General features: G+C 36.8%; 2 protein-coding genes and 1 pseudogene across 3 annotated transcripts; 1 reads left to right on the top strand and 2 right to left on the bottom strand.

Moving 5' to 3' along the window:
- Positions 1 to 412347: 412347 nt before the first annotated feature.
- ZNF804B (zinc finger protein 804B) lies at positions 412348 to 909200 on the bottom strand (the record flags this gene model as incomplete). The annotated part of the gene is made up of 4 exons (XM_082662415.1): positions 412348 to 416005; positions 422036 to 422166; positions 494538 to 494681; positions 909093 to 909200. The coding sequence occupies 4 exons, from the start codon at positions 909198 to 909200 to the stop codon at positions 412348 to 412350; spliced, it is 4041 nt and encodes a 1346-aa protein (XP_082518541.1).
- Positions 829011 to 830164, bottom strand: LOC309827680 (small ribosomal subunit protein uS2-like; annotated as a pseudogene). Its single transcript has one exon. The product of its transcript is annotated as a small ribosomal subunit protein uS2-like (transcript).
- Positions 868233 to 868994, top strand: TEX47 (testis expressed 47; the record flags this gene model as incomplete). The annotated part of the gene is made up of 1 exon (XM_082662169.1): positions 868233 to 868994. One exon carries the CDS (start codon positions 868233 to 868235, stop codon positions 868992 to 868994), a length of 762 nt encoding a protein of 253 aa, XP_082518295.1.
- Positions 909201 to 1153433: the final 244233 nt, after the last annotated feature.

Below are 1153433 nucleotides of genomic sequence, written 5' to 3'. Positions count from 1 at the left end.
ACACTGCATTTCACCGGCCTCTTTATTGCCCTGTGACCTGTTAACTCCACAGGGGTGGGGATTCTGTCTCTTTCCATTCATTCTGGTATCACTGTGTCTAGCCCAGTGCCTTGCACAAATTAGTGCCCTCTGAAGATGGTTTGAGTGAGCAAATACATAAATGAAGGACTCTATCCTTTTGCAGTTCTACTGTTTATAGTACATACACTTAAAAATGAGAGGTAATTCAATACTTATTTTCTTTATTTCCTTTCTCTCATATTTTTAACTTCTCCCTCCTTATCAGCAACTTGCAGTTTGTCACCCAGAGACATAAGTAAGTCTTCCTAATTTTAATTGTAAAAATTCTCCTCTTGAGTGTGAATTCCCATCAGCCAATAGAAGTGTTCTCTGGGGGCTTCGCTCAATTTCTTGAAATAATATCATTTGCTAGCTCCATTTTGTCAGCAGTCTGACTTTTTCCAGCATGATCTAACAAGCCGTTGATAGAACTTTCTCAATATTTAACAAGCAAGGGTCTCTTTGATCAATCTAAAGGCCTGTTCTCAAGCCTGATCCAACTTCATACCGAGGACATTCTCCTCTGCGTATTCCAGATAGACGAGATGCTGAATTTACTTGAAGGGCCAAATGATGGTAGTACAAAGTCCCACTGGCCTGGTTGTCAGAAAATCAACTTCAAAATGTTCCCCGTTATTTATCCCCAAAGAATTGTTTGTCTAGGGGATGAATTCAGAAAGCTAGAATTGATGGCTTTGCCTCTCACCAGGTCTTTCCCTCTTGTTCTGTTTCTCATTTGTCAAAGCGAAGCTGTGATGAAGGCTTTCTACTCTCCCCGTCGGCCCTGAGAAAACTAATGTTCATTCCAAGTGCCAGTTCCAGATGCTACCAAACATCTGGTCCTCAGAGAGCAGAAGTACTGGTCAGTTTCAGCAGGAGTAAACAGAACAGGGAAAAATGGTCTCCTCTGTGATGTTACCCATGTGTCACCTGGCTCTGTGCCCAGAGCCTCACAGAGTCTCTCTGGGAAACTTCTCTCTGCTTCTGGCCATGACTCAGTATGTCACCTTGTACAGTCTTCCCCAGAACATGCTTATTGCCATCCTTCCCAGAAATCCTGCTCTTGTATACATACAAAGCCAAACATATTCCCTATATAAAAATAACCACAATGCATTGAACCCCTACCCACTCTCTCTTCTGATCTCCCAGCCAACTGAATTTCCTTGTTTTTCCAAGGGATGTAATGCAACGTTGATAACCACATGCTATGTGAAGTGGAGGTGTGGTTTGTAGCAACAATATCTAGTCCTCTTTCAATCACACAGGGCGTTGAAACATACCTGTTGCACAGTAACAGTAGTGCAGAAGTTTTGTGCAGTCCAGCTATATCAGGCATAAAAAAATTCAAGTATATTGTATATATATTTTATATAACAGTTGATCCTCATTGTTCACGGATTCTGTATTTGAGAATTTGCTTACTCACTTGAATTTCTTTACAACCCTGAAATCAATATACTCAAGGTGTTTTCATGGTCATTGTCAGACATGCACAGAGTGAGAAAAACTTTGAGTCGCCCAAGTTGCTCAGTTTCCAGCAGAGGCCAAATAAGGTGATGTCTCCTTATTTCAGCTCTTACACTGTAAGCAAGTGGGGCTTTTTGTGGTCTAATTTAATGGCATGTTTTTCACATTTTTGTTGGTGATTTCACTGTTGAAGAGAGTCCACAGGCATAGTGATAAAGTACTGTCTAGTGTCCCTAAGCATAGGGAGGCTATGGTGTACCATATGGAGAAAATACATGTGTTAGATAAGCTTCATTCAGGCCTGAGTTATCATGCTGTTGGCCATGAAGTCAATGTCAGTGAACCAATATGTATTAAATAAGTGTCATTAAATGGAAACATACATAGAATAAGGTTGTGTAATGACTGGTTGATGAAAAGGTTGTGATCGGAGGCTTGCATAAACCCAACCCTGTGTTTCCCCTGGGAGCAGTGGCTTAGTGCTTAGTAATTCAGTGTTCAACGTGACTTTATAGGACATAACTACATGAATATTGAGAATTGATTATTTACATATCAAAAAAATGTTAATTTTTGAAATGTGTACTGAGGCTGCTATTTTTCCTTGGTCTATATGCTCAAGAGTTGGTGGTTGGCAGAACTAGAACAAAAAATTTCACAATTTGTATGGAAACACAAAAGACCCTGAATATCCAAAGCAATCTTGAGAAAGAAAAATGGAGCTGGAGGAATCAGGCTCCCTGACTTCAGACTATACTACAAAGCTACAGTCATCAAGACAGTATGGTACTGGCACAGAAACAGAAATATAGATCAATGGAACAGGATAGAAAGCCCAGAGATAAACCCACACACATATGGTCACCTTATCTTTGATAAGGGAGGCAAGAATATACAGTGGAGAAAAGACAGCCTCTTCAATAAGTGGTGCTGGGAAAACTGGACAGCTACATGTAAAAGAGTGAAATTAGAACACTCCCTAACACCATACACAAAAATAAACTCAGTGGATTAAAGATCTAAATGTAAGGCCAGACACTATAAAACTCTTAAGAGGAAAACATAGGCAGAACACTCTATGACATAAAGCACAGCAAGATCCTTTTTGACCCACCTCCTAGAGAAATGGAAATAAAAGCAAAAATAAACAAATGGGACCTAATGAAACTTAAAAGCTTTTGCACGGCAAAGGAAACCATAACCAAGACCAAAAGACAACCCTCAGAATGGGAGAAAATATTTGCAAATGAAGCAACTGACAAAGGATTATCCTCCAAAATTTACAAGCAGCTCATGCAGCTCAATATCAAAAAAACAACCCAATCCAAAAATGGGCAGAAGACCCAAATAGACATTTCTCCAAAGAAGATGTACAGATTGCCAACAGACACATGAAAGGATGTTCAACATCATTAATCATTAGAGAAATGCAAATCAAAACTACAATGAGATATCATCTCACACTGTTCAGAATGGCCATCATCAAAACATCTACAAACAATAAATGCTGGAGAGGGTGTGGAGAAAAGGGAACCGTCTTGCATTGTTGGTGGGAATGTAAATTGATACAGCTGCTATGGAGAACAGTATGGAGGTTCCTTAAAAAACTAAAAATAGAACTCCCATATGACCCAGCAATCCCCCTACTGGGCTTATACCCTGAGAAAACCATAATTCAAAAAGAGACATGTACCACAATGTTCATTGCAGCACTATTTACAATAGCCAGGACATAGAAGCAACCTAAGTGTCCATCGACAGATGAATGGATAAAGAAGATGTGGCACATATATACAATGGAATATTGCTCAGCCATAAAAAGGAACGAAGCTGAGTTATTTGTAGTGAGGTGGATGGACCTAGAGAGTGTCATACAGAGTGAAGTAAGTCAGAAAGAGAAAAGCAAATACCGTATGCTAACACATATATATGGAATCCAAAAAAAAAATTGGTCATGAACAACCTAGGGGCAAGACGGGAATAGAGATACAGACGTACTAGAGAATGTACTTGAGGATACGGGGAGGGGGAAGGGTAAGCTGGGACAAAGTGAGACAGTGGCATGGACATATATACACTACCAAATGTAAAATAGATAGCTAGTGGGAAGCAGCCGCATAGCACAGGGAGATCAGCTAGGTGCTTTGTGACAACTTGGAGGGGTGGGATAGAGAGGGTGGAAGGGAGGGAGATGCAAGAGGGAAGAGGTTGTGGGGACATATGTATATGTATAACTGATTCACTTTGTTATAAAGCAGAAACTAACACACCGTTGTAGGGCAATTATACTCCAATAAATATGTTATATAAAAAAAGTGTTGGTGGTTGGCAGTGATGCCCGTGTCAGCCTGTCAGCCTTTAGTGACATACTGAAGCCCATGTGTGTCTGATTAAATGGACTTGTATATCACATTATATCACTTTAGTGAAATGAACGCTCACAGACCACGGGCAAATAGCTTAACAAATATTCCCACACAGAAGTGAAAGATGGTATGATATTTCTAATACAAGAAAGAAAAGTGAACAAAAACAATAAAAAAAAAAGGCAGAACTTAACAATTCAGCTGTAGTATGAGCTTTTGGTCAACTCCTTATTAGGTGAATGAAAATTTTGTAAGATGTGACACACTTGCTCTTCTCTAATTAAAATTAGTGAGAAATATTTTATACAAATATAAAATATATATGTGTGTGTATATATACATTTATTTAAAATCACTACCATATATTCGATGGCTCACCCTAAATTGATATTTTGCCTTTGGTATTTGCAAATGATAGTTGTGTATGTTAATCACCTACAAATTATAAATGATTCATAATTTAAAAGTTTTTACTGATGGGGTAAGAGACCATTGGAGTAATATAGTTGCAATATTGTTAGACTGTAATATCCAGTATATATACCAGTATATAATATCCAATATATACCAGTATAAATATACTAGTATTGACTCTACAATATATTGGAGTATTATAGTTGGAGAGAAGAGGCCACAAAAATCATGGCTTCTTATAAATGGACACATGATCTACAATTTTACTTGTAAGTGTATGTTTGAACATAAACTCTTATAACTGTTCAAGGTCATTAATAAAATTCTGGGGAATTTAGTCCTGGTATTGGTGACAGCCCTTGAAAACTTTATCTTTTTTCTGTTGTACTCATTCCTGATGTGGAATTCAGCACTTAGTTCCAAATGCCAAATTACACTTAACCCATAATTTCTCAGCTCTGTGTGTTTTTCTATAGAGAAAAAGAGAAGGAAAAGGAAAACCCTTTAAAATTCTTTGGATGAGGGTTTGATACTTTTCAAAATACTGGTCGAAACCAATTAATTGGAAGGTAAAACACATAAAATGGTAGGTTATTACAAACTCTGCAGGAAAATGTGAGGGCTTCAAGAGAGTCAACCAACTAACTGCTTGATGTGTTTGAGAGTGTTGGGAAATATTTTTATATTCTAACAACTTCAGGAAGCTCGTGGAGAATGTGTACTGTGCAATCATTCCCTTGTGTGTTTCTTCACATTCTACCATGTGAGCTGCTTCCCTCATGTGTAGGTTCAGCTGTCTACGCTTGTGTAAATAGGGCCTCTACAAATCATCTCCTGCAGGGCAATTTTAACATACTGAGAGATACCAATTTGTCTTATTCTTACTCCTGTGGAGAAAAAAGTTTATATCTCAATCCCAATCCAAACACACTCAAATTTATTTGCTCACTAAGTCGAAAGACCGGGTATTTCTGTTCTGAGATTCCTTGTACCCTGTGGGGATTAACAGCCTGTTTGGTTTTAGGAGCCATTGAAGAGAGAGCCCTCAGGGAGACATAGGTCCTTAAGGAGAGACTGGCTTTGCCCTGTAAGGGAGAAGGATGGAATTTGCAGCTTGGTGTTGAAGACCACATAGGATGGGGTTAATTTCTCCCAGATGAGAAGGACAGGATTCAGGTTAAAGGGGTTCTGATAACCAGTCCCTTTGGAAGCATTCTGAGAACGGCAGGGCCTAAAAAGGGAGTCAGGCTGGTTACCCCCTGTCAGCTGCCTTCCTAAGACATTTTGTGCTTTTCTGTGGTTCCGCTGCCAGCTGGCTTCTAGTTCAGCTACTGGGAGGCAATGGCAGGCAAGAGGACCGGAGGAGGAGAAATCAAAGTATTGTCTCCTGCTTCCTTCCTCTTTGGGTGCTTCCTTCCTCCTTTTGGGTGTCCGTGGCTATGTCTTTCTACCAGACTGGCTGTGTGGCCCCTCCTCCATGGTCCAGCTCTCACTGGGCTCCTATAAAACTGTTTCCTCCTCTTGCACCTTTGGACCTAGTGGTGGTATTGGCTTTCTTCTGCTAGCCTCTGGGAGCTTCAACCTCTTTTGTGGATTCCTTTAATTTGGGCCATACCTCTATAAATATTCCTTTCATTAAACTTTTTAATTGAGCCATTTACCCGCGATTCTGCCTTCTTCTGGAGCCCTGACTGTTATGGGTCCTATAGAGGTAGGGCACTAGCAGCTTGGGTATGAGGCATCTTGCCTTGGAAGTCTGGGATGTTGATGATTCTGTTAACAATTACTGTCTCTTGATTTGAGGTGTAAACTCTGGTTTAATGGGAGAATATGCCGTGCAATGCACAGAGTATCAACTGCCAGACTAAGAAGTACTGACAATAGCCTGACTGATTACATCTGTCATGATCTTAGAGGAGATTTGGATTATGAGAATAAATGTCAATTATCATATTATACGACTGTAGACAATTGAGGTGAATTTGTAATAATCTAAGATATTCCTTGGAAGCTGTTTTTTTAAACAAAAGACTATAAAACATTCTCAAATTTACATATATATATGTTTATGAGGCAGAGTCAATGGTGCAGATGAAGTCTGAAATAAACATTCATTTATACATTTCAGATTCATGATGATTTAATATAAGTATGCATTATCATAATTATTTTGAATATTTAAAATATATAGGGTAAAATGGTATCAAATTAAGAATATCTTTTTAATAAATCATAGAGTGATGAAATAGAGAAATCTGGAATGTATTTAATAAAAGGATATAGATAAAGTTTCTTTTCTAGCATTTAGTGACCTTGATGTTACTATTTTATAAAGTCTAGGTCAATTATTGTGATGACTTTATGGAATAGTTTCCTTTCTTTGAATTTGATACAAATATATATGGTGCTTTATTTCCTGTGTAGGTAATCTCTATGAATTTCAGATGATGGAATGAGATTTCAGTGTACGTTTTGTCATAAGACTCCCAGTTCACTTAAAAGATCTATTTTCTGATTCTGGGTATAGTTTCTCTAGCACTGATACAAAATAAAGTCAGTGCATCACAATATAATGTGTATTAAATGGTTTGTTTATTCATCAAAAGTCTGCACATGGGGATTGCTGTTAAAAATCCACATTAGCGCTTTGGACTGAATATTGCATTATTAGTTTTAAAACTCCATTTTAAATAGAGAAAATATTGCTAAAATTTGTCACTATCCCTCTTCATCAACGTTTTAAAAGCCTCACATCTTATCAGTCATATTTTTCATGTTGTGTCTTTATAAATGGCTTTCTTAGGTCAACATGTGACTGTTTCTTATCATATGGACACCATTTGCATGTATCAGTGCTGCCATCCCCTCATACTCAGCATGTCCAGAATTGAGTCCATCCTCTTCCTCACTAAATCGCTTTCCCTTCTTTTATGATCATACTGTTCTTCTGTATTTTTTGTCATTACTTCAGTTTCCAGGGCTAAAAATCTTGAAGCTCTCTTTGACATCTTTTCCTCCTTCATTGTGCCTGTTTGATCAAAGTCAAGACCTACCATTTAAAAAAAAAAAAAAACATTTGAAATATCTCCTGGGTTCTCCTTTCCTTTCTTTGTCCACAGCTGTGAACAGAATTCAGGTCTTCAGCTGCTTCATGTGTGTACTCCTAAAGGATGACACATCTCTCTAGCAACCCTGCCCCAATAAACACACACACTCCAATCCATTATGAATTTTACTCCTAGACCCACCTTAAAACACCAAATTTATAATATTACTCTTATGCTATTACTATTGCCAACCACATCTTAATTTTAAGAGCCTTATAACATGACCCTAATTTATTTATTCATCACCATTTAAAGCTGTTTCCTAACATGTGTTTATATTTCCAGTCCAGGCTACCCTTCAATTCAGTTTCAGTGACTTTCTCATAAGCAGTTAATATTTCAGCCACACATATCTGTGTTCCTGCCATTTCCTGAATGGTCCATGCATTCTTACCGATTCATTTATTTGCATATGCTACTCATTCTGCCTAGAATGCTCTTCCCTGCCTCCAGCTGTCAAGTTTGTAGCCATTAAGAAGTCTTCCACAAACATCTATTCACTCTCCAGAATTTGGTTTTCATTTTTCTGTGCTCTTCTATATACAGTGAGTGTATTCATATAAAGAGTGTATCTCTCAGCTCCAGGACTTGCAGACCCTGCAGTCAGAAACACTTGACCCAGGTCCACCCAGCAGTGGTCAGGCATGAGCCCCAGGACCTGGCTTCATGCACTGGTGGGCAAATACCAGCCCCAGCATTGTCTGGGACCTGACTCCTCCCACCAGTGGGCAGACACCAGCCCCTGGACCACCACAGTCCCACATCCTGCCTTGTCAGGACCCAGCAAATATACCAGAGGATAGTACCAGCCCTGAGACCCCCCAGGGCCCCAACTCTGCCCACCAGCAGGCCAACAGCAGCTGTGGAACACCTTGGGTCCCTCAGTTAGCAGCTGCAGGATCCAGCTCCACCAAGTAGTGGACCAACACCAACTGCAGGACACCCAGGACCCAGCAGCCAGAGACCCTGGGACGTGGCTCCACCTACCAGTAAGTCAGCACAAGCCCCCGGACTCCCTGATCCCTTGGCCCCATCCACCAGCAGGCCAGTACAACTCTGAGAGAGCATAGACTCCTCAGCCAGCCACTGCAGGATCCAGCCTCACTCACCAGAGGGGCAGAACTAGCTTTGGAACACACCATGGAACTGGCAGCCAGATGTTTCAGGAACTTGCCCTATCCACCAGCAAGCCGATACTAGATCAGGGAACTCCAGCCCCACAACTGCTGATCCCAGAACCTGGCTCTGCCCACCAGTGAGCCACCACTAGTCCTGGGACCCCCCGCGCCCCACCACCCCTGCCAGACAACTTGTAACCTAGCCCTGCCATTCAGCAGCTGGTAGTCTCAGCAGAAGGCAGGGCCTGGCACCCAACCAGACCAGGGCCAGCCATGCCTACCAGAACAAGACAAGGATTCCCACTCTTGCCACTTTTATTCAACATATTTTGAATAAATTGAATGTCCTAGCCACAGCAGTCAGAAAACAAACAAAAACAGAAATAAGAGGAATCCAAATTGGAAAAAAAGAAGTGACTGTTTGCAGATGACATTATATTATACATAGAAAATCCTAAAGATGCCACAAAAAAACTACTAGAGCTTATCAATGACTTCAGCAGATTTGCAGGATACAAAATTAATATACAGAAAGCTGTTGCATTTCTGTACACTAAGAATGAGCTATCAGAAAGAGAAATTAAGAAAAAAATTCCATTTACCATCACATCAAAAAGAATAAAATACCTGAGAATAAATCTAAGTAGGTAAAAGACTTGTACTCAATAAACTATAAGACACTGAAGAAAAGAAATTGAAGATGACCTGAACAAATGGGAAAACATGTTCATAGATTGGAAGAATTAATATTGTTAAACTGACCATACTACCCAAGGCGATCTATAGATTCAATGCAATCCATATCAAAATACCAATGGCATTTTTCACAGAACAAGAACAAATAACTCTAAAATTCTCATGAAAACACAAAGGACCCTGAATAACGAAAACAATCTTGAGAAAGCAGAACAGAGCTGGAAGTATCATGTTCCCTGCCTTGAGAGTATACTACAAGTTATAGTCATTAAAACAGTATGATTCTGGCACAGAAACAGACACAATGATCAATGGAACAGAATAGAGAACTCAGAAATAAACCCATGCACTTATGGTTAATGATAAAGGAGGCAAGAATATATGGTGGGGAACAGAAGTCTCTTTAAAAAGTGGTGCTGGGAAAACCGGACAGCTAGATGTAAAAGAATGAAATTAGAACATTCTCTAACACCATTTACAAGAATAAACTCAAAATGGATTTAAGATCTAAATGTAAGACCAGAAACCATAAAACTCCTAGAAGAAAACATAGGCAAAATACTCTGACATAAACCATAGCAATATTTCTTTCTGCTCTGTCTCCTAGGGCAATGGAAATGAATAGAAATAAAAGCAAAAATAAACAAATGGAACCTAATTAAACTTAAAAACTTTTGCACAGCAAAGGAAATCATTGACAAAACAAAAAGACAACCTACTGAATGGGAGAAAATATTTGCAAATGATATGACTGATAAGAAGTTAATATCCAAAATATATGAACAACTCATACAACTCAATATCAATAAAAGAAACAACACAATAAAAAAATGGGCAGAAGATCCAAATAGATATTTTTCCAAAGAAGACATATAGATGGCCAACAGGTATATGAAAAGGTGCCCAACATCACTAACTATCCAAGAAATGCAAATGAAACCCACAATGAGATACCACCTCACTCCTGTCAGAATGGCTGTCATCAAAAAGAACACAAATAACAAATGTTGGTGAGGATGTAGATGAAAAGGAACACTTGTGCGCTGTGGGTGGGAACGTAAATTGGTGCAGCCACTGTGGAAAACAATATAGAGAGGTTCCTCAAAAAACTAAAAATAGAACTACCATACCATCTAGTAGTTCCACTCCTTTGTGTATATTGGAAGAAAACAAAAACACTAATTTGAAAATATACATGCACCCCAGTGTTCACTGTAGCATTATTTCCAATAGCCAAGATATGGCACCAACCTGTTTCTATCAGCAAACGAATGGAAAAAGAAGCTGTGGTGTATATATACAATGGAATACTACTCAGCCATAAAAAAGAATTAAATTTTGCCATTTGCAACAACATGGATGGACCTAGAGGGTATTATGCTTAGTGAAATAAGTCAGAGAAAGACAAATACTGTGTGTTATCACTTATATGTGGAATCTAAAAAATATAACAAACGAATATTACAACAGAAACAGACTCACAGAACAAGCTAGTGGTTACCAGTGGGGAGAGGGAAGAGGGGGAAATGAAAGATAATAGTTTGTACCTCTTAATCCCCTACTTCTATGTATAAAATAAATAAGCTACAAGGATATATTGTACATCACAGGGAATATAGCCAATATTTTATAATACCTTTAAATGGAGTATAATCTATAAAAATATTGAATCACTGTGTTGTACACCTGAAACTAATATTCTAAATCAACTATATTATAATCAAAAAAGATTTTTTAAAGTTATAAAAAAAGTATCTTATTCATTTACGAATTCCCAGAATCTAGCTTTTACCTTAAAATAAGTAGGTGCTTGATAAATGTTGGTTTATAAAAATATGTCATATTAATTTCTCTTTGTCTTTGCTGAAGCCCAGTTACCTTTAAGCTCTGTTTCTAACAACTCCAAATCCTCAGCATTCACAGAATTAAACTATTATGACTTGACAATTTGTATTAGGGTTCTGTATAGCTATGTACTGAATGTTTGTGTCCTAATCCCCAATGTGGTGGTTATTTGGAGGTGGGGGTCTTTGGGAGATAATGAAGTTTAGATGAAGTCATGAGGGTGGAACTTGCATGATGGGATTAGTGCCCTATGAGATGATGAAGAGACCATAGTTCTCTTTCCACCATGTGAGTATACAACAAGAAAATGCTTATTTGCATACCAAGAAGAGGAAGCAAATTGGCTGGCAACTTGATCTTTGCCTTCTAAGCCTCTAGAAGTATGAGAAATAAATTTTTCTATGTGCCTCCCAGTCTGTGGTATTTTTATTATAGCAGCCTGAATTAACACATAGATTTATTTTAAGGAACTGTCTCACATGATTCTGCAGGTTGGCAGGTCCAAATCTACAGTGTGGGCTGCTGGGCTTGAAAACCGAAGAAAGGTGATGGTATGTTTCCAGTCTGAAGGCCAGCAACCTGGAGACCCAAGAGAGCTGAGGTGCAGATGAAATCTGAAGGCTCACAGATAGGCAAATGAAGTCCAAAGGCAGTCTGCTGGGGAATTCTCTTGCTTGGGGAAGTTGGTCTTTTTTTTTTTTTTTTTTTTTTTTTTGCGGTATGCGGGCCTCTCACTGTTGTGGCTTCTCCTGTTGCGGAGCACAGGCTCCGGACGCGCAGGCTCAGCGGCCATGGCTCACGGGCCCAGCCGTTCCACGGCATGTGGAATCTTCCTGGACCGGGGCACGAACTCGTGTCCCCTGCATCGGCAGGCAGACTTTCAACCACTGCGCCACCAGGGAAGCCCCGAAGTTGGTCTTTTTGTTCTAATCAAGGCTTCAGCTGATTTTATAAGGCCCACCTGCATTATGGAGGGCAATCTGCTTTCTCAGCGTTCACTGATTTAAATGTTAATCTCATCCAAAAAAAAAAAAAAACCACTTCCAAGTTGACACACAAAATTAACCATCACAACAGTTGATGAGGGATCCCAGTCCTCCGTAACATGTAGCGATTTAAACATTGATAAGACAGCTTTGAAGTGCATACTGTGTAAGGTCAATGTGGTATTCTGAGCTTCTTGGTGAGCAAATGAATGTTGCATACAGTCTACTGCTGATGCCGTACAAATGCCTGAGAATTGGGGGATATTAAAGTTCTGGAGATATATTTATCTTAAAAAAATAAAGGATCTGTTGGATTCAACATGCTTTTATGTAAAAATTCATGGCTTATAGATTAGTACTTGTTTTCTGATTGTTTTCATCTTTTATAGTTACACTGTGAAATGAAGGCAGGAACCATTTATATACTTTAGGTTCCTTCATATCAGCCATGGATGAATATAGTAGATGTTTATAGTAATATGTAGCAAAATCCTTAAAATATGTTGATGTTATACTTGCATGCAGTTGCTTACGATCTAAATGTAGGGACTAGAAAATAAGGGTAATAAGCTCTCAGGAGAAATGGAGGAGGCTGAATTTTCTGTTCTGGCATTGAATGGGTAGAGAAATAGTAGGTGAGAAAAGATCCTCAACCCCACCTTGGACTTGGGGCTTCTCACAGCTACTCCCTGGTAAATAGGCAAACAAGAAAAAAACCCAAACACTTGGTTGTCAAGAGGGCAGGAAAGAGACCCTGAAGGCTCACTAAGAGAAAAGTGTGTGGTGTGTTGGCTGATGGTGGTGAGAGCAGGGCAACCAAAGGAGCACTTGTAGCGAAGAGCCCAGGAATGTCTCGTGAGACACCTTAATCTTCCCAGATTCCCAGCACACCAGTTCTTTATGGGCTATATATACCCAGAGCCCGGCCCCCATCTAGGGGAGGAGTTTACTGTGGATCAGCCTTATTCCGGGCATAGAAGCAACAGCAGCAACGATGTGGCAGGGGTCCAGTTCTCGGTGGTGCTGTGAGCAGTGAGGGTCTGTCGTTACAGTGATGTGGGAGCATGTGAGAAGCAGGGAAAGAAGAAGGAGCAATCTTCCAAGGATCTTTATCGTTTGCTACCTTTTTGAGCCAGGAGGAGGAACTTAGAGGCAGTGATCCATTAGAGAGCTGTTACGCTGTTGATCTACACCCTGTCTCTATTCCTGTCCAGGGTGTCCTAGGGAACTACTTGCAGCGGTCTGTTATTTATTTATTAATTAAACTTAATTATTTATTAACTAAATTGTTGATATTAGGGTTAATTTATTAATTAAATTGTTTATCTTTATGTATTAATTAAATTGTTGACAATGTTAGGGTTACCCAGATGGGCACGTATATCAGAACTCTTTGTTTCATGCTACAGAAACACAACTCAAACCAAAGTAGCCTCTGTGAAAAATGGGATTTACTGGATTATTTACCTGAAAATTTCAGGGTTTTTTCTCGTTTCAGACATGGCTGAATCCAGGGGCTTAAGAATGTCATGTTTTTCTCTCTCTCTCTCATTCTCTGGCTGTCTTGCTCTTTGGCTCTGGCTCTGTCTTACTCTCCATGTCTTGACACCACATTCCTCTGAGCATTGATTTCATTCTGAAGAAAGTTTTTCTAGTTTGCTGGAACAGATGGTTGTTGGCCACTCCAAGTCCTTGCAGCCCACAGTTAGAACAGAGGTAGGCAAGTAAGGGTTAGTTGAGGAGATTCCTTTATAGCTCTGGCTGCAGAGCCCCAGAGAGAACCCCGTTTAAAAAGCCTTGTGTCATATACCCAATTTTGGATTTACTTCTTTGGCTGGTCAGTACTGGATCACATGCTCACCTCAAAGAAGATATTCTGGGTGAACAGCAGCTTATGCACAATGGAACAGAGAATATGTGATTTGAGGACATACCATGTAGGTTAAATCAGAGTGATACTCTAATAACCACATTCTATACTTACAACACTAATCCTTAGTAGAGTGAGTTGACTCTGGAGTAGCTTGTGAAATACATTTAAACTTCCCTTCCTTGTCTTTTAAAATTGGACAGTTTTATTTCTAAAGCATGGTTTAAATGTAAATTACATAAGATTTGGAGGGATGAGTTCTCTGAAAATACACAGGGTAAACTTCTGCCTTTTATGGTAGCAGTCCCTATAGCTGCTGTCTTTATACCGAGTAACACCAGGAGTTAACCCTGCAGACTGGAGTCTTAGGCCAGGGAGAAGGGTACAAGTGTCCATGTAGATCTTGAAGCTAGTGACTGGTATTTAATCAAGAATGTATATAATAGTACTTAAAATGTGCCAGGCTCTATTCTCAGTGTTTGATGTATGTTAATTCATTGAATCCTTACGACAACCCTATGAGATAAGTACTGTTTCCACACCCCCTCCACCCCATTTTATAGATGGGGAAACTAAAGCACTGAGAAGTTAAGAAACTTGCTGAACATCGCATTTAGTAAAAGACAGCAGTGAGACTTAAACCCAAGCACTTTGTCTTCAGAATCCATGCTTTTAACCACTAGGGTCTTTGATGTGTTGCAGATCAAAGAGAAAGGAAGGCGGAGTGTCCTGTGCTATTCCTCACTGCCCCCTATCACCTAGCAAAGTTGTTTTCAAATTCTGGGACTCTGTGAAACTCTTGAGTATCATTTTCAAATGCAGTTCACTTGTCTCAAAAATGGTTTAAAAATAGGGAGACTTAAAACTGATACAGCAAATGTTAACACTTTGGAAACCAAAGTATTAGCCAGTTTTGGCAGATTACCTTGACATTGCCCAGATATTGAAATGAAATTTCTGCCATTTCTGAGCATATAATTGAACTTCTTGTAAATGTGATAAGAATTATTAAACTTGTCACATTGCATTGGTGTTTAAAAAACAGTTGGTCTGTGTACACTTGAGTATGTTAGTAAATGTCCACAATACTCAATTAAATGCAAGGCAAGGCTCAGGCATTTTTGCATGTTTCATATCCATTGGTCGTTTATAACCATTTCCTTTTCATAAAAATCAAGTAAGATTTCCCTGCACACACAAAACTTTGAAGTCAGTGGCTACCGCATCCCACTCTTTGGGGTACCATAAGAGAAACCAATAAAATTAGAGCATTAAGTGAGCAATGTGGAATTTCCTGATGACTTGGAAAAGGAGAGGGCTTATACCACATACCACACAGAAAATGGCTTGGGATTCCTCTTCAACACTTTGCTTTTCAAAATCTCTTTTGACCCCCACCCTATTACGTATGAGGTCTGGAGGGAGGGAGAGGAGATGAGGTAACCTGCATGGGAGGAGGGTGTCCCAGGACCCTGGGCTTCAGTATTTTTGCCTCCTGAATTTTCCTTGGGACTTACTAAGGCCTACTCTCCCTAGAAAGCTACATGGGTGGATAAAAAAATAAGACGTTTTCACCTGCATATTTTTCTCTTAATTTGTATTCAGTACTCTTCTCATACTAGAAAAGTATTTGGTCATGATTACACCTTAAACTTTTAGTTATGATTCTCTTGCCAAAAATATATACTTTATAACATAAGAAAAGTGTTAAAAAAATTAAGAATAATCCTTAAAAAATATGCATTACATTAATTCTATTAATCCTACATGTACATTATAACTATATCAAAAAGCATGCAAGAACATAAGCTATACTTAAATTTTCTTTTGGGTAAGGAAGGAAGCCCAGGCCCTTTTTGTTTCAACTGTAGAAGACAGACATGCTGATTGCGTGGTCAGCAACACTTCCCTGCATGCCAGGACACCAGAATGTTACTGAACAAACACACACCAAGCCATGAAAAAAGAGACAGTGAATACCTAGGCTAGGTGGCAACCAGAATATCAAATTTGGGCATAATGGGTGAGGAGGTCAACTGCATGGTGATCGATGGCAACTAGACTTGTACTGGTGATCACTTTGTAGTGCATCCGGATGTCGAATTATAATGCTGTACACCTGAAACTTACATAATTAAAAAAAAAAAACCTTTAAATAGCCTAAAAGAAGAATATCAGATCCTTAGTTAATGCCAATTACGTTTCTTTATGCCAGCTAATATTCTAATACTTCATTAATATTTCACTACATTTGCTAGAGAATAAAATACAAAACAAATCTAAACTGCTTATCTCTAAATATTTGGAGCTATTTTATTCAAATATTCATAGCAGTAAGCAGCAAAATAAATAGATAAATAGTTCTCAGATGTACCAATTGAGAAAATTAGTTGGGGTCAGACCAACAGAATACTTCTTACTGTTAGTTTTTGACTACTTCTTCGTAATGATCATAGAAACACAAGCCTAGAATTGTTTTTAATAACAGGCTATAGTGAACACTGATAATTCTTTTTATTATAGGTATCCAACTATTCTATGTTTATTTTCAAAATATATTGTAAGCCCTGTAGCTAAAACACCTTTTAGTTATTATCATAATAAAACTTATACTTTATAGTAATGATAACTTTTCTTTTGATAAGCTTTAAAAGTTTCTTTGGTTTTCAATCCTTTTTGCTGGTTTCTCTCTATTCCATTTGCCCCTTGATGTTCATCATTTTCCCTCAAGTGTGCGTGTGTGGTGTGTGTGTGTGCACGCGCACATAGAAATCTAATTTTTAAAGGGGAGTAAATTTGACAATCCCAAAAGGGACATGTTAAAGATATTTTGGGGTTCAAGATCCTGGGGTAAAAAGTGTACAGCAAGCGTATTTTAAGATGATTCCACAGAAATATCTGGTATTAGAGAATGCTTCTGTGGAATTTTTTTTAAAAAGCCTGTTTTGTCATATTCCAATTGCAGATAAATTCTTCTTCTCTCTGGCATATGATGACAATTAAAGGGGACCTCAGATTGATTATTGGAATAGTAGAAATCAGAGAATGAGAACTTCTCCTATCTCCCAGTGTTCTAGAATTTACATTTTAAACCATTCTGGAAAATTCTATTTCTGGAATTTCTCCATTTTATATTATATGCATAGGTTACTTTTCTCATTTTAATTTATTCAGTATTTTATGTGTCTACTCCCTCATGCTTTAAATAATTAGTAACCACCATTTCTGTGCCAGGCAGTTCTAGGCCCTTTAGGTAGATGAATAAGATACAATCCCAGGCTCCAAGACAATGGAAGTCAGGTGGGAAAGCTCACAGTTTCACTGTGTTTATAGGGTCAGTTTAACTGCTGATTTGAAAGGACTTTAAAAAATCTTAGGACGCAGCATTGAAAATGATCACTGGGGTGTACTAGTTATTTCTCATGAGAGAAATTTTGCAGTTAAAACAAACAAAATCAACCCCCAAAACCCTGATTTAGCTCTGTTTGGGTTAAAATCTGGGACATCTGTGTAGGTCAAACCAGTTAGATAATCACTAATTCCTGATCCCTTGCCATTTAAAAAATTATTTATTTATTTATTTATTTATTTCTGGCTGCATCGGATCTTCGTTGCTGTGCGAGGGCTTTCTCTAGTTGTGACGAGCCGGGGCTACTCTTCCTTGCGGCGCACGGGCTTCTCATTGCTGTGGCTTCTCTTGTTGCGGAGCACGGGCTCTAAGCGGGAGGGCTTCAGTAGTTGTGGCTCGCGGTCTCTAGAGCACAGGCTCAGTAGTTGTGGCACACAGGACTAGTTGATCCACGGCATGTGGGATCTTCCCGGACCAGGGCTCGAACCCGTGTCCCCTGCATTGGCAGGTGGATTCTTAACCACTGTGCCACGAGGGAAGTCCCCTGATCCCTTGCCTTTTTGCTCTATATTATAGCCAAAGACAGTTTGTAGGCTGATCAGAGACCTTTGTTAAAAGTTTGTGCTGAGTTATTTGTGCTGCATTACATTTCACAGTTGGGTCACAGTGTTCAATAAGTTGATTTTTCTGTCCCTTTTATTTCTCGTTCTAGAGCTCTGCCATAATCAGATACATGCGACTTCCATTCTGTGTAATGGAAGTACCTGTACCTCGAGTGACAGAGGCAGGCTTTTGAAGTTTTCATGAAGCAGTTGTGCTGATTTGCTCTTTGTTCAGCGTGGAGGGTAGGATGCGTCTGGCTCATCTAATTTAGACACTTAAAAGTCAGATCCCATTTCTACTTTTGAAAACCATCTGGGCTGCTTTTTATTCTGCAGACCCAGGAGCCCTCAGTGAAATCAATGGGATTGGCAGGAAATATCTGTGAAGAGGTGAGGTTAGCTTGTTGTGTGCAAGACATTTTTCTGAGACCTGGACAAGAGAAAAACAGCTTTCCCGGGTGATATTTTTACAGAAATAAAGACGTTTTGAGGGCTTTTGTGGAATGGTTAGGATTTATTAGAAGATAGGACATGTTAAATATGCTATTAAAAACTGATGTAAAAACAAGTATGCATTTAAGTATTTTTCTTTTAGTTTTGATTGACCTCTAGAATTAAAAACATAAATGACTTAAGGCACAATTTCTGTGTTCTTTTCTTCTTATGTAAGAAAGATTGGGGGCAATATGTTATAAACTTTATCTTTCAAGTTCAGAAAATGGGGACATGTTAGAGGCTCATACTGGTAAATTGCAAGCTTAGAAGCTCTTTGATTAATGCTGTTATTCTAAAATAAGATTTGAGCCTAGTTATGGTGAAAAGAAATAGACTTTCATGCAGGGTCAATATATTGGGCAAGGTGATACTATGAATAAAGTTCAAGTGCCCTCAATTGAGCCTCTGTTATTTCTTCTGTGTCATTGTAACCATTTTCCAGTCAATAGTGTATAAATATTTTTAGACACTGCACAGCCAGGTAAATTCTGTTGACCAAAGGTAAAGGTCTATCTGTCATTAGTTCACTAAAGAGCAAGGTGATTTTCATTAATCATTTTTTAAAATTCTCCAACTCAATAAGTGGTTATTTTATCCATGTTATTATTTAATATTTATGGTGCCAAACTGAACCTCAGATATATCTATACGGTTGATATAGAGTGCAAAACTATTAGCTCTCTATCAGTTTGATCACTGTCATATGATTTAGTGTGAAGTAATGACATCAAGACCCATTCCAGTCCCTACATCTAATCATCCATTTATAAAAACTAGGAAAAGCTTTTGCACAGCGAAGGAAACCATAAACAAAACGAAAAGACAACCCACAGATTGGGAGAAAAATATTTGCAAATGACGTGACCAACAAGGGATTAGTCTCCAAAATTCACAAACAGCTCATGCAACTTAATATCATCAAAACGAACAACCCAATCAGAAAATGGGCAGAAGACCTAAATTGACATTTTTCCAAGGAAGACATACGGGTGGCCAAGAGGCACATGAACGATGTTAAACATCACTAATGATTAGAGAAATGCAAATCAAAACTACAATGAGATATCACCTCACACCGGGCAAAGTGGCCATCATCAAAAAATCCACAAATAATAAGTGCTGGAGAGGGTGTGGAGAGAAGGGAACCCTCCTACACTGTTGGTGGGATTGTACAGACACTATGGAGAACAGTATGGAGGTTCCTTAAAAAACTAAAAATAGAACTACCGTATGACCCTGAAATCCTACTCCTGGGCATATATCTGAAGAAAAACATGGTCCAAAAGGATACATGCACCCCAGTGTTCATTTCAGCACTGTTTACAATAGCCAAGACATGGAAGCAACCTAAATGTCCACTGACAGAGGAATGGATAAAGAAGATGCGGTACATATATACAGTGGAATATTACTCAGCCATACAAGAAGAATGAAAGAATGCCATTTGCGGCAACATGGATGGACCTAGAGATTGTCATACTGAGTGAAGTTAAGTCAGAGAAATATTGTATGATATCGCTTATATGCAGAATGTAAAAAGAACGTGTTTACAAAACAGAAACAGACTCACAGACTTCGAGAATGAACTTATGGTTACCGGGGGAAAGGGTGGAGGGAAGGGATAGTTGTTAGGGAGTTTGGGATTGACATGTTCACACTGCTATGTTTAAAAAGGATAACCAGCAAGGACCTACTGTATAGCACAGGGAACTCTGCTCAATGTTATGTGGCAGGCTGGATGGCAGGGGAGCCTGGGGGAGAATGGATACATGTATATGTATGGCTGAGTGGCTTTGCTGTGCACCTGAAACTATCACAACATTGTTAATTGGCTATACTTCAATATAAAATAAAAAGTTTAAAGAAAGAAAACTGAGGCTCTTAAGATTTTTTAATTTTCACGTGCCACAGAACCTGAAACCACTTCTCTGGTCACTGCAGTGCACTGGTTTTCAAAGTGTGGCCCTTGACCAGCAGCATCGGCATAGTTAGGGACTTGTTGGAAAATGCAGGTTCTCAGGCTAAACCTCCAAAGGACTGAATCAGAAAGTCGAAAGGGGGACACTAGCAGTCTGAGTGTTAGCAACCCTCCAGGTGATTCTAATGCATGCTAGGAGTAGAAAATGGTGGGAAAATGAATCTTGCCTGGATTTCTCAGCACTCCTGAAAAACATCCTCCTTAGACATGGAAATTTATGTAATGTGAAGATAGGGAGTATTTGCTTTCACTTTCTCTAGAAATATTTCACTCTTCACATACCATGAGAATTAGATCTGTAGCCATTTGTCTGTTAAATTGCTCTGATCTTAAAGGATAATAAAACTTCTCATATCCTCCCAAAGGCTAAATGGTGACAGCCTAAGCCAGGTCCCTAAGGTAAGCCCTAGGGTGCTGAGGAGATGGGAAGGCTGTTCTTGGAGACCTCTGGAGGTCACAAAAGCTGAGAAACGTGAGAGAATCTGACTCCTGGATAGATCTCATTTGCATGAAATTGAGACACAAGGAAGTTAAGTAATGGTCTTGTGAGTAGTGACTATGGAGTTAATTCTATTACTCAGGCACATTTTGTTTGCAAGGTGGTCCATGCTGGAGGGGGAGGGGCACAAGCCTCCTTCCCCTTTGCAGAGAAAAATCACTTTTTCCTCATCCCTCATCTAGGGAGTGCCTAGCTATCCATGTAGGAACATTGACCTGGCTCTCATATTGCCCTCGGAGTGAGGACTAAGTGAAAGTGGGGAGGGCACACATTTTTTACTGGGAGTTTTTAGAAAAAAAAAAAAATCTGTGTATCTGTGTCCTCAAAAAGGAACACTTTGTGAGTACATTCATGATAAAATTAATAAAGATGAAGATTAAAAACCCAACAATAATACATGATTCACTTAAGAATTTTTCTTTGTCTTAGGCCCCATACTATCTAAATTCATACTCATCAAAAGCAGAATGTCTGCATGTACACAGTTTGCATTACTAGACAGGACAGATCTAAAATCTCACTCTGAAGCATCTGTAGTTGGCTACTGCAGCGGTTTAAATTTCCCTAAAATCATTGTGTAAGGACTTCTTTACATATGCATAACCAGAAATGCTCAAATGGTTAGTCCCTCTCAGAAAAAGGGCAGGGCCGTTCTCCAAAAGGGATTTAATTTTATCTAGAGAATGTGGTGATGGTTTAGGATCATCCCCCTACATCACATGGCAGTTTGCCCACTATTAAATTTCAAGATCGAGTCTCTCTATCTCTTACATTAGAAAAACACCGCCGCCTGCAACTCTAACTAGCAGTAGGGCTTTATTACAAATATCATTAATGTTCTGGGATATGCCCCATTTTTGTAGACCATTCCCTCCAGGATTTCATAATCACAGAGAGAACTCTAGAGATGAAGGGACTTCATCAGATGTATAATTCAGTTCCATCATTTTTACGGATGAAGAAATTGACACACCTGGAAATTAAGTAACTTTCCAAAGATCTTGTGAATAGGAACTAGAGAGTTAGTTCTAGTTCCAGTTTCCTTGACTCTTTATAATCTGTTTTTCAGTATAATATACTGCCTGTATGAATGGAAAATCTCCCGTGAATTCCTTCTATGCAGAGGTACTTCTACCTATTTAATTATCTCTGGATTGGGGATGTTAAGCACAGGATCTTCCTTACAGGTGCTTTGGACTAACAGTGGCAGAATTGGGAAGGCCTAGCAGTGGTTGCGGCTCTCCGCTTATTTATAGCTCAGACATCTCTTAACCACATCTTCTTTTGGAGGCTAATCCTAGAATTTCTAATTTCAGGTGCCACTGTTGCTTAAGCTTTCTAATCATCAAAATATCTTTATTTAAAACACAGGGATACTGTTTTTTTTAGGGTTTGGTAAAAATTCATAAGGGAATGCATGTAAAGACAAAAAGCAGTTGAGTAACTTGGAATTCTCCAAGCCTTCTAAGAAGAGGTTGCAGAGCTCTGAACACAGAAGCAGATAAATGTGATTTTATAATTGTCTTAAATCTTAAATGGCATACTGTGGATCTGCAAAGCACACAGAGTCCAAAAAAAAAAAATTTAAAGAGATGGAATAACACAGGTACACGGTTAATGATTGAATAAGAATGATAACAAGTGAGTTAATGAAAATAAGACTGTTTAGCACCTATTTTTTCCTATCCTTTTTCATGGACTGCAAGCCTTTTAGATAGTTTTCCATGTTTTAAAATAATTTTAGTTCTCATTTTATCAGTGATGTGAACTAGCAGGGAAAATAACAAGGACTCAAGATCCCCAAAATAGTCCAAACATAAAAACCAAACATAAAAATAAGATATAAAATAAAAATGCGAAAGTTGCACGCAGCCAAAATCTCATGGTATAGCACACCTAGGAAATAGTGTTCCTTTTACTAGAGTTTCGAGAGTAAACAATGACAGGCTTTTAAACCAAGTGGTCTAAATTTAATATGATTCAAGAACTATACATGAAATCGGAGATAAAGGCAGCAGAAGAAGGAGCCACTCATTTTTCTCTATTCTAATTATCTTCGTTTCAGTGGATTAGAAAATGGTAAATGTTGAAGTCAAGTTGGAGATGGTCCTGAGCTCAATCACCTGCCAAGTTAAGTCTGATAAATGGCAAGTGTGTATAATTAATACTGTCATTTTTCCCTAGACCAAAGGGCGACTGCAGTAACCATAGATTGTAATTGTCATCGTTGTCACATAAAATGTGCTATTGTTAAGTTCAGGCTGAATTTTATTGCTGGGAATGCTCATAAATTGAACGGTCAGTCATTTAAATTACCAAGTAGAAAGCTTTGTGGCTTTGCTCTAAAACTACTTTCTAAGACAATGTATTTGACTTTGGACCTCTAGAAACTAATTGCATTTTTTGAACAGACAGTAGACAGGCTGTAACCTATGTGAGGATATTCTGACAGACATGCCATGTACATTTAAGCATGTTCGTAGGAATCTTAAATTTTTATTTCCAAAATTTTTGATTGTAGGGGCAAGAGAGGAATGAGGAGTAGATGTGAAATGACATATGAATGGGAGAGATCATTTTGAAACCCACTTACTGCTTTCTTGCAAGATGCCTACTTTGCAGAAGGTGATGTTGATAAAAGATTAAAGAGTGCAGGATGAATATTATGATGGATTTGTTGTTCATGTCTTAGAGAAGGGTCGTGGGAGAGAAATTCGAATGGAGTAGCAAGAGATAAGGAACCAGCTAGCAATATGTTAAAAAGATTAATAGTGACTAATAGGATATTTGGTGATTCCATTTAATATTGGCATATACATCTTTTCTGTATATTTTTTTGTATATTTAAAATCAATATAATTAAAGCAACATATATTAAAAATATGTTTGCCTAAAATATTATGCTAGGTACTCTGATATGAAAATTATTGATGAGACACATGATCTTAACTTTGGAATGTTTAATTCTATTTCTATCTTTCCATTTAAGTCTAAAAATAGAATTTTATATTTATATTAAATATAAAAATACAATTCTAAAAATATAATTTTAAAAAATACACATAGAGGAAAAATACCCTACCTCCTTTATACTGGTACCAAAATTGTTGCTATTTTAATGCATTTCATATATGTGTGTGTATATATATACACACACACACACACATAAATGAATTTTTATAATTGTAATCGGTACTTATGCAACCTTTAGTTATGTTTTTATGTTCTGTTCATCTTTTCTCGGATTTTCTAGATCTTCACATAGCTGTCGATTTCACTCTTATTGAAGTCTCAAATCAAATATCACCTCCCCAGATCATTCCTACTATATTAGCCTATTTTCCGCTGCAGCTTTCTGTCGTACTACCGTTCACAGAATTATTATATTCACAGTAGTTAGTTCTGTAGTAAGTAATTTTGCTTAATCATTTGTTCATTTATGTTCTGTCTTTCCTCTCTTAAAACCTAAGTTCTGTGACAGCAGGAACTTGTCTGCCTTATTCACTACTGTATCCCCAGCCATGAAAACAAGGCCTGACATCTATAAATATATATATACTGAGTGAATAATGAAAAATTTACTGTACCATTCTTCCATTGTTGGACATAATTTATTTCAATTTTTGTGTTATTATAATTTATACATTTAGGGATATCTTCCACGAATATAATGATTTTCAAATTTTAGAAATGTTAGAAAAAGCTTAGAAAATAATTCCAAATGTTAGATAATAGGTCTAAGAGTCTGAAGGTATTTATATTTTGATATGTGTGTGTATTGTATATATAATATATATATTTTATATGTATATATTAAACTTGTTTTTTAGAAGGCTTGACAAAATGCCAATAACCTTATGTTTGTGTTTACTTTTTGTCATAGTTTTACCTCTTCCGTGTATTATAATCTTAGAAAATCAGCTATTAAATTAATGGTCAAAAACTGCATACCCAAACTTGTTTATTTTACTTTTCTTTGATTTTTAGCAAGTTTGTACTTTTATTTTTAATATTATTGGTAAGTGGGATTTTCTCTGTTGTAAATTTGTAGTCATTTCTCTATTTTGTTTTAACATTTTTCTCAATCAATATGAGCTCTTGTGTATCTTTTAACCCTTTGAGTGACAAACTTAGTTGTATTCAGTTAAACTGTCACTTAGAAAGGTGACATGCTGTGAGTGTAACTGGTACAACAAGGAATGAGGAAGCTCCTGTTAATATCCCTCACATGATGTGGCAAAGGAGATAACAGTGATGGCCCCCACTGCTGAGCGCCTGTTGTGTAGGGTATGTCAGATTCTGTGGTCAGTGCTTTATATCACTTAATTCTCACAACAAATCTGCAAAGTTGTTAGTGTATCCCTATATAAAGATGTGAAATTAAGGCTTACTGAGATCAAAAAGTATACCCAAGGTAACACCATTACTGAGCCTTGGGGTCATGAGTTAAGCTCAGATCTGTTCTCTCCCACAGTCTGCACACTTTCTGCTATTCCAGGAAGTTACCTTCGAGGTAGACATGTAGATATCTGACTTGCAAGGCAGAGTGACACAGAAGTCTGGGAGAAAAATACTGGAAATGAAACAATCTGGGAACACGGACTGATGATATTGAGATGTGCATTTTTTTCAATTTATTTGAATTAAGTCACATGTTTTATAAATGCACAAAGGCATTAACCTCTTCATTTGTTTAACTATGTTAAGTGCTAAAATTGTAATAATGTGGTTTAAATTGCTAACTAAAATAGTTTAGTCTTGCTTGTTATGCAAGATATTGAAGAATGGTTTAAAAATGTAAAAACACATTCTCTGGTTCAATTGTTGGCACAGTATTTTCACTGAAGTTTACATGGTGTTTTAAAAGATGATGTGAAAACTGTTGTTCCTAGGACATATTGACAGTTAAGATCTTGGCTTTAGCACTCTCAGTAGGATTTACTTACTTTCTCACATTCTGTTCCTGGATAAATCCATTTAGAGAATATATGATTTCCTATGCTTACATTGGCAGTATGGGGTTGTTTGAACATCACTGGCCTGGGTATTATTAGCATTATTGTGATAAACAAATACCAATCATTATTGTGATAAACTAATACTAATACTCACATGGCATAATCCCTACTTTTAAGACATAAAATCGTATACTTGCACAGAAGTTCTGATGTAGGGGATAGAGAAAGTGGGGGGGGGACCCTTTTTTTTCAAAATGATTGATCTCATGCAGCCAAAGAAAAAATGTCTCCAATAAGACACTCTTTTGGGGAGTTGCTCTGGATATCTTTGTGTTGCTAAAGAGACATAGTAGCGTTTTATGTGTTATTTACTGTGGAAGGAGAGAGAGAGAGGAGAATCTCTCAGAATAGGTGAGCTAGAAATGTCTCCCAAGTTCTTTTCCCCTCTCTTTGTGCGTGTGGAGAGTGGTGAATACCTGGGCAGAGACTTAACAGAATTAAGATGATGATTGCCTTCGTCACGTCCTTTAGGTGTCTCTTTTTTAATAAACTGAATTGCTAAATTTTTATCATGACCCAAAAATGTATGAGGAAAGGAAGTCCTACAAGTCACCTGTTGGCCACAACTTACAGAGAAGCCTTTCTTTGAACTGAACATTTTTTGCTGTGTTCCTGAAAAATAATACAATAGGACTTGCATTCTGATAAACTTCTAAACTGCCCCTTTTACCTCTCTTTCTTTGGTGCCTAAACTCCATACCTTCTTTTAAGTTGCACATGTAGTTGACTTTATTCCTGTCAAATGTGTGTGTTGAAGTAGGAAGAGTAGTTCATTTTTACAAAAATGTGTCAGTGTTCTGGAAATAAACAAAATGTGCTGGGATGTGAGGCTAGGATGCGCCATCTTAACCAAGCATTGATCTGGGTATCAGATGATGTGATTTTTTTTTTTTTCAAGGTACTGTTTTCTCTATTAAGGCTCAGATAAGCTGCCTCCCAGGTCAAATACTCATGAACACCACGGTCCCTGGACCAAGGGGTGGGTGGGCAGGTAGATGATGGGAATTTTAATAGCAATTATACCATTGTATCTTGGATAAAGAATTTGATCTCTCTGAGTCTCTGTTTCTTTATCTATGAAAGGAGTATGTTAAACTAGATGGTATCCAAGTTATCACAGAATCCTCGATTTCTGTGACACCGTCACTTCCTTTGGAGAGGTGTATGTGGAAACTAGACGCCTGTATTCTGTAGAGAACAATCATCTTATGTTGTATAACATAACCCCTCCGACCTTTCCCAGCCATTTTACCTGAAATAGTTCATTGCATCAATATCACAGTGCAGTGATATGCACAATATGGTGGTATTACTATCCATAGAAAAAGGTGCAGAATCTGAGATTCAGATCAATCATGACTAATCCAAGTCCACACAATGAATTCCAACCAGAGCTGCATACCCTGGGTTCACTAATAAAGGTTTGATACGTTATAATATCCTGCTGTGTTAGAACACCTACTGGCTTCCCACTGAATTTGCTTCTGCTTGAGACAAAAAAATTTCTTCTTAATCTGGTTTGCATCCAGAATTCACTAACTAGCACTTCTAACTCCATATAGAGGAAAAAGAAAGTAGTCAGTGCCTAGAAAGCAGTAAGAAACAGTGTCTTTGTAATTTAGATCTGCCTAGATTCAGGTGATTGGTTCATGGTTGGGCTACAGTGTTTCAGGGCATCAGCTTGTGAAGTCTTTAATGCCTGGTAGCCCCCATACTGTTCTTTTCTGTTAAGACATAATGCTTCTTATTTAATACTAATGATTTTGAAGTGTATGTTTATGGCTGGCATTCCTTTAGAATCTTTTATCAAAAAGAAAAATAAGGTAGAATAAGGCAGAATACTAAGAGGTCATCTTCAAGTCTGCATAGCTGAAATAGCATGTATTCCTAGAGACAGGAATATGGCAAGCAATAAACTACTGTGTGAGGGATTACAGAGCCCCATAATGCTTGTCAACTGTCTCTTGATGGACAGAGCATTTATAAGACAATGAGCTGTTAATATGTAAATTGCAGTTTTAGTCTGTCGTTTCTGAAAACATGTCAATATGCCATTTTGAAAATGTTATTTTGCTTTCCTGAAATAAGAATATGTCCTGTGAATAAACTTGGGTATTTGTCAAATCTGGATTAAGTCAGAAAAAGACATGGCTCAAAATAGTGGTTTGGTTTATCTGTGTATCATGTGTGTTCTGCTGACAGGAATTTATACGTGTACGATTCTCTTTGCCGTGGTGACTATACTCTTATATTTAATAAATTTTATTTGTGAAAAGCAAAGCTCTATGCAGAATTAAAATATTAGTATTAATTATTAGGAATTTCTTTTTGTTAGACAGGGTCATATAACTTCTTGATTAAAAGAATCTTATAGTAGATGACTAGTTGGTGTAAATTGAATGTTTTAGCCTGTGTTTTTTACCTATCAAAGACAAAGGGAGAACAATAATCTCAATTATAAAAATACTGAGATGCCCAAATTAATTATGAGATTTGAAAGAGTTGAAAGCCTCCATGTGTAATAGTTTCTCAGTTTGTATAAATGAAATTGTACGAAAACAATGCTTTTATTTCGGGCATTTCAGGTTCTAGAAAAATCAGAAAAAAGACTTTTGTTGTTTTTTAAAGTAGTGAGAAGCATTGAACTGAAAGCCAGGGTACTCAATTTCTAATGCCATCTGTTTGTCCTTGGGCAAATTTCATTCCATCCTGTGCTCTGGGAGCATTTTGTTCTGTAACAGGGAAACCAAAAACCAGTGAAGTCAAGTCTACGGTATATTTGAGGAACTCGGAAGAAAAATGAAATAGAAATTAGATACCCTTGTATAGGCATGAAAATAAGCACCTTTATTATGCCTGTAAGAAATGTAACGATCTAACTTTTTTTATATTTTCTTTATTAACTTTGTAATGATGTTAAGGAGTATGAATTTAGGGGAAATAGACACAAGTGTTGGGCAGGGTCTAGGTGGGCAGGAGACTAACTGGGATGTCATGAATCTTTATCTAAACATGCACAGCAGATCCAAACATTCTGTCTGACTTGATTAGGGGAAATCAATCAGGCCAGCTAGGCAGTTCAGTCAGGTCATGAATTAGTCAACTAGTTCTTACTGGTCTGAACGGGTTAGCTGATATGTTTATTTATTCAGCCAGCAAATATCTTTTGGAACATCAATTATATGCCAAGCAATCTGCTGTGAACACAAAGATGAAACAGACACACTTGCCTTTAGGGCTTTCACAGATTATGTTTGATTCAACTGTAATCCAAGGCTTTGAGTTAAATGCCATCTAAACTGAGTTGAGGGGCAGGGGGCAAGCGTCTAGAGGATGAGACACTTCTGGTCAAAATACAGGTAATTCAGGAAAAAGCTCTGCAGAGAGTTTTGGGATTAGGAAAATTTCTTGGCCCAGTTATTGTTTCCATTCTTCAATCTCAACCCAGATGGCATTCAGCCAAGACTGAGAAGAAGCGACTTTGTCTCTAATTTTTTTTTACATTTACTAGCCCAAATTGACTGGCTTCCTTTTTGCCTAGTATCATCCAGAAACTCCTCCTTTCCTTGCTCTTTGATAGAGGACAGAAAATCAGGTGAGTAAGGAAGATATTTCACAGATAAGTAACATGACTAAGGAAAGGGAATAAAGAACCACTGCTCCATATATTGAGATGAGATGCATGATGGAGAAATCACACAGTACATTAGAATGTCAGTGGTAACGCTTAAAGGTCATCAACCCTATTAATGAATATATGAATATAAGTAAATGAGGCCCCAGCACGAGATGGAACAGTGATTTGAACTTAGACCTTGGGTGTGTAGCTCACTGATCTTTAGACCACGGCTTGAAAAGCTGTGGAAAAATGTTTAAATGCCATCTTTTAGTGCTCTTCTTGGTAGTCCCCGTATTCATGTTAGATAGAAACGGGAAGAAGGAGGCATTTGTGTATTTAGGATCATTCTGCAGTGAAGCTTTAGTATGCAGTATGATTACCATATAAAAACTATTCAGTTAGTGCTTCCCTGGTGGCGCAGTGGTTGAGAGTCCGCCTGCCGATGCAGGGGACACGGGTTCGTGCCCCGGTCCAGGAAGATCCCACATACTGCGGAGCGGCTGGGCCCGTGAGCCATGGCTGCTGGGCCTGCGCGTCCTGAGCCTGTGCTCCGCAACGGGAGAGGCCACAACAGTGAGAGGCCCTCGTACCGCCAAAAAAAACAAAAACCAAAAAAACCCAAAAAAGACTATTCAGTTAAAGCTATGTCTAATGAGAGAGGAAGAGGCAGTGCTAAATATTCTGTGCTAACAAAATCCAGCTTTTCTGAAGGTGTAAAACCATCCTGGCTTTTGGTGTTTGGATGGTGGGACTGGGGGTTTGCAGGGACAGCACTTTAATCAAAAGACCAATTCATGGATTGTAATGGCACTGGTGAAATGAACAGTACAGTGCTCCCAGGAAGGCAAGGGATTCTTTCAGATTGTTTATGGGAGAGTGAAGGCTTTGTCTTTGCTCTAAAACAACAGGAACCGCTGAGATTCAGTTTAAAAATCCTGTCTAGTTCAGAAGTTTATTTTTAAAATAGATGTCATATCTGACTTAAGATTTTGCTGCATTATTTTTTCTGCACAATATTAATATTAATAACCTACATTCAACATTAACTTAGTTGTTAGTTACTTAGATATTATAACTAAATATTTATTTAAATGGATTAATAATAGCTGAATGCTGCTCTAGGAACCATCTGTCACGTTAACGCTTTATTGCTCTTTCTGTCCAGATCTCAGTGTGGGTCACCTAGTAGAATTGAATTAATTCGTCAACTTTTTATTCAGTTATACTGGTTTCACCAGTAAGGATTGCCAGAAGGTTCTGCCTAGACTTCAGTGGAAGGATCTCTGAAAGGTATGGGGCAAGTTGTACCATCAATACGCCTGAAGCAAGCACATCTGGAGTCTGTGTGGGCTATGCAGACTTAGTCTCTAAAAACACTCTTTCCTAAGGGACATTTTGGTTTATTTGAAGAGGAGAGCTGGAAAAGGAAGAGGAAGGGAGTGACAGGTTACACAGTCATCATGACGCACAACAACTTCGACTTTGGATCTGGAATTTAGTGTAGCACTGAGAGTCTGGTGGAGGTGGGAAGAGAATGGGATGAATTTGACGAGAGGAGATTAACGAATTAAAGGTTCAGATGGTGGCTTCAAAGGATACGAAACCAAAAGGATTCCATTTTCCTTAATTTCTTCTTAAACAAGCATCAAGATACTGAAGCAGAAATCTCGGAAATGATGTTGTATTAACCGATTAAATCCTTACTAAGTAGCTTTTGCATTCAAAGTTCAGTTGGGCAGCTGTGCTGTCTCAAAAGCTTTGAAATCTGATAGTTAAAGGCAGGGGTCCACAAACTAGAATCCCCCAGCCATATCTGACCACTGCCTGTTTTTGTACCATCTGGGGACTAAGAAAGGTTTTTGGATTTTTTTTAAATGAGTAAAATCAGAGGAATATTTAGTGACATGTGAAAATTATATGAAATTCAAGTTTCTGCCCATACATGAAGTTTTATTAGAATGCATCTACGCTCATTTTTTTTTTTTTTTTTTAACATTTGGTTAATGGCTGCTTTCCTGCTACAAGGGCAGAGCTGAGTAATTGAAACAGACTGTGTAATCTGCAGGCTCTAACATATTTACTTTCTGGCCCTTGGTAGAAAACGTTTCTGAGCTCTGGTTTAAGATAACCCCAGTTCCACTACTGCTTAATTTGGGATTCAGTGATCTCACAGCTAAGTTTTATTGAGGACTTTTGTGTGTTGAGCATTTTTCTCTGAGCTTTACTTACGTCATTTAGTCCTCAGAACACTTTCGTGAGATTGCTGCTATTTTTCTGTATATTTTAAAAGAAGAAACTGAAGCACAGAAATGTTAAAACCTTGCCCCTAAATCACATAGCTATTAAGTAATGGAATTGAGATTTGAACCCTGGGCAATCTGACTCCAAAGACTATGCTATATGCTTTCTAATTCTCAATTTCTCATCTTTAAGATTTGGATAGTAATACATTTTAAAATAGATTTATTATTAGGATTGAATTTGTTAAAATATATAAAGCCCTTGGTATAAAAAGTTGATATGTAATATGTTCTTCATTTCTTTCTACCTTGTATGCCAATTTTTCTTAAGGCTCTCCTAGTTTACTTGTTAACATACAAATTTGAGATCCTGGACCCAGAGATTGTGGGAGGGAGGCTAAAAATATACTTTGTGAAGAGTACCCCCAAGTTATTTCAATGCACATGGTCAGGGTGGCACTTTGAGAAATCCTGGGTCATTGTGGGTATGAGGAGGGAAAGAAGAGAAGATTCTGCCCTCCAAAAAGATCAGACTTGTGCATGTAAATATATAACCATCATAATGAACATCCAAATCGAAAGTTATGAACGGGTTCTGTAGAAATTCAGATGAGGGAGAGCTTATTGTAGGAATCAATTAAAATTATGGAATAAGAAATAGCAAAGGTCATAAAAACACATAAAGAAAGACAGTGAAAACTGGCCAACTATAAGCTGTCCTAAATGAATGAATAAACTAATGTGGAAGCTAACTTGAGGGGGCATTTACAAGACATTTCTGAAAAGTCAGGCTGTCCAGGTGTCTTCCAGGAGTAGACACAGGGACCCTACACAAGAAGGAATCTTGGTCCACACCCTCAGGGAGTTTACGGTTAAGTCCGGGAAGCAGTGATGGAAACAGTGGTTACAGTACAGTGTTGCAAGTTCAGTAACACACTTATGATCAGCCTTGCATATCACTAAGGAAGACATACCAATCCATTCCCCCTTGGGAAAGCAAGCAGGTTTCATTGAGGGGTCACCAGCATTACTGGTGAGAAGCCAGATGAAACACGAAAACCATGATATGCAAAAGAACAAGAATAACCAAGGAACATCAATGGAGCAATTTGTGATGATGTCAAAGAACAGCACATAATTTTTCTACCAAAATGTAACCTAAATGCAGAAGGCTTAGGTCAAAGTACCTATGAACAAACAATTTTAACTTTAATAGATATGTTAATTGTAAAAGACGCACGCACACACACTCTTCCCACTCTCCCTCCCTCTCCCTCTCTCTGAATTTAACAAGCGTAGATAGTTCATAGTTACCATAGTCACCAGTTTTAGGGAACTTGGTGATGTGGGATGCAAAGATCCACAAAAGGTCCACTCTCAGGGCTTTTTGTTTAAAGCCTTACTATGGTTCTCAAGATGAGCTCCAAATCAAATATGAACTTTTGAAATAATACAGATGACTAAAGTTAAACTGACTTTATGTCCAAATTTTCTGGTATAAGAACCCTCTATCTTTGGCCTAACTTCCCAAGATTAGCCTCCTTCAAAGTGTCTCCCTCCATCTTCCTTACCTTCCCCTTTTTTTCTGTATTTTGAAATATTTCAAATATGGAATGTAACACCACTACCAAGTGTCATCAGCTCTCAACATTTTGCCGCATTTGTATCCTATTGGTCTTGATTGTAAATAACATGTTAAAGATACAGTAAACCTAAAAGCCTCCTTCATATGCCTTTTCAATCTTTTCCCCTTCACTCTTTCTTTACAATTAATCACTACTATATAACCTTGGCATTGATCATTCCCAAAAAGTTTTAAAATTTTTGCTATGTTAGGCAGTGATAAAAAATATAAAGTACTGATGCCATATATTAAAATTTCTAGTATTGTTACATGTATAATTCTGAAGGACGCATTTTTATTTAAAACTGTGTTTTGCGGTTTATTCATATTGAACTTTGCAACTCTAGTTTGTTAATTTTAACTACTGTCTAACAGTCCATAGTGACTATGCCACAAGTTATTCATCCAGTTTCTTGGTAAAGGATATTTGGTTTGTTTCCAGCTTTTAACTATGACAGATGATATAGCAATGAGTATTCTTAAAGGTATCTTCTTGTATACCTGTATGAAATTTCACCTGGGGCAATGGTCTCAACAATGGCTGGAGATTGCAGTCCCTCCATCTTTGAGCCTCATTTTAGAGATTCTTATTCATTTGTTCTGGGCAGGGCTTAGGTAATAGTATTAAAGATCAAACAAGCAAAAATCTCCTTAGGCAGTTTTAGCCTGTAGCAGTAATTGAGGATCTATCTCTAAACCAAGAGTGTAGTTTTTGTTTCACAGAATATGCATATTTTCAAATTTGTTAAATTTATTGACAACTTATTCTCCCTGTAACAGTGTATGTGTGTCCCAGTTAAACTAAATCCTCATCAATACTTGAATCTGTCTCTTTATTTTTGTTTAACTGTGAATCTTAACTGAAATGCTGTACCATGTGGTTCTACATTTTTATTTCCTAGATTACTTGTGAGATGAGTTTTGCTTTTGTTTTATTTTATTATATACTTAAATCCCCATTACTGTGAACTTCCCATTTATTTGTTTTGCTCATTTTTCAATTGGATTTTTAATCTTCTTATTACTTTTTTGTATGTTTTTAATATTATCCAAATATTGTTCATATAGCAATTATATGTGCTACTAATATTTTCCTCAAGTGTGTGATTGTTTTCTCTTTGTTTATGGTAAGTTTTTTCATGCTGACATATTTTATTTTGATGTAATCAATTTTATTCATGATTTTCATTATGATCTGCGTGATTTGTGACTTATTTTAGAAATTCTTCCGTATATTGAAATGATAAAATATGTTCTCCTGTATTTCTTTTAAAAGCTTAAAATTTTAGCTTTTCAAATTTGGATTGTTAATCCATCTGGAATTTATATTTGTGTGTGTTGTAAGCTCATTATAGTAGCTAGAGATTAAATGGAGAACAGACAGTAGTTAAGTAGGCTGGTGTCCTATGTGCCAGTGGTATAGAGTATTGGAGGAGAAGCAGATTGCAAATAAGTTGTGCTGCCTAGGACTGGTTGGCAAAGTTTGGGATATGTATTAGTTCACAAGGGCCACCACTGTGACCACAGACTGGGTGCCTTAACCAACAGAAATTCATTTCTCACAGTTCTGCAGGCTGGAAGCCCAAGATCAAGGTGTGGGCAGGTTTGGGCTCTTCTGAGACCTCTCTCCTTGGCTTGAAACTGGCTGTCCTTTCCCTGTGTCCTCACATGGTCCTTCCTCTATCTGTGCATACCCTTGGTGTCTCTTTGTGTATCCAAATTTCCTCCTCTTAAAAGGACACTAGTCAGATTGGATCAGGGCCCACCCTAATGGTCTATTTAACCTAATCACCTCTTTAAGGCCCTATCTCCAAATACAGTCACATTCTGAAGTACTGGGGGTTGGGCTTCAACATAGGAATTTGGAGTTTCAGCCCAGGACAGGATATATTGAGTTTGCTTTATTTTTAGGACAACTTGACATGTACATAGCTCCTGGAAAGCAGTCATGGTAGCTCTGGGATCTCAGAGAATGAAGGTGGAAGCTGTCAGGCCTCCGAAGGTCTAGGCCTGGAACTGACACAGTGCCACTTCTGCTGCATTCCATTGGTCAATGTGAATCACAGGGCCAGCACAGATTTTAGGGGAGGGGAAACAGATTCCACATACAAGCACAGAGAGAATTCTTGGTGGCCATGATTGCAGACTAAGAATGTGGTCACAGAGGTGAGAAGAGAACAGTGGGAGTTCACTCTCAGATTCCAAGGAAGAACAGTGATTTGACTTACTGTGTTTGGTGTCTCCTTTTCTCAGGCTGCAGGTTCGTAGTTCCCGTTGTTTTCGGTGTCTGCCCCCCGTGGCTAAGGTTGGTTCAGTAGGTTGTGTAGGCTTCCTGGTAGAGGGGTCTGGTGCCTGTGTTCTGGTGGATGAGGCTGGATCTTGTCTTTCTGGTGGGCAGGACCACGTCCGGTGCTGCGTTTTGGGGTGTCTGTGACCTCACTATGATTTTAGGTAGCTCTCTGCTAATAGATGGGGTTGTGTTCCTGTCTTGCTAGTTGTTTGGCATAGGGTGTCCAGCACTGTAGCTTGCTGGTTGTTGGGTGGAGCTGGGTCTTAGCGTTGAGATGGAGATCTCTGGGAGAGCTTTCGCCGTTTGATATTACGTGGAGCTGGGAGGTCTCTGGTGGTCCCATGTCCTGAACTCGGCTCTCCCACCTCATAGGCTCAGGCCTGACACCCAGCTGGAGCACCAAGACCCTGTCAGCCACACAGCTTTTGGGAAGTCTGCGGTCTTCTGCCAGCGTTCAGTAGGTGTTCTGTAGGAATTGTTCCACCTGTAGATGTATTTTTGATGTATTTGTGGGGAGGAAGGTGATCTCCACGTCTTACTCCTACGCCATCTTGAAGGTCTCCAGGACAGTGATTTGAGAGGCATATAATTCAAAGTTTTAAACATGGCAGAGTAATCAAACAGGATATGGAACAGAGGCAGTCCCTGGATTTGGCAGTCAGTAAGGACTTGGCAAACAATGAGATTTGGGGGATACAGAAGAGCATGGATTTGAATTTAAGGATTTAAATTCAATGGAAGTGGGGGGGAATAAAACAGTGAGCAGAGAACTACAACTGCACACACACAAGTACCTAGATCAAAGAGAGGAAATGGGAGACACAAAGAGACAGGCTTCTTTGAGTTGTGTGGAGGAAATGGAAACGGGAAAGGAAGTAATTATAGATGGTATCTCCATCACAGGGGCACATATAAAATCTGCAAGATCCAGGCCCTGCGTTTCATTTAGGTTGTCATCTTTCAGACCTCTCTCCTATAGTGATGTGACTAGAATATGAGGTAAAGTCTGGCCTTATTTGGGGGAGATACTGAGGAGGGATTTCTCACTGAAGATTTTTTTTCACTAAACAGCAGATAACTTCCAGAGACAGCTTATGTTCTTATGGTGTCTTTTGGTTGGGTAGATTGTTTTCAGATGGCACACACACCTCACGAAATCTGCCAGAAGAGTCTGTGGCGGGGATCATTAAATGAGTGTTCCTGGCCTGCTGTCCGTTTTTGTAAATAAAGTTTTATTGGAACACAGCCACAGTCATCTGTTTATGTATTGTTTGTGGCTTTCCTGCTGCACTGGCAGAGTTGAATAGTTGAGAAAGAGACCATATGAGCCACAATGCCCAAAACATTTATTATCTAGCCCTTTTCAGGAAAAGTTTCCCAATCCCTGCTGTATGATACTGAGAACTTACTCTGAAGTGTTGGCATTTAGCAGGCAGCCAGGGCAGCCTAGGGTAATGGATTAGGAGAAAGTTTGGTAATTGACAAGCCACTGCTGAAGGTCATAGAGACCATGCTGTGGAAGGGGCATTATTCAGAAAAGTCAGGCTCAGGACAGTCCCCAAGAGGGTGGCCAGATTCAGCAAATAAAAATAACAGAGTACCTAGTTACATTTGAATATCAGATAAAAAAAAGAAAAAGTGTTTGTTTTTTTTTTGTATACGTATATAATTTGGGGGACCTACTTATTCTAAAAAAGCCTTGTTGTTTATCTGATATTAAATGTTGACTGGGGGTCCTGGGTTTTCTGTGTCTACCCTAGTCTCCAGGCATCAGAGTGGTGCTTAAGAGTAGACTCTGAACACAGACTGCCTAAGTTCAGATTTGGCTCCACCTCTTCCTGGCTGAGTGACTTTTGGTAGCATATTTAGCCCTGGATGGCCCAGTTTCCTCATCTGAAATATGAGAATAGTAACAGTTTTCACTTTAAAGGATTACATGAGGATTAAGTGAATTCACATATACAAAGCGTCTAGAACAGTACCTGTCACAAGTCTTCTATATGTGTTTACTTTTATTAATTATGCAGCAGAATATATCAGGATGAGGAGAACTTTGAATCTTCCTGAATACAAATGCTGTGAAGGACTATATAAACAGAGGTGGTGCTCAGAGAGGCAAGTATCAAGTCAGAAACAGATTGACTTGTCTGGCATCCATTTAGAAGCAACTGACGTGGACTGCAGTCTCTCCTTAGAGGGTGCATTTTTTTTTTTTTTTTTTTTTTTTTCCGGTACGCGGGCCTCTCACTCTTGTGGGCTCTCCCACTGCAGAGCACAGGCTCCAGACGCGCACACCCAGCAGCCATGGCTCACGGGCCCAGCCGCTCCGCGGCATGTGGGATCTTCCCGGACCGGGGCACGAACCCGCGTCCCCTGCATCGGCAGGCGGACTCTCAACCACTGCGCCACCAGGGAAGCCCGCATTTTTTTTTTTTTAATGCAATTGATCTAAGATGCAGAATCCCTTATTCTTAAAGTATCCTGGGATCCCAGAGTGACATCATCATTCCAAATCACTAAGCAGACGTTATATATTTGTTGCATAACCAGAAATTGGGTGGGACACTTTTTTCTTAATCAGTAGATCTTAGGCAGCATTACCTTATCTTGGAATGGTCCCAGCTATTTACCATCATAGATCCTACTCCAAAAGAGACTATTTCTTAAATTCCTCAAAATGAAATGTGCTCTAGTAAAGTAAAAAGAGCAGTGGTCGTATCCCTGATTCAAATGATATCTCCTAACTAATGAGTTTTTACAATTACAGAACAGCTTCTATTTTATACTTATGACTGATTTTTCATAGTGCCTTTAAATCTAGGGCATAATGTGACAATTCAGAAAGTGATAGCAACATGGAAACTGAGGCTAAAGTCAGGTTTTGATCTTTGACAGATCAAAGTAGGTTTTAAAACTGAACTAGCCTTGTCAGGACACACTAAAGGTCTAGACCAAAAGTTCTTCTCCTGTGATTACAACTTACATTCTCTTGTAAGCTAAAGATTTAATTTAATTTAATTATTTATTTTTAATTTTTTAATTGAAAGGTAGTTGATTTATAATGTTGTGTTAGTTTCAGGTGCACAGCAAAGTGATTCAGTTATACATACATATATATTTTTTCAGATTCTTTTCCCTTATAGGTTATTACAAAATATTGAGTAGAGTTCCCTGTACTGTGTAGTAGGTCCTTGTTGGTTATCTTTTTTATATATAGTAGTGTGTATATGTTAATCCCAACCTTCTAATTTATCCCTCCCCCCACCCCTCTTTCCCCTTTGTAACCATAAGTTTGTTTTCTATGTCTGTGAGTCTCTTTCTGTTTTGGAAGTAAGTTCATTTGGGTCTTTTTATTCTTTTTTTTTTTAGATTCCACATATAAACAGTATCATATATTTCTCTGGCTTCATTTAGTATGATAATCTCTAGGTCTATCCATGTTGCTGCAAATGGGATTATTCCAAGATTTTATTTAAATTCATTTCAAAAATTACTGTTTCCTTTTTTACTAGTTCTTTGCCTTTAACCCCTGTTCACCTTTCTAACAGTGTTATTCACATAAACAGAGCTCATTGTACAATGTTATTTGTATCCAAGCTTTTTCATTGTTTTAGTCTTAAATAGTCCTGTCTAGTGACCACGTGCTGGAAATAGAGGCACAAGCTTTCTCTTGGCATGGATTCCTTGTACATATGCAATATAAGGCTTTTATTTGTGTCCTGACAGTAACAGATGACTTATGGAAATACTGGGTGATGGAGCAATAGATGCCCTGAATGAATGGTCCAAGAATAACACAGCACACTCTGAATTACAAAACATTTCAGAATCATGATGATGAGGGAAAATAACTTACAATTATTTTCAGAATTCATTAAGAATTTTAAGTGATTAGGAGTTTAGATATATGTGCTGTTGAGTCAGTACCAACAAATTATCTATCTATCTATCTTAGGAGGAGAAATGTTATGGGAGGAAAAGCTAATGGATAAATATGAAAAATATTGTAGGGAATTGCAAAATTGTGCAAAGATGTAATATGTCTCTAAGCCAACACAATTTGGTTTGATACATGATCCTTTTGTTTTACAGTTTTAAAATGCATCTCACAGCCCAAACCATTCTTTACTCTTCTCCTTGGGGAAATATGCAAAGACAGGCAGTTCCACACAGGTCTGCCCCACTGGAAGGTTTTTATTTCAATGCTATCAACTTCTATTCTCTGCAATCATTTTTCTTTTATTCTCAGTATCCATTGTTTCCAGTAATTCACTTGAGCGATCTGAGCACCGCTGAGAACAACTGTGAGAAATCTCTCTGCCTGCCGACTTTGTTGAGAGTGAATTTTGAGAGGGAGGTTATTTCCGAGTCTATGGACAATAAATAAATGGACTGAAATTAAATTATCATTATCTCACACAATCACCTTGATAAGAAAATACAATTTTATTTTTTTGCTGTACAGAAATGCCCTTAAATCATATCTGGTAACCTTGATCCCCAGTATTATGTGTGATAATGGTGTTTACTATTTTCCAGTAGGGAGGAAGCCGAGGAGGCGTCAGGGCAAGCTCTCACCTCCCCTCACTCATAGCGCAACTTCTCCTTGGTCATCTATCCTGAGATGACCTCAATTTTAATTTCTTTATCAGTGGCTATTCTATTGTGTAAGGTAATGCATTCAGTATAACATGTGAATAAGTTCACAGGGAAAAAAAAACCCCACTGAGTTATAAGGTTAATTTGGTTGTTTAAGCAGTTTTACCTGAAACGTACTCATGATATCTCTCTGATTGTTATTGTCATCATCATAATCATCAGCGTCGTAATTCTCACCATTATCGTTGATTTTATTAATTTTAAAGCCCTAACTATATGATATCGCAGTTACAGATTTACCTAATTCAGTCACCTTAAATAAGTCAAATCTGTTTTTTAAAATTAATAAAGGCGATCAGGTCCATCTGATTGTTCAGAAATAGACAGTCTAACTGATGCCTTGCCATTATTAGGCTGATGGGAGTGCTGGTCAGTTGCTTTCAGCTGACCAACTCCCAGATAACTGTGAAGCTTCATAATCTGCACCTTTTTTACATCAACTGTGTGTATATAGAATAGATAACAGGTCTCTGTGCTCTTGAGGTTGGAAGGGATTCTCTGTGTTATGTAGTAGTCTTTCACTTAATCGTTGTAGTGAGGGTGGCTTTGTCTCATGGAAGTTGCCAATGTACCGCCTAGTCTAGGATTGTGATATCTGTTCATCTATTGAGGGAGCAGTTCCTTGGGTGTAAATAATTCATTTCACCAAGTTCTTCTGTCTGGCGTGAGGTGATACCTCACTGTAGTTTTGATTTGCGTTTCTCTAATGATTAATGATGTTGAGCATCCTTTCATGTGTTTGTTGGCAATCTGTATATCTACTTTGGAGAAATGTCTATTGAGGTCTTCTGCCCATTTTTGGATTGGGTTGTTTGTTTTTCTGATATTGAGCTGCATGAGCTGCTTGTAAATTTTGGAGATTAATACTTTGTCAGTTGCTTGATTTGCAAATATTTTCTCCCATTCTGAGGGTTGTATTTTTGTCTTGTTTATGACTTCCTTTGCTGAACAAAAGCTTTTAAGTTTCATTAGGTCCCATTTGTTTATTCTTGTTTTTATTTCCATTTCTCTAGGAGGTGGGGCAAAAAGGATCTTGCTGTGATTTATGTCATAGAGTGTTCTGCCTATGTTTTCCTCTAAGTGTTTTATTGCACTGTTGGTGGGAATGTAAATTGATATAGCCACTATGGAGAACAGTATAGAGGTGCCTTAAAAAAGTAAAAATAGAACTACCATATGACCCAGCAATTCCACTACCGGGCATATACCCTGAGAAAACCATAATTCGAAAAGAGTCATGTACCACAATGTTCATTGCAGCTTTATGTACAATAGCGAGGGCATGGAAGCCACCTAAGTGTTCACTGACAGATGCAGGATAAAGAAGATGTGGCATATACATACAATGGAATATTACTCAGCAATAAAAAGAAACGAAATTGAGTTATTTGTAGTGAGGTGGATGGACCTAGATTCTGTCATACAGAGTGAAGTAAGTCAGAAAGAGAAAAACAAATACTGTATGCTAACACATATATATGGAATCTAAAAAAACAAAAAGGGTTATGAAGAACCTAGGGGCAGGACAGGAATAAAGATGCAGACGTAGAGAATGGACTTGAGGACACTGGGAGGGGGAAGGGTAAGCTGGGACGAAGTGAGAGAGTGGCATGGACTTAACATATATACTACCAAATGTAAAATAGGTAGCTAGTGGAAAGCAGCCACGTAACACAGGGAGATCAGCTCAGTGCTTTGTGACCACCTAGAGGGGAGGGATAGGGAGGGTGGGAGGGAGATGCAGGAGGGAGGAGATATGGGGATATATGTATAGGTGATTCACTTTGTTATAAAGCAGAAACTAACACACCATTGTAAAGCAATTATACCTCAATAAAGATGTTAAAAAAAAATAAATTCTTGCCATGCAAGTTTTTCAAATACAACTATTGATTTCCAATTTGTTTGATCTTAGTCAGTGCAAGTGGAGAAAAAGTGCATGATTAGATCAGTGTGATTGAAAGGAATCAAGTATTATAATAGGCATATTTATTAGCTCTTCCTCTGTGACAGATAGTAAGTTATTTATAGATATAATTACTGTCAACTTTTAACAACTCTATTCACTATTTTTCCTATTATATAGAAGACTTTGCTGAGACAGAGAGCCCCAAGGTACAAAGCTAAAAAGTAGTAAAGCCAAAAACTGAACTTGGCTTGTCTTGTTTCATAGTTTATGCTCATGCACATTCCACTACACCCATTTCTACCCTTTCCCTTTAAAAAATACCTGCTCAAATGCAATGAGATTTTTGCCTCATTGTAGGAAGAAATTTACATTTGTGTCTTGCTTATAACTGCAGCATTAAAAAGTTCTGGGATTTGCATGAGGTGGATGATGCAAAGGGAAATATTAACAGAGGAGAATTTACTGCCTCCCTTTTACTTTATAGAGTCTTTCCTGAAGAAAATCGGAAAAGAAAGTAATTAAGTCAGAGTTTTCTTTGCGGAAGAAAAAAATGATAAATATGTAACAAGGGTTGGGGGGTGAACAGGAGACTCCAGAGGCAGCCAAGGTATGTGAGACAAAGGAAAGGGGAAGGAGGGTTTTTAAGTTTTCTACTTTATTTCCATTATGAATGTGATCTTATTTTTAGCATTTCCTTGAGAGTAATGTCAAGAAAACTTTTAACTGATTTAACTGGTTTTTAATTATTTCTAGGGACCAGACTGAGGTTTCTTGGGATGTAATTGACCCTAAAGTTATAAAAGGAAGGCCTAACTAACATGGTTGACAAATCTTTTGCAATATTACTATGACTGCTAAAAGTAAATAGAATCGCCAAGCTTTTTGTCTAAAATCTCGTTTAGCTCATATTTTAGCATGACTTTATCTAGTCTTCACAAAAACCGTGTATTGTTAGTATGATTCCATTTCACCAGTTCCCTTTTTCAGACTGGTACATCCAATAACTGCTGTAGTTAGTTGCAGCATTATTAATTATTGATGTCAAAATGGAAAACATGCATGCCACTACTGGTGTAAAAATAGTAATAGCTGCCTTTTTCTCTTTTTAAATACTTTTTGTAACTAGGCATGCTCCAGGCAAACTCTTTTTTTAAATACTATAGTATTCATTTGTGCAACTAGCACTCTTAGAAACATTTTCTACGTATGTCTCTGTAAAGTGTGTATCATGCAGCCCAGAGTGGTGAACATAGTACTTCACAGAAATAACACTACACTGATTCATTTCCACAACTAACACTTAGAAACATCTTTTACACAGTTGTCCTTGGAAAGTGTATAACATGCCAGGCTAACTTCAATAAAAAATTATCCGTGATTTTTCAACTACTCTGTAAGGCCAATATAATTATTGTCATTATGTCCTTGAGGAAATTGACACACAGGGAGGTTAAATGTCTCACGTGAAACAAATGCTTCATCCCAAAAGAACAACTGAAAATCCTGGACATTATGTATCAAGCATTGTAAGAAGACTGTAAAGTGGAAAGAAGGCGGCAGACCCCAGAACCACCAGGGTGGCAAGGCTTACGGGTTTCTTGTTGGCTCGTATGTCTCAGACTTTCAGTGAACATATAGGCAACTGGTAAATGACAACAGGCACCGACAAAAATAGTCCAATAAAAGCCTGTGCTTTCAGGTTAGAGGACCAAGAAAGGGGCAGCCTTTAAGACAGGAAAATTTTAGACCACAGCCACTCAGCTATATCCAGACACCATAAGAAACACACACACACACACACACACACACACAATGGCCCCATCCCCCACCCATGCCAGCGAAGGCCAAGTGAGAAGTCTAGACTTCAACCCTTGCCCAGCTGTAATGGGTGCTTCCATCTCCCCATCAGCGTGGTCTCAGAGAATGCTGAGTGAAAGACTTATCCCCACCTGGTAAGGAAGAAGCACCTTTCCATCTCCCTAATGGGGTGGTGTGAGGGGAGGCCCAGTGGAAAGTCAGGACTTTGCCCACCACACAGCCATAAGAAGGCCATCCTCCACCCCCATGGTGTCAATGAAGGCTATACAGGGAGCAATAACAAGGCACCCCAAACTATTTCAGCCAGGGAGGTCAGTGGCTACCTTGTGGGGAGCCAGAACTGCCATGCCCACCCAGTAGTAATGAAGAATTCCCCCCTTGAGTGTCAACAGAGGCCAAATGGGGAACCTGGACTTCTACTCCACTAGGCAGTGATGAAGAGGTGCCCCATGTACCCTAGATGATTTCTACTGTGTTGCATCTTCAACTCTTTGACTTTTAAACTTAGGAGTTGCAGTATGGTATGTGCCATAAGTCTTAAGCAGTGCTCTTTAAATCAGGGTATATTCTCCCTGGAGTATGTAAAGAATGATTTAGTGGGATGTAGAATTAAAATGTTAGAACTTGTATTAGTATTTGGTTATCTCATCAAATGTCTGTTGTTTATATTTAATTAATTAACAGTATGCAGTAGTATCTGTGTAGCATTAGTATATAAACACACATATATTGGGGAGATATGCTCAGTTTTTTACTGACTGGATACATCATGCTAATGTTTGGAGACGACTGTTTTAAACCACTAACATGTAAAAGCTTTTCTGACCTAAGGATTGAGCCCTGTAAAAATGGGTTGGTCTCTGGGCTTGGAACAGGTACTCAGAAGAATGAGAAGGGCATGGCCAAAAGGATTTGGAAGGTTCAGGAGACAAATACGGTTTTGCCTATGATCAGTCTGATTGGACACAGGGACATACCTAGGCGATCACTTACTCTGTTATCTAATGACGTAGTTCTGACCTGACTTTAAAATGTAATTATTTTAAGCCTCAGGTAAAGGAAGAAGAGCAATGCAGCATGTTAAGTGGGATATGTGCAAAGTGCTGGAATTGCCTATCCCATGTGAAGTCAGTTGGGCTGAGGTGTGTTAATGGAGCAGGGCATGGACAGGGTTTGCTATACCTCTAACCGGGCATCTAACAGGATATGATGTAGGCTGTAACAGTGCTTCTAAAACTCTGATAATTGGATTAATTCAATCAATATGTAATGTCTTTAAACCCCAAGGGGATCACACATGAATGACATTTAATCAGTGATATTACCACATCTAAAGAAAGAATGATTCCAGTGAAAAAAAGTGGAAAGCCTGGAAAATTGAGATTCAGAAAGTGAAGATCTGCCTAATGTCCTAGTGAGTACTGCTCCACTAAAGGAAGACTCTAGATTTGGGAGATGAAAACAAACTTGTTAATTGAACTTCACTAGAAATGAAATGTAATGCTATTACTATCAACACCTCATTGCCCTGGATCTTTTATTTCATATTTACCAAGCAAACTTCTGCTGAAAAGATGTGGGTTCCCAATAATCATGCTAAAAACAGCTCAAAGTAGTTCATTATTACTATGTGCCAGACACGGTTCTGGGTGCTTTATATGTATTAGTTCATTTAATTCTTATAACAACACTCTGAAGTGGAAGTCATTATTATTAGCCGCATTGTACAAATGAAAGAACTTGATTCCACAGAGACTAAGAAACTTGCTCAAAACCAAATTGTTAGTAAACGACAGAGCTGGGATTCACACTGGGCCAGTCACAACTCAAAGTCTGAGATCTTAATCATTCTGAAACGCTGCCTTGTTGAATCTGGGACAAGAGAAGCCTTAGAAGGAGGGTAGGTACTAAATCACTGGAATAACGTGACTGCTGTTTTATATTAATGAAGGTCATTGAGGTATAATGGTAAGAAGTACATAGATCAGTCTCGTGCATAGTCAGTTAGCAGGACTTCATTACAGAAAGACTAATCTCTCTACGTTACTAAGAGCTTTTGGTCTTTGGACTTGAAATCATGACTGCTGGCTCTAGAACTGTAGGGACTGTAAGGGGATTACATTTACAAGAACTCAAAGTTACTTTTAAAAATAATCATGTTATTAATAGAGTAATATTGTAAAGATCAATTGAGGGTTTTTGTTTTGTCCTGTGAATCGAAAACAATAAAATAGTTATTTTACCAGCAAAATGGGTTTATTCAGGAGTAGCGAAAAATTGCAGTTTGGGACATGCAACTATGGTGAACCTCATACAAGTCTGGTAAAAACAAAGGAGAGGAAATGCTTTTATAGAAGAAAAGGGGTAGGTGGGTGGGGCTGTTATAATCAAAAAGTCCATAGGTGGAAACTGGGAGTTTGAAGTATGGTGGCTGTGCATTTGCTGAGTTGTGGCAGTTCTTACTAGCTGAGCTGTTGCCAGGCAAGAGGATCTTTCTTCCTCCTGCCGGTGATACTAACGTAGGTCACTTCCTCCCAGAGATGCTAGGTATGTCTCTTCCTTTGGGTCTGTATTAACTTAGGGTGGTACATGATGAGGGCTTCCCCTTCTGGCCTCCTGACTCCATTTTAGTGAGGTTTCTCTCTAGCAACTTTCACAGTCCATTTGTAGGACTCAGAAGTGTTTTAAAAAGTAAAGTTGATTATTTGGTAAACTCGCAGTTGTGTTGGGAAATTAGTCCCGAGAGTTGGCTTGTGTCAATTACTACAGGCAGGAACAGCTGCTAAGCTATTGTTTTCTTGGCATTTACAAAAATAGCTTTCAAGTTGTTGTTGTAGTTTTAAAAGTAATACATTTTCTCTGTATTCTCTTGTCTCTCCAAAACCCATGTCAAGTGATCCTAGCACCATGGGCCATGGTGATGTTCTCTTGTAGCCCTTTAGCTTCTTTCTGGCTGAGATGATCACCTAGAGAATTGGGATCAACCACAGGCACATCCATTAAACAGCTAAATCCAACTCATCATGGCTGTAACCTCACTAGCTCACCTCACTCCCCCAGGCCTAGGCCTCTAATTCTCTCCCATTTCTCACTTACCTAGAATGTTCTCACAATGAACAGAGCTCAATCCAACCAACTTTCCTTGAGACTTTGTCTTGCTTACCTATTTTTAATCATTTCTTGCCTTCCTACCCTGGTAATTTGACCTTCACCTTCGTATGCTGCCTTTTCTCATTAATCAGACCAAGGAAGTTGCTTTCCGAGTTCTGGTTACTTCCACTGATTGCTTTCTGAGCACCAAAAATGACTTCTTTCCTCCCCCTTTTGTTATAAAAGGATTTTCTACTGCCTTCCTGTACCCAACTCAGTAAACATAGCAGAATTTTTTGAAAGAATGAAGGAAGAAAGATGGAAGGAAAGAAGATGGACAAAAGGGAAGGAGAGAGGGAGGGATGGGGGGGAGACATCACTCATTTGATACCTTATCAAAAATTCAGCTGCTTCTCAAATATTTCTTCCTATCTCTTCTCAATATAGTGAAAGGCCGTTTACTAATGCCTACCAAAGAGGATAGAAATAATTCAATGAATAATTCTTTGTTTAGTTTTCTAATTGATTTTTATTGGTGGATAATTGTAAGACCTAATGTGTTGATTTTAGGTATATATTGTCTTTGGAAGTATTGATCATATTCATTATACGTCAGCACTCTGAGAAAATAGAATATAATCATAGAAACTAAAACATTTGTATATAGACAATAGGGGCTTAGAGTAGCAGTAGCACCTTCGTTAAAGTAGATGGTAATCCCCTATGTTCAAAGTTATCCTGACTGTAATTTATGAATTAGCTATTTGGTTTCTTTTGTTGGGTCATGATTTTATATTAAAGTGGAGAAATAAAGGTAGAATGACATGGTCATACAGTATCATCATCTTCAGAAGCTTGAGACAGTTTAGGATAACATAAGCTTCATCCTCACACCTTTTACATGAGGATGGGTAGAACTAATTTTATTCGCTTTCCTAGAAATGAAGAAATTAAAATAGGAATTTTCTGTGAATTCACAAAATCTGAATACCACTTTTAGGAATTGTTCTTCTTTAGAATACATTTCTCATCATTAAAGTTGCCATGATTTGAAGGTCCAAATGTGGCAAGAAGTAGCATGTTTAGTCAGAGAAAATTTATTCAGGTATATATGATGGCAAATGCAAAGGAGTCAAGTTTATAGCAACTGAGTGTATAAAAGGTAAGGTTGCTGAAAGATTTTCTACATTCAAATGTCAGCTCTAGGATTCACTGAAACATAAATAAGTCTTCAAAGTTTGCTCCCTTCCCTTGTACCCTCTTGACTTTCCAGGGACTTCTAAAGTGATGTTGAGCCCAGATCTACCTTCTCAGAGCAGCACTCTTATCCAGAAAATGGCTATCCCCATTCTTTCCCTTAAATAGGCAAAAATCCTTATTTATTCCAAATGTCGCTGCTAAGGGCTAGTGGTCCCACTGGAAATTTTCTGATAAATTTATGTGGAGTTTATTTCATGTGATATATATCTTCTTATAAGGAACAAGTTCTTAAACACAGATGATGCACTCTCTAATGCTGAAATGGCAGGTATCTGTAGCAGATTGATAGGGGGAAATTAGGGATGTGAGAGCTTTGGGGGATTTTAAGTCAAATAACCTCATTGGACCTCCTGTACATGCTTCCTAAACTTGGACCTACTGAAGCTTTGTGTACGAGTTCTAGAAAGTGATGCTCTGCTGAATCATATTCAGGGCTGTGGTACATTATTACATTAATAAGTACAAATGAGTAACACCTCCTCTTATCCATGTCCCTGTCTAGTTCTCTTCCACAATCACTATGGGCTGGTCATATGACTTGATAAGACCAATGGGTCATTAGCAAATATGAACTCAAGTAAAGGCTTGTTCTTTTTTGCAAGAATACACATTCCTTTTATTTTTTTAAGATTTTTATTGGAGTGTAGTTGCTTTACAATGTTGTGTTAGTTTCTGCTGTACAGCAAAGTGAATCAGTTATATGTATACACATGTCCCCTCTTTTTTAGATTTCCTTCCATTTAGGTCACTTCAGAGAATTAAGTAGAGTTCCCTGTGCTATACAGTAGGTTCTCATTAGTTACCTATTTTATACGTAGTATCAATAGTGTATATATGTCAATCCCAATCTCCCAATTCATCCCCCTTACCCCGTCCATATCCATAAGTTTGTTCTCTACATCTGTGTCTCTATTTCTGCTTTGCAAATAAGTTCATCTGTACCATTTTTCTAGGTTGCACATGTAAGTGATGTTATGTGATATTTGTTTTTCTCTTTCTGACTTATGTCACTCTGTATGACAGTCTCTGGGTCTGTCCACATCTCTGCACATGGCACTATTTCGTTCTTTTTTATGACTGAGTAATACCCAGAGAAAACCATAATTCAAAAAGATACATGCACCCCAGTGTTTATTGCAGTACTATTTACAATAGCCAGGACATGGAAGCAACCTAAATGTCCATCAACAGAGGAATGGATAAAGAAGATGTGGTACATATATACAGTGGAATATTACTCAGTAAAGGCTTGTTCATACACACTTTGGTTTCACCCTCGAACCCCAGGATGCCTAAGATAGCCTGCCTTATAAGGAAGGTAGAGGAAAACCAAGGCACTCTGACTGACAGTATCAGCCAACTGCTGTGGCCACTGGGGTCAGCCAGCCCCCAGCTGACCTGCTAATTGACTACGTCTGCATAAGTGAGTCAAGTCAACCTAACAGGCAGCAAAGACAACCTCCCCAGTGAAGCTCTGCCTAAGTTGCCAACCCAAACAGCTGTAAGCAGATAAATGATGGTTCTTGTTTTTAGCCACTGTTTTGGAATGGTTTGTTTTTCAGCTCTAGATAACCAAGCAATGTCTGCTAAAAAGTGTGTTGGTAATTTACTAAAAACTCGGTAAGTTTTTGTCATTATCCATAGCATGATATTGGGTAAATTATATACTCTGAGACTCAATTGGCTAATAGGTAAAATAGGAATAATATTAGTGTCTTTCTGTTTACATTTCTTTAAATTACATAGGTCATTTAGTTGTCCTTTTTCCAGTTGCAGAGACAGAGATTTGTGGGGTTAAATGACTTTATCAAAGTCACAAAAAATACTAGTTGGCAGAAATTAAATTAGCTCTCCTTTATATGAGTAATAAACACTTTAGTTTTAAATGCTATGGGATGAGATAAGAGGAGGAGAAGTCACATTAAAAAAAAAAGCAAAACCATAAAATACCCAGGATTAAACTTGACAACAAAGAAATAAGACTAATAACAGGATTTATCAGAGGATGTAAAATGAGACTGGCATAAATAGAGAGGCCTACCAGGTTCCTGGGAAGACATGATATTCTTAAGGTGCCAGATACGTCCAAATCCATACATTTAATTTCAGTCGACACTCTATTTTGTTGTTCTTAGAAACTGAAAAGCTGATAGTAGTGCTGTTCATCTGAAAGAATAATGTATGAAAATGGCCAAGAACTGTAGTTAGAAAACAGAAAAAGAAATTTGTGGGAAAGATAAAAACATTGGTGAAATAGACTGTGAAGCAGTTGTAATTGAAATAGTATGGTTCTGGCATCCTCACTCTTAGGTAACGTTCTTGCATCCTATTTCATTGAGAAAAATGGAAGCAATTAGAAGAGAATTTCCATATGCTCTCACCACTACATGTGTCAACCTGTCTACATCTGTATCCAGATTCTTTGTCTCCTCTAGTATCATTATTGATAAACAGTTCATGTTCTTGTCCAATACCAACCCCTTTATTTTACAAACTGTATCTCCTTTTGCCTGTTAGACTTCGTTTTAATAATTATCTGTTGGGCTTCCCTGGTGGCGCAGTGGTTGAGAGTCCGCTTGCCGATGCAGGGGACACGGGTTCGTGCCCCGGTCCAGGAGGATCCCACATGCCGCGGAGCGGCTGGTCCCGTGAGCCATGGCCGCTGAGCCTGCGCATCCGGAGCCTGCGCTCCGCAACGGGAGGGGCCGCGGCAGTGAGAGGCCCGCGTACCGCAAAAAATAATAATAATAATTATTATTATTATCTCTTCTCTCTCTTGCATCACCTTGCCCTGCTCCCCTGGATTATCTACCAGTGTACAGTTATGCTGTTATTTTTCTTGGTTTGAAAAAAGGAAAAAAAAGAAGTCTCGCTTGACTCCTTATCTTCCTCAAGTTTCTGCACCATTTTTCTTCCAGCCAAACACCTTTAAAGAAGTTTCTGTAATCACTCGTTCCACTTCTCTTCTCATGCTCTGGAAATCATTGCAGTCTTTGGTACAGTCATCTCACTCAAACTTCAAACTTAGCTGTCCATCCATCTGTTCAATATACTTAGGCATCTCAAACTTAACAAGCTCAAACCTAAGCTCCTGAATCTTGCCACCCCAAAATATTCATCTCGCAGTCCTCTCCATTTAAAAAAATGGCAACAACATTCTTCTAGCTGCTTAAACCCAACACTGTGATGTTATCCTCTGTGTTCTTCATGCCTCATAACAGCAAATCCTGTTAATTCTAGTTTGCAAACATTTTTAGAAACTCTTCCATCACTATCACTATCACTATCATTCAAATGATCATTTTTCCTCTCCTGGCTTATTGCCATAAGCTCTTAACTTATCTTCCTTCTTAAGCCTTCCATACTACTTCCATGTAGTTTAGTTTAAACTACAGCTAAATTAAAATATCCACACTAAAGAGGTCCTCTGATAATCAATATGGCTAATGTCATCTTTCTTGAGGAAGTTGTAGCAGATGTGGGTTCAAACTCAGATTCAACCATTTAGTATCAGTATGACTATAGGTAAATCATGAAAATTTTTAGCCCTTGCTCCTCTTTTAATGAAATGTGTGTGTCATTTGCTCCCTCTACCCCATAGAGATTTTGAGAGGATTGAACAAATACAGAGCACATCTGTGTATGTGAAGTTTGTAAAGCACTACCCAAATACAAAGTGATAATAATAAAGTGATAGTCTAATTACTATGACAACGGGATAAATGATTGTTCACTGTATAATATTTCTTCAAGTGTCGTAAAATATTAACAACAATTTTAGGTTAACAGAAACCATACTGTAATAACCACTTCATAGAATCTACTGCACAAAATGAATGGGAGGATGGCGTGAAGAGTGTAGCACAGCCACTTTAGGTGGGTTTGTAAAGATTTATTAAGTCCAAGGAGCAGTCTGCAGTATAGTAAATTGGCATTTGAGGGGTGTCACAAATAATAATGTAATACATCTTGCACTACAATGCACAGGTGTCCAAAGGCTATTACAATCTAAGCATTGCACTAAAATTGTATGAAGTTAATAGCATGGCTGCTGTGAGAAGGGTACTCAGAAAAGAGCTTTTAAAAAAAATCTATTTAGTACAATTACTGCTACCTTTAGTTCAATAAAACCACAGCAACTCAAGAAATTAAATTCTCTGCTTCCAATTCAGCCACTATTCTTTAAGTAATAACTGCAGGATAAAATAATTGTGTATCAGAAGGACGTCTGAAACCTTAGGCTTATTAGATTCAACCCATGTGTAAGGGATTGTTGAAACCTAACTGAGGATCTAGGAGATATTGGGCCTCTCAATATCAGGCTCCTTTTAGAAGGAGTTAAATGAGCCCTTTCTAGAAAGAACTTTGGTATGAGATTCTTTTATTTTTGGAATATCTTTTGGATCTATTGCAAAGGCATAGTGTATTTGATGCATCCCTTTCATAGACTGTATCCTTGTATCAGTTCTTGAGTCAAATTTCTCGATTTTGTCCAACTGATTAATTATTTAGTCGAAACTCCCCGCAAATACAGGTTTAGTTCTGAACGCAAAGGAAATAATAAAGCTATAATGCTTTTTCTATGCTATACTCAGTTAAATCCAGCATTATATCTTCTGCCTAATGAAAAAAGGTATTTTATAAGTTTAAAAATGTTACTCAGATATTGGGATAGAAAACTAATTTTATGGGCAGAAGTTAAGGGAGCCAGCCTACATTAAAGACGATAAAAGGACATCATAATTGTCATGCCTATAAACCATTTTTAACACCAGTTTCTATACCTGCTAGGAATTATGCTAGGGGTTGGAGCCACAGGATGAGCAGGAGAGAGACAGTCCCAGATGTGCTGTTTTTATATAATGTTCAGATGTATGGCCTCTTATTTTCTGAGATTTCCAGACTCTATTTCCCTCCCCTATTTCTTTTGGACATTCTCTTTCCTTCATGCGTACTTTTGAGGTCGTGCTCCATTTGAATTTTATTTCAGGCTGACTCTCTTTAATGTGAGGATTTAGCCAAGAAGGGATTTTCAGTTTGTCAGTCTGGAGAGCTCATGGCATCCTGATGGCTTCACCTCCTATAGACATTTCATGGGACCCCTGCAATTATTTCTTGACCAGAGTTTCAGCTGAAGTGCTCACACCAACTCGTCCTTTCCTCTGAGTACCTATTGACTGTTTGAGATTCCCTTTCTTCCCCTTACTTCCTCCTGCATCTTTGCTGATGACACACAGGTCTTTTAGTTGTCATGATTTATCCATACCTTCTCATATGTGGGGCTACAGATATATTTCACCTCTTTTTCTTGTTGATATGGTCTGTGGGTTTTAGTTTCTCTATTTCAGTTGCTTTTTTTTTTTTTTTTTTTTAAGGGGAATGCAGGGAGACTTAAAAACTCTGCCACCATTACCATCTTCCCAGAACTCAAAACGTGTGTTTTTGAACTTGTCTGGACAAGTAGAGAATCTCTGGGGATGGAATAAAGCCAAGAGTTATACCCATGCCAGAAGTGATAACTAACAGCACAGCTAGTTTGTACACTGGACTGGAAACTGTGAATCAGGCAGTCGTTTATCAATATCAGAATGTTTTTATTCTTGGAAAGCTTTCTTTCAGGCTGTTAAATCTATACTCACTAGCATTCTATGAATATGTATATGTACATATAGACTGCAGACAAAAACACACACATAATATTTTGGAACTGGGAACCAAAATGGGATGCTGTATTACCACCTGTGTTTAATTAAATATTTGTGGTAATTGAATGTAATTAAAAATTAAACAACCATTTGGTACAGGATAATATATTTCCTACATCACTTATGTGCTTCAATATGCTCTCTGCTGATTGTTTCAACTTGGATTTGGTGTTAACAGCTCCTACAATTGTCTGTTCTAGTTTGTTGAGTTTTACATTTAAAACACCCTCTGCTTGCATCTCTTTCTTCCCACTCTTCACCCAGTTAAATTCCTCATCATACTCAGGTCTTAGCTTGAATGTCACTTTCTCAGAAAGGCCTTTTTTTTTTTTTAACGAATACACACCCAGCTCCAGCTGAACTCTGGTTCTCCTTTTACTCTTTGTAATAATAGTTCTTCTGCAGCTCCTAGGAAGTGTCAATAATGGAATAAACGAATGAACAGCAAAGCAGTATCTCCTTATGGTTTTCATACAGTTTTTTGAACTCTGTGATTTTGAAGAGTAAGGTAAACTCAAAACCCATTTCTAAAGAAGGTAGGGTCATAAAGCTTCAGCTACTTCAGTGTCTGAAGCTCTGTGCTGTAGGGCTTAACTGATGGGTTTGTTATTGGAGTAGGAATTATGGCCCATATATTTTCTTTTGAAGGCCCAAGAAGAACAGTGTCATGTAGCTCTTATTATTATTTGTCTGCACAGTTGCTCTAGTACCATATGAGGAACCACTCCCCCCAAAGGGGGGTTTGAATATTTATATAACCTGACTCTACTCCAGGCTTAGGAGTGAGCAGCTAAACCAAGTGGGCCCAATCAGGATTTCCTGGCAGGGATATGAAGTCAGGATTTAAGCATCGCTGGACTTTTCAGTACAGGATCTATAAACCTCAGAGATATGGTCACCCATGTGCTACCATGTGAACTTTTAATAAGGAAAGGTGGTATTTTATGAGTTAGAATTATGGTGTACTCAGAGAGGCAGACATGAGAGATGAAGAGTGTTGTGTTGGCATTTGTATCCCTGGTTACAGGTTTATTCTGAGGCCTGATTGAAGCTAGATCCTTTATGCTCCATAAGACATTTTTATATTCTAAAAATTCTTTTTTCTAGTATAATTTATTTAGTGGCTTTTTCCTAGTTGCAATCTACAGAGACCTAATAAAAGTACTAATTATTAACTATTTTTTTAACATCTTTGTTGGAGTACAATGGCTTTACAATGGTGTGTTAGTTTCTGATGTATAACAAAATGAATCAGGTGTACATATACATATATCCCCATGTCTACTCCCTGTTGCATCTCCCTCCCACCCTCCCTATCCCACCCCTCTAGGTGGTCAAAAAGCACCAAGCTGATCTCCCTGTGCTATGTGGCTGCTTCCCACTAGCTATCTATTTGACATTTGGTGGCATATAAATGTCCATGCCACTATCTCATTTCATCCTAGCTTAACATTCCCCCTCCCCGTGTCCTCAAGTCCATTCTCTACATCTGCATCTTTATTGCTGTCCTGGCCCTAGGTTCTTGAGAAACATTTTTTTTTCTGTTTTTTGATTCCATATATATGTGTTAGCGTACGGTATTTTTTTTTTTCTCTTTCTGACTTACTTCACTCTGTATGACAGACTCTAGGTCCATCCACTTCACTACAGATAACTCAATTTGGTTTCTTTTTATAGCTGAGTAATATTCCATTGTATATATGTGCCACATCTTTATCCATTCATCTGTCAATGGATGCTTAGGTTGCTTCCATGTCCTGGCTATTGTAAATAGAGCTGCAATGAACGTTGTGGTACATGACTCTTTTTGAGTTATGGTTTTCTCAGGGTATATGCCCGGTAGTGGGATTGCTGGTCATATGGTAGTTCTATTTTTAATTTTTTAAGAAAACTCCATACTGTTCTCCATAGTGGCTGTATCAATTTACATTCCCGCCAACAGTGCAAAAGGGTTCCCTTTTCTCCACACCCTCTCCAGCATTTATTGTTTGTAGATTTTTTGATGATGGCCATTATGACTGGTATGAGATGATACCTCATTGTAGTTTTGATTTGCATTTCCCTAATGATTTGTGATGTTGAGCATTCTTTCACGTGTTTGTTGGCAATCTGTATATCTTCTTTGGAGAAATGTCTATTTAGGTCTTCTCCCCATTTTTGGATTGGGTTGTTTATTTCTTTGATATTGGGCTGCATGAGCTGCTTGTAAATTTTGGAGGATAATCCTTTGTCAGTTGCTTCATTTGCAAATATTTTCTCCCAATCTGAGGGCTGTCTTTTTGTCTTGTTTATGGTTTCCTTAGCTGTGCAAAAGCTTTTAAATTTCATTAGGTCCCATTGGTTTATTTTTGTTTTTATTTCCCTTTCTCTAGGAGGTGGGTCAAAAAGGATCTTGCTGTGATTTATGTCATAGAGTGTTCTGCCTATGTTTTCCTCTAAGAGTTTTATAGTGTCTGGCCTTACATTTAGTTCTCTAATCCATTTTGTGTTTACTTTTGTGTGTGGTGTTAGGGAGTGTTCTAATTTCATTCTTTTACATGTAGCTGTCCAGTATTCCCAGCACCACTTATTGAAGAGGCTGTCCAGTATGTAGCTGTCCAGTATTCCCAGCACCACTTATTGAAGAGGCTTTCTCCACTGTATATACTTGCCTCCTTTATCAAAGATAAGGTGACCGTATGTGTGTGGGTTTATCTCTGGGCTTTCTATCCTCTTCCATTGATCTATATTTCTGTTTTTGTGCCAATACCATACTGTCTTACTTACTGTAGCTTTGTAGTATAGCCTGAAGTCTTGGAGCCTGATTCCTCCAGCTCTGTTTTTCTTTCTCAAGATTGCTTTGTCTATTCGGGGTCTTTTGTGTATCCATACAAACCGTGAAATTTTTTGTTCTAGTTCTGTGAAAAATGCCAGTGGTAGTTTGCTAGGGATTGCATTGAATCTGTAGATTGCTTTGGGTAGTATAGTCATTTTCACAGTGTTGGTTCTTCCAATCCAAGAACGTGGTATATCTCTCCATCTGTTTGTATCATCTTTAATTTCTTTCATCAGTGTCTTATAATTTTCTGCATACAGGTCTTTTGTCTCCTTAGGTAGGTTTTTTCCTAGATATTTTATTCCTTTTGTTGCAATGGTAAATGGGAGTGTTTCCTTAATTTCTCTTTCAGATTATTCATCATTAGTTTATAGGAATGCAAGATATTTCTGTGCATTAATTTTCTATCCTGCCACTTTACCAAATTCATTGATTAGCTCCTGTAGTTTTCTGGTAGCATCTTTAGGATGCTCTATGTGTACTATCATCTCACGTGCTAACAGTGACAGCTTACTTGTTCTTTTCCAATTTGGATTCTTTTTATTTCTTTTTCTTCTCTGATTGCTGTGGCTAAAACTTCCAAAACTATGTTAAATAATAGTGGTGAGAGTGGACAACCTTGTCTTCTTCCTGATCTTAGTGGAAATGGTTTCTGTTTTTCGCCATTGAGAACAATGTTGGCTGTGGCTTTGACATACATGGCCTTTATTATGTTGAGGTAAGTTCCCTCTATGCATACCTTATGGAGGGTTTTTATCATAAATGACTGTTGAATTTTGTCAAAAGCTTTCTCTGCATCTATTGAGATGATCATATGGTTTTTCTCCTTCAATTTGTTAATATGGTTTATCACATTGATTGATTTGCATATATTGAAGAATCCTTGCATTCCTGGGATAAACCCATGTTGGTCATGGTGTATGATCCTTTTAATGTGCTGTTGGATTCTATTTGCTAGTATTTTGTTGAGGATTTTTGCATCTGTGTTCATCAGTGATATTGGCCCGTAGTTTTCTTTCTTTGTGACATCTTTGTCTGGTTTTGGTGTCAGGGTGTTGGTGGCCTCGTAGAATGAATTTGAGAGTGTTCCTCCCTCTGCTATATTTCGGAAGAGTTTGAGAAGGATAGGTGTTAGCTCTTCTCTAAATGTATGATAGAATTCACCAGTGAAGCCATCTGGTCCTGGATTTTTGTATGTTGGAAGATTTTTAATCACAGTCTCAATGTCAGTGCTTGTGATTGGTCTGTTTATATTTTCTATCTTCCTAGCTCTGTCTTGGAAAGTTGTGCTTTTCTAAGAATTTCTCCATTTCTTCCAGGTTGTCCATTTTATTGACATAGAGTTACTTGTAGTAATCTCTCATGATACTTTGTATTTCTGCAATGTCAGTTGTTACTTCTCCTTTTTCATTTCTAATTGTATTGATTTGAGTCTTTTCCCTTTTTTTCTTGATGAGTCTGGCTAATAGTTTTATCAATTTTGTATATCTTCTCAAAGAACCAGCTTTTAGTTTTATTGATCTTTGCTATTGTTTCCTTCATTTCTTTTTCATTTATTTCTTATCTGATCTTTTGGATTTCTTTCCTTCTGCTAACTTTGGGGTTTTTTTGTTCTTCTTTCTCTAATTGCTTTAGGTGTAAGGTTAGGTTGTTAAATTGAAATGTTTCTTGTTTCTTTAGGTAGGATTTTATTGCTATAATCTGACCCGTTAGAACTGCTTTTGCTGCATCTCATAGGTTTTGGGTCGTCGTGTTTTCATTGTCATTTGTTTCTAAGTATGTTTTGATTTCCTCTTTGATACCTTCAGTGATCTCTTGGTTATTAAATAGTGTATTGTTTAGCCTCCATGTGTTTGGGTTTTTTTTCAGATTTTTTCCGGTAATTGATATCTAGTCTCATAGCATTGTGGTTGGGAAAGATACTTGATACGATTTCAATTTTCTTAAATTTACCAAGGCTTGATTTTTGACCCAAGATGTGACCTATACTGGAGAGTGTTCCATGGGCACTTGAGAAGAAAGTGTATTCTGTTGTGTTTGCATGGAATGTCCTATAAGTATCAATTAAGTCCATCTTGTTTATTGTATCATTTAAAGCTTGTGTTTCCTTATTTATGTTCATTTTGGATGGTCTGTCTATTGGTGAACGTGGTATGTTAAAGTCCCCTACTATGATTGTGTTACTGTTGCTTTCCCCTTCTATGGCTGTTAACATTTGCCTTATGCATTGAGGTGCTCCTAGTTGGGTGCATATATATTTATAATTGTTATATCTTCTTCTTGGATTGATCCCTTGATCATTATGTAGTATCCTTCTTTGTCTTTGTAATAGTCTTTATTTTAAAGTCTATTTTGTCTGATATGAGAATTGCTACTCCAGCTTTCTTTTGATTTCCATTGGCATGGAATATCTTTTACCATCCCCTCACTTTCAGTCTGTATGTGTCCCTAGGTCTGAAGTGAGTTTTTTTTAGACAGCATATATATGGGTCTTATTTTTGTATCTGTTCAGCCAGTCTATGTCTTTTGGTTGGAGCATTTAATCCATTTACCTTTAAGGTAGTTATTGTTATGTATCTTCCTATTACCATTTTCTTAATTGTTTGGGGTTTGTTATTGTAGGTCCTTTTCTCCTCTTGTGTTTCCCACTTAGAGAAGTTCCTTTAGCATTTTTGTAGGGCTGGTTTGGTGGTGCTGAACTCTCTCAGCTTTTGCTTGTCTGTAAAGGTTTTAATTTCTCCGTCAAATCTGAATGAGATCCTTGCTGGGTAGAGTAATCTTGGTTGTTTCATCACTTTAAATATGTCCTGCCACTCCCTTGTGGCTTTCAGTTTTTCTACTGAAAGGTCAGCTGTTTACCTTATGGGGATTCCCTTGTATGTTATTTGGTATTTTTCCCTTGCTGCTTTTAATATTTTTTCTTTGTATTTAATTTTTGATAGTTTGATTAATATGTGGCTTGGTGTGTTTCTCCTTAGATTTATCCTGTATAGGACTCTCTGTGCTTCCTGGACTTGATTGACTCTTTCCTTTCCCGTATTAGGGAAGTTTTCAACTATAATCTCTTCAAGTATTTTTTCAGTCCCTTTCTTTTTCTCTTCTTCTTCTGGGACCCCTGTAATTCAAATGTTGGTGTGTTTAATGTTGTCCCAGAGGTCTCTAAGACTGTCCTCAATTCTTTTCATTCTTGTTTCTTTATTCTGCTCTACAGTAATTATTTCCACTATTTTATCTTCCAGGTCACTTCTCCATTCTTCTGCCTCAGTTATTCTGCTATTGATCCCTTCTAGAGAACTTTTAATTTCATTTACTGTATTGTTCATCATTGTTTGCTCTTCAGTTCTTCTATGTTCTTGTTAAATGTTTCTTGTATTTTCTCCATTCTATTTCCAAGATTTTGGATCATCTTTCCTATCATTACTCTGAATTCTTTTTCAGGTAGACTGCCTATTTCCTCTTCATTTGTTTGGTGTGGTGGATTTTTACCTTGCTCCTTCATCTGCTGTGTGTTTCTCTGTCTTCTCATTTTGCTTCACTTAGTGTGTTCGGGGTCTCCTTTGTGCAGGCTGCAGGTTCGTAGTTCCCATTGTTTTTGGTGTCTACCCTCCAGTGGCTAAGGTTGGTTCAGTGGGCTGTGTAGGCTTCCTGGTAGAGGGGTCTGGTGCCTGTGTTCTGGTGAATGACACTGGATCTTGTCTTTCTGGTGGGCAGGACCATGTCTGGTAGTGTGTTTTGGGGTGTCTGTGACCTTATTATGATTTTAGGCAGCCTCTCTGCTAATGGGTGGGGTTGTGTTCCTGTCTTGCTAGTTGTTTGGCATAGAGTGTCCAGCACTGGAGCTTGCTGGTCATTGAGTGGATCTGGGTCTTAGTGTTGCGATGGAGATCTCTGGGAGAGCTTTCACTGTTTGATATTATGTGGAGCTGGAAGGTCTCTTGTGGACCAATGTCCTGAACTCGGCTTGGCTCCCCCACCTCATAGGCACAGGCCTGACACCCGGCCGGAGCACCAAGACCCTGTCAGCCACACGGCTTTTAGGAAGTCTGCAGTCTTCTGCCAGCATTCAGTAGGTGCTTTGTAGGAGTTGTTCCACATGTTGATGTATTTCTGATGTATTTGTGGCAGGAAGATGATCTCCACATCTTACTCCTCCACCATCTTGAAGGTCTCCCAATTATTAGCTATTGAATGAGGTACAGGACACAACTTTTAAGAGTTTTAAACTCAGAGCTTTCAGTTGAGGAAATAAGCAGTCACTATGATAAGAGGAGAAGGTTCATTCTTCATACAGCACTTGATTATATTATATAGGGCAGGCAGAACTATTCAGAATGTATGGTCACTTGGCAATTAATATCAGAATTGACCTTGAGATTCATGTAAGCCATTTATTTAACCATGTCTTGGGTATCTTTCACATGTGTCATCCTCTTTAAATAGAGATCAGCTAAGTTCCTCAATAATAGCTGTAGAGTTTATGTAAAACAGTGGTATTAATGTACCTAGACTATCCAGGGCCCATCTTTGAATAACAAATGCAGTGGTTTAACTTCTTCCTGGTGTATCACAGTGCCACCAAGAAGTGGGGTGTGAGGAAAGCACTGGGCTAAATATGAAATAGTTCTCTCTGACTCTGGCATAGAAACCAGCTGGGGCAGGAGATAAACCTAACTCTGTGCAGCTTCAAGGAGTTCTTCTGCTACTGCTGTCATCACAGAAGCTTCCCTTGAAGGCTTTCTTAAGACAGTGCCCCTGATAGAATGTTTGAACCTGATTCTCGTATTGATTCTGTGATCCAGTACTTCCAAAGGTTGATTTTCATACCATGTGCCTAGAACAAGCTGAATCCAAGTCCAAGACAGCATAATTTGTTGAACATACTGTAGTTTATGAAACTAAGGAAGAACTTTCTTTAACAGTAACCCTCCAGGTTGCATCAGAGGGAGGGAGAAACACAAAGATTAGGGACTTGGTAAGTAGTAGCTGCTCAGGTAAGTCAGAGCCAGGCCAGCAATATGGTAGATGATTCTTATCCCTGACTACCAAAAAGTAAAAAAAAAAATAAAAAAGATGGAGGAAGAGGTGCCAAATGAATACATACTTTCCATGTAATTTGTACCTGTTTCCTTCCGCTCATCCAGAATGATTCTCAGCTTCTCAAGACAGAGCTACTTTTTATTTGAATTGTTTGATCATACAGGCAATACCTTCTTGTACTCTTTTTGCATGTTTATACTATTATGACGTGAGTACTAAATGAAAATAAGGAAGACACTTAGGTTCATAAGCTTATTAACGGACTGATTGTCAAAAACTAGTTAGTATTTAAATCGCGATCTTGAGGAACATGCCGTAGCATTCTGCATCAGAGCATTTGCAGTTAAGTGACTAAAACATTCCAAGTCAGCCTGTTGCAGTAATTCCCTATATGTCATGTATTTGTGTTTGTATGTCCATATGTATGAGCGGTCAAATGTTTTTATCCTATTATGTTGATTATTATTTTTATTCATTTTCGCCTTTCATATTGCATGCCTTCCTTGTTATATTTAGAGCCATTGAGCGTGAAGCATATATGGTTGAAACTGGAATTACTATGAGTTTTCAAGTGCTGTCCCTAATAGCTATTATCATGGATGATGACACCATAGAAATGATTATAACACACACAAAAAGAGCAAATTGGATATTTTAACCAGAATAGTGTAGATTAAAACAGGATTAACAAGTCTCGCTTGGAAAGTCGATATTTAAAGAAGAAATATATCCTTTCTCTAGAAATGATATTTCCCTTTAAAGGTGCTATTTGTTTGTAATAGCGGCTCCATAAGCCCTCAGTGTCTATATATCATGGCATTCAGCATATTGTTGGAGTAAAGGGAAACTTTGTCATAATGAAATGTCATTTCTTCCTAAAAGACTTGCACATTTAAATCTGTGGAAGTAATGAAGCTGATATCATCAAAATATCCCCTACTCCTGAAAATTAAATTTTTTAATTGATTTTTCAAGTATGCCAGAGTCAGCATTTTATCATAATTTCTATGGATTTTCCTCTATCCATGGAAATAAAGCTATAAACTCTAAGTATGAGCTTTAGCTTTTTTTTTTTTTGACTTTGCTGAAATTTGTTTCATAATGTTGTTCAGTTTCTTGCCAGTTCCTAATTTTAAGCCCTTTTAAATACTTCTTTACTCTTTTAACTTAGGTGCCAGCTGTTAGGATAAGATGAGAATTATCATGGCATAATGCAGAATTGGAAAACCTTATTTTGAGGAATCTTTGTTTCAGTGTCTAAGGCAAAGGTCAGTGTGGAAATGATGTTGTTTAACATGCAGTGGACAGTTACATAATATCAAATCTGTTTCATTGGCTCTGGGGGCTACAAATCATGTGACTATGAGAGAGTAACTCTCCTGAGCTTGTTTGTCCATGTAGAAAATGTAGAAAATAAGGAGTCCTGGAAAGCCTATCACTCAAAGAATATAAGGGGAAAATAGGATAATACATATAAAAGAGCTTTGTAAATTGAATGATACTAAAAAATGTCCAGAGGCTATTGGCATTTCCAAAGCAGACATAATTACCAGAGAATTTAAATTCCTTGAGAATCTGGTAAATGTTTTTATTTCTTTGAGATAGGCAGAGCAAAACCTGGCTCATCCAGGAATGTTCTAAAGCTCTACCTGAGGAGCTCTGTCTCAGATGTCCCAGGAAAGGAGGACTATTAAACATTGTCTGCTGAATGTCTTTTGGGCACCCAAGAAAAGAAAATAGCTTGTAGATATATGAGCCTTGGGTGCAACAAATCCTTTACATTACTGTTGTTTTTATAACTAATGACCTTTTTGGGTTATTGGAGTTACTATAGATAAAATCTTAATTTTGAAGTTTTCTGATTATAGATAGAATAGTAATAAGGAACCAGTATTTTTCGTAAATCATGGTGAAATAAGAGAAAAAGTCATGTGTTTTCCCTATCATTCAAGTTTCTGAATTTCATACAGAAATTCTGGAATTGAAACAGTGTGAGTATTGTAGAATTTAAATATATGTAAGTTGAATTGTAAAGTTCAAGCACAACTAATTATACTTTACATACATATGTGGAATTTCAGCACCATATTTATGCATTAAGTATTTTGGTTGAGATACAGCTAATTCAGTGGACTCTACACATGAAATTTAGTAGAAGAAAAGAACATCTGGCATCATCCTAGAGATATGTTATCTGATTAGCAATGCCGTTGACATGAAGTAATGGTTTTCTGGTTTATAATGGTAATTTCTCTATGTATTTCTGAGTTATTTTTATTTGTTTTTTTCCTTTTAGTGCAATTGCTTTTTGATGACCTTCCTGCCCTTGGGGCTATAATCAGAGGACGGGATTAATTCTTACATGTTAAGAGTGGAGAGGGTCATAAAAATAAAATAGAGTTGAGTGAGTATGGCATATTATACTATGAAATCTTGAATTTACTAATTAATACGTCAGTTCTAAGTGCCTTCTTCAGCTCATCAACTCTATTAGGGCACCATGGGAAAAGTTGTTGTAAGAGCTCACCAGTCATGTGTAGTTTCTCACAGTCTCTCTGTGGTACACCTGTCTGATGCATATGTTTGAACCTGCTCCCCTATCCCCAGACTGGCAACCTTCTCTCTCTGGCATCTTTAGGTCAGAGCTGCAGGACACAGATGAGGTTGAGAAATAGCCTGGAACTACCTCAGAGAGTAGCTTATGCCACCTCTTCTGTCTCAAAGGATCATTTCCAACTCTTACCAGAATGATGGTATTCAAAATCCTAGCAGAGTATTTGCCATCAGAAATGTTTTCCTGGCAGATCTGAAGTTGAATCAGACTGTTGGCATTTACTTGCAAAACTCTCTTGATGCCAGCAGCTTCTAGTCTGTGAGAAAGGGAGTGTGTGGTCTCAGCCTCATAAACTCTGATATATTTAAATTTAGTACAATATAAATTCGGCAAGTGATATTTGCCGTGTTAAAACTGACAGATACAAGCAGGACTTGGCAGACAAGTACTGAAAAATAAAAAGCAGTTACCCAGAAGGACAACAAAGCAGTGATTTTAGTTTTGTAAACACCACTAGAAAAGACAAGCACGTTAAATCACATAACTCATAGATTTTTCTGTAGAGCACAGACTTCCTTCAAGAGGGGATGCAATGATTAATATAGGGAATGCATTGAGACATAGGAAGAGTTAAAAATTAAAGATTCCATCATGTTATTGTGTTTGTATGATATGACTGTCTTATAAAGGAAGTGAGTAGAATAATACAAATGCATATATCATTGTGATATTCTAAGCCTCCTTGCTGTCCAAAAGTCCACTTTCATACTTATATGTTAAGTACAGATTTATAGTCCTAAAGTGTTTTAAAAATAAAGACATATTTTTGAATTCAGTACTTTGAATATATTTTTGTGCAAGGAGCATCTTTTATCTATGGAAATGAGGTTCTGTTATTTCTCAGTCGTTAATGATCATGTTTTAATTCTAGCCTGGCTTTCCCTGCACATCTGTGGCACATTCAGGTTATTGCTTTCGAGGTTTGTTGTTTTTTATTCTGAGCGTGAGGGCAGGATCATATTTTAGTATTGATGAGATATCAACATTTCCACTTAGATCCAAGCCAGAGAAATAGCAAATTCCATAGAGCTTTATACACAAACTTTAGATTTTCTGTGCTTCTAAATCATCTTTGGTAGCACACCCAAGAGGAGATATTTCCTTAGAATTCTATATTGCTAGCTTCTTAGGTAGCATTTTTTTTTTTTTGCCTTCATTTTTGTGGATAGAAAAACACAACAACAAAATTTTAAACTGCTTTGCAGCCACTTAGCACAGGGAGATCAGCTCGGTGCTTTGTGACCACCTAGAGGGGTGGGATAGGGAGGGTGGGAGGGAGACGCAAGAGGGAGGAGATATAGGGACATATGTATATGTATAGCTGATTCACTTTGTTGTAAAGCAGAAACTAACACACCATTGTAAAGCAATTATACTCCAATAAAGATTTTTTTTTAAAAAAAGCTTTTGCCTTCATAACTGCTCAAGTAAATCATAAGAAAACATAACCTAAGGCTGACTTAAAGGTCCGTTTCTGAACTTTACTCAGCAAAGAGTGTATATTTGTGACCCAAATCCAACCATTGGATGCATCTACAGATGTGTGCTTCAGAGCTAAAAAGAAATAACTCTTTCTTTCATACCCACTAGAGCAGAAGCAGTAGTGTCCTTCAGAGTACAAAAAGGAGAACCTCTCTTCATTTCTATTCCCACTGCCCCACCTAATTTGAAAGAATTAGTTCTGTAACTACCCATGAGATATGGGATTGTCTGTAAATGACATATACTTTTATAGGAAAAATAACTATACAGAATATTTAAGAAAATCTGGTGTATCATCACTCATATTCTGGATGCCTGATGTCAGTAAAAGTTTTCCCTCTTGCCTGCTGCTTGTCAGTACTGTCTACATGCATATGTGTCTTTTTAACAAATACATATTTTTGCACCATTTGCTTGCTGTTTTCCTTTTTGTTTTTAGGTTAACCTTAGAGCATACACATTTTCCTGATTGCTCTCTGAATTTCATACTCTTTTTTAATGACTGCATAATGAATTGTCCATTTTATTAATGTATAAGTAAATTATTTCTGGCTGATTTAACCTTAAGATTGAATCTAATTTGCTGTTACAGATGATGCCACAATGAGGTACACGCCTGCCTAAAATACTTGTGGTATATTCTTTTTTATATAGTAACAGGATGCACTTCTACACATTCTTTTAGTAACTCTGGTGTCCTGACTCTCTATTCCTGTATGACAAACCACCCACATTTAGTGACATAAAGCCACAACAATTTTATTATTCTTATGGATTTGGTGGTCAGGAATTTGGACAGGGCACTGTGGAGATAGAATTCTATTTGGGGCCTCTGCTGGGAAGACTGGAATGGCTGGGGGTGACTTAAATGATGATTCTCTCCAGAGGTTTTGTCACTCACATATCTGGCTGCTGGCCTGGGATGATTCAAAGGCTGGGCTCAGCGTAGGACTAACTACTGGAGTGCTCGCACACAGGCTCTCCACGTGGCTTGGACATCTCACAATATGGTGTCTTGGCTCTGAAAGGGAGTGTCCTTCAAGGGAACAACTGTTGCACAGTGTTCCTATTGTCCAAGCAGACCAAGATGCTATACAGGAAACTAAATCATGTAGGGCTTTGTAGGGGACAGGCTTCTTTGGACCTAATCTCAGAAGTCACAGGAGTTGCTTCTATCCCATTCTATTGGCTTCAAGTAAGTCAATAGAGTCAGTTGAGATTCAAGGATATTAGACTTCCTTTCTTAATGGGGGACTGGTAAGGTCACATGACAGAAGAGCACATGGGGTAGAAGATATTTTTCCAGGCATCTTTGGCATACATGGGTCGCTAGAGTATTATTTCTGGTGGGACCATGTATTAAATGTATATATTAACTGCTTAGGGGAACTGTGGGAATGATGCTCCATTTGGGTCAGAGGGTTTCTACAAACCACTTTGCCATCCCAGAGAAATACATGATTTTAACTCTGCATAGCAGACCATCAACAGAATGCAGAATCCTTCAGCCCTGGTCACTCAAACCTCAGAAACAACTTTTGAGCAGGGACATAGTGCTTCAGATTCACCTCCCTTGTTTTCAGTTAGAGCCAGATCTCTTCTCAAAGCTCACTTTTTTTTTTCCAATTATAAAAGTAAACATGCCCTGAGACATGCTTATCATCTCCTCTTTCTATTTGAGACCTGATGGCTAGGATTATGCAAAATGCCTGATTAAGTAAGTAATCCATTTAGTTTTCCATTCATGCATGGATGCACACATTTATTCCTTTAACAAATGTTTATTGAGTAGTTTTTTGCTAAATTATGTACATTGTGAATAAAGTTATGATCCCACTATATTGGGTTTTAGGGCAGCATGAGAAAGACATTAAAAATGCATATCATAGCACACATACAATAGCACATTGTGATAAATGCTGTGAAAGATAAGTGATGAGAGTGGCGTGTGAAGAATGAGAAGGAGTCAGGCTGGTGAAGAGGTTGAAGTAAAGCATTTGAGTCGGGAGGCAGCATTTATTTGAAAGCGAAATTTGTAGCTGAAGAATTGAAGGAAGGCCAGTTTCACTACTGTAGTGAGGGAAGACAAGAATAGTGCAAGAGCTTAGGGAGATGGGCAATGGTCTGGACCAGCAGGATCCTGCATGTCAGTTGAATAGTCTGAATTGTCTTCTCAGCATGAAGGGAGAGCATTAAACTGTCTTAAGAGAGAAGTGATGTGGTTTGATTTTTTCTTTAAGAATTCTTTGGATGAAAAATAGTTTGAGGGAGGCCAGAGGTATTCCATTGAAACAGTGAGAGAAAAACTCAGCAATTCAGTTTAGAGATAATCAAGGTTGGTAGGGGAGGTGAAGAGAATTGGAAAGCTTTCAGATGTTTCTTGAAGTTTAAATTAATATACATGCACCCTAATGTTCATAGCAGCACTATTTATAGTAGCCAAGACATGGAAACAACCTAAATGTCCATCGATATATGAATGGATAAAGAAGATGTGGTACATATATACAATGGAATATTACTCAGCCATAAAAAAGAATGAAATAATGCCATTTGCAGCTACATGGATGGACCTAGAGATTATCATACTAAGGGAAATAAGTCAGACAGAGGAAGACAAATACCGTATGATATCACTTTTAAGTGAAATCTGAAAAACTGATACAAATGGACTTATTTACAAAACAGAAATAGACTCACAGACATAGAAAACAAAGTTAAGGTTACCAAAGGGGAAAGTGGGGGGAGGGAGGGATAAATTAGGAGTTTGGGACTAACAGATACACACTATACTATATAAAATAGATAAACAACAAGGGCCTGCTGTATAGCACAGGGAACTATATTCAGTATCTTGTAATAACCTACAATGGAAGATAATCTGATAAAGAATATATATATACACACATATGTAGATTATATATATATATATGACTGAATCACTTTGCTGTACACCTAAAACTAACACAACATTGTTAAGTAAACTATACTTCAATAAAAAAATAAAATTAAGAAAAAAGAATTTTGGTAGTAAATGAGTTGGGGATATGGAGAAGTTGCCCCAAGTGGTACCTTTGGTGTACCTGTCAATCCTTAATGACAGAGAAAGCTACAGAATGATGAATCACACTCAGCATGAGGATGAGGCAGCTCTGGTTTGGGAAGGAAGAGGTCCACTGTGGGCTGAAGTTTAAAAAAATACTGCCAAATCCTTAAATGTTCCTAAAAGCCCTAAGGCTACTGTGGCTGGAGGAAATTAAGTGTAGATGAGTAGTAAAAGGTGAAGTCAGAGCGGTAATAGGGAGTCACACTGTGTCAGACTTATAAGTCACAATAGAGACTTCAGATTTCACTAGGAGTGAGGTGGGACGCCACTGGAGAGTTCTGTGCAGAAAATAGATATGATCCTAGATGGTTTAATAGAACTACTCTGTTAAAGCCAAATTGCAGGAGAGAAAGGTCAGATTTAGAGGCACAGATTAGGAGAAAAATGAGGTATCATGGAAACAGGTGATGGTAACTTGGACCAAGATGTCAGTCTTGCAGATGGAAAACAGTGGTCTAATTCTAGAAAAACTTTGAAAGTCACTGGCTTTAGAAATAAACAGTTTGGTAATCATAACTCCTTGTACTCTTCCAGAAAGCTTAGGTCAAAATGGCATTCTGCATTTTACTGAAACAGAGCTTACCTAGCTGAAAAAGAGTATCATACTTTGTATTAACATGTCGAAGAATGATGCTACTGCACCCCGCACCCATTTTAGGTATGAAAGTTAATTTGTTCATGAAAATACTGAAAACAAGTTGCAAGTAATTTCCACTCATTTTTGTAGTGCAAATTTTCTATATATATCTGTTTCAAAGTAGGATGAATAGATTATTAGGGATATGGTATAATATACACTGTCCTCCTTTAGGGGATAATGTAGACCTCATAGTGTTTTTACCTGAGACACTTAGAAGTTCTATATGCATAGTTTGTATCTTGTTGAATCCTGATTCAAAGAAATAACTTGAAATAGTCAGATTGAGAAATATGAGCATGTAGTGAATATTTCATCATTTTAAGGAATTATGGTCTTTTAGGTGTGATAGTGATATCATGGTTATGTTTTTTAAATGTCCTTACCTTTTAGAGGTACATACTGAAAAATTTAATGAAATCTATATTGAAAAAAATCTAGAACTATTGAATGTCTAAGATTTGTTTCAAAACAAGCCTCCATGTGTGTGCATGCATGTGTGTGTGTGTGTGTGTGTGTGTGTGTGTGTGTGTGTGTGTGTGTATTTTGGGAGATGATGAAGTGGGTGGAGTATATATAAAACAAGGTTGGCCATGACTTTATAATTGACAATACTGGGAAATGTTCATAAGGTTTCATCATACTATTTGGACTACTTGTGGTATTTTGCATAGTAAAAACATTTATAACACGAGCAATGTGATAAAGAAATCATATGAGAGCCTAGCTGGCTGACCAGGAGCATCTTGTAGTGTGATAATAATCAAAGATGATTGGTACCTAAGGAGACAAACGACCTGTATGCAGAAAATTATAAGACACTGATGAAAGAAATTAAAGATGATACAAACAGATGGAGAGATATACCATGTTCTTGGATTGGAAGAATCAACATTGTGAAAATGGCTCTACTACCCAAAGCAATCTACAGATTCAGTGCAATCCCTATCAAACTACCACTGGCATTTTTCACAGAACTAAAACAAAAAATTTCACGGTTTGTATGGATACACAAAAGACCCCGAATAGACAAAACAATCTTGAGAAAGAAAAATGGAGCTGGAGGAATCAGGCTCCCTGACTTCAGACTATACTACAAAGCTACAGTAATCAAGACAGTATGGTGCTGGCACAAAAACAGAAATATAGATTAATGGAACAGGATAGAAAGCCCAGAGATAAACCCACACACATATGATCACCTTATCTTTGATAAAGGAGGCAAGAATGTACAGTGGAGGAAAGACAACTTCTTCAATAAGTCGTGCTGGTAAAACTGGACAGCTACATGTAAAAGAATGAAATTAGAACACTCCCTAACACCATACACAAAAATAAACTCAAAACGGATTAAAGACCTAAATGTAAGGCCAGACACCATCGAACTCATAGGGGAAAACATAGGCAGAACACTCTATGACATAAGTCACAGCAAGATCCTTTTTGACCCACCTCCTAGAGAAACGGAAGTAAAAACAGAAATAAACAAATAGGACCTAATGAAACTTAAAAGCTTTTGCACAGCAAAGGAAACCATAAACAAGATGAAAAGACAACCCTCAGAAGGGGAGAAAATATTTGCAAATGAAGCAACTGACAAAGGATTAATCTCCAAAACATACAAGCAACTCATGCAGCTCAATATCAAAAAAATAACCCAATCCAAAAATGGGCAGAAGACCTAAATAGACATTTCTCCAAAAAAGATATACAGATTGCCCACAAACACATGAAAGAATGCTCAACATCATTAATCATTAGAGAAATGCAAATCAAAACTGCAATGAGATATCATCTCACACTGGTCAGAATGGCCATCATCAAAACATCTACAAACAATAAATGCTGGAGAGGGTGTGGAGAAAAGGGAACCCTCTCGCACTGTTGGTGGGTATGTAAATTGATACAGCTACTATGGAGAACAGTATGGAGGTTCCTTAAAAAACTAAAAATAGAACTACCATATAACCCAGCAATCCCACTACTGGGCATATACCCTGAGAAAACCATAATTCAAAGAGTCATGTACCAAAATGTTCACTGCAGCTCTATTTACAATAGCCAGGACATGGAAGCAACCTAAATGTCCATCAACAGATGAATGGATAAAGAAGATGTGGCACATATATACAATGGAATATTACTCAGCCATAAAAAGGAATGAAAGTGAGTTATTTGTAGTGAGGTGGATGGACCTAGAGACTGTCATACAGAGTGAAGTAAGTCAGAAGGAGAAAAATACTATATGCTAACACATATATATGGAATCGAAAAATAGAAAAAGAAAAATGGTCAGAAGAACCTAGGGGCAAGAAAGGAATAAAGATGCAGACATACTAGAGAATGTACTTGAGGATACGGGGAGGGGGAAGGGTAAGCTGAGACAAAGTGAGACAGTGGCATGGACATGTATACACTACCAAACGTAAAATAGGTAGCTAGTGGGAAGCAGCCGCATAGCACAGGGAGATCAGCTTGGTGCTTTGTGGCCACCTGGAGGGGTGGGAGGGCGGGAGATGCAAGAGGAAAGAGATATGGGTACATATGTATATGTATAACTGATTCACTTTGTTATAAAGCATAAACTAATACACCATTGTAAGGCAATTATACTCAATAAAGATGTTAAAAAAATTACAATGTACTACATAAATATTAGATTTTCTATTTTTCAATTCCCTGTTCATTTATAACCATCAGAGAGCTTTTAATGTTCTGACAAAATTTTTTAAAGGTTATGAAACAATAGTAATATTTTCCATTGATTATTGAAATCATTTTTGCATCATTTCAGCTTGCATGGTCATTTTTATGGTTCAGCACTACTGTGCAAAGCAAGGACTGCCTATATATCAAAATGTTGATAATGGTAAGGTGATAGGATTATTGGCAATTTTTAATTTCTTCCTTTTGTTTATCTGTATTTTCTAGCTTTAATTCCATAAACATGTATTGACCTTGTAATTCAAAATGTGGCAAAAAATTATAAAAATTTTAGAAGAATAAACATGATACGGTTTTGTGCAGATATATATAAAAAAAAAAGAGAGAGAGAAAAAGAAGATGATCGGTTCAGGCCAGAGTATGGCTCATAGGTTGAGAACTACAATTTTCTAAGGCACCCAGAATTAGTGGAACTTGGGTGACTGATTCATATTAACCAAGTTCAGAATCTTGATGTAAATCTGGGGATACTTTTTCCTAGTCATGAGAATCTTTGGGCCTTTCATTATACGCACCCCTAGACACATATCAGACTGGAAGGTTATAGATGTGCAAGAATGAGAGGAAAAGGGCATGCAGCATTTTCAAGGATGTGTCCTCCATGCCATGGTGAGCCCTCTAAGCCCTTTCTTTTTTTTTTTTATTTTTTTTATTTTTATTTTTTTTATTTTTGCGGTACACGGGCCTCTCACTGTTGTGGCCTCTCCCGTTGCAGAGCACAGGCTCAGGCCATGTAGGCTCAGCGGCCATGGCTTGCGGGCCCAGCCGCTCTGCGGCATGTGGGATCTTCCCGGACCGGGGCACGAACCCATGTCCCCTGCATCGGCAGGCGGATTCTCAACCACTGCGCCACCAGGGAAGCCCTCTAAGCCCTTTCTGATCCTCAATTTAAGGGCACGTCTCTAGGGATTGGAGGGCCAGTGTTATTCCTCCAAATCCACTTGGTCTGTACTTGGCATATATGCAGTGTCAAAGTCTGTTTTTACATCCCATTCTTTCTGGTCATAGTATATGGTAAAGTTATTTGAGTATCTTCTAGACAGATACTCTAATTCACTCATTGACTCTGGGTCAGAAAGCACTCTAGCCACATGTTCATTCCCAAGGGTTTTTTCATAGGTCTCATTCATTCATTTTGGGATTTTCCTAATATCATCCTGAGGTAGTTTCCATGACCTTTGGTCTAACCTTGCTGTTATCCTGTAGGACAGGGATCCAGTGTATAGCTACCCTTTCCCTTGAGAATTATTTAACGACATTATTGGCAGAGAGGTTGAGTGAGGTACATGGTAGTGATGGGTACATTTTATGTGGCAATATTTGAATAGCAGTTTTTACAGTGTGTGTGGGGGGATCACTTAGGTAGTTGGTAATTATACTAATTTTCTATTTCTGCATAATAAATTTCCACAAATGTAGTAGCTTGAAACAACATTCGTTTATTATCTCACAGTTCTATAATTCAGAAGTCTCGTATGGTATGGTTGGATTCTTGACTCAGGGTCTCAGAAGCCTGAAATTAAGTTATTGGCCAGCTATGTTATTATCTAGAATTTTGGTTCCTCTTCAAAGTCATTGCTGTCAGTGGCAGAATTTAGTTCCTTGTGATTTGGAATAATGTCCCCATTTCCTTGTAGGTTGTTGAACTGAGGTTTATTCTCAGCCTCTTGACCCATTTTGTCATTCCTTGCATGGGCCCTCTCTATCTCAGTGCCATGTCAAATCCTTCTTGTGTTTTGAAATGTGACATCCCATTCTGTTGCTCCCTGGAGAAAATCTTTGCTTTCAAAAGGCCTCATAAGATTAGATAAGACCCATCAGATAATCTCCAGATTTAAGATCAGTTGTGCCATAGAACATAACACAATAATGGAACTAATAGCTTATCATATTTCAGTCTTCATAGTTGTAGATGGGATATTTTTGGGAAACCATCTGCCTACCACATTAATCCTAGTCCACAGCCCAGCATCTGCATCTAAAATGCTGTTTTTGAAATAATTGTGCAGTTTTATTGAATTTATAAAATGTCTGTATCTTTATGGAAAAAAAACCCTTCCCAAAGGAAAGAGTTTATATAGTTGTGGTTGTAAATTTGGGTCTTTGGCTATAAACCTGAAGAATGTAAAGCTTATACTATTATTGTTTTCAAGGCTACACATGACTTACTGTATATACATTATTTTGTAAAATTTACTGTATGTATACTTTTACTGTATAATTAGAAGGAAACTGCATACAAACTCCATCTGATATAGAATTGTTATAGATATAGAAACAACTTTTGTACTTATTTCCATTTCCCTTCCTAGTTCACTCTTATTATAAACTCAGTCTAAGACCAAATATGTTACTTTCAACAACCTCAAATCAAATGCACATTTAAGGAACAGTAACAACTGGTCTACCAAACATATCTCTCAGTATAATGCATGTACCATTATTATGTATAAGATTGCTGGGGTGACAAAATATTTCCTCTTTATAAAATTATAGAAATAATAATTCGGAAAGAGAAAAAACTCCGTAATTCCAAATCTAGTGAAACCGTTTTTAAAATTTTGTATGATTTCTCTGGGTGTTTTTTCCCTTTGCATATATTAACATATAGATTTACAGATAGCTATAGTTACATTATTTTTAAACAAGAGGGACTTATTTATTGAGATAAAAGTTACATAACATAAAATTAATCATTTAAGGTGAAAAATTTTAATGGCATTAAATACATTCACAATGTTGTACAAAACCCACTTCTATCTAGTTCCAAAACCCTGGAGTTGCCATCACTCCAAAATAAAACCCTGTTTGCATTAAGTACATTCTCTCCAGTACCCTATCCTGCCAGTCCCTGGCAACCACTAATAAGCCTTCTATCTCTATGGTTTTATTTATTTTTAGAGATTTTATATCAATGAGATCATACAATACTTAATATGGGTCTGGCTTATTTCACTTAGCATAACGTTTTTAAGGTTCATCCAAAGTATAGCATGTATCAGTATTTCATTTCTTTTCAAGGCTGAATAATAATATCCCATTGCGTGTATATACCACAATTGTTTATTCATTCATCAGTTGATGAATATTTGAGCTGCTTCACCTTTTCTTGGCTACTGTGAATAGTGATGTCAACTCTGTGCCAGATACTTTTCTAGGCAATTGAGGTATATCAGTGATCAAGAGACAAATGTGGTTCCCCCCCCAGAGACTACATTTAACATGTTAACATTTTTCATTCTTTATGTTATACAAATATAATATTATAATTATGAATATTGATGTATGCTGAGGATATGGAGTTGGAATTTTCTTAGAAAATAATTCCCTTGACTAATGAAAAAATTTGACCTAACAGCAAATGTGTAACCTGAGAATCATCCAACTTTTTACCTTGTTTGAGATATTAATAGCAAATCTGAATAATTCATAAAAAGGACAATTGTATAACATGATTTGTATCTATATTATCCGTTATTTCTTGAACTCTTTGGTTTTTGTCTTCTTATATAAGAAAATGGCTGGCTTTTCCTTAAGTCAATTTCACTCTGACTTGAGTGAACCTGGACTACATTTCTCTGCCTCCCTTGTGATTAGTTTTGGCCATGTGAGTGAGTAATTGGGTGAGTGGAACCCTGGCAAGTGTGATATGCACCAGTTCAAGCCATGGTACATGTAATTCTTCAATGGGAGATCTTCCATGCTCTCTCCCATCATGTTGGCTTGATGTAGATGTGAGCAGTAACCTTGGAAACCAAACCGTATGTGGAATATGGTGGAACCAAAACATGGAAGGACAATGGGTGCTGATTTTCCACTTGGAGGATAGCCACCTGCTTAATAAGAACAACTCTTTTGGACTTTGGTTTGAGGCATTTTATGTATTACAGCAGCTAGAGTTACCTTTATTATACTTCCCTCCATAAATAGCAAAAGGAAACAAAAATGTCAGTGGATTGGAAGCAAAAGAGCTATTTAACAGTTTAGGGTTGAATATAAAGAAAGGGTTGGTTTTTCTACAAATCTTTTTCATAGGGGTGTGTGTGTGTGTACATATGTATATATTTCATTCCCTCAGAATGAAAGCTTAAAGAGAGCCAGAGGAATTGAGGAATTTACTTTTTTCTTTTTGGAATTTACTTTTTTAATTTTACTTTTACTTTTAAAATTAAAAAAAATTTTACTGAACTCCATCTAACAAATGAGAATGAGGACACAATGAGCAGAAAATAAGACAGATACATTTTCTATGCTATTTTCTCCAATTTCCTAGAGGAAAGCAACACTTACAGTCAATTTAACCAAGAATCAGACCATGATTTGAACAAAAAAGTATCCAGGACATTCTTCATTATTGTTTTGATTCTTGGTTAAATGGGCATTGCATTCGTTATTGGAAATATCTAAGAAGGTACCACAAGCATGGAGATAGACAAAAATAAAGATTTTCCAAATGGGAGTAAATTAGATTTCAGAAGCTGAGAACTAAAGAGCTTGGTGTTGATTTATATTAACACTTTAGAATGAATTATTTAAGCGCATGGCTTGAGTGAACTTAGAAAATACTATTAGCTAACATCTTTAGTAACTTCAACTCTTGCCAAATTAACCTGCCATTCTTTTTCAGAGGGTAATTAGGCTGACAGAAGAGGAAATTGACAGTCTTTATACATGTTAATGTAAGCCAGGCATCTCACCAAGATTGCTTATACACAAGAAAAAATCATATGCTCTATAATATCACTCTTAAGTGGAATTCTGGTCACTTTTTAAGTGGATGTGGAAGCAACTAGTGCAAAACTAAATTTTTTTTTTTTTAACTTAAGCTCTCTTAGCTACAAAAAACATCTCCTAACTATCTCACATTCCGTGGAAAAATAGTTTTTATTTAGCTTGTAAGAGAAGAACATGACTGAATACCCATGATTTAATGTTACAAAATTATGTCTAATAAAATTAGCAATTACTCAGTAATTTGTTTTAATATTATATACATTGCAGTTTACTTAAATGACAAAATTTGCAAGCAGCACACCACAAATAAAGAGCCATTATGGAAATTCAACCAAAATTATATATATATACACACACACACACACACACACACACACACACACACACACACATACACCAGCTTCAACAAGAAAAAAAAAAGTATGATTCACAAGTAAGCCGTGATACATACATACATGTCTTATAGTCTAACTGAAAAATCATGGGCTAAAATGTGCAAAACATTCTACTGTACATTGTAGACAATGTACAGTAGAATCTCACCTAGTAATCTAATAATAATAAAACAAAATTAACACTCGTTTAAAGTGAGAAAGGAGGAATAATAGCATATGAAAATTCTGAAGATAACTCAGCACAACAGTAATAATGCATAGTTAACTGTTCTTTTTGAATATGTCAGGATTTTCAAATATATACACGTGAATTGATCTGGTTATCTATTACTGCATAACAAATCATCTCAAACTTACTGGCATAAAACAACAGTTATTTTATTATGCTCGTGGAGTCTATGTCAGGAATTTAGAGAGGGCCTTTATAAGTTTCCTAAGGCTGCCTTAACCAGTTGTCACAAACATGGTCATTTAAAACAATAGAAAGTGATTCTCTCGAAGTTCTGGAGGCCAGAGGTCCAAAATCAAGGGATCTGTATTGCAGTGGTTGCTCAGAGACTCTAAAAGAGAATCTCTTCCTTGCCTCAATCTCCAAGTGGAAAATCTAGAGTTGAAAAGCATAATAATTGAACTGAAAATTTCACTAGGTGGGCTCAACAGTGGGTGTGAATCGGCAGAAGAAAGCATCGGTCACCTTGAAGATAGATCAATAGACATTTTCTAAACTGAAGAACAGAGAGCAAAAAGACAAAAGAAAAATGAACAGAACCTTAGAAGTTCAGATGACGTGTGGGGCAGTGGTCAGGGTTCATCCTATGTTAACTAGAGTTCCAGAAAAAGAAGAGAAAGTGAAAGAAACAAAATTAAATTTGAAGAAATAATGTTCCCAAAGGCCCCAAATTTAATTTAAAAATGTTAGATTATAGATACAAGAAGCTAAATTAAACCCAGGTGGAATAACTATTGATAGAGCATTGTATCATCTTCTAGACATTAACTCATTCCCTATGTTGGAAATGCTTTACTGACTGCTGTGGCACAAGGTCTTGCGTGTTTGACTTGCACGTGCCATCAAGTGTCTGTGTGACCACTTTTCCTATTAGTTTCTTTTATTTAAGCCTCAGTCCATGATGATATCTTCGGTCTTCACTTGCAATAAAATTATTACTTGTCCATTAAGTCTATTTCTTTTCTTCTTCTCATTTGCCTAGGGCAAGAATTATCAAACTATATCTGTAAAGTGCCAGAGAGCAAGTATTTTCAGCTTTGCAGGCTGTACAGTCCCATAACTACTCACCTTTGTCATTTTAATGTGAGACCCACCATAGACAATAAGTAGATAATGAATGTGGCTTGTGCCAATATGACATTTACAAAAAATAGGATGTGGGCTAGATTTGGGGTGTAGGATGTAGTTTCCTGAGTCCTGTTTGGGATAATGCAAGATGTACTACTTGGGCCAAAAAAAGTAGGAAATTTTAGCCCTGAAATGACATGCCCTTATCAAAAAAAGATTGTGATTCACATAATTTTGAAAGTGCTTGTGTTACGGTTTCATATGAGGAGAAAAAACACAGTTTTTTTTAAAAAGAGAAATGATCAAATTTGAGAAACAGTGAACTAGAGGAAGATCTCTACTGGTGAACTACAAGCTGAACTACTTCTTTTTCAGTAATTTTTATCGATAATTTGGATGAAGTTAGAAATCTTTCAAAATGGCAGAAGGCACAAAAGCAGTAAAGATGTCTAATATTGTGGAGAAGAGAACAATGAAGCCATTCTAACAATCTCTTAAAAAGCAATTTAAGGTGATAGAATATTTGCATACTATAATATTAAGTGAAAGCAATAGGATAAAAAGTAAATACAGTAAAATCTCAATTTTGTACAAAACATAGGGGGAGAAACACCAGATTATGAACAGCATAATATTATATCTGTAATAACAGCTAACTTGCTTGAATATATATATTTGTCTGCCCTTTAAGCAATTTACAACTTTATTGCATTTAATGCTCACAGCTAAACTATACAGAGGATTTTGTCATCTCTTCTTAAAATGAGAAACCTTAGGCAAATAAGTAACTTTTGGAGTTAAATTTAAATTCAGTTTTTTTCTGACTGCAAAGGCAATGGCCTAATTTGCTAGTCTTAAGTGGTGGGATTATGACTTTACTTTTATTCTCTATACACTACATATTTTTGCATCTTTTATGTTATCCACATTGAAAATGTATTATTATGATAAAAATAAATATATCAGAAAGAAAATAAAGATAGGAATTGTTGACATAGTAAATTGACATTTTACAGTCATATTAATATATTAAAATTACTGAATTTATATTTTCAAAAGAAATTCAGTAATACAGATCTGGATGGATTTATTTAACCACATAAAAAATAAACTTAAATTTTTTAATGGAAGTATAGTTGATTTACAATGTTGTGTTAGTCTCAGGTGTACAGCAAAGTGATTCAGTTATGTGTGTAAATATATACTTCTTTCTTTTTCAGAGTCTTTTCTCTTACAGGAGTCTTTTCTCAATATTACAACATATTAAGTATAGTTCCCTGCGCTATACAGTAGGTCTGGTTGGAATAATTTAGACTAATAGATGTTAATGGGAATTTGGTTGACAGAGTCTCAATTAAAGGATATAGTTTCAGTACTCATACAAGCATGGGCTACACAAAGTTAAGTACAGCATCTATTACCTGGGACAGCGCTGCTCAAAGCATGGTTCTTAATTGCTGGCCAACCAAAACTATTTGTCACCAGTTCATGAAGAGCTAAGAAAAGAAATAGAGAGGAAGCAATTGGCTGAGTAATTTTATGTTAGATGAATCTAATAATAATAAACAGGGCTTATAGTTTGTGTCTTTTTTCACTGTTTTACTAATTTATTTTTAAACAAAACTTTGGTCCTCAAGAGAGAGCGGAATAGAAGCTCAGTGGTATTTCACTATAGATAGTAAGAGAATCACTGACCTGGGAGGTAATCTGTGGCAATGGGTACACATGTCTGTGGTACTTATACATACTTAGGTATAAAATTTAAGTGGAACTTTCACAGAAGGGAGGTTAGGATAATTAAAAGCCTGGAAATGGCATCGCATGATGAATGACAAAATGGAGAGTTAGCAACAGGTAGTCCGATGATTTTGAAATTTGAAGAGTCATCATAGGAAAAAGAGGAAGTGCTTATTACGTGTAGATAGAACTAGAACCAAAAGGTAGAAATGAGTAGAAGAAAGATTTTGAGTCAATAATCAAGAAGAAGCCTAATTATCAGAGTACTAAAAATGAGCATATTCTGCTATAAGATGGAAAATTCCACCACATTAGAGCTATTCAAATAATTTTGGGTGATAACTTGAAAGACATTTGGTGTAAGACTGATTCTTGAAAGTTCTTGCTTACTTCCAAGACTGTGACTCTCAAAATCAGATAAATAATCTGATTTGGTAATATTGTCCCAGCTTACACTGGACATCAGTGCTCAGTGGGCTCTGAAACCAGTAGTGCTGCTGTCCATGTAAGTTCAAGACCATACTGATTAACTGGGTTGATCTTAATTTCGTGATGTGTTTTGGTTCCCTTAGGTGTAGAGTTTTGGCAACCCTATTTTTAAAACAATCACTTATTCTGAAATGGTATTGAGTAATCTACATACATTTTTTTCCTAAGTCTTTATTTTTGTTCAGTGAGATGCTTTTGCTGTCCAGATATTTTTCTCAACCTTACATATCTTACTTTTGCATGTGTGTTCTAAAAAGAACAAGCCAGTCCTGAAATATACTCAGGAACTAACAGTGCATTTGACAGCCACAGGTGTAACAAAGATAAAATGAATTCATATTTTATATCCTGAAATAACCTCTTCTCTTCTCGACTCTCATAGGAACTTCTTTATACCTTATTTTCTCCATTGCATTATATTTATCATTCTTTTATAATAAATACTTGTCACAGCTTAGTTAGACTGTTCTCTTCTTGGTCTCTCCTGAAAGCGAAAGGCATGCATAATGTTTTCCTTTCAATGAGAAGTGAAAGGGATTGAGAACTACTTCTTCCTGTACAATTTTGACTGTTTTGCTACTCATTATGACACTAAAACTGAACGTTTATCGAGCCATTGCTATGTCGAGGCTTTGTGCTAAACATACTAATTGCATCTTACCATTTATCCTTAGTCATGGCTTAGCTCCGCCTCTAACATGGGTAAACCTGGTGATTAGGTAGTCTTGCTATTACTAACATGAAAACATTTTTGGTTCCTACGTGCCAAATATTGAGTTTGGAATATTTTGATTTTCCCTTGGAGAACCATGCATACTTAAGCCATTTGTATATGGCTTTAACCTCCTACAAGGCAGTGGTTGTTATCATATCGTTACATTTTCGTACAAGAATAAAAATCTCTTATACAGGGATAGCTCAGTAAAAATCCATTTTATAGCTTAAACTACTTTTAGCCTGACATACAGATGAGTGTTATGAGATCATCCAAGCCTACTAGAATTGCATTGGATAGAGAAACCACCACTCCATGGACAACTTACAAACCGAAGCTAGGGATATGGAGCAGGAGTGACCATTTTTAAGAACGGATTGTTGGGTTTCCCTGGTGGCGCAGTGGTTGAGAGTCTGCCTGCCGATGCAGGGGACGCGGGTTCGTGCCCCGGTCCGGGAAGATCCCACATGCCGCGGAGCAGCTGGGCCCGTGAGCCATGGCCGCTGAGCCTCCACGTCCGGAGCCTGTGCTCCGCAACGGGGGAGGCCACAACAGTGAGAGGCCCGCGTACCGCAAAAAAAAAAAGAATGGATTGTTAGTAAACAGAGTGTGAGACTGGGAATGCTAGTAAAACAGTCCTGGGGCTGAGGAAGAGATTTAACTCAGCAATCATTCTTCTCTTGTCTTGTCACCGATGCCAGATTTAGAGCACAGGCTTTGGACCCCAACATGCCTGGGTTTCTGACCACAGGCAAGTCATGTAATTTATTTGTGCCCCAATTCCTCATTGATAAAATGGAAACAATAATACCTATGTCAGAAGGTTATGGTGAGGAGTAAATGAGGTAATCTAAGCCAAGCAAGAACATAGTATCCCGCACATAGCAGGCACTGAGCAAATGATTGTTTTTTCTTTCCTTCATAACTGATTCTGGAATAGATGTTTGGCGCTGCCTTATTGTTCACCCATGATATTACTGCCTATTATGAACCCTAATTCTAACATACATGTTTTTGATTTTTGACCATATTCTAACTTCTCAGATTCATCTACACTCTTGTCTTGCCTCTAGTGTTTTTTTTTTTTTCCCACTTTGGGCACTCAGCTTCATACCTGTCCATTTCTCACAACTTCATCTCATATAATCCTCTCAAGAGCAGAGAAAGCATAAAGAAATATTAGCACAAGCATAAGAAAACAAATAAGATCTGATATTTTCCATAGAAAGATTTTTTTTTTTTTTTGCGGTACGCGGGCCTCTCACTGCTGTGGCCTCTCCCATTGCGGAGCACAGGCTCCGGACGCGCAGGCTCAGCGGCCATGGCTCACGGGCCCAGCCACTCCGCGGCATGTGGGATCTTCCCAGACCGAGGCACGGACCCGTGTCCCCTGCATCGGCAGGCGGACTCTCAACCACTGTGCCAACAAGGAAGCCCCATAGAAAGATATTTTTAATCACTTGAATATCTGATGAAATCTGCCTTCTGTGTGTATAAGTAATATTTTAACAAGCCTTATGTCAGCTTCACAAAAGTTTGTGTATTTTTTTTTGTTGTTGCAAGAATGTTTTCTGTTCAGGGAATGATAGTAATAGAATATGCTGCAATATCTTTGCATTTGCACTGTTATATCTCACTAATCTTCTGTTGCAGAAGAGCGGCAATGACTCAGCCAGGTAAAACTTGCCAGTATGTGAACCTTAAATTTAATATAAATAAATGTCCTAGTTTATATACCTATGTTATCATTATAATGTAGAGTTATGGTTTTGTAGACTTGAATTCTGCCTTATATAAATATTATATTTAAAACCTAAATGTATAACAGTCAGAAAAGAACCAAATTAAAGAACCTGAATATTAAGTAGGTTTTCTTTAAGGAAGAAGGGATTTACAAAATGCTATGCAAACTGGTTAGATAAGCACATAAATCATTCTAGGCTTCCACTGACTTCTTGCATATCCAAAGACTATCTGGATTGAGAAACTGTAATTCTGTCATTAGTTTGTTTATCTTTACCACAGATATGACATATAGCTTCAAATATTCAAGAGCATTGTCTTTAAAATTTAGTATGCATTTAAAATCTGAAAATGAAAAAGGAGGTGAATTAGATAATCACTGCTATGTTTCTATATGTTAAATATTTATATAAGAGACTATAGTAAATAAAATCTGTATTTTTAAGTAAGAAACATTTACCAAAGAGCATTATAATACAGATAGTTTATTTTTAAGAGGTTACCTTATATCGAAGTTCAACATTATTGAAGAACTTCCAGGATAAAATGAGTTATGTTGCAAGTACTTGTACCTTATTGAATTTAGCCCTTCATTGCGTTGCTTAAGTATTCATGGTTCATATAGTACTGCTAAAATTTATATTTACTACCAGTTCATTAGTACAACTAATTCGTATAATTATCATGGGATAAAAATACCAGACTAAATTATTCAGTGATTGGTTAGTAATTTGAGCTGGACTTCACTGAACATTTCTGGTTTTATCTAGGCTTCCTCATGTGTCTTCAGCCATCTGGGGGCTGTTGGTGGATGATGGCCTCCACACAGGGGCTCACTCCTGCCTGCCAGCCCAGGCTTATTCACACAGAGACTCACTTCAACAGCAGCAAGAACATAAGCACCAAGGCACCAGCATTTTTCAAATCTCCGTTTGTATCATGTTATATCCCATTGTTTCATATTATGCACTATTGGCCAAAGCAAGCCTTATGAGAAAGCCCATCAGTCAGTGTGGTATTGCATCAGCCAAAGGTGAAAACACAGAATGGCATGAATAAGTTTGGGACCATACTGCAATAATCTACCACAGTGAGGTCTTATGGAATTATTCACATTAAGCCTTCTCTTACTTCATAAGAAAATAGTTAAAACACAAAATGTAAGCATTGCCTATTCACTAGAATTTTATTTGCTTGATGCCATAAGAATTTATTTGCTTGATAACTTCTCCTGTAGCAAATAATTTCCTGGTGACACATATGTCTTATGGAGACATATGTTGTTTCTATGTAGAAAACTTGAATGTTCTTCCCTTCCTCCATCCCACCATCCTTCTTCACTAACCCCTCAAAAAATTAAATCATGACCAATGTGTTTCTTTTGACATAAAAGGAACCCCACACAATAAACCAAACCCAACAAACAAAAATCAAAACCCTCAAGCTCTGACAAAAAGCAGATAAAGTATTTTTTAGAGAAAGTTTACATAACACTCATTTTGCATATCCATACTTCGAAATTAAGATTTCTAACGTGGAATTAAGATACATGCTAAACAAATTTCAGAATTTTAGGGAAAGGTTCATATATGGTAAATGTTGAGTCACAACAACTCGTTATTAATGTACAGGGTTTTGGTGAGAAAGTAGAGCTTATTAAGTACTATGTTAGTCTCTATATAAGCAGTATATTTTGTTGCCTTCGTGTAGCCTATTCCTTCTCTAATACTTGCAAATCAGCTTCTCAATATCTTCCCCTCTTTCTCTTCCTCATTTATTTACAAATAATTTTTATTGTTTACTGACCTGCAGATTTATTTGGGAAAATCTGTGAGTGAAAGCAAATTATAATTTAAGGGGATAATAAGGTCTCTCGAGAGGGTTTTTAGAATAAGTAAACTGAGCATATTTGTAGGCAAAAGAAATGAATCAGGAGAAGAGTGAGGCTTTGCAAGAGAAAGGGTGTAATGGTGGAATGCGTTCACAGGGAACATAGGTGTTATCCTTAGAAAGTGGGCTAGGCTTGTTCCGCTCTGAGAGGGAAAGAGGGTAGTGTAAGTACAGACTGAAGAACAAGGCTATGCAAGAGAGCAGAGTGTGATATAAGAGACACAGTACATTGGAAGAAAAGACTTTTTCTCATGCTTCTTAGTAAGAGCAGTGATGGGATCACTTACTTAGATTGAAAGTCCAGTTCATTTCAGTTCATCTCACATTATTTGAGCCTCTCTTATGTGACAAGAATCATGATAGGTACCTGTGATCCAAAGAGGGATAATACACGATCTCTGTATTGAAGGACTTTACAGTCTTGGCGGGAGACAGCTGCATAAATCCAGTCTAATGTTCATGGGAAGGCTTTCAGAGGAAATGACACCTAAACTTGATTTTAAGGGATGTATAGACATTGACCATGAGAAGACAGAGGAGGAAATTACAAGCAGAAGGAAGAGCTGTTGCCAAATCAGCCAGGATGGACAGATAAATGTTCAACATTGATAGAGCTGTTTCTCAACTGTTTTCAACCTATTACCCCTTTGATGAACGTGAAGAATGTTCACATCCTTCTTTCAGAGATGCGAAATTGCCTTCCACCAATGAAGACCCAGTTTTCTAGTATAAAAGCTGAAGTTTCTTAGTGATGAGAAGACTCTTCCTGAGCAGATTGAACTGGCCCTGGGAATTATGTGTAGGTCTTTCCATTAGCAATTATGTGGGAGGTGAATGCTGGGGAGACGAGAGGTAGTAGAGTATAGATGGAAAGGGAGTGAAAGCTAAGATTAGCAAGACTCCTCCTTTTCGCCCAGAGGAGCCATAGATGACTAGAAATTGTTCCGAGGCAGTCAAACGAGGTGCTTAAATTTTTCTACCAATTGAATTCCAATATAACCTCTAATGAAATACCAATTGATTAGAATAACCAACACTTAGGAGCTGCATTTCTCAGTTCTCCACGTTTCAGAAAACTGTTTTGTACTGGTATTCTTTTTATCTGCATTTAAGTAAAATCCAGCAATTGGGTTGAATTGACCCTTTGGCTGTCAAACAAATAAACAAACCAAAAAACAGGTTTCTAAGTTCATGTTAATTAAGTGAGCTTAGAAGCCATTTGAGTAATCCACTTGGACTTCACTAAAAGCTACCCTTCTAATGACAGTCTCCATAGGGGAACAATGTCATTAAGCCAGCTTTGCTTGAAGATATTTATTCATAATATCATAGGTTAAATTCACTGTTACATTATGATTCAAATACTCCGTAGTTTTATATTTGTACATTTAATAATCCATTCTTAATGTCTTTGGATATATTTTATGGAAGCAGTGGATAACTGGATTAAATGGCTCATGAAGTTGACATGTCACACATATCTGAGACCCCAGAGGTTTTAACATTGAAACTGACAATAGAGGGAATCGAACCAGCGACCTAAGACTGTCCACAGGTGTCGGGTCTACAGTCTTCCGCCCTACCAGTTGAGCTACCGAAGGGTGTGCGCCGCCAGGCCCGGGCCCTTCCTTTTTCTGGAAATGCCGGAGCACGGCACTGGGACGCCCGAGAGTTAGTGTTTCATCAAGGAGGTTATTTTGCGCTGTTGGCGTTTGTATGAAGAAGGCAGAGCTGTAGGTGAACGTGAGCTTAAGTAGCCTCGGAGGGAAAGCTCAGCGGTCATCTTTGGGGAGCCGCGGAACGAGAACCGGCACCGATGTGGGGTCGCAGAGGATTCGCTGGGTTGGCAGGAGATGTTATTCTCCTCCGCAGTCCGGCAGTGAGGACAGGACTGATCTGGTAGTTGCTGTTTGACTGAATCAGCTAAAAGTCTTGTGGCCACACAGCAGTCAGGCTTCTTTTTCTGTGCCCCAAGAAGACCCACAGACGTTTGCACAAATATTCCACAGTGTGCTTTCAGTTAACAGCCCCACTTGTGCGGCTGTGCACTGGCTGCTTCGTGGAACTCTGTAACCAGAAGACATGGCTGCTTAGATGGAGCAGCACATCGGGGACTCAGTGACCCACCATACAAAGGGTACTGTGTTCATGACCGAGGGAAGCCAGCTGCCACGTCTGTGGCAGAACTGAGACCTTTAGAGAGCTATCCAGAGGGTGTTAGTGGGCATATTCGAAGCCTTTCCTGCTAAAGGTTTTTGAATTATGCCTATTATTATGGCCACTATGGATGGTGCTTTGATAACAGCTTTCACCCCCGCCTATCCCATGAAAACCCAGATTTCATCTCCAGTCAAGTTCGGGTGACATAATTCTTCTGTTTGGCGTTTGTGAGACCGCACACAAGATAACTACATCTGCACGGCTAATTCTTCTTTCTGCAGACATACAAACTTCACCTTCTATGGACCCAACTTAACTTTACGGTTAATTCAATTACGTCTAGAGTATTTGTACAAATGTCTGATTCTTCACAATTAAGCATAACAATCAACTTTTTAGTTTTTATAAAATGCTATGACTTTTGTTTCACTCGAGGCCATTGAAATGGAACTTTGCTAGAACGGTGGTCGAGATCACTTGTTCATTAAACTTTTAGCAATCAGTCTTTATATAATAGGTCTTCTATTAGTAATGTTCTTTCCCTTCATGAAGTGTCATTCCTTTCATGGCGCGGAAATCAAAAATGGACCATGGTGGAGTGGTCATATAACAGCTTTACAAAACCATCCACCTGTAATCCTCCACCCCTTGGTAAGGATTCCTCAATCTTGCATCACAGTGGGGCAACAATATCAAAAACATATACTACACTTTAATATTTCTTTCCCTGCCCAACCTAAATGTAAAAATAAAAGAGCTTGGTATGATATTTTATTAGGCGCTACTGGAACTTGTATGGGCCTAGTTAACTCCATAGATGTAGAAACTCTAGCTAATCGATTACATAATACTGGAAAGGACATAGCTCAAGCTTTAACTAATGTTCAGTGGATGCCCACTATTATGAAACCCCATGAGCTAACCCTGAATTATGATAAAGAATTCATGCAATTATTTAACATATCCCAAATTGGAAAGCTGAAGCAAACTCAAAAAATAAGTAAAGGTTTCAGTTGGTCCAAAAGGATAAGGCTCAAAAAATCTTAATGTCTAATACTGTATATACATGGAGAAAAATGTTTGCTCAGTGAGTCCCTACAAATCATTGGTTATCGATTCCAGAAGGAACTACTAAACGTACAGATACTTGGAGTACAGGCACCTTGTACCATTACAACGTTTTAGATAATTTTACTATGTGTCAATTTCATGTGTTACCAGTTGTTTTTAATGATGAATATTGGCTACCCCACTTTAATGGAAGTTACCTAGATTCAGATAATCAAACACACCTTTTACTGGACTGTGTGCGAGCAGCTGAAGGACCAGTCTGTGGACAAACTTCGAGGATATGGGAACCCTGTTTGTTGGAATGTTCTATCAACTTGTTAATGGACCGTATACCCTCAATCTTGTTGTATGTTTTTCAAAGTGGCTCCCCAGTTCTTATGTATTGCCACCAATGATGAAAACACTATTTCAGCTTACCATTTAGAAGTTCCATTTTCTGGTTGTTTATCACATGTTGATAATTTATATTGGAAAGGTGTTTGGTATAAGTTTTTATCTGTTAAAGAAAAACCATTGTGAACACAGTTGTCGATTCCTACTTTACCCACTACTAATGCTACTCTACCTTTAGAACCTTTAAAAAAGATATTAGAGGGCACAAAAAATTTAGGCAAATTTATTGGAAAACATAATCGTTCTTTATTAGAACATTCTGTAATCACTACCATTGCTGCAAACAAATTACTGGATGTAAACGTAAATGTCCCAAAACACGTCTCACTCCTGGTGGGACGTTTTCTTCACTCAGTCTCCTAGTGCCTCAAAACTATTCTCCACACCGTTTAATCCTTTATTAGTTGCATTGATTGTACTATTTCAGTTAACTATTTGGAATTGCCATTTGTCATACCAAATCAGGAAAACTTCTCGTGTTATTTTGCCTTTTTCCTATGCCCTCGGGCCTAAACAATCCTGAGGCCGACTGTCAGGAAAATTGAAATGGAAATCGTCTTGTTCAGGCTTCAGAGGCAATACTAGGCCTCTGGCCAATTCGTGACCTTGCCTGGACTACATGCTTGCTCGTAAACTGCTGTCAGCAAGTCTGGTGGCACTTAAGATAAAGAAAGGGACTGGGTCTTGGAATTTCTCGAGCCCTGAGAACCTGGCCAGGTTCCCCGGGGTCTGGAAAATCTTGTGACTCACAAGGTAAAACATACAGCATTGTTGAAGAAAACCAGAGCTGCACGTTTGCATGCAAACTGATGATATCCGCTTGCGGCCTGGTATTATAAACGGGACTCTCCTAGACTACAATCTGAAGTCTAACCCGTGGAGCGGATGCACTGCCCAGGTCCTTTCCCAGTTGGGACTCCAGATTGCTGTTTCCGGGAGTTCCCAGCACTGTTCAAGTGTGGATATAGGTGTCGGCCCAATTTGGTGATGTAAGTGCTTTTACTTCTCTCTCTTATTTATATTTCTTCCTTTTTGATGACTTCCTATTAAAATTGAGCTAAAACTGTTAAAAAAAACCTGACAATAGAATAAAGTTATGGTAAATAAAATAGTTTCAGACATTATGGTAAATAAAATATGTTCACGTAGTAGGTATGAATGTATGTCAATCTCATAAATCGTTAACTTCATAGGACAATGGGATCATGACGAAGGAATCACTGTTTTTTTTTTTAATTTTTATTTTTATTGAGATATAGCTGATTTACAATGCTTTGTTAGTTTCCGGTATACACCAGAGTGATTCAGTTATATATATGTTCTTCTTCGTATTCTTTCCCATTATGATTTTTTGTTTTTGTTCTGATTTTCCACATGGTCAGGCGTTGCTGCGGCACCTTGACGAGAGCTTTCACACCAATGTGTGCCTGGGCTGTGCCCAGCCTTAACTACCCTGGTGGGGCCGGTTGGAGCTCCCTGCCTGGCATCCTGAATGGCGGTCCTCTCTTCCCTGTCATTCCCAGAGGCCACAGGGGCTTTTAGGGGATGGAGAGTTACGCTCCAATTCATCATACTAATTATTTTTTACCCCCCGCTGTTTCTCAGGCCTTCTATCATAAGGTGGTAGAAGCCTCACAGAGACATATTATGTTCTCCTCTTTTGGGGCTCTCCTGAATGCTAGCCCCCTGAAACAGCTAGTTCCTCCTATATATCTATCCAGGTTGTGGCCCCCATCATTCCTCCCTCTGCACTGGTTTTTCTTGATTTCCCTTCACATTACCTTTAGAAAATGGCTTCATGGATCTGATATTGTTCACCTAGCCCATGGTTACCCTCTGTGGTTCTCATCTTGTCTTTCATAGTGTTATATACACTGCGGATTATGAGATATGATTATCAAAGCAGTTTTCTTTGTTCTCTCATCTTTCCTTTTTCAATACTATTTTTGACTGCGGTAAAATATATATAACATGAAATTTACCATTTATAACCATTTTAAGTGTACCATTCAGCAGCAGCAAGTGTATTCATAATGTTGAATAACCATCACCACTATTGACAAAATTTTTCACCACCCCAAACAGAAACTCTGTTCCCATTAGGCAATAATGAACTCCCCATTTCTCCCAGCTTCTGGTCACCTCTAATCTACATTCTGTCTCTATGTACTTGCCCATTCTAGATATTTCAAATAAGTGGAATCGTGGAATATTTGTCCTTTGGTGTCTGGCTTAGCGTAATGTTTGTCACTGAGCATAATGTTTTCAAGGCTCATCCATCGTGTGTCAAAATCCCGTTCCTTTGCATGGCTGAATAATAACCCATTGTATGTATATACCACGTTGTGTTTCTCCCGTTTCCTTTTAAACTTCATTCGCCTGGAGTAGTCCTTCCTCTTCCTGGCTCAAAAGTCAGGCAGGCTATGTAAGGTCAAAAGTCAGGCACTTGTAAGCGATAAAAAGTCTTAGAATCACTTCATGTTGTGCATTCATGTTCTCAATCCATTAAAAATGCCTTGTGTTGAAAAATAAACTTGATGTATCATTAAATCTTTTCCCTGGCCCCCGAGGCCCAGCCCTTTGCGCCATACCTGAGTCCACTTGGCGTAGAAGCCCAAATGGGCTGATGCAGCTCACCTGGTCGCTCTGAGGGTTCATCAGGTCCTGCCTGTACCATGACTCTTTATTCATCTCAGATTAAGGTTGACAGGAAACAATAATAGATGATTATTTACTTTATTCCCCCTGAGAAGTGTCCACTTCATCTATCTCCAGATCTAGGTTTTTCAATTCTAGTGCTTAAAATTAGTTTGCCTTGAATAAAAATAACTTAACCCTGCGTTAGTGCCTATAATGTTTCAGCCTCATTACAGAATCATCCCTACAGACCAAAGTCCCCTGTCCTAACTTTGGTAGCAAAATCCTAACCATGTTCCTGTAGGTATAACAGAAATGTGTTCCTGCCCGAAATATAGCTCATGGACATAATTGCAAAGATTTGTCAAGATATGTGTGGAGGATATTCTTTGTAGCACTGGTTTGTAGTAGACAAGAATTTGGAAACAATCAAATTTTCAATAATATTGTACTGGTTAAATATATTTTTGACATATCTGTATAATATAGCCTGTTTAAAAAAATGGCAATGTGGTTAGGTTGAGAAATTTTCTTCTGATGGTTTTAATATTAATTTCTTTCCCTCTCCTACTTTTTCTCTAGTATCCATATTGAATGGAATCACCAAATCAAATTTGAATTCTGATCATTTATCTTAATTTTACCTATCCTGCATTGTTCTTCTGTCTCCCAGTATTTGTAGAGGGGATTGTAAAGTGTAATTAGGAACTTGAACTTGGAAGTCAGACATACCTAGATTTTGGTTGTGTGAATTTAGGCAAATTTTAAATGCCTTAGGCTTGGTATTAGTTATTTCTTTTTATCTATCCATCCATCTACTCATCTATCCTCATCTATAAAATTGACATAATAGTACATACTTCAGAGGGTTGCCAACATGGTTAATGAGATCAGGTACAAAAAGTACTTCTTTCTTTTCTCTTTTTCTTCTTTTTTTGGATAGACTCTCAATGAACTACCACTAATAAAATAATAATGAACTTTCCTCTTGAGGCAAGCATCACTTTGTCCTGAACACATCAGGCTCTTTTGACTCCCATTTCCTTGTGCATAGTTGCTGCTGCTTCCTATATAAATTATAATCCCTTAGATGAGACAGAGCCAAAACCCCACCTATTCCATGAGGTCTTGTTCTGCGAATGTAGAACACAGAAGTTTCTGAATCTAGATCTAAATTTTGTGTGTGCCCTTTGGTCCTTAATTGGCGTTGTGGGCCACTATTGTTGTTTGTTGATTTGCCCATGTAGATATTATTTCCTGAAGAGATTTAAAATTCTTAGGTCGTAAATTATATTAACAAGAAACAACAGACAACAAAATAAAACAAAACAAAAATACTGTCAACCAAAACAAACTATTCTCCCCAGACTCTTGCAGAATACATTTTAAGCTGTCACGTATTTACTGAGTGGATATTTGAATGGCTGTCATAGAATATTAGAAATGACTCTCAAGTTCAAAGTGACATTGACTACACCCAAAACGGAGTATTTTTTCTTAGAGAAGTTCTTGTCAGCTAAGCCTTTTATTGGTGTTGAAAGGTTGGCATTAGATCACAGCGTAAAGTCAACTTTACCTCCTCTAATGTTGATGCTGCATTTTGATTTTGGACCTCCTACAATCTTAATGGTGGCAGCAGAGCTGATATTAAAGATGGGCTGGGGCTGGTTTTCTTTTGCAGGCTTGCTTCAGATCTCCTTTTATTATCTCTGGTTACCTAGCAACAGATAATGTTGCACTAAGGCCAGATGATGCCCTCTAGACTCATCCCTGTGCTAAGATTTTGAGTGTTTATTCATTAACCATATTTCTTTGATGTTCATATAAAGGCCCATATTTGTGTGGAAAATGGGAAAGAGTGATTTGGCTAGTGAAACAGCCACACATTATTTGAGTCTCTAATATAGTGCAAGCTTGTTTTTAAAATGTGCTGAGTAAACTTCTTTGATAATTTGCAGAAAAATAATTTGGTGGTGACTTACTATAATTTAAAAAGAAGTGGAAGTGATTTCCTTTTAGGTGGTTTCTTTAAAATTGCAGGTTTAACGGTGGCTGATGACAGTAAACTAATTGCCCAATGTTAACTACACTCACTGTGGTAAGAAGTCTTGAAAATATTTCTTCTCGTGGTGTTTGTATCACCTTGAGCTTCATTTTAATGATGCCTTACTCTTCTTGTATTGAGCCTCATTTCCACAGAAAATGTGAGCTATTTTCACTTTTTGAAAAGCAGAATCATGTGTAAAATGTTTAAAGCTGCTAAAAAAGTTTCTCATTAGTTTAAAAAATTCTGCACAGAGAGGTCAGTTTTTCTTATTTTTTTCAAGTTTATAATACTGTGACTTTAGCCACTCTCTCTAATACCTCTGTGATATTTGTCATTTTTACTTCAGAAATATAATTACCAATGCCAGTGGAGTGTAATTATATGACTGTTTCGATAGAGAACCATGAGAATCTCAAATTTATGTAATCTGAATTCTAAAATTTAAGGAGATCTGCATAGTTTTATAACTAATTCTTCCATCTAACCAGAATTTAAATTTAGAATGAATGAAATCAATTTAAAATGTTAAACATTTTTTAAAAACAACTGACTTCTAATTTAATCCAACAACCCCTACTGCATGTTTGTTACGTTTATATGACTGACTGAGACATTTTAGGTCTTGCACATGAAAATGACATAGTCTTTGTTTGCAAGTCTTGCACATGAAAATGACATAGTCTTTGTTTTCAAGTAACTTATAATTTATGAAGGAGGTAATGGGTATGCAAGTAAATATAACACAAGGCAGAATGGAGTTACAAACAGAAACCTATGCAGATATAAATACATCTACATACTAGATTTGTTCAAGAGACAATAGGGCTTAAATTTGTCTAGGACAGTGGTTCTCAAATGTGCACCGCAGGCTAACCAGCAGCATTAGAATCTTTTGAGAACTTTTCAGGAATGCAGATTCTTGGGCCTCGTCCCAGACTCCAAACTCGAAAACTCTGGAATAGAGTCCAGTAATCTGTTTTCACAAGCCCTCCAGGTGCCTTTGATGCATGATAAAATTTGAGAACCACTAGAGATGAGCTGTCCCATACAGTAGCCACCAGAAACATGTTGTTACATTATTTAAATCTAAATTAAATAAAATTAGGATTTCAGTTCCTCAGTTGCATTAGACACATTTCAAGTGGTCAGTAGGCATAGGTGGCCAGTAGTCACCGTATTGGACAGGACAGATGTCTAACATTTCCATCACTGCAGAAAGTTTTATTGGACAGCATTGCTCTAGAGCATGGAGACCTCAATGGGAAATTATTGAGAAATGAAAGAAAGTAGATTTAGCTCAAATTACACAGATTCTTAAATGCAATAGTAAGAAATTTGAGCTATATTCTCAGAGGAGAATGATGGTTTTTTAAAAGGACGTGACAAGCCTACACTGTGCTTGTGGAACATCACTCTTGCAATCAGGTGCCTGATGCTTCCTACTGAGTGAGACTGGAGGAAAGCAAGCAACAGGTATATTTGTATTGAGACTGTAATAGTGAGAAGGGAAAGAAGAATGTTTGTTTATAAAACATTGAGAATATAGACCCAGTAGGAACTGATTACTCGTTGAATGAGAGGTGGTCAGAGAGAGAGAAAAATTAAATAAGATTGGATTTTGAGTGAGTAATTGGGACAAAGTTAACACCATTAACAGTGGGAAGGAAATAGGAATAGCAGTAGTTTATCAGATTACATGAAAAAAAGATCTTGGGTTTGCCATGCAATTCTGTTATCCAGTAGCTTTTATATTCATCCAGAAATTTTCTTCATTACTCCTAAAACACAGTTTTATCCTGTTACTTTCTTTTCCTATCTGGTAATTTTTTAGATAACTGGTTTTAATGAAGAAAATGAACGTTTTCCCAATAATTACTTTGAATGTTTTTCAAAGATGGAAGAAATTTTATTTATCAATGCATCAGGTGGAATATGTCAAAATAATTCCTTCGTTTTTGGCTAGAAAATACTTTTCCTGGATGAAAGAGTTGCAAAAAAAAAAAAACAGGTTGTAATGTGTTCTATGAAAATTCTAGTTTCCTCAAGTACCATCTGAACATTATAGTTGTATTTCGTGGCAAAATTGAAATGAGCTTCAGTTTCGTGCTAAATAGAATACAGTTGACCCTTGAACAACGTGGGTTTGAACTGCATGTGTCCACTTACGTGTGGATTTTTTTCAGTAATAAATACTACAGTATTACATGATCCCGGGTTGGTTGAATCCACAGATGCTGAACCATGGATACAGAGGAACCACGTATATGGAGTGCCGAGTATAAGTTATACGTGGATCTTTGACTGTGTGGAAGGTTGGAACCCCCAAACATCAAGTTATTCAAGGGGCAACTGTATTTGTGTTTAAAAATAAACAGAGTGCTTAGAGTGTCAAGCCTCGTTCTAATCCTTTGTTATCTTACAAATTTCACAGCAGTGTATACTTTTACATATTAATATACTTATATCTCTGTGGATAAACTTTATTTTTATTTTTGAAGGTTAAAAAAAATACTGGTTAACATGTTAGAATGGTTCGTGCATTTTAGCTAGTTCTTTACAGAGGTAGCGTGATCAGTATGATTCGAGGCGTCATAGTAAGGTAGAAAAAAAAATCACTGTTAGGTGTCCAGAATTGGGGGTTGTAGTTCTACTATTTTTAGGATGTTAGATAAAGTGTAAAATTCTGTGGGCTAACATTTTTCATTTATGTAATGATGAGCTTGAACTAGATTACCTTGGTATTTCTGGCTCTAAATGGAGCAAAGCATAAAAACATAATTGCTTGCAAATTATTCATTAGCTGCTGTTGATTAAAGAGCATGCCTCCTAGGTGGGAAGGAGGCACAGGGCAGGCAACTTGCTGAGAAGTTGAGGAAAATAAAATGTGGGACAGAGGATGGAGTTGCTTGTATCAGATTGGACAGTAGCAACTAGAGACGTAACTTGAAGACTCTGAGACCTGGGGTAGTGTTCCCACAGGGGAATTGCTATCCTCATGTAAACGTGATTCTAATTGGTAACAGGTAGTGTGATGGAAAATGAAGAAGAATGTTACTTAAGGTTGTCCAGAAGTGGAGTTAGAGAGGCTTTTACAAAGACTAACTGTTCATATAACTGTTGTACTCGGTCTGCCTCTAGCTTCTGTTTATACTGTTAAATGCATATATTCAAAATTTGTACAGGGTAAAAGTGAATTTGGAAGATGCCTTCATGGGTGAATATCTGATGGGGTAGAAAGAACACTGGGTAGGGAATCATGAAGCCTTGTTTGGGTGCTAGCTCCTGTGACTAGTGCTGTAGTGTTGCACAAGTTCCTTACATTGATACCTGCTTCTGTGCCAACTACCCTCTGGGCAGACTTGACACTCTTAGGCATATCTAAGCAGCAGGGAGAGTGATCTAAACAGCAAGTGGCTAAATTGCTCTAATTTCCAGCCAGTCTACTTAGTTTACCAGCTCATTGAAATTGGTAGCACCCCAGATCAAAACTCTTTCTGGTAACCATGCTGACAAGTAGTCCTAGGCAGACCATATGGATTTGTGAACATTCACAATGTTGACCTTGACTGTGTCCAAACCAGAGGAAGAATAGATACGTGCAGCAGTAAGGAGTGATTGATCATTCAGATGAGTTTAATGCCTTTCTTAAAACACTTGAGTTTTTTTTCCTCCCATAGTCTAGTCATTTGTCTGCAGCACCAACACTTATTAAATTTCTCTCCAGACCTTTCCAAATGGGGCTTCTTTTTTTTTTTTTTTTGCGGTACGCGGGCCTCTCACTGTTGTGCCTCTCCCGTTGCGGAGCATAGGCTCCGGACGCGCAGGCTCAGCTACCATGGCTCACGGGCCTAGCCGCTCCGTGGCATGTGGGATCTTCCTGGACCGGGGCACGAACCCATGTCCCCTGCATCAGCAGGCGGACTCTCAACCACTGCGCCACCAGGGAAGCCCCCAAGCGGGGCTTTCTAATTGCAGTTTCTCAGCCTCCTAAATATCATTAACTTCATTTATGTAGTCATTTCTTGTTGACCCAAGGAGGGATGTCTGTTATCAGGGAAACCAGAGGGTTGGGGGACAAGAAAAGTTAAATCTGTGCTTGAACCTGCTCAGACTCCACCTGTGTTTTCTGCTTTTCCCTCTCCACTGACCACAAATTGTGTAGTGACAATGCATTTATTCTTGTCCTCTGTATTTCATTGACCAGAGATTTCTCAGTGACCAGAAGAAAGTTTTGAGTTTTTATTACCTCACCAGAGAACCGAAAATAGTTTTTCAAAATCCTTTACAAGATTTTCCATAAAGTAGATGTTTTATAATTCTTAAAATTAATTACTACACTGATATATTTGTCTTATAGTAAAATGAGAATAATGATTACATTAACATAAGTCCTTTCTTGATCCTCTCTTCTCCCAGAAGCTTAATCTCTGGGCTGTATTTTTTTCCCCCTGCAAATAGAGGAGTTTGGATTTGGTGATCTCTGAGTCTCTTCAAGCTCTGAGACTAAGTCTGAAAGTTAAGGATGATAATAGGAGGATTTCCCTAGTTTCTTGAGATTGAAGTCATGAAAAGTGTCTGCTGTGCTACTTTCTAAAACAGGCTTTAGATTCACTGAATGCTGTGTATCTTCTGATTTTCCTCAGATGGTTGCCTCTCACTCTTCCATGCAATGATTTTGCAGGCATTCAGTCCTTGAAGCAAGTGGCATTTTTCCAATTTTAACTCAGGTCAGTCAGCTGGCTGAGTACTGATGAACCAGCATTTGTCAAAACGATGTCTCAGGTGATGTCAATCTGGACTGAACACGTGCTGTGCCGAAGAGATTTCTTCATTAACCTGCTGACACTGCCAGTGAGAGTTCAATGTTGTTTCAAGAAAGGGTCCCAGAAGCACGTACCCCTTTGCTATTTTTACTATTAGCCTTGGTGTTCCATGAGTATCATGTCTTTTATTTTCCTTATCAAAGCTAAATAATTTGTGAATACCATTTAAATACATAATTTTAATTTTTAAATATGCTGGTGACTGTAATATTTGATTATTGAACCCTGGAGGTACTGAGATATAGGAATATCTAAGTCACAAGCTAGGACTGAATGAGCTACTTCTATGATTTTGATTTGCTTATTTATTTGTTTATTCATTTATTGCTTTTAGAAAGATCTGTTTTGAAGCCACTTATCTGTAAAGCTTTCCCTGACAATCCTGAGACTCTCTCCCAGGGACAGGATGTTCATCTTGCCATTTTTGAAAGTGTAGTATAGCTGCTGCTGTGGCTTTTACTCTGGAAAACCTAGTATGTGTCCATTTCATTTTCTGTCAAATTTGCTTAGGTAATAAAAAATATATATTCCACTAAAAATAATATTATGTTTATCATGGATTAATTCAACAGCATCTTCAAAAATTGGATAATTTAAATACAAAAAAATCCACGAGTACATGTATACATAAGAATTTTACATATATTTACTACCCAAATTAAGATACAGATTATTTTCAAACTCCATAAGTTTCCTGGTGTCCCTTCCCAGGCTCATCTCCTCCTCTGCCCTGTTGAGGCAACCACTATTCTGATTTCTATCATCATGACTAATTTTGCAAGAATTTTTTATTCAGATCCAAAGAGAAATAAGATAGAAGCTTCCTCTTTCCATAGATCACAATATAATGGGGGGAGATAAGAGCCATGAAGAAATTACCAGAGTACCAAAGTGATCCCTAAGTGGCATATGTTTCTAAGATTAATAAGGCCATCCCAGATTTTATATTATTTGGTATTTATAAATATGTGTACACTTATAATCATAATTGACCCTCACAACACCTCTGGACAATGAATGCCATTATCTTCATTTTACACACGAGACAGCTTAAGATCATAACGGTTGACCAACATGCCTGTATTAGTTTTGTATTGCAGTGTAACAAATTAACACATCTTAGGCAGCTTAAAATGACAATACTTATCATCTCACTTCCTGTGGCTCAGAAACCCAGAAACAGGCCAGGAGATGTAAACCAATGGGCAGGAATCTTTGAGGCCATGTGAGTACCTAAATGTAAGTAGTGTCACATAGCTGATAAAAAATGAACTAAACATGGATGCATCTTTTTTTTTTTTTAACATCTTTACTGGAGTATTATTGCTTTACAGTGTTGTGTTAGTTTCTGCTGTATAACAAAGTAAATCAGCTATACATATACATATATCCCCATATACCCTCCCTCTTGGGTCTCCCTCCCACCTTCCCTATCACACCCCTCTAGGTGGTCACAGAGCACGGAGCTGATCTCCCTGTGCTATGCAGCTGCTTCCCACTAGCTATCTGTTTTACATTTGGTAGTGTATATATGTCCATGCCACTTTCTCACTTCACCCCAGCTTACCCTTCCCCCTCCCTGTGTCCTTAAGTCCATTCCCTATGTCTGTGTCTTTATTCCTCTACTGCCCCTACGTTCTTAAGAACCACTTTTTTTTTTTTTTTTTTTTAGATTCCATATATATGTGTTAGCATACGGTATTTGTTTTCCTCCTTCTAACTTACTTCACTCTGTTTGACAGACACTAGGTCCATCCACCACACTACAAATAACTCAGTTTCATTTCTTTTTCTGGCTAATATTCCATTGTATACATAAGGCACATCTTCTTTATCCATTCATCTATCGATGGACACTTAGTTTGCTTCCATCTCCTGGCTATTGTAAATAGTGCTGCAGTGAACACTGTGGTACATGACTCTTTGAATTATAGTTTTCTCAGGGTATATGCCCAGTAGTGGTAATGCCTTGTCATATGGTACGTCTATTTTTAGTTTTCTAAGGAACCTCCATACTGTTCTCTACAGTGGCTGTATCAATTTACATTCCCACCAACAGTGCAAGAGGGTTTCCTTTTCTCCACACCCTCTCCAGTATTTATTGTTCATAGATTTTTTTAATGATGGCCATTCGGACTGGTATGAGGTGATACCTCATTGTAGTTTTGATTTGCATTTCTCTAATGATTAATGATGTTGAGCATCCTTTCATGTGTTTGTTGGCAATGTGGACATCTTCTTTGGAGAAATATCTATTTAGGTCTTCTGCCCATTTCTGGATTGAGTTGTTTGTTTTTTTGATATTGAGCTGCATGAGCGGCTTGTATATTTTAGAGATTAATTCTTTGTCAGTTGCTTCGTTGGCAAATATTTTCTCCCATTCTGACTGTTGTCTTCTTATCTTGTTTATAGTTTCCTTAGCTGTGCAAAAGCTTTTAGGTTTCATTCGGTCCCATTTGTTTATTTTTGATTTTATTTCCCTTTCTCTAGGAGGTGGGTCAAAAAGGATCTTGCTGTGGTTTATGTCATAGAGTGTTCTGCCTAAGCTTTTTTCTAAGAGTTTTATAGTGTCTAGCCTTACATTTAGGTCTTTAATCCGTTTTGAGTTTATTTTTGTGTATGGTGTTAGGGAGTGTTCTAGTTTCAATCTTTTACATGTAGCTGTCCAGTTTTCCCAGCACCACTTATTGAAGAGGCTGTCTTTTCTCCATTGTATATTCTTACCTTCTTTGTCAAAGATAAGGTGACCATACGTGTGTGGGTTTATCTCTGGGTTTTCTATCCTGTTCCATTGATCTATATTTCTGTTTTTGTGCCAGTACCATACTGTCTTGATTACTGTAGCTTTGTAGTATAGTCTGAAGTCAGGGAGCCTGATTCCTCCAGCTCCATTTTTCTTTCTCAAGATTGCTGTGGCTATCGGGGTCTTTTGTGTTTCCATACAAATTGTGAAATTTTTTGTTCTAGTTCTATGAAAAATGCCCATGGTACTTTACTAGGGATTGCACTGAATCTGTAGATTGCTTTGGGTAGTAGAGTCATTTTCACAATGTTGATTCTTCCAATCCAAGAACATGGTATATCTCTCCATCTGCTTGTGTCATCTTTAATTTCCTTCATCAGTGTGTTATAATTTTCTGCATACACGTCTTTTGTCTCCTTAGGTAGGTTTATTCCTAGATATTTTATTTTTTTTGTTGCAGTGGTAAATGGGAGTGTTTCCTTAGTGTCTCTTTCAGATTTTTCATGATTAGTGTGTAGGAGTGCAAGAGATTTCTGTGCATTAATTTTGTATCCTGCTACTTTACCAAATTCATTGATTAGCTCTAGTAGTTTTCTGGTAGCATCTTTAGGATTCTCTATGTATAATATCATGTCCTCTGCAAACAGTGACAGCTTTACTTCTTTTCCGATTTGGATTCCCTTTATTTCTTTTTCTCCTCTGATTACTGTGGCTAAAACTGCCAAAACTATGTTGAATAATAGTGGTGAGAGTGGGCAACCTTGTCTTGTTCCTGATCTTAGTGGAAATGGTTTCAGTTTTGCACCATTGAGGATGATGTTGGCTGTGGGTTTGTCATATATAGCCTTTATTATGTTGAGGAAATTTCCCTCTATGCCTACTTTCTGGAGGGTTTTTATCATAAATGGGTGTTGAATTTTGTCAAAAGATTTTTCTGCATCTATTGAGATGATCATATGGTTTTTCTCCTTCAATTTTTTAATATGGCATATCACGTTGATTGATTTGCATATATTGAAGAATCCTTGCATTCCTGGAATAAACCCTACTTGATCATGGTGTATGATCCTTTTAATGTGCTGTTGGATTCTCTTTGCTAGTATTTAGTTGAGGATTTTTGCATCTATGTTTATCGGTGGTATTGGCCAGTAGTCTTCTTTCTTTGTGACCTCTTTGGTTTTGGTATCAGGGTGATGGTGGCCTTGTAGAATGAGTTTGGGAGTGTTCCTCCGTCTGCTATATTTTGGAAGAGTTTGAGAAGGATAGGTGTTAGCTCTTCTCTAAATGTTTGATAGAATTTGCCTGTGAAGCCATCTGGTTCTGGGCTTTTGTTTGTTGGAGGATTTTTAATCACAGTTTCAATTTCAGTGCTTGTAATTGGTCTGTTCATATTTTCTATTTCTGCCTGGTTCAGTCTCGGCAGGTTGTGCATTTCTAAGAATTTGTCCATTTCTTCCAGGTTGTCCATTTTATGGCATAGAGTTGCTTATGGTAATCTCTCATGAACCTTTGTATTTCTGCAGTGTCAGTTGTTACTTCTCCTTTTTCATTTCTAATTCTATTGATTTTAGTCTTCATAAGTCTGGCTAATGGTTTATCAATTTTGTTTATCTTCTCAAAGAACCAGCTTTTAGTTTTATTGATCTCTGCTATCGTTTCCTTCATTTCTTTTTCATTTATTTCTGATCTGATATTTATGATTTCTTTCCTTCTGCTAACTTTGGGGATATTTTGTTCTTTCTCTAATTGCTTTAGGTGCAAGGTTAGGTTGATTATTTGAGATGTTTCCTGTTTCTTAAGGTAGGATTGTATTGCTATAAACTTCCCTCTTAGAACTGCTTTTGCTGTATCCCATAGGTTTTGGGTCGTTGTGTCTCCATTGTCATTTGTTTCTAGGTATTTTTTGATTTCCTCTTTGATTTCTTCAGTGATCACTGCATTATTAAGTAGTGTACTGTTTAGCCTCCATCTGCTTGTATTTTTTAGAGATCATTTCCTGTAATTGATATCTAGTCTCATAGTGTTGTGATTGGAAAAGATACTTGATACGATTTCAGTTTTCTTCAGTTTACCAGGGCTTGATTTGTGACCCAAGATATGATCTATCCTGGAGATGTTCCATGAGCACTTGAGAAAAATGTGTATTCTGTTGTTTTTGGATGGAATGTCCTGTAGATATCAATTAAGTCCATCTTGTTTAATGTATCATTTAAAGCTTGTGTTTCCTTATTTATTTTCATTTTGAATGATCTGTCCTTTGTTGAAAGTGGGGTGTTAAAGTCCCCTGCTATATTTGTGTTACTGTCAATTTCCCCTTTTATGGCTGCTGGTATTTGCCTTATGTATTGAGGTGCTCCTGTGTTGGGTGTATAAATATTTACAATTGTTATATCTTCTTCTTGGATCGGTCCCTTGATCATTATGTAGTGTCCTTCTTTGTGTCTTGCAGTAGTCTTTATTTTAAAGTCTGTTTTGTCTGATATGAGAATTGCTACTCCAGCTTTTTTTGATTTCCATTGGCATGGAATATCTTTTTCCATCCCCTCACTTTCAGTCTGTATGTGTCCCTAGGTCTGAAGTGGGTCTCTTGTAGACAGCATATATATGGGTCTTGTTTTTGTATGCATTCAGCCAGTCTGTGTCTTTTGGTGGGCGTATTTAATCCATTTACATTTAAGGTAATTATTGATATGTATGTTCCTATTCCCATTTTCTTGATTGTTTTGGGTTTGTTATTGTGGGTCATTTCCTTCTCTTGTGTTTCTTGCCTAGAGAAGTTCCTTTAGCATTTGTTATAATGCTGGTTTGGTGGTGCTGAACTCTCTCAGCTTTTGCTTGTCTGTAAAGGTTTTAATTTCTCCATCAAATCTGAATGAGATCCTTACTGGATAGAGTAATCCTGGTTGTAGGTTTTTCTCCTTCATCACTTTAAATATGTCCTGCCAGTCCCTTCTGGCTTGCAGAGTTTCTGCTGAAAGATCAGCTGTTAACCTTATGGGGATTCCCTTGTGTGTTATTTGTTGTTTTTCCTTTGCTGCTTTTAATATGTTTTCTTTGTATTTAATTTTTGATAGTTTGATTAATAAGTGTCTTAGTGTGTTTCTCCTTGGATTCATCCTGTATGGGACTGTTTGTGCTTCCTGGACTTGATTAACTATTTCCTTTCCCATATTAGGGAAGTTTTCAACTATAATCTCTTGAAATATTTTCTCAGTCCCTTTCATTCTCTCTTCTTCTTCTGGGACCCCTATAATTTGACTGTTGTCCCAGAAGTCTCTGAGACTGTCCTCAATTCTTTTCATTTTTTTTCTTTATTCTGCTCTGCAGTAGTTATTTCCACTATTTTATCTTCCAGGTCACTTATCCATTCTTCTCCCTCAGTTATTCTGCTATTGATCCCTTCTAGAGTATTTTTAATTTCATTTATTGTGTTGTTCATCATTGCTTTTTTCCTCTTTAGTTCTTCTAGGTCCTTGTTAAATGTTTCTTGCATTTTCTCTATTCTATTTCCAAGATTTTGGATCATCTTTACTATCATTATTCTGATTTCTTTTTCAGGTAGATTGCCTATTTTCTCTTCATTTGTTAGGTCTGGTGGGTTTTTACTTTGCTCCTTCATCTGCTGTTTGTTTTTCTGTCTTCTCATTTTGCTTACCTTACTGTGTTTAGGGTCTCCTTTTTGCAGGCTGCAGGTTCGTAGTTCCCGTTGTTTTTGGTGTCTGTTCCCAGTGGCTAAAGTTGGTTCAGTGGGTTGTGTAGGCTTCCTGGTGGAGGGGACTAGTGCCTGTGTCCTGGTGGATGAGGCTGGATCTTGTCTTTCTGGTGGGCAGGTCCACATCTGGTGGTGTGTTTTGGGGTGTCTGTGGCCTTATTATGATTTTAGGCAGTCTGTCTGCTAATGGGTGGGGTTGTGTTCCTGTCTTGCTAGCTGTTTGGCATAGAGTGTCCAGCACTGTAGCTTGCTGGTCATTGAGTGAAGGTGGGTGTTGGTGTTGAGATGGAGATCTCTAGGAGATTTTCGCTGTTTGATATTACGTGGAGCTGGGAGGTCTTTTGTGGCCCAGTGTCCTGAAGTTGGCTCTCCCACCTCAGAGGCACAGCACTGACTCCTGTCTGGAGCACCAAGAGCCTTTCATCCACATGGCTCAGAATTAAAGGGAGAAAAAGAAGAGAGAAAGAAAAAATAAGAAAGCAAGAAAGAAAGGAAGGAAGGAAGGAGAAGGAAAGAGGATAAAGTAAAATAAAATTAAGTAAAATAAAATAAAGTTATTAAAATAAAAAATGAAAAATAATTGTTAAGAAAAAAATTTTTTTAAAGGTAAAAAACCCAAAAACAAGCAACAAAAAATGGATGGACAGAACCCTAGGGCAAATGGTGGAAGCAAAGCTATACAGACAAAATCTCACACAGAAGCATCCACATACACACTCACAAAAAGAGGAAAAGGGGAAAAAAATAAAAAATCTTGCTCTCCAAGTCCACCTCCTCAATTTGGGATGATTCGTTGTCTATTCAGGTATTCCACAGATGCAGGGTACATCAAGGTGACTGTGGAGCTTTAATCCGCTGCTTCTGAGGCTGCTGGGAGAGATTTCCCTTTCTCTTCTTTGTTCGCACAGCTCCTGGGGTTCAGCTTTGGATTTGGCCCCAGCTCTGCATGTCGGTCGCCTGAGGGCATCTGTTCTTTGCTCAGACAGGACGGAGTTAAAGGAGCAGCTGATTCGGGGGCTCTGGCTCACACAGGCCGGGGGGAGGGAGAGGTATGGATTCGGGGCGAGCCTGTGGCGGCACAGGCCGGCGTGACGTTGCACCAGCCTGAGGCCCGCCGTGCGTTCTCCCGGGGAAGTTGTCCCTGGGTTACGGGACCTTGGCAGTGGCGGGCTGCACAGGCTCCCAGGAGGGTAGGTGTGGAGAGTGACCTGTGCTTGCACACAGGCTTCTTGGTGGCGGCAGCAGTAGCCTTAGCATCTCATGCCCGTCTCTGGGGTCACAGCGCGGCTCGCACCCGTCTCTGGAGCTCCTTTAACCAGCGCTCTTAATCCCCTCTCCTTGCGCACCAGGAAACAAAGAGGGAAGGAAAAGTCTCTTGCCTCTTCGGCAGGTCCAGACTTTTTCCCGGACTCCCTCCCGGCTAGCCGTGGCGCACTAGGCCCCTTCAGGCTGTGTTCACGCCGCCAACCCCAGTCTTCTCCCTGCGATCCGACCGAACCCCAAGCCTCAGCTCCCAGCCCCCGCCCACCCCAGTGGGTGAGCAGACAAGCCTCTCGGGCTGGTGAGTGTCAGTCGGCACCAATCCTCTGTGCGGGAATCTCTCCGCTTTGCCCTCTGCACCGCTGTTGCTGCACTTTCCTCCGTGGTCTGAAGCTTCCCCACTCCGCCACCTGCAGTCTCTGCCTGCGAAGGGCCTTCCCAGTGCATTGAAACCTTTCCTCCTTCACAGCTCCCTCCCACTGGTGCAGGTCCCATCTCTATTCTTTTGTCTCTGTTTTTTCTTTTTTCTTTTGCCCTACCCAGGTGCATGTGGGAGTTTCTTGCCTTTTGGAAGGTGAGGTCTTATGCCAGCGTTCAGTCGGTGTTCTGTAGGAGCAGTTCCACATGTAGATGTATTTCTGATGTATCTGTGGGGAGGAAGGTGATCTCCACATCTTACTCTTCCACCATCTTCCTCAACTCCCCATGGTACCTTGTATCCAGAAGGAAGCACAGACACACCACTGGGAAAGCCACTTGGCTACAGAAACCAGGCTGCCTAACCTGGCTGAACAAATCTGGAGCCGAGTCGAGTTTCACTTGATCACAGGGTGCCTCATGCAGAGGCCTCACACGGCCCTTCGTCCCTAGTGTGAAATGGCTGCACCGACCAGGTCTGATCGTTTTCTGCATAAAGGTATTTTGTCTCCTTAGGTAGGTTTATTCCTAGGTATTTTATTCTTTTTGTTGCAGTGGTAAATGGGAGTGTTTCCTTAATTTCTCTTTCAGAGTTTGCATGATTAGTGTGTAGGAGTGCAACAGATTTCTGTGCATTAATTTTGTATCCTGCTACTTTACCAAATTCATTGATTAGCTCCTGTAGTTTTCTGGTAGCATCTTCAGGATTCTCTTTGTATGGTAACATGCCATCTGCAAACAGTGACAGCTTTACTTCTTCTTTTCCAATTTGGATTCCTTATATTTCTTTTTCTCCTCTGATTGCTGTGGCTAAAACTGCCAAAACTATGTTGAATAATAGTGGTGAGAGTGGGCTACCTTGTCTTGTTCCTGATCTTAGTGGAAATGGTTTCAGTTTTTCACCATTGAGAACGATGTTGGCTGTGGGTTTTTCATATATGGCCTTTTATTATGTTGAGGAAAGTTCCCTCTATGCCTACTTTCTGGAGGGTTTTTATCATAAATTGGTGTTGAATTTTGTTGAAAGCTTTTTCTGCATCTATTGAGATGATCATATGGTTTTTATCCTTCACTTTGTTAATATGGTGTATCACATTGTTTGATCTGTGTATATTGAAGAATCCTTGCATCTGTGGGGTAAATGCCACTTGATCATGGTGTATGATCCTTTTAATGTGCTGTTGGATTCTGTTTGCTAGTATTTTGTTGAGGATTTCTGCGTCTATGTTCATCAGTGATATTGGCCTGTAGTTTTCTTTTTTTGTGACATCTTTGTCTGGTTTTGGTATCAGGGTGATGGTGGCCTCGTAGATTGAGTTTTGGAGTGTTCCTCCCTCTGCTATATTTTGGAAGAGTTTGAAGAGTATAGGTGTTAGCTCTTCTCTAAATGTTTGATAGAATTCACCTGTGAAGCCATCTGGTCCTGGACTTTTGTATGTTGGAAGATTTTTAATCACAGTCTCAATGTCAGTGCTTGTGATTGGTCTGTTTATATTTTCTATTTCTTCCTGGTTCCGTCTTGGAAGGTTGTGCTTTTCTAAGAATTTGTGCATTTCTTCCAGGTTGTCCATTTTACTGGTATATAATTGCTTGTAGTAATCTCTCATGGTCCTTTGTATTTCTGCAGTGTCAGTTGTTACTTCTCCTTTTTCATTTCTAATTTTATTGATTTGTGTCCTCTCACTTTTTCTTGATGAGTCTGGCTAATGATTTATCAATTTTATCTTCTCAAAGAACCAGCTTTTAGTTTTATTGATCTTTGCTGTTGTTTCCTTCATTTCTTTTTATTTCTGATCTGATTTTTATGAGTTCTTTCTCCTGCATATTTGCATTTTTTGTTCTTCTTTCTCTAATTGCTTTAGGCCTAAGGTTAGGTTGTTTATTTGAGATTTTTCTTGTTTCTTGAAGTAGGATTGTATTGCTATAAACTTCCCTCTTAGTTTTTGGGAAATGCAGCTTTTGCTGCATCCCATAAGTTTTGGGTCATTGTGTTTTCATTGTCATTAGTTTCTAGTATTAGTTTCTAGGTATTTTTTCATTTCCTTTTTGATTTCTTGAGTGATCTCTTGGTTATTTAGTAATGTATTGTTTTGCCTCCATGTGTTTGTATTTTTACAGTTTTTTCCCTGTAATTGATATCTAGTCTCATAGCATTGTGGTCAGAAAGGATACCTGATATGATTTCAATTTTCTTAAATTTACTAAGGCTTGATTTGTGACCCAAGATATGATCTATACTGGAGAATGTTCCATGAACACTTGAGAAGAAAGTGTATTGTGTTGTTTATGGATGGAATGTCCTATAAATATCAATGAAGTCCATCTTGTTTAATGTATCATTTAAAGCTTGTGTTTCCTATTTATTTTCATTTTGGATGATCTGTTCATTGGTGACAGTGAGGTGTTAGAGTCCCCCACTATGATTGTGTTACTGACGATTCCCCGTTTTATGGCTGTTAGCATTTGCCTTATGTATTGAGGTGCTCCTATGTTGGGTGCATAAAATTTACAATTGTTTTATCTTCTTGGATTGATCCCTTGATCATTATGTAGTGTCCTTCTTTGTGTCTTGCAGTAGTCTTTATTTTAAAGTCTATTTTGTCTTATATGAGAATTGCTACTCCAGCTTTCTTTTGATTTCTATTTGCATGGACTGTCTTTTTCCATCCCCTCACTTTCAGTCTGCATGTGTCCCTAGCTCTGAAGTGGGTCTCTTGTAGACAGCATATATACAGGTCTTGTTTTTGGATCCATGCAGCCAGCGTTTTTCTTTGGTTGGAGCATTTAATGCATTTACATTTAAGGTATTTTCTATATATATGTTCCTATTAACGTTTTCTTAATTTTGGGGGGTTTGTTATTGTAGGTCTTTTCCTTCTCTTGTGTTTCCTGCCTAGAGAAGTTCTTTTTACATTTGTCGTAAAGCTGGTTTGGTGGTGCTGAATTCTTTTAGCTTTTGCTTGTCTGTACAGTTTTTAATTTCTCTGTCAAATCTGAATGAGATCCTTGCTGGGTAGAGTAATCTTGGTTTTTCCCTTTCACCACTTTAAATATGTCCTGCCATTCCCTTCTGGCTTGCAGAGTTTCTGCTGAAAGACCGGCTGTTAACCTTATGGGGATTCCCTTGTGTGTTTTTTTTTTTTTTTTCCCTTGCTGCTTTTAATATTTTTTCTTTGTATTTAATTTTTTATAGTTTGATTAATATATGTCTTGGTGTGTTTCTCCTTGGATTTATCCTGTATGGGACTCTCTGTGCTTCCTGGACTTGATAGACTATTTTCTTTCCCATATTAGGGAAGTTTTCAACTGTAATCTCTTCAAATATTTTCTCAATCCCTTTCTTTTTCTCTTCTTCTGGGACCCCTATAATGTTGGTGCATTTAATATTGTCTCTGTGGTCTCTGAGACTGTCCTCAATTATTTTCAACCTTTTTTCTTTATTCTGCTCTGTGGTAGTTATTTCCACTATTTTATCTTGCACGGCCCTTATCTGTTCTTCTTCCTCAGTTATTCTGCTATTGATTCCTTTTAGAGAATTTTTAATTTCATTCATGGTGTCATTTATCGTGGTTTGTTTGCTCTGTAGTTCTTCTAGGTCCTTGTTAAATGTTTCTTGTATTTTCTCCATTCTATTTCCAAGATTTTGGATCATCTTTACTATCATTACTCTGAATTCTTTTTAGGTAGACTGCCTGTTTCCTCTTCATTTGTTTGGTCTCGTGGGTTTTACTTTGCTTCTTCATCTGCTGCGTATTTCTCTGTGTTCTCATTTTGCTTCACTTACTGTGTTTGGGGTCTCGTTTTCACAGGCTGCAAGTTCATAATTCCCGTTGTTTTTGGTGTCTGCCCCCAGTGGGTAAGGTTGGTTCGGTGGGTTGTGTAGTCTTCCTGGTGGAGGGGACTGGTGCCTGTGTTCTGGTGGATGATGCTAGATCTTGTCTTTTAGGTGGGAAGGACCACGTGCAGTGGGGTGTTTTGGGGTGTCTTTGACCTTATTATGATTTTAGGCAGCCTCTCTGCTAATGGGTGGGGTTGTGTTCCTGCCTTGCTGGTTGTTTGGCATGGGGTGTCCAGCCCTGGAGCTTGCTTGTTGTTGAGTGGAGCTGGGTCTTAGCACTGAGACAGAGAGCTCTGGGAGAGATTTCACCGATTGATATTATGTGGGGCCGGGAGGTCTCTGGGGTCCAGTGTCCTGAACTCAGCTCTCCCACCTCAGAGGCTCACGCCTGACACCCGGCCAGAGCACCAAAACCCTGTCAGCCACATGGCCAAGTATGTGGGGAGTTTCTTGCCTTTTGGGAAGGCTGAGGTCTTCTTCCAGCATTCAGTAGGTGCTCTGTAGGTGTTGTTCCTCATGTAGATATATTTTTGATGTATTTGTGGGAGGAAGGTGATCGCCGCATCTTAGTCCTCCACCCTCTTGAAGGTCCTCCCAGAGCATGGCTGCATATCTTATGTATCTTTACACTACACCATGCTTCTGCGTGAACACGAAGAGAGAAATGACGTTAAAAAATGCTCTTCCAGCCAGCTAACGTTATCATTTATTGAATTCTTATGTTCCAGTATTAGATTTAAAGCTATTGGTAATTTTATGAGACAGAATTTTAGTTCCGTTGTAAAGATATGGAAGCAGATGCTTGGAGAATTTAATTAACTTGCCTAAGGTCACACAGTTTGTACAGAAATGTGCCAGGATTCTAACCTAGCTCTTTCTGACTCCAAATCTTCTGCTCTTATTCACTCTATTACATGCCTGAATGTCATATCTGAACTAGCCTTTGACAGATCTGTAGCTTTTCAAAAGTTAAAGATATAAAGAGAAATTACCAGTAGTAATGGGAAATGACAGTAAAAACAGAGAGATTTGGGAAAGTGTCAGATATGTTGTTTGGACTGTGGGATTCCCGATAGCATAGCTGAATTGTACAGATCAAATTTTCACCTTCCCTTAGACTAGTGTTTTGTTCGCTAATACTTTATTTTGATACCAAGGACTTATATTTATGAGTACTGTAAATGCCCCTGTGGAAGTTTGTGGTGTCACATGTAAGGAGAGTGCTCATCTCCTGTGCAGGATCTTTTTCTTGAGGACCTTTGGGAGAAATTTCTTTGTAGTTTTCAGATGAAGAAGAGCTGAGTTCACTGAACTGAGTTACAATTATTTTCCCTCTTTGCCTGCTTAGAAATCTTGGTGCTGAAGTTTTGGCCAAGACTCACATGATCAACATGCTTCCCCTTTTTTGGTCTTACCCTCTTTTAATGTATTTTATCTCTATTAGCTGCCTTAAATTCTTGTTTGGAGCTAGTCAGGATATAAATAAGCAAATACGTGAGTAAAATTCGGGAACCACTTATGGATTTGCAGGAACCACTTATGGATTTGCAGGTAGGCAGAGTTTCTGATGCTCAGCTGTCAGTCCTGCTAAACTGGGTGAACTGAACACTAAATCATCAGCTTGGCTGTTATGGTCTTGTCAATAGACCCCAGTGGCAAGGCCCAGGCGTTGCATTATAAAGATTATGATTTGGACCTACTGGTAAAGATTCCACTCTAGTGTCTCGTTTCTTTATCTTAGACAGTAACTGGATTCAAAGGATGTAAAATGGGCATTTTAAGAAATTAAGGTCCTTCAATAATGACTTCAAAAGCTGTGTCAGCTCAGTTTAGGAAAAAAGTATGCTGGCACAGACCCACAGAATGTGGTACGTCAGCAAAAGAATGATTGTTACAAATCAAAGCATCACACCTCTCTCACATTTTCAGAAATGTAAACTGTATTAGAAAAATGATGCTATACAACTCTGTTGCACATGGGATATGGGAATTTGTTGTTAACGCTAAGCTCTTTTAAAGAGTTCATAGCAATAGCTTTAAAAAAACCTGATGAGTAAACATTAGCAAAGGAAGTAAGTTTAAAAATCTCGGAAATTTCAGGAAACCAGAAAGGAGGAGGTGGATGAAGAAGCGGTTAAAGAATTAAATAAGCTAAGAACATGGGGGAAGATGGGAATCACATAGTTAGAGAGTATAGTAGAAGAAGAGGGACATGTCTTAGAAAGCTTTGAGGACAGAAACCCAATGAGAGAGGTGAGTGGTTGGTGACGCATAAATCATGGGGAAGGAGGAAGCAAACAAGAGAGTCCAGAAGACAATAATCTAGAGACAAAAGGAGAATTTCAAGGACAGTAGCTGAGAGGTGGCAACTATGTGTGCATTTGATGTCTTAAGATGAGTGTTGATGCAGCAGGAAAATTGGGTTGAAACGATAGCAACAAGTTGCCTATTTTTAATATTCTTTCTTGTGAAATTGGGGAAATTAAGAGACTCTTCCCTATTGAATGCATAGAAATTGAGATTTACTAGATTCCTTTTCACTCTTTGGACCTTATATAGCAAGAAACTAGGGGGCACCTGTGTTCATTTAATCACTAATCAGTCCAGAACTAATGTACATTTCAGTTCATGCTTGTATTAGTTTACTGTGGCCACTGTAACAGATTATCACAAACATTGCAGCTTCAAATAGCAGGAGCTTATTTTCTTACAGTCCTAGAGGCCAAAAGTCCAAACTCTGTTTTCCTGGGCCAAAATCAAGGTGTTGGCCAAGCCACACTCTCTCTTAAGGCTCTAGGGGAAAATCTCCTCCTTGCCTCTTCCAGCCTCTGGTGGCTGCCAGGGTTCCTTGGCTTGTGGCTGCATGTAATTCTAGATTTCAAGTCCAGTACCTTCAAATCTCTGTCTGCTCCTTCACATCACCTTCTCTGTGTGCATTCTCTCACTGTCTCTCTTGTAAGGTTATACTTGATGGCATTTAGGGCCCACTTGTGTAATCCAAGGCAATCTCCCATCTCAAGTTACTTAATCACATCTGCAAAGACCCTTTTTCCAAACAAGGTGACATTCACATTTTTTCAGAGATTAGAACTTGATATCGCTGGAAGCCATTATTTAGCCTATGACAATGCCCAGTTTAAACAAAGAATGGTATCTTGGCATAAAATAAGCACTTTGGTGCAAATTAACCTCTCAACCTCTCTAGGCCTCCGTTTTATTCACCCTTCACGTGGATATGGTGTGACTTGTATTACTGTGTCATTGCAAAAAAATAAATTAGATCATGTTTATAAAAGTGTTTTCTAACTGATAAAGCACTATACAAATATAAGGAAATGTTAATATTTTAATATCAAACATTCTATTCTAATAAAATATTGATAAGATTTTATTGTGACCAATAACAATGGTACTATGATACTATAATGATACAATTTGACGGAGCCTGGAAAGACTTATAGAGTCAAAGATAATCTCCTCTTTTGTTCCCTATTTCTTTATTAAATGCAAATAATAATAGCACCCGCACCCTAGGGTTGTTTTCAGGATTCAGTTAAATGAGTTAATGTATGTAAAGTACTCAGAAAGTGTTAGGCACATGGTAGAGTTAGGAATAATAACAGTGAAAAACCAAAATAATGAACTAAGAGCTCCAGGTAATTGGTCTGGAATTTGGTAAAAGGATGTACCACCTAGAAATGGGAAGGAGACTCTGAAAGATGTGAGTTGAGATTGCCAAAGAAATGTTTTGATATAACCCTCACATGGAAAATATCATTTTGGGTTAGCCCTGCCTTTATAAAATTTTTTTCATTTATTATTAAAACATGCACAACCTATTTTTAGCATTCAATATTTGTATTAGTTAATTATTAAATGACAAAAATATAGCTCTGAGGAGTGCCATAAGCAGAACTCATAGGCTACCAGTGGGGCTCCTTGCAGCTTGTAAAATAGGCCATTGAGGGATTAGGATGGGGAAAGTGTTAGGATTTTTGACCCCCATATCACAGGCCTTTGACTTTCCATATACGGTGGAAAATTGAGTCACTGGAACAAATCCACGTAAATAAATCATTAGAAGACTATCACATAAGTCCTATAAAAAAAGCATTATGGGAGTCCAAATATGGTAGAAGGGGCCAGGAAGAGCTTCATGAAATGGATGATATTTGAGCTGAGTCTAGAAAGATGAGCAGGGGTATACTTCTTGGGCAAATGTGTAGGAACATGTTTCAGGCTTAAGAAGCAAAATAAGGCACGAAAGAACATAACAGGTTCAGGGAACTACGACTAACTATTAAAAATAAAGTTTAGTGAGCATTTGTAGTATTCTGGGAAATGTCTTTGAAAAGATTGAGACCATGCTATCAAGGAGCTTGCAATTCTAATGAGTCTGCCCTTTTTTATAAGTGGCATGGGCAAAGTTTACACACACACAAAAAATTGTAATAGTAAGTTTCCAGTTTAGAAAGTATAGCCTGGAATTTAAATACACAGATCAAGATGGTATACTGAAGCTATGGATATTTTATATTATACTTCTCTTTATTTCCCAGAATATATCAATGAATGTATTAAGGGTTAAGGCATTCTAAATAGATAGAAAAAAGAGATGTTCCAATCGTGTATATGATACTTTCAAGCTTATTGTCAGTCAGTGCTAAGTTGAGAAAACTCATCAGATGGAATAGAGGCCTCAGTGAAGTAGGTAAAGTGATTCCTCAATATTTCCCATGCCAACTTCTTCAGAACCCCAATAACATCTTTTAATTCAAAGTAAACTCTGAACAAAAGGATGAGCTTTGAAACTGTGGCAAGGAGTTGGAGAGATGGATCCCAGGCTTTTCGCTAAATGCCAGAAGCTTCAAAGTAAAGTAACCCATAGAAGTCACATAAACTTTGCACACAGGCATCCAGGAGCCTGGGCAACCTACCGCACACAGCTAAAAAGCATTGCAGCATTTGGCATCTAACTCACACAAATCAGTTTCTGTGAAATTATGGTTTTCTTTGCCTAAAACTCTATCCCATCTCCCATGGCAGTCATACTGGATCTTGAAGCTTTAAAAAAAAAATAAAGTAAGTTTTATAATTTTTATATTTTCTTATTTTTGTATTTGTATATTCTATTTTTGTCTGTTTTACTTGGGACTGATAAAAATGAGATGTGACTGCAGTTTCTGACAGCTGATAATTACCAACATTAAGTGAGTTAGAATGAGTTAAATCCACCCTGAGGTTTAACAGTGTGAGCCCCTGAGCACTCAAATCAAATAGTTTTAAATACGCGAAAACTATTCAGTTTAATAATGAGAGTGACATGTAGAGAGCGTAACACAACACTAGAATGTTCCAAAGAAGAAGAGAACTGAAGATTCCAGAAGTTAAAACAATGATTATTAAAATTACAATGGTTTATTCCATGTAAAATCCAGTATGCAATGACAGGATATTATTGTATTAAACTTGATGGTTAGAAGATGGGCTTGAGATATGCTAAAAGAATTTAGAATAATAAAGACTTTGAACTTATGAGGGAGGACTAAATCAATTACTTTCTAAAAACCATAAGATTTTCCTTATTTATTGCTTTTCAGGAGCAATTTTTCCATATATCAATAACTCTGGAAGCAGGATGTGTCTAGCAATCTATACTATATTACAATTCCTATTGCTTTATTTGTTTTGCATTATAATATCTCTGAAATTGAGTTAAATTTTATTGTAGATGGGATCATAGATTTGCTGAAAATGAGGACTGTTAGTTCCAGAAGTGTTAAAGAACAGCAATATTCAAAGCAGGAGAGTGAGGAGAAACAATGAAAATAACTGAAGAAGAAAACATCTTTACCTAGGAAAAGGCAAGACTTTGCAAACTGAAGGGGCTCTGAAAGTCAGGAAAGATAAAAGAAATAAAAACCCACAGTTAGATATATTTCAGTAAATTTTCTTAATTTCAGTGGATAAGAGAGAATCATGCAAGGATACAAAGGGACAGTGCACACACACACACAAAGCAAAAGCAAAAATCTAATTTTCATCAGACATCTCATCTCCTCCCCTTCCCTTCCCTCAGTTCTGAGAGACATCACAGAGGCTGACCCTGTAATTGGACCTTGCCAAAATTTCCCTTTAGGCTCTTTTTCCCTCATGCTAACCTGCATCCTCACTCTTTGCCTCACATGATGTCTCATCAAATGACCTGGAAGAACACTGGCCTGAGAATTAGAAGATTTGGATTCTGATTCTTGATCTGTCCTGTCCAAACTTCCCCATTTTCAAGGTAGTATATTCTGTCAGTTGGGACTTCGATTTCCTTGCATGTTGACCAGTTTGAATTAGTTGATCTATAATGGCTGTTCTAGCTCCAACATTCTTTGGTAATGAGGTGGTCCAAAATATGCTTTATGATTGTACAAAGTTTGAGAAATAACTTTGTAATTGGGAAGCAGAAATCAAATGGCATGGACATGTAAGATTTTTATTATTATTATTTTCAGTGATATAGGCAGTTTCCTTCAAAAGTGTAGTGAAATCTGAATAAGGTCTGTATCTAGTTAATAGTATTACACCAATGTCAACTTCCTGGTTTTGGTATTACATGTGTAAGTTATAAAAGATGTCTCCATTGCGGGAGGTGGGTGAAGGGTACACAGGATTTTTAACCTCCTATGAATCTATAATTATTTCAAAATAAAATGCTTTTTAAAAGAAAAAAAAAAGTGTATCCCAGTAACCTTCTAATATGTTCTAGACTGGGCAGTAGATATGGAAGCACTTATCATGCTTACCCAGAGTTTTGGCATTATTGCCATAATTTTAACTTGAATAGAAATTTCTTAAAAGTAATCACCGTCTGCAATTTTAAGACTCAAGTCTGCTAGACCAATTAATTAGCAATTTCTGATTAGTAGCATACTAAGTCAACAGAAAAAATGATGAATAATTTAAAAGAAAGCTCAGAAATCAAAAATATTTTAAGCAAAGTTATGCTTATATAGTATAATAAAAGTTTGTAATATACCTAATCATAATGTTTCAGTACAGTGTTCAGTATCCCTTAGTGAAATCAGGAATTTAATATGAATTAGTATCTTCATAAAGAACAAAGCCCTTTCAATAACTTTTATCAATTTTGAAAAAATGAAAGAATTTAAAAATCATCATAATCTATCTTAATATATTACAGTGTTTTAATGCTTCCCTTCAAGATCAGTATATTTAACAGTGGATAGTGTCAACTCTAAGATCATATAGCAGTCAAGTTTGGAATATAGCAATCTTTCATCAGTGACTGAATCTGAAATTAAGGCTTCGATCATTAAGTTTACAGATTATTTCAAGGCAGGTAGAGTAAATAGTAGGACCTAATTATCAAGTGATCTTTATAAATTGAAGATATGATCAGGACCAGGCAGAATGAAGTTCATTGAAATTAAGTGCACCCCAGATGTGTGCAATTGGAGAGCTTGTGGTTAAGTGTAATAGTATTTTCTCATGTGCAGTGGATACCATGTATGTGCCACGTGGATTAGGAGATAAGAGAATATAGGGCAATTAGCAAGCTTCACTCTGATGCTGTGAGAGGCAGTGTAGGGGAAGGGCTCTGTCTTAGGGTCATTGATTGTGAGATTTTCAAGTGACCTCAGATTTCATTTTTTATTTTATTTTTTTCGGTACGCGGGCCTCTCACTGTTGTGGCCTCTCCCATTGCGGAGCACAGGCTACGGACGCACAGGCTCAGCAGCCATGGCTCACGGGCCCAGCCGCTCCGTGGCATGTGGGATCTTCCCGGACCGGGGCACGAACCCGTGTCCCCTGCATCGGCAGGTGGACTCTCACCCACTGTGCCACCAGGGAAGCCCAGATTTCATTTTTTAAATGAAAATACCTGAAACGCTTTTGACTGTAATTACAAAGGAAAACATGGAGTAAGAATATGTCATCTATAAAAAATACACCTAGAATTTGAATTATCCCCACATGATTTTGGACTCAAAAGGACAAAGTAAGACTATATAATAGATAGACTAATTTTATCAATAGCCACAGCTGTTAATCAAGGAATTCTTTATGCCTCACATTGGTAGAAGTAAAGTCACTGTTTAAATTCTGAGTCATATTTACTGTTGCTTAGCCATTTTAATTGTAGAAGAAAGTGAAATATATGGCATTATATATATGTTAGATACCATAGTGTTTTATTAGGTTACAGAAGAATATTATTAATTTATATACCTATATCCTCAAAGCAGAGTTTTTAATTAAATATTTATCATAATATTTATGTATTTTAAATACAATCTTGATGATAAATCCATAAAGAATTTAGAGACTCTTTTATGATGAGTTTACTGATTTTTCAGAGCTCTTCAAAAATAATAATAAAATACTCTGAATTTGTGATATAAAGCATATAATGAGAGTGTCACCCAGCAGCACTTACACATTTGAAGTAGTCATTAAAATGACTTAATATTAGGGTGATATGCAATATGAAAAAAGGAAAACACAATTCTTAAAATCAGGACATCCATCAAAAGTAATATTTTTATAAGAGCTTGAAAACAGACATAAAAAATATAGATGCATATTAAAAACAACAGCACTGAAGAGCTTAGGAAAAGACCTGCTACACTCATAAAATATAATAATAGAAGTCAGTTGGATTAGTAACGATTTTATAAAATGAGATTTTGTTATATTTTATTATTATGGACCATATTGAATTGAGACCAAAATAAATCTTTAAGTGCAATTATACATTACTTCAATTGGTAATAGAATAGTAACAAATACTGGCTTATTTGGGGATAATTCAACTCAGTTTCTTGAAGCCACTGTTAAAGATGAAATCCTTTAGATTTTCAAATATCCTGTAACTGTAGAAAGAACAAAATTAACCACCTTTTCCTCTTCTGAATTCCATACTACAAGTTTTCATAGTATATATGTGTAGCTGATTGTCCTGTGACACCTCTACTCTATTCCCATCTCTGGGATTTGTATATGGCACATAAGAAAGCTCTATTACTGTTGAAGAAGTGAATGATCTGGTTCAACAAGCATTGATCAGTAACATATAAAGTAAGAGCATTCAGTGTGGGGATTTAACTGTGCTCATTTTAGGATTTTACAACTTAATGAGATTGACATTTAGGCCTGAGGGATTTCACAGTCTACTGGGAAAGTCAGGCTTGAAAACAAATCATAACCATATGTTGTGATGATTAAAGTTTGTATAACGTGCTAAGCCGCTTTGGGTGTCCAACTCTTGCTTTGGTAGATTGAAGAAGACTTTCTGTGGAGGCTCTTCTTGAATTTCTGTGTCTTAAATGAAAATTAGTTTGATGAGTTTCTGGTAGATTTTAATTTTATTTGAAGACATAGACCCCTAAGTTAAAGCATTGCCTACCCCTTAACTATTTACATTCGTTCATTCATGTCCCAAATATTTTTGACTGTTCATGTATAGATGCTTGAGATACAGTGGTAAATAAGACTACTCCCCAGAAACTAGATATAATAAATTACACTTTTCGTGTTCTCTGTGAAGCAGAAGGCAGGGGCATAAGTCAGTATTGTAAGACGTTATAGATGTATTCACAAGTTCCCAAGGGTGAGTTAACTCAGCCTAACTGTGGAGGAGGTAGTATAGAGTGGTTTAAAAAGGATCAGCAGATGAGATAACGGCGAAATGGAGCTAGAATGATGAGTAGGAGTCAGCAGAGTGGATGGACTGTGGGGAGAAGGCAAGGGATGATTCCATGACAAGGGGACTACTTTAAAAAAACATGTAAATGAGCTGTAGTGTGTTAACATATTTGGATAGCAAGTTGGGTTCATACGTTCTTTGGTCGTATTTATGCTGAAAACAGCTAGCAAATGAGGATTTTAAGTAGCTCAAAGGGACACTAAAAGGCACACTGAAAGAAGAGTGGAGAAATACATAGGAGACTAAGTAACTTGGAGGAAGTTAGACGTGTACATGTAGTATTCCTTGTAAGAAATGATGAGCGTTTAAACCAATGTAGTAGCAGTCAGGATGAGGAGAAAAAAATAATCAGCAGGAATTTTTCTTTTGGTTGTTTCTATTCTGCCTTATTTCATGAAAAAATTAGGGCTTCCCTGGTGGCGCAGTGTTTGAGAGTCTGCCTGCCGATGCAGGGGACACGGGTTTGTGCCCCAGTCCGGGAAGATCCCATATGCCGCTGAGCCTGCGCGTCCGGAGCCTGTGCTCTGCAACAGGAGAGGCCACAACAGTGAGAGGCCCGCATACCGCAAAAAAAAAAAAAATTAAAGTAGCTTTTAGGGATACATAAAATGCAGCAGAAAAACATGGTAGCTCTTAGGATTATATTACCATCAAAGGAATTAGTGATTGATCAATTAGGTCTAGGAAGAGGGAGAAAGAGAGGATAGTGCCTTGGATTTTTTGCTTGGGAAGTAGACACATGCAATTCTTCTTTACTGAAATAGGAAATAACATGGGGAAATTAGCTTACCTAGAGAGAAGGTAAGTTCAATTTTATAAATATTAAATTTGAGGTACCCATGAATCTTCCAGATGGGTTACATTAAAATGAGAGTTGGATATTTTTGTTTAAAATTCAGGAGAATGAGTTGAGAGACATTAGCAAACAAGTAGCATAGTAGCAAATACTTGTTTAAAAAGTTCTAAATAGAAACTATCCCAAAGTTCAGTGGTTTATAACAAGTACTTATTTTTTGATCCTGGGTCTGTGGATTAGATGTGGCTCTGCTGGACTCAATTGCACTGTCTTCAGGCTGCAGTTCGTCTCAGTACTGCTTCATGTGTCTCCTTACCCTGGGTTAGAAATTTCTCAAGAGATGTTCTTTTCATAGTGGATGATGGCAAAACGCTAAGAGAGCTAGCAAAAGCTCAGGGTGCACCCAGCAAATTGCCCTTATGCTCATAATCAGTCGACCAAAACAAATCACATGGCTAAGTCCACCATCAAAAGGGCCAGGAAGTATAATGTGCCCTCTGTAGAGGGACCTATAGAAAAGGTAGGAAGCATTCTGAAGAAAGAAATACAATCTTCCATAGGTAGTGTTTGGATTAGTAGGGTTGGATGACATCACTCAGTGAGAGTAGGTAAAAAGAGGATGATGATAGCATCCTCAGATACACTAATGTTTGAGGAATAACCCCAAAATGACAATGAAGGAAGGATGGAACACAATCAGGAAAATAGAGGGTCCCTAAGGTCAAAGAAGGGGAGCTTCAATGAGGAAAACATTATCTCATCCAATGCAGAATTCAAATCAGGATTGAAAGTGTCTCTTGGATAGCAGTTTAGAGTTCATTAATGAGACCAGTTTCTGGATAATGGAGGCAGAGACAACTTGTAATAAATTGAGAATGGATGGAAATGAGGAGGTGGAGATCACTATAAAACTACCCGTTCGAAAACCTCTAAGTGAAGGAAGAAAGGTTTGGGGGTCTGAAGGTGGTAAACTACCAGTGTTTATGAAAGTGATATTCCTCTAAAACCTCTTATAAATTTAGATCAGTTGAAAATGATTCCTTATTTGAAAATGATAAATCAAGAAACCCTACACTTCGATGACTATACCTTGAAATCTACTTAAAATGTTAGCTCTATATAACCCAATTGATTTATTGCGATTATTATAAAATTTAGTCAATAAAAGTTTTATTCCTGTATGCCAGATGTTATTAGATATAGATGCACTAAAACCTAGTTCTGAAATTCAAGAAAATTTCCAGATGAAAGACCTCCGTGTCTAGAGTTACGGTTGCAAAAGCTGTGTGTATGCCCATCGGTTCACCTGAGAAATTCTTAATGTACATATGAAGCTTAAAAATCATTTGATTTACTCCAAATACTCATTTTCCAGATTGATTCCAAGGAATGAAAATTTGATTGAATGGATCAATTTTGTGGATTTTCATTGCTATAAGTTTATTATTTCACATCTGATGTTTGTGGCTTTAAAATGTAGAAGTATCAACAAAGATTGCTGCTCTCTCTGGTGGAAAGCCATCAAGATAAGCAGAGAAATGTGTGGAAAAGGACAGAGGAAAAAGTTTTTGTATTTCAAATAAGATCTGAAAGGATGTGTTGAGAAAAATTATGCGTACGCATATTTAAAAATCAAGGCAATTGGAACCACTGCTTAGCTAGAAAGCCTCCCAGGTGGCGATATTTATAGAAATGACTCAGTTTTTATACCTCTCGTAGCACTCTCATTCATCACTCCTCAGAAGCATCTAAATGGGCTTTTTCCCTTCTAAACCTCTGATACCCTATTTTATCCATTGTTACCTACATCTGCCCGTTCATCAAATTCTTACAGAATGATAGGTAGTTGAAGATTATATATCCTTAGGGTAGCTTCAGTTCAGTTTCTAACATTATCTCTTCTTTACCAAAGGGCATCAGACTATCAGCAAACAATTTTTAATACTGAAATAGCTAACAAGTTGTCCTGATTTTTAATGCTGTATCTTTATAATTTATCTACACATTGACACAGAATAAAAGCTGTGGTTTAGGGCCTCTCTGTTTTGTACTCCCATTGCATCTTTATATGCATATCTATTTTAACATTTATTGAATATCATTTACTTTCATGTCTTTTTTTTTACTCTGAGAGTGATTGGGTTATTCATCCATGACCCTAATATAGTTATATGACTTAGTGGGTAATTAATAATTTTTGAATAAATGGACAAGTGAACAGACGTAAGTATACTAATGATGAAACAACAGTAGGATCAATATAATTTTCCTTTCATTTTTACCTTTTGGTTTTCATAGAATTGCACATTAATAGGGAAAGTTGGATTAAGAACATGTGATTATTTTTCTCTTGCAAGAAGAAACGGCAAGAAAATATATGTAACGTTGTTGTAATTGACAGGGGCATAAATCTATGAATGTTTTGTAAGCTCAATGGAACTGTCTGTTATTGAATATCAGTTTTTGCATCGTTCCAGTATGAGGATGTCAGTAAAATTGAAGCTCCTCTTTTCATAATTCGTTGTAACTAGCAGAGAAGGACCTCTTATGGAATGGAGTAAAAAGGGAAGGGAAGGTCTATACAGAGGACACCATGACTGTAAATCTTAGGGAAAAGTAGTCGTACAGAGTTCTCCATAGTAAATAAAGTGGTACCATGTAGGCCAAAACTTAAAAATGCTCTTTTTAATTATTTTAAATTATTTTTAAATTTTATGAAAGAGAAATGGGTGTATTGACTTTTGTCTAGAACTCTGTTCAACCCCCTTGACAATCAGAGGTGAGGCTGATGAGGAAACACACAGCGGTGCCTTTTGGTGAGCTGGAGAAAAAAATTCTGAAGGGGGAAAGCCAGAATGCATCTACTGAGTTTTGTCACTGAAGGAGAAGTAAAGATGGAAAAACAAACTAAAAAACACCAGCTCACTAAGGCTTTCACTACAGATGCAAGAGAGAAGTGTCCTTGTATTTTCTGTCTGATTATGGCAGCCAGGATTGAGTGGAGGAAGTGCAAAAACATGGAGAGAGGAAGGGAAATAACTTTTGCAGTTTAGAAATAACCTTGTAAAGAGCACAGATCTGGTTTCATTCCAAAAAAGGAATCTAAAATTTGAGTTTTTAAAAAACCTCAGTCATAGCATAAACTATCTCATACGATACTTACATGAACCTAAGAGAAACCCTACTAGCCTGAAGCAGTGTCCCGTTCTACTCAATATGAACTGCCTACAATTAACTGTGCCAGAAAAAACTTTATTGAAAAAGATGAATAGTAAACAAAAAGGAATCTGCTTAAGAGGAATAACAGAAACAATTAACAGATGAAGAACACTCATAAAAAAAGTTTTCATGAACCAGATGAAAATTGTGTTCAAATATACAGCTGTGGATTAGAGAAACTTAAGCTTTCATCCTTTGAATAAGGGTTCAAAGACAAGTGAGAGGTTAATGGAGAAATAGGTGACAATAGAACATGAAATGAGCATCAAACCTTCAACTGAAGGACCAAGACTAATGTAAACCTATTCAACTGAAGGACCGAGCAATTACAGTTTCAGAATAAAAAATAAATATTGAAAATCATGAAAAAGTAAAAATGATAGTACCAATATACTCTGCGAATAGAACCGGAAAGAAAGGGGACAGAAGTGATGTTAGTATGCAGATTGACTTACCCGTTTAAAACTATGGGTCAAAAGTTATCACTGTAAACTTGAAAAAATCAGCAATAGGATATAAGTATATTTAAATGCATAAGGGGAAACACTGGAAATACTAAGAAAAATAAGCAAAGGAGATAAAATCTAGTCGTAGAGGGAAAGAAAGTCTTGTGGAGAGAAAAGAGTAGAAATATGTATGAGGGTAATCACAAGACAACTCCTCAGTCGTCTGCCTGATTACTTTCATATCCACTACTGTCCTGTTCTTCTCTGTATCACAGGAACTGACCCCTGAAAAATATGTTTTCTAGGCTTCTGCCTTTGGCAGCGTGTTCTCTGGCTTCTACCATTGCCAAGTTCCCAACTTGCCAATAGCAGAATCCAAAACATTGTTCCAAGAGATGAGTGGCAGCCAGCTACCTTGTAGAAGATTGGATATTCTTTCTTCATTAAGATGAAGGATTTGTTCTCATTGCAATATATACCTATTTGATATGCACTTACTTGTATTGATGTTAGAAGCCTGCAGTGCTTCTCCCATCACCACCACTACCGGATTTACAGAATGTCTTAGAAGCGATCAGTCTCCCACATGCTTCTGCCCATGTGAATCACTGGTCTAATCACAGACCTCAGGTCTAGAAGCATGTGCCTTACAGAAGTGTGGAATCGCTCACTGAAGCTTATGTTACAGTTTGGGCTGGGAGACAACTTCCTGAAGAGTTGGGTGCTGTCCTATATAGAAAATATGAACTTTAACCTATTGACCAAAATGCACATATCTAGGAACTGAGGGGTAGAAGTGGAAGTGGCCATCTCTTGTGTCACCTAATTACCCAGTTACAGAATTTTTGTCTTCTGTACTCTAACGCTGTTCTTTGCTGCTTTCCCAATCATGATTTTCAAAGAAGAATGCTTATATCAGGAGACACATCAATGGCTTTGTTGAATTTGGAAGTTGAAAATGCCATCTGGACTACGTTTTGACCTCAAGAAATTCGGCAGTGTGTCTCGTTTGCATATTGAATAGCTGAAAGACTTCAGCAACCTAATAAGAGCAGGGCCATTATAAGGAATCAGACACTTCAGGAAGATGTAATAGAAGAAAGAGACTTACTTACAAAAACGTTTGTTTAAAAGATAAAAGACACAAGAATAAATCTAACAATAAACTGACAAGTTCTCTATGAAGAATTCTGAAATGCTGTTGAAGAACACAAAAGGTGACTTGGAAAAAATGCTTTGGATAAGATAGACTCATTATCATCATAATAAATATCATCTAATATATAAATTATCAAAATTGCAACATCCCAATAAAAGTAATAGTAGAATTTCTGAAGAGCTAGAGAAGATGATTATAAAATTTATATATTAAAAAGAGAAGAATGCCAGAAAATTGGGGTCAGGCAGGGGAAGTAATTAATTAGTCTACTCATAACAGTCATTAAAATATAAAGCCAGGGCTTCCCTGGTGGCGCAGTGGTTGAGAGTCCGCCTGCCGATGCAGGGGACACGGGTTTGTGCCCCGGTCCGGGAAGATCCCACATGCCGCTGAGCGGCTGGGCCCGTGAGCCACGGCCGCTGAGCCTGCGTGTCTGGAGTCTGTGCTCCGCAACAGGAGAGGCCACAACAGTGAGAGGCCCCCGTACTGCAAAAAAATTAAAAAATAAAATAAAATAAGTAAATAAAATAAAGCCAAAGTAACTAAAATGAGGTAATTGTACACAAATAGTAAAAATCAATAGAGTGCAAAAATATGGCCACATACATACACAAATTTAGTAAATAATGAAGATTTCATATTTCATATTCCTCCTTGGCCTGCTCCGGATCCTGCTGCAGTTTCTTGGGAGGCCGCAGCCACGCAGACCGAGGTGGTCCTGCCTTCCCCGATGCAGCCGGGATGCTTGGTGCAAGTGCCCGCGGCCCCGCAGCGCCCGCAGATCCCTGTGGACCCAGAGGCAGACAGACGGGAGGGGAGGCTGGGCCGGGAGAACCCCGTTCCCCGCTTCCCCCCGCCCCCGTTTTCAGCAGGGCAGAAAGTCCTGTGCTTGTGCCCACAACGGCTTTAGAAAATTGCCTCATTTAACCTTTCCAAAGGTATTATCCAAGCTGCAAAATCTCGGCCGTTGGAAGACATTTTAAGTCACGATACCAAAGAGCTTTAGTCTGGATTAAATGTCCAGACTAAATAAAATGCCAAAATTTCACTTTTAAAAGCAAGCACAAGGGCTAAGTGCAACCTAAGCATGTTTGTAAAAAAAAAAAGGAATATAGTTTTATTTAAGTTAATAAAATAAATTACCAAAAAACCTAGTTAAATTACATTTAATGTTGAAATAGTGAATACTTTCCCTCCAAAATCAGGAAAAAGGTACAGGTACAGATGTTGCCTCTTACTATTACTACTGTTACTACTCAGCATTGTACTTATGATCCTAGCCCGTGCAATATGTCATGCAAAGGAAATAAAAGTCATATATATTAGAAAGAAGTAAAACTGTATTTATTTGGAAACTACATGTGCAGGTATATAGGTAACTTGAAGGAATCCACAGTGACCTATGAAAAGTAAGGTGACTTTAGCAACTCTATTTCTATATGCTATCAACATATAACTGGAAAAGAAAAATTTTAAATACCAGTTGTAATAGCATCCAAACACAAGAAATACTTGAGGTAAATGCAACAAAGACTGTACAAGACCTATTAATGGAAAACCACAAAATACAGAAGGTATTAACTTTAAGAGATTTTAATAAATATATAAACATACCATGGTTATAGATTGGCAATACCAATATTAAGATGTCTGTTGTTCTCAAATTGATATACAGTATCAATGTAATTTTACCCCAAATCTTTACAGTGTTGTTGTTTTTTTTTAAAGAAAATGGCAAGCTATTCTAAAACATGTATTTTAGAATATACTGGAATAGCCAGAACATATTTGAAGAAGGAAAACAATAGAAAGACTTCGGCTGTTTCAAGGCTTAGTATAAAGCTATAGTAATCAAGATAGCATAGCACTTGTGAAAGGATGGATATATAGGTCAATGGAATTGAACAGAGTCTAGCAATAGGCCCACAAATACATGGAAAATGTATTTTTAATAAAGGTGCCCCGGTAATTCAATGGGGAAAATAGTCTGCAAGAAATGGTGCTGGAACAATTAGGTATTTATGGGCAAAAGACAACATCTTCCCCTAACTCAAAACATGGATATTATTTAAAAAGAGATTGTAGACCTAAATGTAAAACCTAAAATTATAAAGCAAAGCATAGAAAAATTTCGGGAATTTGGAGATGCAGATCTTTTTTGGATATGACACAAAGAACACAAAAGAAAAATGTTGGTTAATCAGATTTCATTAATATTGAAAACTTAACATTTGGTCTTTAAAGTGTTAGGGAAATAAAAAGACAGGTCAGACTGGGTGAAAGTTGTGTGTGTATGTGTGCTGACAAAAAGCTTGCATTCAAAATATATAAAGAATTCTTAAACCTCCATAAAATAAAGACAACCCAATAGAAAATTTTGAGCAACATCCCCATAAAATATATTACTGGAAAATAAGCGTATTAAAAGATATTCAACATGTTTATTTATTGATCATCTCAAAGTAAAACCACAATGAGATGCCACTACACATCACCTTGAACAGCTAAAGGTAAAAGACTGACATAACATCAGGCAACCAGAACTCATGTATTGCTGGATGGAGAGTAAAGTTTTCCAACCACTTTGGAAATCAGTTTGGTATTTTTTTTAAAGGTTAAACAGTGTCATATAAAGAAATGAAAACATAAAAACAATGGTCACATGAAGGCTTGTAAATAAATTTATTTATATTAGCCCCAAACTGGAAGCAACCCAAATCAAGTGTCCATCAGTTGATGAAATGATGAACACATTTTGTATATTCACACAGTATACTACTACTCAGGAATAAAGAAGACTACACGTAATATAGACAAACTCTAAAACATGATGCTAAGCAAAAGAAGCCAGGTAATGAGTATATGCTATGCATTTATATAGAGCGTTTTAGAACAAGAAAACTAATCTGTAGTTATAAAAATCAGATCATGGTTACTTGGGAAGATGAAGAGGAGAGAAATGATGAAAAAGGGGATGAGAATACTATTTAGGTATTTAGTTGACAGAAACATTCTATATCACATGGTACAACACAACTGTACACTTAAAATGGGTGAATTTTATTGCATGTAAATTATGCTTCAGTGCAGCTGAAATAAACAATATAACAGTCAAAAGGCGAATGACAGCATGGAAAATTTGTATTGTGTGTTTCAGATCTAATTCTCAATTGTTTATAATGTAAGAAAATTAATACAATTTAAAACATTTTAATAACCTATAGAAAAATAGGCAAAGACTAGACACAAAAACAAAGATAACATAAAAGACATTTTCAAGACGCTTTTAAGGAGAATGTAAATTAAAATAACAAGGCGACAGCATTTTCACCTAAATACTTTCTGGACATCAAAACATTTGATTATACCGCTGGTGAAGTTTAAGGAAACGTCTTTCCATATATTTTTTTGTTGGATGGCATTTTGATGAATTCTATCAAACGAGCCATGACCCTTGAATTAGAAATTCTGCATCTAGGACTATTGTTACTAATAAACTCACATATGTCCAAGTTGATTTACATACAGGAATGTTCATTGCAGTGTTGTTTGTAATCTCATAATAATGGGAATAACAATGTCCACAATACATAGCAGGCTAAATAAATTATGTAAAATTCATGCTGTGGACTGCTGCAGAGCCATTACACAGAATGAAACAACTTTTCATGAACTAGTGGGAAGGAGCTTCCAGATCTTGAATAAATGGTTAAGGGACAAAACAAGGTGCAGGACTATATACACACACAAATGTGCACCTAACTACCTAACTGTATATGCTAGGGGGCAATTTTAGATAGAAAAGCTGAATGCTGCTTTTATTTTGACATTGACATGATTTGCTCAAATCATGATGACAAACTGACTTTTTCCAAGTGTTTTGAGTTAGGGGGAAAATCCCATTTTCTAGAAGAATTATACTTGCAACCTTAATTAATTTTTAACATTCAGTAATTGATCCTGTTCACCCATCAGTATGCTTGACTATCAGAACAAGACATAAATAAATACTGTATCATTAGCCATCACACATCACCATTATACCATACTCAGGGGCATTTTTCCTGGATTCAGTGAGCCTTTTGATCGTTTGAGAGTCCAGTCTTGTTAAATCCCTGCTGCTTCTTGCAATGACTTTCAATTAATAAGGTCATTTTGTGGCCTGATATGGTAGTCCAATCAACTGATATCTGTTGTGTGAGCCAAGCATTGTAATTTATCTCTGAAAAGAGATTTTGATTGTGCCAAAGAAGGAAATGAAATGAAAAATTGTGACTTTTTAGACTACTATCCAGATTTTAGGTGCTGGATTTTCTTAAATGATTTGCTGGAAGTATAAATGTGCAAAATGCTTGAATAACTTTTTAGTGAATGCTGTTGAAGTGATGTGTTTGTATTAAGAGCAAAGGGAAAGTCAGATTAGTGGGAAAAGAAAAATAAATTTGAGAGATGTAATACAATATCAGTTACAGCTATTTTTTCTACCTAAATTATTTCTGTGACTCCAAAGATTAGATCAAAATTCCATAGATAAATTATACAGAAATATATTTAAAACTGGCAAAGGTTCTGGGTTCTCATTGTTGCCATAAGATTTAATTATGCCAAAATATATTTTTGGTGAGGATACATCATAGTGGCATAACTTTTTCTATTCCAGTTCCCTAAGCTATATAGTGGTAGTTGAATAAAAGTGAAAGGCAAATTAATTTAGTTAGAAATTCTAAAAAGAAACAGGCAATATTTTATTCATCTGAGTTTTACAGTAAAAAGAAAATGAAGTGTTATTCTAAAGGGTACGATCAATATTTTTTTTTTTTTTTTTTCCTGTACGCGGGCCACTGTTGTGGCCTCTCCCATTGCGGAGCACAGGCTCCGGACGCGCAGGCTCAGCGGCCATGGCTCACGGGCCTAGCCGCTCCGCGGCACGTGGGATCTTCCCGGACCGGGGCACGAACCTGTGTCCCTTGCATCGGCAGGCGGACTCTCAACCATTGTGCCACCAGGGAAGCCCGGTACAATCAATATTTAATCTTCTCCTTGAGTTTCACAATGCAGTTCCTTAAGAAGCAGGTTATAGGCCTAGTAAGGAAGAGAGAAAAGGAAAGAAAATATAAATGTGGCGTTAATGTGTGTGTGTGTGTGTGTGGTGGTGAGGTGCTCAAATTGTAGAGACAGGCTCAGACAAATTAAGAAGTCAGGAAGCAAGACTGTGGAAGCACATTCCCAGAATTAAAGAGAATGACTGAAGAGGGAGTGGATAAATGAAGAGAAGGCAAGTCAGGCAGATAATTATGAGATAGAGACTGCAGAGGTTCCAAAGTGTTAGGTAAATTACTCTCGTCAACTGTCTCCCTGGGACTGTGACTTCAGGCTGTCATTACTTCTTACATCTTACTACTACTGCTATTAAACACTCTCAGATTTCATTTGCTCTTCAGCTCAAGGAGTTCCCCAGGTGAAACGTTTTTCTGTGACCTCTGGGGGTGTGACCACCTTAATTTTAACAGAATGACAGCCTGGTCTGACCTTCAGACCGGAAATTCCTGCACCTGCTCTCATTTTGCATGTTTCTTTTCCACTAGCTGAAAATTAAGGTATTTTCCCCCCTTTACATTATAAAAGGAGGTGTGTGTAGAAGGGGTGTTATGGGTTGTGAAAGGAAGAAGCTCAACGTGTTACTGCCCAAGATCTTTGAAGCACAGTAAAACGTATTTTTTCTCTTTTATAGATTTATCTCTTTAAAACCACTTTCACGAGGAATACATTTTAGTGAAAAAAATTAAGCTATGCCTGTTAAAAGGCAGTTATAACATTGTCTTATTATGTTTTAAACTTTAAAAATGATTTCTATTATTGATTATATAAATACAACATAGTAATATATAACTTTAAAAGTGATTTCTATTCCTTATGTAAATATGACATAGTAAGATTCAACAATTGGAGGATTGTGACATTTTGAGTTGAGTAGGAAAGGTTTATTTTGCATATGTACTGTCTACTTTTTTATTAATTATTTTTAGAAAATGCTTTGCTTGTATATTTCACGATATAGTATATTTCACAATAATATAGTATATTTCACAGTATAGTATATTTCACAATAATATTGTAGTCTAGACTGTAGACAAATCAAACTTCCAGACCAGTTCACTCCTCCTGTTGAACTACTTTCTGAAAACCTAAAAAAACTTTCTCTTTGAACATTCATTCTGATATAATCATTCCTATGAAAACTAGAGTATTTCCTGAGATAGCTTAAGTCTAATCTTCCACTACTTGGTACAATTTAATTTTATGGTTTGCATTTAGAAGTATTTTCTGTTAAAAAAAATAATAGATTGAATCCTATGAAACTGACATTTCTGAAAAATAAAAACTTTTTAAAAATGTCAATATCGTATGGTCCATTTGTCTATAAAATTATGTTTTGGGCTACATTCAGACATTCTAGAGGACAGTAGTTATTCTTAAGTACAATCATAAAAAATTACAATAGATTTTCTGTAGACTAATATTTGTATTATTATTTCATACCTCACCCAACTACCCGTGAATAATTTGCTACCATCTAGTTGTGAAATACTTGATTTTAGAACATTTCTCAAGGATAGCATTTAAAATTTGGAGAAAGGCACAGAAATTTTGTTTTGTATCTGAGAACTATTTCTTGATTCTTGCTCTTTTCCTTTCCACATTTTTCTATTTCTTGATATATTCAGCAATTTAAATACTTCAAAATCAAATCATTAGAACTTATGAAATGCACAGATTGATTTCAGGCTTCTATCTATTATATACCTTCCCTTACACCATTAGTGTTTGTATAGGCAGGCAGACTGATAGCTTTATGCTAAGATAAATCCAAATGAATTATTGTTCTATAGAACACTCTTTATGACTTTTTAAACCTTGCTAATATACACCTGAGAGACATTACGATTTTTCTGAGATGTGATTCAAACCAAACCAAATGAAAGCAACTTGTTTATCAAATGTCTTTGTTAAAATGCTGCTTTAGATAACTAGCTATAAAGTTGGGACAGATGAATCAAATGCTTATCAGATTACATCTAAAGACAATCATCAACATGCATCACAATTGCTAAAACATTTTTGTAGCGTCACAAAAGCCAGAGTTGGAAGACGGAGAATTTAATTTCTCATAATTTTCTCTACCCAAATAGTAGATAGTGGTCTTCAAATGTAAAATCACAAAAGACAACAAAATGGATTTTGATAATCTATCTGGCTGCTTTACTTGAAACCTCAGATTTTCTAGTTTCCCACATTCTGTTTGTCATGTGATTGACAACCATGTGTACACTACTCAACTGATTGATAGCCAACCATCAGGAAGACAGTAGGTGCAACTGAGCTTTAGTAAGAGGAATGAAGGGCACAGATTATTCTAGTTGGTTTCCATTAATTTTAGCACCATTTTCTCTTTCATTTGAACTGTTAAATGTATATGAATTGTTAACAAATGCACCTTAAGTAAAGGCATTTAATCCTTTTTTCCAGTTTGTTCCCATTGTTTAACAACATATTTCCATAACTTAAAAGATAAAGATAGATGATAAAAATAAGCAAGAGAGTATATCAAGTGAAAATTAATTTACTTTTTTAACATTTTCTAAATTGGCTATACCAACACATTCCAGTCAGACCTCACTGAAAAGAAAATATATTCATTTCTTTTGATTCTAACCCCAAATAACTATTTACACTATGCATCTGATACTACATGATTATGAGAAATAATGTGTATATGTGATATAATTGATGCTATAAGCTTAGAATTTTCTTCATCATTCTGACATGGCCCATTCTTTTGGAATGCTCTCATACGACTTTGGGTAGATGGAGATAGTGAATAGGAAAAAGTGCTTCTTTTTCTAACGTGGACAGTGAATAAGGATTCAGTTCAGTAAAACCCACTGTGATTGTGCGTGTGTGCGCTCATACGCGCATTTACTCTATTTTCAAATGAATTTTCAAAAGATAAATGATGGCATCACATCTACAGTCCTGTGACCCTGTATCATTTACTATAGTTGCTATTTTGTTTTAGAGAATGGCAAGTAATCTTAGTGCCTTCGAGTCTGGATAGCACAAGTTGGTCCAATTCCTCTGCCAGTTTTGGTCAACTGCTAGTAGCTATTGGTTGTGTTGAGAAGAATTCTCAAAACCAGGCTGGTGCCTCAGGATTCTGTGTGGCAGTTGCTTGGAAATGTGTGCTATATGTGTGAGATTGGTGGTACCCTTACTATCTTATTTGATATTTCTGATCTAACACAAATTTTTGTTTTACATCTGAGAAAACAGGGTGGGAAAGAGGAATGACATTTATTGACCGTGTATTATGTTCCAGGTCAGACACTCTGCTAAGCATGTTATAGCTTTTATTTTATTTACTCCTGATAGAAACTTCATGGTGGCATAATCTCCACTTTACAGATGAGGCAATTGAATCTCATAGAAGTTAAGTTATGTGCTTAGGACACAAAAGTAAAGTCAGGACTTACGTTCAACAAGGATAACTCCATATCTCCCACTCAGAACCATTTCACTGTGCTATCATTACTTTTTCCAGGTCAACAGTATCAGATTTAGAACCCTATTTTTGGATTAGGATCTAGTGGGTTTTTTTCCATATTAATTTTTAGTGATCACAAAGGATTTGTAAATAAAATATGAAGGGATACTTCTTCTTCTTATTATTTTTTCATTAGAAGTACAGTTCTCTGCAAAAATAGAGCCATGGACTTTTCCTGATGAAAGGGACTTCACCTATCCCAACCATCCTTTTTATGCTCAAGCCCTCCCTCCACTATCACTATTAAAAAGCCATGTAGCCTGTGATTAAACAACTGTACTAACTCCAAACCCACCAAAATTCAAAGAAATGATATTTTACATACCTATTCATTATATTATTTTGAATAATTTGCTATATTAGTTCTGCCAATTACTTCTAATTCCTAGGGATATGTAAACATGGCAAAAAACATTCAGAGATGCTATTTCATGGAAAGAGCTTTACTTGGGCTATCAGGTAACTTCTAGTCCAGATTTTACTACTTGTCAATTTTGAACCTTATAAATAGATTGCACACTTAACCTAAAATTCTGATTTCTAAAAGATATTTAATATATACAACCACTACTCCAGTCTGTTCAATTCAGTAAATATTATTGGAGGTCTTTTGTGTGATGGGTATTGTAGAGGGTTGTGATACCAAGAAGAATAAACTAGAATCTTTGTTGGTATGGGAAACAAATATTTATCTATTTATCTATCTAGTGGTTCATAGTTATTTAGATAACAGTGTTGATAAAGTTTTATTTTTATATAATGTGATAAAGATGTTTACAGTGATAAGGGGACATGGAGGAGAAACAAAACCTTTAGTATGCTTCTGAGCCTCGTCTAAGAATAAGTGCTTATGTGCTTTAAGAACAAAATTGCAAAAACGTAAGTAAAATGTTATAATTATTATCATTACCCTGTATATGCTTCTTAGTCTCTTAGCCCCAGAAAACAGCAGAAATTCAAGAGGTCTTAAAAACAAGAGATTAATTATTTTAAGAACTTGGAGGTTATTTTAGTAAGAGTCACAATTAACATAATTACCTTTTAAAAATACTCTGAAAAGGTTACTTGTGCCTGATAAAATTATGGGGCTTTGACTGGTGACTGCAATGGAGCCATCACTCTAGACTAGAGAATTCACACCTTCCGGAAGGTAGAACCTTTAACATATTGATACAATACCATAGAATTGTTTCTCTATAATATGAAACAAACAACACATAAATAAAACAGAAAGCAAATTGTGAAGTAAGAAATTTGTACAAATTCTATTATTCCCTGAAAACACATTTAAGTGCAAGGTAGGAACCAATAGTAATACTCTGAATCTCTGGCTGAAAGGGACTGTCTAAGTTCAGAAGTAATATTTACCGTTGGGGCAAACGGCAATCTAGTGTCAAATGTATTTCATTTTATTTTCTTCAACAGAAACTTTGATGTTTGTATAAAATGTTTGCATTTTATTTCTTTCCTGAGTGTAATTCCTATTTAAATAAGCACCTGTTTATCATGATATATAGCAAGTGTTTCTGCAAACTCGAATTAGAATGGACAGATCTGAACACGTATTACAAACACAGTGGTAGATTCATCAATTTGTGTTTACTTAACTGATTCTCTGTGACAAAACATATGGTAAAGTATCCATCTCTGGTTAGGAAACTTTGGCCATGAGATCACATATGTGTTTTTCATGGATGTATCATTCATTTAGTCAACCATACAACAAACATTTTTTGAGCACTGACATTGTGTACAGCCCTTGTAAGGTATAGGGATAACAGTAGTGGGGAGGAAAACTGACATGGCCTCTGTCTTTGTAGAACTTAATTCCAGTGGGAGGGATCTAAATTTAGCTAATAAATAGGCATATGACTACAAGTTGTGATATATAGGAAAAGAATATGAGCCATGAGAGAGTATAATAATAGGGGATCTGCTTTAAACTGGGTGGTCACAGAAGGCCTTTATGAAAATTGGTATTTAATGTGAGATCTCTTGGATAGAAAGAAGCTAACAATGCGGAATGGAAGGTGAAAATGGATTTGGTCAATGTAGGTTGTATAATGGGCAGAGGCATTTGCAAAATTCCTAAGACAAGGAAAAGAATATTGATTTTGAGTAATTGGAAGATGGTTAGCATGGTTGGGAACCAGTGCAAGGAAGCAGGAACGAGACAGACGTGTCTGGAGCCAAGTGACCCAGGGCCCTGTTAGCTATGGCCAGGAGTTGGCATTGTGTTGTCACAGAACATGTTGAAATCTCCAGGCCCCCTGTAGATTGATTGAACTACATTAATTGAACTCATTCAATCATTTGTGTGCCTTATACCGTACTTTAAAAACGTGCACTCCTTCATTTATTCGTTCATTCATTTTCTGAGTGCCAAACTTAAATATCAAGAATCAAAGAATTCATAAGATAGGTCTCTCCTCATCCTTCATAAGACCATTAACAAATGCGGTAGGCAGATTTTTAAAAAGACAAATTATATCATACTATAAATCGCATTAATAATAAAACTGAAAGTGCAATGTCTTGTTAAACAAAGTATTTAGGCCTTCAGGGACGGAATCCAGAGAGTTAGGAAAGGTGTTTTAGAAAAGAGGTTGTGTACCCTGGATGCCCCGAAGAGCTAGTAGACATATGCCAAGTAAGTCAGGCATTCTAATCAGAGGGCCCAGCACTGGGGAGTTTGTTTGAGGGATGCATCTGGCATGTGCTGTACAAGGAGGAAATGAGGCCCAAGAGATAGACTGGACACAACATATCAACATGTTTTAATACCACATTCAGTGTTTTCACAAGTAATCTATTAGACCAAAGACTTTTCAAGTGGGAACATGACTCAATAAGGGGGTGGATTTTAGGATGATGTTTTTGGGTTTGTCGGAGAATTGCTCTGGCCTCTATCCCAGGCCACCATTTAGCTCCTACCAGTCTTTGGGATGTTCCTTTCTTGTGTCTTTGGAGATTTTAGTGGCACTCATTCTTTGTCATGAATATCATCCTTATGAGATCCCTAAGCAGTCACAAACCTAAATTCATTATAGACACTTGATATATGTTAATTGCTTCCTGTGTTAGTGTCCTATGGCTGCTGTAGTAAATTACCACAAACTTAGTGACATTAAGAAAATTATGTTCTTACAGTTCTAAAGTTCAGAAGTCTAAAATCAAGGAGTTGGCCAGACTGTATTCCTTCTAGAAGCTTTGGGGGAGTATCAGTTTCCTTGTCTTTAGCAGCTTCTAGGGGCCACCAGCGTACATTTGCTTGTGGCCCCATCTTCCATCTTCAAAGCTCTGCACTCCAACATCTGCTTCCATGGTAACATCTCCTTTTTATGACTTTGATCACTTTTAATTACTTTGGCTCAACTGAATAATCCAGGATAACCCCTTCATCTCAAGGTCTTTAACTTAAGCACATCTACAAAGTAGCCTTTACCATGTAAGGTAGCATATCCACAGGTTCCAGAAATGAGGATGTGGACGTCTTCGGGGGCATTATTCAGCTGACCACAGTTCTGCAAATGTCATTGTCAAATTGTGAGTTCTGAACTCTTTGGATACCCAAAACTTGATTGAACATTTTTATCTTCTCAACAAAGTGGGGGATGTGATAGAGCTTTAGAGGTGCTGAGTAGGTGACAAAAAGCTGCATGATTTCACTTTACTTTTCTACGTAGTCGCGTTTTACTAAAGTGACATTGTCCCGCAGAAGGGAATAAGGGAGACTTTGAAATGCTGCCATGTGCAGAACCCTGTGATGCTGAGATCCAGTAGAGCTTTCATTCCCATCTTTCTTCCTCGGGAGGGAGTCTGTCACTCTGCAGGGAGCCTCTTTGAAGCAGCCTCAGCTTTGGGATTGCTGAGTGCAGGGACTTCTCAAAGAAAACACTGCTCTATTCATTTCCTGTCAACGAGGAGTTCAAGTTCAAAAGATTGTGCTCTCTTTTCTTGGTTTTTCATATGTCTATTAATAGGACAGTGCCAAGGCTCTGACCAGGAGTTCATAGTAAATTCATGGAACTAATGAGAATGGAATTAGGTTACTAGATTTTTCATCTCTGTGCAGTTATGAAGCAACACAGTGGAGACATAATGACCCCTTGCCTATTAGTGAGATCTTATTCTTGAGGACACCAAAAAGCTTTTAAAAACAGTAAGCCGCTAATCTTCACACTTTAATTAGCAAGAATGTAGGAAAACTATTGCCTTATTTCAAAATATGAAGGATACATCTATACAAGTGACCAAATCAAGCAGCCTGAGAATTTAGTCCTTTTTTTATGTTCTTATGGGTGATCAATTAGTATCATGTCTGGAAAATGTTTGAAACAAAGAGAGAGTCAATGAGGAGGTTCAGCCTGGTTATCAAGTCACTGTAGCATGACCTGTGGGAGCCCAGGTACCTGGGCAAAGCAGTTGATACATTTGGAATAAATGAAGACTGCCACACTTGCTGAGTGTCTAAAGAAAGAGTTAAGGTCCAGAATCTAGGTGATTGAGTAGATAGCAAATATTTAGGAACAGTGAAGTGCCTTAGACCTTAGAGCACAGACATTTACCTCTTTCTAAATACACCTGTTAAATATAGGTGGTTCTGAAAAAGTATATAAGGTGGTTCTGGATTTCCTAGTTAATGATTGAAAAGGGCCAGAAGCTGAAGTGAATTTCTCAGGTTTACTGGGAGGTGAGTCAATTGATTTCCAAGTCTATAGTCATCTCGACTCACTGCCTTTTCCTAGTTAGTTTAATTTTAATTTTTACTACCAGCTTGTTAAAATTTGATCTGTTGTCTGTACAAGTACAATTCAGTGGACTGTTATTATTCATTTAAAGTGATGTCTATTGATTTAAGCCAGATCAACAATCAGGAATTTCAGATTTTCAGTGTTTGTGGCAAATGTCTTTCAATTCTCAGAATTTAATCATGCTCTTCACTGAGGAAATAAAGTTTAATACTTTATTAGTTTAAAACAAAGTTTTCTTTTTTTTTTTTAACAGTACAATATGTTTGGAAATCAGAATGCTTTTTTCCAGGAAGACAGTAAATGATGGTTAAGGTGACTGATCAGCGTTTTAAACTCACACTTGGCTTAGCTGTAAGCCTTTTGAGTTCCTTTGAGGTTTTTAATGAATGAAGAGATGAGATGTGAAGAGGTTCTGGTTTCCGGTGAAAGTGGAGAGGGCACTGGGGTGTGGTGGGTTTGCAAGTCAAGAGGGACCTAGAAATAATTTTCCATTCAGTAACTACTTTTATTTCTTTAAGTAATAACCTCTAAGAGTCCAACACAAGCTGTGATAAGTGGGTTTACTCACCTTTGGTAGATGTTTTGTAGGCTTTGGGCAATCTTAGTGCATTTCTTTTTCTTTTTCTCTTTCTATAAACCATGATTATTATAAGGTAATGGGACTTAGGCATTCTACACTTTCCTAGAAGTATACTTTTATTACATCCTTTCTGGAGGGTTATTTTGAAACAATATATCAAGGTCTCAAAAATGTATATAATTTTCCTCTTTTAGCAGTTTTGTCTAAGGAAATAATCACAGACACATGCAAAGGTTTATGATCAAAGACGTTCTTTGCTGTTTTCTTAATGATAGTGAAAAATTATGAACAGCAAATAGGTTCACAATATGAATTGGTTAATTGCATTGTATCCATCTGGATCCAATTAGGAGATAGATACACACAGGGGAGGTTTAAAATAGAATCATTAAACTCTACAAAGAGAGTAACATATATATATATATATGAAAGCATATATACACACATATATCTGACTGATGTAACAAATATATTTGGAGAAGGTATGGTTGAGCTCACTTCAAGCTCAACCATAGTAGAGAGAAGCTGGAGCTTATCTGCCATCATTGGGCAAGCAGGAGGCAACCGTCTAGATTGCAGGCAAGGAGTAGGCATTCAGCAGCTGGTAGCAGAAGTTTAGAGAGGTGGGAACACTTTGGGCTGCAGGAGAGCTGTGAGTGTTAGTAGAGGCTCCGTGGGCATTCCCTGGGGCATGGGTGGGCCGTACAAAGGACTGCAGAGAAAACAGGAGGGCATGGGATTCCTCAGGCTGCAGGCATGCTGCTCAGGGAACGGCAGAGGAAATCTTGGTGCTGATGTGGATGAGACACTGTTAGGGCAACGGTTGTCTCGGTCAAGTGAGCCATAGAAAGCTTATTTCCAGGCCAGGGCTGTAAGGCTGCCAAAGATTCTTGCATTCCGGGCCAGTGGCTACAGCAGAGTTTTACCTGATATCCTCACATCCATATTTCTGACACTTCCACCCTGTGCTACAGCTGGAAGATACTGGAGGGCCCCTTCCATGTGCAGTTTCCCTCCAGCACTCTGTACGGAGAGAGCTTAAAGTCATGCTCACATTAAAAGAGAAATACTTAAAGGAATTCCATCTGTTATCACAGAATGTATATTAAATGGTGAATTCAAAGGTGAGAGGTGATAAATTAATAAGTAGCATACACACGACGGTGAAAACATAAGATAGTATTTTGTAAAGGGAACACCCTTGGAATATATAGCATATATGTAGTGTATTCCTTTGTAGCAGAGGTTTGCTTAAATCCAGTATAAAAGTTTTAAGTTTCCTAGGCTCAGAATTTCTCTCCTATAACACAACTCACTCTGCGTTCACATTTTACCTGACTCTTTGAGTCACCCTAACAGATGGGTGAACAAATGCTACTGCTGTGAGTACTAATGTACTTTGCCTTTACCCAGCAGTCTCTTGTCTTTTGCAAGCAACCATAAAGATATGACAGACTAACTTGTTAAGTTGCAGGTAAAGTAAAATTTCAGACCACCTCTGTTCTTGACTCACGTGAACTAACTAGCTAACTAACTAAATTAACTAGGATATTTTCTAGAGCTGCCAGGCGCTCTTAAACAGATAAAATGGAAGAATAGCATTAGGGATACTGCTTTAGTGATGTGGGTAAGGCAGACTGCTTTGAAGAGCCACCTCAAAATTGAGACATGAATAACGAGAAAGAAAATGTCGGAGTAAAATTTCAGTGAAGAGAATTATTTAACGGGAGGAGCATGTGCAAAGCCCCTGAGGTGGTAGCACGGCTGGCCTGTTTGAAGGACAGCTAGAAGGCCAGTGTGATGGAGAGCAGTGAATGAGGAGTGAAAAGAGTTAGGGAGGTAAACAGCAGGACCAAATCCTGTAGCATCTGTAGGCCTTGATAACAAAACGCAAGCCAGGGGAGGGATAATCTGATTGTTTTACAAAGATTACTGTGCCTCTATAAACAGGTTGGAACAGAAGGATTAATGGTAGAGACAGGAAACCATTAGGAGAGGACCAATATGAGAACAGTTTGGTGATTGTGGCTTGGATCAGCATTCTATTATAACTAAGAAAACAAGCAAAAATCCAGTTAAAAAAAAATCAGCATTTAAACATAAATAATGGATGACTTTCTAACATATGCTCTGAAATATGTCGTCCAAGGAGAAACAAAACTTTTTTCATTCAATGTTGAAAGGTGTTTGACTCCATGCTCAGAGATCAGAAGTGCTTCTGTGAAAGATGATGAATGAGAAATTCCAGTAAAGTCTTAGTATGTTCATCCAGCATGGAAAATAGGTATGAAATATCTTGAAGAGCCTACGTATCTGTAGAAAATCTCAAAGGGACTTGCTACCTTAGGACCAGACGAAGAAAAATTGTTACAACTGATAGCACAGAAGTACGAAAGATCGTAAGAAACTACTATGAACACCTACATGCCAACAAACAGGATAGCCTAGAAGAAGTGTATAATATTCTGGGAGTATATAACCTACAAAGACTGAATCAGGAAGAAACAGAAAATCTAAACAGATCACTGATGAGTAAGGAGATTAAATCAAATAAAAAACCTTCAAACAAAGAAAAGCCTAGGACCTGGTGGCTTCACTGGTGAATTTTACCAAACATTTAAAGAAGAATTATACCAATCCCTCTCAAACTCTTCCAAAAATAGAACAGGAGGGAACCCTCCTAAACTCATTTTTTGATGCCAGAATTACACTGATCCCAAAGCCAGATAAGGACACTACAAGAAAATAAAGCTATAGGGCAATATCCGTGATAAATACAGATACAAAAATCCTCAACAGAATGTTAGCAAACTCAGTTCAGCAGCACATTAAAAGAATCATACCCATGATCAAGAGGAATTCGTCTTTGCAATGCAAGGATAGTTCAACATACACAAATCAATGAATATGAAACATCCAGTGAGTAGAATAAAAGGTAAAAATCATATGATTATCTTAATGGATGCAGAAAAAGCAGCTGAAAAAATGCAACATCCATTCATGACTAAAAACTAAATTAAATTAAGCAAGTGGGACTATATCAAACTGAAAAGTTTCTCCATAGAAAAGAAAAGTTAACAAAATGAGAAGGCAACCTATGGAATGGGAGATAATATTTGCAAACCAAATATATGATAAGGGGTTAATATCTAAAATGTATAAGGAGCTCGTACAAATCAACAGCACAAAAACCAAACAACCAAATTTAAAAATGGGCAAATGTAGACATTTTTCCAAAGAAGACATGCAGATGGCCAAGAGGTATATGAAAAGATGCTCAACATCACTCATCATCAGGGAAATGCAAATCAAAACCACAATTAGATATTATGGCACATCTGTTAGGATGGCTATCACCAAAACGTCAGAAGATAACAAGCGTTAACAAGGTTGTGGAGGAAAGAGAACCCTTGTACATTGTTGATTGTAATGAAAATTAATACAGCCATTTTGGAAGCTCCTCAAACTACCATATGATCCAGCAATCCTACTTGATTATATATCTGAAGGAAACAAAATCAGTATCTCAAAGAAATAGCTGTACTTCCATTTTCACTGGAGCATTATTCACCATAGAAACAACCTAAGTGTCCATTAACAATTGAATAGATAAAGAAAATGTGATTATCTGTCTATCTATCTATCCATCCATCCATGCATCTATGCATCTGTCCATCTACCTATCTACCTACGTACCTACCTACCTAGCTATCCATACATTTATATACAATGGGACATTGTCCAGCCTCAAAAAAGAATCAAATATTGCCATTTATAACAATATGAATGAACCTGGAGGTCATTGTGTTAAGTGTAATAAGCCAGGTACAGAAAGACAAATACTGTGTGATCTTATTTATATGGGAAATCTAAGAAGAGAAAACTTGAACTCATAGTAATGAGTAGAATGGTGGTTACCAGAGGCTAGGAGGTGGGAAAAAGGGAGATATTGATCAAAGGGTAAAAACATTTAGTTATAAGATGAATAAGCTCTGGCGACCTAATGTATAGCATGGTGACTACAGTTAGTAATAACATACTGTATCTTGAAATTTTCTAACAATCGATCTCAAGTGTTCTCACCACACACACACAAATCTAACTGTGTGAGGTACTGGATATATTAATTAGCTTGTACCACAACTTCTCTATCGATTCGGCTGTCAATGGACATTTAGGTTACTTCCATGTCTTGGCTATTGTAAATAGAGCTGCAGTGAACATTGGGATGCATGTATCCTTTTGGACCATGTTTTTCTCTGGTTATATTCCCAGGAGTGGGATTGCAGGATCATATGGTAGCTCTATTCTTGGCTTCTTTGTTGTAAATCAGTTAAATATATGTGTGTGGGTTTATTTCTGTTCCATTTATCTATGTGCCTGTTTTTATGCCAATACCAGAGTGTTTTTATTAGTGTAACTTTGTAATATAATTCGAATTCATGGAGTATGATGCCTCCAGCTTTGTTGTTCTTTCTCAAGATTATGGTTCCATCTAAATTTTAGGATTGTTTGTTCTATTTATGTAAAAAATGCCATTGGGATTTTGATAGAGATTGCACTGAATCTGTATATTGCTTTGGGTAGTATGGACATTTTAACAAATATTCTTCCAATTCATGAGCACCGAATCTTTCCTTTACTTGTGTCTTATTCTATTTCTTTAATCAATGTCTTATACTTTTCAGTGTACAGGTCTTTCACTCCTTGGTTAAGTTTCTTCCTAGGTATTTTACTGTTTTTGATGTGATTATAAATGGGATTGTTGTCTTAATTTCTCTTTCTGATGGCTTATAATTAGTGTATAGAAATACAACAGATTTTTACATACTGATTTTATATCCTGTAACTTTATTGAATTTGTTTATTAGTTCTAACAGTTTTTTTGATATGGTCTTTAGGATTTTCTACACATAATATCATGTCACCTACAAAGAGTGACAGTTTTCCTTCTTCCTTTCCAGGTTGCATACCTTTTATTTCTTTTTCTTGCTCAACTGCTCTGGCTAAGAATTCTAATGCTGTGTTGAATAAAAGTGGCAAGAGTGGGCATCCTTGTCTTGTTCCTGATCTTAGAGGAAAAGCTTTCAACTTTTAATTATTTAGTATTATGCTAGCTGTGGGCTTGTCATATACAGCCTTTATTATGTTGAGGTACATCCCTTCTCTACCATCTTTGTTCAGTGTTTTTATCATAAATGGATGCTGAATTTTGTCAAATGGGATTTCTGCATCTATTGATGTGATCATATAATTTTTATCCTTCATTTTGTTAATGTGGTGTATCACACTGACTGATTTGCAGATTTTTGAACCATCCTTGCATCCCTGCAATAAATTCCACTTGATCAATGTCTATGATTTTTTTAATGTCTTGTTGGATTCAGTTTGCTAATGTTTTGTTGAAGATTTTTGCATCTGTGTTCATCACGGATTTTGTCCTGTTTTCTCTTCTTGTGGCATCCTTGTCCGGTTTTGGTCTCAGGGTAATGCTAGCCTCATACAATGAGTTCAGAAACATTCCCCCCTCTTCTATATTTTGTAAGAGTTTGAGAAGGACTGGTGTTAATTCTTTTTCACATATCTGGTAGAATTCACCAGTGAAGTCATCAGGTTCTGGACTTTTGTTTGGAGTTTTTTTAAATTACTAATTCATTCCCTTACTGGGAATCACTATGTTCAGATTTTTGATTCCTTCATGATTCGGTCTTGGTAGGTTGTATGTTTCTAGGAGTTTATGCATTTCTTCTAGACTGTCTAATTTGTTGACATATAATTGTTTATAGTAGTCTCTTATGATCCTTTGTATTTCTGTGGTATCAATTGTAACATCTCCTCTTTCATTCTGATTTATTTGAGTCCTGTTTTTTTTCTTGGTGGGGCTAACTGAAGGTTTGTCAATTTGTTTATCTTTTCAAAGAACCAGCTCTTATTTTCCTTTGATCTTTTCTATCGTCTTTTTAGTCTCTGTTTCATTTATTTCCACTCTAATCTTTATTTCCTTCCTTCTACTAACTTTAGGCTTCATTTGTTCTTTTTCTAGTTTCTTGAGGTGTAAAATTAAGGAGCTTATTTGACATTTTTGGGTTTTTTTGTTTGTTTCCTGAGGTGGGCATTTATTGCTATGTACTTCCTCTTAGAACTGCTTTGACTACATCCCATAAATTTTGATATGTTAAATTTCCACTACATTTTTATCAAGGTTTTTTTTAATTGAAGTACAGTTGACTTACAATATTATATTAATTTTAGGTGTACAGTGTCTCATATTTTTTTCATTTCTCTTTTGAGTTATTCTTTGACCCATTGTTTGTTCAGTAGTATGTTGTTTAATTTCCACATAATTGTGAGTTTTCCTGTTTTCTTCATGTAATTGTGTTTTTTTTTTTACTTGATTTATGGCCTAACAGATCATCTATCTTGGAAAATGTTCATGTGTAATTGAGAAGAATGTGTATTTCATTGATTTTTGGATGGAATTTTCTATAAATATATGTTATGTCCATCTGGTCTAAGGTGTCATTTAAGGCCAATTTTTTTTTTTATTGATTTCCTCCTGGCTAATCTGTTCATTTATTTAAGTGGGATATTAAAAAGTCCCCTACTATTATTGTATTGTTCTCTATTTCTCCCTTTAGCTCTGTTAATATTTGCATTATATACTTAGGTGCTCCCATGTCATGTGCATAAATATTTATAAATGTTATACCTTCTTGTTGGATTGACACCTTTATCATTATGTAATATCCTTCTTTGTCTCATCATAATCCTTGTTTTAAAGTCACTTTGTCTCATATAAGTTTAGCTGTTCTTTCTTTTGGTTTCTATTTGCATGGAATATCTTTTTCCATCCTTTTACTTTCATTCTTTGTGTGTGTCTACATCTAAAGTGAGTCTCTTGTAGGCAGCATATAGATAAGTCATTTTGTTTTTTTTTTAATCCATTCAGCTACTCTGACTTTTGATTGGAGAATTTAGTCCAGTTACATTTAAAGTAATTATTGATAGGTATGTGCTTATTGCCATTATGTTTACTGTTTTCTGCCTGTTTTTGCAGTTCCTGTCTATTTCTTCCTCTCTTGTTCTCTTCCCTTGTGATTTGATGACTCTTCTTAGTTGTATGCTTAGATTCCTTTCTCTTTATCTGTTGTGTATTTACTGTAGGTTTCTTGTTTTGTGGTTACCATAAGTCTTACATATAACAACTTATATCTATTACAGTCTATTTATATTAATAACAACTTAAGTTTGATTCCATTATAAAACTCAACATTATTACTCTCACCCACATTCAATATTTTTGATGTCGTATTTTACATCTCTTTATCTTGTGTATTCCTTAGCTAAGTATTGTAATCATAGGTATTTTTACTACTTTTATCTTTTACCCTTTATACTAGCCTTATAAGTAATTAATGCACTATCTTTACCACATATTTATCTTATTGCCAGTGAAATTTATTCTTTCATGTGTGTTCTTGTTACTAATTAGCACTCTTTTCAGCTTAAAGAAAGACCCTTAACATTTCTTGTAAGGCCAGTTTAGTGGTGATGAATTCCTTTAGCTTTTGCTTGCCTGGGAAACACTTTATCTCTCCTTCACTTCTGAATGATATCTTTGTCAGGCAAGGTATTCTTGCTGGAAGATTTTTCTTTCAGCACTTTGAATATATCATGCCACTTCCTTCTGACTTGCAAGGTTTGTGCTGAAAAATTTACTGATAGTCTTAGGGGTTTCCCTTATATATAACAAGTTGTTTTTCTGTTGTTTTTAATATTCACTCCTTGTCCTTAACTTTTCCACCATCTTTTTTTTTTTTTTTTTTTTTTTTTTTTTTTTTTGCGGTACGCAGGCCTCTCACTGTTGTGGCCTCTCCCATTGCGGAGCACAGGCTCTGGACGCACAGGCTCAGCGGCCATGGCTCACGGGCCTAGCCACTCCGCGGCATGTGGGAACTTCCTGGACCGGGGCACGAACCTGTGTCCCCTGCATCAGCAGGCAGACTCTCGACCACTGCGCCACCGGGGAAGCCCTGTCCTTAACTTTTGACATTTTAATTATAATGTGTCTTGGTGTGGGTCTCTTTAGTTTCCTCTTATTTGGGATTCTCTGGGATTCCTGGATCTGGATGTCTGTTTCTTTCCCTAGGTTATGGAAGGTTTCAGCAATTATTTCTTCAAATAATATTTATGCCTGTTTTTCTTTCTGCCTGTCCCTCATGCTGAAGCTCTAGGACAAGAAAAGGGGACTCTTTCATAGAAAGCCTGGAGAGATGTGCCTTAGTCCATACATCCCTGCAGTGTCCTGTGGGTGGTTGCCTGTCAAGAACCATCTCTCACACATGCCACAGTCCCATGGGATTCAGGAATGCAAACCTCCCTGGCCACCAGAGCCAGGTTATCAAGGGGTGTCTCCTGGGCACCAGACATAAAAACCAGGGCACAAGATGCATGTACATCACGCCTCCAAGAAGAACTCATGCTCTGGGACATGCCAGTGGGTGAACACAAATATAGTGCCTACCCTCCAAGGTCCCTGGAAAGGATTACAATCAGTTCTAAATGTGTGTTTAATTAGAAGCCTGCCCTTCAGGCCTCAGTCATAACAATTAGATAACAGGGCCTCCTTCACAGATCAAGCTCCTGGGTCTCTTGTCTCTTGCTATGCTCTGGGGGTGGTAGTTGTTTAAGAACATTTTCTTCATTGGTTACAGTCCTGTGGGACCCAAAAATGTAAGCCCCACTGGCCACCAGAGTCAGGAAATGTACAGGTGTCCCCCAGCAGCAGCTGTAAAAATTGGAGCACCAGACACATGTATTTTCTGTGGATGAGTTTAGGTAGTTTGTTTTTTGAGGCAATGTCATATAATTTATCAGCTTTGTTCACATAGAGTTCTTTGCAGTTTTCTTTATTGTCCTTTTAATTTCCATGGTAGCAGTAGTGATGATACTCCTTTCATTTCTGATAGTGGAAATCTTTGTTTTACATCTTTTTTTTTTTAATTAGTTTGGTTAGATGTTTATAATTGTATTCTCCCCCGCACTTCTCCAGGAACCATCTTTTTGTTTAGTTGATATTCTCTATTGTTTTCACTCGTTTCTGTTCTATTTTTCATTTAATTTTTCTTGTGTATGCTTCAGGATTATTTGCTCTTCACTAGTTTTATATGGTGAAAGCTTATGTTATTAATGTTAGATTGTTCTTTCCTTTTAATGTATGCATTTAGTGTTATCCACTTTCTCTAAGCATTGCTTTAGCTACAGGCCACAAATTCTGAAAAGTAGTGTTTTTATTTTTACTTAGTTCAAAAATTTTTTTATCCATAACTTGCCACAGTTTTTGTATTCATCATTTTACCAGTTAAAGTGTAGAAAAAGTCCTTCAAATTAACTTCCTTTATCCTCCTGCATTTATAGTAAATTGTCATCTTCTAAATACATTTAGAACCACTTCAGAGTGTGTGATACTTTTCCTTCAACTGTAAACAATTTAGAAAATAAAGAGGAGTGTCTGTTGTATTTACCCATATTTTTATTTGCCACCTTGTTTCTTCTTTTATGATATTCTAAAGTCCCTTCTTTTATCATTTTCTTTTTGTTTACATAATTTCCCTTAGCTATTATTTTAGGGTCAGTCTGCTAGTGACAAATCTCTTAGTGTTCTTTAATTCTAGAATGTCTTAATTTCTTTCATTCCTGTAGGATATTTTTACTAGATCTAGGATTCTGGGTTATAACAGATGTTTTCTTGCAGTATTTGAAATATATAGTGCCATTTCCTTTTGGTTTCCATAGTTTTTGATGCAAAATCCACTGTCATTTGAAGTTTCTTTTCCCCACAGGTATGGTTTCATTTCTCTCTGATGCCTTTTAACATTTTATCTTTGTATTTAGTTTTCAGAATTTTAATTTTTATGTGGCTTTGCATTGATTTGTCTCATTTAGGACTTGATTAGCTCTTTTAGGCTGTATTTTTATGTTTTTTGCCATATTTGAAAAGTTTTTAGCCATTTTTTTTTCAAGAGCTTTTTCATTCCTCCCCTCTTTGTCCTCTTCTTTGGGGACTTCAGTGACATAAATGTTAGATCTTTTATTATAACCCTCCATGTCACTGTGCTCATCTTTTTCAATCTAATTCTCTGTGTTTAAATTGAGGAACTTCTATTTTTTAATCTTTCAATTTCAGATATTTCCTCTGTCTCCTCCACTTTGCTTCTGAGTCTATTCACTGAGCCTCTTATTTAGTATTACACTTTCCAGTTCTAAATTTCCATTTGTTTCTACTTCTTTTTCTTTCCTAAAACTTTCTATTTCTTTGTTGAGGCTTTTAATTTTTTCATTATTCTCAAGCATGTGTGTAATTGCTTGTTGAGCTTCTTTGTGATATCTGCCTTAAAAACTTTGTCAGGTAATTCTAACAAATGGTTGTAAGTGTTAGTATTGAAATCTTTATTTTCCTATGGCTGCTAGAGCAAATTACCACAACTGTAGTGGCCTAAGACAGTATAAATTTATCGTACAGTTTTAGTGGTCTCACTGGTTGAAAGTCATTGTATTGGAAAGGCTGTATTCTTTTTTAGAGGCTCTAGGGGAAACTTGTTTTTCTTACCTTTTCAAGCTTCTAGACACTTTCTGCATTCCTTGAATTGTAGCTCCCTTCCATTTTCAAAGCCAGTAATGACTGGTCAAATCTTTCTTAGATGTATCTCTCTGACACCAATGCTTTTGCATTCCTCTTACACATTTAAAGAACCTTGTGATCACATTGGGCCCACCTAGCTTAAAGTCAGGTAATTAGCAACCTCAATTCTATCTGCCAACTAAATTAATTTTTTCCATTTAACGAAACATATTCACAAGTTCTGGGTGTGGGCATCTTTGGCAGGGGGCATTATTCTGCCTACTACATTATAGCCCCCAAAGATTTACCACCCTACTACACACAAAATGCATTCACCCCATTCAAACATTCCCCCAAATCTCAACTTACTGCAGCATCAACTCAAATCCAGAATCTCATCTAAATCATAGAATCTCAAGAGTCCCAAGTATTATTATCTAAATAATAAATATAAGACAGGGATGAGACTCTGGGTATAATCCATCCTGAAGCACAATTTATCTTTGTTTGTGGACCTTTGAAACTCAGAACTCAAGTTATCTGTTCAAAAATATAATGAGAGAGGCATAGGGTAGTAGTTACAGATATTCACATTCAAAAGGAGAAAAGGTGAAGGAAAAACAAAGTCACTGGTCCTGAGCAATTTTCAAATGTAGTTGGGCAATCTCCTTTTGTTGTCTGGGCCTGGGAATAATTTTACCAGGCTCACAGATCCACTCTTTGGAATCATAACTGCGATGGGCTCTTGACTCCACCTTCTGAGTCACTCATCCTTTTTCATGAATAGTAGAATGTGTCTACAGTTGAATAGTGTTATCAACCTGTTATCCTGCTTGAAAAATATTGCAGGTCCAACAGCCATCTTTCATTTTTTCCCTCTTTCTCTTTCAAGCCAAACTGGTAGCGTTTCTACTCTTATAACATTCTGAAGCATGCTGTAGATCTCCCATGTATGCCAAAGGGATTTACTCCATTAATCATGAGATTTGTGCACAGCTCTTTCTTGAGGTAATCTCTATTTTTTGTTTTTACTGACATAGTAGAGGGGATGAATGAGTTAACCTCTAATTTCATTTTTTTCTTTTTTTATTGAAGTATAGTTGATTTACAATATTGTGTTAGTTTCTGGTGTAAAGTTATTCAGTTATACATATGTATATTTTTCCAATTTTTTCCCATTATAAATTATTACAAGATATTGAATATAGTTCCCTGTGCTATATAGTAAATCCTTGTTTAATCTCTAATTTCTTTAAAGAGACTTATGTAACTGCATACTGTGAACTTTTCATCTTTCAAAAGTATTAGCAAAAAGTTATGAAGCCTCAGTCTCAGATTTTTCTCTATAGGATACTTTGACAGTAAATCCCTTAACTTCAGCATTTTTTGCCAGGTGAGGATTTCTACAGTCGTCATGCCCTGGTTCCTTTATGTTTAAAATTTTGTCTCTTAATTTATGTCTTTCCTCTTGCATTTTACTAAAAGCAGCAAGAAGAAATCAGGCCATAGTATGCTTTGCTTCAACACTTTGCTTGGAAATCTCCTTAGTTAAATATCTAAGTTTTTTTTCAATCCTAAAATTTCTGTTTGGTTCTTCTTTATATCTTTTCTCTGCTTAGACTTTCTGTATTTTTGTTGAGTCATTGTATTTTGCTCTTTGATTCAAGCATGTGAACAAGTACTTGTTGAGCACTTATATAATGTCTGCTTTAAAATCTTTGTCAGAAGATTCTAACATCTCTGTCACCTGTGTTCTCTTCTATTGATTGTCTTTTTTCATTCTTTGAGATCTTTGTGGCTCTTGATATAATGACTGATTTTTTTTTATTGGAACCTGGACATTTGTCGTACTTTTTTTAAGAGACTCTGAATCTTATTTAATCCTATTTAGTTGTTTTTGTCTGATACTGTTCCTGCTAGGGATGAGAGGTGTTATCTCATCACTGGCAGGTGAATGTAGAGTATGCTTTCACCATTTGGCTTTCATTGAAACCCAAGGGAAAGTTCTCATTACTGCTGGATGGGAGTGGGAGATCCAGTTATTCATATGGTTGTCACTGACACCACAAATAGGGACACCTGATTATTGGATGGAAAAATGAAAGATCTGGTTCTCTACTTGGCCCTGATAGATCAAAGCATTATTCCTGGTGTATATTAACTGGAGACAAAGGAAGAAGCTATCAGAGATTTTGGAGATAACACAATACTTTCGATGAGAAGATCAAGTATTTCCTCATGACAGAAGATGACTGAGATGAGGTCGAATAACCTGATGTAGGCAGTAAGGAGGTCAAGGAAGTGAAGGCTGAGGTACTATAACAAATAGTATATGTGGGTATTGAAATTTCCAAGAATTTCGGTGCAGTTATGGTGAGGAAGGCTAAAATATTCAACAAATAAGTACAGATGATAGCACAGTCTAAAAGAAAGTTTCAGTAGAAGAGTATTTTTGAGGAAATATAAACTGGAAGTATCAAAGAGGCACCTAATCCACTCAGAGTCTCTGAGGTCTGTCAAGAATAGAGAAGAATGCTTTTGAGAGTGGTTTAAGAGAAACAGTGTCTTTGGGTTACAGCAAGGTTTTGATTAGAGCAAGTAGTATGAGGAGTTTTCAGAGAAGAGGTAGATGACTAGATTGTACTGATATCAGAACTTGAATTACAATGGAAATGGTGGATGGGAAATAACAGCCAGGTGGAAAATGGTGTTGATGAGGAGATGTACAGAGGTATGCTCTGTTTTATATCTAGGTCATGATGGCCTTTCTGGGAGGCTTGAGTTTTTGGCAGTGACGGAGGCGTGCAGCAATGTAAGATATAATGAGGTTAGTTTAATTGGTCTTTCAGGAAATGGACAAATCTTACAGTATCCCCTTGGGATTTCTTTTAGGCAGTTAGCAAGGTATTTGATGTCAAGACTAGGGAAGGGCCACTTTACATGGACCATGGAGATCAGTAGGCTTTCTTTAAAAACTTCAGCAGGTTGTGTCCCATTTGGAGAAGGGCATTTTATTCAAAAACCAGGCGAGCTCAGCCTTTAACAAGTGTGAAAGGAAGCCAGCAATGTTTCAGCCAAGATTTGCATAGGATTTATTAAAAGCATGGTGACCTTTAGGGATTTCATTTAAATCCCTCCAATAATTTAAAATCGAATAAGAGAAAATGTAGCTAATGCAAGATTTGTGGAAACTGTGATACAAGAGTTACAAAAGTGAGTTATCACTGACTTCATTGAGAAGCGTGCATTGAAATGATAACCTTTTGTATCCAGCTCTAATACCAACACATTAAGCAGAAGGCCATTCTTGACAGACGTTTCATGAGCAAAGTTGCGAAAGCATTACTAGAGACTTATTGAGGAAATATCATCTAAAGATGTAATGAAAAAAGAGCAAAAATACATCACATAAAGAAAGTGATGAAGAGATCCAAGAAAACAGAGGCGAGAAAGGGAAAGAAAATCAAATAATGTAAAAAACATTTAAATTTACAAATAAAATTTGATAAGCAACTTTATGAATCACCTGGGGAAATTTGTTAAAATGCAGAATTTAATTTAATATCTGAAGAGGGACTCAGGATTTTGAATTTCTAACAAGCTCCCAAGGTGATGTCAGTGCTGCTGGTTTTTGGACCAAAACTCTCAGTACCAAGGTGGGGAGAGGGAAGATAGAAACAGAAAACAGAAGAAAGGAAAATGATGAAGTGAGGCAAAGAAAAAATACGGTTCATTTGAGGTCATGGCTAGAGATGGGCCACTTTACATGAACCATGGAGATCAGTAGGCTTTCTTTAAAAACTATACCTATTCTGCTATATCTTGGTTAGTTCTTAGACGGCAAAAAATTTCTGCTTCATTTACAGTCTTGTTAGTGTTAATTTTTCAGAGGGAGCTTGAAGTTGCTACTGGTAGAAAAAAGAGTAGGGAAAGTCAGACATGTACAACGTTTTCAAGGACCAAATGTTATTCTTCCATTTGCAGTCCCAGGTAGCTCCCACGATCCTAGCATATCCCTAGCTTGGTTATCCAGCCTGGCTATCCAGCCTGGCACATACTTTCCTCCTCCTTAGCTAGTACATACAATCTTCTTGTATGTTTGATGGAAACTCAGTTGGCCTTAGGGAAAGCATTTAATTCACTGAATTCACATGAATTTTTAATAACTATTAATCATGCACTTAATCCTATTGGGGCACTTGGCATTTTAGAGAAAGGACTGCTTATTCAAGAATGATAAATCTTAAATAGTGCATCATGTTTGGGTGAGGCTAACTTTCCCAATCCTCATAAATAATCTCATGGACCTTCTAGGAATGGGAGATATAACACTTACTCTCCTGGTGCTCTTACATGCAGTCTTCTCAAAGGATTGTAAAAAATCATTCTGAAGTTTTACTTTTTTATAACAATAGTACAAAAAAGTTAAGATTTTGTTGACTCTCCCTCTTAACATATATATTATGTATAGATTCAGTTCAACCTAGGTTTTAAGAAAGCAAGCCATGGCCATTTTCTTTTTGAAATATTTATATACTGTTGCATTTTATTCTGGGTTTCCTATTTATTATTTTTCTAACATCTTTATTGGAGTATAATTGCTTTACAATGGTGTGTTAGTTTCTGCTTTATAACAAAGTGAATCAGTTATACATATACATATGTTTCCATATCTCTTGCATCTCCCTCCCTCCCACCCTCCCTATCCCACCCCTCTAGGTGGTCACAAAGCACCGAGCTGATCTCCCTGTGCTATGTGGCTGCTTCCCACTAGCAATCTGTTTTACGTTTGGTAGTGTATATATGTCCATGCCACTCTCTCACTTTGTCACAGCTTACCCTTCCCCCTCCCCATATCCTCAAGTCCATTCTCTAGTAGGTCTGTGTCTTTATTCCTGTCTTGCCCCTAGGTTCTTCATGACATTTTTTTTTTCCCTTAGATTCCATATATATGTGTTAGCATATGGTATTTGTTTTTCTTTCTGACTTACTTCACTGTGTAGGACAGATTCTAGGTCCATCCATCTCACTACAAATAACTCAATTTCGTTTCTTTTTATGGCTGAGTAATATTCCATTGTATATATGTGCCACATCTTCTTTAGCCATTCATCTGTCCATGGAGACTTAGGTTGCTTCCATGTCCTGCCTATTGTAAATTGAGCTGCAATGAACATTTTGGTACATGACTTTTTTTTTGCTGTACACGGGCCTCTCACTGTTGTGGCCTCTCCCATTGTGGAGCACAAGCTCCACGGCCATGGCTCACGGACCTAGCCACTCCGTGGCATGTGGGATCTTCCTGGACCGGGGCACGAACCCGTGTCCCCTGCATCGGCAGGCTGACTCTCAAGCACTGTGCCACCAGGGAAGCCCTACATGACTCTTTTTGAATTATGGTTTTCTCAGGGTATATGCCCAGTAGTGGGATTGCTGGGTCATATGGTAGTTCTATTTTTAGTTTTTTAAGGAACCTCCATACTGTTCTCCATAGTGACTCTATCAATTTACATGCCCACCAACAGTGCAAGAGGGTTCCCTCTTCTCCACACACTCTCCAGCATTTATTGTTTGTAGATTTTTTGATGATGGCCATTCTGACTGGTGTGAGATGATATCTCATTGTCGTTTTGATTTGCATTTCTCTAATGATTAGTGATGTTGAGCATCCTTTCATGTGTTTGTTGGCAGTCTGTATATCTTCTTTGGAGAATGTCTATTTAGGTCTTCTGCCCATTTTTGGATTGGGTTGTTTGTTTTTTTGATATTGAGCTGCTTGTAAATTTTGGAGATTAATCCTTTGTCAGTTGCTTCATTTGCAAATATTTTCTCCCCTTTTGAGGGTTGTCTTTTCGTCTTGTTTATGGTTTCCTTCAGGTTTCCTAGTTTAGTAATGTGAATGAGGTTTGCTGTCACCCCCTACTTCTGATAATATTAGTGACTTCCATACTGCACCTTTTATAGTTTTTAATTTTTGTTGTACTTCTGCCACAGCTCCATAGTGAGAGGAGCAGATGATTTCTAGCTATTGTGTGGCTACTTCTTCCCCTGGACCATTTGGGTGTGCTCAGTTACAGCACTGGGTCAGATGTCTTCCAACTAAACAGTGATTCCATTGCTTTTTTCTTTATTCTGTGGATATCTTAGTCACTGGCCTGCAGCAAAGCTGGAATGAAGTCGCAGAGGTACATTTCAACTTGCAAAGCAATCATGAAGGTTGACCTTGCATTTGCATAAGGCAGTTTGTGTTTTCTTAAGGAGTTCTTATCCTCTGCCTAAATGGCTTTACTTGCCTCATGGGAATCAGCTGACTCTTTGTGTGTGATTTCACCCAACCTTTTAAGATACTATTTCTCGTTATTTTCAACTTTGGCATTTTCAGTAAAAAATTAGCATAGATTTTTGCGTAGAAAATATGAGTCTGCTTCCAAGCCTCCTAGTCAGGGACTTTGTATCAAAAGTGAAAAGGAAAGAAAAGCTAAAATCCTTATACATGGCTACTTGGGTGTAGCTAAGAAGCAATCTAGACATCCTGGTTTGCTTGTAAGCATATCATGGGTATATAGTGCCAATCTTAAATTTGAAGACGTTAGCAGTAGCTTTTAAAATCACCACATCCATATAACCCCAACCAATATTGTTACATCATTGAGCAGTGTTATCTGAAAGAATTCAGATAATTCTTTCAATTACTTCTTTTAAAGTTTTTCTCATTAATTTTCTCAAGTTCATGCAACATAATTGAAAGTCATCACCAGATCTTATTTACTTGAGTTAATGACTCTCAAAATGTATAAAATACATAAAAGTCCTAGAAACCTGGACCACCTTTATAAAAAATCTTAGTGAATTCACTTTAAAGTTTGCCAACTTATGCTACCAAGCTGTGGTCCAAAGTAAAGCAACTTAGCTAATAATTCTTGCCTCAACTGTTGAGTTTTATGACTGAGTGGAGTGTTTTTATTGTTCATTTTCTTTCTTTTCCTGTTTGCATAGTTGCTTACTTGTTCTATTTTGCAATTTCCTTTCATTCGTACATAGTTAAGAGAAATAGCAGCAAAAAACAGCCATTTTCTATTTTTCCTAATAACCCCCTTTTCAATTATTCAGATTTCCTAGAAGAGCATGAGGTAAGACATACATACTACTTGTATTCAATGAGTGTGGGGTGCAACATTATAGAAACAAATGTGAGGATAAAAGGCAAGCAGGGCAGAGAAGGAGAGAAAGTGGTGCATTGCAGAGTTGACAGTTTTACTGGAAAGTTACAGGGTGATGTATCTACTAGGGGAGAAGAGGAGAAAGGCGTTTATTTGGCTTCTTTCTGTTTCCCATCCATTATTGGTTAAAATTCATCCTAAATGGTGTTAACATTTTCATGTGACGTCATCTGGCCCTTCCAAACAGCCTTCAGGGAAGCCAGATCCCATACGAATACAGCAACCATGGCTGGCTAGCAAACAGGTATGAGCGAGCAGATCTCTGTCTGCCGGTACCTTGTGTGTGAAGAGGGTTCTGCATGTCTCATCATCAGAGACAGTAGGAAAGCTCCAGAGTGGGAAGCCAGCAGTGTGCAATATTAGCATTGAGACAAGGCTGAGCTGCCGAATGGTCCAACATCATCACTTGTGATGGACAAGTCAGAGCTCTACGTGCTTTTCTCTGTTGAAGACTGAAGCAACCTTCCTCTATGTGGGGGTCTAAGAATGTCTTCCTTTTTTTTTTTTTTTTTTTAGCTACTCGAAACACTTTCCTGAGGGTTAGTTTTATATTCTGGAGTAGTTCAAAGCATCCCATTGTGATGCCACTTTTCACCCCTTTTACAGGCACCTCACATTCAGATTTTCCTATCTAATCATTTATCTAAATTCTTCAGTGTACCTTTCTCCCCTCATGTGTTCACAACCACCTTTTTACCTTGCAGAGTCCAAGCAAGAAGTGTCTGGATAGGGTCAAATTGTGTCTTAGTTAGTTTGGCTGGTTTAACAAAATACCAGACTTGGGGGTCTTATAAACAGAAATTACCTCGTAAAGTTCTGAGACTGGAACTCAGATCATGTTGTCAACATGGCCGGGTTCTAGCGAGGGTCCTCTTCATAGTTGCAGACTGTTGAGTTTCACCTTGTGTTTTCATGTGGCAGAAAGAGATTGATCTATATCTCTGACCTCTTCTTAAAAGAGCACCTACAAATAACATCATAATGGGAATTAGATTGTAACATATGAAGTTTAGGGAGACACAAACATTGTAACAAATACTCAGTTCGAACTAATTGATCTTTTCAGTTATCCCCACATGGAAAAGTCTAAAAATGGAAATGGTACTGTATTTTTACAAAGTGCTTACCAAATATGTGAAAGGCTTATGATTCAAACCTCATTAGAACTTCATAGTATGTATTTCCAGTTAAAATCACTTTTGCTTTTATTGAAGAACTGACTAAAAAGAATTCATTATTATAGAAAACATGAATAATAGAATATTTCCCTATCCTCCTTTTACCTCCCCCCCAACCTAGAGTCAAAGTCTAAGCAAGTCTTACACCTTGCTGTATCAAGGAGAATGGAATTTATTTCCAGTTTTACCTGTAGCAGACTGAGGAAGCTATTGATTGATATACTAAGCACTGGTCCTTTTGGACTTTCAGACCACAAAGCAAATTTTTAAGATGTCTTTTTGCAGCCAGTTAGGTTAGCTTGTTTTTTAACTGACTCCCATGCATCCCATTCTGCTTCTTTGGTGTGTTCTGATGATTGATAGGAGGAGAGTTGATCGGAGCGGCAATCACAGGCGCTCTCAGGGTGTCCCTTTCAGAGAATGCTGTTAGTCCTTTTACTGAGCAAATCCCCTTACGTCTTTGAAGAAAGAAGGCGGTTCTCTCTGCCTGTTGAGCAAGTTCAATTTAAAACCTTGTGGGGAGATTTCACAGCATGCAAGGAGAAACAGTTTTATTGCCTCTATTTTCAGAATCTCTTTCCAAATTACAATAATATGCCTGAGAAGAATATGAGAAAAGCAATCTTTGGGGGCTAAAACATTTTACCTTTTAAACCCAAAATATAAGTAAAGGAATCACTTGGCTTATAAGAGTTTATTTTCCAATTTTCCTCTCATAACTTACCCCCTGTGGAAGCAGATGAATTTTCATTTCCCCAAAAAAGATTCTTAAAAGATACTGGAAAACTAAGTTATTGTATTAATGTGCACTTAAAATATATAACTTATTATTCATCATGCTTAAGAAAAGCTTTATTTAGTTTCATAATCCCCTAAGACGTTTTCCTTCACATTCCTGGGGGAAATGAAAGCATTTATATTTTGACCGACATGATTGGGGATTATTGGTGATGCACCGTATTGTTTTTTACATAGCATAACTTATTTTTAGTTACATGTTTCTTACTGTACAATTAAATTTTGTTGCTCTTAATATTTACCATGAGAGGTGGACCTGGAAATTACAGTTGGATAAATCTTTGTAGAACTCAAAAATTATTATAGAAAATTTACAGCTGAAATAGGCAACATCGTAGATAACTACCTTTGGATATTTTGCAATTGCTGCATTGATTTAATACATCAGCTTATTTTATGCATAATCTATTCCCTGAGCAGAGTTCTTTGAGGATTCTGAAAAATGTTTACATATACTGATAAATTTAGGCAGGGGGAAATCAGGTACTAATGTATCTGGCTGTGAGAGCAGTTGCTAAGTAGATATTTCTTTTGTCAGTACAGTCTATAGTACTTGCTAGGGTTGCAAGACTGTGGCATGAGGATAAAAGTCTGTATTTAGAGCTCTGGCCAATTCTCTGCTATTTTACTACTAAGACTTCAGTGACTCACTCTTCTCTTTCATGTATAGTAGATGAAATGAAATTTTTGCCTGATTAAGTACTTGCCCTTACTTTTCAGAAAAATAAAAATAGGCATATTACCAATGCCAAAAGAAAAACCATTGATACCTTAGCAAGAATGTGAAAGTAGATCGTTTTCGCCTTTTTGAAGAAAAAAGGAAAACTTAAAATAAAAAGAATACTATTATAATTGTGTTTTATCAGACATGAAAACATTTTTTTAAATGCATTAATTTTTAAGCACTTATCCAGAGCTGAGTCACTAACAACTTCAGATCTCTGGGACGTATTTTAAATTCTGAAGTAAGATGGGAAAACCATCTCTAGGCAACTAAAACAGTCATCATAGCCAGAAACTTTATTAGAAGGAGGAGGCCTAATAACTCAGAGCCGAATATCTACATACATACATCCATATTTTAAAGTAAGAAGATTGGGTTTTTTGTTCCTCAGCTCACTGCCTATTAGAAACACCACTACGAGGGACCTGGCATCACTAGAGGCAAGTGCAATGATACAAGGAGAGGCAGAAACCTGAGCAAATGCTATCAAGAGAGGAGGAAAAAAATGTTTCAGGTAAGATGAGACCATGTAGCACAGGCACCCTGAGTGCAGCATTGAATTGTGTCACAGAAAGAGGAAAGTGCATAATAGTAAAAACTTTTTTTTAAAAAAAAGATTATTTATCTTGGAAAATTCACTTTTTAAGTACACTATTCTGACAATACCCACCAATTTTTCCAGTAGTAAATAATATCTTTTAAATTCTTTTAGCATATAAAATCTTGTCCATCTAGGAGATCCTATTTCAAACCCTCCAGGTTAGCAAAAAGTTTGAAAATACCAAGTGTTTTGGCAATGTAGTGTAATGCCAAGTCATAAAGTGCTGATGGGAGTCCTGAAAAACAAGAATAAGCTAGTAAACTTGAATGTATGTCTATAGTAGCAATTACAGCTTCCTGTAGAGGAAAAAAAATCACTGGTATGTACTAGGGCATATGGAAAATAATATTCTTAGCAACACAGCTGTAACTGAAAAAGTGGAGAAAAATAAATGGCTATCAAAATTAATGATTGATTAATAAATTATAGTACATTCACTCAATAGCATAATTTAAAGCAGTGAAAATAAACTAGAGCTATATGTAAAAAAACATGTATATATCTTAAATAATATTGAACAGAAAAATAAGCTTGTAGAAGATTAACTACACTATGGTTACATTTCTATAAAGTTCAATGCAAGCTGAACAAAATAATATGGGGTTAGTGCTTTGGCAAAATATATCCACTTTTCCCTTGAACAATGTGGCTCTGTACTGTGTGGCTCTGCCTATATGCAGCTTTTTTTCAGTAGTAACTACTACAGTGCTACACATTCAGCAGATACAGACCACAGATACAGAGGGTGGGCACCCCTAACCCGCGCACTGTTCAAGGGTCAACTATAGCTGCAACACACTCTGTGAGAAGAGACCTGATTTCACTATATGGGAAGTTTACTCCAAGTGAAATCTCAGACATGGTTTTTCAGGTGAGTTTTTGTTTTGTATCTGAAAAAGCTTTGTTTCACTCAAACATTTTTAGTGATGGGAGTTTCTCTATTCTACTGTTAGTTGATAATGAAAGGTTGGCTATTATATTCAATACTTTATATGTTCGAGAACTTTATATAGCTAATATGTTTGTAAATGAATGGAGTTTGAAGATATTGGACAGATTCATAGAAGAGTCAGTAGCAGGTTAGGCAGATACTATGAACAATTACTTAAGATGCAGTAAATCCAGTTTCTTATAAGATGTACCTGACCTTCTAGTACAATAGATTCCCTAATCATACTCATAGCTCTGGTATTGGACTTACAGTCTCCATATGGGGGTGCATCGACCAGTGGAATCAGTAGACACTAAGAGAGTTATTAGAGAGGGAGGCAAATTGTATTTTAAAAATAAAGTTAAATATTAAAATCTTTTAGGTTTCATATATAGGTTAACAATGATGTCTTCCCTTAATCTATAGATGAGAGTTTCCTATGTCTAATAATGTAGCTCAAGGTGATTCACATAAATTGGAGAATAGTCTCTTTCTTGGGTAGATGATGAGGTTAAAGTAATAAATGTAACAAGAAGCCTGTTTCAAACTTCAAAATTGTCAAGAAGATTCTTTAGCAGTCTATGATTAATGATGAAACTGAAGTCATCGTGGTTAGGGAAATTTTCAAAAGTTCAGCCCCAAGGATATAAGGAAAAACTTTACTCTTTATTTCATTTGGGACATCTGAAATTCAGCACAACAACGTGTGCTTTAGAATGTTTTCACTAAATTTGATAAATGTTCGTCAGGTGATTCTGAAGTTTCTGCTTAGTAGTAAAAGTTAAAACATCAAATACCTAACTAGTCACATACCTTGGTCAGCATCTAGTGCTGGAAAACAGAAATTCCTAAAATAAAAAGTGTATTGAATATATTTGAGAACAATGTATTTAAAACAATGTATTCAGTTTGCTATACAGTGGCTTAAAAATAGATTTTCAAAACTCGTCTTAGATTGTTTGCCATAGACTGTTTTTAGTAAAGAAACTTACCCATTTCTGGTACTTAACGTCCTGTGAAAAAAATAAGTTATTGACAATAAATGTTTTCCATAACAAAATATTATAAGGTAACAACTTGCAAATGTCATTATCAATGTTGGAACTGTTTTATCTGTGATTTTAAAAAGAATTTAATGTAAGTTTCCAGCTATAGCTATATGCCTGAAATGCAGTCCTTACATCATTCAGAGAAACATTTCAGAAACAGACATGAAAACCCCCAGTGAACAAAATACTATCATCAATGTGGTTAGTTTTATAAAAACAGGACCTTCAATAGTAAAAATTTTTATTATGTAATGACATGGGTAATGGCTTTGAGACTTTTGTTATGTTAAAAAGGTTACCTGGGTATTAGGGTAAAGAATGTAAAAATAATTGGCAGAGTTAAATTGAACATTTTCTTTTCACCAAGCCAGGGGTTTTACAGGAGTTGACATTTTCTGTGATGTAGTTGTCAGTCATGTGTTACCTAGCAGATTGTTCTAAATTTAAAAGCATAACAATTTGCCCCTTTAAAATATAGCTTTTTTTGAAGAGGAAATACATTTATGTGGTTCAAAATGCAAGAATAAAAAGTAGTATAGAGTGAGTGAATAGCCTCCTTTCTCTAGCCAGTCTCTGGCATATTCTTCCAGACTTTATATAAGAAAATGCATTTTTATCTCCCCCTCTCTCTTTTCACACAGAATTTAGCATATTATACATACAAGTCAAAACTTAAATAACAAACACTAGTCTTGGAGGTCTTTCTATATCATTACATACCATACATCATCATTCTTATTTTTAAAATAGCTGTTTGAGATTTTTTATATGGATTTCCCACAATTAATTTACAAGTCCCATTTGTGGTAGGCTGTGTTCAGCAATATCCATTTCCTGACCTTTGAGATCACACTTCTCTATCACTTTCCAGCCACGTCTTGTTTTGACCAATGAAACATGAGTAGCAGTGACATGTCTCTTACAGTACAAACTTTAAGGGACAGTGAATATTTTGTCATGTTCTCTCTTTTCTTACCCTTCCCTCTCCTTCTTCTTAACCAGACAATGAAACCAGTACAATTCCTTTTTCAACCTGGAAAAGGGTACTCTTTCCATGTGTACTCCAGAAGGAGTACAGTAATTAGGACCCGTGCTAAACACTGCTAAAATCCACAAGGCGTATGTTTTCATTTGTTACCATATCATGATTGATATGAAAAATGATACCAGAATTAGTGTGCTACCATAACATAGACCTATGTGTCATCGTCATCCTGGTTAGGAAATAAGTTGCAAGAAAAAAATTTTTAAGTAAGTTGGAAGGATGGAGGTCTACATTAAGCTTTGGAGAACCAGTGATAAAACTGTAGTCTGCAGTAACTTGCAAGTTAGTAACATCCTTTATAGTTTGGTGAAAAGGTTGTAAAACAGAATACTAGTAGTGTGGGTTGTCTACTGTTAACTATACTTGAAGAAGAAATAAATAAGCCCAGAGCAGAAATTGGCAGTTTGAAAGGAAAAATGAAAAGGAAGAGGACAGTCCTGAAAGTTAGGACTTGAGGCTTGTAAGAGGAAATTGTGTCTTGATTTCTAACTGTAAAAGGTAAAATTAAGAGAAAAAGCCTGTGAAATCAGCCTTGTAGCAAAGATCATATAAAACATATGGACCATAAAATAAGAGCTAAAACATTTGAACAGGTTAAGTGGCCAGCAATACATTTTTTTGTTGGAAAGATGGTTTAGTGAAAAAAAGACTAAGGATGTGATTTTCTTTAAAATATAACTCTGATAGCTCAAGGTATCTGCAATTAAGTATACATAGAGGGGAATGTCCTGGGAAGAATCTGACTGTGGCTATTTGTATGTACCTAATGATGATTGAAATCAAATAAATAAGAGGTCAATAAATTATTTCAGAGTTATACTATGAAGAGAAACACTAACCTGGACTGAAGTAGACTGTTGTGCTTCTCTTTGTGGGCAGAAAATGGGCTGAGAAAGCTTTGCACCACTTAAAAAGTTATGTTGTCACATGTCTTCTTCAGTTGTAGCCTAGGAAGATAATGGAAAAAGAATTACCTCCCAGAGGGTGGACTCAAGGACCATGGATCGCTGTGGACTGGGAATTACTCTTAGGTTAGGAAGACAAATCAGAGGCTTATTCTCCACTTTCTTCTGCATTTGGCCAGCGTGAATTGGCCTTGCTAAATGTAATTGCTGCATGTTTCTCAGTATTTCTCCGTCTGAATAGAGGTGTTCATAGCAGGTATGCTGTCCTTGTTTCACTACTCTGGGTCTGGCAGAGGGTGTGCCAGAATGACTGTCTGAGACCTAGGGCTTGAAGATCAAAGCAGTAAATGGACGGGGTGTTTGGGTAGTTTCCCTGGGGAGGAGGTGAGTGTGTAAGTGAGAGAGGGAGGAAACCAAAGATTTGCTGATCTGAAGATTGTGGTCAGTCCTATTAGTTCACTAATATTCAGTTTCCTACCATAGAAGAGAATTATGTTCAAATTACTACTCTCATTGGCCAAAATTGGCCATGTGCCTTGCTTTTACCAAAATAAATAAATAAATAGAATTGATACGGTCAGCATTTTTATAGCATAGGGCAGACTTTGACATTTTCTTTTCCATCACTGCAGCCCTCAGTGTTTCCGGACAGTTCCTGTTCCATAAGCTTCTAGTAGGTGAATAAATTCTCTAAGCAGAGCCCATGTAAAGACCCTCACTGAGCATGGAGGATGAAATAAATAAAAGTTTCCTGTTTTAAACCATTACAATTGTGGTGTTGTCTGTTGAACCTAACATCGCCTATTCTGATACATAAGTTTTCTCCTGTTGCTCTAACAAATACAATTGCAGTGGCTTACACATCCTTTCGAAAATGTGCAAGGGGACCTGAAGTTTAAATGCTCAAAAGTAAACATTTTGAAAATGAGCAAAAAATGTATGTGAGAGAAACATCCTTTGGAGAAAGCATTTTTTAAAATGGTATTTAAAATTTTTTTATCTGTATTGGCTTCAGAATCACATACATATTATCAAAAACCTTTTCTATAAAATTATAAGTGTAGACACTTAGAATTTTTCTAACAGATTAAAATCTTCCATGCAGAGTTTCAGTGGGTTTTGAATCTAATTTAAAAATCTAACATCTGATTGAAAAAACTACTAACTTATGTAAGGAAAGGTATACATTTACAAAGGAAATTACGGTACTAAAGGAGGAACATCATATGATCATACTGCTAGATGTATACATAGTATTTGATAAAGTTCAGCACTCAGTAGTAGAGAAAACAACTAGGACCATAAGGTAGTTTTCTTAATCTGAGAGATGGTATCTATAAAAAATATTTGGCAGAGTTTATTCTTAAGTGTGAAATACTAAAAACTTTCTACTTGAGATTAGGAATAAGAGGATGTCAGCTTAGCTTACCACATTTCTATTAAACATTGTACTGAAGGTCTTACCCAGTGCTGTAAGTCATGAAAAAGAAGAGTTAGAGACAGATCTGCCTTTTTTTTTTTTTTTTTTTTTGCTGTACGTGAGCCTCTCACTGTTGTGGCCTCTCCCATTGTGGAGCACAGGCTCCGGACGCGCAGGCTCAGCGGCCATGGCTCACGGGCCCAGCCGCTCCGCGGCATGTGGGATCTTCCCTGACCGGGGCACGAACCCGTGTCCCCTGCATCGGCAGGCGGACTCTCAACCACTGCGCCACCAGGGAAGCCCCTGCCATTTTTAATAGTTGACATGACTGTGATTAGAGAAAATCCAAAAGAATGAATAAATGACTTAATCAGCAAATTTAGCATGATCACTGGATATAAGATCAGTATATAAAATCAATTGCATGTCTATATATCAGCAACAGACGACTAGACATGATATTTTTAAAAGTTTTCAACTATGTAGGGAAAATGTTACCATTTTATAAACCAGCAAACTTCTAGGAATAGATCTAATTTTTCAACAGCCACCACTACAAAACTGCCACAAGTGCTACTACTCTATACAAAAAAGAGTGGCATACCATTGACAAAAAAATATTAAAGTAGGCCTAAGTATAGAAATTTATGATGTTTACTGATTGAAAGATTCAGTACTATAAAGATGGCAGTCCTACATAAATTGATATATAGCTTTACTGTCATCCCAATAAAATGTCTACCTATTTTGCGTTTTCGGAAATTAACAAGTTCATTTTAAAATTTATATGAAATGCAAAGGAGAATCATTTAAGTAACAGAAGATGAATTTGGTCTGTGCTGTTATTCTCACACTCACTAGAAAGCGCTTTTCCTCCTCTGACAAAATGAGGGAAAATCCAATTTCCTTTGGCACCACAGTTTGTCAAAATACTTTTACCTCCCCCCTGCCGCCTGCCCCCCGCCTCCGTTCTCTGCTGACAGTCTCTGCAGTTACCTTAATGTAATGCTAAGAAACCACTTTTTTATTTTTGGCCTAGGGACCTTTAGTTGCTTCAAAACTTAGTCTAGGGAGCATAGGTAGCTGAATTAAAGCTTGCTTAAAGTTTCGCCACATCATTAAAGACTACGTATTAAATAAAGACCTCCTTGATCCAACAGACAAAAGAACCTGCTTAGAGTTGTACCTTTAACAAAATAATTTTTTTTTTTTTTTTTTTTTTTTTTTTTTTGTGGTACGCAGGCCTTTCACTGTTGTGGCCTCTCCCATTGCGGAGCACAGGCTCCGGACGCGCAGGCTCAGCGGCCGTGGCTCATGGGCCCAGCCGCTCCGCGGCATGTGGGATCTTCCCGGACCGGGACACGAACCCATGTCCCCTGCATCGGCAGGCGGACTCTCAACCACTGCGCCACCAGGGAAGCCCTAACAAAATAATTTTTAATAAAACTAATACATCTCAGCAAGACTAACTAATTGCTATCTCTGCTTCCAGAATCCAAATGGCAATAAACAAAATTCACAAAAAGCCTGGCGTTCAATATTATATTCATATCCAGATGACTCTTTCTTACTCTGAGGAGTGCCTTTCCCAGTAATTTTCTATCTCATCAAACTCCTGGTCTCAGCTTAAGGCAAATTTCTGGGAGCTTTCACAGCCTTCTCATTCTGAGTTAGGTGCTTCTCCTCTGTGTAATCTTGGGACCCTGCTTATTTATGTCTCGTGGATCATTGTAACCATTGTGTTATAGAAATTTTAAACTCAATACATTTGTATTCAGTTCAGCTGAGCTTCAGAATAAAAGAGACCCCAATGTCTCAAAACCAATACAATGTCTCAAAAACAATAGAGGTTTACTGATCACTCAAGTTAACAGTTCAAGGAAAGTATGTCTAGTTCTCAGGTATCTCTCATCCATGAACTGAGGCACCATCTGCTTTCTCTAGGACAGCACAGTCACTTGCATTCAGTGGCAGGAGAAGATAAAACAAGAAATATGCACAGGGGGATTTTTTATCCAGGTCTGGAAGTGGTACACATCACTGCAGTTATATTCTCTTGCATAGAGCTCAGTTACGTGGTTCATTTAACTACTGGGGACTCTGGGAAATGTAGACAGGGTATGTGGCTAGCCCATATTAGAAACCTCTGACAAAAGGTTCAAACCAAATTCATTGTTTCCTGACACCTCTTCCCTTTACTATCCTCCTAATGTGTTTGATTATATCTCCCTCCATTCATTCTCTAAATGTATAAAATGTAGAATCTTTATTTTACTCTATTTGATTATGGAGTCAAAGGAAGACCATTCGGCTCTTTGAGGGTGCTGTCTCAACAATATACAAATGGACCTCTCTACACTGAAGTGCATTGTTTTAAACCATTACCCTAGTGTAGATAACAATATCTCTTACATAATCATTTTGAAAGTCAAACTTGTCTTACCACCACTAGTGCTTCTTTATTAAGCAACCTTTCCAGAATCTAAGCAAGGAGTTTTCAAACTTTATAAATCTGCTATGATATTCTCTTAACTGAGTCTCCATTATGAGTTCTGTTTTTAGGGGTTCCCATTTCCTAGGGATTGAAATTAAACCCCAATATGGTGTTCAATGCCTTTCATAATCAGAATCTGCTATCTCCAACAGCGTTCCCCCTTCTCCTTACCCGCTGTACTTCAGACACAGGATACTATTTCCTGCCCTTGAATAAAACATGCAATTTTCGGTCTCTGAATCTTTCCTTCCTCTGCCAAAAACAGCCTTTTCCCTTACCCCTTCTCTCATTTTCCTTCTCTGCCTTGATATAGCTAACCTTAAGGTATAACTCAAATGTTACATATTTTGCAAGGCTTCTCTTTCTTAATATCCATAATCTCAATCACTTTTTCCTTTTTGCTCCCACAGGAAATGTTTACAGTTGTTTTACACCATTTATCACTGTGGACTTGCATTGTAGTTACTTGTGAATGTGTGTCTCTTTACCTTCACCCAGGATTGACTGAGATTCTTGATATAGACTGAGATTCTTCATAGTAGTTATAGCATCTTATCCGCCTCTGTGTCTCTAGTGTATGTACACAAATTAAATACTTGTGGGATTGAATTGTAATAATCCGGGTACTCGTTTATCAATGTTTTAAGAAAAAACAAAAAGCCGAAAATCCCTTATGTGTTTTTTCTTGATTCTTACGAAGAGAGCTTCAAAATACTTCTTAGGAATTAAGAGAACATTTTGTGAACAAATATAAAAATCCAGGTATGAAAACAGAAAATTTATTATTTAAATGAATCTTTTCAAATAGCATTAATCAAGTGTTGTAAGTGGATATTGCTTATATACTGCTATAAAGCCATATGACCAAGCCACACGGGCTTCACTAAGAATACACAATGAGTATTTTAAAATTCTATGTTACATATACTTCAGGCTGTGAGTGATCTATATACCAAGAATACATTTTCTATGGTTATGGAAGGAGGGAGAAGAACCTACTAGAAAATATATGGATGAATACAAATTTGCTTTTGATGGGCTTATGCAAGAAAAACAGCTAAGGCAGTTTATCAGTGACTGACAAGTACTTTGCAAGTCAGAAGACTATTTTTTGATGCCAGAATTAGAGATCAGAACCACCTTTGTTCAATGGAGAATGCCACCTTTTGCCTTTTTCCAGACCCTCTCAGTTGCTGTACACAGACTGACCTAACTAATCTCTACCTTAATCAAGGAGTATATACAAAGAGCTCCAGCTTTACCAGATGGTTAAGTATAGAATACATCTACTGCCAAAGATCTGTTGTCCCGTGTATAATAGTGTGAGCTTTGAATAACCACGTGACCCCTGGGGATCAAACTTGTACCACCCTCTGCCCCACTGCCTCGGCCTGGGGTTCTTCCTCCATGACTCTGCCTGGTACTACAGTTGTCTGCTGTAGCTGAAGCCTTACCTAGAACTTCAGCTCTACTGTTTGCAGCGGACACTTTAACACTGTCTGAAACCCTGTCTTCTGGGTGACGAATTATTTTCTATATCCTCAATACTAACTAGGATCTTACAGTGATGAGCTTTCCAACTCAAACCTGTTTTTCCCTGTTACCTGCTTTCTGGGCTCTTTGCCTGTGATCCAGATTTTGGCTTGGACTTCAACTTCTGACTTGATCAAATCAGAGAAGGCTTTGTCTCTTAAGTCACTAACAATTGGATAGCATGACTCTCTCTTCCTATCCTGTTTTCTAAAGAGCTAATCCTACAAATGGGTCCATTTCCCCAGCTTGCTCTTTTATCTTCTCTGCCTGCTTCTGCCCAAGTTGAGAAGATCTCCGTCTGTTTTTGATCCAGTTTTGGCCTATGAAAATGGTTACTACAGAACATGGCGATTTTTGTTTACAGCAGCTACTGTTCTATCTGCAAATGGACATAATTTGTCCCTTGATTCCTCTGAGGCCAGTGACCCAAGGGTTTGTGCATAATCACACTGCATTTTGCAAGTCTCTACACAGCATAGGTAGACATACGTATTAGCTTTCATTCCTGTTTCTATAGCAGAGGTGAGCTTGTCTGTTATTCTCTGACGTTTCATGTCTTATTAAGCTTGTAGCTACTATCTTTTCTCCCCCTTCCTCATTCCTTCTCCACACAGTCAGGGTAAGGGTACTAAGGCAGCTGGCACAAAGGAAATATCACAGTAGTTAAGAGGGCAGACTATGACATTTTGTCATTGAATTTTTTAAAAACTAGCTGTGTTTCCTTAGGCAAATCATCTACCCTCTCAACCTCAGTTATTTCCCTTATCTGTAAATTGGAAAGAATAATATATTTTATTCTGTTGTGAAAATTTTAAAACAGACTCAGTGTAAAGAGCCTGTTATAATACTCAGCATATTAAGGCTTAGTGGATGTTAGCTATGATTACGATAAGCATTTAAAATGTTTGTTAAATAAATGAGACTAAATAAGAAATCATTAGACTAGGAAAACAATTAAAGGGAAATTATTGTCTATGGAATACAAATTAAGAGTAAGACTACTTGTGCAAATAAAATCCAGGAGGATATTTTGATGTAATGATACTTGAAGGGGGAAGAAAAGTTATCAGGAAAACATTTTATTATTTATTTGTTTCTGTTAGCAAGACATTAGAAACCTAACTAAAACAAAAATGTATAGGAGAAAGTTTCAGTAGTGTGAGATATAGTCTAGTTGGTAAATTAAAGGTAATTACAGAAGTGATGTCAGCATCATGGTTCCTCTTTTTAGTTAGCCCTTTTCAATAAAAAGTTAGACATTTATTCATGAACAAAAGTGCCTTTGTGAGAGCTGTGGCATCCAGCACCATATGCCAAGGGACGTAAGAGGAGTCTCACCCATCTGTGTATCCAGCAAGAGGTAGACAGACTTTAGTATGGACTATGGAACCAGAAGAGAAGCAAACTTGCCCCAGCACCTTTTGCCACAGCTGGGAAAAAGCCTGAAGAGTGCTGACCCGAGCAGATATCCACAGACACGAGAGACATTTCAGAAGTCCAGCCTTCCTGACTTCCTGAAGGGGTATTCTAGCATGCCATTGGTGCAGTGAAGTTGGTAAGAACAACTTCAACAGTGCTGCCCCCACCCAAGGCAAGCCTGCACAATGCTGAACTGTCAGGTGGTGGTGACCTGTCCCTCAGGGGAAAAGGAGAGCAGTGAGTGAGTGTCCAACTACCCCAGTGATACAGAACCCAGCTGGAGAAAACTTTCTCTCCAGCAGCACTCAGAGTCCTGAGGACAGGACCTTCATGACTGAGAAGAGGGAGGAAATCAGGAAACAGGGAAATAAGAATAACAAAGGGCATTAAAGGAAAACAGACCATGATGCGTGTGCTCAGCAGGAAGTCCACCCATGAGTATTGGGGAGTACCACACATGTACACACAGCAGGAGCACTCCCTACGGGAGTCAGCAATCACCCCCAGTACCCTATCCACACCTCCTCCCACTCTGCAGCCAGCTCCTGAGTGCAGTAATGAGATGAGATCAAGCTCCAGTAGACAGAATATGCTCAGATAAACTAGGAAAAAAGAGAGAAGACTCAAATTATGTCACAAATGAAAAAGGAGACATTACAGCTGATACTACAGAATTACAAAAGATCATGAGAGACTACTATAAACCATATTATGTCAACAAATTGAATAACTTAAAAAGAAATAGATTCCTAGAAACACACAACCTACCAAAATTGGGAAGAAACAGAAAATGTGAGTAGACCAATAATGAGTAAGGGGATTGAATCAGTAATCAAAATGCTCCCAACACAGACGAGCCCCAGACCAGATGGTTTCAATGGTGAATTCTATCAAATTTTTGAAGAATAATTACAGCCAATCCTTCTCAAACTCCTCTACACTTCCAAACTTATTTTACAAGGCCAGGATTACTCTTTTACTAAAGCCAGATAAGGACACTACAAAAAAAGAAAACTATAGACCAATATCCCTGATGAACATAGATGTAAAAATTCTCAGCAAAATATTAGCAAACCAAATTCAACAGCACATTACAAAGGGTCATTCACCAGGATCAAGTGGGATTTATCCCAAGGATGGCTCATCACATACAAATCAATAAATGTGACACACCACAATAATAAAATGCAAGACAAAAATCATATGATCATCTCAATTGATGCATCTCAGAATACAACATCCTTTCCTAATAAAAAACTTTCAACAAACTGGGCATAAGGAGAACATAATTCATCATAATGAATGCCATATATGACCTACCCAAAGCTAAAATAGTACTCAGTGGTGAAGAACTGAAAGCTTTTTCTTTAAGATGAGGAACAAGACAGGGTATGCATTCTCACGCTCATATTCATCACAATACTGATAGTCCTAACTATAGCAATTAAGCAAGGCAAAGAAAATAAAGTGCATTCAAACTGGAATGAAAGAAGTAACATTCTCTTTATTTGCAGATAATATGATCTGCAATGATCTGAACTCCCCAAAGACTCCACCAAATAACTGTTGGAACTAATCAATGAATTTAGCAATGTTGCAAGATACAATGTCAACATACAGAAATCATCTGCATTTCCATATGCTAAAAGAGAACTTCTGAAAAAGAATTAGAGAAAACCACCCCATTCACTATAGCATCAAAAACAATAAAATAACTAGGAGTAAATGTAACCAAGAAAGTGAAAGATCTATACACTGAAAACTATGAGACTTTGATGAAGAAATTAAAGAAGACACAAATGAAAAGATATCCTTTGTTCACGGGTTGGAAGAATATTGTTAAAATGTACATACTATCCAAAGCCATCTATGGATCTAGTGCAATCCCTTTCAAATTTCCAACAGCATTGCAAGGATCACAATTTTTTAAAAAAGAATCCTATAATATTTAAGGAACCACAAAAGACACTGAATACCCAAAGAAATCCTTAAAAAGAAGAACACAGAAGGAGGTATCACACTTTCTGATTTCAAAATATACTACAAAGCTATAGTAATCAAAGCAGTATGGTACTGACATAAAAATAGACACATAAACCAGTGGAACAGAATTGAGAGCCCAAAAATAACCCACACACACATTTACAGTCAACTAATATTTGACAAGAAAGCCAACAACACTCAATTGGGAAAATAATAATCTCTTTAATAAATGGTGCTGGGAAAACTGGACAGCTACATGCAGAAAAATGAAATTGGACTGGATCTTACACTCTCACAAAAATGAAGTCAAAATATATTGAAGGTTTTAACATAAGACCTGTTACCATAAATGTACTAGAAGAATTCATAGGGAAAAATCTCCTTGATATTGATCTTGGCAATGATTTTTTAGATATGACACCAAAACTATAAGCAGCAAAAGCAAAAATCAACAAGTAGGAATACATCAAACTAAAAAGCTTCTGCACAGCAAAATAAACAACCAAAAAGGCAACCTATGCAATGGGAGAAAATATTTGCAAACTATATATTGGATAAGGGGCTAATACCTAAAATATACAAGGAATCTATACAACTGAATTTAAAAAAGCCAAACAATTGAATTGAAAAAGAGCAGAAGAGTTAGGCATTTTTCCATTGATGACATCCAAATGGTTAACAGCTACATGAAGAGATGCTCAATGTTACTAATAATTGTGGAAATATAAATCAAAACCACAGTGAGATATTACAGTGAGGTATCACCACACACCTTTTAGAATGGCTATCAAGAAGACAAGAGATAACCAGTGTTGGTGAGGATGTGGAGAAAAGGGAAGACTTGTACACTCTTGGTAGGAATGTAATTTGGTTCAAGCACTATGGAAAATATGGAGGTTCCTCAAAAAATTAAAAATAGAACTACCATATGATCCAGCAACTGTACTTCACAGTATATACTGAAAGGAAATGAAAACAGATATTGAAGAGATATATGCACTCCCATGTTTATTGCAGCATTATTCACAATAGCTAAGATATGGAAACAGCCTGAGTGTCCATCAATGGATGAATGGATAAAGAAAATGTGGTATACACACACACACAATTAAATATTATTCAGCCATGAGAAAGAATAACATCCTGCCATTTGCACCATGAATGGAACTTGAATACATTATGCCAAGTGAGATAAGTCAGACACACAAAACCAAAAACTCACTTATGTATGGAATCTGAAAAAGCCAAACTCATGAAAACAGAGTAGAAATGTGGTTACCAGGTGCTCATGGGTGGGAGAATTGCGATATTGTTTAAGGTACAAATTTGCAACCAATGGATAAGTAAGTCCTGGAGACCTAATGCACAGCATAGTTATTACAGATAATAATATTGTATTGCAAGTTGCTAAGAGACTAGATCTTAATTACTCCCACCACAACAAAGAAATGACAATTATGTGATGTGATAGAGGTGTTAACTAACACTAAGGTGGTAATCATCTTGCAATATATAAATGTATCAAATCAACACGTTGTACACCTTAAACTTACAGGATGTAATACATCAATTTTGTCTCAATTAAAAAAACACAAAACGTTTAAAAAAGTAACAAATGATACAAGCACGATGTATTCTAGACCAGCCTGCTTAATATAAATTTCTGTGCTGACAAAAATGTTCTTGGTCTGCAAGACCTGCAATGCTAGCCAAGAAGTACACGCCAATGTTCACAGCAGCATTATGTACAAGAGCCAAGATATGGAAGCAATCTAAGTGTCCAACAATACATGAATGGATAAAGAAGACGTGGTGGCAATCTAAGTGTCCAACAATGCATGAATGGATAAAGAAGACGTGGTGTACATATATATATATATATGTGTGTGTGTGTGTATATATAATGAAATACTCCTCGGTCATAAAAAACAATCAAATTCTGCCATTTGCAACAACATGTATCCCTGACCTTCACCATTAGCAATTACAAATTCTATCCTGTCTGTAAATGCTGAATTATTTGTGTTTCCACCAGCTAGCCTTAGACCTATTTCTTTTTTATTTCCTCCTCTACTGCTTTATTTCTACCATGACATTTGGAACTTCTTACCACGCTCTTCACCTAAGTAATTGATATCTATATTCTGTTAATCTGTAGGAATTAAAGCTACACTTAGAATATTCTTAGAATGATCTATTAATACACAAGTATTTTATTACATTCTTAATCATATTAGTGTAGTAAAAGGGTTCTTTATCTCCAAAGACTTTATTTCTTTAGTGCATCAATAGTTTATAAAACAGATTCTAACAGAAGGATTTTCTTAAATTTGTCAAAATTGGGAGTTAACAAAGTACTTCAATTCTGTGTTGTAGCACAGAGCCTTTACACTTGTCATTGAAAATTCCATTTGATTTCTCACAGGAGCGTTGTGTTGATACTTAGATTGTATCAACAGGATTGAAAATGTTTGATCTATAATGCATATTTGGTTTATGACATTTCTCTAATTCATTTATTTTTCCATTAAATATTTTTTTTCCTCTAGCCTTCTTCCTTTTTTTCAAAGGAATGTGTTCTTTTGACTTTTCAATCATTTATAAACTTTTCATATCTCTTGGTTCAGAGTGTTAGAGTTCATTTTTATTTCACAACTCTGTATAGTTCTAATTCTTCTGAAAACAACTAAAAGTAAAATCTAATTAGATAAAAAGAAATTGGCAGTTGCAATAAAGTATCTGTTCAGATTTGCCGTAACTCTTTTTAATATCAAGTTCATGAACTGAGTTTTCAGTGAGTTCATCATGAATATAAAAAATTTACTCTTTTTGACTTCCGGTTAAAAAATCAAACTATATGCATTCCTATGTCTTTTCAATTTTTTAAAAGAGAGAACATGGTTTTCTTAATGTATTATGTCTGGAGAGCTGCATATATTTTTCTTTTTTCTTCTAGTTTTATTGAGATATAATTGACATACAGCACTGTATAAGTTTAAGGTATACAGCATAATGATTTGACTTAATACATCATGAAATGATTACCACAGTTTAGCGAAATCCATCATTTCAAAATAGATACAAAATTAAAGAAATAGAAAAAATTTTTTCTTGTGATGAGAACTCTCAGGATTTACTCTCAACAACTTTCATATGTAACTCACAGCAGTGTTAATTGTATTTATCATGTTGTGCATTACATCCCTAATACTTATTTATCTTATAATTGGGAGTTTGTACCTTTGTACTGCCTTCATCCAGTTCGCCCTCTCCCCACCCGCCAACTCTAGTAGCCACAAATCTGATCTTTTTCTATGACTTTGTTTCTGAAGTATAATTGAAATACACTATGTCAGTTCCTGGTACACTACATAGTGATTCTATATTTCTGTGCATTTCAAAATGATTATCATGTTAAGTCTAGTCACCATGGCATACATTTCTCTAAAGAACTTAAATACTGACCCAATCCAGAGAGAGACAGATTTATTCAGCCTGTACTGCATAACCCTGTCTATTTAGTCTGATCTATGGTTTTTAAAATAGTATTTTAGCAAAACATATTAGCAGATCACATTTTGCCACATTCAGTATTTTCTTAATAGCTCTGAAATGATTGGTTGTTTCAAGTTTATTCATTGGTTAGTGTACCCATATGATTATGCATACATCCATCCTTGCTTCTCTCCAAACTCACATGCACTTGGATAGTAGTGTATCCCAGGAAAGCCTGTCTTTCTGGGAAGTTATCATGCTCATCTAATTATACAGAAGTTTATCCATGAGGTTTCAACTTAGTGAAATCAGTGAGAACATATGGAAACAAATATGTTTGGTTCTTCATGACTGATTTATACCTGCATCATGTATTAATTAACAAGGAAATTTTACATCATACTAGAAACCTAGGTATAAAGCCTGTATGAGGTAAGTGATTCTATTTTTTATCTGTAAGAATTATTTTCTCTGTAAATATAATATTGGAAGATACTTTGTGAGGGCATCTCACAGAAAAATAATTTTATAAGTTACAAATGCAACAAATATGCAAAACTTCTGTGAAACAGCAATGAATGTGTAAGTATTCAAGTCATGGTTCTTCTTATTACAGGGTAATATTACAATACTTTCATCAAGACACAAAAGAAGTTGGTTGCAGGAAAAAATGGCAATATACAAGAACCCAGCTTCCCCATCCCCCCACAAAGATCAATGACTGGACAGCTATTCACAAACAAAAAAGACTCTGGAAGACCACTTAGGAAATTTTAGCAACACCATGGAACAAAAAAAACCCAGAATAATCACTCAAGAAGAGAAGGAATAAACTTCATTTCACCTGTATCATCACATCCCCCAAGTCAGCATTGTTCAGTGCCAAAAAGGAATTTCCTAGCTAGAAAGAGTTTCTCTCACCAGGAAAAGCAGCATGGTGTGAACAACCAGCCTCTCCAAGCACTGTGCAAAGGTCCTATTTTGAGTTTACTCCACCCAGACTGGCAAAGCTGAGATATATAGAGTCAGCAAGGAATGAGGAAGAAAAGCAGAGACCACTATTAGCAGTCACACATGGGCATGTTTGTGGTTCACAGAGACTTTGCAGACAAACACAGCAGCTTCCATCACTGACAAAGTCACCAGGTAGTACAATCACTGAGAACCTCCCTCAGATCTACAAGTTGTCACCCCAACAGGTGTTTGCATTTGCTAACACTAACCACCTCAATCCCTCTCTGCCCTTCCAGCTGTGCACCTGCATGGCCCAGTGTGGCCCCCATCACCAGCCTCCATGGCAGCTTGCACACCACAGAAGAACACACCAACATCCAGGGCCCCTGCTCATGGGTCTCGATCACACTTGGTGCTTGCTGGCACCACTGAGTCCACCTCTAGACAGCCTCTCCAGCTGTGCACCTGCACATTCCCAGCCAAACCCCTGTCACTGGCCTCCACTGCAGTGTGTATGCTCAGAGGGGGACTGTGAGGCTGCCTGTGAGTGCACTGATCCCAGGGTCCATGCAATTGCTTGCAGGCCCAGAGCAGGCCCTTCCTTCTGTTATGGCTGGCACCACTGTGCCAACCTATAACTAGCCCCTCCATATGTGCATCAGCATGCCCAGCTGCCTGACCCCTATCACCAGCCTCCACTGCATTGCACACACCCCAGTGTAGAATACACAGCCATAGGAGAGAACCCTGACAGCCAGGGCCTTGACAGCTGCAAGTGAGCCCATAGTTGGCTTTGGCCTTGCTACCTGCCTTGACCCCCATCACTATCAGTGTGTCTGCACCTGGCCTCTGCCACCATATAGGCACCTGCAGCTAGTCACCACAGCTGATGATGTGAAAACCACTGGCTCTAGACACCACTGCTGCCTGCCCTGGTTGTTAGCTACTGGAATAGGAGGTGCCCCTTAAGACCCTAACACCCTTTGTAGCCACTGTGGACCCACCACCCACCACAGTACTCACCAAGGAGAACACAATTGTTGATACTGTGAACCCCAGTGGCCTCAGAGACATAATATCCTGCCCAGACTAGGTGCTGCCATGTGCCCCTGAACTTGACACCCTATACAAGCAGAACCAGGGTCACAGCATGATGTAGTGTGCTCTTATTCACAGGTGAATGCTTCCCTTATCAAAATCAGTCCATAAAGTCTGGAAGAGGTGGCTGCTTCTTCAAATATGCAGACATCTGCATAAGGCTACAGGGATCACAAAGAATCAGGGAAACATATCTCTACAAAAGGAATATAGCAAACTTCTAGTAACTGACCCCAAAGAAATGGAGATCAAAGAACTCAAAATAATTGTTCTACGTATGCTGAAAGAGCTACAAGAGAACACACACAATTAACATCAGGATTACAAACATGAATAAAATAGAAAGTCAACAAGGAGAGAGGAAAACACATTAAAGAACCAAATAGAAACTTCAGAGGTGAAGAATACAATGACTGAACTGAAGAATTCAATAGAGAACTTCATTAGCCATCTTCAACAGGCAGAAGAGAGAATCAGTGAGCAAGAAGGCATACTGAAATGATCCAATCTGAGGAGAAAAAAAGAAAAAAGAATGAAAAGGAATGAAAAAAGCCTATGAGAATTAAGGAGAGGCCACCAAATTGATAATGTATGCATTATTGGAGTCCCAGAAGGAAAAGAGTAAGAGAAAAAGTAGAAAGCTTATTAAAGAAATAATGGCTGAGAACTTCCCAAACCTGGGGAGAGGTTTGGACATCTAAGTTTATGAACTGAAAGGTCACCTCAAAATTTCAATCCATAAAGTTCTTCTCCAAGACATATAATAATAAAAGTGTCTAAAACTAAAGACAAAGAAAGAATTTTACAATCTCTAAGAGAAACAAAAGATTTTTTTCATACCAGGGCACCCAATAAGGTTATCAGTAGGTTCCTCAGACTTTGTAGGCCAGGAGAGAATGGGATGATATATTCAAAGTACTAGAAAAAAGAAACTGCCAACCAAAAATACTTTACCCATTAAAGCTGTCCTTCAGAATTACAGGAGGAATAAAAACTTTCCCTAACAAACAAAAGCTGAGGGAACTCATCACTACTAAACCTGACTTACCAAAAAAAAAAATGTTGAAAAGAGTTTTCAAGCTGAAGCAAAAGATCTCTAACTAGTAACCTGAAAACATACAATACTGGTAAAGATAAGCATACAGTCAGATTCAGAATATCCTAACTGTAATATGGTGACATGCTAACTTAACTCTAGAATAAAGGTCAAAGGACAAAAGTATTAAAAGTAGCTATAGCATGAACAATTTGCTAATGGATACACAATTAAAAAGATATAAATGGTGACAGCAAATCATAAAAGAGGGGCCTAAAGAAACAGAGGGTTTTTTTGTGATTAAAGTTAAATTATTATTATTAACCTAAAATAGGCCTCTGTGTAGGGGGTGTGTGTGTGTGTGTGTGTGTGTGTGTGTGTGTGTGTGTAGTTTTTTATATAAGCCTCATGGAAACCACAAAGCAAAATCTACAATAGATAAACGAAAGGTAAATAGAAGGGGATCAAAGCATACCACCATGTAAAATTATCACTTTACAAAGATAGCCAGCAAAAAAAGAAGAAAAAAGGAAGTACAAAACAGCCATAAAACAATGAGTAAGGTGGCATTTGTAAGAACAAAAATCAACAACAAAAAAAACAAAACAAAAAACAGGGCCAAACTATATGCTGCCTACTAGACTTCACTTCAGCTTTAAGTACATGTATAGGCTCAAAGTGAAGGAATGGAAACATATTCCATGCAAATGGACACCAAAACAAAGCAAGGTAGCTATATAAGACAAATAGGTTTCAAGCAAAAATGATAACAAGGGATAAAGAAGGTAATTATGTAATGATAAAGGAGTCAATTCATCAAGAAGGTATAACAATTGTAAATATATATGCACCAAACATCAGAGGCTTAAATATATTAAGCATATACTAACATCTGAAGAGAAAAGTAGTAACCAATGACGTAGGAGTAAGGGACTCCAGATACCACAATTTTAGCAATGGATAGATAATGCAGGAAAAAAAAAATCTACATGGACATTGGATTTGAACCATACATTAGGTCAAATGAACTTAACCAACAATTTTAGAACATTTCACCCAATAATAACAGCATACACATTCTTCTCAACTGCACATGGAATATTATACAGGATAAATCACAAGATAGGTCAGAAAACTTCTTAGCAAATAAAGAAGATTGAAATCATACTAAGTGTCTTTTCTGACCACAATGGTATGAAACTGGAAATCAATAACAGGAGGAAAGCTGGAAAATTCACAAGTGTCTAAAGATTTAACAACATGCTCCTGAACAACCAATGGGTCAAAGAAAGCCAAAAGGAAATCAAGAAACATCTTGAAACAAATGAAAATGGAAGCACAACCTATCAAAACCTATAGTAAGCTACAAAAGAAATTCTAAGAGAAAAGTTTATTGAGATAAACACTATGTTAATAAACAAGTAAGATCTCAAACAACCTCAGTTTATATCACAAGGAAACAGAACAAGAAGAACAAACCAAGCCCAAACTTGGTAGAAGGAAGAAAATAACAAAGATCAGAAGAGAAATAAAATAGAAGCCAGAAAAATAATAGAAAGTACTAAGGAAATTGAGAGCTGGTTTTTGAAAAAAAACAAAATTGATAAATCTATAGCTAGATTAAGAAAAAAAGAGAGAAAACTCAAAATCAGAAGTGAAAGAGGAGACATTACAAATGATACTACAGAAATACAATAGATCATGAGAGGCTACTGTGAATATATACACACCAACAAAGTGTAGAAACTAGAAGAAATGGATACATTCCTAGAAGCATATAATCTACTAAGGTTGAGTAATAAAGAAACATAAAACCTGAACAGACCAATTACTAATAAGGAGATTGAATCAGTAATCAAAAATCTCTCAACACAGAAAAGCCTCAGTCCAGATGGTTTCACTGGTAAGTTTAATCAAACATTTAAAGAAGAATTAACACTGATACTTCTCAAAATCATCCAAAAAATGGAAGCGGAGAAACCATTTTCAAACTCATTTTACCAGGTCAGCATTATCCTGATACCAAAACTAGATATGGATACTACAAGAAAAGAAAACCACAGACCAATATCCTTGATGAATAGAGATACAAAAATTCTCAACAAAATATTAACACACCACATTGAACAGGATCATTCACCATGACCAAGTGGGATTTGCCCCTGGGATGCAAGGATGGTTTAACATACACATATCAATAAGTGTAATATATCACATTAAAAGAAGAGAAATAAAAAATCATATGATCCTATCAATAATCCAAAGAAAGCATTTGACAAAACAGAACATTCTTTCGTGATAAAAACACTCAATGAGTTGGTTTTAAAAGGAACATACCTTATCAAAATAAAGGCCATATATAACAAACCCACAACCAACAACATACTTAATGGTGAAATGTTGAAAGCTTTTCCTTTAAGATCAGGAAAAAGACTAGGGTGACCATTCTTACCATTTCTATTCAACACAGCATTGAAAGTCCAGAGCCATCAGACAAAATAAATTAATTAATAAAAAAATTTTTTTAAAGAAATGAAAGTCATCCAAATAGGAAGAGTAAAATTGTCTTTGCAAATGATATAATCTTATACATAGAAAATCCTAAAGTCCCCACAAAAAACTGCTAGAATGATAAATGAATTCAGTAAAGTTACAGAATAGAAAATCAACAGATAGATATCAGTTGCATTTCTATATGCTAACAACAAAACATTTAAAAAATAAAATAATTCCATTCACTATAAAATCAAAAACAATAAAATACCTAGAAATAAACTTAACCAAGGAAGTGAAAGAATGGTGCAATGAAAACCACAAGACTTTAATGAAAGAAATGGAAAAATGCAGAAATGGAAAAATGGACAAAATATTGGAAAGAAAGCCCTTGTTCCTTCATCAAAAGAATTAACATTGTTAAAATGTCCATATTACACAAGCCATCTATAGATTAAATGCAATCCCTATCAAAATTCCAATGGCATTTTTCACAAAAAACAAGCACCCTAATATTTGTAAGAAGCTACAAATGACCCCAAATAGCCAAAGCAATCCTGAGAAAGAACACAGGAGAAGATATAACACGTCTTGATTTCAAACTATACTACAAAGATACTGTCATGAAAACAGTATGGTACTGGCATAAAAATAAAAACATAAATAAATGGAACAGAATTGACAGCCCAGAAATAACCCCCCACATACATAGTCAACTAATATTTGACAAGAGGGCCAAGAACACTCAATGAGGAAAAGATAGTCTCTTCAGTAAATGGTGTTGGGAAAACTGGATAACCACATGCAGAAGAATGAAATCAGACCCTAATCTTACACCACTCACAAAAATAAACTCAACATAGATTGCATAAATTTACAACTTGAAACCACGAGGGAAAACGTAGGGAAAATGTTCCTTGACATTGTTCTTGGCAGCAATTACCTGAACATGACACCAAAAGTACAAGCAACAAAGGCAAAAATAAGTAAGTGGGACTATATCAAACTAAAAAGATTCTGCATAGTGAAAGAAGTAATCAACAAAATAAAAAGGCAACCTATGGAATAAGAGAAAATGTTGGCAAATCATGTATCTGTTAAGGGTTTAATATCCAAATAGATAAAGAACTCATAAAACTCAATAGCCAAAAAAAAACAAAAAAACAAAAAAAACGACCATTTAAAAAATGGGCAGAGAAACTAAATAGGTATTTTTCCAAAGAAGATATTCAAATGACCAATATGAAAAAGTGCTCAACATCACTAATCATCAGGGAAATGCAAATCAAAAACATGAGCTATTGTCATATACCTGTTGGAATAGCTATCATCAAAAGACAAGAGATAACGTGTTGGCTAAGGTGAGAAGAAAAGGGGGTGCTTTTGCACTCATGGTGAGAATGCAAATTTGTATAGTCACTATGGTAAACATATGGAGGTTCCTCAAAAAATTAAAAATAAAACTACCATGTGATCCAGCAATTCTACTTCTGGGTTTATATATTCAAAGGAAATGAAATCAGTATCTCAAAGAGATATATCTGCACTCCAATGTTACTTGAAGCATTATTCACAGTAGCCAAGACATGGAAACAACCTAAATGTCTATCAATGGATGAATGGATGAAGAAGATGTGGTATATACAAAACAATGAAATATTATTTAGCCATGAAAAAGAGGGAAGTCCTGCTGCTTGTGAAAATTTGAATGGACCTTGAGGGTTTTATGTTGTGTGAAATAAGCCAGACAGGGAAAGACAAATATTGCATGGTATTGCTTATATGTTGAATTTTTTAAAAACCTAGCTCATAGAAACAGAGACTAGAATGATGGTTCTTGAGGGGGAGGGTAGTGGAGGGGGGTTGGGAGATGTCAGTCAAGGGGTATAAACTTACAGGTATAAGATGAAAAACTTCTGGGGATCTGATGTTGAGCATAGTGATTCCAGTTAATAATACTGTATTATGTATTTGAATGTTGCTAAAATGTGTATCTTAAATGCTCTCATTACAGAAAAGAAATTATAACTGAAAGTGTTAGCTAATCCTATGGTGGTGATCATTCTGCAATATATAAATGTATCAAATCAACACTTTGTACACCTTAAACTTACAAAATGTGTCAATTATATCTCAATAAAGCTGGAGGGAAGACACAAAAGAAAAGCAAAGGAAAACATAGAGCATAATCTTTTAGTGAGATTTACACTATCAAGTATTAGAAATCTACATTGCCAAAAGAATTTCAAACTTATAGAAAAATTTCAAGAAAAGGCTATGAAATTTTGTATAACTTTCAACTTGGTTCCCCATCTGTTAAGATTTTTTCCTACATTTTCTTTATCTTTGTATATGTATATTGAATATATTTCTCTGAACCATTGGAGAGTAAGTTGCAGATAGGACATCTTATCACCCCAATAAGTTATTGTATATTTCCTAATAAAAAGTTCCATAACCACCATGTTATAATCATAATCACTAAATTATCACTGATACACTATCATCTGAATTACAGATCTTGTTAACAAACTAAACAATAATGTCTAATTAGAGCAAAAGCAAAAGTTATTGTGGTCCAAGATGTGATTCACTTAGTGTCATGCCCTTTAGCCTCCTTTAATGTAGACTATAATTCTTAGGTCTTTATTATTATCATTTTTTGTCTTTCATATCTTTGACAGTTTTAAAGAGATATCCAATTATTTTGTACAATGTGCAATAATTGAGTTTGCTTAATATTTCCTTATGATCAGATTCAGGTGATTTATATTTGGCAGAATTATCACAGAAGTGGTGTTGTATCATTTTCAGTTCATCTTGTCAGGAGAAACACATCCTCCTGTCTTAATCCTGTTTATGACAGCTTTAAGCCCATGGTTAAGGTGGTGGCAGCCAGGTGTTTCTATTTTTGGTTTTGTAATTTATAAGTATTTCTTAGGGAGATATTTTGAGACTGTATCTTGTTCCTCATCAAACTTTCACCCATAAGCTTTAGTATTAATTTATAATCCTTTTCTCAATTGGTGTGTTGATTGCCAAGATGTGATTTTCTAACTGTACCATTCCTTCTGCATTTATAATTTGTCATTTCATTGTACAAAAGAGGGAAAGGGAATATGAATACATATATACAAACATATTAGCTAGAATTCAATATTTGCTTATATACTTTTTCAGTCTTTGGTCTGAGGATAAATAGTCAAAAACTGTATTCCAAATGTTCCTGTGCTCAAGTTCCACTTCTGGTTAGGATGTAGAATATAGCAAGAGATTCTACATTATTAAATGTAAAATCTGGGTAATCTATGCAATCAAATGCTTTTAAGGCTCATTAGCAAGCTACAAACATAAAATAATAAGTTGAACTGAATTTCATAGAAATAAGACCCCATGAGGAGAGATGGAGTACATAAACTGTGTCTCTATTAAACAGAGCATGAGAAGAAGAGGTAACAGATATAAAGGCGAGCAGAAGAAAAAAAGTAACAATTTAGTAAATCTTTAAAGGTTAAGTAGGTGCCTACCCAATAACTGAGAATCACTGGGAGTTCCAGACACAACAGGAATTATCACCTATTTGACAGTTTTCTTGGGAGACCGCAGAAGGAAGATTAGGGACAGGAAAGACACTTGAATTAGTATGCCTTAGTGACACAGACATGCAAACAGTAACTGGGTGCTGTTGGATGATAAGCCAGAGCTTATTCAGTTTCTTGGACCTTTCTCTCATTGGAAGTAAAAAAAAAAAAAAAAAAAAAGACTGTTGCTGGTGGAGTGTCAGTGAACTCTTCTCTACTGTATTCCTCCTCTCTCACTTGGGGATAAACAGAAGCAGAGGATATTTTCCACTGTGGAAAGGTCAGGAAACCTACTTGTGCCTAGGATCCTCTGATGATACAATGCAGAGTTCTGTGATCACTGAAGAAAGAGCAGCAAAGTCTTGTGCCCAGTTCTCTTCATAGGGAAGAAAATGTTAGGAATGCTCAGGAAACCACTCCTGGGGCTTAAGGGCACAATGTATGAAAAATCATGAAGATACTACAAGATAACTGAGAAAATGCCCCTAGTTCCCACTGTGAATCTTTTCATGAACTAATAGTTTACCTCTGGGGGAGACATAAGAGCATGGAGACCTTCTCTGGGTCAGACATGCTGAGGTTATTGAAAGCTAGGTTGGAGCAGGAACAGTAAGAAAAATATTCCTGTATCCCAAAACTCAGACTAGTCACAGAGTATTTACAGTCCACTTTTTGAGGAATTCAAAGTGTGTTACTCTGAAGGAAACTATAGCAAAACCAAAACCTAAAAACAAACCAACTGGCGGCTAGATTAACTCAATCCTCTACACTAATGGCTTAGAAAAGAAGGGGTATTTCTGGGTGTAAATATTATTTAACTTAGTCTCCACTTTTAATCACAATGCCTAGAATTTATTCCAAAATTTGAGACATAAAAATGCACGGAAAAAAAAAACGTAAGGGCTTCCCTGGTGGCGCAGTGGCTGAGAGTCCACCTGCCAATGCAGAGGACACGGGTTCGTGCCCCGGTGTGGGAAGATCCCACATGCCGCGGAGCGGCTAGGCCCGTGAGCCGTGGCCACTGAGCCTGTGCGTCCGGAGCCTGTGCTCCGCAACGGGAGAGGTCACAACAGTGAGAGGCCCGTGTACCACAAAAAAAAAAAAAAGAAAAAAGGTAAGGCCCATTCCATTGTCAAGAGATAAGTCAATTCACAAAACCAGACCCAGAGATTATCCTGATACTTGAAATGTCAGACACTTTAAAATAACTAAGATTAATATATTAAAAGTTACAGTAAAAAGAAAATATGGACAACACACATGAAGAGATGAGGAATTTCATCAGAGAAATGAAAATTATATAAAACTGTAAGAAACTTAAGAAATGAAAAGATTATCAGAGATGAAGTGTTCCACTAGTAGGCTTTTAGCAATAAAATGGACATGTTCCAGGAAGAATCAGTGATCTTTAAGATAGTTTAATATAAATTATCCAAACTGAAAGACACAAAGAAAAACATGATAATCAGTTTAACAGAACATCCAAAACATTGGGCTATTGTCAAACCATCTACCACATGTAGAATTAGTATCTTACAAAGTAATGAGAGTAAGAACAGGACAGAACTATTCTAAGAGATAAGAGCCCAGAAGGAGATTCAAGATGTCAAAGGAGGAGGAGGACGTGGAGTTCATCTATCTCCACGGATGCATCAGGAATACATCTATCGATGCAACAATTCTCACAGAACACTGGCTGAAAACTAGCAGGACACCTTGGACACGGGAAAGGACTATAAAGATCCCTGCATAACTGGGTAGGACAGAAACAAAAAAGGGAGGAGGAGGAGGAAGAAGCTGAAGCAGAGGAGAGAGTCCCAGATTGGGGGAAACCCCCTCTCTGACGGCGAAATCGATTGGGACAGAAGGGAAGAGTTGGAGGCTGTTGGAAGAGGGTGTACCGGCAAATCTGTGGCACGTGGGACAGAGTGAGAAATACACAGATGGTCCGTACCACGGCCCTACATGCCCCGGACTGGGACATGTGTTCACAGGTTTGCAAGGGGGCTGGGAGCTGGAGTGTGGGGATTGGAGAACAGGCCCGAAGCAAGAACTGCTGTTGGCTGTGGGGAGATAGCCTGAGGGGGCGGGAGGGAGGAAATCTGCAGCAGGGAATGGAGGAAGACCAGACTGCCACGGAAGCAGGGCACTACTGCTGAGTCACATGCAGTGGGAAGAGCCACTATTGTAACCTCTCTCCCCACATGCTGGCGCCGGCTGCTGAGCAATAAAAAAAAAAAAAAAAAAACCCTTAGAGCTGGCCCTCACATGCCAGCTGCAGGGCAATTAAAAAAAAAAAAAGCCCTCTCAGGGGTGGCCCTCACATGCCTGCTGCCAGGCACCAGAAAAGGCCCGCACTAGGGCCATATCTCTTGTGCCCATGGCCGCTGGCCTCCCTGCACATTTGCCATTGCTGGGGCTCCCATGATCCAAGCAGTCATACCACCTCTGCACCATGTTCTCACTGGGGCAGAACCAAGAGCTCCAAGGCAGCCTCAGGACCAGACTCCTGTGGGTGAACCACACACAGAGGTGGGGATAAAACCAAAGCTGAACCCCAGGGACTGGGCGACTAAGGAAGAAGATCCAAAATCTTTCCATCAGCTGTACAAGCTGCAGATTAAATCCCAATCTGCTAGGCAGACCCCACAACTATGGAATATCTGAGTAGACACTGAGTATTCCAACAAATGAAAACAGTCTAGCTCTGGCAGCTGTGGACTTTGGGGTCAAGCACATGCAGGAATTGGGCCAGGTCAGAGTCTGAGTGGTCCTCACAGGGCCCACATCAGGTCCAGAGACCAGCCCAGAGGCAGAGGAGACCCTCTTGGGGAGGTGGAGGTGGGCTGTGGCTCACAGTGTGTGCAAGGACACTTACAGCAGAGACCCCAGGAAAACATAATTATTACTATTAATTTTATTATGTTTTGATTCATTCTGTTGTTGGTTCTGGCTTTTTGTTTTGTTCCAGTTTTCTTTCTTTTACAAAAATTTGTTTGTTGTTTTGTTATTTTAGTTAGTCTTTTGGGATCTCTGTGTTTTATAACATTTTTTTTTTTATATTTCCATTTCTACTTTGCTTTTCTGTTGTCCTCTGTTTTTTCCCTTTTTATTTTATTATTTTTGAAATCATTTTTATCAGTTTGTTCTGTTTCCTTGCTTTATTCTTCAGCTGGCACACTGCTTTAGCTTTGTTTTTAGGTTATGTGTTTTTGTTAGTTTTAATCCTAATTGTTTGATTTCATTTTTGAGTTCTTCTGTTTGTTCTCTTGTTTTTTGTTTTATTTGGTTCTGTTTTTGTTTCTTTTACATGCGTGTGTGTTCATTTGTTTCTGTTTGTTTATGCTTTTACCATTTCTCTGGGATTTTGTCTTTTTCTTTAGTATATTTTCTTTTTTTATATATATATTTCTATTTCTACATTGCTTTTCTGTTCTTCTGTCTTCTTTCCCATTACTCATATATATATATATATATATATATTTTTTATCAATTTTGTCAGTTTATTTCTTTGCTTCATTCTTCAGTTGGCACTCTGATTTGGTTTTGTTTTTTGGTTTTGTGTTTTTGTCATTTTTTGTTTTATTTGTTTGATTTCGTTCTTGGGTTCTTTTGTTTGGTTGTTCTCTTGCTTTTTGATTTATCTGGTTCTGTTTTTGTTTCTTTTGTGTGTGTGTGCGCACGTGTTCCCTTGTTTCTGTTTTTGTTTGTTTGACTTTACTTTTAACCATTTGTCTGGGGTTTTGTTAGTTTTTTTTTTTTTTTTTAATCCCCTTTGTTGGCAGGATGAGTGACTTGTGGGGTCTTGGTTCCTCAACTGAAGTTGGGCCTGAGGCTCTGGGGTGGGAGCACTGAGTCCAGGATGCTAGGCCACTAGAGAATTCCCGGCCCTAGGAAGATAAATCACTGAGAGCTCTCCTGGAGGCCTCTATCTAAATCCAAGACCTGGCTCCACACAACTGCCAGCAGCTCCCAGTGCTGGACGCCTCACACCAAACAAGAAACAAGACAGGAACACAAAACCACCCATCAGCACACAGACTACCTAAAGTCTTACTAAGCTCACAGACACCCCAAAACACACTACCTGACATGGCTCTGCCCAACAGAGGGAAAACTCTCAGCTCCACCCACCAGAGCACAGGCACCAGTCTCTCCAATCAAGAAGCCTACACAAGCCACTGGACCATCCTTATAACCAGGAGCAGAGAACAGGAGCAAGAGGAACTATGACCCTGCAACCTGGGTAAAGGAGACCTCAAATACTGTAAATTAGACAAAATGAGAAGACAGAGGAATATCTTGTAGGCAAAGGAGAAAAATAAAAACCCATAAGACCAAATAAATGAAGAGGAAATAGGCAAACTACCCAAAAAAGAATTAAGAGTAATGATAGTAAAGATGATCCAAATATCAGAAACAGAATGGAGAAAATACAAGAAACGTTTAATAAGGACCTAGAAGAACCAAAGAGCAAACAAACAGTAATGAACAACACAATAATTGAAATTAAAAATACTCTAGAAGGAATCAATAGCAAAATACCTGAGGCAGAAGAACGGATAAGTGAGCAGGAAGATAGAATGGTAGAATTCACTGCTGCAGAGCAGAATAAAGAAAAAAGAATGAAAAGAATGGAGAAGTTTCAGAGACCTCTGGAACAACATTAAGCACAACAACATTCTAATTACAGGCATTTCAGAAGAAGAAAAAAGAAAGGGTCTGAGAAAATATTTGAAGAGATTATAGTCAAAAACTTCCCCAACATGGGAAAGCAAATAGTCAATCAAGTCCAGGTGCAGAGAGTCCCATATAGGATAAGCCCAAGGAGAAACATGCTGAGACACATAAAAATCAAACAAAAAGAAAAAACATTAAAAGCAGCAAGGGAAAAGCAACAAATACTATACAAGGGAATCCCCATAAGGTTAACAGATGATCTTTCAGCAGAAACTCTACATAGACATAGCTTCCATAATAAAAGCTAAGTGAAGTAAGTCAGAGAAAGACATATATCATATGATATCACTTATATGTTTAATCTAAAAAAAATGATATAAATGAACTTATTTACAAGATACAAATAGATAGAAAACAAATTTATGGTTACCAAAAGGGAAAGGAGGAGAGAGGGATAAATTAGGGGTTTGGGATTAACAGATACATACTATTATATACAAAATAGATAAACAACAGGGTCCTACTATATAGCACAGGGAACTATATTCAATATCTTATAATAACCTATAGTGGAAAAGTCTGAAAAATATATATACGTATGTGAATCAGTCTGCTCTACACCTGAAACTAACACAACATTGTAAATCAACTATACTTCAATAAAAAATAAATATAAGGAAAAGAAAGAAAACTTAAAGAAAGGTCATCAGGTAGGAGCAAGATGATATCAGATAGAAATCTGAATCCACACAAAATACAAGAGTGAGAGAAATGGAAAATGGGTATATTTAGAATGCAATGCTGCTTGTTATTAAATAGTATAAAAGATAATTGTTTAAAATAAGATAGTAATATATTACAGGGTTTGTAGCATACAGAGAAACAAAATGCATGACAGCAATAACACCAAGATTAAGTGGGAAGATATAAAAACATGGTGTTGTCAGGTTCTTATATCGTATGTGAGTTGTAATTATATTATTTGAAGTTGAACTGTGATAAACTAAAAGTGAATTTTAGAAAATCTATAGCAATTAGTACAAATAAAACAAAAACAAAAGCCAATAACGAGATAAAATAGATTAGGAGAAAAATCAAAATAAAGACAAAGAAGAAAAGGGTTAGACTAGCAAATAGCAAGATAAATTTTAATTTAACCATGTAAAATTTTTTTATTAAATGTAAACGAGCTAAACACTCTAATTCAAAGCAGAATTATTACACTCAATAAAATGCAATATCTAAATAGATGCTGTCTATAAGAAACTAACTTTAAATAGAAAAAAAAACAGATTAAATGTAAACTGATGGAAAAATATGCACGATGCAAACACTAATCAAAAGCAAGCTGGAGTGGCTATGTTCACATCAGATAATGTAAGCCTCAGAATAAGAAATATGGGAACCAAGAATGAGAGGGACATTACACAATGACAAAGAAAAACCAATTTATGAAGGGAAAAATAAATATCCTAGATTTATCTGCACCTAAAAAGAGGAGCTCAACCTATGAAGCAAAAACTAGTATAACTAAAAGTAGAAATGGATACAGCCACAGTTATAATTGAAGAATTTAACACTTCTCTCTCAATAATTGATATAACAAGTAGGTAGAAATCTCTAAGGATACTGAAGTTATATGATAGATCATATTCTGAGACATAAAATGCATTTAAGTTATGTGATTAGACATAATACAGCATATGTTCTCTATGACAGAATTAAACTAGAAATTAGTAAGATAGGAATCTGGAAAATACCCAAATATGTGCAAATTAAACAATACATTTTTAAATAACCCATGGGACAATGACGAAATGACAAGAGAAAATAGAAAATAGTTTGAAGTAAGCAAAGATGAAACACACATATCAAATTTTTGTGATTAAGGTAAAGGAGTCCTTAGAAATAAATTAATAGAACTAATTACTTAAATTAGAAATAAAGGGCTCAAATCACTTGAACTTTTATTTGAAGAAACTCCCATGTGAGGAAACTTGAGAAAGGAAACCAAATTGAATTCTAAATAAGCAGAATAAAGGAAATGGTAATAATAAGAGCTGAAATTAGTGATTTATGAAACATCTAAGGAGCAGAAAAAATCCATGAAATTAAAAATTGGTTCTTTGAAAAGATCAGGAAGATTGCAAACATTAGTCCATAGTAACCAAAATAAATGTGTGACAGTGAGAGAGAGGAAAAAAAACAATTGACAGTACCAGGCAGAAAGGCATATCACTTCAGATTCTACAGACATAGAAAGGGAAATAAGGAAATACCAGGAATGACTTTTTCCAAGAAATCTGACAACTTATAAGGGACCAATTTCCTGAAAAACACAAAATACCAAAATTCATTCAAGAAAAAAAATACATGACCAAAATTTCCCTTTATCTATTCAAAAGTTGAAGTCACAGTTAAAAACCTTCCCACAAAGAAAACTCCAGGTGCAGGTGGCTTTATTTATGAATGCTACCAAACAAATAAACAATACCTATTATATACTAATGTTCAAGATGATAAAAGAGGGGAAACATGTACCAACTCATTTTATGAGGCCAGCATTAACCTTGATATCAAAACCAGACAAAACCACTCTCAGAAACCTAGAGACCAATATCCTTTATGAAAAGTCCCTGAAAAATGTTTAGCAAATCAAATGCAGTAATAGAGTGTTTTTTTAAAAAACATAGCCAAGTCATGTGTTAGTAAGCACAATTAAAAGAATAAAGGATACAGAGCCAAACTGGATTCAATTCAATTCAAATTTCCTCGTCATGTGACCTTGGGCAAGACAAGGAATCTCTCTAAGCCTTAGTTTCCCCAACTGTATGGTAATAATGCACCTTTAGAGGATTACTGTGAGGACTAAATAAATAAAATATAGTGTATCTAACATAATTTCTGAACATGGTAGGTACATTTTTTCAAATCTACAGTTAAATTATAAGTATACTGAGATCTATACTTTAAAAAATTCCCTATGGGGCTTAGCACAATACCTTCTACAAGTAACTGACTCGTGAAAAATTGGTTAATTGAAATAGAATTTTAAAAACTGTGTTCTACTGATCTTTTAGTTGGTTTTTAATTTGTGTAGAAAATGATAATTTTTAACCTATTGAAAAAACAGGTCAGGTTCCTGAGCATAAGAAACAGAAGAAAATGGGAAAAAGAAATGATCAATTTAGGGACATAGATGAATTATGAAAATTATTTTTTTAGAAGTAGTTGAGGGGAAGAAAGAATACAGAATTAAATTTGAGTACTGGTCCCTTAGCATACCCGGATAGCATTTATTATGGAATATTATAAAGAAAAACACCAGCCTGATTATTGAGAAAGCATTCATTCTGACTAAAACAAAACAAAACAACCCCCCCCCCCGCAAAACTGGAAGTAGTAATTATTGGAGAAGTATAAAGAACTTTGACTATATTTTCTGCCTGAATTATGTTTGAAGAGCTTGCCTTTATTTTGAGCCAATGGAAGAGAGAGCCACTTCATCCATAGGGCTGGTGTTCAACATTTAGAATTTGTTAGAATTGCTATCACAGCAAAAACTAGCCATTTTGTATGTTGCCATAAAAAGACTAACACTTAATTCTCACAACTGCTCTATGAAATTATTATCATCCAAAAATGATTAGACTCAGAGAAATTTAGAAAACATGCCAAGCTCATCTAATTAACAATTCTGGAGTCAAGACTCAAATTCAAGTTTCCACATATTGGGGCTTTTTGTTGATGTTGATGTTGTTACCATGTAGCTATCTATGATGTTTAATTTAGTTTAAAATTTTACAAATTATCTTTGTCCTCACAAGACCCTATTATGTATAGTTAGCTTTTATCATTTTATAGTTGACAAAACTGAGGTCAAGAGAATTTGCACTTCTCCTAAGCAACACTCGGTTGGAGAAGTAGAGTTCAAATCTCAGCTTCGATCTCTCTGGCTTCAGTCTGAATAATGACAAAATTGAAGTCTAGGATCTCCCTGTTCCCAAATGCCTTTTGTTTGTGAATCTCTATAATTTCAAATGTTGTCTTTTATTCTGTTCCTGCCTGGCTTTCTCCCCACCCTCCCTTTAGCTGCCTATGAGAAAGCAGTTGTGGTAACTATGAAATGATTGTGCAAATTCACTGCAACGCAGAATGAGGATTTCAGAGAGAAGGAATGGAAATGACCAAGTCGCAATATCTCATCATCTCTACCCCAGACAATGCTTCTGAGCTACTCTGTAAAATCCAGTTCTCAATGATGGATGGGATATGTGGTATTATAAAAATGTGCTAAAATAATCATTAAGAAGAAATAATTATCAGGAATCCCACACACAAATAGGTAATACTATTGGTAGTGTTTAGTCTTGAAGACAAGGATTGTGAATCTCTGCTTGATGGGACATTAAAAGGAATGATGTCAAAATTCTATATCATATGGATATAAACATAATAAATTCCATTTAACTTAGCTGTTTTATTATTTATTATGAAACCTTTGAAAAATGTTGTATTACAGTTTTAACTATTAAATAACAGTAGTACTTGAATTTTGACTCTGTACTTTTCCGGTAAGACTTTATATTAAAATGTTCCTATCTGAAACTTTAATAGCTTGTTAATCCAAGAGAAGACTAATTCACTGGAGGCTGCAGAAACAGCTACTGCCTTTTCAAAGCCCCAAATCCTTTAAACCTCTTTTCTTCTTCATTTTAGAAACATGAATAGCAAGACAAATCTGGCAGCCAGTTTTTGCAGGCTATTTTTTCTCTCAAAATTTTAGGTAATGCATTTCTTATAACAGTCTTTACAATAAGCAAACATATGTAGAAAAGTCAGGTGTTAAATGAAGCCATGCAAATTAGCCATCTGGATTGAAAAACATTGTCTTGCCTGATATTGAGCTCAACATATTTATAGGTTTATAAAGAATTTCTAGCCTTTGGAATATTCCAGTATATGTGACCAATCATTATGATTCTTCAAATGGAAATGAAGCTTGAGAGTTGGGAATAAATAGTTGACAAAGCCTTCATATTTCCATCCAAATCTCAAGGCAGTTATTTTGGAAAGAAAGACTAAAATAATAGTACCTAAAATATATATTTGATAAAATATTTGATTGTTACCCAATGCTTTTTAAAATTTTTCCAGAAATGCCTAGAGCCCACCACTGTGATTCCATTTTGGTTGTGTGAACATATGTGTTTAAGATCTCTGCTGATGGTATCTGTGAGAAAGGCTGACATGATAGAAACTAATGAACATTGCCACTGATGGGCAGGGAGCTTACGCAAATCAGACAACAAAGAGATCCTACCATTTAAGGAGGAACCATAGCATGCTTTCTCCCATGGTTTGCTGGAGACTTGTCTATCCACTTGTCTGAGGATGTCACTCCAAATGTTAAGAAAGGGAAGGGAAGGGATAAGGGGAAGGCAAACAAAACAAACTGATGCCCCATCATTCATTGGTTCACAGATAATATCTGAAATGTTTATTCTGATATTTATGACCTTGCATGTTCTAACTCTATTTACCTTTCCAATTTGTGTTGCAACAATTCTTACTCATTTATCTTTTGTTCCAGTCAAGTGGAACTCATCACTGTTCCCCACACATGCCATATGCTTTCCTCCCTAGGTGCCTCTGCTCATGAGCTTACCTTGTTCATATCTATTCCCTCTCCCTAGCAACCAATTCATTTTCACTATTTAAATTTACATCATTGACGTGTGATTTACAAGCCAGAAGATGAACTCATTTTAAATGTTTTAGTGAATTTTGACAAATTATCACTACATTCAAAATATAGAACATGTCCACATGATTTTACTCATGATCCTTACAATAAAATTCGCTCTCACCTCCACACCCCTTCACATACACCCTGAAACGAAGGCAAGGACTGATCTGCTTTTTTTTTTTTTTTTTTTTTTTTTTTCCAGTACGTGGGCCTCTCACTGTTGTGGCCTCTCCCGTTGCGGAGCACAGGCTCCGGACGCACAGGCTCAGCGGCCATGGCTCACGGGCCCAGCCACTCTGCGGCATGTGGGATCTTCCCGGACCGGGGCACGAACCCGTGTCCCCTGCATCGGCAGGCGGACTCTCAGCCACTGCGCCACAAGGGAAGCCCTGATCTGCTTTCTAACACTAGTTTTGCCTTTTCTAGAACTCCACATAAATGCATTCATATAGTACTTACTTTTTTATATCTATAGTTTCTATTGCTCAGCATAATTCTTTTTGAGATTCATCTGTGTGGTGGCACAGATCAGTGCTTCATTCTTATTTATTGCCAGGTAATAACCTATTGTATAAATATTACCAAATTTTGTTTATCCATCTGCTATTGGACATTTGGTTGTTTCCAGTTTTTGAATATTATGAATAAAACTTATGAATATACATATGTAAGTTTCTGTGTGCATATATGCCTATTTCTCTTTGGTTAATGCCTAGGAGGATTGATGAGTAACAAGATAAGTATTTAAGTTTTTAAGAAATTGCAAAAAATATTTCCCCAACTGGTTGTATCACTTAAACTCCTATCAGAAATGTTTAAGGTTCTCAATTACTACACATATTCATCAACACTTGATATAGTCAGTCTTTCTTATTTTAACCATTCTGATGGATGCCTAGTGGGTATGTCACTGTAGATTTTATGTGCATCTTCCTGATTAATAATGCTGAGCATTTTTTCATGTGCTTTTTAAGCAATTAACATGTCATTTAGTGACGTTTCTGTTCGAATCATTCATAAATTTTTACTTAACTGTTTTATTTTGACTTTGTTACTTTCTATGGATTCCTTAGAATTATATTATAAATGAATAAAGATAATTTTTCTGCTTCTTTTCTACCTACACACTGCATTTTTTTTCTTGTATTATTGCACTGGCTAGGGCCTCCAATAAAATTTTGAATAGTAATGTTGAGAGTGGATACACTTGGCTTTTCCTATATCCTGGGTGAAAATATTTAGTCTTTCAACATTAAGTACGATGTTAGCTAGTTTGCCACAAGTTACTGTGTTGTGTTTGTTGTTTATCATCAGTGGGAGTTACATTTTGACAAAGTATTTTCTGACTCTGTTGTGGTAATTTAATAGTTTTGCTTTTTTGTCTATAAATATTGTGAATTACAATAATTACTTATAATGTTAAACTAACCTTGAATTCCTGGAATTGTACATTTGCCAAAAAATCTTTGAACTGTATACTTGGTCATAAGTTACTCTTTTTACATATTACTGGATTCAGTTAGCTAAAATTTTCCTAAGGAATTTTGTTCTATGTTCCTAAAGGATATTGATCTGTACTTTGGAATTTTTTATAGCTTTATTGAGGTATAATTAACACATAAAGTTTTAAGATATTTAAAGTGTACAACATAATTTGATATGTGTATACATTGTGAAAGAATTCCCCCCACTAAGTTAGTTAACATATCCATCACCTCACATATTTCCTCTTCTAGTTTTTATAAGAGTATGCATAAAATTGATATTTCTTCTTTGATAGAATTAAGCATTGGAGCCGCATGGGTCTGGACTTTTCTTTGTGGAAGGTGTTAAGCTACAATTTCAATTAACATAACAGATACAAATGATTCAGGGTATTTATTTATTTAGTGTTTTGCTAGTTTGGAATTTTTCCATTCCATTTATGTTGAATTATCGACAATAATTTGTAATAGTCTCCTATTATGCCTTTAACATAGGACCTTTTTTCTGAGCTCTCTGTCTAGGGATTTATAAATTTTTCTTATCTTTCAAAAAATAAGATTTTAGGTACATTTATTTTCCTCTATTTTTCTCCTTTTACTTAACTAATATGTTCATTAAAAAATTTTTATCCCCTTCCTTCTGCTTACTTTGACTTTACTTGGCTCTTCTTTATTATTTTTGAGGTGCTGGTTTAGATTATTTCAGAATTTCTTTTCCATGTAATGCTATAGGCACTAACTAAAATGCATTCTTCAAATGTGAATATGTGGATTTTTTTAACCTTCATTTAATTCAATATGCCTTCTAATTTTTCTTGTAGTTTCTCCTTCAACCCATTGGTTATATGAAACAGTGAGACCAAAACAAATGTTATTTGGAACTCTGAGCAATAAATGAGATGAAAATCAAGAAAGATGGTTTTGAATTTGCCTATTAATAGAGAAAACAATGCTTTTTTAGGAAACTGTATTAAACACTCCTGATTAAAGTTACTATTTTTATTCAACATAAATTTTACATATATTTGCAGAATTTTCACGTGATATTGGGACAAGATAAAGAAGAGGATTCCTCCTCTCAGAGTGGTTTTAGTCCAGTGGGGAGAGAAAAGGCAAAATATTCATACAGGACAATGCTGTACAATAGAAATATTTGTAATTTTAAGTTTTCTAGTAGCTACAATAATACAGTAAATAAAAGTAAAATTAAGTTTAGATACATAAGGTTAAATATTATTGAAATGTCATTTCAACATGCAATCAATATAAAATTATGAGTGAGACATTTTGCTTTTTTAGCACTAAGTCTCCCAGTATTCAGGGTGTTTTTGATATTTACAGCATATCATAGTTCAGACTAGTCACATTTCAAGGGCTCAATAACTGCAAGTGGCTGCTGGCTACTATATTGAACATCCCAGTAGTATTGAAATATACAGAAAGTGCTAATTTAGTCCTCACAGGAATGCATCTCCATTATATTGGACATAGTGCATCTTAAAAAGATTAAGTAACTGGTCCATGATCTTTCAGCAAATAAGTAAAAGAGATGTGATTTGAATCAAAATTTTTCTTACTTCAAGTTCTGTGTTATTTTCATGACCCTTAATACAGCTACAGTTTCTTGTTTTCTGGCCTCCTTCTAGCTGCTGACTTCTCTATATCATTATTTACAATCATGTAATCAACATTGACGTGCTCTAGAGCTACCGAACAGAGAGTTGTAGCAAAGTGCAATTCTCAATGATGTGAATAAAGAGTAAGGACAGGAATGTAACGATGCTTCTCTTGACATAGCTGGGAATCAAGTTTCTATCCTTTGTATTTTCTTTACTTCCTAAAAGAAGTATACAAGTACATTGCAAAGGTATGGTAATGTGTTCTGACTGTCCTAGTCCTGAATCTATTTCCCTGCTTAGGGTTTTTAAGAATAGGTGAGAGGGACTTCCCTGGTGGCACAGTGGCTAAGAATCTGCCTGCCAATGCAGGGGACACGGGTTCGAGCCCTGGCCTGGGAGGACCCCACATGCCACAGAACAACTAAACCTGTGCACCACAGCTATTGAGCCTGAGCTCTGGAGCCCGTGAGCCACAGCTACTGAGCCCACGTGCCACAACTACTGAAACCCGCGTGCCTAGAGCCCATGCTCCGCAACAAGAGAAGCCATTGCACTGAGAAACCCGTGCACCACAATGAAGAGTAGCCCCCGCTCGCCACAACTAGAGAAAGTCCATGCGCAGCAACAAAGACCCAACACAGCCGTAAATAAGTAAATAAATAAATAAAACTGCATAACCTAACAGGATAAAAAAAGAATAGTTGGGAGAATTCTACTTGGACAAGAAGAATAATAATATAGACTGTGTTTGGATAAAGTTATTAAAATGGGCTTGCCTATAAACCGTTAGATAAAAAGTTCTTTCCTTATTGACCAAGAAACTCAGAATAGTTGACAGGTTTAAGGGTCTTGCATCTAAGCAAAGTTACCTACACATGTCCCTAGTATGGTCTAGACTTATTTTTAAGCCACTAGATCAATGTCATTTTGGGGATTAACTTTCTTCGTGAACAAAGAAATCTTAACATAGTGTGGGTGTGACATCTGTAAAACCCATGCTAAAAATGAAATGAGTTATGGAACAAATTTAGATTCACTAATCCATTCAGTCACCAATACATATATACATATTTATTAAGCATAAGTGACTTGGGTGCTGGAGTTGCTTACTGAAATCACAGGAGTTCTGCTCTCTAACTCTGTCTCTAACTACAAGTCTAATTAAATGTCTTAATCTCTCAGGGCTGTCTTCCGTTACCATAGCCTGAAACTATGAGCCTATGGCTCATGCTCCATTGAGCACATTAGGAACAGACAAAGTGATGTTTCCACAGCAGTCCAATTAGATGTATGGATACGCACAAGCATTAGATTCCTCACAAAAATCCCATAGGGAGCTTTGTTTGAGATTTCTGTTTACCAGCTCTTAGGTCTTCCCATACTCCTACTATATCTGATTCTGGGCACTATTTTTAATTCAAAAAATTTATTGAAAGATATTTTAAAACAGCTAAATAGAGTGATATATTTTTGGAGGGAGAGAGTCAATGTAGTTCTATATATTTATATATATAGTTCTACAGAGAGAGTTTTATGCAGAGAATTTTAGATACCTAGATATCTATAGTTTTATGTGTATATATAGAACATATACATATGTGTATATATATATGTATATAAATATATATACATATACATTTTTTAATTTCATTGACCTATAGTTTGGGTGGAATTCCAATTCCAATTAAAATTCCAAGTGTTTTGTGCTGGCATTCTTTTATAAATAAACAGTTCTTAGAACAGTTTTTTTAAAAAAAGGATTCTGTTCATAGAATAAATTTGTCCTGAACTGTCCAGTTTTGTGAGATTTGACTGTTCAGTTTTACCTCCAGGTCAGATCAAAAACTCTGGAGGAAAAAAGCTCTATGAAAAGTGTTGAGTATCCCTGCTTCCTTAGATCCTGGGGAGGGCAACCGACATGAAACAGCACTTGAAGCATTACAGTTAATTTAACTCACCTCTCTGTACTAAGGCAATCCAAGTTTGCTAAGAAAACCAATTTGGGTGTTAGAAAGGGTAGGTTTAATAATTAGGCACTTATACCTTATTTTGATAATTAGAGAACTTTGCTAACCAGATAAGACTGAACTTCAGCATGTAAAATACTTTATCAAGAATGGTTCAAGATCAAGCAGCACATGTTGAAAATTGTGTCTTAAGTAAAATAGTGACACATGATGCAGGCAAAGGATAGGCATAATTTCGCTAATATGAAAGCAGCACTTGACTAGGTTCAGAGTGCTGCTGTTCAAGACAATGAAATAGTTACCCATGCTTGGGCAAATGTGGGTGAAATGGGGTGTGAAATGTGCTCTGCTAAAAGTCATAACTAAGAAAAATGATAAAGATGTGAACGTTGAAACGGAACAATAAGGAAGGCAAAGCTTATCAGAGCTGCTGATTATAGACACAGGTCGTGAAGCTGCAAAATAGCATTTACAGGTAGCAATCTCACATGGCGGTATCCGTTCAGATATAACCAGAATCAGGCACATTTTTATTTCTATTGCAAAGATCGTCTCTCTGCTAGTGCAAAAGTATGCTGGGAGATGACTGAATTTGCCAATAGTGAAGTGCCTGTTCTTTGGGGGTGGGGAAGGAGCAGAGAGGGCTTCTATGGGGGAGTGATGGTGGTAACCCCAGTGACCTCTTGAACAGAGAATATGGTGGCCAAGTATTGACTTTGCCATGGAGCTGAACCAAGGAAGAAAAAAAACCTTAGTTAAAACTATCCTTAATAATCATAACTCCCAGTTATATTTCCTTCCTACCTGCCTCACTATCCCCAAACCAAAACAAACCTTATTAAATACTTCCTCTGTATTACACATCATTCTTGAATCTGAAGCTTCAACACTAGACAAAATAGATAGTATTTTCTCCGTCTTACAGAGCTTATATTTAAATGAGGGGACACAGACACTAAAAAATAGATAAAATACATACATATGTGAGTAACAAGAAGTAAAACTTTAAGAGAGGCAAGGGAAAGAGACTGATGGAGGGAGAGTTACCTTAGAAAAGGTCATCAGGGCAGGAGACTCCAGTAGGGTGACATCTGACACCTGAATGAAGTGAGGAGTGAGACATGATGTCTGGGGGAAGAGAGCACCAGGCAGAGAGAACATGTATGTTTGGCTTTGGTCCCACTATTGTCTACGTCAGGAATGCTTTCGTAACTTCTCTGCCTACCAATACCTTACTTATCTTTCAAAGCTGAGATAGACTAGTCTTCCCTCATTGGTAGCTTTTTCGATTTCAACCAATTGGTAGGAGTTGTTGTCATGTGCCAGGCTAATTCAGCCTTTTATTTATATTCTAGAATAGCACCTGTTTAATAACCAAATGGTAAAGTATGTACTAGAGACTGGAAACAGGAAGAATAGGAGTACCTGCCCTCCAGGAGCCAGTGAAATTACACCGCCCTCAAGGAGTTTACATGGAATTTTAATTTTCTGTGTTCCTGTCCTCCTCCCTTACAAAGCTATAAGCAACTTGAGCAGAGAGATCAGGTCTTATTCATGTTAATATTACCATATCATTATAGCAGGCCACATCTTGCAAAGTAGTTTGTAGTCTAAAAATATTAAGTGATATTAATAGAGAGTAACACCAATATTCATCCAGTAGTATCAAGAAGTTTCATGTCAGAGGTAGAGAATGGACTTGAGGACATGGGGAGGGGGAAGGGTAAGCTGCGACGAAGTGAGAGAGTGGTGTGGACACATATACACTACCAAACGTAAAATAGATAGCTAGTGGGAAGCAGCCGCATGGCACAGGGAGATCAGCTCGGTGCTTTGTGACCACCTAGATGGGTGGAATAGGGAGGGAGGGAGGAAGATGCAGGAGGGAGGGGATATGGGGGTATATGTATACATATAGCTGATTCACTTTGTTATAAAGCAGAAACTAACACACCATTGTAAAGCAATTATACTCCAGTAAAGATGTTAAAAAAAAAAAAGTTGCATGTCACAGTATAGTTTTAGCTAAGACGCTACTTGGAATGTGTTTCTTTCGCTTATGAAAGTAAAGTTCTCCCTTTACAGTGAAGAAGCAAAACGAGACCAAGGAGATGATGCTGGTGAGGCAGAGATCCTGCTTAAAGGAGGGAAGAGATATGGGAACATATGTATATGTATAACTGATTCACTTTGTTATAAAGCAGAAACTAACACACCATTGTAAAGCAATTATACCCCAATAAAGATGTTTAAAAAAAAAAAAAGACAGCACATAAGGCTTAGCATACGGGAAGCATTGTGAGGGGAATGAGGGGATAAGAGCTGCTACAGATATCAGTTGAAAAACTCAGTTCTTAAAGTCAGTTTTGAACAACTGCGAAAGAGGAGACCAAGAATATAAATATAATTACAGAAGGAGCTAAATCTAGTACAGACAACTGTGAAACAAGCTTTAAAGAAAAAGATGAGCAGCAAGGCTGCTAATTCTGCCTCTGCAGGATGCGTTCACTGTGTAACACTAGGGCGGACCCTTAACAATACAACACGATGTGAAGGAGACATTCTGGAGTTGCGCAACGTAGCAGGTACTACCCGCTTACCCCAGCACAGTCCAAAGCTTCAGAAACTAGGGCAGAACATGACTTCTTCCTTTGTCACCCAGGCTAAAGAGATTCCCCCTTTTGTCAGAACACTTTGTAACTGGATATTAGAATTCTATTCTTTATTCAAGTTGATATATTTTAAAACACAATATAATGCCATTTGCAGCAACATGGATGGACCTAGAGATTGTCATACTGAGTGAAGTAAGTCAGACAGAGGAGAACAAATAGCATATATCACTTATATGCGGAATCTAAAAAAATGGTACAAATGAACTTATTTACAAAACAGAAACAGAGTCACAGATGTAGAAAACCATCTTATGGTTACCAGAGGGGAAGGGGGGGAGGGATAAATTGGGAGACTGGGATTGACATATACACACTGCTATACATAAAATAGGTAACTAATACGGACCTACTGTATAGCACAGGGAACTCTATTCAATACCCTGTAATGACCTATATGGGAAAAGAATCTAAAAGAGTGGATATATGTATATGTATAACTGCTTCACTTTGCTGTACACCTGAAACTAACACAACATGGTAAATCAACCGTACTCCAATAAAATAATAATAAACCCATGAAGTTCCCTCTTTCCTCAGTGTGGTTACTGCCAATATCCACAAATAATTTTCCCATTTTTACTAAACTTCAAATTAAATACTCCCTATTATAAGTGTCATAAATTATTTCCTGGAAGAGAGAATACTTCTTTATTACAATGGCAAAGATTCTGGTGCTCTTGGTGGTTAAAAAAAGTAAAAAAACATCCCTGACAGAATGCTGTTTCAATAAAGTTTATTTCTGTCTTGTGAGCTGCATATTATCAGAAATTGAAGAATATTTGGAAATCCTTGATTTTCATTTTAGCTGGCTTGGGGCCTCCACACTCAGCCTACATGCCATCTTTGACGACAGGCTCTAGGCTTTCTGCTGTCAGGACTTGCTTGCTCCTGGTACCTCATGTCCAACTAAATGTGGCCATTTTTTCTTGCCACACTCAGGTCACACAGGCTGGGACTTGGTCCTTGCCTTCATAGAAAATGTCCTGAACTAAAGCAGAGTTTTGGTGCAGTGTCGGAAGGATAGATTTTCTTGCTGCTGCTTGTGTCTACTTGTCTTCACAGCCCACTTTTCCAGGCTGAACTCTGTCTCCTTCGTGGCTGAGAGCCTGAGGCTTGCTACCTTCCTTCCTAAGCCTTTGAGGTTCTCTGGTTCCTATTCTGCAGGCTGCCTGGAGCATCGGTGACTTCTGGTGTCATAAGCACCCACTCAGACTCCAAGTCTGATCCTTTTCGGTACTGGATCCTCAACTCAACCACTATCACCAACTTCCAGACTAAAGGGAAGCCTTTCCCCATCTTTCTGGTCCCTTCTCCTAATGCTGGCTCCCCTGTTACCCCTCCTGACGGCTGAGCACATCAGCTGTTGCCCGTGGCCTGGCACCAGTGGGCAATTGTGCTCTCAAATTGTTGAACCTCTTGGTGCTGTCAGGATTACCTCAAAGGCGATGCTGAACAAAGCTACTGTTGAGTGGAAAACCTTGGGTCCCTGGTGAAAAAATGGATAACCAGTAAAGTTACAGAATTTTGAACTGAGTGTGATAATCTAATCAGCTCTCTTCTGGAATTATAGATGAAAAGATGTGATTATGATACAATCTGAGTTAGGAAATTATCATAATTTTTATTGAAATAAAAAACCAATGTGGATGTTGATTATGGAAGAAATAAAATCGCACAACTATATAGACATTGCGTTATCATTTTCTGAGTGTGTGTAAAAAACTAGACACACTAGACACACCAGGGTCTCCACATGTATTATATGCCTTAATCCTTATAGCCAACATATTAGGTAGACACAATTATCAGCCCACTGCAGAAATAAATTCCAGTAAGGAGAAGTTAAGTAATGTGCTTATATTTGCAGAAATGCTAAGCAGAAGGATTTGAACTCAGTCAGTCAGGCTGGCTACATGGTGTGGTCTTAACTATATTGCCCATTCTCATACTAGTACATGCAAAGGAAAAGGCCAGGAAGGATATACTCGAGGGCACTAATAGTGTTCACTCCTGGAGAGTGGACTGGGAAGGAGGAAAGCTGAGAGAGAAATTTTACTTTTCACGATATATAATTCTCTATTATTTTCACTGATAATTTTATGTAGTTTAAAAAGGAATAAGTCATTAAAATAAGCAAAGTCCTTTCTGTGGCTTAATTCCTACTAACCTTAATGATTGGTTTTTGATAGAGTCATAAATAAATGATAATCTCAAACCTACACAAAAGTCACAAGTGCATGCAAAGACATTTTTCCCTGATACTATCGAGATTCTGTGGCTGACCTGATGCTCTACAACCCTCAAATATTTTAGTGTGTCTTCTCTAAAAAACAATACATTCTCTATGTAACCAGACTAAAACCATCAAAACCAAGACATTACCATTGATACATTACTGCTATCTAAACCTCAGTAGTCATTCAGGCTTTGTCACCTCAGTAATGTCCTTTATAGCAGAAGGATCACATTGAGACTCACAATACCTTTAAATATTATCTCTTTAGTTTCTTTCAATTTTAAACAATTCCTTGGTCTTAGCTTTTATGATCTTGACACCTTTGAAAACTACTGACCAGTTATTCTGTAGCATATCCTTCTACTTGGAATAAGCTCACATTCTTCATGGAGTACATGGGATACTGTTTTTTTTTATTGCATGCTACATAGTGGCAAAGTATTTTAACTTATTTAGTTATTGATGATGTTTGCTTTGATCACATGATTCATAATCAAAGACTCCATACATCTTATGGTGTCTCCCAGACTTCACTGTAAAGTTGTTCATTTTGTCCTCTGAATTAAAAAGTATTTTGTGAGGAGGTACTTTGAAACTATGTAAATATCCCTATCTCATTAAACTTCCAATTTTTACACTTATCTATGTGAGCATAAAGACTCATGGATTCTTGTTTTTTCCGTGAATTATAACCCATTAATATTGTTTATTTTGATTTTAAATTGTTCTACATTTGGCCTGTGGGAGCCACTGCAAGCTGGCTCCTATATCCTTTTGACAAGTCTTCCTCACTTTCTGAGTACTTCTTTACTTTATAGCCTAAGATGTTCTGGGTTCATCGTCTTTTTCCTCCTGTCACAGACATGCTTCTTTCTATCAAGTAGTAGCACTAGATGCACTTGTTCTTTTTCAGGCAAAATATATGGATTTTTTTCTGAAAAACTTATGGAATCAAATTCTGAATGGAAGTTAAAACTGAAATGATAATCCGAGTTTAGTCTTTCAAAGACAAGTCTAAAGCAGACTGAGTAGAGTGCAATTTAGATTCACTCCAAATCCTTCTCGGAATCCCCTTTTGGAAAAGTGTTAGTTTTCTTCTCCTTCATTATCACCAAGACTTTTGGTTTCTCAGAACTCCTGACCTATAGTCACTGCTATTTCAGATCTCAGGACCTCAGGGGAAACTGTTGGGCTAAAACAAAACTAAAGTAACGATTCCCAAAGGTGAGAGGATGGAACACAGATGTATTTAGTCACTGTCCCCACCTTTGATCTAACCAAAAGACACTGGCTTCCTATGTATGTGCTTAAATATGACCTCAGGGCAGAAATGCCCAGGTTGGAAAGTAGATTTTCCTTTCTTTGGACTTACAGCAAAATCAATAAATGACATTGGATAAAAATTCTCAGTTCTAAAATGTATCATAGTCTGAATTATAAATAGACAAGTAATCACTGAGTAGCTTTCTAAAAATAGAAGAATTACCAAACACCAAAAAATTCTGAGCGTTAGGTCAGTTGATTCTAATGCATAATAAATCTGTAAGATATCACTATTATTTTATAAGCTATCCTATAATTAGATATACTTTATCTATATTAAAGATTCTGCAGTCTGAGTAATAATAGATGAAATATATATTCATATATATTATCTCATATTCTCCCTGAGAAACCTGGTGTGACAAGTATTATCAGTCTCATATGACAAACGTAGACATGGAATCTCAAAGAGTTTAAGAGATTTGGCCCTGATTGATTGCCAAGCTGCTAACTGGTAATGCAGCATCTTCTAATTCCAAATTGTTACTTCTCTTATAATGATCTCTACATATCCACTCCCCAACCTTTACCTTTGCCCAGTCAGCATTTCTTACTATTTTTCTTAAATCAGTTTTAGGTTGACAACAAAATTAAGAGGAAAATACAGCCATTCCCCTATACTTTCTGCCACCACACATGCATAGACTCCTCCATTCTTAATATTCCCCAATTCCCTCTTGGTGTTGTACATTCAATGGGTTTTCTCCACAGTTTGTCTTTTCCAAAACATCATATAGTTGGACTCCTGCAGTATAGCCTTCTCAGATTGGCTTCTTTCGTTTAGTAATATGCATTAAATTGCTTCATGTCTTTTTTTAAAAAAATATCAAACTATGATTTATTTCTACGTAAAAACAGATAGGCACGCAGTAACCACTAAATAAATGCTAGCTGACTTGAATGAATTACCACTCTGGAAAACCGACCACCCTAAATTTAATCCTGCAAGTCTTTCTGTAAATTGATAGCTCATTCATTTTTCAGCACTGATTAATATTTCACTGTCTGAATGTTCCACAGTTTATTTACCCATTCACCTACTAAAGGGCATGTTGGTTGCTTCCAGGTTTTGTCAATCATGAATAAAGCTTTTATAAACATCTGTGTGAAGGTTTAGTGTGGACATCAATTTTCAGCTCTTTTTTTTTTTTTTTTTTTTGGCAGTACACAGGCCTCTCACTGTTGTGGCCTCTCCTGTTGCAGAGCATAGGCTCTGGACGCACAGGCTCAGAGGCCATGGCTCATGGGCCCAGCCGCTCCGCGGCATGTGGGATCTTCCTGGACCGGGGCACGAACCCATGTCCCCTGCATCAACAGGCGGACTCTCAACCACTGTGCCACCAGGGAAGCCCTTCAGCTCCTTTGAGCAAATATCAAGGAGCACTATTGTCCGATCATAAGGCAAGAGAATATTTAATTTTGTAAGAAACCACCAAACTCTTCCAAAGTGGCTGCACCACTTTGCATTCCTCTAGCAGTGGTTGAGAGTTTGTTGCTCCACATCATCACCAGCATTTGGTGTTGACAGTGTTCTAGATTTTGGCCATTCTGATGGCCACACACAATCACTTTTGAGGAAATCATTTTAACCTTTTAGTTGGGTTCAGTTGACCAGATTTGACACACATGTCACCCGAAACTGATCAAAGTGATATTAAAGCATTAAAAGAATTACATTTTTTAAAATAAATGTGCGATTTTTTTCCTAAAACAAGTAGAATCAGTAGGTCCATGATTGTTTCATACACAATAAAATATGTTTTTATCTCATGGGGCTTTTTAGTCATAAAAAGTGAAGAATTCTGTTTCGTGGAGATTCTACTAGCAAAAGAGGAATGAAAAGTCATGATCCATTGAGAAAAAACGGAAAATTAATAATATGATTTCTAATAGGAGTCGTTGTGGCAGATAAGATTCTGCAGACAGAGAAAGCAGAGGTTTAACTAGTCATGACATTAGGTGTTGATTATTTGTTTATTCTAAGTGCTGTTTCAGCTTCTGTTATATCAACCACTGTCACAGCTGTCGTAAGAAAGCACTTAATTTATAGAGTCAGGAACCAATGGGGAACTCAAAAGCTGTGTTTTGTTTTGGAAATTTTGACTATTTGGGCAGATAATACAAAATGTTTCTATCAACCAATGAGTTAAAATGTCATATAATTGCCTCTTTGGCCACGTTAGGCCCAAGACAGGAGAGAAACAAGACTTCATAGCCTTTTTTTTTTAAAATTAAGTGATTTCTTCACAGCATTCCCAAATATTCAAGAAGCCAAAAGATATATTTTCAGCATTTGCTTTCTCCAAATTGTATTTTCTGTAGAAGCAAGACAAATGAAAGACATGTTTTTTAACTATCCCATGCTGTTCAGAGCACCACAGTTTGTAAATTTTTAAGTGGAAATGGAAATTGCTTTTATTTCCCTGATTTTTATTTGCAAGTTTCATGCCCCAAACCAGTGTGCCTTCTGATCAAAAGTGACAGCTAGAAGTAGCAACCCATTTAAGAGTGACATATTGTGTTACACACAGCACATCTCTAGTTTAGGGAATTAAAGAACAAAAAATATTCAAACAGAGTAGGGAAAACTACCATTTATCTTGATTTTTTTTCCCTTTGTCCCTTTCCTGAATATTCTACCTCAGTTTTGCCAAACTTTCCCCTGACAAAAATAAAGTGAAGGAAACCACACAAAAGATTAGAGGAAGTAGAAAAATTCTCAAAGGGATAACTGATGTGTGTTTGCATCTGTAAAAAACCAATTGCTTTGAATTTAATTTCTTTACACAGAGCTACAGAGGTATCACTTATGAAACTTGAAATTATATCAAATACTGCTGACCAGCTCAGTTGACATACTTGTTTGACTACATTTGATTTCTAAATCTATATTCAAATATATCATTCCTTCATTTACATGAGGAAGAAAAGAAGATTCACCCTCCTCTATTTTTGTTGTATTTTAAATTAGTTTTTTGGGGGATATTTTGTTTCTTCATAATTAAATGCATGCAGGAAAAAAAAAACCTTGCTCTTATCTTGGAACACTAGAATAATGCAATTTTGTTTTGTGCATATAAAATGAGTTTTAACAGGGTATCTAACACTGCGTTCTGCTGAAATAAGTCTGAGACAAATATGTGGATATAGGTGATGTTTTGGGGAAGGTAATCCCAGGAAGCCAAACTGATAGATGAGGAAAGTAAATGCAGAAGGGAAAGCAAACAGAAGGCTGCATAAGTGAGTTGGCCATCACTATGGACAGTTAGTACTCTCCCACAGTTGTCTCTGGCAAATCTTATAAAATATATCTTAGAACTGTCTACCCAGGTGATGAAAGGCAAAAGCCTTTGACCATCAGTTCCTGTACAACTTATCCAGGTTGGTTCACGAAGAGTTAATTACCCTGGACTTCCTGGGTACATATGCATGAGTGCTGATCAGGATGCTGCAGGGTTTCATATACAATGGTATCAAAGAAGTACCATAGCAGAAATCAAGTAGTAATCAGTGTGTTCTGAGGTAAGGATCTGCTTATTGGTCGGTACAATACAACCTTTCTTGCAGTTTGCCAGAGGCTCTACTCAGCATCTTATACACAATAAATAAGATTAGTAGCATCAGATCTGCTGGGTCATATGGCCTGGTAACAGAGAAACCTTCCCCACAGTCTGGACCTGTGACTTGGATCTGGAATTACAAAGCAGCTGCTTTCTCTGGACCCCACTTTAGACTAGTAGAGTTCCCAAGTCACCCAAACCTGGCCCATGGGCCAAATCCAATCTGCCACTTAAAAAAAAATACTGTTAGAACAGCAGCACACCCATTTGTTTATGTACCATCTATTGCTACTTCTGTGCTATAGACAGCAGAGTTGAGTAGTGGCAACAGAAACCACTTGGTCTGCAAAGCTTAAATACTTACTAATCTTACTTTTCATAGAAAAAGTGTGTTAACTTCTAGAATAATAAATGGGAGAGATGGAAATTTTCCTAAGTGTAGGATATGATGTCTCAAAAATTGGAAAAAAAACCCACAAACCATCGAGTGAAGTGCCTTACCTTAGGGCAATTCTATTAAATCCTTTTAATTTATGTAACTGATTTTAAATACAGTTGACCCTTGAACACCACAAGTTTGAACTGTGGGGGTCCACTTACACATGGATTTTTCCCAATAAATATGGACTACAATACTACACAATCTGTGGCTAGTTGAATCTGTGGATGTGGAAAGGTGGATACAAAGGGCCAACTGTAAAATTATAGATAGATTTTCAATGGCGAGGAGGGCCAACTCCCCTAACCCCCACGTTGTTCAAGAGTCAACTGTATAATCTTAAATGCAGATGCAGTAGATGAGGATCTCCTTAAAAGATGACCTAGAAGCTACCTGAATCTCAGAGTTCACTGAATTTGTAGATGGCTGACTTGATCCTGATACTCCTTTATTCAATGTTTCCATATTAGTTAACAAACTCCAGCCAATTCATAATACATATAATAACCACCTCGCCCATATTGTTCAAGGGCCACAGTTACCACACCATTGTTTTGCATCACTTCACAATCCATGGATGAGAATCACCATAACTGTGATGCTATCAAGTATCAGGGGATTTCATCATCCCACTTACCATCAAGAACTATGTCCACATTGCTGTTTGACCTGTGAGTGATCCAGCTCTATAATCCCACCCTAAAGGTCTGCTTAGTAGGGTCACTTGGGGCATAAACTAAATTAGTCTAAGCTTGGGTTCTCAGAAGGCAGAGCTGGAAACAAAGATTTACATGCAGATCACTAACTTCGAAATATGACCCCAAGGAGCAGGAGTGACACACTTGTGACCTGAAGCACAAAAGTGGATAAAAATCAATACAAAATAGGCATTACTGAGCTGACCACTGCTACAAGAAAATGGTGCTTAGCCACACAGCCCCATGGAACTTCCTGAGGATATTTTTGAAATCTGGGGCATTAAATTTTAAAAATATATCAGTCATAAGTGAGTACTGAGCCATTTCCATAGGCATTTAACAACATAACTGAAGTCTCAGAGCAGGACATGAGGGGTTAACTGCATGGGTGCAAAGCAACAGGACGGCAGGTTGCACCTGTGTGAAGCCAGTAACCCATCAGTGGCTTAAAGGGAGAGTTGATGAGCCAAATAGGAGATGCCCAATACATTATTTACTAATTTTGAATTTACCTGTTTTTGATTTTTGATAAAAATGGCTAAAACCAACACAACAGCTATATATTAAATATACAGTTGGCTCTTCATATCAGCAGGTTGTACATATGCAGATTCAACTAACCTCAGATGGAAAATATTGTGAAAAAAATTCAAGAAATTTCAAAAAAGCAAAACTTGAATATGCCATGTACCTGGAATTTATTTACATATGTAGTAGGTTATATGCAAATACTATGCCATTTTTTATAAGGGGTTGAGCATCCATGGATTTCATTATCTGTGGGAGTCATGGAACCAATCCCCCATGGATATGCAGGAAAAAATGTATTTAAAGTTCTGACAATCCAGCTTCTGGATTACAAAGATGTAATCCAAAAAAAAAAAAACCCCAAACAAAAAAAACACACAAGTGATTCCAATACAAATAACAATCATAAATTCTGGAAAAATTAAGTGAGCAAAAGCAGGGAGGGGACCTGCTTTGAAGGGGAGTCAAATTAGAGGGAGCAATGGAATGTTTTATACTTTTGTAATTGGGCAAAGGAACTGAATAGACATTTTTTCCCAAAGATGGCATACAAATGGCCAATGGGTACACAAAAGGTGCTCAACATCTCTAATCAAAGAAATGAAAATCAAAACCACAATGAGATAACACCTCCTATCAGTTAGAATGGCTATCAGCAAGAAGACAAGAGATAACAAATGCTGGTGAGGACTTGGAGAAAGAGAAACCTCTGTGCACTGTTGGAGGGAATGTAAATTGGCAAAGCCAATATGGAGAACTGTATGGAGTTTCCTCAAAAACATTAAAAAAAAAAAAAAGGAACTACCATGTAATCCAGCGACCGCAATTCTAGGTATTCATCTGAAGGAAAAGAAAAGGTATCTGCACCCACATGTTCATCATAGCATTATTTACAATAGATAAGACATGAAAACAACCTAAGTGTTCATCAATGGATGAATGGATAAAGAAAATGTGATACAGAGGAGGAACAAAGATGGCAGAGTAGAAGGACATGCTCTCACTCCCTCTTGTGAGAACAGCAGAATCATGGCTAGCTGCTGGACAGTCATTGACAGGAAGACACTGGAACTCACCAAAAAAGATACCCCACATCCAAAGACAAAGGAGAATCCACAATGAGATGGTAGGAGGGGTGCAATCACAGTAAAAACAAGTCCCATAATTGCTGGGTGGGTGAATCACAGACTGGAGAACACTTGTACCACAGAAGTCCACCCACTGGAGTGAAGGTTGTGAGCCCCACATCAGGCTTCCCAACCTAGGGGTCCGGCAACGGGAGGAGGAATTCCTAGAGAATCAGACTTTGAAGGCTAGTGGGATTTGACTGCGGGACTTCAACAGAACTAAGGGACACAGAGACTCCACTCTTGGAGGGCACACACAAAGCAGTGTGTGCATGAGGACAAGGGGAAAGGAGCAGTGACCCCAGGGGAGACTGAACCAGATCTAATTGCTAGCGCTGGAGGGTCCCCTGCAGAGGCTGGAGGTGGCTGTGGCTCACCATGGAGACAAGGACACTGGCAGTAGAAGTTCTGGGAAGTAATCCTTAGTGAGAGCCCTCCCAGAGTCTGTCATTAGACCCACCAAAGGGCCCAGGTAGGCACCACTGTTGGGTTGCCTCAGACCAAAAAACAAACAGGGAGGGAACCCAGCCCCACCCATCATCAGTCAAGTGGATTAAAGTTTTACTGAGCTCTGCCCACCAGAACAACAGTCAGCTCTACCCCCCACCTGTCCCTCCCATCAGGAAGCTTGCACAAGCCTCTTAGATAGCCTCATCCACCAGAGGGCAGAGAGCAGAAGCAAGAAGAACTACAGTCCTGCAGCCTGTGGAACAAAAACCACATTCACAGAAAGGTAGACAAGATAAAAAGTCAGAGAGCTATGTACCAGATGAAGGAACAACATAAAACCCCAGAAAAACAACTAAATGAAGTGGAGATTGACTACTTTCCAGAAAAACAATTCAGAATAAAGATAGTGAAGATGATCCAGGACCTTGGAAGAAGAACAAGAAGAACAGAGGCAAAGCTCGAGAAGATGCAAGAAATGTTTAACAAAGACTTGGAAAAATTAAAGAACAAACAAACAGAGATAAAGAATACAATAACTGAAATGAAAACTCCACTAGAAGGAATCAATAGAATAACTGAGGCAGAAGAACGGATAAGTGACCTGGAAGACAGAATGGTAGAATTCACTGCTGTGGAACAGAATAAAGAAAAAAGAATGAAAAGAAATGAATACAGCCTAAGAAAAATCTGGGACAACATGATGCAACAACATTCACATTATAGGAGTCCCAGGAGGAGAAGAGAGAGAGAAAGGACCAGAGAAAATATGTGAAGAGATTACAGTTGAAAACTTCCCTAATATGGGAAAGGAAATAGCCACCCAAGGCCAGCAAGCGCAGCGAGTCCCATACAGGATAAACCCAAGGAGAAACACGCCAAGACACAAAGTAATCAAACTGGCAAAAATTAAACACAAAGAAAAATTATTGAAAGCAGCAAGGGAAAAATGACAAATAACATACAAGGGAACTCCCATAAGGTTAACAGCTGATTTCTCAGCAGAAACTCTACAAGCCAGAAGGGAGTGGCATGATATACTTAAAGTGATGAAAGGGAAGAACCTACAACCAAGATTACTCTACCCAGCAAGGATCTCATTCAGATTTGATGGAGAAATCAAAAGCTTTACAAACAAGCAAAAGCTAAGAGAATTCAGCATCACCAAACCAGCTCTACAACAAATGCTAAAGGAACTTCTCGAAGTGGGAAACACAAGAGAAGAAAAGGACCTACAAAAACAAACCCCAAACAATTAAGAAAATGGTTTTAGGAACATACATATCAATAATTACCTTAAACGTGAATGGATTAAAAGCTCCAACCAAAAGACACAGGCTTGCTGAATGGATACAAAAACAAGACCCATATATATGCTGTCTACAAAAACGCACTTCAGACCTAGGGACACATACAGACTGAAAGTGAGGGGATGGAAAAAGTATTCCATGCAAATGGAAATCAAAAGAAAGTTGGAGTAGCAATACTCATATCAGATAAAATAGACTTTAAAATAAAGAATGTTACAAGAGAAAAGGAAGAACACTTGGGAAGGACACTTAATGATCAAGGGAAAAATCCAACAAGAAGATATAACAATTATAAATATATATGCACCTGACATAGGATCACCTTAATACATAAGGCAAGTGCTAACAGCTCTAAAAGAGGAAATTGACAGTAACACAATAATATTATAATATTATATTATAATAATAATAAACACCCCACTTACACCAATGGACAGATCATCCAAAATGAAAATAAATATGGAAACAGAAGCTTTAAATGACACAATAGACCACGTAGATTTAATTGATACTTATAAGACATTCCATCCAAAAACAGCAGATTACACTTTCTACTCAAGTGCGCTTGGAACATTCTCCAGGATAGATCACATCTTGGGTCACAAATCAAGACTCATTAAATTTAAGAAAAGAGAAATCATATCAAGCATCTCTTCTGACCACAACGCTATGAGATTAGCAATAAACTACAGGGAAAAAAAAAGTAAAAAACACAAACACATGGAGGCTAAACAATACGTCACTAAATAACCAAGAGATCACTGAAGAAATCAAAGAGGAAATCAAAAAATACCTAGAGACAAAGACAAGGAAAAGAAGATGATCCAAAACGTATGGGATGCAGCAAAAGCGGTTCTAAGAAGGAAGTTTATAGCTATACAAGCCTACCTCAAGAAACAAGAAATATCTCAAACAAACAATCTAAACTTACACCTAAAGGAACTAGAGAAAGAAGAACAACCAAAACCCAAAGTTAGCAGAAGGAAAGAAATCATAAAGATCAGAGCAGAAATAAATGAAATAGAAACAAAGAAAACAATAGCAAAGATCAATAAAACTAAAAGCTGGTTCTTTGAGAAGGTAAACAAAATTGATAAACCATTAGCCAGACTCATCAAGAAAAAGAGGGAGAGGCCTCTAATCAATAAAATTAGAAATGAAAAAAGAGAAGTTACAAGAGACACAACAGAATACAAAGCATCCTAAGAGACTACTACAAGCAACTCTACGCCAATAAAATGGACAACCTGGAAGAAATGTACAAATTCTTACAAAGGTTATATAACCTTCCAAGACTGAACCAGGAAGAAATCGAAAATATGAACAGACCACTCACAAGTAATGAAATTGAAACTGTGATTAAAAATCTTCCAACAAACAAAAGTCCAGGACCAGATGGCTTCACAGGTGAATTGTATGAAACATTTAGAGAAGAGCTAACACCCATCCTTTGCAAAGTCTTCAAAAACACTGCAGAGGAAGGAACACTCCCAAACTCATTCTATGAGGCCACCATCACCCTGATACCAAAACTAGACAAAGATACTACAAAAAAAGAAAATTACAGACCAATATCACTGATGAATATAGATACAAAAATCCTCAACAAAATACTAGGAAACAGAAGCCAACAACACATTAAAAGGATCATACACCATGATCAAGTGGGATTTACCCCACAGATACAAGGATTCTTTAATATAGGGAAATCAATCAATGTGATATACCATATTAACAAATTAAAGAATAAAAACCACATGATCATCTCAATAGATGGAGAAAAAGCTTTTGAAAAAATTCAACACCCATGTATGATAAAAACTCTCCAGAAAGTGGGCATAGAGGGAACCTACCTCAACATAATAAAGGCCATATATGACAAACCCACACCAAACATCATTCTCAATGGTGAAAAACTGAAAGCATTTCCTCTAAGATCAGGAACAAGACAAGGATGTCCACTCTCACCACTATTATTCAACATAGTTTTGGAAGTCCTAGCCACGGCAATTAGAGAAGAAAAAGAAATAAAAGGAATATAAATTGGAAAAGAAGAAGTAAAACTGTCACCATTTGCAGATGACATGATACTATACATAGAGAATCCTAAAAATGCCACCAGAAAACTACTAGAGCTAATCAATGAATTTGGTAAAGTTGCAGGATACAAGATTAATGAACAGAAATCTCTTGCATTCCTATACACTAATGATGAAAAATCTGAAAGAGATAGTAAGGAAACACTCCCATTTACCATTGCAACAAAAAGAATAAAATACCTAGGAATAAACCTACCTAGAGAGACAAAAGACCTGTAGGTAGAAAACTAAAAGACACTGATGAATGAAATTAAAGATGATACCAACAATTGGAGAGATATACCATGTTTTTGGATTGGAAGAATCAATATTGTGAAAATGACTAAACTATCCAAAGCAATCTATAGATTCAATGCAATCCCTATCTAATTACCAATGGCATTTTTTATGGAACTAGAACAAAAAAATCTTAAAATTTGTATGGAGACACAAAAGACCCCTAATAGCCAAAACTGTCTTGCGGGAAAAAAAACGGAGCTGGAGGAATCAGAATACCTGACTTCAGACTATACAACAACACTACAGTAATTAAGAAAATATGGTACTGGCACAAAAACAGAAACATAGATCAATGGAACAAGATAGAAAGCCGAGAGATAAACCCACGCACCTATGGTGAACTACTCTATGACAAAGGAGGCAAGGGCATACAATGGAGAAAAGACCACCTCTTCAATAAGTGGTGCTGGGAAAACTGGACAGATACATGTAAAAGAATGAATTAGAACACTCCCTAACACCATATCCAAAGTAAACTCAAAATGGATTAGAGACCTAAATGCAAGACTGGACACTATAAAACTCTTAGAGGGAAACATAGGAAGAACTCTCTTTGACATAAATCACAGCAGGATCTTTTTTGATCCACCTCCTACAGTAATGGAAATAAAAACAAAAATAAACAAATGGTATCTATTGAAACTTAAAACCTTCTGCACAGCAAAGGAAACCATGAACAAGATGAAAAGACAATGCTCAGAATGGGAGAAAATATTTGCAAATGAATCAATGGACAAAGGATTAATCTCCAAAATATATAAACATTCATGCAGCTCAATATTAAAGAAACAAACAACCCAATCCAAAAATGGGCAGAAGACCTAGATAGACATTTCTCCAAAGAAGAAATCCAGATGGCCAAGAGGTACATGAAAAGCTGCTCAACATCACTAATTGTTAGAGAAATGCAAATCAAAATTACAATGAGTTATAACCTCACACCATTTAGAATGGGCATCATCAGAAAATCTACAAACAACAAAAGCTACAGAGGGTGTGGAGGAAAGGGAACCCTCTTGCACTGTTGGTGGGAATATAAATTGATACAGCCACTATGGAGAACAGTATAGAGGTTCCTTAAGAAACTAAAAGTAGAACTACTGTATGATCCAGCAGTCCCACTACTTGGCATATACCCAGAGAAAACCATAATTCAAAAAGACACATGCACCCCAATATTCACTGCAGCACTACTTACAATAGCCACGTCATGGAAGCAACCTAAATGCCCATTGACAGATGAATGGATAAAGAAGATGTGGTACATATATACAATGGCATATTATTCAGCCATAAAAAGGAACCAAATTGGGTTATTTGTTGAGACGTGGATGGATCTAGAGACTGTCATACAGAGTAAAGTAAGTCAGAAAGAGAAAAACAAATATCGTATATTAACACATGTATGTGGAACCTAGAAAAATGGTACAGAAGAACCAGTTTGCAGGGCAGAAGTTGAGACACAGATGTAGAGAACAAACATATGGACACCAAGAGGGGGAAGCCATGGAGGGGGGTGGGGATGGTCGTCTGATGAACTGGGCGATTGGGATTGACATGTATACACTGATGTGTATAAAATTGATGACTAATAACCTGCTGTATAAAAAAATAAATAAAATATTCAAAAAAAAAGAAAAACAAAATGTGATACACACACATATTACTCAGCCATAAAAAAGAAGAAAATCCTATTATTTCAGATGACATGGATGGACCTTGAAGGCATTATTTTAAGGGAAATAAGTCAGTCAGAGAAAGACAAATACTGCACAGCATCACTTACATGAAGAAACTTTTAAAGAAAAGAGTCAAACTCATAGAAACAGAGTAGAGAAGTGGTTGCTGGAAGCAGGGGGTGGGGGGAATAGGGAGAGGCTGGTAAAAAGATATAAACTTTCAGGTATAGGATTAGTGGTCTGAGGATCTAACATGAAACATGGCAACTATACTTGATGGCACTGTATCATATATAATCGACTCATGAACAACACAAATTTGAACTGCCTGGGTCCACTTACATATAGATTTTTTACAGTAGTAAGCACCACAGTACTACACAAACTTTGGATGGTTGAATTTTAGGATCCAGAGGAAATGAGGATCTGGAGGGCCGACTCTAAGTTATACTGGGATTTTTGACTGTGCAGAGGGTTTGTGTCCTTAACCCTGGCATTGTTCAATGGTCAAGTGGAACTGAAATTTGCTAAGAGTGAAGTAAATGTTCTCACTAAAACAAACAAACAAAACTGAAAACAAAATGTGAGACCATGAATGTGATGATGTTAATTAACTAGATGGTGAGAATCCTCTCACAGTGTATTGACAAAAATTTTTAGAGGAAGCAATGTAATGTTTTACTTATTTATTTAATTTATTTATTTTTAGCTGTGTTGGGTGTTCATTGCTTTGTGCAGGCTTTCTCTATTTGCGGCAAGTGGGGGCTACTCTTCGTTGCAGTGACCGGGCTTCTCATTGCGGTGGCTTGTCTTGTTGTGGAGCAAGGGCTCTAGGCACATTGGTTTCAGTAGTTGTTGCATGCAGGCTCAGTAGTTGTGGCTCACAGCCTCTAGAGTGCAGACTCAGTAGTTGTGGTGCATGGGCTTAGCTGCTCAGCAGCATGTGGGATCTTCCCAGCCCAGAGATCAAACCCATGTCCCCTGAATTGGCAGGTGGATTCTCAACCACTGCGCCACCAGGGAAGCCCTGTAATGTTTCATATTTGTGTAATTTTGCTGTGAGGGCAGCTCCAGTTGTTATAGGGATGCAGTGTCTAAAACTCTAATAGGAAGCTCACTGTCTTTCAGGTTAGAGAATCCACAGATGAAAGGTTGGAGAAAACAAAACCGTTGAGAAGTGAAGTAAGTCAGACAGAGAAAGACATATTCTGTACAATATCACTTATATGTGGCATCTGAAAAATACAACCATCTAGTAAATATAACAAAAAAGAAACAAACTAGTGGTTACCAGTGGGGAGAAGGAAAGGGGGAGGTGCAATATATGGTTAGAGAATTAAGAGATATAAACTATTAGGTATGAAATAAGCTATAAGGATATACTGCACAACACAGGGAATATAATCATTATTTTATAATAATTATAAATGGACTATAGTCTAAAAATTGTGAATCACTGTATTGTACACCTGTAACATATAATACTGTACATCGACTATACTTCAATAAAAAAATAACAGACAAAAGTTAATAAATACAAAAAAAATTAAATTGTGAAAGAAAAGAAATAATAATAGGAATAAAAATGGAGCTATAGCTCCATACATTGCATAGATTGAAAGACAGGATATTTCTAAGACATTTGGAAATGTGAATGCTAACAGGCTATTTGATGATAAGAAGAAATTATTTTTAAATTTTTGTGATGTAATAATGGTACTGTGATTTTAAAAAACAGAACTTTTTTTAGAGATACATACTGAAATATTTATAAGTAAAATAATATGATGTCAGTTTTGCTTCAAAATAATATTAAGAGGGGATGTGACTAGGGTGTGAATAAAGCCTAACTGGCTGTGAGTTAATAATTGTTAGGACAAAATGATGGGGGTTCATTACACTATCTTGTCTCTTTCATATATGTTCAAAATTCTCCAAAATAAAACTTAAAAAAAAAAAAAAGAGTGAAGAGAGGAACCTTAGAAGGGAGAGTACCAGGGAATTTCAAATATAAAACCATAAATTGTAAAATTTCTAAAATCAAATGTGATGGAATAAAATCTTTTTGACTTTGGTTTAATCAAATATTTCTTAACTACAACACTAAAAGTATTAAAAGAAAAAACAATAAATCTGACCTACCAAGAAAATCCATTTTGTTCTTTGAAGGATGATGTTGAGAACAAAACCCCAAGCCATAGACTGAGAGAAAATATTTGCAAATCACATATCTGATAAAGGACTTGCATCTAGAATATACAGTCTCAAAATTCAATAAGATAATTCAAGAGAAAAAAAGGGCAATGGTTTGAATGCTCAGAGAAGCTATATGAATGGCAAATTAAAAAAAGGACGTAATGTTAAACATCAGTTATTAGGGAAAATGAAAACCACAATGAGATTTTACTACATACCAAGTAGGATGTCTACTATTTTTTAAAAGGACCAAACCAAGCAGCAGCTGTGCGATGCTTCTCCAGTTGCAGACCATTCAGAAGAGGACTTGGAGGAATGGCGGAACAAAAGATGGAAAAAAGCCTTGGTCTCTTAACCACCATGTGGAAGCGTATCTCTTGACACTTAATGCTGTGTGGCTGACAGGGTCTTGGTGCTCCGACCGGGTGTCAGGCCTGTGCCTCTGATGTGGGAGAGCTGAGTTCAGGACATTGGTCCACCAGAGACCTCCCAGCTCCACGTAATATCAAACGGTGAAAGCTCTCCAGAGATCTCCATCTGAACGCTAAGACCTACCTCCACTCAGCAACCAGCAAGCTACAGTGCTGGACACCCTATGTCAAACAACTAGCAAGACAGGAACAAAACCCCACCCATTAGCAGAGAGGCTGCCTAAAATCATAATTAGGTAACAGATACCCCAAAACACGCCACGGGACACAGTCTTGCCCACCAGAAAGACAAGGTCCAGCCTCATCCACCAGAACACAGGCACTAGTCCCGTCCACCAGGAAGCCTACACAACCCACTGAACCAACCTTACCCACTGGGGGCAAACACCAAAAAAAACAGGAACGACGAACCTGCAGCCTGCTAAAATGAGACCCCAAACACAGTAAGTTAAGCAAAACGAGAAGACAGAAACACAGCAGATGAAGGAGTAAGGTAAAAATCCACGAGACCAAACAAATGAAGAGGAAATAGGCAGTCTACCTGAAAAAGAAGTCAGAATAATGATAGTAAAGATGATCCAAAATCTTTGAAATAGAATGGAGAAAACACAAGCAACGTTTAACAAGGACCTAGAAGAACTAAAGAGCAAACAAACAATGATGAACACCACAATAAATGAAGTTAAAAATTCTCTAGAAGGAAACAATAGCAGAATAATTGAGGCAGAAGAACTGATAAGCGACCTGGAAAATAAAAGAGTGGAAATAACTACTGCAGAGCAGAATAAAGAAAAAAGAATGAAAATAATTGAGGACAGTCTCAGAGACTTCTGGGACAGTAAACACACCAACATTCAAATTATATGTGTCCCAGAAGAAGAAGAGAAAAAGAAAGGGATTGAGAAAATATCTGCAGAGATTACAGTTGACAACTTCCTTAATATGGGAAAGGAAATAGTTAATCAAGTCCAGGAAGCATAGAGAGCCCCATACAGGATAAACCCAAGAAGAAACACGCCAAGACACATATTAAACAAACTATCAAAAATTCAATACAAAGATAAAATATTAAAAGTAGCAAGGGGAAAAAAAACCCAAAAAACATACAAGGGAATCCCCATGAGGTTAAACAGCTGACCTTTCAGCAGAAACTCTGAAAGCCAGAAGGGAGTGGCAGGACATACCTAAAGTGATGAAAGGGACAAACCTACAACCAAGATTACTCTACCCAGCAAGGATCTCATTCAGATTCGACGGAGAAATTAAAACCTTTAAAGACAAGCAAAAGCTAAGAGAATTCAGCACCACCAAACCAGGTTTACAACAAATGCTAAAGGAAATTCTCTAGGCAGAAAACACAAGAGAAAAAAAAGATCAACAATAACAAACCCAAAACAATTTAAAAAATGGTAACATGAACATACATATCGATAATTACCTTAAATGTAGAGGGATTAAATGCTCCAACCAAAAGACACAGATTGGTTGAATGGATACAAAAACAAGACCTGTATATATGCTGTCTACAAGAAACCCACTTCAGACCTAGGGACACATACAGACTGCAAGTGAGGGGATGGAAAAAAGGTATTCCATGCAAATGGAAATCAAAAGAAAGCTGGAGGGCTTCCCTGGTGGCGCAGTGGTTGAGAGTCCGCCTGCCAACGCAGGAGACATGGGTTCATGCCCCGGTCTGGGAAGATCCCACATGCTGCGGAGTGGCTGGGCCCGTCAGCCATGGCTGCTGAGCCTGCGCGTACGGAGCCTGTGTTCTGCAACGGGAGAGGCCACAACAGAGAGAGGACTGCGTACCACAAAAAAAAAAAAAAAAAGAAAGCTGGAGTAGCAATTCTCATATCAGACAAAATAGACTTTAAAATAAGGACTATTTTAAGACACAAAGAAGGGCACTACATAATGATCAAGGGATCAATGCAACAAGAAGATTTAACAATTATAAATATATATGCACCCAACATTAGAGCACCTCGACACATAAGGCAACTGCTAACAGCTATAAAAGAGGAAATCGACAGTAACACAATAATAGTGGGGGACTTTAACACCTCACATACACCAATGGACAGATCACCCAAACAGAAAATTAATAAGGAAACACAAGCTTTAAATGACACAACAAACCAGATAGATTTGATATTTATAGGACATTCCATACAAAAACAACAGAATACACTTTCTTCTCAAGTTCTCATGGAACATTCTCCAGGATAGATCATAACCTGGGTCACAAATCAAGCCTTGGTAAATTTAAGAAAATTAAAATCATGTCAAGTATCTTTTCCAACCACAATAATATGAGACTAGGTATCAATTACAGGAAAAAATCTGTAAAACATACAAACATATGGAGGCTAAACAATACACTACTTAATAACCAAGAGATCACTGAAGAAATCAAAGAGGAAATCAAAAAACAGCTAGAAAAAAATGACAATGAGAACACGACGCCCCAAAACCTATGGGATGCAGCAAAAGCAGTTCTAAGAGGGAAGTTTATAGCAATACAATCATACCTCAAGAAACAAGAAACATCTCAAATAAACAGCCTAAATTTACACCTAAACAATTAGATAAAGAAGAAGAAAAAAGCCCCAAAGTTACCAGAAGGAAAGAAATCATAAAGATCAGATCATAAAAAAATGAAAAAGAAATGAAGAAAACAATAGCAAAGATCAATAAAATTAAAAGCTGGTTCTTTGAGAAGATAAACAAAATTGATAAACCATTAGCCAGACTCATCAAGAAAAAAAGGGAGAAGACTCAAATCAATAGAATTAGAAATGAAAAAGGAGAAGTAACAACTGACACTGCAGAAATACAAAAGATCATGAGAGATTACTACAAGCAACTCTATGCCAATAAAATGGACAACCTGGAAGAAATGGACAAATTCTTAGAAAAGCACAAACTTCCAAGACTGCACCAGGAAGAAATAGAAAATATGAACAGACCAATCACAAGCACTGAAATTGAGACTGTGATTAAAAATCTTCCAACAAACAAAAGCCTAGGACCAGATCGCTTCACAGGCGAATTCCATGAAACATTTAGAGAAGAGCTAACACCTATCCTTCTCAACCTCTTCCAAAATATAGCAGAGGGAGGAACACTCCCAAACTCATTCTTCCAGACCACCATCACTCTGACACCAAAACCAGACAAAGATGTCACAAAAGAAAACTACAGGCCAATATCACTGATGAACACAGATGAAAAACTCCTCAACAAAATACTAGGAAACAGAAGCCAACAGCACATTAAAAGGATCATACGATCCAGTGGTGTTTATTCCAGGATGCAAAGATTCTTCAATATACGGAAATTAATCAATGTGATACACCATATTAACAAATTGAAGAATAAAAACCATATGATCATCTCATTGGTGCAGAAAAAGCTTTGAAAAAATTCAATGCCCATTTATGATAAAAACCCTGCAGAAAAAAGGCATAGAAAGAACTTACCTCAACATAATAAAGGTCATATATGACCAACCTACAGTCAACATCATTCTCAATAGTGAAAAACAGAAACCATTACTACTAAGATCAGCAACAAGACAAGGTTGCCCACTCTCACCAATATTATTCAACACAGTTTTGGAATTTTTAGCCACAGCAATCAGAGAAGAAAAAAAAATAAAAGGAATGCAAATTGGAAAAGAAGAAGTAAACCTGTCCCTGTTTGCAGATGACATGATACTATACATAGAGAATCCCAAAGATTCTACCAGAAAACTACTAGAGCTAATCAATGAATTTGGTAAAGTAGCAGGATACAAAATTAATGCACAGAAATCTCTTGCATTCCTATACACTAATGATGAAAAATCTGAAAGAGATAGCAAGGAAACACTCCCATTTACCATTGCAACAAAAAGAATAAAATACCTAGGAATAATCCTACTGAAGGAGACAAAAGACCTGTATGCAAAAAACTGTAAGACACTGATGAAAGAAATTAAAGATGATACAAACAGATGGAGAGATATATCATGTTGTTGGATTGGAAGAATCAACATTTTGAAAATGACTATACTCCCCACAGCAATCTACAGATTCAATGCAATTCCTATCAAACTACCAATGGCATTTTTCACAGAATTAGAACACAAAATATCACAATTTTTTTGGCAACACCAAAGACCCCGAATAGCCAAAGCAATCTTGAGAAAGAAAAATGGAGCTAGAGAATCAGGCTCCCTGACTTCATGCTATACTACAAAGCTACAGTAATCAAGACAGTATGGTCCTGGCACAAAAACAGAAAGACAGATCAATGGAACAGGATAGAAAGCCCAGAGATAAACCCACGCACATATGGTCACCTTATTTTTGATAAAGGGGGCAAGAATATACAATGGAGAAAAGACAGCCTCTTCAGTAACTGGTGCTGGGAAAACTGGACAGATACATTTAAAAGAATGAAATTAGAACACTACCTAACACCATGCAAAAAAATAAACTCAAAATGGATTTAAAATCTAAATGTAAGGCCAGACACTATAAAACTCTTAGAAGAAAACATAAGCAGAACACTCTATAACATAAATCACAGCAAGATCCTTTTTGACCCACCTCCTAGAGTAATGGAAGTAAAAACAGAAATAAACAAGTGGGACCTAATGAAACTTCAAAGCTTTTGCACAGCAAAGGAGACCATAAACAAGACAAAAAGACAAACCCCAGAATGGGAGATAATATTTGCAAATGAAGCAACTGACAGAGAATTAATGTCCGGAATTTACTAGCAGTTCATGCAGTTCAATATCAAAAAAACAAACAACCCAATCCAAAAATGGGCAGACTTAAACAGACGTTTCTCCAAAGAAGAGATACAGATAGCCAACAAATACATGCTCAACCTGACTAATCATTAGAGAAATACAAATCAAAACTACAATGAGGTATCACCTCACCCCAGTCAGAATGGCCATCATCAGAAATTCTACAAAGAATAAATGCTGGAGAGGGTGTGGAGAAAAGGGAACCCTCTTGCACTGTTGGTGGGAATGTAAACTGATACAGCCACTATGGAGAACAGTATGGAGCTTCCTTAAAAAACTAAAATTTGAACTACCATATGCCCCAGTAATCCCACTACTGCTCAAATACCCTGAGAAAACCATAATTCAAAGAGTCATGTACCACAATGTTCACTGCAGCTCTATTTACAATAGACAGGACATGGAAGCAACCTAAGTGTCCATCGACAGATGAATGGATAAAGAAGATGTGGCACATATATACAATGAATATTACTAAACCATAAAAAGAAATGAAATTATTTGTAGTGAGGTGGATGGACCTAGAGCCTGTCATACAGAGTGAAGTCAGAAAGAGAAAAACAAATACCGTATGCTAACACATATATATGGAATCTAAAAAAAAAAAAAAAAAAAAAAAAAGGTGGTTATGAAGAACCTAGGGGCAAGACAGGAATAAAGACGCAGATGTAGAGAATACACTTGAGGACATGGGGAGGGGGAAGGGTAAGTTGGGACCAAGTGAGAGAGTGGTATGGACATATATACACTACCAAATGTAAAACAGATAGCTAGTGGGAAGCAGCCGCATAGCACAGGGAGATCAGCTGGGTGCTCTGTGACCACCTAGAGGGGTGGTGTAGGAAGGGGGGGTGGGAGGGAGACGCAAGAGGGAGGAGATATGGGGATATATGTATATGTATATGTATAGCTGATTCACTTTGTTATAAAGCAGAAAGTAACACACCATTGTAAAGCAATTATACTCCAATAAAGATGTTAAAAAAAAAAAAAAAGGAGCATCCCAACTATTTGCCAGGTTGTGGTGCACCTGAAACCCATATGTACTGCAGGTAAGAATGTAAAACCAAACAACTGTCTGGAAAATAGTTTGGTTATGCTTAAAGTGAAATACACACCTGTCTTAGCACTTTACCATTCTAGTTATAGGTATTTACCCAGGAGAAATAAAATCTTGTGTTCATACGAAGAATTGTACATGAATGTTCATAGCAGCTTTATCTAGAATAGACAAAAACTGAAAACTTAATAGGTACTCGATAAAGAAACTCGTATAGCCATACAATAAAATATTAAGCAGTGGAAAAAAATGAACTGTTGATACTGGTAATCATATGGATGAATATCAAAATAATTATGCTGAATGAAAACCCAGACAAAACCGAGTATATACTGCATGATTCCTCTTATGTAGAATTCTAGGGAATGGAAATTAATATTAGCAGACGGCAGATCAGCAGTTGCCTTGGGCTGGCAGGGGATGGAGTGGAGAGGTACAGGAGATAGGGATTTCAAATGGGTGTAAGGACATTTTGAAGGTGGGGTGTATGTTCTTTGTCTTGGTAATGGAGACGATTTCAGGGTATATACAAATGCAAAACCTAACCTGTGAAATTTTACGTGTTCAGTTTGCTGTATTTCCATATATTTCAATAACCCTGCTTTTAAAAAAAATCAGAGAATACAAAAGAATAAATCAGGAAAAATGGAGTTTATGCAATTTGAAGTTCAAAATATTTGTAGTTTGCTTACATTAAGAATCTTGTATACGAATGTCTGTTTAAGAATAAAGAATAAAATACAGGTTTGTAGCTACCCAGAGGTCATTCCTTCCTGCTTTGATAATGGCATACTGATTCCTGTGTGGGTAAGTGACTCTTCCTCATTGTGTACAGTCCCAAAGTGACCCTCAGTACATTGCCCTGACCACCTTCATTAAGGAGGGGACACATAATCAAAATAGAATTAGTGCACTCTGTATCTCCCCAGGCAATCGTTCTTGAGTAAAGAGTTTTAAGGGGACTAAAGTAGTTGGAGTTTATTAAACCTGGCCATAAAGACTTAAAACAAAACAAAAAAACTACAGATGAGTTTCTATAACTAGAACACTGAAGCTTCCTGCTTCCTATTGTTTTCTGAGCCCAGTTCTGTAGCCCTTTTTAAAAAGAATTCTGTCAGCTAGTTGATACGTTTCCAATAAATGGCTTTAAAAAATGCTTAATTTATCTAAAGAAAGTTCCAGTTACTTATAGAAAAAAAAAGTTGTCAAAAAGGAAAACTGTATGGGGAGGAGGATGTTAATTGTTGTGTGTCTTAAGCAATATTATTAAAACATATCTTCCACTCCTTTAAATTTTGCTGAATAAGACAAAATATTGCTATTTTTAAATAAAATAATGAAGATTGGTAGGTTTGTGGGGAGCTTTCAGCCATCCTCAAGTAAGAGTTCAGTCAAAGAGACTGAAAGAATTCTTTCAGACTTGGAGTAAGAATATTTCCACTACTGCTTTCTTATTTTTCCTTTGTCTTCTTGTTGATGACGGGAGGGGTCAAGAGGTTTCATGTATATTTACCGATCAATCCTCACCTTGGAACGCTTGTTTCCCTAGGCTCCCCGGAAACAAAGCCGGAACTTTTACCCTAAATGCATGATCTTTACTTCCCACTCTCCTTTGTAGTCATCTTTCCTCACTTATCCCCTGCAGGCTACTTTCTGCACAGAGCTATCTTAGGCCCACTTCGTTCTCTCTGCACACACCTTTCTTGTGGAAGCTCATCTATCCCTAAAAGCTTTCGTAACTATCTAGTAGTTGGTGACCCCTAACTCTGTCCTAGATCTCTTACAGCTCCAGACTCGTTAGCCTCCTGCTTGTTAGATATCTTACTTCAAATGAAACATGCCCCAAACAACGCATCCTCTACTCCTAGCACACAACCTTAAGTTTGTTCCTACTTTCATGTGGCCTGAATCCACCAAGTTACTCAAGCCCCTTTTTCATACCCCAATCCAAATAATCACCAAGCATTATAAATACTCTTAATGCATATTTCTATTAGCTGTGGTGATTCACCACTGTATACATAGTGTATTGCCTGAAATATAATGACTATTCAGTAAATATCTTCTGAATGAATTAATGAATGTTGCCGACCACCATTTTATCTCCCCTGACCTACTTTCGACAATCTCATAACTTTGTCCCTGCCTGCTTCTAATCTTACTCTATTCTTGCAGATATTCCATTCTTTTTCTAGAGTGATTTTATGAACATATGAATAAAACCAGTCACTTACCTGCAGACTTGCCAATTCCCTGCAGACTCCCTATGGCCCCTCCACTCTTTCTCTTTTATCCCTTACCATCTTGACCCTTCCCATTATACAATCTAAACTTCTTGAATTTCTTTAAGTCTCTTAAATGCTTTCTAAATTTTCTTGCCTCAAAATCATTGAATATGCGGTTTCTCTGCCTAGAAGAATTGGATTTCCTGGAAAACCTTTATCATCCAGATAACAAGGTAAGTCTCATTTTTGCCAGTTGGTCTTCCTTGATTTCATCGATTTGTTGAGGTCCACTCATTTTGTACTCCTTTAACATCCTGTAGTTCCCTGTGCTTAAATATCTTTGGAACTGACATGTACACACTGCTATATTTAAAATGGATAATCGAAAAGGACCTACTGTATAGCACAGGGAACGCTGCTCAATATTCTGTAATAACCTAAGTGGAAAAAGAATTTGAAAAAGAATAGATACATGAATATGTATAATTGAATCACTTTGCTGTACACCTGAAACTAACACAACATGGTTAATCAACTATGCTCCAATATAAAATAAAAATTAAAAAATAAAATAAAATACTACTACCAGAAAGAAAAAACAGTAATAGTAGATGATATTAAAAAAAAAATACATCATTTCCAATAAAGAACAAGATCCACAAAGGCAGGGGCTATGCCTGTCTTTTTCACTGAATGCGCCTTGAGCACCTAACATAATGTCCAGGACACAGCAGACATTCTGATTTTTTTCTGAATTTTATTTATTTTTTATACAGCAAGTTCTTATTAGTTATCCATTTCATACATATTAGTGTATATATGTCAATCCCAATCTCCCAATTCATCACATGACGATACCCACCACCCCTGCCGCTTTCCCCCCTTGGTGTCCATATGTTTTTTTCTCTACATCTGTGTCTCTATTTCTGCCCTGCAAACCAGTCCATCTGTACCATTTTTCTAGGTTCCACATACATGCATTAATATATGATTTTGTATTTCTCTTTCTGACTTACTTCACTCTGTATGACAGTCTCTAGATTCATCCATGTCTCTACAAATGACCCAATTTTGTTCCTTTTTATGGCTGAGTAGTATTCCATTATATATATGCACCACATCTTCTTTACCCATTTGTCTGTCAATGGGCATTTAGGTTGCTTCTATGACCTGGCTATTGTAAATTGTGCTGCAATGAATATTGGGGTGCATGTGTCTTTTTGAATTACGGTTTTCTCTGGGTGTATGCCCAGTAGTGGGATTGCTGGATCATATGGTAATTCTATTTTTAGTTTCTTAAGGAACCTCCATACTGTTCTCCATAGTGGCTGTATCAATTTATATTCCCACCAACAGTGCAAGAGGGTTCCCCTTCCTCCACACCCTCTCCAGCTTTTGTTGTTTGTAGATTTTCTGATGATGCCCATTCTAATTGGTGTGAGGTGATACCTCATTGTACCTTTGATTTGCATTTCTCTAATAATTAGTGATGTTGAGCAGCTTTTCATGTGCTTCTTGGCCATCTGTATGTCTTGTTTGGAAAAATGTCTATTTAGGTCTTCAGCCCAATTTTGGATTGGGTCGTTTGTTTTTCCAATATTGAATTGCATGAGCTCTTTATATATTGTGGAGATTAATCCTTTGTCCGTTGATTCATTTGTAAATATTTTCTCCCATTCTGAGGGTTGTCTTTTTGTCTTGCTTGTAGTTTGCTTTGCTTTGCGAAAGCTTTTAAGTTTCATTAGGTCCCATTTGTTTATGTTTGTTTTTATCTCCATTACTCTAGGAGGTGATTCAAAAAAGATCTTGCTGTGATTTATGCCAAAGAGTATTCTTCCTATGTTTTCCACTAAGAGTTTTACAGTGTCCAGTCTTACATTTAGGTCTTGAATCCATTTTGAGTTTATTTTTGTGTATCATGTTAGGGAATGTTCTAATTTCATTATTTTACATGTATCTGTCCAGTTTTCCCAGCACCCCTTATTGAAGAGACTGTCTTTTCTCCATTGTATTTCCTTGCCTCCTTTGTCATAGATTAGTTGACCATAGGTGTGTGGGTTTATCTCTGGGCTTTCTATCCTGTTGCATTGATCTATATTTCTGTTATTGTGCCAGTGCCATATTGTCTTGCTTACTGTAGCTTTGTAGCATAGTCTGAAGTCTGGGAGTCTGATTCCTCCAGCTCCGTTTTTTTCTCACAAGACTGCTTTGGCTATTCGGGGTCTTTTGTGTTTCCATACAAATTTTAAGATATTTTTCTTCTATTTCTGTAAAAAATGCCGTTGGTCATTTGAAAGGGATTGCACTGAATCTGTAGATTGCTTTGGGTAGTAGAGTCATTTACACAATATTGATTCTTCCACCAAAACCTGGTATATCTCTCCATCTGTTGGTATCATCTTTAATTTCTTTCATCAGTGTCTTATAGTTTTCTGCATACAGGTCTTTTGTCTCCTTAGGTAGGTTTATTCCCAGGTATTTTATTATTTTTGTTGCAGTGGTAAATGGGAGTGTTTCCTTAATTTCTCTTTCAGATTTTTCATCATTAGTGTAGATGAAAGAACTACTATGTAGAACAGATTTCGGTGCATTAATCTTGCATCCTGCAACTTTACCAAATTAAGTGATTAGCTCTAGTAGTTTTCTGGTGGCATTTTTAGGATTCTCTATGTAGAGTATCATGTCATCTGCAAACAGTGACAGTTTTACTTCTTCCTTTCCAATTTGTATTCCTTTTATTTCTTTTTCTTCTCTCATTGCCGTGGCTACGACTTCCAAAACTATGTTGAATAATAGTGGTGAGAGTGGACATCCTTGTCTTCCAGATCTTAGAGGAAATACTTGCAGTTTTTCACCATTGAGAATTTGAGAATGATGTTTGCTGTGCGTTTGTCGTATATGGCCTTTATTATGTTGAGGTAGGTTCCCTCTATGCCCTCTTTCTGGAGAGTTTTTATCATAAATCGGTGTTGAATTTTGTCAAAAACTTTTTCTGCATCTATTGAGATGAGCATATGGTTTTTATTCTTTAATTTGTTAATATGGTATATCACATTGATTGATTTGCATATACTGAAGAATCCTTGCATCCCTGGGATAAATCCCACTAGACCATGGTGTAAGATCCTTTTAATATGTTGTTGGATTCTGTTTGCTAGTATTTTTCTGAGGATTTTTACATCTATATTCATCAGTGATATTGGTCTGTAATTTTCATTTTTTGTAGTATCTTTGCCTGGTTTTGGTATCAGGGTGATGGTGGCCTCATAGAATGAGTTTGGGAGTGTTCACTCCTCTGCAATTTTTTGCAAGAGTTTGAGAAGGATGGGTGTTAACTCTTCTCTAAGTGTTTGATAGAATTCACCTGTGAAGCCATGTGGTCCTGGACTTTTGTTTCTTGGAAGATTTTTTATCACAGTATCAATTTCATTACTTGTGATTGGTCTGTTCATATTTTCGATTTCTTCCAGGTTCAGTCTTGGAAGGTTATATAACCTTTGTAAGAACTTGTCCATTTTTTCCAGGTTGTCCATTTTATTGGCATAAAATTGCTTTTAGTAGTCTCTTAGGATGCTTTGTAGTTCTGCAGTGTCTGTTCTAAATTCTTTTTCATTTCTAATTTTATTGATTAGAGGCCTCTCCCTCTTTTTCTTGATGACTCTGCCTAATGGTTTTTCAATTTGTTTTACCTTCTCAAAGAACCAGCTTTTAGTTTTATTGATCTTTGCTATTGTTTTCTTTGTTTCTATTTCATTTATTTCTGCTCTGATCTTTATAATTTCTTTCCTTCTACTAACTTTGGGTTTTGTCTATTCTTCTTTCTCTAGTTCCTTTAGGTGTAAGGTAGGATTGTTTGAGTTTTTCTTGTTTCTTGAGGTAGGCTTGTATTGCTATAAACTTCCCTCTTAGAACTGCTTTGGCTGCATCCCATAGGTTTTGTATCATTGTGTTTTCATTGTCATGTCTCCTAGGTATTTTCTGATTTCCTCTTTGATTTCTTCAGTGATCTCTTGGTTATTTAGTAACGTATTGTTTAGCCTCTATGTGTTTGTGTTTTTTACGTTTTTTTCCCCTGTAATTTATTTCTAATCTCATAGCGTTGTGGTTAGAAAAGATACTTGATATGATTTCAATTTTCTTAAATTACTGAGCCTTGATTTGTGACCCAAGATGTGATCTATCCTGAAGAATGTTCCATGCACACTTGAGAAGGAAGTGTAACCTGCTGTTTTTGCAAGGAACGTCCTATAAATATCAATTAAATCTATCTGGTCTATTGTGTCATTTAAAGCTTCTATTTCCTTATTTATTTTCATTTTGGATGATCTGTCCATTGGTGTGAGGTGTTAAAGTCCCCCACTATTATTGTGTTACTGTTGATTTCCTCTTTTAGAGCTGTTAGCAGTTGCCTTATGTATTGAGGTGCTCCTATGTTGGGCACATATATATTTATAATTGTTATATCTTCTTGTTGGATTGATCCCTTTATCATTATGTAGTGTCCTTCCTTGTCTCTTGTAACATTCTTTATTTTAAAGTCCATTTTATCCGATATGAATATAGCTACTCAAGCTTTCTTTTGATTTCTATTTGCATGGAATATCTTTTTCCATCCCCTCACTTTCAGTCTGTATGTGTCCCTAGGTCTCAAGTGGGTCTCTAGTAGACAGCATATATATGGGTCTTGTTTTTGTATCCATTCAGCAAGCCTGTGTCTTTTGGTTGGAGCATTTAATCCATTCACGTTTAAGGTAAGTATCGATATGTATGTTCCTATGACCATTTTCTTAATTGTTTTGGGTTTGTTTTTGTAGGTCCTTTTCTCCTCTTGTGTTTCCCACTTAGAGAAGTTCCCTTAGCATTTGCTGTAGGGCTGGTGTGGTGGTGCTGAGTTGGCTTAGCTTTGGCTTGGCTGTAAAGCTTTTGATTTCTCTATCGAATCTGAATGAGATCATTGCTGGGTAGAGTAATCTTGGTTGTAGGTTCTTCCCTTTCATCACTTTAAATATGCCATGCCACTCCCTTCTGGCTTGTAGAGTTTCTGCTGAGAAATCAGCTGTTAACCTTACGGGAGTTCCCTTGTATGTTATTTGTCATTTTTCCCTTGTTGCTTTCAATAATTTTTGTCTTTAATTTTTGCCAATTTGATTACTATGTGTCTCAGCGTATTTCTCTTGGGTTTATGCTGTATGGGACCCGCTGCACTTCCTGGACTTGGGTGGCAATTTCCTTTCCCATGTTAGGCAAACTTTCGACTATAATCTCTTCAAATATTTTCTCTGGTCCTTTCTCTCTCTCTTCTCCTTTTAGGACCCCTATAATGCAAATGTTGTTGCATTTAATGTTGTCCCAGATTTCTCTTAGGTTGTCTTCATTTCTTTTCATCCTTTTTTTCTTTATTCTGTTCCATAGCAGTGAATTCCACCATTTTGTCTTCCAGGTCACTTATCCGTTCTTCTGCTTCAGTTATCCTGCTATTGATTCCTTCTAGTGGAGTTTTCTTTTCACTTATTGTATTGTTCATCTCTGTTTGTTTGTTCTTTAATTCTTCTAGGCCTTTGTTAAACATTTCTTGCATCTTCTCTATCTTTGCCTCTGTTCTTTATCTGAGGTCCTGTATCATCTTCACTATTATTATTCTGAATTCTTTTTCTGGAAGGTTGCCTATCTCCACTTCATTTAGTTGTTTTTCTGGTTTTTTTCCTTGTTCCTTCATCTAGTACATAGCCCTCTGCCTTTTCATCTTGTCCATCTTTCTGTGAATGTGGTTTTTGTTCCACTGGCTGCAGGACTGTAGTTCTTCTTGCTTCTGCTGTCTGCCCTCTGTTGGATGAGGCTATGTAAGAGGCTTGTGTTGATATTTATCGATAAAAAGAATATAAGTTATCCAAAAGTGTTTAAAAGTCTGTATGTTTGACAATTGAAAGTTTGAAGAATTTAGATCCTTTGCATTCTTTAATTCCATATGGTCAAAGCCAAAATTAAGCAGTTTTACTATTTTAATAGCTAAGTTTTATTCTAGGAGTTAAGGAAATAAGAATGGCAAGAAGCAATGTAGTTACGACAAATGTATTTCACAGTTCCTAGGTCTGTGAAAAATGTTAAACAGAGGAAAAACAAATGGCAACAACTAATGGATGTGGTGCTCCTCATTCCAGTAGCAACATGAACAGACTTTTAGTCCCAACACAGAGTTATTCTCCTTAATAGTATCTTCTCAGTGGTACTTAGGTCAAATGCAGAAAGATCATTGTGAAAGTGACCTAGAGGAAAGGACTAAAACTTCCACTTTAGTGAACAAAGGAAGCAAGAACTCAAAATCTTTTATCTGGCAGCTAGAGAACGCTTGTAATGAATTATCCAAAGTTCTGAATGATATGTTTTCAGTGCAATTGGCGATTGTATTTTCAAAATATGAAAAATAACCCAACTTTGAATACCACCGTCTTACAGAAGAATCTGCAATCTTTTTGATAAACCAAAATGCTTAGAGTTTTATTTGTACAGTATAAGTCAAAGGTATCTCTTTCTTATTGTATTACCATTAAGTTTTATTTTTAGGATCTATAATTTAAATAATCACAGCTTGAAGGACTCTTTCAACATTAACACACAATGGATTACCTCAACTTACTAAAAAGTGTACTTATTCTGAGGAACAATATTGAGGTCCTTTTGTAGGATTCTGACCTGACAAAGAGAATGCCAAACCATAGTAAGTAAAATACATAGTTTCCCTGCTGATTTCCTCATTAGAGTTATGAATGTGGAAGAGGAGGTGTGAAACTATAGAGATACTCAAATTTATTCTAATGCAAAAGTTTCACTTTGAGCTATTTGACCTCCTCATCTCCAATGCAAATGGGCTATATTCTACCACAACCATCTCCTACTGTGATTGTACCCTTTGTGTTGAACCCATTAATATCATGACACCTCCAACATTCCAATTTCGGATTATGACCTCACCTTATATTTCTTTACCAAGACAGAAACAGAAAGGAATGATTTAATCTTCCTGTAAACAAACCTATAACCTTTTGGATTTGGTAGGTTTCTCCAAGCTGTGTCTCCTCCTATTACTATGAAGATGTGTCCATTTTCTTACTAATGGCCGATTCTATGTTTGTGACTTGGATCCTACCCCTTCTTGTCCTCCTAAGCATTTCACTCTGTTTATCCTCTCTTATTACCTAATACCAATAATTTTTTCTGCTCTATTGAATAATTACACTAATGTGCTCTGGTATTTCTAATCTTACAAGAAAAATATTATTATTTAAAAGTCTCAACTTTTATGCTACATTCCATTCCAACATTTGCCTCTTTTACACACCCTCTCACAGAATAACTTAAAATTAATTATATTGCTTTTTCCTTGTCCTCATCTTCCATTTTCTTTCAAGTCCTCCCTTGATCAGGCATTTGTCCTCTACTTTGCTAAAATTGCTCTCATTAATTTTACTAATGATCTCCATGCTTCGCAGCATTCAACATAATTGACAACTATCTCATTCCTATTTTTGATCGTTTGTTATGTAGATACCACTCTCTTTCTACCCAATTTTTGAATATTGAAGGGCTCCAGAACTTGGTTTTAAGCCCCATTCTACTATTTCTCTAAAAATTCTTCCTATATCATCTCACCTAGTTGCATTGCTTAAAATACTATGAACTGGGCAGTAAGTTCCAAACATATGTCCCCATGTCTAATTTTTCCCCTGAGCTCCAAATTCATAAACCCAACTGTCACCGGCATGACTAATAGGCATCTCAAATTAAACATGTCTAAAATAGAACTTTTTGATTTGTGCCTTCCCCCCGACAACAAGATTTTCCATCAATCTTCCCTATCTCAGTAAAGAACACAGTCATTCACTCTGTTGCTCAAACCAAAAAAAACCCTATAGCCATTCTTAACACCTTTCTTTCCCTCACCACCACTCCCCTCAGCATGCGCGCGCACGCACACACACACACACACACACACACACACACACACACTTCACTGTTAAATCATGTTGGGTCTACTTCTAATACACACACCAAATTTGATCACTCTTTTACTTATTCATTGCTGTCACCCTAGTCTAAGACACTATCATTACTCATTGGCCATGGCACTGACATCTAAACTGAATTTTCCACGTACATGAATTTGGTCAGGTAAAAGTCATTCACTGATGGCAGCCAATCAGTCGTTCAAAATGTATATGAAAATTAGATGTTTTCAGCCTTGCTGAAAATCTTTGTATAGTTTTCAGGGTACTTTGAAAATCCAGATTGTTACCATGTCCTACACATAATTTTGTTTTTATAAGTTGACCCCTGCCAAACTCTGCCACCTGACTGTTAACCATTTAGTGTCCTATTGGTCACGTTAAGCCAGCAGCCTTGTCCCAGCCTCATACCTTTGCCTTTGCTGGTTCCTCTGCCTGTAATACTCTTCCCCCCAAATATTCCTTTGGTCTATTCCTTCCTGTCATTCATGTCATAGCCTGACTGACAACCGTAACTAATGTTGCCCCCTCATGTACTGTTTTATTGCCCAGATTTGTTCCTGCATGGCACTTTGCAAATGATCTTTTCATGTACTTGTTCATTTGACATTTTTCTCCCCTTCCCCTCCTACTCCAGGATATAAATGTCACATGAGCAAGAAACAGACTTTTCATATTAGTCCAAACATACACTTATGTTCTATTGCTATTGTAGCTCATGCCAATTGTAGGACCAACCTGGCAAAAAAGGGAAATTTTGCTTTGTTGCTCTGATTGCTTTAGAAATTCATTGATATGCTTGTTGAAGGAAAGTCAAGCTTAGAGAAGGGAATAAAGAGAGATGCCAATCATGAAATATAACCATACATGAAATTTTGAAAATTCTCTAATGGCAAAGTTTAACATATTAAATCATGTCACGTAAAGATTGGAGATAGATGGTATGTTATCTTCTAACTTCCAGAGTATACAGCAGTAAAGAAAAGTCATAAGCTATTTTTTAAATGTTCCTACTTTGATTCCTCTTTAGCTCACATTATGTTCATTCATGGATGTCTTCCACTTAAGATCCTAAATGTCCGATCATCCCTTTCCAGTTGAAATAGCTCAGTTCCTTATAGGGTCTATAAAGCTCCAGGATTATATAACCAGAATTCCAATCTATGAGAACTTTTCTCTACAAATGAGTTAACACATATTTGAGATATGAAGGCTTTAATTTTCTAAGTTTATTTAAAATAGATATGTAAGATGTAGCACTGTTTTAAAGTGAATGACAGTATATACAGCTTAAAAATGTATTCTCTATAACTATTTTGGTTTCTAGTTCTCAGAACAATGGAGATATAAATATTCTTGCCATAAAAAGGGGAGACTCGAATAAGTTAGCATAGCAAGGAAATAAATCTTGGAAAGTTAGACTATTTCAAGAAAATGCCTCCTTTTGTAAAAGATACTTGCACAGCTTCCCTATCAATATTTGTCTGGAAATGGATTCAGCTCTTTTTCTGCCAAGTATTAGTTCATACCTTTGGTCAACTGGGTCCTTGATTTATTAAAATTATTTTTCTATATTATTCATTTTAGACCAGGCACTGACATAGGCACAGGGGATAAATGCACAAGTAAAAAATTATTGTTCTAGCCAAAATGTTTAAAATCTAGTGGAGAGATTCACAAGTAGACCAAACATTGCACAATAATACCATTATTGCTGCAATGGGAATGTATATAAATGGCATCTCCTAATCTGCCTGGAGTAATCAGAGGAGTGTCCCAGAATCTGCTCATATCTATAGCAGAACATCCCTGAAAATGAGACCTGCCTGCTCCAGGGTGGGCTTATTTGAAAGAACTGGAAATCACTTAATGCAAAGACTGGGTAACAAGAACTTGCAGGAAAACTAAGGAACAAAACTACAAGAACTAGAGATCAAAACATATTGACATTTCTGCTGTCCATACAGGTGGGTAGCAATGACATAATATACAATAATTGAAAAAGTAGAGCACGGTCAAATGACTGCAGATAAAGTGGTCTGAGGTCAGTGGTCTAGGACATAGTCCCAGTAGCCAACGGACCACCAGAACGGTTGAATTTGCTGCTTGATTCTATTTTGTCACCCATCTGAGAACTAGGTCTGAAGCAATGTGTTCAGGGTTGCTTCTGATTGCTTCAAAACCACTGGAGAGTAACCGTGTAGAAAGTATCAAACCTTCTGGCAAAAGTTTTCTCTAAGAGTTTTACAGGAGTAAAATTTGAAATCAAAGGCAGACATCAAGCTCCAGAGATGCTGGATAGGTCCTTGCTCATGGTTAGGTCCCTATAAATCCCTGTAAGATTCCCAGACTCTCTATATCCTGCCCACCTGCCTTGGACATAGACCTGTTCTTTCTGTCTCATTGTGCTATACTATATTCTATATGATGCTCAGAACCTGAACCTAAACTGAATGTTGCTATTGGTTGATTCCTTCCAAGGGTTAGATCTCTCCCATTCTCTATATCCCAGAAAAAGGGGATTCCTGCCACCAGCATAACCTGGGTCCATGTCTACTTTGCTTGCTTTCTCATTCTGGTATCTAGAACAAGATATTAAAGTTTCTTTGAACTCCCACTCTGACAATTTTACATTTCTTCTAATCCTGGCTTTTGGCAGTGAGTAAAAATTTCTAATGTCAACTTTTTGGTTTGGCCAAAAAGTTTGTCCAGTTAGTGAATATGTCATTCAATAAAGTTCTTTGTGAAAATGAAAAATGTGTCTTTTATTTTTACTTAAAACCAAGTGGACTTTTTGGCCAGCCCAATACTTTTATATGAATATATGTCTATAATATATACTTATATTTTATATATTACACGTATACATGTATTATACACACACACCTTTAAACAAGCATAGGTGGCCATTACGTTTAGTCTTATACCTATATAACTAAAATCACATTTAGTTGTATACATTTACATATATATAACTAAATGTAATGGCTGCTTACTATTTTTTTTTCTTTTATTCTTCCACAAAGTAGTGCCTATATTGTTTATTCTGTATTGGGTCCTACTCTTAACAATTTATGTACGTTAACACAATTTCTGTAACAACCTTATGGTGTTAGCTACCATTATCATCCCTATTTTATACATGGAAACAAAAAACCCGAGGCACTAGGAAATTAAATGACTTTCTCAAAGTTCCAAATCTACCAGATAAGAGAGCCAGGATTCAAATCCAGGCAGTCTGGCTCCGTGTTCAAGATTTTAAAGAGTGACTCCATCAGATATGAATTTTAGGAAGCCCTTATGACAGCACTGACAATGGACTGGTTTTAGGGGACAGAGGTTGTGATATGGAAGGGAAGAATGAAGGCAGAGGTACCATTTAAGAGATTGTTTGTATCAAAAAGACAATTTGACCTTAGGCAAGGTCATTGGAGATGGGAAAAGTGCTGAAAGGAATCAATAGGACATAATGACTGACTAGTAATATGGTTTCGACTTGTCCTGACATTCCTGATGGCGTAAGAATAAACAAGTCAAGTGATTGACAAAATTTCGATCAAGAGTCAAAGGATAATACTTGACTTCATTCAGTTTTCAGAATTATTAAAAATTCCATCTTTCATGTCCTCTAAGAATAGGTTGATATTTTTCCCCCAGGGCTTCCCTTCTCTGAGTCTGATGAAATCCTTGAAAATCACATCTAAAGTACTCTTTGCATTCCAGATTTATGTTGAACTGAACTAAAAAGAAACACATGAACAGTAAATGGCCTGGCATTTTGCAGTTGTCACTATTAATACATGGTAGACACCATTTGAATAGAAGAATTTAAAATTAATGTGTCATTTTCAAACTTGCTTGCTTGTTTGATCTCTTTTAGTTTCATATGTTTTAAAGGAAAAGAACCCATTCCATAGGTTCTATTGTTTTGTAAAATTATGACAATAAGTTAAATTAGTCATGATTATGCATTTGATTACATGATAGCATTATTTTTATAACAGTATTCTTGTACTCTGTATTTAGGCATTTTGAAAAGCCTTCTCTCTCAGTTTCTACATAGGACACACTTTTAATGTAAGTGCTTCTTCCATAGATACTAATAGTTAAAGAGTATCAGGGAAATTAACCCTTTTTGGGGGGCTATAGTCATTTAGAGACATTGAATAAAATAATGAGAAAAGTATTCCTAGCTCACAACAATCACAGCACTGTTATTATTTCCATTAAATTTGTTAATCCATGCATATTTTTAGTTCTTTAAGCAGTAGCATTTACCAGTAGCTTTCACTGATTTTACAAAAGGAGAGAACACAGGTTCTTTTTAAACAATCCTCATGTTATTCTAAAATCCAAATTTTTAGAAATAAATTTTGTCTTATTTGATAGCAAAGCACAGTTTCATAAATTTACTAATTAAACAGTAAACATGTTTTATATTTTTCAACATATATGCAAAATTTTCATATTATTTATAAAAACAAGGATAAATAAAAATTATTCATGAAATTACAATAATATGACCATAAAGTAAAATTTACCAAAACCTATGTTCCTAGTGGTACCACATGATACTCTAGGACTTAGGCATGTTACTTAGGCTTTCTAAGCTTTCTATGCTTCAGTTTCATTATATTCAAAATGGAGATAATACTACCTGCTTCATAGGATTATTTTAAATGAGTTAATATATATAAAACATTTAGGATAATGCCTGAGAATAGTTATTGTTTTTATATTATTATGGGGATAAATTTCACCTTGTAAAGTGCTTTACTGAAAAGAGACAGTGGAAGGTATAAAAATAGTTCTTTAAAATAGTGAATGTTTTAAAAATTAATTAGACAAATGTATATTCATGTATTTCAAGAAAAATCTATGTTGCTAAATCATAGGAACTTTTCAGCTTTCTTTGGACAGAGATACTAATGAGGGCACTTTGAAAAAAAGTGCTCTAGGGTAAGAAAGAGCAAAGTGGTAAGGCATAACAACAGGAATTTATCCAGGATAATTTAAGCTACTACAAAGCTTCCCAAACAGTACTAGTAGACTGACTAGTATCTAGTTGTCACAGTAAAGCACATAGGGAGCTTGCTAGTAAGGCAGGTGGATGGAAATGTATAAGGGTTAGCAAAGCAAGACAGAAGAAGCAAATCAGAATTGGTATAGTTTCTAGATGAACTTTCTCAGCCAAAATGAAAAACACGGAATCAGAATACTGGAAATAAAGTAACTCAGTTTAAGATAATCCAAAGAGAAAAATATACATTACTATCCTTTTGTCCAGGAAAAGTACAGATTCTTCAGTTTTTAAAACAGACCCTTTAAGACCTAGCAAGACTACTGGTCAGTGATAAATTGAGAAACATATCCTATGGGGAATGATTTAAAAAAACAAAACCTCAAAGAAAGCTTCAGCCACAAAAATCAGCTGAAGAGTATTCTATAGGCAGAGTGTTTTTAAACTGGAATTGTATAACTTAATTTGATAAAATTCCTTTGAAAGGAAAACAATTCGTAAAGTTAATACATGATCATTTTTTACTTTGTAGGAATACTCAAAAGTACATATTTACTAGTGAGGTTTATCCTGCTTGCACCATCCATAAACCATTATATTTTGCATTTGGTGACTGCAGACATTTTTCTGTGCATGTACACAAAAAACAGAGATAAATACAATTGACCACAGATTGTAGTTTTCCTAATAGGACTATATCATTTCATATTTTAACCAATTTAATGCGCGATAAATAATCAAACTGATTTTCCTAAAAATTTAGTTAATAAATGCTAGCAAATTCCTTGAGTTCCTTCATGTTTGCGAATGCCTAATTGCATTGGAACTTAAGTATGTTTGATTGGATACAATTTTATTGAACATTGTTAAATTGTTTTTGGACATTGTATGCTGATGTTAAGTCTGAGGCCACCTTATTTTTTCTCCTTTGTGACTTATTATACCTGGATGTCTTAAATTTTAAAAAAGTTTATCTTGAAATTTAACTACTTAATAAAATATGTCAAGGATTTTGGAATAACTATGATTCGTATGTTAAAGGATTTAAGGGAAAAGATGGATAACATACATGAATGTAGGCAATTTTGGCAGAGAGATTAAAACCATAGAAAAAAGTCAAATGAAAATGCTAGAAATATAACCATGCTATTGTGGACAAAGAATTCCTTCAATAGGATTATCAGAAGAATAAAAAATGTTAAGAATCTGGGAACTTGAATGTATGTCAATAAAAATTATCCAAAATGAAACACAAAGAGAAAAAGAGTAAAAATAAAATACCTGGGTATCCAAGAGTCATGATACACTATCAAGCCATTTAAATCTAATATATGTACAAACTAGAGACCCAGAAGGAGAAGACAGGGAAATGAAGTTTAACATCAGACTTATCAGAAGTTCTGCAAACCACACAGAAAGCACTTAAAGAAAAACAAGTTTTCAACTTAAAATTCTATCCTAGCAGAAATATATTTAAAAATAAAGGCAGGGGCTTCCCTGGTGGTGCAGTGGTTAAGAATCTGCCTGCCAACACAGGGGACACGGTCTGAGCCCTGGTCCGGGAAGATCCCATATGCCGTGAAGCAACTAAGCCTGTGCACCACAACTACTGAGTCTGCACTCTAGAGTCCATGAGCCACAACTTCTGAGCCCGCATGTCGCAACTACTGAAGCCCACATGCCTAGAGGCCGTGCTCTGCAACAAGAGAAGCCACTGCAAGGAGAAGCCCCCACACCTCAACAAAGAGCAGCCCCGTCTTGCTGCAACTAGAGAAATCCCACATGCAGCAATGAAGACCCATTGCAGCCAAAAATAATAAATAAATACATTTTTATAAAAGGCAAAATTAAGACTTTGCTATAAGACAAACAACAGCTGAGATAATTTATTGCCAGAAAGACTGTACTACAAGAAATGTTAAAGGTGGTTCTTCACAGAAAGAGTAGGATCCCAGATGAAAACTTGGATCCATGCAAACAGAAAAAGAGTGCTTAATAATGGTAAGATAAAAATAAATATAGAATAACTTTTTTTTCTAAGTTTACTCACTTGAAAAGAAACTAACCACCTAAAACAAAATAACACTGTCTTGTGATACTTATATGCAAAATTCAAATGTATGACAAACATAGCATAAATGATGACATGGAAGAATGAGACTATATTGCTGCAAGATTTAAATACTATGTGAAATGATATAATACTGTTTAAACATAGACTATGATATATTAATGTTGTATAGTTTATGTGTTAATGAAACCACTAAAATTAAAAAAGAAAAAACTAAAGAGCCAATAGTGGAAATAATACGGAGTCAATTAAAAAAAAAACAACACTGTTTTGTTTTTCAGAACAAGGAATAAAAAGGAAAAAAGAACAGATGGGACAAAACAAACAATCAAGATGGCAGATTTAAATTCCATCATCAACTAAGCTATAGCAATTATTCTAAACACCCAATAAAAAAACAGAGTGGCAGACAGTATATAATTTCTTGGTTTTTTAAAAACGTAAGAGAAATCTACTTTAAATATATGAACACAGATATGTTAAAATTAAAACAGAAAGATGTTTAATGTTTAATAGTAATTAGACAGATGGATTGGGTACACCAAAATCAAATAACGTAGACTTCTGAACCAAAAATATTATCAGAAATAAAGAAGAAAATTCATAAAGATGATGAAACCAATTCATTAAGACATAGCAATTATATAGGTATATGCACATTTTCTTCAAAATTTATGAATAAACCGATAGAACTGAAAGAAAATAGACAAGATTACAATTAAAGGTAGAGACTTCACTTCTTTCCCAGAGACAGTAAAACATTAAGGATATACGACTTTAACGATACCATCAATCAACTTGGTCTAATTGAACCCTCCAGCAAACAACAACAGAATACACATTTTCAAGCATGCATGAAACATTCACCAGGTGACCATATTTTGGACCTTAAAATTAAGCTCAACAGATTTAAAGAACTGGGAATAAACTGAACAGCGTAAGTATTAAAAAGATATCTGAAGAATCCCCCCAAACACCTGAATACTAGAAACACTGAAAATAACACTGTGTCAAAGAGGAAGTCACAAAGGAAATTAACAAACATTCTGGATGGAATAAAAAATACATATAAATGTGTGAGATGCAGCTATATTGCCTAAATGAGAGTTTATACATAATGTGTTTACATTGGAAAATAAAAATCTCAAAGTAAATCTAATCCTGCATCTCAAGAAATTAAAAAGGGAAGAGAAAACTAAACCCAAAGAAAGAAGGGAGGAAAAATAAGTTGGACTGAAAATGAATATAAATGCAAATATGAAAATAGAGAAATATTTGCAAGAAATATTGATAAAAAACTCACACACAGAAAATGAAAAGAATTCTCACAATTTCCCTAGGAGAACATAAACATTCCATTTTTTTTAAAGGACAAACTTTTCACAAACATGCTAGGAAAGACATGGATAGCAAACAAGCATACGAGCATGAAGTTACCCAATATCATTAGTCATTATGGAAATGAAAACTAAAATCATAATGAGATCACTACATATCTATTACAAAAAAATAATAAACCCCTGAAAACTCCAAGTTCTGGTGAGGATGAGGTGCAATTAGGGCCCTCATACATTGTTGTGAGAATGCAAAGTGATACAACCACTTTGGAAAATAGTTTTCCAATGTCATTTGAAGTTACATACACATTATCTTAAGTTTCAGAAATTTCACTCCTTAGGACTACAATGCTTCTTCCATACAAAAAAAAAAATAAACTGGTGAATCTTTTTAGCACCTTTATTCATAATTGCCAGAAACAGGAGATAATTAAAATGTTAACCACCTGGTGAATAGATAAATTATGGTACAGCTAAATAATGGTATAATATTCAGCAAGAAAAAAGAAAAAAACTACTAATAAATACAATGACATTGATGAACCTCAATGGCATTATTTTAAATGAAAAATAAATCCAATTCAAAAGCCTAAATACTAGAAGAGTCCATTTAATAACATTCTGTAAAAGGCAAAACTATTGGGGACAGAAATATCAGTCCTTTCCAGGTACTGGGTGGGGAGGAGGCAGGGAATAAGCACAGACTGGCACTTGGGAACCTTTGGGGAAAAGGAAATATTATATATTCTCATATGGTGGTGGTGACACATATGTATTTGTCTATCAAAACTCAGAAGATTGTACACTTATATAGGTTAATTTTACTTGAAGTAAAAAACTATATATTGAAAAAAAAGAGGAAATGGGAAAACCTAGGCGGTAGATGTACAAGTTTTACTGTACTTTTTTTCGACTTTACTCTGTTATGAATTTTTATATAAAATGTTAAAAAGTGGAAACAAGATTTTCCTCCCCCAGATAAAATCCTTATAATAAGACCAGGAGATGAAAATTTGTTATTAAAGGCAAAAATAAAGATATGCAAATCAAAACTACAATGAGGTATCACCTCACACCTGTCCGATGGCCATTATTAAAATGTTCACAAATAATAAATGCTGGAGAAGGTGTAGAGAAACAGGAACCCTCCTACTCTGTTGGCTGGAATGTAAATTGATACAGCCATTATGGAGAACAGTATGGAGCTTCCTTAAAAAACTAAAAATAGACTTACTATATGATCCTGCAATCCCACTCCTGGGCATATATTCAGAGAAAAGCATAATTCGAAAAGATACATGCACCCCAATGTTCATTGTAGCACTATTTACAATAGCCAACACATGGAAACAACCTAAATGTTCACTGACAGATGAATGGACAAAGAAGTTGTGGTATACTTATACCACGGACTATTATTCAGCAATTAAAAAGAATGAAATAATGCCATTTTACCAAAATGGATGGACCCAGAGATTATCATACTAAGTGAAGTAAGCCAGACAAAACAAATATCATATGATATTGCTTAAATGTGTAATCCCAAAAAAAAAGGATACAAATGAACTTGTATATAAAACAGAAACAGGCCCACAGACATAGAAAACAAACTTACAGTTACCAAAGGGGAAAGAGGGGGGAGGGATAAATTAGGAGTTTGGGATTGACATATACATACATATTAAAAATAAATATCCAATAAGGACCTACTGTATAGCACAGGGAACTATATTCAGTATTTTGTAATAACCTATAAAGAAAAGAATCTGAAAAAAATAGGTGTGTATGTATAACTGAATCACCTTGCTGTACACCTGAAACTAACACAACATTGTAAATCAACTATACTTCAATAAAAAAAGGAAAGGAAAAATAAAATAAAATTAATTAATTTAGCATAAACAAATTGCATAGTATGTCAATCATTTTCCACTACAGGGTTACAAGTCAAACCCTAAATAAGATGGAATATTATGAACATTAATATATTCATAATAACTCATATTTCTACATAACATGGTTTATATACTGTACTTTCTACACATGATTCCTTTTGATCTAAACAATAAGTACATCAGGTAAGTGATATTACATTACAGATCCAGAAACTGACACACACAGCAGCTAAGCAACTTGCCTTAGGTCTGTAAGCCAAGGCCTGAATTCCAAATTTCAAGTCATTTTTTCTATGTCTTTTTATACTGAGGCATAATAAATAGTCAGAAAAATGTGCATTTAGGAACATTATGTTCAGAAAAAGTGCACATATAAAGGTAAAGTTTAATGAATTTTCACGAACACCTGTGTAACCTGAATTGAAATCAAGAAACAGACTATCCCTAGCACACCAAAAGTACCTCAATTCTTTTCAAGGGTGATCAGTATAAGAGATACATTTTTATAAAACATTTAATTCTGTGATATTATCACCAATATAAATAACCTTCCCTTGAAGGGACCTTTAAATAGTCAACTATTTTACTATATTTAAAATATGATGTTATTTATAAAACATTTATTTGCACACAGCTCTTCAGGCACATATATTTAGATAGACTGATAGGAAAATACCCCCAAAATAACATCAATTGGTAGTAACCATTTAGAAAATTACTAAAAGTCTGTATAAAAAGTTAGCATATTAATTGCTTTTAGCCATAAACATGGTTAGAATGCATTGACTAATGGGATTCACATCACTGGTCAAAGTAATTCTTAAGACATTATTAAGCATGATCAACAAAAATAAACTCAAAATATTTTAAAGACCTAAATTTAAGACTGGATACTATAAAACTCTTAGAGGAAAATATAGGCAGAACACTCTTTGACATAAATCGCAGCAATATCTTTTTCAATGTGTCTCCTAGAGTAAGGGAAGTAAAAACAAAAATAAGCAAATGGCACTAATCAAACTCAAAAACTTTTGCATAGCAAAGGAAACTATAAAATGAAAAGACAACCCACAGAATGGGAGAAAATATTTGCGAACGATGAGACCAAAAAGGATTAATCTCCAAAATTTACAACGAGCTCATGCAGCTCAATACCAAAAAAAAACCCAATCGAAAGTGAGAGAGTGGCATGGACATGCATATACTACCAAATGTAAAACAGACAGCTAGTAAGAAGCAGCCACATAGCTCAGGGAGATCAGCTCGGTGCTTTGTGTCCACCTAGAGGGGTGGGATAAGGAGGGTGGGAGGGAGATGCAAGAGGGAGAAGATATGGGGATATATGTACATGTATAGCTGATTCACTCTGTCATAAAGCAGAAACTAACACACCACTGTAAAGCAATTATACTCCAATAAAGATGTTAAAAAAAAAAAAACGGGCAGAAGACCTAAATAGACATTTCTCCAAAGAAGACATACAAATGGCCAAGAAGCACATGAAAAGCTGCTCAATATTGCTAATCATTAGAGAAATGCAAATCAAAACTACAGTGAGGTACCACCTCACACCAGTCAGAATGGCCATCATCAAAAATTCTATAAACAATAAATGTTGGAGAGGGTGTGGAGAAAAGGGAATCCTCCTACACTGCTGGTGGGAATGTAAATTGGTGCAGCCACTATGGAGAACAGTATGGAGGTTCCTTAAGAACCTAAAAATAGAGCTACCATATGATCGAGTAATCCCATTCATACGCATATATCCAGAGGAAAACATGGTTCAAAAGGATACATGCACCCCAACGTTCATAGTAGTGCTGTTAACAATAGCCAAGACATGGAAGCAACCTAAATATCCATCGATAGATGGATAATGAAGATGTGGTACATATATACAATGGAATATTACTCAGCCATTAAAAAGAATGAAATAATGCCATTTTCAGCAACATGGATGGATCTGGAGTTTATCATACTGAGTGAAATAAGTCAGAAAGAGAAAGACAAATATCACATGACATCACTTAAATGCTCAGTCTAAAAAAAAATGATACAAACCAACTTATTTACAAAACAGAAACAGACTTAGAAAATGAACTTATGGTTACTGGTGGGGAGGGACAGATTGGGAGTTTGGGACTGACATGTATACACTGCTATATTAAAAATAGATAACCAACAAGGACCTACTGTATAGCACAGAGAACTCTGCTCAATACCGTGTAATAAACTAAATGGGAAAAGAATTTGAAAAAGAATAGATACATATATATGTATAACTGAATCACTTTGCTGTACACCTGAAACTAATACAACATTGTTAATCAACTCTACTCCAATTAAAAAAAAAATTCTGATGGAAAAAAAACCCTGGAGGCAAAGTAGATAGGTAGGAATAGAGATAAAATAAGATTGGTCACAAATTAGTAATTTTTGAAACTGGGTGATAAATATTTGGGGGTTCATTATATTATTCTACTTTTTTTATTTTGAAAATTTTTATAATAAAACGTAAGAAAAAAACCCAACATGGATGGACCTTGAGGACATTATGCTAAGTGATGTAAATCAAGTAGAGAGAGATAAATAGTGTATGATATCACTTATCTGTGGAATCTAAAAAAGCCAAACTCATAATAACAGGGCATAAAATGGTTATTCCCAGAGGCTAGGTAGGGAGTAGAGGAAAGAGATGTTGTTAAGGGCACACACTTGCAACAAGTAGTAAATAAGTCCTAGAGACTGAAGGCACACTATAGTGATATAGACAACAATATTGTATTATAAACATCAAACTTGCTAAGAGACGAGATTTTAATTAGTCCAACCACAAAAAAGAAATTATTATCATGTAACATGGAGGTGCTAACTATGACTACACTGGGGATAGTAATCATATTACATATAAACATATATAGTAATCATATTAAATAGTAATGTATCAAATTAACATGTTGTACACCTTAAATTTACACAGTGTTATGTATCAAAAATATTTCAATAAAAAAATAAAAATTTAGAAAAGAAAAGATCAACTTGATGTTCCCCTCAGCTTGACTAGACTTTAGACAGGTATCTTCCTGACTGTAGAAATAAGACCAGAAATAAACTCATGCATATAGGTCAACTAATATTTGACAAGGGAGCCAAGAAACCTCCTTGGGGAAAGACAGTCTCTTTAATAAATAGTTCTGGGAAAATTGGATAGTCACATACTAAAGAATGAACATAGGACTTCCCTGGTGACACAGTGGTTAAGAATCTGCCTGCCAATGCAGGGGACACAGGTTCGAGCCCTGGTCCCGGAGGATCCCACATGCCCGTGCACCACAACTACTGAGCCTGCACTCTAGAGCCCACAAGCCACAACTACTGAGTCCATGTGCTGCAACTACTGAAGCCCAAGTGCTTAGAGCCTGTGCTCTGCCACAAGAGAAGCCCCCACAACGAGAAGCCCATGCACTGCAATGAAGAGTAGCTCCCACTCATAGCAACTAGAGAAAGCCCACACACAGCAATAAAGACCCAATGCAGCCAAACAATACATAAATAATATTTAAAAAAAAATAAAGTGCATTTGGGTTTTAAAGATATTTCATAATACTCTATAAAAAAAAAGTAAAAAAGAACAAACATAGACCTCCTATCTTAAACCGCGCACAAAAATTTACGCAAAATGGATCAAACACTTAAATGTAAGGTCCAAATTCGTAAAACTTGTAGAAGGAAACATAGGGGAAAAGCTTCCTGACGTGTCTTGGAAATGATTTTTTGGATATGACACCTAAAGCACAAGCAACAAATGCCAAGTTAAACAAGTAGGACTACATTAGACTAAAAAGCTTCTGCACAGCACAAGAAAGGATCAACAAAATGAAAAGGCAACCTACAGAATGTAAGAAAATATTTGCAAACCACACATATGGTAAGGGGTTAATATCCAAAATATATAAGGAACTCAGTAGCAAAACAACAATCCAATTAAAAAATTGGCATAGGACCTAAATAGACATTTTCTCCAAGATATTCAAATGGCCAACAGGTACATGAAAAGGGGCTCAACGTTACTAATCATCAGGGAAATGCAAAGCAAAACCATAATGTGATCTCAGGTCACGCCTATGAGAATGGCTATCATCAAAAACACAAACGATAATAAACGCTGGTGAGGATGGGAGAAAAGGGACCCCATGTATACTGTTGGTGGAAATTTATATTGGTATAGCTACTGTGGAAAGCAGGATGGAGATATGATCCAGCAATTCTACTTCTGCAATCCAAAGAAAACAAAATCACTATCTTGAAAAGATAACTGCATTCCCATGTTCATTGCAGAATTATTTATAATAGCCAAGACATGAAAATAACCTAAGTTTCCATCAACAGATGACTGAACATAGAAAATGTGAATATGTACACACACACACACACACACACAGGAATACTATTCAGCCACAGAAAGGAAATCCTGCCATTTGCAACCACAAGAATGAACCTTGAAGGCATTATGCTAAGTGAATTAAGTCTGAAAGTGCAAGACAAATACTGTATGATATCACTTCTTATATACAGAATCTTAAAAACAGAAACAAACAAGAAAACAAACTCATGGCTTATAGATACAGAGAACACACTGGTGGTTGCCAGAGGCGGGGAAGGGGGTGGGGACAGGGGAGTGGGTAGAATGTGTGAAGCTTGTCGAAAGGTACAAACTTACGATTTTAGGATAAATAAGTTCTGGGGATATAATTTACATCACGAAGACTATAGTGAACAACCCTGTATACTTGAAAGTTATCTTAAAAGTTATCACTAGGAAAAAACTGTAATTATATGAGCTAATGTATATTAACCAAACTCACTTATGTGATAATCATTTTACAATATACACTTATCAAGTCATTATGTTATATACGTTAAACTTACACAATGTTGTGTGTCGATAATCTCAGTAAAACTGAACAAAGACTAAGAAAAAAAGACCTGAAAACTCTCTCTTTGAAATGTAATCATCACAAAAGCAGAGCTCCTATATCCCTGTCTCTGGGGAGTGTAAAATCCCAACTTTGATAATGCCAGTTACATGGAGGGCAGTAATCACATTGACCAACCTGCTTATCCAACATCATTTAGTACTCTTCCACTCCCTCACCCCAGTGCTTAAGAACTCTCTTAACTTTTCTCTCAGGACAGTTGAGTTCATTCTTTCTCCCCTGTTGCGGTAGTACTGGCTAAAGTCTTCCTTGCTTATTTACCTCCATCTGGTGCAATTTTTCTTTGACCAATGCCTACTGTATTCTAGGTAATAAACCATCACCTCAGACGTTGGGTATACTCAGCTAGATAACTAAGCAAATATAAATGAGTGTGATAAGCACAGTGTTCACATTTACACATGTGCCGTAAAAAAGAGCTATGGGAGATTTTGTCCCCCTCCCCATTTCTCCCCGGGGGTATGAGGGGCTTTAAGAAGTTAGACAGATTAGAAGACAAAACTGAACAATGAAAGATTCAAAAAATAAGTTTGCTTAGTATACATCATATGAAGGGAATTCTAGGCAGACGAAAACAGCATGAATGACAACATGGAGTTCATGATATGTCTGGGGAATAAGAGGTCAAGAGTTGCTCTAATACAGTGTAAACACGTATGAACCAAAAAGTGAGAGTTGGAGTGGCTGGAAAGCCTGACTGCATTCAAGTATAAAGATAATTATAAGTGATCCCTGAGTAGTCTGGACTCTAGGATTGGAAAGTGAATAGGAGTGTATCAAAAAGTGATTAAATGCATGTTTTTGAATATTCCTCTGCTGGCAGTGTAAAGGTTGACGTGCTGGTAAACTGGATCTCCTGCAGGACATGGGTGGGGGAAAGCCCTGATTTGTAGAGTTTACAGATTTACCTGGTGTAAACACTCCCAACTGTGGCTGATTTCAAGCTGCCAATGGTTTAATAACAGGATTTCTGAATTCCTGAATATTTAACCATGTGTTCTCATGAGCCAGTACAGTTTGCTCTAGAATATCACTGGTGGCAAGGGAAAAGAATGGGCTTTGTCTAGGTGAAATAAACCATAAAGCCACTGTGAATGTGGATAGGAGGGAACTCAATCAAGGGACATGACAGAAGAAAAGCTAACAATCCGTATCAGAGGTATTATTCACATTATAAACAGCATTCTCTTTAAGGATCCTTCAAGTAGTCCACTATTTAAAGGTCAAATAATGTGTGTCAGAGGTCAAGTAATACACCCATGGTCACCCACCTTGCCAGTGGCAGAGCCTGGATTTGAGCCCAGTCTGCCCGATTCCAGTGTCCCATATATAGGCTTATGAGCTCAACTTCTGCTCACCTGGAAAATGAACCTAATGGGATTGCTCTGATGATTAAGAAAATACACAACCAAAGCACCTAGGACAAGGTCTGATACCTACAAACATTTATGAAATTACAGCTAGTATTACTAATATTGTCATTACCATTACCCTTATTTTGCCACAATCATGTTTAATTGAATTTGTTAGGAGTGATGAAACAGACAACCAGGAGGTACTAATAAAGAAAGCAATTTTCTGTGCTTAAAAAGTTTACCAGCTGGAGAGAATAATGCATTTTAAATGCTGTGGGTTTCGAGTTGTAAGTCTTAATCTTTTTCCCCCCAAGTAAAAACTAAATCTTATAAACAAATCTATGTGTTTTGGAATAGAGCCTTCTATTATATCATCACAGTGAGTTTTAGTCTTGCCTGGTATTGCTAAGCCGTCTAACATTTCCCCATGTTAAAAGCTTAGATAACCGTCCTGTAAACAATCAAACATTATTCTTTCCATTGTTCTGCTAACATCAGAAGTAGAATTAAATCTTGAATTATGCAGGTAATGATTCTTAATCATCAGGTAACTGAAAACTCTTTTAACTATGGAGTATTTCACAAGGGAGAAAGATACCAATGTCCAGCCCAGCTCTGACCACTGGAGATTATACGACCTGTTGTCCATGTCACACACCATTGGGTTTTGGCATCTATGCAAAGAGTGAGCTGTACCTCCAGTAAGATAAACCTTTTAATCTATATACAGAGCAAGAATCTTTTGGCCCGTAGCTTTATAGCCTCTGGTGCTTTGGACCCACAAATAAATCACTTATAAGATAGAAAATGTGGCAGAAAATTTTGGACTCTAGAATAGCCTGAAAACTATTTAAGTTTAAAAATTCAATAACTGCTATCAAACACACATGATGAAGATAAATGCATCTCCTGCAGTTTTCTCTGTTTGGTACACCAGAGAATACCTGAAAGACAAGGTCACCAGAGCTGGGACTGTGTTCACACTTTTTAAGTCCATGATAAATAAAATATCTTCACTCAAAATTGAAACACACATTCATGAACAAGAATCAACACATCATAAAGTACCGCCTCTGACTCTGAACAATTCATAGAAATAATCAATGCAAATCAATGCCGAAGAATACATGTCACATTGCTTACTGCAGGAAAATTGCTTCGTAATATAATTACATTAGTTTTATACTCAGTATTTTTAATGTTTATTTCTCACCTTCAGTTTCAACCTTGGCATGTATATTCTCACTGTGAAAGCGAACAGTGAATCGTTCGTTGTTATTTTGTTCTGACCAAAAATATACATACTACAGCTTTCATAATAAAAATCTTAACTGTGTTTTGCATGTGAGCACAAAAGGGATGTTTGCAATCAAAGCGTGATGTTCAAAGGAAAAGATTATTTAAATCCTCACACAGAGGGCAAGTTGAATTTCTTTTCTAGGCAAAGTCTTATGTGGAAGACTCAAATATTTGCCCTAGCTCTGCAGTGAACTTTGAGTCTGTTTGCTCTCACATTGTGAGAATTACATGAGATAGAATTTTATATGGCATCTGTTTGGAATCTCTTTCCCCTTATCCACCCCAACTTGAAATTTTAATTCAAATCCGCAGAAGTGATTTGCCAATTGGTTTCACACACACTGTGGTATGACGCTTCAATCCACCTTTGAATCTAATGTGCACCTCCTATGAGTGGATTGTTAAGGAGAGGTGATTTTAAATGTAGCATATTAATGGAAATTTGAGGTACAGTAAGGCCAACAGGTCAGGAAAACAACTGCCATGGAAAATAGTAATAAGCTATTACTCACACTTCCCAAGACGGCGAGGCAGGCCACGCCACGGGAGGACACACAGGGAAGCTCTGAGAGCCAGGCAGGTCGAGAGGCAGAGGGAGAGAGAGGAATTGTGGGCAAGGGTCTTGATTGTGGCGTGCTCTGGAAGGAACAGGTGAGGCAAATAAGCAAGTTTAGGATTGGCTAGTTCAAATAATTTCAGTGGGCTCTGGGGCAAAGGGGCTGTCCCAAGTTGTCTCCTACTTGGCCTTGGGGGTCATTTGGGCAGGTGTGTAGTGGTCTGTAGGGACACAGCCCAATGGGTTGGGGGAAGTGGGCTCTGGATTGATTGGTTTATATTTGAAAACTAGTCCCCAGGAGGAGGACTCTTCCTGAGAAGGGGAGTAAGTAATGATGAAGGCAAGATGCCAAAGCAAAGTGATTTAGGTAGATTGTCTGGTTCTCCAGAATGAGGTATAACTAGCGTATGCATGGAGGGCAGATCTTAAACTATGATGCTTACAGAGGCTACAATGGTGGTTAAAACAAGAAGGATGACTTACTATAACACAATTGAAGCAATTTGCCTACGTGGTGGATGCTGTCGGCATCCAGGGCAATTGAACCAACAATATGGTGCAGATCAGCTGCTAAGGGCTCACAGCTTTCTCCTCTGGAGAATTGCCCTCAGCCAGTGGTTCTCAAACTTCATTGTGCATCAGAATCACCTGGAGAGCTTGTTAAACCACAGATTGCTGGGCTCCACCCCCAGAATTTCTGATTCAGTAGGTCTGGGCTGAGGTCCAAGAAACCATCATTGCTAACAAGTTCCCAGGTGGTGCTGATCTGGGGACCATACATTGAGAACAACTGATCTAGACTGAAAAGTGTCACCTCTCCCAGGGATTCCTGGGAGGTTTCACCCTCCAGAGTCAATAACTGACTGAAATAGGATGTAAAAGTCCAGCTACCTTGCCGCAAATCAGAACAATTCTGTGGTGTGGTCCATTCTCCTGAAATCCACAGGAGATGAGACTGTGGCTAGCCTTCGGCTGACTTTATCTTTTTACCAAGGTTCTTCTACTATCCCGTGGTGTTTCCCTCACTTCCCCACAGGTTTCTGCTTAGTAAACCACTTGCACAATACACACAACTCAGTTTTTGTTTCTAGGAAACCCAACCTAAGAAAGCATATTTTGTCCAAAAGCATCTTTTTATTTCCGAATCTACATCCAAGAATTCTTTCGCCATTTTGAAGTTTTATTTACCCTCAATATTCCTATTGCTCCTCAAACACAGCAATGGATTTGAGAGTGGTCAGTAGTGATCAAAATGCTCAGAAGGATAGGAAGTATAAATAGGGGAAAAAATAAAGGTAATTATTTGGAGAGTAGAAGGCAGAAAGGGAGATGAGTTAGTTATCCTTGTTAAGAGAATCCAGTGCCTACTTCCTGTTCGCATTGTTCTTACAAGGCAAATTAAAAAGACATGATACTGCCTTCTGATACTTTATGCTATAAAATATTGTCTGAAAACAAATTTACATTTTGGGAGGGGATAATTCATGCAGTGAGTATCATGGGCACTATTTTGATATCTAAACTAACTCCCCACAGCTGATGTGTTTCAATTAATAAAATGTAATTAAATTCTATGCATGAATTAATATGCATTTAATAATCTAAATATGTCAGACACCAGGCTAGCCACTTTCTCATACATCATTCATTCAATCTATTTAAGCCTTATGATTAAGGACTGCAAATAAGTTTTCAGAAAACAAAAGATATTCTGTGTATTTTTAAGAGTAAATATAGTTAGTAAAGAGCACAAACCCACATAGTATTGCTGTTTTCTTGTCAGTAATATAATAATGTTAAGTGATTTAATGAATTAATGTATGATTGAAGAAGAATTAATGTCATGCTTACAACTAATTTTGGCAAAACACTGCAGAATGTGGGACTACATTTCCTTCACCCTATTCTAAGCTTTTGAACAGAACTTACCACATTTAATTCTGACTTTGGAAGGAAAATGAACAAGTATTTTGGGCTTGTACTTTCTTATCAGAAACCAGAGCATGTGATGGGTGAGGTGGAAGAGTGTGAAAAAATTTGAGTAGATGTTTCTTAAATTATTATTAAGGACAATTCATGCAATGAATTCATGTAGTTCATGCATGAACCCAGGAGGCTCTCAGGCTTTGGTTTATGAGAGAGAGTGTTTTGGTCTCATCTGACTTTTTTTTTTTTTTTTTTTTTTTTACGATGCAGCATGTTGTAATGGAAAGACTCCAATATCATTGGTTCAAATTCTGGCTTCCCTTCTTATTCTCTGTTTGATCTAAATCAAGTTATAGTTGTCTGGGTCTTGATCTTTTTATTTCTAAATTGATGATAATAATGTTCACCTTGATAGTGTGGTTGTGAAGATAAATGAAGTAATATATGTAAATTTCAATATACCATGGCCAAAGTATCACAAGTTCACAAGAAATATTAATTTTTTTTACTTTTAATTTTATCCATACCTCCTTCTTTTTATTAACATATTCTGTACTCCAAACTAACTACTACCATCTGTAAACAAATTCTGCATTATCTAGCCCTTACTTCTCTTTAACCTCATACTTTTGCACTATCATTCATGAATTAGCTTCCCTCCCTGATTCTCTGAGGAGTGGTTTATTCCTCCTATGACATTGAGCCCACTTTGCCATATATTATTGTTACACAGATTATTTCTTCAATGTTATTGAGTGCAGTGTTTCATTCTACCTACAGTAGATGCCCTTTATATATGTCCCAGTTGAAATTATCTCATGCAATAGCATAACTATATTTGTAGTTGTCTGTTTGTCTGCCACACTATATCATAAGCTCTTGGACTTATAATATGTATTTTGCCTCTCTATTTCTCTCTCTATTCCTCTCTCTATTCTATTTTTCTCTATATTCCACCTCAGTGGTGTATTCCCACTGGTACTCTCACCTTTGCAACAATATGGGATTTTCCACTGTAGAGGCATATGTACTGAAGTCCGTGGTTTATCCTGGCAAATTCAGTGGAAATTTTAATATGTTTAATGATTTAACAACTAAAATCAATGCCTGGTAATCTGAAGGAGGGCCATTTGATAGGAAACCTTCAGACAATGATGGGAGAGATCTTATTGCTCTCTATCTTCTCTATGAGACAGTCATAGTTCATAGCGCCATAGGCTAGTAGATCCAAAGGGACCTGGAATCTCCGAGAAGTAACTTACAAGCTAGGCAAAGCACCCACTTGATCATTGGAGTTAGGGCTCCCAGGCCACCTCCTCTTAGCTGGCGACCCTTCTATCTTCCTCCTGAATTTCCTCAACCTCTGTAGCTACCCTTGCTGACTTCTGTTTAGTGGATCTGACTCTACTTCCCAGTGTTTGTCATCATGACTGGTTATCCTCACTTGGACCTCTTGATTGCTTTATGTTTTACTCCGGAGTGAAATTGATGTGTTTCTGACTCCATATTGATACCTAATTATGCCACAGCAGTTTCCATTCATCTTTTTCTAGTACTGACCATAGCCTGACTGCTCAATCCTTCTTAGATTTACAGTCAGAAGTGACATTTTTTTCCTAGGAAAATGACCCTGTAAAAATATGGATGAGGAAGACTTCCCTTTATTTTTCCACCCAAAACAAAACTTGTGCTGAATTATTCAGGTCCTTGTCATCATTTTGCCACTGCAGGTTATTTATTGGGTGTGTGATGTTGGGGAAGGGGGTGTGCTTTTCCATAGACATTTTAGGGAACAGGGACTCTAGGGGCCTCTACAGGCCCTCACAGCCTAGAACTCTGGAAACCAATTCACAGGCAAAATCTAAATCTAAATCTGTCATGTAGAAGCCACAAAGAAACACTGGGATAAAAATTTTGGAGACATGCTGACTATGGCCATGTTTTTGGAAAAACACCTGTAAGGGAGGCTTAGGCAATGTTGCAGGGTTTCCAAAACTGGAATGTTACTATTCCTCTAAGAACACTTAGAAATAAGTGGACAACATGTGTGGACATGTAATAGAGCCTATCTCTTGGCAGAAATGAAATCTAAAGCAGAAAATATGCTTTTTTTTTTGAGTAACATGAAACATGTCAAAGTTTTCAACCCAAACATGACTCCAAAAGACTAGGCATCACACTGCTGGAGAACATGCTGGAAACGAATCTCCACAAGGGTAAGTAAAAAGTTCCCTCCACCAGACATTTCAAGCAAAAGAGAATCAACCCGCTCAAAGAGAATACGTTGCTGGGCTTTGTTAACATGAGCTATGCCAAGGCCAAGACCAAGGCCACACTCGTGGAAAAAACATTAGGGATGGGAAGAGGGGGTGAGGAGAAGGAGATGGTGCTGTCATGCTCAGTGTTAAATTGTACAACCATTCCACAGAACAAATCTGGGCAAACAAGGAAAACATCACCAAATAAAACAAAGAATCCCGCTTAGGTGACCCCTCCCCACCCTCACACCCCAACTGCAACAAATAAAGTGACCAGTTTCTAATTCTGGATATTGTATGAGCATAAGCCCAAAGGTTCTGGATCATTCTGCTTCCACTGTTCTGCTTAGCTTTGTCTTTGTAGACAGATTATCTGGGTCCCATCTGAACCTATAACTCTTCTAATAAACATGTACACACCAATCTCTGGAATGCAAACCGTTTTCATGATCATCAGGGAAACGTGAACTAACAAGCTATTTTTCTATTTCATCTCATTAGCAAGAATTCATTGTCCCTTTAGATATAAATATGATGTTTGGGTAAAAAATAAAGGATTCTGTGACACACATATTTGTAAGTTATTTTTTCATCATGGTTGTTTTAAAATTTAATTCTATTTTTAAAGGAAAATAATGCAACCTAGCTCTTCATTGAAATATATTTTGTATGTCTTACAGACCAGGCTTGAATAATACATGAAAACTAAACTTTGCCATTTGTTTAAAATTTGAAATCAAGATTCATTTTACTTTCATCTCAAGCATTAGTAGAGGAGGCAAGAAACATCATTTTCTTAACTCCAAAAGTCCAACCGCATGGCCAATCAAGGTTGATTGATTGAAGGTGTCAAAAAGAGTGGCAGCCAATATCCTCCAGTCCACTGACCTTGCGTTTCAGAAGACAGATTAAACCAGGCTGTCTCCTTCTAAATTCAAATGGATTGGAAAAAAAAAAAATCTTTGTGCCTTGATCCATTATGGGGCTGTGCTTAATTGATCTTTCACTCATTACTGAAGCTGAACAACTTAGGGACACAGACGAATATTTGCCTACAAAATGGTAAGCCAGGATAACAGTTCACCTCCAGCTTCGAAACAGAATAACAATGTAATAAACTAATGAAAACAAACTACAAGGAAATTATAAAACGGCCTCAGTCAAGCAGTATCCTGTTCAATTACCAACATTTAAAAGTCACTGTGGAGCTCAAGGCATTTTAGGGCATGAGCCAACCATCTCCTTGCACGGCCCTGCAATAAAACCTTTCTCTTCTCCAAACTCTGATGTTTCGGTGCCTGGAGCTGCGGACTTTTTTCCCTGTCAAGCCGGAGACCCCACAGCTGGTCCATCCTCTCTCCTCTCTGTAGGCCAGGGAGGGCATCATTTGGATCCGTGGATGAATTCCCTCCTATCAGGATCGTGCTTCAGGATCTTCCTGAACTTTCCCAGAAGCCTTCTGAAGTGAGTGCCCTGAGGTTCAGGCAACAATGTTAACTTGCTTCCTCTCCTCTAGCCCTCTGCAAGGGTGGTGTGTTTGAGGGTGGCAGTCTGAGGAGGATTTTCTCCTACTTTCTGATGCAGCATTGACGGACATAAAGGAGGGCATTTAGCTGATGGGTAAAGAGTGACTTTCTCTGATCGGCTTAGGGCTGACCTAGAGTTCAGACATGGACCCTGGCACCCACAGGGCTGGAGAGGCTGTGAAATAGAAGATGTGGCACGAGAAGAGAGTAGTGATGGAGGGGGGGCGGAGAGGAGGGCTGAGTCGTAGGCAGCCGAGGCTCAGCAGGGCATGCTTCTGAGATGGGAAGAGACCATGGTCATGGAAACCGGGAATGCTGCTGATGGATATTTGTGAGAAATGCCAACCATGCAAAGAAAGGGACCCTTTAGAGTGAGACTAGAGCGACATTGAGGAGAGGAATGCTGGGCCATAGTTAAAGGTACACAGACATGGGTACAGACTTGGAGAGGCAGAGTCGGGCATCTTAACAACGGCCATTTTTATGGAGATCCTCTCCTATGCCAGTAGCTTTGCACGATCGACTCCACTCCTCATCACTGCTCATGGAGGATGCAGTATCATTCCCAATTTCTGATGAAGGACACTGGCAGTGTTACTCAGTGGATCCACATCCATCCATCCATCCATCCATCCATCCAGATGTGCCTGGAGTTAGGAAAGTCCTCTCTTAGAGATTAATATTTAAGCCAAGACCTGACTGATGAGAAGGAGGCAGTCATGGGCAGATCTGGCAGAAAAACACCTCAAGAAAAAGGAATGGCAAGTGCAAAGCCCTAAGACAGAAATGAGCATGGCATGTTTGAAGAATGAAAGAGGGCCAAGCTGGCTGGTGGCCATGAGGAGAACGGTATCTGATGAGGTGAAGAAGTGGGTGGAAATCAAAGTGCACGACCAGCATGACACAGGTGTAGACCAATCAGAAAGGAATGGCTTGGCAGAGGCCAAATTATGCAGGGCCTTGTGGGTCATCATAAGGAGTTTGGAAATGAGAGTTGTTGTAATGGAAAATCACTGGAAAGCTTTAAAAAGAGGAGCAACACAATCAAATTCAGGATTTAAAAAGACAACTCTAGAGGACTTCCCTGGCTGTCCAGTGGTTAAGACTCCATGCTTCCATTGCAAGGGATGTGAGTCTGATCCCTGGTCAGGAAACTAAGATCCCACATGCCGTGTGGCACAGCAATGAATAAGTTAAAAATAAATAAATAAAAATAAATTATTTTAAAAAAATAAATAAAAATAAAAAGACAACTCTATAAAACAACGAGATACCACTACACCTATTAGAATGGCCAAAATCCAAAACACTGAAAACACCAAATGCTGGCGAGTAACAGGAACTCTTATTCATTACCGGTGGGAATGCAAAATAGTATGTAAGACACTCTGGTAGTTTCTTACAAAACTACACGTACTCGTACCATACGATCCAGCAACTGGACTTCTTGGTATTTATCCAAATGAGTTGAAAACTTATGTCCAGACAAAAACCTGCACACAGATGTTGACAGCAGCTTTATTCATAATTGCCAAAACTTGGAAGCAACCAAGATGTCCTTCAGTAGATGAGTAGATAAATAAACTGGTACATCCAGACAATGAGATGTTATTCAGCACAAAGAAATGAGCAATCAAGACTTGACAAGACATGGAGGAAACATAAATGCGTATTGATAAGTGAAAGAAGCCAGTTTGAAAAGGCTACATGCTGTATGATTCCAGCTATATGACATTCTGGAAAAGGCAAAACTATGGAAACAGCAAAAAGATCAGGGGTTGGGGGGGGAAAGGATGAACAGGTGGAGCACAGAGGATTTTTAGGGCAGTAAAACTATTCTGTATGATGCTATAATGATGGATAGATGACATTTTACGTTTTTCAAAACAAAAAGTGAATCCTAATGTAAACTATACTCTCTTAAAACAACAAGAGCAAACACCAGTATAAACTATGGACTTTGGGTGACAATGACATGTCAATGCAGGCTCATCAATTGTAACAAACATACAACTGTGGTATGAGATGTTTATAGTGGGAGAGGCTAGGTGAGCATCGGGGCAGGGGTACATGGAAACTTTCTGTGCTTTCTGCTCAATTTTGCTATGAACCTAAAACTTTTTTAAAACATAAAGTCTGTTAAAAAAAAAAAAAAGACCACTCTAGCTGCTGTGTGAAGAGTGGATTGTGTGGTAGCAAGAGAGGAAGAAGGGAAGCAAGTTAGACAGAATTTACAGTAAACTAGGTAAGAGATGTCAGTGGTTTAGACTAATATTTTGATGATAAACAAGGGAAGAAGTAGTCAAATTTGGGACATATTTGGAGGTAATGCTGCCAGAACTTACTGATGAATTAAATACAGAATTTGAAGGAGAAAAAAGAAAAAAAAGTCACTGAGAGCAGTAATAAGCTGCATAAATTGGTAATGTCCTATATCCATACATCTAGCAAATTTGCTGATATTTTTTCAGTATTTAATTTCAATATTATTTCCAATATTTAATATCAGTTTGCTACAATGCAACAATTCCTGAACATGACCAATGTTCAATGACTATATGTACTGTAAAACTTACTACGCTTTGGTAAAATAATGAGTTGTTTGCTACTTCAAGTTACATAAGACTTTTTTTTTTTTTTTTTTTTTTTTTTTTGAGGTACGTGGGCCTCTCACTGTTGTGGCCTCTCCTGTTGCAGAGCACAGGCTCCAGACGCGCAGGCTCAGCGGCCATGGCTCACGAGCCCAGCTGCTCCGTAGCATGTGGGATCTTCCTGGACCGGGGCATGAACCTGCATCCTCTGCATCGGCAGACGGACTCTCAACCACTGCGCCACCAGAGAAGCCCTACATAAGACTTTTGATAGCTGTATAATTTAAAATCATTTTCAGTGTCAATTTTTATTTTAAAAACAATTCTTAAATGTTTGAAGGTAAAATTCAGTTGTAAAATCATCACAAACAAAAACTTATTAGTGCTCTTTCATGGCAATGATTTTCCTTTATTTCTAGCAAATTGAAAGTACTCAATAACTTTTATCAAGATATATCTTAGTTGTGAAATTTATAAGAATTACTGGAAATTATGTGCTTGATAGAGGAGTAAATTGTGATTGGAAGGATTTATAATCTGAGCATAACATATTTACCACCAAATCACAAAGTTGACATACAATAAGAAACGTGTAGATAATATACCATGTGACTTTAGAATATCCTCCTCCTCAAATATCATATACAGGAACTTGTTCATTTGTTTCCTGTTATTTTATATTAAGAAAATGAAATTTCCCTTATGGGATCCTCAAGCCTTCTCAAGAAAGAGTGTTCAAATACTTAATGATGTGAGAGAGACAGACAGACAGAAAAAGAGAGAGAATATGAATGTTACTAATCTGCCTGTGTATGTGCTGTGCTGTACAGTCATCATACTAAATTTCATTAGAGCTAAAACAGCATCAATTCGGAGATACACTATTATTTTATGTGCCAATATTCAAGAAAAAATTCTGCCATATAAACTGTGACACAGTCCTAAGATACCATCAATTACAAGATGCATCCTGATTTCAGAGCTGTACAATGTGAAAAAGAAACATGAGATAAACTCTGGTAACTTCCTCCTGGTAACACAACGATGCTCTTCCCACAATGATTCCTGTGGCCAATAATAATATGAACAAGAAGTATGCTACCCTGGCTTTCCTTTTACTTCATTCACGCCTCAGGTTCCTTTGAGGTATCATTCCCTTCATTATTTCTGAATGATAAGGTGCTCCAAAGTTCAGTCCTCAGACCCCTCTGCTATGTCTACTCTCACTCATAAGTGATTCTACCTAATGCTTTGTATTTAAACATCACCTATGTAGTGCATGAATCAGTCTTCAATTTGTAAGTTCACTTCCAACCTCTCCCTGACCTGTATTCCAACTGCCAAAATAATAATTCCACTGGCTATCTAAAAGACATCTCAGAATTCTAAATCTAATACACAACTCTTTTATTTTTACTTTTTTGTTTTGCAGTACGCGGGGCTCCCACTGCTGTGGCCTCTCCCATTGCGGAGCACAGGCTCTGGACGCGTAGGTTCACCGGCCATGGCTCACGGGCCCAGCCGCTCCGCGGCATGTGGGATCTTCCCCGACGGGGGCACAAACCCGTGTCCCCTGCATCGGCAGGTGGACTCTCAACCACTGCGCCACCAGGGAAGCCCCTAATACACAACTCTTGATTGCTATCTCAGTAAATGGCACCAGACATCCAGCAGTTTAGATGAACGATTAACAGCCTTTCACTAGTGTTTTCTCAGACCCCCATTCACTCCTATCACGTCAAACTTCAAAATTGGTTCAAAATTGTTCAACTTTTTATCCCCTTGCCAGTCTCACTCCAGCCCCAAGTACCCTCAGCTTTCTCAAGCACTGCTGCTTTAGACTCCCAACTGATCTTTCAGCTTCTACAGTTTCTCAAATTCTCCACAGTGTAGCCAAAGGGATATTCCAACAAAGTGAATCTCATCATTTCATTCTCTTGCTCAAATCCCTTAATTCAATTCTAGTTAAACTTAGAAAGGTATTGAGAGGAACCAAGATGGCAGAGTAGAAGGACATGCTCTCACTCCCTCTTGTGAGAACACCAGAATCACAACTAGCTGTTGGACAATCATCGACAGGAAGACACTGGAACTCACCAAAAAAGATACCCCACATCCAAAGACAAAGGAGAAGCCTCAATGAGACAGCAGGAGGGGTGCAATCACAGAAAAATCAAATCCCTTAACTGCTGGGTGGGTGACTCACAGACTGGAGAACACTTGTACCACAGACGTCCACCCACTGGAGTGAAGGTTCTGAGTCCCATGTCAGGCCTCCCAACCTGGGGGTCTGGCAACGGGAGGAGGAATTCCTACAGAATTAGACTGTGAAGCCTAGTGGGAACTGACTGCAGGACTTCGACAGGACTGGGGGAAACAGAGAATCCACTCTTAGAGGGCACACACAAAGTAGTGTGTGCATCGGGACCCAGGGGAAGGAGCGGTGACCCCAGGGGAGACTGAACCAGACCTACCTGCTACTGTCGGAGGGTCTCATGCAGAGGCAGGGGGTGGATGTGGCTCACTATGTGTACGAGGACACTGGCACCAGAAGTTCTGGGAAGTAATCCTTGGCATGAGCCCTCCCAGACTCTGTCATTAGCTCCACTAAAGAACCCAGGTAGGCTCCAGTGTTGGGTGGTCTCAGGCCAAACAACCAACAGGGAGGGCATCCAGCTCCACCCATCAGCAGTCAAGTGGATTAAAGTTTTACTGAGCTCTGCCCACCAGAGCAACAGTCACCTCTACCTACCACCAGTCCGTCCAATCAGGAAACTTACACAAGCCTCTTAGATAGCCTCATCCACCAGAGGGCAGAGAGCAGAAGCAAGAAGAACTACAATCCTGCAGCCTGTGGAACAAAAACCACATTCACAGAAAGATAGACAAGATGAAAAGGCAGAGGGCTATGTACCAGATGAAGGAACAAGATAAAACCCCAGAAAAACAACTAAATGAAATGGAGATAGGCAATCTTCCAGAAAGAGAATTCAGAATAATGATAGTGAAGATGATCCAGGACCTGGGAAGAAGAATGGAGGCAAAGATCGAGAAGATGTAAGAAATGTGTAACAAATACTTGTAAAAATTAAAGAACAAACAGAGATGAACAATACAATAAGTGAAATGAAAACTCCACTAGAAGGAATCAATAGCAGAATAACTGAGGCAGAAGAACGGAGAAGTGACCTGGAAGACACAATGGTGGAATTCACTGCTGCAGAACAGAATAAAGAAAAAAGAATGAAAAGAAATGAAGACAGCCTTAGAGACCTCTGGGACAACATTAAACACAACAACAGTTGATTACAGGGGTCCCAGAAGGAGAAGAGAGAGATAAAGGACCAGAGAAAATATATGAAGAGATTATAGTCGAAAACTTCCCTAATATGCGAAAGGAAAGAGCCACCCATGTCCAGGAAGCTCAGAGAGTCTCATACAGGATAAACCCAAGGAGAAACACGCTGAGATACATAGTAATCAAACTGGCAAAAATTAAAGACAAAGAAAAATTATTGAAAACAGCAAGGGAAAAATGAGAAATAACATACAAGGGAACTCCCATAAGGTTAACAGCTGATTTCTCAGCAGAAACTCTACAAGCAAGAAGGGAGTGGAATTATATACTTAAAGTGATGAAAGGGAAGACCCAACAACCAAGATTTCTCTACCCGGCAAGGATCTCATTCAGATTTGATGGAGAGATCAAAAGCTTTAAAGACAAGCAAAAACTAAGAGAATTCAGCACCACCAAACCAGGTCTACAACAAATGCTAAAGCAACTTCTCTAACTGGGAAACAAAAGAGAAGAAAAGGACCTACAAAAAGAAACCCAAAACAATTAAGAAAATGGTCGTAGGAACATACATATTGATAATTACCTTAAACGTGAATGGCTTAAATGCTCCAACCAAATGACACAGGCTTGCTGAATAGATACAAAACAAGACCCATATATATGCTGTCTACAAGAGACCCACTTCAGACTTAGGGACACATACAGACTGAAAGTGAGGGGATGGAAAAAGATATTCCATGCAAATGGAAATCAAAAGAAAGCTGGAGTAGCTATACTCATATCAGATAAAATAGACTTTAAAATAAAGAATGTTGCAAGAGACAAGGAAGGACACTACATAATGATCAAGGGATCAATCCAACAAGAAGATATAACAATTATAATTACATATGCATCCAACGTAGGAGCACCTCAATACATAAGGCAAGTGCTAACAGCTCTAAAAGAGGAAATCGACAGTAACACAATAATAGTGGGGGACTGTAACACCTCACTTACACCAATGGACAGATCATCCAAAATGAAAATAAATAAGGAAACAGAAGCTTTAAATGACAAAATAGACCAGATAGATTTAATTGATATTTATAGGACATTCCATCCAAAACAGCAGATTAAACTTTCTCCTCAAGTGTGCACAGAACATTCTCCAGGATAGATCACATCTTGGGTCACAAATCAAAACTCAGTAAATTTAAGAAAATTGAAATCATATCAAGAATCTTTTCTGACCACAATGCTATGAGATTAGAAATGAATTACATGGAAAAAAACGTAAAAAAACACAAACACATGGAAGCTAAACAATACGTTACTAAATAACTAAGAGATCACTGAAGAAATCAAAGAGGAAATCAAAAAATACCTAGAGACAAATGACAATGAAAACACGATGATCCAAAACCTATGGAATGCAGCAAAAGCAGTTCTATGAGGGAAGTTTATAGCTATACAAGCCTACCTCAAGAAAGAAGAAACATCTCAAATAAAAAATCTAACCTCACACCTAAAGGAACTAGAGAAAGAAGAACAAACAAAACCCAAAGTTAGCAGAAGGAAAGAAATAATAAAGATCAGAGCAGAAATAAATAAAATAGAAACAAAGAAAACAACAGCAAAGATCAATAAAACTAAAAGCTGGTTCTTTGAGAAGGTAAACAAAATTGATAAACCATTAGCCACACTCATCAAAAAAAAAAAAAGAGGGAGAGGACTCAAATCAATAAAATTAGAAATGAAAAAGGAGAATTTACAACAGACACCATAGAAATACAAAGCATCCTAAGAGACTACTACAAGCAACTCTATGCCAATAAAATGGACAACCTGGAAGAAATGGACAAATTCTTAGAAAGGTATAACCTTCCAAGACTGAACCAGGAAGAAATCGAAAATATGAACAGACCACTCACAAGTAATGAAATTGAAACTGTGATTAAAAATCTTCCAACAAACAAAAGTCCAGGACCAAATGGCTTCACAGGTGAATTCTATCAAACATTTAGAGAATAGTTAACACTCATCCTTCTCAAACTCTTCCAAAAAGCTGCAGAGGAAGGAACACTCCCAAACTCATTCTATGAGGCCACCATCACCCTGATACCAAAACCAGACAAATATACCACAAAAAAAGAAAATTACAGACCAATGTCACTGATGAATATAGATGTAAAAATCCTCAGCAAAATACTAGCAAACAGAATCCAACAACACATTAAAAGGATCATACACCACGATCAAGTGGGATTTACCCCAGGGATGCAAGGATTCTTCAATACATGCAAATCAATCAATGTGATACACCATATTAACAAAATGAAGAATAAAAATCATATGATCATCTCAATAGATGCAGAGGAAGCTTTTGACAAAATTCAACACCCATTTATGATAAAAACTCTCCAGAAAGTGGGCATAGAGGGAACCTACCGCAATATCATAAAGGACATATATGACAAACCCATAGGAAACATCATTCTCAATGGTGAAAAATTGAAAGCATTTCCTCTAAGATCAGGAACGAGACAAGGATGTCCACTCTCACCACTATTATTCAACATAGTCTTGGAAGTCCTAGCCATGGCAATGAGAGAAGAAAAAGAAATCAAAGGAATACAAATTGGAAAATAAGAAGTGAAACTGCCACTGTTTGCAGATGACTTGATAGTATACATAGAGAATCCTAAAAATGCCACCAGAAAACTCCTAGAGCTAATCAATGAATTTGGTAAAGTTGCAGGATACAAAATTAATGCACTGAAATCTGTTGCATTACTATACACTAATGATGAAAAATCTGAAAGAGAAAGTAAGGAAACACTCCCATTTACCATTGCAAGAAAAATAATAAAATACCTAGGAATAAAACTACCTAGGGAGACAAAAGACCTGCATGCAGAAAACTATAAGACACTGATGAAAGAAATTAAAGATGATATGAACAGATGGAGAGATATACCATGTTCTTGGATTGGAAGAATCAATATTGTGAAAATGACTATACTACAAAAAGCAGTCTACAGATTCAATGCAATCCCTATCAAATTACCAATGGCATTTTTTACGGAACTAGAACAAAATATCTTAAAATTTGTATGGAGGTACAAAAGACTCCAAATAGCCAAAGCAGTCTTGAGGGAAAAAAATGAAGTTGGAGGAATCAGACTCCCTGACTTCAGACTATACTACAAACCTACGGTAATCAAGACAATATGGTACTGGCAGAAGAACAGAAACATAGATCAATGGAACAAGATAGAAAGCCCAGAGATAAACCCACATACTTATGGTCAACTAATCTATGACAAAGGAGGCAAAGATATACAATGGAGAAAAGACAGTCTCTTCAGTAAGTGGTGCTGGGAAAACTGGACAGATACATGTAAAAGAATGAAATTAGAACATTCCCTAACACCATACACAAAAATAAACTCAAAATGGATTCGAGACCTAAATGTAAGACCGGACAGTATTAAACTCTTAGCAGAAAACATAGGAAGAACACTCTTTGACATAAATCACTGCAAGATCTTTTTTGATCCACCTCATAGAGTAATGGAAATAAAAACAAAACTAAACAAATGGGACCTAATGAAACTTCAAAGCTTTTGCACAGCAAAGGAAACCATAAACAAGACGAAAAGATAACCCTCAGAATGGGAGAAAATATTTGCAAATGAATCAACGGACAAAGGATTAATCTCCAAAATATATAAACAGATCATGCAGCTCAATATTAAAGCAACAAACAACCCAATCCAAAATGGGCAGAAGACCTAAGTAGACATTTCTCCAAAGAAGATATACAGATGGCCAAGAAGAACATGAAAAGCTGGTCAACATCACTAATTAGAGAAATGCAAATCAAAACTACAATGAGGTATCACCTCACACCAGTTAGAATGGGCATCATCAGAAAATCTGCAAACAACAAATGCTGGAGAGGGTGTGGAGAAAAGGGAACCCTTTTGCACTGTTGGTGGGAATGTATATTGATACAGCCACTATGGAGAACAGTATGGAGGTTCCTTAAAAAACTAAAAATAGAATTACCATATGATTCAGCAATCCCACTACTGGGCATATATCCAGAGACAACCATAATTCAAAAAGACATATGCACCCCAATGTTCATTGCAGCACTATTTACAATAGCCAGGTCATGGAAGCAATCTAAATTCCCATCGCCAGATCAATGGATAAAGAAGATGTGGTACATATATACAATGGAATATTACTCAGCCATAAAAGGGAACGAAATTGGATAATTTGTAGAGACATGGATAGATCTAGAGATTGTTATACAGAGTGAAGTAAGTCAGAAAGAGAAAAACAAATGTCGTATATTAACACATGTATGGGGAACCTAGAAAAATGGTACAGATGAAGCGGTCTGCAGGGCAGAAGTTGAGACACAGATGTAGAGAAGAAACATACGGACACCAAGGGGGGAAACCCTGGGGCTATGGGGATGGTGCTGTGTTGAATTGGGCGATTGGGATTGACATGTATACACTGATGTGTATAAAATTGATGACTAATAAGAACCTGCTGTATAAAAAAAATAAAAAGTAGAATACTTAGAAAGGTACAAACTTTCTCTTTTGTAGTCTATAAAGTCCTATATTATCTGGCACATGGGTACCTATTAGTATTATTTCCTAGCACCGTTTTAAACACACAGACAGACAAATGCACAAACACACACACTCCCTATGACTCCAGTAGAATATAGGATTCATAATTCATGACTGCTACTAGATGTTGGTTTTATCTTACTTGCCACTCTATAGGCAGTGCCTAGAACACTGATCAACATACAGTAGATACTGTGTAAATATAGTAGATGATTGAATGGATAATGAATGAATGGATGGATGGATAAAACAGGAAAACGCTTTGTAAACACAATCGTCTCCTCTTCTCACTACATTCTTGTGATGTTGGGTGTGGTGGAATTCAGAGTGAAAGTGTGTCTGACACTTAGTCTGGGGACACTGAAGAAACCTACAGGCTGATGAAGATGAAAAACATCTGGCTTTTGTCCAGGAATAGAAACATTTTGGTTAAAGAAACTTCTTGAGACTGTTGGTGTTTTTAGGTCAGTGTTGTTAACATCTTTACATAATATAATGGGATAATGGTCATTTAGAATATATACTCCTACAAGTCCTTACCTAACATTAAAAACAAGCTATTCCAAATCTCAGGCTCTCTTTAGATGATGGTCTCCCTAGTTTGTCAGTCTGACGGTTCTGAAGTTAATGACCTGCCATGTATCAAGCACCGAGGCGGAGACGATGTCTACCAGACATCCAAGTCGATTGCTGTCCGCACTGCTGAACCTAAGGCTAGGAATTTGGTGTCAAGGCTCCACACTGCTGTCTGGCTATTAGGCTTGTGAGCAGCAGAATAACTGCTGTTACTAAAATTCATCACACAACACTCCATCCGAAACTTACATTGAGGCAGTCAGTGAAATCTGTCTCTGTGGGGCAGAGGGTCATCCGTCATTTTGAAAGAAGCTTGCGAGAGCTCTAGGGCTCTGAAGGGGTGTTATAGTATGAAATATTTATGTGAGGATGGGGATTGAGTGTGACTTTGGGGCCGTGGAGCAAATGATGGTAATATTTTTGCTCAGAGTCAGAATGTTCTGGCAGTAGCTAAAGCCATCTGGAATTCTGGATCTATTCTGGTCATGTGGTTTTCTGGCTTCTCAGCTCCTACTTGATGGTGTGTGCTCGTCCTCCACTGCTGTGAGCTGATTATCCTCTAATATTAAGGGTGACCACTAGCAAATGTGCTGCAAGTCGAGGGATGCCAGTTATGAAAACTTTCTGTGATGAAATGGCCATCTTCTTCCCTTGGTGGAAATTATGTCTCTCAATGGTTCTGTGATATTAATCTATCTTTACACTGAAAACTATAATTCATTTTAAACCATTTATCTTAGGTGGGTCTGAGGATCCTGAAGGTGTGAGGAGATGGCTGGGGTTAACAACCTAGGTACTGAGAACTGGGCAACTTGTTTAGTCTCAGGATACCTCAGGCAAAGAAAGAGGAAACAGCAATATCTCAAGAATTTCATGGGTTATTACAAGGGGCACCAAGTGATAAACATTAGTGGAAGCATCAGTTGGACAGAAATGACACTGTGAATCAGGATCACTACTCAGAACTCCTAGGAAGTTCTAGACTGAGACATGACTTTATAGCAATTGGAGGAGAATTTATGTCTCACAACCACCTTCTGATTTGAAACTCAGCGATAATAATAGCTGATTCACAAAAAAATTGTTGTGAGATATCAAAACAGAAAACACACATAAAAGCACCTGGTAGTGTATATATGTCCACCAAACTTAAGGTAGATAGCTGGTGGGAAGCAGCCACATAGCACAGGGAGATCAGCTCGGTGCTTTGTGACCACCTGGAGGGGTGCGATAGGGAGGGTGGGAGGGAAGGAGACACAAGAGGGAAGAGATATGGGAACATATGTATATATATAACTGATTCATTTTGTTGTAAAGCAGAAACTAACACATCATTGTAAAGCAATTATACTCCAATAAAGATGTAAAAAAAAAAAAGCAGCTGGTAAATTTTGAATGGCAAATCAACTTTCAAAAGTATTTTTTGGTTACTTTTACTGAGTGGGGATGAGGCTTCAATATAGTCATGGCTTCCAGAGATACGTTCAACTTCATCTTAAGAAGAAAATGGCTAATTAATTGGACACATTCCGATTTAGAGCAACAAATATAGTTTATATCTACAGGCATACCTGAGAGATACTGTGGGTTCAGTTGCACACCATTACAATAAAGCCTGTATTGCAATAAAGTGAGTTAACATGAATTTTTTGGCTTCCCAGGGCATATAAAAATTAGGTTTATACTATATGGTAGGGTATTAAGTGTGCAATAGCATTATGTCTAAAAAATAATGTATGTACATTAATTAAAAAACACTTTATTGCTAAAAATGCTAACCATCATCAGAGCCTTCAGAGAGCCATAATCTTTTGTGCGATAGTAACACTGATCATTGATCACAGATCACCATAACCAATATAATAATAATGAAAAAGTTCAAAATATTGCGAGAATTACCAAAATGTGACCAAGAGATATGAAGTGAGACTATGCTGTTGGGAAAATGGTGTCAATAGACTTGCTTGACGTAGGGCTGACATAAGCCTTCAATTTGTAAAACAAAACAATCCCCCCCACAATATCTGCAAAACACAATATAATAAGGTATGCCTGTATACCTACACTATCTACCTCTCTCTCTCTCCTTCTCCCTCTCTCTCTCCCTGATGTATATACACATATATTCTTTTATCTGTTCTCTTCTTGAAAAATAGTAAGAGATTTCTGGTTAGGGATTGGTATGTAATCTGAAGAAAGAAATTTACGTGAACCCACATGATAAGGAAGTGGGGGATAATTAGGACTTTGAGATTAACATATACACACTACTATATATAAAATAGATTACAAACAAGGACCTACTAAATAGCACAGGGACATCTACTCAGTATTTTGTAATAACCTATAAGAGAAAAGAATCTGAAAAAGGACATATATATATTATATATATATGTATAACAATCACTTTGCTGGACACCTGAAACTGACACAACAATGTAAATCAACTATACTTTTAAAAAGTAGGACATATTTAATTATACATTCTTCTTTTCAGAAACAAATTATTGAATGAAATGGTTTGGGATTGATAAAATCGCTGTATTAATTATGACATAGTTTTTTGCTGATTGAAGCAGAAACACAAAAGTGTCTCAAACACGAGAAAAAAAGATTTACTAATCCAATTTTAGAATAAAATTTAAACTATGTAGGTAAATGTTTTAGGGAACAGTGATAGTGTGTAGCAATATTTCCCTACTGTATTCCTATCATAGGGCACATAAAAAACATGACAATAGGTGTATGGCCCACAGGTGTAAAGAATGAGGTTTTTTACAGGTGGAGGCAAGTGGTTAGGTGATTAGTGTCACCTAAACTCTGCCTGGCAACTGAAAAGCTAAGGAGATCAAAATAGTGGAACCCACAGCTTAGAGATCTCTGGCTTTAGATCTAAAAAGCAACACATCCTAGCTGTATCACTTACTAACTTGGTAAACTCACCTAATCTCTCTGAACCTGTATTGCCACATCTGTAAGACTCAGATAATAACCCTTTCCCCTGGGTACACTACATGAGGTTCAAATGACACACGGTACACGTGAAAGATGAAAAAGTAAAGCATTGTACACATTTGTGATATTAATACCAAAGATAATTTGAGTTTTTACTTATTTATCAAAGTTTGGCAATTGAGCAACTTGGAGCCCTAACTAATTAAAAATAAAGAAGTTCTATAATGGAAAGTGGTAAAAGCAGATTGGACAGAATGGAAATGGAAGAAAATGAACATGACTTGATTCATACATTTGCTGTGGAAGGTGCCACCACCCAAATGAGATGGAATTTTGCTTTTAAAATTGAAAGGAAATTATTTCCTCACATTTCCAAAATATAACATTCATGCTTTTATGAATGTCAATCCAGAATCTACTATGTTGAAATGTTGGGTCAGTATCTGTACTCTGTTCTCTTCAAAGAGGACGACTTCCAAATCTCCTCTTTAGCCAAATGATAAAATGAGGTTTTCTAGAAACAAGTTAAACTTATAGTTCACACATTACATATTACGCTGTTAATTTCCCCAGCCAATTACAGTGCTGAAAGCTTTACTTTGGGAGTCATAAAGTAGATTTGTTGAATAAAAAATCTACTGCTTAAATTCCATCCCTCCTTTTTCTTACAACACCAGCAAAAATAATAAAAGAAGGGAAAAAAAGAAAATGGGAAAAAGTTCTGTTTAACCTTCTCTCGAGCTGGCTGAAAACTCAAGCAGGGGATGGTCTGATGGTTAAGATTGATGAGCACCGTCTCCCCTGGCTGAAGATCAAGCCTGTCTCATTTGTAATTTTCTCGGTACCCTTGGCTAAGGAAAAGCGTTCTGAGGTTGAACACACCTGCTTCCACCCTTGGACCCAGTGAGAGCAACCTCTGCTATAACTAGGCAGACCTCCTTTGCCAGATGGGAATGGAGAGCAAAGTATACAGAAAAAATAAAAACTACACAGTCCTGTAGTAGAGAGAGCTGAAGACAGATGACATGCTATTATTTCATTTCTAACTTCACAGTGATCCCTACTTTAATAAATCAAATATGCACTGTCATTAAAATGTAGAAAGGCTCTTTGGAGGTAGGAAAGAACATTTTTACTAGTAAGAGAAATGATAAATTAATTATGTTATCCATGTGAAACTTTAAGGAGGTGTTTTATCATATACAGCCTTCCTATATTCTTTTGAATTTGGCACAATGGAAAAAATAAGCACTGCCACTTATATACTAAATATATTATTTGGCATTGCTTTTAAGTTCTTGAAAATAAGATGCATCACACTTTCACTGAACATCACTAGAATAATATATGTATAAGTTTGGTCCTCTCAGGGCCCTGAGTAAATGGACTCAACTGAATCTACTCTAAAAGTTTTATATATAAAGCTTACCAAGAAGGGTTATTTGTTGTTGATTTCCTTAATGCTATGTGATTTAAACTTTTTAAAAAAACACATCTGTCTTCAAGTTCCATGCATTGGTAAAACACCTAGTGATGATATAAACTAGGAAGACATTTCCAGTGACCATTCTTAATCTTCCTTTCTTCTGAACTTCTGTTTTTCTTCCCCCTAACTCTACCAGAAAATGTAATTTTAGAAAGATCCAAGAGGAAGTGGTTGGTTACTTAGGGTAAGAGAAGATGAAGAAGAAATCTTTGGAAACTCTAAAGTAGGCAAGGGGACCAGGAAGAAAGAAAGACCAGGCACCCAGAGTCAAAACATAATAATCATGTTTTCTCTCTGTCCACTCAGGATTTTTTGCTTAGGCAAGTATATTCTAGAAAATTGACTGTGATTATTTAACAAAATAGATATTCACTCTTGGAAAACTGACAGTCCAAACTGATGGGAACTGCACAGTTACCTGTCTTTGTGAGAAGCTGCATTGTCCAAAGATATGGCACAGAGGAAGATAAGCAAACCCAGGCTCCCTGAAGAATCTAATCACATAACTGACTTAGAGGCAACTTCAAAGCTGCCAGGGAAACTATCTGAAAAGCCTGCCAGTATGTCAGATCCTGCTGCTAGTGAGAGGTCTTTCAAAGGCAGGCATCTGGCTCCTGTGATTGCCATTCAGAAAGGGAGGCTGGGACTTTGTGCTTTATTTCTGGTGATCATGTGCTCGGGCTATTACCAGGCTATTTGGACGGTGAAGACTGTTGTCTTGATTCACAATGAAAGCTTATCTTGTGATTTCACTTCTGAATGAGATTCTTTCAAGCTGTCCTTTTTACTTATTTACTGTTCCACATTGACTTTAGCATTTGTTTGCTCTGTGCTATGAATTAACTAAGAACTTTTTCACAATATGGGGGTAAAGCTAAAAATCCAACTTTTTGCCCACTTGTGGCTAATAAATCTCGTAAGCAATGAACTTCACATCCCGTTTTTAGAATATTGTTTTGAGAAAGTTCTTTCATCAGTGATGGATCCTATTTGTTTTATTTGGAAATTTCTTTGATTGACCTTCACAAAGCAACTAGTATCATGTAGCTATTATATATATTTTGTCATAAAAACCCTATTGCATCTCCTTTACCCCTCCCGCCATAACACTCCCAACCACATCCCATGTGATGGGGTCTCTCATGAAGAGGGTTATATCCTAATGGAAATATTCATGCCACTGGTATTTTAGAAAAGCTTTTACTCTAATCTGTCTTAGGCTCCACTAAGGAGGTTACCCAAATTGCACAGCTCCAGTCACCACTCATTTAGGCACCTATGGAGGTATCTTGCAGGTAAGCAGATTTGCCCTGCATGGCTCACTTCCACCTTAACTTTCTTTCATCTCCCTCTAATGATTCTCATCATACAGCATCCTCCCCTGCTGCACAGTCCATCAGATAATTGCATACACTTGGAACGCCTTTAGAGCAGATGCTACAATTCTCCTTCAAATGCATGTGCCATTAACTATTCAATATTTATATGGTCTTCTTCCTCCTAGGTTTGTTTTGTTCTTGGCTATAGATCATCCTCCCTTCCCAGATATCACTCTGCCGTTTTAATCCATTGTACCGAAGCAATCATGGTCTTGATATTAGCTTTGTTGCTAGTCTCTCTAGCTTGAGACTCTTGCAATAATCTTCACGCAAGTAAATAAAATTCAGTATAAAACCTACATGTGAAATTGATAAAATTCCACCTGAACACTGGGATTTTCCTGAAGTCCACGCATTTTTTATTGAGAGCATAATTATTATACACAAAAATAGAGTAGCTGAATGGATTTCGAAAGGATTACTATTTCTAAGATATTTACCAACCAATATCTGAAGATATAGAATTATAGCCATGGGAAGTCTAAATATTATAGCTGTAGGCATTTATTTCTGTCTTTAAAATTGTTTGGAGTGTTAACTGAAGTTTTGACTCTATTTAAAGGAGAAACAGGGCCATGGATGTGGCTGTCACCACCGTTGATTAAAACCCTTCGTATTCTGGCATCTGTACCTTTCCAACTAATATCCTGACCACTTAGACCCGAAGCAGAACCTAGTAATTGACACACTACACCTACCACAAACTACTTTTTTATAGTATGTCTGGCCAAACTTTCCATTTTGGTGTGTACCTGATGAGGGAAAGAGACTTAAATACACAATGGAGGAAATGCATACCTGCTATTTAGATTAACCAAATTTCTAATTCTTTAAATATAAATGAATAGTCAAGGATAATTAGACAAATGAAATGTTGATTTCAACATCAGAAGAGAATGAATAACAGAACTGCTGACCCAAAAGACCAAAACTTATAGCGGTAATTCAGAAAGTAAAAGAGATTTTAAAAGTTCTAATTGGTATACACAGACAAATTTATAAAATCAGCAGAAAATGTACTGAAAAGGCAACATTCAGAAACCAGGAAATTAAAACACACACACAGAGAGGAAGAAGGGCAAAGAGGGAGGTAGGGGAAGGGGGAGAGGGGGAGAGGGGAAGAGAGAGAGAGAGATCTGGCAGAGGGCAGAATGCAAAGACTGAGTAAAAGGGGATAAAATCTTTGTTATAGAAGATAAAATATCAGAAAAAGATTGAGGGGAATATTTTATAAGAAATAAATTGATTTCTCATAGTTTAAGAAAGACAAAAATCTTTAGATTATATGGTCCTCCAGGGATCTATAGAATAGTCAGTCCCACATATTTAAAACCTTCTGAAGTTTCAGAGCACAAAGATAAAACAGAAGACTGTAATACGTTTCCAGAAAAATATGACATGTCTCCGATAAACATACAAGTGATCAGTGGGCACGAGATTTGGTCACTCATGTGACATGTTTGAAAACAAATGAGTACTATTTTCTGAGTTTTAATAGAAAAGGATTATATACCAATATAATATAGCCTTGGTGATTTGATCTGACAAAAGAGGTAGGGGAGGAGGCTTTGTGGCTGTTTTATATAATTATATATAAAATACACAACCGAAATACTCAAGAGTAGTGAATCTTAGTTGATGTCGTAGTATTACCATTAAAAAAACACAGACTTCAGCCTTGGTTATTTCATTAAACCTCACAGTCTTAGTTTCCGTGCCTTTGAAATGCTGGTGATGCCTATTTTACTAGCTCAGCACAGTTTTGAGGATGCCATGAAGTAATTCGTTGAAAATGCTTTCATAACTGTTAAACATAATTTACAGATAAGTTTTCCACCTCTGTCTCTTACAACTTCTCACTCATGAATAAGTCAGTCAAGTCAATATCACCATTTTATTTCATGAGCACTATTGGATGTAATATTTCTTTTGAAATTTTGATCTTTAGCTGGAAGGTCAGCCCAGGGCTTCCCTGGTGGCACAGTGGTTGAGAGTCCGCCTGCTGACGCAGGGGACACAGGTTCATGCCCCAGTCCGGGAAGATCCCACATGCCGTGGAGCGGCTGGGCCCGTGAGCCATGGCCACTGAGCCTGCGCATCCGGAGCCTGTGCTCTGCAACGGGAGAGGCCACAGCAGTGGGAGGCCCATGTACCGCAAAAAAAAAAAAAAAATATATATATATATATATATATGTATATTAGCAGTAGTTGTCTATGAATCATACTTATGTCAACAATTTTACCATCTCCATAAATTCGGCATAAAAATGCTTAACAATGAGTATACAAGTCTTTCATGATCAAGGTATTTTTAAATTAATAATTTTTAATTTAAAATTTAATAAAGAAGTTATCTGTAAAAAAGAAAGCTTACCTAAACACTGCAAAAAATTATGGCTGTGTTAGATCCATGGGGTCCTCTACTATATAAATCACAGAAATCACAGCATATTAAGATCAGATCATGAGACTTTTTTTAACAGATGAGTAGAATGCGTACCAAAAATATTAAATGATTTTTCCAATGAAAAATCACTTTGCTGTGCACCTGAAACTAACACAACACTGTAAACCAATTATACTTTTAAAAAGTAGGAAATATTTAATTATACATTCTTCTTTTCAGAAACAAATTACTGAATGAAATAGTTTGGGATTGATAGAATCGTTGTAATGACTTCTTATTAATTTGATTTCCTCTATAAAGACCTGATCACATTCTTGTCACATTCTGAGATCCTGAGGCTTAGGATTTCATGGAAGGACATGATTCAACCCACAGCATATTCTGATTTAAGGCCCACCTGGGCCGTGCCCTTTAACACTTCTAACCCTCAAAGAAGGAAAGTTCAGAGCCTTTCAAAATCCAGATATAAAAGACAAATCTCTTCTGCTCTGACTCACATTTGAGAATAACTGACTCTATTATCCTAAGGGCTCCCTCCTTGGCCTTTATGTTGCCTTCTCTGTGTCTCATCGCCAGATTGGGTCCTCTCACTCTCCTTTGCCCCTTGCTACTGAGATTGGGTTCTCCTGGCTTCATCAGTTCCAGGCAGGCATATTACCTGCATGAGTTCTGGGCTTCATTCCTCAGTGAACCTCAGGTGGCTGGCCCTCCTGAGGCAGCTACTCCATTTGCAGCCCAGTAACTGCCTTTGTATCAAGTGAAAATGGACGTTCTAAGAAATCAATCCTACCTGTCAAGGAGGTACTATTTCAAATTCTAATTCCCCTCCCTTCCAAGTGCCTTCTGGTAAGGAGGGCTAGTTTGACAATCTTTCTGTTCTCTGCACTTTGATCAAGGGTTGCTTTGTGCTCTTCCTTGGGCATCATACCTCATTCTTGCCCCCATGCAAATGGGTCTGCCATTTTGTGAGCAGGGTTAGTCATTTTACTGCCACACCAGCAAGTTCTCAGGCACCCAGTGGGGGCCAAACCAAGTCCATTTGATTTAATTGCCATTCACATGCCAGCTCCAGGAAACATCTATTTGCTTGGTGAAACTGATACTTCACAGTTCTGCTTTGAAGTTATCATCTTGCTAAAAAGCTCATACAAACTAACCCCATGTACATGCACTCAATTCAACCCTTTAGGAAGAGTCATAGCATAGAGTACCAAGTGTATGCCAGAAACTCTGCAAAATATTTTATAGCTATTGCATCTTCAGTCCACAAAAGACATTCATGAGTGATGCCTTATTGTTTACATGTTTTGGATGGAGAAATTACAATTTATTGAAGGTTTACTATAAACCTTTTTGATTATTTGTGTCCAGTAAGGTCTTTGCAGGAAAAGGATTGAAGCCAAGCAGGACCCTGTGGGGCTCCTGGGCACGAAAGCCGTTCTGTGTCACCCATTTCTTGATTACAGGAAATAGGCTTCATTCAGCCTCCATGACCTTCCCTGAATTCCAAAGAGCAGGTTCAAACAGGTGTTAATCAGGGAAGGGAGGGGACGTGGAGACCAGGGAGGAACAGTCAAGAAACAATAGTGCAGCCTTGGGGCGGGGTCCTGGTTCCCCCTCAAGGGATATACATAACAATATCTTTGAGCTGTCTTGCAGATACCGTAACCCCCACCAGGTGGGAGAAGTTAACTGTTTGCTGCCCACAAACAGGTAGACCCCAGACCAGCTGGAACTGGAAGGCTGACGATGCTGACTCCCAACCTCCTCACCACCAACCAATCAGAAGAATGTCCACAAGCTGATCATGCCCTCCCCTTTGAGCCATTACTATAACACTCCTCACTACCCTCTCCAGGTCGGAACACACAGTTTTGAGGGCATTAGCCCACTGTGGCCCCCTTTGCCTGGCAAAGCAATAAAGCTATTCTTTTCTACTTCAGCCCCAAACTCTCTGAGATTTAATTCGGTGTTGAGGTACAGAGGCCAGATTCAGCATCAGGATGGCTCAAACCAGGATATGTTAATGCAAAGCAATGACAAAGAAACAATACTGAGGCACCCAGTCATCCTGACATGGTAAGATTTATCATCTCCAGAGCCAAAGGGACTAGAAGATACATCAAGAAGCCAGGAAGCAGCTGGAGCATAATGTAGGGCTCAACTGGCAGGTGCTCTCATCCAGAAAGGATATATCAATCAATATGGACTTAATAAACATCACAAAAATTCTATAGGCACATGTGTTGCTAAAATTAAGGGCTCAGAACGTAGACTGTCTGGGTTCAATTGCTAACATTATCACCTAGAGAGGTAGTTCTCAAAGTGCGGTCCTCTGACCAGGAACGTCAGCAAATCTTGGCTATACCCTGAGCCTACTGAATCAGAAGTTCCAGAGTCAGGGCCTAGGAAACTATATTTTAATGAACTTTCAAGGAAATGATTATGTACATTCAAAATTGAAAACCACTGGCCTAGGTCAAGTTACTTAACCTCATAGAAGCTCAGGTCCATCCTCTCAAACAGAGATAATGACCATAAGTACCTTTCAGAGTTGTTTGAAGAGTTAAATAATGTAACAAAGGTAAAGCTTGGAAAAGGGCAAGAGCACACAGCACATTTCAGCAGCTCTTTTTTACTACAATTAGTAGTCCCCAGTCTATTTTTATTAAGTAAGAGGAAGAAGTATTTGCTCTTGACGCAGTACAACATAGTTGCTCAAGGCCCAGAAGCTACAATTCCTGAACTCAAAGCCTGGCTCAGCTCAGACCTGGGGAGTTATTCTCTCTTAGTCTTCTGTTTTCTCACCTGTAAAGTGGGTATAGTAATCAAAGTCCCTATATCAAAAGTTAGAATAGTTCTTACTACATACCAAGATTTGAATTTGAATGTTACCTACTGTATTTATTTCAAAATATTTATTTATCTGAATATTTGTTTCCAAAATTCTATTTGGTTCCATCCCTTAAAAAAAAAAAACCAAACCAAACAAAAACCTCTTTCCCACTTTCCTTCACAAGCAGTCCTTCAACCTATATACCTCCTGTACTTGTTTACTTTTGAGGAGTTCCTAAGTGCTTCTCCCAGGTGAATTAAAGCTGAGGAAGGATAAACTAAAGAGAAGAGACCTTAAATAATTACAAGTAAAAATGCATGTCTGTGCTCATTTTAAGGGCTCAGGACAATCTTAAACCTTTTTAAAATCTACTTAGTTACCTTTCACAGGTCACAGGTAGTTGCCTGTAGATATGAGCTTCTTGTGCTGAAGAAAATCAGAGTTTAGGCTACTTATAAAATACTATCTTGAACCCTGAAAGCCAATTGAGCATTTCATGTCACTTTCAAAGTTTTTCTCACTTCAGCAAGAGCCACTCATGTTGTCTGGGATGTTTGGTAATTGAGTTTCTCAAGGAATATGTGACATATTGTGATGTAGTGTAAAAGGATTTCAGAGTTATCCATTCCCAAACCCTTCATAATCGACTAAAAAAATATCTCAGTGTCCCGTCCCCTGCCTGTGCCTCAGGAGACCCTACCAACCTCATATTTCTTAATCTGATCTTATTTTCTGGTCATCAATTTGATTTCTCAGCAACTGGCAGGGATTGGTCTTCTTTGAATAGCCTCGTGTCTATAAATCTTTATTTCTATTTTTTCAATATTCCTCCCAGTCTCTGTTGATCTTAACCCCTAAAATTTTATCACTTGTAGCTTGAATTACAAGTGACCTTTTCATTGCTATCGGTCAAGTTTCCACTTAATAAGGTTGGAATGGCCCTTGGCATTTAAAAAAGAATAATGAGCAGTCCTCAGAATGAAAGGTAGAGAGTAGAAATACAGAGTGGGTGGGGAGAGCGAGAGGGGAGTTGCGGGGAAGAGAAGAAAATGAAAGAAAAAACCCAGTGCTTTGAAAGTTGAGGCTTCACTGCCTGTACTTTCCTTCTTATTTATGCTTCACCTACTCAACTCCCTGTTTTAAATGAACGATTGTTTACTTTTTCTGGAAAAATAACTGAATAACTTGAGTCCCATCATGAACCACTATGAATAAACCAAATACTTCATATGATAAGTTTATTATTAGAGGGGAAAGAAGCCCAACACTTTTACTACCCACCAAAATGTACCTTTCTATAATAACAAAAAGTGAATCACTTATAATTTTGTATTTTCTGTGTAATGTTTTTAAAGATGTGCTTTACAAACATTTAAATGTGCTTCAAAGAGGTGACTATTTCCTTGTACAAAATATTTCTTGCCTAGTCCCTTTCAACCTTCTTTGAACATGGAAAATTTAATCATGATGCTGGAGAACATCTGATAGACATCCATCTTATGCAAAGGTTTTCCTTTTAATTGTTCACCTTCTCTCCTCTTGATTCTTTGACAAATATGTCAGATTTGCATTTTGTCATTCAACATGCATGTAGCAGACATTTCAGTGAGTCAATGGTAACTGCTACAAGAATAATTCCATCGTTTGGGAATTTGGGTCCAAGGGAAATAGACATGTGACTAAAAGAGACATTCACCTAGAGAATGACAGAGAAATGTCAGAAGAAAATAAATCTCCTACATGATTCAGAATACTTCAGCAACATGAAAAAAGGCGCTAGATTAAAATGATAATCAATATAATTTGGAAAGAAGATGCACTCAAAGGGCCTCAATTTGAATTTTTGTTCTACTGGTTATTTTAGATACAAGGATTGATTTTTCATAGACTTAATGAAGTGCTAAGTATAGAAGGGTGATATATAGTATAACATGTGTAACAGCCCCAGCAAAGGACGCTCCCTCCAACAAATCATTGCTAGGTGTCCTCTCTTGAGCATGGCAGAAAGGAAAATATTGGGTGATCCTATTGGTTGGGCATTTATGGAACAACTACTATGTATCCAGGCTTATTTATGTCTTATAGGTTAATAAAATTATGTTTAAAAACCTTTCTAACATAAATAACAATTTATCACAGATGTTGAGGAAAATATTAACAAAGAATATGATCTCTGTTACTATGTTAAATACTTCAGTGTATAGAAAATTAGAATATAGAGAGCACCGTAACATAAAAGAAGCTAGAACAATATTATGCAAACCATTTTCCAAGGTGTCTCAGTAAGAGGATCTATAAGAAAAAAATGTGTATAAAATTTGAATATAACATTACTTTAAAAATTCAACATAAGCATTCACATAGTAAAGCCTTTGAGAATTGCTCCAGATTAATAATTTTTTAATATTTGTAACTTAAATTACTGGCACCTAAAATGGGTACGCTTGTACTATATAATATATATATTATATACAATAAATTATGCATATATTACTATTAATATACATAATATATATTCTAAAATGCTATCAAAGAACCTGTCCATTATTAAGAACTATGAAAGAAACCCATACTGCCAATTGAACTATGACACATTTTCTTATCACAAAATTTTACTTTATACTTACTGAGAGATATGTTTTCATGGAATTTTATCACATATTACTTCTATGCATGCACAAAAACATAAGTGAAATAAACTGGTTAAGATTTTCCTAAATATTTTTCAAGTTTACAGTTTGAAATTTGGAATCCCTTTTCTATCTAGAGTAATGAATGTCCATATTTTCCCACAAAATATCTACCTCTGTTGCATCAAAAGCGTTGGTGGCACAGGACTTCTTAAAATAATCTTACAAGTACTAAAAGTCATTAGAGATAATTCCTAACGTGGCTTTGCAACTGAATACAGCTAGCCTGCTTGTTTTCTGGGTTTGGGAATAAAGCACAACCCTCTGCTTGACCACATTTAGCCATCTTACAGCTATTTGCTTCCTAGGAAATAAAAGAGTGCTACAGTATTGTCTTTGAGATTCGCTTCTAAGCCACTGACGCCCAATCTACACCTTTTGATCTTGCAGTGCACATGTGTAGGAAATGACAATCATTACCCCATCATGATTGCGAGAGGCACTTGATTTCAAGAGACGGTAATGTGTGGAGGAAAAATGCACCTCAGAACAAATAAAGCATGTCATTCCTTTTAAAGGTCAAGCATGGCATTAGAATGAGGACATTTTGGCCCTCAATGAAACATTCTGAAATCAGTTGAGTGTGCAAAGGGATGATGGCAAATTTCCTTTAGTGAATTTAACCTCAACTCTTCTATCCTGTGGCTAACGACAAAGAATTTCTCTTGTGGGGAGTCAACTTGAGAGCAAAACAGGAGACAATCTGTAAGAAATACTGGGTGCTAAAAATGGCTTCTTTCATGTATTTAAATATACGTAATCTGTTTCAAATATTCTCACTATTCATCTCCTGGACTTGCCATTAGCTTTGGGGGTAGGGGGAGCTCTTTTGAAGACCTGAAATACTATGTTTAGTGATAAGTTTTTCAACTTACATAGAAAGTAAGTTATACTGGCACAAGTATATTGAAATCAACAACATTTTGAATTTCTGAGGTTTTCTGAATATACTGGGGTTAAATAAAAGGGACTTCTATGGAAAAAAGTTTAAAATTTTTTCAACATTCAATATAGCTACATGCAGAAATAAAAAAATGTGCATGGCTCTAGCCAACTTCTGTTTCCAAGAAGATGTAGTAAATGTACTTTTCCCTCTTTCTCCCACTAACTACAATGGGAAATCCTGGACATTATATATAAAACTGTCATGAGAAGATGCCAAAAGGTAGAGGAAACAAGGCAAATTGGCTACGAAACTTGCAACCTGAGGAAAGACACAGTGGCGTGTTCCCTGGGTTTTCTCTTTGCCCCACATATCCCGGACTGGGAGCTGAATAATCCACAATGTGGAAATGTCAACAGTGCACACTACAAAAGCACCAGAGAAGTCCACTCTCTTTAGCCAAAGGAACAGTCTAGGGCAGTCTAGCTAAAGAAAACTTTTAGACAATAACCACTTTACTCCGGCCAAACATTGCAGAAAAAAAACTTGTGGACGACCACCCCTGCTCACCCCAGCAAAGGCCAAGTGGTTAGCCTAGACCTCCACCCTCATGGAGTTATAAAAGGCGCCCCCAACCCCCTGGGTTGGTGTTAGGCAAGATTAAGTAGGGAGGAAGGACCTTCCTTCCCTCCAGCCGCTGAGGCTCCCTCACCATGCACAACGTCAGTGTCAGTTATACGGGGATCCTAAATGTTCACCTCAGTCTGGCAGGAAGGAGGCAGCACCATTTGTCCTTCCATCTTTGCCATCACAAGTTTCCATGGGCAGCATTCTTCTCACATTGCCTCCCTCTCCTCCATCTCTAGTCCTGCAAGCTTTCAAGGCTCTGCCTTTTGGTTCCTCAGAGCCAGTGCTGTGCTTTGTCAAGTTTCAGACAACACTGATGTCGAATATAAGTAAAGCAGTTTGTTCTTTCTCTCTTTGCTGCCTGGCGCTCTCCGGATTTTAGAAAGTTTTGTGACTATATAGCATCCAGTGGCATTTTACCTTCTTGAAAAAGTAAACTTGGTTTGTTCGATGTCAGTGTAAAATTCTGAAATTTTGAGAATAACTGAGGGGAAAACTTGAGAATGAAAACTATCCGCTAAGGAAGGCTGAACAGAAAGCTTGAGGGAAACTGGATTTTGATGACTCCATGAGATCAACAGTGGATTGCCTACTTCTTATTTACAAGAAGAAAAATAGACTGATTAGTAATTTAAACCACTGCTTTCCAGGTTGTCTGTTGCTTGTAGAAAAATGCAGTACCATTTGATATACTTGCCATTCTGTGTTTCATACCCTTGCAGAGGTGTGACTTTTTCACAGTGCTTCCTTCTTTCAGCTGTTAAGTTTAGGCATTAAGTTGGATTTGAGAGTGCTATGCAGGTGTTTAGATATCCAGAGGAACAGTAAGAATAAGCTCTCTGGAGTGACCACCACTTTCCACACATGGACTAATATGAAATATAGTTAAATCAGAAGTGAGATGAAAGCCCTGAATCTTGTTTCCATTTCAGAAGAGTGCCCTGGGTACACAGAAGCCTGACACTGCAGAAGAAACAATTCTGTGGGAGTTTAGTCTCCATCTCTTGACGTCAGATTTACAGAGAAATTTACCACCTGTCAATTGGAGGGGGGCGGGGAGATGTCCTGTGGCCTCTTCCCTCTGACTCGCAGCCTCCCACTCAGAGCAGCAATGGGGTGAGGGACCTAAGTGTTTCTCAAATTTGAACTTATAAGAATAAAGGATTATTGTGGGCATGTCCATGGGATTACAGAGCTGAGAAACTTGAAAAACTAAAGTTAATCATAAATCATTTTGATGTGAGTTTACAAATTTGAAATAGTTTTTCATTCTACAGGTTACTTCTGTTATGAAATAGTCCTTATTTCTTAGGAAACTTCTGTTCCTTAGGAAAACTCCTTAGAAAACAGAGTAACAATGACATACTGCTTCATGTTTTGCACTTTTCCTTAGCAGAGGAATTGCTGGGATCCTCATTTGTTGGTTGGTACAGGGTCCAATAACTGTCACTCTTTAATGTCACATGGTCATTTCCTTCATTAAACCCACATATAGAGCTCATAGTAAATATGAAAAACTGTGAAAAGACAGTTTCTTTCATGAGGCACTTATTATATACATATGTATCTGTTTAGTATGTATCTGAAATTATTATATATATATATATTTCTACTTGTTTAGTGTCTGATTCACCTAGCTTGCATGTTAATTTTATCAGAGCAGAAATTACATCTAATTTGTTCATCCTTGACTTCCCAAATCTTAGCACATAGTAGGTTTAACATGCATTTGCTGAAAAAATGAAGGCATGAGTTATTAAGTAAAAATGAAAGTCAGGATTTATGATGTGCTATTAATTTCAAGAATAAATGTATAACTTTGGAATTACTGTGAAATGACTTGAAAAATTACTTGAGATCCTGACCTACGTGGTATTATAAAAGCTCATTGAATTCTTACTGGCATAAGAAAGGGAATGTTCCTGCCTGGTGACCACAATAATCTTTGATTATGCTTTTTAAAAATGTTCTAAATGGTTTAATAATACTTTCAATTCTTGTATGTAGTTTCAAGAAACTTACTAAGTTACCAGGATTTAGCCAAGAAAAGAATGTCATTGCAATGGCCAAATATATCTCAGTAAAACAAAACTATTTTACTGCAAAGCTACCAACACAAAGAGACTTAAAGAACTAGAAGTGACAGTATGGCAGAAAACGCCGGTTGACTGATTTTTTTCCCCCAAATCACCTGAAACCATGGATCTGTCCTTTGAACATAGTCTTCAAATCCATCATACGACTTTCTAGTAAAATTTTAGTTTTAGTTTTATTTGACTAAAATTGAAATGTGACTAGAATTGAAAAAAAAAAAAGAAAGAAATGCAATTTTACAGTCTACATATAGCCACAGATACAAAAACATTAACCAGTAGACAACTGCTCCTTTGTTAGGGAGAAATTACAATGACAGTATTTTTCAAAGTTAGTTAACAGAAAATCATACTCATGTTCCTTCATCCCACTGAGACTTATGGCTTATGTACGGATCTTCATTTGGATATTTTAGGGTAGATCTCCACTCAGACAACACGGGTACATAGCCATATTAGAAAATAATTTTGCAAAATAACGAGGCTTCCTTTAAATGAGAGACTAAGTAATTTACCAGACTCCCATATCTGACCATTACATACTTTCTCTTATTTTTAAATGTTTCTCAAGTATCATAATCATCAGTTGACAACGCTTTTGAAAGTTAATAAAAACCAGCCTTGCTCTTTTTCAGTATTGCTTTAATTGCAGTGGACATTAAACTCTCATATAGTGCCTATAGCAAATATGAAAAACTGTGAAAACGGTCTTTTTCATGAGGCGCTCCTCATATGCATATGCATCTATTCAGTAACACTATTTGCTTTGGATGCTGAGTGGCTTAAAATATATATGACCTACAGTTCCGTTAATGGACCTGAAATTGCCACATGAAAGCCCACTTTTAAAATTTGAGTTACAAGGTTTCCCAGAGGTCTTTGTTAAAATTCCAACATTCTGCTTTGGGAAGGATAACGTATTGAACTAGTGCTCAGCAAATTATGGCCACAGGCCAAATCTGGCCCACTGCTTACTTTTGTACATAAAGTCTTAACGGTACCAGCCTCACCAATTCATTTACATAGTGCCTAGAGCTGTTTTTGTGTCACAATGACAGAGTTGAATAGGTGCAACAGAGACTGTATGGCCTAAAAACTAAAAATATTTACTATCTGGCCCCTTAGAGAGAAAGTAGCTGACCCTGTGCTAAACCATTAGTAACAACTAACTCTGAACTATGCTTATGAGATTCAATATATACTAGTGAATACTTTGTAGAGAAGAAGGCAAAAGAGAACCTAAAAGGACAATGTCAACTTCCGTGGCCGTGGGTGCTAACATCCTGGAAAGGCACATGAGCTGCAGGCTACCTCAGAGGTAAAATAAGGAAGAAGAGGTGAAATTAATGGGAGTGAACCAAAACATCAACTTTCGCTACTCAATCATTTTGCCAACCAGTGCCTTGCTAAACAAAGGAGTGAAGTTAAAAAAATGGGGGTGTGGGAGGTACAGCTTACTGGGTGTAAGATAGACTCAAGGATGTACTATATGACACAGGGAATATAACCAATATTTTGTAAAAACTGTAAATGGAAAGTCACCTTTAAAAATTGTATAAAAAATTTAAAAATATTTAAATGCAGGTTCTTTAGTAAGTTTCTATCTGAGTCACTTTTAATTACCATGGCTATTTAATGGTACCCTGATTACATACATACTGCTTCCACAACAAGAGCAACAGCAACAAAATATCAGAAGAATGCACCTTTTGGTTCTTTGCTGGATAAAGTAAGATGTAAAAGATTGATTTTAAAGAGAAATTAAACTACCGTTGTTTTACATTTGGACCATCACACATTTTAGTAGCTTACTCTTTTTCATAAAAATTTTAAGTTAAAGAACAACTTTAGTTTTATAACATCTTAATAAGCAATCCCAAGTGTTTTAGAGAGTTTTATCATAAAATTTAGTAATACACAAGAATAGCATTTTCTGCTGTAATCAACATATGAAAACACAAGGAAAGCAAGTTCAAATATGTGGTCTCATTGCAAACTCCCAAACTGAAATACAATTATCAGCTAGGATTTACATTTCCACGTGGGGAAATGTGAACATGGGTTTATAATAAAGAGATTTTTAAAAAATCAAATTATGTGGAAGGAAAGAATTTTTAATTTCCTGTCTAACTCCTGGAAAAAGAATAGAAAAATTCAAAAATCACAAACCAACTATGCATGGGTTTAAAGTGTTTCAGATTATTGGCAAAAATTCCTGGAACTGAGACAGACATCATAGCACAGGTGTGCTTACTAGGACAACTGCAGCTACATGTTCTGTGACCCAGCAGGGGATGAAATGGCCAGAGCAGTTAGCCAACAAAAAGTCACACATGACATCAGCTTTCAGCCAAGATGGATGAGCACTATGAACCAGTTTAAACTCCTGCCTTGAAATACTAAAAACTAATTAAATATTTGAAACAGTGATTTTAAGATATTGGACAACAAGCAACACAGAACAGTTCTTCCTGAGACAGGGTAAACAAATGAGATGAGCCCTACGACTAGCCTAGCCAGTCCAGAGAGTTTCCTTTACATAAAGCTGGGATCCTCAAAGATCATTATTGTGTGACTGGGATAGTCCGGTCATAGTATATGCATATTTTGAGCTTTGATACTGCAAACAGTTTCTCAAAGAGGTTGTACCAATTTACACTCGCAGCAGCAGTGCAAGAGAGTATTTTTTTATTTTTTCACTTGTACTGTTTTTCATGTATAATAATTTCTTATTGTGATTTTGATTTGCATTGCCTTAAGAACCTTTTCAAATGTTTATTGGCTATTTGAATATCCTTTTGGGTGAAGTGTCCATAGTCTTTATACATTTTTTCTTTTGGTTTGACTTTTTTGGTTGTCTGTTTTTTGTTGTTGTTGTTCTAACAACAACAGGAAGTTTTGAGTATTGTAGATCTGAAGTATTTGCTCTTTGTATTGAAAATATCTTTTACTACTCTCTGGTTTGCCTTTTTTACTATTTTATTGGTGTTTTTTGACTGACAGAAATTTGTAATTCTATTAACATGTAATTTGTTAAGAGTGTTTTTGCTTAATACTTATTAGGTTCTGTTTAAGAAATGTTTACCTTGCACATGGTAAGGGATTTTAAAATAATCTCAGAAAGTAATAGCTCAACCAGAAAGAAATTAGTAAAAATATAGAAGATCTCAACAACACAATTAGCAAGTTGATCTGATGGACTAGAATGGAACCCTGTGCCAAATGATAAGATAAAATATATTTTATAAGCACACATTCTTTGAGTCTCTTTCATAATAACTTGATAAGAACAGCTAATAACAACTAATACATGCTAATATTGTTTGGATTTTCAACCACTTCTCCTAGTGCTACATAATCATTAGATACATGGCTGGACATCCAAGTAATAGCAGGTAATAGTTTAATTAAATATTTTGCTAATGTATAACATGAATTGCTACCTTTTCCACTGTCAGGATTCTAACATCATCACCCCATATCCACAAATCAGGATTGGTTCATAATCTTGCAGTAACAAAAAGAATCAAAATCTCAGTGGGTTAACACAACAGAAACGTATTTTATGCTGGTGCCACGTACTGGGTTGGCCAAAAAGTGCCTTCGGTTTTAAAGTAAAAATAAAAGACACATTTTTCATTTTCACCAAGAACTTTATTGAACAACGTATTCACCCTTTTGTTCCACTACCTTCTGCCATTTTTCAGGCAACTTCATAATTCCATCTTCCCAAAACGTTTTATCTTTTTGAGCAAAGAACTGTTCCAGTTGCCTTTTACAGTCTTCCAGAGAATTGACAGTTTTTTTCCATTAAGAGAATTTTGTCAAGACCGAAATAAATGGAAATCTGAAGGTGCAATGTCTGGTGAATACGGTGGATGGATCAGAAACTCCCAGCCAAGCTGTAATAGTTTCTGCCTGGTCATCAAAGAAACATTGAGTCTTGCATTATCCTGATGGAAGATTATGTATTTTCTGCTGACTAATTCTGGACACTTTTTGTCAAGTGCTGCTTTCAGTTGGTCTAATTGGGAGCAGTACTTGTTGGAATGAATTTTTTGGTTTTCCGGAAGGAGGTCATAATAGAGGACGCCCTTCCAATCCCACCATATACACATCACCTTCTTTGGATGAAGGCTAGCCTTTGGTGTGGTTGTTGGTGGTTCATTTCACTTGCCCCACCATCTCTTCCATTCCACATTATTGTACAGTACCCACTTTTCATCTCCCGTCACAATTTGTTTTAAAAATGGAACATTTTCATTACGTTTAAGCAGAGAATTGCATGAGGAAATACAGTCAAGAAGGTTTTTCTCACTTAATTTATGTGGAACCATAAGTTAAGAGAAAAAATGTTCACCAAAGAGATGAACATAACCAAGCTGGTGCAAATGATTTTCAGCGCTTGATTTGGATATTTTGAGTATGTCGGCTATCTCCCATGTGGTATAACATTGATTGTTCTTAATTAACGTCTCGATTTGTTTGCTATCAACTTCTACTGGTCTACCTGACTTGTGGAGCATCATCCAGTGAGAAATCTCCAGCACGAAACTTTGCAAACCACTTTTGACACATTCAATCAGTCACAGCACCTTCTCCATACACTGCAAAAATCTTTTCTTGCATTTCAGTTGCGTTTTTACCATTCTTTGAATAATAAAGCATAATATGCTGAAAATGTTGCTTTTCTTCTTCCCTCTTCAATATTAAAATGGTTACACAAAAATTCACCAATTTTGATGTCTTTTTTTTTTAATGCATGCTGATATGACAGCTGTCACATACAATCTAACAAAATTGTTTTGAATGAAGTTAAAGACAACTGAATGCTACTAAAGCCATCTTATGGAAAACACTGAACGAACCTTTTGGCCAACCCAATAACAATGCAATTAAACACTGAGTCATGGTGATTATAGACACTTAGCAATACAGTACACGTTTCATAACAACTGGAAAGATTTGGAAATACTTTGTTAAACAGCACTACTGACTACTGCCTACAAGGGAAACATAAAAAATTTACCAAGTAATAGATTATACAATTTATCACAAAAAATACCCAAGACTCTGAATCACATAGAATTGACCAAAAGTCAGTTAAATTTAAAAGTTAGAAATTAACAGTAGAAAGCTAATGTCCACTTCCCAAAATATTTGCATAGAAGATAATCATTCAGAATCTTCCAATTAACTCATGGACCAAATGAGTTATAATGGAGACTGAAATATATTTAGAACTAAATTAACAATGAAAATACAATGTGTCCAAACTTGTTAAATGTAGGTAAAGCAGTAGTTTCATAAACTCTTTGGTCTTAAATGCTTATATCAGAAAAGAATAAACACAGAATTAATAAACTTCCCAACTCAAAAAATAAGGAAAAAGAAAAAGAGCAAACTGAAAGAAGGTAATCAAAATAAGACAAAATTTTAAATGACAGTAATTATTAAATAGCAAATAACAAAAATTAGAGATAAAACTCCAAAACATTTTATTTGAAAAAGAGCAAATGCAAAAATCTGGCAAAACTGAGTACTAAAAAAATGGATTATTTATTGAATAAGGTCATAAATGTGAAAAGCCAGACTGAAAATTTTTTTTTAAAAAGTGGTGAGGAGTATCTGTGTGATGCTGGGGAGGGAAATAATTTTTAAACAAGAAACAATAAGAACAAACCAAATTCAAAAGAGAAGATTTATGAATATTATTACACTGCAATGAAAACTTCCTTATAATGACATACAGAATAAAAAAGTGAAAAGACAAGCCACAAAGCACAATACCAACAAATAATTTTTCCATAATTTAAACCAGTCTTTGAAATCACTAACCAAAATAAAAAACAACCCAAGAGAAAACTGGACAAAGTTATGAATAGTCAATGCGCACAGAAGTAAACCAAATGCCCAATATATGAAAAGCTCAACTTCAGCAGCAAACATGAAAAAGTAAATAAAAACAAAAATGGAAAACAACTTAATATCATCTCAATAGGCGAAGTGCCACAGTTCCTGTAACACCAAGGGAGAATATGGGTAAAAGGGAATTAACAATTCTACTCCTAGGTATGGATCGTGAAGAAACTCTTGTGTAAGTGCCCCAGCTGACAAATATGTTTATTACAATATTTCAAAAATTTTAATAAAAGTAAAAACAGCATCCTTTGCATGAAAATGGATAAATAAACATGCAATGATGTTAAACTTGATGAATTATATCTGTCGGCAACAACACGGATACACCTCAAAAACAATTTTGGAAAGATAAAGATGGAAGAGTAGGAAGACACTGGGCTCATCTTCCCTCACAAACACATCAAAACCACAACTACATATAGAGCGACTCTCACTGAAATCAACATGAGGACTAGCAGGATAGCTATTCTATAACCAGGGCTGTAAACAAAGATTCACACAGAGTCTGGTAGGAAGGAAGGAGGAGCAATCTGGTCAGGACCCACATGCCTGGAGGGGGACACAGAAGAGGAAGGAGATATCACAGGCTCAGGGATCCTTCCTGGGGAGCAAAGGGTTCAAGCCACATATTAGGCACCTGACCCTAGAGTCCAACACAAGGACAACAAGCCCCTTAACTGGTTTGAAAACCATGAAAACCAGTGGGGCTTACTGGAGGGCTGCTTAAAAAAAAAAAAAGAAACAGGGCTTCCCTGGTGGCGCAGTGGTTGGGAGTCCGCCTGCCGATGCGGGGGACGCAGGTTTGTGCCCCAGTCCGGGGGGATCCTGCGTGCTGTGGAGCGGCTGGGCCCGTGGGCCATGGCCACTGGGCCTGCGTGTCCGGAGCCTGTGCTCCGCTGTGGGAGAGGCCACGGCAGTGAGAGGCCCGCGTACCACACACACAAAAAGAAACAACAAAACAACAACAAAAAAAACAAGACTCTGCTAAGAGTACATGCACAGACTTGCTTACTCCCAGTCACAACATGGAGGCAGCAGATTAAAAACTGTCTGGGACTCTGGCCAGCTTGCCAGGACCACGTCAGTATGTCCCCCTACCCAAGCCTGCACCAGGCTCCTACTCCAGCCCCTCTTTCTCCAGTGCTGCTCCCTACTAAGGTGGACGCTGCTGTTGCCAGTGAGCACTTTAATACACATATCCAGGAGGAAGCTAAACTAACTCCAGGGCGGACACTGCCATAGCAGGAGCACCCATAACTACACACACTTGGGAGGATGCAAAGATAGATCAGTGGTGTGGCACCACCTCTTCTGGTCACAACTAACCTCTAACCAAGGCATGCACACCAGGGGAAAAACTGAAGGCAGCACAGAATTGTAGTCCCAAGTCTTCAGACCCAGCCATACCCCAAATGAAGTCAGAGACTTCCATTACATCTGGGAGAAACCCAACTCGCTCAAGATTCCTGCTCCAGGCCCTTGGGTCCACCCTGTCCTTGATGAGGCCACTGAACACAAAAGAAGCCCCAGGGCTTACACCTGGTTCTGAATCTGGCCCCTCCAACTTTAACCCTACCTCCCACCAAGGCTGCAGCTGCCAGCACACCCCGAGGGAAGACACAGCCTATGCTCCCTTTAGATCCAGCTCTCCCACCAAAGCCCCTGGGCACACTCAGACTGCACAGGGACACTTCCACACAAGTACACACCTTCAAGACCAGGATAGATGACTGTGTCACATAATTTCATGAAGACAGAGAAAGTTAAACAAAATGAGAAGACAGAGGAATATGTTTCAAATGAAAGAAAAAGGAAAAAACCTGGAAAAAATCCCTAATGAAGCAGAGATAAATAATTCACCTGATAAAAGGTTCAGAGCAACAGTAATAAGAATGCTAACGAAACATAGGAAAGAATAGATGAACATAGTGAGAATTTTAATGAAAACTAAAAAAATATAAAAAGTACCAGTCAGAGCTGAAGAATATAATAATTCAAATGGAAAAATCACTAAAGGGAATAAACAGCAGATTGTGTGATATAGGAGAATGCATTAGCGATCTGGAAGATAGAATAATGGAAATCAATCAGAATAGCAAAAAGAAAAGCATATTTAAAAAATAAGAATAATCTAAGGGACCTTTGGGACAACATCAAGTGTACTAACATTTGCATTATAAGGGTCCCAGAAGAAGAGAGATAAAAAGGCTTAGAAAATATATCTGATGAAATCATGACTGAAAACTTCCCAAACCTGAAGAAGGAAACAGATGGCCAGATACAGAGGGTCCCAAACAAGATTAACCCAAAGAGACCACACCAAGACATATCGTAATTAAAATGGCAAATGTCAAAGATAAAGAGAGAATTCTAAAGGTAGCGAGAGAAAAAGAGTCATATACAAGGGAACTCCCATAAGGCTGAGGGCTGATTTTTCTTCAGAAACTTTATAGGCAGGCAGCGAGTGGCATGATATACTTAAAGTGCTGAAAGGGAAAAAACTACAACCTAAAATATTCTACCGAGCAAGGCTATCATTCTGAATTGAAGGAGAGATAAACAGCTTCTCAGACAAACAAAAACTAAAAGAGTTCAACAATAATACTAAGCTAACCTTATAAGAAGTGTTAAAGGGTCTTAAGTGAAAAAGAAAAGGCTACAATGAGAAATAAGAAATTATAGGAAGGGAAAAAATCCCACTGGCAAAGGCAAAAACATAGTAAAAGCTGTGAATCAACCACTTAAATAAGCTAGTTTGAAGGTTAAAAGACAAAACTTGTAAAATCAGCTAAAATTACAATAAATAGTTAAGGAACAGACATAAAGATATAAAATATGACAACAAAAACACAAATGTGTGTGGGGGGGGATAAAAAAAACATAGAGCTTTTAGAGTATGTTTGACCTTAAATTACCATCAGTTTAAAATACACAGATACAAGTATAGGTCAACATACTTGAACTCCACGGTAACCACAAATAAAAAACCTACAACAGACACACAAAAACAAGAGAGAAAGAAACATAAATATGACACTAAAGAAAATCATCAAACCACAAAAGAAGAAACTAAAGGAAGAAGAAAATAACAGAGAACTACAAAAGCAACCAGAAAACAAGTGACAAAAACAAACAATTATACACACCTACGAATAATGACTCTCAATGTCAATGGTTTAAATGCTCCAATCAAAAGACATAGGGTGGATGACTGGATAAAACAAAAAAAGGCCCTTCTATATGCTATCTACAAGAGACTCACTTCAGAGCTAAAGACCACACAGACTAATAGTGAGGGGGATGGATAAAGGTATTTCATGCAAATGGAAATAAAAAGAAAAGTGGAATAACAATACTCATATCAGACGAAGTAGACTTAAAACAAGGTCTGTAATAAAAGACAAAGAAAAAAACTATATAATGATAAAGGGATCAATGCAAGAAGAGGCTGTAACATTTGTAAATATATATGCACCTAATATAGGCACACCTAAATATATGAAGCAAATATTGACAGACATAAAGGGAGAAATTAACAAGTAACACAATAATTGTAGGGGACTTTAACACACCACTTACATCAATGAAGAGATCATCCAGACAGAAAATCAAAAAGGCAACAGTGGCTTTAAATGACACATTAGACAAGATGGCTTAGTAGACAGCTACAGGGCAATCCACCCCAAAACAGCAGAATACACATACTTTTCAGTGCACATAGAATATTCTCCAGGATAGATCACATGCTAGGATACAAAACAAGTCTCAACAAATTTAAGATGGTGTGAATTACATCAAGCATCTTTTCTGACTACAATGGTAAGAAAATAAAAATCAATTACAGTAAGAAAAATGAGAAAAACACAAAGAGCATGCTACTAAAAAAAACAATGGGTGAACAGATAAATCAAAGAAAAAAACCAGAAAATGCCTGAAAACAAATGAAAATAAAAACATAACTTTCCAAAATCTATGGGATACAGCAAGAGCAGTTCTAAGATGGAAGTTTATAGTGATACAGACATACCTTAAGAAACAACCTAACCTACCATCTAAGAGAATTAGGAAAAGAACAAACAAAACCCAAAGTCAGCAGAAGGAAGGAAATAATAAGGATCAGAGTGGAAATAAATGAAATAAAGAACAAAAAAATAGGAAAAAAACAATGAAACCAAGAGCTATTTTTTTAAAGATAAACAAAATAGATAAGACTTTAGTCAGGCTCACTAAGAAGAGAGAGGGAGGACCCAGATAAAGTAAGAAATGAAAGACTAGAAATTGGAACATATATCACAGAAACACAGATAACCATAAGAGAATATTATGAACAGTTATATGCCAACAAATTGGACAACCTAGAAGAAACAGAAAGATTCCTAGAAACAGACAATACTTCAAGACTGAATCAGTGAGAAACAGATAATCTGAAAAGACCAATTAATCATATTGAAATTGAATCAATAATCAAAAAACTCTCACCAAACAAAAGTCCAATGAGATGGCTTCACAGGGGAATTCTACCAAATATATAAAGAAGAGTTAATATTTATCTTTTCAAACAACTCCAAAAAAATTGAAGAGGAGGGAACACTCCCAAATTCATTCTATGAGGCCACCCTGGAAGGAAAACCAGACAAAGATACTACAAAAAAAATTACAGTGCAATATCTCTGATGAACATAGATGCAAAAACTTCAACTAGATATTAGCAAACCATATTCAATGGCACATAAAAAGGATCATACACCATGATCAACTAGGATTTACTCTAGAGATACAAGGATAGTTCAATATCTGCACATCAATCAATGTGATACACCACATTAACAAAAAAAAGAATAAAAATTGCATGATCATCTCAATAAATTCAGCAAAAACATTTGATAAAATTCAATACTCATTCATGATAAAAATTCTCAACAAAGTTGTTACAGAGAGAACATATCTCAACATAATAAAAGCCATTTATGACAAACCCACAGCTAAGATCATACTCAATGATGAAAAACTAGAAACTTTTCCTAAAAACGTCAGGAACAAGATAAGGATGCTCACTGTTGCTATTTCTATTTAACATAGTATTGGAAGTCCTAGCCACAGCAATCACATAAGAATAAATAAAATGTATCCAAATTGAAAGGGAAGAAGTAAAACTATCACTATTTGCAGATGACATGATACTACATGTAGAAAACTCTAATGACTCTACAAAAAATATTAGAACAAATGAATTTAGTAAATTTGTTGAAAACAAGATCAATATACAGAAATCTGTTGCTTTTCTATACACTAATAATCAGAAAGAGGAAGCAATAAAACAATCCCATCACAAAAATATTTAAAACACCTAGAAATAAACTTAACCTGTTAAGTTTATTTACTCTTTCAGAGTAAAGACTCATACTCTGAAAACTATAAAACATTGATGAAGGTAATTGAAGATGATACAAAGAAATGGAAAGATATCATGTTTATGGATTGGAAGAGTTAATATTGTTAAAAAGTCCATACTACCCAAAGAACTGTACATTTTAATGCAATTCCTATCAAACTATTCATGACATTTTTCACAGAACTATAATAAATAATCCTAAAATTTATATAGAGCCACAAAAGACCCTGAATAGCTAAAGCAATCTTGAGAAAAAAAGAACAAAGCTGGAAGTATCACACTCTGTGACTTCAGAGTATACTACAAAGCTACAGTAATCAAATCAGTATGGTACTGGCATGAAAACAGACACATAGATCAATGGAAAAGGATGGAGAGCCCAGAAATAACCCAAGCACATGTGGTCAGTTAATCTATGACAAAGGAGGCAAAAATATACAATGGGGAAAGAGAGTCTCCTCAATAAGTAGTGTTAGGATAACTGGACAGCTGCATGTAAAAGAATGAAATTAGAACACATTCTCACACCACAAACTAAAATAAACTCAAAATGGTTTAATGACATTAATGTAAGAATGAAAACTATAAAACTCCTAGAACAAAACATAGGCAGTACTCTTTGACATAAGTCTTAGCAATATATTTTTGGATCTGTCTCCTCAGGCAGGAGAAACAAAAGCAAAAATGAACAAATGGGACGTTATTAAACTTAAATTGCACAGCGAAGGAAGCCATCAACAAAATGAAAGACAATCTACTGAATGGAAGAGGATGTTTGAAAATGACATGTTTGATAAGAGATTAATAACCAAACGATATAAGGAGGTCATATAGTTCAATATCAAAAAAACAACCTGATTAAAAAATATGCAGGCGACCTGAAGAGACATTTTTCTAAAGAAGATATTCAGATGGCCAATAGGCACATGAAAAGATGCTTAACATCAATAATCATCAGAGAAATGCCAATCAAAACTACCATGTGAGATCACCTCACACCTATCAAAATGGCTATCATCAAAAGGACCACAAATAACAAATATTGTCAAAGATGTGGAGAAAAGGGAACCCTTGTACACTGCTGGCGGGAATGTAAATTGGTGCGGCCAATATGGAAAACAGTATGGAGGTTTCAGGAAAAAAATTAAAAATAGAACTACCATATGATCCAGCAATTCCATTCCTGGGTATATTCCTGAAAATGAAAGCACTAATTCAAAAAGATACATGCACCCCAATGTTCACAGCAGCATTATTTACAGTAGTCAAGATATGGAAGCAATCTAAGTGTTCATAAACAGATGAATGGAAAAGAAGATGTGGTATGGAATACTACTCAGCCATAAATATGAATGAAATTTTGCCATTTGCAGCAACACGGATGTATTTGAATAGTATTTCTTTTAGTGAAGGAAGTCAGACAGGGTAAGACAAATACTGTATTTTTTCACTTATATGTAGAACCTAAAAAATAAAGCAAACAAATGAATATAACAAAACAGAAACAGACTCATAGTATACAGAACAAACCGTGGAGACAGGGGTGCAGGGAGGGGCAAGATAGTGGAAGGGAATTTAGAGGTTTGAACTACTAGGTATAAAATAAATAAGATACAAGTATGTAACGTACAGAACAGGGAATATAGCCAATATTTTTAAAAAACTTTAAATTGAATATAATCTATAAAAATATCAAGTCACTAGGTTGTACATCTAAAGCAAATATAACATTGTAAATCAACTATACTTCAAAATTTTTTTTCTCAAAAGGAACAAAGAAGCAAGCAGCTAAAGGATATACAGAATAGGATAATATAATAATATTTATGCAGGTTTAAACTCTTTAAACAGTAATTTATATATTTTTTGGATACATGTGCATGTAGTAAAACACATAAGCATTTCTGAGAATGACACGCACCCACACCGCCTTCAGAGTAGAACTTAAGGTGAAGGCAGGAAGATAAAGTGTTAGAAAGCATGGACCTGGTATCTCTAACATTTTATTTTAAAAGAAAATAAGGTATATGAATAAACATTGCAAAATGTGACAATTTATTAAATTAAATCTCAGTGGTATACATTAGGTATCAGTTTTATTATTTTCATATTTGTATATTTTAGATGTTGGATAATTACAATACTAGTTTTAATAATGATGAACTATATATCAGAAGTTGTTTGAATGTTCATAGTGTTGATCAAAAAATTCCCTTCTTGGCAATTTACTCTAAAAATAATTATTCATTAGAAGAAAAGGGGCAAAGTGTACGAAGAGAATATATGTATTTCCTGAAAGTCTCAATCTAACAGCATAATTTATAAATCACCTATATGTTCACCGGTAGAGGATCAGTTAAGTAAATTATGATGTATAAACACCATGGATCATTGTGTACTATGTTTTATTAAAGCAATGTAAAAACATTGGAAAATACTAAACATACAATCTTATTAAACTAAAAGGACAAAATTCTGTTATTGCAATTATATGAAACTATAAATCCCTGCAGAAAAAAATGAAACCGTTGTGTTTTACTCAGGAAGAAACACATAGAAATAACTTGAACATTAACACTCAAGGAAGTGGGGAAATTATAATGTAGACACACATGTTAAAAGCACATAGAAGTATCAATATTACAAAGTAATATGGGTGTCTCTTCTGAGTAGTGATGATCAAATTTTGGGAATAGACCCTGACACTTGGCTTCTCTGAGTTTTGATTCTACCAGGAAAGGAACAAGGCACTCAAAGCTGTTATTTGGTGAGGTAGGCTGTGACAAAGCAAGATGTTCTCTTGTAGTTACAGAAATATAATTATTACCTGGAAAGGGAAAAGGAGCAGAATACCAGTAGCAGGACAATGATTGCCTAATTTTAACAAATGGAAATGTGGAAAACCTTGAGCTGCAAAGCTGATCTGGCCCCAGGGCCTAGAGCAGAGCTAAATCATGTGACAGAGTCCACCTTGCAATTTGCTACAACTCTCCCCAGCACAGCTGGCCCCATAATGTGCAAAGCCCTCCTTTCTTCTTCATGCTTTATCCTAAACACAAGTGCCAAACATTATCATCAATACCCTCACAGAGGAAGAACACGTTCTTTGGCTTTCTGCCCGCAACCTAGTTAAATATCAAAAGTTGTCAGAATACTCTTTAGTACAATGATTTCTATTGCTATATTCAGAGTTCCTGAAACAGACACAAACCTCTTCTCTTGAAAAAACAAATTAAGATAAAAATTGAGCTTAAAGTGGACTTAAAATTGAGGCATCTCAGACACGTTTTTGTTATTTCAACTCTGTGAAATACAAAAGCTGAAGAAACATCAATAAAATGTAAAGGAACTATGAAATTGATTTGACTTGATACAATCCTAAGTGGCAGCTTTAAGTAAGCCTTCCTCTTTCTCGTAAATTACCTTGAGCGGAGCTCTTCATGAAATAACTTGCCATTTGCTAAACTCCTGTCTTGGTGCTCTGCTTTGCTGGTGAATACCTTCCCTTAAGGTTGGGCCAATTACAGAGCACATATGTTGTTTAATATGTTTTTCTTCCTGCCGACACAAAGGTCAAATATCTGAGAAACTTTTGTTTGGATGGATTGTGTTTTCTTCTTGGGATGCCCTCAGTTATTGGAGAAGGCTTTTGAAGTCCCTGATGTTCATCTTTACACCCCTCTTCAGGCTCCAGCTGAGCAAGTAATAAATTAGTTTCAAGGATTTTTGCATGATGTAGCAATTTCTCTAACTAGTGGCACAGTGGGTAGTAACAAAGGGATTTCCCAGCACAAACTGTTGGTTTTGCTTCAATTTGCAAAATTAATTTAGGAGAAACAGTAACTAGTTAAGGTCAATCTTAGCTTACTACAGAGCTGACAATTTAATTTTTATTAATAGATTTTCATGCAGTTTTATACTTAATTGCATAAGATTCCATTGCTTTTGACATCTCTTTGGCTAGAGTCTTTCTGACGAGAATATTTTATAGTATTCTGATCGTATTTTTACACGGTGATTTCATGTGTCCCACTGAGTATCAGATTTCCACTTCCTATTTGGATACTAACTTCAACATCTTGAAATGATCAACCTGTTATAAATCCTATCTGGGAGGAGACAAAGGGAAAAATGAATAAAAGAATCAATACATTTAATATTCTTGATTAGAAGTTAACATTTCTATTGGGATATGATCCCAATAAATTAACATTTCCATTTCCATAAATATGAACGAGGACAGCAAGAGTAGGGACACAAACTCCTGCAGCTGGTGATTTCCCATGATTGGTCTATTTTCTTACTCATTGGTATACAAACTCAGTGTTCCTGTCAGCACTGGATAGTTAGTCTTAATTATTCACTACACCTTAACATTTGGGTGTAAATGAACATGCCTGTCATTTTCTAAAGATAACTTAGTGAAGGCCCTTGAGAAATATGATTTCAAATACTATCTATGGATAAGATGTGATTACAGCCCACCCTCTCTTCCCCTTGCCGATGGAGTAGAGTAATAGCAGAGATCATCCAGAAAAGCAGGGATAATCCTATGTCATATAGATTTGACCTGATGAATATTGTGTTTTTAAAGCAGGTTTACTTTTCTGGTTCAGTTTAGTTGAGGTGAACTGTCAGATGTGTTGGTTTCCCCTTGGAGAGTGGAACCTGAACTCTGTTGGATGCCAGAATAAATGGGCCTGTCATTGCTATATCTGTGGACCACTGTCCACAGAATTGGGCTGTATTTGTTCTTAAGTGAGAGCTAACTATACAGCATGGCTGTTCTAAATATATGAGACAATACTAATTTTTATTAATCCCATTGTTCTTATGATAATGAAAGCACTTTCAAAATGATTTCAGCTGAACCTTTCAATAAGTTGGTGAGGCCTTCAACTTGACCATTAAAAAAGAAACAATCTGAGAAATTTTTATTATACATTAATGACCATTAAAAGATCATCTTTCTGTATAAAATGACATGCTTTTCCCTAAAGAGTTATCCCAAGGAGGATACTACTAATGATTATCAAAATGCATAGTGCTTTTAATATTTCATGTACTCTGAGATTTTTATAATTTCCACTGCAGGACTATCAACACTCTGCTTGCCAGCATTTGATTGTTTTGTTATATAAGTGGAGGAATATCCTTGTCAGGTACCCATCTGTCAAATCCCTAGGTGTGTCATGGTTTATTAGCTGTTACCATAGTCTCTAATAGGAAGAAACGTTGTTGCCTAGTACAGTAGTTATGCCTCCCTTACTTCTCACAGCTAAGTTCTGCTCCCTGGGCTGTGCTATTCTGGATTCCCATCATTCCCATCGAGATTAGGTACCCTAATTATATAGCAACACGTCTCACTGCCTATGGACTGCAGTCGCCAGCCATCACTTAACGTCTCAAAGTTCAGATGCTTCACTTATTAAGGTATTCCTCACCACCTCAATAAAATTTTAAAGTATCTTTGGGCTTATTTCATAAAAATAGAAAGACTGTTTGTTCCTAGGCATTACAGAATAAATCCATTCTAACTTTTCCAACTCCCTAACGCTCCTGAGTCCTTCTTCAATACTTTGTCAAATAAACGTACAGATTCTCTATCTCATTTACTGTAGACTGTTGTCATGCTCAGACTTCAAGAACCCATTCCATAAAATTATTAGGTGCATTTACAGGTATTTTTGCCAACATTCTGAATCCTGAGTCATACCCTCATATGCATGAATTCTCTTCTACTTAGTTTTATCTTTTGCATCTTCTGCTCTAATACTTTTATGATCCATGACCATACATATGTACTCAGTGGCTTCTGGTTCATATTTCCAGGTGTCCTCCTTCTTTTACTTTGGAGAATTGCTTTCCAGTCCACTTATGATGTGCTGAAACCTGATTCTGGTTATTGGGCTGGAGGCAATAGGTGGGGTGGATTTCAGGAGGACAGCATTTTACTCGACACCTGCTTAGGTGAGGTCTTTGCAGGGTCTCCATGCAAAGGGGAAGCTCTGGTAAGTGGCAAGGGACTGCCTGTATCAGGCAGGAGGGGTAAGAAGAATTTAAAAAGTCAATAGTCTTGGGTTTATCCATTTGAATTTTCCCAATCTAATCAATTTTTCTGTAACGATGCTGGCATTAACATAAAAAACCTTTAGAGGCTGCTAGTTTAATATCCATGGAGGCTTTGATACCCTTATGATCATATCCCTGGACCTGAATTTAATCATAATCTCCTACGTGGCTACATCATATTGGGATTTTGTTTCCTTTGGGGCTCTTTTTTACATTGTAGAGAATGTCTGGCTTTTATAATATTTTTATGTGTAGCATTAATATTAAAAATTCCATTCAAGTTTGGTAGAATTCTCCAGTGAAACCATCTGGGGCCTAGAGATTTTTTCAGGGGGAATAAATGGTAGTTATATGAACTAAATTTACTTAATACCTATGTGGCTATACAAATGATCTATTTCATATTAAGTGAGTTGTAGTAATTTGTGTTTTTCAAGAAAGGGTTTATTTCATCTAAGCTGTCAAATTTATGTGTATAGAGCTTTTCATATCTTTTTGATGTTTGCAGGTTCTGTAGCGAAATCCTCTGTTGCAGTCATAACACTGGTACACTGCGTTCTCTCTCTTTTCTGTTCAGTCTTGCTAGAGGTTTGTCAATTTCACTGATCTTTTTCGAAGAACCAGATCTTTGTTGTATTGGTTTTCTCTATCTTTTTTGTTTTTAATTTCTTTGATTTATGCCCTTATCTTTATTATTTTTTCTCTTGCTGCTTGGTTTAGTTTTATTTTTCTCTTCTTTTCTATGTCCATGATGTGGGAGTTTAGATTATTTCCTGCTTTCCAATTTCATATTTAGGACCAGAAGTTTCCTTTTTGTCACTGCTTGTGATTTGTCCCATAAATTTTGATATGTTGTATTTTCCTTTATGCATTTTTAATTTTTCCTCCAAGACTTCATATTTTAATTGAAGGTTATTTATCGGTGTGTTGTTTAACTAAAAATGCTCATTAAATGAATGTATTAAGCTGCAGGTCCTGTGCTCTAGTACTGATTATGACAATTGGACCTTGAGTAATTTTGCATGATATGATGATACTAGCTAGAATTGATCTGTTGCTAGATTACAGTCCCATTAGAGAGTGATTTTTTTAAACCACTGGTAAAGAAACATTCTTCCAGTGGCTAGATCTGTGAGCAGTATGCTTGAACATCCACTTCTTACTGAGGGAAAATCAATCATAGATATAGATAACACACTAACTCCTGGGAAATAAGGAATACCTAGGGTAGTTGGTCAGAAGCCTGAAAAAAGCAATATTGAAATAGTAAAGGAAAATAGATCTAGGAAATGTATGTGGACAGACCTACATAAATAGGCAGAAAGTCTTCAGAGCAACTCTAGTAATGCAGTCTCATGAACTGTACCCACATAGTCACTGTCCCCTTCCACCTCTTTCTAACTCTTTGGAAGAGCTCAGCCTCAGGATGCAACATCTATAGCTTGTCCAGCAATTGCCTGAACAGGCTGGGGAAGACAACCCAGAAGAACAGGGAATTTAATGCCCATGGGGAGAATATTTTAAAATGAGAGAGAAGAGATTCTAAGGATATAGCAGGTAAATATTTTTCCCTTCCTCCTCCCAATGAACTAGACTGAGGAAATGTGATTCTACCTGGCTTCTCTGGAAGACATTTCTCATGACAAACAACCAGCTGAGTTCTCATACAGCTCTATAGCCAGATTGCTCTCATACTCCAAAATATTTGCTTTCCCTCCTTCTCTCCTCAACTCCTCCTTCCCCCCAACTTTTCTGGCCTAAAACTGCACCTCTCAACACAGCCTTTGCACCTAAGTAATATTTATATTTAAATATATATTTCTTTCAATAAATTCATTTGTCAAAGGGATTAGTGTGAGGCATGAAGCCATGATACATTCTGGGAGATTTAAGGAACTGAAAGTTGGACTTCAGGGTCCTAGAATATATGCTAAATGGGAGTGGTGAGAGATAATGTTTAATAGGTAATCACAGGGCAAACTGTCAGATAGCGCAGGATCATTTACACCATGTAAGAATTTTAATTTTGCTATTGGGTAATAGAAATGGTGAGAGCTAATATATAATGGGATAAATAAATAAATATTAGGTTTTATATTTTAGATATATGATAAGATAATTTATATACCATGAAAAGAAGGATCCATACCTCCTACTGGGAACCACTGAGGGGTCTTAAGCAATGAGTAGTAACATAAATTTCATTTTAGAAAAACCACAGTGACAATTATAGGAAGAATGGACATAGCTTTGGGAAGAGGCAGCAAAACTAGAGGTAAGAAATCATTTGGACATTGTTATGATAGTCAAACCAAGAGATGACAGGAGCTTGAATGAAGGCTTAGAATGGAGAGCTGAAGAAAGGGACTGCTAAGAGAATCTTAGGCAGATAATACGGAGAGATGTGTGGGACTACTCAGATACAAAGGAGAATTCTGATACGATGATCATTATCATCATTAAAACATTATAGAGAGCTTATTTTGTGTTAGCTGTTACACGAAGCACTTTGCATGAATTAAAATATGTTTGTTTAATCTTGGTTTGGTGACCAGATGAATGGCAGTTCCATTCCTAATAATTCAGCATACCTGGGAAAAACAAGATTAGAGGTAAACCCCACTTACCTCACCTAATAGCAAAGTTAGACAACTTCTCTGAATCTCAGTTTTTATCAACTGGCCTATTTTGCAAAATCACTGTGATATTTAATGGAGATATAAAACAGAATACACCAAGACACACAGTAGGCACTCAAAAAAAATATTGCCTTTACTCCCTTCCTTCTGCCCTCTAATCTGAAAAATATATCTACAAGTACAAGTTTTTTTGGCAAAAGACTAATCATAATATTGAAATGCTAGGTTCTATTAATATTGTACCATGGTTTTCAAACTTGGGTTCATGATGGCAATTGCAGCCATTGCTACCGAATATTTTCAACTTGTTTGTGGCTAAAATTCTATGGGAACAATAAATTTAAAACTTAATACTGTGCATTTTTAGTTTGAAGCTATAGCAAAGCTACTGTAACATTATATCCCAATAGCCATAGGACCTATTTATTGTGCTTATCTTACAGATTTATCCCTTTTTTATATGTCAAAGCACAGCTTTAGTCTAAACCGCTATGTATCTAGCCTCTATGTCTTATTGTAATTGTGATTTGTGTTTAAATAAGTTATCTATCTTTTCTTCCTTCCTCCCTCCCTCCAACCCTTTGTTCCTTCCCTCCTTTCTTCCTTTCCTTCTTTTTCTTTCATTGATTTAATATCTCATTAGCCAGGTCAGTCACTGTTATACCCACTAAACCTTTCATTTAAATTTACCAAACTGTCTGGCTGTTATAAAAATATGAGACACTATAAAGCATCCTCACTGGGTGGGTAGCACTGCTTAATTGTGCAGAGCATGGATTCAATCTCCTTGAAAGTACTTCTGCCCTGCCTGTGATAGTTTGCTATTATTGTCAAGTAAATTATGTCTGTGTCTCTAGCACTTGAAAATGTTAAGAATGCAGTACATTCGTTTTATGCTTTATTGCTGAACTGCTCATGACCTTGACCAAGGACAAACTGATAGTTTTTGCAAATAATATTCTCCCTTTGCCTACGAATCTCGGGAGGGAAGAGAAAATGTCCTGTGGGATCCCTGGGAATTATCAACTCACCTCTGAGATCGTAGCCATCCCCTCGCTGCTTTTAGCTCTTCATAGATGACCAGATTTTACAAATACAGCAAGTTTTCACTGAGATTGTAATATCTATTTTGGAACCTGACCACGTTTGTAGTATTCTGACCACAAAGTGACCAATTAGCACACTCTTATTATCACTGACTAAATCACACACATAACATTGTTCTTCTGAAAATAACCAGATCATGGAAATTTACTGAAGGCCAATTGAGTTAGCCACTCCATGACCCTTGAGGCAGACATTCCAGAGGTAATGAGGAAATTTCCAGGGGAAAGCCCATATCATAAATTGTCAGGTATTAGAAAGGAAAATAAAAGCTTGAACTCAATTATTCCTAGAGACTTCTGACCAGCAATGTTTTACTTGATACTAACTGGAAAATGTCAAGTGTAAACTATCACATCTATGTTAAAAAAAAAAAATACAGGCAGCTTACCTATTTGATTAACATACTTATGTAGCTAAGATTATAGATTTAGAAGTAATAATCCTAATAACCAAATATCTCTTTGAAGAAACCTAACCTCATAATTTAACCTATTTTGATCACAGAATTATCTTCATCTTACTTTATTCCCAAATTGAAAATACTTAATCAGGTTTTTATATCAAATAATTGGTATACTTTTTATGGAAGAAAAGTACAACTGTATATACACTCTGGTTTTTATAATTATTTTGAATTATACTTAAACATTTCATCAAAATGTTTGTTTAATGAAGAGTGTCTGACTTATTAAGAACAATTTTGCTGAAGGACTATTAATCTTTCTCTGGATTCTCAATGATAGCATGAAAGAGAAAGAGAAATATGGTGGTCTTTTGGTTTGTACTAGTGTTAAACAAATAACTGTCTTATATAGGTACAGATTAAATAACTAATTGCAGATGGTACTGAATGTAGGCTAAGTTGTTTTATCTGATGAGAATTTAGCCACAATAACAAGAAGTATATTGTGTTACTGCTAAAGGAAAATTTATGTTTTGTTTTTTTTTTGGTCTATAGCAATAATCCTACTACAATGTGCCAACATGAAACACTAGAGCCAATACCTACAAGGTACATTTGAGATACAGAGCGAGTGAGAACTTTTAAAATAAATAGAACAATCAGCCGGCTTTTCCTTAAGTGAACTGTGGGTAGAAACAATTCTGGGGGGAGGAAGTGGAATCACTGTGCATTTATTAACTCTACCATCTTATAAAACATTTACTTCTTCCAATTGTTTAGCCTAGGATAAGAATAACTGCTAATAAATCTACCCAGCGAATAAATTAATTTTCTTGGTTTTGCAAAAGAGTTCGTAGTTTTGTTAAGAAATCAATTATACTTCCTATAATGTGTCCCTGAACATAATAGACCTTTCATACTGTAGTTCTCTAATAAGTGCATTTTAATTATATTTCACTCAGGTTTATACAAGGATAATTTAAAAATATACTGTACAGTACAGTCTTCATTGTCAATGTACCACTATTAAGATGTGAAAGAAACTGAATCAGCAGCAGAATTTTATTCTGCATGTGTCTTGTGGTATGTTTCATAATATTGTCATACCTATAAAAAGAATACAAGGACACTTAGGGGTAGGAGTGCTAGGGACTTATTAAAATAGTCATACCTATGGGCAAAATGCAGTTAGAGCTTTTACACTGCATATGCAAAAAACTGGCTACTGGTGTTGATGCATTACTTTCTATTAAAGATGTATTATTTCTTTTAAAGGTATATTATTTTCCTTTCAAGCTATATCATATGGCCAACACTCTTATTTTAACAAGTATATTGGGACCCCATATTTCTTCAGTAAAGCCCCAAACGTAGTTTTTTAGCAGTGCAGAAAAAGACCTTTTTTAATTTAAGAAAGGTTATGACACAAAATCCATTTCAGAACTGAGCTGTAAAAACTTACAGGACCACACAGCAAAGGAAACCATAAACAAGACGAAAAGACAACACTCAGAATGGGAGAAAATATTTGCAAATGAAGCAACTGACAAAGGATTAATCTCCAAAATATACAAGCAGCTCATGCAGCTCAATATCAAAAAAACAAACAACCCAAACAAAAAATGGGCGGAAGACCTAAATAGACATTTCTCCAAGGAAGACATACAGATAGCTAAAGACACATGAAAAGATGCTCAACGACACTAATTATTAAAGAAATGCAAATCGAAACTGCAATGAGGTTATCACCTCATACCGGTCAGAATGGCCATCATCAAAAAATCTACGAACAATAAATGCTGGAGAGGGTGTGGAGAAATGGGAACCCTCATTTCACTGTTGCGAATGCAAATTGATACAGCCACTATGGAAAACAGTATGGAGGATCCTTAAAAAACTAAAAATAGAGCTACCATATGACCCAGTAATCCCACTACTGGGCACATATGCTGAGAAAACCATAATTCAAAAAGACACATACACCCAAATGTTCATTGCAGCACTATTTACAATAGCCAGGACATGGAAGCAACCTGAATGTCCATCAACAGATGAACTGATAAAGAAGATGTGGTACCTGTACACAATGGAATATTACTCAGCCATTAAAAGGAATGAAATTGGGTCATTCGTAGAGACATGCATGGACCTAGAGACTGTCATAGAGAGTGAAGTAAGTCAGAAAGAGAAAAACAAATATCATATATTAACCCATATATGTGGAACCTAGAAAAATGGCACAGATGAACCTATTTACAAAGCAGAAATAGAGACACAGACTTAGAGAACAAACATATGGATACCAAGGGGGAAAGGGGGCGGGAGTGGGATGAATTGGGAGATTGGGATTGACATATATACACTACTATGTATAAAATAGATAACTAATGAGAACCTGCTGTATAGCACTAGGAACTCTACTCAATGCTTGTGGTGACCTAAATAGGAAGGAAATCCAAAAAACAGGGGGTAAATATGGATACCTAAAATATAGCTTAGGAAGAAAAAGGTGTAGGATAAAAGGAAAATTCTCTGCACCTCAATGGAAGTGCTTAACCCTGAGAACAGAGCCGGGCTGTGGAGAATTCTAAGAAATGTGTGGCGGTGACTCACGCTTCATCCCTGCCTTCCCATCGTCAAGGTGTTTCAGTTAGGATTGTTATAGAAAGAAAGCTCAGCACCTGCTCAGACTGCTGTGTGGTAGAGTTGGGGTAAATACACACATCTTCAAAGAAAAAAAAAAAAAGAGGTGATACATGTATACATACTGCTGATTCACTTCACTGTACAGCAGCAGAAACTAACAAAACATTATAAAGCAACTATACCCCAATTAAAAAAAAAAATTACAGAACCATATGAGCAAATTTAAATCAAGGATATATGGAAGGGCCAGGAAAAGTATACTATAGCTTTTTAGGTAGTGCAGGGGAGTGGCATAAGACACAGTTTGACAAAAATCTTTCCTTTTAGCTACCTTAATGGTACATATACTAGCACATAGGAGTTTAGGGGAAAAAAGAAATTTAGCTTATTCACTTGTGCAGAAAAAATATTTCTTTGGTTTTGGAATTATGTCAAAGTGCATGTAGGTCTGGCCCCTGCATTAAGGAAGAATCTAGAAAGCCATCTCTTCACTTATCAGCAGGGCCTATTCTCTTGGATTCTGTGTGAAGGTCTCCCTTTTCAAAATCCCATCCAATTATTTTCCTCTTGGCAAGAGGTGAAACTGTTTTCAGTGTCGATGGACCTAGGTTTCTGGTGATCATAAGCAACCTCTGGCAGTCACTGACCTTTTTACTGTCTTCATAACTTTGCCTTTTCCTGAATGCCATATAGATGGAATCCTCCAGTATATAGTCTTTTCAGATTGGCTTTTTTCACATAGTAATATGCATTTAATATTCCTCTATGTCTTTTCATGGCTTGGTAGCTCATTTATACTTACTGTTCAACAATATTCCACTGTCTGAACTGTATCATAGTTTAGTTATCCATTCAGCTACTGAAGGACACCTTGGTGGCTTCTAAGTTTTAGCAGTTATGAAAAAAGCTTGTATAAACATCTGTGTACAGGTTTTTGTGTACATGACAGTTTTCAACTCCTCTGGGCAAATACCAAGGACAGAGATTGCTGGATCATATGGTAAGAGTATGTTTAACTTTGTAAGAAAATACCAAACTGTCTTCCAAAGTGGCTGCACCATTTTGCATTCCTACCAGCAGTGAATGAGCGTTCCTCTTGCTGCACATGCCCACGAGCATTTGGGACTGTTAGTCTTCTGAATTTTGGTCATCTAATAAGTGTATAGTGATATCTCACTGTTGTTTTAATTTGCAATTCCCTAATGACGTGTGACGTGGAGCATCTTTTTATGTATTTGTCATCTGTATATCTTCTTTGAGACGTATTGCCTTTTGTTTAAACTATTTTGATTCCAATCCACCTTGAAAGGAATTAGAGATACTACAAATATTTCTAAGTATGCATGGACTAGGTTCCCTGATACCATATTCTACAATGGATCTTTGTCAGTTTACAGGTCATACAGTGAGTGAAATGATTGTTTACTATTTTAATTGCAACACATATGTTGTGATTTGGCCTTATAACCAGTTAATTATCCCCTGAATTAATTCTGGGACTCATTAGTATAGTTTCAAAGGAATTGCTGTATTGTTTTTTAACATGTCACTTCTCTAGTGGTGAGTGAAATCATTTAACATAGCATCTGGCAGTAAGACCTTCCTTTTAAGAAGGCTAAAATAATTTTTTCCCATTGTGTTACACTTACGTGATAAGAAAGGGAAATTTGCATATACACAAATGGATTACCCTAAAGAAAAATCTCTCTCTCTCTCTGTCACACACACACACACACACACACACACACACACACTATGCCCATACAATGTTATACCAGTATATATATTGTTTGAGCTAAAACTTCCTTAACACAGAATTTTGGTAGTATTATTTCTGCCATCAGTATACGATATTTAGAGACGGCGAGATGTGACAAAATCATCCGACAGTAAGTTCTAGTTCTTCACACTTATTGCATCTGGGAGACAGGTTTGAATTAATCTTGAGTACCTTGACTGGTATGAAATAAATCTTCAGAATAAAACTGAATCGACTGTGTCTGCGTTTTTGCAAAAGTCTTTTCAAAATGAAAGTTAACATTTTTCCCCTCTCCCAGGGGTAGCAGTTTACTGCTGGCTATCATTGCTGTTTAATGAAACTTAGAGCTTTCAAATAGTGAAACTAATTACTATATAATTTCAAGAGGTTTTCATTTTCCCTTCCATTTCCCTTCCCCCTCCACTCTCATCCCATATATGCAGGGTGGGAGAATAGAGTTATGTTCATTCATACTGAATAGAAACACATTCTCGCAATAAAGTATTTTCATAAAGAGCAAAGATAAGTAATTGAGAAGAGCTGTGTTTAATTATCAGTTTCTGAGAAACCTAGGCTTGGGTCAACTCAGGGAAGGAAGCGAATGACATGGGAGTCTGCCCCTCTGGGCTCCCATATGACACTTTAACTAGCAGAAAGCAAATATATACCCTGGGTTTCTTCGAGCTGACAATTTAAATTCTAATTCTGGCTACTCTTCTTTGAAAAACAGGAGGCACCCAACTTGGACCCAGCTTGTAATTGGACCTAAGTCATAGTTTCTGCCTGTAATTATGTCCCCAAAGTCAGATGGTTTGAAATGGGGGCCGAGACATGTTTTTAGCTTCTTAAGTGTAGGCTTATATATTTGGAATAAAAAATGTTGTTTAATTTCTCTTTTAAATATTTAAAAATATTTTAGCTTTAAATATTTAAAGCAGAACTGTTAAATTATAATAATTAGTACACTGGAATCAGAGGTGAGAGGTGTGAAGAATAAACATAGAAAAATAAAAAAACAAACTAACCAAAACAGCAACTATTACTAGAAATCAGTTATTATTAGAGAGGGAAATGGGCACAGGACTTGGTTAATATCTGGATACTACAGACTGGAAAACCATGCTGAAAATGTTTATGCTTGGAATGGCAGGCTGGAGGCTTTTCATGTATGCTGGTGGGTACTCCAGCTTAGCAATTAATTTCCTTAATATTAGATTACACTAAGAAAAATGGATGGCCAGTTGCCACCAGTAGATATTCCAAGCTCTAATTTTAATCCATTCTGATAGGTTAGGGAAGGATTCTGACAAAACCTCAGAAAGAGACTTCCTCCATATCATTTAGAAAATCCCACAAATCTAAATATATCCTACAGTAAAGTACGGGAAAGTGTCAAGTGTCAAGGGGAAAATAGGTAATTAACATAGAGGTAACAAAAAAAAAAAAGAGAGAATAAAGGTCACATACTGTCTTAGAATTCAAGCAGGTATTGTCATATTTTCTTATTTGTTGTTGCTGTTGTTGTAGTTATTGCCCTTAATTTAATGCCCAGTGAGTACTCATTAAGAAATAATAGTACTGTTTTCCTCTCTCTGAAGTTCAGGATTTTAACTTCTAGGGAGGCAAAACTAGGTGAGCAACTGACCATCAAAGAAATTCTCCAAGGCAGGAATAAGGTTTATATCTTTATCTCTAGAATTATTAATGAATGTTATTAATGAATGTTCCCTTCTGAAGGTGTTTACCAGGGTTGCATCATATGTGAAGACAATAAAAATAATAATTCTTTCATTGGCATGGTGGATTTATGTATTTTCACATACATTCTCTCATTTGAGTCTAATGGCTGAGGCCACTGTTTAAAGAAGTGACACTAGAAAGATGTGTGTATACCTTACTGTTAAAGCCAAATAACATTCAGAGAGAGTGATTCGATTCCTTAAATTTAGTTAAATAGAAACTAAGAATCTAATCTCTTCCAAATACCTGGGACTGAGAGTATGTCAACTCTAATCCACATTAGATCACAACATATCGCAATACACAGTACATCAGTGTATTAACCTAAGGGGAAATATCATGACTTAAAGTCCTGCTTATTCTGAGTCTTCAGACTCTCAGATCAGTAGTCTTCTTACAGTCTTACTTTTATCTTTTAAAAAAATCTTACCCAAGACTGTTCTGATTGCTAAAAATATTGAATCTCCTCTATATCTCATTTCTTTTCAAAAAAGAAATACAAGAGACATCATTGTTGTCATATTCTGTATGAAAATATGCATATCAATAACAACTTAGCCTGTTTTAACTTACTGCCTATTTATACATTTAGCAATATAATTCATATAAAGTCTTTCTATTTGAAATATAAAATTTATGGGACTCTTGACAGTTTTGGATGTTTACATGAGTGATTTTACATGAGTAAAGAGAATGTCCTTACTTTTCAGCAAGATGAACTTTACTTAAGATTTGCATTCAATGTGTTTAATGTTGAAATTTGAGAGCTAAACAAGGATTAAAGTTTCCTGGAAGGGATAAATTATCAGTCACCAAATCAAAAATATTTCACACTGATAAGAAAACTATAAAAGCAAAAGAGATTAAATAAGGTTTCTGAGCCAGACTTTTTCTTGGAATTGGACCACCTATTAAGGATATAATCATTTGCCAGCCACAACATAACATAAATGTTAGCAGTGTGGCAAACGCTTGTGTATCTTACTTCCAAATACTTAGGTTTTCAATCTAGGCTATTGAAACAATAAAACATTGTTTTAAAACAATGACCATTAAAACAATTACCACCGCTGTGGCCTCTCCCGTTGCGGAGCACAGGCTCCGGACGCGCAGGCCCAGCGGCCATGGCTCACGGGCCCAGCCACTCTGCAGCACGTGGGATCCTCCTGGGCCAGGGTACAAACCCGCGTCCCCTGCATCGGCAGGCGGACTCTCAACCACTGCACCACCAGGGAAGCCCCAACAAAGGGTTTTAATGAAAGACATGCCACTTCTATAGAGATACAAGTAAGTAAAATAGTGTGTGGAAAGTTCTTTGAATTGAATATTCTTTGAATTGAATAAATGGAAGAAACAGTGTGAAATTGCAATATAAATCTCAACAATATAGTTTATCATTTCCATTTGGGGAGACTGGAAAAATAAATCCCATACAGGTGAAACGAGTTGGTCTGAAGTCTGCTAACAAATGAGCAGAAACTTAAGGCTTTGGTGTCTGGACTACGAGCTTGTGGCCAAACCATAATCCATTCCCATTTTGTACACCTACTTACATCACTGCTATCTCATAAAAAAGTATATTATTCTTCCATAGAGCCCTTGGATGTAGCACTAGCGTAAATCAAATATTCCCTGGTTTCCGCTCTTCTTTTGAAATGAAATTCTTAGGCTGAGCAGAATAAAACAACCTCTTAATCAACTAGGCATTTGAGGGAGGCTGGACCAAAGAGAAAGTAAAGGTTAGGAGAGAAGTAAGGGGACTAAATTTGACATTATCCTGTCTATACCACCCATGTGGGCACAACTCTGGAGGAGGGCAGGCACTGTTGCAACTAAAACCTCAGACACCAGATGTTTACTCTTCTTTCACAAAATTTGCAGTTTGAGCAATTCTGGTTCAGAATATCTGCTAATTTCCTACTTCTCACTAGCTAGAAGGCTATTTTGACCAGTGATAGTCTCCATAGGCTTTAGAGAAGAGAGAAACTACAAACACTGAAAATGTCTAACAGTCATTCTGCACGTACCTCCACTAATTTAGACGTGTGGGCTACAAAGCAACACATACTATTTTTATATCTACAATCATACACAAGGTCCCTTTCAATGTACCCGAGATTAGTCTGGAGTACCTGACCATCCCATATAAGTCACCTAAAATCAGTGTTGCCCCTGTCTAAACAGGTCATTCAGGCCTAAAGAAGCTTTCTCATTATCTCTTCATATTTGCGGTAGAGGCTGAGGGGGCAACCAACTCTTCTTCAAGGAAGAACTTGCTGCTCCAGCTGCTGGGAGCACTGACAGTAGAGAGCTTTCTGCTCTCAGCGCCTTCAGGGACTGTCTCAACTGCAGAGACCTGCCCTATTCAAGCTCACACCCCTTCCTGGGGTGACCCATGAGTAACGACTAAACAACGTGGGTATATAAAAGCTTGGTCATCTCAGGCCAACTCAGGACAGCTCCGAAGGAACATTCCAAGTGCAGGACTCCCCAGGCTGACACTGTACAGTAGCTTCACTTTACCCATGGCCCACTCCTGCCTTCTTCCCTTTCCTTCCAGGGGTGTTAGTGAATCCTTAGCTGCATGCTCAGCTCTCTCCAAATCTATTTCCTAGGAGGACCTGCCCATGACTATATCTCACCATCTTTTAATTTATCTCTCAAGGTCCTTGGGCTAGGATGTACTTTCAATAGCAATTAGTTACAGCTTCTGGATAGGAAATCAACCTAAGCATGCTTGTCTAAGCACCTCTGTCCATTGCCCTAAGATGATTCAAAACATGTCCGGTAGAATATAAAAATAAGAGAAAATATGCACCATAGATAGATTCCAGAGATTAGTGACAAGTACAAATTGTTATCTTAGTATAAAATAATAATAAAACAAGTGATCATAATTCAGAAATACAAGGAAGAAATATAACAATACTAACATCCAATGTTACATATTAACTTTACTATTGATAGAGAAACACCATATTATTATATTACAGTTGCAGAAAAATCATTAAACATATTCTTACATTGATTTTTAATTTAAACAATTATAAATGAGAAACAGAAAGGAAATTCTTTAATTTGATAAAATACATTTATTAAGACCATAAAGAAAACAGCTTATATAACTGTGGAACTTTAGAAATAATTACATTAAAACTAAAGACAAGTCAATTGTATTAGTTTTGTATTGCTATATAACAAATTATCATAAACTCAGTGGCTTAAAACAATAATCCTGTATTAGCTCATGGTTTTGTAACTCACCATGTTTATTGAAGATTTACATTTTAAAAGTTAACATCATTCTATTATTATTTTTAATAATCAATTAAAAATATAGTAAGTGAAAAAGGTATGATTCACAATAATAAACGTATATACTAACTGGGAAATAAAACATGGAGAAATGTACAAAATGCTATTTATGAACATGAAAAATCTATAATCTGGAACATATGTCATTTTTGTAGATAAGAAGACTTGGCCTCAAATTATTTATATTTTATGAAACTAGGATCAAACCTTCAGTTTTCCATGACATGAAAAAATTATTTTCAAATTCATTTAGAGAATTCAAGTTCAAATATCATTAAAGACTGGACTTAAACTAAGAGTCCTACTTCCTCTTTGGAAGAACATAATATGAGCACACCTTTTAATAAGAAACTGGTAAATGTTTCAATAGAAAAATAAGTAGGTAATTAAAAGAAGAAGAAATAAGACAGGCCTATAAATGTATGAGTAATATAAGACCATGCAGGGAAATACACATTAAATCATTAATGAGATACTATTTCACACCCACTGAATTACACAGAAAGTGTAAAAGCCTAATAATATGAAATATAGTCAAGGAGGTAAAGAAATAGATAATTGCATATAAAAGATATCAAATATATAATTGCATAGAGACACTGAAGCCTGTTCTGGAGAGCAAGTCGACATCAGCTCATGTTTAAATATGCATAAATGATTACCTAGCAACTCCATTCCTTGGAATAGACTGCAATTCTCCAGTACTAGCCACATGTAAATTTAAATTATTTAAACTTATTCAAAATCAATAAAACTTAAAATTTAGTTCCTCAGTCTCACTAGATATATTTCAAGTGCTAGTGGCTACCTTATTTGACAGTACAGATTACAGAATAGTTCCATTATCACGGGAAGTTCTTATTGGACAGCCCTGATTTAGACCCTGAAGAAACTCTAGTATATGTGTATAGGGAGATATAGATATATAATGTTTTGTATTGTGTCTCTGGTTGTAATTACACCAAAAAAAAAAAAAAAATGAGAGAGAGAGACACACACACAGAGAGAGAGAGAGGAAGAAGAAGGAGCAGGAGGAGGACATGAAAGAAAGAAAGTCATGCAAGAAAAGTAAAGAAAGAAAAGAAATAAAAAAGGAAGGAAGAAGAAAGGAAGGAAGAAGAAAGGGAAAGAGGAACCATGAACTGAAAAAGTGAAGGGGGCTCAAAGAACAGCAAATTTGAAGAGGAAGGAGGTAGATATCAGGATTTCTGTCTGGGGCATGTTAAAGTTTGATATACCAATTAACACCCCAGTAGGTATGCTGAGTAGGAATTATACAAGGTTGGAACTCAGGGGAAATGTAATTTAAGGTCACAAACAGTTCAAGTTATTCAATTGACCTTTGACAACAAGGAAGTTTTCATGAATGCTTTTTATATCCCCGTATAGTTCTTTCAATAAAATGAAATAAAGCATTAGATATTTTATGACTTTGTCGTCCATCACGAACACTATCAAGAGTTAAGGGTGTGTGTGTGCATACATGCATTAGGGGGAATGGAAACAAAGTTTTTAATGAGGATATAAAATGGTTTTTTTAAGTTGAAGTATTGCAAATATCCATGGTATTTTTCACAGAACTAGAACCAATAATTCTAAAATTTGTATGGAATCACAAGCTCCAAAGAGCCAAAGCAATATTGAGAAAAAAGAACAAAACTGGAGGTATCATGTGCCTTGATTTCAAACTACACTACAAATCTACAGTAATCAAAACAGTATAGTGCTGGCACAAAAACAAACATGTAGATCAATGGAACAGAATGAAGAGTCCAGAAATAAACTCATGCTTCTATAGTCAATCAATCTCTGACTAAGGAGGTAATAATATACAATGGGGAAAAGAAATTCTCATCAATAAATGGTATTGGGAAAACTGGACAGGTAAATGCAAAGGAATGAAACTTACCACTTTCTTACACAATATACAAAAATAAACTCAAAATGGATTAAAGATTTAAATGTAAGACTAAAACCATCAAACTTCTAGAAGACAACATGGCAGTACACTCTTTAACATTGGTCTTAGCATTATTTTTTTGAATCTGTATTCTCAGGCAAGGGCAACAAAAGTAAAAATAAACAAACGTGACTACATCAAACTAAAAAGCTTTGCATAATGAAGACAACCACTGACAAAACAAAAAGGCAAACTATTGAATAGGAGATGTTTACATGATATATCTGATAAGCGGTTGATATCCAAATATACAAAGAATGAATACAACTCAATAGCAGCAAAACAAATAATCTGATTAAAAAATGAGTACAGGACATAAACATTTTTCCAAAGAAGACATACAGATGGACAACAGGAACATGAAAAGATGCTCAACATCACTAATCATCAGGAGAATATAAATCAAAACCACAGTGAGATATCATCTCACACCTGTCAGAATGGCTATAAAGACAACAAATAAATTGGCAAGGATGTGGAGGAAAGAGAACCCACTATTTTTGGGAATATAAATTGGTGTAGCCACTATGGAAAAAAGTGTGGAGGTTCCTCAAAATTTAAAAATACAACTACCGTATGATCCAGCAATTCCACTTCTGGGTATTTATCTATAGAAAACAGAAACACTCATTTGAAAAGATACATGTATCCCTATGTTCACTGCAGCATTATTTACAATAGCTAAGATATGGAAATCATCAAAGTGTCCATTGATAGATGATTGTACAAAGAAGATGTAACACACACATATATAGATATACACACACACATACACACACGTACATGTATACACAGTGGTATATTACTCAGCCACTGAAAAGAATGAAATCTTGCCATTTGCAACAACAAGGGTAGACCTAGAGGGTATTACGCTAAGTGAAATGAGTCAGACAGAGAAAGACAAATACTGTATGTTTTCATTTATATGTGAAACCTAAAAAACAAAACAAATTAACCAATGATACAAAACAGAAACAGACTCACAGATACAGAGAACAAACTAGTGATTTCCGAGGGGAGGTCAGTGGGGAGATGGGAGAAATTGGGAAAAGGGATTAAGAGGAACTAACTTGCAGTTACAAAATAAATAAGTCACAGAGCTGTAATGTACAGCATAGGGAATATAGTCAATAATATTGTAATGACTTTGTATGGAGACAAATGGTAACTAGACTTAGCAAGGTTACCATTTCATAATGTATAAAAATATCAAATCACTAACATAATATTGCAAGTCAATTATACGTCAATAAAAAATAAATAAAATAAAAAATAAAATTAAGCATGGTTAATACCTTAATGAAAAAGTAGATATATCACAATGCAAATACTATGAATCCCATTTAAAGAATTTCTTTACGTACAGCAAACTTGCTCAAATGCTATATCTACAAAATGACTCAAATGTTATATCCACAAAATGAAAGAGTCCATTGTACACTCTTACCAAACATCAAATAATTAGAAATACTTATTCTTTTTCTTATGAACATGAGGGGGATGAAAGTGATGGGATTATTCTCATGTTCATTTAGTTTCAAACATACAAGCAAAACTCAGGAGTCCATTTCCATGAGGTATGTATTACTGGAATAAAACGTAAATCACTTTTAACCCTGTTTCAAAGACAGCCTAGAACTTTACATCTGCTTTGTAAGGCAATCTTATAAAGGCATGCTGGCAGTGTGTCTAAATAACATTATGAGAAATTCTAATAAAAGGCTTAAGGATTTTTCTTTTGACTATGAATAATGTTTTACGTTGAACAGTTGAATAAATATAAACCTCTGATGTTTTACAACGTAACTAGAATTTGTCAGCTCTCTTGCTGATGTATTCTTTATAAACAGCTTCCAGAAATGTATTACCTGAGGCTAGATACTACAGCTTCTCCTTCTTTTCCTAATGATAAACAAACAAATAACAGCAGGGGCGGCAAAATTCTGTGTCCCTTATTTTTGTCTAGCTTCAGCCTGATGGGACTTTTGAAAATTTTTATTAGAGCCATGATTTTTTTTTTTGTCACTGTAGTCAAATATCTATTAGTATTTCCATTCAAAAGTGCTTATGCTTATGGTTTATAAATTTAAGTCTACACATGTTGTAGAATGTGCCTAGTAAGAGACCCTCCTGGTTTTCTTCAGACGTTTGCATCTGGTTCTGAATTGTTCAATTCTAAATACAGTAAATAAGCTGTAATTACGTGCTATGCACAATTCATTATACATCTTCATTTAGAAACACTAAGCAACAAAAACAATGTTCCTTCTCAAAGGAACTTGCCATCTGCATTTTGCACTCTGAGTTGGGAACAGGGAATGTAAAAGGTAATATCATGAGAATGAGAATGAGAGTTGTTACAGACCTAATGAATTACAGAAATTATTCTCTGGCACGATTGCATTGCTGCTTGTACATAGCATCTTTAGAACTCTTGGGACCAGGAAAGAGATGGGTGTGTGTAACCAGAGCAGCAGAGGTAGCCATAAAACCTGGCCTAGCACTCCCATTTCCTGGTTTTTGCACATTTCTTTTCCCTTTTTCCCTTTTAGTTTCCCTCTTTCTGCAATTAACTTCCACTTATTCCTCCTTCCTTATTCCTCAAACACAAAACTGCATGTTATTTGGAGATTGGAGGGGGGGAGGCAATAATTATTGCTGTTTTTCACCCTGACTTGAAGTCCTGGGTCATTGTTGGTAGTGATGTTACCGCTACATATTTGTTCTAAAAGTGTTTATTGTTTCGCTGCAGCCAAAAACCCACATTTGGAAACAACATCCAGAAATAAATTTCAATAGGAGGAAACATCATCTTTGCATTGTAACTGCTTCTTGCTAGTCCCCTTGTTAACAAATGAGCAGCATGTATCTCTTCCTTTAGGCTCCCCTTTGGAAGGTTGGGGATTGAGAACTTTGTGATTTACTGTTGACATAAATTGCAGAAATAATTGAGAAGTGATTTTCTGTTTTCTCCAAAACTTGGAGTCCTTCTGCCCATGAAGTCATCAGTTATAAGTCATTTTCTTATTTTTAAAATTTGCTAATAACTTAATAAATTTAAGAGATGTTGGTCTATCGGCATAAAGTCTAAACATAGCTGCACTTTAAAGTCTTGTTTCTATGTGTTATTAGAAATGAATTTTCCAGAATTTATGATCTTTCATAGTGTGCAACGCAGGTAACTCTTTCCTACATGTTCCTGGAACAAGATGTTATAAACAGTTTGTCACAGATAGAAGGGCTGAGAGCAAGGAGTGATGAGGTCATTTCTCAAATTTTAAAATATAACCTTTCACTCTTACTCTTTGGCTCCCAGCTGTCCCTCATTCTGCCAACCAGCCTACTTTATTGCTTTTGGGGAAGGAAAGCCAGATTTTGTATCATTTAACATCTTTATTTTGTCATCTAAGCGTTACCTACTAGCCCACATCTTTTAATATTTTAAGCCAAGCTCTTTGAACTCATAAGAGTCCTTTTTTTCCTCCTCAAAAACATATACGATTGAAAAATCAAAAAAGATTTTTAGCATGATTTTTTTTTTTTTTTTTTTTTTTTTTTTTTTTTGCGTTACGCAGGCCTCTCACTGCTGTGGTCTCTCCCGTTGCGGAGCACAGGCTCCGGACGCGCAGGCTCAGCGGCCATGGCTCACGCGCCCAGCCATTCCGCGGCATGCGGGATCTTCCCGGACCGGGGCATGAACCCATGTCCCCTGCATCGGCAGGCGGACTCTCAGCCACTGCACCACCAGGGAAGCCCAAGCATGGTATCTTGCTATGAGTTATAAGAAATACATTTAGATTCTCAGTTACCTTTCTTATTTTTACTTGCTTATTTAATATCTCCCTATCTCGAGGGCAAATACACGCTTTCTGAAGTAATAAAGACTTTTAATTCAGTAGGGGGTGGTTTGCAAGGCAGTGTCAAAAATCCATGGAGGAAAAGCTTATGAACTCAGTACTATATCCCCTACCCCATTAACATTGTCATAACCCAGAGAGCTAATGGAATCATCCTCTATGAAGGTCTTTGTGCTATTCATCCACAAGGACCAAGTATTCTATAAGTTAGGTAGAGTGATCTCTAAGAAGTTTGGTGGAAAATAACTGCTTAATTTCCAATGGCTTCCTTATATTATACCTATAAATAACAGTGTTTTCTAAACAAAATTACATTATTTTATTACAGATAACCCATTAGGGAAAATAAAAAATTACAGGTTCTTTCCATAATACATATTAAAATAGGCAATGTTTAATTGCTTTGTAAATTAGAATTATGTTGTGATAATTAGTAGTCTTTAAAAATATATATATATATATGCCTGTGAATATTCTAATATTTCTCCTGAGGTTGGGGCGTAATTTCCAGGTGAGACATCACAAAGGGACAGATGTTAAAGAATAATTTCACGCTTCTGCATAAATAAGAATCTATTGTTACAAGTCCATGGAGTGAGCAATCGAGCGTTTTCTCAGTTCTCATGCTTGTTAATTTTGAAATCTTAGGTGAACAAAAGTCTTGGTTATGAAGGTTTCCAAAGATCAAATACAGTATGCTTCCTACTTATATTCATCTCTCAATTGTATATTAATGGAAAATATAGATTAAACCCATTTATAAACCTACATCTTATTAACTTTTTTTCAGAATATTGCTGGCAAGTAGCAAAGGGAACTAATTTGAGTTCCATTTTACCACCCTTTCTTTTTGCATCTGGTGGGCATGATAATGATTAATCAAATTATTAAGACACTGGCAGCAGAGGATGAATACATGAAAATAATAATACATAAACCAAACTGATAAGGAATTTAATCATTAAAAGTGAAACTCAGGAGATCCACTGTATGAATTATGTGTCTTTTTAGCTCTCCTTTATACAATATCTCTAGCTGTCGCCTAACAGAGACAAATACATGGTAAACCTTGCTTTTATTCTTCCCCAAAGACACAGGCATTTTGTGGGGACAGGACAGCTTGGGAAGATCCTTGGAATCATGTTTTCTTCTCTGATAAATTTCATTCTCTTTCCACAGGACCTGCACTCATCATCCCATGATTCTTCTGCCCTCAAACTCCATTTATTTTACCCCTGTTATGTTCATATCTGTCTCCCCTCTGTAGTTCTAACACTACAGAGCTCATTCCTTTATCTCTCAGCAATGAATTATTGCAGTAGCTTCTTGACTAGACACCCCTCTCCCGTATTCTTACCACTCTCATCTCTTCCTTCAACACCATCAACATAATCTTCCTAAAATAGATGTCTGATGACTTCTGACTTAAAAAAGAAAAGATAAAATTCTTTTTCGTCTTCTCCATTAGCTGTTGACTAAAGTCCATACTTCTTAGTTAAGGCATTTAAGAGCTCTCTGCAATATCTATTTCACATGCAAACTTTTCCATAGAGACTTGTGCAGTCCCCATTTGGTACAACAGATTAGTAATTTTATCCCTTAGTTAGCATTTTTATTCAATTTGTGCTTTACTTTTGTTAAATATCATAGAATGCTTTGTATTATAATTCCTCCAGTTATTATATACCATGCCCACTAGATATAACCTATTTAGGGACAGATACTTCTGAATCTACCAAATTACGTAATGAAGGCACTAAAATACGATTAAATTGTGTGTGTGGAAGGGGAGTATGTGTATCCCAACTGATGAGATGAAAAGTTTCATCCAATTTTCACTTTTCTATATTATTTCCCAGAAGTAGATTCATTTATAAATCATAAATGTTCATTTTTGTTTAGAGAATAATTGCCTAAAAATCTCTTTATCATTTAGGATGAGGTTGCTCCCCATTGTGATGTTACAATCAATTTGTACAAATAAGAATTACCTACCAAAATAATAGGATTTTTCTCTCTAGGTTTTAAGGCCCTGCATGCCATTTGTTATTAATGTCTAATAATCCATTTTAAGTATAGAGCATCCACATGTACCAGGGATTATATTAGATTATATGTATAATATTTTGCTTTAAATGTATTATATATATTCTACCTTAATTATTCTAAAAATCCCCCCAAAGATATTATTCCCATTTTTAGATAATGAAATTAAAGCTTGGAGAGGATAAATAACTGTCCTAAGTCATAGAAGTGGAATTTGAATCTCCATTTCTCTGTTTTCAAAGCTTATGCTTTCTACCTTGTACACATGCTTTTTAATAAATTATTTCTGCTACTTCTTCCACTTTCCTCCTTCCCTTGACACACATCATGCTTATTTTCAATTCCCTACCTTTTCCCATTCTATTGTCACTACTTTGAATTCCATTCCTAGTAGCTAAGTCCTTGATTAAGACCCATCTTCTTCAGAAACGTTCCCTGATTTTCATAGCACACACAATGATGAAAATGATGGCTGCTACAGTTTCACATTATTTGTTGAGTGCTTATTGTGTGCTAAGAACTTTATATCCATTATATCTTGTTTCTTTCTTAGAGCTTTGAGAATGACACAAATATCTCAGTTTACAGGTCAGAAAACTGAGGCTTAGGGTGATTTTGTAAGCGCTCAGGATACCAACAGACACTATTTCTTGTCTGTCTGACTACAAAGCCTGTATCTAACTGCTTCTCATTTTGTACCCCTCTTTTAAACTTGATTGTTATCTAATTCTTTTGTGTCATTTTAGCTTGGTTTTCCAAAATGAACTGCAAATTCTTTTGGAGTTAACTGCCCTAGACAAAGTAGATATTGCATAATTTTAAAAAAGCAGTTAAAAATTCTTACTTACAGACACATTTGGACTCAAAATTATCCAAATAGATAATTAAAAGTTGTAACTGTTGATAGCTTAGATTAAAAATTATATACTTCTAGGGCTTAATAACATAAAGGTCTAATGACTTAATGTCAGATTTGATTAATTATTTGACAGAAGACTAAAGCCAATGAAAATCTGACACTTAAATGATATTTTTTTCTTTCAGACTGTAACGGGGCTTCCCTGGTGGCGCAGTGGTTCAGAGTCCGCCTGCCGATGCAGGGGACATGGGTTCGTGCCCGGGTCCGGGAGGATCCAACATGCGCGGAGCGGCTGGGCCCATGAGCCATGGCTGCTGAGCCTGCGCGTCCGGAGCCTGTGCTCCGCAACGGGAGAGGCCACAGCAGTGAGAGGCCCGCGTACCACAAAAAATAAATAAATAAATAAAGACTGTAACGAACTGATGCTTCCACCTTGTCATAGGTAGCATTTCTCCTAGGTTATATCAAATAAAGACATCTTTATTTGTTCAATCAGATATTCAGTAGAGGAAGTAAGGGTGTATTTGTAAGGGGTCACAATGCATCAACAGTGAACCATCTAGTTTCTCTGGTTGCCAATCTAAGGGTGATTTATTACTACACAATACATTATCAGCATTTCCATAAATAAGGTACTATCAAAAACCTATTTCAATATCTGTAAACAGGGTGGGATATGATACAGCAACAATTAAGCCCTAAAATGTCAGTGGCTTAATAAATATAGGTTTATTTCTTGCTCTTGTTACATTTAATGGGGATCCAGCATCTCTCATAATGTAAATGGTTCTCCTACAAGTGGTGGTTCATGAAGCAAAGCCTCTCCCCATCTATAGCTATGCTACCTGGACCACAGGGCCATGAAAGTCATAGCAACTGAGAGAGAGAGGTGGAAGATGCCACAGGATGTTTTAGATGGCCAGATTTGGAAGTAGTTTACATTACTTCCTCCCACATACCTCTGATTTTGACAAAGTAGTGTGGCCCCAACTAGTTTTATTTGGTAAGCTCTCTATGTGACACCTGAATTATTTTCTTATGACCTTTGTGATAAATTATCATAAACTTGGTGATTTAAACAATATAAATTTGTATCTTACAATTCCGGACAACAAAACTCTGAAATGAGTTTCAATGAGCTAAAACAAGGGGGTCAGTAGGGCCATACTCCTTCTACATACTCTGGAGGAGAATTCATATCCCTCCCTTTATCAGCTTGTAGAGGCTACACACATTTCTTGACTTATGGTCCCTTTTCTCCAACAACGCTGGGCCAAGTTCCCCATGCTACCATCTCTCTCTTCTGCCTCCCTTTTCCAGTTTTAAGGACTTGGATTATCTAGAGCCCACTCAGATAAACTACATTATTCTCCTTATTTTAATATTGGTTGATTAGTAACCTCAATTCCATCTGCAACTTTAATCTCCTTTGCCATGTAACCTAACATGGTCACAGGTCCTCTGGACTAGGATATGGACATCTTTAGGGGGCCATTAGTTTGCCTACTACACACATTACCATTTTACCTTAAATTTATATCGTCTAAATATTCCCATTAAATGGTAGAGATGGTCATATTGGATTAAAAAAAAGTAAGACCAAAAATATGTTGTCTGTAAGAAATACATGCTTTAGAAAGATTTCTAAAGGTGTTAAAAGTTTAGAAAGGTTAAAAGTAAAATAATAGAGAATGATATATCTTGCATATACTAAATAAAAGAGAGATAGAGGACTATATTAATATCAGACAATGCATACTTTAATATAGAGTATTATAAGGAATAAAGAGAAATTTCATAATAATAAGAGGTCTGTTTGAAGAACACATAACAATATCAAATACTAAATTTTTGGTGGTGAGAACACTGTAGTGTATATAGAAATATAAATATAATGCTCTACAGATGAAAATCACTTAATGTTATAAACCAACGTTACCTCAATAAAAAGAAATGTTAAAATATCAAATATATATGAAACTAATAACAGAGCTTCAAAGTACATTAAAAATCTGAAGAAAAAGATGATAAATCTATAGTTATATATGAAGAATTCAACACTCCTCTTACTATAATTGATAGGACAGGAAAAGTAAACACAAAATTTCTAAGAGTATGGAAGACTTAAACAGGAAAATAAAACAAATTGTTCAAACTGAGATTTATAGAAATGTCTTTTCAAAAGCAGAGTATACACTTTCCAAGTATACAAGGAGCTTTCAAAATATATCATATTCTGTGCCATAAAATAAGCGTCAAAAATGTTACAAAGTGCAAGGTATGTGCTATTAATACGAAAGAATTCAACTATAAATCAAAAGCAAAAACATACCTGGAAAATCTTAAAATGTTTGTCAAGCTCACAAGGAAAGTCATCAGGGAAATTACTTATCCTAAATAAATGAAAATATATGTCCTTGCAAAGATGTGTATTTATATGTTCATAGATTCATAGCAGCTTTGTTTATATAGCAAAAACTGAGAAGAAACAATGCCCATTAGCTGGCAAATATATAAGCAGTTCAGCGGAAATATTACTTAGCAATGAGAAGAAATGAAGTCTTAATATATGTAACAACATGGATGAATCTCAAAATCATCGTGTGGAACCAAAGTAGCCAGATACAAGAGAGTACATACTGTATGATTCTACCTATATGAAATTCTAGAAAAGGCAATGCTAATATATTATTTTAGAGAGTAGATCAGATGTTCTCTGGGACTGGAGTGGGGCAGGGGTTACTAGAATGAAGCATCAGGGAACTTTTTGTGGTTATAGAAATGTTCTGTATCTTGATTGTGTTGGTAGCTACATGGGTATATAAATTTGTCAAGATTTATTGAAACTTATGCCAAAAATGGGTACATTTAATTACTCATAAACTGTACCTCAATAAAGCTGATTCAAAGAAAGATTTAAAGAATGAAGTTATAGCATCTCTAAAACTACAATATGGATTAACTAGAAATTAAAATTGGCTTTATTAAAATATTTTCATGTAGACTTTTAGAATATATGGATATGTAAAGAGGTCTTTATAACAGAAATAAACCTGAAGTTGTATCAAATTGGCAACAAAATTAAGAAAGAATCACCAGTAAAAAACCTCTTAGGATAGATGCCCTTTATCTCCCATTAGGATCACAGAAACAGTATGCAGTCAGGGAGTATATTCTGATACTTACATGAATAACAATTACAATGGGGAAGGTAATTATGCTTTTAAATATCACTTGGTGAATTCCAAAGCAATAACATTAAAGAGAGAGAGGAGAGAGAAGGAGAAAGAGAGAGAGAGAGAGAGAGAGAGAGAGAGAGAGAATGTGGGTATGTGTTTGTGGGTACGAGGAGATTGGAAACTATCTACTTGCTTTTTTTTATCCCAAATTTTACCATTAACTAGATGTTATACAATTCTTTCTAGTATCTGATGCGGAATATTCTTTTCAAATGTTGGTTTCCTTTTCTGCTTCTCCAACAGGACCAAGAAAAAGATATCATTTCCCTTGACAATTTCTCTCAACTGGCACTTTACAATTCAAGTTAATTAAAAAGTTTTTGTTTGTTTGTTTATGGGTAGGGTTTCATTTGTTTGCTTTTCAGCCTGCCACTTAGTCTATAGACATCAGCTTAATGGACTTGGAATTCCGGCAACTTCTAGCTCGACTCATCCAAAGTGAAAACCGTTCTTGTCCTCCTCAAATGATTGCTTTTGTTCATAAGTGCCCTTATGATTTGCTAAGAAAATCAAATGATTGTTTCTTTCAGATGGAGGCTTGATTGTATGTGAAAACTGAAGGCACTTTAGAAGTATCTTTAAATTTCATTGTACCACTAGAGAAACAAAGTATTGGGTTGGCCAAAAAGTGTTTGGCCAACCCAATTATATGGGTACCAATGACTTAAATTTCTTCAGCTGTAAGGTAGGAGCTGAATTTCTATTCTTCACCTTTGTTTTTGGTTGTCATGTGTTCACTTAGGGCTATTTTTAAGCTGCTTTAATTTTTTTTTATTGTTTGGAAAAGTTATAATTTCCTTGTTATTTCAATGAGGCTGTAGTACCACTTAGAATTAAATGGTGGATTTATTTCATGATTTCCTTTTCTTGGGAACCTGTGAAGTTTTTTACCCTCTCATTAGTCTTTCACACATAGGTTGGTGAAACTCCACTTGAAAGCTGAAGTTCCGGTATTAAAGATTTCAGAGCCGTTTATACTTTAAAATATGCACATGTACACACAAACACATACATCACCACCAACAGCACTATCTCAAACAACAACCAAAAACCTCAGGCTTTGAAAGCTGAAATCAATTTGCTTATTCAATACTTGTGGTTTGTTTTTATGAAGATATTTTAAGCATAGTTTGCTCATGTTCTCAATGTTTTATGAGTTTCTTTGGAATAAATAACACATTTTAAACATTCACAAATTGTTTCCAATTTCCAGTGACATTTTCTTTCTCTGTTGAACTTTAATTTTTTAAGGATTTCTGAAAACAAGTATTCAAAAAAAGGGCACGCCTTTGCATGGCCAAATGTAACAATATCTATATTCTCAGTCTACTTGGCATCCTTACCATCCATGTTCTACACAAAGGTCCACAGGGCCATAAGCTGGGACACACACACACATACACATCATTCTTCCCTCCTGAATGATGCCTGAGACCCCTTACCTAGGAATCCTTTATGCTATCTCTGCTGCAATATCCTTATCCTATTCCTTACAATATCCCTAACCCACAATTCCCTAATTAGAAATAAGACCTCAAATATCAACGTATCTGAGAAAGGTAATATATAAAGGCTATCAGTCCTTCCGAGAGAACAGAATCAAGTGAAGAAGACCTAAAAATTCTGAGTGTAGGTGGGAGGGTCTAATCTGGAGTGGGAAATAGCACTAAACGAGAGTCCTGAGGAACCTGAAAACAAACTTTCATTATTATCAAATTTGGTCAAGATACAGACTTCCCTAGGCATGAATAAAAGTAGTAGAGGCTTTCTACTGTCTCTCAAAGGGGTTGGATGAAGTGCTTAAATACCAAATCATATAAAAATATTCCGGAGTGCAGCCATCTTCATCTTATTCTCTCTTCTTCTTTCTCCTCTTCCTCCTCCTGACTTTCCTCCTTTTCTTATTTTTATTCCAGGCAAAAAGATCATGTTATCTAGATGTATAAGATTACCAACAGAGTGAAAGATCTCTCTCTATCCATTTCAAATGGCAAATTGTAACTATTATTTTTAAATAAATATATGCTTGTGTGACTATTTTAAAATATTAAAAATAATTATAGTTATCATTTATTGACTACCATTCTACATTCTTTATATTGATGAAACAAATTAACTATTTCAACAACCCTGCCAATTTAGTATTAGTACATAAATTTTAAGAGTAAGGAAACAGATTGTTTGACTCACTGAAGCTACCTAGCTAGTGCAGGATTAAAATTCAGGTATCTTTGTCTAAAAACTATACTTTTTACACTTTAGAATTTAAACTACTTTTTCTCAATAAATAGAAGACAAGATTATTTTTCATCTATTGAAAGTACATATTTTACCAGGGAGTTAGGTGTTATTTTCGTTCTATCAATATGTTGGGCTTAGTATTGACAAGTAACCCTCTGCAGGAAATCTCTCACCATTCACAGGAAACCCTTGTGCTTTAATATTCATGATCAAATTTTAGTGTTTTCTTTTACTGTGCTTGAATGTCAATGGATTGTGTAACCCAGAGAGAGGGAAATGAGGGTACCAAAGCGTTACAAATGAAGAACTCTGGGTTTTTGAAGGAATGAGAAAATGTTTCCCTCGAGAGACTATCCTTTCTGGTTGTAACAGTTGATTTGTGAAACTTACTAAACTGATGAATAATGACTCCTTTTTCCATCTGTCTATAGTAAAATAACCAATTTAACTGAGATTAATATTATCCATTTTGTTTGACCAGCTTTATAAAGTAGAAAGAACTGTGCTCTTGCTGAAATATATTACTATTAGGTTTCTAATTATCCTAGGTTATAAAAAAATGCTTTCCGTAAAGAAAATGGGAAGGAAAAGGAAGAGGGAGACAAAAATGATAAAAAAGGAAAAGCAGCAGCTGTAATTATCTTTTTAATAGTAGTATATTTTTTCCATATTTTAGGCCTGAGGATAATTAAAAAGTGCTGACTCTGTGACCATATTTGAGTTTGCTTTATCTGTAAGTATTAATACTACTTCTTATAGAGGAAAAAGTCTGTGCTGGGAGTGCATAAAAGGCAAGTTGTGAGTCACCTGTAGTCCTAACTCCAGACACGACCTGACCTGTCATCGCTAATCTCCTTGCTCCAAGTAGGGCAAAATCAGGAAAAGCAAATGGAAGCCTTGATACTGCTTTTCTTCAAGTTGACCCAAGTATCAAAAAATGAGTGACACGTCACTGACTATTGTTTATATTTTGTCTAAGTATCAAAGGAAAATTATATTTTCAACAGTGAATGAAATAGAAACAGAAAATGAACTCTACTTGCAAGTTTAAGCCAAAATGTAAAAAGCTTAGAATCTGCCACTCCTCTTTTTACAGTAAGAAATAGTCGAAGAAACTTAAAATCATTGACTTTCCTTGGACTCATCAGAGAACTGATGTTGTAGGGCAAACTGTCACCTCAAAATCTGGAAAGACAGGCAAGTTTAGAGTCACAGGAGAGAGAAGTTTACCTGAAGTAGAAATTCCTGGAGCTATAAACTGCTAGCAACACTTAAGTGGTAATTTTCAGAAACTTCTGGAGCCTGGATGTGGACTAGCCTGAGAATGGGCAACTCCTGAGGTTCCAGTCTTAGAGGGTGTTGAGCAAAGATTCCCTCCAGACTTTGGAGGTGGGAGAGGAAGATAAATAATTGTAATATATGAGCAAGGTATTCTTTGTTTGAGTTCTCCTTTTCCTTTTTCTGTCAGGCTCTGTTTCTGAGGAAATCCTAGGCAGTGGCCTCTGACGGCATATACCCTTTAGGATGGGATATGGAGTTGGATTCTCTACCTGTTTAAAGGCAAAAGTGACCATGTAGTTCATGGTAAGTGGAGGAGGGTATATTCAGAGATATCATAATTGCTAATGTTTTGACCTGTGGTTAATTAGAATTGAGTGCAAGTGGAAGGCAAGGCATTGGAAGATCACGTGGCTGTTGCATTAATCATTATGGGGACAGTCATAACTGAGCTTTTGGTAACACTGGAACATCGCGAAAAATAAAAGGATAAGGCTTACAACACCTATTTCCCATGTAAACCAAGGGACCTTTATGAAAGCTTTCAAAAGTCTTTCACATATTGTTCTTCTGGTAGATGGTGCTGAAAAGCAAGTCTAAGGTCTCAATATAGGATAGTATACCTGGAAAGAAGACTAAATGTGTCATCTTAACAAGTCTCATATGCTAAACTACGGCCTTGATAGGGAAAGAGGGGGACCCTAAGAGCTGAGATGCTTATATTTGGATGAATCAACCTGTGAATGTCAATTTCCTGACTTTTCCTTAATCTTCTTGTCCAATAGAGACAACTCTAAAAGACCTTGTCAGAAGAGAACCACCTGCTTTTTCCTTGGTACTGTGAACTGACTTGACCTAAAGCAGGGGTCTCAAGAGATAATGTTTGTTCTCCACGAGGTCTGCCCTTAATATGCCCCACTGGCTCCAGGCCGATCAAGTCTCCTCACAGTTCAAGAAGGGAAGAATAGGCTCTGCTCTGGGAAGAAATGGCCTAAATCACAAAGAAATTAAAGCCCTGGTCGATATACACCAGCAGGAACCAGGGAACCAATGTGGGAGTGGAGCCTAATGTTAATGGTTACGAACCAGGAATGTAAGGCTGGATACATTTACCATTACACAACGGAGGCAGAGTGGGGTATGTCTATGGCCTAGGAGACTCACTGGTACATCTTTTGATGCTACTATACCCACTGATAATTATGAATGAAAATTTCAACAGCCAGGACCCAAAAAAGGCAAGTTAAGATCTCAAACCCATTAAGAATGAATGCTGTGTCACCTCCTGAAACAAGCAACAGTTGAAGTGATGGGAGAGGATAAAAGCCAGAAAGTTTGGGTGAAGGATGAGAAGTATCAATTCTGCACCACCCGCAACAGTTTGAATATAGCTTTTTTTCCCTAAACCTCTTTAAGTTTAGGAGATTGCGCTGACCATCACCTAAAGGATTAGATCTACATCTCCCTTCCCAGGGAAGAAATGGATGCAAAGTATTCTCCTGTGAGACCTGAAGATTGTTATAGGCTGTGAGTGAATATGAGTTGTGACCTTCTAAACCTCCTTGACTTTACCTCATCCCCCAGGTCTCAGCAGTTAACTCTATCTCCTGGCTGGAACAGCCTCAGAGATGCCTCATCCATTATCCTAATCATAAAGCCTAGCTCATTGCCACTGCCATCAAGCAGTCACAACCATCGCCAGCCAAGTCTCCCCCTCCTCCACACGTACACATACAACACCCTGGAGGAGTCTGCTGCACAAAGCATCGACTGGGCTGGACCTCTGGAAGCCCCAATTTCCTCCAAAGTTGCCCAGCTAGTCCAGGTGCTACAATCTAGAAGTAACGAGGAAAAGGAACGAAGAGGTAATTCACTAGGCTTTCCTCCCTCCTTCAATCCCCAGTAGATCTATTGATCCAAGCACAGAATTCTTTTACAGCTTCTCTTTAAACAACTCACAGAATAGAGCTATCCACTATGCAGCTCTTGAAGCTGAGGCCTATATGGTAACAAACCACCTTGTGGTTTGTTCTCCTTCCATATGGTCTCCCTTTTGTCATTCACTTTTGCTTCCAGGGACTGTCCCCTTAGCTACCGCAGTAACATATCAGGGTATAACTTTTTGCCTCAGGTTCTGTTTTCTAGGGAACTCAGGCCAATACATTTCCCTTCCAGCCTTGGCCTGAGCAATATTAGTGTCAGGCTTTCAATACAGCTAGAACAAGGCCAATTCACTCGTAATACTATTTTATTTACTTCTTAACAGTCAGTAGTTCTTCATTTTACACAGTTTAGTACATTTTAAGTTTTATAGTACTTGTAAACAGTATTTTCATACTGTTTTCTGGTCAGCCGTATATCCTGATTTAGCTATCTCTACAGATGTAGATATCTTAGCTATATGTATTTATTGCCATATACATATCTACCTAGGCATTTCTCTTAATTTTTTCCTTTGAAACTATTTTTAATGATTTTTTTTTCTGTCACTGGAGCATGAGTATAGAGATTTTAATCCATGTTAGTGTTATTTAAAAATGGCTGGTTTTTTAGGCACCTTAGGCATCACTAATGATCAGGGAAATGCAAATGGAAACCACAATGAAGTATCACCTCACACCTCTAAGAATGGCTATCATCAAAAAGAACATAAATAACAAATGTGGGTGAGGATGTGGAGAAAAGGGAACCCTTCTTCACTGTTGGTGGGGATGTAAACTGGTGCAGCCACTTTGGAAAACACTGGAAGTTTCTCAAAAAACTAAAAACAGAACTACCATATGACCCAGAAATTCCACTCCTGGATATATATCCAAAAAACCCCCCAAAACACTAAGTTGAAAAGATACATGCACCCAATGTTCACAGCAGCATTATTTACAATTGCAAGGATATGGCAGCAACTTACGTGTCCACCAACAGATGAATGGATAAAGAAGATGCGGCAGCATACAGTCACAGTCACACACACACACACACACACACACACAAACACACACAAGGGAATACTACTCAGCCAAAAAAAAGAAGGAAACTTTGCCATTTGCAGCAACATGGATGGACTTGGAGGGCATTATGCTACATGAAACAAGTCAGAGAAAGAAAAATACTTTATGATATCACTTATACATGAATCTAAAAAATACAACAAACTAGTGCATATAACAAAAAAGTAGCAGACTCACAGATATAGAGAAAAACCAGTGGTTACCAGTGAGGGGGAGCGGAAATATAGGGGTGGGGGAGCGGGAGGGACAAACTAGTGGGTGTAAGATAGACTTAAGGATGTATCGTTAAGGGGATGTAATTACTGTGAATAGAAAGTAACCTTTAAAAATTGTATAAAAAATTAAAAAAAAATTTAAAAATGGATTTTTTAAAGATAAAGGTGGATTGGATCATTATTAATAAAATTTTGAAAACTACAGAACTTCCAAAATGAAAGACACTACTGTTTCTTGTGCATACACAGGTCATGAAAGTATAATAAAAGACTCATGATATTTCACAGTTGAAAAGGACTCTAGATGCCATTTTAATCTAGATTATTTTATCTTATATAAAAGGACAATGAGGCCCAGAAATATGACTAAGAGTCAGGACTAAATCCCAGCACTGCTAGTTCACTTTTCCCACTTATTGCCTTGGTCCAGCTTACACCCATACATTTTTGTTGCCCTTCTTTATTTAAAAATAAGATGGGAAAAAGCCAGAAGCTTATTTCATAGAAGTCTGAGACTGAGAAATTGCTCTGATCTGTTTTTGGTAGAACAGCCACCATGAGGGTAAAATTGAAATGAACAGCTTTTCTTGTATGGTAGCATTTATTCAGAATATTTAAATAAAAGGCAAATTTAAAGAGGCAAGTTCATGGGGAATTCTTGGGAACATGTGGAAAAGTAAACAGTGCTTCTGGCTAACACAAAAATAGTCCTCACAGCTACTATGCACTAACAAACAAAATGACTGTTTAATAATTTAGTAACAGTTTTCAGCCATTAGGCATATCGATATGTGTCTGTTCATCAGACGAGAGCATTGCCCAATGCCAGAACCAAGAATCTCTTGACTTTTCAAAGTGTGTAGACTATTTAGGCAGTTACTGACAATATGTTTGAGGCTGATTTTTCAAGTATCCTCTTCTCATTTTTTTCCCCTAGAGTTTGTTTCTTGAAGTAGATTAGAGAGCGAATGACAATACAAAAGCACAGCGAAAAGCTTTGCAAAGTGTTTCACACTATATTCTTTCTTTTCCTGAGCACTGCTATGTAATTCCCCTGAGTTCAGTGATCTGTGAATTTTGGATACCTCGCCTAACTTTTTAAAGCTGCTTATTCAAACGATGCCATCTCCGTCCACCATGGGCAAGTTCATTCTTCCCTGGTCCTGAAGCTGAGGGAGCATCTAACATTTTATCCTAATTTAAAATCCATGCAGCATACACTGGGACTATTGCCCAGCATGGAAGCTTTCAAAGGGCAGAAGGCATTAATAACACACACCTGAGAAAGGTAGGCAAAGAAATAACTTTGACGATTGGCTTTCCACCCATTCCTTGTCACCTAGACTGTGCTCCTCCTATGAGCAGTGCTATCTAAACAGCAATTTGTTATTAAATCTATCCAATCTGCAAAATGGACGACTTGAGATGATTACCTGAGTATATTTAGAAAACACCTTTACAACGATTGCTTTGTGCTGGCTGGGTCGACAAAGTCAAGTAATGCTGCCTTGGCTATTTTTCTTCACCTGAGCCTGTTCTCAATTTCTTCCCCCAGCAAGAAAACTCTCCTCCTATGACACCAATCCTCGAAATGACAGTTATTTCTCTACTTTGGGGTAATAACTCTTTAGGACAAAAGACTTTGTCTAGTCTTGGGCGATTTGTAGCTCTACAAAGAAATTTCTGTTGATGAGAAAGTGAAATGGTGTTCGATAAATGTCTAAATGCCAGTAAGTTTTCAAATGCCAGAATACTGACTCTACTTTCACATAGTAGAACATCTGGAAGTTACCACTGTTACTGAAGTCTTGGCAAAATTAATTTCTCTTCTTTCACTGACTTAAATGGTCATGACTAGGGGTATCAAGCTGACCCACTGCACTGTTTGCCCATCAGTTTCCACACGGGCTGCCACTCTTTTTTTTTTTTTTTTTGTGGTACGCAGGACTCTCACTGTTGTGGCCTCTCCCGTTGCGGAGCACAGGCTCCGGACACACGGGCTCAGCGGCCATGGCTCACGGGCCCAGCCGCTCCGCGGCATGTGGGATCTTCCCGGACCGGGGCACGAACCTGTGTCCCCTGCATCAGCAGGCGGACTCTCAAGCACTGCGCCACCAGGGAAGCCCTCTGGGCTGCCACTCTTGCTGCATATTCAATGAACTGATGTGGAGGATGGCTCCAATTTTACATCCAGGCTCACAGGTTAACCGAAAATCAAACTCCAAATATGCATTTCCCCAGAATGTCAGTCAACTTGCTGGAAAAATATTTAATTCACAATATAAATTCAGAAGTTAAAAATTATTTCCTAGCATTTTAATAAAGAGCAGGAAATGGGAGCTTGTTCCAGTGCCTGTGTTCTCTGTCAGAGAGGAAGTACTCGCCAAGTTTAAATCCCAAGATTTGTTAATCTAGTAACTATCCTCAGTACCTGGGCACAAACTGATAGGGAGGTTGATCAAGAATAGGACCCACAGTACTTACTAGAGAGACAGGCTGAGCTAGAGATATAGAATGATAAAATCCTGCCGTGCTCTGAGAAAGCCGATAAAAAACGTGCGGGTCTGAAACCTTCTGGACGCTGCATATTTTAGCACCACCATCCTTTAAATTCTCCAGAGGAAAACTCTCCCCTGAACTTGATGCTTTTGAAATAATTCTTTTAACTGAAGCCAGTTAAACCTCTGGTAGGATCTTTAATGCCCAGAGTAGCTACTGGAATGTCTGGGCACTGGTAGAGAATTAAAACACCAGATAGCTTATATCTGCTATGGAAAATAAAATAAATAATACCTATCTTTAAACTTAAATGGAAAGAATTTGAAACAATATATCAAGGTCTCAGTCATATCATGCAGAAGCATTAGCAGTATCTTGTTTCTTTTGACTGAAAAGACCACATCCTTCCCTTAGGCCTTATAGTCTGATGTTCTTGATGTTTCATGTTTTACTTAGAAATAACAAGAGCTAATAATATGTTAATATGATATCTTGATCTTGAACAGTCTCCCATATTTTTGAATAGTCGATATAAGAATACAGTATCGGGCTTCCCTGGTGGCGCAGTGGTTGAGAGTCCGCCTGCCGATGCAGGGGACATGGGTTCGTGCCCCGGTCCGGGAAGATCCCACATGCCGCGGAGTGGCTGGGCCCGTGAGCCATGGCCGCTGAGCCTGCGCATCCGGAGCCTGTGCTCTGCCAGCAGGAAATGCCACAACAGTGAGAGGCCCGCATACAAAAAAAAAAAAAAGAATACAGTATCATATAACAATGTATATTATTTTAAAGTTTCAGAAAGAGATGCAGAGATATCTAAATTTGATTGTAAATAGACTTATGAAAAGGGAAGTTCATGTTGACTTTTAATAATATCAATAACAAAATAATAATAACAATGTTGCTTCAAGTACCTACTAGATACCTATCAGTTGTTTTATATATGCTATGAGATAGGAGTTGCTATTTCTGCTTTACAGATGAGGAGTCTTTGCCCAAGCCTACACTAACAGTTACATAGAAGAGGCAGATTTGAAGCCATACGTGTAATGATACCAATAAATTGTAAATCCTGCATTGCAATATAAGGTCACTATTTGCACTTTATTAACTAAATGCAACACAAATTTGCCATACCCGTTGGATGCTCATATACTCATGCCCCCAAACCCACCACCAATAACTCCCTGGTGCTGTGTTGTGCTAAGGAATTGCTATTTACAATTTGAGCCCTTCTGGTCCCTTAACGAATTCCATGTCTTTCCCCAAGTTTTCCTTCTGCTAGTAATGTTCTCCATTTGATGTACAATAACTGTGGAAAATCTACTGATCGCACTATTCTACCCAGTGCCCCTCTATTCATAGTCCCTCAGAGTTTCCCTACGGGGTTGAGATATTTTACATACTTGTTAATTGCTTTATTATGTTATTAAATTTTAATTTTTTATATTTCTGAGTGTGGCCTCTTCTCTGCACATATCTTTTAGAATTTCTTAGATTCCTAACGGTTGTATCTTTATATTGGTTTCTTGTTGGCTCCAGTTCTGGATGGCCAACCTGTATCCAAATATATATGTCCTAGTATATTCTGGAGTGTTACATGTCTTCAATGTTAGCTTCTGAGCTCTTCCATCACTGGTATATTTCTTAAGATTTACAATGTTTACTAACCTTATCCACCAGTTGTATTTAAAGTCAATATCTTGAGTTTATTCCTATTCTATGTTCAGGTGTGGGAAGCATGTTGATTTATTCCTATTAGCTTTTATATCTCCAGGTGATTTGAAGAGATAGGGAGCAATAAAGAAAACGATGGTAACTTCAACAGAAAACCTATGGATTTCATCAACAGGCGTGAAGTTCCCAAGCTATATTATGATATGGAAACTCATAGAAAGGTTTTTTGTTAAACAACGTTTGTTTTTATTGCCGTTGTGAGGATAAAATATTACTCTAAGCATATTTTTTTCCTTCTGCTTCCCTTTCAGCTCTTGAGCTGTGCTGTGAAACAAATTAGAAAACAAATAAAAGCATAAAGCTTTTAAAAAGAAAACTAACATATAATTTTGTCATTTATGGGAAACATCTCAGTTTGTTCCTTAGAGATGCTGCCTAATTAATATTTATAAAAATTTGTGTATGTTTCATGTTCCCTAATTTTACAGATAAGGAAATTCAAGTGCTGAGCATTAAAGTAACTTTCCCATGGTCATCTGGGTAGTAAACGCCAGAACAGAACAGTATTGGATTGAATCCAGTATTGGATTCAAATACTTGAAATTCCACGCTCTTTCACTAAATCACATTGTTTTACACAGATGAGTAAAACTTTGTTAATATCCATTTAATTCACATTTGACTCACTTTTCTCATTGTACATTGCTTACCAATGTAGTTCTTCTCAAACTTTTCCTACTAAGGATACCTAAATGTGCAAGATATTAACATGAAACCCATACCCAAAGGAGATTTACTCTAAATTGTCCACAAAGTTAAACTATCTTTGGGGCTCTCCTGTTACAACTTTAAAACTCATGCAAAATTTGCATCCTACCACATAATGTAGCTCTTCATTTTACTATAAAAACTATTTCAAATAGTTTATAGTTTAATGATACTATTTTAAAGTTTATTTTAAATGTTATAGTTATTAATAGTTATAGTTATTTAAACTATTTATAACTATATAAATAGTTATAAATAGTTATTTAAACTATTTAAAATAGTTTATTTTAAATGTTATTAACTCGTTAAAAAACACAAAGACTAAATTTTCTGACTTGTCACATTGACTAGTGGGCATTATTAGATTTATACTACGGATTTTGTAAAATGGGCTGATTAAAGACTCAAATAATATTTCTCCATTATAGACAGACAGACAGATGGATATTCCTCCCAGTCCTTAATGCAGCAACACAGCCTACAAAGACTTACACATGCTTGCCCCTGACTACCTCTCAGACCTCGTCTCCTCTAAATTTCTCTTGACTCGCAATCCTTTCCTGCCGTTCGTCAAATATGTAAAGCAAGCTTCATTCATGGTTTCTCTGCCTGATATTCACATAGTTTACTTCCTCTCTTCAGTTAGATTTTACTTAGGTTTCAATGCCTTCTTCTCTGGTAGTTCTTCCCTTACCATGTCTCTAAAATAGTATTTCCTCTTCCTCCACCCATGTGCTCTTTAAAAATATAACCTCATACTCTATTTCACGCTGATCGGCATATTAAATTACCCGTTTCCCCTCCTGGAATGCTAGCCCTATGAGGTCAGGGACATTTTTCATTGCTTATATGAATCATGGTTATTAACTGCAAAAGAACCAAACCCATAGTTATCATAAAAAGTAACAAATTTATTAAAAGCTAGTAGGGTGCTCATGGACTCTCCAGAGTGCAAGATTACCCAGGCTTGGAGGTTAAGCCACCAGGAAAAGTGCGGAAGCCTCACAGTGTGGATGGTTCAACCCACTCCATCGCGACTGCCACCAGAGTCAGATACCATCGTCCACCTGCTGATGACAGGCTATCTTTGGAACCCCCAAATCTTGGCTATGGGCTCTGACCTATCAGGAAAAGCATTTAGAAAAGTACCCCCGTTAGTATTTGCTTCCTATAGTTCTTTTTTTTCAGGACCAAAGTCTTGAGTACATGCATCTGATTAGTGAATTCCAGGTCACAGAGCTGAACTCTAGATCAAGGGCAAGGAAAGTGAGTTTCCCTTCTCATTTGAGAAGTTTTTTTCTTAACATAGAAAGTCCCCTAGATATAAGAAAACTGTTCAAAATGTGCTCCATGGCCAAAAAAACCAAAGCAAATGTGCATGACCACTGCATTCCCAGCATCTAGAACACTGTCAGGCACACTTGGAGCATTCCATAATAGTTGCTAAGTGAATGAGTGACATATTATGTTCACGTTCCGGGTAACATTTTTCTCAGTTTGGTGTTACAATATTTTGAAAGCTGAATTTACACAAATATGTGCAAGCATGCAGTTACAGCTTTTTTTTTTTCAGTGTTTTGGCAATCGAAAGTACTGCCAAAGATACTGAAAAGTGATGTTTTCAGGGTTCTTTTTGGTGAACACAATCTTATGTGTCATCTTCCTGCTCAGTTCAAATGAATGGCTGACGTGGTCCCACACAGGCCAGTCAGGCTCTTTTATCATCTCAGGGGAACCCAGGCCAAAGGTCTTTTCAGCATAGAAAGATGACTAGTGATTCCTGTAATTTATTTTACATTAATAATCTGAGCAGGTCAATAATATCTTTTCTAAATTGTTTAGGGTAGGTATGTTTTGATATTCAGAATTTTCAGATATTGTAATGTTTTTGAGTAATACATCATATACTATGAAACATTCTCAGCTGAGTCTAGAACAGCACCCTATAATCAAACCTATTACTGCCTCTGCATTGAAAGGTATAATAACATATACTCAGTAAGATAAAGTAACATAAAGACTAAAAGTAGTTTCACATCAGTTTTTGTTCCCAAATAAGTTATACAACTATTTTGGTTTTCAGAAGACTTTGGATTTTGGAATTGAGAATAAGAGATTATAGACCTGTAAATGTATCAAGTATCAATGAATGAAAACAATAGCATGTTTACTGTTGCTGTGATCAACATTCTTCACTCAACTGTTCAATTTATTTTTAGTGCTCTGATCTTGACATGGAAATTAAACACATTTTTTTGCCTTTTGATTAAGAATATTCAGCCTAGAAAAAATAGGTAAATTTATGTTTATTTCCAACACTAATTTCCCTCTCCATAAATATAAAACTCATGTTTTACTAAAGCCTCTAATTACGTTCTACCATTTTCAGATTGACTAGTTCTGTCTACTTCACCAGCCCTGGTACATGTTTCTTTGACAACATCATTAACAACTTGATTTTTTCAGATCTATGTACTTAAAATCTCATATTACCTTAGTCTATTTTTGATTTTAAGATTATATTTGAACTTATTGTTTTTCAATACTTAACTCAAGTTCCCAGCTGACACATAACTTAAACAGACTGTTAAAAAAACAGCATTCTCAAAATAAATTAAGGTTTCAAGTGCAGGGATGAGCAATGAACCATTCTTGTACCTGACCATTGCCCATCCAGCCAGAATCAACTCAACACTGTCTAATGTTCAGAAAATCTCTTTACCAAGTGATTATTTGGCAAGAATTGCACACCATACCATAATTACTAATGCTGATTTTCTTTCCTGTACATGTGAACATATATTATTAACTGACAATGACTAGAAATATCCCTGGATCTTCGGTACCCAAGGTATATATGTTTTATTTACAACAATTTCTGTCAAAATGTATTGAACGATCTTCCCTATTACCTGATCTCTACAAAGTATAGTGCTGTTTGAATAGGAGAAACCAATTTAATTGTAACAATAGGTTTGGCATCTAATATTTTTAAACTGTGAATAAGTGCCACAGATATTACAACGTATTCTACAATCATGTATAATTTCTAGCTTTCACATGGAGCAAAGCTAATTTGGAAGAGCCTTCCATGATAATATTGACTGCAAAATATTTTTAGTTTTATTTACATTTTACTAATATTCATCTTTTCTAATTAAAAAATAATAGGTTCTGGAAATCTTGTAAGTTATAGTTTTAGAAGAGAGATAAATTCAAGTCTTTTATATGTATAATTTTTGACCAAAAATCTCAAAGAATTCTCCCTCAAGAATAATGAATTCTTTGATAACGGTTATTGGAAAGGAAAAGGAAAGTGGTTACGTGAAAATTGTCATCAATCTCACCACCGTGCTCTACAATACACTTGAATTCAGAATATCTCAACACAGGCCAACGTATCCTATTTCTAATACCACCCATTGTCCTGGACATTAATATGTAAAAAGCATGTAGAGATGCAAAGCCTACTACAGGTTTCTGATGTCTTGATTAAAAGGAAGCCTCTCAATACTAATAATTAAAATTGTCACTTTGTTCTCTAGAAGTTTTTGCACTCCATCACAATGCAGCTTGGAAAGGTTCTGACAGGCTGGGGAAAAGTGCTTTTCTTTTGTAGACTGAGATGAGACATTTTGAAAGAAAAAGTGGGAATAGAGAGCTAACAAGAGACCTAGACTGCAGTTGTATTGGGTTGGCCAAAAAGTTCGTTCAGATTTTTCCATAACGTCTTACGGAAAAACCCGAACGAACTTTTTGGCCAGCCCAATACTTTTAAGGAGTAAATATGGAAAATTGAAATTTGAACATTATCTTAATATTTACATCTATGCTGCCCCCTTGTAAAGTTTTTGTGTAACCCACAGTGTGCATACCCTAATTTAAGGACCAAACTCTAGGATGACCTTTATCCTACATCTTAATCTCTCCTTTCCCACACAAAAGCCAGCTCTGCAGTGCCCTGATTTGAGATTCCTGGATTTAGATTTTTGACATTAGTGAACTTTATTTCCAGGCTACCTAGCAGGGCTTGTCATGTGTGCTTAACCCAGGTGTTTTTTGCCTAGAAAGCCTCAAGTCCTCCAGCCACATAGAGTTCACATTCTTTTTAAAATTTAAAATGAAATGAAATGAAATGGATAAGGACTCCAAATTGTAGGTTCCTTCTTGGTGTGATATCCTCTTTCCACTCTATGTAGCCATGATTTCTCTTCTAGGGCAAATCAAATCTTGTCAGCCTCTTCCCTCAGGCTTCTTCTGGCATTCTGCTATGTTGCTGAGTGTTTTCTCTCCCTGATTCTCTTAGGTTGTATCAAGAAATTAAAAAAATCTCAACTTTATTGATACTAATTATTTCTTTATTCCCATTCTGGCTATGGAGAGGGACACATGTCACATTTAACACTCAAAAAGGTCCCCCACCAATTTCCCTAATTAAAAAGAGTTGTTTTCCTAAGACAAATTCTTACATAAGCACTTTCTGTTTAAATCTTATGCTCAATATCGGTCTGCCTATTTTTTCTTTCTTTTCCCTCTCAGGTGTCTTCATGTCTTTGTTTTGTAGCTGAAATGCTGCAGACCCTATTATCCAGAGAATCTTCCCATATTGCTGTATTTAGAATAATACAAACTTTGTTTTATGTGGATTATTTTAATAAAATTTCTAAGAATTTGGCCATTTTGAAAATTATCAAATCCATGAAAAAGTTCATTTTTCCTTTTGATCGATATTGAGATGTTTGTTACACTTAGTTTTGTTTGCTATTGTTTACTATCTGGTGATTCTGGTTGTACATCCTTTGATCTCAAAATACTTTTTCCACTTTTAAACAGTTGAAAACTAAAATGATATTTTGTTATTTTATATACATTTAAAGACCTGTTATGGGACATTAATATTGAAATACAATGTTTGATCTTTTAATTAGCCACGGGATGTGGAGAGTCTAAGTCAAAGAAGATATAAAAATTAAAGTCTGGGAATTCAATGTATTAATTATCATCCAATAGTGTTGCCTATTAATATGTTCTTTTAAAATATCTTTATGGTTGCTTTCCTGGGATGTACTTTTCCTAGAACAGTATATTTCAACACTGGCTGTTTATTGGAATTGCTTAGTGGATTACAAAAACATTACAATTACAAATACCTGAACACTACACCCAGAGATTTTGAATTAATTGGTGTTGAATAGGGCCCAGTTTTTTTTCTTTAATAAATTAGATGTTTCTAATGTGCAGTAATGTTAAAAACTACTGTCGTAAAGTGAGTGCATGTTTCCATTTTATTTCCCATCATGGCAACTTCTAATCTTAAAAATTATTATTCACAGTAGCAATGAATATATAATGAACTTAAACTAGCAAAATGTATGTAAGAATTTTATGTATAAAAGTATAAAATGTTTTTGAAGGCAATTAAGACCTAAATTTTACATAGGGAAAGATAAATAATATTGGTGGAGAGGAAGGCTCTGTGTAATAAAAATTTCAGTCCCTTCCAAGTTGGTGTGCTGAAAGCTAATTCTCAAACGTGCCTGGAAGATCAAAGACTCAGTCTGAGATACTCTTAATGAAGACCAGGGGAAGGGATCAAGCTGCAAAATACCTTATTATAAAGTACAGTTTGTATCAGAATGGCAACAGGCATGTAGACGATCAATTCAGTACAATTTAAAGTATTTTTTTCAATGCCTATAATATTCTGGTTTCGTTTTAAGGTTTGGTGATACAGCAATGATAGAGCAAACAAAACTAAAACTCTGTGGAGCTTAGGTATAGCTGAGGCAAAAGCAATAAATGAGATGAATAAGTAAAATATAGTATATTAGATGGTGATAGGTCCTGTGAAGAAATATATATTAAGCGAGGGAGGCAGTAGAAAGTACATGTGTGTTTGTGAAGGGGCAGATGAGATTCAATTTTAGATAGGGAAACCAAAGAATTCCTCACTGGGAAGGTTACACTGTGATCAAAAATCAATAGAAATGGTAAATGACATAGAGAACTTTGATGTATTACAATGGACATCAACAGAGAAATGGTTACTTAATGATTCTGAGAAAATTAGTTAACAATACATATGAAAGTAAACTATGTCTTCTATCTCACAATATTGTTGAAAATCCTATTAAATGAAAGATGTGGTATATACATACATATATATATATATACACATATACATACACAACGGAATATTATAATGAAATTTGCAACAACATGGATGGGTCTGGATGGGGTTATGCTTAGTGAAACAAGTCAGAAAGAAAAAGACAAATACTGTATGTTTCACTTGTATGTAGAATCTAAAAAATAAAACAAACAAACATAATGAAACAGAAACAGACACAGATACAGAGAACAAACTAGTGGTTTCCAGAGGGGAGAGAGGTGGGGAGAGGGGAAAATAGGTGAAGGGGATTAAGAGGAACAGACTACTAGATATAAAGTAAATAAGTTACTAGGATGTAATGTACAGCATAGGGAATATAGTCATTATTTTATAGTAACTTTGTATGGAGTATAATCTATAAAAATACTGAATTATTACGTTGGACAGATATAATATTGTAAGTCAACTATACTTCAAAAAAATTGACAAGTATGAGTGACAAATCCTCAAAAGTATAAAAAAATTAAAATATGTATTTGGACATTGGAATAGGGAGGATTTTTAAAATAAGATGCAAAAAAGGTCAAATCATAAAAGATTTACATATTTGACTACATTAACATGACTCAAAGATACTCTAAGCCACAAACTTGGAGAAGATATTTTAAAACATTTTTAATCAAAAAAGAATTTATATCCAAAATGTGTTAAAAGTCTTACAAATTAATAAGAAGCCAGCATTAAAAAGAGACAATTTAATTAGAAAAACTTAGACCACTCAGTGTAGACAAAGGAAAGGAGAAAAAAAAAACCATGAAGAGGTATTTCACAAGACAGGAAGTATGAATGATTAATCAAAATATGAAAAGATGCACAAGCTCATTAGTAATCAGGGCAATTAATTTCATAATGAGATACCCTTTTATACCTACTAAACTGGAAAACAAAACTATCTATACACAGTTGTGGTCAGAATATGGAATACTGAGAACTCAGTATACTACTGGCAGAAGTGAATATTGGTATAATCGCTTTAGAGACCTATATAATACATATAGTCTCTTAGATATATTTTTCCTAATAGTAAATAAGAGATAATCATTCGCTGGGCCTGTATAATGAGCCATATGTGTTCATATATTATCTTCTTTAACCTTTGCAACAATTCAGTGCCATCAGTTGCTTCCATTCTAAATATAAGGCAAACCATGAGTGAGCTGGGAAAAATAAGAAGGAAAGAAGTCTCCATAGTGTGCAGTTTGAGAGTTCAGTAGGTAGAGTGTGTAGGTAAGGCCTTTCCAAGTAGGTGGCATTTGAGTCAAGACATGACGGAAGTTGGGAGGAAGACCAAGCAAACAGCCAATGCAAAGACATCGAAGCAGTGGTGGGTCTATTTCCAGGAAGAGCAAAATGATCAGTGTAGCTGGTGCAGAATGAAGTGGGGGATGTAGAAGACAAGATGTAATAGGCTGCTGTTGGGCAGATTAGATAGGGCTTCTAAGACATCAGGAAGACTTGGGCTTTACCCGCTGAAAGGTATAAACAGAGAAGTGGTGTAATCTGACACGTGCTTTCCAAGTATAGGCTAGAGGCTGCTCTTCTGAGCATGCGCTCTAGGAAAGTCAGGGCAGAAGTAGGGCAGTTAGTTGGGAGATGCTGACACTATGTTGTAGCCAGTGCACACAGTGAGAAGTGATCCAATTGGTCTGTAAGCGTTAAGAGTGACTCCAAGGTTTTTAGCTTGGACAACTGGCAGATAATAAAGTAAAAATTGGCTGCATAATGCCAACCATACATTTTCCTTTAGCATTTTCTTCTGTATTGTCTCCTAGGCTGGTGAGAACCCATCTCCCTGTGTTTATTCAGGAATAGAGATCAGTAGATCATTTTAATGTTCACTTTAATAACACTGGTAATTAAAGTTTAAAATTTCTCTAGATATATGAGAATACTGTATGTGGAACTGTAGATATCCATTGCTAAATTTGCTGATAAACCTTTTCTAATTTTGAGGGTTTATCAAGCAGAGTTAGGGAGGAAGAAGAAAAATGTCCTCTTAGGCTTTGCTTTGAGATCTCCTTTTAAAAATGAGTTCTCTTATTGAAAGAGGAGGACCAATATTTGGAAATTGCTGGTATTAGCTGACAGGCAACAGTGACTTTCTTCATTCTTTTCAAAAAATCTAGAGACTGCAGACAAGACCCAGCATGGTGACTATTATAATTAGAAGAGAAACTACATGTAGTCTAGAAAGTTCCTCATCTTATTGGGCATTGTGCTGTCATGTTTATGCCAAAACATTAAGACCAATATAGGGCATGAACCCACAGTGAAGAGGGCAATCTGTGTTTAGGACAGTCTATTTTGTCTCTAATGTGTATGCTTCAGGGGAAAAAAGGATTAGAATCAAGGAGAAATGAGATAATGTGGATGAATTGTTAGAGGTTAAGTATTTTACTGTAAGCACTTCCCCCCGCCCCGATCCATCTACAACAAGTCAACTGCATCAGAGTGGGGTGCTGTAATATTTTCTTTTATAAAAATAAAACCTTTTGAATAAATGTGAAATCAATAGTTAGGCATGGAACCATACTGGGAGTGCAGCCAGTTGGTATTTTGCCAGCGACATTTTACCAAGTCAGCACAGCTGATTAGTGCTGTTGTGTGGCTCATTAGAATTTTAGCTTTTCAGGCCTTCTGTACCCGGTGGAGCTTAATTTTTACAAATAGCCGATGGCTCCACTTGCCTGAAATTCCTGGATTGCTGCCTGAATTTCCTTACTTTCTTCAGCCCTACACCATCCATTTTCTACCATAGATTAAGGATCTATTCATCCTCACTGTATTTATAATATTTTGCATGTGAAGGGGTGTGTGTGTGTGTGTGTGTGTGTGTGTGTGTGTGTGTGTGTGTGTGTGTGTGTGTGTGTGTGTGTGTGTGGGAGAGGGAGAGGGAGAGAGGGAGAGAGGGAGAGAGGGAGAGACGGAGAGACGGAGAGACGGAGAGACGGAGAGACGGAGAGACGGAGAGGGAGAGACGGAGAGGGAGAGACGGAGAGGGAGAGACGGAGAGGGAGAGACGGAGAGAGAGAGAAAGGCCATTCTATTATATATGCTTTATGTGGAACCAGTCATGCAAAGTTTCTCTCCATTTAAAAACTAATCTTTGTTGGCTTAAAATTTCTTGTTTCTTTTTAAAATAAATAACCACCTTTTTTTCTTATAATATTAGATTTTTCTCTCACTCTCATGAGTAAAACAATATAAATCCCATTTCTATGTGGTCCAAACAAAGGAAAAATGAACCTGTTGGCAAGTTTCTCTGGAGGGAAGTGGGGAGTCCAAACTGGAAAGGAGAATGGAATCCTTTCTGAAATGATGGAAATGTTCTATATCTTGTTTTGGGTGGTGGCCATATGGGTGTATATGATTGTAAAACTAATTGAGCTGAATAATTAATACCTGCCTGCTTTAATGCAGGTAAATTACACCTTAATAAAATAAATTTTAATTATTATTTTCCCTGTTTATTCTTCTGCCTATCCACCCCTATTTAGCTAACACAATCCCTTCTTCAGTTGCCTCTGCTGTTTTAAACACATTTCTGCGCTCTACTTCCTCCGGTTACACACTTAACATGTGGCAAATATAAGAAATGATAAGTAGATAATTTAAATGTAATGGTCAGAGACCAAATGTCTAAAACAAAATTTTAATATTGAATTGAATGTTCAATTGAATTGTTCAATTGTTGAATGTTCAAAATTCATCTTATAATACCACATGAGTATCACTACATATGGAAGTAAAAATCAGAGGGAAAATCTCTATATAATAATTATATAGGAAAGATTGAAGACTCATTTGGTATCTACAAAAAGCTAAATAAACACAACCAAACGTCCTCTAGAAATGCCCAGCTTCTTTGATGGTGGGTCAGGAAGGAAGTCCTCAAAATGTTCCTTTTAAATCTCTTTCCACCTATCTATGTCTGTATCTGTATCTGGGTTTATATCTGTATCTATATCTGTATAAATGTTTTAAAAATAAGGATTGAGACTTCAGAGTTTAGAACAATTATTAGGAATTAAATGTCTAAGTTATAAACAGGAATGAGTGCCTGAGATGGACTGAAAGTCAAGGTCACTGGAGAAGAGGAGATCAAGGAACTGAGAGGCCAGCTTATTAGAAATATCGTCTAAATAAATGTGGGAAAGAATTGGACAAGAGTATACACATATCTTTGATGACAGGGGTTCAGGTTCTAAAGAAGAGGGCATTCTTTGGACCTCAGACCATTTAAAAATTTGCCAGATGCATATATAGGAATTTTCATAGCAATGTGTGTCTGTGGGCAACAGCTAAACTTGATGAATCACATTATAGTGAACCAAGAACCAAAATCAACAAGGAATGAATCATCAGAGGTGTCGGAAGCCTGAAACAAGTTGTGTAGTCAGTGTGAGACTGAAGGAATGATAAACAATGGAGGTGAAAGGCAAAGACAAGGGCAAGGTGAGACAAGAGATGTGAAGGATAAAATAATTTCCATGTGAAAGAACTCTTATGAGGCACTATTCTCACAAGGAAACCAGGTTGCAGTTAAAACATTTTTCATGGCGCCATGCCTCCTGAGTCCATAGATTCTAGATTTGTTTACCATAGGAATCCTACACTAGGAGCATCTTACTAAAAGCATTCCACAGATAGGCACTCTCCTTTTAGTAAACTAAAGCAGTCTATATGACAGTAGATCCAGTTAACGTCAAATTTTAAAGACAACTATTCTGGACAACTATTCACCTGCCCTTTTTCTCCCCCAGAGAGCTTATCTCCAGTAATGGGAAAGAAGTTGATCATAAGAGGCTGCTTTAATGCCTTCCTCTATGAAAATTATTACTTTCTTGACACTTTTTCATTTTAACACTCAAACCTGGTTATTATTTTCCCCATGAAGAGCAATCATAAATATCTGAGAGGCTGTCGAATTATCTCAATATAATTCTCAAGTGAGACCAAAATGAGAGCATCATTTGGCAGCTCCTGATTTGGGGAAACAATGAATATGTCATCTCTGCTTACAGTTGAGTTATCAAGAACGATTTGAATTGGAATCTTTGGCAGAAATAAAACTAACTTTACATCAGTTAATAGCTCCATTTTAGGCTTTTGAGAGTTTATTTAAAATAGATTTAAAAGACAAATGCTTACTAATTTTTTTTTTTTTTTTTTTTTTTTTACAGAAGTACCTACAGAATTTAGGGGAATGACAATGTTGAATTTGCTGAATACACAGAACTGATGGGACAAAGTTTTATACTAAACCAAGATGGTTAATGTTTCCAGTATTTTACAAATGTGTTAAATGCAGTTGAAATACTGGAAACACTTCTCTAATTTTTACCATGTTTTTATGTTCTGATTTAGTTTATGGTTACACAGCTGCTTGCTGGATTCTCTTGCTGAATGTGTATATATGTGTGTTACCTGCATGCAGGTACCCTAGACTACAGCAAGTTCCATTATAACTTGTATTTACCTTATTGTAGCCAATTTATTATCTTAGGAACAGCTCAGTAACACAAGGGTGGCCACTTAGTTCAATGATGTACAGTAAGATAAAAACAAATTTTTAAATAGAGTTTGACTTAATAGCATAAAAAATATACATCTTTACCCTCAGACATTAATTTTCTGCCCCTACCAACACACACACAGACACACACACACGCTCACTCATCAAAATATTCCTCTAAAAATAATAAACTTTTAGATATCACATGGCTGAAGTTGTACATTAAAAATCACATTTTTTACTTTAATATTCCCCATATATAAGGAATATCGAGGTAACAATGAGATATTACATCAAAAATTGTAGCGTATCAAAGAATGTTTGATGGGGAAATGTTTGCTACAATACAAATAGGGAAGATGAGTTTTCATTTTGGCTTTGACACTGGAGCGCTGTACTTTGTGTCAATCAAGTGCCTTCATCCCTTTTGAGCCTCAGGTTTTTAGTTGTTCTGTTTCATATTTTAGTCTACAATTTGAAAGACTTGAACAATTTTGCTGTGATTCCCTCAGTCACTCATATTTGTACTTTGGCAACATGGGAAGTACTGTAGCTGGAGCAGAGGGACAAGCAGGGTTGATCTTAGGAACACTCTGGGTACAGAGCCCGGGTGCTGGGAGGCCCCCTGACAAGTACCTGAAGTTGTCTTTTGACAGTCCATTTGTTTGTATTCTTGGGATTAGGTATGTGAGTGCTTTTAAAATATAAATATCCCTGAGAACATCATTAGTGTGTATGAATATCTCAGCTTTCTTCTTCAGAAAGGTTTTGGTAGGAGGAGTGTCTGGACAATTAAGGATCATATGGGAAAGAAGTGGGAATGAGAGCTAACCAAGAAAGCAGGAAATAACTTTCCCCATCAGATATGTGTCAGGGTCTTCCTGGAGATTTCAGGAGGTGCCACTCCTTAGCCAAATGTGTTTATTGCCTCTGGCTGTAGGGCTGCTGCTCTTGACCCACAATGACCCACAATTCAAGTTGTGAATTTCTCTGCTGAGGAAGCAGGGTCTTGGTGAGCAAGACTTCTGTCAGAGTCATAAGATTGGGAGCCACTAATTCCTTCAAGGAAAATGACAGTGCCTTATGACTGGCTGAAATGTACCGAGCTATAAAAGGCTCTCTGTACATGGCAATTTCATCTTTAAAAAAGACATATCAGATATGTTGATTTTTAGAATCTGCCATCCATTTTGTGATTCCTTTTATTCCAGCAAAGCCTCATATGTCATCCACTCCAAGCTCACAGAATTGTTGATTCTCTCATTATACTCTAATATGAAGAGTACAGTCACAAGGTGCTGAGTTAGTGATATGATACCCTGCACCTTGAAGAATTTCCTTAATGCAAAAGATTTCCATTGTCTTAGGCAGAGTATGTTGCACCAGCAGAAATTTAACTTGCTTAGCGTACTAATGGTAGAATGCTAATGGGAGAAATATGTTAAACTTCTCATTCTCTGAATTCTGGCTAAAGAGTTGATGTGTACCGCAAAGATCTAATCAAATGAAAATAGAACAATAAAAGTTCTATATATTTTGGCAATATCCTATTGAGTTTTAAAATTTACTTAGAATTCATTAAAAAAGTAATTTAGAAGAAAAAAGTATAATTTTAAAATTGCTTTTTTGAAAACTTTTGGGAACTCACTTTCAGCCAGCTGAACTGTCAGGGCAGATATCTCTCTGTAAGATAAGAAACCACAGAGAGGCCAGAAATATTACTAAATTTGATATTTTAGTTTAATGACGTTTCATAGAACGTTAAACTTCAAAAGTATCTCTGATAACATCTGGTTCAATCTCACATTAGATATTTCTTTTATGACATCCTGCTGGAATAGCTCATGCGACAAGGAACTCACCACCTTGCAAGGCAACCCATTTTAGACAGAATTTAGCAATTAGAACTATAAATAGAACCTTGTTTTTCTACATCAAAATCAAGTTGCTTTCTGATCATTTTTTTCTTACTGGTCCCATTATAAATAGACAGGATAAGTTTTATTCTAATACTAGACTCCACTGAAATTTTTTTTTTCCTCTTCCTGGATAAACCTATTTCTTTCAGCACTGGTACACAGGCTTTCCAGAATCTCACACTTCCTCCTTGGCTTTCTCTGTACATACACGTGTTGGCCAACCATCCTTTAAAAATATAGCCTCTAGGAAATACTCCAAAAGGATCCACGTTATGCAAAGTATGATGGGCTTTCAAAAAATTTAAGATTCATTAAATGATTATTATAAGATTATCTTAGAATATTTACCAGGCTCTGTCTCTATTCCCCATTTCAAACTATCTTATACTTTTCCTGATTTGCATTCCCATTGCCTCTCCCTCCACCCCTATTGATGAAAGGTCACTGGGATGGTTTATCTGATTTCCTTGAGCAAATGACACTCATGACCACATAGTACTTAGTTACTATACCCCAGATGCATTTAATGCTCCACACCCCACTTTGCTGCAGGAGGGATGAGATGCTGAACCCATAGACAACTAACCAAATCTAAACTAGATACTATCTTTCACCTGTCGGTTGAAGCTATGGCACTGGGCACATCTTAAGATAGCCATCTGCTTAATTGCATGCTACAGTGAAAAGGTAACTAGACTGAGAAGCAAGTATCCAGAGTTCTGTTTGATAGAGTGTGGCCCTTTTTAAAAAAAAAAATATATATATATATATATATATATATATATATATATATTCTTCTTCAGATTCTTCTATATATTATTATAAGATACTAAATATAGTTCCCTGGGCTATACAGTAGGTCCTTGTCATTTATCAATTTTCTATTTAGTAGTGTGTATCTGTTAATCCCAAACTCCTAACTTATCTCTCCCTCCCCCTACCCTTTCCTCTTTCGTAACCATAAGTTTGTTTTCTATGTCTGTGAGTCTATTTCTGTTTTGTAAATAAGTTCATTTGTATTACTTTTTAGATTTCACATATAAGTGATATCATGTGATATGTCTTTGTCTGACTTACTTCACTTAGTATGATAATCTCTACGTCCAACCATGTTGCTGCAAATGGCATTATTTCATTCTTTTTTATTGCTAAGTAATATTCCACTGTATATATACCACATCTTTATCTATTCATTGGTTGATGAATACTTACGTTGCTTCCATGTCTTGGCTATTGTAAATAGTGCTGCTATGACCACTGGGGTGCATTATCTTTTCAAATTAGAGTTTTTGTCATTTCTGGATATATGCTCAGGAGTGGGATTGCTGGATCATATGATAACTCTATTTTTAATTTTTTAAGGAACCTCCATACTGCCCCTTTTTATACCATTTCAGCTCTTACTCATTTCCAATAACATTGTTCCCTCTCTTGTTCTTCTTACCACTCAAGCCTAGAGGTATAGCAACTTTTCACTGTCTGTTTTCAATATCTTATACCTGGTTGGTTTCCTTAACCTGTCTTACACTTCTGTAAATAGTCCCTTTAGCTATTCTTTCAATAGTATTTATTTGTTTCCTAACAGGGTCTTGACTGATAACCTCTCTAAGCCAGTTTTCTCATCTGTCAAATGATGATAACAATAGTACTTACTTTATAGGATTGTCCGAGGGTTAGTAAAAAGATATCAACATTTAGCATAGAGCGTGGCAATTGTGTCATAATTGTGAGATATTTCTATTATTATTATCATTAGCTTACAGAGGAGTTGATGTAATGTATTAACTATGAAAAATTTCGTTGGCTAATCTACACAGTCCTTTCAGTTCAACAATTTATTAGACATCTCACTTATGATCCTTGCTCAACAAATAAACTCTATTCTCAATATCAAAGCTAAATATAATACTTAGTGATGACTGTTAGTTACATCAGTATCTTGCAATAATGCCAGAAGGACATCTAAAAATTTAGAGAAAAATTAGCAATTTTCATTCTTTTTAGAAAAAATCAATACGAATATTTAGCCAATTTCATAGTTCTGTTTCGTGGAAAAGTGGGAGTGCATTGCCAATTATATTAATGAAACTATCAAGTGGTATAAGCATTTATAGTCTTCTCAAAAATCCCAATCAATGCTTGGTTCATTTTTCCAAATGGATAGCCTAGTTAAGACTCCTGGTGTTATCACAGATCTGATGATGGTCTCTTATGTGTCCCAGGTACTGTTACTGGTCCACAGAATGATTAAGTCCCAGGGTCCTTTTTGTAAGGTTCTTTTGTGAAGTTTTATAAAGGTCTACAGTTCTTCATCAATTTATATAAAAGTATGCTACTTCCACTAATATCCACAAAATATTTGTTATACACTTTTCTTGTTAACCTGGAATTGCTTTTCTATGTTTTATCCTTTTCACTTTTGTTGTCTGCTGCTATCAGTGCTTTCACTGCTGGATGCTTTTTCTCTACTGTTGGGGCAATGTATTCTGTTCTCTTTGGCAGGAAGAACCATCTTTGGTCTCTGTTCTGATTAACTGCATATGGTCCATTGCCCAAGACTAAACACCTTTTGATGTAGCATCATTAAACATTTCCTAAGCAAGAGTAGTCTAGGGACATTCCTACTTCACCATCATGCTCACTTTTCTGTGTCCTGTACTGGATACTGACATGTTCACTGCATTGCCACACATATGTGTGGGTATCATAATCTGAGCCTATCATAATCTGAGCTATCATAAACATGAGCTCAGTAACACAAAAGACCTAAGAATATTAAAATCTTTATTAATCTTTGAAATACCACTCACTGTGGTAACTCACCTAGTACTCATGGCCGTGTAGAAAGACTACTGTAAATATTGTAGTTTCCTGAAACATTTTACATTAGACCTTCTGAATATAACAGGGCTCTTAAATTTCACTCTCATATTATTCCTCAAGATTAACTGATTCAAACTGATGTGAACTGCTAAAAGAACAGACAGATTTCATTCTCCTAGTGTCTGTTTTAGTGTATTTTAAGTGGTGCAGTGTTAGGAAGAATCCTTACAAATCCGTATTCTCTGTTCTCAAAGCTACGTGTACATTGACTGCGTGTCACATTCCCCTAGAACAAGACCTAATGAAAACATCATTTTGTGTGGTGTTAGAGGTATTTTATGACTTATTTGAAGCACAGATATCTTGACTATAAGAGAGGTAGAGTCCACCCAGACAAATATTTCTATAACTGTATTTAGAAGGGTTTGCTTTACTGCTGCTGTTTTCAAAATTCGTATTTTTATGGAGAAAACAAAATGATAAGTTACAAAATAAATAAATTACCTATGGGTATGAGAATTATTTCCATGTAAACATACAGTCTGCTTGATCACAAAATATACAATGCTATTAGGATACAAGTCATTGCCATTACAAAGTAATCTTCCTTTGCCCTTTCTGATGTAATTGAACAAAATACCCTTCACATCCCACACATGTTGGTCATGGCTATCAGGACTTGAACAGACCCCCTGAATTCAAGGGCAAGCATCAAGTGGACTGAATTAGTATGATTCTTCCCTCTCAAAGGTCCATAAATTAGACCACTGATAAATTCAGTTCAGTTTTCAATGAGCAGCTAAACTAAGAAACTAGGATCGTATAGACCCAAAGCCTGGCAATGGTATTGTACTGATCACGAGGAGGCACAGTGTGCTCTATGTGGGAAAGGGCAGACCTGGACAGAAAAGAAAAGGGGAGAGAAATCAGAGAAGCTGAGAAACAAACTCTTTCAGATTCAGTGAGAGAGGAACATAATGCCAGCTCCAACCCTAATTTTATAAAACTTTATAAAGCCTGACTCAGGGATTCCTACACTAAACTTTTTATTCCTTTTATTTGCTTGACCAAGAATTAGTCATACTTGACTAAGAGTCAAGTTTTGTCCCTTTAAAAAAAAATTCTTTAAAAAAAGGACAAACTGACTTGCTATCGGGAGTACTGGCTGGTATTTCCCAGTATCTGTTTACCGTGAAACAATTTAAATTGATTTGCACCAGACAAGAGTCAGGAAAAGTATCAGTCCCTCATCTTCTTGTTCAATTGCCTTCACTTTCTTTTAGGTGGCCTATATATGATTCTTGTGTCATTCTTGTCTCTCATGAGAAGTAACATGCTTAGGCCAGGGTCTTTATCTATTTCTCCATAGGAACTTGCTTTAAACACATTTAGTGATCATCCTAATTATCTATCTTTCCCAAATCATTTACTTCTTCCAGTGTTCTGCAAAATGTCTGTCATTGATTATTCACAGGAAATATAATAGTACAATATAGAGAGAGACAAATCTCAAAATATATCAACGTGTATACAGTCAACCCTCTATATTTGTGGGTTCTGCATCAGTGGATTCAACCAAACCACAGACTGAAAATATTGGGGGGAAAAGAATTCCAGGAAGTTCCAAAAGCAAAGCTTGAATTTGCCATACACTGGGCAACTATTTAAATAGCATTTACATGTATTTACAACTATTTACATAACATTTACATTGTATTAGGTATCATAAGTAATCTAGAGATGATTTAAGGTATGCAAGAGAACGTGCGTACGTTATATGCAAACACTACATTATTTAATATAAGGCACCTGAGCATCTGTGGATCCTGGGGGGTGGAGGGGGGGCTCTTGGAACTAATCCACTGTAGATACCAGGGGAAAACTGTACTGTAAAAATAGTCTCCTTCTCAAGCCTATTCTATCACCACTATTATGTCTTACCCCAGAGGCAACTACCACTCTCTGACACTTGTCTATCCACAAACTAACGTCTTCAGTTTTTTTATTTTACTATTTTGAGTACATATTGTACTCATGTGGTTCAATCATGTAAAGTTACAAAAAATATACAAACATTTATTTGCTCCCACCTTCAACCTCAGTCACATAAGTTCCTCTTCCTGGGGAAATTAATCTTACCATTTTTTGTGTACCCTTTTGGAAATAATTTATGCACATACAAGCAAAGGTCTCTTAGCTCAATCCATTGTTAACATGAAATAGTGCTGTATTTTGCCCTGTACTTTGCTTTTTCTAATTAATATATCTTAGAAGTTATTCCATGATGGCAAAGAGCTTCCTCATTCGTTTTTATGATTGCTGTTAGGTGTTCTCGTCTATGGATTACTTACACAACCTCCTGACTGACAATAGCCTTCTTTTCTTCTTTGGGAATTACAAACAGTGCTTCATATATTCAGTTTACACCTATTCTATATCTATTTGTAATATTAATGGATATTACTAAATTGTACTCTACAGAGGCTATACCAATTTGCTATCCACATTACCTTTCTATGTAGCTGTGTATCAATCAACCATCATAGATATATTACTAGATTATGTAATTATTAGATATATACATCAATATTAGATTGTTTTATCTTTGCTAATCTGAGAGATAAAATATTATATCTCATTGAAGTTTTGTTTTTTATTGACATTTATTTTGTATATAATAAAAGTGTTCAGTCTAATGAAAATTTGTATATGTATACACCTGTGCAACCATTACCCAAATCAAGACTTATAACCAGTATCCCAGAATCTCTCTTTGCTCATTTTCAAGTCAATATCCAACCTCCCAAGGGACAAACAGCATTCAGGCCTTTATCACAACAGAATAGCCCTGCTTGTTCTTGAATATAAATTATATACTATGAATATTTTCATTTCTGATTTTTTAATGCATTTTCATTTCTGATTTTTTAATGCAACACAATGTCCCTTCAAATGTTGGTAATTCATTTTTTCATGTTGTGTGTAGAATTTTATTGGTTGAATATATCACATCTTTTTAATTTTGTTTTTAAAATTTCAGAATGAATTTCTATTTAAATGAGGGTGAATTTTTTTTTCTTATTTTTAAAAAAGATTATTTGCATCTTTTAATGAACTTTCCATGGGTAGTCTGGTAGTCTTTGCTCCTTTTTCTATTAGAAATATATATAAACACACACACACAAACATACCTCACATATATATATGATTAGACATTGTGTTACAACTATTTTTTCCTGTTTGTCTATTACCTTTCAATTTTCTGTATGTTATCTAAATATCTCACCTTTCTTATGTGACTTTAATCAATTTTTAACATTCTTAGAAAGATCATTTATATTCCAAGATTATTGGAATATAATTGCTTTCTTCAATAATTTTATGGTTTAATTTTCTACATTTAAATATTTGATCAACTGAAATAAACTGTAGCCTAGTGTAAGGTGTAAGTATGAGTTCAACTCCACCAGCCTGGCAATCCCACTCTTTTGGATCCTGCCTTTCAGATCTTGCCTTTGAAGAAAGTCATGTGGATGGTTTTCTCCATGTTGGATACTCATCACATGAAAGCAAAACTGAACTTGAACAGAGATTAGGACAGGAAAAAGGTTCCCCTTTTCCTCAAATGGATTTCAAAACTGTTTAATGTTGTGCAATTAGAACACAAACTAGCATAAGATAATCCCATCTGAATATTTTTTCATAAATCCGACCAAAACTCAACTAGAAATAAGCTACCTTTCAGTAAGAGGCCATTCTCTCTGCAAAAGAATCTGTCCTGGTTCCCAAATCACCTCCCTTACTGACAGTGGGGATTTACAATGGGGGGAGCAAACCCCCCATTGTAATGAACAGTGGAGACTTTATCATGTATTGTAACACTAGGCTCATCAATTTTCATTCCAATAAAATGTTCTCAGTTATTTCAAAATGAAACCAACCAAACAATCAATAAATCTTCTTAGTGAAGTCTTCTATAATCAATAAGTTCCCCACAGAAACCATGAAAGTGGAAGAAAGGAAAAGAGATGTAAACCTAAAATTGCACCAGTATCACTGTGATGTGGTTTATCTGGTATAAAATGGAATAAAAAATGACACACTCTTTTAATACTCAACTGCAATGTTACTCACTTTCTTCAAGCTGTCCTATATCATATTTAAGTAAGATATACTTTTGAGAAGGTTATCATATCATCTAAAATCATTCTGTGGGCATAATGTCCATGAGCCTGCTGCTAGTATGTTGGAGAATGCTCAGTATTTAGAGGAAGAGTGAGTCCTGAAATTTAAGAATGCAACTAGCTTGAACACTGGAAAAAGTATTACTTGACCAGGTCTGTAAAGCATTATTTTAAGGTTCTCATTCTACATTAACATTTTATCATATGATCTCTCTGTTGTTCAGAACTAGAGGAAAGACCATTCTATGTATGAGAGATATATTAATATCTGCCTTTCTTTGAGAAAGCCCAATACATATATATAATAATATTAAATTGCTCAGATACTTTAAGAAATGATTACTTTTAAATAAGTTTAACTTCAGAGTTCATCTCAAAAGCAAACTTCTTTCATTTATATTTAGGTCAAACTCTATTACTTTTGGGCAAGGTCTATTACAGAACTTAGGGAGCAAGAGGCAAGTAAGGTGCAATCAGCAGAAAAAGTTGCCAAGTTAAAGTAAGTTTCTGAGCATGAGTATCTGTAACATTTCAGGTTATACCGTAAATAAAATTAGAAGAGAAAATTCCCCGCCCCCGCCATGTCAGGTAAATGCCAGTTTTTAATTTATAACAGCTAATTATCATTTTTGAGGAAGTCAATGAAAAAAGACATCCTATAAAGATATGCATTTTTCACTGTAAAGGACAGATGACTTGTGAAAGTGATAATGAATGAAGGTTAGAATTTCCATATAAAAGGCAGGCATGTAGTGGGTCTAGATTCTGTGCCTAGAAGTTATACTGTGGCATATACTGTGATTCAGTAAAGTAAATGAATGGCTTCGTGTTATTATAAGAGTGTACATTATCTGGAAATGAATAGTAATAAAGACTTGTTTGATTTTGAAAAAGATAAATTTGATTAAGTATTAAGATCTATGCTTATTACATTTTAACTGTAAGAAACTATAAAATTCAATTCAGTTCAACAGACTTTTACAAGGAAATTAATACATTCCAAGTCTGTAGACTTTAACTTTAAAAAAAGTTTTCATTATAAGTAACATAGTACTTTGTACATCCAGGTAATGAACTCATGTTCAAGTCTCCCCACCTACAAGCAAACTGAAAAATGGCAGACAATATATGAACATTAAACTTAGTAATACAAATGCAAACTCCTGAAGAGCAAGAGGGATTCACAGCAGGCAGGAGCTATAGGGCATGCCTAACAAGTGATGTTTCAGGGTAAACCCAGTGCTTGCCATAGACAAGGCCATCCCAAAAGGTGGCACAGTCCCACCTGCAAACACTTAGAGGTCTACCATCCCAGGAGGTCAACTCAGTGTAGCTACAGAGGTAGCTACAGCTGTAGCTACCAGGCTGGTAAAGATTCACAGAGATTGAGGGGGGAAAAAAAATCTGAAAAAGGTCAATATTTTGATAGACATACAACAATAAGGAGATCTCATGTTAAAAGAAATTAGAGTTACTAAAACATCAGAAAAGAGCTTTAAAATGAGTCTATGAGACAATGAAAGGAATCATTACTGAAATGAAAACAGGATGGTATAAAACAAAAAAGATGACAATACAAGAAAAGAAATTAGAGATCTAATAAAGAATTGTTGATATGAAACAAAATATATGGGTAAAGAGCAGATTATATATAGTTGAAAAATATATAGTGAACCAAAAGATCCTTTCAGAATCAAGCAAAAAAAAATAAAAATAAAAACACCCTCCAACAAACAAGTAAGCTAAACATAAAATAAAAAACAAAAGAGCACAAAATTATAGGGAAAATTAAAGATTGTTACTTGCAAAGAAAAATCACTAAAAAAAAAAACCCCAAAAAACTGCAACTTAATGAGGGAGAGAAGACACTGGGAGTAATTACAGAGAAAAGCAAATAGTAATTAAACAAATAGTTAAACTGTTTAATTTTAATTTAAATAGTTTAATTTACTATTTGTTTACTATTACTTTTTAAAAATTTAAATATTTTGGTAGAAAAAAAGAACTAAAAATTATAAGAGGGTAATGTTAGTAAATTTATACCAGTAAAATTGAAAATCTAGATAAAATGATAAAATGGACAAGTTTCTAGGGATGAACTGCCAAATATTATTAAAAACAAATTTAAAATATAATTACATCATACACAGACATACACAAAATTACCATAAGCTCAAATATCTTTACATACTCCTCAAGGAAAAATAATCATTATTTTATACAAACTGTTTTAGAGCAAAGAACCAGATGGGTTACAGACCAATTGATTTTACAAGGCATTACTTAAGGATAAAAGAAAATATAGGGTTTTTTTTTCCTACAAACAAAATGAATCAACAAATTTAAAATGCACTGAAGTAATAAAATTCAGCAAGCTTGCTGTATACAAGATCAACATAAAAATTCAATTGTGCTTCTCTACAAAAGCAACAACCAATTAAAACTTATAATAGAAAAATGATGCATTACAGCAACAAAACTAATGTATTTTACACTTACAAAATGTAAATAGAAAATTTTTTAATTTATAAAACGTGGTGGAAGAATTTTATGGAGAAAATCCACGGAGGTTTATAGAAAAACAAAAAGGGTCTTAAATTCCAGAGTCATGCTATTTTGGGAATGATGGTGTCAGTTTTATGTAGATATAGATTCTTTTTTTATCACTCTATAAATCCAAATTAATACCTTTCAAAATCCCACCAGAGTTTTATGAACCCTCACAGGTGAGTTAAAAAAATTAATTAAAAGTGTAATTGTGTTAAAAAGAAAAGGCAATTTCTAAAAAAAGTACAAGGTTGGGTTCACATAAAATCATTGACTATAAAAATCAAGATATGAAGTTATAGTAATTAAACAATAGCGTTACAGCAAGAGTACAATAATGGAAACTGCTGAAATTGCTATTACTATCAATATGGAGTATATACTGTATGCATATTCATGAACAACCACAAGTAGGCATATTTGCAATCTATATGCATGTCTATATCTATCATATACTCTAACAATTTGCCTTATTTCACTCCTGTAAAAACATATTTCAGCACTCTCGTCTGTAACCATAGTTCTATTTTATTCCTTTTGATGACAGTATAATATTCAATTTCATGGATGCAATTTTACATTAAATAATTTCATATTTTATTTATAATTTTATTTTCAGTGAGCAATTTTGTCCATAACTTTTCCACCTAATACTAGGATATGAATGAGGAAGATTCCACTGAGTAGACCTTTAGAAACAAAGGACAACTCACCCTGAGCCTGTCCATCTCCTCTCCTACTCTGCCTGAGGCAGCCAATTACCAGCCCCACCTGTTTCAGCTCCAGAGCTGCCCTAAGAGCATGTGAACCCACTGGGATGCCAGAGTGGCAGCTGCCTGTTTCCTGAGCCCAGACTGCCCTCCGCACCATGACTGTCACACTCAGTGCTGCTGTGAGTTGTGAAGACATGAGGGGAAATCCACCACAATAAAACTGACACTCAGCGTTCAAAAAAAAAAAATTTTTTTTTTAAGTTATGTAGTAGAGCGTTTCTTTTCCTTTGCAGAAAGTTGTATTTATCATCCCACCAGCTGTTTCTAAAATAGTATATATTTAACACAAGGTTTAGTTTTTTTTCATGTTTTTGCTTCTAGGTATTAATGTGGGGCTCGAGAAAATCACCATCAATTCTCAAGTCAAGGAACTGAAAATGTATAGGCTCACAAATTGGTGGACCACATGTAAAGTAATTATATTTCTTTATTTAAAACTAACTTTCATGCCTAACAAAAGATTAGAAGCAAGTTATATATGAAGATTACAAACTCTCAGAATGCATGAAATGTCAAAATGTAATTACCAAATGTAATTTTGACCAAATCACCATGTAATTTGGTGACCATTACTAGTATCATTCTGGGAATAACACTTCAGAGGAAAAAAAGTGACATTATTATATACAAAAATGGTGATGCTTTTGTGGTCATTAATATATGTTATATTTTCTCTCAAATTGTTTTTTTTAATGGTCAAGTTTAAGGCCTCACGAATTTACTGAAATCATTTTGAAAGTACTTTCAAACATATTAAGAACAATGGGATTAATAAAAATTATTACCATGTAATATATTTAGAGCAGCCACACTACATAGCTTGCTATCATTTAAGAACAAATACAGTCCATCAGTGCTGTGGACAGTGACCCACAGATATAGCAATGACAGGCTCATTTATCCTGGCATCCAACAGAGTTCAGGTTCTACTCTCCAAGGAGAAACCAACACATTTGACAGTTCACCTCAACTAAGCTAAACCAGAAAGGTAAATCTGCTTTAAAAACAGATTGGAGCAAAACCAACAATGTGTGCTTGGGAAACCCCTTGTTACTACCCGACTGCGCCACTAGTTAGAAAAATTGCTACATCATGCAAAAGTCCTTGCAGCTAATTCATCACTTGCTTCACTGTAGCCTGAAGAGGGATGTAAGGATGAATGTCAGGAGCTTCAAAGCCTTCTCCAAGAATTGGGAGCATCCCCAGAAGAAAACTCAATCCACCCAAACAGACATTTGACCTTTGTGTTGGCAGGAAGAAAAAAATAAATAAAAACAACTTCAGACCGCATTTGTGCACTGTAATTGGCCCAAGCTTAATGGAAGATATTCACTAATAGAGTATAACACCAAGACAGGATTTTGGTAAGTGGCAAGTTATTTCAAAAAGAGCTCTGGTCAAGGTAATTTACGAGAAAGAGGAAGGCTTACTTAAAGCTGCCACTTAGGATTGTACTGAGTCAAATCAATTTCATAGTTCCTTTAAATTTTATTGATGTTTCTTCAGCTTTTATATTTCACAGAGCTGAAATAACAAAAACATCTCTTAGATGTCTCAATTTTAACTCCACTTTAAACTTAATTTTTATCTTAATTTATTTTTTAAGAGAAAAACTTTGTTTCCATTTCAGGGACTCAATAGAGCAATAAGAACCATTGTGCTAAAGAGTATCCTGACAACTTTTGGTATTTAACTAAAGAGTGGGCAGAAAGCCAAATAACTTGTTCTTCCTGTGGGAAGGTATCAATTATAATATTTGGCACTTGTGTTTGGGATGCAGAGTGAATTAGAAAGTAGGGGTCTACATATTATATATGGAGCAAGCTGTGCTGGTGAGAGTTGCAGCAAATTGTATGGTGGACTCTGTCACCTGACTTGGCCCTGCTCTAGGCCCTGGGGCCAGATCAGCTTTGCAGCTCAAACTTTTCCTCACCTCCGTTTGTTAACTTTAGGTAATCACTGTCCTGCTACTGATACTCTACTCATTCTCCTTCACTTGTAGCTTCAGGATATTTTTGGTAATTATTACACTGCTTGTAGTTATTTATTTATTTTGTCAGAGCCTACCTCATCAAATAATAGTTCATGAGGGTACGACTGCCTTATTCCTCTCCTGGTAGAATCAAAACACAGAGAAGCAACAGGGTCTATTTCCAAAATTTGATTATCCCTGCACAGTATGAGCGATACTGTTGGCCAGGGACACAGTGGGAGATACTTCTGTTTGCATTCTGGGAGAACCTGAAAGCACCCTATATTTGATTCCAACCCCTTCCAGCCACAGTCCATGAGCAGTCCTGGTGGCAAAGAGACCAGATGGGAGACACTCATGTCTGTACCTGAGAAAACTCTTAAAAGGTCCCTAAACTCGGCTCTAGCCGCTCCATAATTTGTTAACGGATGCACAATATAAAAAGATACAAAGTGTGACCTCTGTAGCATAAAATGTGGGGGAAGAAGTAAAAGTATAGATTTTTCATGTGCAATTGAAGGTAAGTTGTTATTAGCTTAAAATACAGAATGGGAGAAAATATTTGCAAACCATATATCAGATATGGAGTTACTATTTAAAATACATAAGGAATTCATGTATCTTATGGCAGAAAAACTCAATCTGATTAAAAATTAGGCAGAGGACCTAAATAGACATTCTTCCAAAGAAGACATACAAATGGTCAACAGGTATCTGAAAAGATGCTCAATATCACTAATCATCAGAGATATGTAAATCAAAATCTCAGTGAGATATCACCTCACACCTGTTAGAATGTCTATCATCAAAAGAACAAAATATAGCAAGTTTTGGTGAGGATGTGAAGAAAAGGGAACCCTTGGGCACTGTTGGTGGGAATGTAAACTAGCACAGCCACTATGGAATATATTATGGAGGTTCTTCAAAAAATAAAAAATAGAACTACCATATGATCCAGCAATTCCACTTCTCGGTATATATGCAAAGGAAACGAAAACAGGATACTGAAAAATATCTGCACTCCCATGTTCGTTGCAGCATTATTTACAATTGCCAAGATATGGAAACAACCTATTTGTCAGTGGATAAAAGGATAAAGAAGATGACGTGGTTGTATACATACAATTTAATATTATTCAGTCATGGCAAAGAAGGATATCCTGCTATTTGGAATAACATGGGTGGACCCTGAGGGCATTATGCTAAGCTAAATAAGTCAGGCATCGAAAGACAAAATACTGTATAATCTCACTTAAATGTGATATCTAAAAAGAAATCCAGCCCATAGAAACAGAGGAGAAAGGTGGTTGCTAGGGACTGGGGTGTGGGGGAAATGAGGATATGCACTTCCAGTTAGAAAATGAATAAATTCTGGGGATCTAATATCCAGCATGGTGATATAGTTAACAATAATGTATTATATTCTTGAAAGTTGCTAAAAATAAATCTTAAATGTCCTCACCATAAAAAAATAAAATTGTAAACATGTGAGGTGATGGATGTATTAACTAACCTTATTGTGTTAATCATTTTGTAATATCTACATAGATATGTATCAAATCATCACATTGTACACCTTAAACTTACACAACATTATATACCAATTATATATTAATTCAGGTGAGGAAAAACAAAACCCATCGTTGTGATGAGGGAATTGCAAATTAAAACCACCAGTAAATTAACTGCATATATAAATAAACAACTGAAATTAGAACTGTTGGAGATGATACAGAACAAGAGGAACTATCAGACACTATTTGTGGGAATTTAAATTGATATAACCAGTCTGAAAAACTGTTTGTCAGTATCTACTAAAGATTAACACGTGCATACCGTGTGACTTGACTTTCTACTCCTAGGCACATAACCAATAAAAACACATACATATTTACAGCAAAAGACAAGTACACAATGTTCAGAGCACAGTTGTTCTCAATAGCTACAGGCTGGAAAGAAACCAAACAATCATCAAGCAAAGAATATGTAAGCAATTCATGATATATTCATACAAGGGAATTCTACCCGGCTCTGTAAAGCAATGAACTATTTCTGCATGAGAGGCCACGGTGAATCTCACAAACCCAGTCTAGAGGGAAATATTCCAAACACAAAAGTGTACAAATAATGTTATTGTATTTATATAAGGTTCAACATCAGGCAAAATTAATCTTCGATAATTAACTTTTAATAGGAATTAGTGATCATGACAGGGAGGTCCTAGATGGGGCTTCTGTGGTGCTGGCAATATTCTATATCTTGATATCTTGACCTGTGTGGTAATTACATGGGTATCTTCAATTTATGAAAAATTTTATTAACCTGTACCTGTATAATTTATGGAATTTATATATACTATACTTTATACTATACTTTATACTTTACTTTATACTATACTTTAACAAATTATTTAATTTGTTAAAATTTGGAATGTTCAACTACATAAATATTGCAACTAGTCAAACAATACAGTAACAGTTAAATGATTTATATTTCATATAAAGGATGGCCTTGGTGACTCTTTCATGAGCCATTTGAAAGAATTAGTGAGAATGATGCACTTTTGTAATGAAATGAGTCCAGATGTTATTGAAGAATTAGGTAGAGTGATGTAAGTAGGTACCAATAAGGTTAATGATAAGTATATGATAGAAATATCCTGAGTGCAATGGAAGTCTAGGTTAAAGGCACTTAACTAAGCCTTAAGTGAAGATATAGAGAAAGCATCTTTGAGGAGATGTTTAAACTTATTATTGAAGGTTAAGTAAGAGTTAGGAGAGGAAGTAAGAAGGTGGGGTAGGAAAGGTGGGCATTCCAGGCAGCATGAATAGAAACAAGCAGTTGAGAAACTGCATAGATACAAAAATCAGCTTGGTATTAATATACTAAGTGTAAAGTAGAGGGTTTTGGGAAACACGGCTGGAGAATTAGGCAAAGCACCAGCAATGGAGGACCTTATGTGTCACGTTTAGAGGGCTGGCCTTTTTCTATTGATTCTGGGTAGCTATTAACAGGTTATAAGCAGAAAAGAATCATGATCAGATCTGTTTTTAATTAATTGGTTAATTAATTAAAAACAAATTTACCTATTTGTATTTTTCCTTCCAGTTTTATTGAGATATGATTAACACAGCTCTGTATCAGTTTAAGGTGTACAACATAATGATTTGACTCATATACATCATGTCTTTTAAATAGACACCACAGAATTGAAGTGGAGGTTTGAAAGCCATGTGATAAAAATATGGGAATAAATTACTTTCTTTTTTCCTGAAAAATTATAACAATCTAATATAGAGAAGTCATAAGAGATCAAGAGATATACACAACAGAAAGCTCTTGAATGCCCCAAAAGATTATTTTGGTTTGAATGACTTTTTTCCCTAACATTTGCCAGTACGTGCGATGTTTGTACTGACTTATCCACACTTTATATAGTTTCCTAATTGGCCGGTGACATATATTTGTAAATAGTTTTCAACCATCAGTACCTAGCACATTAGTTGCTCAATAACTATACTGTTGATCTGTTGTGGTTGTCGCACATGGTTGAGAGTAAAGCATGGAGCCACGTAATAGTTGTGGTCTTTTTTTCCTCTGTGTGAAGTTAATTGGACTATGTAGAAATTCAATTCTCTACTTGGCCTGAAAACAATCCTATTCATCATCTCAATAGGAAACTCATTTTAGGCTTTTTAAAGATACTTGCATGATTTTGATGAGATTATCATTATCATAATCATTATTATTATCCCTCATTAAGTTCCTGGAACACAAGGACATGCCATCTCAAGACAGGAAGCTTTTTAAATAGCCGTCACTATTTTTTAACAGCAATAATTACAGTAGATTCTGAATTCCAAGACGCTTTGCATTGTCTGGGTTAAAATGCTTAGGTCCTTTGGTTAACAGTTGTCTTCATCTTTATAGAGCCATGTTGATAGCTTTTAGCAACCAAATGAGACTTTGTTAAACACACACACACACACTAGCTGCTTTGGGAAATATGTATAATGCATGATATTTAACAGGTCTTAAATAATAGATTTCCTTTAGTTTAAAACCTGTTTCTAGTCTAAACAGCTACTATATTGTACAAAGAAATATAACTTGGAGCAATATTTTCCACATCAAATAGTGAAAAAAGCAATTTAACATCCTTATTTTTCCTGAACTCTCTGTGTCAGGATCTCTCTTCTTTAGTCCAGACTGCATGTTGCCACCAGTGTAATTTCTCTGAGGCACAATTCTAGACGTGTGCCCTCCCATAGCTAAAGAAATTCCAATGAATCCCTTTTGTCCACTCAAAAAAATCTAGAATTCAAAGCCCTTTACTACCCCTCAGTTAGTCTCCGCCAAGTTATCCTTGGCCAGGCACTTGGACGTAGCAATGGAGAGGGGTGACTGCAAAGAGAGTATAAGTGGCATAAACATGGTGAACATGAAGAAACAAAATATTGTTCAGTGCTCTGAAGAATATAAAATAGGCTAACATTATAGAATGACAGGGAAGTGCTTCAGTTAGGTAGTCAAGGAAGGATCTCTGAGGAGAGGAAATTTGAGTTGTGTCTGAATGTTGTGAAGGAAAACTTCACGAAATGATATAGGTAAACGACCTTCCCAATAGACGAAATAACAAGGACCTTGACATGGGACACAAAATAAGGGACAGAAAGAAGACTGCTTTGCCCAAACCTGTCCTTCTAGACATCAGTTCTTCCTTCACCGAAAACCCAAACACCACACTGAAATATTTCTCCTATTTCTCTAAATGTGTTGTGCATTTGTTCCCCTCGGGAGTTTACTTGTGAGCATCTTTCCGTATGGTACAATGATCCCTATCTCTGCACGGGAAAGCCCTCCCTGTTTTCAGAATCCACTGTGACCTGGCATCGGTAACAATTATTCAAAGTGCCTTTAGGGAACATTTGGACTTAATTTGGTGTCTGGATATCAAATACTGAACTTGGATAAAAAACAAAAAGTGTAGCAGTGTAGAAATAAGGTGAACTCGTCCAGGTTTTTCCAACTAAAGCTGTACCCTGTCCACTCAAGAGAGTCCAGTAAATAAGGGACCTTGTGGGCATTATGCTAAGTGAAATAAGTCAGACAGAGAAAGACAAATATCATATGATCTCACTTATATGTGGAATAAAAAAAAAAACCCTGCAAATTCATAGATACAGAGAACAGACTGGTGGTTACCAGAGACAGTGGGTGTGGATGGACGAAATGGATAAAGGGGGTCCAAAAGGTACAAACTTCCAGTTATAAAATAAACAAGTCATGGGATGTAAGGTACAGCACGGTGACTATAGTTAATATTGTATTTCATATTTGAAAGTTGCTAAGAGAGTAGATCTTAAAAGTTCTCATCACAAGAAAAAAAATTGTAACTGTATGGTGACAGACGTTAACTAGACTGACTTTCTGCGGTGATCATCTCGCAACAAAATAAAACAAAATAAAAGAGTTGTAAATGTAGGGTTGTAGACTTTCCCAGCTGTGTTTGGGGGTTATTAATTGAAGAGTATTCACCCAAAGTGTCATCTCTGGCCCCACGATAAGGGTAGTCAAAGATCCCAAAAGGTGGAGTGTTTTCTTTTTCTCTTAAGACACTTTACATGACCCCTTGTAGTATAATGACTCGTTCATTTATTAAGTCATTCATTCATCTGATAAACATGGAGGGTTTACTATGTGCCAGAATCTATAATATTTTCTGGAGATAAGATGGCATGCAAAACAAACAGTGGCCTCCTGTCTTTATTTCTGAATGACAAAGCTCTTAACTTTAAGAATACAGTTGTACACCTCACTGTAATCCTCTATATTACCGGTTCACACATTCATCTGGCAAGATTCTAATAAATACTTTGAGAATGCCTGAATTAAAAAAAAAAAAGAAACAAGAACGAATGTGTACTTGGACCTATCCAAATGGGATAGAAAGCATATGGAAAGCTGCAGCCTTGGAATCTGCTGTGTGCTGAACTGGGCTGTTCTTTGACAGATGCAGTGAGACTTGGGCGCAGGACAAAAACAACTCTCTAAACTCGATGCGTAGGAAGGACACATCAGGAGGGAAAGCTAATCACACATCAAAAGCCTAGATTCCTAGATGCTTTACTGAAACTCTTACTGGATGTACATTTTGATTCCCAGAGGGAATTTACTCATGAAGAATGTCTCTGTAATCAGAGAAAGAGGCATGTGGGCAATTTGTTTAATTTACAGAAAGATGCCTTCCAACAAAATTATGGAGCCTTGTTTTTACTTTTAGGTTTCTGGTCCTAGGGACTTAATGTAGTTCCACTGTCACTTTAAGTAGAACCCACCCCACCCCCCCAAAAAAATTATACAGCTCTTAAACTAAAAAGCTACGACTCATTATGACTAAACAGTTTATGGTATCACTCTGTCAACACAACTGAGATATTCCGCATGGCATGTATATATTAATACCATCAACTTGAAAATACAGAGAATGCTTTGCTACAAAGAGTAATCCCCCATCTCTAAGTATAGGCATTTCTTCATGAAAGAAAAAATGCACATGATTGGGGGCAGGTTGAACATTGTTACTGAAGGCTTGAAGTCAAGGGAAGTGGGGGAGAGCTTCCAGAAACCTTGATTGCAGCGACAAGAGCAGCGGCAGTTGCTCCAAGCCTCACCCTGGATGAGGGGAGGATTCTCCTGGGCATCAGCAAGTCTGGGGCTGCCACAGGGGCTACTGCATCTTTTATATCAGGACACGTCCCCTTCTTCAGGTCTTAGGGCACCAGTGATTATTTAGGGCTCCTGCATGCTTCTGTGGGGTATGATTCCCGGGGCTGCCTCCACTGCAACTCTTGTTTCTCATTACATGTACAGACAAAATATAGCTTTCATTTTATGGTCCTGTAAGCCATGTCCTTCCTGTGGTAAGTTATTATGGTTTTGCTGGTAGGAATTTTCTTTTAAGTCATTGATATTCTTAACTGGGATCAGGTAGTTTGGAGACTGGTCTCACGTGCTGCCTCATTTGCTAGGAGTACCTATTGCACCTATATCTCAATATGTAACCCAATGCAAACTGCAACTGGAGGGCTTTGCATTTATTTCAGAACTTACTACAAAATTATCCAATTCTTGCATAATTTACACTGAGTGACCAGACTTTGCAAGAGTATCTGATACAAGATTTCAGTGCCTTACCATCAGTAAATTTATTATAGATAAGATAGCAATGATATATTTTTATTCCAATGATATTTTATGATCTACAAGGCTTTTTTACTTGTACTATTTCAGATCATATATATGAAAACCCACAGAAAAGAAGATACTATTTTCTCCATTTTGAAAATAAAAAGCTAACGTTCAGGAGTGTTAGTTCACAGTAATACATCTAGTAATTGAAAAGGACTCAAATTCAGGCTAAAAGACTGAAGTCTCCCCATTTACCCATGCTATACTTTCTTCCTAATATGGGTAGAGCCCCATCAGATTGCTAATTACTCTATAACAAGCAGTATATGTCTTCCATCTGGACCTACATCCATGAATCACTCTTGAGCACTGTCATGAGGGATGCAGGAGGACATTGCGTCTTCCCTCTGGGGAAAAGGGCACAGAACCAGCCAGCGTGCCATCACCAGAGCAGCCCCAGCTAAATACTGATACTCTGGGCTAGCAATTCTACATCAAGTTGCCTCCCAGAAGCAGTCTGAATGCAGGTTTAACAGGCCCTTTTTAATTCTTCTTTTAAAATCAAATGCTGATGGAACACTGACCATGTCCCAGGACTTGCCAGATGCTCTAGGTAAGAGGATGTGGTCTTTGGCCTGGAGGAAGCTACAGTTTAGGAAATGAGACCAACATGTCAACTATGAAATCAGTTCCTAGCGTGGCATGACAGAGAGACAGTAAGAGACAGAGGGACAGCTAGAGTGACAGCAAGCAGATTTATGAGTAACAAGCAGTTAAACTTCCATGCTGTTGTGTCTACAGATCTGCTACCGTGGGTATTGCTGCTGTGATTAGATGCTGTTAAATTCCTAAAGTCTGCGTATTCTCTCTTTCCTAAGACGTGAATGGGAGAATCTTTTTCATGTTAAGAAATGAAACTTGAGGAAGCCAGTAAGACACAAATCTCAGATTCCCAAGACACTTGATATAACGCAGCTTTAATTTCAGAGCTCAGGTTTTTGTTTTTTTTTTTGCGGCACGTGGGCCTCTCACTGCTGTGGCCTCTCCCGTTGCGGAGCACAGGCTCTGGACGCGCAGTCTCAGTAGTTGTGGCTCACGGGCCCAGTTGCTCCGCGGCACGCAGGATCCTCCCAGACCAGGGCTCGAACCCGTGTCTCCTGCACTAGCAGGCAGACTCCCAACCACTGCACCACCAGGGAAGCCCCACAAGGCAAGATTTGAACCAGGCGAGTGTATTCCTCTGGAGCTCAGATACCTGCACATGTATCTTTCACCTGTGGAGCTTCCTTTAAAAGTCAGACCTATTGATACTAACACTTAGAAAGTTGTAGAATTTCACCCCAAGGATGAGGTTTTCAAAGCATATTGAGGAAGTACATATTGGAACTGTCATGATTTTTATTCTGTTGTTTTTCAACCTCATAATATAGCATGAAAGTTAGAGTCAGAGGAAAAGCAGTCCAGAGTATCAAGATTATTTCCCCACAGCACTGACGTCCACAATGAGGCCCTGTCATTGTTTGTTTGGGTTGATAGGATACGGTGCTTTTCTTTTTTTTTCTAGAAGTATAGGTGATTTACATTTCAGGTATACAGAATTGATATAGATATTATATATATATATGTATTCTTATCCATATATATAAGAATATATATGGATATATATATTTTCTTTTCCAGATTATTTTCCATTGTAGGTTACTACAGGATACTGAATACAGTTCCCTGTGCTCTACAGTCAATTATAATGCTTTTCTTATCAGATTAAATTTTCAGAATAAAAACCCATTATTTATCTATCTACCTACCTACATACCTATCTACCTACCTACCTATCTACCTATTTATCTATATATCTCAATATAAGGCATGTACCCATTTCATTGTGAAGAAGGTTACAACAGAAACTTTTGGCTGACCATAGCATCAAACCAGCTTTGTCCATAGATTCTGACCTTTCTCTCTGAAATTTCATGTGTACTGAAATCTATAGAAGGAAACAGAAGAAGCCTGGCGGAGCAATATGGAGATAAAAGGCCAATGAGGCCTCTGAGATAAACTTAACCATAAGGGAAGAAGAATCTGGACTTGTGCTTAATACTCTACACCATCCGAGTATTGAGGCAGAGAGAGTTTGGTCTCTGTATCATAAGTAACCACTGATATCACTCTAGGTGGCTTGTTGGGAAAACAATTCTGTGTTTGTGTATTTGTGTATATGCATGCATGTTGCATGTGTGTGACAATCTGGATGACAAAGAGCTGTAATACTTGGTGGGTTTTGCTCTAGGACACCTGGGTTGTTCACAGAGTCCTGGAAGAATCAGCAGAGACTTACATCAGCACCACAGAGGCAGCAAGACGGCACTGGGATGGCAGTGATGCTATACTACATACGGGGCATTGCTTCATGTTGTAATGGTTTAATCAGTAACTCTAAGATCTCAGTTTGGCTATGGTGAGCAGCCTGGAAGTAGCCCAAAACAGCAGACCAGGAGGTCGTCACTGTTAGGGCAGCTGGCTTTGAGGAACATCCCTGACACCCCAATTTCACAGCTGATAACTTTCCATACAAAGAAGGAATAAAATAGTGATCTTTGTCAAGAACCTGGGGATCCATGAGAGAATTTGCAAAGAGACTGGAGATGAAAAAGAATGGACCTCCAGCTAAGCTGGGAGGTACTGTAATTTGATCATGCTGTGATTCATGCTGTGTTACAGATGTGAGCTCTGAAGCTACAGCAATTACTTTATATTATGGACTGAACATTTTTGCTCCCACCCCAAAAACTTACAAACTAAAGTCCTAACCCCCAATGCAATAATATTTGGAGATGGGACTTTGGGGAGGTAATTAGGGTTGAATTTACTTATGAGTGTAGGGTGGTGCTCATGACAGGATGAGTGTCCTTACGAGAACAGACGCCAAAGAGCTTGCTCTGACTCCCCATATTCACAAAAAAAGAGGTCATGTGAGCACCCGGCAAGACGGTGGCCTCCTACAAGCTCAAAAGAAGAGGCCTCAGCATGAAATCTACCTTTCTGGCTTTCGGTGGTAGACCTCCCAGCCTCCAGAACTGTAAGAAATAAATTTCTGTTGTTTAAGCTACCTTATCGGTGGTATTTTGTTGTGGAAACCTGAGCTAAAACACTAGAGGAAAAAATGTGATTTTTTTACCTTATGTGGGCATTTGGAATTAATAAAGCTAACTGCAAAGCACTGTGGAATTAGCTCTGGGAGTTTCTCCGTTTCTCTGTTTCTCTAGCCAGAGACTGACTACAAATTTTTCTTTTCGTAAGTCATTTACAATTTGCTATAAAATTCTACCACATCTGAAAGTTTTGAAAACATTAACGAGAACTGTTTGGCCTATGTACATTTGGAAGCTTGGTAAACTGATTATTGTCACTGGTTTGAAGTTTAATGCTCTTTTCTGTAAAGTCCATTTTGTAATTGACTTTATTATCATTGGTTATCATTTTCCATCATTGTTTAAATTAGTAAACACTGATGAAAGCAAAAAAGGGAAAGCTTATTGTTTATAGATTTGGAAAGATTTCAGGATATTTGAATATTCATTTGTTCTTACAATCAGATCGTAAGTATCATCAATGAACAAAGCACAATATTAATGCAGACTGTTGCCTACACCATTTTAACACTCTGATCTGTCCTTCTGAGTCTGTAAAGTTTCATGTCATTGGTTCTCTACCACAATTTATCAGTCTTGGCAAAGAGCAATAACAACTGGAGATCGTGCTTGCTCTGGGAATTATTATTTACATTTTATATATCTAGAGTGTGGCTAGTAGTTAACCCTAAACAAAAAATTTAAACATCACAGTGGTCTTCGGAGTTTATTGTGATACAGTCAAAGGCCTAAGGAGTGTTCTGAAAATCAGTTGAGATAAAAGAAAAGGCAGAGAGGGAAGGGGATGGGGAGCCAAGCTGGTGCCTGAGTAGAGGAGGTGGTGACATCTCATCATTACGGAGAGGAGATAGCATAGAGGAAGAGGTTCAAGCATCAGATGGTTTGGTGGCCATGAAGTAGCCTCTCATATATCTCACGACAGGGAGCATAACTGACCGGTGGACCCAAGTGATGTACACTGAAATCTCCTGATGTGTCTGCTCAGCGGCCCTGCTTTCCACCAGATTGCTCACAGCCAGTGACTGAATGCAACAAGGATATGAAGCCAGGCCATTTCCTGGGAGATATGCAACTCCTATGATTGGTGACTCTGGCTCGAGAGCTCCTCATTGGCTTTGCTAAAACTTCCTTTGAACTGCTCCATAGTTAAAACCTTTTTCTACTCAACTTTCCTTGCTTCCTTCTCTCCTTCATAGGAATTAGACCTGCATCTTGGTCTGACAATTCTCTGAATCTTTTCTGACTTATTCCTGAGTTTTCCTCACAGGCATTTTTGCCAATAAATTTCTTGCACAGCTAATCCCAATTTGGCATCTGCTTCTCAGAAGACACTACTTCACACAGGTGGAAAGTTGGAGATGAATAAAATAATTTTTAATGACAAGATTATGTGATCCTTGCTGATATCAATGATTTGGATAGCAAGTTTTCCTATTTTGGAATTTTCTCCAAGATAATCAAGGCTGAATCTCCTGGGTACGACAGGATGCTATTTTATATACTAATACCAGTGTGATATATGGTCCAAAGAAGCAGGTGTGTTTAGGGCCTGGTCAATCAAGGCAATTGAGGAAAGCAGGGGTTCCATTCTTACCTTACCCTAAAGTCCACAGATAAGCAAAGAGACCAGAAATAAAAGGGCATGAGTGGCTGAGTCCATCTAAGGGGGAGTGAGGCTTACAGTCTTTTTTCTTTATGCCAAACCCAAACTGAGGGTTTTTCCCCCCATTCTCATTACCTTGGTAAAATATTTTGCTTTTAAATGGAAGGTAAGCAATCCTACCGATAGTCAATACTAACTAAACCCTTATTTGTGCTGGACTCTAAATGCCTTAAACTACAACCTCATGAGGTAGAAATTATCCTCATTATTATTCTCTGATAGAGGAGGAAACTGAGGTTCAGAAAGATAAGTCGTTTCCCATTTCTATAGCTATTAAAAGATGGAGCTAGAATCTGAACTCAGGCAGGAGGAGGCCAAAGGTCTCATTCTCAATCCTCTGTAGCATGCCTCTCAGAAGTTATATTTTTTTTTAAGATACAAATTTTGGGGCAAAAATTAGAATTTTCAACTATCACATACTATTTTAGTCACATTGTGTATAGAATATTCCAGACAATTCATTGTTATCTGGAGCTTCCTGTAGTACTTGCAGTCACACTGGTCCCTAGAAATAGTGCAGAGACACATTTGTGAGGACAAAAACCTGCCTGGCACAGGTTACTCAGTCTTGAAATCAGCCATGACTTGGCCTGAATGTATTCATTTTAACTTGTTACATGCTATTAGCATATTATGCTAATTTGCATGGTTTTGAATAGGCTTTTTTTCCCCCTGATATGTGGCCCAAATTCATTTTTTTGCTTTGTTTTGTTTTCTAAAATAAGGCTTAAATGAACCAGGATGAAGAGGAAACAAAGCTGTATGTTATATAAAAGTGCTGGATTGAAAACCAGACGTAACATCAAAATATTCTCTGAGCTGATCTGAATTTGTTCAGTTCAAATTCTTTTGATAAAAGAGTCTCAGTTTTTCTCCCATTGGTCCTTAACTTTCCTGCCATCTTTATTTCTGGTTGAAAACAAGACTGTTATGAAAGAAAATACATTTTACAGTATATCTGTGTATGTGTATGTTTATGTAGATACAGAATCCTAAATGAGAAAGCAAAATAAATGCATAAAGAATGGAAGAAATATTAGGGGATTATCTATGACAAATCAAGACACTTCAAATGGATACTTTTTCTTTAAGAAAAATATCAATATGAAATGTCATTGCCTTAAATTCTCACCACCTGAATTTTTGATCTATCTCCCTTCTATTAGTTTTTAATTGATCATTTTTAGCCACCACTTAAAGTCTACTCTGAAAACAAGTGGTGGCAATGTCTAATTTCATCCACCTTTCTGGAAACCACTGATGGGAAAGAATTCTCCCTCCTCCTCCTTCCCTTCCTTCCTGGTCCTCCCTTTACTGTATGTCTGCAGCATTGTTTCTAAGTAACATTCTACCTAGGCTACGCTTACCCTCAGGAAAGGTCACATTCTGTGAGGATCTAGGGTTGCTGTGACATCCTAAGTGCTCATTTTGGTGATTCTTTCCCACCTCAATGCAAGAGAGATGAAGTTTTTGTTCAAAGGGAATGCAGCCTGACTATGTCTGCTCACTTGCCAGGACTTTATCAAGTAAAAAGAAGTGTTATAACCATAAGCAATGTTTGTCAGTTTTAAATATGTAATTACATATGCCAATTGGATAAGCACCTATAGGTAAGAACTTTAATAAAGCCTGTGGTTGTCTATTGCATAGGCTTTTGAAATAGACCTGCAAGATTAGGAGTTATGCAGTGAAATACGCTGTTCCTCAATGAATTGGAAGGTGTGGTATGGGAAATTCTGTCATAGGTGCAAGGTTTAAGAAACTCTACTTGCAATAGAGCAATGTTAGTTCTTCTGTTCAGTTTTTTAAAAAAATAATATTTTGGAACTAAAAGACAGAAAATATCAGGAGAAAGGGTGGTGTGAGTCAGAGGGTACATAACTGACCTGCTATAAAATAGAGGTCTGGATCACACTACACAATCACAACAGGACAGTTTTCCATTCCTTAACCCCAAGGTTCTGCAATTATATATTTCCATATCCATGGGACTAGCAAACACCATCTCTCCACTCTTTTTTTTGCCACAGGATTTAGACCAAGAGAAGGAGGAAGAGAAGCAAACATTCAGCTTTATGATAAAAAGCAGAAAAGAAAAAAAGGCAGGAAGAATCTTAAACATTTTATATTTCATTTACTCAGAAGAAATGAATATTTAAGATTGCCAGAATCAGAGCTATTATTTCACTCTCCTTGAAGAAGTAAGACACCCAGCACACGTGTTGGAGTATGTATAAATGAATCCCAGCTTTCTCTAGACAGCGTTGTGACAATAGATGCGATGGAGCTTTTGCATTTGCCCGTTTCACTTGGTGACCTGCCTGCCTATGTTTCTCCCCACTCCCACCAGTGAAAAGACTCTTTCAATGAACTAGAGCCAGTAGCAAAATGTCTGATAAATACGTGCTTTCCAAGGTATAAATGGCTGATAACGTTTATCCCTGATGATGTAATTTGCATTTTAATAAGGAATTAAGCCAGAAATGCCTATGGTAAATTTCTACAGTGAATACCAAAAGCTTGAAATGTCTACAGTGGAATTTTAGGCAAAAGGAACCAGCCAGTGTAAAAGAATAACATTTTTCAGCTGTGGCAGGCAAGAGGGTATTTTTATGGAAGGGGAGGACTTTAAGGAGATAATCAATGGTCACTTAATTGTTATTGACTACTTTCTGCCAGGATTTAATGGGGCTGCAAAGAAAGTATATGAAAAATTAACAGTGAAATACTAAACTGCTAGTATTGCATTTTTCCTCTTCTTCCACAGCTATGCTGTACTTCCCAGCCTGCTTTGCAGTTAAGATGTGCCCATACGACTGTGATCTAGTCCATAGAATGTGAGCTGAAATTACTTCTAGGCTTAAACCATATAAACATTTCCTATTTTATCCCTATTTTTTCCCACCACTTCTGTTCAGCTTAATTGGAGATGACACCCAAGGAAGCTTTGGGAGCCATTACTTGAAGATGGAAGATCCTCTATCAGTTTGGGTTTTTTTTGAATACCACAAGAAGCAGCCCCATGGATGTATTTATAAACCCAGTACTTCTATTAAAAATAAACCTTGGGCTTCCCTGGTGGCGCAGTGGTTGGGAGTTCGCCTGCCGATGCAGGGGGCGTGGGTTCGTGCCCCGGTCCGGGAGAATCCCACGTGCCGCGGAGCGGCTGGGTCCGTGGGTCGTGGCCACTGGGCCTGCGCTTCCGGAGCCTGTGCTCCGCAGCGGGAGACGCCGCAACGGTGAGAGGCCCACGAAACGCAGAAAAAAATATATAAATAAATAAAAATAAACCTTAATAAAGTTTATTAAGAAATAAGCATATTGATCTTGCATTATTTTAATTTCTGGGGTCTATTTGTTATGACAGATAGCCAAACACTCTATACAGTAATGAGTAGTTCCATTATAAGGAAATATAGAGGTAAATTTTCCATTCCTCTTCTTTTACCAACAAAAAATCAGGCCAAAATTTTAAGCGACTGTACCCATAATAATTTCTTCTGGAAAATGAGATGCCAGCCTTAGGCTAGAATAAGTGGGAAAAGCTGTATTACATTGTACTAAGGAGCACAGACTTTTTATTTAATGTCCGTTCATCACTTACTAAATATATTTCCTTAAACAAACAATTTGAAAAGTGGCTTTATAGAAACATCTTATAGAATGGTTCTAAGGGTTAAATAAAACATACTCAGTAAACAATGACTAACACTTATTATTATTGCCATATTTATCAGTCATGAAGAACCTGAACCATTAATTATAATAGTGAACACCATTTCATTCTCGCAGTAACTTGGAGATATTCCAGTAACTTTTGACATCAACTACCCACAGTCACTACAGACACCACAGACAAAGTGCACAGTCCTCCCCAATACTGTCCTCACTTCAGACACCAGCTTCAAGTTCAAGAGTCCTCAGGCCACCCTCACTTCCGACCAACTGGCTAGGAATTCAGAGATTCTTACTAACCCCTCAGGTTCAATGACTCACAGAACTCAGGAAAACACTATACTTGTGAGTATAGTTTTATTACAGCCAAAAGTAAATAAATCAAAACCATCCAAAAGCAGCAGCATATAGAGCAAGGTCAGGGAGGGTTCCAAATGCAAAGCTTCCATGGTTCTGTTGTGAAGTCAGGACACGGATTGTTACCAAACAGGGAAGGTACCTTAGCTCAGCTGTTCACAGTTTATATTGGGGCTTCATTACATAAGCATAATTGATTGAACTGCTAGCCATTAGACTCGGTCTCCAGTCTACTTCTTCTCCCTAGAGGTTGGGCCGATATCATGTGGCTTAAAGTCCCAACCCTGTAAACACATGATTGGTCTTTCTGGCACAGCCGGCTTCTATCCTGAGTCATGAGCTTAAACTTTCTAGGGTCAGACCCTGAGTCACCTCATTAGGATAAACGATCAGGGCCCACCATGAATAGCAAAGACACTCCTTACTCAGGAAATTCCATGAATTTAGAAGCTGCTTCCCAGGAACCCAGGTCATAGACCAACCAAATTCTTTTTCCAAGGGTTCAGAGCCTACCTCCCAGCCCAATTTCTCATTACACAGATATGAGGTATGTGCTATCATTATCTACATTTTTAAATGAAGAAACTGAGGCTCAAAGTGGTTGAGGGACTTGCCTCAGGTCACACAGCTGACAAGCAGAAGAGCTAGCTTTTGAAATTGGACAGTCTGATTCTAAAGTCCATACTTCAGGTAATTATTACTAATACTCTTAAATCTAGCCATTCATTCAAATCTAGATGGCAGAGTATTATAATGAAGAGCTAATTATTTTTATTGAACACCAGGTTACCTTGGCAAAGTCATTTGTATTTCTGGAACACACTTTTTAAAAACACTGTGTATAAAATGAAGCCTGGTACTTGATTTATTCATTAGTTCAAACAATTTTTACCTAACGTCCACAAGGTTGTAGCCATCGTTCTGGGCCCTAAACAAGCTCGAAAGCCTCTTAACTGTAAGAATCTGTGATACTACGTTCCGTGGGAACAGAAGTTTTCCATTATGGATAGCTCGGAAATGGCTAGCTGACGTTTATTTTTAGTGCGATTTTCTCTTCTTAAAGGAAATATGGGAAATGCAATGCCAAGAAACAAGATCCTAGAGGAGAATATTTGATTCCTAGTCAGACAATTACATGTTTGGATAGTGTATAAAGTATAGGCACGCAAGTCAAGGAATAAAAACATGCAGCATGATTAAGGCGTGGTATTATTTGTAGTCCATTAAAGAACAGGCAGTAGAAGCTCTCACAAATATTCTCATTTTATGTAAATTCCAAAATGTATAACTATAACTCTGTATACATATATATATATTAAGTAGGAACTATAGCTAGAAATTTTTACATTTATAAGAAAGGGAGTGACGTCCCTGAGATGGCAACATAGGTCGTTCCTGACTTCGCTTCCCTTCACAAGAACTATTTATGGACAAGACAACACTGAGAGAATCCTAGAACACAAGGGCTGAAGGCCCTCCCGCACCGCAAAGACCAAGACAGACTGCACTAGGAGCGTAAGAGAAGCAGCTGCATGCTGACTGCATTCTCTCTCCCACAGGCCCACACAACACCATGCTCAGAGGTCTCTCCAAGTCTAATTTCCTCCAGTGCGAAAAGAGAGCCTAGGCTCACTTCTTGGGTGTACCCATTCTGGTCTTCCCCCGCGGGGATTGGAGGGGAATCTGTGGGCCTTGACCGCTGGGAACCTGTGACAGGGAGCACAGGGGAAGGGGTTTGCAACAACCAGCACTAGAATCTTGGCAGACGGGGGCTCCTACCTGCAGCGCCCAAGTCGTAGTCCCAACCAGCAACTTTGCTCCTCTGCAGAGCCAAGATGAGCACAGTCTGACGAGAAAACGCAGCGGGGCGCAGGTTTGCCTGATTTGAGTCATCAGGCAAGGTTGCTGAGTCATGGCGTGGCTCACTGCTAAGTGTAGCTCCCAGGCTTCCTCCCAGACAGAAGAGCCTGATCAGGAACACCTGGAAGCTGTATAGCCCAGCAATGCTTGAGCCAAGGGTATAGTAGGCAGAGCTGACAGTCCACAGAGCAAAGCCAGTGGCACCATTTGGCCAGGGAACTTGGAGAGCAGGTCAGCTCAAGACCACAGACTAAAAGACTTGCCAGGCTTGGAGGTTTCCCTTGCTTCACCAGGCTGAAGAGAGAATTCGTAGGCCCACCCACTGCTGAGTGTAGCTCCTGGCCCTTATCAATCAGAAAGACTAATTGGGAACACCTGAGAGGTTTTTTTTAACTGGTCTTGCAGTCCTGACTTCACCAGAAAACTGTTAGATCTAATCAACAAATTCAGTAAAGTTGCAAATACAAAATTAACATCCGAAAATGAGTAGTGTTTCTATGCAATAACAATGAAGTATCTTAAAAAGAAATAAAGAAAATAATCCCATTTATAATAGAATGAAAACAACAAAATGCTGACAATTAAATTTAACCAAGGAGGTGAAAGATTTCTTTACTGAAACTACAAGACGCTGATGAAATTAATTGAAGGAGACACAAATAAACGGAACAGTATCCTGTGTTCATGAATTAGAAGAATTAATATTGTTAAGATATCCATACTACCCAAAGCCTCTATAGGTTTGATGCAATCCCTATAGAGATTCCAACGGCAATTTTTACAAAAAACAGCCGGTTTCTGAATTCTAATGCAAATACCACCCACACAACCTCAGCAGGCAGAATAAAATCCCCGCTGGTCAGGGTTCAGGATGCATATGCTTCTTCAAATTTGACACAGTGATTGTGAAAACTCAACTCTGACAGGATTGGCATGTGAGGAAAATTGATGAGGGCAGAACATATAAGAAACAGAAGCATTCAGGATGGGCAGGGTAATGCTTCAAGGAGGTGCCAGAAATCAGCCAGAAGCACTACAACATCTCTAGAAGTAATGACAGTACCAATCTCACGCTGCCATCAAGGTGAAATAGCTCAACTGGAAACAAGAAGCCAAGGCTGGTGCTGCAATTCAAAGTATGATCTTCCAAGGAGAAATACTGGATATGGACCAAAAGACACCATTGCCTGTATAACAGTGTTGCCAAAAAGTATCATTTATCAGCCAGACTTTAATGATAGTACATTTCTTTATCGTTGGCAAAGACAACCAATCAGAAATCAGGAAGATACCTCTCCTAGGGAATTCAGGTTTTCATATGGCATTTTTTACTATCTTCCTTCTGCTCCTAGACTTGGGATAAAAAGGAATCTGGCTATTACTCAAGTTGGTGAGAAAAATGAAATGATTGGGATAACAGACAACAAAAAAGCATAGTGAAGGGCTGCTGGCTATAAAATACATAAGAAAATGGCTGCGTATCAGAGATATAAGAAACAGTCACACGTTAATAAACACAGGAACTAGTTAAACTGAGTAGCAACAAATCCTGGAGTACCTAGCCTCTTAATAAAATGAAATTTCTCTGGAAAGTTTGCCAAAAGCTTTAAGTTTGCCTCATACAAAACTGCTTTCCTGAAACAGAGCTCTCAAAGGACAACTTCACCTGTCATTTTCTGAAATCAGATTTTTCCCTTTCTGGACATGCATTAGTTGCCAATGACAGCAGTAGAATCTAACCACAGCACATTCTCATATCTATGTAAATATGTCATGAGTCCATATGTCATTATTATCTCTCCCAAGCATATCCATCACATTGCAAATTATTCAATAGCAACAGATTTTGAACTAATGTAATTACAGTCTCAAAGTCAAGATGTAGGTGACACTAGGGTAAATTCTATAAAGATTCTCTTCAGGCCATTCAAAAGAAACGGATTTTCCTCAATTCATCATACTTCTTTGAAGGAAGCGACCAAACAGAAGGAAGCATTATTAATTATTAACCAGACAGTAATTTCTATCTTACACCATTTCATGTAATAGAAGAAAAAAGGATTTGGGAACAAAACAGAGATCTGGGTACACATACAGCCTCTTCCATTATGCACAGACTGCCATTAACTTCTTTAGCGCTTGCTATCATTTATCCTAACACATAGTTTGCTTATTTATTTTGTTTTTTCTCCTCCAGTAAAAGGTAAGATCCATAAGAATATTTTTGAATGTTTATGTACCGCTATATCTGTCTTGCATATAGTAGGTACTTACTATATATTTATTGAATCATTGAGAAAACCACTCCCCACAGGATTTCCAGCTTGTCTCACCTGTTGTAGAGAGTAGTAGGAGCATTATGTATGGAGTAGAAATATGCACCCAGATGATAACGGTTATACTGTCTCTGACCAACAGGATCAAACACAGTCCCTGAATTATATGATAAATACTTTTACAAATCAATGTAAACTTTCAAGTATGTATTAACACTTTATGTAGGCCTGTACATTTTACATCTTCAGGAAAATACATCATGACCTATGGATAATTTGAAAATAAACTAAATAACACCTCATGTTCACCAAATATTTTATCAATTAATCAAGAAGGTTTTTTTTTTTCACATCTACTCTCTGGTTGAAGAAATAGGCTTTAATATTTAAATTATAATTTATTTAATAAATTGCATGAAACTTTGCACACTGGTGCTCAGTAAATTAATATTACCTCAAATCAACTGACAATCTGAGAATCTTCTTCATCACATTATATTATTCAACAAATGTTTATAGGGTCTCACATATGTTCCCAGTATGAGTCTAAGAAATTAAAAAATAGTCCTGGACAACAGAGGAAAAATTTCTGCTCCCATAAAATTTCTCCTCTCAAAAAGTTTATTTTTTGACTCTAGGAAGATGGAGTTAAAAAATATATAAACATAGGTATAAAAGTAAATGTACAGTAGACTAGTAGATTACTAATTGCTGGAAGAAATAATTCAAAGCTAATTGTATGAATAATAAAGTAAATATTCTGTTAGATTGGGTGGTTAAAAAAGGTCTCTCAGAGGAGGAGATATTTATAAAAACACCTGAATGAAAAGAGAAAGGAATCATGAGAGAACCTGAGGAAAGAGCTTTCTGGTCAGAGAAAAGAAAACAGCAAATGCAAAGACTCTGCATGGGATATGCTTGGTCTGTTTGAGAAACTGCAAGGTCAGATGAAATTGAATCTTAAAGACTGTTGTAAGAACATTGGATTTTATTCCAAAAATAATGTGAAACAATTGAAAAGACTTTTATTTTTAGGATAGTAGTCTCTCCTCTCTGCAAATTAGGCTCTCGGACCATGAGATGCAGAGAGACTAGGTAGGAGGTTATTACTATATTATAGGTGGGAGAAGATGATGAAAGTAGAAATGGAGATGAAGAGAAGATGTCAGCGTGGGATACATCATGAAGGTAGGTCTAGAAGTACATGATGATCAGTTGGTGATAAGGATGTGTGATGTGAGAAGGAGATCCAGGAGGAAGCTTAAGAGTTAAATATGAGAACCTGGGGAGCTGATGGAGCTCTTTCCTGAGATGTGGAGCCCTGGGGAAGGAATGTATTTGTGAAAGCAAACCAAGAGTTCTTTTTGGACCTTAAGTTCCTGATTACTGGTAGACATTCAGTGGTGCTTTTGAGTGAGCTATTGAATACACAAGTACAGAGGTTAAGGGAAAGTCATACCTGAAGGTAAAAAGTTAAGAACCATTGGTGTATAAAAGATGCTTTAAGGCCTGATACTGAATAAGATCACATAGTTTGTATAACAGAGACAAGGTGATAACTGAAGACTATAAGCCCTAGGTTACTACAACATTTAAAGGTTGGGAACACAAAGAAGCTCTGGAAGAAAAAAAAAGCTACAAGGAAGAAACCCATCAGACTTAAGGACAATCAAAGTACATTGTGTTCAAGAGTCAAAAATGAAGAAATTGTTTCAAATAAGAAGAGTAATAAATGTTGAGAATAGATTATCATGGGGTTCGAGAGGGACCTTTCTCAGGAATGTTCTGGCCGATTAGGATGTGATGTTTGCATTCATCTCATGTCCTGAGTGCTTCAAATACAATGTATTTGAATTCATTTCTGAAATTCAATTATGCCAGACTTTCCAACATTGCACACTTCATTTATTGAGCACATTGACTCTTCTGTAAACACTGGCTATGGATTAGAATAATAGAAGTTAGTAGGCTTTTTGCAATTTGTACAATCCTAAAAATTATCTGTATACTTGTATTAAGATTATAATTGTCAAGTTAAAGGAAATTTTTGAGCTCTGACTGGATAATGTAATTTCATTGTCTTAAATTGAGAGTTTGATAGTCAATGTTAGCATATACAGATAAGGATACATGTCCAGATGAAAAAGTAATCCAAAATGACTAGACCCATCACATACTTTTTTCCACTCATCATTAATTTGACCTTTGTTTTAGTCAATGTTGAATAGCCCTCCTAACAACTATTTAAGGAATGAGTAATTTAAAGAGGGAAAATTATAGCACTACTGTGTCCTAATGAACTATTTCTATAATAACTTATCTTTACTCCCTGAAAATCTCAGAAATGTGTAATAAATCTTTTTGCCCACAAACTATGAATAACTAATGACAAAGGACAAGTGTCTATTAAAATATTTTCTTAATGAATGAAACAGTCTCATGAAGAGAATCGGGGTTTAATCCCTCCTCTGAAGATGTTATATGCTATAACCGAGCCAAATAATTGAAATACCATGTCTTCGAGCTATCTCTTTGATAAAATGGTGAAGAAAATATTTAATTTGTGAACTGTTCACCTGAAGATTTTTTTTTAACATCTTTATTGGAGTATAATTGCTTTACAATGTTGTGTTAGTTTCTGCTTTATAACAAAGTGAATCAGTTACACATATACATACGTTCCCATATCTCTTCCCTCTTACGTCTCCCTCTCTCCCACCCTCATCAAAAAATCTAGAAACAATAAATGCTGGAGAGGGTGTGGAGAAAAGGGAACACTCTTGCACTGTTGGTGGGAATGTAAATTGATACAGCCACTATGGAGAACAGTATGGAGGTTCCTTAAAAAACTAAAAATAGAAATACCATACGACCCAGTAATCCCACTACTGGGCATATACCCTGAGAAAACCATAATTCAAAAAGAGTCAGGTACCAAAATTTTCATTGCAGCTCTATTTACAATAGCCAGGACATGGAAGCAACCTAAGTGTCCATCATCGGATGAATGGATAAAGAAGATGTGGCACATATATACAATGGAATATTACTCAGCCATAAAAAGAAACGAAATGGAGATATTTGTAGTGAGGTGGATGGACCTAGAGTCTGTCATACAGAGTGAAGTAAGTCAGAAAGAGAAAAACAAACACCCAAAGATTTTTTAAAGTAGCATGGCACTCTCATGAGTGTGCCAGGCTGCTGAGTAGCTCTCATTTATTTATTGCTGAGCAAATTAACAAAGTTCTGCTAATTTTATCTCTATGATTCAAAGCATTAACAAATGCCATTTGGGAATTGACTCAATTCTACCAGATATAGTAAGAGAACACAACCTCAAGAGTATGTGATTCCCATTTTATGTCAGTGTCGAATATTTCCATGATGAACCAAAAATTACACAGAAGGTGAACAAAGCTCTGACTGGCAGAAGCTTCACACATGAGAGAGGGCAGACACTGAATATACAGACCATACATCACATTTGCTTCTGCATCTCTGTTCAATTGGTAATATCATCTCCTTTCATTTTCAAGTAAAATTGGTTTTCCGGCTCAAATGGAATCCAGGAATTCAGCTAGTGGGGAGGATAGCTGAACAGGGTTCACATAGGTAATCAATAAATGGAGACAATTAAGAAATGACAGTTTCTGTCATGACTCTTGTCTGTCATGACTCTTGTCAGCAGTATGTGTGCATATGCCTTTGTGTGTGTGTTGTGTGCAAGGTACTTCTTGATTCCTCAGGAGGATTCTGAAAAAGAATCCAACATAGTAATAGAGAATCTAAGGTAGAAGTCTGGGGAGGCAGATGATTGGCAGCTGAAACATTTCTCCATTGAAAGCTCGGACTCGACCACTGGGTTAGAGTGCAAAGCAGAGTCCTGTTCCATTAACACACAGGTAGTGACAGGGCATCCAATTAAAGTGCAGAAGCAAGGAGCTTTCGGACTTGGCTAAAGCTTGTTCGAGGGTACAGGTAAGAGTAAGGATCAGCGTGATTCAAGAAAGAGAGAGCATCTTGTGGTCATTTCTAGGAACACCTGGTCTGAGTTTCTGCACAGAATAAATCATACTAAGGTCTAGCAGATAAGGGCTCTGTATTGTTGTCTTGGGAAAGGCAGAGACAAAATAAAGTGAGGAGTGACAGTTAAGTGGAGTCTCAAGCCATATTCCCACACCACTGGTCATGCTTCATTAAAGAGAGTTCCTAGTGAGTTGAGTCCTTCTGAGAATAACAGCTTATTGGGGTTATTAATTAAGGTATTTTTCCAAGTTTACATTAAAATTATTATAATAGGCAGAATGCCACCATGTCTATATTATATTATCAGTTAGAGGATATATTCTAGACAGTATTTATAGAGCTTTGTTAAAGCATGACAAGCTACTAGATCACAGTTTTTTTTAAGTAAACAAACAGAAACAGGGCTTCACATAGTATACACATAATAGGTTTCAACAAAGAATACACCTATAGAACTTTTAAAGTCATATTTATTTTCAGCTTGAGGAAACAGCTTTATTTTATAACACTAAAATTTTAAGAAATAGCCTAAGAAATCCCAGCTTTTAAATATATAATATAAATATATACAATAATAAATAAAATGTTAAATTCAGCAGTGTAAAATACAGCATATTTCCATACCATCTTGCTTTTGATTTTGTTCTTATATTTTGGTATGCTTTTTGTTAGAAATACATGACTAACACTCTTATACCATTAAGTTTTATTGAAAATAATATTATTGCATTGAACTACAGTCCAAGTAATTTATTGAAAAACTAAAAAAGCTGCTTTGCATGTACAATAGTGCAATTTACTTAGCCACAGTATAATAAAAAAAAGGTTTGTACAGAGGATACAAAATAAAATTATTGGATTGTGTATGATATTGTCAGATTATTTTCTACTTTAATTACAAAGTAAATACTTTAAATAGAATTAAGGTGAGAATTTGTTTTAAATAGCTACATAACCATTTTACATTATCAACTATTTTATAATCTCTCACAAATAGGAGGAATAGACAATTTCGCATGGTGGAAAAGAAACCTTTCTTGAAGTTGATTGTTTCAATATGTGGATATGTTTTGAAAAACATTATTTTGAACAAAGATCAAGATCTATAACTAAACACCGAAGAGTATATTTTTAAGAATGCACACACACATATACACTCATATGTACACACACACACACACACACACACACACACACACGTATTTTGTAGATTTCCAATTTGCCTGATTTATCTTTTTGTCAAGAAGGTCTTGCTCTCACTATTTAACAAAGGGGGTGAGGCGCAAAAGGAAGCAGTGACTTTGGGAAAGGATTTAAGAAAAGGATTGGGAGGTCTCCCTCTGATACATGGCTGCATAAAATGAAAAAAGACCCTTTAGCTTATCTCTCTAATTATTGGCTTATTCTAAACCTACCGATTCAGCCAAGGCATCCATTTTAACATAGCTTAATCCAAAGCACTACAGCAATCACCTTCAAATGTCTGCCTAATAGAAGTGGATAATGTTTTTGCTGGAATGAAATGATAACCTTTGAAAATCCTCTAGACCCAGGTCTATTGGCAGGAAAACATATTTTAGGAGGAAACTTCCATCTTACTGAAGTAGTTTCAGTCTGAGACACAAAGGGTAGTCAACTGTTTGCCTGACGACTGTATGGAAGTGGTCATGTGCTTTCTTTTTAATACTCTATTTTCCAACGAGAGCACATTTCTTTTCAGGAGTTCATTCATTTAAAGAATCAAAATTAAAATTCCTCCTGAGCCCTGCTGGGCCAGAGATAAGCACTAGCTCAGTTTTGCTCCTAGGTCCATTAGCTACACACACTGATGTGTGAGATTTGGATTCTCTGGATCTGATATTTACATATTTTTCTTCAGAATGTTCAACCACCTTTCTGAAAACACATGGGGAAATTTTTAAGGAAAACTGAAAAATATGCTACTGGTTTGAGACGATCACAATGTCGTTTCACTAATAAAAAGGCAGTGAACTCTCCATACAGCCCGGGGAGGGCACTGGACATTTCATTCATTGACATTTAGAACACTGGGATACCAAGGGGTACTCTAAGCGGGAGAGCCATCTCCAGTATCTCCAAATATTGTTCCAAATGCTTGAAATACATCAAGTTTCTAGATCAGCTTGAAAGTATTATGGTAAAATTTAGAAGCTGTGTTGCTGCCATCATTGGGAACTTTGTAAGGAACCAAAAACTTCATGCACTAAGGAGACGGCCGGAGCTGGAAATATGATCCTGAGTAATGTTACTGATTAAATAGTCCATTTAATGGGAAAGCTGTATAGGACTAGTTTCTTTGAATATATTTCTATTCAGAGAAAACAGGGAGATTCCATTAAGTCCTGGCAAAAACTGAATAAAAGGAGTCATTGTCAAATCCACTTTCTGTGAACGAAATAGAAATTTCAGGGGATCATTTCGTGAAACGTCTGCCTGAGGAAAAAATCCTGGGAACTGGGAACTTTCAACTTTCCAAACTATTCCCTATATTCTAATTCTTTTCTATATTTTATATCATATATAAAAGTGAACTCAAAGGAAATATTGAAATATAGTTTTTTTATAACTCACTCTAATTTTTCTTGCTGAATATGGCAGGGAATGAAACAGTAGATGAAGCTTTTCAAATTTACAGTTCTTCATACAGAGCATTTGTCTAACTATCCCTTGAATCCAGAGAGGCTAGGCTCATTCTTAACCTCTAAGAAAAATATATAGATAGGGGTGTGTGTGTGTGTGTGTGTGTGTGTAAAGATTTTACAGTCTTTCTTAAAACATTTTCAGTTTTTAATTAAGCATTTATAATTTAAGACACATACAAAAACTTGCCTCTATGAGTCAAGTGTGAAAGAGTAATCGCATAAAAAGAATTATCCCATAAATACCAAGCAATAGGCATAAAAGAGGTTTAACGCTGAAAATCAACTGTTAAATAAATAATTGTGTAAGTGGAAAGAAACAGCTGAAAATATAATTCATCACAGTGGCAATTAAAAAAAATAATCTATTTTAGAATTCAATATATAATTAGACTTCTTGCTATTTCATTTTCTTTCAAAGTCTCCTTTGCTTAAGTGAAATAAAAAATAAAATGTTTGAGCCCACACTGACTAATTTGGGGGAAGTAAGAGGATGGCTCAGAATGTTCTCTATAGCGGTAATATATCAGGAGAAAAATGATGATCAGAAGAAAAATGTTAATCCAAAACTAAGCCCTATGAATCAACCATCTGAAATTTGGAAATTACCCGAGAGAATAACTGGATATATCATTGATCACAAGCAAAATTCTGGGAAAAGTATTCTGAAAATCACTAAGCTTTTTGCTCATCCAAATGTGAAAAAGTTCTTAAATGTTTCAGGATGCAGATTTTACAACTTAATATGAATAACTCAAATTGTCAAGTTATTCTTCATGTTGAGTCAACACCTACCTTTTTGTAGTATTTACTTTTTCTGCCCTAAAGAGAATGAATATGATCTTCCACAGTACACAGCTCTGTGCAACCTTTCAGATATTTAAAGTTAGAAAGTTATTCCCATCTATTTCTTTCCTCAGCAAGTGTTCTTTTCTTTGGAATGCACACATTGGTTTCATTTTTCACATGGCAATTCCCAGAGTCTGTTCTACAAAACATTAATTCCATGAGATGGTGCACAGGCAAATGATATATATATTTCTGTTATCATTACTTTTGGAAATTCAATATATTCTATTCTTCTTCTGAAAATGTCTAGTGGATATTGCTTGTCAAATATTCTGAGATATGCCAAAGTAAAGAAATAAAACTATTTAACCTAATATTTCTCTAAAATATTTGAAAATTGAACTTGTATTCAGTTAATAATTTTTGTAAATTCATAGAACTCATATGATTCATCAGTGTAAAAAAATAAAATTAATCTGGTCTCTTAATTGGCCAGGTCTGCCACTTATGGATCCACTTCAGTTCACGAATAACTCTCTTAAATTGTGTCCCAGAACAGGGACTTCCCTGGTGGTGCAGTGGTTAAGACTCGGCACTCCCAATGCAGGGGGCCCAGGTTTGATCCCTGGTCAGAGAACTAGATCCCACATGCATGCCACAACTAAGAGCTCACACGCCACAATTAAGGAGACAGCGAGCTGCAACTAAAGAGCCCGCCTGCCACAACTAAGACCTGGCACAACCAAATAAATAAATAAAAATATTTAAAAAAATAATTGTGTCCTAAAACAATACATAGTTTTCCACAAGTGGTCTTTTTTTCCCCAAGTTCAAAAAAATACCCTTAAAGAATAAACTGAAGTGCTATCTTACACAACACAAAAAAATTAACTCAAAATGGATTAGACTTCAATGTAAGATCTGAAACCATAAAACTTCTAGAAGAAAACATAGGTGGTAAGCTCCTTGACTTAGGTCTCAACAATGATATTTTGGATTTGACACCAAAAGCTAAGGCAATAAAAGCAAAAATAAACAAGTAGCACTACATCAAACTAATAAGCTCCTGCACAACAAAGGAAACCGTCAATGAAATGAAAAGGCAATCTACTGAATAGGAGAAAATATTTGCAAGTCATACATCTGATAAGGTGTTAACATTCAATATATATAAAGAATTCACACAACTCAACAGCAAAAGAAAATTCTGATTAACAAATGGGCAGAGGTCCTGAATAGACATTTTTGCAAAGAAGTCATACAGATAGCCAATATGTGTGTGTAAGATCTGCAGCATCACTAATCATCAGGGAAATAAAAAACAAAATCACAGTGAGAAACCTTTCCCCTCTGTCTGATCTTCCCACTTAAGGCAGGGAATGAGCCACTGACTGGAGTGGAGAGGAGCCTTGCTGAGCATCAAAAAAGTGACCTAACAGAGCCACTGTGCAAGGACTAGAAAGTGAATTACAACAGGAGAAAATCAGACTTCTATGCAGTGGATGCTTAGATGCATTTTTAGAAGCCTAAGTTTGTCACCCAGAATTTAATGAGAAACCAGCAATGAATGGATGGGTCAAATGTAATGCAAAATAGCTGAACCTGAATGTTTTACAAAGCTGGATAGCGGACAGGGTCTTGGTGCTCCAGGCAGGGGTCAGGTCTGTGCCTCTGAGGTGGGAGAGCCGAGTTCAGGACATTGGTCCACCAGAGACCTCCTGGCTCCACATAATATCAAATGCTGAAAGCTCTCCCAGAGATCTCCATCTCAATGCAAAGACCCAGCTCCACTAAACAACCAGCAAGCTACAGTGCTGGACACACTATGCCAAACAACTAGGAAGACAGGAACAGAACCCCACCCATTAGCAGAGACGTTGCCTAAAATCATAATAAGTTCACAGACACCCCAAAACACATGACTGGACACAGTCCTGCCCACCAGAAAGACAAGATCCAGCCTCATCCACCAGAACACAGGCACTAGTCCCCTCCACCAGGAAGTCTACACAACCCACTGAAAAATCCTTAGCCACTGGGGGCAGACACCAAAAACAATGGGAACTATGAACTGGCAGCGTGAAAAAAGGAGACCCCAAACATAGTAAGTTAAGGAAAATGAGAAGACAGAGAAACACACAGTAGATGAAGGAGCAAGGTAAAAACCCACTAGATCTAACAAATGAAGAGGAAACAGGCAGTCTACTTGAAAAAGAATTCAGAGTAATGATAGTAAAGATGATCCCAAATCTTGGATATAAAACAGAAAAAATACAAGAAAAGTTTAACAAGGACCTAGAAGAACTAAAGAGCAAACACACAATGATCAACAACACAATAAATGCAATAAAAATTCTCTAGAATGAATCAAGAGCAGAATAACTGAGGCAGAAGAATGGATAAGTGACCTGGAAGATAAAATAGTGGAAATAACTATGCAAAGCAGAATAAAGAAAAAGGAATGAAATGAATTGCAGACAGTCTCAGAGACCCCTGGGACAACATTAAATGCACAAACATTCGAATTATAGGGCTCCTGGAAGAAGAAGAGAAAAAGAAAGGGTCTGAGAAAATAATTGAAGAGATTACAATTGGAAAATTCCCTAACATGGAAAGGAAATAGTCAAGTCCAGGAAGTGCAGAGAGTCCCATACAAGATATATTCAAGGAGAAACATGCCAAGACACATATTAATCAAACTATCAAAAATTACATACAAATAAAAATTATTAAAACCAGTGAGGGAAAAGCAACAAATAATATACAAGGGAATCGTCATAAGGTTAACAGCTGATCTTTCAGCAGAAACTCTGCAAGCCAGAAGGGACTGGCAGGACATATTTAAAGTGATGAAAGGGAAACACGTACAACCAAGATTACTCTACCCAGCAAGGATCTCATTCAGATTTGACAGAGAAATCAAAACTTTTACAGACAAGAAAAAGCTAAGAGAATTCAGCACCACCAAAACAGCTTTACAACAAATGCTAAAGGAAATTTTCTAGGCAGGATAAACAAGAGAAGGAAAAGACCTACAATAACAAACAAAAAACAATTAAGAAAATGGTAATAGAAGCATACATGTCAATAATTACCTTAAATGTAAATGGACTAAATGCTCCAACCAAAAGACACAGACTGGCTGAATCGATACAAAAACAAGACCTGTATATATGCTGTCTACAAGAGACCCGCTTCAGACCTAGGGACATACAGACTGAAAATGAGGGGATGGAAAAAGATATTCCATGCAAATGGAAATCAAAAGAAAGCTGGAGTAGCAATTCTCATATCAGACAAAATAGACTTTAAAATAAAGACTAGTACAAGAGACAAAGAAGGACACTTACAAAATGATCAAGGGATCAAGCCAAGAAGAAGATATAACAATTGTAAATATTTCTGCACCCAACATAGGAGCACCTCAATACATAAGGCAATTGCTAACAGCCATAAAAGGGAAAATCGTTAGGAACACAATCATAGTAGGGGACCTCAACAACCCACTTTCACCAATGGACATATCATCAAAATGAAAATAAATAAGGAAACAAAAGATTTAAATGATACATTAAACAAGAGGGACTTAATTGATATTTATAGGGCATTCCATCCCCAAACTACAGAATACACTTTCTTCTCAAGTGCTCATGGAAGATTCTCCAGGATAGATCATATCTTGGGTCACAAATCAAGCCTTGGTAAATTTACGAAAATTGAAATTGTATCAAGTATCTTTTCCGACCACAACGCTATGAGACTAGATATCAATTACAGGAAAAAAATCTGTAAAAAAATACAAACTCATGGAGGCTAAACAACACATTATGAAATAACCAAGATAACTGAAGAAATCAAAAAGGAAATCCAAAAATACCTAGGAACAAATGAAATGAAAACACGACGATCCAAAACCTATGGGATGCAGCAATAGCAGTTCCAAGAGGGAAGTTTATAACAATACAATGCTACCTCAAGAAACAAGAAACATCTCAAATAAACAACCTAAACTTGCGCCTAAAGCGATTAGAGAAAGAAGAATTAAACAAACCCAAATTAGCAGAAGGAAAGAAATCATAAAGATCAGATCAGAAATAAATGCAAAAGAAATGAAGGAAACAAGAGCAAAGATGAATAAAACTAAAAGCTGGTTTTTTTAGAAGAGAAACAAAATTGAAAAACTACTAGCCAGACTCATCAAGAAAAAAAGGGAGAAGACGCAAATCAATAGAATTAGAAATGAAAAAGGAGAAGTAACAACTGGCACTGCAGAAATACAAAGGATCATGAGAGATTACTACAAGCAACTGTATGCTAATAAAAGCAACAACCTGGAAGAAACGGACAAATTCTTAGAAAAGCACAAACTTCCAAGACTGAACCAGGAAGAAATAGAAAATATAAATGGACCAATCTCTGAAATTGAGACTGTGAATTAAAATCTTCCAACAAACAAAAGCCCAGGACCAGATGGCTTCACAGGCAAATTCTATCAAACATTTAGAGAAGAGCTAACACCTATTCTTATCAAACTCTTCCAAAGTATAGCAGAGGGAGGAACACTACCAAACTCATTCTACAAAGCCAGCATCACCCTGATACGAAAACCAGACAAAGATGTCACAAAGAAAAAAAACCACAGGCCAATATCCCTGATGAACAAAGATGCAAAAATCCTCAACAAACTACTAGCAAACAGAATCCAACAGCACATTAAAAGGATCGTACACTAGGATCAAGTGGGGTTTATCACAGGAATACAAGGATTCTTCAATATACACAAATCAATCAACGTGATAAACTATATTAACAAACTGAAGAATAGAAACGATATGATCATCTCAATAGATGCAGAAAAAGCTTCTGACAACATTCAACACCCATTTATGATAAAAACCCTTCAGAAAGTAGGCATAGAGGGAACTTACCTCAACATAATAAAGACCATATATGACAAACCCACAGCCAACATCATTCTGAATGGTGAAACACTGAAACTATTTCTACTAAGATGAGGAACAAGACAAAGTTGCCCCCTCTCATCATTATTATTCAACATAGTTTTGGAAGTTTTAGTCACAGCAATCAGAGAAGAAAAAGAAATAAAAGGAATCCAAATTGGAAAAGAGGAAGTAAAACTGTCACTGTTTGCAGATCACATGATAGTATACATAGAGTCCTAAAGATGCTACCAGAAAACTACTAGAACTAATCAATGAACTTGGTAAAGTAGCAGAATACAAAATTAATGCACAGAAATTGCTTGCATTCCTATACACTAATGATGAAAAGTCTGAAAGAAAAATTAAGGAAACACTCCCATTTACTATTGCAACAAAAAGAATAAAATACCTAGGAATAATTCTACCTAAGGAGACAAAAGACCTGTATGCAGAAATCTCTGACACTGATGAAATAAATTAAAGATGATACAAACAGATGGAAATATATACCATGTTCTTGTATTGGCCGAATCAACATTGTGAAAATGACTATACTACCCAAAGCAATCTACAGATTCAGTGCAATCCCTATCAATCTACCAATGGCATTTTTCACAGAACTAGAAATAAAATTTCACAATTTGTATGGAAACACAAAAGAACCTGAATAGCCAGAGCAATCTTGAGAGAGAAAAACGGAGCTGGAGGAATCCGGCTTCCTGACTTCAGACTATACTATAAAGCTACAGTAATCAAGACAGTATGGTACTGGCACAGAAACAGAAATATAGATCAATGGAAACAGGATAGAAAGCCCAGTGATAAACGCACACACATATGGTCACCTTATCTTTGATAAAGGAGGCAAGAGTATACAATGGAGAAAAGACAGCCTCTACAGTAAGTGGTGCTGGAAAAACTGGACAGCTACATGAAAAAGAATGAAATTAGAACACTCCCTAACACAATACACAAAAATAAACTCAAAATGTATTAAAGACCTAAAGGTAAGGCCAGACACTATAAAACTCTTAGAGGAAAACATAGGCAGAAAACTCTGTGACATAAATCACAACAAGATCGTTTTTGATCCACCTCCTAGAGAAATGGAAATAAAAACAAAAATATACAAATGGGACCTAATGAAACTGAAAAGCTTTTGCACAGCAAAGGAAACCATAAACAAGACCAAAAGACAACCCTCAGAATGGGAGAAAATATTTGCAAATGAAGAACTGACAAAGCATTAATCTCCAAAATATACAAGCAGCTCAACATCAAAAAGCAAACAACCCAATCCAAAAAATGGGCAGAAGCCCTAAACAGACATTTCTCCAAAGAAGATATACAGATTTCCAACAAACACATGAAAGGATGCTCAACATCACTAATAATTAGAGAAATGAAAATCCAAACTACAATTATGTATCACCTCATACTGGTCAGAATGGCCATCATCAAAAAATGTACAAACAATAAATGCTGGAGAGGTGTGTAGAAGAGGGAACTCTCTTGCAGTGTTGGTGGGAATGTAAATTGATATAGTCACTATGGAGAACAGTATGGAGGTGCCTTAAAAAAGTAAAAACAGAGCTACCATATGACCCAGCAATCCCACTACTGGGTGTATACCCTGAGATAACCATAATTCAAAAAGAGTCATGAACCACAATGTTCATTGCAGCTCTATTTACAATAGCCAGGGCATGGAAGCAACCTAAGTGTCCATTCACAGATGAATGGATAAAGAAGATGTGGCATATATATACAATGGAATATTACTCAGCCATAAAAAGAAACGAAATTGAGTTATTTGTAGTGAGGTGGATGGACCTGGAGTCTGTCATACAGAGTGAAGTATGTCAGAAAGAGAAAGCAAATATCATATGCTAACACATATATATGGAGTCTAAAAAAAAAAAAAGAAAATGGTTCTGAGGAACCTAGGGGCAGGACAGGAATAAACACATAGACATAGAGAATGGACGTGAGGACATGCAGAGGGGGAAGGGTAAGCTGGGACGAAGTGAGAGAGTGGCATTGACATAAATACACTACCAAATGTCAAATAGATAGCTAGTGGGAAGCAACCGCATAGCACAGGGAGATCAGTTCAGTGCTTTGTGTCCACCTAGAGGGGTGGGATAGGGAGGGTGGGAGGGAGACACAAGAGGGAGGGGATATGGGGATATACATATACATATAGCTGATACACTTTGTTATATAGTAGCAACTAACACAACAATGTAAAGCAATTATACTCCAATAAAGGTGTTAAAAAATAATAAAAGTACTCATCATGAAAAAAAATTTGTATCTACATATGGTGATGAATGTTAAATGGACTTATTGTGATGATCATTTTGCAATATATGCAAATATCAAATCATTATGGTTTACACCTTAATGTTATATAAATTATATATTAATAAAATTAATTTTAAAAACTTAAAATAATGCCATTTTTCTAATTCTGTATAATTCCTTTAGAATAACCTAATATTTCGTAACTTTTCACCAGCTTCTTAACATCACTGTGTCCCATGGCGCTTGTAATCTACTAAACCCTTCATCTTACTGATAAACTAGAATTAGGCTCTGTCTCCTCAACAATCTATGTGTACAAGGCTCTGTTAATTAAAGATAAATGTATGATTTGACATTTATTCGTGCTGAATTTCACCTTTCAAATTTTGTCCCATTTTTATGATTTTTGAATTTTTTTCACATGGTATTGTGCCATTCACTCCATTCCTGGTCCTCTTGGGTTTGTGTTTTCCTCCTATCTGTTAGACATGCCTTCCATGATTTTGTCCACGTTTTATGAAATGTTGAATATAACAGACTACAACGCAAAGACTTGTAACCAGTCTCTACAACCCTCCCTCGAAAATGAAATTAGTCCAAGTATCAATACTCTTGGGGTATAGTTGTTTAACTAGCAATTAAAGCACATTTGTCATATAGCACTGACTATTGTCCATAAGGATATTTATAAGAATCATAAAATGTCTCTCTATAAAATACCCACACATTTTACTATCTTTTGCCCCCAACTACCCACTTCACCACAATGTCTCTGGTCAAGGTAACAACCAAGCTCTACGTAACTAAAGGAATACTTAATTTTCTATCCTCTTCTTACCTGACTCAGCAACATGTGACTGGGTTGATCACTCTCACTTCTTTGAGTCACTTTCTTTAATTGCCTTATAGGCACACATTGTTCTGATTTTTTCCTATGAAACTTGGAAGTTCATCATGGTCTCATTTTTATGGGAAAAATATCTGAAAAAGAATGGATATATGGTTCCTTCTACTTCCACTCTTACAATCAGAGTGAACCAGGGCTCAGTCTCTGAACATTTTATCCACCCTACCTACCCCTGTTGGTATTACCCAGGCTAATGGCTTCAGATTCTTTCTATACTTTAATAATTCCTGAAAGTATTTGTTCTTTTCACACCTCTACTCAAACTTCAGATTCCTATTTCCAACTACCAACTCAATATCTCCACTTCAATATTTAACAGGCATCTCAAATAGAATATTTAAACCAATCCTTCTCTCCTCTCCTGTTCCTCCCACAGTATTCTGTATTTCAGTTATCAGTAAATCCATCCTCCTAGTTGCTTGTGCAAAAAGTACTGATATATCACCTCTGATTCCTTTCTTGTCTTATACCTTACACCCAATATGAAGCACATTTTCTCAGCCCTACCTTCAAAATAAATCCAGAGTCTCACCACATCTCAACATTTCCATTAGACTCTCACTGAGCAAGTCACTGCATTCTCTTGCCTGAAACATTTCAACCTACTAATTGGCCTTCGTACTCCAATCTTCACTCCCCTAGCAATTATTCACAATGCAATAGCTTAAGGACCCTGGTAAAATCTAAGAAGAATCATGTTGCTCATCTGCTAAAGTTATCCAATAGTTTCCATCTCACAGTAGAAGCCAGTCATTATAATGTTTGGCATGATCCCACATGATTTTGCTCCAAAATTTTTTCTCTGACTTTATCTCCCATAATTCTGTCTCTGAAACCTTCTTTCCCAGGCACAGTGTTCTCATACTATCTTTTAAGTATGACAAGCATACCCAATGAGTTGTTGAAACCTGGTCTTCTCTTAGCCTAGAATGCTCACTTCCTTCAGGTCTTTGCTGAAATATCACTTTCACAGTGAAGCTTCCTCTGACTACCCTATTTAAAATTGTACTTTAGCCACTACTCCTGCCCAAGCACCATTATCTACTTTTCCCTATTTATTTTCCTCAGTAGTGTTTATCATCATCTGGCATAGTATTATATCACTTGTCTATTCTGGTTTTTGTCTGCATGACTCAATTAGAATTAAATTATATTATGGCATTATTTCTAGTTTTGATTATTATTATATCAACACCAGTTAGATTACTGCCTAGCACATGGCCCTTAATATATACTTGTTAAATGAGAAAGAAAATAAAGTGAATAAAGGAAAAACAAAATACTTATGTTTTTGTACTATTTGTTTTTAGTATACCTGTTAGTTACTAATGATTATCTTTTCATCTTCATTAAACACTCTGCTTAAAATTTTGTCTATAAATATGCTAACTTTTAAATCAGTAATACCTATATTAAATATTGTTCCTTTCATAAAAGTAGAGATGCTTGTTCTAATTTCTCTTCCAGTCTGCCTAATTTCTCAAGGACGATTGATGTCATGAGGTCTTCTTTAGGAAATTTTAATATTCTATGGTAAGATTCTTGTAAATGTGAAGATTCAAACTTATCTGAAATGGCAAGGAAATAATTTTCTCTGTATGTTCCAAAACTCTTATCCATGTTGGTTCTATAATTTCCACTTTGAAGAACTTTCTCCTTAATAGGGAAAACAAAACAAAATCAGATTTAAGTAACACTACTTTACTATTATTGTTGTTGTTGTTATTAGATCATCTGCCTAGCAGTATGCAGAAGCAAAAAAAAACCTTTTGATTTTCCCAATAAATGGGATATTTAAAAGGCATTAACTTAATCTCTGTTTCATTTTTGATCCATAGCTATTGTCTTACTGTTTATGTATGTATGGTACTTGAACAATTACTCTGAATGTTTTCCTCATTCCGTTTATATTGGACTGTTTAAAGGACTACATTTTTCTGCCTCATTGAAATCTTTTGTAATGGTAGCTTTACTCATGTGATGCTATAACTTTTATAATTTCCTACCCTGGAGTACAAGTTATCTTTTATTTAAATGGTGAAGTCTGCTTTCCCTTAGTCCAAGACAGTAAGTATATCCAGTGAACATTTTCATTGCTGATAATACAAGATAGTCATTTCCATGCCGTCAATTCATATCAATCTATCCTTGTTAGTCAAAATTAAGTGCCCAGTAGAGGTTCTCTATTCTAACCTACTGAGAGGTTAAATTGTCACCAAGAGAATTATAAATATTAACCAGGTGCTGTCTTTTTCATAATAAGACTTCTAGTGAATTCTCATAATTACTCTCTCTTGGCGCTACATCAGCTTTGTAATCCGTTTTAGGAAACAGTCATCCACGTTACTTTTCCTTTTATGTGCTGGGCCATTTGTCATCTTTTTTTTTTAAGAAATATTCCATTTATTTCATTTTTTTTGGATCCACTCAATGTTTATCAATGTTCTTTTATAATCACTTTTATGGAGTTCTACACAAGTATAGAATTTCTTGCTATTTGATGCCTTGTTTCCATTTTTCTATTCCTTTTAGATAAGCTAGGCTCTTTCACTGCCATACTCCAGTCAAAATTTCCATCCCACAAGTTTCTGGTGATATCTAGGAAACTACGTTGTTTATGTTAAAGTTTTTAATTCACTTTATTCTCTCTCTCTCTCTTCTCTCTTCATCTCTCCCTCACCAGCATCAAAGATGTCCTTTCCTACTGTTTTCAAGTGTTAAGAACTTAACCTTTTAACTTCATTTTCCTCATCTGTACAGAGGAATGATAATACTGATCTCAAAATACCAATACATTTGTGAAGAGTAAATGAGATAATGAGGCCTTAGTGCTCAACCTATCTTGGTGTACAGTAGGCCTTCAGTAAGTACAGCTCTCATTCCTGTGAAGCCAAGGCTGTATAAGCCATCCTTCTCATCTTCTAGTGGTAGAGGAGTTTGCATCATCATACACACAGTAGTGATGACTGATTACCTCTATTTTTGTTTAATTTGACTTTCTCTGAAACCCATGCTTATGGGGAATGTTCAGCCACACAAGTTTTCTTTCTTTTAAGAATATAAAATAATAAACTTAACTGGAGGGCCACTGAGAAATACATATATAAGAAATGCAAATTCTGTGGGTCAGAAAACATGTTGGATGAATGTTTAAAATCATTTGCAAAATTATAGGAATGGTGATTTTATTCATCATCATTCATGGTATTTTATAAATATCTAGTAAAATTGAACAAAATACACTGAATACTTTTAAGATTTTTCTCAATAAATATCATGTAAAATTTTTGACATTTCCAAAGCTTTACCTCTCCAGTTATACATATGTTGGCTGAACATAGATTTCTGAGTAGGAGAATAAAGAAAACTTAACATTTTAGCCCCAATAATATTTGAAAGTTAGACCAATATATACAAAATATTACTCTGAGTATACTTTATTTTTTTATTTTGCATTATCAAATACTAATGATAGTTTATATGTTTTCTTATACAAAAATTAAACATTATTAATTTTAGATGTTGGTGATTCTTACAATTACAAAACGCTCTTGACATAGAAGTGTGTGAAATGAAGTTAATTCAATCTTCCACAGAAACTCAGCCATACAATCTGCATAAGACTGTTTTGCATTGAAGAGTAGTTTTCAATTTGAATTAGTCAGAAAATTTCTTGCCATCTCTTATTTCCTATGAAAATATAGTTTATATTGGTTGAAACATTGTATTGATTGAAAGGTTAGTCGACAGTGAACCATACGAACAATTTTTAACACATAATTTTCTTTCACTGACCTTTTATTATTACCTGATAAATAAAACCAAATATGCATTCATTCATTCACTTGTTCACTCGTTCAACGAACACCTAGAAGATAGAGTATTATGTTTCATTTAATTTTCTTTGTAATATTAATGATCTGCCTAACTTTTTTCTATTTTTTATAACATTATGTGAGAACTCATTCAAAAATATCTTTAACACGTTTCCCTCTACCTTGCCATCAAACTACTTTAAATGTGTCCAATTATTTTTGCAAATTAAAAGAAATCCTTAAAATGCTTGTATTTCAACATTGGCAATTCAGTTCATATTTCTATATTGGTCACATTTTGCATTGGTACCACTATTTTAAATCTTATAATAATCAGACCACTTTAAATACATAATTTTGTAGGTAGTGACAATTTGTTTTATTTATCCAGAAGAGGGGCTTTAACACCTGTTAGTTCAAGTGAGCTGACACATTTAAGGCCTCTTTCACTCCATTTAATGGTTGCATCTGACTGGAGCAAGAATGATGGCAAAGATCTTGACCTTGAAACAGTGGTTGAATTAAAGGATTCAAGTGGATGATAGAAGTTGTGGCCGGGTTGAAGTGAGGGCCAAACAATGTGGGGATAAATGCTGCAGGGGGCAGGGGCTGAAGTGTTATGTGAGATGGGTGGCAGGGAGCAGCAGTGACCAAGTGCAGGGGATGACCCGCTAAGAAAGTGGGGTGTGCAGGGATGATGGTTGGAGTCAGAGTTGAAAATGCGAATGGATTAAAATGTGGCTGGGAAAGAGGATGCAGATGAGCTATAGGGAGGTGACTGCTGTGGGCATTTATGGAAGCAGAAACAAAATGCTGCAGGAACGTGTGGTGGATGGTGGTGAGAGAAGCCTGCTGGTGACCTGGAACTGTCTGTATAGCAGAGGCTGGAGAGAAGGCAGTGGGCCCTGCAGCAGGCACAACTCGAAGATGCTTTGACAGGAGCTGTTTCTGCATATGCTGCTGGGCTTGTAGCTGTAGGAGCTTATATTTGTCTATTTCATCAGGTGAAAATGTTATGGGCTGTTGAATTAATGGGGGAGAGAGAGATTTATGACACACTTCTAAGTCATCTGCTACTTTGTCATGCTTCTGCATAGTTCTGTCATAGTAAGAGTTTATATTCCCCTCTACCTGATTCATATGCATGCTTACATCCTGTAAGTCTAGATTTATTTGGTCCTCTTTGGTCTCTGTTGAATCAGTAACACCAGTATATCTATTAGATGAGAAAGCACCAGGGAAATCTTTTGGTACTGGGTCACAGCTTTGAATAAAAGGTTGGACTTCACTAATTAATGACTCTGATTGTTCTTTTGTTGTTGGATACTTTTTCATGTTTGGTAACTGAGACTCTGCTACTACGTGAATTATACCTTTAGAAAGATGATCATCACAATCAGTGTCTACTAAAACAGTAAAATCATTTGTCTGGGAATTTTTGACTTTGTCTTTGTCAATAGTTCTTTGCATTGCACTACCTTTATCCTTTCTTCTTCTACTTGTGTTCTGTAGTTTTTCAGACAAAGGCAATGCATGTCTGTTACAGCCTGGTGGTGTAAATTGCACTGTGCATGGGATTTGTGAAGGAGCCTCCGATTCATTTTTACAGCTGTTTGAAGAGACCTCAAAATGAGTTGATTGTTCCTGACATTTCTTGGCTTGTACTCTTTCTAAAAGACCTTTGGCTGTCAGGGGAGTCCTCTCTCCTTCTACAGTGTTCAACTCTGTGGTTTCTGAAGGGCTGCTTGAACAGTTCTTTAGAAGACAGCTGATATTCCCAGAGTTACATTGCATGGGTTTTACTTTTTCCAGATCACAAATATGAGGGCTATCCAAAGACTGTTGACTTCTTTCACTTTTATTTAAGTAATACATTTTGTCTCTTGAGTAAGAGCCCAATCTGCTGTGCTGAGGTCCCTGGCAATTAGGTGGATTTTCACTGTTTCCAGCACAAGAAAACCGTGAGCTAGAATCACAACGGGTGATTCTCTTGGATTTTGACCCTGAAAATTGTTTTTTGCCCAGTTTATATTTTTCTCTGCAGTGACCATAACCATGTTTTGAATATTTTTCATTTTTAACTGATTCCCACAACTTGCAGCCCCTGTCACTCTGGGTTTCAGACTGTGGGCAGTCACTCTTTGCTAGCTCATCAGATAAGAAGAGACAGCTGTGCTTTCGGCGTTTCCGTTTGTGCCTTTCGACTGAGTTGTGTTCTCTTTTACAAAAGTAGAGCAAGTTACCTCTACCATGACTACTGGACCTATGCTTTGAACAAGTACTTCTCAAGCTGGATGTACTGCCAGGGGATGTGTCTGAAGGGCTAGAACATGTACTCAGAGACACCTTTGGAGAACTTCTCTTGTAACTTGCTTTTCCACATCCAGAAACCCTGCTGGTCATACTGATGTGGTTACTATTCAAAATTACACTGAAGTCCTTCCCATGGTCACTGTGGCCCCCTACTGTGTAAGGACTAGAATTCCAAGTGAATTTATTCCCATCTTCAAAATCCAAATGAGGATCACAGGAAATCAGTTTATGTTTTTTAGTCCTGGAGATATAAGGAGAAAAAGATAGGCCTTCATTTGCATCATTTAGAATTGCCCTTTGACAGCTTTGCCAATGGGCCCTTGAAGGTTCCTTAAGTTCATTATCACTATTATTATTCTTTCTTACACAATTCTTTAGAGACATATCAAGGTAAGCAGGCACTTCAGGATTTTTCATTTCCAAATCACTTGCACTAAAATTATGTTCACTCGCACTGGGCTCAGAATTGTTGTAGCCCAAATTATATTTTCTCTGGAAATTCTCCCAATCTGGATTAGCTAACATCATCTTTGGTTTCAGAGACGGATTATCTTCTTGGATCAGTTTTTGTTGGCCTTTAATTAAACCTGAGACTTGGTTTTCCATTGTAGTCTTCATTTCTGAGGGCTCTTTCAGCAATTCTGTTTTTAAGTCCTCTGGATAATGGCCATCCTTTGTGTTTCGAGAAAGCTTAAAATCAAAATATAATGGGTTGCAGCCATAAGAGATACAGGGCTCTGTTTTTGTAAAGAGAAGCAGTTCTGTAGGCCATTGGAGAGTGGTATGGCCATCCTTGCTTTGTACGTGGAGATAAGGCAGTGGTTTGGACTTCAGATCACGGGGATATGCCTCTCTCACAAGACTCTGTACATTTCTGCTAACTCTTTCTATTTTATCTAATGATTTTTCTTTTTTCTCCTTTCTGGAGTTGGGATTCAGATGAACTGTACTGCTTTGTTCACTTGGCTCTATTGATGGAAGCTCATCCAAACATTCAAATATCCTGGCATCACTGTGCTTGTAAATGTTTGGTGGGCTGCAGGAAACATTTGCTTGGCATGAGTGATTATTGAGGTTTTCTGAAGTGTTCCTCACTGTATTTCTAGTTTCCTTTGCTCTGCTGGAAGGAGTAAAATCCACATCTGAAAGATGAATGTTAGATTTACTGAATGAAGCATGAATGCCAATCGAATCTTCTAGTGTTTCATCAACAGAGTCATTTTTGTCTTGCAAAATTTCAGAACTTACGGAGAAGGTATTGTGTAAAATACTTTCCAGATGGCTTGATAAGATGTTTCTATCTTTTTCCTTAGTGAGGTGTGTATCTTCATTTGCAAACCTGCAGCGCATGCATTTCTCTGTGGTTTGTTTTGTTTTATAGACGGGTGACTTGTTACAGTCGTGGGTTTCTTCTGTGTTCTCGCTGAAAACTGATGCTGAAGATTCTAATTTTAGATGCACTTTTTTGGAAAAAGAAAATGACACTCCTGTCCTGTGATTTGCATTGCTAAGATTTGAGGGTGTTTGTGGTACCTGATTTCCAAACAAACATCTGTCCGTTTGTAACTGGTGTTGATTTGGTGTGGTGGACTGCTGTTTATCAGAAATGCTTCTGGAGAGATTCTTTCCTTTAAGGAGAAGAGCACTCTTCATGCACGATACCTTTCTGCCACTCTTAACTGGGAAAATTCCTTGCTGGAGTTGCTTTTCTATAGCTACCCTGGGGGCTTTGTATGCTGGTCCATTTCCAGAAACACTGTAAATAGAATAAATATTTAAATGATTAAGACATCAGATTTGAAATCTTACCTATATGTGAACATTTTATAGTGTTTGATGATGGGTTCTGATACTATTTATTAACTATGTCTATTGTAATGTAACAATTTCACTATGCTTATATAACTCAGTATATCTATGTTTTATAGTGGCTATTTCTAAAATGCATCTCAAGTGGATTCTTTTGAAATTAGCAAAAAAGAATAGCAGGTGAATATCTTATGCTAGTGCTGCAAAAGAAAATAAAGTATCGCATTTACATCACATTATGTCCTCCAGAACCTACTAATTCTTTGGAATACAGATTTAACATTATTTTGCAAAGAGTTCTCCAATCAGTGCCTTCACCTAAATAGGAAATAAAATGGAATTAAAAGTCACTTCCAAAGCATAAACTTATCTCTTTTATTTGCTTTTTTGTTTAAAGTTCTAGCATTCTATAATTTTTGTTTCCTCAGTCTTAAAATTCTTTCATGTTTGTTTCCTTTTGAAACAGGATGCTTAGTTCTTTATTTATGATTTGTCATTAATTTGATCAATTATAAGAAAGTAATACACATTTACATGCCATCTCAATATCTTCAATTAGTCTGAAATCCTTTTTTTAGCTTCTTACTCACCAAAATATTTTTCTTCTATCTTTTTTTTGCATACATGTTTTATCTTTTAACAGATCTTTAAAGATTATTCATTCTATTGAGCTTAACTAGTAATTCAGTCAGAAAACTGGAAAGAGTCATACATACAAGAGATGAAACTCTTCAGATTAAAATTGCCTCTAATGTTCTATCTATGAAACCCCTATGACAAAACAAATCTTATTGGAGGGAAAGCAATACAAATCACATCATTTTGAGTTGGCTTTCTTTTCCTTTTTCTTGCTTTGAGCTGGTTTGCTTTGAGCTGCTTTGCGTGTTTGCTTTGAGTTGGCTTTCTTTTCCTTATTTTCATATTCTTGGATGTGTTTTGTCGGCCTTTTTCTATTTTCAAATTTTACTTCATTTTTATGCAGTCATTTATTGCTTGAGTAAACAGTACTAAAACAACTGATATCTTTTCCATATGTAGCTTAAATTCTAATGGGGAGGAGTCCTTTCCTAGCCCTCCATCTGAGAGATTCTTATTGCCTTTACTTAACTATTCAGCCAACTGTCATAGAACTCTGGTGTCATATTCCTTTTGTCCACCAAATTTCATGTACATTGCTTCACTGTCTTTATATGTTTACTATTACAGAGACATATTTAATTAGTCTCCTTTCATTCGTATTGAAACAGATCTGCTCATGTATTTATATGGTTTTGTAAATTTTCCTTTTTATTTATATATAATGTATTTTGTTATATTTATTACATACAACAAATTTTGTATATATATATATATATACACACACATAAGTGTTATATTTATATAACACTACCAGGTCATATTTACAAATTGATCTCTTTTGGTTAATTTTTGCCAGTATTTCTGGGCACTTTCAATTCAACTTTCTTCAGCTCAGATACATTTTCTTCTCTGACGTCTCTGATTATTTCTTCTTCCCTGTCCTAGTTTCTTATCCTAGAATTTATAAGTTAAATTTATTTGCTCTCATGAATATATCTTTCAGTCTTACTACTTATATTCGTACTCTAGTATTTTTAGTCTTTTGTTCTGGTTCAGAAAAAAAATTTGTTTTTAATTTCCGTTTTATGGATTCAATATTTTATAGTGACCAATATGTTGTTTACTATACCCATACAAATTTTAATTTACAAACAATAATTTTAGTCACCAGTCCTTCATAATTTCAGATTGTCCTCTCTCCATGAACTAATAACGTCTGTAGCTTTAGAGCTGTAGTGCGCCTTTGAATCTTGTGGAAAACTAATTTCAGAAAAAATTTTAAAGCGTCTGCTCCTTACAGTAACTATTTCATAATGAAAGCTTTTCTCTTATTCATCACATTAATCTTCTTTTTTGAATCATGTTTTACATTCTTTAGAGAGGGTGTTTAGGCATATTTAATATGAGAAATGGAAATACTCTAAGATGGTATACAAATTACTGGATATTTCTTTCAAACATAAAGAGAAATAGGAAGCATAGAGGTTTACTATAGTTATTGGTCTTTTAAAAATGTGTCTGTAGCCTGTGGATAGAAGGATGAGGTTTAGAAATATCTGCAGCACTGAATTTTGCCTCAGTGCCAAAAAGATTCTTTTCCATATTTTCCATTACTTTGGAGTAAGTAGGAGTAATACATCTGCATTAAGTTACCTTCTCTAGCAACTTCAATCTGATATTATCTGTGCTACACTTAGCAAAAATTATTTCAAAAGTCTGGTGTATGTATATCATCACTCTACCGCTTCTGATTCCATTATGATGCAGATATTTGACTATTTTTATATTCCATTTTTTCCTTAATAATATAATATTTTTGCTTATTATTCTGGCAGGGTTTTGTGAATTTTCTTGCTTTGATTTATGTTAGTCTAAACATTCTTTCCTGTATTGCTGTTTCCTTTTACCATTTATCTTTCTAATATGTGTAAGCTTCTTCCTTTTATATTCTTTCAAATATTTTTAAACCTCTTTGCTCTTATTGTTTTTGTATTACATTTTGCTCTCCTTTTCCTTATTCTTGTTCTCACTTTACAGTTCAATATACACTTATGATTATATTTTGTCACAAGTTTAACATTTTATCCTCATTATTAATATTTTATACCTCTTATTTTTATGCTTTAAACTTTTATCTCATTGCTTTGAAAACTTTAATCTCCCCTATCTTAATTTTTTTTTTATTTTTGGCCACACTGCAAGGCATGGGGGATCTTAGCTCCCTGACCAGGAATCAAACCCAAGCCCCCTGCATCGGAAGTGAAAAGTCTTAACCACTGGACCGCCAGGGAAGGCCCTACCCCTATTTTAAATATAATTTACTTTTATTATTTTTTAAAATCCTAGTTTTCTATCTTTGTGGTATTTAAAATTCTATTATTTTAATTCAAGTTTATGCCTTATGACATAGTTAAAGGTTTAATCTTTATAGTCATACCCTCATTTATGATTTCACTGTCTCCTCTAGAACATTTAATTTATTTCTGTATTTTTTACATAATTATTTTTATTTATAATTTTAAAATGACATTAGTTAGCCCTTTAGTTCTTATTAATGGATTGTCCACTCTGATAGTTCCCCCCAACTTCTAGTTCTTGGTAACTCAGCATATGCACAATTTAATTCTCTCCTGTTCAAGAAGTACATTTTCCAAACAGGAAACAAAGCACATCAAAATAACATGATTTCTTTAAGTGATATAATTTCCTAATGTCCCACATTACCCAGCTCTTATGTAAAGACCTTTATATTCTCAGAATCAATGGTTCTACAGTTTTTAAAATTTGAAAAAATGTCCATATCAAGATGCACTATACTTAGACTTACACATAGTAGAAGTTTGCAAACAGAGTGAATCTCTCCCTTCCCCCAATAAAAGAACTAGTTTTGCTGAGGAACCATGTTGGGTTGATCTACCCAAGAGCTGACCAAGGTTGACTGCCCTTTTCAAGATCCATTAACAGTTTTCTGCCGTCATTTTTTTCATCAGTCTGATTCAAATATTCTTACTACCAGTAAATTCACCTCTCTTCTCCACAGGGCCATGGAAGAACCTTCTTGTTATCTGTAGCATCTTACTCAGAAGCCCTCTTTATGAGAATAAAGGACAAAGGTTTTCCAGGGAAGAAGTAACCCAGGTGATTTTTTTTTCCACTTGTCAATTCAGCTGCCAAAATGAAAATATTTAATAATGCTATTAAGTGACTTCCCTTAGGCCATGAGGCTACATAATCAGAGAGAACAATTGCCTGGAGATAGAAAAAGAATGAAGTAATTTGCCTAGTTCCAAGTTATGTATCTGGAAAGCTGAATACCCATCATTTCCCTAACAATATGATCAGATTGGGACTTAGAGAGCCTACCTACTCTATAGAGGATATGGCTAGGTTTGTGTCTGTTTAACTGATAAGATTTTAAAAGGGCAGCTCAACCCCAGTAGAGTATATCTGTTAATTTCTTTTACTTTGGAAGACACTTCATGGGTAGATCTACAGACTTAGAACTTCTAAATGAAAGCATCATCACCATCACTATCATCATCATTAAGGCTCCTCTGATCCTTTGTCTATTTCTTCCAAAAGAAAATACAGAATCAGTAAGGAGAAATGTCAAAGTGTGACAACTTGCATAGTAACAGATGAACCAAAATTACATTAAGGCTACTCAGATTTTTCGTTGTGTGGCCTTAAAGAACCTATCTAAAGTGTGTATCTCTATAGCAAGCCTTGTCTTATTTTTTCAGTTTTTTTTGTACCTCATAATTAATCACCCGGGAATTAAATATCTTCCCTCAATTTTCTCCTGCATGCCACCTAATAACCATTAGACTTTTCCTTCTAAGTCCTGTTTTGACAAGGGCTGTCTGATATCTTATTGACAATGTGTTTGAATAACATATTTTAAGATCTTCATTGTGTTGGCAAGTAAAAAGTTCAGTACCAGATATGTGTCCTGTTTCTATGATCATATGCTCCCTAAGAGCATGCATTTTTGTATTAACCTCACCTCTGGACACATGGTCTTCCAACCTTTATTTTTTCTTTATACCAAATTTCTCATTTATTTTTAATATGATTATATTTTCGTATATTTTTATAGGCAAATTAAATTACTCTAAGACAGTGGTGCAAATACATGAATATTTGAAGGCTGAATACTGTGTCTTTACTCATAATTGATCCTAAAAAATAAATATTTTCTTAAAAGTAAATATGAGGTCTAATATTTTATGCTAATATAATTGAGTTGTTCACTCCCAAGCTTATTGTATATCGTTTTTCTTTTTCTTTTTTTAATAAATTTATTTATTTACTTTTGGCTACTTTGGGCCTTTGTTGCTGCACGTGGGCTTTCTCTAGTTGCGGCAAGCAGGGACTACTCTTTGTTGTGGTGGGCAGGCTTCTCATTGCGGTGGCTTCTCTTGTTGCACAGCATGGGCTCTAGGCAAATGGGCTTCAGTAGTTGTGGCACGCAGGCTCAGTAGTTGTGGTTCACGGGCTCTAGAGCACAGGCTCAGTAGTTGTGGCACACGGGCTTAGTTATTCTGCAGCATGTGGGATCTCCCTGGACCAGGGCTCGAATCCGTGTCCCCTGCATTGGCAGGCAGATTCTTAACCACTGCACCACCAGGGAAGTCCTGTATATTGTTTTTCATTTAAACAATAGGAGTTTAAATTCTGGCACAGAGCTATAAGTGTTACAATTCACCAGAATGCTGTCAACTACATTAATTAGCTACATTAGTGTTCTACATTATGATTCATATGAACACAAATCACAATTTGCAAATGTAATTGAGTTCCAGGTAACAATCTCCTCACTTCAAAACGTTCAGCAGTTCTAAGCTCATGTAAAACTTCTATTTTTCAGCTACAAGAATGTATTAGTATAATGCTTGTTATAATTGTCAACTTAAACGGCACTGTGTGGTAAATTTAACTGCATTAATTACATCTTGTTTGTCATCCAGACAATGATAGTGCCATTTATTCTAGTTTCAGGTGTGTGCAGAAGAATGCACAGAAGATTTAGTTCCTCCCCAAAAAGATGCATTGCTATTTATGGTTTTCAAAATTAATATTACAAAACTCAAAATAATTAGAAAGAGATATATAGATCCATATTAATCACCTGGATAGAATAAATGCTAGTATATTAGAATCATTCTTGGATCATTTCATTAAAGAACACATTAACAATATTGGGAAAGAAAAAACCCAGATGTCAAAGTCATTAATTTATAGACTTTTAACTATTAGGAACATTTGCCTTCAGATATATCTGTTGATTAATTATAATTTGTTTACATTGCTATAGTGAACCAAGTAAATTTATCACTGAAATTTCCCCAGAAGTTGAAGAGAGTTTTGAACCATCTTAGGCACCTTTAATTCTTACCATTCAGACTGTTGCCTTAACTCAGCCAGCTGATGAAGTCGCTTAAGTGCTTTTTCTTGTTTCTTTTCATCTTTCCATGACTTGGAAGCTACATTTCTAGCAAATTCACGTTGCTTTAATTCTTTCAGTCTCTGTGGACAAAAGAAGACAAACAGAAAGGACACTATGAATAAGTAATATATCTTTTTCCATCCAAAAACTTCCTTTTTAAACTTTGTCCTGGGCACAAAGGTGAATTTTTGGATAGGGAGAGTAAAAGCAACTTCTCCATCAATTCTATTCTCTGCTCCAAGATAAATTTAGTTGTCAACTGGGTTATTTATCAAGGCTTGTCACAGTCACTGCAGAAATATGCTGCAATGTTGGACCCCAGTCCTGACAAGAACCACCCTGGGTATGTATTTGCAATCATCTCTGTGCCTGTGAAAACATAAATGGGGAAAATGTGCAATATATAAATGTGTATAAAGGGAGAGGAAGTTATGGGATGCACTTTCCTCCATGCACTGTCTCCAGCCCTCTCACTTATAAAACATATTTACTCTCATTCCTGAAAATTGGTGTGATTAAATACACTGGGTGAAATGAGCTTGTTTCAGTAAAGAACATCTGTTATTGTGAAAAGATTTAGTTCAAAGTTCTAAATGCAATTCTTAACTCATTTTTTTTCTGGTGGAGATATTTATCCAATTCAAATTTCTGTATTGTATCCAGAAGGAAAAAAATGGGTCAGGGATTTAAACTCAGGATAGAGACTTGGCCTTGCTTGATTTAAATTTAGTTACTACTTCTTTTAATTAATCTTTTCTGTAAAACAATTGGCTTACATGAAGATTGGATGTTACTCATTACCTGTTCAGATTTCTACTTCAGAATCTGTCACTAAGCTCACCTAATGATATTGAACAAATTGAGAAACAGCCACAATCAAATGAGCATCTTGAAGTTTGGGTCTTAATCCTGATTTAAGAGTATGTTTGAAGATTAGCCTTTCTTAACCCATATAAAGTGACTTTAAACGACCTGAAATCTGTGTCCGTTTAATCTGCTTTTATTTCCCAAATCAAGTATAAAAACATGTTTTCCAGGAATGACAAAAACTACATAGCTATCAAGTGAGATAATACCTTTGTAGTAGACTATCCCCTCCCCCACCCATAGAACAAGTGCCAAGACCTTTAACAATCATTAGATTCCTTCTTGAAAGGGAACATACTCAGGGGAGATGATAGCCAAATAACTGCTTCCAGACTAAGTATTTAAGGAAGGAGGCAGAGTATTCTTTCAAAGAGAGAATATTCTGAGCACAAAGAACAAGCGTTTCACAGAACTAGAAACAGCCACAGGGAGAAGAGTAGTATCAACCTGAACTCAGTTTTTGACAAAAGCTTCAGAGCCTTTTAAAAACCAGAAGTTTTCAAAAAATAAAATTATGGCCCATGTGTTGTCAGAAAAAAAAAAAAGGATCAACAATTCTCTAGAGCTGATAACAGCACAGGGTCTAAACCTTAAAGTATAGCCTTGGTCAGAAGACAGAAAGGCTTATAAAAATTTGCATTTCTACTACCCTTCTACTCACACTTCCTCAGCCCCCATGTGCACAATCATCTAGTTCTTGGGGTTAAGGCTTATCTTATGAGTAAAGACCTTTTGGAAATCATGCAACATAATTTAGGAGCCCACAGAGAATGTAGTTCAACTGCATCAAAGAAAGACCATGGTTACTTTGGTGAAGAGGAGAGGGATTTTTTTTTTTTTTTAACTCTCAGTTACTTTTGAACATAAAATACTCTACAATATATTTATTTAATATTTGATATTACTAGTATATAAAACCTGAACCACCTAGGAGAGGAAGCTGATTCATTTACTCACAATACCTGATACTTTAATCTCATTATTGGAATCCTGTTTGAAACTTCCAGGTATACCTGTTTCTTTCATTAGCCTTTCAGATTCCAATACTGTACTCCTATATCTGAGTCACAGAAATGATTGAGAATTTGGTCTCATTCATCCAACAGCAAATACTGTTAACTCCTACTAGGTACTAGGGATATAGAAATGTACAAATCAACTATTTTTCCCTCAAGGGAGACAGACAAATGAACAGATACTTTTATAAGATAGTATTGAGTTTCCTAACAGGAGTGGACACAAGATGCTTTGGAAGCACACAGGAAAAGTTAAGATAGATTGGGGGGTGGGATGGAGCATTGCTGTGTTGAGGAAGTCAGCAAAGTTAAAATACTTTTAAGGAACACAGAAAACTGGAAGAAGACCTCTAGCCACAGTCTTGGCTTGGCCCATGCTGAGTGCTCAAGACTATGCAGAGGAATCCCCCCAGAGATCTGCAGAGGGAGCCCTTCAAAATTTCACCATACTGATCAGCAGTGCATGTGTGTGAGGCAAATATTCCAGGCCAAGAAAAGAACCACCCGCAATAACTAAAGGAAACAATGCCTAGCATTCATATAGAACCAGGAAGAGTGCCTGCTCTTACCAACAAAATTAGAAAAGCTCTTGGGACATTGAGTAGAGAATTCAGGGAGTCTTGCTTCACTAGAGAAAAATTAGCCATAGATTGAACACTATTTTACATTTGCCTAACAAATGATTTTCATCATTTTATCAAGAAGTAAAAGTATAAATCTGATTCCAAGTAACATAACTGCATTTCAGAACCAAATCCAAGAATATTTTAAAAATACAAAAATTCACAAACAAGGGAAAATTAATGACATCCAACATACAATCAAAGATTTTTAGACATGCAAAGAAGTGCCAAAACACAGCCAAAAATGAGGAAGTCAACCAACTAAAACCAATACAGAACTGACACAGATGATAGAATTGGCAGAACACTGCATTAAGACAGTTATAACTGTATACCATATATTCAAAAAGTAGAAAAGACACAGTGGACAATTGCGTGATTGGAGTCTCTGAAGAAAGGGGAGGGAATATTTGCAAATATAATGGGTGAAAATATTCCAAATTTTCTGAAAACTCTAAATCCACAGATTCCCACCCCCGCCCCCAAAACCTCAAGCACAAGTAACATGAAGACAACTACACCAAGGCTCAACATAATCAAATTTTTCAAAACCAGGAAAAAAAATGAAAAATTTTAAAAGCATCCAGAGAGAAAAGATATATTTCTGTACAGAAGAATGAATACTAGGATGGCAGAAGAATTCTCATTGGAAAAAGGCAATTGAGAATACAATGGAGAAACAACTTGAAATTTCTGAAAGAAAATTGAAAACTATTCAAAATAAAATTTTATACCCAGTGAAAATATCCTTTTAAAAAAAAGGTGAAATAGAGATGATTTCAAACATTAAAAGCTGAAAGAATTTAACAGCAGCACACCCACATGATAAGAAATAAAGAATATCACTGAAGAAAAGGAAAATATTAACAGGTAGATATATGTGTCTACCAAAAAGAATGAACACCAGAAATAGTAAATATAATGATGAATAAGACATATTCTTTATTATTTGAACGTATCTGGACTGTTTAACAAAAAGACAATAGCTATGTTTTTTGGTGTTTATAAAAAATTTATAAATAAAATATTTGACAATGATAGCTTAAAGCCCAAGAGAGGAGAAATGATATATAATATTGATAGGCCTTATTCTATGCATGAAATAATATAATAACAATTGAAGGCAGACTGTGATAAGTTAAAGAAATATACTATATATCCTACAGCAACCATTTAAATAACAAAACAATGTGTTTCAGCCAATAGGACACCAAAGAAGATAAAAGAAAATAATTAAATTTACTCAATCCGAAAGAAAGCATAAAAAAGTAAAAAGGAAATTAAAATAGATGGGACAATTATAAAACAAATAGCAATACCACAAAATCTAAATATATCGCTAACCAAATTAAATGTAAATGGTCTAAACACTGGAATTAAGAGGTACAGAATGACAGTTTCAATTAAAAAAAAAAGCAAGATCAACTATACATTGACTATAAAAACAAACTTCAAAATAAAGACATGATGAGTTAAAAGAAAAAAATGTAAAGAGATATATCATGTCAACACTAGTCAAAAAAAGATGGAGGGGAGAACCCTCAAGATGGTGAAGTAGTAAGACATAGAGATCACCTTCCTCCCCACAAATACATCAAAAATATATCTACATGTGGAACAACTCCTACGAAACACCAACTGAACGCTGGCAGAAGACCTCAGACTTCCTAAAAGGCAAGAAACTCCCCACGTACCTAGGTAGAGTAAAAGAAAAAAGAAAAAACAGAGACAAAAGAATAGGGATGGGACCTGCACCTCTCAGAGGGAGCTGTGAAGGAGGAAATCTTTCCACACACTAGGAAAGTTTGGCAGAGATGGGGGTGGGCAGGGGGGAAGCTTCAGAGCCACAGAGGAGAGCATAGCAACAGCGGTGCAGAGGGCAAAGCAGAGAGATTCCTGCATAGAGGATCGCTGTTGACCAGCACCCACCAGTCTGAGAGGCTTGTCTGCTCACCCACAGAGGTGAGTGGGGGCTGGGAGCTAAGGTTCGGAATCCAGAGGTCAGATCCCAGGGAGAGGACTGGGGTTGGCTGCATGAACACAGCCTGAAGGGGGGTAGTGAACCAAAGCTAGCTGGAACGGAGACCGGGAAAAAGTCTGGAACTGCCTAAGAGACAAGAGACCATTGTTTCTGCGTGTGCAAGGAAAGGGGATTCAGAGCACCTCCTAAATGAGCTCCAGAGATGGGCGTAAGCCACGGCTATCAGCGCGGACAGCAGAGATGGGCATGAAATGCTAAGGCTGCTGCTGCAGCCACCAAGAAGCCTGTGTGCAAGCACAGGTCACTATCCACACCTCCCCTTCTGGGAGCCTGTGCAGCCCACCACTGCCAGGGTCCCGTGACCCAGGGACAACTTCCCTAGGAGAACACACACGTGCCTCAGGCTGTTGCAACGTCACGCAGGCCTCTGCCACTGCAGGCTCGCCTTGCATTCCATACCCCTCCCTCCCCCTGACCTGAGTGAGCCAGAGCCCCCTAATCAGCCACTTCTTTAACACCCTCCTGTCTGGGTGAAGAACAGATGCAACAGGGGGACCTATATGAGGAGGCAGGGCCAAATCCAAAGCTGAACGCTGGGAGCTGTGCGAACAAAGAAGAGAAAAAGAAATCTCTCCAAGCAGCCTCAGGAGCAATGGATTAAACCTCCACAATCAACTTGATGTACGCTGCATCTGTGGAATACCTGAATAGACGACGAATCATCCCAAAATTGAGGCGGTGGACTTAGGAAGCAACTGTAGACTTGGGGTTTGCTTTCTGCATCTAATCTGTTTCTGGTTTTATTTTTATCTTAGTTTAGTACTTAGAACTTACCATCACTGGTGGATTTATTTATTGATTCAGTTGCTCTCTTTCTTTTTTTTTAATATATATATAATTTTTTCTTTTTCCCTTTTTGTGAGAGTGTGTATGTGTATGCTTATCTGTGTGATTTTGTGCATATAGGTTGCTTTTACCATTTGTCTTAGGGTTCTGTCTGTCCGTTTTTTTTTTTTTTTTCCTTTTTCTACTATGCATTTTAGTGCTTGTTACCCTTGGTGGTTTTCTTTATTGGTTTGGTAACTCTCTTCTTTCTTTCTTATTTCTTTATTACTTTTTTAGATTTAATAATGTTTTTTTTTAATTTTAATAACTTTAAATATTTTATTTTTTTCTTTCTTTCTATTTTTACCCCCCTTTTCTTCTGAGCTGTGTGAATGACAGGGTCTTTGTGCTCTGGCCGGGTGTGAGGCATGAGCATCTTAGATGGGACAGCCGAGCTCAGGACACTGGACCACCAGATACCTCCCAGCTACATGGAATATCAATCAGTGAGAGTGCTCCCAGTGATTGTCGTCTCGATGCTAACACCCAGCTACACTCAATGACCAGCACGCTCCAGTGCTGGACACCCCATGCCAAAAAACTAGAAAGACAGGAACACAACCCTATCCATTAGCAGAAAGGCTGCCTAAAATCAAAATAAGTTCACAGACACGCCAAAGCACACCACCAGGCACAGTCCTCCCCACCAGAAAGACAAGGTCCAGATTCATCTACCAGAACACAGGTACCAGTCCGCTCCACCAGGAAGCCTACACACCCACTGAACCAACCTTACCCACTGGGAGCAGACACGAAAAACAATGGGAACTATGAACCTGCAGCCTACATAAAGGAGACCCCAAACACAGTAACTTATGCAAAATGAGAAGAGAGAGAAATACACAGCACATGAAGGAGCAAGGTAAAAACCCACCAGACCAAACAAATGAAGAGGAAACAGTCAGTGTACCTGAAAAATAATTCAGAGTAATGACAGTAAAGATGATCCAAAATCTTGGAAACAGAATGGAGAAAATACAAGAAACGTTTAACAAGGACCTAGAAGAACTAAAGAGCAAACAAACAATGATGAACAACAAAATAAATGAAATTAAAAATTATCTGGAAGGAAACAATAGCAGAATAACTGAGGCAGAAGAACGGATAAGTGACCTAGAAGATAAAATAGTAGAAATAACCAGCACGGAGCAGAATAAAGAAAAAAGAAAGAAAAGAATTGAGGACAGGCTCAGATGTCTGGGACAACACTAAATGCACCAACATTCGAATTATAGGTGTCCCAAAAGAAGAAGAGAAAAAGAAAGGGACTGAGAAAATATTTGAAGAGACTATAGTTGAAAACTACCCTAATATGGGAAAGGAAATAGTCAATTAAATCCAGGAAGCACAGAGAGTCCCATGCAGGATAAATCCAAGGAGAAACACACCAAGACACATATTAATCAAACTATCAAAAATTAAATACAAAGAAAAAATATTAAAAGCAGCAAGGGAAAAGCAACAAATAACATACAAGGGAATCCCCATAAGGTTAACAGCTAACCTTTCAGCAGAAACTCTGCAAGCCAGAAGGGACTGGCAGGACATATTTAAAGTGATGAAAGGGAAAAAATTACAAACAAGGTTACTCAACCCAGCAAGGATCTCATTCAGATTGCATGGAGAAAATAAAATCTTTACATACAAGCAAAAGCTACGAGAATTCAGCACCATCAAACCAACTTTACAACAAATGCTAAAGGAACTGCTATAGGCAAGAAACACAAGAGAAGGAAAAGACCTACAATAACAAAACCAAAACAATTAAGAAAATGGTAATAGGAACAAACATATCAATAACTACCTTAAATGTAAATGGATTAAATGCTCCAACCAAAAGACACAGACTGGCTGAATGGATACAAAAACAAGACCTGTATATATGCTGTCTACAAGAGACCCACTTCAGACCTAGGGACACATATAGACTGAAAGTGAGGGGATGGAAAAAGATATTCCATGCAAATGGAAATCAAAAGAAAGCTGGAGTAGCAATTCTCATATCAGACAAAAGAGACTTTAAAATAAAGACTAATACAAGAGACAAAGAAGGACACTACATAATGATCAAGGGATCAATCCAAGAAGATATAACAATTGAAATATTTCTGCACCCAACATAGGAGCACCTCAATACATAAGGCAAATGCTAACAGCCATAAAAGGGGAAATCGACAGTAACACAATCATAGTAAGGGACTTTAACACCTCAATTTCACCAATGGACAGATCATCCATAATGAAAGTAAAGAAAGAAACACAAGCTTTAAATGATACATTAAATAAAATGGACTTAATTGATATTTATGGGACATTCTATCCAAAAACAACAGAATACACTTTCTTCTCAAGTGCTCATGGAACATTCTCAAGGATAGATCATATCTTGGATCACAAATCAAGCCTTGGGAAATTTAAGGAAACTGAAATTGTATCAAGTATCTTTTGTAACCACAATGCTATGAGACTACATATCAATTATGTAGTAGGAAAAAATCTGTAAAAAATACAAACACATGGACGCTAAACAACACACTACTAAATAACCAAGAGATCACTGAAGAAATCAAAGAGGAAATAAAAAAATACCTAGAAACAAACGACAATGAAAACACGATGACCCAAAACCTATGGGATGCAGCAAAAGCAGTTCTAAGAAGTAAGTTTATAGCAATACAATACTACCTTAAGAAACAAGAAAAATCTCAAATAAACAACCTAATCTTACACCTAAAGCATTTAGAGAAAGAATAACAAAAAAAACCCCAAAAGTTAGCAGAAGGAAAGAAATCATAATGATCAGATAAGAAATAAAAGAAAAAGAAATAAAGGAAACAAGAGCAAAGATCAATAAAACTAAATGCTGGTTCTTTGTGAAGATAAACAAAATTGATAAACCATTAGCCAGACTCATCAAGAAACAAAGGGAGAAGACTCATAATAATAGAACTGGAAATAAAAAAGGAGAAGTAACAACTGACACTGCAGAAATACAGAGGATCATGAGAGATTACTACAAGCAACTGTATGCCAATAACATCAACAACCTGGAAGAAATGAACAAATTCTTAGAAAAGCATAACCTTCTGAGACTGAACTAGGAAGAAACAGAAAATATAAACTGACCAATCACAATCACTGAAATTGAGACTGTGATTAAAAATCATCCGACAAACAAAAGCCCAGGACCAGATAGCTTCACAGGCGAATTCTATCAAACATTTAAAGAAGACTGAACACCTATCCTCAAACTCTTCCAAAATATAGCAGAGGGAGGAACACTCCCAAACTCATTCTATGAGGCCACCATCACCCTGACACAAAAACCAGACAATGATGTCACAAGAAAAGAAAACTACAGGTCAATATCAATGATGAACATAGATGCGAAAATTCTCACCAAAATACTAGCAAACAGAATCCAACAGTACATTAAAATGATCATACACTATGATCAAGTGGGGTTTATCCCAGGAATGCAAGGATTCTTCAACATATGTAAATCAATGAATGTGCTACACCATATTAAAAAACTGAAGGAGAAAAACCATGATCATCTCAATAGATGCAGAAAAAGCTTTCAACAAAATTCAACACCCAGTTATGATAAAAACCCTCCAGAAAGTAGGCATAGAGGGAACTTACCTCAACCTAATAAAGCCCATATATGACAAACCCACAGCCAACATTGTTCTCAATGGTGAAACACTCAAACCATTTCTACTAAGATCAGGAACAAGACGAGGTTGCCAATCTCACCACTATTATTCAACATAGTTTTGGAAGTTTTAGCCACAGCAATCAGAGAAGAAAAAGAAATAAAAGGAATCCAAATTGGAAAAGAGGAAGTAAAACTGTCACTGTTTGCAGATGACATGGTAGTACATATAGAGAATCCTAAAGATGCTACCAGAAAACTACTAGAGCTAATCAATGAATTTGGTAAAGTAGCAGGATACAAAATTAATGCACAGAAATCTCTTGCATTCCTATACACTAATGATGAAAAATCTGAAAGAGAAATTAAGGAAATATTCCAATTTACCACTGCAACAAAAAGAATGAAATATGTAGGAATAAGGCTACCTAAGGAGACAAAAGACCTGTGTGCAGAAAACTGTAAGACACTGAAAAAAACAATTAGAGATGATACAAACAGATGAAGAGATATACCATGTTCTTGGGTTGGAAGAACCAACATTGTGAAAATGACTATACTATCCAAAGCAACCTACAGATTCAATGTAATCCCTATCAAACTACCAATGGCATTTTTCACAGAACTAGAACAAAAAATTTCACATTTGTATGCAAACACAAAAGATCCCGAAAAGCCAAATCAATCTTGAGAAAGAAAAACGGAGCTGGAGGAATCAGGCTCCCAGACTTCAGACTATACTACAAAGCTACAGTAATCAAGACAGTATGGTACTGACACAAAAACAGAAATATAGATCAATGGAATAGGATAGAAATCCCAGAGATAAATCCACACACATATGGTTACCTGATCTTTGATAAAGGAGGCAAGAATATACAATGGAGATAAGATAGCCTGTTCAAAATTGATGCTGGGAAAACTGGACAGCTACATGTAAAAGAATGAAATTAGAACACTCCCTAACACCTACACAACAATAAACTCATAATGGATTAAAGACCTAAATGTATGGCCAGACACCATAAAACTCTTAGAGGAAAACATAGGCGAACACCCTATGACATAAATCACAGCAAGATCCTTTTTGACCCACCTCCTAGAGAAATGGAAATAAAAACAAAAATAAACAAATAGGACCTAATGAAACTTAAAAGCTTTTGCACAGCAAAGGAAACCATAAACAAGGTGAAAAGACAGCCCTCAGAATTGGAGAAAATATTTGCAAATGAAGCAACTGACAAAGCATTAATCTCCAAAATATACAAGCAGTTCATGCAGCCAGCTCAATATCAAATAAACAAACAACCAATACAAAAATGTGTGGTAGACCTAAACAGACATTTCTCCATAGAAGATATACAGATTGTCAACATACACATGAAAGGATGCTCAACATCACTAATCATTAGAGAAAAGCAAATCAAAACTACAATGAGGTATCACCTCATACCAGTCATAATGGCCATCATCAAAAAATCTACAAACAATAAATGCTGGAGAGGGTGTGGAGAAAATGGAACCCTCTTGCACTTTTGTTAGGAATGTAAATTCATACAGCCACTATGGAGAACAGCATGGATGTTCCTTAAAAAACCAAAAATAGAACTACCATATGACCCAGCAATCCCAGTACTGGGCATACACCATGAGAAAACCATAATTCAAAAAGAGTCATGTACCACAGTGTTCACTGCAGCTCTATTTACAATAGCCAGGACACGGAAGCAACCTAAGCGTCCATCGACAGATGAATGGATAAAGAAGATGTGGCACATATATACAATGGAATATTACTCAGCCATAAAAGGAAATGAAACTGAGTTATCTGTAGTGAGGTGGATGGACCTAGAGTCTGTCATATAGAGTGAAGTAAGTCAGAAAGAGAAAAACAAATACCATATGCTAACACATATATATGGAATCTAAAAAAAAAAAAAAAAAGGTTATGAAGAACCTAGGGGCAGGATAGGAATAAAGACACAGACGTAGAGAATGGACTTGAGGACACGGGGAGGGGGAAGGGTAAGCTAGGACAAAGTGAAAGAGTGGTATGGACTTATATACACTACCAAGTTTAAAATAGATAGCTAGTGGGAAGCAGGCATGTAGCACAGGGAGATCAGCTCGGTACTTTGTGTGCACCTAGAGGGGTGGGATAGAGAGGGTGGGAGGGAGATACAAAAGGGAAGAGATATGGAGATATATATATATATATATATATGTATAGCTGATTCACTTTGTTATACAGCAGAAACTAACACACCATTGTAAAGCAATTTTACTCCAATAAATATGTCAAAAAAAAAAAAAACAAAGATGGAGGGGCTCTATCACTATGAAACAGAATAGATTTTAAAGCAAAGATATACTGCTAGGAATAAGAAAGTGTATTTCATCATACGATGAAGTAAATTAATCAGGTTAACAAATAAGCCTAAATGTTTATGCACCTAATAACATAGCTTCAAAATCACAAAGAAAAAATGGATAAAACTACAAGGAGAAAAGTTAAATCCACAATTATTATAATAGGAGTTTTCAACGCCCCTCCACAAAACTACAACAAAATGTTAATTGCAAGTCCAACATTTCTGTAACAGGTTACTTCAAGGGGACCATGCCTGTTATAAAAGACCCTTCCAGGAGTTGATTTGTCTAATGAAATGAGGACTGTTTGATACTGGACAGTTAAAGAGGATTTCCAAGAATCCAGAGGTCAAATTTTGCCAGGAAGATCATTTAGTTCAGATTTTCCCAAGTTTCTATTTTTCTTCCCCTTTTCTGATAAAAATTCATTTATTTAAGCAATGGCACATTATAAGTATCAGTAATATTACTCAATTTAAAGAACAAAAACATTTGGACAAAAACAAAAGTTTCTTGTGGGTAAATAGTAGGTCAGCTCTTAATGAGATCAGATCCAGACAAGGAAAAACTGCTCCCTCACACATTTACAAAGAAATACAGAAGCTCAGTTATAAGTTGCATAGCTGTAGGAACTCAGAGTGAATGCGTTAGAGCAGGTGAGAGTTTGAAACTCACTGTGAGGGGAAGTAAGGAAGACAGAAAGTAGCACCTAACAATACAGGGACTAAAACAGTCTCTGGTTTCCAGAGGGGTTTGGATGGTAGCCAACACCCTGTAGGGGTTAAGACAACGATTCTGAAATCAGACCTGCATTTGTATCTTGTCTATGCCACTCACTAGTGTAATAGGGAAGAACAAATTTGACTCCATATTGGATCCATTTCTTTTACTTATTTTTTTGGCCACACTGCAGCATGTGGGATCTTAGTTCCCTGACCAGGGATTGATCCCCCGCCCACAGCAGTGAAAGCCCAAGTCTTAACCACTGGACCACTGAAATTCCTCCCATTTCTTTTACCTTAACCTTTGTATTCTATTGTGTTTGCTACGAGTTAATCACTAAAGGGATGTTGCCTATAGCTTAAAATATCAAATGACCCATCTCCAGGAATCCTGCCTCCCATGCTTGAGCGTCAAGCTAAAATACCTTTGTTTAAGCTCACAGGAAACATCCTGACCAGGCCCACTTGTGAATGGCTGCAGGAAAGAAGAAATTAACACATCCCTTCCAGAGTCTGGCAGGAGCCAGGAGATATCTGCAACAACTTATCACCTTTTTAACTTTACCTCCTCACCTCCCGCCTCTTTGTTCTGTAAAAAAAAACTAGCACCCAAACCCGGGCAAGATCGTTCTTTGGGACTCTAGACCACTATCTTCTGGTCTGCTGGCTTTTCAAATAAAGTCACTATTCCTTGTCCCAAAAATTCTCGATTTATTGACCTGTCATGGGGCGAGCAGTACAAGCTTGGATTCGGTAACACTAGCTCTGATACTTTAAGAAAGTTACTCAGTCTTCCCTAAGTTCATTTACATTTGTAATTTGGCAAACTATCAGGATTTACCTTGTAGAGTTCTTGGGATTATTATTTGCGTTGGGAAAGGTAAAACACCTGATATACAGCACCTGCTATACAGCAAATGCTCAATGAATATGAGCTATTATCAATTTACAAGTAAGACTAACAGTTACATTTTATGGAACCGAACAAGGAACAGGATGAACAAGAAGCCCATGATTTAATTGGCAATGGGGAGCCATTAAGAGCATTTGACTCATATTCTTATTGAAAACGGAATGTTTGATTAGTTTTCATCTGGATGGTTTTACAAGATCTGTGGCTGGAGCCTTCTCTAAAGGAAAGGACAGAAAAAGGAAACATGTTGGGTATATTCCTCACCCTTGTCTTGAATAATTTATAATGGTTAATGGAAATATTTGTAATTTTGGGGAATCTAAGATCATATGTCACTACTGAAGAAAATAATAAATTTTGGATTAAAGCATGATTTGTTGTCAAACTTTTCTTTGATAAAGTTTATTTGAAGCTTGCTGTTGGGTATTAATATTATCCAAAACAGAACTCAATCAGGAAATAGGGTAAAAGACTAGACATCTAGTATTTTCTAGAGGGAAACAGGGACATCTAGTTCATGTCCTTGTATTTGTAAAAGGGATTTAGGGGAAATGGCAAAGCAGATGGTCTTCATGGTCCTGAATGCAGGGTACCTGACATGGTCTTTGCCCAGGTCAGAAGCAATGCGATAAAGGACTGTCGCGGAGGTCAAGGTAAAGAAGGAAAAGTAGTTCTCACGTACCTTCTGCAGCTTTCACAATGCTTTTTATTCTCTCTCAGCAACAAGCGAAATAAGGCTTATGGAAATATACTGGCTTAAATACATTTATGAAATATGTAGGACTTAATTTTTTTTCTCAGGTTCATTTTAAAAGCGCAAATTAAGCAATCTTTATTTCCCTACCTGCCAACAAGAATGCTTGGCACCTGCATTGCAAGTGGAATTCAGCTATGAATAAAGAGGCAAATTGATCAGGGCAGTGAGTCTCCATGTGTTTTGAATAGCAATACTCCCAATATTATTGCTTCCCAGTCAGAACAAGCCTGTGAACAGCATCCCACTCCAGTAACCACTCTCGTTCACCTTCACTGAAGCAGAACACACATGTGAAATGAATTTATGCAAGCGTATCTATCTGCTTTTTCCTCTCTGAAACAGAATAAATCCTTCCATCGCTGGACTTTCCTCCATAGATCCCAGGGCACTTTGCAGGCATTAATGTCTTTTCTTCACAGCAGAGCAAAACCCGAGTGCAAAAGGTCAAAATGATTACCCTCATTTTAGAGATGAAGAAACAAACATATAGAAGGTTGAATGACTTGATCCACATCAAAGAAGAGGCCAAGAAAAGAACTGTGACTTGAAAACAGGATGTCTAATGTTCATTAGCGTATGGAAAACTCAGAACAATGTATGTAAAAGTCTAGAAATTGACAATAGTTCCATTTTATGAAATTAAAAGTCTATCCAGTTCTGAAGTATTGTTCATTGTTTCAAAATGTTTTGTACCAAAATGATTTTGAAGACATTTATAGATCATTAAACAATAATTGAGAACAGGAGTTGATATAATTTGAACAACAATATGATCAAGATATAAGAATTAAATTACATGAAAAGTAGTATGTGTCAAAAGAATTCTCCATGTTGAAATGGGGCTTTCCTTATTTCCTGTTTTTTCTGCATGCCATTATCTTTTCTGCGATCTGGTAGCTGTACAAACACAGACACTGAAACAACCTAAAATTTTTTTTTTAAGTCTCCCATTGTAGAAGCTGCAGTTCAGGCTACTGACCAGGAGGAGGTGCCTAGAATGAATGCATCTGAGTATAATCTCTAGATGGGATTCCCTGCTCCAAGGACCAATCGTGCCACAAGCAAGCTAAGAATGGCTGAGAAGAAATGAACCTGGGGCTGATACTCTGTCCCCATCCTCTTCTTTACAAGTGCTAAGTTAAATACTTCACAACAGGATCTGAAGGATTCTTCCTATACATTCTGGAATATGAATTCCTAGTCTCTACATCTAATTGCTGGTGGTCAGCCAACTGTGCTTTGACAGTCAGGACCTGGAGATGCCTTATTGGGCTCATTTTTGGGCTCTTGGATGGGCTGACCCTGATGCTCAGGAGAGATATAGCCAAGCCTGAAGACACTGCTGTCTAAGTGCTAGTTTGGGGATGTTTCTGGATTCTAGGACAACCTGCAAATGTGGTTCATGTAAAAAAAAAATTTCTTACTAACTCAGAGCAGCCTGGGATACCTCCATGGCTTAGGGGGGAGCATATACATAGGTGATTAAGGTATATGCCCCAAGCAAGTCACCAGACCATCCCCTTGCAAGGCCCAGGATTCCCTGAGAAGTCCTCAAAGGGCAAATGGATGGCTCTAGTGTTCCCATTATTTCTGAGAAGTTACCCAGTTCCTTCCTTTCTCTAGCTATTATGGTCAGGATCCAAGTCAGCAGTGATACAAAGCACAGATTTTTATTTGGTTTTAACTGCAAGGTTTATTATTTTCTGCACCACGGCATAACCAAAGCTAAAGTTGGTAGTGCCTTTGTAAGCCATATTAAATCATGCAAGAATATAGCCAATACTATGTCAATATCGATTACCTCTAGTGATTATTGTTGTGAAATGATTAACAGCATTACAAAGGAAGCACCTTGCTTTGGTGATTAGAAATGGGAATTGCTTTTTAGACTGGTTTAGTAGTAGAAGTCAAAGGGCTTTTAATCTCCACCCTTCTCCATGTTCATAGTGTGATAAGAACACACCTGCCACATTAGAAAAATATTAATTCCCATGAAGTGTCTGCAGAGAGTATATTCAGGTTTGGAGAAGTCCACCATTTCTGGAATGAGCAAATGAAAATTCATTAATTAAAGATTATGTCTTGAGTCAATATCTGATTAGACTAATACTTGGCTAACAAGGCTTCTGAAAAAATAATTTTGCATTCTATCACAGTCTAGACCATGGAGAATAAGTTCAATGTGAGAAGCAAAAGAAAGACCAGGAAAATCCAGACAATTTTCCTCATGCAACAAAGTTTCAGAATTATTTCCTTAGAGAAAAAGTGGAAAGTACCAGAACGTTTCATACATTCTTTATAGGCAAGTATGTAAGTTACTTATAATTTTTCTTAAAAAGTATTATTCATGTCAAAAAATGCTTAAATAAGTTTTACAAATCTCTTTCTTTCTGAAATTCCTCTAAATATCAAAATACAGAGTTAGAATGGGTATCAAAACAAACAGTTACGGAGATTGTTCTGCATGACGCTAATTTCCAACACTCCCGGTTACATGTGGAAGAGACCAAGGCCTTAAGGGAATCTTTCATTTATTTATTTTTAAAGATCAAGAGAATTAATCACATTCCTTGTGGGGACCTTCTAGGAAGTAAATGTTTTTGCACTAGGCCCTAGGAGTCTAAAAAAGAAATCTTAAGAGAATCCCATGGCCAGCCTCTGCCCTCCCAGAAGATTGCTTGGCTGCCGTCACGAGGCCATCTGTATTTGGCAGGTTATTATCTGCTCTGCAGCTTTCTTTCCCAGCTGTATGATGCCTTTATGGTCGCCTCCTCCTAATTCAGTTCATAAAGAAATCTTCACCTAATGCACTCTGACCCAGCTCTCCAGCTGTTTCTTTAAGAGCAATTTCTTGTATTTCAGCACCTTGTACAACCTAACATTATATTGATTTTTAAAAGCTCTTTCAGTTTCCACTTCATCCTCCCACTCTTTCATACCCTAGTTTAGGGTCAGCAATGCCTGCTGAGAATATTGCAGGCAGAAGTAGTTAATCTGAACATACCTGCAAACTAAGACCGTCTTAGCGCAGAGAAAGTGTTCTTGAGATTTTTTCAATTCCTTACCTAAATGTTGTTCTGAAATAGAACTGTCTTTGAGAGGAAACTATTAAAATAGAGACAGGAACAGACATGAGAAATCAGTGAAATTAGACTCTGGTATAAAACTGAATCTTGGATCATGTGACTCATACAATAAATAGAGATGATGTTTTAAAGCTAAAGATATCAGTTAGTAATGAGTTGAGCTACATGTATCAGAAACTTGGCTACAGTGACATAATCAAATGAGGTTTATTTTACTCTTAACCAAGAATCTATATTCAAGCATACCATGGCACTTATACTTTCTAAGGAAGTCCACAGCCCAATCTTCTTTCAGCTCTCAGTTTCTTGCAACTTTATCCTCCTGGTTGCAATATACCTGAGAAATATCAGGTATCAAAACTGCATTCCAAGTAGGAGGAAGGAAGAGATAAAGGCAAAAGCTGACTCTACAATTTTTACCTTAGAGACAACAGTTTTGTGGAAGCTGTACCAAGTAGACTTCACTGGAATACGATTTGCTAAGGGGATGTCACACGCTACTGACATTTAAGTAAGGGGTTGGGGAAATTCAGGATTTTAGCTAGGCATGTGGCCAGGCCTCAGATAAATCTGGATTTTATCGGTAAGGAAAGATGGTGGAATGGACCAGTGAGTAGGTAACCAGCAGTATCTGTCCTACTGAAGTTGCTAAATATGGCCAAAAGGAATGGGTGCAGTTAGTGTTCAATCAAGCACACTGCTTCTTTCAGGTATAAAATTCCCCTCTACAAGCTCTAAGCCACTGGGCTGCAAAACAGGATAGCAAGAAATTTCCAGATCATTTTACTCCACATCCTTACAGAGGCCTTAATTTAAAATTACTAATTCTCTCAAAAAGATTTGGAATTGATTTTCTACTTAGGTATGCAGTGTTAGAATTAGGAGTCAGTAAATTAAGGCCCATGGGTCAGATTTGGCCTTCAGCTCATTTTTGTCAATGAAGTATTATTGGAACACAGTCACACCCATTTCTTTACATCTCATCTCTGGTTACTTTAATGGCAGAGGTAAGTCCTTGCAACAGACCCTATTCTCCACAGATTCAAAAATATTTACTATGTGACCCTTTCCAGAACATTTGCCGACCCCAGTGAGAGAAACAGCCCTGTTCTTTTTAGTTCAGGATGCGGGAGGTGTTAATTCCATATTTACACACCACATGAGATACTTTCCCAGTGAGAAACAGCCAGGTCAAGGAAAACAGTAAAGAAGCAGATAGTGGTGGGAAAAAGACACAACGGTATTTGGAGGAATATCCAATCTTATTTAACTGATAGTAATAGAAACTCCAGAATGCAAGACCTCCAGTGCTTATGGGATAACTTTTAGTACTGGCATTCCTCGGAGATACTGCAGGTTCAGTTCCAGACCATCACAATAAAGTGAATATCAAAATAAAGCAAGTCACAATAATTTTTTTTGGTTTCCCAGTCCATATAAAAGTTATGTTTACACTCTACTGTACTCTATTAAGTGTGCAATAGCACTATGTCTTAAAAAATGCACAGACTTTAAAAATACTTTGTTGCCCAAAAAAGGGTAAACATTATCTGACAGTTTAGGGTTGCTACAAACCTTCAGTTTGTAAAAATGTACAATACCTGCGAAGTGCAATAGAACAAGATATGCCTGTATTCCCATTAAGATGTTGACTTAGTTTTAACATTCCCAACTTTCTTACAGGAAGTCTAACTGAATCAAGCCTGACTTTGCTAACAAATCAAGCCTTGAATATTCTCACTGAATAGAATCCCCCAGAACTACTTAAATGCACAATTAATTTTCAGAACGCAGCAGATTGGATCATCACTTATTTCAAGTGTTTCTCTGGCATTGTTCACAGAAAACAACATTAGGCAGATATGAGATTCATGGTCTTTTCTATACTTTGCCTATCTTTGCCTGGAGGCAAAGAAAATAAATAAGAAAAATATAGAGAGTTAAGTCAAGAGTGTTTGGACGTTCCAAAAACAAAGAGCATCGTTTCTGAGTAACACTAAAAAAGACTCACCGTTTTTTGGGTATTTTTGTTTGTTTGTTTTATGCAAGTGAAAATGATATGTAGTTTTCTTAAATATTTTTATTCTGCTTTTGTTTTTCAAAAGTATAGCTCCATTTATTAAGTGCATTGTGGGAAATTATATCGCATGCCTCACTGCTAATCGAAAGAGTCTGGGAAACCAAGGCTGTAGCTGAGTATATACTTGAGTAAAAGTGGATTTTAGGCAAAGGCTGTGTGAGCATCTTCTCTTTTTAATTTAACTCTTGATTTCTTTACCTCCTGAAATAAACTGGATTTTATTTATTTTTAGAGAAGAATTTTTTTTTCAAAATTTTCACTTCCTAGAGAATAAAAACAAATTTTTCTTTAAGTTCACTTTAGTTATTTTCACAATAGTTAGTGCTTCTTTGACAAGCAAATAATTTGATTGGCAGTGTATTCTTTGTGAAATTGAAATCATCTGCACAAAATTTTATCAACATCCATAGTTATTACTACTCAAAAATAGCACTTCACATGTTCTTTCTTTTAGTGATTGCAAAAGCTTCTTAGAAAAGGATTACAAATGAATGTATTACCGCTAAGATCAAACTTACACTTTAGTTTGAAATGGCAAGATACTTCATAAAACTTAAACTTCTGAATTTGTTTCAAAATTAACTTTCTCAGGTTTTTCAGTAAATTTTGATATGTAAGTAGAATATAAACATAAGTGTGCTTTTAGACAAATGTATAACATTTATATAAAATTTGGCCAGGGTTTAAATGACTTAAAATTTTGAGGAATGCTATTCACTATTTTTTAAATATTATTAAAACAAAGGGGGCTTCCCTGGTGGTGCAGTGGTTGAGAGTCCGCCTGCCGATGCAGGGGACACGGGTTCGTGCCCCGGTCCGGGAAGATCCCACATGCCGCGGAGCGGCTGGGCCCGTGAGCCATGGCCGCTGAGCCTGCACGTCCGGAGCCTGTGCTACGCAGCGGGAGAGGCCAGAACAGTGAGAGGCCCGCGTACCGCAAACAAACAAAAAAACCCCGAAGGATTAGTTATGTCTATACTTTTTCTAAAACTGTATTATTCATTATGTGTTTTGTATCTCCAAATATGTTTATTACATAAAACTTCTAGGATGAAATGCAGAGGCACTAAGAAAGGCTACTTATATTCATTTTGACTTTTAAAAATAAAATAATCTCATTCATAAAGAAACATAATACGACCATCAAAGAGACTCCATTTTTCTCACCTTTCAAACTAACAAAGTCATTGTGTTTTATAATACCCAGTAGTATTAGATACATGAGGAACCAGCACACTCATTCACTCTTGGTGTGAGTATAAATTGATGCAGTCCCTTCAGAAGGGAATTTGGCAACAGCAATTATATTTCTATAAGTACTATCCCACTGGCTCAGTAATTCCTTGTCTAGAATGCATCCTTCAGATAAATTTGCACAACTGAACAAAGGCTGTTTCTTGTAATAATATTGATGGAATTAAGTTTAGGAAAAAAAAATTGTCTAATTCTTGAGTCCTTGTTCTTAACCACTACTCAAATTGCTTGTGACAGCTTCTTTCTGGGAATGATATGCAAGTTATAACGATGGTCTATAAGCTGTATTGTTTTTATTCCTTGGTATGTAAGTATCTTCTTTACCCTTAGTTCTGAAATTAGCTGAATTAAAATTAAAAAAGAGAAAGTCTTTCACATCACTTCTGCTGTTTTTGTTGCCTTAAGAAATATTTGAGTCTAACGAATTCATCAAACTCAGTGCCTAAAGAATCTATAGCCTCCAAATTTTACCTTCTGTGTCAGAGCCACATAATACCACAGCTTTTAATCCTTCTATAAAATAAAATAAAATAGAATAGAATATCAGTTGAGATGAGGGTGTTTTAAGCAACTAAAAATTAAAATTCACAATTGTGAGTCAAAGTACCTGTTTTCACTTTTAAATCAAAAAATGCCATGAAAATACAACTATAATGGGATAAGATATTTAGTTAATGTGATTATGCAATTAACTGAAATTTGTAATTCAAGTAAAAAACATTTTCTTTGACATCTGAATTGGTTGTTGATTGGAGATAAATTACGCCTGGAAATGAAATCTGTTTAGATAACTCAGCTATCAACAGCTATTTAATGGTGCTCTTTATTTACCCCTTATTTCATTTAGACTATTTTTAATCAAATTTCCTAAACCTTATTAACTATGGTAATTCAAAACTTGGACAAAAAAATTATTAAATCTATTAGGAGTGATAAGTTCAGAAGGCCACACATTTCATTTTTCCTAAACAAAGTCATCTAACCATTAGTTGATTTACAAATTATTAGAATAAATATGATCATAAAAAAGCACACATCAGTATTCAGATATAAACAGGTATGAAACCATGAGTGAATCAATTTCTTATGAAGTTCAAATAGAAGTGGGCTGAAAAAAATCTCATCTTAAAAATTAATACCTCAGTCAATGTGAGTAGGCCATCTGTGTTTATCAGTGGTCCCTTACTGAAATTAGGCCTTCTTCCTCCCACAGAAACTCGGGCTGTCTCTCCTCCCATGATTACATTTCAAAGGTCTGACTCCCAGGTCTTAAGAAAGACATTTCTGGATTATAGAACCTTTACATCTCAAACTGACAGAGAAAAAATTTACAAGTTTTCCAAAGGAAATGCTCTGAGAAAAGGGAGGTCAGGGGCCTATAGTGAGGAAGAAACCTGTCTAAAGTTAATAAAACTGAGGAGAGCATTAAGGCCATTTTAATCAGTAGAGAGTTTGGAAAATGTATTTGCACCACGTAGAAAGAATTAAAAATCTTCATTAACCTAATTTATTGGCAAAGATCCCTGTTAACATTTTGGTGTTTGCCCTTTTAAGGTTCATGCATCATTTCTTTATAAATAAAAATTTTGTCCTTCATGAAGTTTTGTAGTCTTTTCCAACCAATTCATAACAGAGCCATGAAACAATTAAAATCAGATGAAAATCTGTCTATAATGACAACAACAAAACAAGAACAGCATCCACTCTCATGAATTATGAGATTTTCACATGTCAGGCATTACTCTAAGCCCTTTACTTAAATAACCTGATTTAATTTCCCCCCAGACTCTGTAACTGCTATTCGTACCCACATCTCACTTTTTTTTAATATGAGAAAATCAAGGCTAAGAGATGCTGAGTAACTTGCTCAGAATTCTACAACTAAAAATCAGTTTTATAAAATTTATTTGAAGTCCATACTGCTTGACCCCTAAGCCCTGGCTGGTAACCTCTACACTCTATTTTCTCTGATAGATTCTTTATGTACTTTGCAACCCATCATTACTCACCCTTAGAATCATGACATTACCATCCTCACAGGACCAAGACTTTTAAATTACATTTCACAAGTTATATTTTCCATTCCATTTAAACTGTAGTTTTAAAAACATGCACCTATGAAAGCTTTGAAATGTTCACTTGGGATTCAGCATCTGAAACTTAGAATGTCTCTGGGCCAACAACATGAAAACATCTGCCTTCTCCTTGGTTAACAAGTGAAACCTCTGGGATACAATTCAACTTCAGAAAAATTATTATTTAATGGAGTAAGGGTCCAACTCAGGAAATAGCTTTACTTTTTCCAAATGCATGTGAATTACTAATAAGAAAAGCCAATTATGCTCCTTAATATACTTCAGTCCAATTTAGTAATTCCCAATACAGGTTTGCCACAATCCAGGGTCTTAAAGAAAATCTCAAGGATTTTTATAAAACACTGCCAAAGTCCTCAAAGAAAATCAATTTACTTTTAAATAAGTCTGATTCAGTACTCTGAGCAGTATGGTATTAAATTCAAGATATCTAGAAATGGTAAAAACAATTGAGAGTTATCCAGGTTGTTAATGCTGACCTGTGTGAGGCACTGATCTAGGAGTTCTGGATGAGAGAAAAAGATGCTCACACAGCTACAGGCACGCAAAGGGAAAGGAGATAAGGACGTGGTCTCCAACAAGGATGATTTTCTTGTTAGTAACAGAAATCTACTAAAACTGGAGATGATTTCATGGAAGGGCACCAGGTATCTCAATTCAGAGACCTGGCAGGAAGTGTGGTTAGGCTACGAAAGGGACTGACACCAGGAACAAGAAAGCTTTGAACTGAGATGATTTTATCTGTCAACAGAGGATTGAATGATCTCCATCTCTTTTTCTCTGGGCACTCAAATGCCATTCTTCTATCTCTTTCCAGCATGCCTTTCTCTATTTTGGAATGTATTAGACCCGAACATGGCCACTCCAGGCTCCGGCTTTACTGTGCCAAAACAGACAGATTCTCTAACTCTGATTTCTATGTCAAGAAGGGAAAGAATATACCTTGCAAAACAAGGGCCAGGGATCCATCCAATCCCAATAACCTTTGACAGAGGGCGTGAGAGCTGTGGCTTAACTCTCATTTAGCGGGAGTTGCAGGTAAAAGTTTGAAAAAAGGAAGTAAGCCCTGTAAGAACTGGGTGCAGGGCAAAGGAGAAAATGTTCAGCACAGGAAATTGAGTGGTACATACATAATCTTAATGTACAGCAGAATGTGATAAGAAGTATGCAAGAGAGGAGGACAAATTATTATGATAGTGAAAATGTAAGAGGTTATTTTTGGTCACGTATATGTGACCATGTGTGTGTGCATGCATGTGTGTGTATAAAGAACTGTAATATATAACACCACATTTGATAGTTCTAACCAGCGTCATGAGCTTTTTTTTGTATACAGTTATAGCATTTAAAGTGAGCCTTCATAAAGATATTGATACCAATCATTAATTTAATGCTTAATTTATGTCAAACTGTTATAAAATCTATTAATGTATTATGCCATTTAATTTTTACAGCAAGACTATAAATAGATACTATTATTTTCCCCATCTGAGAGAAAGGGAAATTCGCCCTTAGGAGAAGCTAAGAGCTCACTGGAGGCCACATATCTAATAATTTACAGAGGCAGATTCTAGCCCATGTTTCTTTGCTAATTCTCTTACCCACTGTGCATTACTGTCATTCCAAGCCCTGATGATGGTAGACTTTTATTAGAGAGATAGGATTCTGATATGTCTTGTAGAAGATTACAAGAGTAAAGGCAAGAGGATGGTAGAATTCTGGAGTGTTTAAGGAACACTGAGCAACTGTTTTTAGCTGAAACACGGGATGTATAAGAGATACCAATCCTGAAAGGTAAATCTGTTCCTGAGCACTGTGGGTCATGAAAACCATGTTTAGCAGGAGAGAAAATTAATAGAAATTGTTATCGATGAAAGTCAGTGTGATGGTAGTGAAAAGGGTTTACAGGTTGGGTTGGGAGAGGGAATAAGATGCCATAAGAATCTGGCAAGGAGACTACTGCATTGTCCTGACAAGATCATCTATTGCAGTACACGTTATTAGATGATATAAATAATAAGCATCTTGCAGCCTTATATGAATGAACTTGGATAACCAAGAGATCAGCTAAAGTCTAATAAGGTGGAAAGTTGTCAAAAAAAGTAAGTGTTAAGCTTAAGGCATCTATTACTGTTTCTTGTCTATCAGCTGTTATCACTTCAGAAAAGAAAATAGAAAAGAAAGAACTTGAGAAATACGATTCTCTGAATTCTCTACCTAAATGCAAGACAGTTTTCCTCAACTCCCTATCCATCAGCAAGTCTCTTTGACTCTACCTCTAAATTATAGCTTATATTAATAGCTTTTTTATCCAATGCTTCCACTCCAACTCAAGCCATCATCATATCCTTTCCAAATATCATAGTAATTTTCTAGCTGTGCTCTCACCTGCCAATTTCAATCTCCCTCACATCTATCCACTGTTCGTAAAGCAAACAGAGAAATCATTTAAAATATCTTTAGATTAAGCCTCTTGCCTGATTAAAACTTATCAGTGGTTTAGAAATGATCTAAGACTAAAATCCAAATCCTTTGAATAGTCTTTGAAACTACAAATGATTTAAACACTCCGTCCCTTTCCAGCTTTATATTTTATCATTTTCCCTACCCTAGTCATCCCATTCTATTGCTCTTCAGCTATGCTGACTTCTTTCTATTACTTTAATACTCCCATAATCTTTCCCAACTCAGGAATCATGTCCTTTCTGGACTATACTCATTTCTCCTTAGATGCCAATATATTTTCATCTTCAGAATCTAGGATTATGCAGTCAGAGACCCATACATTACCAATTAAAAACAGTTGCCATCTCCTTCCCTTAGTCACTAGTACACCATGGAAGAATATTAATTAACCGGTAAAGGGCAAAAACCACTGTGGAGTTTTCCAGATCAAAGAAAGAGCATGCACAAAGTTCCATACACAGAAGTGCACCTATAAGGCTAGAATATAGTTGCAAGCAGAGTAGGGGTGAAAAGTACAGAAAGGTAAGAGATGAGATAGGAGAGGTAGGTTGGGATCTGCAGAGCTTTTTAAGTCAACATAAGGAGGTTAAGCATTATTTTGAACTACACAGTGGTATATGAGAAGGAAGGTAATGAAATGTTCTAAGCAGAGGAGTGTGATATGGCTATAACTGCATTTTAGAAAGATGAGGTTGGTAGCAGAGGGGAGAGGGCAAAATGGGAGCCAAGAAAACTAACCAGGCAGGAGATGATGGGGTCCTGACCTAAAATGAGAAGCAGTGTGAGGAGGGGCTAGCAGAGGGGAATACTTAGACAGCAGAATTAACTGCTGGGATATTACTCATCAATTAAAGATCTATTTGCACTCTTGACACTACTATTTCCAAAATAAATAATTTGTTTCAGTAAGATATTTTCCTTTGATTAAGGCCATTAGTGGTATAATTAAACAAGTAGCTTAGTTCTTATAATGAGGAGATATTGTAAATAGACTCATACATTTTATTTTTAAGAGCTAAATGGGAGGAAGCAGTTAAACCTCAGACCCTTAGGGAAAATAAAACTAAACCTTATTATCAGGCACTGGAGATTTTAAAGCAGTGAGTCAGGTCAGAGGTATTTAATCCACAATGAAAATTAGATACTCCCCATATGAGTACATTGCTGAAGGCACTTAAAATGAAGCAGCTGAGTTTTGTTGTTATTGTTGGAATTTTTGTTTGCATTTTTGAAGGTTTAAAAACATGATATGTTTTTAATTTTTTTTTTTTTTTTTTTGGCTGCGTTGGGTCTTTGTTGCTGCACATGGGCTTTCTCTAGTTGCAGTGAGCTGGGGCTACTCTTCCTTGTGGTGTTTGGGCTGCTCATTGAGGTGGCTTCTCTTGTGGCAGATCACGGGCTCTAGGCACGTGAGCTTCAGTAGTTGCAGCATGCAGGCTCAGTAGTCGTGGCTCGTGGGCTTAGTTGCTCCACGGCACGTGGGATTTTCCTGGACCAGGGATCGAACCCATGTCCCCTGCATTGGCAGGCAGATTCTTAACCACTGTGCCACCAGGGAAGTCCCATGATATGTTTTTAAACTTTAACTTTTAATTTTAACTTTTACCTGTTTTGGAACTGGCAACTCTCACATATAGCTGGTAGGAATATAAAATGAACCAACCACTTTGGAAAGAGTTGTGCCAGCTTTTTGTAAAAGTAAACTTATATTTATCCTATGATATAGCAATTCATCCCTAAGTATTTACTGAAAAGAAATTAAAATATATGTACACAAAATTAAATTGAAAAGAACTTGTACAAAATGTTTCAAAGCCATTTTATCATAACATCCCAAAAAAAGCAACAATTTCCCACCACTTCAAACTGCTAAATGAATAAACACGTGATATATGCAAATAATGAGATAGTAATACAAAGTATGAACAACTGCTCTCTGCAAAAACATGAGCACGTTACAAAGTCATTATTCTGAGCTCAAGAAGCCAAACATAAAATATCACATACTGTATATTTCCACCTATAAGGAGAACTGAGATGTTGGAAATATCCTGTATATTGATAGCAGTGCTGATTACCTTCATTTGTCAAAACATTAAATATGTGAAGCTCACTATATAGAAATTTTACCCCCCCCCCAAAAAAAAGAACTGTAAACAAATAGACCATGGATTAGCAGTATTTCAGGTTAGAGAAGACAAGAAAGATATAAATAAATGTAATGCCTGATCCTGGATTGGATCCTAGTCCCAGGTAACAATAGCTCTAAAGGACATTATTGATCCAACTGGTGAAATTTGAATATGGGCATTAGAAAACAGTGCTATCTCAATCTTCAATTTCCTGACCTTGTAACTCTTTTATGTTTACATAAGCCCTCACCTTCAAAATAAAAACTATCAGAATTCTCAGACAATGACACATCTTGATCTCCTGCATAATTACCAGAGATAGAATAAGACCCATTGAACTACCATCCTCAGACCAGTCAGCAGGAATTTGCAAACACAGAAATTATACACTGCCAAGAATCATCATAATTGAGGGAAACTAGTGCCGTGAAACTCTTCACACAGAACTTGAAGAAACACAATTTTCATTATCAGTATGGTTACTAGGCTACAATGGAGCTGTATCATAAATAGTCTGAGGGAAAATGATTTTGAATCTCAAATTTTATACTTTATTAAATCAGCATTCTTATGTGAGGGAAAAACACAAATATTTTCAAAGACATTGGAGTTAAAATCTAAAATAGATTTCTGGCTTCTGCTTAGAATGTATAAATCTGGCAAGGTCATTGTTCCCATCAGCCATGAGAAAAGGGATAGAAAATCTCAGTAAAATAAGTTCCCCTTTATTTCATGCTCTGATTGGTTTTGTTAGCTTCCTATGACTGTTGTAACAAATTTCCACAAACTTGGTGGCTTAAAAACAGCAGAAATATATTATCTCACAATTCTGGCAACCAGAAGTCTGAAATCAGTTTCACTGGGTTGAAATCAAGGTGTTGAGAGGCCCAAACCTCCTCCATGGGCCCTAGGGGAGAATCTGTTCCTTGTTTCTTCCAGCCTTGGTGGCTGCCAGCCTTCCTTGGCTTGTGGCTGCATTACTCCAGTCTCTGTCTCCATAATGACACGGGAGAGGAAGCTCTTCTCTGTGAGGTCAAATTTCTCTGTCTCCCCTTATATAGTTACATATGATTGCATTTAAGGCCAACTCTGATAGTCCAGGATAAAGTTCCAATGTCAAGATACTTAGTTTAATCACATCTGTAATGGCCCTTTATCCAAATGATGTAGCAAGTATAGGTTGCCGGGATTAGAACCTGATATTTTGGGGGACCATTATTCTGCCTACTACACTTATCATTTGATTTCTTCACTGTTTTGGCTTTTTACCTTGAGGCTTACTTTGAATGCAAAGTCTTTATTTTTGTTGCTGTTGGTTTCTTTATTTTTGTCAACTCTTCCTTTCATCACTTTTTAAGTTTCCTGTCCCTGGGTGCTCTATGCTAATCAGGTCTCCTGGTTGCAACTGGACTTTCCATCCCATTAGGATATTTCTAATATCACAGGCACGTGCACAGTTCCTAGTCATAAGGTTGATACCCTCCCTGGCTGGCAACTTGTTAAAAGCAGTAGCCACAGTTGGTGGTTTGTCACTGTTGAAGTTATATGTTTTGTCTCCTTTCTTTCCAGTGTGGGGAAGCCTAACTCAAGGCCATATTTCCAGCAGAGTTTTAGACTCTGTCCGAGTTCATTATGTTTATTGCTCTTTACTTTGCAATTGTGGGAATATTTTTTCTTGCTTTTGGATTCAGAATCTACCAGGACTTTGCCATGCTTTGTGTTTCTGATCTATTTGTAATCTACTGAGATATTTCCTTCATTTGGAACCCAGCTCTATCATTTGTTGTTGCTGTCTATGTTCATACTGTACTTGGCTCGGCCAAGTGTCTGAAGCAGAGAGCTGTGTCATAACCTAGGCTTGTCACGTCATCTGGACCAGAAATTTTAGTTGTTTTTATTATCTTTACTTTATCTTTACTAATTAGTATCTTTACTAATACCTTTACTGGTATTAACTTGAAAAAAAACTAATATTATGAATTATCACAAATTATCCTGGTTGAAATACATTCATGTTAATGTAAGATATATATATTTCCTTAGATGATCCACTGTAATTTAGCATTAGTTATGGACATTTAAAATGTTATCACAGCATTTGAGAGAATACTGGTGAAAATCCAATTCAGCAGAAGTTGGTAAGACTCCCACACAAAATAATTAATGTAGAGCTGTTTTTATCTTCCTCCCCTGGGAGCTAAATAAAAGATTATTAATGTTTGCAGACCAAGTTAGATAATAAATTCAATACCATGCCAAACAATCATTTATAGCCATCATAATTGTATGCAAACCTTAAGGAAGTATCCCTTAAAGAAAAATATTCTACAATACAAATCCATGAGCACCAGGATATATGAGTAGGTCCACAGGACATAATTATGCCACTAAATTCTCAACATCAATCATGAAGTGAAAGGTGCAGATGGTCATGATATTTTTGAAGTTTACTACAAGACACTAATGATTAAACAAAGATTAGCTATTATATCACAGATATTAAAATGTAAGCATCTTGAAAAAATTCTTTTATGTTTTTGTTGGTAGATCTTAGCATCAGATATGAATAATAACACACACACACACACACACTTGTACTAAACTGAAAAAGTCAATTAAATTTGAAAACCAACGAAAATTACATTCAATTATTTGAGTATACATTTCTATTGCCTATGCAAGCAAATTTTGTATGTATAAACAACCCCAAAATAAAAACATATACACTAAAACACAGACACAATAATTTTCAGGAAAAGGGAACAAGCAACTTATAAACACCACTTCTATGATTTAGACAATGCTATCTACACTGTTAAACAGATTGATGTGATAAAAAGACTCTGAGGAGGGCTTCCCTGGTGGCGCAGTGGTTGAGAGTCCGCCTGCCGATGCAGGGGACACGGGTTTGTGCCCTGGTCCGGGAGGATTCCGCATGCCGCAGAGCGGCTGGGCCAGTGAGCCGTGGCAAAAAAAAAAGACTCTGAGGGGTATTGCAACACCCCTAGATTCATATTAAGTACAAATACACAATAAAGTTTTTTTTTAAGAAAATCAGTTTATTTTAAAAATTAGTTTATGAATTGAAAAAATAGAGATTATATATGAACTATGGAAAGAATTGAAATTTTTACATCAAATTTCCTTGATTTTTTAAAACAATTTGCAAACAGTATACCATATAATATTTTTCCATAGAGTTGTTTCTAACAGTTTATTATTATTTTTTAATAGGTCTTTATTGGAGTATAATTGCTTCACAATACTGTGTTAGTTTCTGTTGTACAACAAAGTCAATCAGCCATATGCATACATATGTCCCCATATCCCCTCCCTCTTAAGCCTCCCTATCCCACCCCTCTAGGTCATCACAAAGCACTGAGTTGATCATCCTGTGCTATGCTGCTGCTTCCCACTAGCTAACTATTTGACATTCAGTAGTGTATATATGTCAAAGCTACTTTCACTTTGCCCCAGCTTCCCCCTCCCATCGCACGTCCACAACTCCATCCTCTATATCTACATCTTTATTCCTGCCCTGCAACTAGGTACATCAGTACCATTCTTTTTTAGATTCCATACATATGCGTTAGCATATAGTATTTGTTTTTCTCTTTCTGACTTACTTCACTCTGTATGACAGACTCGAGGTCCATCCACCTCACTACAAATAACAAAATTTTGTTTCTTTTCATGGCTGAGTAATATCCCATTGTATATATGCACCATATCTTCTTTATCCATTCATCTGTTGATGGACATTTAGGTTGTTTCCATATCGTGACTACTGTAAATAGTGCTGCAATGAACATTGTGGTACATGTCTCTTTTTGAATTATGGTTTTCTCAGTGTATATGTCCAGTAGTGGGATTGCTGGGTATATGGTAGTTCTATTTTTAGTTTTTTAAGGAAACTCCATACTGTTTTCCATACTGGTTGTATCAATTTACTTTCCCACCAACAGTGCAGGAGAGTTCCCTTTTCACCACACCCTTTCCAGGATTTATTGTTTCTAGACTTTTTTTATAATGGCCATGCTGACCGGCATGAGGTGATACCTCATTCTGGCTTTCATTTGCATTTCTCTAATAATTAGGGATGTTGAGCATCTTTGCATGTGCCTCTTGGCCATCAGTATGTCTTCCTTGGTGGAATGTCCATTTTTTAACTGGATTGTTTTTCTTTTTGATATTGAGCTCCATGAGCTGTTTTTATATTTTGGAGATTAATCCTTTGTCTGTTATTTCATTTGCAAATGTTTTCTCCCATTCTGAGGGTTGTCATTTTGTCTTGTTTAAGGTTTCCTTTGCTCTGCAAAATCTTTTAAGTTTAATTAAGTCCCATTTGTTTATTTTTATTTCCATTACTCTAGGAGGTGGGTCAAAAAATCTTGTTGTGGTTTATGTCAAAGAGTGTTTTTCCCATGTTTTCCTCTAAGAGTTTTATAGTGTCTGGGCTTACATTTAGGTCTTTAATCCATTTGGAGTTTGTTTTTGTGTATGGTGTTAGGAAGTGTTCTAATTTCATTCTTTTACATGTAGCTGTCCAGTTTTCCCAGGCTGTCTTTTCTCCATTGTATGTTCTTGCCTTCTGTGTCATAAATTAGGTGCCCATATGTGCATGGGTTTATCTCTGGGCATTCTATCCTGTTCCATTGATCTATATTTCTGTTTTTATGCCAGTACCATACTGTCTTGATTACTGTAGCTTTGTGGTATAGTTTGAAGTCAGGAAGCCTGATCCCTCCAACTCCATTTTTCTTTCTCAAGATCGCTTTGGCTGTTCAGGGTCTTTTGTGTTTCCATACAAATTGTAATATTTTTCGTTTTAATTCTGTGAAGAATGCCATTGGTAGTTCAATAGGGATTGCACTGAATCTGTAGAATGCTTTGGGTAGTACAGTCATTTTCACAATATTGATTCTTCCAATCCAAGAGCATGGTATATTTCTCCATCTGTTTATGTCATCTTTGATTTCTTTCATCAGTGTTTTATAGTTTTCTGAGAACAAGTCTTTTGCCTCCTTAGGCACGTTTATGCCTAGGTATTTTATTCTTTTTGTTGCACTGGTAAATGGGAGCGTTTCCTTAATTTCTCTTTCAGATTTTTCATCATTAGTGTATAGGAATGCAAGAGAATTCTGTGCATTAATTTTGTATCCTTCTACTTTACCAAATTCATTGATTAGCTCTAGTAGCTTTCTGGTAGCATTTTTAGGATTCTCTATGTATAGAATCATGCCATCTGCAAACAGTAACATTTTTTCTTCTTCTTTTCCGATTTGGATTCCTTTTATTTCTTTCTCTTCTCTGATTGCTGTGGCTAGAACTTCCAAAACTATGTTGAATAAGAGTGGCGAGAGTGGACATCCTTGTCTTCTTCCTCATATTAGTGGAAATGCTTTCAGTTTTTCACCCTTGAGTATGATGCTTGCTGTGGGTTTGTCATATATGGGCTTTATTATGTTTAGGTATTTTCTGGAGAGTTTTTATCATAAATGGGTGTTGAATTTTGTCAAAAGATTTTTCTGCATCTATTGAGATGATCATATGGTTTTTCTCCTTCAATTAGTTAATATGGTGTATCACATTGATTGATTTGCATATATTGAAGAATCCTTGCATCCCTGGGATAAATGCCACTTGATAATGGTGTATGATCCTTTTAATGTGCTGTTGGACTCTGCCAGTAGTTAGTTCCGGATTTTTGCATCCATGTTCATCAGTGATATTGGCCTATAATTTTCTTTTTCTGTGATATCTTTTTCGGGTTTTGGTATTAGGGTGACAGTGGCTTCATAGAATGAGGTTGGGAGTGTTTCTCCCTCTGCAATTTTTTGAAGAGTTTGAGAAGGATGGGTGTTAGCTCTTCTCTAAATGTTGATAGAATTCGCCTATGAAGCCATCTGGTCCTAGAGCTCTGTTTGTTGGAAGATTTTTAATTTTGGTTTCAATCTCATTACTTGTGATAGGTCTGTTTATATTTTCTAATTCTTACTGGTTCAGTCTTGGAAAATTGTACCTTTCCAAGAATTTGCCCATTTCTTCATGGTTGTCCATTTTGCTGGCATATAGTTTTTGTAGTAGTCTCTTATAATTCTTTGTATTTCTGCAGTGTCAATTGTGATTTCCCCTTTTTTCCTTTATAATTTTATTGATTTGTGTCCTCTCCCTCTTTTTCTTGATGAGTCTGGCTAAAGGTTTATCAATTTTGTTTATCATCTCAAACAACCAGCTTTTAGTTTTATTGATCTTTGCTATTGTTTTCTTCATTTCTATTGCATTTATTTCTGCTCTGATCTTTATGATTTCTTTCCTTCTACTGACTTTGGGTTTTCTTTGTTCTTCTTTCTCTAGTTGTTTTAAGTGCAGGGTTAGATTGTTTATTTGAGATTTTTCTTGTTTCTTGAGGTGAGACTGAATTGCTATAAACTTCTCTCTTAGAACTGCTTTTGCTGCATCCCATAGGCTTTGGGTCATTGTGTTTTCATTGTCATTTATTTCTAGGTTTTTTTAAATTTCTTCAGTGATCTCTTGGTTATTTTGTAGCATACTGTTTAGCCTCCATGTGTTTGTGTTTTTTAGTTTTTTTTTTCCTTTAATTGACTTCCAGTCTCATAGCATTGTGGTCAGAAAAGATGCTTGATACGATTTCAATTTTCTTAAATTTTCCAAGGTTTGATTTGTGACCCAAGATGTAATCTATCCTGGAGAATGTTCTGTGTGCACTTGAGAAGAAAGTGTATTCTGCCACTTTTGGGTGCAATGTTCTATAAGGAACAATTAAATCTATCTGGTCTATTGTGTCATTTAAAGCTTGTGTTTCCTTATTTATTTTCTGTTTGGATGATCTGTCCATTGGTGTAATTGGGGTGTTAAAGTCCCCTACCATTATTGTGTTACTGTCAATTTCTCCTTTCATGGTTGTTAGCATTTACCTTATGTACTGAAGTGCTCCTATGTTGGGTACATAAACATTTATAATTTTTATATCTTCTTGGATTGATCCTTTGGCCATTATGTAGTGTCCCTCCTTATATCTTGTAACAGTCTTTATTTTAAAGTTTATTTTATCTGATATGAGTATTGCTACTCCAGCTTTCTTCTGATTTCCATTTGCATGGAATATCTTTTTCCATCTCCTCACTTTCAGTCTGTATGTGTCCCTAGGTCTGAAGTGGGTCTCCTGTAGATAGCATATATATGGGTATTGTTTTTGTATCCATTCAGCCAGTCTGTTTCTTTTGGTTGGAGCATTTAATCCATTTTCATTCAAGGTTATTATCGATATATACGTTCCTATTATCTTTTGTTAATTGTTTTGGGTTTGTTTTTGTGGGTCTTTTTCTTCTCTTGTGTTTCCCGCTTAGAGAAGTTTCTTTAGCATTTGTTGTAAAGCTGGTTTGGTGGTGCTGAGTTCTCAGCTTTGCTTATCTGAAAAGCTTCTGAATTCTCCATCAAATCTGAATGAGATCCTTGCCGGGTAGAGTAATCTTGGTTGTAGGTTTTTCTCTTTCATCACTTTAAGCATGTCGTGCCACTCCCTTCTGACCTGCCGAGTTTCTGGTGAAAAATCAGCTCATAACCTTATGGGGATTCCTTTGTATGCTATTTTTTGTTTTTCCCTTGCTGTTTTTAATATTTTTTTCTTTGTATTTAATATTTGTTAGTTTGATTGATATGTATCTTGGTGTGTTTTTCCTAGGGTTTATCCTGTATGGGACTCTCTGTCCTTCCTGGACTTGGGTGACTATTTCCTTTCCCATGTTATGGAAGTTTTTGACTATAATCTCTTCAAATATTTTCTCAGTCTCTTTCTTTTTCTCTTCTTCTTCTGGGACCCCTATAATTCGAATGTTGGTGTGTTTATTATTGTCCCAGAGGTCTCTGAGATTGTCTTCAATTCTTTTCATTCTTTTTTTCTTTATTCTGTTCCTTGGCAGTTATTTCCACCATTTTGTTTTCCAGCTCACTTATTCATTCTTCTGCCTCAGTTATTCTGTTATTGATTCCTTCTGGTGTATTTTTCATTTCAGTTATTGTGTTGTTCATCTCTGTTTGTTTGTTCTTTAGTTCTTCTAGATCTTTGTTAAACATTTCTTGTATTTTCTCAATCCGTGTTTCCATACTATTTCTGAGATTCTGGATCATCTTTACTATCATTACTCTGAATTCTTTTTCAGATAGATGGCCTATTTCCTCTTCATTTATTTGGCCTTGTAGGTTTTTACCTTGCTTTTTCATCTGTGACACATTTTTGTGCTCTATTTTTTGTTATGAATCGAATTGTGTTCCTGTCTTATTGGTTGTTTGGCCTGAGGCTTCCAACACTGGAGTTTGTAGGCTGTTGGGTAGAGCTGGGTCTTGGTGCTGAGGTGAGGACCTCTGTGAGACCTCACTCTGACGAATATTCCCTGGTGACTGAGGTTCTCCGTTAGTCCAGTGGTTTGGAATTGGAGCTCCCACTATAGGAGCTTCAGCCCGACCCCAAATTCATAAACCAAGATCCCACAAGTCATGTGGTGTGGCAAAAAAAAAAAAAGAGAACAGTAACAAAGTAAATAGACTAGGAAGCTAACAGATACGTTAGAAAGAATATAAAAATAAAAATATAGATGTATCAACAACTGGGATGTACATCAGTACCATAGTAGTAAAAAAGAGGAGGAGGGAAAAGAAAAAAAAGCGGGGGGAAGGCCTTGGCTGTAGAGGGCGGGGCCTAAGCCAGGGAGGGGATTGGGTGGTGGGCAGGGCTTATGCTTAGGACCCACAGGGCTGGAAAAGCCCTGGGCCTGCAGGGGTGTGGCTTAAGTTCAAGGAACAGAAGGGACCCAGGTGTGCCCCCCACCCCTGGTCTCAGAGGGTAGGGGACGTCACCTGGGAGCCCAGCAGGCTTCCTGTGGGGAGAGGGGGCCTTGGATGGCAGGGAACTGGCCTGGGAGCTCAGCAGGATCCCCCGGCTCGAGTGGGTGGGGCAATCAACCTCTGCTCCTCTCCCACTCTTCCCGGAGGGTCCCTCCTGCATGCCTCTCCTGATCTTCCCAGCCTCAGGGGCACGCATCCTGTCTGGCCTCCACTTCTCTCCCCTCAGTCCCCCCACATCCTACCGGTTCACTTGGGGGCTCCTCCCGTCTCCTTGGATGTCAGGATCCCCCACCAGCAGCTGGCAGGTGCCCTAGATGTAGGGAGATGCTAACTTGGCATCTTCCTACACTGCCATCTTACACAGTAAAGTTTTAAAATGATAAGTTCTCCAAATATTTTAATACCAGAAAATTTCAAAATTAATCTAAATATGGTCAAATGTCCAGTTATAGAGGTATTATGATTATAGTCAAATGTCTTTTCAAAGAGCCTCAAACTCTACTATAAGTCCTGGATTAAATTTTTATGATTTTATTTTGATTGTCACAATGTATTTAAAATTTCCCTCTTAAAACATGCATAAAATAGCTTTTTAAACATATCTTTATCTCAGAATTTTCAATTCTATTGTACTCTCAAAAAAGCATAATTTTGGTAAATTTAAAATTGTTTATATTTTAGTAAATCTCCCCCATAAAAATACAATACAGCTTTAGGGAATTTGCATTCTATACAAATATAACACTCAACTGATATATACTAGATATACATATATCCAAAAAGTATTTTATGTAGACAGGTTACCTATGTAAACACATTGGGTAATTTACCCAAAGCCAACAGGTCACTTTTAGAATGTCTAATAGGTACAGGTAAACTTTCTAGATGCTGGGGAAACATTAGCAACAGGAACAAAGAATAATCTTTGTCCTCATGGCAGTTACTTTCTTGTAGGAGGAAGACAAAAAATAAATTCATAAAGATGTATATATAGCATAAGAGATAATGAAAATTGTAAAAAATAACAAAGCAGGAAATGAGAGATGTGAAATAACAAAGGGATAGGTTGCAAATTTAGTAGACAGTCAGAAAAGGCTCTATTGAGATAAATGGAATTGGATTGAAGATCGGAAATAAATCAGGGAATTAGCTGTGTAGATACTGGAGAAAGAACATTCCAGGCAGAGAAAACTACAAGTGCCAGAGCACCAAGGACAGAGTAGCTAGTGCTTAGAGAGCAATGAATTAGAAGAAAGGGGTATGAGGGGTGAATCTTTGTCATCTTTGGCTTCTACTTTGAGAGAGCTGCAAAAGAGATGGAGGGTTTTGATCCAATGATAACAATGATTTTATTATTCTTCTGAGAGTAGACTAAGTGAGGAATGGGCAAGAGCAGAACCAGGTGGACTAGTTGAAAGGCTATTACAGTTATTCAGACAAAGCCAGGGTAATAGCCAAGAAGGTGGTAAGTAGTTGCTACATTTTTATAGTGACAACATGTTTTCCTGATTTTATATGCAGTAAGAGAGAAAAAGAGAAGTCAATGTTTTTGCCTTGAGAAACTGAAAGGCTGGACTTTCCACTTTCTGAGAAGGAAAGCCTTGAGGAAAAGTGGGTTTTTGAGGAGAAGGATCAAGAGTAAGTTTTTTTGTCTCTTTTAAGGACATTTTAATTTTGAGATGTCTATTAGAAATCCAAAAGCTGATGTTAGTCGGTTAATCCACATAAAAATCTGGAATCAGGAGAGAGGTTCATTCTATAGCTGTAAATTCTGAAGTTTTCTATTCTCCATCTCAATGAGACCAGAAGAAATCACCAAGGGACTACATAAATGTCGAAGAGAGAGAAGTCCATGGCTTGAGTCCCATGATATTCCAACATTTAGAAGTTGGGAGATAAATACACAAGTCAGACTGAAAAAGAGTGGTCAGTGAAAGTGAAGGAGAAGCCAGGTAGAGTAGTGTCCTGGAAGAAAAACTTGAATAAGTAGTTGAGAAGTAAATAAATACCAATAGAGGAGTTGATAGAAGGCTTTGAATGGATGTACAGACTTTTCATAACTGGAGGGAAGGCAGAAGAAATGATCACAGAAGCTGGCAGTGGGTTATGTGGCTGGGAGTTTGGGAAATTTCTCTTCTAAGTTTGTCTATTTTCTCACTTAAATAGGAAAGATGTTATAAGCTAAGAATAGTGATTGGAGAGGTAGTGTTGGAGTGTTAGTGCAGAGAAGAGGATGTGAAATAGCCATCTATCAGAGTGGGTGGTTACATAAAGACTGGACTTTTAGTATGACTGCTCTTTATAACCAAGATGCAGATCTGGAAGACCCCTATTTGGACTATTAGGTGCAGAATGCAGTGACTGACTTGAGAAAAAAGGGAAGATCTTTTATTGAAATTAACATGTAATCTTATTGATACAGAAGACAACTGCCCCAATATGTTGTCATTTTTATCATTTTTCAGACAGATGTCCATATTTTGTTTTGTTTCTTCTTCAGTGTTTTACTTGTTGGAAATTCTGATGACCTAAGGAATGAGAATTAAATGGGAGTTCTGGGGAAAATTTAAATCTACCACTCAAAACACCCACCATGTATCTGCATGTCGATAAAACGTTAGGTACTTGAGCCTATAATATGTGCTTGGTATCAAGGTGAGATTTACAAGGGAAGCTTCATGAATATGAAAAAGATTCCAGAAATAATAGATTAAATTCCATTTATCTTTTTCAGTTGTCAATTTCCTAATCACATTATACCTTGCAAATGAAAAATATCAAACTGAGCAAATTGTTTGAGAGCTTCTGGTGGTAAATATTTATAAACCAGCTAAAAGTGGATGAATTTCTAATATTGAGTTAGAACCTGAACACTTTAAATAATTTTAAGTTGGAAATTAATTGTAATAAAATGAAACATTTAACCAATAACCCCACCTAGCCACTTGCACTTGCCTTTTATCTGTAATCCAGGAGATCTTTTGAAATCCTGATGAAAGTATTCTTTGAAAGAGTGAAAAGAAATTTAGTGCCTTCCTTTCATTAGACTTGGCATGGTCTCCATTTTGACGGCCCTATTGTCTAAAGTTGCCTCTTTGTAGTGAGTAGCATGAGGTTACTGCTTTAGTCTGTTGTTTGAAGTTGACTTTTTCTTTTAAACTCTGATTTTAGTAAAATATCCTCAAAACTACTTATAGGGACACAGTGCTTAGGGTTGTTATAAAAATTGAGAAACAGTCTTTTAATCAGTTAAAACATTTTCTAGAATCAAAAGAAAGAACTGTTTTATTTTTTAAACCTGAAGCTACACAAGCATTTGAAAATCAATTTAATAATATTTGTTTTTCTCTGATTCACAAACGCTGTCAGAAAACATGAAGGCAGTATAAATGCAATGTTTTTCAAAAGCTGAGGAGCAGATAAACAGAATTGGAGTTGGCCTTTCCAATGTTCTGAGAGAGTTAATTAAATGTTTGTTTGATTTTGTGATGGTGGGTGGTGTGTATACTGGTTCTTAAAAAATCTAAAAATATTTTACCTATAAATCTAAGAAAGAGAAAGAGAGACGAATACAGTTTTTCTTCTACAACTCTCAGAGTTGCTGTGCTACAAATAAAGTTCAAATGATCATTTTAAGAAGTGACAGGAAAATAAAGGGATAGTCACAAAACGAAAGCAGCTCTTTTGCCCCTTTCCTGTTTTCCCATTTCTGTTTCCCTCTAACCTTGAAAGACCTAATTATAGGAATGAGATCACTAGGCGATTTAAGCTGACTCTTGACTTTTGCTCTCCTGAACGCACACCATGCCTTGCCTAACCTATTGATTCTTTTCCTAGATTAAAAGAACGAAGTAGTTAAAGAATGACTAGCTCTCTGCCCCACAGCCCCCTTAGCAATCCTGCAGGAAGATCACGCGGGCAATATAACATCTGAAGAGAGAGTCAAGCAGTCTTCATGCAATGGAGAATGATGCAGAATCCAACCTCCTGCCTCAATGATTCACTGAGATTCATCCCCCTTTTGATCCTTTAAAAACTGTCATGGCTGAGCAGAATCTTTGGAGTTGGTCTCCTTGGGACACGAGTCCACCTTCCCTTCAGATTGCTGATTTTTCTGATTAAAACATCTTTCCTTTCTGTTGACACTTACCTCTTGATTATTGGCTTCTGAGCAGTGAGCGGCTGAACCTGAGTCGGTAACAAAATCTCAATAGTCATTTTGTGGAATGTAGTAAAAAATCATACTCTTGTATACTGTTTTTTTTGGCTCCTGTATTATTTGTGTTTAAGGAACAGGTTTACCACATTAGGTATCACATCACCACATGATTAAAACATGCATTTTAATTAATAAATTTTAATCGATTTTGAAAAAACCTTCTTCATTTTGCCTGTGAGGTACTCATGGCATAAATTTTTATCCCAACTTAGAAAATATGAAAATGAAGATAAATTAAGTACTAATTAATTTCTTCATACATTCAATGCATAATTTTTGAGCATCTACTATGTACCAAGCACTTTCTGGTCCTATGAGTATGAGTTCAGTGGGGAAGGGTTTCCTGGCAGAAGGAACAGAATGAGCAAAGAGATGGAGGTGTTAAGAAGCACAACATGTGGGAAAAATGGCAAATATTTTAAGGTGGCTGAAATATGGAATGGGCAGTTGTGGGGCTGTAATGAGGAAGGACAATAATTGAAAATTTTGGTGTTAAGGAGTTTGAACCTTACCCTATAAGCAAGAGAGGCACTGAAAGTTTTTAACAATCTTCAGTTTCCTAAAAGAAAGACTTATCTGGTAGAATAATAAATCAGGTAGCATTATGCTTGCTGCCTAGAATGGGGGAAGACTGGAGACTATTGACACAATAGGAAGCTATCAAAACAGTTTAAGGAAGTTTTGTTGATAAGACTGTTTCACTGGAAAGTAGGAAATAGACTCCAGATGAGATCTGCTGACATTTTGCATGTGCAGATGAAAAAGAGAGAAGCCAATATTAACTCATCTTCATAGGTGCTTTAATTGAGAATTTGGTAAAGTCATTCGATCATACAGAAACAGACGAAAAGGGAAAGATTTGGGGTGATTACTGAAAGTCTGATTTATTTATAGATTGTGTTTTTTGCTTGTACCTATTGATAGGCAGTTGGAAAGATTGGCTTGCACTTCAGGATAATGTTCTGGGCAAAAGATAATGAATTTGTTCTTATTGTCATTTAGGGATAATCAAAGCTACAAACAAGTAAATCAAACATGAAAGGAGATTGCATGTTGGAATAAAATAAGAGCACCCTGGGGAAGATTTATTTAATGAATAGATAGAAGAAGAGGAAAAGAAATAAATTCAAAAGGAGGTGCAAGTTAGAAAATTATGCAGGATAGAGATGTATTATATTGGCTAAGAAGCAGTCTTGAACAATGCCAAAGTTGATGTGATCAAGTACTATGAAAAAAGAAAAGCAGTCAGTAATTTTAGGAAGGATGATGTCCTTAATAAAGATAGGAGGAAAATTTTCAGTAGACTTTTGGGTCAAAGGGTCTATCTCAGCAAGATGAGTAGCAAGAGTAATGTGAAATGTAGGCAGCATTTATATGGTGAGAGAAAGAGAGAGTCATCTGCAAATAAAGGAATAATTAAATGGGGAGTCATAGAGGAGGGTTGAGAAACAAACATATTTAGAGGACTTCTGTTGCTTGTATATTCCTTCCTCCCTTCTTCCAATAAGAAAAACTCTTCTGTTAGAAAAGAACTCTTTCCCCACTATCCATTCTGTTTGATTCTGGCAGTAGTTCTAACCTAGAGTATGTTGGACAACTGGAAGTCCTCTCTTTTTCTGAAGGCACTAGCTTGGAGAAATAAAGTGTCTATGTCTATAGGGACCCATGTGGAACTAGACCATATTTGGTGGAAGCAAGTTTAACCAAAACACAGAGAGAAGTAGAGTGAGGAGATGGAAGAAAGATATTATCACTTGAGTCTCTGGATGCAGTCATGTGTAAGACTAGGTCTTTCTTTGGCTTCTCAAATTTGTAAACCAATAAATGTCCACAGATAATTACACTAGTTTGATCTGTCATTTGCAACCACCAGAATCCTGACAATATCGGCTAAAATCAAATAGCTACTATAAAGAAGGTAAAATACACAAAACAGAAAAATTACAATGGATGGAGTAAGCTCACAGAGGAGGAGGAGGGGAATCCAATCACCAGAATGGGAAGTATATTTTTGAAAAGAAGTAGGGGCATTCCATAGTCTAGAGGGAACAATAAGAGGAAACAAAGTATCTATATCAACAAAATCAAGGGAGGTAATGCAAGGATATAAAATAGGGTTTAAATCAAGATCTGAAGAATGATAAAATAACCAGTTGGCCAAAGCACTCCAAGCAATCAACTTCTCAATTATGAGAAAACTCTCTTTCAGATAGGCAATTTGCCCAATTTAGTAGCATATATCTATTCCAACTGATTTACAAGATATCGATACACCTCAGTATATGCAACTTTAGTAAAATTCTCTGCATTGTCCACATCCCCCAAACACACACACACACACAATCTGAAATCGTATTACTAGGTTTATGGGGCCATTTTCCACCTTTCTTTATTTCCTGAAAAGGAGAACTAAATATTTTTAATAATATAATATATATTATAAAAATTATTTTTATAATATACTCTACTTATCATAACAGCAATAATTTTAGAATTAAATAAGGAAACATAATGAGAAAGAATGTGTGGCTAAAGTGACCAATGAAGTACAAAGTCTGATTCTTCAGAGTGAAAAGTTAGTTCTCTTTGAAGTTAAAAGAGAGATCAATGTTAGGATAACATCTGTAGAAGGTGATTCATGCAAGAAGAACTGTGGAATTATTTGGACTGTACTTGTCATTTTGATTGCATATGTAGAATTGTATGTCAGAGAAAAGAATGTTCTAAGTTAAATCTACATTTTTGTAACTGGATAGGATCATTGATATGTAGCCCTCCTATAGTTCTTACTGAGGTATATTTATTTATAATCAATGCTACTTAGAAATTTGGGAGTCCATATTATTTATAAAATGCGTTAACATCTGGCAGTGCACTCAAAATTCTGAAATGTAAATATGACCTTTATCATGAAGAACAGTTCTTTTTTTCCTAGCTGACGATGGAAAAAGAGTAAAAATAAGTCAACCTTGGTGCAAGACTGGTAATATCAGAAATAGCAACAGCAGGGGTGTTAGGGCAGCTATTCTGGTGGCTTGTAAAAGACAAATAGACAAGTAGCTCAGAAGAGGAATAGAAATGGCCCTGTTTCAGAGGTCAGTGAAAGCCCTGAATGACATCTTCAAGAATCTATTTGTAAACCTCAAATCCTCTGACGAATAGTGGGAGGAAAAAAAAAGTATAAATGCAGACAATAGTAGAATACTTGCGTCAATTACTTGTGCTCATGGCTATAGAGAATCTGTAAAATTATCACTTCTTCCATTAGCTGAGATGTCTGTCGTAAAGTGGAGTGACCAGAGGTCTCGCCCTAAAAGGACTGCAATATGGGAACTTACTCTGAGGCCCTAGTGCAAATTAGTGTGACTGCATCCACCCCAGGGCTGGTTTTCATCTTTGCCTGGAACTATTGCCAGGGATCAAGGAACAAACAGATGGTGGGTGACACTGCAGACAGAAGATGCCTTATTCCTGTTACTCCTATTCTTAGTTAAAGTGGAAAAATAACCTGAATTTTCACAAAATGTTTCTATTATCTTAGAATAATTATTATTGTCATTGTATCATTTTATTCTCTCAAATTACCCTATAAAGGAATTTAAAAGTAAGCTCAAATAGAATAAAACAATGAATTCCAGCAATACAAGAAAGGACAGGATTCTACCTTTTCATATTATTTTAAATAGCAAATCTTTAACTTGGCATGGATGGCTTTAATCAGTTAGGGCCCAACCTAACTTTCTCCCATCACCTACATTCGTACGGGAGCTTCAGCTCTACACAAATTAAATTTCAAGCTTCTCTTTAGTGTTTCCTTTTCCCCCTCTAGTTCTTGCTGGTTTTGTTCCCACTGCCTAACACATCCTTTTTGGACTCATCCATTTATTTGCTATAATAATTTATCACAAATCACAAATATACACTTGTCCTGTGACTTTTATAATCTTACGATCCTGGAAAATAAATTCAGGGTCAGATGCTGCTAGTGTCCCCCGGCCTTGCCATTTTGTCTATCTGTCATCAACTGTAGCAGTCTTTCTTCTGACTCTGGAGGTGACCTCACTATCCTTCTCAGCCCTCACTTTAGGCAGCCCCTACAAAACAATAGGACATAGCGCTTGAGATAAAAATGAGTTATCATTCTAGATCCAATTTTAACATCTCATACACCAGAATAAAATAATTGTTTAAATCAGGTACAAAGGTAGGATATGGGAGGACATGACATGATTTTGTCTTATACAAAAATAAAGAAATACATAACCCCACTCAAAAACAAAGGAGTCATTCTACATAAACCAGAAACTCTAGAGAATCCCTGAGAAATAGAAAGCAGAAAGAAAAAGAGCCACAGAGCAAACCACAGTGTTAAATATAGAAGCAACATCATGATAGTCTATACCAGGAGGGTGTGGAGCCCGTGAAGAGGAGGGGCCTGGGAAGAAACAAACAGAGTTATTAATTATGGTATCACAGGAGCAGCCAGCTAGGTCACTCTTGGCAACAATGAAGGGAAGTTCTCCAGGTAGAAATGGTAAGTGAAGCAGTTTAGAAAAAGGGAGGCACAAATGAATCCCAAATGGTTAACAGCACTTGTTTGTGAGTACCCAGTCTCAGAAGACCAACTGCCAAGGGATGCCACTCTTATAGTCACCAAAAAAGAGAACAGCCACAAATCAGCTCACGTACATCTCTCTGAACAAAAAAGAGGAGACAGTCATATAGAACACCTCGGCTACAGAGCTAAGTGCACAACTAAGCCACAAATATTAAACAACCCTGAAAGAGAGACAGAAAATCTAATCAATGGAAAATGTATGTGTGTCCAAAGAGTTAACAGCAATCCAAATAGAGTTTTAAAAATGTATGCTTAATATATATTAACAGAGAGATAGAGGAGGATATCATACCCACAGCAGTTCTTAATCATTATGCTAAACTGCTGGAGCATGAAAATAATAAGCTTGGACAGGAGGCATAATTAAATAAATCGTAGTAGAGAAACTCCCATAACTGAAGAAAGACCAGAACTTCTCTGAGAGCAGAAATGATTAAAAAAAAAAGAAACCAAAATGACAAATGCCCATCTCTACTCAGTTTTTTTTTCTTTTGTAGAGTCCAGGATAATCAACAAAGTTGACAATGGAAGAATGTGTGTTTCTGTAATTCACAAGGTGTTTTCATTCCTATAAAAGATGTACTAAAACTTCTTTCTTCTTTCAAATTCAGATTAATTAGGGAAAGATCCTTAAATCCTAGAGTTGTATTTTCCAAAAATACTTCTAGATAATCAACATGCAAACATAAATACAAGCATTATAACTGACCCAGAGAGAGTGACTTGGACGGAAAGACGATCCAAATGACTAAGCTATGGGATAATAATACCTCATTATATCTATAAATTTTCTTATTATCTCCACCTGTATTTCATTCTCCAATTACAAGCGTGTTGCTTTGCCTATTTATTCAGCCTCTCTGATTTTTCCTAAATTATTTTCTTACAGTACAACTATGCAGCCAAAATTAATAATTATACCCTGACATTATTACTCATAGCTTCTCTGACATGGTTAAATGTTCATTACTCATTAGCTCAGGAGAGCAGGATCCTGAGCAACTAAGAGGAATAGAGATGTATTTTGATGAGGTATCATTCAAGGTTGGTAAATTTGGATGGGGTGACTATGAGATATCAAAGTCTATATAATGTACCTTAAAGACAGGTAGAGCTTTTCATTGAAACAGTGATTAAAGCCAAAGAGTAGTGACCTCCTTCATATGTAAAGGGCACTGCTGTTAGCTTAATTTCATGTAACTGTTTACACAACACAAGTAATGGACATTGGATGATGAAATTAGGATTCAGAGATTAGGTTTATAAGAGACAAAACCAACATGAACTGAAATTGTGATTCCTCTTTCAGTATTCTTCCTGCTACACTGTGAAATATAGCATTTTATTTAGCACCAACCATGCAGAACTTTAAGTATATAATATGCTGATTTCAAAGCAAATTTTAAAAGGATTCATAGAAGGATATTTGATAATTTCCTTTAGGAATTAATTTCAGTATTTAATGTCACTGTGTAATTGAGGGAAATTTCTTCTGCTACAGGAGAGAATCCAGTCTCTTAGCTCAGGTTATTATGTGTGTTTTTAATTAAACTCAGCACAGTTGATGAGAAGAAAATGTCCAAAAATTTGTTTTTTCATGAGCCGTTTTATAGAGTACTAACACACTAGGAAAAGCAGCAACTTGTCTAACTCAATCACCTAGCCCACGATGGCATTTTACATTCCATAAGCATATGCTATATTAAAAACTAATAAGTCTGATATCTATCATAAATTAAAAGTAAACTAAAATTAAACATATGCAGTTTAGAGAATAATAATTTTAAAAGCACCTGTGTAATCACTACCAGATTTAAGAAAGTATCATCAGCTGTCAGCACTATAAAGGTGTCTGTTGTAGCAAAACTGCTCCCCTAATCCCCCTAGAGGTAATTACTCTCATCAAGAGGGTAAATCACTCACTTAACTTTCATTATAATTTTACCACCAAGGCGTGTAAGACTAGACAATATTTTATTGCTTCATATGGTTGGCAGATTTATGTGAATGGAGTTACACTGTATGCCTTCTCCTATGAGCTGGCTTTGTTTGGTCAATATTATGCATGAGGGTCATCCATCTGGATATACTAGTGATAGAATGTTTATTTTCCACACTTTATAGCATTTCACTATATAACTCCTCCTCAGTACTTTTTGCCAACTATTTTTGATAGCTTATTTGGGTTGTTTCCAATTTCTTGCCATTACAAACAATTTTGTTAAGAATTTACCCTTATAGGTATCCCTTGAAAAAAATGTGAAAACATTAGTCTATATGTATGGGAATAGATTTGCTTGGTGACAAAGCACACTCATGCTAAATTATTTTTAGTTAAAATCACCAAAGTTGTTTTTTTCGTTTATACTCATCCCAACATGAATATTGAACAAATTATTAATTTTTGCAATCTGGTGGCTATATTTGGGAATTGGGTGTGGTTTTAATGTCAAGTTCCCTGACTACTATTAAAGTTTAGGCGTTTTAAAAATAAGTTTATGGAACATTTATATTTCCTCTTCTGCATGATGCCTATTCATGTTTTTCACCCATTTTCCATGAACCACCTGTTCTTACTGTTTGTATCCTGAATATTAATTTTAGCAGGAAGCAGCCACATAGCACAGAGAGATCAGCTGGGTGCTTTGTGACCACCTTTGTGACCACAGGGAGGGGAGGACAGAGATGCAAGAGGGAGGAGATATGGGGATATATGTATATGTATAGCTGATTCACTTTGTTATAAAGCAGAAACTAACACACCATTGTAAAGCAATTATACTCCAATAAAGAGGTTAAACAAAAAAACAAAAACAAAACAACAAAAAATACAAAATTACTATATTAAAAAAAAACAGTTTTCTGCCAGTTGTAAATAGCGGAAATATCTTTTAGATTACTACTTGCATTTTGCTTATCTGTAAAGTGTCTTTATTTTAATTTGTTTTAAATTGTCTTATACTGTTAAAATTATCAATTTCTTCCTTTAGGCTATGTACTTTTTATAATTTGATTTAAAAATTCCCTCCATCACAATTATAAAATATTTTCCTATAGTTATGCATGTCAATCTTTAATCCATCTAATATTTATTTGTGTAGAAATCTAATTTCATTTTATTATTCAAATAGATGACCAAGTTTCCCAATATTTATTTAATAGGCTCTCCTTTTTGCACTGATTTTCAGTGCCCACTCTGCTATAAACAAAATTTGCATTCATGAATGAGATGGTTTCTGGACTTGTTATTTTACTCCATTTGTTTACTTGCCTATCGCTTCATCAGTATCATTCAGTCTTAATCACTATAGTTTTTAATAAAACTGGATGCTTAAAAGGAAATTCCCTCACCTTATTTTTCTTCTTTAATGGTTCCCTGGCTGTTTTTGGTCTTTCACTCTTGTATATAGAATCACTTCACCACATTCCACAGAAAATACTGTTGAGTTGTTTTTGTCGTTGTTTTGAGAAAGGGTATCATAAGTTAACAGAGAATTGGCACATATAAAATACTGAAATTTTATATCTAAGATCATGTTGTTTCTTTCTTTTTATTTAGGTATTTTTAAATATCTTTCAGTAAACTCATATGTATTTTTCTTCCCAAAGAGCTTGCTCATTTTTTGTTAGTTTAATTATTAGGTATTTTATATTTTTGATGTTATTGCAATTACTTTTTTTTTTGTGGTACGCGGGCCTCTCACTGCTGTGGCCTCTCCTGTTGCGGAGCACAGGCTCCGGATGCACAGGCCCAGCGGCCATGGCTCACAGGCCCAGCCACTCCGCGGCATGCGGGATCTTCCCAGACCAGGGCACGAACCCGCACCCCCTGCATCGGCAGGCGGACTCTCAACCACTGCGCCACCAGGGAAGCCCAATTACTATCTTTTAGCACAATTTCATTCTCCAAATGATTTTTACTGTTGTATAACATGTAGTTTCTTTTTGAATACTGATATCTATCCAACAAGACTAATTATTTTATTAATTCTATTAATCAGTGAGTTCAATTATGTTATCTAGATATAATGACAGCATTGTTTCTTCCTTTCTAATTTATCTTTATATTTTGTCTTATCTCACTACATTAGCTTGGATCAGTGCAATGTTAAATAGAAATTGTGATATCAGGAAAGATTTACTTGTTCCTTATTCCTAATTTTAACTGAGAGCTTTCAACATATACCATTAACATGATGTTATGTGTTATCTATTATATTTTAGTAAGAATCATTTACCATTCTAAGGAAGTTCCCTTCTATTTTTAGTTTCCTAGGAATTTTTAACCTGACATGATACTGAATGTTAAAATTTCCCTCTACATCTACTGTAGGAATAAAGAGGTGAATTACATTGATTCATTTTCTAGTAAAAAATGGACTTTGAATTCTTGGGAAAAATCCATCTTAGATTATATGTTTTTATTTCATAAATGGATTTAGATGCAAATGATATATTTAGCATTTCTGCTCATGAATAGTTTTGGCATGTAATTTCCCTTTTAATTTTTTATACTCTTTTGTTTTTGTTGTCAGTCTTTCTTTTTTTTTATATGGTCTGGAAGAACTGGTGTAAATTGAAATTATCTGAATAAAAAAACTTGCCTTTGAAACTACATGGACCTCATATTACTACAACGAGAAGATTAAAAAGAAAGTGTTTTTTTTTTTTTTATTTGATGGTGATAAAACCATTCAGATTGACTATTCCTTCTGGAATCAGTTTGGATGAGTTGAATTCTTATAAGAATTTATTCATTGTATCTAAGTTTTATATGTATAGAGTTTTCATAATATCCTTTTATTAGCTGTGTAATACCAATAGCATCTCTAGACATAACTATTTTGTCTTTCAAATTAGTGTGTTTTGGGTGCATTTTTTATTAATCATCCAGGGAGTTATATATTTTATTCGTTTATTCAAATAACCCTCTTTGGGCTCTGTTGATCTTCTCTAATGAACTTTTTATTAATTTTTACTTTTTATATTTCCTTGTTTTTTGTTTCTTTAAATTATCCTCTTTTTTAAAAATTCAATATCTTAAGTTGGATATCTAGCTTATCTTTTAGCCTTATTTCTGCTCTAAATTAAGATCTTAAACTAAAATTTTCCTTTAAGTATTACCTTAGTACATGCCAGAAGTTTGGAAATGCATTTACTTTATATTTATTCAATTATAAATAAATATTTTATTTATTAATTTGATGTTTCCTTGGTTTCACAAAAATTTAGATGTAATTTTTAAAATTTCCAAATATGTGAAATTTTCTATTTGAAACATAATTGATTTCTAATTTAATACCATTGTGATCAGAGACTGCCTAGAAAGCTTTATTAGCCAACCATATATGACATCCCTGAGTGCCAGATTCAAAAATACTGGATTTTTTAATATGCATTTAGTGAGGGATAGTGTGATTTTTCTCAAGAACATGTACAGCTTTGGGTGGACAGAAGTGAGTTTGAATCCCAACTCTCCCTCTCTTCAGTAGTTAGCACTGTTGACCTTTCCCTTTGCATGGAATAACTCTCCACTTTAACACACTGCTGGATTCCTTCATCCACTCTGGTCACTCCATATAAAGATTACTGCTGACCTCTCCTGCTTTACCTAAACTTAAAATGTTGGAGTTCCTCAAGGCTGAGTCCTAGGTACTCTTTTGACTCAAAAGTATCTTCCAGGTGATCTTATCCAGTCTTTTGGCTTAAATCATAGTTATAAGCTGGTGACTTCCAGGAATCTGACCTCATTCTATAGGAGTCATCACACATGTCCACAAAGACAGTGAACTGCAGATGGTTGCCTTTTGGTCTGTGATGCATGACCAGCACAACTACACATGGAAGTGCTATGCTGAGATCTGGATCTCCCTATCTAAGCACTAATTTAGCAGACCCACTTCAAATGGCTCATAGGTACCTGATTAGTACTTAGATCTTTGGAATTATCTCAGGGTGAGAGTTATGACTTGGTTAGAGCTTACCAACTACAGCTCCCTATTCATACACCCTCCTCCATGCTCCACCATTTACCTTAATGAGTTATAGCTATCTTCTGCTTTACTTGGTATTCAAGGAAGAAACTTCTTGTCTCAAGGTACTGTGATTGCTCAGAATGTAAGTTTCCTTCAGTTATCAGTTGGAGTTAGCTTTTCTCACTAGGACTTACTGGGTGGACCAAAAGTCACTGCCATACTATAAGTGCATAATAAGTATGTGTTGAATGAAATATTTAGTAAATGAGCAGGCTAGTGTTCTTGAACCCACGCATAAGTAGAGATCAAGATCTGGAAGACAGATGGACAAGGCAGACCTCATGGACTTCTCAGATTTTCTTGCTCTTTTCAGTCCTAAAAATGTGATGCTGGCCAACATCAGAATCTGAAGAGACTTTGTCAGCCAGAGATATAGCTGCAAGAACCCAAAGAGCTAAGGAGCAATAAGGAGCAGGGTAGCCCTGCTTTTTGGGTCTGGGATAGAAAAGCTTTTGGGTAAAAATCTCAGGGCTTTAGGTAACTCTGTTACCTGAATTTACTCAAATCTTAGGTAGTTCAGTATATGATGCAGAACATTATTGCGACAACCCTTCCTCTTGCATCACCCCCACCTAACACATCCACAGTTTCCATCTGGATGTTTTTGTTTCAACTCTTCCGGAAGAATTAAAACATCAGTACACAAACAAAATAATAAAATATTCTCTGCCAGTCAGGAATGTCATTCATTCTGTTCTAAATACAAAAGCAATGTGCTTCTGTAAAGAATCATCTTAAGTGATTTGACCATCAATAACAACAATGAAATAACTGTCCCAAGGGTTTTTTCTAATTTAAAGAGGGTTAAATTGCTCATTTCCATGTTGATTAGCATTCACTTTAAAATGTGGCAAATGTAATTCCTCTGTAACCAACATTCAATAACAAATAGCTTATCTAGCCATTAAATGTAAAGGGATCCCTGTTCTGTTTGCTAGATACTTTTTAGAGAGTAATGATTAAAATAAAATTATTTCAAACATACTGTTTCCAAATATTAAAATTGCTGATTTATTTGCTTTCTTTGCCATAAAATAAAATGTTCCCAGTGTGGCAGGTACAGCATTTCTTAATACAGCTCAGCTGTCTTCACAAACGCATATATTTGAAATTAAAAACAAATTGTGTAAGCTGACATTTAAAACTGGAATTTGTTGCCTTAAGGCAAAAGCAATCACTGGCCTGTGCTCAGTGGTATTTGATCATTTAAGTTTTTCTCCCGCAGCATTTCTGTAATACATAGTTATTTAATAAGTAAGTAAAGCACATTATTTAACCCTTTATTAAACTAATAAACTCTATGTCCCAACATTTAGAAGATCAATACATAAAAAATTAAGTGCTAGATTATTATAAACATAAAAAGTGAAATAATTAAATGTTATTTTTATGTTCCACATGCTTTGGAAACAGTATGCATTTTGACATCTAGTTTTCCCTGCTTTCACTTAAGCAGAAATTAAATAAAATTCAAACATTGTATTACTTTAAGTTGTTTTTACTTTTTTTATGCTGCAAGAGATGACTTAATGCCTTCTTTGTATCTAGAGTCAAAAGTATTCAGAGATTAACCACCAGCAAGTTTAATGTTGGTCACAAATTGGAAACGAAGGAATATGGCTAATTGCATATTATCATAAAAGTAGAGATGATACACGAGAAGGCCAGCAATCAACTATGCTCATTTGAGGCAGTGCGATAGCAAATATTCCATAACTGTATAGATTTCATTAAAACCACTTCAATATCTTGCAATAACATTTATTTCCAACACTACTGATAAGTGTAATTTATTATCTAACAGTTTAGTGTCTGTATATGCTAAATACTGTTCTAGGTGCTGGAGTTGCAATAATAAATAATCCAGTCCAATTGATTTAGGATCTTGCTAATGGGATAAACAGGGAGTTACTAGTTCAGTAGATGATATGCTCTGATAGGAATAAATACTGTGAGCTAGGGCAGGTTACAAAAAAGGTAATCCAAAAGCTGTGAAGGAGGATGACAAGCTTTGTAGAAGACCTATAAATTGATTTTTACAAGGTGAGTAGTAAACAGTCTGGTGAAGAGAAGTTGGTGGAAAGCGTAAAAGATTACAGTAGATTGTTCTTCTATGGGGGAGAAAAGGAAAAATTAAAAGACAGGCTCTTCCATAGCCTTTCATTGAACTTTATCCTTCTCTTTAGTGTTTGCAGTGATTGAAATACGACTGCAAGAAAAAGATTATTCTCACCGCATGGAAATGTATGACTGCTGATGGAATCACCCATATCACTGACAGAGAAATGTGTGAACTCCTCATAGGCAATCCTTGAATTTTGTCACATTGGTGACCACTGGGATGGCCCTCTCCATCCAGTGTGAAATAACTCATCCTACTGAGATACAGAAGAAACAAAATTATATCTTGGAGAGAGTACTCAGCTGCAGAAGACAACACTTATTTTAACCAGATACAATGATATTAGAGCATGTACTATGAGTTAGGATCTGTACATTAATTCTCCCCAAATTAAGGTGTCCTTACTCCTTTATAGATGAGGGAACTATAACTGCAAGAATAATGTTGAAGCAGATCCTGAGACAAGGACTGGAGGGCAAGAAGTGTATTTAGGAGGGCAAGGAAAAACTGGCAGGGAGTAGGGGTGGTGGTAGAAAGTAGGGAAGAAGGCCAATAAAAGGTATACTATTTAACTATTAAGTGAGCAACTGAGGCTTCATCTCAGGGAAAGTACATGCTTCCCCTGTTATTTGAAAGTAGAATGTTCCTGTGAAAACTTTTTGTAAGCTGAAATGGTGTAAAGCATTACCTTAGGACACTCTTGCTAATGGATGCAAAACACTGAGATAAAGCACAGATGCTCACAGACACAGTCCGAAGCTGTGCAGGCTTGACGCTGTGATGCTGAGAGTAGTTCCCAGGGAAGGCGGTTGGTGGCACCGCCCTGCTGCTCCGGCTGTACACTGCCTCTACAAGGACTCACAGCAAAACAAACAACGCTGAACACTATTTTCCCTTTTCGCTTCTTTTTGTAAAAGCGAAAATCCTCCTTGGATTTCTTTCTGTTAGCAGAAAACAGGTACTAATGTAAGTGTTTCCGAAAAGCCAAGTGATGTAATGCAAACTTTCAAAAAGCGGGGGATATCTGTATGGCGAAAGAGATGAAACCCATGCCTGGGAATTCTCCTGTCTACGGAGAATTCGAATGGGATATTTATAGTCAGCAGAGTCATTTGTTTGGGATTCCTGAGGATGGGGCGGTGTTAATACAGCCTCTTTTATACATAAGAGTGGGCATCTGTGGTTTCAGGTAGAGAAACAAAAACAAACAATTCAGGCATAGCGGTGTAGGTACTGACAGCTGAGAGAAATCCAGGGAACAGTGGAAGTTCTGAATTATGAGGATGGGGCACTGTGGGTGTCTGCTACAGATACTGTACAGTTTGGAATTGTAATTAAAATCTAAATAAAGGCTAAAGCACAACTATGAATGGGCTAAAATGAGTCTATCATGTCTTTAAAACGATATACCAAGCACATTTTGAAATACTGAAGCCTTATCTTCTTAATAACCAGTGGATAAAGCAATTATAGATTACTATTTAATAGGAAAAAATTTAAGTGCTGAGTAAGAAGTTATGCTCTGCCCCCCAAGGTTTAAGACTATGTTTTAATAATAATACTTGGAGTAGAGAGTTGAAGAAGATGAATATGAAAGTAGAAAACAAAATCTAAGACAAAGAAAAAAATAAAATAAAAGCAGTTGAGATGTACCAAATATGAAATAAGGGTACAAGCAGATAATATAAGAGCTATGATAATTATAAATCAAACAAGAGGTCAGTGAGGGGAAAATTCATTTCTAAGTTATAAATAGCAGAAGTTATTTAGGGAGACATGAGATACATGGCCAACTATATACTGATTTTTCACTTAAAAAAAAGTAACCATAAGGCAATGCCAGTGGCACAAAACACACTTTTTTTTTTTTTTTTGCGGTACGCGGGCATCTCACTGTTGTGGCCTCTCCCGTTGCGGAGCACAGGCTCCGGACGCGCAGGCTTAGTGTCCATGGCTCAGGGACCCAGCCGCTCCGCGGCATGTGGGATCTTCCCAGACCGGGGCACGAACCCGTGTCCCCTGCATCGGCAGGCAGACTCTCAACCACTGAGCCACCAGGGAAGCCCCAAAACACACTTTTTATAGAAAAAAGAAGAGAGGGGAAAGGCCTTTCACCCCACCATGGGCTTTGTATAAACAATCCCAGGCAAAGCTGATATAATCATGAGGTGATTTATAGACATATTCCTTCTAAAAATACTTCAGAATTTCTCCTTCTGACTTACTTCACTAATACCATATGCTAACAAATATATATGGAAACTTAAAAAAAAAAAATGGTTGTGATGAACCTAGGGGCAGGACAGGAATAAAGACACAGACGTAGAGAATGGACTTGAGGACACAGGGAAGGGTAAGGGTAAGCTGGGAAGAAGTGAGAGTAGCACTGACATATATACACTACCAAATGTAAAATAGATAGCTAGTAGGAAGCAGCTGCATAGCACAGGGAGATCAGCTCGGTGCTTTGTGACCACCTAGAGGGGTAGGATAGGGAGGGTGGGAGGGAGACGCAAGAGGTAGGGGATATGGGGATATACGTATTCATATACCTGATTCACTTTGTTATACAGCAGAAACTAACACAACATTGTAAAGCAATTATACTCCAATAAAGATATTAAAAAAAAAAATTCAGAACTGCCCACTGAGTGAATCATAGTATTTCTAGCAGTGCACAAAATTCTCAATGGGACTTCAGCTCTGGCTTCAGCTAATAGCTGGAAGGAAGTCCAGGAACCGAATTAAGAAAGGAAAGGAAGTGTAATTTGATAATCTGATTTGTATTTAAGAAGCTACACAAACTTGGGACTCAGCTTTAAAAATACATATGTGGTTCCCAATTAATTATTCAGAATGAAAGTGGTTTTAAAGGGTAGTTTTGATTCAAAATATTTAAAATTTTTTATTTTTTAATAAATATTAATTTAGGACCTATTACTAAACATTTGTTCTGAGTATACATTGTGGAAAGTGCTAAGAAAACCATTTTATATATCCAATATTATATATAGCCAATAAAGCCAATATTTTGTAATAACTTCAGGAAATAATTTGAAAAAAGAAAACCATTTTATTTCAGTTTTGCCAATAGTTTAATTCTTCAAAATAATTATGTTGGCCCAAATTAAGATGGTCATCAGGTTTTTCCTGTGCAAGAAAAATATCTTTGCTATCCAAAATCATTAAAAACAAACAAACAAACAAAAAAACTGTTCTGAAGAATAGGTGACCATGACTGTTAGTATTATGGCCAATTAAGTTATTTTTTTCAGTTATGTGTCTGGATCCAGAATTTTTTTGTAAAGGGCAGCTTTTATACTGTTCAAATTTTTATGCACATTAGCTTATTCAAAATTGAATCTCAAATGTATTTCAGTTTCTTTAATGATGCATTGAACATATGGACTTCCATAAAGTCTGAAGATCATTCAGACTTTCTTATACATCTAGCCCATATTCATCACCATTATTTTGTGGAAAAATCTCATTTTGTTTATTTCCCTTTAGCTTTTGACTCTATGAAGAAGATCTGGCTGCAGTATAAGAAATGAATGTTCAATACACTACTGTCTGCTAATGCTCATAAGATTTTTATACCTCAAAATTCAGATTCTTTGATATTTCTTTGGACTTATCAGATAGCAATTTCCAGTAAAGAAAATTTTGATTATCTTTTTAATTTTTAGGTTTGTCGTTTGATGGTATTTGATGAGCTAGAAAACTGACACTCCCAATAGAAAAGAACAAGATTAAGATTCTATTATATATAGATTTTTTAAAAAAGCTTTATTATAGAAGTAGTATTTATTTGGATCAAGCACTGCATTGAACAATTTTATTACAATATTTAACTTTTTGGAAATCCTATGAAGTAGGTATCACTTACTGCTTAAAGAGTTTGAGTAGATTTTTAGATCTAGGGTTAGAACCTAGTCTGATTCCAAGATTTCTTTTACTCATAGTCAATTCAATACACTTCTTCCCACTGGGCTGATTATTACAAAACAAAAGGGATTTTACCACAAATAAAAAAAGAAAGAAAAGGGGAAAAATCTAGCACAGAATAATAATTCCAAACGAAAGGAATAAATGTAAGTTTACATACTTCAACCGTTAATTGGCTTGTATTTAATAATTCCACTTTGAGAACAAGCTCATTATATTAGCTAGGTATGTGTTTTACAGTTCTTCTTGGGGTATAAGTCAGAGAGCTGTATTATTGAGCTAAAAATTCTAATCGTTATTGACTGAGATGACTTTATGGCTAAGCTGAAGATATAGTTCACTTTTTACAAAACAGATGAGACTTCATTTCTGTTTTCTGTCTAAAATTGAGTTAAGCTCCCTTAAAAAATATTGAGGACTTTACTCTCTGCACTGGAATAGATATAACACTACTTGTTAAGAAAAATCTTGGCTGTGTTTTTCAGTGTTCCTCCAACCTACTCCTTAAACAAAGGCCCATTTCCACATTGAGATGAACTTAATTTTGTTTCTTTCACAGGACCAAACACAGGGGTATGTCTTTAAACTGTAAATGAAATGACTATATTCATACTTACAAAGAACACCTCAAATTTATGTTTATCAAAAGAAGACTTCACTATGCACTGATTGTTCTGCCCAGAATTACTTTCTAAGTAATGCATAAAACCACATATATTTATACCCTGGCATAATTTCTTTGGTTCTCCCATAGAATTACCTTTATGAAAGCCATTGCTACAGTTGCTCTAAAGATTCAGGCTTGGTGAAAAATCTTTTAGAAGAAAAAAGGTTATCAAATTTGTAGGCATATTGTTGTTCTTAACATTCCTTTATTATCCTTTTAATGTCCATGAGATCAGTAGAGATGGCTCCTCTTTCATTTTTAATATTAGTAATTTGTGTCTTCTGTCTCTTTTTTTTAAGTTAGCTTGGTTAGAGTTGTATCAATTTTACTGATCTTTTTCAGGAACCAGAATTAGGTTTTACTGACTTTATCACTTTCCTGTTTTTCATTTCATTGGTTTCTGCTCTAATTATTAAATGTATTTTCTTTTGTTTACTTTGGATTTACTTCGCTTTTTTCTGTAGTTTTCTAAGGTGGAAGGTTACATTATTGGTTTTAGATCTTTCTTCTAATATAACATTCAATGCTTTAATTTTTTTTCTAAGACCTATTTTGGTTGCAGCCCACAAATTTTGATAAATCATATTTTCTTTTAACTTAGGTCAAATATTTTAATTTTTTTCTTTGAGACTTCCTTCTTTGATTCATACTATTTAGAAATATCTTGTTTAATCTCCAATTATTTGGGGGGGGGGGTGTTCCAGTATCTTCCCATTATTGACCTCTACTTTAATTTCATTTTCATCTGAGAGCATATTTTGGGTGATTTCTATTCTTTTATAGTTTGATAAGTTGTGTTTTATGACTAGAATATGGTCTATCTTGGTGAATATTCCATGTGAGCTTGAAAAGACTATGTATTCTGATACTGTTTGATGAAGTATTCTATAGACGGCAGTTGAACCTGACAGTATTAAGTTCAACCACGTTCTTACTGCTTTTCTCCCTGTTCAATATATCAATTACTGATAGATAAGTGTTAGTATCTCCAAGTATAATAGTGGGTTATCTATTTCTCCTTGAAGTTCTAACAGATTTTGTCTCACGTATTTTGATGCTCTGGTGTTAGGCACATACACATGAAGTTTTGTTATGTCCCTTGGTGCTTTGATCTCTTTATCATTATGTAATGCCTCTCTTTATCCCTGATAATTTTCCTAGATTTACAGGCAGCTTTGTCTAAAATTAATATAGTTACTCTAGCTTTCTTTTGATTAGTGTTAGCATAGCATCTATTTCTCCATCACTTTACTTTTAAAGTGTCTTTATATTTAAAGTGGGTTTCTTCCAAACAAAATATATTTGGGCCTCTCTCTCTTTTACTTAATGAACTCTGACAGTCTCTATCTTTTAATTGATGAATTCAGAACATTAACATTTAAAGTGATTATCGATATAGTTGGATTAATATCTACCATAGTTGTGAGTCTTTTCTATTCACTGCTCTTGTTTTTATTCTTAACATTTTTATTACAGTATAACTGCTTTACAATTTTGTGTTAGTTTCTGCTGTATAACAAAGGGAATCAACTATATGTATACATATATCCTCATATCCCCTCCCTCTTGTGCATCACTCCCACGGTCCCTATCCCACCTCTCTCGGTGGTCACAAAGTACCAAGCTGATCTCTCTGGGCTATGCAGCTGCTTCCCACTAGCTATCTATTATACATTTGGTAGTGTACATATGTCAATGCTACTCTTTCATTTCATCCCAGCTTCCCCTTCCCCCTCCCTGTGTCCTCAAGTCCATACTCTACCTCTGTGTCTTTATTCCTGTCCTGCCCCTAGGTTCATCAGAACCTTTTTCTTTTTTTAGATTCCACATATATGTGTTAGCATACGGTATTTGTTTTCCTCTTTCTGACTTACTTCACTCTGTATGACAGACTCTAGGTCCATCCACTTCACTACAAAAACTCAATTTAATTTCTTTTTATGTTTGAGTAACATTCCATTGTATATATGTGCCACATCCTCTTTATCCATTCATCTGTCGATGGACACTCAGGTTGCTTCCATGTCCTGCCTTTTGTAAATAGTGTTGCAATGAACATTTTGGTACATGTCACTTTTTGAATTATGGTTTTCTCAGGGTATATGCCCAGTAGTGGGATTGCTGGGTCATACGGTAGTTCTATTTACAGTTTTTAAGGAACCTCCATACTGTTCTCCATAGTAACAAGTCTGTAACATAGTAACAAGCTGTAATAAGTTACATTCCCATTAACAGTGCAAGAGGGTTCCCTTTTCTCCACACCCTCTCCAGCATGGATTGTTTGTAGATGTTTTGATGATGGCCATTCTGACCAGCGTGAGATGATACCTCATTGTAGTTTTCATTTACATTTCTCTACTGATTAGTGATGTTGAGCACCCTTTCATGTGTTTGTTGGCAATCTGTATATCTTCTATGGAGAAATGTCAATATAGGCCTTCCGCCCACTTTTGGATTGGGTTATTTGTTTGCTTGATATTGAGCTTCATGAGCTGCTTATATATTTTGGAGATTAATGCTTTGTCAGTTGCTTCGTTTGCAAATATTTTCTCCCATTCTGAGGGCTGTCTTTTCGTCTTGTTTCTGGTTTCCTTGGCTGTGCAAAAGCTTTTAAGTTTCATTAGGTCCCCTTTGTTTGTTTTGGTTTTTATTTCCATTTCTCTAGGAGGTGGGTCAAAAAGGAACTTCCTGTGATTTATGTCATAGAGTGTTCTATGTTTTCCTCTAAGAGGTTTATAGTGTCTAGACTGGCATTTAGGTTTTTAATCCATTTTGAGTTTATTTTTGTGTATGGTGTTAGGAAATGTTCTAATTTCATTTTTTTACAGTAGCTGTTCAGTTTTCCCACCACCACTTATTGAAGAGGCTGTCTTTTCTCCATTGTATATTCTTGCCTCCTGTGTCAAAGATAAGGTGACCATATGTGTGTGGTTTATCTCTGGGCTTTCTATCCTGTTCCACTGATCTATATTTCTGTTTTTGTGCCAGTACCATACTATCTTGATTACTGTAGCTTTGTAGTATAGCCTGAAGTCAGGGAGCCTGATTCCTCCAGCTCCGTTATGCTCAAAATTGTTTTGGCTCTTTGGGGTCTTTTGTATTTCCATACAAATTGTGAAATTTTTTGTTTTAGTTCTGTGAACAATGCCATTGGTAGCTTGACAGAGATTGCATTGAATCTGTAGATTGCTTTGGGTAGCAGAGTCATTTTCACAATGTTGATTCTTCCAATCCAAGAACATGGTATATCTCTCCATCTGTTTGGATCATCTTTAATTTCTTTCACCAGTGCCTTATAGTTTTCTGCATACAGGTCTTTTGTCTTCTTAGGAAAGTTTATTCCTAGGTATTTTATTCGTTTGGTTGTAATGGTAAATGGGAGTGTTTCCTTAATTTCTCTTTCAGATTTTTCATCATTAGTGTATAGGAATACAAGAGATTTCTGTGCATTAATTTTGTATCCTGCTATTTTACCAAATTCATTGATTAGCTCTAGTAGTTTTCTTGTAGCATGTTTAGGATTCTCTATGTATACTATCATGTCATCTGCAAACAGTGACAGCTTTACTTTTTCTTCTCTGATTTGGATTTCTTTTATTTCTTTTTCTTCTTTGATTGCTGTGGCTAAAACTTTTAAAACTATGTTGAATAACAGTGGTGAGAGTGGGCAACCTTGTCTTGTTCCTGATCTTAGTGGAAATGGTTTCAGTGTTTCACCATTGAGAACGATGCTGGCTGTGGGTTGGTCATATAAGCCCTCTATTATGTTGAGGTAGGTTCCCTCTATGTCAACTTTCTGGTGGGTTTTTACCATAAATCGGTGTTGAATTTTGCCGAAAGCTTTTTCTGTATCTACTGAGATGGTCATAGGGTTTTTCTCCTTCAGTTTGTTAATATGGTGTATCACATTGATTGATTTGCATATACTGAAGAATTATCAAGTGGATAAACCCCACTTGATCATGGTGTATGATCCGTTTAAATTGATGTTGGATTCTGTTTGCTCATATTTGGTTGAGGATTTTTGCATCTATGTTCATCAGTGATATTGGCCTGTAGTTTTCTTTTTTTTGTGACGTCTTTGTCTTGTATTGGTATCAGAGTGATGGTGGCTTGTAGAATGAGTTTGGGAGTGTTCATCCCTCTGCTATATTTTGGAAGAGTTTGAGAAGGATAGGTGTTAGCTCTTCTCTAAACGTTTGATAGAATTCACCTGTGAAGCCATCTGGTCCTGCACTTTAGTTTGCTGGAAGATTCTTAATGATGGTTTCAATTTCATTGCTTGTGATTTGTCTGTTCATATTTTCTATTCTTCCTGGTTCAGTCTTTGAAGATTGTACTTTTCTAAGAATTTGTCCATTTCTTCCAGGTTGTCCGTTTTATTAGCATATAGTTGATTGCAGTAATGTCTCATGATCCTTGGTATTTCTGCAGTGTCGGTTGTTACCGCTCCTTTTTCATTTCTAATTCTGCTGATTTGAGTCTTCTTCCTTTTTTTCTTGATGAGTCTGGCTAACGGTTTTTCAATTTTGTTTATCTTTTCAAAGAACCAGCTTTTAGTTTTATTGATCTTTGCTATTGTTTCCTTCATTTCTTTTTCATTTATTTCTGAACTGATCTTTATGATTTCCTTCCTTCTGCTAACTTTGGGTTTTTTCTCTTCTTTTTTCTCTTATTGCTTTAGGTGTAAGGTTAATTTGTTTATTTGAGATTTTTCTTGTTTCTTGATCTATGATTGTATTGTATAAACTTCCCTCTTAGAACTGCTTTTGCTGCATCCCAAAGGTTTTGGGTCATCATGTTTTCATTGTCATTTGTTTCTAGGTATTTTTGGATTTCCTCTTTGATTTCTTCAGTGATCTCTTGGGTATTTAGTAGCATATTGTTTAGCCTCCATGTGTTTGTACTTTTCACACTTTTTTTCCCGTAATTGATATTTAGTCTCAGCATTGTGATTGGAAAAGTTACTTGATAGGATTTCAATTTTCCTAAATTTACCAAGGCTTGATTTGTCACCCAAGATATGATCTATCCTCGAAAATGTTCCATGAGCACTTGAGAAGAAAGTGTATTCTGTTTTTTTTGGATGCAATGTCCTATAAATACCAATTAAGACTATCTGGTAAAATGTGTCATTTATAGCTGTGTTTCCTCATTTGTTTTCATTTTGGATGATCTGTCCATTGGTGAAAGTGGGGTGTTAAAGTCTCCTACAATTATTGTGTTACTGTCGACTTCCTATTTTATGGCTGTTAGCATTTGCCTTATGTATTGAGGTGCTCCTATGTTGGGTGCATAAATATTTACAATTGTTATACCTTCTTCTTGGATTGATCCCTTGATCATTATGTAGTGTTCTTCTTTGTCCCTTGTAATAGTCTTTATTTTGAAGTCTGTTTTGTCTGATATGAGTTTTGCTACTCCAGCTTTCTGCTGATATCCATTTGCATGGAATATCTTTTTCCATCCCCTCACTTTAAGCCTGTATGTGTCCCTAGGTATGAAGTGGGTCTCCTGTAGACAGCATATATATGGGTCTTGTTGTTGTATCCATTCAGCCAGTCTGTGCCTTTTGGTTAGAGCATTTAATCCATTTACATTTAAGGTAATTATCAATATGTATGTTCCGATTACCATTTTCATAGTTTCATTTCATTTTCATAGTTTCATTTTCATAGTTTCATAGGGTTTTTAATTGTAGGTCTTTTCCTTCTCTTGTGTTTTCTGCCTAGAGAAGTTCCTTTAGCATTTGTTGTAAAGCTGGTTTTGTGGTGCTGAATTCTGTTAGCTTTTGCTTGTCTGTAAAGATTTTATTCTCCATTGAATCCTAATGAGACCCTTGTTGAGTAATCTTGGTTGTAGTTTTTTCCCTTTCATCCTTTTAAATATGTCATGCCACTTCCTACTCTCCTTCAGAATTTCTGCTGAAAGATCAGCTGTTAACATTATGGGGATTCCCTTGTACATTTTTTTGTTGCTTTTCCTCTGCTGCTTTTAATATTTTTTCTTTGTCTAATATTTGACAGTTTGATTAATATTTGTCTTGGCATGTTTCTACTTGGATTTATCCTGTATGGGACTCTCTGTGTTTCCTGGACTTGACTGACTATTTCCTTTCCCATATTAGGGATATCTTCAATTATAATCTCTTCAAATATCTTCTCAGACCCTTTGTTTTTCTCTTCTTCTGGAACCCCTATAATTCAAATGTTGGTGCATTTAATTTTGTCCCAGAGGTCTCTGAGACTGTCCTCAATTCTTTTTATAACGTTTCATCATTATAAAATGAAACGATGAAGAGGAAAGTCTAAAAGTTTGTGAAAAGAAGGATTAAGAGCCAAAATGACATATAACTTTTCAACAGCAACACTAAAGGCTAAAACCCAGTTGAAAAATAAATAAAATGTGAGCACAGAATAAACGCATTTATATTTACTGACAGACAAGGGCTCCCAAATTTTACCTTGTGTGTATTCTTCCTTAGGAAGCTTTGGGAAAATAGTTTCCACCAAAAGGAGGAATAAAATAAGATATAGGAAATCATGAGATCAAGGAAACAAGGACTACAGCCTAAGAGAGAAACAAAAGCATTCATAGGATGATGATAAAGAGAAGTCCCAAAAGAACAGCTGTGCAGCAGGTCTGGAAGGCAACCAGGTAACACTGGAGCAGAAAGACCCAGGACTTCACCAGAAGAGGGAGGGGCTGGACAAGGACTGATCTATTATTTCATTTATCTGATGTTTTGAATTTGATGTCTGAATCAGACTTTTTTCTTATGTACGGTAAATAGTTCAGAGATGAATTAGAAATAGGCAGTGGTTTTAAAAAATTGAGCAAATATAAAAATAAGGTAGTTTCTAACTCCAGGAAAAAATAGGTATACAAGAAAGAAAATATAATTATAAAGTAATCACAGTACCTTATGAGGGTCACATAAAAAAAAAACTACAAGTCACAGTGACATAAATTCTGATCATTGACTTAACACAATAAAATACAAATCCCTATGGACTGACAAGATATAAGTGAAAACATATGAAGGCAGAATAATGTGTATAGTATAATCACATTTTATGTTTATGTTTTATACAAGAGTTTATGACTTGATAATAAGTATTTAGAAACTTATCTAAAAAGATATGGACCAAATTGTAATTAAATGCTATTACTTAACATTTCATACTTATATATTCCTTAATTTTTAATATAAACAAGTATCTAAGCATTCCTTTTAAGAATTAATTTTGTATAAAATATAGATCCAGGGCTTCCCTGGTGGCACAGTGGTTGAGAATCTGCCTGCTGATGCAGGGGACGCAGGTTCATGCCCCGGTCCAGGAAGATCCCACATGCCACGGAGCGCTGGGCCTGTGAGCCATGGCCGCTGAGCCTGTGCGTCCGGAGCCTGTGCTCCGCAATGGGAGAGGCCACAGCAGTGAGAGGCCTCCATATCGCAAAAAAAAAAAAAAATATATATATATATATATAGATAGATAGATAGATAGATGTAAAATGTAATTTAACTTTTACACAGTATTTCAGTTTATGTGCATCATAATTTAGCCACTTTATTTTCATTGTATGTTTAGATTGCTTCTGGTATTTTTCTATTTTAAATATCTTCATGTATAAATCTTTGGAATTAATGTGATTATTTTTCTAGAATACATGCCAGATGGAATTGTTCATAGGAAAAATTCACATTTTAAGTCTTTGATAAGTAATCCAAAGCTGAACATCAAAAAATTGAGACAATTTATATCCCCACAAGCAATGTTTAACCGTATCTATTATCTCACATCTTGTCAACACTGGGTAGTATTCTTTTTTCATATTTGACACCATTTTTTTGAAAAACTCTTCAAGTTTGTATTTATATGATTACAAGTGAGGTAGACCATGTGTTCATATGTTGTAAGTCATTGACAGTCTTCTGAATGTACCCCTCTCCTTTCCTCTCCTTGTCACTGCTGTAAATATTTCAGTCATATCTCTTGGGCTCTTAGGCTCCCATCTGACGGCAGAGCCAAGCTCTCTTCCTTGTGTTCCAACCCTTAAACTGCTTCTAGGTTTTTTCTTCTAAATCACAAATCTGATAATATCATTTGCTTGCTTAAAAGCCCATGAAGACTAGCAATTTCCCATAGAGTAAAGTCTAAAATTCTTCAAGTGGAACACTACTTCAGCATTAATATGGGCTCAAGTATTTTCTTAAATTATAAAAATGTGTTTTCATGACAGGTTTTGCTCAATAATTATAAAGAACTTGGGATTAGAGAGCTAATTTTGCTCATTATAGTATTCACTCTAACTACCTAAGAAGTGATTAAGGAGTGACATCACCAAGATGGTGACATAGGTGATTGCTGACTTTGTTCCCCCTCAGGAGAAGAACAACTAATAACTATTCAAGAATAAGACATCACTGAGAAAATCCTACAACACAGGGGTGAGGCTAAAGTACCCCTTGCACCACAGAGACCAAGACACTAAATCAGAAGGTGAGAGAAGAAGTTACACATTGATTGCATTGTCCCTCCCCCAGGCCAGTGCAGCATCACATGGAGAGGTCTCCCTTCAGCCTCCAGTTTCTCCAATGAGCAAAGAAAACCCAGGGCGGACAACCAATCCCTACCCCCAGCATTGTGGGTCACTTTGTGGGAGCCCCTACTCTGATCTTGCCCCAGATTGCAAGGGAATCTTCAGGGCTCAACCATGGGGACAGAGAATTGGGGTGAGGGGTCTTAACGACACTTGGATCTTGGCAGACTGAGTTCAGACCTACAGTGCCCAAGTAGTAATCCCAACCAGCAACAAAGTGAAAAGATAACCTATGAAAGGGCAAAAATATTATCGTTATATATCTGATAAAGGGTTAATATCCAAAATATATAAAGAACTCATACAACTCAGTACAAAAACAAATAACTCAACACCTACCATAATTATCACTTCATGATATATGTAAATAAATTGGGAATATGCCAAAAATCACTGAATTGTACATTTTTAAACAATTAAAATGGTAAATTAAAAAAATCATCATGCTGTAACCTGAAACCTACATGGTGATATATGTCAATTATATCTCAATAAAGGAAAAAAGAAGTGATTAGTCAATGATGGTAGAATATATTGACAAAGGACAGAGTAGCAGGGTCAGTATGGTGTGCTGGTATATCAACTCTGGAAAAATCAAATGAAACATATAAAGCCCTATTTGTAGTGTGTGTGGATCTCCCATCATGGCTGATTTCAATCTACCAGTGGCTTAAGAACCAGCTCACAAATTTTTTGAATATTAAACAGTTGGCTCTGGAGAGCCAGTGTAGCCTGACTCCAACCACCACTGACAGTGCCAATAGGGTATTATCTGGAGAAGTGGCAACATTCTAACTTGAGTTAGAATGCAAAGGAAAGATCCTACAGAAGAGATGACATTGAGCTAAGAGACAAATGAAAAGAGGAATCAGAAAGTTGAAAGTCATCTGAAAAAACAGCTCTGGAAGAAAGAGATATGGCAAACACACTAAGGCAGGAAATCACTTAGCACATCTGAAAAACAGAAAGAACAAGAACATATATTTTTAATTTATTTTTCAGTTGGGAGCTCACCTTGAGATCAAAAGGTCTCTTAGCCAGGGTGAAAGCAGTATTTTAGAAGAGGTGAATTATGATTCAGAAGCTAAGATCAGTTTTGGTTCTTTTGTACTTCTTTGCTAATAGAGTTTCCAATTACTGCTGGGTAATTCTTGGGGGAGGGTGGTGGCGCAGATATAGAAATATAAAATCTACCAGAAACCTGGGTTTATGGAATACAAAATACAGCAGGAAATAAGTATTATTCTATTTTACCAACATTTATGGTTCTCAGTGTTCATTCTAGACACTCTAGTCTATATTTCTTCTTCAATCTTGCCAAGCCTACAAATTAACTATACTTTTAAATCCTGTTGCCATATTAAGATGACTAGTAGCTTAAATATACTATGCTGAAATGTATCATTGGGCAGTCTTTGGATAAAATATAAATCAAATTGTAGGAACAAAGCAAGAATAACTGGATTAAATTCAATTATCAGCTTTGGGAATGTTTTCCCTTTGGCATCAAGATGACAAAAGATAATTCTGTTTTGTTTATTTTATCTTGAGCAGGTAGAGATGGGGAGAATCCAAAATAACATTTTAAGAATGAATCAGTTGGAGTTCAAATCCAGGCTTGAGAAGTGAACAGCTCCTCCAGAGTGAAAATAAATTCTATTGTGAAGCAAACGAAGATTAGGAGGATTAAGTGTCACATGTGGAGGATCTGAAAGTGGATTTGTTTTTTATTATTGAAGGTATTTTTATGGGTTAATTGTACGGGGATCCGGTTCATTTGTTTTTTCTAAGCTGAGATGAGCCAGTATGTCTCTGGGGCAGGAGAGACTTGTGCTGCTTGTGAGGATGTGTATTATTTGTTTCAATATTATGCATTAGCAGCTAATAGTCCCAAGAAAGGGATTATGACTTGGTAGTCTCAGAAGTAATTAATTGTTACTGACATGTTAGCTATATTAATAGTTACAGTGCTCTCTTTATCCAATACAACTCTCTTTATTGTAATTTGTATACATGTTCAAATTGCTTTAGTAATAATGCTCAACATTTACACAGAATTTTTAAAAGTTCAAGGCAATAGCTGAAACAATCGAGTTATTTCCAAAAACATGAGTTAGGTATAGAATGTGGCTGTCAAAACTGGAAATTCAATTTTTCCTTGTTGAAGAAACAGAAAAAAATCAGCTTTGTTACTGATAAACTTTTTCTACAAGAAACATATCTCAAGTTTTATTAAATTATAGAAAACATTATTAAATGTCCAATGGAATTACTTTAAAGCTATGAATCCCAGATTATTTTACTTTATTATTTAAAGTTACATATTAGCTTACTTCTCTAGAATTACAATAAATCTGTAAATAATACAAGCTTTGCAATAAAATAAACACATAGGACTGCAATTTAGATACAAGGTAACACAAAAGCTTTAGAAATCACTTATTAAAATGAAGGATCCTGAGTAATTATAAATAAGAGGAGGTAGAGAGGTAATGCAGATTACCCTGTTTCTAGTTCTAAACTATTCATTAATGAGTAATAGAATTAATTCCATGTGAATTTGGATTCACTTCTAAGTGTACCAAAAGACCATATTGTTGGAAGTTCAGCACAAGAGGCCAGATATTTACTCTGAATCCACATGGAAAATAAAATTAAGGCAACTGTTCATATTATTTAGGCCAGAAAATACTCTCATCCAAATCCCCAGCAAGAACCAAGTAGAAATATTTAGCTTTGGGATTTGGGGAAAAAAAAAAAAGATTTTGCATATTTTACTTTAGTGCATATTTCCTATTTCTTGTACATAAAATTCAGTTGCATTTAAAAGGCAAATTGTAAACTCAGCTTCATTTAGAATTCAGGTAATTTTCAAAATATTTTGGGCCCAAATAAATCTTTAGATGGAAGTATTTCAACATTTATCTAAGAAAGCAGTTTTATGAGGTCTATGGCAAATTTAATTATTCCAATGTTTCCCAAAGTGGGCAGCATGTACAAAATTCTGTACAATATGAATGTGTTGATCAAAAGGAATTTGGAAAATGCTGTTACATCGGCTTAGCATGACATCTCAGCTTTTTTTATATCTGGATATAAGTTGTCAGTCTATGTATTAAATCTACTGAAGTATATGTTGAAATACAGCCCCCAGGCATCCCAGACAGAGGGAAGATTATGAGCCAATAAGAGCAGGTGGGAAAGCATAATGAATCTTTTAAGAAACTATAAGGAAGTTCTGGGGTTGCAGGAGATAAATCTGGAAATGGATGCCCGAGCCAAACTGTGGACATTTTGAATGACAGACTAAGTAATTCAGAGTTTTTTAAAAGTCAGCCAGCAGCCATTGATGCTTTCCAAGGAGGGGAGTGATAGAATAAATATGGTAGTTCGGGAGGATCAATCTGGCTGAAAATGGATAGGTTGGTGTGGAGAAGGGAAAATATTGGAGGCAGGGAGTCCAGTTAGAAGGCCCTAGCAAAAAATCAGGAGTGATATTAAACATGAATGGTGAAAAGAGAATGCAAAAGGAAGAATGAGAACAAGGTCTATTGCAAGAGAAGAATGGGAGGAATGAGGGACAGTTTCAAAGATTTTTAAAGAGCTCTCCAAGAGACTGATGGTGACTTTAGTGATCACAGTAAATCTTTTGCAGTTTCTCTGGGTTATGCTTGATACAGGCTCCCATGCCTTGATATAGGTTTTCTACCATAATGGACTTTCCATTCTTGGTTAACATAGCTAACTTATAATTCATTCTTTAGGACTTCTAGCTCACCTGTCATCTTTTCATTCTTAAATAATTTTTATATGTTCTCTTAGTATCCTAGATATACAAATTCTACAATATTTAAATCAATGTATTTTACAGATTGATTAGGTAGATTACAGGTTCCCCAGTCAGATTACAGGCTCCCTGAAATTAGGGATTAAATTTGTCCACTTTCAACAGCCAGCACAGTAGCACATAGTGGAAACTCAACCACTGTTTGAACAACGAGTATGCCTAGGAATCTTAGAGTGTTAGTAAGCCTAAAGAAAGACAGAAATGGGCAGATAGATGGAATATAAAGATTGAGGAAAGGTAGTTTTATCAACATGTTGGAAAGCCAATGGAAATAAGATTGAGGAAAGTGATAAAAAGGGAAATTGATGAGGCAGAATTGCAGAGTGAAAGGCAGACTGTAGAGGGTGGAGAATTCACCCTCTGGTAGTCCAATACTTTCTACTGTTTTCAAAAGAGGCCTCATATCCCTCCATTTCCTCACCTTAGTTCCTTGTGTTTCCACTTTCAAGAATTCCATCCCATCTTGAGCCTCTTTTTCAACATTTACACATGCACACTTAAAGCACAGGTCAAATGTCACTATCCCCTGAGACATTCTGTGGTCACTTATTTCTCTGAATCTCCAGAGTGACTTTTTTTTAACATGCAGCCTGAAGCACTCCTACATAAAATTCACGTTAGGTGATACTTTTGGGAAGTTTGCTGTTATAGACATATTCTATCTAATAAATGACAAAAGGATGATAGAATTAGAATCATCATTTTACAACTCCAAATGAAGTAATAGGTTTAAGCAAATGATCATCTATGGATACAAGAACTATTAGTGGAAAAAGGTTGGTGGGGTACTTAATGATGGATGGATCAAGGCAATAGTATCTGAACCCACTGATCAAACTTCAAGTCATAAAAAGAAAGAAAACTAGACATCATACACCTCCTTATGGAAAGACACAACACACCCTCTAATATATTTTTACCAAGAAAAAAATGTTAACCTGCATTTGACCAGATTTTATCTGTAACAACAAGTTTAAAGGAAATATAGAAGACAGAAAACGTGCAAAGACAACACTGGGTTGTATTCAGTAAAATCTCAAATTTGTGAAACAATACAGTTTTTCAACAAATAAATTGCAAGGAGTAAAATTTAAAGAGGGAGTGAAAAACCCATAGTTTAAATATATATTAAAAGAAACTTAAAGATGTGTCAACCAAAAGTGTGATAGGTTTGGATCCTGATTTCAACAAACCCAAATTTATAAATCATTTATTAGACAAATGAGAAAACAAGACCACCCACTGATACCAAGATACTGTTAATTTTTAGGTATGATGATGGCTATGTTGTTTAAGCATCATTATTCATCCTGAAATACTTTCAGATGAAATGATACAAAGTTTGGAATTTGCTTCAAAATAATGCACGGTGGTAGCAGGGGTGGGGAAGTAAGTGGTGGTGCTATAAATGAAACAAGACTGATTGCTATTGGAGTTGGATAGTAGCCACATAGTTCATTTTTATTTATGATTGAAAAATTCTATTTTGTGTCATTTCAAAATACAAGCTCCTGTGCTCCATCTTAGAACTATTGAATTAGAATATCTAAAGGAGAATCTGGAAATCTGCATTATTAACAGGTTGTGAAGTGATGATTATGCACACTAAGATTTGGGAATCATAGTCCTAAACAATTCATCCCATTGTTCTTGCTCTTGTCAGAGACATCCAGTCAATTATATATGCATGCTGTATCTTTAAAGTTAGAAATTGTGTCTTGCATCTCCCAAAGCCATATATTTTATATGTGCTCAATAAATATTAGTGATGCTAGTCAAAACCTTTATTGCTGTTCACTCTGAATAAACATTCTAGGTCTAGAATATACGAGACTTACTCATATATTCAAAGATATTAGGAGTGTGCACCTTCTCAGCTCTTAGCAATAATCCTCTGGCCATGTGGAATTTCTTTCTTAGTGATATTTAACACTCCTAATTCCTAAAAGGCTAGTATTCTCATACCTCATGCGGCAAGGATAAAATTTAACAGATGAGAACAATAACCTCCTCTTTCACAGACAGATAGAAATAGAGAATCTTAGCTTCCATGTGTAGAAAAAGAAAATGAGATGTGAAGTGTTTATACCTGCCATTACCCCTCAACTTTGCCTTTGTCAAGATTTTCTTTGTTTGCGATGGTTCATTTATTAAGTAATCACTTTGACCCTCCTAAGAGGGTATTCTTAGGAAAATGTAACCTTATATTGAAAATTTTTTCCCCAAAGACTTAGTATTCCCTATACCTTGGAACTCTTGAAAGAACTCTTTGATAGATTCTGTCCTAGTACTAGTCCAGTGTTCTAGTTCTGCCACTAAGTAGCTAGGTGGTTTTGAATCTGGCCCTATTTTTAATGGGTCCTGGTTCCCCCACATACATAACTCTAAAATAAATGTCAATCTACCCTTGGATCATCTGTAAGTTAACCTACAGTTTTACATTCCTTCTAGGAAAAAGTATTTCACCCAATATTTAAACAGAAAACACAACCTTCAAGAAAAAAAAGGTATAAAATGGTTTTACCTCAGCATCTTAGACAAGGATAAATAAGGCCAGTTGCATATATTGTGTTCTGAAGGTATAAATCCAGGAATATGAAGGCTATTTCCCACTTCGACTTACCTGCTTATGAGCATGATCATAAGAATTAATATGATTGTCAAACTCCTGGTGTTTGTGGTACTGCTTGTCACATAATTCACAGTAAAAGTTTGCCTTTACATCTTCCAGGGCCTTTGCTGTGGACTTCTCCTTTTCTGGAAAATCCTTAAAAAAAAAGGCAAAAATGTTGGTTACATTTCTCTCTAATAGCATAATCAGATCTCATATTAATCAAGTTGGTATTTAATTTTACTGTGACTAAAAGGATATGGTTAGTCACATTACATTTCAGAAATTCATGGCACTGTGGAAGCAACTTTCAGCTTAGCCTTATCCCTAACTTATCAATAAACACACAATGACTTATTATAAAGGAGCCCTCAGCTGCAGTATGGTCATTACTCATTCTTCTTCTTGCCATCCATTTCCAGGTGTGGTTCTGCTGGAATACTCATCCCCATTTCCTCTGCCTATCCAATAGCCTATCTGAAACACTGTAAGACCTCTCCACGACAATATTTTATTGGGGCACTGATTGCATTGTTTTGTATTGTTCACCTACTGCTCACTTTTAGCCTCCCTGAGATCATGTGTTGGGACTTACTATTCTCTCTGCACACAGTGCCTTTCCCACCTTATTAAATTGGTGAGCTTCTACTCCTTTCCCAATACCCAGCTCTTTGCCCCCTCTGGGAATCATTTTCCATGACATTTCAAGGAGGAGAAAGCCTCCATTATGTTGCTTATTACTAAACACATCTATGATCATCCCTACTTTGTCTTTTTCATGGACATTTCTTTCTTTGATATTACCCCTTACATTTTTTGGATTCTACACAATTCCATCTTTGGCCAACTGAATTATCCACTCTACACACTCTCCCTGAGTGACCCCATTCATACTATAGTTAGAGCCTTATTTATCCTTAATCTCTACCTCCAGCCTAAGCTTCTCCCACAAGCATCAGCTCCTACTAGACATTGCCAATGAGTGTACTGCCCAGTTTTCAAAATTATTACGCTTACAATTTTGCCTATGCTCTATCTCAAACAGAACTTTGGCCATATCATCCTCCTGCTTAAAATCCGCCTGAATTCTCTCATTGCCTATAGGATAATAGTGACAAATGCTTACTGAGCACAAACAATGTGCCAGGCATTAGGTTAAGTATGTGAATTATCTCATTTGTTCCTCACAACGACCCTATAAAAATAAGTTCTATTTTAATCTACAATTTACACATGCATCAACCAGCACTCAGAGAGATCACACACTTGTGGTCCCTGAGTTACCAAGTGCAGAAAGGATTTGAATTCAAATAACCAATGCCTACCTCCTTTGTTAGTAAACAGCTGTGCTTTACCATCTCCCTTTAAGGCCAATCCCCTTAATATACCATACAAGCTCCTTCCTACCTCATCAGTGTCATTTATATCAATCCATGCTCCCATGTTACCCTCTTTAATTCTATTAGCAGACATGCCACATGATATTAAAAGATTTGTTTTCATGTCTATGGCTCCCATAAATCTTTTGAAGGCAGGAGCTGTTTTATTCATTTTTGTGTCCACGGTGCCAAACGTATTGTCTAGCCCAGAATAGGTGCTTATTTAATATGCATTACATAAATTAATAGATAATGCTGGCTTACATATTCATGCTTCCTATCATTCTGTAAGTTCTTCTCTATTATCCCAAGGCCTAAATAAAAGAATGACTGGCACTTAGAGGATACCAAATAAATATGCATAAAGAATGGGTGAACAAAATAAAGAATGGATTTCAGCTTTGTTTCTCCAAAATGACTAACCTTCTATAAAAAGAACTTAGGCCATAAACCTAAATCATAGGGCTATCACTACCCAGACAAGAAAGCAAACACAGGGAATTTAGGCAGATTCTACAGGGTTGGGAGAAGTGATGGGGCAATTAATTCAGACATGGAACATAATGATTCAAGCCCAAATGTAAGTGTCTAAAACACATGGCAAGAAGCAGAAAGGAAGTAACATTAACAAAGATCAAACTAGACAAAATATCTGGATTGCCTATCTAAGAGAGTTGACGTAGAAATGTGGTTACATTCTAGGCCGATGAGGCAAATATAAGCTACTTGACAGGATGTATCCAGTAATGAGAATGTGGATACCGATTTCAAGACAAAAACCCAGTTACTCAACGAATGGAGATAAGATATAGTCACTTGATAACTGAGGGAGCAGTATAGCATTGAGGTAGAGCATATCTTTTGATGCAGTACACTTAGAATCAGGGGAAACCATTATTTTTCATCCAGTCTTTCTCACTAGAAATTTGTTATGCCCTTTCTCAGTATAATTGCAGGGATTGGATTGGAACAGGGAGTACTTTGGTTTACCCATAGTTCTTACTTTATGATGACCCAGGAACAACAGACTCAGAAAACTGGCCATGTGCCTTGGATATTGAGCAACTCTGCCTCAGCTATGTTAACTGGGAGTGGAGTAGGGGTGGCGACTGAGAATTCAGGGTGAATCTGTAGCTAAAAATGTGTTTTCTTATTATTCCAGATTTTGGAGAGGATTTTGTGACAATAGCTCAATGGCCAGGAGTGGAGCTTTTCCAGTTACTCTTGGCATCTATATCTAAACATTTTTTATCTCTAAAACTCCCTTTAATTATGATATTATAATATATGACTCTCAATGAAAAATGTTATGAGAGTTCTACCAACATTTTAGTCATATACCATCTCCTACAAATGTTTACATTTTACAAAGCCATCAGATTAAATTACATGCCCTGTTTCTTGCTTCATTTTTCTTGCCGGGAAATAGTGCTGATATACCCGTTTCTCTTCCCTATAAGGGACAAATGATATTCCCACAGCATATCCTAGTCCCCTTATTAAGAGAGGAAGGATGCACAGGTGGGATATAAATGCCATGAGCAAAACATACAGAGTTCACAATCCAGTGTGTCCCTCAAAGCCAAAAGTAAAAGCATAGACCCAACAGCAGTGACTAGGGAATAGAAATGGGGAAACTGAGGCCTGAGAGTAGAAATATCAGGCAAAGGAGACTACAAGCCGAGTTGGGTAAGGATAGAGGAATCAGAGAGGAAAAGAAAGACAAAAATCCTTAAGAATTTTTGGCGAAACTTGAAAACTGAGATTAGAGCTGGAGCTGACTTTTAGTAAAAGAACTATAACTCAGTGGTCCATGGTATTACTCAGCATAAGGTAGACCTGTTCTGAAGTGTCAAAGTGGACGACCTGTGGAGATGGAGCTGAGTTGGCCCATCTCTATGTGCCAGGAGGCTGGAGGGTAAGGTCTCAGACTAGTAGGGGAGGAATCATGTAGTCTATCTAATTCTACCATTTAGCAGAAGAGGCAACTGATGTTTAGCAATTTTGTGATTTGAATAAAATCAGCTAACAGTAAAGCAGGGGCGCACTTTCCATTGTATCACGCTGCCCCATCCACTCAATCATTCATCCGTTCATTTAACCACACATTCATCCCACTATTATCAAGCACTTAAACAGTCAAGAACCTCTTGTTAAGCAACCTGTAATCGTCAGTTTCTTACTAGGTCTCTACCTCAGAGTTTTACAGTCTAGCATGGGATAATTACATATGAACAGGTAAACACTATAAATTGCAATACAGTGATAATCATAAGTTGTTATAGAATTTACCTAGTTCATACTAGTTAAGAATAATTTGAAGAAAAAGTCAGATTTTTTCTCTCTCTCCCTTCTTCACACATAGCATTAGATACGCTGTAAATTCTCAGCATTTCTTGCCTTTTTGTTTAATGACAAGATACTTTTACTGGTCAAATAGCTTTGAAGGCAAATTAAGGTGAGATTTACTCTCTGAAATAATTACAGTCTTTAAATATATTGAGATATGGAGTAAACATGAAAGGAGTAAATAGCCACCTATTCTCAGTATATTTTTAAAATTAAAAGTGAATAAAATTTATAATAATACATTAGACATATAACATTTGATGTATAGCTGTATCATTGATTTGCTAGTCATACAAATTTCCCTTCTCACAGTCTGCCTAGAAGAGGAGACTTCGGAAGCTTATTTAATAGAAAAAATAACATTTATGAAATAAAAGAAAACTTCTTGTTAAGCATTCTCAATGATGCATTAAATGTTGAAAATGAATTATAAATTGAATATGAGTTATCTTAATAAGTCATTTTTAAAACATTAGGCATTGCCAGTGGGCAATTATGTTGCAGTTCAGTAAGAATTCCATAGTAATTAATTACTTTTCATAATTAACATTTTGGGTGCAAAGAGAGTAAATATACTTTTTCACACTAAGAATTTTACATTCATGCATATAACAAGTGTGTCTGTAAAGTGGCAAGTATTCTGACTACGGTAATGTGTTTAGAAATATGTATGTTTGCTACCAAATCATTTTTATTATTGTAATGATGCTTACACACTAAAATCCATTGCTCTCTCTTTGTAAAATAGAAATCTGCCAAGCACTTCATGTTTGTTAACTCAATCTTCACAACGACTTTACTAAGTATCATCTCTTATTATCCCGTATAAAGACATGGAAGACAAGGCACAAACACATCTAGAAACTCACTCAACGTTGAAGAGCAGAGACTGGATTCAGACTCAGATCTGCCTGTCTTCAGAGCTATTAATCACCAGGCTCGTGGCTGCCCTAATTAGCCTTTATCCAGATGCTGCATAATTCTGCGCTGTCTCTGCTAACTGTTTTGGTAGATTTGGAATGATACAGAGCCCCTTGCTCCCAGAGAGAGTAAGAGGACTAATTATAATTTTAAAAATCTATAAAGCTCTTGAAGCTGAGAGATGGGCGCTAGGAAAATACAAGGTGGTAGTCCTGTTCTGCTGGTTGTGAATATGTGCCTTGATTATGGAAAAGAAAGAGAAGAAATCAATTGCTGTTCTTCGTATCTCCCTGATGGCAATACCAGCTCGGAGCTCTGAGAACTGAATTCACATTCTTTGCATGAAACTTCACATTTGACCTTTCACTGTTATGTGTAAGAGATTGCTTTAAGAATTCTGACATTCTCTAACCTGTTCTGTTACACAGGCCCCAGATAAAATCCTGTCTCAAAGATAGTGAATTCTCCTCCTCCTTTGATCAAGTGGCTGTCGCTGATTCAAAAAATCTCTTTTCGTCCCCATTGTCCCCTTGCACCTCCGTAATAGACTGGGTAATGGGAAACTTGATTTAGATGGGTTTCTTCATGTATTTATTTTATTTTTGTGATAGAGAAAAAAAATAGTGTTTGAAGACTGACTAAATTGAATCTCAGCCTCTTTCTTACAGCAGTTTAAACTTTAAATTTTCAGTTTTCTCAGGATAAATTAAAGGGAGTAGTGGGTAGCTTGAAGGATTGTTGTGAGTATAAAATGAGATCAGTTTCATGGAAGCACTTAGTACAGTGTATGCTAAAAGTAGGTACTTGATGTTTGGATATTTTGTGTGTATGTGTCTTTGTGTTATATGTATGGGTATCGTTGTATCCACATGACACTAAAATTTTTTTTAAAAATAATACCATTCTGAGTCTATAAAGCAACTTTCATTTTCTGATGAAAATTTGAGCAAGTGATAGGAATCCTTATTCTCTTCAACCCACTGTCTCATATGAAAGCACAATCCCTGATAGAAAAACAAATTTGGTTTCCATAAATATGATTTTCAGATGTTTTTATCTCACAATTTGTTGTTTTTCTTTTGGGGTTTTTTTTGGGTTTTTTTGGTTTTTTTTTTTTTTTTTTTTTTTTGCGGTATGCGGGCCTCTCACTGCTGTGGCCTCTCCCGTTGCGGAGCACAGGCTCCGGACGCGCAGGCCCAGCGGCCATGGCTCACGGGCCCAGCCGCTCTGCGGCATGCGGGATCTTCCCAGACCAGGGCACGAACCCGCACCCCCTGCATCGGCAGGCGGACTCTCAACCACTGCGCCACCAGGGAAGCCCTCACAATTTGTTTTTAACTTTTGGACTGTTTAGAAATCCCACACACAGTCAAGAGAGCACTGGATGCCCTTAATTAACATTAATATTACTAATATTGATTTCCCTAAAGATGTGACGGGCTTCTTTTATATGGTCTTTGCATTCTATAGCATCTAGCATGTTACTTGTTACTTAGAAGAAACTCAGTAAGTATTTGTTGAATAAGTTAAATTAATGAATAAAAACCAGAGAATGCTTTTCCCACTAAGTAATAGATAGCTTGGCTCACTGTGGCAATGTTAAGTTATATCATGGGGAATTAAACTGCTGAAATGATGGCAGAATAAACAGATGAGTATGATTCTAAGTATATGGAAATTTTGGAACAATCTTTTAAAAAAATACGGATTCTGAGGTCTAAGGAGCTTACTGAAGAATTAGCCTAAAGTAATAGAGGGTGGTAACTGCATACAGATTCACAATCAGAACTACAGATTATTGATTTCCAATGTTCCTCCTGTCTTACCATAATCAATAGTTCTCCTTAAAATGTGTTGAGAATCAAGTGTTGGTTTCCCAGACTTGAACTGGACACGACCAAAGTTAGACCTTTCCAGCAATGCCCAGGTAGGTATAATGTCAGCCACTGCCTGGATTTGAAAAAGAGCTTTTCCCCTCTTATTAGTAATTCATTCAAGCTGCCCAGATGAGAAGATGAATACAACCACATTAAATATGTGAACTTATCACTGGGTGGCACGCTTTGTGAACATCTCAGCATCGTTTCTAATTTGGAAAGAATGATGAATTTCTGACTTACTGGCAAGATGCCAGAGTAATGATTTCATTTCTGTTCATGAAGCAACAATTAAATATTTAAAGTTTGCTTGTATAACTGCTTATTTTGGAGAAGATTCCCAATTGGCTGCATTTGAACAGAGGTTATTTTTGAAAAACACATGCATATCTGTTAGAACCATTGTTCATCAGTATTCTACACCACCAACTTCACCTTCCTCAGCATAAATTAATATACAGTTCCTCTACCAGAAAAACACATAAGTATATAATGCAGTCCCAGGTGTACCCTAAAATAATCATAACAGTAGCTATTGCTTTATTACCTAACTACGCATGTCTGCCACAAAGGAAAAAAGGCGCACATATAATTTCCATATTGCTTACCAATGGGATACAGATGCTGCATTGCACAAGTTCATAAAGGTTATGCATTGGTTTTCAGAGTATTTTTAACAACTAATGAAACAGTAAAATACATGTAAACCAATGAGGTTTACCGGACACAGTGTAGTATGAGCCCATCAAGATGCAAGGACTACCAGTCTCTTACACAGAACATCCCAGCCCTCACCAGTAAAAACAGGCAATATTTTTGGGTGGGAGACAAAAAGAGAGTACATGAAAATATATGTAAATTTACCCAGGGTCAAGGACAAGGTCGAATCCATTAAATAGCAGTCCTTGGCCTAGAGTTCATGCCCAATAAACGTCCATTAATGAATTCATGAATGAATAAATGTAGTGAGTGAAGGAATGAATACATTTAATTTCTTTCTGACCTTTTTCCTGTTTAGTTATTGTGCTAAAGGGGAGAGAACTGGAAAACCTGAAATGAGTATGGTGATGTTAAAACCCATACACTTGTACACTTCAAAGAGTGAACCCTAATGTGGAATATAGACTTCAGCTAATAATAACACATCAATTTCAGTTCATCAATTGTAACACACTCACCCACCACACTAATATAAAATGTTAATAATAAGGGAAACTATATATAAAATTAGGGGAGAGTATACAGGAACTCTTTGTATTTCCTGATCTATATTGCTATGAACCTAAAAATACTCTTAAAAAATACTCCAGTATTTAGAAAATAAAAGTGTACAACGAAATCACATTTTTATAGTCCTACCTTCACTGAACTCAAAGAAAAGCAATGCATGATGTAAAAATAACCTAATCCATGTTATGTAATGTACATGGCTGAGCTCCAGGGGTGGGGCCAGATGACAAGGAGGGCTCCTTTGTATGGAGAGATCTTGAGATCCCCAATTCCGTTCTGTCATTTTCCATGAGAGAGAACAACCCTCAGCAATCCTTGAGAAAAGCAGGACTACTGACAGACCATATTTATAATCATTAGATCCACTGGAAATTCACGGGTAAAATTTCTATATTTGAAAGAAAGATTTTAGAATGAGTCTATGCTGTGGGTGTGTAAAATATGATAAGAAAATGAGTTTTCTTCCCCCAGACTGACAATAGTGTCCCATTTATAAAGGTAGTAATTACCACTCCATCAATTCAGCCCACAGATATGTATAACTGTAATGAATACAGACATATTGCATTCATCTAAATTGAATACATTTAAATGAATACATCTATTGTGCATTAGACAGGAAGTACTTTCATTTACCCATTACTCCTGCTGTAACTACTTATTTTAAAAATGCAATTAATAGTGTCTGACATTTCATTTTCTAATATAGGAGAAATCAATAAAAAATGTCAGCTAACTAAGTTTTCTGGAAAGTTGCTAGTGACACCTGCTGAATTACAAACCATTTTTTAAAAATTCAACATCTGTAACAGCTATCTAGGGGAGAAATTGTCATTAAGAGATGCTGACCTAGACATTGCTTCACTTTTGCATGGGAATTCACGGCAAATATGTTCCCTTCAAAAAGATTCAGGTGATCGTTAAGTCACTTCCTGTTCTAAGGCCTTCTCAGGTTGCTCTGGAATTCATCTGTACAATTCTAAAAAGCCGTGTTTCTGTTCTACATGTGCTAAAACAGGCCTAGAAACTCCTAAAATGATGTGCTAAAATAGTATAAAGAAAAAGTTTTTGCTTTTAAAAAAGGACACAAAAACCAGAAAAATGCCAAAACTCCAAGGACATTCTTTCTGTTTTTTCTGAACATTTGCTATCTTGTTGGATTAAAAAGTCTGCTACATTTGGTTTACTTGTTCTATAACCAGAGATGTTTAAAAAGTGACTGTGCTCACAAAGGCACTTCATTATTTCAAACTGGCTGCTCCAGGGTTCTATCTATTGAAATTCTAATAGGTAATTTACTTTCAAACTTAGAGAAAACTAGCAATTGTGAAAGAAGTATGCTATACAGAGGCTTTGTGTCTCAAATCTTGAAATATTAACTTCAAGCTGGGAAAATGTGTCAAAGTAAAGGAAATCTATTAAAATGCTAGTTTTCTTTGAGAGGAAGGCATTCACAAGGGCTAAAGGAAATGCTATAAACAACATTACATTCATTTCAAGATCATGAAATGATGTACAAAACTTGGGGCTCGGGGGCTTCTGGGAAGATGGTGGAAGAGTAAGACGCGGAGATCACCTTCCTCCCCACAGATACACCAGAAATACATCTACACATGGAACAACTCCTACAGAACACCTACTGAACGCTGGCAGAAGACCTCAGACCTCCCAAAAGGCAAGAAACTCCTCAGGTACCTGGGTAGGGCAAAAGAAAAAAGAATAAACACAGACAAAAAGATAGGGACAGGACCTGCACCAGTGGGAGGGAGCCGTGAAGGAGGAAAGGTTTCCACACACTAGGGAGCCCCTTCGCGGGTGGAGACTGCGGGTGGCGGAGGGGGAAGCTTCGGAGCCGCGGAGGAGTGCACAGCAACAGGGGTGCGGAGGGCAAAGCGGGGAGATTCCCGCACAGAGAATCAGGGCCGACCAGCACTCACCAGCCCGAGAGGCTTGTCTGCTCACCCGCCAGGGCAGGCGGGGCTGGGAGCTGAGGCTCGGGCTTTGGTCAGAGCACAGGGAGAGGACAGGGGTTGGCGGAGTGAACACAGCCTGCAGGAGTTAGTGCACCACGGCTAGCCGGGAGGGAGTCCAGGGAAAAGTCTGGGCCTGCCGAAGAGGCAAGAGACTTTTTCTTCCATCTTTGTTTCCTGGTGCGCGAGGAGAGGGGATTAAGAGCGCTGTTTAAGGGAGCTCCAGAGACGGGCGCGAGCCGCGGCTAAAAGCACAGACCCCAGAGATGGGCATGACACGCTTAAGGCTGCTGCTGCTGCCACCAAGAAGCCTATGTGCGAGCACAGGTTACTATCCACACTCCCTTCCGGGGAGCCTGTCCAGCCCGCCACTGCCAGGGTCCTGGGATCCAGGGACAACTCCCCCGGGAGAACGCACGACGCGCCTCAGGCTGGTGCAAAGTCACGCTGGCCTCTGCCGCCGCAGGCCCGCCCAGCACTCCTTGCCCCTCCATCCCACCCCCCACCCCGGCCTGAGTGAGCCAGAGCCCCCGCCATCAGCGGCTCCTTTAAGCCCGACCTGTCTGAGCAAAGAACAGATGCCCTCCAGCGACCTGCACGCAGAGGCGGGGCCAAATCCAAAGCTGAGCCCCTGGCAGCTGTGAGAACAAAGAAGAGAAAGGGAAATCTCTCCCAGCAACCTCAGAAGCAGCGGATTAAAGCTCCACAATCAACTCGATGTACCCTGCATCTGTGAAATACATGAATAGACAACGAATCATCCCAAATTAAGGAGGTGGACTTTGAGAGCAAGATTTATGATTTTTTCCCCTTTTCCTCTTTTTGTGAGTGTGTATGTGTATGCTTCTATGTGAGATTTTGTCTGTATAGCTTTGCTTCCACCATTTGCCCTGGGTTCTATCAGTCCGTTTTTTCATTGTTTTCTTTTAAAATTTTTTTCTTAATAATTATTTTTTTATTTTAATAACTTTATTTTATTTGACTTTATCTTCTTTCTTTCTTTTCTTTCTTTCTTTTCTTTCCTTCCTTCCTTCCTTCCTACCTACCTTCCTTCCTTCCTTCCCTCCTTTAGATAAGGAATCATCCCAAATTGAGGAGGTGGACGTTGAGAGCAAGATTTATGATTTTTTTTCCCTTGTCCTCTTTTTGTGAGTGTGTATGTGTATGCTTCTGTGTGAGATTTTGTCTGTATAGCTTTGCTTCCACCATTTGTCCTAGGGTTCTATCCGTCCGTTGTTTTTTTTTTCTTTTCCTCTTAATAATTATATTTTATTTTAATAAATTTATTATATTTTATCTTACTTTATTTTACTTTATCTTCTTTCTTTCTTTTTTCCTTCCTTCCCTCCTTGCTTCCTTCCTCCCTCCCTCCTTTCTTTCTTTTCTTTCTTTCTTTCTTTCTTTCTCCCTTCCTTCCTTCCTTCCTTCCTTCCTTTCTTCCTTTCTTTCTTTCTTTCTTTCTTTCTTCTAATTCTTTCTTTCTACTTTATCTCCCTTTTATTCTGAGCCGTGTGGACGAAAGGCTCTTGGTGCTGCAGCCAGGAGTCAGTGCTGTGCCTCTGAGGTGGGAGAGCCAACTTCAGGACACTGATCCACAAGAGACCTCCCAGCTCCACATAATATCAAACGGCGAAAATCTCCCAGAGATCTCCATCTCAACACCAGCACCCAGCTTCATTCAACGACCAGCAAGCTACAGTGCTGGACATCCTATGCCAAACAACTAGCAAGACAGGAACACAACCCCACCCATTAGCAGAGAGGCTGCCTAAAATCATAATAAGTCCACAGACACCCCAAAACACACCACCAGACATGGACCTGCCCACCAGAAATACAAGATCCAGCCTCATCCACCAGAACACAGGCACTAGTACCCTCCACCACGAAGCCTACACAATCCACTGAACCAACCTTACACACTGGGGACACACACCAAAAACAACGGGAAATATGAACCTGCAGGCTGCAAAAAGGAGACCCCAAACACAGTAAGATAAGCAAAATGAGAAGACAGAAAAACACACAGCAGATGAAGGAGCAAGATAAAAACCCACCAGACCTAACAAATGAAGAGGAAATACGCAGTCTACCTGAAAAAGAATTCAGAATAATGATAGTAAAGATGATCCAGAATCTTGGAAATAGAATAGACAAAATGCAAGAAACATTTAACAAGGACCTAGAAGAACTAAAGATGAAACAAACAATGATGAACAACACAATAAATGACATTAAAAATACTCTAGATAGGATCAATAGCAGAATAACTGAGGCAAAAGACGGATAAGTGACCTGGAAGATAAAATAGTGGAAATAACTACCGCAGAGCAGAATAAAGAAAAAAGAATGAAAAGAACAGAGGACAGTCTCAGAGATGTCTGGGACAACATTAAACGCACCAACATTCGAATTATAGCGGTTCCAAAAGAAGAAGAGAAAAAGAAAGGGACTGAGAAAATATTTGAAGAGATTATAGTTGAAAACTTCCATAATATGGGAAAGGAAATAGTTAATCAAGTCCAGAAAGCATAGAGAGTCCCATACAGGATAAATCCAAGGAGAAATACGCCAAGACACATATTAATCAAACTGTTAAAAATTAAATACAAAGAAAACATATTAAAAGCAGCAAGGGAAAAACAACAAATAACACACAAGGGAATCCCCATAAGGTTAACAGCTGATCTTTCAGCAGAAACTCTGCAAGCCAGAAGGGATTGGCAGGACATATTTAAAGTGATGAAGGAGAAAAACCTGCAACCAAGATTACTGTACCCAGCAAGGATCTCATTCAGATTTGATGGAGAAATTAAAACCTTTACAGACAAGCAAAAACTGAGAGAGTTCAGCACCACCAAACCAGCTTTACAACAAATGCTAAAGGAACTTCTCTAGGCAAGAAACACAAGAGAAGGAAAAGACCTACAATAACGAACCCAAAACAATTAAGAAAATGGGAATAGGAACATACATATCGATAATTACCTTAAGTGTAAATGGACTAAATGCTCCAACCAAAAGAAACAGATTGGCTGAATGGATACAAAAACAAGACCCATATATATGCTGTCTACAAGAGACCCACTTCAGACCTAGAGACACATACAGACTGAAAGTGAGGGGATGGAAAAAGATATTCCATGCAAATGGAAACCAAAAGAAAGCTGGAGTAGCAATTCTCATATCAGACAAAATAGACTTTAAAATAAAGACTATTACAAGAGACAAAGAAGGACACTACATAATGATCAAGGGACCGATCCAAGAAGAAGATATAACAACTGTAAATATTTATGCACCCAACATAGGAGCACCTCAATACATAAGGCAAATACTAACAGCCATAAAAGGGGAAATCGACAGTAACACATTCAAAGTAGGGGACTTGAACACCCCACTTTCACCAATGGACAGATCATCCAAAATGAAAATAAATAAGGAAACACAAGCTTTCAATGATACATTAAACAAGATGGACTTAATTGATATTTATAGGATATTCCATCCAAAAACAACAGAATACACTTTTTTCTCAAGTACTCATGGAACATTCTCCGGGATAGATCATACCTTTGGTCACAAATCAAGACTTGGCAAATTTAAGAAAATTGAAACTGTATCAAGTATCTTTTCTGACCACAACGCTATAAGACTAGATATCAATTACAGGAAAAGATCTCTAAAAAATACAAACACATGGAGGCTAAACAATACACTACTTAATAACAAAGTGATCACTGAAGAAATCAAAGAGGAAATTAAAAAATACCTAGAAACAAATAACAATGGAGACACGACGACACAAAACCAATGGGATGCAGCAAAAGTAGTTCTAAGAGGGAAGTTTATAGCAATACAATCCTACCTTAAGAAACAGGAAACATCTCAAATAAACAACGTAACCTTGCACCTAAAGCAATTAGAGAAAGAAGAACAAAAACCCCGAAAGTTAGCAGAAGGAAAGAAATCATAAAAATCAGATCAGAAATAAATGAAAAAGAAATGAAGGAAACGATAGCAAAAATCAATAAAACTAAATGCTGGTTCTTTGAGAAGATAAACAAAATTGATAAACCATTAGCCAGACTCATCAAGAAAAAAAAGGAGAAGACTCAAATCAATAGAAGAAATGAAAAAGGAGAAGTAACAACTGACACTGCAGAAATACAAAAGATCATGAGAGATTACTACAAGCAACTCTATGCCAATAAAATGGACAACCTGGAAGAAATAGACAAATTCTTAGAAAGCACAACCTGCCAAGACTGAATCAGGAAGAAATAGAAAATATGAACAGACCAATCACAAGCACCGAAATTGAAACTGTGATTAAAAATCTTCCAACAAACAAAATTCCAGGACCAGATGACTTCACAGGTGAATTCTGTCAAACATTTAGAGAAGGTCTAACACCTATCCTTCTCAAACTCTTCCAAAATATAGCAGAGGGAGGAACACTCCCAAACTGATTCTACGAGGCCACCATCACCTTGATACCAAAACCAGACAAGGATGTCACAAGGAAAGAAAACTACAGGCCAATATCACTGATGAACATAGATGCAAAAATCCTCAACAAAATACTAGCAAACAGAATCCAACAGGACATTAAAAGGATCATACACCATGATCAAGTCGGGTGTATCCCAGGAATGCAAGGAGTATTCAATATATGCAAATCAATCAACGTGATAAACCATATTAATAAATTGAAGAATAGAAACCATATGACCATCTGAATAGATGCAGAGAAAGCTTTCGACAAAATTCAACACCCATTTATGATAAAAACCGTCCAGAAAGTAGGCATAGAGGGAACTTATCTCAACATAATAAAGGCCATGTATGACAAACCCACAGCCAACATCGTCCTCAGTGGTGAAAAACTGAAAGCATTTCCACTAAGATCAGGAACAGGACAAGGTTGCCCACTCTCACCACTGTTATTCAACATAGTTTTGGAAGTTTTAGCCACAGCAATCAGAGAAGAAAAGGAAATAAAAGGAATCCAAATCGCAAAAGAAGAAGTAAAACTGTCACTCTTTGCAGATGACATGATACCATACATAGAGAATCCTAAAGATGCTACCAGAAAACTACAGGAGCTAATCAATGAATTTGGTAAAGTAGCAGGATACAAAATTAATGCACAGAAATCTCTGGCATTCCTATACACTAATGATGAGAAATATGAAAGTGAAATCAAGAAAACCCTCCCATTTACCACTGCAACAGAAAGAATAAAATATCTAGGAATAAACCTACCTAAGGAGACAAAAGACCTGTATGCATAAAATTATAAGACACTGATGAAAGAAATTAAAGATGATACAAATAGATGGAGAGATATACCATGTTCTTGGATTGGAAGAATCAACATTGTGAAAATGACTCTACCACCCAAAGCAATCTACAGATTCAATGCAATCCCTATCAAACTACCCCTGACATTTTTCACAGAACTAGAACAAAAAATTTCACAATTTGTATGGAAATACAAAAGACCCCGAATAGCCAAAGCAATCTTGAGAATGAAAAACGGACCTGGAAGAATCAGGCTCCCTGACTTCAGACTATACTACAAAGCTACAGTAATCAAGACAGTATGGCACTGGCACAAAAACAGAAAGATAGATCAATGTAACAGGATAGAAAGCCCAGAGATAAACCCACGCACATATGGTCACCTTATCTTTGATAAAGGAGGCAGGAATGTACAGTGGAGAAAGGACAGCCTCTTCAATAAGTGGTGCTGGGAAAACTGGACAGGTACATATAAAAGTATGAGATTAGACCACTCCCTAACACCATACACAAAAATAAGCTCAAAATGGATTAAAGACCTAAATGTAAGGCCAGAAACTAACAAACTCTTAGAGGAAAACATAGGCAGAACACTCTGTGACATAAACCACAGCAAGATCCTTTTTGACCCACCTCCTAGAGAAATGGAAATAAAAACAAAAATAAACAAATGGGACCTAATGAAACTTAAAAGCTTTTGCACAGCAAAGGAAACCATAAACAAGACCAAAAGACAACCCTCAGAATGGGAGAAAATATTTGCAAATGAAGCAGCTGACAAAGGATCAATCTCCAAAATTTATAAGCAGCTCATGCAGCTCAATAACAAAAAAACAAACAACCCAATCCAAAAATGGGCACAAGACCTAAATAGACATTTCTTCAAAGAAGATATACAGATTGCCAACAAACACATGAAAGAATGCTCAACATCATTAATCATTAGAGAAATGCAAATCAAAAGTACAATGAGATATTATCTCACACCAGTCAGAATGGCCATCATCAAAAAATCTAGAAACAATAAGTGCTGGAGAGGGTATGGAGAAAAGGGAACCCTCTTGCACTGTTGGTGGGAATGTAAATTGATACAGCCGCTGTGGAGAACAGTATGGAGTTTCCTTAAAAAACTACAAATAGAACTACCATATGATCCAGCAATCCTACTACTGGGCATATACCCTGAGAAAACCATAATTCAAAAAGAGTCATTTACCAAAATGTTCATTGCAGCTCTATTTACAATAGCCCAGAGATGGAAACAACCTAAGTGTCCATCATCGGATGAATGGATAAAGAAGATGTGGCACATATATACAATGGAATATTACTCAGCCATAAAAAGAAACGAAATGAGCTATTTGTAATGAGGTGGATAGACCTAGAGTCTGTCATACAGAGTGAAGTAAGTCAGAAAGAGAAAGACAAATACCGTAAGCTAACACATATATATGGAATTTAAGGGGAAAAAAATGTCATGAAGAACCTAGGGTTAAGACAGGAATAAAGACACAGACCTACTACAAAATGGACTTGAGGATATGGGGATGGGGAAGCGCAAGCTGTGACAAAGGGAGAGAGTGGCATGGACATATATACACTACCAAACGTAAGGTAGATAGCTAGTGGGAAGCAGCCGCATAGCACAGGGATATCAGCTCGGTGCCTTGTGACCGCCTGGAGGGGTGGGATAGGGAGGGTAGGAGGGAGGGAGACACAAGTGGGAAGAGATATGGGAACATATGTGTATGTATAACTGATTCACTTTGTTATAAAGCAGAAACTAACTAAAACACCATTGTAAAGCAATTATACTCCAATAAAGATGTAAAAAAAAAAACTTGGCTCTGTTGCATATATTTTGGAAGAAATATTTGTCACATATATTATCTATTAATTATTATTCTCATAGAACTTTTATAAAACTTGAGTCATTGACTTCAGAAATCCTCAAAAAGAAAGGGTGTTTACCAGTTTTATGGATATACTCTTGCTTTATTGAAAATAAAAACAATTGTCAATTGAAGTCAGAAAGACTGATGAGCTGGAAACTGGGGCAAAAGTTAGTATGTGTCATAAAGGCAGAACTGATAGTACGGCCCACCCAGACTGTGGTGAAGAGTTGAAACAGATTTTCACAGCTGCTTGAGCAGTTGGAGGATCCGTACTTATTTTTAACACTAGCACCCACTCAATAAGCCATATAGCGTGCCCCAGTCTACTGTGTGTGATTTTGTGTGTGCGTGTGTGCACTGTTCATAGAGTTAGTCTGGAAAGAGAGCCAGCTACAATAGAACAGAAGTTGTGGGTCCACTGTAAAAGAAGTGGAATAAAAAAGTCAGAATCACCATACAGGCAAGGAAGGGACTTTAGAAAATCTATTCTAGTTAAATAAATTTAATCCAGAAGTCCTTTGGTTTGCCCAGGTTGATGTAGAATGATAAGTAGCAGATCTGGGCTAATTCAAGTCCTTGACTCCAACCTTGGAGAACAATAGCAGAGCCACAAATTCTACAAGGCCTGTTTCCTTACTTGGAAGGGGAGACTGAGCTAGATGACCAAATTTTGCATCTCTGAACCTTGAAATGGATAAATGAGTATCTGCAGTCTTTAAGCTGATATAGGTCTAAAGATATTCTCTTTCTTTTCTTAAACAACACAGTCAAAATCTATTTAACATCATATTTAGAAAGTATGTTCTCACTGTTGGAATGCCAGAAATAGAAAATTTTCAATTTTAAACCATCTCCTACAGAAGACGACAGAATCACTCTCAGTAGAGGACTTCCTCTTCCCTTTATTCTCCTAAGCTTAAAAAAATATATATATTAAGAGCTTAGCTAGTCCATAGATTGTTAGTTATAGTTACAGTGGATTGAGCACTGAGCTGAACCAGTGCTAAAACTGGCTTTAGAAAGGAGGAAGCTACCTTCTTTTCTGATATTGGAGGGATATCTTAGATGAAAGAGAAGAAAAAGCAGAAGATAAAAGAATTCATACCTAAAATGATTTTTTTTAACTTCTATGCTGCCCTTGAAGGAATTTAATGTATGGTGGGGATTTAGTTGTATTATAAAGGTTTGGATTAGTTACTGTGTTATTCTACTGTGCAAGATAATAATAACACATAATTCCTGTCTTCAAGAGACTCTCAGACCACCTGAAGGGACAGAATTAATTCACAAATTGCAAGTGAAAACAGAAAGGAATATACAGTAATATGGTGGGGATTTAAAGTGCTATATGTATTCAGAGAAGGGAAAATACCATGATGCTTTGTAATGTGCCTATATATCTAAGTAGAATAAACGTATTAAGATAGAATTTTATAAAGAGCCTAAGTTGATGGTCTTGTATTTGACTCTTACATATAAAAAAATGAATGTCACTTCATCAGTCTTTAATTCTGGAGTTTAAGAAGGTGGCATAGGGCTTGTCTGGTGGTGCAGTGGTTGAGAGTTCGGCTGCCGATACAGGGGATGTGGGTTCGTGCCCCGGTCCGGGAGGATCCACGTGCCGGGAGCGGCTGGGCCCGTGAGCCATGGCCGCTGGGCCTGCGCGTCCGGAGCCTGTGCTCCGCAACGGGAGAGGCCACAACAGTGAGAGGCCCGCGTACTGCAAAAAAAAAAAAAAAAAAAAAAAAAAGGTGGCATAAAGTATTTCTGAGAATGAATCAACCTACATTTTGTTATGAGAATAATACAGATTTCACTCTATGTACTGATAAACAAAAAGCCATACAGACTTTAGAGAGAATGGAATCCTATTCCCTGTCTCCTCTTCTATTACAGCTGGTGTTATTTCTGACCAGTAACTAACATAAGAATTATGATTCTGCCCACGTCGTTCCTTAGTGTCCTCCTCGTGATTATTTTCCCAGGACATCTCTCTTGGACTCACTGCTTCTTGTTTCAGAGTCTTTACACAAAGTCTGAGTTCACTTTGATCACCAAAGCACAATTAAGTGATTTTAAAAATTAATTCCTATAGAACTTTTTGCCTCCATCAATTATGCCATGGAAAATCTTGACTGCTCTCTGCATGAATATTCTGTTACAACTCGGGGCTGGAATCTGTGTTCTCACTAGTGGATGAATTTGTCAGCAAATCTCTATTCTGTTCTAGCGGCAGTGATAGCAGGGACATGTAGGAAAAAAAAGTCATTATAGTATAAAAAGAAAAGAGAACCTTCACTGATAAGAAATGACAATGCCCGTAAACTTGTAAGTAAATACCGTTAGGCACTCCCTAAGAGTAGCAGCAAACACTCACAAAGGAGCATCCCTCCTGGTTTATTGTGCGCCCAAATACCACAATAGCTGCACTTTGGATGTCCATCTAGGGAGGAACAGAGATCAAGGTAAGAGTATGAATCGTAGCTCAACTGCTTGCAAACTCCATGGCCTTCAATGCATCACTTAAATTCTGTAAAACATGGATAGTAATGTCACCTTCACATGATGATTATAATGATTAAATAAGTTCAAACATAAAAGGCACCTAATATCATTCCAGGTACCACTCAGCAGTCACATTATCTACCTACCTACCTATCTACCTACCTACCATCGATAGCTATAGATAAAAAACTATAGTCTTAAAATGCTGAAGTAGTGGCCGAAGTGGAAATATGCCAGGAGGAAGGGTGTCTAGGAAGTTCTAAGTTTTGAAATTAGTTATTAAAAATAGATGAGGCAATATGTCCTTGTGGTTAGGAGTGTAGTTCTGGATCAGACAGACTGAGTTTAAATCAAAGGTCTGTTCCTCATGATGGGGGGCGGGAAGATCCAGCAATTCCATCTTTATCTGTGTCTTCATCTCAAAACAGGAGCACATGATACTAACTCATAGGATGGTGGTTCTGATTGTGGAAGCAAATCAAATGAAACACTTGGCATAATACCAGCCTAATATTGCTATCTGTTTATATTTTCTAGGTTTTGTTTTTATACAGTTTAATAGCAAATAGAAAAACACATCATTAGATTTGAATGCGATACACAGTGACTATTGAAGACAGATATCTGGCTGGTTGAGAGCAGAACTGTCTGGGTTGGGAATGGAGACTTGATGGGGGCGGGGCGGGGGTGATCCCTGAGGATTGCACTAAAAGATGCTGGCTCAACTAGGAAAGGGGAGTCGAGCTTCCCATAACTGACATCCAACAATGTACAAAGAACGGGCCCACAAAGTCCAATAAAAAGCATTTCTTCCCACAGGGGAGAGATTTAGTTATCTGTACCCAACTGAGTGATGTACTATGTGGATGACAAGTTCTTCTTTCTATGGGACCTGTCTTTGTGTTGCAAACTAAAGGGGAAAAAAATCCAACGCAAAAACAAGTGGAAATCTCAGCCAGACCCTTAATCATGCCCCTATGAGGACACGAGTGCCCGTTATTGCTGACTCTTTTATTTCTAAACGCCCCACGGTACCATATTCTGGATAAGTTACTTGTTAGAAATAATGCTCTTTGCATTAAACATACATTTTTCTTTCTGTAAACAGGCTCTGCTTTCTATTATAGATGGTGAGCTGAGCTGACTTCCTGACCTGGCCTTCTGCTACTGTATCTTTTGGATTTCTGCCTTTGGCAGGAGTACAGAGAGACTAATTTTTTTAAGGACATTTTTTGTTATTTAAAAAAAAAAAAAAAGCTTTAGATATTTTCTGTTATATTTTTACTACCCTATACAAAAATCATGATTTGAAAGTTTATTAATGTATAACATATAGAAATCTACATTGGAGATTAACAATATATACTCTTTCTGCAAGGATGTGTATTAATTTTTGTTACATTTATGTGACAATATTCCTTAGGTAACATAACAAATATCACGGTCTCAAGGTTTATTTTTTATTTAGTATAAAACACTTGCCAACTTAGTGTCTTTCACTAACTGCATTATGACCTAATTGGTTCTATAATGTTTTCACTAAAAGAAGAAAAAAGTGTATTCTTACAAATGCCACTATTATTGTACAGAAATAGGCACTCACTCAGTGTGACCACAAATTTGGAAGGTGATTTAAACATTAGGCATTTTATTATTAATAACGAAATGGCAAGGATAAATTTTATGGGCTTTAACTAAAAAGGCTGTCAAGACCCACACCAATTATTTTGCCTGTTTAGCAAGTAAAAGCTTTAAAAATGACTTATGTGTGTATATGTGTTTATGTGGTAGCATTTCCAAAAAATATTCCCATTTAACCTATGTGCCTTAAATCAACTCAGGAGTTGATCAAGCTAGTATTATAATCAAACATAAGTTTGTAAAGTTTTAATTATCTGCTGATGTTTGTCAGTTCTTTTGTTGTCCATTTAGTTAATATTTTCATGAAAACTTGGATAACCTTGGATAACTCGGATAAGGTCAGTGTTCTATTCATCAATCTTTAATGACCAGATCTGTATGTCAAAATAAACCAATAATATGTCATTACTTTAAAAGATATTTAGTAACATCTAAGCATTCAATTTGCTAATTGATTGAAGAATAATTTATTCAGATAAAAATGAGATCAAGTTTCTTCAATATTCAAAACTAAAAATGCAGAAAAATTTCTACTTTCTGGTGTCTCCATTTAACTAAATTAAATTTAACTGCACCAAACTATGCATAAACCATCTATTATAATAAGGGAAAAAATCAAGACCCTAAGTGGTTCTTATGAGCTAAATATGAATTCCAATGAGTAACCAAGTGACAAAGATATTAAATTAATAGCTAAGGTTCCCGTTTCCTCATAAGTAAACTTTCAAAAACATTTCTCTCCTTTTTATATTAATGTAGAAGTTACAAAATGGAGATAAGATGTGAAAACTTATAACACATATAAAATATGATTGTATTCAGCCAGTGGAAGGAAAAGGTAAAAAAATGGAAGAGCTACTATGCAGATATGTTCTTTGGTAGAAGACAAATTTGCAAAATGAAGCCAGCAACAAATGGAGAGCTGGTTTTGTGACTAAAGCTAAAACTTTACATATATATATATATATACACATATATATATATAATATTATATATTATATAATATATATAATATATATGTATATATAATATTATATATATAATATATATATAATATTATATATATAATATATATATATATTACATATACATATATATATATATATATTTTTTTTTTGCAGTACTCAGGCCTCTCACTGCTGTGGCCTCTCTGTTGCGGAGCACAGGCTCCGGACGCGCAGGCTCAGCGGCCATGGCTCACGGGCCCAACCGCTCCACGGCATGTGGGATCTTCTCGGACTGGGGCATGAACCCGTGTCCCCTGCATCGGCAGGTGGACTCTCAACAACTGCGCCACCAGGGAACCCCTAAAACTTTAATATATTTTGCATCTGCTTTTTACCCTCTTTCTGTCAGACTTTTGTGGAAACCTGTATTCTTTTTCAGTATATAGCTATTTCTTTATCTCATCCTAAAAATGCAATCTACTTTCATAATTTTGCATAAATGTCAAGAATCATTTTGTTGCCTGATAAAGTTTCTTCACACATTTACTTTTCCATGAGTGAGGTACAACTTATATGAAAAATACGCTTGGTAGATGCACTTCTAAAAAATCCAGTTCAGAACTTTCCCCTACCACTTGGCTACAGCGTTTTTATTCTGCTCCCTACATAATATCCTCAGGCGAGTATTTTCCTCTTTTTTCATGTATTCTGTTTAGCCTGGTGGTATATTTTACCTTTGTCTTATGAAGGTGGTAGAGAATGCTTGCGTGCAGGATGAGAATACAATGGAATGTCGTTCAAATATTTTTTTAATATAGATTTCATGATTCATTATAAAGAGGTTAAAACATTACTGAAGTGATAACAAGTGGTTCAGTTGATGAGATAGTTAATTCATACTCTGTAGGCATAATCGTAACAGCTGATAAATTATTCAGCATTGAGTTGAAAGCAAATTCACTAATTTGGTGGACCCTTCTTTGCACTCTGTCCATGTTTATGAGGCATTAACAGAATTTAGGTGACAATTTTGTGTCATAAAAGATATTTTTTTTGTACCTTATGGCAACTTGACAGTGGTTGCTGCACATGATGGCTAATCAACAATGAATTATATATTGAAATTAACTGCTCACTTGAATATTTTATAGGTTCACAATAAATATTAAAAATTAAAACATTGATACATATTTATATTAAAATACTTTTGTGAAATACCTATGATAATTTGGTATTTAAAAGGAACACTTTACACATTTTATGTATTTTTAAATTTATGTTATCCTTGAAAACTTGGTTCAATTTAGGTTGATTTTTTAAAACTTCTGTGTCAGCAAACATTTATCTTACCTAAATTGGACATATAATCTAAAAAAGTCATTCTTATGAAGAAAATGAAATAAATGGTGTCTGACTCTTCTTTTGAGGTAGGAGACAGGGAAACTAGGTAAGTTTATACCTAGCTTTACAACCAGCCTGATATGTGTGACTTCTTATCTCTAGTTTTCCTATCTCTAAAATAGGGGTTTGGTTAATTGACAAGTATCTTTTGAACTCTAAGACTATGCCATTAATTTTTGTCTTTTGGGGACAGTCTTCTTAAATATTGATGTGTTTCTTTCAGGAGAAAAAGAGTTGGTTAATAGAATCTTTCTGACAATAAAATGCAAAAGTGAGGAAAGTGTTTTGGGGAGAGGAACCTGAATTTTTCAGGCTCCCTGGTTTCCACAGGGATTCACTCATCTAGAATGGATGGATACTCACTTGCTTCTCCAACCTTTTTCCACTGTAGACAAAGCCCAGGGCACAAGAAGACATTATACTAAATGTCACCTGTCACACATTCCTAGGATTTAATAGCATATCAAAATCTTCCAAATATCTTGACTCAACTTATTTGTGCCAAAATGAAAAAGTAATGGAAATAAAAACAAAAATAAACAAATGGGATCTAACTAAATTCAAAAACTTTTGCACAGCAAAGGAAACCATACACAAAACGAAAAGATAACCCACAGAATGAAAGAAAATATTTACAAACAATGTGACTGACAAAGGATTGGTCTCCAAAATTTACAAACAGATCATGTGGCTCAATTATCAAAAAACAAAAAATCCAGTCAAAAAATGGGCAGAAGACCTAAATAGACATTTCTCCAAAGAAGACATACAGATGGCCAAGAGGCACATGAAAAGATGCTCAACATCACTAATTACTAGAGAAATGCCAATCAAAAATACAATGAGATATCACCTCACACCAGTTAGAATGGGCATCATCAAGAAATCTATAAACTATAAATGCCAGAGAGGTTGCAGAGAAAAGGGAACCCTCCTACACTGTTGGTGGGAATGTACATTGGTACAGTCACTATGGAAAACAGTATGGAGGTTCCTTAAAAAACTAAAAATAGAGCTACTGTATAATCCAGCAATCCCACTCCTGGGCATATATCTGGAGAAAAACATGGTTTGAAAGGATACATGCACTGCAGTGTTCATTGCAGTGCTGTTTACAGTAGCCAAGATGTGAAAGCAACCTAAATGTCCATCAACAGATGACTAGATAAAGAAGATGTGGTACACATATACAATGGAATATTACTCAACCATCAAAAAGAATGAAATATTGCCATTTGCAGCAACGTGGATGGACATGGAAATTATCATACTAAGTGAAGTACGTCAGACAGAGAAAGACAAATACATGATATTGCTTATATGCTGAATTAAAAAATGATACAAATGAACTTATTTACAAAACAGAAAGAGACTCATAGACTTAGAGAATGAACTTACAGTTACAAGGGGGGAAGGATGGTGAGGGGAAGGGATAGATTGGGAGTTTGGGATTGACATGTACACACTACTATATTTAAAATATCAATAGATAACCAACAGGGACCTACTGTATAGCACAGGGACCTCTGCTCAATATTCTATAATAACCTAAATGGGAAAAGAATTTGAAAAACAATAGGTATATGTATACTGAATCACTTTACTGTACATCTGAAACTAACACAACATTGTTAATCAACTATGCTCCAATTTAAAATAATTTTTAAAAACAAAGACATCTGATTATACAATTACCGTCTAGATGTGTGACACCCACTTATTTAGCCTGTTTTTTACTTTGTTTTTATTTGTTTTCAGTTTGTTTGTTTGGTGCTCCCTTAGTTTCTACTCAGCCAAGAAAAATGACTCAAAGAAATTAATGTAATGTTTTTACTGCTGAACTGTCATATTTGCAGTTCACTAACAAAAAAGATATGATGGATTGAAATTTGTAAGGTAGAAAATATTCTCTTTTGGTTAAATGAGCTTCTATGTCAGAAAACAAAAGAAAAACATTGAAAATTGAAAGGATCAATCCCAACCACTAAGAGCCAAGGTTAACTCTCTGCTGATGGTGGTGAATGCACTGATTAGAGGAGATATGCCATTGCATTTCAAATATGGAGCCCCACAAGGCAACATTCCAAGTGCAGAGCTAAGGAGGAAGCCAATCTCCAAAAAAATCAAAGGACTCTGATATTTGTGCTTTTGCAAACAAAATGCTGAGAGTACCTTTGGAATTACATTCTAAGACAGTCATCACCGTTGAAAGAATCTATCAGATCTTGACAGAAAGATTTAGATTAGAAAGGCAGAGTCTTGTCTATCGAGGTCCTTGGAATGATTGTTTCCTTGGAGATTATATTGCGAAGGGCTCTCATCATTTTCTAAGTGAGCAGAATAAAAGTGATTTTCTCAGTTGCCAAAAGATGTATTTATAAATGCAACACAACTACTAAGCCGTATCACTCATGGCTCCTGTAGGTGAACAAATATATTGTTTCCTTTTTATAAACGTCATTTTTAATCAAGAAAAGATTACTATGGGGGGGATTACTTATTTCAAAAGCAGATGGTTGGCATAAGGCATACCAGGAACTGTCCCTCAGATATGGACAAAGTACTTTGCCTTTCTCTGCACAAATGAAGAGTTGGGGCGGGGAATGTAACCTTTAAATGCAAATACAGGGGAAAATGAACTCTGAAAGTATTTATGTTTAGATGTTTGGTTTTATGCATTTGGCTACATGACAGGAATCGCTTTCTTTCAGTGTTCACTTTTTTTGCCCCTAATTTTGGGGGTAGTTCTTATAAAATAATATCAGATAAATATTACTATATCAAACAAGCAAAGACTTTTTCTATATAAGAATAAAAATGTTATTTATAGTGTGGTATCTCCTTACTCACTCAAAGACTAACTTTAGGTGGCACAAAGTAAACTTTTTAAAAGTTCATCAAATTTTCTAAAACAGGAATTAGCATTATACTGTGTATAATAATAGTTTTAAGATTATCCCCATTTGTGGCAGTGGTAATTTGTTTTATAAATACTTTCACCTTCCTTATATATGTGCAAGGGGTGTTTTACATCTTTTATTTATAAAATTATTTTATCACTATTCACATTGTCAACATATGCATGTTTTTATTGATTGTTAAATTTTCATGGTTTCTTTTTAATGGCTAACTTTTCATTGTACAAGTACACGTTCAAATAGTTTAATATATCAATATTTGTGTGGAGGCACAATAAACTGTAATGCAGTGATAGAATCATTTCACATGCCTTCCATATTTTTTAAAGCAGCAAGGCTTTTAAGGCACTAACACTAATCAAAATTAAAACTCAAAAATGTTCCCGGATTTTCTGGGAGAGTCCTAATGTCAAATATCCTGTTTGGTTGTCCCTAGGACAACCAATTTTAGGTTTGGAAAATACGTTAATTATAATACTGATATCAAATAGGCATCTAGGTTAATACATAAATTGTGGGTTGCCTCAAATATGGTTCTCTAGAAACTCTAGAACAACTTGGGTCTTAGCCTCTAAACATGGTAATAGGTGGGGAGAGTAGCTTCTGTAAAGCAGGATACCACAAACTCATAGAAACTATAGAATCGATGATGAAATCTGTGTCTGTAGCAAGGAAGAAAGTTAGGAGTGTTCTTTAAATACCAGAAAAAAAAAGCACCAAAGAAGCATTCTTTATAAATATTGAAATCATGAAATACAATATCATGAACACAGAACTCAAAAGGAATTTAACAGGAGAAAGAAATGGCATTTAAAGTTAACATACCCTATGTTAAATACCTTGTAAAGACTAAAAAAAAAAAGACTATATTATATTATTAACCATTCATCTCTAAGAGAAGGCTAGGGGAAGAAGAGGAAAAAGACAGGTCATTTATCCTTTTCTAAACTGTTACAGCATCCATGAAATGAATCCATAAACTGGGATTCCATAAGCTGCTCTACTAGGCATGCAGTTTCTACTGTTATTTATCAGAGGAAAATTCAGTACTATATTTAAAGCAGACCAAAGGGGTGCTGCTTTGATTGAAGTGTGTATGCACGTGTGTGTGTCTGTGTGCTCATGTGGCTATGTATGTAGGTTGGACTCCCTGCAACCCTAGGGCTTGTCCAAAGTTCTCTACAGTATCTCTGCACAATGTAATGCTCAGCTAGGCCATCTCTAAGGGCCTTTCACCTCACAGACTCAATGATTCCATCATTCTATTCTGAGCTTATTCTGAACCACCTTCCATACATCTCATCTTCCACCAGACCAGCCTTTGTATGGTGGAGAGCCAAGAAACTGTGTGCTTATTTACTGGAATTTGCTTGATTCCACAGTGACAGCAGCTCATAAAAAGGCTAACTGTATAAAAGATTAGAATGAAGGGCCCACAAAAAGATTTGTTGGTGCCTGTCATTCCTGCCGGCTTCTGAATAACCCAGGCCTCTCAACAAGATCCTGAATTTGGAAACTGCATATTTAAATGCCAGAAGGATTTAGATATGAATGTGCAGATGGCTGTATAAGTAAAATGACTGTCAATGACTTCTTATTTTTCTCCCTAAAATGGGTGCTATGCTTCTGGTTAATCTTGTCACAGCCATTTTTCCAATAACGAAGGCATTATTTTAAAATTAAAGGCATTCCATTTTCTATTCACTTCTGAGATGTGCTCTACCTGAGCTTGCAAAGGTACTTAGGAATGCAGGATTTGGAGATAAAGGAACAAAAAATATATATATTTAGCGTGAGGAAAGCTTGCTACATCGTCCCTTCCTTAAAGAAAAAAAAAAATATTTTTTAACAGCAGATGCATCTTGTAGATTTTTTTTCTTTCTGCCAGTCTTTACCCTGACTTTTCTCCTGTATAGATGAGCAGACCAAGTTACAGTATTCCTTCGGGGTTTTCAGGGGTTCTTTGTATGCAGTAATACATCTTACATACAGCTGCCCAATAAATAATGTCCTTCGGGTTACTTGCCTAATGAACAAAATGCCCGTGCTTAATTCCTCTGTGATCTGGTTCCAGTACACTTTTCAGTCTTCTCATGGTTTCCTATCATATCTTATGTTCTCATCGCAGTAAATGATTCACTGTCATTATCCGTGTCCATTATTTTTCCTCCTCTGTTCCTTTGCTCTAACTCTTCTCCCTGGAATGTCATTCTCTTGCCTTCTCACGTTTAAACTTCAGCCAACTCAACTCATTTACTCTGTCTATGCCATGAAGCCTTCTTTGTCACGCTGGTCAAAGGAAATCTTTTGCCATGAGCTCCCATTGCCCTCTATTCTTTTTATATGCCCTGTATCAATTTCTTCCTTCCTATATACCTTGTCTTTAGTGTCTATTTCTTGAAAACACAGATCACGCACCTATTTCCATATTTTTAACACATTTCCTGGTACAAAATAGGCATTCAAAGTATATGTTTCTGAACAAATAAATGGAAATGTCTTCCCCTCACATGTGGACAGAGAAACTCTAGTTGTAGCCAAAACACAATCATGAGCAGAATCTGATCATTGCTAGATCAAATCAGAGAATACAGATCAGCGATAATAGTATTCAGTTCAATTCTGATAATTTCCACTAAGCAATAACTTTCCATAATCACTGCATATTTTCTCTAGTACCCACCATTATGGAAACAGAGGCAGAGAAGCAGTTACACTGTCTGCCTTCGTTTTCTGGAGGGAGGGGTAAGCTTGTCTTTTACAAAGTAATCAAGAAAAACTAAATTTAATATTCCCTCCTTGGGGCTTCCCTGGTGTCGCAGTGGTTGAGAGTCCACCTGCCGATGCAGGGGACACAGGTTCGTGCCCCGGTCCGGGAGGATCCCACATGCCGCGGGGCGGCTGGGCCCGTGAGCCATGGCCGCTGAGCCTGCGCGTCCGGAGCCTGTGCTCCGCAACGGGAGAGGCCACAACAGTGGGAGGCCCGAGTACCGCAAAAAAAAAAAAAAAAAAAAAAAATTCCCTCTTTTATGTCACTTCAAAATTGTGTTTCTGATAACTAATTTTAAAGCATATTTCCCAAGGAGTGTTGTTCAACAATAAGAAGAAATTATTCCTTGGGTTTTTACCTAGTACATGCTTATTATGGACAGTAGCTACAACTATACTTGTCCTCTCTTACCATGTTTTGAAACCTAAAGTCTTCTACTGCCACATATAGTTCTCATGAATATCACAGTATGCTGTATTTGCTGAATTTGGATTGCTGATAAGGTTAAGCTCAAATTAGCTTCGTCTGACTTTGGAGAACGTGCTTTAACGGTACCTCTAGGTGTCTTTTCACATGTTATTTAAATTTTTGATTCATGAATGCTACCTACCACACCATGCTTCTTAAAAATAGAATGAACAAAAGCAAGTGATTTAGTATTTTTAATTAGGTAGCACATCACTCTAATAGTATCTTTAAGAAAGGGCAATTTCCTATTTGATCTTATTTGAATTAAATGTCATCTGCTCAAGTTAATTTGTTGCAGTTTCCATTGCAATTAATTCTGAATTCAGAAAGCTCACAGGCTGAAATATTAAGACTGCATTCTATTGATTTGTTTGCTAATAGAGAATAAACTGGCACATAACAGGCATCTTAGGAAGTTTCTCTTAGCAAGTATGTTTTTTAAAGTCCAACTTCTGTTAAAACGTAACCTACATACAGTAAGGGAACGAATCATGAGCTCAATGAGTTTTTATAGAGTAAACACATCCTTTTAGCCAGCGCCCAGATCAAGAAACAGAAAATCATCAGTGCTGCATAATATCATCAACCCTCTCACAGCAAACCCCCCAGAGATATTCATTACCCTGACTTTTAACTCTAGTACAGTCCACTTTTGCCTGTGATACATCATGTCTTAGTCCATTTGTAATGCTATAACAAAAATACCATAAACTGGGTGGCTTAAACAACGTTAATTTCTCACAGTGCTGAAGGGTAGGGAGTCCAGTAACAAGGAATCAGCAGACTCAGTGTCTGGTGAGAGCCCACTTCCTGGTTCATAAAACGTAATTCCACTTCAGAAGATGCGTTATTTATAACAGTTCTGTGAACAGTTCTTGCTTTGTCTTAACATGGGAAGACGAGCAAGGGAGCTCCCTGAGGCTGCTTTCATAGGGGACTAATCCCATTCACAAAGGCTGTACCTTCTAGACCTAAGTACCTCCCACAGGCCCCACCTCCAAATAACATCACATTGGGGATTAAGATCTTAAGATATGAATTTCGGGGAACATAAATGTTCAGTTCATAACAGAAAGGTAGGTAGGTAGATAGATAATTAGACTCATCAACATATGTGCTTTTGTGTCTTGCTTCTTTTACTCAAAATTGTAGCTTTCAGATCAACTTATATAATTACGTGTAATGATATCTTGTTCATTTTCATTGCTATGTGGTATCCCATTATAGGAATATATTATCATTAATTTATCCATTCCATTCTCAATTTGAGTGGATTTCAGTTTGGTATTATATTGAATAGAACTGTTATAAATATTTTAACGTATCTTTTGAAGTAAAATTGCTCGGTCATAGCATACACAAATGTTCAGCTTTGTCAAATATTTTATATGCAGATTTAATGTAAACATTTTCATACTTACATGATATTCAGTAGTCTATAATACATTACATCAAATTACTCAAATGTTAAAATTTGCATAAATATGGAAAATACAGATACCGCTATAATAATTCAAAAATACAGGGAAAAGAGGAGATTACTGTTGATTGGTTGAGGGTGGGATAAAATGTAAAATTCTATAACTTTGCATCACAATTTACAAAGAGAGCCAGACACATGTTTCACACAGTCAGGCATTAACTTATTGAGTCAAAGAAGTAATACCATTAATTTTAGGTCCCTTGTTAAATAATGTAGATCAGGAAGAGTTCAAGCGATTAACTGATGCCCCAGGAGGGCTCATGCGGCAACTGCAAATTGCAATCAGTGCCTTGAATTACTTCTAGGATCCCTGGGGCTCTATGGCACCACTAGAATCACTCATTCCCTTGTGTTTTAAGCATTTTCACCCAATACTGTGACAGAATTAGCTCTGCTTTTCAAAGTTCATTCATTTTGAGTACAGATGAGGATGAAATATACACATCAAAAATTTGAGGGAAATTTTATTCCATTCAAAGGCCAATTCCTAAGCTAAGATCATGTTTTATCACTTCAAAATGGAGTGCAGTGGCGGAGGAGAAGAAGCCTGCTTTAAATTTTAAGCTATGTGTGAGGTACAATTCTCTGAGTTGTGCCTAACCACAATAAATTCTGGTTATTTATAAACACCTATATTTCAAATACCGAGTTCTACAAATGTAAATTAAGCACATTCAATTTGTTACATGACTATAAAACATACCTGGTAGGATATCTTAAGTTTATTCTATTTAGGTGGGAAAAAAAGTGACTCTACAGTCAGTAAAACAGCTGACAAGGCAAAAAAAAAAAAAAAATACATTGCTGGGAATACAATCAACCCTTATTGCCAGGTGACCTTCTATTTATAGATAGTTGACTGTCATAGTCACAAGCACCCTAGACATGATTTTTTGCTTAACTGAAGAGTTTGACTTTGATATCTAGCTAAACAGTTTGAAAGACAGACTGTACTAACTGCTATCACTTCCTTACTACCCATTTACTCTTTTTTTTTTTTTTTTTTTGTGGTACGCGGGCCTCTCGCTGTTGTGGCCTCTCCCGTTGTGGAGCACAGGCTCCGGACGCGCAGGCTCAGTGGCAATGGCTCACGGGCCCAGCCGCTCTGCGGCATGTGGGATCTTCCCGGACCGGGGCACGAGCCCGTGTCCCCTGCATCGGCAGGCGGACTCTCAACCACTGCGCCACCAGGGAAGCCCCCATTTACTCTTAATGCAAACTTGTGCTCTCCTCCATCTCCTGCTGAAACTATTCTCTCAAAGGTCATCAAAAACTTTTATTTTCCAAATCAAATGCATCTTTAAATCCTCAGTTGGATATTCTAGTTTCCTCTGTCTCTTCATTTGTTCTATGAGTGCCTTGGTTACCAGACCTTAATCTACCATGCTTCCTTTTATATGACTAGCTTTATTTAAAATATGGGTCTTGTGACTGCAGCACTATTTACAATAGGCAAGACATGGAAGCAACCTAAACGTCCATCAACAGATGAATGGATAAAGAAGATGTGGTACATATATACAATGGAATCTTAGCCACAAAAAAGGATGAAATAATGCCACTTGCTTTAACATGGATGTACCTAGGGATTATCACACTAAGCGAAGTAAGTCAGAAAGAGAATGACAAATACCATATAATATCACTTATATGTGGAATCTAAGAAAAATAAAGATACGAATGAACTTATTTACAAAACAGAAATAGGACCACAGACATAAAAAACAAACTTATGGTTACCAAAGGGGAAAGGGTGGGGGGAGGGATAAATTAGGAGGTTGGTATTAACATATACACACTACTGTATATAAAATAGATAACCAACAAGAACCTACTGTATAGCACAGGGAACTATATTTAATATCTTGTAATAACCTGTAAGGGAAAAGAATCTGAAAAATTATATATATATATATATATATATATATATATATATGAATCACTGTGCTGTACACCTGAAACTAACACAACATTGTAAATCAACTATACTTCAATAAAGCAGAATAAAATAAAATATGGGACCAAGATCTCAAAGTGCCCCTCCAGTGCAGGATTTGACGAGACCATGAAGCCTTTTGACATACATCCTATATTGTAGGTCAATTACACAAGTCCAGTTCTGAAAGGATCAGTATAAGATGATGAATTTAAATACGAGTATTTATACTCTTTAAACCACAAATAATCAATCATTATTGTTATTTTTACTGTTTATTTAAGTAGAAATGAACAGCATAAGCACATGTTTCAAATTACCAAAACCCAGAGTTTAATTCAGGCTAGATCAGACTAACCTTACTGATCATTCACATAAACATATTTCCTGGTTTATTTTGTTATTGTGTCCTATGGTGTTACTCTCAAATAGGCCCAGGATACGATCATGCCAAAGGAGTAAATCAAAGGAGCTACCCTAGAGGCTCTGGCCTTTGGACTGACTGTTGAAAGATGAGTTAACAATTGCTTGGCTGTGGATGAGGGAAGGGTTTCTGAGGCAGAGGAAACCCACGTACAGAGATGTAAAGACAGACAGAGGCGAGTCAGGAAAGCCCAGATGGCTGAATGCCTCCAGTACCACCCTGCAGGGGGAAAAGTAAGCAAGGTAGAGAAGAGCATTCTGCTCTGCTTAGAACAACAGAATGTGGCTCCTGTGATTTTTCCTTTACAAGCCCACAACCTTGAATTACAAAGTTAGATTCTATGGGGGACTCAAGTGTCCTCCTTTAGTGAGGCACGTTGTTCAGCACTTCCTTCCTCCAGTGCCCCAACCTCTCCATTCCTAGCTCACCCAGGTATAAACTGGAAGAAATAAACCTCCATTCCTTCTCAATTTGTAGGCTTAATAAAAAACGATCAACCCATGCTTAGAGAGGTCTAGAGGTGAAGTCATCTCTAATTTCACTGTGGTAAAGAACAAGGGCAAAGGCATCGGTGTACCTATAGTCTCTGAATCTGTATGTCCATTACTGAATGAAAACAAATGATGAACACATTCATTTATTAGGCAAATCATTCTGGGTCATGACAGCAAACTTGAGGTATTATGACAGTATGAAAAGATAAAATATCTATTTCCCCCATTTTGATATAAAGAGTAAAATTTTATAATTCTGGTCGTACCTAATTCAACTCAATATGTGTTTTCACACAGAACTTCGCAAAAAAATAAAATGTTTAGTGACTTCATTTTTTTTTTTTTTTTTTTTTGCAGTACGCGGGCCTCTCACTGTTGTGGCCTCTCCCGTTGCGGAGCACAGGCTCCGGACGCGCAGGCTCAGCGGCCATGGCTCACGGGCCTAGCCGCTCCGCGGCATGTGGGATCTTCCCGGACCAAGGCACGAACCTGTGTCCCCTGCATCGGCAGACGGACTCTCAACCACTGCGCCACCAGGGAAGCCCCTAGTGACTTCATTTTAAAGTCAGTAGCTACCATGCCTTCCAAATGATTATTTCCTAGATCTGTTCTAAGTGTACAAACAAAAAGTTGAAGTAGATTTGAGGTGCACTGAAAGTTGGTTTCTCATTTTATCCAGAGGCCTTTGAAATTTTTCAGTAAAAGCACTCTGAACTGATCTCTAAAGAACTGACTTGAAGGCTTACCAGTAACTTCTTGTCCTTTCTAAACCACACTGTCTGAATCCTAGGATTCGGTGAAGGCTTGTCCTGTATACCATGCTTCAGAATTTGAGCACTTGACTTCCCAACACCCAAGCTGTATGCTTTCATAAACTATTCCTATTTCTTCCCCAACCTATTCATGTCACTTATTTTTGTAACTATAATTATATTTTAATTGAATATTTTATATACTGATAAAATAAATGTTTGAAATGAAAGAGCTGTTTCTATGAAAAACAGGTTCAATGCTTTGGAAAGACTCAAGAATTGATGTTATTGAATTACGTGTGAGAAAAATGACATTAAAATATGGAGAGGAAGAGCACAATCTAGAAAGATTTGGCATTCACATTGCTTCACAATTATCAATTAAGTTCTCATTCTACTTTGAGTAAAGCAAATAAATTGTGAATGATGAATTAGAATATGTTTTATATAAAGAGACAAAATGCAACTCCAATCCAATAAGCAGTTTCATGCTCAAAGGAAAGTATTTAGCTCTACTACAAAAGGAAGGGTAAGCTGGTACGAAGTGAGAGAGTGGCATGGACGTATATACACTACCAAATGTAAAATAGATAGCTAGTGGGAAGCAGCCGCGTAGCACAGGGAGATCAGCTCGGTGCATTGTGACCACCTAGAGGGGTGGGATAGGGAGGGTGGGAGGGAGACGCAAGAGGAAGGAGATACGGGGGGGTATATGTATAGGTATAGCTGATTCACTTTGCTATAAAGCAGAAACTAACACACCATTGTAAAGCAATTATACTCCAATAAAGATGTTAAAAAAATATTCTAAATTAAAATTTGTAAACTCTGTATGCATTATGTCTCATAATCTCTGGCTTTGATGGATCAGTTTTTTTGTTGTTGTTTGTTCTTTGTTTGCGGTACGCGGGCCTCTCACTGGTGTGGCCTCTCGCGTTGCGGAGCACAGGCTCCGGACGCGCAGGCTCAGCGGCCATGGCTCACGGGCCCAGCCGCTCCGCGGCATGTGGAATCTTCCCGGACCGGGGCATGAACCCGCGTCCCCTGCATCGGCAGGCGGACTCCCAACCACTGCGCCATCAGGGAAGCCCCTGATGGATCAGTTTTTATTAACCAACCACCAACCACAAGTCCCAATAGCATTAGCTAAGAAGGCTTCAACTGCCCGTTAGGGCTTAAAAGGCACAAAGGAAAGAATATCAAATTCCCTTTTAAATGCATTTAAAAAATTAAGAGGTATTAGCACAACTAGAGCTCAACCTTTTATTAACTTTTTTCTCTCCCTCAATTTAGCTCTGAGATGTGTTAAAAAAAACGTAGTGGAACAGTTTGCCCACATATCTAAAAATAACCATATAGGGATTTCATTTAGCTTCAGAAGGTCTGTGAACAAATACTCATTTTCATGCCACTGGTTTGTGTTTTCTTAACAGGATTTACTTCACTGAAAAAGCATATGATAATCAATATATAAATACTATGAAAACTATAAAAGGGAGAAATAAAAGAAAAAATGCCCACCTTGAGAGAGAGTAATGGGATAGTTATTTTCTCGGTGGATAAGGCTGTCTCTGTTAATAAGATGATTAATTTCCCTAATCATTTTATTGAACATCACATTTAAATATAGATTACTGGCACTCAAAGTTAAGCATAACGTACTGATTTTGTTTGAATATGTACCGTATGTTATTATTAAATCTTTGTATCTGTGCTTTAATGACTATTTTACTTTACTGTTCTTGCTAGAAAAGGTCTTTTTTGGTGGTTTCTTTAGTTTGTATTTAAGATGTAATAAAAGATGAGGCTACATAGAAAAATAGAATAATAAGAGAGTTTATGATAAGTTGTATAATTTAATGGTCATCACTTGGGCTCCCTCATTTCTCTGTTAGAGATTCAAGTCTAGTTTCATAATGAATGTCATAATTTGCAGTTCTACCTGAGCTGGAATATGCAGAGTTCAATGAACTCTAAAGCATTTTTATAGCAGGACTTTTCTTTTATTCTCCTCATAAAAGCCATTGTTTAATTTTGGCAACTCTTATCCCAACTGTTCATAATCTTTTAAAAGCATTGTAGAAGCAAGTATACTCTGCATATGTGCTAACTTCCTTTGTCAGGAATGAGTTGCTTTGTTTAAAATCCAGCTTGGTGATGAAGTCCCATGCTTTTCTGATGCATGGAAATTCATTTCATGTTGGAATCCTGATGTACAAAAATGAATATTCAAGAAGATAATGGCCTACTAAGCAGTATAACCTGCAAGCATTGCATGTGTAGGGACAGGAGGGGAGAATGCCAGTCCAGAAACTCTTTTCTAAGAATTATGCAAACTAGGATGGCATTCTGAAATCATTTCTATGCCCAAAAGAGTCTCTAGCAATATAAAAGTCATTTTATAAACAAACACAATATAATTTTTCAAGGCATAAAGTAAAATGTTTTATAAAACTACCTAAAACACATTCTGATAACAAACACATGGGATGCTATGCAGTAGGTCCACATTGACTTGCAATGATTCTATTTAGGAACTCTCTTATTTCTCCTCTAAAATCATCTAACAACATTATTGTATACTTGGGTTGTTTAACTTCATTTAACTTCACCTTCCTCAGAGAAGGTGAGTCAAATTTATGTATTTTTTAAAGTCTGAGTTTCTAGAATCTAAGCCTGGCACAGTACTTCACAATCACACTCTCTAAACAGAATCTGCTGTTTGGGGTGCAAATTTTCTTTACAGACTGTAAATAGAAAAAAATTAATTACACTTACAGTCTTTGTATTAATTTCAGCTGGATATAGGCTAACCCATAAGACAGGCATTTAAACATGTCTCTACAGGTGATTCCAGATGTTGCTTTTTGGTGCCTTTATTCAGTTCTTGTTAGATTACCTTTTCTTTGGCTTCTTTACGAAATCTGTAAACAAAATCTTCCTGCAAGTTCCATGCTAAAACTCCTGTCTTAGATTACTTCTGAGCTACGTCAGAGAGGTCTGTGACTTCCAAAAAAATTATTAAAATCTCTATCATTGGACAAATGTGTCCCCACCCCCACCAAGCTTTCTCATTTCTTTTATTTCCCTCATTTTACTTTGCCATTTTTTATGTTTTTGTGAAATAAAATTTTGTCATTATCCTCATCAATTCAATCTAATTCTCTTGTGTTTCTCACCTTTTGTAATTACTCTGTGTATCCTCCATACCTTGTAGAGACCCCAGACACTTCACTATCTGTAGAGCCCATGTCTCATTAGCAGAATACCTAAAATTTAGAGATAGCTCAGTGGTGGATGGAGTGCCTCAGTTATACATATATTTCCACACTGGAGGAAAGGCAGAAAATACTATAAACAATCAAACTAATTCCTTCTGTAGATTTCTAGTTGGAGTATGAGGCAGAATAATCAGTTTAGAACACAAGCTTTGAACCTGGTAGATCTGGGTTTGAATCCTGACTATTCTACCCATTAGCTGTGTAATACTGGGTAAGCTATTTGATCTTAATGAAACACAGTTTACTCATATTTTAAAATAAGGTAGAAATAATGACATATATAGCTACTGTGAGCATTAAATGACATAACAAGTGAAATATGTGGTACACAGCCAGTCACACAGAAAACACTTGGTAAATTGTCACTATTAAATTATTATTCTCATTATTTAGGATAGAAACAAATGGTCCTTAATACCTACAGGTTATAGACATTAGTATTAATGTTCAGTACAGTAAAAGAGGGTTTGCCATGCATCTAAACCGTCAGAATTATATTATTATAGTCTTTAAGAAAATAGAGAAGCCTGTTATAAATATTAGAAAGTTCGTCATCAAAATAGTAAAGATAAAGATAAGTCTGGAATTGAAATAAACACATAAAGAGAACATTTTTTTCAATATTGTTTAAAGGCATGATGGAGAGAGTTACTGCGAATGTCAACATCAAGAACAAAAACTATGCTGTGCCCTTTTGCCACACACAACACTAAGAGAAGTCTCCCTAGAGCTTCCCTCAGTCTATTACAACAGAACAAACAGAACCAATGCTTAACCAATGTTAAGCATTCTGCTTGCTTCACAAAATATCCAATCTATCAAAATTAATTTACTCATAATTCTACCCAATTCCCCGTGATACTTTCCTCAGAAATGTAAAGAAATGGGACACTTGTGAGATCACATGAATGGTGACATACAACTATAATTGGCTCAGTTCAGTGTTTCTTAAATTGCTGTGCCTGGGAAAACAGTGCCACATGATGTTAATGGGTGAGAGAAAGATATTTTTGCAGTTATTCTCAGGACCCTTTATATGCTAATGTCAATAAGACTCTTCTAGATTGTTTTATAGTAGACAATGCAATATTGTAAAAACTCATTTGATTACAAAATGAGTATTCTGGGTGGCACATTTATTTATTCTTTTCAGGCTTATTTGATAAAATTGACATACAACATTGTATTAGTTTTAGGTGTACTACATAATGATTTGCTATATGCATGTAAAGTGAAATGATTACAGTAAGTTTGGTTAATACCATCACCTCATACAGTTACAAATTCTTTCTTCTTATGGTGAGGACTTTCAAGATTTACTCTCTCAGCAACTTTCAAATGTATGATGCAATGTTGTTAATGTTGAGTGATAAATTTTTTTCGCTCTTAAAGGATGCTTCAGGAAGCACTGTTTGACAGATACTGGTTTAGCTGCTAAAAAAAATCCTTTCAAACTAAGAAAATGCAAAACGGTCATTCCCTTGTGTGAAAATATCAGGTAATATTTGCCAAGATATCTAGGGGGAAGGAATGAAGGAAGGAAGGAGGGATGGAAGGAAAGAACAGAGAAAAAAGGAAGGGAGAAAAGAAGGAAGGAAAGCAGAGAAGAAGAGAAGAAGGGAGAAAAAGGCAAAGAAAGAATAATGGAAAAATGAAAGAAGAAAATAGTCCTAACTGATTAAAAAGACAATGCCTGCATTTAGGATAATCTTTTGTTTTTTTTCACTTGAAGCTCTATGTGGAAAAGATTTATGAAGAAGTTATAGATTCAAGCCACTGCTCTATTATCTAGTCAAACTCTAGATAATACATTGAAAATTCATAAATGATTCATAAAGATATCTTTATTCTTACATCTAGATAACACTTTCAGTTATAACTGCCTTTTGTTGGCTAGATTTTCTACTGATAACCCAGGAGTGATGGAAATAAGACAAATAAGCAAAGGAAAGAAGAATAACACTAAATGACATGGGAGCATTAGAGTTAACTCACTTTTCCCATCTTTCACAAAAGTGTATACCGTCATTGCATTGGCTGATTTTTTTTAACATTTTCTCTGTCACAGAGACAACAAATTGATACATTAAGGCCCCACTCCCCGCCCCTCCCCCCAAAAAAAGGGAAAAGAAAAAGAAGAGTTCCTCAATTTAAAAAGTGACATACACTAAACAAAGCTTTTAAGTTAAGGAATACTGAGCTCCTATCTTTGGCTACAAGTGTGAAAGTTTTTAAGGCTGCTGGTGGCCTCTGTTGGTAGCTGTGGTTTCACTACTGGAAAAAATAAAAGGTGTTCTATTTTTGGCTCAAAAGCTACTTAGGAGTTTGATTTTGGTCCTATAGCTAAAACATTTGAAGCATTTGAAAAAAGCATTTGAAAAACAATAGGGTTAGATGGTATAGTCACTTCCAACCCCAACTTTAAAGTCCTGCATACGGTCATAAGATGAATTTCTAATAAAGCTTCAGAACTAACTGGGGAGTTGAATCTTTGAAAAAAATAAAAGGAGAAGGAAGAGGGCTAGGAAGATACATATCTATATTTCTTTTTCAAAATAGTGACCAGTTGTAGCAAGTTATATTCACATTCAATAAAACTTTTCTCTTTTCCCCTAGTAGTGATGTTGTCCACATGCTACAGACTAAAGTACAGACATTAAGCTGATTCCAGAATAATTGATATTATTAGAGTGTCAAAATAATACATCACATGTTGAATCCTAAATAAGTTCTTCTTAACCATCACATTGTCCAGTCACTCTCTACGTAAGCCATTATCAACATGTTATTTATGAGAAATCATGTTACATGTAATAAATGTGGGATAAAATTCACTATCCCGTATTGGTATAGAAATTAACCATTTATAAATCCCTATGATAATGTATTTCCTAGGTCAGAAAGTATGAGTGAATGCTTTCATAATTTAATATCTGTTCAAACTGGAATTAATGATGTTCATTCACTTTTACCCAAATCTGGGGACATTTTGCCAATTCTCTGTACAAAGGCAAGAAATTCTTTATTAAAAATTTCCCGTTCAGAAAAAAAAAAAACTTTTAAATGAAAGCAATAAAACCCTTGTTTCTTTTATCATTTTAATTCCACTTTTACCACCTGCAAGTTAAATACTAATAAAATCATGAACACTCTATATTGCCTTAGCCAGTGTTTCAGGAACATCAGTTTATTCCAACAGGAGAATTGTTTTTAATATAAAATTGTAGCATGTTGAGTTCGTTCCACCCAGGGAATGTTCTGTGGGCTTCAGTTTCAAAGCTCAGCACCGAATTTAGTATGTGTAGGTTCAAGAAGAGTGTTGACAGGGCTTTCTCTAGATGAATCCTGTTGGGTTTTAGAAATTGCTTGATTTCAGAAGTCATGCTGTGCTGCTATTCAGAGCAGAATTGCACAGTATGCTTTCCCAGGCGACAAAGGTCCTCAGCTCTCAGGCAGAAGTCACCAGCCCTTCCCTCCTGGTGAATGGAATCCTAGCCATGAGGAAAGCTCTCCAGGAAAGGGGATTTGAGTGCCACAAGGATATGGTGTCCTGGCAGGATGTTCAGCTTGGTCTAATGGGGACAAGTGAGTAGCAGAACCAGGAAATTTCAGTTTTTGCAAACAGCACAAAATATTCAGATTCTAATCTTCTCTCCACTACTTATTAGCTGTGTGACTTTTGGACCCACTAATTCCACTGTCTCAGCCTCAGTTTCTTCAACTAGCAAATGGGAATAACGATACAGGATGGCAGCAAAACTAGGTGCTATAAAGTGCTTAGCATGGACAGGGCATTCAGTTCAGAAGGTAGTTCCACAGTATATAAATCATGACTATTTCAAGAGACAGACTCATCCAAAAGCCAACCAAAAGAAAAAAACATACAGATTAAGGTACTTTAATCTATGATAAATGTCTTTATTTTTTCTGATCAGTGTCTTATAGCTCTGGTATCCTCATTCATATAAAATATGGTATGTCTTTTTTGCAATATTAGGTATGTTCCATTTTATCACCCTGTGTAATTTAATGGTTATTGATAAGCTTAATGTGAATTTCTCTCGGTGATTTTTGTACTAAAGTCCTAAATTGATCTTTTCATGGCTGGAGAATTTTATTTTGTAAGGGTTACTTCAACAACTTGGAAGTACACGTAAGGTTCTGAAACCACAGCAGAGCATAATTTTTAAGCATTCTCCAAGTTGTCACCACATACAGTTATTTATCACCACATCCCAGAGCATGTCAAATTTTATTAGTGCGACACGATGGAATGTGACAGGAGAGACGCTATTGAGCCTGATTTATTGCACACATGCACACATACAAAGTGTAAACAAAGATATCACAGGAAATGCTGTCCCAAAATGCAGTTGCCAAAATTTTAGATTGTCCAAGCCAAAATAATTCACTATCAATGATCAATTAAGAACTCTTTCAGAAATATGTTTAAGAATGGGATATTCTAAAGGATAGTGTCTGCCCTGGCATTACCATCATTTAAAGGTATCAAGATGAAGAGAAAATGATGAGTAGATATGAATGTCACAGCATCATTTGGCCACACAAATGCTGTTATGTCATCACTTAGCTAGGTAGCTATCTTTGTACCAGATATTAGCTTGATGTGGACTTTGCTTTGCTTTGAGTGCTCATAAAGTGTTCCCGTGACCCTGTAGAAAGGATGGCTGTCTGAGGAACTTTCCAAATAATTTAAATTCTTTAAGTTGATTCTCATTCTTAAACTTTCCTTAACTGATGCAGGATTTTAAACCATGGATGGAGAGTTTTTACTTTACCCTGAATATTTTCCTGTTAAAGGAGTACTGAGCAGAAGCCATGTAAGTGTTTCAAGTAAGTGAGCATAATTCTATGCTCATAGTTAAAGATTTCAGAGTTAAATATTGGAAGAAAGTACTCATTTATGAAATATTATCAGGTATTGACTTACGAAGTTAGTGAAGATCATTAAAGGTTTGTGATACTAGGAGCCACCATTTAATATACGCCTATTCTGTGCTTTGCTTCACCAACTACTTTAATTCTTCCAACTCCCTATAGCAATGTAATCTTGTAACAGTTTTACATGTGAAAAAACTGGCGTTCAGATTAATTGGGTAACATGTCCAAGATCACAGAACTAGAAAATGGTAAATCCAGGCTCTATCCATCTCCAAAACCCTTGTTCAATTCACTCTGTAATGAGCTCTTTGACACTACAAAGTTCTGTGGCCCATGGGATTTCCAGTTGCTCATCCACTCTGGGCTTCAGTAGGTACTAGCCCAAGCTATCTCCAGATTAAGGTTGAAGGTGAGGGCAGAGTGAACTTGTAGATGTGATTGGAGGACTGACTGACTAATGGAGTTCACCTTTTCTTTGGCCAACACTCACTAATGTACTTTCGTGTACAAGGCAACACCCTTGAGGTTGGGAATAAAGAGATGCCTAAGCAAATCCACTGCATTCAAGTACTGGAAGCTTCTGGGACTCCATCTCCAGAAATAACTCAGAAATGAATAGAAGAGTCCTGGAATGTGTAGTTCTTTTGTTTAAAAGTTACTCAAGTGATCCCGGCAATCAGAAAGTTTAGGAACAACTATGTCTTATATGATAGATAAGTATTTTCTAAAAGTATTGATGAAGTTCATAGCAGGAAGTGGTTGATCTTTCTTGGGGTTTTAGGAAAATTTGTCACAGAAAAGGGACATTTGAACAGAGTCCTGAAGAATGACTATTCATTTGCCAGGTGGAGAAAGACCTATGTAAGGTTGTGAACGTGAACTTTTAGTAGAGGAAAATCTTTTTCAAACACACGGAGGATGAAAAGGTGGATTGGAGAAGGGAAGAAAGAAGTGTAGGAGAGGAACTTAGGAAAACAGTTTGGAGTCATATTAGAAGGTAACATACGCTTCAATAAATATAAACTGTAATTCATTGAAAAATAAGTAGGCATTTTAAGCAAGGGGAGAAGATTTATATTCTGTACAATGATTTTGGCAGCAGTTAGAAGCAGAATTAGAGTGGGTGAGAATAGGACCAAGACATCAGTTAGAAGGTCATAGTAATTATCAATGTTAGAAAAGATGAGAGCAGGATCTAATGCAATGTTCCTGAGCATAGAAAAGAGAAAATGATCCAAGAGGTGTTTCAGAGATGAAGCTGACAGAACTTGGCAACAGGATGAGGACGGAGGATGAAAGAGGGGATTCAGGAGATAAAGGTGACTACGAGATTTTGAGTTGAGGAGATTTTATGGAGGGCAGTGCCTTTAATTTAAACAAAATACTATATGACGATTTACTTTAGGGCATTGGTCCCCAACCTTTTTGGCACCAGGGACTGGTTTCATGGCAGACAGTTTTTCCACGGATGGGGGCTGGAGGGGGAATGGTTCAGGCTGTCATGCGAGCAATGGGGAGCGATGGGGAGCGATGGGGAGCGGCTCACTCGCCCGCGGCTCACCTCCTGCTGTGCGGCCCAGCTTCTAACAGGCCAAGGACGATACCAGCCTGCGGCCTGGGGCTTGGGGACCCCTGCTTTAGGGAGATAAGAAATCCAGTGACAAACATTTTTGAATTGAACAGCTCTGGATCATTTAGCAGCTGTCTGAACCAGAGTCTGGATCTCATAAATGAGTTCGACGCTAGAGCAAAGAAAATAATTCAAACTATATTCATCCTGTGAGTCTGTTGAGATATATTCCTTTGTTAAGCCCCAAGCTGGGGTTAGGGTCAAATTAGGCCTGTTGTCATAAGAAGAACATCCCTATGACGTTTTCAGAAATTAATTCATATATTCCAAAATATTGAAAGAACAGACTATTAATTTCCATCAATTGCATTTTATGCTGTTAGTCATTAAGCTAAGTATATTTGGCAAGTTCATCTAATTGACAGTATCAACTTTACAGTATATTTTCTACCTTAGCCTCAATTATCTATTCTCAGCCTTTTTTGAAAGTAATTTTTCAAATTACACCTGCTTTCCTGGCTCAGCGTCAAGTTCTCACCTGACCTGTCTTTTACCTTCTCTATATAAGTGAGCAGAAACAAAAGAGAAGATGAAAAATGTTTGAACCAGGCACTAGAGAAACATTTGGCCTGATGTGCCTTCCATCTATTTAGTATATGAGTTTATTTATATGAGTCACACCTGGGGAGTTGAGTGAAGCCCAATATGGTTACATCTAGGAAATCCTGATGTTCATCCGCACACAATCTACTGTGCAGCACCCAGTTCCTTGTTCATGTTGAAGGTCAATGTCAATTCAGTAGACACAGGGTTAAGCTCTGGAGGTCATTACATGATTATGGGGCTGTGCTTATTTCACTACACACTGTCTTTTAAATACAGCTTTTTGTACTTGGAACTCTTTCTTCACCAAACACTATGAATATTCTATTCCCCTTAACTCTAAAATAACATTCCCCTTCAGACTGACTTGAAAAGTCATGAAATGACTCAGAGAAAGATGACTGCCAAAGATCCACTGTGATTAATGGATCCTTTTCAAAATTGCAGGCACCAGACTGGAAATCTGATAACTTTTATAACATCAAAGAATACTATTATCAAAGACTTTTATTCTTTATCATTTTGTTGAAAAACACTCACGTCCCATTACATTTTAGTAGGTGACAATATGTTCATCAAAGAAGCTTTTGAGTACATGTTTTACAGCTTAGAAAAAGAGAAAATGACAGCTACAACAATCAAAAGCTTTCTCGCTAATTGGGGAGGATAAGTGATAGTTGAGAAAGATGAATCACTAATTAGCTTAGGAGATCTTGACATTTCCTTTTTATTACATAGGATGTGTTAATTAATTTGTATTTCAGATAACACTATTTGTGTTTAAAATGATTCGAAAGAATAAGAGAAATCTTGCATTTACCTATGTCCAACCTAATTTTTTTTTTTTTTTGCGGTACACAGGCCTCTCACTGGTGTGGCCTCTCACGGTGCGGAGTACAGGCTCCGGACAGGCTCAGCGGCCATGGCTCACGGGCCCAGCCGCTCCGCGGCATGTGGGATTTTCCCGGACCGGGGCACGAACCCGTGTTCCCTGCATCGGCAGGCGGACTCTTAACCACTGCGCCACCAGGGAAGCCCTGTCCACCCTAATTGTATCCCATATATGTAGGGAGCTACCTCAGGCCCTGGTTATCAGCAAGTCCTATCTTTTGTGTGCGTGTCCTTGGCTTAAATATAAACAGCAACCCTAGCAGAGGGCCTGTCCCACAGCGGTTTTGTTATGCCTCTCCTTTTACCTCTGTGCTGGTCTCAAGGACATGAGTCTGATTAGACTCATGTGTGAGAGAAAAAGGGAAAAGGAAGAAGGGTAAATCCGACCACTGGCTTTTCCTCCTTCCTCTTCTCTCACTGGTTATCAGGTTCTGAATCACTCTCACTGCAGCAATGAAAAGCCCAGTAATTGTCCTTTTTGGAGAAGAAAGGTAAGGCACAATCACTTGAGCCATTTTGTCCTCAACAGGTGTAGAACTTCAGTCTTGATGTATACTGATATATACTTACAACTCTCATTTTTTTCCAAACTTAGAGATAATTTCAAAAGGAAATCTATTTTAACATTGTCTGTCTAAGGGAAGTGGTACAAAAGCAACCAGTTAATTAAAGAAATTAATAATAATAAAACTCTCTCCAGAGGAGGCAAGCTTCTACCAAGACACAGAGATAAAGAAAAAGTGTCAATACTTTTTTGAATACCTACTATGCATTCCTGGTATTTTCAGGTACCTTATCTCATTTTACTCTCACAGCCGTGTTCAGAAGCGTGTGTTATTATTTCCATTTTATAGCCATGAACTGGATTATCAGAGAGGATTGTAATATGACAAGTTCAAACATTCAGAAAATGCCTGCCAAGACTTCAAAGTCTGGTTCTCCTGTTGATACCATACCACATCTTTTCAAAGAAATGTCATTTTTCACTTGTATTCACTCACTGTAAATTTTATATTAAGTACCTCTAATATACAGGCAAATAAGAATTTACAAAAATGAAAACATGATTCCTATCTGGAAGGGGATATAATCTAGGAGAGAGGATGAGACAAATGAACAAACAAGTGTGATACCAATGTAAACACTATAAAGGAAGTAACGTTAAAGCATACAAGGGAACACATGCCAGGGAAATAAATTCCTCCTGTGAAAGAGGAGGTCAGGAAACTTCTTAGAAAGGGCAATGTTTATAGAAAACGTTGGGGGAAAAAAAAGAAAAAGAAAGCAAGTGTTCATAATCAAAGAAGGCATTCTAGGCAAAGATCATAGAATGAGAAATGACATAAAGACACAAGAGAGACTGTTATGTTTAGAAAAGTGCAAGGCGTTCAGGGTGGTTGGAGTACTAACGGCAAGACTGCAAGGTGGAGCGAGCACAGGGAGAGGAAGGCTGGCGAGAGCAAAAAAAAGTCAGGTGATGAAGGACCCCCATGCCACGACACAGAGTGATTTGACAGAAAATGGAGAAAAGCAGCAGCAGAGAACAAAACAATCAGATGTGCATTTTCGAAGACTTGCTGACAGCGGATTGGAAGGCAGATCAGAGAATGGGAGGCCAGGTAGGAGGAGCCTTTTGCAATTATCCCAGTGAGAGATGGTGAGATATTCAGCGAAGACAGTAACACGGAGCATTTGGCAAAGGGAGGAATCCGGGCTGACTCCTGTCTTTCAGGCTGGATGATCACATGGATGTGTCCGATGCATCCAGTGTTAAGTACCACGGAGCAGCCAGTTAGAGACATCAAACCAGAAGCTGAACAACTCTGTCCTCTTTCCTCACCCCTGTTGGTTTAAAACCTCCTGGAAGTTCAGTCTCCTGTCCTCTCTGTGCTTTCCTCACTTCTCCATCCCTCATTCTACTCAGGCTGTTGTCCCATCATCTGACTGGAGTCCTCCCAAAGTTTCAAACAACCATATGATATATGAACTTATAGAGCACATGTAATTTTCATGTTGTGTAAAAAACATAAGATATTTACAAAATAGCATGCTTTTTAGTCTTAGCTCCTAATAATTTTTTTGCCATCATGCCTTTTTTTAAAATTGTGGTAAAATATACATAAAACTTGCTATCAATCATTTTTAAGTGTATGGTTCAGTGATATTAAATACATTCATATTTTTGTTCAACCCTCACAACCAGCCATCTCTGGAACTCTTTCATCTTGCAAAACTAAGACTCTGTATCCACTAAATGATAATCTCTATGACACTCCTCTCCCAGCCCCTGGCAACCACTATTCATTTTTCCTTCCTCCCTCCCTTCTTTCCTTCCTCTTTCTCTATCTCTTTTCCTTCCTTCCTCCCTCCCTTCCTTTTCTTTTCCTCTTTTGCTCTTTCTCTCCCTTCTTTTCTTTCTTTCATTCTTCCTTTCTTCCTTCCTTCCTTCCTTCCTCCCTCCTTCCCCCCCCTTCATTTCTCTTCTCTTTCTTCCTTCCTTTCCTCTCTCCCTCCCTTCCTTCCTCCCCTCCTTTCTTCCTTCCTTCCTTCCATCCTTCCTCTCCAGTTTTCCTCCATACCCCAGCCTCTGGTAACCACCATTAAACCTAAAGGACATTATACTAAGTAAAATAGGCCAGATACAGAAAGACAAATATTGGGTGATCTCACTTATATGTGAGATAGATAAATAGATATAGATATAAAGCCAGACTCATAACAACAGGGTAAAATGATGGATATCTAATAATGTTAAAATAGTTTATAATCTTCATTTAAAAAAAGATATGACATTTTAGTTTTTGTTGCTAATATCCGTGCATACACCCATGGATGATATCCAAAATGCTTAAGGACTAAGGGACACGGGAAAGGCCAATCAGAACAAATGGCCAATGATCTGGAACATGCTCCAGCCTTCACACCCTACGGGTGCTTGTCATTTGAACATTAGCTGGCATAAGCTCAGGATATACACAAAGATGTCAATCAGCAGCAATAGTAACTTAGACTACATTTTGGAACAAGACAATATCGAGGTGAATTAAGTTTAGTCGATATTAACAGCAAGAAAATAAGTAACTATTTCTTGTATTTTCTATAAAGAATACAGCTTTTTTTTTCTTGAAAGATTAAAGCATGTTTATGAAAAAATTTAGCAATAGAAAAGACTGAGAATATAAAATTTTAAATGAACTAAAACTGAGAAATAGTGATCATTTTAAAATGTAAGACCATTATTTTGGACACCTCTTTCTGCATGTGTCCAAAATGTTCAATGGACTGAAAAATAGGAACATACAAAATTTTTACCTAAAAATGTTTTATTTTATTTGAATTTAGCAGAAGAAAAGGAAGTACACTGAAGCTGAAGAAATTGCTGAACTTTAGACAAATGTTTTCTTAATAAGATCTATGAGTTCCTAAACTATCTCCCTAAAGTAAGGACAAGTTGAAAACCAAATTGGTAGTTTAAGGAAAATGTGCTGTAGTTTGAAAGCATATTAGTTCACTCCTTTCTATGAAAGATGAAGAAATTATCTCCCTTATCTCACTTAAAAATATATGGGAAAACTCCAACCTGCAGAATATCTGGGACTGTCATCTTGATGATGGGAGTAGATACTGATACTTGGGGAAATGGAAGTGAATTCTTAATTTACTCCGTGCAGCCCTGAAGGATAAGAAGTATGTGGGTGATATTTTGAATGTTTTGGGCTTTAAATCTCCATACTTTCTAATTTAGAATTTTAGTTGGGATTTTGGCCAACGATTGCAAAACTAGACCCAAAGGAGAACTGAGGCACCGACTCAGGCCAGTCAATGCCACCCCAGTCCTTCCTGAGAGCTCAGATTTTGGCGGCTTCTCAGGGGAGTGATGAAGCCTCGGGACACAGCTGTGAGGGGGCGTCTCTGTGGATCTGGCAGTGGTTTCACTAGCCCAATGGTCTGTCAGCCCCACTGTGAGCATGTGGATATGTTTATAAACATAAAACCCCTTCCAGAGCTGCAGAGGCCATGTCTGTCTGTGCTGGTCTTACTGACTTATGATTAACACAAATAAATATTTTCATGGTAAAAAAATACGTGGGAAAACTCTACAATATCCAAATCCATATAAATATAAATAATAAATCAATATAAACAATGTAAATTATTTATAAATCAATATAAATAATAGTGCATATTGTCCAAGTTGTGTTAACCCCAGGAACACCAGGATGGTTTAACATTGATATTTCTACTAGTGGAATTCGTATGTTTACAGTTAAAAAAGAGAAAGTAAAAAAAAGGATTATCAAAATTAATGCCCCCAATTTTTCAATAATGTCTAACACCCATACCTGAAAAACAGGCAAACAAACCAACAAACAAAACCATATCTGCATCCTGTGGTTTAATCCTTACACAATGTTCCTCCCTGCAGGTAGATCTTCAACAGCAAAGATGGTCCATGAGTGTGGATTCTCCTGCACCTCCATCTCCCCTGCCTACTAGTGCTCTGGATTTACAGCTCTAACCAAAGTTTCTTGAGACAGGGTTCTTGGGATGCTGCCACTTATTTTGAGGGAAATTGCTTTTTTAGGAGGTCAGAATAGATTTACTTAGATGCCCGTTCTCTGTCACATCTTGGTCTATATTCTTGAATACTTAAGAGGTTTGTACATTTCTGTACATATAAGAGTTTTGTATACATTTTGTAGTAAATTCATTTACCATCTCGTAGCCAGAAACACATTGTGAAGGATGAAACTTAATCACAGTAATCATGAAAAACACCTGTGGTCTCTCTACTCAATGAAATAAGTTATTTTCTGTGAGCTCAGTTCCACATTGGCAATTAACTTGCTTCTTAAGAAGAGAGACCACAGGTGTTTTAATATTTACAACTATTTCTAGATCGGAGTATGTGTCTTACAATCACAAAGGAATGGATAGGTCATGGTGCCAATGATAGATGAGATAGATTATTAAGCAAATTAATAAAATAATAAATTGGATCAAGGAGTTAATAATACAATAAAACAGCAAAATTTCCATGCAGGCTTTACTAGGAATGAAGACGTTTCAAGGGTCAAGAAATGCCATCTTATTTTCCCCCCAATTCTCACCTAAACATCAAATACAGTATTCCAAATCTCAGATGTGGCAGTGGCTGGGAAAGGAGATGTTCAATTGAGTCTTCTGTGTTTAAGTTAATTACTTTGAAAAATGGATCAAAACAAACATGATTTTTTTCACAATCTAATAATTTGACTTCCAGATCTCTTTCGTCTTTTTCTTTTCTCTCTAAAATGTCTACCAGTATACTCTATAGCAGTTATACTAATTCTAATATACTAAATTTAGTTTAATTTTTAATAATGTATCCTTTCCCCTTTTGACTAACACACCTTAAGTCCAGATTTCAATTTCTCACCTGCTTAAGGTGTGTACTAGCTTCATAAGTAGAAACTCACAGAATAATATTTAAGGGCATCACAGTATTGAGACACCATCCAAAGAGCCTACAATGTACTCCAGGAAAGATTAGCTCTTCAGAAAGCTTGATCCAGGCTTACCTTCCTCCCTCCTTTTCCAGAACACGGCTCACTATTTTGCCTCTTTTCAAGCTTTCCCATTTTGTCTGTTGGTAGAAGCACTTAATTTCCCAACTACATCTCTTGATGGTTATTAGCAACGACCAAATCTAGAAATATCACTTCAGAAATGAAAGGGCTATTAGAAGGATCTATGACCTCTATAGCTCTTATGTCTTTTAAACCCTCTTAAAACTCACACTTTCCAGGTAAACTGAGATGCAGAGACAGTTAAGTGACCTACCTAAGAGATTTAACTAGTACAAAAAGTGAGACTGGAGGTCAGGCCAACAGATTCCTAGCCACGCTTCTCTTAACAAGACAAGATGTTTCTCTAAGTGTGTTCCCTAGATCACCTCAATGAGAAGGCATTTTCTTATACATTTGTAGCTTCCTGGGCCCTTCCTGAGCTCTACCATTCTAATCATAGAATCAGGTTTTCCAGTGGCACAGCAACCTACAGTATTCAAAATATTTAATAATCATTATGACACAGATATGGACCATTAAGATTGGAGTCAGGGCTTCCCTGGTGGTGCAGGGGTTGAGAATCTGCCTGCTAATGCAGGAGACACGGGTTCGAGCCCTGGTCTGGGAAGATCCCACATGCCGCGGAGCAACTAGGCCCCTGAGCCACAACTACTGAGCCTGCGCGTCTGGAGCCTGTGCTCCGCAACGAGAGGGCACGATAGTGAGAGGCCCGCGCACCGCGATGAAGAGTGGTCCCCGCTCGCCGCAACTAGAGAAAGCTCTCGCACAGAAACGAAGACCCAACACAACAAAAATAAATACATAAAATAAACTCCTACCCCCAACATCTTTTTTTTTTTTTTTTAAAAAGGTCTTCCCTGGTGGCGCAGTGGTTGAGAGTCCGCCTGCCGATGCAGGGGACACGGGTTCGTGCCCTGGTCCAGGAGGATACCACATGCCACGGAGCGGCTGGGCCCGTGAGCCATGGCCGCTGAGCCTGCGCGTCCGGAGCCTGTGCTCCGCAACGGGAGAGGCCAGGACAGTGAGAGGCCCGCATACCGCAAAAAAAAAAAAAAAAAAAAAAACAGAACGGAGTCAAATCTAGTCCAAAAAGATACCAGCTGTCAGCAATGGATGTTTTGAAGTGGTATTTTCCGGATGAACCTCAGTGCTGACTTCATATATTGTTGAAGACGCCTATATAAGCCCCTTTGCTCCTGCCAGCTTGTGTTTCAAGAAGGGGTCTACTATTTGCTTCCTTGTGCCAGGACTGCATGAATTTTTGGAAGGATGGAATCTCTGAGATTAAGCACTTACAACGAAAATAGAATTGAGGATTTTCCTCACTACATGTTAAGTGATAAAACTCTTATCTCAGGTTTTAGATAATGACTATTTTGACATTAAGATTTCAAAAGTGCCTTACCATTTTTACAATAGCTGAGAAGACATAAATTACTGCCTTTGTATAGTCACTCACTACATATTAATTATTTATGAAGAAGCAAAATAATAATTCCATTGTTAATTTATTACCAATACTAGCTAACATAGGGTAACTATAATTACTTTGACTGGAACGACAACTTTGTGACTCTATATATTTTTTTAAATTCAAATTCTTTTTTTTCTTTTTTTTCTTTTTTTTGCGGTACGCGGGCCTCTCACTGTTGTGGCCTCTCCCGTTGTGGAGCATAGGCTCCGGACGCGCAGGCTCAGTGGCCATCGCTCACTGGGCCCAGCCGCTCCACGGCATGTGGGATCTTCCCGGACCGGGGCACGAACCCGTGTCTCCTGCATCGGGAGGTGGACTCCCAACAACACTGTGCCACCAGGGAAGCCCTAAATTCAAATTCTTGACCAAGCTTTTATAGCTTTATTTAGAATGGATCCCACTTGCAAAGATAAGACAGCTAAGTTCGTGCCTGGCGGCTCAAATTCTGTTCTTTTGGGCTTGTTTTCCTAGGAAGCCCTTGGGAAATTGATTTAAAATACTGAATAGGAATTCAGTGAGTAGACACTGAAATCTTACAATGGACAAGTAAGAAATGACCCATCCTAGGGAACAAAATGAAAGGTTCGTACAGTAGGGTCAGTGGCTCTGACTTCAATTTCAGCTCAGTGGTAACATTCTAATGCCTTCTATAAAGTGACAGGATGAGTAGTCAGAAGCAGAATATCAGCCTAAGTCTCCAGGGCAGAAACTCAGAGAGTTTCCAAAGAAGCCCTGGGAGTGACTCAGGAAGAGTAACATAATTCTCATAGGCATCCGTCAACTTGATTGTTTATGGTTAGCTTGTTCCTTTTTTTTAAGGCAGCAACAGAGAGAAAGGTAATGAAATTGAAATTGAAATCAGAGAATAGAAAAAAACTTGAGTTCACATAAGGGACTATTCAACAGATGCAAATCAATACCACATAATTTACCAGATTCTTCTAGGTATTGTCTATCTGACAAGATGGCCTGTGGTGTGTGATTATTAAAAGTTCTATTCACAGGCCTCTTAAGTGCCTGCATTTCAAGTGGGGGGGTGTGGTGTGTGTGAATCAGGTTCTTTTGATTTCTTTAGAGAAAATATTGATTTAATTTCCAAATTAGTTTTTATTTTACACAGCAGGATACTGATACTAATATTTTAAAATAGATAACATTATTTTGGAATTGCTTTGGTAATATAACCCACATTTTTCTTTGTCCATAGTAGACAGAGTTAAAAATAAAATACAAATAAGATATGGAATTTTACAGGAGAATGAGCATCTTACCTATTTCTCTTCTCTTTCTTGCTCATATACTCTTATTTGCTGTATGCTAGAAGTATCTGGAAACCGTACTGTTCTTACTTATACTATACACACTGGGAATATTTTACTAGCAACTAATATAACTGAATTATAATCAATCCATAAAATAGCTAACAAATGTTGGGAAAGTACTATGTGTGAGGTGCCCTGCTAAATATTTTACAAGAAGTAGCTTAATTAACTATTTATAACAACCCTCTGATATAGATATTCCACCCTACTTGTGCAGCTTGGAAAATGAAAATTGACAGAGGTTAAGTGATTTGTCCAAGATTACAGGCATCAAAAGTAGCAGAACTGGAATGAGAATCCACATCAGCCAGACTTCTGAGCACCTCCTTTCTGCACTACATTTCCTCACGTTATATGTATGCAAATCATGTAATAATTGTTACTATATTCGAGAACTAAAACAATAAGGCTATTTAATTCAACATGACAATGATTTTGACATTTTCCCCATTAATATTAGATCACTTTTTATATCATCTGCTAGTACTTGCTAATAGGAAAATCAACAGGTGCAAGATGAGAAATGGAATCATTATCATTCTTTAGTTGATAATGGAACCAATGAACCTGGTCTTTGCTCTCCAATGTCTGGGTTAGAGATTCAGATGATGATAGGTCAGAGGTTGGAAGCATACACATGGCATCCTGTAACATGATAAATTTTGTTTATGACTGCTTGCAGACCCATATTGTGGTCATGTATTTTTTTAATACTTTACATGTTCATGTATAAACACTTTAATTACGTGATTTATCTTTAACACTTTTAATTTACAGAGTTCATTTTATCCTGGTTCATCTGAGCCACACAATACATGTCTGCCCAAGTATATTTACCTTGACTATTCTGATTTCCTTAGTTTCAAAAACGTGCAGGAATTATTTCTGAAATATTTCAAGGTGTACCATTTGGAGAATTGTCTATTTATATGGAAGACATTAGGAAAGAAAAATAAATAACATCTTCAGACGTTAGATGCTAATATCTAAAGGACATCTATGGGAAAACTACCTCCAGATTGTCAATCACACCCACTGTTGGATTTTAAATTTAATACAATTTAGATGGCTCATAATTTCAATACAAGCACTCTTAGAAATTCCTGATTGGCAATTTCTATTGTCATGTTCATTATCCCCACATTTAGATTAATGTAACATCCTAATATGTTTAAAAGTAATTCTGTAGCTTTATGAGTACATTATTACATCCAACAAAAGGGGCTGAAGCTATATGGTCATTTTCTCTGACTCATTACTGAAAAATGTTCATTGATTTTTTTTAACCATCTTTTGAGTATGTTTAAATTTACAAAAAGGTGGATCCCGTCAATATCTTTGACCACATACTGATGTTTACAGATGTTCCCTGGTAATAATGTTTCTAGGGGATGATAGTTTAACGTTTCCCCTTGGAGGATAATGAGTTTAAACATCATTTGGGAGCTCAATGACCTCTTTATTTGGAGACTGATTCAGAGCATGCTGATGATCCCAGTTCATTTTGGTATCATGTCAGAAACTTTCTGAGAGTGGCTAATGCAGCACAGAATTCAGGAAGTAAATGGAAAATATGTCTAATTTTTGTGACTTTAAATTTAAAGGTTAAGAACAGATTTTATTTTATTTCTTTTAATTCCCTAACCTAACCTAAGCTTTACAGAACTAACTGAAAATGAAAAATAAAAAGAGAATTTATCCTCTGGATTAGTGCACTGATCCAGAATCAATTGTAAGAAATGTCTCCAAGCAGCCTAGGTAAGGAAGCACATTGTATTCATCACCTCCGCTCACTAACATGGAGAACAGGGTCTGCCCCACAGTGGGAAATAAGTATATGTTTGTGGAATGAATCATCTTTTATGATCATCTTTTATGATCTTGTTTAGGATTACAATTGTTTTATAAGGTATAAACCATTCTTTAAATCAAAATCTGATGGTTTTAAAGGCTGGGACTTGAACAGACGCTTGTATAACCATGTTCATGACAGCATTATTCACAACAGTCCAAAAGGTGGAAACAACAAAAATGTCTACTGATGGATGAATGGATAAACAAAATTTGGTATGTACATACAATTAATATTATTCAGCCTTAAAAAGGAATGGAATTCTCATACATGCTACAACATGGATGACCCTTGAAAACGTGCCAAGTGAAAGAAGTCAGACACAAAATGACAAATACTGTATGATTTCACTGAAATGAGGTATCTAGCATAGTCAGATTGATAGAGACATAGAATAGTGGTTACCAGAAGCTGGCATTGGGGGGATGAGAAATTATTATTTATGGGTATAGTATTTCAGTTTGGGATGATGATGATAAAGTTTTGGAAATGAATAGTAATGACTGTACAACAATGTGAATGAACTTAACGCCTTAATGAACTTAAAAGGAAAATACTTTTATTTAAAGATATGATTCCCCTTATATGGGGTATCTAAAATAGTCAAATTCACAGAATCAGAGTAAAATGGTGATTTCAAGAGGCTAAGGGAAGGCGGAAATGGGGAGTTACTAATCACTGGGCACAAAATTTCACTTATGCAAGATGAGTAAATTCTAGAGATCTGCTGTATAACCATTGTGCCTATAATCAACAACACTGTATTGTACACTTAAAATTTGTTAAGGGGCTAGATCTCATGTTGTGTTCACAATAAAGTAAAAAAAGAATAGGTTACAAATGTATAATATGGGTACAGAGTGATTAAAAACTATACAAAATATTTAAAAGTATTAAAAAGGTAAATATTATTTACTGTGTATTTTACCACAGTAAAAAAGAGTACAAATAATATTCCTACCCGATGAAATAAATGTGGTAAGTATTCTTTTTAACAAAATATTAATCAGGCCACACAAAATACAAAAAGGGCAAAGAACCTTCATCTAAAGGAAATGTCAAAATGTCTGGGCTTGTTTCCTCTTCAATGGAAAAAAATGAAAAGTATTTAGAATCCTTGTGGTTATATTAAAAAAAATCATCTCATGAATTCTAATGCTCTACATAAAATCTGCTGGTTATGGTGTTATCATTTCAGGACATGACATCAGCATGCCACAAATAAATACCAAGGTCATAAATTTTGAACTATTTTTCACAGTTAAAAAATAATTCCAATACAAAAATGCAGTTGAGATTTCTGAGTTTTGTCTTTACTGTGATATAATCTATCAATAAAGAATATTAACCCAAATGAGAGCTTTGCATTCTGTTAATTTACAACAGGTTCAAATGTGTTTTAGAACATATAGATCAGTAATCTTGTCTTCTCTCTTGGGGTTAACACATCTAAGTTGGTGAGAGGCACATTCATGTTTCCTGTCAGACAAGAATATGTGGAAAGATGTCAAAAGTAGATAGGAGATATGTTATACCTCTTTTCATAACAAAAATATATTAAAATCAATTCTGATAGTAGGATAAGATGACAATGAGCTAAGAAAAAGCCTTCACCTGAATACCATCTCTGTGCCTCAGATGGGGTATGTGTTTTATAGAAAATACAAGAAAGATATAAGAATAGCAACATATCTAATAGCTTGTACAGTTAAAGAAATTTACAACCAACAAAGACTTTCGTGATATGAGTCCTGATGTGAAACAGCTACGTGAGATAAAGCAAATGTTATTCAGTCATAAGTTTTCAAAGTCAAAATGTGGCTAATCAAATTAAACTCTGATACAGACAGAAGAAAATATGACTATCAAGAGCTGCTGATAACATAAAGATAACCAAAGATCCTCTCAAAGAAACCCACTAATAACATTTTTGTATATATCCAATGCTTTCCCCATGGAAATATCTGTATAAATATAAATAGAATCTTACCCCATATAGAGTTCTATATCTTGTACTTTTAACACCATAATTATATTCTTATTATAACATTCTTGGAAAATATGTTTTAATGACTGCATAAGATTACATCATTTAGATGAACCATAATTTATATGACCTTTCCCCTATTTAGGGGGGAGGGCAGCATAAAAATATTTTAATAAATATCTTGAACATTAAAAAAAAAAAGAGCTGCTGAGGAGGAGTAAAGAAGGAACAGACCCATCAGGTGCTCACTTAGAGAAAAGACAGTTGCACAGACACCTTTACGGAAATATCAAAGAACAGTGAATACTTAAGCTACTTTCTGGGTTTGTATATGGCTCCACACCTCACATAAATATGCACCAAAGAATGCCCAACTTTCTCAGGTTTTCCAGATCAGAAAAAGTACCTTGGGGATTAACACTCGTAGGTTTCTACTGGAGGTCAGGCATGAAGAAGAATTGTGATGAATATGTAAATTCAGTCCTCATCAACTTTATAATTACCAAATACAATTAGTGTTTTCTAATCACTTTGTAACTGAGAATAAGGGTTCATGCTGAAAGATTTACCAGACCATCAATGTAGGGTTTACTATCCAAGTATCCTTCTCCACCACTGAAACATATATATATGTATATGTATATGTGTATATATATATATATATATATATATGTATATGGTCAAGGTAATAAAACTATTTAAAAATAACAAATTGTAATTACTGGCTAGAGATCTGCATCCATAAAGAAGGCTATACTCAGCAGTTAAAAAAGTTTCCCTTTGAAAGTGGGTTAATGGGAGAATAGGATGTTTAGCAATAGATACAATTAACAGCAATGGAAATATGGGATACTATCTCTAGGAAGAAAGATCAAACATAATAAGCTAAATTTCTCTACATACAACTTGCCCATAAAGATCACCAAAGATGATAAGCGTTAGAATCTTCCAGAACTATGCTCTGACTTGAGGGATTCCTGAATCTACACACCTGAGGCGAGCTGGGGGCAATGGGGAGGGTTGTGGGAACGGTGTGCAGGTAAGCAGTACGGCGCTCTCTGGCTGGGCAGTGAGTGGTAGGTGCTCCAGCGAGCAGCACGCCGAAGTGAGTTAATGGACGTCACTGCAATTTCCTTAGAAACCTAAGAAAGTGATATATCATTTTTTACTGTCATTTCTGGGTGCAGAGATCATGCTCTGGTGAGGATGTCAATTTGTCACTGAGTAGAGTTGGCCTAATTGAGACAGTGGAGGCCACGCATTTGCCCAGAAGCCTCAGGTTTCCTACCTTTTTTCTGAAAAATTTCATCTTTCTCACCAGTAACTTTCAAATAATGATGTGATGAGTTACTCTAATGGACAAAGTCAGTAGAATATATTCTGTACCTAGTTTTATTTATTAAGCTCAAACAAGTCTACAAAGTGTTGCCAAAATACGTATTGAAATAGGTTAAGAGGTATTTTTTTGGCTTGTTTTTTTTAAAATTTATTTATTTTTATTTTTGGCTGCATTGAGTCTTTGTTGCTGTGCGCAGGCTTTATCTAGTTATGGTAGATAAGAGCGGGGGCTACTCTTCGTTGCGGTGCGTGGGCTTCTCATCATGGTGGTTTCTCGTTGTGGAGCACAGGCTCTAGGTATGCAGACTTCAGTAGTTGTGGCTCACAGGCTCTAGAGCGCAGGCTCAGTAGTTGTGGTGCACGGGCTTAGTTGCTCCGCAGCATGTGGGATCTTCCTGGACCAGGGCTCAATCCCATGTCCCCTGCATTGGCAGGCGGATTCTTAACCACTGTGTCACCAGGGAAGCCCCGGCTTATTTGTTTTTAATGGGGGATTTTGGTTGTGTTTTTTTTTTCCCTTAAATTGAGTGACTAATTTCATGAGACAATCAGCCAGTTCACTGAAACAATCCTTTTCATGAAAATAAATAATCCACTTCTATGCACTAACAAGTCACTTAAATTCCCTGTGACTTAGGTTCTTATACAAAAATTGGAGAAAATGATGCTTTTTACATATTTCTCAGAGGTACTCAAGATAGTAATGAGATAGTGTCTTTTGAGCACTTGGAGTTCCCCAAGCAGAGGTACCACTGAAACTCATATTACCACTCCATTATGATTTATCTTTGTTTTATATAAACCATTTACTGTTAGCAGCATTTTCTTTGTAGAAACCTTTTGTATTGCTGAAGTGCATTAGCTCTGATGTCTGTTTCTACTTCTTGCTTGTAAAGTGTCTGAGGCTACAAAATAGACAACTCTCAACTGCATTAGGAGCAACTGTTGTCTTCCAGAACTACTTTGTCCTTCCTTAAGTGATTTTTGTACAGCAAGCAGCTCAGAGAATGTCAGCAAGAGCCCCCAAGGGCCAAGTGAAATGCAATGCAGGCCAACAGGAAAGCTAATTCCCAATCTCATGAAGGCAATAAAAGACCAGCCCAGCTAGCGTCATAAAAAATAAGGAGACAGGCTCCCTTAGCTCTGGGCTTACGTGAAAGGAGTTGCACCTCCCTCCATGTCAGCCCTTCAGAAGCCACCGTTCTCCTAGTCCTTTGGACTCCATAACCAAGAGTCACTATCTCTTACGTTCAGGACCCAGAATAACATCTTACCCATTTCTTTTCTGCTGAAGGAATCTAGTATCCTGATTCTGCCTTCTCAGGCTCAGTGCTGCCATCTTCGTTCCTTCACCTCACCTTACCTAGAGTACTGCCACTGCCACCAACATCTACTTGGCTGGTGTTCCTGAATTTCACCTCTTCTACTTTGAACTCATCTTGTGCACTTGTGTCTGACCCCTGCCGAAATCTCAGGACCCCCTAAGGCTTAAAAGCAAGGTAACACAGCAGTTTAAAACACTGGGGTGAGGCCAAAAGACCTGACTTCAAACTTTTGACTGTTCTTTACCAGCTATAGAATTCTTGAGAAAATTGCTTCTCTTAGTCTCAGCTCCCTCATCTGTAAAGTGAGTGAAATGATATTTCCCTCTCCAGGGGGTGGTTGCTGGGAACACAAGAGAAAAAGCAGGCAAAGTGTTGAGCACAGGGTCCATCACTGACTGTAATAAGGGGTAGTTGCTGTTGTTACATAATTTGGTTTCATTCTAGCCATGAAAATCACATCTTCTAATAGTGCCCAACAACAATAATAATAGTAATAATAACTAACATTTGTTGAATGTTTTCTTGGTACTGGGTCCTAGTATAAGTACTTTATGTATATGAACCCATTAATGTTCAAAATATTCCCTTAAAATGGATGTGCTATTTTACTGACAAGGGAAGTATGGCACGGAATGATCACATAATGCCTAAGATTACACCTGCTGGGACTCAAATCCAGATAAATCTGGCTCCAGAGCCTGTGTTCCTAATTACTATGCTACACTGGTTCCCTAGTCCAATCTCCTTGCCTCTCTCTCCCTTGAATATTTGGGCTGCTATTCGTCTTTCATGAAATATCCTCCCTTTCAACCTCTGAATTTCTATATCTTATACACTGTCCAAGCCCCACTTTTAAGTTCTTCCTTTTCCAGAAGATCCTTCCAGTCTCATTACATTTATTTTTTCTGAACTCTCATAATCCTGTGCTCTATAATATAGTACTTAATTACACATTGCATCATACTGTTTTTAAAATTCTTCTCATGCATGTGTTTTCTCCCTAATAGCCTCCTAGTACCTTGAAAACTAGGACTTCTTTATCCCTTCTATTCAGAGCACAGTACTGAGTTCATTTTAGTAAGTACTCAATACACGTCTTATGCATAACACCACCTTGTCTGTATAGTGCTGTACTATGCATTTTATACATGCTATCTCATTTGAACTTGTGTGTAATTATTCACATACAACATTACCCAATTAGGTTTTGAGGGGATCTTAGCTTAACCTTTGTGTTACCAGACTTGAATGGAAAGCAAGTGTCTCTCTGGAACTCCTTTATTAGCCCAAGATCAGGCAGATCCTGAGTCTTCCTCAGAAGAGTGAGGAGCTATGACATGTGGAAACAATTTCTCTACAGTCTGAAAATACTAAACGTGACCTACAGAATGCTTAGTTATGTCCATTTTTTTATTTAAGACATTTTGGGAACTTATAATTTCCTAAGAAGACAATTTCCTTAAGAGTCATGCATGAGTAGAGCTCTTACCAAGCAATTTCCTCTGACATTTTCCTTTAAAATTTCCCACCTTGCCCCCTTCATCAGATGACTCCTCCTTGCAGCTTTTGCTGTTGTTTTGAGCCCTTTTTCCCTACCTGCTCTGTGATTACAGCCTTCGGACATGGCTTGGCAGTTACGCGGTCTACCCTTTAACCAACATTTGTCCATGTTAGGCATAATCGGTCTTTTCATCCTGTCTAGTTCTCAGTAGTGATGATGAGCTATTTATGCAGGCTGGCAATATTTTATTACTTCTCACTAATATCTGCCCTCTAAAAGTGAAATAATTTAATCTTTGGATCATTTTGGCAGCCTTTCTGTTTTTCAAATAAATTGTGCTAAATATAAATCCCTGTTTACTGAGAGACCTCCCACAGTGAAGACATTTTGATTATCCTTTAAATTAGAACAAAGCAGACTTAGATATTAGGCTTTTTTTTTTTTTTCACCTAATTCTCTATAAAAAGTGCTACGTAAAGTCAATTTCAGTTCTATGTTCCCTGCAATCAAACTCTTCGAAGATATGTGAACTTGCCTTTAACCTTTGTAAGAAGGGGCAGACATGAATCCAAAGCCATACCACTTCTGGCTTCGATATCAGGATTATCACAATCTAAAGGAGAAACTGATGAGATGTGCTCCCATGCTTCTATACAGAAAATAGAAATGAGTCAGGATAAAAGAAATTGATGGAACAGTTCTTCAAAACTATAGGCTATATCTGAGTTTTACACATGGGTTCATAAAAGGATTTCACAAAACTCAGTCCCTCAGCTCCTAAAATACAGGTAACTTGATGTAACTTCTCTCATTTTTGTTTCTTTAGTAAGAAAATACCCTGTTTCCTTAGGGAAAAGACAAACGTTTATGAATGCTACTCTGTGCCAAGCAGTGGGCTGCACAGTTTTCATAGGCATATTATCTAATTTTATCTTAGATATTTTCGAGGACTTTTAAGCCTACTCTGTGGATTAGTGAAATAGGTGGCCATCTCTGCCAGTGACATCATTAGAATTCCAATTTTTAATGTCATGTTTTTAGAGGGTCTTCAGAAGATATATACATTTGAACTGTGACAAATTAACGTCACTGCTTTGCTACAGGTGTTGAACTAGGTCAGGGGAATGCAGAAAGGGACCTGTTCCCTCCCTGTCCTGTTCCACCTGCTCTGTAGGTGAAGATCTTCTCCATGCTGGGATGAAAATCACCTCATGCTTCTTAGTTTTTCCTGTCACTCAGTGGAAATAAATAAATAGCCTTTTTGTTTTTGAGTTTAAAAAAGAAGGAATCCCGGAGCTGGAGGAATCAGACTCCCAGACTTCAGACTATGCTACAAAGCTACAGTAATCAAGACAATATGGTACTGGCAGAATAACAGAAATATAGATCAATGGAACAGCATAGAAAGCCCAGAGATAAACCCACGCACCTATGGTGAACTAATCTATGACAAAGGAGGCAGGGATATACAATGGAGAAGACAGTCTCTTCAATAAGTGGTGCTGGGAGGGGCTTCCCTGGTGGCATAGTGGTTGAGAGTCTGCCTGCCAGTGCAGGGGACACGGGTTCGAGCCCTGGTCCAGGAAGATCCCACATGTCACGGAGCAACTAGGCCCATGAGCCACAACTACTGAGCCCGTGCGTCTGGAGCTTGTGCTCCGCAACAAGAAAGGCCACAACAGTGAGAGGCCTGCACACCGCGATGAAGAGTGGCCCCCGCTCACCACAACTAGAGAAAGCCCTCACACAGAAATGAAGACCCAACACAGCCAAAAATAAATAAATAAATAAATAATCTTTCATTTAAAAAAAAAAAAAGTGGTGCTGGGAAAACTAGACAACTACATGTAAAAGAATGACATTAGAACACGCCCTAACACCATACACAGAAATAAACTCAAAATGGATTAGAGACTTAAATGTAAGACAGGACAGTATAAAACTCATAGAGGAAAACTTAGGAAGAACACTCTTTGACATAAATCACAGCAAGATGTTTTTTGATCCACCTCCTAGAGTAATGGAAATAAAAACAAAAGTAAACAAATGGGACCTGATGAAACTTAAAAGCTTTTGCAAAGCAAAGCAAACTACAAACAAGAAGAAAAGACAACCCTCAGAATGGGAGAAAATATTTTCAAATGAATCAACGGACAAAGGATTAATCTCCAAAATATATAAACAGCTCATGCAGCTCAATATTAAAAAGACAAACAACCCAATCCAAAAATGGGCAGAAGACTTAAATGGACATTTCTCCAAAGAAGACATACAGATGGCCAAGAGGCACATGAAAAGCTCCTCCACATCACTAATTATTAGAGAAATGCAAATCAAAACTACAATGAGGTATCACCTCACACCAGTCAGAATGGGCATCATCAGAAAATCTACAAACAACAAATGCTGGAGAGGGTGTGGAGAAAAGGGAACCCTCTTGCACTGTTGGTGGGAATGTAAATTGATACAGCCACTATGGAGAACAGTATGGAGGTTCCTTAAAAAACTAAAAATAGAATTACCATATGACCCAGCAATCCCACTACTGGGCATATACCCAGAGAAAACCATAATTCAAAAAGACACATGCACCCCAATGTTCATTGCAGCACTATTTACAATAGCCAGGTCATGTAAGCAAACTAAATGCCCATCGACAGATGAATGGATAAAGAAAATGTGGTACATATATACAATGGAATATTACTCAGCCATAAAAAGGAACGAAATTGGATAATTTGTAGAGACATGGATGGATCTAGAGATTGTCATACAGAGTGAAGTAAGTCAGAAAGAGATAAACAAGTATCATATATTAATGCATATATGTGGAACCTGGGAAAATGGTACAGATGAACCGGTGTGCAGAGCAGAAATTGAGACGCAGATGTAGAGAACAAACGTATGGACACCAAGGGGGGAAAGTGGCTGGGCGGGGGTGGTGTGATGAATTGGGAGACTGGGATTGACATATATACACTAATATGTATAAAATGGATAATTAATAAGAACCTGCTGTATAAAAAAATAAATAAAATTAAATTAAAAAGAAATGGATTTTAGATGATTTTTCTTTGCCTTTTGCTTTGTTATTGCTTGTATTTTTCATCAGAAAGTACAATTACATCTTTCTCTTTTAAAATTAAAAAATGTGTTAATTATATTTAAAACAGATTTATGTGTGATTTGGGTTAACCTAAACATATATTATTCAGTAATGTACCAGTATGGCCTTCCTATGGGACCAAAAAGAACTACATGTTAGCTGGGTTTACATTTCCTTCCCTTAACTACATCCATAGAGATCCAGCTGCTGTAGAAACATCTGGGAGTTATATAAAAATCAAAATTGAGAGCAAAGACAAATTCTGACTTGTATTTTTAAAATAAGTGTACAACTTTCCCAAGAAGAAAACTTCCTGTTCATTGAGGCACTTTCAGTATATTTTCTTCACTGCCTCAGAGATTTGAACTTAAAATAACTCTACGTTGAACAGCATAGTAACTTAAAAAGACAAACAAAAACACTCCGTTTTTGTATTGTGTTCTTCCAATGTTGTAAGAAGAAAAATAGTCAAAAACAAACCACCTCAAAACAAAAAAATTACCACTCAATTATTTTTACTTTCCTAGTTTCTTGAAGAGCTGATTTCTGAATTTTTTGAAAGCCCCTGAAAATCAGTATCAATATTTACTTTTCTAGTGTTTTTCCAAAATGAATTATGTTTTGAAGTAAACATTTGCCTTGACAAATTTGTATTTGAGCCAGAGAATATTTTGCTTTGGTTAACTTATGAGCTGTTCTATCTTCCAGAAACCATCAGGTACAGTTAGGAATCATGATCATTATCATTATCAAATTTCCTTGTCTTTTGTAGACTGCTTTGCAATTTACAAAAGAATTTCACATACAGTGTATTATTTTCATATTTATTTTCTGACAGCCCTGTGAAGTAGATAGCTTAGGTATCATTTTCCTAGGAGAAATCTGCATTCCAAAATGTAAAACTATTTGTGTAAGATTTATTTATCATGTTACTATCTCAGTATACTAACGGTGCTTTAACAGCCTACAGGTCTTCATGTGAGACCACATCGTGTAAAATTTATGGAAGGAACAGAATATCTTACTCTCAAAGGATCTTGATAAGTAAAGAATCCCTGATCCCTGAATCTGTAGAAGAATATGAACACTTGGGTCTTTCGTGTATTTCAAAAACTATAGGGTCACCAAAAGAAAACCAAACCTAATTTTAAAATTTGCAAAAAGCAGAAGGAAAGAATCTTTAAATTCCAACAATATGATATAAAATTCTGATACTTTGTTTTTTAATAACTAACGATACTCTCCTGACTTGTATTCTGATTTTTTGACATGAATGAATTCTAAAACTTAGTATTTGTAAGATAAGTAGGCATCATGAATAAAACAAACTCAGCAGTCTGTGTGGATTACTTTGTGTTCAGACTGCAAATTGGTGTTAATTTAAGACTGGCTTTAGCTCTATTTCCCAGAAGCCTTAAGACTTTCTATTCTAATCCAGTATTTCCCAAAGGGCATTCCATGACCATGGAATCATCAGGAAGCTGCTCTTTAAAAAAGATTTGGAGGTGAAAATTTTTGGAAAATCCAGTATATGGCACTAACCTTTTAGATACTTGTAAGGAAAATCAGCATATTACAGACTAATATAAAAAAAAACTTTATGTAATATGGATTGCCCAGAATTTTTCAGTTCCCTCCCCTAAAATCCATTTCCTTAAATAATACCTACTAACAAGTCATGGAAACAGAATATCAATATGTTACTTGAGTCAATTTTTTGCCCAGAAGCTCAAACCACTCTTGAAATGATTGATGAAAAATATCTGGTATAAAATACATTTTGTTCTATCATAAACATATGTATACTCATTTTAAATTATTTTAGATTATTGGAGTTTTAACATAGTGCTCTAAAATTAGCAGTTGCAGGCACCTGAGAGCAAAGGACACATACACAAACTAATGATGTTTATAATTTGCTCACCCTGTTCTGTTCTTTTGCACTGAAGGAAAAAGAGGTACATCCATTACCCTGGAAATAATAAAATTTCAGTCTTTAAAAATAGTATGCTCAATTTTTAAATTTTATTTTTTTGATTAAAAAAAATTAAGTTAAGGGCTTCCCTGGTGGCGCAGTGGTTGAGAGTCTGCCTGCCGATGCAGGGGACACGGGTTCGTGCCCCGGTCAGGGAAGATCCCACGTGCCGCGGAGCGGCTGGGCCCGTGAGCCATGGCCGCTGAGCCTGCGCGTCCGGAGCCTGTGCCCCGCAGTGGGAGAGGCCACAACAGTGACAGGCCCGCATAACACCAAAAAAAAAAAAAAAAAAAAATTTAAGTTAAAATCCATACCCATATTTCCTTTCTCCTTAATTGAATACTTGTGAATGTTTGACAGTAACCTATATTGGTTACTAAGAGTATTAGGATTTTTAAATTGAAATGAAAAAAGTAGAGATTTATCTTGGTAGAAATTAGTTACTTTGACCTAAAGAATTAAGAAGAAAAATAAAAGCAAGAAGTTTAGAAGTCAGTACAAGCATAACTTATTTTGAAAATCTATATTTCTGACAAACTAATTAATCACTCATATTATATACATATATTCACCCACGAATCATATATAATATATATGTGATTAATTAGCTTGTATAAATATATCATGCATATATTTTCATATCAATATCTAATATAATACATATTCATAAGACCACTTCAGAAATGGACTACTTCTGTTTACAATAATTTTACTAGTATACCATTAAGTTCTAAAACTCTATTTAGCTCTCCTCCTTAGTGCTACTTACAGATGTGACAGCCAGCTCATCACCAGAATCAGGTCTGCTGTTCGACACCCACTTAAGCTTAAGAGATTAAGTAGAAAGCCAAGAAGTTTCCCTGATATCTGCCATATTGGCACACCAAAATTAAAGAGCTAGGAAACAATGTCTCTAGAGTTTTTCTCTTGAGAAGAGTGAAGGTCAATCAGCAGACCAAGCATTGGTCTTGGGAACAATAAAGAACATAACCCTACCCAGATGACCCTAGAATGTCCTGCAAATGTGGACCAGAAGAGGATGCTTGAAAGACAGCAAATATTTCTGGGATGAGACTGCTCCTAACACTTTCTTCAAGGACCTTGAAGTTAGCAAGGACCAGAAAACTGTACATTGGAATTACCAACGTGATCCTTTTGTGCATTTGGTCCTGAATGAACCACAAATCTCCATTGGCCTTCACCTACAGACCACACTGTAAAAGTATAATCATTGACTTTTGAAACAGGCTGATAGAGCTTTAACATATTTTCTCTTCAACTAAACTTTGACAAATTGCTTATCTCACTAAGCTTCAGCCTTCTTATCTGTAAATGAGAGATCACTATCATTTCACAGGGTTACTGTGTGGTTAAAGTTTACATATATGAAGCGCTTCACACAATTACAGTAAGTACTTCATGTCAGCTAATGTTATTTTATTATTGACATTCAAGTCTATCCCTTGCCCAGGCAGAGCACTAGGAAAACATCCTTCACTCCTATGATTTTGCTATGTGCTTTAACCCATGGACCATCCGTATGCTTCCCTTAAACTTTTCTCTTCCCAGCTTTCTCCCTTGCATCCTCATTACCATGTCTAGCCCTTCTGTGCAGGACAAGGTTAATTTACATCTAGACTGGGAAAGTGTATTTTATACCTGAGGATACCAGGACACCTGGCTTTGACTCTTTCAAGATAAGAACAGTGGGGTTTATGATGTGCTGTTTAAGTCCAGAGCTCCCCCATCTACCTTCAGAATCATCTGTTTACTGATGCTTTTCATGGCTCATAACCTGTTAGACAGCCAGGCTGGACTAGTGACTACAAGGGCATAACATACCCTGCCAGCAACTCCTACCTGAAACTCTCTCAAAGCCAAGAGAGTTTTATTGCTAAGCTCTTGGTGGTACAGTGCGGGGGCAAAGCCCAACTGGTGTGAATAAGGACCTGAGGGGAGTTTGCACTTAGTTGTGTCTTAGACCCCGAATGATTGCGTGTACTCTCTCTTACCACATCACATCTTTTGGGTTAAAATGAAGGTCATAGGTAATTATGCCCTGGGGAGTCTTACAAAGCCTTAAAAATATCCAAAATTGTCTCACTATACCTAGATAGAATCTCAACTCTGCCAATTACTCTCTGTGTGACCTTTGGTAATTTACTCATCCTCTCTTTGTCTCAGTTTCCTCATATGTAAAACGGCAATAAGGTTACTACCTACCTTATAAGCTGTTAGGAAAGACATGAGAAGCCCTTGGCGCTGAAGAATGGTGAGTGCTACATGAACATTATCTATCACTGTCATCACAATTATCTTTAATTTTTTGTGTCTTGTTCCTAACAAATCAATTTACCTCTTAAGGGCAGATATAACATCTTTGTCACCTTAGTATCCTCATTATCTAGCAGAGTGCTCAACCCAAAGCAAGCCCTTTATTATATGTTTTACACTGAATTGAATAGAGCCATGAAGAGTTTCAGAATATTGATTTATAATAGATCATCAATACACCTGTAATAATTTGAACATTAGGGAGAATCTTGATACATGCAAAATAATTTATTTGCCATATTAATACATCATCTTAAGTGCTCTACAGTCTTGACCATGTAGCTGACATGCATGTACTTCATTTTAATCGCTGGTCCTCTAGCCCCTACCCCTAACTCACAATTAAGTTGTTCAAAATAATAGTAAAACTCCCCCCCCTTCTTTCCTTCTTCCTATCCTTCCTTTCTTCCGTAAATGTTTACTTAGTGACCCCTATAAATGAGCACGGAACTGAATCCTGGGGACTCAGAATTGAAGAAGACATTTCTGATATCTTCTAAGAGTTCATATTTTCTCAAGCATAAGAGACAAGCAAATTCCCCTGTCAAGTACACTGTAAAAAGTAGTATGAAAACAGTATGCATAGATGCTGTAGGAGCACAGAAGTGGGCCAGGGTTGAGTTCCTATAGACCTCGGGGTGGCTATGACCAGAAAAGGTTTTGTGGAATACAGAGTACAACGGAACAAAGTAACCATGGAATACTATTTCAGGAGATCAGAGTGTGAAAAGAAAGGTAATTGTTCAAAGTTCTCTAGAGATACAAGACACAACCAAGGTACAAGAATGTGAATTTTTATAAGGGTGAGACATGCGTGCTTACATTGAGGATGAATTGCCAATAAGTAAAGATGGAGAATGGTTGATGGTGTGTGTTCCCTGAGGGGGTGGGTAACTTGGCATCCAAACCACATGAATCATGCCCTGCATAAAGCTTGATAAGGGGGTGAGGAGAGTTTACTTCCCACTGCATAGCTGTGAGAGTTTAGGGGAGAGACATAGAAGCATTCGAGGATCCACAGAACAGTGGTAACCCCAGGAGAGGCCAGTAAGAATGAGGCCCCCAGAAAAGGCAATGAGGAGTGCATCACCTTTAGAGAATTTTTAGATAATAACAACACCTGCTAAAAGTCAGTCTGCTTTTCATCATTCTCTTGCACTGGCAATTCTAAACAATGTTAGTAATAAAGGAGTTTTCATCAATAAAAGTTTTGACTGATCTAAGATTCAAATCAATGCTACTCAATAAAATGTTATGCTGTCCCTTACTGTAGTCACAGCCACCTGTGGCTATTCAGTATATGAAATGTGGCTAATGTGACTGAGAAGCTGAACTCTTAGTTTCTTTAATTTTAATAAATTTAATGTTAAGTAGCCACAGGAACCAGTGGCTACCATATTGGACAGCACAGTTCTAAAGAACTACTGTGGTTACTGGTCTAATTATATAAATATTTAATATATATTAGTTTTATACAGTTTAATATATAATAAATTAATTTATACATATGCATGTATAGATATATACATTTTTAATTAGCACATTTGGTTACCTATTTTTTAATAAACACTATATTGTACGTGGGTGTTACTTCAGATACTTTTTAGTTATACAGTTGCCCTCCTACATACATAGACCCAGTTACACACAATTCGTTTTGAGAATAAGTTCAAAGCAGTTTGGAATCATTAAAGTTTGTTCCTGTGCAGTTCATGTCTCTGTGGCACTACCTAGATCTCCATTCATAACATTAATAACATAATGATTATAAAAATGGAGAAAGAGAAGTTGACTTACTTTATCTATCCTTCTGTATAACTCTTAGTCTCTGTATTAAAAATTTAGAAATTGACAGAAGACTAGAAACAGAACTTGTAATGTTATTATCCATTATTATGATAGACCAATATGTAGCTATTTTGTGTTTTTTAAAAATAAATTTATGTAATTTAAAAGTATTACATATTACTTTTTTGTATTGTCACATTTATTTGTTTTCCTGAATTAAGTATGTTTACGTAAAATTTCAATAAACACTTTAACTGCATTACTTTTTTGGTCATTTTCATCATTTATTTCATTCCATGATTATTACTAAAAATACTTCTGTACTAGAGAGGAAAATGTTAAAAATGAGCTGTCAAGTATGCTAGGTACACCACCGTATTGAAGACATCTTAACAATTCACATAGAGACTTCATAGAATATGTGTTCCCAGGTAAAATTATACGTGGGACTCATATGTGTCTTAGACATCAACCCAACCCCTAGAGGAAACCAAGAGGCTTTCAAGACTTTTCAGCCAAATGGTGAGTTGTTACTCTAACCACAGAGCATTAGCTCTCTACTGATGTGCCACAAAGTCTTGAGGAGTAGAGGGTTTGCTGGTATGAGATACAACAAGAGCTGTGGATTCACATCTTGGTTCTGCCACCTCTTAGGCAAGTTCATTAATCTCCCTGGTTCTCAGCTGCTACCCTTACAAGATGAGGAAGTAAAAGAAAATTTTGTGATGATTAAGTCAGATAATATAGGCAGAATGTCTTGGACTGTACATGCCACATCAATGGTAGCTCTACTTTTATTGGCAAAAGCAATGTAGTTTCCCAAAGTACCTCACTCAACATAGTAGTCATTAACACAGTTGAACATCTTCCTCTATTGAGAAGCCTACTTTTAAATAATAATAATTACTAGTATTATTATTGCTTTCCCTTGCAAAATATTTGAAGAGTTGACAAAAAATGGTGTCTTCTGCCACATCAAAATGGAAGTAAAAACAAACAAACAAATAAAAAACACCTAAATTAAAATCCAAGTCATTAAACTTTAGGTGTTGATTAACAGTAGTTTCAGGGTTTGTTTTCTGTTTTTTTTTTTAACTTGGAGAAGAGTGCTGGGTTTTTTTTTTTTTAATCTTTGTTTCTAAAAGGATCAAAAAAAGCTGCACCTGAAATAGTATTATTTTAAGAAAGAATTTTCTGTTTGTGATAACTCTTCTGTACCTCATGAGGGTCATTAGTTGAATTTTACTAGTAACTCTATACCTTGTTCCATCTCTTTTTCAGCCCATGAGATGAAAAAAGATGCTAGACAGGTCAAAGGAAACCAACCCACTTGGAAGTAAACTTTGCTGGAGATATCGAATGTGTTGGGTAAACAAACAAATATGTAGAGAGAAAATCAATAAAACTCATATTTTAAAAAATTATGTAATTTTAATTGATTTTTATGCCTTACTAGTTTCCCATGTTAGGATTATCAAGTAAGGCTGGTCCTGACTGAAGTAACTGGGCACAGCCAGGTGCTGTGTTTCATGCTCCCTATTCTAATTTCTAATTCTCCTCACTGGAATTCCCCAGACCAGATACATGTTTTTGACTTACAGAAGGAAACATTAAATTGAGGACAAAGAAGATAAAGTGTATCAGAGTTAGAGTCCTTTGGGTAAATTATTTTATGATTATTGATTTATTTTGATTATGAGGAAGAATGAGGGAAAGCAAACTGAATTAATACTTCAATACCTCATACTTTATAGAGGTATTTTTTGCCAGAAAGATTGTTCAATGAAGAAAGGCCTCCTGAATTTTATAAACTGACCAAATAGAGGTAAGATGGAATAATATTTTTACCTTGAAGTTGATGATCCTTCTGTAATCCAGGTTTCATATTTTAATTCACATGGGAGACTTAGGGAAAACAAAACCTGATATTTGTCTCAGACCTTTTGAAAGATTCTGATTTTTCTGGAATGGTGTCTAGGCCAGGCATCAATAATTTTCAATGTCTCTAGATAATGCTGACTTACAGCCAGGGTGGGAAATCACTGTTAGTGATAATAAGGACCACTGTGGTCATGTGAGGTCATGTATGCCAAGGGTTCAGTCTAGTGCCTGGAACATAGTAAGTACTCAGATGTCATACTCCTTTACTCTTTCACTGAACTGAGTCTAACGATGATGCATTAATGGATGAAACTGGCTTATAAAATTTAAAAAGGGTATATATATTGAAAAAAATCTAATATTGACATGGACATAACTGGGAATGGATCACAGAATTCTCCATGGTTGAACTTTCTTTCATGTCAGATCTGCCATCATCAACATCATCATCATCATCAATGACCTCATCTAATCTCTATACAGCCCTTCCTGCAGGGAACTCTGGAGTGATGAATGGGGGATGTCAGACAGAAGTATGATGAGGACAAATTTTGCAATTTTTAATGAGGACTTAGAATTCTATAACTTCCTGCCAAAACAAGTTTGGGTCTGCTTACCTTTTAGTTAACAACTGAAATAATCCAAAAATGATAACCAGTCACTGCATTTTGGGATGGAACTTAATTTCATGACATTAAAAGTATGAGATCCAGGGGCACTTTATGTTATAACTCCCCCCCACCCCTTTCTTCTGAAAAACTCATTACACTGCACTGTAAAACTCAAGAGGTAACATTTTGTTTTTGTTTAATCAAACTAAGCCCCATTACATTATTTGCTGAATGAATGAAATTTTTTCTGTAATTTCTGAGAGAAGATGGAGTTTGCAAAATGTGCAGTCAAAATTCCATTTCCTATATACAAATAAAGTTAAGTGGTCTAGGAACTATGGGATTATTATAATAATTAGTTAACTGGTTGTGTTATTAAGGTAATGCTAAATGGAGATACGGAAGAACCAGTTGGACCTGGCTCCCAGGCCTGACTCAGTACTCCAAAGGGAGGATGTTTAATTGCTCTGAGCCTTAGCTATTTTAGCTGTAAAATGGGAATAAAAATAAATATTTCATAAAATAATTGTAAGATTAAGAGTGCAGCATGTGGTAGCATTCAAATATGTGTGTCAATTTGCAAAACAATTTTTTTTCAGTCCACATGTGAAAGAAGGTGTATCCAGTTTCTTTCTGGTCTAGGTTGAGATTGGTTGCTCCTTGACTGCAATTTTCTTTTGTCAAATGCAGAAACCTTCCTCTGGGAACAAAAGAATTTTTCCTAACGTACATCAAGCTCACAACACAATCGAACGTCTGCTGACAAATGGTACATTTTCCATCTTTTTTTAAAGGTAGTTGAAATGAAGAAAAAGTATTCATGAACAACTTTGAGAAAATGTCACAAAACTAAAACTCTAAAAACTTTACTGGAATATTTTTAAAACTTCTAAGTATGATTTTATATTTATGTGCAAACTCTAAAAGAAAGCATCATGATTACAAGCTTTTAAAGCTTGTTTTTCAACAGTCACATGGTTTATGAATATGGGAATTTGAATAAGAAATTTTCTCACCACCAAAAATACCCTAAGTTTAATATACCTACAATTCAGTCAAGACAGCATCAACACTGTGGCTGATAAGAATCACTATTTGAACCTTTTCAGACTTCACCTCATTGAGCAAATTACTTGAACTTATCCACCTGGGTATCAAACTGGGTAATGGCTCTTTTGATTCACGATTGGAGAAAGTCTACACAAAGTACAATATTAATTATTTTAAATTGTAACCAGGGAGTTAATCAATTGCAGTGAATAAGCCATAACAACAAAGAATGTAGTTTTGTTTTTTTTTTAAAGGATGTTTGGAAAATTCCATTATCTGAGTAATAGTCAATTTGAAAGAAACATATGAGAATGATATTGGCCTAACATAACCAAACTGTTGTCATAAAATATTATTATCTATAGGTAATGCATGGTGCCTGATTTGATTTCTATGGCTGTTGTAACATATAACTACAAGCTTGTTGGCTTAAAACAACAGAAACTTATTCTGTCATACTCTGGGAAGCTAGAAGTCTGAAATCAGTATCACTGGGCCAAAATCAGGTTGTCAACCTGGGCACACTCCCTCCGGAGGCTCTAGGGGAGAATCTACCCCTTGGCTCTTCCAGTTTCTGATGACTAACAGAATTACTTTGTTTATGGCACATTACTCCAGTCTTCAAGGCCAGCATCCTTAACTTTCTCAGAGCTGCATCTTCACATCTCCTTCTCCTCTCTGTGTAGTCCAATCTCCCTCTGCCTCCCTCTTATAAAAATACATGTGATTGCATTTAGGGCCCACCATAGTAATCAAGCATAATATCTCCATCTCAGTATTCTTAAGTTAATCATATCTGAAAAGTCTTGGCCATATACGGTAACATTTACAGGTTCCAGGTATCAGGATCTGGTATTGTAGTGACCATTATTCAGTCTACCACAGTACTCTAAGGGAATCCATTTTACTTAATAGTCTACTCTTGGAAAAAAAAAATTTTTTCCAATTATTACCTCCAAATTTTGTTGTTGGAAGAAGGAGATATAAGGAACTATGCTGGTAAATCAATTAAAAATGAAGCCTATGAGTATGTCACTAACTTTTATGAAAATGAAGTCTCTGCACTAGTCATCAGCATAACTGGTGAGAAGACTTTATTATCTCTAGAACTGAAGCTTAATATGTGAACCCTTAAAATAAATTTTAGGTATAATTTATTTCATTTTTCTTCAAAGTTATACAAGACACAGTTGTTGGTAATTTTATTTTAATCAGAGATTATGAAGACTCAAAATAACCTATTTGGGGATTTAAGGGCCAAATATGGAAATGGACACTCACTCTTTTGAGAACTTTTCATATGGAGCAGGAGATGCAGATTACACAGTAATAACAAAGCTACCTTGTGTTTTCCAGGTCTTTTAATTAACATAGTAACATAAGGTTTTTAATAACCATGCCTGTCATAAATTGTATACATACAGAACCACAGACAATACAAATACCTTATTCAGCAGACATGGTCTACTCTTTCTGTCCTCAATTTTAAAAAAAACTCCCTTTCACTGACTTTTAAATAACTGACTAATTAATATTCACTAATAATTATAACTGTAATTAGCCAAAAGCTTGATCTTCTGTTAAGAAATTAGACATGTTCACAATAGGTAAAACCCTGTGAAGAAGTTTTACTTCTCATTTAAGGCCACAATGAAATTTTCTTAGAACATTATCATTATTTAAATATGCATAATTTCTTTTTTTAACATCTTTATTGGAGTATAATTGCTTTACAATGGTGTGTTAGTTTCTGCTGTATAACAAAGTGAATCAGCTTTAAGTATACATATATCCTCATATCCCCTCTCCCTTGCATCTCCTTCCCACCCTATCCCACCTCTCTAGATGGTCACAAAGCACAAATGATGAAAACTCTGAAAGAGAAATTAAGGAAACAGTCCCATTTACCATTACAACCAAAAGAATAAAATACCTAGGAATAAACCTACCTATGGAGACAAGAGACCTGTATGCAGAAAACTATAAGACACTAATGAAAGAAATTAAAGACGATACAAACAGATGGAGAGACATACCATGTTCTTGGATTGGAAGAATCAACATTGTGAAAATGACTGTACTGCCCAAAGCAATCTACAGATTCAGTGCAATCCCTATCAAACTTCCAATGGCATTTTTCACAGAACAAGAACAAAAAATTTCACAATTTATATGGAAACACAGAAGACCCTGAAGAGCCAAAGCAATTTTGAGAAAGCAAAACAGAACTGGAGGAATCAGGCTCCCTGACTTCAGGCTATACTACAAAGCTACAGTAATCAAGACAGTATGGTGCTTGCAGAAAACCAGAAATATAGATTAATGGAACAGGATAGAAAGCTCAGAGATAAACCCATGCACATATGGTCACCTTATCTTTGATAATGGAGGAAAGAATATACAATGGAGAAAAGACAGCCTCTTCAATAAGTGGTGCTGGACAGCTACTGTAAAAGAATGAAATTAGAGCACTCCCTAACACCATACACAAAAATAAACTCAAAACGGATAAAGACCTAAATGTAAGGCTATACAATTCTTAGAGGAAAACATAGGCAGAACACTCTATGACATAAACCACAGCAAGATTGTTTTTGACCCACCTCCTGGGGAAAGGGAAATAAAAACAAAAATAAACAAATGGGACCTAATGAAACTTCAAAGCTTTTGCACAGCAAAGGAAACCATAAACAAGACGAAAAGACAACACTCAGAATGGGAGAAAATATTTGCAAACGAAGGAACAGACAAAAGATTAATCTCCAAAATATAGAAGCAGCTCATGAAGCTCAATATCAAAACAACAAACAACCTAATCCAAAAATGGGCAGAAGACCTAAATAGACATTTCTCCAAAGAAGATATACAAATTGCTAACAAACACATGAAAGGATGCTCAACATAACTAATCATTAGAGAAATGCAAATGAAAACCACAATGAAGTATCACCTCACACCAATCAGAATGGCCATCATCAAAAAATCTACAAACGATGAATGCTGGAGAGGATATTAAGAACAGGGAACCCTCTTGCACTGTTGGTGGGAATGTAAATTGATACAGCCACTATGGAGAACAGTATGGAGGTTCCTTATAATAACAGAACTACCATATGACCCAGCAATCCCACTACTGGGGATACCCTGAGAAAACCATAATTCAAAAAGAGTCATGTACCACAATGTTCATTGCAGCGCTATTTACAATAGCCAGGACATGGAAGCAACCTAAATGTCTAGCAACAGATGAATGGATAAAGTTGATGTGGCACATATATACAATGGAATATTACTCAGCCATAAAAATAAGTGAAGTTTAGTTATTTGTAGTGAGGTGGATGGACCTAGGGTCTGTCATACAGAGTGAAGTAAGAAAGAGTAAAACGAATACCATCTGCTAACACATATATATGGAATCTAAAAAAAAAAAGGGTTCTAAAAAACCTAGGGGCAGGGCAGGAATAAAGATGCAGACATAGAGAATGGACTTGAGGGCACGGAGATGGGGAATGGTAGGCTGGGACAAAGTGAGAGAGTGGCATGGACATATATACAGTACCAAATATAAAATAGAAAGCTAGTGGGAAGCAGTCGCATAGCACAGGAAGATCAGCTTTGTGCTTTGTGACCACCTAGAGAGGTGGGATAGGGTGGGAAGGAGATGGAAGGGAGAGGGTGGGAAGGAGATGCAAGGGGGAGGCTATTACAATAGCCAGGACATGAAAGCAAGCTAAGTGTCCATCAACAAATGAATGGATAAAGAAGATGTGACACATATATACAATGGAATAGTACTCAACCATAAAAAGGAACAAACTTGAGGGCTTCCCTGGTGGCGCAGTGGTTGAGAGTCCGCCTGCCACCTGCTGCCTGCCGATGCAGGGGACATGGGTTCGTGCCCCGGTCCGGGAAGATCCCACATGCCGCGGAGCGGCTGGGCCCCGTGAGCCACGGCCGCTGAGCCTGCGTGTCTGGAGCCTGTGCTCCGCAGCGGGAGAGGCCACAACAGTGAGAGGCCCACGTACCGCAAAAAGAAAAAAAAAAAAGGAACAAACTTGAGTTATTTGTAGTGAGGTTGATGGACCTATAGCCTGTCATACAGAGGGAAGTAAGTCAGAAAGAGAAAAACAAATAGCGTATGCTAACACATATATATGGAATTTTAAAAAAATGGTTCCGAAGAATCTAGGGGCAGGACAGGAATAAAGATGCAGATGTAGAGAATTGACTTGAGGACACAGGGAGGTGGAAGGGTAAGCTGGGACGAAGTGAGAGAGTGGCATGGACATATGTACACTACCAAATATAAAATAGATAGCTTGTGGGAAGCAGCTGCACAGCACAGGGAGATCAGCTCGGTGCTTTGTGACCACCCAGAGGGGTTGGATAGGGAGGTTGGGATGGAGACCCAAGAGGGAGGAGATATGGAGATATATGTATATGTATATCTGATTCATTTTGTTATAAAGCAGAAACTAACACACCATTGTAAAGCAATTATACTCCAATAAAGATGTTAAAAAAAAGCATATTGCTAAGTTGAAGAAGGCAGTCTAAAAAGATTCCATACTGTATGATTCAAACTATATGACAAAAGGTAAAACTATAGATACAATAAAAAGATCAGTGGTTTCCTTGTATTTAGTGAGGTAGGGGATGAATATGTAAACACGGGGTATATTTAAGGCAGAGAAACTATTCTGTTATCATAGTGTAACGGTGGACGTGATAATGTGCATTCCTGTTGATTCACATCCTATAAAACTGTACAACACAAAGAGTGAAACTTAATGTAAACTATGGACTCTAGTTAATAATAATGCATCCGTGCATTATTCACTAATGGTAACAAATATACCCCAGTAATACAAGATGTATCTAATTGGGGAAACTGGGGTGTCAGTGGAGCAAGTATATGGAAATCTCAGTACTTTCTGCTCAATTTTTCTGCAAACCTAAAACTACTCTAAAGCCTAAAATCTATCAATTAGAAAGAAGAGCACTGAGCTGTCACTTAAATCTGTTACCTGTATTCCATCCATGCAGGCATTCTCTTCATCCAGACACACTTTACAGCTCACCTATCTTGCTGTCATAGCCCTCTCTAGTTAACTTGCCTTTAGTTCATTCAACTCAAATCGATCCTCCACACTGCTTCCAACATATTTGGCTCTACATTGAAAAATGTATTATGGTACCTCACCGTTTCAAATCATTTAGGTCCTCCCCACTGGCCATTTAACCCACATTGTCTTTCGTCATCTGGCAATAGTGAACTAATTACAATTTTGTGAATGTACTAAATTGTATGACACTTTTGTTGTGCTACTTTATTTGCTTGGGGCACCCCTGATTCAACTACCACCCGTACCTAGCACGCCAACCACCAACTTATTTTTCTGAAACATTAACTTTTCTCCTCGTGTCTGTGCTCTTTTCTGATTTCTAATGTTAGAAAATTTGATGTTAAGTTAGGATATCTTGGCTATTCTCACAACTCTTTAGGAGTACAGGCGATTCTTTACTATTTCACAGTAATCTTATTCTCACTTCAGTGTGCTGGTATAACAAACAGACGATAAAATACATAACGAGCCTCATGTTTTCATTTAAAACAGGTAGGTAAACTAAATAGAATGATGTCAAGTTATTTGCAATGATCCAAGTATTCTCGCAGTAATTATACCTAACGCATGATTTATTCCAGGGCTATTGTGATTAAAAATATTTTTTTCCTTTATTGATGCTCTCTTACTAATTATACTCCAACATGATTTACTTCATGCTTATGAATAGATGATAACTATTAGTTGGATATTTTTTCTCCTACGCTAATGACACAACTGTGCAGGAAAGCATTTATATATTAAATAGGTCTACAGTTTAAATGTAACAGCAAATCATGAGCTATTTTTCTCTCTCTCTTCTCTCCCTCCAGGATTTTCAACCAATATCTCTCCATTGGAGTCTTCCTTTCTGGCTTACGTTTTACATAAGTTATTCTTTCTAACAACTGCCTGTTTACCAGCCCCTTTATTGTAGGCACATATCTTGACTTTCAGCCATTTCTTTCTTTTTTTCCTCATGCACTTCTTACTTAAGCCCTCACAATTTGTCTTCTGCCTGCCCTTCTACAGAAATAGTTCCCTAAAAGGTCCCTACTGTCTTAGATCTTGCCACACCTAATAGAATCATCCTCATTCAACTTCTGTGGCCTTTCTGCTGCATTGTTCCTGCATTTCCAAATAAGTCTGATCATCCTTCCAGAGGTGACCTGTAAGATTACTTCAAGAGAGTGAAATCATTCTAGAAATAGGGAAAAGTTTTTAAAATCCTTTTGAGCCAAGGTCTGGAAACTATTCTATAATATAAAAAGTATTTGATACTTCTTTCTTGAAATGTTTTACTTCCTTATTGTGTGTGGAGATGGCCTGCCATCTTTCTCTTACCTCATGCCTCATCTTTCTTTAGAAACCATTGACACCATGACAGGTTTGGTTCCTCCCTCCCTAACTGAGAAACCCATGAAGGATCAGCATTCAAGTCTATGCTTTTCTCTCAATAAATTTTGTCTGATCTACCCATCCCAGCTCTCTGTAGATGGGAAGAGAAGAAAATAAAACAACTAATTAATTTCATTTTATCATAACTAATGCCCACTAATATGTGAAAGGGAGGAAATGGTTAAGTTCTTTTAATCTCAAATTGTTTATGCCTATGTTTCCTCTTTTTCGTATAGCAAAATTATATTCTATTATTAATTATTTATATTGTTCAGATGTTTCATGATTGCCTTTTCTTTCCTCTGATGACTCTTTGACTTCCTGGCTCTGACAGTCCTAGGAGACTGAGATATTTCCTTCTCTAGCACCAGACATGTGACCCACACCACAACTTTGTGATGCTTAGCTCTTCACCCAAATCAGGCAGCTTCCTGGGGAGCACCCACTCTTGCTGTCATCTCAATTTGCCACCCTACACAGAGCCCACAGGAAATTTACAGACTACCTCCCATGCCGCTTAGTAATTGTTGAGAACTTTTATAGGTTGTTGCTGGCCCTCTCCACTTGTCCCTTCTGTGTAGATCAAGTCTGAGATGTAGGACACAACTCTGCCATGCTCTCACACTTCCAAGGAACCTGAATCCAACCACCCAGATTCCTGGGCGGAGGGAACAGAGTGCATGACCACACCGAATCTTTCTTCTTCCCCCAAATTATCCACCTCCATCCCCCAATTCTCTCCAGTCAACAGGGTCAAATATCTTGCCTGACAGCAAGAAAAATTCTGGGTTTATCTATTCACATGCATCCCTTAATCAATTTGTAACTCCTACCTTTAAAACTTAGAATCTTAAACATGTAAAACTTCGGTCTCAGCTATAGATATGTCTAAAGCACTAGGAGTTCTTTCACAGAACTGCTAACAAGAGTGTCAGTGGCTGAAACAGGAAGTCTGGAAAAAGCTCATCAACTTGTATTTCACATACTACTCCATCACAGATACCTCATAATATGCAAAATATTCCAAATGTATTTAGTGGCAGTGATTAATATAAATTTTCTTGTATAAGAATCACTGAATTTATAGTTGATCAGTACATTCTCAAGTCAACACACATTAAGAGAATAACCCTCATCATGCATGATGTTAAAAAGTGAATCTCAATATCAAAAGAATTAAAAATTACTACACTAGTGAAATGTATAAACTTATGACATTAATTATAAATAAAAGTGGTTTACTTATTAACTAATATTTAAAACTAGTAGGTTAATTTCCATTTGGACTGCATTCTTGAAAAGCTCACCCATTTTCTTCCTTTTCCTTTTCTTTTAATAACTCTGTCTTGGGGCTTCCCCGGTGGCGCAGTGGTTAAGCATCCGCCTGCCAATGCAGGGGACACGGGTTCAAGCCCTGGTCCGGGAAGATCCCACATGCCACGAAGCAACTAAGCCCGTGCGCCACAACTACTGAGCCTGCGCTCTAGAGCCTGCAAGCCACAACGACTGAAGCCTGCACGCCTAGAGCCCATGCTCCGCAACAAGAGAAGCCACTGCAATGAAAAGCCCTCACACCACAACAAAGAGTAGGCCCCAGTTGCCGCAACTAGAGAAAGCCCGCGTGCAGCAATGAAGATCCAACGCAGCCAAAAATAATAAATAAATAAAATAAATAAATTAAAAAATAATAACAACTCTGTCTTTAACAACTATAGCTCCATCTCCATATATGTTCTTTTATCTGAGTTTCAGAACTATATTTACAACTCCTGTTGAACATTTCCAGTAGGAGTCACAGTCATCAAATCCCTCAGCTCCAAACCAAAGTTATCATCTCCAAAATCAAAATCCTGGTGTCCCCAGTATATTCAACCATATCACCTGCTTCCTGCTTGAAAACCTGATCCATCTTTTCTTCCTCCTACTCTAGTCTTTCCTCTATGTTCAACTGGTCCTGTTTCCATCGTATAAATTTTTCCTACCACATCTCAGTTCAGCCTTTTTTTTAAACCTCATGCCAGTATTGCTACAGTAACCTTCCACCTGGTCTTCCCACCTTCCAGCCCATCTTGCTAGAAGTAATGGACTTTTTACTCCTTTTATGAGTTAAACTGCTTTATAATCTAAAAAGTGCAAAATAATTAAGATACTTGACTATTATAAATAGATCTAATTTTATATTTTAAAGGGAGGGTAGCTATTTATGTTCACCTTTAAAACAATACTACGTTTATCGAATGGAGAGTATTGTGAAGAGAGTTTTAGAAGTATAGCAATATTGTCATAAATGAAATATATCTGATTAATAATGCAAAATGTTCACTTCTGACCTGTTTGAATGCCAACCCTGCCAAATTGGCGATCTGCACACCATGCAAATAGCTCAAAGCTAAGCTTGCCTCCTGGAGGAGTTGTTATATACAATGAATACAGATTATTGAGTTTTATTGTAGTGACTGTGAGAAAATTAGATGCTTTCGAATCAGTTTGTGTGCACTAAAACTGCCACATTAAAGGATTTCATTCTGAAATTGCATTGCTTTTTGTGTTCCATTAATGAATTCTGGTTTCAAGAAAAATGATTAAAATAGAAAGAATGTGTTAATTTATTTCTGGCAGTAGTTTGATATGAATCACATCTGAAAGTTTCTGATGAAACACAGGTAAAATATGTATCTAATATCAATATAAACCTGATATATATAAACCATACGTACCTGATATAAACCTGATATATATAAACCAACCTGATATATATAAACCATACGTACGGTATATAACCTTGGAACTACCTTGATAATATGGTTTCTTGTTGTCATTTTCCTGAGGGAAAATGTGTTGGTAAAATACATGTGCTTGAAACACTGGTTTAATTAATCTGAGGTGATTTAAATGCATACTTTTAGCCTCCACCTGGATTCTAGGTTTCAAAATTTACCTCTTCTTTCCAATGAGCTATATGACCGAACACTCAAAGGTTGAAGCCTCTTCCAGATAAAAGAAAAAAAAGATGCTTTTGTGCACCTGTCTGGGGATCTGCAGTTAGTTCAGTTCAGATATCCTGCCACCCAGTTACTGTACCCAAGCTGCTTCTGCTTTGCATCTCTGAGTCTGACTCTTGTCTTTATAACTTGTCTAACACTTCTAAAACTAGAGGTCTGCCTTATTCTTGTCAGTTTCCCTGGGTGAGATGATGTCTCACTTCAAAATCCCAGTACAAACCCTACTGAGCTTTTTGCCCATGCAGAGATCTCTCAACGAGAAAATCATGGACGTGATTCAGGCCTGAACTCGTGCTCACCACGCCCATCCACCAACCCCACCACAGCACTTCCATTATAATGGCTTGATACCCATGATGCTCATTGTCTGCCTAAACCTCCAGCTCCGCTTGTTTGTCACATCTGAATACCATTTTCCTTTCACTGAACTGTACCGTTTCCCAGCCACTATGACTGGGTCTATTTCCTAGTGACTGCTGCTTCCCAGTGAGCAGGTAGATTTCAAAACATGTCTCCACACATATGAGACATGTGTGCCATGTAATTTAACATTTTGGGGAAAATATGATGCTTTGCATTCTCTTCTCTCTTTTACCATTTTTTTGCAGAGCAATCTTTAGATCATCATTTCAAAGAAAGGATGTCAAGCTATGATACAGCAGAAGAGCAGGCACTTCACAGGTCTTAGCTCTATGATCTCACCTTCTGGGGGTGTCCTCAAGGATTTCCAAGATGAAGTTCTCATCACAGTATCTAGCCACAGTCTATTGCTTTGTTCTTAGTATACTTCTGAACAAAGTACTCAGTTTAGAAAAAAAGTTTGATAAAACACAAGGTGTTTATTAATAACTATCTCAGCCACTATATTTCCTCACATATTCCTTAATGTGTGGATAGAATCAAGGCATCTCACTTAAGAGAGTGTCTCAACTACATTCAGGTTTTACTATAAGGAAAAGTTGATTAAGCTATTTATGGTTAAAACTTTTGGAGGGATTGGTTTATCAATGCTCATTATGACCAGGGGTAAAAATACAAAGTTTTGGTGGACTTTGGACAGGTATCTGAGCAAGTAAACAATTATTTATTGAAGTGATTCATCCTGGCAGTTTACAGTCTAGAGTCATGGGTTTTTCTCCTTTATCCCATTTTGTACCCAAAGGTGGAAAGGTAAGAGTTTTGGGAGAGTAGGAAGCATATGTCACATAGGAAGAGAATGCAGTTCAAAGTTAAGACAATTGGAATTTTGAATGTGAAGCCATTTAATAGCTATGTAACATTATGACATTATTTAACTACTCTGTACCTCAGCTTCTTCAGTAGTAAAAGTTACTACAAGCTTTTTGCTTGGCACAGAATTTGTAAGGATAACACGGTGATTAAGAACATGGATTCTGAAGGCAAACCAGGGCTTGAAACTAGGCTCCCTTTCTTACTGTGTATGACCTCAAACAAGTTTTTTAACTTCTCAGCTCCCCCTGCCCCCCAGCCCGGCTTTAAAATTGAAATATAAATTATTCCCTGTTCCTACCTTAAAGGATTTTTGTAAAGGATTAAACTTGATAATATATGTAAAATGTAAAGTGTTTGGGTCAGTGCCCAAGCTAGAACACTATCAGCATTAAATTATTACATTATTATAGAACTTCTGAATGTGTTTTTAAAATGCTAAGTATATGGCAGCTCCATGATATGATGAAGTAGGCACAATCTTATCAAAGTAGATAATTTTACTGGAATGTTTTATAAAGTTTATACAAAAAGGGGGCAGTGCATTTGTAGTAAAACAAAATTTCCTACAAGAAGCTTCATCATAAAAAAAATCAGAGTTTGCATCTTCGTGGAACTTCCAACTCAATAAAGTCCTTTACGAATTTAAGTAAATGAGAATATTTCTACAGTGATACAATCAAGGTTCTGTACTGTAATTTTTTCACTGTTGTGATAGGCATCCTATCACTTTCAAAATATAAATCATTATTGTGTTTCTATTAATTTCTTGTTAGGTTTTATTTGAGCTGAAAGCTTTTGTGATTTTCTATAATAACTTTCAAACCATATACTGATTGGACGGCTGATTCATTATTCTAATTAACAGATAGTCTCCAGCGTGGTTCTTTGCTCGTAAGTTATTTAATATTTGTCTTCATTTAAGTTGATTGGGTGCCTGTTGGCACTCACACTCAAACCCTCTTCTCCTTGAATCAGGTTTCATTGCACTTCATTATTTTCTCTGGTTCCAATTCTAGCTTCATTTGCAGACTCAGAAATTTTGTTTCATTGCCTTCATCCACATCATTAATGTATATTACAAGCATCCACACTACTAAAATTGATCTGTGGCCCAAGTACAAGAAAATTCAGCCTTCAAGTGAAATGAGCCAGCAAGAAAGTCACCAAAACAGAGTGTGTGCTTTGATCTGAAGCAGTCGCAACAGCCCTCCAAGTGCTTAAAAGGCAAGTGAGGAGGACTGAAGGAGGCGAGGGAAGAGAAGGTCCATCCGGAAATGCAGTTGCACGTTTCTCATTAATTTTGCATGGGGATTCAGCATGAACCTGAACCTGAATACAGGATTTAGCCTGAAGCAATCTGTGAGGCTTTGAGAAAGGTGGTCTTTGCAACCAGAATGACTTTCATGGTAAGCAAAGATTAAAGATCAACAATGCTAGGGATGAAACGTAAGGTGGGAATAATTCAACATTGCACTGTGAGGATGATCTGAGGATCTGAGAACAGTGTCTGCTGGGAAGGTCCAGAGCAGACTAAAATACCCAGAGTTATGGCATAATTTCAACTTGATTTCCTTTTATACAGATGTGGTGCCCTATATAAAGGATCTGTTTGTCAGCCATCTAGATTAAAATTAACTAATCAACTTAGAAAAAGTACACATATAATAAAAATTACTTTGAAGAGGAGTGCAATAGGAAACCTGCATTCAAAAATATAAATGGAACAGATCATCTCATTTTTAAGGGATACAGAAAAAAATTAAGGCATCTTTCTGAAATTCCTTACTTATCTTTCAAACTAGATTATCTTAAAATCAGGAACTGGGGAAAAAAAAAAACAAAAAACCACCCACCCAAGCAACAATTTGGGTAGTAATAACAGCAAACATATGACTTCTCATACTACAATGCATAGGTCACCTTGGGTCAAAAAGGACCACAAAAGATAACCAAAGAAGGCTCTAGGCAAGGCCAGCCAAAAGGAGCATTTGAGAACTACTGGTCGACACCTGCCTCAGGATCAATTCCCCCAAGAAGTGCCCTTTCAATCTTTGGACAACTGTCACCTCCATGGTTCCTTTCCGCCTATCAAACTTGTCTCATCCTTGCCTATATCACCAGAAATTAATACATTTCTTATTTGTTGGAATATTGACTTTTCAAACTGGGTTCTGTGTGGATGAATTTTTAATGAGTCCTACAGGAAGTTCTAGGATAGCTGCAGAAGTTTAACCAAAAATACTTCTATATAAATTTTTAAAGAGTTTAAAAACTTGAAACAAATGTAAATGCCTTGTGTATCAAATTTTAACATGTTGGAAATCTCATTTGCTAACTTTTGTAGTTACCTGATAATTCACTTTTGTACAATCTTGTAACAGTTTTCTTGCTTTCCCATAGCATATAGTTAAATTTTGTAAATTTATCACTGATTAGGAAGAATGATGATTTACACTGATCTTTGTTTTATTTCATACTTGTGCATGTCTCTGTAATCAATGGTCTAACATCAGGCAAGACTCAGATATGCCTTTCAACACATGCTCTCATTTTGGCACAATTGTCTCTTGTACAATTATGTGTAATAGAACATACTGTATTGTGACACAATAGCATATTATAAGAATTTTCATGTTTAATTTTTTTGGAAAACTTATGTTTTAGCTTTTATATTTATGAAAAAATACAGTCTGTGATAGATATTTCTACAGACTTAACTTTGAAACAAATAATATTTGCTGCTGCTCCCCTTTAAAGCTTCTCAGTCAGATTAAATTGAATCGTATCCTGAGACTACAAGGCAAACTATCTTTTTAGGTCTATTGTCATGTGCACTGACTTTTTAATGTGAATATTAACATCATCAATTCTTATATAAGCAAAATAAAGACTTCAGCTCATACTGAAATTGATATAAAAGTGCAATCACCATTTATGTTTTAGAAAAAAGAGACAGACTCAAAATGTATAAACAAGGTTTTGCTATTAATAAGAACTACATTGTAGGAATGGAGGAAAGTGCCCATAGAGTCTGAAAAGGACCGCACTTCAGGTACAAATGCATCAAAATTCCAGGTTTTTTGCTTGTTTTAAAAATATACCCACATTATCGTTCAAGAATTATTTTATGAACAGCAGAACCGAGGTGGAGGTGTTCTCTTGGGACACTAACATAGGGAAAAAGAAAACCCTGCAATACTTAGAAAGGATGAAAAGTGTGGACCTTATCATTTAGGAAACTTGAAAGAGGCAATAGGAAAGAGGTATTCATATTTTTTTTATTGAAATAGAGTTAATTTACAATGTTGTGTTAAAGTGTAGAGTAAAGTGATTCAGCTTATAGATATATATATATACTTCTTCAGATTCTTTTCCATTATAAGTTATTACAAGATATTGAAGTACAACATTTTAAATGAGGTCAGACATATATTGGGTTTTTTTCCCCAGCTTTATTGAGATATAATTGACACATAATGTTGTATAAGTTGAAGGTGTACAACATGATTTTATTCACATATACATTGTGAACTGGTTACTATATAAAATTAGTTAACACATCCATCACTTCACATAATTGCATTTTTATGAGTGGGTGGTGAGAACATTCAAGATCTATCCTCTTAGCAACTTTCAAGTGTGTAATAGAATATTGGTAACTATTGTCACCATACTTAGTATTAGATCACCAGACCTTACCCATCTTATTCATCTGGAAGTTTGTACCCTTTGAAAAACATCTCCCCGTTTTCCCCACCCTCCAGCCCCTGGCAGCCACCATTCTTCTACTCTATGTTTCTGTGAGTTTGGATTTTTTTGGATTCTACATATAAGTGAGATCATACATTGTTTGTCTTTCTCTAACTTATTTCACCACAATGTCCTCAAGGTTCATCTGTGTTGTTGTAAATGACAGGATTTCCTTCCTTTTTTATAGTTGAATAACAGTCCATTGTGCTTATGTCTGTCTCTTTCTCTCTCTCTATATATATGTATATACTTGTGTGTGTATATATATACACACACACACATATGTTTATACCACATTTTCTTTATCCATTCATCTGTTGATGGACACTTTAGTTATTTCCATGTCTTGGCTATTATAAATAGTGTTGCAATGAACATGGGAGTACAGCTATCTCTTCAAGATAGTGATTTAATTTCCTTCAGATACATACCCAGTAGTAAGACAGCTGGATCATATGGTAGCTCTATTTTTAATATTTTTAAGGAGCCTCCATACTGTTCTCCGTAGTGACTGCGCCAATTTATCAATATATTCCCACCAACAGTGTACAAAGGTTTGCAGGGAATCACGGTCTTCCTGGGTTGGAGCTGTCTATAAGGGTCCTTGGGCAGTGGAGTCTGCACCTGGAGGGCTTGTTACCAGGGGCTCAGGTCCTGTTGGCTTCCTGGGTAGATGGGACTGCCTCCAGTGTTGTATTCAGTGGGTAGGATGGCACTGGTACAAGTATCGACATCAAGGTCCACTGCTGGAGCCTGCGACAGAGGGCCTATTACCAGATGTGCAGGGTGTGGCTCCTGCTAGGTCCATGAGAAGGCTGCTGCCTGGTCACTGGATGGGTCCCTGGGTGGGCAGGACTGGCCCAGGGCAGTGGATGAGAGAGTCTGGAGCCAAATATAGGGCCCTTTCACCATCTCTGGGGGATGCATATGGTAGAATCTCCTGTGGGCCCCTTGACCCTCAGGACTGCTGGCCAACTGGCAGACTATGGCTATAAGGAACCTGCTCCTGTGTACAGGGCCCTTTCAGCATCTTCAGAAGTGCAAACAGGAGTGTCTCCTACTGGGTCCCTGTGCCAACAGGGCTCTGCAGACTATGGCTGGGATTAGCTGGAGCTCAGTTACACGGACTTTCAAGAATCTACATTCTGACCAAGCTTGTCAAGCTCATCTTCAGGGGCTCACAGACAACTTCATGGTGCACAGCTGGACCGAGGTCTGTATGTCTATTACCCATGTAGTCCTCCTGGGTTCCTTGGCTTATGATGCTGCTGACAGATCCAAAGCCAGACGAAGCTTTAGCTGAATTCTCAAGAGTGCCAAACTGTTTCTATTTCTGTATCCACCATGGTTGGTGCGTGAGCCTAGGTAGAGCCTGCCTTCTCAACATGGTACTCTTTGATCTGGAACTGCATTATGGTTTCACAGTCTCCTACCTGCGTCCCAAAGCTCCCACAAAGGCACTGTGATGGATGCCAAATTATTGTTGTTGAAGGGGAACCCTTGTGAGGAACATTGATTCGGCCATTTTGCCAACATTACCATATAAATTTTTGAAAAGAAGTAAAATAAACATCTGAAAACAGTGGAAGTCACAGTCTTGCTTTGGAAGAAAAGAAGGGCGTATGGGAATTGACAATTTGTATAGGCATCATGATGTTGGTTGAACAGAGTAAAATCTTTGTTAGTTGAGATTTTCAGAACTTTTATGTATGTGATCTAAAGGCCCTAGAATGATACCTGCATTTCAAGAGCTGTCAATAAATATTAGCCTTGTTTTCTTTTTCCTTTTTCTGCTCTTCCAAATGCTTGACAGTACCACAGAGTGCCTGACCAAAATATACCAGTATATTTATGGAATCAATGAGTAAACAGTAAGTCCCTTACCCTGGTGGGCTTCTGAGCCCTGTGAACTGGAGTTAGCTGCCAACCAATAATGAAAAGAGCTGACCCTCAAAAATTTGAGTGGTTTTTCAAAAAGTTAACTCAGTTCCAGACAAATGAGGTCATTTTGGTTGAGAGCCCAGGTCTTGAGATAAAAGGTATTTCAATACCTGAACTACTAAAAGACCAACCTTGGACAGTGTGGCTCTTTCTACACCCACTGGTGAGCAAGCTCACCAGGAGACCAAAACAACTGAGTGGCACCTTCAGACACGTGCTACGCCTATGCATACAAGTGTATAGGTTAAATTCTCTATCTCCCAAGCAAGAACATGTTCTTGACCAATGATAGAGTCAAATTAACAAATACCAGTCCCTAAGAGAGCCTTAAAAACAGGGCAGGGCTTCCCTGGTGGTGCAGTGGTTGAGAGTCCGCCTGCCGATGCAGGGGACACGGGTTCGTGCCCCGGTCCGGGAAGATCCCACATGCCGCGGAGCGGCTGGGCCCGTGAGCCATGGCCGCTGAGCCTGTGCTCCGCAACGGAAGAGGCCACAACAGTGAGAGGCCCGGGTACCGCAGAAAAACAAAACAAAACAAAAAAAAAACAGGGCAATGTGAATATACACAGGGAATTTTTAGGGCAGTCACAACAAGTAGGGGTCAATACATGAAGCTATATATTTGTCAATACTCATAGACCCCTTTAAAGCACAATAAGTAAACTTTAATGTATAAAATTTAAACAAATCATTTAGAAGTATGAGGGATTCCTAGAATGGAATGCAGAATGTGACAAAAGAATCTCACTATTTTACAAATTATGAAATGATCTCACTTAAAGAGTAGGGAGAAAGTGTGCTGGCCTAACTAACTTTGGAAACGAGAGGAGTCCTCAAGACTAAAGGCAAAAGGAACTGTACATAGCACTGTACTCTAGTTGAAGAATTTATTCCCCACAGAGGTACAGATAACATTTCTGAAACCACTTTTCATGTATACTAGAAGTGGAAAGTTCAGAAAATGAACTTAGTGAGTTAGTTTTCTCACAGTCGGAGTGGGAGATCACAGACAAGTGAAAGGAGAAAGCTAGAAAAATCCATGTGGTAATGGCTTAAAGTTGGAGAGAACAGAATGAACTCTTTTTCAGTCTCATATAGATACCTACAATTACATATAGAAAGACTTATAGATCTACGGGTATGCATGGGTTAGTATACACATATAATTTCCTTGCTGTTTCAGCCGAAAGGGCCTAGAAGCAATGACATCAGTAGCAGTGAGTATACCTAACACTCATATCTTGGTTTCCAATATCATTCTCCAATAAAAGGGACCAGGAATCCTTGGAAATATGCAAGATGAGCTGATACATCTTAAGGTGCAAGCAAGTAAGGAAGTTCTAAAAAAATAATAAAAATAGTGACAGTGATGGAACTATGTAAAAGGACTAAAAGGCCAACTGAAAGAGCTCCCAATGGCCAAAGCTGGAACAACTTGAGCAAAAAAATAACTAAAGTAAATATAGGAATATAACTCAAAGTATAAAATAAATATTGTAAGTCCATATACATGCGAACAAATAGGGAGAATAGAAATTTTCTCTGTCCCTAAGAATTCCACATACTCTAAGTAGAGACTGCCCACCCAAGCAAGTAGAGCAGAAGACTCTGAACAGGCACATGTTGATGAGGAAAAGGAAAGAAAAAAAATGCCTGGAACTCACAGTTTCACTCATTTACTAAAACCCTAGGTGGGAAGTCCTGTGCAGTGTGCCACAGGAAGACACAGAATCCTGGTAGATGGTTTCAATGAAAAGGAGAATGGGACACAGACAGGAAGTCAAGACAAAAGCCAGCCCATTACTACTATGTATTATTGCTCTTGGCAAAATATATTCAAAATTCCCAGCAATCAAATGCTTATTTATTCTCTTTTGATTATTACCAAGACTGTACCATGTTTTCTTCTTCTTCTTTTTTTTTTGTACATACTTTTAGTTTGACTGAGGCGACTTATCTGTGCTCTCTTTTTAGTTAGACGTATTCACTCAAAGCTGTGAGAATACCCCAAAAAACTGAGGCAAATCTGGTGGAAGAGTGTTGTAAAAGAATAAACCATTTGCCCTGCAGTAAATGTGACACCTGTTACTACCCAGTTATTTCTGTTACTGTTTTAGCTAGGTCTTACCGTGTTTGAAAGAAAATTGTTTGTCACTCTTTAAAATGATGTGTGATTTACATCTAATTTACATCTAAGTTAGCTAATTTGAAAGACTAACTACTATTTTTTTTCCTAACTGGCATTACCTAAGGTGATTGGCATCCCAAAACCCATGAAATTTTAGCCTTGCTCCAAATTGTTAAAGCCAATCTTTTATATAATCTAATTATAAAACTATCATTAAATTTTTTGATAAAAATGAAGTAGAATTCATAAGAAGATAAAATGAAGGGGATAGCGAAAATTAGACAAATAAGTAAAATCTGCTCTTCTCTGCTCAATGCATATCCAAACTTTCCTCAAAATGCGTTACTTGCTGCCCTTTATTTTAAATGACATACGTGATCCCTCAGCATTTTTGCATTTGACTTAGCCTGTATCAAACTGTGCTTATTAATTGCTTTTTAAATATTTTTGGTGCCTTTATATTCTGTGTATAGAAGTGTGCATTGGTGTGTGTGTGTCTATACGTGTATGCATGTGTTTGTATTCAGTCTACCAAAATAAATCACAAAACTCTTAAAGATCAAAATAGTATTTTTGAATTTTTTGAATGGTAAATGGGGTATGGAAAAGCCTTTGTATTATAGGAGGCTGTATTATGGAGGGTCTTTATATTATGGGGAACTGGGCAGCCCAAAGTACCCAAATTACCAGATAGGTTTTCTTGATAAAGTAGACAGTAATGCTGAATGTTCTATTTTTCCCATCTTTGTAGTCTAATACTCATCATGAGGCAACCGATTATCCAGAAGTAGTCAAGAAACTAAAACTATACCTGTACACAATGATTTGGTTTAAATTTACTTTACCAACTTTTTTTGATAACGCTGCTTTCCTACGTGCTAAACATTCATACTATTCATTTAGGAGATAAAGAGAAACAAAGTAATCACATCCTGAAAACACATCCTGAGTACCTACCATTCTCCCTGACACTTTTCATCTCTTCTTATATTTTTTCTAACATTGTTTTATTTTCATATTTATTCAGGCCACAAATATTTATTGAGCACCTACTATATGCCAGGAAGCCTTCTATGAGCTAGAGCTATAGCAATGAACAAAACAGACAGAAATTCTGTTCATGTGGACCTTTTATTCTCTTCCTACTTAAATACTGAGATTTTGATGAGAAAAGTTTAGTATATGAGGCATGAATGTAGTCACTCATCCATTACTAATTAATGATAATAAGATGAGAAAGCCCAATTGCCCACTAGATATTTAAATCTCAGAATATGCTTTGTGTTTAATTTCTTTTTGTGTTTCGCAGTTGTAATGACCAGATATATTTGTTTTACTTTCTCTAAATTTAACAAGTACTTTTCAAATCTGAGAAAGAACTCTGGCCCTGTAATTTTTTTTCTAAATAATCCAAATATACAGATCTCTGGAAGGTTCTCCCTCATATATTTCAGATAGCTCAGCCTAGAATCCATTCTAGGTAAATACTGTCTAGCTGAGGATTATTTAGTATAGTTTTCCATAAGAATCAGTACACGAAATGTCTTTAGAAAGTAAAGTTAGCAGAAAATACAACATCTGCATTTTGAATATGCACTTGCTACTTGCACATTTGCAAGTACCTAGTATCAAATTAAAATTACAGTGACCTGAGAATGAATTGAATTTCATCTTAATTATGTTTGAATATTTATATTCCAACATATTTAGGTGTTTTGTTTGAAGGTGTTTCTGCCTTTGTGATAGGCAAGTGTGCTTGGGTGAGTGTGAGTGTGTGTGTGTGTGTGTGTGTGTGTGTGTAGGTACAATAAATAAAAAGAGTTTTCCCTACCTCTTATGAAGCATTTTAAAATAAAGATATTTGATTTAAAGCACTGCTCACTTTTACTTTACAAAGGGAGCTATTAGGAAATTTTCGAGACATTATTTGCTGTCATAGCAGAATATAAATAAAAACACTACATACTTAGGTGTGTGATTCTATAGATACCTATCCAGAGAAATGTGAAAATGTTTCCCAAGACACAGTAATCTGTATCTAAGCACAGCATATTTTCAGGCAACTAATACAACACAATAAAACATTATGTCTTGTTACATCAAGAGGATAGTAATTTCAACACTGTAGAATTCCTTGCTCAAGAATTAGCACTGAGCTGAGAAATACTGTTTACTATATAAAATATCTATAAACATCAGTTAAGGACAATTCTTGAAGGCCACTATGTGGAATCTTCATAGGAATCAAAGTGCATTGAGCTATTATGCTATGCTTTAGTGTTCTTTAGGGTTAGGGTTAGAGAAAAGAGAATATGAGGCCCAAGCTTATGTGACAACACTTTATCCAGGAGCACAGGGAAGGAGGAGTAAGAATAAAGCAGAGCGAGGCAGAGGAGGAGGGGCAGTGAGTACAAAGAAGAGCATGGCTGAGCTGACCACAGCTCTGTAACAGGCTGATGGCTCAGTCTCACCAGACATCTTCAGAGAAGCATTATGTAGCTACTGTGTCTTTGAAAAATCTAGCTAGGGGAAGAAGAGAGAAAAATAGCTGCTAGCTCCGATCTTCCACTGTTCAAGTTCGCCTCCACAAGGTGCTAACTCCCAGTTTGTTCAGGTGGGGTGGAGCTGGTCCAAGGCAACAAGGAAACCCAGAAATTGGAGGCATGGGCCACTGTATTGTTTTGCTTCCAAACAACAAAAGCAACATCAGAGGCAGCAGCCAACCTGCCTCCAGGATACAGGAGTGTTGCAAGTATTACCACGGCCATTCCTGCCAGAAAGCAAGGCAAGTGTGAGGACCTAGGGTGAAGTATCAACTGAATCCAGTCCACGTTACCTGGGGCCTTTACCTATGGGTCTAACTCACAATACATCTCTTTACTCTATTTGAGAATCAACTATAAATCAGCTTTTTTTTTTTTTGCGGTACGCGGGCCTCTCACTGTTGCGGCCTCTCCCGTTGCGGAGCACAGGCTCCGGACACGCAGGCTCAGCGGCCATGGCTCACGGGCCCAGCCGCTCTGCGGCATGTGGGATCTTCCCGGACCGGGGCACGAACCCCTGTCCCCTGCATCGGCAGGCGGACTCTCAACCACTGCGCCACCAGGGAAGCCCAAATACAAATCATTTTTAAAAGCCAACGAGAACATGTCATAGGTAAGCAATAGCTTGTAATAGACTTTAAGGAACTATCATATATTCTAGACTTTTTAATGGTTCAAGATCCATTACTGTCTCCTATTGCCACTTTGTTTTTTTCAGATATTCATGGATGGGGATTTTTTTACTTGTCATTTCCTTTCAGTATCTATCTGACTGATCTAGTTTTCAGGTCTTTTCCCCTGTCTGTTTGACCTTATTTCTCATGCTTTAACATTAACAATTACCAAACCGTAAAACACATAAGCCCCAGAACACTGATAGGAATGCAAATTCTCAAGTTAACCTGACTGAGTTGGAATGCGGGCTCTACTTCTTAGAAACTGTGTGATCCCAGGGAAAACTTATTCTCTTGCCTATAATATCAAACATGCCTATCTTGAAGAGTCGTGCTGGGAATTAAATAAGTTAATATATAAAAACACTTAGACAAGTGCCTGGCAAAGTATAAGTGCTATATGAATCACAGCCATATGTTTGTTGAGAGATCTTTATTGCAGAAGATTTTCTAACTGAACATGGCCATCTCCTCTACAATCTCTTTAACTTTGGGTCTGGCCAAGAAGAGAGGACTCTACCCAGCATACAATATATATTTCTTGTAGTAGGTAGTAAGAAGAAACAATAAAAGATTTGGGAAAAGGCAAAAAATGAAAAACAGAACCAATCACACAGTTGTCTGTGTTACACAGAAGACAAACATAAATGGAACACTTGGGTTCCATGCCAATGGGTTCCACAATTCAAAAATTTTTAGTGAAGTATATTTTAACATTTAAAGATCAGCAGACACTAAAAGATAGAGTCAAATATATGATTTGCGTTGAAATATGCAAATAAAAATATTTAAGTATATATTACAACTATTTAAGTGAGCAACTGTGCTTGTATATTCAACTAATTTTAATATTTATTCATTTTACATTGATGCTGTGGGTTTTTTCTAATTAATGTTGATCTTTGTTTGTTTCTTCTCTACCCAGTCACTTAAAGGATTTGAGATGACTTCTAGGATTTTCAAACTTAATAGTCACATTTACTACTTAAAATGTGAACCCTTTTTTATAATCAGAAGACATACAATAATTGAGATGAATATCAATTTGGCACAACTGCATTTTAAATAAGGGAAAATCAAAAATTGAAAATGATCACTGTTTGTCTTGTCCATTTTCATACTTATGCTTTAAAACTCTTGGTTACATTACCAAAAAATGAAATCCATTTAACCTCTGAGCATACATCAATTTTGTCTTTCCACTTCACTGATGCATTCTAAAAATCAATACATACACTGAGTTCTTTGAAAATTGTGCTTCCTTTCATTTTGAGAATCTACGCTCTGAACACTAAAAAGAATAATTTGGCATGGATTCCATTTTATACAAAGACAGATTTCCATTATAACTTAATTGACAAATTACTTATATACAAGCTTCCAGGCAGAATTAACTTGTAATTAAAGCCATGTACTAGATCTCACTGTAGCAAACTTTGCAAAAGGACCCATGAAATGTTGCATCCTGTAATTCTACCATCTGCTGCATGGTTCTACATCATATAACCTTTGCCAGGTAGGACTGTTAAATGATTCAATTGTACTTGCAGCTAAGGACAATATTATCCCAATTTATTAAGTACAAAAAGGTCCAGATACTCTATCTTATCTCTATCTACTACCAAACTCTTTGCATTTTCTTATCTTCCATATTGCTCTTACATGAATTAACTGTTCCCACCAACCAAACACCTAGGTTGGCATAATTTACTAATTAGAGTATACCTTATAAAAGAGCTATTTGATAAATGCATTAGCTATAGAGAAGTGAGATATGATCTCAAGATACATATTTGTATGTGAATTGTCATTTTCATATACAGGAGATCATATGCAAGATCTAAAAATGCTCTCTTATAGAATAAATAATGGCTGAATGTTACATGTTTGCATCATGAAATGCATAATAAACCATTCTTACAAATTCACTTTCGTGCTATCACTAGACCCTAAAAAGGCTTACAAATATTTTTGTCAGTACCTGAATCATCTCTTAGGAAACTGCACAGTGAAAGCCTATTGCTTGTAAATTAAAAAAAAAAAAAATCAAATCACAGCAGGCAAGCAGAACAGGAAATAATAACAGTCTTTCCTCGCTGCCTCACCAACTATCTCATATTTAGTCAGTAGATTAAGTCATGAAAGATTAAAGCAGAAGCTTGCTCAGGGCATGTAGAAAATGCAAAATACTTGATTTGCAAAAATGTAAAGTGTAAGAGAGGAAAAATGGGTTGGAAAAGCAATGAAGTGTAAAAAGTTCCTGAAGAATCTAAATATCACTCTATCATATTTTTAAGGGATTGCCACAGTTTGAAGATAAACCATTAAATCTATCAAAATAACCAAGAGGAGAGCAATCTGAATGATAAAGCCATCCTAATGAAATGCAAAGATTTAAAAGAATTAAAAATGACAAGTAAAATTCATTAGAGAACAGCTTTTAACTACTGTAATCAGAAGATTACTTACCTTGTCAATTAACAGCTGTGTGCCTCCTTTGCACAGAGACAAAAGATTCTACAAAGTGTCACAGAGACACTTGTAAGGCAAACAGAATGCGGTCATTTGAGTGGTACACAGAGTATTCATGCTTCCAAGTGAAACATCCAAACATCACTGAATCTACAAGCCCACAATTAACTATGCTTCAATGGGTTAACACTCACTCTTGCAGAATGAACACAGCAGATTTGGGAAGCAATTAAAAGCCAGAAAATAATTACACTTCGATTCATCAACTCCAAGCATGTTTCTCAACAACTAGAAAAGCTCTCCTTAGGTGGGGAAATAAAAGTTCCTGCTCAAAACTCTTCAGAAACTATAGGTATCCAAGAAAAACAATAGATGATTCCCTATTTGGTATTATATAAAAACTAAAGATTCAATCATTTCCTCTGGCAAACTACTGTAAACCTTAAAATGTACAGAAGAAAGGGAAGAAGGTAGAACTTCTCAAACAGAGAAAACATCTCAATTTATAAATGCTCAGCGACAAAGGCAGCATTGATTTTTGAAGACAGCTTCGATATGAACAAGCATATTCTAAACTTACAGAATGAACAATGAACAGGGTTACTTGATTTGGGAACATAAACCTAAGGAGAGTTCCAGGAAAATGACATTTATACAGAATCAATTCATCCCCTTGAAATGAAAAAAGCTACAGTGCATGTTTTTCAAAGCCCATGTTCATCTTTTTATTACAATAAAATGGTAGTCTAAATGATTATTTACAGAAATTACCATACTCCAGGTTTCACCATGATAATTTTATTTATTAGAAAACATTAGTAAAAAATATTTTATTGCCTAAGTTCTAAAAATCTGATTTGAAAAAGAAAAATATGTAAAAAGGAAATCAGATAATAAATAATTAGTAGTTATTTTAGAGAATTATTTAATTTAGGGAAACTATTTTGTTAAATAAAACTACTTGCTGTTATCTAAACATTTCCAGGCATTTATGGAGACGTTCTAAAATCAGTCTCAGTAATGCGTTCCACTTACTTGACCTTTTTGTTACAAAAATCTATGTCAGTTCCAGCAGTACTAAACTAAATGGTTAGAGTCCCAATACTGATGTGAATAAGCCTATTTCTGGTGTCATTGAGACTGACTCCTCATGCATAGCAATGCTAAGCCCTTGCCATGGTGGGAAATATTATTAGCAGCCACCGCCCAGTAGGGCGGGCATAGCCTGGTATCCACTGTGCCTGAGATGAAGATCTGTGATCTACAGACTTCTGCTAACAACACAGCACAGTTTATTCTGTATCCTCCAACCTCTCTTTCAGTGTTTCAATTTGACAATAGTTGATGCTCCTGAGATTTGAGCCTTCTCTTGAAATCCAATCAGCTTGCTAGGGTTCTATCATTCTGTCTCCCACTTCCCAACCCTCTTCTACCCACCCACTCCCACTCTCTGAGACTGGCAATAGATACTCATGGGCTGTGAATATCTCCTAGAATAATGTTCCTCTTTTAACTTATGGGATTGTGACAGTTGGGTTTCTCCATCTTCTGGGCTCTACCTGTAGATCCAGTTTCTTCATGTGCCATTTTGACCAGTGACTTGAACACCTGGACCACTCTCCAAGACCAGCTGGCCTACAGGCTGTTCAGTTATCTTTGTCCTGTCTCTTCTGTGTCCAGCTTCTTTCATTTCCCCAACTGTTCTCACGAGGCTTTATAAAAACCATTGAAGATACAACAACATGGCTGAAATGGTTCTATACTGACACTGGGCCTCAGGCATGATCACATGGGCCCTACCCACATCTGAAGTACCTTTGGAGACATTTAACCACCACATCTTCCCATCCTCTGAGGTTCAATACAAAGACACAGGAGAAATAAGTTTCTCTCCAGGTATGAACGTGCCCCATAGGTTGCAGCTTTTAATTTCTGGAAACAAAAATATCTTCAAAGGTAAACTGTCTCAATATGGGTTGTTTTTATTCCTATACTTAGATTAAGTTAGAGGAAACTTAGTATTTATACTGGTTGCAATTCTTTTCAAAGTATATGGGTTTTTCTAAGCTTGGAATGTGTGAACAGGTCTTATTCAACCATATAAAGTTAGACACACATCCTCAAATACATGGGTTTCTGAATATGTACTATAATAACCAATTTGGGAAGAAGTGGAAAATAAGAGTATCTGAAGTTTACAATAACAAACAGGGTCATTCCTTCTTGGCTTGGTCTTTTATTTTTTTTTTAATAACACTGGTTTGCCCCCAGATGATTAGGAATTCAGAACTAGGAGAGTTCATTTGGAAAGGATTCAGTCAATGAACTGAAATTACTAACAAATTTGATTATAAACACCTACTGTTTCTTACAGCATTCACAATATTTCAGAAAGTCAAAATAATTGCACATATTCACTCAGGAAAACTTTGGAATATTAAACTTTTATCTGTGTGTGTGTGTGTGAAATGTGCTCCACACTATATTTACTTACAGTAAATGTAGTATATTTACCCTCGCTAGGCCAATGAGCAGAATTTCAAATTATATGGTACGCTAAAAAATTTTCTGTTTAAAATTCTCTTTTTTTACAAAGAGGATCTTTATGTCAAGAGTTTAAAAAATAAGATCCGTTTGAAAACTCTTAACTCCAAAGAGCATTGATTTGTTCTTTTCTTTGAGCAACAAAGAAAACAGAGGCTGTTATTAAAATACTTTTTATGTTAATAGTAGATATCAATCATCAAATTGCCAATAAATGTGGTTACCTAAAAATTGAATATCTAGGGAATTGTCAACTGCTGCTAATTTAGTTGAAGAACTGAAATTATCTTCAGAGAGTTAATTTCCTTTACACTCCAGAAGATTTTTGCACTTATATAGATCACCATGAATATTTTTCATTGAAAACTGTGAGATCCCTGGGAATCACGTTTTTCCAAATGAGTGGTTCATATGAGTTGGTGATTTTATTTTAACTACTTAGATTAGCCCTACAGGTTAGCTTAGTTAGAAGGAAAGTAAGCATACAATTTCAGATCTACAAACCCCAAGCACACTCCTACTCCAAAACCTATCTTCAACTTGATAATCAATGGCCTTTCACTCAAAGAGAGAATTATTTTTGCTTTTTTTTTTTTCCCCTCCATGTGGGTCATACAACAAACTGTATAATATAGCCTTCTCCTTCATGTGAAAAAGATTTAAAGTATTTTATTCTGTTTTGAATTTTGGATGTGAATGGAAAAATATAAAGAGAATATTAGGATAGTAGGCACTTGTGAGAAAAAGAAATGGTAAGGAATGCTTAAGACCCGTTTTTCCCAATATACAATTCTGAGTTCAAGAAAGCCTAACTGGGAAACATATGTGGATAAAACAGAGAGACACTCTGGATCTTATTTTTGATTATTTAAATGATCTATTTTGCATTTGAACATACACTTATATTCGAGTCTTAAAATAATTTAGGATGGGGCTTCCCTGGTGGTGCAGTGGTTGAGAATCTGCCTGCTAATGCAGGAGACACGGGTTCGAGCCCTGGTCTGGGAGGATCCCACATGCCGCGGAGCAACTAGGCCCGTGAGCCACAACTACCGAGCCTGCGCGTCTGGAGCCTGTGCTCCGCAACAAGAGAGGCCGCGATCGTGAAAGGCCCACGCACCACGATGAAGAGTGGCCCCCGCTTGCCACAACTAGAGAAAGCCCTCGCACAGAAACGAAGACCCAACACAGCAAAAATAAATTAATAAACTCCTACCCTCAACATCTTCTTTTAAAAAAAAAAAAATAATAATTTAGGATGGCTCATAAGTTGTCTCTTTGTACTTATTCTATCTCACCAGTTCAATCTTATTATCGATATTTACAGATAATCTGCAGGGGCTATTTACCAATGTCCCTTCACGTGTATTTGGGGTATTCTGATTGCTCATGGAGAGACAAGTACCATATAGATCTTGAACAACTGATACAATATTTGTCCCAAAACGTACAAGCAGAAAGATTGAAAGGTTCCACTTGGTATTCCACCAAGAAATAATTCTTAGAATTGGATAATGTTAGAGCTTCCTGAAGCTTAGAAATCATTTTGTTAAATTCATGGAGTTTGAAGGAAGAGAAGAGGGCTCTTTAGATTTGAAGAAGAGAATAAATTGTTTCAGATATAAGGGCTGTTTCAAAGAAAAAACTAAAGTATAGAAAATTGGATATAGAGTGATTTGCTTTTCATAGGTCAGTGACAGAATAATCCATAAGACTAAAATACAGCAAGATGAAAAACTTGCTCAGTAGAGACAGCAAAGTGAGAAGAATGGGCACAGATTTTTTAAATAGGAAGGAATATATAAGAAAAATCCATTTTCCAAAGATGTTCATTTTAGAGATCATGTAAATATGCAGCTATACCTCAGCATGGTCTTCATGTAATTTAAAATTAATTTGCTAACATCTTGATCCTCTGATGACCTATTTTCCTTCATTGCTCCCTTATTTCCTTTAACAACTGATTGTGTTCATTTATTTACCATAGGCTGAGCTTATGCATAATGTTCATAGTGGTGAACAAAACCAGCCCTGGAGGAATTTATAAGCTTACAGTGGATTAGAAGGGAGCAATATTGATCAAATAACTAAAGAAATGTAAATTTATGACTCATAAGGAAGCATTCAACAAGTTATGAGAACAGCCAATAGAAGGAAGTATATCAAGTTGGAAAGGTTAGGAAGGTGTTTCTGAAGAACAGGTGATCCCACTCAGTTCCTTCCCTGGCTACTTCTATCCCACTCAGTTCCTTCCCTGGCTACTACTATCTGATTCAATCCTACCTTCAATTTTGTCTATTTATTTTTTTCTTTTCCTGGCACTAAGTTTCAAATTTCCGGTCCCTGATGAAGGCTGTTTTTTTTTTTCCTCCAAACATGAAGAGCAACCTTAGCTCTATTAGGTGCACAATAGCAAAAGCTAGCTCATCTCTGCTGCTCCAACATCCCTTGGCTAACTGTCCCCTGTCTCTGAAAGTCTAGCTTTGTTATAGCATTTGTAGCGCCCCTCATCAAATTTTATGTATCAAACCAAAACACTCAGGAAACATCATGCTTTTCACATTTCAGTGTAAAGAAAATCATCAGTTCATTAATTTTTGATAGATTTCTAACTGTGGATGGATTTGAATATGTAGTAAAGATTTAGTTATTTTTCCCCAATAAGTTTAAGGTGTGTATGTGGGGATTCTTTATTATAAAAAATAAAAATGAAAAACATAATATGTTTTAGACTTGCTACAAAATGTACTTAAAAGTTATAGGAAGACCGCTCTTTATAACAGATCGCCTCTCACATTTCTGGGGATTTCTAGATTGAGCAAAGCTGAAGCAGAACTGAATTGGTCCACTCATCAAAAGGGGATCTTCCTCAGGACACACAACCAACTGGACTGAGGCCAGATGACATGGCTGCCATTGATGAACTATGAAGGGTTGCTTGGATCTTTATAGATCAGTTCCTTATTAATCAAAATCCTAACAAATGCAAATGAAAGAAATGTTCTTTGGACATAAAGAGCTTACTATAGAGTTTCCTATATTCAGAAAGAAAGTTCTCCTCCTGAAAATGATGTCATCCTGCACATTCAGTCTTTGGAAAACTCTGATTTTAGTTAGTGCAAATGCACCAAATAACAATAACTGTAATTTATTTAATTCTTACAACATGTATTTCACAGCAATCCCACAAGCAAAAGAGCAAAAATTATGCTCATTCTTTTCAGGTGAATAGACTGAAACTGCAAGAGTCTTCTCATTCTCTCACATGCACAGTAAGTCTGCAAATTTAATTAATTTCAATAGGATTTGATTGAAATATCTTCAAAATATATCTAGAATTTGACTACTTCTTACCACTGCCACTATCACCACACTGATCCAAGCCACCATATTCCTCCTTAATTATTGCAATATCTCCTAACTGCCTTCCCTGTGTCTGGACTTGCGTACCTTTGGTCTATTCTCAACCCAGCAGCCAGAGTGATTCTGTAAAATTATAAGTCAAACCATGTCACGCCTATGTTGAAAGCCTTCACTGGTTTCCCACGACCCATACAGGGCTCCATAATTGAGCTCCTAAGTGACTCTGTTTTCATCTTCTCATCTCCTACTACTACCAAACTTGTTCACTATATACCAGCCACACTGGCCTCTTGCTGCTCCTTGAACATGTCAGGATAAATCTCATCTCAAAGCTTTAACAAAGTATTTCCTCTTTTTGGAAAACTTTGCCACTAGATATCTGCATAGTTAGTTCATTCAGAAGTCACTTATGAGAGAAGCATTCTCTGGGTCACATTATCTAAAATAACAGTCCTCCTATATCAGTTCTTGTCCCCATTCATTGTGTGCCTTTTTTTCACTTCCACTTAATATCTAAATTCTATACATTTTACTTTTTCATCTTTTTGAGTTGCCTGTCTGCTCCAACTAGAATGTAAGTTTCATAAGGACAGCTTTATTCACTGCAGTATCTGCAATACCCCCAAGAGTGTTTGGAAGAGGGACAGTGCTTAATCAGTATTTGTTGACTAAATAAGTGATGCTCCCAGAAGTTGAATAATTAATTGAAGGTCACATGGCTAAGAGTAAAGGACCCTGTCATCAAATTTGGTCTTTTTCTTATTTCATGATGTTTTACTTACTAATCTGTGACAGCTACCTAACTTAAGCTGCATTTGCTACCTTCTAAACATAGAACCGTAAAGAGAATGTCCAGATAGAAAACATGTACCCTAGAACCTGACTCTGGGTGGAGAAATGACCAAGTAACATTTAATTTTCCAGCTCCAGTTAGAACATCTAATATATATATTCAAGAACCACTGTCAGGGCTGCACTTCTATACCCTTATCTTCCATTCAAAAATGGAATCTCTGTATCTCTTGGTCTTTACAGAAATGTGTTCTTTGTTAAATGGGTATGTATATTTTGGAAGATTAAATGATATTTGATACAATTGAACATGAGAAGTGGCAGTTCCATTTTGAGCCTTTCAAAGCTGAGTTATGATTAAAAAGAAATTAAAATTAAAAAAAAATAAAATGGAGGAAAAGAACAAGAGCCACAACCGCTACTTCAGAACTGTCATGATAAAGTTAGCCCCATACGCCATCTCCTTCTATCTCCTGAATGAATAAAGTTGGCCTCCTTTTATCTTATAATATCATGGTTTAAATCCAGTGGAAAATTTTGAAAATGTAAAATACTTTTTTCAAAAGAGTAACGATGGTAAGAAAAGGAAGTTAAGAAAAAATTTTAAAATTCTATTTCTCAGACTCCTTCATTTCTTCTTCAATTTTCATTTTACCCCCTTACAGAGGAGGAGGTAAAACTGGAAACACTTCTGGAAATAACTGAAAAACTTTTAGGTAGAAAGTAAATATCTAAGACAGATAACAAACTCTTAAAACACAGCTTTAGACAAATTGAAATTCTTTGGTTTTATATTGCCTTAACGCCTTATCTCATTCACCAAAGTAGAAAATATTTAGATAATATTGTAGGAGAAAGAAAACCCTTCCTATGGCAGGCTTTCCTGTCATAGTAAATATCCCTCATTGATGGGAATAAAATGTCATGAACTCTTGTGTATTGGTAGAGAATGGTAAGAAAACATACAACACATTTTCTAGCTATTTTAGCTAGAAAATGTGTTGTATATTTTCTTGCCATTAAGAATTTTAGAAATGGTTGGTCTTGCTTCTAATGTGTTATATCCTCTAAAGGCTGGTAAGCAACAGTCTTTGGAATTAATAGATTCTATTTTCTCAACAATCTATTAATTCCAAACACTGTTGCATACCGGTCTTTAGAGGATATAACACGTTAGAAGCAAGACCAACCATTTCTAAAATTCTTAATTGAGTACTTCCAGTGAGTTCATGTTATGTTAAAGGGAGGTAAAATTTGGGATTTATTTACCCAGCAAAGAATGTATCGATTACACTTTATTCCCCTCAGTGCTCAAGTCATTGAAGCAATAATATACTTTGAGATACTGTGGAAGTCTGAAAAATTAGTTTGTCTTCATGGTACAACCCACCTTACTAATGGGAAACAATTTAGACACTTGAGACATTCTAACTCATTCTCCCATTAGTAGGTTTGTAAACATTTAATGTTAACTAATAAAATCATGTCCTCTCTACTCTCAACAGCCATAGAAAGCATCTATTAAAGAGTAATGCCTTCTGAATATAGCTCTTATTAGCCTTGTTTATTTACTACAGAAACTATTTTAATATGAAAGTGGCTCTAATAGAACGTGCAATTAATAAACATGAGAACAATAGTTCAACCAGATGTCATATACTAAAGTTTCCCTGATGCCCTTTCTGGAAATATTTTTAAGTTGGAGAACACTCTAGGTGCTTTTATTTATACTGATATAGTTAAATATCTTTCACTGTTAATTCACCTAATTTCCGTTGAATCCCCTTGATTAGCTTAAGAAAGGGAGAAACTTGGGGAATCTAATATAATGTTTTTCATAGAAGAAAAAATAAGTGATTAGGAAGAAGCAGTGTTTCTGACATTTTAAAATACCACACAATCATATTTTCAAATTCATGACTTTTAAAAAGCTTTTAACTTGAGCAGAACATAAACTGCTATAGCACCAAGGGCCATGAGGTTTTCTCTTTTCCTCTTTCTGTTATTTCAAAATCTTTGTGAAGAATAATCCATTTCATTAAATCATCTCCCTCAAAACAACATCCAGTTAAAACAGTTCTAATTTTTAAATGCGTAACTTTTGTAAGCAATTTTGTCCGTTATAGAAGTTAGGAACTTCTACTTTAAAAATTGTCAGGAACTGCAAATCAAAACCGCAGTGAGATATCATTTCACACCTGTTGGGGTGGCTATTATCAAAAGAGTCAGTGATCACAAGTGCTGGCAAGGGTGTGGAGGAAAGAGAACGCTTCCTTGTACAGAGCTGGTAGGAAAGTAATCTGATACAGCCATTATGGAAAGCAGTATGGACGTTCTTCAAGAAGTTAAAGATAGAACTGTCATGATTTAGAAAACCAATTTCTGGGTACAAATCTAAAGGAAATGAAATCATTATCTCAAAGAGATAACTCTACTCCCATGTTCATTGCAGCATTATTCATCATATCCATAATAACAACCTAAGTTTCCATTGACAGATAAATTGATCAAGAAAATGTGGCATATATATACCTTCTTTTTTAAGGCGGAATAATATTATTCCACCTTAAAAAAGAAGGAAATCCTGTTCTTTGTTATAGCATGAATGAAACTGGAGAGCATTAAGCTAAGGGAAATAAGCCAGAGAAAGAAAGACAAATACTGCTTGGCATTACTTCTATGTGGAAACCACCCCGCCTCCCCCCACAAAAAAGAAAAGAAAATCAAACTCATAGAAACAGAGGGTAGAATGGCTTGGGGGCAGGAGAAATGATGAGAGGTTGGATAAAGAGTACAAACTCTCAGTTATAAGATGAATAAATTCTGAGGATTTAATGTATAATGTGGTGACTATAGTTTGACAGTACTGTACTGCATCACTGAAATTTGCTAAGATCTTAAGCATTCACAATTTTAAAAAGGTAAATATGTAGGTGATGGATGTGTTAATTCGATCTGGGTATCCTTTAACCGTGTATATGTGTATCAAATCACACGTTGTATACCTTAAACATATTCCAATTTTATTTGTCAATTATACATCAATAAAACTGAAAAAACATTGTCAAACTTCTTTTTTCACTGATTTACTACGATTCTGTTGTCCATTATTTCGATCAATAACCTTCCTGCCAAAATTCTACACCCTCCTACCTCTCTGCCTTTACTCCCCTCCTCCCTCCCCATCTAAACTCTTATGCAGCTCTTAAGGATCCCACGAAACTGCTTCCCTGTAATTTCCCTGGGGCAACCAAGTCTTTTGAAGAAAGTGACACAATAGAGCTGATTACTGAGTCTGAATTTACAGGGAAAGAAACATCAAAGGAGCATTCTACACTGTCTGTGTAGATAGCTCTTCACTGTCACTATATCAAATATCCTCCACTGTCCTCCTAACTACAGTCCCCGCACATATCCTCTGACGCTAGATTATCTCACTTAATATTCTGTAGGAAATTGAAGCCATTAGACAGGACCATTCTCACTGACCTAATACACTCCACACGGCCCCTAGTGGGCCACCCCTAGGCTCTTCTTCCCATTGCCTTCACCTCATTCTTCCAGCAGTGCTTTAATTCCTGATAAATGGAATATTGCCTGCCATACCAGTAAATAAAGGATGTCACAGTCATCAGCGACTGCAGCCACAGCCAATGGTAAGCTGGTGAGCCCTGAGGAAACCCAGGAAGGAAAAGAATACCTGCCATCTAGCAGCCATCAGACTGCAGCCACTCCTGAAGGTGAGCCCTGAGGAAACGCAGGATGTGAAAACCCTGCAGAAACTCAGGATTTGAAAACACAGGATGCTGTCCCCAGATAGCTGAGGTGCATATCAAAGGAATGATTTCAGTGAGCCCAGACTCTTGCACGTTCCCATACAGAGAAAAGCACTTCAAATCCTTAACTTGAGACTTCTAGTTCTCTTTAATTAACGGTAATCTTTTGTTCCTACTACCGCCCTTTGTTGCAAAACTCCTGTATATACTGGGTCCTCCCTCACCTCGGAGCAGTTCTCTCAGGTTCACTTGATATGCTGCCTCCTGGGCTTGAAGTCCTAAAAATTCCCAGGGAATAAAACATAACTCTCAACTTTTCACTTGTGTATATTTTTTAGTGGACATTCCCAACCCCTCCTGTTCTCAGAAAACCATCCTAGCATCACCTCTTTTTCTCATACATTCACCCACTCACAATTCTATCCTTCCTCTCAGCCTGCAAACATGCTTAAGCCTCTAGCATTTTTAAAGATTCTCATTCACATCATGCTGCTTAGCTACTACATTTCATTTTATACAAAAATTTCTTCTAAGAATCTTTCAGTAACAATTACATTAAATATCACAGCCATATTATCAAAAATTATTTGTACATAAGTAGTTGCACTGCTCACCAATGTTCTTCTTATGTGTATAAGGAGGTTCTTTATAACTGATTTTTTCCTTTACCTGAATATGTATGTCTGTATTTTTTTTGTCCTGAAAAGGGAGTACAGATTATTTTAATCAAACTCTTTTGACTATACAAGATACCCAACTCCAACTGGCATAACATAATTGGAATTTATTGACTAACATAAATGAACACTCCAGGAGACAGTTTTTATTTCAGACACAGCTGTATCCAGATACTTAAATAATACTATCAGTACTCCACCTGTCCCTGTTTCTCATCTTTACTTTCCCTGGTGTTTTGTTTTGTGTTGTGTTGTGTTGTTTCCTACAGACTGATATTTTCCTTGTGGTGTCCCCTGGCTCCACAGGTGAATAATCCTATTAAGAGCAGCAAAAGACCTGGGCGGATGCTAAATTCCTGACTGGGATCATGTGATCATCTCAGAATCAATCTTCGTAACCTGACACAGGGAATATAAGATTTGCACCATCTTGAATATTATGTGAAACTCTGACAACAAAGTTAAAATTTAGAAGCAAAGGATAATTTTATAATAATAATTCAGGGACCAGGGGTTAAACATAGTCGATAGGTTAAAAGTATTTAAAGATCTACAGGCAACAGTTATTTTACAGCTGACTTTTATGTAACCTCTAAAAAGAAGTCATTCTGATATTATTTAAGTACCAAATTTTATCATGAATCCAACAAAACCAATACAACAAAACTGAAGAAGATGGGGTAAAAACAAAATAGATGAATTTCATTTATGAATATAGAAAAACTTCCAGAAAACATTAAGAATCTAGCAGCATTTCAAATGCAGAAATGCAAGAATGGTCTGATGTAGGAAATCTATCAAAATTAAGGGAATGATCACATCATATGTCAGTATACTCAGAAAACCCATTTAGTTAAAAATAAGTAGCCTTTTATAATAAAAACTTTAAGTAGAATAGCAATAGAAGAATTGTTTTTTCTACTAAAAATCTATTTTAGTGGGCATCATTTTGTTCACTCAGCACATTTGAACACCCTCCCCCCACGTAGGGAATGCCTCATCTTATGAGTTCATACCTCCTCAAGGTACAAGCTAAATACTTTCCAGGCTGTACTTACAAAGGGCTATTTTGCAAAGTATATACGTAATTTCTACAAAGCTATAAGGGACTGAATCAAAAGTGTCCCTGGGTTACTTTTTTTCTTGCTCTCTTCCAGTGGCCACTATCTTATTTTAGTCAATAACAACTAATCTTTTGAAAATTCACTTAACATGTTTTGACAGAAATTATTATAAAAGTTTCTGGAATTTATTATTTTATCAATTTTTATATTGGGTCATCATTTCAGACTTTGGTTCTCCATAATCTTTGATTGAAGATTTTTAACTGCTTCCTAATTTCTTGAACAAGCTCTTAGAATACCCTGACCTGAATGCATTTCAAAAATCTAATGGTTTATTACCCAAGTGCATTTCTGAGGCTTCAGTTTCCTCTTTATGATATATAGTAGGGGAAGGTAAAAATTAAAAAGCTCACACCTGCGATTCCCAAGCAAGAGCCTTATTCCCTCTGTGTATTTTCACTTTCTGAATATAGCTGAAACAAGAAAAAATATAACAAAAAGAATCCCTAGAGTTCTTCTTAAACAATAGGTTATTCTGTGTTGCCTTTCTGATTATATTTATATATCCTCATGCCACTCTATTGAATTCATCTTTTTTGGGAGTTCCTTATTCAGTTTGTGTAGAGTTTTTATTCACGCTGATATATTAAGTCACCTACCCAGAAACCTGAAGGGAGAGTACATGATTTGGCTCCCTCCGCTGCAGTGCCCCAGATTTCAGGTAATAGTTTCGAAGAGAAGGTCAGTTTGGATGAATTAAAGAAAGTTCATACTCTATCAGATACCCACATGTTTAAGAATTGTTGAAAGAATATTTCAAGTATAGTCCAGTGCTCAGTCTTTTATTGAAAAGCATTGGTTTGTAGGTACACAATCTGCTGGGCAGTAGGAACTAAAAAAGGAAAAGAAGGCACAGAAGGACTTTCTACAAGCCTGGACTCCTGAAGTTTCCAGAGGTGCCTTCCCAAGTGTAGAAAGGAAATGTTACTAGGGCCTCAGAGAAAACTGGACTCAAGAACATGGAAAACAAGACTGTTATCCTTCTAACATTTATGCAGGTTTCTCTCCTTTGCTGAGTGACCTTATTTCTTCCTATTTCAGACTAAATCATTTTAAGGGCTGGGTCATGGAAAGCAGTCCTCTAAATAAAGCCTCATATTTCCACCTACAGAGGAGCTAAAACTTAACCCTTCTCTTTCCAAGCTTGAAACTCTGGAGAAAGGTCTCTGACATGCCTAGCTTAGGTCAACCTCTCTTCCCCATTCTAATCACTTGCCACCAGGGCATATTGGTCTTTGCTAGACCCAGGCTGGCACAGGTCCCAACTGTGACAAATTAGACAGAGAACAAATAGAGTTTGTAAGAAAATTACAGGAATAACAAGAAGGACTTCATGATTAGGGAGGGAGAAAGAAGCATTTCTCAGAAGGATGCTCTTGGAAGGTAAATGTTTATGTGTGAGTGTGGTGTGTGTGTGTGTGTGTGTGTACATACACACAAAGCTCTTCTGCATACTTGAAAATTTTTATTTACAGAAATACTTGCAAATATTTATACTCACAGAGAAGCATATTTCTGTTGTTAAAATGTGGTCCTGTCATACATTTTAAATTGGAAATATAGCAAAATGGACCTGAATTTGAGAATAAGAAAATTGTGCTCTAATGAGACAGAAGAACAGGCTACAAGCTAGTGCCTGAATTGGCCATTTAGTGATTATTGCTGTGAGTAATGTTCTATGGGAAGTACTCCTTTCTGATACCACAGTTTCATTTATATATTTCTTGGATAATCATGCCTTTGTCTGAGTCTCCTGACCCCTTCATCCCATGAAATCACTCTATACAAACATTCTTAACTTTAGAAAATGTCCTACTTATCCTTAATGAGCTTGTAATAAACTTCTGTAATGGCGTGGACTTTTAATTTCATATACATAGTCTCATCAGAGACATTTAGACTCTAATGACGCATGAGTCTTTTGGGGGGAAGGCCTTGCCCTTCAAGCCCTTTGTACCCCTTCACACTCTATTTAACTGAATCATTCTGGATAAAGAGGTTTAAAGAATTTCTCTTGCTACCTTGCCCAAGGTCATTATGGCAAACAGGCCTTGTACATATATGTTTCCTTCTTTCATAAATGCAGCCACATGGTAAATAAACAGGCCAACCCTGGAAATTCTCCCTCTCTTGTCCTCTGCCTACTGGGTATTGGTAAGTCTCTGCTGGTTTTGTTGATGTAGGAAAGTGCCTGCCCATCCTCTCTGTTGTCCAATCACAAGTCATGCTCAGTGAATCCCAGTCACCAGCTTTGAGCACTGGACTTTAGTCAGTTATTTCAGAGGCCTTTTCTCCCGGGCACAAACTCAGCTCAGCTTCCACAACCGTCTGCAGTCTTTTAAGTGTCTCTAAGTGTCTTGTTCTTCACAGTGGAAAATTTTCTAGACTAGTTGGGCACAATATTGGCTCTTTTCTCAATTACACATTCTTAGATGACTTTGGAATTAATCTGTTCACATAGAGGTTAATGGTGAGATTCTCAGTCACAGTGCTGATTTTTAAATGGCAACTCACAAATTTTAAAAGATCCCAGATAGACCTCTTATACTCTATGACTATAACATATCTAGTCTGTAGCTTTATTTCTCTTTCTAATACTTTGCCCTCTAGTCCCAATTCAGGGCAACTAAACCTGGCATAGGAAGGCATTTAGAAAAATGTAAGGATAACTTTATTTTTAATAAAGTGTTTCTTTTTAGTAATGTGCTCACACTTCTGATAACATTCACTCCCCTTGGAGAGAGATCAGTGAATAGAAGTTATTTATAAATTGGTAATGACTGCAGGCAAACACTTAGGTTTCAGGAACATTGTTTCAACTTCATAAAATATTCATATAACACAACAGGGTACTTAATTAGGTAGAATATAATAAAAATAGTATCAGGCTGCGGTAATATATACAATACCATTCTAAATGTCATACTTACGTAATATATAAAAAGTCACAAGATGGGGCATGTTGCCACAACTCTAAAAAGACAGAGCTCACAGTATTTTCCCAATCACCCAACCCTGTCTTTATAACTTTCCAACAATAATTATAAAGATTAAATGAAAAGGTGTAAATAATTAAGTATGTTATCTGGTAGAAAAGGATGGATATTTCAAATGCTCTTAATTACCAATACTTTAGGTACTGTGTTATCCTGTGTTCAGCATTTTGCATGTATTATCTCATTCAAGCTTTTTAAATTTGTAATTAGCTCTCTAAGAAGTTATCATGGTTCAGTAAGTTACTTAAAGTCACACAGATGGAATATGATGAAGGCTCTGCACTTAAACCTAGATCATGTGGCTTCAGAGCTCCTATAGTTAGTTACTGATATTAACCTGCTTCAATTCCTAAGAATTTACTGCCTGGAATACATGTGAAGCTCATCAGGTACTAAGAGAATTTTAAGAGGATGACAGTCTTCCAATGCTCATTGTTATTTCACCCAATAACCCTAAGAGAAGTGTCATGGAGTTTTGATGTGTCAACTTCACTAGACTTAGCTATGGGAAAGGAAGGGAGGGTAGCAGTCGTTTTGTACCAGACACACACCTTTTCCCAGTTATTCAAACAAACACTAATCTCAGTGCTGCTGTGAAGGGATTTCTGCAAATACAGTTGACCCTTGAACAACGCAGGTGTTAGGGGCACTGACCCTCCGCAAAGTTGAAAATCCATGCATAACTTGCAATAGGCCCTCAGTATCCATGGTTCCTCCGTAGCCGCAGTTTCAAATCCATGGATTCAGCCAACGGTGGATTGTGTAGTGCTATAGTACATAGTGAAAAAAAATTCACGTGTAAGTGGACCCACACACTTCAGACCATGTTGTTCAAGGGCCAGCTGTACAATTAAAGCCCTGAGTAGCTGATTTTAAAGAGAAGAGATGATCTTGGATGGGCCCGACGTAACCCGGTGAGCCTTTAAAAGGAATTAAACTCTTCCTGGTGAAAGAGACCCCTAACAGCAGTTTAGACTACAATTACTGCCCCTTCCCTGGATTTTCCCTTTCTCACTACCTGCCCTATAGATTTCAGATTTGCTTAACCAGCCTTCACACATAATCACATAAACTAGTTTCTTGTACTACACATCTTCCTATAAATAGGTATGTGGGTAGGTAGGTAGATAGGTAGATAGATGGAAAATAGATAGATAGATAGATAGATTGATAATCTGCTTTTCTGATTAAACCATGACTGATACAAGCACTATCAGTGACAGATTCTGATTCTGTGGGGCCTGAAGCTTACACAGTTTGGAGTGTATGTGGATATTTAGGTATCAAAATAAGTATTTAGGTTGATAAAAGACTCACAAGAAATAAATTTTTAACATCTGACAAATATCACAAGATCACATAACCCGGAAAAATGGTCTATTTTTATTGTGAACTGTCTGACACAGCTTTAAAATATTTTTTTCTCTAAAATCTTTAACATTTTACTACTTGATTGTCTCTCCATTTAATGAAAATTTGGTAATACAATTTTCTATAAAGAGAATTAAAAAATACAGTCTGTTCTGCAGCACCGTTGACTGAAACTTGTTTTTTATTAATAATAATTTTGACCAGATGTCAGATAAAAACCAGTTCTTCACTTATAATTGTAACACGTTTGATGGTTGCAATACTTTTCCACAGACTGGCTCCAGGCTCCATGTATTTTGAGCCCTATTCTCCCTCATTACCTATATACTCAGAGGCTGGGGTACTCTAGGATGTATTTGTATTGTAATAGGACCTTTGGCACAGAACCTTCAAGGCACAATGTTTAGTGAGTAGGCACAACAGGCAGTAGGACTCCTGGAAGCCACTCCCACACCTGACAGCCAGCTACACCTTATAAAGACATCCTATTGAAGCCAAACTAAGTATATTCTCAACCCAAATTCCCATTAGAACCCCAAATGCCGTCAAGTACTCCAACACTACCAGACTTGAGTTAAAAGAAGTTGAAAGAGATGGCCATCTTAACTGATTGTGCATGAAGTATCTTACTTCTACAAACTGCATACAAACGTATGATCATATTTGGTAAACTGAGTAACAGCTGCCCAGCATGGCTACATCCTAATCCCCAGGCCTGTGCAAATCCACTTTTATGGAAAAGGAGACTTTGCCTATGTGATTCAATTAAGCATTTTGAGATGGGGAGATTATCTTGGGTTATCAGGAAGTGGTCACAATGAGTCCTAAGTGTTCTCATAAAAGGGAGGCAGAAAATCAGAAAAACAGAATACAACATAAGGATGAACGCTAAAGATTAGAACGATGAGAGGAAGGGGCCAAGAACCAAGGAACAAAGGCAGCCTCCAGAAGTCAGAAAAATCAAAGACACAGATTTCCAACCGAGAAACCTCTAGAAGGAACACAGCTCTGCCAACCCTTTGGTTTTAGACTTCTGACCTCTAGAATTGTAAGAGAAGACATTTGTGCTCTAACCCATTATATGGTGATTTGTTATAGCAGCAATAAGAAACGAATACACATGTGTATGCCTTGCTGGGCCCCTTCCAGGGCTCTAAAGGGATCCCATGCTGGTGAGGGGTTCCGAAGCATAAGCTCCATTGCAACATCCATACACCAAAAAAAAAAAAAAAAATGTAGATGCTTCCATGAAGAAGCCCTAAGCCCTGGGAGACAGTCAAGTTGGAGAAGTGCCCTGTGCCAGCTAGTAACATGGTGCCCCATCAAGCAATACATTTTGTTTGGTATACATATAAGAAAAAAACTCAGTGCTGGTCCCAGCAGGCTGGCTTTAAGGCTGAGAAGAAAGGCAGCCAGGGGCAATACTACTCTGAACAATTCATTTCTAATTCAGTGTGCCTGCCTCATTCCTCTAAACACATGCTCTGCAGTTAATTTACCGGCATGCCTTAGAAGGCAGCTGCTCCAGCTAGCTCCTCTCAGAGGATTCTTCCTCTTGTCAGGTGGCTCACTGAAGTATTTCTTTTAACCAAATACATTCCCCTGGGAGAAGTGATGGTGATTTTTTTCCCCAAACTCATTATGTTTCCAGTTATATTTTAGTGGCTTTTGTGGTCTGACTTCCCAAGCAGTTGCCCTGCTGGCCATCTACTTAACACTGTTCTGGAGACCATCATAGAAGCCCGTACCCACCTCAATTCTTGCCATTTTGGATGACTCTTAGGTAAAATGAGTGTGGTTTAGAGAAGAGAGCAATATCTTGGGAGTAAACCAGAATCCAAATCTGCTTCTGCCACTTACAGCGTGTCTGCTTAACCACCCTGAGCCTCAGCAGAACCACCTTCAACTGAGGCTAATAATATTTACCACCAACGTGTAATGAGGATTAGAGTTAATCACAAGGACATCTCTAGTTTGCTGTAGGCACCTAGAGGGTAGAGGATAGGGTGGCTGCCAAACACCCTACAGTGTACCCCACCAGAAAGGAACCCTACTGTTCCTTATAATCGAGCAAAGTTCAGGACTCTTGTTCCATAGTTTTATGAAGAGACTTCTCTAAACAAATAATAAACAAACAGCTAGATGTGAGCTCTAATCCAAGCCACATTTACAGTTTACCCAGCTCTTAAGTGTTCAGTTAGGTGAGCCAATATTATTTAAGCCAGTTTGATTGTTTTCAAGTTATTACAACTGAAAGCTCCCTAACCAATCATGGTAGACATGGAGTTGGACTGAGCTACTTCCCCTTCAAGGAAGGACTTGTTGCCCCCCCCGATGCAGGGAGTGTTGTTGGTGAATAGTCAGCTGTCAGCCCTTCAAGGATTGTTTCCAAAGTAGAGAACTGCCTCACCCGAAGTCAAGCTCTTCTGGGGCAGACAATATCTGGTGACTTGCTGAGGTGCGGCCATTTGGACCTAACTCTGGACAACTCTGAGTAGTCATTTAAGGTCCAGAGCTCCCTGTGGGGTCAGTAATGGCTGTTGTTCAGGCCTGCAGTGCAGCTGTACCTCTCCTTCTTCCAAATCCTGTTTCACCTCCTTCCCTAGTAAACATCCTGAACCCTAAACCCTCTTTCAGAGTCTGCTTCCTGAAGGACATAAACTGTATCACTGATAAACCCCAACACTCAACCGTCCAATAAACATTAGCGGACAGTTTATTAAGAGTAATACACAATGTTAGTAGTCCTAAAACAGAAGCTTGCTGAGGGCAGGGATTTTTTTTTTATTGATTAGCTATAACCAGCACCAAGAACAATGCCTAGCTACTCACGCATCTATCCAACAAATTGCGATTCACTGTCTTCTATATGCCTTGCTATTTAGAACACAGTTAGTGAATAAACAAAGAAATGGATGATTGAGTGAAATATTAAGCTCTTCCTCCACAGATGCAAACAACTTTAGTTAAATCATTTGAAAGCAAGGGCAGTATTTTAAGCTTTTTCATGGTCCTCTTCTTTCTCCACATGAAGCTATTCTCCATTCTTTTCACTTTCTATAAATCAGGGTGTATAGGGTAGTCTGCATATACTTCTCTGATTGCCCACCTTATTCACTACCAATCTTCCTCCATAATAATTATCTGAATAGTGTTAAACTTCCTCCTGTGAGTCCCCCATGGCATGAAACCTAACAGGTACGTGTTGATTGATCATTTGTTCTGCTGACATTCCAGTTCAATTTACATTTAAGATGGGTCTCTACTTTTCTTTTGCTTCCATCCCACATTCCAGGATGAACATTTTGAAGAGGATGAAACATAGACGATGAGATCCTGGATTGATGATTCAGTCTTACATAGCTTTATACTCTCAGAGTCTAGAACAGCATCTGATACAGAGAAGGTCCCCCAAATGGCCCAAATTTAACCCCTCTTATGATGGTAAAGAGTGGAGAAAGTTGCTTAGTTTGACTAGCACTTCTTTCCAGCGGGGAGGAGCATGGCTGCTGTGGTTAAATAATATTCATTGCTAGTAGTTACAAAGCACTTACTTGAATGTCCAACACTGTACCAAGTACGGTAACTGGATTATTTTCTCACAAAAACCATGTGAAATAAAGTTTTATTATTATATTAAATGTGAGAATGTACCTGAGAAAGTTAAAGTATATAACCTAAGATCAAATAACTAGTAAGAGCAAAGTAAAGATTCAAAACAAGTCTGTCATTAGTCCATTCTTAACTTCTAATATAACAAGTTTCTTCAGGTGATGTAAATGTACTGTTTCGTAAGTGAACCCTTAGAATATCAGAAAGTAAGAAAAGACCATAAAATTTTGAATATAAAGTATACATATATATTTGAATTATTATCAATTCTACTCACCTTAGTTAATCTACGAAATTAAGAGTTGGTTTGATTATGTCCACTCTATGGGAAATAATAGGTGAAAATATTTTCCACCATCGTAATTATCTTATCATTTTCTCTGACTTATCTCAGACTATTTTATTCTCTAATTCAACAGATATTATTTGAATGTCTAATGTGTTCTGGGCTCTACTCTAGGTACCAGGAAACAAAAGTCATAAGGTATAACCTTGCCCTCAAGGAGCTTATGGTCATATAAAGACAAAAATCAACACATAAACAAGAAGTCCTAAGATAATACGACAAATGCCAGATTTGAGGGACTGATTATTCCTCTCTGACTGAAGCACAGAGAGGAAGGACTAACTTTTGGGGGGTGCAAGGTGTGTTGAAACAGAGAATCCTCCACAAATAAGGCTCCCCTTTAACTGTCTGAAGGATAAATAGGAAATAGGTGGGTGAGGGAGTACCTAGAAAGTACATTCTGGCAGGGGGTCAACACAGACGAAGGCATAGAAGCCTGATCTAACAGTATATTTAATAATATGAGTATACATTTCACTATTGCTTAAAGCAAGTGTTTGAGAGGGATAAAAATGGGGAGGTAACAGGGTCCAGCAGGAGGTTGGGGGCAAAAGGCAAGAGGCTGCTGGGAAAGTAACCATGAGTGCCGAGCACTTCTTGTCAAGAAGTTCAGATGCTCTTCTGTGAAGAATAAAGACCTATGGAAGGATTGTCAAGCAAGTGATTGATAGGATTGTGTTTTCTTATCAGTATTTCAGAAAGATCCCTCTGGCAACAGTGTTAAGGATGGAGTAGAAGTGCCCTCAGGTTGGAAGCAGAGTTCATCAGGAGGTTATTATGGGGGTCCAGCCTGGACATGGTGTAAGTCCAGCTAGGCACTGGCAGCTGGGATGAAGAGGATGGCATTTTTGATAAGTATAGGAGGCATAACTACTGGATTGTGGAACTAACTAGATGAGATGGATGAATGGAGAAAAGCAAGGTTCCTGACTTGGGTAATAGCCCACATTTGTTATAAGACAGGAGGAGGGGATTGAGGGGAGGGGAGAGAGATAATGATGCATACTGAGCTTAGGTGTTTGTGAGACATCCCCAGAGAGATGTGCAAGAGGCAGAAGAAATGATATTAATGATAAATATAATCATTTATGTGGCACTCTTCTCAGCATTTCATATATATTAACCCTTCCGATCATTATGCAACCTAATGAGAAGGAACTGAATCGCAAAGAGGTAAGTAACTTACATGCTCGCACAGCTGGTATAAGGCTTGACTAAAACCATCTTGTTCCAAAGCTTACATTTTATCAAGGACTTTTGGAGATTATTGAACTTTTTTACGTAGGAGGTGTTATATTCAGATTTTTTTTAAGGAAGACTATTCTGTCCGTTGTGTGAAAAAATGGCTACACGGGCAATACTGGAAGGAGGAGATGAGTTCCTTCATCCGAAAGGTTAACACAATTGCGAACTGGCAGGGCTTGTTTGTGATGGGTGTTGTACCATTTGGTACAACAGGGCAAGAAGAATTTGAGATGGAGCCAAACACAGACCCTGGCACAAAGTCTACATATAATACACTTCATCTCTCCCCACTCATTTCTATTTTCCTTCATTTCTCTTGTCTTATTAAAAAAAATAATAAAGTCCCTGCATCATCCACAATAGCACTGCCTCTCAGAAATAAGTGTAGGTCTCTGGAGAGAGGATGAACAGTTTTGGATATGTACATTTCAGAATTATCAAATACACAGGTGGCAGTTAAATCTTTGAACACAGATGAAATTCACACTCTCTGATGTATTCTTTCCCCTGATACTAAGAGACACACACACACACACACACACACACACACGGAGGTTCATGAGTAGTCTCAACATGTTTGAATGAGGCAAATGAATTTGGCCAAAAGAGGATTACTTGGCCTGAAAACAACCATTCTCTGTGAGGGTTTTGAGGGATAAATTTGACATCTCCCGGTATAGTACAACCTTCCTTTGTCCTTTGATCTTGTCAGACCTCCCTGTTCCTCATTTTGCAACCTCATGGTATGCCTGGTAAAAGGTAAAACTTTAAAATGCTTGCTTTAAATAAAAGCATAATGTTCATTTAGCAGGAATGTTGTAGCATGCTACAGAGTGCACAGTATATTGTAGTAAAAATACTAATCAGAAGTGAGGAAAGTAAAGTCCGTTAAGATACTTTTTTGGTGAAGCATTTTATAGTGATAATATCAACATAAAATTATGTTATACCATAAAGGATCTTTCTCAAGCTTGTGTTAAATTTTCTGGTTTATCATCTTTAAACAATTAAAAAGCTATAAGGGTAAAAAACCCAGTGACAGTAATTATTAAGATATAACTGAAATCATTAACCTCTACCATACCTAAGCAGTTTCAAAATGTTCCCATATTTCAACACATTCTGTTTGCAGATCTTTAATATAAAGTTTGCTTTTCTAATAAATATAAGGAAACCACCTTACTACCAGTTATAAGGGCAAGTAAGCATGCTGAAAAATGTAATCAAGTCAGTGATACGGGATGCTACATTAATGTTGTTTTGATGTTATTAAGCCTGAAAATTGACCTCCCCCCCCCCCAGAAACTCTGCAACACTTCTCTCCTTTCCTGGGACAGAGTACTGATAAAGCCCTCAGTTTCCCCCTTCAATTCCACACTTAAGTTAGGTCATCATCGACATTAGGTTTTGTAATGATGTACTTACTACCCACCCCTGCATTTCTTTTTCTTTTTAAATTTAGTGCCCCACATAATTAAGATGTTCCTAAGAAGAACTAAACCTGATTTATCAATATGGTAATAAATGAGCACCTTTTATTTTATTTGACTGGGTCCCATTCCAACCCTGCAGCACAGACTTTGCTTTCATAATTTTGTGAATAAAGAAACTGAGACTCATAAAGTTTCAGGAGCTTTCCTAAAGGGTCACCGCTGGCCAGCTCCGTGATTGACTCTGCAGCGTTGCTGAACAGCAGTCCGTGGGTGTTTGAAAGCCTTTAGCTTGGTGTCATGCAGTCCGGGATGTTTGCTAATTCAACTGATGATGGGAATAGCAATCACAAGCAGATAGTATTGTTTCCACTTAAGCTGATTATAGTTTCAATTTCATATTTTGTTTTATGTTGGACACGAGGATGTCTTAGCCTAATCATCCAAGTAGCGTTTTCTCTCAGATCAGGCACTAAACTCCTCAATCTGGGGAGGGAGTCAAGAAGCTTCAGACTAATAATTTAATAGCACAGGATCAAACTACAGAATCAGTATTTCTTTCATTCATTTGAAAAAAAAAAATCCCCACTTGACCCCATCCCAAGTCCACTCCACAGATGCACTCCCACTGCTTCTCTCAGTGGCCGTATATCATCTGACTTCTCCCTGCTCTGACCAGGCCTATCTCTCTCCATTCCCCACACTTGTCTCAATGCCCTCAGTACCTCGACATTCATGAAGGCAGGCGTAATTCTATTTACGCTTCTCCATGCCCAGAAGTAAATAGTTTTTATTAATTAACCAGTTAAAAAAATTAAATGAAGAGGGTTCTGTCTTGTTTCTGCTGTCCTTGGAGGAGCTGTGGTCCTCACTCTGAAACCCTGTCACTGCCTAGGACTGTACAACCTGCTTCTTGGTTTCCCTTTCTCTTGAATCTTCCCCCTCTTGTCCTCTGCTTAGAGGTCGAGCTGGCTTCAGGAAATTAGGCCTGTCTGGTCAGATCCAAACTCATTTTGACAGATAATTAACCTTCCATATCATCCCATTTAAAGAAAAGTATTTCATTGATTGCTTCTCTAAAATTTGAATGGTGTTATGTTTTCCTGCATTGGTTCAGTCCTGTCTATTTGAGTGTTATGACAACAAAGATGCCCCACACAAAAGACACACGGGTTTGCAAGTGGGACGGGTTTTCTTTGTCGTATTAGAGGGCTACTAGTTTTTATCATAGTAGTCTCCCCTGACCTTATGCCTACTTTCCCTGCGACAAAGAAGACACATGCTGTCTATTTTCCTCAACACCCCCCCTTGACCCCTCTTTTGACTTAACTTCCAATCATGCATGGTATCTCTACTTCTCTCCTTATTTAGGTTGGCATCAGCACGTCCCTTGTAGCCAAGCAACCAGGGTGCCTGTCCCTGGGCTCCCAGCTTTACTAGGCCCACTCTTGCCCACCTCCAGCTTCACCCTTCCCTGCAGGGCAAGGAATCATTGGGGCCAAGCATTCACACCTCTCAACACTCCACAATCCCATTTCTATATCTATTTCCAAATACAAGGGGACATGGAATTTCCTGCCCAAGTGGCTGGAGTGTTCACTTGTATGTGTGAGGCTATGCAGAGGGAAAGAGGGTCCCAACAGGAGGGGAAGGAGGTTGTTCGGCCAGGATCCTCCATTTGCTTTGCCCTCTTGCCCGAGGACCACACATCTTAGAGGTGGACCTGATCATCCTAAGTATGATGCCCATTAATTTATCCTGCCCCCACCGAATGATCTCTCTGCTGCTCCACAACGATGCTTTCTCAACACAAGAGCCAACTGCAAATGAGATCTTAGCATTTTGCTACTTATAACAATCCACTTGCCTCCCGTTGAACTTACAGTGGCCTCCAAGATCTCATCTTCCACCATCTGTCCTTTACTCCCCAGGTTCCATCCACAAGGACCTCCTCTACCAGCTCAGTCCTTCCTCAGAAGTGTTCCTCCCTCTGTCCCAGATCTTCACAAAAATGGCCCTTCTCTCTTGTTCAAGCTCTGTCCCAGAATACACCTTCTCAGGTAGGTCTTCCGTGGCCACCCAATCTAACTTAATCCTCAACAATACCCCCGTTGTTCTATAACTCATCACACTAATTTTTATAGCAACAATAATGATCTTAACATTTTGCATTTAAGAATTTGTTTTCATTATTTGTCTCCCAGCTGTAAAATGTAAGGCTGCACAGTAGCAAGAGTCTTGCCCATTGTGTTTATGGATCTATCTCATTGCCATGAACAGAGCCTAAAGCATGGTAGACATTCAATAAACACTTGTTGAAGGAAGGAGGGAGACAAGGAAGAAAGAAAAGATAAAAGGTAGGGAGAGGAAAAAGACAGATGCCGGTAGGGAGGGTCTAGGATCAGACAGAAGCAGAGATCAGCCTCCCAGAAAATATCTGATGCCTCCTCATTCCACACTGTAAAAATGAATGAATGAATGATTCAGACGTGTCTCTTAAAATAGGCAGGGCATTTGTCTATTGGAAGATGGAGACATAAAATAGACAGACATTCCTAGTGCCCTGTGTCAGCTGAGAAATAACAAAAATGAAAACAGATTTACCTAGTGCCTGGTTGTCCCTTCTTGGTTCTCATTTCTCGGTTTCCTTCATTCCTATGTCACAACCATTTCCTAACCAGTGGTATGTTCCAGGCATTTCTCCAAAAAACTAGTCTTTAGAGGAAAATCTATTCTGCTGTGATTCATATATTCACAACCAATTCATCAAATATTTATCAAACTTGTACTATGTGCTAGGCACTGTACTGGTGTGCAATGTTTTTCCACCCCTGAAGGTCTGCATGATTTTATTATTACATAGTGAACACACAAGGTAGGAATTAGTTTTCTGAAAGACAGCGTGAATGCCAGGAAGAAGGACACTGAGGAAGAGGACAAGGCTAATAAGGACACTTACTCCAGTGAAAGCCTCCGCCTGCCAGGTAAGTCACATACTCTAGGAGACAGACACAGGGTTCTGAACTCTGCATGAAACTTGGTGGGTAAAGAAGAGTTTTGTTGTTGTTGTTGTTAATTTTTATTGGAATAGAGTTGATTTACAATGTTGTGATAGTTTCAGGTGTACAGCAAAGTGATTCAGTTATACCTATACACATATCCACTCCTTTTTAGATTCTTTTCCCATATAGGCCATCAGAGTATTGACTAGAGTTCCCTGTGCTATTCAGTAGGTCCTTATTAGTTATCTATTTTATATATAGTAGTGAATATATGTCATACTGAGTGAACTAAGTTAGACAGAGAAAGACAAATATCGTATGATATTGCTTATACGTGGAATCTAAAAAATGGGGGATACAAATGAACTTATCTACAAAACAGAAATAGAGTTACAGATGTAGAAAACAAACTTATGGTTATCAGGGGGCAAGAGGGGGGAGGGATAAATTGGGATATTGGCATTAACATATACACACTGCTATATATAAAAAAAGAAGAGTTTTAAGGATAAACACTGTATATTAAGTAGCAGCATGGCTACAGTTGTGAAAATGTAACTGTACAGGGTAAGAAGAGATTAAAGTCACATGTGAGTGCTGAAATTGGACAGTAAGTGGCAAAAGTGGCAATAACACTTCAACATAGAACCTATTCCCTATGTTCTCCCTTCTATAACAGTGTTATCAAGAGAAGACCAGTAATCAGCATTATGCTAGAACTTCAGTTTCTACCTTCAATTCTCATATTACTCTCATACTATTACTGTCAATATAAGAGTGTCCCTACAGGTCTTGGGATTTTTTTCAGAATCAATAAGAGACATCTAATCTGTTTTATTCAACAAAAGACAGAAAGAAAAAGAGAGAGACAGAGAGAGAGAGAAGAGAACAATGTGAGGAAGGGAAGAAGTAAATTACAAACAATGATTGTTAGAACTGAAAAGACAATGACTATAGCAAAAAACCAAAAACAAAAAAAATCAAGGTGTAAGCCTCTGTCAAAAATAATAACATTTATACAAAACTCTTCTTTTATCCCCATTGGAAAGTTCAAATACAAATTAGTTTATTTTAATATTAAGAATAATATTACTTCAGTAAATGTTCAAAATTAGCTGAAGAGAGAATTCACCCAAATCAACTTTACTATTCAGCTTAAGTTGCATATATATGTATATATATATATATATTTTTTTTCTAGATGCTGGAGTTAACACAGAAATGAGAGCACCTGAGGTAAAGGAAAAGTGACAAGAAACATGGTTGAGTTCAGCAACAAGATTCCAGGTGTCTGTCCAATAGAATTTATGACTTTCTGCTATAAAGACAATGAGAAGGTAAATGCAATAAGGGCATGGTTTTGACGAAAGTAATGTCACTTATTCATTCATTTGACAGAATATCCTTCTGACAGCTAGTATTATAGAAGTCACAACCAAAATGTCTTTTACAAAATTCTCCCAGAAGAAACATTCTATTCAATTTTGCAGAATAACATATTATGAAGCTCATATTTATATCTAAATTTAATGATTTGTATCAACAGAATTTTTGATCATGTTTAAAATGTTTCAATGCTATGGAAGAAATGAATGATTTTAAGCACAGTTGACTTTAACTAAAGAATATATTTGAAGAGAAACCTGGCAATATCTATTAAAATTAAAATTAAGATAGCAATAACTCTCCTGAGATTCTTTTATACTGCAGTAAAAGCACACACACAGGCATGCACACACAGGTCTGTGAGTAGGTGAATGGTTGAAAAAACTGACATATCTATGTCAAGGAACATTATGTAGCTAGTAAGCAGAATGAGTATAATCTGCATCTATTGACCAAAAGTGATACCTATAATATTCTTTTAACTAAAAATCTAAAGTTGGAGGACAAAGTTTATGCTGTTCTTTCATCTTAATAAAATCTCAAACAAAATAATAATGAATATATGAATTTGTGTATGTATTTGTATATACTTTGAGAATGATGTGAAATGACATACACATTGTCAAAAATTGTTAGCACAGGAAGGTAAGAATTAAGAGGAACTGTAGTGATTAACTTTTTCTCTATTGTTTAAAAAGCAATTTTGAGCTTCCCTGGTGGCACAGTGGTTGAGAATCTGCCTGCTAGTGCAGGGGACACGGGTTCGAGCCCTGGTCTGGGAAGATCCCACATGCAGCGGAGCAACTAGGTCCGTGAGCCACAACTACTGAGCCTGCGCGTCTGGAGCCTGTGCTCTGCAACAAGAGAGACCCGCAATAGTGAGAGGCCCGCACACCGTGATGAAGAGTGGCCCCTGCTTGCCACAACTAGAGAAAGCCCTCGCACAGAAACGAAGACCCAACACAGCCAAAAATAAATAAATAAATTAGGTAATTAAAAAGCAAATTTTGTTAAATGAATAATGAACCCTGTTTTGAAAAAGGAAGAAAATTTCCTAGATATTTTATTGAAAGGTCTTTTAATAAGATATTTAATGCACCTTTAAAACATCAGTATTGTATTCTCTATTAAACTTTAAACGGTATCTGGGAAGAAAAGAGTATCATAAGTGAGTCCTGATGGACACATGAATTAATAAAGTGACTCTCTGATTATCTGGGACATGACTCCAAGGCTCATGCACTTATGATATAAGGAATGAGTTGTAAAACCATAACCATAGAGCAAGCATTGGAATTTTGCCAATTTTCCATTTTAATTATATTATAGATTGAAAATGGTGTGACTTTGTTTTATAGGAGCAATTATTGTAGACCACTTGAATATTGATTTATTTTAAGAATCTGATTCTGTGGCAATAAACTATAATCCCATTTCATCTGGGACTGGAAAGGAAGTCTTACAGAAAGTTCAAGATGCTGCATTGATGGATAAAATTCCATATGTAAGTCACTTGGTAATAATCCTTTTTTTGTCATTTCCATTAAAAATGTTCTAAAACTTTAATCTATATTCTAAAATATGCATTTAAATTGAAAGCATCAGCACTTTGAACCTAGAACAGCCAAGCTGTGGTACCCTGTTCATTAATGGAAAACGATATTTATTTCTGGATTTAGAGGGAAATTTTCAACTGCTCAAAGGAGTTATATCCAGAGAAGTATAGATTCTGGCATATATTTTTAAAACTTTTTCACTTGAAACTTGATAATAAAGAATAAATATATCCATCAGGATCCTGTTGCTTTTGGTAATACCTCAATTAAACAGAAGTCAGATTTTCTCAATCAGTTCTTTATATCTGCATCTCCATCTCAGAGTGCTTAAATTTATGGTTATGTGACATTCACTTTGACTAAGTGCTGAAGCTGTGGAAATGAACCAGATACGCTAATGAATGTTGAACAATAGGATCTTTGAGGGATAGAAGGGCAGAAGCATTTTTCAATGTATGTGGTATAAATACTTACACTATGGCCAATTTCAAGCTACCAAATATTTAAAAACCAGGTGGCAAATTTCCTAAAATTCTAATAGTCAGCTCTTGCAAACCAATACGAGCCAGCTCCAACACATCATCCAGGTGTACTATAAGGTCAGCCCAATCTTCCGACAGTGATGATCATCCTGATAAGAAGCAAATGGCAGCCTCCATTTGGTGGAGCATTTGGCTTGGTGAGAAAACGTGATTCTTCCTATCTTCTCCCACATAGCCTGCTCAATGACCCTGTACTAACCAAGGTGATTTCCCATTCTTATTGTATATATGGTACCTCAAGGAGCCCCAGAACACAGCTAGATAATTATTAAATGCTCACAAGACATGATTATTAATGATATAATAATGATGGCAATAGCTAATTTTCATAATCCAAAGAGGAAGCACTTGGGAAATGTGACTACAAATATGTTTGCTATTTACTGAGAAACTAAAATTATGTTTTTACTTTGTCAGTATGTGTTTTATACAAAAGCATAACCCTGAAACTGAAGCAAAGGGCTAGACAATTTGTCATACAGATTCCATATTTAAGATCCTACTTTGCTTTACCTAAAAGTAATCCTTATTCTACCTTGAACTTGGCTTTGATTTATCTCATAAAATCTACAAGAGGTCAAGCAAAACCATTAACTAATCCAAAGAAAGGAAACAATTAAGAGCAGTCCTTAGGGAATGGTGAGACAGGTACTATAACCAGTTAAGCAAAGGAAACTTCTGTAACAAAAACTCTGAATTTTCTATCTCTATCATCTTTACATTATACAACTTCTCTTATTTCAAGACCATCTTTCAATCTAGTAGCAGGCTTATATTCTAATTAAGTTACCTTCTTAACACAATTGAATTAAGGACTTATTTTTAATTGCAATGTATTATCACTTATTAAAATAATTATCATAGTATTATGTAAAAAGTGCCAATCACTATTCTTGATCTTTTAATATACATTATCTCTAATATTTTTGGTAAAAATGCCAGAAAACTGCTATTTTTCCCTATGAGTAAGTGGAGGAAATCAGAGTTTAGAGAAATTAACTAACATTTAAAATCACACAACCAGTAAATATATCACTGCCAGGATCTGAATTCAGGTCTGTCTATTTTGATAGTCTACACTATATTTTCCATATTTTTTAAATAAGAGAACTCTTGTTTTCTGCATTACTGAGATTTGCCTTTGCTTAATGGTATTTGATCATCTAAATCTCCCAAAAGTCAACATCACTTCCAATACACCATAAACTCCAAGACATGAAATCCTACAACAATGATGTTACTGGTGTTAAGGAATTATCTGTGGCTGCTGATGCTTGTCCGCACAAAGAAGTGAGGAGAGTAATGTGAGGTACAATCCAAAACTTGAAGTTAACCACAGGAATTTAACATAATTTTAAACTCAGAAATAAAGGATAAGTTCAACCATCTTTAAAAATTATCTGCCCTAAGGAAGAGTCAGAAAACAGACAGCTTCAGGCATATGAAAAAATGTAAGTTCATTAAGTTAGTTCATTAAGTTATTCAGGGTATAGTCTCAAGAATATATGACTATGTCCAAATATATGAAGCTATTAAAGCAAGTGAGGAATAATGGTTGTAAGAAATAAATTTCAACTGGCTATAATAACCAGACTAGATCAGTGATCTAATGAATTATATTCTATCTTGTGGGTATATTTGCATTAGAATCACTCTCTCTGGAGGCTGAAAAACAGCAAGTAACAGGATATATCTAACACCTGGGAAATCAGGAACTATATGGGCAATCTCAAACTAACTCAAACTTCCCAGTTTCTTTTTTCAAAATTGGTCAAAATAGAAAATCGAAACTGAAATTTCCAAGATCGGAAACATATCTTCCAGATCATTTGCAATAGCAATAACTTTATGATTCTAACAAGCCTGAATGCTTTAGGGGGATTCACTGAACTAGCTACCTAACCACACTATCCACCTATCTAGACATTTTTTCAAACAATCATAGGAAAGAAGGCTTTATTCAGCCCATCAGAACCCTGTCGTTCTACTTTCACCATTTACTATGATGTTAGCTGTGGGCTATATGTTGGCATCCCAGTCAGACTTGATCTTAATCATGCTCAGTCTCTTGCAATGAAATGCGAGAGTCTGTCATACAGAGTAAAGTAAGTCAGAAAGAGAAAAACAACTACCATATGCTAACATATATATATGAAATCTAAAAAGAAAAAAGAAAAAAAAGATTCTGAAGAACCTAGGGGCAGGACAGGAATAAAGATGCAGAGGTAGAGAATGCATTTGAGAACACAGGGAGGGGGAAGGGTAAGCTGGGACAAAGTGAGAGAGTGGCAGTGACATATACACACTACCAAATGTAAAATAAATAGCTAGTGGGAAGTACCTGTAAAGCACAGGGAGATCAGCTCAGTGCTCTGTGACCACCTAGAGGGGTGGGATAGGGAGGGTGGGAGAGAGGGAGACGCAAGAGGGAAGAGATATGGGAACATATGTATATGTATAACTGATACACTTTGTTATAAAGCAGAAACTAACACACCATTGTAAAGCAATTATATTCCAATAAAGATGTTAAATATATATATATATTTTAAATCTTGAATAAAAAGTAAAATAAAGTTTTAAAAAAAATTAGACATGTAAACTTTGCAGGAAAATTGTTTGCCACTTCCCACGATGTGAGCCAACACAATACAGGTTATATTCTCTATGTGCACTGGTTTTAGATTGTATTAAAGAACTAGTAAAGTCTGAGAACCACTTGTCTTGTCCCACCCTTCATTCCATAGATACTTAGCAAAATTTAGTGTCCTGTTAAGATCCTGGTAGTAAATTAGCATTAAGTCAGAATTACAGGCTAGGCCTTCTAATTGTCAGTTAGTTTCTCAATCAATAAATAAGTAATAAACAGGGCAAAATCTAAGTTAGACTATGAAATACAAAGTTGAATAAGATACTTTTTTTGTTTGAGTACAGGAGAGTCAGAAAGGCAAATCAATGTCATAATACAGTGGGGAAATTAGTACAAAACTCTTGTGAAAAGGGAGTCACAAAATACACAAGGAAGACATCAAGTGAGTTTTTTAAAGAGCTATAGATAAGAAGTGTAATTTGAAGTAATTTAAATAGCAGATGTATTACCACACAGCAAAAGAGGGAGGTATTCAGGAGTAACCCAAGATCTGGAAGCAAGAAAAGCAACAAGTAACTGAAATATAACAAGAAGGTCAGAAAGGGCTGAATGAGACAGGAAACAGGACTAGAACATAGAAAAGGCTTTTCAAGACCCTTAAGCACCATGCTAGAGAACTTGGACTTAATTCTGTGAAAGGGGTAAACAGTCAAATGTTCAAGGAGACATATTTGAGGCTGCGGTTCTAAAGTTCTCTCTGGCCACAGAGTGGAGGATGGACTGAAAAGAGTCACAGAGATGGAGGCAAGAAAACCACAAGAGAAGAGATAATGACAATAAATAAAAAGAGAAATTTAAGATCTGGATTTGTGTGGATATGGGAGAAGCTAGAAGAGAAAGGACTTCTGGATGACTCTGAGGTTTCTAACTGAACAACTGGATACAAGATGACACCACTAACTAAAAAAGCATAAGGAAAAGAAGAAATAACCTGCCAAGGAGTGGGGAGAGGATGAGGTCATGAGTTTTTTCCTAAGTCTGAGGGCATCTGGGAATACACTGGTAGATACAGGCAACAGGCAGTTCTACCACCATCTTTTCATGTTTCCTTTTCTATTAACTTATTTTAGCTCCTAATATCCCTTAATATGTATTCTGTGAAGCTGGTCTTATTACAAGGATATTGCTGACCCCTTTTGGAGGGGGGCTGATGCTCTGAATTTAAACAACAATCGTTACTGTTCTTAAATGTTGTAGATTTTGTGTTCTGTGAGCACCTTGCCCTTAACTAGATGAGCAGAGTGAATCATAATTGCTTTTCACTATAAACAAAACAGTGCTTTTAAATGTAAACCACAGTACATTTGTTAAAATGTTTTCCCATAAAGAATTATAGATTCTTGGGCTTTCCTGGTGGCACAGTGGTTGAGAATCTGCCTGCCAATGCAGGGGACACGGGTTCGAGCCCTGATCTGGGAAGATCCCACATGCCGCGAAGCAACTAGGCCTGTGAGCCACAACTACTGAGCCTGTGCGTCTGGAGCCTGTGCTCCGCAACAAGAGAGGCCGCGATAGTGAGAGGCCCGCGCACCGTGATGAAGAGTGGCCCCTGCTTGCCACAACTAAAGAAAGCCCTCGCACAGAAATGAAGACTCAACACAGCCAAAAAAATAAATATAAAAATAAATTAATTAAAAAAAAAGAATTACAGATTCAAAGTGTGTATTTGCAAAAGTTAATAGAGAAACGCTTTGAATGGCTCTCAGTGAGTTTCTCATCAACCATGACATTTTATGGCTGATACTATATTATGTTTCTCAACGACATCGTTTCAAGCACTTCCATAACTAAGTGTGTTCTATAACCCATTCAGAAAATATTTCATTTAATTCAACATTTCATTTAGATATTTGCAATTAATAGTAGGAGTTAGTTTTATTTTGCTATATTTGAAACAATGAAGGGTGATGATGTAAAATGATATTAACACTATTGTGTTTAACTCTATAATATTCACATGGAAGAAATTTCTGCCTTAGGCTGCAGACATTAGTAATTAAAAGATAAGTCTGTAATTAAAAGATAAAGGGCATGCATATCTTTATTTTTTTAAAGAGTTTTTTGATGTGGACCATTTTTAAAGTCTTTATTGAATTGGTTACATTACTGCTTCTGTTGTAAGTTTTGGTTTTTTGGCTGCGAGGCATGTGGGATCTTAGCTCCCCGACCAGGGATCAAATTGGCACTGCCTGCATTGGAAGGTGAAGTCTTAACCACTGAACAGCCAGGGAAGCCCCATGGGGCATGCATATCTTTAAAATGACCCTCATTCTATGTCAAGAAGTTAAATGTTTCCTTGTTTATCCTATTAGCATGCCTCAGAGCATCCTGGCATTAATCAGGAGGAACGTCAGACAACCATGAGTTGATTTAGAAATCATTTTATTTTTTTTAAAGGAGCATCTCAAGTTTCTTCTTTCAGCATTTTGACTATGATTTACTTCACAGCTATCCTTGATTTTCATATTAGTTTTACACATACAATTCCTGTGCAAGAAGTCAGTAAAACAGGCATATTTTATGTAATGAAGCACAGAAATGAATATACTCTCATATTTTATTAGCAAAGATTGAATTGCTAATATTGTATTGTGTACATATTATATACAGTATTTTGCTACCTCTCCTCCAGATTTTAAAAATCTGCTTCCACCTCATATCTCCACAATACAAATATGATATATTCTGGTCTATGAAAAAAAAAAGTGTTTTGAGCTAATTTTGCCTAAGAAGCAGAAGAGGATAAAACTCATTCACAAACTCTAGATTTCAATGTCATCAGTGATTCCCTTGGTTATCTCAGAGGGGATGGAGTACTTGATAAAGTAGAACGCATTTCTATCCTATCCTTCTGAGTGGGACCAGCTCTGCACTAGTCTCAAATTATTATAGCTGAAATTAGAGCTCATTTCACAATGGAACTTTTTTCCCTAAGACTTACAGAGATCGTAACCTAATTATATAAGAAAACAAAGTTTAGAAATCATTAGGAATCCCAACCCTTTAATATGGCTCAGTGTCAGTAGTGAAAAGTCTCATTTTGTAAACATTTTAAGGCAAATCATTCTCACTATCTCAATCAATACCAAGTAGGCATGTCCTACATCTTATCCAAAGTGAGACAACTTTAACAATACTCTCTAGAAAAATCCTCATGAAACTCCTCAAACAGGCTTTTTTCATCTTCCAAAGTTAAAGAACTTCGAGCAGAACTTTCAGAGATATTCTCATTTCTATATACAGCAAGTACATGGCAAGCAAATATTAAAACTGAGACTAAAGTCCAACTCCTTCTCTGAATCCATAGCCAGAATGTGTGTTCTTTACCAGTACTTGCTACTGTCTATAGTTGAGCTGAACTAGAAAAAGTGTAACTCGTTTCTCAGCCTTCTTTGATCTTTTATCATGCTTTGACTCCACTGGCAGGAATAGTTTACTTAAAAAATAACTCTGAATCTTAACTTTAAAACTTAATATCACTTCTATGTTCTAGATGCACACACCATAACTTTAAATTTATATTTAAATTTAACTTTAAATTTAACTTTATATTTAAATTTAACTTTAAATTTATATTTAAATTTAACTTTAAATTTATATTTGAATTCAACTTTAAATTTATATTTTGATACATGTGTTAAATTGATTCAGTTCAGTTACCAAAACCAGCACAATCAACAGCTTCTTCTAGTATGATGGCATTTATTATATGCTGGTAAAATACAGTATGAGGCCCAAAGCAACAATCTGGCATCACAGAACAATGTCAACACTAAAATACTATTCAGAGACCTTTCTCTTTTAGGTGGCCCGTACTAGTAATCTTAACTGGTCAGTTCGACTTCCTCCTGGTGTTTTTAAGAGCCAGTTCATTCTGGCAGGCCAATTCGAAAATAGTTCTACTGAAATATGGACTTCGTTCATAGGACTCATGCAAATTTCTTTTTTTCTGTTTTTGGGAGGGGGTTAGGGTGATTTATTGATAACATCTGTCCTTAAATTTTCTTTAGGTTAAAATGTTCTTATCCATGTAATGTACCAAGTAATTAAAGAGATTTAAAGCTCATTTTGCAGGAAAGTATCGGTTATACCTACAGGCATTCCAAAGACTCACTGATGTGAGAAAGTAGATAAACCTTGTAGCAAGAAAACAATTTTGGTTTCCACATCTTCACAGCAGCATGCCAAGTCAGGCTCTTTAATGTCTGATAACTTAAGCATGTAGACTTCACATTACTCATTAGACAAAATAGTGCCTCTTCACTTAAAAGAATTCAGCTTGGAAGTGACTCCAGCCAAACATAGGCTACTTCAGACTCCTAGTGATTGGAAGGGGCAGCATCATGTGTTCAGCACCCCAAGTTCTCAAAGCTTTACTCCTGTAGTAGATTACTGGGAAATCAGGTGTCCACACCATACTGTTTCGGCACTTTGCCATAACAAAGCCTTTTCTGCATTATGCATTAATGTTAAGGTCTCGGTTTCTGCGGAGAGTTGATAAAAGAAATGTACTTTTGTAGAATATATTCATGTGTCTTTTTGAATGTCACATTTAAATAAGGAGTGTATTATATTAACAAATTTCTCCTCCGTTTATCCTGGACCTGTGTGCTTTTTTCTTTTCTGTACGCGGGCCCCTCACCGCTGTGGCCTCTCCCGTTGTGGAGCACAGGCTCTGGACGCGCAGGCCCAGCGGCCACGGCCACGGCCACGGCCCATGGGCCCAGCCGCTCCGCGGCATGTGGGATCCTCCCGGACCGGGGCACAGAACCCGCGTCTCCTGCATCGGTTGGTGGACTCCCAACCACTGCGCCACCAGGGAAGCCCCCTGTGTGCTTTTTTGAATGTAATTATTGGGGGAGGGAAAAGGAGGAAGAAACTCCCTATATAAATGAACATACTCTCACTTATCAGATAATACTAACACTATTAATATGCATTGCTAATATTTATTGAACTATACTGAGCATTTGGTATGTACACAGCACTCTTTTAAGTGTCTTACATGTAACAATAGCTGCAATTCTCACAAAAGCCCCATTATGTAGGTACTATTATTATCCTCTCTTATGCTTGAGGATTAGAGACGGAGAAAGTAAATAGTTTACCTATAGCTATTAAGTGGATGAGTCAAAATATCAACTCAGGAAATCTAAGAACTATATATTCCAATATAGGTCACTTTCTGCTTTGGTTTCCTGGAAATTCAGAGTTAACATTGAGTGCTTAACTGCTGTGAGCATTGTAGGTGCCTCATACTGTGTTTTGTTCTGTTCCTTTAAACTAGAATCCTGTGTTTACTTTTATAATCCACATCAAACAAATGTAGAGAGGAAAAGAGTTTCAAACCATAAATAACAAGGAAATCATATATATTTGAATGACTGCAAATTTCCCAGTGTGTTGTTTTTCCCATATGTTGTAGGTTCAATGTACTAACAAAAATACCACAGTTGAATGTGTCCATTATGCTTGAATCAGTATCTTCATAGATTTTAGCAACTGCTAAACCTTTTCTTTTGTTCATTACATTTTTGAAATAGGACCGTGCCAGCTAAGTAATGTCTCAAAGCCTAATTTATTGTTAATTGATCAAGAAATTGCCTGAGGATAAGAAACATTCATCAGGGCTTCCCTGGTGGCGCAGTGGTTGAGAATCTGCCTGCTAGTGCAGGGGACACGGGTTCGAGCCCTGGTCTGGGAAGATCCCACATGCAGTGGAGCAACTAGGCCCGTGAGCCACAACTACTGAGCCTGCGCATCTGGAGCCTGTGCTCCGCAACAAGAGAGGCCACGATAGTGAGAGGCCCGCGCACCGCAATGAAGAGCGGCCCCCGCTTGCAACAACTAGAGAAAGCCCTCGCACAGAAACGAAGACCCAACACAGACAAAAATAAATAAATAAACAAATGTGGGGTTTAAAAAAAAAAAAGAAACATTCATCAAAAGCTTGTCACTTAGAGCTTTGCCCAGAACACAAACTTTGCTCCCAGGCTTTAATTCTAAACATGTATGTCGCACTCAACTCATCTCTTTCATCATGTGTTAAACATATACACACAAATGCTCCACTATCTTCAAAATAAAAAGCCAACGTAGGTGATTAAAAAGCACAACATCTTGTTATTCTAATAACACAACTGGCTCCTGTGGCAAGAAGTCAGAATTACACCCTCGGGAGGTTTTTGAACTATAATGAAATGAAATTAAACCCTATTCATTGCTAGTGATCGAAACCACCAAGACTTTTTTTTTTATTGAATTGCCTGTGATATTCCTGCTCACATAGCATCCCCTCTGAATAATTACAACAGTAATCATGTTTGCTCTTTCTTTTTGAGCAGGTGGGTCTTTTCCAAATAGATTGTGTAACAAAAAAATAAGTGATATCTGGTTTAAAGCACTTTTAAAAAATCTTTTTTTTTTTTTTTTTTTTTGCGGTATGCGGGCTTCTCACTGTTGTGGCCTCCCCCGCCGCGGAGGACAGGCTCCGGACGCGCAGGCCCAGCGGCCATGGCCCACGGGCCCAGCCGCCCCGTGGCACGCGGGATCCTCCCGGACCGGAGCACGAAACCGTGCCCCCTGCATCGGCAGGCGGACTCCCAACCACTGCGCCACCAGGGAAGCCGCAAAAAATTCCTCTTTTGAAATACCGCTTTCACCATTGTATTTCTCCAAAATGTTTATGCACATATAATCTCATCTCCGAATGTAACTGTCTATGGTGATATGTGAATGCACAATGTACAATTGTAGAAATTCAGTCTCTACCATTTCCTCAATAGAAAATTTAGAGAGTGATAAACTATCAGCTCAAAATTTCTTATAGAATGAGAACAGCAAATAATGAATAAATTATGCAGGAACATTTAAATTTCATTTTTCTAATAAATTATATTGAACAAGAGAAGAAAAATCGTATTCAAGCATACTACATTGGGCTTAGTGGATGTGATTTGATATAATTAACAATCGTTTTCTTAAAACCTTTTCTATTTGATTATAGGGCAGAGACTGCATTTTATTAATCTATTATCTCCAATCTCCACAAGAACTAATGCATGCAGTACTCAACAGATGTTTACTGAGTGGATTAGACATAAAATGATTTTGAACTTATTTAGCTGGTATTCAATGCCAAATATACCATAAATATGAATATGTAGGAAGAGACTATACTTCAAAATTCATTTATTACAGCATATTTTAATATGTTTTGTATTTAAAAAAATAATGAAACACATACTTGTAAATGCTTATGTTATACTAGTGATAAATAAAATTAAAAATTATGTAGTGAATGATGTTCATAATTAATTCTTTAACTAGCTAGTGGTTAATCTCAAAAATGTTATGATTAGAAAATCCAAAGGCTCAAAACAAAGTACCTCTCATCTGCCTATTAATAAACTTCTCATTATTTCCTAGTTATATTCTAAAGGCTAACCATAACCAGTCTTTGGATTGATATTTCTTTTCCAGTCTCTTTAATTACGTCATTTATCTAAGATGGCATTTTTTTCTTTATGGAAAAAACACACAAATGGAAGTTTTATAAATTCATGTTTTAAGCTTCACCTTGAACTTAAAAGGAAATATATTTGTTTTCCACTAAGGTAAAGGGTTCTGCATTCCCAGGTAGGTCTTGCTTGGGAATTTTAACAGTTTCACATCTATCTTCTACTCATTGATGTCCCTCCTATTTTCAGACTGACATTCATACTCAAGGCTGCTCAACTTGTAAAGTCCCAAGGCTCCCTGACCATGTATGTATTTGCACTGCTTCTAACACCCAGCTTTATGTGTATTATCATGTTTCTGAATATGACATCTCTTTAAATGTAAATAGCCTTATTAAAGTAAGGCTGATCTCATAATTTTAAAAATATTCTGAAGCTAAGATAAAGAAAGGTAAGTATATTGCCTGCCTCATTTAAAATGAAAACCTCATTACTCTTATTTCCTATGTATTAGTTCCTAACATTTATTTTAAAATCTAGTCAAATTTTCCCCGGAAATATTTAAATATTTATTGAGTCTAAGATTTTCCCCTTAAAACATTCTCTTTATTGCCTCCCTTTCACCCTCTCTCTCCCTCCTTCTCTCTCTCTCACACACCCCACCGGCCAATGCACTCTTTTCAGGTCCCTGGAATATATAATAAAAAACTTTCAGGGCATACATTTCCCACAACTGAAACCACAAAAATTTGATATCATTTCTGGCTTTCTTTGTAATACTCATATCACTATGACATAAAAATTGAGGAAAAAAATCAGCCTTCTGAAAATGTTGCAAGATTAGCTAGTCCTATCATATTTAATAGCTTCAGGTTTATTTCAACTCAAAGTAAAATGGCTTGCGTGATCTTGGCCTGAAACGTAGCTAATATATTATCCATACACCAAAAATGAAAGCTTGCAAACAAAGGAGACAACAGAGTATTTGCCTCCAAGTCACTGAACAGGTTGTATCAGGAAAAAACTATATACAAGTGTAGAAATATTAAAACACTGGCCAATATGAAATGATTTCTCAGCTTTGGAACCATACTGATTTTTGAAAAGGTTGCCTTTCACCTAAAGATATAAACTTACCTTCAACAGTCCTTCCTAGGAAGTAACTGACTAGCCTCTGGAATATGAAACTTGCATGATATGATATAAATTGTCTGAAAAATAAGGTCATGCAGATATTTTAAGACATAAAGAGAGGTTTATTCAGTTTATTACAGTGGTCTCAATATAGGCTTAAAACATAATTTATCTGAAAAGGGACTTGCCTATTATCTATTCAACTGTTTCTGTAAATATGGGGAAAACAAAAGTCCATAGAGAATATCTGCCTTTTCTAAATCCAATAAATTTTAATGACAAAGCAACAAAAACATATAGGATGCACTGTTTTTTTGGTTTGATTTTTTAACATCTTTACTGGAGTACAATTGCTTTACAATATTGTGTTAGTTTCTAATGTATAGCAAAGTGAATCAACTATATGTATACATATATCCCCCAAATCCCTCCCTCTTGCATCTCCCTCTCACATTCCCTATCCCACCCCTCTAGCTGGTCACAAAGCACTGAGCTGATCTCCCTGTGCTATACAGGTACTTCCCACTAGCTACTTATTTTACATTTAGTAGTGTATATATGTCAATGGTACTCTCTCACTTAGTCCCAGTTTACCCTTCCCCCTCCCCGTGTCCTCAAGTCCATTCTCTACATCTGTGTCTTTATTCCTATCCTGCCCCTAGGTTCATCAGAAACATTTTTTTTTTTTAGATTTCATATATATGTGTTAGCATACAGTATTTGTTTTTCTCCTTCTGACTTACTTCATTCTGTATGACAGATTCTAGGTCCATCCACCTCACTACAAATAACTCAATTTTGTTTCTTTTTATGGCTGAGTAATATTCCACTGTATATATGTCACATCTTCTTTATCCATTCATCTGTCGATGGACCCTTAGGTTGCTACTATGTCCTGGCTATTGTAAATAGTGCTGCAATGAACATTGTGGTACATGCCTATTTTTGAATTATGGTGTTCTTAGGGTGTAAACCCAGTAGTGGGATTGCTGGGTCATATGGTAGTTCTATTTTTAGTTTTTTAAGGAAACTCCCTACTGTTCTCCACAGTGGCTGTACCAATTTACATTCCCACCAACAGTGCAAAAGGGTTCCCTTTTCTCCACACCCTCTCCAGCATTTGTTGTTTGTAGATTTCTGATGATGCCCATTCTTACTGGTGTGAGGTGATACCTCATTGTAGTTTTGATTTGCATTTCTCTAATAATTAGTGATGTTGAGCAGCTTTTCATGGGTCTCTTAGCCATCTGTATGTCTTCTTTGGAGAAATGTTTTTTTTTAATTAATTAATTTATTTTTGGCTGTGTTTGGTCTTCGTTGCTGCATGCAGGCTTTCTCTAGCAGTGGTGTGTGGGCTTCTCAATGCAGTGGCTTCTCTTGTTGCAGAGCACAGGCTCTAGGTGCATGGGCTTCAGTAGTTGTGGTGCACGGGCTTAGCTGCTCTGCAGCATGTGGGATCTTCCCAGACCAGAGCTTGAACCCATGTCCTATGCATTGGCAGGCTGATTCTTAACCACTGTGCCACCAGAGAAGTGCATTTGTGGATTGGGTTGTTTGGTTTTTTGATATTAAGCTGCATGAGCTGCTTGTATATATTGGAGATTAATCCTTTGTCAGTTGCTTCATTTGAAAATATTTTCTCCCATCCTGAGGGTTGTCTTATTGTCTTGTTTATGGTTTCCTTTGCTGTGCAAAAGCTTTTAAGTTTCATTAGGTCCCATTTGTTTATTTTTGTTTTTATTTCCCTTTCTCTAGGAGCTGGGTCAAAAAGGATCTTGCTGTGATTTATGTCATAGAGTGTTCTGCCTATGTTTTCCTCTAGAGTTTTACAGTGTCTGGCCTTACATTTAGGTCTTTAATCCATTTTGAGTTTATTTTTGTGTATGCAGTTAGGAAGTATTCTAATTTCATTCTTTTACGTGTAGCTGTCCAGTTTTCCCAGCACCACTTATTGAACAGGCTGTCTTTTCTCCATTGTAGGTCTTGACTCCTTTATCAAAAATAAGGTGACCATATGTGTATGGCTTTATCTCTGGGCTTTCTATCCCATTCCATTGATCCATATTTCTGTTTTTGTAGCAGTACCATACTTTCTTGATGACTGCTGCTATGTAGTATAGTCTGAAATCAGGGAGCCTGATTCCTCCGTTTTTCTTTCTCAAGTTTCCTTTGGCTATTCGGGGTCTTTTGTGTTTCCATACAAACTGTGAAATTTTTTATTCTAGTTTTGTGAAAAATGCCACTGCTAGTTTCATAGGGATTGCACTGAGTCTGTAGATTGCTTTGTGTAGTATAGTCATCTTCACAATGTTGATTTTTCCAATCCAAGGACATGGTATATCTCTCCATCTGTTTGTATTGTCTTTAATTTCTTTCATCAGTGTCTTATACTTTTCTGAATACAGATATTTTGTCTCCTTAGGTAGGTTTATTCATAGGTATTTTATTCTTTTTGCTGCAGTGGTAAATGGGAGTGTTTCCTTAATTTCTCTTTCAGATTTTTCATCATTAGTGTATAGGAATGCAAGAGATTTCTGTGCATTAATTTTGTATCCTGCTACTTTACCAAATTCACTGATTAACTCAAGTAGTTTTCTGGTAGCATCTTTAGGATTCTCTATGTATACTATCATGTCATCTGCAAACAGTGACAGTTCTACTTCCTCTTTTCCTATTTGGATTCCTTTTATTTCTTTTTCTTCTCTGATTACTGTGGCTAAAAGTTCTAAAACTATGTTGAATAATAGTGGTGTGAGCGGGCAACCTTGTCTTGTTCCTGATCTTAGTGGAAATGGTTTCAGTGTTTCACCATTGAGAACGATGCTGGCTGTGGGTTGGTCATATAAGCCCTCTATTATGTTGAGGTAGGTTCCCTCTATGTCAACTTTCTGGTGGGTTTTTACCATAAATCAGTGTTGAATTTTGTCCAAAGCTTTTTCTGCATCTACTGAGATGATCATATGGTTTTTCTCCTTCAGTTTGTTAATATGGTGTATCACATTGATTGACTTGCATATACTGAAGAATCCTTGCATTCCAGGGATAAACCCCACTTGGTCATGGTGTATGACCCTGTTAATGTGCTGTAGGATTCTGTTCAGGATTTTTGCTTCTATGTTCATCAGTGAAATTGGTCTGTAGCTTTCTTTCTTTGTGACATCTTTTTCTGGTTTTGGTATCAGGGTGATGGTGGCCTCGTAGAATGAGCTTGGGAGTGTTCCTCCCTCTGCTACATTTTGGAAGAGTTTGAGAAGGATAGGTGTTAGCTCTTCTTTAAATGTTTGATAGAATTTGCCTGTGAAGCTATCTGGTCCTGGGCTTTTCTTTGTTGAAATATTTTTAATGACAGTTCAATTTCAGTGCTTGTGATTGGTCTGTTTATATTTTCTATTTCTTCCTGGTTCAGTCTCAGAAGGTTGTGCTTTCTATGAATTTGTCCATTTATTCCAGGTTGTCTATTTTATTGGCATATAGTTGCCTGTAATAACCTCTCATGATTCTTTGTATTCCTGCAGTGTCAGTTGTTACTTCTCTTTCATTTCTAATTCTGTTGATTGGAGTCTTCTCCCGTTTTTCTTTTCTTTTTTTTTTTTTTTTTGCAGTACGCGGGCCTCTCACTGTTGTGGCCTCTCCCATTGTGGAGCGCAGGCTCCGGACATGCAGGCTCAGTGGCCATGGCTCACGGGCCTAGCCGCTCCACAGCACGTGGGATCCTCCCGGACTGGGGCACAAACCCACGTCCCCTGCATCGGCAGGCGGACTCTCAAACCCTGTGCCACCAGGGAAGCCCTTTTTTTCTTGATGAGTCTGGCTAATCGTTTATCAATTTTGTTTATCTTCTCAAAGAACCAGCTTTTAGTTTTATTAATCTTTGTTATCGTTTCCTTCATTTCTTTTTCATTTATTTCTGATCTGATTTTTATGATTTCTTTCCTAATGCTAACTTTGGGGTTTTTTTGTTCTTCCTTCTCTAGCTGGTTTAGGTGTAAGTTTAGGTTGTTTATGTGAGATTTTTCTTGTCTCCTGAAGTATGATTATTTTGCTATAAACTTCCCTCTTAGAACTGCTTTTGCTGCATCCCAGGGGTATTGGCTTGTCGTATTTCCATTGTCATTTGTTTCTAGGTATTTTTGGATTTCCTCTTTGATTTCTTCAGTGATCGCTTGGATATTTAGTAGTGTATTGTTTAGCCTCCATATGTTTGTATTTTTTACATTTTTCCTGTAATTGATATCTAGTCTCATAGTGTTGTGGTCGGAAAAGATATTTGATGCGATTTCAATTTTTTTAAATTTACCAAGGCTTCCTTTATGACCCAAGACATGATCTATCCTGGAGAATGTCCCGTGAGCACATGAGAAGAAAGTGTTATCTGCCGTTTTCAGATGGAATGTCCTATAAATATCAATTTAGTCCACCTTGTTTAATGTGTCATTTAAAGCTTGTGTTTCCTTATTTATTTTCATTTTGGATCATCTGTCCATTGGTGAAAGTGGGCTGTTAAAGTCCCTTACTATGATTGTGTTACTGTCGATTTCCCCTTTTATGGCTGTTAGTATTTGCCTTATGTACTGAGGTGTTCCTATGTTGGGTGCATAAATATTTACAAGTGTTATATCTTCTTCTTGGATTGATCCCTTGATCATGATGTTGTGTCCTTCTTTGTCTCTTGTAATAGTCTTTCTTTTAAAGTCTATTTTGTCTGATATGAGAATTGCTACTCCAGCTTTATTTTGATTTCCATTGGCATGGAATATATTTTTCCATTCCCTCACTTTCAGTCTGTATGTGTCCCTAGGTCTGAAGTAGGTCTCTTGTAGACAGCATATATACAGGTCTTGTTTTTGTATCCATTCAGGCAGTCTATGTCTTTTGGGTGGAGCATTTAATCCATTTACATTTAAGATAGTTATCGATATGTATGTTCCTATTACCATTTTCTTAACTGTTTTGCGTTTGTTGTTGTAGGGCTTTTCCTTCTCTTGTGTTTCCTGCCTAGAGAAGTTCCTTTAGCATTTGTTGTAAAGCTGTTTTGATGGTGATGAATTCTCTTAACTTTTGCTTGTCTGTAAAGATTTTAATTTCCCCATCAAATCTGAATGAGATCCTTGCTGGGTAGAGTAATCTTGGTTGTAGGTTTTTTCCATTCATCACTTTAAATATGACCTGCCACTCCCTTCTGGCTTGCAGAGTTTCTGTTGAAATATCTGCTGTTAACCTTATGGGGATTCCCATGTATGCTATTTATTGCTTTTCCCTTACTGCTTTTAATATTTTTTCTTTGTATTTAATTTTTGATAGTTTGATTAACATGTGTTGGTGTGTTTCTCCTTGGATTTATCCTGTATGGGACTCTCTGAGCTTCCTGGACTTGACTATTTCCTTTCCCATGTTAGGGAATTTTTCATGTATAATCCCTTCCAGTATTTTCTCAGTCCCTTTCTTTTTCTCTTCTTCTTCTGGGACCCCTATAATTCGAATGTTGTTGAATTTAATGTTGTCCTAGAGGTCTCTGAAACTGTCCTCAATTCCTTTCATTTTTTTTTCTTTATTCTGCTCTGTGGTAGTTATTTCCACTATTTTATCTTCCGGGTCACTTATCCATTCTTCTGACTCAGTTTTTCTGTTATTGATTCCTTCTAGAGAATTTTTAATTTCATTTATTGTGTGCTCATCATTGTTTGTTTGCTCTTTAGTTCTTCTAGGTCCTTGTTAATCATTTCTTGTATTTTCTCCATTCTATTTTCAAGACTTTGGATCGTCTTTACTATCATTATTCTGAATTCTTTTTCAGGTAGACTGCCCATTTCCTCTTCATTTGTTTGGTCTGGTGGGTCTTTACCTTGCTCCTTCATCTGCTGCATATTTCTCTGTCTTCTCATTTTGTTTAACTTACTGTTTTGGGGGTCTCCTTTTCACAGGCTGCAGGTTCACAGTTCCCGGGTTTTTTTTGGTGTCTGCCCCCAGTGGTAAGGTCAGTTTAGTGGGTTGTTAGGCTTTCCGGTGGAGGGCACTGGTGCCTCTGTTCTGGTGGTTTGGCCTGCATCTTTTCTTTCTGGTGGGCAGGACTGAATCTGGTGGTGTGTTTTGGCATGTCTGTGAACTTAGTATGATTTTAGGCTGCCTCTCTGCTAATGGGTGGGGTATGTTCCTGTCCTGCTACTTGTTTGGCATAGGGTGTCCAGCACTGGAGCTTGCTGGCCATTGGGTGGAGCTGGGTCTTAGTGTTGAGATGGAGATCTCTGGGAGAGCTTTCACTGATTGATATTATGTGGGGCCAGGAGGTCTTTGGTGGTCCAGTGTCCTGAACTCGGCTATCCCACCTCAGAGGCTCAGGCCTGACAGCAGGCCGGAGCATCAGGATTCTGTCAGCCACACAGCTGAGAAGAAAACGGAGGAAAAAAAAAGAAGGAAAAATAAAAAAATAATAATTTTTTTTTAAAATTAAAAAAATTATTAAAATAAAATTTTAAAAAATGATGAAAATAAAAATAATAATAAGAGAGCAAGCAAACCAATAAATAAATCCCCGAATGATAACAAGTGCTATAAACTATACTAAGATAAACATAAAAATCAGAAATAAATACGTCTGAGACAGCAAACCCCAAGTCTACAGTTGTTTCCAAAGTCCACCACCTCTATTTTGGGATGATTCATTGTCTGTTCAGGTATTCCAGAGATGCAGGGTACATCAAGCTGATTGTGGAGATTTAATCCGCTGCTCCTGAGGCTGCTGGGAGAGATTTCCATTTCTCTTCTTTGCACAGCTCCTGGGGTTCAGCTTTGGTTTTGGCCCCACCTCTGCATGTTGGTCACCCTCAGGCATCTTTTGGGAAGTCGGAGGTCTTCTGCCAGCATTCAGTAGGTGTTTCAACTGCCTTGCCCTAAAACGACTTTCTTTTTTATTCCCTTCCTTGTTAGATTTCAGTTCCATTAAGAGTATCAGCATATCAGTACGCAGGATTACTGCATTTATCTCCTACCTCTCCTTGACTTTCTTCCAGTTTCAAAAACAGTGCTACTAATATCCTCGAAGGAGACTGTCCCTTCATGAAAACTGTGAAATCATTAGGACTCCAGGGCAAAATCGGATGCACTGTTTATGCTCCCATTTATCCTATGATCTTGATGAAGTTTTTCATTATCTAGATTATATAATTTGTGAATTAAGTTCGACAAAATTTTGTTTATCTTCTACCCTGTGTCAAGCCTTTTAAAAATTAAAGAGAAGAATTTGAATGTGCTGTGCCCTTAAGTAGTCAGTGACCAGTGGTGAAGGTAGATATATAAACCTATGATGGGAAGAGTCAGTGAGACAACCATAGGAGAACTTTGTGCATGGTGGCACAGGGGCAAGAGTGAATATCTCAGCCTATGTGAGATACAGTCAGGGAGAGTTTAACAGTGGAAGAAATAATTCAATAGGGTTTTGAAGGAAGAACCAGCATTTGACAAGTGATAAAGGCCAAAGGAAGGACATTCCAGGAAAGGCTCACAGTATATACAAAGGAACATCAGTAAGAATATATACAAAAGGTACATATATTAAACAGCAACAACTGTAAATGAAGCATAATGTCAGAGGAAGAAACCACAAGTCAGTAAGACTGGAGTGGCAGTCAAGGTTACATATCCTTATTAAGGGCCATTAATGTTAAGTGAATGTGGGAACCCAGGGGAGAAACTGAACAGAAGTGATGTGACTGATTTGGGTTTGAGAATATTTTTCATATATTGTGTAAAATAATTCAGGACAAATACAGGGAAATGGAAACCACTTTTTACAAAATTTAATTGAGAAATGAAGCTGGACCAAAAGGGGTGGATATTTAAGGTTAGAATCATAGAACATAAGACCAATGAGTGAGGGAGAAGGAGAAAAATAAGAACAAGGTAGTAAACCATGAGGTTGAAAGAAGTATTAATGGGTTTACTTATTTTTAAGCTTGCTTTGTCATAAACAGACATACATGTTAATTAATAAATAAATATACTCTCTAACACCTTGATTCAAGATGGGGAACACGACTCCCAATACCCAACCCTCACTCACTTCCACCAATGTTAAGAATCTAAGAACTGGTTCACTTTCCTCTGGCCCTTGAAAATACAATTTAAAAATGTAATCGTAAAATTCAAACTTCTTATGTATTAATGAGGTTTTACACAGCACTATTTTTCTCTGAGCTTCCTACTGGTCTGTGGTTTTTTAGAGAGGCTGATCTTGCAATATAGCATCCAACTAGGAGTCAGAGCTTTTTTCAACCCCTGCCTTATTTCCTGATATGATCACAGTGACTCATCTCATCAGAAAACTGTGTTTGACTTCCTCCTGCACCTCCTTCACCCAAAGAACTTAATTAACTCTTTTGTAACACAGTCATGACTAATGCCTACAGCTGGTAACTTAAGCACAACCCTGGTATTTTTAGTTGTTTTGTTCCCAAAATAGGTCTCTTTGTATATCAGATTTTGTGTCAAAATTGAGCCTTGTCTTTTTGTACAGAATTGCTGCTCCTGTTATTTAGGCAAACATCAGAATATTACTAACATCGTACCACCTGAAATTCCTAGGCAGCACCCATCACTCCAACTTCCACCACTCAAGATATTTATGTTAGTGGTTAGAGAAGCTAATGAAAATGAAAGTTACGTTTTAGGAAGTAGAAAAATTACTATTACTAAGGTGTTTTGTCATTATATATATATATATATATATATATATATTTTTTTTTTTTTTTTTGCGGTACGCGGGGCTCTCACTGTTGTGGCCTCTCCCGTTGCGGAGCACAGGCTCCGGATGCGCAGGCTCAGCGGCCATGGCTCACGGGCCCAGCCGCTCCGCAGCATGTGGGATATTCCTGGACCGGGGCACGAACCCGTGTCCCCTGCATTGGCAGGCGGACTCTCAACCACTGCGCCACCAGGGAAGCCCTGTCATAACATTTTAAGTCTAACAATTGAAAGGTAAACAGTGACCTCAGTGATGAAACTTGTGGTTTTGGTGACAGCAATAACCAAACATTTACGTCTTTAGTGAAAGTATGTATAATCATCACCACAACTCCACAAGTTGAGTACCCTTATATTCATTTTGCAAATGAACAACTGGAAGCTCAGGGAAATTCAGCAATCTGCTCAAGATCATCAGCTAGAAACTCAGTATGATTCCAAAGCCTGTATATTTCTTTCCTTTTACTGCATATTTCATCTCAGGATATCCTTCCTCTGTTAATATCAGCTTTTCCAAAAAATGTACTTATTATCTCATCCACTGTCATTCATTTGTTCAACAAGCACTTGACATAGAGCTGTTACACTTGTTAAGCCCATACTTAGCTCTTGAAAACATAAAGACAACTTTGATGGGTGATATACAGTCCAATATAAGATCAATTCATGTACATAAATGATGGGAATACCATTAAGTATAATAATAACAATAGCATTGATAAATAGTAAAGTATATGAGTAATTTCAATTGAGCAGTTAAATTGTGCCAGGCGCTGCTTCAGGTTCTTTATATGTATGAACTCATTTAACCTAGAAAACAGCCCTAAGAAATAGGCATTGTTATTATCCATGTTTGACAGGTAGAGAAACTGAAGCACAAAGAACTTAAGAAAATCACCATAGAAGAGTAAGCACAAAGGAAGCATAATTTTAATCTTTCTAACAAGGATTTATGAAATGCTTATTGTGTGGCATTTCTTGCTTGAAAATTAGGAAAGGCCTCACAGAGAATGAAGCATATGAGTTGATTCTTAAAGGGTCAGGTTTCTCTTAATAAATTAATAGTAGCAAGGGCATTCAAAGCCACAGAGATAGCGCCATAAATGCACCAACAACATTGCACATTTGACAACTGCGTGCAATCAGGTCACTATATCTCCATGGTTTCCAACCTCAAATAGCTTCTGAAGTTTTCCAGCATTCTTGCTAGAGTGTTCTCTCCAATGTCATTTCATGCTTTCCCATCATACTGAAACCAACAAATACCCTACTTCCTGCTCACTCTTAGTACATGGCTCTGCTTTCTATTTCATGGGAGTTAATCAAGTTACTGTTTGTAATCACCTCAAATTCCTGAAAATGTTTGGGTTAAGATTACTGTAGAAAATACCCCCTCTGTGTGATTTATGTTATATATTGGTATTTTTTAAAGTAGCATATAACAAACCATTATATAATCACGTGTTAAACTAAATATGCCTAAGGTCCCATGTTGGATAAACACGATGAGCCCAGGAATCATGGGTTCAGTAAATACGTAAAGAAAGATCTCTGTTAGACAAATGAGAATAAACAAATTCCAGAGGTAAAAAGTCAAAGAATTAACCAATTGACCAGTCTGATAGGCCTTCCATATTTTCAGACAGGCCAAATAAGGAGCTGAGAAACTGCTGATTCTTTCCTATAACAAGAAGCAGAACACTGAGGGTGTAAAGTGAGACAGGTAGGGCCATTAGGCTAGAGAGTCACCTGACTCTCTCAGAGATGAGATTAACATTTGCATCTGCCATAAACCAATCCCTAGGGAAATGATTTTGCCATGCAAAAAAGTGACATGTTCTAAGAACAGTTTCTTCCACAACAGTCTCTGTCTCTGCATTTAAGTTTCACACACACTAATGCAGAGTCATCTAGAAGAGGTCCTCTCTTCCTATATCTAACCAAAAAGAAAAAAAGAAAAGGAAAAAAGAGAACAATACGCTTAATACTCCTTATTTTGGCTATTGTACCCTCAAAAATGAATTTGTAGTTTTAGCGACTGAATGTCAAAATTACAAAATTTTACTTAGCCAGCTGCAAGGCAGGAAGAAGTACTAAGAAATCTAAGGTTGGTTCCTTTTTTCATTTATAGGCTCTAATCTTACAAACCTAACTACATTTTTGCTTATATTTTACTTTATTGCAACAGAAGAAATCCCTCTCCTGTGTTAAGGTCAATCCATCCACCTTTGTGCAGAATGTTATCCCATCCAATATCCTCGGAGAGCTAGCTCTAAAGATTCTTCTTTCTATTCTCTGTATCTTCAAATATTTCTCCTTTCTGGCTCCTTTCCTCTGGCATTATAAACATGTTAATCTCTATCACTAACATATAAGCCAACAGCAATTTGCTTTTTACACAAACCAATGGACACTTCTCAGTCAATGCTTTATGTTATTTGATCTATCAACACTTTGAAACTTTGTATCCCATGAATTCTCTTAATTTATCATTATTTCTTCCTGGCTTTCTAGTCATCTTTTCTTTATTTCACTTGTGAACTCTTTCTTCCTTATTGATGCTTCAAATATTGATATTTCAGATGACATGATCTTAGAGGTGGAAAATCCTAAAGACTACACACACACACACACACACACAAAACTATTAGAATACATGAATATAGTAAAGTTGCAAGATATAAAATTAACATACAAAAATCAGTTGCATTTCTATATACTAATGATAAACTACCTGAAAAGGAAATTAAGAACACAAACCCATTTAAAATATTAAAATACTTAGGAATAAACTTAATCAAGGAGGTGAAAATTGCAAATTATCGATGAAAGAAATTAGAGAAGACACAGACAAATGGGAAGACATTTCATTTTCATGGATTGGAATAATTAATATTGTTAAGATGACTACACTACCGGAAGTGATCTACAGGCTCAGTGCAATCCCTATAAAAAGACCAATGGCATTTTTACAAAAATAGAAAAAACAATTGTAAAAGTCATATAGAACCACAAAAGACCCTGAATAGCCAAAGCAACCTTAAAGAAAGAAGAACAAAGCTGGAGGTATCATGCTCCCTGATTTTGAAAGATATTACCAAGTTATAGTAATTAAAATAGTACAGTATTGGCATAAAACCAGACATATAGATGAATGGAACAGAAGGGTACCAAGAGTACACAATGGGGGAAGGGCAGTTTCTTCAAGAAGTAGGGTTGGGAAAACTAGATACCCACAGGCAAAAGAATGAAATTTGACCCTTATCTTAAACTATGCACAAAAATAAACTCAAAGTGTACTAAAGATTTAAATGTAAGACCTGGAATTATAAAACTCCTAGAAGAAAATATAGGTGAAAATCTTTATAACATTGGGCTTGGCAACGATTTCTTGGATATAACACCAAAAGCACAATGTACAAAAGCAAAATTAGACAAGTGGGAATACATCAAACCAAAAAGCTCAATCAACAGAGTGAAAAGGCAAACTAAAGAACGGGAGGAATATTTGTAAACCATGTATCAATATCAAGGAACTCCTACAGCTCAATAGCAAAACAATAAACAAAGAAATAACCTGATTTATAAATGGAAAAAAGGACTCAGAAGATATACAAATGACCAACAGGTACATGAAAAGATGCTCAACATCACTAATCATCTGGGAAATGCAAATCAAAACCACAATGAGACATCATTTTATACGTTAGGATGGCCATTATTCAAAAGCAAAAAAAACCAGAAAATAACAAGCGTCAGCCAGGATATGGAGAGACTAGAACCCTCATGCACTGTTGGTGCGAGTACTAAATGGTGCAGCCTCTATGGAAAACACTGTGAAGGATCCTCAAAAAATTAAAAGTAGAACTACCGTATGATCAAGTAATCCCACTTCTAGATATATATCCAAAAAGAGTTGAAATCAGGACCTCAAAGAGATAGCTGTACACCCACGTTCATTGCAGCATTCACAATATTCACAATAGCCAAGATATGGAAACGACCTATATGTCCATCAACAAATGAACGGGTAAAGAAAATGTGGTACATATATATGTATAATTGCTTTTGAAAGGTAAAAATAATGAAATTTCATTTTAACAAACTATGAGGAAACAGAGCAATGAATATGATTACCACCTTACAGCAGTAGTTTGAAACTGCCCAAGAAAGAGAACAATTTGTCTTATTAAACATGTGAATAATCTCAAAGCAGGTTGATTTTCTATACAATGCATTAAATAAAATTATATTTAATTCTGGAATGGTCTCCAGACATGGCATCTTGAATATGCAAATAATATCACATGCACTTTTAGGACATACCTTAATTAGTAGAGAGCTTGCTTGAATTACTTTGTAGCCCGCTGGTCTCATAACAAATGACAAGCCAAGGACTCAAACTGTAACGATTAATTTTATATTTTAACTAATTACAAATAACAAGACCTATATCACTCATCAAGCACAACATCCACCCACTTAAATTTCATTTAAAAGCAAAAAGTCTGTCTCTATTGCCATGGCTGAGTTGACTCTGCAGGTTTAAAACATCTCTGAGTTCTATTAGTTCAAACTCAGTTTATGAGTACTTGAAAATCAAGAAAATGTTTAAGACTAATCGTTAGATCACTATTTTAAATTGTATAGTAAGCACTGAGAAGGAAAGTAAAAAAGACTTGAGAAGTAGTAAAAGTGGGCAAATCATATACCATTATAGTGGGTTGTGTGACTATCCCCATAGGAATAGGCATAACCAGCTACTTGAAAGATTTCATCCCTTCCCATTCCCTACAGGCCTGAAATGGGCACCATATGTTTCTGTTAAGATACACTTCTTAATTGGTAGGGTTCATATAGGTATATACCTTAAGGCCTGTTAGCATTAATCACCAATGCATTTTGGTACTGGATAGCCATGTCTGGGCATGGTGCAAACACCTGACAGAAAAAAAAATTTTTCCCAAGAAAAAAACCCAAAGCTCAGATTATGTCCTAACTTCTCCTGCCATCAAGCCTTTAGGGGTTCCTTTGAAAGACAACTGTAAATGGATCCTGCAATGCAGAGGCCAAAGAAACCTGCGATTAGTGGATATTTTGAGATTCAAGCTAAAGCAAATGTAGTTTTTTTTCAAATCCTGGCTAAGGCAATGCTTCTGGTTATTAGTGCTTTCAAGGAAATCCCAGTTCTCTCAGACATTTCTTTGTGATTGTTTTCTTTTTACATTGCAAGAAATAGTAACAACTCCAGGTATAACTCAGTCTGTCTGTCTCTGAGCCCAGGCTTGATAAGAGCTGGAATGCATAAAAGGCTATGCAACAACTGACTTGGGAAGGTACCAACATTGCATGTATTTTGAAACAAACTGGGGAGAAACTTGAGGCAGCACAAGTCAAGGTTTCTGGGAATAAATGTTGTGTATTTTACCCAATTCCAGCTATGTTGTCATCCTCCATACTACTGTCAAAGAGACTGTATTGTGCTCTTTACACGTGCTCTTACAACCTCAAAACTATCTCTGAACTCCTGCTATGAACTTGATATAGGAAGATTGGGTTTAAAAGGGAAAGAAGAAGAGTTGCAGAATAGGGTGAGCCTTTTCCTATTCTACCTGCTGTTTGGGTATTTTTTGTTGTTGTTTTTCATTTGTTTTATTTCTTCTATTCTGAGGTAACTATAATTGAGGCAGAAGACTAGCCCCAGGATGATTCTCCATTAGTATTAACATGTGAGAATCTTTAATACCAGGATATCTGACAGGAAGAATGAGGGCTGATGGCTGTGTAGATCATGCAGGCACATAGGAAGTGATACTAATCAGGACCACCCAAAGGAATGAACACTGTCCTAGTTACTCATCAGAAAAAAGAGTGAGACCCCTCTCTGAGAGGATCCTGGAAACTGTTTATAAAGAAAGTAATAGCTTTCTCAGCAAGTCCCAGAACAGAGATAGTTACAGAACCACCTAATAACTATGCCACTGGTTATAAACAAACAGCTAAGCATGTGTGAAGGTAGTGATTGTCCAGACTTTGGAGTGGACAGAGCCCTAGGGACAGTCACATTTTTACCCCAATGTGTAAAACAAATATTATCATCTGCAGGTGTTATGATATGTAAAAGGAAGGGTGACCATAAGTTAGTGGGCTAAATTGTTTATTCAGGAGGGAGAGGCTAAGATGCCATAATAATCAATGAGCAATGAAATATACCTCCCCACCCTACATATTGTCACCTAAAAAAAAATGACTATCTAATATTGCAAAGGAAAGTATGGGATAGGCCCTGTTAGAAATTATGCCTGCTTTCTCTCAACTACAAATGAATGGTTATTCATAGTCTTGTTTCATGAGGGCTAAGTTACATCTCATCTACTCAATGGGATAATATTAGACACGAGAGCTCTGCAAAATTACACCTGCTTGGCAAAGACGTCTTCATTATTTTAATGTAAAATATGTAAAAGCATCAAAGGACATGTCATGGGGCGAAAGAAGACATACAGTGAGGGTCAAAGTACAGCCCCAGACACCTTCCACTTGTCAGAGTCTTGCCTACAATTTGGCAAAGTTAAGAATCCTACATCAGCTTAGTTTCATTATACTTTATTCTCCAATTAGAACTTCCTATTCCATGGGAAAAAGTGAGATGAACAATGAGGCAAGAGTGATGCTGTGCTATAGTCAAGAAAATTCTAGGTACATGAGCTGAGGCCTAAAAGGAAGGAGCAGCTAAAGTGGGAGTCAAGAATGGTCAGACAAGAGAATTAATGAAAAAAGCATTGTACAGGACACTACTTCTCCATGGACTGATTTTCCATGCGTTTTCATGCAAAACTATGTTAATCTTGAATGCTGTTGGTGTGAACAAACGGATTTTTCTTTACCTAGTGCTTTGAGGAGACATTGAGACTTGCACAAGACTGCATGCCTAATGGGAAATTACTCAATTTGGTGAAATGTCCAAGTCCCTTGAAATGGTTAGTAGAGATGAATTAATCAATGTATACCAATTAATCATTGTAAATCAATTAATATCACCTTAAGTATTAGTTTAGCTGAACTTCATGTATGATCTTATTTCATTTCTGCATCATCAACAAAGCAGTATTCTTGAGGTTATTTTCCTTGAAGCAGAGGAATGATAATCTGTTTGTGTCAAGACATACTGACCACTATGTTCAGTGAGGAAAGATGTCTATCATCCCAACACATTTTCCCACTAGGGACTTATAAACACAGGGCTTTAGTTTCCTCAGTTGGGTGTTTGAACAAACTGAGCCAATCAAGTTCACTAGTGAGAAGACAGAATCACAGGGGAAGTTCATACTATGCTGTTTACTGTTGGAAATTGCATTTGAAAAAACACCTAAGGTAGCTACCACCTGCCTATTCAACTATTAAAGAAAGTGGTAGAACTGGCAAAGGAACACCAGCAAATGAAGGAGCAAATATTCCTATCAAATTCTTGTATGATTCTTTTCGTGATAGACATTTGATATTTACGGATTTGGAAGTCTGATGTGTGGATATGGCTAACTTCTCTCATTGTCCTTGACGACAAAAATTTGTGGAAGTCAGTTCTTTTGCTGTGTATATTTATTTATCCATCCAGTTCAGTTTTTTCTTAGAGTATGTGAGATCTGTTTCATGGATTAAGGTGGATGAAAGTGGGTTATTTTTATTTAAAACACTAGATTTCCCTTCTAGTTTCTTTCTCCATCTAGCCTGTTTTCTTCTATTTAATTTTGCCTTGCTTTACTCACATGCAGTATCCCATGTTCTCTTCCACTGATGAGCAAAAAGTAGATGTTAAGAATAGTTGAGTATTTCTGTGATATCGTGCCCTTATCTAAGAATTAGGGAAGCAACCCTCAAGCTTCTTTCCAAAGGAGGCACTTCTGATCAAGAAACCTTCCCTTTAGGAAGTTATAGAAAACACTGTCCCACATGCCTATAGGCCCTTCAGTAATCATTGACAGCACAAACAAGCAAAGATATTTAAATTAGAGTTTCAACAAAAACTTAGAATTTTAAGAAAAAATAAATTTAAAACAAAACAACAAAAACCTAAGATACAGCCTGACAATTAAGACTCTCAGATTTAAGCCCCGAAAGGAAGGTATGTTCCACATAAATACAGCCCTCGCAGGGCACAGATGACAGCTGTCCACCATCATGAGAAAATGAGAGATCATGCTGGTAGATTCAATGCTTCATTTTGAAGTAAACAATTCACCAGCTAGAGCTTTTTTAATAGTGAGTACTAGCTTTCTAATTCCCACCTGTTTCTTCTCTCTTAATTGCTCTCAGGTGCATGACTAATTTAAAATGACCTTTCTCTGATAAAATCTTATTACTATCAGGACAAAATACTGAAGTAACTATATTTTTACTCTATCAAAACCTTCTGCCCAATAATAAATTATCTCCGTACAACAGAACATCCTGGACTTATCCTGTGAAGAAGCTTAGCAATCAAAATCTAACATTTTATAGAAGAAACATGGTCCAAAGTGGGATTAAAAAAGCTGTAAATTTTACATGACCTTTCAACAGCTGTAGACTCTGGTTTGAAACACACAATAACTTTCGTTCCCTAATGGTGGATGAGAAATGCAGCCCTTAAAGGAGAGAGTTTTATAAGATGTAAAAATAATTCTTTACAGCAAGGATATCTGCTCTCACTGTTCTGGGTGGGAAAACGAAGCAAATAACACTTCATAAAACTTTGCTTTTCCAAAGTGGAGTGAAAAGATCCTATAAAATGCTTCTGTGGAGACTATTTTCAGTAAGCAAATGTTGCCCATTTAGTAGAGAAACTTCTCAATTTTCCAAATCTTTTTCTACTCCAAGAACCCTCCGTGCCACCCCAGGAATTCTCATGTTACTTAAATGCTGAGAGAAAAAGAGAGAATTTCTACACTAAGAAAGAATTAGTAATGACAGCTTTAGATTAACAGTTAAATATGGGTTTAATTTTTTTCTGTTATATCATTCTACGTGACTAAGTAGTTGATGAATATTGTTAAGAAGCATTGGATGCAAATTCAGCAACACAATTTCCTGTTCTCTTTCTTACAGCCTTTGAAACCTTGAGCAATACCCCTTGACCTCTCTGAGCTTCAGCCATTAGAGTACATTAGAAAATAAATAACGTGCTTTGAAAATTATAAAGTTATGCAATGTATTTGTATTTTTAATTATTAATTACTTGACCTGTTCAAGAGATACAATCCTTTTGTTTAGGTGGCTTATAATCTAGTAGGGAAGTGAAATAAGTGTATACACAAAAACACTAAATATAATACTAATATAAGGATTTGGTGATGGATTTGAAGCTGAGGATAAATTTGGGAAACAACATTCAAGAACACTGATAAGATTCAGTAACATTGTGTATATGGAATTTAATGAAAGTCTTCCCATGAGATTTGGAAAAATGTATTAATATTCTTTGAAACTAGTTTGGTCCAAAAGGAACTCCATTTGTGAAGAGAGAAAGTGTTTTCAGTTTCAGATATATTAAGCTTGCCATGAGAAGTATTTATCTTTTGTAAGCAATTGGAATTATGTGACTGGAATTTGAGAGGTTCAACCTGGAGCTATATTTTTGGCTCAAGAGTTAAAACAATGAAATTAGGAGTGTGGCTCATATTTAGAGAGGGATCAAGAATCAAGGGTAGAATCTTTACAATAAATGCTGTCATAGCCAGGCAAAGAGAGTGGCAAGGAAAAGGCAGAGGTTCAGGAGAATGACGAATCGCAGGTGTAAGAAAGAAAGCTGAAAATCAAGACGCCGATACTACAGGATTGTGAAATAATGCTGACACTAGAAGATAAGGTTTGAGAAAGGACTTTTTAGTAACATGGCAAGCAAAAGCGAACCATAAACTCCCAAAGTTTAATAATGAAATAAACAATTACCTTGTGGAAGCAGAGAGGATGGGAACTCATCATCCAGGAGTTCATCACGCATATGAAAGTCTTCAGAGTAAGAAAGGTAGCTGAGCTCGGTAAAAATGTGTAATGTGAGAGAAACCTCAACGTAGGTAAAAAGGAAAGAGTCATTGGAAGAGGAAAGTTGAAAATACTTATAAAGAGAGGCTAAACCTGGGATAGACTCAAAGAGATGGGAATGAAAAGAGTAGAAAGATTTCCTTGAAGGAGGGAGAAAACCTTTCCCTCTTAGGCTGAGTGGAATTCTGGGAGGCCTGTTGAAAGTAGGAGGTAGAAATACACGAGGGAAAGTATGCCAGGTGGTCTCAATATTTCTTCTTAAGTAGAGGGTAAGGTCATGTGGTACAGGTGAGAATGTGCAGAGCAGGAGAGATGGGAAACTAATGAGAAATTCTTATTCAATAGGGATAGGTACATTTAATTAATTTTCTATTAACTAGACTAGTAGAAGTTGAAGTTAATGGAACTGATTGTCATGCAAAGATTACTGTCCATAGCAATGCAAATGAATTTCATTTAAGATACAATTGATTTCCCTTCTCTAGAAAACATGACATTTTATTGCTCTGCAGGTAATTAACTAGTTTTACATGAATTAGCAAACTTATTTCAACATCCCTGACTGCCTATATTCTTTAAATTTCTCTTTTTAGCAGGTCGTAATATCTGAGTCTCTTTTTATTTCCTTCTTTACAACTGCTCTTTCTAAATATTTTAAAGCTTTTAAATATTCATCTGTCCCTGCAATTTTTAAAAGCATTACAATATTTTTATTTTAAAAAACATATATATATATATATTTTTTTAATTGTATCATGGATAGCTTTATATAACACATTCAAAGACTGACTTCCTCTTAAGAATTTCCTGAACCTGGTAAACCTAACCCAATACCCACCCCAACCTTGTGAACTTGACTAAATATAAACATAAATTAGGTTAACAACAAGAGATATTTTGTAAAATGCCTTTTACATTTTGTAAAGTGTAATTAAGAGATGGAGGCTCACTTAGCATAGATAGTAGATTATGGGATGCCTCTTCCAGATCTGGTATAAAATCCTACTTTAAAAAAAATCATGCTCCATCCACTACGAGCCACTTCTTCCTTGGAAGACTGCCAAGCTCCCCGCTCCCTCTTGCGAAGACTGAGAAGGAATTAAAGGGACTTGGGGCTTGGAATGAAATCAAAAGGAGCAACCAGATGAGAGCTGTTGCATCTAATGGTGAAAATCGTGCTTGGCACAGAGGCCCTCAGCCAGAAGGCAGAGGAGGTAGACAGCTGCTTCCACAGCCGGCCAAGCCACCGGCCCTGGGGAGGGCTGCCCCGGTTATTAAGAAGGGCACATTCAGTTGCAAAAAAGTGTTTAATAGCCTGTGGTGACACTGTTAGTGCATAAGAAATAATATATGTGGTCAATCAAAAAAAAAAAAAGTCCGAAGATCTACATTTACAGAGGAGCTCAGGTGAGTCAAATAGCTGAGAAGCCTCTCCTGAAAAAAGTGCCTCCTTGTGGAGCTTGAGGGTCAGAGAAGTGGTTTTTTTGGTTTTTTTGCGGTACGCGGGCCTCTCACCGCTGCGGCCCCTCCCGCCGCGGAGCAGAGGCTCCGGACGCGCAGACTCAGCGTCCATGGCTCACGGGCCCAGCCGCTCCGCGGCACGCGGGAAACTCCCAGACTGGGGCATGAACCCGTGTCCCCTGCATCGGCAGGCAGACCCCCAACCACTGCGCCACCAGGGAAGCCCCAGAGAAGTGTTTTTAGAGCTTTTTGTTCCCTCTTATCTCACTCTTATCTTACATAAGTACAGACATTGAATGTAACAAAATTTTGATATGGTCATGGCATCCAACCACATGTAATTTTTGTTATATTATTATTATAAATAAAATAATCACTAATTATTTTAATAAAGTTTTGTATTTTCCCAAGTATTATTCCATATTAGATTGAAAATCAGATAAGCAAAATATTGGTCTTCACAATGACCAAAATGAATAGGTTTCAAACTTGATTTATATAAAATTTTTGTACATTCTGCTGGATACTTTTATATGTGTGACCAGTTAAAATATAAAGTGTCTTAAGAATGAATTGTTTGAGACTCCTATCCATGTGAAAAGGCATCTCAGATACAGTGAATTAAGCAGAGAAGAAATATTGGTCTAATGATAAATAAAGGAAAAAAGAAAAAACAAAAACAAAAACGAAACCTCTCTGGGTTGTAATCTGGGAGATTAGGAAAAGACTGTGTAGTGATAAAAAAAAATCATTATTTTATTTAGCACTAAGTTCTCTTGCCTTGAACCCCCTTGAAATCCAAAGGATTTGTTGTCAAATTCCAGCACAGTCTGTTCTACTATACCATCATGTATACGTTCTTATAAAATTGTCTTTCAAAAATCTAGTTACAAAAACATTTACTTTCATGACTGAAAATCAACTCGAAATTGCTCAGAGGTGTCCGCCTTCTTCATCCTGCCAAAGAGAATATCTAGTCCAGTTTTCTTTGTTCCCTAAATTAAAGAAGAAGAATTATGCCTTGTAGAGAACTGTCAGATGTGTTTACATAATAAAAAATCTGGGGCAGAAAATGAAAAAAAAAAAGACTCAATCTGGTTGGAGGGGTGGGTCTCTGAGGAGTGTTGCAGATCTGCAAAGGAAGAGATTGTGGGGAAAAAGGAGAATTTTATTAGTGTTATGTTTTGAAACACTTCACACTTTTCAAGACATGCAAGTAAAGACTTTGAACTGTTTGATATAACTTTTGATTACTGGACTCTATTCCTTTGATCATAACACTGCTTTCAGATTGCACTAGTGGCTCTAGAATTTGAGTAGTTTTCGTATCAGGCATAGAGTATTTTACATCTGCAATAACTAAGTTTTCCTCAGTAGAAAACCTCACTAATGAAGGGTTTTATTTATCTTCTTGAGTATTTTGTTGTTAACTGAGAAAAATAAACTGCCTCATCTAAATTAACAGCAATAGTTTATTTGCACTTCAGTCTACACACTCAGAAGTATTTCAACTGTATGATCACCCTTGACCTTGGAGTTTTGCTTACAACAAATTCATCACTATCAAAAGAAAGACAACAAAAAAATCTGTGATGTATACTACAAAGCCTCCAAGTACCCTGACACTCAGAGCTTTGTACCCAGCCAGTGGGACACCCCATAAAACCAATAATGCTCCCTACTTAAAGAATAATTCATTTTATATTCACATCAAGTTCTACAATCTCTGACATTAGGAGAAATGCCCAGTTTTGGAAAACCTTTTGTAATAGAAAAGATGCTGCTTTGGAATGGAATCAGGAGGAATGGAATCAGGCAGAAGGGGTTAGTGGGAAGAGATTAAGTCACACATAATGTTGAGAATGGTGTGGGGCTTCCCTGGTGGCGCAGTGGTTGAGAGTCCGCCTGCCGAGGCAGGGGACACGGGTTCGTGCCCCGGTCCGGGAAGATCCCACATGCTGCGGAGCGGCTGGGCCCGTGAGCCATGGCCGACGAGCCTGCACGTCCAGAGGCTGTGCTCCGCAACGGGAGAGGCCACAACAGTGAGAGGCCCACATCGCAAAAAAAAAAAAAAAATCTTAATGAGAATGGTGTGAAGCCCAGTCAGAAGGGTATCTCAATGACCCAGGTATGAGTGGCGAAGGCCTGGTGTTTGTGAATGGGCTATAAGGGAAGGTTTTTAGAATTCTCATAATAAAGAAACTAATGATTATAGGGAAAGAAATTTTAAGAAATGTAAATATTATACCCTGGGAAATGAGGAAGACAGTGGCCTCACTGACAGACATTTATTGTCTAAATTAGAAGACTCTTGCCCAAGCTTCCTTTATGGTATTCCATACCTAAGTATCTAAAAGGAGGAAACACTATATAAAATTATGCAAGATTTTTAAAAAATAGAAGTGACATAATTTAGGTTCCAAATTTTAAAAGAGCAAATAATAGAACAACTAAAAATATTCACTGCTGCATAAAGCAAAAATTGATGGAACAATAGTAGTAGTCATGGTTACCTGAATGCCATCACCGCACTATGATTATACAATTCATTCCTATGAATAACACAATTATAGCCTAACGTAATACAAAATAATCTTGCAACGACGATGCAAAAAAACAAAGCAAACAGAAACTATTTAACTCAACAAGGCCCACAGCTTCATAATATAAACTTGCATTCCTTGTGTAATTCAACTGTTCCATATGCATTTCCTTAACTTTATGATCACACTTCATATTAAAATGACTAAATTATTCATGGGAGCTCAAAGTTTAAAAAGTATTCTTCTGAATATATATAACGAAATTCATAAGAAAAACAAACAAACAAAATCACTCTTTCCTAAATAGGTCGATTTTATATCAACTGTTTCAATTAATGACAGTTAAGTGTTATTTATAGATCACTTAATTTTCATTGATTTGCTTTTCCTGATACACTTAAAAATCTCTAAACAGATATTACCAATGCCAAATCTACCAATCCTTGCCTAACATGAAAACACATTTTGAATTGTTTTAATGTCCTTTTTAAAAAATTATTCAGAATTTGATTTGCACGTTATGTTGCAAAATCCCTCTCATCCTGTTAGTTACTTGACAAACTGAACATACAAATTTATGCATGAAACTCCGTTTTCAGAATGGCCACACAAAATTGTTCCTTCTGAGACTATGGTATTCACAGGTAGTCAGAGTGGACTCTACCACATGTTTAAACATAATTGATATAACTGAATTGTCACCATTAATGAATGGGTTTTCATCCACATGATTTATATCCTGGCTATGAAAACAGAACACTATTTATAAGTTGAATAATTGCATTAAATTTGTGAGACAGAGGTAGATTGATGAGACAGCATGAGACAAGAAGCTCAATATAGTACTTGGCTTTGAATCTGAAAATTTAGATTCCATTCTGATTCTGACACTCATTTGACTTCAGGCAAGTCACTTCTTTGAGCCTTAGTTTCTTCACTGATAAATTGAGGGAGTTGATGCTAAATGACTCAGTCTGGTACTAAAACACTATGATCGAAAGTCATTCTGTATACTGGTCATATAGCTCTTTAGTTTCTAGGAATTGCATCTAAAAGTGTTGCCAGTACCTTCTCTCTGCCAATTCGTCTCAGCTCTTACATGCATCTCAGCAAGTTCCAGATCACAAATTATGCCACTGAGCATTTTGAACCTGGCAAAGTGAAGCGTACTCTTCCAAAATATCTGCACGATGTCCAGCAAAACAACTAAAGGCATTATGGGCTTTTTAAAATCAAATGTCTGGGTTAGCTCTGCAGTGACTTATTCTCATATTCAACCGTGGCTGTTTCTCCTTTGGAGAACTCTGTTACATCGCTGCATCCTAAAGAAGTTAAGGAACCTGAGAACAAATTAGATATACCCTTTCTGTGCTTTTGTAGTCTAGAAGAGCTTTCCCAGATAGGAAACAGTTAGCTGTTACTCTGCAAGTGAAATTGAAATGCATCTGGTGGGACACCTGCCTACTCCAACTCTGGCCTCTGAAAATTGGTAAGGATTGTGGAAAAAGTACAGGATAGGAGTGTGAAAACAATTGTAATTGGTGACCTTGTGTAATAACTATGCCTCAAATCACAACTGAAGGCTCCTTCAGAATTCGACCGAATTCACATTTAAGAACTGAGTTGACTTCTACCTCAGCATGGACTCCAGCTGTGCTGATGTAGAAAGCAGCGTGATCAGTTGATTTTTTAACAGTTGTTGGCCTCATTCCCCTCTACCTTTTTTATGACTATATTGTCCCCAACACATTTGGCTCACTTTCCTTTTTTCTCAGCCAATTGTTTACTGTTCACAGAGCTAGCTTGAAGATATCCTCCAACATGAGATGAGAAGGCTGCAGTTGATCTGGCTCCCTGTATATCACACAAGGGCTTTCAAGTCCATGAAGGGCAGGGTCAATACAACGTTAAGAACATGGCACTTGGAGGGAAATAGTTGTGGATTCTAGTACCTTCACAAGTATTTATAACAAGGGACTTCATCTTTTGTATCATCACTTTTGTCATCTACAAAGTGTTTTCACAAAAACTGTACCTACTCAATTGGTTTATGTTATAATTAAATGAGATAATACACAATGCATGTAAAGTACTTAACACCGGACCTGAACATAGTAAGTGCTCAATAATATGGAAAGTGAGAGAACTGCAAACATATTACTGTGGAAAAAAATATACAAGTTATAAGATATTAGATTTTGCATATGAATTTCTGAAATAGGATTTGTAAACTGTTGTTCACTGTGAAGCTCATTAAATCTTACTAAGTTTACTTTCTAGTTTAACTAAATCAAGCACTTAAATAGTATGGCCCTATCTATACATTACACTCAAAAATCATTTATACGATAGTTACTTAGAAGTGCTTTAAATTTACATATATTATAAAATTTGTACATTTAAAACTCCTAGTTTGCATCCATCCAACATCCAAAGAAGTTGCCCATTGTGCGTGGTGACACGGCAAATCCTTTATCTAAAGAACAACAGTAACAGTACTTTTGAGTAAAAAGCTTTTATCTTCTCTTTGTCTACAAACGAAATGGCCTCTTTAAACTACCACTTCTTTGAGTCAGTGTAGAAATTGTCCCTTGATGTTTCATGGTACACCGGCTAATCTTTCTTGGAATTAGTTGGCAAATGGAATTCACAAGAGTAGGGATGTGCTTTCTGGGACACCATATGCATTGCATCATTATGCAAAGAGACTGTGAGAACCTTCAGATCCTAGAGAAGAGAAATGACTTGCCCAAGGCCACAGCAAGCTGTGCCTCGGCTTGCTGAGATTCTGGAACTGAAACCCTCTGGGTTGTTGACCATCCATCTTTCTCATCACAATCAGCCCCTTGCTGCTTCCATCACATTTACAAAGGAAAGTGGGAAATGATTCATCCTTGTAGAATGTCAAGTAATAATGATGCTCTCTTCCCATTTCATTTAACTGGGCTTAGGTAGGGCAGAGAAGTAGGCATTTATCTCCTTTCTTTTCTTTCTCAGGTATCTCCAGAGTGTGTGAGCTTCTGTTTGAAGGGCATTTCTCTCCTATTTGCCCTCCCTTCCCAGGAGTGTTATAGAGTTGGATTTAAATGACTGGATTCACAGAGAGGATCGTCAAAAGACCAAAGGAGAAGAGAATTGCCCATAGAATCCTGTAAAGTGCTCCAGGAGCCAGTAACTATGGAGCCTTGCTCTTTACTCATTCAGTTACTGTGTTAGCAATAGAAGATTGCTCCCTGTATGGAACTTAATGACTAAAAACTGGGAATCATCTTTTACAAGATAAATCATCCTTCTTTAATTTATATTGTGCATATTGTAGCTGTTTCAGGTTTTCAGTAAACATGTGTTGACTGAACGAGCAAATGCTTTTACACTGTTAGCATGACAGAGCTAACAGCCTGTACTGAATAGAAGCTGTAGTTCCCCTTATGACAACAACCACATTCCCAGTGAAGTTTTCTTTATTGAGCCTTTACCATTTGTTATGATCTATGTGACTAAGGGAACACCAAATGCTATACTCAGTTTATGCTACAGGAAGTAGGAAAAATAGGTAACTGTGACTAAACATGAGAAAATTTGGTTTGGCCATTATTGATATAAAAAGAATTTGAAGAATCAAATAACTTCCCCTACAGTTACCTAATGTGAATATTCTTTAAACAAATCATTCACTTACTTATCATTTCAGTGTCTGTTTTCTGGGTGAATATGTGCTAAGTGTCTAACAGTCTCCATCCTTGAAGAGGTCAAAACTTGCAGACAGACATATGGGGAAGTAAGCTTTGTCTAGTGAAGAAGGGGCCACAGGAGACCTACAAAAGTCCTGGAAGCACAGAGGATGGAATGGTACTTGTGGGTTGTCACAGGAGGCTCCAGGGAAAGAATTGGTGGAGACAAGAAGGAGTTTCCAGAAGAAAATACAAGAGAAAGACATTGTAGGAGAAGAAAATGGAATGAATAAAGGCACAGCAGTATGGAAGTGAAAGATATACTCATGAATAAAAGGTCATTCAACAGGGGAAAAAATGTAGGGCATTTAGGAAAAGAATTGGATATGATCACGCCTTGTTAGCAGTTTTGAATATTATCCAGTAAGAAATATGGAGACATACTTGAATTTTAATCAAGGGGAGGATGGGGAGATAGGAAGAGAATTGTGTCTGATCTGTCCCCTCCTTTTCCTTTTCCACCACTACTGCAAATGCTCACTGATTTTATTTTATCCCGACTCTTAGCCGACTTTATACCCTGAGATATTTTGGAGTAAGAATCAACTGGAATTGATGACAAATCTAATGTGGTGGTAGGGAGGAGTCTGAAAGAACGTAATGGACATTCTTGAAGATGCGGATGGATGGTAATGCCATTAAGGAGACACAGATTACTCAGGAGTAGAAAGAGTGTGCCTGTGTGGAAATGTAACACATTTATTTGGGTCATCTGGTACTTGAAATACCTGGATGTTATATCCAGAAACTGGATGGAAATGAAATGTCAAGAATGTAGGAAAGAGTTTGGAGCCTGGTGGTGGAGTTTTAGGGGTCACTGGCATACAGACCATGGCCATATGTGTGATTGTATAAGAAGAGGATTATACACTTTGCTGTACACTTGAAACTAACACAACAATAAATCAACTATACTACAATAAAAATTTCTTTTTACAAAGAGGATTATAAAATAAGGAGAGAGGAAGATCTTGACTAGAACCCTGGAGAGTACTGAGCAGACAAAATAGGATCAAGGGAAGTAATATTATGTACACAAAAGAAGAGAATGCTTCAAGAAGACCTGAGTCAGCAGCAGTAATGCTACAGTAGACAAGGGGGTTGAGACCACAGAGGATCTACTGGATTTTGCAAATTAGGAGCTGACTTTTGTTACCACCGAAACCTGGTTTAGCACACTCGTGGGTTGAGGTGTGAATGAGACTTGAGCAAGGGAAGGCAGGAAGTATGAAATTCTTTCCCAAAAAGTCTGTCCACAAGATGAATGGGAAAGCGGTAAAGTTATTGGAGTGGATACCTTTTGATGCTGTTTTTCTTTTCAGAATTTAAAGATTCATTTAGAATTTCATCAGGAAATTGGGGATCTATCTTGGGATCACCTTACAAAACACTGTGATCAAAACACTGACCGACTGAAATAATCAAATTCACATTATTCTTCTACAATCCACTGCTTAATGACATACTGTTGTTCTACATGAAATATGAATCAATCATAATCACAATTATCTTGCCTAAAGGTAAAATCCATGTTAATAATGCATCTTTCCTCTAGTCAGACACCTATATGTATCACAGAATATAAAACTATATTTCTTGAAACTACAACTTAAGACAAGTATATTTTGAATTTAGATAACCTTCACCACCATCCAGAAAACGTATCTATCTTTTTTGTTCATGTCATGTATATTTCTCCAAAGAAGGCATACAGATGGCCAAGAGGCACATGAAAAGATGCTCAACATCACAAATTATTAGAGAAATGCAAATCAAAACTACAATGAGATATTACCTCACACCAGTCAGAATGGCCATATCAAAAAGTCTACAAACAATACATGCTGGAGACGGTGTGGAGAAAAAGGAACCCTCCTACACTGTTGCTGGGAATGTAAATTGGTACAGTCACTATGGAGAACAGTATTGAGGTTCCTTAAAAAACTAAAAATAGAACTACCATATGATCCAGTAATCCCACTCATGGGCATATATCTGGAAAAAAACATGGTTCGAAAGGATACATGCACCCCAATGTTCAGTGCAGTGCTGTTGACAATAGCCAAGACATGGAAGCAACCAAATTTCCATTGACAGAGGAACAGATAAAGATGATGTGGTACATACATATACACAATGAAATATTACTCAGCCATCAAAAAGAATGAAATATTGCCATTTGCAGCAACATGGATGGACCTGGAGATTATCATACTAAGTGAAGTAAGTCAGACAGAAAAAGACAAATATCATATGATATTGCTTATATGTGGAATCTAAAAAAAATATATATATATATACAAATGAACTTATTTACAAAACAGAAACAGACTGACTTAGAAAATGAACTTATGGTTACCAGGGGGGAAAGGTGGGGTGGCGGGGGAGGAACAGATTGGGAGTTTGGGATTGACATGCTGTATTTAAAATAGATAACCAACAAGGATCTACTGTATAGCACAGGGAACTCTGCTCAATACTCTGTAATAACCTAAATGGGAAAAGAATTTGAAAAAGAATAGATACATGTGTATGTATACTGAATCACTTTGCTGGACACCTGAAACTAACACAACATTGTTAATCAACTATACTCCAATATAAAATAAAAGTTTAAAAAAGTCTCATGGAAAAAAAGAAAATGTCTTGAATTAGGACAGAATAGGTAAGAAGATATTTAGTAACAATTTTTGCAGACCCTGATGCCCTTTTGAGTCTTCTTGGGACAACAGGATTGTGTTAAAAGACAGTGCCATTCCAAAAGTCTTCTAGAACCCTGGATTCTTTCTTAGCAAATAACATATTTCTCACTCTTACTCAAGGAAATGATGAAAGTATTGAATAATCAAGGGATTTCTCATTTATGCATTGAGTTAAAGAAAGATATTTTATTGTTACATATCACTGAGAGATGAAACAAAGAATATAGTTGTTAACAAACTTTCAAAGGGATTAGACTAAGTTGAATGTTAATTATGTGCCTAAAGAAAATATCTGGAAATAAATGGTTTTTTAGTAAGTGACTGTCAGAATATACACAGCCAAACTTCCCTTCTGCTTATCCCTTTGTAAGCTTTTTGAATTGAGTGTTAAAAATTAAATAAGCTTTTTATGAAAAGGAAAAACATTTTGATATACTGATTCATTCATCCCCCCATTCTCCAAAAACTGCTATTTTTAATTTCAAACAGCTATTCATGTTTTACTAAGAAAAATATCAACTATATTAAGCATAAGGCAATAAAAATGCTTTGATTACAATTAACTTTATGTGCACTGAATGAGAAATGGAATTCTTTATTGGAGAAGTAATAATCAAATCAGCAGATACTACAAAACAAGTTATGACAAATTCTTTAATTATGAATTGCCCTTGTCCACACTTTTCTCTTTCGATAGTCCAGATTATAAATCCAGTTGAAAAAAATAAATAAAACATGATGAATAAGTGAATTTTATTATTTTCCTCCAGTGCTAGGCTTTAGGTTAATATAGGGACAGCAACTTGACATGCCATTGGTATGGGACATTTTAGTACTAATATTATGAAATATGTATTATTTTTATAAAGAACTTTTAGTTAAATTGTGCTTGTTTCAGTTTTATCAGTAAGGAACAGTCTAGGATGATTCTCTTAAAATAAACTGATGGTCTCTAAAACATAAATTATTGGCTTTGCTCTAAAACGAATAGGGAAATCTTGCGATTTCTCCATATGTCATTCAAATAATGTTTTCAAGTCCACTGCCATAGGTTGAGAAACTAAGAACAGAAAAGAGAATAAAGTAAATTTATGGCTAAATACTAATAGTGAATAATTGCTTCAGAAGAAGAAAACATGTCAGTTTCCCACATTTTCCTTAATGGTTAAACATATTTAACAAAATCTTGGTAGCCTTATGGTAAAAGCCTTTTTCCTCATATTTTACTGAGAAGTATTTGCGGCCAGCAGAGTTAATGCAGGCTCATTCAGGAAGCCACAGCACTCTGTGCATTAGGACTCTGCTCTGCGCCCCTGCTTTTAGTCCAATTATCCCACATTGTGGGATGAGGAAGGTCACTGCTCCTGCTTGCTGGTTCTCTTGACGTTTTATGTCTCTGTGACCTTACCATCAATTTATCCAGGGTTTCTCAAAATTAACCAATCTTAAGGATCACCCTGGAACTTCTTAAAATCAGACTTCTAGACCCCTTCCTCAAGGGACTATGATTTTCCTGGCTTAGGGTGGGTCTCCTGAATCTACATTTTTAACAAGTGGGCAAGGTACTTTTTAAGATTAGGTAAATTTGGAAATAATATCTCCTCCTCTGCTCTTATCTCCTGAGGATGACCTCTCTCACCCGTTGTGATTCCAGTCCATGGAATATTCTTTTCCGTGCATGCTTGCATCCAGTCTGTCTTCCATCTTTCTTCATGCACATCCAGTCTGTCTTCCATCTTTCTTCATGCACATCCAGTCTGTCTTCCATCTTTCTTCATGCACATCCAGTCTGTCTTCCATCTTTCTTCATGCACATCCAGTCTGTCTTCCATCTTTCTTCATGCACACTTGGAGCTGGCACCCGTATGCTTCCATTTTGAAGGGCAGATTCCACTTCCCCATTTTCTTCAAAACCCTGTGGGATTAGAATATCCTCCCCAGAAGCTCTGAAGTTTATGGATAGGAAATGAGTAGAAGACCAACTAGGATTAGATGAACAGGGAGCATACTAGAAATAATAGATGCTCAAAGCAGGAGGACTAGAGAAGACAGACCGGGGGGGCGGGGGCAGAGCAGGGATGTGAGTAGGAAGAGCACAAGTTTACAGCACAGGGTGGAAATATAAGGTTGTGGTCAGTGACCTTACCTGGAGGACGTAGTGGCCTGTGCCAGGTGAGGCTAAGGGTGATAAAGGGGCAGACAGTCCTCTCCAGGAGAGACAGGCTAAAAGAGGGTATTGGTACCAAGACATGTACAGAAACAACTGTCATTCAAGGCAGACTATAATAAAATCTCAAAAAGATAATATTAAAAGGTTACCAGGGGCTTCCCTGGTGGCTCAGTGGTTGAGAGTATGCCTGCTGATGCAGGGGACACGGGTTCGTGCCCCGGTCCGGGAAGATCCCACATGCCGCGGAGCAGCTGGGCCCGTGAGCCATGGCCGCTGAGCCTGCGCGTCCGGCGCCTGTCCTCCACAACCGGAGAGGCCACAACAGTGAGAGGCCCGCGTACCGCACAAAAAAAAAAAGGTTACCAGCATTCTGAAGGATGAGAGATCATACATATTTGAGAGGATTAGGATCAACTTAATGGCAAATAGCATTTAATCTAAGTCTTGAAGGATGGGTCAAATTTTGAGAGATGCAGTAGGAGAGGAAGTGTTTTGGCAGAAGGAATTCATTAAGCAATGGCTGAAAGAATCAGTCTGTGAACAATTTAAATGAATTAAAGCAAAAATCTGTAACGTAGATATAGCCTAACACTTTTTCTACATAGGTGATTCTTTCAAGCATCTGGGTGGCTGTTCCTGCCAGTAGACATGACACTCCTGAAGGTAAAACAGATGTTGATGTCATATTTTACTCAAAGTTTCTAGGGATGTGTGTCACATGTAAACATTTGGAATTACCATTATGCTTAGAAATAGAACTTTAGTTAATACGTAAAAACAAAAAGCAACTACCAGCAACCTCCTTAATAAGGATTCTGTCGTTCTTTCATTAAAAAAAGATCAGGTAGTGTTGTAGTTTAAATAAAACTCCATGCCTTTCAAAGAAATGTTATAATTTCCTTTGAAGGACTTAATGAGGCTGAGTCACAGCTAAGAAAATAAGATGTGAAATTAACATATGTGTGAAATTCAATCACACCTCTTATTAACTGGATGTAATGATAACCACAAAAAAAGGTGACTACTTTAAATAAATAAGTGATGATAGAAATGAAAAATGATGTTAATTTAACGGTTGATTAATTGGTCCTCAGTGTATCTCCCAAATCTAGTTTGGGATGGTGGCCTCCAGCTCATACTTTAAGCATTCCAAATGTGTGTCAATAAAACATATATTGCTTATAAAAAGTTATACAGAACATTTCTAATAAAGACTTGCATTCAATATGCTACAGCAGGTCTAGCTTATATAAACACACACGCACACACCATGCGCACACACCTTTTACCATGCCCATCTGTTGAGTCAGATGGAAGCACACTACAGATATCTTCCAACCTAAATGTCATGGTAGTGAGGGCCTCAGTCCTGGCTCCCTGTCAATCAATTGTATTTTATATCTCATTATGTCAAGATTTTCAAATTCCCCTTGAGGCCATTCACACAGTTTTGCTACTTAATAGAGTATTGATTCATTTTGTTCTTTGTCATTCTATGTTGTAAATGTTTTAAATAATATAAATAATAAGGGAAAAAAAGCCATATTACTGCTTTAAAGTAAATAGCCTGTGATAACCAGACTCTCTATATTGGAAAAAGTTCAAACACTACTAAATTTAAATTGTTATATTTAAACTGTATTATTCAGAACCTCCCATTCAGAGCTATCATCCAAAAGCACAATGTATTGGTTCAGATAGGCATGGTAAAGGTAATGTTAATAGGCGATTAAAAAAACACCTGAGGGAGATAGATAATGGTGTCTGTTCACTAAAATGTGTCAGAAGGATACTCCAAGAGCATTAAATATGAGAGAGAATTGCATTCAATAGCCAGTGAACAAGAACGACATAAGAGAACGTTCTGGGTGTGAACACTAGCAGTGGGATGGGCCAGCTGAACATAATGCAACGTTTTTCCCAAAGGATGAAAGGTTTACATCTGATACAAGTTCCTTTATGCAAAAACACTATACAAGCTCACTATTTCTATACAGAAAATACAGGAGGGAGGTACAAGATATTTTCTTTGAAAATGCACACAATTTGTAGTCAAGAGACTTTCCCTATCTCTTGTATTATTAAAATCATGTTGGTACGATACATTTGTAAAAATTAATAAACCAATATTGATACATATGATCTACTAAAGTTCACAGCTTATTCGTATTTTCTTACTGAATGCCCTTTTCTGTTCCAGGATCTCATCCAGGATACCACATTACATTTAGTCATCGTATTTTCTCAGGTCCTAACAGTTTCTCAGACTTTTCCTTGTTTTAGATAACCCTGACAATTTTGCATATTGGCCAGGTATTTTGCAGAATGTCTCTCGGTTGGGAATTGTCTTGTTTCACCATGATCAGGTTAGTGTTATGGGGTTTGGGGAAGAAGACCACAGAGGTTAACAGCCATCCTTATTACATCATAGCAAAGGTATATATTATCAACATAATTTATCACTGCTAAGGTTAAACTTTCTCACCTGGCTAAAGGGTCTGTCGGGTTTCTCTACTGTAAATTTACTCTTTTTTCCCTCCTTTCCATATTATACTCTTTGGAAAAAAAGTCATGATGCACAGCCTGGACTTAAGGAGTGGGCAGTTACGTTCCCCTTCCTAGAGGACTGAATATCTACATAAATTATTTGGGATTCTATTGCACAAAAGATTTGTCTATGCTCTCATTTCTTTCTTTATTCAATCACTTTTTTATATCATCATGGACTCATGGATATTTATTTTATACTTTGGGTTATAATCCAATACTACTTTATATTGGATTATAACCAATCTTTATATTTTTTTTGCTCCAATTTTTCTCGTTTTGGATATTGGTAGCTATTTCACTAGACTCCTGTGTCTCTTTGACGTACAACCATCGATGTTTTTTTGTTTTTGTTTTTGAGCACTTCCTTGTTTTCTAGCATCTATCTTGTTATAGATGCTCCAGGATATCTTGTATATTCAGTGCCCAGCCCTAGAATCAGGCCATCAGGCATTTCTCTAATGATCCTTGATTTCTTTTATTGGAGAATGATGTTAGAAACCAAGATATGGGTGCTAAGTATGCTCTGTGCTACTGGGGTGTCATTGCCTTCTAGGCCCTCGCAGATGACAAAGCAAGATAATATACATATGTATACTAACCTGTGTATGTGTGTGTGTGTGTGCATGTGTGTGTGTGTGTATAATTCTCCCCTAAACATACTTCTCCCCTTACTTATCTATATTCTCCCACTCCAACAGTAAGAAACCTGGCTCTACTGTTTGCCATTCATTATTTATTTAATGGGTCAATCCCCTACTACTTTATTTAAATTTAGAGCCAAATCCTGTTGTTTCCAGAATTTTTATCCTGTGTAAATAGCATTTAACATTTAATTTAAGAAGTTAAATAGAGATACACCTTCCTTTATTCTCTCATACCTACATCACCAGCACCATATGTTTTAACAACAAACAAATCTTCCTCTGAGGTTTGATCTTGTTACCTCATTTGGTGATATAACCACTGGGACCAAAATTACAAATAGGTTATGTTCCAAATGTTTGCTTTCCAGTCAGTCATTTGGAACTTGTGGCTTTTGTTTTGAAACACTTTATAAATAATGGTATGATTTCTAGGCTAGCTCACAAAGGCCTATTTAACTCAGAATACAATTGTAAGGGTATATATTTGCAATAAAAAATAATAGAAAGTAACATTAGTAAGTACAAAGGGCAACATTAAAACAATTAAATGAGAAGTAGTGTTGTATTAATCTTAGAATATAGTTGCTTAGGCAAAGAAAGCAAGGGTTGAGAGTACGAAGTCCATTAAATGCAGAGAAAACATCTGTGAAGGGGCAAACCGCACGGTGACTTCTGAGATTGCTGGAATACACAGAGTGGGATGTAGAGTGGATTGTAATGAGCCTGGACAGGCAAGCAGAAACTTAATTATCGTAAGCTTCATGTGCCATGCCAAGAAGATGGGATTTAAGTTTAGGGGAATGGGAAGCTAATGAAGAATTGTATGCAAAGGCATGGCATGATCTCATTTTTGACTTAACATTACTCTGATGACAATCTTAAGGATGGGTAAGAAAGGGGTAACAAAAGCGGCAGGATCAATTAGGAAAATACTGAAATGGTGAAAACAAGAGAACTACGTTAATAATCCAGTACTCTTGAGGAACAGGAAGAGTGTTCAGATATGAGGGATGATAAAGAGATGGACACTTGGTCTCAATTACTGGTTGTTATCATTGGGGTGAGGGAGGAATGAACATCTATGATTGCCTCTTTACTGGTTTGAGAGATGGGGAAGTTAAAATACGCATCTGATGGTGCCATTAATCAAGACAGAGTATATGGTAAGAAGAGAAGTCTGTCTTATCTTTCATGCATAATTCAGGTATTTTTATAATATTTTATACCGGAAGTGATTTCCTAAGAGACCTGCCAGAAAATGGAAAACACAAAGGGTAGAGAGTTGTTACAAAGAATTTATGTGTATTTATAAGAAAAGATTATCAAAGATGTACCTTCATAACTATAAGAAGTACCAGCAGAAGAAATGAGGTGAAGACAGCCTATACTGCATCCCTCTGAGAGGGAGGAAAGAAAGTGGGACAAAGGCCCAAGGAATCGCCAAACCAGGCTCCAGCCGGGAGTTGGCACCGTCAGTCCAACTGGAGGTGGGTGTGTTTGTAATTTAGGGAGAGAATTGTCTAAGGGAGGAAATATGCAATGGGCTGTTTCTTTGTACAAAATCAATCTTGAGTCAGATGCATGTTTTTATGATATTGGAACAACACCATGGATTATTTTTGTTGTGATTTCTACTCATAACGCTTTCCTAGGGATCTCCTTGGGATATAATTCGATAAAATTAGAACCTTCCTTGCCAGTTAGATAGTATGTGTATTATATGCTCTATTACTATAGTGTATTTCATGTGTGACTTAAAGTTCATAACTACTTATAATAATATTTTATAACAAAGGTTCAATTTTCTAACCACTTAATTTCATCTTTGCTTATCTATTTTCCCATGTGCAAATCAAGGACCTTCCTTCTATGACACCTCTATCTTCCCTCTCATTATTTCTCATGTTGTTTACACACCTGTGGGTACAGGGAGAATAGGACCATAGCAATAGAAAAGCAGGTGATATGCCAGGATCTCTGGAAATTTGAAGCTCTTGAAGGACTAGTCATCACTTAGCATTCATTTTTCTTCCAGAAAACAAAACAAAACAAATGACATTAGCAACAACAAAATCAAACAATCTAGTCCAGACCATCAGTTGTTTCTTCATCTGTGTTAACTGATTTCAATCTGGAAGCTGGCATATAGCCTGGAATTAATTTTTATAATTTGTTTCTTCTCTATGCAAAATGGATCTGCAGGAAACTGATGAAGAGGATAAGTTTTTATACTCATCTCATATGTAAACTTTATTATACTAATGAATGTGATAAAAATAAATGAATGTGACTAAAACAAAGCAAAAACAATTTGAGTGTTTTTAAGAAACTGTAGCAACAAATAAATATGTGATGAACCAATAAAGCAGGGAAGATCTCTAAATAGAATCATTATTCTTGAAGGATGGTGTTAAAGATAGGAACATTTCTATGGAAGACTCCTGAAGTATACACTTTGAGTCAAACACAATCTGAATAAATACAATAATATCTTAGTTGAAGCTTTTAGCTAACAAAAAAGCAGCCAAAGTCTACACTAGTAACATTAAAAGTAACCAAGAGAAAATTTCAACATTTAGCTTATCATTTGAAAACTTCCATGCCAACAAATATTGTCTGCTTTTTAAATCAACCCTATTTTTTCAGATATTTTTGAGGCTTTGTAGATACACTGAAACAAACATAATAAAAGTTATGAAAAATGCATTGATTAATTTTCTAAAACTTTAGTTCTAATCTGCTATGGGAACTGAGAAATATACTAGACAAACAAGAACATGTGAGCACTCTAACGGAAGAGACAGACAGGAATACTGATAGAGTAGAATACAATGTTCTTTGGTATCAGTAGTGTTAAGAAAAGATTCGTATATTACTGTCTTGGGGAAATTATAAATACCATCCTGAGTGGAAAACTCAAAGGATGAATAGGAGTCTGGAGAAATAAAGATGGGCAATGGATTCTAGAAAGAATTGAGATAGCAGGATGGATGGCATGAAGGCCTGACAGAGATGGACACGAGTGGGAATCATGAAAAAAGTAATAAATCTCATGCAGAAGATATGGGAGAGCAGTGAGACTGGGCTGGGGATGGATTCTGCAGGATCTTGAACAACAAATTGAGGAGTATGGTTTTTGTCTTGGGGGAATGCAAGCTTTAAGCATTTGAGAAATGATTTTATATGTAACAATTCTTTGACAAGGTCATTTTTGTTGGTAGGTAATTGTGAGTAGTATGAGAAATGCACTAAATACTAAATATGGAGAAAACTGTGGGGAAGAGAAGATTTAGAAAACTTGGAAACCATGCATCTAGAGCCACCGAGTGACCTATTGCCCTGAGGCTGGGATACCTGGGAAGTCTGAGGAGATCAGACCATCCCTGTAGTGCTAGAAACTAGCAGGGCCTCATCCTATCAGGTTTAGACACTGCTCACACTTCGCCATTGAAGCTTATATTAGACCAGTGAAATTAAATGTAGAACAAAGCATTACCTATTTTGAAAAACTGTAATGGTCTTTTGACAAACTGTGGTATACAAAGACTTAGGAGTACAGAGGAAGCACCTCAGGGGCTGCCAAAGTAACAGGGGCAGAGAGCCGCGGAGTAAACTCTGAGATGTGCACTTCTGCTGCCCTTGCTTCAGTCAGTGCAACTATTCAGCTGCTCATTTTTATCTAATTTTACATATAGGGCTTCTGCTTAAGATTTTTATTAAATAAATATTTCTATTATTTAAGAAAACAAAACTGAATACCAATGGTGTACAAGGCCAATATTTCCCAAAGCAGATTTTTAAAAAGTTTCCTTTATATCTAGGTCCATCCACATCTCTACAAATGACCCAATTTCATTCCTTTTTATGGCTGAGTAATATTCCATTGTATATATGTGCTGCATCTTCTTTATCCATTCCTCTGCTGATGGACATTTAGGTTGCTTCCATGTCCTGGCTATTGTAAATAGTGCTGCAATAAATATTGTGGTACATGACTCTTTTTGAATTATGGTTTTCTCTGGTAGAGTGAAGTAAATCAGAAAAAGGAAAACAAATATCATATATTAATGTGTATATGTGGAATCTAGAAAAATGGTACAGATGATCTTTTTTGCAAAGCAGAAATAGAGACACAGATGTAGAGAACAAATGAATGGACACCAAGGGGGGACAGGAGGGTGGGATGAATTTGAAGACTGGGATCGACATATATACACTACTGATACTATGTATAAAATAGATAACTAATGAGAACCTACTCTATAGCTCAGGGAACTCTACTCAGTGCTCTGTGGTGACCTAAATGGGAAGGAAATCCAAAAAAGAGAGGATGTATGTATACGTATAGCTGATTCACTTTGCTATACATTAGAAACTAACACAACATTGTTAAGCAACTATACTCCAATAAAAATTAACGAAAAAGAACGGATAAACAATAAGGTCCTACTGTATAGCACAGGGAACTATATTCAATATCCTGTGATAAACCATGATGGACAAGAATATGAAATGAATGTATATATATGTATAACGGAATCACTTGCTGTATAGCAGAAATTAACACAACATTGTAAATCAACTATACTTCAATAAAATAAATTAAAAATAATAGTGTTTTATATCTAATTCCCAAAGGATTCTTGATCCTAAGAGATTCATTTATTATCTAAATTAGCTTTATGAAACAATTATGAATTGTCATTAACTTTCTCTTTTTGCCACGAAGATTTTTCCATGAGCCGTAACAGGTGTATGAATGACCTTTGGAAATGCTAGCTTTAAGATAAACCACACATATGGACTCCACTCTCCAATGTGGTATATTTACAGCATGTCACAACAGTTTGGAGTATGTGGCCCTCAATATCAAGACGCTTTCAGGAATGTTTTCTGGAAGTAGACTTCTTGGGTTTAAATCTTGGCTTTGCCTTTATCTTGGCAAAATTGGGGGGTAAATTAATTAATCTCTGTGTTACTGCAGTTCTTCTAGCTATAAAATGTGAATAATCATAATATCTTCTGTTTAGGGTGACCATGAAGATTAAATCAGTTTATATGTATAAAATATATGGAGCAGTGCCTTTATGAGGCAGAAGCTATATTACTGTCAGCTATTACTATTGGCATTATGTAAGCCTTGGGTCTTACTAAGAAATTGAGCCAGCTTTTGGATTTTTTTTTTGGTTAGTTTTTATAAAATTTATTTTTATTGAAGTATAGTTGATTTACAATATTGTGTGAGTTTCAGGTGTACAGTAAAGTGATTCAGTTATACATACATATAGATCTATTTTTTGTCAGGTTCTTTTCCTTTATATTGAGTATAGTGTCCTGTGCTATACAGTAGGTGCTTGGTGGTTATCTATTTTATATATAGTAGTGTGTATATATTAATCCCAAACTCCTAATTTATCCCCCCTCTTTCCCCTTTGGTAACCATAAGTTTGTTTTCTATGTCTGTGGGTCTGTTTCTGTTTTGTAAATAAGTTCATTTGCATCATTCTTTTTTAGATTCCACATATAAGCGATATCATGTAGTATCTGTCTTTGTCTGTCTGGCTTACTTCACTTAGTATGATTATATCTAGTTCTATCTATGTTGCTGCAAATGGCATTATTTCATTCTTTTTTATGGACTTTAACAGCATTTGCTCAGACTAGTATACCACCTAACAAGTAGTTTGCTTATTGTTTGTTTCTCCGTACTGTAATGTATGGTCACTGAGAGTAGACAGTTTCATGTATTTTGTTTGTTGCAGTATTTCCAGAAATTAAAAGAGTGCCTGGAAAATAACAGGAACTCAATAAGTATTTGCTGAGTTAATGAATGAATTCTTATACCAGTGAACTGGAACTAATACTAGTATCCCTTTAATGCCTCATGTGATACTTTGATATTTACAGAGCCATAAGGCAACTCCGAAAATACCAAATGTAAGCAAGGGAGATAGAAAACCTATTTATTTTCTTAGAGCTCAGGGCAGGTACGGTTTTAGACTCTCCCATAGCAATTTGGGGGCCCAGTGAAGTTTTTCCAGTATAATTCCACAAGACCATCCCTGTATCACAAACAGCTGACTCAAGGATCAAGATGAGGAATGAGACTTGGTGCCCTCTCCAGGGTATGCAGACCCCAAGATATATCTGAATCTGTGCTCTACTTTCTATAGCCACTGTCCTCATCCATCACAAACTTAGGCATGTCTGTGTGTATGCGCCAGAGATGGGGGTATTCCATCTATACTGTCTGAGTGCTACTGAGAGAGTTTAGGGGCGTGTGTGTGTGTGTGTGTGTGTGTGTGTGTGTGTGTGTGTGTGTGTCTGTGTGTGTGCAGAGGAAGAGACAGGGTGTGAGGGAACCTCATTTCACTGCACCTAAGAGCAGATGTGCACAATCAGATCCACTGCCTGTAAGGAGAAAGGCTCTTTTCTTCTTTGTCCAATCAGGCTTTTGTTGAGCTGATTAGAATCAAAATTAGAGAATGAAGTAGGACAGAGAAGGGAGAGATGGATTCCTATGAGAAGGGACATGATGATACTTCTGGAAACAGAAAATAACCTAGAAAGTCTGGGAAAGTAGAGAGACATATTTTTAAAAGACAGAGAAAATTGGGCAGCAGCCAAGATGAAGGAAAATTTGGAGCCAAAATTTGAATAGTTTTTACAAAGTGTGGCTGTGTGCAAAGTGGTAAAATACTCATTTCCACATCTCTTCCAGATACTTTGGTTAAAAACATTAATTTATTTTTTATTTTATTTTTATTTTTTTTGCGGTACGCGGGCCTTTCACCGCTGCGGCCTCTCCCGCTGCGGAGCACAGGCTCCAGACGCGCAGGCTCAGCGGCCATGGCTCACGGGCCCAGCCGCTCCGCAGCACGTGGGATCCTCCCGGACCGGGGCACAAACCCGTGTCCCCTGCATCGGCAGGCGGACTCCCAACCACTACGCCACCAGGGAAGCCCCCATTAATTTATTTTTAAAGATTTTGGAACCTCTGCTAGCAATCTTTGGAGACACACCCTTGCAGAGCAGGCCACCTTGTAACAGCAGTATGACTGCTACTTTTTTCCCACACTTGTTACTCACATGATTGGTTTACATTGCAATTCTATTTCAAATTCTGTTTCATCAATAAAATAAATATTTAGAAACAGTAACTTTGGATGGGGAAACAGAGGTTTATGAGCTTTTAGGCCTTTTATAATTTTCTAGGTTTTTGATGACTTTGGCTAAACCAATATCCTAAATTTTCTCTAAGAATTGGTCAATTTTTGGAATTAGATATCTAGAGTAAAATTAATGGTAAATGTCATGAAATAGCTTTAAAAAACAATTTCAGTTACATGTTGTAATGTGTCAAAAATACATAAATGCATCACTCTCATTTCTGCATGCTTAATGGTTATAAAGAGCTGCTGTAGAAACAGGGAAAAATACTTATAATAATACTGCTAATGAATTTTATTTCAAAATTTTCTATAACTGAGTGCATTAGGCAGAAATCAGTTGAATAAAAGAAATTAATGGGGGAAGAGTTAGCATATGATGAAAGGATTGAATCACTCAAATTTAAAGACATTAACTCAAGCACAGCGAAAATCTAGTGTAAGATGATATTATTGATGATGAAATTTATGTAAGATGAATCAATGAGACAAAACTGATTTTATGAAGAAATTGTAATATTAAGTGAATAAATCACTATACATATATGATCAAAACTATGAAAAATCTTAGAAAGAAAGCTGGAACAAACACATCTAATATTATATTGACAGTGAAAGCTTTTGTGAGCCTGGATGATTACTTGTTTCCTTTCAAACTTTCTATTTCTCACCACTGCCCAGAACAAGCACTAATGAGCTTTATAAGAATAAAATCAAGTAAACGTTTTGTAAATGAATGAAACGAAGCCTTGCTCCAATAATGGTATTGCTTTTCTCAGAACCCACTAATGAGACCCTATACCTCCATCTATGTATTACATAGATATTCTAGCATGTAAGTGAGTTTTACATGTTTGAAATGAGCAGATGCTTATTTCTGATGGCCTTGTTGGCACTTTTTGGGGGGAGCTGAACAAAAAGCTTTGAGGAATACTTGGGAGAGGACAGCAATTCTGCCGTATCTTTAATGCAAGTAGTAACAACTCTTTTTGAATCACTGACTTTTCTTGTTCATTAAATTATGCAGGCCAAGTAGCTAATAAAAAGGTAATATTTCATTATACTCATTCTGAATTTAATCAACTTTTATTTTTCTTTCACTTAACTTTTTATGTTGTCGAGTATCAACCTAGTCTCATCCTCGTTTTGCAAAACACTACTCTGATCATCAAGGATTTGGTAAGGCTAACATAATCTGCCTCATATTTTCTGAATTTCAACATTCTTAGGAGAAGGTGATTCAAATGATTTGTAGAATAATGACATAACAACCGTATGCAAAGAAAGTAGTGTTACTTCTTTCATACCTTCTTGCTAATGGTAATAATAGTATTTAGTAAAAATGAAGGCAATATGTTTTCTATACTTTGAAAGCATCAGAATTAAACACCGGATTTCATAATGAAAATGAGCACATGTGTAAAGAATACCAAAAAGCTAAATATTTATAAACTAAATTTTATGGGCATACCTTGTTTTATTATGCTTCGCCTTACTGCACTTTGCAGATATTGTGATTTTTACAAATTGAAGGTTTGTGGCAACCTTGCCTCAAGCAAGTCCATCTGCACCATTTTTTCCAACAGCATTTGCTCACTTCATGTCTTTGTACCATGTTTTGATAATTCTGGTAATATTTCAAAATTTTTCATTATTATTATATTTGTTAGAGTGATCTATGATCAATTTTTGGATGTTACTATTGCAAAAATACTATGACCAACTGAAGGCTCAGATTATGGTATTGTTTTAGCAATAAAGTATTTTCTAATTAAGCTTTGTCCATTGTTTTTTTTAAGACAGAATGCTATTGCACACTTTACAGATTACAGTATAGTGTAAAAGTAACTTTTATAGGCACTAGGAAACCAGAAATTCATGTGACTCTCTTTACTCTGGCAGTCTGGAACCAAATCTACAATATCTCCAAGGTATGCCTGTAGTTCAGGCATCTCTTTATGTTGTGCCATCTTCTTTTAATAAATCATGTGGCCTCTACAACAACACCAACAAAAAAATTATCACTGTTTTCACAATAGAAGTTTAAAAAGTATAAATATTATTTCATCCCTGGAATAATTTTATCACAGCTTCTATGAACTCTGAGAAGCACTCTTAAGGCTACTGTAAACAATAGAGTTATACAAGTCCCACCGTTCAGTTTTCTGATTTAAAATAAGGAACTGTTTTGGGCAGAATTCTAAAAGTGACCCACCAAGATTCTGTTCCCTAATCCCTGGAACTGTGAATATGATGAGACACCACACATTTGATTATGTTACCTCACGTGGCAAAAGGGAATTTGGAGACGTAATTAAAGTTACTAATCAGATGACTTTGAGTTAATGAAAAAGGAGATTACCCAGCTGAGTCTAAAACAATCCCATGTGCCATTACAAGACAGAGAGGTTTTCTCCGACTGGTAGCAGAAGACAGAGTTAGAGAATTTATCGATTACTGAGATAGATGGGGCCACAAGATAAGGACCTGAGAGCGGCCTTTAGATGCTGAGAGCAGTTCCTGACCAACAGGCTGCAAGAACAGAGGCTTAAGTCATACAACCACAAGGAACTGGATTCTGCCACTGACTTGAATGAGCTTGGAAGCAGATTCTTTCCCAGAGCCTCTAGGTAAGGGTCCAGCAGTGCTGACACTTTGTGAAATCCTGAGCAGAGCACCCAGTTGAGCTCACCCTGATTTGGGATCTACAGAACTAAGAAATAATAATTGCGTGTTGTTTTAAGTCACCAAAATTGTGTCAATTTGCTAAGAGAGCATAGGGAAGTAATATAGAACTGTAGATTGTTTAAACCTTGATGGGACCTTAAATAAGTCCAAAGTCTAAGAAAAGACAGGTGACAGAGAGAGGATTAGGGCTATTACAAAGCATTGTAAAGACAGGGGAAAAGAGAGTTATTATTTAACCACTAATATTCAAAATATAATTTTTAAGCAATATATTCTGCTTAAAACCAAATTTTTGGAAGAGAAGAAGAAATTAAGGACTCTTTTGCACCACTTACAACATCAATGGCTAGGTTTTATGATGGACTTTATTCCCATACTGTCCATCCTCAAGTTTAACCCTGAAACTGGAATAGAAAGAAGAAGGAGCTGACACAGAGGAAGTAAAAGAATAACCAAAGCTTTATGATCCCTGAGGATTGTGGGAGAGTGAGGCAGAAGACAGAAATAAAGGTAAAGAGAGAGAAATGTCAGTATTCTCATTTTTTCCCTCTCACTTTGGAAACATTATCTAAAGCATTCTCTATGTTTAGCTCCGTGTTTCAGGCTACTGAATGAAAGGCCCTCATGGAATGTGACTCGTGGATTGTGGCCATATCATATGTGAGCCTGCCAGTGTGGAATACTGAAGCAAAAAGCCCTGATATATAGCACTCTTGACCGACCCTTGGGTCACATGACCAGTTTTAGGTTTTCCAGTGATTGTCTTGACTAGGGCTCTAGGCTGCATATATTCACGATGCTAGTTCATTAATTAGTGGTTTTTTTTTAAATTGAAGTAGGGTTGATTTACAATATTATGTTAGTTTCAGGTATACAACAAAGCTATTCAGTTATTTTTTTTTTCAGATTCTTTTCCATTAGAGGTTATTACACGATATTTAATACAGTTCCCTGTGCTACACAGTAAGTCCTTGTTGCTTAGCTATTTTATGTATGGTACTTTGTTAATCCCATACTCCTCATTTACCCCTTCCCTCCCTTTCCCCTTTGGTAACCACAAGTTTGTTTTCTATGTTTGTGTGTTTCTGTTCTGTATATAGATTCATTTGTATTATTTTGGAGATCCCACATATAAGTGATATCATATAATATTTGTCTTTGTCTGACTTACATCACTAAATATAATACTCTCTAGGTCTATCCGTGTTGCTGCAAGTGGCAATATTCCATTCTTTTCTATGGCTGAGTAATAGTCCATTGTATATGTATACCACGTCTTCTTAAGCCAATCATCTGTTGATAAAAATAGGGAACGCTTCATAAATTTGCATATCATCCTTGTACAGGGGCCACACTAGTCTTTTCTGTCTGTACCGTTCCAATTTTAGTATATGTGCTTTCGAAGCAAGCACTAATTAATATTTTATTTTGTTTTTTAAATTTTCAGATGGCTCATATCAATGCTGCTTTGATTTCTCCCCACAAAATAGCAAAGTTATAGGTTATCTATAGATATCACTAGGCAAATGGTCACTGGAGGCATCTGACTACAGCTACGGACATATTCTAAAAACATCAGAGGAGAGGACAAATTGCATGCTTTATCATTCTTGCATGGCTACTCCAAGCCTGAACATATGGTGGCCCTTGGGTGGAGCAACCAAAGCTATGGCTCAAACGATCCCCTGAGAGAAATCAAAGTTTAGGTTGGGAATGATTTTCACAGGTTTTCTGTGTCCCTGATGAAGAGGCACTAATGCAAAGAGGCCAAGATGGGTCCAATGGTTAGTCATCTTATTCATGGGCAATGTAGGTTGAGGTGTACTCACTCTTGATATGAACAAAGTAAAGTTTCCTTTAAAATTACCCATTGCAATGGTTGGCTACAATGAAGCCATAGTCATACCTGGGAAACTTATAGTTGAATCAGAATCTCTGAGGGTGGGACCTAGGCATCAGTATTTTGTGAAAGTTCCCCAGGATGTTTTAAGGTACAATTAGAGTTGGAAATCACTGATTTAATGGAAGGTCTATTCATGTGCATATAGAGATAAAGCAACATTAATCCTTGTAGTGTGAATCAGTGTTAAAGTGTCTCTTCTTTCTCTTCCCTAAGTTCCTTTAGTTGTGCTCTTATATCAACTTTCCTTCTTCCTACAGAGGTATTCTTCTTTGTGTCATTCTTATTTTCTGTGGTTGCAAAAATCACATATTTAAGAGGATTTAATCAATCAATCAATCAATCAATCTGTCTAAAGTTTCTATATCAAGATCCACATCCACTTGTTATTGCTATTTTTCAAGAATACTGGAAATGGTAATAAAATAATTCCCTATAATTGACATAATTCCTCTTAAATATTAGTTGTGGACTCTCTACTCCCCTTGTTTGATCTCTGCTCCTTCTTGTATTATATAAAGTTTTGCAATAACTATTGTAATAATTAAGCATTTATGCTATACACACATTAGTGAATGCATGATGTTCATTGCTTATTTGACAATGGTATTTAAAATATATGCTCCCATGTCAAGTATCATTTGATGCAAAAGAGAACAGCAAATCTCTCTCCTGTCGACAAACAATTCAGGCAATAACTCTGAACATCCAAATCTCCACAGTTTCAAAAGAACAAATAAAGCTTTGATATCTCTCTGGTGATATTTTATTTTCATTCTCCATCTCATTTGTTTGTCATTTGAATCCATACTCTCATGATATAGAGAGATTTTCTCTTTTTCTTTTTATGGGTGGTAAAAAGCTTTTAGTGTGTCCTTACTCTTTAGGCTACAGACAAGTTTTGTTTTGATACACTAATAAGAAATGTGTTCTCATGATAAACTTGAAGTATGAAAAGGGAGACTGATTCCTTACAAAGCCAGGCTGTTGATGTTTATTATGTTCCTATCAGAAATATGTCAGGTTTTCAAGCAACACAAAGATATATGGACACAGTTGATTTCTTTCTTGTGCTTGGAGTCCAGTTGGGGAGATAAACCTTACACTTGAAAATTCTCCTTAGAACAATGTAATAATATAAATTCTATACAAATCAAGCTCCTGCATATGCACTCTGAAATAGGTGAGGCCACATGGCTGCTGTCATAAGGATATGCTTGATTGATTATTGAAGGCGCTTGAGCTGAAGGATGCTTTGAAAGAGTTACAGACGTTTATTGTAAGGAAGAAAATGACATACAAGTGAAACAGTCACACATTTGAGGGTCATGTAAATAACCAATCTTATGGAAAAGCATGGAAAAAAAAAACCCCAAGCTGTGCTACATAGAGCTATTTGATAGAGGATTTAGCATAACAGACTCCAAGAAAAGGAATGACTCAAATTGTTTCAAGTTAAGGAACTATCACCATTATTTTAAAAAATGATTTACTTGGAAATAAGGTACCACTAAAAAAAGTTTAACTATTTAGTAAGTAGTTCATCATTGTTTAGTTTTGAGCCCACTTTTCTTTTGTAGGATGAAATAGGACTGACATAGGGTCTCAAGGTTTAGAACTAGCTTTGGGGGTAGAAGAAAAGATAGATATCAAGCTCCAGAGTAGACTGTGATGAGGGCAAATGCAGGTTGGTGTCTAAGGTGAGTCAGAGATGAATGCCAGAGGAGATGCATCAAGTAAAAGGGAAACAAAGGGTAGGGGGCAAACAAAGAAAAGTATTATAGGGTGTAAGATGTCAGCAACAGGGAATAAAGCAAGCTACAGAGCAGGGCAAGGTGAAACAGGACTGGAATTTGTTTATGTACTGGGATCCTTGGAGTTTCTTTCTACTGGATGCATGGTTCTTAAGTATATTAGGTAGAGTGAAATGCTCATCATTTGTGTAGGCAGTAAGCATTAAGCACTTTGGGCAGGAATTTGGTTTTATTCCTTCAGATACGAAGGTAAACACAGCAAAAGCAAGAAAATAGACTGGTATTATTTTCTAAAAACAGATTATTTGTGCTGTGGGGCAGGAAGGAAATGCCACAATTACTAAAAATAAGGTGAATCACAAATCATTAGTTGTCATTAGCTCCTCGTTTCTTTAAAGAGATTGGAGATATGAGAAGAAATAAATGAGGATGTTGGAAAATAGTTACTGTTGGAATAGGGACTAGAAAAAGGGAGAAGGAATTTAAACAATTTGGCAGTCTTTCTTGGCTCTATTGCTTTAATATTACATTAATGTATTTTATGACTATCAGATCTTTGTTTGCCAGAACTTGTATATGCCCTGTTAGCATTTTATAAATGGAGGACCCATCCAAAGAAATAAATTATTGGAAAATATATTTCCAGTTACGTGGGGATATTTGAGGCACAGGATGCATTATGTTGAAGGAATACTTGGGTTTATTGGTTCCTGTTAGAAGAAAATGTATCTTCCATAATGGCTTTGTTTACATCTGAATTTACTTCTGCTTCCAATTCATTTGGCATGTATGCAATCAGTTTGTCAACAAGTAAGAATCAGTAAATCACCCACGGTGTGCACAGAATGTTTTTATAATGCCAAACGGTCTGTGGTTCCTGTGCCTGTTACAATCTTCTAGTATTTCTGATCCTTTCCCTATATATAAGGCATGCTGATTCACATCTTCCCATTAAAACAGGACACAACTTTTTTAGAGCATGAATTTTTGTGCTACTTACTTTTTCTGTAATGACAGTCCTATTAAGCCAAAGATGCAAGGTTAACTAACTCAGACACATGAACCGATCACAGAGGAGCTTCTTCTGTGTGTTGTGTACAGAAGGCCCTGCAAACAAGGGGGCATCACTAGATTCCCCTCACCACCCTTCACACGTCTACACTATGGCACGCATCTCACAGAAGCTGCCGTCTCCTAGTCCATAGACCAGTGCCAAGTAGAGTTCATGGAAGATAGAGCATGATGAGAGTAGTGTATTAAATTTTTAAATAAAAATAAACCATAATTCAAAAAGAGTCATGTACCACAATGTTCATTGCAGCACTATTTACAATAGCCAGGACATGGAAGCAACCTAAGTGTCCATCAACAGATGAATGGATAAAGAAGATGTGGCACATATATACAATAGAATATTACTCAGCCATAAAAAGAAACGAAATTGAGTTATTTGTGGTGAGGCGGATGGACCTAGAGTCTGTCATACAGAATGAAGTAAGTCAGAAAGAGAAAAACAAATACCGTATGCTAACACATATATATGGAAATTTAAAAAAAATGGTTCTGAAGAACATAGGGGCAGGATAGGAATAAAGATGCAGACGTAGAGAATGTACTTGAGGACACGGGGAAGGGGAAGAGTAAGCTGGGACGAAGTGAGAGTGGCATTGACATATATATCCTACCAAATATAAAATAGATAGCTAGTGGGAAGCAGCCACATAGGACAGGGAGATCAGCTTTGTGACCACCTAGAGGGGTGGGATAGGGAGGGTGGGAGGGAGACGCAAGAGGGAGGGGTTATGGGGATATATGTATACAGATAGCCGATTCACTTTGTTATACAGCAGAAACTAACACAACATTGTAAAGCAATTATACCCCAATAAAGATGTTAAATAAATTTATATTTTCAAAAATTGTTTTTTATTTTAGATTACATTCTTTAAAAATAACCTTCTTCAGAAAATGAGTGAGATTGTGTATTTTTTTTTTGTTAAACAAACACAAATGTTTAGTGGTTTTACATAGCAATATAAAAATATGATTTTCAATATTTTTTGAAAAATGTTAGTCCATTCACCCATATACCTATAAACTACTACTACAGACTATAGAACTTTAAAAATAGAGATATTCTGACATCCCCCAAATGAAAAGTTTAACATTATAAAACTGTAACTCTTGGTGCTCATCTTGACAGTCAAGTGAAAACTATGAATGAAGGTAAAGGATTTCTCTTATAGATTTAAAAACCACTTCAACATTGGGTTAAGTTCAAGGAAGACCATTCACTGCATGCATACATGTTCATATATATATTTAATATGTATATATATATATATATTTAATCCCTGTCCTCAAGAGAATCATCTTCTAATCAGAGAGATGAACATGCAATAGACAATTTCAATAAAGTGTTTTAAGTGATGTAATTAGAAGAATTAAAGAAAGGTTATAGGAATTTAGAGGAGAAAGATACTGTCTACTTATTATAGAAAACATCACACAGAGGTACATCAAATGGCTTGAGTCATTTAGCTCCAGAGAGCTAACTTGGAATGTAATAGTCAAGGATTTTTTCCATTGATACAACCTATCACTTTGCATCATTACATTTGTTTGGACCATTCATGAAGTCAGAGAGAAGAAGGGCTTCTCAGAAGTCTCGCACAAATATAGAAGAAATTGCCAAAGGTAGAGTCCAGTTGTATAGAATGAATGTGTTATAATCAAACGTTAACTACAAAAAACAATGATACAACATAGCTAATGGTGTCCGAGTTTAACACCAGAACTGAATTGGCCTATCAGCAAAAAGCAATTAAAGTGTGACAATGCATTTAAAAGTACTGACGTTTGCAACATGAAGAATTACACTGCTTCATTAAGAAGAAATGATTGCCTTATTCAAAAAACAGGACAATATTTACTCTTATGTAAAACTCCTACAGATTTCAACTTGTACAAAGTTGAGCAGATAGTTTCCAAATAATTCATAAGAACAGATTTTCACATATTGCTGTCCCAGAGTGGAGGATGCACAGTAAAGTGGAAAAGTGTGGGCTTGAAAGTCAGACAAACTTATCCTTGGATTTCACTTGCTGGTAGAGGAACTTCAGTAAGTTATTTCTCAGGTTTCTCATTTGAAAAAAAGCAGAGAATAATAGCCTGTTCGTAGGGTTTTTATGAGAATTAAACAAGCTATTGTATGTGGAACCCAAAATGTTAAAACTGTAATTTTCCCTGAGGCGCCAAGATTTGTTAGATATGGCATACCAAAGGAAGAGGCACCACCAAATAATAAATTTGCAATCGAGGTGACAAAGAATCAGTTTCGGAAATCCCTCAGAAACCCCTTAGCCACAGGGAGATCAAAATAAAGAGCGCTGGTCAATAGAAATAGAAGCGGAGCCATATATGTAATTTGAAAGTTTCCAGTAGTCACACCAAAAATAGTAAACATAAAAATGGTGAAAATAATTGAATAATATATTTTATTTAACTCATTAAATAATAGCATTTCAACATGTAATCAACATAAAAATAATACATGTGATATGTTGCATTTTTAAATACTAAATCTGAAATCAGGGGTGTATTCTATATTTAGAGCGCATCTCAGTGTACAATTCAAGTGCTTGATAACACCACGTGACTATGGCTGTAGTATCAGACAGTGTAGGTATAAACACAGTGGTTCTCAAAGTGTGATTCCTGGACTAGAAACATCAGCATCACCTGGGAACTTGGCTAGAAGTGCAAATTCTCAGAACCATCCCAGATCTATTGAATAAGAAGCTCTGGAGGTGGGACCTAGCATTCTGTGTTTTAACAAGCTCTCCAGTTGATTAGGATATCCACTAAAGTTTGAGCACCACTAGTCTAAAAGAGCACATTTCTCAAATATTGAGGTGGATACACATCACTTGGGGATATTGTTACATGTGGAATTTGATCCAGTAGGGGCCTGAGCTGTTTCCCTTCTAACAATCTCCCAGTAATATGGATGCAGTTGGTCCAGATGACGCTTGAAGTGACAAAGGACTGAGCAGTGGTGCTCAACCCCCAGGGTTGAGAACCACAGATCTAGAATCTGAAGGAGGGTAGGGAGAGTTTGATAAGACAGATTATTGGAGAAAGAGCCGCAAGTCCCATCCCCCCTCAAGGCATGCTAGAGTCTTACTTCTTTCACCTAAAGCTTAGCAAGAGGGACTTTAAGAGGGCCACTTGAAGAGTTTGAGGTAGTTCTCCTAGAGTTTGGAGGACTCAGTGATCTGTCATCAAGTTCCCACCCATGATACCTGAGTAGTAGGAATGATGGCAGTGAGTTACTCTGGCAGGGGAGCCCAAGTGGGTAGTGCTGTGTCTGGGAGTAAATTCCGTTTTAAGGTGGGTAAATGGATGCCTGTGTATTTCCTGTGGTCCTAACGTGAACGCTGCAGGAAAGAAACGTAACCTCAAAACTTTTTTAGTCCTGACCAAGAGGATGACGTGAAAGGTACAAGAGGATTTCACAGCCACAGCCTGAGTTTAATGGAGCAGAGAAAACTGTGGGCTGGTGGAGGATAGCCTGTAAACAAAGAGCCCCAGCCAGACAGAGAAAGACAAATATATGATATTGCTTATATGTGGAATCTAAAAAAAATACGATACAAATGAACTAAAAAAATGGTCATGAAGAACCTAGGGACAGGACGGGAATAAAGACACAGACCTACTAGAGAATGGACTTGAGGACACGGGGAGGGGGAAGGGTAAGCTGGGACAAAGTGAGAGAGTGGCATGGACATATATACACTACCAAACGTAAAATAGCTAGCTAGTGGGAAGCAGCCGCATGGCACAGGGAGATCAGCTCGGTGCTTTGTGACCACCTAGAGGGGTGGGGTAGGGAGGGTGGGAGGGAGGGAGAAGCAAGAGGGAGGAGATATGGGGATATATGTATATGTATAACTGATTCACTTTGTTGTAAAGCAGAAACTAACACACCGTTGTAAAGCAATTATACTCCAATAAAGATGTTAAAAAAAAAGATACAAATGAACTTATTTATTACACAACAAAGATAGATCCACAGACATAGAAAATAAACTTATGGTTTCCAAAGAGGAAAGTGGATGAAGGGATAAATTAGGAGTTTGGGATTGACACATATACACTACTTTATATAAAATAGATACCACCAAGGACCTACTGTATAGCACAGGGAACTCTACTCAGTAACAAAAACAAACAAACAAAAAAGGGCACCAGTGCCAGTTTGGGAGCTGCAGCTGGAAGGGCACGTCACAGGAGGCTCTTACAATTCTATGATAGCACACATGAGGGAAAGAATCAGCTTGAGTATGTTAAATATTATAAAATACTTTATATATATATGATACATATTTCCATATGTAGAAAACATGTATTATTATTTACTTGTGATTAGTATTTTTAATATTTTTACATACCCAGAGAGGTCAACTAAGAAACAGCCCTGAACCCCTGCATTCCAAACTGGGAAGGGTCTGTAAGGACTCTTAGCAGGTAGGGAAGAGCTCAAGGAGAGCGAAGGACCAGGCACCCACTCCCACTGCAGGAAGCCCCATGTCAGGAGGGGAGACACTCTGATATTAATCATTTGCCTTTGGATTATGGTCAGAAATTAGATATTCATACTTCAGAAGTGTACTATGATTGTGACCTAAAGTAAATCCAGGGCTTTATAATTTCTAAGAAAGTTCAGAAAAGTCATGAATTTGGCACTGTTTTCTTATAGGAACAGGAGAAGGGGCTGTGGGGAGCAAAAGGATAGTTGTGTCAGTGTCATAATGGCATCTTGTGAGTCCTGTTTAATACAAAGACTAAGCATTGCACAAAGTCCTATACGCACTATCTGCACGTCTTTTCCTCAAATAAGCAAAGGCTAGATGAAAAGGGAAACCACTGATCATTTAGTCAATTACAAACAAAAGCTGGAGCCTAGAAGTAACACTGAACTTTATCATGGCATCATGAATAGTCAATAAAATACACATTTTCTCCCAAGATCAAGAGAGTAGGTCACAATAGCATGAAAGTCTGTCAAAATTATTAACTTTGAAGTCTCCTGTTAACAGCATATCTGCATTTATTTTGTATCTTTGAGTCAATAACATTTTTCTTACAAAAGAAAAAAAAATCCATTTTAAAGTGCTCTAGAAGGGAACATTGCCTGTTAGGACATTAAAAAGCACAATTAAATAGGTTTGTAGGTTTTACTGATGCATGCTGGGTTTTGATGGAAACATATCAACCTGCAGGTTTAAAAAAAGATATACAAGTAAATATACCATAATTGACCTGTTTTCGCTGAACATATTTCTTGTGGCTTTTGATTCCTATTATTTCAAATCAAAATATTTCCTATTATTTCAGAACTTATGAGCTCTGAAGTGAGCTGACCCGGTGTTATCTATCATGCACTAAACTGTGTTCACAAGGATACAGGGTCCCTCCCTAAAGATAAACTTACATTGCTTAAAGGACATGATGGATTACAATATGTACAGAAAACCCCTCTGCATTATTTCAATGAACGCTTGAAAGTGACATATGTGAGAAGCAACTATTGTGGCTGTAAAGAGTGGCTGAATTTTCTTCAGGAGAAAAGCATTAAAATATCAAAAGTTAAAAAAAATAAAATAAAATACCAATAGTTAGTTCCATATTCAATCAATAATTTCATTAATCTCTGGGGGATATCTATATGCCAGGCATTGGTTTTGGAATATATGAGAATTTACCTCTTAAAAATTATGAAGTAAGTATAGTAACACAGTTTAATATCCCATAATAAGGCCTGGTTAGCCTAGAAGTCTGTAGAAATTCAATGTGCAAGTCTAATTATCACTCATAATACTATATTGACTCAAATATGTCACCTTTCACCAACACATCTTCCCCTTTCGATTTAGAGTCAGGTATACTACTAGGAAGGAGAATTACAGAAGCCTTAGAGTTCTGATTTTTTTTTGTTATCAGCCTCAGCAGTCTCCAAATATTGTTGACATTATCAGTTCTAACAAAATATTTGTTGAAGTGACAATGAGTTCCAAAGATGATTAAATGTTGATCTACAAGTATCCTCTTAGATAAGAACCCTCTTCTATTTTTCAAAAGAATGTTATATTTTCTGGTTAAATGTGTCTTTACGAAAAAAATGATAATGAATAGGGGATTTTTTTCAATCATACTCTATTACTATTAAGCGCGGATGCTACGTCAGGCAGGAACTATGTTGGAGCCTGGGGGGAAATATGAGTGAGACACAATTTCCTGACCTCTGAAAGCTGACTGACAATTCAGAAAAGAATCTGACAAGTAAATACATAATTCCCACAAAAAAATGTGAGGGATTGCAACCAAGAGTTGAACGATGGGCTATTTTAACACAGAGATTGGAACAATTAAAACTGCCTGGAGAAATTGGAAACGATGTCATACAGAGTGAGGTAAGTCAGAAAAAGAAAAACAAATACCATATGCTAACACATATATATGGAATCTAAAAAAATAAATGGTTCTGAAGAACGTAGGGGCAGGACAGAAATAAAGACACAGACATAGAGAGCACTGACATATATACACTACCAAATGTAAAATAGATAGCTAGTGGGAAGCAGCTGCATAGCACAGGGAGATCAGCTCTGGTGCTTGTGACCACCTAGAGGGGTGGGATAGGGAGGGTGGGAGGGAGACGCAAGAGGGAGGGGATATGGGGAAATATGTATAGTAGAGCTGATTCACTTTGTTGTACAACAGAAACTAACACACCATTGTAAAGCAATTATACTCCAATAAAGATGTTAAACACACACACACACACACACACACACACACACACACACAAGGTTTCAGGTGCAAGGTACTGGCTGTGAAAATTTATTGGTTGCTTCAGCTATACAAACATAATGAGTTTGACTCACAGGCACCAGAATTTAATGTTAGAAGTAAACAGTTTGTCCTCCTTTCTTCCTCCCTCTTGTTTTTTCCTAGATTTGATTAGGGATAAAAGAAAAATTGTCACTCTAATGACAGTAATTGTTGCCTAATGGCAAGCATGCTGTCAAATTAGCCTAAGTGTCCATTTAAAAGCAAACTTTTATGTGGTTTGTTAAACTTTTAAGGCTATTAGTTGAGACATGGAATTGATTTATTTTACCCATTGCATTAACCTCATCTTGCATACTCATCAGTTTCTTATACAGGGCAAAGTAAATGTACCTTGATGTTTTATAAAATTGAATTTAACATCAAGCCACTCACTTTTAAATGTTACACATTGCTATAATAATAAGAGGGTGACTAAGACAGTCAGAATCTTCATTACTGGTAACTAAATGAAGCTTCAGTAACGGAGTCCTCATGGAAAATGAATTTCATGTCACTGTGAACCAAATGTAATCAGTAGCAAATAGTTTTTATTTTGATGGGGTTATGGGTTCTTTGATCCATAAAAGCAAGAGATAGACACTTTTTAACATAACTGAAGGAAGTTAGGGAAAGATCAGCTACTTTAACAAAAACCCAATTTCTACTTGACAGTGAAAAAGGAAATACTTGATCTGATAAAGGGTTAACATAAACACTCTGTATGTAAGACAACAGAATTGCAAAGTTCTAAAATGTATATTTAATAACAAATATATATGTGAAAAAGGTATATGTCCAAGAAAATTGTGTATATTTAGAAATCAAACCTAGCACACGTCATATGGATTAAGGGTGTAAACAGGATATAGTCAACTACCCAAGGTAGCACAGTGCTTCTGGTTACCATTCCCGATTAGGAAACAGTTGAGACTTTATCAGTAATTAAATGCTATGGAGTAATTACTGTTGTAATTAAATGTTACGGAACAACATTTCCTGTTTGAAGAATGTCCTTATATTTTTAGAGCAATTTATACATCTTTCTTTTCTATAAATTCATTTATTTGTTCATTCATAACCTCGCCCATCCTAGGCACCCCATTCACTGTAGGCACCATGCTCCAGACACTGTGTTATCCTGATACTTAGAATATCTGTCAAAACTAAACAATCTTGCAGGTAAGGGAAAATATGAAGCAGCAAAATATCAAAGTGCATAAAACTGTGAAAGTGGAGAGAAATAGCCAGATAATAGGAGAGCAAAGAACTGAGGACACTGGAGAGCATTCACATTTACAGAAAAGAAAAAAGGATACAAATTAGTGACAGGAGCAAAGAAGATTCACTTAAAGAAGGAAATGAGGAGCCAGGATTTTTCTGCATCATGGAAGGTACAATTTGTGCACTGATTTTTGACCACTGAGAGCCTCCTTGCTGCTTTAACAAAACATTGCTTAAAAAAGCATAATGATATTAGTAAATTTCAACATAATGTAAGGTCCCCAGCAACTTAATTATTGCCTTACTAAATATCATTAGCATGATAAGTATCTAACATCATTTATTGATAATTATTACTGGTAAAAAAATTAAGGTTGACAATTTTTATTATTAAATTTCCAGTATACCTAGAAAGGACTCGCCCAATGAATTTATTTTAGAAATGACTGAATAATAAATTCATATTATTATTTTAAAATGCTTTTATTAACTCCAGTGAAGTTAGTATTAGAGAAGGGCCACAATATTGCGCCACACTCTTACACTTTAGGGTGAGGGTGTTTGTAGAATATTTTAAAATTTCTGTTGTTAACTTTTCTATCTATAATCCTCTTTATACGCGGTTTTCTTGGTTTATCAATTCTAGTCATTATTTATGACTCCCCACCCTGAAAGATAAGAACATGTCCATTTATATCACTCATCAACTGCTCTCTCTTGCCTCCTCAAAAATTTTTATTATTCTTTTATTAGTAACACTATTGGTTCCCTTTGAAATTTAAACTGTATTCTTAAATCTCTGCCTCTTATAATCATCAACCTTAGACATTTATACATAATGATGCCTTTCCCTTACCTGCTTCTCCTCAATTCTCCCCTCCAAATCTATTAGCTATACCTTTCCTTTTACACTACTGAAGCTGAAAAATTTACATGTTATTCTGTAAACTATATGTAAGTAAAATGAAAGACGTTCCAAGTTAACCATTTAGAAGCTTGGTAAGTGTCTCCTAGCTCAGCTTTGGAGGACACCGTGGACTGAGGCTGACTTACACCTGAAAAATCCATAATGGATTCTGTGGGTGGCAGGCTTCTCTGACATGCAACAAACAGCAGTTTAATCACCAAAGCTGTGCTGGGGTAAGGGGAGATTTTAACTCTGACGGAAGCTCTTTTAGAGATATTTACAGTATTACACCGGTCTGGAAATACTAATAACTGAACTGAGAATACTCTGTATGTGTGAGTGACCAGATGACTACTGTTATTTGAAAATGACTCTAAAAGTCATGGAGACCAACTACCAAAAATTCACACACAGTTAGGAAAGAGAGCCCCTTGGCATGAGTTTAGAAGGACAGAAAGGGAAATAAATAAACCCATCTTGTCTCATTTATTCTACCTAAGGGTTACAATAATAACATATTTTAGGGGGTAATTTTTTAATACAGAAATGCTGAGGTTTCATTCTTGTATATAAATATTAACTAGAGAAAGCAAGTGAGAATTTCCAGGGCGAGTCCTTTTAAAATGGACAGATGATGCTTAGCTTTATCCCAAACCCTCCAAATTAATTTCAAAAGGTGAGGTCCGGGCATCTTGGTCTTTCAGTCAGTTCCCCTTGTGGTTCTGATTGTTTATATCTTTATAGTAGTTATAGACGAATGTTAGAATTATCTTAGTTAATCATTATGCCTGTTCTCTCCCCCTTCCCCCAAAAAACCTGGAAGTTTTACGGCACATACATAAAATTATAAAAACATATATCCAATAAAATTACACATAGCACTATTTATATTATAAATAAGTATGTATATGTAAAATATGTACGTATACATACAATACTGGCTATTGTTATATATGATATTAACAAGAAATCTCTAAAGAACATGGTGGAGAGATTTGGATTATTGCAAAGTTGTCATCAGGGTTTAATCTATGCAAAATAATTTATGAAAGACTTTCTTCCTTGTAAGAGGTTTATTACATATATATATATATATATGAATTCCTCAATTCCCACTTAACGGAAGGTAACACAGAAATTAAAATAACTTAAGATAATTTAAACTCAGCATTTTTGCCTCCTAAATTTGTGATCTTCCACCCAGTTCTGCTACTTCATAATTGTGCTTCATTTGGTATTATTCACTTATAATGATCATTTAGGAAAAGTCACATGATTCTAGTTGCTTGCCATATCAATCCCTGTTTGCTTTGTATTACTTACAGATAAATGACATGTTATTAAATATCAAAATTATCCTAACAAGCAGCAAATACTCTCAATTCAGTGGAATAAGGAAAAGATATGGCAGCGATTCACAAACTGCTTATAAGGACACACTTATGGAATGGTAGAGTACTCTTAGATTTCAATTAATGTGATTGACGTTTCTTTCAAATGCTCTACAATTCATATAGACAGAAGCAGATGGGCCATCTGTTTTCACGTTTCTCATCTCTTCATAGCTCAGACGTATTTGTGATAGCCAAACATTGAGGGGAAAATGGCAATCCTCATATGTGGGTTGCCGTCTCTCATTTCTCCCTTTCAAGGTTAAACTTTCTTATAGAAGAATATTCAACAAGAATATTCAGTTTTCTTCTATGAGCAGAAAATAGCTTCTACTCATACATCCACTCCATGTGTGGACTTATACAGATTCATTTGTTTAACGGTGTTAAGAAATTCCATTGATTCCAGCATCCCAATCAGATAGAAAACCAATAGGGTATCTCCCTGATCTATACTGTCTCCAAGTCCTCTGAACACATAATTTCAGCCCATGATATAAGAAAAAAAAAGTTATTCCTGTAAGGAAACCAAGTGCTAAATCAAGGTGAAATTTGTGATCATACCACAATGAAATAAAGGTAGAATGAAGATGTGGTCTTGTCAAGAAAAACACCTCTACCTGTTATATTGTTTCTCTCCTTTAACATTTAAGAGTTCAAGTGTTTACATTCTTTCCTGGAATTGATACCCTGCATGTTACAAATCTTCATATCCCATAAAATCAATGTCTCAAACAGAACACTCTCACCCAAGAGTTCTCTCTGAACTGCAATGAATGCCTAGGCAAATCATGGTCTCTCTACATGTGAACTATCTAAATATATGCATATATATGTGCATGTATGTATGAAGTTATATATATGTGTATATGTGGTGTGTATATATATATATTCATATGTATGTGTATTCAACACTCTTCTCTGAAAAGCAGGTAATGTCACAGAGCCACTTTTGTTAACTGCACACATCTATAAATGAAATAATTTTTTTTAAAAATATTGTATATATTAATATATAATATATAATTAGCTCAAATGTATAATGTATAATTAGCTCAAAACTTAGACACAATTTGTAAAATAGAACAGTCATGAACTATGCTTCCTCTTGAGTATTGACGCCTGGCCATTCTCCTCGGCACTATTCCTTCTGTGCCTTTAGAAAAATGACCTAAAATGGAGCAATACTGAGCTTAGTGAGGAGAAAGTTCAAAATCACAGCCCTCATTACTCTTCCTTTCCAGGTAACTGAATAGTGATGTTCTACAGTTATTTTGATACAGCTACATATCCTCTTCTGGCCATCTGCTTGCTACATAAACTGAAGCATTAGATAGTATATTGAGTGGAGAGAGAGAGAGAGAGCGAGCCCTACAGATGCTATGTAAAGAAGACAGATCACAATTTACCAGTACGAAAAATGTTCTATTCAAATGTTACAAAGGCCAACTTCCTGGTCCTTAAGGAAGTGAGTACAGAGACAATGCATTTCACGTCTAGAAAAGCCTCAGGACAATGAATTGTAACTACAAGTTTTTTCAAGGCAATTAAAGATACTGCAGTCAGATACCATTTTGACAATAAAACTAGACAACGTTTTATAAGGAAAAGGTTTTCCAGGCAGCAGAGTGTGTTTTTTTTTTAAACATCTTTATTGGAGTTTAATTGCTTTACAATGGTGTGTTAGTTTCTGCTTTATAACAAAGTGAATCAGCTATACATATACATATACCCCCATATCTCCTCCCTCTTGCGTCTCCCTCCCACCCTCCGTATCCCACCCCTCTAGGTGGTCACAAAGCGCCAAGCTGATTTCCCTGTGCTATGCAGCTGCTTCCCACTAGCTATCTATTTTACATTTGGTAGTATATATTAGTCCATGCCAAGCAGAGTTTGTTTTAATCAAATTCCACACTAAAAGCTTATGGACTATAGAGAAAATTCTAAACTAAAATTTAAAAGCCGCCTTCTTTTGAAAAAATTGCTGTCTGGTGTTCCCTAAGTGACTGTGAGGTCCCCTTTTCATAGAAGATACAACTCAGAAAAGACTGATGGAATCTGGCAGGGTAACATCAAGGCTTTAGGGCCATTAATTTAAAATGCCTTTCCCTTTCATCCTCTGGTGTACATTGCTGAGCAATCATCATTTTTCTTTACCTTTTTCTTTTGGTGATATAGTTTGTGTCATGCCAGGATCATAGTTCCCTGACATTAATTATGAACCACTGAGATCTACTTTTTTTAACATCATGCCCATGAGGGCAAATTCTGTGAGAAGATATGGGATAAATTGAATACTCGAGCTCTTGAAGAATTTCATTTCAGCTCAGTGCTTTACAAACCAGTGCTTGATATTTTTTTTTTCCATTTTAAAAGCTATAAAGTGGGAGAGGAGGGGAAGATGATGGAAGAGTAAGACGCGGAGATCACCTTCCTCCCCACAGATACACCAGAAATACATCTACACATGGAACAACTCCTACAGAACACCTACTGAACGCTGGCAAAGACCTCAGACCTCCCAAAAGGCAAGAAACCCCCCACGTACCTGGGTAGGACAAAAGAAAAAAGAATAAACAGAGACAAAAGGATAGGGATGGGACCTGCACCAGTGGGAGGGAGCTGTGAAGGAGGAAAGGATTCCACAAACTAGGAAGCACCTTCGCGGGCGGAGACTGGGGGTGGTGGAGCGGGGAAGCTTCGGAGCCGCGGAGGAGTGTGCAGCCACAGGCGTGCGGAGGGCAAAGCGGAGAGATTCCCGCACAGAGGATCGGTGCCGACCGGCACTCACCAGCCCGAGAGGCTTGTCTGCTTACCCGCCGGGGCGGGCAGGACTGGGAGCTGAGGCTCGGGCTTCGGTCCGAGCGCTGGGAGAGGACTGGGGTTGGCGATGTGAACACAGCCTGCTGGGGGTTAGCACACCACGGATAGCCGGGAGGGAGTCCAGGGAAAAGTCTGGACCTGCCGAAGAGGCAAGAGACTTTTTCTTCCCTCTTTGTTTCCTGGTGCACGAGGAGAGAGCGCTGCTAAAAGGAGCTCGAGAGGCTGGCGCGAGCCGCAGCTAAAAGCGTGGACCCCAGAGATGTGCATGAGACGCTAAGGCTGCTGCTGCCGCCACCAAGAAGCCTGTGTGCGAGCACAGGTCACTATCCACACCCCCCTTCTGGGGAGCCTGTGCAGCCCGCCACTGCCAGGGTCCCAGGATCCAGGGACAACTTCCCCAGGAGAACGCACAGCGTGCTTCAGGCTGGTGCAACGTCACGCCGGCCTCTGCCGCTGCAGGTTCGCCCCACACTCCGTGCGCCTCCCTCCTCCCGACCTGAGTAAGCCAGAGCCCCTGAATCAGCGGCTCCTTTAAACCCGTCCTGCCTGAGCGAAGAACAGATGCCCTCCGGTGACCTACACGCAGAGGCGGGGCCAGATCTAAAACTGAGCCCCGGGAGCTGTGAGAACAAAGAAGAGAAAGGGAAATCTCTCCCAGCTGCCTCAGAAGCTGTGGATTAAAACTCCACAATCAACTAGATGTACCCTGCAACTGTGGACTACATGAACAGACAACGAATCATCCCAAATTGAGGAGGTGGACTTTGAGAGCAAGATTTATGATTTTTTCCCCTTTTCCTCTTCTTCTGAGTGTGTATGTGTATGCTTCTGTGTGAGATTTTGTCTGTATAGCTTTGCTTCCACCATTTGTCCTAGGGTTCTATCCGTCCATTTTTGTTATTGTTGTTGTTGTTTTCTTAATAATTATTTTTTATTTTAATAACTTTATTATATTTTATCTTTACTTTACTTTACCTTATCTTCTTTCTTTCTTTTCTTCCTTCCCTCCTTCCTTCCTTCCTCCCTCCCTCCCTCCTTTCTTCCTTTCTTTCTTTCTTTCTTTCTTTCTATTTCTACTAATTCTTTCTTTCTACTTTTTCTCCCATTTATTCTGAGCCGTGTGGATGAAAGGCTCTTGGTGCTGCGGCCAGGAGTCAGTGCTGTGCCTCTGAGGTGGGAGAGCGAACTTCAGGACACTGGTCCACAAAAGACCTCCCAGCTGCACATAATATCAAATGGCGAAAATCTCCCAGAGATCTCCATCTCAACACCAGCACCCAGCTTCACTCAACGACCAGCAAGCTACAGTGCTGGACACCCTATGCCAAACAACTAGCAAGACAGGAACACAACCCCACCCATTAGTAGAGAGGCTGCCTAAAATCATAATAAGGCCAGAGACACCCCAAAACACACCATCAGACATGGACCTGCCCACCAAAAAGACAAGATCCAGCCTCATCCACCAGAACACAGGCACTAGTCCCTGCCACCAGGAAGCCTACACAATCCACTGAACCAACCTTAGCCACTGGGGACAGACACCAAAAACAAAGGGAACTACAAACCTGCAGCCTGCAAAAAGGAGACCCCAAACACAGTAAGATAAGCAAAATGAGAAGACAGAAAAACACACAGCAGATGAAGGAGCAAGAAAAAAACCCACCAGACCTAACAAATGAAGAGGAAATAGGCAGTCTACCTGAAAAAGAATTCAGAATAATGATAGTAAGGATGATACAAAATCTGGAAATAAAATAGACAATATGCAAGAAACATTTAACAAGGACCTAGAAGAGCTAAAGGTGAAACAAACAATGATAAACAACACAATAAATGAAATTAAAAATACTCTAGATGGGATCAATAGCAGAATAACTGAGGCAGAAGAATGGATAAGTGACCTGGAAGATAAAATAGTGGAAATAACTACTGCAGAGCAGAATAAAGAAAAAAGAATGAAAAGAACTGAGGACAGCCTCAGAGACCTCTGGGACAACATTAAACACACCAACATTCGAATTATAGGGGTTCCAGAAGAAGAAGAGAAAAAGAAAGGGACTGAGAAAATATTTGAAGAGATTATAGTTGAAAACTTCCCTAATATGAGAAAGGAAATAGTTAATCAAGTCCAGGAAGCACAGAGAGTCCCATAGAGGATAAATCCAAGGAGAAATAAGCCAAGACACATATTAATCAAACTGTCAAAAATTAAATACAAAGAAAACACATTAAAAGCAGCAAGGGAAAAACAACAAATAACACATAAGGGAATCCCCATCAGGTTAACAGCTGATCTTTCAGCAGAAACTCTGCAAGCCAGAAGCGACTGGCAGGACATATTTAAACTGATGAAGCAGAAAAACCTGCAACCAAGATTACTCTACCCAGCAAGGACCTCATTCAGATTTCATGGAGAAATTAAAATCTTTACAGACAAGCAAAAGCTGAGAGAGTTCAGCACCACCAAACCAGCTTTACAACAAATGCTAAAGGAACTTCTCTAGGCAAGAAACACAAAAGAAGGAAAAGACCTACAATAATGAATCCAAAACAATTAAGAAAATGGGAATAGGAACATACATATCGATAATTACCTTAAATGTAAATGGACTAAATGCTCCCACCAAAAGACACAGATTGACTGAATGGATACAAAAACAAGACCCATATATATGCTGTCTACAAGAGACCCACTTCAGACCTAGAGACACATACAGACTGAAAGTAAGGGGATGGAAAAAGATATTCCATGCAAATGGAAACCAAAAGAAAGCTGCAGTAGCAATTCTCATATCAGACAAAATAGACTTTAAAATAAAGACTATTAGAAGAGACAAAGAAGGACACTACATAATGATCAAGGGATCAATTCAAGAAGAAGATATAACAATTGTAAATATTTATGAACCCTACATAGGAGCACCTCAATACATAAGGCAAATACTAACAGCCATAAAAGGGGAAATCGACAATAACACATTCATAGTAGGGGACATTAACACCCTACTTTCACCAATGGACAGATCATCCAAAATGAAAATAAATAAGGAAACATAAGCTTTCAATGATACATTAAACAAGATGGACTTAATTGATATTTATAGGACATTCCATCCAAAAACAACAGAATACACTTTTTTCTCAAGTGCTCATGGAACATTCTCCAGGATAGATCATATCTTGGTTCACAAATCAAGCCTTGGTAAATTTAAGAAAATTGAAATCGTATCAAGTATCTTTTCTGACCACAACGCTATGAGACTAGATATCAATTACAGGAAAAGATCTGCAAAAAATACAAACACATGGAGGCTAAACAATACACTACTTAATAACAAAGTGATCACTGAAGAAGTCAAAAAGGAAATAAAAAAAAACCTAGAAACAAATGACAATGGAGACACGACGACCCAAAACCTATGGGATGCAGCAAAAGCAGTTCGAAGAGGGAAGTTTATAGCAATACAATCCTACCTTAAGAAACAGGAAACATCTCAAATAAACAACCTAACCTTGCAGCTAAAGCAATTACAGAAAGAAGAACAAAAAAACCCCAAAATTAGCAGAAGGAAAGAAATCATAAAAATCAGATCAGAAATAAATGAAAAAGAAATGAAGGAAACAATAGTAAAGATGAATAAAACTGAAAGCTGGTTCTTTGAGAAGATAAACAAAATTGAAAAACCATTAGCCAGACGCATCAAGAAAAAAAGGGAGAAGACTCAAATCAATAGAGTTAGAAATGAAAAAGGAGAATTAACAACTGACACTGAATAAATACAAAAGATCATGAGAGATTATGACAAGCAACTCTATGCCAATAAAATGGACAACCTGGAAGAAATGGACAAATTCTTAGAAATGCAAAACCTGCCAAGACTGAATCAGGAAGAAATAGAAAATATGAACAGACCAATCACAAGCACTGAAATTGAAACTGTGACTAAAAATCTTCCAACAAACAAAAGTCCAGGACCAGATGGCTTCACAGGCGAATTCTATCAAACATTTAGAGAAGAGCTAACACCTATCCTTCTCAAACTCTTCCAAAATATAGCAGAGGGAGGAACACTCCCAAACTCATTCTACGAGGCCACCATCACCTTGATACCAAAACCAGACAAGGATGTCACAAAGAAAGAAACCTACAGGCCAATATCACTGATGAACAGAGATGAAAAAATCCTCAGCAAAATACTAGCAAACAGAATCCAACAGGACATGAAAAGGATCATACATCATGATCAAGTGTGCTTTATTCTAGGAATGCAAGGATTCTTCAATATACGCAAATCGATCAATGTGATAAACCATATTAACAAATTGAAGGAGAAAAACCATATGATCATCTCAGTAGATGCAGAGAGAGCTTTTGACAAAATTCAACACCCATTTATAATAAAAACCCTGCAGAAAGTAGGCATAGAGGGAACTTTCCTCAACATAATAAAGGCCATATATGACAAGCCCACAGCAAACATCATCCTCAATGGTGAAAAACTGAAAGCATTTCCACTAAGATCAGGAACAAGACAAGGTTGCCCACTCTCACCACTCTTATTCAACATAGTTTTGGAAGTTTTAGCCACAGCAATCAGAGAAGAAAAGGAAATAAAAGGAATCCAAATAGGAAAAGAAGAAGTAAAGCTGTCACTGTTTGCAGATGACATGATCCTATATATAGAGAATCCTAAAGATGCTACCAGAAAACTACAGGAGCTAATCAATGAATTTGGTAGAGTAGCAGGATACAAAATTAATGCACAGAAATCTCTGGCATTCCCATACACTAATGATGAAAAATCTGAAAGTGAAATCAAGAAAACACTCACACTTACCACTGCAACAAAAAGAATAAAATATCTAGGAATATACCTACCTAAGGAGATAAAAGACCTGTATGCATAAAATTATAAGACACTGATGAAAGAAATTAAAGATGATACAAATAGATGGAGAGATATACCATGTTCTTGGATTGGAAGAATCAACTTTGTGAAAATGACTATACTACTCAAAGCAATCTACAGACTCAATGCAATCCCCATGAAACTACCACGGGCATTTTTCATATAACTAGAACAAAAAATTTCACAATTTGTATGGAAACACAAAAGACCCCGAATAGCCAAAGCAATCTTGAGAACGAAAAACGGAGCTGGAGGAATCAGGCTCCCTGACTTCAGACTATACTACAAAGCTACAGTAATCAAGACAGTATGGTACTAGCCCAAAAACAGAAAGATCGATCAATGGAACAGGATAGAAAGCCCAGAGATAAACCCACGCACATATGATCACCTTTTCTTTGATAAAGGAGGCAGGAATGTACATTGGAGAAAGGACAGCCTCTTCAATAAGTGGTGCTGGGAAAACTGGACAGGTACATGTAAAAGTATGAGATTAGATCACTCCCTAACACCATACACAAAAATAAGCTCAAAATGGAATAAGTACCTAAATGTAAGGCCAGAAACTATCAAGCTCTTAGAGGAAATCATAGGCAGAACACTCTATGACATAAATCACAACAAGATCTTTTTGGACCCACCTCCTAGAGAAATGGAAATAAAAACAAAAATAAGCAAATGGGACGTAATGAAACTTCAAAGTTTTTGCACAGCAAAGGAAGCCATAAACAAGACGAAAAGACAACCCTCAGAATGGGAGAAAATATTTGCAAATGAAGCAACTGACAAAGGATTAATCTCCAAAATTTATAAGCAGCTCATGCAGCTCAATAACAAAAAAACAAACAACCCAATCCAAAAATGGGCACAAGACCTAAATAGACATTTCTTCAAAGAAGATATACAGATTGCCAACAAACACATGAAAGAATGCTCAACATCACTAACCATTAGAGAAATGCAAATCAAAACTACAAAGAGATATCATCTCATGCCAGTCAGAATGGCCATCATCAAAAAATCTAGAAACAATAAATGCTGGAGAGGGTGTGGAGAAAAGTGAACACTCTTGCACTGTTGGTGGGAATGTGAATTGGTACAGCCACTATGGAGAACAGTATGGAGGTTCCTTTAAAAACTACAAATAGAACTATCATATGACCCAGCAATCCCACTACTGGGCATATACCCTGAGAAAACCATAATTCAAAAAAAAGTCATGTATCAAAATGTTCATTGCAGCTCTATTTACAATAACCCGGAGATGGAAACAGCCTAAGTGTCCATCATCGGATGAAACGATAAAGAAGATGTGGCACATATATACAATGGAATATTACTCAGCCATAAAAAGAAATGAAATTGAGTTATTTGTAGTGAGGTGGATGGACCTAGAGTCTGTCATACAGAGTGAAGTAAGTCAGAAAGAGAAAGACAAATACCGTATGCTAACACATATATATAGAATTTAAGAAAAAAAAAGTCATTAAGAACCTAGGGGTAAGACAGGAATAAAGACACAGACCTACTGGAGAATGGACTTGAGGATATGGGGAGGGGGAAGGGTAAGCTGTGACAAAGCGAGAGAGAGGCATGGACATATACAGACTACCAAACGTAACGTAGATAGCTAGTGGGAAGCAGCCGCATAGCACAGGGAGATCAGCTAGGTGCTTTGTGACCGCCTGGAGGCATGGGATTGGGAGGGTGGGAGGGAGGGAGAAGCAAGAGGGAAGAGATATGGGAACAGATGTATATGTATAACTGATTCACTTTGTTACAATGCAGAAACTAACACACCATTGTAAAGCAATTATACTCTAATAAAGATGTAAAAAAAAAAAAGAAAAAATAATAAATTAAATAAAAGCTATAAAGTGGTCACGGCTGCATTCAGGGATACATACTGTTGAAAACTCAAAAACAAAATAGTCATGTAGAAAAAAAAAAGACATCACCAAAGATGCTGCCCCTTGTGGTTACCTCAAAGTCAAGTTCAGGACAAAAATCAACTTTCATCCAGCATGTGAACATTTACAAATCACACAGACTATGAGACATAATTGGAGAAGACCAGCAAACGACCACTTTAAAAATCAGTGAAGGATGGTCCCACACAACCAAAGAAGATATATACTGTCCATTTAAAATCATAAGACACTAACTACTCTGACTGTTTTTTAATAGATCTATAAATATTTAAACATTGTTAGTCTTCACTTTAAAAACTTTCTTTTGTGCTGTAATAGACATGTTAAATTTCAGGACAAAGTTCTTTGAAGTAGAATTGGGACTTTTCTCCTTATTTGTGCCTTAGAGCACATGTGATGGGATGCAGGTTGGGGGTTGACTCACACTCAGTTCTTTAATGTCTAAAATATATTTCACACACTAAAACTCTCCGTAGTTACTATCTGTTCAGAGGTATTATATTTAATAAATCTTAATTATCTAAGGCTACTCGTAAATGACAAAATCACTGGTGAATTCAGAAGGGAAAGAAGTAGCAAAATTTTTGTTTGCTTTTATCCAAATAGAAGATTGACAGCCAGTTAAATGATGTATCTTTCTTCTTTTTTTAATAGCTATTTATTGTTTAAAAAAACCTACACTTTGTCTGAAGGAGATGAAATTCACTCAGGCATATAACTTATATTATGTAGGTAGTTTTTCAGCTGAATATATTTTCACAAAGCTCATAGGAGTCAGTGCTACCTCTCAGAAAGGAAAAAGATAACTTGACTGCATGACCGTAAAAGAAGATACTTTAAAAAGTCAAAAAGGTAGTATTTTGAACAAAAAGATCTCTAAGAAAGCTAACAGTAGTCTGTATTTTTTAAGCTTGCTCTTACCTTAGGGTCACCTAAGAGACTGTTCCATGACATTTCTCATCACTCCCGATTTCTACATTTCTTCCTTGTATTCTCCTATTTTCCTCCCTGCTCATGCCCCATTATGCCAGATTATCTCCCTCCAAGAAGTTTCCCATGACTCCTCCACTTCCTTTCCAGGCTAGACAACACCGCCTGTGTTCGCACATTAGCTTCAGGCAGAGCTCAAGTCACACTACACCATGCAGGTCTGTTTCCTGCTCCCTCCATCACAGTAGATCATGAGCATTCTGAGGGCAGGGTGGAGTCTTATTGCTGGTGTTTGGATCCATTCAATTTACAAAATAAAATATTCATACGAGAAATAAAGACATATGAAGACAAATTACCAACTGTCAAAATCAACTGAATTTCTAAGGGAAAGTCTGGATCCAATGGGCTTCAAATGTTTAGCTAGTGTTGTCCATGATAAATATTCATGGTTCCTGCCTTTGGGTTGGTATCTTATTTTTGCGGCTAAGAAGTCTGGGATGCCATGATCTGATGGCATCGTTCACTGTTGTGGAACATAATCTGCCTTTAAGAAAATGTTGTCAGCTGTTTTTCCATTCCAAATTGAGTACATGTATAAATACAGAATATAAGTAGTTCCCTCTCTCTATCTCTCTCTATATATACATTTATATATGTGTGTGTATATATGTGTGTGTATATATATGCACACACTCATATATGTATTTATGCGAATGCAGACACTAGCTCCATACTTTACAAGTAAGTTACCAATTATAATTTCCTTTTAGGTATATTTCTGTGCTTAGAGAAATTCTTTTTAAAGAGTTAAGACCAAGAAGAAAATTTAGAGATCTAGAGAAGAAAAAAACTTAATAACTCAATGAAATTGTAGTTTAGAGTTGAATTTCTCTATTAATATTATGCTAGAAAATTTTTGTTCAAAATAATAGATTTTTTTTTCTCAAAATCCCATCTGATTAAAAGCCAAATTCCATCCAAGAGTGAGAATGATCCAAAAACCTTAAAAAATATAACCACAATTGTCTTTCATATGTTATATAAGAATACCATAAAATAATTTTTATCTAGTTATTACAGACCTTGAATACTTATTTACTTAATTAATATGTTTGATAACTTCTGCATTAAAGAAACACCCATACTACTGTTCAGGTACTATTCACACAGTAATGCTCTATCAGTGTATAATTGTGCTTGAGGAAATCTACATAAATTTACTTTAGCTTCTTTATTCTGCCTATAAATAAGCAGACACTGATGCAAAAGCTACTGTTCTCTGAACAAATTATGATGTAGTTGTTGTTAGTCAAAGGTTTCTTAATTATTAAATTGAAAGAAAGCAAGATTTAGGATAGCTCAATGAACAAAAGCTTTGAGCATGTTCAATTATTATACCACAAAAATCAGTCTTCTGGACAAACACTGATCTAACTGAAGAGAAAGGAAACATTAAAGCACAAAAGGAACTAGAAGCTTCCTACTTCAAATGGACTTCCTTCTGTAAATACACAACATTGGTACTGAGTCAAGCTGAGAAAAGGCAAGGTGACAGTTTCAAATTCCTATTATTGAGCTTTCACGCACTTGCCATTCAAGGAGTTCTAAAGGAATTTGCTCATCAACATGAGATAGAATATCAGAACTCTCAGGCACGATTCATCCACTAAGGAAGAAAAGAAGCTGCCCTAATTATTGCAGCATGAATAAGGACACACAGTTTGCTGTATCTAAATTGAACTTTCATGACACGAGAAAAGCAGGTGCAACACAGGGAACACAGTGCCTGTGTTAGCATTTATAGATAATATTAGAGAAACACTGAATGGCATGGAGTCTTACCAATATGATTTCCATAGTATGGAATAACGTGTACAGGGTGGCATCAATTTTATATGAACGTGTTTGTAATGAATTACAGAGGGAAGTGAAATCAACTACATTTAATAGTTTTCCTTCTCTTCCTCTGTCCATCACATTAAAAAACTATATCCAAGTTATAGGTAGCCCACTTGAGAGCCATTTACTCTGCTTTCAGATTAATTTAGCTTAGAAAATTAAATATTTAGATGGAAGAAATTTCTCTAAAATTCAAGATATTGTCCCTTTCTTTGCTTGTAGATATACAGCTAATTTTTTATAATATGGAAATAGAGTGTCATGAAAATTGTTACTGTTATGTTATTAATTTTTTTTTTTTTTTTTTTTGCAGTACGCGGGCCTCTCACTGTTGTGGCCTCTCCCGTTGCAGAGCACAGGCTCTGGACGTGCAGGCCCAGCAGCCATGGCTCACGGGCCCAGCCGCTCCGCGGCATGTGGAATCCTCCCGGACTGGGGCACTAACCCACGTCCCCTGCATCGGCAGGCGGACCCCCAACCACTGCGCCACCAGGGAAGCCCTGACATTATTAATTTAAACTTTATAGGCAAGATGATAACAGCGAGGTCATGGACATACTTTGATTTGAAAGAAAACTAGAATGTAGACTTATAGACACTATCTTTCCCTTTAACATCAGATCAGATAATATAGACTACGCTGCATCCTAGAATGAAAGGTTTTACAGACTCAACATTCTCTCTACCATTTTTCAGACAAAACCGTAATACAGCTGTACCACAGAAATATAAGTCCAAACTAACAAGCAAACAAAGACAATGGTTTGGATAATCACTTTCAGGCTTTAATACAGGGCTCCAGAAGACCAAGAGAGAGCTTGACGTTGAAAACAATGACTGACTGATACAATCACCTAATTAAGAAAGCCTATGTCAGAGAGTTTGTAATATTAAATTGAAGAAATAGTTCTATCCAAAAAAAAACAAAAACAAAAACAAATTAGGTATAACCTGTCACTAGACCATACTGAAGAGATAGATATAGGAGGAAAAAGCCACTTTTGATTTTTGTTTTAATTAACAGACTTCATTTTTACAACAGTTTTAGATTTACAGAAAAATAGAGAAGGTAGCACTGAATGTTTCCATATATCACTCTTTCCCTGCACACAGTTTCCCCCATGATGAACATATTGCTTTAGTGTTACATTTGTTACAATTATCAAGGCAATATCAATCACTTATTATAACTAAAGTCCACAGTTTACATTAAGGCTTGATATTTGTGTTTTACAGGTCTGTGGATTTTCACAATATATATTGCCAGGTATCAACCATTAGAGTATCTTCAAAATTTCACCAAACTAAAAATCCCTTGTGTTCTGCCTATTCATCCCTCCCTCTCTCCCTCTAAGCCCCTGGCACCCACTGATCTTCCTACTGTCTCCATAGTTTTGCCTTTTCCAGAATGTCATACAGTTGGTATTACACAGTATGGAGCTGTTACAGATAGGCTTCTTTCACTTAGTAATATGCACTTACAGTTCCTCTATGTCTTTTGGTGGCTTCATTGCTTAGTTGTTTTCATCACTGAGTAGTATTTCACTGTATGCATGCAACATAGTTTGTTTTTCCATTCACCTATTTAAGAATATCTTACTTGTTTCCATGTTTTGACAATTATCAATAGAACTGCTATTAATTTCTGTGTAGGTTTCTGTGTGGACCGAAGTTTTCAACTAAATTTGATAAATAGCTAGGAGTACGATCGCTAAGTTGTATGGTAAGAGTATGACCACCAATGCCAAATATTATAAGTCTCTGTTCCTTCTTAAGTGAGACATTTCTGGAGTACAATATGATTGGTGTTTTTTGCAGGGCAGCAAGTGCATTACATATCTTTGCTCACGCCAAGTGTAAAAAGAACACAAAAAAAACCCCACCTGCTTTAGAAACCGTTTTTATAACAAGGAACTGTCATCCTTTGAGAGAAAATATAAAGTTTAACTTTTAAGGAAAGAGAGTCACATCTCTCTAAGTAAGATTAAAGGATTCTATTTGTTAAAATTATGAGCAGTACGGATATTATTGCTTTCTGGTATATTTTGAGCCTAGTTTCTTCTGAACTTCATTTATTTAAAGAGTAACACAGTAAATAAGATAAAGGAAGAGTGACAACTTGAAAGGGTTCACATTCCTATTTTGGCTGAACCGGCCCTAGAGTGAGACAGACAAATTAATTTTCTCTGGCTCTTCTTCTGGAAAAAAATCAATCTTTATTCACTTCAATAATGCAATTAAACTGAAATTAAAACTAGAAAGTTAAACGAGTGGATTCAAGAATTCTAAACTTTTCTGAAAAGATCTATTTTTTTCTTATAAGTGTCTCAACCACAAATATGTTGAGTTAGGTTTTCATATAATAGTACGGAAAATATTCAAGGAGGGGAATACATTTTAATACAGCAATTTAATTTCAAGGAATGTAGATGAAGGAAATAATCGGAATTGTACTCAAGGAAATAATCAGAACTGTACTCAAGATACATGTACAAAGATATCTATGGAAATGACACTCACAATACAGAAAAGATAGAAGATAACCAAATGATCAGGACCTTCAAGATGGCGGAGGAGTAAGATGTAGAGATAAACTTCCTCCCCACAAATACATCAGAAATACATCTACATGTGGAACAACTCCTACAGAACACCTACTGAACGCTGGCAGAAGACCTAAGACTTCCCAAAAGGCAAGAAACTCTCCACGTACCTGTGTAGGGCAAGAGAAAAAGAAAACATGAGACAAAAGAATAGGGACGGGACCTGCACCAGTGGGAGGGAGCTGTGAAGGAGGAAACGTTTCCACACACTGGAAGCCCCTTCACTGGTGGAGACAGGGGGTGGGCGGGGGGAGAAGCTTCAGAGCCACAGAGGACAGCACAGCAACAGGGGTGCAGAGGGCAAAGCAGAGAGATTCCTGCACAGAGGATTGGTGCCGGCCAGCACTAACCAGCACAAGAGGCTTGTCTGCTCACCCGCCAGGACGGGTGGGGGCTGGGAGCTGAGGCTCGGGCTTCGGTGGGATCCCAGGGAGAGGACTGGAGTTGGCCGTGTGAACACAGCCTGAAGGGGTTAGTGCACCACGGCTAGCTGGGAGGGAGTCCGGGAAAAAGTCTGGAGCTGTCGAATAGGCAAGAGACTTTTTCTTGCCTCTTTGTTTCCTGGTGCGCTAGCAGCGGGGATTAACAGCACCACCTAAACGAGCTCCAGAGCTGGGCGCCAGCGTGGCTAACAGTGCGGACCCCAGAGATGGGCATGAGACGCTAAGGCAGCTGCTGCTGCCACCAAGAAGCCTGTGTGCGAGCACAGGTCACTATCCACACCTCCCCTCCTGGGAGCCTGTGCAGCCCACCACTGCCAGGGTCCCGTGACCCAGGGACAACTTCCCCGGGGAGAAGTCATGGCGTGCCTCAGGCTGGTGCAATGTCACGCTGGCCTCTGCCGCTGCAGGCTCATCCCACATTCCATACACCGCCCCCCCCGCCAGGCTGAGTGAGCCAGAGCCCCCGAATCAGCTGTTACTTTAACCCCTTCCTCTCTGAGCAAAGAACAGATGCCCTCAGGCGAACTACATGCAGAGGTGGGGCCACATTCAAAGCTGAACCCCAGGAACTGTGTGAACAAAGAAGAGAAAGGGAAATCTCTCCCAGCAGCCTCAAGAGCAGCGGATTAAAGCTCCACAATCAACTTGATGTAGGCTACACCACTGGAATACCTGAATAGGCAACGAATCATCCCAACATTGAGGCGGTGGACTTTGGGAGCAACTGTAGACGTGGGGTTTGCTTTCTGCATCTAATTTGTTCTGGTTTTATGTTTATCATAGTTTAGTATTTAGAGTTTATTATCATTGGTAGATTTGTATATTGATTTGATTGCTCTCTTCCTCTTTTTTTATATATATAGAGATATATAATTTTTTTTTCCTTTTTCTCTTTTTGTGAGTGTGTATGTGTATGCTTCTTTGTGTGATTTTGTCTGTAGAGCTTTGCTTTTACCATTTGTCCTACGGCTCTATCTGTCCATACTTTCTTTCTTTTTTTAACATAGTTTTTAGCGCTTGTTATCATTGGTGGATTTGTTTATTGGTTTGGTTGCTCTCTTTTTTCTTTTTTTTAATTACTTTAAAATTTTTTTAGTTTTAATAACTTTTTTATTTTAAAAACTTTATTTTATTATTTTTCTTTCTTTTTTTCTCCCTTTTCTTCTGAGCCATGTGGCTGACAGGGTCTTGGTGCTCTGGCCAGTTTTCAGGCCTGTGCCTCTGAGGTGGGAGAGCCGAGTTCAGGACATTGGTCCATTAGAGACCTCCCGGCTCCATGTAATATCAAATGGCGAAAGCTCTCCCAGAGATATCCATCTCGACACTAACATCCAACTCCACTCAACGACCAGCAAGCTACACTGTTGGACACCCTATGCCAAACAACTAGCAAGACAGGAACACAACCCCACCCATTAGCAGAGAGGCTACCTAAAATCATAATAAGGTCACGAACACCTCAAAACACACAGCTGGACACGGTCCTGCCCACCAGAAAGACAAGATCCAGCCTCATCAACTGGAACACAGGTACCAGTCCCCTCCACCAGGAAGCCTACACAACCCACTGAACCAACCTCACCCACTGGGAGCAGAAACCAAAAACAACAGGAACTATGAACCTGCAGCCTGCAAAACGTAGACCCCAAACACAGTAAGTTAAGCAAAATGAGAAGACAGAGAAACATGCAGCAGGTGAAGGAGCAAGCTAAAACGTCACCAGACCAAAGAGATGAAGAGGAAAAAGGCAGTCTATGGGAAAAAGAATTCAAAGAAAAGATAGTAAAGATGATCCAAAATCTTGGACATACAATGGAGAAAATACAAGAAACATTTTAAAAGGACCTACAAGAACTAAAGAGCAAACGAACACTGATGAACAACACAATAAATGAAATTAAAAATTTTCTGGAAGAAATCAATAGCAGAACAACTGAGGCAGAAGCATGGATAAGTGACCTGGAAGATGGTATACTGCAAATAACTACTGCAGAGCAGAATAAAGAAATAAGAATGAAAAGAATTGAGGACAGTCTCAGAGACCTCAGGGACAACATTAAATGCACTAACATTCAAATTATAGGGGTCCTAGAAAAAGAAGAGAAAAAGAACGGGACTGAGAAAATATTTGAAGAGATTATAGTTGAAAACTTCCCTAATATGGGAAGGAAACAGTCAATGAAGTCCAGGAAGCACAGAGAGTCCCACACTGGATAAACCCAAGGAGAAACAGGCCAAGAAACATATTAATCAAACTATCAAAAATTATATACAAAGAAAAACTATTAAAAGCAGCAAGGGAAAAACAGCGAATAACATACAAGGGAAGAAACTCTGCAAGCCAGAAGGAAGTGGCAGCACATATTTAAAGTGATGAAAGGGAAAAACCTACAACCAAAATTACTCTACCCAGCAAGGATCTAATTCAGATTCAATGGAAAAATTAAAATATTTACAGAGTAGCAAAAGCTAAGAGAATTCAGCACCACCAAACCAGCTTTACAACAAATGCTAAAGGAACTTCTCTAGGCTGGAAACACAAGAGAAGGAAAATACCAACAATAACAAACCCAACATAATTAAGAAAATGCTAAAAGGAACATACATATAGATAACTACCTTAAATGTAAATGAATTAAATGCTCCAACCAAAAAATATAGATCGGCTGAATGGATACAAAAACAAGACCTGTAAATATGCTGTCTAAAAGAGACCCACTTCAGACCTAGGGACAAATACAGACTGAAAGTGAGGGGATGGAAGAAGATATTCCATGCAAATGGAAATCAAAAGAAAGCTGGGGCATCCCTGGTGGCGCAGTGGTTGAGAGTCCACCTGCCAATGCAGGGGACGCGGGTTCATGCCCTGATCTGGGAAGATCCCACGTGCCGCGGAGCGGCTGGTCCCGTGAGCCATGGCTGCTGAACCTGCACATCCGGAGCCTGTGCTCCGCAACGGGAGAGGCCACAACAGTGGGAGGCCCGCGTACCACAAAAAAAAAAAAAGAAAGCTGAAGTAGCAATTCTCATATCCCACAAAACAGACTTAAAAAAAAGACTATTACAAGAGACAAACAAGGACATTGCATAATGATCAAGGGATCAATCCAAGAAGAAGATATAACAATTGTAAATATTTATTCACCCAACACAGCAGTACCTCAATACATAAGGCAAATGCTAACAGCCATAAAAGGGGAAATCAGCAGTAACACAATCATAGTAGGGGACTTTAACACCCCACTTTCACCAATCGACAGATCATCTAAAATGAAAATAAATAAGGAAACATAAGCTTTCAATGATACATTAAGCCAGATGGACTTAATTGATATTTATAGGACTTTCTATCCAAAAACAACAGAATACAATTTCTTCTCAAGTTCTCATGGAACATTCTCCAGGATAGATCATATCCTGGGTCACAATTCAAGCCTTGGCAAATTTAAGAAAATTGAAATCAGTTCAAGTAACTTTTCTGACCACAACACTATGAGACTAGATATCAATAACAGGAGAAAATCTGCGAAAAATACAAAAAAATGGAGTTTGAACAATATGGTACTAAATAACCAAAAGATCACTGAAGAAATCAAAGAGGAAATCAAAAAATACCTAATAACAAATGACAATGAAAACATGATGACCCAAAACCTATGGGATGCAGAAAAAGCAGTTCTAAGAGGGAAGTTTATAGCAATACAATCCTACCTCTAGAAACAAGAAACATCTCAAATAAACAACCTAACCGTACAACTAAGGCAATTAGAGAAAGAAGAAAAAAATAACCCAAAAGTTAGCAGAAAGAAAGAAATCACAAAGATCAATCAGAAATGAAGGAAACAATAGCAAAGATAAATAAAACTAAAAGCTGGTTCTTTGAGAAGATAAACAAAATTGGTAAACCATTAGCCAGACTCACCAAGAAAAAAAGGGAAAACACTACAATCAATAGAATTAGAAATGAAAACAAGAAGTAACAACTGACACTGCAGAAATAAAACGGAACATGAGAGATTACTACAAGCAACTATATGCCAATAATATGGACAACCTGGAAGAAATGGACAAATTCTTAGAAAGGCACAAACTTCCAAGACTGAACCATGAAGAAATAGAAAATATAAACAGACAAATCACACGCTCTGAAATTCAGACTGTGATGAAAAAGTTTCCAAAAAACAAAAACACAGGACCAGATGGCTTCACAGGCAAATTCTATCAAACATTTAGAGAAGAGATAAGACCTATCATTCTAAAACTCTTCCAAACTATAGCAGAGGGAGGAACACTCCCAAACTCATTCTACGAGGCCACCATCAACCTGATACCAAAACCAGACAAAGAGGTCACAAAGAAAGAAAACTACAGACTGATATCACTGATGGACACAGAAGCCAAAATCCTCAACAAAATACCAGCAAACTGAATCCAACAACACATTCAAAAGATCATACACCATGATCAAGTGGGGTTTATCCCAGGAATGCAAGGATTTTTCAATATATGCAAATCAATCAATGTGATAAACCATATTAACAAACTGAAGAAGATAAACCATATGATCAGCCCAAAAGATGCAGAAAAAGCTTTCCACAAAATTCAACACCCATTTATGATAAAAACCCACCAGAAAGTAGGCAGAGACGGAACTTACCTCAACATAATAAAGGCCATATATAAAAAACCCACAGCCAATATCATTCTTAATTGTGAAAAAGTGAAACGTTTCCACTAAGATCAGGAAAAAGACAAGGTTGCCCACTCTCACCACTATTATTCAACATAGTTTTGGAAGTTTTAGCCATAGCAATCAGAGAAGAAAAAGAAATAAAAGGAATCCAAATCGGAAAAGAAGAAGTAAAGCTCTCACCGTTTGCAGGTGACATGATACTATATGTAGAGAATCCTAAAGATGCTACCAGAAAACTACTAGAGCTAATCAATGAATTCAGTAAAGTAACAGGATACAAAATTAATGCACAGAAATCTCTGGCATTCCTATACACTAATGATGAAAAATCTGAAAGTGAAATTAAGAAAACACTTCCATTTACCATTGCAACAGAAAGAATAAAATATCTAGGAATAAACCTACCTAAGGAGACAAAAGACCTGTATGCAGAAAATTATAAGGCACTGATGAAAGAAATTAAAGATGATACAAATAGATGGAGAGATATACCATGTTCTTGGATTGAAAGAATCAACATTGTGAAAATGACCCTACTAACCAAAGCAATATACAGATTCAGTGCAATCCATATCTAACTACGAATGGCATGTATCACAGAACTAGAACAAAATATTTCACATTTTGTATGGAAATAAAAAGACCCCGAATAGCCAAAGCACCTTGAGAAAGTAAAACAGAGCTGGAGGAATCAGGCTCCCTGACTTCAGACTATACTTCAAAGCTACAGTAATCAAGACTGCATGGTACTGGCATAAAAACAGAAATATAAATCAATGGAACAGGATAGAAATCTCAGAGATAAACCCATACACATATGGTCACCTTATCTTTGAAAAAGGAGGAAAGAATATACAATGGAGAAAAGACGGCCTCTTCAATAAGTGATGCTTGGAAAACTGGACAGCTACAGGTAAAAGAAAGAAATTAGAACACTCCCTAACACCATACACAAAAATAAACTCAAAATGGATTAAAGACCTAAATGTATGGCCAGACACTATCAAACTCTTAGAGGAAAACATAGGCAGAACACTCTATGACAAAAATAACAGCAAGATCCTTTTTGACCCACCTCCTAGAGAAATGGAAATAAAAACAAAATAAACAAATGGGACCTAACGAAACTTAAAAGCTTTACACAGTGAAGGAAACCATAAAGAAGACGAAAAGAGAACCCTCAGAAAGGGAGAAAATATTTGCAAATGAAGCAACTGACAAAGGATTAACCTCCAGAATTTACAACCAGCTCATGCAGCCCAATATCAAAAAAAACAAACAAGCCAATCCAAAAATGGGCAGAAGACCTAAATAGACATTTCGCAAAAGAAGATAAACAGATTGCTCACAAACACCTGAAAGGATGCTCAACACCACTAATCATGAGAGAAATACAACTCAAAACTACAATGAGGTATCACCTCACACCAGTCAGAATGGCCATCATCAAAAAATCTATGAACAATAAACGCTGGAGAGGGTGTGGAGGAAAGGGAACCCTCTTGCATGGTTAGTGGGAATGTAAATTGATACACCCACTATGGAGAACAGTATGGTGGCTCCTTACAAAACTAAAAATAGAACTACCATACGACCCAGCAATCCCACTACTGGGCATATACACTGAGAAAACCATAATTCAAAAGGAGGCATGTACCACAAGTTCATTGCAGCTCTATTTAGAATAGCCAGGACATGCAAGCAACCTAAGTGTCCATCAACAGATGAATGGATAAAAAAGATGTGGCACATATATACAATGGAATATTACTCAGCCATAAAAAGAAACGAAATTGAGTTATTTGTAGTGCGTTGGATGGACCTAGAGAGTGTCATACAGAGTGACGTAAGTCAGAAAGATAAAAATAAATACCATATGCTGACACGTATATATGGAGTCTTAAAAAAAAACAACCAAAATGTTTCTGAAGAACTTAGGGGCAGGACAGGAATAGGGACACATAGAAAATGGACTTCAGGACATGGGGAGAGGGAAGAGTAAGCTTGGATGAAGTGAGAAAATGACATGGACTGATATATACTACCAAATATAAAGTAGAAGCTAGTGGGAAGCAGCCGCATAGCACAGGGAGATAATCTGAGTGCTTTGTGACCACCTAGAGGGGTGGGATAGGGAGGGTGGGAGGGAGACGCAAGAGGGGGGAGATATGCAGATATATGTATATGTATAGTTGATTCACTTTGTTTTAAAGCAGAAACTAACACACCACTGTAAAACAATTATACTCTAATAAAGATGTTAAAGAAAAATTTATAAACAATAAATGCTGGAGAGGGTGTGGAGAAAACGGAACTCTCTTGCTCTGTTGGTGGGAATGTAAATTGATACAGCCACTATGGAGAACAGTATGGAGGTTCCTTAAAAAACTAAAAATAGAACTACCATATGACACAGCAATCCCACTACTGGGCATATACCCTGAGAAACGCATAATTCAAAAAGAGTCATGTACCACAATATTCATTGCAGCTGTATTTACAATAGCCAGGACATGGAAGCAACCTAAGTGTCCATCAACAGATGAATGGATAAAAAAGATGTGGCACATATATACAATGGAATATTACTCAGCCATAAAAAGAAACAAAATTGAGTTATTTGTACTGCGTTGGATGCACCTAGAGTCTGTCATACAGAGTGAAGTAAGTCAGAAAGAGAAAAACATACCATATGCTAACACATATATATGGAATCTAACAAAAAAAAAAAAAAGGTTCTGAAGAACCTAGGGGCAGGACAGGAATAGGGACAGAGACATAGAGAATGGACTTGAGGACATGAGGAGGGGGAAGGGTAAGCTGGGACAAAGCGAGAGAGTGGCATGGACATATATACACTAACAAATGTAAAATAGATAGCTGTTGGGGGCAGCGGCATGGCACAGGGAGATTAGCTCGGTGCTTTGTAACTACCTAGAGGGGTGGGATCGGGAGGATGGGAGGGAGAAGTAAGAGGGAGGAGGTATAGGGATATGTGTATACATATAGCTGATTCACTTTGTTATAAAGCAGAAACTAATGCACCATTGTGGGGCAATTGTACTCCAAGAAAGATGTTAAAAACAAACAAACAAACACCCAAGGTCATCAGAAAAAAGAAAAATGTAAACTATGGTGAACCACAGGCAATTCCAAAGAGACAAAGGGAAGGTCAGCTCTTACTAGTGATTAGGAGAAAACTGAGGAGGGTTGTTTGAATAAAATTTATTGGAGAAGAATGAAAAAAAAAAAAAAAGGTCAAAAATAAGGGATTGGTGATTTAAAATGTTTTATATCCATATGACAAAATATTACACAGTCATTAAAAATCATGCTGTAGTATAGCATGTATTTACATAAGGATGGAATGAAAATTATTGCTCATTGTCTTTGGGGAAGGTGGACAGACTTTTTACTTTTGAGGGTGAGGCCCCCACTGTCCCAGGAGAGTGTAAAAAGACTCTTGCAATTCCATGATCTGGAACTTGTCCAAAAATCACACTCATCCTATGGGATAACCAGGCTCTAATAAGCAACATTCATTCAGCATTTAATTATCAGGCACTTCCTCTGTGCTAGACTCATCTAAACAAGGGAACCACAGAGGTGAGTAAAACAAACTCCCTATTTACATGGAGCTTAAATTCTAATGTGAGAACAAGTGGGCGACAGTGGGCGAGAATCAAGACAGGCAATAAATTCATAAGTCACAAGGCAATCTTAAACAATGTGTGCTATTAAAAAAATGGGATCCATAAGTTTGTCTTCCATGTCTGTGAGTCTATTTCTGTTTTGTAAATAAGTTCATTTGTATCATTTTCTTAGATTCCACACGTGATATATAATATTTGTCTTTGTCTGACTTCATTTAATATAATAATCTCTAGTTCCATTCATGTTGTGACATACAGCAGTACTTCATTCTTTTTAATGGCTGAGTTTCATATATATATATATATATATATATAATTGCCACGTCTTCTTTATCCATTCTTCTGTCAATGGAGACTTAGGCTGCTTCCATGTCTTGGCTATCGTAAATAGTGCCGATATGAACACTGGGGTGCATGTATCTTTTTGAATTAGAGTTTTTATCTTTTCTGGATATATGTCCAGGAGTGGGTTTGCTGGATCATATGGTAACTCTATTTTTAGAGGAGCTAGGGGCAGGGAGGGATAAATTAGGAGTTTTGGATTAAAAGATACATTCTACTATATATAAAATAAATAAACAACAAGGGCTTACTGTATAGCACTGGGAACTATCAATATATTCAGTATCTTACAATAACCTATAATGAAAAAGAATCTGAAAAAGAATATATATATACCTGAATCACTGAATACCTGAAGCTAACACAACATTGTAAATCAACTATTCTTCAATTAAAACAAATTTTTTTAATGGGATCAATAAAAGTGAAGGTGTTGATGAACCAGTTACTTGGAGAAGGTGGTCAAGGAACACCTATCTGAGAGGTGACATCTGGGCTCAGAACCAGTAAAGATCAAGGACATGAGCATTCCAGATGTGTTAACTCAGTCCAGAGCTCTGAGTCAGGAATGAGTTTGACATGTTCAAGGAATAAAACAGAAAGAAGGAATATAAAACTGACTGTCACTGAGCAAAAGGGACGATGATAGGAGATGAATTTGGAGTGGAAGGCTGGAGCCAAATCATGTAGGGCTTTGTAGGTAATCTAAGGTCCAAGGTAAGAATGAAGAAAAATCAGGGAAAAAGTTATAAGCCTGGGAGGTTGGACAGGTGACTCAATCCTGACATCAGTGCAGAGTCAACATGTGGCAGTGGGAAGGCTTGGAACAGGGGACCAGGAGACATATGTTGCTAGGGGCATCAGAACTATGTACAAGCAAGAGGACACCTCCAAGAACTATGGTCCAGGGACAATGTACCAACACAGACTACTTCATAGCTTAACAGGATGTCTCTCATTGCCTGTGCTCAGAGACATCACCTGCAAATCAACCACGAATAGTATATTCTTTTTTTTTCTTACTGAATTGCTATTTTTTCACATTTATTTGATTTATTTGTTTTTACATCTTTATTGAAGAATAACTGCTTTACAATGGTGTGTTAGTTTCTGCTTTATAACAAAGTGAATCAGTTATACATATACATCTGTTCCCATATCTCTTCCCTCTTGCTTCTCCCTCCCTCCCACCCGCCCTATCTCACCCCTCTAGGTGGTCACAAAGCACCGAGCTGATCTCCCTGTGCTATGCGGCTGCTTCCCACTAGCTATCTATTTTACATTTGGTACTGTATATATGTCCATGCCACTCTCTCGCTTTGTCACAGCTTACCCTTCCCCCTCCCCATATCCTCAAGTCCATTCTCCAGTAGGTCTGTGTCTTTATTCCTGTCTTACTCCTAGGTTCTTCATGACATTTTTTTCCTTAAATTCCATATATATGTGTTAGCAAATGGTATTTATCTTTCCCTTTCTTACTTCACTCTGTATGACAGACTCTAGGTCCATCCACCTCATTACAAATAGATCAATTTCGTTTCTTTTTATGGCTGAGTAATATTTCATTGTATATATGTGCCACATCTGTTTTATCCATTTATCCGATGATGGACACTTAGGTTGTTTCCATCCCCGGGTTATTGTAAATAGAGCTGCAATGAACATTTTGGTAAATGACTCTTTTTGAATTATGGTTTTCTCAGGGTATATGCCCAGTAGTGGGATTGCTGGGTCATATGGTAGTTCTATTTGTAGTCTTTTAAGGAACCACATACTGTTCTCCATAGTGGCTGTACCAATTCACATTCCCACCAGCAATGCAAGAGTGTTCCCTTTTCTCCACACCCTCTCCAGCATTTATTGTTTCTAGATTTTTTGATGATGGCCATTCTGACTGGTGTGAGGTGATATCTCATTGTAGTCTTGATTTGCATTTCTCTAATTATTAATGATGTTGAGCATTCTTTCATATGCTTGTTGGCAGCCTGTATATCTTCTTTGGAGAAATGTCTATTTAGGTCTTGTGCCCATTTTTGGATTGGGTTGTTTGTTTTTTTGTTATTGAGCTGCATGAGCTGCTTATAAATTTTGAAGATTAATCCTTTGTCAGTTGCTTCATTTGCAAATATTTTCTCCCATTCTGAGTGTTGTCTTTTGGTCTTGTTTATGGTTTCCTTTGCTGTGCAAAAGCTTTTAAGTTTCATTAGATCCCATTTGTTTATTTTTGGTTTTATTTCCATTTGTCTAGGAGGTGGGTCAAAAGGGATCTTGCTGTGATTTATGTCATAGAGTGTTCTGCCTATGCGACATGATACTATACATAGAGAATCCTAAAGATGCTACCAGAAAACTACTAGAGCTAATCAATGAATTTGGTAAAGTAGAAGGATACAAAATTAATGCACAGAAATCTCTGGCATTCCTATACACTAATGATGAAAACTCTGAAAGTGAAATCAAGAAAACACTTCCATTTACCATTGCAACAAAAAGAATAAAATATCTAGGAATAAACCTACCTAAGGAGACAAAAGACCTGTATGCAGAAAATTATAAGACACTGATGAAAGAAATTAAAGATGATACAAATGGATGGAGAGATATACCATGTTCTTGGATTGGAAGAATCAACATTGTGAAAATAACTATAGTACCCAAAGCAATCTACAGATTCAATGCAATCCCTATCAAACTACCACTGGCATTTTTCACAGAACTAGAACAAAAAATTTCACAATTTGTAGGGAAACACAAAAGACCCCAAATAGCCAAAACAATCTTGAGAACGAAAGATGGAGCTGGAGGAATCAGGCTCCTGAATTCAGACTATACTACAAAGCTACAGTAATCAGGACAGTATGGTACTGGCACAAAAACAGAAAGATAGATCAATGGAACAGGATAGAAAGCCCAGAGATAAACCCACGCACATATGGTCATCTTATCTTTGATAAAGGAGCCAGGAATGTACAGTGGAGAAAGGACAGCCTCTTCAATAAGTGGTGCTGGGAAAACGAATAGTATATTCTTAATGTATCTGCCACTCTTTCTTTTATTTACTCACTGTGTGAGGACATGGCCTGACACAAACCTAGGGACAGAGTTCAAGTCCTCATACTTAGAAACCCAACTTTGGTGCCAATGTTCCCTAAGCTGGGAAAGACAAACAGATCCAGATTATCAAAAATGTCTGTGGGAATAAGAGGTTGTAGGTAGTTTTGTTTGGGCTTTCTCACTCCAGTGCTTTTCAACATCCCTAGTATGACAATATTTTACTTTTGGTAATCAAGAATAAAAGCTGTTTGAAAATCAATCTATAGTGGAAGACTTTCCCCTTCTTTAACCTGGTTTATTATTAGATCTATGAAAGCCTGGGGATGCCATTAAAATCAGCAACACCAGAATACTAAAACGTAAGAAGGGATTGTAACAAACGAGACAAAGAATATCACAAACCAAAACTGCACATACAAAAACCTAATTCATTTTGTTCTGAACCACATCATTTTAATATGTCCTTCCAATTTCTCCAACTCAGTCCCAAGTCTGGTTATTAATACATCGCTCTGGCTTTAAAAATAAAAATGGCATGGTCATCAGTTTGAAGCTTCACCAAGAGTCGGCTCCTCTATAAACTCCAAACAAATCCGGAGAAAAAGGAGAATGCATGCATATTAATGATACTAATGACAATAATTCTATCAGTGCGGATATGGCATAAGCCCAGTCACATCAAGCTGCTGTATATAGCGTGGGCAATGAAGCCATCAGGATTCACAAAGACTCATCAATGAGAGAGAAGTGAGCATTACAGAGTCTGCCAAAGCACAGCCACATTTCTCTCCCCTGCACTCAGGGACTTCTCAAAATGACATTTCAGAGCTGGAGACGCCATTGCTCATAGCTAAATGAATATTCCCGTAAGCATTTGCTTTTCAAGATAGGAATTTCCAGGAATGAGATACCACCCACTGCCAGCTGGGTACAGATATAAATAAAGAGAAATTTATCCTTGGATAAGGAATGCTTTTTTTTTCTTTTAGTGTTTATATATTTTAAATTTGGAGTTTCATCATTTGTTTTTTTTTAACTTGTCTTTTTATAAGTTATTGAGAAATATGTTAAAGAGTGGAGGACTTACCTACATTTCCATTAATTCGTATTTTTAAAAATGTTTGAGTTGAGTGCAGTTGGTGAGTCATTTAGCCAACTTGACGGTCATTTAGCCTATCCCCAAATGGCAATCTCCTGTGTCCAGGTATATATACTTCTATATTTCCTAAAAAACCTTTTGTAATAAGAAAGGTATCCTGAATGTTTTGAATGTAAAAATAATTTGTCACAGAAAGTGCATCTTAAAATTTTCAAATATTTTTAAAAGACTATCAACAAAAGACATTATTTTTATCATGACTGAATTGATGACAAAAGATAATAATGGGGTTATACATAATATGTATTAATATACACATATAGATTGTGTGTGTGTGTTTATAAAATCTGTTGCCCTTTGAATAGGGTAGGATTCAAATTCATTTTCTAGTTCAAATCAAAATTAGCATGATTACTGGCCAAAGATTTCATCTTAATACTAAATAGTGAAACATATGACGAGTGTATAACTTTTTCTTTAGTTTTCTACTCGAAAATGTTTGCGAGAAGACAGAGGAAGGATTAAAGTTGGCACAGCAAAGACTGAGCACTAACACAGAAAAGAAGCACCATCCTTGCTCTATGTGGTACTAGATACTTCAGAACCACTGAAATCTTTTTACCATATTGGAGTTCTTCAGATATTTATTATTCAACAGAACTTGCACAAATTCCTGCAAAGCATAAACATTTGTTAGGCACTTTGTACATTGGTTGGATGGCATTTAAAAGATGACACTCCTAATCTCACAAAAGCAACACTTTCCTAATTGTTTGGTAATTTTTTCCAAAGTATTTTATGTAATAGTAACTAGAATAAAATTATAGCAGCAATCCATAACTCATTTTCCTTTTTTGTTAAGGCTTTGAAGGTTGTATGGAAATTTTCTGCATCCCTAAAAGCACTGCCAATTCAAAAAGTATTTATGGAGTATATACTGCATCCATAAACCATATTACTAATATTTATTTACTCCCTCATTTACATTTATTACTCTCATCTTACAGCTCAAAATATAATTTCATATACATAATCTAATTTGACAATTATAACAAATATAAGGCTTCAAATATGGCTAGCAATTTCTTGAAACCTACAAAGACATTAAGAGAAAAAAATGTGTGTTTTTCATACACACAAAATATAATTTTCTTACTACTTTGACTAAACTTCTGTTGGTTTACAGAGGCTTATCAATAGCACAGAGATTTATGAATGGAAGGAGAGGGCATTGAGTCCAAAATATTCTATAAAGCTACAGTCTACATGTCAGCCACTGGGGAGAAATAAAGAATTCTACTTATGTTTCCATACACTCAAAGTTATGTGATTGCTATTTAGATTCCCAATACAAAATGAGATAATAAACAGCTGGATAGAAAACATTTTAAGCTTTGTAATTTAAAAGAAACTCTGGTTATCTACTTTATTGAATGGTTTGTTTTTCAAAATTTTTTTGAAAATTATTTGATGGAGGAGACAGTTTATAGGTAAGGATTAAACAGGCAATATGGAAATATTTTTACTACCACAGATACAATGCAAAAAAAATCAGTACTAGTAATATGCAGATGTACTGTCTCTATTTATAGAAATATGCATTGTTAGTAATTATGTTTAAAACTGAGGAGTTCTGCTTCTGCTTAAGATTTAGAAAGCTGTAAGAAAAAGTAGTGTGATTTGCAAAATCATAGCTTTTATTAAGCTCATAAGAAAGTTGAGATTGCAAAACAAATATAAAATAATCACACAGAATGTTTTCTTATATTGGAAATGAATTACATTAGCAATCAATAACACGTCTATATAGCCATTGGTCAAATGGATATCAAAAGGAAAATTAGAACTTATTTAACTGAATGAAAATTAAAACACAACTTATCAAAATTCCTGAGATGCATTACAAAGCAATTCTTAGAGGAAAATTTATAGCATTAAATGTTTTTATCTTGGAAAAAATAAGAGTCAAAATAATAATCAAAGATTTCACATTAAGAAATTAGATGAAGAAGAACAAATGAAATCCAAAGCAAACAGAAGGAAAAAATAATAAAGATAAAGGTAGAAATCAATGAAAATTGTAGTAAAGAAAAATCAATGAAACAAAAACTGAATCTTTAAAGAAAAATCAATAAAACTAACAAACTTCTAGTTATACTGAGCAAAAAATTACCAATACCAAGAATAAAAGGTAGTCGTCACTGATGATACAGAAAATTATAATAAATAAATATTATGAGTGAATTTCTGCCAATAATTTTGACAGCTATGTAAAATGGATAAATAATTTGAAAGACAAAATGACAAAAGCTCACTCAGAAACAAATAAATAAACTGAAAGTCTCTGTAGATAATTTAAAATATAGTTGAAAGCCTTTTATAAACAAAGCTCCAATCCAGAGGGCTTCACTGGTGAATTCTGAAGAAAAACTTGAGGAAGAATTAGTACCAATTCTACACAATCTGTTACAGAAATTTGAGGAGAAAAGACTGACTCAATCTATGATGCTGGTATTACTCAAATAACAAAATCAGACAAAGATATTACTATAAAAGAAAACTACAGGCCAAAAATCCATAAATAATATAGACTCAAAAGATCCTTAAAACATAAACAAATAAAATCCAGTAATATAGGGGGCTTCCCTGGTGGTGCAGGGGTTGAGAGTCCGCCTGCCGATGCAGGGGACACGGGTTCGTGCCCCAGTCTGGGAAGATCCCACATGCTGTGGAGTGACTGGGCCCGTGGGTCATGGCCGCTGAGCCTGTGCGTCCGGAGCCTGTGCTCCGCAATGGGAGAGGCCACAACAGTGAGACGCCCGCGTACCGCAAAACAAACAAACAAACAAAAAATCCAGCAATATATAAAAAGGAATAATATACCATGACTAAATGAATCTTACAAAGAATGTAGCATTGAACTGATATTCAAAATTAATGAATGTTATTTACCTTACTAAGAGACTAAAACAGGAAAACCACAGTCTCAACAGATGCAGAATAGAGTACATGCAGAAAAAACATTTAACAAAATGCAATATTCACCTCTGATCTAAAACTTTCAGCAAGCTAGAGTTTTAGCTGGCTTCAAAACCTCTTCAAGTCCCTAACGGTCATCTATCTTAAAACAAACAACAACAACAAAAACCTTGCAGCTAAATGTCACATAATGAGCAGAAACTAAACTCTTTACCCCTAAGGTCAGAAACAAAGCAAGAATTGTGTACATTCACAATTACTATCAACCTTGCATTGGAAGTCACAGCTAGGGGAGCTGCTACTAACATCTGGTGGGAAGGGGCCGGAAATGCTGCTAAACATCCTACAATGCCCAGGACAACCTGCACAACCAAGAATTATCTTGTGCAAAATGCCAATAATTCCACAATTGAGAAACCCTGGACAAGAATAGCCAAACAATTTTGAAAAAGAACAACAACTTCGGATGACTCACATTACCTAATATAAGTGTGATATCAGTGTGATGGTGGATGGGGATATCAGTAGAACAGAACACAAAATCTAAAAATAAATCCATACTTATACAACTAATTTTCAATAAAAGTTACCAAGGCCTTCTTGATTCATATTTCACATAATATATAAAGTTAATTTAAAAAATAAATTCAAATGGATCAGAAATCAAAATGTAAAATTTAAATCTATGAAATTCTAGAGAAAAAAATGGGAGAAAACATCTCTGATCTACAGTTAGGTAAACATTTGTGATACAGCATTCAGAAAGTACATATCTAAAATAAAAATTGGGAGGAGCTTCAAGATGGTGGAAGAGTAAGATGCGGAGATCACCCTCCTCTCCACACATACATCAGAAATACATCTACATGTGGAACAGCTCCTACAGAACACCTACTGAACGCTGGCAGAAGACCTCAGACCTCTCAAAAGGCAACAAACTCCCCAAGTACCTGGGTGGGGTAAAAGAAAAAAGAAAAGACAGAGACAAAGAATAGTAATGGGACCTACCCCTCTGGGAGGGAGCAGTGAAGGAGGAAAGGTTTCCACACGTTAGAAGCCCCTTCCAGGGCGGAGACTGCGGGTGGCAAAGGCAGGGAGCTTCTGAGCCATGCAGGAGAGCGCAGCAATGGGGGTGTGGAGGGCAAAGCGGAGAGATTCCCACACAGAGGACAGGTGCCCACCAGCACTCACCAGCCCGAGAGGATCGTGTGCTCACCCGCTGGAGCCGGTGGGGGCTGGGAGTTGAGGCTCAGGCTTCAGAGGTTGGATCCCCGGGAGAGGACTGGGGTTGGCTGCGTGAACACAGCCTGAAGGGGGCGAGTGCGCCACAGCTAGCCGGGAGGGAGTCCGGGAAAAAGTCTGGAGCTGCCGAAGAGACAAGAGACTTTTTCTGCCTCTTTGTTTCCTGGTGTGCGAGGAGAGGGAATTAAGAGCACCGCTTAAAGGAGCTCCAGACGCAGGCGTGAGCCGCGGCTATCAGCGCGGACCCCAGAGACGGGCATGAGACACTAAGGCTGCTGCTGCCGCGACCAAGAAGCCTATGTGCAAGCACAGGTCACTATCCACACGCCCTTTCTGGGGAGCCTGTGCAGCCCGCCACTGTCAGGTCCCGTGATCCAGGGACAACTTCCCCGGGAGAACACACGGCGCACCTCAGGCTGGTGCAACGTCACACAGGCCTCTGCCACCGCAGGCTTGCCCCGCACTCCATACCCCTCCCTCCCCCCGGCCTGGGTGATCCAGAGCCCCCGAATCAGCTGCTCCTTTAACCCCGTCCTGTCTGAGCGAAGAACAGACGCCCTCAGGCGACCTACACGCAGAGGCGGGGTCAAATCCAAAGCTGAACCCCAGGAGCTGTGTGAACAAAGAAAAGAAAGGGAAATTTCTCCCAGCAGCCTCAGGAGCAGCGGATTAAAGCTCCACAGTCACCTTGATGTACCCTGCATCTGTGGAATACCTGAAGAGGCAACAAATCATCTCAAATTGAGGAGGTGGACTTTGGAAGCAAAGATATACATATATTTTCCCCTTTTTCACTTTTCTGAGTGTGTATGTGTATGCTTCTATGTGAGATTTTGTCTGTATAGCTTTACTTCCACCATTTGTCCTAGGGTTCTGTCTGTCCGTTTTTTTTTTTTAATCTTTTTCTTAATAATTATTTTTTATTTTAATAAATTTATTTTATTTTATCTTCCCTCTTTCCTTCTCTCTTTCTGTCTTTCTCTCTTTCTTTCTTATTTTTTCTCCTTTTTATTCTGAGCCGTGGGGATGAAAGGTTCTTGGTGCTCCAGCCAGGCATCAGGGCTGTGCCTCTGAGGTGGGAGGGCCAAGTTCAGGACAGTGGTCCACAAGAGACCTCCCAGCTCTCCATAACATCAAACAGTGAAAATCTCCCAGAGCTCTCCATCTCAATGCCAAGACCCAGCTCCACTGAACGACCAGCAAGCTAGAGTGCAGGAAACCCTATGCCAAACAACTAGAAAGACAGGAACACAGCCCCACCCATTAGCAGAGAGGCTGCCTAAAATCATAATAAGGCCACAAACACCCCAAAACACACCACCAGACGTGGACCTGCCCACCAGAAAGACAAGATCCAGCCTCATCCACCAGAACACAGGCACTAGTCCCCTCCACCAGGAAGCGTACACAACCCACTGAACCAACCTTAGCCACTGGGGACAGACACCAAAAACAACGGGAACTACAAACTTGGAGCCTACGAAAAGGAGACCGCAAACACAGTAAGTTAAGCAAAATGAGAAGACAGAGAAAAACACACAGCAGATAAAGGACCAAGGGAAAAACCCACCAGACCTAACAAATGAAGAGGAAACAGGCAGTCTACCTGAAAAAGAATTCAGAATAATGATAGTAAAGATGATCCAAAATCTTGGAAATAGAATAGAGAAAATACAAGAAACGTTTAACAAGGACCAAGAAGAACCAAAGAGCAAACAAACAGTGATGAACAACAGAATAAATGAAATTAAAAATTCTCTAGAAGGGATCAATAGCAGAATAACTGAGTCAGAAAAACGGATAAGTGACCTGGAAGATAAAATAGTGGAAATAACTACTGCAGAGCAGAATAAAGAAAAAAGAATGAAAAGAACTGAGGACAGTCTCAGAGACTTCTGGGACAACATTAAACGCACCAACATTCGAATTATAGGGGTCCCACAAGAAGAAGAGAAAAAGAAAGGGACTGAGAAAATACTTGAAGAGGTTATAATTGAAAACTTCCCTAATATGGGAAAGGAAACAGTTAATCAAGTCCAGAAAGCACAGAGAGTCCCATACCGGATAAATCCAAGGAGAAACACACCAAGACACATGTTAATCAAACTATCAAAAATTAAATACAAAGAAAAAATATTAGAAATAGCAAGAGAAAACCAAAAAATAACATACAAGGGAATTCTCAAAAGGTTAACAGCTGATCTTTCAGCAGAAACTCTGCAAGCCAGAAGGGAGTGGCAGGACATATTTAAAGTGATGAAGGAGAAAAACCTACAAGCAAGATTACTCTACCCAGCAAGGATCTCATTCAGACTTGATGGAGAAATTAAAACCTTTACAGCCAAGCAAAAGCTAAGATAATTCAGCACCACCAAACCAGCTTTAAAACAAATGCTAAAGGAACTTCTCTAGGCAGGAAACAAAAGAGAAGGAAAAGACCTACAATAACAAACCCAAAACAATTAAGAAAATGGTAAGAGGAACATACATATCAATAATTACATTAAAAGTAAATGGATTAAATGCTCCCACCAAAAGACATACATTGGCTGAATGGATACAAGAATAAGACACGTATATATGCTGTCTACAAGAGACCCACTTCAGACCTAGGGACACATACAGACAGAAAGTGAGGGGATGGAAAAAGATATTCCATGCAAATGAAAATCAAAGAAAACTGGAGTAGCAATTCTCATATCAGACAAAATAGACTTTACAATAAAGACTACTACAAGAGACAAAGAAGGACACTACATAATGATCAAGGGATCAATTCAAGAAGAAGATATAACAATTGTAAATATTTATGAACCCTACATAGGAGCACCTCAATACATAAGGCAAATACTAACAGCCATAAAAGGGTAAATCGACAGTAACACAATCATAGTAGGGGACTTTAAAACCCCACTTTCACCCATGCACAGATAATCCAAAATGAAAATAAATAAGGAAACACAAGCTTTCAATGATACACTAAACAAGATGGACTTAATTGATAATTATAGGACATTCCATCCAAAAACAACAGAATACCCTTTTTTCTCAAGTGCTCATGGAACATTCTCCAGGATGGATCATATCTTGGGTCACAAATCAAGCCTTGGTAAATTTAAGAAAATTGAAATCGCATCAAGTATCTTTTCCGACAACGCTATGAGACTAGATATCAATTACAGGAAAAAACGTGTAAAAAAGACAAACACATGGAGGCTAAACAATACACTACTTAATAACCAAGAGATTACTGAAGAAAACAAAGAAGAAATTAAAAAATACCTAGAAACAAATGACAATGAAAACACAATGACCCAAAACCTATGGGATGCAGCAAAAGCAGTTTTAAGAGGAAAGTTTATAGCAATACAATCCTACCTTAAGGAAGAAGAAACATCTCAAATAAACAACCTAACCTTATACCTAAAGCAGTTAGAGAAAGAAGAACAATAAAACCCCAAAATTAGCAGAAGGAAAGAAATCATAAATATCAGTTCAGAAATAAATGAAAAAGAAATGAAGGAAATGAGAGCAAAGTTCAATAAAACTAAAAGCTGTTTTTTTGAGAAGATAAACAAATTGATAAACAATTAGGCAGACTCATCAAGAAAAAAAGGGAGAACACTCAAATCAATAGAATTAGAAATGAAAAGGGAGAAGTAACTACTGACAGTGCAGAACTACAAAAGATCACGAGACATTACTACAAGCAACTCTATGCCAATAAAATGGACAACCTGGATAAATGGACAAATCTTAGAAATGCACGACTTTCTGAGACTGAACAAGGAAGAAACAGAAAATATGAACAGACCAATCACAAGCACTGAAATTGAAACTGTGATTAAAAATCTTCCAACAAAAAAAAGCCCAGGACCAGATGGCTTCACAGGCGAATTCTATTAAACATTTATAGAGAGCTAACACTATCCTTCTCAAACTCTACCAAACTATAGCAGAAGGAGGAACACTCCCAAACTAATTCTATGAGGCCACCATCACCCTGATACCAAAACCAGAAAAAGATGTCACAAAGAAAGAAAACTACAGACCAATTTCACTGATGAATATAGAAGCAAAAATCCTGAACAAAATAATAGCAAACAGAATCCTACAGCACATTAACAGGGTCATACACCATGACCAAGTGGGGTTTATCCCTGGAATGCAAGGATTCTTCAATATATGCAAATCAATGCGATACACCATATTAACAAATTCAAGGAGAAAATCTATATGATCATCTCAATAGATGCAGAGAAAGCTTTCAACAAAATTCAACACCCATTTATGATAAAAGCCTGGCAGAAAGTAGGCATAGAGGGAAACTTTCCTCAACATAATAAAGGCCATATATGACAAACCCACAGCCAACATCATCCTCAATGGTGAAAAACTGAAACCATTTCCACTAAGATCAGGAACACAACAAGGTTGCCCACTCCCACCACTATTATTCAACATAGTTTTGGCATTTTAGCCACAGCAATCAGAGAAGAAAAAGAAATAAAAGGAATCCAAATCGGAAAAGAAGAAGTAAAGATGTCACTGTTTGAAGATGGCATGATTCTATACATAGAGAATCCTAAAGATGCTACCAGAAAACTACTAGAGCTAATCAATGAAGTTGGTAAAGTAGCAGGATACAAAATTAATGCACAGAATTCTCTTGCATTCCTATACACTAATGATGAAAAATCTGAAAGAGAAATTAAGGAAACACTCCCATTTACCAATGCAACAAAAGGAATAAAATACCTAGGAATAAACTTACGTAAGGAGACAAAAGACCTGTATGCAGAAAATTATAAGACACTGATGAAAGAAACTGCAGATGATACAAATAGATGGAGAAATATACCATGTTCTTAGATTTGAAGAATCAACATTGTGAAAATGACTCTACTACCGAAAACTATCTACAGATTCAATGCAATCACTAACAAACAACTAATGGCATTTTTCACAGAACTAGAATAAAAAAAATCAAAATTTGTATGGAAACACAAAAAACCCTGAATAGCCAAAGCAATCTTGAGAAAAAACAACGGAGCTGGAGGAATCAAGCTCCCTGACTTCAGACTATACTACAAATCTACAGTAATCAAGACAGTATGGTACTGGCACAAAAACAGAAATACAGGTCAATGGAATAGGATAGAAAGCCCAGGGATAAACCCATGCACATATGGTAACCTTACCTTTGATCAAGGAGGCAAGTATATACAGTGGAGAAAATATAGCCTCTTCAATAAGTGGTGATGGGAAATCTGGACATCTACAGGTAAAAGTATGAAATTAGAACACTCCCTAACACCATACACAAAAATAAACTCAAAATGGATTAAAGACCTAAATGTGAGGCCAGACACTATCAAACTCTTAGAGGAAAACACAGGCAGAACACTCTATGACATACATCACAGCAAGATCCTTTTTGACCCACCTCCTAGAGAAATGGAAATAAAAAAAATAAACAAATGGGACCTAATGAAACTTAAAAGCTTTTGCACAGCAAAGGAAGCCATAAACAAGACGAAAAGACAACCCTCAGAATGGGAGAAGATACTTGCAATTGAAGCAACTGACAAAGGATTAATCTCCAAAATATGTAGGCAGCTCATGCAGCTCAATATCAAAAAAACCAATCAACCCAATCCAAAAATGGGCAGAAGACCTAAATAGACATTTCTCCAAAGAAGATATACAGATTGCCAACAAACACATGAAAGAATGCTCAACAGCATTAATCATTAGAGAAATGCAAATCAAAGCTACAGTGAGAAATCATCTCACACCAGTCAGAATGGCCATCATCAAAACATCTACAAACAATAAATGCTGGAAAGGGTGTGGAGAAAAAGGAACCCTCTTGCACTGTTGGTGGGAATGTAAATTTATACCACTACTGTGGAGAACAGTATGGTGGTTCCTTAAAAAAGTAAAAATAGAACTACCATATGACACAGCAATCCCACTACTGGGCATATACCCTGAGGAAACCGTAATTCAAGAAGAGTCATGTACCACAATGTTCACTGCAGCTCTATTTACAATAGCCAGGACATGGGAGCAACCTAAGTGTCCATCAACAGATGAATGGATAAAGAAGATGTGGCACATATATACAATGGAATATTACTCAGTCATAAAAAGAAACGAAATTGGGTCATTTGTAGTGAGGTGGATGGACCTAGAGTCTGACATACACAGTGAAGTAAGTCTGAAAGAGAAAAACAAATACCGTAAGGTAACACATATGTATGGAATCTAAGAGAAAAAAAAAACGGTCATGAAGAACCTAGGGGCAAGACGGGAATAAAGACACAGACCTACTAGAGAATGGACTTGAGGATATGGGGAGGGGGAAGGGTAAGCTGTGACAAAGTGTGAGAGTGACATGGACATATATACACTACCAAACGTGGAATAGATAGCTAGTGGGAAGCAGCAGTATGGCATAGGGAGATCAGCTCGGTGCTTTGTGACCACCTGTTGGGGTGGGATGGGGAGGATGAGAGGGAGGGAGATGCAAGAGGCAGGAGATATGGGAACATATGTACATGTATAGCTGATTTACTTTGTTGGGAAGCAGAAACTGACACACCGTTGTAAAGCAATTATACTCCAATAAAGATGTTAAAAAAAAAAAAACGTAAATAAATAAATTAAATAAAAATTGGTATAGAGGACTTCATCAAAATTAAAAACTAGTAAAATAAAACAAAACAAAGTTTGCTCTTTGTAAGACACACTGGAAAAATTAAAAGACACCTACAGACAGGAACAAAGTGTATGTAAACACGTATATGATAAAGACTTGTGTGCAGAATAAATTAATCTTGTAACAATAATTACAAGACAAAAAATGATAAAAATAGGCAGAATATTTGAACACCTCATGGAAATAATACATATCCCAATAAACATATAAAAGGGCACTCAACATCATTATTCACTAGGAAAATGCAAACAAAAATTACTTTGTGATACATCTATACACCTACTAGAATGGCTAACACTGTTTTTGTTTCGTTTTGTTTTGTTTAATGACAATTTGAAGTCCTGCAAGGCAAGAATATGGAGAAATCTGAACTCTCATATGTTGCTGGTGGGATTGCAAAATAATACTGTCCACTTTGGAAGACACTTGGGATATTCTGTATAAAGTGAAACACCCACCAAAATCTAGCAATATCTCTCCTAGGCTTTTACTCAAGTAACATGAAACATTTTCAACATAAATTTATTTGTAAATGTTAATAGCTGCTTTGTGCATTACGGCCCCAAACTGGAAACAACCTACATGTCCAACAAATGGTGAATGGATAAATACTGATACATCACATATCAGAATACTACTCTGTCATAAAAAGAAACAAAATACTGCCACAAACAGTGATATGGATAAATCTCAAAAGTATTTGCTAAGTGAAAGAAGTCAGATACAGGGTGGTATATAATTGTATGATTCAATTTATATGACATTCTAGAAAATTCAAAATTATAGTGGCAGAAATTAGATCTGTTCCCCAAAGTCTGGGAGTAGGGAGGAGACTGACAACACAGGAGCCAAAGGGAGCTCTTTGGAGTCATGGGGATAATCTATATCTTGATTGTAACAGTGTTAACACTGTTTACATTTGTCAAAACTCATTGAAATGTACCCTAAAAAGGGTAAATTTTATTTTATTGTAACTCAACAAACCAGACCAAGAAAGCAAGCAAAAAGCTAGGCATTGGTTTTCCTATAAAGGAGAAATTAAAGCTCAAAACTTTTCAGTTTATAGACACTTCACTGTTGTATGGATCTTCGCAGTCAGAAATTTGAAAGAAAAGTATTTCAATATAAGGAAGTACTTGCTAACAGTCCAAGTGTAGTACGTTGCCTACAGAGGACGTTGTGGTGTGTTTCTTAAACCACATTTTAATAGCTGTAGCAAAGAAAAAAATCTTGTGGTCAAAAAATATTGGGAACTCTTGGTTTAAGCAATATTAAATAGACATTTTCTTTTCGGCTTCTGTTAGAGCCTTTAGTGTGTGCAACATGTAATCCGTAAAAGGGACTGTAAGAGCATCATGTAGTGTAAAGGGCATGTTCTAGATGATGGTTAGATTAAATGTCCTTTAAGGCTCTCTTCAAATGCCAAGACTTTTTAAGTCTTCTTAAAAAAAAAAGTGTATCAAAGATCTTAGGCAGTATCTTATAAATAAAGAATCATCAGAAATATAAATTCTTAATAGTGAGGACTCACAGCATTCCGAGTGGCAAGGACAATGTCCTATTTTTCTCGGTTCCTTATGATACACTGAAACACAGAAAATACTGACTGATTTGGGCATGAATAAAAGTCCCATTGATACAGAAACAAACCAAACACTGAAACAAAGTTGTATTGAAAGATTGTGTGGTCTAGAATATTCTAGAATATTCTTGCTATCTTTCCTAAAATATGTTTGCTATTATATGAACACTGTGCAATATCCCAGCCCACTTCTTGACTTTGAAAACATGGACATTAATCCTCTTGACTCAGTATGAAGAGACATGGTCTCAGGGAGAAAATATATTTTCTCGCTCCCTCAATACCTATGCTGGTAATCACACTCCTGTAGTTTATACACCTCTATTTTCTGGGCCCAGAGAGGGGTGGAGGGAACTGCTGCTGGGTAACAGGCTCTGAGAGAGATTGCTTTCAACTTCAATTACATAAAATAGAGAAATATCCTTTCTGAAACCACAAAACTCTATTAAATCCTGATAAATTATTTTTGATATTCAGTATTTAGTAAAGCTAAGTGAAAACAGACAGGGAGAAGCTTTTTCCTCTTTATAATTTGCTCTATTAAAATTATTAAGGATCTTGTATGATGATTGTTTACAGCTGGGAAACATAATGGTAAAATGCATCTGCATGTATGACAGGTCATACCCACACACTCATGCATACAACTGTCATTCTGGTCTTTGGGAAAGAGTGCCACAAATGAAACTTATTGCATCTAAATGTTGTTACATGACTCCAGATCAATGCACCTTAATATTGCCCCTAAAAATGAGGTCTGCTATAGTCGGTGCCATAAGATACACAGTGGTGATTATATAAAAGACAATGAAAAAAACACTTAAAGGAGAAGAGAAATGTTTAAGAAAAAGATGTCAAGAAGAACCAATATACATTCATATATAAGAGCTCAAGACTAGTAAAGACCTCTTCACGTTTTCACTAGATATTAGCACTGGTCTAGTCTCAGTACCATTGGCCTTTTGTCTCCTGTAATTCATTGTTTATTCATACATTCATTCAAAGTTTTAATTGAGCACCTTGATTATGCTAGGCTTTTTTTCCAGGATGAAAAGATACATCAGTGGGTAAGATAGACAAAGACCCACAATAATTCAGTAACAAAAAAAGGAAAATAAAATGCAAACACCTATCCCAAAACACAATCTCTCTCACTCCACTCTACTTCAATCTCTACTTACCTTTTCCCTAACACATCCCATAGTGAAATTAAGTTACTATTTTTAAAGAAAACTCTTACATGGTCTTACACATGTCAGGAAAATATCAGAGCACTATTGGCTAATTTGGGCCATGTTCTACTGAGCACCATCTGTGCAACTGGCAAAATGTTAGCCAATGATAGTACAATGAAGAATAAGATGAATAGAGTCAATGTAGAGGCAGAAACACATAGATCATTTCAAAACATTGATAAGACAATACAGAAATAAATAGAATATTATGGAAGTCCAGAGTGAGAGATATAAAAGTAATATCTACTTAAATACGAGGTCTGAATGCATGACTATTGATGTGAACTATTTACCTAGAAATGAAAACATACAGAAGTTGCTAATCTCCATATTAACACTACTTTATTACTATTTCACAATGGATTTGAAGACATTTGTATACACATGAGTAAACACATTTTAATTGTTTAATTATGGAAATTTTCAAATATATGCCAAACTCCAAAATCTACCCTACACAGATTTAACAAATGTTAACACTTTGCTCAAGATTTTTTAAAGAAATGAAGTATTGTGAAGACAGCCAAAGCCCATTTTTTTATAGCTTTCCAGACCATCTCCACTTCATTTCTTCTCATCCCCTAAAAAGGTAAAAGTAACTACTATTGAAATGTATTTCTGCTTTTATTATATATATATATATATATATATATACACAGATAGATAGATGTAATATATATTATAATATTTAATATATAAATATATTTCTGTAAACTATTTATATAGATATATATACACATACATGCACACATGTATAGCCACCTTTGGGGGATATTAAATATACAGAGATATTAAATGTACAGAGAAACAGTAAATCATACAAGTATTTTGTGAATTAATTTTTTTCACTTAAAATTTCTAAATTGTTGTATGTAAATGTAGTCAATTGTATTTAGCTGCTCTACAGCATTCCATTGCATGAAATCTCCAACACACTATTGTCAACTATCCACTTGCTGCAAAATGTTTATCTGACAAGGGAACTTGATTCAAGAAAAGGTTGAAGGTAATGGTCTAATAGAAAATGGAAAGTGGAAAGAAAAGATCTAGTAGAAAATGAAAAGTTGATAATGAAAGAAAAATAAGGAACTGCTGAAGCAATAACTTGGTGTAGGCAAAATTAGAAGGGATCTAATGCAGAGTTGGGGGGATTTTTTTAGATAAGAGCACATAATTAGTCTAGGATGTGGGAGAAGAGTATGCAAGCAAAAATAATCATAGATGGATGAATAGTTTGTGGGAGTTTTTAGAGGTTCTCTTTGGATTACTTCAATTTTCTCAGTAAGTGGGAAAGAAGACTTCTACTTCCAAGAAAACAAAAGAGCATCCTCCAGTTAATTACAAGTAAATACCTAAGACACTCTATATAAAATAAACATAAGGAGACTCTGAAAGGTAGAGATAAGAAACACACTGACCAGTGACTTCAGAACCCAAGGAATGATGTGAGGATGAGTTACCTGTTTTTTGTTTGTTTGTTTTGCCTCATATATTCTAGACTTGGAGCTGAAGAAGCTGGTGACTCAGAAACGCCAATGGGTGCAAACAAAAAGCCACAACACAAGCTGGTTCTTTCAAGCAAAAGAAGAAAAAATGAGACAGGGGCAGGTTACCAAGATGGAAATCTTATACAATAATTTCTCTACTTCAGCCAATCTAAGGAAAAACCTTTGGTCACACAAATGCTCATACCAGCAAAGGCAGAGTGAAAAGCCTAAACTTCGACACTCTTCAGCCTATAAGAGGGCACACCAACCCCTCCACGAAGGTGGTGTCAGGAAAGGCCAAATAGACAGTTGGGACTTTCAACCAGGCTCCACCACCACCCCAGTGTCAGTGCAGAGGGAAGCCTGGACTTCCATCCCTCACAAAGTAATAAAGAGGCAAAGAGGTGCCCTTTCCTCATGCTTCCTCTGGAGTGATGTCAAGGAGGCCAAGTGGGGAGCCAGGACTCTCACCCCTGCCCAGCAGTTATGAGGGATCCCCATCCCAGGAGTCACTGGAGGCCAATTTAGGAACCGGGGCTTCTAGTCCCACCTGGCAGTAATAAGGTAGCAACACCTTCATCCCTGCCAGAGTGGTGGCAGAGAAAACCAGCCAAAATATGAGGTTTAAGCAAAATCCAGAGTCTCATAATGTAATACAAAAAATGTCCAGGTTTCATTTGAAAATCAATTGTTTTACTAAAACCAGGAAGATCTCAAACTGAATGAAAATGGACAATCAACAGACGACATCATTAAAATGACAAAGATGTTGGAATTATTTTCAAAATTTAAAAGCAGTCATCAAAAAAAACCCCAAAAACATACTTCAAAAAGCAATTATGAGCATGCTTAAAACAAGCAAAAGATAGAAAGTTCCAGGAAGGGAACTGAAGATATGAAAAAGAACTAAATAGAAATTTTAGAACTCAAAAATATGATAACAAAAATTTAAAAGTCATTGTAGGGGCTCAACAGCAGAATGGAGGGAAGAGAGGAAAGAACCACTCAATTGGAAGGTAGAACAATAGAAATCACCAAATTTGAACAGAGAGAAAACATACTAAAAAAGAAAGAGAGAGAAGAAAGGAAAAAACCTCAAGAGCCGAGAGACTGTAACAAAAGATCTAAATTTATGTCACCAGAATCCTGGAAGGAGATGAGAAAGAGGACACGGATGAAAAAGTATTCCAAATAATGGATAAAAACTTTTCGATTTTGACAAAGACATAAGTCAAGGACTCAATAAGCTGAATGAACCAAAGAGGCCAAATACCAAAATGTATCATATTCAAACTCCAAAAACAAAGAAAAATCTTAGGAGCAGTGAGAGAAAAATGACTCATTACATATAAAAGGACAACAGTCAAACAACAATGGATTTCTCAGCAGAAACCATGGAAATGGCATGACAGTTTTCAAATGCTGAAAGAAAAATACTTTCACCCAGAGTTGTTTATCCTGCAAGAATGTTCTTCAAGATGAAGGGGAAATAAATACATTCTCAGATGAAGGGAAACTAAGAGAATTTGTTGCCAGCATATCTGTAGATGGTAATAGAGGAAGCATGCTGGGGGAAAAAAAACAAAACAAAACAAAACTAGATCAGAAAGTGAGTTACATAAAACAAAATTGTTGTGGAGTTAAGTTACTGATAATGAAAAACTTTGGATGTGACCATAGAAGTGAATGGATGATACAGGAGAGAAGTTAAGATCACTTGAGGAGAGCAGGTTAAGGGAATCTGAGCAGTCAGGGTATTGGAAACACCATCTACATGTCCATGTATCTAAGAATTCAGAAAAGAGTATCTTCAGAGAGAATGACAGGAGGCCAAGAGTAAAAGTCTTTGAGAAATAAAGGAAATTCACTGATGTAATTTAGTATCAGGAGAGTCAAAACTGGGAGTTTCAGGGAGGAAGGGAGTAGAATATCTGAAAGTGGCATCCTACACGTGCATTTTGGGGACCAAAAAAAAACACCAACTCTACTTGGTCATAATGTTTTATTGTTAAACACTGTGGTATGGATATTCACATAAATTGTTGGGTTTAGCTGGTTAATACTTATTTAGGATTTCTATGTCTATTATCATAAATGGTATTTGTTTTTTCTTTCTCAAAATGCTATTAATCTGTTTCTGCTATCAAGATTAAAGTAACCATAAATAGTTACGGATTTTCCTTTCTTTTTCTTCTTGTAACATTTTTTTGTGATAAAAAAGTATTATACATCTATGCAGTGATGTACTCTCCTTAATGCTTATAGACAGAAGGTTCTTTATTTCTTCATGAGTCAATTTTCATGAGTAACTTCATCTAATTTTTACCTTATCAGAATGAGTTTTCCATACTTTTGAAAACTACTATTGAATCTACCGTTATGTTGCCTATTTTATATTTAAATTTCAAGTCTTTTTTTTCATGCCATATCCCCAAATTTTCTATTTTACTGGCTTGTTGATACGCTCTATCTTTTAATAGATTTTATTCTTTTTACAGGAGTTTTAGGTTCACAGCAAAATTGAGCCCCCACATAATCACAGCCTCCATCATTATCAATATCCTGTACTAGAGGGTATACTTGTTACAACTGATGAAACTACATTGACACATCATTATCATGAAAAGTCCACAGTTTACATTAGAGTTCATTCTTGGTATTGTATCGTCTCTGGGTTTTGACAAATGTATAAGGACATGTATCTACCATTAAAGAATCGCACAGAATAATTTCACTGCCCTAAACATTTTCTATGCTATAACCATTCATCCCTCACTCCCCCCTAATCCTTGGCAACCAATGACCTTTTTACCTGTCTCCATATTTTTGCCTTTTCTAGAATGTCATATAGTTAGAATCATACAGTATGTATAGCCTTTTCAGATTGGCTTCCTTTACTTAGTAATACACATTGAAGTTTCCTCCATGTTTTTCATGGTTTGATAGTTCATTTCTTTTTAACTTCAAATAATATTCCATTATCTGGGTGTACCACAGTTTATTTATCCATTCATCTACTGAAGGACGTCTTGAATGCTTCCAAGTCTGGGCAAAACACCTGTGTGTAGGTTTTTATGTGGACCTAAGTTTTCAATTCATTTTGACAAATACCAAGGAGCATGATTGATGGATTGTATGGTAAGAATATGTTAAGTTTTGTAAGAAACTGCCAAGCTCTCTTTCATAGTGACTGTACCATTTTGCATTCCCAACAGCGATAAATCAGAGTTCCTTTTGCTCCACTTCCTCACCAGTATTTGGTGTTGTCAGTGTTCTGCATTTTGGCCATTCTAACGGAAGTATAGTGATATCTCATTGCTTTAATTTGCACATTTCTACTGACATATGATGTTGAGCTCTTTTTCATATGCTTACTTGCCCTCTCTATAGCTTCTTTGGTGAAGTGTCCAGGGTTTTTGCCCATTTTTTAATTGGGTTGCTTGTTAATATGCTGATATAAACTCTGAGTCAATTATTTTCTCTCAACACTTTGTATTTTTTCCCACTGTTCTGCTGATGAGACTTCTGCTTCTGCTCCAACCATTATTCCTTTTTATTTTTTTAACATCTTTATTGGAGTATAATTGCTTTACAATGGTGTGTTATTTTCTGCTTTATAACAAAGTGAATCAGTTATACATACACATATGTCCCCATATCTCTTCCCTCTTGCATCTCCCTCCCTCCATTTCCACTAAGATCAGGAACAGGACAAGGTTGCCCACTCTCACCACTATTATTCAACATAGTTTTGGAAGTTTTAGCCATAGCAGTCAGAGAAGAAAAAAGAAATAAAAGGAATCCAAATCGGAAAAGAAGAAGTAATGTTTTCACTGTTTGCAGATGACATGATACTATACATAGAGAATCCTAAAGATGTTATCAGAAAACTGATAGAGCTAATCAATGAATTTGGTAAAGTAGCAGGATACAAAATTAATGCGCAGAAGTCTCTGGCATTCCTATACACTAATGATGAAAAATCTGAAAGAGAAATTAAGAAAACACTCCCATTTACCATTGCAACAAAAAGAATAAAATATCTAGGGATAAACCTACCTAAGGAGAAAAAAGACCTGTATGACCTTATAATGAAAATTATAAGACACTGATAAAAGCAATTAAAGATGATACCAACAGATGGAGAGATAAACCATGTTCTTGGATTGGAAGAATCAACATTGTGAAAATGACTATACTACCCAAAGCAATCTACAGATTCAATGCAATCCCTATCAAACTACCACTGGCATTATTCCTTTTTCGATAACCAGGTGTGGTTTGCTGTGTTTTTATTTTGTCTCTCTCTCTCTTCTCCTCAGAGATTTAGGTTGTTTCCCTTTGTTTTAGTATTCGGTAGTTAAATTTAGGTGGGGCTTTGGATTATGCAGTTTGAGACTCGCTGTGATTCTTCACTATGAAGATGCATATTGACTTTTCATTTCTGAAAACATTATTAACCACTATCTCTTTGACCATTGGTTCTTATTCATTTTCTTTATTTTTTCTTTTAGACATCTTACTAGCTATATTAGATTATTTATGTATAGAAGTTTCATGTGCCCTAGACTATGAAAATGCCATTACAAGGAAGTTTGAGACTTGTTTTTGTCTGGTGCTTAAATAGTATCAGTTATCCTGGCCCTACTTTTACATTTCTTATCCTGTAGATTCCTGCACTCTGTAGTTAATATAACTTCAAACCCTTCATCCATGCATAGGGCAACTGGGATTTTGACTATCAGTGATACTCCCCCACAGTGATTCAAACCACTGGATTAAACAGCTTCCTTACTGTTTTACAGGTCAGTGAGTAGAGTTTTCCTACTCCGTAAGAACAGAGAACAATCTCAGACTCTTAAATGTGCAGATCTAGGTTCTAGTCCACTGTTTGAGATGAAGCATTTCTTTATCTAGAAATGGGCGCTAGCTCTCTAGCCCACAGTCCTTGTGGACTACATCACAGAATTCTAGTGGATCATTACAGAATGGGCCTCTGCATGTCATTCTCTTTTTAATTTTTCCATTTATTTTTGGCCTTTGGGTAATCTTACATTCTTTCAAACTCACCTATGTGGATAAAAATATTTTTTTTGCTGCTTTTGTAATATTTCCACTATTTCTCTGTATTTGTGGCTGGAAGTCAGCCTTATTTGCGTCAACTTAGTCTCCTGTTTTGCTGGAATTCTCCTAATCACTCCAATATATCCCTGTCTATAAATACATAAATAGATCTAATTATAAATCTATATTATAGATTATAGATTAATATAGATTATAATTATAGATCTAACTATAAATCTATAAACAGATATAATTACTTCTATCTCATTTATGAATATTTTTGTGGCTATATTTCCCAGCCTAGCATAAATATAATGGACATAAATTAGGAGTCATTAGCTATTTTTGAAGCTTTTATTCTGCTACTGAAATAACAGTGTAATACCGGGAATATGACCACTCTTAAATTTTCATCTTTAAAATGAGGCAGTCACTTTCCAAGATTGTTTCAATGATAGAATTCTAGGTCCACAGGTAGATGTTATGAAAGGAAGGAAGGAAGGAAGGGAGGGAGGGAGGGAGGGAGGAAGGGAGGGAGGAAGGAAGAAAAGAAAGAGAAAGAGAGAGAGAGAGAGAGAGAGGGAGGGAGGGAGGGAGGGAGGGAGGAAGAAAGTTCAAACTCTCAGGAGGATTAAAGTCTTGAAATCATAATTAGTTGAATCAACTTCCATAAATAAAAGAACAAATTTTAAAATAATTTTCATAAAATATATATAATAAAAACATATGATCATATGGTAGCTCTAATTTTAGTTTTTAAAGGAACCTCCATACTGTTCTCCATAGTGGCTGTACCAATTTACATTCCCACCAACAGTGTAGGAGGGTTTCCTTTTCTCCATGCCTTCTCCAACATTTATTGTTTGTAGATTTTTGTTTGTTTGTTTGTTTGTAGATTTTCTGATGATGTCCATTCTGACTGGTGTGAGGTGATACCTCATTGTAGTTTTGATTTGAATTCCTCTAATAATTGGTGATGTTGAGCATCTTTTCATGTGATTTTTGGCCATCTGCATGTCTTCTTTAGAGAAGTGTCTATTCAGATCTTCTGCCCATTTTTTGATTGGGTTGTTTTTTGATACTGAGCTACATGAGCTGTTTGCATATTTTGGAGATTAATCTATTGTTGGTCATTTGCACATATTTTCTCCCATACTGTGGGTTGTCATTTCATTTTGTTTATGGTTTCCTTTGCTGTGCAAAGGCTTTTGGGCATATATCCGGAGAAAACCATAATTCGAAAAGATACAGGCACCCCATTGTTCAGTGCAGCACTATTTACTGTATAATAGCCAGGTCATGGAAGCAGCCTAATGGCCCATCGACAGATGAATGGATAAAGAAGATGAGGTACATATATACAATGGAATATTACTCAGCCATAAAAATGAATGAAATAATGCCATTTGCAGTGACATGGAGGAACATAGAGATTGTCATACTGAGTGAAGTCAGACAGAGAAAGACAAATATCCTATGATATCACTTATATGTGGAAATGTAAAAAGACGGTACAAATAAACTTACCTTCAAGACAGAAATACAGTCACAGATGTAGAAAACAAACATGGTTACCAAGGGGGAAAGGGGTAGGGGAGGGATAAATTGGGAGATTGGGATTGACGTATACACACTACCATATATAAAACAGATAACTAGTAAGAACCTACTGTGTAGCACAAGGAACTCTACTCAATACTCTATAATGACCTATATGGGAAAAGAATATAAAAAGGAGTGGAGATTAGATATAGATATAGATAATTGATTCCCTTTGCTGTACAGCAGAAACAAACACAACATTGTAAATCAACTATATTCTAATAGAAATCAATGAAAATAATACAAAACTGGAGTGTTAGAGTGAATGCATACGTATTTGCTTTTTCCCTTTTCTTTCTGGGAAGCATCAATAGTTCTGGAAAAAAATTAACATTAATCACAGTCTAATCTTTTTTCCACATGGTTCAGTTGATCAAGTATGGCAAAGTGTTTTGAGGTTGTTTAAATATTGGATTACTTTTCCTTTTATTCACTAATTCATTCAACAAATATTTACTGAGCATTAACTAGATTCCAGACAAGTTAAAAAGTTTAGAGACGATGATGAGCAAAACTCAACTCAACTCTTGATTATGTGGAGCTTATAATCAGATACAGAATATAGAAAATCATATAATAAATACTTATAAAAGTATAACTGCAATCACATCTATTAAGAAGCTTATGCCAGATTCCATGAGGGAGCCCTCTCCTCATCTTTGTTTTCAAGAGGAAAACATGTATTGACATTTAACATAGTATTAAAGATTCATAAAATTTCTTTCTATGATGGTGGGATGGCATTCCTTTATGCTCTGCCTATATCATTATCTAAATAATAAAGTAAGCAGCCTTGCACAACAGTTAAACCACAGACTCTAGTGAATTCAAGAAACAGTAACAGCAATCCCACTTTTAGAGACACATAAAATCTTTGTGCTGAAATACTGAACTTGTCTCAAATATAAATACTAATTATTTACTTCTCTGAATTATCATGCATGAATTAACCATGGATTTGATTTTATGGCCTTCATGCCTAAATTTAGATCTTGTAGGCTAAAATTAGAATTATTTTATGAGTAACTTTGTCTTACGGCAAGAAGCATTTTTCCCAGGGAAGTTTATCCTGTAAATGCAATTCTTACAACAAGAGCACCAATAAACTGACTTACTGAGGCAAAACACATACATCAAATTCCACTGAGCCAGTGACAAAGTAGACAGGTATGTAGAAACCATAGATTTATAAATGTTATGGTTGAATTCTTAAGCTATTGATCAAGAAGAGAAAGCCAGTGTAATGGCCAGTGATGGCTGGACTGTATTATCTACTGATGACAGGAAGGACATTTTCTTGTAGGGAAAAAGCCTTGGATAACTCTCTATATTATTTCAGCACTTGCAGTATAATCTAATAGGTAAAGTTATAAAATAAAGGAACATCTCTCTGATTCTGGGTGGTGGTAAGAAGAAGATTCTATAACCCTTAATTTATTTGCTGAATCATTAATGCTGGAAGCATCAAAACTTTTCCCTTTCCTGGTGAATACTCTCTTCAACAGTCTGGAAAAGGGCAGCACACCAAGCCATTAACACTCCCTCTCTCTCTCTCTCTTATCAACTATCACGAAACATAGTGTCTTAATTCACCCGTGCATACACATTCAATAATTCTCTTTAATGGTACTAAAAGTTCAATACATGAGTCATAAAGTTAATTCAAGAGACACGAATTGAAGCACTTTTCAAATACAATCTGAGACTTGTTTTGGAGCAAGTCTCAGATTTATATTTAGATACTTGTTCAAGTAGAAAATATGACTTTTTAAAGATATACTTTTCTTGCCAGCAATCTCTCTGTCTTAGAGAGGATCAAACAGGTTGCTTTTTACATTGTCACAGTGTTAGTTGGCTATTTGTGATGAAATCTGAAACAGAAACACTTTCCATCTCTTCTCAAAGATGTTAGAGTACACTTATCAAATGTCAATATTGCTGACAGCTGTGTCCCAGCAGACAATCAAGTAAATTTCTCTTCTCACTGCATTTTTAAATACAATTTAAAACGTGAGACATTATGACAAAATATCAAAATAGAAACTTTAAAAAAATATAAGTAATATTAAATGTTGTTACAACTACAATTCATCTCCTAGTGAATTCTGAAACCTAACATTTTGGTTTTATGAACATTTTAAGTTCTGTAGAGAATAATAAATATGAGAAATTTAAGATTTCTGTACATTTTTACATGGGTACTCCACAACTACGCTGACTATAACCCAAACATACATTTTCCCGAACCTTCTTTCTTTAAAGAGAATTTAAATTAAATGCATTTTTTTTAATTGGAGAAAAAAATTTTGGATCATCAAAAGCTTGAAATGGTTTTGGAGACATAAATATACTAAGGATAGATTTATGATCATTGTGAATAAGTTGATTTTTTGTAAATTTAAATCACTGAGAAAAGATAAATCACAAAATGATTATATCTTGAAAATACTTTAAAATCGCCACTATAGTTATGAGAGAATTGCAATAGAATCCCTCAAATATATTGTTTCCAAAATAGAGCTATTTTGTCAAACAATACACTTTTTTGACAAGTAGAATCCGGAAATATTTACAGCAACCCAACACTATCACAGAGAGAGAATGAGAATTTCATGTACATGGAGAAAGTGGCAGATTTTTAAAGAAAGGCCTGAACATCAAGTGTCCTTTATACAAACTGTAGAAGATGTGACAGAGAGCTGACAAGAAAGCAATGGTTCCATAATCCATAGCATGAATGGAGGTCAGAGGTGATAACTGGATAAAGACCTGTTGATGATCAATACTCACCTTCAGCTAAAAATCTGTTGATTAACAACATTTATGGTAAGTTTGAGACACTTCTTAACCCACAAATTAATCATTTTTTTCTTTTTCCAGGACCCTAAGTATATAGTAAAAAGTAAAATTCACTAAGAAATCTTAACTAGCTACCCCACCTCTATGCAGGAGCACACTCACACCCTCCTTCTCGCCCTCCCCCATTTCCATACCTATTAGGAGGTTTGGGGTGTTGAATTTTTACTGATGGCCAAAGAAAATTTTCAGCCTGAGTTTTGAATATGATAAAAGGACATTACCTAGGGACTCAATGCTATACTCAAGTTGAGAATAGAAGTCAGGAAATATGCTGAGAACTGGTAATACTAGGACTAGAACAAAAAAATTAAGTTATCACAAAATTTTATTTTTCCTTGGATTTCATTCTTTATTCACTGAACTACTTATGGCAAGAATTCAATTGAATATGTTGTACAAAATATGTGTCAGATGTGAACCGAACCAAAAAGGATTATCTGAAAGGTTTGTAACAATTAGTCAATAAAAATAACTAGGAAAACAATGATGGCGGTGATAACATTCAGAGCTGTAACCAAAAAACAAAACACTTTAATGTTACATTCTGTGTTTTATCACTCATAATTGGATATTATATATCAATTTTCATCCAAATGCTTCTGATTATCTATGATTTAAGACTAAAGTCAGGCATCATGACAATTTTAATTTGAAGGGCAGAGGGAAGGGAGAGAGAATACTTCAGAGATTACCTTGTTCACTAAAGGTAGTTCTGTCATTTTTGCTTCTTTTTTAGGGAAACACCCATGGATCTCTTCAGAAATCAAAATACAGACTAAAAATAGGACATCCTAAAAATGTGTGCCAGATGTACCTTATCTAGGGCTTTTCTCACCCCAGGGTATTTGCCAACTCCCACTTGACACATCCCAAATATTTTTAGCACTTCAAAAAGTCTCTTACTTATTGCCTGCACAGCTGGTAGCTAAAAATACTTACACTGTATAATGCTACTTTATAAGTCAAAGATTGTTTTTCCTAGTATCATTTATTCGGAATATGTTTTCATAATTAGAGCTCAGGTGGAAGCAGGATGGCTCAGAATGGAGAAGATCAGTGCAAGAAGCTCAAGAAATTCTCTAAACATAGGCGTAAAGTCAAGGGTCAGTGATTCTGGGACAGACAATAGATTGTGTAAATCTAAAGGAAGGTATCAAAAGTTAAGACCATTCTACAAGAATGAAGAGGCAGACAGGACTCATTAGCTAAATTTCCACAAGAATTCTAATGACTGCACTATGTATTGCAGCCAGAGTGGACCTAGCAGCTTGGAAATGTAAAGATGGGCAATGATAACACTGACGAGGTTTCTTCACAAGCAATATTAGGGATACAGTCATGGATAAATTGAGGTTCCGGAAGAGAAAATATAGGCTTGTGGAAGAATGATTCACAAAATAATTCAGTCATGAGAAAAATTAAGCATGTAGAGCAAAAATTTAAATGTATGTTAATTCAAGGACAAGGTTCAAACAAGGTATACTTCCTATTACTGTAAATGAGGATATGATTGTGAAACTGACAAAGGGGCAAAAGTTACCAGGACATATGCATGTTTGAAAGTGAAGTGGTGATGACTTGGGAAAAGGCTAGAAACTAATTACTGGAAACTGTGATGTCTAGATCAGAAAGAGACCCCAGGAGAAGGGAGAGGGGAGAAGGGAGAGGGAACAGGAGAGAAGGAGTCAGAGAAATTCTGCAGTCAATGAACTTGTGAACTGTGACAAGACTTGTCTCAAGGACTGGGATAAGATAAGGCCAATTTTCAGGCTGCCTATAAGATGAGAAATACATAGGGTCACGGATCCAAGCAGCTCTCTCTGCATGCTTAAACTCCAACTGAGTTTAAACTTGACTCCAAGTGAGCAAGGTGTCCTTGTCCCCCCACAAAGTGATGCCTCTCATCACGTTGAAAGCATTGAAATAAAAATCCGTCAGTTTAAGCCACAATATTGTTTTCTAGTACAAGCAATACCCATTTGTTTCTTTACTAAGATGACTGCTTTTCTCAAAAACTCTTTTTAAAAAACGTCGTTATTTCTATATCTAATTTAATCAAAGTCTTTAACAGCATTTGATGCTACAGAATGAGTATTCACTCCCCCATGGCTGCTCCAAAGATTGTCTTCAATGAGGCAGTTTTGAAAATTGGCTCTGACTTACCATATCTGAATTATAGGTTCTAAAAATTCTAAAAAAACCCAAATCTGTCAATTTTGGCACTGCTTTTATGATCAGGGCACACCTGGGAGTAGAGGAACATTTCCAACAAGATCTTGAAGGACCTAGTTCCTGCTCACTAAATCCCCAGAATTTATCAGCTGCCACTCACATTTTAACTCTTTTGAGGAGACCTGCACTTGTGTAACAAACTGCAGAGCGCTGTTTCTCTCTTTTTTTCCTGGCAAATATCTAGCTCTGATCTGTACTTTAGCAGACCCTAAGACATCAGAATAAAGCAGCATGTTTAAAAAAAATGAAGTCACAGATACAAAACATTTAGCAAAAATCACAAGTTCTATTCAATATATAAATGCAAGTTGGTGTTATCTTAGACTGGTGTTACAGGTTATTCTGAATAGGAATTAAGAAAATGACCCAGTAGCTAATATCATGTATGTGTCAACGCAGATGGGGGAAAGATGGATTAGGAAATGCTAGCTAACAACCGTGGGATATGATATTACTCCCTCCACCTCCATTTGAGGCTTTGTAAAGAAATCATACGATGTGGACAATTCCTTTGATGTTCAACAAAAGAAGACCTAAACAGACATTTCTCCGAAGAAGATATACAGATTTCCAACAAACACATGACAGAATGCTCAACATCATTAATCATTAGAGAAATGCAAATCAAAACTACAATGAGATATCATCTCACACCAGTCAGAATGGCCATCATCAAAAACTCTAGAAACAATAAATGCTGGAGAGGGTGTGGAGAAAAGGGAACCCTCTTGCACTGTTGGTGGGAATGTAAATGGATACAGCCACTATGGAGAACATAAAAAAAAAAAAAAACTAAAAATACAACTATCATATGACCCAGCAATCCCACTACTGGGCACATACCCTGAGAAAACCATAATTCAAAAAGAGTCATGTACCACAATGTTCATTGCAGCTCTATTTACAATAGCCAGGACATGCAAGCAACCTAAGTGCCCATCAACAGATGAATGGATAAAGAAGATGGAATATATACAATGGAATATTACTCAGCCATAAAAAGAAACAAAGTTGAGTTATTTGTAGTGAGGTGGACGGACCTAGAGTCTGTCATACAGAGTGAAGTTAGAAAGAGAAAAACAAATACCGTATGCTAACACATATATATGGAATCTAAAAAAAAAAAAAAAAAAAAAAAAAAAAAGGTCATGAAGGACCTAGGGGCAGGACAGGAATAAAGATGCAGACCTACTAGAGAATGGACTTGAGGACATGGGGAGAGGGAAGGGTAAGCTGTGACAAAATGAGAGAGAGGCATGGACATATATACACTACCAAATGTAAAATAGATAGCTAGTGGGAAGCAGCTGCATAGCACAGGGAGATCAGCTCGGTGTTTTGTGACCACCTAGAGGGGTGGGATAGGGAGGGTGGGAGGGAGGGAGACACAAGAGGGAAGAGATATGGGGATATATGTATATATATAGCTGATTCACTTTGTTATAAAGCAGAAACTAACACACCATTGTAAAGCAATTATACTCCAATAAAGATGTTAAAAAATAAATTAATTAAATTAAATTAAAGAAGAAAAAAGAAGAAAGCAGATTAAATGTCTGCCTCAGCTTCCCCAGACCTTCTCACTGAAACCACAGATGGTTGCCACCTTTTTCCTCAAGCCATGTCTGCATCAGAAGGTTTACCAGGTGCTTCAGCTTGCTGTCTGGAATGCAGTAATGAATTCTAAATTGCCACAGACTGATATAAACTATTTCCTATTTGCCGCCTGCTGCGATAACCTGGTCTAAAGAATGAGGTTTCTGTTTTAAGTTTTTGGCCCAGAAAACCCATTTCTTGCCGAGACCTAACTCTAGTCTACAAGGTGGGTCCCTTAGCAACCAGCCCAGGTTTTCCATCTCCTGCCTCCGATTTGACTGTGCCTCATAGGGAACATGCCACAATTGTAGAATTCACCTAGAATCATCACCTAGCCACTTACTCTGATTTCAGTCTTTTCTACTTCCAGGGCTCTCTCTTCTGTCATGCTTTGCTTTGTCTGCTGGATCAGAACCCTTGCCACTGACCCCTGACTGCTCTTAGCTAACTTATCCCATCCTTTCTATTCTATGCATTCCACGGCCCAGCTGCTCCTGCCGGGGCCAGCTGCTGCAGCCAGATTGGTTTCCTCAGCTTCTTTGAGAAGGGCATCCAGAAATGACATTTTTCTCTTTTCTATTATCCTTGTTTTTTTAAATTCCTAGTACCCTTCATATATAGGCCAGCTCCAGTTATAATAAAATAGAGGCAAATAGAGGCAATCCAGTACTCAAATATGTGTTGTATTCAGATGGGTCATTTTTTCCCCTCAGAAATAACATTTGAATTAGGTATTATATCGTATCTTCAATTTATCAAGTACTAACCAAAACATTAAACTAAATTGTAGGTATAGATCCCTGGCTGCATCACTAGAGACTCAATGAACCATAGACTTTTCCTTTTATTCATGACCCCGTGAAGGCTATGCTGTCCTCAGATGCTACAGCTGCCCTCACAACAGGGCATTAAACTTAGGAAGAACTAAGCCTCCTTGGACATAGATATCATAGAAAGCTCAGAGCCACTGAGGACGAGGCTCATATATTCCCCCTGGCATATGGTTTATGTCCAGTGGAAGAGTATGAATGTGGTAGTGTATCAGTCTGCTAGGGCTGCCACAACAAAATGGCACAGACTGGGTGACTTAAACAATAGAAATTCATTCGCTTACCGTTCTGGAGGCTGGAAGTTCAAAATCAAGCACTTTTGGTTTTTCCTGAGGCCTCTCTCCTTGCCTTGCAGATGGGCATCATCTCATTATGGCCTCAAACAGCCCTTCCTCTGAGAGCACACATTCCTGATGTCGCTATGTGTACACAGATTTCCTCTTCTTATAAGGACACCAGTCAGTATGGGTTAGAGCCCAACTTTAACTTAATAACCTCTTTAAAAACCTTATCTTCAAATAGGGTCACATTCTGAGGTGCTGAGAGTTAGAACTTGACCATATGGACTTAGGAAGGACATGATTCAGCCCACAACAGGTAGGAAGCACCAATCTCCTCACTGGTGGCAGAGGCTCTAGAATGGTACGTATGCTTACCTACATAATTATTGCCAAAAACTTTACTGGTTTGAGACTTAGGAGTAGTAAATAAATAATAATTCATTGGCAGATCATTGGGAACTAATACTAAGCATTGTCTATATTACTACACACAAGTTTTGGAAGAGGAAGTGTTTTAACCAAATTTACACCCACGACATAGTCCTAGGTCAAAAATTTTATTACAAGTTACTTGAAAGATTTCAGTGATTTGTTAACATTATAGGCACCGTTAATTAAGGTGAAAATACAAGTAAATAATTTACTCATCAAATCTAAAGTATTTACTGTAAGTAAGGCAGTTTTAGATGTTGTGGGCACAGGAGTGGACAAAACAAAGACATTCCTGTTCTCATGGAGACTGCTGTATCACAGAGGAGATCACGAACAAAATGGTAGATATGTAATACGTAGTAACGAGAAATGTTATTTCTATGAATAAAAATAAAGCTGAACATGGAAACAGAGTCAGAGTAGTGTTATTTCACTCCTGAAGAAAATGAGGGAGCCATGTGGACCCCTCGTGGAAGAGATTTGTAGGTAGAAGGTTTAGAGGGTGCAAATGTTTGGTTGCTTGGAGAATGCTCAGGAAATCAGGGTGGCTGCTGGTATAAGCTGGAGGTAAAGAAGCAAGACACAGTGTGACAGAAGTAGGTGGTGCCTTATTTTGAAATAACTTACAAGGAAAAAATAAATGCCAAACATGCAACTAATAAATGGTTGATGTTTATATACATCGAGTGCCTATAAGTTGATGAGAAAAGTACAGACTTGCTCTACCCATTTTTGAAGACAATCCAACAATAACTTTTAAAAGTACAGGGCTTCCCTGGTGGCACAGTGGTTGAGAGTCCGCCCGCCAATGCAGGGGACACGGGTTCGTGCCCCAGTCCGGGAAGATCCCACATGCTGTGGAGCAGCTGGGCCTTTGAGCCATGGCTGCTGGGTCTGCGTGTCCGGAGCCTGTGCTCCGCAACGGGAGAGGCCACAACAGTGAGAGACCCCTGTACCGCAAAAAAAAAAAAAAAAAGTACATACATCCTCGGGCTCAGCAACTCAATTCTTAGAAATCTACCCTAAAGTGAAAAGTGTGCCAGTTAGAAAGGTACACTGAAACATTATGTGTAGTAGCAGAGAAAAAAAAAAAAACAACTAGAAACAACATAAATGTATATTGCTAGGAGAATGACTATATAAATCATAGTATATTCTACTTAGCAAATACTATACAACTATTTAAAATGAGTTTTAAATTATTTCTGTGGACCTGAAGAAATAGCTATGATATCTTTTTTTTTTTTTTTTTTTTTTGGCTGTGTTGGGTCTTTGCTGCTGCGCACAGGCTTTCTCTAGTTCTGGCGAGTGGGGGCTACTCTTTATTGCAGTGCGCGGGCTTCTCACTGTGGTGGCTTCTCATTGCAGAGCACAGGCTCTAGGCGTGCAGGCTTCAGTAGCTGTGGCATGCGGGCTCAGTAGTTGTGGCTCGCGGGCTCTAGAGCACAGGCTCAGTAATTGTGGCACACAGGCTTAGTTGCTCCGCGGCACGTGGGATCCTCCCAGACCAGGGATCGAACCCGTGTCCCCTGCATTGGCAGGCGGATTCTCAACCACTGCGCCACCAGGGAAGCCCCAGCTATGATATCTTAAACATAGAAAGCAAACTTACCTGTTTTTGTAAAATAAAGATACCTCCCCTTTATCTATGTCTATACTTATTTCTATAAGTTTGCATGAGGACAGAGTAAGGTGTGAAAAGATATATATGATGCTGATAATAATCATTACCTCAGAAGGAAAACGAGGAAAGGTGATAGAATTAATTACTATTATTTTTTAAGAGAAAAACATGTATTCAAGTGACCTTTCCACTAAATCATATCCTTTGAAGAGATTTGAGAAGGGATATCTTTCAGCCATATTTTTGTCTCCACAGCACCATATAACTAGGTTGAACATGTCAGTGAGTTGACCATTTTGAACAAGTTAAATGAGTTACTTTGCCTTTGATAAATGCAACCTTAATCATATAAATAAAAAAGAGGGGGAGACATTACAGACTTTTCCATTTACTCCAACAGCAGAAAGAGTGAAAGACAACTGTCCAGAAGTGACCAGTGTGAATTTAACTTTTAAAATAAAACTGACCAAAAAGCAGATTTTAAAATGGAAAGGGACTTGATGGGAATCTTTATCCACTGACGAGAAATTATCATGAGGCAGTCCTATGGCACAGACTCCCAAAACAACGTTATAGAATTCTGTACTGTTCCTAAGTACAAATAAACTCAGTAATGAACACTCTCTCAGATATCTTTATGATCAGAGCAAACTACTATCACCCATGATACCATAACAGAAAGCCTGCATCCATCTGATCTTTGTTTTCAGCTATCAGTGATGAGAATCTAATATGCCAAGCCTCATAATTAAGAACATAAAATGATGAGAGACAGGGAAGATATGGAATATAAAATGCTTCTCTCTGAGTTATTTTGTCTACAGTAAGTACTTAATCTATTAGTAGAATTGGATGTGGTTTAAAATCATATAGCTTTATATGTCCTTCATTGATACCCAATGTTTTTTCTTTCCAATTATAGAAACATAAGATGAATAACTTGTATCTATCTAATTTATTAGAATGCCATAAATTGAATTTATTTTTTCCTCCAAAGCTAAGAATAACTGAAAAATCAAAGACTAAATGCAGCATTTAGTTTTGACCTTTTTAACTAATCCATTACCATTATGAAAATCAAATGATGAAAAATCTGAAAGTGAAATTAAAGAAACACTCCCATTTACCATTGCAACAAAAAGAATAAAATACCTAGGAATAAACCTACCTAAGGAAACAAAAGACCTGTATACAGAAAACTATAAGACACTGATGAAAGAAATTAAAGATGATACAAATAGATGGAGAGATATACAATTGTTCTTGGATTGGAAGCATCAACGTTGTGAAAATGACTATACTACCCAAAGCAATTTACAGATTCAGTGCAATTCCTATCAAACTACCAATGGCATTTTTTACAGAACTAGAACAAAAAATTTCACAATTTGTATGGAAACACAAAAGACCTCGGATAGCCAATGCAATCTTAAGAAAGAAAAGTGGAACTGGAGGAATCAGGCTCCCTGACTTCAGACTATACTACAAAGCTGCAGTCATCAAGACAGTATGGTACTGGCACAAAAACAGAAATATAGATCAATGGAACAGGATAGAAAGCCCAGAGATAAACCCATGAACATATGGTCACCTTATCCTTAATAAAGGAGTCAAGAACATACAATGGAGAAAAGACAGCCTGTTCAATAAGTTGTGCTGGTAAAATTGGACAGCTACATGTAAAAGAATGAAATTAAAACACTCCCTAACACCATACACAAAAATAAACTCAAAATGGATTAAAGACCTAAATGTTAAGACCAGACACTATAAAACTCTTAGAGGAAAACATAGGCAGAACACTCTATGACATAAATCACAGCAAGATCCTTTTTGACCCACTTCCTAGAGAAAGGGAAATAAAAACAAAAATAAATAAATGGGACCTAATGAAACTTCAAAGCTTTTGCACAGCAAAGGAAACAATAAACAAGACAATAAGACAACCCTCAGGATGGGAGAAAATATTTGCAAATGAAGCAACTGACAAAGGATTAATCTCAAGAATTTACAAGCAGCTCATGCAGCTCAATATCAAAAAAATAAAAAACCCAAACCAAAAATGAGCAGAAAACCTAAATAGACATTTCTCCAAAGAAGATATACAGACTGCCAACTAACACATGAAAGAATGCTTAACATCATTAATCATTAGAGAAATGCAAATCAAAACTATAATGAAATATCATCTCACACCAGTCAGAATGGCCATCATCAAAAAATCTACAAACAATAAATGCTGGAGAGGGTGTGGAGAAAAGGGAACCCTCTTACACTGTTGGTGGGAATGTAAATTGATACAGCCACTATGGAGAAAAAGAACTACCATATGACCCAGCAATCCCACTACTGGGCATATACCCTGAGAAAACCATAATTCCAAAGAGTCATGTACCACAATATTCATGGCAGCTCTATTTACAATAGCCAGGACATCGAAGCAATCTAAGTGTCCATCAACAGATGAATGGATAAAGAAGACGTGACACATATATACAATGGAATATTACTCAGCCATAAAAAGAAATGAAATTGAGTTATTTGTAGTGAGGTGGATGGACCTAGAGTCTGTCATACAGAGTGAAGTAAGTCACAAAGAGAAAAACAAATACCATATGCTAACACATATATATGGAATCTAAAAAAAAAAATGGTCATGATGAACCTAGGGGTAGGATGGGAATAAAGACTCAGACCTACTAGAGAATGGACTTGAGGACACGGGGAGGGGGAAGGGTGAGCTGAGACAAAGTGAGAGAAGGGCATGGACACATATACACTACCAAATGTAAAATAGATAGCTAGTGGGAAGCAGCCACATGGCACAGGGAGATCAGCTCAGTGCTTTGTGACCACCTAGAGAGGTGGGATAGGGAGGCTGGAAGGGAGGGAGATGCAAGAGGGAAGAGATATGGGGATGTATGTTTATGTATAGATGATTCACTTTGTTATAAAGCAGAAACTAACACACCATTGTAAAGCAATTATACTCCAATAAAGATGTTAAAAGTAATTATATCATAGATTGATTGCTGTCACAATGGTGGTTGTAAAGATCACATGGTGGTACATCCTTTACCAACTATACATTTATCAATGAGGCAAATAAAAATATTAATGTGTCTATAATTAGCTTTTAGTGCTAAGTACTAATTTCTGTAAGATTTGAGAATCTTTGGTACATAAATGTTATTTTATAAAAATATGTGTGTACATATGAATTATACAGATATCTTAACTTGCTGGCCATGTCATCATAATAATGTTAGGTCTACAGCAGTCTAGTAAACGTTAATCTGACTGTAATTCATAAAAAGTAAAACTTCCAATGCTAAATTTATTTTAAAATTTTGAGTTCAGATGACCACAGCATAAAGTTAAAGGGACAGAGGATGTCTCTTATCTTAAATTTGATTAAAAAATTTTTTTTAAATCATTCCATCTAACTGAGAAATATGACAGCCCCCAGTAACAGGTGTTGATAAGCTTTACCAGTGGTAAAGAATAATAGTGATAAAATGCGTTTTAAATGCACATGTCATGCTTTACTTTGGGTATTACTCTTAACATACACACAGACAGAAGCAGGATAGGAAAATGGACAGGGTGGGGAAATTCTGAAATCTGTTGATCCTGAAGATCTGTCATAATCTCCTGCCATTTCTTTCTCACTACAGACTATTCCCAGAAGGCATCATCTAAGCATGGATTCTGAACGTAAGGGTCAACTTTGAATAAAATGTATTTTTTCAGAACGGTTTGCATTTTTGAAAACTTTACCGTAAACCCTTCTTTATTCAGTGAAGATCAGTTAATTATATATCAGTGGAAACGAATCTCAAACAAATTTTAAAATGTTGTTACTATTAAAATAGAGCCTTATCTCCAAATTATACTTTCACTGTCATCTTGCTACATCATGTTTATTCCTAAATTTACATCTTGTTCCCTGGGAAGAAAGGTTTTCAGCAGCTAGTGTGTCATCTGTTTCTTTACCTGTTATTGGGGATGTTTATGAGAAGAAGGCAGGTTCCCATGAAACAAAAGGCTCTTGATAGTGAGAGTCCTAATCTATGAAACTCTTTGAGTAGCTGGTCTGTGGTTTGGGATTTCTGGATATCTTCTAGGAAACAAACCTAGAATCTATGGATTTATGGAGTATGGCTCCCTAAAAATATCAGATAAGCTATATACTTATTCGTGTATAAAATGGAGATGTTTTATCATCTAAAACACTCCCTACTGAATGAGGTCACCTACACGCCTCGAACAGACACCTCTTCTATTATTTTGGACCAGAAGGTGCATTTGATGTGAGAAGGTAGGACCTTAAGAGCTAAGTTTGGAGTCCCAGAGGCCTCCTGGATTCACCCATGTCTCTAAACTGCTTATATCTTAGAATTTATTGATAAATCTTAATACTTAACTTGGCCACCCCATTGTTTGTGTTAACTCACTCTTCCTCTTCCACCAGCTCTGTTTCTCTCTCTATCCTTACTTTATCCATTTACCAGGCCTCAAGTGCCATCTACACATCCCTCCACCTCACACCACCCTTCTCTGAAATAACAGACTCTTAACATTGTAGAGCCAAAGGATCCTGGAGAAAATCTAATTCAGTTTTCTCATCCAGGAGGACACGTATTTCCAGAAAAATTCTGTGAGCTGATAATAACTTCCAAAGCAGGGCTTTTCTCATGATATTATAGCTCTTGCTATATATCTTGCTAATTACACCACTGACTTTGACAATTTATTCTCTGTTGAGTTGAATTGTCATGCAAATATTTACACATCCCATGTCTTTAGGTTACAAAGTCTTAGCAGATAGGGACAGTATCTATTTTTATTTTAATTATTCTTAGACGATTATATATCTACATTGAATTGTTCAATAATATGCACATAGATGAATGAATTAATAATTTTCTGTATCTATAAAATGGTTTTTCACTAGATTGCTTCCTATATATTTATATCATCATCAAAATCCCCTAGTGATTCCTATTAAGGTTCAATTTTCCAGTTTTTTCTTTCCACCTTCCACCTCCTGGATACAACACCTACACACACTGCTCCCCAAGTAGATTCAGATTCAATAGATTGTGGTAGAGTCTGAAATTTTCTAATACTCTATGATATTCTGAGCATGAATGAGGCTTAAGAGCAAATGAATTAGATGATTCAATAAGCTTACTTCTAAGTCTAGATTTGAGATTTGTATAATCCATTTAAGGAAAAAATCATTTACTAACATGGGGGTTTATTCTACTCTACATGTGTTTATAAAATATATTTTAAGTCATGAAGATCTTCAGGTAAATTGGTATTAGCAAATTTGATTTCAACTAAACTCTTGACTGTGCCTGTCCTATAGGAAATAGGTTATAAACACCATCTTTATATAATTTGCTAAGATTTGTAGTAAGAAACACAATATAAACATTTATTATATGACATTGAGGGAAAGGATTAAAATTTTTCCTAAAAAAAGTGGAGTCACACTATTTTACTTTTACTTTATCTTCTATATGTAGAATCGGGAAGGATTTGATCTTTGCATATCTGAACACATGTACCATATTTCCTAAAACATGTTACTAAAACTTTGGTAAAATTATAGTTCCCTTTTTACTAGGCTCATAAGAGAAATATCTACGTTTCAGTATTTCTAGACAATTTGTTTGTTTTTATCAAGTGGGTAGAGGAAAACGACTGATCCTGTTTCTTATTGCCATTGTTCCCTGGAGAACCGAGAGTCAAATTAAACGTTCACCTCCAGCAACGGTAAGCACTGTCACAACATGCATTTGGTTTGCTAACTTAAACTCCTTGCTTCGTTTTAATTGTTGTAACCACATTCCTGTCTCTCCTAGATTTTTTTCATGGATTTACTTTTCTCATTTAGAGGGCACAGTTTTGCAAACTGCGTTGAATACTTTTTAGAATAGTACAAGATAAATAAAATTACAGTTACATAAATGCATTTATTGCTAGAGTCTATTGACTACTATATCTGAAAATAAACTTTTGATTCAATTGTCACAATGAACTGCAATCTAGCTCATTTGTCACTCAGCCCCATGGAACACTGCCTGCCCTCACCAGACCAAAACCTGGTAATAGTGAGATGGCACATCTAGCTTGAAAGTTACCAGATGAATGTTAGTAGTAATGTTATATTAGTAGTAAAAATCTCTAACATGATTCCAATTATGTAAAATTAAGAATATAAAACTAAGAGTTAGCTCCCTTTTGAATAACAATATAATTTTATAGACAACAATTTCTAAATTACCAGACAATTATTAAGGAGGGTCCTGATTTAGGTTGATTTTTAAAAATAGTTCTACATTTTAAAGAGTTTTTTTAAACCTTCTGTACTAACTTCAGTACTTAATCTGGTTGTATTTTGGTGATCCTTAACTATGCTTGAATTGTATTTACCTAAAGTTCTTCTTTCTACATCTGTCAAGACTACCTCATAATATGCAGGCTCAGAGCTCTTGGCTGTTGTCTCTTTTGAACTGCTTTAAAGGACAGACCTTCACCTCTGGTGGGTTCTGTACTTAACACATGTCTGAATACAAATTCAACTATTTTTCTTCTCTACTGATCTGTGTAATGATTAGGATATAGAAGGTCATGACTAACATTCAGAATCAGGCTTTTTCAGAATTTAGGCTGTTAATCAGAATTATTACAGCAGGGAAATCTATTATTTTTGCAGTTTTAGTAGTGCTATGATGAAGTGTACCTGGATCATAGATTCTGAGTCAATCTAGGATCAGATCTATGTGACCACAGGAAATAAACTAGACTAAAACTACTTCCATTCAATTTGAAAATTTTGGAATCACAGATATTAAAATATAGCTACTTGTGAGCCAATATAACAAGTCTTTAAAGAATAGAACTCATTTTCCTTAGCAAAATTTTAATGTTGCATTACAGAGTGCTTCCTTTGAAAGGGACCCAATGGATGTTAAAATGTCTTGCTTTAAGAATACTATCCTTCTCATAAAGAAGATGTGGTATATATATACAATGGAATACTACTCAGCCATAAAGAAGAATGAAATAATGCCATTTGCAGCAAAATGATGCAACTAGAGATTACCATACTAAGTGAAGTAAGTTAGAAAGAGAAAGACAAATACCATATGATATCACTTACATGTGGAATCTAAAATATGATGCAAATGAACCTATCTACAAAATAGAAACATAATCACAGACATACACAACAGACTGGAGGTTGCCAAGGGGGAAAGGGTTGGGGGAGGGATGGAGTGGGAGGTTAGAGTTAGTAGATGTAAGCTTTTATATATAGAATGAATAAACAACAAGGTCCTACTGTATAGCACAGAGAACTATATTCAATATCTATGATAAACCATAATGGAAAAGAATATAAAAAAATGTATATATTTGTATAACTGAATCACTTTGCTGTATAGCAAAAGTTAACGCAACATTGTAAATCAACAATACTTCAATTAAAAATATATTGATAGGGGCTTCCCTCGTGGCGCAGTGGTTGAGGGTCCGCCTGCTGATGCAGGGGACGCGGGTTCGTGCCCCGGTCCAGGAGGGTTCCACGTGCCGCGGAGCAGCTGGGCCCGTGGGCCGTGGCCGCTGGGCCTGCGCGTCTGGAGCCTGTGCTCCGTGGCGGGGGAGGCCACAGCGGTGGGGGGCCCGCATACCGCAAAAAAAAAAACAACAAAAAACTATATCTATCTATCTATATAGATAGATAGATAGATAGATAAAAAAGAATACCATCCTTCTCAATATATGGGCTATCAGTACTCCTTTGGTCCAGAGTACAACATCTTTTTCTGGTTAACCATTGAGCCTGATTTCCATTTTCCCATGCATCATTAAAATTCCCTTTCTTCTCTATTCCAATGAATGAATGTTTCATATTACCCAATAACTAAATCCCAATTATTTTAAGATTTTCTTTTATTTTCACTATACTTCTTAGCGAACAAGTTTGCCTTAAAAACATCAACAATTTATAAGAGTAAGATCTATCCAAGACTCTCCAAGCACAAAAAGAAGGATCTAGAAATACAGCTTATGCTACTTCTACAGTTATATTTAAACATGAAGCTCTAAAGTGAAACATAACATATCCAGAAATAATAAATAATATGATTCAGGATGGAAAGCTGAGCAATGTAAATTCCCTCCCCCAAATAAAGCATTACTTTAACTAACTTGATTTTCCTAGCCCAAGTCAACTAAAAATTGTCATCCTTTCTGTCGCCTTTTGCTGAATCCCATATATTCCTTTGAAGGGTTTCAAATGCTTTCCACTCTGTATGTAAGAAATATAGTCAGAGAATTCACTACAAAAACAGATGTGCATACATCCAAGCTCACTGGGAAACACTCATTTTACCACAGAATCGGGAAGACTCTATATTTTCTCACTAGCCTTAGGCATTGAAGCCATAGAACATTTTACCAAAATAAAAATTCATCTCGAATTATGAATATATGCAACAAGTCTAGTCCCATTTGAGAAACTACTACATAATGTTTGAGAGCAGTACAATTAATTACATTAATTTCTGAATATGAAGAGGCGTGAATGATTCTCTACAAATCATTTTCCATTGTGAAATTTTAAATCTTATTGTAAATTTTATTGTAATGTATACATTTTCTGTAAATGTTTACAATTAAAGTAAAATTCTAGAGAAATAAGACACTTATTTCTCAACTCTGCTCAGCAGATAGAGTGATAACTCATGCAAAGAATCATCATGAAATTTAACGCAAAAGATGCCCCTTGAATGAACCAGCCAGTGCTGCTCCTGAATTTTGACTTGATAGTAAGAAATCTAAAATCTCCTAATCATAACTGAATTGAACCCAAAAAACTGCAAATTCAACAGCTTATGTAATTCAAATATTGCAATAATTTGAAAATTTTATACTTCCTTAAAAGCACAAGTCAATGAATTCTCATGTTTCTTTAATAGGATTTATTCATCTGTGAAACTAACACTGAGATTCCCTAGCTGCTTATCTTGTTTTTTCTGGATGACATTAGCACCGCTGCTGATGGTTTATCTTTCTGAGTTTCAAAATGCTCGAAGTGAAGAGAAATTCTATTACCTTTCCGTAAGAAATCACTCTCTTTTATTACTCAAGTTTCATTACTAAGGTAGTTTTTGCTGATAATAATGTCCACATATTCCTTCATTTATTTTTATTATTTCTAGATAAATCTCAAATTAATTGTTTCTTTAAATGGTACTTTCCTCTCTTTTGGTTATTGACTCCACATTTCCTGATTTATCTATGGATTCTGAATAACTCAAATCTTCACAACTTCTCTGGATTTCCTTCAATTTGCTCACAACTTTCTTCTAATTAAAAAATAAAATGGAAGAAATGGCATCGGGTTTTCAGAGCAATCCTCCAGAACCACGCACATGGCCAGAAACTACCCATGCATCCACACATCTTTTTTGTATTATATCATCAAAATTTAGTACTTAGTCATCATATTTAGCCTGGAAATCTTGATGCAATTTTCAAGATTCTCAGAAAATATCTTATAATCATTGTTTTACTAAAGAAATAGTTGAGTTTATATGAGGGTTGTATAATGGGTGTCACTTTATTCTGAGAACAGAACTTTGGTCTCTTGATTCCAAAGATACACTTCAAAAAGAGGAAGCTGTTGAATCTCTCTTATCACCAATTAAATCAAATAATATGTCAGACCAAAATGTTGTACGCAACTGGAAAACATCCATAACAAAAATGTTCAGCTGTATTTTCTGTAGAATCTTTATATTCTTTATTATTTTCAACATGTACAACCACAGCCTTTGTACAAATATCAACATTTTAGCAGATTCCAACAACAGCTTTATGACTACTTCAGTCAGTGTATTCAGATCAGTTAAATATTAAGTTTTTAAAGCACATTATATTTCAGCTAGTTCTGTCAGTTGGAGAGCCTAGCCCTGCATATTTGAACAAATAATCTTTCACTAAAAACACTAGAAACTATATTATTGAAACTCATAAATATACACATAGCCTTAATATGAATGATATTATGTTCCTTCCAAAACCACACTGCATAATTTTCTTAAATTTTGAGTAGATGTTGGTGATTCATAATATAATATCTGTCTGAAAGTACAGAGTATTCTGTTTTATAATGCAACAGATTAAAACGTTACTAAATAAAGGACTCTATAACATTTCAATGCTATTATGATAGTAATAAAAGCCACAGAGAAATATGATATAATCTAACTTGTATATATTAAGTAGGTATTCCTTTAGATTTCTAAATAGTGGGAAAAAAGTCAGCAGCACAAGATGTTTATATCCTATTCTATTGCGTCAAAGACATAATCTTTAATTTTTCTTTGTCAGACTAAATCTTCCAAGGTGCATGGAATCTCCAAAGTAGTTCAGTAGCAACACAATACAGTGGGGCAATTATGGTCAATTACAACCACAGGCATTGCTTTCGTTACCAATATCATTATGACAGGTTATAATGTACACGACTCTCAGAAAACACCTTATAAACATTATTTTACTTAAATCCTTAAGTGTTTATGAGAATTAGTGATTATCATTCATTCACATTTACTAGGTGAGTTCAAACTGTTCAAATCTGAGCTGCCTATATCTTGACTCCACATGTGACACAAAAGAACCTGGGATCCAGTTCTATACATTAATTTTGAAATAAATAATGAAACACATAAACTCCATGGCCTCCCGTATTCTTCCTACAAAAGTCAAAAGGGTCTTAGAAGTCAATACAGCTCAAGAACTTCTCCCAAAAGAGTTTTCATTTTAAACGACCAATATGGTTTTTAAGTCGACTGAGATATTTTGCTTTCTTTACAAAGTATGTATAAGATAATTTATAATCTTAAATGTATACATTCCAAATAATTGTCATTGGAGCCATTTGAAGTATTTTTGATACCACTGATTAACTAAACCTTTTGTACTATAGGGCACAAATTCCTTCATAACATTTTTAATATATAGTTTTAAACATTACATTATAGGCATTATTACAGTACTCATTTTTCTGATGAACGTACAATTTCAGCAAGTGTCTATTTAATTTTGGGGAATGAATCTTAAATACTGCCATTAAATAACTGTATTCACATCCTTCCAATTCTTCTCTATTTCTGATATAACACTGTATTTAAATATTTCCTAGCTTTTGGGGGGATCATATTATTAAGTTCTAGCTATTGAAAATAATTCAGTGTCCACTAACCTACACTTTAGGGTTCAACTTCTGTAAGGCTCTAAAACATAAAAGGTAAATATGAAATGAAAAAATCTCTTCCTGAAAATTAAAAAATTCATAAATAGATACCTAATATAATCTTCTTCCATTAATCTTCCTTCCATTTATAAAAGCATAGGCCATCTCAGCCTCTAAATTCAGCTATGTAATTTGTTCATCATGTGTACTCATTTTTAATTTTCTAGATAAGGTGGAACAGAATCTCTATTGGGAACATCTGTCCGAGAGCATTTCATGCATAACCAGAGATAGTTTTAATATGTCGTTGATTCTGCTTGTGACAATAAGCACTTTGAGAATTGAGGATTCACGAACCAACACTGCCAATCAGAGCAGGTAAAATTATTGGCAGTGTATAGTGTAAGGACATGTATCTGGAAAATGTTTGTATTGTTAGGTAATTGTACTATTAAAATAAAAATCAGTGGTAGTAGAAATTCCCATTAAAGATAAGCAACTTATTTTCTTGTAATACTTGATTAATATTATCAAAATGGTGCCCAGCTACCTAAAAGTATACACACAGTATATATATCTAATCCAACTCTTCTTAGTAGATCAATAAATAATAACTGCTTGCTAAAAGAAGGTAGAGAGAGATAATGTGCTATAGGCCATTCCAGTTTTTAAAAACTGGATTGGGTTAAATCTAAATCTATATACAACTTAGAAATAAGGTTCCCAATTGGAAACATTTTAAATCCTAACTTAAAGAATTTTTATCATAAGAATGTAATATTGTGTATGCTAATAAATCCCTATAGTTATATTTTCTTCTACAACTTAAATTGGTTAACAAACCAAAGATGCATACCAAAATACAAATCACATTTAAGTTAAAATATAATCCATTTGTCAACAATATCTTTTGAAAAATTAAAATCTTATTGATTCCCACTGAATGTGCCTAAGGGGCTGCTAGATGCTAGGTGGGTTTTCAATTCAATATGAAAATATTCAAATTCAAATATTCCACATATTCAATTTGCAGTGGACTGTTTCCATTTTTCATTTATCTATTAATGAGTCTCAGTTATTTCTATATGATTACAATGAAACATAACCATTAAAACATGTATTAGTGAACTGTGAAAAGAAACCAAAATGGAACACTTTCGGTGTGAAAAGGAATAAAGGAAACCTCATTTAAAATGGAGTCTGGAAGCCCTCAAGGGAGAGTTCTCAGGCAAGTATCACCCACCACAGCTTACAGACCCCAGCAGGAGGAAAGATTTCCTTCTGACCCAGAAACAACAATCTGCCCACCACCTGCAGTCAATGAAGAGGCAGCACAGTCCTCTCCAGTTTTCTCCTTTCCTCTACAAAGCCACACCCTCTCCTCTGTTCTTAGGACTTGCCTATGGTTCTCCATATTTGACTTGTCTTGAGTTGCAATTCTCTGCTATTCCTGAATAAGTTCACTTTACTAATAAAATAACTGGCTTTTTTTTTTTTTTAACATTGGCCATTATTTGTGTGAGAGATTCTACTAATTACTGTGTTGGTGGTTCACAGGCAGTCTCTAATGTATCTCAGAGACAGATCAGGCCCTGCCTAGGGTCAAAAGATTGGTGTTCCATGTCTGGTGTTGGTCATTTGTCCCCAGGAAAGAAAACCTTTTGAGGCCACACTTATCTCATTTGTAATTAGAGGAATTAGCAGGGGTATTAGTGAAAAAGAGGGAAGAAAAAAAAAAAAACCTAAGGAAAATTGGGAGGCTGTGCCAGACATGGACCCTTCTAGTATGAAAAGTCCTATGAAGTCCTCTAAGGGATTTTAGATTTTCAATTTTTTTGATTGGAATAAAAGTGAAGCTGAAGTTTGCATAAGAGGAGCTTCATTTTCAATTTCAAACTTTAGTTTAATTTGTCACCCTTAGTTATCTGAAGTCCTAAATTTAAAGTGGAACTAGTGTAAGGGAAGTTGTAGAGAAACAGGCAGAACATCTGCCCACAAACCCACCTAGCATCTAGCAGCCCCTTAGGCACATTCAATGGGAATCAATAAGACTTTTTCCCACAGAGGCCCAGACCTCAACTACAATCAGTGCTTTTCCCTTTCTGGAAAAGTCTGCCAATTTCCCATGACAACTTTGCTCAGTCCCCTCTATTTACAGCCTGACACTTTAACAGCCATAGCCTCTTAGCCATCCTCAGGCATTCACAAAGTAAAGTCAGCCTTCTTGGAAAGCAGGTTATCTTTTACTATTTTTGCTAGAAATTATGACCATTTTGACAGTTAACTAAATGATTTCATCAGCAAGTCCATTTGTGTCATGTAGACGAAAAGACTATATACTGCTTAAGAGTACAGATGATGCTTAAAAAAATTCATCACATTCTAAGCTTCTTAAGAATAGAAATGATACTGCTCTTTGTACCATTTCCAGAAACTGGCAGATGTAATGAATTTAAGAAATACATTTTCCTAAATATGTTACACCTGCATCTTCTTCATAAAGAGAGGTATAATATTTTTAAAAATATTACAATGATTTCATTAACTCTTTACTTTCCAATCTCATCTCTCAAGGAATCATACAGCACAATGGAAGTTAAATAAATGCAAATACATGCAAAGCACTGAGGTAACTCCATCAGATACTGCTGTGTGCTTGTGAAGCCACTTATTTTGTGTAAGTAAAAAAAGGAATGCTGTCTTCATTGACCAAAAAACTACCTAAGCTGTTAATAGTGCAAAAAACCTCATCTAATGTTTTGAAAATATTAAGACCAGTCTAATTCCAAAAGGTTATTCTAACAGTTTCTGAGAGAAAGCATCTAATAAATACTGATTTTTCCTTTTTTTATAGTTTTCTCCTTTTGTTCCATCTGCAACTCCTATTACAAGTTGTGATTCATTTTAATAAATGAATCTAGGTAAGTAAAACTAAGCACTTTAAGCCTAATAATAATAATAATAGTAATAATTTAGAATCAAACACAACTTTTATTTTTAAAAAAGCAAAAAACTCCAATGGAAATCTATACCATGAAGAAAAAAGAAATATGAAAAAACAACCTCAGTTCTCAATAGACTTACAACTGAGTTAAGAAGATAAGGCTTTCATGTGAAAAAAAATTGACTGATACAAAGAATGAAGAGCTTATTAATAAATTTTGCTAAAAAAAAACCCATAAGGCTTAATGGAGATAAATGAACTTTGATTTTTATCTCATTCCATACACAAAAATTAATCTGAGATGGCTATGTGACAAAATGTGAAATTTAAAACTATAACACTTCCAGAAGAATACATGGGAGAATGTATTTGTGGCCTGTGTGTCAGCAAAGGTCCTTTAAGCCAGGGGTCCTCAACCCCCTGGCCATGGACTGGTACCAGTCTGTGGCCTGTTAGGAACCAGGTCGCACAGCAGGAGGTGAGCGGCAGGCGAGTGAGGGAAGCTTCATCTGCCGCTCCCCATCACTTGCATTACTGCCTGAACCCTCATATCCACCCCCCCACCCCCAGCCTATGGAAAAATTGTCTTCCACGAAACCAGTCCCTGGTGCCAAAAAGGTTGAGGACCGCTGCTTTAAGCCATACACACAAAGTAGTAACCATAAAAGGAAAACACTGGTACACTGTACTTGATCAAAATTAAAAATGTCTGATCACCAGAAAACAACATTAAGAAACTTAAGAAAACGAAGAGGTATGACACAGATTGGGAAAAATATATTCGGTATATATATATATATATATCTGACATAAGATTGTATCCAGAATGTATGAAGAGTTCTTAAAAATTGACAATGTAAAAACAAGCAACCCAATGAAAAAGACTGAAGACTTGAACACACACTTCACAAGAGAAGATATACCAATGATTAGAAAGCATATGTGAAAGTATTCAACATAATTAGTCATCAGGGAGACGCAAATTGCAACTACAATAAAACAATGCTCTTTCACAACTGTTAACGTGGCTAAAATCAAAAAGACCAGCAACAATAAATGTTGACAAGGATGTGGAGCAACTGGAATTCTCACACATTTCTGGTGGGGCTGCAAAATAGTACAACCTCCTGGAGAACTCTTTTCAGGGTTTCTTACAAAGTTAACATACACCAATCATTTTCTAATTGGAAATAACACAGATGTGTGATAGAAAACTGGATAAGTAAATTTTTTATATTCATACAATAAATATTACTTAGTAACACAAAAGAACAAACTACGAAACACAACAGCAAAGATTTTTGTTTTCTTTTGTATGTAACCTATACTCAATTAAAAATAACAGCAAAAATAAAAGCCTGCCCTGAAACAATAACAGATTAATTGTTAAGTGAGTGGACCATAAGAGATATACATTCTGGGGTGGTGTAGCCTTATAATTTATTAAGTGTGTGTGTGTGTATATATATACATATTATTAAGCATATATATACAAACACACACACACACACACACAGAGGCAGATACATTTGTATTATGCCTTAAACAAGAAATAGAATTTGAATGGTAAAATATAGGCAGAAGGCCTTCTTCAAAGGGGTGAACAAAGTAAGAAATATTCAGATGCTAAAAAGCTTATCATGTCAGAAAAAGCAAAGGCATTTTAGAAGAGCAAAATCTGCCACCCTAAAATGTATCTCTTTGTCATGTGGATTATTTCAAGCTTAAAACAATCAAGGCCCAAAAGACTCAAATAACCTTTGACCTTCCCAACTGCCTAAAACAATTTAGATAGAGGACCTGTTACAGGAAGGGTGCTATCACCATAGTTAACTATAGTATAATATAGGCTGGATGTGGTAGACAGGGAAGAATCTAGGAAGGTCTGTTTCTTAAAATTCCTTTCTGTGCCCCATCGTTGTCCTACAAACATGTGTTTACTAAGCATTTGCTCTTTTTCATCTCCCTCTGACTTGTCTTCCTTCCCTTTGAAGTCTCAAACCCCTACCTCCTTCTCCTTAGTCTAGGATGACATATATTCCTCATTTTACCTGACTGTCTTTGAAAACTCTCATGTTCTGATGCCCCACACGTGCATAATTAAATTTGTTTTTTCTTCTGTTAATCTGTCTCACATCAATTTAATTCTTAGACCAGCCAGAAGAACTTAGAAAGGGTAGGGGGAAATTTTTCTTTCCCCAATAGCATCTTTGTATTGTGTATTAAGGTAAAATTCTCCTTAGGCTATGATTTTGAACTTTTCTGCGAGTGTCCTTTCATACTATGTAATTTCCTCTCGCTTAGGCTCGAGTGCCCATTTTAACCTCTCTGCCTCCAGATAAACTGTCATCCTGATATTATTTTGCTGTTTTCTCTTTTTTTTGCCATACGCGTGCCTCTCACTGTTGTGGCCTCTCCCGTTGCGGAGCACAGGCTCCGGACGCGCAGGCTCAGCGGCCATGGCTCACGGGCCCAGCCGCTCCGCGGCATGTGGGATCTTCCGGGACCAGAGCACGAACCCGTGTCCCCTGCATCGGCAGGCGGACTCTCAACCACTGCACCACCAGGGAAGCCCTGTTTTCTCCTTTTATACTAAAGTATCCATAAATTTCTTCAAGCCAGGATTAAGATCATAAATTACATCCTCTAAATTGTTCATCATTATCTGACCTTCATGCAACCACTCTCGCACTTTATATAAATGCCAATTAAGCTATTGTTTTTATTCCAAAGTTATTTCAGCAACACAGTGTTTATTACTCTTCTAGATTTGAAACTTTTTAACTCTAATGATACCTGGAAGATTCAGGCATGCAGAAAGCACTGCTGAAGGAATATTGTGAGTTCTCACAGCTGATAGGACTACCAGATGTAGAGAGACACTGATCTCATTTTGCAGAACATCTTTCCTTTTGATTCTTCAATTACACTTGCATTGCATCTAGTCTCCACAAATATTCAGCCAATGGTAGGATTATACAACAGTCTGCTTAAGGTAGAGAGCAGATGAAACGTACTCTTACTTAAATAAAAAGAAGGAAAGCATAAAGATTCACAGTTTGAAACTCTTAGGTTATAAAATAGATCGGAGAGCAGTTTCTCTACCTTGAATGAGCATCTACTATTTACCAGACACTGAATAGACCATTTGGAGAACTAATTTTCCATGTTTTAAAGATACTCTAGGGTTATTTGAGTGTAAAATCTTTATTTAAGTGAGTATGACAGTTCGTGGAATTAAGCAAAGCATTGCTTTAATAGCAGACATAAAATTACATTTCTCAGAGAACTATTAGAAATATGATATTCCAAAGAAGCTTCTACTTCAACTTGATGCAATTTAAACTGAGGGATCTTTGTTTCAGACTGTCTGGAATACTGAAGAATTTATTCAGTTTATCAGTGCTGTCCGAAATTACTTTCAGAAACAGAGACCATTTTTAGTGACCTACTTTATTTTTTAAAAATTCACAATGGTTAGAGAGAGACCTGATGTGCAGGGTATGCCTGCTGTGTTCTAAGATAGCCTGAGGCTGTCTCCACAGTCTTTCTGTATCTACCAATTCAGTCTTTCCCCTGGTTATGTTTTTTAATATAGTGGAGATTTCTGTAAAATAATAGGTATAATATATCTCGTGATAATGTAATATGCTTTTTACATTCCAAGTTAGAAATAAGCAATTATAAATTCCAGCTACTGTCCACCTGACAGCAAACGTACAAAGCTGCATTAAAGACGCAGTTGTTTACGCAAAGCCATTTAACAACAGAAATGTTAAATATGTGGAGAAAACCAAATTTGCATGTGGACATGAAGGTAATTAGTGCACTTAAGCAATTCTGCAATATCAACAGGTCAGGAAGTAAATAGCAACCAAGTCAAATTGATTGCTAAGAAGTAGGGAAAAATTGTAAATGAAATTCAAGTGAAGGGAATTCACTAGGCTGTATAAAAAATATCAAACTAAATGATTGCTAGGGAATAAGAGCATTAACAAGGCAATCAAGCAAACTCCAAGCCTGTGCAATGTAAAATCTCCTGAATTAGGACAAGTTGAACAAGAGAATTGGTGAATGACTTTATAATAAAACATAAGCTAACTGTGGTATTGGAATATTTACTAGGAAATAAAATGAAGTCTGCTCTGTAATTTTAGGAGAAGGAGGAAGAAGAGGAAGACAAAGAAAATCACCTTCTTTATGTCCTGCCCTGCCATTTTCTGCCTTTTCAGTGCTTATTGATGCACAATGAAAAGCACTCTAGTAAATTGGCTCTGACATCACTATCTTCTCCATCAGGTTTGGAAAATACTCAGCAATTTGAATATAAGAATCCACCCGAGTCAAAGAAAGCGTATTCTTCACTCTTGTTACTCTCATGTAGAGAAGAAAAGATACTTTTTCATCCGATGACCTTTTAATCATGGTCATCTTCCTAAGAGCAAAATCTACAGTTGAAGAAAATACAGGGAGGGAACAATTTGGTTTCGGTTCTCTAACTGTTCTGAGAATGTTTGGCTTTATTTTGCAACCAATATCTGCCATTTGTTTCAATTCGTAACTTCTTAAAAATAAACATTGATTCTCTTTTCTCATCTACTTTCACTGAATGGTAATCTTTTTGCGGTCAGGATACTTGCCATATTAAATCTTTGAATTTGCCCTATCTGCAGTGTTGTATGTCTCAAGAAATACTTCAAAAATGATAAAATTTTATACTTTATCTGTCCCGATCCCATCATTTTTTAGATAAATAAATAGAAATGTTCAGAGATAAGCAGAATTGCTCCTTATTGAACTGTAAGAGTGGCAAATGGAGGATGGGTCAGATTCCCCACTCCTGAGCTGGTATTATTCTCATCACATCATGCCACCTTGAATGGATAGTGAACACATCTTTATAAATAATCATATGATGTTCATAGTAGGTGAAATGTTCCCCCTCTTCTCAAAAGTCTTCTATAAAGTCAATTGAGAGAGGGGAGGATTGGCAAAGTATAAGTCAGCATAAAAAGAAAAAATTGGTCAACATATATATTTTTGAAAAACGCCTTAGCACAGGGAAGTCTACTCAATATTCTGTGATAACCTATATGAGAAAAGAATCTGAAAAAGAATGAATATATGGGTATGTATAACTGAATCACTTTGCTGTACTCCTGAAACTAACACAAAATAAATCAACTATACTCCAATAAAATATTTTTTAGAAAGCTTTGAAGATTCTCTTGAGTTCTAACAGATATTTTCTGAAAATGACAGATGACTACATGAACAAAGGTAGAAGTGTTTTTAATCTGTTTCAAACACATTTTCAGCAACATTTATTCAGGTAATAAAAGATGTGCTTGCCAAAGTTTAATATGATTATTTTTAGCCATCTGTGAAAGAAAAGCTGTGATTTTTTTTCAATTATAAAATGCAGGCATTAATTATTTTTCTTGAAATAAGTATAATTCAGAAGAAAAACAGGACCCAAAACACTAGAGAGCCAACCAGAGTATAACACATATATCCACTACACTTAGACTACAGAAAAGATCTTTAAAAATAGGGCCTGCAGGGACTTCCCTGGTGGCGCAGTGGTTAAGAAGCCACCTGCCAATGCAGGGGACACGGGTTCGAGCCCTGATCCGGGAAGATCCCACATGTCGCAGAACAACTAAGCCCATGCGCCACAAATGCTGAGCCTGCGCTCTAGAGTTCGCGGGCCACAACTACTGAGCACGCGTGCCACAACTACTGAAGCCCGCACGCCTAGAGCCCGTGCTCCACAACAAGAGAAGCCACCGCAATGAGAAGCCTGCACACCACAATGAAGAGTAGCCCCTGCTCGCTGCAACTACAGAAAGCCCACGCGCTGCAATGAAAACTCAATGCGGCAAAAAAAACCCCAAAAAAACAAAAAAACCAAGGCCTGTGAACTGTATCATAATGATTTCAGAATAGTATCAGTCAAGCATCAATTTCAAAGTTCTGGAGTTCAAGACTATAAGCTTTCCACCAGATGGCAATTACTTTTGCACCCAGAACAAAACATCGTATATATCTTTTCTTACCCTCCCAAAGAGGGCATTCCATAAATATTAACTGACTAACTAGGAATCTCACCAAGATTCTTTGTTCCTAAGCTCCTAATTCACAGTCCGGCAGTTTTTGCGTGTAGTCCCGGCCAATTTAGTCATATGGTCAATGCAGTTAAAAAAAATTATATTTAAACCAGCTGTTTGATTGAACAGACTGATTTTTCTGATTGAATGAAGTCAGTTAACATGGATTTATTTAATTGGTGATTAAAACTGACCTTGTTAGTGAATAAATGGGTTTGTCAGGGGAGAATTGAAGGCTAAAATTCAGGCACATGGGATTTGGTTTCATGTTTTGTAAAAAAAAAAAAAAAGTGGTACAGGCGTGGACTCTGGAGCCAAGGCTGCCTGGTTTTACATGCCGTCTCTACCACTTACAAGGTTAAAGGCCTTATAACTTTGGGCTAATTAATTAATCTGTCGGTGCCTCAACTTCATCACCTATAACATGGACATTAATAATTGCACCTCACTCAAAGAGTTATTTGAAGGATTAAATTAATTCTTGGTACATAGTAATGCTATAGTAGTGTTGGTTTTTGTTGTTGTTATTATTATTATAGTAGTAGTTTATTAATATACAAAAAAATGATTCTTTTAAAATCACAAACTAGTATTCCACCTTTGGAACAGAAAATTCACATTGTTTTGTGTTGAAAGATAGCAAATATCGCCTTGGGATTTACTGCTTTTATTTCTTGCTTTGACTGAAACTCAGAAATAAATACATCTCCGTATTTTAAAAGAACGTAGCCGTGCTCTCATGTATTACAATATATTTTCTTTTACAAGACACAGTATTTAAATAAATTTACTTTCAGAACTGATGATTTTTAAAGTAGAAAAGAGGTAGGAAATTATTTTTTCTCTAGTACATTTTTTTACGTAAGCTCTTGGAAAACATTAATCACCCTTCCCTTAATGGACTGACCACATTAACTTTTACTCAACATCAAAATGCCTCTATTTAATGCAATTTACTGAAGGAAGACAAACGGTATTTTTATTGACTAATGCCCACTTATTTCTGCTCTAACCATGTAAGTTATTTCCATCCAAAATCAGTAGTCTCTATTTCCCCAAATTATTTACCATTTATGCTTTTATTGTATTTATAAAATTAAATTAAAAAGTAATAATATGTACTAGACTGAGAAAAGGAGTTATAGTGCTGTGGTATTAATTTGAATGCTTTGGGAGGGTTCTACAAAGGTATGTTACTAAAAACTTGTCAAAATAGATTTGGGTTAAACAATTATGATATCTTTTTGAAAATAATAAAAACTTAGAATTGTATCTTAAGATGGCTTCTCAGAGACCTTTATCCCACTCTAGTTAAAAGAAATCAAAATTGAATATTTTATAGAATGTATGAGCATGTGGCTTAGCCATGAAACTCTCTGTGGACCTCCCAAATTCAAGAGCAAGACCTCAGATCTAATTATAAATGTAGAAATATTCATCCAGTTACGATTAATGTTAAAATAGCTCACTTATGCATATATATATATATATTTTTATTATCCCCTGCTTTGGGTGGCACAATGATGTTGTGTTTTGATCACATTTTATGAAGCTTCTCTAGAATTGCAATGAGAACATAGGCTTAAAAATAAGTTATTTTTGTCTTTAGTAACATATTAAACTACCAGAGTAAAACATATCTCTAAGTATTCATTATGATTACTCCAACAATACTAGAAAAACTATGTGAATTCAAAGTCTGAATTTTTGCAACCTAACTCAATTCAACAAACATGTACTGAGTGGCCAATTTATTTAAGGCCTGTAGCTTCCAATTTTATCCCCTGAAAATTTATCTTTGAACCAAATCTAACCCAGAATAGCTCTGCCTCCACCCCAACAAGTCTATATAACCATTTTAACACCAATAAATATGTAGATGGATAAGAAGAAGAGAAAAATAATTACCAAGATAATTGCAAAGATCTTCTCCTAGTTAATCCTAAAGCCATGATTAAGGAAAATGGAATGCAAATATTAAAGCTGCTTTTGCTATTTCTTATTTGCAGGTTTGCTTTATGCTGGTAATGTTATACATTTTATGGAATGAAGAACAAACACTAATTCTAAGATTTGGTGAATTCTATAGAAAGTGATTATTAAAAACTCCTGGAAATATATCAGTAATTAAATGAGAAATGAATTGTCAATACACTGAATAGAAAATAATTTCTTTAAGCCTTGGGTTTATACAACTTCCCTTCAGACAAGTAAATTGAATTAATGTACTTGGCCCTAAATGATTATTTCTTTGATTTTATATTGAAATGTTAATGTTGAAAAAATATTGAAAAGGGATAAAATGTTGAGCTCTGATTCTAATGAATTATATTAAAAGGTAGCTCATTCATAAAATTTCCATTTTATTTCCATTGAAGAAAAAACTCAATTCAATATGATTATACCTTTTGAGTACCAAGAGATTAGTCTGGATAAAGGTAGAAAAAAGCCACTAACAACTTAAAAAAAGGAAAGAAAAACAATATACATATGATAAATTGAAAATAAGTCACAAACCTCTAGAAATATTTATCATTAAATTACTTTTTTGAGCCATCTTATAGAATAGTTATTTTAAACATATATTTTTCCTTTGTTTGCCCTGAATATAAACAAAAAGTAGGACAAATTTATATGAAGTTTTTCCACATGGATCAACCTGATAATACAGCTAATCTCTTTTGCACTTAAAATTATTAGCATTAACTTAATAAGGAGAACAGAAATATGTGATGACCATCTAAAGTACAGAAGACATTGTATCAATACTTTTTATATAGTATTGTAATTACTAGCTCATATACCTGTCTAAAGCTGGAAGGGGAGTATATTACTCACGTCTCAATAACAAAGGCATTTTTCTTGTTTTTTCCCAACATTTAACACAATGCCTGGTGCACACCAGGTGCTTAACAAATGCTCTCGGAATCACCAAATTTAACTGAAATTTATTATCATGAAGTTCATAGATGAAAATGAAAAAATTTCTCCATTTGTAATAGTCTTTTAATTTCAAACTATTTCTTAAGTATTCTGGCTTATATAAATCTTCGAATATATTTTGTTCAGCATCCTTTTTTAAAGTCAGTAAAGTCTAATAGAAATGCAGTACCCATATCTTTATTCATTTCCATTTAAATATATATATTTAAGGTACCTGAATGGTTCATCGTGTGTAATGATTTCTAATCCAAGAATCAAATAAAATGATCTAAATAAAAATGTACTCAAAACTAAAGGTAAGGAAAGTTGACCAGATACCTGAATATTTATTATCATGTAAGTTTCAAAAAAATATATATATATATCTCATGGATCATTTTGTGCAAGCTTTTCAGTTATTTATAAATGCTTTGGTTTTAATGTCAGTAAGAGGCCTTTATTTATAGTCAAGCATTTAAAAGTATTGTTCTATGTGTTGTATGTTGACACATTCATGGTGATTAGGTGGATATAAATGTTTACAAACACACAGATGATCCTTATGTGTTCAAAGAAAGCATGACAATAAAGAAATGTAGAATGCCATGCTCATTCTTTCACTTATTCCATTTATTCACCAACTATTTATGGAATTCCTACTGTGTGCCAGACTTGTTCTAGATGATAGTCATATAGCATTGGACAAAACAGCAGACAGTAAGGCACATAACATGTCAGAAGGTGTTAAATGCTACGGAAAACAAGTGAAGCAAAGGAGTTTTCTATTTACATTTCTTGCTCAGGAATGGCCTCATGGAGTGAAGACAGGAAGGAGATGAGAACATTAGCCATGAGGATGTATGGGGGGAAGTGGATTTCAGACAAAAGACACAGCAAAGTGGCAGGAGTACGTCTGCTGTGTTCCAGAAACTCCAAGAAGGCCAGAGTGGCAGAAACAGAATGAAGGAATAAGATAGAAAATTAGGTCAGAGGCAAGGGCCATACTGAATCAGTCCTGGCAACATTATAAGAATGTGCGCTTTTACTCTCAGTGAAATGGGAAACCAGTGAGGAGGAGTGATAGGATTTGACATTCATTTGTAAAGGATAATCTGCTTCTATGTGAATAGACTATGCCATGGAAGAAATAGCAGAGAAAAGAGCTCACACACTGAAGTGGTTAGCACCTTGAAATTTTTTTTCTATGTTATCATCACATGTAATTATCTCTCATGAAATTTTTCTTTTATCAAATCTCTATATGATGCTATGCAATAATATTAATACATCCTATTTTAGAATTCAGATTATACATATTTCATATGCATGAAATACATATGTTGTTATTGGAGTAGTATATTTTGATGGATTAACTGTACTCATTTAAATTTGTCTCAGTGACACAATACCCCCAGCTCCCAGCAAGTCTCCCTGTTCTGCATCATTTTCTTGTCTTACTTGTACCGCCTCTCATGAGAGCTCTACCTTCTTATGTTCTCGCTGCTTACTCACCTTTGAGTTTGGCTCTCGCAAAGGAATTTGATTTATTTCTTTACTCTGAGGAGTAAGTGACTGATGTGACTTAATGTATCTAGAATGACATTTTTTCCCATTTTATTTAAACCAGGGAAAAAACCCACTTGTGACATAAGAAAAAACAGATTCAGCACACATATTGCAACGGATGTTTTGGTTGAGTAGGAGGAATAAAGGAAACATGAGGACAAAACTCTATGAAGAAATACAACTTTTTCTATATCGTTATCCTTCTGCCCACCTGGGATATCACTGCCGTCTCCATATACATCCTCAGAATTATATAGTATTAAGTTGAACAGAAGTATCATGGCTCTGTATGGCCCTACAGTCAGGAGCACAGATCCTGTGCAGGCAGCTATTTTTGCATTTTTTAAAACTTTATAAAATTATATTATTGCCAGATTGTCTGAGAGCAAACTTTACTTCATGCATCATAACAGCAATACATTTTTACAGCACAGAAGGGGAAGAGTTAAAATGGTAACCAGTAGTAATTAGAAAAATTACTCTGTCTGCTTTTATTTAGTTTTAAATTTTGATGAAGTTCTAACCAATTTGTAAAACGACGCTCTATTGGGGTAAACATAAGTAGTCAAGGTTGAGCACATGATTTAGACAACTGCTGCGTATCCATGTTATCTAAGTAACATTTAACTAGAACACTCCATTACCCACACATATCTGAATGAGTTCCATTATCAGACTATAAAAATGGAAATTTATGAGTCCACTCCAACATACCAACAAAGATTTAACAAAATGCCCTCAAGAGAACGGGGACTCACATTTGTGAGGGCGTGACATGCCAAGTGATTTATGTCTGTATGGAATCTCTGCATTAAAGGTACACACTGAGTATTTTTAACCTCCCTTTACACGAGACCACTGTACTTCAGAATTGGTTAACTTACTTAAGGTTACACAACTGGACCCAGTTCCAGGTGTGTCTATCACTAATGTCCGGATACTTTCCTCTGCACCCCAGTGGGAGTCAATTTGCACAAGAGCTTCCAGAATCCATATATATTGTGAGCAGGCTTTGCCCAGATACTTTGAATTACTTTGAAATTCTAAGTCAAATGCCCTTCGTTTTCTGCCTTCTATGTCTCAACTTTCACCCTCTATCTTTTTGTTTTCATCTATTCTGCTCTGTGCTTCCTATGCTTCTCTCTTTCTCTCCCTTATCCAAAACTTCTCTTTTCCCTTTCCCTTTCTTTTTACAGATAAGGAAGACCTTGAGTGAGATAGCCCAGGTTGCAGTTAGCAGAGCATCCAAATGCATTTTAATGTGTGAGCTGGCTCAACTAATGGAGGTAAGAATTTCTAGGAGGTCCATGGAAACTACAAGACCTCTTCTGATTTCTTTTCTTTCCACTCCATCGACCTTTAATCACCTCTGCCTTGGCAGTCTTCTCACAGACTCTGTTGCCCTCCTTTGATCTTTGTTTTTAAAAATATTTTTTTCAGTTCTTTACTGATAAAATATCTCTTATTCTTCAGGTAGATGTACATATTAGTCATAATATACTAATTCCTAAACAGGGATATAAGAATCATTCCTAGCCAATACCGACAAATGGAGAGAAAAGTTATCAGATTTCTTCATGGAGAAGAATTTTTATCTGTTCATCTAAGTGAGCTCAGTTACTGGACTATAAAACTTATAGTAACAATGAAACATGTAATATCAACCAATTTGAAGAGAAATGAATGGTTTCATAATAAAATTAATTTTGAGAATGATTAATACACATACTTTTTTTTTTACTGAATATATTGGTATTCACTGAACCTAGTCTTAGCTGAAACACAAAACCGTAATTTACATAGTAAACAGGTAAAATATCATTTGATTCTTTCCAATTTACTTAGTATTAAATATACATATTCTAAGAGGGAGGAAACAACTGGTTTTTAATTGGTTTCTTCAAAAACTGAATAACAAGGTGAAGTACTTCCATTATAAAGCATTATAAGGCACTGTGTGTGGTTTTTCTTCTTTTTTTTTTTTTAACTATAGTCCATCACCTACTAGAAGTTCACAAAATCAATTTAGTGGCTCGTAGGAAATATTTTTAATTGTTTAAAATGGTATATTTTCTAGATTGTAGTTAAATTATAATAAAATGATTTTATGTTAATTTGGCTTTATTGGATTGTACATTCAGGTTAAACATTACCTGAAGTAATTTTAATTACATAAAAAATATAATATGTATGTAGGTAGGAATATGTATAATTTGAAATATAAAATGTATTCTTTTTAAAATTTTATTGAAGGTTTACAATATTATGTTAATTTATGCTGCACAGCAAAGTGATTCAGTTATACATATATGTGTTCTTTTTCATAGGCTTGTGGTTGCCAAGGCAAGGGTGGGAGAGGGAAGGATTGGGAGTTTAGGATTAGCAGAAGCAAACTAGTATATATAGGATAGATAAACAACAAGGACCTACTGTATTGCACAGGGAACTATACTCAATATCCTGTGATAAACAATAATGGAAAAGAATAAAATGTATTCTTACTAGAAGTCTCAGACAAAAAAAATTGAACAGTTTTATACTTTATGCACTAAATATGTAGTAAACTTTATACAGTTTCTTATAGAATTATGCTCAATGATTCTTTTATAGTTTGTCAAACCATCACCATATTATGGATAGTACTAAAATTTGAGGATTAAACCAACATATGGGAGAGAGTGATAAGATTTAAAAAAAGGATTGAAATATGTTGTTAATCTAACACGTGTAAGGATGTGCCTGTGATCATCCATGTTAGCTACTAGTATGTTTATTTTTGTGTTTTGTTGGCAGAAAGATATGGAACTGAGCCAATAAAATTAAACATTTTCAGAGGTGTTTGTTTGCAAGAAAGTGGGAAAGTGGAGTTTGGGAAGAATTTCTGGAAAGGACAGTAATTAGGATTCTGCAGAAAAGGTCTGCACTGAGCCTTGAATTTCTGCACTACTTTGCGTGTCATTTTTCCTGTGACGAGGTGGTGACTATAGTGAATAAACTAGGTGCTCATAGATGCACATCGACAGCACTGTCCTTGTCCAGACACCTGTGTCAAGAAACCCCTGGGCTGAGAAACAGCAAGGCTCCCTCTTGAGGTGTTTTCTGTCTGCTGGTTTATGTCACTAGTGACTGTGGCCACAATCTGTCACTCTCCCTGCTTCCTGCTGCTACTAGAGAGTAGCCAGCCTGCCCAGAGGATATGGTACAGGGAGTGAACATTTTTTTTTTCTACACCTGATAAGCTTCTCCATGTCCATCTCAGAGTGCCACTAAGAGCACAGATTTTCTCTACTTATTTATCTCCAAGAATATTAATCTGTAACTGCATTCACTGATTCAATAAATACATATTTCTTGCAAGTCTAAAATGTCCAGACTGTGTAAAAGGGACATAAAGATGAGTTCACAATGCCAACATGATATGTCAAGACATACACCAGTGAGCTAACAACTGCACTTCGAAAATTCAAACAAGGCTTCACTGGGGTGTGCAGGGTGGGAGGCAGGGCCAGTATTTTGGTAAGAAATGAGCAGGATTAAGCCAAAGTGATCAGATAATCATATGCTATAGCTTATATGTGGAATCTAAAACAATGGTACAAATGAACTTATTTACAAAACAGAAACAGAGTCACAGACATAGAAAACAAACTTATGGTTACCAGGGAGGAAGGGGGAGGAGGGAAAAGTTGGGAGATTGGGATTGAAAGATACACACTACTATATATAAAATAGACAACTAATAAGGACCTACTGTAGAGCAAACAGAACTCTACTCAGTGCTCTGTAATGACCTATATGGGAAAAGAATCTAAAAAAGAGTGGTTATATGTATATGTATAACTGATTCACTTTGAGGTACAGCAGAAAGTAACACAACATTGTAAATCAACTATACTCCAATAAAAATTAATTAAAAAAAAAACAAAACAAAGTGATCAGATAAAGTGAGAAGTAGAAGCACAAAAGATGCACAAAAGCCCTGATAAAATAAAAATCCACAATGTCCACACTATTGGTTCTATATTCCAGGCATACTATTTGAACTGACCTAATACCATATTGTTTTTCATAGCTGCCCTGACTTTTCTAGCCATATTTCTAAAATAAGACTCAAATATCAAAACTACATATTCTTCAAATTTTTGTTTGCATTATTAATTAGGCATTCTAGACTATCTATCATGACCTGGATTCAGGTTTGATTATCCAGTATGTGACTTATCCAGCTAGCTGCCTAGCTTCTGGTTTTCCCTCTTACTGCAGCGAGCCATTTCGCCATTTTTCTGTCGATTAATACTACCATCGAAAGATGAGCAAGGCACCTAGATGGATAAACTCTAATTGGTAGTTATTTAATTTTCTATTTATTTGTTCCTCACTTAAAAATTCTGGTGGAGGGGAAGATGGTGGAAGAGTAAGACACGGAGATCACCTTTCTACCCACAGATACACCAGAAATACATCTACACATGGAACAACTCCTACAGAACACCTACTGAACGCTGGCAGAAGACCTCAGACCTCCCAAAAGGCAAGAAACCCCCCATGTACCTGGGTAGGGCAAAAGAGAAAACAGAAACAAAAGAATAGGGAAGGGACCTGCACCAGTGGGAGGGAGCTGTGAAGGAGGAAAGGATTCCACACACTAGGAAGCCCCTTCGCGGACGGAGACTGCGGGTGGTGGAGGGGGAAGCTTCGGGGCCGCGAAGGAGAGCACAGCAACAGGGGTGCGGGGGGCAAAGCGGAGAGATTCCCGCACAGAGGATCAGGGCCGACCGGCACTCACCAGCCAAGAGGCTTGTCTGCTCACCCGCCAGGGCGGGCGGGGCTGTGAGCTGAGGCTCGGGCTTCCGTCAGAGCGCAGGGAGAGGACTGGGGCTGGCGGCGTGAACACAGCCTGCAGGGGGTTAGTGCATCACGGCTGGCCGGGAGGGAGTCCGGGGAAAAGTCTGGACCTGCCGAAGAGGCAAAAGACTTTTTCTTCCCTCTTTGTTTCCTGGTGCGCCAGGAGAGGGGATTAAGAGCACTGCTTAAAGGAGCTCCAGGGACGGGCGCGAGCCACGGCTAAAAGCGCGGACCCCAGAGACAGGCATGAGACGCTAAGGCTGCTGCTGCCGCCACCAAGAAGCCTGTGTGCGAGCACAGGTCACTATCCACACCCCCCTTCTGTAGAGCCTGTGCAGCCCTCCACTGCTAGGGTCCCGGGATCCAGGGACAACTACCCGGGGAGAACGCACGGTGCGCCTCAGGCTGGTGCAACGTCATGCTGGCCTCTGCCGCCGCAGACCCGCCCCGCACTCCAGGCCCCTCCCCCCCGCCCCCGGCCTGAGTGAGCCAGGGCCCCGAATCAGCGGCTCCTTTAACCCCGTCCTGTCTGAGCGAAGAACAGATGCCCTCCGGTGACCTACACACAGAGGGGAGGCCAAATCCAAAGCTGAGCCCCTTGGAGCTGTGAGAACAAAGAAGAGAAAGGGAAATCTCTCCCAGCAGCCTCAGAAACAGCGGATTAAAGCTCCACAATCAATTTGATGTACCCTGCATCTGTGGAATACATGAATAGACAACGAATCATCCCAAATTGAGGAGGTGGACTTTGAGATCAAGATTTATGATGTTTTTCCCCTTTTCCTCTTTTTGTGAGTGTGTATGTGTATGCTTCTGTGTGAGATTTTGTCTATATAGCTTTGTTTCCACCATTTGTCCGAGGGTTCTGTCCGTTTTTTTTTTTAAATTTTTTAATAATTACTTTTTATTTTAATTATTTTATTTTACTTTATCTTCGTTCTTTCTTTCCCTCCTTCCCTCTTTTAGACAACGAATCATCCCAAATTGAGGAGGTGGACTTTGAGAGCAAGATTTATGATATTTTCCACTGTTCCTCTTTTTGTGAGTGTGTATCTGTATGCTTCTGTGTGAGATTTTGTGTGTATAGCTTTGCTTCCACCATTTGTCCTAGGGCTCTATCCGTCCTTTTTTTTTCTCTTAATAATTATTTCTTTATTTTAATAACTTTATTATATTTTATCTTACTTTATTTTATTTTACTTTATCTTCTTTCTTTTTTTCTTCCTTCCCTCCGTCCTTCCTTCTTTCCTCCCTCTCTCCCTCCCTCCCTCCTTCCCTCCCTGCTTCCTTTCTTTCTTTCTACTTCAACTAATTCTTTCTTTCTACTTTTTCTCCCTTTAATTCTGAGCCATGTGGATGAAAGGATCCTGGTGCTGCAGGAGTCAGTGCTGTGCCTCTGAGGTGGGAGAGCCAACTGCAGGACACTGGTCCACAAGAGACCTCCCAGCTCCACATAATATCAAACGGCAAAAATCTCCCAGAGATCTCCATCTCAACACCAGCACCCAGCTTTACTCAACGACCAGCAAGCTACAGTGCTGAACATCCTATGCCAAACAACTAGCAAGACAGGAACACGACCCCATCCATTAGCAGAGAGGCTGCCTAAAATCATAATAAGTCCACAGACACCCCAAAACACACCACCAGATGTGGACATGCCCACCAGAAAGACAAGATACAGCCTCATCCACCAAAACACAGGAACTAGTCCCCACCACCAGGAAGCCTACACAACCCACTGAACTAACCTTAGCCACTGGGGAGAGACACCAAAAACAACGGGAACTACGAACCTGCAGCCTGCAAAAAGGAGACCCCACACAGTAAGATAAGCAAAATGAGAAGACAGAAAAACACACAGCAGATGAAGGAGCAAGATAAAGACCCACCAGACCTAACAAATGAAGAGGAAATAGACAGTCTACCTGAAAAAGAATTCAGAATAATGATAGTAAAAATGATCCAAAATCTTGGAAATAGAATAGACAAAATGCAAGAAACATTTAACAAGGACCTAGAAGAGCTAAAGATGAAACAAACAATGATGAACAACACAATAAATGAAATTAAAAATACTCTAGATGGGATCAATAGCAGAATAACTGAGGAAGAAGAACGGATGAGTGACCTGGAAGATAAAATAGTGGAAATAATTACTGCAGAGCAGAATAAAGAAAAAAGAATGAAAAGAACAGAGGACAGTCTCAGAGATGTCTGGGACAACATTAAACGCACCAACATTCGAATTATAGGGGTTCCAGAAGAAGAAGAGAAAAAGAAAGGGACTGAGAAAGTATTTGAAGAGATTATAGTTGAAAACTTCCCTAATACGGGAAAGGAAATAGTTAATCAAGTCCAGAAAGCACAGAGAGTCCCATACAGGATAAATCCAAGGAGAAATACACCAAGACACATATTAATCAAACTGTCAAAAATTAAATACAAAGAAAACATATTAAAAGCAGCAAGGGGAAAACAACAAATAACACACAAGGGAATCCCCATAAGGTTAGCAGCTGATCTTTCAGCAGAAACTCTGCAAGCCAGAAGGGATTGGCAGGACATATTTAAAGTGATAAAGGAGAAAAACCTGCAACCAAGATTACTCTACCCAGCAAGGATCTCATTCAGATTTGATGGAGAAATTAAAATCTTTACAGACAAGCAAAAGCTGAGAGAGTTCCGCACTACCAAACCAGATCTACAACAACTGCTAAAGGAACTTCTCTAGGGAAGAAACACAAGAGAAGGAAAAGACCTACAATAACGAACCCAAAACAATTAAGAAAATGGTAATAGGAACATACATATCGATAATTACCTTAAATGTAAATGGATTAAATGTCCCACCAAAAGAGATAGACTGGCTGAATGGATACAAAAAAACGACCCATATATATGCTGTCTACAAGAGACCCACTTCAGACCTAGGGACACATACAGACTCAAAGTAAGGGGATGGAAAAAGATATTTCATGCAAATGGAAACCAAAAGAAAGCTGGAGTAGCAATTCTCATATCAGACAAAATAGACTTTAAAAGAAAGACTATTACAAGAGACAAAGAAGGACACTACATAATGATCAAGGGATCGATCCAAGAAGAAGATATAACAATTGTAAATATTTATGCACCCTACATAGGAGCACCTCAATACATAAGGCAAATACTAACAGCCATAAAAGGGGAAATTGACAGTAACACATTCACAGTAGGGGACTTTAACACCCCACTTTCACCAATGGACAGATGATCCAAAATGAAAATAAATAAGAAAACACAAGCTTTAAATGATACATTAAACAAGATGGACTTAATTGATATTTATATGACATTCCATCCAAAAACAACAGAAGACACATTTTTCTCTAGTGCTCATGGAACATTCTCCAAGATAGATCATATCTTGGGTCACAAATCAAGCCTTGGTAGATTTAAGAAAATCGAAATTATATCAAGTATCTTTTCCAACCACAACGCTATGAGACTAGATATCAATTACAGGAAAAGACCTGTAAAAAATACAAACACATGGAGGCTAAACAATACACTACTTAATAACGAAGCGATCACTGAAGAAATCAAAGAGGAAATTAAAAAATACCTAGAAACAAATGACAATGGAGACACGATGACCGAAAATCTGTAGGATGCAGCAAAAGCAGTTCTAAGAGGGAAGTTTATAGCAATACAATCCTACCTTAAGAAACAGGAAACGTCTCAAATAAACAACCTAACCTTGCACCTAAATTAATTAGAGAAAGAAGAACACAAAACCCCCAAAGTTAGCAGAAGGAAAGAAATCATAAAAATCAGATCAGAAATAAATGAAAAAGAAATGAAGGAAACGATAGCAAAGATCAATAAAACTAAACGCTGGTTCTTTGAGAAGATAAACAAAATTGATAAACCATTAGCCAGACTCACCAAGAAAAAAAGGGAGAAGATTCAAATCAATAGAATTAGCAATGAAAAAGGAGAAGTAACAACTGACACTGCAGAAATACAAAAGATCATGAGAGATTACTATAAGCAACTCTATGCCAATAAAATGGACAACCTGGAAGAAATGGACAAATTCTTAGAAATGCACAACCTGCCAAGACTGAATCAGGAAGAAATAGAAAATATGAACAGACCAATTACAAGCACTGAAATTGAAACTGTGATTAAAAATCTTCCAACAAACAAAATCCCAGGACCAGACGGCTTCACAGGCGAATTCTATCAAACATTTAGAGAAGAGCTAACACCTGTCCTTCTCAAACTCTTCCAAAATATAGCAGAGGGAGGAACACTTCCAAACTCATCCTACGAGGCCACCATCACCCTGATACCAAAACCAGACAAGGACGTCACAAAGAAAGAAAACTACAGGCCAATATCGCTGATGAACATAGATGCAAAAATCCTCAACAAAATACTAGAAAACAGAATCCAACAGCACGTTAATCGGATCATACACCATGATCAAGTGGGGTTTATTCCGGGAATGCAAGGATTCTTCAATATACACAAATCAATCAACGTGACACACCATATTAACAAACTGAAGGAGAAAAACCATATGATCATCTCAATAGATGCAGAGAAAGCTTCTGACAAAATTCAACACCCATTTATGATAAAAACCCTGCAGAAAGTAGGCATAGAGGGAACTTTCCTCAACATAATAAAGGCCATATATGACAAACCCACAGCCATCATCGTCCTCAATGGTGAAAAACTGAAAGCATTTCCACTAAGATCAGGAACAAGACAAGGTTGCCCACTCCCACCACTCTTATTCAACATAGTTTTGGCAGTTTAAGCCACAGCAATAAGAGAAGAAAAGGAAATAAAAGGAATGCAAATCGGAAAAGAAGTAAAGCTGTCACTGTTTGCAGATGACATGATACTATACATAGAGAATCCTAAAGATGCTACCAGAAAACTACTAGAGCTATTCAATGAATTTGGTAAAGTAGCAGGATACAAAATTAATGCACAGAAATCTCTGGCATTCCTATACACTAATGATGAAAAATCTGAAAGTGAAATCAAGAAAACACTCCCATTTACCACTGCCACAAACAGAATAAAATATCTAGGAATAAACCTACCTAAGGAGACAAAAGACCTGTATGCAGAAAATTATAAGACCCTGATGGAAGAAATTAAAGATGATACAAATAGATGGAGAGATATACCATGTTCTTGGATTGGAAGAATCAACATTGTGAAAATGACTCTACTACCCAAAGCAATCTACAGATTCAATGCAATCCCTATCCAACTACCACAGGCATTTTTCACAGAACTAGAACAAAAATTTCACAATTTATATGGAAACACAAAAGACCCCGAATAGCCAAAGCAATCTTGAGAAAGAAAAATGGAGCTGGAAGAATCAGGCTCCTTGACTTCAGACTATACTACAAAGCTACAGTAATCAAGAGAGTATGGTACTGGCACAAAAACAGAAAGATAGATCAATGGAACAGGATAGAAAGCCCAGAGATAAACCCACGCACATATGGTCACCTTATCTTTGATAAAGGAGGCAGGAATGTACAGTGGAGAAAGGACAGCCCCTTCAATAATTGGTGCTGGGAAAACTGGACAGGTACATGTAAAAGTATGAAATTAGATCATTCCCTAACACCATACAGAAAAATAAGCTCAAAATGCATTAAAGACCTAAATGTAAGGCCAGAAACTATCAAACTCTTAGAGGAAAACATAGGCAGGACACTCTATGACATAAATCACAGCAAGATCCTTTTTGACCCACCTCCTAGAGAAATGGAAATAAAAACAAAAATTAACAAATGGGACCTAATGAGACTTCAAAGTTTTTGCACAGCAAAGGAAACCATGAACAAGACCAAAAGACAACACTCAGAATGGGAGAAAATATTTGCAAATGACAAAGGATTAATCTCCAAAATTTATAAGCAGCTCATGCAGCTTAATAACAAAAAAACAAACAACCCAATCCCAAAATGGGCAGAAGACCTAAAAAGACGTTTTTCCAAAGAAGATATACAGACTACCAACAAACACATGAAAGAATGCTCAACATCATTAATCATTAGAGAAATGCAAATCAAAACTACAAAAAGATATCATCTCATGCCAGTCAGAATGGCCATCACCAAGAAATCTACAAACAATAAATGCTGGAGAGGGTGTGGAGAAAAGGGAACCCTCTTGCACTGTTGGTGGGAATGTAAATTGATACAGCCACTGTGGAGAACAGTATGGAGGTTCCTTAAAAAACTACAAATAGAACTACCATATGACCAGCAATCCTACTACTGGGCATATACCCTGAGAAAACTATAATTCAAAAAGAGTCACGTACCAAAATGTTCATTGCAGCTCTATTTACAATAGCCCGGAGATGGAAACAACCTATGTGTCCATCATCAGATGAATGGACAAAGATGTGGCACATATATACAATGGCATATTACTCAGCCATAAAAAGAAACGAAATTGAGCTATTTGTAATGAGGTGGATAGACCTAGAGTCTGTCATACAGAGTGAAGTATGTCAGAAAGAGAGAGACAAATACTGTATGCTAACACATATATATGGAATTTAAGAAAAAAAAAATGTCATGAAGAACCTAGGGGTAAGACAGGAATAAAGACACAGACCTACTAGAGAATGGACTTGAGGATATGGGAAGGGGGAAGGGTGAGCTCTGAGAAAGCGAGAGAGAGGCATGGACATATATACACTACCAAACGTAAGGTAGATAGCTAGTGGGAAGAAGCTGCATAGCACAGGGAGTTCAGCTCGGTGCTTTGTGATCGCCTGGAGGGGTGGGCTAGCGAGGGTGGGAGGGAGGGAGACGCAAAAGGGAAGAGATATGGGAACATATGTATATATATAACATTCATTTTGTTGTAAAGCAGAAACTAACACACCATTGTAAAGCAATTATACTCCAATAAAGATGTTAAAAAAAAAATTCTGGTGGAGAGGGAACTACTAGAAGCTTATAGCTAAAACAGAGTTTGGCTTATCTGCATTTTTCAGTTTAAGAATAACAATTTCTGGTCTGATTCCTGGGGGCAATGAAAATATTAATACCTATATTTTGCCATTTATTGTCCCAACTAAGCCTCCTCTAATGGAATAACATTATTTTTAAAATTTTACTACACATTCATTAATTTTAACATGAGTGACTTTATCAATCTTTCGCATTCAAGTCACTAATATTTAAATAGCTTATATTTTATAGGAAAACAAAGTTTTCTCTCTGAGATATTTAGAGTTTATAATGAGACAAATGTTTCATAAGAGAACAAAGTTCAATTAATTAGTGCCACATTTACTCTGAGAATCTATTTTCTTTATTTTAACTTATTTTTAATGAATGAATTTGAAGTAATTTCCTTCACTCTGAAGACTAACACAATCAGTTCTTTAAAATCCCTATCGTGTTACTTGGGTGAATAATTCCACAGAGAAGGCACTTTGAGTTATTTCCTAGGCTACTTTCTATAGTACAGAAAATCTATTCAGTTTGCATCTGTGTTTACTCACTGACTCTCTTGCTGCTCTATTGCATAAATCAAAAGAAATCCAAATCATTACACGTAAAGTGCATGTGCCAGCTAACACTGTTGCCCTAAAACCAATTTTTAAAACCTATTATCTTGTTGTAACCTCAAAAGAAATTGGAATTCTCAACCTACAATGTTAAACATAGCCTTAGAAAACAAGCTCATTATTTCATTGTACTATTCATGAAGTTTAAATTTTGAGAAACACCAGATTCATAATACTTTATGTCACATAAATCTCAGTGTTTCAACCTGAATTCATTTTAATCTACATATGAAAGCCATATATTAACTAAATCATATAAATATGTAAGCTAGCAATGTGGAAAGTAAGGACTTACAGTTTTTCTCTCCTTTTAAAAAATGTCTGTCTATAGAATGCACATGCTTTGGATCCATGGCTTTTATGTATAGTATATAGAAGATTTGGGTAACTAAGGATGATAGTGCTGGGAGTTCAGACTGGAAAGTTAGGTTGTAGCCCATTTCTAGTGGACTTTATGTTGAAATTTGTTGAATTACATTGAAATGGATCCCGTAAGTAATGAGAAATTTCTTTTAAAAAAAGGTTTTTAAGCAAAAGAAAGAATAATCCATTATTTCTGTCTTGAAGAGAAATGTCTAAGTAGTGGACAGACTAAAAAAGGGAGACTCTGGAGATGAGAAAACTAGTTAGAAGGTGAGGCAATGTCTCAAGCGAAAAGTGATGTAGGCTTGAATGAAGACTAAGACATTGAATATGAACAGGAGAGGTCAGCTTCCAGAGAGGTGAGAACTGTGTAATCCAGTAACAAGGTGAAATAGAATGACTAGTGAGACACAGTTGTGGAAATTACATCATCTGAATGTCTATATATGGAGGTGTATGTAATTTGGAGCAGATTTTTCTTATAATGAGAGGTTACATAAGATGACTAGGTAATCATTGCCCGCAGAAAGTTCTGACAGGATCATTCCCTTGAGTTATTTTAGCTGTTCCTTTCCAGTATCTCTTGGTGTACATGAGAGTGTGAGAAAAAAAACTTAAATACCATATATGAAGAGCCCAGTTTTTTTGGAATAAAACTGTCAAAATTTTATGAACAAAATATTAATCTTTTCTTCTCACACTGCTCAAATATTAGAAACTATATCACTATGAACCAGGAAGATGTCTGAAGGAAAGAAAGGGCCCCAGAATGGAACTTACTGTAAATTGGTGAGTTGTGTTGAGTGGGGATGTGTGTCTGTGTTATTGACTTGGGCTCAGAACTAGAACTAAAATGTTGGGTTTTGGTTGGTTCTGGAAAAGACTATGCTTAAGATTGCAAAAGAATCTAAATAAGAGTGGATATATTTATATGTATAACTGATTCACTTTGCTGCACACCTGAAACTAACACAACATTGTAAATCAAAAACTCCAATAAAATTTTTAGAAAAAGAGAACTATAGGGCTTCCCTGGTGGCGCAGTGGTTGAGAGTCCGCCTGCCCATGCAGGGGATGCGGGTTCGTGCCCCGGTCCGGGAGGATCCCACATGCCGCGGAACGGCTGGGCCACTGAACCATGGCCGCTGAGCCTGCGCGTCCGGAGCCTGTGCTCTGCAGCGGGAGAGGCCACAGAGGTGAGAGGCCCACGTACCGCAAAAAAAAAGAGGAAAAAAAAAAAAAAAAGGGAACTATAGTAATTTACAAAAAAAAAGCTTGCATGCATTCAGGACCCACCAACCTGGCCTGGGTGTACGGTTCTAGGAAACAATATCTGAGCATGATGACATGAACCAAGGGAGCCACAACCATGGAGCAGTAGCCCATGGGCACCTGCGGCCTGTGCTGGGACCTGGACCAGCAGTGACATCACTGCAGAGTAAACAAGCCCCCAGGCCTCTCTTTAGCAGCAACATCAAGGGCAGTGTGAAGCTTCATCTAGCACTTGGAAGAAAAAGCGACTTGCTTTGAATGGAATCAGTTTTTGGAATTCTTTAACAATTTCTAAGGGAAGGTTAAGGCCTGAAGGGGGAGATCCTAGAAATAGTGGTAATAGCAGCAGGAGAGGCTTCTACAATAGATTGTTGGGGAGGGGAGAGGGGAAGACATTTGACTGTATAAATGAGATGTGATGCCCATACTTGGATTCCAAGTGAAGTATTTTACATGTGAACGACTAGATTTCCAGAATGTGTGTACAGCAGAAGGGGAAGTCATAGACGACAAGGTTTCTAGCTGGAGGTCAGAAGAGAAGGTGCAACAAAAAAGGTGGGTGATGAAGCTATAAGAAATCAGAGATTATATAGGAGGTGGGGCAGGTTTGAGAATTTGGATAATAAATTAAATTGTGGACATATTTGGTTAAAAAGGACTCCAGACTATTTAGGTAGATATGAAGATGTGTTGCTAAATACTTAGATTATTTCCTTTACTTTCTATGACAAAACTGTAGGTTAAGTACCGTTATTCTACCATTTGTTGAGGAAGAGTTCTAGGCAAAATGGAGTTATGGTTCCTTCTGAAGATGTTAAGTAATTCTGCCTTGGAAATACTAAAGTAGGATTCCAACTGAGGCAGCTTAGCTCCAGAGCCTTGGCACTATGCTGGCGGAAGGGCTGAAAGAATATAGACTCAGAGGAGGACGATCCCGGGTTCAAATCTCAGCTGTGCCAAGAGAAGCTGAACACATTCCTTAATTTTGCTGAAACTAAATCTTCATCTATAAACTGAGGAATCTGAGTCCCAATTTAGACTTCTTGTCGGATCTCATAACATAATGTATTAGTTCCCTATTGTCACTATGACAAATTACCAGAAACTCAGTGGTATAAAACAGCAAAAATATAGTTTCTTAAATTTTTGGACATCAGAAGCCCAAAATCAGTGTCAGATTTGGAGGGCTGTGCTCCTTCTGGAAGCTTAAGGAGAGAATCTGTTATCTTGTCTTTTCCAGCTTGTAGAAGCTGCTTGTATGCCTGCATTCGTGGACCCTTCTTCAATCTTCAGAGCACATCACTTCAACCTCTGATTCCATGCTCACATCTCCTTTTTCTGACTGACTCATCCTGCATCCCTCTTATGACGATCCAGGTGATTACAGTGGACCCACCCATATAATCCAGGATGATCTCCCCATTTTAAGGTCCTGCATTTAATCTCATCTGCAAAGTCTCTTATGCCATATAACACAATATATTCACAGGTTCTGAGCATTAGTGCATGGATATCTTTCATTATCCAGCCTACCACAATGTATGTACAGTGGCTGGTAGAATATGAGTAATCATAAAATTAGTACTAACAAGAGCAATAAAAGTTTATTGAACATCTCTCTAGATTATCAATTCTCTATGCACAGCCTTCAGCAGGAATTGGAAAGCAGTCAGCTTGTGACTGGGCTTATAATAGGCATAAATAAAGTGTAGCTATTATTATCACTTTGGGCATTATTATTTGCTTTTATAAAGAGAGTTAATATGCATAATTCTCAGAGCATACCCTTTCAAATGCCCTGCCAAATAAATTTCCCACATTGGAAAGATGACCTTTCCAACTTTCCTCTTTTAAAAGTACTGGGCACATCACATAATTGCTGTTTCATACTCCAACTTCCAATCCAAATCAGTTATAGCTAGAGCATTCTAATTAAATTGATTGGCCAATTGAGTAAGTATTACCTCTCAGAAAAACCTCTCTGAGTAGCCTACCCTTAAAATTTCTTCCATCTCTGTACCACTTGTCTTCAGGTAAACGCTCCTTTTTTAAAGTTGTAAAATATACATACAAAAGCGTTTGTGAGGTATATGTGAATATTAAGAATAATAAAATATAAGTATCACCTACTTAATAAAATATTACCCACCTTCATGAAGTCCCCAACGTGCCTCACTCCTCTCCTTTTTCCCTGTCAGAGACAAACACTATCGTGAATTTTGCTTTCAATATTCCTTTGATTTTCGGTGCAGTTTTAATCAGCTTTTCATTTTAGAATAGTTTAAATGTACAAAAGAGGTGCAGAGATAGTACAGAGTTCCCACATACCCCACACCCAATTTTCCATATAGGCATCTTATATTAGCATCATCTATCTGACACAATGACTCAATCTTATAATTATTATAAACTCCATACTTTATTTGGATTTCCTCAGCTGTCTTTCTCATGGTTAGACTAGGGTAGAAGGTTTGTGGGGAGGGGGTGGGTAAGACCACAGTGATAAAGCATTATCTCAGCACATCATGTTAAGGGCACATTCTGTCAACATGACGCATCACTAATGATGTTAAGCTTCATCCCCTGAGGTAGTGTTTGTCAAGTTTCTCTATTGTACTTACTCTCTCTACCCTTTACCCTTTAAATCGCCTACTCTTTGGAATGAAATTACAATGTGAAGCCCACACATAAGGAGTGGGGAGTTATGATCCACCTTTTTTTTTTTTTTTTTTTTGGTTTTGGTTTTTTTTTTTTTTTTTTTGTGGTACATGGGCCTCTCACTGTCGTGGCCTCTCCCGTTGTGGAGCACAGGCTCCAGACACGCAGGCTCAGCGGCCATGGCTCACGGGCCCAGCCACTCCGCGGCATGTGGGATCTTCCCGGACCGGGGCACGAACCCGTGTCCCCTGAATCGGCAGGCGGACTCTCAATCACTGCACCACCAGGGAAGCCCTGATCCACCTTTTTGATGGAATCATTTCTACATAAATTATTTGGCATTCCACAAGGAAAACTTGTCTATTCTCTCCCATTTAATTATTCAATCATTTATTTATATCAGTACAGACTCTAGATAGTCATTCTATACTTTTGATTATAATCCAATGTAGTTTATTTTGTTGTTCATGTTGTTTTAGCTTTGGCCACAGGGAGCTTTTGCAGTTGGTTCCTTTATCCTTTCAACACACCCCATCGTTTTGTTTATGGGGCACTTCCTTATTTTCTAGCACTACAAGATGCTCTAGGCTCATCTTGATTATTTCCAGACCTAGAATCAGGCAATTCTTCAAGGAACTCTGTTTCTTTTATTGGAGAATGATATTAGATACCAAGATTTCGGGGCTGGATGTGCTCTTCAGCTTCTAGGTCCTCTCAGAGGATGGAGCTAGGAACTTAATTCTGTACACTTACCCGTGTGTACATTACCACATATCTATAAATATTTCTCTGTGTATACATCTGTGTCTATATTAAGCTAAATACAGAGTCATACTGATGCCTCCAACTCTAATCCATTTTCACAAGGTTCATTCCAGCCTTCCCCCTTTTTTATCTGTAATTTCCCCCTTCAACACTGAGAAACCTGGCTTCCACCATCTGCCATGAATTTACGTTATTTGTTCAACCTTCATACATGAGTATAATGGTTTCAGAATTAAACTCCTTTGGAAACAACTTTATCAACTAGAGTATAGTATTTATGTACAGTTCCTTTTATCTTTAGTCTCATCTCCCATAATTTCCTAAATTATAACAGTTCAAAGAAAGTAAAACGAAGCTAAACAAACCTTAATCCCCCACTTCAATTAGGTTGTTTTATACACATTTTAATACTTATACTCTTTCATCATTCTGCATTCCGACATGAATACTGTAATCTCTTAACTGATTTTAAATGTGCATGCAGTAAGGTGCACTCTTTGTGCTATGTAGTTCTAGAAGTTTTTAAAAATGTGGTAGTAGCACATATCCACCAGTTTAGTATCATGAAGAATAGCTCCACAGTCCTAAAGAAAATCTCTGTGCTTCATGTATTCAATCTCCCCCCTCTCCAAATCCCTTACAACCATTGATCTGTTTTCTATCTCTAAAATTTTGCCTTTTCCAGAATATCACCTGGTTGAAATCATAAGCATGTAGCCTCATCAGATGGGTTACTTTCACTAAGCAATATGCATTTAAGGGTCCTCCATGTCTTTGTGTGGCTTGATAGCTCATTTCTTTTCATCATTGAATAATATTCTATTATATGGATGTACCACACTTTATCCATTCACCTATGGAAGGACATCTTGATGGCCTCCAGTTTGGGAAAATTATGAATAAAGCTTCTATAAACATTTGCCTGAAGGTTTCTGTGTGCACGTAAGTTTTCAAATTTATTAGGTAAATTTCTAGGAGCGTGACAGCTGGATCATATGGTCAGACTGTGTTTATTAATTTTTGAAATTAATATGGAATTAGTGAGAAGCAAATGATATTAAATTACTATATAATTACTGAATCTTATTAACAGTTAATATTCTTCCTTATAGAAAACATATTAGAGATTAATATCTAATTAACATCAATAATAAATATAAACAAAAAAAGTCTTAAAAATAAACAAAGGCCCTCCTCAAAATGTCCTTGTTTACAACAAATGAATCAGGAATGTTTTGTTTATGTATGTAATGCTTTCTTTTGCCATGTGTAACTTTAAATGGGAGATAAAAATGGTTCTTAAGCACTTGAATTTTGAACAAAACATCAAGATTGACTCCCTTTGGCATCTTTTCGAATATCTTTCTGTACTACAGAGTATAGAAAGCTAAAAAATATCTACATTGTCAAGACTCCCTTGCAGCTATGTCTCTGAAAGTGACAGGTTCTCACAATCATTGGTAAGATTTTTATTTGGATTTAAATTAAGTTTGGGGATGGAGGCAATGGCTTTGACACATCCATTTTCAGCTGGAGGCAATGGCTTTGACACATCTATTTTCAGCTGATGTAGCTTTAACAAGATGGCAAGGCAGTTTCCTGATCTCTGAATCTCAGCTAAGACCAATAGGAAGTGGCCATTTTCCAGTTGCCTACCTTTCTGTTGGCGACAATTAGCAGCATCCATGGAGAGAGACTGTTCTATCCTGAGGTTATGGTGGCCAACCTAGTGCCTGGTCATTCAGCCTTTCCAACTACTTTATAATTGTGTATTTCCCTACTTTTAAATCATTTTTCTTAAAATTGCTAGGCTGGTTGCAATTATCTATATGTGACTGAACTCTGCTTGATGCAGTCCTCAAAACCAGGGACAAATAAGTAACAGGAAAAGCTTTGTGACCCTGTGACTTACCTGTTCTCTTAAGAAAGACATGGGGGGCTTTGCCTTCCCCACAACATCCTTCCAATCTCCACATCATTAATAACTTCAGACCTACCCTTAGGTTAAACATGCAATTCAAGGAGCCCTTTATCCTCAAAACACTTCCCCACACATTTTCTAATACTCAAGAATATGTTTAAGAGAGGCTAAGACCTTACATTACCACAATTAGAACTTAGAACTTAACAAATTTTGGTAAAGTACATATCTAGTTTAAAGGCTGTTTTGGCTTATGATTAGACAATGAAAAAATAAATGATCCTCAATATCTGTTTTCCTTGCCTTATGGGGTGTTGAAGGAAAGAGGAAGTTTTCTAACCCTGAAGGAAGATGAGGTAACGAGAGATGCGGAATGTTGAAAACTGTTATAAAGATCAGAAAAGGGCTGATTAATAACTTCTTAGTTTTGCCCACAGTAGAAACTATTGACTTTAACAGTGATAGGTTATTGCTGTGAGCTCAAACACTGAGGGATGGGTCCCAGGATGGGTTTTCCTGGTGGGGGGAAAAAAGGAACTGGAAGAAAGGTGAAAGTGCCTCAAAAACAAATTTGTATTTTAGAGTTGTGGCTGATGCCAGACCTCTTCTCCAAGGAATTATGATGAAAAGCTTTAAAAAATACTCAAAAGCCAGTATGAACAACTTAATATGCTTTTGCCTCATAATTCTAAGAATTATTTTATTACCAAGACATCCTCTAAGATGTAAGCATATGATTTTTACAAATGCACTGTTTCTCTAATATGTGATAGGGTTGTATTTAAAAAAGGAAAACAGGCTAAATATGTGTATACAGCAAAGCATCTTCAATAGGTAATACTTCTCACACTACTAAAATAAATAAATAAATAAATAAGATAAATATGTCGTACTTGTGATATAACTAGACTTATGTCATTAAAATGAGATTTCCTTCTTTTTCTCTCAAGAGGAACTGGCATCTAAGAAAGCTTTTGAGTTTTTTCAAACCAGCATTTCAAAGCTACTTTGCTGGCTGAAATCTAGATTTGGCTTAGCAGATTCAACCACTGAGTTCAAAGATAGTTCTAAATTTGACCCAATATGTTTTCCTCTCTTTAGATATGCTCTAAAGCATCTGAGATTAATGGGGAACATGAATCAAAGGTCTTGGGTCCTGAAAACATCAATAAAGGCAGTCAGCAATTTGAAGCTGGCAGTGGTTGGCCATGGTGTGAGTCAAATAACTGCTGATGGCAAAGAGCTGACAGATGGAATAGCATTTGGTATGTTTACATGGGTATTCTGCCTGAAGGGTTAAAGTCGACTTCCCCAACCCTTCTATTCGGGTCACGGCATATCTTCCAAGAGTAATCACAGAGTAGGTAAAAAGAATTTTTCCTACTTGGAAAACTAGGGGATAATAATTAATTGGGGTAGTAGCAATGAGCAAATAACAGATTTCACTATATTCAAAATGTCTTTATTCTGTCCTATCATCAGATGGTCACTCTTTAATAATAGATACACATGGCCAAGTTGGCTCATAGGCTGACCAATGAGCAGTAGGTGGGACTTGAGAAGTTTATTCTAATGACAACCTCCAGGTAAGGGATGGAAGGAGGGGAGGGGTGGTGTGGTCAGGCTATCAGTAAAGGGATGCCATTTACCAAAGCTAATCACTACCTCAACGTTCCAAAACATTTCAGAACGGCAGTATACATTACTAAGATAAATAAATAAATAATATATATGTACACTTATATATGCATACATAGGTTTATGATTCTATATATATTGTATATGTTATATATATATACATCTATAATATAAATGACTATACAACCAAAAATTACATATTAGTATAGTTATTAGTTAACAGTGAAGGCTCTGGTGTCAGACAACTTTTCAGTCAGACTTTAACTCTTGCTGTACGGCTTGGCACAAGTTACTTAACTTCTCTATATTTCAGTTTCATCAATTGTAAAGTTGATTTAATCATAGTAACTATCTTATATGATTGCTCTGAGTACTAAATGAGATGCTATTTGCTAGGCACATATAAGGACTCCATAAAAATACATTTTCTTATGATTATTGTCATTACTACATTATATTGGACAAATTGCTAGGGAGTCATATGATTTCCAGTTAGTAAGTTTATCCTTAACTATGTCAATGCTTTTCCTTTATTTAGAGTATCCTTACCAGTTGCTCTTTTCTCATATGTCTTTTGTACTCATTATTCAACTAATGAGGGTCTACTGTGTGTTTATTACCACTGGGCAAGGTGCACAGTTCTATTGGGTCCATCTCATAGTGCACTCTGTAAGGTTCTACCCACATAAACATTCAATGGACTCTTGTAAACCGTATGATCATGCTTGACTGTCCTCAAAGCTAGGGCCATTATCAACAATCAACCTTTTTGGTACTAAGTTATCAAATCAAGATAGATTTATAAAGAAAATGAAAAGCTAAACCTGGTAATTCAGTAATCCATTGATGTGCAACAAACCACCCAACTTTTATGGATTAAAGCAATGATTTGTTATTTCTGTTGGTTCGAAGAGCTCAGCTGAGTGGTTATTCTGTTCCAGGTGGCAGTGGATGGCATTACACTCTTGGATGCATTTTACTTGGCTGCCGGGCTGGGCTAAAAAGTACAGAAGGGCTTCACTCATATATCTGGTGCCTCAGTATTCCTTCACATGGCATCATTTCCTCTACATGAGTAGTTTGGTCTTCCTGACAGTATCATGGTATCAGGGTAGATATACCACTCATATCGCAGCTAAATGCCCCCAAGGTGAAAATGAAAGCCATTAATCTTCTTACAGTCACTTCTTCCACATTTTGTTGATCAAAACAAGTCATAAACCCAGCCTAAATTTAACAGGAGAGGGAATAGACACTACCTCCTGATGGGAAAGCAACATACACAGAAAGGGAAATAATTGACCAGGCCCATTTTTTAAAACTCTATCCTAGATAAATATTGCTTCAATAGATTTTTAGAATATTATTTTTTATTATAACAACTAAAGCCTGAGTTTACTTTATTAGTGTTTAGGTGAAAATAGAAATATTTACTGGCCTTTTTTTCCCAGGTTAAAGTAGGTAAGATAAAAAGATCTATATTGCTCCCCAAGATTTCTGGACCATTTAGTCCAACTAGTATAGCTTTGTTTAACCATTTATTTACTGCCCAATATGAACCAGACATTGAATCAAACAATTAATATATAAATATGAGTGAAAAAAGTGAGAGAATTCAATCTTACAATATTTTAGGAGGATGTATAAAATATACCATATTAGACCAATGTGATAAGTATTACCATTTGGGTAAGGGCAGGATGTCACGATTATTAAGAGAAACACAACACTCTGAACTGGGGAAGGGTCAGCAAAGTTTTCCTGGCAAAGATGCCATCTAGACTGAGTCACAAAGAGAGGAAGCAGCAGAAAAGGCCATTCAAGGTAGATGTGACAGCAGGATCAAAGAGAGTGAAGCCATGTAAGAACAGACAGGACATAGAGCTATAAAGGCAGCCGAGTTCTGGCCCCATGTGGTGTGTCAAGTGTGAGACACAGAGAGGCTAGACATAAGTTTGGACAGAAAAGAGAGAGAAAAATGGGGTAGAGAAATGAAGGAGAATTTAGGGTCACAGGAGTTTGTTTCTTTTTTATTTTTGTTGTTGATTTTTTAGGTTGACTTAAATGTTCTTACGGACTGAAACGAAGGAGCCCAGGAGGAAATAGTTTGATGATTTCATTAATCATTGCTTTTGCACCTTCTCAGAGTCTCTCAGTTTCACCTGCCTCCCAGGTCCTTGGCCATTTGCTCCATCACAGCTGCCAGTGCAGCAACGAACTGTGAGTGCACCCACATGCGCCCACTGCCTGAGAACAACACCAGAGCTCTGGTTCTTCCCATTGCATCTCAGATGAAACACAAGCATGGGATCTAGCTTCCCCAGAGGCCACCGGAGAGGCCAGGTGGTCCAGGGGTGTTAATATCAGTACATTGCCTAATGGGAAACAAGAGGAAGGACGATGCCAACAGATCAGTTCCCTCCCCGCTCCCTCTTTTGAATGGCCCCCAGGGGTGAATTTTCTGTACAGCACACCTGGAGCTATCTCACATGGCCAAGAATCTAGTTGGTCTCCCTGGGAACCAACTGTATAACATCATCTCATATTTGTCTCACATTCTGCCTGTCTCACTGCCCGCTTCCCAGGCCCTGAGACTGCATATCTCAATAACCACATTACCACTTAAGTCTTACCTCAGATTCTGATTTCCAGGAAACCTCAACCAAGACTAAAATAGAGTCCATAGTAGAGACAGGCATGTACACATTCATTGCCTTATTCATTGCAAAAAAAAAAAAATGTGTTGAATGCTTATTAGCTTATATGACAAGCATTTAAGCCAGCCATTTGAAATATTTAAATGAATCAGAAAGAATCCATACCCTCAAGACACGGATAGAAAGGAGAGAGGTATTAAAACAAATGAGTACAAGAAAGTATTCTTCCTGTTAAGGAAAAAGTATGAATGCAGTAGCATGGAATTACAAATGGAGAGCGGTCTATTCAGGGTGACTGTAGGTGTGTGTCTATGTGGCAGGGATGGCCAGGAAGCAGGAGGGGGGGGACACAAAATTTCCCCAAAGGAGGTAAGTGCTGAGCCAAGTTTTAAAATGTGACTCAGTACAAAAAGCCTCAGAGATAAAGGAGCCGGGGCCCACGCTTCAGACACTGCAATCTAGCGAAGGAGACAGGCACACGATGGCCAGTTTGAATTAAATATGCCACACTAACCTGCCTCTTCTTCCAACTGCCAAGCCTGTCTCTGCCTCCAGACATTTGCATTGGCCTTTCCCTTTGCTTGGAAATTCTGTAGCCTAACCCTACTACATCTACTCATGTCACTTTCTACCAAATCACCTTGTTTTATTTTATGTATAGCAACTAGGACTATGTGAAATTGCATTAAATGTAAGCCCAGTGAAAAAAGAGAGCTTGTCCTACTTTCTCTTCAGTATAATTCCAGTGTCTGGAACATAGTAAGTGTCTAGTAAATACTTGCTAATGGATGAACGAAATTATTTTAAAATGACCAAATAATTACAAATTGAGATTCAAGCTATGAATGGGCACGGCAAAGGCAGAAAGGTATCCAGCCTTTTCTGAAAGACAAGGAAGGGGTTCCCTGAGCAAGCGCTTTTTGAGCTGCTAACAGGATATATAAGCATTAAGGGGGTCAAGAAGTGGGGAGCATAGGGGCAGAGTATCAGAGCATTCCAAGGAGAGGGAACAGCATGTGAGAGCCCTGAGACAGGGAGCAGCAGAACGCATTCCTGGACCTGAAGTAGGTGAGTCTGGCTGAGGCACAGCAAGCAAGGGAAAGGTGGCAGGAGATGAAGCTGGAGCGAGAGGCAGGCATCAGGTCACTGAAGGGCCTTGTGGCACATTAGAGGTTCTGATCCTATAAGGCCAATGAGGTGTGTTATGAAGGGGGGTGATATGATCAGATTTATCATTCAAAAAGGTTCCTTTGACCACAGTGAGAGGTAGGGTGATGGGTGAAACCACTGCGTTCATTCAGGTGTGAGATGGTGGGTTCTCAGAGTGAGACAAGGGTGAGGGCAAAGTGAAAAGCAGTGCACAGGAGTGAATGATATAACTGTCAAGGAGGACAGAGTTAAAAATAAAATCACAGTATAAACATCCAAGAATCAAGAACAACACAATCTGCTTTTATAGTTGGCACCTGCTGAGTACAAGGGGGAGAGGTCAGTTTACAAAAATGAACTCATGATAAAAGGATAAAAATGATAATATGATAAAATAATAAAATCTTTTTGGATTGGGAAATTACTCTCTTGTCCTAGTCAGTGCCACACAAACATGACGTGGTGATTATGTATTTCATAAAAATAACACAAGCTTTTTAACCTTTCATAAATTGAAATTTTCATTTTCAAATTAATAATAATAAGAAGTAATATAACAAGTAATCTATGAAGGGATGATTTTAAGACCCATGGCACAAATTATCACCCAGAATATTCTATGACTTTCAATTTCTGCATATCTATAGTGATAGCTACAATTCATAACACTGTTTTCTATGTTCCTTGGGTTTAATGTTCCCTTCTATCCTCTTGTGTTTTCCATCACTATTCTTAGGTCTGTCGTTCACCTTGTCATGAATAATTAGATGCTGTCTAATCAATGGGAAGATTGCATCATTGGCTCATTGGTGAGCTCCCTAAGGGCCTTTCATCTTTGTATTCTTTGCATTCCCAGTGCCAGACACGGTGCTTTGAATCTATGAAGATTTTTTTTTTTTAGTTTATGAAGATCTAGAAGGTCTGAGTAACCCTAAAGTAAATTTTGAATGATCAAAGAATGCTTAAAATACGAGCTGCATAATTTTATATATTACGTGTCTTTTATCCACTTATTTGAAAGCACATAATTCGATCTAAATGTTACATTAAACAGAATATTTGATTTTGTAAAACATCCTACTCCCCAGTGATACCAAATAGTGGTTTGTTATAGAAGCAATGTTGTAAGTTTCTGAGTGAGGCTGGCTGGTGGAAGGTGCAGCAGTGATTGCAAGTTGTCCCTATTCTCATCTATCCTTCCCTAACACACCACCGACTCTCCCCCAAAACACTTTGCTGAGTCTCTTTCTTGTTCTCCTGATTCTAGACTTTTTCTATTGATAAATACCCAAGGCATATTATGCTGGTTACTGGGGCATTTTGTTTTTGTTCTCCCTTTTCCAAAATGGATATAAAGTGTATTCTACCTACCTAAGATTCTGATGAGAATAAAATGAGATCTTTTATTTGAAAGTCTGCTGAAAATGTAAAGAATGAGTACAGATTTAAGATATAAAAAGGATAGTTACTGAAGTGAAAATATGCTAGAGACTGTGGGTATCAAAGATTTTAGGGACCACAGCAGAAAACTTGACAGGTAGACCTAAGAGATCCGTAACGCCCGTGCAAAGAAAAATATGTAGTGGCTTCCCACTTCTGCTAAGCATAGAGTCCAAAATCCCGAGTATCATATACTAAACACCTTGCAATTAGATATTAACTGGTATTTGCAGCATTCAGTTTCCAGCCTCCATGCCCTTCCATAACCTGACTTAAATGTCTTTCCTTAGCAGAAAAAGTTCTCTCTCTAGTGCACTACTCTCTCCTTTCTGAAGCCTCCTGGCCCCAACTTTTTCTTTGATTCCATGGCATTCTGTATCCACTCACACTATGGAAATGTTAACGGAGCTAATGAGATCATTTAGTTGTAGTGTGGTATTTAACTAGTGCTTTAAATGGTAACAATTTGTGTTAAAAGTCCGTGTTTTTCATGTACAGGATTTCTGCTGTAGTAGACTAAGATCCCCGTGGAGACAGATCACATCTCACTCATCTTTGTGTTCTCTGGCACTTAAAACAATGTCTGCAACACTGTGGTAGATTAATATATAGATGTTGAAAAACAATAATAAAACTGCAAATAAGGAAATAAGTTAAAGACTCATACTTTAATACAAAGCAGTCAGCAACCTGGACAGGAATTTAGTGTGATTAACTAGTGTGATTCTGTGATAGACTTTGCTCAAGTTTTATTTTTGCCAGGAATGAATAGCTTACTTTGAATATGGAATAAAAACATTAAAGTGTGTTACCCAAAACAGTATAATGTAATCAAAGTTCTGCGGCTATTTTTTAAAATTGGCATTTGAAGATGTCAGCTAAAGACCAGGAAAAGTCTTGAGGGTCCACTGTTTTAAACAAATGGAATATTCTGATTCTCATTAGTTAATGTAGTGACTAACTCACTTCTTTCATTTGTGTCTTCCTATTTATATGAATCGAGTTTTTTTCTCACTCTCTTTTCATTTTTCTTTTGTTAACATAATTCTTTGCAAAAGCAATCCAATTATTTCAGACACAGGCCTATAAATACGAACCTTAGATTCTCATAACTCAATATCCTATTGAGAAAGAGTCCACATGAAATTTGGGCAACTTGCTTTGATCCAGTTAAGGAGATTATTTATTTCTGAACATGAAAAATAAAAAATTTACTGAAGCCAAAGATATCTAAACATGGTTTTGCTACCCACCAGGGTACGTATAAAAATATCCAATAAAGCCCATTTTAATTCACTTTTTATATCAACAATAAATACATCACCTGTAGTACTTTAGAGGAAGTAGAAAGTATACTCCAATGTTAAGCAAAAACATTTAAAACATTAAATATATTAAATTCCACATGTATAAATGTAAGCTTAATTCTATATCTTTTTTTGTTATTTGTTAAAAAAAAATGTGGTCAAATACAGCATTATCCTCCAGAATATCTTCTACTGTAATAATCTAAAGCCAGATCTCCCTGAGCAAGAGAATTTTCTGTCAGATCAGATCTGATAAACTTTGATTTTCCAAATAGTAACAAAGTAGAGTTAATCATATCTAAAGAAGTCCATGTAACCAGATTTGAAAAGAAATATGGATACAAGATGATATAATTCAGAGTTTGTAAACATCAAAAATTAATCTTACATTTTTCTATAATTTTAAATATTTATAAATTACTGATTTTCTCAATAGAGAAATTTACACACTTAGTTCTGTGATAACTGTATTCTTTATGAGGTAGACTATGAAATTTACATTCATTTGGTTATTTCAAAATGATTGTAATAAGTTTTAGAAAATACTCTTGACTATAAGCACATGTTCTTGATCTGATTATTCAAATATCCATCATATAATCTTAGTTTACTTACTAGATATCATTTTACATCTAAATAAAACTATATTTACATGGGCACATATGGATACATATGCAAACGTTCCCTCAGGACCTTAGCTGCATATAGTTGCTTGTGGAAAATATTTTAACCTTAGTCTGATGACTGACAAACTACTTTTCAAATCGCCAGATCTAAGTTCTAAGGTCTAAACCAAAATACATTATTTATGTGTCTGTAAATTATGGTGCCAAGAGTTTTTTCAAACTAGTAGGAGAGAACATCAAAGAGAAGAGTACATTTATTCTTATTCCCCAAATAAAATTTTGCTAAGTCATGTCTACTCATAGAATAGATAGAATTAACTATAATTATACAATGCCTGATAATATCACCAGTTAGAGAAAAGTTGAGCCCTTTTATTAACATATGGCTTATGTTAACTTTTGCAAAATACATGAAAAAAATGGCCTGATCCAATTTTTGTGTTTAATTCATTGATTTTGGTAAGTCATTGAGTTGTTCTGTAAATACTTACAGGTAAAACATCCCGCCCACATGACCTATACAGAAACATACTACACACACACACACGCACGCACGTGCACACACACACACACACACACAGAGCTCTTGATATAACATTTCTACATTTTCCTTCATCTTATTGATGAAGAGTGTTGCCTGAAAATAAACCCAATGAAGTCTACCTGATCATTGGACAAAGGGGCCCACTGTTAAGCAAAATATATACTTAAATGACAATACTACTTTTAATGCTTTCATAAGACTGTTCATTTATATATCTATCCCTAGACAGTCAGGAAATGTTTATAAGTCTCCCCATTAATAATCTCTATCTCAAGCTGTTTTATTTCTTGAAAACCCTATTGAAAATATGTCCACCTTACAGCTGTAGAACCAGAAAAACAGAATAAAGCTGGAAAATACTGGCATCGCCAAGTCCACAGTTGCTGCTGATGTGTTTTCCTAAATGCATAATACTAACAGTTCTTTTTCAAAGTCATTATTCTTTGGAATATCACTGCATTTTTCTATGCTATAACCCTTCTAAAACTCTTTATGAAATATTAACATTAATAATAACATTGTTAATCTATTTTAATATAAATATAATTCATTATGGTATTACAGTCAATGATTTTCTTTTTTTTTTTAATATTTATTTTATTTTGACTGTCTCGGGTCTTAGTTGCGGCTCACGGGCTCTCTAGTTGTGACAGATGGGCTCACTGTTTAGTTGCCCCACGGCATGTGGGATCTCAGTTCCCAGACCAGGGATCGAACCCGTGTCCCTTGCATTGGAAGGTGGATTCTTAACCACTGGACCACCAAGGAAGTCCCTGTCAACGATTTTCTTACCAGGTCTATACTTGTCTCAAAGTCCTTCATTGTATTCATCATGCCCTAGCACTTCAGGGACCATATAATTTGGCAGCATTTATTGAATATTTTCTGTATTTTTCATCTACTATAAAATATTCATCAAATTCAGTTGCATGTCCTATTCTCTCTGTCTCATCTTAACTATTAAAATCTGTGTAAAAAATGATCAGCCTTAATCCACAGAAGGAATTATAACCCCATCTCTATTCCTTGACTTCAAGCTGTGTGAGTTCTTAGTTTTGATTTTTATTCTTTTTTTGTTTTTGTTAAAGTTACTTTCTATCTTTTGCAAGAAAGGATCAAAATTTCATCAAATTTAACTCTTACTGCCACAAGAGGTTTTATACTCAAGAGAAAACTTTGAAAAAGGGAACTTAAGTGGGGAAGACCCATCTAGAAAAGGCCAGAGATCATTCTAATGTGAGATGGGGGGAAGTATTTAGATATCCTTTGCTATTTATGAATTAGAGAAATTATGGATCAGGAAGAACAGATAATTATAGGTAAAGAAATGCACTACTTAAGAGCACAGCTTCTGGAATCAAATTTCCCAATTTTAAGGGTGGGTCCCAGTATTTCCTAAGTGTGTGAAACTGGGATAAATGAAAACTTTACTTAAGCATTTGTTTGGCATCCATCAAATAGGTAAAATAGTTAATTAAACAGTTACTTGAGGTTTAAACAAGGTAACTCCTGTTAAGAGGCTAGCACATTGCCTGGCTTAGAGTAAAAATAAATAAATGTAATTATTATTATTATTAGGTTGGAGGACCCACTTAGGGAAACCATAAATTTGTTGCACAATTTTAGGATATTCCTCTTCAACTTTAGCTGCCCATGTAGAAGATCAAATAAGAACAGTAGGCAGGATAGTCATTTTCACAATATTGATTCTTCCAATCCAAGAACATGGTATATCTCTCCATCTGTGGGCATCATCTTTAATTTCTTTCATCAGTGTCTTATAGTTTTCTGCATACAGGTCTTTTGTCTCCCTAGGTAGGTTTTTTCCTAGGTATTTTACTCTTTTTGTTCCAATGGTAAATGGGAATGTTTCCTTAATTTCTCTTTCAGATTTTTCATCATTAGTGTATAGGAATGCAAGAGATTTCTGAGCATAAATTTTGTATCCTGCTACTTTACCAAATTCATTGATTAGCTCTAGTAGCTTTCTGGTGGCATCTTTAGGATTCTCTATGTATAGTATCATGTCATCTGCAAAAAGTGACAGTTTTACTTCTTCTTTTCCAATTTGTATACCTTTTACTTCTTTTTCTTCTCTGATTGCCATGGTTAGGACTTCCAAAACTATGTTGAATAATAGTGGTGAGAGTGAACATCCTTGTCTTGTTCCTGATCTTAGAGGAAATGCTTTCAGTTTTTCACCATTGAGAATGATGCTTGCTGTGGGTTTGTCATACATGGACTTTATCATGTTGAGGTAGGTTCCCTGTATGCCCACTTTCTGGAGAGTTTTTATGATAAATGGGAAAATGACTATACTACCCAAAGCAATCTACAGATTCAATGGAATCCCTAATAAATTACCAATGGCATTTTTTACAGAACTAGAACAAAAAATCTTAAAATTTGTATGGGGACACAAAAGACCCTGTAGAGCCAAAATGGTCTTGAGGGGAAAAAACGGAGCTTGAGGAATCAGACTCCCTGACTCCAAACTATACTACAAATCTACAGTAATCAAGACAATACGGTACTGGTACAAAAACAGAAATATAGATCAATGGAACAGGATAGAAAGCCCAGAGATAAACCCACACACCTATGGTCAACTAATCTATGACAATGGAGGGAAGGTTACACAATGGAGAAAATACAGTCTCTTCAATAAGTGGTGCTGGGAAAACTGGACAGCTACATGTAAAAGAATGAAATTAGAACACTCTCTAACACCATACACAAAAATAAACTCAAAATGGATTCAAGACCTAAATGTAAGACTGGACAGTATAAAACCCTTAGAGGAAAACATAGGAATAACACTGTTTGACATAAATCACAGCAAGATCTGTTTTGATCCACCTCCTAGAATAATGGAAATAAAAACAAAAATAAACAAATGGGACCTAATGAAACTTCAAAGCTTTTGCACAGTAAAGGAAACCATAAACAAGACAAAAAGACAACCCTCAGAATGGGAGAAAATATTTGCAAATGAATCAATGGACAAAGGATTAATCTCCAAAATATATAAAGACTCATGTAGCTCAATATTAAAAAAAGAAACAACCCAATCCAAAAATGGGCAGAAGACCTAAATAGATATTTCTCCAAAGAAGACATACAGATGGCCAAGAAGCACATGAGAAGCTGCTCAACATCACTAATTATTAGAGAAATGCAAATCAAAACTACAATGAGGTGTCACCTCACACCAGTTAGAATGGGCATCATCAGAAAATTTACAAACAACAAATGCTGGAGAGGGTGTGGAGAAAAGGGAACCCTCTTGCACTGTTCATGGGAATGTAAATGGATACAGCCACAATGGAGAACAGTATGGAGGTTCCTTAAAAAACTAAAAATAGAATTACCATATGATCCAGCAGTCCCACTACTGGGCATATACCCAGAGAAAACCATAATTCAAAAAGACACATGCACCCCAATGTTCATTGCAGCACTATTTACAATAGCCAGGACATGGAAGCAACCTAAATGCCCATCGACAGACGAATGGATAAAGAAGATGTGGTACATATATACAATGGAATATTACTCAGCCATTAAAAGGAACGAAATTGAGTCATTTTTAGAGACGTGGATGGATCTAGAGACTGTCATACAGAGTGAAGTAAGTCAGAAAGAGAAAAACAAATATCATATGTTAACGCATATATGTGGAACCTAGAAAAATGGTACAGATGAACTGGTTTGCAGGGCAGAAATTGAGACACAGATGTAGAGAACAAACGTATGGACACCAAGGGGGGAAAGTGGTTATCTATTAATTATATATTAATTGGCCTCTGCTTCCTTCCTTTCACATTTCATAGAGTCAAATATGCTCTGAAAATTATGAAAAAGTATCTTTTTTTACAAGATTTTTAACCCCTGTTTGTTTTCAGTGCTCACCAATTTATAGGCAGGTGAGACATAAATGTACGCAGAAATTACCTAGTGGCCTTTGTACCATAACCTAGCACATTCTCTAAGTTACTTAGGAAACTGCTGAAAAATGCACTGTGATAGGAATACAGGTCAGTTACGAGATGCAGACAAAGCCAACCTATAGGAGCTCAGTGTCTGCCCACAGTCCACACACCCGAGGGAGCCTTACACTGATTAGTATGAGTAAAGTACATTTATTATCATCCTTTTACTTTATTATCCATCCTTTTACTTTTAACCTATGTGTGTCTTTACTTTTAAAGTGGGATTTTTATAGGCAGCATAAAGTTGATTTTTTCTTATCCAACCTGACAATGTCTGCCTTACATTTTTTTAACTTTGTATTTAATGTATTATTGATATGATTGGGTTTTAAACTACCATCTTTCTATATATTTTTTTCTATTTGTTCCAACTCTTCTTTGTTCCTTTTTCCCTCTTTTTCTACCTTTCAGATTGAGAATTTTTTGTAATTCCATTTTATCTCCTTAGCAACAATTCTTTTTTGTGCATATTACTGGTTATTTGAGGTTTATAGTACACATCTTTAATTTAACAGCCTACTATCAAGAGACCTTATACTACTTCACATACTGTACAAGAACCATACAATGATATGCATCTATTTCTCCCCTTCAAAACTTTGTACTGTCGTTTTCACACACTTCACTTCTGCATGTATTATAAACTCCATGATGCATTATTATTAGCATTGCTTTCAACTGTTACTTATAAAGGGATTTAAATAATGAGGAAAAAATCTCTTTATATTTACTCACAGTTATCATTTCAATGATCTTAATTCCTTTGTGTAGATCCAGATTTCCAACTGGTAATATATTTTTTTTCTTGTAGTGTGTGTCTGCTGGTAGTGAATTCTTTTCACTTTTGTATGTCTGAAAAAGTCTTATTACACCTTAGTTTTTAAAAGATATATTTACCAGCCAAAGAATTCTAGTTTATGGTTTTGTTATTTCACTGTTTTAAAGATGTTGCTCTATTGTCTTTTAATTTGCATTGTTTTCAAAGAAATCTGCTGTCATCATTATCTTTGTTTCTCTGTTTCATAACATACCTTTCTACATCAGCAACTCAAGATTTTCTTTCTTATCACTAGTTTTAAGCAATTTGATTGTAATATGATTTGGTGTACTTTTCTTCATGTTTCTTGTGTTTATTGAGGTTCTTGTATATGTGGGTTTATATTTTCATCAAATTTAGAAAATATCCAGGTCTTATCTCTTGTGAGATTTTTATGCCCCTAATCCCTCCTCAGGCACTTCAATTATGCATATATTAGGATACTTGAAGTTGTTCAACATTAATGTTCTACTTCTATTTTTTAGTCTTTGTGTGTGTGTGTGTTTCCCATTGGATACTTTCTATTCCTATTTACAGGTTCATTAATCTTTTCTGCAATGTCTAATCTGCTGTTAAATCCAACCACTATATAGATTTAGATATATTTTCTTAGACACTGTAGTTTTTCATCTTTAAAAGTCCACTTTGTATCTTTTATAACTCTATTTAGCATGTTCAACTTTTCCTCTAGCTTCTTGAACATATGGAATATAGTTATAACAAATGCTCAATAACATTTTACTTATTCTATCATCTTTGTCACTTCTGGGTTAGTTTTGAGTAATTTATTAATCTCATATATTTCTGCTTTCTTGCATGCCTTGTAATTTTTGTTTGGATACCATTCATTGTGGATTTTAATTTACTGGGCACTGAATTTTTCTTATTCCTATAAATATTCTTGATCCTTGTTTGTGGCATGGTTAACTTCCTTAAAAATAGTTTGACTCTTGGGTCTTGTTTTTAAGCTTCTTAGGCATTCTGTTGTGATAAAGTTTATACAGAGGCAAGACAATTCTGAGTACTCTCCCCTGTGACTTACAAGTTTTTCCACTCTGGCTGATGGGAATAGGCACTATTCCCAAATATTCTTTCTAATCATTTTAGGTGATTGTCTTCCAAGTCTCATGTAGTTTTCACATATATATGAACTGATAAAAACTCTACTGAATAATCATAAGGGACCCTATGCAAATCTCCAGGGCTTTCTGTGTATCTCTGTCCTGTATACTTGAACCATCTTGGCTTCCCTGGACTCGCAGCTCTATCTCCTTAACTCAGGAAAACTGCCAAGCTCTTCTTGGGTTCTTGTGTTGTGCCTAGAAAATTTCTCCAGGCAGTAAACTAGGACAGTCATATGGTACACAGCTCACCTTTCTTTTTTTCTCCCCCCTCATAGGGAACTCTGTCTTCAGTGTCTGATGTAAAATGTTTTGAGAGTCGATGTTAAAAATATTTTGACTGTTTTTTTTCTTTTTTAACTTGTTTCAGATGGGTAAATCCAGTCTATTGTCTGATGTGGAAATCTCTTCCTTTTTTATCATTTAATCTGTCTTGAGCTTGAGAAAAATCTCTGCACTGATTTACACTCAAGTATTTTGCTGGTAAATTTTTATTATATTTATACTGAAAGACAAGAGGATGGCAGATTCTTTTCACTAGTCAAGAATATGAGGAGAACTTAACTCTACAGGTTTAAAATAACCTTGCTTTAGCTGCAATTATATTTTAAAAATGTTTTACTTTAATTGCAATGGCTCTGAGTGAAGACTAAAGCTTATATTTGTAAGAAATAATCTTTAACATACTACTTTTCTTTATTCTCACATTTGTTAATCAGTTATTCACATATTACCTCTTCCATATTTATGAAAAAATATAAAATGTTAGATTGAATCTATGCTTCTTTTTTAAATCAATTCCTTAAAAAAAATATATATATATATATATATATGAAATGTCCCCTTTTGAATATCCTTTCCTTTTGATAAGTTTTGATCTGAACTTTATTAGAATACACTGTTCCATCTGAATTGTGATCGTAAATGAAGGGAAATATGGAAAAAACACAATTGGAGAGAGTAAAGAGGCAAGAGCAAAATAAATCACTGAAATGTTGGGAAATGTGCCTGAAGAGGAAAGGCTAAAAGACTAAGTAAGTGTACATACCTAAGAAAATTGAAACTTAACAGCACGTTTCATGTATATGAAAGGATATTTTATGGGTAGCAGTAAGCAGTATTTTGTTTGTAAATTGAGGGCGGAACTTCAATAGTCTCCTAGTTGATCACCCTGTCACATGCCTCATTTTCTTCATGCGATGATCTGTCTAACGCAGGGCTGGAAAAACAATATTACTCAAAGGCCATTTTCATTCATCTCTTTCATATTCAGGAACTTACAAGGACTCTTGCTAACTCTCTGCATCAAACCTAAACTTCCAACAACAAGCATCCAAAGCTCTCCATAAAATAATGTTGTTTTTCTATCTCATAGCTCAGTAATTCCCATACTACCCCCTCCATTTATTTATTTAGAAACTAACTTTATTTTTATTTATTTTTTAATTTTATTTTTTGGCCCCGCGGAGCAGCATGCGAGATCTTAGTTTCCCCAAACAAGGATCGAACCCATGCCCCCTGCAGTGGAAGCACAGTCTGAACAACTGGACTGTCAGGAGAGTCCCCACCCCCTCCATTTAAACCAGACTTTTCTATGATGTAATTCTTGACCTCTCGTCCCCGAGACTCCCCATTTTGTACCCATGTACATGCTGTTCCCAAACCTTTTGAATAATTATGCTATAATCTCTAAAATAAGACACAAACTTGTTTTTTTAAAAAAAAACTTTTCATATAAAACATTGAAGAAACCTAAATCTACTGTACCATTATTTCAGCTTTCACAGTTTCTTCTTAATTTATACCTGTAAATAGGTTTCTTCACAACAACTGGTTGTGGAGGTCGTGCCTTGCACAACTCCAGGGGAAACAATATGCACTGTAACCTAGGTAATGCATTCCCTAGATCTGTTCCATGCATACCTGAGCAGTTGTATATTTGGGCCTGCATCTCTCCTTATCTTTTTGTTTCTTTATCACTGATAATACTCATGCAATTCATTTATTCCTGAGGTTGATATTCAAAGCCACCCCACCTTCCCCACAATATAGACACGATCTGCCTTTTCTCCTTCTACTTCTCCCTCTCTTATCACCTGAGTTTTCATACTTTAGCCAAGGCCTTCTCAAGGTTGGCATCACTGACATTTTGGGCTAGGTAATTCTTTGTTGTTGGGCATGTCCTGTCCATACTGTAGGATGTTTAGTAGCATCACTGTCCTCTCCCCACTAAATGCTACATTACCCCTGACCCCATTAGAGCCAAAAATATCTCCAACCATTGTCAAATCTTCTAGTGGGGGCAAAAATGACTCCTGATGGAGAACCACTGCTCCAGCCATACCAAATTAGTAATAATTCCCCAAACACTACATGCTGATTCGTGTGTCCGTGCCTCTATCAGCATGATTTCTTCTCTCCTTTATATTCCTATAAGTGAAAACTTGAAGAATTGTATTCACACTTAGAAAACAAACCAACAAAGAAATAAAGTAACTACCAAAAAACTACCATGACTACCACAACAACCACCACAATAGTTTAGGGGTCACTGTCTTGATCAAGCATAACCAGGTCCCTAGGCAGAATTTATCTCTCTCTTCTCATTGCTATTACACATGTAGATCATGTGCATTTTCCCACTGCTGCACTCATCACACTTCCTCATAATTTATTTTCTTAAGATCCACCTCACTTAAAGGAATGTGAAGATAATGTGAATCCAAACCATTCCTGTAGGCTCATGCCTGGCATGTATGTACCAGTCATTGAAGAAAACATTCAATATTATCTTTTCTGCTGATTCTCCTGATCACACAAACTGTACACACATTATTTCAACCATATTCAAAGCCCTTACTATTTATTTTATGATTTTAATAACAGTGGTAGACATAAAATTGTTTTATTTTATTTGTTGTACAAAGATATATTGTACAACACAGGGAATATAGCCAACATTTTATAATAACTATAAAAGGAGTATAACCTTTAAAAATTGTGAATCACTATTTTGTACAACTGTAACTTACATAATGTTGTACAGCAACTGTACTTCAATAAAAAATAAATTTAAAAAAGCTTTAGAAAAGTGTCTAAAAACAGAAATGGTTTAAAAATTAAGCTTCAAAGCTTATATATCTTTTTATAAAAAAGAAAAATTTTATTAAAGGAAATAAACATTTTATTTCTTAATAAAACACAGCTTTTGTGCAACAAATATTTTTGTTTGGATATTAACATAACAGAAAAATCTTAATAACTCACAACAATGAGTCTGAATAATATTACAATGGATAGCATTTTGCTAAAGAGTTGTCTCTGCTTTACTTTTTCACTTCACTTATATATATATAAATACCATTTTGTGTTTTCTAAAATATAGGTCATTTTGCTAAATTTAATAAACACTACTATGGACTAAAAGCATCTTCAAGCATTCCGTATCCATTTTCAAATTTAAAATATTACTTTTGTTATCTTTGCCAAAAATTGAAGGATTGTTTCCAGTTTCTTTGCCATCATTTTCTATTTTCTTCTAAGTTTCTTGGGCAATATTTGTTAGTGGCATATCCTTAAATAATTGTGTGTGTGTGTGTAGTTCACATATGTCTATATATGTCATACATATGAAATATACACACACACACACACCATTTGTTTTTTCATCATCCCACTGAACAGAATGTGAAACTAAAGAGGAAATGAACCTCCATCCTTCCTGTTCCTCCTTGTGCCTCGGGAAAGAAGTGTTGTGAATAGGTGAGCTCCAATCCCTGGTTATGCTACTCCCAGGTAATACTGGACAGCCTCAAACTCCAAGGCATCTAAAGTGAGTATGTGGATAAATGTCGGCTCACAGATTCTGACTAGCACATCCTGGAAGACACTGAGGAAATACCAGATGACGTTTGTCTTTTGGAGCCTCTTATCCCACAATCTTGGTTCCTCTCCTTTGTGGAGGCTCCATAAACTTTCAGAAAGCTGGAAACTTTCTGGTCTCTTCTTGGGATGCTTCTTTGTGATTATCATTTTTTGGCAGACAGTTATGTGTGCTCAGCTCAATAAGCATATCTAATACTTACTCATGACTGTGTGGGAGGTTTTATGAATACAAAATGCATTAGACTCAGCTCCAGTACATCATACTCCAAAAGATGCTCATTTGAGAGTTTAAAACAATAAGGGGGTTATTGGACATCAAGACTTATGGACATTAAGTTAATGTCATAAATAGTTAAATCAAATGTTTGGCTTAATGTACAATGTTATGCCAGTGTCTGCGTATCTTTGACCACTGGTGCCTTTCTGCACCGGAAGTTGGTGATATTCCAAAGCCAGAGACTTAAACCACATCTCAGACCACTATATTGATTACTACTCTCCTTTTTCCTCTTTACCTCTTTTCCAGTGTTACAGAGGCATACAATCTTTTTTCATTCATTCATTAAACACATAGTATTTATTATTTACAAGATTCTAGGCACTAGCAGAGATGCAAAGGACATGGTACCTAACTCTGAGGCCTCTCAGTTTAGACAGAAAAGAGTTAACACCAACAGATCATCTGCAAATTGGTAAGTTTTGTACTAAGAAGCTAGAAGACAGGCTCAGGGAAGGCTTTAGAGATGAGAAGACTTGTATACTGTACCTGAAAGACAATTAAGAGTTGTCACGGTAGCAAAAGGAGGAAGAACAGTCCCACAAGAGAAAAAACAAGCCTGAGCAAAAGCCAATGACTTGAAATAGACAGTCTCATTTGAAAAATGATAAAAATATTTTACAGGCCATGCCTATGGGTTACACTAGCAAAATTTACAGGGCTTTCTAGAGCCCCTCGTCTTGAGAATGCTGCAGTGATCAGGATTGCCAGCTTCTTCCTTGGGGGTGATGCCATCTGAGTGATTCTCAGGCCCCTACACCATGTACTAAGATCTACATGGACAAGAAGTGGCCCTTTTTTGTGTAATGCATGTTGTTACATGTATATATGCATGCTTTTATTTGTCCTGTTTATACCATACAACCTTAAGTAAAATTTTACATAGAATCAGAGGTCCAACAAAAAATAGATGATGAGGGAGGTGACCTGATCTGGCTGAAGAAAGAACCATCTGCTAGTAGAATTTTCCACTGAATGACCACTTGCCTCACTAAACCATCAACAACTTGCCTTGTAAGTTTTCCAGAAGCAAACCCTGCACTGCTTGCCTTGTGGAATTATAAAAAAGGAGGAAACGAGGTCCCTTCAAAAATAAACCTACAAAAAATAAATAAATAAAAATAAAAAATAAATAAACCTACAGAATAGGATTTCTCTGATGGTTCTCCTTTACTGAGGAAATTTCCAGCTTGCAAACTACAGACATTATGAGCAGTTTCATATTTTTTGAAGTCTTATCAAATTAGAATATGGCCATAAACATTCAAGGAAGAGCTCCTCATGTCTCCTATTATAAATACCAGAATTATATGTCAAGCAAAGGAAAATGTAATGGGTAAAGGAAAATGGGTATGACTTAGAGCAATTAGCATGAAACTCAAGACTAAAAACATATAGCCTCCAGCTGTATTTTGCACAGCAAGATCCAGATGAGGAAGGGTAAAGTACAATCTACCATAGAGGATCCAGAATGTTACCGCCTGAACCCACAGATCACTCTCAGCAAAATGAATCCTGGGACAAGCAGACTTTGTATGCATCCAAATAGAATGGAATGGGTCTACAGCATCACCTATGAGGGATTCTTCATAAGATCTAATAACAGGTTTATAACCAAGCTGCTAAATCTAACTTCTTGCTTCCAGGTAAATAATGAAAGGAGTAGAGGAACAAGTTAGATGACACTATCAGGTGGAGGAAGCAATTAGACAAATAGGTGGGACCCATTCATCAGTAAGTAAATGTCATAAAAAAGTTGGGCAGAGGGTAGGGAAGAAAGGGTGCTGAGTCTAATGAGATCAAAGAAACATAGCAACTAAAAACAATGCTTTACCTTAACCAATTTGTTTAAACAAATGAAACGTATAAAACATTTTTGGTTAATTGGTGAAATTTTAAAATGTAATGGATATTAAATTACTTTAAGGAACTTTCCTTAACTTTGTTAGGTGCATTAATGATACTCTCTGATGTTTTAATGGTAGAAAATGTCCCATTTTAGAGTTGATACAAAAATCTTTAGGTTTGAGATGTTATATCTGCAATTTAAAATTATTCAGCAAGAAAATGAGAAAAGGGAATATGGCAAAATGTTGACATTTGTTAAATCAAGGTAATGGGTATATGGGAGTTACGTTATAATCTACATTTTTCCACATAATTGAAAGTTTTCATAAAAAACTGGATTTTTTAATTGATGCAATTGTGTGATATTAACTTGTGACATTAACTTGTATTGTTAAACAGTTTCTTTGCCTTTTTATGCCTAAGTGGATTAATGGCATCAATAGGAATCTTCTTTTTATATAAAAAATGTTTCTAAAACAGCCAAAAAAGATTTATAATCACTATTGTGATTTAGATGTAAGACAGAATGAGTTTGACATTGACTTCATTTGTTCACTCATTATTCATTTATTCTCCTCATTCAACAAATGATTTATCGTCACATCACAGAAAACCCATCCTCCAGAAATCAGTGAATTTTCAATTTTGATGCCCCATAGATCTACTTGCTCAAGTTGCTAAAACCATCTGAGTTTAAATTTTGTCAGCTATAAAATGAGAATATTAATAAATTTATCATATGAGGAATAAGTCAGTTACTAAGTATAAGGTGCTAGAATTCAATGATAACTAAGTGAATGGTGGTATTATTATAAACAGTGGTGTCAATGACACTAAAAATATAATTATGAAAGGTCCCTTACTGGACTAGTTTTCAAAAGATTCTTTCTGCTTCAGAGCATTCTTCATCTACTTTTAAACAGTTCTCCTATTGAAGAATTATAGCAAAATTTATTGCATATGCAATAAATCTATTTCTTAAAATGTAGATTAGTTATTTCTTAAAATGTAGAATCAAAATCCTAAATTCTAATGATTTAAAGATTATAAAAATTATAAGTACAGACACATTTCAATGAAAGATTTTTCTTCTGTATTGCAGAATCATTCAATACAGATTATTTCTGTTAGTGAGCATGTAAAGTAAAAATTATAAAATACTCAAGAGGTTTCAAGACTAATTTGCAAAAACTGTATTACATTTTGAAAGAGTACCAGATGAGTTTCCCTAATAAACTTGCATTAGAGATTGGATAATTGGTGCAGAGAAGTGCAATTATTTCTTATATATGTTTTTGAAACAACAGGGCCCATGAAATCTCTGGATTATACTTTCTAAGTAAAATGGCATCCTGTTAAAAAGTCTCAGAGTCCAGAAACATTTGATTTCAGAAGCAGACTACCTACTTAAATAGATTATGCACAGGGAGATCAGATGGCCACCCTCCTTAACTGATTTTTAGCAATTCGGTAACTATAGTGCTACCATTTATGCAGCTGTTGTCAAAGGCTCCGTGTTTCAATTTCCATTCCTCATTTTCTGACCTGTTCATAAATGTCTACTGCAGGCTGAAGCCCACAGTGCAAGGTTTTATTAATAATAGATTTAAAACTGTGATAGAATGTGTGTTCCCTCAACAGAGTTGGCAGTGCTCCACTTCATGGGACAGCTGGTCTCTGTAAGCTCATTTCCCAACAACTGACCATAGCTGAAGCCAAACGAGCGGGAACTAATCAAATGGAACCAACTTACTCAGCTGGTTCAATGAATCTGTACAAGTGATGAGGACACAACAAAATAATTAGTCTTACTATTCTTAGGTCTTAAGACAACCTTAGGGAAAATCAGACTGGGAAAAAGTGCCAAACCCATGTTTAATTTGACCCATGGTAAAAATACAAAAATTGAGATGGATTTGGAATAGGATGTGACTATTCTACCCAAATATTTATGGTGTATCACTAAATGAAAGAGTGTACTGTTTATATTGGTTAGTCTATTCAGAATGTGGAGCGTGGCTGAAACTATGACATGTCCCTATCAAAGAAATATCTGGAGTAATAAAACAATCATACATATCAACTAGACATGGATAATAGGTAATCAATAAACATTATTACTTTAGTGTTTATCTCTTCCTAAGAAATAGAACATTCCCCAAATAACTGCACTAAATATAATTTAGGCTGAAAAAATTCAGAAGGCAACTCAGGATTTAACAATGCTTATAATGTTTATTAAGAATGCCTAGAAATAGTCAAACTGTGAAGTATGAGAGTACAGTTTCCAATGCTGCCCCAATTTCTGACACCAACTGCAAGTTCAGGGGGATTCCTAAAACCACCCTTAGATTCAGTAATTTTCATAGGACTCCCTGAAAACTTATATTTATGGTTACTGTTTATTATAGGGAAAAGATAAAAATTGCAAGCAGTCAAAGGAAGAGACACATAGAGCAGAGTCTAGGAGGATTCCAAACATGAAGCTTCCATTCTCCTTTCCTAGAACTGACTTGTAACAATGGACACAGAGTACTGAAAATAAGGAAGCTCAACCAAGCTTCTGTGTCTTTAGTTTTCATTGGTTGAACAACACTGGTTGATTGCTCACATGGCTGAACCCAGTCTCTAGCTCAACTGATACCACATGAGCCAAAGTCGCCACCCTAGGTCACACTGTTGGCCTTGATGCTGGGGCCAGCCCCAACCCTAAAGCTATTGGGTGTGGATGACCTCACCCCAAGATCCAGTGTAGCCAGCCCCTACTCTAAACAAAGATGCTCCTACCAGGTATTAAATAGATGACCTCTGAGAAGGCTAGGGAAAAAACCAGATATTTCTTTGGCCAAGGCCAAATTCTTTACTATACAATAAATATTAAATGATCATTCACACTTAGGTGTGGAGTTAAAAAATATATAGTAGATAAGTATATTGTGAATCTCTAGTTTTACTCTCTGTGAACTTTCTTAACTAGGACAGTATAACTGCCCACTCAAATACTCTATTCCCTAGAAGTCAATGACTATTCAGTTTATGTAGTTTGATGCATAACCTTTCCACAATTGGGACTTATGAAAGCATTTTAATCTCAAACCATTCTATTTTAATCAGCAAGTATTTTTATAGATCCATGTCTACCCTGAGCTGTTTTCTGACTCACTAAGAAAGCCTTTCATCATACCCCATACACTTGCCCCCTCCTCCCTAAACACAACTATAGCAATACTAACTCTTGGTTCTCCCTCCATCCAGTCCAGTGACTTCTTAGTTAATTTTTTCAGTTCAGTCTCATTTCAGTTTAAAACTACCCCATGGAAGATAATTTAATTTGATGGGAATGAGTTAATGTCCATTAAATAGAACCAAGTTAAATATTTTAGGAATCCTAGTTACTGAGTCTGATCAATTCTAACACATGGTTACAGTATTCCCAGTTTAAGGAGAATTATTCATAAGGATTAACATTTTCAAAACTAACAAGATTAACTGGTGCTACTCTGAAAATAAATAAAATACGAGGCATTTTTATTTTATAAATACATGTTGTATAAACAAAACTGTATATTATTACTCTTCCATGAAAAGTTCCATTCAGAATATATTTATCCAGATGGGGAATATTTATAAGCAGAGAACCCAGCATAAGAAAAGAAAAAGCTGCCAATCAAGCAAATTACCCTAATGACGATGATCATCAGGAAGGAAACACGTTATATGAACAACGCTCTGATTGCAGAGCGACTGATTGCAGAGGGTCAAAACATAGCTTTGCCATGAATGGGGCTAAAAAACACCCCTGTGTCCACGGAAGGCTGCAGGTATGCTGCTGCTATGCCAGAATGTGGTACTAGCCTGTAGGAATATTTTTCTCTAAAGCATGTCTCCTGTGTGGATATCAATTTTTATTACACTTCTCTAAGGATCATCTAAAATGATTTGGTTTTCATCATAAAGGGGCCAACACATGACCAGCACTTAGAGAAATTTCAAGGACAGGTGTCTTTTTTAAGAGCTCTCTTCTAGTGGGAAATGACTACTTGTAGCCAAAGTAAAAATAGTCCCCAGTATAAGGAGCAAGATGACATATAATGAATGCTTATTATATGTCATGTGCTGTGTATAGATTATTAATTCAATCCTCCTGCTATCATATAAGGTGGAGACTATTATGGTCTATTTTTATTTTCAGATGAAGAAATGAGGTGCACAAGGGTTGAAGAACCTCCCCCAGATGAAGCTGCCAAAGTGGCCAGTGAAAGAGTCAATCCCCATTTTATAGTACTCCAAAGAATATTCTTTCCCCATACTATTGTCTCAACTGTTGCAGGATGACACCGAATGGCCCAGTTGCTCTGGATCTAGTGTTGTGGACAGGCTTATCAATGGATCTAATTATTTCAATGTTTTTCCTTGAGGCTAAGAAGGCTACAGATGCTAATAGCTTTCAGGGAATGAGATGGTCGGCCTGACTTCAAATCTCTGAACTGCCACTTACTATTGTGCAACCTTGAGCACATTACTCAACTCTCTGCACAAGTTTTCCTCCTAAGTACACACACACATAATGGGTTGGTGTTTTGTTTCGATTTGGTTTGATTTCCTCTATCATTTGAAACTAAGTTGTAGACACTGTGGTATTTCACTTCCTAATACTTCCACATGAATCCCTTAAGAACAAATAATTCATTTGGTGCTTTATTGGGAATATTCTTAATTTGATTTTCTGTATCTTAGTTTTATAAGTGAGTCTAAATCAAGAGATACCCAAGTCTTATAAATCTTAACCAATTCAGAAAGTTAGAATATGAATAGAATGACCCTTGCCTGGAATTGCCAGCAAAAATACCTGTGAGCCTTTAGTAAATTCTCCTGTCACAGTAAAGTACTATCATCATCCTCAAATTAAAAAGATATACAAATCACAGGGTTGCTACATGCTGAATCCAAGTACATCTCAAGGCTCTTACGTGATTGGCCATCATTTTCACAATTATGTCTGGTATCCAGATGGTGCTTGTTCTCAGTACTTCAGCTTTTGTATATGGAGAGAAGCCCTTACTACTCCCTCTAACTCAGTTTAACATTCAACGTACAAGTCTTCAAACTCCAATAAACAATGAACGTTCTTTAGACATTAAACAATCAATATTCTTCAATGTTTACTCACTACTGACACAAAAATAAATTAAAAGTTATGAACTTGGCAAATTATCTCCAACATTTAAAAATTGACTATAAACTTAATAAAACACTATAAATATTTGATTTAAAATACTTCTAATAAAAATTCCTTTAAGTATTGAAACCACCGTAAGATTTAGACACCACATAGCATAGAAATACAGAATGATGTTTCAGAGTACAGACTATGGAACCATACCACCTGTATGCAAATTCTGATTTCTTCCACTTAATAGCTGTATGACTTTGGGGAAATTGTGCCTCATTTTCCACATCTATGAAAAGAAGGTTATCATAATATTTATCTATGATATTTATCTCATTGTCCTATTGTGAGTCAACAGTATATTAGCAGAACTTTGATAACACCAGGCATATGGTCAGTGTTTGAAAATATTAGTTACATCTAAAAATATCACAGTGATTAGAGAAGCAGTTCTCAAACTTTCTGGTCTCTGAATCCCTTTACTGAGAATCCCAAGATGTTTTGTTTAAATTGGTTATGTGTATCAAGATTGACCATGTAAGAAATTAAAGTTGAAAATTAAAACATTAATTTTAAAATAATAAATAGGTTAAAGTAAATAGTATATTTTAATAGGAAACAACTATATTTTCTCCCAAGAAATAATGAGAAGAGTGGCGGTATTTTACACCCTCGCACAGCTCTTTACCTGACTTCTATGAAGTCAGACATTAGATTCTCATATTTGCTTCTGAATTCAATGTGTTTCAGCATGTTCTTTGGATAGAAGTATTTGAAGAAAATCCAGACTCACACAGATATGTAGTTGGAAATAAGAGGAGTATTTTAATAGACTTTTCAGAAAACTTTGTATATTCCTCTTGATACTAACACCAAAATTTGATAAGTGGTTGTCTACTAAAACTTCACTGCAATGTGAAATCTGAAACCAAATCAATGAACATTGCTACTCTGTTACATTGAATGGTCTATTTTGCACTTTGATTGATCTTTCACTTTCTAATGATTTTCTACATTGATCACTTGAAAAATATTGGTTCACTGAGTTATGCCATTCTTTCAAATATTAACATATTTTATAAAAATATATTTGTTAATATCTCCACCATTGTTATCAGAAAACTCTGTAAGGATTGGGAAGCTCTCAAGCTCACAGTAGCTATCGCAATTTTTCCCAAATTCTAATTTTCTCCTGAAAGCTTGAATTTCATCATTGGCAACAAATACTATCAGTCGATTGCCTTTGAAGTGACAAGATGATTTCTTTTATTTTTAAGTAAATCTGTGCCAAATACTCAACTATAAAAAAAAAAAACATACTTTGTCTGTCAGTTAATCTTTCAACTAAAAATTGTGTTCCATGGAAAGGAGGAGGTTGTTCAGCTCTCAACTCAAATGGACAAGTGCTTTTTCTTAAGAAAACCATCATAGTTCAAGATATAGCAAAATGCTTTTTGTATACTTCTCAATTCATCACACAAAATATTAAACAGACATGTGCTCTCTCGCTTCTGGACAAGATGTACTGACAGGGACAGAACTGATCCTCCCCCTTGCAACAACCAAAAATACAGACAAAATGTATGAATCAAATGCTTTCAAAGACACTGGATGTCAGTCAAAAAAGCATTGATCCTTGACAGATGGGAAACGAATGAAGCCAGTTCTACAGTGTCCTAATTCATTCCTTTGAGAGAGTTTCCAGGTCATGACCTAAAGAGAGGGAATGAGGCAGTGTCGATGGACTCTCTGAGTTGAGGAGACTGAGAACCCAAGTGTCTAAGTGTTCACAGGAAAGAAGAGTGAACTACACGAAGAGAAAGCCCTGGAAATCTTTAGAGGGTCTCCCTCAAGAGTTCATTAGGGCCTGGAGCAGCAATATACTTATTTTTAATTTGTTTATGTATTTATTCATTTATTCATGTTGTCATATTATTATTATTATTCCTACTCTTAAGGGTTAGCTTTTTAACTAGATATTTATTTTGGAAACTTGCTAGATTAACAATAAATTTGACCACTTCAAAATAGAAAGAATTCTACCTCAGGTTAAATGCCATTGCTGGTTCTGGCTTAAGGATTGAATGATTCTTGGTATAACTTAGATGATTTGATTTGTTGCATCATGGGACAAGTCCAATCTTTTCCCATAATTTCCAGAAAGCACTGTTATTTACTTGTAAATGGTCAGTATTACCTAAATCATTATCTTTGTATAGTTACCTATACAAATCTTTCATTAAGATTAAAAACGTCTGTTGGCTTTATCTGTAATTTAAAATCATTAGAATGCTCCTCCAGAATGAAATAATGCCACTGCAGCAATATGGATGGACCTAAAGATTATCATACTAAGTGAAGTAAGTCAGAAAGAGACGACACGTACCATATGATATCACTTATATGTGGAATCTAAAATATGATACAAATGAACTTATTTACAAAACAGAAACAGACTCACAGACATAGAAGACAAACTTACGGTTACCAAAGGGGAAAGGGGGTCAGGGAGGGATAAATTAGGAGTTCGGGATTAGCAGATACAAACTGCTATATATAAAACAGATAAACAACAAGGTCCTACTGCATAGCACAGGGAACTATATTCAATATCCTGTAATAAACCATAATGGAAAAGAAAGTGAAAAAGAATATTTATGTGTGTGTATATATATGTGTGTGTGTGTGCGTGCGTGTGTGTGTTTATAACTGAATCCCTTTGCTGTACGCCAGAAACTAACACATTGTAAATCACCTATACTTCAATAAAAACTTTTTGAAAAAAGAATGCTCATCCAGCCATTTTATCTACTAGAAAATGAAGGTTAGAATCCGACACAGTAATTCTTCCCTTTAGAACATCTGGCTAAATTATCATCCTGAAACAGGATGTTAACTAATTAGTGTGTATGACCACCAGAGTTGATCAACTGATGGACAATCTCTCTACCTAGTTATCATGCACTGGAATTATTTGGTAAATAGGCATCTACAATGTCCTATCTTGTATAGTTCTTGGCAGAATTCCTACTATTATGGAGAATATTTGTCTACTCAAAATTAGTCCTCTTCATTCTTTTTTATAGATTCTGATTACACAGACACACAGACACACAGACACACACATATAATCTGCATATGCAGGAAAAAGTAAACTCAATATATTTATATTGGCTTCCTCTTGTAGGCATATGTTGCTATCTTGCTTATCAGTAATAACTATACATATATACGTAATATAATACATACATACTTATATATACTTACACTTAAATGTTGAAACAGATGTACATGTAGAGTACATGTACACATGTACTAAAACTATTAAAATCTATAAAACATTAAAATCAATAAAAACCAACCATATACCAATATAGACAAAAAAAGATTATCTTTTTTTTTTTTGGCATTACAACTACCCCATTGAGTATTTTATTCTCACTTTTTGAGTGCATTGTGAACTCATGGCCTTTAATAGACCTGAATTATTTCAGTTATTTATGATTTCAAGCCTATATTTTCTTCTCTAAGCTGATGACAGCCTCCTTCAGCTGATTCTTCATCTATTTTGTAATAGTCATGATATGTTTTTTAAAACTTTCCTACTTTTGGCAATAATAGAAAGTTTTCTGCCCATTCAGAAACCTCTCTGTCCTAGAATAGAATAAAATCTTCTCTAAGACACTCCAGTTCCCTTTTTTTGTGATTGGGATTAAAAATCAAAATCTTGGCATGAGGTGGTACATGTGAGAAGATGTAGCTGCTTCTGTTAACACCTCTGATTTTAAAGTAATATAAAAATCAATTGACTAAGACAAATGAGCACTGTAGTTCTGTTCAGGAGTGAGAGGACATGGAAAGTCCAGGGGTATTTTTTCTCCGTGTGCATGCCTTCCTTTTTCTTTTTTTTAAAGAAACATTTTCTGTCAACCTTATCTGCATTTTCTGTTTAAACATGTGGACAAACAGCTTCAGGCCACTCAGGCTTGTTCCCACCCATTCAGTGGCCTGAACAGCGGGAGTGCAGACCAGTCTTCAGTGGTGGGCTGAGCGCCCCCATCTTCTAGAGAAACTGCTGACCAGGCCCCAGGACACCTGCATCTCCAGACGCCTCTGCAACCTCAGCTGACTAGAGTTAACTCAGGAGCTGGAGCAGTCCATTCACCCTGAACAATTCCTCCTTGTTCACAGCCTTTTCAGCAGTGGCTGGCTCTTCCTTTTCAATGTCTCTTCCTTTTCAATGTCTCCAGGGTCTCTGTAGAACTAGAGATGCGGTGTGACCTCCCACGGATGTTACTTTGGAGATGGTAACGCAGGTGTGCAGAACTTCCTGGGTCAGCATCTACCAACTCAGACCCACTGAGTGAGCTCCCTTGTTGCTGCCTGGGATGGCAATGTCCACAAACTGCAGAGGAGAATCTGTGTTACACAGAGCAGTGGTGGGCAGGTTAGCATAAGATGCTCCTGTGAGAGGCTGGTGATCGGCCCTGAGATCAGTAACCACCTGAAATAGCAGCTCCCTGAAAGCTGCCTGGATCTGGTGAGTGAAGGCTCCAGAAGTGAAACAGCCAGCAACACAAGTACCTCTAGTGGCAGCAGCAAACATCGGCCCAGCTCTCTGCTCAGTATTTCTGGAGGATAGGACACTGGACACCAGCCAGGTTTTCCCTGGCAACACGGCATGAGTTGCCAGCAGAAGCTTCTTCCAGGTTCTCTTCAGATTTATGATGTAAGATGCCATCACTTTTCCTTCTGTAGATGTACTGTTTTATTTGGAAGTCAAGGTCGGTGCCAGCTCAGTGGGTTCCTGCTACAAGGAATTTGAGGACATCCTCCTCCTTCATTTTCAGGACATCAAGGACTCTGGACGTTAAAAAAGTTTCCCTTAAGTCAGGACAGGAACCCAGAACAACACCATTTGGACTCCTATCTGGGTAGCACTGTGTACAAAATGCTGCTGCTGAACTCTGTGGAAAGCAGGTGATTTCCATAGATATAAAAAATTTCATCATATATTGTACTATTTTGCAAGTAAATATATTATACATTTTTCAAAGAATTATTTGTTTTTGTTCCCAAGGGCTACATTTTTAGTAACCCAAATTATAAGGAGCTAAGAGACTGAATAAGGAAAAATAAACTATTTGGTAAACAGTGAATCTGATGTCAAATTTCAACTTCATCTTTTGTTAATTCTACTTTATTGCAGTACAATTTAATAATTTTTATTTCAATTTATTCAAACTAAAAAAAAACAAAAACAGTTCACCCATTTCTCCCAACCTTCACCCCATGCCTCTGGCAACCACTAATCTGTTCTCTGGATCCATAAGTTTATTTTCCTTCTTTCTTTAGATTCCACATATAAGAGAGATTATATGGTATTTGTCTTTCCCTTTCTGAGTTATTTCACTTAGTATAATGCTCTCGAGGTCCATCCATGTTGTCACAATGGCAAGATTTTATTCTTTTTTATGGCTGAATAGTATTCCATATATAATGGAATATTATATATAATATTATATATGTATATATCAATCACAGTTTCCTTACCCATTCATCCACTGATGATACTTTGTTTTCATACCTTGGCTATTGTAAATAATGATGTAATGAACATGGGGCTGTATGTATCTTTTCCAATTAGTGTTTTTGTTTTCTTCAGACAAATACCCAGAAGAGGAATTGCTGGATCATATGGTAGTTCTATTTTCATTTTTTTGAGGAACCTCCAGACTTCTTTTTCATGGTGGCTGTACCAATTTACAATCCCATCAACAGTACATGAGGGTGCCCTTTCTACACATTCTCTTAAATATTTTTTTTATTTTTAGTCTTTTTAATAATAGCCATTCTAAAAGGAGTGAGATGACATCTCATTGTGGTCTTGATTTGCATTTCCTTGATGATTAATGATGTAGAGCATCTTTTTACGTGCCTGTTTGCTATCTCCGTATCTTCCTGGGAAAAAAATATATTCAGGTCTTTTGCCCATTTTTAAATTGAACTGTTTGGTTTTTTGATTTGAGTCCTATGAGTTCTTCATATATTTTGGATATTAGCCTCTTATCAGATATATGATTGCGAATACCTTTTCTCATTCATAGGTTGCCTTTTCATTTTGTTGATGGTTTCCTTTGCTACGCAGAAGCTTTTTAGTTTGTTGTAGTCTCATTTATTTTTGCTTTTGTTGCGTTTGCTTTTGGTGTCAAATCCAAAAAAAAATCATGTCCAGGACTGATGTTAAGGCATTTACGGCCTGTGTTTTTTCTAAGAGTTTTATGGTTTCAGTTTATTTTTGTGTATGGTGTAAGATAGTGATCCAGTTTCATTCTTTTCCCAACACCATTTATTGAAGAGACTATAATTTCCCCATTGTATAGTCTTGGCTCCTTTGTTGTAAATCAATTAATATACATGCATGGATTTACTTCTGGGCTCTCTACTGTAGTCTATTGATCTAATGTGTCTGTTTTTATGCCAACAACATATTGCTTTAATTATATAGGTTTGTAATATAGTTTGAAATCAGAGAGCATGATGCCTCCAACACTGCTCTTCTTTCCCAAAATTGCTTTGGCTGTTCGGGGTCTTTCATGGTTTCATACAAATTTTAGGAATGTTCATTCTATTTCTGTGAAAAAATGCCATTGGAATAATGATAGGGATTTAATTGAATCTTTATATATTTGGTAGTATAAATCTTTACACTAGATCACAGTATAGGCTATATTCCTCTGTCATTTTTATGTTATTACAATTGCATTTGGTTAAAAAAGTTATAAAGAGACTTTTTCTGCATAATTTTTCTTAACAACAAAGTTTTTTTTTTACACAGAACTGCCACTTACTCTCAAAGTATCTCTAATATGTGGAGTTCAAATTATTTCTGATTATAGCCTCCCATTTGAATCTATACTTCAAATGACTAGAGTTCACTGGTGTGTATTAAAAAGTAAACAGATGCTGAAAATTAGCCCTATTCATGGAGAAGACCTTTCTCTGTAATTTTTTAAAGTTGTATTATTTACCTAAAAAAGTCTGACCTCATTTTCTTAATAGTGTTTCTGACAGAAAAAAAAAAATTCAGCGATTTTTGTGTAACTGGAAATGTGTTATAATATATAAAACAACTGGGAACCTGAACCTAGCCCTGTTCTTATCACTAAACCCTGAGAAAGTCACCTCAAATCTCTGCTTCTCAGTTTCCTCACCCAAGTGAGATAAACTCACAAGTGCAGAATCAGCTATTCTTAAACTTTTTTTTTTGGGTGGGGGTTATTTTATAAATAGCACAGGCTATTTGAGAAGCTTGGCCTTCCCACATTAGATCAATAGAATTAAAGCTCTTCATTCAAAAAACAGACATTCAAATAGGATGGCAAGAGACTTTTTTCATTATATTATTAGCAGAAATAATGAAATTAAAACTACATTGGCCTCCTAGAACCAGTCTTCTTCAAACTCTCAGACTCTATCTTTCAATATTCTTTATTTGTCCTAAAATTTCTTAAGGGCTAAGTTCTTACCTTCCTCATTTTAATATTGTAATACCCCAGAAACATCCCAGGCACAAGTAATCACCTAATTTTTCTTATAATTTAACTGAAGTCCCTCAGTTAATCCTCACTGCCACCTTAAAAGATTAGCTGTTTTCAATCCATTTTTTTCATTAGGAAAATAGGATCAGAAAGGTTAAGTAATTGCCTTGAAATCCCAGGGATTGTAAATGACAAAGGTAAGATTGCATTGTCAAATATTCTAATGTTAAAAAACAGGTGGTGGGACTTCCCTGGTGGTGCAGTGGTTAAGAATCTGCCTGCCAATGCAGGGGTCACAGGTTCGAGCCCTGATCCAGGAAGATCCCACATGCCACGGAGCAACTAAGCCCGAGTGCCACAACTACTGAGCCTGCACTCTAGAGCCCGCAAGCCACAACTACTGAGCCCGCATGCCACAACTACTGAGCCCGCATGCCACAACTACTGAAGCCTGTGAGCCTAGAGCCCATGCTCCACAACAAGCCACGGCAATGAGAAGCCCGCGCACCTCAACCAAGAGTAGCCCCCGATCACCGCAACTAGAGAAAGCCCGCGTGCAGCAACGAAGACGCAACGCAGCCAAAAATAAGATAATTAATTTTTTAGAAGGTGGTTAACTCTAATTACAGAGGTAAATATTTTTTTCTTTGAAATCCTTGAAGAGGATTCATTTCACATCACCAATAATATATTTTCTTAAGAAGAGGAAGACAGGTGAACAAAAGAAAGCAGAAAGGAAACACTGTAAAAAGGATAGGAACGTTAAATTTCAAAATTTGCATTACCCGAATCTAAATTTATATCCGGTTGAATAAAAGCATTGGATATGAATTGAGATTAGCACTGAAAAGACTCACTATACTAATGATACTGAGATATTTTCAAACTGACAGTCCAGCTTAAATCCCTCAGATTCCATGGCTATATACTTTAAAGTTCTGTTAAGTGTGTAGATCTCATGTTAAGTGTTCTTACTACAATAAAATAAATTTTAAAAAAAAAGGAAAAGAAAATAAATGGCTAGACCAGATGTAGAACAGCTCTGCTTCTTCAGTTTGACTATCAGATATGCTCCTAAGGACAAGATGGTAGGAGAAGGTTGATTTTTTTTTTTTGGCCCATACTGTTTTGCTTTGCTTTTCCCACAGGTGAAAAGCAGGTGGGGAGATGTGCTGGTTGTTTCAAACAGCAATGACTAAAGTCAGTAACACTTAAGATGACTGATTTAGAAAATGACAATCAACACTATTTTTAGTACTAATCCTTCTCTTGATTTTTTGTGGGACCAAGATGATCTGTGTTCTAATTATAGACTGGGAGCCAAAAGGAAAAACAAAAATATATGAGATCCTAAATTAGTAAATGTTTAGTGATGTAATGATTTCAATAACTTTAAGCAGTAGCAAATGTATAAGATAAATTTCAGTGTTTATGGGATGGGAAGACCCGAAACGGTTTTCACTGATGTGTTTTCTGAGTAGGAATACTGCATATTTGGGCTGAAATGCATGAGCATTGCCTTCTACAAAACACATACGGCAAAATTGGTTAATTAATTGGAGAAACAAAGTTCCACCTAATATTCATGGCAAGTCAGTAAGTTCCACATATATTAATGGGTAAAAGAGAATGAATCAAAGAATTAGAAAAACATTTCTTCAGGTATAGAAAGATTGATAAAGATAATTATAAATATTTTATGATCTATACAACATAAAGAGCAAGAACAAAATTAAAAGAGAGGCGACTAGTGCAGAGAAAAATTGGCAACGGACATAACAGAAAATCTGTTATTTTACACATGAACAACTCTTTGGGATCAATAAGAGACAATCATTTCAATTTTAAAGGGGCAAAGAGCATGAACAGGCATTCCATCATGAGAAAAATACAAATATCCAATAAATGTGGGGAAGAAAAGTTTAGAATCCCTGTTAAGCAAAGAGTTAGAAGCACCTTTCAAATAAGATACTTTTTTTTTTATCTCTAATTCTAGTTTTTGGTAAAGGTTAAAGGACTATCATCCACTACTGAAAAGAGTTTAAACTGGAAATATCTTTCAAAATTATGGGGCAAAATGTAACAAAAACATTAAAAATGTGCCTGCACTTTAACCAATTTGATTTCTTAAAATTTATCTTTAGGACATGAACAGAAATCCATTAGGATGTTAATTGAATGTATCATTTTTAATGTGAAAATTTGGAATATGATCTAAATATTTAATAATCATTAATGGCTTAAGTAAATATTGAAGCATGACTACCATGGAATACAATGCAGCCATTTAAAAACACCATATTGGGTTTCCCTGGTGGCGCAGTGGTTGAGAGTCCACCTGCCGATGCAGGGGACACGGGTTCGTGCCCCGGTCCGGGAAGATCCCACATGCCGCAGAGCGGCTGGGCCCATGAGCCATGGCCGCTGAGCCTGTGCGTCCGGAGCCTGTGCTCCGCAACAGGAGAGGCCACAACAGTGAGAGGCCCGCGTACCGCAAAAAAAAAATAAAAATAAAAACACCGTATTGTACAAAATTAACTAAAGAATTCAGGAGAAACTTCCAGAATAGGCAAATCTTTAATGCTAGAAGGAAAGTTGGTGGCTGGGTAAGGCTGGGAGTTTGGGGGAGGAAATTGAGAGAGACTGCTAATGGCCATGTTTTTTTTGGGGGGGTGATAAAAATGTTATAAAATTAATTGTGGTGATGGTTGCACAACTCCATGAATACACTTAAAAATACTGACTTATGCACTTTAAATGGGTGAATCATATGGTATGTAAACTACATTTCAAGAAAGCTGTTATTAAAAATAACGTAAGAAAAGTCAAAACACAAACAACAAACTGGGTAAAATACTTGCAACATATATCACAAATAAAGAGCGAATTCCCTACTATTTTAATAACTCTTAAAATTTGAGGTGAGTCATCTGAAAATCAGAAATATGGGCAAAATACATGAACAGACAATTCACATAAAAACTGTAAAAATGATGTTTAACCTTATGAAAAGATATTTACTTCATTTACCATAAAAGAAATGCAAATAGAAGCTACACTGAAGATAAAATTTCACAAAACATATACAAAGAGTGTGTGTAAAAACTAGCAAAATCCAAATGAGATCTTTAGTCAACAGTATTGCACCAAGGTCAATTCTAGCTTTTGATCATTGTACTCTGGTTATATAAAATGTTATCACTGGGGGAAGCTGGGTACAGAGTACACAGAAAAAGTACTATTTTTACAACTTTCATGTAACTCTAAAATCATTCCAAAATAAAACATGCCTCATTCAATTTGACAAGCTTTTTAAAAAATATAACTTTTTATCCCTATTACGGATTACTCTGTGCTCTGGTTAATTTGATCAGCATAAACACTTTAATTACATAATGTGAGTTCCCTAATGCCCTTTGGCAATACAAGCTTCAGTCTAATTCCTTTTTAACAATCAGGTGTGAGCTGGTTTTAAGAAATCCTCCAGAAGTACCTGCAGTATTTTTTCTTTCCCTCTTAGCCCCATTACATCACACTCATTAAGCAAATTATGCCAGTGCAGCACTGTGCCAAAATGTCAGTGGACACATGAGAGATTATAGAATCATAAATTAGAGATGAAATAGCAGCTTAACTAACTTTCTTCAAACAACAGAAATATATGGTTTAGAAATGCCTTTCAGGGACTTCTGTGGTGGTGCAGCGGTTAAAACTCCGGGTTCCCAATGCAGGGGCCCAGGTTTGATCCCTGGTCAGGGAACTACATCCCACTTGCATACCACAACTAAGAGTTCGCATGCCGCGACTAAGGAGCCTGCCAGCCGCAACTCAGACCCGGTGCAACCAGAAAAAAAAAAAAAAAAAAGAAATGCCTTTAATATAGGAAAAAAAACCCTTAAAACATGTAAGGGTAATCAAGATGATTACAATCAACAGCATAATTAATGATACTATCAGAATCATTAGTGCAATAACATATTCAGAGAAAAATATTATAGCACAACTTAAGATTAAATAACACAACTTTTTAATTTTCATCTCAAAGAGGATATTATATGAAAAAATAAACATCTTAACTCTTTAACATTTTCACAAATGACTGCTTCCAGGCTACAAAAAGTCTTCGGGGAACTCATGAATAAAAGTCACATAAGCCATTAAAATAACACATTACCAACTTTCTCAGTGTATTTTTTTTTTTTAGTTAAAACATACTATGAGATATTAGCTCATTTTGTTATATGAAACTTCCTTGGCTTTCTCAGTAAGGGAAATCATTTAAATTATCAATTGCGAAGTTTAATCTCATATCTGGCTAAAATGAGTTTTTCACTTTCCCTTTAAGAGGACCATGCAGATTCACTAGTTACTCCTTTAACTGTCTTCTTTGCGCTTTATGATTCATTACCGCCGGAAGGGATGTCTCACCAAGGAGGCATTCCTAAAATAATGATTGATATTTAATTAGAGAACAGGCTTGGGCCCATGTGGCTTTGGTAGAAGGGATTCAGCACTATGGTCTGGTCAACAGAGCCCTCACAGTGACCTCATAGATCATTAAAAAAAAAAAAAAAACAAGACAGCTAATCTCCACAATAGATACGTGATAATAGATAAAGGATAATAGAATAGCCCAGTAAAACAACTACCTCCTCTTCTCTCTTCTTCCTCTCTCTATCCTCATAACAGTTCAGTAGCTGAATTATCTGGTGGAGCAGTAATGAGAACACAGGGCACTCCTACTACTACAGAATAGTTAATGTTAGATAATTTAATGTATTTTTTGTCCCCTAAATTCTGCCTAAAATTTTTCCCTAAATTTGATGATATCTTAGGAAACTCACTGACCAACAATAAAGAAAAACTAGAGTTCTTCTGGTTTCAGGAAATTGTCAAAATGAACACTGGATCCTCTTCAAAACTGTCTCCCTTTGTGTTATTATTTTTGAAAACCTGCCAGAACTGTTACCCATTTTTCTATGATTTTATTATAGAAAAATTCTATTCTTCAAACTGACTTATTTTGAGCGAGGGAGAGGTATGATGGCATTTGTGTTTCAAGTGTTTATCAATATGACAATAAGAAAAAGAACTTGGAAAAGTATACTGGAGAGATTATTAGGAGGCTATTACACTTGTGCATAGGAAGGAAGTCAGTACCTTAATCTAAACTTGTTGGCAGCAGAGACAAAGAATGGGATGGATTCAAGAGAGCCTTAGAAGGTCAAATTAACAGGATTTAGTCATTATTTGGTAATAATCAGTGGGAAGAATGGCCCGCAGATTTCTGACATACAGGACAACGTGCGTCATGTTTACTGAGATGTGGCATGCTGAAGAAGGTTCATGAAGGGGAATTTCCTGGTGGTCCAGTGGTTAAGACTCCACGCTCCCAATGCAGGGGGCCCAGGTTCCATCCCTGGTCAGGGAACTAGATCCCACATGCATGCCACAACTAAGAGTCTGCATGCTACAATGAAGATCCCGTGTGCCGCAACTAAGACCCAGCGCAGCCAAATAAATAAATAAATATTTTTTAAAAAAAGAAGAAGGTGCATGACAAGGAAGGTGGGCAATTGATGAAGAATCTAGGTTGGGTCACATTCAGTTCAGATACTAAGAAGTTAAGGGAATTCCCTGGTGGTCCAGTGGTTAGGACTCTACGCTTTCACTGTTGAGGGCCCGAGTGCAAGTTAAAAAGTGTACCTAGAGCTCAGATGAGAGGGAAAACCGAAAATGAAACTCTGGGAGACAGATCAGAACATCAAAGGCAAGTGGCATTGTCACAAAAGTTGTTCTAAATATTTGCCCAAGTGATTGTTAGTTAACAAACAGACACATTTGCACAAGTAACTCAAACCACTAATATTTTTAAGCTGAATGTTTTATAACATTTATAACACATAGAATTTAAAATTTTATACTGATACCCTCTCTTTATAATTATTAAGTTATATTTTAATCTATATCTAAATTCTTAAAGGTTCCCTGATTCAAATATTTATTCAACAGAACTGTGTGCTGTATCCCTCTCTTGGACACTAACAGTATATAACACAAACTAGAATACTAAGGTTCCTAAAAATTCTATAGTTAAAATATGACTTAATTTTGTTTCCCCAATTTATTTGAATACAATGCCCGTTTTTGAGCAATGAGGTTTTACAGACCTAATGTTCAGAGTATATGATATTTAAAATATTAATCTACACAATTTTCAAAATTGTTTTCAGTTTTGCTGCTTATTTCTCTACATGATATCTGGCAAGAATGATGGGGACAATTGTTTTATCTTGGAAACAAATTCACTTTTATTATTTAGTCCTCAAATACTCCTTTCTGTTAAAAAATTCTCCATATAAAATCTTCCAACTCATGAATCAGGTCCATATATTGCCTTATTTTTAGCATTGTTCCTATACAAGTAAGTCAGCATAAATTTTCCAGGATCCCTTCTGTCTCTAAAATTATGTAACCCTATGCAAAATATATTCAGCATTCTCCCTTTAAAAAAATATTCCCCATTGTCAAAGTCTTTCTACACTGTGAACTTATAACAATAAGTCAGTATGACTCTACTGTAAAGCAAAAATATTGGATCCATGAAATAAAGGTGCACTGGAATTCACCGAAGCTTACTGATATTCCTTAAAGCCACCATCTAACCAAGTCTCATGAGAAAGACCTTAGCGTAAGTTGAGTTTATATCTAAAAGCCCTAATTAGACCCCTGTTCAAGCCATTATCACTAGGTTTTCTCTTGTGCCTGGCTGCTGAAACAGTTGTTCTCACTGTGTACAATAAATGAGAAGCAACATCAGATCATAACATTTGCAAACTGGAAGGTAACTTCAAGATCAGCCATTCAATTTACAGATGAGGAAAAGGAGATCCAGTGAGGTTAAGTGACTTGCTTAGAAGCAGTTTGCAAAATCAAAATTTGTTACCATTACTGAGAGGATATTGTGTGAATTAAAAGGTTTTGAAATGTTACAAACTATTTCCTCTAATCAAATACAGAAAATCAGTTGTAGAAAAAGAAATAGAAGTATTAAACTCATTGAATTTAAGTATGAGCACTGAGATTAGTGTTTCCTGACAATACTGTATCATTCATTTTCAAGTATTTTTTCACATAGTTCATTCATGATGACTTTAAGTGCACAGATCATTAAGGCTTGTAGGAATTTTGAATCATCTTTTATGAGAAACCTTCCTGTTCTATTAAAAAACAAGCTGACTTGTCCACAACAAAATATTTGCTGACTTTGTAGTTCAAAACTGAATTCTCCAAAAGGACATACACATATAAAATAAATGCTCTTCATCCTATGTTGTTCTGTCTTAGATGAGGCAGGAATGGACCAGGCCAGTGTTGATTCAGAAAGGACACTGAGTCAAACAGAACTTGGTGGACCTTGGTTGAGACATAAGAAGGACTTAAGACAGAGGCATCATCATATAGGCACAGAATGGCACTCGGCAAGATTTTATCAAAAGATAAAGTGAAATATCCACAGTTTGGGAAGAAACGTCAGAAATCACCTAGACTCAAATTCTTCTAAAAAAGATGAGGAAACTGAGGGCCAGAGGAAAAGAGTGACTTAAAGACAGTGGATAAGTCAAGGTTAGAGGCCAGGTCTCCTGGGATGTAACAGACTATTCTGTACTATAGAATAGAATACCTTGTTTGACTTCACCACACCGTGGAGACCAGGTATCTGCAGGCCACCACATGTGTAAAGAAGTCAGGGATAGAGTGACAGGCCAGGGTGCACCTGGGTTGTAATCTGAGAGTTCCCCTGGCATCCCAGTGTATCTGGTTGGTACCTCTGGCCCTCCACACACCAGATGCTCAGAGGCTAGTACCCTGTGGTCTTTGGACTCCATAAATTTAAGTCATTTCTTTCTCTTGCAGTCTTTTCTTCCTCTGTTGATTGTTGGAGATGACTGAGAGAAATTCCATAGCATATAAACTGTGGTATTATCACTCTCGCCAATGGCTGGGCCTGTAGCTCTGCCCATCAAGTACCTGACGTTCTGAGAAATGTGATTCTGGAAAATGAGATCAGTATCTTCACTTCTGCCCAAGAGCATCTCCCACAGGATCCCACTCAGCTCATCCTACTCTCCCTAACCCATCCTTCCATCTGCTTTTTTAAAATGGTAACGCTTTGAACATAGAACTAGATGAGGACAAAGAGGTACCAGAAAACTCTAATCTTTCATTGCCTTTTAGGCCTGTGAGCTTCTAAGGCCTCTGTAAAAACCTTGAGCGTTGGATTTGCCTTCAGTTATATGGTTACAGTTGATTAATCTTGCCTTCTTCACTAAAAACTCTTATAATCCATGAGCCATTTGTCCTAAGCTTCCTTCGTAGACCTATTTAATCGTTACTGCTGATTGTAAAACTCTGGCTTATATTATTTTGGCAAATCCACCCGCCAAAACGATAGGACAAATTTAACTTGAATTCTGGGATAGGGTTCAGACGTAATCTAAAAATTAAGAACAGAGCGAGAAAGCCAATGAAAATGCAAAAGGGGCTGTATTCAACATCAGGCTTATAGGAGACTGCAAAGAAGCAGGCAAAAGATAAAGCAAGGGGCCAGGAACAGGTCAAGAAGTGGTGTTTAAACAAAATTAACTTGAAGGTGCTACACAAAATTTGGTCCCTACCACTGGTTTTCTACTGAATTGGTAGTCTTCTTTACCAAGACACTCAAGCTTCTTTCTTTGTCTGTTCAAATTCTCTCAGAATAATGGGGCTTGGGGAGAAGGTTATCATGCATAAAGCAAACCACAGAATCAGAGTCAGCACAGTGGTCTCTCAGCTACAGCTGCCTCACTCCCCTCTCCCTTTCAGGCATTGAGGCTGCTGCCCATTCTTTCTGGGGTCCCCCCTGTGGGAACCCTTGGCTTCTGTTGCCCCTGGGGACTTAATGCCTCTATCAGTTTTCTGGTTTCCACATCTTTTCATCTCATCATCATGTCAGACCAGTAAAGAAACATCCTCCTCTTCCAGGGTCCAGCCATCAGCAAGTAGATCGGCCCCAACAGCAGACGCTATCCTATCCATCTAGCGCTTTCCAGTTTGCCAGAAGTTCATGCTGTCTGGGGAGTGAGAAGGGTTGTGGCCAAGTGTATTCAGCTCACTGCACTGGAAACCAATGCCGTTCCTCATCAGACTCTCCTCCCCATTCCCTTCACACCCAGCATTCAGGCCCTGATCCTAAGTCTGGTGCCCCCTGCCAATTCCTAATGTTCTTATGGTGACGTCTGGCTCTTAGAAACTTGAGATGTCCAAAATGTCCCATCCTTGGGGCTTTAGTTAGGGGATACTGAATTTGCCAAACATGTCAGTATATCTACAAACCTCCAATATGGATAGACTTCAAATTCTTACATCCCCTGGAAGGACCACTGCCCCGGGCAGGCTGAAACTGTGTAATAGCCATCATGGAGATGGCTTTTGAGGGTTTCATTTTCAGTGCTTCACACTTTGATGCCAGCCCTAATGTGTACACGTACTATGTTTTTATTGAACTTTTATAAGTAGATTCATACAGGTAATTCTAACAATGTACCTTGTCAACTCTTACACAATTCTTTCTACCAAGTGAATGCTTGTTTAGATAACCCTTGATTACTTAAGCGACAGAACCAAGGAGGTGACTAAATTAAAAGGGAAAATCATTCATATTGTGTTTGCTTATTTTACTTGTATTTAAAAGTAGTCATGAACAGAGCTATTCTTGGAATTTATGTCACTTAAAAATTGTGATGCTACTGTTAAGTCTCATTGAATGTTATCATTTTCCACCCCGCTTCTCCATGGGATTACCTCTTTTTCTCTCTACAGTATTGATTAAGAGGATCAATTTTACAATTGAGGAAAAGCATCAGAATAAATAGAACTTCGTTCAGTTGTTCTTACACTAAAGCTCATTATCTTTTTGCCCATACTTTCCCAGGCTGAAAGAGATAATTAAACATTCTAGGATAAAAGGGCTTCCCCTCATCACCAGCTGGCCTGTGGGCTGCATTTAGCAATAACTATAAACAGGGGTGGCAATAATGTTAATGAACTTTAAGCAGAGAAAATGACCAAACAAATCAGGATTACTTGTGGATAGACTATCATGAGGCTATATGATCAATGTTTAGTGCCTCTTTTGTTGTTGTTCCCATAAAAATAAGTTTGTTTTTGATGTTTCACTTTTGTAAAACAAATTTTCATGAAACTGAGGCTGTTTCAAAGTCTCAACCTGATTATGAGTTTGGGATTGACATGTACATACTGCTACATTTAAAATATATAACCAACAAGGACCGACTGTATAGCACAGGGAACTCTGCTCAATACTCTGTAATAACCTAAATGGGAAAAAAAAAAACGTGAAAAAGAATAGATACATGTATATGTATAACTGAATCACTTTGCTGTACACCTGAAGCTAACACAACATTGTTAATAAACTATACTCCAATATAAAATAAAATTTTTTAAAAATCCATAAAATTCGCTTTAGAAAAACAAAAACAACCAAAAATCTCAACTCACAACAATAAAAGACTTTTTCTGCATAGTTCCATTGCCTTGAGAACTCTGCTTAGAATATCACTATGGTAAAACAAAATGAATAAATGTAATATCATTAGTTGGTCTTATATTCACATAATCTTTCTAAATAGTGTTGCAGCTGGATTTGGATATCAATATCCAAATACTGGGTAGTTCATACTATCACCATACCATAGAGAAAATTTTGGTTTTCCATCTGTAGCAAACTACTGCATTACCATAATAGAAAAGAATGTTTCCAAAAGCCAGTGATGCTCCAGTATTCCTTCTCATGATATAAAGCGCCTCAAATAAAGCACCAATAGTATAAATTGTGGCAGACTAAAATCAGCAGTAGACCTATGATCTAAATGCTGTGTATATGTAATAGGGTGGATTATGTTACAATACATGTGTTATAATAACTTATTTTTCCCAACTGGCAAGAAAATAGATGTCTTCTTTAAGAACCGTAGGGTATTTTCTTTGGTTTTGATAAAAATAATATTAGTTAGAAGTAAATTTTTAAAGAAAAGAAACTAACATTTTCCAGAAAAAATGTGTGACTTTGGTATTTCTCTTTTAGAATTACACATGAGGGTTGGTTATGAGGTTGCAATTCTAAATTTCTGCAAGTACCTGATAACCTTGTACATAACTAAAGGATATTGTTTAGAGATAAGAGTCACTGCTAAGTAACTGTCACTGAGTTTGAAGCTCCTACCCCTTCACAATACTTGCTAATATTGCTTTGGCAATACTATCTTTTCCTCATTCCCATGTTCATATACAAGAGACACCTTTCAAAATTTAAAATAAATGTGTTGGAAACGTGGATTTATGAATGCTGTTTGTGGTTGTTCAAAACACAGAAAAACGACGAGGAGCCTGCTGAGCTCCTAGGCTGATCCCCAGCCCCCCCAAACCCCCTCCAGGTCACGTGGGTCCTTGGGGGCATAGGAAGGAGGCCGAGTGTAGAACAGGAGAGGCAGGCGGGAGGGGCCCTCCGGGAGGAGTGGGTGAGGAACGCAGGGCAACTGCCCTGCGCACTCCGGCACGAGGAGCCTGATGAGCTCCCAGGCAGGTCCCCTGCCATCCACGGCCCCCCTCCTCCCGCCGCACTGGTCCTGGGGGCATAGGAGGGAGGCAGGGGAGATCAGGAGAGGCGGGCGGGAGGGGCCCTCCCAGACCCCAAACCGGAGGAGCAGGAGAGGAGAGGAGGGCGTTTGCCCTGTTCACTTGAGCCCAGGAAGCCTGCTGGGCTCCCAGGTGAGGTCCCCTGCCCTCTGAGACCAGGGGTGGGGGGGCAGGCCTGGGCCCCTTCTGTTCCTTGAGCCTAAGCCCCACCCCCCACAGCCCCCAGGGCCTTTTCCAGCCCTGTGGGTCCTGAGCATTGGCCCTGCTCACCACCCAAATCTCGCCCTTGCTTAGGCTCCGCCCTCCACAGCCAAGGCCTCCTCCCCCCTTTTTTTTTCTTTTCCCTCCTCCTCTTTTTTTACTTTTGTGTTACTGATGTACCTTCCGGTTGTTGATGCATCTATATTTTTATTTTTACATTCTTTCTAACATATCTGTTAGTTTCCTAGTCTAATTTTATTTTTTACTTTGCTACTGTTCTCTTTTTTTTTTTTTTCACCCCACACGGCTTGCAGGATCTTGGTTCGTGAGCCCAGGGTTGGGCAGAAGCTCCTGCAGTAGGAGCTCCGAGTTTGAACCACTGAACTAACAGAGAACCTCAGACTCCAGGGAATATTCATCGGAGTGAGGTCTCACAGAGGTCCTCACCTCAGCACCAAGACCCAGCTCTACCCAATAGCATATAAACTCCAGTATTGGAAGCCTCAGGGCAACAACCAGTAAAAAAAAGGAACATAATCCCACTCATAAAAAAAAAAAAAAAAAAAAAAAAAAGAGATGGCAAAAAAATATGCTACAGATGAAGGAGCACGGTAAAAACCTACAAGACCAAATAAATGAAGAGGAAATAGGCAATCTACCTGAAAAAGAATTCAGAGTAATGATAGTAAAGATGATCCAGAATCTCGGAAAGACAATGGAAGCACGGGTTGAGAAAACACAAGAAATGTTTCATAAAGATCTAGAAGAACTAAAGAACAAAGAGAGATAAACAATTCAATAACTGAAATGAAAAATACACTAGAAGGAATCAATAACAGAATAAGAGGCAGAAGAACGAATAATTGAACTGGAAGATAAAATGGTAGAAATAACTGCAGAGGAGCAGAATACAGAAAAACAGAATGAATAGAATTGAAAACAATCTCATAGAGCTCTTGGACAACACTAAACGCACCAACATTCGAATTATAGGGGTCCCAGAAGAAGAAAAAGAAAAGGTATGAGAAAATATTTGAAGAGATTACAGTGGAAAACTTCCCTAACATGGGAAAGGAAATAGTCACCCAAGTCCAGGAAGCATAGAGAGTCCCATATAGGATAAACCCTAGGAAAAACACACCAAGACACATATTAATCAAACTAACAAAAATTAAATTCAAGGAAAAAATATTAAAAACAGCAAGGGAAAAATAAAAAAGAACATACAAAGGAATCCCCATAAGGTTATAAGCTGATTTTTCAGTGGAAACTCTGCAGGCCAGAAGGGAGTGGCAGGATATACTTAAAGTGATGAAAGAGAAAAACCTACAACCAAGATTACTCTACCCAGCAAGGATCTCATTCAGTTTGACAGAGAAGTAAAAAGCTTTTCAGACAAGCAAAAGTTAAGAGAATTCAACACCACCAAACCAGCTTTACAACAAATGCTAAAGTAGCTTCTTTAAGCAGGAAACACAAGAGAAGAAAAAGATCCACAAAAACAAAGCCAAAACAAGTAAGAAAATGGTAATAGGAACATACATATTGATAATAACCTTGAATGTAAATGGATTAAATGCCCCAACCAAAAGACACAGACTGGCTGAATGGATACAAAAACAAGACCCATATATATGCTGTCTACAAGAGACCCACTTCAGGCCTAGGGACACATACAGACTGAAAGTGAAGGGATGGAAAAAGATATTCCATGCAAATGGAAATCAAAAGAAAGCTGGGCAGCAATGCTCACATCAGATAAAATAGACTTTAAACTAAAGACTGTTACAAGAGATAAGGTGGGACACTACATAATGATCAAAGGATCAATCCAAGAAGAGAATATAACAATTATAAATGTTTGTGCACCCAACATAGGAGCACCTCAATACATAAGGCAAATACTAACAACCATGAAAGGAGAAATCGACAGTAACATAATAATAGTAGGGGACTTTAACACCCCACTTACACCAATGGATAGATCATCCAAACAGAATATAAATAAGGAAACACAAGCTTTAAATGACACAATAGACCAGATAGATCTAATTCATATTTATAGAACATTCCACCCAGAAGTGGCAGAATATACTTTCTTCTGAAGTGCACATTGGAACATTCTCCAGGACAGATCACATCTTGGGTCACAAATCAAGCCTTGGAAAATTTAAGAGAATTGAAATCATATCAAGCATCTTTTCTGACCAAAACGCTACGAGACTGGAAATCAATTACAGGAAAAAAACCTGTAAAAAACACAAATACATGGAGGCTAAACAGTGCACTACTAAATAACCAAGAGATCACTGAAGAAATCAAAGAAGAAATAAAAAATACATAGAAACAAATGACAACGAAAACACGACTTCCCAAAACCTATGGGACATAGCAAAAGCAGTTCTAAGAGGGAAGTTTTTAGCAATAAAATCTCACCTCAAGAAAAAAGAACAATCTCAAATAAACAATCTAACCCTACACTTAAAACAACTAGAGAAAGAAGAACAAAGAAAACCCAAAGGCAGTAGAAGGAAAGAAATCATAAAGATCAGAGCAGAAATAAATGAAATAGAAATGAAGAAAACAATAGCAAAATCAATAAAACTAAAAGCTGGTTCTTTGAGAGGATAAACAAAATTGATAAACCCTTACCGAGACTCACCAAAAAAAAAAAGGGAGAGGACACAAATCAATAAAATTAGAAATGAAAAAGGAGAAATCACAACTGACACTGCAGATATATATAGAATTATAAGAGACTACTACAAACAACTATATGCCAATAAAATGGACAATGATGAAGAAATGGACAAATTCTTGGAAAGGTACAATTTTCCATGACTTAACAGTAAGAATTAGAAAATATAAACAGACCTATCACAAGTAATAAAATTGAAACTGTAATTAAAAATCTTCCAACAATCAAAAGTTCAGGACCAGATGGCTTCACAGGTGAATTCCATCAAACATTTAGAGGAGAGCTAACACTGATCCTTTTCAAACTCTTTGAAAAAACTGCAGAGGGAGAAACACCCACAAATTCATTCTACGAAGCCACCATAACCCTGATACCAAAACAAGAAAAAGATACCACAAAAAAGGAAAATTATAAACCAATATCACTGATGAACATAGATGCAAAAATCCTGAACAAAATACTAGCAAACAGAATCCAACAGCACATTAAATGGATCATATACCATGATCAAGTGGGATTTATGCCAGGGAGCAAGAATTCTTCAATATATGCAAATCAATCAATGTGATACACCACAGTAACAAATTATGGAATAAAAACTATATGATCATCTCAATAGATGCAGAAAAAGTTTTTGACAAAATTTAACACCAACTTATGATAAAAACGCTCCAGAAAATGGGCATAGAGGGAATCTACCTTAACATAATAAATGCCATATATGACAAACCCACACCAAGCATTGATTTCACACTCAATGGTGCTAAACTGAAAGCACTTTCACTAAGATCAGGAACAAGACAAGGAAGTCCACTCTCCCCACTATTATTCAACATAGTTTTGGAAGTTTTAGCCATGGCAATCAGAGAAGAAAAGCAAATAAAAGGAATACAAATTGGAAAAGAAGAATTAAAACTGTCACTGTTTATAGATGACATAACACTATACATAGAAAATCCGAAAGATGCCACTAGAAAACTACTAGAACTAATCAATGAATTTGGTAAGGTTGCAGGATACGAAATCAATGCACAGATATCTCTGGCATTCCTATACACCAACAACGAAAAATCAGAAAGAGAAATTAAGGAAAAACTTCCACTTACCTTTGCAACAAAAAGTTAAAATACCTAGGAATAAACCTGCCTAAGGAGGTGAAAGACTTGTACTCAGAAAACTATAAAACACTGATGAAAGAAATCAAAGATGACATAAACAGATGGAGAAATATACCATGTTCCTGGATTGGAAGAATCAACATTGTGAAAATGACTCTACTACCCAAAGCAATCTACAGATGCAATGAAATCACTATCAAGCTACCAATGGCATTCTTCACAGAATTTGAACAAAAATTTTTACAATTCGTATGGATACACAAAAGACCCCAAATAGCCAAAGCAATCTTGAGAAAGAAAAATGGAGTTGGAGGAATCAGGTCCCCTGACTTCAAACTATACCACAATGCTACAGGAATTGAGACAGTATGGTACTGGCACAAAAACAGAAATATTGATCAGTGGTACAGGACAGAAAGCCCAGAGACAAACCCACACACATATGGTCACCTAATCTATGACAAAGGAGGCAAGAACACACAATGGAGAAAAGACAGCCTCTTCAATAAGTGGTGCTGGGAAAACTGGACAGCTACATGTAAAAGAAAGAAATTAGAACTCTACCTAACACCATACACAAAAATAAACTCCAAATGGATTAAAGACTTAAATGTAAGACCAGACACTATAAAACTTTTAGATGAATACATAGTAAAAACACTCTTTGACATAAAACACAGCAAGATCTTTTTTGACCCACCTCCTAGAGTAACAGAAATAAAAACAAAAATAAACAAATGGGACTTAATTAAACTTAAAAGCTTTTGCACAGCAAAGAAAACCATAAACATGACAAAATGACAACCCTCAGAATGGGAGAAAATATTTGCAAATGAAATGACAAAGGACTCATCTCCAAAATATACTAACAGCTCATGGAGCTCAATATCAAAAGAACAAACAATCCAGTTAAAAAATGGGCGGAAGTCCTAAATTGACATTTTACCAATGAAGACATACAGATGGCCAAGAGGTACATGAAAAGATGCTCAACATCACTAATTATTAAAGAAATGCAAATCAAAACTACAATGAAGTACCACCTCACACCTGTCAGAATGGCCATTATCAAAAAAGCTAGAAACAATAAATGATGGAAAGGGTGTGGAGAAAAGGGAACCCTCCTGCACTGTTGGTGGGAATGTAAATTGATACAACCACTATTGAAAACAATATGGAGGTTTCTTGAAAAACTAAAAATAGAACTACCATATGACCCAGCAATCCCACTACTGGGCGTATACCCTGAGAAAACCATAATTCAAAAATAGACATGCACCACAATGTTCACTGCAGCTCTATTTACAATAGCCAGGACATCAAAGCAACCTAAGTATCCATCGACAGATGAATGGATAAAGAAGATGTGGCACATATGTACAATGGAATATCACTCAGCCATAAAAAGAAATGAAATTGAGTTATTTGTAGTGAGGTGGATGGACTTAGAGTCTGTCATACAGAGTGAAGTAAGTCAGAAAGAGTAAAACAAATACCATATGCTAATGCATATATATGGAATCTAAAAAAAAAAAAAATGGTACTGATGAACCTAATTTCAGGGCAGGAATAAAGAGGTAGACATAGAGAATGGACTTGATGACATGAGGTAGGGTGGGCAAAGCTGGGGCGAAGTCAGAGGAGCATCGACATATACACACTACCAAATGTTAAAATAGTTGGCTGGTGGGAAGCAGAGCATAGCACAGGGAGATCGGCTCGGTGCTTTGCGATGACCTAGAGGGGTGGGATAGGGAGGATGGGAGGAAGGCTCAAAGGGAGGGGATATGGGGACACGTGTATGCATATGGCTGAATCACTTTGTTGTGCAACAGAAACAACACAGTATTGTGAAGTAATTATACTCCAATAAAGATCTATTAGAGAAAAAACAGAAACACAGAGAAACTAAGAATATTGAGTTAAATCACAAATAGATTCTTTTTATCTGGTCATTATTTAAAACTAATTCTTTCATTTGAAGTAAGATTTCAACAAACACAAATTGCAGTCTTGGGATTACTATGAACACTTAGTGATGCCCACTGGACCTGGACTTGTTGGCCAGGATTTATCGTGACCAGGGAATTATGGTTTTATTGTAGTTTCTTTGTAAACTCACATTACAAAGGTCGTTCTTGACATTTACACAATAGATACTGCTGTGTATTATAAATCCATGCCCTAAACCACCTTTCATAGGCCAAATTCAGAATTTCTCACTAGAAGTGATTGTGAGTGATTTAGAGAAACCCATGGAGATTCGGGCAAGGGAAGGGAGGTCAGCCTTCATGATGTGACGGTGGCATTTGTAGACTATTATTTGTTGCAGCACCGGCGAAACCAAACACTCCAAATGCTTTGTGACCATGTTCACCACAAGATAGCCACAGTCTCTTCTATCCTCCTCTCTCTTCCATGCTGAGGAGTCCTAGGCAGATTCCTAGCACTAGAGGACACCTCAAGTTGTGTGTTAATGCATTTTCATCATCCACAGCTAGAATTACCCCCTTACGCCATTGAGTCTCCCCTTTCCTTCCAAACACTTTCTTTCTCCTCAGTCCTAATTCAACTCCAGGCGATGAGAGTGGCAATAAGAAGAGGAGGCTCCTGTGGAGAGCAGTTGGGGAGTCTCCTCACCCCCGGGGCCCCATGCACAAGTGTAGGTTATCTGCCCCACTCCCTTCTGTCTTAGCTGTGCTCCAGAACACTGTGGGCACCCAGGCTAGGAGATTTTAAAGACTGAAAGCCACCCAACATTCTGATCAAGGCCCCCTGGAAGAGATCAGACAGAAGCAGGAGTTCTGTGAGAGGGAGGTTCACAGATTGATATCTCTGGTTTTTAGGAGGGAGCTGACAGGATTCCATTCTGCTGTTGCTGCCCCTTGTGCCTGTAAAGGTTCACACCCACCCACTGGATTGCCTGCAGGGATGGTATTTAACAAAATAGTGCTCATTTTTAGCTTTCCAAAAATGGAACACCACACCCGCTCCATTAAAAAAAAATCAAGTATTTTGTTCGTTTTTCAGACATTTGATTTCTCAAACATATTTGTTAAGAATGTATTATATAATAAAGTATAGACTGCCTCTATCCTGTGAAAGGTATCACCAATTATGAATCTGTATGTCCACCTTAGAGTTCTTAAATTAGCTTGGAACTAAAAGAAAAGCTTTTCTCATTTCAGGTCACGCCTGTACTGCTAAAGAAAGAAGCGGCATAAAAGTATTTATTCCATACAACACTTGGGATAGAGCTTTCATTACAACTTAAAATGACAGTAAGTTCAGAAAACTGATGAAAAATGTCTAGAGGATCTTCAAAAGTTACTTTTAAAAAGCTTAACAAGACAAACTATACTTCCTGAGCAAAACCAGGATCAGTTTCTTGTGCTTAGAAATGGTTGATCCCAAAACATAGGTACCAACCATTTTGAGGAATCTTCAATAAATGCCAGGCTGTCAATTAAACAGGAAAACCGTAATTTCTTTTAGTGCTAGAACAATTTTGCTAAACTTATTGGTGTATAGGCCTTTTTTAATTTATAGATTTTTATAATGACTTGCTACCTAAAAATTCATGTTCTTCATATAATTGTTCAGGGGGGGAGATTTTAATAGATTTTTCCATCTTCATCGATTTCTAAAACCTATGAGAAAGTGTATAGCCAAAGCATTATTGTGTCTCTGGGACAAATCAGTAAGGAGAAAGCATTCTAGATGAGTGTGCATCATCTAATACAGCAGGTAGAAGTTGATGAAAACTATCATCGGGTGATGGTCCTAAAATGCCTCAAGCATCCTACTCTTCATTGGAACTAAGAATAAATCAAGGAGACAGAGAAAGTGGGGATTACTTTCATAGGGAATTACAATGGGCAAGGGAGAGAATACAGCCAAGCACTCTAATATCTCCTGTTGTTGTTTACTTACAGAATCTGTACTTTGTAAAAACTAACATTAAATACTATGGGACGAGCCTAAAATGTTCTGATTATGTCAATCTTATTGTTTCTGACATATATCTAAATAAACACCATAGTAGTGCCAACAATAAGAATCATGATCAGTAATTGCACTTATCATTTTGATAGACCTGACCATTCACTAAGTGATTTCAGAAGCATTACTTCAGTGTAGAAACACAGCTGCAATTAGTATTTTACAGATGATGCAATCGAAAGTCAGACAGCATGCAGCACCCTGATATTTAGGAGCAAGTAAGTGGCAGAGCAGAAAGTCAGCCAACACTTCAGCCTATAAGTCTGGGTTTCTTCTCACTATATCCTACTTCTACTCTATTCCTCAAAACGAATTAAAATCGCCAAATCTGTTGGAATTTGCCACTGAGTGTATTTTCTACATTATCAAGTCATTATTTCCCATGGTATAAAGTATTCATTCAAATAGAGAAAGAGCAGGAAAAAGAAGTAACATTTGCTGGTCACTCACTACATGCTAGGTGGGAAATTTTTATGATCATCATAGGTATTCTAACAAGCATATTAAAATTCATTCTGATCCCATATTAAAATAATTTCAGCTGGGAAAAATATTAGACATAATTACTCTTATCACTTTGGTTTTGAAATTATTGACTACACATTGTTCATTTAACTAGAATAAGCTCTGATTTCTCAGCAATCATTCTGTGGAAAATCTAGCCTACAATTGTTTTCAAATATGACATTTTTGGTGAATACTACATTTAACAACTCATGAAGTTGACAATAATGTTATACTTCACAGACATTTAATAAAACATTTATTCATTTAGAGTTTGCCTTTTTTCATAATTTCCAGGGAAGAGATTTTTTTTCTTGGTCTCAAACCTATTTTTGCAGGCAACTGCAAAACCCATGGCCCCCTAATGCTGTGCACTTGGTGCCTGGTAAATAACATGGCCTGGGCACTGTGCCAGGCACTTTGCAGACCTTACCTCATAAGATTATCTGTCTAGTAAAAATAAATAAATAAATAAAGCACGCTGGGTTACAGATAACAGGTTGCTGCAGCAAAACCCCAGAAAATCTATAAATAAGGAGGATGATCTCCTATGAATTCCTACCACACCAGCAATTTCAGTGTTCTCTATCTGAATAACAATCGAGTCCAGTGGGGAAAATAGCAGTGAAAATAAAGTGTAAATTGAAAACACAGGAATAAAATTATTTTTTCCCTTTAAAAATGTTACTAGAAATGTTAATCATGTATGGACTATATCTGATAAAAATCTATCAATGTCAGTTCATTAGTTGTGACAAATATACTATTGTAAGATCTTAACAACAGGTAAGATGGGTGTGGGGTAAACCAGAATTCTCTGTACTATATTTGCAATTATTTTGTAAACCAGAACTATTCTAAAACAAAAGTTTATTTTTATAAATACAATTACAAATAAAAAAGGTTTTAAACAGGAAAAAATGGCCCTAATATCTTCTCTTTACCCTTTCCCTTTCCTTTCTTCCCCTTCATGGATAATTCAGTCACAAAGCCACTGGGTGGGGCAGTACTAACCACCCATGCGGAGGGCAGCTTGTTAAGGAAGGAGTTCAAGTGTGGTGAATAAGTAATCACATGGGGAGAAGGCAACAGTCATCTTGCTGTTAAAGAAAGGAGTTACAAACATGGAAAGAAAACTAGAACACTATCCTGTGGTGATGAATTGAAATTGGAGGTATCAATCAGCATGAACAAATGATTTTCAATATATATACAGAGAAATATCAATTGAGAGAGAGAGAGAGAGAGAGAGAGAGAGAGAGAGAGAGAGAGAGAGTGAGTGAGTGTGTGTGTGTGTGTGTGTGTGTGTGTGTGTGTGAACTGTCCACTGAGGAGGGCCTGGGATCAGTTTCATTTCAACAGCAACTAGTAGACCTAGGGCCCAGATACTAATTTCTAAACATCATTCTCAACTAAAAGAAACTAGGGCTCTTTAGAGAAATAGCTGGGCAGTAACTGGTATGGGCAGTAACTCCCCATATTTCTGGAGGGGAGCTTGACAATATGATTCTAAACCCTTACAAAATATATAATCATTCCTCCAGATATTTCACATCTGGAATTATCTTAATGAAATTATGAAATGAATTAACAAAAATGAAGATTCAAAGATGTTCATTTAGTGTTGCTTATTTTAAGAAAGATTTAGACAATTTAAAATGCTCAAGAGGATCTGTTAATAAAAGCATCTGTACATTGTAATCTATGTAGCCACTAAACATAATTTTATTGCTTTATGTTTTATTAACACATTGTGTATGCCTTTATATACTTTACACAGGTTTTTAAAATATATTTTTAATATACTTTTGTATTTATTTATGTTTTATTAACACTAAAAGGCATTCATAATATGTTACTAAGTGGTAAAAGCAAAGTAGAAAGCCATAATAACACAGGGTGAAAAATGTATGTGTGTGTGTGTGTAACAACATCAGTGATGTATATTAAGTAAAACTCATTATATGTGAAACTAAACACATAACTACACACAGCTCCAACTGAAAAAGAGAATCACAAAATATGCATAATTGTTAATTTCTTGAATTGTGATGTTCAGGTAAATATGATCTTCTTGTTCCTTTTCTTTGTTTTCAAAATTTTCTATAAGAAATGTATATGACCTGGTCATATAAAATAATAAAGGAGTGGAAACCTGGCCAGAATGCATATGAACCACTTCTCAGTTTTGTTTATACTGCTTTACCTTGGTCTCTGAGAGGGGGCACTAATCACCATTATTAATGATGGCAACCTTCCACTGTCAGAAGAAGCAACACAGCTGAGAGGCTGAGGACACCTGGACAGGAGGCATTCACTCTGAACTAACTGAAAGTACTGACTGCTATCTCCTCACATTCTGATAAGGGAGAAGACAAATCAATGTTGTCAATAAAGAGTGTTTCTGTGTCCTTGAGAGAAGATTTTATGCATAGAAAAGACCATTCCTAGGTTTCCTTTGGTTTGAAAGCTTAATATTAAATTTATTCAAGGTGCAAATTTAAAAGCCTAACTCACCCTTAAGTTTTTAGATCAATTTACAAATTATTAGTCTAAAATATTTTAATAGTAACTTATAAGAAGATTTTGACTAATAACTGGTCCAATTTTTAAAAATAATTCTTGTTTTAAAAGCTATCCCTTTAAAAATTGTCTGTCAGAAAAACTGAATAGATAGGTAAACAGATGGATAGATTATAGATAAATATGTAAAATCTTAAATGATCCAATACTATAAGTAACTTAAGATTTCAACTTAAAGTGAATCAATCAAAACATCTAAATAATTTATTCTATTACACATTTTAAGATAGAATCAAAAGTCTAGGCTGTTACTTGGTGGGGCAAATTCTCTTACACACTAGAAATCCTTAAATATCAAGTACGCACAGATCTCTTCTTAACACAAAAATATTGCTGCTAAACATTTAACTAGGCTAAATATTTCTACTGTAAATTATAAATCTTCCAAGGTTAAAAGCTCTTTATCCATGAAGGAATGGATATCACTACAAATAGTTTTGAGGTTACCTTCTCAGCCAATTGAAGCTGTATGCTGGTTGGAGATTTTCACCAAGCTGCTGACTGGATTTTGGTCAGTGCCATTAAGGGTCACTTTGAGACCTATTCATAGTCTATAACAGGGACTTTGTAACTTAGCGAGGGTTGAGTTCAAAATGTTGAAAGTGACATAGCCCATATTCCAGATTTACTCATACCCTTCTCAAATTTTTAAGTTAGATTAACTTTCATCCTAACTATGCCATTTAATTAAATCCAACAATGTTGAGACACTGCTTCATTCAGTTCTGAATTATTTTTAGATTCTTTCTTTCCATTAGGACCACAATTCCTACATATACATATATTCCACAACATTTGACTGAATTTTACATCTCTCTTACAGCTAGCAGTCACAGTGTCTAAAGTCCTTCTCCTGATGAACATGTATATATGCACATGGATTTGGAGAGAAAGCAGGAGTGAGAAGACCGTTAAATCACTGGTAAACCGTTCAGTTTGGGGGCAAAGAAACGTCACTGTCTTTTTGCTACCGTACCTTCTACTCCAGGCAAGTTGATAATATAACACTTAACTGACAAAGCTTAGGAAATAAGTTCTACTTCTTAAAAATTTATTATTTATTTATTTAAAAAGAATCAGACCACTTCTCCAGTATACTTTTTGGAAGAGAGAGTGAAGTAGAGTGCAAGCTCAATTGCTTGGCCTGCAATGTGGTGTCACATGGGCATAGGAAGTTAGCTGTATCACAGCCACCATGCTGCCCCTCACCCTATAGCTCCCACTGACAGCAGAGTCCCAACACCCAGAGAGCTCAGCACCTTAGTGGAGTCTTTTTCACTTCAGTTATAGAAACACCATTTGACTATAGAATTTAATAGCGAAGGAGAAACGATGCTGCCGCCTCATACTTAGAACACCCTGTTTATACTCTCCTGAAGGCAGAAAGGTAAAATAGACTTAATTGTGCTCAATTGTGCTCTAAATGTGCTCATTTTAGAAACAATTATTTACTGATTCTCAATGCCAAACGAATGTCAAAAAATCAAAAAAGCAGTCCATAAACTTACAAAAGAGTTACAGCTGAAATCCTTCATATTGTATAGTTCTCACCAATCTAGGAGAGCTCCAGTTGTATCTGTGCCGTGAATAAAAAGACATTGGCATCCAGCACCAGGATTATCATCGGCCTACTCAGAAAAATGATTAATTTAAGATAAATAGATTCTGGCTTCAGATACCCTGATTATATTGTATATTCCAGATACTGCTGTATAGCAACACTCTCTCCATTCAGACGTTATCAGGTATTCAGAGGGATGGTTCTTTTCTACTCACGTAACACAAAGCATTCAAGATTTAATCTAGCTCCCTGTATGCTGTGGCTCAATTTTATTTCACTTTACCATCACCCTACCAATACAAATCTCTTCTTCTTTAATTTAACTTTTCATAACATAAACTTATATTTGCTCCTTTCATTGCCCACCTTTTTATTTCACCATATAAAAATGGCTTAAAGGATGATAGTAAAATTATGCCACTTAAAGCAAATTAATAAGTCAAATAGAAAACAGCAATCACACCTGATAACATATTTTTAAAATTTTGCAGAGCATGAGTGCTTTAGTTTTCCCTGAAAAGATTTTACTTTTTCTAAAGATCCACTTTTTAAAAGTATAAGTTGTAAGTGGAGAGTTGTCTTCAGTCAAAAAAGCTATTGACTATTTTTTAATTTACAGTTTCTTAAAGGCAAAAATGATATGTACTAGGCCAGTATTGTTTTTCAATACAATAGAACAATTTTCCTCCTTTTATGAGGCAAAGGTCTTAGAGAACGACTTTATAAAAAATATAAGACTAGCCTGGTTCTTAAATATATCATTGGAGGCAAATTCTACAACTAAGGATGAGATACCGCAAACAAGTCACACCATTCACCTCCACATCTGGAAACTCATTAAATATCACTTCCCACAATCCTGTGAGCCTGAATCCATAGTAGGCCTTTAGTCAAGAGTTGAGGTTTAAAAGTATGCTTTCTTTTTACTGTAGTGCTGTCTTATTACTGAAAATTTACACACACACATTAGATAGACATTGAATACGGCTCCACAGTAATTAGGTACAATATTTTGTGGAATAGATAGAGATTTAACCTGTCAGGCAATGACTAGGCCAGGCAACTAGACTAGGCAACAGCAAGTGTAACAAATACTCAAGCTGTTTGGCCAAAAGAGTTGAAAATTCTAAGGAGTGGGAGATCCAGATGATCTTAATATTTGACCCTAAAACTTACTATATGATTGAGAATTTTGCCTTTATAGTTATGCTTTTAGGCATCTTGTATCGATGGTTAGATTTTTCTGAGTATATCACAACTGAACAAAAGTGGCTTAGCCAACTGAAAATTTAAAAGTTTTACAAGAACACAAAATATTCACATGGAAATCGTAATTATTTCTACTAACTAGATCACTGGGTTAGGAGTTTAGACCTTCTAATTATTTCAGCCAATATCTTACAAAATGTAATGCTTAGAACTTCTCGAGGCTAAAAGAGGCACAACATAATTATTTATCAATATTTCAGCACACAAAGACACACCGAGTCCAGTGTAGTTTTGCCTAGGATCCCTCCTGGGATAAGTATTCATATTGAAATGGTTTTTCTTTGAGGTCAACAGTGGCAATATATGCTGAGAGGTCCCTGTCATAGAAACAAGGAACTAGAGTAACAGATGAGGCATGGACCAGAGAAGCATTCATGCATCTCCAGCAGATGCTAGCACTGAGAAATGATGATGGAGGACCAGATGCCTACACTGCCCCCACTGTCATGTTACTTAAGATCCTGGGAATTTGTCCTCCCAAGTAAAGTAGTCACCCTAGTATACTTTCGTAATCTGTAACTCACTTCAAAAATAAAGTGATTGCTCCTTATAATTATATATATTAAACCAGTGATATTTAGTATCCCATGAGGCTCTGAAATGTCCCAAATTGCCAATGTTAGTGGGTGTAGTTTCTGAAGAAATATGGAATTTTCCTGAATTAAAATGAGCAAAAGAGCTTCGAATTCATCATAGGCTGGAAAGGGTGCAGGATGATAAACGCTTGCTGGCTAAATTAATGAAAATCTATTTAGATGTCTAGGACACAGACAATTTTTTAAAATATTTCACTATGTTGTTTTTACTACATTGCTTCTCTGGTTACATAAAATAAAAATTACGAGGTTACTTAGACTTGGATTAATAATACTCTTCCTTTAAAAAGAAATGCTTTTAAAAGTTTCATTTTAGCCTAAATCCTCATTATATATATGGAATACAACAATATTTTAGCAGGTATTTCTGACTCTAAAATCATGCCTTTCCAAACATCTCAAATACAATTATTAATACCATTAAACGTGGCACCCATCATATTACTTCCCTGGGTCAAAACATTTAAAGGTTCTCTATTGCACATCACAAAATTCAGATTCCTATAACTATTTTTTGAATAGCTCTAGCACCACTTTACTCATTGAAACATCTACCATATTTCCTGAAAAGTACTCTAGTAAGAAATATTACCTCTCTCTTTCAGTATTTCACGTATATGTGTTTTTGTCAACCTTTCTATAAGATAAGCAACTGGAGTGCCATATTATTAATTAGCTTCTTTGTGCCATGTCTTCCTTAACAGTAAGAGGAATTTGTTGTCAGTGGTGCTAAGTTCCCTCCCAACTCCAAACTTTCATTAGTTCACTTTTCTCCACTCCCCACAGCACACTGATCAAAGTTAAACCAAAAGCAAACACCAAAATAGATATTAATTTACTGATGATGTGTTCTAGTATATTATATGGACCAGAGTAGATACTTGTACTGAAAATATAAAGATTACTCCAATCATAATTATCTTTGTGTATAGAAAGCAACTTCTCCATTACTCAGAGATTTTTGAAAAACTAAGATTTGTTGTGTTGATGTCACATGACATAAAACACACAACAAGTGTGTTAGTAAGCCATACATCTTTAGAGCCCATCCATCTGCCAAAGAACCAGAAAATAAATCTGATAAAGGAGGAAAAGTAAACATAACTCAGAGTTCAGTGTTATTAGCAGTCTCCAACATCTCTGTATAGAAGTGATGATCTTAAAATATTTTCAAAGTGTATAAATGCATTCCATTCTTAGACTCCACCTTCATGGCTGGACACAACAGCAATTTAGAAAAACACAGCATGCTAGTTTTTAACAGAGAAAAACCTAGGATCACTGAAGCATAATTACCCTATAATCTTCCTCCTCTGTAATTTACTATCAAAGTACTTTCATTCTTTATCACCAAATGTTTTGAAGAGTGGTCTACTATTTGACCACTTATTCTACATGGACTCACTGATCAACTGCAAACTGGTTTCTCTCAGCCATTTCACTGAATCTATTTTTTTTTTAATCTACTTTTTTAAGCCTCCAGGAAACTTATAATTGCCAACATTAGAAGGTCACCTCAGTCCTCAAGCTTTCTGACCTCTCTTTAGAATTTTATCAGTACCATCCACTTTTAAACCTCTCTCCGATATTGACCTTCAAGGCTCTGTGTTTTCTTTGTTCTCCACCTCTGATGTTTTGCCACTCTTTCATTGGGTCCCATTTGCCCACTTCTTAAAATTAGGTTTACATGGTACTCTTCTCCACCTCCACTGTCTCCTTTCCTTTCAATATCTTACAATCACATTGGTGATTTCAACTCTTCCCTCAACGCAGATGACTATCAAATTTGCATCACAATCCAGACTTCTCCAGATTCTAATTGCATTTATACCTGCATGTTTCTATGGCAACTCCACTTCAACATAATACATACAAACTATTTTTCCTCCAAAATCTGGGCTCTATCCGCCATCTGTATTTAAAAAAAAAAAAAAGAACGCAAAAACGTAGATCTCTCAGTTACTGACATTCAAGCCCACAGAGTCATCTTTAAATCCTTGCATCTCTCACCTCCCACATACAGTTGATTAAGTCATGAATAGCTTGGTGATGACTTGCATATCTTCCTCAATCTCAGCAACTGCTTTAGTTCAGATTCTAACTATCCAACTGGGCTAAAATCTTTAAAGACCAATCCTTCTCTCGGTAGTATGCCTTAGGCTAGTTATATAAAGATCTCATGTCCTGTAAGGTTTTTCTGGACTGAGCCTCCTGCATTGTCTTGATAACTGCTCCATCTTTCATCTCTGTGCCTTCTTATCTTGACTCTCAGTCATTAAGCCCAGACACCCCTTGTTGAACCTGATTCAGGATCTGCCATTTTACAAGTTCTACCCATCAGGAGGCTGTTAAGCTAGCCTCTCCCAGACTCACAAAGAGAACAACATGTGCATTACCTTTTATCAAACCATGACCACAGCCTTATTGGGTTTTTTTAGTGTTAATTTCTTCTTTGGAACAGAACAATAATGAAAACAGGCTTAGAACATTTGGAATATACAAAACAAATATCATCACCAAATTCCACCAGTTTTAACATTTGGCTAGATTTCTCTCTACTCTGGTTTCTATATCCAAAAAAAAAATTAGAATCACATGCTACATATAATTTTGTGTATTATATTATTTACTTTAGAGAATAACCATTTTTCCCTGCATTTAAAATATTCTTCAAAAATGGTTTCAAGGCACCATAGTAATACATAATTAATACAACTATTCAATTTTTCAAAGTCCTCTTTTAATTCCTATAATAACCATCTTTACATTAAAATCTTTGTCAATAATTTTATTTCTTTATGATATGTACCTGGAAGACACATTACTTAGTCAAAAAGTATGAGATTTTTAAGCTTGTAATCCATATTGTCAAATTACTTTCCAGAAAACTTGGACTAACTTACTTTTTGACTGGCAAAGAGTAAGGGCACTCATTCACCAACTACAGAATTCTTAAAACTGCTCTGGCTACCCCCAGCATCCCTCACCTCTAATTCCTCTGTTCTTCACAGGCAACTTTCTAAACACAGCTACGATTATAGGTGCTCAAAAAATCCGTGATTCCCTCCTACACACAGAGTAAAATTCAAACCTCTGAGCATGGCGTCCGGGTCCTCCAAACACTGGCTGCAACTTCCTTTTTTTCCTTCTCTTCCACTTCTCTCCTTTGCTCACCCTCGAGTCTAAGCAAGCAGCTCTCCTCCAGATAGAGAATCACCCGGACAGGCTTTCGCAAATATATAGAGTTCCATTCCACACTAATTAAATAAGAACCAGGAGCCGACTTTTTAAAAAGTTCTCCACCAGATGATTCTAATAGCCAAGGTTTAAATTACCACAAGCCAGCCCATTCTGCCTTAAAGCGAAATAGAGAGAGCCACTGGGAGAACATGTCAAAAAGGCACATTCTTGGCCCTCACTTTAAGCGTACTGACTCACACCGTTTAGGGCTGGAGACCAGGAATTGGCAATTTAACAAAGCTGCAGATTCTGTGGTCTGAGAACTACACTCTAGCCAAACCAGACTATTGTCATTTTCTTAATGAAGTGAATGTATGTCCTTTGCCCTTTATGCTTCAAGCTTACAGTTTGTTTGTACCTTCCCTGATCCCCATCTCTGCCCCACTGCCACTCCCTACACACACTCAGACATACAAATCACATCATTTTTTATGCTCGGCTTTGCTTATTCTTCCAGCCACATTTAATTGTTCTGGTATTTATGTTTTCAGTGTCCATTGTTTATGTCTTTATTATAGTATTTCTTCTCTCCAGCCCTGTATTAAACATAGTTGTGGAGACTTTAAGAGAACTGAATTTTTCATGTGCAGATACAATATCTGATTCACAAGAAGGTCTCCACAGTGTCTGGCATATTTTTCTACAAAGAGTAGACATATGTTAAACGTTTATGCTAAATAACAAAGCATTTCTAGCCTGCATTCTCCTTGATAAATAATTACCAAACACTGATCCATAATGCTTTGGCAAGAAGAAGCAATGCTGGAGAAGGTAATCTAGTTTTCTTTTTTTATAAGTCTTAAAATATCTAGTGATTTGGTAATGAAGCTCACTCTGGTTTGCTCTGCTAAATCAAGTATATGTTGTCTACTTAATAGTTTATGTGTAACTGAACTATTATAAATCAACTATACTTCAATTAAAAAATAATAGAAAAAATAGTTTATGTATACGCTTAGTGAAAAGTTCTACCCAAGTTATTAGCCATTTATTTAGACCATTAATTCTCTTACACTAATTATTTAGATATGTCAAAACACAAAGAAAGATAGCGGACGGGATTTAGAGTTTTCTGTTTTTCTAGTACACGAGGACAAGTGAAAGGTTAGAGTGGGATCTGATATTCCAGGTAGAAATCAAGTTCTGTTAATGCACATCCTGACATTCTAAAGTAATGAATTCAAGAAACATTCACAAAGCCACTCCCCAAATCTGTTTCCCTGAAGGCCGTGCCGAAATATGAACTCTCTCATTAAAGTTTCTAAGAAATTCCAGCCACCCTTTCTACCTCAGTGTTTCTAAAGCACTGAGCAACATTTGCATGGTATTTATTGTTTTTTCATGGACATCTCACACTCCTACTGGACTCTAAACTCCTAAAATTAGGGACCAGGTGTTTTTCATGTTTGTGTTTCTTACAGTGCCTGTGATATTACCTGGCATATCAAAGGTGTAGATAAATCTGAAATGAATGGGAAGTTAAAGACAGTACATCAATTTTATTGGATCACAGGCATAATGTAGGAATTTTCCTTTCAATTTACTTTCTCCAAACTATATGCTATCCTCCATTTCCAGAAGAATTGTCATGTCATAGAGGAGCAAAGAATGACCCTGTGATCATGAATAGACAGAGGGAACAATTCATCTTCTCCTTACCCTCAGTAGACAGAGTAGGGAGTTTGTTGAGAGCATTTTTGAATTGTGTGCAAGGTACCTATGTACCCCAATAACTTTAGTTTCCTCTATTATAAATTGTTGGCAAAATTTCTACCTACCTTATAGGCTTGTTGTAAAGATTAATAAGTGTAAAAACATCTAGTAGAAGATGCATGGTAAATAATCAATTAATGGTATTTAATCTTTTTAATCTGTTCCTTCCGCCTTACAAAGACAAAAGGACACTGGAAGATTGTTTTTTCAGAAACATTTGGCTCCAGATAATAAAACCAGAGTGTAAAGTATATAGCGAATATTGAGGTGCACTGCTTGAACGGAAATACAAATATATGTTGTGTGTTTATGTGAGATAAGTTGGATAACAACGATGGGTAGATAGAATAATTGGAAGAGGACTCCTCAGTATAATAAATGTTAGTTCAGGTTCTGCCACTTGTTAGTTGTTTGAACTTGGGTATCTACTCGAAACAGATCTCTCTGGGAGGAGAAACACTGAAGTCTTTTCATCCCATTGGATAGATAGAAGAGTTCTTCTGCTTGAGTCACCACATGACGGCAAATAGCTGACCCTTAACAGATGAAACACAAGGACCGTGGCATCTGGAAACTCAAATGCTAAGTGTCCATTAAAAGGAGAGTCTACGATTATAATTACATATACCAATCAATCAAAAACAGACCAGACTGTGTTTTTTCTATTCCTATCTGCCCAAAACTTTTCTCTTGACACTTAAAAATACAACTGATGAAAGGCAAGGAAACAAGGTTAGCTGCCTTTAAATGTTTCAGATCGCCATGTGACAGTGAAACTAAAATTTGGAAGAAACCCCCCAGTAATTAAAAATGCATCAAGAAATGGAAAAATACACTGGGAAAATGTAGACCAAACTATTATCTATGGTGGTAAAATTCGTTGTTTCTAAATGTTTTAGGTCGAACCATACAAAATTGTCAACATCAGTTTCTTATATGTTTTAAGCCAACACCAAAAAAGAGATTATCACTCTATTGAAGAAGGGATGGTTTAGTGATATTTAATGTGGTTTACATGGGAAATTATAATGATGAAAGATTATCATTTTTCTATCAGGTTTATATTGGAAGAACCAAGATATATGAAAGAAAAGGAAAACACAAAGCACACATGGGGAGAAAAATCACAACTGAGCTCCTTTTCATAGGGGCAAAAAAAGTAGAACAGTTGTGCTTTAGTTAAGAATGGTGTCATGAAGAGGAAGAACCTTAACTATGTATAAAAGGTTAATTTAAGTTTGTGTGTTCTAAAGGAGCTTCTGGGTAGCATTGCCCTATAAATTCTCCCACTGACATTGATCAATGCCAGTGTTAAGTAATAAACCCTGCAGTTGCATGTCCCCATTTTCTCTGTTATAATCCATAATTGTGGATTGGAAGTAAGTGCCAGAAATCACTCTGGACCTGGTAAAGGCAGAAGCTCCCTCTCCCAGAATTCTATGGAAGGGAAATAAACAAGAAAGACTTCGTAAAATCAGTATCTTCTGAAGTTTATGAAGCAGACGTATCATAAGGTCTTACAGTTTCATACTCTTGGCTGAATAGGTGAGGTGGAAAAGACTAGAAAACATTGAGGGTAGAAGACTCCTACTATAATCTAAATAAAGAGCTAGGATTATGAAGGAGGCAGTGGTAATCAAGATACATTTCAAAGTGAGTAAAAGGACTTAGCAACAGAATAAAGTTGGGAGGTAACTTTTAGGAAACATGAAAAGACAAGACCAAGGATGTTGGCCTAGGAGATGAGAGAAAAATGTGAAGTGAGTCACAAATTGGGATATTTGTAAAGGAAAATATAAAGAAAACAACAGTTACAATGTTGGCATTTTTTAATTTGAAAGGGTAGAGGTACATCCAAGGAGAAGAGTTGTAAATAAGATTACAAGTTGGGAGTCTTCTGTACAGAAAAAAAATACTGGAATGGGAACTCAGTTTTTTTTCTTTTTTCTCAACCCCAGCAAATCAGTTGTATCTGTCTTGAGCCTTAGATTGAGAAGCAGTCCAAGTCTACAGCTGGACTCAGCAGGAAAGACTCCATGGTCAATCAGCAATGTCGATCATTCTATCCGTAGAGAAGCATGGTATCAAGGACCACCCACCTGACCTCACAAAACAGAAACACAGGTGGTGCTAAGCAAATTGGTCAAGGAGATAAAGTGACCCAGAGGAGCTGTGTGATGATTACAGAGCCTCAGCGTTGCCCAGAGATGGGTGTGAGAAGGAACTGGACTTGACCACAAATCAAGATTTGGGGAGAAATTCAGAAAAGTACAGACTCATAGAAACCAAAGGAGTGGAGATGGCTATAAAGGAAGCTGTCAACATAATTACATTCTGCAAAGCAGTAGGAATGAGGGTAAGAACGATCTCTACCCTGGGCAATGATAAGTTTCTGTGCACCCTGGGAAAGACTGTATTGTATCAGGGGGTGACGAAGTGAACCACAGTGAGGAATTATAGCCAATTTTTATGTACCACACAATTAAGGAATATCAAATCACCTCTTAGCCTCCACTTTCTGGGACAATTTATCCCTGCATATTATTAAAACCAGATCATTAGTTTGGATAACACAAACCTTTGGGGGGAGGAGGAAACATATTCTAAGGTTTAATTTTTTTAATTGAATAAGGGTGTTTTCTAACCTTGTTTTAAAATTGTGGTTTAGAGCTCATGTGAATGCAATTTTAAGATATATTGTTAATTTTTATTCTAAAAAGTAACTTAAGGGACTTCCCTGGTGGTCCAGTGGTTAATACTTAGCGCTTCCAATGAAAGGGGTGCAGGTTCATCCTGGTCAGGGAACTATGATCCCACATTCCGTGTGGTGCGGCCAAAAAGATAAATTAATTTAAAAATAAAAAATAAAAAGTAACTTAAATTTACATTAAATTAAGAAAACCAAACCCTATAGAAGAACGTTCTTATAACAGTCACCATTACACAGAATCTGGTATGTGTTCTTATAGTCTTTAATTAGTGCATAAATACCTCTTTACCCTCAGTAGACAGGGAGGTTGTCGAGAGCACATGTGAATTGTGTGCAAGGTACATAACTAATCCATGCTTTGGTTTCCTCTTCTATAAATTGTGGACGAAAAGAACAAAGAAAAGAATATGTCTAGGAAGATATCCAGGTCCACCATTTATCAGAGTTGCCAGTGCACTCTGGCCCTTTAACAGCACCGACATTCTGATTTCCCCGGGCACTATGGAAACCAGAATAGAATACGGGACAGCTGAGAGCACCCAAGACACTGGCAGTTGGAAGAGTGATGATGGAGGACAAGCAGGACCTCGAGGACAGGTAAAAGGAAGAAGCACTTGAAGAAAGAAAGAAATGTTAAGTTGACCTACAACTTAACACGTGGGAAGATCCCACATGCCGTGGAGCGGCTAGGCCCGTGAGCTATGGACGCTGAGCCTGTGTGTCCGGAACCTGTTGCTCCTTAACGGGAGAGACCACAACAGTGAGAGGCCCACGTACCGGAAAAAAAAAAAAAAAAAGTAACAGAATTTTTCATCTGACCCCTACAGCAACAACCCCCCCCCCCCAAAAAAAAAGGAAAGAAAGAAAAAAGAGCCATTTCTGAGGTTTACTGATAGGAGTTAAATAAAAAAGAACCAAAACTAGTTACTTCAAAAGTTTACTGTAATTATCCAAGCAATACTATTAACTTTTAGAGTACTGAGTAAAGGTAAAATAAGTCAATTAGTAGTTAAGAGATCCCCAGATTTTTAAAAAATTTATTGACTAGTTAAATTTATAAAAGAAATTGGGGAATTATCATAAAAATACCATTTTAAGAAAAATTTGACCAAATAAGGACAATCTGCATTCATCATTACATAAATGAAAAGACATTTTAATGTAATATCAATGCTACTGTCAGTGAGTATCAGCAGATACATTCCTCTTTGTGTGTGTGTTGGTGTGTGTATGATTCAAGGATGGGCACTGAGAAAAAAAAATCCTATCAATCAAAAAAGAAAATAATAATGTAAACAACAACATAACAAACTTATTCTAGAGTAAGTTCTATCTCCTCCCTACCCCCCAGTTTACTGAAGAGTTTTTTTCCCTAGGATGTGAGTGTTAGTTATTTCATTGTAAACTTTAAAACAAAACTCTATAAATTGATTCTTGTTTCAACATTCTCTTTAATTTCAAAGACATTGTTTATTGATAACACTGGAAAGCATTTGATCAACTGAGTAAACTTTTTTTTTTTCCTGAAGAAACAGAGTTCATCACTGAAGAGGTAGCCTAATAATGTAAATACTGTAATAAGCTAAAAACTGGAATCATCTAGAAGAATAAATAGGACTCATCATGTCCTTCTCAGCCCGTACCCGAAAGACCAACAAAAAGAATTTTCCACTGGAATGTCTTCTAATGCCACAAGTTCCACGTAGTAATTACTTGCATTTTCAGGAAGAAAAGCAAAAACTACAACTAAAGAAATTCCTTCTTCATAGGATGTTCCTAGTGGCCAGGGTAACAGCAAACATAGAAAAAAAAGATATTGCTGAATACTATGAACAATTGTTTCAGTCAATTTTGAAACATCACCCAGGAGAAGCAGTGACAGGATTATTGCTCATATATCCTAATTCCATTGTGCATATCCTGGAGTCCTCCAATGGTACTCTTTACCAAATTCTTTTGGATTATCTTAGCCATGAAAAGGATGAAACAGAATTTTTTATCCAAGGAATGAAAATTATAGTCACAGTACACAATATACCAACAAGGCTCTTTATGCAATGGCATGTTTCAGTAATAAAAGCGCCAGTTATGTATCTTGATGATGTGACACAGTCACTGTCCCTACAAGAGGTCATGACAGAATTTCTCATCCAAACCCATAAACTAGTACTCCATCTTTTTAAGACTGTGAAAGTGGGCACTAAAGGACCAGGCGATAATTTGCACCAAGTTGCACCTGAATTACTCCTTCCAGAACAAATAATAAAGTACATATGCAATTCTGCAGAATTAATGGACCCAGAAACTTTCATAAACATGTATAATAAACCCATACATATCACCTTGGATTCTGAGGTGGTATGGCCCACTCCTTCCAGCTTCTAGGATGAAGAGAGATGATGTGGTCAGTGTAGTCAAATCTCTTAAGGAATGTATGCTACTTAAATAAAAGGAAAATATTTCTAAAGTTACTTTTCTCTTTAAAAAAGGAAAGAAACAACACAGCAACCTACACAAAGGTAATAGACTAATCTTTACAGAGTATGCTGAGTTAAACTTGAAAATTTATCTGGTCTAATATTAAGATCAACACATTATTTTCAATAATGAAGGGGTTTAATAAGGTCATAATAAGTTCTCAAGGTTAACATCATTTTGATGAAATGACTTAAATTTTAATGAAAAGTAGAGATGAAAAAGGACAAACACGTGATTCAGATTCTCATTCATTCTTTCAACCATCAATGAGCAGCTGTCACCACGCAGTATTATGTTCTGAGAGTACAAAATTTTGGGGAAATATACAATGCTTGAGTTGCTTGCAGCCTAAGCTTGGAGGCAAATATGTGTAAAAGTAAATATGATGCATGATATGATGTATGATATGATCATTATTATAGTCGCAATATGCAGGAAAGACTGTAAGAACAAAGTAAGGGAGTAATCTCGCTATGTATGGTCGCTGAAATCAGAAAACAAAACCTAAAATTTGAAAGTAGTACCAAGGCTCACATATTCTGGATGATATAATCAAGAATACTGAGGACATTATAAAGCTAAAGAACACAATAGCTTTTTGAAATGACTAGAAAATACACTGTCAGAAAGCACTGTAATTGTATTATTTCATGCAAAGTCATTTATTGAGCACCCTTCACAGGACAGACACTTGCCAAATGACAGGGATATGTCAGGGTCCAGAGAAGACATGATCCCTCCTCACTTGGGAAACATACTTCTAAATGAGTCTATGTAAGATAAACAAATTGGTTATTTCTTCAATTTAATTCCTAGAAAGCAATTAATTATATGCAATTTCTATATGACCTATTTCAAGTTGGTCTCTCCCTTCCTTTACCCAAGATTAATGCTTTTTTCACACTATTTAAATTTTTCTAGTTTGTTCAAGCAATTAAGCAACATTAATGTTTTACTACTTCAATGATATTTATCCAAAATTGCTTCAATATCCTATGAAATCAACTTTGGAATGAATAGAAGAAATACTGTTATATCATTTTAACTTCATTTCTCATTGCTTATTTGATTTTCAGTCTCTTTGGGGGGGGAACCATCTCAGTATGTACTTCAAATTTGTCATATGTAGATAATATCATAATTTGTTCCATATTAGAATCAAATTTCAGGAAAGACCACTCCTATTTTTTAATTTAGTAATATAGTTTTAGAAAAAGAATGACATTTTTCACTTTAAGCTGACTTGAAGTTCCATTCATTTAAATTTAGTAACATAAAGGATATTTTAGAGAAAATTAAAATTCTTCCAATTAAGAAAGAGTATATAATTTACAAACATTTTATCAGTTTGATAAATATCAAACGCCTCATATTCAGCAATGTGCTATTTACTCTTTGAACTGAAAAGGCACCCATTGATAGTAAATGTTTAGTGACAAAGTGAGTGGAGTTGAGTTAATGCTTTCCAGGCCACCAAAAAAAAAAAAGAAGACGAGGAGGAAATAAATAGAAAGAAAGGAAGGAAGGAAGGAAGGAAAAAAGAAAGAGAAAGAGAGTAAGCCTCAGTCAGTCTTTGAATGTATGTAAGGAAGAGGTTTGGGAGGGCAGATGAGCATATTTAAGAGAACAGAGACGAGCAAAAGCAGGAAGGAGAAAATGAACCAAAAATGTTTATTGGACCAGATGGAATCCATTTAATGGGGTAAATTTTGTTTAGGAACAATATTTTCTAAAGTTAAAATGAATAGAAGTAGTTTACAAGTAAAACTACATATTTGAGTATATAAAAGTACGGCACATTATATTCTCCAAAAATGGCCACTGCAATGTATCCCATCCCACACGCTCTTCTTACAACGTGACCTCAACACACCTCCCATCGCATGGTGGGTTCTAAATACCCTCCCCTTGAAATCAGGCAGACTTTTCTTTGTGACTGCCTAGATGAACACTACAACAGAAGTGATCCAATGTGACCTCCAAGGTCATAAAAATGCCTTGCACTTTGCCTTGATCACTTGAATGGAACCTAGACAATATGCTATGAGCAATCCAAGCAGGTTTCCAGATGACACCCCCAGCCGAACTCCCAGGCAACAGCCAGCATCACCACTGGACATGTGACTGAGTGAACCTTCAGGTGACTCCAGGCTCTAGCCTCCCAGCCAACCCTGGATTTCAAGCCAGACCAACTGACACCATGTGGAGGAGTAGAGTACAGATGAGCTGCTCCCACTGAACCCTGCCTAAACTGCAGATCTGTGAACAGCAAAAATTATTGTTGTTGATTCAAGCTACTAAGTTTTGGGTGAATGTTCATGCAGCAGTCTGGAACACTAATATATAACAAGAATAATTTTGTATGTACATTTTATTGATATATGTACATATCATTTATTTATTCATTCATCTATGCAACTAATATTTTCTAAATATCTACCAGTAAATATTTACCAGGGCACCAAGCACTGTGGTAGTCACTGGATATACAAGCAGAAGTAAGACGTGTGTCCTCCACACTGCCTAGCATAGAACTTCTATTGGTCTATAATACTTTCTGGTGTGAGAAATACTGATAAAAAATTAATTCATTGGCCAAAGGAAAAAAAAAACATAAAAAAATCTCAGTCATTTTTGGAAGAAGTTATAGAAAATATCTAAATGAAAACACTGATTTACTTAGTAGACTGTTACTTTACATTTAAAGGATTCCTGAAGCATGAATTGTGCAAATAATTGGAAAATAAGCACAAAGTAAGCATAAATAAACCACTTATTTATTTATTTTTTTATTTAAATGACACTCTAGAATGAGTTTATTCAAATGCAAGTAGTCACCTTAGGAGAGTTTATATTTATTTCAGTGACAGCATCACTGCTAAAAACATTTTGTAACTCATTAATGGCAGATAAATTAAGGAGGTTTATAAATCAAAGGGAGTTAAAATATTTTAGTTACATCTAGTTTTCTGAACCCTAAATAATATATATTGCAATTTGATTGGTGACCTTAATATTCAAACTTCATTCATAGAAAGGTTTATTTTTAAATATTGTACTCACTCTCAAAGGAAGATCTGCTGTCACTGAACATATTAAAAGAGTGTGACACTGCCTCTAAGGGGAAATACAGATATGTTTCCAGTAACAGTTGTGTTATTAAGAGTCCTACAGAGCTTACCAATATCACATCTTTAAAGGGGACAACACTCATTTAGCTGTGTCTGTTTCGGTATATAGATAAAATGCAGAAATACTATATTCATACCTGACAAATGTAATTTAATTTGATGAAGTCCAAAAATGTGACTCGAGCGTTAGGAAGCCTCAAAAGGTAATTCTCACCCCAATGAGGGTTATAGTTTTCTTACAATGAAACTTTACATAAAACCAGAGCACAGAAGTTAAACCAAATAGAAAATGAGCATTTAAACACTGAACATACAACATTCACTGTTCATATAACAATGACCATATAACATATACTCATATATATCTGAGGAACATACGACATTTAAGTGGCATGGCCAGCACCATTCCCATCCTTTTGTTTTGATACTGATATCTTCTACAATAGACTGACATGCTGACAATCTTGTTCTTGTTTCAGTGTAACCAAGGACTTCCAGGAAGGTTATAGTTTTCTTGAAGGACAACTGAAATAATGTTATTTGGAGGGAAAAACCCTCTTGGGGTGAATTTTAAAATTTGTACTGTCTTCATTCTTTTTTTTTTTCTTTTTTTTTTTTTTTTTGCGGCACGCGGGACTCTCACTGCTGTGGCCTCTCCCGTTGCGGAGCACAGGCTCCGGACGCGCAGGCTCAGCGTCCATGGCTCACAGGCCCAGCCGCTCCACGGCATGTGGGATCTTCCTGGACCGGGGCACGAACCCGTGTCCCCTGCATCGGCAGGTGGACTCTCAAGCCACCAGGGAAGCCCTACTGTCTTCATTTTAATTAAAGAAGCATCTGAATTCCTTCCTGGAGAATCATTGGTTAGTACAAACAGATTCTTACATTTAGTGACTTTATCATAACTTTAGCACGACAAAACAGCATTTCAATTCAGTGAAACCTATCTCTAGCACAGAATTCCCCCAGCTTCCATGAGGAAGTGGAAATGGGACTGCTTAACAACAACTGAATATAGCAAGTACTTTTAGAATATTTCATGTTGTTAGTAAGTGACTTAATGTAGAATTAGAGTTCTCCCCCTTGTGGTCAATTATGTAAATTTCCAGATTACCTGCTGATACGATTTACACAATAAATACAGAGCATAGTTTATAAGAAAATATAAAGAGAAGCCCCAAAGGTACCTGTCAAATGTCTGTTCTACCTGCCTGCCCCCTCAGCCACACTGTTGTGCAGAAAAAGACATTAAGTGCTTTGCCAACAGTAAAAGCAAGAGTTGGTAATACTAGTCCCCTATTTCCACTTCATCACTTTAAATAGTTAACTGTAGTCATGGTTAGGGGTCTGGATTTAACTCTAAGTGCTCTCTTCACTACTACGCCAAACACCTTCTGTGCTCCAGTCCTCACATAATGCCTTTTCAAGACACCCGACTGGATTTCCACAGGCACCTCCATCTGCAAGAGTCCTGGATAGAAAGAATCATTCCTTGCCTCTACTATCCCTTTAATCTGCTCCCCCACCTGCACTCCCTGTTGCTGTAAAATGGACCACTCTCCACACAGTTGCCAAGTCGGAACTTGAACGTTGTCCTAATTTCCTCCCTTCCTTTTTATTTCACTGACAGCCAATCAATCCAGGCCCCACTCATTTTCCACAGTAAGTGTTTCTAGTGTCTGGCCTTGTTTTTGTGCCATTCTTAGGGATCTCCCTCACTCTAATCTTCTCTTCCACCTCTCTGTCTTTCTAGTCTATGTAATATGTCTATCAAAGTTAAAGGCAGTATAGCAAAAGATGTAAGAGAGTCACCTATGGTATCAAATTGCTGTACTGAAACCTGGTTCTGAAAGTCTGTAGAGATGCAATCTGTTTCTTTAACCTTCTGCACCTCAGTTTCCTCATCTACAAAATAAGTGTGATTAACAGTATCTATAAGACTGGTTACGGACACTGCATGAAATAATGGTGGCAAGATCCTAGCACACAGTGAACACTAATAAATGTTATTCCTCTGATCAAAATTCTTCAGTGGCTTTCATTTCATCTTCCATATAAAAAGCAAAGTTCTATCATGATTTGCAAAGCCTTGATTCTCTGATTCTTGCTTACTAAGCTACCCACCCTCATCTGTACTCATCATTCCCTTTCTCACACTTTGTTCTCTAATGATTTCCCAATACTTTCATGCTTTTATGCCTTTATACCTTTAACTTCCTTCCTCATTTCTCTTAGCAAGATTCTCCTTATGGAGGGCCCTAAACCAAGATGACAGAGTAGAAGGACGTGTTCTCACTCTCTCTCATGAGAACACCAGAATCACAACTAGCTGCTGGACAGTCATCGACAGGAAGACACTGGAACTCACCAAAAAAGACACCCCACATCCGAAGACAAAGGAGAAGCCACAATGAGATGGTAGGAGGGGAGCAATCACAATAAAATCAATCCCGTAACTGCTGGGTGGGTGACTCACAGACTGGAGAACACTTATACCACAGAAATCCACCCACTGGAGTAAAGGTTCTGACCCCCATGTCAGGCTTCCCAACCTGGGGGTCCAGCAACAGGAGGAGGAATTCCGAGAGAAACAGACTTTGAAGGCTACTGGGATTGGATTGCAGGACTTCGACAGAAATGGGGGAAACAGAGACTCCACTCTTAGAGGGCACACACAAAGTAGTGTGCTCATCAGGACCCGGGGGAAGGAGCAGTGACCCCAGTGGAGACTGAACCAGACCTACGTGCTAGTGTTGGAGGGTCTCCTGCAGAGGCAGCGTGTGGCTGTGGCTCACCATGGGGACAAGGAAACTGGCAGCATAAGTTCTGGGAAGCACTCCTTGGTGTGAGCCCTCCCAGAGACTGCCATTAGCCCCACCAAAGAGCCCAGGTAGTCTCCAGTGTTGGGTTGCCTCAGGCCAAACAACCAACAGGGAGAGAACACAGCCCCACCCATCAGCAGTCAAGTGGATTAAAGTTTTACTAAGCTCTGCCCACCAGAGCAACAGTCAGCTCTACCCAACACCAGTCCCTCTCCATCAGGAAAGTTGCACAAGCCTCTTAGGTAGCCTCATCCACCAGAGGGCAGAGAGCAGAAGCAAGAAGAACTACAGTCCTGCAGCCTGTGGAACAAAAACCACATTCACAGAAAGGTAGACAAGATGAAAAGGCAAACAGCTATGTACCACATGAAGGAACAAGATAAAACCCCAGAAAAACAACTAAATGAAGTGGAGATAGGCAACCTTCCAGTAAAAGAATTCAGAATAATGATAGTGAAGATGAACCAGAACCTCGGAAAAAGAATGGAGATGGAGAAAAAAGATCGAGAAGATGCAGGAAATGTTTAACAAACACCTAGAAGAATTAAAGAACAAACAAACAGAGATGAACAATACAATAACTGAAATGAAAACTACACTACAAGGAGTTAATAGCAGAAAAACAGAGGCAGAAGGACAGATAAGAGACCTGGAAGACAGAATGGTGGAATTCACTGCTGTGGAACAGAATAAAGAAAAAAGAATGAAATGAGGACAGCCTAAGAGACCTCTGGGACAACATTAAACGCAACAACATGCGCATTATAGGGGTCCCAGAAGAAGAGAGAGAGAAAGGACCAGAGAAAATATTTGAAGAGATTATAGTCGAAAACTTCCCTAACATGGGAAAGGAAATAGCCACCCAAGTCCAGGAAGCACAGAGAATCCCATAGAGGATAAACCCAAGGAGAAACACACCAAGAGACATAGTAATTAAATTGGCAAAAATTAAAGACAAAGAAAAATTATTGAAAGCAGCAAGGGAAAAATGACAAATAACATACAAAGGAACTCCCATAAGGTTAACAGCTGATTTCTCAGCAGAAACTCTACAAGCCAGAAGGGAGTGGCATGACATATTTAAAGTGATGAAAGGGAAAACCTACAACTAAGATTACTCTAATCAGCAAGGATCTCATTTAGATTCGATGGAGAAATGAAAAGCTTTACAGACAGGCAAAAGCTAAGAGAATTCAGCACCGCCAAACCAGCTCTACAACAAATGCTAAAGGAACTTCTCTAAGTGTGAAATACATGAGAAGAAAAGGACCTACAAAAACAAACCCAAAACAATTAAGAAAATGGTCATAGGAACATACATATTGATAATTACCTTAAACGTGAATGGATTAAATGCTCCAACCAAAAGACACAGGCTTGCTGAATGGATACAAAAACAAGACCCATATATATTCTGTCTACAAGAGACCCACTTCAGACCTAGGGACACATACAGACTGAAAGTGAGGGGATGGAAAAAGATATTCCATGCAAAAGGAAATCAAAAGAAAGCTGGAGCAGCAATACTCATATCAGATAAAATAGACTTTAAAATAAAGAATGTTACAAGAGAAAAGGAAGGATACTACATAATGATCAAGGGATCAAGCCAAGAAGATGATATAACATTATAAATATATATGCACCCAACATAGGAGCACCTCAATACATAAAGCACCGGCTAACAGCTATAAAAGAGGAAATTGACAGTAACACAATAATAGTGGAGGACTTTAACACCTCACTTACACCAATGGACAGATCATCCAGACAGAAAATTAATAAGGAAACACGAGCTTTAAATGACACAATAGACCAGATAGATTTAATTGACATTTATAGGACATTCCATCCAAAAACAGCAGATTACACTTCTCAAGTGCGCACGGAACATTCTCCAGGATAGATCACATCTTCAGTCACAAATCAAGCCTCAGTAAATTTAAGAAAATTAAAATCATATCAAGCATCTTTTCTGACAACAACTCTATGAGATTAGAAATGAATTACAGGGAAAAAAACGTAAAAACTCAAACACATGGAGGCTAAACAATACATTATTAAATAACCAAGAGATCACTGAAGAAATCAAAGAGGAAATAAAAAAATACCTAGAGACAAATGACAAAGAAAACACGACAATCCAAAACCTATGGATGCAGCAAAAGCAGTTCTAAGAGGGAAGTTTATAGCTATACAAGCCTACCTCAAGAAACAAGAAAAATCTCAAATAAACAATCAAACTTTACACCTAAAGGAACTAGAGAAAGAAGAACAAACAAAACAAAAAGTTAGCAGAAGGAAAGAAATCATAAAGATCAGAGTAGAAATAAATGAAGTAGAAACAAAGAAAACAATAGCAAAGATCAATAAAACTAAAGGCTGGTTCTTTGAGAAGGTAAACAAAATTGATAAACCATTAGCCAGACTCATCAAGAAAAAGAGGGAGAGGACTCAAAGCAATAAAATTAGAAATGAACAAGGAGCAGTTACAACAGACCCCGCAGAAATACAAAGCATCCTAAGAGACTACTACAAGCAACTGCATGCCAATACAATGGACAAACTGGAAGAAATGGACAATTTTATAGAAAGGTATAACCTTCCACGACTGAACCAGGAAGAAATAGAAAATATGAACAGACCAATCACAAGTAATGAAATTGAAACTGGATGAAAAATCTTCTAAGAAACAAAAGTCCAGGACCAGATGGCTTCACAGGTGAATTCTATCAAACATTTAGAGAAGAGCTAACACCCATCCTTCTCAAACTCTTCCAAAAAACTGAAGAGGAAGGAACACTCCCAAACTCATTCTATGAGGCCGCCATCACCCTGATATCAAAACCAGACAAAGATGTCACAAAAAAAGAAACCTACAGACCAATATCACTGATGAACATAGATGCAAAAATCATCAACAAAATACTAGCCAACAGGGGCTTCCCTGGTGGCGCAATGGTTGAGAGTCCGCCTGCCAATGCAGGGGACATGGGTTTGTGCCCTGGTCCAGGAGGATCCCATAAGCCACGGAGCGGCTAGGCCCGTGAGCCATGGCCGCTGAGCCTGCGCGTCTGGAGCCTGTGCTCCGCAACGGGAGAGGCCACAGCAGTGAGAGGCCCGCGTACTGCAAAAAAAAAAAAAAAAAAAAAAATACTAGCCAAAAAAATCCAACAACACATTAAAAGGATCATACACCATGATCAAGTGGGATTTATCCCAGGGATGCAAGGATTCTTCAATATATGTAGATCAATCAGTGGGATACACCATATTAACAAATTGAAGAAGAAAAAACATATGATCATATCAGTAGATGTAGGAAAAGCTTTTGACAAAATTCAATACCCATTTATGATAAAAACTCTTCAGAAACTGGGCATAGAGGCAACCTACCTCAACATAATAAAGGCCATATATGACAAACCTAGAGCAAACATCATTCTCAATGGTGAAAAACTGAAAGCATTCACTCTAAGATCAGGAGCAAGAAAAGGATGTCCACTCTCACCACTATTTTTCAACATAGTTTTGGAAGTCCTAGCCATGGCAATCAGAGAAGAAAAAGAAATAAAAATAATACAAATTGGAAAAGAAGAAGTAAAACTGTCACTGTTTGCAGATGACATGATACTATACATAGAGAATCCTAAAGATGCCACCAGAAAGCTACTAGAGCTAATCAATGAATTTGGTAAAGTTGCAGGATACAAAATTAATGCACAGAAATCTCTTGCATTCCTATACACTAATGATGAAAAATCCAAAGGAGAAATTAAGGAAACACTCCCATTTACCATTGCAACAAAAGAATAAAATACCTGGGAATAAACTTACCTAGGGAGACAAAAGACATGTATGCAGAAAACTGTAAGACACTGATGAAAGAATTTAAAGATGATACCAACAGATTACACTACCCAAAGCAATCTACAGATTCAATGCAATCCCTATCAAATTACCAGTGGCACTTTTTACGGAAGTAGAACAAAATATCTAAAAATTTATATGGAGACACAAAAGACCTCGAATAGCCAAAGCAGTCTTGAGGGAAAGAAACGGAGCTGGAGGAATCAAAAGAAACGGAGCTGGAGGAATCAGACTTCGTGACTTCAGACTATATTACAAAGCTACAGTAATCAAGACAATATGGTACTGGCACAAAAAGAGAAACACAGATCAATGGAACAAGATAGAAAGCCCAGAGATAAACCCACACACCTATGGTCAACTAATCTATAACAAAGGAGGCAAGGATATACAATGGAGAAAAGACAGTCTCTTCAGTAAGTGGTGCTGGGAAAACTGGAGAGCTACATGTAAAAGAATGAAATTAGAACACTGCCTAACACCATACACAAAAAAAACCTCAAAATGGATTAAAGACCTGAATGTAAGCCCGGACACTATAAAACTCTTAGAGGAAAACATAGGAAGAACACTGTTTGACATAAATCACAGCAAGATCTTTTTTGATCCACCTCCTAGAGTAATGGAAATAAAAACAAAAATAAACAAATGGGACCTAATGAAACTTCAAAGCTTTTGAACAGCAAAGGAAACCATAAACAAGACGAAAAGACAACCCTCAGAATGGGAGAAAATATTTGCAAAAGAATCAATGGACAAAGGATTAATCTCCAAAATATATATGCAGCTCAATATTAAAAAAACAAACAACCCAATCCAAAAGTGGGCAGAAGACCTAAATAGACATTTCTCCAAAGACATACAGATGGTCAAGAAGCACATGAAAAGGTGCTCAACATCGCTAATTACCAGAGAAATGCAAATCGAAACTACAATGAGGTATCTCCTCACACCAGTTAGAATGGGCATCCTCAGAAAATCTACAAACAACAAATGCTGGAGAGGGTGTGGAGAAAAGGGAACCCTCTTGCACTGTTCATGGGAATGTAAATTGATACAGCCACTATGGAGAACCATATGGAGGTTCCTTAAAACTACAAATAGAACTACCATATGATCCAGCAGTCCCACTACTGGGCATATACCCAGAGAAAATGACAATTCAAAAAGACACATGCACCCCAATGTTCATTGCAGCACTATTTATAATAGCCAGGTCATGGAAGCAACCTAAATGCCCATTGACAGACGAATGGGTAAAGAAGATGTGGTACATACGTGGGTGGATCTAGAGACTGTCATACAGAGTAAAGTAAGTTAGAAAGAGAAAAACAAATATCGTATATTAACGCATATATATGGAACCTAGAAAAATGGTACAGATGAACCGGTTTGCAGGGCAGAAACTGAGACACAGACGTAGAGAACAAACGTATGGACACCAAGCAGGAAAGCAGCGGGGGAGTGGTGGTGGTGGTGTGATGAATTGGGTGATTGGGATTGACATGTATACACTGATGTGTATAAAATTAATGACTAATAAGAATGTGCTGTATAAAAAAATAAATAAAATTTAAAAATTAAATTAAATAAAAGAGAGAAGAGCATTGGCACAAGAAGAGAAAATAAAAGAATATTCTTCTTCAAAAGTTAAAAAAAAAGAAAAAGGAGGAACTCCCTAATTTCTCCTAATATTATCATTTTTTTTAATTTGCCAAAAACGTTGGATAGATGTATATCTATAACTGATTCACTTGCTGTACACCTGAAACTAACACAACATTGTAAATCAACTATACTCCAATAAATTTAAAAATAAATAAATAAATAAATAAAATAGATAGCTAGTTCAAAGCAGCCAGAAAGCACAGGTAGATCAGCTCGGTGCTTTTGATCACCTAGAGGGGTGGGATAGGGAGGGTGGGAAGGAGACGCAAGAGGAAGGAGATATGGGGACATATGTATATGTATAGCTGATTCACTTTGTTATAAAGCAGAAACTAACACATCATTGTGTAAAACAGTTATACTCCAATAAAGATGTTTAAATAAATAAATAAATAAAGCTACTGTGATACGGAAAAAAAAAAAGATTCTCCTTATCGATCAAATCTTATTTCCTCCGTGAAGCCTGGCAAACTCAAGATACCCTTTTCTGTCCTCATCGTACATGGTCCTCAACCACAATCTAGCAAATCTTCTGTCTTATTGCTGCTGTTTATTTTTATACTCATTTCCCAGCAACTTGTAAGCAATTACCATGGGAATTTTTTGGTATTTGTATCTTTAGTGCCTCATTTTTAAAACGAGTCATTTAAAATAGCTGCAAGAATTTCTCCATAAGGTTAATTTTACCTTTTCAAAATGGTTATGAAGTTTCAATGCATTAAAATATTCATATCTGACTGATCAGGGTTTGGCCATTGTCTCTGAAGCTCTCTAAAATAGCAAGTCAAAATATAATGGTTGCACCTTCTCTGAAATCTTCAGTTCTACCCACGTAATAATTTCTTCCACCCGAATTTGGAAGGATACCAGGAATATATTCTGCGAGTGATTCAGTCAAACTTTTGCATTTATATAATACTACTCACTGAACCAAGTACAGGAGCTCATTCCCAATTCACTGGATTAAAAATACTCTTTCTGAATAAGCTACTTATAAGGTATACAACCTTTATTCCATACTTAAAGGTGCTTTCTTTTTATGTTCTTTAAGTCCTTGTTTCACTAGCCATAGTTATCTGTTCTTTGAGATATATGCTTGATAAGACTACAATTTATTTTCTATATTTGCTTAGGTTATAAAAGTGTAAATTTGATTCCATTTTAATTATGTAGTTCACATTTCTGATCTGTTTTTAAAATACTAAGCCATTTTTAAGGACACTATTTTTAAAACAATGCATTAAATATAAAGCTTTGATTTATGAAGGAAGAAACAAATGTCTGAGTATTGAACATATTTACATTTTACCAAAATGCACACTAATGTAATCATCTCCTCCACTCAGGGATCTCTCTGATTCAAGTCTCACCTTTCTCCTCCCTCTCTTCCCAGTTTATAGGCTACTTTGCCTTTGGAAAGCAAAAATATTAGAGTACTCGACAAGAAGGTGTATTTTACCACAGATTAAAAACTTCACACCTTGTAGCATTTTAATTCTTTGATTCTTCACTTTCTATACTACACAGTGACAATTCTTGAACACATACCCTATTCCAGCCAAAATCTAAATGAAAAAAGTGAAAAGAACATTGATGCGAGATGACTGACCTTTGTTACGTACTCTCATTATGTGCCCTTGAACAAATGATTTATTCCTTTGGGGGTCTCTGCTCATCTACATCGTAGAATCTACAAGCATCATAAAAGAAGCCCATGAGCCCTTGAACTTACCAAAAACGTGGCCAAAAGGAAAGACTATGTTAACTCATAGTCAGGCAGTCAGAGGGTAGGATTAGGTATTTTTTATTAAAATTGTGAAGTCTAATGTCTGAATGGATGACTAATCTACCCTATTGGAGAGTATTTGTAAGGAAATACCAACATTTTCCTTTAAAAAAAACTATCTTGGTTGCATCCATTTCAGTGAAAAGATGGATGGGAAACTGAAAAGCCAGGAATTGATATACGAGATCATGACATCTAAATATCAAGTTTGGTAGCACTGTGTAAGAAAAACAGTGAAGAGGGGGGCACTTTTCTGTAAGGCTGATGAGAAGCCACTGAAGATTTTAAGCACAGCATAATCAGATTGGTTTGGCTGCCGAGTTGAGAATGGGCTGGCAGGGGACACGCTGGTGCAGATAGGTTCCTTAGTAAGTTGTCACAAGTCTTCTGGCAGGAGATGATAAGAGCTTGAACTAGATTAACGACGGTAGAAATAGATCTAGGGGACCAATTTGAGACATAATCAGGAGGTAAAGGAACCTGGGTTATGAGAGAGAAAAAAGTGTCAAATACATTAGTTTTCTAGCTTTTTCAACAAGATGGTACCATTCCTGAGGTTGAAAATATACAAGGAGTATGGGGTTTGTAGGAAAATATTGTCCTTTTAATTACTGACATATTATAGCTACATCAGATTGGAACAATCTTTGTTTGATATTTCGATGATCAATATCTTTGGATGAGCTTTAGAGCATATGCATTATACTAAATCTCATACTTTGTTGAAATGGCTAAGTACTAATATATATTTTCCCATATAAGTAAGTAACTTCTAGGAAAGAAAAGTGAAAGAAAGCAGTTTGATAAATTTAAAAAAATAAGCTGAAAGAGAAATTATCCCAAACATTACCCTGAGTCTAATATTCACCACCACAGCTCCCCTGAATCTTATATCTGTATTCAGTGGAGTCAAACATAAAATCAACAGCACTTATTAAGCTTAATTCCTTCCCTTAGTCAAATAAAAGTCATTCAAAGCATTTAACTCAATAATTATTGATTGAGTTCTATAGGTACAGTCATGTGTTAGGAGCCAGGTAAGCCATAAACATATAAATGGTTCCATAGGGCCCCCTTCCAAATCCACTGGTACATCATTTATTCCATTTGCAATAAAAATTTAGGTGAAAAGCTGTCCTTTGGCATTATACTGAAATGACTTGCCTCTTCCTTTTCTCATACATCGAATTTTATTCTCTCTCTCTGCATTTTGTCATTCAGCAAGTATGAACTGAAAAACTGTGTCAGGCACTTTGTCAGGCATGGGGGCTCAGGGGTGCAAATAAACATCATTTCTACCTTGGAGAGTATGCAGTCTCTGTCTCCCTCTACCCCAGACACATAAAAGAAAATGAAACAATTATGATAATTGTTATCATTGTGGATATACAAATTGCAATGGTTTCCTAACTTTACCTAGTTTAGAGGATTAGGGGAAGCCTCTGAGGGGAGAAAGACACAAGGATTTCTGAAAGTTAAATAGAGGTGAACCAAATAAAAGGCAAGGAATAGGAGGGGAGTGTTCCTGGCAGAGGAGACATATATATATATACATATATAATAAATATACATATATGTATATATATGTGTATATATGTGTGTGTATATATATATGTGTATGTATATATATGTGTATATATATATATATATATATATATACACACACACACACACCCTAGCAGAGCGGTGTTCTAAAACCTAAAGGCAAGAAGAGCCATACTGTGCTAGAAGAACAGAAAGAATTTCAGTAAGGCAGGACCTGAAATACAAAGGGAAATCGTAAGAGATGAGACTGGATAGTAGTTAGGCATGGGACCAGATTATGCAGACACTTAAAGTTACATAAGTACAATGACTTCTCAAGTGAAACAGGACACAGACGTGTTTTAATCAGAGAAGGACCCTGATTAGACATGCATCATAGAAGGACCATTTTGAACTGAGAGAAGAGATTGAAAGAGAACTAGGTAACTAGACAGGATAGGTATGCTATTTCGGAGGCTATTACAGTAATCAGAGAAAGAGATGATAGGAAGTCTGTGCAAAAATCATGGCAACAAGAATAGAAGAGATGGCAAAAATCAAGAGATAGTTCAGATATCTTGGTGTTTGAAAGCAGAAAGTGTGAAGAAGAGAAAAGGGTCAAGGACGGAACAATTGGCAGGCAGTGGTGTTGTGCCCTGAGACAACAATACTGGAAGAGCAGCAGGCTGGAGTTACACAGGGAGTGAGATGAAGTTTTCCATTTTGAATATGCGGAATTTGAGGTTTATGAGAAACATCAATGTTAAACTCTCAATAAGAGAAGTAGATATATTGCCCTGAAGCTCAGAATATAGGTCTGGCATAGAGATGGTGACTCGAAAATCACCCTAGACAACGATAGCATTCAAGAGTAATGCTATCACCTGGCACAAGTATATGGAGTGGAAGGGAAGAGAGCCTACTTTAAAACCCTGGGGAATGCAAAGGGCAGAACATGGACCCACAAAGAATTCTAAGATGTCCTTAGTTAACTTGTCCAGAAGCAGACCAAAGAAGAGGGTAGTGTCATGGAAAAGAACATTTGCTAAAGAAGAAAGTACTCATCAGCATCAACTGCTGTCTCAAAGTCAAGTCAGAAAAGGATTAAAAAGTATATTTTATGACAAGGAGGTCTTTGGTGACTTGGAGCGACTTACATAGAGTAGTGGAGGCAAAAGCAGGATGCAGCAGGCTGAGCAGTGAGTGTTGGGTGAGAAAATAGACCAAGTACACACAACATTTTTAAAAGCTTGGGTGCTGAGTTGTTAGTGAATTTGCAGGGTCAAGTAAAATTCCCTTTTAAAACTCTAAAATTTTTATTAAAAGGAAGACCACTGGTTTATTCTGGTTTCAAGGAAGGAATCTGTCCTCTTATGTGAGATTAAATATCCAATCATGGCCCAAGAGGAAAAGAGCTCTACCCAGTTTCAAATGGCAAAGATATGGTCTTATACCGTAAAGGTCCTCAAGTGACTATTTGTAAAGTTCTGGAAAAGAAAGTTTGCTCAATAAACATCTGGGTTACATAAATAATTGCATTAATCTCTAGAAGAAACCTAGCTGCACAGAAAGTGATTATTTTTTTTAAAACTACTGCTAAAGTACTTTTTTTAATATTTTCTTTTTTGCTAAAGTACTTTTTTATTTACTTGTTTATTTTCATTTATTTTTGGCTGCGTTGGGTCTTCATTATTGCGTGCGGGCTTTCTCTAGATGCGGCGAGCAGGGGCTACTCTTCGTTTGTGGTGTGTGGGCTTCTCGTTGCAGTGGCGTCTCTTGCTGTGCAGCATGGGCTCTAGAGCGCAGGCTCCGTAGCTTTGGTGCATGGGCTTAGTTGCTCTGCGGCATGTGGGATCTTCCGGGACCAGGGCTCAAACTCGTATCCCCTGCATTGGCAGGCAGATTCTTAACCACTGCACCACCAGGGAAGCCCAGAAAGTGACTTCAGAATATGTGTGTGCTCTGATGTTACAGCTCAAACTTTGGGTTATTCTATCGTATTTCTGAAACTGAGTTGCCCCCTAAAATCGAATTCCCCTGCCGAGTTTATGATTAACCCCTATTCCCTTTCTTGTCCCACACCTGCTCCCCTCAAAATTGATAAGTATCAAAGAAAAGGGGGGATTGAAACCGAGCAGGACCCTAAGAGACACTCTCATGTACATATGCCTTTCTGTTTATAGAAAAAGGCTTTAGTCTCATAGACCTTCCCTGAGTTCCAAAGATCGGATTCAAACAGTTAAGTGAGGGAATGCAGAAACAAAAGAAAAGCAAGCCCCACATAATCTTTTCCATGATGTTAGCTTAAGCCAATACCTTGATTTATGACCCAAACTGTTAAGGTAACGCCCTGTGGCTTCAACCAACTGGCCCCAAGCAGACTTAAAAATTGATAACACAGGAAGGGTCAACTGAGAACTGAAACTCTTGAACCATTACATAGGCCCTAAACTAATAATAAAATGCCTCATCTACTGTTTCTGCTCTCTCCTAGAGGAAAGTTAAAGAATCACCAGACCAGACTAGGAACATATAGAATAATCATGACCCCTGGGGCCAAAGGAAGTCATAAGGTTGCACCAAAAAGTCTGCACTGAGATCTTATCCGAAATCTGGGATCACAGAGACCACTCTTCCCCTTTTTCCTTTAAAAATCTTACACCCTGGCCAGCCAGCAAGATGGATTTGAGATGAGTCTAGGTCTCCCATCTTCCAGATTGGCACCTCCTTGACTAATAAACTTTGCTCCAAACTCAGACATTTCAGCTTGTTTGGCCTCACTGTGCGTTGGGCACATGAACTTGGGTTCAACAATTTCCATTGTCAAACTTTACAGTTGATTGCAGATTACGTGTTTTATCTACTTTATGGATCAAGCACTTTGCATCTGTAAATTTTGCTCTGAAATCTGGCCCTTTTCCAAATTGCTTCCTTTTTTGTCCAGTCAGGGCGTGCTAGGAAATTGCAAATTACAATCAAATCTCAATTTTCCAAACTAATGATTTTAAAGAGGAATAATGCATAATCCAAAATGATGGTGAATTCATGAACCATTTATCTCTGTAATGTATATTCATTAAACTTGACTCTAAGTACACCTCATATGGCATTCACAACAAAATGATAAAGCATTTCAACGGAAATGACTCAAGGGGACTTGCAAGGTTTTCCAATTTCCCTATTTCTGCTTCCAACTACATCCTATTACTTCTATCACATTTCATGTTCAGGTGACTCATGAAAATAAACTAACATACCATGATTTTTAGGATGCAGATGTTTCATCTACTCCTTGCAGCACTTCCTCATTATTGCTACCAATTTCTACAGCTATGGTCCTCTTTCTCTGTCTCTCTAAAAAGTTTCCTTCACAAAAGTAAAGAGAATAGTAAAACAAACCCATATACCCATCACCTACCTTCAACAATGATCAGCACCTCTTAAAAATTTACTGTGTTGAGAGTTCCCTGGTAGCCTAGTGGTTAGGATTCTGGGCTTTCACTGCTGTGGCCTGGGTTCAATCCCTGGTCTGGGAGCTGAGATCGCACAAGCCACACGACGTTACCCGCCCCGCCAAAAAAATTTACTGTTTGTTAAGAAGCATGACTATTATCTCTTTAATATACTATAGGTTAAGAAAGCACATGACTACTATATATAAAATAGATAACCAACAAGGACCTACTGTATAGCACAGGGAACTATACTCAGTAATTTGTAATAACCTGTAAGGAAAAAGAATATGAATAAATATATATGTGTGTGTATAACTGAATTACTTTGATGTACACCTGAAACTAACATAACATTGTAAATCAGCTATATTTCAATTTAAAAAAATCAGAGAAAACCCCCCAATTTTTTTTTTAATTAGAAAAAAAAGAAAGCACATGAATACTAGAACTAGAAGGAGCTTTAGATATTATCTGTTCCAGCCTAGTCCCTCAGTAAGGAAAATGAGCAAGTAGGGACTTAACAAAGCACAGTACTGATTGATAATAAAGTAAGAACTAGACATTGTCCACACCTATCTTATTCCTTCTGGTGAAATCAAGACTACAGCTCTACTGCCTTATTCTTGGTACAGAATATGTCCCCAAATCCACAAACTATTACTTTCTACGGTCTTACAAAGCACAAACAACATGAAGTTTTTTAAACTTTGACATATTAGCCACATGATTATTGAGTTGAATTTTGAAGAGTGAACAGCTCAGTGATGATCTGTAAGAAACAAAGAAAGTTCTTACCTTGGATGTTTAAAAAACATCCAACGTCCTGGTTAAAAACCAGGACGTCATCCAAGAATGTACTCAATATTTACTTTTTTTAGAAAGATGATTTTTATAAAGGGATAATTTCAGCAGTTCCTGTATTCCTTTCACCACATACAGAGGAAGGTAATTATAGGTTTGACGTTTTCACTTTTGACCTTGTATAAGTAGCAGAAGATTTTAGAAAGTGAGTTTAGGGCTTTCATATAATATTAAGTTAAGAAGAGTGTGATGTTTTCCTCAAGAGTTCTCTTGTCCATAAAAACTGCTTTGGGGGATAATTCTTAGGAGGACCACTCACCCATGTCTGTTGCTAAAGATGTTTACTCAGAGTATTTTATTACGTCAGAGGAGCTGGAAACCCACAGCTTAAGGTCGGCGTGTTCTACTAACAGAAGTGCCATTTCTTATCTCTGGCTCTACCTGGTTCTTCTTGCTAATATTAACCAAATGACAGTTGTATAAGCACAAGTAATTAGTTTATGAATGACAATAAGACAATGTTTTCCCTTTTGTATTTTTAAGAGACACCAAAATATCTCTTTAATGAAGCTCTCAGTTGATTAATAGGAATAAAATGCTTGCATAAATAGAATTATGTGCATTTTTGGAACATAATTAAAGACATGGGTAGATAGATAGGTAGATAGATGACAAGAGAGATCAGTGTGTATATATATATATATATATATATATATATATAAACCCAAACTAGAGAAACCAATTAAGATTCATAAATCTGCTCCCAATCAAGTGTGAGAACCAGGGATTTAACTATCAAAGTTTAACAGTGTAGTACAAGAAAGTCTTCGTATAAATAATGCAGATCATTTCTCTACCAATTATGTCCTCCTTCACCCCTACTCTGACTCCCATCTGAGAAGCTCTGCATGTGGGTCACAACTGTGTGACCCTGTCACCCTCCCTTCCTCCTAATCTCCCTCTTTCTGCTCTATTACGTGCACACACACAGCATACAGCCTGGATTAGTACTATCTACCGGGAGCAGAGAAAGCCCATATATAAGGCAGCAAATGATGAAGCTGAAGTGAGAAGCAGACATGAGTTGCCTGGGAATAGTGGAGAGACAGAATCACTTCAGCTCCTGATTCTATTTCCCAGCCCTGGCTGAGGCCTGGTGGCATTTTCTACACCTGACTCCTTCCAATAATTTCTTCTCCTTTGCTTAAGTCAGTTAAAGTGGTTTGGCAGGGGTGGGTATCTTTTTCCCTCTTGAAGCAATTAATTCCTTATCAGCCTGACAAATATTTGTCAAAGCAACCTACTCACACAGTGCGAAGAGTTCTCAGTTTCACATTAGAAGATTCATGTTCAAATCTCCTATGTTCTGCTGGCTGACTGTGACCTGGAGAAAGTTATTTAACCTCTCTGGGCCTCTGTTTGCTCACCTATAAATTGAATGAGCACCCAAATATTCAGTGAGATAAAATACACATGAAAATAACCAGCAACTCAATAAGTGTTTGTTGAATTCATCAGAGTTCAGAGTGTGCTCTGAAAGTTTGCCGTTTCCATAATGCAGTTATGACAGTAAGCTTTGTGACAAGGGCATGAGATGGTCTGAATTCTGACCAACAGCTTTGGGAGACCTCAAGAATGTTGGGCCAATTAGTCAAGCTGTTGATACATAATGCTTCCACAGCAAGGATCCAGTAGTCTAGAGATATTCCAGAAAATCTCCTAGCAGGGTAAGCACAGAGTAAGTGCTCCAGCAGGCTTTCGCTGCTGCTCTTAATATCCGCGGGAAGAATCTGAGCTACCCTTTGATAGATGTTCAAATACCAACTCTGACAATTGGACCCTGATCAGTTAATTAACTTTTATTAATGTGTGTTGTGAATACCCAATTTATATTCTTCAATAATAATGTGAACATTTAAAAAATCACCCACCATTGTAATTAAGTGGCTTAATATATTTATGAAGGAATTTTTTAATTATTATTTTAAAGAGCTCAAATTCTAACAAGATGAAGATGGACTTATGTTGGTTTTATGGGTTTTTGTTTCCATTATATGTTTCTAATAAAAAATTGGCTGCTTAATCATATGTACCCGAAGGAAAAAGGTAATAACCCCACTGTGCCTTGTCACCTGACATACATAAATTGATGTTTAATATTCATACCTATGAGCAAAATTAGTATATGACAAAGCAAGAAAAAGTACATAACAATAATGGAAGCAATATACACATTTTAATTTTCTCCTATGGACAGAGATAATTTGGGGTTTTCACCTTGAAAAATTATAATGTTATTTGCAATTTATGTGAGATAAAATTTCGGAAAAGTGCCTCACTTTTTAATTATTACACATTATTAGTGTCTTTGGGCTCCTGGAAAGTGCTTTATAGTTTTGTGTAATTGCCAATTACAAGAGTTTGCACCATTAGTTCCTTACTAAAATCCGAACATTTGTTAATTATACCTACACATTGCTGTACAACTGAATATTTTGTCAAATTTTTATTTAAATTTGTCATATGTATAGATACTCGAATTTTACTTTTCAGTTAATATTTTCATTTAGACCCATTCTAATCAACTAAGATTGAATGAATGTGTAAAAGAATGACCAAGGAGATAAGAGTTTCACTGAATGCCTACTAAGCCCCGGACTCTGTAGCATCCAGGTGCTGTCATTTACCTGGATAAAGAAGAGACAGGTCCTACTGCCAGGAGACTCAACGAAAGAGAAACAAGTATGTGAGTGGACAATTAAAATGCCATTCTGTTGTAATAAATGAAAGTGAAAATTGTCATGGGGGCATAGAGAGAGAATAATCAATTCTCAGTCAAGTGGTTTCACACCTGAGCTTTGGCTTCCGAAGGTCCTGGGTCCAACCACAGCTCTCTGCCCCTCAGCAGCAGATGGAATAGTGCCTCCATCTTAAGATTGTTTTAAGAATTAAATGAGACAATGTGTGAAAGGCTTGTTTGGGCACAGTATGTCTGATGTAGAATAAGTGCTCCCTACCTGTTACTACCATTGTGAACTGGGCATTTGACAGGTTTCTGAACTCCAAGCAAGCATCACAGGGGATTCCCATAGGAATTACCAGTGAAGAAACGAGAGTGAGCAAGTCATAAAACCCTCCTCAGCTCTGGCCTCTGAAGTTCTAAATCCAAGTAAATCCAAGGAGTATTGGTAAGTTCACATTGGTTCAATAATTCTACAATGTTAATGTGTACAACAAACTCGTGGGCTGCTTATTTAAACTGCACATCCAGGCCCCACCCAAGGCATTGTGATTCTTTAAGTCCAGTGTAGAGGCCTCAGATCATTAGTTTAACCCCATTTAAACAACAACAGATGAAGATGAGCTCTTAAGGCCATTCTCGCTTGAGTTTACTACAAGTAACTAAGTTGCCATATATGATATGTAATTTAGCAGTCTTATTTTCCCTCTCTATCCTCCAGAATCAGGGGAAGCAACATACATATACCAAGAGTACTTACTATTGATTGAATTTAAATCAGCCAACTTGATGGCCTTTCTCTAGAATATTCAGAAAATTTTTGAAAAATGAATCATAATCAGAAAAATGAGAAAGGTCCTCTTCTAGAACATATATAATACAGGTTTATTTGCTTAACGTGTGTGTTTCCATTCTAGGCTGTAAACTCCATTGGAGCAGACAACGTGGGGTAGCTCCACCAGCTAGCATAAATGCCATACAGTTAATCAAGGATCATTTTATTTTCAGGAAAATGGAAAATGCTTGCATTCAAGAAGGTAGGAGTGGTAGGAAAGTTGGAGGGAAGGGGTAGATTGGAGAAATATTTAGGAGTTAAAATGAGCAGATTTACCAATCTGATGAGGAATTAAAGAAAAATAGTCTCAAGATTCAAGCCTACACCGTTAAATGAAGATGATGTCCCTAACTAAGAAAGCATGCACTTGGTGGAAGGTTAATTTAGTTTTGGATATTATGTGTTTGAGATGTCTATGGGAGATAATAACCAGTGAATAACCACAGATGCCTATGAATCCAAAATTCTGAGTTGTGGTAAACAGAATAATGTTCCCCATAGATGTCCACGATCTAATTCTCAGAAGCTGTGAATACTGTCTTACATGTCAAAAGGGACTTCGCAGATGTGATTAAAACTAAGGACCTTGAGATGAGGAGAGGGGCCTGAATTATCCAAGTGGGCCCAATCTAATCCCATAAGTCCTTTAAAGTACAGAGTTTTTTTCCAGCTACAGAGAATCAGAGAGATGGCAGCAGGAGAACTTGCTGGCTTTGAACATAGAGATGCGAAGCCATGAGCCAACGAACATAGGCAAATTCTAGAAGCTGGAAGAGACAAAGAAATGGGCTGTCCTTTAAATCCTCCTGAAAGAAAGCAGCCCTACCTACACCTTGATTTTAGCCCAGCAAGACCTCTTTGGGAATTCTGACCTACAGACCTGAATAATAATAAATTTGTGTTGTTTGAAGCCACTAAGTTTGTGGTAATTTGTTACAGCAGCAATAGGAACCTAATATCCATAAGGTCTAGGCTGAACATAAATATCCTTCGGATTTCTATATAACAGATAAAACATAATTTCCTCTATTATTTAATGCCTCTCCCTCTTACTTTCTGCAATCTTGAAGAAAGTGGTGTAACTGCAGTGCTCGGTATTTCTCTGTTGGCAATCAGTTCTATCCTCATCATTCCTCTCTCCTTGGGGACTGGAACCCATAAACTGTGCATCCCAGAGCTCCTTGCCAGCTGGTTTCTGGTTAGGTCTGCCAATGGGAAGACTGGTGTCAGAGTGGAAGTGAGGAAAAAGAAAGAAAGCCATGATTTTCCTTCTTCGGCTTGTCCAGCCACCTTGGCACTTAGCGCTCACGGGTTCTGGTACTGGTGGCGGCAGCACCAGACAACTGCTGGCCTCTGCAGTAGCAGCACAGTGGTGCCAGCAGCCTCCAGTTGTAGGCACCAGCCACTCAGGCAACAAATCCACCAGCCCCAGTGGGACTGCAAGCTGTTGGATGACTGCAGAGCAGTGGTGAGGTGGTGGCAGAAGCAGCATCACCACCAGAGTAAGGCTTGTAGGGTTTAGGTACCACTTTCTCCTTTGCTCCTCCAACCCTAGAGGCCGCAGCGATTTCCTGCAGTTATTAACCTCTGGGTAATAGCATCTTCCCCTTTTCTCTCCCTCAGCCTTTTCAACACATTTGTAAACAATTCCTTGCATTGCTTCCCTCTGTTTGAAAAGCTGAGAATGGTTCTGTTATCCTGACTAGACAGATACAAATGCTTTTTTGCATCATAAAGTGGCAAATGAAACAAAATGACTGAATATTTTCCGAGCAGAATGTATGTGCACAAAAGTTTATACCTACACATGGACCTTAATATTTGCTCATAATGTGAACATAGGTGTAACATATACAATCCTCAGTTACCTAGTATGTCCTCACTTCAAATATTTTACTATTAAAGCAGGTTGTTATTGGGGAGAGAAAAATACATGATTGGTTCCCTAGAATTTTCAAAGGCAGTGAAATAAAGATATTTAAACACGGTAAGAGGGTGAATACTTATCATCACAAAGTTAGCAGTTTTAGATTAAATATCTATCTGTATGGAAAGGAAGAGAAAAATTCCTTCCACATGGCAGCAAGATCATAAAAACAATTTATCTGCTTAACTCAATTCGCTTTGACAAAAACAGGACAAATGGAAAAGCCACTTCAAATGTATCCTTGTCTTGAATTAAAGGTGTATCAGGAAAGTAGGGCACAGTGAGCATTTTCATTGTGAAAGTTGTGAAAACCCGGGGTTTCTTTTTGCAAGTGTTGCGTTAAACAGAAAGCTAACCGGCCCCCACGCCTATACTTGTCCTCCAAGAAAACACAACTACGGTAAAGAGCCATCTTAAAGTACCATCCAAAGCAGCAACAGTTTCAACAATTTGATACAAGTGCTAAGTTTGCAGTAGGTGCTTAGAACACTTTAAGGGGTCAAGGAAACCTGTTTGTAACAGAACAATCCACGTGCTGCAGGAGTAACAGAACAATCCACGTGCTCCAGGAGGAACCATCGACTGTCTTCATTTCACGCTTACTATGCACCAGAAAATCTGCTAAGCACTTAGCATCCATTTGCTCACGCACATCTTCCAATGGCCCCATAAGGCGAGTAGCATCACCAATGAACAAGCTGTAGCTCTTAGTACTGAAGTAGTCATACAACTAGTTAGAGCTGGAGTCAGAGGTCAAACCAGTTCAGTCCAACTCAAATCTATATGCTTAACCACTTCTCTATACTTAATATATGAAGGGAAAATATCCATGCTCTCACCTTAAAAGTGTAGGGGTGGAGGAGTAAATGCATAAAACAAGGGAAAGTATGTAGATAGACGGCACCGTAAAGCCCTCCTCACATCATGGTTTTTTTATTTTAAATTTTTGATATAAAAACATGCAACCTTTGTCACCATACAACACTAGAAGGGATACATTTTTAGTGGCATTTCAGAGATCCAGAGAGGTACCTCATCTAAAGAAGTTACTATTACCTTGGGTCTTCAATGTTATTATATTAATGGTGTCTAATACCTTCTGAGAAAATTTTCCTAACAAAGACAAAATGAGTTTTTATAATTGATTCAAAACATTCTAAAAACCCTCCATTTTCTTTTGCTTTCTGGATACAAATGTTATCTACCCTTAAAGCAAGAAAACCCTCATTCGGCCAGACCACCCCCGGTTACCCTAAAACATCAAAGAGGAGTATTTTGAGTGAAACTTAAATCATAATATCATTCTTGTGTGCAGATCTATAAAGTTAATTCTCAATTCTTCTCTCTTTATACAGCCTAGGGTTTTTTTTTGTTTGTTTGTTTGTTTTTGCGGTACGTGGGCCTCTCACTGTTGTGGCCTCTCCCGTTGTGGAGCACAGGCTCCGGACGCGCAGGCTCAGCAGCCATGGCTCACGGGCCCAGCCGCTCTGCGGCATGTGGGATCTTCCCGGACCGGGGCACGAACCCGTGTCCCCTGCATCGGCAGGCGGACTCTTAACCACTGCGCCACCAGGGAAGCCCTATACAGCCTAGTTTTAATGGACTTACACAGGAAACTAAGATTAATGATGATTCAACTCCAGTACTCTTATTTTCTTGTTTATAAATCATTTCTGATTTTTGTTTGTAACAATAGCAGAAAAAGCCATGGTTTCCTCCTATCTCACACAACCCACAGGAAGTAATTAGAAGTACTCATGCCAGGACCACAGACTGTTTACTTCTGTACTAAGATTAAAAGCCATATTTCTACCTGAGATGGTTTCCTTATTTCGTTGTTACATAGCCTACAGGAGCAGACGTGGTTGACCCTTACCTGCCAGTCCTGCCTTGTCTTGTACCCCCTCAGTCCCTCAGCCCACACGCAAATCCCAGGCCTGGGAGTCTTTCTCTGGGTCCTGCCTCAAGGCTCTGTGTCAGGATAATTCCTATTCATTCTTCATGTCTCAAATTAGCCATCATTTACTCTGGGAATTTTTCCATGGTCCTAGCACTAGGAGGGTTATCCCTCTTTAGAATCAGTTACTTTTTCTTCAGAAGAACTTGTATATTTATAACTAGGGGTATTGTGAAATAAACATCTGTTTACTGCCTATCTTCATTCTCTGTCTGTAGTCTCCACTGGGAGAGATACCAACCATGTCGATTGTGTTTACCTCACTATCATCAGCACCTTGGACAGTGCCCAACAAGTAGTAAGGGCCCCAAATCATTTGTGAAAACTTAGGATCTGAACTCCATCAGCTTCAAGGCAGAGCTATAACTGCCCTGAGAATTTTCCACTGGGAACCCGGGGTGACAGGTGTGTATATCTTCCAAGCAGGATAGCATAGACCTCTTCCAACCAGGGCCCTTTAGGTCCTCCTCGTTCTCTTGGGGCCTTCCTCTTGGTGATCTCCACTCTCTAGGAGCCCCTAAAGCCCTTCCAAAGCTGAACTTTGAAGTAAGACTCATCTTCACTGCTCCCTTCCTATGCTTTCATTTCCTCGGTGGTCTCCTTCTTTTTCTTTTAGGGACCTAACACCTGAGGTATTAGGTTATGAGAAGAATCTTTTCCAGGTTCTTTATTCACATCAAAGACTAAATCAGTAGCAGGATGAAGAGATGTTTCTTATGTATATTTGCAGTTAGCAGCATCTAAATTGAAACGTCTGGCATCGGCCACTAAGAACAGAAGATTCTCCAAAGAATAGAGACAGGACCTTCTCTATGGGGGTGGCCAACCATGCCTCCCCCACATACAGAACCTCAAGGGAAAGGGAGGCACTCAGGCCCTCACACCACCACATGAAGCCCTGTCTAGTGCTCTGATGCTTTCTCTCTTCTAGGGACTATGTCTACCACATCCCTTCATCCCTCAGCTGATTAGACTTTCAGTGCTGGCCTTGTAGGCTACATCCCACAATAATGTCAGCAGGATCACAGGAACCCTGACTTCAATTGCTGTCATTTCCTTGGTCAGCTGAAGTTTAAAAAAAAGAAAATTTTACTAAGATCCAAAGGAAAACAAAACAAAAGGACAAAATGATAAAGCCTAGAGATAAAAGTTTAGAATTGTCTAGGTCAAAATTACTTTTAAACTCTGACCTAAGTGCTCAGTGCCATGGGCCAACTGAACCACATTCTCTGCTCATCCATTTCAGATGCTCCCCCCCACCTTCTTTCTTCTGCTTTATCCAAAGGAGTTTGGTCACTTACCAAAGCTGGTAGGTAGAACTACTTCCCAGGAGTATTTGGTGCATGAAAAATATATCTTCTTTTCCCATAGTGTGATTTATCTTTCAGTTTTGCTACATGGCCAATAAGGGTTGGGCAAATAGCAGACCCTTACAATACTTGTTAAATATGATTGGATGAATAAGTGAATGAATGACTTTGACTCCTCAATTGAAATGTTCTTCTGTTTTCAATTCTAGAAATCTTAGGCTTCTCCCAGACCAGGCTCCTCTATCTAGATTTCTGTCCCACACATTGGCTATTTCCCATCAACTCTAAAGTCTCCTCAGGGACTCAGCTCAGGAAAAAACTTGAGCTTCCTCGAGCTTATTCACGAAGGTGTTCTGAAATCCCAAAGTCACCTTAAAAACTGCAAACTTAGAGTGAAAGTAATATCTAATCAATGTCTAGTGATGGAATTAACTGGCAATGTGTCAAATAGTTAATTGAGTTACTCTGCATAAGATATATGCATTTTAATTATGTTTTGGAAACAGCGGATACTTACCCTTCATGGTCCATCTAAGTGGTATTCAAATCAAAAAGCTACAGGGCTTATGCCCAGATGTGTCTTCCCTGCCCAGCATTCTTGCCCAGATACAGAGGAAAAGGAGGAGGCTTTCACTATCCAAGAGCTTCTCTCCCCCACCTTTAGGAGCCTTTTACCTAGCTCCTAAGATCTCCTTTGAACAAAGAATACATGGAAAAATAAAACAACAACTACAGCAACATGAAAACCACTGGTTAAACATTAGTGACTTGTTTCCAAACAGACGGGTAAGAAACCGTGAGGTTGAAGGTCCTTCCATACTTCATCACACCCAGTGCTCATCACAGTCAGAAACTGAACCTTAGAACTAGTCTTATATTCATGACTTAATGAAGAATTTAAAACTTTATGTTCCCAAATTTTTGTCACACAAGTAGATCAGAAGTTGTATTCCAGTTACTGTCTACTGGATCTAATTCTAGGATCTGCAGATTAAGTGATGCTTATATACTATATAAGTCCACGTAAGACCACTCCCTATGAATATGTTTATGCCAATTATAATTTTTCTCCAGTTATGTGTTCTCACCTATTCTGTTCCTTGTGGAAAACTGATTTTCTCTATCACTTTCAGGGGTGGAGTCTATTCTGATGATCACAAAGGACGGAACTGAGTGTGATTTTTTAAAAAAATTTACAGCAAAGTGACACTGTTGGAAGGAACACATAAAGGAAAATGTACTGCAGTTTATTACTTTTCCTTTATAATGTAATTTCACAAATCTTCCTTCTATAATCATAAGAAAGCATCATCAGTGATCGTCACTAAAACTTCTTCCAGCAACATAATGCAGAACTCTTGAACTCATACCATGTAGCATATGGATATTGGAAGACGAGCATTACATTTGATTGAAAATACGCGATCAGTTCTTTAAACATATTTAAATTCATTTAATTTAGGATTGATTAATATAAGCATTGTTTGGGTTTTATCTATAATCTCCTTGGCAATAATCCTGTTTCCATAGTAACACAAACTTGTATTTTACCTTTGTGCGTGCGTGTGAAATTTTAACAACTTTTGCAATAAAGTTTACACATCATTTGCACATAACTTTCATTTTTTATGAGAGTTCCAAGCTAGAGGTTTCTTTCTTTTAATCATTTACTATTTTTCCACTAAATACATAATTCACATCTCCCCTCGAATAACGAAAACTCAACAGAGCCATTCCTAACGACTCTCAAGAGATATCGAAATCTACATGATGGTCAGATCTTTGCATTTCAACATGTACAATTAAGGGAAAGATAATGAAATACTTCACAAATGTCACCTTGGATATAATCCCTGTGCTGTATTAGCATAAATCCATTCATACTTACCAAATCAGTATTCTTTTTTTGGGAGATAATTATATATTTATAAAGCATTCTTATTTAAAGTTACAAAAGAAATGGTGATTTTACAACAGGGGAAATAATTACAAGAAATTCCGATTTTATTACATGCTGTGAAAAACAAAAATGATCCAATTTTAGCTGACTATGGATTTGTTGAAGTCAAGTAATAAGAAGCCTGGTTCAAGAACACTAGATCATAAAGAAAAAGTATATCATCATCATGAACAGGAAAGTAAAAGGGACATAAATGTAATTATCTTCTTTTGTTCATTTGTTTCAACTAGTTAAGTTAGCTGTGTTCAGTCAAAGTGAAGTAGGACAGTAAGCAGATGAAACATTGTCTAGTTACCTATCCCCACCCAAAAAGAGGGCCTTGCTGTCAGTTGAGCTGCAAGTGCATATGTTTTTTACTACATCCTTTTTAATATCATTTTAAAAAAAAAAGGCAGTTTATAATCTGGCGTTAGGACAATAGTTGCCTTTGGGTTGGGTGGTGCTTGGTAAGGGGCACGCCTGGGGCTACCAGGAAGTTGTAATATTCTATACTACATCTGAGGCATTAAAAAGCTGTACACTTATGATTTGTGACAATTTATATATTATATTATACTTCAGTACAAAAGTTAAAAAGTAACTTTCCATTTAGATACCACTATGTCTAGAATAGAAAATGGTGAAGATTTCATGAAATTATAATTTCAACTCATCCCATCACTTTTTATTTATAACTAGCTTTTTTTGCCCCCTAGGAAATGTTCAGATATCTAAATCAAAGACTAAACAAACTAAGAAAGATAGCATTAAAATGTGCCTTTAAAATGATCTGGTTTTGTGTTCTTAAGTTTATCTTCTGTATAAATGATGTATATAGTGTAAAAGGGAACTATCTGGAAAAAGTAGACATGATTTGAAAGTGTGGATGATATTTGTCTAAATATATGAAAATATTTTATTGAGTTTACCACGTTTCAAGAATATAAGAAACATCAGTATATTGTACTTCAAAACATCTATCACATTAAAAAGTGTAATCAAGCATTTTGAGTTGTACAAAGTTCAATTAATATATAAGAAAATAAAGCAAGTGATGTACATGGAAGAAGGTTAGTTAGTTCTCACAAATTTTTCAGTCCTTTAATGAAAAATCACTAACTCTCTCTGAATAGTTGAAAGGATGTTAACACTGAAGAGGTTGTAGATCAATCCTTTTGCTTCCAAAGGGCATGCTGAGGACCAGTGAGTGAATGGAAGGAGGCAGAGACATTTGGGGAGGGCAGAGGAGACATAGCATTAATTATACTAGTCTCACTAGAGGATCAATCACGTTGGTGAGCAGAGAGGTCCCCTACCACTGGAAATGTTCACCCATGTTAAGAGTAGTTGTGTTCGTTTCCTATGGCTTCTCTGACAAATTACCACAAACTTTCTGGCTTAAAAGACAACAAATTTATTATCTTATAGTCCATTAAGTCAGAAGTCTTACTAAGCTAAAATCAAGGTGTTAGCACGGCTGTGATTTTTCTGGAGGCTCTATGGGAAAATCGATTTACTTGCCTTTTCTAGCTTCAAGAGGTCGTAAGCATTCCTTGGCTTGTGGCCCCTTCCTTTATCTTCAAAAGCCAGCAGCACAGCATCTCAAAGCTCTCTCTCTCTGGCTCTGACACTTCTGCCTCCCTCTTATAAAGGTCCTTGTGATTCCACTGAGCTCACCTGCATAATCCAGGAAAACCTTCTCAACGTCTTAATTTAGTCACATCTGTACAGTCCCTTTTGCTATGTAAGTTAACAGAGTCAAGGGTGTTGAGGATTATAATGTGGACATTTTTGGGAAGTCATTATTCTGCTATCATAGTGCTATATTAAAATATATACAGGGGGAGGCTAAACCAGATTGCTAAGAGTCCTTTCAATGTTTATATCCACTAAATAAGACAAAGAAGTCAAATATTTGTTAACAACTGTAGCAAAAGAAACTGACCATACAAAAGACCTGATTCTCTCCACTCTGGAGACTATTACTATCTTTCTGTATGTCCACTGGAGATGGCTGGATATTTTAGCTAAAGTTCATTGTTCAGAAGAAGTTCAAGCTTCTTTTGTGAACAGTGACCATATCCTGACTAATCCAAGACAAAAAAAGTACTAGCAAAACCTTGCTGGAAAGTGTGTGACTGATAAGTTGGAGAGGGTTGGCAATTATGCAATAACCACCCTGTAGCTGCTCCAGGATGGTGCTTTCTCAAGGGATACAGTGGCCAGTGATCAGGAAATTATTGTCTCTTTTTCAAAAGAAAGAAAAATGAGAGTGAGAAAAGGAGAAATGGTGTGTGAACCACTATTTTTCCTCCTTACGACACACTCCTAAATAGGAAGGGAATGGTCAAGTTCCTAACTTGTAATTCGTTTCACATAAGCTATTAAATATGTGCCAATGAAAAATATGGCTTGACTAACTCAGGTATGAATTTCATCCATTTATATATAGCCAATCTTCAGCCTCTTGTGGCCTTTAACAAAAGATGTTCAGAAACGGTTACACGGAATAAAGCACTCTGCAATTGGGAATAATAGGAAGTATTAAATTATACTTGAGGCAACTGACCACAGGATCTTGGTAGAATTGAAAGTAAGAAGGATCACCATGAAAACAGTGGCCACTTAATCCAGTAGAACAGTTTGCATTCTAAAAGATTCTGACTAACTACTTGGGAAAAAAATTCTCTAAGGAAAAGTTTTCTTCTTGGAGCTACCAGCAGGAACAAAGGGAACATATTTATACCAGTTAAATTTCTATTGAAATCCTTTTGTTTTCTATTGAAATCAATAATAAACCAGAAGCTGTGCTTAGCTCTGGGGATATAAGGACAATGGCAAACACAACCCCAAGGATCTCACATCTCATGGCAAAATGGAGACCAATAAACAAACACAATTCAGTGATTATCAAGGCAAGCAATGGATGTGACTAGAGCCTGAAAAAGAAGCACCTGACCCACGAGACAAGGGAACTTCGTGTAGACTCACATGAGGACCCAACTCTTTAATTAAGTCTGAAAGAATATATAAGATATGTCCCAAAAAATGATGGCAAAAAGAGGATTTGTAGCAGACAGAACAGCATAGGCAATGACATAAAGGTCTATAAACACCCATCACAGTCAAGAGCTTTGAGTAGCTCAGTATGGCTGGACCATAGGATCAGGTGGGAGAAAAGAGTTAAAGCTGAAGAGGTAGGTGGGGGCTAGATCATGAAGACTCTTAGATATCACCCAAGGACTATGAACATGTTCAGATACTAAGAAAATACGTAGTATGGACACCTCTTTGTCTCTTGACTTCACATTTAGATGAAGCAAATCAACAGGGAGGGTCAGATTTCAGTGAGCCTCCTCCATCCCCTCCGTCATTCAATAAGGCGTTCAATAGTTATCTTCTCTTTAGAATCTGGTATTTATATCATTCACAAAGAGGAAATGCATATCACCTTTGCTTGCCAAGGAACATGTTAGGGAATATAATTATTCATAGCAAAATGGAGATCTGAAAAGGACACATGTGGGGGGAAATTGACGGTATTTTTCTGTTGCTGGGAGGTAACACGAGACAAATGAAGTGCTGTGTAATAGCTGTGAGAAAGAGGGCAGGGGAAGAACACTGGTAGGAGGTGGGTTCTGAATGGAGATATGGGGGAAGCTCTAAATTCTGAGCTAGAGATGAATGTTACGTGTGGATGGTGGACAGAGAAGGAACCTGCAGGCTTGGGTGGGGCAGCAGACAGAACGGGGTGTCTCTCACCATTTGCAGGGGCCTGTGCCTCTGGAGTTCGAAGTATATGCCATCATTTATACAGGAACCAAAAAAGATGCTGGAAAAAAACAGTGACCATGCTAATGAAAGGAATAAGGATCAATGGCAAGAAGAATAACGGGGAGGGAAAAGACTGTTTAGAAAAACAAAATAAATTGGCAGTACGCGTTTCAAAATAAACTATGTTCTGCCTCTTACACCCACACAAAAGTGAAAGCAAACTTGCCAAAAGGAATCTGCCAATTCTCAAAGCAAAAAATTGGCAGCCCTAATTATATTTGCTACAAATGAACAAAATGCATCCTCTCCGGGAATCACGCTCAAGACTGTCCAGTCTAAAATCCTGAGCAGCATCCCTAGAGTTGGAGGGTCTATATTTTATTATTTATTTATAGCCTGCTTGCTTTCACAGCAGACCTAAGTCATCTAAAATAAACTTTATACGTTAAAACAATAAATATAAATTTAAAAGAATGAAAGTCATGGAAAATAAAATTAAAATAAGAGCTAGACCGGGAATAGGAGATGAGTAGGGGTGAGGACATCATGCTGTTTTGAAGGCCAACGTCAATCCCCATCACGTGTGAAGCACACATTTGTCTCTGGGTTTCCCAACAGCCAAAGAAGAAAGGAAAGATAGTTAGCTCTATAGCTTTCTTTATATGTGAAGGAAAATTACACTGTCAGTTTTTTAGAAGCTAACATTTAAATTTTAGGTATCAAATTTGAATGAAAGAAGCATTTAGTTCAATGCATGTTATCAGGGGTCCATTTCGGGAAAAGTAGGATCATTAGTGAATATTTTTAAAATCCCTTTCCATTTTAAATACTGTATAATATTCCTTTGCATTTTTTGTCTTCAATAAGCTAACAATGTCTTAGTTACAACTGAGAATGCTGTCTAACTATGGAGTAATTCATCTTTCCACAGTTTCTTTTCACGTCCAATAAGTATTTCCAATGCAAGAGAGACTCTGGAACTCGGTGATTTATATATTCCTATTATCATCATAACTCTACACTGCATGAGAACATATCAAATATTTAATTTCTCTCTCTAGACCTTATCCACTAAGTAAGCCTGATTTACAAAATCTGTCTACAAAAGGCTGCCACCTGTCATTTTATAGGAATTACCTGGAACACTATATTTGTTAAAACCAAAAGACATTTTCAAACAAAGTAGCATTTTTATTTCAATTTTGATTCAAATTATTTTCTACAAAATATGTACATATGTACTAAAGAATTATTCTGCCAATGTGTATTTTGACAAACCAAATTCATACTGAAATGCACTTCATAAAGTTATTCAAAATATATATTACTCTTCTTGATCTTTGCTCCCAGTACAGCCTTAATCCTACTGACATCTCAAACCCTATTAATATTTAACACATGGAAAGTATGTATCTTAGTGCATATACATTATATAACAAAGATTTCACAGTTACAACTAAGGCTAATTTTTTAAAAAAAACTACAAATGATTAAGTTCTATGCTAAATACCATCCCCGTTTAGCCTACACATGATGAAAATACATTTTATTTTGTTTCCAAAATATAGGGCAGAAACCTAAAATACAGTTTATCTTAATTGTAAGTCTAAAAGAAACAAATCAAGAGACTGACTCGTCAAATTTTAATTGTGAAATAAATGTAGTATGAGCTAATAAAGTCACACATTATAGCACTCAAATACTTACTGGACTCTTCTTATCATGAAAACCTTCTGAAGTTACAGAAACATAAATTAAGTCCTAGAAAGTTGAGACTTACTTTGGAAAGCATAATGCCAACTACAAGTTTCCGAAATCAGTTAGCTGGGGGAGAGAAGAAATGGGTTGAAGAGGCAACTAGAGGACAGGAGACTGCTTAATACAATACTTGACATAAAGAAAACATGCATTGTAAGAATTGTAACTGAGTCTTCTTTACTGAAAACATCTGAAAGTTTCAACATAAAAGGCAGTATATGTATTCATGAATTAAAGAAGAGGAGGCAGGTGCCTTCTCTACGGGAGAGCATATCTTCATAATCATATTTGGTACATGAAAAGTGCATCAGTTTGAGAGCATTTTTGGATGTGTTTAACATGTACTTATTAAGCATAAGTGAAATACATGCAATTATTATAGGCATTAGAAAAAAGAGCAAGGTTATAACTGCACTCATTTCCTCATAAGGGATTCTCTGAATAGATACATCCTCAAGGTAATTAATCTTTTCTAGAACTTCTTTCAGTTATACATATACACTGATAATTTTTAAAAGAGAACTTTATAGAATCTTTTAGTCCATTTAAAATGCTTGTTTGTATGCCACCTCCTTCAATTAGGTAATTTAGTCAGATATATAACTTAGAATAAGATCACTAAACAAAACAAAATAACAAGTAAACAACAACATCCAAGGACCCTGATCTGTTGCTGAGATGAAAATCCCAAGAATTTCCTTCACATCAAATATTTCAGAGGAAGACAACAGACATTCCCAGAAACAGATATTCCTGGTGTCTATCTATAGTGTTCCCAGGAATAAGCACTTCTTAAGAAGTATCACTCTAATAAGCTAACCATGTACCACAGAAAAAATATAAAAAAATGATTATCATTAACATTTAATCACTACATATCCTGAATGATAGTCTTAATACTGACCACACACAGATTAAATAAACTATAACAAACCACACTTGTCTCTAAATTTGAGATGATATTTTACATTACTTAAGATAACTAAGAATCTATTCAAATATATTTTTGACACTACAAGAGGATATTACTTGTTTATTTGAATTCAAACATGGTGGTAAAAGAACTTTTAAGTTCCTGGATTGTAAGTTTTACCTTTAACATATCTGACAGTAAAGATTATAACGTAATATATAGGTAACTTCCTATACTTGAGCACTGGTAACAATGTGTGTATCTACATCTCTATCTATGTGTAAATACACGCGCATGTGTGTATGATTTTTAAAGTCATCATTCATTCATATTATAGATTTGGAATATGGTGGGGGATAAATAACCTAAAATGTGGGAGGGTATAAATTTACTTTCTAAAATTGAAGACTTACCAATAAGCACTATGCAATACTCTCTGTCACTTTTCTTTAATCTATCCCTGGATTTAAAGTAACATAAACTAACTCAAATCAATTATTCACATCCTAATTAGGATGAAAAGCAATAAGCTATTTTTTTCATACCAAGTCACCAAAAAGAAGAGAGATGTAACAGATAAGACATTTGCATGTTTTCACTTTGAAGATAGGAACTGCATTTCACTCTAGGATTTTCAGTTCACTGATCTGTGAAAACTGTTTGGGAAAACAATGCTTTATTTATTTCTCAAGTATCCCATTGAGTATTTACTACAAGAGTTCCATATAATGATTCAATGTTTTCTAAATGAAATTCTTTGAAATAAAAGTGTATATAAATATAATCATTGCCTTTTTTACTGTTAGTTTAATATCACGTGTTCAGATTCTACAGACGTGATTTGAACATGACAAATTATACAATTGCTTTAAATATATACCTGAAGAATTATAAGACACTGACATGTTAAATTCATATTACCCAGGTGTATTTATATCAGAACTACCAAAGAAGAAACTCATTATAGGAAAAAAGAAGTGTGGTTTTTCTCCATTCTATAAGAAAGTTACAAAATAGTCTTATTCAATAACTGTGTTATGCGCTACTTTTAAACAGCTCTACTAAAGCAGAAAAGTATGGATTAAAATAGGCAGAACACTCAGATTGAAAAAGTAAGAATCAAAGTTGAGATCATTGTAGAATTTAGTGAAAATGAGTTAAATCAGTGAGTCATACCCCAATCCATAATCCCAGATAAACTGAGTTTCAGTGACTGGAAATAACTAAGTCATTGACATAGAGGTCAATCTGAGGCCATTCTGGGAACTAAGTCTGGAAAAAAATTACTGTCAGAGTAGATATATAGTTTAATAAAAAATAAATGACTGTATACTATGGATCTGTGAGTTTAATATTTGTACTGATTAAAAAAATCAATAAACTTATGTTAACCTGAAAGTAACTTGGGGGGGGTGTATTTCTGAATATTAAAAGAAAATGATGTATAACCAGCTTTCAGTTTTATGCTTTGCAACTCATTAATGAAGAAGGCAAATATAAACTCATCTGGACCAGGGAACTATTACTTAAATTCTCAAGGGTCTATGGTCCAGAAGATAGCGACCTATTTCAATTTAAGGAGAAAGACTAAATGTTATGCAATGTGAATGCATTTCTGACTTAACAACCTGCCCGTGACAGAGAATGAATGAACATCAATTTTCACATACTGCTCATCTCATGTGAGAAACTTTTCAAACCTTGAAAAAGTCATTCGAATTCCATAGCAAAATGTAAAAGAAGACAAAATAAATCAGGTTTAGGAAATACCTACGCAGACTAATTCAGATATTTTAAAATGATGCAAATGTAATTTAAGTACAGTCAAATGTGTAAACATTGGAGAGAACAGCCCAGTGAATCAAAGTGTGGAACCTAGGTAAAAGTAAACGAATCAGTATTTTAGTGAAAACCAGCCCAATAATGAATAAGAATAGCGTCCTGTGGGTGTGAGCCTCTGGTCAGCCAGCAGGGCCATGTGGGTTATGGGCTGTCTTCTTACATCCACATTCATATGTCCAGTCCCTATGGGGTCACTCAGGCCCCTGGGAGATGAAGGAGCATAATGGGGCGGCAGGGGTGCGGGGTGGGAGGCAGGCAGGACACCTTTTGACCTTGTGACAGAAATTCCCTCTGCAAACCCTATAGATTTTGGAAGATTAACACCACGTTCTAACTAACTTAAATGAAACCAAACAATGTAAGAACTATGAAGTAATTCTCCCTTTACACTGTGAATGATTAAGGCACATACCCTGTAATGCACTACCCAATTCAGATTTCCACAACCAGAGAGGGTCTGGCAAGACAGCCACAGAGCTTATCAAAGGGTGGAAAAATAATCTATGAGAAAGATGGAACATTCTCGGGTTTCGAGATGAAATGAGCTTAAAGAAAAATTTGAAGAATTTAAGACTGCTCTAAGGAAGATTCTGACAGCATGGGTTGTTAAACATTAAGGTGGTTTGCTGAGACTGCGGAAATTCTGATCCTGAGAATCTTTAAAAATAGGAAAGATTCAGACCAGCTGCTCAGAAAGATTGAATGTGGGCTTTATGCATCTAAAACCCTTCAAGACGCTTCTAACCCTGTGAATTTAATTGTAAATGCCCATATAAACAGTATATTCCATCTTACACTTTTAATTCAATACTAAATAGTTGCAGGGGGTTTGCAATGACCTACTTTGTACAGTACATGAAAGCATGTGAGGCAATAGTTTTTCACAATTAGGAGTCCTAGTGATATCTCTGGGTACCTGCACTTTCTGATTTCAGATTTTTCATGCAAATCACATATAGCCCTTAATCACAGGTTTTTATAATATATTGCAGTTTTGAATAATTCATGCCGGTGAAACATTAAACCATGATGGAGAGAACCGAAAAATGAATAAATAAAAATCAGACACCTTCAATTTTCCCTTTATATCATACAAAACTTAAAGTACTAGTTTTCACCTTACACTAGAAAAATCGTTCTTTAAGTTTAGACCCTTAGTCACTTACTAAAAATCCAAAACTTTAAAAAATAAATCATGACTTTTTTTTCTTGAAACACATTTGAATCCTTTAAAAAAAAATGATTTATAGTATGTACTAAGGGATGAACTGACAATATACTGAAGTCATAGATTCTGGTCAAAATCATTTAACAAAAAATACTTACATCAAATAGTAAACTAAATTGAATAGTTTACTAAGTTAAATAGCAGTCACTCAAATTTGCACATGAATACATCTGTATATAGTACAAAAAACTGTCTAATTCATATTTTCACAAAGAACTCTTTGGCTTTCCCTGAAGAACCTACATAGTGAAGCATTAGACTTCATCCTATCGGGATCCAACACTTTTCCTTTTGCCCGGACCCTGATGCAAAATGTTTAGAGTTTATTTTCTTATAAAGTAAATGCAGCATTATTAAACTAATCCCAACTGATGACTTCATGAAGTATGGTTATAAAGTGCCACTAAAACTTTCTATACTGACCAAATCAGCAGATTCATAACTTGACACAGCACACAGGAGCTACCTTCACAAGCCTGCACTTAAATGCATTCAGTAAATATTTGCATACCTAGCACTATAGATGCTAATGACTGTGTTGAAAATACACATGTAAACACACACCCCTCACTGTGTAACAGTCTGTCAATAAACTGTCTAAACAGACACAATATACCTACGGGCAAGGTAGCTTATCCATCACCCCCTCATTGTGCCAGGACAATATCTCTTTCTGTTTATATTGATTTTGAACGTGTGTGTGTGTGTGTGTGCGCGCAGGTTACCAGAGAGGGAGATCCGTTCTTGCAGAGGGGCCCTCTGAAGACTCCTTTAATGCCCCGGTAGTGCCCATTGCTGAGATGTCTCGAACTGATGACCAGGTAACAAGCCATGTGGGTTCCGGGCGGGAGGTGTAGAGTCTCAACTCCTCACCAGGCGACCAGCCGTGGAAATGTGGGCTGGTTTTTCAGCAGCAACAGTGACTGCCACCTCCGGAGAAGAAGCGGCCAGCAGTAAGCAGGGGACGCTGCAGCCGCGCGTCCCCGCTCCTCGCCCAGCGCCGGGCTCCTGCTGCCGGCAGCAGCTGCTCTGACAGCGGCGACAGCGGCAGCCACAGAGCACTTAGGTGACCCGACGAGCCAGTCCACATGCTGCTCTGGCCAGGTGGCTGCTCAGCCGCGGACGGCGATATATATAATTTTAAGGACAACTTCCTGGGTCCGCTAGGGAATCAGCAAGTCCTCCTCTCTTTCCCTCCCGCCCCCGCCTTCTCACCCAGTGCGCGCGCAGGGGATGCTCAGGCGCGGGCGCCCAGCGTCTGGCCCGAGCGTCCGCGGCCCTGCGGTGCCGCGAATCAGCAGCAGCAGCCTGTGCCGGGAGAGTGGCTGGGGGTCCTCGGAGCGCCAGATCGCTGCCCCCCTCTGCAGTGGCGGGGAAGGGGGCGGGGGAGGCGACGGGGCAGGCTGGGGTGAGAGCTGAGAACTGGGGACGCGGAGACTTGTGAGTGGGAGCTGTTAGCGCGACGGCTCGGAGCCACCCGGGAGGCGAGGGGCACGCCCGTGGCTCGGCGTGGAGGTGACAGCTGCTGCGGCTGCTGCGGCGGCTGCGGCGGCTGGAGGCTCTCCGGGCTGCGGGACGCGAAGCCCCAGCATCCCGCCATCAGCCGCCCTGGCCCCCTGGTCCCTCCACCCGGTCTCTGGGCCAACTTTGCACTGTGCTGCGGCGGGCGGGATGACGGGAGGGCGCGGTGGAGGAGGTGCGCAAGAGGAGAGCCTTCTCTTTACCGTCACTCCCGGCTCGCCTTCAGCATTTCTTCCGTACTCCGGCTGACAGCGCCGCAGGGGAAGCAACAGCTCCCCAGCGAGCTGTAAAGGTGTGCTGTACAGCCCCAAACAGGGCAGACAGATGAGGCGCGCTAGAGTGGGTAGTGGATGGAGGAGGAAGCAAGTTTTAGATAGAAAACTTGCGTAAGGAATAAGATGAAACATGTATACTTGTGCCTATCTTTTTTCCTATCTATCATCTATCTATCCTTTTATCATCTATTTCCAGAGTTATAAACATTTGCTTCCAAGTCTTTCTGTTTCCTTAAAGAGGCAGATAGTTTTGGTCTATATAGGACATTTGTGTCTTCACAACCCCCAACAGTTACCCTTCAGAAGTGTTGTTTTTAATGGACTTTATGTCATTTACTGCAAATAAAGCCACCAGGGAGTGAGCTGCACTGAGAATTAAAGACGTGCAGAAATGTGCTCTGAAAGAAGGAAGCCCTCACAGCTGACCTTACAGGGTTGAGTGTAACCTCTCTCACCCCCTCACCTGGTCTGTGCTGGGAGAAGATGAAAGGTCACCTCCCTTCTTTTGCTTTAGCACTGGAATTAATTTCAGTCCTCTCCCCAGTTTTCTCTTCTAACACAATCCTCATTTGCATCCTGGTTGACACTGAGGACCTCTCACAAATGATAGAAACCAGTAAATGAAAGCACGTAATTAGAATTCTCCTATTCAGGCAACTCATAAAACTCTTAAGCAAAAAATAGTCCAATGAATACAATTTTTGTAACTACCCAATAAAGGCTTGACTCTCTGTTTACATTATTACAATAGCTTATATCCTTAATATTTTAAAGGTTTTAGATTGTCCTTTTCAAGTGTTTTTTTAAAGTGTTTACATACCAGAAAGTGTCTTAGTATATAAGGTGAAAGTGTCAATTTCTTGCAAATTTTGAATTGAAAATTACTGAGACTGAGATAGTGCCATGTAAATTCTGTAGGAATTGTTTACTTTGTAACTATCTTGGTAAGAACTTTTGAAATTAAAATAGCAGAAACAATAGATACAACACATCCACCTTTTCCTTTCTATGAAGATGCTGGATGTGTTTAACAATCCTGTGTTTATTCAGCTTAGAGTTGTAAAATGTTTCATGAAGCTGAGAGTAAGTAATATTACTCATATACAGACATTTAGATATATTCTATGCAAAGGAAACAATGTATTTGCAAAGAATGAATTTCAAAATCAGGTGAAATCCTTGCCCCAGAAAAGTGGAACTTTAAAAGGAGATAGTGTGGCTTAGTCTATAATTACTATCTCACTCTTCATAAATGTAAGTAGCAAAACAGCATTAAGGACCTAAGTGTAAACATCCTTGAATGGACTAGAAAAATGAATGATGTCACATGCTGTAAATAACAGTTCCAAGGACACTCTGCCCTCTACAAGTGAATATGATTCCTAATAATGCTTGATTATTTTAAAGAATTAGGTATGCTTTTCTGAAAAGGACTGACTTAAGTAAATCACACAATTCAAATATACCATCCTATTATTATTTTGTTATTTAAATGATCTGTTAGCTATCCTGGTGATCTTGTTCATTTCACTATTATCCTATGTGGATTTGAGTTTTCCCATAGGAAACACAGTAATCCCTTTTACAGTAATGTTTCAAAGGCTAGAGTAATTTTCCTAAATTCTTAAAGATTTTCTAATTTCTAAAAATTATTTAATTTTTGAGGTCCTTGTTCATTAGAAATGAATGATGCGAATTCTGTTACTTTGCCATGTTTTAAAATCAATTATGGTTGTTCTCTTCTTTGCCTTCTAATTTTTTTTGCCACCCATCTTAAAATATTGAGGCAAAAAAAAATGGCACATTTGTTACTCTCAGCTGATTTTAAGAATAGTTTTTAAAACAAACAAAAGAAGAACAATTCCCTTCTTTTCCTTGCCAGATTGCGACTGATGTCCATCAGTGTGATGTCATTGTATGTAACAATTCTCCATCATTGCTGGCCTATATTTCAGATTTAGTTTGCCCAATCTAAATAACAGAAATGTGTGTTTTTATTTGCAGAGTTGCTATAAATACAATGTTCATCAGTTGTATTAACTTCTTTATTAATGGAGAGACTTTCTTCCCAACTCCAGTAATATAAAATTTTCAGAAAAAGTGAAAGAAAAGTAAAACACTTTAAGCCTATGTTAAAGCCTATCTTGTTTTAGATACAAGTCAAATCCTATTACAACAAATATGAAAAGTAAAAATCATGTGCAATTTTACAAGGCCCATTTATTTAAAGTAATATCTGATCTGATGAGTTCTCATTCCACAGAAGGGGATGTGAGCGGCAAAGGGCATGGATTTCAGCCTATAACCAATCCGACATTTCCACATGATTCCAGATTCATGGCTGAGTACCAGATGATTGATATCATGAGAAATCCTCTCTTTATCAACACATCCCAAACTGATCCCCATATCCTCATATCCACTGTCCCACCTTAGCCCAAACTGTCATTACCTCTTGCTTGAACTATTGCAGTATCCTCTTAGCTAATCTCCCTGCTTCCAATGTTGCCTCCATATACAATTTATTCTCTATATCTAACAGCCAGAGTGATATTTTTTAAACATATCTTAATACATCCCTATTAAACCATCTGATGGTTTCATATCATACGTTTACAGAAAAATTGAGCAGAAAGTATAGAGCTCCCATATTTTCCCTTCCCCCTCTTCCTCCCAATTTTCCCTACTATTGATGTCTTGCTTTTGTGTGGTACATTTGTTACAAGTGATGAATTAATATTGATACATATTATTAACTAAAGTCCATAGTTTACATAAGGGTTCACTCTTGGTGGTGTATGTTCTACAAGTTTTGAAAAATGTAAAATGGCATGTATCTACCATTACAGTTTCATACAGAATAGTTTCACTGCTCTAAAAATCACCTGTGCTCTACCTATTCCTCCCTCCTTTTATCCCTCTGAATCCCTAGCAAGCAACGATCTTTTTACTGTCTCCCTTTTTTGCCCTTTCAAGAATGTCATACAGTTGGAATTATACAGTATACCACTTTTTCAGACTGGCTTCTTTCATTTCGCAATATGCATTTTAAATGTCCTTCATGTCTCACAGTGGCTCGATACCTCATTCATTTTTATTGTTGGAATAGTTTAACCAGTATGTTGAATTACGCCCCCACATGTCCCCCCAAATATTGAAGTACTAACCCCTTTCGAATATGGCCTTATTTGGAAATAGGTTCTGTGCAGATGATCAAGTTAGGAAGTGGTCAGTAGGGTGAGCCCTAATCCAGTATGACTGTGTTCTTATAAAGGGGGGAAATTTAGACACAGGGACAGAGGCACAGAGAATACCATGTGAAGATTGGAATTATGCTGCCACAAGTCAAGGAATGCAAAGGATTGACAGCACACAGCTAGGAGAGACATGGAAGAGATTCTCACAGCCCTTAGAAGAAACCAATCCTGCCAACACCTTGTTTTCAAACTTCTAGCCTCCAGAATTGTGTAACAATTAATTTATGTTGTTGAAACAATCCAATTTGTGGTACTTTGTTACAGACAGCTGTAGGAAACTAATACACATTGTGTAGATGTACCACAATGTGTTGATCCATTCACCTGCTGAAAGGCATCATGGTTGCCTCCAAGTGTGGGCAATTATGAATAAATTTGCTATAAACATCCATGAGCAGATTTCTGTGTGGACATAAGCTTTCAACTCATTTGGATAAACACCCCTATCTTATATTTAGTTTTATAAGAAACTACCAAACTGTCTTCCAGAGTGGCTGTACCATCTAGCACTCCCACCAACAATGAATGATAGTTTCTGTTGGTCCACAGCACTGCATTTGGTGTTGTCAGTGTTTTGGATTTAGCCATTCTAAAAGGTGTGTAGTGGTATTTCATTGCTGTTTTAATTTGCAATTCCCTAATGACAAATGCCATTGAGCATCTTTTCATATGTTTATTTGCCATCTGTGTTTCTTCTTTGGTGAGGTGTATGTTCATATCAATTGTTCATTTTATAATTGGGTTATTTATTTTCTCATTAAGTTTTAAGAATTATTTGTATAGTTTATATACCACTCCTTCATCATCAAATGTGTGTTTTGCCACTATTTTCTCCCAATATGTGGCTTGTCTTTTTATTTATTAACAATGTCATTTGCAGAGAAGTTTTTAATTCTAATATAGTCCAATTTATTATTTTTTTCTTTCATGGCTTGTGCTTCCAGTGCTGCACCTAAAAAGTCACCACCAAATCTAAGGTCTCCTAGATTTTCTTCTATGCTATTTTCTAGGAGTTTTATGGTTTTACATTTTACATTTAGGCCCATGATCCGCCTTGAGTTAATTTTTGTGAGAAGTATAAGGTCTGTGTCTAGATGTGTGTGTGTGTGTGTGTGTGTGTGTGTGTGTGTGTGTGTGTGAGTTGATGTCCATTTGTTCCAGCAACATTTGTTGAAAAAACTGTTCTTTTTCTATTGAATTAGCTTTGCTCCTTTGTCAAAAATTGATTGGCTGGATTTGGGGGGGGGGGGATATTTATTTCTGAGCTCTCTATTCTGTGCCATTAATCTCATTGTATATTCTTTCACCAATACCACTCTTTTTTTGATTACTACAAGAATCTATTTTCTAGCACTTTAAACTATTAGATATTTTAATTTTTTGTGTGTATTTATGTATTGACTATTTCTCATTCTTGAGTGACAACTATGAAAGCAGAGAATGTCTCCATTTTGTCCACTTCTGTGGTCCTAACACCTAAAACAATACCTTGCCGATGCAGCAGTTCTTATTTGACATTTGGGAAGTGAATGAATAGGTGTTTTCTATTTTAACCTGCTAATAGCACCGTTCATTTATTCCTGTATTATCACATGCATTTGTGTGTACACATACATATATAAGAAACTCTGAAATTTGGTTTTTATTAGTTTTAGTTTGCATAGTTTTTTTAGGTCTGCATCCTAAGAAACATTTGGTCAAATTCCACTATTTCCTCTACTTAAACTAAAATAATTCCACTATTATTAAACACCATTTGAACTCTTAACTTCTCCTCCCAAATGCCATGCTTTATAGCCTGATTCTTGGAAAATTAACTATTGTAGAAACTATGTACTCACTGAACTAAAGTCTTTATTATTTGGTGGCCAGAGATTTGGCATTCTTAAGTGCATGACACCCCAAAGTGACATTTCTTATCCCTTAAACTGATTAAGTCCATCAAGGCAAAAGAGGTCTGGTTAGCAGAACTCAAACTTTAAAATGGAGAAGATCTTAGACCAGGGTTCCATACTGGGTGCCACACTGGGCTGGGAATGTGAACCTGTGAATTATGCTGGTGTAGGAAACAACAGGGACCATGGTGGGCATCTCATGTGGGCAGCTACTGAGAGTCTCAGGTAAATGAGATTTCAAGAAGAATGTTGCAGAATCCTTGTAGTAATTTAAGAAAAATAGTAAATCAGTATTTTTATACAAAATAACCTAGTATTTAAATATTGGTAACTCATAGAGTGTATTTTTAATACAGTGGGAGTTTTCAACAAAAACACAATATTATGAGTGAAAAGGCGAGTTGCCCTGGGAGAAGAAACAGACAACATAGAGACACAATAAAGAATTTACATCTAGAATATATAAAGAACTACAAATCACTATAAAGAATTAAAAAGTAAGAGAGAGACTTCAATGAAACTCGACCAAGGAAGATACTGACACAGTCAATAACCATAAGATGCTCAATTAATTACTCATCAGAGAAATGTAAATTGAAGCAGCACTACACACCCTCCAGAATGACTAAAATTTAGAAAGCCAAAGCATTAAATTGTGGTGAGGATCTGGCATTATCTTATATCACTGGTGGGAGTTTAAATTGGAAAAAACAATTTGGGAAACTGTCTGGCAATATCTACTGAAGCTAAATTTATAGTTATACTATGGCCCAGCAATCTTATTCCTAGGTAAATACCAAAGAGAAATGAGTACTTATGTCTACAGAAGACACATACAGGAATATTAGTAGGTGCTTTACTCCTAGCAGCCAAAAATTAGAACAAAGCAAATGCCCATTAGCAAAAGAGTGGTTAATAAAATGTAACATATTAAACAGAATATCATGTAGCAATAGAAAAGGAAAAGTGACTGATATGTGTAATAACATTGATTAATATAACTGGCCTGAAAATGAGCAAAAGAATTGACAGATAAATGAGTAGAAACTTCATGATTCTATTTATATAAAACTCAAGAACAAGCAGAACTAATCTATGATGATGGAAGTCAGAACAGTGGCTATCTCCTAGGTGGGGCACACGGCCCTACAATGAATATGAGAGCCTTCCTGAGTCTTGTCAATTCTCTATATCTTGATCTGGGAAGTGTTATGTGTATGTGAATTTGTGTATAAAAATTTTTTGAGCTGTAAACTGAAGATTCAATGAGATACTAATACATATCCACCAACATAGCTAAAGTGAATGATGCTCACAGTACCAAATATTAGCAAGGATAAGGTATAATGGAAACTTCAACATATTATGTACTGAAATTAATACAACGATTCTAGAAAACTGCTGGTAACATCTCCTAGAACTGAGTATTCACATTAACCTATGACCCAGCAATTCCATGCCACATGCATATATGTATGTGATCAACAAAATACACATACAAGATGTTTATTGAAGAATTAGTCATAATAGCCCCCAAATGGAAACAAGTCAAATGTTCATCCACTGTAGATTGGATAAAAATTGTGGTGAACTCATACAGTGAAATATCATATAGCAATAAAAACAAGCAAACTGCTACACAAAAGAAAATGGATGGATCTCACGGACATCCGGCTGAACAAAAACAGCCAGAAACATATAAAACCAATATAAAACAATAAAAATTCTATTTATATGAAATTCAAAAACTGGCAAAAACTAGTTTATGATGTTGGAAGTCAGGTTAGTGGTTACCTTTAGTAACCACTAAAGGTAGTTAGTAACCACTAAAAGCAGTAGAGGAGGCGGAGCAGAGGTTGATTCTGGGGGGCAGATAATATTCATCATATGATCTGCACATTCCTTAATATAGGTTACAAAATCAAATTTTAAAGTATATTTTTAAAAAGTTAAGTCTTTCATTTTACAGATGAAGACACTAGAACCCAAGGAAGCTTAAAAATATTCAACTCACACAAATTGGAGATGGAGCTGGTCTCCCACTGCCTGGCACGCTGGTGGATTATTTTGTTTGTTTTGTTTCTTGGGGCTTTCTTCCTGTGACCAATCTAAGGTCGCTAACTCATTCATTCACGCCATCTCCTGCACAAGCAAAGGGACAAAAGATCAGTATACTGGTCATCATTTGATACCAGTAAAGGAGGTGAGCTTAAAATCCCATGTACTTTTCTGGTCCATGTGCAGAGTAACAGTCCAAACCAGTGCTGTGGTCCCCAGTGACTGGGTAGCATTCTGGGTTCTCTTTATTCACCTTCATCGCTGGTGGGAACTGGATTCACATGAGGCTTATGAACAGAGCATGGTTACCAGTTTCCCAGGAAACATGTTGGACCTGATGTGGAGATGGGGTTAGGCAATGAACTCAGATATTGTGCGCTCTTCAGGAAAGTGTTCATCATGCTCACTCCCAGCTCGGAACCACCATGAAGTAGGTGAAGGCCTTCACCCTCAATGTGAGCCCTCCTCAGTGTAGGCTCCACTTAACATAGGCGACATAGGCCACCTTCCTGTGACGGGACAGAGCTAGAAGACCAGAAATCTAGGACCCTGCTGCCCTGACAGTGCTGACCTGGACTACCACAGAGCCAGGGAGGGAAGCAGGTATGAGTTTCCTAACTTTATCAGAAGTATATGTAAAAGAGACCACAGATATATTGTGATTCTTTCATTAAAATTAAGTACTAAGATTGTATGACTAAATACAAACTTTCAGGGATGAAGTTCCATTTATGCTTAAGGCATTCCAAGAAAGAGAGATAGCCAGAAAGAAAAAAAAAAAAAAAAGAGGGGAAGAAAAGAAGAGAGGAAGGAAGGTGAGGAGGGAGGAAGAGAAAGCATTCTTCTTCTGCAACATGTTAAAATCATTAAGATAGTGATATTTCCCCCTGAAATGAACCCAAGCGAGTTTAAAAATGGGTTGAGAGTGACTAAAGGGCCCTGTCTCCCTTAAAGCACAAGGTTTAATATTTTGAGCATTGCCTCCTAGTAGATCAAATAACAAAGACAGTATGATGATTTAATGAAAGTCAAGAAAACAATTTAGGATAAGGTTCCCTCAGACTTAGATTCAATAACTAATTTTGCAAAATGACATCAGCAAGTCATACAGATAAATTTATTCTGTGAACTATGACAATATAGGGCAAAGGATATGAAACCAATCTGACCTCATGGAATTAGTTAAAAAGTATTTTCCAAGATATGCCTTCAAGTAAGAAAACAACAAAAAAAAGTTCAGTTCAGTAATCTGGATTAATGAAAACTACATCATAGAGAAACTACTGATACTGATTGATGTTGCCCTGAGTCATCAAGAGAAAGACAAAGCCTCCCCACAATAATTGAGATACACAACCAATCAAACACAACCTATCCAAAAATCTCCAACTGCAGAGCACCCAATCCCATTCCACACTCCTCCCTCTCCTCAAAGAAGAGTCCCTGAAGCACGGGAGCTGGAAAAAGACTTCAGATGACAGAATCAAAGAAAGGGAAACAGGAGTCCCTGCTGCTTACCTAGCATTTTGCTGTTCTCATTTCACTGTTTCCCAAAGCTATGGCGCTAATTTGACAACACTGTGCAGAAAGAAGAGAGCCTTGCTGCCAGCAAATGCCAAGAAATACTGCCACCATCATATCTACTGGTGCTCAGAATCCCGCTAGAGTCTGGAAGGATGGACAGCACTGTAATTCATTGTAGCTGAGACCCTCTTCTGCTTTTCCTGGAACATGGCCCTGTCACACTCAAGGGCAGGAACCATTCATTTAAACACAAAGTGCCTTTTCCAGACTTGACTGTTCCTGATTTCCCAGTGCCACATTTCTAAAATACAACCTGATTGTATATACTCTTCAAATTTAAAATGAATCTTAGTATACTTGAAATGTTATCAAATCTGTTCTCATCACTTTGGAGATGGTACAAGACATGTAGGTTCTTAAGACGAGCAGACAGAAAATTTCCTTTTTTTCTTCTTCTCAATCCCCCACTGCATATTGAAAAAAAGAAACAATACCAAAATCTCACTATCAGCATAAACTGACAGAAGGATGGAAAGAGGAAATATTTATGGAGTGTCATCCACATGCCAGGTACTTTATATTCATTATGCCATTTCATCTCCGCACCAATTGCTTTAATGTGGGTAATATAACTGAAGCTCAGAGAATTTAAAGACTGTATCTAAGGTCACAGAGCTAAGTGGTAGAGCTAGAATTCATGTGCATCTGAATCAAAGCCTAGACTCTTTACAGCATCCTATATCATTCAGCCTCCTTGGATGATCAAAGAAGGATAGGCCACAGGCTCCTACTTTCATCAAGTAGAAAATCCTCTGGAGGAACATTAGCAAATATGGCTGTTTTTACTAAATTAGAGGCATGAGAACCAAACATAATGTATGATTTTGGATTGGATGCTAGGTTTAAAAAAATCTATACAGGATTTGTAGAGATAATTAGAGAAATTTGAATCAGAATAATATTAGATAATATTATTGTATCAAGTTTAAATGTCTTGGGTGGTACCGAGGCTATGCAGGAGAATGTTTTTAGGAGATATAAGCTAATTATTTAGGTGTGAAATGTCAAAATGTCTGTACCTTACTTTCAAATGATTCAGAAGAAAAATATGTGTGTATGAATATATAGAGAGAGATAAAGCAGAGTCTGTAAAGTTAATAATCACTGAATCTAGGCGAAGTATATAAGGGAATTTATTGTATTTTTTTTTGTTGGAGGGAGAAAATATGAGGTTATGTAATATAGCTTGCAGTTGTAACAGTATTCACATATTTTCTAAGAGGAAGAAAACTGCAAGAGTTGTAGTCGAAAATCAAAAGTCACATGACTGGTAGAAAAACCATGCTGGTCTCACTCTTGATAATTTCTCTTTTTGAACCTTAAGGACACAAAACTATGGGAGAAAAAAACCCATATATTTTTGCAGAGGACTGAAGTTTTGCATTAAAGGTAAATGATAATTTAATACAAGGAAGTCTTGGCTATAGTATCTGGTTACAGGCAGAAGAGCTACATAATTTGCAGGGCCCAGTGCAAAATGAAAAGGAGAGACCTCTTGTTCAAATATTATCAAGAATTTCAGAAAAGCAATGCCAGAACATTAAACCAAGTGTGAGTTTCTTTACAGCGGGGGACCCTATGCAACCACATAGGTCACGTGCCCATGAAGCACACCTTTATTACAAGTAAGAATGTGGAATATGGTACAGTTTTCTTCCCATAATTATAAAAAATCCATAGTCACTCAGCCAGAATAAAGATTGTATTGAGCCACTATACCTTTGTCAAGAACCATAGTTGAAATAAATGAGCCCTACAATGTACTCATTCCATATATAAGTTCCATAATTTTATTAATATTATTTAATATTAACTAGTTATTATATTGTATTTCAAATATAAATTTATATATTAGTCATTCACATCATGTGACTCAGGGCTCTTATATTTTATGGAAGGTATATACAAACATCTATGCCATTAGCAACATAAAAAGTACCATATGAGCTGTAAAATGGATCTGGCCTTCTCAAGGGTGTCCCTGCTTTCAAAGGAAAGGAAACAGAGAATGTAATCTAGCAGTAGAATAATAATATACCAGAAAACTTCAGTTTTACTATGCTTATTTTAACATTTTCAACTAGTTATAGATGAATTGGTTTGTAATGTTTCCATTTGTGCTGTCAAATTGTGTTGAACTGGTTATTTGCCTTGTGACCTTGTGCAGTTTCTACAAAGAAGTGGAACTGTGAGACTTTATCCTAGAAAACTCATGCCTGGTGTAAACAAATCAAACTAGTAAACACTGGCTTATAAGTTTATCTTTATTAACATTTCACATAGTTGTTTTATGTCACAAAATTTCAAAGAATCGAGGTTTTTTTGTTGTTGAAATGGTTATCCTATAAAATGTTCTTTTATTAGGGTAATTTTTCATCTCCTTCTACCTGTTAGCCTGTTTCTTTAGTTATCATTAATCACACTTCATGCAAATCATCTGCACAGGCAAACTGCCAACACAAAAAGTCTTAATGAAAATTTAAATATTTTTTCATAAAATACTTTATGAATTAGACTATATTAGTTATAAATAAGGCATAATATCTAATTAACTTTCAGATATAAATAGATTTCCATTCCCCACACAGAAACCTTCACTTCCTGATTTCCTACAATACTGAACATTTCATTTTTAACCCTTGAACCTTGTAAGACATTGTGTCTCATCTTTTTGTAGGTTTCTAGACTACCATATTAAAGGAAATGCAGAATGTGAAAACAATGCAGTTATCACGGATGATGGGCATGCAACTGGTGATATTTCAAGTAAGGCAAAAATCTCTGCAACTTACATGTATATTTGACCTCCAAAGCCCGAGCCTCAGCTCCCAGCCCCCACCCGCCCCAGTGGGTGAGCAGACAAGCCTCTCAGGCTGGTGAGTGCTGGTCAGCACAGGTCGTCTGTGCAGGAATCTCTCCGCTTTGCCCTTTGCACCCCTGTTGCCGCACTCTCCTCCATGGCTCCAAAGTACCCCACCACCCACCCCCCATCTCCTCCAGTGAAGGGGCTTCCTAGTGTGTGGAAGCTTTTCCTCCTTCACAGCTCCCTCCCAGAGGTGCGGGTCCTGTCCGTATTCTTTTGTCTCTGTTTTTTCTTTTTGCTTTTGCCCTACCCAGGTACGTGGGGATTTTCTTGACTTTTGGGAAGTCTGAGGTCTTCTGCCAGCGTTCAGTAGGTGTTCTGTAGGAGTTGTTCCACATGTAGATGTATTTTTGATGTATTTGTGGGGAGGAAGGTGATCTCCGCGTCTTACTCTTCCGCCATCTTGAACGTCCACCTCTATCAGTTTTTAAAAGATACTTTTACATAAGTTGCTTTGTGGAGTTTGTATGATGCCCATTAAAATAGTTCCCAGTTCTTTTCTTGCCATTAAACAAGCATTTTTTAAAATGCAAAAATATAATAAGAGAGATGCTCAAAAATATTTTTAGTAGAATAACAGGCCAATTCAATCAGGTATCAAGTCACTTTGTAGAACACCAATAATGAGAACTTTATGCTCTAGAACAAAGATAAGTATAAAGAGAATACAACATAGTAAAAATGTCTGAAAGAAACTTTATAACAAAAAATTTTATTTGACATAGGTAACATATGGAAGCAACAGAGAAGGGAGTATTAATTAATAAATGACAATAATTAATTAGAAATTTGTGGATAAATTAATTTAGATACACAGGTCACACACCTTATATGAATCTAAGTTCCTGATGAATTGTTTAATTAAGTAAAATCAAATCAAAGAAGCTTTAATTAAATACAGATCACCAGAAGGATAATCCATCAATAATATGTAAACTTTATTCAAATCAAGACTCCAAAAAATAAGTGGACAAAGATAATAATTTACATTAAAGGAATTTAAACCATTTGAACCTCATTTAAAGTTCAATTTTGATACTCAAGAAATGCAATTAAATTAACCTTGAGGTAAAATTTTTTCTTTATATTTAAAATATTAATATCAAAACACAATGATAATGACTTAGGGGCCAAATTGTCTTACTCTGATGAGACCGTCTTTACATCTTACTCTGATGAGACTGTCCTTACATATTCCTTATAAAAGACAAACTACAACCCATATGGAAAATTGTATATTTAGTCCTATCATTTTTCCAAATTCCCACATTTCTGGGAAATTCATACAAGGAAATAATCTACCTCTGGAAATCTATATACAGAAAACATTTTATCACACCAACATAACAATCAATAATTAGAAGACTATATAAGGTTTAAAGATGAAAGAATGATAGAGTTAATAGTTTTACATCAGCTGCAGCCTTAACAATCTGCCCTAAGACTTTTTAGGAAAATTGGCAACATGATTATAATGGTCATGTGCGAGAATAAATGTAGGAGAATCTCTAGAAAGTGTTGGCAGGCCTTTTCTAGTAAATATTAAAATTAATCATAAACATTTGAGTATAATCTTGGTTGAAAAGCAGCAGGGATACCCCACTGCTTAGACTGAGAAATGCAATTTAACAGTACATATCAAAACTTCTAAAACCAAGTGTATTACTTAGCATAGAACAGTAATTGTTCAAAGACCCTAAGAATGTAACGGCTCAAAAACGACAGAAGTTTATTTTTCCATCGACTAACCCCTGAGGTAGATATTCCTGGTCCAGTGAAAGGATAGCTCCCTCCACACAGTAGCTAAGGGGCACAGGTTTCTTCTGTCCTTCAGACCTCTTCCTCTGCTGTTTACAGGCAGCCTAGGGGAAGAGGACCTGGAGGAAGTACATCTGCTTGTTAATAACCTTAACCCACAGATGGCATAAAAGAGGCACGCTCTTCTATTCCATTGGCTAGAACTCAGTCACACCCAACTGCAAGTGAGGCTGGGAAATGAAATTCCTGGTACTACCCAGGAGGCGAAGAAGAATAGAAATTTGGATAGGTGACTGACTAGCAGTCTCTGCCACAACATACCACACACTTTATGACCCAACAAATTCATCCATGAGAATCCTAAAGAAATAAGTATATACATTTATAAAGATTATACACAATCCTAAAGGAATAATTATACACGTTTATAAAGATGTAATAAACAAAGTATATTTATTAACAGTGTTCAATTTTTTTTTTTTTTTTTTTTTTTGCGGTATGCGGGCCTCTCACTGTTGCGGCCTCTCCCGTCGCAGAGCACAGGCTCTGGACGCGCAGGCTCAGCGGCCATGGCTCACGGGCCCAGCCGCTCCGCGGCACATGGGATCCTCCTGGACCGGGGCACGAACCCGTGTCCCCTGCATCGGCAGGAGGACTCTCAACCACTGTGCCACCAGGGAAGCCCCAACAGTGTTCATTTTAATAGTGAAAATAATCTCTAATGATAATAATTTATGGAGCATCAAAACAATGATGTACTATATATACATATATGTTATATATGGAATAATGATACTATTATAAAACAATTTAAAATTAAAAGTGTAACATAACATTAACTGGAGAAATGAAAAAATCTGGTATAGAACAGTATTGTATGATTCAACTTTGTTAGAATCAAAATTATAAATAAATGTAGATGTTGTTACAGGTATAGACTCATATACCTATTACAGGTATGGATTTATGTGGACATAATTTCTTGAGAAAAATAAGGATGTATGTGTCCCAAAACTGGTTATTTTTTTTTTTTGTGGTAGAATTTCAAGTGATTAATTTTTCTGTTTATTTATATTTCCTATAATGATTAAATATGTCCTAATTAACTAAAATTAAAAAATAAAAATAGTAAATTAAAAAATATGTTAAAATATTGAAAAGATTTATCATTTGTTAAGATTAAGCACAATACACAGCTATAGTACATGATTACAAACGTACTTTTACAAATACATGTATATACACAAACACATATATAAATTATAAAGGCATTTGTATAAATATATACAAACTTTATTTAAGTTTTTGATATTATAAATAATTTTCCCATATTTTAAACTGTTATGTCATTTTAACCATTTTTAACGGGTTGGAGTCTTTTAATGAGAAGACAAACATCACTTAAAATCTAACAGTAATTCACTCTAAGAGCCCTAGAAGGACTATAGAATTATGCTGAGGGACAGAATTACTTTTTCTTCTTTAAATTAAATGGTAAAATTTTGTCTATCTCTTGTTGTGAAGGTTGAGAAAACCAAAATCTGCTTAGATAGACTGTGTAATGGGCTGAGTGATGGCTCCCCGAAAGATATACCCATGCCCTAATTCCCGGAACCTGTGAAGGTTACCTTACTTGGAAAAAGTGTCTTTGCAGATGTAATTAACTTAAGGATCTTGAGATGAAACTGTTTTGGATTACTCAAGTGGACTCTAAATCCAGTGACAAGTATCCTTATAAGAGACAGAGAAGAGAAGGTCATGCGAAGAAGGAGACAGAAATTGGTGATGCAGCCACAAACCGAAGAATGTCTGGCACCACCAGAAGCTGGGAAGAGGCAAGGCAAGGAATCTCCTCTAGAGCCTCGGAGGGAGCATGGCCTTGCTGACACCTTGATTTCAGACTTCTGACCTCAAGAACTGTGAGACAATCAATTTCTGTTGTTTTAAGCCACACAGTTTGTGGTAAACTGGTACAGCAGCCATGGGAAATAAATACAGAGAGGTTATACAAAATGAAATAAATCACTCTGCATAATAAAGTAGCAAGAATATAGAATATTTTCCTGACCACAGGAGAACATGGTTGGAGGTCCCTGAATGGGGGGAAGAGGAGGATGTGGGAAACAATCTCTTGGGAGAAAATAATCTGGCACAAAATGGCAAGCAGGACCGAGGTGGGCATGACGAGGCAGCTGTCAAACTAAACAACTTAGTTTTACGTTGATGCTACTGTCTTTTCTGTGCTGTCCTGAGCTTAATCACTATCCTTTACCCCCCATTCTTCAGTACATGATTTTTTGATTTTCTTAAAAAATGGTGCTTTAGGGTTCGAGTGAACATGGTTTGCATTTCATGTCTATGGAGAGACAGGACGGGGAAGAGAAAGCAGTGCAGGAAAGGGGAAAAACAGAGAAGGAATCCAGCCTTCAGCAGGAGCATGGGAGTAGTAATGAGCAGTGAACAAAAACCTGAAAATGTTCAGAGATTTGGAGGAGGCAGGGGACCTTTTATACAGCACATAGGATGGGGTTGCAGTGAATGCATTTGGATAGTAAAGGAAAAATGGCTACGGAATGGCCACACACAGACAGAGGTTTGGATTACAGAAGAAGTCAATTTCAGCCAGCCTTAAACTCCTAGTTTCTTTTAAAATTAGCCAACTAGAGCCACACTCTGATCTTTTTCTTTCTCCTCCTCCTTCATCTCTTCCATGTTACAATATAGATTATTTTTTACTATGATGTATGGTAGGAATAGGCAAGTTAAATTAAACAGAGCTAACACCAATGACTTACTACCCCACCCTAGGGTTGTTACCAAGAATAAACTATCAAAACACAGAGATGGTGAGGACTCATAGTGAGGAAAGATAACACATTAAAGTGGCAGTCTTTAAAACATCAAAGACGGGGAGAAAGGTGAAAAAGGAAAGAGATGCAAGCAGAAGGGAACAGTAAAGTAAGAGAAGCTTGTGGAAATGGGCAGAGGGATGAAAAAGCTGGATGCTATAGGAGTAAAATAGTAATAGAAGTGGGGTAAAAATCAAATAAGCACACAGTAATAGAAGTAGGGTAAAAATCAAATAAGCACTGAAGTCAGGAAACGTTGTAAGAGATGGGACAAGAGTTCAGCTGGAAAAAGGGGTAGAAATGGAGAAGAAAGCAAGCTTAGAACACAGAACACTATATCAGCAGAATATGGAAGTTTATATTAAACATGAATATTTGTAGAGCCTCTATAAAATCATTTCAACTTTCTAGCTTTTAATGAGACGTGTAGTCAATTTAAATTTTAATTTAAGTAACACTTTCCAAAGACCATAAAATTTTGGACTTCTTACACTCTAGGAGAAGCTAGGTACTTTGGAAATACATTAATTCCCTTTTGACATTTAGGCCACAGAACCAGTTGTTTGCTAAATGATTCCATGACCTAAAACAGCTCATTTATTCCCCAAAGTGAATATTCACTCTTGGGGAGCAAGTTTTATATGAAGAGGCTCCAGGGCAGGGTTACGGAGAAAGGCTGAGGATGAAACGGTACTTGACTCCTTGTATTTTGAATAAATATAAGGAGTCTTTTCTAGTTCCAACATTCATTTTGTTATTTACGTGAATTAATATAAACTCTGAAAAACAAACTAGTCCGTGTTATGAAATTTGAAAAATGTGACTTTGGAAAACTTATACTCATCCATTTTAGTTTTATAGGAAAGAAGTTCTTTTCAAAAAGATGAGATTTGAAGGTGATGAATACGTAATAATGTTTTCATACACTTGCCAATTTAATGTGCTTGTATAAATATTTAATACATTAATCTTTTCAAGAAGAACATGTTCTGCATTTCAATGTGTCTTTTCCTTTTCATCAGATTGGCCTATTAATAATGTCCCCAGAGAAGATTTTATTATTTGGTGGACATTTCCAAAACAGTGATCAAATCTCTTTTATTTGTGAGTATATAAGAAAAGGCAATTTTTATTTAGACTATACAAAATCTCATTACATATATATGTGTGTGTGTGTGTGTGTGTGTGTGTGTGTGTGTGTGATTTATACGAGCAAAATCTGCTTTAGCTGATTTGTATTCTAAAAAGTATGAAAAGCATAATTTGGATCAAATATTTAGAATGAAGCAAATTGTTGAAATTATTTTAAATTTCAGTCCAAAGTAGGAAAGTTTTTGGTAAATACCAACACCACAATTTTCTACAAGTTCAAGGTATGTGTACAAAACACATGAACATTTTTCATGAAATTTTAGTTTAGCTCCATTCAAATTATCTTTTTAGCTTCTGTTCAGCTAAACACAATTCCTCATTAAACTGATCCCTCTAAATCTCATTCAAATTCAATTCTTTTTCCAATATGCCTTCTCAAGTCATTGCTTGATTTCTCCACAGACAGCTTCTCTCAACCACACTGCATGTTAGTTTATTTCTTTACACGTACTCTTTGAGGTTGTATTTTACATATATGTGCTTGCTACTTTATAAACCATCCACTTTATCGCCTGATGTTGCTATTCTTCTTTCATTTTTTTCCATACATCTTTTGCTGGGGTATATAATTTAGAAATGTAAAAATTAGTGAACAGAAATCTCAATTAAATAGAGTTGGGAGACCAGAAGGGGGCGCTCACACACCCTGCCATAGTAACAGAGCCCAACAGGAAGAAGAAAGCTCCTCTTCTTTCCTGGCAAGGACTCAGTCAATGAAAAGCCACAGACCTTCTGTTTTTTTTGTTCTCACAACTTCCTTTTCCTCTCTATAAAAGCTTTCTCCTTCCCTTGCCCGGCTGGGACTTGCACATAGCTCGCCATGCTTGCAGACGCCCAAGTACAATTCTCTGCTGCCCCTGACTAAACCCATCTACGCTAGAGAAACATCTGGCAGTCTATTTGTTTCAGGTCAACAAAAACAACACTCAAAATGATTGCAAAACAAAACTGCAGACCAGATATCAACTACTGAGAATCTTTCCAGTTTTCTTAAGTTTAAGAGGCAGCCCTCTCTCAGCTTTTAACTTTCCTGCAGGTCCTGAAGGTCAGCAGGACAGAGCCTACCCTGCCAGGACTCGGCATGGACAGGTGGGCATTACTTTCCCCCAGGGAAATCACAGGTCTGCAAGGGCTGAGCCTCTCTGGGAGTGACAGAGTATTCTTGCTGCCTCCTTCAACAAAGAAACAATTGGGAAGTGGAGAATTGATAAGCATTCAGGCTGCCATTTTACTAAGAATCCCATGGCAAAAGGTTTAGTTTAGTAATGATAAAATTTGAAGACATGAGCAGGAGCGGGGGTGGAAAAGGGGGAGCGAATATGAACAAGAATAGCTACATTTGAATGTAGAACATAAGCTCCTCTGAGGACAGAGATTTTGTCTAGTTTAATACTCCCGTACGGCTAGAAAAGAGTCTCATGCATGCAAAGTGCTCAGTAGTTAATGGTAAAATGAATAAATCAGAGGAAGGCAATGATTTTAAAAGAAAAAAAAATGACCAATATTGTGATGTGCCATTTATAAGATCGAATAATGAAATGAATCTCCAGCGGGAAAAGTTGATTAGGACTGGACAGGCCTAACTCCAGGGCAGGTGTGGTAAAACTCTAGAGACTTGGTCTTCTCTGAAAACATGCTACCAAATAACAACAATCTCTTTTTCCTTATATTCTGGGAGCTTTGGTTTCCTATCACTCTATTCAACGATCACTTCAATGTGAGATCAGAAGAAAACACAATTCAATTGATTCAAGTTTATAGAACAGCTGCTACTGGCAAACATTCTGTTAAGAAAGATATGGAGGATACCTGTAAACCATTGAGGGTAGGAGGTGGGTTCATAAAAAAATAATGGACTTTCAAGTGAGAGCACAACATAAACTGTATGTTAAAATGTGGCCCTGTGTAAATCACCTGGACTTCCTTCAGGGGATGATTCTATAATTTAAAAGAAGTCATGTAGTTTTGAGTAAACATAGTAGGTCTGTTCCTGGAACTTAATGAGCACTTAACTGCGGGGACAGGTAAGACATATTCACCAAAACTAGGTAGCAACTTGGTAATCATGCCTTCTACATATATTTATGGAAAGGGGCAGAAATAAAATAATTTTTTTTTACCTTCATATTTTATTAAATTAAAATATTTATTATATTACTTCTAAAGAGTCAGGAGACACAAAACCCCCAGCATTCAAACAAGGCTCTATAAATAAGGACTACTTACTGAATAGAAAAGTCTCAGTTATTTAGTTAAAAGGCTGACAACTTTCCCATAGATTGCTCATAAATCGCACAAAAGTGCTGAAATATGTAAACTAGAAATTCATACGAAACATTTACTAAATGTGAAAGAAATTGCTGGTGACCAAAATAGCCATTAACATCTAATTCAATAATTAAGTAAAGTAATTCAAACCTAATAGGAAATAATTGTTCTTGAATATAATTAAAATATTCCATTACTTATAGCAGGGGGTCCATAAGCTTTTTCTGTAAATGGTCAGATGCTTAATATTTTAGGCTTTTCAGGTCTTAAACAGTTTCTTTTGCAACTACTCAACCCTGATACTGTAGGAAGAAAGCAACCTAGACAAGCATAAAAGAATAAACGTGTCTGTGTTGCAATAAAACTTTATTTACAAAGACTCTGTTTGCTAAATCCCATGTCACAGCATATAAGACTCTTCATAATACAGCAAAAACTTACATTACGATTCCACATTTGAAATACTCAGGGCCATGCCCAAATTTACTACTTATTAGCATTCTTTCCCCTCTCCCCTCCTCTCTCCATCTCTTACTCACCCATCTTCTCATCTTCAGCAGTAGCCAATCAAGGGCAGGGGTCCAAGTGTGCAATGGGAGTGACTTACCCCAGAGGGAGGGGCATTTTTTGATTTATATTGTGTAAACTACCAGCTCATGGTAACAATAAAAGGCAGACCACTTGTAGTTGGTTTTATTACTGTGCTGAAATTCTCTATCATTTTTATTGCCCACATTGCCTGCACTCAAGACAGATTGTCTCCACCATGCCCACCCTCCAGTTTAATCACTACTCTCTATATTTTAAATGGAAAATATAACTGCATATGCTGGACTTTTTTCTAAGTTAATAAATGTTCTTTAGAATATTTATAATAATATATTATATTTATATTATTTATATTATAAATATAAATAATATTTATAATAATATCTAGAGGTTATAGGATGCATCATGACTTATTTATTAAATCCTATATTGATAAATATTTAAGCTCTTTCTATTGTTCCCTGGTACAAACAATGCTCCACTGAATTTACCTGAACACTCATCTTTGCACACTGGTGGGAGTGTTCTGTGTGGATAAATTCCTAGAAATTGAACTGATGACACTTTACAACTTTAACATATATTGCCACATGGCTCCTCAAAAATGCTGTGTCAATTTAAACTCTAGCCAAGAACAAATGAGAGTACCTTTTCTCCATATTCTCTCCAAAAAATAATAAGATCAACATTTTTAATTTTTGCTAATTTGTTAACTCAAATATGATGTCTCATTTTATTTCAAATTGTATTTCTTTTCATAAATTATCAACCATTTTCATAAATTATCAACCATTTTCCACTTTTTTCCTCTGAAAATTTTCTTCAATGTGTAATGATGTGTAGTTTGGGGTCAGGTGGAGGGACTGTCCACAAAGGCAGTCTTAAAAACACATAAATAAAGTTTAATATATTCCAGTAGAGTCTGTCAAAATTGTATAGTTTGTTAAGTTGGATCTGTCTTAAGATTGATTATTTAGCCTCTTTAGTTGGATGTGGGTATTTCTGTCTTGTTACAGTTAAAAAAATTCTAACAGCTCATCAATAAATTATTTGCATTTTTGTCAATAAGAGATAGTTATAAATATTTGTTTGGTGTTTAGTACCAGTAATTTTACTCTAATTTGAGTATAATATTTTCCAAATACATGCCTCCTGTCCAAGAAACCATATTTCTCTTCTTTTACTTTGGAGTAAGGGTGGTTGGACCTATCCATGGTCACCGATAATATTTAATAATAAAATTAAATATTTCTAATCTAATTTCATAGGTACACTGTTTGGCCCCTGGTATGAGATGACAACCCCAGACAAGTGCATGACGATCTTGAAACCACGTTGGACACTTGACTTTTATGAGGGAAGCCTTGAGGTGTTCTTTATTTGAGTTTTAAAGTACTATTAACCAAGATATGTGCACTCAGCCTTCCTGCTTTTTGACAGTGCTACGGCCCTTACCCTGTCTTCCTTCTCTGTGACCCTTCCCCTTAGCTTCTAGCCACTGCTGAGCCCTCTCCACTCAAAGCAAGGAGCTTTATCTCTCTTTTGATTTCCTTCCAGTTCTTGTTAAAGCGATAGGGGTCTATTATTGTCCTAATTACTATGCCTAAGAAGATATTATTTTACACTAGAAAAAAAAAGTGTTCTCTCTCCATGTTATACCGACCCAGGCAAAATTCTTATGCCAAGCACTAGACTGCGTTCTCCCTTGTTGGAATGAGTGAATTGACAAAGTTCTTATCTAAACTCAGTTGTTCTACTCACTCACTGGATGCCATCCCCTATGGACTACCCAAAGAAATAACTCCTGTGACTGTTCCCTTTCTTCGTCTTTTGTATCACTGTGCACAGTATTGGCATGCCCTAGGGCTCTGTCCTTGTGATCTTCTCATCTTTATCTACATCCACTTCCTAAATCATCTTACACAAACGCACGTCTTCAAATACTCTCAATCTACTGGAAATTCCTCACTTGTGTCTCAAAGCTAAACCTCATTCCTGAACTCTAAATTAATATATTCAAGTAGCTTACTTAACCTCTCCAGCTACATAAGTAAGGAGCATCTTTAATTTAACATATTTAAAAGTGAATTGTTGATCTCCCCCATAGCATTTCCTCCCATGGTTCCACATCTCAGTAAATGGTAATTCCATTTTTTCCAGCTGTTCAGATCAGAACACTGGAGGTGTAACTGAGTTCTCTCTTTTCCTTATAACTACATATAACCAACAATAAATACTCTCAACTCTTTCTTCAAAATATATCCATAATCTAATAATTTGAGGTAATCTAACTCTAATTACCTCCATGGCTACCACCCTGGTCCAAGTCACTATCAACATCCACTTCAAGTACGGGCGCTCTCTCCTTCCACCTTTGTCTCCATGCAGTCTGTTCTTCACAAAGGAGCCTTAGCCATCCTTTTAAAACAAAGTCAGATCATGTCCTGCCTCAGCTTAAAAACCTCCCATGGCTTTCCAGCATCCTCAGAATAAAATCCGAAGTCCATGCCCTCACCATCTAGCCCAACAAAGATCTCTCTCTGATCCCAACTCTTAACTACTCCATCTCGTTTACCTCTAGTCACACTGGCATAATTTCTATTTTCTAGAACACATCTGACCCTTGCTCATCCCAGGAGCCTGTGTTCACTTTGCCTATGAATCTCCTTTCCACATAAACCAACATTGCAGGCTTCTTCACTTTCTTCAATTTTCTGTTAACTTATCATAGAGGCCTGACATTAAATAGAATGTTAATAAAGACTAGGACATGCATAACAGCAAATACTTGCTAAACTCATCATTAGATATTACATAGAAGTAGATATTATATGTGATTAGAGAAATATAGTTTCAACATATAGTGGAAATCTAGTAGGTTTTAAAACAGGATAAGTATCTTCCATGTAACTGTGAAAGAGAAATACTAATAGCTAACACTTACTGAATGCTGTTCTCCTGGACCCTGTGTTCCTTGCACAAATTAAGTCACTTAATAATCAAAATTGCCCTGGGGAGTAGGTAATATTGCTCCCATTACACAGATGAGACACTGAGGCAAAGAGAAGGTAAGTAACTTGCCCCGAATCACATAGAATAGGAGGTGTGATCTCAATCTAAGTGACGGCTTCAGAGCTATGCCCTTGACCACCATACGCTTAATCATTACCCAAACTACTTCTATAATTTTTCTTTTCTTTTGTGGTACGCGGGCCTCTCACTGCTGTGGCCTCTCCCGTTGCGGAGCACAGGCTCCGGACGCGCAGGCTCTGTGGCCATGGCTCACGGGCCCAGCCGCTCCACGGCATGTGGGATCTTCCCAGACCAGGGCACGAACCCGTGTCCCCTGCATCGGCAGGCGGACTCTCAACCACTGCGCCACCAGGGAAGCCCCTACTTCTATAATTTAAGGTTTGTTCACAAAGAAAAATTCCTTATGTTTATTTTTGGTTAACAAAAAACAAAAAAAAGGACTATTCTGATGAGTGATGTTGATAATGGTGGAGACTATGAATGTGTGCGTGCAGGGTTTTTTTTTCCAGCAATCTCTGTACCTACCTATCAACTTTGTTATAAACCTAAAACTGCTCTAAAAAATAGTCTTTTAAAAATTTTTAGAAAAAAAAATTTAAAGGCCCAAATAAATTATAAAGTAAGATTATAAAAGTAAAGGCAAGTATGGTAGGCATAATTCCAAAATGGTCCCAAAATTTCTGCACTATAATCCCCTCTGTGAAGGGTAGGCAGGCTTTGTGAATATTATGGAACAGTCACTCTTGTGATTAGGTTATGCTACTTGCACAGTTGACCTTAAGAAAGGGAGATTATCCTTAGTGGGCCTGAGCATAGGTGAGGATAAGTTAGGTGAGCCTCTTCCTGGAAAAGAGATTCAAATTCTGGAACACAGAATTGATGTGCAGGAAGTTCTCCATTGCTGACTTTGAAGATAGAGGGGTCATGAGGCATGGACTTGAGAGCATGAGAGTGACTCCCTAGCAGGCATGCATCAAGGAACTGAAATCTGCCAACAACTTGAATCAGTTTGGAGGAAGAACCTGAGCTTCAGAGGAAAACACAACCAGCTGAGAACCGAGTCTCTCTGTGCCTGGACTTATGACCTATAGTTCTGTACGATCATAAATTGGTATTGTTTGAAGCCACTATGTTTGTAGTTATTCTTTACTCAGCACTAGAAAACTAATACAACAGACATCTCAGTTATATCAATGAATATAATTTATTTAAATTCCTCAGCAAAAGAAACTGATTCATCTGATTTGAAATATATTACACCTAGAAGAAATATATCTAAAGCAAAATGCTTCAGAAATATTAAATATATAACAATACATAAAAGTTTGCCAAAGTAAAAAGAAGAAGAAAGTAGAAGTGTCAACCTTAACAGAGTAGATTTTTAAAAATTGCAGAGGCAACGAGGATTGTTTACACTGACCAAAGGGTTATTATCTACCCTATAGCTGTAATAGCCATGCACTTCTACGTGTCTGTTACATGAAACACATAAAGTCAAACATGAGACTGAAGGATTTGACAGAAAGATGTTTGTGAGAGTTTGTAATACATCTTTGTCAAACTCAGATGGGGCTCACAGAGTTTATATGTTTAAGGGAGCATGGTGGTTGGTGGCAGTAAGAACAGATGAGAAATAGTATGGATGGGGATTATTGCTGATAACTTTTGCCTAATTTCAGTTCTGCCCTTAGTTCAAGGGCAACCTTGGGGTGAGAGCCTGAAGGGAAACCAATTTCTTGCTCTTTTACCTTTATTTGATAAGATATATAAAAACTTGAGTGTTTAAACTATAAAAAGAATGTTAGATCTCTTTGACTCCATTTTATACTGCATGCTGGCTTATATATAATGTCAGTGTTTGGATGAACGTTATTGACAAATTATGGAATGAAAAAATACATGCGGTGTGATTGCAATTAATCGGAAACAATCTTGTGACATTTGTTTTACTGTGGATTTGAACTACTTTTATTAAAATTTGTATTGTTTTATTGAAATTAAATACCTGTTCACTCTTTTTAATTAGACTGCAATTTCCACAGTGTGGCATGGAGCTATGGTTTTCATACTGGTTGGATACAAATATACCAGAGGATACACAAAGACTTTCTAAAGGGTGGTTAGTTTCCAAAGAAACATTGATGCTTTTCATATCTTTAGCTTCTATGTGGACCTTCCAATAATGATCTGAGGAAGAATAGGTTTTGCCGATTCTTTATTCCCAACTCCCCTTTCATAACCCTTCCTCCTACTTTACACAAGAAAAGATTCTCTCTCACTATCCAGAATCTTGCTGTGAAGTCTGACCCTAGCCAATAAAACTATCCCAGGCATCAAATGAAAGTTCAGTTTGATTGAAAAACTGGTGTTAATGTTGACCAAGTGAATGACTTTAATGACTGTTTAACAACTTGTTTTCCAAGTCAGTTGGATTTAAATTCTTTCAACAAAATTGAAGGCATGTCCAGCCAAATCAGTAACATATTATTAAAAACAATTTTTGTGCCTTTTGGCATATGTCTATAAAAACTTCAAAAAAATTGAATAACATTGATACTTCTACTCCCATCCACTTAATTATGTGAAATGGATTCTCAGCAATTACATTCATAAAAGCAGAAACTAAAACCAACAGACTTGATTGAACTCTACCTTATTCTAATGATTTTTAATATTCATCCATAGATAGAAGAGTTGGAAAAGTTTCATCTTTCTCATTTAGAAATGTATGACCAATAAATCTTAATGTTCATATTTAATAATTATCAGTCTTTTAATATATGTATATTGTTCTGATCACATTAGAACTAATAAAAATTGTATTCACAGATTAATTATAAAGATATTTCTTAGTATGTTAGAGCCTTATGATTATAGGAAATTTTAAAACATAATTTTGAATTATACATATTTTTGTTACAGAAAAGTATAACAGGATGATCAATAAAAGATGTCAAGCCTAAAAATACTATTTCAAGATAAAATTTTTTGAAGGTTGTAGAATGAAACTCAGAGATCTAGGAGAAAAAGGTATTATGTAAAACTAGTAAACATAAAAATAATCTCTGTGTACTTTTAAAAAATAAATGAGAGCATCAAATCATTGTGGCACTTAGGTTTAATTAGACACAGTTTTAAGAGAATGATCTGGAGATTAATTTTTTTTTTTTTTTTTTTTTTTTTTTGCAGTACGTGGGCCTCTCACTGTGTGGCCTCTCCCGTTGTGGAGCACAGGCTCCGGACGCGCAGGCTCAGCGGCCATGGCTCACGGGCCTAGCCGCTCCGCGGCATGTGGGATCTTCCCGGACCGAGGCACGAACTCGTGTCCCCTGCATCGGCAGGCAGACTCTCAACCACTGCGCCACCAGGGAAGCCCAAGATTAATTTTTATGTGAAAGTTTATAATAGGTCAAATTGTATTTTTATGACTATTGAAAATTTCAACTAAAATTTTTAGCTATCTACTTAAACTTACATGAGTAACATATTTTTCACAATTCATTCAAAGGCTATGTGAGCAAAGAAGTTTGAAGGCATTACCATAGCACAAGGGGCTTTAGATTTTGGCATTCCTGGGATCTAATCATTTCTGTTCTACTTACTAACCAAGAACCTATTTCATCAGCTATAAAATGGAACTAATACACTTTTCTATGTTGCTGGGAACAAATAAAATAACACTCGTAAATGACTAACCCAGTACTTGGTACCAGAACCTTTCTCATATTTTCTACTAAAGGTAGCATGGTACCTAACCAATGTAATATTCAGTAAATACGTTGATTTGATTTCATATAATCAGCTTTAACCATAACGATACTCATACAAAAAGCTTCTTGGTGATGACAAGCAGAGATGTGGCCTCCAACATCTGAATTCATGGGTATCATTAAAATAGACCACTTTTCTTTTTTTAACTAGTTTATGGCCCACCTAGATGAATTCAATTATTATAAAGAGAACCTCTCAACTCTACATATATTATCCATATATTATAAAATGGTCCATGAAAACACTTATTTCCCGGATTTAGCATATTCTATTAAGGCTAGCAGAGTCTTCAATCCAGAAATTATTTTTAGCCTAATTGGCTCAAAAATTACTATATCTTTGTTTTGGGCAAACTTTAATGTTGGCGTTTGCCTTGAAGTCAAAATTACTATATATACCTTTGTTTTTGCCAAACTTTAAGGTTGGCATTTGCCTGACAAATACAGTGTGTCAGTGATCATCATACAGATATGAGTAAAGCAAGAAACTTCAAATTAAAAAAACACGGATAAAATTCTAGATTAAGGGTCTTAAATAGATCCCTCAAAACCATGCATGGCACTGAGAGGCAGACCATGCTTCTCCAAACCTTATCTCTCAAGTTAGGAGGAAGAATAAAGAAATTAGTGATTCCCAGAAATGAATTAATAGGAGTCAAATCTGTAGCAAAAACAACTAAGATTACATAGTAAACAATGGCAGACCTATTCAATAGGTCTGTCATAACAATCTGGTCTGTCATATAACTGAAACAAGTGGTTTCAGTCATAACAATCAAGTACAATTTATTAGCATCTGTAAATTAGAGCCATTTGTTAATTAATCAACCTAAAACATCCTCTAGAAAATATTTCATAAATTAGATTTCTGATTCATCATGACAGCTGAATGCCCTGGGCCTATTTTTTTTTTTTTTTTTTTGTGGTATGCGGGCCTCTCACTGCTGTGGCCTCTCCCATTGCAGAGCACAGGCTCCAGAAGCGCAGGCTTAGCGGCCACGGCTCACGGGCCCAGCTGCTCCGCGGCATGTGGGATCTTCCCGGACCGGGGCACAAACCCGTGTCCCCTGCATCGGCAGGCGGACTCTCAACCACTGCGCCACTGCGCCCCTGGGCCTATTTTTGATTCTCAGAGAGAGACTCCTTAAATCTTTCTGGTTGAATGGACTTTTAGCAAATAGGAAGGACAGATTCCCTAAGTATAATTGTGGTTTAAACAGAAAAAAGATAGGGCTATTCTTACATATATACTCCTATTACTCCTTATCTAAATATAACTTAAAAATTTTTCACAATTCCTTTAAATGTTTTTTGATGTAACAAATTAAATTGGGCTAGAATTGTGGACTTAACTATTTAGAAATAGATATATATTTATTTGATAAATATATCTATTTGCGAATCAGTCTTAGTAAGGAGATTCGAAAGACGTTTATGTCTAATTTTACTTAATCACCTCTATTCACATCTCTTTATTACCCCTTGTTTTTAGGATTTTTATAGGACATAACTGCTTATGTAAAAGTGTAAACTTCTCTGAAAGTAGTCATTTAAAACTAAGTACAGGCAGAGGTGAGAATCAAGTGAACCATTCAGCAATAGAAAAAGGTTTATGCCCAAAGATTTTACAACATTCATTTCTTTGAAAAGAAATAAAATATATGTTATATGTTCAGCCTTGATTTTATGCACATTGTGTATTCTAATTATTACAATCTTATTTATAAATAATACATGCTGTGGTTCTGACAGTGAAATTGTGATGAAACACAGAGTACAGATTTTAATTACATACAGTTCTAATACAGTGAGCACTGCAGCATTTCTGTCATCTTTGAAATGGTAACAGAATGAAAAGAAGTTTTTGAAATATGAGCATGAAGGTAATGAGATCAATAAATGTCAGCTAGAAAAAGTAATCACAACTCCTGAGACTCACTGACCTTTCTACAAATTCCAGACATAATAGAGTAGCTTGGGATGAGGAATTCTTTAACAGTGAGAAACTGATACAATTATAAGAAGAAAGGAAAGCTGAGTTTGCCCTCTGACATCAAAAACATTACCTATAAAGGTAATTTTGACACAATAATTTATTCCCTTGATTTTTTTTCTAAGGTGACTACCAACACAGATCACAAATCTTTGGTCTTTACAGAGATAAAATTCCCACTAACGCCTTCTGAATACTGAAGTACCTTCTTCATAAACTTTTAGTTTGCTTCACAATATTCAGCATCCTAATTGAGTTTAATCATATAGTTGGTTAATTTAAATGCCTAAAGTGAAAAACATTCTATTTTGGTAGCTGTAAAATCATTCTATCAGTATCTGAATATAATTTAGAAAAATTCAATTTTGGAAAGTGTTTGAAGGAGTCTTTGGAAAGATTTAATCATCATGAAATATTCAGCATTTGAATATAAAATGAAGTAATATTATAAAGCTCTAAATTATGATATTAAAGTATTTTTAAAGTCCATAAAATTTTAGAAAATACTGCAAAAACAGGCTTCCATAATAGCTAAGTTTCTACAGGACCAGAATGAACCAGGATAAAGTAAGTTTTCAGTTACTATAGCTTTTATCCTGAGGGCAAACTGAAGTTGGCCCCACAAAAGTGGCTAAAATTTCAATAAAAAACCCACAGCCTTTCTATACTAGAAGATGAGAGAAAATTTCAGGGAAATCGCAGACATTCAAAAGTAAAGGTGAATTCAAAGAAGTAAGAAAGTCATAGATGTGAGCCCAAAATTCTGCTTATATACCCTGTTCATATACTTGGCTGACCCCTGAACTACACATGTACTGGGAAAACTCAAATATGTACAGCTAAAGATAAAATAACTGAACTGATATTTAAGCTGCCAGCCAAGAGGCAGAGTTTGTAATTTGACTCCAACCAAATGAATGACCTACTAAAACAAATCACCAACACAGTTCTGAGAAATATAGCAAAATCCAGAGACTCCACAACATAAAATCCATGATGCACAGGACAATTAAAAATTACCTGACTCATGAAGAATCAGGAATGTGTAAACAAGATCCTAGAAAAAACGTCAACTGAGGCCCATCCCAAGTAGAATCAGGTACTGAAATTATAAGAAGGTGTAAAATAACTTATAACTATGCTCAATAAGAACATGATGACGATGAGAAAAGAAAATCAAACCTTGGAGAAGAAATAAAAAACTATAAAAGAGAACCAAATGGGGGAGGATTCTGGAAAGATGGTAAAGTAGGAAGCACCAGGAGTCTGTCTCCCCAAATAGACAACAAAATTGCACTTGCAGAATCTGTCTGATATAACTATTTTGGAACTCTAGTGTCTATTGAAGGCTTGCAACTTTCAAGGGAAGGCTTGAATAGGAAACTGCAGTTAATTTCAGCTCTTAACACAGTAGCATCTACTCATATCCACCCCAACGCTGGTGCCACGTAGCTGTGCACATGTTCCTAAATAAGCCAGCACACAGATTATGGGAGCCAGGATGAGCACACATAAGGTATCCTCAATTAGACTGTCAACAGATTTCTCACCAGAAACTTTGGCATTTGGAAGACCATGGATGATATATTCAAAATGCTAAAAGAGAAACAAAACAAACAAACAAAAAAACAAAAAAAAACAAAAACCTTTCAACTAAGAATACTATATCCTGAAAAACTACCCTTTGAGAGTGAGGGTAAAATTAAGACATTTCCAGATAAACAAAAGCTGAAGGAATCCATTACCACTAGACCTGCCCTTTAAGAAATGTTTGAGAGCATCTAGCAAGGTGAAATAAAAAGATGCTAGACAGTTACTGAAGCCATATGAAAAAATAAAGACCTCAATAAAGGTAAAAAATAGACAATTACAAAAGCTACTAATATTGTAACAATGATTTGTAACTCTACTTTTTGTTTTCTACATGATTTACGAGATTAATATACATTTTTCAAATTAGTCCAAAGCTAGTATTACTATAACTTCAGTTTGTAACTCCACACGTTGTTTTCTACATAATTTAAAAAACTAATGCCTTTAAAATAATTATTAGTTTATGTTTTGGGGTACACAATTTATAAAGATATAATTTTGTGATATCAAAAACTGAAAGAGATGGGCATGGAGCTGTAAAGGAACAGAGTTTCTGTATTTTATTTAAGTTTCTTTAAATTCAATTTAGGGTGTTATAACTTTAGCATGTTAAATGTAATATTCATGGTAGCCACGAAGAAAACAACTACAGAATATATATAAAAGAAAATAAGAATTTAAATTTTTCACTACCAAAAAAAAAATCAATTAAACAAAAAAGAAGACAGTAATGCACAAAATGAGAAACAAAAAAATCTATAAGGTGTACGAAAAACAAATAGAAAATTGACAGAAGTCAAACCCTCCTTTATCAGTAATTACTTTAAATAAAATGGATTACACTCTCCAATCAAAAGACAGCAACTGGCAGAATGAATAAAAACACATGATCCAACTATATAAAGTTTACAAAACTCACTTTACTCCTAAAGACACAAATAGATTGAAAGTGAAAGGATGGGAAATTATATTCCAAGCAAACAGAAATCAAAAGGGAGCAGGGGTAGCTATACTAATAGGAGATAAAATACTTTAAATCAAAAGCAGTGATGAGAAAAGAAGGATAGTATATATTATTAGTTCCACCACAGCAAGAAGATATAAAAATTAAAATTATTTACACAACTAATAATAGACTAGCAAAATATATGAAGCAAAAACTGATAGAACTAAAGGAAGAAATAGACAACTCTACAATAATAGTTGGAGACCTCAATACATCACTCTCAAAAATGGATACAACAGAAGACAGAAATTAAGAAAGGAAATAAGGATTTAAATAATGTAATAAACCAGTTAGACCTAAAAGACATATACAGGATACTCTACCCAACAACGACAGGATACACATTCATCTCAATGGAACATGGGACATTTTCCAGGATAGACCATATATTAAGCCACAGATTACATCTCAATAGATTTTAAAAGATAAATATCGGGGAACGTATCTTCTCTGACCAAACGAATGAAGTTAGAAATCAGTACCAGAAGTAAAACTGGAAAAAACTGAAAATGAAAACATAACATACCAAAACCTTTGAAACAGTGAAAGTGATGGTAAGGGGGAAATGTAAACCTGTAAATGCAGACATTAAAAAACAAGAAATATCTCAAATTAACAACCTAACTCTACCACTTGAGACACCAGAGAAAGAACAAACTTAACCCAAAGCTACATGAAAGAAGGAAATAATAAGGATTAGAATTCAGATAAACAAAATAGAGAATAAAAAAACAATAGAGAGAATCAATGGAGCCAAAAGTTGGTTCTTTGAAAAGATCAATAAAACTTTTGGCAAGATGGGCTAAGAAAAAAAGAGAAGACTCAAATAACTAAAATCAGAAATGAAAGTGGAAACATTTTCACTGATTCTATAAAAATAAAAAGGATTATAATTGAGTACTATGAACAGTTGTGTGCCAACATATTGGATAAACTTGATGAAACTGACAGATTTCTGGAAATAGAAAACCTACCAAGACTAAATCATGAAGAAATAACATATCTAAATAGACTAGTATAACTAGTAAGCAGTTGAATACATAATCAAAATCTTCTGACAAAGAAATGTCTTAGGCCAGATGGCTTTGCTGGTAAATTCTACGAAATACTTAAAGAAGAATTAAAACCAATCGTTATCAAACCTTTTCAAAATTGAATAGGAAGGAACACTTCCTAAACTCATTTTACGAAGGCTAGCATTATCCTGCTACCAAAGCCATACAAAGACACTACAGAAAAAGAAAACAACAGAAAAATATTCCTTTTGAAGACGGATACAAAAATTCTTAATCAAGTACTAGCAAACCAAATTCAGCAACACAATAAAAGAATTGTGCATCATGATCAAGTGGGGTTTGTATCTGGAATGTAAAGATGGCTTCACAAACAACTCTATCAATGTAATACACCAAACTAACAGAATGAAGGGGAAAAAACATGATTATCTCAACTGATGCAGAAAAGCATTTGGCAAAATTCAATATCCTTTCATGATAAAATCACTCAACAAACTAAGAATAAAAGGAAATTACCTCAACATAATAAAAGCTCACAACATACATGAAAAACTCACAAAAAAAATCAAATTAAATGATGAAAGACTGAAATTTTTCACTTTCATCACTTCTACTCAACAGAGCACTGGAAGGTCTATCTAGAATATCTATGCAAGCAAGAGAAATAAAAAGTGTATGAATTGGAGAGCTTCCCTGGTGGCGCAGTGGTTAAGAATCCGCCTGCCAATGCAGGGGACACGGGTTCAATCCCTGGCCCGGGAAGATCCCACATGCCATGGAGCAACTAAGCCCATGCATCACAACTACGGAGCCTGTGCACCACAACTACTGAGCCCACGTGCCAAGAGCCCGTGCTCCACAACAAGAGAAGCCACTGCAATGAGAAGCCCGTGCACCACAACGAAGAGTAGCCCCCGCTCGCCACAACTAGAGAAAGCCTGCACACAGCAACGAAGACCCAATGCAGCCAAAAATAAATAAATAAATTTTTTTAAAAAGTATATGAATTAGAAAGGACGAAGTAAAATTTTCTCTGTTCATAAACTATGATCTTATATGTACTAAAAAATAAATTCAGAAACGTAGCAGGATTACAAAGTAAACACACAACAAATGCAACTCGTTGCATTTATATACACCAACAAACAAGCTGAAAAGGAAAATACAAAAATAATTCCATTTATAGTAGCATCAAAAAATTAAATGTTTAGGAATTAACTTAACCAAGGAGGTGAAAGACTTATGCAATGAAAACTACAAAACACTGCTAAAAGAAATTTTAAAAAATATAAATAAATGGAAACACATCCTGTATTCATAGATTAGAACACTTAATATTAAGATATCAATATTATGCAAAGCAATCTACAGATTCAATGCAATCCCTATCAAAATACCAATGATATATTTTGCAAAAACTGCAAAACCCATCATAAAATTCATATGAAGTCTCAAGGGACGTCAAATAGCCAAAACAATACTGAAAAGAAAAAATACAACTCAATAGCAAAAACAACAACAACAACAATCTAATTAAACAATGAGCAGAATATCAGAATAGATGTTTTTCCAAAAAAGACATACAGGGCTTCCCTGGTGGCGCAGTGGTTGAGAGTCCGCCTGCCGATGCAGGGGACACGGGTTCGTGCCCCCGTCTGGGAGGATCCCACATGCCTCAGAGCAGCTGGGCCCGTGAGCCATGGCCGCTCAGCCTGCGCGTCCGGAGCCTGTGCTCCGCAACGGGAGAGGCCACAACAGTGAGAGGCCCGCGTACCACAAAAAAAAAAAAAAGATGTCAGAGGAGTAAAACGTGGAGATCACCCTCCTCCCCACAAATACATCAAAACTACATCTATGTGTGGAACAACTTCTAAAGAACACCTACTGAACGCCTACTTGGGGTTTGCTGTAGACGACTGACTAGTTTCTGATTTTTATGTTTATCTTAGTTTACTTTTTAGCACTTTTTATCATTGGTGGATTTGTTTATTGGTTTTATTGCTCTCTTCTTTGTTGATTACTTCTTTTATTTTTTTATTTTAATAATATACACTTTATTTTAATAACTTCTATTCTACTATATTTTATTCTTTTCTGTTCTATTCTATTCTGTGTCTTTCTTTTTTTTCTCCCTTTTCTTCTGAGCTGTGTGGCAGACAAGGTCTTGGTGCTCTGGCCGGGTGTCAGGCCTAAGCCCCTGGGATGGGAGAGCAGAGTTCAGGACATTGGACCACGAGAGACCTCTCGGCCCCAAGGAATAACAATTGGCGAGAGCTCTCCCAGCAATCTCTATCTCAACGCTAACACCCAGCTCCACTCAACGACCAGCAAGCTCCAGTGCTGAACACCCCATGTCAAACAATGAGCAAGACAGAAACAAAACCTCAGCCATTAGCAGAGAGGCAGCCTAAAATCATAATAAGTTCACAGAAACCCCAAAACATACCACCTGATGCAGTCCTACCCACCAGAAACACAAGACCCAACCTCATGCAACAGAACACAGGAATCAGTCCCCTCCACCAGGAAGCCTACACAACCCACTGAACCAACCTTACTCACTGGGGGAGGACACCAAAAACAACTATGAATAAGCAGTCTACCTGAAAAACAATTCAGAGTAATAATAGTAAAGATGATCCAAAATTTTGGAAATAGAATGGAGAAAATACCAGAAACATTTAACAAGGAACTAGAAGAACTAAAGAGCAAACAAACAATGATGAACAACAAAATAAATGAGATCAAAAGTTCTCTAGAAAGAATCAATAGCAGAATAACTGAGGCAGAAGAAAGGATAAGTGACCTGAAAGATACAATAGTGGAAAAAACTACCACAGAGCAGAATAAAGAAAAAAGAATGAAAAGAACTGATGACAGTGTCAGAGACTTCTAGGACAACATTAAATGCACCAACATTTGGATTATAGGGGTGCCAGAAGAAGAAGAGAAAAAGAAAGGGACTGAAAAAATATTTGAAGACATTAAAGTTGAAAACTTACTTAACATGGGAAAAGAAATAGTCAGCAAGGTACAGGAAGCACAGAGAGTCCCATACAGGATAAATCCAAGGACAAACACGCCAAGACACATATCAATCAAACTATCAAAAATTAAACACACAAAAAAATATTGAAAGCAGAAAGGGAAGAGCAACAAATAACATATAAAGGAATCCCCATAGAGTTAACAGCTGATCTTTCATCAGAAACTCTGAACGAAGAAGGGAGTGACAGGACATATTTAAAGTGATGAAAGGAAAAAAACTAAAACCAAGATTACTCTACCCAGCAAGGTTCTCATTCAGATTTGATAGAGAAATTAAAACCTTTACAGAGAAGCAAAAGCTGAGAGAGTTCAGCACCACCAAACCAGCTTCACAACAAATGCTAAAGGAACTTCTCTAGGCAGGAAATACAAGAGGAAGAAAAGACCTACAATAACAAAGCCAAAACATTTAAGAAAATGGTAATAGGAACATATGTATCGATAATTACCTGCAATGTAAATGGATTAAATGCTGCAACCAAAAGACACAGACTAGCTGAATGGATACAAAAACAAGACCTGTATATATGCTATCTACAGGAGACCCACTTCAGACCGAGGGACACATACAGACTGAAAGTGAGGGGATGGAAAAAGATATTCCATGCAAATGGAAATCAAAAGAAAGCTGGAGTAGCAATTCTCCTATCAGATAAAATACAATTTAAAATAAAGACTATTACAAGGGACAAAGAAGGACACTATGTAATGATCAAGGGATCAATCCTAGAAGAAGATATAACAATTGTAAGTATTTATTCACCCAACATAGGAGTACCTCAATACATAAGGCAGATGCTAAGAGCCAGAAAAGGGGAAATCAACGGTAACAAAATAATAGTAGGGGACTTTAACATCCCACTTTCACGAATGGAAAGATCATCCAAAATGAAAATAAATAAGGAAACACAAGCTTTAAATGACACATTAAACAAGATGGACTTAATTGATATTTATAGGACATTCCATCCAAAAACAACAGAATACACTTTCTTCTCAAGTGCTCATGGGACATTCTCCAGGATAGATCATATCTTTGGTCACAAACCAAGTCTTGGTAAATTTAAGAAAATTGAAATTGTATTAAGTACCTTTTCTGACCACAATGCTATGAGACTAGATATTAATTACAGGAAAAAAAACTGTAAACAACACAAACACATGAAGGCTAAATGATACACTACTAAATAACCAAGAAATCACTGAAGAAATCAAAGAGGAAATAAAAAATACCTAGAAACAAATGACAATGAAAACACGACGACCCAAAAAGTGGGATGCAGCAAAAGCAGCTCTAAGAGAGAAGTTTATAGCAATAAAATCCTACCTGAAGAAACAAGAAACATCTCAAATAAACAACCTAACCCTGCACGTAAAGCAATTAGAGAAAGAAGAACAAAAAAAACCAAAGTTAGCAGAAGGAAAGAAATCATAATGATCAGATCAGAAATAAATGAAAAAGAAATGAAGGAAATAAGAGCAAAGATCAATAAACAAACTCAATTTTGTTTGTCTTTTGAGAAGACAAACAATATTGATAAACCATTAGGCAGACTCATCTAGAAAAAAAGGGAGAAGACTCAAATGAACAGAGTTAGAAATGAAAAAGGAGACTAACAACTGACACTGCAGAAATACAGAGGCTCTTAAGAGATTACTACAAGCAACTCTATGCCAATAAAATAGACAACCTGGAAGAAATGGACAAATTCTTACAAAAGCACAACCTTCTGAAACTGAACCAGGAAGAAATAGAAAATATAAACAGACCAAACACAAGCACTGAAATTGAAACTGTGATTAAAAATCTTCCAACAAACAAAAGCCCAGGACCAAATGGGTTCAGAGGAGAATTCTATCAAACATTTACAAAAGAGCTAACAACTATCCTTCTCAAACTCTTCCAAAATATAGCAGAGGGAGGAAAACTCCCAAACTCATTCAACGAGGCCACCATCACCCTGATTCCAAAACCAGACAAAGATGTCACAAAGAAAGAAAACTAGAGACCAATATCACTGATGAATATAGATGCAAAACTCCTCAACAAAATAAGAGCAAACAGAATCCAACAGCACACTAAAAGGATCATACACCATGATTAAGTGGGGCTTATCCCAGGAAAGCAAGGATTCTTCAATATATGCAAATCAATCAATGTGACACACCATATTAATAACTGAAGGATAAAAAACATATGATCATCTCAATAGATGCAGAAAAAGCTTTTCACAAAATTCAACACATTTATGATAAAAACTTTCCAGAAAGGAGACATAGAGGGAACTCACCTCAACATAATAAAGGTCATATATGACAAACCCACAGCCAACATCGTCCTCAATGGTGAAAAACTGAAACCATTTCCATCAAGATCAGGAACAAGAGAAGGTCACCCACTCTCACGACTATCATTCAACATAGTTTTGGAGGTTTTAGCCACAGAAATCAGAGAGGAAAAAGAAATAAAAGGAATCCAAATCAGAAAAGAAGTAAAACTGTCACTGTTTGCAAATGACATGATACAATACGTAGAGAATCCTGAAGATGCTACCAGAAAACTACTAGAGCTAATCAATGAATTTGGCAAAGGAGCAGGATATAAAATTAATGCACAGAAATCTCTAGCAATCCTATACACTAATGATGAAAAATCTGAAAGTGAAATTAAGAAAACACTCCCATTTACCATTGCAACAAAAAGAATAAACTGTCTAGGAATACACCTACCTAAGAAGACAAAAGTCCTGTAGGTAGAAAACTATAGGACACTGATGAAAGAAATTAAAGATGATACAAACAGATGGAGAGATATACCATGTTCTTGGATTGGAAGAATCAACACTGTGTAAATGACTATACTACCCAAAACAATCTACAGATTCAATGCAATCCCTATCAAACTACCAATGGCATTTTTCACAGAACTAGAACAAAAAATTTCAAAATTTGTATGGAAATACAAAAGACCCTGAATAGCAAATGCAATCTTAAGAAACAGAAATGGAACTGGAGGAATCAGGCTCTCTGACTTCAAACTATACTACAAAGCTGCAGTCATCAAGACAGTATGGTTCCAGCACAAAAACAGAAATATAGATCAATGGAACAGGATAGAAAGCCCAGGGATAAACCCACGCACATATGGTCACCTTATCCTTAATAAAGGAGGCAAGAATATAGAATGGAGAAAAGACAACCTCTTCAATAAGTTGTGCTAGAAAAACTGGACAGCTACATGTAAAAGAATGAAATTAGAAGACTCCCTAACCCCATACACAAAAATAAACTCAAAATGGATTAAAGTCTAAATGTAATGCCAGACACTATGAAACTCCTAGAGAAAAACTTAGGCAGAACACTCTATGACATAAATCACAGCAAGATCCTTTTTGACCCACCTTCTAGAGAAATGGAAATAAAAACAAAAATAAACCAATGGGACCTAATGAAACTTAAAAGCTTTTGCACAGCAAAGGAAACCATAAACAAGATGAAAAGATAACCCTCAGGATGGGAGAAGATAATTGCAACTGAAGCAACTGACAAAGGATTAATCTCCAAAATATACAGGCAGCTCATGCAGCTCAATATCAAAAGAACAAACAACCCAATCCAAAACTGGGCAGGAGACCTAAATAGACATTTCTCCAAAGAAGATATACAGATTGCCAACAAACACGTGAAAGGATGCTCAACATCACTAATCATTAGAGAAATGCAAATCTAAACTACAATGAGGTATCACCTCACACCTGTCAGAATGGCCATCATCAAAAATCTACAAACAATAAATGCTGGAGAGGGTGTGGAGAAAAGGAAACCCTCTTACACTGTTGGTGGGAATGTCAATTGATATAGCCACTATAGAGAACAGTATGGAGGTTTCTTAAAAAACTAAAAATAGAACTACCATATGAGGCAGCAATAGCACTACTGGGCATATACCCTGAAAAAGCCATAACTGAAAAAGATTCACATACCACAATGTTCATTGTAGCACTATTTACAATAGCTAGGACATGGAAGCAACCTAAGTGTCCACTGACAGATGAATGAATAAGGAAGATGTGACACATATATACAATGGAATATTCCTCAGCCATAAAAAGGAATGAAATTGGTTCATTTGTCATGAGGTGGATGGACCTAGAGTCTGTCATACAGAGTGAAGTAAGTCAGAAAGAGAAAAACAATGACTGTATGCTAACAGATATATATGTAATCTAAAAAATGAATGGTTCTGAAGAACCTAGGAGCAGGACAGGAATAAAGATACAGACGTAGAGAGTGGACTTAAGGACACGGGGAAGGGGAAGGGTAAGCGGGGACGAAGTGAGAGATTGGCATGGACATATATACACTACCAAATGTAAAACAGATAGCTAGTGGGAAGCAGCCGCATAGCACAGGGAGATCAGCTCGGTGCTTTGTGACCACCTAGAGAGATGGGATAGGGAGGGTGGGAGCGAGAGGTAAGAGGAAGGGGATATTGGGATATAAATTTATGTATAGCTGATCCACTTTTTTATACAGTAGAAACTAACAGAACAGTGTAAAGCAATTATACTCCAATAAAGATGTTAAGAAAAAAAAAGTAACATCATTGCTTTTGTACTCCCTTTGAGTCTTGCTGAACTCCCACACATTGTTTACCCATGTAATTCTGTGTTCATGGGGCCAAATGAACTCTACATGTGAATGGAGAAGCAAGAAACATTAGATATGCTATATTGTGTATATCTCCTCTGCTCACATGCATGCTCCCATCATTCTCTTACAAATCACAAATATGAGACAGGCTGGGACCCTTTGCTGAAGTGCTGCAATGCTTGCACCTGGACACACTTCTCCTCAAGCAACAAAATACAAAGAAACTATATGGGGCTAAAAATAACTGCATGCATGCATGCATGCAGTTAGGGCAAATTCTGGACAAAAGATACAAAGAGACCAAAAACCCCAACTCTTGAAGAGCCTGGAGCAAAAGCCACTATTGAAGAGCCTAGAGCAAAAGCAGGGGACGAGAGCAAAAGCAGGGTACTGCGCATGCCCCCTGCACACAACATCGCCTAAGGGATGGGCAAGCCACCTAAGCCACCCCTCCGACCAGACCCCTGGACACACCCCTACCCTCACCCCATATAAGGAACAAGCTCAGCCCCTCTTGGGGATGGAGCAAGCAAGAGAACCTGTTGTTTGTTCTCACCCACCCCTGCTGCAGCAGGGGCCCCAATAAAGCCTTGCCTGAATTTCTTCTCTGGCCTCTGATCAATTTCTATTGATTAAGGAGGCCAAGAGCCCTGGTCGTAACAAATACACATATAAAATTATTAAGAATATCAAAATGGCAATAGTAAATTATTAAACCAAGCATGGGGTCCTTCAGGTTGTAGAGTATTGTGGGGCTGCTTAAATCATTGCCACGGAAACCATCTCTCCTCCCAATTGGCTGTCCCTTCATCCTAATCTCATGCCCTCAAAGTCTCATACTTTCATCCTCTTCAAACACCCTTATATTGTATGATACCATATGAGACGATATCACTTTTAGTCCCAGGGAAGTGCTCCTTTCACACAAGGAACACACGAGTCTTGTCACGTTCACACAGGACTGCTTCCCACTTGCCACTTAGACCCACTGCAAGGCACTTGAGCCTCAATTTTTATCTTCACCCCAAATATCTGCCGAAAGTTCAGGACTGTAACCACTGAACTTGGGGCTATAGAAGTGTTGTGATCTGCTCAGATCCTGAGTTTTCCCTTCTTCTTCCTCCAAGGCTTATTCCATCTGGCCCTCTAAGCACATATGGATTTACAAACAAGTCCGTCCACCTCCACCTGAGAGGGATATTAAGTTAAATTGCCCATTTGTTCCATGGGAATACCATTGCTCAGCCTTAGTGTTTTCTTTAGGTTGGCAAAATTGAGCAAAAGATACAGATAACCTTCTCTAAAAGTAGGATGACAAGAGCAGAGGCAGTGGTGTTTTGCTATGTATTCAACAACCATCTCTGGGGAAATAAAAGGCCTGATAGTTTGTGTTTTCCAATGCATGATATAAACACTCCCATCAGGACCAATTTCAAGCTACCAAGGGGATATAAACCAGCATGCAAAATCCTGAAAACGTAACAGTGACAATGTTTTAAAATTCTGTTTTGGGAAACATTTCATTGTGTTTACAAATACTTAGTATCTATCATTACCCAAATCACACCATTACTGGGCAAGTAATTTCACCTTTTCCTTCATTTTCTTTCATTCTACAGAGCATTACTGGAGAAACAAGAAACTGATTTAACTCAGTGCTAGCTCTTCTAACTTCAAATGGATACCACCCCTGCTATTTAGCATAATTTTACTTATCTCTAAGAGATCATCTATTGTTCATTCCATCAACTGTTTAAAATCCCTTCTAATCAAGTCAAGGTTTCAATCCCATATTCAACACCAGTGGTTCTGGATGGTAACCTTACTTCTGAAATGAAATGAAATGAAGTGATAAAATAACATAAATAAAAGGAAACCTCATATGTGTTTTTTTTCTTGCCATCAATTGCATTTCAAGCTATATCTGACTCACTCTCATTCTTCCCTTAAATATCAGCGACACGGGTGTGCCTTTCACTTAATGTCTACCTGACTATTTGTGCTGTTAATTCCTATTACCAATTATTTCTCTCTTCAGTTCTCTTTTATTATTTTAGTCTCCTCCACTAGAACTTTTCTCCCTTAACCAAATGTACAAGTCTCCCATATATAAAACATCAGTGCCCATATCTTGGTTTCTAGTACCATCCTCCATTTCAAAAAGCCAGAGCTCCTTGGATGAGTGTAGGGTTGAACAGTAAAAACACAAGAGCCTGGAGTATCTTAAAGTATCAAAAAGTAAGAAAGTGCACAAAAATAATTCCATAGGGCCACGTCAAGGAGACACAAGAGCAAATCTTGAAAGAGCCCTTAATAGCCAAAGGTGGGGGGGGAAACTGTAGTACTGGATTATAATCTAAATTATAAAGTAAATATACATGAGTGTATTTATTAAATAAATAAATGCATAACTGGTTGAATAAATAAATAGGAGGAAAAGAGACAAATTTGTCTTATTAAAGGTGGAGTTTAATTCTCCCACTCCCAATTCCAATGAGTATGCACTGGACTTAGTGACTCATTCCCAAAGAATAGAATCTGGAAAGGGAAAAATAGTAACTTTACAGTGCATAAACCTAGCAAACACTATCTTAACCAAGTAATCAAGGTTAACATGACCAATGATGTCATGTGGATATCATGTACCCTGATACAAAGTGATGAAAAGGCACATCATCTACAGTATTCTTTCTGAACGTACATATCCCCCTTCTAATCATGAGAAATATATCAGACAAATCTAAATTGAAGGAAACTCTACAAAATACTTGACCAGCACTCTTCAAAATTGTCAAGGCCGTCAAATATAGCAATGACCAAGAAACTATGAAAGTCCAGAGGAGACTAGGGAGACAAGATTACTAAATGGTATATGTTAGACTAGATTGGATTATGAAAGAGAGAAAAAAAAAAGCATTAATGGGAAAACTGGCAAAATCCAAATAAAATGAAGTATTTAGTTAACAGTAAAACACCAATACCAGTTTCTTAATTTTGACAAATGTACAAGGCAATATAAGTTATTAACATTAGGGGAAACTGAAACAGGATGAGGGGTATGTAGCAACTGTAAAAATAAGAATGTGGCCCACCATCCAGTTCTACAAGAATGAAGTCATTAGCCACAGCAGTCACTGACCTACATAAAATACACCCGGAAAGGAATTCAGGGCAAGGATCAGGATGAGGCACTCTGTGCTCTGGGAAAAGACTAACATACCCTTAGATAGTTAGAAATACTACAGGAGAAATTTTTTTATGAACCTGGATTCCTGCATCTTCCTATATAAGCACTAAAATCATTAACTGAGTTCCTCGTGATTAGCAGGAACCTCCTACTGAGATGTATGCTTGATCGCGTGTACCCCTTCTCCAAAATCACATATGTACTGGCTTTTCCCCCTATCTTTTTGGAGCAGTTTCTCAGAGCTATTTGAGAAGCTGTCACCCAGGCTATAGTCCTCAGTAGGTTCCCCAAGTAAAACTGAAAATCACAGTCTCATGTTGTGCACTTTTTTTCAGTCAACACAAGTCTCTGCTCTCTATGCAATTTTTCTGTAAATCTTAAATTACCCCCAAAACAAAAAAAAAATTATTTTTGAAAGTTACTTTATTCCACTATCCCCTCTAGCTATTATCTCTACTCTCCACCTGACAAATAAATCATGGTAATGATGATATTATATTTTTAAATGAATTTTTCTCGGAATAATTTTAGTGGCAACTAAGTACTAAATGGGAATATAAATTTTAAAAGTAAATTAAATTATGCAGAGAAAATGATATATCACTGAAGGAAACTTCCCAAAACTTTAGTCTTCAAGACTCCCCCAAATAAAGTCTATAAAACATCTCAGTTACAGAAAAAAATAGCATTTATGCAAGAAGCAATAAGTTCTGTATAGGTAATAAATTCAGACCTGCAGCAAATTTTGGAAATTCACATTACTCATTATTTAGCAATCTCCATCTTTGAAGTGGCAGATTTCATGTTAATATCAAAATGTATTAACAGTTCTTTGGACCATTTTCATCTATTTTTCAACAAAAGCTATTCAGATAACTGTGATACACAAAGAAGTACTGTTCAAGGTTAAGAAACAAAAATGTGCGACGAGAATAAAACCCTTGTGTCACCAAGTTATATAGCTGATAGCAGCTAGGAAAACACTGTGCAGACCTTCTCAAACTGGCATCTCAGAAATCCTTTGTGTATGACTAACTGCCTTGATAAACTGCAATTACATTTGCAGCAAAAGGTCCTGGAGAGGAAAGGTATTGACTCAGTGAAAATGAAAAAAATCCCAAGGCGCTCTTTGAAGGCTATTTGTGTCCATACTTAAATAATTATAGCATGTAGCTAGCTCCTTTAACCATAAAGCTCTTGAATTCATGTGTTGAACCACAAGTATGTAATGCAGGTTAATTCATTCTCAGTAAGATATAGCAAACAATTCAGTAAAAAAAAAAAAAAAAATCAAACTGCTATGTAAACATCATACAAGTGCAGATTTTAAGGTCAATATAATTGGTTAGATAATGTTAAATAGTTACCCTTCTTTTGTGATAATGAGGTTTATAGGTGATCATTTAAAATTTCAACTCAAAGTTCACTATTATCAAAATTACACATACAGTTTCAAGAGTGAAAGAGATATACAAGGCTTGTAGTAAGAACAGCAGGTTGCTGCCTGACTCCACCTCTGTTAACCAATCTTGAAATCATCCAATTGTTTCGGATGATTCTTATAAGTTTATATATATATATGCATTTATTTTATCCTAACAGTAAACATTAGGTTTCTGTATCAGAGGCAGATCTATTATTTTCCTACAGAATATCTTGCCTCTGTTCTCCACATTCCATTTTCATCCACAGGGCGACAAGATGATGGAAGATGTCACTTTGCGGTATGTGGAGGTGGGGTGGGTGTCTGTATCTCTAATTCCAGAAATTATGAAATTGGGAGATACAGGAGCTGCACATTCACTCCTCCTCCCCTCCAGCAAGAGAGAGACAGTGACAGAGACAAAGAACCTCTCTTTGGAAAACAGGGGAAGGTATCTACCCTCAAATGTAGGTTCTTGGCTCTGGGGGAAATAAAGGTTTTATTACCCTAATTGTCCTTTAGTGGGAGAAGATGGTTCCAAGATGAAGGACAAGTGTTTACACCCTTAAGGGCGTGAAGAGCAGCCTGGGGAAGAAAGCATTCTCTATCTTTATAGAATGTTAATTTCCATTGTTCAGAAAGACTTGACCATGCAGAAACATGAAAATAGTCACATCATTTCCTGATGTATTCCATATTTCTAAATGATATACAGTTGACCCTTAAACAACAGGGGTTTACAGGATCCACAGTTGGCTGAATCTGGAAAGGATGCAGGGAAATCAAGGATGCAGGGGGACCGACTATGAGTTATACGTGATTTTCAACTGTGTGGAGGATCAATACCTCTAACATCCCCCCCACACCGAGTTGTTCAAGGATTGACTGTTCTAATATTGCTACTTTTAACTTGTAAGATTTTAGTCACTACTATTGGCACCTCACTCTTTCATTCACCTCTAAATGAATACTCCCTGTACCCACAACTCTCAATGTAGTTATATGATAATTTTAGTTAGCTCACTATTCAGTATTTATACTGTTACTACCATGTAAATGATACTGTTGAGGCATGTAACAGATTATGCCTGTTATCCTTTAATGCCCAATAATAATCTTCCTTGGAATTAATAATTTTTTTCCTGTTACTTAGTTTTCTATTTACTTACAGATCTAATCTATAAGTAAATATTCTAAGCCCACCCTCTCTCATCTGTTGTGTCTTCAGTTATGTTAAAAAGTCAAGATAATCTACCCAGTTCATCTTCTTGAAGAACTCTTCTGAAGAATTATGACTTGCTACAATCTCAGATAAGAGCTCTGCAGCCCTGAACCCTAGAGATCTACAGCAGCCACCTCTGCTGTCTCACTTCAAATTCTCTCCACTTCTCTGATTTCAGCTAAACTGGGGTAGACTGTGCCCTGTGATCTCAGGCTTATCTTCTACTTGGCATCATCCCATCTCATGCTGTCTTTGAATGCCTTTTTGTGCTCTAACTCAGTGCCTTAGCCTACCCCCAAACGTGGCCTAGAATTGAGGAGTTAACCTTCCATGGCTAACACTGAACAACTGGAATGATAGCCACTGGATTACTGTTACAGCTTCCTCTCCTGCAAGAGAACAATTCTGAGGACCATTATAGATGCTTCTCAGATAAGTCCTCTGGAATTGAGCTATGGTTGCTTACAATGTGACCCTAATAAAGGTATTCTTATATTAGCTTTTCCTCTTTCTTTGTCTCACTTACCCCTTCCCTTACTCCTGATACCTGCGATTGTCCCCCACAAAAACCATACCCAAGTCCTTGTAGGCTCTGCTTTGAGGGAATCCAATCTAAGACAGAATCTCCCTTCACCATCAACCTGGAGATTTTCTCCTCTTTTCACTTGGGTTGCAGTTCCTCTTTTATGGATCCCTTTTTCTTCTCGTTCTTGGTTTTACCCTCTTTTTTGTGGAGGACATCCTTTAACAGTCTCCTGAGAAACTCTTTTCCTTAGGATTCTGAAGACATTCTCCAATGTTTTTTGGCTTCCAACTATGCTTCTAAGATATCCAGTGCCATCCTTATGCTTAATACTTCGTATTAAGTTGATTTTTCTCTCTAGAAAGTTGCAAGATCTTTTTTTCCTCACTGTTGAGGAATATCAGTGATGCATTTAGTTGTGGTTATCATCCATTCAGTAAGAAAGTTGATAGAAAATTCTGGAATCTTATATTCCTGTTCTAGAAAATTTACTTGAATCAATTTTTTAAATGATGTCCTTTCCTCCATTTCTTTTCCCCACCCTTTCTTGAACTCCTATTTCATACATGCTGGACTTCCTGGAATAGACTTTTGGTTTCTTTATAGTTCTCTTTATAATGCTTTTCTATTTTTCATCTCTTATTTTAATATAAAAAATTACTGTCTGGGAGAATTGTTCAACTTTATCTTGTAATTATTTAATTGAAGTTTTAGTTTTTACTGCATATTTTTAATATCCAAGAGCGCTTTTTGTTCTCTGGATAATTCTTTTCTTTTTTTTTAATTTCACCAGGGTCTTATTCATGGACGCTTACCAACTTTTATCTCTCTGCACCTAATAATAATGGGTCAGAAGTGTTCCTTTCCTCCCTGAAATTGCTTCTTCAAAGCTACTACTGTTGTTAATTATCTCTTTCTTTCACATTCAATTTTGAAGCACTAGAAAGCTCACTGGTTCCTTGTGTGTGTTGCCCATGGAATTTCCTGTGAGGTAATCGACCTGATCATTTACAGGGGTACTTTCCCTTTGGCTGACCCACAGCAGCACAGGAGAGTTGGCCACATCGGCAATGCTCTGAACTGGAGTAGAGGAAGTGTTTGCAGGTCTCACTTGGACAATGCAGCATCCTTGGTTTTACCATCTCAAGAGAATAAAACTACTCTCTTGTGATAGAGTGGGAGACGACTAGTTACCCAGTTGGACGGAATGGGAGAAGGGCCCTTGTGTATCTGTTTCTCAGAGTATTTTGACTAATTATTCTGATTTTAGTCCCTCCTTCACCTCTACAACTAGAGATAGCAGGTTGATAACAAGAAGTAACTAAAACCAGAGTCTTTGGAGAAATTTTATTTGCAAGTCAGTTATCTTCACCACAACTGACACAGAATTCAACTTTCTTGGGTTTGCTAGGTCATTACCACTCATCTATCTGCTTTCCAGTTAATAAGATTTTGTTACTTTCTCCTCTCTTCTCTCCCAACTTTTCGTCCAAGAGTGTTATACCCATTTTAAAACGGCATTACTATTATTTTAGTGGTATTTCAGGACGAGGTGATACAAATTTGTGTGCTCAACATCATAGTTTTAGCTGGATGTGCTATATATTGTCCAAGTTAATAAAATATTCTTATTCTATTTGGCAGAAATATCTATTCTCTTTTTTTTATTTTCTTAAACAGTGTTTATCGTAAATAATTTTACCTTTTTGATAATTTATGGTAATTTGATATATCAGTTATAGTATTTTGGTACAATAAATGATATCCTCAGGATTTTATTTCATAATATGCTAGGTTACTTATACAAAATGACCCCCAATTTTTCTAATTTTTATTTTTTGTTACTTCTATTCTCTAATTCTTAGGTTTATTTTTAATCAACTCTTGTATCTTATTACTGACAGGATGAACTTGCGGTTTCTATTCCACCTTATTTTACATACAATTTTGAAAACTAGGCTGGCTCTACAAAGGAATAAAGTATTAAAAAAGCTTTTTGATAGTTACTTTTTTGGAGGTCCATCATCCTCAATTTTTATCCTCCTGGCCTATGGGTTGACAACTATTTTTAATATGATTAGTATTATTGTAATATAGTCTTTGACTAAATGAGGCCATGTTGTACCTTAATAACAATAATAAAGATGATGATAATAATGGTAGAAATAAAAATTCCTAAAATTTATTGTGGATTCCCAAGTGTCAAGCACTGTTTTATATGCCTTACATGCATGTCTCATTACAATTCTATAAAGCAGTTAGTATTATTATCTGTAGTATCGTACAGAAAACAGAGGACTAGAGAAACAATATCGCCCGTTCCTAGAGTAAATAAAAGTGAATCTGGGATTTTACTTCCTGTCTGATTGACTCCAAAATCTCTGTTTCACCATTACCAAGCTATACTGACTCTGCAAATCATCATAACAGAAGTCATAAATGGACAAGATATCATCAATGCATTTTTATATAATTTATAAAGCTTGGTTTTTAATACTTGAGGTCACAGACTAAGATTAAATCTTTGACAAGAAGCTCAATAAAAATAGATATTGTGGTCACAGGTGAAGGCTTGGGTAGTAGTGGCTGCCAATCCCGAATCCTGTAATACACAAACCTGCTCCTTGAGAGCAGAATTTAGTCAAAGACTGTATTACAATAATACTAATCATATTAAAAATAGTTGTCAGGCTTCCCTGGTGGCAGAGGGGTTGAGAGTCCGCCTGCTGATGCAGGGGACGCGGGTTCATGCCCTAGTCCGGGAAGATCCCACATGCCTTGGAGCAGCTGGGCCCATGAGCCATGGCCGCTGAGCCTGCACGTCCGGAGCCTGTGCTCCGCAACGGGAGAGGCCACAACAGTGAGAGGCCCATGTATAGCAAAAAAAAAAAAAAAAAAAAAAGTTGTCAACACATAAGCCAGGAGACTAAAAGTTGAGGCTGATGGACCACCAAAAAAGTAACTATCAAAAAGCTTTCTTTTATACCTTATTCCTTTGTAGAGTCAGGCTAGTTTTCAATTGTATGTAAAATAAGGTTACACAAAATTTGATATAAAAGATGTTTAACATCTACTATGATACTTCTTAAATCAAATCAAGGCAATACACACTTATTAACAATTCACAGTATACTAAACTATGTGAGGTAATGAAAAAATTGGGAATAGAAAGAAGATATGTATCCTCTGCCTTCAAGGCACTTACAGTCTAGTGAAATAGAAAACTCATATGAAAATTGTAGGAACTTTACAATATAATAACATCTTTAAAGGTTTGAAATGCATGCAGTACATAATTTCCTCAGGAGAGCTGGGTGGGAGAGGATAGGCTGAGATGGCTGGTGGTGTGCAGGGATACAGTCTGAAAGATTATTCAGCTTTCAGATTGACATAAAGGAGTTTGAAAGTCTGCTCAAAAGGCAGAGATATCAGATCAAAGACAGAAATGGTAATCATACAGTTGCAGTGCAGAGAAGGGAAACAGCAAAGAGGTCTCTCTACCTAGAACAGGGGAGTGTGAGCAATCCAGTTGGAGAAGAGAGGTAAGGTGATATAGAGAAGTGTCTTGCACAGGGAGCCATTCCATAAATACTGGGCAGAATTGAAGACACCTAGAAAATCAGGCTGAGGAACCTGAGCTATCCCCTGACTGAAGGGGAGATCTTAAGTTCTTTCTAAGAGGAATGATCCAATGAATCCTGAGGTTCAGAAAAAATAATTAGAAAGTGATATGTAGGAAGGAATTAGGAAGAAGGGCGGATATCACAGCTGATATCAGTTAGAAGAAAATCATAGTAATCTGGGCTTGAAGTTATAATTGCCTAAATACATGAGAATGAAGAAATGGAAATTTTTCTATAAAGGAAGAATTGGTAGGTTTTATGGCTGGTAAAAAAAAAAAAAGAAATAAAAGTTAAAAATAGCTCTCAAGTTTTCAAATCAAGCCATCAGAAATATTTATGAAGCTCCCAACACTCAGGATATATAACATCTTAGTCATCCCTGCTGGGCAGGCTCCATGCCTCTCTAAAGTGAATTAGTATTTTGATTTGAGCCCAGCTTGTGGTTCTGGGACCTTTGCCAGGGGATCTGGAGACCAGTTTAATAATTACATGTTGCTTAGTATATGTAATTTAGGAAAACAACTTGAAAAACTAAACTCAAGACTCCCTAGAATGAAAGAAACCTTAATAAACACATAGATATAATTAATTTATTAATTTGAGTCCACCCTGGAAAAAAGAGTAAAACATTATAATGAATTATACAGAAAATCCAATAATTATTTATTCATCTAATTAATCACTCATTTAAGCAAGTAGTATATTCATTCAACAAATATTACATGGACTACCGACTACATGCCAGGCATTGTACTAGGTATTGAAGATAGAAATAACAGTAGCACAATATCCCTCTCCAAGAGGCTCATGGATTGGTCAAAAAGATAACTTAGGATGCTGGGGAATCACAAAGGGGAGGCACTTTCCCATGTTGCCCAGAAAGTGGTGGGACTAAAAGGGGGCAGGATTCTGACGTGGAAGAGCAAGAAGTATTGTATCATTTAAGCAAAATTGACTTTGCTCTTTTTCTCTTACTCTAGAGTCATTTTTTACTTCCCTCTTTCTTTATACCCAACATCCACTCCATTAGAGAATATTATTAGGTCTACCTTCACAATCTATCCCAAACTGGATTGTGTCTCACACTCTCCACTGCTATGTATGAAACTAGCTCGAGTTCCAGTTATCTCACATGTGGGTTATGGCGACAGTCTTCTCACTGGTCTTCCTGCCTCCATCCTTGCCTTCCGAGCATCTCTTCGCCACCCAACATTCAGAATGAGCCTTGAGAAATTAAGTTAGAACTTTTCACACCACTGGTCAAAACCTACACTCGTTAAGAATGTAATGCAAAGTTCTAACAATGCCCTACAAAGCCCTACTTAGACTGCATTTGTCTCCGACCTCCTCCCCATTCCTCATTCCAACTTCACACGTGCCATATCGCCTCCTTGCTGTTCCCCAGCAAACTAAACACAATCCCACCCCAGGGTTTCATGCTTACTGTTCCCTCTGAGCGGAATGCTCTTCCCTAAATACCTTCTTCTCTTACTTCTTTTTGTCTTTGCATAAATATCACTTAATGCGGATGTCTTTTTCTAACCAGCCTATAAAAATAGCATCCCCTGTAAATCTCTAGTCCGATTACTGCTTTCTTCTTCTTCGTTCATCACATATTTGATTGTTTATTGTTTCTCTTTCCCTACTGGAATGAAAATGCCACCAAGTGCAGAAACTAGGTATATTTTTGTTTGCTACAATATCCTGAGAAGAATGCCTAGCACATAGAATGCCCACAGTTAGTATTTTTTTAATTAGTGAGTCAAATGTAACTGATACAGGCTTAGGGCTTTTCCTTATTTTTAGCCTACTTAAGTGGGAAAGCAAACAAAGGATAAATATTGACAAGATCACCCTTTTTTGTAGTCAGTGAGTCTAACCTGTAACCTCTCTAAGGTTTAAGGAGACCCATGTGTTACTATTTTTTATTTTAACATTTGAATAGGATTTTACAGAGATTTTGGACTAAAAGGTTATACAAATCATTTTAGGAAAATTTTAAAACATAGAAAAGTATGCTTTAAAAACATCACCTAGAAAAGTATGCTTTAAAAACATCACCTAGAAAAGTATGCTTTAAAAACATCACCTAGAAACTTATTTCCCCATGTCATCCATGGCTAACATCCATCCCCATGTGAGTGTCATACTATACAGAAAACTTTATGCTCTGATTTCAATGCCTAATATTAGGTTTTTCTTTGTGTTATATAACTAAAGTTCCTGGAAACTAATACGTGTGTATATGTGTGTGTGCTTCCATACAACTGTTTTCCAGAATTGATCCATCAATATACAATTTGATGAGCACACGTGGAGTCTGACTCACTCTGCCCTTACTGAGAGTTGAGAGGCAAGGTAGTAGGAAGGGCTGAGAATCAAAAGTCAGAAAGAGAAAAACAAATACTGTATGCTAACACATATATATGGAATCTAAAAAAAAAAAATGATTATGAAGAACCTAGGGGCGGGACAGGGTAAGCTGGGACGAAGTGAGAGAATGGCATGGACTTATATATATGACCAAATGTAAAATAGATAGCTAGTGGGAAGCAGCCACATAGCACAGGGAGATCAGCTCGGTGCTTTGTGACTACCTAGAGGGGTGGGATAGGGAGGGTGGGAGGGAGATGCAAGAGGGAGGAGATAAGGGGATGTATGTATATGTATAGCTGATTCACTTTGTTATAAAGCAGAAAGTAACACACCATTGTAAAGCAATTATATTCCAATAAAGATGTTAAAAAAAAAAAAAAAGCCAAAGCTAGAACGCACACATTCTAGTTCCTGGTCACCACTTACTAGTTTTGTGACTTTTGGAAACTTACGTAATATCTTAGAGCCTCAATTTTCCTATCTATAAAAAGGAGATAATAGTGGTACCAAGCTCACAGGTGTATCATGAGAATTACATTGGCGACTATATACAAAGTGCTTAGAACAGTGCCTAGCAAATATTTAGTATATATAAATGTTAGCTGTGAATGTGAAGAAAGTAAAATTCAATATTGTATATTTCAAATGTTTAAGAGTGTGGGGAAAAAGTGATAATATCCCACTTATTTCCTGGATTATAAATGATACTGAATAGCTTTCAATTTCTTGACCATTTTCATTCCTTTTGTAATTAGTCTATTTAAGTCCTTGATCATTACTTATTCATTTGTGTTATTTATATACATTGAGATTACCTCTTTACATATTTATTGAAACTATTTCTCTAATTAGTTACATCATTTGTTCATTACTATTTTGTATTGTTTGTAATGTACAGAATTTTTTTAAATGTATATTGTCAAACCTATCAATTTAGCTTTAAAATTTTATCCATTACTTTATGCTTCTATATCTTCCCCAGTATTCTATGATTTAAAATTTTACATTTAGGTCTTTAATTTATCTGGAAATTAGCGTATGGTATGATGTGAAAATTTACCTTGAGTTTCTCTGGAGCAAGCTTTCTCAATATCATTTACTTAAAAAATGCATCCATAGACACTCCTTTACAATACTTCCTTTACATTAATTTTATATGTATGTATATATAATTAAGTTTATGTATACATATAAATTTAAACATATATTAAGCTTATGTGTATTATATATATATACAGAAGATTATTTTAAATTTTATATCAATGTTTGTGGAATAAATAAATGAATATGAGTTGAACAGAGCATAAGGATAAAAATGGCATTGGCATGGTTTTCTTTTGTCTGTCCAACTGAAGCTAAATATTTCCTTCATGGGGAACTTTTAATACAAAATTCCAATTAAAGGTAGAAAGCAGTGTATGAGAACCTCCTGCTGCGTTTGCTGCATGTAAATGATCCGGCAGCACTAATAGCTTCATACACTCAATGTGATCGTGCATGAGCCTGTTACTAATAAGTCCACTTAAGCTGGCTAATGTATAGCACAATAAATAGACAGTTAGAAATGTCACGGGGTCAACCCAAGCATTTATGAGATTCTAATCTTTGTTTCTAACTGTTTGGGCTTGTTTTCCTGCTGTTGTTTCTAAAGCCCACACTCTTATTAGCACTGAAAGGAGGAGAAGTTTTCAAAGAGTTGTGTGGAAGGCCTGCTGCTGGTCACTTGCCCTCATACTCTTAATGAACCTGAATATTTGAAACTAAATGCATTTTAAGTGCAGTGTCTTGAACTCATTTCAAAATGAGTATACAAATTTTATTTCCAGTCCTTCAGTTATTAGAAATAGATAAATGAATGAATAAATGAATGAATGACTCAATCAATCGATAAGTCAAAAGGCTGGCCATTGCCTGCCTTGTACTGTTGGACAAGATGAGTGCAAGTAAACTGCTCAAGGCCCCTCCAGGAGGATGGAAGCACAGCCTCCCTCTGGGCAGCCAGGAGGAGACATGGCAGGGCTAAGACTACAATGTTTTTGGAATATGATGGAGAGACCTCATTAAGAGAAGCAATAAAGTTAAGAGCTCTTGCATCCACATGATATTACCCTCTTGGTTCATTATGGCCAATCTTTCCTGATCAAATTTGCCATAGTAAGAAGAGCCTGCCTCTTTACATGATTTTTTTCTGAGACTTAAAAATCAACTCTAGCCATAAAAAGAAATGAAACTGAGTTATTTGTAGTGAGGTGGATGGACCTAGAGTCTGTCATGCGGAGTGAAGTAAGTCAGAAAGACAAAAATAAATACCACTTGCTAACACATGTACATGGAACCAAAAAAACCCAAAAATGGTTCTGAAAAACCTAGGGGCAGGACAGGAATAAAGACGCAGACGTAGAGAATGGACTTGAGGACACAGGGAGGGGAAAAGGTAAGCTAGGATAAAGTGAGAGTGGCAGGGACATATACACACTACCAAATGTAAAATAGATAGCTAGTGGGAAGCAGCCGCATAGCACAGGGAGATCAGCTCAGTGCTTTGTGACCACCTAGAGGGGTGGGATAGGGAAGGTGGGAGGGAGACCCAAGAGGGAGGGGATATGGGGATATATGTACATGCATAGCTGATTCACTTTGTTATAAAGCAGAAACTAACACACCATTGTAAAGCAATTATACTCCAATAAAGATGTTTAAAAATTATATTTAATAATTAAGCAAATGAATGGCAGATGGTGGGATCCAGGTTTCTCAATTTTGGAATAGAAGGTTACAGATAAACAAGGATGAAGGCTAGAATGGTCCATGTAATATTAGATTAGAGTTGGAGACGTTAGTATAAACTCCTGTTTAACCTAATATAAAGATAGGTACCTACAGAAATAGATATATGTAAATCCATGGGTTAGGAAGGAAAATATAATAATGAGGGTATGCCAGTAGCAACATAGGAGCCAAGTGAAAGAGCTCTTCATAACTGAAGATGGAACAAATTTTGCTATTAATAAATAAAGTGCTATTACCAATAGTAATACTACCAGTGTTGGATTATATGTCAAAGTGTAAAATAAGTATCAATGAGTCTATAATAATAAAAATAAATGACTGAAGAAAGAAATAAATGGGGGAGAATAGTTTATGTAGATAACTCCAAATAACTGACACAGATACTGTCTGCTCAAGCAGCTGGAGCATAACCCCCGACTCCTTAAGTGTGGACTATACAGTGACCTCCTTCTGGAGAGTACACTATGGAAAGAGGGGGTAAAAGTAACTTGAAGAAATTTGACAAGCACTACGTAAACCAGGGGATCAAAGTTAACATCAGCAATGAAAAGTCATGTTGATAATATGTATCCTTGATGTGATGAGAACAGCACTTTACCTCCATGGCTTTCCTCCTAAAACCCATGACCATACTCTAATCATGAGAAAAACATGAGATGAAACTGATTAAGAAAGATTCTACAAAATATCTGAACAGTAATCCTCAAAACTGTCAAGGTCTTCAAAAATAAGGGAAGCCTAAGAAACTTTCATAGCCAACAGGACCTAAGGAGACTTGATGACTAAATGCAGTGTGGTACCCTGGATGAGATCCTGGAACAGAGAAAGTACTTGGGGTAAAAAGTAAGGAAGTCTGAACAAAGAATGGACTTTATTTAATAATAATTATAATACTGGTTCATAAATTGTGCCAAATATAGCATATTAACTTGATATGTTATTAAGCAGGGGAAACTGGGTGCGAGGTATAAAAGAATTCTCTATACTACTCCATAAGTTATCTGTAAATCTAAAACTATTCTAAAATTTTTTAAGTATTAATGTAATTTGGATATTAACCCTCTGTTTGATATGGTTTGCAAATATTTTCTTCCTTTCTGTATGTTGCCTTTTCACTTTGCTAACTGCTTCCTTTGCTGTGAAGAATTTTTTTAGTTTGATGTAGTCCTGCTTGATTTTTGTCTCTGTTGCTTGTGATTTTGTTGTCATATCTAAAAAAATCATTGCCAAAACCAACATCAAGGAGCTTCGTCCCTATGCTTTCTTATACTTTTAAGGTATAAGGTCTTCTATTTTAGTTATATAAATAACACATACAACTCAGTAACAACAACAACAACAAAAACAATCTGATTACAAAATGGGGAGAAGATCTAAATAGACAACTTTCCAGAGGAGATATCCAAATGGCCAAGATACATGAAAAGATGCTCAACACCACTAATCATCAGGGAAATACACATCAAAACCACAATGAGATATCACCTCACACCTTTTTTTTTTTTAACATCTTTATTGGAGTATAACTGCTTTACAATGGTGTATTAGTTTCTGCTTTATAACAAAGTGAATCAGCTATACATATACATATATCCCCATATCTCTTCCCTCTTGCGTCTCCCTCCCACCCTCCCTATCCCACCCCTCTAGGTGGTCACAAAGCACTGAGCTGATCTCCCTGTGCTATGCGGCTGCTTCCCACTAGCTATCTATTTTACATTTGGTAGTATATATAAGTCCATGCCACTGTCTCACTTCATCCCAGCTTACCCTTCCCCCTTTCCGTGTCCTCAAGTCCATTCTCTACATCTGCGTCTTTATGGCTATCATCAAGAAAACAAGAGATAAGTGTTGGTGAGGATGCGGAGAAACAGCATGGAAAACAGCATAGGCTTTCTGAAAAAATTAAAAATAAAATTATCATATGATTCATCAATCCTACTTCTGGGTATATCCAAAGGAAATGCAGACAAGATTATTGAAAAGATATCTGTATGCCTATGTTCACTGCATCATTATTCACAATAGCTAACATATGGAAACAACCTAATTATCTGTCAAGAAATGAACAGATAAAGATGTGTAATAGATATAGATAGAGATACAGACATACACATTGCATCTATGTATGTGTGTATATGTATATATATATATATATATATATGTAATATTCAATCATGAGAAAGAAGTTAAATTCTAACATTTGCAACAACATGAATGGGCCTTGAGGGCATTATGCTCAGTGAAAGTAGTCACACAGGGAAAGACAAACACTGTATGATATCACTGACAAGTGGAATCTAAAAGACAAAAAGTTGAACTCTTAGAAACCAAAAGTAGAATGGTGATTACCAAGGGCTGGGGGATGGGAAAATGGAGGAGATGTTGGTCAAAGAGTACAAACTAGCAACTAGAAGATGAGTAAGTTCTGGAGGGATAAAGCACAACACAGTGATTATAGTCAACAAAAAGGTATTATATACTTCTAAGTTGCTAAGAGACTAGATATTAAAGGTTCTCACCACAAAAAATAAATGCTAACTTTGTGACATAATAAGAGCTGTTAGCTAATGTTATGGTAGTTAACATACTACAAATACATAAATGTATCAAATCAATACGCACACCTTAAACTTATACATTTATGTCAATTATATCTCAAAAAATAGGTGTCCAAAAAATTGTTTTACAATGTTGTGTAAGTTTCTGCTGTATTACAAAGTGAATCAGGTACACATATATCCCCATATCCCCTCCCTCTTGCGTCTCCCTCCCACCCTCCCTATCCCACCCCTCCAGGTGGTCACAAAACACTGAGCTGATCTCCCTGTGCTATGCAGATGCTTCCCACTAGCTATCTATTTTACATTTGGTAGTGTATATATGTCAATGCCACTCTCTCACTTTGTCCCAGCTTACCTTTCCCCCTCCTGTGTCCTCAAGTCCATTCTCTATGTGTGCGTCTTTACTCCTGTCCTACGCCTAGGTTCTTTAGAACTTTTTTATTCTTATTTTAGATTCCATAATATGTGTTAGCATATAGTATTTGTTTTTCTCTTTCTGATTTACTTCATTCTGTATGACAGTCTCTAGGTCCAACCATCTCACTAAAAATAACTCAATTTCCTTTCTTTTTATGGCTGAGTAATATTCCATTGTATATATGTGCCACATCTTCTTTATCCATTCATCCTTGATGGATGCTTAGGTTGCTTCCATGTCCTGGCTACTGTAAATAGTGCTGTAATGAACACTGTGATACATGACTCTTTTTGAAATATGGTTTTCTCAGGGTATATGCCCAGTAGTGGCATTGCTGGGTCATATGGTAGTTCTATTTTTAGTCTTTTAAGGAACCTCCCTACTGTTCTCCATAGTGGCTGTATCAATTTATATTCCCACCAACAGTGCAAGAGGGTTCCGTTTTCTCCACACCCTCTCCAGCATTTATTGTTTGTAGACTTTTTTATGAAGTCCATTCTGACAGGTGTGAGGTAATACCTCACTGCATTTCTCTAATGGTCAGTGATGTTGAGCATCCTGTCATGTGTTTGTTGGCAATGTGTATATCTTCTTTGGAGAAATGTCTATTTAGGTCTTCTGCCCATCTTTGGATTGGGTTGTTTGTTTTCTTGATATTGAGCTGCATGAGCTGCTTGTATATTTTGGATACTAATCCTTTGTCAGTGTCTTTGTTTGCAAATATTTTCTCCCATTCTAAGGGTTGTCTATTCATCTTGTTTATGGTTTCCTTTGCTGTGCAAGAGCTTTTAAGATTCATTAGGTCCCATTTGTTTTTATTTCCATTTCTCTAGGAGGTGGGTCAAAGAGAATCTTGCTGTGATTTATGTCATACAGTGTTGTGCCTATGTTTTCCTCTAAGAGTTTTATAGTGTCTGGCCTTACATTTAGGACTTTAATCCATTTTGAGTTTATTTTTGTGTATGGGGTTAGGGAGTGTTCTAATTTCATTCTTTTACATGTAGCTGTCCAGTTTTCCCAGAACCACTTATTGAACAGCCTGTCTTTTCTCCATTGTATATTTTTGCCTCCTTTATCAAAGATAAGGTGACCATCTGTGCGTGGGTTCATCTCTGGGCTTTCTATCCTGTTCTGTTGATCTATATTTCTGTTTTTGTACCAGTATCATACTGTCTTGATTACTGTAGCTTTGTAGTATAGTCTGAAGTCAGGGAGCCTGATTCCTCCAGCTCTGTTTTTGTTTCTCAAGATTGCTTTGAGTATTTGGAATCTTTTGTGTTTCCATACAAATTGTGAAATTTTTTGTTCTAGTTCTGTGAAAAATGCCATTGGTAGTTTGATAGGGATTGCACTGAATCTGTAGATTGCTTTAGGGAGTACAGTCATTTACACAATGTTGATTCTTCCAATCCAAGAACATGGTTATATCTCTCCATCTGTTTGTATCATCTTAAATTACTTTCATCAGTGTCTTATAGTTTTCTGAATTCAGGTCTGTTGTTTCCTAGGTAGGTTTACTTCTATGTATTTTATTCTTTTTGTTGGTATGGTAAATGGGAGTGTGTCCTTAATTTCTCTTTCTGATCTTTCATTGTTAGTGTATAGGAATGCAAGAGATTTCTGTGCATTAATTTTGTATCTTGCTACTTTACCAAATTCATGGATTAGCTCTAGAAGTTTTCTGGCAGCATCTTCAGGATTCTCTATGTATACTACCATGTCATCTGCAAACAGTGACGGTTTTACTTCTTCTTTTCCGATTTGGTTTTCTTTTATTTCTTTTTATTCTCTGATTGTTGTGGCTAAAACTTCCAAAACTATGTTGAATAATAGTGGTGAGAGTGGGCAACCTTATCTTGTTCCTGATCTTAGTGGAAATGGTTTCAGGTTTTCACCATTGAGGACGATGTTGGCTGTGGGTTTGTTATATATGACCTTTATTAGGTTGAGGTAAGCTCCTTCTATGCCTACTTTCTGGAGAGTTTTATCATAAATGGGTGTTGAATTTTGTCTAAAGCTTTCTCTGCATCTGTTGAGATGATCATATGGTTTTTATTCTTCAGTTTGTTAATATGGTGTATCACATCGATTGATTTGCGTATTTTGAAGAATCTTTGCATTCCTGGGATAAACCCCACTTGGTCATGGTGTATGATCCTTTTAATGCGCTGTTGAATTCTGTTTGCTAGTATTTTGTTGAGGATTTTTGCTTCTATGTTCATCAGTGATATTGGCCTGTAGTTTTCTTTCTTTGTGACATCCTTGTCTGGTTTTGGTATCAGGGTGATGGTGGCCTCGTAGAATGAGTTTTGGGAGTGCTCCTCCCTCTGCTACATTTTGGAAGAGTTTGAGAAAGATAGGTGCTCCTCTCTAAATGTTTGATAGAATACGCCTGTGAAGCTGTCTGGTCCTGGGCTTTTGTTTGTTGGAAGATTTTTAATCACAGTTTCAATTTCAGTGCTTATGATTGGTGTGTTTATATTTTCTATTTCTTCCTGGTTCCGTCTCAGAAGTTTGTGCTCTTCTAAGAATCTTTCCATTTCTTCCAGGTTGTCCATTTTATTGGCATATAGTTGCTTGCAGCAATCTCTCATTAGCCTCTGTATTTCTGCAGTGTCAGTTGTTATTTCTCCTTCTTCATTTCTAATTCTATTGATTTGAGTCTTCTCCCTTTTTTTCTTGATGAGTCTGGCTAATGGTTTATCAATTTTGTTTATCTTCTCAAAGAAGCAGCTTTTAGTTTTATTGATCTTTGCTCTTGTTTCCTTCATTTCTTTTTCATTTATTTCTGATCTGAGCTTTATGACTTCTTTCCTTCTGCTAACTCGGGGGTGTTTTGTTCTTTCTCTGATTGCTTTAGGTGTAAGTTTAGGTTGTTTATTTGAGATGTTGAGGTAGGATTGTATTGCTATAAACTTCCCTCTTAGAACTGCTTTTTCTGCATCCCATAGGATTTGGGCCATCGTGTTTTCATTGTCATTTGTTTCTAGGTATTTTTTGATTTCCGTTTTGATTTCTTCAGTGATCTCTTGGTTATTTAGTAGTGTGTTGCTTAGCCTCCATGTGTTTGCATTTTTAAAAGTTTTTTTCCCTGTAATTGATATCTAGTCTCATAGCACTGTGGTCAGAAAACATAGTTGTTATGATTTCAAGTTTCTTAAATTTACCAAGGCTTGATTTGTGACCCAAGATACGATCTATCCTGGAGGATGTTCCATGAGCACTTGAGAAGGAAGTGTATTCTGTTGTTATTGGATGGAATGTCCTATAAATATCAATTAAGACCATCTGATTTAATGTATCTTTTAAAACTTGTGTTTCCTTATTTATTTTGGATAATCTGTCCATTGGTGAAAGTGGCGTGTTAAAGTCCCCTACTATAATTGTGTTGCTGTTGATTTCCCATTTTATGGCTGTTAGCATTTGCCTTATATATTGAGGTACTCCTATGTTGGGTACATAAATATTTACAATTCTTATATCTTCTTCTAGGATTGATCCCTTGATCATTATGTAGTGTCCTTCTTTGTCACTTGTAATAGTTTTTAAAGTCTATTTTGTCTGATATGAGAATTGCCACTCCAGCTTTCTTTTGATTTCCATTTGCATGGAATATCTTTTTCCATCCCCTCACTTTCAGTCTGTATGTGTCCCTAGGTCCGATGTGCGACTCTTGTAGACAGAATATACAGGTCTTGTTTTTGTATCCATTCAGCCAGTCTATGTCTTTTGGCTGGAGCATTTAATCCATTTACATTTAAGGTAATTATCGATATGTATGTTCCTATTACCATTTTCTTAGTTGTTTTGGGTTTGTTTTTGTAGGTCTTTTCCTTCTCTTGTGTTTCCTGCCTAGAGTAGTTCCTTTAGCATTTGTTGTGAAGCTGGTTTGGTGGTGCTGAGTTCTGTTAGCTTTTACTTGTCTGTAAAGTTTTTAATATCTCCATCGAATCTGACTGAGATCCTTGTTGGGTAGAGTAATCTTGGTTGTAGGTTTTTCCCTTTCATCACTTTAACTATGTCCTGCCACTCCCTTCTGGCTTGCAGAGTTTCTGCTGTAAGATCAGCTGTTAACTTTATTGGGACTCCCTTGTGTATTATTCGTTGCTCTTCCCTTGCTGCTTTCAGTATTTTTTCTTTGTATTTAATTTTTGATAGTTTGATTAATATGTGTCTTGGCTTGTTTCTCCTTGGATTTATCCTGTATGGGACTCTCTGTACTTCCTGGACTTGATTGACTCTTTCCTTTCCCATGTTTGGGAATTTTTCAACTATAATCTCTTCAAATATTTTCTCAGTTCCTTTCTTTTTCTCTTTTTCTTCTGGGACTCGATAATTCGAATGTTGGTGCATTTAATGTTTTCCCAGAGGTCTCTGAGACTGTCCTAAATTCTTTTCAATCTTTTTTCTTTATTTTGCTCTGCGGTAGTTATTTCCATTTTATCTTCCAGGTCAGTTATCCTTTCTTCTGCCTCAGTTATTCTGCTATTGATTCCTTCTAGAGAATTTTTAATTTCATTTATTCTGTTGTTCATCATTGTTTGTTTTTTCTTTAGTTCTTCTAGGTCATTGTTAAATGTCTATTTTATTTTCTCCATTCTATTTCCAAGATTTTGGATCACCTTTACTATCATTACTCTGAATTATTTTTCAGGTAGACTGCCTATTTCCTCTTCATTTGTTTGGTTTTGTGGGTTTTTACTTTGCTCCTTCATCTGCTGCGTATTTCTCTGTCTTCTCATTTTGCTTAACTTACTGTGCTTGGGGTCTCCTTTTCACAGGCTGCAGGTTTGTAGTTCCCATTGTTTCTGGTGTCTTCCCCCAGTGCATAAGGTTGGTTCAGTGGGTTGTGTAAGCTTCCTGGTGGAGGGGGCTGGTGCCTGTGTTCTGGTGGATGAGGCTGGATCTTGTCTTTCTGGTAGGAAGGACCACATCCGGTGGTGTGTTATGGGGTGTCTATGACCTTATTATGATTTTAGGCAGCCTCTCTGCTAATGGGTGGGGTTGTGTTCTTGTCTTGCTAGCTGTTTGGCATACGGTGTCCAGCACTGGCGCTTGCTGGTCATTGAGTGGAGCTGGGTCTTAGCGTTGAGACGGAGATCACTGGGAGAGCTCTCGCCGATTGATATTAATTGGGACCAGGACGTCTCTGGTGGTCCAATGTCCTGAACTCGACTCTCCCACCTCAGAGGCTCAGGCCTGACACCCAGCCGGAGTACCAAGACCCTGTCAGCCACATGGCTTGCAGAACTAGGTTGGAAAACTGCTAGGCGAGAGAAGGGGAGGCTCTGAACAGAGCCCAGCGTCACTGAGTCTTGAATATCGGTTTGCGTGACAGCTGCAAAACCCAGTACGTGTTGAGGCCCGGCACACAGAAGCTGGGGGACAGCCCGTGGTGGTCCCAGGGGTAGAAGTTGATGAGCTGCCCATGCTGGGCCTCGAAGGACAGCCAGGAGTCACCCAGTGGCAGTGCACACAGTAACTCGCAGGCCACATGCAGCTGGAAGATGCAGCTGCACAGGTGGTGCAGCGCCAACGTGCGGAAGGCAGGGAGCACCAGTTCCTCCACGCGGGGCCCAAACTGGCACAGGTGCAGCTCACCCACTGGTCCAGTGCACACTTTGTAGAAAGTCAAATTGGCAAAATGAAGTAGCTGGCAAAGGGGCACATGCTGGGTGGCAGAGCCTGGCCACAGCCACCCAAAGGGCTCTCTCCCTATTAGGAAGCATTTTAAACTTCATTTTTCCAAAGCTGAATTTTGACTGTGAATCCACAAACCTTTTCAGTATACATATGCAAATTATATATATATATATAATCTTTGTACTTTTCTGTAACTGTATTTGAATGTTCCAAAATTTTCATTAGGTAAGTCATTCTTGAAACCCAATAAGTCTCCTTCAATAATATCTCCTAAGTGATAATCACACAGATGCGCTCATCACCCACACACACACACACACACACACATATGCAACAGTTCTTTTAATGCACAAACTCTTCACAATTTTCTTGCTTTTTATAATGGGCATATTTCAGTATGAAGCAGTAGAGTGTGGTGTTCTGATCCTATTTCTTTAAATAAAGCTGAAAATAGAATTGGAATGCTGAGGCTTGAATTTTAATAGATTCATCATTTTGACAGCATTATTTAATGTGGATTTCAGAACTCCAGGCAAATCTTTACATATCAGAGATTCTCTGTGAATAGAAAAATGTAATACTTCAATTTCAGAGTTTTCGAATTGAACTTAATGTGTAAACCTTCCACATCGCTGCTGCACCATCAACATACAAAGCCTTGCAGTATTTCAGTACGCTGTTATTTTTTACAAAGGATTCATCTACCAGGTGAATATGTCATCTCCAAAGTTTGTTCTGTTGGTTTATTTCAAATCACATAATTTTTCTCAGCATTTCCCTTCAGAGATTCTAAATGAAAAGTAAGAAGAATTAAATTTCCCAGGCTGATTCCCTATAGGCTGGTCTTCCTGAGAGTGTTGGGTAAATGCAGAGCAAGGCTAGTTGGAAACTCAAACTGCTCCATAGAAAAGAGGTACAGAGAAGCAGTAAGGAATTCAATTATGTGAGAATGCTGAGGCAGTGGTGGATCAGGGTTGGAAGCCAGTGATTTGTTCTGTCATATATCTACAATTGCAAAGCATAGACCCCAGTCCTTGATCATAGGAGAGGGGCTTGTGCTCTCCTACTGTGGCAGAGCAGTGCTGCTGGACAAAGTTCTATCACATTATACAGCTGTGACTTCAATCCTCAGCCCACGGTCCAGGTCATGTGATGATGCTTCTTCAGCCAGGGACTAGCTCTCATCATGATATCTAGATGCCTTATATTCCTATGTGCTTCTCCATTGCCTTTACAGGAGGAACTACAAATCCACTAGTCCTCCTATATCAGAAGTTTCTCAATATAAACATCATTCCATGCCTGATGTGTGTGTTCTTGGGTTACTTGTCCTCATTTGTCTGACAGTTTGGTGCAGAAAGCCAAACCCATCACAGCCTTTAAAGGGATCCTAGGGACTAAAGATCAAAAACATATCAAAGGGAGGTTAAGAAAGTACTCTTCTGGGAGTAGTAGAGTTCATCAATGATAATGATTCGAATTGCAGGTCACTAATTTGTCACTTATCTCCTGTGTTGACTGTATCCTGAACCAGAAACCAAGGATAACATTATTTTGTTGTTATTAATGGTCTTGAAGGGAGTTTCCCAGAAATAAGCAGGTTCCATGAAGAGGAGTAGGCAATAAAGTTACAATTTGCTAAGCTATATGGGAGGAATGATGCTCTTATTCTTTCATCTTTCATCTTTCACCTTCCTCTGAAACTAAGTACAGTAGTCCAAGACAGGATTGTGTTGCTAGGGTGCTACGTGTTCTATGTAAAAGGAAATAAAGATAGAAATGGCCTAAAATGCATGGCCTGGTTGACTATCCCTCCTCCCAGAAAGACAGGTAATACCCAAGGGTACCAAGTAACCTGACAGAATCACTCAATAGACCCTTCTAAGGAATCTCCCTCTTGCAAGGCTGTATAATGGCCTTATGGCTGTATAAAGAAGCCAAATATGATGAGACTGATGGTGTTCCCAGCCTTAATTTATGTGAAATAAATAAGTTAAATTAAAAATAAAATAAAATAGGTTAATAAAATGAAGTACTGGGAGGTAGGAATGGGGGCTTCCTTCAACTTTCAAAAGAGTGGGTGGAATTGAACCAACTGCTTAAAACCTAAGATACAGGGTGTATAAGGAGAGGGCTCAGAACTTCCCAGAAATGAAGACAAAAGGGATTTCAAAACTATAGTCTCTATTCTACATTTGGTAGTATATATAATTCCATGCCACTCAATTCTTCCCAGCTTACTCTTGTCCCTCCCCGTGTCCTCAAGTCCATTCTCTACGACTGCGTCTTTATTCCTGTCCTGCCCCTAGGTTCTTCATAACTTTTTTTTTTTTTTTTTAAACATAGATAGCTAGTGGGAAGCAGCCACATAGCATAGGGAGATCAGCTCACCTTGACCACCTAGAGGGGTGGGATAGGGAGGGTGTGAGGGAGACGCAAGAGGGAAGAGATATGGGGATATATGTATAGGTAAACCTGATTCACTTTGTTGTAAAGCAGAAACTAACACACCATTGTAAAGCAATTATACTCCAATAAAGATGTTAAAAAAAACCCAACAAAACTGTAGCCTCTCCCTACAAGATTAAGCTCATTAAGTGACTGGTCCAAAAGGGTAGTCAGGGGCCTCTGATTTGCAGAAGCATTGCCTATCCAACTGTGGATACACCCCAATACAGTTCCAGAATTTGAGATATTGTTCTATTTACCATTGGAATATCGAGATATCATCCAAACTAACAACAAAACACTCTTCACTGACCTGGAAACACGGTAGTCTGGTTCTGGTATGGAATCTATCATCATGTCCCATTTTGGCCACAGAATATAGCACACAGGAGAAACTTACTCGAAAACCCTAGGAGTCTGCATTATGGTCTCTTTGGGATGAAGCAGAGGCTCCATGCATTGTCCCTTTCTATCCTTTAAGTGCAATTGGATCTATTGGGTTAAAGCAGGTTGCCCTGAAACCTCGACCTATTGCAGATCCTTCTTTTGTTCTGGGCTCCTTGCAAAATCTGAAGTTTACTCAGTAAACGGGTTGAAAAAGCATCTTCAGATATGAAATATGTTAACTTTAATATTCAGAGAAGCCCACCAACTGTTGTGATTCTCCCTTTGTGTGGAGCAGTACGTAATGGTAGGAGAGAGGGCTACATGCTATGCATGTCATGGCCACTATGGGTCAATATAAATAACATAAATGTAAGTTGCAATGTTTTGGGTTATATTTGTCTAGAGGAACATTTTTGGCAAGAAAAAGATGAACAACTGTTAATCAAAGACTTATTATCTCCTTCCCAATTAATGACAGCCAATATAATTCATAATCAAATTATTAAATTGAAATGCTGTTCAGTGGCATTTGCTATATAAATAAATTTGAATCTTACACTAATTTGATTATAAATATTAATAATAACCAAATAATAATTTTTCTGGATCCAGTTATAGAGTTTTTTAAACCATCTACCCTTGCTTCGTCTTTCATTCCTCCCCAGTTGTTGAGCCCTGAGGTTGGTTGTCTATGTTTTAATGTTTATATACATGTACACATTAGCCTCTTCTGCCCAATAAACGCTTGTGTCCTTGGAGTCTTAAAACATATATATTTTTTCTTTCTAGTGCAAAGCTTTGTTCATAATGGATGGCTTTCTTCTCTTTCTTGAGAGAAATAATAACAGGAACACAAACACTGGTGGTGGGGTGTCCACTAGAAAGCTTCACGCTCTGTAAGAACTGCTTTACTTCAAACAAACAAGTACCACAATCACAGTGATTTACTTACCTTGCCTGTACGTGGGATTACACCCTGTGGGAATGAATGTACATTAAAAATCCTAAATAATGGCAGTGAATTTGGCTAGAAATTATGCATGTGGGTTGTATAATGTTTTGGCTTGCCTCAAATTCATCATAATAGGTTTGGATACTTTTTCATAATAATTTACTTAGAAAAATACAATCAAATTTTCGTATCCTTGGATAATGCAATTCCTGTCAAGAGAAGGATTACTAATTCCCATAATGATTCATTCTATACTCAACTCCAGAGAATGCAGGAGTCTAGAAGAAGGTATCATTTTGCAATAAATGTCACAAACATGTTTTATCTAAATAGCTCAAACACAGCACTGACAAAATTTAGTTTGACATAATTTATACCCTTCAGTGGCCAAAGTAATCTATGGGTTTCTTCAAGTTGCTTTTGTCTATAAAATAAATTCAATTTGCTTTACCACATGAAGCACAAATTTAAAGCAATATTTCATAAATCTCTGTCACTGAAGATTAAAGCAATCTTTAATTTACAAATACTGCTACCAGCCTATAAGCTTTATGTTGCTAGGGCTTGAAAATTGAGTTAGACAACATAAAGCTGATTTTCAACCTCACCTGCTAATAAAGGCAAGATTTCTAATAAAATAAGAAGAGATAAACCATTATTAAATGTCCCTAAAGATCTCATATGTGCACTAATATGGCTCTAAATTCTTATTTGTCTGAACAGGATGGTTTTAATAGAGCACAAAGGATGAGGCATTTAAAATGTGTCCACAGTTATCTGTCATAGTAACTCCACTTGGTAAATTTCATGCAATGTTTGCATCTGCTGCATAAGGCCAAGAAGCTGCATAAGGTTCTTCGCCCTTGTTGGAAAACACATATTACCAGTAGATTCTTTCATTTAAGATGACTGTCTCAACACTATGTACCAGTCACAAGCTCAAAGTGAAATGGAATGCAATTAAACTCTATGCAAATGTATATATTAAATTTCTAACAAGCTAGTGCCTAGCTATGGCAAAAACTTCTATTTCAAAAACAAATACAAGTATGTGACATCTATGAAACTGACTTCTCTTTAAATAATTAGAACACGCTTGACTACCCACTAAGTACAAGGCACTGTACTAAGCAATTTACATGTCTTATCACGTTTAATTTTCACAACAACTCTATAAAGTAGTTCTGTTATTGGCCCTTTTTCAAAAGAGAAAACTGAGGCACAGAGAAGTTAAACCATTCCAAGGCCTCACAACTACTAAAGGTTAAAGTGTATTTTTCTTAATTAACAGACCAGTTTTTAGAGCAGTTTAAGGTTTACAGAAAATTGAGCAGAAAGTATAGAGAATTCCCATATACTCTCTTTTCCCCCTCCCCAACCTCCTGCACACAGTTTCCCCTATTATTAATACTTTGCTATTATGGTACATTTGTTACATGATGACACACTGTCATTAATAAAATCATAGCTTACATTAGGGTTCACTTTGTGTTATAGCGTTTCATGGGTTTTGACAAACGCATATTCACCATAATAGTATCAGACAATAGTTTTACTTCCCTAAAAATTACCTGTGCTCTACTTTTCATCCTTCCTTCCCTCTTGCCAAATCCCTAGCAATCACTGATCATTTACTGTCTCTATAGTTGTGCCTTTTGCAGTGTCATATCATTGGAATCATACAGAATGCAGTCTTTTCAGACTGGTTTCTTTCACTTAGCAACTATGCATTTAAAGTTTTTTCATGTCTCTTCATGGCTTGATAGCTAATTTTTTATCCCTTTGCTTAGATACATCAAAGTTTATTTATTCATTCAACTAATGAAGGACATCTTGGATGCTCCCAAATTTTGGAGATTATGGGTAAAGCTGCTATAAACATTCATATACAGTTTTTTTGCGTGGACGTAAGTTTTCAATTCATTTGAGTAATTACCCAGCAGCTCTGTGTTAGTTTCCTGGGCGGCTGAAACAAAGTACCACAAACTGAGTGCCTAAAAACAACAGAAATTTATTGTCTCACAGTTCTGGAGGTTAGAAGTCTGAAATTAAGATGTCAGCACTAGGGGTTCCTTCTGAGAGCTGCAAGGAAGAATCTGTTTCATGCTACTCTCTAGTTTCTGGTGATGTGCTGGCAATCGTTGGTGTTCCTGGGCTTGTAGATGCTTTACTCCAATCTCTGCCTTCTTCATGTGGTGTTTTCCTCTGTGTCATCACTTTGTCTTTGCTGTGACATCTGTCTCTGTGTTCAAATTTCCCTGTTTTATAAGGACACCAATCATGTTGGATTAGGGCCCAATTTAATGACCTAATTTTAAATTAATAAACTTTCTAAAGACTCTGTTTCCAAACAAGATCACAATGTGAAGGACTGAGAGTTAGGATTTCAATGTATCTTTCTGGGGCAATGCAAATCAATCCACAATAAGGGCAATTGCTGGATCATAACGTAAGACTATGCTTAGTTTAAAAAAAAAATGCCAAACTGTCTTTCAAAATGTCTGTACCATTTTGCATTGCCACCAGCAATGAGTGAGAGTTCCTATTGCTCCACATCCTCACAAGCATTTGGTGTTGTCAGTGTCTTGGATTTTACTCATTCTAATTGGTGTACAGCAGTATCTTGCTGTTTAAATTTGCAATTCCCTGATGAGATATTATGTTGAACATCTTTTTATATGCTTATTTGCCATCTATATATCTTCTTCGCAGAGTTGTCTATTCACATTGTTTGCCCATTTTTTAATTGGGTTGTTTATTTTCTTATTATTGAGCTATTAAGTGTTCCTTGTATATTTTAAGGACAATACTTTATTAGATATGTGTTTTGCAAAGATTTTCTCCAAGTCTATGGCTTGTATTTTAATTGTTTTAACAGGGACTTTCAAAGAGCAGAAGCTTTTAACTTTAATGAAGTCCAACTTATTTTTTTCTTTCTTAGATCATGATTTTGGTTTATATATAAAAGTCATCCCTAAACCCAAGGTCACCTAGAAGTTATCTTCTAGAAGTTTTATAGTTTTGTGTTTTACATTTAGGTCTCTGATCCACTTTTAGTAAACTTTAGTTAAAAGTGTAGGATTATTTTTATTTACTTATTTTTGCATGTGGATGTCCAGTAGTTCCAGCACCATTTCTTGGAAAGATTATCCTATCTCCACTGAGTTTTTGTCATGATTGGGTGTTAGATTTTTTTCCATTGCCTTAGTTTCTTTGTCAAATATAAGTTTACCAATTTTTGTAGGTCTATTTCTGGGCTCTCTATTCTGTTCCACTGATCTATTTGTCTATTGTTTCACCATTACCACACAATGTTGTTTACTGTAGTTCTATAGTAAGTATGATAAGTAAGTCAGAGACTGTTAGTCTTTCAACTCTATTCTTCAATACTGTTTTGGCTATTTTGGATCTTTTGCACTTCATTATAAACTTTCAAATCAGTCTGTCATTATTCACAAAATATTTTCCTGGGATTTTAACTGGCATTGCATTGGATCTATAGATAAAGTTATGAAGAATAGACATCTTAACAATATTGAATCTTCCCATGCATGAACATGGAATATCTCTCCATTTATTTATATCTCCTTTGATTTCTTTCATCAAGAGTTTTCTAGTTTTTCTCATATAGATGTAGTATGAATTTTGTTAGACTTATACCTAAGTATTTCATTTTTTGAAATACAAATGGTGCTGTGTTTTTATTTTCATATTAACAGTATTGTCTTTTTAATTTCAGATACAGTTGTTCACTGCTGGTATACAGGAAATGATTTTTTAATATTAACCTTGTATCCTGCAACTTTGTTATAATTTCTTATTAGTGCAAGGAGTTGTTTTCTTGGTTCTTTGGGATTTTTTATGTAAAAATGTCATCTATAAACAAAGACAACGTTATGGCTTCCTTCCCATTCTGTATAATTTTTAGTTCCTTTTCTTGTCTTATCGCATTAGCTAGGACTTCCACTACAATGCTGAATAGGAGTAGTGAGAAGGGACATCGTTGCCTTGTTCCTGATCTTAGGGAGAAGGTTTTGTTTCTCATCATTTAAATATGATGTTAGGTGTAGGGTTTTTGTGGATGTTATCAAGTTGAAGAAGTTTTCCTATCTTCCTCATTTGCTGAGAATTTTTTGTCATGAATGGGTGTTAGACTCCTTTTAAATACTTTTTATAGATCTATTGATGTAATTATGTTTTTTCTCTATTAGCCTATTAATATGATGAGTTATATTAATCGATTTTGGAATTTTGAAGCAGCCTTGCATACCTAGGATAAATCCACTCGGTTGTGATGTATAATTGTTTATACATTGTTGGATTTGATTTGCTAATACTTTGTTGGGGATGTTTGCATGTAAGTTCACAGGAGATATTGGTCTGTAGTTTTCCTCTCTTATAATGTCTTTGTCTGTTTTTGGTACAGGAGTGCATTTTGTTTGTTTTTGGATTTTTTTGCGGTACGTGGGCCTCTCACGGTTGCGGCCTCTCCCATGGGGGAGCACAGGCTCCGGACACGCAGGCTCAGCAGCCACGGCTCACGGGCCCAGCCACTCCGCGGCATGTAGGATCCTCCCGGACTGGGGCACGAACCCGCGTCCCCGGCATCAGCAGGCAGACTCTCAACAACTGCGCCACCAGGGAAGCCCCAGGAGTGCATTTTGAAACCATAGTTTGATTCCAGAACTCACGCTCTTAACTACCATATTCTACTATCTGAATGGGTTGAGTTTTAACTGTGAACCAAGCATTGTTAGGTGTTTTCAAACATATTGTCTCATTTTTCTGAATCATATAAGTGGAGAAAAGATAATCCTGGCAGAAATAAGCAAATCTGTCTCATTTCTAAAATGAGTAAAATAATAGTGCCCCCTACAAGCTTTTTGTAAGGAATAAACTACACAGTGAATGATAAACACTTAATACAGTACTTAACACTTCACAAACAATGTGTTGATGAGGTGATAATCATATGGTAATTTAATGCTTTTTCTGTTCTGACCAATAACTATACTACTATTAGACATTTCTGTCTATATGATCCATTGGTTCTTCAAAATCAGCCTCACCAACCTAAAATCTCTATTTCCATTCTTAAACCCTATTCTCTTCCATGTTTCCTGTCTCCTTTAACAGTTACAAAGCTGACTTGGACAGCAAGCTATAAAATGTGGAGCCATTTTTTAATTTCTTCCTTACCCCAAACCAACTGATCAAATTCTGCTCAAGTTTATTCCTAAATACTGGAGAATCCTACTAACCCCCTCTATTGTGGTACTATTTGTTTAACTTTATGTTCTCAATACTGTTTCCCCTAACTATAGAAAGAGCTTCCTAGGGCATCTCCCTACTTTAATTATTTTATCCAATCCATTTTATACCCTGCTGCCAGAATCATATTTCTGACTAAGCTTAAGACTATGCTTAAATTCACCTCATTGCCTATTTTATTATAGCATTCAATAACTTTAGCAAGCTACACAGATTAGCCATAAATCTAGACACATATGTTACCTTCCTACATTCACAACTTCTACTCAAGCCAAACTATACTCCCCTCCTTTCTCTGAGTACTTATTCCAAGTGTGTGTGTGTGTGTGTGTGTGTGTATGTGTGTGTGCATACGTGTGTGTGTGTGAGAGAGAGAGATGCATATATGTAGCCATGCTATTTGTTTTATACAGCTATTTGTTTTATACATGCTATTTGTTTTATGCCTTGGCTCTCTCTCTCACTTCCAAAATATCTCATTCATCTATCAATCCATAAAAGCCCAAAAGAGATTCCTCTTCTCTTCTGAAGGTTTTATAGACATTACTCTAATATAGCTCTTTGCTCCAGGTTTCCACATCTTTTTCTTCAACTTATATAGCATTTCATATACCGTTTTACAGATTTATGTGCCTGCCTTCCTGCTACATGTGAGTTCCTTGAGATCAGGAATTTACATAATTGATTTTTGTACCCACAGTGCTGGGCACATAGTTAATATTCAACAAATCTTGTTAAATTGCAGGCATAAATATTTTAAATAATACTCCTAGATTTTACTTTCCTGTTTTTAAAGCAAGTGAAAATGTAAGACCCAAAGTTACTATTACAAATGGTGATGACTAAAGGAGAAATATAAAATCAAATATTTTAAGAGTAATAATAAAAAAATAGATGATCACATTTTCATGAAGCAAAAAATTTACATGAACTTCAATCATCACTGTAAATATCAATAAGATTGTTTAAAGGAACCTAAATACCCTATAAGAGATCTTACTGTACCACTTTTTTAAACATTTAGAGGAATTTTTTAGACAATTACAATGAGATTGCATCAGAGCATAGAAACATTTCATCAATACATATTTTCAGTAATTTATTGATATAAAATTACCATGTATGAAAAGACTGATGCTTCCAGAGCAATCATATTATAATATTGTAACACATTTTCTCAAGTTCCATCATCTAGGATCACTGAAATAAAGGATATGACGCTGCTCAGCAGAGCATAGCAGAGAAACTCTACAGACTAAATCATGTTCCTTAGTAGAGGCAAAAGTTCTCGCTGAAGTTTCAACCTGAGGTATAAATACCTATCTTAGGATGGAGCAAAACTTTTTATTCATGAATCTACTTCTGACCTCCTGTCCTGTGTCTATCAGAAGAAAGGAATGACATGCTCTAGAGTGGCAGAAATCAACTGTGTTCAGCCTGCAGTGAATTATTGTACAATCCATGAACTAAGAATGGTTTTTATATTTTTAAAAGTTATAAAAAATATGAGACATAGACCATGCATGGCCACTAAACCTAGAATATTTTCTCTATGGCCCTATGGAAAAAGTTTGCCAACCCTCCCTTTAGAGCAGCTCTGTCTAGTAGAAATGTCTATGATGATGGAAATGTTCTGTATCTCTCTTGTCCCAATATGGTAGTCACAAAACTCATGCAGCTAGTGAGTATTTGAAATGTGGCTAGCACAACTGAGGAAACGGATTTTAACTGCATTTAAATTAATTCAAATTTAGATAGCCATATTTGTCTGGTAGCAACCACACAGGACAGCCTAGTACAGTTTCTCCTGTTCCAACAGTCTGAACCTTTAAATGCCATGAACAATGGTTGGAATAGAAGCCAAGCTGCCATTACCTAATCAGGACTTAGTTATTCGGGTAATGTAACTCCAAGAACATTTTCCTCCTCTTCCATTTTGTATCCTCTATTATTCTCTCTCACTCATTTCCTTTTAATACATCTTCAGCCACCTTGCTATCCTACTCTCTTGTCTTGAAACTGAAACTGTAATTAAAAATCTTCCAACAAACAAAGGCTCAGGACCAGATGGCTTCACAGGCGAATTCTATCAAACATTTAGAGAAGAGTAAACACCTATCCTTTTCAAACTCTTCCAAAAAATTGAACAGGGAGGAACACTCCCAAACTCATTCTACGAGGCCTCCATCACCCTGATATGAAAACCAGACAAACATATCACAAAAAAAAAAAAATTACAGACTAATATCACTGATGAACATACACGCAAAAATCCTCAACAAAATACTAGCAAACAGAATCCAACAACACATTAAAGAGATCATACAGCATGATCAAGTGGGATTTACCCCAGGGATGCAAGGATTCTTCAATATATGGAAATAAATCAATGTGATACACCATATTAACAAATTAAAGAATAAAAACCATATGATCATCTCAATAGATGCAGAAAAAGCTTTTGACAAAATTCAACACCCATTTATGATAAAAACTCTCCAGAAAGTGGGCATAGAGGGAACCTACCTCAACATAATAAAGGCCATATATGACAAACCCACAGCAAACATCATTCTCAATGGTGAAAAACTGAAAGCATTTCCTCTAAGATCAGGAACAAGGAAGTCCACTCTCGCCACTATGATTCAACATAGTTTTGGAAGTCCTAGCCACAACAATCAGAGAAGAAAAAGAAATAAAAGGAATACAGAGTGGAAAAGAAGTAAAACTTAAATTCCATATATATGTGTATATATGTGTATTCCAAAATACTTAGGAATAAACATACCTAAGGATCAAAAGACCTGTACTCAGAAAACTATAAAACACTGATGAAAGAAATCAAAGATGACACAAACAGATGGAGAGATACACCATGCTCCTGGATTGGAAGAATCAATATTGTGAAAATGACTATACTGCCCAAAGCAATCTACATGTTCAATGCAATCCCTATCAAATTACCAATGGCATTTTTCATAGAATTAGAAAAAAAAACTTTAAAATTTGTATGGAAACACAAAAGACCCCAAATAGCCAAAGCAATCTTGAGAAAGAAAAACAGAGCTAGAGGAATCAGGCTCCCTGACTTCAGACTATACTACAAGCTACAGTAATTAAGATAGTATGGTACCAGCACAAAAAAAGAAATATAGATCAATGGTACTGGGTAGAAAGCCCAGATATAAACCCGCGCACCATACCTAATCTATGACAAAGGAGGCAAGAATATACAATGGAGAAAAGACAGCCTCTTCAATAAATGATGATGGGAAAACTGGACAACTGCATGTAAAAGAACGAAATTAGAACACTCCCTAACACCACACACAAAAATAAACTCAAAATGGATTAAAGACCCAAATGTAAGGCCAGACACTCTAAAACTCTTAGGCAGAACACTCTATGACATAAATCACAGCAAGATCCTTTTTGACCCACCTCCTAGAGAAATGGGAATAAAAACAAAAATAAACAAATGGGACCTAATGAAACTTAAAAGCTTTGCACAGCAAAGGAAACCATAAACAAGATGAAAGGACAACACTCAGAATGGGAGAAAATATTTTCAAAGGAAGCAACTGACAAAGGATTAATCCCCAAAATATACAAGTAGCTCATGCAGCTCAATAGCAAGAAAACAAACAACCCAATCCAAAAATGGGCAGAAGACCTAAATAGACATTTCTCCAAAGAACATATACAGACTGCCCACAAACACATGAAAGAATGCTCAACATCACTAATCATTAGAGAAATGCAAATCAAAACTACAATGAGGTATCAACTCACACAGGTCAGAATGGCCATCATCAAAATATCTACAAACAATAAATTCTGGAGAGGCTGCAGAGAAAAGGGAACCCTGTTGTACTGTTGCTGGGAATGTAAATTAATACAGCCACTGTGGAGAACAGTATGGAGGTTCCCCAAAAAACTAAAAATAGAACTACCATATGACCCAGCAATCCCACTACTGGGCATATACTCTGAGAAAACCATAATTCAAAAAGACACATGTACCCCAATGTTTATTGCAGCAGTATTTACAGTAGCCAGAAATGGAAACAACCGGGATGTCCATCAACAGATGAATGGATAAAGAAGATGTGGTACGTATATATAATGGGATATTACTCTGCCATAAAAATAAATGAAATTGGGTCAGTTGTAGAGATGTGGATGGACCTAGAGTGTGCCATACAGAGTGAAGTAAGTCAGAAAAAGAAAAACAAATAACGTATATTAACACATATATGTGGAATCTAGAAAAATGGTGCAGATGAACATATTTTCAGAGCAGGAATAGAAACACAGATGTAGAGAATATACGTGTGGACACGGGGGAAGGGGAAGGTGGAATGAATTGGGAGATTAGGTTTGACATAAACACACTACCATGTGTGAAATAGATAGCTAGCGGGAACCTGCCATATAGCACAGGGAGCTCAGCTCGGCACTCTCTGATGACCTAGATGGGTTGGATGGTTGCGGGGGAGGGAGGGGATATATGTATACATATAGCTGATTCAATTCACTGTACAGCAGAACTAACACACCATTGTAAAGCAATTATACTACCATAAAAAATTTTTTAAAGAGCTTGCCACAAATTTTCTGACAAATTAGGAATGAACGGTATATAGTTTAACAATAAAAATCACTTATAAGTTATAAAGTATGGTGACTCATATAAAATATTTACTAGAGTACCATGGAAATTTTTCCACCACTTCATAGATGATACAAATACTGTGTTTAGAACTAGTTAGTGTGTTAGTACTTGCTTGCCCTTGACAATCACCTCTCTTCTGAGGCAGTTTTATTCTATCACAGTGACACTTCCAAAATCAAACACATTCTCCTCAGCCTAACAGGGAAAATATATATATATATATATTGCAAAAAGAATTAGACTACAGTACCACATTTAAAACATTTTCCAAAACTGCATTCTTTTTTTTTTTTTTTTTTTTTTGCGGTACGCGGGCCTTTCACTGTTGTGGCCTCTCCCGTTGCAGAGCACAGGCTCCGGACGCACAGCCTCAGCAGCCATGGCTCACTGGCCCAGCCACTCTGCGGCATGAGGGATCTTCCCGGACCGGGGCACAAACCCGTGTCCCATGCATCGGCAGGCGGACTCTCAACCACTGCGCCACCAGGGAAGCCCCTATGCCTACAATTTTAGTTTTGACTTTGATTTTCATTTGCAAAGTTTTCTGAGGAAGTTATTTTCTTTCCTCATACAATGTGGTCATAAGGATTTAACAAGAAGATTAAAATATTTTGAAATACAGGTGCTATGAAACCACTGACATTATTGTTATTTAGTAAGTTATAGTAGTAGTAGCACTGATAGACTTGTTTCTCGTGAGGATTTTCATAAGAATAAAAAATAGATTGATCAAGATGTATGGCTGAGAGTATTAAAAAATCAAAGCCAGTGTATCTTAAACCACAATGTACACAGAATCCTCTGGAACCTTCTTTAAATGAAGATTCTTTGTACCCACTCTCATTGATTCTCATTCACTATTTGTATTCTGCACTTTATTCCCAGAGGATACATCATGGAGCACACTCTGAGAATCATAGCTTTGGCCCCAAAATAAGGAAACTAACTCTAACATAAACTATGAAAGTGTTAATGATGAAATAATATTTTGTAAACATTAGAAATCAAGGAATTTGAGAAGCATACAAAACTAAAGTTTTGCTGATAAAAATAAATGTATACGTATGGATGTACAAGAAATATAAGGCTGTCTATCCATTTACAAGTAATAAGAATAAATAAAGAAATCAAATGTTGTTTTTGATTATCTTAATATTTGATGAGGATTTGAAAGAGCAAGTACACAGAAATTAGGAGGAACATCCAAAAGACAGGAATGACAACATTATTCATCCTAATGTTGGCTCACTTATTTGGACAATATCTCTTCAATAATAAGACAGATTTGTTCAAAGCCCACCCCACCAAAAAAAAAAAAAACAAAAAAAAACATGTGCCTCAAAAAAATCTCACTTTGGCTGAGTTATAAGTAGAGGATTAGGGCAGTAGTAGCATTTGGGAAGAATTTATATCAAAAGCTAGATATCAAAGTAGATGCTAGCTCTACTAATTGCTGTCTATGTGACCTTCGACAAGTTGCTTAACTTCTGGGAACCTCAATTTTGTCTCTTATAAAAATTGGGTCATAATATCTGTCCCCCTCTGCTTCAAGATGTTGTTGTGTGGATCAAATGAAAAATGAATGAGAAAGTACTTTTGAAACTATAAACACTATCACGTGTTTGACACATAGCTATGATCAGAATCTTACTATATAACCTGCTTCTTCAAATTTGAAAATCAGTTAAATCCATAGAAAGGTCATGGCTTCAGGGGAAACAATGACAGGTTCTGGAGTTTCAATCTTACATATTTATATGAAAAAGTGAGAATCAAGTAAGAGTATGACATACAAATGGGCACAAAATAAACTATCACCTTCTGAATGGGTTTCATAATGATTTTGAAAATGTGTTGAATGAGTACATCATCATAACCATAATTGACTCTGGGAGGAATAAACACTGGAATATGTTAGCTACTAAATTTTGAAATCCATCCAACCATGTGCCATTATTATCAGGTTTTCATCATTCACATCAGTTCTCACAAGTAACTCCCAGTAACACTTGTGATCAAAATGGACTTAAAGTTCCTGTCAGCTTGATTAAACTTTAGACAGCTAATTCCTGACTCCAGGCCCTTGATATCTCTTTTCTTGCAGCATTTACTTTAAAAAACTTGTAACTGCAAATTCTTTCTCTGCCCCTTTGTGGTGCAAATTTTTTAAAAAGCTTGTCAGTTTTACAACCCAGGACTGTCTTTCTCCGGACCTAGAAACCATCTCTTTGATAAGTCAATCAAGGAAGATATAGTAGTGCAATCTCCCAATCTCTGTAGGGGATAAGAGCCTAGCTTCAGTGGACGCCTTACTCCAAGTTGTGAAACTACTTCCTATCACAAAGACACGACAAGGTTTAGTTTTCTTTCAAATAAAACCAATTAGCCAACACAGATGGCCGGTGTCCTCCCTCTCACACCAGTGCTTAAAAATCTTCCTACCCTTTGTTTCGGTGGAACTGAGTTCAGACTTTAGTCTGGCCTTCTCTATTGCAATACAGAAAATACTGAATAGAGTCTTCCTTAATTATTTAACAATTTTTGCTTTGACACTTGTGAACCCATTTAGGACAGGAAAAAATACTTCTAATTTGCAATCATGAAAAGGTAGACTAGAAGGAGTAGCATTTGATAAAGATATAAACAGAAACTATCCTTTTGTGAAAAGTCTGCTGTCACTCATATAAGTTAGCATGAAGTTTGGGATTACTAATTTTAACAAAGCCTAAATAGAATTGGTTTTGGGCAAGGAAAATTTTTGTGCATAACTGTAACAATGTCCACTAGAATCAGTACTGTGTCTTCCAGGTTGCCAAAACTTAACACATGGCTGATAGCTGGAGCTTTGACAAACATGAAAGAATGCTAAAGAAAATCTTGCCATCTGGTAAAAGAGAGAAGGTGGTGGGCTGCAGGATTTTTTCTATTTTTTATGAGACTTTACATATTCTCATAGACTAAAATGAGCATATCCAGATAGAAAAAAATTCTGAATTTTTATTTTAATAAATTTAAATGTTAAAGAATTCATTAGGTTACTGTACTCTACTCTTACCACTCTCCCATTATTATTTTTAACAAATTACATTTCCATGTAATATGTTAATGAAAACATGATTTGGCATATGTACTGATCTGTACAAGCAAGAGTATATATAGCTTTAACTGTTCATGTATCATGTTGCCTTCTCATTACTATAATTGTATATGGTCCTTCAATGAATGTGCTCATGTGTTACATGCCTGATAAGTTTTAACTAAGCCTAAATATAAATTCTAAGTCATTTTAAAATTATGTTGTAAAGCATACAGACTTTTATTTTTAATGTAGTGCCATACTGTACAGTCTCATTCCTAATTCATGACCATTCTTCCACTTGAAATCATTGAACTTTTCCTCCTTTTGCTATGTTTACCAGGTGAGAAGAGTAGTATTTTACAGTTAAAGATTGTGTGACTAATATCCATAATGAAAAGATGTGACTGAATTAAAATCAATAACCCTTTTATTTGCAGTAGGTATCTCTTAAGCCTTAAATGCTGATTTAGTAGTTAATTGAGAAAATCCTTGTTAATGATCTGATGTAGCTCTGAGGAATGCTGAATGAGTGAGAGATTTTTCTCCAGTAGAAACAGTTTTCCCAACTGCATGTGGCTGATCCAGAAGAAAGATGAGTGGAAGGGGCAAGGGAATCCAGTGGTTCAATCTCTCTCAGCCACAATCAGTCATGACATAAACACAGAAAATTATGTGTTAGGAATTATTCATCTCAATGAGAATGCTGATCAATGGCACACTTAACATAAAGGAAAAATTCAGGAAGAACACTATTCCCTAGAACTTATGTTTTAGAAGCATATGAAACATATTTTGTTATAGAACACCTGTCTATTCAACCTTTCTTGATTCGTCTGTCTTTTCCTTTACTACTTCTTGCTTCTGTATCACTCAGTGGTTACTTGGCTGCTGAGATAATTGTTCCTGGAAAGGAGATTGTTAATGGTTCTGGCAGCAAGTTCTCCAGAATTAAACATCTGATCTCATCTACGTTAGCCTCCTTTTGCTAATTTAAAAATCATTGCCCTTCACAGCCTTTACAGAAGGATTTCTCATTTTAAATACGTGTTACGTAGGAAAGAAACATGGTCAATTTATGAGACAATCTCTCTTTGTAGAGGAAGGAAGAAGGAAAGCAACATTCACTGAAGCCCAAAAGGTGCCAAGTATTGTGCTAGGTATTTCAGATACAATATTTACACATACTTTGACAATCACCATAAGAAGTACTTATTAATATTTCCAACTTAAAAGATTTAAAAACAAAAAGGCTAACAGATGTTAGGTAACTTGCTCAGAGACAAATTGCTGGTTAATAATAAAACAATATGACTTCAAATCCATGCTTTTTTTTTTCCAGCAACTGGATACATCTATAAAATAATCTGTATTTGGAATAGAAACATGAGATTTGAAAAATATTTTTTGAATTATGCTTGAATGTAAATTGTAATGTGTTCAGGTCAAAATTCTTAATATGGGTCAAATAATATGTACCCATGTTTCCCAAACTGCAACTGTGCCCTGGGATGTCACAGCAAATTCATCAGGCACTATGGAATATGGTAAATTTTAAGGGTAACACAGTGAAACTCGATATCTGTCAGATTACTGCAAACAACTAGCTTGAGGAAGTTGTTTTAGAAGTAGATTGTGCTAAATTACTCTCAATGGCATATCTTTGCATAGCTGGATTTTCAGTGATTGCTGTGATGAAAAGTAAGTACAAGCAAAAACCAATGTGGAACAGGTAAAATGAGGGTACTGGTGGTATCTAGTTTGGTTCCAAAATCTGAGGGGTTGTGCAGTCCTCAACTGATGCATAGTAAGAATTTTATTTTTAACAACTTTATTGGAGTATAATTGCTTTATAATGGTGTGTTAGTTTCTACTTTAAAACAAAGTGAATCACTTATACATATACATACATCCCCATATATCCTCCCTCTTGTGTCTCCCTCCCTCGCACCCTCCCTACCCCACTCCTCCAGGTGGTCACAAAGCACCGGGCTGATCTCCCTGTGCTATGCGGTTGCTTCCCACTACCTATCCACCTTACATTTGGTAGTGTATACATGTCCATGCCACTCTCACACCTCGTCCCAGCTTACCCCTCCCCCTCCCCCTGTCCTCAAGTCCATTCTCTAGTAGCTCTGCATCCTTATTCCCGTCTTGCCCCTAGGTTCTTCATGACCTTTTTTTTTTTGATTCCACATATATGTGTTAGCATACAGTATTTGTCTTTCTTTTTCTGACTTACTTCACTCTGTATGACACACTCAAGGTCCATGAACCTCACTACAAATAACTCAATTATGTTTCTTTTTATGGATAAGTAATATTCCATGGTATATATGTACCACATCTTCTTTATCCATTCATCTGTCGATGCATACTTAGGTTGCTTCCATGTCCTGGCTATTGTAACTACTGGTGCAATGAACATTGTGGTACATGACTCTTTTTGATTTATGGTTTTCTCAGGGTATATGCCCAGTAGTGGGATTGCTGGGTTGTATGATAGTTCTAATTTTAGTTTCTTAAGGAACCTCCATATTGTTCTCCATAGTGCCTGTATCAATTTACATTCCCACCAACAGTGCAAGAGGGTTCCCTATTCTCCACACCCTCTCCAGCATTTATTGTTTCTAAATTTTTTGATGATGGCCATTCTGACTGGTGTGAGATGATACTGCATTGCAGTTTTGATTTGCACTTCTCTAATGATTGAGAATATGATTAAACACATTCTTTCATGTGTTTATTGGCAATCTGTATATCTTCTTTGGAGAAATGTCGATTTAGGTATTAGCCCATTTTGGGATTGGGTTGTTTTTTTTTGATATTGAGCTGCATGAGCTGCTTGTAAATTTTGGAGATTAATCCTTTGTCAGTTGCCTCATTTGCAAATACTTTCTCACATTCTGAGGGTTGTCTTTTCGTTGTGTTTATAGTTTCCTTTGCTGTGCAAAAGCTTTGAAGTTTCATTAGGTCCCATTTGTTTAGTTTTGGTTTTATTTCCATTTATCTAGGAGGTGAGTCAAAAAGCATCTTGCTGTGATTTACATCATACAGTGTTTTGCTTATATTTTCCTCTAAGAGTTTTGGAGTGTCTGGCCTTACATTTAGGACTTTAATCCATTTTCAGTTTATTTTTGTGTATGGGGTTAGGGAGTGTTCTAATTTCATTCTTTTATATGTAGCTGTCCAGTTTTCCCAGAACCACTTATTGAAGAGGCTGTCTTTTCTCCACTGTATATTCTTGCCTTCTTTATTAAAGAAAAGGTGACCATATGTGCGTGGGTTTATCTCTGGGCTATCTATCCTGTTCCATTGATCTATACTTCTGTTTTTGTGCCAGTACCATACTGTCTTGATTACTCTACCTTTGTGGAATAGTCTGAAGTCACAGAGCATGATTCCTCCAGCTCCTGTTTTCTTTCTCAAGATTGATTTGGCTATTCGGGGTCTTTTGTGCTCCCAAAAAAATTGTGAAATTTTTTGTTCTAGTTTTGTGAAAAATGCTATTGGTAGTTTGATAGGGATTGCATTGAATCTGTAGATTGCTTTGGGTAGTATAGTCATTTTCACAATGTTGATTCTTTCAATCCAGGAAAATGGTATATGTCTCCAGCTGACTGTATCATTTTAATTGCTTTCATCAGTGTCTTATAGTTTTCTGCATACAGGTCTTTTGTCTCCTTCGGTAGGTTTATTCCTAGGTATTTTATTCTTTTGTTACAATGGTAAATTAGAGTGTTTTCTTAATTTCACTTTCAGACTTTTCATCATTAGTGTATAGGAATGCAAGAGATTTCTGTGCATTAATTTTGTATCCTGCTACTTTACCAAATTCATTGATTAGCTCTAGTAGTTTTCTGGTAGCATCTTTATGATTCTCTATGTATAGTATCATGGCATCTGCAAACAGTGACAGCTTTACTACTTTTCTGATTTGGATTCCTTTTATTTCTTTTTCTTCTCTGAATGCTGTGGCCAAAACTTCCAAAACTATGTTGAATAATAGTGGTGAGAGTGGGCAACCTTGCCTTGTGCCTGATCTTAGTGGAAATGGTTTCAGTTTTTCACCATTGAGGACGATGTTGTCTGTGGGTTTGTCATATATGGCCTTTATTATGTTGAGGTAAGTTCCCTCTATGCCTACTTTCTGGAGGGTTTTTATCATAAATGTGTGTTCAATTTTGCTGACAGCTTTCTCTGCATCTATTGAGATGATCATATGGTTTTTCTCCTTCAATTTGTTAAAATGGTGTATCACATTGATTGATTTGCAAATATTGAAGAATCCTTGCATTCCTGGGATAAACCCCACTTCATCGTGGTGTATGATCCTTTCAATGTGCTGTTGGATTCTGTTTGCTAGTATTTTGTTGGGGATTTTTACATCTATTTTCATCAGTGATATTGGCCTGGAGTTTTCTTTCTTTGTGACCTCTGTGTCTAGTTTTGGTATCAGGGTGATGGTGGCCTCGTACAATGAGTTTGAGAGTGTTCCTTCCTCTGCTATATTTTGGAAGAGCTCGAGAAGAATAAGTGTTAGCTCTTCTCTAAATGTTTGATAGAATTCACCTGTGAAGCTATCTGGTCCTGGGCTTTTGTTTGTTGGAAGATTTTTAATCACAGTTTCAATTTCAGTGCTTTTTGGTCGGTTCATATTTTCTATTTCTTTGTGGTTCAGTCTCAGAAGGTTGTGCATTTTTAAGAATTTGACCATTTCTTTCAGGTTGTCCATTTTATTGGCATATAGTTGCTTGTGGTAATCTCTCATGATCCTTTGTATTTCTGCAGTGTCAGTTTTTACTTCTTTTTCATTTCTAATTCTATTGATTTGACTCTTCTCCCTTTTTCTCTTGATGAGTCTGCCTAATGGTTTATCAATTTTGTTTATCTTCTCAAAGAACCAGCTTTTAGTTTTATTGATCTTTGCTATCATTTCCTTCATTTCTTTTTGATTTATTTCTGATGTGAGCTTTTTGATTTCTTTACTTCTGCTAACTTTGGTGATTTTTTTGTTCTTCTTTCTCTAATTGCTTTACGTGTAAGATTAGGTTGTTTATTTGAGATGTTTCTTGTTTCTTAAGGTAGGGTTTTATTGCTATAAACTTCCCTCTTAGAACTTCTTTTGCTGTATCCCATCAGTTTTGACCATCGTGTGTTCACTGTCATTTGTTTCTAGGTATTTTTTGATTTCCTGTTTGATTTCTTCAGCGATCTCTTGGTTATTAAGTAGTGTACTGTTTAGCCTCCATGTGTTTGTATTTTTTACAGATTTTTTCCTGTACTTGATATCTAGTCTCAGAGCATTGTGGTCAGAAAAGATACTTGATACGATTTCAATTTTCTTAAATTTACCAAGGCTTGATTTGTGACCCAAGTTATGATCTATCCTGGAGAATTTTCCATGAGCACATGAGAAAAAAGTATATTCTGTTGTTTTTGGATGGAATGGCCTATAAATATCAATGAAGTCCATATTGTTTAATGTATCATTTAAAGCTTGTGTTTCCTTATTTATTTTCATTTTGGATGATCTGTCCATTGGTGAAAGTGGGGTTTTAAAGTCCCCTACTATGATTGTGTTACTATCGATTTCCCATTTTATGGCTGTAAGTATTTGCATTATGTATTGAGGTGCTCCTATGTTGGATGCATAAATATTTACAATTGTTATATCTTCTTCTTGGATTGATCCCTTTATCATTATGTAGTTCCTTCTTTGTGTCTTGTAATAGTGTTTGTTTTAGTTTATTTTGTCTGATATGAGAATTGCCACTCCAGCTTTCTTTTGATTTCCATTTGTGTGGAATATCTTTTTCCATCCCCTCACTTTCAGTCTGTATGTGTCTCTAGGTCTGAAGTGGGTCTCTTGTAGACAGCATATATATGGGTCTTGTTTTTGTATCCATTCAGCCAATCTGTGTCTTTTGGTGGGAGCATTTAGTCCATTTACATTTAAAGTAGTTACCGATATGTATGTTCCTTTTACCATTTTCTGGTTTTGGGTTTGTTATTGTAGGTCTTTCCTTTCTCTTGTGTTTCCTGCCTAGAGAAGTTCCTTTAGCATTTGTTGTAAAGCTGGTTTGGTGGTGCTGAATTCTCTTAGCTTTTGCTTATCTGCAAAGGTTTTAATTTCTCCATCGAATCTGACTGAGATCCTTGCTGGTTAGAGTAATCTTGGTTGTAGGTTTTTCCCTTTCATCATTTAAATATGTCCTGCCACTCCCTTCTGGCTTGCAGAGTTTCGGCTGAAAGTTCACCTATCAACCTTATGGGGATTCCCTTGTATGTTATTTGTTGTTTTTCCCTTGCTGCTTTTAATATTTTTTCTTTGTATTTAATTTTTAATAGTTTGATTAATATGTGTCTTGGTGTGTTTCTCCCTGGATTTATCCTGTATGGGACTCTCTGTACTTCTTGGACTTCATTAACTATTTCCTTTCCCATATTAGGGAAATTTTCAAGTATAACCTCTTCCTATATTTTCTCAGCCCCTTTCTTTTTCTCTTCTTCTTCTGGGGCCCCTGTAATTCGAATTTGGTGCATTTAATGTTTTCCCAGAGGTCTCTGAGACTGTCCTCAATTCTTTTCATTCTTTTTTCTTTATTCTGCTCTGCAGCAGCTATTTCCACTATTTTATCTTCCAGGTCACCTATCCGTTCTTCTGCCTCAGTTATTCTGCTATTGATCAATTCTAGAGAATTTTTAATTTCATTTCTTGCTTTGTTCATCATTGTTTGTTGGCTTTTTAGTTCTTCTAGGTCCCTGTTAAACATTTCTTGTATTTTCTCCATTCTATTTCCAAGATTTTGGATCATCTTTACTATCATTATTCTGAATTCTTTTTCAGGTAGACTGTCTATTTCCTCTTCAGTTATTAGGTCTGGTGGGTTTTTACCTTGCTCCTTCATCTGCTGTGTTGTTCTCTGTTTTCTCATTTTTCTTACCTTACTGTGTTTGGGGTCTCCTTTTCGCAGGCTGCAGGTTCATAGTTCCAGTTGTTTTTGGTGTCTGCCCTCAGTGGGTAAGGTTGGTTCAGTGGGTTGTATAGGCTTCCTGGTTGAGGGGACTAGTGCCCGTGTTCTGGTGGATGAGGCTAGATCTTGTCTTTCTGGTGGGGAGATCCACGTTTGGTGGTGTGTTTTGGGGTATCTGTGACTATGATTTTAGGACCTCTCTGCTAATTGGTGAAGTTGTGTTCCTGTCTTGCTAGATGTTTGACATAGGGTGTCCAGGACTGTACCTTGCTGGTCATTTAGTGGAGCTGCATCTTGGCATTGAGATGGAGATCTCTGGGAGATTTTTGCCGTTTGATATTTCGTGGAGCTGGGAGGTCTCTGGCAGATCAATGTGCTGAACTTGGCTCTCCCCCCTCAGAGGCACAGCCCTGATGCCTGTGTGGAGCACCAAGAGCCTGTCATCCACACGGCTCAGAATAAAAGGGAGAACAAAAGAAAGAATGAAAAAGAAAATAAAGGTATTAAAATAAAAAAAATTTTTAAGTAATAAAAGTAAAAAAGAAAGAAAGGGAGCAATGAAACCAAAAAACAAATTCACTAATGATAACAAGCTCCAGACATTTTCCTTGACTCCCTCCTGGCTAGTCGTGGTGCTCTACCTCCCTTCAGGCTGTGTTCATGCAGCCAACCCCAGTCCTGTCCCTGGGGTCTGAGCTCCGATGCCCGAGCCTCAGCTCCCAGCCATCGCCCGTGCTGGCAGGTGAGCAGACAAGCCTCTAGAGCTGGTGAGTGTTGGTCGGCAGTGATCCTCTGTGCGGGAATCTCTCCACTTTGCCCTCCACACCCTGTTGCTGCGCTCTCCTCCATGGCTCCAAAGCTTCCCCCCTCCGCCACCCACAGTCTCCACCCGAAAAGGGGCTTCCTAGTGTGTGGAAACCTTTCCTCCTTCACAGCTCCTTCCCACTGCTGCAGGTCCCGTTCCTATTCTGTGTCTGTGTTTTTTCTTTTTTCTTTTGTCCTACCCAGATACATGGGGAGTTTCTTGCCTTTTGGGAGGTCTGAGGTCTTCTGCCAGCATTCAGTAGGTGTTCTGTAGGAGTTATTCCATATGTAGATGTATTTCTGATGTATCTGTGGGGAGGAAGGTCATCTCCACGTCTTACTCTTCTGCCATCTTGATGCTCCCCCAATAGTAAGAATTTGTAAAGATTAATAAACTGGAGATAAGCTTAGATATCTCCACTAGTAAGTAACTGTGCTTAGATATCTCCACTAGTAAGTAATTGTGCTTATCTAAATATCAAATATATTTTTTTGTAATTTATATGTGTTATTTTCTTCAAACATCTAATACATTATTAGGACATAAATGTTTATTGAATTATTTGGACTTCACTGTTTAATAAGTGGAACTGTTAAGTCTTTCTTTTGGCCTTAGGACATGGTGATGACATGAGTGAGACACTGAAAACTCCATGAAACAAGAAAGCTTGGGAATCTCAGGGAACACTTAGCATCTTCTTCTTCTCAATGAAGAGGTCTTCGGATTTGTGCATATAAGTTAATTATGTGAGTACCTCAGAAATACGATTTCTTCAATCGTGCTTCAATCTGTTGTTCTTTGGATCTAAAGCCAAGGTAGTCTCAGAGAAGACTATTTCAAAGGAATATTTATTTCAGAACATTTCTAAAGATGAGCACATGGCCAAGCCTTTGGAACCTATGTGACTGGCAAATTTACCTTCTGAGCGGAGCACTGCCATCAGTGTTATCTAGTGTAAGGGAAAAAAAGGACTTGACTCCAAATTCCAGTTCTACCATGTGCTGACAAAACCATTCAAAAATTAGTCACGTTCTCGTCACCTGCAGGATGCACGAAATTCAATGAGAAATCCTAATTCATATGGTTCTATTGTTAGGATTAGAAACAAAATGAACCAAAGTTGATTCTAGGCACAAAGCAGATGCTTAATAAACATTCCTGTCTCCTTCCTGAATTCACCCTCATATTGCAGAGAGGATCAACAATCAATACATAAACCTCATGGCCAAAGAATAGCCAACATTTCCTTCTATTTTATTCTACTATGAATATGCACTATATATAAGAAAACTACAGTCTCAGAGAACCTCTCCAAGGCTTTATTCATTATTCAGTCAAGGTTCACACTGATTTTCTTTGCGTCATTTCTACTACCTCCCCACATAATACTTCATTCTTGGTCTATTTAATTATCTGCCCTGCCCACAAATACAAGGCCAATATCCCCCAAACACAAGTCCATCTACCTCTACTCAAAGTCTTCAGTAGCTCCCCACTGCCTACAGAATAAAGTCTAAATTATTGAGTATAACCATCTAGGCCCTCCCTCACAGAGTCAACTTTCCAATTTTAAAGTAATATAGTCCAAGGGTTAAGACTAGACCCCAGAGTTAGACCTTCTAAAATCAGAGCTCTGTGAATGTAAGCAAGTTAGTTATCCACTGCATGCTTCAATTTCTTCATCTGAAAATGGGAAAAATAAAAGAATCTACCTGAAATCGTGGCTATGCAGAGTAAATGAATGAAAATAACTAGTTAGAACAGTGCTCGGAACAGAGTACATGCTGTTTAAGTGTTAGATTATTCCTATTACTACTCACACATTCTTAACTTCAACCAACAGGATTGTATAATACTCTCTGAACAAATCCCACATTTTTGGATGTCTGATTTTTCTTATGTTTTCTATATATTTAAATTCCCTTTCTAAGCTTATCTCCATTTTATTAATCTTTATAAATTCTATTAGCCCAACAAAAGCCTCTCCAGGAAGCTTTCCCAGATTTATTTATTTTACCTCTTAGGGAAATTAATTTCTACCATTGATTTTACTGATAATATTCCACCTTGTATGGCTATCTACTTATTTTCTTCACAGCCCTAATCATAATTTATAAGCAAATATTTCTTTGTTGGTTAACCTGTTTAGGGTCTATCATTAAATTTCCAGAGATCCATGTGTGTGTTTTGTTCACCTTGTACACACAGATTAGAGTGTCAGTATATCAATGATGCATAATTACATGATGGGTAAATGAATGAATGAATGTATATCTACTACTCAAATACAGATTTCCTTTTCATCTTATATATACTACAAACAGTCCCTTCCACTGGTGGATTTTCCTTAGGATGGTCCAAATATCCCTTCTTTTCAAGAATGTCCAGTGTGTTTATAAAACATATAGAGAGAATACTATTCTATTAATATACAAAAAATATATGGCTTTAATTTGTTAATTTACTATATGAAAAAATAGATAATAGTGAAATAAGACCCAATGCCTATTTGCTTCATTCATTTTATGAAGATTGATGTAAATACTGGCTTAAAATCACTAAACCTAACCCACATTGATAATTTATTTTTAAATATCTATATATAACACAGCCAGATATCTTTGAAAAATCTTTAAGCAAATGCATATTGCTACAGAAATTCAGCTCAAAAATCTGTCTTTTGTTTTGACTATAGTCCCTATGTTTTTTCCATGACACAAACATGCAAGTATATTACTATTTTTTCAAGTTTGCAAAGGAAAAACAATGGGTGAGCCAGGGAAATGAACAATAACTTGAGTGAAAAGTACTATATTTAATAAAACAAAAAACAAGAAAATTAAATAATTGATTATTTAGGAATACATAAATATGTGATGAACCACAAGAATTCATAGAAGGATAAACATAAAATTCAGCAAGTGGTTCCCCTGGGGGAGTGGCAGACTAATGGGAGGGGAGGAACACATAGGAAATGAAAGTTATTGGTGATGTTGCAGTACTTAGATTGCGTGGTGGGTTCAGTTCAGGGAGGTCTTTATAAATATTTTCTCCTTTTAATACACATATACATTATTTACATTTAAATATATGTTAAGTATATTTTAAAGGAAAATTAAAACCATTGTGTAACATTAAAAAAGGAAAAGGAAGAATAGGAGAAAAAAAGATTTGAATGAATTAAATCTGCATAAAATAAAACAAAGAAGAAATTCTCTAGACTCACTCCACTTCATAGAGTAAAACTGGCATCTGGATAAGCCAGAGGCCTAGCATTACTTACATTTAATGTATGTGTATGGTTACTTTCTAGTTATGGGAAGTGATGATGGATTTTCCATTTATGACTATAATATAACATTTCCTTTTTACGTATAATATTTATGTAAAAATGTAAAACCTTGTGTATTTTTCTAAAGTAATAGTATTGGGGGCCTAATTGTGCTTTCAGCAAATTAAGATAATATGAAAAATATCTTAAGTAGGGAAACATTGTATCAACAGAGATTTTTCAGGAGCCAGACGCTTGATAGTAAGATTGGTTTTAACAATGGGGAAAAAACAGGTTGTTTAAAAAGAAGAGGTTAGCCGAATTTTGTGGCAGAAATGGCTATTTTTCTCTCAGTATTTGCTTGGCCTTTGATATCTGTTTCTCCTCAATAGTCTGATGGACCATGGTGTCCTAGAACAGATGCTACATTTCTCAGCATATCTTGCAGCAATACAAAGTAGCCCTCTACATTCTGACTAATGAAATGTGAACAGAGGCAAATATAAACTTCTAGAATATGTCCTTTCTTCTACTGGATGGAATGAGGATAAATGTTAGAACTGAAGCAGGCATCTCATTCCATGAGGTTATCTTGGGAACTGAGGTCTTTGCAGAACAAAAAAGGGAAATCACGTGGTTTTCAGACTCTGCAGTGTCACAGCATCTTTCAACTACTTCTGGACTCTTAGGAAAGAAAGAAACTTCTTATTTTTATTAAAAACCACTGCTATATGAGATTTTCTGTTACCTGTAACCAAACCTAATTCAATTAATACACAATCATAAGCAATCAGATTGTTATTCATTTCTTCTTCTTTTTTTTTTAAACTTTGTAAATCTAAGAGCAAGGGCTATACAAAGACCCTGAAATTCTTACTCATGATGCAGTTATACAATGCCCCAAAATATAATGCTTTGAGATTTCATTTGTTTAAATTTGTAATCTATTATCAACTGTGAGAATTAAAATGAGACAATTATATTTTATGTAGTATATATTAGAGTCATTTTGCTTACTTCAATTGCATCTAGCCATTTTATTCAGAGGAAATGTTGACTCCTGGTGATCTAAGCCGGACCAAACCTATTCTTTACCCCAAGAATTAGAAGGTTGGGAAAAGACACACAGAATTGTAAAGTGAAGTAGCTGAATCATGCCAGGGCAGCACTATAGCAAAAGACCCCAAGTTCCTGCTGCTGCAGACCCCAGCAGGCTCAGGTTCCTATTGGTGGCAGAAATTTGTAGTTACCTTTCTAACATTCACCTTCCCTTCCCCAGCCATAACAGTAACCTAAGGCCCCATTCATGTAGTTTGAATGGTATTATCTGATCCCTAGTTCGAGATCTGTCCTAAAATGCTGAAGCCAACACCTGAAACCAACAGCATAATCCATCCCCATGCCACCACTTTTAGATTAGGGATATGTAACCCGGACCTCAGCCTGGGGTGTGCTAGAGCTGGCTCATGCCAGCTCCTGAGAGCCAGGTGCTAAATTTCTTGCAAACATTCAAGTCACTTACTAACAGTGCCATTATTAAAAATTATATACAAACTCATATCTAAATTATATGAAAAGATAATAAATATGCAAAATATATCAATTTCTAATTATTTTGTATGATTTTACTATACTTTATTAGCATCCATGTTCTTGAGATTATTCACATTTACTGTGCAGGGTGGAAATTCTATATAATGGTGGGCAACTGCATACCTTTTCCCAACTCTGTAGTCAGTGACATCACATTGATAGCCAAATGATATATATTCTTGCAGTATTTGAAAAGTATTGTCCAAGTGAGCAAACAATTCACATCATCAATGAATGAACCAATCCCAACAGCTAGAACATTTTCAAATCATGACTGGGTTGCAACCATAGGCTGGCTACAGATACAAAAGTCTGGCAAAAGTTAACACAAGTATTATGTGAAAATTAATTGGCCATATGGAATTTACATTGAAAAGTATTATATACTTATTATTCACAAATTGTTTGCTAAACATCCTTTACACGAGTAAAATTTATAATAAACTTATGTACATATGTACATGGTTATTTTTTTTTTCAGAGAGCTGATTTTCATCATTTACCGGGAAACCAATGCCTACGCCAGCTAGTTAGTATATGGCTTTCCATGAACAAACAAGCGGTAAATCAGTCCAATCACAGTGAAGACTGGGACTTTTATGCAATGACTGAAACATCTCTCTCTCTCTGTCCCTCACACACACAGAAACACTCAATCTCTCACTCTCAATATAAACAAGGAAGAATGTAGTCTTAGGAGCCTATGGTTGCAGTCCTATGATACTATGAAAGGAGTCAACTTTAGAAGGATATAAAAGGCAGGGGGAGAGAAAGAAAGAAGCTAATTTCTTGGTGAAAGTTTTGGTCAAACAACACTATAGCAGTCCTAGTAGCCAATGAATTTTTTCATTGTTTAAGGCAATTTGAGTTGGATTTTCTGTCCTTCCTGAGACCTAATTATCCAGCTATTTAGCTTTGTAAACTGTACCACTTTCCTTCTAAGAAACATTTTTTTTTCCTCATATTAGCCAAAGTTTGTGACTCAATCTTCTAAAAGGTTAGGTTGGAGGCTTGGAGAAAAAGAATTCTCATATTTTTCTTAGAGAAGGTACCATTTAAAAAATACAGAAGGTACATTCTCAAGGGAACATGTAGGAAGCACAAAGGAAGAAGCTTTAGGGTGAGTGTTGCTTCTTGATACTCTCCAGTTTGTTATGGATAATATACTTAGGTTGGTGGAGATGGTATTCTCCTACTCAGGCCCTAGATCCTAACAGGTCATGGGAAGCCATAAGAGGGCTTACTACAGGCTTACAGACCTCTTATACCATCAACCTTATGGCCCTAAAATTATAAGATAATAATCTTTTGTGACTCTGAAATAATTTAGAAAGCCAGGTAACCTACAACCTATTACTCAACTTTTATGTATAATTTTGTATTATGCTTCCAATGCCATCTCTGCAGATTATAAAGTAATGAAAATGTATATTGTTGTGTTAACATTCTATGCAACATAACCATGTAATGATGGCAGGTCTGTGGCAGGCACTATCACAATTTTATCTACTGCTTACAACCACAAACACCCCAACAAATACAGAATTGGAAACTAGGAGTAGGGCAAGGGCCATAGATTCTCAGAGAAATTTATCCTTTGGGAATTTGTCATCAGGTTGTTGTAAAGCAAAAGTGTTGAGATACTTGTTCGTTTTCCAGGATAGGAAAGTGCCAGCCCATGTACAAAGTGCTAAATTAGTCAATCAAGTTGGTAACTATGGTTACTAGAGAAACAACAAAGGATGAAAACTCCCAGGGCTATGATAGGATCTTTGCTACAACTAACAGCACAGAGTAACTTAAAATGAGAGAACCCTAAAAGCAAATCTTGACAGTCCTACCTCAAGGCTGGGATTCATACTTAATTCCTATATGTTACCATGCTAAAAAAACAAACAAACAAAACTCTATCTCTTGTAGCCATAGAGCTGAAGCTGCTAAAAGTCAAATATAGAAACTGATTCCATGGGAAGCTTAACTAAAAATATTAGTTGAATTTATAGTATCATTAATGTCTTTATAAAATATATGATATTGATAGAAAATTAGGGAATCCTGATCAATGAAATAAAGGCATCTAGGAGCATTCATAGGATTTGGAGAACCCCATCCCGTAAAACTACTCTAAAATATTCCCATTGTGTCTTTCTTACTGCACAGATCTAATAACTTACTCAATTCTAACATTTGTAGCCTCTTAATTTCCCCAACAACTTAATTTAAAAAGTCAGAGAATAAAAGAATTATACCCAGAAAAGATTTCATAGCTTTAAAATTTTATATCATAAAAAAATGGGAATTTGGAGATGAGTTTTTTGAGAGCTTTCAGTCATAAGGAGCAGAGTATGATTTTGGATAAGGCTTAATTATTTGCTATTGGTAAACACATAGCAATTTGGAATTCAACACCTTGCAGGCAGCTAACTATGATTCCAACAAGTTTTCTGTTTAGTCAAAGCAAAACTAGATTAAAAGGTGACCCATGCTATGGAATATTAAAAAGCAAGAAACCCCTTAGTTGGATGTCAAAGAAAGAATTCAAAGACTGCAGGAGACAGTAATGTTAGATTGGATCCATCCTGTACATTTCACCCATACATCCCCGCACTGTGTTCATTGCCAGGGTTCAGACAACTGTTCACTCTACTTTTCAATTAAGAACAAAGTGGTGGAGAGGAGCTTCATGATGGTGGAAGAGTAGGACATGGAGATCACTTCCTCCTCACAGATACATCAGAAATACATCTACACATGGAACTGCTCCTATAGAACACCTAATGAACGCTGGCAGAAGACCTCAGACCTCCCTAAAGGCAAGAAACTACCCACATACCTGGGTAGGGCAAAAGAAAAAAGAAAAACAAGAGACAAAAGAATAGGGACGGGACCTGCATCAGTGGGAGGGAGCCATGAAGGAGGAAAGGTTTCCACACACTAGAAGCCCCTTCACGGGGGGAGATTGCGGGTGGTAGAGGGGGGAAGCTTCAGAGCCACAGAGGAGAGCAGTAACAGGGGTGCGGAGGACAAAGAGGACAGATTCCCGCATGGACGATCGGCGCTGACCAGCACTCATCAGCCTTAGAGGCTTGTCTGCTCACCCGCTGGGATGGGTGGGGGCTGGGAGCTGAGGCTCAAGCTTTCGTCGGAGCGCAGGAAGAGGACTGGGGTTGGTGGCCTGAACATAGCCTGAAGGGGCTAGTGTGCCACGGCTAGCCAGGAGGGAGTCCGGGGAAAAGTCTGGACCTGCCGAAGAGGCAAGAGACTTTTTCTTGCCTCTTTGTTTCCTGGTGCGCGAGGAGAGGGGATTAAAAGCAAAGCTTAAAGGAACTCCAGAGAAGGGCGCGAAACGCGGCTATGAGCGCAGACCCCACAGACGGGCATGGGACGCTAAGGCTGCTACTGCCGCCACCAAGAAGTCTGTCTGTGAGCACAGGTCACTATCCACACCCCCCTTCCGGGGAGCTTGTGCAGCCCGCCACTGCCAGGGTCCCGGGATCCAGGGACAACTTCCCTGGAAGAACGCACGGCGCGCCTCAGGCTGGTGCAACGTCATGCCGGCCTCTGCCGCCCCAGGCTCACCCCGCATCCATACCCCTCCCTCCCCCCAGCCTGACTGAGCCAGAGCCCCTGAATCAGCAGCTCCTTTAACCTCGTCCTGTCTGAGCGAAGGACACCAGCAGACACCGACACGCAGAGGCGGGGCAAGATCCAAAGCTGAACCCCAGGAGCTCTGTGAACAAAGAAGAAAAAGGGAAATCTCTCCCAGCAGCCTCAGGAGCAGCGGGTTAAATGTGAACAATCAAACTGATGTACCCTGAATCTGTGGAATACCTGAATAGACAATGAATCATCCCAAACTTGAGGTGGTGGACCTTGGGAGCAACGATATATATATTTTTTTTTCCCGTTTTGTGACTATGTATGTGTATGCTTCTGTGTGTGATTTTGTCTGTATAGCTTTGCTTTTGCCATTTGTCCTAGGGTTCTGCCTGTCTTTTTTTTTTTTAACGTTTTAAAATTTTTTCTTAATAATCATTCTTTATTTTTTAATTTAATAACTTTATTTTATCTTCTTTCTTTTGTTCTTTCTTTCTATTTCTTCTTCCTTTTATTCTGAGCCATGTGGATGAAGGCTCTTGGTGCTCCAGCCAGGCATCACGGCTGTGCCTCTGAGGTGGGAGAGCCAAGTTCAGGACACTGGTCCACAAGAGACCTCCCAGCTCCACGTAATATCTAACAGCAAAAATCTCCCAGAGATCTCCATCTCAACACCAGCACCCAGCTTCACTCAACGACCAGCAAGCTACAGTGCTGGACACCCTATGCTAAACAACTAGGAAGAAAGGAACATAACAACATCCATTAGCAGAGACGCTGCCTAAAATCATAATAAGGCCACAGACACCCCAAAACACAGCACCAGACGTGGATCTGCCCACCAGAAACACAAGATCCAGCCTCATCCACCAGAACACAGGCACTAATCCCCTCTACCAGAAAGCCTACACAACCCACTGAACCAACCTTAGCCACTGGGGACAGACACCAAAAACAATGCGAACTACGAACCAGTAGCCTGCAAAAAGGAGACCCCAAACACAGTATGTTAAGCAAAATGAGAAGACAGAAACACACACGGCAGATGGAAGGAGAAAGTTAAAAACCCACCAAGACTAACAAATAACGAAGAAATAGGCAGTCTACCTGAAAAGGAATTCAGATTAATCATAGTAAACATGATCCAAAATCTTGGAAATAGAATAGAGAAAATACAAGAAACGTTTAATAAGGACCTAGAAGAATTAAAGAGCAAAAAAACAGTGAGTAACAACACAATAAATGAAATTAAAAATTCTCTACAAGGGATCAATAGCAGAATAACTAAGGCAGAAGAACGGATAAGTGACTGGGAAGATAAAATAGTTGAAATAACTACTGCAGAGCAGAATAAAGAAAAAAGAATGAAAATAATTGAAGACAGTATCAGAGACCTCTGGGACAACATTAAACTCACCAACATTCGAATTATAGGGGCCCCACAAGAAGAAGAGAAAAAGAAAGGAACTGAGAAAATATTTGAAGAGGTTATAGTTGAAAACTTCCCTAATATGGGAAAGGAAATAGTTAATCAAGTCTAGGAAGCACAGAGAGTCCCATAAAGGATAAATCCAAGGAGAAACAAGCCAAGACACATATTAATCAAACTATCAAAAATTAAATACAAAGAAAATATCTTAAAAGCAGCAAGGGAAAAACAACAAATAACACAGAAGTGAATCCCCATAAGGTTAACAGCTGATCTTTCAGCAGACACTCTGCAAGCCAGAAGGGAGTGGCAGGCCATATTTAAAGTGATGAAGGAGAAAAACCTACAACCAAGATTACTCTACCCAGCAAGGATCTCATTCAGATTTGACAGATAAATTAAAACCTTTACACACAAGCAAAAGCTAAGACAATTCAGCACCACCAAACCAGCTTTACAACAAATGTTAAAGGAACTTCTCTAGGCAGGAAACACAAGAGAAGGAAAAGACCTATGATAACAAACCCAAAACAAGAAAATGGTAATAGGAACATACATATCAATAATTACCTTAAATGTAAATGGATTAAATGTTCCACCAAAAAACATAGACTGGCTGAATGGATACAAAAAAACGACCCATATATATGCTGTCTATAAGAGAGCCACTTCAGACCTAGGGACACATACAGACTGAAAGTGAGGGGATGGAAAAAGATATTCCATGCAAATGGAAATCAAAAGAACGCTGGAGAAGCAATTCTCATATCAGACAAAATAGACTTTAAAATAAAGACTATTACAAAGACAAAGAAGGACACAACATAATGATGAAGGGATCGATCCAAGAAGAAGATATAAAAATTGTAAATATTTATGTACCCAACATAGAAGCACCTCAATACATAAGGCAAATACCAACAGTGATAAAAGGGGAAATCGACAGTAACACAATCATAGTACGGCACTTTAACACCCCACTTTCACCAATGGACAGATCATCCAAAATGAAAATAAATAAGGAAACACAAGCTTTAAATGACACATTAAACAAGATGGACTTCATTGATATTTATAGGACATTCCATCCAAAAACAACAGAATACACATACTTCTCAAGTGTTCTCAAGAGCTCATGGAACATTCTCCAGGATAGATCATATCTTGGGTCACAAATCAAGCCTGGGTAAATTTAAGAAAACTGAAATCATATCAAGTATCTTTTCTGACCAGAAAGCTATGAGACTAGATGTCAATTACAGGAAAAAAAATCTGTAAAATATAGAAACACATGGAGGCTAAACAATACACTACTTTATAACCAAGAGATCACTGAAGAAATCAAAGAGGAAATCAAAAAATACCTAGAAATAAATGACAATGAAAACACGATGACCCAAAACCTACAGGATGCAGCAAAAGCAGTTCTAAGAGGGAAGTTTATAGTAATACAATCCTACCACAAGAAACAAGAAACATCTCAAATAAAAAACCTACCCTTACACCTAAAGCAATTACAGAAAGAAGGACAAAAAACACCCAAAGTTAGCAGAAGTAAAGAAATCATAAAGATCAGATCAGAAATAAATGAAAGAGAAATGAAGGAAATGATAGCAAAGATCAATAAAACTAAAAGCTGGTTCTTTGAGAAGATAAACAAAATTGATACACCATTAGGCAGACTCATCAAGAAAAAAAGGGAGAAGACTCAAATCAATTAGAAATGGAAAAGGAGAAGTAAAAACTGACACTGCAGAAATACAAACGATCATGAGGGATTACTACAAGCAATTCTATGCCAATAAAATGGACAACCTGGAAGATGGACAAATCCTTAGAAATGCACAACCTTCCAAGACTGAACCAGGAAGAAATAGAAAATATGAACAGACCAATCAAAAGCACTGAAATTGAAACTGTGATTAAAAATCTTCCAACAAACAAAAGTCCAGGACCAGATGGCTTCACAGGCGAATTCTATCAAACATTTAGAGAAAAGCTAACACTTATCTTTATCAAACTCTTCCAAAATATAGCAGAGGTAGAAACACTCCCACACTCATTCTACGAAGCCACCATCACCCTGATATCAAAACCAAACAAATATGTCACGAAGAAAGAAAACTACAGGCCAATATCACTGATGAACATAGATGCAAAAATCCTCAACAAAATACTAGCAAACAGAATCCAACAGCACATTAAAAGATCATATACCATGATCAAGTAGGGTTTATCCTAGGGATGCAAGGATTCATCAATATACGCAAATCAAACAATGTGATACACCATTTTAACAAATTGAAGGAGAAAAACCATATGATCATCTCAATAGATGCAGAGAAAGCTTTTGACAAAATTCAACCCCATTTATGATGAAAACCCTCCAGAAAATAGCCATAGAGGGAACTTTCCTCAACGTAAGAAAGGCCGTATTTGAAAAACCCACAGCCAACATCATCCTCAATGGTGAAAAACTGAAACCATTTCCACTAAGATCAGGAACAAGACAAGGTTGCCCACTCTCACCACTATTATTCAACATAGTTTTGGAAGTTTTACCCACGGCATTCAGAGAAGAAAAAGAAATAAAAGGAATCCAAATCAGAAAAGTAGTAAAGCTGTCACTGTTTGCAGATGACATGATAACTATACATAGAGAATCATAAAAATGCTACCAGAAAATTACTACAGCTAATCAATGAATTTGGTAAAGTAGCAGGATACAAAATTAATGCACAGAAATCTCTAGCATTCCTATACACTAATGATGAATAATATGAAAGTGAAATTAAGAAAACACTCCCATTTACCACTGCCACAAACAGAATAAAATATCTAGGAATAAACCTACCTAAGGAGACAAAAGACCTGTATGCAGAAAATTATAAGACCCTGATGGAAGAAATTAAAGATGATACAAATAGATGGAGAGATATACCATGTTCTTGGATTGGAAGAACCAACATTGTGAAAATGACTCTACTACCCAAAGCAATCTACAGATTCAATGCAATCCCTATCAAACTACCACTGGCATTTTTCACAGAACTAGAACAAAAATTTTCACAATTTGTATGGAAACACAAAAGACCCCAAATATCCAAAGCAATCTTGAGAAAGAAAAACGGAGCTGGAGGAGTCAGGCTCCCTGACTTCAGACTATATTACAAAGCTACAGTAATCAAGACAGTATGGTACTGGCACAAAAACAGAAAGATAGATCAATGGAACAGGATATAAAGCCCGGAGATAAACCCACACACATATGGTCACCTTATCTTTGATAAAGTAGGCAAGAATATACAATGGAGAAAAGACAGCCTCTTCAATTAAGTGGCGCTGGGAAAACTGGACAGCTACATGTAAAAGTATGAAATTAGAACACTCCCTAACACCATACACAAAAATAAACTCAAAATGGATTAGAGACCTAAATGTAAGGCCAGACACTATCAAACTCTTAGAGGAAAACATAGGCAGAACATTCTATGACATAAATCATAGCAAGATCCTTTTGACTCACCTTCTAGATAAATGGAAATAAAACCAGAAATAAACAAGAGGGACCTAACAAAGCTTAAAAGCCTTTGCACAGCAAAGGAAACCATAAACAAGATGAAAAGACAACCCTCAGAATGGGAGAAAATATTTGCAAATGAAGCAACTGACAAAGGATTAATCTCCAAAATTTACAAGCATCTTATGCAGCTCAATATCAAAAAAACATCCCAATCCAAAAATGGGCAGAAGACCTAAATAGACATTTCTCCAAAGAAGATATACAGATTGCCAACAAACACATGAATGAATGCTCAACATCATTAATCATTAGAGAAATTCAAATCAAAACTACAATGATATATCATGTCACACTGGTCAGAATGGCCATCATCTAAAAATATACAAACAATAAATGCTGGAGAGGCTGCAGAGAAAAGGGAACCCTCTTGCACTGTTGGTGGGAATGTAAATTGATACAACCACTATGGAGAACAGTATGGAATTTCCTTAAAAAACTAAAAATAGAACTACCATATGACCCAGCAATCCCACTACTGGGCATATACCCTGAGAAAACCATAAATCAAAAAGAATCATGTACCAAAATGTTCACTGCAGCTCTATTTCCAATATCCAGGACATGGAAGCAATCTAACTGTACATCGACAGATGAATGGATAAAGAAGATGTGGCACATATATACAATGGAATATTACTCATCCATAAAAAGAAACGAAATTGAGTTATTTGTAGTGAGGTAGATGGACCTAGAGTCTGTCATACAGAGTGAAGTAAGTCAGAAAGAGAAAAACAAATACCGTATGCTAACACATATATATGGAATCTAAGGCAAAAAAGGTCATGAAGAACCTATGGGCAAGACGGGAATAAAGACACAGACCTACTAGCGAATGGACTTGAGGATATGGGGGGGGGGAGGGTAAGCTGGGACAAAGTGAGAGAGTGGCATGGACATATATACACTACCAAACGTAAAATAGATAGCTAGTGGGAAGCAGCCACATAGCACAGGGAGATTAGCTCGGTGCTTTGTGACCACCTAGAAGGGTGGGATAGGGAGTGTGGGAAGAAGACACAAGAGGGAAGAGATATGGGGATATATGTATATATATAACTGATTCACTTTGTTTTAAAGCAGAAAGTTAACACACCATTGTAAAGCAATTATACTCCAATAAAGATGTTAAAGAATTTAAAAGAAAAAAAGAACAAAGTGGTGATGAAAGTCGTAGTTTCTTTGAAAAACACTTTACTAGGCTGATAATTCTAGTGAACAAGGTGGGGGTAAAAATGTGATCCATGATCTCACTAGAGGTGGAATAAGCCCAGCTCAGTGGGGCCAAGATTGCATTATTACTCTCCAGGAATAAAATGTCACCCTGCCATAGATTACAGCGTTTTATGACCCCCATATTCCAGATACCTTGGCTCAAATTCAAATCCCAGTGACAGTAAATTCAAATGTGGCCCTGCTATCTCTCCTAGAATTAATCAGTCATGGCCAGAAACAAGGCTTGGTAACAGTCATGGGGGCATCATGTGCACATGAAGAGTCACTCTAGTTTTTTTTTTTTTTTTTGGCTGTGCCACGGCTTGTGGGATCTTAGTTCCCCAACCAGGGATCCAACTTGTGCCCTCTGCACTGGAAGCACAGAGCCCTAACCACTGGACCATCAGGGAAGTCCCCAACTCTACATAAATCCATTATGTTCTTTTTTACTTGGTTCTCAACACATGTACACACACACACACACACACACACACACACACTCACCACACATACACCTTTGTTTCCTTAATCCAAAAATGTCACCGCCTAATAAGATCCAAACTCTCCCACGCACACGTACTTCCTCCCCATCAGCACACAATTTCCAGTTTATATCCTGCAACTTAACCAGAATTCTTTCCCCTATAGCAATACCCCGAACTTCCACTTTGCCTTCCCAACATAATAACTCATATTAAAAATTAAAGGGAACCAGTATAGGGATTTGCTATTTGCCATGCACTGGTAAATTGTTAACAACAGCATTCTGGGGGGAAAATGTCTTGATTTATAGCATTTGTTAATTTCCATAAACACTTTCACCATTGCCAAGTTCGAGCTAGCAATATGATGTCACTGAACTGCGGAGTTGGAAAGAGATGTACACAAGCAGCTCTGTAAGTAAATACAAGCTGGCTCCAGCACACCTATATAATTATACAATCAGGAACTGGGGAAATTCTGGAGGTTTATGCCCTATTGATTGTCTTCTTAGGCATATTTAGCTCATTTTCATTTATTCCCTTACCCTCAATATCTCCCCTTACTAGTAGAATTCAGTGATGTTCTGTAACATCAGGAATTAGTGCAAGCATTAAGCCAGGATCCAACAGTCTCCTCCAATTTTTTAAATATCTTTCTTATGTATTTACTAGATCAACTCATCCCATTTGAAGAAAGGTTGGAACAACTTTCCCAATACATACATTTAGTGTTATAATAGCATCATTTTCTTAAGCTTCCTCTTGTTCAAGAAGGGAGATGCTCAGCTCAGAAAATTAGGTAATAAAATGAGTATGTGGCAATAAAATGGGTATCTGGTTGATTCAGATTGGAATTTTTAAGTTTTCCTGCAAATTAAGTGGGGCTTAATTAATTAAATGAAGTAGGAACAGTCAATTTTATTTCCTTAGAACATACGGTTAATGAGACATAGTTGGTATAAAGTCTTTTGCCAGACTATGCACCTACTCTGGGGTATTGCACTGATCTTACTGCCACTCCCATTAGGGAGCCATATACCTATTCTGCTTCAACTTATGATCAATATAAGTTCCATAAAGGCAGAGGCATTGTATGTTTTGTTCCAAGAATTGTTCTGACATCAAAAGGAAGGAGAGAAGTAAGGAAGGGAGGGAAACAGGGAAGGGGAAATGTTGAAAGATTGATCAAACGTGATAAAAAAATAAAATCTGGAAGTTTGAAGGCACCTGATGTTATCTAATTCAGAAGCCTCATCTACAGATTAGGAAATGGAATACTGGAAGAGGTCAAAATACTTGTCCATGGATAGCCCATCTATAAGTGCCAAGTCAGAACACAGATCATAGGTATCCTGATTCTATAAAAGGCAGTCTACTTTTAGGAAAGACTATAAAATTGGATACAGGATGGAAAATTGCCATGGAGGCATACTGAGGTATACAGAGAAGCGTGGCGTAAAAGGGAATCGATTTTTAATACACCACAATTGTGTAAAAAGCATGCCATTCTTTAGAATTAAAGTAAGTAAAATGCACCAGAACGCTTGGATCCTTGCTTTCAGCTTTCTGATTCCTGGCCATCCCAGTGTCTCCAAAGGTGCTGACATTCACAATGGAGATTTTTTTTTTTTTTGTCAAAACAGAGATGAGTTCTCTCCACTTGGCCTCCAACACATTCTGTGGAGAGGTCACTCCAAACTGTCATTTTGGTATTTCACTGTTTGGAGGGTCACAAACTATTTACAGAAGCAGGCAGATTCTCTACACATTTGTCTGAAAAGCAAAGTGCTTTGTTATCATCTTCATTTATCATGAATAATCCAAAATTTTATACCCCAAAAATGGAAAGATAAAAGAATCATCTGATTCCATTCAGGAAGGTCATTCTTTGAAATGCTAAAAGTCTACTAAAATTTCACTAAAAATAGCCTATAATAATAATAAAATAAGTTGAATTTTCTTTCTATATTTTGATCTATGAATCAAACTCTATCTCAATGTATAAATTAATCTCTGAATGCATAAATCTTGTTTTGTCAAAATACTTAAATTAAAACCAAAAACAAAAACCTGTCACTTTGAGTATCACAAAAGACTCAGCTCTCTCATTATCACTGTAGGATAGAACATCCAATTAAGCTTTCTTAGAATTTTAGGAAGCTTCAGTTCTGGGCCACAGTTCTGTAATGATACTCAGTAGGATGAAGATTTCACTTTCCCTATTTGAAAGCTGCTTTTTTCTTAAAGGAGAAAATTGTGCCAATCAAATTTGAATTTTTCTAGAACAAATAGGTGATTTAGGAAAAGACCAATGCATATCATTTGTGGCACTTTTTGTTTTTTTCAGTAATCCTTCCAATATAACTTTAGCTGCTAAGGTACAGAAAGGTTCTAAAAAAGAAAAGCTGAATATAAAGACCTATGGAAGGATGGGTGAGTTATGGCTAACAAAGGTGACATATTGGAAAGAGTAAGATAATTTGGATAATGATTCACTCAGTCTTTCTATGATCCAGGTAACCTAGTGTATCATTTATGGAATGATAATGAAGAGGAAGAAAGAGAAAGAATTATCAACCAAACACATACTCTGCAAGGGACTGGGTAAGTTACAAATCTCTCTGACATTAATACACTCTTGTTGCAAAGATACATCAAAAAGATAAGATGCCTACAAAGAAGGAGCTTTATAGGATGAGATGTTTAGACAAATCTTAACAGAAGATGTGAATCCTTGGAAGTTCAGTAGGATAATTAAAACCAGTGAAGCAAGGGGAAAGGGTGATAACATTACAGCTTGCAGAAAATTCAAAGAGATATTATATATTGCACTTACATGAATTTCGAATCAGATGCAACTAACTTGCCCTAACACTTACAAGATACAGAAACTTAGTTACTTAACCTCCATGTAAAATAACAACAACAATATAATGAATACTAAGCGTTTGTTACCCATCACTGATTACTTTAAATGTTTTTACATGTATTAATTTATATAACCTTCACAAAACCGAGGAAGTCATTAGTATGATTATACCCTATTTACAGATGCTGGAATTGAAATATACAGATGCTACAAAATTTGCCCAAGTTCATACAGCTAATAAGTGGTGCAGAAGGGATTTCAACATAGGTACTCAATAAATGGAAGTTATTTTTTACTTAAAATATTTTAAAATAATGAACTAAAAAGCTCTACAAAATACTGGATAAAACAACTTTTCAAATTGAAAAAACTTTGCAAACATCATATTTTTATTGCAGAGTTTCCCCATTTCCTCCATTGAGGTTAGTGTATTATAATCTCTTATATAATGACTATTCAAAAATGGAGTAGGTTACATAGAAATTGAAATCAGCCTAAAATATTTGTTAGCCAGGAGTCATTGTTCTACTCAAGATTACTGGATATAGTAAATTAACCTAGGGCAATACTGTACTGCTATATCGGAATGATAAAAAATGTGAGTAACTTCATGAGTGATTTATCAAATGCAGCTGAATAAATTACTAACAGTTCAAACACACACGTTAGGAAAAAATTAACAAGTGCTTAAAAAAGAAAACATTCAATATTGTGTACATATATTTATAGGACATGTGTGTGTGTACGTGTATGTGTAAATTCACAGTAATCTGTATTCATATTATGGATTATCTGTAAATTTTGATATTTAAATTCATTATAATACAGTGTTCTGTGTGTTTGCTTCCGAAGTGCTATTTTGTTATTTTCAACCAAATAAACTAGGTGGATCAATAAAAAGCAACACAACTTAATCAGATAAATGGAGAAAATATTCATAAATACCCTGTTATCTTAATCAGTCTGAAGAAGGGTTCCAAAAGGAGCAGTTTGCTCTTTTACCTTTTAAGTTTTATTCCTAACAAAGTTAAAAACTATCTCTTCATTTAGGATACTTTTTCATATTTAAGTCAAAGTGTACACAAATTTCCTACATGTTAATTATGTTAGAGCAGAATATAGGTTATTTTTTTAATTGGTGAGGGTTTATTTTTTTCCTGTCATTTTAATGTAAGATTGACACAGACTGCTACAACACCTGAGATTCTACAGAGAACTACATGCTTCTGCTATTAGAAAACCTTTGCGGAAGCACTTGAACTTTACTTCTTAAAGAAATGAATATGGAGGTTTCAAGCATTTTTGTCAGCACACTGCCATTCACAACAAACTTCTACGTACTTATTTTCTACCTTTTCCTAAGAAGGTAGTTCTCACTCACTAGAACCCCACACACCACCGACAGATTCAAAGCTCCTGAGCTCAGAAGTGAGCAAAACACAGAGAGAAGTATAGTTAGTAGTCCAAAGTTTGGTTTAAATATTTGAAGAACACCAAACACCCAATAACACATATCAAATAGATGATTATCGTTTCTATGATGTAATAAATCAACAACTAAAACCACCTAAGACTGAAAATTTCTGTACTCGGTGTCTATCGGTATAAAGCCAATAAGGATTAAAAAAGGATTTCAGTGTCTCCTATAGCTTTAAGGACAAAATTTGGAATTTTTAAAACCAATAGTCCTCCAGAATCTGGTCTTCTAACTACCTCTCCGTTTCAGCTCCTGATATTCTCCCAAACTCACTTAGAATTCTTGTTTGGTGTAATATTTGTAGCTTCAAGTGTTCATGAGCCCTGGCACATGCACTCATGGCATTATGGAAAAGTGCATCCATCTCCCTGTTACTGATCTCACTAGATCCCCTTACCAGTGTCTCCTTCTTCCAGAAGCCCTTTTCTAAACCAATCCAGTAGGATTCTGTCTATCGTTCTAAGGAGATACAAATAGATGATGATCAATGACAGACAGACAGATAGATAGATAATCGATCATAACACTTTGTACTGTGTGGCACCATAGTCATTGATTTTTTTTTTTTGTCTCCTTTGCAGAATTAAGCTACTTAAGGACAACCATTATGTCTTCTTTGACTGCCCTATGGAACGAAGCGAGAACATATTGTCTATATTTTATATATGTTAAAATTATGCTAACCTCTATACTTTTGTGTATGTTTAAGTTTTTCCATAATAAAAAGTTTTTAAAATATCAGTTTAAAACAGAGAACAAGTTCTGTGGCAATTATCAAACATATACAAACCTCTCTAATGATGTATAAAAACTGATATAGTCAAGTGGCTTCAGAATGTTTCAAAAATGCTTACCAACTTCAAATATTTTAGGTTATTTGGGGTTATTAAACAACAACAACAAAATGAAATCTCATTTAAATTCACATAGAGTACAGAGAGATTTTTTTGAGATATAATTGACATGTAACATTATATTAGTTTCAGGTATTCAGTATAATGGTTTGGTATTTCTATACACTGTGAAATGACAACAACAATACATCTGGCTGTTACAAAATGGCTTATTAACCAATTTCAACAACTCATTGCCTGGTTTAGTTTTCACAGTCCTTCTACAAGGATCAAGTGATCTAAGCACATTTTTTAAATGGAGGCTTAGATGTCCATTTACTGGGTATGTGCATGGAAAGGGAAAGAGAGAAATGGTAGCACATCAATTTCTCAGTCCTTGCTCCCCCACCATAACTCCCTTTCACCTTCTCTCATTCTTGGTCACATTCTAAGGAAAGCTAATGAGCCGGAGCATGCTCTCTGAGGGAAAGTTGTGACTTTGAGTGGAAGTGATGTCAATGGCTCATCCTTGGCACAAAGATTAATTTTCTAATCCTTAAGCAAAAGTCAAGTTCATTCATAACAAATCACCCTAATGGAATAAATGTAATGCCGAACACAGCTGACTTTTGTAACAACCCCTCAAAACTCCATACATGAAAGCAAAATTAGCTTCTCAACCAGCCTCTCAATCCAATACTGTTACCTCAGAAGCGGCAGACGAAGTGCTCGTTGCGCATTCATGTATTTCCTTCTAAGATCTACTGGTTCAAAAACGTTTTTGATGACTTAAAGAGACAGATTTAATAAATGAGAACATTCTTTGGCTGGGATAATTAGAACCAGCATAAAGTTATCTTTATATCCTGAACACATTTTGATACAAAATATGCTTACTATTTATCTTTTTATTAAAAAAATTTTTAACATCTTTATTGGAGTATAATTGCTTTACAATGGTGTGTTAGTTTCCGCTGTATAACAAAGTGAATCAGCTATATGCATACATATATCACCATATACCCTCCCTCTTATGTCTACCTCCCATGCTCCCTATCCCACCCCTCTAGGTGGTCACAGCACCGAGCTGATCTCCCTGTGCTATGTGGATGCTTCCCGTGAGCTATCTATTTGACATTTGGTAATGTGTATATGTCAATGCTACTCTCTCAATTCATCCCAGCTTACCCTTTCCCCTCGTGTCCACAAGTCCGTTCTCTACCTCTGCGTATTGATTCCTGTCCTGCCTATAAGTTAATCAGAACCATTTCTTTTTTTTAGATTCCATATATATGTGTTAGCATACGGTATTTGTTTTTCTCTTTCTGACTTACTTCACTCTGTATGAGAGACTCTAGGTCCATCCACCTCACTACAAATAACTCAGTTTCGTTTCTTTTTATGGATGAGTAATATTCCATTGTATATATGTGCTACATATTCCTTCTCCACTCATCTGTCGATGGACACTTAGCTTGCTTCCATGTCCTGGCTATTGTAACTACTGCTGCAATGAACATTGTGGTACATGTCTCTTTTGGAATTATGATTTTCTCAGGGTATATACCCAGTACTGGGATTGTTGGGTCACATGGTAGTTCTATTTTTAGTTTTTAAATGAACCTCCATACTGTTCTCCATAGTGGCTGTATCAATTTATATTCCCACCAACAGTGCAAGAGATTCCCTTTTCTCCACACCCTCTCCAGCATTTACTGTTTGTAGATTTTTTGATGATGGTCATTCTGACCACTGTGAGGTGATACCTCATTGTGGTTTTGACTTGCACTCTCTAATGATTAGTGATGTTGAGCATCCTTTCATGTGTTTGTTGGCAATGTGTATATCTTCTTGGAGAAATGTCTATTGAGGTCTTCTGCCCATTTTTGGATTGGGTTGTTTGTTTTTTTGATATTGAGCTGCATGAGCTGCTTGAATATTTTGGAGATTAATCCTTTGTCAATTGCTTCCTTTGCAAATATTTTCTCCCATTCTGAGGCTTGTCTTTTCATCTTGTTTATGGTTTCCTTTGCTGTGCAAAAGCTTTGAAGTCTCATTAGGTCCCATTTGTTTATTTTTGTTTTTATTTCCATTTTTCTAGGAGGTGAGTCAAAAAGGATCTTGCTGTGATTAATGTCATAGGGTGTTCTGCCTAAGTATTCCTCTAAGAGCTTTATAGGGTCTGGCATTACATTTAGGTCTTTAACCCATTTTGAGTTGATTTTTGCATATGGTGTTAGGAACTGTTCTAATTTCATTCTTTTACATGTAGCCGGCCAGTTTTCACAGCATCTCTTATTGAACAGGCTGTCTTTTCTCCCCTGTATATTCTTGCCTCCTTTATCAAAGGTGACCATATGTGCGTGGTTTTATCTCTGGGCTTTCTATCCTGTTCCATTGATCTATAGTTCCATTTCTGTATCAGTAACATACTGTCTTGATTATTGTAGCTTTGTAGTAAAGTCTGAAGTCAAGGAGCCTGATTCCTCCAGCTCCGTTTTTCTTTCTCAAGATTGCTTTGGCTATTCGGGGTCTTTTGTATTTCCATAAAAATTGTAAAACTTTTTGTTCTAGCTCTGTAAAAAATGCCATTGGTAGTTTGATAGGGATTTCATTGAATCTGTAGATTGCTTTGGGTACTATAGTCATTTTCACAATGTTGATTCTTCCAATCAAAGAACATGGTATATCTCTCCATCTGTTGTATCATCTTTAAATTCTTTCATCTGTGTCTTATAGGTTTCTGCATGCAGGTCTTTTGTCTCCTTAGGTAGGTTTTCCTAGGTATTTTATTCTTTTGGTTGCAATGGTAAATGGGAATATTTCCTTAATTTCTCTTTCAGATTTTTCACCGTTATTGTATACGAATGCAAAATATTTTCTGTGCATTAATTTTGTATCCTACTACTTTACCAAATTCATTGATTAGCTCTAGTAGTTTTCTGGTAGCATCTTCAGGATCCTCTAGGTGTATTATCACGTCATCTGCAAAAAGTGACAGTTTTACTACTTCATTTCTGATTTGGATTCCTTTTATTTCTTTTTCTTCTCTGATTGCTGTGGCTAAAACTTCCAAAACTATGTTGAATAATAGTGGTGAGAGGGAGTAACCTTTTCTTGTTCCTGATCTTGGAGAAAATGGTTTCAGTTTTTCACCACTGACAACAATGTTGGCTGTGGGTTTGTCACATATGGCCTAAATTATGTTGATGTAAGTTCCCTCTATGCCCACTTTCTGAAGAGCTTTTATCATAAATCGGTGTTGAATTTTCTCAGAAGCTTTTTATGCACCTATTGAGATTATCATACGGTTTTATCCTTCTATTTGTTAATATGGTGTATCACATTCATTGATTTGTGTATGTTGAAGAATCCTTGCATTCTTGGGATAAACCCCACTTGATCATGGTGTGTGATCCATTTAATGTGCTGTTGGATTCTGTTTGCTAATGTTTTGTTGAGGATTTTTGCATCTATGTTCATCAGTGATATTGGCTTGTAGGTTTTTTTTTGTGATATCTTTGTCTGCTTTTGGTATCAGGGTGATGATGGCCTCGTAGAATGAATTTGGGAGTGTTCCTCCCTCTGCCATGTTTTGGAAGAATTTGAGAAGGATAGGTGTTAAGTCTTCTCTAAATGGTTGATAGAATTCACCTGTGAAGCCATCTGGTCCTGGGTTTTTGTTAGTTGGCAGATTTTAATCACAGTTTCAATTTCAGTGCTTGTGATTGGTCTGTTCATATTTTCTATGCCTTCCTGGTTCAGTCTTGGAAGTTTGTACTTTCCTAAGAATTTGTCCATTACTTCCAGGTTGTCCATTTTATTGGCATATAGTTGCTTGTAGTAGTCTCTCATAATCCTTTGTATTTCTGCAGTGTCAGTTTTTACTTCTCCTTTTTCATTTCTAATTCTATTGATTTGAGTCTTCTCCCTTTTTTTCTTGATGAGTCTGGCTAATGGTTTATCGATTTTGTTTATCTTCGCAAACAACCAGCTTTTAGCTTTATTGATCTTTGCTGTTGCTTCCTTCATTTCTTTTTCATTTATTTCTGTTTGGACCTTTATGATTTCTTTCCTTCTCCTATCTTTGGGTTTTGTTTCTTCTTCTTCCTCTAATTGCTTTAGGTGTAAGGTTAGGTTGCTTCTTTGAGATTTTTCCTGTTTCTTGAGGTAGGATTGTAGTGCTATAAACTTCCCTCTTACAACTGCTTTTGCTGCGTCCCATAGGTTTTGGGTCATCGCAGTTTCACTGTCATTTTTTTCTAGGTATTTTTCGATTTGCCCTTTGATATCTTCAGTGATCTCATGGTTATTTAGTAGCATACGGTTTAACTTCCATGTGCTTGTATTTTTTACAGTTTTTTCCCTATAACTGGTATCTAGTCTTATAGCGCTGTGGTCAGAAAAGATACTTGTCATGATTTCAATTTTTGTAAATTTACCAAAGCTTTATATGTGACCCAAGATATGATCTATCCTGGAGAATGTTCCATGTGCACTCAAGAAGAAAGTGTATTCTGGTTTTTTTGGATGGAATGTCCTATAAATATCAATGAGGTCCATCTGGTCTAATGTATCATTTAAAGCTTGTGTTTCCTTATTTATTTTCATTTTGGATGATCTGTCCATTGGTGAAAGTGGGGTGTTAAAGGCCCCTACTATTATTGTTTTACTGTCAATTTCCCTTTTTATCGCTGTTAGCATATGCTTTGTATATTGAGGTGCTCCTATGTGGGTGCATGAATATTTACAATTGTTATATCTTTTTCATGGATTGATCCCCTGATCATTATGTAGTGTCCTTCTTTGTCTCTTGCAACAGTCTTTATTTTAATGTCTATTTTGTGTGATATGAGAATTGCTACTCCAGCTTTCTTTTGATTTCCATTGGCATGGAATATCTTTTTCCATCCCCTCACTTTCAGTCTGTATGTGTTCCTAGGTCTGAAGTGGGTCATGTGTAGACAGCATATATATGGGTCTTGTTTTTGTATCCATTCCGCCAGTCTATGTCTTTTGGTGGTAGCATTTAATCCATTTACATTTAAGGTAATTATCAATATGTATGTTCCTATTACCATTTTCTTAGTTGTTTTGGGTTTGTTATTGTAGGTGTTTTCCTTCTCTTGTGTTTGATGCCTAGAGAAGTTCCTTTAGCATTTGTTGTAAAGCTGGTTTGGTGGTGCTGAATTCTCTTAGCTTTTGCTTGTATGTAAAGGTTTTAATTTTTCCATCAATTATGAATGAGATCTTTGCTGGGTAGAGTAATCTTGGTTGTAGTTTTTTCCCTTTCATCACTTTAAATATGTCCTGCCACTCCCTTCTGGCTTGCATAGTTTCTGCTGAAAGATCAGCTGTTAACCATATGGGGATTCCCTTGTATGTTATTTGTTATTTTTCCCTTGTTGCTTTTATTATTTTTTCTTTGCATTTAATTTATGATAGTTTGATTAATATGTGTCTTGGCGTGTTTCTCCTTGGATTTATCCTGTATGGGACTCTCTGTGCTTCCTGGACTTATTTCCTTGCTCATATTAAGGAAATTTTCAACTATAACCACTTCAAATATTTTCTCAGTTCCTTTCTTTTTCTCTTCTTCTGGGTCCCCTATAATTCGAATGTTGCTGTGTTTAATGTTTTCCCAGAGGTCTCTGAAACTGTCCTCAATTCTTTTCATTCTTTTTTCCTTATTATGCTCTGTGGCAGTAATTTCCACTTGTTTTATCTTCCAGGTCACATATCCGTTCTTCTGCCTCAGTTATTCTGCTATTGATTCCTTCTAGAGTATTTTTAATCTCATGTATTGTGTTGTTCATCATTGTTTGTTTGCTCTTTAGTTCTTCTAGGTCCTTGTTAAACATTTCTTGTATTTTCTCCATTCTGTTTCCAAGATTTTGGATCATATTTGGATCATATCATTCCTCTGAATTCTTTTTCAGGTAGACTGCCTATTTCCTCTTCATATGTTTGGTTTGATGTGTTTTTACCTTGCTCCTTCTTCTGTTGCATATTTTTCTGTCTTCTCATTTGTTTAACTTACTGGGGTTGGGATTTCCTTTTGCAGGCTGCAAGTTTGCAGTTCCTCTTATTTTTGGTGTCTGCCCCCAGTGGGTGAAGTTGGTTCAGTGGCTTGTGTAGGCTTCCTGGTTGTGGGGGGGACTGGTGCCTGTGTTTTGGTGGGTGAGGCTGGATCTTGTCTTTCTAGTGGGCAGGGTTGCATCCATTGGTGTGTCTTGGGTTGTCTTTGAAGTTAGTATAACTTTAGGCAGCCTCCCTGCTAACAGGTGTGTTTGTGTTCCTGTCTTGCTAGTTGTTTGGCATGAGGCATTCAGCAGTGTAGCTTGCTGGCTGTTGGGTGGAGCTGGGTCTTAGTGTTGAGATGGAGATCTCTGGGAGAGCTCTTGCCAATTGATGTTACATGGGGCTGGGAGATCTCTGGTGGCCCAATATCCTGGACTTGGCTCTCCCACCTTGCAGGCTCAGGTCTGACACCTGGCTGGAGCACCAAGACCCTGCCAGCCACTTGGCTCAGAAGAAAGGGAAGAAAAAAAAAAAGAAGAAGAACACCAAACACAAGCCTAGGACAAATGGTAAAAGCAAACCTAAACAGACAAAATCACACAAAGAAACATACACATACACACTCACAAAAAGAGAAAAAAGGGAAAAAATTCTTCAAAATTAAAAAAATAAAATATACAAAAAAAGGAAGAGAGCAACCAAACCAATAAACAAATCCACCAATGATATCAAGCACTAAAAACTAACTAAGATAAACATAAAACCATAAACAAATCAGACACAGAAAGCAAACCCCAAGTCTACAGTTGCTCCCAAAGTCCACCCCCTCAATTTTGGGAACATCTGTTGTCTATTCAGGTATTCCACAGATGGAGGTTTTATCAAGTTGACTGTGGGGATTTAATCTGCTGCTCCTGAGGCTGCATGGAGAAGTTACCCTTTCTCTTCTTTGTTCACACAGCTCCTGGGTTTCAGCTTTGGTTTTGGCCCCGCCTCTGTGTGTAGGCTGCCCTCAGGCATCTGTTCCCTGCCCAGACAGGAGGGGTTTAAAGCAGCAGCTGATTAGAGCACTCTTGTTCACTCAGACTGGGGAGAGGGAGGGGTACGGTAGTCATAATTGGAATGCGGGGCGAGCCTGCAGCAACAGTGTAACATAACAACAGCCTGAGGTATGTCATGTGTTCTCCTGGGGAATTTGTCCCTGGATGGTGGGACCCTGGCAGTGGTGTCCTTCACAGGCTCCTGGGGGTGGGTGGGTAGTCACCTGTGCTTGCATACAGGATTCTTGGTGGCAGCGGTGGAAGCATTAGTGGTTCATGCCCATCTCTGGGTTCTGAGCTGATGGCTGCAGCTTGCGCCCATCTCTGGAGCTCACTTAGGCGGTGCTCTGCCTTCTGTGGGCATACACAAAGGGAATCCCCTCTCCTTGTGCACCCTGAAACCATGGTCTTTTGCTTCTTATGCAGGTCCAGACTTTTTCCTGGGCTCCCTCCTGGCTAGCTGTGGCGCACTAACCCCCTTCAGGCTGTCTTCACGCAGCCAACCCCAGTCCTCTCCCTGGTTCTGACCTCTGAAACCTGAGCCGCAGCTCCCAGCCCCCACTCGCCCCAGCGGGTGAGCAGACAAGTGTCTCAGGTTCGTGAGTGCTGGTCAGCACTGATCCTCTGTGCGGGAATCTCTCCATTTTGCCCTCTGCACCCCTGATGCTGCACTCTCCTCCGTGGCTTCAAAGCTTCCCCCCTGCCCACCACCTCCGTCCCCACCAGTGAAGGGGCTCCCTAGTGTGTGGAAACTTTTCCTCCTTCACAGCTCCCTCCCAGAGGTGCAGGTCTTGTCCCTATTCTTTTGTCTCTGTTTTTTCTTTTTTCTTTTGCCCTACCCAGGTACGTGGGGATTTTCTTGCCTTTTGGCAAGTCTGACGTCTTCTGCCAGCATTCAGTAGGTGTTCTCTAGGAGCTGTTCCACATATAGATGTATTTTTGACGTATTTGTGGGGAGGAAGGTGATCTCCACGTCTTAATCCTCTGCCACCTTGAAGGTCTCTCTCCAAAATATGCTTACTATTTAAATATTAATGCTGTCTTTTCTATCTTGTCCAAGGGACAAAAAACTTAAGTACGAAATCCCTTACACCGACTGATCATTGTCAATTTTTTCTTTCTAACCCCCCGAAGTAAGATAACCAAAAACAGAATATAAAGTAATATTTTCCTAGCACATATTAGACACTGTTACTTTCCTAGATAATTTCTTCAGCTGTGGGGTAGGATCATAGTATCTTCTAAAAAAATAATATCAATTCAGAATCCATTTAGCTCTTGGCTCAGTGCGAAATCTCACACCATAAGAAAAAATATCTGGAACAACTGTTAAAACAAGTCTTACTGCAAAACTCACCATAGCTCCTTGTCAGTAATGTTGATATGGTTAGTATTAAACAATGCCTCCCCAAATAGGGCAAGTATATTTGCTTAAAAAGTGTGTTATAAAAGATGTACTCAATAAATATTTCTTGAATAAGCCCACCAGATAGATTATAAAGGAAATGCACTAAAATTTCTAATCCAATATCCCTCATTTTATTAGCTTTTAAAGTTTTGTGATTAAATTAAACCATGTTTTAGAAAAAAAAGGTAAGACTTTTTAAAGTGATTTTTAATGAATGCTTTTGTGACACAAATAACTACTCCGTTTGTTTCCTTTTCCTACCTTTTGTTCTCTATTCTTCCATTTGTGACTACGCATTCTCTCTGCTCAAAACTAGGAGATAAGTAAATGTACAGGCAAAATAATTACTGTTTGTCTTATATAATCAGGTCAAGGATGGAAAGGTAGTAAAGTTTTGGAAGACAGCAAAGAAAATTTATATTAACATGAGTATTGCTCCTCTTTAGTGCTTGAGGACATGAAAAGGGAATTCATGATATTTGGGATGTGGATCAGGATTATTTTCTCTTCTGAATAGGTCAGCATGTATCTTTGAAAAAGTTATACAATTCTGGGATTTGGATGTTTCCCAAATGTCACAATATTTTCATCTGTTTCAATCTCTATATAATACTTTTTCTTCTACTTAATTTCTACAAGATAAAATTATGTTATTTTTTTAAATTCCAATGAGTGGTATTCAGTCTCAGATTCTCACATGAAATTTAGACTAAGGTTAATTCTTGCCTGTCTAAATATTTGTCATTCAGAAATGCCAAGAGCATATATAATGCATTTAAACAATTCACTTTCAAAATAAGAGAAAAGAAAGCACCTTACTAATTAAAAGCCAACAAATCACATTGCTCAAGTGTAAATACTAATAGTGGCTACATTAGAGACATAAAGGTATAGATGAATGACTTTTATTTTTACCTACTTTCTCATTTTTCTAATTTTCTGTAATGAAAATGATATAATTCTTATTATTCTCATTCTTTAATAAAATTATTTCATTTCATCCTTTAATAAAAAATTTGAAAATGTGTGTTTTAATCAATGATCTCTTGCATTTAGATAGTGAAAAGCAAATACAGAATCAGTGTATAAATTTTATGAGGAATATGAGATACTTGGAGGTTGCAGTAGGAATACTGGCACAGGTTTTTATAATGAGTCTATTGATACTATATACACTGAAATACTAGAAACCATGTGCCAGATACCGGCACTAACAAACCATCTAGTGATAGAAAAACAGCAATAAAAAAAGAATATTCAAGTGAGAAGCTAGTGCCCTTTACAAATGCATAAAGTGACAATTTTGCAGCCGAAATACTAGATCTCACCAGTTCAGAGATATGTTGGGTTCATTGCTGCTGCTCCATTTTCATTCATATGGAATATAAACAGTTAATGCAGTAATCATGGTAAGTTTTAAAAAATTATTCAAACTAATTCCTCACTCTTAGGTTTTAGTGTTTTAATGTAAATGTATATAGCTAAATATGTAAAGATATTACTAAGAATGAAATGTATTATTTTTAAGGAAAGTCCATGGGTCTTGATTTTGAATAGAAAAATAAAAAGCAAACATTGAGTTCTGAAGAAATGGTAGGGAAAAAAGTTATTTAAAAAGGTCAACTCTGGAAAGAACACAAAGGAAACATATGATGACTATGTTTTCAAAAGAGAAAAGCAAGTTGAAAAAATTGTCCAAAAAATTTAAAACATTTTCTTTGGAAAACAGGTACCCAAAAATTGCTTACTCACATAATAATGGAATACAGTGAGGGAATTAACTGTGCTCAACATTTTAAAATGGAGTGGAATATCATAGCATTAGCTAGTTTTGCAGTAGTACAGATTTGCAAGGGGACTGATTTGTGGCTCTATTCCACAAAAATGTCTATCTATTAAACTTATGCTGTCAAAGCTGTTTTGGCACCTTTCACTCTTCCAAAATTAAATTCTTCTGGCACAACTAAACTCAATTGACACACAGAAAATGAGCAGCGGGATCAAGATGGTGGAGTAGGAAGATCCTGAAATCACCTCCTCCCACAGGTACACCAAAATTACAACTACTTACAGAGCAACTATCTGTGAGAAGGACCTGAAGCCTAGCAGAAAGGATTTTCCACGGCTAAAGCTATTAAGGAGCCACAACAAGATGGGTAGGAGGGGCCAAGATGCCATCTAGTCAGGACCCACACCCCTGGTTTGGTGATCTATAAATACAGGGGATATCACAACCATAAAGGTCCTCCCTGAGGAGTGAGGGGTCTGAGCTCCACATTGGCCTCCCCAGTCCAGGGATCCTACAGAGGGAGGATGAGCACCCAGAACCTTCATCTTTGAAAACCAACAGAGCTTACATTTGGGAGAGCCAGAGGAGTAAAGGAAACAGAGACTCCACTCTTAAGGGGCACACACAAAGCTTCACACACTCCAAATCCCACACAAATGCAATAGTTTAAAAGGCACGTGGGTCAGACTCACTTGCTGACCTTGGAGAGCCTCCCAGTGAGGCAGAAGGCAGCTGGGACTTCCCCCTGGGGACAAAAACTAGTTGCAGCCGTTTTGGGGATCTCATTTTTTTCTTTTTTTTTTTTTTTGGTGGTACGTGGGCCTCTCACTGTTGTGGCCTCTCCCGTTGCGGAGCACAGGCTCCGGACACGCAGGCTCAGCAGCCATGGCTCACTGGCCCAGCTGCTCTGCGGCATGTGGGATCTTCCCAGACCAGGGCACGAACCCATGTCCCCTACATCGGCAGGCGGACTCTCAACCACTACACCACCAGGGAAGCCCTTGAGATCTCATTTTACTGTGCTCATCAAACTCAGAAGAAGAATGATGAACACAGTGAGAATTTCAATAAAGAGTTAGAAAATATTTTAAAAGCCAATCAGAACTGAAAAATACAATAAATAAAATGAAAAATGCACTAGGAGGACTCAACAGTAGATTAGATGATACAGAAGAATGGATCAACAATCTGGAAGATAGAGTACTGGAAATCACCCAAGCTAAACAGGAAAAAGAAAAAGAATTTTAAAAACTGAGGATAGTTTATGGGACCTCTGAGACAATATCAAGCATACTAACATTAGCATTATAGAGGTACCAGAGGAGAAGAGAGAGAGAAAAGGGCAGAGAACTTATCTGAAGAAATAATGGTTGAAAATTCCCTAACCTGGGGAAGGAAACAGACATTCAGGGCCACAAAGCACAGAGAGTGTCAAGCAAGATGAAATCAAAGAGATCCACACCACGACATATTATAATAAAAATGTAAAAAATTAAAGATAAAGAGAGAAACTTAAAATCAACAAGGGAAAAGCAACTAGTTACAAACAAGTGAAATCCCATAAGACTGTCAGCTGCCTTTTCAAAAGAAACGTTGCAGGCCAGATACATTAAAAATGATGAAAGGAAAAACCCAAGAATACTCTGCCTGGTAACGCTATCATTCTTATTTGAAGGTGAGATAGTTTTACAAACAAGAAAAGCTAAAATAATTCAGCACCAGTAAACCAACTTTACAAAAAATGTTAACGGAATGTCTTTAAGAGGAAAATAAAAGGCCACAACTAGAAATATAAAAACTAGGAAAGGAAATATCTCATTGGTAAAGGCAAACATACAATAAAGCTAGTAGATCAACAAATGATAAAGCTAGTAGGAAGGTTAAAAGACAAAAGTAGTAAAATCATCTATATCTACAGTAAGTAGTTAAGGGATACACAAAATAAAAGGATGTAAAATATGATGTCAAAAACAGAAAATGTTGGGGAAATTAAAAATGTAGGGCTGTTAGAATGCTTTCAAACTTAAGAGATAGTTAACTTAAAAGAGACACTGATCTACACAGGTTGTTTTATGTGAACTTCATGGTAACCACAAACCAAAAATCTACAATATATGCACAAAAAATAAAGAGAAGGGAATCCAAACATAACACCAAAGATAGATAAAATCACAAGGGAAGAGAGTAAGAGAAGAACTACAAAAACAAACAGAAAACAATAACAAAAAAGGCCATAAGTATGTACCTATCAATAATTACTTTAAATGTAAATGAATTAAATACTCCAAAAGACACAGAGTGGCTGAATGGATACAAAACCAAGACCCATATACATGCTGCCTGCAATTCAGATCTAAAGACATACACAAACTGAAAATGAAAGGATGGAAAAACATATTCCATGCAAATGGAAATGAAACGAAAACCAGGTAGCATTACTTATGTCAAACGAAATAGATTTCCAAACACAGACTAATAAGAAACAAAGAAAGGCATTATATAATGATAAAGGGGTTTATCCAACAAGAAGATATAACACTTGTAAATATATATGCACGTAACACAGGAGCACCTAAATACATAAAGCAAATATTAACAAACATAAAGGGAGAGACTGACAGTAATACAATAATAGTAGGGACTTTAATACCCCACTTACATCAATGGACAGATAATACAGACAGAAGATCAATGAGGAAACACAGGCCTTAAATGACACATTAGAATAGATGTACTTAAAAGACAGTGACAGAACATTCCATCCTAAAACAGCGGAATACACATTCTTTTCAAAAGAACATGGAATGTTCTCCAGAAGAGATCACATGCTAGGATACAAAACAAGTCTCAATAAACTTAAGACTGAAATCAAATAAAGCATCTTTTCTGTGCTATTAACTAGGAGTGAACTACAAGGAAAGAACTGAGAAAAACACAAACACGTGGAGGCTAAACAATATGCTACTAAACAACTAGTGGGTCATTGAAGAAATCAAAGAGGAAATCAAAAAATACCTGGAGACAAATGAAAATGGAAACATGACATTCAAAATCTATGGCATGCAGCAGAGGCAGTTCTAAGAAGGACATTTAGAGTGATACAACTCTACCCCAGGAAACTAGAAAAATCTCAGATAAAAACCTTACCTTACACCTAAAGACAATCATCAAATCACAAGGGAAAAGAGTAAAAGAAGAAGAAAATAGAAGAATTACAAAGACAACCAGAAGATATTAACAAAAGGACAATAGTACATACCTTTCAATAATTACTTTAAATGTAAGTGGAATAAATGTTCCAATCAAAAGACACAATGTGACCAGAAATTTCTCCAGGACCTATATATATAGAAAAACAAAGATGGCAGAGGAAGGAAATAATAAAGATCAGAGAGGGAATAAATAAAATAGAGACTAAAAAGATAATATAAAAGATCAATGAAACTAAGTGCTGGTTCTTTGAAAAGCTGAACAAAATTGATAAACCTTTAGCCAGACTCATCAAGAAAAAAAAGGGAGAGAACCCAAATAAACAAGTCAGAAATGAAAGAGAACTTACCACTGACACCACAGATACAAAGGACCATAAGAGATTGCTGTGAATAATTATACACCAACAAACTGGACAACCTAGAAGAAACTGACAAATTCCTAGAAACATACAATCTTCCAAGACTGAATCAGGAAGAAGTAGAAAATATGAACAGATATATTCCCAGTAATGAAATTGAATCAGTAATTAAAAACAATACAAAACAAAACACTCCCAAGAAACAAACGTCCAGGACCAGACAGCTTCACAGGTAAATTCTACCAAACATTTAAAAAAGAGTTAATACCTATTCTTCTCAAACTATTCCAGAAGGTTTCTGAACTCTTAAGAGGCCAGCATCACCCTGACACCAAAACCAGACAAAGATGATACACACACAAAACGAAAATTACAGGCCAATATCACTGATGAACAAAAACATCCTCAACAAAATATTAGCAATATGAATTCAACAAAACATTAACAGGATCATACAACATGATCAAGTGGAATTTATCTCAAGGATGCAGGTACAGTTCAATATTTGCAAATCCATTAGTGTGATACACCATATTAACAAAATGAAGAATAAAAATCATATAATCGTCTCAGTAGGTGCAGAAGAAGCTTTTGACAAAATTTACCATCCATTTACGATAAAACCTCTCAACAAAATGGGTATGAAGGGAACATACCTCAACATAATAAATGTCATATATTACAAATCCACAGCCAACATCATACTCAATGGTAAAAAGCTGAAAGCATTTCCTCTAAGATCAGGACAAAACAAGGATGCCCACTCTCACCACTTTTATTCATCATAGTACTGGAAGTCCTAACCACAGCAATCAGACAAGAAAAAGAAATAGAAGGAATCCATTGAAAAAGAAGAAGTAAAACTGTCACTTTTTGAAGATTGTATAATACTATATATAGAAAACACTAATGACTCCATTAAAAAAAACTTTCAGAACTAATCAGTGAATTCAGCAAAATCACAGGATAAAAAAATTAACAAACAGAAAGCTGTTGCATTTCTATACACTAATAACAAACTACCGGAAACTGAAATTAAAAGACAATCCCGTTTGTAGTTGCATTAAAAAGAATAAACTACCTAGGAATAAATCTAACCTAAGAGGTGAAAGATCTATACTCTGAAACCTATAAGGCATTGATGAAATAAATTTACAATGAGACAAATGATTGGAAAGCTATACCATGCTCATGGATTGGAAGAATTAATATTGTTAAAATATACATATTACCCAAGGCAATCTACAGATTCAATGCAATCCCTATCAAAATACCGATGGTATATTTTAAAGAACTAAAACAAATAATTATAAAATTTTTATGGAAACACAAATGACCCCAATTTGCCACAGCAAAGTTGAGAAAGAAAAACAAAGCTGGAGGTATCACACTTCCTGATTTCAAATTATACTACAAAGCCACAGTAATCAAAACAGTATGACACTGGCACAAAACAGACAAATAGATCAATGGAACAGAGTAGAGAGCCCAGAAATAAACTTATGCTTATATGGTCAATTAACCTATGCAAAAGGAGGCAAGAACATAAAATGCGAAAAAGAAAACCTTTTCATTAAATGGTGTTGGGAAAACCAGACAGCTACATGAGAATGAATCTGGACCACTCTTTCCCACCATATACAAAAATAAACTCAAATAGATTAACGAGTTAAATGTAAGACTCAAAACGATCAAACTCCTAAAAGAAAACATAGACAAAAGAAAACACAGACACATGCTCTTTCACATTAGTCTTAGCAATATTTTTTTGGATATATCTCCTCAGGTAAGGGAAACAAAAGCAAAAATAAACACACGGGAGTACAACAAATTAAAAAGACTTTGCACAGCAAAACAAAAAGGTAGCCAACTAAGTGGGAGAATAGATTTGTAAACAATATATTTAATAAGGTGAATATCCAAAGGTTAATATCCAAAATACATAAAGAATTCATATAACTCAATATCAAAAAAAGAAACAATCTGATTAAAAAATGGGCAGAAGACCTGAAAAGACATTTTTCCAAAGAAGTCACACAGATGGCCAACACATTTGTGAAAATATACTCAACATCATAAATCATCAGGGAAATGCAAATCAAAACCACAATGAGATTTAACCTCATATCTGTCAGAATGGCTATCATCAAATAAAGGATAAATAACAAGTGCTGGTGAGGATGTGGAGAAAAAGGAACCCTAATACACTATTTGTCAGAATGTAAATTGGTACAGTCACTATGGAAAACAGTATGGAGATTCCTTAAAACATTAAAAACTGAACTACCATATGATCCAGTAATTCAACTTCTGGATATTTTTCTGAAGAAAACAAAAACGCTAATTTGAAAAGATATGTGCACCCCTATATTCATTGCAACATTATTTATAATAGCCAAGATATGGAAGCAACCTAGGTATCTGTTGATAGATGAATGGATATAGAACAGGTGTGTACAGATATAGATATTCACACACACAATGGAATACTACTCAGCCATAAACAATGAAATTTTGTCATTTGTGACAACACTGATGGATCTAGAGGGTATCATGCTAAGTGAAATGTCAAAGAAAATTACCCTACAATTTCACTTACATGTGGAATCTAAAAAATAAAACAAAACAAAACGAAAACATACTCACAGATACAGAGAACTCCCCAGAGGGCTGGGGAATTAGGCAAAATAGGTAAAGGGGATTAAGAGATACAAACTTCCAGTTATAAAATAAATAAGTCACAGGAATGTAATATACACCATAAGAAATATGGTCACTAAACTGTAATAACTTTGTATGGGAACAGATGGTTACTACACTTATTGTGGTGATCATCTTTAATGCATTTAAATGTTGCATCACTACGTGGTACACCTGAAACTAACATAGCATGTACACCAACTATATTCAATAAAAAAGAAAATTATTGATTTTAGTCAGTTGATTTTTTGCATACATAGAGCAATGGAAATAAGTGATGAAAGGACATATAGTGCATTGCCTGATAGACAGAATTAAGCTAATTATCACCTCCCACTAAAAATAAGTACCATCTGGAAACTCCATATGATCCTTCACTAAATAATATGTGTGATAACCATAATACAAGATTTTATTTCTTCAGACCCCACTTAGCATTACGTAGGCTTAATTTAACAAAACTCAGTGGGATCCTTGAATGTCTAATTCATGCTGTCAGAAATTTATTAGGAAATAAATGAAGTGTGATAATAGTTTTTAAAGTGAATTTGACAGGTATCAAAAAGAAAAGGTAATATTATTTAACTAATGAATGAAACATTTAAAAATTATGGAATCACTAATTTTAGAGCTCCAGGGGACTTTAGAAATCATTTGGAGCCAAACTTCATATTTTTCCATTAAGCTAACTAAAGACCAGAGAAGTAAATTTACTTTCACAATAAATGTCACACAGTAACATTCTGCACTCCCTATATCCTAAGAGGTAGTGACAATCTAGAAGAAACCAATCATTATGGAAAAGAACTCCTTCAGATATGACATATGTTAAGGCTTACTGTATCAAGTACTTTACATATATTGGCTCATTTAATCTTCAGAGAAGCTCTACAAGTTACGCATTATTATCTCCATTTAATAGCTGAGAAAATTGGTTCAGACTGTAAATAACTTGCTCTGCTATACAGTGAGTGGTGCAGTCAAGATTTGATCCCACACGTCTGACTGCAAATCCCAAACTCTTTCCACTAAGCCATACTGATGCAAGGGATGGCTAGCAGAGTAGCCTCATAAGCTAGATGGGAACAGTTTCTCAGTGGTTAATAATAAAAATAATAATAACAACTCCTTATATCTCAATGGAGCTCTAAAATTTAAAGTAAATTCCCACATACACTATTTTATTTGATTGTGAATACAACCTCTGAACTGTAAAATAAATATAAATGATAGGAAAAGTGTACCCATTATTCCTTGCTTACCTAAAACACCTCATAATATGTATGAGACAGTATCAGTCCATATTATCAATATGTTGGACATTAATAACATTCATTGCCTTTCTAAATCAATACCAATATTAGTATTACCTCCTCTTTTTGAAGTCACAATTATGAACATCTACTTGATGGTGGCAACCCATATCACTCAGACAATTTAGTGTCCTAAGAGTAAACATTAGATGAAAGACCTTTTAATAGGAAAATCAATGTGCTCCAAGAAGACACTTCTAATCTGAAGGCACGTGTCCTCGTGCTAACTGCCCCCCCTTTTATTAAAAAGACTGCAGTTAATTGTTGCAGGAGGTGTTCTGTACCATTCTAAAATATTAATTCTCACCAACAAATATCTGTGAATGTACAGTAAAAGAGAAGACTTGACTTGGCTGAAATTGAGATGGCTTTTGTGGGGTCCACAACCTCTCAGGAATCTAGACACCGATGATTTGCTTAAGAGGAAAAGGGATTGGTGAGGAGGAGATTTCTGTGTGGGTCCTGTGACTAAGGAAAATAAAGACGTTCCAGCCTTTATCCACAGTTCAGTCCCATGACTGGAGCTGAAGCCAGGAGGCAAATGCATTTCTAAACTGGTTCTGATGCAGTGAGACTGTGGGAAATACAGCACAGTGTTTGCATCTCAAAGGTCTACAGTTCGGGAGTTCCAGGGGACCGCGTCTGGATAAGGTGGCTATTGGCCAGCAGAGCAGTAGCAAAGCTTTGGTGGGTGTGGTGGAGCTGAGTGCCCCTGACAGAGGCTCGGCGGGGAGCTCTGGCCACTGGGCACACTGAGATTTATTCATGAGCATGTGCAAGACGCCCCCAGGAACCTCCAGAAATACATGGGTGAACTTTTCAAAAGGCTGAGGTCTGTTGGGAAAAAGGAGAAGAAACGTGTTCAGTGAAATCTGGGTAGAAATACTAAAACAACCTTATTTGGTGAGGCTGGTGAGGGAGTCAAATCCAAATACGTAATACTATAAAATACAGGTTTTATGACCATAGGTTATTAAAACGGAAATGGTGTTTGCATGTGATACAGTCCAACCTCATTTGATCTCAGATGAGGAAACTGAGGCCGAAACAATATTTCCTTCTCAAGGTCACACACCTAGAGTGATAGAGCCAGAGCTTGTGACCACTGCTTTCCACTGGATCATGCTGCAGCTTTTTCTCCACTGCTGGTCCATTTCATCTATTTAAAAGAGCTTTACATTTAGCATTCTAGGGGTTCTTTAAATTTTTGAGAAGTGAGAATCCTTTTTAATAGAATGTGAGCCTTGCAGTTTTAGAAATACTAGTTTTGTAAATACCAAATGGTTCCCTGAACTAGCTCTTTGAACAGGCTTTGATATAAAAAGTTCTCTCTAAAATAACTCCTTTGTAATGCCAGCAAGGGCACCTGAGGACAATTTATCTTCCCCATGCCATTCAGCTAATATCCTTACATATAAAGTGCTAGTACAAACTTGTGATTACAAGACACAAATGTTGAAATCCAGTGCATCACTGACTTGAAAATGTGTCCAGTTAAGTCTTACTGCTGCCTCTGGTCTTTTTTTATACTTTCAGAATGAAGTGATCTAAAGTGAGAAAAGAAGAATGCCACATGCTGACTGGGAAGTTAATGATAATTTTAAATTAAGTATCATACGCTACTGATATTGAATTGAGAAGGATGTGGCCAGTGTCCATTACAAATATAAATAGAGACATATATATATATATATGTCTCTCTATATAGGTATATATATATAAGCTCAGACTTCCTCTTTATTAAATAATTAGCAGAGACCATCTTCCTTGTCAGCATTAGAATAAGAGTAAGAATTTTGAGTTCTAATTTCAGCTCACTTTCTAATTGCTTTATGGTCCTGTGTAATTTAATTTCTATCTTCAGTCCTTGGTTTCTAGAAGTGTATGTGGCCATCCTAATCTAATAAAATACAGTGCCACAGATATTGGTATTGATTTAGAAAAGCAATGAATGAGTTATTGATGTCCAATATAATATGGACTGGACTGATATTGTCTCATACAGATCATGAGCTGTTTGAGGGAATAGGGGGTGGGTGCCCTTTTCCTACCACTTGGATTTATTTCACAGTTCAGGGGTTGTACTGATGATCAAATAAAATAGCATATGTGGGAGCTTACTTTAAATTTTAGAGTTCCATTGAGATATAAGGAATTATTATTATTAACTACTGAGAACATTTTCCCATCTCGCTTTTGAGGCTACTCTGCTAGCAATCACTTCCATCAGTACGCTTAGGGCTTGCAGTTAGATAGCAGTGCTCTGAGGGTGAATTAGAAGGAGATATTATTCCTATTTCATATTCAAATACTCTATGGGTTACTGATAACTTGACCATGCTTTATCTTGACTGAGAGACAATATTCTATTCTCCTCATCAGTCCTACTCTGTGGTCACTTCTTTCTCCATGAATATAAATCCTAAAATACTGTGTTGGGTTTGAATTTCCAAAGTCCTATCTAGGGTAAATAACTAATACTTATATCCCAAGACCACTTAAGAACCAAGAACAAAGGCAAAGTCAGGCTCCTCTAGAAGGAGGGTACCACACTCTATTGACTGGGAGAATAACAACTCCCCAACACAAATCAAGGGCTGTGAGGAAGGAGAGGAAGCTGTCATATGATCTTTTTATTCTAATTATCGACTCAAAGGAGAAATGTCCTATCCTAACCCACAACACACAAACAAAATATGGCAAGTCCAAACAACCGTCAACCCACAGCACCTAGACAAGGACCAGAGAAGTTAAGAAGCCTCCTCACAGACTTCCGAACTGTCTGTGGTCTGTGTCTCTGTTCCATTTTGGAGTTGCTCTTCCCTCAATTGGTCATCACCTGATACATAAATTAACAATCGGGAATCGAGCAATCAACGTCATTCTGTAGACAGATGGTGTGCCTTGCACCTTTGTCTATAAGTATATCCCACCCATTTTCTTAGTTATGGAAGTCTTCCCTGTATTGACTGATGGTTTGTATTATGCATTACAAGCAATTTTCTATCTGGGAATATATCACCACCCTTTTCATGCTTAACATTTTTAGCCAACAGCCTATTCTATCATCATTTGGGAAGTTCTGAATACAGCATATACATATCACTTCCTATCTCTATATTGTATGTTAAACACAAGTTTTCTACAAGCATCAGCTTGTTATCTTTAGTACATTCCGATGAGCCAGCCTGATTATCCTGAATTAATGACCTTTCTTCACCTATTCTTAATGAAACCCAGCTCATCACAATCTTCAAAAAGGCAAATGAGAGATACAAGAAATCACCATATAGGAAGTTGGAAAACTTAAATTCTCTATTTAAGGGGTAATATAACACGAATTCAAGCAAAGGAATAGCTTGAATTCACTCTCTGAACTCTCATGACTGACACTTCTATTGTCCTCTGTATTCCTTAAGGCTCAGTTTCTGACGTGCTTCCTTTGTCTAGTTGACCAGCCTCATGGGCAGAGAGCACACTCCTATTATGTGAGGAAGCCCACATAGCTCCTAGCAGACCAGGGCTCATAGCAATTGTTTGATAATTACAAATTTATTCTTTCGCACTTACAATGAGTTCATGGAAAACAACTCCTTATGTTGGATTAATAACAAGCTTGTATATAAAATCATCCAGTAAACTCATTATTAAATAAAATAAGAGAACTCAGTTTAACCATCATATTTCCATTTGAAATAACCCTTTTATAAATTGCCATCTGTGAAGTTTGTTGAACAATACCTCACTGTCGAGAATTAGTTAATCTGCATTCAGCAAGACAGCATTTTACCTCCTTCCCATCCATACAGTCAGTGGCAATATAATATCCAAGGGGGGGGGGAAGCATAAAACATGTTTGGATATTGTAATGAATTCGATTACAATAACACCAAATTAAGCCTATTTTCATGTTGATAATATAAAAAAGCAGCAGGAGGTCTGATTAGATAACTTGCTTTTACTTTATTAAATTCCTTATGTTACAGTCAGCTGGACTGAGCACTCCCTAGGAGTAAATTCAGAACATTTGGGCCTTGTCTTTACATTCAAAACAGTGTGGCTCCAAGTCAGGCTTTTACAATTCACTTTACTTGGGCTGCCAGAGGGAGATTAAGAAGAGCTCCCTAGTTCCTCTGCTTGTTTATTGCCTTCTTTATGCAGAAGGGTTTTCCTCCCACCTTCACGCTGTGAAATGTCATGCTGTGGCATTAGGCAAACAGAAGACTGACTTGTCCCAACAGGACAATCTCTGTTGTCCAGGACAAATGTCACACAAACATGGGAATTGTCCACATCCCTGGTCACTTTAGCGGGAACCGAAACCCTACAGCCTGACCTCCTTTTGATCAACACATATTCCTGGCTCTTTCCCCTGGCTCAACAATGCTAATTAATTAAATGTTTGCTTAGTGACCTAAAAGAGTTAGTACACCTCCCAAAGCTTCAAGCAGACACTAAAAGGAGTTCAAGTTTGGCTATAAAGGGAAAAGGGCACTTCTGAAATGTTAGAATCCTTCTTTACAGTAGTATACTGCTATAAAAGGAAAAAAAGGCCCCTAAATAAAACTGAGTCAACTTGAACAGTCCTTAAACAGTTCATACCACTAACCTGGGAACATCGACCGCAGCCAAGTCTAATGAGAGCTTGAATACTCAGCTTTCTAATAGCCCTACCACTTTCCCTTCGTGGCTTCCAGTTTCTCCTTACATTATGGTGTTCTAAATCTATTTTTGTAGCTGGTTTATTACATTTCATTTCCTAACAGTCGGCACATTTTTGTCTGACTGCAGCCATTTTATGAAGTCAGCCACACGTTATCCTATCATCAATTGCCGGGGCTGTGAATCTTCTTGTCGATTGTCAAGGATTTGCTTTTCTCTAGTAAAATGTGCTTTCCTTTCGCAGCTGGACCAGAGATTCATTGTAGCTGAAAAGAGAAGGCTGAGAGGTAGGGCCAGCCACGAGCCCAAACCCAAAAGGGAACGCTGTTGGGTCCCATGAGGGGCCAGGATTCCTTCCCGAGAGAAGAACAGCGTTTTTCTCAGTGTGTTCCCTCTCAGCGCATCCTTAGGGATTTTTCGCAGGACCAAATTCTGGACTGAAGGAGAGAAAGTGGTACCTTCGGACTCAAGAACAAAGCAATTTTGAAAATCATTGGTCAAACTGATTGTAGAGAAAAAGTTCCTGGTACCCGGCAATAGAGTTCACTAACTTTTATTGAAATAAGCACAGGGAAAAGCAACCTCTACTTTTTCATAGCAGTTTTTACATATTTGAAGGTGTAAAGGGTTCTAGTACAAAAAGAAGACATCGTCGATATTGATAGACATCAAAGAATGATTATGCATTGATGGGATGCTTTGGATATATTATAAATTGATTTGGATATATACTTAGAATATTATAAGAATATTGATCGACATGAGAAATTTTCACATTATACAGTAAAGTAGGGTGTTCACTATAATTGTAAATCACTCCTTTTCATATCCCCTCCATTCTCTTGTTCTCACTCCATCATACTCATTTTACAGAATGTAAGCCCTGGTTAAATCCAACTGTCTTCCTATTCCACACCTGCACCTAAGCATCAGAGAATTGTTAAGGAAAAGCACTCAACCTTGCTGACTGATTTCACCTAATATTTTTAAGCACAAATCTCAAGCAGACCCTCAGCACGTGTCTAGTCATAGTCAGTTGGTTCTCCCACATGCTAAGATATTATTTCAGACCTTCTCTTTATCCAAACTGCAGATACACTCCCTTCACTCCTCACTCCCTCTCGGTTAGACAATCTTCTAATCACCTAATCTGCCTATTGGCCTCCCTACATGTGTGTGTAAATACTCTCCTTTCTCTCCCATGCTTTTATAAGGTACTGTCTCTAATCTTTTGTAAATCCAAACATTTTTCTCAGCCCCTGGATCCTATCCTTTTTTGCTCTTTCAGGATACTGCTCCTGCATTTAACCTGTCACCCACCTGCATCATTTTCCCTCTCTTCCCCTCCCTTCCCCTCCCCTCCCTCCTTCCCTCCTTCTCTCTCCCCTCACTTATGTATATATGTATATGTGTGTGTGTGTGTGTGTGTATACACATATATATATCTGCAGAATCACCCTGTCCCATGGTTTAAGTGTATAGATATTTAATGACAGTACAACACACAAATTATATCTTCAGCTCTGATTTCTGTCCTAAACCATAGAGATTTGTATAAATAAATAAGATTTGTATTAACTGAGCATCTTTTATATATAACGGGAAATTCACATGTATTATGACCAAAAGAGAATTATGTACTCTCCCCTTCCCCCCAGACATCCTCCCCGCCACTATTCTCCTTCTCAGGAAATGATACATCATTGATCCTGCAGCTCACGCCAAAAAACCTGCAGTCATTTTTTACCACTCTCTGTTGCCCACAGCCTATGTCCAATCTGCTAACAAGAACTGTAGCGCTATGCCAAAATACAATTAACAGCAGCCATTCCTTACCAAACACTTCGGTTCATGCTTATCATACAGAATAGCTTTCTAATTGGACAAACATTTCTGCTTTCTTCTCCAAAGGTCACTTCTGCACAGTATCCAGTGATCTTTTTGTAAAATATTATTCACGTTATATCACTCATGTGACCAAAACCATCCAATGACTTCATACATATTGTAATGTTATCCATTTCATCATATTTTTCTTTTTAATATATTCATGGTCATATGAGACATAATTCTCTGCAACGTTTTTTTAAGATGAATTAATTCTTCCATTCAGCAAATATTTATTGAGTACCTACAACATTCCAGGCACTATACTAGCCTCTGGAAATACAAGGATGGAGAAGGAAAGAAGCTTGTAAGTAGTTACACTATTTCCTCAGATATCTCACAGCACATTTGTCCTGTTGACAAAAATAATACATGTCCACCACATAAAATTTGGAAGATACAGAAGAAACGTAATATACTACATGGTTATATTAATATTACTTTCATTTGTCCTCTCATGCTTTTCTGTATTTCACATACTGTATTATCCCTGTGGGCACAGCTTATGTTCTCTTCGTTCCTTAGTATCCAGGTCAAGACCCTCCATCCCAACTGGGTTTTGGAATTTACTTCAACCCTGAGCTGGATTCTCAATGGCTGAGATCGCTCTTTATCAAGGTCTTATACCCTAGGGAGCCAAGCTTCTCCTTCTGTCTGCCTTTCTAGAGAAATGTCCCTTGATGTATGTATCACATTAAGTATATCCAGTGGCTACGCTGGATCTATCTCCAACCCTCAATCTAAAAAGCAAGAGAAGCTCCAGACTTCAGGCATGCGTCTTATGGTTCTGTTGATTGAACCTCCAGCGTAAGCAAAGGAGAGGGGTTGGTGGTGGCTGTTCTTTCAGAAAAACAGCCGGATCAGATATCCTGGGGGATTTCTTGGCTGATTCTAAAACTGCCATCAGGTTTGTGGGACCATTCATAAATATTAAGAAATAGAAAACTCAAGCATAAGCACGAAAACTTCAAATAAAATCAAGAGCCCTGTGAGAATGTAGTTTTGCGGCACAACTACTGCACAGCCTGGAGTCATAAAAGAGAAGCACCAGGGAAATGATTAACTAGGACTGTAGTGACAGTAAGCCAGAAAATACATTTTCTCTTCAAAGGCAGAGAATCTGATAGCCCTGAAAGATATAGTGCAATGCCACACTCCTCACGGACACCAATTTAAATCCAAGCAGGGTCAGCTGTCAGAGCAGAAGTCATTTGCGTCCAATAGCGTTTTATTAGCACGTGTGAAATGTTTCAAAGTTCTGAACCCCATTCTTAGCAGGTATGACTACATCGACAAGAACGTGGTGGAAAGGGATACATTAGGAGTTTGGGATGAACATATACACACTACTTATATACAAAATAGATAATCAACAACAGGTCTGCTATACAGACCTACTGTATAGCACAGGGAACTCTACTCAATATTCTATAATAACCTATATGGGAAAAGAACCTGAAAAAGAGTGGATATATGCATATGTATAACTGAATCACTTTGCTGTACACCTGAAACTAACACAACACTGTAAACCAACTACACTCCAATATAAAATAATTAAAAAAATAAATTTAAGAAAGAATATTACTCAATTTGCTCTCACTTGGCACTCCAACAGCAAACATGTCCATATAACACAAGAGACTAGCAAATAATGAGCAGTGGAGAACCTCAATTTTATAACTATAATAATAGCAATAGCAAGGTGTTTTTGTACCTTGTATTTATGTACTGCTTTGCATTTTATAAACAACTTTTATGTTTATGATTTCTTTATTTCTTTTAGCAACTCTATGAAATTAACTAGTTTACAAATTATTATTGCTTTTATTTTATGGAGGTAGAAAATTGAAGTTCAGATTTGCTAAGTAACTTGCACCTTGATTTGTCACCTAAACTCAAATCCTAACCATACCAGAAGTGAACTAGGACTCTAACCCAGGCCTTCTGATTTCAGGTCTACTGTTCTTTCTCAAACAGCATGTTGTCTCTTTTAAGGGCATTTGTAACAACTGAGTTCTTTAGAAAATAGTAATTTCATCAATTGGACAATTTAGAGAATAAACCATTGTCCACACATTTTTTCCCTAGCATAGAAATATTATGTTCTTTCATAGTAAAGCAATTATGCAGTACTTTCAGAATAATCAGCTGAGCATGCTATGATTATTCACTGTAGATAATGTATATTTGTTCTTCCCTCAAGTTGATAATAATAAAACCAGTAATTAAATAACAGCAAATGTTTATTGATTGCTTGACATGTGACAGTATTTTTAAACCTCATAACAACTTAGCAAAATGAACATGATACCCTATTTTTCAGATAGAAACTCAAGCATAAAAAAGGTTAAGTAACTTGAATAAGCCCAGAGAAAAAGTAGCAGAGCTGGGATATCGATCTGATTTCAAAGCTTGCACTCAATCATTACACTTTCACCAAGAGGATAAGAAGGACATAGCAGAATCACCTTCTCTGAGAATGGTACAAGGAACACCAAACTTTGAAAATCTTCATTAGCTTTTTTTTTAGGGTTCATCTGATCAGAGAAAATATGTAATATTATTATCTCAAGTACTATGCTATTTTCCCAGGAAAATGATCCAGTAGTATATATTTTATAAATACAACTAACGTGACATACTGAAACACCAAAGTGTGATATCAATTTAACAGCAAACATTGATCGAGTAAATACTGAATGCAAATTACTGTGAACTCTATGGTCTTAGCAATACGAGGAATTCGAGATTAAAAAAATAAATAAATGGACATACCTGCAGTCTTGGAGAGCCCTTGGAGGAACTGTTGCAAGCTACAACAAAACACAAATGAAATACAAGTTGTGAAAGCCATTGTTCTCAAATTTCAGTGGGCATTGGGAGCACCTGGAGGGCTTGTTAACAAATAGACTGTTGAGCCCCACCCCTTGAGTTTCTGACTCAGAAAACCTGTGAGGAGTCTGAGAATTTGCATTTCTAACAAGTTTCCAGGTGATACGCATGTTGCTTGGTCCCGGGGCCACACTCAGAACCCCTGTGATAGAGGTTCAACAGAATTGTAAGAGAGCATAGAGGAAGGTGTGATAAGCCTTCCAAAGCGGAAGCAAACTTCATGGAGGACTCAGCCTTTGAACTGTGCTTTGACAAAGAAGCAGAATTTCAGATATTGAGAGATAATTGCTTCAGTCTCAAGAAGAGGCATAATCCTTCAGGCTCTTCTTTCTCTCATCTTAGTGATTTGGTGATTCTACTCTTGCAGAATGAAATGAAAATTATGAAACCATGTCTCCTTGCCCAACAACTCAGTATACTTTGATGTTTTCTTGGCTTCAACCAATGTACTGACACTTCCGAAAGGAATGAAAGAACAGTTTTAGTGCATTTTAAGCCTTATTAAATTCCTTCTTTATTCCATGGCAAAAAATTCCAATTTCCTCTGAAACTGTATGTTTTGTTTTACTTGGTCCTCACCTGACTCTTACATTCTAGGGATGATTAAGAATGTGAATGAGGTGTTGGTCAAGTTTTCTTTTGCAGTCTTGTTTGATTGTAATGGCCGAAATAGTCACAACATCCCAGGTGAGTATTCTTACTCTTATCCCAAGAGGCGAAAAAAAAAAAAAAGAAATGGAAACATTTTTAAAAGCATTTAAACCGTGTGCTGGAGCTGGAGAATAATCAAAGGGATAAAATACTGACTTGTGAGAACTGTTTTGTTCCCAATCCTTCTATCATTTTACCACATGATTCTAAAGAAGTAATTTGAGTTCTCACTGCTCTCATTTTTGTATTTGTAATAGGGATAATATTTGCAATGAGGCTTAATTAATGGTTGAAAATGATTTTGAGGTCACTGGGAAAGAAGAATAAAACACTATTTCTCTTCACTGAATTTTGGAAATCAAACTATCAAACAAGAGGAATTTATATTCTTTCAGAAACAAACCCTTAAAAAGGCATTTTCCTACTACTAAGTTGCTCATTGTCATGACAAATGTATATTAGACTCCAATATTATCAAGTACGTACAATCATTTCTACTAATGCTTTTTATTCCATATCTCTTGCAGATGGAACAACCAGGTGGAAGATAATTCAAGTGCTATCAGTCTAAGCATTAGAAAACTTTTTCCATAAAGGGCCAGGTAGTAAATATTTTAGATTTTGCAGGCCACATAGGAGCATGTGATCACAATGATCATGCTCATGAGTCATGATGAAAAGTGGGACAAAGTATCACCACTAATCATTATCATTTTTAATTTTCCCATAAAAAGCATCAGCATCCCTTCCCTCTTCTTTTACTTACTCAGATTTAGTCAGTAATAAATATTGAGGTAGAATTCACTACATAAATCTTTGCTTTGTTTGTTATAAAATGAATTTTTTTAAAAAAAATAATACTGTTGTTTTCAAGTTCTGTTTGGCTTCCCCAAAATAATTAAATCAAGCTGGTTGATTTCAGTATCCCAAATGCAAACCATTCTGTTTCATTCATATTTTCTATTTTGTTTTGCCTACTGCTTTATTACTTGTATTTCCTCATGAGGCTTTAGAGAAAATAATGTTATTCCTTCAGTTGTGCAAATTGAAAACTTACTTTTAAAGAGCTGTGTCCCAGCAATTTTGATTATCCTACATTCTATTCCTCTATTCATTTATTTAAAAAGAAAAAGACTATATATAAGCCCCCATCTCTCCCCTGAGTGTTGTAGAAGCCTGTTGCATTCTTATTAACACTTTCACACACACTTCATTTTGTTTCCTTAGTGCAGTGATAGCTTACCTTCCTGTTTACTTTAGTGTTTACACCTCATTTAAGAAGTTTTGTCTAAAGTGCTTTATATAAAGATTCTTAATTGGGTCTCCTTTTTAAAAGATATAAAGTAGAAATTGAGAGTTTCACAATTTAAGTTACAAGAGTTTCCAAAATGGTAAGTCGTTTAAAGATTTTGCTACCTTGTGGTTATAATTAAGATTTTTAAGACTAAGAGCTTCTCCTTTAACTGAGATGGACTTCTACACCAAGTTCCTCAAAAATTCATATAAATCAATAAAACATTTCTTATTTTAGGCTAATATAGAAGTAATTATATTTAGTATTATACTACAGAAAGTGGAAAAGACACTTATTTTTAGTATTTGAGTATAATTTCACAACTTATTACAAAGTTCTTTTTTTTTTTTTTTTCTATCCCTGCAATGTGGACTTCAGAAATAAGCCTATCAGTCCTGGGCACAAGGAAGTCACACTGTCATATTTTCCTCCAGTTCATGTCATAGTTGGAAATCAAGAAATCATAGAAATGTCTTTGCAGTACTATGATTTAGCATTATGTCCTCAGCTTTTATTGAGGGCTGATATAATAACGAGCTCTATGAAGAAACTTTTGATAAAACTGCTACTGAAGACACCTCTCATTATATTGTTCGATGTCTCTATAAAAATTATCCAATTTATGTTTTTCTCAAGGTTCCAAGCAAGAAAGGGATTTACCATTTTGATGATTTTATTTGATCTCTTTCATACAGTTTAAAAAGCAAACAAATTCAGCAAAGTTGCAGGATGCAAAAACAATATACAAAAATCAGTTGTGTTTCTATAAACTTAACAATGAACAATTCAAAAAGGAAATTAAGAAAACATACCCAGGGAGATTGCCTATTTTCAAGTCACTTAGTTCTGGGTTTTTAGCTTGTTCCTTCCTCTGAAACATATTCCTCTGTCACCTCATTTTGTCTAAATTGCTATTTGTATTTTTATGTATGTGGTAGGTTGTTTACGTTTCTCAACCTTGACAGAGAAATAAAAATATCATATGATATCACTTATATGTGAAATCTAAAAAAATGATACAAATGAACATATGTACAAAACAGAAACAAACCTACAGACTTAGGAAAAAAACTTATGGTTACCAAAGGAGAAAGGTGAGGGAGAGGGATAAATTAGGAGGTTGGGATTAACATATACACACTACTACATATAAAATAAGTAAACAATAAGGACATACTGTATAACACAGGGAACTATACTCAATGTCTTATAATAATCTATAATGGAAAAGAATCTGAAAAAGAATATATATGTATGTGTGTGTATATATATATATATATATCTGCATCACTTTGCTGTACACTTGAAAATAACACATTGTAAATTAACTATACTTCAATTTTTTTTTAAAAAAAAGAAAACATTCCCATTTTCAATAGCATGAAAAAGAATAAAATGCTCAGGAAGAGAGTTAACCAAGAAGGTATAAGACTTGTATACACTGATTAGAATTTCTTTTTTAAAATATTACTGTATTTTTATTCCTCTAATTTACTGATGTTTCTTCATTGTAGCAGTGGAAATAAAAAAGTAAAATTTCTCCATGCACAAATGGTGTCCAACTGATGGAAAGTGATGCAGGAGGGACGTCTTTCAGTTGGTGAAAATTTCTAAATATGCTTGCCTGCTGAGGTCAGCCATCAGTGAAACTTCAAAGCGAATTCCAGTGCCTGAGCTGGTCCATCATGGGCCAGGAGGAGTGAGTGTTGGGGAGGAACCCTTCCCCTCCCCGGTGTTCATCCCTGGCCCAGGGACTTTGGAGGAAAAAGTTGCCCAGGTCCTGGGTCCCCGCCCTAGCCCTGGGCCAAGAAATGGGCAGCAGGTGGATGGGGAGGAAGCCATGGGCCTGGGGGTCCAGCAATGAGTCCCCGCCATCACCCTGGGATCCGGATGCATCCTGCTCACTAGAAGGTCAGTTGTCCTCGAATTTCTTAAATTAAAAAATTTTTATCATACAAAGTGATGATGAGGCTGTGAAGTAACTAGAACTCTCATGTGCTGCTGATCAGAATGTAAAATGTCACAAGCACTTTTGAAAACAGTTGGGTAGTTTCTTAAATAGTCAAATATACACATACCACATGACCTAGCTATTCCAGTCCTTGTATTTACCTAAGAGAAATGAAAGAATGTGCCCATACAAAGTCTGGTGTCTTATTCAGAACAACTTTATTAATATAAGCCAAAACTCAAAATATCCTAAATATCCATCAACAGGTAAGCAGATAAACAGACTGAGGTTTATTCATAGAACAGAATACTACTCATCAATACAAAGGAATAGGCTATTGGATGAACCTTTGTTACAGAGTCCAAGCTCATACCACTCACTGCAGGACAGGTCAATAAATGGAGTTATGATTTGTTGGGGAAAGAAATAGGGACTTTATCTGGAAAGCCAGCAGACTGAGAAGATGGTGGACTAGTGTCCCAAAGAATTAAGGCTTCTTTTATACTAAAAGGTGAGGGGATGTGGCTGGCTGTTGCAAACTTTTTGGTGCAGGAATCCTTTGCTCTTGCAGCTGTCAGTGTAGGTCTGGACACAATGTTCCTATAAACCTCCAACAAGACAAGTGTTATTTTCTGTTCTGCAAATAAGTGTTATACCTTTAAAAGTCAGAACCTTGAGAATGGGTTAGCATGTGTGTTTCAGGGTAGAGGCAACATTCCTTTAAAAGGTGCAAAGCCAGCGTGACTACACACAGGCGACAAAGCACAAGGGTTAGAGCTAATGGAATAGATCCAATATGGAGTCAGGTTTGTTGTTCTCTGCTACACTTTGATATAATTATGGTGAGTGAACATAGCCAGGAAAAAAAGAGTACAGACTGTGTGATTCCATTTATATAAAACTCTATGAAATGCAAACTAATCAACAGTGACAGAAAGAAGATCAATGGTTGCCTGGGGATGGAGGTGGGGTGGAAGGGGTGGGTGGGAAGGGCTGAAGGAAGGGATTATAAGGGGGAACGAGGAAGCTGGTGGAGGTAGTGGTTATGCTCATTATCTACACCCTGGTGAAGGATCTGCAGGTGTATCCAGATGTCGAAACTCATCAAATTGCTCACTTTAAATAAGTATAGTATGTTTCATATTAATTATACCTCAACAAAGCTGTTAAAAATTTTCCTCATGCAGCTCTGAAATGATCTGAGTTGTGCTTAAAAAAGAGTTAATGAGGCAACATTCTCTAAGGTAAAGGAAAGACATGAAGAAGCAATTTACAGGGGTCCTGTGAGAGTTCATAAAAGACTGGGTTGGGAGAGTTTCTGTGGGAATGGAGAATGACCTATCTTGTTTAGTACTACTGGCTCACCTAATATTCCCCTATCCCAAAAACAAAAGCTGAAAACTCACTTGGCACCTAAAGTCCACTCTAGTTTTATGAAGCGTAACCATTTTTTTCCCCTCAAAGTCAGTCTCAAGTTTAAGATAATTCTTTGAGTCCAGGAATGCATTGGACTGCTCCATTAAACTTATCATATTAATTAAATTCACCATCATGTATTCAATCAACAAGTATCTTTTGATCACCTACTTACTTTGTGCAAGTCTCTAGACTAGTCGCCCAACTACAGAGGGTTCTGTGAACAGGTGCTGGCAGATAGGGACTGCTGTGTACACATTTAGCAAGATGAACAAAAGAATTAAACAACTGCTTTTCAGACAGAGCCAGTAGTGAATTATCGGTCTTATGTTGATGGCCAAGGTTTCCAGATTTGGCTTTAAATTTGTATCCTATGTAATTATATAATTTTTAGGGAATTACGCATGCACCAATTACTGTGTTAACAGGTATCATACAAAAGTCCAACATCTATCTTGAGCAAAACCTTGTGCCCTACATCAGCCTTTGCTCCTCTGTAGTCAGGCTGGCCTCAGGACAAATAAAATTACATATAAATGCAATCCTGAGTTTTATTTTTCCCCATAGGTTCTAAATAATTTGGCTGTAACTCTTTGGGGATGACATTCATGAAAAACTCTATAATCTTCGTTATTGTATTTCTCAGCTGCAGGTATTACCAAAGCTGTAGTTTATCTAAATTGTATTTTTGTCCAAGGGTTATATAGGGGATAATATGAAAAGTCTATTGGGATATTGTTAGTAAATTTATAAAATTACTTTCTGTATCCAGTTAGACCAGGTAATTTTTTCACTCGTTGCTTTTAGGGCAGGCTTATGTATCATTGAAGACTTCAAGGGAATAAAAGTTAAGCATCCAAACAAAAATTCTTTGTCTAAAAGCATGTCTGTTAGGTCAAAGTTGTCATTCATGGGGCTCAAGAAGAGCCTTTAGGTGAGTGAACAATCTAAGCCTAAAGCTACAGAGCTGCAGACAGGTATTTCCAGAACTCTTCATCTTACCACTCTATGCTGTTCCAAGTAGTGAATTATTGGTGCCAGTGCCACATACACAGCCCTGGGGCACATTCTCACTGCTGCTTGATCCAATTAAGGTCAGAGTCCATACATCGGGGGTTTACTCCAAAGAGAGGTTTGTTGTATATGTAATGGATGTTCCTTAGCACGCTATCCCCTTCTGTAGCCAGCGAGGAGGCGATGGTACCAAATACTGAGGAGGGTCTGATATCATCTGGTCTTATGGACGTGAAGTGTATTGCATTTACAATGCAAGAGCTCCAAAGAATTGTGGGATCTCACCTTACCCCTTGATGTTATATTGAGCAGTCAGTGAATACGAAACACCGTAGCTTCTCAGTTCTGTAACCTTTAACCGTATGTATGCAACCTTTTCATCCAAGCCATCCAAGAAATTTCTGTGGGCCCAAAAGAAGTGGGAAAGCCCTATGAGTGAGAAGTAACTAGCATAAAGCCCAAAGGTAAAGCTAGCTGGAACTAGTGGCCAGAAATCTGTGCACAGCATAAAGCAGCAAATTTTTAGCAGCAGTTAGAAAAATCAGAACTGCGCAAATAGCAAACTGAGAGAGCAGAACTATCAAAACCAGAATACTTCATTGTCTATTTTCTAAGTTATCAGTTTAGATTACTTAGTTGCTGGGTTATAAAACTGAATAAACAAAACAAGACTGATAAATTGTCATAGATCCCCAAAGGCTAAGGAGATATGACAACTAAATGAAATGTGATATCCTGGATTGGATTCTGGAACAGAAGGAAATTAATGAAAAAACTGGTGAAAACCAAATAAAGTTTGAAGTTTAGTTAATGTGTCAATGTTGGTTTCTTAGATTTGACAAATACAGATGATAGCACTGAGAAACTAAATCACAGATGATAGCACTACAGAAACTAAAATCAGGTGGGGATTTTACAGGGATTCTCTGTGCCATCTTTGCAACTTTTCTATAAATCTGGCATTATTTCAAAATAAAACATCTATTTTAAAATGAATTAAGACAAGACTCTTATCCTGGAGTAGTTGGGGCATACTTGGGAAGATACAGAAATGAAGAGACCAACTCAATTCTAACACTTAATGGTTTAATGAAAAGATTCACAAGGTGCAATGGTGCACAGGACAGGTGGAGCCCTTAGTCCAAACCAGGGTTTAGTGAGGATACCTAAGATCAATCCTGATGGTGAATAAAATCATCAGTTCTGCAATAGCACAGGGATATATTTTTGGAAGCCGAGCTAATTTTAAGAATCTAAAAGATATTGCATACATAAATAAAATAGAAGAAAAAAATGATCAAATATAAAAGATATTATTAATGATATAAAAACAAAGGAATAGAGAATATCAATAAAACCAAAGGAAGTTTCTTAGAGAAAATTTTAAAAAGTAACAAATCTCTACAAGTACTGTTCAAGAAAAAAAGGCATTAATAAAGAATATTAGAAAGGAAAATGGGTACATAATATAGAAATTAGAAGTAATATGATAATGATTTGTCAAGAATTGAAAACATGAAATAAACAACTTTGGGAAAAAATATAAATTATAAAAACTGATTCAAGAATAATTAAATAAAATAATAAAAAGACAAAAAACCTACTGAAAAATCATTTCTCCCTCTAAAACACATTAAACCAGATAATATTAGACCAATTATACTAAACGCTTTGACTCTTCTGGTATAATCATGATTACAAAATTTGATATGTAATTTTTAAAGTTTTAATCAATGTGATAAAGTAAGAAAAAAATGAAATCAAATAATAAAAATTGGAAAGAAACAAAAACTGTCATTTTTCACAGGAGATATAATTGTCTGCATAGAAAACCCAAGAGTATCTATGAGAAAACTATAACATAAACTGTGCTACATCCAGAAAATGGAATATCATTCAGCACTAAAAATAAATGAGTTATCCAGCTATGAAAAAACATGGTGGAATTGTAAATGCATATTACTAAGTAAAAGAAGCCAATCTTAAAAGTCTATATACTGTATGATTTCAATAAAATGACATTCTGGAAATGCAAAAATATGAAGACAGTAAAAAGACTGCCAGGAGCTGAGTTGGAGGGTAGAGATGAATAAAATGGAACACACAGGATCTTTAGGGTAATGAAAATAATCTGTATGATACTATAAAGATGGCTACATGTCATTATACATTTATCTAAACCCACATCATATACAACACCAGGAGTGACGCCTAAGGTAAGCTATGGACTTTGGGTGATTACAATATATCAATGTAGGTTTATTAATTGTAACAAACACACATGGTGCCTGCTCATACACATTCCACTACCTTGTAGAAGATGTCAGTAACTGCAAGCTCAGTAAATGAATACCTAAATGGTAATGGTAGATGGTATTCACATCTTTTGAGCACCAAATATGTACAACAAATTATGTATTTTTGTATGTTAAATTGTGTGTTCCTCACAACATAAAACTCATAACATGCTATACATCTATTCTATGTAATATTTTTCACAAAGGCAATTGATTATTTGTACAATGTCTATTTTCTTAACTAGGATAAAAGCTTCATGAAGATAGGAACCTACATTTCTTGATCCTTTCTGTATTTCCAGGGCCTATCAAAACACATCTGACATACAGGAGGCATTCAACAAATATCTATTGACTGTATGAATAAATAGATAAATAGTTCTATGAGTTAGGTATTATTATTTCAATTTTACTGATAAAACTAGAGCATTAAATGACTTGCCTCAAGTAACATAGCTAGAAAGTGGCAGAACCAGATTTAAGTACACAGTTTTTCAACATTCAATGAAAAACTTGCTTCTCATTGGTACCCAGTAATGAGGAGTAGCCCAGAGCACTTTTACAAATCCCATGTGAACTTCTCCCAAGGAAACTTTAGCCCGCTTCATCAGTTTCTTCTTAAAGATAATGAAAAGGTGATACTAAATACATGACTAAGGTTATCTTTGGCTTTTTAAAAGAATAAAAAGTGCAGCATATTTGTCTTCTGGGCAGCAGTGTAGAAGATTCAGAGACCAATTTTGGCAAATTGACCGGGCAATTACTGAGCATCATTTTAGTTATATACTGATAGGTCCTGAATAATTTCCATTTGCGCTTTAGTTCTTCCTACCTGTTGCAAATTGATCAAGTTCTTGAATTATCTATCTTTAGCCCTAGGGTCTCATTTATAACACCTGAAGACAATTAGATAATTGTTAATAAATACTAAACAATAATGGCATGAGAATGAAGCCTTTGGGAGGACATGAAAAAAACATATGTGTTTGATGTCTGTTTTTCTATGACTCAGCATCAATCCCTTGGAATAAACAGAATGATATCATTAAACTTTTCCAATCAGAAGGTTTTTCACCAGATTTGTGACACAGATTAGGTAATACAACATCCTTCAGTGGTTAAGCTCACAAACATACTTCATCATGTGATGACGGTACCAATATTCTTGACACTTTGATAACTTTGTAAGTGGGAGTATCACTTTCTGTTCATAGTTAGCAGTGAAGTTAAAGTGATTCCTACATTATTAAAAAGGTGCAACCAATTTGTTAACTGTGTACACATATACATACATATGTGTGCATGTGTATTATACACACACACTCATATAAGGATAAATTAATTACAGGTCTTGAATTTTTTTCAAAGTACTGAGATAACTGATATAGAAAAATAACATGTTGGGAAGGGTTGAACAAGTGAAGCACAAAGGATTTTTTAGGTCAGTGAAGCAGTATTGTTTAGGGCAGTATCTTTATGATACTGCAGTGGTCAATATAAGATATTAAACAAAACTCATAGAACATTACAAAACAAAAAGTAAACCTTAATGTATGTAAATTTTTAAAAAAATCACTTAAGAGGTTGGTAGATGTTAGTATGGAATGCAGACTAGTATATTAGTATGACAAAAGAATCTAAATGTGTTACAAATGTATGAAATCTCACTGAAGGGAGTGGGAGAATAAGGTGCAGTAATGAATATCCATCAGTCCATACTGATATAAATAAATGACGGAATTAATTTTAAAAAACTGGGGAGAAGAGACAAGTCTTTCATGGAAAAGAATTCCAAACAATTTATATAGATACTCTGCTCTCAAGGAGGGAGGGGCATAACTCCCCATTACATTAATGGGCAGCACCTAGTGACATTCTTCCAAAGAATAAATATGGAAAACAGTAAATAAAAGAGTAACTTTACAGTGGAGAAATTTGACAGACACTACTTTAGCCAGGTGACCAAGGTCAATACCAACAGTCGTAAGTCATGTGGTAAATACCCCTGATATGATATGATGAAAATGGCACTTTGCCTTTGCGTTCTTATCCCTGAGAAACCATAACACCAGTCTAGTCATGAGATAAATATCAGACAAACCCAAATTCAGAAACATTCAAAAAAAATACCTATCCATACAGAACTGTCAAGGTCATCCAAAACAAGAAACATCTGAGAAATTGTCACAGTCTAGAGGACCCCAAGGAGACATGACAACTAAATGTAATATAAACAATATACTGGGTCCGTCTGAACAAAGAAAAGGACATTAGGGAAAAACTAAGGAAATGTGAATGAAGTATGGACTTTAGTTAATAATAATGTATCAATATTTGTTCATTAGTTGTAACAAACGTACCATACAAATGTGTGAAATTAACAGTAGAGGAAGGTAGATATGCAGTCTACTGGAGCTCTCTGTACTATCTTCCCAATAATTCTATATATTTAAAACTGTTCTAAAATAAAACGCTTATATTTGAGAAAAAGGAAATGGGGCAGCAAGTTTAGAGAAAATAATAGCTGCATGAAAAACAATAAATCAGAACATGAGAACCAAAATCACAATATACTATTTTTAAAAAGCAAGTAACAGAAAGGAAATCTTCAAATTTCCAACAACAGAAGCAAACAGAGCATAAGTGTAGAAAATGCTAGTCAATTACTAGTCATCATTGTGACTGAAATTCTATACATGGGAGATTATTTCCTTATCTGTTGATTTATTTGTGAAATGGATCATTTCTATATCTGATAATCCTTTTTGGATATCATCAGTACCAGGATATTTAAATAATGATAAATAAAAGACTTCAGCAAGTTCCTTAAACTTAGTAATTCTCCTATTCCTTCTCCTTAAAGTAAGTATAATAATGCTATAAACCTAAGAATGCTGTTATATGAACTAAATAAGGTGATGCATTTAAAGCACTTCCATAGTACATGGCACATAGTAAGCCCTCAAAATTCTATTAAGTATTCCCCCAAGTATCAATGACATAAATTATTATTATATTTGTTGTTGTTATTCGGGATTTGTAGATAGTGTCAGAGATGTTACAAGTTCTGTGGTAAATGATTTCCCTTTATCACTATCTTCTATCACTAGTCTTCTATGAAGACTGACTTGCTCCTACATTGTTCTGATTTCAAAGACCTTCGAATATTTCTCTTTTTATTATTTAGTTTCATTTTCCAAAACACATTCCTTTTTTCCCTTTTATTCCTCATTTGTTCAATAACGAGTCCCTTTTGATTACTCTCTTTCTGTAAATAGTACCACCATTATTCCAGGCTTGAAACTTCAAAGCAATCTTTTATTTTCTTGTTCAATTCAATTAGCCATCATCAAAAAAAAAATACAATAATGTATCCTTTAAATCTCTCTCACATCTGTCCAGTTCTTTCTGTTGCCACTGCCAGCTTTAGGATTTAAAAAACTCATTCCTAGCTAGCTGTTATTATATCCTGATTTTCTTATTTCCTATGTCTCCTCATAGTAAACTTTCCCCTCATACAACAATATGTAAATATTTCATTGAATCCTCTGGACTCAATAGGATACAAGCAGAGAACACCTTTATTCTTTCTCCCACTCTACCTTCAAATATGCTCACGAACTAATTCTTTCCCTGAATCCGCCACAAGTCGCAGGCAGATTCCCCCAAATTTCTAAGGCTCTTTAGTGACAAACTGTCTCAATCTGGTTCAATACAATTTAAAAACCTTCCTCCTCCTTCCCCCATCCCCCTGCCCCTGATAGCATCTGCATCAGACTTAAGCCTGCAATGGCGCATGGGGACATTTTTGCTTCTTCTCTACTCCTCTTTCACCTTCTCTATTCCTGGTTGTCTGACACCTCAAGAACCAGGACCACGAATAAAAGGTAATTAGAGATAAGCAGTGTAGTATCACATGCTATTAGAGGTGTTCCTTCTTCTGGATGTAATGCATGCACAAGTACTGTTTCATTTTGATTCATTTCTCACTTGGGAAGCACTTTTATTGGCTTTTCAAAGTTCCTCTACTAGGACTGCTGACTGCAGTTCCCAGGACACAGTCCCTAGCTCTCCCCCATGGTAGGGGACAGGTGGACATATAATGCACAGACACCCCTGTCCCAAGAAACTCTCTCCCTCTAGTATTTTCACTTCCACACATTTAAAAAATGGAAGTGGGCATTCACAACACTGGTAGCAATACATTTCCGATCCGTTAGCATGTTCTGCAGTAGGCAGTCCTGCAGGACCCAAAGTAGGTATTTGACCCCTGTTCAATTATTCTCAATTTCCACTGAAATTAAGGTAAGTTCTATTTTCACAGTCTGTTAAAAGTAATTTTTAACTCACACTTTTATGAAAAATCACCATATGCTCATAAAGCCCATAGGCTATTTTCTTAGTCTAAGATTCATGATCTAAAGCCCTCTCTAATCTTCTCTGACCGGTCATTCTAATCTATTCCCTACTACTGAGTTAATCCGAACATCCTTTGCTGCTCCAAATTTAATCATGATTTTCTAAATTCTGCCTTTATTGCATCTCCATCCTCTACTCCAGTCCCCACCCACACCCCCCAGTCACGATCCTTTGGAAGGAAATTAAGGAAGGCAGAAAGCTCAGATCCTTTTATAGAAATGATCTGTTCAGGAGGCCCCCAGTGTCACTGGACAGTCATCATTATACCACTGGGCTCTCAAGCCCTCTACAACTACAGCAAATAACCTCTCCTCTGTCTTTCCCTTTGCTTTCCTTCCACAAGATTTACATTCCCAGGTAGAAACACACAGCCATGGCTAAATCACATGGCCACCACTCAAAAATCATGGGGCAAGGGGAAATGACGTAGCATTAGAAATTAGTCAAATTTATTATTTTTGGCACACAATATGACTTGTTATATAAAGATCCCAAGAGACTATATTAAAATAATTAGAACCCATATGAGATATCCACAAAAGTGACTGGCCACAACATCTGTATGCAAAAATCAATATCTTCCTTATATAAAAACAAAGAGAAACCATGATGAAAAAGATGTCAATCACCAAACAACACAAACAAAATATAGACCATTATGAAGAAAACTACAAACACTAATTCAGATGTGTAACAGAAGATGTGAATAAAAACATCCATTATTTTTGAAAGAAAAGACAGAGTATTTTAAAGTAGCTCTTGTTTACCTATAATGCAGAATGAATTTGGACTGTTTGTAACCATGCTCCTTACTGAACAATAGGAATTTAGTGTGTGAATTAAATTTTGTTAATTTGATTGAACCTATTCATTTTATTTGTGTGTGTGTGTGATATGTGTGTGTATTCTGGAAATGATCTGAAACTGACCTGTATACACAGAGATGTATAGAATTACAGGCTATACACTAACATACTTGATATTAAACATGAAAAAATATCTAAGTTCATGGTAGAGTCATGACATCCATATTTCTACCCAAAGAGGTACTCATATTTTAAATCTGAAATCCCACTAAGGAAATCACATTAACTTTTAGCCTATTTTCCATTCTGTCAATCATGTAATACGGTCACTTATTCCTTGACGGATTTCATTGTATTTTCCATATCATTCAGAAATAAGAAAGTTAGATATTCTTATTTGTTTTGTGCCACATTGTTGTGCTATTAGAGGCTTGGGTAGATGACAAGATAGGATGTAAGACTGTTAAATCTCAACTTGAAGAACCTCACATGTTAATTACCAGCTCATATCCCAGAAACAATGCCATTAATGATGGAAAATAATGAGGGTGGAGAATTAAAGCAAAAATAAAGTGAGAACAATTAGGGAACTATGGTCAAATTTTTGGCAAAATAAGGGGTATATGGTGGATGTGCAGAACAAGACTTGCTTATTACTCCCCTGCGCTTAACAGCTCTCCTTCAGCAACTACTGTGACTGAAGAATATCGGAATATCAAAAGACCTGTGTAACCATATTGTAATAGGGAAGAACAAATCTGACTCCATATCAGATTTGTTTCTTTTACTTTAACCTTTGTATTCTATCGCTACTGCTTCGAGTTAAGAATGTTGCCTATAGCATGATATATACAGGACAGCCCATTCTCAAGGCTCTGACCTTTAAGGGTATAACATTTTTTCATTCATATAGAGATAAAAAGTTGCAGAACAGAGAAGAACATTTGTCTTGCTGAAAGTTTACAGGAACATTGTGACCTGAGCTACGTGGACAGCTGCAAGAACAAAGGATTCCTACACCAAGAAGTTTGCAACAGTCAACCACGCCTCTCCCTCACCTTGCCTTTAAAAATGCTTTGCTGAAACCCTTTGGGGAGTTCAGGGTTTGGGGGGGGGGGCATGAGCTACCCATTCTCCTTGCATGGCCCTGCAATAAAAATTTCTCTGCTCCAAGCTCAGATGTTTCGGTTTGTTTGGCCTCACTTGCATTTGGTAACAACATGAAACACTGAGGTCCTGCCCAATATCACTGTTACTGTCCTCAAGTGCTTTTGCTGACTCCAAATCTTCACTCACTGTCTGCCTGATGTAGAGCCACCTGGGAAGGCTAAATAACCCTGTGCTGCACCATACTGTGCCCAGTCTTTATGTTCTCTCAAGAACACATCAGCATGTTCTCATTATTCGTTTTATCTTGGTTAAGTGAGGGATGGATTGTTTATGAAAACAAAAACCTAAATGAAACAAAGAGACAAACAAAACAAAACTGTATTGTTACTAACCTAAAAGTTTCCCCCTCAGATACAGATAGGGCCCAGTGGACCCACTGGTTACTTAAAGTACTTGTTGGTAGTCTCTCTCAACTAAAACGATATTTCTTAAGTTAACTAAAAATGTTTAAACTGCTATCGTTTGAAGAGAGGATATAATGTAAAAAGCTACCATATCCAAGTCCCCTTGCAGTGTTTCGTGGTGGTCTACTAGTTCCTGAGGTGGAAGGGATGTCCCTCCCACCCATCCATTCAGAAAGACAAGGCATTCATTCATTCATTCATTCAACAAATATTTACTATATTGAATGAGTACTATGTGCCAAACACTGAGGATTTGGTGACAAATAAAAAAGACAAATGTCCATGGATTTTTACACTCCAGTGGGGAGAGACAGACATAAACAAAATAAACAGATAAGCCACTCTCTGTGGCTCCATATCAATCTATTTCAACCACATCATTTCTCAAGGCCAGGAAGAGTGTGGTGTCCATTGACTTCTGGCTAGTCGGGACCTTGTTTCCAGTAATTTTCTCTGCTACGTTTCCTTCTTGCTGGGTATCTCTGCTCCAGGGTTTTTCTTTGCTTTTATATCCAATTCCAGAAATGTCTGCAATGTAATGAGTTTCTGCTAAAAACAGCACTACCCCCAGCAAGGCCCCTTAAACACACAGAGGTGCAGTGACTGTAAAAGAGCCATTGTTTATGATATTGCAAGAAGAAATAAGCTGGGAATGTACATAATTTATGAACTGTTTATGATGTCATCCAATACTATCATAAACATAGACGGACAAAACTATAATAAACACAGCAGCTGTTTCCTCTATCAACTCACTGCTCCACTGTTTTAACTGCTCATTCAGGTTTTAATATTTTCACTCTTAACCTTTTATGATACTGATTGACCTAGCAATACACTAATCAATCTTCATGCAAAATCTCATTATACAGCCAGTTAAGTACAATAAATCATACATTCAAGATGTAAAAAATTAGCATGCATTTTTGAAACAACTTTATTAGAAATGAAAGTTATGAAACTGTTGGGCACTGTGAATTTGGTGGGCGTGAATGCTCTGTGCTCTGAACTCAAAAGCTAAATTTCTAATTTGGCACTTTTTGAAGTGATAGAGTTTCTGTCTGTTTTAACACTTCTGGTGTGAAGATAAGTCTTTGTAGAATTACAGATAAGTTAGCATTGCTTTGGAAGTATATGCACTTTATCTTTTTGATAAGTGTCTTACGAACAACAAAGGAATTTATTTTTGCCAGGTAATAGTGAAAATACTATGAGTGCCCTCTGCTGCTTTGGAGTTACATAAAAGCCATGGTGTATTTATGGCAATTGAAGCCTGAAAGAGGGGGAACTGGACAAAATGTATCAAGCAACAGGAAGTAGGGCAGAGAGGGGATGAAAAGGGAGAGGATACACCCTCCATATTTTTTCTAACAGACTACATATTTAGGAAAATCAAACTAACCGTATCTGTAACAGAATGTCTATTAACAAATTCATTGATTATGGTACTTTTTATAGTCCTATTATGAAGGGCAATCATTTTTCAGATTATAACTCTGTATTAAGAACTCTGCTTTATTGAAAATATTGGCTTGTTTTAAAATGTTAAGTGTAAATTTATCCTATGAAATTAAACACTTTATCAACTTATGATACAGAAGCTACTAACAACCAGTAAACTCTCTACGAGCTGTAAATGGAAGGGTAAATGTTTTTCTAAAGAATGAACTGTGGGTCCTTATTGGTTCACTGTGCTGTACACCTGAAACTAACACAACATTGTAAATCAACCATACTCCAATAAAAATTTTCTTTAAGAAAGGGAAAAAAAGAAAGAACTGTGGGGGGAGGGTGATATGGGTAAAGGGGATCAACTGTATGGTGATGGGGAGAAACTAAATTTTTGGTGGCGAGCAGGATACAGGCTATACAGAAGGGCAAATATAATGTTGTACACATGAAACCCATACAATGTTATAAACCAATGTTACCTCAATAAAATATGAATTAAAAAATAAGAATAGATTTGTTCATGTTCGTCTCTTTCTTTTGGCGTATTAACCTTCAAAACACAGTAACGCTTGCCTTTATTAAGTCAGCACTGCTGCCCGTGACTGTCAGCTACTGGTCCACACATGATAAGCAGAGGAAGTCAAAGGATGTGTTTGTAAACTTTCATAGCTATTGACAGACTGATTTTTATATCCATTTAATCTAATAAAAATCAAATCCGGAATGTGAAAAAGTCTTCCAGACCTACTTTCTTTATCAACAAATAAATGGCAAGGGGAAAAAAGGGATGCAGAAACTGCCAGAGAGGAAAAAAAATTTATATAAACATTAAGCAAGTACAATATTTGGACCTTGTTTAGATTCTGATTTAAACAAATTGTAAAAAGACATGTTTTAGATAAGTGGCAAATTGAACATGGACTGATCATTAGATGGTATTGTTGATATTATTAATTATGATAATGGAAATGTATTTATGAAAAAAGTCACTAGCCATTAGAATATGCTCTGAAGAATTTATGGTACCTAGTATTTGTTTTTAAAATAATTTAGAAAAAGAAGTGGAAAGATAGAGGAAATAACATTGCAAAATGTTGATAACGGTTGTAGCTGGATGATGTATACATGGCATTTTATATGCTTTTCATTTTCTACTTTTTTTAAATTACCATGATAAAACTTTTTTTAATCCAAAAAAACAACCCTCTGGACTTGTATTTTTTAGTTTTTATGTTTCATTTTTCTAGTAATTTATTTTTATTGTATTTTTAAAAAGTATCTCTCTGAAACATTCCAAAAATTTTTTAAAAGAACATAACTTCACCCAAAGATAGAAAACAGAAAAAACAAAAACACAACAAAAACGTAGATGCAGGGATATGGAGGTTTGGTTTGGTTTTCTTTTATTTGTAAAGGAGAAGTTTTGACAAAAATTATGCCAGAGAGATTAAGACAATTTTTTGCAGCATTTTTTTTTACCTTTTTATTTCCCTCCTCCACCCCAGTTTTGCTTTCAAGCGTCGGCAATTTGCTCTAGCATTGACATTATTGGGTAAAATATTTATATTGCTTCTATGGGCTTTAATGAAACAGATTTTAGAGTTTCTTTTCATTTTATTTCATTTGTTAATCATCTCAACAACGTTCCTTTAATTTTTCACACATGCACATATTTTTAACAGTGGCTTCAGGCCTAAACTAGAGCCAATTTCATATCCTTGGAATGACAGTGGTAATTGGTTGCTTATCTCTTTTTCCACTCCTGCCATAGATTTATCCATACCCAATGAGTGTCAATTGCAAAACATGGTCTTTGTCAAGCTTTCTTTACATAAGCTTTCTGTGGTTTAGAACGGGAACTAATGAAAAAATCTGTGCAATCGAGAGACTATACTCCCAACACTCCCACATCAACTTAATGACAGAAGCAAACAGGCGTACATGTTGAGTTTTCTCCTCTTCTCCACCCTGTGTATTGCCACAGCTGTCTGTACATGATAAGTATATTCAGGAAGCAAAGAAAAATAATAAGTAAGGACAGCCGTCCATTTTCAACCCCATGAAATAATCACGTTCTTTACCGCAGGAACAAATTCTTATGGTAACAAGGACAAGGAGAAGTTGGATTCCTAAGGGAACAGCTAAGAAAAACACCCTGAAATGGAAGATCCTAATACAGGGGAATTCAGATAAAAATCTGCCTGTAACTTTTTTCCCATTTTGTTTAAAAGATACTGTGGATTGTCTTTAGCCTTGAACAGAGAAATATATTGTCTTTGAGTTATAATTAAAGGGGCTCCTAAAAGGCAATTCTTTATTATTGGCAATAAAGACTGAACTGCTGATACACACAACAACATGGATGAGTTTCAGACACCAAAGAGTACATATAATATAAATTCATTTATATGGAGTTCTATAAAAAAAACTAATCAATGCTGAAAAACATCATCATAATGGCTACATACTGAGTATGAAGGGTAGAAGTAGGTATTAACTTAGAAAGAAAAGTTCTGGATTCACGGTAATATTCAATATCTTGAGAGGAGTTTGGATTACACATGTCTATGCATCTGTTAAATCTCACCAAGTGCTTAAGATGTATGCATTTCCTTAAGATGTATGCATTTAAGATGTATGCATTTCCCTGTAGGTAAATTTAAGATGTATGCATTTAAAATGTATGCATTTCCCTGTAGGTAAAATTTACCTTAAAAATGGAAACGTAAGTGTAGAATCAGTTAATTATATGCATGCTGAAGTTTCTAGGGTGAAGTGTACAGATGCCTGCAACTCACTTGAAATTCATTCAAAAACCAAGATAGACTGATGGGCGGATAGAGATAAGGATAGATGGAGAGATATGTGATTAAGCAAACATAGCAAAATATTCATTGTAGAATCTAGGTAGAGACTGTACAATCCTTCCATCTTTTCTGTATATTTAAAAAATTTTTCAGAATAGAAGGTTTGGTAGCAAAAACGCAGTTTTCCCTCCCTAAGCCCAAAAGTATCTCCCCAAAACCTGTCAGACCCTCAGAAATGTCCTTCATTAAACACTAAAAGACTTGTTAGATTATTTTCCAGTATCTTTCTTTTGAAATGTAAACTCAGACAAAAACTAGGGAGTTGCTAGAGGAAGAAAATCTATGTTTAAGCAACTAGTTATGTACTTGGTACTGGCATTATCTAATTTAATTCTTGAGAAACTTTTTTTAATTAGGTATTATTTTAGGTGCCAAGGTCATGACTTTAACAGTAGCCCCTTAAGTCCTATGATAACTTAGAAATTAGTGTTCCATACAACACTATAGATTTTATTAATGTCTTGATGTCTTTGGGGCAATGGAGCAAAAAAAGGAAAAATCTCCAAATAAACATTCTGAAGAATCATTTAAAAAAGGAAAAAAACACCTGCTTTATCTTTCCGTCATAATCCAATCCTGTATCCTAGCTCGGGAATTCCCTAGGAGATTCTGTTCTGTCTTCTGGTGAGTCTCAACAATCTACATTTAACTCAACATCTTGGCACCTGATGACCATAGTCAAGCCAAGTATTAATATTTAAAAATGTAAGAATTACACTCAGACAATGTCTTCCTCTATGTCTCAGATCCTGGAGCACTACAGCTGTCTCCAAGCAAAGAAGCAAAGGGTAGGAAAGGAGAGTTGTTCTTTTTTTAGCTGTCCCAGTTGGGCATCTAGCAGAGTTCACCCCATTCTAACTGGACATACTGCTTTAATCCCATAAACAGGTACTGTCCACATATTTCTAGAGACAGTTTGCAGAGCTTATAAACTTGTCCAGAGCCACACAGCCAGAGTAGGGAAACACAATTCAAACCCAGAGCTGTTTAATTTTTTTTTTAATGGCTTTTCCTCTAGACCAAGTTATGATTTATACATAGTATGACTTGGTTGATTGGATCAGATTCCAGTACATAGCTGAAAACTGAGCATGGGGGACCATGGCGGCTTTCACCTGCAGACAACAACAGTGGCATGTGGAACACTACCTAGGGACGGCAGGATAGGAGGAGCGTCAAAAGAGCCTGGAGGGGCTTCCCTGGTGGCGCAGTGGTTAAGAGTCGGCCTGCCGATGCAGGAACACGGGTTCGTGCCCCGGTCCGGGAAGATCCCACATGCCGTGGAGCGGCTGGGCCCGTGGGCCACGGCCGCTGAGCCTGCGCGTCCGGAGCCTGTGCTCCGCAACGGGAGAGGCCACAACAGTGACAGGCCCTTGTACCGCAAAAAAAAAAAAAAAAAAAAAAAAGAGCCTGTAGCAAAGTGAAAGAGAAAGCATCAGAATAGGTGAACAGTGTGAGGAAAGGGAAAGAAAAAGGTATCAAAAATAAACTTCACCCATGTCCCAGTTTGTCAACCCTATGCATTATTCTAACTGGTTACATTCATAACAGAGATAGGATTATCGTATACTGTGGTTTGCCCAGGACAGTCCTGGTTTATGCTTGTCTCTGTGGGTTATAAATTTTATGGTCACCCTATTTAGAAAGGAAAAAATGTATATTAACAAATATTCATTAGGAAAAACATGTTTTTTACGAGGATACTTTTTAAGTTGAATGTAATTGTAATTAAATGCAGCCAAAAGTATTTTGTGCAGCTACCATTTTAGTAAACCTGCTTTTCACTCATCTGTTAACCACTTCTTGGAGAATCAATCAAATTTTATTTTATGACTATTTTATGGAAAACTTTGAGCTCATAGGAATTTTGTTATTCTCCTTTCAGAAAGTGATCTCTGGTCTAGGCACATTGCCCATATTCCCATGTAATTTTTCCCCTTCTATCACACATAATTATATAAATGTCTATTTCATGTTCAGTTTGAATTTTCATGTATGTTTTAAAATATGAAATGAAATCTGTCTAAAGAATGCAAAGTCATCATCTCTGGTTGTTAAATGTTAGTCCCCAATTTACTTTGAGTTTATGTCTTATTTTATACAGATGGTAAAATAAATATTCACAATATTTTAAAGATGAAATGGATTGGAGGAAATTTCATTTAACTCCCTGCAGAAGCTAGATAACCTTTCTAAGTTTGTTGACATAGTACACAGTGAAGGATTATTAGAAGTCATTATACTTTGTCAAACTGCTACAAAGATATTTGTTATCTGCATCATGCAAAAGGATTCCTTGGCAGAGTTCAAAGTAAATTCTGATTGTGCATGTCAAATCATTGATAAAATTGATCAAGGGAAGAGGGAAATGTAGGCATGTATCTTCCTAAGGGATCTCAGTAGAACTGGAGCCTCTCCTGTTCACATCACATCATCAATTAACTATGTAAACTTGGACACATGATCTCACTTATCTAGACCTCAGTTTCTTCATTTGTAGAATTAAGATGTTGGGTTTAAGATCCTTCCAGCTGTGAAACTTTAGAAAACTGTGTAATATTTTGATCATAATTTGAAAAAAATTCATTCTAATATCTTAAACCTCTTGAATTTTGAACAAGACAGAAGTATGACTTCAGGACGTACTGAAAGCTTAGTGGGCATCAAACACCATGCCAGCTACTTTCCTTATGTTGTAGCATTGGATACTTAAAATAATCCCGTAAAGAAGATGAGGAGGAATGGCATACCTGAAGAAAAGATACTAAAGAAGAAACAGACCAGGGAGATTTAGAAAATCACCCAAGACCATATAGTTAGTAAGTGGCAGCACCAAGGGTCAAGGTCAGGCTTCCCCATTCCAAACCCTATGTTACTAATCAATATGATAGTCTGCCTCTCCTCCCCTGCACCCCAACCCCCTACCAAGTTTCACCTGGGCATGTGGGGTTGGGACTCTGAAGAACAGCTATCTGTGGCTTTGACACTAAATAACTATATAACTTTTGATGAGACTTTTCCACTGGGGCCCTAGTTTCCTAATTTTTAAATGACAGACTCAACATGATGGCTTCCAAAATCGAACCATTTCTTATTCCATAGCAATCATATGAAAGTCTAACATGTCTAATTTCAAGGCCTTTTCTGATGCCCATAAAATCATAACTTAAGAAATTCACTTCCTTATTGCAACGATCCAAGTAAATAAGTGATGGTAGCTCAAAATTGGTTATTTATAGTAAAGATGGAGAAAAGTGAAGAGATTTTAAAGATATTTAGGAAATAAAGCCTACAGAATTCAGTTACAGATTTGATATAAAGCATGAGAGAAATGAGAGGAGACCCTTCAGTTTCTGGCTTTTACAAAGGGGTGATGGTGGTGTGATTCACAATTGGCCAAGACTGTTTGGTAAAAGGACAAGGGTAGTTAGTACAGATGTAATTTTCAATTTCCTAGTTTAAAAATTTTGTCCAATATAAGACTGGCTGCTAGTCTTTCACAGTTAGAGAACAAGTCTCATTTCAAAACACACTTGTGCCACAATCTGCTGGAGAAGAGGGTTAGGGGAATCCATGAAATAAGAAAGAAAAGGTGTCTTAGATCCATAAACTTTCTCTTCGATCCATAAACTAGTTACATAGATGGTCATCTCTATTCAAAGATCTAGGACCAGAACCCTACACACATGGTTCCTGGCTCTCAGACTAGACCCTCTCCATGACTCAGACATCCTCAGGTGCAGAGAATGCTCTGTGGGTTTATAAGAGCCTCACTCCAGGCTGTAGTGAAAGAAACAAAATTAAAATTTTTACTAATGACAGGCACTTACCAGTGCTTTCCTTTTCTTCTGCACAGCTCAGCCTAAATGTTTCCGATTTCAGTTCATAATCTTAAATCTGTTTTCATGGGATAATGTTCTATTGAGGAATATGCAAGAGGAATAAGATGGTTGGCCCTCAGAAGCAGGAAAGATCTCATAATAATGATAATACTGGCAAAAGCCCTGAGTATCTATTTTGAAATTTCTCTATAAAATTTCCCATGAGCATTTGTCTTCAATTTCATTGTGTTACTGCATGCTTTATTTGGGCCAGACGTAATATGATAATTAATATTCAAACTTTGCAGCTGTCTGGGAAGGAAGGAGGATTTCACTCTTTAATTCTACAACTGCTATAATTGCTGCTACAGCAGTTCACCATTCCTGAGTTTCAGCAAAATAAAGATTCTATACAGAGATTATTGTCTTTTAGTTTTCAAATGTCATTTTTGATGGTTCCTATAGCATATTTTTGAATTATACTTTTTAGAAGTTACTAACAGGCAGAGCCTAGTGGCTTATGATTCTCTTTTCTATATCAGCCAAGGGAACATTAATATCAGTAGTAGAAAGTAGCAGATAATGTTAACACACAGAATGTCACCTATTTAAATACATCATTTCCCAACTGTATATACTTTCTACTACTGTCTTGAATTTTTGCATTACCTCTATTATTATTTACCAAATTTTTCTGTGACTCAATATATTTTATTCAGTAATAATTATTTATTGTTTATTATTAATTCAATTAATAATAAATAATTTTCTTTATAAAGAAAATGTTATCACTATGGTTTAAGTGGGAAAAGTGAATCTTCTTCAAATATGCACTGAGATAAACTTATAACTACTGTGATAGACAGCTTTGAAAGATGGCCCTAGTGATTCCCACCTCCTTATGTTCATGCCTTTATGTAATCCCCTCCCCTTAAGTGTGGACTGGAACTCATGTCTTGCTTCTAATGATGAGGATAAGTACAGCAAATGTGATGGGATGTAACTTCCATGGCACTCGGGCTGCTCCCTGACTGGCACAATTAAATCTGAACCATTATGGGGGAGATCCCCCATTAAGGGTATTTTTAAAGGTCTCTAGTTAATTCCAATGTGCAGCTAAAGTTGAGAAACACTACCCGAATTTTAGGACTGCCCCAGGGAATGGCCCTTGGACCTTCTCTTCTAACATTATTCCTCTAGTAATCTCACCAGAGACTTTCAATACCATCTAGGTGCCTGAAACTTCTATTCTATATATCTAAAAGCCCAGCACGGATTTCTCCCTTCAAATCTAGACTCCTACACCCAACTACCAACTCGGCTGGATACTATTGATATTTCAAATTATTATTGTAAAACTGAACTACTGACCCCACTCCAAAATTTGTTCCTCCATTATCTTCCCCTCAGTAGTTGGCAACCCTACCCTTCAAATACTCAAGGGGAAAAATTGTATACTTCACATGCCATCTGTTAGCAAATCCCGTTGGTTCTATTTTTAAAATATATCCAGAATTCAACCTTCTCCTGCACCTCCACTACTACCACCAGGTCCAAGCTGCCATCATAGCTCACCTAAAATATACAAAAGCCTCTTAACTGCCCCAAACACTTCCTTTCTTATCCTTACAGTCCAAGAGTCACCCAGCAACCAGAGCAGTTCTTTTAAAATATGATAGATTATTTCACTCACGAGATCAATGATTCCCGCTCTCACCAAGGGTAAAAATGAAAGTCATTAGAGACCTATGAGGCCCCATAATCTAATTTTCCCAACTATGACCACCCTGGTTTCATCTTCTATTACACACTCCAGCCTCAGCAGCCGACTTGACGTGCAACAAAGTGCCAGTGTCACTGCCCCCTCAGGGCCTTTGCACTATGTGACCATACGGCCTGAAAGGCTCGTCCTGCAGAAACCTCTGTGTGCATTTCCTTATTGTCTTCTAACCTTTGCTCAAATGTCACCTTCTCAGTGTGAAGCCTTCCCAGACCCTATTTTAAATTGCACCCCCTCCCTTCACATACTCCTTCCTTATTTAGTTTTTCTTAATAGTTCTTATCACTATTTAAGCATACATACACACGTGCAAACACATGCAAATATGCATATACACACGTGTGTATACACACACGCGTACGTACACATTAATATAACTGTCTGCCTCTGACCACAAGAAGGTAAGCTCCTCAAGGGAAGAGATTCCTGCCTGCTCTGTTCATTATCAATTTTGTTCACAAGAACAGTGCTTGACATAGAATAATCACTCCACTAATATTTGCCGATTTCTATATGAATTTTTAGGGGTAAGTATTGTTTTCAGAAGAAATTTGTGATATACATGTTTTACCATTTTCCTAAAGAACAGCAATTATATAAACTTTAGAGGGGAAAAGGTGCTTTATAATTTAGAGATAAACTATTTTATATTTTAATTAGAATTCTTCATGAGTTTTTATTAAGCCTTTCACCTGAGGCTGTGGCCTTAGGCCTCGTGAACTCGTTTTCACGATATTGTAGTGAAAACGAGTTCACAGGGTACTATATTATATTCCTCTGCCACAGATTACATTGCTAGGGCCATCCATGGAGTCAGGCATAAAAATAAATCTATATAAATGTTTAATTATGGCTAGCTTCTCATTCCTGTCCTGTGAAATACATGTTTTTGTACAGTGAAGAAAAACGGTTAACAGCCACATGCTTTATTATTAATCACCATCGATCCTTCTGGGCTCTTTCCTCAACAGAAACATAATTTCTCAACCTAATGTGGTTGTACTCCAAGTAACTAAACCAGCGCCTAAAAACCACTGTTACTTTTCTAGTTATAATCTTTAAAAATTACCTATTTAAATTTCTACCAAGCTATCAGCTAAGTACCAAGAGGATCTGTTTCTTGTTCATTTAAATGGACTTTCTCATTCTGTAAATTAATGTTTAATGAGGACATAAGCTTCTTTTTTGTCTGAAAAGCAAATTTTGTGATAGAATGCTGTTGCTAAAAATCCATTTTAAAACACAGTTAAGTGGTAGTTTGCATTGATATGTTAGAGAAAATTATTCCAGGATAAATGATTCTGAAAAAGGAGGTTGACAGAACGACTGTATCTTCGCCTTCAATCTGAGGCAAAGAGGCATCATTTCTAATATGATAATGGCTACAATTTAGGTAATGCTTAAGATATGCCAGGAACTTCACACATATTTACTAATATACACCACACAATATCCTGTGAGATGGGTCTTATTATCCCACCTTATAATAATAAGAAAAACAAAACAAAAACAAAACAAGACTTGCCAAGATCACACAACTTATGTGATACCAAGATTCCAACAAGTTTTCTTTCCAAAACTAATTTCCCTTAGGCACTCCACTGTGTTGATTCCATTGTCAAAATACAACAAATAATTCAAAAAGAGGTAAGGACAGACTTGCTTATTCAAAGTAAAATGTATGACTATGCTGTTACCAGAAATATTTGGACCAAAAGCTCCCCACTCATGGAAATATTTTCTGAGTCTCTGCATAATTGAGGTTGCCACAATCCAAGTAAAATCAGCCTTGAACTTGGTCACCATTTCAAATCAGCTACTTTGATATTTTGCAAAAGGCAGAGGTTCTCCATTTGTAGGGACAGTGTCCTCGTCAAGATGCTTTCAGACCGTGGGAATGATTTTTTTTTTTTTTTGCGGTACGCAGGCCTCTCACTGTTGTGGCCTCTCCCGTTGCGGAGCACAGTCTCCGGACGCGCAGGCTCAGCGGCCATGGCTCACAGGCCCAGCCGCTCTGCGGCATGTGGAATCTTCCCGGACCGGGGCACGAACCCGTGTCCCCTGTATCGGCAGGTGGACTCTCAACCACTGTGCAACCAGGGAAGCCCCATGGGTATGATTTTTTAACAGACAGAATTCTACCTGGATTTCCCACTAATTCTACTTCCTAGTTGTATCTTCCTTTGTACTTTCCTTTACCTGTTTCTAATTTTAACTAATTTATGAAACCAGAGTCAGTTGCAGTAGCAACAAGAATGGGAGTTTTTAGAGCACATTTGCAGTGGGTCTAATTATTTCCCCGTCATGTGGTTATCAATGAAGAGTACTAGAATAAGGCAGGTGGGCATCTTATAAAGCTCATCTGCAAGTGGGACCATAAATTAAATGCACAGTTCTTATTAACAATGCAGGTTTGTGAGAATAAGAATTTATACTAGCAAAGAAATGCTCCTTCTAAAGGATTTCTACCAACCACGGAAACTGGTATATGATTGTCATTGAGTTCTAGGAGATTTTATCATGAAGACTACTGAGCCCTCAAAGCAGGAAGCCACCTTCAAAGCAGAAAGCACTGTGACCTGGCCAAAAGTGCTGGACGCCCTGGCAGTGGCTCAGGAATGCTTCCTGAGCATTCAAAGAAGCAGAGTGTCTCCCACCAGGTTTCTGAGTGCAAGTTGAAGCACCCAAGACGTTTCAGCTGACCTCTTGATTTCCATAGCACCAGGTTCTTCCCTCATCATAGAAATTATTACAGACTAATAAGAACAACAACCACCACCTTGAATACTTACTGTGTTCCAGATACTTTACTATACGAATTATCTCATTAGAGAGTCACAAGTGTTGAAATAAATTTCTAGGGCCAAGATGGAATGCTCCTGTCCAGGGTGCCACATCAGCAAACTAAAACTTAGGTAACTTTCCTGTCCCTGCCAATGCTCTACTTGATCAGAAACAGAGCATATCCACTCAGCCAATCCCCAAACGCTGAGCCAACTCAGCTCAATACTTATTTCCTTGTTTCTTATTCATTCTCTATTTTGCTCTTCCTTGTTCCTTATTCTTTTTTTTTTTTTTTTTTTTTTTGCGGTACGCGGGCCTCTCACTGTTGTGGCCTCTCCCGTTGCGGAGTACAGGCTCTGGACGCGCAGGCTCAGCGGCCATGGCTCACGGGCCCAGCCGCTCCGCGGCATGTGGGATCTTCCCCGACCGGGGCACGAACCCGTGGCCCCTGCATCGGCAGGCGGACTCTCAACCACTGCGCCACCCGGGAAGCCCCCTTATTCTTTATTCTATAAAAGTTTCCTGCCTTCTGCTCCATTTTGCAGTTCTCTGGACCCTTGAAAAAAGAGACTGCCCACTTCATGAAGTGCTGAATAAAGTTTGTATCACCTAAACTGCCTGTTTCTTTAACTGAAGTATAGTTGATTTACAATGTTGTATTAGTTTCTGCTGTACAGCAAAGTGACTCAGTTATACTAAATTGTCTTCTTTAATTGCTTTTAACAAAAGAGAACTCTGAGGTAAGTTTGGGTAATATCCCACCTTACAGATAAAGAAACCAAAATAGCTTATCTAATTTTACACAGCAGGAAATTTGAACTGAGGCTCTCTGACTCCAGAGCCGAGTAATATACTATATAATAATATACTATACATATTCATCTTACCCAGAATTATATTCACAGTGTCTGTGAATATAAGAGGCTAGTAGGGATTTAATAAAGATCAACTGAAAACATTAATGACAGAGGCAATGTCTGTACCATAAAATAGTTTATCAAACATGTTAGTCAATCAAAAAGAATTAAATGTAGAGTGTCAAAACTTTGTCCCTTTAAATAATTTAAGTCCACTAAAGAGCAAGAAGAAAAAAGGCTAAACATATGGTAACACAATATATGCAGAGACCACCTCTAAACCAGGGGTCAGCAAACTCTTTTGTAAAAGGCTAAATAGTGAATATTTTAGGTTTTTCAGGCAATACAGATCTCTGTAGCAACCTCTCAATTCTGACATTGTAAAGGAGAAGCCAGCCATAGATGATGCATAAATTAATGAGTGTGATATGTCATAATAAAACTTTATTCATGGATGCTCAAATTTGAATTTCATAATTTTCACAGATCATGAAATATTATCCTACTTTTGATTTTTTTTCAACCATTCAAAATGCAGAATTCATCCTCAGCTCATGGGCCAGGTATACAGAATCCAGGCAGCAGGCTGGAACTGCCACACAGGCCATAGTCTGCTGGTCCCTACTCTAAACCTGTCTGCTTACAGATAGTGAGAGTTTGAAAGAGAACAAGAATGTGATTTCCAACTGAATGAGATTCACCCAAATATGCTGGGTTTGGTGTCTTTGTTTTGTTCTGTTTTTTCCTGTGTGAAGTCACATACAGGAAGCAGAGCCATTTAAACATGAGTTGTGGCAGATGAACAAGGCAAAGAGCAGTGAAGTAGTAAAAATTAGAGGAAAACTTCTGTTATTCAGTTAATTAGTTATAAGATAATGAGAGAGACAAGAGGACACTTATTTTAAGCACCAGACATGTTCAGAAACAGTTAGGTCAGAAAAATAACCTCAGTCACCTAAGGCCTAACTGCATCTCCTTCAGCGAAGATGGCAATTCAATGATTCTTTTTAAATGAGCTGATTGAAATGCTTTATGCTCAATCGTTAAAATGTACCTTAAAGTGTACAAAAGAAGACAGAATACAGATCTGGGCGTTCTATTTTCCATCTATACTGGAAGATGGGAGACTGCTGAATGGGGCTGCAGAAAATCACACAAGCATGCAGGTGGGACCCATGCAAAACCGTTCATCCTTCCCTGGCCAGACCTCCCCCATCCTCACAAAAGCCACACGCAGAGTTCTTCCCGCTTCTCAAGCACCACCCCAATCCCTCCCTCTCCCCAGCTCTCCTCTGCTGATGACCTTGTTTCTGTTTCACAGAGAAATTGAAGCTGTCAGAAAGAACAGCCTTCCACTTCCTGCCCTCTGGATAACAAACATCAGGACCTCACTTCCCTCCTTTCAAGTCTCAAAAGCTGAAGTGTCCTTTGGTCTTGTTTCAGGCCAGTCCCTGCACCTGTGAGCTTGATCTCATCTGCCCTCCCTCCCATCTCCTCTGGAACAAGGACTCTGTTCCATCCTGGACCCCCAACCCCCATCTCTGCTGTGTTTTCAAATGCCCCTCTTTCCCTGCTCCTTCTACACAGCCTGGAAATACACTCGGCTCCTTCCCAGGTTAAAAACATATCCAAACCCCCACCTCTCCATCTGGTGTCCCCCTCCAGCTATCACCTTCTACTCACCGAGACTCCACACTTTGTCCCTCAGAACAAACACCTCTCTTTCCCCACAGCCTCGTCTCCCATTCGCTCGTCCTGGGACCCGATGGCCCACTATGGTCCTGAAACATCTCAGGCAAATATCCCCAATAACCTTCCTTCCCTGCATTAAATGTGTAATCGTAGTGCCGTATTAATGGAAAATTATAAACTTACTCCTCCTATATTTTTAAGTCCTCGAACATTTAGTTATACTATTTTTTAATTCTCATTAAATAATTGCAAAAATTAAGTTTTGATGTGGCCCTCATGAAACCTCTGATAAAATGTCATGCAATGAGCATGCAATAAGTCAATTTCTATTTATTTGAGATAATTTGGGGCCTAAATTGACCCAAATCTGAAACACACTAGTTTTACCATGAGAGATAGTCACTCATAACTGCAGTGCTTTTAACACAAACAAATAAAGCAAACAAAGAAAAAAACACATTATTTCCTCTCTTTTTTTATTCCTCGTGTTTGTCCATTTTTCAAGTATAATTATAATTCATTAGAAATGTAGGAAGTAAACTATTTCCACAATCTTACAGCCCCAAAGCAGCTATTATAATAATTGCCACTAATCCTCCCAGACCTTCCTCCATATACAACATACATGTATGTGTGAAACCTAGTTAAAAATTCTAATTAATTCTTTTTGGTTCTCATTTTACCTGCCATCTTCTTAACGTTTGACACAATTAATTCCCTCTTTCCTCTCAAAACTCTCACTTCTCTTATTCAATAACAGTGACCTTAAATACTTCAACTCCTTCTCTCCTTCAGCACCATATTTCAAACAGTGACCAAAATCTGCCAATGCTACTACTTGACTATTTCTCTTAAACACCATACTCTAAAAAATTAATTTAGGCAGTCATTTAACTCAGCTGGACAGCTACATTAAACTTCTAACTAGTCTCTCTGTCTCTATTCTTGTCCCTAATATACATTTCATATTGCCACTAACATTATATTTTTCGGGTGAAATATGATCATGCCACTCCTCTAATTGAAGTCCTCCAATGACTTCCTTGTGCCTACAGGATGAAGTTCAGACTTCTCAACATAAAATGTAAAACCCTACATGATCTGATCCCTGCATAACTTGTCATCCTTACCTTGCACTAAGCCATCTTTTCATACTTCATGATCCAGCAAAACTATTGTTCCTTGAATTTGCTCCTTCTACCTGGATTGCCACCATCACATCCTCCCTTCCCTACCTCATCACATCCTCCCTTCCCTAGCTCTTCCCTAACCTGTTTAATAAACATTTTATCCAATCTTTCAACACTCAGTTTAAGCATTACCATTTTGATGAAGACCTCCTTTCCCCTAAACCTTTAAGTAAATCTTATCGTTCCTGTTGTGCAGTCTCTTGTATTTTTAATTTTTAAAAAATTTAGTGGAGGGTTTCCTTGGTGGTGCAGTAGTTGAGAGTCCGCCTGCCGATGCAGGGGACACGGGTTCGTGTCCCAGTCCGGGAAAAGCCCACATGCCGCGGAGCAGCTGGGCCCGTGAGCCATGGCCGCTGAGCCTGCGCGTCCGGAGCCTGTGCTCCACAACGGGAGAGGCCACAACAGTGAGAGGCCCGCGTACCGCAAAAAAAAAAAAAAAAAAAAAAATTTAGTGGAGCTAGCCACCCATTAGTCAGTCAATAAATCTAACAGAAAATGTTTTAAAACAATTAAGTTGATTAAAAAGAGGATTCAAAAGTTGTAGAGGTAAATGCCATATGCTTTTATTTTTTTCAACCCTTAGTGCCCTTGGGTTATTTCTAAATCCTGCACATGTAAAAGTATAACAAGGACACATTTAGAAAATAAATGTTTTCTTCTACCCTAAAAAAAAGAAAAAAAAATTTAAGCTTACCTGAACCTAATGAATTATAAGCCACTTGAACGAAAAAACTGAAACTGAGTTATTGCTATATCTTTGGCAAAAATTTAGGAATACTTTGTCTTCTCATCTTTCTCATAATGGCTGCGGAGCACAGGCTCCGGACGTGCAGGCTCAGCGGCCATGGCTCACGGGCCCAGCCGCTCCGCGGCATGTGGGATCTTCCCGGACCGGGGCACGAACCCGTGTCCCCTGCATCGGCAGGTGGACTCTCAACCACTGCGCCACCAGGGAAGCCCTAGATACTATTTTAATCATTTTATAAGCATTGTCTCATCTAATATTAACAATAATCTCATCTCTGCCTTAGGGAATTAAAAGCTGAGGGATTTGTATAGTCTAAGTAACTCATCCAAAGTTACACAGCTAGTACATGTGCAGCCAGAATTCGAATATGGCAGTTTCAGCAACTGTTTCTTCTCCCACAAGGTAGCGCTGACTTAGCATTTGATATTGCTGTTTTTATTGTGTCCTATGTGATTTGTGCCTACTTTATGCCCCATCCTCAATAAGAGACAGGGATCCCACTCTTTTCTTTCAGCTTGAGAGATTACTCAATATACAATCCTTCTTTTTACCAGATCTGCCTACGTGGAAATGAAGAGAGACAGATACCTCCTTTACAAATCCAGCACTGTAGGTTATCATGTTCTAGCTATAATTCTAATGTTCTACGTAAGTCCTAGCTTGGTCCTAACTTGTTCACTATTACTTTACCAGAAGAGTAGCTAAACTGCTGGTAAATGGAATATTTGTATTCATCTCATGTCATAATTTTGAACACTTTGAGGTTTGGATGCAGAGTATTTAAAGCCACAGAAACCCGTCTTTACAATGTTCTTGGTGATCAACCAATGCTTACTGAGTAAAATTTCTCCAAAGTTATACATTAGCTCATCATTCCTTCTATTCTATTTGAATAATTCATGACATTGTCTGTACATGTACACTTCCATCGTGGACCTTAATACTCCAGCATGGACACTGAATATATTTATGTTTATGGTGCCAAGGGAAAGATAAAGTGTTGATATTTGCAAATGGGAATTGCTTATAGAATTGTCCATTCCCCAAAATGGACAGTATCAATATGCCAAGAGAACACCAATTATGAACCAAGTATGAAATATATTCTGTAAGTTGAGCATTAAAACAATCTATTTTATTCATAAATATATAGTGAAGTGATTTTCTTTAAAATTTAAGATTAAAAAAATATTAGCAATAGTTCTTTTACTCATGAGACAGAAGTTAACTATGCTGTGTATGAATAAAAAGTTTAAGACATAAAGAAACTCTGCAGTATAAAGAGGAAAACTGCAGCCACCAAACACAGTGGATCTGGTCAAGACTGTGACATAATAGTTGTGTATATCTAATTTCATCTCTTTGCCTCAGGAGTAGCCATTTCATTCTAGAGAAGCAATATCCTTAGCCAGAAAATCTGTTTTCCATTACTGAATTAAAAGAATCATTTAAAATGCCATATCCTTAAAAAAAAAGGTGCTTCAACATTCACTGAAAAATGTCTTATGTACATCTGACTTGTTACTCAATATACATTACATACCCAACAATGACTATTCATTGAACGCCGACTACGTGTCTGGAACTTCTAAACCAGTGCTTCTGTGTACTTCCAATTACTTTAGGCTGAGTTCTAATTTTCTCTGATGCTGACTGAATGTCATCTCAATAGAAGTCAGTGTAGTCAAACGCTCTTGTGGTTAAAACGTTGGGGTCAAAATATCCTGCTTTGATCAACCACGGTACAAGGGATAAATTCACTGTATATTATGAATCTATCCCAGAGCTTTCAGTGTTGTTGGGAATGCCAGGTAAGATATCATGGGAGTTGACTGGTGCACAAACCTGTCTATGTGATTGGGGGACTCATGATTTATATGCCCCTGAAGCCCTGAATTAGAAAAATTTTCAAGCTGTAGCACACCCTCTCAATATGCAGATGTGTTCACCAGCTCAGAAGCTCTCCTAACCTTATCCTTTTGGGATTTTTATGGAGCCTTCATCAATAGGCACGATTGATTATTAACTCCACTACTCAGTCATAGAAAAAGATGTAACCTTACATTTGCAACAATGTGGACGGACCTTGAAGGTATTAGTGAAACAAGTCAGAGAAAGAAAAGTACTGTATGATTTTACTGAAATGTTTTGAAAATTATAGTTCCTTTTAATAAACATATGTTCTTTATGTTAATAAGCAACGGGTCTATTATTATAGTATAAAGCAGGACTTCCCTGGAGGTCCAGTGGTTAAGACTCTGTGCTTCCACTGCAGGGGAACGGGTTCAATACCTGGTGGGGGGAACTAAGATCCCACATGCCATGCAGTGTGGCCAAAAAAAACAAACAAAAAATGAAACAAAACAGAGTATAAGGCGGTCTTAACACCAAAAAGTTTGAGAACCATTGATCTAAAGCATCCATAACCTATCTTATTGTGTATAGTCTTTGTGTGGTATATTGTTCCACTTTGAGTTGTATGTTACCTTACAAAATCTAAGATAGTCTAAAGTCTTCTTACCCTTACTTTTGAAACAGACAAATTAGTTTGTCAGTAATTCCATTCGAGGGAATGGTACATCAGATGATGCTATTCCACAGACGGACCTCATGGATCCTGTTCTGAACAACACGCATTGTGCCATCATGGACATCTAAGAGCTTTATTGTTAAAAACAAAACAAAAAACTCCGTGATGTCAGAGTTTTCATGTTGCTATTGTGTATGATGAATTACTTTAAAATTATTTAGACCCTCAGCATATCAGACCCCATACTGAGCTTTCCACACATTTAACAGGACTAAGGACCAGCCCAGAACATCTATGTGTCCTATGTGGGCCCCGGTCTGGGTGGCTTATAACAGAGCAGCATCCCTGAACACCTCTTGCCAGCCTCTCCTTTTTAAAACATTCTCTCCTTTTCTGATTGCCCCACCGAACCCTTCTGGTCCTACTCCTATCTCCAATGACATTGGTCCATGCCTTAAACAGAGATGTTTTTCAATGATTGCTCTTTGGCCCTTCTCTCTCCTCATCCCACAGGGTGAGTGCTTCCACACCCAAGTGTGAAGGTATCAGCTGTGTACAGACGATTCCCAAATCACAAGTCGAACCTTGACTTTGCTCATGAATGCAAGACCTCAATTTCTAGTAGACTGTTAAATAACTCCAGATGTTTAATAACTGTTCTATAACTGTTAAATAGCTCCTCTCATAACATAAAAAACCAAATTCATTACTTTCCCCAACAAGAAACAAAACTTAAACTTGCTCCTCTCTATTTCACTGGTTCTCAACTATAGGGAATTTTACATTTGCCAATGTCTGGAGACATTTTTGGTTGCCAGGTTCTACTGGCAGCTAGTGGGTAGGGCCACTGATGCTAAGTATCCTACAATGCACAGGCCAGTGCCCACAAAAAAGGATTATCTGTCCCCAAATGTTGCTAGTAATGAGATACACTGCTCTAATCCCTTCACTTGTCCATCTCCCCTCCAGCCAAACCAGTGACCCAAGGCTCTGGAGAAGATGTGGATACCAGAAGCCTCCACAGCTGGATTTGAAACTAAAGCAGCTGGAAGTCATGGAGCAACAGGGGCCTGAATACAGTAGGGTGGGCTCCAAGGTAAAAACAGGCTCAAAAATCAAATGGATAGTGACTGAAAGTTATGTTAAGTTGGAAATTTCAACTGAAATATCAAAATATAATAAATGCTGCATTAAAAAGGGGGCGCTACACTATATGAAATGTTTCAAAATACTGAGTTAATCATTGATTCCATGATTCTCTCAAATATCTCAGCCATTTTGAAGGTTAAAAAATAGGCATAAGAGCAGAAGTAGGGAGCATTTTGGTGTGGAAGGCACCTTAGTGGATTTCTACCTTTGTAACAGAGTCCCACCTCTGGAGGAGCAGCTGGGTAAGCAGCAGAAGCCTGCTCCTCATTGCAGACTGGTGAGAGGGAGTTCCTAGGGATCACTCAGACTTCAATGTATCCTCAGTATTTGTGGACATGTACCTTCTGCTTGACTCCAACTGGGGCAATCGGATGTTGAGATGGCCTGGAGAGCTGGTTTAGAAGCACCACGCTGCCGAGTTAGGATAAATGTGCTTTCCTAGAGCCTGTCTGGGCTAAAAACAGGCTCATGCTTTCCATGGATCAGATGAGGGTCAGCCAACATGTGAGTTATATATAAGGACCACTTGTGATAAGCCCTCAGCAGATAAATGCTCAAGAAGGACCAAGGAATTGCTGAGAACTGCAGAGGAAGTAAGTGACTCACTGAAATAGGGAAACTTTGAGCTGCATCAAGGCACTATAGGTGAGGCACTCTGGATGTGCCAGGGTCTTCAAAGACCCCACAAATGTGCTAACAAGAGAATCAGCTTTAATCCATCTGTCAGGCTCAGAGAGAGCACATTCATGCTATAATGGTAGCAAAGAAGTAGCAACTTTTGCATCTCCCTTATCTCTCCTCCCCCCTCCAAGTTCTGCCAAATTAAAGAAAGAAAAATAATGCTAGGAGTGAAGCTGCCAGCAGCCATTGCAAAGCAGGCCCCAGCTTGGAAAGAAGTGGTAGGAGTAGGTTTTAACTTTAAATCCCTTTCTGAGTTTTGTTATTATTTGACCATACATTCTCCTTATTTAAAACAACTATATTTCTTCTTCTTACCTAAGAATGAAGAGAAAAGGTATGGAGACTGCCTAAGTTTGGATGCAGTGATACTATCCCTAATGAGGAATAAAGAAAGCTCAGTGGGGCACTGTCCTTTTAATAGAATTACTTTTATGCTTTCTTTTCCTGTGTGTATATCAGTTCCAAAGGTGTGGGCAATGAGTCAAAACCCAGACTCAAACTGATGGATCTGGCACCAGTCAGTCCAACAATATGAATGAATGTAAAAGGGGAAAACTAGAGAAGAGACCAGGGAAATCCCCTGCATTTATGGGAGTAATTGAGCAACTCCTAGGAGAAGGGAATGTAACTTTAAAAAGCTAAGAGGATTTGGACATCGCCCAAGTTAGAACAGCAGGTCTCCCTCCAACTCTGGCCTCTCCCTCACTCTCCATATGCAGTCAGTCGCCAAGGCCAATCAAGTCCGCTTCCACAGTCTTCTACAGTCATTCCTCTCCATTACCTCTGCTCTGGTTTTGCTTCTCAGCTTCTCATCCCTGGATCTCCTAGCTGCTCTTTCTTCCACAGGGTCTAACCACATCATTCTTCACTCAGATTCAAGAGAATAGAACCATGGTTAGCATGGCAGGGAGATGGAGGAAATGGGGAGAGGCTGGTCAAAGGGTACAAAGTTGCAGTTACGCAGGAGGAATAAGTCTAGAGATCTGATGTACAGCATGGTGACCATAGTTAATAATACTGTATCGTATTCTGGAAATTTGCTAAGAGAGTAGATTTCAGGTGCTCTCACCACACACACACACAAAAGATAATTATGTTGAGATGGATATACTAATTAGCTTGACTGTAACATCATTTCACTATGTATATGTAGATCAAAACATCATGTACACCTCAAATATATACCATTTTTACTAAAAAAATTAAAAATAAAAGAACTATATTTGTAAAGCACAAGTTGACAGCCTCTTAGGGCAGCTAGATTTCATTCTTTAAAGTAGCAAAGGAAACCATAAACAAAACAAAAAGACAACCCTCAGAATGGGAGAAAATATTTGCAAATGAAGCAACCGACAAGGGATTAACCTCCAAAATATACAAACAACTCATGTAGCTCAATATAAAAAAAAAAACAAATAACCCAATCAAATCAAAAAATGGGCAAAATATAATAGACATTTCTCCAAAGAAGACATACAGATGGCCAAGAAGCACATGAAAAGCTGCTCAACATCAATAATTATTAGAGAGATGCACATCAAAACTACAATGAGGTATCACCTGACATGGGTCAGAATGGCCATCATCAAAAAATCTATAAACAATAAATGCCGGAGAGGTTGTGGAGAAAAGGGAACCCTCCTACACTGTTGGTGGGAATGTAAATTGGTACAGCCACTATGGAGAACAGTATGGAGGTTCCTTAAATAACTAAAAATAGAACTACCATATGATCTAGCAATCCCACTCCTGGTCATATACCCAGAGAAAACCAGAATTCAAAAAGATACATGCATCCCACTGTTCACTGCAGCACTATTTACAATAGCTAGGACATAGAAGCGAGCTAAATGTCCATCAACAGAGGAATGGAAAAAGATGTGGTACATATATACAATGGAATATTAGCTATAAAAATGAACAGAATAATGCCATTTGCAGCAACATGGATGGACCTAGAGATTGTCATGCTAGGTAAGGTAAGTCAGACACAGAAAGACTAATATCATATGATATCACATATGTGGAATCTTAAAAAAAGGGTACAAATGAACTTATTTACAAAACAGAAGTAGAGTCACGGATGTAGAAAACAAACTTTTGGTTACCAGGGGATGGGGGAAAGGGATAAATTGGGAGATTAGCACTGACATATACACACTACTATATATAAAATAGATAACTAATAAGAACCTGCTGTATAGCCTAGGGAACTCTACTCAATACTCTGTAATGGCCTATATGGGAAAAGAATCTAAAAAAAAAAAAGAGTGGATATATGTATATGTATAACTGATTCACTTTGCTGTACCCCTGAAACACAATATTGTAAATCAACTATACTCCAATATAAATCTTTTTAAAAATCGTTTAAAAAAAGAAATATCATAATATACAATTTCAATTCTAATATATCACCAGTTTATAATATATTCTTACTAAATTCTGATTTTTTAAAATTTTATATAGTATTCAAGATTAAAGATGTGAGTGAAACCTTTTAAAATTAATATATTTCAAAGTTTGTTTTGGAACAATCTATTCCATTAAAGAGGACTTGAAAAAAAAAAAAAAGAATGAACTCTGAACACCTTAGCATGATGTTCAGGGCTCTTCATGAGCTAGCCTCAATCTACTCTGCTGTACTTACACCAAAATGCCCTATCATTCTAGACTGCTTGCCATTGCCCAAATAGGGCATATGCATTTTCTTGTCACTATGCTTTTCCCTCGTATTTTGACTTCAATCTCATGCTCTTACCCCAGTCCCACCTCCACTCTCTTCCTCCCTTCCTGCTTTTGAAATCCTATTCATTGTTCCAGGTCCAGCTTAGATTAGAGCTCTGTAAAGCATTATCAGAAACATCAGAGTGAGCAGAATCATCACCCTTTCTCTGTGCCCCTGATGTTTTTCCACTACACATATGTGCCCCACTTCCATTCTAACTTATAATATAGATTATTTTTGTCTGTCTCCCCCACGAGTTGGTAAATCTCTTGATGGCTTACCTATAATAATAGATGTTTAACTGAATTAAATGCCACTGACTAAAGCAGTTTCCACCACACTCTTAATTTTTCTAAAAGACACCATTCTCGGGTTTTATTACCTACTTGTCCTTCCTGTTTCAGCTGAAATGACTTAGAAAAAAGAAAGAGGTTTCTTTTTTAAAGGACTCAGGACTAATTTTTTAAAATACGTAAAGGTGAAAGAATTTTAAATGTGCCTTTTTAAAATCAAGTACTGCTAAAGGTAAACAGATGGGATTTCTCAGAACTGTGACTTGCTTTTCTATTTGAAGCAAGCGTCTGTTTTTAGGGAAAAGCAGCTTAAAAATAAGTTATCTAAACTTGGTTTTAAAGGTGCCCAATAACTGTGGCCATGCAGCAAAACAATTATCTTGTTCATTTGACAGAACTAGCACATGGTCTTCTTTGTTTTCTTTTTTTTTTTTTAATGGCCAGCTTAGGTGTTATCCTTTTAAGTGGATTGGGGCAAAGATTATGTGATAGGAAAACTCAGTGATTTTAGAACCCCAAAAGCCTCATCATGACCTAGAGCCCATTTCATATATGCTATTTTCAGTCTACCCCAGCAGAAACGCTCATCCTCTTCTCTGTGACAAACATAGAACTAATCTCATGGTAGCAGAGTTCTGTTTTCTTTTTCTCCACTGAGTTTCGGAGGCCTTGAGGACAAAGCCTGCCCTATCCACATTTGTACCCCTTGCACAGTGATTAGCATTTTATAAGCACTCAATAAATATGTGCTAATTAAATGAAAGATCAAAAGGATGGCAATGAAGTTTAACAGCAATCTGCTATGGTGGAAAAAAGAGGGGCTTTGGAGCCAAAAGACGTGAGTATAAATATTACTTCATATTTTACAAAGCACTTTTATTTACAAAGCCCAAGAACGCTATGCAGTGATATGGTAGCCATTAGTACTGCTGACAAAATATCTGTCTCTCTCATTCGAATAGAATGGCATTTTCTGGCCCCCCTGGGGTTGATGGGACCATGTGACCAGGCAATGAATTGAATATGCAAGTGACATTTGTCATCTCCAGACTAGAGCACTTAGCTGGCAATGTAAGTTTCTTGAGCCCTCTCTTTTTCTTCTGGCATAGAGACAGCCATCATTCAATATGCTCTGTTAGCTGGGGTCCCCAAGTGACAAGAACAACCCCACCATCTCCTGCCAATCTTTGTTAGATGTTTGGCTTAAGTGAGAGAAAAATTTTAAATGTTCATTAAAGCCACTGAGATTTGTAGGTCATTTGTTAGCACAACATAAGCTACCCTATATGACTGATATAAGCAAGCAAAACAGTCATATTTAACAGATAAAACCGAGGTCCAGAGAAACTAAGGGACATTTTCAAGACTGTATTAGGCAACAGCTACAAGTGTAGTAAGTAGCAGAAATGAACTTCATTATCAGATTTTTTTTACTGTAAATGCAGAGCATTTTTACATCTATTTTAAAGGGAAAAATATTTAATGTATTTAATTGAACACAAGTGCATGTGTATGTATGTGTGTGTGTTACATATACACACGTGCATATAATTTTTGAGCAGATGTAGGATAAAATGGAAGTAATCGAAATCACAAATTCAAGTGTAGCATATTAAAATATTGTTGTTTTAGTCTTCTTTAGTGAAAACTTTAAAATTTATCTTTAAACATAAAATTGTTTATAGTTTTAATTAACAAAAAAAGTCTGAAATTTTAGAATTGTTTATACAAACCAACTATCCTGAGTTTTTTAAATTATCTCCTTATTTAGAAAAAATACAGACTTTTTTGTTTATTTGGAAAACAATCTTGACTTCTAATTAATCTTTGGGTAATTTCCAATAATTAGAAACCTTATAATTATACATTCTTGTCAAAGTTACATGCATCTTTAGAATTATTACCAGAATAATCAGAAATATTTTATATATTTACAATTATTAAACTGAGTGTTATAAGGATTAGGAACTAAAACAGACTTTTCTGTTTTGGTTGTATAATCTTAGAGCTTTTTTTGCATTTTTGCTGCTGAAATTCAGGATGCTTTTCTTTACTCTCATTAATTGTGACAAATAATACATAAACAAACTAATCTTTCTCTTGAACGATAAAAAGCATTTTCAAAAACATTAATTATCATTTATATAGTGCTATGTAGGCTATCATGAATGTCCTTCCCTTTTCCTCCAGCAATTTATATTTTCAGGGAACTGAAAACATTCCCTCTAGTTTTAATCTTACTCTTCAAGGACAATATACAAAGGAATTGGGAAACAATATACATTATTGAGAAGCCCTTTAAAATAAAAAAAATCCCCCCCCACAAAACTTAAAACCCTGGATGGTTTCCCAGTTATTGTACTCCCCTGCAAAATTTAACCACTTAATGATCCAGGATCAATTTATAAAATGCCTATTTAGATGCTTCAGAGAGAAAAAAAAAATCTCCAAAACAGTAATTATCAAATGAGTAATTTAAATTCCCTATGACTATTATCATCCCTGGAAATACCAGTGTCAGAATACTAGAAAACTATAACACTGGAAAAGGATGGTAGGCTGAATCAGTTAAGGATCTCTGACTAAATGCAACTGAAAACAACCCTTATTAACTTAAGAAAACTGTATTCACTAGACAGATACTGAGTATCTCACAGAATCCCAAGAAAAAGTTAAGATCTTGGGAAAAACAGGGGCAGGTAGTTTGGGACCTCTCCTGGCCATTAACAAAAGGAGTCTCTTCAAGGCACCACCACCAAAATGGACTGATTCCAAATGTTTTCTGTCCTTGTGACAAGGCTAAGATTCCCAGAAGAATGAATCTGATTCTTTTAGCCTCAATCGCACATATAAATCCTAGCCAGGGAAGGAGATGCGGCCCTTCCCTTGACCATCCACTAAGACCAAGCAGGATGAGGGAGGGATCCTTTTCCAGGGGACAATTGGCATACTGTTAGCAAAGCCAGGGGGAATAGATGCTGAGCACTGAAAAATCACATGTCCAGATGTTTTTGTTTGTTTGTTTGTTTGTTTGCGGTACGCGGGCCTCTCACTGTTGTGGCCTCTCCCATTGCGGAGCACAGGCTCCAGACGCGCAGGCTCAGCAGCCATGGTTCACGGGCCCAGCCGCTCCATGGCATGTGGGATCCTCCCAGACCGGGGCACGAACCCGTGTCCCCTGCACCGGCAGGCGGACTCTCAACCACTGTGCCAACAGGGAAGCCCTGTCCAGATGTTTTAAGGTCTAAATCTGTAAAATGAGATCTTGGGGCTTTGTTAGGCTCCCATCTTAATCCTTCTGAGAAACCAAAAGTTTTGAAAAATTAAGACAGGATAACTGATAGGGTTTAGATATAAAGAAGGCTTAATTTCATGCACCTCTGCCTCCTAAAATTCCATCTTTCAGATTCTGTAAAAGTTAATAAAAAGAGACATGATGAGTATTGATGTTTCCTTTTCACTGAACCTGTTTATTTGGGATCTTTGCTGAGGAAGCACCTTAGCTAACTGGCAGTGATCTTATTTTCAAACAGGGTCACATTCTGAGAAACCGGAAGTTAGGACTTCAACATATGGATTTGGGGGAGTCATACGTTAAACCCATAACATCGAGATTCTGGTCTCATGATGTACCAAAGGTTATTTTGTTTTTTGTTATCCAACTTGTAGCAGCTAACCTGTTCTGACCACAGATGATCTGTGGCTTCCTATACCCTGTATTCTTAACTGGGCATTAGCTGTGTGTTAACATTTTGCTCTTTCTAGCACTCCCACTTTACACATTGGCTACCCTCATACAACACTTTGCTGGTGTGCATGTACTAGCACCCCTTAGCTGCACGTGTGAAAAGCAAAGAGAAGGGCAAGGACTAGACTCAGGGAAAAGTATTCAAATGGTTAGGTGAGGCCGAGAGGGATCTGACCTCTTACATTTGAAAAATGTTTAATTTCCCAACACACTACTACACAGGCTTGCATTGTTCATTCTTGTATTCAGGAAGAAAAACTGCAGGCCATTTCTGCCATCTGAGAAACACCCAGTTTTCCTTGTCATAGCTGACCGTGTCACAGACTTCTTAATCTCCCATGGATGTTCAGAGACATAAAAGTTATATGCCTACCAACTATTACAGTTACTGTTTTGGAAAAGAGCAGGTCATTACTTCTAAATGTCACACACATGGACATAAGTACACTTCCGTTTTATTGATATTGACTTCGGCGTAGAGAAAATTTCTCAAAAGTCCATATTTTGCTGTTTGATTCTTTTACATATAATCATATAATCTCTGACTTTGTAATATGTGAGTCTTCACACTTGTATTAGGATGGTATATCTAGTTATCTTGTTTAATTTATTCCAGATGCATGGAAATGGTTTCAGTGACCAATCATATTGGGAGAAACAAGTTTCTATTTCTGTTTTAATGCATTGAATACCTTCTAGAAGAACTTCTCCCTTCAATTTTTTAAACTTTTGAACTCTTTTGTGTGTACTTAACATCATGTTCAAAATTTGTGTGGTCTTTTCTAGGATTAGAAGAACAGGGAGAAACACAATAAGAAAATATTCTACTTATAATTAGGTCCCTCAGAAACACTTTCACTAAAACCAAGGTTACTTGAAAAGATCCTTGCTTTGCCTTTGAACCTGAATTTGAACTCAGGAAGTCTACTTTGATTAGTTTTGAAATAGAACTTCAAGATTAATTGCTATATTCACTAGAGTTTTTGAGTGGAAAAAGTTCCACCATATCATTTTGAAATGCAAAAGCACGTGAATAGCATTTATTCTACAGGTGCCATTCATGAAACAGTAATTGCAAGTCATCTTTGTGAAATGTAAACACAAAAGATATTGGGGTGAAATCCAATTGGGAGCAATTTTGTCCAGAAGCCACAAGAATCAAATCACATTAAGTATGTTTATATAACTTGGTGAGTCAAATTCATCATTTTTGTGAGATCACAAAGAGGTAAAGTATATAATTAAACCTAATACCTACTTCATTTTATGTTTTTCCTAATGTCTTGAATAACATTCTTTAGTTATTCCTTACCGCTCAATTGTATACAGTTTAAATCCCTTCAACTTTACCTTTTCCTAAAATAAATGATGACGACAATGTAATCACAGAGTCAATTAGGATTAACTTTCATTTCCCTCTCCAGATCCATCTCTCTTCTTTTTCACTTTGTTATGTGCATGTGGGAGTGGGGGAGATAACTCACTGACCTGGATCAGTGGCATTAACATTTTCTCGTGGACTTGACCAAACGTGAGCACCATCAAGAGATGGCAGGAGGAAATGGAATTGGTCACAGTACTTATTCCCCTGGTTCCCTCCTGCAAGGTTGCCATGAGCTGGCTGTATCTATCCAACCTAAACCCATTCCTGTCAAGCAGCCCTCTCCTTATACAGCTGTCTCTACCTCCAGATACAGGTAATCATGACCTCTCTTCAGACCTTAAGGCCTAGGATTAGTAAAATCTTCTTGTTACTAACTCCAGCATGCTGCCTGATCCTTTTCGGTATATCTATATTCTTCTCATGTCTGTGAATATGAGAGCCCTTTATTAAACTCTACTCGAAATGTTCTAATTTGAGTATCCCATCTAATCCCTGCTGGAACCAGGACTGACACTGTTATCAATCTAATTACATATGTATATATATGTCTGCATATATTGATATATATATAAATTAGATTGAGATGTGTGTGTGTGTGTGTATATATATATATATATATACACACACACACACACATACTTACATATACGTATACATTAAAAATCTGCTGGAGAAATGTTTATTGATTTAGCAAATCAGAGAAAACTAAATCCTGAACTGACAGTGGAGTAAACTATAAAGAAATGGGTGTACATTTGGAGATCAGCTTGGTGCTTTGCGACCACCTAGAGGGATGGGATAGGGAGGGTGGGAGGGAGACCCAAGAGGGAGGAGATATGGGGATATATGTATATGTATAGCTGATTCACTTTGTTATAAAGCAGAAACTAACACACCATTGTAAAGCAATTATACTCCAATAAAGATGTTTAAATAAAAAGAAATGGGCGTACACAGCAAAACTTGAAATGGGTATGATAGTAGAGGTAATGATAGCCAAAAATAGGAACAAATGTTGAAAAATCTGTTAAAGAACCATTGGGGCTTCCAGATCCCATCTGCCCACTCCATGCAACCAGGTGGCAGCCCCACTCCAGCCCTGGCAGAGCACCAGGGGTTTACATAAATCATAGAGTCTCACTTAAGATGTTAAAAAAAAAAAAAAGCTGGTAGTACTTTACAGTGTAGAAGGGTAAACAAGGAAATTAAGGAAAGATTAATATCCTGGATAATCAGGCTCCTAATTTGCTTACCCAGTTTGGCTCCCAGAACCCTTCAGGTAAGAATTTAGAAAACCACCTGAAGAATCCAACAAGACCAGAGAAGGGACACAAAGATACTGATAGCAGGAATTTCTTAAGCAAGTGGTAAGAGTAGAATCATCCTATGGGGAACTCCACAATTGCCCAGCCTAGTCCATGAGAATAGAGCAACTATTATGTTTTTAAATGTCCCATAATTATATATGAACATATAATCAAGCATCACCAGATACTGATATAAAATCTCTACTCTGAAAGAGAAGGATTAAAACAACCTGCAGAAATAAGCAGCGTAAAGACAGCAAAGACTGTGCGTAGAGATAAACTTCAATAATATATTTTCCAGTGGGTAAGAAAAGATCCTGCATTCATGAACAAGAACAGAATGTTATAAAAAGAAACATTCTGGAAAAAAAAATACTTGGACATTTAAAACATGATAGCAGAAAGTGAAAACTCAGTTGGAGAATGTTGGAAGATGAAGTTGATAAATACAGCAAAGCACAAAGTAATTAAAAATAGGACAGGGAAAAAATTTTTAAATAGCGGACCAATGAAGGAAGTCTAATATCTGAAATAGTAATAGTTACAGAAAACAGAAAAAGTGAAGAAGCAGAAATCATCAAAGAAATAATTTTAGAAAATTCTCTATAACTGAAAGACATGAGTTTTCATACTAAAAGGAACAAACTGAAAAAACAGATCATTGACTCAAAAAGAGACCAAAGAACATTTAGAACACTAGGGATAAAGGAAAGACACTACAAGCCTACAGGAAGGGGGGAAAAGGGCTGTAAAATGTCAAAAATTATGTCCTAAGATTTCTCAACAGCAACTCTAGATACTTGAAAATAGAAGATTTCAACAACACGAGGGAAAAGGTTGTCCAACCTAGAATTGTATATCCATCCAAACTACCAGTCAACTGTGAGGATAAAGTGATGTCATTTTCAGACATGAAAAATCTCAGAAATTCAACTGTATCTATAGAGGGCAACCAGACTAGGTAGAAGCAAGTCAGAATGCTCTGAGAAAAACAGATATAACTAATATAATACCTGAAGGGAACGAACACCTTGAAAAGATTTAGATATCTGGAAGAGATATTGAGATTAAATTATTGATAAATACCTTTTCCAAAAATCAAGCAAAAACAACAGAATTACTAACACTAGAGAATAGGTGAGGTTGTATTAGTAACAAATATATTTTTAGATTCATCAAAAACAATATAACTAATCTTCAATTAAGCAAGAAATAGGATAATTACAGTTTACTACACGGCTCCATCCTAAATAATTTGCATATTTTAGGAAGATAAATATGAATATTAATATAACCAAAACAATGATAAAAATAAAATGGGACACTGGAGGAAATGGAGATGTGTATGTGAGTAGTGGCAAAATGGGAGAATTTGGCAACAGAGAGCTAAATCCTTAGTGGAAAATCAAAACATAAAGCCTAAAATTTTTAAAATAATAACATAGCAATATAAGCATATTATTTAGAGATATAGAAGTTAACAACAAAAGAATCAATAAATTATTTTAAAATTTATATTTTTTATGGAAGTATAGCTAATCCATAATGTTTTGCCACCTTCAAATTTTAATAGTTGATTCATTATTCCCAGTTTGAAAGCTTAAATTAAGTACTGTTTCAGCACTCCCTACATTCAACCTACTCAACCACATTTCCTCCCTTCAGTATAAGCAATGATTACATCAACCCATGTTTTCCAACCCAGCTTTCACGGGTATAGATCCTTGATGAAAATTATTCAATAAAAATTGAATTCATTCATTCACTAATGTATGTGAATTATGGAAATGTATTTCCTCAACCTAAATTACTCTCAATAGTAGGCAAATATGAAGAATCCAGCCACAATTTCTGTCCCTTCCTAAGCTCTATGCCATCTGAATTTTCAGTTAGTAAACTGTTACTTGGGAATTGCCCTTGTCAATACATTTTTCAAAATTTCCTAAGGCATGAGAAACACATCATTCTTTCTTTAAATGCAAAATGTTGGGTTTTCATGTAACAATGTTTTGATGTTTGTTCATATAAGACTTAGTTTCAATATCAGAACAAGAAAGGGTTGTTCCTAGTTCCTATATTAAATGGGATATTATATTATCCATGAAGGGCTTTAACCAATAGTCAAAGATGAGAGGTTTCTCAACAGGACATATGTTTCAGCCATACACAAGTTACTCAGCTCCTGTCAGCAGGTAGCAGTGTTACAGCACCAGTCTTCAGGAGCACAAGATGAACAGCAGGAATAAGCAAGGCACAAGAACTTCCCCAGAGCTATAGCCAACCCACTTTCTGTCTGTCACAAGGCCTACATATCTCTCCGTAACTCTAAGACCTGGATGTAACATGCAGTAGTCAGGGATATTGCAGGGATTGACGGCCTTTTCTGAAGCACTGGGGGACTCACACCTTGCGCAAGGAATATAATCATTCACATATGTAGGATTTCTTTTTGGCTTCTGTGACAGATGTAACATTGGTTTCTTATTTCAGGAAGTCACTTAAACATGACTCAAGTCAAAGATATGTTAGAAACCCATTTAACTATTTCTTAGCCCAAATACAAACATAAATGGAATGAAATGGGGGACATGAAATGGTTTTCGTAGCAGGAGACAAGGTCTTTAATGAAACAACCGCATTGTAGTTTCCCTGGGGACATTTAGCGATGAATACCTTGACACAAGGTTATGCACTTTAACCCCGGGCTGACACAGAGGCTGGTGGAGAGGATCAGGCTAAAGGGAGGGAGAGTTGGTTACTTTAGTATTTGCCAGCTTCAAGTTCAAACCAAATGCGCACATTCCATATTTCATGATAACCCCCTAAAAATCCCTGGGGCCACTTTTACAGCTCTTGTACATTCAGGTTGCATTGCTCCTGCAAGGAAAGAACAGGCCTGTATCATTTAGTCCATTATGGTCTATTCCAATTCCTCAACTGACATATCGATGCCAGGCTCTGATCTGGGTACTTCATGTACATTATCTCAGGTAACCTTCACAATGATCCTTGAGATAGGTATGGTGACACTCAATGTACATATGAGAAAACTCGGCTTTACAGAAGTTGAGTACCTTGCTTGCGAGCGTCGTAGCCATGATTAGAAATCACTTTGTTATGCTGTCTATTCCTCACGTGTCAGTGATATAACATGGAGATATTACCCTGAGAGAAGTCACGTCTGCTCAGATCACCTCCTTAGAAGCCCTACTTTAAGAGATCTTCTCTCATCCCCCAAATACCAGCCCTCTTTCATCACAACCACCAAGAACATGAAATATGAGAAAGGAAGGGGAAAATAAGGTAGAGAGATAACAAGGACAGAGTGGAAGGAGATGAGGAGGTAGGGTTTTAGATTTTATTTTATTATTTTTTTTTTTTTGCTGTACGCGGGCCTCTCACTGTTGTGGCCTCTCCCGTTGCAGAGCACAGGCTCCAGATGCGCAGGCTCAGTGGCCACGGCTCACGGGCCCAGTTGCTCCGTGGCATGTGGGATCTTCCGGGACCGGGGCACGAACCCGTGTCCCCTGCATCGGCAGGCGGACTCTCAACCACTGCACCACCAGGGAAGCCCTAGATTTTATTTTAAAATATGTAAATAGAACAAAAATATGAAGGAAACTTGGAAAATATCAACAAATGCTAATTCTAAGTAACTGGTATATTAGTTTCCTTTATATAATCTTTGTACTTGCTTGCATGTTTCAAATGTTTTATATTAAATTAAAATAATATTTATTTAAAATAAAAAATAGGTCTGGGCCAAATTGGGACATAAACGTGACTACCACACTGATGTTTTAGACTGTAATCTAAAAGTAATAGGGGAGCTTTCTAAGAAGGAAATGACAGCCTTGAGATTGTGACAACTCTCAGAGCTGAGTGAAGAATGGATCAAAAAGGGAACAGAGAAGTGTCAGGGAAATCAGTGAAAAGGCCTCCCCCACAATGATGGTAGAACGCGACAAGATCTAAGGCATGGTGAGGGCTGAGGAAATTGACAGAACAGGATGGAAGTGAGAAATTTCCAGGAGTGGGTTCCATGTGACTTTCTGACTGTTGGACTGTCAAGGACAGGGGCAGACAGAAGAATCAACTACAATCCCAAGCCTCCCAGGCTAGTTGGTTAAACTGACATAAAGCCAAGGAGAAAGTGGCACAGGTCTGAGAGGAAAAGTTATTGGTTCAGTTTGGCGCTCCTATTTAGAAGTGCTGACAGGAGAGCAAATGTGAGGCGTCCACAGGCAATTAGAAATGGGGGCCGAGAGCTGTCGAGAAAGATCAGGGCTGAAGGTAGATAATCACTGGTCTTCTGCACAGGTGTGATCATCAAAGACATGAGGCTGAATAAGGATGTCCAGAAAAGAGAACCAAAAAAAACAGAAAGAGACAGAAAATGGGGGGAAAAGTTTCGGAATCTAACAGTATAATCTAGTTAAGAACTATCTCCCTCACATAAACATACCGTCAGCAAGGAAATTCTCAGGATTTTGAATTCATCCTGAGGGAGTCAGGGCAGGAGAGCATTGCCAGTATATCTATGCTGCTCTAGTAACAGCTGTAAGTATTTAATATAATCTTACTTTTCCCTCACAATAGCTCTGCAGGGTGATATTACGATGCCAGTTTGATAAAAGAGGGACTCGCAGCTCAGAGATAAGAAGGAATTTACCTAAGTTCACACAGCTAACAAGTGGCAAAGCTGGGATTCAAATCCACATTGGAATGATTCCAAAGCAGATATTCTTTCCTATAAGTTCTGAAACAATCCATCTAGGGAGCAATTTCATGTCTCTGATAGGTCATATCTTTTAAGAGGACATGGGATAACAGAAGTGTGCTGAACCCCGTAGAACATGGTTGAGAGCACCTTATTATTACTTCACATAACCATTTCTTCAGATTTCAAGTGAGCCTGTCTATGACTTAGTCATTTTTCTATGCTGGGTTTTTTGGCATTTGGTTTTTGGAGAGGGGGGTGGTTACAAGGAATTTATGTATTTGCTCTAGATATTTGTTTCTTTAACAAGGGAATCAGGGCAAAACATTTGCTCAGATGTTTTTCTTCCATGCTGAAGTAAAATGCTTAGTCAAAGAAATAAGCATCAAACTTTGGAGGCCCTGCCTCAGTGTTCTCTGTGCTTTTCAACTGCGAGTAAGTAATTGAGTGAGAACATTAAAACGGAGGTCTCTGAATCAGGAGTAATGGATGAACTGTGGTGTAACCTGACCTTAGCAGGTGCCCAGTAAGATTGCCATCCACTTTAACACCCCCTAAACACTCTCTGCAATCCTTAGCACAGAGAGCAGGTGAGAAATAGGCTCTAGAAGTAGTAGTGTGGTTGATAAGTCCTGTCTCTTACAAATAGAACCCATGAGGGCCTGGATTTAAGCCTCCAATTCCCATGGACAGTTTGAGTCTCAGCCCATTTCAGATGGCTCAGATGGCAGCCCATAGTTAGTGCAGTAAGTCTCTATAACATAGGAGGTAAAGCAAACAAAATCAAAATCAATCCCATTGTTACCATTCTGTCAATAGGCAAAGTACATCAGGGATCCAGGCTTCTGAAAGATTGAAAGAGATAAGGAAATGAATTAACTTCCATATCTTTACTTGGTTTCTGCCACTGCCCAAGAGGTGGGAAAATACTGACCAAGTCCAACCTCTCCCTATTAGCACTCAATCAGTAACAATGTTTTTAAACCTCAAATTTAAGAGTCCACTGAAAAAACATCCTTTTAAAATCTGCCATGCTCTTTTTAAATGGCTCCTTGATAAGGTATTGTCCTAAATATACTGAAATATTCTGTAACCTGTATTGCTCAAGAAACCTATGACCTGGAACTGCCCCACAAACAGAATAAATTTTGCATACAGAAACAGAAAATATCCTGTATCTTGGTTGTTGGCCTTGAAGGATGGAAATTATCAGGAAACTAGAGTACTAGTGGATTGCTATAAAATATGTATTTGTTTACTGCCATTCTGGGTGAGTCTCATCGTATAGTAGTCCACAAAATATCGAAAGGACATAGAATGGATAGTCAGAAGACTATAAGCTTGAACTGCTGCCAGCACATTAGCAAAGAACACAAATCTTTCCAGACAGACCAAAGAACTATGTAAACACCAAGTCACTCTTTTTTCTCATCTGGTGAGGAAGCGATAAACAGACTGAAAATCAACCTTGTGTTGATTCCTCCCTTTAAAGCAATGACTTGTTAATCTAATAGCTTAGTTTTATTGGTCAGCTATTTCAAATTAAGAGTCTTACTCCACAAACCCATACTTTATACTTCCAACTGTGCACTAGATATAAATGAGTATAGTATACACATGAATCAATGAGACACATGAATAAACATGCCCATGGGGCAGTAGAATACTGTTAAAAGAAAAAGAAACAGTAGTTGAAGAAAAAAGCTTTGCTGAGGGGAATTTTATATTCACTCTCTCTTTTTAATGGCTTTGAAAATGGAAAGCAGAAAGATATGATACATCACTAAAATTGTAAATATTCCTGGTGATATTTTTGCATAAAGTGTATACATTCATTTTGGTTTCTTTAAATCTCTCATTCTTAGAAACACTGACTCAAATCAAAAGAAATACTGACACATGTGAGGTGCTTTGCAGAGTTTATTTTAATGTTTTAGCTTTGCATTAAGTAGTTTTTGTAAACTAAATGTTCTGTTTCAAGCCAGTTCAGCAAACCGTCACGCATACACATCCATGAGTACATTGTGAATGTTCAAAAAAAAAAAAGTTTTGACTTGCTAGTGCCTTAGAAAAACAGCAGAATTTGAATATGGATTGAAATTCAGCAACTTAATACTGGTTTCATTTCAGGACATAGTTGATGTCCATGATAAAGGGACATTTTTGTGGAATGTACAGTCCATATTAATTTCCCAGATTTGGCCCATTTGAAACAGAAGCCTATTGGTACTGCCAGGAAGATCTGGGAAATCATTAATACAGCTCAGAAATATGGATGGCCTTGCCTGCTGCCTCAAATTATCCCAACTCATGGGTGAAGGGAAAAATCAGACTCATCGATTTTATTACCATATTTTATCAATTCTAAGACATTTTTTGCATATTTAAACCTCTAATATTGTGATGTGTCTTTAATCTATTTCATCTTAGAATTAATTGGAAGCATTTTTCTTTCTTAATGACATATAAAATAAACATATGCTACTATTGTTGGCATTTTGGATTAGATGAAATATGATATACTTAAACCTCACTATTTCTTAGTAAAATATTTCAAATTAGTAAAAGCAAAAGATCTGAATTGTAGAGAATGTTTTTAAAATACAGTTTTAGTAACTTTAGTCTTAAGGGCAATTTGCAACTTAAAGACCTTGGAGGAATTTTAAAGTATGAATTTGCTACAGGGATTATATTTAAGTAATAACAGTAAATGTAATAAGGGCTTAATAACTACCAAAGTCTACTTTGTAAACTTTCTGTATACATTTTTCTTATTTAGCCCTCTTACCAACCCTATTTGTCAGGGATTTGAGGAGAACAAAAACCGTTTCCATGCCTAAGTTATAAATCAATTGAAAAACAAACTATTGGTTTGATAGATGGGAGATTCAAACACTACCTTTGTTACTTAAAGGACTGATGTGTGAGAATTTGGCCTGTCTGCAGATAATAGGGCTGATACAGAAAGAAACAGCAGGGTAGGAAAATACTTGCTGCCTACTACCACATATGAGGTAGGAATAATATTATTTCCATTATAAAGAAGAAAACTGAGGAGACTTTCAAGATGGCGGAGGATAAGACGTGGAGATCACCTTCCTTCCCACAAATACATCAAAAATACATCTACATGTGGAACAACTCCTACAGAACACCTACTGAATGCTGGCAGAAGACCTCAGACTTCCCAAAAGGCAAGAAACTCCCCACGTACCTGGGTAGGGCAAAAGAAAAAAGAAAAAACAGAGACAAAAGAATAGGGATGGGACTGGCACCTCTGGGAGGGAGCTGTGAAGGAGGAAAGGTTTCCACACACTAGGAAGCCCCTTCACTTGTGGAGACAGGGGCTGGTGGGGGGGGGGAAGCTTTGGAGCCACGGAGGAGAGTGCAGCAACAGGGGTGCAGAGGGCAAAGTGGAGAGATTCCCGCAAAGAGGATCGGTGCTGACCAGCACTCACCAGCAAAATGATCACACACCATGATCAAGTGGGGTTTATCCCAGGAATGCAAGGATTCTTCAACATACACAAATCAATCAATGTGATATACCATATTAACAAATTGAAGGATAAAACCATATGATAATCTCAATAGATGCAGAAAAAGCTTTTGAGAAAATTCAACATCCATTTATGATAAAAACTCTCCAGAATGGGGGCACAGAAGAAACTTACCTCAACATAACATAGGCCATATATGACAAACCGACAGCCAACATCGTTCTCAATGGTGAAAAACTAAAACCATTTCCTCTAAGATCAGGAACAAGACAAGGTTGCCCCCTCTCACCACTATTATTCTTCACAGTTTGGGGAGTTTTAGTCACAGCAATCAGAGAAGAAAAAGAAGGAATCCAAATCGGAAAAGAAGTAGTAAAAGTGTCACTGTTTGCAGATGACAAGATAATACACATAGAGAATCCTAAAGATGCTACCAGAAAACTACTAGAGCTAATCAATGAATCTGATAAAGTAGCAGGATACAAAATTAATGCACAGAAATCTCTTGCATTCTTATACACTGACAATAAAAAATCTGAAAGAGAAATTCAGGAAACACTCCCATTTACTACTGCAACATAAAGAATAAAATACCTAGGAATAAACCTATCTAAGGAGACAAAAGACCTGCATGCAGAAAACTATAAGACACTGATGAAAGAAATTAAAGATGATACAAACAGATGGATATATATACCACGTTCTTGGATTGGAAGAATCAACATTGTGAAAATGACTATACTACCCAAAGCAATCTGCAGATTCAATGCAATCCCTAGCAAACTACCAATGGCATTTTTCACAGAACTAGAACAAAAAATTATACAATTTGTACAGAAACACAAAAGACCCTGAATAGCCAAAGCAATCTTGAGAAAGAAAAACGGAGCTGGAGGAATCTGGCTCCCTGACTTCAGGCCATAATGCAAAGCTACAGTAATCAAGACAGTATGGTACCGGCACAAAAGCTGAAATATAGATCAATGGAACAGCATAGAAAGCCCAGAGATAAAGCCACACACATATGGTCACTTTATCTTTGATAAAGGAGGTGAGAATATACAATTGAGAAAAGACAGCCTCTTCAATAAGTGGTGCTGGGAAAACTGGACAGCTACATGTAAAAGAATGAAATTAGAACACTGCCTAACATAAAACACAAAAATAAACTCAAAATGGATTAAAGACCTAAATGTAAGGCCAGACACTATAAAACTCTTAGAGGAAAACATAAGCATATGTTTCTTGATTTCTAGGACATAAATCACAGCAGGATCCTTTTTGACCCACTTCCTAGAGAAATGAAATAAAAACAAAAATTAACAAATGGGACCTAATGAAACTTAAAACTTTTGCACAGCAAAGGAAACCATAAACAAGACGAAAAGACAACCCTCAGAATGGGAGAAAATATTTTCAAATGAAGCAACTGACAAAGGATTAATCTCCAAAATATACAAGCAGCTCATGCAGCTCAATATCAAGAAAACAAACAACCCAATCCAAGAATGGGCAGAAGACCTAACTACACATTTCTCCAAAGAAGATATACAGATTGCCAACAAACACATTGAAGGATGCTCAACATCACTGATCATTAGAGAAATGCAAATCAAAACTACCATGAGGTATCACCTCACCCTGGTCAGAATGGCCATCATCAAAAATCTACAAACATTAAATGCTGGAGAGAGTGTGGAGAAAAGGGAATCCTCTTGCACTGTTGGTGGGAACGTAAATTTATAAATTCACTATGGAGAACAGTATGTAGGTTCCTTAAAAAACTAAACATAGAACTACCGTATGACCCAGCAATCCCACTACTGGGCATATACCCTGAGAAAACCATAATTCAAAGAGTCATGCGTCACAGTATTCACTGCAACTCTATTTACAATAGCCAGGACATGGAAGCAATGTAAGTGTCCATCGACAGATGAATGGATAAAGAAGATGTGGCATATATATACAGTGGAATATTACTCAGCCATAAAAAGAAACAAAATTGAGTTATTTGTAGTGAGGTGGATGGACACAGAGTCTGTCATACAGAGTGAAGTAAGTTAGAAAGAGAAAAACAAATACCATATGCTAACACATATATATAGAATCTAAAAAAAGAGAAATGGTTCTGAAAAACCTATGGGTAGAACAGGAATAAAGACGTAGACCTAGAGAATGGACTTGAGGACACGGTGTTTGGGGGGGTAAGCTGGGACGAAGTGAGAGAGTATCCTTGACATATATACACTAACAAATGTAAACTAAATAGCTAGTGGGAAGCAGCCTCATGGCACAGGGAGATCAGCTCGGTGCTTTGTGACCACCTAGAGGGGTGGGATAGGGAGGGTGGGTGGGATATACAGGAGGGAAGGTATATGGGGATATATGTATACATATAGCTGATTCACTTTGTTATACAGCAGAAACTTACACAACACTGTAAAGCAATTAAAGTCCAATAAAGATGTTAAAAATTTTCCCAATTTTTTTGAATTTACAAAAAAAAAGAAGAAAACTGAGGTATGGAGAGGTCCAATTGTCAGATGATAGATAGAATGGAACAAGAGTGACTTTTCTAAAATCCTATCAACAGTCTCTCCAGTCATTAATTTGTTCAAAACTTTTTCTTCACAGATACAACATTGGTGAATTTCATGGCTGCCTTCCTAATCACTGGGAACACTGAACAAGCAGCTTAACCTCTCTGTGCCTCAATTTTCTCATCTATGAAATGGAGAGTAGCAATAGTACCCACCTTGAAAGGATGTTACGAAGAAGATGACAGATACGTGTAACATGGGTTAGAAAAGGGTATGGCAGTGGTAAGCACTTAATAAATATTGCCTACTGATGGGTTAAACCATATGAACACGCCATTTCTAAGTCAAAAATGGCCAAACATGAGCAGTGTCTTACGGTTCAACCCACCATTATCTGAAAGAATCATATTTGTCTATCATTTCAGGGTTAAACGTGGACTTACAGTGGTATCTTTAACCAAACGATGTTATATTCATGAAAATGCTTCATTTCTCTGAACGGAAACTGGCAAAGTTAGGACTTGAACAAAACAAAAAGGAAGTTTCTCCGATGTAATACAATCCTGTTCGAACACCTCACCAGATGATGGCGCTGTTCTGATTACTAGGTTTTTACAGCTAACGCAAGTCAAGCACGAAGATTAAGTAATGATACTTACATTATCCTTTTGAAATTTTAACAACTCTGAATAAGCTCTTTGGCTCCTGTTGTTTTAACTCAGTGTACTTGTCAGCAAGAATACTGACTTTGCAAGGAAGCTACCACCCATACTGTACTGTAAACCCTAATAATGCAATTAAAACATTAATGAGAAAGCATAACCTTTCCATTGGAAAGTCCTTAGTGTTCCGAGTCTAGGAAAGGAAATCAAATATAAATTATTATTTTAATTTATTTTCCTTATCTTTCTCAAATTTTTAGAAATAAAGTAGAAAAAAATAAAAGCAGTTTAAAAAGCAGTTTAAAGACTGCTTCACTTCAACTGCCCTTCTCTAAAAATAGTACTTCATTTTTTAAAATTTACTAACATTCTGTTCCATCTTCCAGGGGTTTGAATTTCTTATTTCTTTAGAATCTTAAAAGCTGAAAGCAACTTTCACGTGGCTTTGGTGATCATTTGCATCTTTGAAAACTCAAGAAGAGGTTATGCTCACTCTATTTTTTTTTGTTACCATATTTCTTTATCTCATTTTGTTATTTTCATTAATTGCTTCCCCCATTTCCTTCATTTGTTGATATGGGGTAAAGTTTATTATAAATTTAAATTCTGAAACACACGACAAAGTTTTTTAAGAATCCCCCATTCTTTTGTGAAGAGTAAATTCAGTATTTATGTAATGGAAAAGGACTCCTTGCTTCTGATAATGCTGGTTGTCATTATCGATATTTAGGCCTTTGAGAGTAAACTCCAAAGACAATATTACACTAATACTCTCCCTTTTCATCCTTCTAGCTAAATACACATTTCTTCATTCCTAATATTTATCACAACTCATTATGGCAATGTTTGAAAAGCAGAGACCTTTGAGTATTTATATTCCCCATAGAAATGAGCATAGCTGTAGCATATTTTAAATGTTCAATGCATAGTTGGGGAATGAATTTATCTCTCCAAAGATTCCATACAGCTGAATCTGTTAGGGAGTTTCACTCGATCTGAGTTCTGACTTTACAAGGTGACTTGGGGGTTGGTTTCCTGGAAGAAATTATCTTTCAGTGGTATTTTGAATACATGAAGAAGAAATTGATAGCCAACTATGTGGGAGAAGTAGGAGGAAACCATTTAAATAAGTAACAAGAAAGACAACATAGCCATGAAAAGGTCAAAAACTGTATTGGAATGAGGTGGTTGGCCGAAAGGGTTAAAACTGGGGCCATTATTTAATAGAATAATAAGGGGCCATGAAAGATGATGTGGCATAATTAGACACACTTATCAGATACCCAGAGTACTTAATACTTAGCATGCACTATACTCTTTCAGCAGCAGCATCATTACACTGCAAGAATGTTGAGCTAATTGGAACAAACATCCATTTTACATGAGTAACGTGGCATTGATGACACTGTATGATTTATGGGTGCTGCCATCTGGACTTTACCACCGTTCTTCTGCTGTATACTCTATTAATAGGTATGATTCTCTGCTGCACTCTCTCACAAATTTACTGGTTTGGGAGCTGTTTACCAGGGAAGTTTCAGGAGAGGATTGTTGATCTATATACTTAAATGACAAATGAGTTTTGTGCATGGGGCTTTTGTAGATAAAAAAATGCAAACCAAATTCTTTGTAAAAATCCAGATCTCAAGACACTTGTTAAAGGATTGGTGTTGTAGCATAAAATGTTGTTGTTGTTGTTTGCTGGTTATAAAACTCAAAAATAACACATGCAAAGTAGTGAAAAGTATGCTTACATAATGAATTGAAACAAAGATCTTCAGAAGTCAGCTGAACTTTGAACCTCCCTTCATGTTAATGCTTCTGGCTTTGAGGACTACTCATATTTCTATACCAACTGTATTTCTTAAATTTCGTTAGGAAACCCTTGTCTCCAAGTGCATACACTAACTAAATGTGATAGCAGGGTCACTTCATTATTTTTTTATAATTTAAATGTAGTAATCCAACATGGTATGAGACTAAGACACAGTAGAACTTTGAATGTGACTGAGATGATAACTTCACAAGCCAAAACCTTTATGCATCATTCTATTTTTGCCAAACACAATAGCAGGGGTAAAGTTACTCATGGCCCTAAAGAAAGGCTCAGGAGTAGCAGAGGAAACAAGAGTTTGTAGACACTGCATCATTTTTCAACATCTATTCCTATCCTTGTTCTTAGTTTGCTATACAAACTCGGCCAAGTTATTTAAGTTTATTTTACTATGACTTTCTCCACCAGATAGAAAATTGGCAATTACACTGTGGGCTAGCTCTATGTGGTCATCAAGAGAATTTGGCTTAATAAGTAGAATTTCAATTCTAGATAATCCAGCGACCCTCTCTCTGTTTATGGAGATTTTGCATTAGAATTGGGAAGAGCAATTAACTTTCAAAGGACAGATGGCAATAGATTACAGATAACACCAGACTCATCTAAGTAATGCATGGATGTTAAATCAAAGGACAGTACTATTTTAACCCTGATAACTTAAAAAGTCTCTGGAAATTCAGTGACCAGAAAAAAATACCAGACACCTGTTTAAAATGTATATATTTTAGGAAACCTCTAAATAAAATAGACATTAGCGTCACTCAGCTTAGCGTTATTTATTCAGAGAGACTATGAAGTTTGTCTTTCTGGTTGACCCTGATTCTACTGCCTCCATGTGCTAAACCCTGGCATAGATGAATTTGGCTATTGAATGCAAGCTTCAGACGGGCCTGTCATGCACCACCCACAAGGCATGATCTTACAGCTCCCCGCCCAAAGACACATGAAGAACCCACCATTTGCCAGGCCCTACAAATGCCATTGTGAATAAGAAGGTCACATTTCAATAACTTCCCATATATTATTTAAGACACAGCACTTGTCCTCACGGAAGTGGAAAGAAGAGACTAATCCAATAGCTGAGCACAGAAGAATAAGAAGTCATCTGAAAAAGCTAAATCAAAACAGGCTCACAAATCACTGCCGTTGAGAAAAAGGTCTCTCTGTATGGCTTAGGACCATCTATGGGGTGATACAACTTGGGGTTCTCCGTGACTATATTACAGCGAGGATTCTTCTTCCACCATAGGATCCTTATATAGCAATACTGTGTCCCCTGCATTTCAGTAAGTTTCTGGTGAGCCACATAAAGTGCTGACACTAGGTGTCCAACATACTTGTTTTACAAATATCCACGGAGAACCTATGTGGCAAGCACAGTGCATATGCCAGGTGTGAGGACAGGGAAGGCAATCATAAACAAAAGTGGGTCCCTAAATCACAAGGAAGTTGCAATTAAGGGAGGAAAGACAGATAAACAAGTATGTAATACTATCTAGTCATATACGATTATGAAGGAGAAAGGAATTGTAATTCTGTGTGGGGATTTATCTGTGGGGCAGATTTATAAAAGCAGTGGCATTGAACTGAACATGGGAAAAAGGTCAGAATTTTGTAAGGTAAATAAAGAAGAAAGGACATTCCAGGCAGAAAGAAAGTCACAATTATATTCATGGAGGTGGGACAGCACCAGATATTTTTACAGAATAACAAATACTATATTTCATTCTGGCTGGTTAGTCACAAAAAAAAGAATGAGATAATACCAGGAATGCGGTTTGGAGCCAAAGCAGAAAAATCTTTGAATGTCATGATTAGGGATATGTGTTGCACTGTACAGGCGATGGGCAATCAAAGTTATAGAATCAATCATTTTGCGGCGAGCATTCAGCCCTACCCCTAGTGGTAGAGATGAAAAAACTAAAGCCAGAGAGGTTCAGTGACTTGCTGACATCACACAAATCATTAACTGGGGAACTACTGAATGCTTTTCCAGACGGGGCCATAATGATCTGGTCTTGCTTCTGCAATGGTGGTTTCAAAATATGTTATGGAATGGAGTAGAATAAGGAAGGATTGAGGATGGGAGAAAACAGTTAGAGAGATCTATAAGGGACAAAACAAGACATAATGAGAACCTGAAACAGGATGGATCTAAAAATAGAAAGGAGATGATGGTGATGGTGATGATGGTGACCATGTGATTCCTGTACTAGCACTATTTGAAATAGTTTACATATGTTAACACATTCAGTCATGATTGCAACTCCCTTATTAGTATCCCATTTTACAGAAGAAGGAATATAATCACAAGAAATAAAGTTATTGCCAAAATGACAGAATTTCATTGGAAGAGCCAGGATTCAAACTTGGCATTCTGGCTCTAAAGTCTAAATCCTAACTAATGGATGTAAGAAACCTCGTGGAATAGAGTTTACAGGCAGAACTAGCAACTGGTACTGTGGCTGAAAGAGGAAGATTTAGAGCCATGATAAAAGTTTTAATTTGGATGACTGGAAAAATGAGGTCTTTTTTAAAAATGGAAATAGATATGTCCTTAAAAGAGTATTTGAGATCTGTTTGGTTTTAAATGCTGGTGTTTTATAACAAGAGGGAAAAGGAGGTATTAAGAAATATAAGAGTAAAGTTTAATTGAGAGATTTTAAGCTTAGAAGAGTAGATGACATTGGAAGTCAACCTTAGAGAGATGAGAGTTCAAGTCCCAGGCATGAATGAAATCCTCAAGGAAAAAGATGTGAAAAGCCTTGTCACTAAGGAGTGAAGGTAAGAGGACTTCATGAAAGATTATGGGAGCCTTTCAGAGAACAACAGGGGAAACCAAGAAAGGCCACATCATGGAATCCAGGAATAGAGCATTTTGAGAAAGGTCTTGTGTTGAGCAGAGACCAATCAAAGAGGAGGAGGATGAGAAAAGGTGAGGTGATTGGTGGGTAAGAGTCACTGGTGACTTCTGATGAGGCTGGTATAGGACAGCTGTGGGGGCAGAAATCTGATCAGAAACCATGTAGAAGGGATAGGGAGACCATGATGTTGGATACTCTGGTGACTGAAGGAAGGAGAGGCATAGGCTGATAACTTGACAGTAGTAGAGAATCATGTGAGGTTGTTGAAACTGCTGAGAGCCAATCATATCTGTAAATAAAATATGTCTATATTGGCCATGTGATTTTTTTATATCAACATTAATATCATTTCTGAAACAGGTAGCCAAGTTACTGAACGAGTTCAGAGAGGGCCTAATATCTAGGAAATAAAATAATTGTTCAAAAATACAACCAATGAAAACAATAGTGATATTAATGTATTGCTTAAATGCAAAGCCTCTGAAGGAATTTTAATTCTGGATCAATCAGTATTGTTTCTGCATATCAAACTGACAACAAGGATATGGCATAAGACATTGAAAAAATATAAGAGAACATGAAAATATTAAAGAAGAAAAACTAAAATGGCAAATCAGCAGCAGCACTACCACAACCCCCTGGGAAATTGTGTCATTTCTTCCTCTCTATCTTCAACATTCTTGGATTACTGCACTCACCATCAGTTCTACTACTATTGAATTTTTGCTTCGAGTACGTGTCTTCTTCCTTCCCATTTAGATACTTAAAGAATGTTTACTAAATTGGATTGTGCCAAATATGATAGACTTGAAAACGTCAGCTTGGTGCTTGGAGAGAAAATGTGAAAAACACAATTTCACTGTTCTGAGGGCTTTTATTTCCAAAAAAAGAGAATATAGTGTATAGCGTCTAGGAGCATCAGCTGTGGTATCAGGAAGACCTCTGCTCAAATCCCACCTCTCTTTTGCCTATATATGTGACCTTGGCAAAATTATTTAATTTCAATAAACCCTAGTTTCCCTATCTATAAAATAAGACTAATAGGCTTAATAAGGATACCTTTTTTCTTTCTTTTTTAATTTTTATATAATCTTTAAAGGTTACACTCCACTTACAGTTATTACAAAATAGCAGCTATATTCCCCATATTATACAATACATCCTTGTAGCCTATCTGACACCCAATAGTTTGTATCTCCCACTCCCCCACCCCTATATGCCCCCTCCACCACTGGTAAACACTAGTTTGTTCTCTATATCTGTGAGTCTGTTTCTTTTTTGTTATATATACTAGTTTGTTGTATTTGTTTAGCTTCCACATATAAGTGATATATACAGTATTTGTCTTTCTCTGTCTGATTTATTTCACTTAGCATAATACCCTCCAAGTCCATCCATGTTGCTGCAAATGACAAAATTTCATTCTTTTCTATGGCTGAGTAGTATTCTACTGTGTATATACATATCTGATATATATCAGATATATATATATCATATATATTAGAGAAATTAAGGAAACAATTCCATTTACCACAGCATCAGAAAGAATAAAATACCTAGGAATAAACCTACCTAAAGAGGCAAAAGACCTGTACTCAGAAAACTATAAGACACTGATGAAAGAAATTAAAGGCAACACAAACTGATGTTCTTGGATTGGAAGAATGAATATTGTTAAAATGACCATACTAGCTAAGGCCATCTACAGATTCAATGCCATCCCTCTCAAAATACCAGTGGCATTTTTCACAGAACTAGAACAAAAATAATGATAATACTTTTTGATAGGATTCAGGGGATTATATGAGTTAATACACATACAGTGTTTAGCACAAATCCTGATGCATTTAAAACTCTCTCACCGTTAACTGTTATTTTTTCCCCTTTTGTTCTGAGAGAATAAAACTGTGACATATCCTCTACACTGCTTCTATAAACCATCCCATCATGTTTTCTTCTTCTATCCTCCTCTTTGTTGCTGCAGCTTCTTCTTCCTCCTCACTCCCTTCTTCTTCTTCTACTTCCTCTCCTCTCTCTCTCCCCATCTCTCTCTCTCCTTCTTTCTCTCTCTCTCTCCTTCAGGAAGAATGAGTACCATCAGGCTTCCTCAAAGGAATATCAGACAGTGCAATTTGTTTGCTCAGCTGCCCTAACAAAATACTCCAGATTGAATGGCTTGAACAACAGAAATTTATTTTCTCACAGGTCTGGAGACTAGAAGTCCAAGGACAAGGTGTTGCAGGTTTGATTCCTTTTGAGGCCTCTCTCCTTGGCTTGCAAGTGGCCATCTTCTAACTGTGTCCTCATGACAATATAGCCTTTCCTCTCTGCATGCATCCCATGTGTCTTCCATTTCTCATAAGGACACCAATCAAATTAGAGCCCACTCATATGACCCCACATAACCTTAATTACCTCTTTAGAAACCCCCATCTCTAAATACACTCACATTCAGAGGTACTCGGAGTTCAGACTTCAACATACGAATTATGGCGGGGGGGAGGGATAGGCACACAATTCAGTCCATAACAGGGAGGAATAATAATATTCTCCATTCTTTGTGCCTGTATATTACTTAAACTAACACAGTGGAAAGAATGCCAGTTCATAGACATAACTGAATATTAAGTACATCATTTGTTTCCCCTTGTTAATGTCACTGTTTCTAATATAAGAAAACATATAAAGAAATGGAATATAATTTCTCTACCGTAAACATATAAAGAAATGGAATATAATTTCTCTACCGTAAAGGAGTATCCATTTTATAGAATATGCTTTAATTCAACCTACTGTTTACTTGAAAAAAGAATAATGGCATTAGCACATGTAAAACTATATCAAAGATAGTGGGATGAACCCCTAAATACATAGTATAGTTAGCTGCATTTCAATTACACTTCGTTGACTAGTGAAAAGAAAATGCCAGTGTAAATACATTGCTTAAATATAAAACATCAAAAAGGGATTTTTTTATGTACAACAATTGGCAAAGTGTAAACACAGAATGTTGATGTTTTTCATTTTTCTCTTAAAAGGCTGAATTGAGTTCAGTGACAGAGGCAGAGTGCCAGGCTATAGGCTTTGACAAGCTCAGCTGAAGTAAAGCCTGCCTTCCACAATGGGAAGGGCAAGAAACCCAGAAAAATACCTCGCTCCTGTAACACACAAACACTTCAAGCACTGGACTCTTCCTTAATACACATCAGCTTTTCAGCACACCTAGAGAAACTATTTTAATATCTGAATATGCTTCTGTAAATCTTATAAATGTGCTTGCTATTTATTATATACCAGGCATTAAGTCAGTCTGAAGTATCCTTTCCACCTGTACTGGGAAAATAATTCTTCAATACAACCTTTAGACTCTTCCATTATTTAATGAGAATTAAGATTTTAATGCATAGTTTTCTTTAGATTATACCTTGACTCTGTTGAGTACCACACACTGAAGAGCATCCAGAAACAAATCCTGAGATACCCTGAAGGATGAGGAGAGATCACAGAAGGTACACCTCTTGATGGCTGTTTATTAATGTGGAAAGAGAATTTGGCACAAAGCAAATATGAGAAAGGAAATGTACGAAAGTTTCCTCTGTGAGTAAAATTATTCTACATTTAATTTGAAAAAATTTAAGAATGACATCAAATGACATAAGATAAAATTCACCTGGGAATTAACAGTTTTCTGCAGTAAAACCTACTCCTATTAATGTAACTGTAAAAAGTTAGAAAATTCAACTAGGTTACACAGCCCCCACCAATAATAACTGAATACTGAGAGCTCAGTTAGGATAACAGATAAATTACTTAGTAGAAGAGGCCTCCCCTCGTAACCACGTTATCTCATTTCTCCACTTTCTTTCACTAAAACACTGAAGCTTTTCAAAGTAATTGGACTCTCCAAATGAGTAGCAGGAGAAGCCACCTTTCCCAACAGGCAGCAGTCAGCCAAAATGGGATTTCCAGGGTAAAAAGTTTACCTGCCCTCATCACATTCTTGATGTAGCCAGGCAGTCTTGCAGTCTGTGTCACTGGCCCAGCTATTGGGCCAATTAAAAAATGGAGAAGGAGAGTGGGAGGTGAGAAGAGAAGAAGGGCAGGAAAAGAGTAGGAGGAGAAAAGCAGAAGGAAGAGAGAAAAAGCAAGCCCAACCAATTCCAAATACCAGAGTGAAATGAAAAGTTGAAAGAGACTGAGTCATCCACAGACCTTGCCTTGCACCTTATCCAACCCTGCTGATAGTTAATATTTATAGAAATGACATAAGATGTTCATGTGCACGTGCTGCCAAAAGGAAAAGCTGAGCCTCCCTGGAAGCAATCTTTAATCAGCAATTATGCTTGGGAATGCAAAGAGGATGGCACGTTAAAGCAACCTAGTTAATAATATGCACTCACTCGATGCTTATAATAGACCAGTAACAAACAGCACCGATTCAATTTATTTAACTGTCTGTGCACCTCCTCAGGGAAGGGAAGACATAAATTTTGGTAGGCTGAAAAATGATTCGTACTTACGTGGTAGCTGTGCTAAGTCATGCATGATTATTGCCCCAGCTTTTCCTATAGGAGTGCCCTGAGCAAGTGGAATGCCTAGAACGTTCCTCCCATCTTCCACATATAAATTCAGGCTGGCCTGAAATTTGGCCAGGATGGTAGAGTAGATAGATATGGGAACTACTGTAGTAGTATATGCCCTGAAATACTAAATTTAGAAGTTATAAGTTACAAATAAAGTTCCTGAATATCTACTCTTACACACACACACATTTATATTAGACATTTAAATAAACACATACTTTATTCATTCAACAGCATCTATTAAACATCCCCTAGGTGTCAGGGAATGTACCTGCTAGGAGTAAATTAATAAAACATGATTCTTGTCTTCAGGGAAGGTGAAAGAGAAAGGGAAATATAATTGAGCATCTGTCATGCACTTAATATATGTGATCATGACACTGCTATGGAGTTTGTACTATTTTCCACATTTTACTGACAAAGAAACTAGGGTTCAAGGAAACTAAGTGATTGTTTATCATTAATTACCCAGTTAAGTAGCAAAGTCAGGATTTCAACCAAAATATGTCAAACTGCAAATTCCAGGTTCTCTCTACTATTCTGCCAAGAGCTGAAGCAAGAAAGATGGGCAAGTAAACACTTGCAATAAAATATTTAAAGTACAATGGAAATATGAACATTATAAAGTAATGGCAAAAAAAAAGAGTAATAAATTCTGGTTGGGGTGAAAGAAAAGGAAGAAGGTCTGATGAGTCTTTTCCAAAGAGAGAATATTTGAGCACTGTCTCTAAGAACAAACAGTGGTTCCCTAGTCTCTACCAGTACACATAGTGCTATGCCCCTATTAAACTCTTTGCTGTCCCCCAAATACACCAAACTCTTCACCTATCCTCTCTCTGTCCATACTGTATGATTTGCCTGATATGGCTCATCCTCTTTTTCTACCTGGTGAATTCCTAGAATGAAATGGACTTAGGGAAGTGAAAATTTCTATAAATTTGCCCAGTGATTTGTTCATTCAGCAAATATTTGAGTCCCTATTTATATACCAGATACTGAATATTTAGAGATAAGGACCTATAAATCTTGACTTGCTGAAAATCTAGTTGGGGATATAGAAAATTAACATTATCATTATAATAAAAAATTTGCTATGTTAAAAGAAAGCACAGGGGATATGAGAGAACAGCTGAGGGTACCGAAGGAGGCTTTCCAGAGAAGGACGCCCTGGTCTGTGTCTTAAAGACTAAGTCGTTGTTGATATACAGTGGGAAAAAAAAATAATTAAAACATGCTTAGGGCTTCCCTAAAAAATCTAAATTCCTGGTGTGTTTTGCACTGTTGGAAAATATCATTACAACCTTAGCAGCACTGCAGTGAATTGTTAATTGTATAATGAGCAGAAGAGCTGATTGAATGCATGAGACCAGCAAAGTGACATAACAGTTCCATAGTATAACAGTTCCACAGTATAATTCATGTCTTTCCTATGCACCAGCCAGGAGAAATTTGACAATGATGTGTTCATTGGAAGAAAGTTAATTCTGAATCTAAGGCTCTTATCAGACTCAATCTACTAACAATATTGATTTCCTGATATAATCTGCAAATGAAAGGAAATTTATTTGATTGGCATAGAAGAGAGGAAATAATCATGACTGAACTGACAAGCAGAATGATAACCCTATTCTGACCAGAAAGACATGTCTATGTGAAAAACTTTTCTAGAACAGCTTAGTCCAACAAGAGCATATTTACTCGGGGTTCTGAGATCCTCCTTCTCCCTCTGTCTTTCCTAACTTTCTCCCTCCCGCCTTCCTCCTCCCCTCTTTTCTCTCAATAGATAGATAGATAGATAGATAGGTAGATAGATCACCTTTTTAACCCCTTAAAAAGGTATACATGTATATGTAATAAATATATATTACATAGGGACTTTATGCTTTTTAAGGGGTTAAAAAAAGTGATCTTATACAAGAATAAATGTGAGTAATAAATATGGGTAAGAAAAATGACAAACAGTATTCTAGAAAGACAATTTGTATACCAATGACAATAATTTCCTTTGAATTTCTCTTATTACAATTTAATTCTAAGCATGTTAATTCTTTTTTTGTTTGTTTTGTTTTGTTTTTGCGGTACGCGGGCCTCTCACTGCTGTGGCCTCTCCCGTTGCGGAGCACAGGCTCCGGACGCGCAGGCTCAGCGGCCATGGCTCACGGGCCCAGCCGCTCCGCGGCATGCAAGATCTTCCTGGACCGGGGGCACGAACCCGCGTCCCCCGCATCAGCAGGCGGACTCTCAACCACTGCACCACCAGGGAAGCCCTAAGCATGTTAATTCTTGATGTTGCTCAGTTTCAAATACCTTCAGGCTTTTACACCTGAATTATAAGAACAAGCCTATAATTCACCTACATTTGCAGCAAAACACAGCTTAGCCTTGAAGCTTTTCACCTTCAAATTTAGGTTTTCAATTATCATGATTTTAGTTCCATTTATTAGTTTTTTGCTAGCAATGAATACTATACTATTTTTATGGTGAAGCACATTGCTAAATAAGTGTGTAAATTCATTTGTAAAAACACCAGTGTGTTATAGGGACTACGGTAAAAACACTGATTATATTATAAAAATCTTCATTTAGTACTTGAAATTACCTCTGTATTCATGACTATACTTGTCTATACTAACCAAATACGGTATAGATATAAATCAGTTACTAAAATTCAAAAACAGCAAGGGAATGAATCACATATAAGTGCTAGAAGGGTCTTAAAGTAATACTAAAATAAAAATGCATGTTTTGCTTAAAATATCTGGATAATTCCCTCAAATCTTTGTTTTATTTTCTGGTGTAGACCTGCCCCATATCTCTAAGAGCATTTCACATGATTTTTCATGAAATATCAATGATAAAATTCTCAGTATTTATGCTTATTTTTCAGATGTTCAAGACATAAAGGTAGACATGAAAAGCCTTAATTTTAGGATTTTGGAGGGGAAAATCAGCTAAGTCTCCTAATTAAACAAGACGTGTATTCTCTGTTGTTATATTTTAATAACAAGTTACCTATTTGTTTATAGAAAAATGTTCAATTATCAACTAGACATTAAGCCATCAGTACAGAATTTTAAATCTGGGAGAATTTCCGTAAGAAACTGAATCTAAATAAAGTGCTGGTATATGTTTCCTTATAATTTTAGCACTGAAGTATATTATATGCTCCCCAACATCTTCTACATGAGTGCTTAGGCCCATGCTCCTACTGATGTTCTCCAGAAATGCAAACTAAGACGTGAGTTGGCAGCTCCCTGGAAAGATGAAAGAGGCTTTGGAAGCCAAGCTGTGCACCTGGCCAGATTCCAGATGAGTGGTTCCTTCCTGAGATGAGGCTGAGTCAGCCAGGAATAGCCTAAAGGCAGTAAAAGTGAATGGCAAATAAGCAAAATGACAGAAGATAAAGGGAAGACAAAATATTTTATCTCTAATTTTATACCAAAGACTTGTTAATTATGAAAAATCTGATCCTTTGATTGTGTTTATTTCATTTATGTTCAGAAGTGGTTCAGAAGGGAATTAGAGATGTGTGCCACACAGCAAAAGTCAACGAGCAATACATTTCTTCAACACCCTTTCCTCTCAGAATGAAAAGATACACATTCTGAGAAGCAAACATAAAACTGGTTTATAACAGCAGGCCCATGGTGCCAGTGAGGAGTTTGTCTTCATTTTCCAGAATAGCTGCTAAAAAAGTCATCAGCATGTGTATTAGATTTCTCCAGAGAAACAGAATATGTGTGTGTGTGTGTGTGTGTGTGTGTGTGTGTGTGTGTGAATATATATATGTGTGCATATATGTGTGTGTGTGTGTTTGTGTGTGTATATATACATAAACATTTATTATAAGGAATTGGCTCATGCAGTTATGGAGGCTGACAAGTCCCAAGATCTGCAGACAGGAAGCTGGAGACCCAGGAGAGATGATGGGGTAGTTCCCAAGTCCATAGGTCTGCAGACTGGAAACCCAGGAAGAGCCAAAGTTGCAGCCTGAGTTAGAAGGCAGGAATAAAAATCCTATGTTCCAGCTCAAGGTGGTCAGGCAGGAGGAAATGCCTTCTTATTCACAGGAGAGTCAGTCTTTTTTGTTCTATTCAGACCTTCAAGTGATGGGATGAGGGCCACCCACGTTAGGGAGGGCAATCTGCTTTACTCAGTCTACTGAGTCAAATGTTAATCTCATCTAGAATACCCTCACAGACATACTAAGGATAATGTCTGACCACATGTCTGGGCACACAATGGTCCTGTCAAAATTAACTATTACAGCACAGTAAGACATAAGAGGAAAAATAAGATAGCATCTCATCTATGCAATTTTTTTTTTAATTTCCAAAAGTTGAACCACCAGCATATCAAAGGATTTGTCCAAATCCATAAAGATCATTAGTATTGAAGCTGGAATTAGATCAGATGTCTCAACTCAATTGTGGAAATTACTAGTTTTCAGAAGACATATATTTGAAAACTTGAAAGTGTGACCTTTTTCCTTTTCTTTTTTTCTCTTTCATTTTGATTTGTCCTGATTCAATGAAGGATTACTTTCTCTTCTCGCAATTTCAAACAATTTTAATCTGCTCTCCAAAGTCACACTAACCACCTTTTAAAACTCAGGAAACAAAAACTGTTGACAAGAAATCTCATTAGGCTGCTCTCCAAAATCTCTTCTCACTAAAAAAAGATAAAGTGCATTAGAACACTGAAAATAACAAATGCCGAGTTTAGGCTGAGGTGGTATATTATTCCAAAGAGTGCAAGATAAACAACAAGTGTTGCAAACCCACCTGAACAAATAGCTTTACCGAAACCTCCATCCTGTCTCTTTCCTGGATGGTAACAGTAAGCTGTAATATGACAGGCAGTGTAGTTCTTGGTCACATTGACCTGAAGGAAAGGCCCACAACTCAGACTGCACATGCTGCTTTGAAATGTTTCCCTTACGTTTTCAATCTTCTCCTTTCTGCTGTCTACAGAGACCATAATCAGATTCTAAAACTGTCACCAAGATGACCAGCAGGCCTATAAGACCCTGGTACAGTCTGGACCTGGAATTTGTTTCCTCTTTTCTCTTTGCCACAACTAGCAATGGTGACAGCAGAAATGAACACATTTCTGCTGGAGTAACACATCTCTAGCACAATAACCCCCACCCCATAAATCCCCTTATGTTCACCCTGGGCTGATCATCCACGGGTTTCTGTGTCATCATCTATTCTGCACTTACTGCATGGAAGCATGAAACGTATCAGATCTTAGGCTGAAATAAAATGCAACAGGATGCCCAGAAGAGGAAGGATTTTTTTTTTTTTTTTTTTTTTTGCTGCTGTTCGTTTGTGCTTTTTGCGAAATCAGAAAAAACCACAGCCAGGTTCCTTACCTGGATATAAACATTTTCAACAAAACTCCTTTCACATGGTCTAGGAGCCTCTACATCATCTGGTCAGCATCGCCTCCAGCCTCATCTCCTAGGACCCCCACCGTCCCCCCCTCCATTCCCACCAAAGTGGCCTTGCTCCTTCCCACCTCAGAGACTCTCTACACACTGTTGTTTCTGCCTGGAATATCTGTCCCTTCACCCTATAGCAGGGTGATACACTTTAAAATATTCCCTGATGGTACTTTTCCCAGTGTAATTTGAATTTTTCTCTGCAGCTCTTCTGCTATTAAGACAGATATGACTTTAGTTCTTATTTCCATAGGCAAGTGGAGGGCAAATACCATCTTGGGAAGCAGAAGGAAGTGACTTAGGACTACCCCTGCCTGACAGAAAGAGAAAATGAAAAAAAGAAGTCTGAGGGGAAGATGGAAGCCTTCTTTATATAACCCTCCAAGGAAGCCCCAAAGTCAAACAGGGAGACTGGGGGAGATGGGAGAAGTTGTGACTGTAAATACATGCAAATAGTTCAGTAGATTTCCAGAATAAATGAGTTACTGCTTGTTCACAATCTCCAAAGACTGCATGCCTTTCAGAGGAGCTCTGAGGTTGTCGTGGTAATATGTTGAACACGGTGCCTGAGTGATAAGAATAGAAATGACTGAGGGGAGGGCCCAGGTGAATGGACTTGAAATAGCTCCCTGTTTCTGCTCAGTCTGTGTTTGGCATTTAGAGAATCCAGAAATTCCTTTTTGTCTTACTGGTAGATTCAGAAGATAGCTGAAGATGCAAGATCGTGATCTTCCAGCAGAAAGACACAGCATCAACTTCCCAAACCAGGAATCAAAAGAGGAATCTCTGGGAATGTGTGGTACTAGTGAAAGGTTGAGGGCAGGGGATAGACATAATAGAGAGATGGTGGCCAGTCTACATGGGAGCAATTACCAGGGACTGCCTATGCTGAGAAAGGAGACTACAAGTTACAGCAGCCACAGATAAGTCAGGAGCAAGACAGCAAGGAGATAAATCAACAACCAAAGAGCTGGCAAGACGAGCTACACCTCAACCAGAGCTCAGCAGGAGCCAGTGAACCACACTCCCCATCACTATGATGTTCTATAAGCTTCCTTCTGGTCCTGAATGTTGGCAGGAGGCAGGGCTATGGCGGTGACAGTAGTGGTAGTGAGGAGATACTGGCCAGGAAGCAGAGGGCGGGATGCAAAAAACAACAGAGGGCAGAGGTGCTAAGAAACTGATCATTGACACGAGAGAGACTGAATTCATCAAAGAGGGACTAAGTTTTAAATTTTAAGAGAGCCAGAGGCGTTCAACGGCAAGATCAAGGATTTTTCTCCATTACTATAAGAGTGGCCAAAACACAGTCAAAATCAGCTAGAGTAAAGAAAGTAGACCTATTTGGCAAATGATTCATCATGTGTAAATTTCACCCCAACTCTTACTGGTACCCCTGCCCCAGTTTCTTAAAAATCTCTATGGAACCTTAACTTGCACATAGGCTATTTACAAAACCTGGACTTGGAGCCAAGTTATCTTCAGAACAGTGGCATGACCCCAGTTAGAAAAATAAGCAGAGATGGGTACAATCTACGTATAGAGGAGAAGGAGGGAAGGGAGGAAGGAAGGAAGGAAGGTAGGAAAGGCAGGAGGAAGGGAGGAAACAGAGAAGGAGGAGGGAAGGAGAAAGAAGGCAAATGGGAAGATGGAAGGAAAAGAAAAGGAGAGGGAAAGGGGATAAGGAGGACAGACAAGGAAGAAGGGGAGGGGAAAGAAGGGAGAGAGAAGGAGAGAATGAAGAAGGGAGAAGGAGGGATCTTTTGGACTTCTTGCTTCTATGAGAACTAGATCTCTTTTCAGAGACCATTCATCCTTCAGCTCATAGTTAAATTAGCACTCCCTTGATCTCTTCCACTGGGTACATGCCCCTAGTATATGTTCTCCTGGCACCATTTAACTTTCTTCACAGCAATTACCTCATCTCCAATCACACTTATTTGTGTGATGATCTGAGTAACTCCATGCTCCCTTTCTTGCTGGCAGGGACCAAGGTGGCTTGGCCTCACCATTTTAATGACAGTGTCTAGACCAGTATCTGAAATATAGTAGGTGCTTAATAAATATTCATTCTTAAAATGCATAATGGAATTAGTATGTTTTATTAGATTGTACTTTTCTCCTTCTATCCAATGATTCTTTTCTTACTATTCATTAATCTCAAAGGTTTTATTGATAGTGAATCAATCTTGATGGGTTTATAAAGTAGAATCTGAGTGATCACTTTGTATTTCTTTAAATGTTTATTCAAAACTTGCTGGGAATCCATGTTCTGGTTACAAATCTGTAATTATTAAGAATTTAAGACAACATAATAGACAACCAATTCCAAATCAAAGGAAAATATACAAATTTGGATTTGAGTAGGAAAGCGGTCTAATGCCCAAAGAGCCAATATGCTGAGGTTCCTGATGGTCCCCTTAATATCCATCCTCTGCTTCACTCTCAGAGTATTATGTTTACCTCAATATTTGTGCAGAATAAAGACTAAATTCCCCATTAAATTTGTAGCAAAAATAGACCTTTGACTAAGGTCTGCCATTGAGAGGTAAGAGAAAGCAAGTGTGCAATTTCTGGATTATATTCTTAAAGGGAGGGACATGTTCTTTTTCTTTGCTTTCTTCCATCCTGCTGCTTTGAGTATAATCATGGGGGTGAGCCATATTAGACAGATGATGGCAGCATTCTAGCAGAGCATTTAAATGGAAAGAGTCAATGATAAGAGGATATTGAAAATATATCCGCACTCCAATGTTTACTGCTCCATTATTCACAATAGCCAAGACATGGAAACAACCTAAGCATTGTCAACAAATGAATGGATAAAGAAGACATGAGGCAGCTACAGATATAGATATAGATATGACAACATGGATGAAACTTGAGGGTATTATGTTAAGTGAGATAAGTCAGACAGAGAAAGACAAATACTGTATATCACTAATATGTGGAATCTAAAAAAGGTCAAACTCATAGAAACAGAGAGTAGAACGGACAGTAGGATGGACAGAAACAGAGAGTAGAATGGACAGATAGAATGGACAAACTTACAGATAGAAGATGAACAAGTTCTGGAGATCTAATGCACAGCATTGTGATTGTAGTCAACAATACTGTACTATATATTTCTAAGCGGCTGAGAGACCAGATGATAAGTGTTCTCAACAGAAAAAAGAAATGATAATTATGTGATGGGATGGAGTTGTTAGGAAACGCTATGGTGGTAATCACACCGCAAAATATAAATGCATCAAATTATCACAGTGTATACCTTAAACTTACTCAAAGTTATATGTCAATTATATTTCAGAGAAAATAAAAAAGATGGAAGGAGTGTAGGTGTCCGGAACGTAGCTGCCATATCAGCTATCAAACACCTACCTAAAAACAGTTACATGTCTGAGAAAATGAAATTATCTCAATTTAGCCACTGTTTTTTTAGTTTCTGTTACCTACAGCTGAACTTATGTCTTGGTTAAGCAACACAATAGTGTTGACCTTTGATCTACTTTATGAACCAATCAAGAGTTTAATCAATGTCCATAGGCATTCACTGGTATATTGTGTGTGTGCATTTCATCACTCCTGCATGTTGCAATGGAAAATAGGTGGAAGGATTTAAATATGATGTCTGATCCTGGAATCATTGAAAACACCTAGGTACCACCTCACACCTGTCAGAATGGCCATCATTAAGAAGTCTACAAATAACAAATGTTGGAGAGGGTGTGGAGAAAAGGGAACCCTCCTACACTGTTGATGGGAATGTAAGTTGGTGCATCCACTATGGAAAACAATACAGAGGTTCCTCAGAAAACTAAAAATAGAATTATCATATGATCCTGAAATCCCACTCCTGGGCATATATCTGGACAAAACTATAATCCAAAAAGATACATGCATGCATATGTTCGCTGCAGCACTATTCACAATTGCCAAGACATGGAAACAACCTAAATGTCCATCGATAGATGAATGGATAAAGAAGATGCGGTACATATATAGAATAGCATGCTACTTAGCCATAAAAAAAGAATGAAATAATGTCATTTATAGCAACATGGATACAACTAGAGATTATCAAACAAGTGAAGTAAGTCAGAAAGAGAAAGACAAATATCATATGATATCACTTAGTTAGATGTGGAATCTGAACTATGGCACAAATGAATCTATCTATGAAACAGAAACAGACTCACAGACATAGAGAACAGACTTGTGGTTGCCAAGGGGGAGGGGGGTGCAGAGGAATGGACTGAGAGTTTGGGGTTGTAGATGCAAACTATTACGTATAGAATGAATAAACAACAAGGTCCTACTGTATAGCACAGGGAACTATATTCAATATCCTAAGATAAACCATAATGGAAAAGAATACAAAAAAGAATGTATATAATGTGTATAACTGAATCACTTTGCTGTACAGCAGAAATTAACCAATGTTTGTAAATCAACTATACTTCAATAGAAAAATAAATTTAAAAAAAAGAAAACACCTAAGTATTATTCTATCATTTTCTTACATTAGTGAAGCGAGATCATTTGGCTGGGGAGGGGGGTTATACTCTTTCTGGATATTATATAATCCTTCTTAGAAGGTGAACACAAAATTTAACAGCCCACTAACTCTCTCTTATTTTCTTACAGTTGGTCATTTCTTGTTACTTTTATTATTAACATTATTACCATTGATTAATATAAAAGTTTTTATTAAATTTAAAATGCTTAAAATGTTAAAACTATGTACTTTCAATTATATTATCATCATCATTTAAAAGGTTTTTTAAGTTCAGACTCAAAGAGGCTAAATAATATGTAAGCTTATCCTTTAGAAAGTTTCAAATGCCTTTAAAACTCAAGACTCTTGGATCCTGGTTCCTGGATCCTGGGATATCCTTATTCCAAAGAATGTCTTAAAAGATTTGTTTTCTATATATTTTAATCAATTTATATAAGCCTCAATTTTGTCTGAGCATTTTTCTCCATATTACTAGTCATTGATGTATATGCCTTTTACATTTATTGGACACGATTTTTTTTTTACTTTATGTTTATCAGGATGTTCACACACATATATATCCTATATATTTAAGTGATTTAAATTTTTCCTAACCTTGACTTCCTCTGATCCCTAGAACTTTCTAAGCTTAAAAGTAATGAAGGACATCTTAATGGACATGGTAGATATAATTACCTGTATTGAAAATATAAAATTTATTTTATTCACTAACAGCATATAAAAGGAAAGCAAAAAAATGAGAAAATATCCTTATTTCAATATCTACATTAAAATATTTCTATTGAACTTCCCTGGTGGCACAGTGATTAAGAATCTGCCTGCTGATGCAGGGGCCACGTGTTCAATCCCTGGTCTGGGAAGATCCCATTTGCCACAGAGAAACTAATGCCATGTGCCACAACTACTGAACCTGTGCTCTAGAGCCCACAAGCCACAACTACTGAGCCCACGTGCCACAACTACTGAAGCCCGCGTGCCTAGAGCCCCTGCTCTGCAACAAGGGGAGCCACCGCAATGAGAAGCCCGCACACCACAATGAAGAGTAGGCCCCACTCACCACAACTAGAGAAAGCTCACATGCAGCAATGAAGACCCAAAACAGCCAAAAATAAATAAATAAAGTGGTTGTACCATTTTTTAAAAAATTGTATTAAAATAGCAGGAAATATAATGATATCCATAATACATAAACAGCTCATAAAATCAATTTTAAAAAATAAAGACCCCAAAGGATAAGTGGGCAAAAAAAAGGAACAGATGCTTTGTAAAATAGGACATCAGCCTGTGAAAAAAATATTTACTCAACATAGTAGGAACTTCTGGTTCCTGCCCATATGGCAACTTAACATGGGGCTTCTGGCTCCCTCTATAAAATTAACCCTGGAATAACTATAGAAGTGAGAAGGAAAATGTATTTCAGAAACTAACTTTTCCATAGTGATACTAAAGCTGATTTAAAAGATATGTTGAGGGGAGGTAGTTGCCTGAAGCTTGGGACAGAGGACAGTTGGAGGACCAGTGACAGGATATGTTAGAATAACTTTGTAAATACTGCTCTGGCCTCTCCTCTGTGTGTTTGGGATCATCATTTCCTATGTCTTCACCATAAAAATCAGTGGCAACTTTTCAGATGCCAGTGCAGATGGTCCAAGGAGCAAAAGCCCCATTGGTGTATGTGGCCTATATAAACAGGTGCCCATTAAGCAGCTGCCCCAGACATTTGCTTTTACATCCCTCCCTGTCCAATCACCCGGGGCTGGCGAGTTACAACTTAGGGAGGTAACCTCCTAATGCTGTTCTCCTTAAGGCTTTAGAGAAGGCAGAAGAGAGATGATATACAGGAGGAAAATGGGAGTAATCAAGACTGGGTCTTTTGTACCTGAGGCTCTCTGCACTGGGGTTCATCCCCTTCACCCCTTAAGTTCACCAGACAGGCAAACACTTGGAAGCCTGTCTTCAGCCCTTTCTCAACTCACATTACTAAACAAAGTAGCTCATCCCCCAAGTGACAATGGGTTCACAAAATAAGAAGTATAAGGATCTCACTGGAATTTTTAAAAACTAGATAAAATGTATCAGCTGAATTTATTCAAAAAATTAGATCAAAAACATAACATAGGGCTTCCCTGGTGGCACAGTGGTTGAGAGTCCGCCTGCCGATGCAGGGGACACAGGCTCGTGTCCCAGTCCAGGAAGAGCCCACATGTCGCATAGCGGCTAGGCCTGTGAGTCATGGCCACTGAGTCTGCACATCCAGAGCCTGTGCTCTGCAATGGGAGAGGCCACAACGGTGAGAGGCCTGCGTACCGCAAAAAAAAAAAAACATAACATAGGCTTTAAAATGTATTAAGGAGCTAAACAAAGAGTCACAAAAATTTAAATAAAAGGCTGTGGACAGAAAAGGCTCAGAGAGTGAGAGACAAGTAAAAATCCTACAAAGACATATAGTGAATTTAAGACTAACGAAGGCAATGATACAACTCTAAATGCTTCCAGATGGAAACAGCGGATCTGGAGAGACCTTCAAGATGGGGGAGGAGTAGGACGTGGAGATCACCTTCCTCCCCACAAATACATCAGAAATACATCTACATGTGAAACAACTCCTACAGAACACCTACTGAACACTGGCAGAAGACCTCAGACTTCCCAAAAGGTAAGAAAATCCCGATGTACCTGGGTAGGGCAAAAAAAAAAAAAGAAAAAAACAGAGACAAAAGAATAGGGATGGGACCTGCAACTCTGGGAGGGAGCTGTGAAGGAGGAAAAGTTTCCACACACTAGGAAGCCCCTTCACTGGCTGAGATGGCAGGTGGCGGGTAGAAGCTTCAGAGCCACAGAGGAGAGCCCAGCAACAGGGGTACAGAGGGCAAAGCGGAGAGATTCCTACACAGAAGATCAGTGCCAACTACACTCACCAGCTTGAAAGGTTCGTCTGCTCACCCACCGGGGCAGGTTGGGGCTGGGAGCTGAGGCTCCGCAGAGCCCAGGGAAAGGACTGGGGTTGGCTGCATGAACACAGCCTGAAGGGGGCTAGTGCACCACAGCTAGCCGGGAGGGAGTCTGGGAAAAAGCCTGGAACTGCCTAAGAGGCAAGAGACCACTGTTTCGGGGTGTGCGAGGAGAGGGGATTCAGAGCACCACCTAAACAAGCTCCAGAGACGGGCGCGAGCCACGGCTGTCAGCACGGACACCAGACATGGGCATGAAACACTAAGTCTGCTGCTGCAGGCACCAAGAAGCCTGTGTGCAAGCACAGGTCACTATCCATACCTCCCCTCCCGGAAGGCTTTGCAGCCCGCCACCGCCAGGGTCCCCTGATCCAGGGACAACGTCCCCGGGAGAACACACGGCATGCCACAGGCTGTTGCAACATCACGCCGGCCTCTGCCAGCGTGAGCCAGACCCTCCTAATCAGCCGCTCCTTTAACGCCATACTGTCTGAGCGGGAACAGACGTCCTCAGGCGACTTACACGCAGAGGCGGGGCCAAATCCAAAGCTGAACCCCAAGAGCTGTGCGAACAAAGAAGAGAAAGGGAAATCTCTCCCAGCAGCCTCAGGAGCAGTGGATTAAATCTCCACAATCAACTTGATGTACCCTGCATCTCTGGAATACCTGAATAGACAACGAATCATCCCAAATTGAGGAGGTGGACTTCGGGAGCAACTGTAGATTTGAGGTTTGCTTTATGCATCTAATTTGTTTCTGATTTTATGTTTATCATAGTTTAGTATTTAGAGTTTATTATCATTGGTAGATTTGTTTATTGATTTGGTTGCTCTCTTTCTTTTTCTTTTTTTTTATGTATAGATATATATTTATTCTTTTTTCTCTTTTTGTGACTGTGTATGTGTATGCTTCTTTGTGATATGTCTGTATAGCTTTCCTTTTACCATTTGTCCTGGGGTTCTGTCTCTCCAGATATTTTTTGTTTTTTTTTTAATTATTTTATTTTTTTTATTTTTAATACTTATTTTTTATTTTAATAACTTAATTTTATTTATTTATTTATTTATTTCTCTCTTTTAGTCTGAGCTATGAGGCTGACAGGGTCTTGGTGCTCCGGCCGGGTGTCAGGCCTGTGACTCTGAGGTGGGAGGGCCGAGATCAGGACATTGGTCCACCAGAGACCTCACAGCTCCACGTAATATCAAACAGCAAAAGCTATCCCAGACATCTCCACCTCAATGCTAAGATCCAGCTCCACATAATGACCTGCAAGCTGGACACCCTACACCAAACAACTAGCAAGACAGCAACACAACCCCACGCATTAGAAGAGAGGCTGCCTAAAATCAAAATAAGGTCACAGACACCCCAAAAAACACCACTGGACGCAGTCCTGCCCACCAGAAAGGCAAGATCTACCCTCATCCACCAGAACACAGGCAACAGTCCCCTCCACAAGGAAGCCCACACAACCCACTGAACAAACCTTAGCCACTGGGGGTGGACACCAAAAACAACAGGAACTATGAACCTGCAGCCTGCAAAAAGGAGACCCCAAACGCAGTAAGTTAAGCAAAATGAGAAGACAGAGAAACACACAGCAGATGAAGGAGCAAGGTAAAAACACACCAGACCAAAGATATGAAGAGGAAATAGGCAATCTGCCTGAAAAAGAATTCGGAGTAATGACAGTAAACATGACCCAAAATACTTGAAATAGAATGCAGAAAATACAAGAAATGTTTAACAAGGACCTAGAAGAACTAAAGACCAAACAAAGCATGATGAACAACACAATAAATGAAATTTAAAATTCTCTAGAAGGAATCAATAGCAGAATACCTGAGGCAGAGGAAGAGATAAGTAACCTGAAAGATAAAATAGTGGAAATAACTACTGCAGAGCAGAATAAAGAAAAAAGAATGAAAAGAATTGAGGACAGTCTCACAGACCACTGGAACAACATTAAACGCACCAACATTCAAATTATAGGGGTCCCAGAGGAAGAAGCAAAAAAGAGAGGGACTGAGAAAATATTGAAGAGATTATAGTTAAAGACTTCCCTAATAAGGGAAAGGAAATCGTCAATCAAGTCTAGGAAGCACTGAGACCACCATACAGGATAAATCTAAGGAGAAACACACCAAGACACATACTAATCAAACTATCAAACACTAAATGCAAAGAAAAATATTAACAGCAGCAAGGGAAAAACAACAAATAACATACAAGGGAATCCCCATAAGGTTAACAGCTGATCTTTCAGCAGAAACTCTGCCAGCCAGAAGGGAGTGGCAGGACAAACTTAAAGTGATGAAAGGGAAAAATCTACAACTAAGATTATTCTACCCAGCAAGGATCTCATTCAGATATGACAGAGAAATTGAAAACTTTACAGATAAGCAAAAGCTAAGAGAATTCAGCACCACCAAACCACCTTTACCACAAATGCTAAAGGAACTTCTCTTGGCAGGAAACACAAGAGAAGGAAAACACCTACAATAAAAAACCCAAAACAACAAAGAAAATGGTAATAGGAACATACATATTGATAACTACCTTAAATGTAAATAGAATAAATGCTCCAACCAAAAGACACAGACTGGCTGAATGGGTACAAAAACAAGACTCGTATATATGCTATCTACAAGAGACCCACTTCAGACCTAGGGATACAGACTGAAAGTGAGGGGATGGAAAAAGATATTCCATGCAAAGGGAAATCAAAAGCTGGAGTAGCAATTCTCATATCAGACAAAACAGACTTTAAAATAAAGACTATTACAAGAGACAAAGAAGGGCACTACATAATGATCAAATGATCAATCCAAGAAGAAGATATAACAATTAGAAATATTTATTCATCCAACATAGGAGCATCTCAATACATAAGGCAAATGCTAACAGCCATAAAAGGGGAAATCAACAGTAACACAATTAAATAGGGGCCTTTAACACCCCACTGTCACCAATGGACAGACCGTCCAAAATGCAAATAAATAAGGAAACACAAGCTTTAAATGACACATTAAACAAGATGGACTTCATTGATATTTATAGGACATTCCATCCAAAAACAACAGAATATACTTTCTTCTCAAGTGCTCATGGAACATTCCCCAGGATAGATCATATCTTGGGTCACAAATCAAGCCTTGGTAAATTTAAGAAAATTGAAATCATATCAAGTATCTTTTCTGACCACAATGCTATGAGACTAGATATCAATTACAGGAAAAAAATCTGTAAAAAATACAAACACATGGAGGCTAAACAATACACTACTAAATAACTAAGAGATCACTGAAGAAATCAAAAAGGAAATCAAAAAATACGTAGAAACAAATGACAATGAAAACACAACAACCCAAAACCTACAGGATGCAGCAAAAGCCATTCTAAGAGGGAAGTTTATAGCAATACAATCCTATCTCAAGAAACAAGAAACATCTCAAATAAACAACTTAACCTTACACTTAAAGCAATTAGACAAAGAACAAAAAAAAAGAAACCCAAAGTTAGCAGAAGGAAAGAAGTCATAAAGATCAGATCAGAAATAAATGAAAAAGAAATGATGGAAACAATAGCAAAGATCAATAAACTAAAAGTGGTTCTTTGAGAAGATAAACAAAATTGATAAACCATTAGCCAGATTCATCAAGAAAAAAAGAGAGAAGACTCAAATCAACAGAACTACAAATGAAAGAGGAGAAGTAACAACGGACACTGCACAAACACAAAGGATCATGAGAGATTACTACAAGCAACTATATGCCAATGAAATGGACAACCTGGAAGAAATGGACACATTCTTAGAAAAGCACAACCTTCCAAGACTGAACCAGGAAGAAATAGAAAATATAAACAAACCAATCACAAGCACTGAATTTGAGACTGTGATTAAAAATCTTCCAACAAACAAAAGCCCAGGACCAGATGGCTTCACCAAAGCCATTGGCGAATTCTACCAAACATTTAGAGAAAAACTAACTCCTATGCTTCTCAAACTCTTCCAAAACATAGCAGAGGGAGGAACACTCCCAAACTCATTCTTCAAGGCCACCTTCACCCTGATACCAAAACGAGACAAAGATGTCACAAAGAAAGAAAACTACAGGCCAATATCACTGATGAACATAGATGCAAAAATCCTCGACAAAATAGTAGCAAAGAGAATCCAATAGCACATTAAAAGGATCATACACCATGATCAAGTGGGGTTTATCCCAGGAATGCAAGGATTCGTCAATATACACAGATCAATCAATGTGTTAAATGATATTAACAAATTGAAGGATAAAAACGATATGATCATCTCAATAGATGTAGAAAAACCTTTCGACAAAAATTAACAGCCATATATGACAAAAACCCTCCAGAAAGTAGGCAACATCGTACTCAAGGGTGAAAAACTGAAACCATTTCCTCTAAGATCAGGAAAAAGACAAGGTTGTCCATTCTCACCAGTATTATCCAACATAGTTTTGGAAGTTTTATCCACAGCAGTCAGAGAAGAAAAAGAAATAAAAGGAATCCAAATCGGAGAAGAAGTAAAGCTGTCACTGTTTGCAGATGACATGACACTCTACATAGTAAATCCTAAGGATGCCACCAGAAAACTACTAGAGCTAATCAATGAATTTGGTAAAGTAGCAGGATACAAAATTAATGCACAGAAATCTCTTTCATTCCTGTACACTAATGATGAAAAATCTGAAAGAGAAATTAAGGAAACACTCTCATTTACCATTGCAACAAAAAGAATAAAATACCTAGGAATAAACCTACCTAAGGAGACAAAAGACCTCTATGCAAAAAACTATAAGACCCTGATGAAAGAAATTAAAGAGGATACAAACAGATGGAGAGATATACCATGTTCTTGGATTGGAAGAATCAACATTGCAAAAATGACTATACTACTCAAAGCAATCTACAGATTCAGTGCAATCCCTATCAAACTATCAATGGCATTTTTCACAGAACTAGAACAAAAAATTTCACAATTTGTATGGAAACACAAAAGATCCCGAATAGCAAAGCAATCTTGAGAAAGAAAAATGGAGCTGGAGAATCAGGCTCCCTGACTTCAGACTATACTACAAAGCTACAGTAATCAAGACAGTATGGTATTGGCCCAAAAACAGAAATATAGATCAATGGAACAGCATAGAAAGCCCAGAGATAAACCCACACACATATGGTCACCTTATCTTTGACAAAGCAGGCAAGAATATACAATGGAGAAAAGACAGCCTCTTCAATAAGTGGTGCTGGGAAAACTGGACAGCTACAAATAAAAGATTGAAATTAGAACAATCTGCAACACCATACACAAAAATAAACTCAAAATGGATTAAAGATCTAAATGTAAGGCCAGACAATATAAAACCTTTAGAGAAAAACTTAGGCAGAACACTCTACGACATAAATCACAGCAAGATCCTTTTTGACCCACCTCCTAGAGAAATGAAAATAGAAATAAACAAATGGGACCTAATGAAACTTAAAAGCTTTTGCACAGCAAAGGAAACCGTAAACAGGACAAAAAGACAACCCTCAGAATGGGAGAAAATATTTGCAAACGAAGCTACTGACAAAGGATTAATCTCCAAAGTTTACATGCAGCTCATGCAGCTCAATATCAAAAAAACAAACAACTCAATCCAAAAATGGGCAGAAGACGTAAACAGACATTTCTCCAAAGAAGATATACAGATTGCCAACAAACACATCAAAGGATGCTCAACATCACTAACCATTAGAGAAATGCAAATCAAAACTACAGTGAAGTATCACCTCACACCAGTCAGAATGGCCATCATCAAAAAATAACAAACAATAAATGCTGGAGAGGGTATGGAGAAAAGGGAATCCTCCTACACTGTTGGTGGGAATGTAAATTGATACAGCCACTATGGAGAACAGTATGGTGGTTCCTTAAAAAACTAAAAATAGAACTACCATACGACCCAGCAATCCCACTACTGAGCATATACCCTGAGAAAACCATAATTCAAAGAGTCATGTACCACAATGTTCACTGCAGCTCTATTTATAATAGCCAGGACATAGAAGCAACCTAAGTGTCCATTGACAGATGAATGGATAAAGAAGATGTGGCACATATATACAATGGAATATTACTCACCCATAAAAGGAAACGAAATTGAGTTATTTGTAGTGAAGTGGATGGACCTAGAGTCTGTCATACAGAGTGAAGTAAGTCACAAAGAGAAAAACAAATATCGTATGCTAACACATACATATGGAATCTCAGAAAAAAAAATGGTCATGAAGAACCTAGGGGCAAGACGGGAATAAAGTCACAGACCTACTAGAGAATGGACTTGAGGATTCGGGGAGGGTGACGGGTAAGCTGGGACGAAGTGAGAGAGTAGCACTGACATATATACACTACCAAATGTAAGACAGATAGATAGTGGGAAGCAGCCGCATAGCACAGGGAGATCAGCTCGGTGCTTTGTGACCACCTAGAAGGGTGGGATAGGGATGTTGGGAGGGAGACGCAAGAGGGAGGAGACATGGGGATGTATGTTTATGTGTAGCTGATTCACTTTGTTATAAAGCAGAAAGTAACACACCATTGTAAAGCAATTGTACTCCAATAAAGACGTTAAAAAAAAATAGCAAATCTTTTACAGAGAAACAAGCTTGCCATCAGAGTTCTCTCTATGCAAAACACAACTAAGAAATATATTTTTAAATGCTAAAAGAACTTGAAACCTACAATTTTCTATTTAGCACAGTATCATTTAAATGTAAAAGTGAAAAAATATATATAAGAGCAAAATAAAAATAAGTCCATGTATATTCCCTCAAAAAATGTACCACCAAAAGCCGACACTGAAAATATTTTTGCAATAAGTTTTCAAATAAAAGAGAACAATCCAGAAGAGGCTGCAAGAGAGGTGGAAATTGGGGTTTATCAATACCTTAATAAAGTGATTGCTGTTTTTAACGCTGAGATCAAAGAATAGGAAAAGAGAATATATGAATAATAACCCCAACATTGATTGTGATAGGGCTGGAGAGTAATTGGGAAAATAATGATCATCTTCCAAAAATCTCCATACGATTAGGCAGTTAGAAATGCACACATGCATACATAAATTTAGCAAGCATATTACAGGATGCCAAAACTCATTGATATTTGCAGAAATGCAAATTAAATCAATGAGACAATACATATTTTAGTCTGCAAAATTAGAACACCAAATGTTGATGAGGATGTGCGTATATAGCAAAATTTTTGTACTGCTTATAGAAATAAATCCCACGATCCTATTTAGTCAAATTAACTACTGCATACAACAGTCAGAAATTCCAGGGAAATTTTCAAAAAGGTCCATATGGGAATATTTTTGATGGTGAAATATTGAAGGCTCCCTGGAAGTCCACCAAAGGAAATAAGAAATGGGCAAAATGTGGCACACCATGGAGAATTTTGCAGTGGTCAGAGCAAAGGAGTTGCTATACAAATAACAACAAAGATAGATCCTAGAACTTAATAGTTAATAGGAGAAAACAGGAAAAAGAATGATATATATAACATAATATGACCAATATAGATTAAAATACATATAAACAAAATAATACACATTTTACAAGAAAAGTTTTGAGTCAAAAGTTATATATGAAATATAATAAAATAGTTACATGCAACACCAAGAGAATGGGAATGAAGCATGAAATACATAGGAATCAATACATCAGTAGATATAGATAAATAAATGATGGGTGAATGGATAGGTAACGATAGATAAGAGGTAGATGGATGGGTGGTTGACAGATGGATATATAGCAGTCTTGCATGCATGCATAATAGGAATGTGCTATGATTCACAGAGTGCAATAAACTCAAAAACTTGCCCCTGCATTCAAAAATTAAAAGTTCGTCCTCACTAATAATTAAAGACAAAGAAAATTTTTTAAAAAACCATTTCCTTCTACTGCTTTTTGTTAAGGATAACAGCAAATTGACAGGAGTATAGAATAACTTCTAAATACTGCTGGTAGAAATACAAATTGATATAACCTTTTCAGGGACAATCTGGCAATACAAAACAACAGCATTAAAACAATGATGCTCTATGACAGAGTAATTCTTAAAATTTATTCTTATAAAATTATCAGAAATTAAGAAAGTTCTCTGCAAAAATGTTAACCCTGGAAATCTTTATTAAAATTAAAAGTTTTAAAGTAAGACAATGTCTTATAAATGTTTCAGAGTTTGATATGATTTTCCCTTAATTTGTACCAGGGTACTAAGGAGAAACCACTGTTCCCACTTCTGGGACAAGAGATTCACAAGAGCTGGGAATATTTTTCTTTGTGCCAGAAAGCAAGGAACACATCCAATATAAACAGGGTCATGTCAAAGGGACACAGGAACTAATCTAAAGGTATTCCCACTGACAAAAGATGGGCAATTGGATTATCAAAAAGAATAAAAACTGTCGTATTCCCACTGACAAAAGATGGGCAATTGGATTATCAAAAAGAATAAAAACTGTCGTATGAAAATGCATTCATTCACCATGAAATTTAAAAAGCAAAACACCTCTTTGGTCGCCCTTGGAGATTGTTCAGGCACCAATTCTTTATCAGGAAAGGTGAGAAATAGAGAGAAAGAATAAGATTTTATCTGTACAATCTTTTGAAGTAGCCAAATTGTTAATGAGGGAAAGTTCTTTGTGGACCTTAAATGCAAAAGGGGAGGTAGAATTCGAAAATTACCATTTTGCAAAGTCCTAATGAAGTTATGGATCTAGTCAATCCTCATCAATGGATGTTTAATGATTATAAATAAGGGTGAGGGGAGTTCTAGTGGGCTGACAACACCTGATCTACCTCAACATCACTAAATGTGGACAACCAGATGATATGGGCCTTTGATGCAATGCAATAAGGAGTAAACATCACAAACTATGACATATTCTTGATAAAAAGAAATTGAGCCTGAATCCAATCAAGTCTCTAGATATAGCTATGCATTTACAAGAAATACAGGGGTGAGAAGAAGTAAAACAAATCATGAAGAATCAGCCAGTCAAATCAACAATGTGGAACACACTAGGGGACAAATACATGATATTAGAAGTGGGGGGCTGGAAGCTTATTAGAAATTAAATGAGATTTAATAAACATGACAACTAAATGTAGTGTTTGGCTTCTATTTAAACAAGTCAACTATCAAAAAGATATTTATTGAGTCAATTGGAAATATTTGAATATAAACTGCATATTGGGTAAATTAGGAAATTACTGCTACCTATTTTAGATGTGATAATGCCATTCTAGTTATAGTTTTTAAATTTATCAGATATACATTTGGAACTATTTACAAGTGGAATTACATCTGGAATTTTAAGTATTCCAATTTAAAAAGGAAATACTCCACTTAAAAAAAAATATTTTGGAGATCAGTGAAGCAAAATTACCTAAATGTGGTTAATTGCCAAAACTTGGAAATCCATTATGCTATTTTCTCTATTTCTATGTATTTGAAAATGACCATTAAAGGTTAAAAAAATTAAAAACAACACATTAATTTGATAGTTTCATATACTATCCAAAAGAGGCATTTTTATCGACTTCCTAATAATACGGTAAAATGTGTTTTATATAATAATATGTCTTTTAAAAGCAAGAAAACAAAATTTTCATATGTTCTCATATATGTATAACATGTAAATTCAGGTAGAAAAAAAAAAAAACCCTAGAAAGGTATCTAGAAAGTAATCCATCTTCGTTTAGTAGGATAATGAGTAATATTTTTTAATACTTCACTATATACTTTTCTGTAGTCTCCAAATTTCAAAATTTTCTAACTTTTATCATCAGAAAACACTTTTAAGAATATATACTCTCCCTTTTTTTTTCTCATTTGAATGAATGAAGATTGTCCAGTCACGATTCTAGTTTTAGAATTTCCTAGTCTCAAGAGCCAGATTCTACTTTTTTAAAATCCTCATCATGGTAACATACCTATGTTTCTCTGATCTTTCGGGAAGAGGATATTCTAAAATTTCAGCTTATAAGTCTAAGTAACTAACAGTCCTTTACTTAGTGCATTGAGCTTCAAAGTATCTAAAAATCCTTTACCCAGGGCATTGAGCTTCAAAACTGCCTGCTCATTTCCTCCCCAGATCTTTACTAATTCATAGAGCAAATTAGTTTTCCATAGTAATTGACTGAGCCACAGGACCACAATATCTGTGCACTAATATGCGAGACACCAAAATTACAATAATTTGTTTTTAGTCAACAGTCATCTTTTGAGTCCCAGCTATGTAATTAATAAACGATAATGACTAAAATGTTATGTCAATATAATAAATGTGATTTTGATAGAAATCTATTTCTAATCAACTCTCCTTCCATCAGGAAATCATGTAAATTAAAACTTGAAACATATCACAGGAGTGAGTGCATTCATTTACTTGTCTGAAGACCTTTCAGCAATGATGTGACAGCTATATACCTCTCCCAAAATAAGTTTCTCCTCAACTTGTCTTTCCTCAACCCTTTGAAGAATAGCAATGAAAACCATGTGTTCTTTCTTCCTGAACTAAAAATTACACATGATATTTCAGGTTTGGTGCCATGAGCTAATCTTCTGAATGGATGAAATCAGGAAAAACTATCAGAAAGACTGTCCTTTAGACTTCATCACCCACCATAAGACCACCACCATCTGTTATCTGCACAATTGAAATGGCCTCCTAACCGATCATCTGATATTCGCTCTTGCCCAATCCATTCTCCAGAATAAAAATAAAATAAAAAGCAAATCTGATCACATCACTCTCCTTAAAGCTCTATCAGCACTCCATTGCATTTAGGACAAAGCCTAACAGCTGAGTCTCAAAATCTAGGCTCCTGGCTTTCATTTCATATGTCAAATGATGGCCTTTTGAGGGTACACTAGGGTGTTCTGAGACTCAATTTCCAGTGGGGTTGGGGGCAGTGTTCCCCACACCAATAAGCAATGCTCTGGACACCAGTTGGGTGTCCTATACCTCAACTCAATTCTGACACTATCTACCCAGAGGTAGCATCAGATCCCACAGGTTAAGAGTTCAGTCCTACAAGACTGCCATCTGTCCCACTGCAGATGCCAGTCATGAATCTAGGCTGTTACCTGTGCTTCTGACCAACTGAATATAAATCAAAGGTTCCTACAACCCCTTCCTCAAGTTGGATTAATTTTCTCAAGTGGCTCACAGAACTCAGAGAAACATTTTACTTACTAGAACACCAATTTATTATAAAAAGTTATAACTCAGGAACAGCCTGATGGAAGAAATGCATAGCACAAGATATGGGGAAAAGGTGTGGAGCTTCTAAGCTCTCTCCAGGCACACCACTCTCCTCAAACCTTCATATGTTCACCTACCTGAAAGCTCTCTGAACCTTGTCCTTTGGGGGGTTTATGGAGCCTGATTGACTAAATAATTGGCCATTGGTGACTGAAAACCTCCAGCACCTCTCGCTTTCCCAGAAGTTGAGGAGTAGGACTGAAAGTTCCAGCCCTCCAATCACAATCACGTGGTTGGTTCTCCTGGCAACCAGCCCCGATTCTTAGGTGCTTCCTTAAAGTTACCTTATTCACATAATAAAAGACCTTTATTGTTCTCATCACTTAGGAAACTCCAAGGGTTTTAAGAACTCTGTGTCAGAAACAGGATAAAAACCAAATATGTATTTCTTCTTTTATAAATCTCAATATCCAGGTATATAAAAACTTTATATAAACCAACTCAGTAAGATCAATTTGTGAGCCACTTTTACCTTGAATATTGCCTCCTCACCTTCAAAATTGTTCTATAGTTTTTGTAGCTACTCCATCCTTTAAGCCAATAATTAAGAAATACATACACACACACACACAACACACAACACACACACACACACCCTTGCCCTCTCCCTCTCTATTTTTATTATCTTTCTCTGTAAGAAGAGGAATGAGAGTGGAGGATATTGCTGGGCTTAAAATGTTTTACAGAAGGCTTAATCTTCATTCCTAAGTAGTACAGGATCAGACTGTCATTTACAAAGGAAATTGTATGCCCTACTTGGATTATGGATTTTGAATTCAAGTCCAGCTCAGGAAGACAGAATATATTTAAATCAAAAAAAGATGAGCAACCAAAGAAATTCATATAACCATTTTTATATGCATGTAGCTTCATACAGTTTGGGATATTTTGTTCTGTTTTGTTTTTTGTCTGTGTTTTAGTTTGATTTGGTGTGACATTGTGCAATGTGGTTTGGTTTGATTATATTTAATAAGAAAAGTTTTATTCTTTATCATTTAAGGAGTTTATATACTTATAGAAATTTAGAGTAAACACACACCTACTGTTCTGAATTAAGGTGTGGCTGAGGGATGCTACTACTTGCAACTCTTGTACTCAGAGATTATCGATAAGGCAAAATAAAATCAATTTGTGGGGGAAAAAAGCATCTTTTAGAATTAAAAGGTGTTTTAACCCCATACTGGTCCAATCATTTTCAAACATGTTCTCCCATTCAGTAGGTTGTATTTTCATTTTGTCAGTGGTTTCCTTTGCTATGCAAAAGCTTTTAAGTTTAATTAGGTCCCATTTGTTTATTTTTCCTTTTATTTCCTTTACTTTAGGAGATGAATACAAAAAAATATTTCTGTGATTTAAGTCAAAGAGTGTTCTGCCTATGATTTCTTCTAGGAATTTTATAGTATCCGGTCTTACATTTAGGGCTTTAATCCATTTTAAGTTTATTTTTGTATATGGGGTTAGAGAACGTTATAATTTCATTCTTTTACAACTAGCTGTCTATTTTCCCCAGCACCATTTATTGAACAGACTGGTTTTCCTTCACTGTACATTTTTGCCTCCTTTGTCATAGATTAATTGGCCATAAGTGCATGGGTTTACTTCTGGGCTCTCTACTCTGTTCCATTGATTTCTGTGTCTGTTTTTGTGCCAGAACCATACTACTTTGTAGTATAGTCTGAAGTCAGGGAGCATGATTCCTCCAGCTCTGTTGTTTTGGCTATTCAGGGTCTTTTGTGTTTCCATAGAAATTTTAGAATTATTTGTTCTAGTCCTGTGAAAAATACCACTGGTAACTTGATAGGGATTGCAGTGAATCTGTAGATTGCCTTGGGTAGTATGGTCATTTTCACAATGTTGATTCTTCCAATCCAAGAACATCGTATACCTTCCCATCTCTTTATGTTGTCTTCAACTTCTTTCATCAGTGCCTTATAGTTTTCCCAGCTCTTTTACCTCCTTAGGTAGGTTTATTCCTAGGTATTTCATTCTTTTTGATGCAATGTTAAATGGAATTAATTTCTCTTTCTGATAATCTGTTGAACAGCTCATACAACTCAACATCAAATAAACAAATAACCCACTTAAAATGGGCAGAAGAACTTTTTCTTCCAAAGAGGAAATACAGGTGTCCAACATGCAAATGAAAAGATGTTCAGCGTTGCTAATCATCAGGAAAATGCAAATCAAAAGCCACAATGAGATATCACCTCACACCTGTCAGAATGGCTATAATCAAAAAGAACACAAATAACAAATGTTGGCAAGAATGTGGAGAAAAGGGAACCCTCCTACACTTTTGGTGAGAATGCAAGTTAGTGCAACCACTGTGGAAAACAGTATGGAGGTTTCTCAAAACACTAAAAATAGAGCTACCATATAACCCAGCAATTCCACTCCTGAGTATAATCCAAAAAAACAAAAACACTAATTCGAAAAGATACATGCACCCCAATGTATATAACAGCATTATTTACAATTGTCAAGGTATGGAAGCAACCTAAGTGTCCATCAACAGATGAATGGATAAAGAAGATATGGTACATATACACTATGGAATTCTACTCTGCCATAAAAATGGATTAAACTTTGCCATTTGAAGCAACTTGGATGGACTTGGAGGACACTATGCTAAGTGAAATAAGTCAGACATAGAAAGACAAAAACTGTATGTATCCCTCATATGTAGAATCTAAAAAATACAACAAACTAGTGAATAAAACAAAAAAGAAGCAGACTCACAGATATATAGAACAAACTAGGTGTTACCAGTGGGGAGAGGGAAGAGGGGAAGGGCAATACAGGGGAAGGGGAAAAAAAGGGTTATTACAGGATTATATGAAATCACACATGTGAAACTTTCTGAAAATTGTAGAGCGTTACAGAATTTAAAGAAACTTTCATTCAATAAAAAAAGATCATATGATAAATAAATAAATAAATACATAAATAGTCCTTAAAGCCTAATTTCTACTCTCTGAAATTTGAAACTAGGGAAATTTTTTCAGGATATATTAGATAATCCTGATCACACTCTGGTATCAGGGTATAGTTATGGAAGCCCCAAAATAACATAACCATCAAGGCTGATGACACTGGATTCATACTAAGAGTACAGGGGGAGAGTTGCTTTCTGAACAGTACATTTCTAATGCTGGAAGACCTTTAGGGTTCAGCCAGCTTGGTGGGGAGATTGGGAATAATGAGGAAAAATGGCTGAGCATGTTGGGTAAACTAAACAGTTGGCGTCCTGGGAAGCCTAGTATATACACCCTTTGGTGGTGCTCATCACTTGTGGGGGAGGGGTGGAGGGGTGGAGGAGTGGAGTTCAAGCTTCCTCCCTAGAAGAACCACAGCTGCCTGCAGGTTTGGGCCTAGGCTATAATGGACAAGTGTCCATGGGATGTACAACTCAGCATCAACAGTGACACCATGATTAAGTAAGTTCCCAGTTTCCTTGGATAATTTGGCAAAGGAGAGTGTGGTCCCTGCCAACATGAAGTCTGGGACTCAACGAATATTTTTGACCATAAGAGGAGTGACTATATGTGTACTCTCTAAGTTTGAGAAGTAGGCCATGTTGGTCATAAACATAATTTGAACTATTCAGGAGTCTACAGTATTATTCCTTGGACACCACTGAGACTTTCCTTGACAATAATTATTGCCTTTGACAACTATTGGGACACGAATCCTATACATTATGGCATAATTTATAGAATAACATACCAGCTGATTCAAATGAGTCAATATTGGTAAACACTTGAAATGTGCCAGACACATAACTCCTATATGAATGTTTGCTATAATTTGCTACATTTGTTTTTCCATGCATTATGGGTTAGAAGAAAACTGCCCATAATGCTTAAGTCTTTGATGTGTTTTAAAATAGAAAGTCTAGAAACCTATCAATTATACTCTACTTTGTATATGTTGGTGAATATTTTTACCACTGATATAAGTGGAATTGAATGTGATATATATTCTGATACATCAGTACCACTTAATAAAATTTCATTCCATGAATTATTTGATAAGGGGTATTGAAATAAGTACAAAAGATTTTTAAATCATTACCTAGGCTACTCATGCTTCTAAAATGTGCTAAAAATGTGTAAGAGGAGTAAGAGTCTAGTTTCTTACAAATTTTAAATAACTTACACCAGAAAGATAAAGTCTTCTCTGGACTATTGTACATATGAACCACTTGCGAGTATCCTAAATGGGTGTAATATCTCTGGTACTAGATGAAAGTTTTCATAATTCACCGAAGTCCTTAAATGCCATTCACAGACTTAGTTTTTAAATATATTTCCGTTGACAGAAGGCAATTACTTCTCAACATTTTCTGAATGTTTGATAATCTAAAATTTTAAATTTGGCCTGGTCTAGTTATTTTAAAATGTTATTTTAATCTAAGAAAATAAAATAGTGCTGGGATTTTAGAGATTCCCATAGTCAGATACACAAGAATAAATATTCAGTAATCAATTTAATTAAAATATTTTAAATTTTATTAACTAAAAATATATTTATCATATATGAATCTGTAAAGCTAACCTTAAAACTTAAGTCCACACACAGGTTAAAGGATGATACCTAAGTAATAATTGGTAAGATATATTTGAGAATACAGAAACGTCTCTGCTAATATGAAATTAATCTTCCTTTCCAGCAAATATGAATTTCCACCGAGAAGAACAGTGTCAAAAACCAATAAACAATTTTAAATTTTCTATAAATGGAGATATAGTGGGTGCTCCTTTACTGCATAAACTGTAGAGTCCCTTTTAGGGCTCCCTGCTTTTATTTGTGTCCCTTCACAAACCTCCTGAACACACAGGAGAAATTTCTAAAATGATAATCTATCATGTCTCTTTCCTGTTCTAGTATTTCCATGGATTCCAGTCCCTTACAGACCAAATTCCAAATTCCTCAGCATCACAAGCCCATCACGATTGTAGATGGATGGACTAACTTTACAAACTTATCTTCTGCTACTCCTTTCTCACACTTGATCCAGCAATTCTGAACAGTTTACAGCATCTCAAGAGCACCACATCGTTTACCTGACCATGTCATCTGGCATCTCCTGTTATTTATAAATGATGTTGTCTCTCATGGAATGCCCACCTTCCCGTGTCCTGCCACAAACAACCCACATACACACTCCTGTGTTCTGTCTGGATAATTCTTATTCCAACTTCAAAATCCAGTTCAAAACCTGCTTGCAAAAAGCTTTACTGTCACCCGCCTTCTGGTAACTCAGAGGAGAAATAATCATCCCCTGATCTACGCAATCTCTGTATCTTCTACATGCATTCGTTATTGCAGTTTTTCACATGCTATTAAGTATATTCTATCTCCTGCATTAGATTATGAGTTTCTTGTAAGCAGAGCCTGTCGCTGGTTTGCATTTATCCCAGGACCTAGCATAGGAGCACACAGAAGGCACTGAGTCCTCTTTGTGCTTTATTGGCTAGACTCAAGAAGACCTTTAAAGACTATTTTCTTGCTTTTCTTCCCTTCAAAATCACAATAGAACTCTGAGATCTCAGCAGGCCCTGTGGTTCTATATGAAAAAGCCTTTATCAATACTGAGCCATTTAACAAAGAAGCTCTTTCTGAAAATATTAGTACCATCTTCATTTATTTAAATTTCCAGAAACCTGCAGTAGCAAGCCTCACAGCAGCCTTTGAGCAAATTACACAGCCTATTTCCATTTCTGAACTTTCATAATTTCTAAGGGCAGATGTAAGGAGAGAAATGAAAATGCTTCTTCTGATAAAGGTTGTGAACCTGCTTTAAATCACTTAGAAGCTCTGCTCCCTGGGGCAAAAAAATCATATTAAAACAAATTTTTTTACCAAAAATGGAATGTCTGAGATACTACGTCCTTCAAAGTGACAACATAATGGCAAATTATGACCCACCAAACTCAGAGGAGCAACATTATGTCTGAAGAAATATAGATCAGATCGGTGCTAAGAAGTGAGCCTTTTTCATGGGAAATTAACAAGGTAATCACCCAGGCTTCTAGGTGCTGAATCACTTGCCACCTGATCGAGGACCACCCCTGGAGAAGAGTACTGGAATCATCTCACAGTGCCCTAGGCCAACCATAAAAAGTCATGACAGGGGTCATCAATAACTAAAAAATAGGTGTATATATATAACCTGAGGACTGCAGGAGGCTTTGTGAATAATACCCAGCTGAAATGAAAACTAATCCCTGTCTTCAATGAGTTTATAGTCTGGAAAGGGAAATAAATCTTAATGCAAATGCAAAGAGAAAATGAAAATAACATGCAAGTGATGTGATTTTCCAACACAATGCAAGGTAATAAAATATTTTAAGTTTCTGATTGATTCATTTCAGTAATATCGATTGAGCTTAAATACCTTATACTTTGCCTCAGAGTGATACAGTCGATAGGAGCTATGAGATTTCAAAGGAAGGAGATCTTTTTTTTTTTTTTTAATTTATTTATTTATTTATTTTTGTGGTACGCGGGCCTCTCACTGTTGTGGCCTCTCCCGTTGTGGAGCACAGGCTCCGGGCGCGCAGGCTCAGCGGCCATGGCTCACGGGCGCAGCCGCTCCACGGCATGTGGGATCCTCCCGGACCGGGGCACAAACCCGCGTCCCCTGCATTGGCAGGCGGACTCTCAACCACTGCGCCACCAGGGAAGCCCCAGGAAATCTTTACAGATTAAACTGTTGGTGAAAAACTCCCACTGGAGGAAGGGGAGATCTGAACTGGGCATTCAGAAGTAGGTGATATTTAGATTGGCAGAAAAAAAGGGAAGTGGCTCAGACATAGGAAAATAGGTATGAATCAAAACACATTACCGGGTTATATTTTTAATCTTTATCTAAAATGACTTGTGGTTTGAGGCCTCAAGCCCTGGACTTGTGTGTGTACTGTATACACAGTGGAAATCTCCATTCCTTCACGCTGATTCCTTGACATTACTGAGCTCTACGATTCTACCCACTTTCCTGCCTCTTTAACAACAGAAAAGGGAGAGAAGAAACCTTTCCTGAATCAACAGAAGAGTCAGTCTATAAAATGACTTCTGCGCTCAAGTATGTGAAGAGAGGCATGCACAAAGCTTATCTGGTTTGGATGTTTACTTGCTAAAATTTTGAAATGTCCCCTGTAGCTAATAGGTTCATCTAATAAACATATTCAACACTTCAATAAATAGCATATATTTCTACTTGCTTCTTGGCAATTGCTTTCATCCGACTTGCTCAAAGCTCTTCAAAGACATGGAGCCAGATTTGCCACAGTTCTAAGTCACTCCCCAAAGGTAATGTGGACAGTTAAGGTGGTGCATTAATTCTTTCAGGCCACAAGGGGCCCATTTTCTGAATATATAGTGAAAAACCAAAAGAGAAACAAAATTCCCCTGAGTCCCAAAGATGGGTAAGGAGTCTTCCCTGAGCCAGTGGGAAATATCAAGCTCTCTGCAGCATGTTAACTAGCACAGAGGAAGCAGAACTCTGCGTTTTGGTTTTACCAAAGCCAAGCAGAATGCCCACCAATGACTGACACTCTTATTCTAAAATGAATTATTTCTTCACAATTTAAATATTGTTTAAAAAAAACTTCCAGATATGACTATAATTGTAGCAGCCAAGAAAAAATACCAACAAAAAAGATGAATCAACACAACTCCAATGATAAATTGTACCAAGTTTAGAGACATCAAGTGTTTTGTTAATTGTATTTTTTTACACTTAGATTTTATTTCCCCTTGCTTAGGTGTGAGGCAATTTGCAAAGATGATGACCTACCCCAGAAGTCTCCTACAGACATATCGAGCATTTGAGACTTACTCAATTCTGATCTTGAAAGCACCTTCAAGTATTGTTTAGCCTTGAGAAAGAAGATCCAGACAGGTGCCCACTGAGAGAATAAAAAATTAAGATCCTCTTCTCCAGCTAGATTTGTGTATAACTCTAGCTAAAGCCAGGGCAGATGTGCATCAAAAAGAGAAATTCATATGCTTCTACCAGTTTCTGGGGACAGAAGAATCATTAAGATTTATGCTTCATTTTAACCCCCCTACCCCTGTCACATTATATCTATTTTATAATCTCAAACAATTAGAAAATGACTATTTAGAATGTTTTCACTTAATTGGTTCATATATTTATAAGTGTTAGTGAAACTGCATATAACGAAGGAAAATAAAGCAAGAATGTGGAGAAACAGATGGGTTTGTGTCTACTTTTTGTGGTTTGTGTTTGCACAGGATTTGGTTATCAAAAATCACTTTGAGCTTCTTAGAATTAGGCTGTCCCATTTCGGAAAATGTAATTTTATCAAAATAACCAGTGCCAAGACTCATCATCTATTTTCTATAAAGATGTTTCAAAGGAATCTATAAATTAAGCTTACAGAGTGTACCATCTTGGGTAAGATGAGGAAAACATAATTCAATCCAGGTATCCACAGAGAGGAAATTTAGTACAGATAACTACTTACAGAGATGTGAGAAGAGATGAAAACAAGGAAAGATGAGGTAACCAGAAAATGACAACAGTAGGAAATTGCTACCATTTAAGGGCAAGTGCGCAGATAGAGTAGATGGTGTTATCAGAAGCAAGTTGAGAAGGCCTCCGTGTGTGAGCTGGAACCAGGCAGAAGTGACTAGGAGGGAGTGGCTTTCTTTCATTTTTTTTTTTTAAGCAATGTCATTGGTGGCCTTATTAGGATGTGAATGTCCACAGGTATTAACACCATTTTTTTGAATTTTTATTGAAATATACTTGATGTACAATGTTGTGTTAGTTTCAGGTATACAGCAAAGTGATTCAGTTATATATATATTTATTCTTTATTTTATGTACGTATTCTTTTTTTACATTCTCTTACATTATAGGTTATTACAAATATTGAGTATAGTTCCCTATGCTATACAGTAGGTCCTTGTTGGTTATCTATTTTATATATAGTAGTGTGTATAACTGAATCCAGGACCACAAAGATGTAGCCACTGTCTTGAACATCACTAGAAGCACCACCAGCTTCTTCTAAACTCGTGCTTGCCAATGTCCTGGCAGCCCTCCCTTCAGCCAAGCCCAACCAGAAGCCAGTGGGAAAGGGAGCCTGGGTAGTGTGGGTTATAGTGATCAGGCCCCCCTGAAACAGAGCAGTGTAGAGGAAGAAAGGGGCTCCATCTGAGAGTAAAGCACCAGATGTTTGCTCCTCAGCATCCATCTTCACTCTCTACCCTTCATACAACAGGAACTACTTGTATCTGCCTATCGTGATGCAAAGATCCTTCATACAAGCTAACATACTCTCACCTTCTCCTTCAAAAAGGGAGAGAATGTCCCATCTGTGTGAATTTCTCATCTAACTCACTCAAAATCCTACCAGGGTATTCTGTAACCTAAAAACTACTTGTGAAATTAAGGCGCACACTTCTTATATGAAATAGTAGAGCAAGGGAAAAGTAGAAAAGAGAAATGAGTGGTTAATATTGTCAGTGTCCTTCAGCCAAAGGCCATCAGTTGAATGAGTTGAACAAGTTGGGTTTAATACCTACTGCATCGAGGGAGAACACATGCCATGGGAACCAAGAGTTGACTTGGTAAGGTGGTGTGAAAGATAACCTGTTACAGGGTAGGACTCGGGCTTTAGCTGGGTGATTTGAGGATGCTCTGAGGAAGTGGGGGTTCCCCTTAGATTGAGCGCTGTCAGAAAGCCGTCTATGATGGGGTAACTCAAAAAACCTTATCTATAATGGGGGTAAACTAGAACGAGGATAAATCTGAAACCGAAAAAGAAGCAGCAGTCACTCTTATTATCTGGGAGAAGAGGATGTTTGGTTGTTTGTGGCTGGCTCAGTGGCCTTGCTTTTGTCTCACTTCATTGTGGTCTCAGACTGACCTTGTCTGATACTGATGTTCTGTGAAACTGTTTATATCCAACAGGAGAATAATTTGGGCTACCTATGAGCAGCAGACCAGCTACCAGATGACGGAGGCTGCTTTTCTTCCTTCTCAATATACACAGAACTCATATTCATTATACATATGAATACACACACACACATATAAAATATGCATATCTTTTCTGGTCTTCCTTCTAGTAACCGATCATGAGTGATTGTTACTATTTTAACACATCTTTCTTCTACCATCCATTCCATGTTCCCTTTGCCCTTAGCCCTTAGCCAACACCTTGGCGGTAGAGATTCTCTGCCTGGCAGAGTGACCTACACATTCTTCTCTGAAGAAGCTCAGCCTTTAGTGGTCCAGCCTTTACTGGATTGTTCTGGTCTCACATTAACTTTTTTTATTCTATCTGGAAGTGCTAAGTGCCCAGTGAATACTCTGGGTCCCAGGCATCTCCATTGCAAGAGCAATCCAACTTTCCCTTGTCAACTGGAATCAGTCTTCTCAGCTAGTAGACTAAGACTAGCTGAGACTAGACTAAAAGAGGCTAGTAACCTCTTTTTCCATCTACTGGTTCAGTGACATGAAGAGCCCAATGTGGCCAAGTGGTAACTTCAACTCCAATTCAACACACGGAAACCATCTTTATGCCACCCCTCCATACCCCTATTGAAGCCTTCTCCCCTAGTAACAAAAACTTCTGAAACATCTGAAATCAAGGTTGTGGGAATGAAATCAAAAGTCATTAGAGACCAGAGTTGTGGGGAAGGGAGGAATTATTAGATATAACAGTGAGAGGAATCACTCCTACTCCTACCCCTTGGATTCGGCTATGGGAGAAAGAACATTCTATATTAGCTGCCAATTCAAAGCATGCGTGGCATCTTGTAGGACAGCATCACCAATTTGCAGGGCATCATATCCCAGCTGGAGCCATAATGAGTTTTCAGTAGGCCATTCCATTGTTCTATGAAGCCAACTTTTTCTGGGTTACAGGGTAAATTATAACTAGAGGATTCCGTGGCCCACAGGCTCACTTGTGCTGTGAAATGATTTCCTCTGTCAGATATGCTCTTGTGTGGGATCACTTTAGGCTGAGTAAGTCATCCATGAGTCTACCAATGGTGTACTGTCAGAAGCATTATTCACAGAGAAGCTGGCTGAAGTGTATGAGGAACTCTTTGTACTATTTTTGCAAGTTTTTGTAAGTCTGAAATTAATTCAGAATTAAAAGTTTTAAAAAGAGAGAAGGCTACGTAGGAGAGGAGGAGTTGTTCCTGCTGACAAGGAGACACAGAAGGAAACTGAGGGTTCAATGTTTCGCAGAGACAGGGAGAAACATGTTATTTTAATCAAAATCACGTCTCTTCCTTATGTTCAAAATAAGTAATTGTTAAATGCACTGATGTGATATCGCATTTTAACTTATTTGAAAATGTCATGAATTATAGAGAGTTTTTTCCCAATTAGGCTTTTTCAAAATATGTTTAAAATGTTTATGTTCTTTTCTTTTATTTCCAGGGCAACAAAGTATTTCCATCTTTTCTATAGATTTTGTTCTACGTGCAGGTTTTTCTTAAATTTTTGAGAAGAATTTTTTTTTTTAAGGAGGGAGCATATATTTTCCAAAAAGAGTTTAAAATGTAAATACCAAAACAAACCCGCTCATTCTTAAAGATTAGTAATGTTTGATTTCCTTCGGAATTTCAGTTAACTGTGCCTCTGGTTGTTCTCTGGGTTGGTGGCCTGCCCTAGCTCTTCAACTTGCAGCTTGAATCTGCTCTGCCCATTGGAAGAGTGCTCAGTGGATAAACCAGTGCGGAGCACCTGTGATGTGCTGCGTTTTTATTTTCACTCAAGGGCACAATCTCCTTTGGCAGAATAAGGGGCACTTTTTAATTTTGTCCGGTTATTAAAGGTATTGCACTTAGATACATGAGTTAACTGGTTCCATATTTCTCATTTGTTCCAATCACATTTCAGCATTTTCAAGTGACTGTACCTGGAACAGCCACCCAACTGACCTACTCCTTAATCTGGCATTAGCACAGGGAAGAATATAATTGTGAGACTGAAACAGTCTAGTCTCTGACACCATTTTCTCAATTTTAAAAAAATAATACTCAACCTGTGCTCACCGGAGGTTTCTTGGCAATTCAGTTCTTAAGTCATAGACAGACAACTGTGAGAGATGAGGAAGGCAGAAGAGGAAAGCCAAGATGATCAGATGATGAAGGACCTGACAGGCAATGCTAAATGCACTGAGAACTTTAAACTTGAACTTGATGCACTGAGGGGGCAGGAAATGGTAGCAGGCATGGGAGTGGTTAGAGCAGACTGACATCTTTAAAATCTAATTGATTAAAAGCTTCATTTTCAATATGCAGATAAACCTGAGAGGTTAAGCCTTTGTCACTCAAAACTTGCTGTGCGTTATTTTGATCAGCTCAACACAGGGCAACTGGAGAGGACTGGGTTTTGAGGAGGTGGAGGTGGTCTAGAGCCTGCTGTTTACAGTATGTCACTCCTGAAAAGTGTCCCCTGTCACCTTCAGCAAATGTTGTAAATTGTATACATCTAAGAATTTAAGGCCAGTATGCACAATTTTGCCCCAGGATATGGTCCTAAAACAACTATCTAGGCTCCATTTTGAAAAACTGAATCAATTATTTGTGGGATTAGACTAAGTGGAATATTAGTGAATCAAAAATTCTTGTATGTGGGGTCCTAAAATATAACCTGGCTCAGAACAATACCTAATCTAACCTGTTCACACCACCTCTTCAAAAGAGCAAATCTTTCCCTGATCAAAAACTACTAAATACAATACCAGTGCACTTTTAAAAGCAGGATTTCAAAGAACAAAGCCAGGACTTGTCTGTAACCTGAATTGTCTTTTCAGTCTGTTACTTTGCTGAACTTTAAGAATATGTAACCTACTGTCATACAGAGTAAGTCAGAAAGAGAACAACAAATATTGTATATTAATGCATATATGTAGAACCTAGAAAAATGGTACAGATGAACCAGTTTGCAAGGCAGAAATAGAGACACAGATGCAGAGAACAAATGTATGGACACCAAGGGGGGAAAGCACGGGGGAGGGGTGGGTGGTGGGATGAACTGAGAGATTGGGATTGACATATATACACTAATATGGATAAAACAGATAACTAATAAGAACCTGCTGTATAAAAATAAAATAAAATTCAGTAACTCGTTTGGAAGTGGTTAATTTGTGTATAGGAAGTGGTAATTTGTGTATACAGATTATGCTCAACAAAGCATGAATCATATAGATCCCATTATGTGATTATGCAAATAAACACTAAATATACAATTACAAGCGTATATGGGCAGTGAAATTTAATTAATTATTATGACAGCTCACTTGCCGAATGTAGTTTTATTAACTAACCGTCCACAGATGTGTTTCCTCTAGATTCATTTACATTTTAATACCATGTAGAAATGATAAAGTATTGTAACAACAGATGATAAAAACAGGTGGAATAACATAATTGAACCCAAGATAATTTACATAGGATTGAACTGAACAGTATGTATATTTAAGCCAGTCTTAAATGCTTTATTCTTGTATTGTGGCTATTTAGGAAGAACTTCACACACACACACACACACACACACACACACACACACACACACACAAAGACATTCAAACCAGCCAAGGACATTTACAAATGCATATTTAAAGGCTATTAAGTAGCTTTTTAAATTGATGAGCAATCACTAATTATATCTGAAGGTACAAATATTAAAAGAAAAAAGTGATCAAAAAGATCAGACATCGTAACCTAGAGACTATAAAAATTATCAATAAACATTCATGCTAAGTGAAGTGAACATTTGACAAATGACTAGGTATAATTGAAAATCTCAGCCACTTATAGATTACATTCTCCCCTGGAGGGCTGCATTCAAAACTTAAATAATTGATGATCTTTCTAAAGAAGAATCTAAAACCATCAGAATCACTTCATTCCATTCCAAAAGAGTATTTGTACGTGTGTACGTGTATTTGCATCACCAAGTCTTTTAATGGGCATATATTCGAATTGACATCCAGGACTGTTACTCCTATTTGTTCGAAATTCCATCAAATGAGATTGCAATTACATTAAAAAGTCAATATTGGGGGCATCAGATTTCTCTGATGTCCAAAAGGTGAAGAAAACTTGTTCTTGTTTGTCAAAAAAGATTACAGGAATAGGATAGGACATGACCTGGTTACCAGAATATAAGTGCTCAGCGGTCTTTGGAAAGCCTCCCTCCCCCCTGATTATATCATATGGTGTTCCTGGCAGAATCCTCCTTTAGGGGGAAGCAGAGGGTTAGAACTGCGTGGGCTTCAAATCACCTTCGCTCTCCTTCAACAATTATTTTAACCATAATTCATTTCTCAGGTGGTATTTTCACCATTCACACTTTACTTCTACTATTATGTGCATGGTGCTAAAAGAAAGCGCCTAAGATTGTGGGAATAGGAAAAGAGCATTTTCTAAAATTGAGTTATTTTACAGTCAAGTAAGCACTTTTTAAAAGAAGTTAGAGTAGGTATCTCTATGTAGGGCTTCATTCTGTCATACTGCAGAAAAATGACTTTTCATCCCTGGCTTGCCTTTGGGACTCAGAGATATATGAGAACTGGGCTTACCAGAAAAGGCCAAGTGTATCTGATGGGAGGAAGCAAGGCTGATCAATATCGCAATGCCAGGAGAAATGGTCCTCTTAAGCTACACCGTATAGGGCCGAAGGCACTGGCTGGTGATTACTCAGCTGCAAAGATGTAATATAAGATATAATTTAATTAGAAGAAGCAGAACTGAAGTGGGTTCGTTTTATTTTTTGTTTTATTTTGAAACTTACAAGAAATTATACAGCTCAGCAGGTACAGTGAAATAGCCTCGCTAGAAACAGAATGATAGTTAATATTTATACAACAAAAATCACATCTTATCCCTGGGCCACAGTTATCATTTGTGCTTGAGTTAAGTATAGTGGCTTATTTTTTAATTTCCAATTATATCTTTGAAACAGAAAGATACAGTGGAGTCTAGAAAATGGATCACGTCTCCCCACACCCACACTACAAGTCCACATTCACTGCCTTTGCAACCCCTTCCTTTACCACATTTATGCTCATCTCATGTCATCAAGAAGCTTCTTCAATGGTTAAAAGTAAAGTAGAATGGTTGGGATGAATCAGATACACAAAATATCTAACTGACCTCATTAACAACTTAAAACTTGGGAATTCTTAAGCTTTATATTTAAAGTTCTTGGAAAATATGCATTGTTGCCTTATCTTCCCTCAAATAACCATAAAAAGGCCTTAAAATCTTGATAAAATTTTCTGGGGATTATAGTACTTTTCTGTATTACATACTATTAAGCCACTGTTATTGTTAACAATAAAAATTTTGCATCTTCATAAATTAAAAAACATTTTTTGTAACACCAAGTCTGTATTCTCTAAAGTGTGATTTCTAATAACTTTGATACCCATAATGAACTGAGTAAGTTACATCTGATGGTGACATCACACCACCTTTGTGCCAGTGTTCAAAAACTGGGCAGAAACCTCAAACCAGTGGCCTGT

Source organism: Grampus griseus (assembly GCF_964374135.1).
Source record: "Grampus griseus genome assembly, chromosome: 9".
Classification (NCBI taxonomy): domain Eukaryota; kingdom Metazoa; phylum Chordata; class Mammalia; order Artiodactyla; family Delphinidae; genus Grampus; species Grampus griseus.
Note: the sequence above shows the minus strand (reverse complement) of the source record. Positions and strands in the feature narration are given on the sequence as shown.